A 1153433-nucleotide genomic window follows, 5' to 3' on the forward strand; every position below is an offset into this window, starting at 1 on the left:
GCGACCATCTTGGGCCCCGCTTTGCATGTCAGTGATACTTATCACTAATGACATGCAAAGTGGCGTGCCAAGATGTTAGCGACTGGAAACAGTCCCTAACATCGCTACCTTCTATTACCAACTTTTGGAGATATTCGCGCTAAGCGCGAATATCTCCAAAATCTAACACCTGCCCTGAGCAGTTCTTAGCCATGTTATCCAATGGGACGTGGATAACATGGCTAAGAGCATTAGATCGATAATACATGAATATAATTACCATGTAACACAATACCAAGCCCTGTCAGCTGAAACCCCCAAGGAATCGTGGGGCATATTATCAAGGGGGTTTATCTCCGCTTTTTTGGCTTTAAAAGCCATGAAAGCGGAGATAAAATTATTTCCCTATTACCAAGCTGTCGCTAACACCAGTTAGTGACAACTAAAAGGAGATAGCGACCATCTTGGGCCCCGCTTTGCATGTCAGTGATACTTATCACTAATGACATGCAAAGTGGCGTGCCAAGATGTTAGCGACTGGAAACAGTCCCTAACATCGCTACCTTCTATTACCAACTTTTGGAGATATTCGCGCTAAGCGCGAATATCTCCAAAATCTAACACCTGCCCTGAGCAGTTCTTAGCCATGTTATCCAATGGGAGGTGGATAACATGGCTAAGAGCATTAGATCGATAATACATGAATATCGCTGACTTTTCACCTGCCCTGAGCAGTTCTTAGCCATGTTATCCAATGGGAGGTGGATAACATGGCTAAGAGCATTAGATCGATAATACATGAATATCGCTGACTTTTCTGCGATAATAGCAAGGTTTATCTGCGATAAAAATCGCCGATGTGCGGCGATAATTTTTGTCTCTAAACAAGTTAGAGACAAAAATTATCGCTAGTTGTTCGTAATATGCCCCCGGGTTTTTGCTTGCAGAAATCGGGAGGCGGGAGACTAGCACTGAAATCAGTACTCACACGCCTGAATCAGGAGGATTGGCATGTCTGAATTCTCTACAGCTGGGGCCATAAACTACATCCGCAGGGTTAGGTGATAGCCTGGGACCAGCCTGGCATCTAAAATGGCTGCCGTGCACGACAAAATTGTGGCATTCGAAAAAAGGCAAGATGGCGCAGCCGCTGGAAGAGATGTATCAACATATATCAGCCTCCTCAGCCACCCTCAGGAAACATAGGGGATTAGGATACGTCTCCCGCACCCCCTTATACCTAGTACTTTAATTAACGAAGCACAAAATGGCGAATTCCCGTTTCGCTACCAGTTTGCGGCCCAGTTCGCGGCCCGTGAAGCGCTTCTACCGTGAAAAATCATTTTTTTTTTATTTTCCCCACGGGACCCTTTAATAACCCCAACAACATTCCTAGGGGGTCAAGAGGGGGATACCTTGCCCCCTTTCATTAAATTCCCCCTTAGTTTTTCACCTTTTCTTCTCTCTCGATCCTACCGAGAGACAAGATGGCGGCCGCTCTGGACTGTCACGCAGCAAAAAAAAAAAAAAGCTCACGCACAGCCGCTGGAAGAGATGTATCAACATATATCAGCCTCCTCAGCCACCCTCAGGAAACATAGGGGATTAGGATACGTCTCCCGCACCCACTTATAACTAGTAATTTAATTAACGAAGCACAAAATGGCGAATTCCCGTTTCGCTACCAGTTCGCGGCCGCGCTTCTACCGTGAAAAATCATTTTTTTTTTATTTTCCCCACGGGACCCTTTAATAACCCCAACAACATTCCTAGGGGGTCAAGAGGGGGATACCTTGCCCCCTTTCATTAAATTCCCCTTTCGTTTTCCACCTCTTCTTCTCTCTCGATCCTACCGAGAGACAAGATGGCGTCCGCTCCGGACTGTTTAGAATGTTGACAGACACCGGAGAGCCAATCAGCTTTCTGCGCGCAAAGTTCCGATAAGCGAAAAGTAAGCGGACCGGATCGCTGCCCAGAGCGCTGTTACAGATATATATCTTGGTTTGAACGTTAATTTCTCAAAAACTACTGGAGCACATATATTGAGACCTAGCAAAGGCACATCGGGCTAACAGTCCCTACAATTTTGCCAAGTTTCGTGCAAATCCATTCAGCCTTTCGAGCTAAAAGTGAGTCCAACCGCCCTATGGAAAAATGAATGGAAAAAACGTGTTTTGGGACCCCCCTTTTTTCTCAGCCCCCCCTTGACGAAACCCCCCTAAATTTTCAGGGGCTGCTCAGAATCAAAATGTGCCATTTTCCTGAAAATTTCAGCCGATTCCGTCCACAAACGCCAAAGTTATTAGACATAGAATTTTCAAAAGTCCCATAGAGAAAAAATCCTAACTATATATACCTACTGGCGATAGCCAGTAGGTAATATATATATATATATATATATATATATATATATATACATATATATATATATATGTATGTATGTATATATATATATATATATATATATATATATATATATATATATATATATATATATATATATATATATCCACACAGGTTTCCCACAAACAATGCAGCAGCCTCAATCCCACCGCAGCACCGCCAAGAAACAGGAGACCAAATTTTTCTGTGAGTGAAAATTTTATTCTGCAACGGACAGCATACATATATATATATATATATATATATATATATATATATATATATATATATATTACCTACTGGAGGTCGCCAGTAGGTATATATATAGTTAGGATTTTTTCTCTATGGGATTTTTGAAAATTCTATGTCTAATAACTTTAAGGTTTGTGGACGGAATTGGCTGAAATTTTCAGGAAAATGGCACATTTTGTTTCTGAACATCCCCTATAAATTTGGGGGGTGTTCGTCAAGGGGGGCCGAGAAAAGAGGGGGGTCCCAAAACGCGTTTTTCCCATGTTAATTTCCATAGGGCGGTTGGCCTCAATTTTAGCTCGAACGGCTGAATGGATTTGCATGAAACTTGGCAAAATTGTAGGGAATGCTAGCCCGATGTGCCTTTGCTAGGTCTCAATATATGTGCTCCAGTGGTTTTTGATAAATTAACGTTCAAAAAAATATATATATCTGTGACAGCGTCCCGGTTAGCGCTCCGGTTCGCTTACTTTTCGCGTAACGGAATTTTGCGAAGCGAAGCTGATTGGCTCTCCGGTGTCTGTCAACATTCTAAACAGTCCGGAGCGGCCGCCATCTTGTCTCTCGGTAGGATCGAGAGACAAGAGGAGGCCAAAACAAAGGGGGAAATGAACATAAGGGGGCATAGTAGATCCTCCCTGACCCCCTAGGTTTGATGTGGAGGCTTTAAAAGGGCAAAAAAAAAATATATTGTTTTTTTTTGCGTGGGGAGCGCCCGGTACGCTTTTGTGCAATGGGCGGTGGTAATCTAAATGATGAGGAGGGGGGGGACATCGTTCAAAGCACATCAGCGTGCATAAACACGAAAATGTTTTTATCTACCACGTATTTGACTTATCTCCCTGAGATGCATTCCCTTGTGTTTCGGCAATGGTAGTCTGTTCATTACATAGATCGCCCGAGGGCGGTAGTACAGACCGCGCGTAGGAAAGGGTCAAAAGCCAGGGGTATAGGAGTATGTAACAAGCGAGTCATTTAATTGAAAAAACTAAACGTGACAAACGGTTGCAGGATCAGTGAAGGTTGATTTTTTAATTGAAAGTATAACAGGATCAGTTACAATAATATCGTCCATACGCACACCATGGGCGAGTATCATGGGTAACATTACTTCAAAGCTTTATTAATACAATAATCAATAATGAAAAATCAACATCAATAGGGTTGTCCGTATTCCCAGTCAGTACCCTTCCCCGCCCGCCATGTGCACAAAGACTGCATACATCCCCCATAACGTCAAGGCTAAGTAACTAGAACGTCATAAGGAGTTGCAAGTCGCTCCCATACTGGCGCCATTTTGGTCAAGGCCAGGCAGGTTCAGAGTATAGTTCAATGTCTCCAATAAGTAGCGGCAGGATCAGAATCCCTTTCGGCAGTTCTGGCTTCGTCATTACGAGCACTAGAAAACAAGACATTCTGGGCAGTATCAACCTTGACGCAGCCCTTTATTGTACAAGATGGTGTCTTTCAAAAGCCAGGGGTATAGGAGTATGTAACAAGCGAGCCATTTAATTGAAAAAACTAAACATGACAAACGGTTGTAGGATCAGTGAAGGTTGATTTTTTGATTGAAAGTATAACAGGATCAGTTACAATAATATCGTCCATACGCACACCATGGGCGAGTATCATGGGTAACATTACTTCAAAGCTTTATTAATACAATAATCAATAATGAAAAATCAACATCAATAGGGTTGTCCGTATTCCCAGTCAGTACCCTTCCCCGCCCGCCATGTGCACAAAGACTGCATACATCCCCCATAACGTCAAGGCTAAGTAACTAGAACGTCATAAGGAGTTGCAAGTCGCTCCCATACTGGCGCCATTTTGGTCAAGGCCAGGCAGGTTCAGAGTATAGTTCAATGTCTCCAATAAGTAGCGGCAGGATCAGAATCCCTTTCGGCAGTTCTGGCTTCGTCATTACGAGCACTAGAAAACAAGACATTCTGGGCAGTATCACCCTTGACGCAGCCCTTTATTGTACAAGATGGTGTCTTTCAAAAGCCAGGGGTATAGGAGTATGTAACAAGCGAGCCATTTAATTGAAAAAACTAAACATGACAAACGGTTGTAGGATCAGTGAAGGTTGATTTTTTGATTGAAAGTATAACAGGATCAGTTACAATAATATCGTCCATACGCACACCATGGGCGAGTATCATGGGTAACATTACTTCAAAGCTTTATTAATACAATAATCAGTAATGAAAAATCAACATCAATAGGGTTGTCCGTATTCCCAGTCAGTACCCTTCCCCGCCCGCCATGTGCACAAAGACTGCATACATCCCCCATAACGTCAAGGCTAAGTAACTAGAACGTCATAAGGAGTTGCAAGTCGCTCCCATACTGGCGCCATTTTGGTCAAGGCCAGGCAGGTTCAGAGTATAGTTCAATGTCTCCAATAAGTAGCGGCAGGATCAGAATCCCTTTCGGCAGTTCTGGCTTCGTCATTACGAGCACTAGAAAACAAGACATTCTGGGCAGTATCACCCTTGACGCAGCCCTTTATTGTACAAGATGGTGTCTTTCAAAAGCCAGGGGTATAGGAGTATGTAACAAGCGAGCCATTTAATTGAAAAAACTAAACATGACAAACGGTTGTAGGATCAGTGAAGGTTGATTTTTTGATTGAAAGTATAACAGGATCAGTTACAATAATATCGTCCATACGCACACCATGGGCGAGTATCATGGGTAACATTACTTCGAAGCTTTATTAATACAATAATCAATAATGAAAAATCAACATCAATAGGGTTGTCCGTATTCCCAGTCAGTACCCTTCCCCGCCCGCCATGTGCACAAAGACCGCATACATCCCCCATAACGTCAAGGCTAAGTAACTAGTACGTCATAAGGAGTTGCAAGTCGCTCCCATACTGGCGCCACTTTGGTCGAGGCCAGGCAGGTTCAGAGTATAGTTCAATGTCTCCAATAAGTAGCGGCAGGACCAGAATCCCTTTCGGCAGTTCTGGCTTCGTCATTACGAGCACTAGAAAACAAGACATTCTGGGCAGTATCACCCTTGACGCAGCCCTTTATTGTACAAGATGGTGTCTTTCAAAAGCCAGGGGTATAGGAGTATGTAACAAGCGAGCCATTTAATTGAAAAAACTAAACGTGACAAACGGTTGTAGGATCAGTGAAGGTTGATTTTTTAATTGAAAGTATAACAGGATCAGTTACAATAATATCGTCCATACGCACACCATGGGCGAGTATCATAGGTAACATTACTTCGAAGCTTTATTAATACAATACTCAATAATGAAAAATCGACATCAATAGGGTTGTCCGTATTCCCAGTCAGTACCCTTCCCCGCCCGCCATGTGCACAAAGACCGCATACATCCCCCATAACGTCAAGGCTAAGTAACTAGAACGTCATAAGGAGTTGCAAGTCGCTCCCATACTGGCGCCATTTTGGTAAAGGCCAGGCAGGTTCAGAGTATAGTTCAATGTCTCCAGTAAGTAGTGGCAGGACCAGAATCCTTTTCGGCAGTTCTGGCTTCGTCATTACGAGCACTAGAAAACAAGACATTCTGGGCAATACCACCCTTGACGCAGCCCTTTATTCTACAAGATGGTGTCTTCCATTCAGAAAATATTGTTGGCAGCATTTTGAAAGGAAAGATAAACTGCCGTTCTCCTAGTGAGTCTCACATTGTTACATTTATGAAGAATGTTGAAGAGTAGTATGTTGAAAATCTGAAGCCATCATTCTACAAACTGTCAACCAGCCTTGGATGGAAAAATCCTGAAGAATGTACAAACTGAAAACCAGTTTTTGTTTGCATAGCATCAGCAGCAACACTTGAGTCAGCTTTGTGTGAAGCCGCCATCTTGATTCATTCAATACCGTCCCCTTGCACACATTCAGGGACCAGGCCACAGGACGTGTCTTCAGGTCAAACGGATTGTGGGACAAGGTCCAGAATGGAAGAGTCACCAAAAGGCAAAAAGTTCTGCCGGACCCCGGGAGCCGGCCGCCTATGTCGGGGGCGATCTCAGGCCACACCAGGGCAACAAGACTTGGGGAGGGGGCAGGAGTCAAGTGCCCCCTCCGAGTCCGCGCCACCACACCGCCCCTCGGGGGCCTTCGTCAAGCGGCTCAGGGAGGCACCGCAGGCAGCAGTTCTTCAGATCAGTGGCTGTCAGCAGCGATCGTTGGCGGTGTGGTTGTGGCCGGAGGCCCCGCCTAGTCAACGCCCCGGCCTCTCCATCTCGTAGGCCGCAGAGTAGTCGGGGAGAAATCCCGGGAACCGCCGCATGTATTTGGATCGATGTTGCAGCAGGCTGCCATGTAAATAGTTATTTAATAAAACGTTTTACCCTGTTACTTTGCTGGTGTGTTGTATATATTTATAATATTTGCATAGGGTTTGTCGTTGTTTTGGGCGGGGTGGGCGGCGTAGCCAAGGTGTCTTGCAGCCATCATGGCGTTGAGCTCAGTTCCTCTCACTAGTTTCATATTTCTCATGAGGGGTTGTTCCTAATGTTTCTATTTTAGCGAGGTCAAAAAGAGATCCCATTAGTGGCCTACTGATTTTGCTTGATTCCTTTTGTTGTTTCTAACGATTTTTCACTATCTGCAAAGACTAAACAGAGTATTGTGACTCTTTGCTTGTTTGTAAATAGAGAATGAACCAAAGAGAACCAATTCTAAAACAGTAAATGCTTGGATAACAATCAATCAAATGGAGAGGGAAGCAGGCACGACGAATTACAACGGGGGCAAAGGCCTGCGTTACCTACCCTTCACTATCTGCAAAGAGAGAATACTCCTAAAAGAAAAGAGGGGGGGGGGTGCCGCGTTCAAAGCACATCAGCGTGCATCGACACGAAAATGTTTTTACCTACCACGTACTTGACATTTTAAAGCTTTTGGTATTTGCTATTAAAAAACCATTGAAATTCACTGAAAAAACCATAGGTTATAGACCATATATAGTTAGGAATTAGCATTTACAAAACCTTGAAAATTCACTGAAAAAACCATAGGTTATAGACCATATATAGTTAGGGAATAGCATTTACAAAACAATATTTTACTCGCACAAAACCATTGAAATTCGCATATATAGTTAGTTCCTCTAACTATATATCGGGCACCCACAATCCACTGCTAATGATGTCACATATTACATCACTCATGACATGGTCAGTGACATCACTGATGACATCACTGATGACATCACGGATGACATCTCAAATGACATCACTGATGACATCTCATTTGACATTACTGATCATATTACTGATGATATCATTCATGTGTTAATACGTTGAACCTCTTCAGACTCTAATATAACCTTACATACACTCAGTGTAAACAGACACTCACAGACTGTCACTCATCTATGGAGTTACTCACACACCTAGTCAGTCATGCAAAGAATCAATCACACCTCCATTTCCTCAACTATACAGTTATACACACCTTACTTATTCAAACATATACTAACACATATTTACACTTTTATACAATCCTTGATTGAAGTTCACAATGATCCATACAGCCACTCACACATTCACTGGCTCTTATGCACAGTTATTTATATATGTCAACTCTCACATGTATTGTGTTTTACATATGTACTTACTTTGACATGTAACACTGAGATATCCATTCACTCACCAATACACTCATGCACACAGTCAACTGCCCATACAGCTGTTTCCACCTGCACTTTTGAACCCATACATCTAGTGAATCAACTGCTCACACATCTATGCACAGAGTCATACACCTCCCAGCCACCCACACACATACTCAGTCTCCCATACAAATACTTGGGCAACCAATCAATAACCGATATAGTTACTCATATAGCTACTGATCAACACATGCAGCAGCTTACACAACAACAGACATACTGATGCACAAATTAGGACAGTTTAGTCACTAACCCATGCACTCAGTGAGACACAGTTAATCACTCACTCATACAGTCAGTCATGCACCTACTAAATCCTTCATCCAGACACTTATACATCCATTCATTCTTCAATATGTAAGACATATTTTAACTTTACAGAAACATACAGTCAATGGATGTTGTCATCAGTGATGTCATCAGTGATGTCACTGACCATGTCATGAATGATGTAATATGTGACATCATTAGCAGTGGATTGCGGGTGCGCGATATATAGTTAGAGGAACTAACTATATATGCGAATTTCAATGGTTTTGTGCGAGTTAAATAAGGTTTTGTAAATGCTAATCCCTACCTATATATGGTCTATAACCTATGGTTTTTTCAGTGAATTTTCAAGGTTTTGTAAATGCTAATTCCTAACTATATATGGTCTATAACCTATGGTTTTTTCAATGATATATATATATATGTATATATAAAACAGCTCAAACTTCAAATTCAAGGAAAAGAAGATGTCGCACTCACAGGTGTTAGAATTCATCCATTTATTGAATAACAAAAGGCGGGACGCTATTCGGCTTACGCTTTCCTCGGCAACAAATTTTACAGAAAACAATGCGCCATCTACAAGCCGCACCCGTTCCTGAGTGCTGATTGCACATTTCGGAGTACTGTAGCCTGAATATATATATATATATATATATATATATATATATATATATATATATATATATATATATATATATATATATATATATATATATATATATATATATATATATATTCACTGAAAAAACCATAGGTTATAGACCATATATAATTAGGAATTAGCATTTACAAAACCTTAATTTACTCGCACAAAACCATTGAAATTTGCATATATAGTTATTTGCGCTAACTATATATCGCGCACCCGCAATCACGGATATCAACGCCAGGTGTCAGCGTGGGGTGCGCTGGGAGGGAGAGGCGGTGCGAACTAGCCTCTCCCACCCCCCCAGGTGGGGGCCCCACAGCTGCACTCACAACGCTCCACTCACCCAACAAAAAGGTCTCGTCCACTATTGCGAGGCAATGATGCTCCGCTCACCCAGCGGGGGTCTCGTCCACTGTTGCGGTGCAACGGCGCTTCTGAGTTCTGCTAGAAAATGAGTCCTGCATCCAGAAACGTTCTCCTCAACTTTGAAGATTCTATAAGAGCCACGGGGGCCCCCGACCCCCACAGACACCCCGATGGGGAATGACTGCCATGATCACCCACGGAACGACCACGACGTAGCCGCGGGACGTCGGCGCGCTCATGCCGGCGCCGGCCTCAGTCTTGAAATGACCAAAATCCTGCAAGACTACCAACTTGATCAGTTCCGGTAGGACACCAGTATGATCCGGTAGGAGAGATTGTTGCCTCCCACCCCACTTTGACTGATGGTTCATGTCGGCAGTCCCCTCTGCTACCCTTCAACCAAAACTTTTGGACTGCCGAAAGAGGTCCCGGTCCAACCACGAGTTGGTGGAGACATTTTGACTATACTTGGACCTTCCTGACCTCACCCAAAATGGCGCCGGTACAAATGAAACTCTCAACTCCTTGTTGTGCCCCGATTGCTTAGCCTTGATATCATGAGATATGTATGCAGTTTTTAGCACATGAATTGATATGGGATTAGACTGATTATATGTTCGGACAATGAATTGATCCAGGATGGGTATTGATTATACGTTCGAACAATGAATTGACATGGGACGGGTACTGATTACACGTTCGAACAATGAATTGATATTAAGTTCTAATGCATCATTGATTACTGTATTTATTATTGAAGGTTCGAATTGTCGGCACTTTTGGTACTTGCTCACAATGAATTATCGATATGATTTTGTTGCACTTGTCGCACTTTTTACTATGAAATCAACGACCACTGACTCTCTGTTATGTTTTCCACAAATAAATACCCCCCCCCCCCCCATTTACAGTTCCAGCCTGCTCCGTGGCCGGCCCACGGGGTTGTAGGCCTGTATTTGGGCACCAACATTTTTATTAAAGATTTTTGAAAAAGCAAACGTAGTTGTAACGCGTAGATTTATAAGTTTCGAATAAATGGCTACTGTTTCCGATTTTTTTTTTTTTTTTTTAAAAGCAGGTGAAATGAAGCAGCTCAATTAGTTAAGGGTTAAAAAGTATAGTACGCAGAAACATTGAAAATATGAATGGTCCAGGTTTGTTGTGTGTTTTTCATTTTTGTACAGCATAAAGCAATCGATAAAGATCCTGGTATTTAGCCTCTACTTTATATGCTACCTGTATCAGGGAAGTTTTTTTAAATGCCCCTAAGCCACCCCGAAGGAATGTCACCTGGCCCCCCTAGTACGAACGAAAACGACCCCGTACCACTGTAGGTTAGCTCTGTTCCTCAAAAATGACAAAAATTACTTTCTAGGACGTTTTGGACATTGATGATTTTCATATGATCTATTTATTAAAGTAATACTCATCTCTCCGCATGAAACTAATTTTCCACATGCTACACAAGTCAATCTCATCTGCCCAAAGTTCTTTTGCAGATTTGAGACCGTTTCCCTTGCCTCTGACTCACTTATTGCTAAGTCATTGGTGGATGTTTTTGCCGGTCGGGGGTTATCCACCAAATCTCGAAATTGTGCTTTAGAATAATTAAGAGGGTGCCACCTCTCCATGTGCCGATGCATGGTATGATTACCATAGCTATATTTTTTTTCGGTCCCTCTCGAGAGTTTTTTTTTGCAGATGAGGCAGGTAACGAACCTGGCATTAACTTTCTTTTCATGAGAAGGAAAAGAAAAAAAATTGCCAGATAAAATTCACTTTCACATGGGACGTTCTTGGCATTTCTTTCAGAAACTTTTACATCACTGTGTCATTTCTTTGTCTATCCTGGTTAAAGCAATGTCATGTAAATAGTTGTTTAAAACGTTTTTTTTTAACGTGTTTACTTTGTTGGAGCGTTTTATATATTTATAAGTTATTAAAGTGTTATAATCCTACTACTTTGTTGGAGTGCTATATATTTTTAATGTGACACATAATTGTGAAGACTTTGAAGTGCAAAAAGGCATCCCTGGAATCTTCCGCTTCAGGCTCGGTCCCACACACCCTTACAGTGAGAATCCCCTCCCCAATCACAATACAGGATCGTTATCAGATAGTAGGAACACGTGTGGTGTGACGGATCTCATGAGGTGGGGGCCTTGATCTACTGTAACTCCTTTGAACAGGGGTGATTCTTTACAGTTGGGGCCATAAACTACATCCGCACGGCTAGGTGATAGCCTGGGAACGGCCTGGACAATCAGACACAGAGGAAGAGGAGTGTCAGAGGGTGCGGTAGTGAATAGGGTGAAAGGGAGGTGTTGGGCGGGCACAGGGTGTGATACTCAGGGAAGAGCAGCGCAGATGGGGGGAGGTTTATGGCCCATGCATGAGAGAGAGAGCAGGGGTGACCAGTGCGTGGGGGAGATGCTTGCGAGGGTGGGGAGCCATGCTGAGGATCGGCGGCGTGCAGAGAGTGGGTCTGGTCAAGGCATCTAAAATGGCTGCCGTGCACGACAAAAGTGTGGCATTGGAAAAAAAGCAAGATGGCGCAGACAATGTTTATCAATACGGATTAATTTATAACAATTATTTTTAACAATATATTTACTCGCAGTGTCAAAATGGCGGTCAACACTTCCTGATTTCCTTCGAATCGAACGTTAACAGAAGTCAAGCGGCAAAAAAAAAAAAAAAATCGCTCACGGGCAACCGCTGGAAGACAAGTATCAACATATATGAGCCTCCTCAACCACCCTCAGAAAACATAGGGGGTCAGGATACGTCTCCCATACCCCCTTATACCCAATGCTCACATTGCTTTTCCTCCATCTAGTAATTTAATTAAATCGAAACAAAAAATGGCGAATTCACGTTTCGCTACCAGTTTGCGACCCGGTTCGCGAACCGAGAAGCTCTTCTACCGCGAAAAATCACATTTTTTTTATTTGCCCCACTGGACCCTTTAATAACCCCAACATCATTCCTAGGGGGTCAAGAGGAGTCTACCTTGCCCCCTTTCATTAAATTCCCCCTTCGTTTTTCTCCTCCTCTTGTCTCTCGAACCTACCGAGAGACAAGATGGCGGCCACACCGGACTGTTTAGAATGTTGACAGACACCGGAGAGCCAATCAGCTTCGCTTCGCAAAGCTCCGTTACGCGAAAAGTACGCGATCTGGAGCGCTATCCGTGATGCTGTCACAGATACATCTGTTTTTTTAAACATTAATTTCTCAAAATCCACTGGAGCACATATATTGAGACCCAGCAAAGGCACATCGGGCTAACAGTCCCTACAATTTTGCCAAGTTTCGTGTAAATCCATTCAGCCGTTCGAGCTAAAAGTGAGGCCAAACACCCTATGGAAAAATGAATGGGAAAAACGTGTTTTGGGACCCCCCTTTTTTGTCGGCCCCCCCTTGACGAAACCCCCCCAAATTTTCAGGGGCTGCTCAGAAACAAAATGTGCCATTTTCCTGAAAATTTCAGCCGATTCCGTCCACAAACGCCAAAGTTATTAGACATAGAATTTTCAAAAGTTCCATAGAGAAAAAATCCTAACTATATATACCTACTGGCGACCGCCAGTAGGTAATTCACTGAAAAAACCATAGGTTTGACACTCGTTATAGTTAAGTATTAGCATTTAAAAAACCTTTGAAATTCACTGAAAAAACCATAGGTTTCACACCAGTTATAGTTAGCTGATCATACAAAACAATTGAAATTTCCCCGTTATAGTTAGTTGGACTCACTATAACTCGCGCGCCCGCAATCCACTGCTGATGATGTCACATATTACATCATTCATGACATGGTAAGTGACATCACTGATGACATCACTGATGCCATCTCAAATGACATCACTGATGACATCACTGATGACATCATCCAGTGACTGTGTGTTTCTGAAAAGTTTAAATATGTTTTACATATTGAAGAATGAGTGGATGTATAAGTGTCTGGATGAAGGATTTAGTAGGTGCGTGACTGACTGTATGAGTGAGTGATTAAATGTTTCTTTGTGATTGCATGGGTTAGTGACTAAACTGTCTGAATGTGTGCATCAGTATGTTTGTTGATGTGTAAGCTGCTGCATGTGTTGATCAGTAGCTATATGAGTGGCTATATGGGTTATTGATTGTTTGCCCAAGTATTTGTATGTGAGGCTGAGTGTGTGTGTGGGTGGCTGGGAGGTGTGTGACTCTGTGCATAGATGTGTGAGCAGTTGATTCACTAGGTGTATGGGTTCAAGAGTGCATGTGGAAACAGCTGTATGGGCGGTTGACTGTGTGTATGGGTGTGTTGGTGAGTGAATGGATATCTCAGTGCTACATGTCCAAGTAAGTACATATGTAAAACACAGTGCATGTGAGAGTTGGTATATATAAATGACTATACATGAGAGCCAGTGATTGTGCAAGTGGCTGTATGGATCAATGTGTACTTGTATCAGTGATTGTATAAGAGAGTAGGTATGTGTTAGTATATGTTTGAATAAATAAGGTGTTGTGTGTATAACTGTATAGATGATGAAATGGGAGTGTAATTGATTCTTTGCATGACTGACTATGTGTGTGAGTAACTCCATAGATGAGTGGCAGTGTGTGAGTGTCTGTATAGGTGTATGAGTGCATATGATAGTGTTGTATTGATGAGTGACTGTATGTATGAGTGATTTTATGAGTGAATGAGTGGATGTGTGTGGAGACCTAGGAATCAGTGAGCGCGTATGTAGTAACTGGTATTGGTGTGTCAATGGTTTCAAGAATGGTAGTCTGTATTTAACACTGGGTGTATCAAAGGTTAGATTAGAGTGTGAGGAGGTGCATCGTATTATCACATGAATGATGTCATCAGTAGAGATAAAGCGCTGTAGAGGTGAAGTTGATACAGGTTTTTATCAGTGAAGTTATCTTTGGGCAGTGTATAGTAACAGGCAGGAACTGAACAAAAGAAGAACTGCATGTAATGAAGCCTAACTCAATCCATAACTATAACTGAGGGACAGTACTTAACTAACAGAAAACGATTTTTTAAAAATAACTTTAGCTGCACAACATATTTCCCCTTAGAAACTATCAACTTACCTGTGGCAAAGTGTTTCAGGTTTCCCTGCACATGGTTCTTAAATGTACCTCAGGGAGTACCAGTCAAAATGGCTGTCTTTCCCTATATATTCATGTAGCAAACCAATCAAATGTCAGCACATAAAAATACAACTTGATAGTAATGTTATCATTGGTTGAAAATGTCAACTCTTTCTAATGTGTTTTTGCCATGTAATTTACCTCAGGATATTTAGACAGGGCTACAACTTGAATGGCTCTATGGAATTCCATTATATTTGGGAACATGGTAGGGACTGGTATGTAGTAGGGACTATTCAAAATTTGGTGAAAGTGTCTCCAGTGCTTTTTTGGTACATTAACTTCCCAAATTTTTTTTTGCTGCGTGTGCCGTTGCGCGCCCCGGTTCGCGCACCGGGTAGCTTACCGGCAGCGTAATGGGAGTCCGCCATCTTGCGTTAAGGTCTAATTTGGACACAAGATGGAGGATAAACAATGCTGGGATTGTGTAAAAGGGGGCAAGGGAGACATATCCTGACTCCCTAGGTTTTGTGAGGGTGGATGAGGAGGCCCATATATGCCCCCAAAAAACCATTTTTTTCAAATTTTCGAGCGGTTAGCGCCCGGTGCGCGAACCGTGTAGCGCCCCAGAAAGCGTAAATCGTGAAAATTAGTGAAAAAAAGTTACATTGTAAATTTATTTAGAGTGATCATAGTTAGGGTAGCTCTGAAAAGAGCGTTTGGGTCTGTGGAAGATTTAGGTACTTATAAGTAGGTACCAATACACAGTCTTAAATTCTGGATGAAAACTCTGTTCCCCTCATCTGAGAAGTGCACACCATCTCCTCTGTAGATATCTTGCATGTAGTAACGCCAGTTATTGTTGTAGATGGAGCCCATTCCATGGTCTCTCATGTAAGCTGAAACAGACTTATTTACATGCTTCCTCGCTTTCTCAATTTGTGGACAAAATTGATTGGACCACCTCCATTTCTGTCTTTGGCATATATTTGAATATACTAATGCAGTTTGAGGAAAAAGTGCCATCAATTGCTCAAAGGTGTCCTTTAAAAGCATTTCCAGACCTATCCCAGTCAAAGTGCCCAAATCATTTCCTCCACAGTGCACTATTATGAGGTCAGGGTTTGGCAAATGCAAAAAGGTTTTCACCAATGGTATCAATTGGTGACATCTCAATCCTCTTTGGCCAATCCAGTTAATTTCCACATTTTGTAAATTGAGGTTGTGTACATTTCTGTTATCAGCATACCTGTGAGCCCAGTGGATGCAACTATGTCCAAGAATCCAGACAGAAAACATGGTGAGAGGAGGTTCTGCTGTAGTCAGATCAATGTGTGGGAATGAAATGGCAGTTGAAACAGTAGGAGTTTGTAATGAAAAAACTGTGGAGTTTCAGTGCTAATGATTCAGTAGCAGTGATTGGTGGATTTTGATTGCTGAAAACAGAAAGTTAGGGTGCATGGATGTGTTCTTTGAAAGATGTAATTCGAATGGTTAAGAAAAAATTATTTTAAGAAACATTGCACTGGATAAGCAGGTGTACTGAGAGTTCAGAGTTCAGTTGAAACATTGTTGTGTGAACTTGTAAACATGAGAGGTCTGTCAGGAGGTAGTTGCTATGGAAAAAAAGCAGAAAGGGCAGAGGGCGGAAGGGTGTTGATTTGAAAAAAGTGAGGGAAGAGTTTTGATTGGGTGACATGAGAGATATGTGTGATGAATTACAGCATTTCTGTGCCATTGTTGGTTGCAGCCTCTGGAGTGCATACCCTTTGCTCTGCTAAAGAAAAATTGGTGTGTGTCTGAGACTGTTTTGAAATTCAAAAAGCATTTGCTAAGGTGAGAAAAGATTCATTTAATTTAGATAGAGACTAGTATGCTTTAGGGAAAAAATTAGGAAGCAAGTTGTGTATTTAAAATGTTGCTATGTGCCAAGTGTTTTACAAAAAGATTTTGTTTCTTTGAGAAATTGTAATTAGAGATAATGTGAAGTATAAGTACTGACAGGGAGTGCTTGTACATAGGAGCTGTGCTGTGATTTCAAAGTATGACTTGAAAATCGTTTTTAAGGAAAAGGAATGCTTTTTAAATTTATGAGAAGGAAAAAATGGTGTCTGCTTCTTTAAACAAATATTTCACTTGCCCCATAAATCAGGGAGAATAATTTGCTTACTTGATGTGTTTAAAACGTTTCTTGAAGTCATTTAGGTTTCTTGATATGTACTGCTAGAGTTTCATAGCCAGCATGGGGCATATTTACAAGGCCTTTGAGCCACTTTCACTTTATTTTCCCCATGTTAAAAGTGACGCAAAAGTGGTGCAAGGGCCTTGTAAATACGCCCCCATGTGCGTTAGGGCATTTTAAGTCACTTCCCCATGAATCAGGGAGAATAATTTGCTTACTTGATGTGTTTAAAAACGTTTCTTGAAGTCATTTAGGTTTCTTGATATGTACTGCTAGAATTTTATAGCCAGCATGGGGCATATTTACAAGGCCTTTGAGCCACTTTCACGTTATTTTCCCCATGTTAAAAGTGACGCAAAAGTGGTGCAAGGGCCTTGTAAATACGCCCCCATGTGTGTTAGGGCATTTTAAGTCACTTACCCATGAATCTGGGAGAATAATATGCTTACTTGATGTGTTTAAAAACGTTTTTTGAAGTCATTTAGGTTTCTTGATTTGTACTGCTAGAGTTTCATAGCCGGCATGGGGCATATTTACAAGGACTTTGAGCCACTTTCACGTTATTTTCCCCATGTTAAAAGTGACGCAAAAGTGGTGCAAGGGCCTTGTAAATACGCCCCCATGTGTGTTAGGGCATTTTAAGTCACTTCCCCATGAATCTGGGAGAATAATTTGCTTACTTGATGTGTTTAAAAACGTTTCTTGAAGTCATTTAGGTTTGTTGATATGTACTGCTAGAGTTTCATACCCAGCATGGGGCATATTTACAAGGACTTTGAGCCACTTTCACGTTATTTTCCCCATGTTAAAAGTGACGCAAAAGTGGTGCAAGGGCCTTGTAAATACGCCGCCATGTGTGTTAGGGCATTTTAAGTCACTTCTCCATGAATCTGGGAGAATAATTTGCTTACTTGATGTGTTTAAAAAAAGTATCTTGAAGTCATTTAGGTTTGTTGATATGTACTGCTAGAGTTTCATAGCCAGCATGGGGCATATTTACAAGGACTTTGAGCCACTTTCACGTTATTTTCCCCATTTTAAAAGTGACGCAAAAGTGGTGCAAGGGCCTTGTAAATACGACCCCATGTGTGTTAGGGCATTTTAAGTCACTTCTCCATGAATCTGGGAGAATAATTTTCTTACTAGATGTGTTTAAAAAAAAGTTTCTTGAAGTCATTTAGGTTTGTTGATATGTACTGCTAGAGTTTCATAGCCAGCATGGGGCATATTTACAAGGACTTTGAGCCACTTTCACGTTATTTTCCCCATGTTAAAAGTGACGCAAAAGTGGTGCAAGGGCCTTGTAAATACGCCCCCATGTGTGTTAGGGCATTTTAAGTCACTTCTCCATAAATCTGGGAGAATAATTTGCTTACTTGATGTGTTTAAAAAACGTTTCTTGAAGTCATTTAGGTTTCTTGATATGTACTGCTAGAGTTTCATAGCCAGCATGGGGCATATTTAAAAGGCCTTTGAGCCACTTTCACATCATTTTCCCCATGTTAAAAGTGACGCAAAAATGGTGGAAGGGCCTTGTAAATTCGCCCCCATGTGTGCTAGGCCGTTTTAAGTCTCTTCCCCCATGAATCTGGGAGAATAATTTTCTTACTTGATGTGTTTTTAAAATGTATTTTTTGACTTAAAATGGCTCAAAGGCTTTGTAAATATGCCCCATGCTGGCTATGAAACTCTAGCAGTACATATTCTGAAACCTAAGTGACTTCAAGAAACAATTTTAAACACATCCAGTAAGCAAATTATTGTAGAAGCATTCCATTCCATTGCTACTATTTGTGGGTTTTAAATTTGTCTATGCTGCTAAATTACAGTAGGTAGAATTGACAACTAGTGTGTTAATTGTTTGCCTACTGGTATTGGTTTACTGTTTGGTAATAGTGGTTAATAACATTTCTTTAAAAATTCACCACAGATTCAACTCAAGATCTTTTGAAAAATTCAAAAATGCCCTCAAGGCAAAGAAAAAGAAAAGAAGCAAAGCGACTTACACCCCACCTTGGTAAACCTTTGCAGCAGTCCTCTACAATAAAAACTTGTCAAGTCACCAAAAGAATTCCGGGTAAGACAACAAAATCTTTTTAAGAAACATTTGCAGACGAAAAAGTATCACTACAGAACATGTTTTAGTCCAGAAGAAGAGAGCCAATTTGAACGGGAAGGAAAGGCCCCTCAAAAATGTTACTGCTAGAGCAGGAGATAACTCTGTGCATGGTAGTAGAAGGAAAAATCAGTTTAGGGACATTCGTAGACGAATGTTCCGCAACAGGATAATTGGCAATTTGTTAAAAAATATTAAGAAAGGTCAACAGAAAGTGGCTTTTTATAAGAGAAAGAAAAATGTAGAGAAAATTTTTGATCAGGCTTTCGAAATTAAGCGAAAGTTATTTATTTTGATAATCAATAGAATTAGGAAACTAAACAAGGCAATTTATGATTTCAAATCAAATAGTAGATGGAAGAGAACAGTTAATCGTACTAATTTTTGTGAAGTTTTTTCAGGAGAATGGATGCATAGTTCAAGTTGTGAGGCATTTTTTAATGAGGAGAGTTATTTCCAGGACAATGATTTGGTGCATGCAGTTGACACCAGTGGTCGAGCATATGAGGTGAAAGACGGTTGTCCAGTTGAAAAAGAAAAACTTGTGTCAACAGAGGCTGAAGAGGTGTTAGGTAATTAAGTTTTAGGGAGACGTCCTAAGGGACCAGTGTACACATGGAAGTGTAGTAGTATTTGCAGTGTGCGACAGGATTCCATCAATTTGCTTTGTGATTTTGTACGGACATTTAATAAGAAAAGTTTAAAACAGAAAATGAAGTTGTTGCAAGAATTAGATCCTTGCAGAGTGAGAGAAGTGACAGGTTTGCATGGTCATTCACTGGCTTGTCTTTCCAGGAGAGTATGCCAGAGTGTTTTTCATCATTTTAGGATGCTAGCAGTGCATCATAATAAAGTGAGGAAATTAGTTAGAATGTTGTATTATGCTAAGAGTCCAGCAATTATGCTTAAACAATTAAGCACTGCTCTTTTGCATGGTTCTGAAGTAGATGTGAAGAATATTTGTGAAGAAATTGAGTTTTGTTACTTTGCTAGTAAAGAGAACAATGTTGAAATTGACCCAGTAGAAGAAGGTAATGTGGAAGAGAGTGTACAGATTTCCAGTACAGATAAGTTTCACAAGGAAATTTCCACGTTTACGGTGAAATCAAGTGAGAGGCCTAATTTCACTTGTGTGTGTTGTCGACTGACTTATTATAAGAATCAGACTAAGTTAGTGGATTTATATGCAAAAAGTGAAATGGAAAACAATAGTGAATGGAAGGATTTTGCAACATACTTGATGGTAGAAAATTGTTTTGATTTGGGACCAGATCAACGTATGTGTACTTATTGTTTTAACAAATTAAATCAAAACCGGATGCCTGCTAGAGCGGTTCATAATAATCTGGAATTGGTTGACATTCCTTCTGAACTGAAGGATTTAAATACTTATGAATCTATTATGATTCAAAGTGTCCATCCTTTTCAGGCTATTGTTCGAATGGAGCCTAAGACAGGGAAATTGCCTCCTTCAGATTTACAGAGAGGATTAAAGGGAAGAGTTGTTTATTTGCCTCTGGATTTGAAGAAAAATATTGATACAATTGGTGTAGACAAAGTGGAAGAGGAACCTCTGGTTATCCTAGTTAATGGGGTTTCGACAAAGAGTAAGAAAATCTGGCAAGATTTAGTGAATGTTAGGAAAGTCAAAAAGGCAATGTTGTATTTGATGAAAAACAATGAGTACTACAAGAATGTATGTGTTGCAGAAGAGGAACTAAGTGAAGAAGAGGACAGCGATTTGTGTGCTGGACAAATAGAGAAAGTAGATGCCTCTAAAAATGAAGAAATATATGAACATTATAGTGTTCATCCTTTGCATTCTAAAGAAGCCATAGGGAATGCTATTGAGTTGTTTCAAATGAAACAAGCCAAAGGGAGTCCCATTAGTATTTGGGAGGAAAGTTTGGAAGCTCGGTGTTTCCCACAGTTATTTCCAACAGGTCGAGGAGGAAGATATGATGAGCGACCTGATCAAATTCCTGCTTCTGAATACCGGACTTTACGATTGTATGCAGAAGATCCTAGGTTTCGTCAATGCATTCCCTATTTGTTTCATCTACTGTATGAAAATGATCTGTCTGGACTGTCTTATGCAGTGAACCACATCCTGAAAAGTGGTGTACAGTTGCAAAATATCTCGGCAAGGGAGTTTATGGATAAAGTCAATGTGCAAGACAGTATTTTGGATTCTCACCTGATTAATCTCATGGCATGTCAGCGTGGTACTAATGAGTATTGGTACCGTCGTCATGGTGACTTAAAATGTATGCTGAGGAACTTAGGAACTCCCACATGGTTCCTCACTCTCAGCTGTGCCGAGTATGGCTGGGAAGACTTACTTGAATTTCTACGAGAGGCAAATGGAAACATTGAAAATATCGAATTCAAGACACCCGGAGAACTGTGCTCTTTAGATCCAGTCAATGTATGCAGGTACTTCAATCATAGATTTGAAGCTATGATGTCTTTCATTACAAACAAGAAAAATCCACCTCTTGGAGAGGTGTTGGATTTCTTCTGGAGAAAGGAGTATCAAGCAAGAGGTGCTCCTCATATACATATGCTGCTATGGATCAAAGATGCACCCAAATTTGGAACAGATCCGGATGACTTAGTAATGAGTTTCATAGAACAGTATTCTACATGTGCTGTTCCAAAGAGAAAGGAAGACAAAAGTTTAAGAGAGCAAGTTTTACGCTTTCAAAACCATCGTTGTGGAAAGTACTGTCGTCGTAAATTCAGAAACAAGAACAAGTTCTATACAAAATGTCGTTTTGGGTTTCCACGATCAGTGATATCTAAAGGAAGAGTGAACAATTTGATGTCTTCGCTGCGACATAATGTGATGAGGAAATTACCCCAAAATACGTACAATTTAAAAAGAAATGAAGAGACCAAGTACATCAACGACTACAACCCAGTGTTTTTTATTTTTTATTTTTTATTGTTTAGTTGGTTAAAACCATAACAATTTAAAACAAGTAGCAAAAGCGCAATTTTACGATAAGCAGTTAAAAGCAGGAATTTAAGTATAAAAACATTTTGTTTCTTTAAAAGTTCAATGCAGAAGGCTAGACCTCGTTTGCCCAGCTTCCGACCCATTTAACAAAGCTTTTTAAAGGCTTTAAGAAATTTGATCAGTCTGCCATGCAGTCGGGGGTCTGATGGGCTTAGGCAAGCCATTATTGCGGCTCTGCAGGATCTAATACCTCTTTCGTTGAAACTTGTCTTTAGAAAGATTACACGTTCGGCCCGCAGTTTTTTGCATGTGCAAATGATATGGATAAAGTATTCTTTGTGATGGTTGCACAGCCGGCATGATTTAGGGCCTGTGTGCAGCCAAGCTGGCTGCTCAGCCTGGGATGGTAGTGTTCCAAAGCGCAGTGCCATAAGTTGTTTTTTTACGTTAATTGAGTAGGTTTCGCATAAATAAGCTGCCGGTGCAAGGGACTTATAGTGATTTATCACCATCCAGGCATGCAACCTTGATCTTAGGATGTTTTTGTCCACTAGCAATGAATGGATTTTTGATGCTTTATTTACAACTTGTTTAATCGATTGGTACGATAAGTTTTTGTTCCATGTTTCTGTCGTGCATGTGGCCAAAAGGGAATTCCAAAGGGATTTATTGAAAGGAGAAGATTTGTCTTGATTTAGTTCAGACCAGATGGCCTCGTTGATTTTTGATGTAGCAGCGTTTAGCTTGAATCGATACCAGGTTTTCACCGTCGCGTACGTTTTGCCAACTTCTTCATTTGTAAGGCTGAATTCCAGACGAACCTGGGCTGGGGAAGCTGACCTTGGAATCTGGAATACTTTTTTGTAGATGGAGGCTATTAGTTGGTTTAGGTGCGCTCCATCCTCGCCATGGAAGGCCGCGCTGGCATATTTTAGAGTTGGCAGGATTTTTGCCTTCATTACGGCGAGCAAAGGTTTATAGGAAGGGCCCTTCAGCTTTTTAGCTAATAGGCTGAAAGCAAATGTTAGTGCGCTTGATCTCTGAGACATATATTTTTTATGCTCTGTAAGATTTCTTGAGTTGTCAATATAAAGGCCTAAATATTTGTATTTTTTTACCTCCTCGAGTTGGATTCCATTGAGCCAGATTGTCTGTTTTTTTAACTGTTTTTTTTCCAATCACCATAGTTTTTGTTTTGGATGTGTTTATTTCAAGTTTGTTTTCTGAAATGTAAACTGACATTTCATTCAGGCATCTTTGCAGGCCAATCTTTGTTTGGCTCATTAGTACCACGTCATCCGCGTATGAGAGATGGGAAAGTCTCAGTTCGCTAAGCTTTGGTGGATGGGAATTGGTACAGTCCAGCCTTTGAGAGAGGTCAGATAAAAACAAATTAAAAAGATGGGGGGCCAGAACACACCCTTGTTTCAAGCCTCTGGAGGTTGTCAGTTTCCTAGAGAGTCTGGACCCATCACCTATCTTAATCCTTAGCCAGGTGTTTGAATAGAATAACAGGATGCCTTTTAAAAGCTTTTCAGGGATACCCCAGGCTCGCAGCTTTTTCCACAAAAGATGGCGATCAACACTGTCGAAGGCTGCTTTTAGGTCTATAAAGAGGTAAAGTTGCAGTTTCCTCCGCTTACACTTGTTTGTAATTAGTGAAAGACCTAAAATATTTGTCGTCGTTCCAAGGCCTTGTCTAAAGCCTGTCTGGTTTTCCGGAATTAGGTAAAGGTCATCAGACCATGCCTTAAGTTCTTCTAGTACCAGGGAGGCATAATATTTGGCCTCTACGTCCAGCAGGGCTATCAATCTGTAGTGCGCTGGGTTTGTTCTGTCTCCTCCTTTAAATAAAGGTGTCAGAATCGAACCTTGCCAGTTTACTGGTATGATGTTTAATTTCTCTATTTCTTGATATAAGTTGGAAAGGTGTTTGCCCCAAAACGGAGTATCATATTTGAAGATTGCTGGGGGGATTCCGTTGGGGCCTGGTGCACCGTCGTTTCTGCCTTTCTTGATTATACGTCTAACATCTTCAATCGAGTAACTTATGGCCGGAATCTGGGAGACATTATCGTCCATTGGGTTTGTGACCACATTCGATTGCTCCTTCTGTTTAGAAATTGCGGCGTCTTCTGGGCTGGTACTTTCTAAGAACCCAGTGGGCTTTACATGAACTGCCCCTCGATCATAGGTGTTTCCCATGCTTGGTTCTAGCAAGGGAGCTTCCCAAAACCTCCTGGATAGAAATTCCACCCACTCATATTCTTGTATGTTAGAGGATAGTACTGTAACCAGTCGGTTCAGTTTGTTTATGATGATCCCAAACTGTTTTGAATTAGATTTCTTTGAGCTACAGAGGAGTTCGGCCCAGAATTTGTCATTGCTCTTTCTTTTTTCTTCCCAGAGGTCTTTTTTATAACATTTCCTGAGCTGTCTTACACTGTCCCATGCTGCTGTGTCTGGAGTTGTTCTTTTTAGCATCCTTATACATTTTTTGAGTTTACGTTTCAGGGTTCTCAGACCTAACGTTGTTGTTTTTTCCCGGGAGTTGGACCGCTTTTGTCCTGACGGCATTAATGTTGTTAGCGCAGCTGTAAAGCTTTCCCAAGCATGTATTTTGTCCTGGGCACCAATTTTGCTAGTAATAAACAAGTTTTTTATTTTTAGCTGCAATGCTTCAATTGTGTCGTTTGATCATTTTAGATGTTTTAGGTCCACTGTGTGTATGTTGCCATCAATAGTTGTATTTACCTGGTGTTTAGTAATGTTTGACTTAAAATGTATCAGCTGATATGAATGGTCACTCCTGGTTGTGAACTCTATCGAAAAGTGCAATAGGGATGGTATCAGCGATACTGAGATTGCTGTGTAGTCTAGTCTTGACCTTGTCTTCCCCCCATGGAAAGTAAACTTTGGCGGGAAATCGTCTGGAGTTCTACCGTTCAATACTCTTAGCCCAAGAAACTCTAAGGCATTAACCAACCCTTGTCCTACGCGGTCCACTTTTGGCCTCATTGGCTGGTATTGATGTGGGACGGACCAATATATGTTGTCTGCTGATATAGATTCGTCCTCGTCCGGAGTGTAAATTAGGTTTGAGTTAAAGTCCCCTGTTAGTATCAAGTCCCACAAGGGAAAGGAACTCCGGATGTTGGTGAGGATTCCGATTAGTTGTTTGTTATGGCCCGATGTTTTCCTCGCCGAAGGATGTGTGTATGTGTTCATCAAGAGGACGATTTTTGATCCATTAGCAGGCCCTAATGTTAATTTGATCAATTGAATATTTGGTCCTTCTGAATCCATTTGTTCACTTTCAATCTTTAACTCTGAAGAGATATAGACTGCCAAGCCCCCTTTTGGTCGACCGAAGGTTTTGGTTTTGGTTGCTGGAACTGTATAGTGGATGTAGTTTGCCAATGGGAGAGCTTCTAGGGCCCAGGTTTCCTGCAGAGCAATAATATCATAATTTTCCCATTTTTTGGGGAGTTCACTGTTCTCCAGCCATTTTTGTGCCCCCGCGATGTTCCACAAGAGCACCTGTATGTTGCTTGTGTCTTGTGTTGATAGATTATTTTCCGTTGGTCAAAGGTTTATTTTCGAAGTTAGTACTCCTGGCAACCATGCCCAGTTGTCCTTGGTCCTGTACATTCTGTTTACCCGGTCATTTTGTGGCCCGTCTTTCTGTGTGGTAGAAAGGTTGCCGCCAATTGCCCCTTTGAGTAATGTTTGAATGTTAGGTGTGTTATCGTTTCGCCTTTGAGCTTTTCCTTTACTACGGTTGAAAATGTTGTTTAGGGGACTAGGATAACGGGGGTCACTGGTTTTAGCATTTTAATTCCCCAATCTTCAAATTGCACCTTAGAATCCAGTATGTGCTGCACGTCTTCTTCAGTCAGCCAGGTGGTAAGTGTTTGCTCCTTACTCTTTTGGTGTTCCATTCCTATGAATTCTACTGCCAATAGATTCACTGATGTTAAGTATTTTAACGCCGGAATGTTAGATGTTAGCTGCAATATGTTCCCTCTATTCAATATATCATGGGGCCCTTTTGAATCGTATTCTGGGATTAGCAATAATTGCCGTTCTGTTGGTGCGTTGCAATGGCCTGCCTGGGGCATTGGGTGTTCTTCCTTATTTCCAAGTATAATTTGCTTTAAGTCACCTTTGATTTCGACTTTTATGTTGACCTGATGGGTCTTGAGATTTATTGCAGACTGATTGACTAGAAGGTCGTCCACCCGGAGTCCTGCGCTTGAGGTAGTTTCTGCTTTCAATGCCGTACACCTTAAGGTTGAGGTCTATTTTGGTTTTCCACCAAGCCATAGGTTCCCCCTAGACTAAGCATTTGGAACTTCGGGATGTCCATTGTCTGGGCAACTTTCGTACTGTCACCGTACTTTTGGTTCCCCATATTTGGTGCATCTTGATTGTCTGGGTGTTTCCGTGTTTCTCTTCGTCCATCTTCACAATCTTTATTGGTGTCATGGTCCGATTCTGACTTGTGTTGTCCTTGATTGTTTGCAGCTTTGTTTCCACAGCATTTTTCTTCAGGGCAATTTTGAGCTGTCAGGTTACTAGTCGTAGCTCGTTGTTCACAGTGATTTCTCGCGTCTTCAATGATGGTTTCAACGACTACAACCCAGTGATTTTGTCCATGTGGAATGCTAACATGGATATACAGTTTGTGGCTGACAACTGTATGGCTGTGGCTTGGTATGTGACGTCTTATATCACAAAAAAAGAAAAGACAGAACTGAAGGATATGTGGAATGACATTTCACATGAAAAGAGCCTCAGTAAGAAGTTGTACAGTTTCAGTCTAAAGATGTTGTCGCATCGAGAAATCGGAGCATACAAATGTCCTGTTCGGTTATCTTCAGCAAGTCTCTATGCCAAATCTAGGAGTATAATTTGTGTGTGTCTTGGTCTTGCTGCAACACGTAATCGAGTTCTGAAACCTGTACGGGAAATTGAGTATTTGGCGGAGAAGGAGCCAAACTGTACAGATATTTTGAAGACCAACATGTTGGATACATATTATCCAAATAGAAGCAGTCACCTCGAGAATGTTTGTCTGTATGAGGTTCTACAAAATTACATATTCAAGAGGAACATCAAAGAAGATATTGATAAAGGAGTGTATGCTGTAATTGGAAGTGAGGGATGTCTGGTCAAGCAAAGAAAATGCCAATTGGTAAATCATCGAAAATCGAGTTGCGAATCTCCTGAAAGAAAAGAGTTTTTCTATTTAGCTCTTTTGTAACTTTTCAAGCCTTGGCGTGCAGAAGAGGAACTGCTTGGAGATTTTCTCTGTTATGAAGATTCTTTCAATTCAGCCAAGGAGTCCATAGAATGTCCTGCTTTTCCAAAATATCTAGAAATGTTGAATGCAGAAATCGAGCAGGAAGCAACAATTGCAGCCGAGATTGCTAGAGACAGTTCTCAGGACAGTCAGAGTTCCACTTCATTGAGTCAGGATCCACTAGGAGGACCAGTTATTGAAAATGAGGGTGCCACTGCCATGATTGAAGTGGAAAGAGCCATGGCACATGCTCAGGAGGATGCGGTTAACTTAGAAGATTTGGAAAGACAACTCAGCGTTGAGCAGAGGAAAATATATGACGAAGTTACCAACCAAATTGATCATGGATTAAGTCATGAGAAGAAAGAGTGCTCATGTACGTTGTTGAAGCCTGTCCGACTGTACGTGAGTGGAGAAGCAGGAACTGGAAAAGGTTTCCTCATTAAAGCAATTTCATGTTATTTGCAGAAAAGGACTGAGTCTTCGCTGTCTTGTGTTGTCACCGCTCCTACTGGACTGGCAGCACATAACATTAAAGGTATTACTTTGCATCGTCTACTGATGCTGCCAGTGGAGCATGATAACAAATTACAATACCACAAGTTATCTGGAGATGCTTGTGGTGAAGTTTCAAGAGTCCTAAAGAAGATGAAACTTCTTATCATTGTATCCAGATAAAGATGTTCTGCCAGAGAATATTTTTCAGAAAATTACTGAGAAGAAATCTGGGATATGTTTGATGCCAACACTGCAAGAGTGTTCCATCTTCAACAACAAAATGTTGAATTTAGAAAATCAAGACATAGTGAAACTGGAAGCTATTGACAGAATTGAGCATATGGGAGCAACAATTATTTTGTCTGACAATTTGAAATCTAAATTGGATTCTTTAGAGAAGACTATATCTAAGACTGCTGGTTTTGAAAAGACTCTGAATGTCTACTTAAATTGCCGTATTATTTTGAGAAGGAATTTAAATGTTGAAAGAGGTCTGGTAAATGGATCAATGGGTAATGTTGTTGATTTTGAGAAATACAGAAATAGAGATGGAATTGAATTTATAAAAATTTAATTTGATGGCATTGAGGATGTACAGCAAATTGGTCGTTGCTCTGCTAGGTTTTTGCTTGTTAAAGACTTATATGTTCGCCGTAAGCAGTTTCCTGTTTGCTTGGCATATGCGGTGACAATCCATAAATCACAAGGTTTAAGTGTAGACAGTGCTTTGGTGAATATTGGCAGTTCTGTGTTCAAGGAGGGTATGGCTTATGTGGCATTATCACGAGTCAGAACTTTATCTGGATTGTACTTGATTGAGTGTGATGAGACAAACATTTGTGCAGATCTAGATTGTGTTAAGGAATACAATAGGTTAAGAAGAGAGTATGCGCCACATTTACCTCAATATCCTTTGTTTGAAAAACGTGTGGTAGGCCGGAAACGAAGAAATGTAACCAATAGTAGGGAGGTTGTAGCAAAAACACGAAAAGTCGATGAACCCGAAATTGTAAGCAGAAAGAAAATGGATGCTGTTCAAGATGTTGTTGGTTTTCAATTTGAAAATAGTTCTGGTGTCAACTGCTATGCTAATGTAGTGGTTAATGTTGTCTTTTCTCTAGAAACATTAAAAGAACAGATTGTGGTCAATTCGGATCAAAGATTTTGCTGTTTGTTAAATTCTGTGTTAGAGAAATGTAGCACTGATTGAGGAAAAATAAAAAGTGTGTCTGAAATTCGAAATCTCTTAGACAAATGTTCAGGTCAAACGCAATTATCTCAAAATATTCAGCAGGATTGTCAGGAGTTTTTAATGTATATGCTTGATGTATTGCAAGATGAAGGTGTAGATGTAGATTATCTGTTTGGCCTTTCTTATCAATGGCAGCATGACTGTGAGAACTGTAGGCTATCAAGTACTACTAGTGTAGACTCAGAAAGATTTATATATTTAACTTTGCCTGACAGTAAATCAGTATCCTTTAATAAGCTAGTAAAAACAGCCGATCAAAACATGGAGTGTAGCCAATGTAAGTCTGCAATGATGTCCACATTATTTACACGAAGTTATGGCCAGTATGTCATTTTAATGTTCCAACGATGTAGGTCTGATGGAACTAAATTGACAACTTTAATTAAAAATGTTGTGGCTTCGCAGTTGTCAATATCAGGAAGGACTTTTGTAACTGCAGCAATTATATATTATTATTATTATTATTATAAACCATTTTATAGCGCGCTCTGCTACTGGAGAGTATCCTGGCGCGGGAGAAAGAAGGAAGCAGACAACAGACCCTCAAAGAAAGAGAAGGACTCTTAGATAGCGCTGTTAAACAGATACGTCTTCGGATGTTTTTTGAATGCGGCTACAGTGGGTATGGAGCGCAGGTGAAAAGGAAGAGCATTCCAGGCGCGAGCTACGACCACCGCAATCGACTGACCACCAAGTCTGGCACGTTTAAAACGGGGGAGGGAAAGTTGAAACAAAGTGGAGGATCTCAGAGTACGTGTGGGGACGTAGCTAATGAATCTTTTTCTCAAGTACTGGGGGCCTTGGCCATGGATAGCACGAAACGCCAGAACCAATGACTTAAACCAGATGCGCTGTGCAACCGGGAGCCAGTGGAGTGTGCGCATCTCCGCGCGAACGCTCTTCCATCTAGGGATGTTGAATAAAAGACGGACTGTCGGTTCTGGATGATTTGCAAGCGTTTTACCAGGTAGGAGGGGATTCCACTGAACAATGCATTGGCATAGTCCAACCTGGACAGTATAAGCGCTCGCGCAACAGACTCCTTTGCCTCTCTAGGAAGTAGGGGAAAGAATTTGCGAAGCATTTTTAAGGTCGCAAAACAGGTGCCAGTAAGTTTTTTAATATGATGTTCGAATCTTAAATCTTCTCCGAACCAGATGCCCAGATTCTTGGCAGGTCTCCCCATCTCTTTCGGGCCTGGGATGTCAGAAGGCCATAAGGTGCTCATGAACGAGGGGGGAAAGGAGCCATAAAAAAGAACCTCGGATTTGTCCTCGTTGCACTTCAACTGGGCCTTCGTCAACCAGTGAAATACAGAGAACAAACATAGATGAACTATAGAGGAATCAAGGTTATCATCTGGCCAGGTGAACAGTAATTGGGTATCGTCTGCGTACCCTATAATTTTAGCCCCGAACTGTTCAGCTAGATAAACCAGAGGTGTAATGTAGGCATTGAACAGTAAGGGGCTGAGGGTGGAACCTTGCGGGACACCAGTATATCATGATGGTCCTTCAACAACTTCAGGACATTACACAGCTTATTTAAAATCTGGAAACGGCTGGTCATTCTGCAATGATTCTGTTTTAACTTTCAAAAAACGTTTACCTTTTGACTTAAAAAATTCTTACCTAGTGCTTTCTACAACCAAAATTTTAGGGAAGGAAAGTGGCCTACGAAGATTGGAGCAGTTGATAAATTTTAGTCTGCTGTTTTAAAATGCTTTGTGAGTTAGAGTGATCATAATAAATAAAAATGTATAGTAGTCATAGAGGTACATAACTGGCCTATAATGATTCAAAGAGTTGATATGATTTACTCTGTTGTTTTAAATTGCTTTGTTAGTAACTGAGATCAAGAGAATGAAAGTCATAGAGGTAGTGTAAGTGTGCCTCATAGTAAGTGGTATCAATGTTATAGGAAATGTGAAACATGAGTAAACTAGAAGGGGAGATATTATTAGTACAAGATTGTGCAAATGATTTTGGACGTTTTCTTTCTGAAAGTCGGGTAAAAAGAAAATGACGGGATTTGCTTTGAGGAATTCGAAGAGTTTAAAATGGCTCTTACACGATTTGGCCTTGAGGAGAAGTGTGGTAGAGAGCGAAAAGTCATTTATTGTTTCTAACATATTACTCAAAAAGAAAGAGCTTTTCTTTCAGAAAGTGGCGGGCACGGATTTTTTAGAGCACAACAGAGTATAAGCTGTTCATAGCATATCATTCGACGTCATGGAAAGTAAGTGTACTTTTGATGAGTTCTGATTTCTGATTTGTTATATTATATGGGTTTTTTAAACACAATCATTTTGATTGTGTTTTTTTTCCCCACTGTTATATGATGAATACCTTCAACTCACTGTTTTTAGTGAAATTTGATATATTCTGAGAACAGCAACGATAAACCATTTAACATGTATAATTAATTCTATATTTTGTATTGTGATTTTTAATTTGTACTCGTCTTGTCTCATGCTCACTTGTCTTTTACTACCTTATATCAATCTTCTTTACATACTCACATTGCCTTTTGTTTTATTCTCTTTCACCCTTGTTCTCTAACTCCACTTATCTTTCAACCTTTGTTTCCTTATTCCAACTCAGCTTTTTTATTTTCTCTCATACACCATTTTCTAGCTTTTAGACCCTCTGCTTCACTTCTCTTTTCCATCTTTTCTCCCTTTGTTTTCGAAATTAATTATTTTTGGGTTCTCCTTTTTTGTTGCAGTCAGTTAGTATAACTCACCTTCACTCATTTATCTTTCTTTGTTGCTTCACTCAGTCTGTATATGACACTCTTTCCTTCACTTTCTCTGTCCCCTCTCTCCCTCACTCTCTTTTCATTATTCACCCTTTCCTTATTTAGTTTACCTTACTCACATTCTTGTAGTATCTTACACATCTTCAGTTTATTTTCTCTTCTATCCTTCTTTTCTGTCACTGAATCTATCCTCCTTTTTATTCTCTTAGTAATTTACTCTATTTCTATTTCTTTTTGACTCTGTCTGTCTTTCACCGTTACTTTATTTTCCTTTTTGAATGTTTATCTCTAACTTTCTTTCTTTGTAACATTGTATGATTTTCAACCTTATGCCTTGTCTTTTCTATTTTTTAAATACATGTTTTAATATTTTTCAAATTTTTGTTCGTTCTTTCACAGAATGAAAGTAAACAAATTATAAGTGATGGAGTTAACAACAACTATAAAGTAAGTATTTAGTACTCTTTCCCTTACATCTCTCTCACATTCAACTTCTATTAGTTCCACTGCTTTATTTTCTTAACCCTCAGTTTCCTTCCTTTGCTTTTTCCCTCATTCCTTTTCAATTACTTAATTACTCCACTCCTTCCACTCCTTTTGTCAGTCCCTCTGTTTTCACAGTTCCTCACTCCTTTTCACTCAGTCCGTCTCTCTTACTCTCACTGTCTCTGTCTCTTCACTCTTTTACTAGTTGTTCATTATGCTTTCTCCCTGTAGTTCAAGCACACTATCTTATTTACATTTTTTTGCTGCTTCAATTATTCTTTTTCTGTCACTTCTTCTTTTCTTCTTTCTGTTTTTTCTCTCTGTCATTCCACATGTTTTAACCTTATTCACTATCATACACCTTGTTTTAATCCTATTTACTTTTACTCACTGTTTTTTTAACACCTTCCCTCAGGGTTGTTGTTTTAGTCCAGTTCTATCCCTACCTCTTAGTCCACATCCTTTACTCTTTTTCTTTTTAATTTGTAGATTCACTCACATTCTCCAAGTAACTCTTGTTTATTATTCTTCTACTCTCTTTTTTTCTTTCACTTCCTTTTCTATTTTCTTTTTCTCAATTTTACCCTCTTACATCTTTTCTTTGTATAATTATCTATTATACAGTATCTCTGTGTTACTCCCTCTAGCTGTCTTTCTTTTAACATTATTCTCTCTGTCTCCTTCCCTTATACTCACTCTTTATTTTTTTTAAAATTTTTTGGGTTTGCTTCCGGTTCGCGCACCGGCACGCGAACCAGGAAGCGAATCAAAAAAAAGAGATTGCCAGAGTGCTAAACATTTTAGCAATTTTTTATAAATGGGAGGGTGTTCTGAAAAGAACTTTTTTTATTGTTTTTGTTGTTTTATATTTTTTTTATTACTTTTCTGGACATTTTTTTTGTATTTTTTGAACAGAACAATTTAAAAAAAATTGTTTTTTTTTAGGGGGAACAACGAAAAACAGGCGTTAGAAAGGGCTCAACAGGAGCAAAAAAAAAAATACTTTTTGGGGCGTTTCGAGCACTGGTGGTTTTTAAATGCTCTATTCATTAAATTGACACTCCTCTCCCCATAACAAAGTAGTGCACCACAATAAATGCACACTAGCTTCATGTGCGCAAAATTGTTCTGAATACTTGGGACCGTCTCCCTCGCCTCTGGTCCCGATAGACTTTCCTGTGACGAGGTACTGGCCACAGGAGTTGGTGGGTTTTCTTGGAGGTGACGCACCTCAGCAACACTGTAATTAATTGGATGCCACCTCTGCATGTGGCGGTGCATAGTATAGTTTCCGAAACTATACTTTTTGTCTGTGCCTCGGGACAGAACTGATTTGCAAATGAGGCATGTCACTTGTCGGGCATTGACCTTTTTTTGGCCTTGAGGGAAAGAAAAAAATTGCCAAATAAAATTGTCTTTGTGGTGGGATTGCCGGGCTGTTCAGGCAAGAATTGTCTCTGCTGTACCTCCTCTTCCTCTTCTTCTTCCTCTTCCTCTGGGTTTGGAAGGAACTGTGTAGGTGGTCCTTCCTTCCTAGGTGGTTGTGGTGGTGGTGGGGGTCCACCAGCTGCAGCTACTACTGATGCCATCACTGAATAATGAGAAACAGGTCTTCCTCTCACAAACTTGAAAGTCAGAGTGAGGAAAAAAGGTGGGGGCTTTCATCATTTGGGAAAGAAAATGTGCTAAACCAATAAAAAGTGTTATTTTCAGGTCACATGACCTTTTACGCTTACGTTACGCATCCCGCTACGCACCCGAAGCGCTCCCGGGGTGCTGCGCTTTGCGCCTCGGTTCGCGCTCCGGAGCACTTCCGAGTGCGCTAACGCGGCGCGTCATAAGACGCATTACGCGGCAACGCGATACGTCGCGCTTACGCGACGCGTCACGATGTTGTTTTCGAACGCGGCAGTTGCGCTAATGGTACGTTTCCCGGTGCGCGGAGCGAGTAGCGGCACCAAATTGAGCTAACGGGAAGCTACCCGGTGCGCGGACGGGTAGCGAAACAAAAAAAAGAATAAAAAAAAAATTATATACATAAAAAAATTATATTAAAAACATATAAAATATGTTTTTCCTTTAAAAGAAGAATACATTTTACAGCTTTTGATATTTGCTATTAAAAAACCATTGAAATTCACTGAAAAAACCATAGGTTATACACCATATATAGTTAGGAATTAGCATTTACAAAACCTTGAAAATTCACTGAAAAAACCATAGGTTATAGACCATATATAGTTAGGAATTAGCATTTACAAAACCTTATTTTACTCACACAAAACCATTGAAATTCGCATATGTAGTTAGTTGCAATAACTATATAGCGCGCACCCGCAATCCACTGCTGATGATGTCACACATTACATCATTCATGACATGGTCAGTGACATCACTGATGACATCACTGATGACATCTCAAATGACATCACTGATGACAACATCCAGTGACTGTATGTTTCTGTAAAGTTAAAATATGTCTTTCATATTAAAAATGAGTGGATGTATAAGTGTCTGGATGAAGGATTTAGTAGGTGCATGACTGACTGTATGAGAGAGTGATTAAATGTGTTTCACTGAGTGCATGGGTTAGTGACTAAACTGTCTTAATTTGTGCATCATTATGTCTGTTATTCTGTAAACTGCTGCATGTGTTGATCAGTAGCTATATGAGTAACTATATGGGTTATTGATTGGTTGCCCAAGTATTTGTATGGGAGAGTGAGTGTGTGTGTGGGTGGCTGGGAGGTGTATGACTCTGTGCATAGATGTGTGAGCAGTTGATTCACTAGATGTATGGGTTCAAAAGTGCATGTGGAAACAGCTGTATGGGCGGTTGACTGTGTGCATGAGTGTATTGGTGAGTGAATGGATATCTCATTGCTACATGTCAAAGTAAGTACATATGTAAAAAACAGTACATGTGAGAGTTGACATATATAAATAACTGAGCATAAGAGCCAGTGAATGTGTGAGTCGCTGTATGGATCCTTGTAAACTTGTATCAGTGATTGTATAAGAGAGTAAATATGTGTTAAAATATGTTTGAATAAGTAAGGTGTGTATAACTGTATAGTTGAGGAAATGGAGGTGTGATTGATTCTTTGCATGACTGACTAGGTGTATGAGTAACTCCATGGATGAGTGACAGTCTGTGAGTGTCTGTTTACACTGAGTGTATCTAAGGTTATAATAGAGTCTGAAGAGGTTCATCGTATTATCACATGAATGATTTCATCAGTGATGTTATCAGTGATGTCATTAGAGATGTCATCAGTGATGTCATCATTGATGTCACTGACCATGTCATGAATGATGTAATATGTGACATCATCAGCAGTGGATTGCGGGTGCGCGATCTTTAGTTATTGCAACTAACTATATATGCGAATTTCAATGGTTTTTTGTGAGTAAAATAAGGTTTTGTAAATGCTAATTCCTAACTATATATGGTCTATAACCTATGTTTTTTTCAGTGAATATATATATATATATATATATATATATATATATATATATATATATATATATATATATATATATATATATATATATATATATCCACCAGCAGAGTTGCCTGTGAAGAAATGACCCACTTAGGTAAGTTTCTTTCTTGGTTCCCTTTATTGAGCGAAGGCAAGAACAGCCGCATGTTTACAGCGTGAAGTGGCTATTATAAAAAAACGGAAAACCTATGAATTCCAGCGTGACAGGCTGGACTACGAACATGGACAAATATTCACCTTCGCCAAAAAATACGATAAGATCAAAGTAACTAAAACGGTGAGTCCTGTGGTTAGCCAAAGTAATGCAGAAGAACCGGGACCGTCTTCGGATGTCAGTTCTAATGCTGGCAGTGAGTCCGACAATGAGCAAGTACGGTCAAATCGCTTGGGAAATTCACACTGGCCCAGGAGTTAGATGCAATTTGGCAGGACAGAAAGCTGAGCCTACGCTCAGGTGCCCGAAATGTCAGTACAAACAAAACAGTAACTGGAAGCACAGGGCAAGGCGCCGCTGCAACAAGCAACGAAAACAGCGGCAACAATCAAGTTCAGAAAAAGAAAAAACAATGGAAGTGCTGTTGGACCCTGGAGATCCTGATTCCAAAACAGTGATTAATTTGACTGAAACTCAACTAACCAAGAAAGAAATGGACATCCTGGCCCTAGGTCTTTCCTACAGTCCCCCAATAATTTTGATTATGCCACCACCAGAGTGGATTTCTTTAAATTCACTAGAAAACTCAAACTGCATAAATTTCATACCATCAATAAACCTGTTAAGAATGCTTTGCCTGCGGTCCAAGATCTGGCATTAGTATCCTCCTCAACACCACTAGTCAGCTCAGATCTCTCACAAAAAGTTGAACAAATTCAGGCAGAGTCAATAGTGCCTGCAGTGTGTACGGACACGGGGGCGTCAGTAACGGTTGCAACGCCATTTAAACCAAAACCCACCTTTTGCCCCCTTATGTTGAAGGATAACATTGATCTATTCCAAGACAAAATCACTTTGGAGTTGAAACAACTGTTTAAAAAACAGATGAAAGACAGTAACAAAAAGCACTATCGTGATACCGCATACCACCAACTGATCAAAAAATTACAGGGTGATACCAATATTATCATCAGATAAGGGAGGGAATGTGGTGCTAGGGCCCAGAAAATACTACATGGAAGAAGCTTGGGCCCAATTGCAGGACAGAGAGTGCTACAAGAGAGTCAACATGGGGGAAGTCAAATTGGCTTGGAACCTGATCTATGGCAAATTAATGGCATGGCGGAGTCTTGGCCTGTTGTCTATGGACGAGTACAAATTTCTGAGAACTGTGAATCCTGTTATGCCAGTGGCATATTTTACCCCAAAGGTACATAAGGACAGTAAGAAACCTCCAGGACGCCCCATAATATCGGCACGTAATGGTATCCTGGAGAACGTAACCAAATATGTTGACTATTTCCTCCAAGAATACATTAGGAAACTGCCATAATTTGTATTGGATACTGGAGACTTACTTTCCAAATTGAGGGATATACAGTGGCAACCAGGCTACACACTGATCACATTGGATGTTTCCTCCCTTTATACATCGATACATCATAGGAATGGACTCAGAGCAGTATTGCAGTAGATCCTCCTGTCTTAAAGAGCATACCACAATGGTGCTAGAAATGATCGAGCTTTGTTTGTATCACAACTATTTTTTGTTCTCCAACCAGGTCTTCCAAACAAACAAGGGGGGAGGCTATGGGGGCCTGCTTCTCTCCCAGTTATGCCTGTCTCCATATGGGCTACTGGGAGGAGCAGGTCCTGATGCCATCCTTTCCCCAAATTCTGGCCACCAAGGTCGTCAAGTGGCTGAGATACATTGATGATCTTATGATAATTTGAAATGGTAGTGAGGACGAGGCATCTGTATTTGTCAATGATTTGAACAATAACTCTCTCAACTTGGGCTTCACTAGTCAGATGAGTTGTTCCTCCATCTGCTGTTCAGATGTAGAAATCTACATACATAACTTGGAATTGCACACTAGGCGTTTCAGAAAGCCAACTGCTGGCAACGCTGTACTTCACGCTAGGCATGAGCGGGAAATCCGTTACGCCCGCGGGTTTTGCGGATTTTTGGGAAATCCGCGAATTTTGCGGATTTCCCGCAAAATCCGCAAAAAAAAATCCCCGGACGTAACAGGTTCAAAAGTTGAACCCCCACTCATGTAACTATTTTACTATGGCGCCAGCAAGCTGCCAGCGCTGTTGTAAAATAGTTACAAAGTTAGCTTGCACAGGAACCACTAGATAAAACGAAGCAGGTGCTGCTTTATTTTATCTAAGTGCTTCCTGTGCAAGCTAACTTTGTAACTATTTTACAACGGCGCTGGCAGCTTGCTGGCGCCATTGTAAAATAGTTACATGAGTAGGCTGGGCACATAGAAACAACAAGTTCGCAAAACTGGCGACCTGACAAGTAAGTTCGCAATTTGCGAAATTGTGCAAAACCCTCGCGAACTTGCAGAAACCCGTGCGAACACAAAAAAAAATCCGCAAAATCAGTGAGAATTCGCGGATTTTTGCAATCCGTAAAATTCGCAAATCCGCTAATTCGCGGATTGCGAATCCGCAAAATCCGCCCATGCCTACTTCACGCATCCAGTCACCATCCGGCTCCTCTCATACGCAGCATCCCATATGGTGAGATGCTGCGTATTAGAAGGATCTGCAGCTCGGACATGGAGTGTAGGATAGCTCAGAACGAATGTAAGGCTAGATTCCTCAGGAGGGGCTATTAGTCTGAGGTTGTAGACAACGCTATGCGTAGAGCCAACACTGTGGGAAGAATACAGTTAGTTGCACCGCTTGAACAGGAGTCCCCTACCATGCATGCTGAAACAAGATTGATCCTGACATATAGCAGACAACATCAGGATATCCGGAGGATTGTACGTAACAATTGGTCACTAATTGCTAGTGATCAAGTTCTAGGAGACCAACTGCGTACCCCCCAACATCACATTCAGGAAGGCCAAATCCATGCATGATAGCTTAGTGTCCAGCAGTCCGGAGATTAGATCTTCCGGATATTGGCTATTAGGGAGAAAGGGATTTCTCAAATGCTCTGTATGCAAAGCATGCAAGAATGGCATCAGTAAGAGCGAGTATTTGATCGCTTTTAGCAACCAACCGGTGCACATCCAAGCCAAGTTAACTTGCAAAACGGAGTACGCGGTGTATGTGCCAGAGTGTCCGTGCGTCCTACGTTATGTGGGCAGCATCAAGTTACCAGCACATAAAAGGATACTCCAGCACCTCAGAGCCATTACCAACGGCGACACCGCGTACCCGGTTGCAAGACATTTTGAGGAGGTTCACAACAAGAATCCTGAAGGGTTGAAATATTTTCTGATCAACACAGTTCCTCCTTTAAGGAGAGGGGGTGATCGTGAGGCCCTCCTGCGTAAGTTAGAAACTAGACACATAATACTGTTCGATTGTAAGATCCCCAACGGCATGAACTTTTGTGAAGACATGTATACCCACTTATGAATTCAACCTGCTGTCATCAATAATCTATGAAACTATGTACCACAGTTTGTATATTTGTATATATGCTGCTCTTCGTATCAATTGATTGAATCTTTTTTTAATATCTTTCATTATGTGTATTCAAATTTAAGTGTGACACTTTTGTCCAGTATTCTAACACTGGGTTTGATCTAGCGTGGAAAGGTTTTATGAATTGTGCAATTTTTGCCAGTTATCATATTTATTTTGCTATTTTGCACAAGTAACATGGCCTACTTGGGCTTTATTGCTCCCCAATTGTACAGATTGTTTTGTAAACACGAATAGGACAAGTTATCCTTAAGAGACAGTGATATAATGGTTTGATTTGATTACTTTTTTTTTTTTAAGTATTTTTATTGAAAGTTTTTTCCCTCATTTTTTCCCCCCTCCCCCCTTGATTACATGTACAGGGCACAATGAGATACATAAAAAAGATTTTTTTTCCCCAGAGAACACATATCACTAAACACAAATATTGGTTGAATAGAGAAATATTACAATATATACTTAATACATGCAAATTCAATCTGGGCAAGTACAAACATATTCATATATATCCATCTTCTATAGTATGTCTTCTACACATTACATTATTCAGTTCCAAATTTCCACTGAATCAAGGGTCCCCAGATTTGCATGCCCAGTTTTTTACCCTTTCTGCCCTTCCTAGCATAAATTGCTGTTTCCAATTTTTGTATTGATAATATTTTACCTAACCATTGATGATAAGTTGGAGGGTTTGGATCAAGCCAAGCTGAAGCCACTAGTAATCTAAAAATCGCCATTGCTACAAACAAGAAGTATTTACAGTTTATTTGCCCATTGGGATACACCCCCAGCAAGATGATTACCGGGGTTAGCTCTAATGTTGTTTGTAGAGCATTTCGGAAAAAATTCCCAATATCCTGTTTTAACTTATCTAGGTGCGGGCAAGTCGAGAAAATATGTATCAAATTAGCCTCCATACTGCCGCACCTAAAACAAGTAGTTCCGGATAAACCCCCCCACTGGGCAATTTTCCATGGTGTATAGTACAAGTGGTACAGAGTCTTATAATGCTGGGCCTGAAGGGATGATAAACACAATAACTTACTTCCCATCTCGAGTGCTTCAGTAAAAATATCCCTTTCTCTATCTATATCTAAGTCTGAGGACCATTTAACTATCCATTTCTCGAGGTCATCTTTCTTTAACTTTGTCATCTCTAAATAGAATCTCTTTATAGTACAGTCATGACCAATTTGTATAAGATCCATCATTATATTCCTCCCAAAACCTTATGGACCCCCTTTTTTATTTAGTATGCAACTTCTTATTTGAAGGTATTTAAAGAAATGATTTGTATTTAACATATACTTATTTTTTAAATCTGTAAACTGCAACATACCATTATCATCTAGCATATCTCCAATCTTACCTATCCCCCGTCTTTCCCATTCTTGATATACCATTCCTGAAAACACTGCATTGGGAAGTGAAGGGTTATTCTTAAATCTGGTGTATGCGTTATATTTCCCTATTCCAACCTTTTTAGAAAATCCTTTCCATATATTATAAGCGGCCGTGATTACCTTAAATCGTGTTCTTTTAAAGTAACTTTCTTCAGTAAATCTCAAAAATATATTTTCAACATTAGTGCCCAAAACTAAACCATAAATAGCAAGCGATCCTATCTTATCCCAGCCATCCTTCTCTGCTCCTCCAATTAGTCCCACCATTCCTTGCAATGCTGCAGCCCAATAATATAACTTTAGGTCCGGTAATGACCACCCCCCTCTCTCCCTTGGTAGTGACATATACCTCAGTGCCCTCCGAGTATTACCTCTTGCCCAGATAAACCGGTTAATCATGTGTTCACAGATTTTAAACCATTTATTATCTATTAAGAGTGGTATTGCCCTAAAAAGATATAAAAATGTAGGTAAAATCAACATTTTAATAATATTGACTCGACCTACTAGTGACAGATGTAAATTCTCATAACGATCCAAATCTTTCCTTGCTTTATCAATTACTGGGGCAATATTTTTTTCCACCAGATTATCTAGGTTTGACGTAATATTAATTCCCAAGTACTTCCCTGTTGATACCACTCGTCCATCATCACAGGGGGCCCACACATTTTTAATTATTTGGGTTTTGGATGCGTTCAATGAGTGCCCTGAGACTTGTCCGAATCTTAGGGCCTCCGCCTCTATCAATGTAGTTGCTTCCGTAGGGCAAGGTGTTATCACCGCAACATCGTCAGCATAGGCGAGTATCTTACATGGCCCAAGAGCTGTGCAGAGTGGGGTAATCTCTGGTGTTGATTCTATCTTGCGAATTAACGGATCCATATACATGGCGAATAACAGAGGGGAGCATGGGCAACCCTGCCGAGTTCCTCTCTTAATCTTAAATTGTCCTGTAGTGCCCCCGTTTATTCTTAATGCTGCGACCGGTTCCTTATACAAAGTCTGGAGTGCTTTCAAATAGCCTTCCTTAATCCCGGCTCTAACTAGGGTCTGCCACAAATAGTACCAAGAGACCCGATCAAATGCCTTTTCCGCATCCAGAAGCATTACTGCCATCGGATCTCCTGTTACCTCGGCAGCATCGAATAGGGTTATAACTTTCCTGGTGTGGTGAGTCGTCCCTCTTCCAGGAATGAAACCATGTTGGTTGTCACTAACCAAGCTACTTATTATTCTGGCGAATCTTACAGCCAATGCTTTTGAGTATATTTTAGTGTCATTATTCATCAAAGTTATTGGGCGATACGACCCTGGATCTGTCGGGGGCTTCTCTTTTTTTTAAATTAACACTATATCTGCGCCGCCCCAAGAATTGGGGATGGACTCACCGCTCTGCGCAGCTTGAATCGTTTGAGTTAAAACTTGTCCTAAACATCCCCAAAAAGTTTTATAAAACTCAATAGGTAACTGATCGGGGCCAGCAGCCTTTCCCGAGGGTAAAGCAGTCATAGCCTCTTTGATCTCAATACCATCCAACATAATCTCTAATTCATCTGCATCTACAGAGGAGATAGTTTTGACCTCAATATTCTGGAGATATTCATCTACTCTTTCGGCGCTGCTGGGGTTTTGGTCGTCATATAGTGACTGATAAAACATCCTAAATACTTCCCGAATTTCTTCTGGGTCTGAATGTAATAGTCCCTTTTCATCCTTGATCTCCTTAATCGTCCCTTCTGCCGCTATCTGCCTAGTGCGTATAGCGAGAACCCGACCTACTTTCTCACTGAACTCATAACATCTCTCCCTTCTAACTGTATATTGTTTTGCTGCTCTATTTGCAAGTTCCTCCTATGCTTCACTTTTCACTTTCATTAGATCTATTATAAATTGTTCAGTCGGTTCTCCCCTTATTACACATTTATTGAGCTGTTCTTCTGCTTCTAATACTTTTTTCTCTATCGCGCTATAACGCAATCGTTCTGTTTTCCTTTTATAGACACTATAACTACATGTTTCACCACGAGCTCCTGCCTTAAAGGCATCCCATATTACTCCGACCGCAGCACTCCCTCTATTATGATCAAAAAATTAATTAATCCATTTAGCCATGTGTTTTATATAATCATCATCTGAAAGAAGTCCCCTTTCGAATGTCCATTCCCTCCTTGTTTTTATTCCCCCTCCTTGCATTATCGTTAGAATTAAGGGATTGTGGTCACTCAGTATCCGGGGAAGTCTATCAATTTTTGCTATGCTAATTAAATCATTGGATATCAAAAAATAATCTAATCTAACACATATATGATGCGGTGCGAAATAATATGTGTAACCTGGTTGTGCTGACCTAGTTGTCTCCCAAACATCTTGGAGAGTATTGTTTTCCAAGAGGTCAATAAGGGCCTTGTGAACTTTTTTCTTCCTTCCGTTATACTTCCTTATTGTACCTAGTCCCAGACCTTCCGCCCCGTTAATATTTAAGTCTCCTCCTATGATAACCCGAGGGGCCCAGGCTACCAATTCAGAGTCCAGAAACTGTAAAATTTCTGGATCATCCTGAGTAGAGCCATACACCGCCACCAATGTTGTCCATACTCCTTCTAATAGAATCTCGACCATAGCCCACCTCCCCCATTGATCTTCTAATTTTCTCCTTATAACTACATTTTTACTCCTTGATAGGATAGCTACCCCTCTTTGTTTTGCCCCTTGTTTAGAACTAACTATTAAGTGAAACCCCAACTGATTAAGACAAAACTCCTGAGCACTCATTATATGTGTCTCTTGTAGAAATACAAAGTCTACATTCATTTGTCGCAACCGTATTCCTATCTTCTGTCTTTTTTGAGCATCATTTAGACATACATTCCATGTCACTAGTCTAACAGACATACTTTTTTTTCCAGGATACTATCGGCTAACTGCTTGCTTTTATTTATCAATCTAGAAAATTTATCAATTACTAATTCTAACGCACTAACTGAACAGAATTCCATGTTTATGTCCTTAATATCTTCCATACAGCCATCAAACTCATACATTTGATTCAAATTGTGTTCTTCAGATTCCAATAAACTTCTAGTTCCCTTGTGCCCTGTCCATGTTCCTGACCTCCCCCACCCCAGGCTGCCCACCCTCAGTTTCCCACCCCCCCTACAGGCAAATAGGTCCAGAGGACCTATGTCTGGCCGACTTTGCCTACAGGATGTCGCACCCGTCATCCCTCCTGACTTTCCATCCCGACCCAATGTGCCCAATATGTGCCCAACAAATTCCTCCCCCTTTTTTTTCCCCCTTTTTCCTCTCCTTCCCTTTCCCCCCTTCTTTTTTTGTACCCAACCTCTACCATGTTTCTTAAAAATACTAGTGTCAACCATTTTGTTAAACAAATTACACACCTTCAGAACTCAAAAGGAGAAAAAAAAGGTCATCTTTAACTCTTGCTATAAGTGACCACTTGTATCTTATTTTCCACCCCAAATGTAAATGTTATCAGATTCTCTCTTCCATTTTTATATTTTATCTTTTATCTTTGCTTCTTACGGGGGACATCCCTGATAGCAACTGTACGATCATCGTTTTCTGCAGTCTCCTTATGACGTGTGTTTTGTTGACCCCTAGTTTCTCGTAAATAATTGAGGTGTTCTTGTGCAAGGATTTCAGAATGAAAAATTTTAAAGTTCCCATTTAAGCCGATCTTCAAACGTGCTGGAAACATAAGATACGCCTCACAACCTATGTTCTGAAAAGGAGTGATAAGCTGTCTCATTCGCCACCTTCTTTCCACGGTGGTATGGCAAAAGTCAGGGCGAGCGAAAAATTCAACACCATTATAGCTGCATTTGGATTGGGGCTTTGCTTTACTAATTATCTCTTCCCGCAATATGAAGTTCCCGACATAGAATAAAATTGCACGAGGCTTACCCTGTGTGTTTTTCCGTGTCATAGGGAAACGATGTGCCCTTTGTATTTCATGGTCCAGATCCCAAGCAGACAACTCTGGAAGGGCACCCTTTAATAGTTCAACAACAAAGCCCCGAACATCATTCCCCTCTTTCCCTTCCTGAATTCCAATCAATCGAACATCATTACGCCTTTGCCTATTTTCGAAATCCTCCAGTTTCCATAACATATCGGCGGTTGTCTTATCCTGGTCTTTCCTAGCATCCTGTATTGTAACCATATCATATTCTAATTTTCCCGTTCTGATCTCCACTTCAGAAATTCTCCCGACCATCTCTTCATACAATTTGCCAATTTTGTGCAAAGAAGATTGCATTTTTTTACTCGCATGTTTAGCCCTCCTCTTTGCCTTTTGGCTCTCGATACGAGCCTCACCTTGTATTTGTTTTAAAGTTGAAAATAAAACTTCAAAATTAGAGGCACCTCCATCTATTTCGCGAGCTGTAGCATCCTGGGAGCCTGCTTCACCATATCCAAGCTCCCCCGTAGGTGGTGCAGAATTCTCCGTCGTATTATCCCATTCAAGTCTTTTTGCCACAGACTTCGTGTTACCTCTACGTGATCCCTTTGACAATTTCTTTTGTCTAGACTTACTATTCTGTTTCTTAGATTTGGTTTTATTCTTAAATTTAACGCTCTCCACAACTTTGATGCTACCTGTGGTGACTGCTTTAAGCCTTGTATGAGCATTCTTTTGAACTGTTTCCTTTACTGCCTCTATAGATTCTGTATCGCTATTAGTAGAGGCTGAGGTAGTTTCGGAGTCAGCCCCTGATTCAATCAGATTGTCTTCTATATCAGTACTCACTGTTGAATCCACTGGCGTTTCCGATTCTGTATCTGACACTGTTTCCAAGCTGCTGTTCTCATTTTCCTTGTCATCTGCCTCATTGTTGCCAGTAAAGAAGACATCATCACTTGGAGAGACCGGTTGAACATCAGGTTGATCGCCAGGTAAATTAATTGTGCTTACATTCACCTTACCAAGTAAATCTGTGTTCGTACATACTTTAGCCCTTATTTCCGTCTCAGTTAAATTTCCAGTTGAGTTAATCACTCCTTTAGGATTGATTTTTTCCGTTTCGAGTTCTAAGCCCATCAGCGGATTTTGACGTGTACTTGTGCTTGTTTCTTTATCACCAAGAGCCGCATCATTTATAGCCTTCTCCTTTAAGAAGTTAGGTCCGCCCTCTTCTACTGTTGCAGAAAAGCCTTCAGTTTCTCTGGGCTCTGTAACTCCAATCTGAAGCTGTGCCTCCAGCGCGCCGGTCGTATTCCCGTCAGCTCCCGTCTGCTCAAGCGGCTCCCCCTCAACTCCAAGCTGTTTCTTACTACACAAGTATGCCAGCGTGGGGATTTCTATTCTCCGTGAGACATCCTGCTGTGGAGTTGCCGATACAGACACGGGTGCCACAGATACCACTGCGGGTGAAAACGTCTCCACTATCGTCATTTGTCGAAGTGCTATCTCCTTCCCTGAAGCCTCGCCGGCGGTGAGTTTTAACTCCTCCTTTCTCCTTGCTGAGACTGACTCTAGGGCTATCGATTTCTTCTTCTTTACCCCCGCATCCTTTTCACGAATTTTCTTCAGTTTAGTCTCTTTTGCTGCCTCTCGTCTTTGTTGCGCTTTAGACCTGACTCTCCCCCTCAGGTTTGATGCAGGTGCACCAAAATTGTCCATATCATCTTCTTCTTCATCCACATTTCTCACACCATCTCGATCACGGGTTTTCTTAGGGGGGGAGCGTGCAAGTTTTGGAGCCATGATTTTCAAAGCGTTTTTCCGGTAGGTACTCCCAACTAGCAGGGGACGAATTACCAGAGATACGAAATAGTTATGTACAGCTCCTTCTTCTTCCCTGGAGAGGTCTCTTATCGGAAAAGACCAGGCAGTAAACTCTCTCAGCATCACCCTCTGTTCGGTGTCGAGAACTTCTGTTTGAGTTGTTAGCACCAACTCTCCTCCGATATTCCTCCAATATTGCAGCAGATCTTTAAGGTCTTGAGGCTTTAGACGAGATAGCTCTATCTCCTTAAGCACACGCCTCCACCTCCACTTTCAGTAACTTTCAAATATCATACGAGTCCTCCCGTAGCAAAAGAAAGTTAACACTGCAACTGCACAAGTGAGCACATTATTAAAAAAAGAATCATTCTGCCATCAGGAGGGAGTTAGGACACAACCTTCCTCTACGGCGTCACGGCGGCCATCTTGATTTGATTACTAAGACAAACTATGCTCTCTGACGTTAAGTGTCCGCATGTAGGTTAGCGCATTATGGATACGTCTTTGGTAAAAACAAACAGTGGGGCAGAACATGAGAACATGAGAATGTATAGATATGTAATGAACTGAATTTTAGTTATAACATGTTTTTACAGTGTTTACATGTTTTTATCCCATTTTTACAGGTTTAAACATTTTACCTTTTTACCTTCTTGTGCGTTTTTAACAACTGATATTTAATGTATTTAACAGTTAGTATGTGTTTGCATATCACAATGTAAATAATGGGAGTATTTGGTATTATGGAGGAATTGACATTAGTCTATCTTCTATGTCTACCTAAGTTTACAGGCACGGTAGCACTTTAAAAGGGTCACCTCACCTGTTCAGCGTTTGTCATGTGATCAAGGCCCTTCGTGGGCTGAAACGCGTTATGGTCGGTGTGTTGTTTGGGCTCCAATAAAGAATATTACACCATCCAAGTGTTCGCCTCGTCTTTGCTCGACTGCTGTTAAGACGTTGTATGCCTCATATATATATATATATTCACTGAAAAAACCATAGGTTATAGTCGATATATAGTTAGGAATTTGCATTTACAAAACCTTGAAAATTCAATGAAAAAACCATTGGTTTTAGGCCATATATAGTTAGGGATTTGCATTTACAAAACCTTATTTTACTCGCATAAAACCATTGAAATTCCATATATAGTTAGATGCGCTAACTATATATCGCGCACCCGCAATCCACTGCTGATGATGTCACATATTACATAATTCATGACATGGTCAGTGACATCACTGATGACATCACTGATCACAACATCCAGTGACTGTATGTTTCTGTAAAGTTAAAATATGTCTTACATATTGAAGAATGAGTGGATGTATAAATGTCTGGATGAAGGATTTAGTAGGTGCATGACTGATTGTTTGAGGGAGTGATTAAATGTGTCTCACTGAGTGCATGGGTTAGTGATTAAACTGTATTAATTTGTGCATCATTATATCTGTTGTTCTGTAAACTGCTGCATGTGTTGATCAGTAGCTATATGAGTAACTATATGGGTTATTGATTGGTTGCCCAAGTATTTGTATGGGAGACTGAGTATGTGTGTGAGTGGCTGGGAGGTGTATGACTCTGTGCATAGATGTGTGAGCAGTTGATTCACTAGATGTATGGGTTCAAAAGTGCATGTGGAAACAGCTGTATGGGCGGTTGACTGTGTGCATGAGTGTATTGGTGAGTGAATGGATATCTCAGTGCTACATGTCAAAGTAAGTACATATGTAAAACACAGTACATGTGAGAGTTAACATATATAAATAACTGTGCATTAGAGCCAGTGAATGTGTGAGTGGCTGTATGGATCATTGTGAACTTTTATTAGGGATTATATAAGAGAGTAAATATGTGTTAGAATATGTTTCAATAAGTAAGGTGTGTATAACTGTATAGTTGAGGAATTGGAGGTGTGTTTGATTCTTTGCATGACTGTCTAGGTGTATGAGTAACTCCATGGATGAGTGACAATCTGTGAGTGTCTGTTTTCACTGTGTGTATCTAAGGATATATCAGAGTCTGTAGAGGTTCATCGTATTAACACATGAATGATGTCATCTGTGATGTTGTCAGTGATGTCATTTGAGTTGTCATCAGTGATGTCATCAGTGATGTCATTTGAGATGTCATCAGTGATGTCATTTGAGTTGTCATCAGTGATGTCATCAGTGATGTCACTGACCACGTCATGAATGATGTAATATGTGACATCATCAGCAGTGGATTGCGGGTGCGCGATATATAGTTAGCGCATCTAACTATATATGGAATTTCAATGGTTTTATGCGAGTAAAATAAGGTTTTGTAAATGCAAATCCCTAACTATATATGGCCTAAAACCAATGGTTTTTTCATTGAATTTTCAAGGTTTTGTAAATGCAAATTCCTAACTATATATCGACTATAACCTATGGTTTTTTCAGTGAATTTCAATGGTTTTTTAATAGCAAATATGAAAAGCTTTAAAATGTCAAGTACGTGATAGATAAAAACTTTTTCGTATTTATGCACGCTGATGTGCTTTGAACGCTGCACCCCCCTTCCCCTCTCTTTTCTCTTAGGAGTACTCTCTCTTTGCAGATAGTGAAGGGTAGTTAACGCAGGCCTTTGCCCCGTTGTAATCCGTCGTGCCTGCTTCTCTCTCCATTTGATTGATTGTTATCCAAGCATTTACTGTTTTAGAATTGGTTCTCTTTGGTTCATTCTCTATTTACAAACAAGCACAGAGTCGCAATACTCTGTTTAGTCTTTGCAGATAGTGAAAAATCGTTTAAAAAAAAAATGGAATCGAGCAAAATCAGTAGGCCACTAATGGGATCTCTTTTTGACCTCGCTAAAATAGAAACATTAACCACAACCCCTCATGAGAAATACGAAACTAGTGAGATGAACTGAGCTCCACCCCATGAGGGCTGCAAGACAGCTCGGCTCCGTCACCCATCCCGCCCAAAATAACGACAAACCCTATGCAAATATTAAAAATATAGACAACACACCAGCAAAGAAACAGGGTAAAACATTTTATTAAATAACTATTTACATAACGTTGGTTTATAAAATGATGTCAGTAGTGGACCGATGTGTGAATAGGTCGGAAGCAGCACAAGGCGCCAAGATCCGGATGGCAAGTCCTGGATGTTGGGTGCCATAGTTCAGAGTTCTGAGTTTGAGCCTTTTTCAATGCCTGTGCTTTGTTGTTTCCCCTCCATCAAAAACAAAAAAAAAATATAAAACTGTGCAAAAATACAAAAAAATCAAAAAATGTTTACAAAAGCAGTGCTTGTAAGACTGTCTGAAGCTTATTTCCACCTACTGCAGCTTCACTATTCTCAAAGTAAGTGAGGGTCGTTTGTGGACCTGACTGCATTTGAAAACAATGTTATATGGTACCTCCCTAAACCGCTTGACGGAGGCCCCCGAGGGGCGGTGTGATGGCACGGACTCGGAGAAGACGCTTGGCTCCGACCCCCTCCCCAAGTCTTATAGCACTGGTGTAGCCTGAGATCGCCCCCGACATAGGCGGCCGGCTCCCGGGGTCCGGCGGAACTTTTTGCCTTTTGATGACTCTTCTATTCTGGACTTTGTCCCACAATCCGTTTGACCTGAAGACACGCTGTAGTGGGGCGCCCCTTTACCGTTTTAGTTGCCATTCCGCCCGCTTTTGCTACACTGTGCCTCTTCCGCCATTCAGCTGTTTACCGCCCGCTCTTGCGACTACAGCGTCTCGCTCACCATGTAGTTAAGTTGCTCCCGCTCTTGCGGTGCAGCGATAGGCGGCTGCCACAGGACTCTCAAAATGGCGGCCGGCTCTTCGGTTTTGGGCCTGGTCCACTAAAATGGCCCTGGGACACCTTGGAACTCGGACGCTTCCCTGATAGGGCTTGGGTCCCATTCTCGAAAGCGTCCCCTCAGCCGTGAAGATTCTACAAAAGTCTTGGGGGCCCCCGACTCCCGCAGGCTTCTGGTGGGGAGCGGCTGCCATGTCTGCTCGTGGAATGGCCACGACGGAGCTACGAGATGGTAGTGCTCTCATGCTGACGCCAGCTTTAGTCTGAAACATCCAGAAACACTGTAGACTAACAATTCGATCAGTTCCGGTAGCGCCCCAACATGACCCGGAAGAGAAGAACTTGCCCTCCCCTCTTTGACTGATGGTTCTTGTTGCCTGTCCCCTCTGTTGTCATTTAACAGAACTTTTTGGACTGCTGAAAGGGGTTGTGTTCCGAACGCTGGTTGGTGGAGACATTTTGACTATATTCTTGACCTACGTTGTCGCGTAATGCGTTATATGACACGCCGCGTTAGCGCACCCGGAAGTGATCCGGGGCGCGGCGCGCAGTGCGTAACGTAAGCATAACAGGTCATGTGACTTGTTAATAAAACTTTTCATTGGTTCATTTTACTTTTGTTATTTTAATGATGAAAAGCTTGGTCATATGACCTAAAAATTACGCTTTTTATTGTTTTCGAACATTATTTTTTTTTAAACATATATGTTATAATATTCCAGGCTAATGTACTTTCCCGGAAAATTTACAACTGTCCTGCAAGTAAAATATATTCCTTTTTCGAGAAAAAGGGCGTTTCTTCGTTCCATGACGGAGCCGTTGAGTAAAAGAGACTCGGCCTGCTGTCTTAGTCGCCGATACGCCTGATTATCAGATTCTTATCGATCACTTTATGTTGCAGGAGTGGAAAACACAACTGCCCTTGACCATTTATCTTTACTACGTTCCTACATATTATACCTTTTATCCGTCATGTAATTGGACTGCTTTATTTCACTTGCCTTTTACTGATTCGAAAACAGTGACTAAAAGTAAAAACTTTACCAATGTAAATACTACTACCGTGTTTTGTTTTAAAAACCTTTATTGTGAAAATGTCAGTATACAAATACGGGCCTATAACCACGTGGGCCGGCCACGGAGCAAACTGAAATCGTATATGATGAGGAGACATTTACACTGTAGAGGAACGTAACGAGCGGGCCATTAGGTTGCAAGAACTAAGGTGTCCAACAGTTGCGGAATCGGTGGACGTACATTTTGTAATTAAAATAAGACAGGGCCACTTACAATAAAATTTTCTAGATATACATTTGCGGGCAAGGAGTTACGAGTCCCATTTATACCGGCGCCATTTTGGGCGAGGCTGGGCAGGTCCAAGATATAGTCAAAATGTCTCCACCAACAATCGGCCAGACCAGAACCCCTTTCGGCCCTTTATGCTACAAGATGGTGTCTTCCATTCAGAAAATATTGTTGGCAGCATTTTGAAAGGAAAGATAAACAGCCGTTCTCCTAGTGAGTCTCACATTGTTACATTTAGGAAGAATGTTGAAGAGTAATATGTGGAAAATCTGAAGCCATTTTTCTACAAACTCTCAATCAGCCTTGGATGGAAAAAAAAATCCTGAAGAATGTACAAACTGAAAACCAATTTTTGTCTGTATAGCATCAACAGCAACGCTTGAGTCAGCTTTGTGTCAAGCCGCCATTTTCATTCAATCAATAGCGTCCCCCTGCACACATTCAGGAACCTGGTCGTGTCTTCAGGTGAAACGGATTGTGGGACAAGCAGAAAGGAAAAGGAAAAAAGTTCCGCCGGACCTCGGGAGACGGCCGCCTGTGTCATGGGCGATCTTTGGCCACACCAGGGCAATTGTGAAGCTGCAGCAGGTGCAAAAGAGCTTCAGACACTCTTACAAGCACTGCTTTTCTAAAAATTTTTTTGTATTTTTGCACAGTTTTATATATTTTTTTTGTTTTTGATGGAGGGGAAACAACAAAAAACAGGCATTGAAAAAAGCTCAACAGTGCAGGGCGCCTTGTGCTGGTTCCGACCTATTCACACATCGGTCCACTACTGACATCACCTCATAAGCCAACGGGGCACCCCACACTGACTTTCGGCGCAGCATTGTAGGATGGCCACACCAGTGCGGCAACTTGCTGGACACCACCTCGGTGCTATCCGGATCTCGGCGCGTTCGAGTCACTGTACCGCAAGAGTGACCGGAACTCAGCTGGTCACGCCGTCTTTCGGCGCAGCATTGTAGGATGGCCATACCAGTGCGGCAACTTGCTGGACACCACCTCGGTGCCATCCGGATCTCGGCGCGTTCGAGTCACTGTACCGCAAGAGTGACCGGAACTCAGCTGAACACGCCGTCTTTCGGCGCAGCATTGTAGGATGGCCACACCAGTGCAGCAATTTGCTGGACACCACCTTGGGCAATAGTGAAGCTGCAGCAGGTGCAAATAAGCTTCAGATAGTCTTACAAGCACTGCTCAGGACTCTCAACTATGGCACTCAACATCCAGGACTTGCCATTCGGATCTTGGCGCCTTGTGCTGGTTCCGACCTATTCACACATCGGTCCACTACTGACATCACCTCATAAGCCAACGGGGCACCCCACGCCGACTTTCGGCACAGCATTGTAGGATGGCCACACCAGTGCGGCAACTTGCTGGACACAACCTCGGTGCCATCCGGATCTCGGCGCGTTTGAGTCACTGTACCGCAAGAGTGACCGGAACTCAGCTGGACACGCCGTCTTTCGGCGCAGCATTGTAGGATGGCCACACCAGTGCGGCAATTTGCTGGACACCACCTCGGTGCCATCCGGATCTCGGCGCGTTGTGTTGCCTTTGGCCTATTCGCACATCGGTCCGCTACTGACGCCACCTCACGTGCCAACGGATTTTCTACGCTTTTTGTAGCCCTATGCCGCATAACAGGTCATGTGACTTGTTTATAAAACTTTTCATTGGTTCATTTTACTTTTGGTTTCCTAAAGATGGAAGGCTTGGTCATATGACCTAAAAATAACACTTTTCATTGGTTTAGAACATTTTTTTTTCCCAAACGATGAAAGCCCCACCTTGTTTCTGGATGATTCAGACTGAAGCTGGCGTCAGCATGAGAGCACCACCATCTCGTGGCTCCGTCGTGGTCATTCCGCGAGCAATCATGGCAGCCGCTCCCCACTGGAAGCCTGCAGGAGTCGAGGGCCCCCAAGACTTTTGTAGAATCTTCACGGCTGAGGGGACGCTTTTCGAGAATGGAGCCCAAGCCCTAGCAGGCAAGCGTCCGAGTTCCAAGGTGTCCCAGGGCCATTTTAGTGGACCAGGCCCAAAACCGAAGAGCCGTCCGCCATTTTAAGAGTCATGTGGCCGCCGCCTATCGCTGCACCGCAAGAGTGGGAGCAACTCAACAACATGGTGAGCGAGACGCTGTAGCCGCAAGAGCGGGCGCAACTCAGCTGGATGGCCGCCACCTGGGGAGGCCCGTTCACGCCGCCTCCCCCACGCCCCCCCCCCGGGCCGCCCCACGCCAATTTTCGGAGCAGCATTGTAGGATACCAAAACCAGTGCGGCAGTTTACTGGACATCACCTGGGTGCCATCAACATCTCAGCGCGTTCTGCTGCCTTGGGACTATTCGCACAACAGACCGCTACTGACGAGGCCTCCCTCCGCAACACCCTGGACTCCCAACGCTGTTTTTCTTTGCTGCATTGTAGGATCCCAAAAAGCAGTGCGGCACCCAGATGACATCACCTGGGTGCCGTCCAGAACTCAGCACGTTGTGCTGCCTTGGGACTATTCGCACAAAAGACAGCTTCTGACCATTGTTGCTTTTTTTTGTGAAAAATGTTTAAATGTTTTTACAGTTTTTGTTCCGTTCGTTATATTTAAAAGTTAATAAAGTTTTATAATCCCACTTTGTTGGAGTGCTATATATTTTTAAAAAATCGGGTGAATGGGGCCTTGAATCGAGTTATTGTCATGTGTGGGCTTTGCAAGTGTACTGCTACAGGATCGGACATTTCAAACTCAAATGCACGTTCTTTTTCTTACCTTTCCGAAGCATGGAGCGCAATAGCAGGCAGAGAAAGGGTGATGCAAGTGTTGAACACTGCCTGGCCTGGAAGTTGCTGGCAGTGCCCCCCCCCCGCCCGCTCCTGAAAGAGGACACACACACACCGCCGCCCCGAGTACTTCACAGATCTTTAAAAGACCATGCGCTTGTTCATGAGGCTTAAATGGTTTATCACCCCTTCTAGAACCCCTGCATCGACCCTCTGACGTTTCCTGGAAGAATTACCACGTAACACAATACCAAGCCTTGTCAACTGAAACCCCCGAGGAATCGTGGGGCATATTATCAAGGGGGTTTATCTCCGCTTTTTTGGCTTTAAAAGCCAAGAAAGCGGAGATAAAATTATCTCCCTATTACCAAGCTGTCGCTAACACCAGTTAGTGACAGCTAAAAGGAGATAGCGACCATCTTGGGCCCCGCTTTGCATGTCAGTGATATTTATCACTAATGACATGCAAAGTGGGCGTGCCAAGATGTTAGCGACTGGAAACAGTCCCTAACATCGCTATCTCCTATTACCAACTTTTGGAGATATTCGCGCTAAGCGCGAATATCTCCAAAAGCTAACACCTGACCTGAGCAGTTCTTAGCCATGTTATCCAATGGGAGGTGGATAACATGGCTAAGAGCATTTGCTCGATAATACATGAATATCGCTGACTTTTCTGCGATATTCATGCATTGCGGCCGTTTTTTATCGCATTTGCGATAATCCTTGCTAATAGCAAGGTTTATCTGCGATAAAAATCGCCGATGTGCGGCGATAATTTTTGTCTCTAAACAAGTTAGAGACAAAAATTATCGCTAGTTGTTGGTAATATGCCCCCGGGTTTTTGCTTGCAGAAATCGGGAGGCGGGAGACTAGCACTGAAATCAGTAGTCTCACGCCTGAATCGGGAGGGTTGGCATGTCTGGATTCTCTACAGCTGGGGCCATAAACTACATCCGCAGGGGTAGGTGATAGCCTGGGACCAGCCTGGCATCTAAAATGGCTGCCGTGCACGACAAAATTGTGGCATTGGAAAAAAGGCAAGATGGCGCAGACAATGTTTATCAATAAGGATTCATTTATAACAAAATATTTTATCGCAGTGACAAATTGGCGGTCAACACTTTCTGATTTCCATCGAATCGAACGTTAACAGACGTCACGCAGCAAAAAAAAAAAAAAGCTCACGCACAGCCGCTGGAAGAGATGTATCAACATATATGAGCCTCCTCAGCCACCCTCAGGAAACATAGGGGATTAGGATACGTCTCCCGCACCCCCTTATACCTAGTAATTTAATTAAAACGAAGCACAAAATGGCGAATTCCCGTTTCGCTACCAGTTTGCGGCCCAGTTCGCGGCCCGTGAAGCGCTTCTACCGTGAAAAATCATTTTTTTTTTATTTTCCCCACGGGACCCTTTAATAACCCCAACAACATTCCTAGGGGGTCAAGAGGGGTATACCTTGCCCCCTTTCATTAAATTCCCCCTTCGTTTTTCACCTCTTCTTCTCTCTCGATCCTACCGAGAGATAAGATGGCGGCCGCTCCGGACTGTTTAGAATGTTGACAGACACCGGAGAGCCAATCAGCTTTCTGCGCGCAAAGTTCCGTTTCGCGAAAAGTAAGCGAACCGGAGCGCAGCCCGGAGCGCTCTTACAGATATACATCTTGTTTTGAACGTTAATTTCTCAAAAACTACTGGAGCACATATATTGAGACCTAGCAAAGGCACATCGGGCTAACAGTCCCTACAATTTTGCCAAGTTTCCTGCAAATCCATTCAGCCGTTCGAGCTAAAAGTGAGTCCAACCGCCCTATGGAAATTAACATGGGAAAAACGCGTTTTGGGACCCCCCTTTTTTCTCGGCCCCCCCTCGACAAAACCCCCCCAAATTTTCAAGGGCTGCTCAGAAACAAAATGTGCCATTTTCCTGAAAATTTCAGCCGATTCCGTCCACAAACGCCAAAGTTATTAGACATAGAATTTTCAAAAATCCCATAGAGAAAAAATCCTAACTATATATACCTACTGGCGACCGCCAGTAGGTCATATCTATATACATATATATATATATATTATTTTTTTTGTGGACGCCATATGGATGCCGGCATTGAGAGTGGAATCAGGATATATATATATATATATATATATATATATATATATATATATATATATATATATATATATATATATATATATATATATATGCACAATCCTCCTTCCCGAAAAAAGGAGACAGATTCCCAGGAGAAACAGGTAGGAGACGCTTGTTCATTGGTTTACTTGCGAATGCATTTCAGCAGCTAAACTGCCTTCCTCAGCGCCCAAAGCGTCCCGTGAGTGAAATGACACGCTGCCTGTAGGTCCCTCATAGATACGCTTGTTGGTCGAGGAACAGCGTGAAAACCTTTAGGAAACTGTGATGTCAGTCCTGCTTTGGAGTTCCAACTGGCAAGTGCCTCCTCCGGTCCCCCATTACCATCACAACCACGTCGACCAGAGAGTCCGTGAAGCAGGGGATGAGCCACAGTGAGCCCTTCCCAGCATGGGATTAGTAATCCCAAAACTGTTAGCTTTCCTCCTTGGTTTCGATGGCGGGCTCCCAGCCTTTCCAACTAACACTGGCAACACACGAGAACTGCAAGAGTCCAAAATCCCAGTGAGGCTGGTTTTCCCAAAGCGCGATGGGGGTCTCTATGAAGCGTCCCTGGGTGGCGCTGAATTGATGCACAATCCTCCTTCCCGAAAAAAGGAGACAGATTCCCAGGAGAAACAGGTAGGAGACGCTTGTTTATTGGTTTACTTGCGAATGCATTTCGGCAGCTAAACTGCCTTCCTCAGCGCCCAAAGCGTCCCATGAGTGAAATGACACGCTGCCTGTAGGTCCCTCATAGATACGCTTGTTGGTCGAGGAACAGCGTGAAAACCTTTAGGAAACTGTGATGTCAGTCCTGCTTTGGAGTTCCAACTGGCAAGTGCCTCCTCCGGTCCCCCATTACCATCACAACCACGTCGACCAGAGAGTCCGTGAAGCAGGGGATGAGCCACAGTGAACCCTATCCAGCATGGGATTAGTAATCCCAAAACTGTTAGCTTTCCTCCTTGGTTTCGATGGCGGGCGCCCAGCCTTTCCAACTAACGCTGGCAACACACGAGAACTGCAAGAGTCCAAAATCCCAGTGAGGCTGGTTTTCCCAAAGCGCGATGGGGGTCTCTATGAAGCGTCCCTGGGTGGCGCTGAATTGATGCACAATCCTCCTTCCCGAAAAAAGGAGACAGATTCCCAGGAGAAACAGGTAGGAGACGCTTGTTTATTGGTTTACTTGCGAATGCATTTCGGCATCTAAACTGCCTTCCTCAGCGCCCAAAGCGTCCCGTGAGTGAAATGACACGCTGCCTGTAGGTCCCTCACAGATACGCTTGTTGGTGCAAGCCAGCTCCGCCCTTCTGATGAAGTCCTCGCAACTGTGAGCAGTCCCGAGTGTGGCGCAGGACTGCAGGTCCCAGAATGCAACTTAATAGATGTTTGGAACCACGGTGCAGGGGAATGACTGGATTGAAGCAATGTCACTGCGGGCTGGTCGAGGAACAGCATGAAAACCTTTAGGAAACTGTGATGTCAGTCCTGCTTTGGAGTTCCAACTGGCAAGTGCCTCCTCCGGTCCCCCATTACCATCACAACCACGTCGACCAGAGAGTCCGTGAAGCAGGGGATGAGCCACAGTGAGCCCTACCCAGCATGGGATTAGTATTCCCAAAACTGCTAGCTTTCCTCCTTGGTTTCGATGGCGGGCTCCCAGCCTTTCCAACTAACGCTGGCAACACACGAGAACTTCAAGAGTCCAAAATCCCAGTGAGGCTGGTTTTCCCAAAGCGCGATGGGGGTCTCTGTGAAGCGTCCCTGGGTGGCGCTGAATTGATGCACAATCCTCCTTTTCGAAAAAAGGAGACAGATTCCCAGGAGGAACAGGTAGGAGACGCTTGTTTATTGGTTTACTTGTGAATGCATTTCGGCAGCTAAACTGCCTTCCTCAGCGCCCAAAGCGTCCAGTGAGTGAAATGACACGCTGCCTGTAGGTCCCTCATAGATACGCTTGTTGGTGCAAGCCAGCTCCGCCCTTCTGATTAAGTCCTCGCAACTGTGAGCAGTCCCGAGTGTGGCGCAGGACTGCAGGTCCCAGAATGCAACTTAATAGATGTTTGGAACCACGGTGCAGGGGAATGACTGGATTGAAGAAATGTCATTGCGGGCTGGTCGAGGAACAGCGTGAAAACCTTTAGGAAACTGTGATGTCAGTCCTGCTTTGGAGTTCCAACTGGCAAGTGCCTCCTCCGGTCCCCCATTACCATCACAACCATGTGGACCAGAGAGTCCGTGAAGCAGGGGATGAGCCACAGTGAGCCCTACCCAGCATGGGATTAGTAATCCCAAAACTGCTAGCTTTCCTCCTTGGTTTCGATGGCGGGCTCCCAGCCTTTCCAACTAACGCTGGCAACACACGAGAACTGCAAGAGTCCAAAATCCCAGTGAGGCTGGTTTTCCCAAAGCACAATGGGGGTCTCTGTGAAGCGTCCCTGGGTGGCGCTGAATTGATGCACAATCCTCCTTCCCGAAAAAAGGAGACAGATTCCAAGGAGGAACAGGTAGGAGACGCTTGTTTATTGGTTTACTTGCAAATGCATTTCGGCAGCTAAACTGCCTTCCTCAGCGCCCAAAGCGTCCTGTGAGTGAAATGACACACTGCTTGTAGGTCCCTCATAGATAGGCTTGTTGGTGCAAGCCAGCTCCGCCCTTCTGATGAAGTCCTCGCAACTGTGAGCAGTCCAGAGTGTGGCGCAGGACTGCAGGTTCCAGAATTCAACTTAATAGATGTTTGGAACCACGGTGCAGGGGAATGACTGGATTGAAGCAATGTCATTGCGGGCTGGTCGAGGAACAGCCTGAAAACCTTTAGGAAACTGTGATGTCAGTCCTGCTTTGGAGTTCCAACTGGCAAGTGCCTCCTCCGGTCCCCCATTACCATCACAACCACGTCAACCAGAAAGTCCGTGAAGCAGGGGATGAGCCACAGTGATCCCTACCCAGCATGGGATTAGTAATCCCAAAACTGCTAGCTTTCCTCCTTGGTTTCGATGGCGGGCTCCCAGCCTTTCCAACTAATGCTGGCAACACACGAGAACTGCAAGAGTCCAAAATCCCAGTGAGGCTGGTTTTCCCAAAGCGCGATGGGGGTCTCTGTGAAGCGTCCCTGGGTGGCGCTGAATTGATGCACAATCCTCCTTTTCGAAAAAAGGAGACAGATTCCCAGGAGGAACAGGTAGGAGACGCTTGTTTATTGGTTTACTTGCGAATGCATTTCGGCAGCTAAACTGCCTTCCTCAGCGCCCAAAGCTGGTCGAGGAACAGCGTGAAAACCTTTAGGAAACTGTGATGTCAGTCCTGCTTTGGAGTTCAAACAGCAATTTTTCACCACAGAACCACCGGCAAGGCAGCAGCGAAGAAAAACCACGCGAGTCCCAATCTTCATTCGGCAAGATTTATTGAAAAGGCAAGTTCACCAAAATCTGACACGTTTCGGGCGTCCGCTCTTGGTCACAGATCGTCAGGCAAATAAAGGAACATCCCTTTTAAAGGGTACATTGCACAAATTCAATTAACGATTTTTTTCATTTGCAACACCATGTGATTGAAATATAAAAACTGAGAACACACTACATATAACTGACATCGCTAGTCTGTTGCCCAAACCACAATTTGATATATATACAAAATCGAGTAAAAGGAGGTATTGTTGCACTATTTACATTTTGTTGCCCAAGTTGACACGGACATTTCCATTTTTGGAAAGTTGTAATATTTTACGTTGTTTGGATTTAATATCAGACAACTATTATCAATGCCCATTTACAATGACACATAATACCTGCATGAATGCGCTTGTACAATGTATTGCTAAAAGAAAGCACAGTATAACTGATGGTCATATGTCAGTAGAAAGTGCAATGCGCGTAGAAAAAGTGCAAATGCAGTTGTGCAAATAACGCAACCTAGTCTGTGCAAACATAGCATATAAATAAATATAAATATTTATAAATAATTTCATATTTAAAATTATCTAGGCTTCTCAATTCATAAAACCTGATGCTGGACATATGATCACAAAAATATCATCCATGTTTTAGTCTTGTGCAATCGCTTGATTAGCTGCATAAATGCACTGGAAATGTGCCAACAATATGGATCATAATTGCTTGCAATATTTTTGTTTGTGTATATTTGGATAAAGCAACAAATTGCACCCACCCTTCATAAAATACTCTTCATACATGATTCAAAACAGAGGAAACAAACTAAAGCATTTGTCTTAATGTCTATGTTCCAAAACTGAAATAGGAAAAGTAATGTGAATCCATTAGCCAGTAAAGAATGAAAAATTAATTGTGCATGTGATAATAAAGAAAAGGGATAATCTACAATGTGTGTAATAAAATTCATAATGAAATTTGAAAGGTAAAGGCAGAAAAAGCAAATAATTGCCCATAAATGAAACACTCAACAAGGATTGGTTATAAAAAAACATGTAAATCTTCCGTTGTGTTCAATCCATTGGGAAATATGCTGTCTAACTCAATGATGAATTGTCACTCAAGTCTTCTGAGCATTTTTTCCCTATCGCCACCCTGTCTAGATTTGGGGACAGAGGCAATGACATAATACTCCAAGCATTGCAAGCCGTTATTGTGTATCGCTTTGAAATGTCTGGCAACGGGATATGTGCCATCGTTATTCACGATGGCACGTAAATGCTGGAGTATTCTGGCATGCACCTGTAGCTTTGTGCTGCCCACATATCTGAGGCCACAGGTACATGTCAGAATGTAGACAGCAAAATCTGTTTTACAATTGAAAATGCCCTTGATGTTTTTGGCAATAGGACTGAACGGTGTCAAGTATTGGGAAGTGTTTTTTCCAAATTTGCATGCTCTGGTGGTTGAGCAACGCTTGAATCCCGGCCGGGATTTCAACCATTCATCTTGTTTTGCTAACTCAGGGAATTTGTGAGTGATTTGGGTTTTAAAGAAGGGTCCCCTCCGATAAGTCACCACAGGGTTGTCTGGAAGCCTAGGGGCCAGAACTAAATCTGTTTTTAAAACAGGCCAGTGCTGTTTTATGATGGACTTAATTTGTCTGGCCTGTTTGCTATACCCGGTGATAAGTCTGGGAGTTTGTTCCTCCCTTGAATCAGTTGGTACAGTTGATTCATTGTTGGTGAACAAGGACTCACGGGATCTAGCATTGGTTTTCTGGATGGCAGTTTTTAAAACCGACTCTGTGTATCCCCTACACCTAAATCTATCTAAGGCTTCATTTGTACAGACATTTAGGTCAGAATCAGTGCTATACATTCGTTTTAACCTGAGCAACTCCCCAAATTGAATATTGTCAATAGTGTGTCGTGGATGTGAACTGCTGGCATGTAGGATGTTATTGCCAGCAGTTTTCTTTCTATGTACTTTGGTGACAAGACGGCCATCTTTAATGTATAGTTTCACGTCTAAGAATTCAGCTTCATTGGTACTCACATTTGTAGTGAATCTCAGGTTTTCTTGATTGTTGTTAATGCAAGCAAGGAAATGATTGACACTTTCCAACATGTACTCAACAGCAACCTCGTACACACAAGGATGACAACACCATGTGAAGAGCCAAAATTGCTTTATTCGTCGGCCACTATTGAACACGTTTCGCCTGCCCAGCAGGCTTGCTCACCAACGATTCAGTAAAGTTATTCAGTCTCTTTTAAACACATTTTCTGTTCTGTGTCACATGAAAACTAGAATACGATACAATAGAAGACAGACTCGCAGTTTGATCATTCATGATTCAGCTGAATATCAAAATTACATCTATTATTTCAGTAAATACATTTCAATGCATTGATTCAATTGCTTGCTTAAAACCATGTTTTTTTTATAAATAATTATAGATTGAAGGTTTAGTATACCTCTAAGCAGATCATAATTATTTAGGAATGCCAAAATCAGTGTTTTAGCGTTGTATAATGGCACGACCTAGTGTCAATTTATCCGGTTATCACGATACCGCTCGAGTGGGCTTATGCCATGAAATTTATGCCATTTATCAAAACCTCTAAACATTAATTTAGATGTAATTTTCCAATATCCTAAATAAAACCGATATCTTAAAAGGATTATATACTCAGGGTACTGACATACCCCAATGCGTATCTCATTTGGAGAAAGTAAAGATGGAGGACAGACTGTAGTTTGGTGGATGGAAACTGTAATTATATTTGAGAGGAGGAAGAGTTAAAGAGCAAGAGTTATATTGAGAAGAGCAGGCAGTCTGTCCATAGGACTTCCAGTCCCTTACCTGGGGGCCCGATCTGGATGCCCTAGGAGGAATGTTTAATTGGTGGTAGAGGGGCTAGAAACTCAGTCATGAGTCCCAACGAGCGAAAGGGTGCGAACTAGCGGTGAGCAAGGGGAAGGAAAAAAAAATAAAACAAACAAAAAAAGTAAGGAAATATATATAATGATAATTTAGAATCAATAGGGTTGAACCATGAGGATCTTTTTGGCACACTTTTTGGAAGTTGATGCCACAGTTGCTAAATACTTCACCTGTGGACTGATTTATGAAAATTGTACTATATGCAAATCAAAGTCCTCGAAATGCTTCAATTGGCATCTCTCTGAGAGGGGGTGGAGCAGTAAGACATCGATCATCTATAATGCCAAAGGACTCTAACAACGCATTAGTGAGGGGCAGCTCAAGACTAGTTGGAAGGGGTGGTTGGTGAAAAATCCCTATTCACATGAGTAAGTGGGCAAATTAATACCTAGAAGACCCTGAGATCAGGTTGCAGGGCAGGAGGGAGCAAGGGCAATAAAGAAGTCTGAAATAAGTGGGAACATGCAGAAATTAGGTAGAAGGATAAAACAACAAACTCGGAGGTGGATTTCTGGGATAAAACAAGTCCCAGCAGTTAATAAGTGCACAAGCGTTCAGTTCATGTTTCACAATTGCTAAATAATACATCTGCAACCTTGTTACGAATCTATTTACAGTGTGCACCTTAGCCTTCAACTCACGCTTAAAAGTCGTCAGGAATTAGTATTGGCCAAGACTATTTATCCTCAGTGATGCCATGGTTGTATGCAGATACCCTTGAAATTAGCAGGCAAACGTAAACTGAGCTTCTTTGACTCAGATTTGTGAATAGAAACTTATGTTGTCCTCACGTAGGAGGAAATGTGAAGAAGGTGTTGATTGCATGAAACACCATCATTGTTACTTAAAATGGTCTAACGTGTCACATACTATTTATTTATAAGATATTTTGGCCTGATACACAAAAAGTCATACATTTGCTCCAGTACACGTACTATTGCAAACAGGCTTAAATGTGCTACTTTTTCTGAATTCTCAAGCATCCCTAGTAGAATACCTCGGAAGCATCTTCTGCCACAGCTTTCCTAAACTACTTCAGGGAATGTAATGTAACATCTGCTGTTTTCCCAGCTTGGGGGTATATACAATGTCCAACTCTACACTGGGGAAAGGAAGCTCGCTATGGAAGGAAGTCCACATTGTTTTTCTTTTTTTTATTTCTAGGGGAAAAAACATTTTCTCTTTGGGTAAACATTTTCTCCTTTGCTCCCATGAGGATGGCGTGTATTCTGGCCACCTGGACAGGTTATTCCTGACCTGGAAGGAAGGGGATGGAAACTCGAGATGGTTTACTCTGTCACAACGGTAATGGATATCCCGTCCGCTGACCTAGAAATCCCATAGGATACAACAGGATTTATATTTCAGCTGATTGGATATCCGTCACCGTTTTGACGGAGTAATCTGTCCACCAAGATCTTAACCAGGCCCTAAATCCCCAACCACTTTTAGGGTTTTGAAGAGTCTGAGGGGAGCATTAGAATACAAACAAACGTACACGCTTGTGCCATTTACTAAACTTAATGCAAACTATGACTTGATCCTCACATCCTGTGTGTGGTTTTACCATGACATAATTGCATGCAGTTTTGGCATACACTTATGCCTGCTAAGTATCTTTTAATGAATTCCTTGAGGGCATAAATGCAGCCATTTTGTACCATTTAAACATTTTGTGAATTTTGTAAGTAAGCATTCTTCTGTTAAAATAAATTTAGGATCCCTTGTAACCTTTGAGAAAGGGTATGGGCCCAGGCGTTCTACAGAACGTATGCGTTCACAAATTGCACGATTCACAGAATCAGGTCATTTGCAACCGTAAAAATGCTTTTTTTTAAATGTACAAACACCTAATTGCGTTTCAGTAACATGTTAATGAATCACAATGTGTGTTTGCAACCCAAATCCAATTCAGTATTTGGAAGGGGAGTGTTTAGGACATCCCTTCCAAATACTGATTCAGTATAGTATGTACTAATGTTGTGTGATCGAATTAAGTTTGCAAAACATACATTTTTGACTGACGGCTTAAAGGTAGTAGTAATCAACGGCATATGAGAAGGGGTCCCCATGGGACCACTTGCCCTTTGATGATGTTTAAAAGCAGGCAGTGGTCACAGAAACCACTTACTATGCTTATAAAAATGATACTTGAAAGTTTTTTTTAAACAAGTTCCAATTTTCCTTCAAGGAAAATGGGCTGTATTTAAATAAAATGTTTTAACCCCTAGACGACATGGTATCTCACATTGAATAAGTCAGACAACAAAGGCTGCAACCATAGTCTTTACCCCTAAAAGGCGTGACACTACCAGCTGCAGTCGAATCCTTGAACATATGAGGATACGCTTGGGGGATTATCTTTTCTGATTCCCACTAAACCTGTGTTTTATTCATTTGGTGGTGACCTCATTCATCCGGGGGCAACCACAAAGCCGAAATGTTACATTTTTCAGTTCCAAATGCAGGCAAAACTGAGACGCCTGCAAGGCATTATGGGTCGCTTCTTGTGCTCTTCCATGAATTTTAGAGCAGCAGCTCTCCCACTGCACTTTCAATGCAGTGTCCTGCTTTTCCTTCATTTTCTTTTGTGTTTTTTCCTCCCGTAATAGCGGCCTGACATGGCAATTTGCTTTTTCGGGATGTCAAGGACCACCTAGGCCCCCGTGCACCATATAGTATTGGAGGACATCCCAGGGAGCCCATCCCCAGGCTGTTTCCACCAACTCCTCGCCTGAGAAGTATTCTCAATTGCTGCTCCAGGAGCCGTCAGTGGCAGGAATGGGGTCTTGGGCCCCATCTCACCCCAAATGGGGGAGTCTGACTGTACTCCCTCGCTATGAAGATCTTCTCAGGTCCAGGGATAGGGTCCTGGGCCCCCTTCATGGTATTGCAGGGCACAACAGCGCTAACCTGCTCTCCTCTTCCTCATGGGCCCAGGAATGGGGTCCTGGGCCCCTTCCTCAGATCACGGGGGAATGATGGAAATCCCCCACATTCCTCCTCCTCATGGGGGAAGCGTGACAGTGCTTCCCCGCATTTTTCCTGCTCTGGGGCAGCCTCTGGACTCTGGTCCATTCCAAAGGCGAGTTGAAAAATGTCATCAGATTCCCACGCTCTTTGTTGCCAGTGCAGGAAAAGGTCAAAGGTCACAATAACTTTGGGGGCACTAGGTGGCGCGTGAACAAGATAGCCGCACACCAGTATAGCTCTCGCCAGTAGGGCGATAAAACATACTTCAAACCCATCCTGAGTCACTAATTTGGCTTTTTGTCGAGACGTACTGCTGCCGGAATCCCTGGAGACCCACCAGCCTTAGCGTGAGCAGTGATGGAGCTGCGGGGGCTTGGATGTGAGGTTTGGCGGTTGGGTGCCGGAGCCCACGTTGACTGCCTGTGATGACGGATGAGCCTGCGCAGTGCGCGAGACAGTGGTGGGAGGTGGAAGTGAAAGCCGCACAACTCAGCACCACCGGTGGCGCCAAACTGAGGGGCAGATTTACAAGCCCCTTGCACCTCTTTTACGCCGCTGTTGCATCACTTTTGTGACGCAGCGGCGGCGCAAAAGATGCGCCATGGTGTGGGTTATTTAGAAACGTGACGCATCCGGGAGATGCGTTGCGTCGCGTTGTAAAGCCCTGCGCCATAAGGAGGCGTTCCAGCGCAGGGGGAGGGAGGCGTTCCTGCGCAGGAACGCCTCCTAAAAGTGGCTGAGTGAAATCTACAAGATTTCACTCAGTCACTTTTAGGCCAATGCTGCATCAAAACCCTGTGCCTGCTTGAAGCAGGCATAAGGCTTGATGCAGCATTGGACAGATAGGGCTCCGCAGAGCATTGCTGGAGCTGCGTCGCGCTTGCGACACAACTCCAGAAAAGCGCCGCCTTTACGGCACAGATGCGTCATGCATCTGTGCCGTTTTTGCACCATGGTGCGCCGCATTGTAAATGCGGTGCACCATGGGTGGCGGAGCTGTGGCGCTCAATAACTGGCGCATCCCTGGGGATGCATCAGTTTTTGTAAATCTGCCCCTGAATGCGGGGGCTGACCAGCTTGCGATCCACATAATCTAGGCGAGGAGTCGTGTGGAGGAGGTTGTCTCAGGAGCGGTGATGACGAGGATGGGCGCTGCAGCCCCCGCCTCCCGTGCAGTACCTGCTGAAGTGGTGGCGGCAGTTTCTTGAGGCTGTGGTACCGCCACCTGCCCTTTGTTGGAAGTGGGACCTCTAATAAATACTTTTGGGGGTCCGTGAGCTGTGGACAGAGCTGCAGATAAAGCGTATAGATACTGAGGCCCTCATCACGTGCGCTTTTAGATCTTCAAAAAGGCGGCATAAAGCTTGTCCCAGCCATTACAGACTGCGGGGATGTCAGCATGGTCACAAAACAGAGGGGCTTCCTCTGATAATTATCTTCCCCTTAGTTAGGGGATTGCATTGAAGGGATTTCATGCTGCCCATAGACAGGCATTGGAGCAACATATGAGGAAGAGAACCGGCTCCTCCATGTTTCACCCCCGCTTAGTCCGTATAGAACCACTGATTGCAAAACGTAAAGTCTAAAGTTATGGACTCCAAATACGTTTTGTGTGGGGGTGACACATTGGTGAATCACTCTCAGACTCTACTTGCAGTACCTGTGTCCCTGTATTTTCCAAGGGTCAGATGCCATTTTATACCCCTGTGAAGTGGGCACACCTTCTATACACAGAAAGCGATGGGCAGAACGGACACAAAGCAATTCAAAAATCCATCTAAACCAGGTGCCGCTGACCCTCCAGAATCAAAAGTGATGGAAGGCCAAGATGAGGATTGGAAGGCGCTACTTCTCAGAATGAAAAACAGCCTGATGTCCATAGACATGAAAATGGACACCATGAGGCTGGATTTGGTGGTACATAACCTGGACCAACACGACCTTAGGCTTAAAGAAATCAGGATATCAGACCTGGAGGATGGCAGCACGGAGAGCAGGGAGAGGGTCACACAAATAGACAAACCTCTTAAGATTATCGCGGAAAAGAATCGAGGCCCACTCACAGAAAAATAATGTCCGCATCCTAGGCCTTGTGAAGAAGACAGCTGCAGGCCGAATGGAGGATTTTATCAAACCCCTGCTAGTGGAGCTATTTGGGAGAGAATCCTTCTCTGCACACATGGTGATAGAAGGAGCGCATAGGTCCCTGACTGTACGCCCGCCTCCGGGAGAGCCTCCACGCCCAGTTATAGTCTGATTCCTAAACTACAGAGACTGGGACACGGTGCTGCGTTTAACCCGGGAAAATAAACAGGTCCCCCACGACAACACTAACTTTACTTTCTACCCCGACTTCATGCAACAGGTACAAGAGGCGAGGCGTAAATATGCTGCAGTCAAGAAGAAACTGCAATCTCAGGACATCCCGTATGTGATGCTTTATCCAGCAAGGCTTCATATTACCCACCATGGAAAACAACACATTTTTCAAAACCCAAACCAGGCTGGAGATTACTTAAGGAGGCACCGGCGACTATCCCCTACAGAGATGACCGCTCTATTACGTTCCAGGTCCCAATCTTCAATGTCGGCTCCGGAGTGACTGCTGTATTACCCATTTTTACGAACGGCTGCCTCTCTATACCAGGACCTTGAGCAGTTATTTACTCAGACTTAAATTAGTGACTTTTACATGCAAAGAGACTCTAAACGATACTATCGCCGAGGTACTCCCATTCCTCCCACAGATGCTACTGAGCTGATGACACCCTAGTGGGGAGTGGATGTGACAAAGGAGGTGGGTTGACATGTTGTGTGCCCCAGGAGACTGCCCCGTGAGGGTGATCCCCCCTAGTCAGTGATCTGTTGCTTTATAATTTAGTCTGTGGTTGTAGATGGAGGGAATATATGCCAGACAAGTTGGGGAAGTCTGTGTGGGAGGGGGGGAATGTTATGCACTGAAATGCCTGATGTTAGCCTGTTGCCTGGCCTACAACACAATTGTACAATACCTATTTGTTTAATGAGAGGAAATGACTGACACTACCTTAACAAACAACCAGATACACATACTCTCTTGGAATGTCAGAGGGCTAATTAACCCCTGGAAAAAGCGACAAGTCATAGGGTATCTAGAGAGACACCACATATTATCTCAAGGGGAATGGCATACTGGGTAGATGCGGTCACCCACCTAGCACACACTTAATCAGACCACTCACCAGTTTACTTGGCATTAAAGCCTCAGACGGATCAATCCCCTTATGCTGATGGCGCCTTAATCCCACGCATCTTCTGGATATGGTATTCAGGACTGAACTCGACCAAGAAATACACAATTTTTTCATGCGCAATACGGCATTAGTTCCTAGCTTCACCACGTTATGGGAGGCTTTTAAAGTCATGATAAGGTGTTATTGTATATCTAAGGGTGGGGGGATCCTTAAAGACAAAGAGAGTTAAGCCGGCTGTAAAAGGACATTAAAGTCCAGGAGTGGAGCCTTTCTTCTGCAGAGGAGGGAAGGCTCTGCCATATTACACGGCAGGTTGACAGAATATGCGGACGCGGAAGACAGAGAGTGCAAATTCAGGGGTAAATATCAAGTAGTGTGAATGTATGGGGAGGGAGATCATCCAGGGAAGTTTTTAGGTAATCTAAGTTTTCAAGTTATAATGCGATAATCCGGGACCTGAGACAGGGTAACTCACAGAAATCTTCCACACCAATTGTACACATTTGTACAGTTTTACAAGGCGTTATACACTTCTCAGCATGGACAAGCACTTGACCTCCCTCAAAACTATGAAGACACAGATTTAGCGTGGCTTGGTGAAACCCAGCGGGAGTTTTTAAGTGCCGAACTGGAACTAGACGTAATCACTACGGCCATAATGCAAATGCGTTCAGGGCATTCTCATGGATCTGACGGCCTCCCTATAGACTTTTATAAGACATACTTGAATAACTGGCCCCCATACCCAAAGAGGCCTTTTATGAAGCCAGGGAGGAGGGGTGTCTCCTGCAAACCATGGGGGAGGCCCAGATAGACTCACTACTCAAGCCATATAAATCCCTGAGACTTTGTGAATGCTATCATCCCCTTTCACTTTTAAACTGTGACACTAAAATACTGGCAAAGGTGCTTTCTAGCTGACTCCCTCTCCTGATATACCGACTGGTCCGGGGTTTATCCCTAATCGCGCTACATCTCACAACCTTCAAACGCTCCTGGCAGTGATACAGTATATAGATCCCAACAGCTCCGCCGTTGCGGTCTTTCTAGATTCCACTAAGGCATTTGATTCAGTGGAGTGGGACTATCTCCTCCGAACCCTATGATATATGGGTATGCCCCCTGCTTTTCTAGGATGGGTGGAACTGTTGTATTAAAAACCGATAGCTACTGTGCTTCTCAATGCTGCTTGATTGGCTTAATTCCCCATTTTGAGAGGCACACAACAGGGCTGTCCCCTCTCCCCCATCTTATTTGCCCTGGTAATTGAACCCCTAGCTGCGAAAACTTAGACAACACCACATGGAACGGGCACTGATATATCCCTCAAGACAGCTTCTAGTTTCGCTACACATGGATGATATCACTCTATATGTTAGGAACCCACAGGACAATCTTCATCCTATCCTGCGGGTAATCACAAAATTTAGGGTCACTTCGGGTAGAAACAATAATTGGGCCATGTCAGCAGTATTCCTCCTTACTGATGAGACTAAGCCACACCAACTAGACTACCCATTGGTCTGGAAGTGGGATAAAGTTAAGTATCTGGGTATCCGGGTCACTAGGGACAAAGAGGAGCTAATGCGCAATAACTACGGGGTCACAATGGAAAAAGCAACAGATACCATCACGCAATGGATATCTTTACCCCTCTCAGTGGCTGGGAGGATCTCAATAGTTAAAATGGATTGGTGTCACTACAACGCATGCTTTTACATCGCATGCCTTTACAACGCGGTTTTTACCACGCAGTCCATTACAACGCATAATGCTTTTAGGCGCTGGATAGTGAAATATTTAATTTACTATTCCAACTCCAGTCCCCGTGGATAGCAGGGAAGGTGTTGGATAGTAAATTAAATATATTCCCTATCCTAGAGCGCCCCCCAGCGCAATGCGTTGTAATGGTATGCGTTGTAATGGTTGTGATGTAATGGTAGTGCGTTGTAAAAAATGCGTTGTAAGTGATGTTCCCCGTTAAAATGACCCTTTTACCCAAATCTTTATATCTCTTTACTAATATTCCATATAATCCAGGGAGGTTCCTTTTTAAAACTCTGAAAACGCAAGTTACTCAGCTATTCTGGGGGGGAAGACCGGCAGGGCTGAGTTTAAGCACGTTGATGCTGCCATATGCACAAGGAGGTTTTGAAGTCTCCAATTTTGAATTCTACTACTACTGCGCTCAGGCGCACTTTGCAATGTACTGGTTTCATCCACCCCCATTCATGTCGCATTTGGCAGTGTAAGGTGGACATATGGCCCCCACTCCCCCATTGGGCTATCTTTTTATTCTAGGACGGGACCGAGAGCGGGCGCCGTCCATGGTTGATTGCACCAACATGGCTTGGAGGAAAATTGCGGCAAAGCTGAATGCCCCAATGCTATACTCACAGAGGATGCCCTTGATGTATCACCCGTCCTTGCAGGTTACTTACGAGGGGCAATTTCGCCAGATGCTAGAGACATTAAAGTACACTACATGGGGGGATCTTTACAAAGGAGTCAAATTCCGTACCAGAGACCAAATATTTGGCAGTCATGACCCCACTACAATGGACCTTTTCATGTACATTAGACTTCGGCAGAGCATCAGAGCCGCCGTATCAACATTTCCCACAGAGCCACCTAAACTGCCGCCGCTCCATGCACTCCTGAAAACGGAACCCCAGGGACATGTCATCTTGCTTTTACACAAACACATACAGAAGGCCCAGACATCCTTCACCCCTCTTGCTCGAGCGGAATGGGACACCGATTTAGACACGCAGTTAACTAATGAACAGTGGGAGTTTGGCTGTAAACAGAGAGAGGCCCGCAATTGCCACTTATTCATTATAATTTCTTACACAGGTAGCACTATACCCCAGCTAATCTTTATAAGTTCAGCCTATGTGAGGAGAATAAGTGTGTCCGATGTGTGGAGGGGGGTGAATTTTTATCATTTGGCATTGTTATTTCAGCAGATATATCACTACTGGCTACAGGTGTTCGAGGGCAGGTCCCGAATGTTGGATATACAGCTTCACCTAGATCCGGTGGTGGAGCTACTGGGTTACCCATAAGACATAGTCACTGTGCACAGATAGTTCCCTGCATTCGGATTCCTTATAGCCGAACACAGAATGGCGTGTAGGTGGGGGTGGGTAAGAGCCCCTAAATTCAAGAATGGATACAGGACCTGACTACCTGGCAGGAGCAGGCGTTATGTTATGCCGAGTCGCTCCCGGTTAAGTCACGTCCAAAAAACATCTGGAACCCACTAATCACATATCTCCTTTCTCGGGAGGAAACCATGGAGTTGACTCTGGGAATGAGTAGAGACTCAGGGAATGAGTAGAGGGGGCTCAAGTCTGGACGAGCGAGACACCCCCCCCTCTCCTCCCCTAGGGGGGTAAAAAGGAGACATGTAATCTGGAGGAGATGTCACAAAGAAGTGTCCAAATAATGTAATAGGGGGAGGTGTGTTTCCAGCATCTTACAAGTTGAATTAACTCATGACCTGTCCCTTGAAGGTTCAAGTATCCTATCTAATGTCGTTGTCATGTCTTGCTGGAAATTAGACTAGTAGTTGTTGGTCAGTATTTCAATAAACTGCTGTACTGGCTACAGAATACTGTATATAAATGCTAAAATGTATGGTGCATCTGCATTCTTCTTCTTGGAATGTCCGTCTTGGGTGCAGAGCTGAACCTGTCCAGTAAGATTCAAGGAGAAGGAAAGCTAGATGGTGGATGAGGATCAAGGGGGCAGCCTAAAGGCTGGTGCAGTCATGTGTGATTAACTCAGAAATTAGAACAATCTTTTACCACCAATCCCAGGCAAGTAGATGCATGTACCTGGCTGATCAATCACACAAATGACAATTGGGTGTATCAATCGTGTGACATGTGTCCTGTCACAGCCACCCCAGACCACCACACCAACTTATTAAGGGTTTAATTGACAATTGAGCCAGCACACTACTAAGCATTTTCCAAATCAATCCACCTCTCTCCAGTCCACTGCAGTAGGTATCTTTGTGTCATGTTGCTTGTCCGAGTCTCCTCCCCCCAGAATAAGATACACCTGCCAGTAGTTTGGATCAACAAGAAGAGCAAAATAACTTTAGAATTTTGTGTAGTTTTGTGAACCTGAAAAAAGAAGTACAAGAAAGGCCTGGACCACGTAAATAGGTATAGTAAAATGTGAAATGTAAAATGTGAAAGCGAGGCAATCATTCTGCGGAATCATCTAGTGGGCCTCAAACATTACAAATCAAGTATACAAATTAGTTACAACACCCTCCCATCCACTACATGAAACATCAGTCACTCAAATATATCACTCATTGGTGCACATTTGATGGCAGTCAGCCTATCTAGGCATTGAAAAAAGAAGGATATGGATGCATTGATGAACGTTTTTCGATGTCGCCCCTTTTTTCTTATTGCAAAGCAGTTCGAAGGTAATAGGAACTCTCTATTGTGGCCTTCTTTGACAGGGAAGTAGAGTTAATCCTCAAACTCAGGGCGAGTCTGACCAATCGCCCCCATCATCCTCCTCATGTGCTGTTTCAGGAACAGTATAATCTTGTGGTATGAAGTATTAGTTCATTTTTATCATGCTCAGTCTTTCCACATTTTAGGCAAGAGACTGGTTCTTCTAACTGTAACAACTGTGTCAACTGCACTGAACACACTCTTATAAGACACATTGGCTAGGGGACAAGCCAGATATGTTATTAACATGCCTGCTGAGCTCTGGCCATTGATCCATCTTTTCATATCAATAGACTTATAGGTTTGGATCCTGGTAGACCTCTTTTGAGTCCATCTATTGAATGTTCATTGTTGCTGGCACTTGCTCGAGCTCTGTAGCCTTCACCTGTGCACTTGACTTGAAGTCCTGCCACTTGAAATTAAGCCTTTGCAGAAGTTGGGTCAGATTCTTCTGATGCTTTTGTTGCTGATGATAATGGTTACGGCTGTGATAGAAAATCACTCCTCTCTCTGGAGATTCAATGGCTGCATGCCAGGCATCAAACTTTCAGATGTTCTTCTTCCAAGTTTCTTGTTTGGTCATCAATCTTGTATTGTGAAACATTACCTTATGAGAAAGGAATGACAGTAAGCATGATCTTTTCGTAATGTGGATCAAGTACTTTCGCACATATATAGTCTCTGGAGGACACTGTTCCCCTTTCAGCATTTTATTAACTGCCAAACAAAGGATTACACTCTGAACCAACTCCCATGCTTCTTCTTTCACACTGGTGAATGTTTGTAACACTTTTTTCAACTGGTCCTGTATCAGAACGAACAACTGAATGGCTTCGCCCTTCCTATTGTCCTCCTCAGAATGAAGTAGCATTTACAGCAGGCATTTGATTAGGACTCATGTGCCCATCTCCATAGCCATACTTTTCTGAGTTGCATTTCCTCTTCTTTGAAGAATATAGTCGGTGATCAGTCTGTACTTCTCAAATAGATTTTGCAACATGTAGGAGTTTGATTTCCAACGTGTTGATTCCTCTTTGATGAGGACTTTAACTGATACTCTATTAGCACACTAAATGATGCTCTACTGTTTCTGAGCTTTAAAAGAATGACTGAAATGAGTACAGTTTCTTCGGCAGCTGACCAATGTGTTGCTGACTTTGTCTTCTTTTTTGAGAAATCCCTGCACAATCAGGTTGATACACTGAGACAAATAGAGAAACCAGAAATATCCCCCATCTGCAATAGCCTTGACTATATTACTGCTATTGTCTGTGGCAATACATCCAATTCAGAGACCTCTGGATCAAAGCCATTCAAACCCCTCACTGTTTAACTCTTCCACGATGTGTGCAGCTGTATGGGATTTCTCCATGTCAAACATCACTAATGTTGCATGCCGCCAAACTCTCATAAAACTTTCTTCAGTGCCGAGATCTGCAGATAACATAACATGTGTATTTGTAAAGCACACGTTTACCATTATGGGTATCTTTGCGCTGAATAACAGATGATTGTTGTTACCCAACTCAATGGTACTCATTTTATCAACCTCAGGAGGATGAAAGGCTGAGTGGACCCGCCAGGATTTGAACCTGTGACCATGAAGTTGAACACAGGCCCCTGCAGTAGACGCATTAGTCCACTGAGCCACCAGACCCAGATAGCTGTCGAATATCCCCCACAAACAAGTGGTCTGCATGTCTGACGTCAGGTGGCTGGTGTGAGCAACACTCTGCTGCATAGCTTGGCCAAACAATTGCAGCACATCATGATGGAGAACTGAAATAGCACCTATGGCAGAAAAGTGCCATCTAGGAACCTTGAAGTTCAGGCAGATGGCCGCCACAAGTTCTAAAAATCGTATGCCTTCAACAAAGGAAAAGGAAAATGGTAAAATGCTAATATTTTAGCTAGTAACTTGTTCTACAAATGTGCCATTGGGTGGTTGCGTTCAGATGGCCCCTTCTGCCTAATCGTACCCATAATAGCAGTTTGGATCTTTTTTCTTTTGTTGTGCCACTGACATAGGCAACATCCTAAGAGAATCAAGAGGTGGTAGACTCAATGTTTGTCTTGGGAGAATCACTGTTTATAGTGAGGTGTCTGAATCTGAAGTCCGAGGGTCTAGGAACGCCACCTGCAACTATGGTAGCATGTGTGCCAACAGTGCACCAGAAACCTACCCTGCACAGGAAGTCCTAACTTAAAGGACGGAATCCCATCACTCACCAAAGTGACATGCTTCATCATTTGGGATCTCCTCCCAGCTGTAACTCCGAGTATAGCCGAGGGCTACAACCCCATTACTATGAGGGAGGAGCTCTGGGATGTTTTTTGATGCCATCCCTAGTTATGGGTTACTAAAAAACAAGATGAAGAGCTGTTAGTATTGTATGTAAGTGATGAGTGCAGTGCAAACTAATGTAGAAGGTGAAAAGTGAGCTAAAACTAACTATCAAGAGAAAAAAGAATTCTAATGGTTGTCTCTTGATGTTAGGATTAAAAATAGTGCAAAATGAGGTTTTAACATAATAACTGCAACTGTGTTTCAAAATATTGTGGCATGGAATTTCATTTAAGGTAAGTAATATCAAAATATTATTCATTATTATCGATTACAAAAATATAGTTGTTTATAATATTGTTTTTTAATTATTAGTCTGTGCTTTGGTATATAGTTTAAATGTATATGATATAATTTTTGGGTATAATCATTGTTTATGTTTTTTAATATATTTTGTAGTAGTTAATAAATTAAATTAAAGTCATTTTTCTTATTTTTAGTACCATAGAGAGTTGTGGGTGTTTAGGGAAACAGGGTGGTAAGTAATTTACTGATCATAAATTATTATTATTTTTTAATTAATATTATTACTTAATTAATATTTATTTGTATTAATAGCTTTTTTGCATTTTAACTTTTATGTGAGGACTGTGGTGTTTCTAGAGGTGCAGGTGGGAAATAATGTAATTTTAATTATTTAATAATTAATTGATAATTAATATTAATCATGTATTCGATAATTAACTATGGTAAGAGTGTTAAATATTTTTTAATATCATTGTATATGTGGGTAGTGGGGTTTTTAGGGGTACAGGATGGGAAGCAATTTCATTGTAATTAATTAATAATTAATTGTTGATTAATATTATTTTTTTATTAATAATGTTATTATTGTTAATTGTTTTTTTAAATAGAAATTGTATGTGCAGGTTGTGGGGCTTATAGGGGTACAGGGTGGGAAGTATTTTCATTTAATTTAATTTATAATGAATGGTTAGTTAATCTTAACTGTTAAATTGATCATTAATTATGTTAATTATGTAACAAATTATTGTAGGTGTGGGTCGTAGAGTTAATAGGGGTATATTTGGGAATATTAAATTTTGCCCCACCACAATCCAACACTTCCCCTACTGTTGCTCTGACTGGAGTTGGAATAATAAAATGTACTCATCGCAATCCAACACTGTCCCTATTTTTGCACTCATTTGAGTTAGATTAATAAAGGTTATCCCTCCACAATCCAATACTTTACCTACATTTGAACCTATTTGATAAGGAATAGTAAATTGTATCCCTCGGCAATTCAACCCTTTCCCTCCTGTCACACTCTGTGGAATGGGAATAGTTCATTCTAACCCTTAGCAATCTAACACTTTCGCAAATGTTGCATCTCTTGATGTGGTAATAGTAAAGTTTACCCCTCTGCAATTCAACTCTTTCCCTACTTTTGGACTGACTGGAATGGGAATATTAAATTGTACCCCTTCCCAATCCAACACTTTCCCTATGTATGCATGCATTGGAGTGGGAATAGTTTTTTTTTTATCCTCCGCAATCCAATACTTTCCCTACTGTTACACTCAGTGCAGTGGGAATAGTAAATGTTACCCCTCCTCAATCCACTACTTTCCCTACTGTTGCACTGACTGGACTTGGAATATTAAATTGTACCCCTCCGAATCTAACCCTTTCCCTTCTTTTACAATCATTGGTTTTGGATTATTAAATGATATCCCTCCTCAATTCAACACTTTTTCTACTGTTACACTCAGTGTAGTGGGAATAGTAAAGTCTGCCCCTTTGCAATCCATCACTTTCCCTACAGTTGCACCTATTTCAGTGGGAATTGTAAATTTTACCCATCTGCAGTTCAACACTTTCCCTACTGTTGCAATAATTGGAGTGAGAATGGTACATTTTATCTCTCTGTAATCTAAAACAGTTCCTAGTGTTGTAATAATTGTAGTGGGAATAGTAAATATCAGTATCTACACTGCAATATTGTATCTAATTTTGAATTTATTATAGTGAGAGTAGTAAATGTTACCTTTGTGCGATGTAACAATTTTACTACTGTTAGGATGTGTGAGGTGGGACTGGTAAATTTGATATTATATTAGTATTAGAATATTGTCTATTTTTGTATAAAATGTAGTGGGAATTATGTAGGTGTTATTTCTAATATTTAATAATGCATTTTGTATTGTGTTAATTTATATAATTATGTTGTTGTTTATTTAAGATAATAATATTCATAATGAATAATGTTTTATTTTTAAAATATTTGTATTAAATTGAAAAAAATGTATGTTGATTACTTTTACATTTTAATTAATGGTGTTTGCTTTTTAAATATGTGTTGTTATTGAGATATATATTTATATATATATATATATATATATTACCTACTGGCGGTCGCCAGTAGGTATATATAGTTAGGATTTTTTCTCTATGGGATTTTTGAAAATTCTATGTCTAATAACTTTGGCGTTTGTGGACGGAATTGGCTGAAATTTTCAGGAAAATGGAACATTTTGTTTCTGAGTAGCCCCTGACAATTTGGGGGGGTTTCATCAAGGGGGGGCCGAGAAAAAAGGGGGGTCCCAAAACACGTTTTTCCCATGTTAATTTCCATAGGGCGGTTGGCCTCACTTTTAGCTCGAACGGCTGAATGGATTTGCACGAAACTTGGCAAAATTGTAGGGACTGTTAGCCCGATGTGCCTTTGCTAGGTCTCAATATATGTGCTCCAGTGGATTTTGAGTAATTTAGGTTCAAAAAAAGATATATATCTGGGCGGAGCCTAACCACACATCTGATCTGATTGGCTGTCAGCACTTCATCCAAGAAGTGTTGGCAGCCATCTTGGGACCAATATACATGATAGCACCTCATTAAAAAGCATTGTAGTTAATAGAGGGTTTTAGGACTTTAGGTACATTATAAATCATTTGTTGATGGTACCATACTCGTTTTAGGAATTGTGGTGGGTTCTAAAGTGATTTTACCATGTGAAAAAACCTTCTGCTGTGATATCATGAATATTGTTTGAAAGAAAACTAATATCTCATGATTTTCCCACAGTGGTTTGGAAGGGGATCTATAAGCTAAACTGAAAGCATATTTTCTGTAAATTCACATTATCTTTCTCAGTCATGTGAAAATGAAGTCTGACATTCTCAGTAAAACATAAACATCCAACAAGGACAGAGACTGTCAGTTGATTCCTTTGTGTTCTACTGCAGCCTCCTAGAGTGTTCTAAAGAACAACTAGAGCGCTAACAGTCCTACTTATTACAAAGGTATGGCACACCTGAAGCCATCTTGATTGGAATAAAGTGGTAACTCTTAAAACATTTAATTTAAAAAGAAACAACATGAGGGGGTATATTTTGCCATAGAAAGTATGATTTGTGCTGCAGAATGAAAAATTAGGGCACATTTTGAGTGACTTCTCAAATCCTTTTCTATTTCATTAAAACATTCTGACATGCAGTCTCCCAAAATGGCCACCAGAGACAAAAGAGGCCAAATGTAGCCCAAATATCACCCAGATGTAGCCCAAGTATAGCCCAATGACAGAATGTCCCAGAGTGTTCTAAAGAACAACTAGAGCGCTAACAGTCCTACTTATTACAAAGGTATGGCACACCTCAAGCCATCTTGATTGGAATAAAGTGGTAACTCTTAAAACATTTAATTTAAAAAGAAACAACATGAGGGGGTATATTTTGCCATAGAAAGTATGATTAGTGCTGCAGAATGAAAAATTAGGGCACATTTTGAGTGACTTCTCAAATCCTTTTCTATTTCATTAAAACATTCTGACATGCAGTCTCCCAAAATGGCCACCAGAGACAAAAGAGCCCAAATGTAGCCCAAATATCACCCAGATGTAGCCCAAGTATAGCCCAATGACAGAATGTCCCAGAGTGTTCTAAAGAACAACTAGAGCGCTAACAGTCCTACTTATTACAAAGGTATGGCACACCTGAAGCCTTCTTGATTGGAATAAAGTGGTAACTCTTAAAACATTTAATTTAAAAAGAAACAACATGAGGGGGTATATTTTGCCATAGAAAGTATGATTAGTGCTGCAGAATGAAAAATTAGGGCACATTTTGAGTGACTTCTCAAATCCTTTTCTATTTCATTAAAACATTCTGACATGCAGTCTCCCAAAATGGCCACCAGAGACAAAAGAGCCCAAATGTAGCCCAAATATCACCCAGATGTAGCCCAAGTATAGCCCAATGACAGAATGTCCCAGAGTGTTCTAAAGAACAACTAGAGCGCTAACAGTCCTACTTATTACAAAGGTATAGCACACCTGGAGCCATCGTGATGGGAATAAAGTGGTAACTCTTAAAACATTTAATTTAAAAAGGAACAAAATGAGGGGGTATATTATGCAATAGAAGGTATTATTAGTGCTGCAGAAAGAAAAATTAGGGCACATTTTGAGTGACTTTTCAAATCCTCTTCTATTTCATTAAAAAATTCTGACATGCAGTCTCCCAAAATGGCCACCAGAGACAAAAGAGCCCAAATGTAGCCCAAATATCACCCAGATGTAGCCCAAGTATAGCCCAATGACAGAATGTCCCAGAGTGTTCTAAAGAACAACTAGAGCGCTAACAGTCCTACTTATTACAAAGGTATGGCACACCTGAAGCCATCTTGATTGGAATAAAGTGGTAACTCTTAAAACATTTAATTTAAAAAGGAACAAAATGAGGGGGTATATTTTGCCATATGAATTATGATTAGTGCTGCAGAAAGAAAAATTAGGGCACATTTTGAGTGACTTCTCAAACCCTCTTCAATTTCATTAAAAAATTCTGACATACAGTCTCCCAAGATGGCCACCAGAGACAAAAGAGCCTAAATGTAGCCCAAATATCACCCAGATGTACCCCAAGTATAGCCCAATGACAGAATGTCCCAGAGTGTTCTAAAGAACAACTAGAGCGCTAACAATCTTACTTATGACAAAAGTATGGCACACCAGAAGCCATCTTGATTGGAATGAAGTGGTAAGTCTGAAAACACTCAATTTAAAAAGGAACAACATGAGGGGGTTAAGTTTGCCATAGAAAGTATGATTAGTGCTTCAGAAAGAAAAATTAGGGATCATTTTGAGTGACTTCTCAAATCCTCTTCTATTTCATTAAAAAAATTCTGACATGCAGACTGAAACATGCACTTTGAATACCAGCAGCAGACGTCCCTGGTGAGCAGTAGCTTTACTACAGTGATCTAATGTGCAACTAGAGTGCTAACATTCAGAATTTATGGCAAATGTGTGACACATCTGAATGCCTTCTTGATGGAACCAAAGTAAACAAGCATTGAAAATGCAATAGATCTCGCCCTCGTTTAAGTTAAAGCCATTCTGTTTGTAATGAGGTGGCTTTTTAGCTTTGCTTTTATTAGTGTTTTTTCAACTTTCATGTAAATAACATGCATCTGTATGCATATAAGTATATGTATGCATGCATTTATGTTTGTATTTATATAGATATACAGATGATATATGTTTATATATGTATGTATATATATATATTCACTGAAAAAACCATAGGCTATAGACCATATATAGTTAGGAATTAGCATTTACAAAACCTTGAAAATTCACTGAAAAAACCATAGGTTATAGACCATATATAGTTAGGAATTAGCATTTACAAAACCTTGAAAATTCACTGAAAAAACCATAGGTTATAGACCATATATAGTTAGGAATTCGCATTTACAAAACCTTATTTTACTCACACAAAACCATTGAAATTCCATATATAGTTAGTTGCACTAACTATATATCGCGCACCCGCAATCCACTGCTGATGATGTCACATATTACATCATTCATGACATGGTCAGTGACATCACTGATGACATCACTGATGACATCTCAAATGACATCACTGATGACATCTCAAATGACATCACTGATGACATCTCATTTGACATTACTGATCACATCACTGATGATATCATTCATGTGATAATACGATGAACCTCTTCAGACTCTAATATAACCTTAGATACAATCAGTGTAAACAGACACTCACAGACTATCACTCATCCATGGAGTTACTCACACACCTAGTCAGTCATGCAAAGAATCAATCACACCTCCATTTCCTCAACTATACAGTTATACAAACTTTACTTATTCAAACATATACTAACACATATTTACTCTCTTATACAATCCCTGATACAAGTGCACAATGATCCATACAGCCACTCACACATTCACTGGCTCTTATGCACAGTTATTTATATATGTCAACTCTCACATGTACTGTGTTTTACATATGTACTTACTTTGACATGTAGCACTGAGATATCCATACACTCATGCACACAGTCAACCGCCCATACAGCTGTTTCCACATGCACTTTTGAAACCATACATCTAGTGAATCAACTGCTCACACATCTATGCACAGAGTCATACACCTCCCAGCCACCCACACACACACTCAGTCTCCCATACAAATACTTGGGCAACCAATCAATAACCCATATAGTTACTCATATAGCTACTTATCAACACATGCAACAGTTTACAGAACAACAGACATAATGATGCACAAATTAAGACAGTTTAGTCACTAACCCATGCACTCAGTGAGACACATTTAATCACTCACTCATACAGTCAGTCATGCACCTACTAAATCCTTCATCCAGACACTTATACATCCACTCATTCTTCAATATGTAAGACATATTTTAACTTTACAGAAACATACAGTCACTGGATGTTGTCATCAGTGATGTCATCAGTGATGTCATTTGAGATGTCATCAGTGATGTCATCAGTGATGTCACTGACCATGTCATGAATGATGTAATATGTGACATCATCAGCAGTGGATTGCGGGTGCGCGATATATAGTTAGTGCAACTAACTATATATGGAATTTCAATGGTTTTGTGTGAGTAAAATAAGGTTTTGTAAATGCGAATTCCTAACTATATATGGTCTATAACCTATGGTTTTTTCAGTGAATATATATATATATATATATATATATATATATATATATATATATATATATATATATATATATATATATATATATATATATATATATATTCACTGAAAAAACCATAGGTTTCAGGCCTTATATAGTTAGGAATTAGTATTTAAAAAACCTTTAAAATTCACTAAAAAAACAATAGGTTTTATGGGTGTTAGAGTTAGCTGGACATTTCACTCATACAAAACCATTGAAATTGCTCCTATATAGTTAGTTGTACTAACTATATTTCGTGCACCCGCAATCCACTGCTGATGATGTCATATATTACATCATTCATGACATGGTCAGTGACATCACTGATGACATCTCAAATGACATCACTGATGACTTCACTGATGACATCATCCAGTGAATGTGGTTTGCTTCATTATTAAAATATGCATTATATATATAGCAATTTGCATTGAAGAATGAGTGAATATATAAAAAGAAATATTTGGATGGAGGATTTAGTAACAGTGTAATTGACTGTTTACTTGACCAATTTATAGTGTCTCACTAAGTATAGTGGATAGTGACTAAACTGTTTGAATATCTGTATCACTTTGTCAGTTGTTGTGTAAACTGGTTCTCCAGTTAGTTACTAGCTATGTGAAAGTCTATATTAGTTATTGATTAGTTAACAGAGTATTTGTATGGGAGAGTGAATGTCTGTGTGGTTCGGGGGGGGGGGGGATGTGACTGCCCAAAGATGTGTGAATAGTTGATTCACTAGATATATGAAGTTTAGACTACATGTTCTAACAGTTGTTTGGGTGAGTGAATATCTTTATGGGTGTGGTGATGAGCAAATATATTTCTCAATGGTACATGTCCAACAAACTAGAAAAATAAAAGGCAGTGTATGTGTCAGTTGTTGTATATAAATAAGTATACATAAGACTCAATTATTGTGTGAGTGACTGTATGGATAACTATATACTTGTAATAATGATTGTATAATTCACTAAGTATGACTTACTATCTAAAGGAATAGATGAAGTGGTGTTTGTATAAGTGTGTAGTTAAGTAAGAATGTAAGTATGATCCATTGTTTGCCTAAGTGAGTAGGATAACTTCACATGTGAATAGGATGTGTGCTGTTGTTTAATGTCGATATAGGTGTATAAGTATTTTTGAAAGTGTTCAATTGTTCATTGACAGCATGTATAAGTGTATCTACAGGTAAGTGATTAGATGTGTGCATACATCTATGAATCACTGAGTGGGTTTTTAGATTCTTGTATTGCTGTGACAATGGATTCAAATATGATACTCTGTATTTTACATTGATTGATGAAAGATTTTATTAGTGTATGAAAAGGTGTATGTGATTGTCATGTGGATGATGTCCTCAGTGATGTCATCAGTGATGTCATTTGAGATGTCATCAGTGATGTCACTGACCATGTCATGAATGATCTAATATGTGACATCATCAGCAGTGCATTGCGGGTGCGCGAAATATAGTTAGTCCAACTAACTATATAGGAGCAATTTCAATGGTTTTGTATGAGTGAAATGTCCAGCAAACTATAACAACCTTAAAACTTTTTTTGAGTGAATTTCAAAGTTTTATTTATAGCTAATTCCTAACTATATAAGGCGTGAAACCTATGGTTTTTTCAGTGAATTTCAAAGTTTTTTAAATGCTAATTCCTAACTATATAAGGCCTGAAACCTATGTTTTTTTAAGTGAATTTGCAAGGTTTTTTAAAGGCTAATTCCTAACTATATAAGGCCTGAAACCCATGGTTGTTTAAGTGAATTTGCAAGGTTTTTTGAATGCTAATTCCTAACTATATAAGTCCTGAAACCTATGGTTTTTTCAGTGAATTTGCAAGGCTTTTTAAATGCTAATTCCTAACTATATCAGGAGTGAAACCTATATTTTTTTTCAATACATTTCAAAGGTTTTGTAAATGCTAATTCTATTAGCGGATAATGTTTATATATGTTATTATCCTTCTGGGACCACCTGAGCAGCCATCTTGTTTCTCAGGAGAAGTGAGGCACAAGAGAGCACAAAACAAGTTAACTATTGAGGCCGTTGGGGTGCTTGCTGTCGAGGCTTAAAATGTACTGCATTTTCAACAGTCTAAGGCTCCCCTCTCTGTCTCCACCTCTTTTCTTCTTGGGGACAGAGTCAATAAGAAAATATTTGAGGTCCTTAGTATTACCACCATGGTGCTCATGGAAATGCCTAGCCACAGGGTATGCTTGATCATGGTTCTTTATGGCTCTAATGTGTTGGAGTACCCTCTTGTGTCCCGGTAGGGTGGTACTACCTATATATCTTAGTGCACACGGGCACTCCAACACATAGACCACATGATCTGTTTTGCAGTTGAGTGATTTCATAATCTCCCTGTTGGGTCCTCCAAGTGGCGTTGAATATTCAGTAGTACTCGTGCCATGTTGACAGGCTTTGCACACCTTACATTTGAAAAAACCTTTTCTTTGCGCAAGCCAAGAGCCCTTGGCTTGCGGTCCACATGGATCATTTTGCACAAGGGCATCTCTCATGGATGCCCCTCTTCTATATGTTACCATGGGATTTTTAGGAATGGTCATGCCAATAATGGGATCTTTTTTGATGAGATGCCAGTTTTTTTAATTGATTTTTCTAACCGCCAGGTGTTCCTTATTGTAATTAAAAACGAATCTAAATATGTTTTCATTACTATTGCTTGGGATCTTATTGGCCCCGATAAGGTCCTCCCACTGACCAAATTGCATTTGGTGAGTGCTTTTTTGAGGCATTGTTTGCTATAGCCTCTTTCCATGAATCTCTGGATACATTCCCCTTGTGCAATTTGCAATGCTTCTTTGTTGCTACAAATTCTTTTTATGCACAAAAGTTCACCGTAGGGAATACTTTGCACAAGGTGGGCGGGGGGGGCACTACTGGCGTGCAATATAGCATTGCCTGCCGTTGGCTGGTGATGTAGTTTTGTCTAAGAAAGTAACCACAAACTTATGGTCGTAGTGAAATTAAGATTTAGGTCATTTTGATTTAACGATTCAATAAATCCTTTAGCATCACATTCACTGCCCTCCCAGACCAGAAAAAGGTCATCTATGTATCGCCACCAATTTTTCACATGCCTGTTCAATGCACCCTCGTGTGTCACCATGAGGACCTGCTCCTCCCACCAGCCCATGTGCAAGCACGCATAGCTGGGGGAGAAGCTCGCCCCCATGGCAACACCTCTCAGCTGTTGGTACATGGCATCTTGAAACATGAATATATTGTTTTTGAGACACAGCTCAACCATGTTAACAAGCATGTTATTGTGTTCCTCGTACTCTGGCCCCCTTCTTGCCAGGTAGTATTTTAAGGCCCGTAGTCCGTCACTATGTTTAATGGATGTATAAAGTGACTTTACATCCAATGCAATCAGAAGGTATTCTTTGTTCCATTGAAAACCATTCATTTTTGACAGAAAATCACCCGTATCTTTGACATAAGAGGGAAGGTTTACAACAAAGTCCTGTCCACATAAATGGATGTGTTCTCGAAGATGCTATCCTTGGCCGAGATGATAGACCTGCCCGGTGGGTTTACCTCATTCTTGTGGACTTTGGGTATAAAATACAGTATCGGGATGGTAGGATTTGGTTTCCACAGATACTTGAATTCATCATTTGTTAACAAACCCTTTTCTCTCCATGCCATCATCCTCATTCGGAATGCTGCATGTGTACTATTCCATAATGATTTGTTGCTTTTGCCATAGCATACTTCATCATTCAATTGATTCTTTCCTTCCTCTAAATAATCCTTCCTGTTCCAAGGACATCATTTCCGCCCTTATCGGCATTGCGTACTACAATTTCTGGGTTCTTTTTGATTTTCGTTAACAGTTGATGGTACTGTACTGCTATTTTGTTTTTGATATGTCTGGATTCCATGGTAGTCTTAATTGTTATTTTATTGGGATTTTTAAGGTCCGCAATATATATATATATATATATATATATATATATATATATATATATATATATATATATATATATATATATATATATATATATATATATATATATATATATATATATATATATATATATATATCTATATATATATATATATATGTATATATATATTTATTTATATATACACATAACCTTAATATAAATACTTGTTGTTTAGCACAATGGCGTTTATGTGAGCAAGGCGACTGGGATCGCTGAAAAGAGACTTACGAATTGCACTGATGATTGAATAAAGAACGTTATATTGCACCATCAATCAGCGTACAAAAGTGTCTGTTTCTGCTGACGTTGCTCGATACAGCATTTGGAGTCTTATCTGATGTTCTCTCAGAAAAAACAGCTTGTTTTTTCTTGAACGTACCCCTCCCTCCATAGAGGTTGATCATCTTTCCAGGGCGGTGCTGATTGGTAGCTCAGTTGAGGCTTCTTCGTGGTCAAGCCCCCTGCAAGTTTGTCATTTTGGTTGAACCTGCTTGCAGTTTTTTGTGTGACCTCGCTGGGTTGGACGACTCGGAAAGAAGCCAGTTACTCTTGCAGTAAGTCGGGGAACCTACTCGGAACATTTAAAGCAGGTGGGGAGGTGCTACAGGTTCCGTGGCGTGTGTTCGTGACAGTACGAATTGCTGTGGAACTAGTGACATTTAAATTCAAACAACATCAGTGCAATGTCAGATGAAACGCCAAGGGAGAGAGAGAAGGCAGCTGATGAGATATTTCTAAACTTGCCTGTGGTTTCAGACAGAAATAAACAGACACTCAGCCAAACAGAACCAAATACTGATGTCAGAAGCCAGCTCAAGTGCTAGAAAAATATAGTCGGAGCAAGCTCACCAAATGGTGGGAGGTGAAATCTCTAGAGGAATATCATGAGGTGGGCCGGGTGCTGAGAGGTCTCAGGATAATGCTCGCTCCGAGCTTTGAAAGCCCGAACCCCCTTCTTTTAAAGGAATGGGCAGAGATTAACCTTGAGGCATCAATGCGTCTTGTGTGTCTATTAATCAAATATCCCAGGATTGATAGAAAAACAAACATCAAGGAAATAACACGAATACAGGGCAAAATTGACTTGCTTATTACACCAAACACCAAAGAATATGTGGGAAAATATAAAAAAGATATGAAAGATAGACTTAAGAAGCAAGAGGACACAATTAAAGGTAGGAAGGTGTGGAACTTTGCCAGGGACATAAACGGTTACGAGCAGAGGCAGGTTTTCACTTTTGCTCGAAAATATGATATTGTCAAGAAACAGAGAGTGTTAACCAAACCCAATGCTCATCCAACTGGCATCAATAGTTGTGATCAAGCCTCTGATGTAAGCACGCTCCCCAATGATACAGAATCGGACCTCAGCAGTAATGTACATAGTACACATGGGGCCCCTATCATATGCCGAGGAAATGAATTTTATCCGCGAACAGAGGAGGCAATCATTACGCCACGGAATACACAGGGGCAGCAATCAAAGAAAGAAACTGTCTAAGGCAGGAGAGGTGCAAATGCGCCAAACGCAACAAAGAAAGGGCAACAGAAACAGAAGAAGTGGTCTGCCCAACTCTGACAGTGAACCACACCATAGTAAACCTAACAAACATCCATCTCAACGAAGCTAAGAAACAGCTTTTGGCGTTGGGGTTAAGTTACTGTCCTGAAGGCAATTTCAACTATGTACAGACCAGAGTCGATGTGTATAAGTTTATTCACAAACTAAACCTCAAAAAGTATTTCACAATCAAAAATCAGGGCATAATGAAATCTTCGCCGTTGACACAAACACCAAGCGAAGGTCTCACGGCAGGCAACATTCCTTTATTAAACACTTTACATGCTCTGAGAGGACATAATATTGATTCAAATCATGATGAGATGAACACACAGGAGGTCGCATTAGAAGAAAACATCAATATCTCGCCTCCAGGCTGAAGCCCGTTTAAAGCACCCTCTACATTTGTTCCCCTTATGCCACGAGATGCGTTGAACATATTCCAAACATGACTCCAAATGCACATGAATCCAATCGCAAACCCTGGCTGTAAATATCTTTATATTCACTGAAAAAACCATAGATTTCGAGGCGTTATAGTTAGTTGGACATTTCATTCTTACAAAACCAAAGAAATTTCCCTGTTATAGTTAGTTCAGCTAACTATAGCTCACACCCCCGCAATGCACTGCTGATGACATCACATATTGTATCACTCATGACATGATCAGTGACATCATTCATGACAGCAAAATTACATATCAGATGACATCACTGATGACTTCATCGAGTGACTTTGTGTTTCTGTAAAGTTGAAATATGTTTAATATATATAGGGAAAGACGTATTGCAGAATGAGTGGGTGTATAAATGTCTGAATGGATGATTTAGTAGGTGTGTGACGGACTGTAAGTGAGTGATAAAACGTATCTTGCTGAATGCATGGGTTAGTGACTAAACCGTGTGAGTTCCTGTACCAGTCTGTCTGTTGGTGTGTAAGCGGTTGTATGAGTTTGTGAATAGCTACATGAGTGTCTATGTGGGTTATTGATTGGTTGTTTGAGTATCTGTATGGGTGCCTGAGTGTTTTGTGTGTGTGGGTGTGTGTGGCTCTGTGCATAGAAATGTGAGGGGGTGATTCAGTGGGTGCATGGTTTCAAGAGTGCATCTGTGATGGACTGCATGAGTGGGTGAATGTGTGTATGGGTGTGTTAGTGATTGAATATATATCTCCATGGTACATGTTTAACTTTATATGTGAAAGGCAGTATATATGTGTGTTGGAGTATATAAATGACTATAAGTGAGAGTGGCTGTACGGATGAGTGGGTGCTTGTATAAGTGATTGTATAAGAGTGTAAGAATGTGCTACTATTTGTATGAGTAAGTGAGCTGGTGTGTATATAACTGTATAGGTGACTATATGGCAGTGTGATTAAATATTTGCATGACTGACTGTGTGTGTGAGTACCTCTATGGATGAGTGGTGGTGTGTGAATGTCTATATAGTTTACTGAGTGCATATGATAGTCCTGTACTGAGTGACCATATGTTTGAGTGACTGTACGGATAAGTGAGTGGATGTGTGTTTAAACCTAAGAATCAGTGAGTGGGTATGTAGTTATTGGTGTTGGAGTGTCTATAGTTTTGAGAATGGCAGTCTGTAATTTAGAGTGGGTGTATCAAAGGTTATATTAGGGTGTGAGAAGATGCATCAAATTATCACAGGGATGATGTCATCAGTGATGTAATTTGAGATGGCATCAGTGATGTCATCAGTGATGTCACAGACCATGTCATGAGTGATGAAATATGTGAAATCATCAGCAGTGCATTGCGGGGGCGCGAGTTATAGTTAGCTGGACTAACTATAACAGGGTAATGTCTCTGGTTGTGTACGAGTGAAATGTCCAACTAACTATAACGCCCCTGAGACCTATGTTTTATTCAGTGAATGTCTAAGTTTTTTAAATGATAATTTCTAACTATAATTATGCCTGAAAACTATGTTTTTTTCAGTGAATTTCAAAGGTTTTTTAAATGCTAATTTCTAAATATAACGTGCCTGAAACCTATGGTCTTTTAAGTGAATTTCAAACGCTTTTTAAATGCTAGTTTCTAACTATGCCTACAGCGGTAGGACATGTGAAGAAAGAAGAAAAAACGCACAGAAAGAAGCAAAAGAAATGCAGAAAGAAGCAACAGAAGTCTACAAATATGTAGAAAAGTGCAGGAAGAAGCAAGACATGTGAAGAAAGAACCAACAGAGGAGCAGAAAGAGGCCTTGTTGCGAAATCATCCTGTGTCCACAACATTTTGAGACGGTACTGGTGGTAACTGACTCTGACTAACCAGGCCTAGAGCCAGTGTTAAGCTAAAAACACTTAAAATACAGTGAAAACACCTACATACACTAGGGATCACTATGCATTGGGGTACCCCTGTGATTAGCATGACCTCCTCTGTAAGGCCATAGCACATAGTAGGGCAGGGGGATAAAACCTAACTCTAAGTCAGAGGTGCTGAAATTAACTACTCCACCACTCTGCAAACGCGCCCCCTGGCGCGTTGTAAGCTGGGGGATTAAGTCCCCTTGAATCCTGAGGCTCAGGTCCCTAGGGGTCCATCCAGCCCACCAAGTACCTCCAGTAAGGGCCACCGAGCTACATTGCAGGGAGGTGTAAAAAGGGGCATGGCATGGGCCACCTCTCTGCAACTCAGCACAGTGGCACTTACTGGAGGTTCCTGGTGGGCTAGTTGGCCCCCAGGGACCCTCAGGATTTAAGGAGAATGAATTCCCCAACCTAAAAAGCCCCACAGTGCGTGTTTGCATTCATGTCACCTAAGGCCATGCCCCCTCCCTTTACCACTGTTTAATCACGCCCTGTGGCATGTTTTAAGCTGGGTATAAAGTCCCCTTGAATCCTAAGGGTCCCTGGGATCCATCTAGCCCACCAGGTACCTCCAGTAAGTGCCACAGAGCAGCATTTCAGAGAGGTGTAAAAAGGGGCGTGGCCTTGGCCACCTCTCTGCTACTCAGCGCAGTGGCACTTACTGGAGGTACCTGGTTGGCTTGTTGCCCCCCAAGGATCCTCAGGATTCAAGGGGAATGAATTCCCCAACTTAAAAAGCACCACAGGGCATGTCTGCATACATGTCACCTCAGGCCATGCCCCCTCCCTTTTCCACTGTGCAAACGTGCCCTGTGGCATTTTTTAAGTAGGAGGATTAAGTCCCCTTGAATCCTGAGGGTCCCTGTGGTCCAACTAGCCCACTGGGTACCTCCAGTAAGCACCACAGAGCTGCATTTCAGAGCAGTGTAAAAAGGGGCATGGCCTCTGAACACCTCTCTGCAATGCAACTGCCTGCCGCATATTGGAGGTACCTGGTGGGCTAGTTGGCCCCCAGGGACATTCAGTATTCAAGGGGAATTCATTCCCCAACTTACAACGCACCAGGGGGTGCATTTGCTGAGCTCTGCAGGGAAATGAATGTTTTCATGAAGGGGGCTGTGTGGCCCCCATCCTTCTGGGCCTTGCCCCTTTTAAAGAAACAAATGTAAACTTAAAGGGGGACGTGTGGCCCCCTCCCAAAGCCAATTACTGCCCTGGTGACCCCATCCACCGGGGCATGGCCATAATTCTTTTTTTAATACTATTATTATTGAAATCTAGGAGGGGGTTGTGTGGCCCCCTCCTGAGGTCTCAAATATTAGCCCCTGGGGACCCTATCCCCCGGGGCTGTGCCTCTTATATATATATATTTTTTTCTGATGGGGAGGGGCCTCGTGGTCCCCCTCCTAGGCCACTTCAGGCCCGCAGACCCCATCCCCCGGTGCCTGACCTCTTCATTGGGGATCGTGGGGGAAGCCCCAAAGCCCCCATGGTCCCTGCCTTCTCCCCGTGTCCTGAGGGAGCCGGCATTGCTTTTCCACATGGGGAGCTGCTGACATGCAGCTACCCGTGTGAAAAAGTAATGTGGTTTGATTTTTTAAAGCGAGAGCCGGATTCCTGCTCTTGCTTTTAAAACCCAAACCACAGTTTGCTAGCCCTGCCATAGCAAACAGCAGTGTCCCAGGGGTGGGTACCCCAGGACACTGCAGGAGCTGGCCCGGTGGGGTGGTGGTCCCCAGGGCCAAAAAAGGGCTCAAGGAGGGGGGGCCTAGCGACCCCCCTCCCGTCACAAGCACAGCCCTGGAGAGGTGGTGTTCCCCAGGCTTTGGGGGTCCGTAACGGACCCCTGCATTTGAATATTAGTGTACCGGGGAGGTGGCAGTCCCCGGGGTGTGTGAGTGGTCTGAGCCCCCGCACACAGGTGTATTTTATTTCTGTAAAGCCCCGGGGTGTGGGGGGGGTCTTGGAGGTCACGCACCAATTAAAAAAGAAGCCCCAGGGGGTGGTAGTCCCCGGGGCTGCAAGAGGGCTTGGTGCCCTCCGCAACTGTTTAATCAAGCCCCAAGGATGTGGGTGTTCCAGGGGCAGTGTGGGGGATTGGGGCCTCCCACACATTCTTTTCAAGCCCCTGGGGACCTGGCCCATCCAGGGGCTTCAATACTATGAAGCGCAGGAGCCTGTGCTTTGTTTTTTTCATTTTCCCAGCCGGTTTCGCGCACCCAGCGTGAATTTGGCAGATTTATTGGGGGGGGCGCTGGGGGTCCTTGTGTGACCCCCTGAGCAGGCCTAGGGGGTCAGGGTGTTTCTACACTGCCCCCTTTTCTTTGTTTCCCTTTTTACTTTTGCCTCAGTTACTGAGGCACAAGATGGCTGCCAACACTTCCTGGTTTGGAGTGTTGAGCCAATTAGAATAAAGCCTGTGGTCTGTAGGGTGCAGGGATCCACCTCGCCTCCATATATCAAAATTTTATTTTTGATTTTCTCAGCAACTACTGAACTGATTTACAGTATTTAAATAAAAGAGTGCTTTCTGAAGCAAGCACTACCTTTTTGCCAAATTTGGTGTAATTCCGTTCTGCAATTCGGGCTGTAGCTGTGTCTGAAGTTTCCTATGGAAATTAAAATGGAAAAAACATGTTTTGGGACCCCCCTTTTTTCTCTGCCCCCGCTTGCTGAATCACCCCAAAACTTTCAGGATAGGAGCTGATTGGAGCATCCCACGAGTTTTGAACATTTTGCGAAGATTCGTCTTCCCGCGCCAAAGTTATGGAGAAAACAAAAATGCTTTTCCTATGGAAACTAGGTCCTAACTATAACTATCTGCTGACGACCGCCAGTATATAATATATATCTTTATTGATATATTACATATTTAAGTATACTTTATAAATACTTTTCATGAAGTGGTGATTAAACTCAAACACCAGGACTGGAGAAGTGTTCCATCAAACTATCATTTTTCTACCAATCAAAAAAAAATAATGAAGGCAATAGCAGATGGCACTGAAATTATTATCCGACTTGCTGACAAAGGAGGCAATATTGTGCTTATGAACAGAGAAATGTACATCAACGAAGCTCTGAGACAACTAAATGATTCTAGGTTTTACTTAAAGATCAATTTTGACACCTATAATCAAAGTATTTTTTAAACCTGGAACAAATTAATTGAGTAGGAACGTAATGGTATCTTTAACTGGGAAGTGTACTCTTTTATTAAACGTGATTACCCTAAATTACCCATCATGTACATTTTGCCTAAAATACACAAGTATCCACCAGTGCCATCTGGCAAACCTATTGTTTCTTCAATAGGCAGTGTATTAGAGAACGTATCTAAATTAAGCATGGGCAGATTTTGCGGATCCACGATCCGCGGATTTTGCGGATTTGCGGATAGTGGATTTGGGGTGGGGCTTCCATGCGAGTGCACATGCCTCTTGTGTGTTTAAAAGGTCTGAGAAAGATCCGTTCAGCAGATGAAGAGAAAGAAGCCCCTGGTCACAAGAACAGCACGGGTATTGTGCTCGTGAAAGTCAAGGATGCAAAGGCCTCTATCCAGCATCACAGCTGATGTTCCACGGTAGATTTGGGATGAAGGCACACCTGCCCAGCCTCGACGACGCTCACGATTGTTTTTGGGCTAATGAATGAGTCACTGAATTTGAGCTTCAACTAGTTCGAGCGACCATGTGTGTGTTACTATGCAATCGCCCCGAAGGGCGCAGGGGTCCCTGAGTGAGCTGTCCATCATAGTGGGTAAATGGCAGGAAGACGGTGCACACCGCGAGTATGTGAGTGGGACCAAACGTGCGGGGCTTCAATGCGAGTTCACATGCCTCTTGTGTTTATAAAAGGTCAGAGAAAGATCAGTTCAGCAGATGAAGAGAAAGAAGCCCCTGGTCACAAGAACAGCACAGGTATTTGCGCTAGTGAAAGTCAAGGATGCAAAGGCCTCTATCCAGCATCACAGCTGATGTTCCACATTAGATTTGGGAAAGGAAATTACACCAGCCTGGCCTGTTGTAACTATTTTACGATGGCGCCGGCAAGCTGCCAGCGCCACCCTAAAATAGTTACTAAATTAGCTTCAACAGGAAGCTCTAATAGATAAAATTGAGCACCTGCTTTATTTTATCTATTAGAGGTTCCTGTTGAAGCTAACTTAGTAACTATTTTAGGATGGCGCTGGCAGCTTGCCGGCGCCATCGTAAAATAGTTACAACAGGCCAGGCTTCAACTTTTGCCCCCGGTCCTGCCGCTCGCGGATTTGCGAATTCTCTGTAAATTTGCGGGAGTTCGCGGATCGCGAATTTACCGAAAATTCGCAAAATCCGCGAGCGGAACGGATTTTGAGCTCATACTTAATCTAAATATGTTAATCCCTTTCTTTGTGAGTATGTTACCTCTCTCCCCTCACATGTTAGAGATACGAAAGACATCAATTTGTTATACACTGCAATTGAAAGCTCACAAGGTATTGAAGCATGCTTTCACTACCTTAAAAACAAAACCATAGGGTATCTAGGACATACCAGGATGATACTAGACATAATATGTCAATGCCTCAAAAATAACATCTTTATGGTCAATGGTACCATCTAAAAACAGACACTCGGCACTGCTATGGGAACTTGCTTTGCCCCTAGCTTTGCCAATGTGTTCCTTGGCCTGTGGGAAGAAGAAATCTAGGGCGATAGTGTTTTGAGTTTAGACTTCACCAAAGTAAAACTCTGGCTTTGTTACATTGAAGATCTATTTATAATCTGGACTGGCACTGAAGAAGAAGCCACCGGATTTAAAAATAAGCTCAAAAAGAACAATCACAACATTAATTTATCTCTTAATATGAGAAGAAAACAGATTGAATTCCTTGATCTTATGGTCACAGCACATCAAGGCACCCTACAAACTAGTCTTTTCAGTAAAACTGCTGCAGGTAATACTCTCCTCTATGCTCTCAGCAGTCACCCTAATAACCTGACGTTGAGTATTCCCTAAGGTGAATTGCTGAGAGCAAGAAGGAATTGTAGCACAGAAAGTGCATTCATTGCTGAACACGTATCAGGATCAAAAGATTCTGAGTAGAGGATACCCTGTGTGGGTACTAGAATGAGCATTGAGTGAGCAAAGTCAACAAATTAATAACTTTGGTGACACCTGAGAATGCCACCAAAGATAGCTGTATCCCTGAACCAGAAGAGACTAGAGTCATTATGATATACAATGGGAACTCGAAACAAATACTGAAGATCTTAGTTGACAAATTGGACCATTTAATCAGTGCTCCCATCATTGGTCACATCCTTCAGACAAGACCCATCATCATGTACAGAAAAGGCTGTAGTCTTAGGGACATTCTGATCATCACCTTAAAGACTTCTTTCCTTCTGGTCATTGTAAAGCCTGCCATAACAGCCATATGATACAGGAGTTTGTGATACAAAATTAAATATATAAACCAGTATTTGACTACTTGCAGCATTCCCTCCACTATATATGTACTGGATGCCCAAGCAGGTTGAGATATGTGGGGAGCAAGACGTCATGGCTAAAAATAGGGTGCCGGAACACATACGTGCCATCAATAATAAAGATATCCACTACCCTTTGGAGGCATTTCCAGGAATTCCACCTTTCTAACAGCTTCTTCCTGAGTTACTTAATTGTGGAACAGGTACGTACTGTACCTACTTGCCGGGAATAGAGTTCTCAAACTTTGCAAACGTGAATCGAAATGGATATTGGAACTCGGGACTGAGTACCGGGGGGGGCATAACTTCAATGAGGAATTAGGCATACATTTACATGGAGACTGATAACTTTATGCATGTAATATTTCTAATTTGGATCATGATTCATCCATTGCTCTGTTTTCATTACTTTAACTTTCCTGAAACTATGGCTGTCTACTCGGAATAGTACTTCGGGTTAATTTTAACCTCACATTTATTTTCTTTCTCTTTCTTTATTCACAGGAGTAAAGGAAGGGACCCACCACCCCTGAATGGTAACACTCTGCACAGGTTCCTTACATTTTCTTCCCCATCTCCAGGCTCACATATCACAGAGATAAGATTTATTTCTGTCATCTAATTTATCAATTCTGTTCCTGCACCATGTTCTTCCGGAAGGATTCTTACCACCTGTAATGTTGGGACCAACTATGTGCAAGCCTGACTATTTTGGTTTTGTAAGTTGCTTTGTACTGTATGGTTTCTACTTTAATTATTTTCACTCTGCTTCACCTGTAGATTGTATATTATAGGTTGGCATTTACCACTCTGGTGTTTGAAACATTTGAATATTGTGTGAAGCGTATACGTCCCTTTGTAAAATTAACTGTATTGCTCTTGTACTACCACTATGGTGACTGAAAACATTAGTACCCTACAGTTACATGTAAACTAACTGTATTGCTCATGCACTACCAGTACGGTGAGTGTAATATTAGTACTCTACTGATACATATATATAGGGCAGTGCATCACCTTTTTGGTAATGACACTGTCATGTTTTTTCATGAGCCCGCCGATTTGATCAATATTGATCTAACAATGTGGATATATTTTCCTTTCCTTTTTTTTTAAATGCTTTATTAAAGTTTAAATATAAAAGCAACATGAGACTGTATCTTGCAGTATGGCAGTAACAATTTCCATAATAATCATATAACATTTTATACAGCATCACCAAAAGGTTTCCAGTATGACAGCATTCGTGATGTTTGGTAGCAAGAAAAACCCTTCCCCCACCCATCCAGCAAGACCCATACTTTGCTGCACTCTTTGAGGACAACATCCAGAATCTATTTAGTCATGAGTCCCCTCAAACAGTTGTATTACTCTCATGTGTTCCCTGACATTCAGCTTCCATAGTGGTGATTACTCTTCCTTTCGTATCTATATATGTCTTATACAAGTACCAAAAGTTCTTGGGACGACTACGTGGTGGCAGCAGATCAGTAAAATTTTCTGTTTGCATACTGCAGAACAACATGTCCCTCGACCTCTGTGAAATTGTAAGGGTCGGGCCCGGTAGTCAGCAGATTGCCAGTACTCTACGATTCGCCAACAAAAGCTCCATATCCACCAATCTATGGGCCCCTTTAATTAATAATGTTGAATTTCCCAATAATGCCAGTGCCGGGTCAGGTGTGAGAGGCAGCTCCACCATTCATCCTAATTCCATAAAAATTAAGTCCTAAAATTTGGCTATCACCCGACACAACCATGCCAGGTGTATAAAGTTGGCTCTTTGCTCATTACATTTGTTGCACTCAGCCCCATACCTCAAGCCGTATCTACAAAGTCTCTCCGGGGTGTAATATACCCTATGTAAGTATTTGAAGTGATTGAGTCTGTGCCTACCATTCAGTGATATGCGATTATTGTTAGTACATCAATAGGCCCACATTGCATCGTCTATCTCCCTGCTCAGTTTCCTCTGCCACGCTAGTCGGGCTTTAGTGTAGTGGTTTGCCCTGTCATCCATGGATAGCTTATAAATCTTGGAGACTATTTTCTTCTGCAACTCGGCCTTAATAATATATGATAAAAAGGGTAATTCTGGCAGTTCCGCCAAACCCCCACCCAGGATATGTACTAGTGCTTGCCGTGTTCTGTAGAACTGAAATTTAGTAAGATGAGTGACAACTATATCTCCCATCCCTTATTCCACCCAGCTCTTCGCTGTGCCCCCTACAAATGGATCCCCTACAGTCCAAACTCCTATGGAATTGAGCGCTCTCACCACTCCTTTCTCCTTGCAGAGGGGAAGCTAGTGGCTCCATTCTATCAATAAATGAGGAGAGTACAGTACAGCTCCCACTTGCAACTTCAGGAGGTGATGCCAAGCATGTGTTGTGGCGTTCACCAATTCTAGTTATCCAGTCTGCGATCTGGAGGTAAAAATAATACCACTGGTAGAGGCTGAGGGGAAGCTACGACTTTCTCAATTCACAAGTACAGGGGATCCAACTGGCCACGTATCCATTGGAAAGCATGCACACTTTGGGCTGACCAGTAGTACATATCCAGATCTGGAGCACCCAGTCCCCCATATGATATGGTAGCATGAGAACATCCCAGCGTTCCCATGCCTGATTACCCGCCCAAGCAAGCCTGATCAATAGAGTTGTGGGTTGGTGGAAGAAGGAGCCAGGGAGAACCAATGAAATATTTTGAAATATTAATGAAAATGGGGAAGGACTACCATTTTCATTTTAGAGACTCTGCCTAACAGGGACAGCGGCAGGTGGATCTAACTCTCGACACTGTCCTCTCATCTGTCTATAGCCACCCCATAGTTTCCCTGAATACTACCTCTGAATCCATGTGGATTTTGATGCCATGGTACTTCACAGCATTTGTAGTCCACTGTAGTGGATAGTCTGGCTTGAATGGGACTGCAGTAGGCGTAATGGGAAATATCATAGATTTTGGCCAATTAACCTTCAGTCCTGACAACACGCTGAATTGTACCACCTCACGCAGCCCAGAAGAAAGGTGCTGCTCAGGATCACGCACATTAAGTAACGTATCACCTACATAAGTGGAGACAATCAACTCATATTTCGGAAATCTGACTTCCTTAAATCTGTGGTATTCACGTACTACACATGTCGTAGCAGGCCTCAGTCAGACCCGCTAGTGCAAGGGGTTCGCCCTTCTCTGCACAAAGTCCTCAGACCAATAGGAAGAAGTTGGCACGGAAACTGGAATAGAAAAAGTAACATTTATTACACCTCATGAGGTGGTGCTACGATTCAAACAGTACCCTCCGGTATTGCAAGAAGTAGCACCACGAGCTAAGAAAGCATGGTTTATTTATACCCGCACAGGGGCTCAAACAGTAGAGCAAAACTTATGTACATATAAGGTAATATCGAGAGGCACAATCAATCAGTGGAAGGAGCTAACAGTTTTGGGGGTCGACAAACACATTCCTATCTGGAACTAATCACTAACAGATGTGCATCCTACTTGACATGCGCAAAAGTGAGGGATGCTAAATATAACTTGTTGGCGGACAGATTTCATGCGCCGTGGACAGGAAGATAGGACAAAGCACATGGTCGACACAAGGCAGCATGTAGCAGACAAGATAGCTGCCGTAAATACAAAATGGAGTCCGCTAAATGTCAAGATAATGGCTAGAACTAAGATGTCTTCTGCTAATGCTTAATCCAATTGCTGTCAAATTACAAAAGACAACCCTTTCATCATTAGCTGAAGACATTAGCTTTTCTGGGATAATCTAAATATTCATCATGTATATTTATTCACATCATGTCAGCTACTTCCTTATCTAACATGTGTTGTGCTTCCATTTTTACAACATCCTTCCTGGTTGGTATGCAAGCTGTAACGCACATAGAACATAGCATTGGGCCACAATGGATACACATACAACAGGTGAAAATCACTGCAATTACGATACATAGAATAGTCAGTAGTTTCCAACCCCAAGTAGAGACTAGAGCCAAAAACCATCCAGCAAAAGACCAGGTGCCATTCTTTGTGTGAATGTTTGTAGCTATCTTATGTAGTTTAGGAATTGCATCATACACTGAGAGTGAATTATCTGGGATGAAAACACAACAACTACTACCGATAATTTTACATGCACCTCCTCTATCGGCTAGCATTACATCCAGAACCATTCTATTCTGAAGCACTATAATTCTGGCAAATTGCACTTCTTCAGTAATGTTTCCTAGCTCTATATCACTCTGATTAGTAACAGTTTCTACAACTCTAGTTAACCTTCTCACTTTCCTACTATTCAATGCAGCGCCCACAAAAGACAACAGACCCAAATTAAAATCAACATATTGCTGTAGACTAGTATATATCTGGTCTACTTCATCAGTACTTATGTTTCGATTTAATGAAATATTCTTGAACAATTTAAAATCTCGATGATATGATGCAGGTGCCATAAAACGGGAGGTAACAAGAAATATACATAACATACACCTGACCACCCAACTGGTAGTCGATGGTATCCATTACTGCCACATACTAGATATGTGTTATGAGAAGCTAAGAAAGAACTAATATTTACTCCATCTATGTTCAACACAGTAATATATTCACTGACTCCAACTGGGATTCGTCCAATGCTTTGTACACATAAGTCTGCTTTAGCCTTTGTAACAGTAATCACGAATTGTTCACTTTTGGCAAAGTCTCTTTTGTGGGTAAAGACATATGGCGTAGAGAAATTGTCTGGTCGGTATTCCTCCCATTCCCATATAGTTCCGTTAGCTTGAGGATACCCATCTTTGTGCTGATAATACTCTTTATTCAAACGAAAAAGAAGTCCACCTACTTCAGGTTTTCTAGTTGCAAACAAGAGTGTATACGAGGCTCGACGAGAGCCATTGTGTGAGAAAGGAAGCAGAATAAAAGGCGTTCCTCCTTTCTTTTGATGCGCTGGAATCATTCCACATACCCAACAGTTAGTGGTGTTCTTAGCGTCATGGGTATGGTGAAGCATCTGAACAAATGTGTTATTGAGGTAAGACTGACGGTGTTTCTGCTCATGATATGGAAGAGTGAAATGCTGGTGCTCTTCTGGGACTGGAGTAGAAACAACAAAAAACTCACAAGCAGGAGTCATCATTTCAACAGACCAGGTGATCACTACTATAATTGTCAAAACAGCAAAAAACCCTAAAACACCTAATATTTTCCTTTGTTTGTTCATTTTAGCAACAGAATCAACTCTCAAAAAAATAAAACAAAAACAATAAATAATCGTGGGAGCTCTTCTCCAGTGGGTAGACGTTGGTTTCTTCACCGAAGATCAAGACGGGTGTCACTACACTATGCAGGGCTGATCCCCCCCCTGTCATATCGGCATTCCGTTTCCACTACCCAGGGAGGTTGCTCAACCTGTCTCTTTCAAAACTGCAGATTATTTTCTCGGCCTTAAGTCTTATTGCGATGCTCCAGGGATCGTCTGGTCTGGGAAGAACTCCGCAGATTTGTCAGGTGATACAGCGTGGCCTTTCTCCATAGTCAAGATCTCTCGATGATCGGTCAGCACATCAGGTTCCACCAAGGTCGACAATACCCTTCGACAATGGGTACTATGCACCCAATTTTTCTTGTTAGTGATCCGAACCGCTGTTCTCGTGGCAAGGAGTACCTGTTCTGGTACACGCCACCTTGGCTCCAAGCTGCTTGACCTCTCAAATACTTTCACCATCACATGGTCGCCAGGTCGGAGCTCATGGCCTTCACTTGTAGATCTGTTGGGAAGTGCTTCTCGAACCTGTTGATGTATAGAAACCAAACTGTCAGTAAACTGTGCCAAATAGTCATTCATTAGGACACAAGGTACATCATACACAGAACTCAGTTTCGGAACTCCCCAAATATTCATAGATCTCCCAAACACTACCTCGTCGGGAGTAAGGCCTGATCGAGAGTGCAGTATTGATCCAATAGACAACAATGCCAGAGGCAACGCATCTGGCCAAGTCAAAGATGTGGAATTTTCAACTTCAGAGTAGCATTATACCTTTCCGCCAATGCTGCTGATTGTGGATGGAACACTGCATGGAACTTCTGTTTAATTCCTAATCCCTTCAGGACATGTTTAATAACTTCCCCAACAAAATGAGGTCCGTTATCACTCTCCAAAGGAGTTTGCAAACCTCGGGAAGAATTCCTTCAACAACACCTTTGCAGGAGTAATAGCAGTATTGTCCTTCGTGGGGTACGCCTCGATCCATTTACTGAAGGCACAGACCACCGCTAAGACATACTTCAAGTTATTACAATGCTCAAGTTGGATATCGTTCATTTGCAAGACTTCGAAAGGTGCAGTTGGTGTAGCAAATGCTCCAGCTGGAGTTCGCGTCCCTTTTCCAGGATTATATTGTAAACAGATCAAACAGGACTGCACTACTCTCTTAGCTGTGCTAGCAAATTCTGGATGCTCCCAAACTTTTGTAAGCAATCTCCTTATTGCTGAAGCTTCAACATGTGCTAGCCCATGTGCCATCTGAACCATAGGTTGTACAAAGGCTATAGGCAGCTTCCATCTCTCCATCTGCTTATTCCGCCAACAACCCTCATCATCCAACTCTCCTTCTTCAGACCATTGTTCACGTTCCTTTATAGAAGCAGATTTCTGTATCTCTCGTACTTCCTGCCTATCATCATGCCAACGCTCAGCTTGTGACTTCACTACATACATAGAAGTAGTGCTTCTTTGCGTCGCAGTCTCACGTGCCACGTGATCTGCAAAGGCATTACCTTGTCCAATCTTATCTGTCATTTTCTTGTGCGCACTACACTTCACAATATCTATTTTCTTTGGGTATGTCAATGCAGTCAAAAGATTATGTACTAAGTCTCCGTGCATTATCTGCATTCCGTGAGATGTAAGAACGCCTCTTTCCTTCCAGAGTAGGCCAAAAACATGCGCCACTCCACAAGCATAGCGGCTATCTGTATAGATATTCACACATAGATCTGTACTAATCTCACATGCTCGTGTCAAGGACATCAACTCAGCTGCTTGAGTAGATTTCTGTGGTATGCGAGCTGTCTCCACTATTGTCTCAAGCTTGGTAATTGCATCCGCGGCTGAGGTCGTGCCAACCTGTAATTTCAAACAACACCCATCCACATCTGGAAGGGGCGTATCTTGCAAATCAATGCGACCCTTTGTCTGTTTCTCAGTCAGGAATATACAATCATGTGTTTCTTGTGACTGAGGCTGAGTCACCGGATATGGCAACAAAGTAGCTGGGTTTAAGGTTGCACATCTCTTCAATGTAATATGAGGAGCTAGCAACTTTAGTTCATATCCTGTCAGACGAGCGCTAGTTAAGTGCTGCATCATTGTCTGATTTAGAAGGGCATCAACCGCATGGGGTACCAACACTAACAGCTTATGTGACAAAACTATTCCTTCACTCTGTCGTATTGACACAGCTGTTGCCGCAACTGAGTGAAAACACCCAGGCAACGCTCGGGCACAAGCTCAAGGACTGCTGAAAAATAAGCACAGGGACGTTGCTTATCGCCATGTAACTGGACTAAAACTGACAATGCACATCCATTTTTCTGATGCACGTAAAGTGTAAAAGGCTTTGTATAGTCTGGTGTACCCAACACTGGTGCTGAGCAAAGGGCTTGTCGTAACTGTCGAAAAGCAGTTTCACATTCATCTGTCCATGGAAGGGGTATTGGAGTGTCTTTTGTCAACAGTGCAAGCAAAGGTTTAACAATGTACGAAAATCCACGCACCTCTTTCTGTGTTGAAGGTACTGGTGTGTCTAAAATTGCTTGTATGCGATCTGATGTTAATGCACGTCCCTCCGTAGACAAAAGGTGACCTACGTAGGTCACCTTTGGTCTACAATATTGCAATTTCTTTCGTGACACTTTATGATGATGTGAAGCAAGAAAGGAAAGCAAACACAGAGAGTGCAGGTTTCACATTGTTCAGGGGTATCGGCTGCCAACAAGATGTCATCGACATATTGTATTAGAGCCACACCTTCAGGCAAAACAAAAGAATCAAGTTGTCTTTTCAATGCTTGACTGTAAATACTCGGACTCTCGGTATAGCCTTGAGGAACTCTACAAAATTTGTACGATCGATTATTCAAAGTGAAACAAAATAAATATGGGCGATCAGGATGAATAGGGATCGAAAAGAAAGCATTCCTCAAGTCTATAACAGAGAACGTGGTTGCTGCTGGAGGAACCAAAGTAAGAAGTGCCGTAATATCAGAAACCACAGGGTATTGTGGTACTACGATCTTGTTCACCTCTCTAAGGTCTATAATAAACCTGTAAACTCTAGTGTTCAGTGTCTTTTTTCAAAATCGGAAGAATCGGGCTCTTGCAAACATTAAATGGAACTTCCTCAACAACCCCAACTTGAATAAGATCATGTACAATTCCTATGAGTGCTTCCTCACCCTTCTGTGAAATTCTGTATTGAGGCAAACTTGGTAACACAGCTCCCTCCTTGACGTTAATGTGTAACGGTGGGATAACCATTTGGCCCACATCAGTGTCTGAGGTATCCCACAAAGTTTCAGGGAGTGAAGCCAATGCAATATCCTCTTTAAGAAGACAGACTCTTTCAGTCACTGAGTGATTATCATTCAAAATGGCACGCACTCCTTCAGTAGAGCATCGTATTGTGGCTCTGAAATATTTGAGCATATCAAGACCCACAATATTGTCTGGTGTGTTTGGGGAAAGCAAAAACGGACGTGGAGCACTAAATTTATCGACATGAAAAGCAAGTGGTTGTGACAATGGGCTGAGGGAAGGTGTTCCATCGAAACCTTTTGAAGTAATAGTTAGACAAGACAGGGAAGCCCTTGGAACCAATTGTTTAGACAAAGCACTACGAGTAGCTCCTGTATCAACCAGAAATCGATCAGTAGAACCCAAAACATGTGCTATAACATAGGGACCCTTCTGATCTACTGGAACTTCAACTGATTCCTTAGCCCATCCTAGGCAATCCTGTGCATGAACAGAATCGTAAAGGTCAGGCTGCACATAATCGGACATTTGATACTGATTTCGTCTATCAAAGGCATTAAACCTATCCTGTGTTCGTACATTAGTGTCAAATCAAGCAGGATCATTCGCATTTCCTCTAGGCCCTGAATAGCCAGAACGATTTCTCATTTGTCCCCGACCTCGTGAATTCTGTTGGGCTCGCAACACTGGACAATCGGCCATCCAATGGCTAAATTGCTTACAATACGCACATTGATTAATAGACTGATTCGAACGAGTATAGGGGGGATTAAAAGATCCACGTCCGCCTCTATCATAGCCTCTAGAGGGCGGACCATAAACTTGAGCTAACATAACCTTTGTTTTCAAATCTTTAGATTTCTTGTCTTCATTGCCGTTCGCTTCTAATTCTTGACGCTCATAATATTGAGCCATCGTTAAAACAGATGCTAGAGAATATGTAGTCCAAGAACTTTCACTGGCTTTTAAACGGCTAGCTCTACCTGTTAACAGATTTGTGACATATTTATCGACAAAAAGATATCTGCCAGTATCATCTGTCAAAGACTGACCGCTAAAATTGTGAAAAGCTTCTCCAAAACGCGTAAAGAAATCAGAAACCGAGTCATCTACCTTTTGTTTGCACGATGCTAAAACAGTCTAATCTATCTTTTTAGGGGGGATAACTGTTTTAAGCTTAGTTAATATAGCTACAGGGAGATCTAATATTAACTTACGTGGCTTTTGAGCGGGTTCCCTCTCCACATCCAAGTGTTCCAGCTCTTTCCATTCTGCACCAAAAGAAGTACGATCATTAATTTTACGAACTGTCCTCCACATATCCGGTGGTAATATTAATCCTAAAAATAAATCAAAATATCACACAAAGTCATGGTGCAGGAATTTATAGCGCCTTCAACTTTCTCATAGAAAGTGGCTGGATTTTTACGTGGATCGGGTAATGCTGCTTTAAGCGCCATTAATTCTGTCCTATTCCAAGGAGTATACACCCAATTATAAATAAAATAACCCTTAGCATCAACAGAATTTTTATCGTCATTGTCACCCACTCCTTTAGGAGGAACATACAAGGGCGCGGCTTCCGCATAGGCTTCATATGGACTGCCATTATCTTATCTGTTCCGAAGATAGAAGACTGTGACCCTCGTGTCTGAGATTTCTGCACAGCTTCATCTGCAAGCTTTTTCTTCTCCTTCAAGTGAACCACATCAGTTCATAATATAACCAACCGCCTAATTGTGTCAGCCACCTGAGGGAAAACAAAAAGACCATCACCCATGTTCTTACAATCAGTCGCTACATCATCAGGTTCTAAATCTGGAGAGAATTTCTGAAATATTTCAACGACTTCTGAAGCAAACGCCTCAGTGAAATATATCTGCTCCCTTTCCGGCCACCCCTGTATACTAGCTAAGAGATCAGAAGCAGGATCAATGCTACATAATGCTTTGCGAGCAGCTTGTCTGATATCAGCTGCACGTTGTGCGGACAGCATACAACGAGTGTCCCGTGCCTTTCGTTGATCTGTATAGGAATCCTCAACACCTTTGGACGGAGCGGACGGAATGGCATACGTTGTTGGAGGTAGATCTAATAATAAAAAATCATCTTGTGGTTTATTAAGGACAGGATAGAGAGGTTGTCGGACAGGGTATTGGCCATATACCTGCAATCTGTGTTCTTTCTCCTCTCTCACTTTCAGCTCTTTCACTTCTTTCTTTCTCAACTCCAAAGCTTTCTCATACACATTCTTCTGCTGCTCTTTCTCAATCAATGCTTGTTCATGTTTCGCTCGTTCATGCACTTCTTTCTCTCACATACGCATACATTCAAACATATCAAGTCTAGACTTCCGCTCAAACATACATCGCTCCACATACTGAATCTTTTGTATATCAAATGACCCATGCATAGGCCAACGTAACTCAAGATCCTTACGAGTGTATTTATGCCATAACGTGCTGTACATTATGGAAGAAAGACCAAATTTTACATCCCTATTAGGCGCCCCCTCTGGGGGAGCCTGTTGCGATTCTTCGAGTCGAAGTCGGGTACCATTACAAAAGCAGCCCATCCTTTAAAGTGCGCTAAAAACAGGCATGCCAAAAATAATGCAAAATATGCAGTATTATACACCAAATGGCATTTAAGGTACTTGTAGTATGTTGCGCCGTTCAAATTTACTCATTGAAGAAAAATCTCCACATTGCCTGCCTATATGTGGTGCAACGCATATATTTATCAAACATACCAATACAAACACAAAGAAGACCTGTCTTTCCCAAATACAAATATGCCACAGTAAGTGTTCCTAAAACTACCTTACCATACAAGAGCATCCAAAACATGTAGTTTGTGCCGTAAAACGGCCCTTAACAATCATAGGGTCTCCAGGTTCCAACTGCCAAGTTCTAAATTCGACCAAACGGTCACTGCACAGCAAATCGACAGAAGAGATCTCAGTCGAAGACCGGCGCCACCTGGATGATCAGATCGGAAAGAAGGGAAAAACGCCTTGGATGCCAAGACTAAGGTCTCCTCTGGCAGTGATGATGTCCGCAGCGAGATCCCAATCCTTCGTCGCGACCACTCCTTCGGGCATCCGAGTCGCCATTGAGCCCCACGTGTCGGGCGCCAATTTGTCGTAGAAGGCCTCAGCCAGACCCGCTAGTGCAAGGGGTTCTGCCTTCTCTGCACATAGTCCTCAGACCAATAGGAAGAAGTTGGCAGGGAAACTGGAATAGAAAAAGTAACATTTATTACACCTCATGAGGTGGTGCTACGGTTCAAACAGTACCCTTCAGTATTGCAAGAAGTAGCACCACGAGCTAAGAAAGCATGGTTTGTTTATACCCGCACAGGGGCTCAAAAAGAAGGCAGTACAAACACAAAAGCACAACTCATGTACATATAAGGTAATATTGAGAGGCACAATCAATCAGTGGGAGGAGCTAACAGTTTTGGGGGTCGACAAACACATTCCTATCTGGAACTAATCACTAACAGATGTGCATCCTACTTGGCATGCGCTAAGTGAGGGATGCTAAATATGACTTGTTGGCCGGCAGATTTCCAGCGCTGTGGACAGGAAGATAGGACAAAGCACATGGTCGACACAAGGCAGCATGTACCAGATAAGTTGGCTGCCGTAAATACAAAATGGAGTCCAGCTAGAACTAAGATGTCTTCTGCTAATGCTTAATCCAATCACTGTCAAATTACAACACACAGTACAAGGGTTTAGCTACCAGCGCATAGAGAATAGGAGACAATGGGCAGCCCTGCCGTGTAACTCTAGTTATGCGTATCGGATCTGTCACGAGGCTACCAATTTTTATTCTAGTTGTAGGTGCACTGTATAATATCGCAATCAACTGCAAAAATACTACCCCAACCGACGGATCTCAATGATTATCAGAAGCAATGGGTGACGTTAGCGTGTATGGTGGCCAAGCAAAACATCGCAAAATTGTGGGGCGCCAGCCAGCCGCCTCAGATGCATAAATGAGAAAATTACAAAAAACAATTTGATGGACAGAATGTAGATCATTGTCTTACATTCACCCCAGTACAAGGATCTGGGCCTAAATCCATTGTTTTTTGCACTCCACACCACCCTGGGTCAGATATTGGCTTTATGCAAATCAGCCCTGACCCTGTGCCCCACGGGAACAGTCCAGTCCGAACTACAACAGCCATATCTTTCCCAGACCGGAATCAAGCATCCGAGGACCGGACCGGTTTCAAGGTAACACCTCTCATCAGCCCGGCTAGCTGGACTCCAGTGGTGTGGAGGCTCTGGGACCCACGTCTGAGCTACCCCAGTACACTCAGGGAGAAAATTACAAAAAACAATTTGATGGACAGAATGTAGATCAATGTCTTACATTCACCCCAGTACAAGGATCTGGGCCTAAATCCATCGTTTTTTGCACTCCACACCACCCTGGGTCAGATAATGGCTTTATGCAAATCAGCCCTGACCCTGTGCCCCATGGGAACAGTCCAGTCCGAACTACAACAGCCATATCTTTCCCAGACCGGAATCAAGCATCCGAGGACCGGACCGGTTTCGAGGTAACACCTCTCATCAGCCCGGTTAGCTTGACTCCAGTGGTGTGGAGGCTCTGGGACCCACGTCTGAGCTACCCCAGTACACTCAGGGAGAAAATTACAAAAAACAATTTGATGGACAGAATGTAGATCAATGTCTTACATTCACCCCAGTACAAGGATCTGGGCCTAAATCCATCGTTTTTTGCACTCCACACCACCCTGGGTCAGATAATTGCTTTATGCAAATCAGCCCTGACCCTGTGCCCCATGGGAACAGTCCAGTCCGAACTACAACAGCCATATCTTTCCCAGACCGGAATCAAGCATCCGAGGGCCAGACCGGTTTCGAGGTAACACCTCTCATCAGCCCGGGTAGCTTGACTCCAGTGGTGTGGAGGCTCTGGGACCCACGTCTGAGCTACCCCAGTATACTCAGGGAGAAAATTACAAAAAACAATTTGATGGACAGAATGTAGATCAATGTCTTACATTCACCCCAGTACAAGAATCTGGGCCTAAATCCATCGTTTTTTGCACTCCACACCACCCTGGGTCAGATAATGGCTTTATGCAAATCAGCCCTGACCCTGTGCCCCATGGGAACAGTCCAGTCCGAACTACAACAGCCATATCTTTCCCAGACCGGAATCAAGCATCCAAGGACCGGACCGGTTTCGAGGTAACACCTCTCATCAGCCCGGCTAGCTTGACTCCAGTGGTGTGGAGGCTCTGGGACCCACGTCTGAGCTACCCCAGTACACTCAGGGTGAAAATTACAAAAAACAATTTGATGGACAGAATGTAGATCAATGTCTTACATTCACCCCAGTACAAGGATCTGGGCCTAAATCCATCGTTTTTTGCACTCCACACCACCCTGGGTCAGATAATGGCTTTATGCAAATCAGCCCTGACCCTGTGCCCCATGGGAACAGTCCAGTCCGAACTACAACAGCCATATCTTTCCCAGACCGGAATCAAGCATCCGAGGACCGGACCGGTTTCGAGGTAACACCTCTCATCAGCCCGGCTAGCTTGACTCCAGTGGTGTGGAAGCTCTGGGACCCACGTCTGAGCTACCCCAGTACACTCAGGGAGAAAATTACAAAAAACAATTTGATGGACAGAATGTAGATCAATGTCTTACATTCACCCCAGTACAAGGATCTGGGCCTAAATCCATCGTTTTTTGCACTCCACACCACCCTTGGTCAGATAATGGCTTTATGCAAATCAGCCCTGACCCTGTGCCCCATGGGAACAGTCCAGTCCGAACTACAACAGCCATATCTTTCCCAGACCGGAATCAAGCATCCGAGGACCGGACCGGTTTCGAGGTAACACCTCTCATCAGCCCGGCTAGCTTGACTCCAGTGGTGTGGAGGCTCTGGGACCCACGTCTGAGCTACCCCAGTACACTCAGGGAGAAAATTACAAAAAACAATTTGATGGACAGAATATAGATCAATGTCTTACATTCACCCCAGTACAAGAATCTGGGCCTAAATCCATCGTTTTTTGCACTCCACACCACCCTGGGTCAGATAATGGCTTTATGCAAATCAGCCCTGACCCTGTGCCCCATGGGAACAGTCCAGTCCGAACTACAACAGCCATATCTTTCCCAGACCGGAATCAAGCATCCGAGGACCGGACCAGTTTCGAGGTAACACCTCTCATCAGCCCGGCTAGCTTGACTCCAGTGGTGTGGAGGCTCTGGGACCCACGTCTGAGCTACCCCAGTACACTCAGGGAGAAAATTACAAAAAAACAATTTGATGGACAGAATATAGATCAATGTCTTACATTCACCCCAGTACAAGGATCTGGGCCTAAATCCATCGTTTTTTGCACTCCACACCACCCTGGGTTAGATAATGGCTTTATGCAAATCAGCCCTGACCCTGTGCCCCATGGGAACAGTCCAGTCCGAACTACAACAGCCATATCTTTCCCAGACCGGAATCAAGCATCCGAGGACCGGACCGGTTTCGAGGTAACACCTCTCATCAGCCCGGCTAGCTTGACTCCAGTGGTGTGGAGGCTCTGGGACCCACGTCTGAGCTACCCCAGTACACTCAGGGAGAAAATTACAAAAAACAATTTGATGGACAGAATGTAGATCAATGTCTTACATTCACCCCAGTACAAGGATCTGGGCCTAAATCCATTGTTTTTTGCACTCCACACCACCCTGGGTCAGATAATGGCTTTATGCAAATCAGCCCTGACCCTGTGCCCCATGGGAACAGTCCAGTCCGAACTACAACAGCCATATCCTTCCCAGACCGGAATCAAGCATCCGAGGACCGGACCGGTTTCGAGGTAACACCTCTCATCAGCCCGGCTAGCTTGACTCCAGTGGTGTGGAGGCTTTGGGACCCACGTCTGAGCTACCCCAGTACACTCAGGGAGAAAATTACAAAAAACAACTTGATGGACAGAATGTAGATCTATGTCTTACATTCACCCCAGTACAAGGATCTGGGCCTAAATCCATCGTTTTTTGCACTCCACACCACCCTGGGTCAGATAATGGCTTTATGCAAATCAGCCCTGACCCTGTGCCCCATGGGAACAGTCCAGTCCGAACTACAACAGCCATATCTTTCCCAGACCGGAATCAAGCATCCGAGGACCGGACCGATTTCAAGGTAACACCTCTCATCAGCCCGGCTAGCTTGACTCCAGTGGTGTGGAGTGCCTGGGACCCACGTCATAAATGGGCAGAGGACCTCGACTGGTGTATGATGAGAGAACGGGCGGTCTATGTTGCCAGGGGCTGCCCTCGGAAGTGGGGGAAGGTACGGGGGGCTTGGAACCAGTATTGTGGAGACCTCTGTGAAGCCCCTAGGGAAGATCCTGATATTGCAGCGCAGGAATCCCCTTGATCCTAATGTTTTTCTATTTATTGATTGATCCTGCACAGTACCCCAATGAACCGAAGTGCTGTAATTGATTGCATTCACCTGAGATCTTAATATTTTCTTTTTGTATTGTTCTTATTCCATAATAAAAAGAGTTTAAATAAATAAATAAATAAATAAATAAATATTACCTAAACTAAGTAATGAATGACAAGGCGTGTGGTGATAGTCTGCTCTTTGCAGCTATGGAAGAGCAAAGTTTCTACCCATGGGTTTTCAAGGGCACATTTAACATTCAAATTTATGACAGTGATCATTGTGCTGTTTATCTGAAATGTATCTTGCTGCAAAAATATTTAATTTGAAATGACTCAAAAGGGATGACAATATTTGGATGCACAAGTATTTTGGCAGAATAGTTTTGAGAAACAAAGTTTTTTCCTGACGACAAATTCTAGCAGGGCTTGTGCCAATCTGTAGTTTTAAAAAAATGGGGGAAAGAAATAACTTGCTTCAAAAGGTGAGCGTTGTAGAACATGTTTATGCTAAATGTAATAGTTATTCCTTTGATTTTAGATATGTTCTTTTAGTTAAGCAAAAGAGTGTGGTCAAAGTTTAAATTAATGTTTTTTGTGCAATAGACTGTGGGCATGTATTGTACTTAAAGTGTCCCAGTGAAACACTGGGCCGATCACTTGTTCACTTGTAAACATCTATGGCCCCTCACCTCGGTTTCAGAAGTGTTCCGCCGAATGCCAGAGCGTGATATCTAGTTCAGCAGGCAGGGTTTGTGAAGAAAAAGATATATACATAGAAACATGGCTCAATGGACTGTTCCTCGTGAAAAATATGAGCGAGAATTCAAGCTAATATATATTTTTGATTGGCCATTTGTAATCCTCCGCTCCTGTAGCTCGAAGCACCAAGGGGACGAAAGGCAATTTCAGAGTATAATGGGCAGCTTTATATTTCACTTGATGGGGCGCCTCTAAATTATACATAACCCCCACCAAGTGTGCTAATTGGCATGTCAGGAGTTTAGCGCGCATTCCACTATTGCTACCGGCCAGCCTGGATCGACGTCCAATGTTGTTGCTACTGGAAGGTGAAATGCCTCGGAAAGCAGGTCTATTCTAATCTATTTTAGAACGAGCGCAAATATGCCTCCCCGCATCCCAGTGGCTCCTTCTAAGTCAAACACACTTTTCATTTCAGGAGTTTGATGTGTGCAGAATTAAATCAGCATTTATGATTTCGCAATGCATACCATTAAATATTACACTTTTCATATCACTGTCTGACTCAGAGGGTCAGGACAGACTGCCTCAAGTTGCAGAACAGTTTCATCCCTTGTACCATTGTAGAATATGAACAATCTTCATGCATTAGCTAGTACACCGTGGATTACCTTCGTTGTTTAGCCTGCAATCTGATGTTATCATACTTTGTATCCTTTCACCTGCCACCCTTCCTTGTACTGGGACTCGTTCTCCATCAACAAATCCGCGCGCTGGTCCACCCAGGGCCGGTCCGAGGATTTGTCGGGCCCCGGGCAGAATAGGAACATGCGAGGCCCCTATAATTTGCATAAGATTTAACCTGACAGGAAGTGACCTCATAGGGTCAGGAAATAGGCTCAGCACAAAAATAAAAGTGGCCCCCATTAGTGAATTAGTTAGCTAGAAAAGTGTCAAAATTAGGGCAGTTTTTAACTTGTAAAGACATGCTGTTTACGTTTTTTGTAAGGTATAAGAGATTGCATAATTTGATTTTGCTGCAGGCAATGTTTGTTTTAATATCATGAAAATCAACATTAAAAACATGTTCATCTGACCATAAAGCAGGCAAACAAACAGCCCAAAAAACAGGTCAAATAATAACCTGGCAGATTGGACCATTACACACTGCCTGATTGCCCTAATGTCCAACCCGGCCACTGTGTTATGGAATTATTGTGCTGATACAGGATCATTGTTTTTGTAGGTAAAGTAAAGGACATGAATATAGGGTCCGGTAGGGGCCTGTTTCAATGTCGATTTTAATTTACCACCAGGTAAAGACTCGAGGGACCTAGCACACTGAAAGCCCTAGTCCAGCCAATGTTACATTCTGATTGTGCTACTCTTCCTGCACCTCTTGTCTGGCTGCTATCACACCTATCTGCTCCCCCCGCCCCCTCTCACTTGATTCCGTATTTCGCACCCCTTTCATTTACTCTGTGCTCCCTTTCCCTAGTCCTGGATGAGCTGAGCTGTTTTCAGTGTGAGGCGCCGTCATTCTATCTTTCCTTTAGCGCCCTGCAGGTTATCCTGCTTCTTATTCAACCAGGGGCAGGGCGCACTTCACACGTAACGGCGCTTTAATTACCTGTCTAATCGCTGCTATCCTCATGCAGATGCAGCGATTAAGACAAGGCAGGCAGATATTGATTAAATCCCTTGGGCCTCCTGGGCCCCCTGGGCCTCCAAACTCTGAAGCATTTGAAAGCGCAATGCCCCCTGGCTGCGAGGCCCTGGGCCGCTGCCCACGCTGCCCATTCCTAGCGCCGGCCCTGGGTCCACCATCCGTCTGGAAAAACAGCTACCATGATATACCTGTTTTTGGGGCTCCCGTAAATTCCATATTTGTGGAAGTTCGTCACGGAACAAATCTGGATTGTATGACCAATTGCTTGATAATTCGAGACAGCCTCATGTCAAACTATACTAAATTATAAAGGTTCAGTTTCATTTATATGTTTTGCCCGCGATGCAAAACATCCTTACGATGACATTGGGTAGAGAGACGGAGTCAGAGATAGATATAGGCAGAGAGGGAGAGATATTTAGATGTAAAAATAGAATAGACAGATGCCTAATAGAGAGGAAATTGGAGGCCCTGGGCAATTGCCCAATTTTACCATGCTTTACTTAAAACGTCAATACGAACGACAATAGAAGGAATACTGCAGTAGCGGCCCGTGGAGGGAGTTCTGCGGGGCGGGGCGGGGTGGGGTGGGGGGTAGTAAACGCTGTCTCATGCCGACCGGAGTAATGTAAATTGATAAATAAATAAAATGAATTTCATTGCGTGCACAATGAAATTCGCTTTATTTCTTTACATTACTTCGATAGGTCGTGAGCCAGAGATTACAACCGCCCACGCTGACCCTCCCCCACCCCGCCTCACCACCCCAGAAACTCTCCAAGGGCCTCTCCTGACTGGAATAGTGCAGTCACTCTTGCACACCTGTCATCCATTCTTCCTCTACAGACCCTGATACATCTCATTAAAGAAGTCCTGTTCTCTGATACCTTTTCTTTTGGTGCAGTTGAGAAGTGCCTCGAGGCCAACGTGTTGGTACTGACACACCAGGACTAATTCACAAAATGTTTTCTATGAATGACCCTGTGTTACTTCTGGAAACTCTGCAGAAAATGCTTTGTGAATCGGCCCTGGCTATTTATTAACCTCTTCCGTGCGTCGGACGGCCTCTGCCGTCCAATTTGCGCACGCTTAGAATTCGCCCGTACAGTGGCTAAATGTGCACCGCATTGAACCGGTTAGGTGAAACTAGGGTGACCAACCGTCCGTAAATTTCACGGACCGTCCGTGAGGATCCCTTTTACGGACGCCTTTTGTCCGTAATTTTGGGCCTGGCAGGGCACAGCACTGTTCCCTGTGAGAGGCCTCAGATCACCAATAGGGCACTCATCAGTGAAGCACAAGAGCAGCCCCACCCGCCCATTGTCACTTTGTATGCTGCTGATTGCCACATACAGAATGACAATGGGCCAAGTTTGGGTGTCACAAGTGTCACAGTATGTGGTGGGCCGCCTCCTGCCCAGTAACATCCACCGGCAACATTAACAGCTGGTGAAGGGCACTCCCAAAAATCTCATCAGAAGTATGCTGCTGGCTACAGGTTCCGGAGTCCGTCTCTCTCACTTCTTTTGACACATATTGACAGCTAACACGAAGTGCCACATTTGAAATTGAACGGAGGGTGTAATGTGTTTCAAATATAAGTTCAATTATTTCAAGGCTGGTTTATTACACTGTATTGTCTAAAATAAAAAAGCCGAGCAGCGAAGGCTCCTGAAGGGCTGTTTATCGGTGAGTCGAGTTTCCAAAGAGGCACTCTAGTCCCTTCTCTCCAGCCTGCTCGCTCAAATCAGAGAGGCGAACACTCCGCATCTGTCTGTGCAAAAGAAGGCAAGAACCACCCTCTTCAGTCCCGGAAAGGTGAGGCAGCATGCCGCACTCCACTGTAACTTTCGGGATTCATAGCTCTTGCACAAGAACCCAAAGGGATGTGTTTCATTTGTGTCTGAATTTTATGCATGTTTGTGCACTTCGGTTTATTCAACATAACAGGATGCAATAGTTTTTCAGTGAATGCGTGTAAAAGTGTAAGGTACCCTAATCTCATGCTGCTGTATCAGCCTTCCATCTTCATTTGATCGATAAAATTATGATAATTAATTTGTGTAAGGAGTCTAACTATACATATCAGGTATACAGCGCCAACTAACCTTTCAGAATGAATGTGCGCTTTACAAGTGCACTTTATCGTTTATATTTTTTTTCAGTGAATGATGTACTGGGGTCTTCCAAGTTCACACACGAACCCCATTAAGCACATTTCACAGAGCTTGAACCTGACAAATGTAAATTTCTTATTGTCTTACAGGCTGGATGTGTGAAAGGGTAAATGGTTGGATGGATGAGTGAATGGTTGGATGGAAGAGTGGATGGATGGGTGGAAGAGTGGATGGATGAGTGAAAGGATGCTTGGGTGAAATGGTAAATGATTGGATGGGTGAGTGAATGGATGGATGAATTGATGGATGAGTGAAAGGATGGATGGAAGGATAGACGATGGATAGGTTTTCAAATGGTTGAAAAGGTTTGGAAATGGATGGGCACACAGAGGGAAGGAATTAATGAATGGTGAAAGACTGAATGAGAGATAAAAGAATTAATAGATGACAGAATGTAAATATGGAATCGTGGATATCAGGAGTTTGATGGAAGGATGAATGGCTAGATCATTGGATGAGGGAGCTCTTCTGGGGAGGGTTGTGATGACTTACTTTGCTTTCTTGGTGCCATAAGAGCTTTAGCTCAAAGTGGGAGGTGTTTACATTTTCTGGCAACTCCTTTGCCTATGTGTTAATATTCTGTATTTGCTGTGAGCTTATGTGTGGGATCTATACATCATGCATATGACATTTTGAGTGACACCCAACTGCTACTTGAATGGTTACACTAGTAATTGTAAAATTTTGCATGCTTTGTTTTAGGTGTGAGGTTTTAGGGAGAGCCTCATAGTGCCATGAGCTGTGCTTGACATGTATATAGTATTTGTAGCAATTGGCAAGGTGTCAAAAATAAACTATGCAATAGTGTATTGACAGTACATTCTTGAAGATAGCTGCAGGGAAAAGCACCTTTTTGACTTCCATCAGCTAGTGCAACTCTCTGCGAAGCCCCCATAAGCAAAGTCAGATTCCATATTTTAAGTTCCACTTGCTGAAACAGCCATAATGCGTTCCCTATGATTTTATCACAGCAATCCTCCCTTTAGTTCACCTATGTGTGCCACTTTACAAAAGCACTCAGATGTGAAATGCTAGTAACAAAAGTCTATCTGAGCAGATTTCCAGACCACTTCTCTCACCAAACATGCCTTTTCAGGACCATGTTTTGTAAACAAAATACCACACTGGACAACCCAGTGCAGTAACCATATAAATAGATTATTATCATATGAAATACCACAAAAAGCAACGCACAGTTGCCCAAAGCTGCACGTATACCGAAAAAACGATTGTCTCAACTTAATCTAAAACTTATTTTGACTTGTACTTAAGTGGTTGTCTATTTACATACTTTTATACTATTGCGCCACTTCCTCTGATATGTCTATAAAACGTACCTTTTGTCCCGAAGTTTTGTCCTGAATTTTGACCTTCTGTCCTGAATTTTTGTCCTGAATTTTGACCTTCAGTCCTGAATTTTTGTTCTGAATTTTGACCCGCTGTCCTGAATTTTTACACTCGCCGTCCTGAATTTTCACCCTTGCCAGTTAGTCACCCCAGGTGAAACAACTATCGAAGGGTGGAGTAAAGACTCAGCCTATAGAAAACATTTAGTACACCTAGCAACAACCTCATCGCTTCTGCAAAGGAGTGCCCCCATTGCTGGGACCAAGGTGTTTATATCAATATTTAGATGTCATGTTACCGAAAGTAAGGCTTTCAAGGCCCAAGCCACTACCCTCAATAAGAGAGTACACTTTAGTAAGATCAGCACAGTCTCTGCCAAAGGAAGAGTGTGTCAGAATGTAGACCAGCAATGGGATCTGTACATAAGATGTTCTAGCTGAGGCGCACTTTCACAATACTGTGACCTTCATGTGGGACTTTATTTTTCAGTTTTCTCTGCTCCATTCTCTGACCTGCGACAGTCTTTGCTTCATGCGTGGCCCTAGTTTCATGTTCTTGGTTCCCCCACAGCAATTACCCAAGGCAAGATGGCGTGCCCCCAGAGATGGAGGAAGCTGGGATTCCCAGATAGGAAGAGGGTTGAAGGAAGTGACCCTATTAGGGCCACCCGGGTCACTTGCGACCACCTCTCAGCCTTCCTCACAAATGAAGAGTCGTTAGACAGTAGAGAATACAAACCAAAAGTATTTAATGAGAGTACCCTCGAGTGGAGTCAAGCCTGACCAACCTCCTTAGATTGCTTCTGAGAAACTGACTTCTACCCACAGGGTAACACGTTATGTACATTTTCAGAAACACTGAAGCCATGCCCAGATTGGAAATTTCCAGTTGGTAGCTAGTGAACAATGGAGATACAGAAGGATGAGTTGCAATCCCAGGACCGGGTACATGTTACTCTGCCTGCACCCTGCAGCTCTAAGGGTGGTAGGAGGCCTATTTAGTGAGAAAGGTACACAATGACAAAAACAGTCATTAGCACAGCAAAGCTTAACCTTGGAGAAATACAGGGAGAAAAATAATACAGCAGCTGCTTTCACTGAGGCAGACATACAAGTGAGACAGAAATTAGTTTTGATCATGGCTCAAAATGGTGGCTCAACTTAAAATGGTGATTACTTTACATAGAGCAAATCAGTAGCAAAATGAATGCATACCTTTTAGATTTCAACAAGGAACCAACAAAACTTTTCTTCTGCTCATCTTCCACATCTGCGGCAGTCTCTTGCAGAACATATGGAGAGAATGTTTTAAGAGTCTCATGTTTGCAGCACAGTTTCAACGCAGTTGATTATGGTGAGGTGCGCAAAATGTAGGATGCCAGTCTAAAGGCCAGGAGCATTTCGAACTTGTTACCTAAAAACTCCTAGAGGGATTTGCGCCAGGGAAGAGTACAGTGCATATAAATGTGGATAATACTGAACAAAGTCTAAGGAACTGTCTAAGCACACCAACCAATGTATATGTGATTTTCCCTTCCATACTCCATCCAATGAATTCTATTACAGAGGACACGTTTTATGTAAAGCTTATGTAAAGCTTAGCATGTGACACTCTTTTCACCACCGCCATTTAGGCCTGTCTAGACTGCATTTTACATGCTGGGGACCGCATGCAGTGATTTGTGTTTCTAACGGTCATTCATTCAAGATATTTTATTCACAGTAATCCATAGGTTAATGATTGTTTGTGCAATTTATACACAGTTCTTCCATTTCTTCACACACAGTCCTGTGTTGGATGTCCATGCACATTTAAAACACAAATAATTCTCTGATATCTGAGTATTTAAATGTGTGTTCACTGTGAATCTGTGTTCCAGGTCCTCACATGCAAAGGCTGCAGTGCACCTTCAATAGCAGTTATTTTAATTGCGAAGGCATTTTCTTAAAATAATCATTGTATGAGCATTGTATAGCGAGAAGGTGATACATACAATGTGCTGCTATAGTCTCTCTAGAGTTCTCTGTTAGTAATTGTTGTGTAGAGAGTCTAATGCAACACAAGACACTCAGGGCTGGACTGGGAACAACAACCGGCCCTGGCAAAGTGCTCGTCCGGCCCCCCTTTCCCACTCGGGGAGGGTTGGAGGTGCCGCCGAGCTCTTTGCCTATGCTATGCTGCAAAAACGGCCCTGTAACAAAAACAGCCCCCAGGAGCCCAGAACCGGCCCCCACCCGTGCGGCGCACCGGGGGATTGCCTGGTGCCCGCTATGGCCAGTCCAGGCCTGAGTACACTACGACTGCAATGGAGGCCACAGGCAAGCCTTATATGTGACGCTTCCCCTAGATAAATGTGAGTGCACAGTGCTTGGATATTGTGTATGATTAAGTTTTAAATAATGAGACAGTATTCATTGACTATGGAGTCCAAACTCCCAGTTCAGTCGTGATCTGTCCAATTATGGTTGCATTTGTGATTATATACTGTGACAGGTAACACAGGTTTGATGTAGGTTTGTCACATGTGTTATTCATTTATAAAAGAGAGTCATGATAGTATGTGAGTACAATAACAGGCCTAATTGTAAATGGCATTTCATACATTATGTACATTTCTTCTTTCATCTTGTATGTGGTGCATGCTTGTGCACTCCTATGCCATGTGATTATCGCCTTCAGGTCTTGGTTTACTCTAACACTAAAAGCAGGATGTTATATGTCATCAAAGTTTCTATTGCCTCATGACCAAAGCTGATATGCATATGGTTACTAATGGAAAATGGCCCTCTCTTAAGGGTCACCCATATTTTATTGCCATCCTCCTCCTCTTTTTCTGAACTTTTTGTTGGCTCCAGGACTCTGAGCACGTTTTCACTGCTGACACATGCAGCACAGAGCTCTCTTGAATTGGGCTATTTTAAATCAGTTAAAATGAAGTTTCTAAAGTACAGGTTGGGCCTGTTACCCTGTATCTGGCATTTTCCACACTGGCTAAGGGATAAGTCGGGCTCCATTTGTCGATTATGTGGTACAGCGCCAGAGGATGTGCTGCATTTGTTATGCTCCTGTGACAAACTGTTGGAAGAACGAAAACATCTGCTAAAATGCCATTTTAATCAGCGTGGGATACACACACAAAGACAAGCAGTTCTTAGCTGCTTTGCACCCCTTGATCTACAGCTGAACTGTAGTTTTGTGAAGTTTATGAAGGTGGTGGAAAGGAAAATGCCAAGACTTGACTCCTAATTGCCGTTTAGATAGTAGTATAATACAAAACTGCACTTATTTCAACTTAAGGTCTCTAAAAAGTATACATTTTATGATTTTAAAAAGGACCTAAAAATTGTGATTTATGATATACTGGGTTTACTAAACTGTATCTATTTCCACTTAAGGTCACTAGAAAAGTATATATTTTTATGATTTAAAAAAAAAAGAAATGTAAAACCGCGATTATAATATACTGTTTTATCAATGCAGGCAGATTTATTTTTAAAAGATGATGTTTGTACTGCAATGGTTTTAATTAACTAGGCAAATAAAAAATAAAAAATAAAAAAAATGACTTATTTACCCCTGCTGACTAGGAATGTAGCACTTTACTATGCAATGCATTACATTGCGTGCTATTACAAAGCAGTCGTTACAACCACCGCTTTCTTACTATGCAATGCATTTACATCGCAAGTCTTTGCAACGACTTCCACCAGGGTGCACGCTGGACTTAGGAATAGTATTCTTTACTATTCCTACTCCAGTTTGCGCAAGAATACGAAAGGTGTTGGAATTCATTTCCAATACCTCAGCGCCCCCTAGTGGAATTCGTTGTAAAGACTTGTGATGTAAATGCATTGTGTACTAACAACGTAGTCGTTGTAACAACTGTGTTGTAAAGGTATTGCGGTGTAATGACTGCGTTGTAAAGGTTGTTTCACCTGACAAGTGCTAAAGTGCATGTGCTTCCCCCATGAACATGGTAATTTTGGTGTATACACAATTGGCATATTTAGTTTATGTGTTAGTCCCTTGTAAAGTGGCACACCTTATACCCAAGGCCTGTAAATTAAATGCTACTAGTGAGCCTGTTACACTGATTGTGCCACTCCAACCTGTCTCAGGCCTGCTATTGCAAGGCATGTGTGTGCAGTTTGTTGCCACTTCGACTTGGAAAGTAAAACTACTTGCTAAGCCATAACCTCCACTTTTATTACACATGTCACCTCTAAAGTAGACCCTCAGAAGCCTTAAGGGTAGGGTGCGGTGTAAAAAAAAGGTAAGACTTGTATTTTTAAGTTTTTTACATCCTGATAGTGACAACAGCTACATGATTAAGTAACAAAAAAGGGTACCCCTACATTAATTTCCTACATTAGGGAGTGTAATATTATGTGAATAAAGCATTTAGGAAATGGATAACTGAGTGGACATAAATATACATACAAAAAAGACCAAAAATGAAAAGAATATTAGTAGAAACATCTATATTTTTTTTATTATTTTATGTTATAAGTATTTCAATTATTCAAACCCTGGAGAGAAAAAAATATATATACAATTTGTAATTCATAATATTGGAGCATCTATTAGTTAATAGATTGCCTACACATCACAAAGCTAATGTTGATGAAAAGAATTTAGAAGGCTAGTCATGCACACAAGTTCATTTACACATGGCCAAGGTTTTTTTTGACACATCAAAACATGATATTGTTTAACATAGGATCCACATATGTGTGCCAACAGTAGATGACCTAAATCAACAAAATTAGACGTAAGATAATGAATGTAAAATAGACAACGTCATGGCTAACAATATTCATGTCTACGGGCGTTTCGGCCTGACGCCTTCATCAGGTAGCCATGATGATCGAAGAACAAAATCTGTAAGGAATATAAACAATGATGTTGATCTTTAAAGAAACATAGTCCTACTCAAAATTACATACAATATTTACCAACGACTAGTTTAAAATTCATGTGTCACCATGCAGGCTAAAATTCTCCATGAGATAGGAGAAGGGACTAGACCATAAGCCAGAAAAGTAGAAGGGGAAGAAGTATTAAGTGAATATAGAAGCCTGATTATGAGTGAGTAGTGTGAAATGAAGTGATAAAAAGCTTGATACACCTCTCCCAAAAATATATAGTGAATTCCTAGTAAATTGCTGTGCATAACATGAAGAGAGAGCCATAATAGCTCCAGAATATATTTTAATGTAGAACCATTGCAAAGGAGGCAAAGGATATCCTGGCTCAGTGTGGACTCAAAATAGGTACATTAGGGGCCATATGTATCAAGCTACCCTTTTGCAATTCTGAATTAGCTATTTTTCGCGAATCGCGAAACCAGAATCGCAAAATGGTATGTATGTAAGAAATTGCAATAAAATAGCAATTCACTAAAAAACGCTATTTTCATTGCGATGCCCCCAATAGCGATTCCTTAACGTAAAAAATCACAATTGTGCGATTTCTTAACGTAAAAAAAATCGCATTGTTGTGAATTTCGCAAAGCTGCTAATCGGAAACTCAGGTGCAGCTTGATGACATCACAACCAGGAAGTGTGGCTACCCATGCTGCACCTGAGTTGCTGAATCACAGTCAGAGAGAAGGAGTGGTGGAGAGGGAACTCTGCAGTGGTGAGCAGAATGGCATACACTGGAGACATGGCCAGCCAGGAAACACAGCAGCAGCAGCAGCGGGAAGGCCAGAGGAAGAGAAAGCAGAAATTTTCTGGGGCAGAGTTGGAGGTGCTAATCCAAGAAATGGTTGTCAGCCATGAGCAGCTGTTTGGAAAAAAATCACTCCGGTGCCTGAGACACGCAAGCGGCACATATGGGCAGAAATCCAGCAGAAAGTGAATGCTGTTGGGGTGACACACTGGAGTGTTGACGACTTAAGAAAGCGCTGGTATGATATGCGCCAGCGCTCTAAGGAAAATGTGGCTGCCAGGCTTGAGCAGTCCAGGAAGACCGGTGAAGGGACCTCCACAGCCACTGACTCCACACCTCTTGAGGAACTGGTGGAGGGGACCTTGCTACCTGAAGGTGTCATGGGCGTGGCTGACCTAGACAGCTCTGAGCACCCGGTACCAGGGCCAGGTAAGAAGCATGCCATCACACCCCTGACATCCCCCAAACCCCACCCCCCAGCAGCGACCCAGGAGCAGTACAAAATTAGTAGTCCATAGCAGGTACACAAGCACACACTGCAATGCATTATGGGAGATGTAGTCACATGCACATTACAGTGGTGCATTTACACCCAGCCAGTCCCCAATAGCATGTGCACTACAGGAGGGACAAATACAGGACACATGTAATCCCAAACAGTGATATTTAATAATTGTCAAGTACAAGTCAGAACAGTTAATAAATGTGTGCATTTATGAACACAGCACCATCTGGAACACAGCCTACAGGCAGTGGAAGACAGGGCGATTCCCCAAACATAGAAGCAGCAGGGGAAGAGGAGGACATGGAGGAGGTGGACAGCCCGTCAACCCTCCAAAGTGCTGCAGGAGAAATATAGTCCCACCACTACCCCCATTGGAGGATGAGGGCCAGGACAGCAATGGCACTGTGCACCTCGAGCCTCCACACAGCGACAACAACATGCATGTGCTGATCCAATCCCACCAGTCCCAACCAGGCATAGGTCTCGCACATCCTGCAGTGCTGCAGATCCAGTGTAGGGAACAGTCTTTGGCGACCTGAAGATGAACATGTTGCAGGTACAGGGCCTGCAAGCAAAAAACATCAAAGTGTTACAGAGGGAAGTGAGGGCAGGCTTCAGGGGCATGACAGGTGCCCTGGAGGCACTCTGTACAGAACTCAAGGCTGACGGTGCTGCTAGGTGCAGGGAGGTGCAGCGCCTGGACCTATACACATAGGCTGTGAACCGCCTGTCCTCTGCCACCAAGGTCCTATCAAGGCGCAGCATCTGCATGCAGCCCGAGGTGGCACACAACGGCCAGGACGTTGCAAGGCCACAGGTTCAAATTACATCAGCAGTTGACGAGCTGCGGGCAGTTCGCACTACTGGGCCTGGAGTCTTGACTCTCACACATGAGGATGCACAGTCAGGAAGGAGCAGCATCACCCCCGCCCACCATGGATAGTCGCTGTAGTGGCCGTACCAGTAGGACTAGTGGCCCAAGTGAGGAGGGCACTGTGCAACCCCAAACAGGGGTTTCCTCATGACAGCGCCGCATTTGAGGTGCAGCGAATGTGACCACTGGATGGGCGCAGCTACCCACTTTACTTGTACTCTTGCTCCTGTTTACAGACTTGCACTGTGACAACAACATGTGCTGGACATTGGGAGAGACATTGGGTGTCATTCTGGCTGTATGACATCATTTATCCTGCAGTTAAGGACTAAAACACAGTCTCACAAATGATATCTAGTATTGTGTAAAATTTTCTTACCTAGAAATATTTGCGTGTAATCTCATCTCGCCTCAGGCGCCCAGAAGCTGCACCTTCTACACCGCCTGGCATACGTCCTGGAGCAGGCCCCTCCAAATCTGATGAATCCGATTCACTGAGCTCCACCGGTGTGCCTTTCCTGGTGGTGATGTTATGCAGCATGGCACATGCTACCACTATCTTGCAACCTGTCTTGGGGCTGTATTGTAATGTCCCTCCGCTCTTGTGTAGGCATCTGAATCTGCTCTTGAGTATTCGAATGTACGCTCAATGGTGCCTCTGGTTGCTATGTGGGCGCTGTTGTATCGCCGCTCCCCAGCGTTGGCTGGATTCAGGTAGGGCATCAGTAAGAAGTCCCGGACCGCATACGCACTGTCACCTGTGGGGTGGGATCGATATGGTTAAACACTGTCCTGCACATGCTAGTCTTAACAAGCGTGGCCTCTGTTCAAATGCATTTACCTAGTAAATATAAATATCCCTCGCCAAACTCCCCACTTGTGAGTCTATGGTGTATCCCACCGTGACGGAAGATGAAAGCGTTGTGCGTGCTGCCTGGGTATTTAGCGACAATTTCTGTGATGATGTGTTTGGCATCGCACACCACCTGTATGTTCAGGGAATGGTAGCATTTGTGATTCCTGAACACATACTCATTCTGAGAGGGAGGGGATATTGCAACATGTGTCCCATCTATGCATCCAATGACGTGGGGAAATTGGGCTATTTGATGGAAGTCCTGCTTGGTCTGATCTAGTACCTATGGGGTGCTTGGGAAGTGAATGTGGTGATGCAGCCTCTGTACCATGGCATCAAGGAGCGCGTGGAAAAAGCAGGAAAGTGCACTTTGTGACAGCCCTCCCGCTGAGGCTATCACCCCCTAGAAACTACCTGATGCCAAGAGGTGCAGTGAGCACAGGACCTGGATGTGGGTGGGGATGGATTGTGTCCTGCATGTGGGGTGTTCAAGGAAGGGCGTTAAGTTCCTCAATTAAATCAAGGATGCTCTCTTCATCCAGTCTGTAGTGTATGTAGATGTCCTACTCAGTGCGATAGAACATGGTAATGCGCGTTCAGAATATCATCTCCTGGCGTCGCCTCCTCTGTGCAGCAGCTCCCAGTCGCAACCTCCTGGCTATAACGTACAGCCCAGCCATTGTGGAAAAAGTCTGTTGCATTCTGGGACTCCTTAAATAGTTTGCACCTGGTTACCACCTGCTCCTACTTGGTGGTAATTGCGATTCTCTAAATTGCGATTTTCGTGAATTCGCACATTGCTATTTTTTCATACATACCATAGCGATTTCTTAATTTGCGATTTCCCGTTTGTGAATTTCGCTAACTGTGAAATCGTAAAATAAGGAATCACTAGGAAATTCGCATAATTCTGGGTCTCGCAACGTAAGGAATCGCACTTTTTGAGATTTCTCATTTTGTGATGCGACTTTGCTTTATACTTTGGAAATAGCTAATTTTTATTCACAAACGCTGTTGTTTGCGATTCGCAGCATTTGCAAACAAAAATTACCTTGATACATATGGACCTTAATCTGTAAATATAGCAAATCCTTAGAAACTAGCGAATAGAGACTTTCTGGAATGGTCCAATATTCGATATCCTAAACATGTGAAGAAAAAGGGGGGAGAATAAATGATGAAAAAATGCAACAAGCAAATGTTGGCAACATAGATGTGAAAATGCTAGAAGAAGGTATATTCCACTTATATCGTTGATCCATCATACGCGGCAATCTATGATCTTTCATTTTTGGTCTTTTTTGTATGTATATTTATGTCCACTCAGTTATCCATTTCCTGAATGCTTTATTCACATAATCATAATGACAACAGCAACATTCATGCTTCACTACTGTGAGACCTACTCCTCTCATCGGCTAGCATTGGAGATTTAGGAATCAACTTTTAAGCTGTAGTTCCTGATCAGAAAGGAGTAGATGCATTCTTTTTTATATCTTTGAAACAGTAATGATAAATCCTCTTTCATGATAAATCTGGATTTAACATTACTATTTTCAAAAAGCCAGTTTTTGAAGGGAGGCTTCTATCTGCTCTTACTGCTAAGTTTGCCTTGCAACTTGTCTCCAATACACGTCTCGGGTGGGTGACAGCTACACTTCGTGCATTTCCCTCGAGACAGCCACAAACATTGGAAGGGTGGGTGCGACCGAGAACTCATCTGCATTCTGATAGCTCTTCCTGGGCAGGAAGAGGGGGTGACACTTACATATGAATAGGCAGTGTCCTGTTTCCCACACAAAGGGCTAATTGCAACCTACTACTGCTAGTCTGGAGCCAGGTCTGGGAAGAAAGGGCAACTGTGCACTTAGTGGGCCTACTTTGAGGTCACCCCACCTCAAAGAACTATTGGATATAAGTACTGGTCCTCTGACCCTACCAATACAGTGCACTACTGGACCTGTAAAGAAGTCTACCAGGAGTAACGACTGCTGTGCTACAAGGATTGACACAATGCTAGACTGCTGCTCTGGAAGAACTGCCTTTCTGCTTTGCCATGCTGCCCTGCTGCCTGCTCGTCTCTGCCCTGCTAAGGATAAGGACTGGACCCATCTCACTTGAACTCAGAGTGGCTCCAAGGGCTTGCTGGCATGCCCCCTTATCTGAAGTCTTAGGGCCATCAAAGACTTCCTTCAACCCTGGAACAGCACCTGCCATCCGTGAGTCCTGCCCTTCCAAATGGTGTCAATCCCGCCCTGAGCCATTGAAGGGTGACTTCTGCTGTACAGAACCATCAAAATTGACCCAGTGACAACTTTGAGCCGATTGGAACCTACATTTTGCCATTGGATGCCGACGCAGAAGCTGAATGATGCCAATGCTTTAAAGGACTGCGCGGCTTGACAGCGACGGACAACATGACTCGACAACAATGTAGTACCTGCATCATGAAGGGTTCATCCACTAAGCCTTCATCGCCAGCATGGATTGGAACTGACACATAGAGACTTCAATGCTGTCGCCTGCTCCATCCACGGACCTTTTTCATCAGGACCTGAGAGACTTCTGTAGCTGGCCTTCCCTCTATTTCTTTCAGTCTGAACTTGGATTTTCCCTTGTCCAGCATTTATTTATTTATTTTTATTTAGGGAGTTTTATATAGCGCTGGCAGGACCTGTGAGTATCAGTGCACAACATGTACACAGGCAAGAAGAAAAACAGAAAGACAAAACAAAATGGACAGCCGTTCAGAAGGCAGGCAATAGAGTTGAGAGTTACTTGATTGTAGCTATGCTATATTGTCCAGAAGGTTAAAGGTGCCGAGCGAGTAGGGGATCCTTTAGTTTTTTCTTGAAGCTCATGAAGGAGGGGTTGGTTCTGAGATCTGCTGGTAGAGAGTTCCAGATTTTGGGGGCATTGCCCGAGAAGGAGCAAGCCAGGGCTTTTTGCTTATGTCTCTTTTGGGGTATGAGAATTAGGTTGTTGGTGTCCTCTGGTTTCTTGTCTGGCCTGCCTTGGTGAGTTTGGCTGCCAGGTAGACTGGTTTACCAGTATGAAGGACTTTGTGGTGAGTCAGGCAGTGTTGAAGTGGCAACAAGCTTTAATTGGGAGCCACTTGAGATCTTTCAGGGAGGGGGAGATGTGATCATGCCTTTTGGCTCCGGTGACCATCCTTGCTGCTGTATTTAAAGGTGTTCTCACGGGGGCTTGGAGGGATTTTTCTGCGCCAGTGAGGGTAGCATTCCCTTAGTCTAGTATGGGTAGGATGAAGATGCATTGTGATTTTGAGATCATAGGAGGAAGGAAGGGATTGATTTTGTTAAGTAGTTTTAGTTTGTAGTTGGCACTCCTTGCGGTAGTCTTAATGTGTGAGCTTATATTCAGGTCAAGGTCCAGTATGATTCCCAGCAATTTGGCAGAGCCAAAGGTTCTCATAAGCTTTATCCATTCTTGGACCTCGTGGGTTTGTCCATTATTCGAGAGGGGAAGAATACCCATCTTATCTTGGCTGACTTTTAAGTGGTTGTGAGATAGCCAGCTTTGGATTTTTGTTAGAAAATCATTTAGACGGTGTATGTCTTCTGGGGAGGATACTTCGAGGTAGAGCTGGCTGTCGTCTGCATAGAGGTGAAAGGCGATGTTAGCTTGCTTGATTATGGTAGTGAGGGGCTCCATGTGGATATTCAAGAGAGTAGGTGAGATGACTGTGCCCTGGGGAAAACTTCTGGTTATAGTAGAGGTATCTGAAGTTGTTTTGTTTATTTAGATTTGTTGAGAGCAGTTGTGAAAAAAAGATGTGAACCATTTAAGCACCATGCAGTCCGATCAAATCCGTTGTTCGAAGGTTTTAAGTAGCCCAGGGCATAGTTTGCAAAGTAGTGCGTTGTTTGCGATGATTGCATAGTGCCGGATGCTTGTCTGCACTGTGCAATCATTGAAAATGGCATCTTGCACAGTGTGAGCTGTTGTTTTCTGCCGCTCGAGTAGATTTTTATTCGAGCGGCAGCTTTCTCAACACAGACTGGTAGTTTCTCATTGTGACCAGTTGCGAGCATACGTGACCGCTCGCAATGAGAAACCTGACATCCCCGTGTTGCGAATCTCGCCGGGAGGGTTATTTTCCACGCTTGCGATAAGCAACTTGATGTTGCTGTTAGCGAACGAGGAAAAAGTCTTGCCAGGATTTCATTGTGCTTGCTCTTGGTGGCCAACTTGACGTTGAGGACCGCGAGCAAGCAAAAAATGACCGCTACACTATGCTACACGTGTTTGCACTGTGCTACATGCAATCCGCGTAGAGCAATGTAGTGCAAACTTCTCAAACTACGCGAGTGTAGCGTAGTGCTGTGCCCAGGCTTAGTGTTAAGAAGAAGTTTATGGTCAACCACGTCGAATGCCGCAAATAGGTCTAGGAAGATGAGAAGGCAGCAACAGCCAGCATCCATATATTTATGGACGTCATCCGCTATATTTAGTAAAGATGTTTCTGTGCTATCGCCCTTTTTGAAGCCTGATTGGTGAGAATACAGGAGATTGTAAGTGCCAATGTGCTGGTTGAGTTGGAGTAGGTCAAATTTCACGAGGATTTTGGCCATGAAGGGCAGGTTTGAGATTGGCCTGAAGTTGTTGAAGTCCTCAGGGTCTGATCCTGTTTTTTTATTAGTAATGGAGTGACTTGGCCTAGTTTTAGGCAGTCTGGAATGAACCCGTGCTTAGAGAGCAGTCTAATATCATTGTCCGGAGGGGAGTAATGACGTGATTGATATTTATTGCCATGGAGGACAGAAGGGGGTCTGCAAAGTGGGAGGAGGGCTTTGAATTCACAAACATTTCTGTTAGTGGATTAAATACTTTCCAGCAATTGAGGGTAGCGGGGAATACCAGGATTTGGTTGCTCTCATTTGTCTCAGGATGGGGGAACCTTTCTTGAGAGTCAGAGAAGAGCAGGGTGGATTTCTTTTTCTTCAGTGCAATGGAGGGTGATTACAGTAGATACTTGTGTGAGGCATTCAAGAGAGGACTCAGTCATTGTGATCTTCTCATCAAAGAATTTAGCAAATTTATCACAGCGTTCTTTGGAGCACTGAAGGGCTTTAACGGGTGGTTTGGAAGTTTAGACTTTTATGATGTCAAAAAGGTATTTTGGGTGATTTATTGCATTGTCAAGGGTGCTGCGGAAAAAGGCTGCTTTTTCTTTGATGATGTGTTTTTTATATGTTCTGCATTCTGCTCCGAGTTGGTGAAGGTGAATTAAGGAAGGGTTTGCTCGCCAGGGTCTTTCTGCAGCTCAAAGTTGCCTTCTTTCTGTGTTGAGGTCTTTGTTAAACCAGGATCTGGAGGGATTATCTCTAATCCTTTTTAGTTTCAGAGGGGCTACTTGCTCTAGGACGACTGACATTGTAGAGTTAAAGTGGGTTGTGAGTTTATTCGTTGGAAGGTTATCTGTCTGTGGGGGAAGGCTAGAGGTCATGTTATCTTCCAGATCAGCAAGGGGCTTAAGTGGAACAGGTTGATTTGGTGGTCTGACCAGTCGACTGGGAGGATGTTATTGATGGTTATCACCTTCTTCTGGGTTGTAATGGCATCAAGGGTTGAGCCGATATTGAGGGTTTGAGGCAATTGTGACTGCATAAATGTCCCTTGTCTCTTTAGGGGATTGTGAAATGGTCCCTAGGACCCAGCTGCCTGATAACACTAAAAAAGACAGACATTGGGTGATCATCAATGGCCTTAGGGTGGATGCTCTGAGAGACACTGGGGCCAATGTGACAGCTCTCAGTAATCAGCTGGTGTCTGAGGAGCAGGTGATCCCCAGGCCTTCTTCCCTGGAGTTGCCGCAGACAACTCAGAGAGCCAGTGTGCGGTAGGCTCCGGTTCTCTTTGAGGGGGGGGTTCTCAGGTACTCTCCAAGTAGCTGTAAGGTCAATCATGCCTGTGGATTGTTTGTTGGGCAATGACTTAGAGAGCTCTCCTTGGGCTAAGGTGGAGAAGTAGTCTCATTTAGAGATGTTGGGTCTGCCTGAGTGGGTGTGTATGACCACTCTATGGCAGCCAGTAAGGGTGTTCAAGAGGTGCTGGAGCCTGAAAGAATGGCCCAGGTACCTGCCTTAAAGAGAAGATGTAGGGGACACGGGAAACCAGCCCCCATATTTCCTATGGTCCAGGAGTAGGCAGACCTTGAGGGGGATGCCCTGGTTTTGTAGATGATTCTAGGACTCTAGTAATATTCCCAATTTCATGCCCTTATGTGGTTATATAAAATCATACCCTTATACAGGCATAAGAATCATACCCATATTAAGACATAGCCAATGCAGTCCAAATACGGCAAGGCTACTCCCATAGACTCCTAAAAAGCACAACGTGTTCTTAAACAAACCAAGCCTCCAGCAGCCCAGGAATTCCCCCTGCTTCTGTATTGGTTTTTCCTAGAACTCCTGGAGTCCTGAAAGAACTGCGAGTTCTTAGTGACATCCTATGTCCAACCTTACGTCAAACTCGGCACCTTCCAGGTATAAATATACCAGCATCTGCCTTAAGCAACACACGGTGGTTTGGAGCAGATCGTCTATCTACTTGCACGACGCCCTGCTGATGCGAGTGCCGAAGGAAGCCGACCCTCTCTGCTGACGCACTGAAAGAGATGCTGTATTTTCTCCTGCCGAGAAATCCATCTCCAGTGTTTACAATTCACCCTTGCGGGTTGCTAGGAGATCGAGTCTTGAGAAAGAGATACGAGACCTTCTTCATTCTATAACCAAGGTATAGAGCTGATTAGACCCACAGAGATTTCTTGATTCAGATTCTTGGCAAAAAACGGTAACTCATCTACTCCTTCCCTGTACTAGGCTTAGGTTAGGTACACCGGGGTAGACGTATCTTAGAAACACCAGTTGAGTACGTTTAGTCATTAATTTATCGTTGTATGTATTTTATCCATTTTAAGTATCTTATGGCTTAGAAACCATATAAATGCTTTTACAGTATTATAGCCGTATAGCCCGCCGTAGCGGGCTATACCGGCTATTAAAGGCCCGCTGAATCATTAAAGGCCCGAGCCACTGGCGAGGGACTTTAATAAGACATCAGGACTTTAATAGCCGGTATAGCCCTGCTACGAAGGGCTATAAGGCTATTAGAACATTCTGCCACTAGAGGGCAGAATGTTCTAACAAATTAAATAAAGGGTTTTCGAAGCTCGAGGGGATATAAATCCCCTCGAGCTTCGAGAAGCCTTTGAAGAACATTAGAATGTTTCTCTACGGGACTTTACCGGCCCGTAGAAGCAGGGAGCACTCCCAACATTCCAATGTTCTAATATTTCATAATACTCATTTTACTGTACACACTTTACTTTATGACAAGTATTGCAATTGTGGAAATTCACTTCTCTTGCATGAGAAAGTAGACTGCTCAATAAATAACCACTTTTATTGAAAACACCCATCTCTCTATTTCTCTGCACTTCTGGTGAAACTAAGCATGCACAATTGACTGAGTGAAATAGCTATCTATTGTTTCCGCGACTCTGGAGATATACTCCTTATTCTGGGGCAGCAAAGTTGTCATGTTTATGCGGTTGTCAGAAACTAATCCCTTCTTGTCTATCCAGGAAAGTTAACACCTTCTTGTTTACTCGAGAAAGTTTCTAGTGACCTCTGAGCTAGCTGGCACACATAATTAAGTCTAACATATTTAATAGAGACCTAGTCGACCTCAGTCCCACGTCTACACTGTCTTTTATGTTATTCCAATGCGCAGAGCCTATTGGGAATATAGGAACTACACTACATGGCGCCCAACGTTTGGTAAGGCGATACATTTAACGCTAGATACTAGAGAAACTCTGTCGTGCTTTTCAAACAGACCACTTTTTTCCTGCAAAAACTCAGATAGACGTCTGGAGTGGGTAAAAGGTTAATATCCGCCCGAACTTAGTAGGAAGAAATTCCTATGTATTAGTTTTTGGTTTAATCAAAGTTGAAGGATACAGAGTTCCAAAATATTGTGCACCCAATCTTTGTCCTTGAAACTTGTTCTGCAAACCTTCATTAAACAATGTCAACTAACAGCGACAACCACGAAACCGGTGGAGCGGCAGTAGATGCAAATCAACTGGGTTTTGACGTTACAGGGTTTAATGAAAATGACCTGGATGCTAAAAACATACCGGTAAATGTAAGGAAGAGTGTAACTATAAAACTTATAGATAATGGTGTATCATCGAGAGGTGGTACAGTCATATTTGTGGTAGAGGCACATGAATGTTGGCAGACAGAGGTATTCTATTCTTGGATACATTTTCCAGCAGCAAATGCTGTAACACACTAGTTCCACTACTACAAAGCAGGGGAACCTGCAGCGGAATACGTTCCTTTTGAGGACGTTGAAAATCCACTAACTGACCAAGAGCATGAGCTCTGGTTTAATGGCGCCCTAAAACATCAAAAACACATTACCAGGCTTGGTCCACTAGGTAGACCAGAAGCCACATGGCCGGTTCTAGCCAGCTATACACCACATCCTGACATTGAAGAAATGTCAGACAGAGAACTTTTTGTTCAACTAAAACAATTAACAAAAGCATATAGGCAATTAGTTCAATTGATAATTGACGGTACAACCTGCCGCCAGAAATTAAAAGAAACAGATATAGCAGACCAACCTTTTGAACTTGCCAGAATAATTGAAAAATCCTATGAAGAATTAGGTAGAGATAGTTTGGGTGGTAAACCACTAAAACTACAACTAACAGAAAATCCAGAAAAGACTTTCATTAAAAAGAATTTAATAACTCCTAAAAAGAAGTGGGAGGGTAATAAGCAAACCACTTCCAGAGAAAAACAGTTTCAGACCAGAGGAAGGTCTCCCCAGCGGAGAAATAGATCTCCAGACCGGGGGGGGGGTAGGTCTCCACAACGGGAGCCCTCTGAGAAAAGATATAACCTTAGAAATAGGGAAAATTTGAGAATACCTGACAGATATCAAGATATTGATACACGTCCCTCTCGATCTTTTCAGACTTCCTCACAGAAATAGGAACGAAGAGGATGGTCAGAACATAAATAAGAGCGCGTCAAGTCCAAAGACAAAGAACCTGCTCATCAAAGTAAAAAATTACAATTTCCCAAAAAGAAGGTAGCCAGTATTAAAGTAAAACATGGCGAGGATTCTGAGGACACAACTCAAGAACGGAGAATGGGCCCAGACAACGCTAGACAGTGCAGCAGAAGTGACCATAGCTTGCAAGATCCTGATGAATCTTCTGGAGACAGTGGACACGAATAAATACATTCAAGTGGAAACTGCAGACACCTGAGTCAGTGTGCCTCATAAATTATATGAAATAACATTACGTATAGAGGCGGACAAAACTAGGAAAGTAAGAGGTCTCTTCTGGGAGAACCTATCTAAAGGTTATGATATCCTTCTAGCAGAAAAGGACTGGCCACCAGAGTTTGTCAAGGAATGGCCACAAGGTGAAGACATGATTATGCCTGCCTTCTCAAATCACTTTCCAATTCATAAAAAATACACATATGCTAGAAAATGGGCAGTAGCCCAAGCCCCTGCATTATATAAAAATCATGTAGGATAGGATGAGGATTCTTCTCACCATAAAATCCAGTTAAAAAATCAACCTAGCACAGTCATTAGACTATCTACATGCAGGCGTCCGACCGGAAAAATGCGATCCCATAAATATTAAGACGAGATTTATTTGGATGTGGCCCCAGCTCTCGGCTGACGCCAGAACTGGAATAAAAGATTTGCGAGTCTTTATCGGCACATACGCAATTGGCATGCTACATTCTGACCAGGCGTTACAAAAAGGGGGGGTTTAACCCATATAGTCGCGGGGACCTGGGCATAATATGGTACATATATAGGGGTGTCCCCGCAATGGAAGCGTATTGTAGAACTACATACACTGGAGAATTTCAGGATTTAAGAAAAAGTGACAAGGTTATTTGCGGTATTGTCATTTATTAATCAATACCTAAGCTAAAGCCAACAGCCACTGAAGAGAAACCACCTGTCCCAGCAAGACCTGTCTGGATTCCAAAGATTGGGGAACTGGTCTAAGAAAAGATCGTGGTAAAGAAGGTATTTGGGCCTTCCTACAGAAAAGCAGTACCTGTCTTAGCTATCAGCGGAACAAGATCAGTCGTACTAACGCCCCTTGCTGGTAAAAGGGAAAACAGAGTTGTATCAATCGACCTGGTAAAACCAAAACCATATGGCCAATGATAAGTAGTAGGCCCAGTGGATTCCCAAAAAGTAGCAGAAGACCAAACCTTGCTACAATCCAAGAGGTTCAAACTGAGAGACTAATCACATTTAATAAACCTGCAGTGAATAAAAAGGACTATGCAATAAAGCCATGGAACTTGTGCCTCTTGAAACCCAAATTGCAACAGTTTGTCAAGAAACACCTCTCTACAATGATGTAGCCTCGGACTATACCAATATGAAAAAGGAAGAAGCAACTACAAAGATTAATAACAATCCTGATGCCATCCAAACAATTGACAGAACTGCATCTGGCTACTTCATCAATTTCGATGACTTCTCTGATGATCCAAGTGAGCATGAAGACAAGCCAGCAAACAAAACTTTCAAAGAGAAAATTACATAACTCATTCATCAACTTGGAGAAACATATCTGATTTTACCCTGGATTGAACTGTGGATTGTGTTAGGTGTACTGTTCCTCCTGCTCTGGCTCATTTTGGTTCTAAGATTGGGAAGAATGATTGATGGAAAATATAGTACAATGGACAAAGCAAGTCAGAACATCAACTTGGTTCTAAAACCTCACAGATCATCTCACATTGAAAAAAGAGAACTATCATCAGTGAACATCACAGCCATTCCTATACCTGGTGGTGTACCGTGGGACACTACTGATTACGACATCTATGGCCCGGTTGAATTCTTGAAATATCCACATCAATTCAAGATTTCTTTAAGTGACTTCGTATCACCTAGTACTTTCTCTGATGATTGGGACTTTGAAAATATTAACAATATGATGTCAGATTTAGAAATGTCAGCTAAATATAAAGAATATGATTATTTACAAGGTCCATCAAATTATGAAGAAATGTATTGCTATAATCATTATGGGCATCACTATTTGCATAAATCAGCAAATCCTAGAAATGTTTTTATGTGTAATCAATGGGAACATTGTCCAACTCCGCCAAAAGGCAGCTCAAAAACATTTTATGAAAAAATGTCTACGTTTGGTTTTGAATTTTGGAAAAACAACATTGAGACAAAAACAGTTTGGGGTACAAATGAATAGCAGGTACAAGGTTTAGAATCATTGTTCAGAGCCTGCATGATCCCAGAAAAAATAATGTTCCTGAATGACACCATTCAACAAACGACCTGTCTTGGCCTAGCCAGGATAAAAGACTGAAACAAACCGTCTATACCAAAACCCATACCTGATAGTAATAGCACTACAGAAGTGGAGATAGACGTATCCCATATTTTAAAATAAAACAGAACACTTCCTAATTGGAACAAATGGTTGATCTGGCCCACAGACACTAATAACTGTCAAGATAGATTCCTGAACAAAGTACATGGGTTCAAACAGAACAGGCCACACCCAAGGTATTCCCAGAGACAACATCCAGGGATAATTACAACATATAGTGTAGGAAAACTATGCCTCGAATGGCTACAGAAATCCACACTACCTGAAATTAAGCAACACTTGACTTTATTTAAAGAAGGTGCTGACTTGCGAGATTTCATACTGGGACCTCGCAAACAGCATCAAAAACATTTTATATATGCCGGTATATACGCAGCTTACAATGAAGCTTGGAAAATAACACAAATTGGAACTGCAGAAAAAATACTAGAAATTGATCGTATTCATTTGGAAAAATCACTTTCTGTAGTGGACAATGGGTTAACGACTCTGTCCTCCAGAATTTATTTACTGGACAGCATTGTTTTATCTGCTATTCATATAATAGAACAGGATATGCTAATGTTACAACATGGCCAGTCCCAATTACGTTCTATTGTACAGTTAGGCTGGACGTTACAAAATCTGCATTCAGGCTACGTGCCATGGCGTCTGATAAACACAACTTCATGATTTTCTATCTATAATCTTACTGATAAACAAATCTCTTTGACACAAAGAGGGGCAGACTATACTGTGCTGAGCATTGAAAAACTAGAAAGATTACCATTGACAGTCTCCAAAAGACCTGTCATTGAATGGATAATACATGGCACCATTACAATTCCGATAACGACTTTTCAGTTTCAGTATTGCCGAAAGTATATACCAGCAGGCCTGTGGGAAAGGTTGGGTAAAGGGTAGATCAAGTCAACCTGGAATTTACCTTACACACATAGATGTTGGAGTGGGGGCAAGAAAGGGGTATTCCTTAGTGGTAACAACTGTAAAAATTCACTAAGCGGTACACTTCTGTGTCAAGGAATTATCTTACACGGAGCCTGCAAAGGTTCATCAAATAACCGTTCATGCCACCTGCACGGCACCCCTGCTACACAGTTAGATCCTTTTTTCAGACAGCTTTCCAACGGCAGCTACGTTCTAATAAGTGACCACAGCTGTTGTGGCATGGTGCCAGGAACGGCCTATCTCGTGAGCGTTACTTCCGGGGTCACTTGTTGTATTCAAGTATTGTATCCAAACAACAAGCTAGACATGGAGGCAGCAATATGGCCTTCTTTGAATATCTCTTCTATTCGAATTGATACTTTAAGCAGAATGAAGTCTATTCTTTTACAAACAACTGTGCCTTTAACCTCGTCTAGAGAAACATATGACCTGCAAGTTACAAGGACAGCAGCAGAGATACATGCATTATTATCAACAAACTGCCCAGTACATTATTATCAACAAATTGCCCGTACATTTCGTAGAAATGATAAGCCAAATCTTAAAATCTTAAACTTGTCTGATACCAGTGGCATTGCACATGTATTTAAGACAATTTTTTCGGGACTGTTAGCACCCTTTGAAGCAGTCCTGAGCATCTTCCCGAATTTCGCGCACTCTGTGTTTGGCGGCCTGCCTCTCATCTTGGGACTCATAGCAGGAATCTTATTTTTGTTCCTTCTGCTCCGATATGGTAAGTCAAGTCACAGACAAAACTCAGGCTACAATGGAAGACACGATCCTAGCAATACAATACCGAGACCGGATTATTAAAGTCCTCGGCTTGGCTCGGCTAAGAGATCTGAATACTACCTAGTTTCTTTCATTCAGACCAATCTGGCAAGATTGCATCTTACCTGTTCTACGATGCCTGCTATGCAGAGAAGAATGCATGTTAGACGCCTGACTCACACTTCCATCAGCAATACATATGGATGTCGATACTTTGCTTGGTCGGGTAACGGCTCATGCAACGTGTTGTACCCAGCGGCTACCCATTCTGACGACGGCATTCGTTGAGACCGTACCATTACGATTAGGTGGCGGTGAGATACGAGATAAAAGCGGCACACAGGCACAACCTTCTGTGAACATTGCTGATCCAGATAACGCTGACGGTAATGCATCTCCGCTTTTTCGGATTTGGTCCAACTTTTACCAGCCTATCTGAGTTAATGTTCTCTCCTAACAACGAGAATCACTTTTGAAAAAGCGAGCACACAGCTTTCCCTGAACTCTGAATTCGGCCTTCAGTTTTGATAAACAGACTGCTAAAAAACATTGGAACTATTTTTCTTCCCGAAAGCGAAATTATTTTTCTCGAGTTCCTAAAATATTTACCTTTTTGGCACATGATAATCTGCTTAAAGTAGAACTATTCTTAGAGAACAAGATTTCGATTTTAGAAACTCTAGAGACAAGATGTATACTTAGTCTCTAGCACATGTACAGTCTTGTATAACTATGTGATGAAATGGTCTTGACCTTCTCTTCTGTATTAAGAGCCATTTCATAATTGTAAAATTTCGTGATTCATTCAGTCAACATTCTAAATGTACAATATATGCATTATCTGAATGATACCACTGCATGAAAACGTACAGTATAATACTCATGTTTCGTGTATATACCATTTCAAATGCATTTTATGTATTTTGGGGTGGAATGGTAAACACATGCTTAGATATGCTTATACATTGCTTAGTATTTAGTAATGATGGACATTATACGTGGAGTGGGTGTTGTAGATAATTCTAGGACTCTAGTAATATTCCCGATTTCTTGCCCTTATGTGGTTATATCAAATCATACCCTTATACAGGCATAAGAATCATACCCATATTAAGACATAGCCAATGCAGTCCAAATATGCCAAGGCTACTCCCATAGACTCCTAGAAAGCACAACGTGTTCTTAAACAAACCAAACCTCCAACAGCCTGGGAATTCCCCCTGCTTCTGTATTGATTTGTACTAGAACTCCTGGAGTCCTGATAGAACTGCGAGTTCTTAGTGACGTCTTATGTCCAACCTTACGTCAAAGTCAGCACCTTCCAGGTATAAATATACCAGCATCTGCCTTTAGCAACACACAGTGGTTTGGAGCAGATCGGCTATCTACTTGCCCGACGCACTGCTGATGCGATTCACTTCTCTTGCATGAGAAAGTAGACTGCTCAATAAATAACCATTTTATTGAAAACACCCGTCTCTCTATTTCTCTACACTTCTGGAGAGACTAAGCATGCACGATTGACTGAGTGAAATAGCTATCTATTGTTTCCGCGACTCTGGAGATATACTCCTTATTCTGGAGGAGCAAAGTTGTCATGTTTATGCGGATGTCAGAAACTAATCCCTTCTTGTCTATCCAGGAAAGTTAACACCTTCTTGTTTACTCGAGAAAGTTTCTAGTGACCTCTGAGCTATCTGGCACACATAATTAAGTCTAACATATTCAATAGAGACCTAGTCGATCTCAGTCCTACGTCTACACTGTTGTTTATGTTATTCCAATGTGCAGAACCTATTGGGAATATAGGAACTACACTACACTAGAACCTACAGGGGAGCAAGTTGCTGAACTGGGGGACCTGCCTGAGTTGACTCATTGGAAGCAAGAAGGAGGACCCTCCAGGGAGGAATTTTGTGCAAAGCAGAAGAAGTGCCCTTCTCTTGTGGGTTTGCGCCAAAAGGCCACAAACTAGGCAGCAGGTGATCAGTCTGGATCACATTGAATCTACTGGGAGAATGATCTCCTGTATAGCGAGCCTAAGGCTGCTGAGCCTGGGTCAGCCAGTGTGCTGATGGTACCCCAGCGCTTTAGAGCCTTCCTACTGGGGTTGGCTCATGATTCACTTTAGCTGGACATTTGGGGCAGGACAAGACCTTTAAAAGGATGTCACCCACTTGTATTGGCACTGATTGCACAATATTTCAGATACTCATTGTAGGACTTGGCAAACTTAACAGGCAAGTGGGAAGAGTGGGAGGAAGCACAAGGCTCCTCACCAGCTCTTCCCTGAGGTCGCCACCCCCTTTGAAAGGGTGAGCATTGACATATTGGGGTCTCTGGACCCCAAGACAGCCATGGGCAACAGTTTATCCTGGTCTTGATGGACCATGCCACCCGGAACCCGGAAGCCATTCCTCTCAGGACAGTGATGGCTCGCTTGGTGGGATGTGCACTGATGGGGATTTTCCCCCTTATGGGGTTCCCCAGAGAGGTTATGTCAGACCGTGATACAAACTTCAATTCTAAGTATACGCAGGAGTATGGAGTAACTTATAAGTTCACCATTCCTTACCACCCCAAAGGTAATGGGCTGGTTGAGAGATTCAACGGACCCTCAAAGGCAAGATTATGGGTCTTAAGGAACTTATGAGGCGTGAGTGGACATCCACTTGCCATGCCTACTATTTCCTAACCATGAGGTGCCCCAGAAGTCCTTAGGGTTCAGACCCTTGGAAATGCTGTATGGACACCAGGTAAGAAGACCTCTGATTCTGGTTAAGGAAGGCTGGGAGAAAGCTCCAAGGAACCTCCCAAGGATGTACATATCTACATGCTGGCCTTCAGGAACCAGTCTAGGTGATTCAGACAACTCGATCAGGCAAAACTGCATGCCAGCCAGGAAGAGATGAAGAGGTTGTATGATCAGAATGCCCCTCTGATTGAGATTAGTTTAGGTCATGGCCCCAGTGGATCCCTGTGCGCTCCAGGATAAGTGGACCATAGCATTCGATGTGGTGGAGCGCAAAAGTGATGTCATCTACTTGGTGGGCTTGTAATCTCACAGGAACCCCTTGTGGGTCCCACACCGCCTGAAGCCCCACTTGGAAAGGTCTGAAGTGGACATGCTCCTAGCGACAGATGCTGGAATGGAATGGCATCGTTCTCCCTGCGAACCTTTGGTTTATCTTGCGTGACACATCCAAAGGTACTTTGTGAGAAACGTGTTGCTTTTACCATCTAAAGTGAACTGATTTTGCTCTACCATCTTAAAGTCATTTTCCTAATACTTTACTGTGGATTTTTGGGGTTTGAGTCTTGTGTTGAGTCTATATAAAGAATACTTATTTTTATAAAACCTTTGTTGTGTCCATCTGTAGTGTTTTCACAGTATTACTTTATGTGTTCTCAAATGCTTCACTCACTGCCTCTGAGATAAGCCTTACTGCTTGTGCCAAGCTACCACAGGGTGAGTAGGGGTTATTTGAGAGTGTGGCCCCCCTTACTCTGACTAGGAGCAAGGGTCCCTATTTGGATAAAGGTGCAAGCTATTGTCAGCTACAGCATCAGGACCGGTAGAAAATAGAAAACAGAAAGAGCAGTCATGGGCGGGGGCTTAATGAGTGCCGCTAGACTCAGACCATTAACAGGCACCGGACTTGGGAGGGAACTAAAGGAAACTAAGAGAACAGTCATGGACGGTGGCTCGGTGGGGTCCGCCAGCATGGAGCCTGCTGTGTCAAAGTCGCAAGCTTGTGGCAGTATCATTCCATTCTGCAACTGAGAGTGGACTTGGAGCAGAGCTGCCACAGCAACAATCAAAGCCCCCGCCCAGCCCAACCTGCAGCTGCCAGGACAGCAGAACCACCCATAACCCGGTAAAGTATATATATGTGGTATATTTAGAAGATATTTTGATTATTTACAAAATGTTAAACACTCAGGGAGAATGTGTTATCTCAATTCTAAATTGTCTATGACAGTGACACTCAAGTAATGGGCTGTGGGTCGCATGTGGCCCTCCTGAACTTTACATGCGGCCACCTGGGCAGCAGCAGCACTGGGTTGCTGTTTACTCGACTCAGCACTAAAATGAAAAAAATGTTTTAAATGTACAGCAATCACTCATTTAACGGTTAATTGCAGTTAGGGAAAGGCAGTAACTAGGACCTTAACTTAAGGAACAGTTTCATTTTTAAAGACAGCAAATGTGTACACATTCAATAGTTTCTTCAAAATTCAAAAGTCATTGACATGTAGAACTATTTCACCTTAGTAACTCAAGTGATGTTTTTCAAACATGAATTTAGAAATATTCAGGTTTAGCCTGTCACCCTGACAACAATGCTATTGCAATTGCCATTGCTTCCCCTTCTTAAAAAACCTTCCTTGGACTCGGCGGTCCCTGCCAACTACCGACCAATTTCGCAACTACCAGCCCTGGCCAAGGTCTGTGATGAAGTGGTTTTTCGGCAACTTGAGACTTTGGTGGAATCCTCAGGGACCTTGCACCCAGCTCAGTCGGGGTTTAGATCGGACTATAGTACGGAGACTGCCCTAGTGGAGATGTCGGAGGCGATCAGGGAGTGTCTTGACGGGGGCGGTAGGGCAGCCCTGATTTTACTCGACCTTTTTGCCGCCTTCGATACGGTGCCCCACCAGCGGCTTTTGGTTCCGCTCTCTGCCGTTGGTATTTCTGGCCTTGCCTGGGAGTGGGTCAAGTCCTTTTTGGACCACCGCATGCAGTAGGTCTGTATGGCCTCCTGTTATTCCTCGGTTAGGAACCTGGCTACGGGGGGTTCGCAGGGCTCCACTCTGAGCCCCCTTCTATTTAATATCTACATAACCCTTCTGGTCTATCTGGCGGAGAAGCTTGGTGCTAAAGTGATAGCATATGATGACGATACTCATCTGCTGTTCACTTGGAAGAGCTCGGATTTGGACACCACCATCGTCCAGTCGTGCCTAGCTTCTGTATTCTGCTGATTTGCCCCGGCCTATTTGAAGATTAATGAGGATAAGTTTGAAGTTTTTTTGTACAGCCAGTTTTCCCAGAATTTCAGATATTCTCTCTGGACATCTCAAATTCCTTGTCTGCGCTTTGATGACGGACCTGTCAAAAATTTGGGGGGGGGGGGGTGGTTCTGCAAGGACCTGCGGTTTATTGACCATGTTAAAAACTGACTATGGTCTGTTTTGAAACCCTCAAAATCCTTAGAAGGATCTTCCCCCTGCTCCCGAGAGTGGCTAAGCAGGCTGTTGCTCGTGCTCTTATCCTCTCGCGGCTCGATTATTCAAATGCTCTGTTCATAGGCTTACCTGGCTACTTGTTGCAAAAGCTTCACACGATACACAATGCCACAGCTAGACTCTTGCACAATGCCCCAAGTTGAACCAGTGCTGGCTGCCCCTGATGCAGCGTGTCCAGTTTAAGGCTATTACCCTAGCCCATCGGGCCTTATATGGACTCGGTCCTACCTATCTCAGGAAGCGCTCTGTCTTCTATGTACCTAACCGTCCCCTGCGATCTGCCTCCCTTCGGGGTGATTGTCCCACGCTTCCACAGAGTCTCTCTGGGAGGCCAGTCACTGTCTGTTAATGCCAGAACAGCCTGGAACTCACTCCCTACTGATCTTCAGTCAACTCAGGAGTTTCATCTCTTCAAAAAAACCCTTAAAACACATCTGTTTAGCCAGACCACCTAACTGACCTCCCTTCTGCTCTAGCTCACCCGCGCCAGGACACTCTTGAGTATTAGTGAGCGTTATAAAACTTTTATGTCATATCATATAATATTATTAGTGATTACATCCAAGCACAGGAGATGGTTTTGAACAGTAAGCATCCTCAAGTCATGTATTTCGAGTTCCTCTTATATGTGATAATGAAGATAAAGGAGGAAAATTGCAATAAAGCAATGGACCAGGGTCACACAATTTGGTCAAGTGAAGAAGCCAGGATTCATCCTAGGTGTTCTGGATTCACATTGTGCAATTGAGTTCAGCAAATAAATACACATGCTTTGCTTCCCCTACACCGACTTTACACCCCCTGATGGCATCAGTGCGGCCCTCGTCACACCAAAGAACAAACTTTGCGGCCCCTGGGAAAACGTTTGTGAGTACCCATGGTCTATGACAACACCAATTGCATTGGAAACCTGAAAAGTTTGAATTTCAATGGACTAACATTAAAAATGTGGGCAACAACTTATATGCTCAGAGTTTGGCCATACATCCCAATAAGGTCTCCGATGTTTTGGGTTGGCCATCTTAAATGTCCATCAAACAGATTCCATTTTTCGGGGATTCACAAACTATTACCACCAGATAACCCCCGTCTTTGCACTCTGAAAAAGGACATTCTATCTCATGGATTTTGTTGTTCACAAGAAGAAAATGAAGCCTTCAAGAACTGAAAAAAGGTTTTACGTAAGCCACAATTTTACAACAGCCATATTCTAACAGACAATGTATCATGAAGTCTGAGACTTAAGAGAAGGCTCTAGAGATGGTCCGAATACAAAGGTTTGGCCACTGAACATACATGCATGAATTGGAGCCATTTGTTGATGGGAGTTTTGAAGTAAGAACTGACCAAAAAAAATTGAAATTTCTCAAAACCATGCAATAATGAAACAGTCAACACAATTGTGGGGCCTGCTTCTTTCCTCATTATGTCTATTACATTACCAATATTGCCAGTTTACAAAACATTCCAGCCAACACAACACTTTCCAGAGGAGGAAATCAAAAGAGGTGCTCCTCTACGACCAAATAAATAGTTCTTAGTGTTCTGCTCTGTCCTCCAAAGAGTACTTGACACAAATAGAATCTTGAGTAAAAAAGAGCTGGAAAAGAAAAAATATTCTTTGACAGACACCTTTGGTCTATGACTTTCTATTTTCATCAACAAGCCTTGTTTATACTCACACAATTCTTTCAGAAAGACATTTTAAGAATGTGGTGGGATTTAGTCATTTCAGTGATTGGGCATTGAAGTTCAGTAAGATCATGCTTTTTTAACTTTATGCTGGCCTTTCGGAATCTTAAAATGTTGAAAATTATGTGTGTATTTGTCCAGTATTTGCTCAGGGGAAGACTATTTTTGGCAAGCCATTTAGCTATCTTCAAACCTATCCAGTTCTTCGACCACCATGGCATACCCATATATATATAAACTTTACAACTGATCTACCACCATCCAACAAATAGTGTGTATTACTGGATACCACCTATGCTTTTTTCAAGATGGCTAAATTCTAGACCTTGATTCAGAAAAGGTGGTGGTGATGAACAGAGTGTCTGAATTAAGCAGACCACTCTTACCCAGTCCAAAGATCAGGGCTTGATCCATCACCGTTTTTTAGCTCAGTGCACCATCCCAGCTCAGAACTTGGCTATATGCAAATTAGTCTGACACTGGCCCAGTGCATCATGGGTACAGGGCAGACCAAACTACCAAGCCAATTCTTATACTGGGAAGGAAACAAGCTTCCGGGGACCGGTTTCTGGCATTTCAGACATCTTCGGCCCGGCTTGCTGGAATCCTGATGGTGCAATGAGCAAGGGACTCACATCTGAGTATACCCTTCCACGCTTATGGTGGACAAAAATGATTCAGAAAAGGGGGTGGTGATGAACAGAGTGTCTGAATTAAGCAGACCACTCTTACCCAGTCCAAAGATCAGGGCTTGATCCATCACCGTTTTTAGCTCACTGCACCATCCCAGCTTAGAACTTGGCTATATGCAAATTAGTCTGACCCTGGCCCAGTGCATCATGGGAACACGGCACACCAAACTACCAAGCCAATTCTTATACTGGGAAGGAAACAAGCTTCCGGGGACCGGTTTCTGGCATTTCAGACGTCTTCGGCCCGGCTTGCTTGAATCCTGATGGTGCAATGAGCAAGGGACTCACATCTGAGTATACCCTTCCACGCTTATGGTGGACAAAATGATTCAGAAAAGGGGGTGGTGATGAACAGAGTGTCTGAATTAAGCAGACCACTCTTACCCAGTCCAAAGATCGGGGCTTGATCCATCACCGTTTTTAGCTCACTGCACCATCCCAGCTTAGAACTTGGCTATATGCAAATTAGTCTGACCCTGGCCCAGTGCATCATGGGAACAGGGCAGACCAAACTACCAAGCCAATTCTTATACTGGGAAGGAAACAAGCTTCCAGGGACCAGTTTCTGGCATTTCAGCCGTCTTCGGCCCGGCTTGCTTGAATCCTGATGGTGCAATGAGCAAGGGACTCGCATCTGAGTATACCCTTCCACGCTTATGGTGGACAAAAATGATTCAGAAAAGGGGGTGGTGATGAACAGAGTGTCTGAATTAAGCAGACCACTCTTACCCAGTCCAAAGATCAGGGCTTGATCCATCACCGTTTTTTAGCTCACTGCACCATCCCAGCTCAGAACTTGGCTATATGCAAATTAGTCTGACCCTGGCCCAGTGCATCATGGGAACAGGGCAGACCAAACTACCAAGCCAATTCTTATACTGTGAAGGAAACAAGCTTCCGGGGACCGGTTTCTGGCATTTCAGCCGTCTTCGGCCCGGCTTGCTTGAATCCTGATGGTGCAATGAGCAAGGGACTCACATCTGAGTATACCCTTCCACACTTATGGTGGACAAAAATGATTCAGAAAAGCGGGTGGTGATGAACAGAGTGTCTGAATTAAGCAGACCACTCTTACCCAGTCCAAAGATCAGGGCTTGATCCATCACCGTTTTTTAGCTCACTGCACCATCCCAGCTCAGAACTTGGCTATATGCAAATTAGTCTGACCCTGGCCCAGTGCATCATGGGAGCAGGGTAGACCAAACTACCAAGCCAATTCTTATACTGGGAAGGAAACAAGCTTCCGGGGACCGGTTTCTGGCATTTCAGCCGTCTTCGGCCCGGCTTGCTTGAATCCTGATGGTGCAATGAGCAAGGGACTCACATCTGAGTATACCCTTCCACGCTTATGGTGGACAAAAATGATTCAGAAAAGGGGGTGGTGATGAACAGAGTGTCTGAATTAAGCAGACCACTCTTACCCAGTCCAAAGATCAGGGCTTGATCCATCACCGTTTTTTAATTCACTGCACCATCCCAGCTCAGAACTTGGCTATATGCAAATTAGTCTGACCCTGGCCCAGTGCATCATGGGAACAGGGCAGACCAAACTACCAAGCCAATTCTTATACTGGGAAGGAAACAAGCTTCCGGGGACTGGTTTCTGGCATTTCAGACGTCTTCGGCCCGGCTGGCTTGAATCCTGATGGTGCAATGAGCAAGGGACTCACAACTGAGTATACCCTTCCACGCTTATGGTGGACAAAAATGATTCAGAAAAGGGGGTGGTGATGAACAGAGTGTCTGAATTAAGCAGACCACTCTTACCCAGTCCAAAGATCAGGGCTTGATCCATCACCGTTTTTTAGCTCACTGCACCATCCCAGCTCAGAACTTGGCTATATGCAAATTAGTCTGACCCTGGCCCAGTGCATCATGGGAACAGGGCAGACCAAACTACCAAGCCAATTCTTATACTGGGAAGGAAACAAGCTTCCAGGGACCAGTTTCTGGCATTTCAGCCGTCTTCGGCCCGGCTTGCTTGAATCCTGATGGTGCAATGAGCAAGGGACTCGCATCTGAGTATACCCTTCCACGCTTATGGTGGACAAAAATGATTCAGAAAAGGGGGTGGTGATGAACAGAGTGTCTGAATTAAGCAGACCACTCTTACCCAGTCCAAAGATCAGGGCTTGATCCATCACCGTTTTTTAGCTCACTGCACCATCCCAGCTCAGAACTTGGCTATATGCAAATTAGTCTGACCCTGGCCCAGTGCATCATGGGAACAGGGCAGACCAAACTACCAAGCCAATTCTTATACTGTGAAGGAAACAAGCTTCCGGGGACCGGTTTCTGGCATTTCAGCCGTCTTCGGCCCGGCTTGCTTGAATCCTGATGGTGCAATGAGCAAGGGACTCACATCTGAGTATACCCTTCCACACTTATGGTGGACAAAAATGATTCAGAAAAGCGGGTGGTGATGAACAGAGTGTCTGAATTAAGCAGACCACTCTTACCCAGTCCAAAGATCAGGGCTTGATCCATCACCGTTTTTTAGCTCACTGCACCATCCCAGCTCAGAACTTGGCTATATGCAAATTAGTCTGACCCTGGCCCAGTGCATCATGGGAGCAGGGTAGACCAAACTACCAAGCCAATTCTTATACTGGGAAGGAAACAAGCTTCCGGGGACCGGTTTCTGGCATTTCAGCCGTCTTCGGCCCGGCTTGCTTGAATCCTGATGGTGCAATGAGCAAGGGACTCACATCTGAGTATACCCTTCCACGCTTATGGTGGACAAAAATGATTCAGAAAAGGGGGTGGTGATGAACAGAGTGTCTGAATTAAGCAGACCACTCTTACCCAGTCCAAAGATCAGGGCTTGATCCATCACCGTTTTTTAATTCACTGCACCATCCCAGCTCAGAACTTGGCTATATGCAAATTAGTCTGACCCTGGCCCAGTGCATCATGGGAACAGGGCAGACCAAACTACCAAGCCAATTCTTATACTGGGAAGGAAACAAGCTTCCGGGGACTGGTTTCTGGCATTTCAGACGTCTTCGGCCCGGCTGGCTTGAATCCTGATGGTGCAATGAGCAAGGGACTCACAACTGAGTATACCCTTCCACGCTTATGGTGGACAAAAATGATTCAGAAAAGGGGGTGGTGATGAACAGAGTGTCTGAATTAAGCAGACCACTCTTACCCAGTCCAAAGATCAGGGCTTGATCCATCACCGTTTTTTAGCTCACTGCACCATCCCAGCTCAGAACTTGGCTATATGCAAATTAGTCTGACCCTGGCCCAGTGGATCTTGGGAACAGGGCAGACCAAACTAACAAGCCAATTCTTATACTGGGAAGGAAACAAGCTTCCGGGGACCGGTTTCTGGCATTTCAGCCGTCTTCGGCCCGGCTTGCTTGAATCCTGTAATGCCAGAAACCGGTCCCCGGAAGCTTGTTACCTTTCCAGTAAAAGAATTGGCTTGGTAGTTTGGTCTGCCCTGTTTCCATGATGCACTGGGCCAGGGATAGACTAATTTGCATGTAGCCAGGTTCTGAGCTGGGATGGTGTCGTGAGCTAAAAAACGGTGATGGATCAAGCCCTGATCTGTTGACTGGGTAGGAGTGTTCTGCTTAATTCGGATACTCTTGTCCATCACCACCCGCTTTTCTGAATTGTTTTGTCCACCATAAGCGTGGAAGGGTATGCTCAGACATGAGTCCCTTGCTCACTGCACCATCAGGATTCAAGCAAGCCGGGCCGAAGACAGCTGTAATGCCAGAAACCGGTCCCCGGAAGCTTGTTTCCTTTCCAGTAAAAGAATTAGCTTGGTAGTTTGGTCTGCCCTGTTCCCATGATGCACTGGGCCAGGGACAGACTAATTTGCATGTAGCCAGGTTCTGAGCTGGGATGGTGTAGTGAGCTAAAAAACGGTGATGGATCAAGCCCTGATCTGTTGACTGGGTAGGAGTGTTCTGCTAAATTCGGATACTCTTGTCCATCACCACCCCCTTTTCTGAATCGTTTTGTCCACCATAAGCGTGGAAGGGTATGCTCAGACATGAGTCCCTTGCTCACTGCACCATCAGGATTCAAGCAAGCCGGGCCGAAGACGGCTGTAATGCCAGAAACCGGTCCCCGGAAGCTTGTTTCCTTCCCAGTAAAAGAATTGGCTTGGTAGTTTGGTCTGCCCTGTTCCCATGATGCACTGGGCCAGGGACAGACTAATTTGCATGTAGCCAGGTTCTGAGCTGGGATGGTGTAGTGAGCTAAAAAACGGTGATGGATCAAGCCCTGATCTGTTGACTGGGTAGGAGTGTTCTGCTTAATTCGGATACTCTTGTCCATCACCACCGCATTTTCCAAATTCTAGACCTTGGCTTAAAACTCCACTCTACACCCAGAGTTTGTGGAATTCGACAACTCTGCATTCCGCTGAAAACAAGGAGTTACTGATAAACTCTGCACTCCGCAATGGAAGGGAGTTCTTTTCTCATCAGCATGCTCGAAATATCATTTCACACTTGCAGGAGTGACTTGCCGGGTGCTCACAAGCACCCACAGGACTAGCCATTCAGGAGTGCTACGACATTTACAAGCCACCCACAAGCTCCTGTGAGATTTTGTGATTGCTAACATGACTTTAGGCAATGCCAGGGACATCTGACGCTTCTTTTTCGACATACGACATTCTACATTCGACATACGCAATCACAACTGAGTATGATCAGCCCTGGATGCAGCCTGGGGAAGATTTTCTCCTCGGGAAGCAGCAAAATTTCCCTAAAAAGACAATTTGGAGTTAAAAACCTTCCCAAAATGACTGTTTGCATTGTTTTTTTGTGCAAGAACTTCCTGTTCCTGTCCAGGCTCCTCTCAGTGTTTTGTCCATCTCCTGGTAACTTTTTCATTTGGATTTGGAGGTCGAAGGACCACTTTCTGTGTCTAATGCATATCTACCATTGGATTTAAGAACTTTTGAATTTGAGATTTCACAAGTAACTAAAAAACTGTTATATAAGGATTTTGATTGTTTGAAAGAGGGCATGCGCTAGGATTTATTTTAATTTTTATTCTTACATAAAATGTAAATGTTCCACAGTTTAGTCCATTATATCCATGTTTTTAATAAATTTGACATATTCTTTTAATTTACTACGTGGCGAAGTCTGCCAATGGGACTTCCAGCCACTAGGCCCAGTACTAGTCATGGGTGCATGAAACAACTGTTCCTGTGTGTATGTTGTATTGAAACATCATTTAGGCCATTGATGACATTGGATGAAAATACAAGTTGTGTTTTATGTGGTATCTTAAGTTTTTTTCTGAAAACAGTTCATAGGTGGGGTAATGCCTTTAGAGGATTATGTTGTTGTAAAACATTTTTATCCCGTTTCATTTCAATTTTTGGTGTTACTTAATTAATGTTGTGTTCTCTGTATTACCATGCCTAATTTCTCTGGCCAGTGTGTGAGTGTGTTTGCCATAGGCCACCATTTGTCTTTGTTCCCCATCTCATGTGGCCTGGGGCCATTTTATATAGTCAGTTTCCATAGGTTTGTATGTGTTCTTTGCATTCCATATAGTATAAAGCAGGGGTCTCCAAACCGGTCCTGGAGGGCCGGATCCATGCCAGATTTTTAAAATTACTACATGTATCTCAATGGGGATATCCAAAAAATCTGGCATGGATCCGGCCCTCCAGGACTGGTTTGGAGACCCCTGGTATAAAGAAACAAGGGCCCCCTGCTATACAACCAAAAATAGACAATAATTAATAATAAATTGAAGGAACAAAGTATTAGAAAAATAAATTACAACATATGTTTTATTTTCTTCAAACAGTACTAAAAACATGAAATATGAATCAATCTACATGCTCACTCCAACCATATCTACATTTACTCACTCATTCTCATGGCTAAAAACATTAAAATAGACAATAACATGTGTAATTATTTCCATGATAGCTGATCAATCTACTACATCAAGATAAAAAGCTGGATTCAGCAGGATAACAATGGATAGAATACAGCTGAAGACTAGTTGGTATCTGGATCAAGGCAACAACAGTAGACAGGATTGTGGCTAGAAACCAGATGGTACCTATGCGTGTTTTGGCACATGAGGTGCCATCATCAGGAGAAGCCACAGATTTAATTATCTTTATACCTGTAAGTGAAAAAACACTAAATATATATATATAGTTCTTTCAAAAAAGGAAGATTAATCAAAAGATAGAATGAAGTAATAATTGCTTCGCATCTGTGAGCAGTAGTGTGTAAAGTCCCAAATACCAGAGATTCCATGCATACAAAAGAAATTATTCTCAAAGAAATGAATCTCTTAACACGGTGCTGCAGATCTATTTCAGTAGATACCCATGCCATGCCTTGAATGGAGTAGAAATAAGTGTGCCCAAAAGAGGAGGGGAACGTTGTTTCATGCCTGATAGAGTATCCCAAACACCAATTGTCGTTCCGGTGTAGTTAGGTCTCATGAAGTATAAGTTGTCAAAAAAATATATACCCTGAGTAATGTAGGAGTCTACGAGGCACTGTATAGAGTTTATAAGAGAAATCTTCTCTAACGTTGTCTGTGAACAAAAGTTATCTAAATATAGAAAGAAAGATTTTTATTGAAGAGTTGCACTGATTGTCATGAAGGATCATGACACCAAAAAGCCGCTATGGCAAAGCACATCTACCCATCTAATTGGTTAGCAAGGTATCCAATATTTAGTTCAAACAAGAAATGCCAACTTAAAAGGACCTGTCTGGTATCAGGACGTAGTAGATCCATCTTTAAGAACAGCCTATGAACTAAACGCAAAGGGCATACTTTAACCTTACTGCCAACACAAAATACTTCAAAAAAACGCTACTCAAAGATGCACACTTACACAATGTGTGGCGGGCAATGAGCCAGATGACAATCATTCTGCCCGCTACCACAGACATATGATATTGGATCTAAAAACAGTAATGAATGCACTGTAATTAGTACTGAATAATCTGCAAGAGCTGGCAGCTAATAAATACCTGAAAAAGTCATGCTATACCATTAAACAAGAAATGTTAACTCAAAAGGACCTGTCTGGGATCAGGATGCAATAGGTCCATCTTTAAGAACAGCCTATGAACTAAACGCAAAGGGCATACTTTAACCTTACCGCAACACAAAAGACTAAAAAAAACCTCTACTTGAAGACCACACTTACACGATGTGTGACTGGCAATAAGACTGATGAGAATCATTTAGCCCGCTGCCACAGATATATGATAATGGATCTAAAAGCAGTACTGAATGCACTGTAATTAGTACTGAATAATCTGCAAGAGATGGAGGCTGATAAACACCTAAAAAATTCATGCTATACCATTAAACTCTTACTTGGATGAACCGCTGGTAGCAAATCAGTAGCCAAATGCCATCTTGCTTTTCGGTGCACAAGAGACAACATCACCCACAATACTGCCAGACAGAAGGCTCGTGCATGATGGGACGCATAACCGCATAACACAGACTTCTCTTCAGCTTATGATGCTAAGTGCCACTGCCAACTGATGGCTTCAAGATGGCCCCAAAGAAAGGTGCTGCCAGGAAAGTGGCCAGTGGGGAGGAAAATATGCCAATTTCCACTAATGGAATGACGGCCAGGATATTTTTCAGTGAACCTGTGCCTGCTACACTGGCCTCCAAAAAGCAAGTTGGGAGCAGCACCCCTGCATCAGCAGACCCACCCCAACCTAGCCCCAAGCCCATGTCCAGCGAGAAAAAGAAGGGTTACTCCATCATCTTCTTCTCCAAACCCCCCTTCTGATGATCAAGACTCTACTTGGATCCTGCCTCCGTCTGTGATACGCCAGGAGAGGCTAAGGAAAAGAAAGGTTCCTGAAAGCCATAGAGTTACAGGTGAAGAAGAGGAGGATGACAATGAACCCCCAGTGGAGACCGATGATGGAGGAGGAGGATGACAACAAAGCCCCAGTGGAGACCGACGTTCCCCCATCTCAACCTGCTCTGAGGTTTGTGGCACAGATACCACCACCACCAGTTTCCATATTTGCAGGACCCGGCAGTGACCTACATCCACAACCACCTCAGCACAAGTAGGCACTGCAGCGAGGCATACCTCAAAAAGCCCACCTACCACAAGTTCATCCGACATTTGCAGTGGCACCAGCATCAGATGGTCGACCTTACAGTGGAAGTCAGCAAGGAGATTAGTAGCATAGACCAAGCTATCCTGATGTCGCATATGTTACACGAACAGCTAAAGGATGTGTTTGAACTGTATGCAGGTATGGAAAAAAACAACAGATGCACATGAGTTAGTGGAGAGCTTAATTCTTCACTTATCTGTTAAAACAAGGGTACAAAGAGACATTGTGTCATCTAAACATCTCACCTGTCTCACAATTCTTGATCCACAGTGCAAACAATTACTTGGAACTTTCATACCTTTTTGAGACGACTAAGGGAAAAGCGGTTGAGAAAGATTAAGCAGCAATGACTATTGAGAGGATGGTCCAGGTCTATCTGGATGACCCAACAGAGGTCTATCTTGATCAAAACCCATTGGTATATGTGTATGGGAAGAGGCGCCAATGTCCAGTGCTCAGCAGGCTGTCAATAAAGTATCTGGCTTGCTCTGTATCCAGTATGTCCGCTGAGGGTTTGCTCAGTGCAGCAGGTTCAGTTGTTGCAGTGAGAAGGACTAGAAACATGGACAAAATAACCATTATCAAAGTGAATCAGCACTTTATACCACTGAATTACACCATACCTGATATATGACAGGAGGAGGAGGAGGGTGATTGGTCAGACTCAAGCCATGGTGGCAGTGTGTAAACTGACCAATCTCCAGGCGAACCACCTGAGTTTGAGGACAAACTCTACTTCACTTACTACTAAGCCTGGGCCACCAACCTTAGAACTTTCTATTTCAATCAACAATATGCTTTGATGACAAAAAAAAGATATAATTAGGGGAACATTATATTATTGTGTTTGCTTATGTCTGACTGACTAATGCAGCCCCACCATTTTAAATACATTGTATTGCTGGATTGGAGGTAGACCAATGTGCAGTGAAAAAGCTTCCCCCCTCATTCCCCTTAGGGATAACCCTGGGTGGAGCAGGCATAGTGCCTCTACACAAAGTTAAAAAACAACTGAGTGGAACTTCGCTCCTCTCCGTTCCCTCCCAAAGTCATTATAAAGTAATAAAAAAGGCACTTACCTGGTGTGGCTGCCTCCTCCTCGCCATGGCTGCTCTCATTCCTCATCTTCATCATCCTTCTTCTTAGATAAGCCCTACCTTATACGTCTTTCGGGTGCACATGCGCACACGCAAGACGTACAACGTAGGGGTTATCAGTGTAAAAGGACAGCAAAAAGGAGAAAGGAAAGCGGCAAAAAGGAGGCAGCCAGGGCAGGTATGTGCCTTTTTAAACACTTTATAATTACTTTGGGAGGGTGGAGGGGCTGGCTAACTATGCTCCTCCACTGAGTCATAGTTTTGTCTAAACTCCGCCGCGTATTCAAAACGATGTAAGCTACGCTGGCGGAGTGCAGTTACCCGCCCGGGCTTACTCAAGGACACTAGAGAGACAAATGTGCACCTGACAGTCTATCCTTTCTTTATTCCCTTAGATGGACTGCCACACATTATTTGATTTACAAGACTGGCCAATGTGTGTTTTGTGAAACAAAGAGGATTGCAATGTACTACCATCACATCGCTTGAATGAGAATAGGTAAATGGCATGCACCCACCAAAGTTTCATATACATTATGAGTGATTGTTTTTGTAATTTTGTTGAGATGATTCTTGTGGTGGCAGGCACCTAGATTGGGTGTTTAACTATAACTATTAAGCTTGATTGTATTTGTGACAATTCACAATGTTGTTGGCCTAATGACAGGTGATCATTTTTTTCTGAAGTTGATTTTTTCCTTCCCCTTTGACACTTATCGAGATTTGTTTGCCTAGAAAACAAAGTTTTGTTTTCTGCTTCACACCCCTCAAAGACCTGACCAGTCCCTTTAGCTAACAAACATAAATCTAGTCTACACAAAAAATGACTCAATGTTTCTGTTGTTGTTCATCAACAGCATTGCACTACACATCGATGTATCTCATTTGAGTTGGGACTCAGTCAGAACAGAGTTGGACACGTTACTCGGTATCTGGAGAATGATGGAAGGACTCAGGGCATGACTACTACAACAACTACCAGAAGAAGAAAGTTATTAACTTCACAGAAACCACCATTTGATGATGGATCTAAGAGGCCTACCCAACTCTGTGGACTGGTGGTGGGAGAAGTGTTTGATTTTACTTGATTTTGGAAATGCTATCTTGCTGAGTGTGTTTGCTGGCTGGTTCAAATTTGAAACTATGTGGTGGATGAGTGGGGACATGTTGTTGTAGGTAACTGGAGACCTACATCTGGTGATCTTCAAGTTATGCCCATTCTAGACTACATATTATAATGATGATCATAATAGTTGCAAGTTTAATCAGCCTGACACATGCGGGCACTACTCTGTGATTGTTGGTTGCTGTAATTGCTGTCACCTAATTGATTGCACTCCAGTCATAAAATGAATGATTGCAAAAAGGAATATTCTTCTCTATTGTAATGCCTCTGATTCTTCTTAGCTCACTCCTTATATTGTTTACCTTCTGTCCTTCTCCTTGATTCTACAATATATTTTGTGTTTTACAATCTGCAGGCTTTCTCTGCTCCTGCACAAAAAGACAACAGCACCATAACACTCATGCTTTCCTTTCCAAACTGCATCAGCCAGGCACCCAAGAATGACAGCCGATCCAAGAAGAATGTATTTGTGCCTTCCAATTTGGCAATACATTATAATTTTTCTGTTAATAATCATTTTTTTAGAACTGTTTGTGGTGTTCGCTTCACTCCTACGTAATTTGTATTTACTATTTTTCAAACCTATGTGCCAGAACATTTATGCATACAATAATATACCATGAATCTCTCAAGGGCTGAAGGACTGTTTAGTTTATATTGCATTTAAGTCAACTGTGTCATAGTCATTCCTTTGTTTCATTTTTCACCCACCACTGAATGATGATGGTTGGCTGCTCATTACCCAGATGAATATTGTTTTTGTGTAGTGTTTGTCTTTGTCACACCTTTCCCCAAATTCCCTTTCCATCTATTCATCATGCACCCAACGCTTATAATTTACGGGTCACTGACAAAATATCGACTACCAAAATATCTACACACAAAAATATTGAGTCACAAATATCAATGTCATAAATATTGACTTCCTATACTTAAAATTAAAACTACAAACATTTCAAAAAATATAACTTTAACAAATATTACGTATAAAATATTGTTTTAAAAATATATATACATTTAAATAGTAAACAATAATTAAATTAAAGAGTAATAATAAAATAATAAAAACAAAAAGTACTTAATTTTTTAAAAAAAATATATGATTAATATCATTTTCAACAAGTAGAAAATATTTAATAAATATATTTTTATTTACAGATATCTAATTTAATAATAATAAATTACTTTTTTATGTATATTATAATTGAAAACTTTTTAAAATGTAATAATATAATAACTAAATATATAAACGTATATCCGCCAGCCTAGCATATTGTGGCCTCTGACTGCTACTCCAACTCCAGAAATGGGAGTTTGTGTAAATCCCTCCACCTTGTAGGAGGCATCTTTTGGTGCTTTCCAAGGGGTGGAGGAATTTACAGGGGGCCATTGTAGGTGCCCTCATGCCCACAGATGTAGGCCCCCAAAGTCGCTTTCCGACAGCCTTTCCATGCCAGAAAGGCTGGCATGGAAGTGCTGTCTGAATCCAACATCCTAATCCCAATGGCAAAAACGCTGTCCTTAAGGGATTACATTGCGCTTCTGACTATCCGATGAGCTGTTATACCCCATTGGAAGCCTGTCGGTCAGACCGGTCACTTTACACTCTGACTGCCTTCATTGTAGTAAGACAGATGAACTGTAAACCTTGGATGTCGGTCAGAAAGGGTCTGACCTGTGGTTGGAGGCTTTCTGGCCGACATCATAATAGGGTCCTTTGTGTGGAAAAATACAAACCAATTACCTCTCATTAATGAGAAAGCTATTATCGAGTACAAGTATTCTCTCTTTTGTTCTGCTAAATTAATGGATTCATGCTAGCTCAGATGGTGCCCTAGTTGTATCGTTACTAGTCATATTCTCTGTAGTCTGCAGCTGGTGCAGCTGTAATAGACAATTATCTTATTCCAATGACCCTGCTCTTCTCCAAAATGCCTTTTAATCTTTACCTAACTACAAGGCAGATGGAAATTGATGCACGTCATGTGTCAATCATGTCGACATCATATCTTCCGAAGGTAGACAGTGGGAAAATGATGCATTGCAGTGCATAGAAATGCTTAGGGAATGGGATATAGATAGTATTAGGCAAGTTCATCACAGACTATCCCATCAGCAAAAGTCAAGGCAGTTACTTAGTCCCACTTTACTCCCTGGCCTCACCCTCGACTACACTTTATAATTTATTTTTCCAACAAGTACATTTGCCTGACTGTCAGGAAAGGAAACTAAAATTACTCTACTGTAGGGTAGGGTAGAAGGATTAGGCTGGGTAAGTAGACATTTTAATGATCATCATCATGTGCCTAAGCTTTGGCTGCTGAGTCACTATGGTTGACAATGTTGGAAAGGAAGAATTTGAACATGTGTATATCCATTATGGAAGCCATGATGAACTACTCGGCTAGAAACATTTGGTGCACGCAAAGAATGGATTTTGTAAATCTTTGGGGAGGCTGGGGTGGACAGGAGTATGGAGAGAATAAAGGAGTCAAGTACTGGTAGGAAGTGACTGAGTGGGAACTGGGAGGGAAGGGAAATACACCTTCTTTTTGCATTGCCATGCAATGAAATGTTTGTAAATTCCACAATAACTCAAGCAGATGCATATTGCACAACCAACACTACAGTGTCAAATTGACCCATGCAGCGGTTAGGTCATCATGAGTGGCACTGATAATATGCCACGTGTAGGGAGGGAGATGATAATTTATGAACGGTGGGATACAAATATCTGCCTTTCTTTAAAAAAATACTGTGAGTTCATGGAGTAGATAGGAATATCACCCTAACCCTTTGAAAAAAAAAGGTTTGATAAAACCATTCCAAGCAAGTGAAGTAGGTGTGCAAACCCCTTTCCAGAAGAGTTCCCTTGTTTCTTCATCCAAGTTATTATCCATTAATCATTTAATTGCTCTAATATTCCTCACTTCTGGATTGGATTCACACTTTTTAGGCTTTATATACCTTCTCTCATTCAGTCTTTCACAACTGAAAAAATCCATCCACATATATCCATTCATCCAAATATTGTGCTCAAAGCACCTTTTACCAACATCCATTTGGCCACCCATACATCCTTTCACCCATTCACCCATCATACATTAAAGCACCTAAGCCTTCCTTTTTATCCACTCACGCAGGAATTCTTTTAACCATTACTCTTTCAACCACCCAGGCAGGCAGCCTTCCATGGCATACACCCTTTCCTCTATCCTTCACCCACCTATGCATCGTATCACCAACCTAAATGCATTCTTTCCCCCACATATTCAACCAAGTATCCTTTCACTCATATTACATTTAATCCATCCTTTCTCCTATCATCTTTTATCCATTTTCTATGAGCCCATTGTTGTTAAAAGTCAATATCCCTTTGTCTGCTGAGTTCCAGATAGAAGAGGCCATTAACTACTTAATGCCTGCTGTATCTGCTAAAGCGGTGTGTTTATGAGGTAACACCCTTGCAGTGCATATATATTACTAATTGTCAATCAGCAAGCAATGTGACTTACCACTGCCCGTCCCTGCTGCCGCTGGGACCCCCCTTCAACTGCCACTGCCACATCTGCTTCACTGGCGCCATCGCTGCCGGCTCTGGCAAAGGTGTTCTCTGGTTAGAAAAAAACATTACACATTTTAAATGCCAGAAACACCCCTATTATTTTTTTCTTTCAAGCAAAACACATCCATAATACATCACTACAGGTTGGGTGCAGTATCTTCTATCAAAATATCACATTGGGCATTTTGTTGGTTGGCAATGTTTGAAAAGCCAGGTAGTCAAGCCAAACAAAAACTTTTTATAATGGAGGGCAAAACTATGATGAATCTGAGTCAATGAAGCACAATGAAGGGGTGGTATGATTGATCAACGAAGGACATATGGTCTTAGTTGGCAAATGCAACTGGGCTGTCTACATATTTCCAGCCATGCTGCAACGTCATCAACTGCTGGTATACTATGATGACAATACATACACAGCATTGGGGGTTTCACTATGACAATGGTGACTCGCTTGTTTTACTGTTTGAGCATGAGCAAGAAAAAAAAAGCCTTCTTACTTGGGCATGCAATCTACACAGTAGTGTGCTTGCCCTAAAATGGGTTTCCGGAGTCTTGCAGAACCACCAGTCCACAACATATATAAGGAGAGAGGGAACGCTTACTGACAAAGCAGATGAAAGGAACCTACAGAACAGACAGATTTGTGAAACAGTTTGATGTCAAGTACAGTAACTTGAAACATAGAAAATAAGTAAATAGGATAATGAGAAGAATTTAGAAAACAAACAAATACAACAAAGAGGAGTTGGAAACAAAATTAGGAGACAAGTACAGTAAAAAGGAAAAATGATTCTAAATATGAAGATGTAAATGTTAGGAAAAATAACAACAGGAGGAATTACTGGGGCCAGCAGAGCCATCTGCCAAGCGACTTGTGGAGGAAGTGGCACCTCCAGCTCCCTTGCCCACCTCACTGGATCCCGGCCCATCCTTATTATTGGCCCAGGATGCTAATGTAAGAAATAAATAAAATAAAATAGAATTGGCGGTACAGTTAATAATCATCTCCACAAAATTATTTTGGCAGGGAATGGCAAACACAGTAACACTAAACTTTTTTTAATCAGATTTCCTATGGTACTAGTATTATCATGGACCTTTTCCTAATTTCCTAAACTTACCTTATTCCATATTCCCAAAACTACTTTTTGGAACTACTAATACATTGCAACAAATGATCTTTGGTTCTTATCTCATTCTCAGTCTCACAGTCTCAACCCCCTTTGATGGGTTAGCTCAGTCTGCATTTTTTTCAATGCATAAATGCATGCATACTACACATCACTTGGAAATTGTTTGGGGTTGGGAATGTACAAGCTACAAAAAATAAAGGTACAAAGAAGTGAGAGAATGTGCTAACTCACTAATACCAACAACTACAGCTATCTTATTGACAGGACAGAGGAGTCCCGGCATGACCTCTTAAAAAAGCAGCCTAAGTAAGCACCACCAAATAGGAGTAGGAAGCGCCGCCGAGCACCTGTCTGATCTCATACAGGCCACCCATACCCTGGTACTGTCAAGGCTGGACTACAGGGAACGCAGTCCTCTCAAGAATTGCAAAGTCACACCTAGCTCCCATCAAAACAACTCTGAATGCGGAAGCCAGAATGGTCACCGGAATCAAGAAATTTGACCACATCTCTCCGTCTCTCAGTGAAATTAAGTGGCTCCCAGTTGAAATGAGGATCAGCTTCAGAATAGCGTGCCTCACTCATAAAGCCCTACATATCGGCAAACCAGAATACCTGGTGGCCAAACTCAAAAAAGCCGTTCTGGCCAGGAACCTTAGAAGCTCCAACTCCCTCCTTCTCATCCCGCTAAAAACTTGAAAAACAAAAACTGCGACTCGTTCCTTCGCCGGAAGCGCGCATAAGATCTGGAACTCCATTCCCCCCACATCAGAACCATCCCCTCCTTTGTAAAATTCAAAAGCCAACTCAAAATCCCATTCCTCAACCGTGCCCCAGGGAACCGATAGGAGCTCTCAGAGTGAAGGCACAGACTTTTTTCTGCTCTTGCACCATCTCGGGGAGAATACGAAACAGATGTTCCCTCGAAATACGAAGCTGATACCTCAACATCGACATGCATTTTTGTCACTTTCTTGTATTTTCTTGTTATCTTCGCAATGTATCCTCTGTAAAGCGCTCCAATACCCTCGAGTCAGGCTAGCGCCATATAAAACTACTACTAAATAAATTTGTGACATAAATTTACTAACCTGAGTGTGAACAGCATGCTTGCTATTTGGAACAAAAATATTAGCATTTATAGAACATAACAAATAAATAATTATTACTCACCAAGTCCCACAACCTCCATACTCAGCACATCAAGTAGGTCCTAGTCCCTATCCAGGATGTCAGCCCACTGGTGCGTAAGCTGTTGTGGGGTGCACCAGACCCCAGAGCAGTGGCGTACAGCCAAGCATACCCTCTACCAATGCTGCTTATGCTCTCGGAGGCCGTACCCACTGTCAGGCCTGCCACCTGCTGCCAGGTGGAGGGGAGGTGGTGCTGCGCATAAAAAACAAGTGCACCCACCTCCATCTCTGAGAAAATGGCAGGGGGTGCACCCCTTCATTGAAGGGGTGATAGCAAGGTAGGTGGCTGCAGCTGGTTGTAATGGTTGTGGGGGGCCTGGCGCTGCCGCTCCACTGTTCTGCCATGGCTCTGGGTGGAAGGAAAAGAAGAAACAGGAAAGAAAAAGAAAGAAGGAAGGAAAAAACAACAAGAAAGTAAAGTAAAAAATTTTAAAAGTACACAAGTCACGCAAAAAAACAAGAAAATTAGAAAAAAACATAATATACACAAACACAAAAATGCAGGAGTAAGTTAATAGATAAAAATGAGGGACAGATAAGTTAGAGAGGGGTACGAATAAACAGATTAAATATGGACTCAAAAGTAGGTCCCAACACAATAAAAAAGCAGAAAACAAGATGGCAGCATCCATGCAAATCAACTGGTGCTGTTCAGGTGTGTGTTCCGGCATGAGAACGCACTTTGCATGAGGATGAGGTAAAATATCACATGAATAGACGTGGTGAGGTACTCCGACTGCTCGCAAAACACTGTGTAGTGCTGCAGAGGGTTTTTTTTACACTTCGTGGAGTACGCAAACTCTGCCCAGGCCTACTCAGTTCCTTCCAAGTATTATCATCTCATGTATAGGATCATAGTACATGTCACCTTTTTGGCGAAGTCTATGGTCAGCACTGAGAATTCAACAATAGTTATCGCTTTCATTTCAAATGTAGTCCAAAGAATAGATTGAATCGGAGGATGAACCTATGCCTTGAGCACTATCTTTAATGCTTCAATAATGTCACACAGATTCACTGTACTGGATTTCCACCTATACCCTAATTGGCTTATATTAGCACTACTCACTCACCTAGCAAATAATACGTTTTTTTGTTTGGAAGGTTTCCATATAAAGTAATTTCATTCTTCTCACAAATAATTGCCTTGATCCCAGCAGCCTTCAAATTTAAAAAAAAACAATCAAGAACAGAGAAATCTAATTACCAAAAACATAACACAAGCCAAACTAACAATGAAGAGTGAGGAAGATAGGCACTGAGTTCAAACCTGGTGATAAAGTTTGATTACGGCTTGCTTTTTACCTTCTTTCCATCTTTATGTCCATCTGTGACCTCTTTTCCTTTGGTCCCTTTTTATTCTTTTTAAAGAAACCTACATCCAGTAACTTAGGGCCTAATTATGAGTTTGGCGGTGTAGGAGCAGTATGGCCACGCCACTGTCCGCTCCCACACAGCTAAACCCGAGTGCGCACCGGCCACCAGATTATGATTTTAACAGTCACTGGTGGTTGGTTCTCTAGTGCTGCCAATGAAATAGGCACTGCAATGGGAACTTCAAAGGCAGTACCAGCATGGCATGGACTGGTGCAGTCCATGCCGTGAAGGTGCTGGGGTGTATGCACACTGCACACAGCCCATGACTCTGAGGCACAAGGGGGGCCTTTGGGCCCCCTTTGTTTACTCTCTGCTAGAGTTTTAATGAAGTAGGAACCCCCATGAAAACCGTGGCCAAGAGGAAACTTGTAATATGCTTGGCTTGACCGTGGCAGTCCTGCCAACCATATTGTGAGCTCAAGACTACTGCACAACAGTCAGGGCGCTCTGGCCGTTGCGGCGGTGCAATGGTGGTTCAATTCCTCTAGTTGTAAAAGGGTGGTCAGACCGCCAGTGCAATCGGTGGCAAGACTGCCACGCCCTCACAAATCTGGAGGTCCTTGGACTGCCGGCCTCATAATCAGGCTCTTACTTCTGCAATAACCATTTTCTCAAAAAGTCAATTCTACTTCCCATGATTCCCGAGTAGAACCTCACTCACCACCTCTGATTCTTGTTGATGATGATCTGGAATATGAAGTTGAAGAGAATTGTGACTCCAGAATATTTTGAGATCAACTCCAATTGTCTAGATCAAGGGAAAGGTTTTGCACACAATTAATTATCTTGGATTCCAGCTTCTTATGGTAATGCTCTAACATTAATTAATTTATTTTTTCATAAATTCCCCCTAAAATCCAGCGCTCTGACTTGGGGATACATTGTTGTGTTCCTCAAGTCGAACACTAATAGGCCAAACACTGTTAGTTAGACCATGAGGCTACAAAGCCTGTGAGCTTCTCACTCTACTCAGTAATGGGGGATATTCCTAGATACTGTTGTGCTGTTCCCTAGCCACTTCAGGCTCAGCCAAATTCTTGAGACTTGTTAAAAAGGCCAGAAGACTATATCTTAAAGAAATACATATATTTAAATAAACAAGGGGTTTTTAATGTATGCATGCCCAATTTTAAACACCTACTTCAAAGCTCCCATAGCTTCTTTAAACCTTTTTTCCAGAATGTTCCATAATCTTCTTTAACTTCTCAGAAAGTTTCAGAATGTTACTTTGGATTCCAGTCTATGACAGAAGAACTGTTTGTTGGCAACTTCCTGTTGTAGCTGTATATAAAAAGCTGCAAACATGTTTCTCCTTGTGTTGCAACTCATTTAAAGTCTTGTACTTGATAGAGTACTTGCCTCATTTTTGTATGCAGATGGGAATCACATTCTACAGTAATATGTTTTCTTCAGTTCACCCTGGAGTATCTTCATACCTACCTCCAGGAATGATTACTTTTCTGTCCTTCAATCTTAATGTGCTTAGTTTAGGGGATTTTTCCCTGTGTTTTTCCACTTGCTTTTTCTCACAGGCACTGCACTCCTTCACATTTCCTGTAAACCCTCAGTGGTAGTCCACTTAAAAAAACAGTCCTAAAGGCAGAATATTGAGGAAATCCTAAGGAATGGATCTAGTCACTGTTTTTCATATCTTTTTCTGTCATTCAAAGTTTGGAGTGGGATAGGTTAAATCAATTATGACATTTAAACTACCTGTCCAGTCAAGAGGTTATAGGTAGAAGAAGGTGACACCACAGATTGTTCTTCAGATGGGATCCAAAGTGTTTTGTATGATGTGGAATAGTTGTTTGATATGGTAGGTCATATCTGCTATTGGCTTAAGGTCAACAAATGAATTATTTATTTCCAACCTAGCTGTATTACCTGGGAGGTACAAGTCAACAAGATAGAAGGCTGATTGTAGACCTGTTGGAAGTCTTTGTAATAAGATTGGCTATTTTATGTTTACATGAATGGTTAGATTTGGGTTTGACTAACCAAGATTGACTATGATTGCTGTATAGTTTAGGGCATCAACTACCTGGGTGGTTTTCAGGGTTTCCATTTTTACAAGTACATTAGGATTACTTGATGTGATCCTGCATCTTCATCAGTTTCGTGAAGTACTGCTGAGTGATCACTGAGGAGCTTGATGTAATGTCTGTAAATTTAATTTGTAATTCAACTTGTGGTTATGACTCATAGTTTGTAGAGATTGTTGAATTGCGGTATTAGGGTGCCATTGTTTTGGGATTGTGCTGCGAACGTGTATGAGCTATCTTTGGCATGTGTCAGGGTGAAGTGTTAAGGATGCACATATTATGATGAAGAAAGGCGTGAGAGGTGCAGATGCTCAGTTCTTTATGACAGTCCTAGTAATTTACAAACTCAAACAGATGACACCCTTCCTACTACCCATCCATATTTTCAACTGCCCTTTGCTTTGAATGATCTGGTGGGATTGCTCAGGGTAGTTTGATGAAGAAAAAGAAAAGAAGGAGCCACATGGTCAGAACTCTAGAGCTGTCATGTGACTTGTGGCAGGGGGAAAATACTGCTTTTTTGCTAATGTAATTCCTATGTGGAACAATTGATGGAGGTTGGTGGTTGTGTTGGATGTGGCTGGTAGGTTCTTTCATTCGCCAGTTCCTGGAAAGAAGGTAGCAAAAGTTACAGGATGTGAATCAAGAGGGGATGGGCGTGGGGTATCTAAGCTGGTGTAGTGGATCATGTAATCTTAGGTCGGGACCAGATCAAGTGATTAGTGGAATGTGAAGGCACAGTTTTCCTGCTAATTTAGCTTTCAAGTGAACTATTTTTTTTGGCTGGTGGGCTTTACTGGGAAAATCGGTCAGGGTGTAAGTGGGATGGTAGGGAGCATGACACAGGCTTATTTAATCAGTCATGAGATCAGATTCGAAAAGGCTGCTTGCATAAATAGTGGCATAGGAGGAGGATGGTGAAAAAATGCCACTGTCTTTAATGAGGATGTTGGAAAAGGGGTTCTCCTTAATAAATTATAGTGTTGTTGTGTGAAGAATAAAGTGTACTTTTGTGTTGTTTTGCTTTGTATTTCGAAGCACTCTGGTTACACTTCCTTATGCAGAAATAGTTTCACCATAGAGTCCCCACAGATATGCAGGAACACACCTACAGCTCCTTCTGAATCCTCAAAAAGCCTGAATTTTACTCCATATCAAGATATAAGCCATGAGGAGATCAGCAATTATTTTTGTATCATTTTCTGTGGGTTTTGGTGAATTGGATAATTGTATACAAGTTGGACTAGTTTTATTGACATACTATTCTTATTTTCAATGACATTTTTTAAAAGGTTTTTTCCATAAGGTCCTGAAAGTTAACCTATTTTGACAAATGTTGTTCTTCAACTCAACAAATTGTCCTGGTCTGGAAAATGTGGTATGCTCTGCATGAACTGCTACCTAATTCAGATCTTCTGAAAACCTTTCTCCGTCCACGGAGAAAATTGCTTTAAAAAGATGTGAGAATTGCTGAAAAAAAAATAAAGATTTAAGTCCCAGATGTATAAATCTTCCGTTTGCTTTTCCTAAATAGAGACTCAATAGAAATCGCTATTTAAGAAATGCAAAAGTATATGTACTAAATTTGTGATTCCCAAATAGCGATTCCTACAGAGTAGGAATCACAAATAGGGAATCGGAAATAGGAAATGCCATTGCATTCCGGCCTATGAGCATGATAGGAAATGGTTTGCACTTCCCAAACTGTGATCTCCTAATATGAAATTATCGCAATTTAAGAAATGCAAAGCTAAGGGTGGGCTAAAAGCTCCCCTGGAGGCACCAACATTTCCTAGTAAACATGACCTAGGGGCATATGTGCGCTTCATGTCACATTAAAGAATGCATTTATTTTGCACACGGTTACCATTGAATTCAAGTCAATGGTAATAGCGTTGCCTAAAGGCTCGATTCTCATTCAGGAAATGCTACATACATGGGATTTAGGAATTACAAATATCTAAACCCTAATTGTGGTTACAATTTGCGATTTCTACCTGGTAGAAATCGCAAATAGCGACCGGTTTTGTCTTTTTTTACATCTGAGCAAGGTCATTTAGCACTTCTTGATGGGCCAAAATAGTGATTCGGCACATTAAGAAATGCTGAATGGCTTCATACATCTGGGCCTAAGAAACTTGAGCATCCTCAAAGTAGATAAAATATTCTCAGAAACAAATCATTTTTACAGTGGACAAGTTGAGACCATGAGGGCCTCATTAGGATCTTGAGTCAGAAAGCCTCCAACCACAAGTAGGAGGCTTTCCAACTGACATACTTGGTTTGATTTTCGACCTCCGTATTATGATTACGGCGGTCAGAAGTCAAATCGACTGGTCATTGAGGCTGGCTTCCGATGGTCGCAAGGAGCCCCTCGGATAGCCAGAAACCGCAACATAATCCCTTACGGATGGCGTTTCCACCATCGGGATTATAATGTTGGTTTCTGAGATGCTTTTCATGTCAGGCTTTCCGACATGAAACTGTAAATGAATAATAATAATGTAATAATAATAATAATCACCAATATTTTACTATAAAGTAGACCAGCTCTACTTTTTCTGCAGACATGATTATTTAACCTGTTTTGCTGCCGGTTCTCTTAATAAAACATAATTTGTTGTTGCAATAACATGCATTTGTTATGTTTTAATGTTGCATACTATTTTTATATTTTTACATTGATCATAGTTTTATGATTATGTTTCTTAATCAAATTACGTTTTTGATTGATTGATAAATATATGATGATTTCATTTGTAAGGCCTTTTGAACCAATGCCTCATTATTTAATTCGCATATTAGGCATAAATATTCCTTTGTTTATGTATTTGATCTATTAATCACATTGTCTTACACCCCGTCCCAGCATGCCCACCATTTCCGTAACCACACTCCTTAAGGCTAATGAAAAAAGTAAATACTGGAAAGATTATATAGCTCAAGAACGTTCTGAGTTTGTCCATTTTTAACATAAGATTTTACCATCAACGGCAGGACAATCCATTCAAGAGAACACATGCATCAAAAGGCTTTATTATGCTGTTATGTCATGTATACTTGTCTTATTACTTTCTAGTTTGGATTCTCATACACTGCCGATTAGCTTTCAAACCTTGCGATTGGTGTGCAAGTAATCTAGATAGACCGAAATGTGAAATACAAATTACTTCCACCACTTTGATGTCCTTGCGCTACTAATGCAATGTCTTTAGTTACTTTATCCAGAAATGACCTGTTGCCTATTCCCTGTGTGCACTCCCACCAGAATCCGCAGAGCAAGCTGGTACCCTCTGCACACCATGCCTATATACATGTGGTAGGAGCAGGGCATTCTTTTAGCCACGATTCCCTTTGCCCACTAAATATGGATATGTCATATACCGTGGTAAGTGAGGTTCAAAGGGCAAGTCGAAGAATGACTTATTTGTTTGAGCTGTTAATAGGTGTGACTTATGACAATGTATATTGCATGCACGGTGGATGGCCAAAGATCATGCCCTGAATGTCCCATGCAAATGACAGTGCTCAGGGCTATTTAATAAGTGTACCTATTATAGTTAGTTTTCAAGAACTAAATATGTTTCACTCTATTTGGTATGCACAGTGACCTCCAAGATACATTTAATAATTGATCCTAAGCACAAGGTTGATTAATGATCAACAGATAGACAAATAAATCTTCATTTGAAGACATGTTACTAAGTGTGTCCAATGATCGGTGTTCTGTAACCAATTAATCAACGGAACTGCTAGCATTTAGCTTGTTTTAACATACGAAAGATTAGGTACGTAATTGCACTTCAACAGCTATTTCTCCTACCGATCTTGGAACTGAAAGAGTAAACTACAAAGTGTGAAAAAGTAAAAATGTGTTTTTACTAAATAAAGAAATGAACATACACCTGGAAGAAAACACAAATATTATCACTGGCTTTACGTGCTAAAGAATCTACATCGATTTTCTAACAGAATAACAAGTAAATCTGCAAAACTGATAATGATTTTCATCAGGGGCTAATGAGTAGAGAAATCTTGGAAAGGGGCGACCAACTCGGTCCCCCCGAACTTATGGCAGAGTGCCTCGATCCCCCCGGGAAGCCATTTTTGGGCGGGGGGCGCGTCTCGGCTGGTATGCCCGAAGCGGCGTAGCTGGGGCGCGCCCGTTCCCGCCCTAGAGTGGGCTGGCCTAGACACTGATGCAGCCAGCCACGCCCTCGGGGCAGGCAGGGGCGGGTATACGCCCGGCCTGAAGACGGATAAAAAGGGACGCAAGACCAGAAGACATCCTCTTGTTCTTGTGCCCTGAAGCTGCACCTCCTCGCTGCACGTGAGCTCGGGACAGAACGAAGAGCCAATTTTGAGCGTTTTAATCTTTCTTTTTGTCTTCTAGATACTTCGTTTGAAAGATGCCCAAGAAAGGCGCGAAGAGAATGACGACTGACCAGATGGTTCGGGTCCTCATGAAGGAGATGTCCGAAATAAAGAAGCGGTTGGCGGAGCGAGACGGAGAGGAGGGATCGGGGCGTCCACCGGCTGGAGGGAAGCCAAAGAGGCCGAGAAGGGGGCCAGCCGGGGGAGACGTCCCGGTCCCCTGTTCCCCACTCGAGGCGCCAGCCCCGGTACCGGCCCCGGTACCGAAGGAAGGGAATCCGATTCCCGTCGTAGTCACCCCGACATCCACTGAGGATATGCCTCCTGAGTTGGCGGCACAGTTAGCAGCGTGGTTGGGGGACAGTAGCGAGGGCGCCACGGCTGCCGAAGCGCAAGCACTGATGAAACAGTTGCGCGAGAAACGTGATACAGCCAAGGTACCCGCGCCGGCTGCGGTGATAGACAAGCCACGAGTGGCGGAAGCAGCGTTCGGTGCAGGTAAGCGGCCATTGCCGATCGCGAGGGATGAGTCAGCACCCTCTCGTAGAGAAAAATTGGGGCAACATGTTCCTTTGGCAATAAAGGAGAAGATTTGGGCGGGGGAATATGTAAACATTTTCTCCTTGCTTGTTGATCATTATGAGGTTGAAACTGTTAAGAGTCAAAAGGATCTGATGCATCCAAGTGTTTGGCGCGCAAAAATGGCCGCCTTTAAAGTAAATGAGAATATTGGCAACTGGGGCAATGCATGGGGAATTTTTACGTCAATTCTGGGGGAACGTAGGCCTGAATTGCTCCCTGAGTTTCCAGTATATCAGTCACGAATTATGGGGTACTCGACATCGCACCAAGGTAACCAATGGTTCTGTTATGACAACCTTTTCAGGAAAGCGATGGAGCATAACAAAAGTTTAACCTGGGACTGTTATGATTCTTTGACATGGGATAAAATGAAAGAGTCAGGGATGTTGAAAATGCCGTTGGTGGGGAGTACTGTTGGTGAATCCTCCCGCCAATATGGGGGGACGCCCTTTCGGTCGGGTACGGGTACCGACGATTATCCGAGACCCGCCGGCAATGCAGGGAAGAAGGGTTTCTGTTTCAATTTCAACAAAGGTAAATGTACTAGGCCCCCGGGATCGTGTAAGTTCAAGCACGAATGTAGTGGTTGCGGGGCACCCCATCCTGAGTCCTCGTGCAGAGCCAAAACGGGTGAGAATGGGGGTAGAGGAGGCGCCAAACAGGTCTAATGTAGTCCGAGGGGCGCCTTTACCAACCCCGATTGATACCTTGGCGATGATTCCATGGCTCAGCGAATACCCAGATCGTACTTCTGCTGGGGTGCTGCGGAACGGTTTTTCATATGGTTTCTGCATCCCGGTGGGGGACTTTCAGGGTGTCGGGACGTGCAAAAATCAACTTTCCGTCTTGCAGCATACAACTGTAGTGCAGGATAAGATCCGGAAAGAGGTTATCCGAGGTCGGGTTGCCGGCCCGTTTAGTGTTCCCCCGGTACAGAATTTTGTCTGTTCTCCTTTAGGGGTGGTCCCCAAGAAGGACCCAGGTGAGTTTCGATTGATCCACAATTTATCAGCTCCTCATGGCCTTTCTGTGAACGATGCAATTGATCCAGAGGTATGTTCGGTGCGGTACGCATCATTAGATGAGGCCGTAGCCATTTTGAATCGCTTGGGGCCCGGGACGCTGATGGCGAAATCAGATATCGAGTCAGCGTTCCGTTTGCTCCCGGTACACCCGGACGACCAACGTCTTCTGGGATTCATGTTTCAAGGTTCGTATTACATGGATAGGTGTATGCCGATGGGGTGCTCTATATCTTGTGCATATTTCGAGAAATTCAGTAGTTTTCTACAATGGGTTTACACGAAGGAAACGGGTTTTCGAAATGTGATGCATTACCTTGATGACTTTCTGTTCCTTGGGGCCGCTGGGGATGACGAATGTGCCCGGGCCTTGACTGAATTTTGTGTATTAATGGATCGATTTGGCGTGCCATTGGCACCAGGTAAAACTGTGGGTCCCACGACTTGCCTCGAGTTTCTGGGGATCGAGTTGGACTCTAGTGAGGGTTGTTTTCGTTTACCAGCTGCCAAAGTGTCGAAATTCAGGGCAGCCCTGCAAATGTGTATAAATGCATCTAAAGTTACGCTGCATCAATTGCAGCAATTGGTGGGGAAGTTGAATTTTGCCCTGAGGGTGATCCCAATGGCCCGCCCCTTTTCCCGTTCAATTGCCCAGGCGATGGTCGGCCTAAACGAGGGTCATCATCGCACGAGACTATCGGCTGAGGTCCGCCAAGACATGCGTATTTGGTTAGCATTTTTGGCGGATTTCAATGGTCGAGTCGTCTGGGACAAACCAGCCTTGTCCTCTGAAGAGCTTGGTCTATGGACGGATTCAGCGGGAAGCATGGGCTTTGGCGCCATCTTCGGCACAAAATGGTCGGCACAAAGGTGGCCAACATGGTGGCATGAAGAGGGGCTGACGAGTAATATTGCTTTCCTTGAACTGTTTCCCATTTTGGTGGCCCTCAGAACCTGGCCCGATGGATTCAAAAATCACTCTGTCATATTTTGGTCTGACAATATGACCGTTGTAGAATGCATCAATAGTCAGGCAGCACGTTGTAAAATGATTTTAAGGCTGCTTAAAGAAATTGTCTTACTGTGTATGCAACTGAACGTGGTATTCAGAGCGAAGCATGTCCCAGGGGTGATGAATCAGGCAGCTGATGCACTGTCTCGTTTTCAAATGCAGGCTTTCTCGGGTTTCCTTCCCTCAGCGGACCCAGAGCCGGCACCCTTTCCCGAAGCTCTCTGGTCTCTCGGTGCCCCGAACTTCGTTACCTCGTGGGAGAGAGTCTAGCACCAAGGACGAGGAAGGCATACGAAGGGGCGTTTCGGGCCTATTTAGCCTTTTTGGGGACTGAGAGAGGGGGGTTTTGGGGGCATGAGGATTGGGTAATGCATTTTCTGATGTCCTTGCGTAGGGCTGGGAAGTCGGTGGCTACAGCCCAGAGGCATCGTGCTGCCATTTCCTTTGTTGCCAGGGCTCATAATATCCAGGACCCGACAGCGTCTTTTGTGGTACAGAAAGCGCTGCGTGGGTGGCAACGCCTTGAGGGTCGCAGAGTAGATGAGAGGCGCCCGATAGGTCTGGATAGGTTGTCCCAGTTGCTGGCCACACTCCCCGCCACATGCTCGTCTCAGTTCGAGGCCTGTTTGTTCCGAGCTGCTTTTACACTTGCATTTCACGGGGCGATGAGGATAAGTGAGCTGGTGGCAAGGAACAAACAGGATGCGGTGGGGGGTTTGTGCCGGGAACACGTTCAGATCTGGGGTGAGACGATGACTGTATCCTTTGTCAAGTCCAAAACCGATCAAGGTGGGGTAGGGGACTGCATAGTCATTCGCAGGATTCCAGGGTCCTCCATGTGTCCGGTAAAGTGTTTAGAAGACTACCTAGCACGAAGAGTGACATCATGGGGAGGGACATTGTTGAGACACGCGGACGCCACCCCACTGACGAAATTTCAGTTTCAGCGGGTGCTCGCGATGTCAATTACCGCAGCGGGCTTGGACCCGGGCGAGTTTGGATAGGGGCTGCCACTGAAGCTACAGCCAGGGGTCTCAATGTGGAACAAGTGAAACGTGTGGGGCGCTGGTCCTCCAATTGTTATAAGAGGTATGTGCGGTTGCACATGTTGTGAAGCCATGATAATGTACTCACGCTTCTTGTCTTTTGTTTGGTTTTCAGTTACGCAAGCCTTCGAGGCGGGGCGGACTATGCAGTCGGCCCAACACCAGGCCAGCGGTCAGACATCACCGGCTGTGAGGAAAGAGGTGTGGGTCGTGGGCCACTCATACGTGAGGCGTGCCGCTGACGTATTCAAAGCAGGTGACATGATTCACGTAGCTGGGGAATACGGGTACAGGGTGTCCTTCTACGGAAGGGGCGGTCTCTGTATTGACCAGTTTCAGGCATTCTTTGAGGGTTTGTTAGGGCGGACGAGGTCACCGCCGTCTATAGTCATAGTACATTTAGGGGGCAATGATTTGGTCACCACCGGTAGACGACTTCTCCTGGAGGCAATGCTTTCCACTGTAAGTTGGTTGGCGAGGAAAGTTCCGGGGTGCATAATTGCGTGGTCTCATATGATCCCACGAAAAGTGTGGCGGGGGGCTGTTTCGATTCCTGCTTTGAACCATTCTGTTAGAAAACTTAATAACAAAGTGAGTAGGTTGTTCCGTTCCAGGACATTGCATTCTATCTCGCATGGTTGTATTAATGATGACAGTATGTATCTAGGGGATGGGGTGCATTTGTCTCGGGTGGGAAATGAGTTACTCATAGGAGACTTCTTAGCATGGTTAAAAAACGTTGAAACATGACCTTTAGGTAGGAGTTTTGTGGGGGTCCGGATAGCCGGTCAACTATCCGGCCTGTGGCGGTAAGGTCATGATCGGTGAGCACTAATTGGTAGATCCCTATGAGTGGGCGTCACCCAACACGGATGGGAGCGCTCGGGAGAGGTGGCCATTGGGCCCTCAATGGGGAGGCGGTCCCTTCTAAGGATGGGTCGCCGGAAGTAAAGGAAAAGGCGGTCAAGGCCCCTTCCTTTGTAGGAGGGGTTACAGCCCCCTCCTGGGGAATTTCCCGGGGCCAGTGACATCTGCGACGGCAGATGCGGTAAGTTGTGTGGGGTTGGGATAAGGTCTACGATACCTTCTAGATACCTCACACGAGTATTCGAACGACCTTTAACTGGCGTCGAGTCTTTAGGTGCCCCCGTCAAGTCAAGGGAAATTGGTAGTAGTTGCACTTGAGGTACGCCTCCGTGCTGTCGCCCCTCCCAAGTGGGAGGGGTAAGTCGGGTTAGGGATCTTGACACCGGTTATGACCTTGCCGTTGGCCCTTAAACGTTAGGATGTACAATTTCAATATGTCAAGAAAATGTTTGTAGGATGCTAGTTCGGCTAGGAGAACCTCTGTATTAGAGAATCTGTTAAGGATAGCCAAACATCGTAATGTGGTAATGAAATTGTACATAACATGAAACGTTTAATGTTTTAATTTTGTTTTAATAAATACGGCCGGGATGGTCACTCCATCCCACTTCCAAAAACTTCAAGAACTGTTTCCGGTTTCCCTCCTTTTGGGGATTGTGTTGAGAGGGGGTGGCGGGTATCTCGGCCATATGGAAAGGGGCGACCAACTCGGTCCCCCCGAACTTATGGCAGAGTGCCTCGATCCCCCCGGGAAGCCATTTTTGGGCGGGGGGCGCGTCTCGGCTGGTATGCCCGAAGCGGCGTAGCTGGGGCGCGCCCGTTCCCGCCCTAGAGTGGGCTGGCCTAGACACTGACGCAGCCAGCCACGCCCTCGGGGCAGGCAGGGGCGGGTATACGCCCGGCCTGAAGACGGATAAAAAGGGACGCAAGACCAGAAGACATCCTCTTGTTCTTGTGCCCTGAAGCTGCACCTCCTCGCTGCACGTGAGCTCGGGACAGAACGAAGAGCCAATTTTGACCCACCCACCAGCCCCTGAAGACAGCCAGTTGTTTGTAATAAAGTTGATTAATTTTGCTTCCATTTCGTTTACAGGTTGTGGAGTCATGTTGATGTTGAGTATAATAAAGAATAGTCGGTTTGAGTACGTTTTGCCATTAAAGAGATTCAGATATAGTGTTGAATTTTAAGCATGCTCTTTCGGTCATAGTGGCCAATGTATTCTTAGGTTTTGTTAGCACTGTCTTTGTTAGCACTGTCGTATTTATTTTGGTAGGCGGTAAGGTCATGATCGGTGAGCACTAATTGGTAGATCCCTATGAGTGGGCGTCACCCAACACGGATGGGAGCGCTCGGGAGAGGTGGCCATTGGCCCCTCAATGGGGAGGCGGTCCCTTCTAAGGATGGGTCGCCGGAAGTAAAGGAAAAGGCGGTCAAGGCCCCTTCCTTTGTAGGAGGGGTTACAGCCCCCTCCTGGGGAATTTCCCGGGGCCAGTGACATCTGCGACGGCAGATGCGGTAAGTTGTGTGGGGTTGGGATAAGGTCTACGATACCTTCTAGATACCTCACACGAGTATTCGAACGACCTTTAACTGGCGTCGAGTCTTTAGGTGCCCCCGTCAAGTCAAGGGAAATTGGTAGTAGTTGCACTTGAGGTACGCCTCCGTGCTGTCGCCCCTCCCAAGTGGGAGGGGTAAGTCGGGTTAGGGATCTTGACACCGGTTATGACCTTGCCGTTGGCCCTTAAACGTTAGGATGTACAATTTCAATATGTCAAGAAAATGTTTGTAGGATGCTAGTTCGGCTAGGAGAACCTCTGTATTAGAGAATCTGTTAAGGATAGCCAAACATCGTAATGTGGTAATGAAATTGTACATAACATGAAACGTTTAATGTTTTAATTTTGTTTTAATAAATACGGCCGGGATGGTCACTCCATCCCACTTCCAAAAACTTCAAGAACTGTTTCCGGTTTCCCTCCTTTTGGGGATTGTGTTGAGAGGGGGTGGCGGGTATCTCGGCCATATGGAAAGGGGCGACCAACTCGGTCCCCCCGAACTTATGGCAGAGTGCCTCGATCCCCCCGGGAAGCCATTTTTGGGCGGGGGGCGCGTCTCGGCTGGTATGCCCGAAGCGGCGTAGCTGGGGCGCGCCCGTTCCCGCCCTAGAGTGGGCTGGCCTAGACACTGACGCAGCCAGCCACGCCCTCGGGGCAGGCAGGGGCGGGTATACGCCCGGCCTGAAGACGGATAAAAAGGGACGCAAGACCAGAAGACATCCTCTTGTTCTTGTGCCCTGAAGCTGCACCTCCTCGCTGCACGTGAGCTCGGGACAGAACGAAGAGCCAATTTTGACCCACCCACCAGCCCCTGAAGACAGCCAGTTGTTTGTAATAAAGTTGATTAATTTTGCTTCCATTTCGTTTACAGGTTGTGGAGTCATGTTGATGTTGAGTATAATAAAGAATAGTCGGTTTGAGTACGTTTTGCCATTAAAGAGATTCAGATATAGTGTTGAATTTTAAGCATGCTCTTTCGGTCATAGTGGCCAATGTATTCTTAGGTTTTGTTAGCACTGTCTTTGTTAGCACTGTCGTATTTATTTTGGTAGGCGGTAAGGTCATGATCGGTGAGCACTAATTGGTAGATCCCTATGAGTGGGCGTCACCCAACACGGATGGGAGCGCTCGGGAGAGGTGGCCATTGGCCCCTCAATGGGGAGGCGGTCCCTTCTAAGGATGGGTCGCCGGAAGTAAAGGAAAAGGCGGTCAAGGCCCCTTCCTTTGTAGGAGGGGTTACAGCCCCCTCCTGGGGAATTTCCCGGGGCCAGTGACATCTGCGACGGCAGATGCGGTAAGTTGTGTGGGGTTGGGATAAGGTCTACGATACCTTCTAGATACCTCACACGAGTATTCGAACGACCTTTAACTGGCGTCGAGTCTTTAGGTGCCCCCGTCAAGTCAAGGGAAATTGGTAGTAGTTGCACTTGAGGTACGCCTCCGTGCTGTCGCCCCTCCCAAGTGGGAGGGGTAAGTCGGGTTAGGGATCTTGACACCGGTTATGACCTTGCCGTTGGCCCTTAAACGTTAGGATGTACAATTTCAATATGTCAAGAAAATGTTTGTAGGATGCTAGTTCGGCTAGGAGAACCTCTGTATTAGAGAATCTGTTAAGGATAGCCAAACATCGTAATGTGGTAATGAAATTGTACATAACATGAAACGTTTAATGTTTTAATTTTGTTTTAATAAATACGGCCGGGATGGTCACTCCATCCCACTTCCAAAAACTTCAAGAACTGTTTCCGGTTTCCCTCCTTTTGGGGATTGTGTTGAGAGGGGGTGGCGGGTATCTCGGCCATATTAGTGGTGCTCCCAGTGTATGTGGACTGATGCAAGAGGCTGTCATAGAAAAACTGTTGAGTCATGACAGATGCTTAAGATCAGTTTGCTATTATCGACTTTTTGTCATTCCTAACACATCACTAAACAATTAGTATACCTTCACATAATCATCAGCATCCAGCAGATTGAGGTTTGAACAGGGGCGTAGGAGACACTAAGGGGCATACTTACAAGGCTCTATCGCCACAGGAATGTCACTTTAATCGATGTTCCTGTGGTGACAGGGGCTTCGCCTTATTCACTTAACACCACCTTGTGAATAAGGCACCATTTCATGCTATACTTAGCGTGAAAGGTGTGGGAAATGGGGGCTGTGGTGGGCTTTCCGGCGGGTCACAGTTTGATTTTGACGCTGCCCCATATTTACAAGAGTAGCATAAATATGGGGCAGCGCCAACATTAATACCAGGAAAAACCTGGTCTTAAACAGATGAAACAAGGAGAAGTGCTTTATTTCTCTTTGTTTTTGCTGTTTTTATGTGTGCTGCATTGTGCAGCAAACATGCAAGATCACCCTGCTGTTGCAGTGTTGTGTAGTTCCTACAAATCCATAGGATCTGCTCATTGTTTGGGCAACATAAACAAGGGGCTTGGTGTCAAGATGGATTCAGACACCCCCGCTGGATATGTTGTCCTATAGACCAACTAGCTCACAGTGCCACCGAAAGCCCCCCTAACCTACCAGGGAGCAAATGATTTTTGGCGACCACTAAAAATTACTTCTCTGATCCCTCAGCGATCGTGGGAACAGTATAGAACTTTTCGTTCAGTTACTCGTACTCACTTATTCTCAGAGAAATATACAGAGAATACACAGTGGGACGTTTTCAACATATTTATTGAATCAGCGTTATTCTTGTATAGAATACAGGTGCTGCAATGATTAATAGACAGAAGCAGATAAGTAGATAAAGTTCTACCATGGTGCTTAGACAATGTATACATGCTGGCTTATAAAACAAGACAGTAATCGAAAGCACTCCAACTATACGAGCCCTACTCTAAGAGTTCCTAGAGTGTGTGTGGGTGTAGAACCCTCCCCCCTCACGAGATTTCAGACCGCTGCGTGGTGAATTCTCAGCATGCATGACCTCTGGTAGCAGCTGGAGTGCTTCCTCTGCTAATTTATTGGGATGCTCATCTTTTATAATAGAAAGTAGCATTGCGATGAGCGTATAGATTAGGTATGTTATGTATATGTATATAGCCCTGTCACCCCTTGGGTGAAGATAGAGATGACATTTGTACCTAGTGCAAAAAAAGACCTTGTACATGATGTTCAGGGCATTGTGATAATGTTGTGGAAAGCTCAATGTGTTAATAAGTTTTGTTAGAGGGAAACTAATGCAACATTGTCGTACAGGCAAATATGTGCAAAATGTTAATGCTGAAAAATAGGATAATATAAGAAATAAGCTACTTCACTACATGAGCCTAACTTGGGTGTATAACAGGAGGCGCCTGATAATCTACAGCTTGTGACTCAGTCAAACTATGCCTGTTTGGCTCTCTCTGCTCTCACTGGTGACAGCTGGAGATGGAGCTGGTTGGGATTCGAGGTGAGAGACAGTGAGAAACAGGGGGACTCATTAGGAGAGGTGTGTGGAGAGGTGGCATGGTGGTGTTGAGGTCAGTGTGGCGTGGTGAGAGTGTGCTAGCTGCCTGAAGCCCTCTTTAGGGGGGAAGGAGGCTGCATTAGGTCAGTGCAACTTGTACCTAGGGTGAGCAGTAGTCCATCATTTCATTACCCCCTCTCCCCCTGTTATGATGAAACTGAAAAAATGCACTTCTGGTGCTTAATTCCATCTGCTTAACACCTTGGCTGCTAGCGATATTTTCCTTCTGCGCTGCATTCCCAGATTTACCATTGTTCATGACGAGCTCAGCTCGTCATCAGCACAGCTCAACTGTGCCTCATGATGAGCTCAGCTCGTCATAAGCATGGAAGGGGTTAAAATAAAAAAATAAAAGAAATCAACCAGCTGCAACAGATGCTCAGATCAGCAACTTTGCAAATCTCATTCTTCTATTTAACATTTTTCCGAAAAATGGAGAACTGTTTGCCCAACTGAGCCTTTAGCTCCTCCCTACCGGCGCTTTCTGCTTCAGCCGTGCCTTCTCCCAATTCATTTAAGAAAAATGGGAAACCAAAAGTACCCTTGGAGGTTTAGGCAATACACAGTTTAAAGTTAAAAGATGTCTACAAGGGATTTTGATTGTACTATATTTGTTCTTTTCTTTCGATTAGTCGTGAGTTATCATGTATCAGATCAGAGTCCAGAGTGTCCACAAAGACAACCACACTTATGGTCTGGCCCAAACTATTTACAGTTTAGGGAAACCAGCATCAAGTCTTGATATATTCTTCAAATATGCAAGTATTTCAAATTATTCTTGCAGCGTGATTCAGAGCGAAATTAAGTCTGGCGAGGAAAAATGTCCAGGCATAATATGCCATATTATGCCTGGCCGTTTTTCCCTATTCAAGCCTGGATGTCCGGAAGTTTAACTGCTTTCCATCCCCAAATAATATAAAGGAGATTCCTGAACATGTCAAAGCCGGGTCGGTGGGGGCCAGTGAGAACCTAGAGTCTTCCCTGGTGTTTGGAGTTTCTGGGGCTCAAGCTTGGATCTCAGGCCCTCTGAGTATTTATCGAAAGCTACTACAGTTCAGCCTCCCGGGAGGAGCGGGGGGGGGCTTTTTCCGAAAATGGCTCTGGAGACTGTCATATGCCATTGTATTTTTTTTTTCAGGATGGTGGCTCATGAGCAGAATGAGAAAGTACCCTGTGTCAAAGCAGATGTTGAGAAGGAGGAGGTGTTCTTTGTGGATGAATTTACGATGCCAGATATTGACCGTGGTTTATGAGATGGGGCAGGGCAATAGATTCCATCTGGCTGTGCATCTGTGAACTCTATGTAGGATGTGGGCAACTCTATTTTGAAATTATTCCCGCCCCTACATCCCTCTTTTCCTCTTTTATATTACAGTTCATCACCTCTTGAGGCATCCCTTTCCTGTTCTGAATCAGATCATGATCACTTTTTTCCTCCTAGCACATAGTTGAATAAAAGCAATGGGGATGGCAGAGATATGTGCCATCAGAATCTTTGTTTTGATTTGAAAAACTCTTATCTTCTATGTTGTCCCTATTAAAGACATCGGTGTCTAGCTCCAACAATGTATTAGACATGCTGTCAAGGAATTCTATTGGAAATTCAGAATTTAATTAAGCTAGGTTGTTTGAATGCAAATGATAGTAATGCCAATGATAGTGTAAAGTCTTTGATGCAGTCTGGAGAGATGAAGGATGCATCTGTCCATATGGCGAAAACTATGCAAAGTGCGGTGTCACCTAAAAATAGTTTTTTACATGGCAATGACCTTGGGTTAAACTGGCAGTTTGGGGACTATAGTCAGAATATCCCCTTTGTGGCTGATAAGACAGAGGTTTTCCTGATGTTCAAAAAAGAGTTAAAAATGGAGTTAACAAATCAAGGAAGGAGTTCAGATTAGTGCCTCAGGCAGGAGCAGGGAGTGGTTTTGGATTCAAGAGTGATTTTTCTCTTTTGGAATTGAAAAATAGTCGCTCAGAGTAGGAATCCAGTGCAGGAACCTCATTGCCAAGTCAGAAGATAGCTACAAAGAAATGTAAATATAAAAAAATTATAAGAATCACGAAATGGTGAACCTCAAATGTACTTTTTTCCATTTGTTCTGATGAGGGGTCCTGGTGAGGTGATACTAAAGTTGTTAAGAGGTAGTGTCCTGTCCCATTCCTCAATTAAGCACAATAGAGGGGTGGGGTAGTGTTATTTGATCCCCTTACTGCTGTTCTGGTTTAATTCAGCCACCAGGAAGTTCTGCATTTGGTCTCAAGTGCTTCTTTGGCTCCGTTGGCAGGGGGCTCAATAGTGTGGTTACTCAATTGCGAATTTCGTCTCCGATTCAGTGAACACAAGTCTGCAATCAGAACTAAAAAACTGATGGCACCCTTGGTTCAACACTGTCTGGATAAGAACCACAATGAGCAAGAAATTAAGTGGTCTATTCTGGAAAAGGTGCTACCGAGAACAGGCCAATCAAATGAAATTACCCGGAAGAAACGGAAAACCTTCTGGATTTACCATCTGGATTGTGTTAAACGTAGCCTGAATGAGGAGATATCTTGGTACGTTACAAAATAGAGATCAGCTTATTTCACATAGCCAGTATCTGTATCTCAAATCTATATGAGTCATTTTGCCTCTTCTAAGCTATCTTAATATGATTGACACCTTGATCTCCCCTCTACTCCTTTCTGTGCACCCTTTACAGTCAGAGTGGCTTATTTGACTTGCAGTTTTTCTGTATACCAATCATTATACGAATGCATTTAAAATGAACTCCGTTATTTGGGTTTGCATGAGATCTGTTAATAATGGTACTTTGAGAACTTTTCCTTCCTATCAATTCACGATCGCTGGGGTTTTTTATAAATGGTCCTTGGAACGCAGACTCACTCGAGCTCCCCAAACAGCAGATTCTAGCGCTGTCACAGGCTCCGTGAAAAGATTGCCGCCATTGCCGAGCATACCGGGACACGCCCACTACCGTGAGGCCACACCCCCCGCCAGCAGTTCTCTTCTACAAAGCATGTGCATTCCCAGGACGCGCAGCGTCCGCGCCAGAATGAGCCAGGAGCCAGGCACAGGGGCTGGAATGAGGATTTCGTACTCCAGGGATTGCTTATGCCACCTCAATCTGCCTGTTCTACTGCCATGTTCCCATTTATTGAGAGGAGATTCATGCTTCACCCATTGTCCCCATTGTTCTTTCAAACGCACTCCCTCTATAAACAAGGACAATCCTCAGACGATTATTAATATGGCCCTGATCAACTGCAGGTCTCTGCCCAAACATGCCCTTGAAATACACTTACTTATCGAGGAACACCATCTAGAGATCCTGTTTCTTACAGAAACATGGCTTGCGCCTGACTCAGACGCCGACATAGTACAAGCACTACCCCACAGATTCCTTATTCAACAGCTGAATCGTCCCAAGGGCAGGGGAGGAGGAATTGCTGTTATCTTTAAAGAATCTTTCCAGTGTAGATTCATTGACAGCCCCCTGTTGGACTATGAAAATACACATTTCACTATCCAAATGTCCCCTTGTATCTCCCTCTCAGGAGTCCTCATTTACCGTCCACCAGGAGCCATGGGGTAATTCCACAACTTACTTCTGGAATGCTCCTTGGCCATGGCCAGTACACGGCCCAATCTCCTTATTTTAGGGGACCTCAATGTCCACCTGGACAATAGTAAAGACAAATCAGCCACAGAACTGATTTTAGACCTGGCAGCCCATCAACTCCACCTACAGAACAACCTTCCCACACATAATCGTGGACACCTGCTTGATCCCATCTTTTGCAACTTTCCTGACCTTGTGGTGGGAACACCAATCCCTGTGCCATGGTCCGATCATCTGCTCATTCCTTTTAGTTGGCGAATTCAGTCCACTCCTCCTCCCACCCAAGCATTTAGCAGACCTTCCCGTCCTTGGGCGAAACTAGACTACGCCAAATGGAAACAAGCTTTAGAGGACGCCAGACCACATCCCATATCGAACCCTTATTTAGCAGACATGAAGTTCACATCCTGGATTACCAAATCCTTAGATACAGTCCTTCCCAAAAAACCTCATCGGAAACTTATGAAAAAAGCTACATCCCCATGGTTCACCCATGAGGTACGCCTCTTAAAGAAAATCTGTAAGAGAGCGGAAAGAGTATGGAGGAAAGATTTCGATCTCAATAGCAAAAATGACTACAAGTGGACTATCCTCAACTATAAAAAGGCTCTAAAAAACGCTCAAATATCCTTTTTCAATGAAAAAATTAGCGAGGCAGCTTGTTCGTCCAGAGAAACGTTCTTAATTGCAAAAAAACTTTTGAAGACACCAGTACCATCAGTCACGCACAATCTCTCGGACAATCATTGCAACGAGTTAGCCACATTCTTTGACCTGAAAATACAAAACATTCTTCAACACCTCCCCCCTCTTCGCCTTGTGGACCCCCCTCCTCCTCATTTGCTGCAGTGCCAGAACAGGGATACAGAACTAATCAGGTTTTCCTCTATCAGTGAGGCTACTTTAGGGCCCATTCTTCAATCCCTCAAAAGCGGGTCTCCGCATGACCCAGCACCAGTCAGACATCTCAAACAGGTCGCCCCTACTATCCTAGCACCAATGGTGAACCTAATAAACTCTTCTATAGAAAGTGGAACGGTTTCCGCAAGCTGGAAGAAGGCGGTGGTGAAAGCCCTAATCAAAAAACCCAACTTTGACCCTGGCAATCTGGCCAACTTCAGGCCGATTTCCCTTCTCCCTGGCATCAGCAAGATGGCTGAAAAATTCTTCAATTGTCAGCTATCAAACTATTTGGAATTCAATGCTTTGCTTAAAACATCACAGACTGGCTTCCGCCCGGGCCAGGGCACGGAAACAGCGATGGTGGCGGGAGGATCAGTGGCAGTGATCCTCCTGGATCTCAGCGCGGCATTCGACACCATCAACCACATCATCCTCCCGCAGAGGCTTGAAAACCTTGGTATTTCAGGGCCGGCCCTCTCTTGGCTCAAATCCTATCTCCACAATCGCTCTTTATTTATTTATTTTGGTTTCTTGTAGAGCGCTAACAATCACCCCAAAGGGATATCACGGCGCTGAGATTGCCAGGTGGCGGAAGGCGATTTTATCTCCTGAGAGACCCCTATACGTTGCGGAGTGCCTCAGAGCTCGTCACTGAGCCTGACGCTCTTCAACGTGTATATCTCGCCCCTGGAAAAAATTGTCGTCCCGTATGGTATTAAACTCCTGACCTACGCGGACGACACTCAGCTGGTTGTCTCCCTCAGTCGGCCAGATAATCTCACCATCGACCTGCACTCCTGCCTGGGGGACATAGTCAGCTGGATGAACGCCTCCCATTTAAAACTCAATGGGGATAAAACGGAGATAATGGTGATGGGCAATCAGTCCCACTTCCGACTGGAGTATCTATGGCCCCCGTGTATGGGTCCTCCCCCAACCCCCAAAACTGACATCAAAAGCTTGGGGATTTGGTTGGATCATAACCTGACCCTAAACACCCAGGCAAGAAAAACGGCTGGAATATGCTTCGGCTTACTACGTACCACCCGCAAGATCCTCCCCCTGCTTCCTTTCCAGTCAAAAAAAACTACTCCTACAGGGTCTTATCTTGTTCAGACTGGACTACAGAAATGCCCTATATATCGGTGCACCCAAAAAAGTCACAGCCAGGCTGCAGGTGGTGCAAAATGCGGCCGCTCGGATTCTCACGGGCACAAAAAAATGTTGCTCTGCCAAACCGGCGATCAGAGCACTCCACTGGCTGCCCGTGGAGCAAAGGGTGCAGTTCAAGGCCATGTGCTTAACCCATAAAATCCTCCATGGAAATGCCCTGCCTATCCTTAAAGACCTCGTGATCCCTCATATCACAACGAGAACCTTCCGATCCTCTAATGCCCACCTTACCCAAATACCCAGGATTAAGAAAGCACGCTCCGGAGGCCGGCGGTTTTCCTATCAGGCGTCCAAGATGTGAAATGCCCTCCCACTGGACCTCCGTGCCCAACCTAACCTTTTGTCCTTTCGTAAGTCCCTGAAGACATTGCTGTTCCCTTAACCACCTTCTCGCTTCCGCCTGACCTATCCAGATTTTCTGTCAGCGCTGGGATGCTTCTGGGCAGCCATGCGCTTTAAAAATCTCATTCCATTCCATTCAATTCCAGGTGTATTTGGATATTTATATTTTATCCTGCAATTTCATCAATGATAACCGATTTTGCCTTTACTGGATACATAATATATCATATCCGTTGATACTTTCGTGCCGACATAGAGATGAACTGTAGTCCCTTACCTATTTTTAGTTCTTACCCACGTTTGAGTGCACGTCAGGTGAATAGGTAGTGTATTATAGTCTCTCGTTTATTTTCAGTCCTCGTTCACGTTCAAAATCGCGCTGGGTGAATAGGTAGTATCGCGTTATTACGCGCTCTCGCCTAGGGCTCATAAGCCGGAAATTGAACCTAGAATGCTGTTTACAAAGAGAACTTCAGGCAGAGGAGAGTCATTTGCACGACGTATGACTTCCTGGTAGGTAGCATTCTTGCGCGATACAAGACTATGGATAGTTAGAACTCTATCCCTTTGCCGTGTATTTATATGATCAGTGTGACTCTGTTTTTGATCTCACGCTTTCTCGTTCCCCCTTGACACATACTCTATTTCTACGTTTTAGATTTTTGACGGGCAGAGGAAGCCATCTCTACTTTTATTAAACCAATTCTTTTTGGAATGTCATCTGGGAACTGATATATGCATGACATTTTGGTAAGAAACACGTTTGTGCGGTACAGTACCGGACATTTAGAAATACAATTCCCTAGATATGTCTTTACATGATTAGTGCAATCTTTGCTTCTGACTTCGCGTCTTATTTTTACGTTTTAGATCCTTTACAAGCAGAGCAAGTCACCTTTCCCCTTATCAACATAAAACGTCTCAGAACATTATCTCGAATCGGAAAAAAAGTGTGGAATTTACTGATTGACTAAGAGGTGTGTTTCTAATTATATGTCATTTGGCTATGTAGGATAGTATTGCGCTCTGTGATAGAGTTCTATGATTTATAATATCAGCATACTCTTGTTCTAGCTAGATTGCCTTATTGAAGACCAGACATTTGCTACCATAAAGAATTGATCTGACATAAAGACCTGGCACCATGCTGCCCTCAGAACTGGTAAGAGCAGGCTATAAAAAGTAAGGCTGGCTTCGGATGAATTCGAGTTATCTTGATTATTTAGAGTGGGGCATCTCTTTCTGTCCCTTTGGTATCTCGAATATACTGATTATCCAAGCTGGTTATCTCAGATGAGAATAAGATCCATGAAATAGGAACAATATATGTTTTTACCGTAAGTAGACTAATATTTCTTCATAACATGTAATGTCCAATGCCCTTTGTTGGAACTCCATAGAAATTTAAAAAAAGTTTATTTTTCCCCTTTCTTCGTTTACTCAAATAAAGCGATATATACTGCAGCAGTCTTTTTAGAAAGGTGGAACTATTATAAACATTGTCTCCCTGATCAGTGGATTACTAGGTGTCTTTACGATATGACATTATATTATGTGTGCTTGATAATCTTGTCTTATGCACTTTTCTTGCAACTTGTGATCATGTGAAGAGCTGCTGTGTTAATCTAAACAATGTTCTCTTATTGTGTTAATTGGTCTTTTTTCTCATTCTGATGAGAGATAGTATGGTGACAGCATATATTTTCTTCATACATATTTTTAGGTCCCCTGATATCCTGGATTACACTTTACGAAACAGGTCCTGAGGAAGGTGGCCTAGAGCCGCCGAAACGCGCGTTGACCTGGTGCAGGGGTCTCAGATTGGATTTCGAGACCCATAAATTGGCGTTAAGATCTTGCCAACTTAGACTCAGTTCTTCCTTTTTCCTGTGATGGTGTGGTTTGAATGAAGTATGGGTGTGAGTGTGGTAGTACTTTGAGTTTGTGTGTATGATATCAGGTGGTGTTTTCTTAAGTATTTTGTGTCATTTTTTTGTATATATTTATTATTTTGTGATATTCTTCTGTATTTGTTATGAACCATGTATTTTGAAATTTTTTTTATAAAAATTGTATTTGTGATGAAATGTTTTTTACAAATGTAATAATAAGGAACAATATAAAATGATGGATGAATTGAAAATAAAATAAGTTACAAAATAAAATATGCCTAGTATATATCTGTCGCCAAGTTTAGATTAATAGGATGCATACTAATATTTGAAGATTATGGCCAGTGTTCGGACAATCCTTTCACAGTGATGTTACTGAACTGTCACCCATAGTAAAAGGGGCGAAAAGCACCATGGCCCTTTTGAACCCTGCTGCCACCATAAAAGTGGTTAATACTTTTTCGGGAAAGGTTAACATAGTAATTTGAATATCAAAAATGTTGTTCCACATGTTGCTCCTGATATTAAATATTGCCCATTGCTCAATCATGGGGCTTTAGTTTTTGTTCCGAGGTCTATGGAGTTTGTAGGAGAGCAAATGCCTGGTTCTATTTCTGGGATGGGTTTAGAGCAGAACCATGTGTCAATTGCCCTGGATTTTAATATTTTATTTGACAATGAATCTCCCCTGGTGAACCGAAGCTCTGTTCTAAATAATTTTTTAGAGTGAAGCATTAAGGTTGGTGAAAAGCAGTGATATCAAAAAGGTGGCCACTTATTTAATTGTGTTTGCTCCTATTTCTAGGAATACTTTTGGCTATCTTGTTATCGCAAACCTGGTTCTGCAAAATTGAGATTACTTTTTGAAAAGAGGGATGATATTGTGCTTGTGGTGGAGCACTCTGAGACCATGACTCATCATTTGAATACCCAAAAAGTAATTACGTCAATGATGGTCACTGTAGTAGGGACTTTAATGGTCTTGACATCAGGTCAGTAGTCGGAAGTTGACGTGTTTTATGAGAGGCCTGCGGTCGTCATTGGCAATGATGCATTGGGTGGTTTCCTTGAAGATGATGGTGATGGTCATCTGTGTTTGTTTGTACTGTCTCAGTGTAGCATCTTGTAGCTGACAGGTGCTGCAGTGGCAATGTTATCTCTCTTGGGCAAACTGAATGAATGATTAAAATCTTGGAAGGTGGATGAATGGTTAAATCTTGGATGGTCCGGTGGCTAATCAACAAGCTATTGATTTCAAGGATAAACGCCGTAGTTTAGTTGGGTAGCAGGAGGGCTGAACAATGGCCATGCCACTCTAAAATAGGGTGAGCCTTTAAGGTAGTAAAAGTGGGATGCTTCTGTCTTGGAATTTAGCCAGACTAGAATATCATGCGGCAAAGTTTAATTCGCTAAAGTCTCTTAACCCACTAACCACATGTTTGCAAGAAACTTGGTGTTGTTCTGACTTACTTTCCATTTGCAGATTATTTTGTATTTCCATGCATAGCAAGGCATTCTGATAGGGGCCTTGCCAATGGGCCAATGGCAATCTTACTTCACAATACAGTGAGCTGGAACCAAATAGCTTTTGCTCATCCCTTAAATTTGTGCCTCTGTTTGAAGCTGACTTTTTGTGATGAAAGAGGTCGCGCATCCTTTTTTATATTAGCACATATGTATATCCCCCAATCATTTGACAACCTGGTGAACTCATTTTTTGCCTTTGTTCAAGATATTAGTACAGCTGAAGATTGTCCCCTGGTATTAATTGTGCGCGATTCAAATGCAAAGGTCTTTAAAGTGGCTTCCATGACCTTTGCTAATGCTGAGAAAGAGGAAGTGTGAGGAAATAGGCGCCAAGCCCCCTACTTATCTTGTGCTTGGCCCCAAGTCCATACTGCTGACACCAGAAACCACCAGAACACCTATAGAGGAAATGGAAAAAGGATTAGTACAGGCAGGAAACAAACAACACTAGCAAAGGACTACCATGTCATTGGGCAGAGAGAAAGGAGTTACCACTAGGCAGGATCAATCTTGAAGAGGAGAAGGAGTAAAGGATGACTCCACAGAAAGGACTGAGATCTAGAGGAGAACCGGAAGAGAAGACAAAGAAAACGAGCAGCATCAAAGAGAGGAGCCATCCAGTGCAGCCAACATGTTGGAAGACGCGGCAACATAAGACCTTAATTTTAGGTGAGGTTAAACCTGGTTTATAATATTACCTCTGATAGAAAGGGGAGTAGAGTCATGGCCTGCTTGAATAGGGCTAATGATAACCTTGTAGTCAAAAACCAATGAGGTGCACACTGTGTTCTTCCCCAGGCACAAATCGCTGCCAAACTAACCCCATTTCAACTGTAAAGGTTCAACTAATTGTGTGGTGACTAATAAGGAAATAAGTATTTCCTAACTTATATGTACTGCTGCTGACAAATCAATACAGAACAATTGCAACAATCTATTCTACTTTGCACCAAGTTATAATAAACAGCAAAATTAAGAAATAAATTAAGCCGTCACATTTATATATCCACCCAGCCATTCCACAGATGGTGTCTTAAGTGGGATCCAGAAAAATGGAGGCTGTGGTCAATAAAATGGCTCAGACGAAGAATAGCTAGAGGAGCTCATGAAAAATATGCCCAGCAATAGCGGCAAAAGACAGATAAAATATTCACACGGCCCTAACAGGCCAAATCCAGAAACAGGAGATGGCTATTTGAAAGCTCACACATGTGGTGCAACAACAAAGGGGCCATATGGTCTTACCCTTTGAGGTATTAAAGAAGTATGTTATTGGAGAGGATCCAGACTTCTTTTTCAATATATTTGAGCCACAGCCTGGCCTTCAGATGGATGGAGATAATACTTGGGACTTTTGTTATTTGGTGTCCTCCCGGCTGCCTACCCGGCTACCAACCTCCAGGGAACCACACCCAAGGCGACATTAAGAGAAGTATCCTTGATCGATTGGTTGTAGATGAGGAGACCTACAGGATCGAACTGTGACAAATTAAAGAAGGACCCCAAGAAACCCCACAAGCTCTCTACCACCACACAAAAGATTTGACAGTTCTGCCTGAAAGGAAGACATTCTTGAAAAAATATATTTTGAGAAATATCTCTCTTCCCTTCACCCTCTATACAGAAGTGGGTCTGTCAGCATGCACATCTAACCCTGGAGAAAGCAGTGGAAATAGAGAGCACCTTCAGTCAGGCTCATGAACTAAAGAGGGATAAGAGAATTCCAATTGGAGTCATCACAGAGAGGGCACAATGAGACCCAGGGGCCTCCTTTCCAAAAATTCCAGAGACAGTGATGATAATACTGGGGCTCATACCCAGACCTACCACTCCAGGTTCGCAATGCTTCCAGTGCGGTGGTTTTGGCCACATTGAACGGTTCTTTCCTCAAAAAGAAAAACCCACGGATATAGGAACGGTGAGATCTCTGTATTGTTCTCTATTGGAAGGCAGACCTCCATATCATTGTTTTTTATATGTGAATAGGGAACCTGTCACTGCCCTTGTGTATATATTATGTCTGCAGAGTGTAATGCATCCTCAAATCCTTACAAGAGGAATAACCCATGCCACTGAGTCAGCAAACATCTAATACGTCCATGGGGGCAAGAAGAGGTCTCCTATGACAGAGGTTCATATCCAACACCAAAAAGATCCCATAGTTCGCCTGAGGGTAAGACATACTTAAGCTGCCAGAACCATTGATTGTGGGAACAATTATCCTCAAATAGAAACTCTGGTTCAAAAAACCTGAAAGGAGGCAGATTCATGGTGGGAAACCACACCCTTTTCCCAGACTGAAGACCATCAGTGGCCTTCATCAAAACCCGAAAAAGCAGAAGACAAAGACAAGAAGAGAAGAAAGCCACCCGAATAGTGCTGCCAATCCATACTGATGATACTATCTGGGAGATTGATCAGAACATTTCAATGAGAAGACCCCACCTTTCGTGAGGCTTGGCAGTAGGTTCAAAGTTCTTCCTGAAGAAAGAGTTACTGTACTGGAAGGGAGGAATAATCTAACCACTTCAACTGTAAGTGTCCACTCCCTTTTGAGAAAAGTTCCTATTTTTGCACATAGTCATCTATTGGAAAGATCACGCCAGTAATGAGAAGGCTGAGAGAGCCATTCTAGATAAATTCTACTGGCCTAGGATTTACCAACAGGTAGGAAATTACTGTAGGGAGTTTCCCATATGCTAGATAGAAGCCAATTCCATCTCAGCAAAGTCCCCCTTATGCTTGTACCCATTATAGAAGAACCCTTCACAAAGGTTGGCATGGACAGATTAGGTCCTCTTGTGCCCTCCAGAAGTGGTTGCCATTATGTTTTGGTTCTTGTTGATTATGCCACCGGCTTTCCTGAGGCCATAGCATTAAGGCAATCTACCACCAATCAAATAGCCAAAGCTATGATCAACATCTTTTCAAGGGTGGGACTACCGAGGGAGATCCTAATGGACCAAGGAACACAATTAGTTTCTAATGTTGTGAGGCAGGTTTGCCTACAGTTGGGGATCAAACAAATCCATATGGCTGCTTATAATCCACAAATGGATGAGCTTGTTTAACGATATAATGCAACCCTGAAGAGTATTTTAGATATATATTTCCCTACATATCACAATTATTTATTTTTAAATCTTGCCATGTATACGCTACAGACAATGATAGAGATAAGAGGATGCTTCTTTATGTGGTTGCAATGAAATTAACATGGGACTGATTTTCACACACTATGTGGCTTTCTGACCACTCTACTGATATCTGTTCTTCGTTCACAATGACTGTATTTGAGAATGTCAGTATCTCTGGAAGTAACTTGTTTTTGGATGAATGAGTTAGTGGCTGTCGGGGGTTGAATGGAGTCAGCATGTGCAAGGGTTTTTGGGGACATTAGTGTGTTAGGATCACACTGGGAAACAACAATAGTTCAGGGTACCAAAAGAAAGTGCCCCTATTGGTGAACCAGATAGTTAAAAAACATTTTCAGATTTGCAAATCACATCAGTTTTGAACTTGTAGACATATTGTATGTGTATTTTGCAAGGTACGGGAGACTTATTTCATTTATATTTGCAGCACAAAATGCTTGTGGTAATATCAGGGATTTAACACTAAAAAGCAGCCCACCAGGCCATAAAGCAGGCCCAAAAAGGTGAAAAAAGGCACTCAAACTGACCTGAGAGAACTGCCTTTTTTCTCTAGAGGCTAGTCTGACCCTGGTGAGTTTAAGTATTGCTCTCTGAAGCGTGTTACAGTCTGAATTTGATTTATTTAATTAACTTATTCTTTTAAGACATATTGCAAGAATTTTTTTAACCTTGAATTTTGTTTTATCTTACTTCGTGTCTTTAAAAAAAAATGTTTATTGAGAGTTCATGCCAATTACAAAACTACAAATGGTCAAGTAAAGTGCACATTACCAAATAATCAGAATATTCTAAATGATTTTTCAGTATACAATGTACAGAGAAAAAATACAGCATTGCATATCAGAAATAAATACAGTATAAAGTGAAAAGTTCTACACATTTAGAAGTAAACATATCTCATACATCTTTCACATCGCCCTGTGTGCTGACCAGGTTTTTGGCTCTATTTCTGAGTGATGGTGACTTTAAGCTTGCTACCATCCTGGATCCCTATTCTCAGCTTGTTTTGGTCCTTTTAGGCCTCTTTTCAGACCTAGAAGCATAAACTAGAGGATATCCGCTTCATATGATGATAGATCCCTTATTCATGACTCTAATCCATCTATTGCCTATTGGCTTTGACATAATTATGTGTCCTTTCATCATTCTACCAATAGTAGAGGGTGGATCCTGTAGTTCTGACTTTATATTACATATTGGTATGGTGTGTGTATGTACTCTGATAGAGTTAAGTGTCTATTTCATCCTTTTCGGGCCTACAAGGACCAGAACCAGAGAGACTCCATTTTGCTTTCTGTCTCTGCAGACTGAGATGCATGTAGGTCAAGTGTGATGTTTTAGTTATGAGGTGTTGTTCGCTCTTTGCAAACTAGAGAGAACCGGCCGGAGCTGAATCTTATCAAGAAGTGTCCCTGGGCTCAAGTCTCTAGAGGAAACAAGCAGCTGATCACTGTGAGTGCGTCTGCAGCAAGGAGCCTGGTACATGGATTTGGTGGGAGGAGGCTACTGGCTGGAACTTTCCACTAGAGGAGAGCATTCCATATTAGCGAAGTGCAGAAGAGGCGGAGTGTTCAGTTGATTCTTGGAATGGTAGAGTTCAGATGGTTGCTGGAGCTGGAGAGAGCAGTCAGATGAATCTTGGAATGAAGTTGGAACTGTCAGCTGGAGCTGCCAGTTTTCAGAATGTAATAAAGCAGTTGCCAGTCAGATGGAAGAGTTGGAGCTGCCATCTGGAACAGTTGAGCCAGTGGAGTGAAGCCGTGGTGACGGAGGAAGAGAGAGAGCCCTGATTCCACCAGAGAGAGAGAGAAACATTCCTTTCTTATAGGGTGAGGTATTCTAAACTAGTTTGCTTTACACTTAAACATTAATCTTGTCTTTTATTTCCTATGCTAGATTCCCTACTGTATGGCTATACTGATTAATCCCTTTTCTTTCAGCGGTGTGCAGTCTGTTATAATCCATTTCCCTTTTTATGTGTTAGTAATAAAGCTTTCCATTATAATAAAGAGACCCCGCAGATCTGTGTATGTGTCTATTCCCCTTTACTTTTCAGGCTATGTCTAGATTGCTAGTTATTGTGATGTTATAATAATAAAGGAACCCCAGTTCTTAGTGAACAGTTGTGCAAGTATTATCATTCATAATAAAGTTAACCTTTCTTCTAGTCAGATGCTGTTATGTGAACGTATGCATCTCCCGTCCAGGTAAATGGTAACTGAGCAAGGGAGTAGAGGAGCACTTATATTTGATAATAACCTTTGCATATTGTAATTTGGCCATTCTTGTGTACCACATAAAATATAACAATTGTATATGAGACATCCCCAGTAGATATTAGATATATATAGAGAAACTTCCCAACAGAGAGAGAAAGAGCTGAAGGTATTCATAGGACAGTGATCGTCGTTGTGTAGCGGCGTTAATGAGAGCATTGATTGTGGTCAATGTGTATACCCACAGGCTTGTGGCTTGAATGAGCACTGAGTGTGATCAGTGTGTAATGAGATCGCTGCTAGGGAAAGTGGCATTAATGAGAGCATTGTCTGTGGTCAATGTGTATATCCACAGGATTGTGGATTGTGTATGTATAAAATAGAGCACTGGGGGATACAGTGCTTATACCCACATGATTGTGGCTTGAGTGAGCACTGAGTGTAATCAGTGTGTAATGGTAAGTTATCAGAACTGCCCCCTTCACTATGAGTAGGAGGGTAGCATAGTCTGGGTCTGAGTTGCCACGAGACTATAATGTATGAGTGTGGTGTAGAGCATGGAAGTCCTTAGTAATCAGTGAGTATTCCTAGTAATCCTATTGATTTAGTGGTGTTTTTGATGATATGAGCTTGTATATTGCTAATTCCCCATCCTCAGGTAGGTACCCAGGTGCCTGGATAAATGGGTCCTGAGGAGGGAGATGGTTACGTTTCGGCTGGAATGTGGTGTTTTGTGAGCTGATTCTATATGGTCCGAAAATCCGGTCGTTACACCCTGTTGCAGAAAATAAATACTGTATAAAGCACAGCGTGCTGAACATTTAAACATTTAGGCATAAACATCACCCAAATTCTCCCAGAGAAGAGACGGGGCAGTCATAAAAAACAATTACAGATCACAATTGGATAAAGTGCAGAGTCCAAAGTGCTAAATATTAGGAATGAACATAGCCAACCGTTCTTTCAATAACCCTATTGTAACCAAAAAAAAGAAGGGGTCAGGCATATAGTATAAGATGAAGTGCCTAACAACTTACAATATGGTAAGAGTAGGTTGAGGAGCTGACATTGCGGACTAGGGTTAGTTATTCGAATTGCCACTTTGCATTCTCCGTAATGATAATACACATTCAGAAAAAAGGCAGTTTTCCCTATCTCTGACCTATAACCCTAGTAAACTCCAGCGTATCTCATACTTTTTCATTGAGCCAGATCTTAGTGCATATTTTTTTCCAATTCTTTGATTTTGCTTAATTTCGCTTTCCATGCTTGAAAAGAAGGTACCCTATCAGATCGCCAGCATTGTAGAATTAGGGATCTTGCTACCAATTCTGCGATGTATAGGCATTCTTCTTGTATAGTAATATCGGGGAGCAACCCAGAACTGCAATAGATGCATCAATAGAAATGTAAGGGTCAAAGGTGGATCTAAGATAAATTTCAATTCCTAACCAAAAACTACTGATTTTTTGACATTCCCAAACAATATGTGGACAGGTGCCAAACCCTCTTTTGTGCAGCGGAAACACCTGTCCTCAATTTGTGGGTATATCTTGTAAAGAAAAGAAGGGGTTCTATAGATCAACCATTTTGAGTACAATTGGATAGTCTTGAAATGTACGCCCCTGAGTGTCAATGCATTAAATTTGTTAATTCTGCTCCAGGTGGATTTTTACCTGCATCCCTTCCCTTTTCCTATCACTGATTTTTTCATATAGCAAGAGAGGCTTGTTTTTCATCAAAGATTTTAACACAGGCACTGATCCTCCATTGCGCCGGAGAATCAAAGACTTCACTTATACTTGCTCTAGCGTATACATTTTTTATATTGAGTTTTTCCAACAAGGCTTTTATTCTAATAAATGACCATTTTAGGATTGTTTTAGAGTGTGGGAGCCCCATTTCGATCTATGGCCATGACTTCGAACAATTGCCTATAATAAAATCCCGAATCTGTACATAACCATTTTCTTCCCATTTTTTGAGAATACTAGTCTCTAATAACATCTTTTCCCCGTGTAAAAATGGGACAGCCTAGTTGAGCTATTAAATCTTTGAGTACTATAAAATGTTAAAAATTTTGATTTATGCTTAAGTACCCATAGGAGAGTCTCATAACGTACTTTCTTAGGGTACTTATTCTTGTGGGGTCAACAATATTATATTCCTTTAAGATCTTTTTCATAAAGAAGTTGTCTGCCTCCTGAGGGTCTAAAAAGAAAAATCTGAAGCTATAATGTGCAAAAGTTGCATGATAATAGTTCCTAAAATTTGGAAGGGACATCCCTCCTTCTACACCAGGGTAACTAAAAGTGCTAAGTGCCAGTCTCAGTATTTTATTCGACCATTCAAAAGAAGAAAACATGCTATATATCTCTTTAAAAAAAGTTGCTTATAGTGCACACAGAGCAGTGCTAAAAAGACAATTAAATAGTGGAAGGATAGACATAAAAATTAGTGCCACTCGACCTAATAATAATAGAGGGAGCTGGTTTCATCGTGCTAACAGGTGTTTCACTTTTTTCAGCAACAGGTTACAGTTTAGATGGAGTAGATCTTCTACTTTCTTCGTCACAAAGATCCATAAGTATCTCTTTCGGCGAGTGTTATATACAGGCCTGAATTATGACAATAGAAAATCAATAGAACAATTGCACAATTTGATCTCTGCTTTGGACTTGTTTATTTTATAGCCACCTTTTGCTAGGAAATCTAAAAAAATCCTCATGATTTCATCCTGGGTGTCTCTTTTTGAATTTAAAAAAAGGATAATGTCGTTGGCGTAGAGTTTTAAGTTTATCATCCCTTGAACAAGGATCATGTACGCTTTTTTCTGTCTTATTGCTATTGCTAGGGGCTCTATAAATAGTGCAAATAAAATCGGAGAGACAGAACACCCTTGTCTAGTGCCTCTGTTTATTTGACATGTGCCTATATTTACAGAATTGATTAGAATTTGTGCCTGTGAGTTCGTATAGAGCAGTCTTATTAGATGTATAAACTCCTCTGGGAAGCCAAATTTTCCCAAAATCAAGAACAGACAGTCCCATGAGACTAGGTCAAATGCTTTTTCGGTGTTTTATTGGTTTGGAGCTGTCTCCTAGCTACAAAGTCACACTGATACATCACAATAAGTGAACTTACCATTCTATTAGGCCTATTAGTGAGGAGTTTTGTAAAAAAAAATTAGTCAGCATTTAGAAGGCTTATGTTCCTATAGGAATTCACATTCTCACTATCTTTGTCTTTCTTTAAAATGCTGACCACTACTGGTGTGCGAAAAGATAAAGGAGGGTCACCCCCTTGTAGTAGATGGTTTGCAAGATTTAAGAATTCAATAGTAAGAGTTGAGGCGAATCTTTTAAAAAATTCTGCCGGACAGCTGTCTTCCCCAGTTGCTTTACAGTTAGGCAAAGAGCTTATGACTAAGTCAAGTTCTTCCTTTATGAAATCAGCTAGCAATTCCTCTCAAAAGTTCTTGTTTAAAATAGGAACTGGCAAATCATGCAGCAAACCACAAATGGATTCTGAGGGTGCATGGTAGTTTGATTGATAAATTCCCTTGTATTGCTTAAGGAAGACCTCACTTATGTCCAACGTTCTGGTTGAACGTGTTTTAGTTGATTTATTCCAGATACTCTTGATCATGTTACACACCTGTTTCTTTTTTGCCTGCCAGGCTAAAAGTTTCCCTGTGTATTCAATATCTTCATAGACTGTATGGAGGTAAATCCTGCTTGCCATATCACCAAACCCGCAGTAAAATTATCTCATTTCTGTTTTTGCTTTTACTAATTCTTGCATAGTGTTTGGAACCCTGTTCATGATGTATTTCTGATTCGCGTGAGCAAGTCTAGCTTCGATCTTCATTCTTTCCTCTTTTTAGCCCTTTGTTGCGGGATAACCTTTGAAGTAATTATGGCTCTTAGAGTAGCCTTAAATGCGTCCCAAATTACGTTGATTGGGGCGGAATCTTTATTTATATAAAAAATACACTAATCTTGTTATCTATTTCTGTGCACCATAGTTCATTTGCTAAATTAAGTTCATTTAAATGCCATCTTCTTGATGCACTTTTGTCCGTACTTCCTACAATAATTTTCGTTTTGATTAAGGCATGGTCCAAAATGGAATTTACAATATGTTCATATTTACTAGCTACAAGATAATGTGAGGTCAGAAAAAAATCGATTCTTGATGCTGAATCGTATTTTTCTAAATAGCAAGAGTACCCAAGTTTAACTGGATTATTACTGCGCCAATTGTCTACAATATCTAGATCAGATTTACAACTAGACAGGGTGATAAAGACCTGAGGTTTATTTTGTTTCCGTTCTGTCTTCGTTGAGTTAACATTTTGGTCATGTAAAAAAATTCAAATCACCTCCCCATATGATCTGTCCAGGAATACCAGATAAAGCTTGCTTTGCTGTAGAATAAAGTGATACCAAAGGGGTACTGCATAGGCATTGCTAGATATAAAACAAGCACGTGGAGAGGCAACAAACAAAATAATGACAGAAAATGTTGATGCAACAAAACACAACTGATGTCCTTCATAGATGTATAAAAAGTCTAGTTTTAACCCCTTCCAGGCTCATGACGAGCTGGGCTCGTCATGGTGTAGCCTCCTCGCACACTGATGACGAGCCCAGCTCGTCATGGAGCATGGGTTTTTAAAATCTCAGCATAGAAGGAGAATTCAACTAGCGCGGATGTGGTTAATAAAGCTTCTTGACACAATGAAACAAGTGAACAGCCAATATTCCCAAAATAGGATGACCAATGAAAACAGCCAAGAAACAGCCAACGCGTTTCGCTTGAAGCGGACTTCCTCAGGGCTGTAAATGTAACACATACAAATGATCAATGACACATATTATTCAGCTGTTATACATCATTTTTATTTACATTTGAATAGCACACTGCCTCCTATGGTGACTATTGGAAGGGATACCTCTACTGAGAGATATGTTCAGTTCAAAGGACATCATACATAATTTTTTAACAAAAAGGGGAGAAAAACAGGGGGTGTAGAATAGAAAAGAAATCCAACTCTTAATAACCACAATTCAAAGATCATGTAACCGAAAGAAACAAGGATACCAGTGTTTGAAAAGATCCAAAAGGAAATAAGTAAAAAAGGTGAAAGATTGGGAAACACATTCAGAAAAATATGAAGAAAAAGAAAAAAAGGTGATAACCCAGCTAGTGGAAAAGCAAAAAGAAAGAAGAAAGAAAGAAATACTTGGTCTATAGAGAGAAGAAGAGACACCGTAATTGACACTATGTACAGATCAAAACACTCAATCATAAATGTTAGCTGTTCTAGATGATAACATCTGAAAAAAAAAAACATAACGAGAATGATTAATGACAAAGATTCCTTACTATACATAATTCTCGAACTAAAAGATCTCACCAAAAATTTCTTGAATAAGTAACAGTCACAGTAGTTGGCACTCCAAAGGTAAAAATAAGTAGAAAAGTGAACTGTAATGAAGACAAGAGAAAGGACAAAGCAAAAGAACATCTGTAATGTTTTACCAACGCATGAATACGATTTCCTAATATAATGAACCAAAAAACAGAAGGCTACCTTATTTATATACGTGTCCTATATAAATAAAGCATCAAAAGAACACCAGACAATGAAGGAACCAGACGCAGATTCATACAAGAATTTCTTCAAGAAAAGTGCTGAAAAAATAATAAAAGAGAAAAGAAATGAATACTAAACAATAGATGTAGATACAAATAGTAGATCGAACTCATATCATCGATACATTTACCTGAGTTAGCTAAGTTTTCTGCCACACGTAGTTGTGATTGCATAATTGAGTCATACACCGTAATATGTAACGCGTCCAATAACTTAAATCAGACAAAAAGAAAAAAAGAAAAATGCTGTATGAGAATTAGGTCACAGATTACTATAAAAGAAGAAATCGAGATATAAATATACTATGTGGGCATGTATTCAAAAAACAACGACAAGATTAGCAGCGTCAATTAGACACATCATAGATAGAATTATGAGGCTGACAACGAAAGAACAGAAAAAGGATGTATCTCCTAGTGCAAGTTTCAACTACCTCATTAAAAGCACGCCCACGGGATGAAGGTGTAGGTCAACAGTAGTCCTCAATAACTAACTTACGGACATTAACGTGCCACCCATAATACATTGCAACACTTTTGAGATGAAATACCTCAAAGTATCAAAGATAATTTTAGCCATCAGCGGCACGCGATCATGTATCAAGTCCACATAAAACATTCAAGCAAGAAATGCCACCCAAATAGGGAATAAGATTAGAAAAACAAAGATGTGCATCTAGCCCATGGACTAGGTAGATCTCCAAAGGAAAGACGCCTGCCACCAACATCACTACTATACCAACGTTTAGAAAAACGAACATAAGGAGCCGAGGCACATGGAATGTCCATATTGAAGGAATTAGGGTCAAGGTAAGTAAAAAAAATATTATTGTCAAACCGCCGTAATTACAATACCCACAAACGGCTCACTCACTGAAGTCAGTATAACAAGCCAACCACATTTATAACCCCGATCGTATCAGGTTACTTACGTATTAGGTGTAAACCGTCCCCATCCCTTCCGTACGATGTTCACCCTCGCTTCCTGGCAACCGGGTTTCACGCCAAAAAAAAGACGCAGCTTTTATAGGTCACATATCACCTTAATTGATACGTAGACGACGCACAGATACTGTTTTTTATAAAGCAGACAAAACATTTTTTTAACTTTATTAATACAACTATAAAAACACACAAGCCCATGAAACAACCACAACAAAAAAAAGTTGAGAAGAGGTAATAGCAACGCTTGCTATTTGTGGATATTGTAATTACGGAGGCATAATAGTTCCTAAAATTTGGAAAGGACATCCCTCCTTCTACACCAGGGTAACTAAAAGTGCTAAGTGCCAGTCTCAGTATTTTATTCGACCATTCAAAAGAAGAAAACATGCTATATATCTCTTTAAAAAAAGTTGCTTATAGTGCACACAGAGCAGTGCTAAAAAGACAAATAAATAGTGGCAGGATAGACATATAAATTAGTGCCACTCGACCTAATAATAATAGAGGGAGCTGGTTTCATCGTGCTAACAGGTGTTTCACTTTTTTCAGCAACAGGTTACAGTTTAGATGGAGTAGATCTTCTACTTTCTTTGTCACAAAGATCCCTAAGTATCTCTTTCGGCGAGTGTTATATACAGGCCTGAATTATGACAATAGAAAATCAATAGAACAATTGCACAATTTGATCTCTGCTTTGGACTTGTTTATTTTATAGCCACCTTTTGCTAGGAAATCTAAAAAAATCCTCATGATTTCCTCCTGGGTGTCTCTTTTTGAATTTAAAAAAAGGATAATGTCGTTGGCGTAGAGTTTTAAGTTAGTCATCCCTTGAACAAGGATCATGTACGCTTTTTTCTGTCTTATTGCTATTGCTAGGGGCTCTATAAATAGTGCAAATAAAATCGGAGAGACAGGACACCCTTGTCTAGTGCCTCTGTTTATTTGACATGTGCCTATATTTACAGAATTGATTAGAATTTGTGCCTGTGAGTTCGAATAGAGCAGTCTTATTAGATGTATAAACTCCTCTGGGAAGCCAAATTTTCCCAAAATCAAGAACAGACAGTCCCATGAGACTAGGTCAAATGCTTTTTCGGTGTTTTATTGGTTTGGAGCTGTCTCCTAGCTACAAAGTCACACTGATCCATCACAATAAGTGAACTTACCATTCTATTAGGCCTATTAGTGAGGAGTTTTGTAAAAAAAAATTAGTCAGCATTTAGAAGGCTTATGTTCCTATAGGAATTCACGTTCTCACTATCTTTGTCTTTCTTTAAAATGCTGACCACTACTGGTGTGCGAAAAGATAAAGGAGGGTCACCCCCTTGTAGTAGATGGTTTGCAAGATTTAAGAATTCAATAGTAAGAGTTGAGGCGAATCTTTTAAAGAATTCTGCCGGAAAGCTGTCTTTCCCAGTTGCTTTACAGTTAGGCAAAGAGCTTATAACTAAGTCAAGTTCTTCCTTCATGAAATCAGCTAGCAATTCCTCTCAAAAGTTCTTGTTTAAAATAGGAACTGGCAAATCATGCAGCAAACCACAAATGGATTCTGAGGGTGCATGGTAGTTTGATTGATAAATTCCCTTGTATTGCTTAAGGAAGACCTCACTTATGTCCAACGTTCTGGTTGAACGTGTTTTAGTTGATTTATTCCAGATACTCTTCATCATGTTACACACCTGTTTCTTTTTTGCCTGCTAGGCTAAAAGTTTCCCTGTGTATTCGATATCTTCATAGACTGTCTGGAGGTAAATCCTGCTTGCCATATCACCAAACCTGCAGTAAAATTATCTCATTTGTGTTTTTGCTTTTACTAATTCTTGCTTAGTGTTTGGAACCCTGTTCATGATGTATTTCTGATTCGCGTGAGCAAGTCTAGCTTCGATCGTCATTCTTTCCTCTTTTTAGCCCTTTGTTGCGGGATAACCTTCGAAGTAATTATGGCTCTTAGAGTAGCCTTAAATGCATCCCAAATTACGTTGATTGGGGCGGAATCTTTATTTATATAAAAAATACACTAATCTTGTTATCTATTTCTGTGCACCATAGTTCATTTGCTAAATTAAGTTCATTTAAATGCCATCTTCTTGATGCACTTTTGTCCGTACTTCCTACAATAATTTTCGTTTTGATTAAGGCATGGTCCAAAAAGGAATTTACAATATGTTCATATTTACTAGCTACAAGATAATGTGAGGTCAGAAAAAAATCGATTCTTGATGCTGAATCGTATTTTTCTAAATAGCAAGAGTACCCAAGTTTAACTGGATTAATACTGCGCCAATTGTCTACAATATCTAGATCAGATTTACAACTAGACAGGGTGATAAAGACCTGAGGTTTATTTTGTTTTCGTTCTGTCTTCGTTGAGTTAACAAAAGGGTCATGTAAAAAAATTCAAATCACCTCCCCATATGATCTGTCCAGGAATACCCGATAAAGCTTGCTTTGCTGTAGAATAAAGTGATACCAAAGGGGTACTGCATAGGCATTGCTAGATATAAAACAAGCACGTGGAGAGGCAACAAACAAAATAATGACAGAAAATGTTGATGCAACAAAACACAACTGATGTCCTTCATAGATGTATAAAAAGTCTAGTTTTAACCCCTTCCAGGCTCATGACGAGCTGGGCTCGTCATGGTGTAGCCTCCTCGCACACTGATGACGAGCCCAGCTCGTCATGGAGCATGGGTTTTTAAAATCTCAGCATAGAAGGAGAATTCAACTAGCGCGGATGTGGTTAATAAAGCTTCTTGACACAATGAAACAAGTGAACAGCCAATATTCCCAAAATAGGATGACCAATGAAAACAGCCAAGAAACAGCCAACGCGTTTCGCTTGAAGCGGACTTCCTCAGGGCTGTAAATGTAACACATACAAATGATCAATGACACATATTATTCAGCTGTTATACATCATTTTTATTTACATTTGAATAGCACACTGCCTCCTTTGGTGACTATTGGAAGGGATACCTCTACTGAGAGATATGTTCAGTTCAAAGGACATCATACATAATTTTTTAACAAAAAGGGGAGAAAAACAGGGGGTGTAGAATAGAAAAGAAATCCAACTCTTAATAACCACAATTCAAAGATCATGTAACCGAAAGAAACAAGGATACCAGTGTTTGAAAAGATCCAAAAGGAAATAAGTAAAAAAGGTGAAAGATTGGGAAACACATTCAGAAAAATATGAAGAAAAAGAAAAAAAGGTGATAACCCAGCTAGTGGAAAAGCAAAAAGAAAGAAGAAAGAAAGAAATACTTGGTCTATAGAGAGAAGAAGAGACACCGTAATTGACACTATGTACAGATCAAAGCACTCAATCATAAATGTTAGCTGTTCTAGATGATAACATCTGAAAAAAAAAACATAACGAGAATGATTAATGACAAAGATTCCTTACTATACATAATTCTCGAACTAAAAGATCTCACCAAAAATTTCTTGAATAAGTAACAGTCAAAGTAGTTGGCACTCCAAAGGTAAAAATAAGTAGAAAAGTGAACTGTAATGAAGACAAGAGAAAGGACAAAGCAAAAGAACATCTGTAATGTTTTACCAACGCATGAATACGATTTCCTAATATAATGAACCAAAAAACAGAAGGCTACCTTATTTATATACGTGTCCTATATAAATAAAGCATCAAAAGAACACCAGACAATGAAGGAACCAGACGCAGATTCATACAAGAATTTCTTCAAGAAAAGTGCTGAAAAAATAATAAAAGAGAAAAGAAATGAATACTAAACAATAGATGTAGATACAAATAGTAGATCGAACTCATATCATCGATACATTTACCTGAGTTAGCTAAGTTTTCTGCCACACGTAGTTGTGATTGCATAATTGAGTCATACACCGTAATATGTAACGCGTCCAATAACTTAAATCAGACAAAAAGAAAAAAAGAAAAATGCTGTATGAGAATTAGGTCACAGATTACTATAAAAGAAGAAATCGAGATATAAATATACTATGTGGGCATGTATTCAAAAAACAACGACAAGATTAGCAGCGTCAATTAGACACATCGTAGATAGAATTATGAGGCTGACAACGAAAGAACAGAAAAACGATGTATCTCCTAGTGCAAGTTTCAACTACCTCATTAAAAGCACGCCCACGGGATGAAGGTGTAGGTCAACAGTAGTCCTCAATAACTAACTTACGGACATTAACGTGCCACCCATAAAACATTGCAACACTTTTGAGATGAAATACCTCAAAGTATCAAAGATAATTTTAGCCATCAGCGGCACGCGATCATGTATCAAGTCCACATAAAACATTCAAGCAAGAAATGCCACCCAAATAGGGAATAAGATTAGAAAAACAAAGATGTGCATCTAGCCCATGGACTAGGTAGATCTCCAAAGGAAAGACGCCTGCCACCAACATCACTACTATACCAACGTTTAGAAAAACGAACATAAGGAGCCGAGGCACATGGAATGTCCATATTGAAGGAATTAGGGTCAAGGTAAGTAAAAAAAATATTATTGTCAAACCGCCGTAATTACAATACCCACAAACGGCTCACTCACTGAAGTCAGTATAACAAGCCAACCACATTTATAACCCCGATCGTATCAGGTTACTTACGTATTAGGTGTAAACCGTCCCCATCCCTTCCGTACGATGTTCACCCTCGCTTCCTGGCAACCGGGTTTCACGCCAAAAAAAAGACGCAGCTTTTATAGGTCACATATCACCTTAATTGATACGTAGACGACGCACAGATACTGTTTTTTATAAAGCAGACAAAAAATGTTTTTACTTTATTAATACAACTATAAAAACACACAAGCCCATGAAACAACCACAATAAAAAAAAGTTGAGAAGAGGTAATAGCAACGCTTGCTATTTGTGGATATTGTAATTACGGAGGCATAATAGTTCCTAAAATTTGGAAAGGACATCCCTCCTTCTACACCAGGGTAACTAAAAGTGCTAAGTGCCAGTCTCAGTATTTTATTCGACCATTCAAAAGAAGAAAACATGCTATATATCTCTTTTAAAAAAGTTGCTTATAGTGCACACAGAGCAGTGCTAAAAAGACAAATAAATAGTGGCAGGATAGACATATAAATTAGTGCCACTAGACGTAATAATAATAGAGGGAGCTGGTTTCATCGTGCTAACAGGTGTTTCACTTTTTTCAGCAACAGGTTACAGTTTAGATGGAGTAGATCTTCTACTTTCTTTGTCACAAAGATCCCTAAGTTCTCTTTCGGCGAGTGTTATATACAGGCCTGAATTATGACAATAGAAAATCAATAGAACAATTGCACAATTTGATCTCTGCTTTGGACTTGTTTATTTTATAGCCACCTTTTGCTAGGAAATCTAAAAAAATCCTCATGATTTCCTCCTGGGTGTCTCTTTTTGAATTTAAAAAAAGGATAATGTCGTTGGCGTAGAGTTTTAAGTTAGTCATCCCTTGAACAAGGATCATGTACGCTTTTTTCTGTCTTATTGCTATTGCTAGGGGCTCTATAAATAGTGCAAATAAAATCAGAGAGACAGGACACCCTTGTCTAGTGCCTCTGTTTATTTGACATGTGCCTATATTTACAGAATTGATTAGAATTTGTGCCTGTGAGTTCGAATAGAGCAGTCTTATTAGATGTATAAACTCCTCTGGGAAGCCAAATTTTCCCAAAATCAAGAACAGACAGTCCCATGAGACTAGGTCAAATGCTTTTTCGGTGTTTTATTGGTTTGGAGCTGTCTCCTAGCTACAAAGTCACACTGATCCATCACAATAAGTGAACTTACCATTCTATTAGGCCTATTAGTGAGGAGTTTTGTAAAAAAAAATTAGTCAGCATTTAGAAGGCTTATGTTCCTATAGGAATTCACGTTCTCACTATCTTTGTCTTTCTTTAAAATGCTGACCACTACTGGTGTGCGAAAAGATAAAGGAGGGTCACCCCCTTGTAGTAGATGGTTTGCAAGATTTAAGAATTCAATAGTAAGAGTTGAGGCGAATCTTTTAAAGAATTCTGCCGGAAAGCTGTCTTTCCCAGTTGCTTTACAGTTAGGCAAAGAGCTTATACCTAAGTCAAGTTCTTCCTTCATGAAATCAGCTAGCAATTCCTCTCAAAAGTTCTTGTTTAAAATAGGAACTGGCAAATCATGCAGCAAACCACAAATGGATTCTGAGGGTGCATGGTAGTTTGATTGATAAATTCCCTTGTATTGCTTAAGGAAGACCTCACTTATGTCCAACGTTCTGGTTGAACGTGTTTTAGTTGATTTATTCCAGATACTCTTCATCATGTTACACACCTGTTTCTTTTTTGCCTGCTAGGCTAAAAGTTTCCCTGTGTATTCGATATCTTCATAGACTGTCTGGAGGTAAATCCTGCTTGCCATATCACCAAACCTGCAGTAAAATTATCTCATTTGTGTTTTTGCTTTTACTAATTCTTGCTTAGTGTTTGGAACCCTGTTCATGATGTATTTCTGATTCGCGTGAGCAAGTCTAGCTTCGATCGTCATTCTTTCCTCTTTTTAGCCCTTTGTTGCGGGATAACCTTCGAAGTAATTATGGCTCTTAGAGTAGCCTTAAATGCATCCCAAATTACGTTGATTGGGGCGGAATCTTTATTTATATAAAAAATACACTAATCTTGTTATCTATTTCTGTGCACCATAGTTCATTTGCTAAATTAAGTTCATTTAAATGCCATCTTCTTGATGCACTTTTGTCCGTACTTCCTACAATAATTTTCGTTTTGATTAAGGCATGGTCCAAAAAGGAATTTACAATATGTTCATATTTACTAGCTACAAGATAATGTGAGGTCAGAAAAAAATCGATTCTTGATGCTGAATCGTATTTTTCTAAATAGCAAGAGTACCCAAGTTTAACTGGATTAATACTGCGCCAATTGTCTACAATATCTAGATCAGATTTACAACTAGACAGGGTGATAAAGACCTGAGGTTTATTTTGTTTTCGTTCTGTCTTCGTTGAGTTAACAAAAGGGTCATGTAAAAAAATTCAAATCACCTCCCCATATGATCTGTCCAGGAATACCCGATAAAGCTTGCTTTGCTGTAGAATAAAGTGATACCAAAGGGGTACTGCATAGGCATTGCTAGATATAAAACAAGCACGTGGAGAGGCAACAAACAAAATAATGACAGAAAATGTTGATGCAACAAAACACAACTGATGTCCTTCATAGATGTATAAAAAGTCTAGTTTTAACCCCTTCCAGGCTCATGACGAGCTGGGCTCGTCATGGTGTAGCCTCCTCGCACACTGATGACGAGCCCAGCTCGTCATGGAGCATGGGTTTTTAAAATCTCAGCATAGAAGGAGAATTCAACTAGCGCGGATGTGGTTAATAAAGCTTCTTGACACAATGAAACAAGTGAACAGCCAATATTCCCAAAATAGGATGACCAATGAAAACAGCCAAGAAACAGCCAACGCGTTTCGCTTGAAGCGGACTTCCTCAGGGCTGTAAATGTAACACATACAAATGATCAATGACACATATTATTCAGCTGTTATACATCATTTTTATTTACATTTGAATAGCACACTGCCTCCTATGGTGACTATTGGAAGGGATACCTCTACTGAGAGATATGTTCAGTTCAAAGGACATCATACATAATTTTTTAACAAAAAGGGGAGAAAAACAGGGGGTGTAGAATAGAAAAGAAATCCAACTCTTAATAACCACAATTCAAAGATCATGTAACCGAAAGAAACAAGGATACCAGTGTTTGAAAAGATCCAAAAGGAAATAAGTAAAAAAGGTGAAAGATTGGGAAACACATTCAGAAAAATATGAAGAAAAAGAAAAAAAGGTGATAACCCAGCTAGTGGAAAAGCAAAAAGAAAGAAGAAAGAAAGAAATACTTGGTCTATAGAGAGAAGAAGAGACACCGTAATTGACACTATGTACAGATCAAAGCACTCAATCATAAATGTTAGCTGTTCTAGATGATAACATCTGAAAAAAAAAACATAACGAGAATGATTAATGACAAAGATTCCTTACTATACATAATTCTCGAACTAAAAGATCTCACCAAAAATTTCTTGAATAAGTAACAGTCACAGTAGTTGGCACTCCAAAGGTAAAAATAAGTAGAAAAGTGAACTGTAATGAAGACAAGAGAAAGGACAAAGCAAAAGAACATCTGTAATGTTTTACCAACGCATGAATAAGATTTCCTAATATAATGAACCAAAAAACAGAAGGCTACCTTATTTATATACGTGTCCTATATAAATAAAGCATCAAAAGAACACCAGACAATGAAGGAACCAGACGCAGATTCATACAAGAATTTCTTCAAGAAAAGTGCTGAAAAAAATAATAAAAGAGAAAAGAAATGAATACTAAACAATAGATGTAGATACAAATAGTAGATCGAACTCATATCTTGGATCCATACATTTACCTGAGTTAGCTAAGTTTTCTGCCACACGTAGTTGTGATTGCATAATTGAGTCATACACCGTAATATGTAACGCGTGCAATAACTTAAATCAGACAAAAAGAAAAAAAGAAAAATGCTGTATGAGAATTAGGCCACAGATTACTATAAAAGAAGAAATCGAGATATAAATATACTATGTGGGCATGTATTCAAAAAACAACGACAAGATTAGCAGCGTCAATTAGACACATCGTAGATAGAATTATGAGGCTGACAATGAAAGAACAGAAAAACGATGTATCTCCTAGTGCAAGTTTCAACTACCTCATTAAAAGCACGCCCACGGGATGAAGGTGTAGGTCAACAGTAGTCCTCAATAACTAACTTACGGACCTTAACGTGCCACCCATAATACATTGCAACACTTTTGAGATGAAATACCTCAAAGTATCAAAGATAATTTTAGCCATCAGCGGCACGCGATCATGTATCAAGTCCACATAAAACATTCAAGCAAGAAATGCCACCCAAATAGGGAATAAGATTAGAAAAACAAAGATGTGCATCTAGCCCATGGACTAGGTAGATCTCCAAAGGAAAGACGCCTGCCACCAACATCACTACTATACCAACGTTTAGAAAAACGAACATAAGGAGCCGAGGCACATGGAATGTCCATATTGAAGGAATTAGGGTCAAGGTAAGTAAAAAAATATTATTGTCAAACCGCCGTAATTACAATACCCACAAACGGCTCACTCACTGAAGTCAGTATCACAAGCCAACCACATTTATATCCCAGATCGTATCAGGTTACTTACGTATTAGGTGTAAACCGTCCCCATCCCTTCCGTACGACGTTCACCCTCGCTTCCTGGCAACCGGGTTTCACGCCAAAAAAAAGACGCAGCTTTTATAGGTCACATATCACCTTAATTGATACGTAGACGACGCACAGATACTGTTTTTTATAAAGCAGACAAAAAGATTTTTTTACTTTATTAATACAACTATAAAAACAGACAAGCCCATGAAACAACCACAATAAAAAAAAGTTGAGAAGAGGTAATAGCAACGTTTGCTATTTGTGGATATTGTAATTACCGAGGCATAATAGTTCCTAAAATTTGGAAAGGACATCCCTCCTTCTACACCAGGGTAACTAAAAGTGCTAAGTGCCAGTCTCAGTATTTTATTCGACCATTCAAAAGAAGAAAACATGCTATATATCTCTTTAAAAAAAGTTGCTTATAGTGCACACAGAGCAGTGCTAAAAAGACAAATAAATAGTGGCAGGATAGACATAAAAATTAGTGCCACTCGACCTAATAATAATAGAGGGAGCTGGTTTCATCGTGCTAACAGGTGTTTCACTTTTTTCAGCAACAGGTTACAGTTTAGATGGAGTAGATCTTCTACTTTCTTCGTCACAAAGATCCCTAAGTATCTCTTTCGGCGAGTGTTATATACAGGCCTGAATTATGACAATAGAAAATCAATAGAACAATTGCACAATTTGATCTCTGCTTTGGACTTGTTTATTTTATAGCCACCTTTTGCTAGGAAATCTAAAAAAATCCTCATGATTTCCTCCTGGGTGTCTCTTTTTGAATTTAAAAAAAGGATAATGTCGTTGGCGTAGAGTTTTAAGTTTGTCATCCCTTGAACAAGGATCATGTACGCTTTTTTCTGTCTTATTGCTATTGCTAGGGGCTCTATAAATAGTGCAAATAAAATCGGAGAGACAGGACACCCTTGTCTAGTGCCTCTGTTTATTTGACATGTGCCTATATTTACAGAATTGATTAGAATTTGTGCCTGTGAGTTCGTATAAAGCAGTCTTATTAGATGTATAAACTCCTCTGGGAAGCCAAATTTTCCCAAAATCAAGAACAGACAGTCCCATGAGACTAGGTCAAATGCTTTTTCGGTGTTTTATTGGTTTAGAGCTGTCTCCTAGCTACAAAGTCACACTGATCCATCACAATAAGTGAACTTACCATTCTATTAGGCCTATTAGTGAGGAGTTTTGTAAAAAAAAATTAGTCAGCATTTAGAAGGCTTATGTTCCTATAGGAATTCACGTTCTCACTATCTTTGTCTTTCTTTAAAATGCTGACCACTACTGGTGTGCGAAAAGATAAAGGAGGGTCACCCCCTTGTAGTAGATGGTTTGCAAGATTTAAGAATTCAATAGTAAGAGTTGAGGCGAATCTTTTAAAGAATTCTGCCGGAAAGCTGTCTTTCCCAGTTGCTTTACAGTTAGGCAAAGAGCTTATAACTAAGTCAAGTTCTTCCTTCATGAAATCAGCTAGCAATTCCTCTCAAAAGTTCTTGTTTAAAATAGGAACTGGCAAATCATGCAGCAAACCAGAAATGGATTCTGAGGGTGCATGGTAGTTTGATTGATAAATTCCCTTGTATTGCTTAAGGAAGACCTCACTTATGTCCAACGTTCTGGTTGAACGTGTTTTAGTTGATTTATTCCAGATACTCTTGATCATGTTACACACCTGTTTCTTTTTTGCCTGCCAGGCTAAAAGTTTCCCTGTGTATTCGATATCTTCATAGACTGTCTGGAGGTAAATCCTGCTTGCCATATCACCAAACCTGCAGTAAAATTATCTCATTTGTGTTTTTGCTTTTACTAATTCTTGCTTAGTGTTTGGAACCCTGTTCATGATGTATTTCTGATTCGCGTGAGCAAGTCTAGCTTCGATCTTCATTCTTTCCTCTTTTTAGCCCTTTGTTGCGGGATAACCTTCGAAGTAATTATGGCTCTTAGAGTAGCCTTAAATGCATCCCAAATTACGTTGATTGGGGCGGAATCTTTATTTATATTAAAAATACACTAATCTTGTTATCTATTTCTGTGCACCATAGTTCATTTGCTAAATTAAGTTCATTTAAAAGCCATCTTCTTGATGCACTTTCGTCCGTACTTGCTACAATAATTTTCATTTTGATTAAGGCATGGTTTAAAAAGGAATTTACAATATGTTCATATTTACTAGCTACAAGATAATGTGAGGTCAGAAAAAAATCGATTCTTGATGCTGAATCGTATTTTTCTAAATAGCAAGAGTACCCAAGTTTAACTGGATTAATACTGCGCCAATTGTCTACAATATCTAGATCAGATTTACAACTAGACAGGGTGATAAAGACCTGAGGTTCATTTTGTTTTCGTTCTGTCTTCGTTGAGTTAACAAAAGGGTCATGTAAAAAAATTCAAATCACCTCCCCATATGATCTGTCCAGGAATACCCGATAAAGCTTGCTTTGCTGTAGAATAAAGTGATACCAAAGGGGTACTGCATAGGCATTGCTAGATATAAAACAAGCACGTGAGAGGCAACAAACAAAATAATGACAGAAAATGTTGATGCAACAAAACACAGCTGATGTCCTTCATAGATGTATAAAAAGTCTAGTTTTAACCCCTTCCAGGCTCATGATGAGCTGGGCTCGTCATGGTGTAGCCTCCTCGCACACTGATGACGAGCCCAGCTCGTCATGGAGCATGGGTTTTTTAAAATCTCAGCATAGAAGGAGAATTCAACTAGCGCGGATGTGGTTAATAAAGCTTCTTGACACGATGAAACAAGTGAACAGCCAATATTCCCAAAATAGGATGACCAATGAAAACAGCCAAGAAACAGCCAACGCGTTTCGCTTGAAGCGGACTTCCTCAGGGCTGTAAAAGTAACACATACAAATGATCAATGACACATATTATTCAGCTGTTATACATCATTTTCATTTACATTTGAATAGCACACTGCCTCCTATGGTGACTATTGGAAGGGATACCTCTACTGAGAGATATGTTCCGTTCAAAGGATATCATACATAATTTTTTAACAAAAAGGGGAGAAAAACAGGGGGTGTAGAATAGAAAAGAAATCCAACTCTTAATAATCACAATTCAAAGATCATGTAACCGAAAGAAACAAGGATACCAGTGTTTGAAAAGATCCAAAAGGAAATGAGTAAAAAAGGTGAAAGATTGCGAAACACGCTCAGAAAAAGATGAAGAAAAAGAAAAAAAGGTGATAACCCGCTAGTGAAAAAGCAAAAAGAAAGAAGAAAGAAAGAAATATTTGGTCAATAGAGGGAAGAAAAGACATCGTAATTGACACTATGTACAGATCAAAGCACACAATCATAAATGTTAGCTGTTCTAGATGATAACGTCTGAAAAAACCCAAACATAACGAGAATGATTAATGACAAAGATTCCTTACTATACATAATTCTCGAATTAAAAGATCTCACCAAAAAATTCTTGAATAAGTAACAGTCACAGTAGTTGGCACTCCAAAGGTAAAAGTACGTAGAAAAGTGAACTGTAATGAAGACAAGAGAAAGGACAAAGCAAAAGAACATCTGTAATGTTTTACCAATGCATGAATAAATTTCCTAATATAATGAACCAAAAAACAGAAGGTTACCTTATTTATATACGTGTCCTATATAAATATAGCATCAAAAGAACAAAAGTAGAAATAGAGATATATATATACAATGTGGGTATGTATGCAAAAAAAAACAACAAGATTAGCAGCGTCAAATAGACACATCGTAGATGGAATTATGAGGCTGACAACGAAAGAACAGAAAAACGATGTATCGTGCAAGTTTGAACTACCTCATTAAAAGCACGCCCACGGGATGAAAGAGTAGGTCAACGGTAGTCCTCAATAACTTACTTACGGGCCATAAAGTGCTGCCTATAATACATTGCAACACTTTTGAGATGAAATAACTCAAAGTATCAAAGATAATTTTAGTCCTCCGCGGCACGCGATCATGTATCAAGTCCACATAAAACATTCAAGCAAGAAATGCCACCCAAATAGGGAATAAGATTAGAAAAACAAAGATGTGCATCTAGCCCATGGACTAGGTAGATCTCCAAAGGCAAGACGCCTGCCACCAACATCACTACTATACCAACACTTAGAAAAATGAACAAAAAGAGCCGAGGCGCATGGAATGTCCGTATTGAACGAATTAGGGTCAAGGTAAGTAAAAAATTATTATTGTCAAACCGCCATAATTACAATATCCACAAATAGCAAACGTTGCTATTACCTCTTCTCAACTTTTTTTTATTGTGGTTGTTTCATGGGCTTGTGTGTTTTTATAGTTGTATTAATAAAGTAAAAAAATCTTTTTGTCTGCTTTATAAAAAACAGTATCTGTGCGTCGTCTACGTATCAATTAAGGTGATATGTGACCTATAAAAGCTGCGTCTTTTTTTTGGCGTGAAACCCGGTTGCCAGGAAGCGAGGGTGAACGTCGTACGGAAGGGATGGGGACGGTTTACACCTAATACGTAAGTAACCTGATACGATCTGGGTTATAAATGTGGTTGGCTTGTGATACTGACTTCAGTGAGTGAGCCGTTTGTGGGTATTGTAATTACGGCGGTTTGACAATAATATTTTTTTACTTACCTTGACCCTAATTCCTTCAATATGGACATTCCATGTGCCTCGGCTCCTTATGTTCGTTTTTCTAAACGTTGGTATAGTAGTGATGTTGGTGGCAGGCGTCTTTCCTTTGGAGATCTACCTAGTCCATGGGCTAGATGCACATCTTTGTTTTTCTAATCTTATTCCCTATTTGGGTGGCATTTCTTGCTTGAATGTTTTATGTGGACTTGATACATGATCGCGTGCCGCTGATGGCTAAAATTATCTTTGATACTTTGAGGTATTTCATCTCAAAAGTGTTGCAATGTATTATGGGTGGCACGTTAAGTTCTATAAGTAATTTATTGAGGACGACCATTAAACTACAATTTCATCCTGTGGGCGTGCTTTTAATGAGGTAGTTGAATCTTGCACTAGAAGATACATTGTTTTTCTGTTCTTTCGTTGTCAGCCTCATAATTCTATCTACGATGTGTCTATTTGACGCTGCAAATCGTGTCGTTGTTTTTTGTATACATGCCCATGTTGTATATTTATATCTCTATTTCTTCTTTTATAGTAATCTGTGACCTAATTCTCATACAGCATTTTTCTTTTTCTTTTTTTTGTCTGATTTAAGTATTTTGGTCACATTACATATTGCAGTGTATAACTCAATTACGCAATCACAACTACGTGTGGCAGAAAACTTAGCTAACTCAGGTAAATGTATGAACCCAAGATATGAGTCCGATCTACAATTTGTGTCTACATCTAGTGTTTAGTATTCATTTCTTTGCTCTTTTATTTTTTTCAGCACTTTCCTTGAAGAAATTGTATGAATCTGTGTCTGGTTCCTTCATTTTCTGGTGTTCTTTTGATGCTTTATTTAGATAGGACACATATATAAATAAGGTAACCTTCTGTTTTTTGGTTCATTATATTAGGAAATCTTATTCATGCGTTGGTGAAACATTACAGATGTTCTTTTGCTTTGTCCTTTCTCTTGTCTTCATTACGTTCACTTTTCTATGTACTTTTACCTTTGGAGTGCCAACTACTGTGACTGTTACTTATTCGAGAAATTTTTGGTGAGATCTTTTAATTCGAGAATTATGTATAATAAGGAATATTTTTCATTATTCATTCTCATTATGTTTGGGTTTTTTCAGATGTTATCATCTCTAACAGCTAACATTTATGATTGTGTGTTTTGATCTGTACATAGTGTCAATTACGGTGGTGCTTTAAATATGTGAATGAATCACTATGAGGAAATCAGGTGGCTTGTGGATATCTGGGAAAGCTGTAAATATGTCTGGAGTTGTGAGAGCCTCTCTTGTCACTTTGAGGTTGCATGGGTGGATTGTGAGAGTTGTTGGCATTGGTAATGTGTTGTATTATGTTTTGGTGAGTGGGCATTTGTGAGCACAACATTTGTCTGGAGCATGGAGGGTATATAAGCACATCATAAAAAAGTATTGATGAACATTGAGAGGGTCTCTGAAGTGCTGAGTGGTGTGTTGGGACACTGTGAATATTTCTGAGTGAACTATGAGCATGTTTGTGGTTTGTTGCAGGTGTGCCTGGGGCATTGCTGGAAAACAAAAGCATATCTGGCAGCTACTGGGAAACAAGAAGTACAAGAATTAGAAACATGGCACACTTAATGTACCCATTAAATATTATTGAAAGAGAGACGATTCAAGCTGGGGGCAGGTTATATAAAATGGGGAATCTTGCTTGTAAATCAGGGTCAGTACAAGTACCTGAAAGCATTTTGTTGGAGTATGGGCACATTGCTATGTTGTACTGGGCAGTCATAATTGACTGGGGATTATACGAGCTTCTGTTAATGAATTTCAGGGCATCTGAGGGTCATCTCAATGTTGCATTTGCATTGTGAGGGTCACTAGGGGAACTGCAATGTTGTCTATGTAGAGCTCTGAGGGTGTATATTTTTTGTAGTTCACATTTACATTATGGGGTTCCATTTTTTACCATATTCAGATGCCATTTGTGTTACCAGTGTGTATGGCGGAAATGTGAGGGTGTCTTGGGTGGTGCAAGGGCATCCGGGGATGATGGTGCCTTATTGAGCATTCGAAGGTATGTGCTTGTAACAAAATGGTGCCTGGGTAGCACAGTGATAAAGGTGTGCCTGTGTGCAGTCCTCCTTAGTGTGTTGCCAGAAAGTAGTGACTCCTTTCTAACAACACACAAAGGAGGAGGTGCTCCTACTTTTTCTAGGCTTTCCGAGGCTCTGCATTCAGCTCCTAACTTCCTCCCACATACTTTTTTGCTTGTGTCTCGCTTACATTCCACAGGCTTACCAAGGCTTCTAAACAACCCTCATCATTCACCCATACCCCTTGTGTGTGGTTCACACTGGCATTTCAATGTGATGCAATACTTTGCACATTCTTACTGAGAATACTTACGATATTTTTCAACATTGAAAAAGTATCTGTGACAAAACAAGTGTCAGCTGCCTGTCTGTATTGGATATTATTTGACACAAGTAATGTGAATCACTGTGGAAAGATAAATCACACAAACACAACTTCAAGCCTGCTGAACTTCTTTATTGATTACATGTCATGATTTTGGACTTCTTTCTGTGCTTTGGAATCTCTTTTATCATTTCTTAGATGTTCCCCTGAAAAGATTTTTCTCACACAACGAGCACTTCACATGCTTAGCCACTGTTTTTTTCTCCCCAAAGGGAATAGTAAAGAATACTCTGCTGGGGATTCCTCATCAGACAAAATCTCCTCTTCAGGGTGTGGTGCTTGCTGATCACTTCCACCAGATGCCATTTTATTTGTTGAATAAAAAACCAAAAATAACCTCAGAATGAATGTCCAATATTGGAAAATACAACAGAGTTGCAAAGTGGAAGTGTGAAAAATGAAAAAAACTGATTGGGGACTTCCTTTGCAGATTAATGAATAGTCAATGAAATTCCTTTTGTTAAGTAGGCATGTGAAATTTACAAATTCCTGCATCGCAGCGAGTGTCCACATCATTGCAAATTCAGGCTTCGTGGCGAATACTTGTAATAGGATAAACAACTGATCAACAATAACATTTCTTACAAAAATGTTTCTTTATACATTATATTAGTAAACTACTGACCTCAAACTGTAATTACAATATGTGTATATATATGCATTCTACACTTTTCAAAAAATTCCTGTCTGCGACTAATGGCAATACCAAAATCTACATAACACAAACTTTCATGATTAATTCAGGAATAATAAAGCATTTAATTATAAAAAATAAAAAGCAAAACACTAAATAAACTCCTATGGTACACACTTGAAAGGTACCTAAAACCAGTAGCCCTAAGTAAGGATCACAGGGGTAATAGTGGTTGTAATCACTTACAATACAGGGAGCAATGTTGGTATATCACTTCATAAAATTTATTTATATCTTTAATATTTTTGAATATTTTATAACACCCTCTTTTATAATGTAACTAACATAAGTGTAAAATAATGAATTAGCTATTAGCACCACTTTCTGTCTCACAAAATATTATTAATAAACATACACAGGAAAGTATGTCAAAATATTACAAATGTTATTTAATACTATGGCTGTCTGATGACCGACAGAGACATCTGCAGTGCATTATCTAATAAACATTACAGTTAGAATACAGATTATAAAAAACTATACCATTTAGATTTCAATCTGATTTTGTTGGTGGCTCATCTGGTTATTTTTGTTATTGTTGCTGTTGCTCATGCACCCATTCACTCTCAGCCTACACCGGACACCTCGTCACCTTTGCACAGAAGACCACAAACAACCCATAATCACCCCAATGCATCCTACTAAACGTCTGTTACCACCGCAAATATGATACGGAAACCTGGGACACTATCACCTCCCTGTCCCCGATGTTGGCTAAATCACAAAGTAAAAAATCTTGGTTTCTTGCTAGATAACAAATTGAAACTTAAAGATCAGATTACCAAAATTACATCTGCCTCTCTTTCCTCTCTAAGCTGGTAAAAAATATTGACAAATTCCTACCCCCAGAACTATTAAAGCTGTTATCATCACTTTGATACTCTCAAGAATTGAATACTGTAATAGTCTCTACCTTAACCTTGAAGTAGGTACCCTGAAGAGTCTCCAGACTCTGCAAATTGCAGCAGCTCACTTCCTTTTCAAAATGTCACAATATGAATCCACTAGAGGAGCCATTAGGAAACTCCACTGGCTACCAGCTAGACAATGATGCAGGTTCAAAGCCTTATGCTTAGCCTATAAATCACTGCATGGCCAGGGACCACCACACTTCAAGGAGAAGCTTAGTTGGTATATCCCAGGAGGACTCTATGCTCCAGCTCTGCCATGAACCTGACTGTCCCCCATTCAAGAGGACCACTTGGGGTGGCAAAAGCTTTTTCAGGACCACTACAGTGCTCCGGAACAGCCTACCATTGACAATAAAAGCCGCTCCCTCCCTACTCGCCTTTAAGAAAGCTTAAAAGACCTGGCTTTTTTTTAACAAGTCTAGCAGACACCTAAGCTCAGCAAGAAGCCTCCCTTTCCAAATGATCTGCTTCAGACCATTCTGCACTTCTCTTGTCTCTTGCCGCAACTCTGTTGCTTCTTTCTGCACTTCTCTTGCTTCTTTCTGTACCTCTCTTGCTTCTTTCTGCACCCATCTTACCTCTTTCCTCTTGGCCATTTCTGCACCTCACTTGCTTCTTTCGGCACCTCTTTTGTGCCTTTGAATACCTCTCTTGTCTCGTTGTGCATAACATTTGTCTCTCCGTGCACCTCTCTTGACTCTTTCTGCATCTCTGTTGCCTCTTTCTGCACCTCTGTTGCTTCTATCTGCACTTCTTTTGCCTCTTTCTGCATTTCTGTTGCTTCTTTATGCACTTCTCTTGCCTATTTCTGTACCTCTCCTATCTCTTTCTGCACCTCTGTTGTTTCTTGCTACACTTCTCTTGCTTCTTTCAGCACCTCTTGCTTCTTTCTGTATCCATCTTGCATCTTTCTGCACCCCTCCTGTCTCTTTCTGCAGTTCTCTTGCCTGTTTCTGAATATCTCTAGCCTCTTTCTGCAGTTCTCTTGCCTCCTTTTGGACCTCTGGTGCTTCTTTCTACACTTCTCCTGCCTCTTTCTGCACCCCTGTTGTCTCTTCCTGCACCCCTGTTGCTTCTTTCTGCATTTCTCTTGCTTCTTTCTGTACCTCTCTTTCTCTCTTTTTACACACATCTTGCTTCTTTTTTCACCCCTCTTGACTGGTTCTGCACCTCACTTGCCTCTTTCAGCACCTCTACTGCCTCTTCCTGCTTCTCACTTGAGTCTTTTTGCCCTTCTCTTGCTTTTTTGTAGATGTCTCTGGTTCCTTCATTAACATACTTGTCTCTTTCATCACTTGTTGTGCTTCTTTCTGCACCGATGTTGCTTCTTTCATCACATCTCTTGCTTCTTTCTACACTTTTCTGACCTATTTCTACACCTCTGTTGCCTGTTTATGCACTTATTGTGCCTCTTTCTGCACCTATGTTGCTCCTTTCTACACTTCTCTTGCCTCTTTCTGCACTTTTATTGCCCTTTTATATACTTAGCTTGCCTCTTTTTGCACTTCTTTTGACTCATTCTGCACCTATGTTGCTTCTACCAGCACTTCTAGAGTCGTTTCTTGCCTTTTTATCTACCCCTGGTGCTTCTTTCTGCAATTCACTTGCTTGTTTCTGTACCTCTCTTGCTTCTTTCTGCATACATGTTATCTCTTTCTGCACCCCTCCTGACCATTTCTGCACATCGCTTGCTTATTTCTGCACCTCTCTTGTCTCTTTGAGCACTTTTCTTGGCTCTTTGTGCATATTGTGTGTCTCTCTGTGCACCTCTCTTAACTCTTTCTGCAGTTCTATTGCCTCTTTCTGCACCTCTGTTGCTTCTTTCTGCACTTCTCTTGTCTCTTTCCGCAACTCTGTTGCTTCTTTCTGTACTTCTCTTGCTTCTTTCTGTACCTCTCTTGCTTCTTTCTGCACACATCTTACCTCTTTCTGCACCCCTCCTGACCATTTCTGCACATCACTTGCCTATTTCTGCACCTCTCTTGTCTCTTTGAACACTTTTCTTGGCTCTTTGTGCATATTGTTTGTCTCTCTGTGCACCTCTCTCACCTCTTTCTGTAGTTCTATTGCCTCTTTCTGCCCCTCTGTTGCTTCTTTCTGCACTTCTCTTGTCTCTTTCTGCAACTCTGTTGCTTCTTTCTGTACTTCTCTTGCTTCTTTCTGTATCTCTCTTGCTACTTTCTGCTCACATCTTACCTCTTTCTGCTCCCCTCTTGACCATTTCTGTACCTCATTTGCCTCTTTTGGCACCTCTCTTGCCTCTTTCTGCACCTCACGTTATTCTTTCTGCCCTTCTCTTGCTTTTTTCTGCACCTCTGTATTTCTTTCGACAACTCTCTTGTCTCTTTCATCACTTCTCTTGCCTCTTTCTGCACCTTTGTTGCTTCTTTCAGCACTTCTGTTGCTTCTTTCTGCACTTTCCTTAGATCTTTCTATACCTCTCTTGCCTGTTTATGCACTTCTCTTGCATCTTTCTGCACCTCTGTTGCTTATTTCTACACTTCTCTTGTCTCTGTCTTCACTTTTCTTGCCTTTTTCTACCCCTCTCTTTTGCCTCTTTTTGCACTTCTATTGCCTCTTTATGCACCACCGTTGCTTCTTTCAGCACTTTGCATGCCTCTTTCTTCTCCCCTCTTGCTTCTTTCTATACCTATGTTGGTTCTTTCTGCAGCCATCAAGCCTCTTTCTTTACTCCTCTTGCCTCTTTCTGGACACCTCTTCCCTCTTTTTGCATATCTCTTCCCTCCTACTGCACCTCTTTTGCCTGTTTCTGCACACCTGTTCCCTCTTTCTACAGCTCTCTTTCTGTAACTGCCTTTCCTATTTGTGTAGTTCTCTTGCCTTCTTCAGCACCTCTATTTCTTCTTTCTGCTTTCTGTACTTTTCCTGCCTCTTTTTGCACTTCTCTTGCTTTTTTTGCACTTCTCTTGTGTCTTTCTGCATCCCTCTTTCCTCTTTCTGTATCCCTCTTGCTGTACCTCTATTGCATCTTTCTGCACCTCTCTTGCCTCTTTATGTACCTTTGTTGCTTCTTTCTGTACCCTCTTGCTTCTTTCTGTACTTAACTTACCTCTTTATGCACCTTTGTAGTTTTATTCTGCATTTCTGGTGCTTCTTTTCTGTACCTCTCTTGCCTCTTTCTGCACTTATCTAGCCTGTTTATGCACCTTTGTTGCTTCTTTCTGCATTGCTGATGCTTCTTTTCTGCACCTCTCTTTCCTCTTTCTGTACTTTTCATCCCTGTTTCTGAACCTTTGTTGATACTTTCTGCACTTCTGTTGCTTCTTTCTGCATTCCTCTTGCCTCTTTCTGCACCTCTATTGGTTCTCTCTGCACTTCTCTTGCTTCTTTCTGTACCTCTCTTGCTTCTATTTGCACCCCTCATGCCTCATTCTGCACCCCTCTTCCCTCTTTCTGTACCAGTTCTGCCTCTTTCTGTATCTCTCTTGCCTCTTTCTGCACCTCTCTTGTCTCTTTCTGTACCTCTCTTGCCTCTTTCTGCACCTCTGTTGCCTCCTTCTGCACATCTTTTGCTTCTTTCTGCACCCCTCTTGCTTATTTATGCCACCCTCTTCCCTCTTTCTGCTACTCTCTTGCCTATTTCTATACTTCTTTAACTTCTTTCTGAATATCTGTTCCTTCTTTCTGCACTTATCTTGCCTCTTTCCACATTTCTGTTGCCTCCTTCCGCACTTCTCTTGCCCCTTTCTGTACCCTTCTTGCCTTTATCTGCACCTCTTTTGCTTCTTTTTGCACTTCTCGTGCTGCTTTCTGTACCACTCTTGTTTCTTTCTGCACCCCTCTTCCCTTGTTCATCACTTCTCTTGCTTATTTCTGCACCTCTGTTGCTTCTTTCATCACTCTCTTGCTTCTTTCTGCACTTGTGTTGCCTCTTTTTGCATCTCTCTTGCCTGTTTATGTACTTTTATTGCCTCTTTATGCACCTCTATTGGTTCTCTAAACACTTCTCTTGCATTTCTCTGTACCTATGTTGGTGCTTTATGACTTTTCTTGCTTTTTTCTGCACCTCTCTTCCATTATCTGTACCTCTCTTGCCTGTTTCTGCACCCCTGTTCCCTCTTTCTGTACCTCCTTTGCTTCTTTCTGCACCCCTCTTGCATATTTCTGCACCTCTCTACCCTCTTTCTGCACATCTCTTCCCTCTTGTTGCACTTTTCTTGCCTGTTTCTGCACCCCTGTTGGATCTCTCTGTACTTCTCATGCCTCTGTCTGTACCTCTCTCGCTTCTACCTATACCCCTCTTGCCTGTTTCTACTCCCCTCTACCCTCTTTCTGTATCAGTTCCGCCTCTTTCTGCACCTCACTTGCCTCTTTATACATCTCTCTTGCCTCTTTCTGTACCTCACTTGCCTCTTTCTCCACCTATGTTGGTTCTTTCTACAAGTTTCTTGTCTCTTTCATCACTTCTCTTACTTCTTTCTACACCACTGTTGCTTCTTTAAGCACTTCTCTTGCCTCTTTCAGCAATTCTCTCACCTGTTTCTGTACCTCTCTTGACTCTTTCTGCACCTCTGTTGCTTCTTTCAGCAATTCTCTTGCCGCTTTCTGCATCCCTCTAGCATCGTTTGTGCCTACATTGGTTCTTTCTGACATCTCTTGCTTTTTCTGTACCTCCCTTCCCTCTTTCTGCACCCCTCTTCCGTCTTTCTGCACCTCATTTGCTTCTTTCTTTACCCCTGTTATATCTTTATGCACCCATCTTCTCTCTTGCCTTTTTCTGCACCCCTGTTATGCACCCCTGTTCCCTATTTCTGCACCTCTCTTGTCTGTTTCTGCTCCTCTCATGCCTCTTTCAGCTCCTCTGTTACTTCTTTCTGGACTTCTCTTGCCTGTTTCTGTATCCCTTTTTCCTCTCTTGCTCCTGTCTGTATCCTCCTTGCCTCGTTCTACATCCCTCTTCATTCTTTCTGCACTTCTCTTACCTCTTTCTGCACTTCTCGGGCCTCTTTCTGTAGTTCTCTTGCTTCTTTCTATACTTCTCTTGCCTCTTTCTGTACCTCTGTGTCTTCTTTCTCTACCTCTCTTGACACTTTCTGTGCCTCTCTTCCCTCTTTCTGTACCTCTCTCACCTCTGTCTATACCCCTGATCCCTCTTTCTGTACCTCTCTTGCCTGTGTTTGCAGCTCTCTTGCCTGTGTCTGCAGTTTACTTGACTCCTTTACCAATGTTGCTTCTTTCTGCATTTCTCTTGCCTTTTTCTGTACCCCTCTTTCTGTAACCCTTATGCTTATTCTGTACTTCTTCTGATTCTTTCTTCACGTTTTTGCCAATTTATGCAGCCGTTGTCTCTTTCTGCACTTGAATTCCCAATTTCTGCACCTCTCTTGTCGCTTTGTGGACTTTGCGTGCCTCTTTCTGATGCTCTGTTGCCTCTTTATGCACCTCTGCTGCTTTTTTTTGCATTTCTCTTCCCCTTTTCTGATTTTCTGTTGATTCTTTCTGCACTTCTCTTGCCTTTTTCTGCACCACTCTTGCCTCTTTATGCATTTATGTTACTTCCTTCTGTACTTCTCTTGCTTCTTGCTACTCCTCTCTCTTAGAACTGGGGATCTCTAGTTGGCAAAGGCTTACAACTTTGTCCAAATAGGGACCCTTTCTTCTACTCATAGTAAGGGGGCTACACTCCTAAAACAAACCCTGCTCAACCCTGTGGTAGCTTGCGTACAGCAATTGATTTAACCTATGTGTATAGACAGGTAGTGCAACAGTTAATCCCCTACTGCCTTCCCTTTGCTGTGTTGTTTGCATAGGCATTGCGCCTGTTGTTAAGAACATTAGCATTAAAAGACAAAATTGTTAGTTTATTTCTGTTCATCATTCAGCAGTGTCCGGGATGCTTAAAGGGACTTGTGCCGGCATGGAACAGTACCAAAGTTTTAACAGAGTATTAATGAATTGGCTACGTGAAATCACATGGAGATTGTCTATAAACTAAAAAATACATATCTCATTTTGACTTATTGAACATATCTCCCTGACCTTGACTCTGGCCCTGTTAGGGATTTAGCATTGAATACATAGAAATCTGAAGTTGATATCTTGATAAACAGGTTGTTTTCAGCTGGTTACAGCCTTCCACATTTTTGATCTCCTCATGCAGCACTTGCCTTCCTGTGTCTGGTATGTCCTTTGTGTGCGTGATTTAGGTGGTGCCGCAAATATGTGAGGTGGCTTGTGGATATCTGGGAAAGCTGTAAATATGTCTGGAGTTGTTAGAGCATCTCTTGTCACTTTGAGGTTGTAGGAGTGGATTGTGAGAGTTGTTGGAATTGGTAATGTGTTGTATTATGTTTTGTTGAGTGGGCATTTGTGAGCACAAACGTTGTCTGGAGCCTGGAGGGTATATAGGCACATCATGAAAAAGTATTGATGAACATTGAGAGGGTCTCTGAAGTGCTGAATGGTGTGTTGGGACACTGTGAATGTTTTTGAGTGAACTATGAGCATGCTTGTGGTTTGTTGCAGGTGTGCCTGGGCCTTTGCTGGCAAACAAAAGCATATTTGGCAGCTACTGGGAAACAAGAAGTACAAGAATTAGAAACATGGCACACTTAATGTCCCCATTAAATATATTGAAAGAGAAACGATTCAAGCTGGGGGAAGGTTATAGAAAATGGGGAATCTTGCTTGTAAATCAGTGTCAGTACAAGTACCTGAAAGCATTTTGTTGGAGTATGGGCACATTGCTATGTTGTACTGGGCAGTCGTATTTGACTGGGGATTATACGGGCTTCTGTTAATGAATTACAGGGCATCTGAGGGTCATCTCAATGTTGCATTTGCATTGTGAGGGTCACTAGGGGAACTGCAAGGTTGTCAAGGTTTTGTGAGACCATTGAGCCTATGCTTGATAACCTAGTAACATGTCTATGTAGAGCTCTGAGGGTTGAGGTTCCATGATTTCGGATTTCGTCCCGTATCTAGCCACCATTTTGTGGTTTGTCGCCATTTTGTGTTGCCCTCACTCAGGCAGCACGGCGAACGATGTGCTTTTGCTTTTCCAGCCGCTACGTGTCCTTTCAGTTAAAAAGTAATTCCACCGCCCTTGTCTACGAAACCCGATGTCAGGGTCTGGCTGAGTTGTTTAATCCATGTCTGGCTCAATTGATCTCTGTCTTGGCCGACTATTTGCCCTCTCCTATTCTTTCCTTATACTATCTTATCCGACTGGCCTTCGCTATTCTCTTCCCGTATGCTCCTATTACACAACCATCCTTAGAGACACACAATTGCGTCCTGCCACCTGCAAGAAGGGATTGTGGACGCCATCACTGATTAATTTGTTGGGAGGGGTAGCACATGGGGTCTGAGAGAGGGGCGTATTTGAGACACCTGATATCTTGTTTTCCAACTTTTCTCATTGGCCCGTTCTATATGCGAAAGGAGTAAATTATTGTAAACAGGCGCGCAACACCCATTGGGCTCATGGGGCTTCAGCCCCCCCGTCGTGTGTGTCAGCCCGGGCTGACACAGCTTCGCGGGCTGGGGCTGGCGAGCATCTAATTGCCGCCGCACCCGAGTAGTTAACAGGTCTTTAGAAGACCATTTACTTGTAAATTAGGCTTTTGAGAAGAAAAAAAACGACGCAGACCTGCTTACATATTGCAGCTCTCTTACAATTAGGAAATGACGTGGGTTAGAAAAGTGCACTTGTACATTTGGTGAGCTAAACGCACAGTGAAGATTTCCTCCTTAATTAAGCAGCACATCTTGGTAAACATTTGATGGCGCTTTGGTTTCACTATAGTAGAAGGGCTGGCATCGTTTCCTTCGGTAACTGTTTTGTCTTTGGGGCATTTTAATTGAAAGACGCGGGGGATAGGACCATAGATATAAGGTGTAAATAAATGACAGTGTAATCTGTGCTTTGCCTGCCAAAACATCACATGAGCGCAGGAATGTATAAGTTGATATCTTGGTGGCTGTACTGGATGAGGCAAAGCCTTTGCATTCATATTATATGTGAAGTGTTTGGAGTCTTAACCGTGACATAATATTGGGTGTAAGAATAGCTCTTGTTTGCAGTCAGGGTGCTTCCACGTGGGAATTATGGAATGCATTTTCTGTATTTATTTTTCAATTTACTGCAGCATGAACCAGGCCCTGTTAGGCATCAGAGCTCTACTACCATTTACACAAGATGACATCATTGTGCCTTGGGGCCCTGTTTCTTGCCGTTGTTGTGCCCAGGCAGTTAAGTGTTCCAAAATAAAACTGCAACATCAAGGCCACTATTAGGTGTCTGGATACAGAACGTCACAGGCAGGAGTGGGTGAATTACCACCAGCGTCACCAGAAGTGACACAGCATATCCGAGGAGTGTCTGTAGCAGTAAGACATTATTCACTGAGATGATAGGGGTCCATTTCCTGTACCTCAGTCGTGCACATCCAGTTCACGAGGAGTGGACACAGTAGCACTGGATAGTAACATTTCTGAGTCTTCCACGCAGTGCTCAAACATTTTGCGCTCTGACAACACGGATGGAATTCTCCTCTGTAGCACACACTGCATATAAGTCACATCTCGGCCATTCTTATTTGTATAATAAAAATACTTAAGAAAACATTGGCTGAGAGAAGCGACGTATTGATCTGTTAAAGGTTTTCTAGTGCGCCCTGATGAGTTCGGCCTGGCTCGCTGACTGGTCGCTGTGATGTATTCACAAGGCCCCGTGGCAGCAGAAGGAGCCTCGTATGCCACCTGAACATAATATAAGGACATTGGCATTGAAAGAGATCTCTCCCTGTAGGAGAAATTGACAAGTTAGCAGGGCTCATACTTTGCCCTGCTTCTTCTCCCTATTGCTACAACTATCTACAGCACTCCAATGCCTTACTAAATAAATGCACAAAACAGAAGAGCTTTAAAATGAACTAAACAAGGATTTCATGATATGATGTTCTCCTTTCTCATAAGGGGTCAGGTCAATCCATATTGTGATTGAATGTGGTATCTCTCGCTGCTTGAATCCTGCCTACCTTTCAGGCCACTTCTCACACATGCACTTCTACAAAGGGGACTCTTTGTGCGGGTCTTATGTGGGTCCGTAACACCAAAATATGTGTTTTTAGTGCCTTCTTAAAGCAAGTCAAGTTGGACGGATATCTCAGCAATTCTGGGAGAGAGTCCAGATCTTACTGACCAAGTTGATTGGCACTGTCACTCTCCTCAGAGCATCACAGCACTTCTTACTGAAGTAGCTGTGAGCGCTTTATATATGGTCTCAATCAATCAATCAGATAGATGGGCCTGGGGCAGAAAAAGCTCTGAAGCCTTGATTTTAAAGTTGACTTGTGGGACTTTCAAAAACAATTTATCTTGAGTTCTTAGGTTTTTTATGTTACAGTAGAGTGAGATTCTGCTGGATAGATAGAGGAGGACCAAGTACATATATTCATCCTACAGCAGTGTATACATGTATACATCCAGCAGTCAAGTTTGAATAGGATTCCATCTTATAACTGGTAACCAGTGAAGGGATTTAAAGCTGCTACTGTACCATGATCGCTTCTACCCAACACTGAGACAGGTGAGACATTCTGGGCCATCTGCAATCGATTGAGCCGTGAAGCTGGAGGGCCATTGTAGATGCAGTTATATTAATGCAGTCTCAAGTTAATAACAGCCCCACAACTTCAAGGCAGAAGAGAGTGAGTGCGTGACGTGTCTCACCTTTGCTTGTTGGTGGCAGCAACTCTTAATTACAAGCCCTTGCTTACCTAGAGGCATGATCTGCGTCACATTTTGGCCTTAGATACTGTCTCTGTCTTTTGCACTCTGACTGTTTGGAGAAGTTGCGAGGAGGGTGGCTCTCTCCTTGGTTCCAATTAGGATTATAAATGTCTGGAGATAGATGGAGTTCACAAAGAATTCACAGCTTTAATGTTCCTTAGTACTAATATACTACATATTTAGGTGATTTTATTACATGGAATGCAGTAGTATACGAACCCATATTTCACAGGGATTGCCATTGAATATATATGTCATCATCAAAATGATATCCCCCAAACGTCTGCGGAGCTTTACATTGTGAAGAATACTGAGAGTATGTGGCTTGGAGGACCACATTATGCAGCAAGGTAATCTAATTTGTGCCTAAAAAATTCCAATTTAGGTGGCACATTATATATATATTTTTTAATTTTTAGAGTTTTATATAGTACAAACTAGACCCGAGACATCGAGTCTCAGAGCGCTTTACATGAGCACCAGTTTTGTTACAGATGTACACATTCATTTTTGTTAGGCACTGGGAGATTAAGTGATTTGCCCGAATCACAGGATATTGAGCATCGTTGCTGAGACTTGAACCCGGTTCCCCAGGTCCAAGGTCCACTACTCTAGCCTTAAGGCTACATCAACATTAGCTAGAAGCAACATTCTTTGTTAATTCTAAAGAATAGGTAGTAAAATGATGACAACTGTGGTAAATATATAATTATGTGGTAAACCCTGCAGCCATTGTATCACATAAATCCGAAGTCCCTCACCATTGCCCACTGTTATATCAACAATTTATTCATTCAAGTATATAAAACCTAAACATTTTAAACAGGGTTTTCAAGCTAACTACCCAACACAAAGATGTAATATGAAACTACATAACACTAATGTGTAATATGTAGCCATCTCTGGGCTCTCTCCAGGCGTGCAACGCCCATTGGTCTCAAAGGACTTCAGCCCCTCCCCCCTGTCGTGTGTGTCAGCCCAGCCGAGACAGCGTCCCGGGCACAAACACAGCCACACCCGAGTACTTCACAGGTCTTTAAAAGACCATTTGCTTGTTAATGAGGCTTTGTTGTTTTTTCACCCCTTTTTAGAGAGCCCCTGCATCTCCACTCTGCATACGGCTGGAAGAATTAGACCCACCTGAAATTTTTTCTTAGCCCCCCCCGAAATTTGTCTCTAGTTGCGCCTCTGATTGTAAATATGTTTCCTATAAAAGACTGTACACCATGGATTGAAGTGGCAGTCTCCTTAGAATCCACCTTGAGTCTAAATTCTAGGACAACTGTGCTTAGCTGCAGCTAATAAACCTGGCTTCCACCCCCAACGGAGTGTCTTGTGTCTCTGTTTTGTACAAGGCCGGTGAACTCAGTTATTAAGGCATGCCCTGCACCGCCCGGCCCATAAGGCCCGGTTCTCCAAACTGGCACCCAACGTGGGGCGGATTCAGTGGTAGCGGTTCAGCCCGTGGGTCGTGAGAAGCCCCGCAAGAAAATTCCGGAGGATTCGCGAGCCACGTCTAGCGACCCCTGTATGTCGAAGTGGACCGAAGGTCTTTTGGAGCGTGGCTACTCCTTTCTGACAGCTGCTGATGGCTGCTGCCCTGACTACCGCCCTGCCTTGGACCCTCTGGTGATGATTGGTATCGCGAGACGTTAGACGGACCTCTGTTGGCGTGAGAAGACCATTTAGTTAAGTATTCGTGGGAAGCGCCCACTTCTTTGTTTTGTTTTTGATTTTTGTTATTCGTCTGTTGCAATAGTCGAAGCCGAGGGGTGAGTACCATTGTACTGTGTTCTTTGCTTTCACTCCTTGAAGTAAGTAAACAGATCAGTGTGCTTAAGATGCCTGGTGTGAGCGGATTTAGGGAATTTTGTTGCTTTTGCTGTACTAGGGACTCCCTGCTTGAGGATTCATGTCCGATTCCTCCGGTTGGAACTTCCACTTATGAGCTCTATTCTAAACATGGTGTTGGTCCAATTGCCTTTAATGAGGCATGGATCCGATACACGAAGAAAGATGGTGTTATGCGGTGGCCACAAAATGGTAGCTTTGAGCCTGACATATTAGATCATTTGGAAGCAATTCTGTTCAGAGGAAAAGCCCGGCCGGCAGTGTTTGACTCTTTCCGCCTTTGGCGTAAGGAGGCCAAACAGAGAGAAATTAAACAAGCAAAAAGAGATAGGAAAATGAAAGATATGACGGTTATACAGGCTGCCCAGCAATCTAAAGACGATGAGACTGATTGTGCGATTGAGGTCTCAGATAGACAGCATCGGATGGCAATTGATAGGTGCTATCCCGTGTTACCTCCACAGCGCAAAGATCTTGAAGAAGATTCTTTAATGTCCCATTTGTTGAAATTACCTCTGCCTTATGCGCCAGGTGCTAATGCACCTGTATTATTGCCACCTGTGCAGCAACCTGTTGTTCAGCCAGGAGCTCTGGCTCCCACGCAATTGCCTCTTCCTGTATTACCGCCTGCAACTCCTTTGCCACAAACTTCTGTACCTCAGTCTCCTTCGCCTTCTGTTTCTCTTGTAACGGCTAGCCCTGCTCTTCCTTTGCTTAATACTGCGTCTCCAGTTTTACTCCCTACTTCTTCTCCAATTCGCAATCTATTGGTTGATACTGTCTCTAGTCTTTTCTCCCCCCTCTTTGGACCATTTAATAGGACTCCTGCTTTTTCCCGAAGGCAATCCCGTAGTCAAATTCCAGATTCTGAGGAACGAGTTGTATTTGACTCTCTCGCTTATAAATTGATGATGAATGGTCCACTGTATAGTGTACCCAATATATTGAGTACCTTTCTTCAGTGGAATGCGCCAACGCAGAGATATGTTTTTAATGTCATGTGTGACATACTTGTTAGAGGATGGGAGGATATGGAGCTGGATCTAACTCCTCAGGGTCTATTGGATATACAGGACAGGTTTGATAAAGGACTTAATGTGGGTCCTGATGTTGATGGTGCTATAAAGACACTTGTTACTTTTAGGTCCTTATATTCTTCCCAGACTATTCCTGAACCTGATCCTGCAGTTAGACAGAGGACGAAGAATTATCCTATGTGGGAAGTACCTCCAGTATGGAGGGAAGCGGTTGCACAAGCGGGCGTTGTTCCAGGTGTCACTGCTCATTTCCAGCGTATATGGGTACATGTCCCTTGGAAACGAGCTGAAGTTTTAGCACTTAGCAGTCTTTGCCGGACCCTCGTAAAAATCCTGCTGGTTATTATAAAGAGCTGTCCCAGACTGTTGATGCATGTATTATGAATTTGGCTGATATTCATATGCTGATGGGGAATGTTGTTCCACAAGCATTGTGGGCTCAGATTCGTAGAGAGGATCATGACCAATCTTTAGATGGTAGTTGGGCTGATATCGTCGCCGCAGATGCAGCACAAGTGGGTGGTGCTAAGCCAGATGATTTGATTACACAGTTGCCTGGTAGGATCATTACTTTAATGAAGACGATGATGCCTGCCTTACGAGTTAACTGGGATAAGTTAGCTGCGTGTCAGCAGAAGAAAGATGAGAGTGTCTCTGATTTCTTTACTCGGTTTGAGGAGACATTTATTGATCATAGTGGTCAGGATTTGAGTACTGAAGGTGGACAGCGATTATTTGTGGATAAATTTGTATTTAATCTGCTTCCCGAATTGTCCCATAAGTTGAAAGATTCGGAAAGCTCTTGGGCTGTTTCTTCCTCTGCCCAAATATTAGCCACTGCTCAGTATTATGAGAATAGGGACAAAAAAAAAAAAGATAAGGCTGAGAAGAAGACTAAGGATTTAAAGACGAAGGTTCGTCTTCAGCAGGCTTATCCCCTCGTTCTGGTCAGCGTCAGTTTCAGCAACCTACTCAGCCTCAGAGGTTGCTGCAGAAACCTGAGCCTTTTATTCCGCGACCTTTGCTTGGACCTAATCAGTGTGCCTATTGTAAAGAAGAAGGCCATTTTAAGAATAGCTGTCCGGTTTTATTGCAGCTTAATGGTGGATTTCAAGGGCCGCGAGGCCGTGGTGGTTTTCAATTAGCACCTAGGGGTGGAGGGCGAGGTCCGTTGCCTCAAGGACAGCGTTCCTTTCCCCCTCAGAGCTCTTCAAATTTTTTTCGATCAGCAGAATATACAGTCTGCGCAATATTACAATGATGATTATTGTGTTGAAGGTGAGGTTCAGGATTTTCATTCTAGTTAGGACAGCCATGGACAAAGTAAGGGAGTCGTATCAGTTCCAGTGGATCAGAATGGGCCTTATGTTGAGGTAGTTGCTTTGGGTGTTGCAGAGCCATTTCTTTTGGATACTGGTGCAATGAGAACTTCTATGATTCATTCGAAACTCCCTGGGGCTCCTTTGTCTGGCTTAACGAACGTTAGTGTAGGATTTTCTGGTGCCCCAGTTGCTAACCCAGTTTCTTGTCCTTTGCCTCTTTCGATTGGTCCTTACGATTTAGAAGCTCCACTTATTTTAACAACTGGTTGCGGAGAGAATTTGTTGGGTTTCGATCTGTGGAAACGTCTTCACACAACGTTGTATTGTTCCCCCTCTGGTGTGCGTCTTACTTTGGGTGAGAAATTGGTTTCTCCTATATATCTATCGAAAGATAGCTTTGTGCCTGAGTTGCAATCTGTTCCTGCTACACTTTGGGCTACAGGTCCGAACGATGCTGGTTTGTTGCAGATTCCTCCTTATGTGCTTACTATTAAGCCTGATGTTAAGTTACCACGTATTTCACAGTACAAGATTTCTAATGATGGTGAACGAGCTTTGATGGCTATTATCTATGATCTGGTTCAAAAGGGTGCGGTTGAAGAAACAAGAGGTAATGTTTGTAACAGTCCTGTTCTCCCTATTCTTAAATCCAGCAATCCTTCTCAACCACCTGTGTATTGCTTTGTGATTGATCTTCGGCAGGTCAACAAGATTGTTGTCCCCCAGTTTCCTCTTGTCCCAGATATCACTGCTTTGCTTATTATGATACCAACCTCAGCGGCATGGTTTTCTGTTATCGATCTAAAGAATGCTTTCTTTAGTATTCCTATTGCTGAGGAAAGTAGAGATATTTTTTGCTTCTCTCTCGGAGGCCGAAGTTTTCGGTTCAAGCGTGCACTTCAAGGCTATTGTGAAAGTCCCTCCATTTACAGTCAGGCTTTGAAATGTCAGCTTGATGCTTTAATTTTGCCTCCAGGTGCTACTCTGATTCAATACGTTGACGATTTGCTGATTGCTGCTGATTCGGAGGATGTTTGTGAGGATGTGACGGTTTCTTTGTTGCGTCCTTTGTCTGACCTGCATCGTAAAGTGTCCCCTTCTAAGTTGCAATATTGCCGCCAAGAGGTTACCTACAAAGGTCATCTCTTGTCGAAGGAGAGAAGACGTTTGACCCCAGAACGAATTCAAGCGATTGTACAAATGTCCGAGCCAACCACACAGAGAGAGGAACGTGCCTTTCTGGGCATTAACTCATATTGTAGACAATGGATTCCGAATTTTTCTTTGTTAGTCAAACCTTTGCTGGCACTTACGTTGAAAGATACGCCACAACCTCTCCCTTGGACTGACGAATGCCAAAGGAGTTTTTCTGATTTACGTACTGCTTTGTGTTCTGCACATGTGTTAGGTACTCCAGATTACAGTAAGCCTTTCACACTCTATGTGCATGAAAGAGAAGGTTCTGCGTTGTCAGTTTTAACGCAACATTTTGGAGACAAACAATGGCCATGTGCCTATTTTTCGGCTACGTTGGTTCCAGTAGACAAGGCATTGTAGTGTAGTTCCTATTTTCCCAATAGGCCCAGCGCATTGGAATAACATAAACAGTAGTATCGACGTAGAAGTGCGGATCTTCCAGGCCTCCACTGACTATGCTAAACTTAATTGGGTTTGTTACCAACTAGCTCAGAGGTCACTGGAAACTTTCTTGACTGAATAGGAAGTGATCAGCTTCCCTGGTACAGACAAGAAGGGATTCAGTTTTTCAACAACCGTGCAACATGACAACTTTGCTCCTCAGATCAAGAGTCAATCTCTAGGGTCGTGTGAAACAATAGACAGTTATTTTACTCAGTCAGTGGTTGTGCAGTTTACTTTCACAATATGTAGAGAATAGAGAGACGGGCGTTGTCAATAAAGGGTAACATTTATTGAACAATCTTTCTTCTCGTACTAGAGAAATGAATTGCCACAATTGCAAGACTTGTTATTATAAAAAGTACGCACAGTAATATAAGTATTGCGAAATAATAATGTAAAAGAATTGATATGGTTTCTTAGCCATACAATGGTTTAAAATGAATGAAACATATATACATTCATTTATACATTAGGCTAAATACTCAACTGGTGCTTCTAACTACACCTACCCCAGTGTACCTGACCTAAGCCTAATACTTGGGAGGGGAATAAGTAAGTAGCTTTAAGTTAAGTTGGTTTTGCCAAGGTTTGCTTCAAGAATTCTCTCTAAGGGTTTAGTCAACACCATACCTCTGGAATAGAATGATGGAGATCTGGTATCTCCTTCAGGGGGTCGATATCCCAGTCACCCGCAAGGGTAGACTAGAAAAGCCGGAGCTGGATTTCTCTGCAGGAGAAAAGACAGCGTCTCTCTCAGCGCGTCGAGGAGGAGGAGGAGGGGCAGCGTCCATGGGCAGCTTGCATCTGCTGGGCTCTTGCAGGGGGATGGCTGTTCAGCTCCTAAGTTCACCACACCATTGTTCGCTAGTTAGCAGCGATAGCAGTAGCAATAGCAGCTATGGTATCATCAGCATAACAGCAGCTTCTTCAGCAGCGATGGCATTGAGGCAGCTAGCAGCGTTTGCTTAAGGCAACGTTGGTAATATTTATACCTGAAAGGTGCCTTGTTTGACGTAAGTTTTTGGACATAAGACGTCAATAAAGATGTCACTAGGAAGTGATCGTCTATCAGTGCTCATTAGAGTTCTATTACTAATCAAAACATAGCAAGCGGGGATTTCCAGGTTGCTGAGTTTTTATCTTGTTGAAGAACTCAGAGTGTTAATCTAGGAATCTTAGATAGTAACTTCTGCTATGTCATTGCACTAATTGGTTGCAAAGGAAGTGGCAGAGAAAGTGATTCTGAAATGTGGCTCTGTTCCTGTGAGGCCAGAGACGAGTTTCTGAATATTGCACTTGAACGGTTATGCCAATATAGGCAATAAATGGATTTATAGCCGTATAGGGGCATAAGGTCACAGTATCGATCAGGGTCCTAGATTAGAACGCTACACCCACTCCCCGAATTCATGTCCATCAAATTACGAAAACTAGAGCAATAAGATGCATGTGTAACATTGCCCACCCCAAAATACATATATGCATTTGAAATAGGCGTATTAGTAATACGTGAACATTTTAGGTACTGTACTTTTTGAAGCATAGAAATCATTCAAATTATAGCATATGTAATTAATGAATGATTATGCAAAAAGAATTACACATGAAATATCTCTAAATACAGAAGAAGGGCGAGATAATTTCATCACATATAAATGCATTGCAGTAAAATGTGCTAGAGGCTGGTGTAAAGTTATTATGTCTCTAGATGTATATAGAAATAGAAGTAGAAGCTTCTGTTCTCTATGAATAATTTTACTTTAAGCAAAGAATTTTTCGTGCCAGAAAAAGGTGAATATTAAAAAGTGTTCAATTCAAAAGAATTATTGCTTGAACGGGGAAAATAGAGTTACAACGCTTTTAGCAGTTTTTCTTGTTCAAAACTGAAGGCCGAATTCAGAGCTCATGGGAACGCTGTGTGTCGGAATGCTTCTCTAAAGCTATTGTTTCTGTTCGGGTGAGAACATCATATCAGACAGGCTCTCAAAGAATTGGTCTACAAAATCAGGTGACAGTTCGACCAAATTCGATAGTGCTGTAACTTAGCAGGTGTGAGAATGATTGCTGTCATCAAAGGCTGGATCAGCAATGCTCACAGAAGGTCGTACCTGGGTGATGTTGCTTTTGTCACTCGCTCCACTGTTACCACCTAGTCGTAGCACAGGAGTCTCAATGAATGCCGTCATCAGGATTGGTAGCCACTGGGGACAACACAATGCGTGAGCCGTTATCGGACTTAGCAAAGTATCGATATCCATTGGTACTGCTGATGGAAGTGCAAGACAGGTGTCCAATACGCACTCATCTCCGCATAGCATACATCGTAGTACAGGTAAGATGCAATTTTGCCATATCGGTCTGAATCAAAGGAACCAGGTCATGTTTAGATCTCTCAGCCTGGCCAATCCAAGGACTCTAGTTATTCTGTCCCGGTAGCGCACTGCTAGGATTGTTTCTTCCATTCCCATAGGAGTCATGTCTGAGCTGTGGCTTGCCATAACGAAGCAGGAGGGTCAAAAATACAATCCCTGCTACAAGTCCCAAAAATAGGGGTATGACGCCAAAAACAGAGTGGACAAAATTTGGAACGATTCCCAGAATTGCTTGAAATGGTGTCAGCAGTCCCGTAAAAATCGTCTTAAATATGCCTGGGATGCCTCTGGCACTAGACATGTTAGAGAATTGGCTCAACATTTCTACGAAATGCACGGGGCAATTTGTTGATAAAAGGTCATGAACCTCCGTAGCTGTCCTTGCAAGTAGGAGATCATACGATTCTTTTGATGACGTGATGGGCACTGTTGTCTGCAAAAGCACAGACTTCATTTTGCTTAAAGTATCAATTCGTATAGAAGAGAAATGCAGACAAGGCCAGATGGGAGTCTCTATGTCTCCAGGCCCGCTCGGGAACAATGCTTGCATACAGCATTTGACCATGGAAGTTACGCTTACGAGATAGGCTTTTCCTGGCACAAGGCCACAACATCTGTGATCTGTTCTAAGAATGTAACTCCCATTCGCGAGTTGCATAAAGAAGGGCTCTATCTGCATTGGGGGTGTGACAAGCTGGTGGCATGAAAGGTTGTTAGAATTACCTTCACAGGCTCCGTGTAAATTAATACCCTGGCACAAAAGTATACACCTTAGTGAACGTTTACAGTTTTCACCACTAAGAAATACATTTTTGTCGCAGTCACTATAGCATGAATGTGTGTATGGTAATTTCCATGCTGACTTAACATATTCTTTACCCAATCGTTCATACTGGCCAGTAGGTATGTATTCAAGGCACTTTTTAAATCGGAAAGTTGTTATCGGAATAGTGATAATTCCGTGTATTATCCATTCAATGATAGGACTTTCTGACATTGTCAATGGTAATCTCTCAAGTTTTTCAATGCTCAGGATTGTATAGTCTGCTCCTTTCTGTGCCAAGCTGATTTGTTTATCAGTAAGGTTAAAAATGGAAAACAATGACGTTGTGTTGATTAAACGCCAAGGCACATAGCCTGAACGAAGATTTTGCAGCGTCCATCCTAATTGTACAATAGAACGTAATTGTGACTGGCCATGCTGTAACATTAGCAAGTCTCTGTCTATTATATCAAAGGCAGAGGATACAATATTGTCCAACGAATACATTCAGGAGGACAGAGTCATTAACCCATTGTCCACTACAGAAAGTGATTTTTCCAAATTAATACGATCAATTTCTCGTATTTTTTCTGCTGTTTCAATTTGTGTGACTTTCCAAGCCTCGTTGTATGCAGCATAGATGCTGGCCACTATGAAAAGCTTTTGACGCTGTTTGCGTGGTCCCATAATAAAATCACGCAAATCAGCACCCTCTTTAAGTAAAGACAAGTGTTGCTTAATTTCAGCCAGTGTGGATAATCCTAGCCATTCGAGGCAGAGTTTCCCTACACTGTATGATGTTATTATCCCTGGATGTTGTCTCTGGGAGTATCTAGGGTCTTGTCTGGTCATTTTTAACCCCTATGTTTTATTCAGGAATCTATCTTGACAGTTGTTTGTGTCAGTAGGCCAGATTAATCACTTTTTCCAATCAGGATGAGTTCTGTTAAAATGTAAAAATTTTAGTTACGTCTATCTCAATATCTGTTGTTGCATTTTCAGGTATTGGTTTTGGAATAGACGGTTTGTTTAGGTCTTTGATCTTAGCTATGCCAAGACAGGATGTTTGGTGAATTGTGTCATTTAAAAACATAATTTGTTCTGGTATCATGCAGGTTCTGAATAATGCTTCTAGGCCTTGTACCCCAAATGGTTTTTGTTTCAATGTTATTTTTCCAATAATCAAAACCAAATGTCATCATTTTTTCATAAAATGCTTCTGAATATATTAATTTAGTGTTTGTCAGCATTGTTTTCATTCCTGTTTTATCTAACAGTTTGTAATAAAACGTTTCTGCATCACTGGTGTTAAACCCTGAGAAGTACTTGAATTTCTCAAAAAATGTTTTAGAACTGCTTTTAGGTGGTGTAGCACAATGTTCCCATTGATTATACTTAAAAACATTTCTAGGCTGTGCAGATTTATGCAAATAATGATCGCCATAATGTGTATAACAGAACAACTGTTCATAACTAGATGAACCTTGTAAATAATCATGTTCTGTGAATCTAGCTGACATTACTAAATCAGACATCATGGCATTAATACTGTTAAAGTCCCAATCATCAGAGAATGTACTAGGTTTTACAAAGTCACTTAAGGAAACCTTCAGTTGATGAGGATACTTCAGGATCTCGACCGGACCATAGATCTCATAGTCAGTTTTCTCCCATACTACCCCACCGGGTATTGGAATGGCTGTGACATTGACTGTTGACAGTTCTCTTTTCTTCACGTGGGATGATCTGTGTGGTTTGAGGACTAGGTTGATGTTCTGACTTGCTGTGTCCATTGTACTATATTTTCCCTCAATGAATTTTCCCAAACAAAGTACCATGATGAGCCAAAGCAGGAGGAAAAATACACCTAGACCGAACCAGAACGGAAATAAGGTAGTTTCCTTCAGTTGATGAAAGAGTTCCGTTGCTTTTTCTTTAAAAGTCTTTTTCGTTTCTGGCATCACTTCGGGGTTACTTTGATCCTCAGAAAAGTTGTTGAAGTCGATGAAATAACCAGAGGCAGTTCTGTCAATTGTTGGGATTGTTCTTTCAATCTGTCTTTCGTTAGCACTTTCTGATGTCACATTATTGTAGACTGGTGTTTCTTGACGAACTGTTTCAATTCTGTGTCTCAAGAGGCAAGAGTTCCATGGCATTATTGCATAGTCCTTCTCTGTGCACTGCAGGCTGATCGAATGTGATTAGTCTTTCAGTTTGAACCTCTTGGATTGTTGCAAGTTTGGGTATTCTGTTGTTTCTTGGGAGTCCACTGGGCCTACTATTGATTATAGGCCACATGCTTGTGGTTTTACCAGGTCGATAGATACAACTCTGTTCTCCTTTTTACCAGCAAGGGGCGGTAGTACTACTGATCTTGTTCCGGTGACTGCCAAGACAGGTACTGCTTTTTTGTAAGAAGGCCCAAATTCCTTCTTCACCGCTATTTTTTCTCTGACTAGATCCCCAATCTTTGGAATCCAGACAGGCCTTGCTGGGGCTGTTGCTTGTGGTGCCTCATCAGTGGTATCTGGCTGCTGCTTTAACTTTATGTTGCTTAAGGAGTTTCTTGTTTCGTTCAAGTCCTGTAAAACAGCCAAACGATCTTTGATGTCAAAGTCTGTTTTCTTATCTTGTACCACTGATACTTGACTATCTAAGTCCTGAACTCTCATTCTAGTTCCAAACAATAGTTTGTATGGGCTGAAACCTTTTAGAGAATTTCTTGGCAAATTATTAAGACTGATTTGGACACTTATTACATGTTTGACCCACCCAGCACCCAAACCTAATACCTTCGCTGTTAAAGATCGCTTTATGTCTCGTTTTTTTCTTTCTACCACACTATTCCCTTCGGTGTGTGGCGGACAAGAATACCGCAACCCAACTCCCATGCTGGCCATGGCCTCCTTATAAGCTCGAGAGCTAAAAGCAGGACCCTGGTCAGAATGGAACATGGCAATTACGTATGTGCCGATAAAGACTCGCAGATCTTTTATAACCGTTCTGGCATCAGCCGAGCGCTGGGGGCCACATTTTTTAAGTGTGTTTAGCCTTCATGATGTACAATGGGACGCGTTTCTCTTTTTTGATAGCGCGGATAGGTTGCCTGATGCTTTCTATTAGGGCTTCTGACACTACACTGGCCGGTTCTTCACTGCGATCTCTGTTGCAGTCTTCACAGTTTTTTGCAAACTCATGAATGCCTTCACTCATTTCCGGCCACCAGTACTCTGATTCTAATTCTCTCATCGAGTCCCTGATTGTTTGGTGTCTCAGACCCAACCCCATATGTGCTTCCGGTAATAGGAAGCCCCTCCGGTCCCTGTTTGGAATTACCCTATCCCCCACTCCAGGGATTCGAGCAAAAGGAACGGAGTTTGCATCGATTACGTATGCATAACTGAGTGGATAGTTCACGGGTAGTGCTGCACAGTCGCCTTTTACGGTCGTTTTTACTGCCAGCATGGTTTCCCCGTCTATGTATTTTTCTGCACGCTTTTTTGTGGCTACGGAAGCCGGTTTAGTTGCTTCCGCTGTGGCTGTATTAGCCAATGAATTCCCTGCAACGTGAACGCCATCACGTTGAAGACTCTGTGCGTGTATCACGTGAGTCTTTTGTAGTTCTTTCTATAAAAGAGCTACCTGTTTCCAGAGTAATTTATGCTTTATTGTGGCACCTGTGTCATCTTTGTAATCGTTTTCAACCCAGCTCTGCAGTTTATTATTGTAAGAGTTGACGCAAAAATGAGAATCGCACACGATTAGTGTCGGGAATTCATGTTCTGCATTTTCGAGCGCCATCTTTAAAGATCTGATTTCAGCTCTCTGAGCCGAACAGTTTCTTACTGACTCAGTTTTTGTTACTTTCGGTCTGAATTTACCGCTCAGCCAACTACCTTTAACAATCGCGCAGGCTGCATCGTAGGATTTGCTCTCTACGTTGAAATGCTGTACAAATCTATCTGTATAGATTATACAGGCGTACTGTGGGAGATGCAGCAGTTCGATTGGCAGAGGATATTCTTCTTCATATTCTAAATCATTCAGTTCTTCGAATTGCGGGGCGAAATAGTATTTCACATCTTCCGCTCCTAGAGAATTTATACACTGTATCCATTTCGGATCCAGTGCCACTGTAGGCAGGTTTACTGGGCTGAATAGCGCCTCGAAGGCGGATTCCGCTGTGAGGATATTAATCCTTTTACCATGTGCTAATTCTCGTTCATTTGCTAATGCAATTTGCACTGCTTTCACAGTTCTTTCTGTGTGACTGAATGTTTTTTCTACTTGTGTGTACAAGTGAGATTTAATTGAAATTGGTACCTTTTCTCCCTCATTAGAGGTCAGGTACGTGAATCCACACCCTCCTGGGATGACTCGGATTACAAGATCGCGTGTGTTGTCACGTGTATCTAATTTTGTTTTTGCTAACATGTCTGTTTGCAGTGATCTAAACATTTCTGTGTGTTTTTGAGTCCAATTGATTTGTTTAAAATTAGGGGCATATTATCAAGGGATTTATCTCCGCTTTTTTGGCTTTAAAAGCCAAGAAAGCGGAGATAAAATTATCTCCCTATCAGCAACAGGGTGCTAACACGCAAATTTGCATGTTAGCACCCTTTTTCTCTACGCTTCCCCTTGCATCTCTAATGAGATGCAAAGGGGGCGTTCCAGAGGAAAATAATAGGAGAAATGTTCTTAAGCGACATTTCTCCTATTATCAAGGATTTGGAAATATTCGCGCTAAGCGCGAATATCTCCAAAAGCTAACACCTGCCCTGAGCTGTTCTTAGCCATGTTATCCAATGGTAGGTGGATAACATGGCTAAGAGCATTAGCTCGGTAATGCATGAATATCGCTGATTTTTCAGCGATATTCATGCATTGTGGCCGATTTTTATCGCTTTTGCGATAAACCTTGATAATAGCAAGGTTTATCTGCGATAATTTCTGGCGATGCTTAGCGTTAAAAAATTCGTTGCTAAGCATCGTTAGCGACAAATATCGCTTAGCGTTGGTAATAAGCCCCCAGGTTTAACTAGTTCGTAGAGAGGTTTAACCATCTCTGCGTAATTTAGAATGTATGTTCTTCCGAAATTCAGAAAACCTAGTATGGATTGTAAATTCTTCAGCGTTTTTGGAGCTTGGAGTACAGCCTACTTCTCTAAGAAGTTGTCTGCTGGGCTTTTTCTTTCACTTGATAATTCGTATCCTAAAAATAATACTGTCAGATGGGCAATTCGAGACTTTTTAAAGTTGAATTTGTAACCCTCTGCTGCGAACCCAAGTATAATGGTGTTCACTCTTTTCAAGTGAGTATCCAAGTCGTCGTCTGTGAGATAGATATCATCTACGTAAGATAATGCCTCATCATCATATATTTGAAGTAACTCTGTTACTCTAGCTGAGAATAGTCCTGGGCTGTTCTTGAACCCCTGTGGGAGCCTACAGAAATTTTTCTGAGACCCCATTACGGAGAAAGCGGTCAAATACCTGCTTTCTGGTGCAATGTTTTGACAAAAGAAACCATTAGATATGTCTAATGTCGTTTTATATTTTTTCCTAACTATGTTGTTCATTAGTGCAGCACTATGCGAGTTTTGTACTGCAAAAGTTTTGCAACATGCATTAAGGTGTCTGTAGTTCAAAACTAGACGATATGAATTGTCTGGCTTGGAGACAGGAAACAAAGGATTGTTCATTTGAGAGGTGCATGTTTCAATCACCCCCTTGTATTCAAGTTGATCTAAGATCTCCCTGACTTGTTTTTTAGCTTCTTGCTTAATGGGATACTGCCGTTGGGCAGTTGGTTCATTTTTTAACTGGATTTTGTGAGGAGGTGAGTCCTCATCCCATCTTACATGATTTTTATATAATGCCGGTGCCTGGGCTACTGCCCATTTCCTTGCATAAGTATATTTTTTGTGAATCGGAATGTGATTCGAGAAGGCAGGCATAATAATTTCTTCGCCACGAGGGCACTCCCTGACAAACTCTGGGGGCCAATCTTTTTCAGCTAACAGAATATCATAGCCTTTTGAGAGTTTATCCCAAAATAGACCCTTTATTTTCCTAGTCTTATCACCCTCTATACGCAATGGTCTTTTGTATATCTTATGGGGCTCGCTAAGTCTGGTGTCGGCAGTTTCAACCTGAATGTATTCATTTGTGTCCACTGTCTCCAGATGACTCATCAAGATCTTGCGGGCTATACTGATTTCTGCTGCATTGTCTGTGCCCACTCCCCCTTTTTCAACTGTGTCCTCAGTATTCTCGGCATGGTTGATTACTCTAATACTGGCTACCTTCTTTTTCGGAAATTGAGATTTTTTACTCTGAGCAGGTTCCTTGTCTTTGGACTTGGTGTGCTCTACTGGGTCTGACCGTCCTCTTCTTTCCGATTTCTGCGAAAAAGATCGAGAGGGACGTGTATCAATACTTTGATATCTATCAGGTTTTTTCAAATTATCCCTATTTCTAAGGTTATATCTTTTCTCAGAGGGCTCCCTCTGGGGAGACTGGTGTTCTCGAGTAGGAGTTCTGTCCCTCCGTCGAAGAGACCTTTCTCTGGACTGGAAAACTTTTTCCTTGGGAGTGGATTGTTTATTTCCATCCCAGCTCTTTTTAGGAGTGTTTGAATTATTTTTAATAAATAATTTTTCCGGATTTTAGAGCAGTTGGGGCTTTACTGGTTTTCCACCCAAGCTATCTCTACCTAATTCTTCATAGCATTTTTCTATGATTCTGGCAAGCTCAATTGGCTGATCTGTTATATCTGTTTCCTTCAACTTCTGGCGGATCGCCACAGATGCTGCTTCTCCTTTTATGTTGGCTAATAATATAGCCGAGACCTGCTTGAAGTCTTTCAGTAATTTCATACACAGAGTTAAAGCAGGTTCTGGACCGTATTAATTTTTAATCTGTCTTAGTACATCTGGTATTACCGCCATAGACGGAACACCATGTGTTTTTGTGTGAATGGAAGCAAAGACTGTACCCCAAGTGTCTCAGTCCTCCACGTGTGGTGCGATTCCCATAGGATGGCAGATGGTCAAGATTCTGTGTTTCTCGATAGGGGTAGTATCCGGAAATACTGCCTCTATTTGAGTGATTTTTTGCGCTAACCAGAACGGAATTTGTTCCCGTTTTATGGGTGTTTTACCAAGACATGACTGTATGTTCTGTTGTGTGATTTTATTAGTGTTCCCCTGATTAGGGGTCAGCTGTGGTACATTAACAGCTGGTTGGACTGTTGCAGTCCGCATTACATATTGCACTAATTGCCTATGTATTTTTATAAGTGTTTTTAGCTGTACTAACAGCTCTTCTTTAGACATTTTTACAATGTCCGGATGTGGTGTGTCGCTAGCTAGAACCGGCCACGTTGCTCCTCGTCTACCTAGTGGACCGAGCCTGGTAATATGATCATTATGTTTTAGGGCGCCATTAAACCAGAGCAGGTGCTCTTGGAATTTTAGTGGGATTTCGGTCTCCTCAAAAGGAGCGTACTCATCTGGTGGTTTCTCTATTTTGTAATAGTGAAACTCTTTTGTTCTAGCGTTTGCCGCTGGAAAGTTTATCCATGAATAGAATACCTCTGTCTGCCGATATTCGTGTGCCTCTATCACGAAAATTACTGTACCACCTTGTGGTGTCAGTCCGTTTTCTATAAATTTTAAAGTTATAGATTTTCTTAGATGTGCCGGGATGATTATTGCACCCGGTTCAGTAGTCCCGTCGGGACCCTGCTGAGTCGCATCTGCTGCGGCATCAGCTCCGTTGTTTTCTACTGACATTTTTATAAATGTAGGCTTTGCAGAGTAGGTCTCCAAGGAGACAAAGATTAGGTGCACAATATTTTGGAACACTGTATCCTTCAACGTTGAATAAACCAGAGCTTTACATAGGAATCTCTTCCTACTGAGTTCGGGCAGATTTTAACCTTTCACCCACTCCAGGCGTCTATTTAGGTATTTACGGGAGAAAGGGGTCTGTGTGAAATATGCACGACTGAGTTACTCTAACGTCTTGCGTTAGTTTATCGCCTTACCAAACGTTGGGCGCCATGTAGTGTAGTTCCTATTTTCCCAATAGGCCCTGCGCATTGGAATAACATAAACAGTAGTATCGACGTAGAAGTGCGGATCTTCCAGGCCTCCACTGACTATGCTAAACTTAATTGGGTTTGTTACCAACTAGCTCAGAGGTCACTGGAAACTTTCTTGACTTAATAGGAAGTGATCAGCTTCCCTGGTACAGACAAGAAGGGATTCAGTTTTCCAACAACCGTGCAACATGACAACTTTGCTCCTCAGATCAAGAGTCAATCTCTAGGGTCGTGTGAAACAATAGAAAGTTATTTTACTCAGTCAGTGGTTGTGCAGTTTACGTTCACAATATGTAGAGAATAGAGAGACGGGCGTTGTCAATAAAGGGTAACATTTATTTAACAGTCTTTCTTCTCGTACAAGAGAAATGAATTGCCACAATTGCAAGACTTGTTATTATAAAAAGTACGTACAGTAAGATAAGTATTGCGAAATAATACTGTAAAAGCATTGATATGGTTTCTTAGACATACAATGGTTTAAAAGGAATGAAACATATATACATTCATATATACATTAGGGTAAAATACTCAACTGGTGCTTCTAACTACGCCTACCCCAGTGTACCTGACCTAAGCCTAATACTTGGGAGGGGAGTAAGTAAGTAGCTTTAAGTTAAGTTGGTTTTGCCTAGGTTTGCTTCAAGAATTCTCTCTAAGGGTTTCGTCAACACCATACCTCTGGAATAGAATGATTTAGGTCTGGTATCTCCTTATTGGGTCGATATCCCAGTCACCCGCAAGGGTAGACTAGAAACGCCGGAGCTGGATTTCTCTGCAGGAGAAAAGACAGCGTCTCTCTCAGCGCTTCGAGGAGGAGGAGGAGGGGCCGCGTCCGCGGGCAGCTTGCATCTGCTGGGCTCTTGCAGGGGGACGGCTGTTCAGCTCCTAAGTTCACCACACCATCGTTCGCTAGTTAGCAGCGATAGCAGTAGCGATAGCAGCTATGGTATCATCAGCATAACAGCAGCTTCTTCAGCAGCGATGGCATTGAGGCAGCTAGCAGTGTTTGCTTAAGGCAACGTTGGTAATATTTATACCTGAAAGGTGCCTTGTTTGACGTAAGTTTTTGGACATAAGACGTCAATAAAGATGTCACTAGGAAGTGATCGTCTATCAGTGCTCATTAGAGTTCTATTACTAATCAAAACATAGCAAGCGGGGATTTCCAGGTTGCTGAGTTTTTATCTTGTTGAAGAACTCGGAGTGTTAACCTAGGAATCTTAGATAGTGACTTCTGCTATGTCATTGCACTAATTGGTTGCAAAGGAAGTGGCAGAGAAAGCGATTCTGAAATGTGGCTCTGTTCGTGTGAGGCCAGAGACGAGTTTCTGAATATTGCACTTGAACGGCCAATATAGGGAATAAATGGATTTATAGCCGAATAGGGGCATAAGGTCACAGTATTGATCAGGGTCCTAGATTAGAACGCTACAGCATTGCCTAGTTGTCTCAGAGCTGCAGCAGTGGCAGCAATTTCTATTAATCAATCTGCTTGATTGGTATTGGACAACACTCTTGTCATGGTACCACATGCATTGGATACTCTTTTGAATAGGACTAAAACACAGCACCTCACGAGTGATTGTTTGTCGGGATATGAGCTGACGCTTTTGGCCAGCCATATACACATCAAGCGGTATAATACTTTGAACCCAGCAACATTGTTGCCCATTCCGTATGAGAAAGGCATTCAAGAACAGCATGATTGTTTTCTCCGAACAGAGGAGGAAACGAAAGGCAGAATAGATCTAAAAGACACACCACTTGTGGATCCGGATGGGATCCTATGGGTAGATGGATCTTGCTTCAAGCTTCCAAATGGTGAGACAACTGCAGCTTATGCTGTTACTACTTTGCATACGGTAGTAGAGACAGCGCGTATTGCACAAAATTCAGCCCAAGCAGCTGAATTAATTGCTTTGACGAGAGCATGTGTGTTGGCGAAAGGAAAGAGAGTGAACGTCTACACTGATAGCCAATATGCTTTTGGTGTGGCTCATAGTTTTGGTTGCTTGTGGAAGGAAAGAGGATTCTTTACTTCCCATGGGACTAAAATACAGCATGGTCAGTTGGTGACTGACCTTCTCGAATCACTTGCTTTGCCTACACAAATAGCAATAATCCAGTGTAGTGCTCATTAACAGATTACTAATGATGTGGGTCGTGGGAATGCTTTTGCGGACGAAGTAGCAAAGGAGACAGCGAAAGATGTTACAAGTCGTATGTATGTTGCGGGCCCTGCAAGATGGGTCAGAGAAGGAGGAATGTTTGAGGACACAATAGAAAGTGTGAGAATGATTAAAGAAGAGGCTACTGAGAAAGAACTGAGTAAGTGGAGAGAAAGTACGGGAATGTTGAACGCGACTGGGTGTTTGACGGAATTGTCAGAACATCAACGATGGCTGTTACCAGACGCCTATGTACTACCTGTAGTTACTATGGCGCATGGTCCAGCCCACATTAGTGCAAAAGGCATCTGTAAAATCTTGGCTCCAGTATGGCAGAATGAAGGAATTCCTAAATGTGCAGAAAACGTGGTGAAGCACTGCATTGTTTGTTTAATGCATAATCCAGGAAAGGGAACCACAACTCCAGCAGGTCATTTTGTTCCCCCTACGTATCCTTTAGAGGTATTACAAATCGATTATATTCATATGGATCGCTGTAATAACCTCAAGTATGTCCTGGTGGTGGTCTGTGCCTTTTCCAGATGGATAGAGGCCTACCCCCTAAAGGACAATACTGCTTTGTCTACTGCCAAAGTCCTTTTGAAGGAGTTTTTCCCGAAGTTTGGTTTGCCTCGCATTGTCTGGTCTGACAATGGGAGCGAATTTGTAGGCCAAATTATGCAGAAAGTGTGTACAGGTCTCGGTATTAAACAGAGATTCCATGCGTCAAACCACTCTCAGTCAGCAGGATTGGTAGAGTGTTATAATGGCACTCTTAAGCTCAAATTGGCAAAGATTCAGGCGAGCACAGGTCTCGCCTGGCCTGATGCCCTATCATTAGCACTTCTGTCTACGAGAACTACTGTGCATTCTCGTTTAGGTCTGAGTCCGTATGAAGTCGTTTTTGGGCGCCCAGTAAATGTTTGGGGAGTCCCTCGACCTAAAAAGTATTCTGATATTCCATACCCAATGCTGATTGACTATTTGCATGACCTCACCACTAAACTATGTGTTCTTCATCAACAGGTTCAAAACGCTTTGCCAGAGGCCTCCGCAGACCCAGGTCATTCCATCCAACCTGGTGACTGGGTCTGCGTGAAAAACTTTCAGCGGAAAAACAATTTGGAACCTCGTTGGGGCCCACCGCGACAAGTGTTGTTGACGACAAGGACGGCAGTGAAAGTCGTTGGAAAAAAGAACTGGATCCATGGCGTGCACTGTAAGAGGGTACCTTTGCCTTAACACTTTGACCAATGGGTTCGTGAGGGCATAGGTGATAACGAAAGTGAAAAAGTACCTAGATTTGTACCGTTTAGTAGAGCACGCCTGGAACATATGAACTCTGAGAAAGAAGACGACGACGTGTTACAGGAGGCTGTCCCAAAACATATGCGTTTGAACACGGTGAATCCAGAAGCCTTGTTTAAGGACCAGACGATTCCTAATAAGACTCAATATAATTTACGACTGAGAATAATCAAAGACAATTGAACTTTTTTTCCTTTTTCCTGATTTTTCTGATTATACTTTTTTGAAAGACATTAATGTGTTTTCTTCTACTATCCATCAAGTTGCAGGGTCACGGTAGGAGTCTTAAGCTGTGACCTGAGTAGTGACATAAGTCTGCAGGACTTGCAGTGTCATAGGATGGCTAACAACCACAGCTAAGTGATCTAGGAAGATTATCGTGAGCAACGCTTTAGAGTAATGGATATTAAAGTGGAAATTAATGATCAGAATGCAAACATGAAAAGTAGATTTAAGAAATTAGTGGTTAGTCCATGTGGAATAACCTTATGTATTCTGATATGTTTATGTATTTTATTAGCATGTGGAAGTTGGGTTGTTTACGTCACACAGCCATCACCTGTCCCTACCTCTGTCTCTTTATCTTTTTCTACTACTGCCTCCCCACATCGGTTTTATACACTTTCAGAACATGAACAGATTAGGAGAACCGAAAATTTCTTTTTTTTTTTTAAATATATTTATTGAACAGCATCACATATTCACAGTCAGAAATATTATAACATTATTATCCATATAAGCAGCTGAAATATATACAATATAGAAAATGAATATAAATTCCAGAGACGGGAAGATAAAGTACTAGAAGCTTAGAGGAATCAACAAAAGGCGTACAATACTACTTGAACATAATAGTTTTTACCTGCTTATTTTGCTAAGTTAAATATTTTTAGTATTAAACAATATAGCTACTAATTAAGCGGTTTGATCCTTAACCCCATGCATCCATCTCTCAACTGGTTCCCATATTTTCTGGCCCCGCATTCGAGATCGCATCCCTTTAGATGAATATATTGCAGTTTCATGATTATATGTGGCCAAAAACCTTGCCAGCCACATTTGGAATGTAGGAGAATCTGCATCCTTCCAGCTAGCCGCTAATAGAATCTTATAAACAGTTACCCCAATACATAAACATGACTCCTGGGATCTATTCAGTCCAAGTGAGTTATCATAGCCCAACATATAAAGCATAGCTGATACCGGGATCGGATGTCCAAATAATTCTTCCCAGAATTTATTCAAATCATTTTTAAGTGGGGTTAACACCCGACATCCATAGAACATGTGAATTAGATCCGCAGGACCCTGTGTGCATCTTGGACAAAGATCATCCGTTCTTTTACCCCATTTAAATAATTTTGCTGGGGTAAAATATAGATTAAAAATTGTTTTATATGACTGAGCTTTTAAATTTGAAGACATAATTATCTTGGATAATAATAACAAACTATAATCAATATCTACATTTGGATCGTTAAGCCTAGTAGCCCATGATGTTTCAGTATATTCTATATCATCATCTATTTTTTCTAGAAGTAACTCATATATTTTCCCTATTTTTATATTTTTAATTGTCAGAATATCTAGGATAGGAATTGATTCATATGTGATCTCAGGTATTTTAGCATTCATGATTGCTTTAATTTGATGAAATTTAAATTGGTGGCTGTTGGGAATATTATATCTCTTCTGTATATAAGAGAATTGAAGATCTACCATATTTTCGCCTAAATCCAAAACCGTTTTTATACCTGCTTTATTCCATTTTTTGGCCATATCATCATTTACTAAACGGGGAAGAAGAAAGGAATCCCAAAGTGGAATATATTTATTATGTTTCGGGATTGATAAAAATTTCGATATTTTAAGCCAAACTTTCCTAGAACTAACAATTATTTTAAATTTAATTTTTTTAAAATAGCTTGGTTCTATCTGCTTTAATAAGAGGCCTTGGTGCTTGTTCCCTAATAGCAATTCATATATAGAGGGTATGACTGGTGCTATTATATTAGACTCCGACGCTTTTGTATAGAGCATGGGAGCTATTTGTTGAAGAAAGACCGCCCAGTAGTATAGTAATATATTAGGAAGGGCTAAACCTCCTCTATGCTCGGGTAATGATAGATATTTGATAGACCTCCTAATTTTCCCGTATTGCCACATAAAAGATGAAATTAGTGAATCTATAGATTTGAGTGTGGTATCCTCTACTATTAAAGGTATTGCATGAAATAAATATAAAAGTTTAGGAAAAATATTCATTTTTACAAAATTACTCCTGCCGATAATTGATAAACGTAAACTATCAACTCTTTTAAGATCTTTTTCCAACGTTTTAATTAGCGGATCAAAGTTCAGATTAACAATCCTTTCAACTTTCGGTGTTAAACATATCCCTAGATATGTAGCACTATCTACTCTCCTACAGTCATTGTAGCTTGTATTTTCAGTACGGATAATGATTGTTTTGGCTTTATTAAGTGAATAGCCTGAGAATGAGCCAAATTGTTGGGTAGTTATTTCAATTTGTTGGATCGCCTCCGCGGGATCAGGTGTTACAACTGCCACATCATCGGCATAGGCTAAAACTTTTGTGTCAGAGTTACCTATAGAAATTGGTTTGATAATTGTATTATGAAGTAGTTTATTGATTAAAGGGTCAATGTATAGAGCGAAGAGAAGGGGTGAACATGGACATCCCTGTCTTGTTCCCCTAGAGACCTTTATTACCTTTGATTCCTTTCCCATAATCTGAAGCCTAGCTCTGGGTTCGTAATACATAGCTTGAATAGATCTAATAAAATTAGCTCCGAAATTCTTTAAGCGTAGAATAGTCCACAAAAACTCCCATGATACTCGGTCGAACGCCTTTTCGGCGTCGAGGAGGATCATTGACTTTTGGCCCCCCTCTGCAGACACGAAATCAAATAATGCAATGGCTCTACGGATATGATCAATTGTGCCCTTGCCAGGGATGAAGCCGTGTTGCCAGGGGGAGACCAGATGTTCAATCACCCCCCCGAGACGGTTAGCCAGAATTTTTGCATAGAGTTTAGAATCTGAATTGATCAGTGAAATAGGTCGGTACGAAGATGGATTCTCGACAGGTTTATTTTTTTTTGTGAAATATTATTATGTCTGTCTCTTTCCACGAGTCTGGAGTTGTACCCGTTATTTGTATGCCTGTAAAAAGATCTAATAAAAAAGGCAGTATAATTGGACCTAAGATCTTGTATAATTCCAAAGGAATTTTGTCCGGACCAGCTGCCTTTCCAGAAGCAAGACCTGCCAGTGCTAGTTGAAGCTCAGTGATAGTAATCTGATTCTCAAGGTTATGGTTAGATAAATTGTCAAGAATATTTATTGAATCTGTGTCTCCAATGAATTGATTTACTGCATTAATTATTTCGGGCCCATTTTGTGAGTTATCCTCGGAGTATAGGTTTTGATAATACTGCCGGAATCCTTCTATTATTTCATGAGGGTCAGTATATTGAGTATTATTTATATTTATACAGGGTATTGTGTTATAAGAGGCTTTCTGACGAGTACGTAGTGCCAACTGTTTCCCCACTCTTTCCCCGTTTTCATATAGATTGTTTCGATGTGCTTGAAATGTCTCGGCAGAGCGCTTAGTTAACCAGTTATTCATCTCAGTTTTGAGAATAATTATCCGATGTAGAATATGTTTCCCATCTATACCTTGGGATATCGTTAAGACATGTTCTTCTTCAGCTTGAAATAAATCACGGGTTAACTGTAAGTTTTTAGCTTCTCGCATTTTATTAACACGAGAAACGTAACTTATAGTTTCGCCTCTGAGTGGTGCCTTAAAACAATCCCATACCGCACATCTAGAAGCACTATACTGATTCATGTCAAAAAAATCTCCTACCCATTTTTTAATAAAACTTACATATTCTAAATTAACTAGGAGTTTCCTATCAAAAGTCCATTTAGTACTCGGTCTGACAAAGTTAGATATATCCAGTGTTAAAACGAGTGGGTTATGATCTGATAGGATCTTTGGGAGTTTTTTGATCTCAGCTTTGCTTGTCAGGTCTCGTGTTGCTAAAAAGTAGTCTAATCTCACATATTTATTATGTGGATATGAGAAGTAAGTGTAGCCAGGATCGTTATGTTTCTTTGCGTCCCATATATCTGTCAGATCATGACTGTGTATCAGCTGATTAATGGCTCTATATACCTTAGGTTTCCTACCAGCATAGTTATTTTGCCCAAGACTATGGCATCCTGGCCCTAAGGAAATATTAAGGTCACCACATACTATAAGTGTTTTAGGCCATGATGCAAGCTCTGTCTCTAATTTTTCGATAGTTGCTGGATCGTCATAATTCGAGGCATATATTGAACAAACGGTTAAACCTGAGGATAGTGTTGCTATAACCCACCTTCCTTGAGAATCTCCTAACTTTCGTGTAGGTTCGCCTAGATATGCTTTGGTAATAATCGCTACACCACGGGTATTAGATGTTTGAGATGTACAAACGCATAGATTATAACCAAACAGTTTTAAGAGGTCTCTTTTATCCCAAGGAAGATGGGTTTCTTGTAGACAGACTATATCAAAAGAGCCTTGTCTAATAATCTCATTTAAGCGAGCCCGTTTAGTTTTATTGTTTAGACCATCTATGTTCCATGTGCATATCGTTAGCTTCCCCATTGCAGTTTTAGAAGATATTCTATGTAATCCTCTAGCATTTCAAGTAGTTTTTTTACACTGATCTGTCTATAGTTTTCTGTTAAATTCCATAAGTTTTGAACTATCCTTACTGCTGACTTAAGACATATAACTGTGAATTTAGTAGTGATGCTGATATTTTTTTTTAGATTTCTCCCTCCACCCCCCTCCCTCAGAACCACCCCTCCATCCCTCCCCCCTTCTGCCCTTCCCACCCGGGTGAGACAACAGACTCTGTGAGAGTCCGTGGTGATGAGCATGCAGCATGCGACTCAGGCTCCTTTATCATGTCAAAATATTTCAGATAAATGCCGAGCTATATATCAAAAAAGAAAAAATAAATAAATAAATAAATCGCTAGCTAATCCAGTCTTCTATATTCCATTTAGAACTACAGTGTCCCATTTATAATCCACCACCCAATCAGTGTGCAATATTCTATATGCATCTACCATACCCCGACAATTTTTAAACAGTAAATCCGTCCGGTATTTTGCATATATTGCCTACAGCCTAGTCTAATAGCAATAGCTCAGTTAGATCCTGATAATTTTCTTTTGCTAACGCTTGGCTGAAATTTCATCTAGAAATTCTTTGGCTTTTATTTCTGACGTAAAATACTTGGATTGACCTTCCCAAATCACTTTTAACCGAGCAGGATTGTTGAGGTACGCTTGGGCCTTTATATCCTGAAATGGCTTGATAAGTTGACGGAGCCTCCAGCGTCTTTCCACTGTAGTGTGGCAGAAATCCGGGCGGACAAAATATGACACCTCATTCCTGATTCTTTTAGACTCGGGTCGGGCCTTCTCAAACACTAATTGGCGAAGCAAAAAGTTTCCGAAATAAACCAAAATGGCTCGAGGGTAGCCCCTGGGTTTCTGTGCATGTTTCAACGTGAGAGGTACTCGATGGGCTCTCTGGATCTCAGCTGCCCAGTTCCAACCAGTTAATTCAGGAAGAGTGTCCCGCAAAAGATCAATAACAAACACTCGGGCGTCCCCCCCTTCCTCTCCTTCCGGAACCCCTAAAACTCGTAGATTGTTCCTTCGCTGCCGATTCTCAAATTCTTCTAGCTTCCATTTAATATCCGTTAGTTGCTCTTCATGGGAATCTACGCGGCCCTGATGGGTAGCTAGTTCTGTTTCATTAGTCATAATTCGGGTCTCTACTTCTGTAAGCCTATCTCCAAAAGAGTTACAGGTTTTGGCCAGTTTGCGCACTACCCCCTGCATTTTACGCATGGCGGCTTGGTTTTTACGTGCATCCTGCCGTGTTTCTTCTCGGTGTGTCGCGATTGCCTGTAGAATAATACCTACTGCTGAGGTTGTTATCTGCGATTGATCATTCGAAAGAGTTTCAAGCGGAGTGTTGAGCGGGTTATTTGAGTGGTCCCATAATAAATCTTTCGAGCCCTGTCTTTTGGCTCTTTTTCTTAGAACAGTCTTAGCTTTGGAGTTTGGGGCATCTGACTGCTCGCTGGGGCTTTCATCAGTAGTAGTAGAGATATCATCTTCATCATCCGACCACTCCCCCCTTTCGGAAAATGAAAAAAAATCACTTGGATCTTTTTCTGCCTCAATATCCACTATGTTTGTCAAGCCTTCCTCTACCAAGAAACCTATAGTTTGAGGCTCCTTGCTTACTGCCCCCAGTTCTTGTACTAAGCCCCCAGAAAATCTCAAGCTCAGGTTCTCAGTAGGGCTGGCTGTGACTGTTATTATATTTTCAGCAGTTGGCATATCTACACTGGTATTGGTGTCTTGATTTTCTGCTGTCATGTTTGTTTTACCATTATTTTTAGGCGTTTCTGTAGTATTGTCAGTTTTCACCTCTGGGGCCATCTTTACATTGCCCTCAGCACCTAAATGTGCAGAAAACGTGGTGAAGCACTGCATTGTTTGTTTAATGCATAATCCAGGAAAGGGAACCACAACTCCAGCAGGTCATTTTGTTCCCCCTACGTATCCTTTAGAGGTATTACAAATTGATTATATTCATATGGATCGCTGTAATAACCTCAAGTATGTCCTGGTGGTGGTCTGTGCCTTTTCCAGATGGATAGAGGCCTACCCCCTAAAGGACAATACTGCTTTGTCTACTGCCAAAGTCCTTTTGAAGGAGTTTTTCCCGAAGTTTGGTTTGCCGCGCATTGTCTGGTCTGACAATGGGAGCGAATTTGTAGGCCAAATTATGCAGAAAGTGTGTACAGGTCTCGGTATTAAACAGAGATTCCATGCGTCAAACCACTCTCAGTCAGCAGGATTGGTAGAGTGTTATAATGGCACTCTTAAGCTCAAATTGGCAAAGATTCAGGCGAGCACAGGTCTCGCCTGGCCTGATGCCCTATCATTATCACTTCTGTCTACGAGAACTACTGTGCATTCTCGTTTAGGTCTGAGTCCGTATGAAGTCGTTTTTGGGCGCCCAGTAAATGTTTGGGGAGTCCCTCGACCTAAAAAGTATTCTGATATTCATACCCAATGCTGATTGACTATTTGCATGACCTCACCACTAAACTATGTGTTCTTCATCAACAGGTTCAAAACGCTTTGCCAGAGGCCTCTGCAAGACCCAGGTCATTCCATCCAACCTGGTGACTGGGTCTGCGTGAAAAACTTTCAGCGGAAAAACAATTTGGAACCTCGTTGGGGCCCACCGCGACAAGTGTTGTTGACGACAAGGACGGCAGTGAAAGTCGTTGGAAAAAAGAACTGGATCCATGGCGTGCACTGTAAGAGGGTACCTTTGCCTTTACACTTTGACCAATGGGTTCGTGAGGGCATAGGTGATAACGAAAGTGAAAAAGTACCTAGATTTGTACCGTTTAGTAGAGCACGCCTGGAACATATGAACTCTGAGAAAGAAGACGACGACGTGTTACAGGAGGCCGTCCCAACACATATGCGTTTGAACACGGTGAATCCAGAAGCCTTGTTTAAGGACCAGACGATTCCTAATAAGACTCAATATAATTTACGACTGAGAATAATCAAAGACAATTGAACTTTTTTTCCTTTTTCCTGATTTTTCTGATTATACTTTTTTGAAAGACATTAATGTGTTTTCTTCCACTATCCATCAAGTTGCAGGGTCACGGTAGGAGTCTTAAGCTGTGACCTGAGTAGTGACATAAGTCTGCAGGACTTGCAGTGTCATAGGACGGCTAACAACCACAGCTAAGTGATCTAGGAAGATTATCATGAGCAACGCTTTAGAGTAATGGATATTAAAGTGGAAATTAATGATCTTTTTCTACTACTGCCTCCCCACATCGGTTTTATACACTTTCAGAACATGAACAGATTAGGAGAACCGAAAATTTCAACAATTGTTTATTCAGTTATTGCATCAACATCGACTGGTGATGAATACCACTGATTGTTGGGTTTGTGGGCTCATGCCTCATAATACAGAGAGAGGTATGCCGTATTTAGTTTTCCCATTCTCCTATGAAGGTTCCGCCTGGGCTTATTTGGCTATGTTCTCTAACATTTATCAGAATCAGCTATGGTATCCTCCTAGTGGTCCATATGGTGGTGGAGCAGACTTCAGTCACAGTTCCTTGATTAAGGGAATAGTTACTATGGCTAAAATTGCTCAGATTAACAAGATTCCCATAGATGAGAAAAGAGCATATGATGGATGGAATATAACACAATATGTTACTAGCCTCACAGAGAAGGCTAAAAGAAGAAGCTCTCCGCCAATTTGGACTGTGCCTCATCGAGGTAAATTCTGTTTACAAATTAATGGCCAGAATGTCAAAAATCAACAGGAGAAAAGTGTCTGTTCTCATACTTATGTTTATATACCTCAGATTACCTCACCACTAGTGCCATCACAAGGCACATATTGTATCTCTGCCCTCCTTCCATTTTAAATCTCATCCCTGAAGCAATTTCACCTGCATTGTCTACCATCTGTAATGCCATGTTTTCTGCAGGCATATATCCCGCAGTCTGGAAAGAAGCTATAATTAAACCACTATTGAAAAAACCTACTCTGGACCCACTCCTCCCTGCAAGCTACAGACCCATCGCCTGCCTCCCATTCCCAGCAAAGATTTTCGAGAAGTCCATGAACATCCAACTCTCGAAATTCATCAATGACAACAACTTGCTTGACGACACCCAGTTTGGTTTTAGACAAGGACATGGGACGGAAACAGCACTCCTGAAAGCTGCAGACGAAATCCGAACAACCATGGACATGGGAGGGGCGGCTGTCCTGATACTCCTAGATCTCTCTGCCGCATTTGACACGGTCGATCACGTCACTCTGATCGACCGTGTCTCGGCCCTGGGAATAGGAGGCACAGCCAAAGACCTAATCGCCTCACTCCTTGCCAATCGTCCTCAGACGGTTAAGGTAGGCAGTTTCACTTCTCAGACTTTCTCTCTCCCTTGTGGTGTTCCTCAGGGCTCCTCGCTAAGTCCGACGCTTTTTAATATCTACGTATCGGACTTAGCGAGAGTAATAAAAACCTATGGTATAGCCCTCACCACGTACGCCGATGACACGCAACTAGTTTTATCGGTGCACAACAACGGAGTCAGCGTCACATCCAACTTTCAGGAGGGAATGAAGGCGATAAGCTCCTGGATGTCATCAAACTGCCTCAAACTTAACTCCGATAAAACGGAGGTGATGACATTCGGGAGCCTGCAGCCAGCATGGTCCCCGCAGTGGTGGCCACCTGAGTTGGGCTCCCCCCCCAGCCAGTGGTAAAAGTCCGCAACCTAGGAGTCCTCTTCGACAATAAACTGACTTTTCACCATCATGCTAATGCTGTCGTATCCTCCACCTTTTTCACCCTCAAAAAAATCAAAAAACTTCTGCCTTACCTACCTCAATCAGCCGGCAAAACTCTCATCAGCACTTTAGTCTTTTCAAGAACAGACTACTGCAACTCTCTCCTTCTGAATGCCCAGGAAGGGGTTCTTAACAAGCTGCAGACCGTGCAAAACGCGGCGGCTAGAACTTTACTCTCTATCCCTAAATTCACTTCCACTTCCCACCACATCAGAAAGCTCCACTGGCTTCCAATCAGGAGCAGAATCAAATTTAAGGCCCTATGTATAGCCTATAAGACCTTAAACACTACAGGACCACAGTTCCTAAAAGAAGCTCTTCGCCCAGTGGAGCAACGCAGGATATTACGTTCCTCTACAGCCCTTTTGCTGAACGTACCTCGTACAAGAAAGGCCACCTGGGGAGACAGATGCTTCACCACAGCCACAGCTAAACTGTGGAACACTCTCCCACTCCATATCAAATCTGCTCCCACGCTTCTTAAATTCTGAAAAAGTCTAAAAACCTGGCTCTTCTCTTCCTCCTAACCCCTGTCACCCAGTAGGGAGTTCTGAGTTCACCAGCGGCGAGACACCCGTATGGGCATTTGTTGCGCTTTAAAAATTGCAAAAATAAATAAATAAATAAATATCTGTCACGACAGAGCCTATACATGGCTTCCTACTTATTTCTCAGGAACCTATTATGTGGCTTTTCTTCTTCCCCCAACGTATACTCCTCCTTCAGGTCATTTCAGGAAAAGACATGGCAGGGGAGTTATTGATCAGAAAGATACAGCAGGACAGGAGGGAGGTGACTTTATTAAAGGGTTGCTTCCTTTCTGGGGTCTAATGGCCAATAGCAGAGACATCATACACTTAGCTCGTGCTGTTGAGGCTACCATAAATGAAAATTCTGGAGCCTTGAGTATTCTGAAAGCCGAACTTCAGGCGGATCGTCTTATGACGTTGCAAAATCGGATAGTTTTAGACATTATCCTTTCAGATCGTGGAAGAGTCTGTAAATTGATCGGGTCTAGTTGCTGTGTTTACATTCCTGATAATGCCCCCACAGTATACCAAGCTATCTCCAAATTACATATCATCTCCGAGTCTATACATCAGGACACGGGAGATTGGTCTGCAATGGGATGGTTTTAGGGACTACTGTCCACATGGGGATGGAAGATATTAACTTTTCTTGGAATGATCTTGGCTATCATTTTCTCTTGTTGTCTCTGTGTGCAGTTTGGTCCTGCAATATGTGTTCTTTGTGCCACTATGTGTGTCCCGAAGCCCGCGTCACAGAAAACAGAGAATATTAGAATGATGCTGCAGCAACAGCTCGATGACCTCATGGCCATTGACATCGACTCAGATTGACTTGAGTCCCTGGTGTTTTGCCTGAGTAATGGCAAAAGGAAAGTCTGAAGTTCTACGATTTCGGATTTCGTCCCGTATCTAGCCGCCATTTTGTGGTTCGTCGCCATTTTGTGTTGCCCTCACTCAGGCAGCACGGCGAACGATGTGCTATTGCTTTTCCAGCTGCTACGTGTCCTTTTAGTTAAAAAGTAACTCCACTGCCCTTGTCTACGAAACCCGATGTCAGGGTCTGCCTGAGTTCGTTAATCCATGTCTGGCTCAATTGATCCCTGTCTCGGCCGACTATTTGCCCTCTCCTATTCTTTCCTTATACTATCTTATCTGACTGACCTTCGCTATTCTCTCCCCGTATGCTCCTATTACACAACCATCCTTTGAGACACACAATTGCGTCCTGCCACCTGCAAGAAGGGATTGTGGACGCCATCACTGATTAATTTGTTGGGAGGGGTAGCACATGGGGTCTGAGAGAGGGGCGTATTTGAGACACCTGATAGCTTGTTTTCCAACTTTTCTCATTGGAGTAAATGATTGTAAATATGTTTCCTATAAAAGACTGTACGCCACTGTTTGAAGTGGCAGTCTCCTTAGAATCCACCTTGAGTGTAACTTCTAGGACAACTGTGCTTAGCTGCAGCTAATAAACCTGTCTTCCACGCTCAACGGAGTGTCTCGTGTCTCCGTTTTGTACAAGGCAGGTGAACTCTGGGATTAAAGCATGCCCTGCGCCGCCCGGCCCATAAGGCCCGGTTCTCCAGGGTGCATATTTTTTGTGGCTCACATTTACATTATGGGGTTCCATTTTTTACTTTATACAGATGCCATTTGTGTTACCAGTGTGTATGGTGGAATTGTGAGGGTGTCTTGGGTGGTGCAAGTGCATCTGGGGATGATGGGGCCTTATTGAGCTTTCAAAGTTGTGTGCTTGTAACAAAATGGTGCCTGGGTAGCAGAGTGATAGAGGTGTACCTGTGTGCAATCCTCCTTAGTGTGTTGCTAGAAAGGAGTGACTCCTTTCCAGCAAAAAACAAAGGGGGAGGCTCTCCTACTTTTTCTAGGCTTACCTATGCTCTGCATTCAGCTCCTAATTTCCTCCCACATACTTTTTTGCTTGTGTCACGCCTACATTCCACAGGCTTACCAAGGCTTCTAAACAACCCTCATCATTCACCCACACCCCTTGTGTGTGGTTCACACTGGCATTTCACAGTGATGCAATACTTTGCACATTCTTACTGAAAATACTTACCATATGTTTCAACCTTGAAAAAGTATCTGTGACAAAACAAGTGTCAGCTGCCTGTCTGTATTGGATATTATTTGACACAAGGAATGTGAATGACTGTGGAAAGATAAATCACACAAAACCCAACTTCAATCTTGCTAAACTTCTTTATTGATTACATTTTATGATTTTGGACTTCTTTCTGTGCTTTGGTATCTCTTTTATCATTTCTTAGATGTTCCCCTGAAAAGACTTCTCACACAACGAGCACTTCACATGCTTAGCCACTGTTTTTTTCTCCGCAAAGGGAATAGTAAAGAATACTTTGCTGGGGATTCCTCATCAGACAAATTCTTCTCTTCAGGGTGTGGTGATTGCTGATCACTTCCACCAGATGCCATTTTATTTGTTGAATAAAAAACAAAAAATAACCTCAAAATAAACGTCCAGTATTGGAAAATACAACAGAGTTCCAAAGTTGAAGTGTGATAAATGAAAAATAACTAATTGGGGACTTCCTTTGCAGATTAATGAATAGTCAAAGAAAGTCCTTTTGTTAGGTAGGCATGTGAAATTCACAAATTCCTGCGTCGCAGCGAGTGTCCACATCATTGCAAATTCAGACGTTGTGGCGAATACTTGAAATAGGATAAACAACTGATCAACAATAACATTTCTTACAAAACTACTGACCTCAAACTTTAATTACAATATGTGTATATATATATATGCATTCTACACTTTTCAAAAAATTCCTGTTGGATTTGTGACTAATGGCAATAACAAAATCTACATACCACAAACTTTCATGATGAATTCATGAATAATAAAACATTGAACTATAAAAAAGCAAAAGCAAAACACTAAATAAACTCCTCTGGTACACACTTGAAAGGTACCTAACACCAGTAGCCCTAAGTAAGGATAACAGGGGTAATAGTGATTGTAATCACTGACAATACAGGGAGCAATGTTGGTATATCACTTCATAGAATTCAGCATATAATCTTTAATATTTTTGAATATTTTATAACACCCTCTTTTATAATGTAACTAACATAAGTGTAAAATAATGAATTAGATATTAGCACCTCTTTCTGTCTCACAAAATATTAGTAATAAACATACACAGGAAAGTATGTCGAAATATTACAAATGTTATTTAATACTAAGGCTGTCTGATGACTGAAAGAGACATCTGCAGTGCATTATCTAATAAACATTACAGTTAGAATACAGATTATAAAAAACTATACCATTTAGATTTCAATCTGATTTTGTTGGTGGCTCATCTGGTTATTTTTGTTATTGTCACTGTTGCTCATGCACCCATTCACTTTCGTGTCACTCTTTTCCCACCTGCTGGTTCCCACTCCCAGACTCCCACCTCCCAGACAGCCTACCCTACCTCGCAGACTACTTATTCAGCCGCGTAGAGCGGTTGAAATGCTGGAGTGCCAAAGGTATGCCAAAGGCAGGCCTATCTGTGCCCGTCTGCACCCATCTGTGCCTGAATTACGCCCAATGCCAGAACCTCTGGCCCTCCTGCCATCTGTCACTACATCACCAGAGAGTTCCTTGACCTGGACCCCAGTCACCGGAACAACAACTGCCACATGTCCACCCCGGATCAACCAAAGGAGCCTTCACCTGACACCACTGCCACCTCTCCTGCAACACAGGACTGCCAGCCTACACTGGACACCTCGTTACCTTTGCACAGATGACCACAAACAACCCAGAATCACCCAAGGCATCCTACTAAACGTCCGTTACCACTTCAAACATGATACGGAAACCTGGGACACTATCACCTCCCTGTCCCCGATGTTGCCTAAATCACAAGGTAAAATTTTGTGTTTTCTTGTTAGATAACAAATTGAAACTTAAAGATTAGATTACCAAAATTACATCTGCCTCTCTTGGCTCTCTAAGCTGGTAAAAATATTGAAAAATTCCTACCCCCAGAACTATCAAAGTTGTTATCACCACTTTGATACTCTCAAGGAATAAATACAGTAATAGTCTCTACCTTAACCTTGAAGTAGGTCCCCTGAAGAGTCTCCATACTCTGCAAAATGCAGCTGCTCACTTCCTTTTCAAAATGTCACGATATGAATCCACTATGGCAGCCATTAGGAAACTGCACTGGCTACCAGTTAGACAATGCTTCAGGTTCAAAGCCTCATGCTTAGCCTATAAATCACTGCATGGCCAGGGACCACCACACTTCAAGGAGAAGCTTAGTTGGTATATCTCAGGGAGGACTCTCCGCTCCAGCTCTGCCATGAACCTGACTGTCCCCCATTCAAGAGGACCACTTGGGGTGGCAAAAGCTTTTTCAGGACCACTACAGTGCTCTTGAACAGCTTACCATTGACACTAAAAGCCCCTCCCTCCCTACTCGCCTTTAAGAAAGCTTTAAAGACCTGGCTTTTTATTTAACAAGTCTAGCAGGCACCTAAGCTCAGCAAGAAGACTCCCTTTCCAAATTATCTGCTTCAGACCATTCTGCACTTCTCTTGTCTCTTTCCGCAACTCTGTTGCTTCTTTCTGCACTTTTCTTGCTTCTTTCTGTACCTCTCTTGCTTCTTTCTGCACCCATCTTACCTTTTCCTCCTGGCTATTTCTGCACCTCACTTGCCTCTTTCGGCAGCTCTCTTGTGCCTGTGAACACCTCTCTTGTCTCGTTGTGTATAACATTTGTCTCTCCGTGCACCTCTATTGACTCTTTCTGCATCTCTGTTGCCTCTTTCTGCACCTCTGTTGCTTCTATCTGCACTTCTTTTGCCTATTTCTGCATATCGGTGGCTTCTTTCTGCACTTCTCTTGCCTCTTTCTGGACCTCTTCTATCTCTTTCTGCACCTCTGTTGCTTCTTTCTGCACTTCTCTTGCTTCTTTCTGTACCTCTCTTGCTTCTTTCTGCATCCATCTTGCATCTTTCTGCACCCCTCCTATCTCTTTCTGCAGTTCTCTTGCCTGTTTCTGCATCCCTCTAGCCTCTTTCTGCAGTTCTCTTGCCTCCTTTTGCACCTCTGTTGCTTCTTTCTACACTTCTCCTGCCTCTTTCTACACCCCTCTTGTCTTTTTCTGCACCCCCTTGCTTCTTTCTGTACCTCTCTTGCTTCTTTTTACACACATCTTACCTCTTTTTTCACCCCTCTTGACAGTTTCTACACCTCACTTGCCTCTTTTAGCACCTCTATTGCCTCTTCCTGCTCCTCAATTGAGTCTTTTTGCCCTTCTCTTGCTTTTTAATAGACGTGTCTGGTTCCTTCATTAACATACTTGTCTCTTTCATCACTTGTTGTGCTTCTTTCCGCACCTATGTTGCTTCTTTCACCACTTCTCTTGCTTCTTTCTGCACTTGTCTGACCTATTTTGACACCTCTGTTGCCTGTTTATGCACTTATTGTGCCTCTTTCTGCACCTATGTTGCTTCTTTCTACACTTCACTTGCCTCTTTCGGCACTTTTATTGCCCTTTTATATACTTAGCTTGCCTCTTTTTGCACTTCTTTTGACTCATTCTGCACCTATGTTGCTTCTAACAGCACTTCTCAAGTCTTTCTGCACTTTTCTTGCCTCTTTCTGTACCCCTGTTGCTTCTTTCTGCAATTCTCTTACTTGTTTCTGTACCTCTCTTGCTTCTTTCTGCACACATCTTGCCTCTTTCTGCACCCCTTCTGACTATTCTGCACATCACTTGCCTATTTCTGAACCTCTCTTGTCTCTTTGAGCACTTTTCTTGGCTCTTTGTGAATATTGTTTGTCTCTCTGTTGTAATTGGCCCGGCCGCATTAGCGATTAGCTGAACCTACACGTTGTCCTCCTTAACTTGGCTATATATGAAAACGCCATTTTGAATGTTGCAGCGGCCATCTTAGATCATGAGCGGCCTCGTGGCCGACGTGCCCTTTAGTCCGTTGTCCGGTCCGCTGACCACTCCTATCTGCCCAGCAACAGGCTATTTTTAGTACTGGTCAAGTCGCACATGCGCAGTTCCCACTGACTCATAAACCTTCTGGAATGTGCACCAAACTGACCAGCGGAGTTGTGCCCCCTCCAATGAGCTGGCAGTATTCCAAAACATGACCATATATGTCCTTAAATGTGTCTTAACTTGTGCCGCCTATCTTTTATTGCCCCAAACTGTATATAAACGGGGTCACACCGATGTTCGGGGTGATACCTCTTGCATTACCGAAGGGTGCTGTTTGAGTGTACCACCACCTCATGGGGTCTTAATAAACTTGTTCTTTGCCTTTTACAGTTTCCGTGCCAACAGTTCTTGAATGTAAGTGGGTTATCTCTGGAGTGTGTAGGCCTGGGGAACCCCGAATTACTTCAATTGGCGACCACGAAGGGACTCATCGGCGACTCGGATGCCCGAAGGAGAGGTCGTGACGAAGGCTTGGAAACCCGCCATGGGCGCGCGCTGCCACGAGTGACCCGAGTCTTGGCTGCCACGGTGTTTTTTCCTTTCCTTCCGATCTGACCTTCCAGGTGGCGCCGGTCTCCGACTGAGTTTCCGAAGTGTCTGCATCGCTGAGAAAGTGCCGTTTGGCTGATTTGGCTTACAAGACCTTGGCAGTTGGAATCTGGACATTTGGGAATTTGGTAAGCTTTGTGCTCGGTAAGGTAGTCTTCGGACGCTTACTGAAAATCTGTGCTTTGTGATCGGTAAGGTAGTCCTCGGACGCTTGCCGAAGTCCTATGTTCTTTGATTTGAGTTAGCTAACATTGTGAATTTGTGATCTTTGAACTTATATGTGTAGTGCACTTCACATAGGCAGGCATGTAGAGATGTTTCTCTAACTTTGTTTTTTTCCTTTGAGCGGCACAATTGTGTGAAGAACTGTAAGTGCCATTTTGTCCGGTGTCACGCTTTCGTGATACTTTTCGAACATGCCTGTTTTCAGCACACTCCGAGGAATGTGTTGTCTTGGAGAAGGTACCTCAATTAGGTTAGCGGAATCACAGCCGGCTCCCCCAGAGGGAACACCAAATAGGGACATGTACATAAAATTTGGCCTTCCTCCTATTATGTACAGTAAATTATGGCATAAATACACCAAGGCCAATCCTGAATTGCAATGGCCTCTACACGGGTCTTATGATTTGAGAAAAATACAATTTGTAGAGCAATGCATGTTTCAACGCAGGTCTAGACAAAATATGTTTGATTGTGTGCGAATGTGGGAGAAAGCGGCGCGTGAGCGAATGAAGCGTGAAGTTGCCTTGGCGGACAAAGAGCAGCGCAAGGCTGCTCGGGATAAGGCTTTACAGCTTGAGGAAAAGGAGGCTCAGGAGAAGAAAGAGAGGGAGGAACGGGAACGTAATTTGCAAACGACTGGTCAATTTCCTATTCGCCGACCGCTTTATCCTGTCCTTAATAATGAAATTGATGATTTTTCTTTGTTAGATCGGTCACCGCCTCCGTACGTTACGCCGACGGCTCCAGCTGTGGATTCTGATGATGACGGACAGGATAAGTCGGGCAAGAAGGGTATATCTGCTTCAGGTTTACTACGGAGAGGTCCGCTCATCTACGTAGTTGGGCTCGTAAAGTGAATAAACGTAGTGTTACACAGGAGCAATTGGTATCAGAAAAGAAAGGGTGGACAGACCTTGAATTGATGTATTTTTTGTCTACTTTGGCCGATGAGGTTATAGGCGCATATCGTGATCTTTCTGATACGTTAGAACCCAAAGCGTTGTCAGTGTACCGTGAAAATTTGACTAAAGGTGATTTTGATCTTTCAGATGTCGATGACCTGTTTGCGCAATTGATCAAGCTGCGGGATGAGACAACCCGATTGCGGGAGGAGCGGAAAAAGAGGCAAAAGGAGTCCGAATTGGAGAATAATGGGCAGGCCAAAGAGTGTTCTCTCCGTGGTTCAGATAAGAGTTCTGCGTTGCATGTTATGCCTATGCGTGAAGCCGCACCTTTGTATGTTCCGCCAAAAGGGAAAGGTACGGATGATGATAAATTGTCGAAGGATGCGAAAGGGTATTTTTTGTATAATTGGGTATATACGCCGTGGAATAGAGCGGATGTTATGGCATTGAAAAATTCTTTACCTGATCTTCGGAAGAATCCGGCGGCATTTTATGAGGGGGTGGAGGGGGCTATATCGTCTTGTGTGATGACTCTCGTAGACATAGATTTGTTTTTTGGGCTAATATTACCACCTGATATGTGGAGGCAGATTCGTAAAAATAATGACGAAACAATATTGGGGGGAACATGGAAGGAAATAAATGCTGCAGATTTAGACAGAGAACCAGCCTGTAAGCCTTGCCAGTTAATTCTAGATCTGCCGGCAGCTATCTTGAATAAATTAAAAACGCTTGTTCCCTCCAAAAAGATTGATTGGACTATGCTAACATCGTGCAAGCAGAAACCCGATGAAACGGTTTCAGATTTCTTTACACGTTTCGAGGAAGCTTTTCATGATTACAGTGGTCAATCTTTAACAGATGATACGGGTCGGCATTTGTTTGTAGATAAGTATGTAGCTAATCTCCTACCAGAGATTGCAAAGCGATTGAAGTCGAGTGAAAGTTCCTGGGCCACGGCGACCCCTGCGTCCTTGTTAACTATGGCTCAGTATTATGAGCGGCAGGAAGTGGAGGCTAAAGAAAGTGTAGAGAAAAAGACGAAGGAATTGAAAACGAAGGTGATGTTGGCGCAGGTTCGGGGAAAACAGGGCAGAGGGAATGATAGAGGTAGACGAGGTGGAGGAAACGCGTCGTATGGTCGTACGGACATTGCGGAGGATCAGTGTGCTTATTGTAAGGAGTTTGGGCATTGGGCCGAAGATTGTCCGGTACTTCGCGAACAGCGTAGTCAGCGTGGTCGAGGAAGTGGAAGGTCGAGAGGAGGTTATACGGGAGCGAGGTGTGGCGGAGGTGATCGTAGACAGGTTGAGGAGAGGGGCCGTGGCCAGGACGAATGAAATACGTTTGATAGACGGAATCAATATCAGATTTTGGAAGGAGAGAATGTGGAACACCAGGATTATGTGCATGCATAGGATTGCGTAGGATGGGGTAAGGAATCAGTTGAAGTGCCGGTAGATCAGCAAGGTCCATATGTAACAGCGGGTATTTTGGGTTCTACTGATCAATTTCTAGTCGACACAGGAGCTACTCGTAGCGCTCTGTCGAAAAACTTGGTTCCGAGGGCTCCCCTGTCTGGCGAAATGATTACGTGTGTAGGGTTTGATGGCACACCCTCCCCCAGCCCATTGTCCAAGCCCCTTGCACTATGCATTGACAAATATTTCAGTTTTGGCCAATTTTTGTTATCACCCCATACCCCAGACAATATCCTGGGCATTGATTTACTTAAATATTTTCGAGCGACAATACGTTGCGCTCCAGAGGGAGTGCGGGTTATTCTGAATGACAATTACCCTGACCCTGACAGATTTTATGCCATTTTAGACATTCCTGCTTTGGCCTCTCTGCCGCACACGTTGTGGGCGACCTCAGATACGGATGTGGGAGAGATGCGTATTCCACCGATACATATTACTGTTAAGGAGGGGGCCCCTCTACCACGAGTGCCACAGTATAAGATTTCGAAAGAAGGTGAAATTGCATTGACACATATTGTTCAGGATTTGATTTCTGCAGGGGTGGTGGAGGAGGTCCCTTATAATGTTTGTAACAGCCCTATTCTACCGATTCTTAAGAGAGACACTGATGGCAAGATCTATCGATTTATTATCGATTTGCGAGAGATTAACAAAATTGTCATTCCCCAATACCCGGTGGTGTCTGATATTACGACCTTGCTTACCTTGGTTCCACAGACAGCCACCACCTTTAGTGTTATTGACTTAAAGAATGCGTTCTTTTCCATCCCTGTTCATCCTGATAGCAGATATCTGTTTGGTTTTACGCTCAATAATAAATCGTATAGATTTTGTTGTGTTCCCCAAGGATATACTGAAAGCCCTAGCATCTACAGCCAGGCTTTGAAAAGACAACTAGATTCCTTTAAATTGCAGTCCGGCGTTGCGCTCATCCAGTACGTGGATGACCTTCTGCTTGCCGCTGACTCCTATGCACAATGTGAACAGAGTACACTTGCGTTGCTTTCCTTTTTGGCACAAAACAATCACAAGGTTTCGAAGAAGAAGCTCCAATACTGTAGACCCCAGGTGACGTACCTCGGTCATCTGTTGTCTAAGGAGGGGCGTGCATTAACATCTGATCGAATTCAAGCAATTTTAGACACACCAGTCCCCCGCACGCAGAGAGATGTACGTGCCTTTATAGGGTTGACGTCTTTTTGTAGGCAATGGATCATGGGTTTTTCGCATATCATAAAACCTTTGTTAGCGTTACTGTCCAAAGCTACACCAATGCCCCTTGAGTGGACAGATGTATGTCAGAAAGCTTTTGAGCAGTTGAGGCAGGCCCTTTGTTCCGCACCCGTGTTAGGTACACCAGACTACACGAAACTTTTCACATTGTACGTGCACGAGAATGATGGGTGCGCGTTGTCAGTGTTAGTGCAATTACACGGGGATAAGCAGAGACCATGTGCATACTTCTCTGCAATTTTGGATCCTGTAGCACGAGGGTTGCCTGGGTGTTTTCGAGCGGTAGCAGCAACAGCAGTAGCCATACGACAGAGTGAGGGAATAGTGTTATCACACAAATTGTTGGTGTTAGTTCCTCACGCAGTAGATGCCCTGTTAAACCAAACCAAGACCCAATACCTCACGAGTGCACAGCTAACAGGATACGAGCTGACACTCTTGGCGCCACATATTACATTGAAGCTACTTTGAACCCTGCTACTTTATTGCCCTATCCGGCCGAGGAGGGTCAGGAAGAAAAACATCACGACTGTGTTTTCCTGACCGAGGAACAGACAAAGGGTCATGTTGACTTACAGGATGTGCCACTTCCTGATGTGGATGGGGAACTGTGGGTTGATGGATCGTGCCTAAGGTTGCCAGATGGCACGACTTCCGCAGCATATGCGATCACGACACTTAAGACAGTGGTAGAAACAGCTAGGATACCACAAAAATCAGCTCAGGCAGCAGAGCTGATAGCTTTAACAAGAGCCTGCGAATTGAGTGCCGGATTATGTGTGAACATATACACGGACAGCCGGTATGCCTTTGGAGTGGCCCACGACTTCGGGCTTCTTTGGAGAGAACGCGGGTTTCTGACATCACACGGAGAGCACATTATGCACGGAGAGCTAGTGCGTGATCTCCTAAATGCGTTGCTTGGCCCTAAGAAAGTAGCGATAGTAAAGTGCAGTGCCCATAAAAAGATTACGGATAGAGTGGGTCAAGGAAATGCCTTTGCAGACAGTATAGCAAGGCAAACGGCTATGTCCCGAACTAGCTCCCCCATGTACGTGGTACAATCACAGGCTGAGCGATGGAGTGATGCTAGAGCAGAGATACGGGATATCCAAAAATCAGCCACAGAATCTGAACTTGCGGCTTGGGCAGCAAATGGGGTACTAGATGATGAGGGTTGTTGGAGAAGCAAAGACATGGAGAAGTGGAAATTGCCTGCGGCTTACTTGCAGGCGATGGTCCAGATGACACATGGACTGGCTCATGTCGGAGCTCTTGCAATAACTCGGCTTTTAACACGAGTTTGGGAACATCCCGAGATTGCTAATACTGCAACGAGAGTAGTGCAGACCTGCCTGGTGTGTTTGCAACACAATCCTGGAAAGGGGACCCATACTCCGAAAGGAGGTTTCGTTCCACCTTCGGCACCATTTGAAGTGCTTCAAATGGACTACATCCAACTCGAGCGCTGCAACAACCTGAAGTACGTCCTAGTGGTGGTGTGTGCTTTTAGCAAATGGGTTGAGGCCTACCCCACGAAAGACAATACGGCTTTGACAACAGCTAAGGTGTTGCTTAAGGAATTCTTTCCTCACTTTGGAGTTTGCAAATTTTTGTGGAGCGATAATGGGCCCCATTTTGTTGGAAAGATTGTGGAATATGTACTGAAGGGGTTAGGGATTCAGCAAAAGTTCCACGCTGTATTCCACCCTCAGTCAGCAGGTTTGGTCGAGCGGTACAATGCCACGTTGAAGCTTAAGCTGGCCAAAATTGTGGCGTCTACATCATTGAAGTGGCCAGATGCGTTGCCGCTAGCACTACTATCTCTTAGATCAGTACCCCACTCACGAACCGGCCTTACGCCCTATGAGGTGGTGTTTGGCCGCCCTATGAATATCTGGGGGGTGCCCAAGCCGCGATTAATACATGATGTGCCTTGTGTTATGATGAATGATTATTTGGCACGATTAACAAATGATTTGCTCTCTATTCATCAACAGGTTCGAGAAGCGCTCCCGGACAACTCTACTGGAGAGGGCCATGATCTTCGTCCTGGTGACCATGTAATGGTCCGTTCGTTTGAGAGAGCAAGCAGTCTGGAGCCTAGGTGGAAAGGCCCCGAGCAGGTCCTCCTGGCGACCCGCACCGCAGTACGAGTGACAAACAGGAAGCGGTGGGTGCATTCGACACATTGTCGCCGTGTCTCTCCGGATCTGGTGACTCCTGCTGTGTTGACTGATTATAAGGAGATTTTGGAGAAAGAAAAGAGCACAGCTGTGACGTCGGCCGAAGTGGAGGGAGCCTTCCCGGACCAATCTGCTATCGGAAGAGAGCGCTACAACCTACGTCCACGATAAGAAGATTTTTGTGTCCCTTTTTTTTAATGACTGGTTGGTTACCGCTCCAGGTTTGTGAAACGGAAACCGGGAATTCCAAGGGGGGGGATCAGTTCTGCCAGAGTAGCGACACCCGTCTTGGCCCGGAGAAGAAAACAACGGCTACCTCGGAGTTCAGCACCGCATTTTTCTTTTTTTTTAGGTATACACGTGCGTGTATCTGAGACAATTTGTGGACAATTTGTGAACAATTGGTGCTATTTGAGATTTTACACGAATATTCTTGAAATATGGCATCAACGGCATCTCGTGATAAGAAAATATTGGGTGCCTTTCTTTTTGTCTTGACTATCGTGGTGATAGCTGTTATAGCCTGGGTAGTCGAACTTGTGGTGCCTGTACGTGAACATTTGCTGCCGACTACCCCGGCACCGTCTGAACATTTTCATTTCACACTGCCCTTTCATGAAGAGCGCCATCGCCAAACGTATTTAAATAACAGCTTCATCCAGATTCTTCACCACACACATAACATGACCAATACCTCGAATTGTTGGGTGTGTGGAATGTTGCCTGGGCACCAGAAGAGAGGGGGCACCCCACTTATTCCACTCCCGTTTTCACACAATGGGTCATGCAACGCTTGGTACACCCTCCTTTTTACTTTAAGATGGCCAACCAAAGGGGGGGTGCTTTTCCGTTTGAATAAAGTATGTTTCCATGACAAGGATGGTTTTCCCCAGGCTGAGGGTACACGTTTCGAATGGGAAGAGTATAGGCCTGACAATATATCTGCCCCACGTGTATACAGCAATCAGCGGAATGTTAATGTATCTAGTGCTCATGTTATAAATGTCATTGCCACAAAAGCCGATTTATGTATCAGAAACAAGGGCACGATTGCAGTGGGGAAAAGCGAATGTAACATTTCTCTTACGTTTGATAGTCCGAATGGCATCTCATTTGTTGCATCACGAAATACATACTTTACAATTCTCTGTATATTTGTAGGAGCCATGTTTTTTATATGCCTATGTATTCATTGTGGCCCAGCTTTATGTTCAGTGTGTTTATCAGCTTGTATACCATCAAGACGAGCTCTTGCCCATGACAAAATGATGCTTCACAAGGAGGTAACACAAATAATGTTAATAGACATCGAGGACGAACATCCTGACTATGTTCACTATGAGGTAGATTCAGCTAACCGCTAAAAGGGTCGTCTGTTGTAATTGGCCCGGCCGCATTAGCGATTAGCTGAACCTACACGTTGTCCTCCTTAACTTGGCTATATATGAAAACGCCATTTTGAATGTTGCAGCGGCCATCTTAGATCATGAGCGGCCTCGTGGCCGACGTGCCCTTTAGTCCGTTGTCCGTTCCGCTGACCACTCCTATCTGCCCAGCAACAGGCTATTTTTAGTACTGGTCAAGTCGCACATGCGCAGTTCCCACTGACTCATAAACCTTCTGGAATGTGCACCAAACTGACCAGCGGAGTTGTGCCCCCTCCAATGAGCTGGCAGTATTCCAAAACATGACCATATATGTCCTTAAATGTGTCTTAACTTGTGCCGCCTATCTTTTATCGCCCCAAACTGTATATAAACGGGGTCACACCGATGTTCGGGGTGATACCTCTTGCATTACCGAAGGGTGCTGTTTGAGTGTACCACCACCCCATGGGGTCTTAATAAACTTGTTCTTTGCCTTTTACAGTTTCCGTGCCAACAGTTCTTGAATGTAAGTGGGTTATCTCTGGAGTGTGTAGGCCTGGGGAACCCCGAATTACTTCATCTCTGTGCACCTCTTACCTCTTTCTGCAGTTCTATTGCCTCTTTCTGCACCTCTGTTGCTTCTTTCTGCACTTCTCTTGTCTCTTTCTGCAACTCTGTTGCTTCTTTCTGTACTTCTCTTGCTTCTTTCTGTACCTCTCTTGCTTCTTTCTGCATACATCTTACCTCTTTCTGCACCCCTCTCGACCATTTCTGTTCCTCATTTGCCTCTTTTGGCACCTCTCTTGCCTCTTTCTGCACTTCACGTTATTCTTTCTGCCCTTCTCTTGCTTTTTTCTGCACCTCTGTATTTCTTTCGACAACTCTCTTGTCTCTTTCATCACTTCTCTTGCCTCTTTCTGCACTTTTGTTGCTTCTTTCAGCACTTCTCTTGATTCTTTCTGTACTTTCCTTAGAACTTTCTATTCCTGTACTTTCCTTAGAACTTTCTATACCTCTTTCTGCACCTCTGTTGCTTATTTCTACACTTCTCTCGTCTCTGTCTTCACTTTTCTTGCCTTTTTCTACCCCTCTCTTTTGCCTCTTTTCGCACTTCTATTGCCTCTTTCTGCACCCTGTTGCTTCTTTCAGCACTTTGCATGCCTCTTTCTTCACCCCTCTTGCTTCTTTCTATACCTATGTTGGTTCTTTCTGCAGCTATCAAGCCTCTTTCTGTACTCCTCTTGCCTCTTTCTGGACTCCTCTTCCCTCTTTTTGCATATCTCTTCCCTTTTACTGCACCTCTTTTACCTGTTTCTGCACACCTGTTCCCTCTTTCTACACCTCTCTTGCCTGTTTCTGTAACTGCCTTTCCAATTTGTGTAGTTCTCTTGCCTCCTTTAGCACCTCTGTTTCTTCTTTCTGCTTTCTGTACTTTTCCTGCCTCTTTCTGCATCTTTGTTGCTTCTTTCTGCATGTCTGTTCCTTCTTTCTGCACTTCTCTTGCTTCTTTCTGTACTTCTCTTGCGTCTTTCTGCATCCCTCTTGCCTCTTTCTGCATCCCTCTTGCTGTACCTCTATTGCATTTTTCTACACTTCTCTTGCCTCTTTATGTACCTTTGTTGCTTCTTTCTGTACCCCTCTTGCTTCTTTCTGCACTCAACGTACCTCTTTATGCACCTTTGTAGCTTTTTTCTGCATTTTTGGTGCTTCTTTTCTGCACCTCTCTTGCCTCTTTCTGTACTTCTCTAGCCTGTTTATGCACCTTTGTTGCATCTTTCTGCATTGCTGATGCTTCTTTTCTGCATCTCTCTTGCCTCTTTCTGCACTTCTCATCCCTGTTTCTGCACCTTTGTTGATACTTTCTGCACTTCTGTTGCTTCTTTCTGCATTCCTCTTGCCTCTTTCTGCACCTCTATTGGTTCTCGCTGCACTTCTCTTGCTTCTTTCTGTACCTCTCTTGATTCTATTTGCACCCCTCTTGCTTCATTCTGCACCCCTCTTCCCTCTTTCTGTACCAGTTCTGACTCTTTCTGCATCTCGCTTGCCTCTTTCTGCACCTCTCTTTTCTCTTTCTGTACCTCTCTTGCCTCTTTCTGCACCTCTGTTGCCTCCTTCTGCACATCTTTTGCTTCTTTCTGCACCACTCTTGCTTATTTCTGCCACCCTCTTTCTATACTTCTTTAACTTCTTTCTGAATATCTGTTCCTTCTTTCTGTGCTTATCTTGCCTCTTTCCACATTTCTGTTGCCTCTTACCACACTTCTCTTGCCCCTTTTTGTACCCTTCTTGCCTTTATCTGCACCACTCTTGCTACTTTCTGCACCCCTTTTCCCTTGTTCATCACTTCTCTTGCTTATTTCTGCACCTCTGTTGCTTCTTTCATCACTTTTCTTGCCTCTTTCCGCACCTCTATTGCTTCTCTAAACACTTCTCTTGCATTTCTCTGTACCTATGTTGGTTCTCTATGACCAGTTCTGACTCTTTCTGCATCTCGCCTGCCTCTTTCTGCACCTCTCTTCCCTTTTTCTGCACCTCTCTTGCCTGTTTCTGCACCCCTGTTCCCTCTTTCTGTACCTCTTTTGCTTCTCTCTATACTCCTCTTGCATATTTCTGAACCCCTCTTCCCTCTTTCTGCACATCTCTTCCCTCGTGTTGCACTTTTATTGTCTGTTTCTGCTCCCCTGTTGGATCTCTCTGTACTTCTCATCCTTCTGTCTGTACCTCTCTCGCTTCTACCTGTATCCCTCTTGCCTCTTTCTACTCCCCTCTACCCTCTTTCTGTATCAGTTCTGCCTCTTTCTGTACCTCATTCGCCTCGTTATACTTCTCTCTTGCCTCTTTCCACACCTCACTTGCCTCTTTCTCCACCTATGTTGGTTCTTTCTGCAAGTCTCTTGTCTCTTTCATCACTTCTCTTCTTTCAACACCTCTGTTGCTTCTTTAAGCACTTCTCTTGCCTCTTTCAGCAATTTTCTTACCTGTTTCTGTACCTCTCTTGACTCTTTCTGAATCTCTGTTGCTTCTTTCAGCACTTCTCTTGCCGCTTTCTGCATCCCTCTAGCATCTTTTGTGCCTACATTGGTTCTTTCTGACTTCTCTTGCTTTTTCTGTGCCTCACTTCCCTCTTTCTGCACCCCTCTTTCCTCTTTCTGCACCTCTTTTGCTTCTTTCTTCACCCCTGTAATATCTTTATACACCCCTCTTCCCTCTTTCTGCACCTCTCTTGCCTTTTTCTGCACCCCAGTTCCCTATTTCTGCACCTCTCTTGTCTGTTTCTGCTCCTCTCATGCCTCTTTCATCTCCTCTGTTGCTTCTTTTTGGACTTCTCTTACCTGTTTCTGTATCCCTTTTTCCTCTCTTGCTCCTGTCTGCATCCTTCTTGCCCCGTTCTACATCCTTCTTCAATCTTTCTGCACTTCTCTTACCTCTTTCTGCACTTCTCAGGCCTCTTTCTGTAGTTCTCTTGCTTCTTTCTATACTTCTCTTGCCTCTTTCTGTACCTCTGTTGGTTCTTTTTCCACTTCTCTTGCTTCATTCTGTATCTCTCTTGCTTCTTTCTCTACCTCTCTTGCCACTTTCTGTGCCTCTCTTCCCTCTTTCTGTACCTCTCTTGCCTGTGTTTGCAGCTCTCTTGCCTGTGTCTGCAGTTTGCTTGCCTCCTGTACCAATGTTGCTTCTTTCTGCATTTCTCTTGCCTTTTTCTGTACCCCTCTTGTTGTAACCCTTATGCTTATTCTGTACTTCTTCAGATTCTTTCTTCACGTTTTTTGCGAATTTATGCAGCTGTTGCCTCTTTCTGCACTTGAATTCCCACTTTCTGCACCTCTCTTGTCTCTTTGTTCACTTTGCGTGCCTCTGTCTGCTGCTCTGTTGCCTATTTCTGCACGTCTGCTGCTTTTTTCTGCACTTCTCTTTCCTTTTTCTGATTTTCTGTTGATTCTTTCTGCACTTCTCTTGCCTTTTTCTCAGGGCTGGACTGGCTAGCGGGCATTTTGGCATCCTGCAGAGCTGGCGGCTGATTTTGTTGATGAGGACCTGCGTGTGCAAAATGAAATTCGTTTTGCATTGTTGATTTTGAAGCACACCCAGGTCTCCATCTACCAAATTAGCCCCCACTGCAGTGACATCAGCCCCCAGCTCTGCAGAATGCCAAAATGCCCGGTAGCCAGTCTGGCCCTGCTTTTTCTGCACCAATATTGCCTCTTTATGCATCTATGTTGCTTCTTTCTGTATGTCTCTTGCTTCTTGCTACACGTCTCTCTTAGAACTGGGGGTCTCTAGTTGGCAAAGGCTTGCAACTTTGTCTAAATAGGGACCCTTGCTTCTACTCTTAGTAAGGGGGCTACACTCCTAAAACAACCCTGCTCAACCCTGTGGTAGCTTGGCACGAGCAGGAAGGCTTATCTCAGAGGCAGTGTGTAAAGCATTTGTGAACACATACAGTAATACAGTGAAAACACTATAGATGGACACAACACAGGTTTTATAAAAATAAGTATTCTTTATATAGACATAACAAAAGACCCAAATGACAAACATCCATAATACAGTATTAAGAAAATGACTTTAAGATGGTAGAAATAACTCACTTTAGATGGTAAATGCAACACGTTTCTCACAAAGTACCTTTGGATGCGTCACGCAAGATAAACAAAAGGTTCGCAGGGAGCACAATGCGTCGGTTCCTTGCTTCGGGGGATGCAATGCATCTGTTCCTCAGTGCTTGCGCAAAGTCGGCAATGTGCCTGTTCCTTACCGGAGAGGAGTTCATGCAACGATCTCGTGGTGCGGCCCAATTGCGATCCGACAAGATGGCGCCTTGATGTGATGCGACGATCCGGTGCGATGTGAGAAGATGGAACCATTGATGCGATGTGACGATGTGAAGACACTGCGTGCATGCCCGACGGCCGTGCGACGACTCTGTAACTTTGGATCAACGACAAGCCCTGTGACACGCTTCTCTGGTGATGTGATGACACACAGCTGCAATGGAGACACACTTCTCCGATGATGCAATGGCAACAGCTGCGGATGTGACAAGCTTCTTCTCATTGAGTCACGCGTCTAGATGCCAACAACATGCAGGCTTCTGCAGACAGAATTCCCTGCAAGGAAATTTAAGGGTAGCTGGCGGTGAAGTCTTGTATCCCTGAGACTTCAGCAAGAGGCAAGCACAGTTCAAGCCCTTGGAGATTCTTCTTCAAGATGATGAAAGTTGCAATTAAAAGTCTTTCACCTTTACTTGGCAATACAGAAACCACTGCAGGCTAACCTCAGAAAGCAACACACTGGCACAGGGGAAGTCAAAAACTCCTGCAGATTCTCTGGTTCTTCTCCTTGGCAAAAGGTTTGTCTTGATGCCCAGAAGTGATCTAAAGTACTGGGCTCTGGGTCCCCCCTTTTATATACACAAATCATTTGTCTCTGAAGGCAGAGAGTGTCTGTACCTAGTCTAAACCAGTTTTGGGTGCATTCTGACAGTGCACAAGTTATTCCTTTGTCGGTGTGGGCCAGGGTCATCAGATGCACCACAGGAGGTGGAGCCATCATTGTGGAAGGCAGGCACAGACCCATTCAGACCCAGGTGCTACTCCTCCCATCACTCCCAATGCAGATAGGTCTATTCAGCCTAGTGCGGACTCACCCTGCCTCCTGGAGCCCCCTTATCCCCTGAGACTCACAAACCAGACATGCAATACACAACCTAGCAGGGCAGGCTGGATGGTTTAGGCAAGAAAATACCTACTTTCTAAAAGTGGTATTTTCAAACACAGAATGTTAAAAACAAATTTACTAAAAGATGTATTTTATCATTCTGAGTTCAGGCATACTATATTCATTTTTCTACCATGTTCCGTGGATCAGTTAGGATTATAAGATGTTATAATGAAACTGCCCATTCTGCCCAATGGGGTCAGGTAGCCTTGCAATAGTGAAAAACGAAATTGGATGTAATTCACTATCAGGACATGCTACACACATCAGGGCATGTCCTACTTTTCACATACAAGGCACCTTGCCCTAGGGCCTACCTTAGTGGTGGCTAACATGTAGAAAAGGGAAAGTTCGGAGACTGGTAAGTGGGTGCACTTACCAAGTCGACATGGCAGTACTAGACAGCACACAGGCTCTGCAATGGCAGGCCTGGGACACACTTTACAAGCTGCTTCTGTGGGTGTCACAATCAGTGCTGCAAGCCCACTAGCAGCATTTGATCTACAGGCCCTGAGCACACATGGTGAACTGTACTAAGGTCTGACAAGTAAATCAAATAGGCCAATCATGGAGTCACTAATCCATTTCACTAGCACTTTGGCTCCGAATAGCAGTGGCACAGTGTGCCAAGCATCGAAGCAGCAAAAACATATCAAAAACAGAGGAGACAACAGCGAAAAATGGAAGAGAGACTCACGCTAATGGTACCAGGTCTAACACTCTCTTTCCTCTTTCTGCACCTCACTTGCCTCTTTCTGCACCTATGTTATTTCTTTTTGCAACTCTCTTTTGCTCTTTCTTCATTTCTCTTACTTCTTTCATCGCATCTGTTGCTTCTTTCAGCACTACTCTTGCCTCTTTCTGTACTACTCTTGCCTGCTTCTGCAACTCTCTTGCCTCTTTATGTACCTCTGCTGTCTCCTTCTGCACCTCTGTAGTGTAGTTCCTATATTCCCAATAGGCTCTGCGCATTGGAATAATATATCCTACATATTTGACGTAGGACTTATGTCTACAAGGTCTCTATCGAATATATTAGACTTAATTGTGAGTGCCAGCTAGCTCAGAGGTCACTAGAAACTTTCTCGAATTCACAAGAAGGGATTACTTTCTTACAACCACATAAACATGACAACTTTGTTTCCCCAAGAATAAACACATCTTCAGAGTTGTGGAAACAATAGATAGATATTTTACTCAGTCAATCGTGCATGCTTCATTTCATCAGAGTTGCAGAGAAATAGAGAGACGGGCGTTTTCAATAAAAGGGTTTATTGAACAGCCTTCTTTCTCATGCAAGTAAAGTGAACTGCTACAATCGTAAGAATAGAATTATAAAATAATACTGTAAAAGCATTGTATGGTTTCTAAACCATATATAAATACATACATAAATAATAAAGGCTAAAAGTACTCAACTGGTGCTTTTAAAATACACCTACCCCGATTTACCTAACCGAAGTCTAGTACGAGGGAAGAAGTAAGTGTGGAGTAGCATAGGTTTAGTTTTCTTTGGCAAGAATTTATCCAAGATTTCTCTTAGGGTAAATTAGCTCTGTACCTTGGTTTTATAATGAAGGATGCTTGGTATCTCTGTTTCGGGACTCGATATCCCAACACCCCGCAAGGGGAGCTTAGAAACACTGGTGCTGGATTCTCAGCGAAAGAAAGGGCAGCTTCTCGATCTGTGCGTCAGCTGGAGGGTCGGCTTTCTTCGGCACTTGCTGTAGCGAGCTGCGTCAGGCAAGTAGATAGTCGAACTGCTCAGAAGCACCGCATGTTTGCTAGGGCCAGTGTAGGCATATTTATACATTGAAGCTGCCTAGTTTGATGTAAAGTCGGGTATAATAACATCATCAAAGAACCGCAACGGAAGGGCAGTTCTTTGAAAACTCCATGAGTTCTTGGACAAATCAATATTCAAGCAAGGGGATGTTCCTGACTGCTTAAGCCGATTTTTCTAAGAAATCATTGTGGTTTTTTTGAACTGGTGGAATAGCCATGCCTGTATTTGGATTGCATGGGCTATGTCTAAATAAGGTTATGATTTCTATGCCTATATTAGGGCAGTGTGAATTGTACCTATATAAGGGTATGACTCAGGAAATTTTGCTCAGATTCTAAAACGCCATACAACACCTCATTTGCTTCTTTCTGAACCCCTCTTGCCTTTTTCCGCCACCCTCATCCTTCTTTCTGCAACTCTCTTGCCTATTTCTGCACTTCTCTTGCATCTTTCTGCACCTCCATTGCTTCTCTCTGCACTTCTCATGCCTCTTTCTGCATTTCTGTTAGTTCTTTCTACACTTCTCTAGTCTATTTCTGAATTCCGGTTCCTTTTTTCTGCACTTCTCCTGCCTTTTTCCATATTTCTGTTGCTTATTTCAGCTCTTCTTGTGCCTCTTTCTGTACCCCTCTCGCCTGTTTCTGCACCTCTGTTCCATCTTTCATCACTTTTCTCGCTTCTTTCTGTACCTCTTTAGCTTCTTCCACCACATCTCTTGCTTCTTTCTGCACTTGTTCTCCCTTTTGCTGCACCTCTGTTGCTTCTTTCTGCACTTCTCTTGCCTCAATTTTGCACCACTCTTGCCTCTTTCTGCACCTCCTTTGCTTCTTTCTGTACCTCTCTGGCTTCTTTCTACAACTCTAATGCCCCTTTCTACACTCATCCTCCCTTTATCTGCACCTCTCTTGTCTCTTTGAGCACCTCTCTTGTCTCTTTGCGTCTCTCTGTTGTCTCTTTGTGCACGTCTCTTGCCTCTTCCTACAGTTGTGTTGCCTCTTTCTGTACCTCTGTTGTGTCTTTCTGCATTTCTCTTGCTTCTTTCTGCAGCCCTTTTACCTCTTTCTGTACTTCTGTGGTTCATTCTGTACTTCTCTTGCTTCTTTCTGTACCTCTCTTGTTTCTTCCTGTACCCTCTTGTATCTTTCTGCACCCCTCTCCCCTCTTTCTGTACCTCTTGTCTTTTTCTGTACCTGTCTCCTCTTTCTAAAACTCTCCTGCCTCTTTCTGCAGTTCTCTTGCCTCCTTCTACACCTCTGTTGCTTCTTTCTGTACTTCTCTTGCCTCTTTCTGCATTTATATTCCCTCTTTCTGTACCTCTGTTGCTTCTTTCTGCACCCCTCATGCCTATTTTTGCACCCCTCCTCATTCTTTGTGCACATCTCTTGCCTTTTGTTTGCATCTCTGTTTCCTCTTTCTGTACCTCTCTTGTCTGTTTCTGCACCCCTCTTGCCTCTTTCTGCACTTCTTTTTCCTCTTTCTGTACCTTTCTTGCCTGTTTCTGCACCTTTATTGCCTCTCTCTGTACTTCTCTTGCGTCTTTCTGAACCTCATGTGCTTTTTCTGCTCTTCTATTGCTTGTGTCTGCAACTCTCTTTCCTGTTTCTGCAGTTCACTTTCCCACTTCTGCACCTCTGTTTCTTCTATCTGCACTTCTCTTGCCTCTTTCTATACCACTCTTGCCTCTTTCTGCACCAAGGTTGCTTCTTTCTGCATGTCTCCTGCCTCTTTCTGCTCCCCTGTTGCCTCTGTCTGCACTCATCTTCCCTCTCTCTGCACCTCTCTTGTCTCTTTGTGCACCTCTCTTGCCTCTTTCTGTACTTCTTCTCTTGCCTCTTTCTGCATTTCTGTTCCTTCTTTCTGTACTTTTCTTGCCTCTTGCTGCACCCTTCTTACCTCTTTCTGTACTTCTTGTCCTTCTTTCTATACTTCTCTTGCCTGTTTTTGCACCTCTATTGTCTTTTTCTGTACTTCTATTGCCTCTTTCTGTACCCCATTTGACTCTTTCTGCATTTCTATAGCCTCTTTGTTCACTTCTCTTGCTTCTTTCTGTATCTCTCTTTCCTCTTTATGTACCTTTCTTCCTCTTTGTGTAGTTTTCTTCCTTCTTTTTGCACCTCTCTTGCTTCTTTCTGCACCTCTCTTGCCTCTTCCAGTACCTCTCTTGCTTCTCTCTGCACCTTTCTTGCATCTTTCTACCCTTTTCTTGCCTCCTTCTGTACCTTTGTTGCTACTGTTGCCTTTTTTTCCTTCTCTTGCCTCTTTCTATACTCAAATGGGAAGTGCAAAATGTCACATTTAAAGGTCTACGTGCTATCATGACTGAGGTATATGTCTACTTTTACATGTATTCTCACATGGGTTATGCATCTGAAGATGGTAGCTTAAAAAGAGGATAGCTTCTCTTATGGGAGGTCAATTCTTCTCAGTTCTGCTCTGTCATTCGGTTGCACAGGCAGACATGTCTTATGTGTAAATGTGTTATAGAGCCCCTCAAATATACTATTGAATACCCATGTGCCCTGCCTAATGAGCAGAAAGAAATACATACACCTTCTTCTACACAAATGTACAGAGTATGCTGTTTAAAACACGGGTATTCAAGTATTTGCATGTTTATTTTTATGGAACATGTCACTAGGTAAAAGCATAGACACATTCATGCATACCTTCACAAATTTATTGAGACTTACCACAGTGATATGGCTAGGATTGCTGTTTTACATTTGGTAGGCCTAGCACTCTGAGCAGTCGATGAATAGTAAACCTTCTAGAGAAAACTGAGGTTTAAGACATCTCGGGAGAAGGATTAGTGATTAGGCTGCTTTTTATGAGTCTGTGGAAAGGTACAGTTGAATTAGGCATCTTTCTGTACCTTGCTTCTTTCTGCAGCTTTCTTCCTCTTTCTGGACTACTATTGTCTTTTTTTGAATTTCTCTTGCTTCTTTCAGCACCTTTCTTCCACGTTCTGTACCTCAGTTGCCTCTTTCTGCACTTCTCATGCTTCTTTCTGCACATTTCTTCCTCTTTCTACACATGTCCTACCTATGTAGGCATAGTTAGAAATTAGCATTTAAAAAACCTCAGAACTTTACTGTAAAAAACAGAGGTTTCAGGGATGTTGTAGTTAGCAAATAGCATTTAAAAAACCTTAGAAATTCACTGAAAAAAACACGTTTCAGGGACGTTATACCTAGGCTGACATTTCACTTGTACAAAACCAGAGAGATTCAGCTGTTATAGTTAGCTGAGCTACCTATAATGCTCGCTCCCCCAAAGCACCTCTGATGACGTCACATATTGCATCACTCATGACATGGTCAGTGACATCACTGATGACATCTCAAATGACATCACTGATGTGAAATCAGAGAGTGAAATTGCCACCAATGAGGCTAAAAGCAGGAAAGAGGAATTAAAAGAATTGATGAAGAAATGATTTTTGAGCTATGAACAGAAAATTAGGTTGAACATGATGCAAGGGACTATGAACAGGGGTTAGTATTTTCATTCTCAAATAAGCCTGATGTACCACGCAAACAATTAAATACTTATAGAAATTGCAGTGGGTCAGATACCAATCCTTTTTCATGAGGAATTTCATCTGATTCAGCAGACCTGGACCCAGGTAGGAAGAGGAAAACCACTGGAGTCACGAGGAAACAAGCAACGAGTAAGGGTGGTTGAAGGCAATGGAAACATTGCCTCACCACATGTTACCCACAGCAAATGGGGAAACAAACGCAGATGAAGGTAGATAATTTAACTTAAGAAACAGAGCTTAAACTAGGACTCACCTTCTGTCCCACAAACAAATTTGAATACACTCAAACGTGTATTGAACTTTTCATATTTTCTAGCAAAACGAAAATACACAAATATTTTAAGTGAAAAGGGTCGCTTTCAAAAAAGAAGGTTGTGGCAAATTGAACCAATAATGTGGGGGATATTTTAAACAGAAATGATTTGGAAACACTGGCTATTCTAGAAGATTATCAGGAACAAAGAATATTCCATATGGGAGAGATAAGGGATAGCTAGGACAGAGTGGAACACCTAGGGATAACACAGAAAGGACCATCAAGCTCATTTAACCCATTGACCGTGTCGGGAATTCCACAGCTGTGTGGGCAAAATAATGAGTGGGCGGATTTCGGACTGCCCCAGGCCATCCTCGGCACAAGCGTACTGTGATGTTGGACGACCGGGAGCCGTTCGATGCACGCAAGGGGTTAAACCTCCATCCACCTTTCTATTGCAAATTCCAATGGACATGATTGATGTATTTACAGAAACGATGACCAAAGATTTTGTGCAAACACGTGCTAAAAGGGCAAAGCAAGTGAGTGGAATAAACATCACCAGTGAACAAAGGAAAGCATTAAAGAATCTAGAAGATGATAAAACAATCGTCTGTAAACGATCAGACAAAGGGGGTAACATTGTGCTACAATTGAAAGACAACTACTGTAAAGAAGCACTGAGACAATTACAGGATACAACAGTTACATGGAAACATCTATGCAGGAATACAACAATAGCATCAAGGAGAATCACACTTTGATTCAGAAATGGAACAACAAATGGATACTTAAAATTGAGGAGTACCAGTTTCTTTGCTGTTCCCATCCATGGTTACCCACCTGTTACCATCTACCTATAGTCCAGCAAAATAGAACTAATCCCCTGGAGCATCCTTATTTTTCTTCCAGGGAAAGACTCACAGAGAACATGTCAATTTATGCTGATCACTTTTTGTTTGACCATGTAATCCATCTTACTTTGTATGTGAAGGATACTACAGATTTCCTGAGGTAGATTGAAAGAATCATATGGGAACCAAACTTCCTAATTATCGTGCTGGATATCTCTAGCCTGTATGCCAGTATTGAGCATAAGAATGGACTGACTGGATACAGTCAGATATTTTCTAAATGGATGCTCATTGAAGTACATGGACCATAATGCCATGTTGATTGAATACATACATTTCTGTTTACATAAAAGCATTGTAGTATTTCAGGACCAACTCTGGAAACAAAAACAGGGGATGGCCATGGGCACCTGCTTCGCTCCCAGCTATGGAAACTTTTTATAGGCTAGTGGGAGAAGTGGGAGGCTTGCTCAGCTAACCATGATGAATGGGTTAACCACATAGTGAGCTGGAACAAATATATTTATGATTTATTATATACAGAGGAGGCTGAAGCACAGTACAGACACTGCTGAGACAGGAGGAGGTGGAAGACCCAAGGAGAGAGCAGACAGACAGACGCTACTGAGGTGCTGCAATGGGAGACTGGTCAGACTCTAGTCAAGGAGAGACCTACGAATGGGAAGACTCAGACAGGGGTCAATAAGGAGAGACCTACGAATGGGAAGACTCAGACTGGGGTCAAGTAGAGACTCCTGATTGGTGATATTGTGGCGAGTGTGAATACATGGAAGCAGAGGATAAGAATATCTGCTGCTATCAACACAACTGCATGCTGAAGAACAAGAGTGACTACGATGTGAACTGCATTACTTCCCACCCAGCATTTCAGTCTGTGGTGTTAGATCCATTTGTCCTGGAGACGGCCTACTACTTCTACCGAATGACAAATTAAAGATGGGGCACGCTGTCCATCGGTGAACAGCACATGTTCAATTCATCTTACTGCAGAACTTACCCCAGTCTGTGGAGACCTAGTGATTTGGCTGATGCCTGGTGGAGCTACCATATAGCTAAAGAGGAGATGCTTTGTGGACTCCCCCTCCTTGCCGTCACCTACCCAGCAGGACCTTGGGTGAATTTTCCCCTCATCTCTACGTCCTATCTTCCTCCTATCCCTTTACCCTATCCCCTTACCCTTCCTTGCTCCATTCACCTTGTCCCCTATGTTCTTTAAATGCTTTTCTTGATACTTATGTAACTTTTAACTGATGTAAATTGCAACATTATTTTCCCTCATGTAAAGCGCTCTGATTCCATCTGGTCTATTCAGCGCTATATATTAACTCATTAATTAATTTTGTTCCCATTTAGTACTCTTTCTCTCTTTCTCTTCCTCCCTAGCTCCTAGCTCCTATCCACTCTCCCCTGAATCTCTTACCTTGCCTGCTAGTCTGCCTTGCCCCCTGTCCTTTGTGCCCTTTGACTAAGCATTCCTTCTCCCCTTGTTGGAGAAAGAATCAATATTTATACTCTGGGGTCTCAGCATACCCGCTGAGAGAGTCCAGTGCACCAAGGGAGCCACTCACAGCTGAGGTATGGTATGGCACCCCTGGGCGGGGGAAGTGCCATACCACTTCCCTTGGGATCACAGCTTACTGGACTTTGGATGTTGCTTTGACTCGTCTACCAGTTTGTGTCCCAGTCACCCTTCCCCTCCTCTTTCCTTGCGGTGTCCTTCACCCTCCCCTCCTCTTTCCCTCCTTCATTACCTGTTTACTTCCCCAGCTCCTTCCCCCTCCCCTAAATCTTTCCCCTTGCCTGCTTTTCACCTTCCATATTTGTGCTTATTGTTAATCCTGACCTTACAAGTAACTATGTTTCCATGCTCTAATAACTGTGTAACCTTTGTAACGATGTAACCTGTAACTATGATCTGATGCTCATGTAAAGCGCTCTGATACCTCCGGGTCTAGCCAGCGCTATATAAAACCTTAAAATAAAATTACAATCAGCAAATGAATAGCTGGCAGCACTTCATAGAAAGGAGGTCAGTCTAAGGTTCACAGGGGAGCTAAGTTCAACTTATTTTAATGTTTTAGACTTACAAGGTTTTTGTCTGTGATGAAAGGATATGCATAGCTCTATATAGAAAACATATGTTATGTTATGGTAAATAGAATTTATTGAGCGCACGTACGCCCGTAGGCTTCATGGCGCTATTGGAAGATTTGCAGAGACATAACACAACAACAAAAACATACAGTGGGGAATTCTACACTGCAGGCCACTATTAGTCATGTGACTGGTAAATATTTGATTTACCGTCTTAATTTCTATGCAGGTAAGTACTTAAACAAAAATAACTCAATCGGAAAGAAAGAGGCAGAGTCCGTGGTGTTAGAGTTCTTAGGGGTTTTATTCCTTAAAAAGGAATGGGTCAGGTACTGGATATCGGGTTCCTGCCACCACTGGGGTGCAGGAAGGGATAGAGCATAGTTTATTGACATTACATTACTTTTATACTTAATATACACAATAGAAGTCAATGCAGAATGCGTAACAGCTGAGAGAGACAAGATAAAGATGCACACGTGTTAGCAATACGTAATCAGAAGGCGTGAACTAAGGCGTGCACAGAGGTGTGTTCTAGAAACGTCACATGTAAGTGTCAGAAGTGGGTGGCTCTATGACAGAATAGTGCAGAGTCAGCAGGAATCGTTAGCTAGGATGCGCGCGCAGCTGCATGACGTGTGACTGACGTAAAGTTGGAGGGTGCAGGGGACTTGACATTTACACTAGAGGAAAGAGACAGAAGTCTGGCATGTCAGATCAACTCGTTCCTATATCATATCTGGTATCTGATGTTTGGGAACCATATTATCTAAAAGGAAAAGGTCTCTCGAACAGAGGCTATTCTATACTGACTGTGAGTGCGTGTATAAGCGTCTAGGTGTCTGCATGAGATGCGAGGGGGCATGGGCCTACCATGGTAACAGAGACTATGAATTACTTGGACGGAGACAGTGAGGCCGGGCCCTTTGCTCTGCAGCTGGAAGGATGTTTACTTAAACTAGTAGGCAGGAATGTATTTTCGAGGAGCGGAACAGATAATTCGAAGGTTGAATACAGTCTTGGCAGGCAACAGGCTGAGCTAAGCGCCGTGAGCCGCGCAGGAGTAAGGCAGAGGTCACGGGTACAGGGGCCGGCTCAGGCTGAGGCATTTCAGAGTCTGAAGGCAGGAAAAGGCTCGATGGCAGAATTCAGGGCCTACTTCGCCTGGGCTGGAAAACGTGTAAAGTACACCACAAAAAAGACGTTGGCAAGGCATACTTAGAAACGGACTATTCAACCCATTCAGGGTGGGTCTGAAAGAGGACATGTTAACGTTGGACGCAAATGTGTTTGCGTCTTCATAGCTGGCACAGGAGGGAAGTTACATGCACTTTAAGTTCGTACATGGAGACGATGGGGTACGTTAGGGAACATTTCTTGACCATAAAATTTATATTTCCTCATAAAAAATAGCATTCCATATGGTGAATTATTGCGTATAAAGAGAAATTGTAATAGAGATTGAGATTTCAAGACAGCAGCAACTGAAAGCATCCAAAGATTTGAGATCAAAACCTATCCAACTGAAATCTTAAATAGAGTGATGGCAAGGGTACAATACAAACTGAGAGTAGACCTTCACAAAGATAATTGCAGGAAGAGAGATACTCCAAAAGACTTTAGGAAGATCATCAATTTCTTAAGTGATGCAAATAGCATTAGAGGGGTATTACGCGTGACCACCCTCCCAGGACATTCTTGGCCCTAGGAATTGCCATATCCCTGGGGCAGGCCCCTATTCAAGGAAGGAGAGTTCACGAGGCCTCCCTCCTGGATTGGTACATGGCCCTGGGGACCATCACCCCCCCTCCCCAGGGCCGGCTACAGCAATGTCCGAGGATGACCACCTCTGGAAAATTGCAGTCTGCTATGGCATCTTAAAATAAAAAAATAAAAAAAATAAAAGTCTGTGCCCGGTGGGTGGGGTTTTAGGGGTCAACATCGTCTGAGGAGGGGAGGCATGCAGCCCCCTTCCATTAAAAAAAAATATATATTTCTGGTCTGCGGTTGCTTTATGGCGAGGCATCGACCTGGGCTGCACCTAACACACCCACTGGGGTATATTGTGACATTTGGAGGTACTGTGGTGCCCACTGTGGTTTTATTTAAATGGTTACTACCGAGACCAAGATTCATTGCGCATACGCCCACTGGGGTGGGTACATTTAATGCGCCTAGATCGCCAGAGCTACTGATTCCTTCCAGCCAGTGAACAAGTGCGGGATCACGCCCGAAACACGTTTGGCTTTTAATATGTGCGAAGAGCGCCAGGCTGTTTGTTTATGCTATCCCCAGATTAAAGGATTGAACCTGCCGTGTGTGGCCTTCTTACCTGGAGGGAACTCTGTTTTGTGATATGTATATATTGTCAGTGTTCCCGGTATAAAGATAGAATATCGACGGGAAAATATCTACTAGCATTAATATCGAGGTAAGAATATCGAATGGTAAAAATATCGTAGTAGTAAATATCGTTATAATAAATATTGTTTTGTGAGAATGACAAAAATATCGTCAAAAAAAATATCGATGAACAGAATATCGTTGATCAAAATATCGTTGTATATAATATCGACCCAAAAATATAAGGTGTTATTAAATTTATAAAAAAGTATGTATTATGTTTTTAAAAAACTTACAAAACTCCTACTAGTAATAATATGTGTTTAAAAATATTTTCTATAAAAGAATTGTTAAAATTCTAGTAGCGGGTTATTGGTATTATAGGGGATAAGGGTGGGTAGTAATTTAAAAATTTGGTTTAAAAAAATGTATAAAATATAAACAAATTACAAATTAATTAAGAAATCGAAATTTTAAATCAAAATTTCGAATTGTTCACGAAATTACATTTATAATTATATTTTAAAATTTCAAATGAAAATTTCAGGAGCGGGTTTTTGGTATTATAGGGGAATAGGGTGGGTAGTAATTTAAAAAAGTAGTGTAAAAAATTGTATAAAATATGAATACATTAGAAAATTATTATGAAATTCGAAAATTTAAATCGAAATTTCGAATTATTCACGAAATTAAATTTATAATTATATTTAAATATTTCACATTAAAATTTTAGGAGCGGGTTTTTGGTATTATAGGGGATTAGGGTGGGTAGTAATTTAAAAATGTAGTGTTAAAATTTTTTATAAAATATTAATAAATTAGAAAATTATTATGAAATCGAAATTTAACATCGAAATTTAAAATCTTACACGAAATTTAATTTGTAATAATAAAAATTATCAAAATAATATTTAAGAAGCGGGTTTTTAGTATTATAGGGGATTAGGGTGGGTAGTAATTTAAAAAAGTAGTGTTTAAAAATTGTATAGAATATTAACAAATTTTAACACTATTATGAAATCTAATTAGAAAATCGTAAATTTAATTTTTCACGAAATTAAATTATTAATTATAATAAAAAATCTCTAAATAATATTTTATGAGTGGGTTATTGGTATTATAGGGGATTAGGGTCTAAAAAATAAATTATATTGAAAAATGTATATGGTTTACTATCCTGCACTTTCCCTGACTTATGTTGGATTGGAGTTAGAATATTAATTTATTATGGTTTACTATCCAGCACGTTCCCTGAGTTATGTTATGTTTGGAGTTAGAATAGTAAGGTATTATGGTTTACTATCCAGCACTTTCCCTGAATTATGTTGGATTGGAGTTAGAATAGTAATTTATTATGGTTTACTATCCAGCACTTTCCCTGAGTTATGTTATGTTTGGAGTTAAAATAGTAATTTATTATGGTTTACTATCCAGCACTTTCCCTGACTTATGTTGGATTGGAGTTAGAATAGTAATTTATTATGGTTTACTATCCAGCACTTTCCCTGAGTTATGTTATGTTTGGAGTTAGAATAGTAATTTATTATGGTTTACTATCCAGCCTTTTCCCTGACTTATGTTGGATTGGAGTTAGAATAGTAATTTATTATGGTTTACTATCCAGCACTTTCCCTGAGTTATGTTATGTTTGGAGTTAGAATAGTAATTTATTATTGTTTACTATCCAGCACTTTCCCTGACTTATGTTATGTTTGGAGTTAGAATAGTAATTTATTATGGTTTACTATCCAGCACTTTCCCTGACTTATGTTGGATTGGAGTTAGAATAGTAATTTATTCTAGTTTACTATCCAGCACTTTCCCTGACTTATGTTATGTTTGGAGTTAGAATAGTAATGTATTATGGTTTACTATCCAGCACTTTCCCTGACTTATGTTGGATTGGAGTTAGAATAGTAATTTTTTATGGTTTATTATCCAGCACTTTCCCTGACTTATGTTGGATTGGAGTTAGAATAGTAATTTATTATGGTTTACTATCCAGCACTTTCCCTGACTTATGTTATGTTTGGAATTAGAATAGTAATTTATTATTGTTTACTATCCAGCACTTTCCTTGACTTATTTTGGATTGGAGTTAGAATACTAATTTATTATGGTTTACTATCCAGCACCTTTCCTGAGTTATGTTGGATTGGAGTTAGAATAGTAATTTATTATGGTTTACTATCCAGCATTTTCCCTGACTTATGTTGGATTGGAGTTAGAATAGTAATTTATTATGGTTTACTATCCAGCACTTTCCCTGACTTATGTTATGTTTGGAGTTAGAATAGTAATTTATTATGGTTTACTATCCAGCACCTTTCCTGAGTTATGTTGGATTGGAGTTAGAATAGTAATTTATTATGGTTTACTATCCAGCATTTTCCCTGACTTATGTTGGATTGGAGTTAGAATAGTAATTTATTATGGTTTACTATCCAGCACTTTCCCTGACTTATGTTATGTTTGGAGTTAGAATAGTAATGTATTATGGTTTACTATCCAGCACTTTCCTTGACTTATTTTGGATTGGAGTTAGAATAGTAATTTATTATGGTTTACTATCCAGCACCTTTCCTGAGTTATGTTGGATTGGAGTTAGAATAGTAATTTATTATGGTTTACTATTTAGCACTTTCCCTGACTTATGTTGGATTGGAGTTAGAATAGTAATTTATTATGGTTTACTATCCAGCACTTTCCCTGACTTATGTTATGTTTGGATATAGAATAGTAATTTATTATGGTTTACTATCCAGCACCTTTCCTGAGTTATGTTGGATTGGAGTTAGAATAGTAATTTATTATGGTTTACTATCCAGCACTTTCCCTGACTTATGTTGGATTGGAGTTAGAATAGTAATTTATAATGGTTTACTATCCAGCACTTTCCCTGACTTATGTTATGTTTGGAGTTAGAATAGTAATTTATTATGTTTTAATATCCAGCACTTTCCCTGACTTATGTTGGATTGGAGTTAGAATAGTTAAATATTATGGTTTATTATCCTGCATTATCTATTTACTATTTTTAATACGAATAATATATTTAATGTTGTAATATTAATTTCAACAATATAAATTAAAAACATTTTAAAAACATTTTTACATACATATGACAAGTTTGTAAATTAATAAACAAAATTAAAATTTTTTTTTTCTTTATTCATAGTTTAATTTGTTACTGCAAAGATTTTGAACATGTTATTACAAATTTAACATAATATTTGATACCAAATTATATTGCAGTTTTGTACATGTATACAGTTTCAATAAAGCATAAATTAGTATATTAAAATTTAATAATTGTTATTAAAATTTAATATATTACATATTTTTTATGTCATTGTTTTTATCAAGATATGTACATAACATAAATTTACATTTTTTAACATCTGAGAAAAATATTTAACAATCAAAAACATATTTTAATATACAATAAACAATTAATACATAATTCTATTGCACATATTAATGTATATTTTACAATATTCATGTTTTTACACAATAAAAAGTAAATTATTACTAAACATGGAAAATATAATGCTATTTAATACAATTTTATTTTGATCAAAAGGGTATTTAGTCCTATTTTAGTTTTTATTATGCAGCCATTTTGTTTTTGGAACTTCACTTTTTACTCTATCAACATCGTTGTATGGGTCGTTTTACAAAACGGAACCTCGCGGTTGGGAGCTGCTTCTTGTTGGTGAAGGTAAGTTTATTTTACTTTATTTTTAAAGATATTTAAAGTTATTTTAGTGATAGTTGTAGTGTGTATGTGTCAATATGTGTAGTACTTTACTCTTTATTTGAAAATTACGAGTTATTTAGCGTCGTTATGGAGAACGTACTTTCTGAGGTATTTCGAACACAAGTTACGTTTAGTGTTGTATTAATGGATGAATTTAGATGTTTTCATATGTTTTATATGCTATGTGTAGGCTATGTGTATTTCGTATGTTTTGAGGGTGCGTTTTGTTTCTATTACTTACAGGTGTTCGTTTTGAGGAGCAGATGGATTGTAATGCGTTTTTTTTAAAGCAGGTACATGCTTTTTTACTTTCCCTGCTTTTTCGGGTTTTCTACCTTTTTTCTCGTAATTATTTATCACCTTTTTAATGGTTCCATTCTCGAGAGGATTGCGACTTGGGACTATTATCAAACAGTTGTATTTTTAGCATTTTTTGGGGATTTTAAACACTATATGGATAGCGTTTGCTATTATTGCTGTGGAAAGTATCACCGTGGAACATATTCTACAGCAGCAGAACCGTAAGTAAAAGTGATATTTACTTTTGGGTTGCATTGTGTTATAGTGTACTATTTAGTTAAATGTAATGTTATTATGTCTTGTAATAATATATTACTTATATTTTTACTTGACATAATGTTACTACATTTAAGTAAATAGTATGTTTTGTTATGCTTTGCTTCGTTTTTAGGTATTTATATTTAAAGGATGGATTTAGCTATTAGGTCTAAGTATGCTAGACCTTCTATACTTGGGTACATTCTAGTTTTTTGCTGGAGATATTCGTACATATTTAATGTTTGTTTACTTAGTTTAGGGCCAATTTTAGAAAGGGATTGCTCTATTCTGAGTTCTTGGTAGCTTTGTTCTTTTTTAGTGCTTTGGATTAGTTTGTGAAGTGTTGGTTGACTTCTTCCTAAAGTGGCTTGGAAGGCATTATGCCATCCTTCAACTGCGTTGTTAGTTTTAGCTTTCTGTGCTATTGTACTATCCATGGAATTTGAAATTTAGGTTGTCTACGGTGGCCTGAACGATGTAATCTTCCAACCCAGGTATCTTCAAAATAGTTCAAGAAGGGAGTTAGTTTTTTCTCATTGGTGCGGTAGAAAGGGCTGTCAATTAATACATTGTAGTAGTTAGCTACTTCTGTTGTTGGTACATATGCCAATGCAATCAACTTTTTTATTTGATAAGCAAAGTGACTGTTTGTAGAATATTCAATGCTTAAAGTAGATTTTTGTAAGTGCCTCCATATACTTTGGTTGTAGTGATAATAACAACTTTGTATTGAGGTATGGGGATATATTTTAAGGATAGCTTGAATCATGGCCATTTCAAAGTCAATTATAATTCTTTGAGGATAGTAATTATCAGTTAATTCTTTGATAGTTGTTAAAAGTTCAACGTAGGTAGTATTTGTTTTGTTTGGCAGCAGAGTATAAATTAGAGGGATATTTGTATCTTGGTATTCACCATGGATGGTGTAAAGTTGATAAAAAGGTTTGGGACAAACTTTAAAAGTCCCGTCCATCATCCATGTTTCACATGATTTAAGTTTTTGCAAATTACTATTTGTAGCAAAAAGTAAAATTTGTTTGTCATGACTGTGGTTGTCATACATTAAGAATTTATCCTCATTATGTGTAATGGTATATTCAGGATATATTTTTATATCCTGAAAACTTTCTGGAGTTGGTGGAGTTGGATCTGAAGCATGTTTAGTTTTTGCAATTAATCTTTTTAAGTTGGGAATAGAAGTTAGCTGTCCTGTCACATGTTCTGGCACTTTGCTTAAAACATTTTTCAAAATACTAGTGCTTGTTTCTTGTGATCCTGTACTAGCATCTTTCAATGTTTCCAGTGCTTCTCTAACTTCCACTTCTGTTACATTTGGTGGGTGGTTATGCTCACGTACATTTACCACATTGTTATCAACAGTTGTTGCTCTACCATAGCATGCACTTGAGTAATATTTGCTACATTTCCAATGGGTCTTATTCGCTTTTATTCTTTCTTGGGTGTAGGTGTAACCCATGTAGCTCAGTATTAGTTTCCCTTTTTGAGAAGTAATGAAAGTAGCTCCAGTTGCCATGTCTAAGGTAGATCTGTGGAAACATATATATGTATTTTTAAGAACATTGAACACGATTTATAGAGGTGTGTATAAGAGCAGGAAAAAGCGTGAACATATACTTACTATGTGGCTTCACTGGTAATTCTTTTATTCTTATTTCTCTTTCTGAATTTTCTCCTTTTTAAGTTCTGTAGTAGTATTAAAGAATAATTGCAAGACATGATTTAGTGTAATAGGTGTTTGATTTTACTTTCAGAATTGTTATACATACAGTGACTATACTTACTTGATGTAGTAGAAGATGTTGGTAGTGTAGTTGTAGATAGGCAAAGAATTTTGTAGAGTCTGTGGAAAAAATATTCTTTGTGTTACTTATAGTATTTGGATGATAGTAGTTGATAACATATGAAGTAAATTGCACATTTACGTAGCAAGTTTAATTAATTTTTATCAGCTATCTAAGTAGACATGAATAAGGTAGTTTATAAATGTTTTTAATTCTAAGTTTCTGGTCGTTGTTGATAAGTTCAACATTTTTTGTTTTCACTCTAAAGGAGAACAGTTTTTAAATTAGGGAGTTTATCTACTTTTTGCTAGGTTCGAATGAAAAAAGCAATGGGATTTTACTTACTTGAAGTGTAGTATGACGTTTTGTATTTGTAGTCGTAGGTTTGTATTCTCTTCTCTCAGCAAGGTAACCGTTTTTCTCCAAGTTTGGGCCAAAAATGGTAAATTACGTTAAGTGTGTAATTGTTTTTATATTAGTGAGTTAATTAATGGTAGCTTTTGATTGGTTCAATTAGTGAAATTTCAAATTCATTGGTTGAGAACGTTATTTTGAATTAGAAAACTGTTATTTTCGTAAGAGTTTGTTGCATCACTATTTGTTTGTTAAATTACATAGTAAAAAGTGTTATATGTGCTTTTTTGTTTTATATGTAAATAGTTTACATGTAGAAAATAATGAAATGTGTTTCACATTTATGCAATCGGAGTGTATGATAGTATCAGTAAATGTAAATTTTCTTAACCTATATTATTTATTTTTATATAAATAAGTAATAGGAAAGTAAATAATTATATGCGTGAATAGTTTTGTAAAGTAAAATAGTAAAAAAAAGTGAATAAAATAAAAAAATAGTGCATATGGAGTCGGTAATAATAAGACAATATTTTTTGTATCTTTCTATAAGCAGAGAGGTCGTCGATGTTAGTGTAGTCGATATATATGTCTAAGGTAATGTTATTTAAAATAAAGTCGATAATGTAGTAGTCGATATTTATGTTGTCGATATTAGTGTGAACGATATTAGGGTAGTCGATAAAAAAAATCGATATTTGTGTGAATCCTTGTTTAAGTATAGGATGACGATATTAATGTAAGCAATATTTTAGTGACTTTTTTTTTTCTGACGATATTTATGTAAACGATATTCCATCATGGAACCAGTGTTCACAATATTTCTGCAGGAATGTCATGGACATGAAGCAAGATCCACAACTTCCCTAAGACACCTAATGCACCCGACAATGTCAAAATGGCAATGGTAACCCGGGGAAGAAGGGAAACAAAACAAGGGTAAGGGGAATAAATCCCACATCGCTATTCCAAGTGGCATGGGACCAGTCAGAAAAGGGCATGAGGCTTAAAATAATAAAGCCAAGCCTTGAAATATCTCGTCCTCCTTATTAGGCGTGTGTCTTATTCTCTAAGCAATGTATTGCTTGTGACATTTAATGCATTAAAGTGTTTGTTCTGAATCCAGCGTAAATAACAAAAAATGAACCTTACATTCAGGTATACTCTCTTTTTTTTATGTATATTGATTCACCAAAGAAAAAGGGGTGGATCCCCACAGTGCCAGGAGCAGGATCAAGTAAGTATTAGCAGAGTCAACATGTGAAAGAGCAGTGCAAAATTGCTGTTACAGTTAATTTTCTACTATGCAGAGTTGATATTTTAATCTTCTTCCTTTGCAGGTATGCGAAATACCACCAACAGATGTCGCCAAGAAGGGGCCAAAATAGAGATGCGGCCAGGGAGAGATGCTGCAGATGAAAACGCCACAGGAGGGATGCCACCGAGGAGAGATGCCACAGGAAGGAAGCTGCCGAGGAGAGACACCGCCGAGGGGAGGAAGGCTCGCAGGGAAAATGCCACTCTATTCGCTGAATCCTCCCAAGAAATGAAGCGTCCTGGGAGAACTTTAGGTACTTAGAAACCGGGATCGCTACAAGCGCAAATGAACGCGAAGTGTCACTGCCCAAGGGAGGCCGGGCTTTGTCTCTCCTGACCTCCCTCCACTTATGCGTGCATCGGCCATCTTAGTAGTCCGCCGGGATCAGAACCAGCAGTCCTGACATATAATACTATTGAAACACTCTCGGTTATGCCTTGTGACTGGTCAGACCACCACATTATCACCTTCCAAATTCCATCCGCTATCAAGAAAGTCTTACTGCAACAATGTAAGCAGAAACAGTGGATAAGAGACACAAAAAACATCGATTGGAAAAGCCTGACCTCTCAATGTGAGAAGGTTCTCACCCCCCCTAATAAAGGGTTAGACGTCAATGACCTCACAGCTCACTACAACTCTGTAATGACTAAAGTCTTCGAGCAAGCCGTTCCACCAAAACTCAAAAGAATTTGGGAAAAAGACAATTAATAATAATAATAATACAGCGTTTTGTAGAGCGCGAACAGCTACCTCACGTGGAGGTGTCCCGGCGCTATCAGAATACGGTTGACCTAAGAGAGAGGCGTGATAGGGTTAGCGGGGTAGAGTGAAGAGCCAGGTTTTTAGCAGCTTCCTAAAACAAGGTTTGGAGGGAGCTTGCTGGATTGCTGGTGGTAGGGTGTTCCAAAGTGTGGCAACATTTGCCGAAAAAGTTCGACCACCTAATCGAGCCCTTTTTACTCGTGGGACAGCCAGTTGAACACGGCAGTTGGATCGCAGCGTGCGAGCTTGGGAGTATCTTGGGAGCCGGGTTTTCAGGTATTCAGGGCAGGAACCAAACAGAGATCTAAAGGCTAGCGTGAGTGCCTTAAATTTGATTCTGCTGGCGACTGGAAGCCAGTGCAGTGATCTTAAATGCGGAGAGACTGAGTGCTTGAAAGGAATTCGCAACAACAGTCTCGCAGCCACATTTTGGACCCCTTGAAGTTTTTGAGTCATGTATTTTGGTTGGCCCAGATAGAGTCCGTTGGCGTAATCCAGCCTGGATGTAACAGTGGCATGGATAACCGTTATACGGCAGCTCTCCGGGAGGTCTCTTAGGATCTTGCGGAGATTCCTCAGCTTACTCAAGCAGCAGCCAGCTACTTGTTGAATATGCGCGGAGAAGGTTAGGCTGTCGTCCCACCTTACTCCGAGATTTTTGGCCGTGTGGCTGGGTAGGGGGGCTTGGCCCATCTCCGTATGCCACCATAGTTCTGAGGGGGCCCTTTTCCAAAGAAGATCACTTCGGTCTTGTTAGCATTTAGCTTAAGTTTATTAGTGTTCATCCAACAGGCTATATCCCGAAGACAGCCCCTAAAGTTCGAGAAGGATTCCTGCGACACCTCTGAGTACGGAAATACCAACTGGGTGTCATCGGCATAAGATATTGCCTTGACACCCCAGTTGGCAATCAATGTAAAGAGAGGGGCGAGGTAGATGTTGAATAAGAGGGGGCTGAGTGCCGACCCTTGCGGGACGCCACAACTGAGGGCTATGGGTGCTGAAGAGACCGTCCCTAGTGCCACCTTCTGTGTTCTCTGAGACAGATACGACCGTATCCACCCTAGTGCTTTGTCGCAGGTACCTGTCTCGGCCAATCGCATCAAGAGCCTGGCATGGTCAACCGTGTCGAAGGCGGCCGACAGATCCAGGAGTACCAGCATCGCTGATTCTCCTGCATCCATCGACAACCTTACTGACTCTGCTACCTCAATTAATGCTGTCTCCGTGCTAAAGCCGGGGCGAAAGCCTGACTGGGTCTCATGGAGTATTTTGTTAACTTCGATGAATGTACTCATCTGGCGTTGTATTACTTTTTCAAACATTTTTCCGGGGGCAGCTAGCAGCGAGATTGGGCGAAGGTTACTAAGGTCTTCTGGATCCCCATTAGGTTTTTTTTTCAGTGGGAGGAGAGTTGCATGTTTCCAGACATTACCCATGGTTCATCGAAGCTTTAAATGAAGAGAGACGCAAACTCAGATCAGTACAACAAATGGAAGTGATTTTGAGTCCCAGTCATGTCAAATTAAAAAGGTTTGTTATGTTAAATCTGGTTCAATTATAGTATTTATGAGTTGTTCATGTTAACTAAACTCACAATATGTGTTAATTCTAAATTCGCTTTGACAGGCTCGAATTGATGCAAAAGGATACTGGATCTTGAGGAGTGGATTGTTGAAGGATGTTCAGATGTGAGGAGGAAAGTGCATAGGTCCCTAGGGTTACAAAGCTGTTGTCCGCTATTGACTTGCGAAGGTTTTCCTCCATTTAGAGTATTACAAGGTACATTTATTAACTGTGCTAGAGGTCAAGTGTCTCAATGCCTGTATGAGGTTACTGCTTCCTGGAAACCCTCTGTCACCGGTTTATAACTTGTTGGGGCGGCCTTGATGACGCTGAGTCATGTTGAGAACGAGGCAAGGTTTTCCATAATCTAGTCCTCCTTACCTCCTTACCGGACTGGGGGCATTGATGAGCAGCCTCCGCTGCTGCCGTGAGGGGAACGGCTGGTTTCCTCTTCCCGTGGCCGTGAGGGGAACGGCCCGACAGAACTACAATTCCCTGAGGCACACGTACTCCAGCGAAACTGACATTGCGCCAGGGGGCGCGATAAAAGCACAGCGGCCCTCCCGAAGCACGCGATGCACGCGAGCATGCCCGGGCAAAGCCCGGGCCAAGGGAGGGCCCATTTGTGTGAATTCCTATGAGATGCAACCTGAACTCTTCTACGTCATGAAAAGGTACTGTGAAAACCATATTAAATTGTACTACCCCCATGGCTGGCAAAGGAGAGATCAAAATGAATAAACATAAGGGAGTGGCAGGAACACTGGACTCATTCTTAGTTAGAGCCGAATCGCTATTGTCTCATGAAATAGACTTAACTGAACGGCGTCTTTCTTTGGATCCAGCCACCTTATCTAAGCGTTTATCTGTGGGTAATCCCTCGACCAATTTGGGGGAAATTACACAATTATCCTTGCCTGTGGATTTCAACAGTGTGTTACCAACTCCTTTAGCCCCTTTTACATCTCCAATACCAGACTCAAACAGCCAAGTTCCTGTTTCAATAGAGGAGCCCAGTAGGTTCACTAGGGCACGAACCTCTAAGAACTTTGCTATTAACCCCTTCGATGCTGATGACAAGCTCAGCTCGTCATCAGCCACGGGGGGCGTGTGCGGATGACGAGCTCAGCTCGTCATCTAACGCCGCTTTTGAAAAAAAGCTGCACAGCGCAAAAATAACCGCCGCAGCGATGCGGTTAAGAAGCCGGTGGTAGAACTCGTGGTGAAACCAAAATGAGGGACACTGGAAAACATAAACAAGGTATAACGGGATTTCAGGTGATTAATTGCAGTGATATTGTAAAAAATGGGTAGAGTGATTTTTCGAGGTGCATTCTAGTAGGCACGCAAACTGATGCAGTATCACCGTTCCCTGCTCAAAGGGGCATGACCATCAGAGATAATATGACTGAGACCGACATATTTCATGTAACTCTCAACGTTTTGACATTAGGAGGGATGATAACTCGGGTCCATGACTTAGTTGAACAAAATCTTGCAAAGTTATGGGAAAAATGTTACCACGTGGATATTGCTATAAAAAACTTGGTTGTGTTAAGGGTGTTAAGGGGGGGGTGCAGTTGAATGGTGTTGATAAATTAGACACAACAGATTTGAGAACTGTGGCAGATAGTAACCCTCCTGTAATTGAAGATAAGGAAAGGCAGTGGTGAAAGCTCAATCGATAATACAGCCAATGCCAGGAAAGGAGTAACTCACAATGCATGCTACAGATCAAAGATAACAGCCACCCAATGTGCACAAAAATCATGTTTAGAATCAATCACTTTTATAGTGTGGTGGTAAAAGCACAATACACAGCTTAGTTCTCTACATTCAGGCGCTGGCAGAATGCAGACTAAAGAGCAATACACAGCGTATAAGGTCTACATCCCTGGGGACGACCTCGTGGTAATTCAAACCTTGTTGAAAACTTCAGGCACCGTAGCCAAGACACCAAAAAAATCATGTTTAGATGTAGAAACCATACTGAGTACCACACACAAGAATGTAAGAACTGATTTAAGCAATATTTGTCCAAAACCTAATGCGGACGTGCTGAACCTATCCCCAGCTTCTTGTCCTTATGTCTTAATTTTGGCTGGTATTCCTGCGCTTAGGGAAGAGCAAAGAGAGACATGGAGTGACTTACGTAATAAGACCGTTGACTGGCTGACAAAGCACATAGGGTTCCATCCCTCTTATGCAAAAGAGATTTTAATGGTTAGGAGAGTGGTGTGGTTAGGCCAATTTAGTGAGTCGATCAAGGGTGATTGTGTAGTTATTAATTTTCGCAGAACACAATTGGTCCATCATATATTGAATTATCATGAGCCGAACCTAATATTTAATATTAGCATCTGTGTACTTCCTTTGAGATACTTCTACAAGCCTCAGATTGATTCTTATATGAATAGATCTACCTCAATCTTAATGTCTAATAGGTTCCAGGTACTGTCAGGCCTGGACGAGCAGGACTGACATTTATCTGGGTTTATAAAAAGGTGACATTAATTGAGAAGATTTTGGTTTTGGAGTCCATGCCAATTGTTAAAAACCCATTATGGTAAATGAAGAAATAGAGATTAGTATTCGAAATGATGATAATGCTTTTGTTGTGGAAAAAGGTATAATGAATGTCACTATAAATGCATCAGTTACTCCTAGACTTGAGGGAAGTAGGGCAATGGTGGATGCTCCTCATTTCAGCAATGAAAATATTATTTGCAATAATTATACAAACATTAATGACGTAGTTGAATCCCAGCGAATACCAATCCCAAGAAAAGTTAAAGAAGGACAACTTGGTAAATTAAGTATAGAAAAATCCTAAACTGAGTTAAGGTTAATTTCATGGAATATTGCAGGGCTGAAAAGAAATCAGGGGACAAAATGTGGCAGGAGTATATTGGCCAAAATGAAATAATTCTTCTTCACCAAGCATGGATAATGGAAATACCCCATAGAGTAGGATACAAAACTTATAGTATGGCTGCTATCCTGTCGATCAGAGGGAGAACCTCAGGGGGCCTCATTATTTGGGTAAAAGTTACTCTAGGTATAGATATAAAACAATTGGCATACTCAAAAGTGCAGGTACAACCCATTGTTTTCATATGCTGCTTCCAGTGCCTGTTTCACGAGCGCCACACTCTGTCACTTTTCTTTCACACCCGGTGAGCGGGGTTCTTGTTTAAATTGCAATGTTGTTGAAAAGAAGAGGTAACTCTTGTTTTGCTGTTAGTTTTGAATTTTTTAATAGAATTCCATTCTCTAAATTTAAGGGGAAAAAAGTGGAAAGGGAAGTTAATGGGAAAAGAGTTAGGTATCTTTTTGCGAGTGACTTCCTAAGGGTAGCTGGCAGCAGAAGGGTCGCTCATTGCGTTTTTCCCTTTTGAATAACTTTTGGGGGAATTGTTTTGTTTTTCGAGAGCGAGCGCCTTTGGGGTCAGACAAGTGAAATGCCTATCTCTGGCTCGACCTCTGATTAAAAGGGAGCACACTCCCACCAGCTGCATTTCTTTGTCTAATGAATGTAATCATTTCACTTGTTCCGCTTTTCTCGTGAAGTCGAGACAAATTCAAAATAAAGTAAGATCTTGGAATTTCTGCATATGTGCTTTGCTTTCATTAGAGTTCTCATACCTGAGGGGTATTTGTTGGTTGTTGTTGCTCAATACCTCAGGATGGAGTACTATGACCACTGTCAGTATCTTGTAAAACTACAGTCAACAGCACTGCCCCAAATCACTGCTGTCCTACGTTCCAAAGCCACAGCCACTGGCGATCCTCACACAGTAGCACTCAAAACCACAGCTATTAGCACTGCCCAAAGCAACAGCAGGCTGTACTACTTAAACCGCACCAAGCAGTGCAACAAAAAAGTCTCACCAAACAGTATTACCCACACTCTTACCAAGTAGTACAACCTAACCTCAGCTAACAAAACTTCTCAAAACAAAAGCTGACAGTCCTAACCTAAATCTTGCCAGCACCACAAAACATTACTCGCACAGCAATGCTACCCCAAAAAACTCCCATAAGTACCTCCCAAAACCACAGTCTAAAGGAGTACACTAAACCTCATCAACCAATAGCACCCAGCCCCTAAGGAATCATTACTACTCAAAATTAGATCTGTTATTACCAGCCAAAACTACAGTCAGCTATACAACCCAAAGTTACAGCCATCCATACTACACCATCAATGTGAGCAGCAATACTCAAACCACAGCCACTAGCACTGCACCCTTAATGCAAATATTAACAGATAAATTACATGCGTAGCATACATTTCCGTTTGTTTTGATTGGAAGTGAAGCTTTGGTTAGCTTGCGTTTAAAAAATGTATCGTATTTTATTTTGATTTATTTCACAAACAAAAATGGTGCATTTTTAAAACGCAAGCTAACAAAAACGTCTCTTCCAATAAAATCAAATGAAAAAGTATGCTCAGCAGCATTCCTTCTATTTAAAATTAAACTAAGGGTGCAGTACCTTATGTGGTGAATAAAGGTCCCTTTACAACTCCAAAGGGACACTTAGTAACAGCCTCTGGTATTGCAGCCTTTCCTTCATTTGTGGAATTTTATTTACTATCACTTCTGCTACTACTGGGATATTTTTTAAACAAATACAAATGTGCATTTCCACCGCCAATAGCTCAAAATTTCACTAATGCGAGACCTATTGCATTGCAAATGCTTGTTTTAAAGGTTGGCTTTAGCCTTACATAGTCAGGGACATATCTATGTGGAAGGGTAGAGCTCACATCTCAGCGAGAGTAATTTTTGAAACCCAAAGGGCCCGATTCACAAAGTTAAACTGAGACGAAAGTCAAAATGTATGACTTTTGGTATTCACAAAGGACATTTACTGCTTGTAAATGCCCTTTGTGACTACCAAAACTCCTCAAGTCATTAAGTTAGACTTTTGTCTCATTTTGCCTTTGTGAATCGGGCCCAATAGGTCTTAATTAGAATTTGGCACAATGATACATCCTCCAAAAGTGGGTGTGCTATCCCCTGTATCAAGAGTACCATTGACATCAATGCACTCTTACCATGGTGAACAGGGCTCCCTCCACTTTTTGACACATGTTCTGCATCTTCCTAGCTCTTAATGAAGCCTTATTACTAGTTAGATGTCGCCAAGCGTTGGGACCTGACTATGGTCTCCTACGCTGACGACACGCAGCTGGCGGTCGCACTTAGTGGGGATTCAGACCCTGAGGCTACCAGATTTCGTGAGGGTCTCAGTGCAGTGGCTGGATGGATGACAGCCAATTGCTTACAGCTTAATGCTAAAAAGACCGAGGTCTTGATCGTGGGCAAGCAGAGCAATCTTTGGGGCGACAAATGGTGGCCGTTAGAACTGGGCCCCATCCCCACTCCGGCAACTGAGGTGAAAAATCTGGGGATGTGGCTAGACCCCTCGCTTAGCTTTTCCATACATTCAAAAAAAGTAGCAGCCACCTGCTTTGGGATCTTACGCGGCCTTATGCCGATTCTGAAATTTTTTGACGCCCCTACTCGACAGCTGATAATTCAGGCTGCCATACTATCTAGACTCGATTATGCGAGCTCACTTTTGCTCGGAGCTAACCTGGCGGAAATTACCAGGTTGCAGCGCGTTCAGAACGCGGCTGCCAGGGCTCTTGTAGGCCTTCGTAGATTTTGTTAGGCAAAAGAAATTATACGTAAGCTTCACTGGCTACCCCTGATTCAGAGGATTGAATTCAAGACTTTATGTCTATCTTTTAAAATTCTGAAACAATCTTCACCTCAGATACTGGACCATCTTATTACTCCTTATGCTCCTCCTCGGCAGCTGAGGTCATTTGGGCAAAATGTGGCCCTTGTTCCAGAAGCAGAGCAGGTGGTCGTTCTTTTAGAGTGTTCTTTTAGAGTGTTGGCATCCAAGCTGTGGAACTCTCTTCCTGCCCATATTCGCGCCCTGGATGAGTTACTGGTATTTAGGAGAGCTGTTAAGACCTTCATCTTTCCCATTGGCTCTTAGGGTTTATCCGCTTGGTTTCTTTTCTCGCCCTGACTGAGTTGTGTTTCTTTTCCAGACACAGCACCGGGACGCCCCTTTGCTGGGGCAGCTGTGTGCTTTAAAAATGGAAATAACATACCATAACATAACATTGGTACTATTGCAGCATCACAATTTTTCAATCCAGATTGTTTTTTCAGTGCAGTGACATCCATGTAGTGAAATTCTGTATTTAGAACAGGGGTGATGTTGGTCTTATTGACCGCCTTTGGGTCAAACATTCAATAGAAACATTAGCTCCAATTCACATGTGCTGTGTGAAGAAATAAAGGTGTCTACACTGAAGGATCCAACTCTGGCCTGGTCTAGAGGAAACAGCAGGAGAATCCCTAACTGGCCTTGCAACAAATCTGTCAAGGAATATCTTGTTTCAATTCCAGGCTTTGTTGGTGAAAGATTGTTCTGAGGTCTGTGTCAGTGCTATCGATTCTATTGAAATGATCCTAGGTTAAAGTTTCAGAATACATAGTAATTTGCAACAATGCAGAGGACTAGTAGGTTATAGACCACAAGAACATCGCACATCTATGCATGTGAGGACTCAATTGGGCCCTCAGCAGATAATAGTCCAGGTGTGTGGAAAAGGCAAAGCCTACAAGGTGCAGATTCTGAGAATTGAATAACTTTACTGTTATTGTTCTCGGGACCTTCTTTCGTCATTTACTCAGAAGCATGGAACTATTGCTGGCCTTAAAATAAATCTATCAATCGTGATTTAGACAAATTATACAACATAATCTAATCATTTCCATGACCTATATGAATGAATTTATTTAATAGACTTTAAAATATCCTGTGCACTAGAAGATGAACTCTGGTTTTAACAGAACGTCCACGCATACTGTGTATAATTATGAGACTCTGTAGTCCACACGCAGGCCAGTATAGCTAAATGAGTAGTTTTACTATTAATCTGCCAAAAAGCAGTAGAATGAATCAACGCTTGGAGAGAGAGGAGAGAATAAAATGGTCATAAGAGTCACCAACTGCTCTGCTTTATTACCCGTAGGTTTTACAGTGTGGTGTGAAGAAAAATAATATGTTTTTACCTCTCTAAAAGTTGCTAGTGTGTTATGCATCGTTTGTATGTATTAGACTCACTCAACCGGCCCTTGGGTACTCCCCTCACGTTCTACATGGAATACTAGTAATGCACACGTGAAATATTTTTATTTTTAGCCAAAAGGGCCCATTTAACCAAACTCCAGATCTCTGACCTACATAGAGCTACTGTAGCTGCCTTTGTATTAAGGACGGTAGAAACGCTCTGCAACAATTTTTTGAAAATCTTTTATGGCACAAATACCATGAGTCAAAGTTGAAGCACTTTTCTGAACCAACTTGATTTTTATAATTTAATGACAAGCCCGATAAACATAGGGCAAGACTTTCGCCAAGGATCCGCCATCAAGATTAATTAATTATAGAATATCTGCTGGAGAATTAATGCTGGTGGTGTGTCTACTTTCCAGGTAAATTTATGTATCAAAATCTATTTATTGGTTTTATAAAACAAGAAAGAAAAACTATACAAGACCTGCGGCCTATTAGCCATGTCAACATCCGATTTCTCCAAACTACCATAAACTCCCACATGCACCCGACTCCCTCCCATCCCTTGGGACCAGTGCTTAGCACCAGCACTTACTTATCAGGGCCGGGTATACATGCGTCTGATAAATTACCTCACTGGCTCTGCGTAAATTGTTGTTCTTGTCTCCTGAGTCCCGATGAGTGTTGCAGCTGTGAGACCCTGAGCCAAGATTTATTATTATGATATGATGACGGCCCTTAGTTCAGTGTTGCTGATGGGTAGGACACTGATTGGACTTGCTTTGGTTCTGCTGGAGTAGGGGCTGTACCGGAGGCAGTGTGCATAGATTCCGTTCAGATTGCCACACCCTGCACACCCGCTCACCAGGAGTCATCAGCCCGACGACGTTGTGGGCAGGCAGCTGGCAGCAGCACCAGACAGGTTTACATCGGTTAATAAAGGCAGCACCACGGCCACCTGGCCCACCACGAGTAATTTTAAGCACTTAGGCCTAGATGTATCAAGCATTTTGCGAATCGCAAAGGGTCTATTTGCATGTTTTGGCATGCATCAAAAATTGGCAAATTAAGGAATGGCAAAAATGTGCGATTCCTTATATTGCCATAGCATTTAAGGAATCGCAATTTTGCCATTCCTTAAATGCTATGTATGTAGCATTTTACAATTGCAAATTTTGGTTAAGAAATTGCAAATTACCACCAACTTGTAGTGGATGTTAATTTGCGAATTCTTTTAAAAATGCACAATTTGGCATTTTTGAAGGTGGCATGTGACGCACACACATGCCCATAGGACATGTATGTGCGCCATATGCACACACATGTAGATTTCAGGGGTGCAGCAGGGTGTCTTTGAGACACCCCTGCACCCTTGAAATTATTCTCAATTTGCAATTAGCAAATTGCAAATCGTAAATTGAGAATATTTTCACAATCATTCCTATGGGCCTCCTGGCCCATAGGAATGAATGGGAAATTATTCCTTAATTGTGAATTAAAAAAAATGCGAATTCGCAAATAAGGAAGACTAAGAAATTGCGAAAATATAGCGATTTTCTACATACATTCCATTTTGCAATTTCTAAATAGCGATTCCTTAAAAATCGCTATTTAGAAATCGCAAAATGGTTTCTTGATACATCTGCCCCTTAGTCGCCATGCTCATTGCAAAATCAATGCTGCTTTTTTTTTGCTTGGTTGAGTGTCTGGCACTGTGATAGCTTTGACTCCACAAGATTTGATGCATCCCTGTGTTTGGCCTAGTAGCGCCCGACGTACACATATTACAATAGGCTGATCAGTCTGGGTTAAGACAGAGCCTCCTTGAAGGACCAGCTTCCGGACCTGAGCCCTACCATTCACCACCATGTGTTCTGTAGCAAATTGATATTCAGAGTGTAGAGGAGGAAGTAAGGGCCGAGCTGGGTCTGGAGCCGAATGGAATCCGACAAGGAGGAAGGAAGAAGACTTCCAGAGCTGAAGGCCCAGCACTGCAGCAGTCCGGAAGAAGAAAGGTCACCTGGTAGGGACACTGCATCTTGGGAGAATAGGATAGGACGGCCTCAAACTCCTTATCCAGTTACTGTGTGATGGACCCGGGCCCTTATGGCTGGTTCACCCCTGAACGTTTTGCTTTCGATGGCGACCTGGTGTTCATGATTTCTGGCTTGGCGCACTTTTTCCCTGGGTCCCAGAGTGAAAGTGTGTGCGTGTAGTATGGCTGGCCTGCCCTCCCATAGGAATGCATGGGGAATGTGTGTGTCCCTGGTAGTTCCTGATGCGTGGGGAGTGCAGGCTCGAATTTAGTATGTATAAACTCGTGAGAGTGAATGCTGCAAGATGGTGTATGTGGCATGTACGTGTCTAGAAGGGAAGTGCTACTTCTGGACATTGAGATATGTGTGCAGTGAGGGTGCTGGAGCGAGATTGGCTGGAGCTGGCTGGCATGCCAGGCTCCAGGAAGTCTGGATGGGTCTGCCCGGTGGTGAGTGGGAGATTAGCATGAGTGATGTGTGGGAGGAGTGTACCTGTGTCATGAATGGGCTGGGTTTTCCCCACACAATGCTGGCTCCGCCCCCTGTGGTGTGTCTAACGACCCTAGCCTCCCCAGTGAATGAAATGGGTGGCTGGGCCATCAAGAGTGCTCCAGAACCAGTTGCGACTGGTTTCTCCCCCACCTTGCACCTACAGACAAAGGATTTCAGTGTATAAAAATGGGGCTGTGTCCCCACTGAAATGGTTCTCTTCTACGATCTGGAGGGGGCTGCTGCTGCTGCTGAGGCCAGGAGGAACCGCCACTTGGACTGCCTCCCTGCCTGGAGGGCCAGTGAGCTGGCCCCTGGCCCAGCCTTGCCCCCCCTGCCTACCTAAGGACTTTGCTGGATTTTGCCAAGCACCTGAAAGTGCTTACTTTCTACCCTAGCGCCTGGAAGCGCTTCGCTTGGCCTCTAGCGCTTAAGAGCGCTTTATTCTGTCCATCTGCGCTTAGGAGCGCTCTGGGTACTTTGGCCGGTGCCCACCCGGCTTTTGCGGGCCTTGCTGTGCTCGTGATTTATTTCCGAGTGCCCACCTCGATTCCTTGAGTAATTTAACCCAGCCGGTGCCGACCCGGCGTTGCCCCTCAGAAATCACCGCCGCAGCACCGGGGCTGGGGAGAAGCCGAGGAGAAGCTGAGGAGAAGCCGAGGGAACCTCCGCTGACGTCACCCGGGAGCCGCGCTGCCATTGGATCAGGCTGCGGGAGGCTCGCCGGGCGACCTGTGCGGTGATTGGTTGCTGGAGGGAAGAGAAACCAGGAAGCGGACGGGAGGCCACCCCGTGCTCCTGCCGGGAAGAAGAAGGAACCGTCCTCCGGCGAGGCTCACGCGAGGAGAGAGCCCTGCCACCGTCCCAGAAGAGCCCAGCGGAGAGGAGCCGCCGCCGCCTCAGACAACCGGTGAGTGCGGGCGGGCTCCGGGTCGCTCCTATGCGCAGAGGAGTGCCGTGGGCAGGTTGATGTTCACGAGCGGCCCCATCTGGTCAGCGGGCCGCTCCAAATATCACCCCAGTGGGGCAAAGGGCATGTTTATATTCTGAGCCGGTCGAGGCTCCAACGTGGGGGCATTTATTGTTTTGAGCCGCGAAGGCTCCCCGGGGGCACCGTAACCGCAAGTGTTGCTTTAGAGCCTAGAAGGCTCTTGTGGCCATTATCTTTCTGAGTCCCCCGAGGAGGGACTCCAACAACCCCGTATTTGTGCCTTGTGAGCCCAGAGAAGGCTCGAGGCGCCCCCTTTGGTTTTATGAGCCCAGAGAGGCTCAAGAAGGTACCATTTTGCGTTTAGAGCCCCGTGAGGTTCTTGAGGGCCCAGTCAGTTGTCCTGAGCCCACGAGGCTCCAACGTTGGCATCCTTGGTATTTACAACTGTCCAGCACTTAGTGGACAGTTGCTACGTTTAGGCTGGGTGTACTTTTGGCTTATTACAGCCTGCCCTGACTTTGGGACACAGGGACTGCCACAGGTTGTGGCTCATGTGAAGTTTTGCGCAATTGCTTGTGCTCGCACCTCTGAATGTGTCCCGAAGCATCATGTGTCTTTCCTTGCATACACCGCTGAATGTAGGTTCTGCATCATGTGTTTTCTTGTGCTCGCACCTCTGAATGTGTTTGGATACATCATTTGTTTTCCTTCCCTACACCGCTGAATGTTAATGCATCATGTGTAATGTTCCTATGCTTATACCCCTAGATGTTGGTGATTCCTAGGTGGTTGCTATTCTCCTAGTACAGGTGTTGCTAGTTGAGGTCTTTTGTTCCCTGCGCAATAGTTTCCTAAGGGGGTTAGGGTTGCGTTGGAGGTTCTTATGCTTTACCAGTAATTACTGGTTGTGTGCTAATTTGTGCTATATGTTCAATTTGGTTCTAAAAGTATTCTATGTGCTAAGTACTATTCCTAAAAAGTGATGATTCCTGACAGTGGTCCAGGTGGCCCTGTCTTGTAAATATCCCCCCTGTAAATTCTGCCCGTGCCGGTTGGCACAGTGTAACCAAATGTATGTTTTATCTAATGTGTTTTTGATATAATACAAAGGCTATTTTTATATAACCTTGTGTGGAGTTTCCTTAGTGGTGGGCCTTGGGTGTTGTTGCTGGGTGCGCGCGCAAACACTTAACCTACATAGCCTCCAAGTTTAGCCTTGCTGCTCGCGCCACGTTACCTAGAGGGCGAGTAGGGGTTATCTTGGTGTGTGACTCCCTTGCCCTGACTTTAGAAATGGTGATCCCTGACTGACCTCGACGCGAGTCTTGGCCGGCCAGGGTCCCGTTTCTAACATTGGTGGCAGGCGGTGAGGATCCGGATTTGTGTTTGCGTTGTACTGCAGTGGCAACAGGCCACACTACAAAGCTCTGCATTTTAGATAATTACATGTTGGGGATTATTGTGTTTTTGGTGAAGTTCCATTATTGCTTCTCTTGAAGAGTGTCATTTGATAATTGTGTTCAGTACATTTGTCCCCCGCCCTGCTTCCAGAGTTTGGTACCTGTGTCACATGTGGTCAGGTTGAGAAGTCAGGGGTGGTAGAAACTGCCTTACCGATCCGAGGGGAGGGTGTGTGTGGATGAATGGTGTGTTTCCCTGGACGCATGAGTGAGTTCTTTTTTAAGGAGAGTGGAAGTTTTGGAATTGTGTACTTTTACTTCAGATTGCTAGGTCCCTAATGTTGCACGTGTCTGTGAGCATCCTGTCAAGATGGAATCTCCTTTTAACCTTTGTGGCCTGTTTAAGTACAGTGTGCATGAGTTGGTACGGTTATGTAAGGAGAGAGACATCCCAGTGAGTGAGTCAGACACCCAGTCCAAGCTTAGGGATAAAATGATCCTGTGGCAGAAGAGTGACTGGGAGCGTGAGCACAGTGAGAGCGAGAGGGCCCGGACCGCACACCATGAGGGTGGTGGGTCTGAGGGGAGCCCTGAAGAGTCTGATGTGGAGAGTGAGTTTGACAGTGGATGGGCGCCAGCAGAGAGCGAGTACCCCCTAGATAGGGAGTCCCTTGCTGGGTCCAGTGTCAGATGTAGCACCCCATCCCTTTCCCTGTCCCCAGAGGAGTGGGTGGATAGGAGAGAAGAGAGGGAGCACCAGTTGGCCATGGAGAAGCTCAGGTTAGAGCATGCCAGAGAGATGGCGCAGCTGGGTGTGAATGAGCGGACTGCAGAGGCTGAGAGGGCCTTGGCCAGGGAGAAGATAGCCCTAGAGGGTAGGTTATCCCCTGACCGCAGTCATAGTTTTCTGGATTCCCCAGGGAGGGTTGGATCCAGTGGTGGCAGCAAGAGAGAGTTTGGTGCGGGAAGTGCCATGCCCCGTTTCCAAAGAGTGGTACCTTGTTCCCGAGAGGACACATACAGGTTGAAGTTCAGGAGCAGTAGGAGACTGCCTCACCAGGATTGGGCGGATTATGTGGATGATTGTCATGATGCCCTGCTTGATTGGTTAGAGGTTCATGGGGAACCTGATTTAAATGGACTACTCAACCTTGTTATCAGAGAGCAGTTGCTCAATTGTTTTGTGCCAGAGTTGCGCAAACACCTGTCAAGAGGTGACTACGTGTGTCCTTGGGACATTGCAAAAGAAGCAGACCGCTGGGAAGGTGCCAGTGGTTCTGACACGTCATGGGTGAGTGAACCCGAGAGTAGTGGGTTAGGTATCTTCCAGACCAGTGTGGTGGAAGAGGCTCAGAGTAGCCCAGCTAGGTCCCAGTGTAGCGAGAGGGGTGAAGGGGCTCACGTCTTGTCTCCGTGGAGTATGAGTGAGTGGGGGACTGAGTGTTCCCAGGTGCCCGAAACCCAGTCTCAGAACCTGGATGGTTTCTTGAGGGAGCACCAGGTTAGGGATCTAGGCTGTTAGACCCCTTGAGGGTGATCCCCTAGTGTCTAGAGAACCTGGAGTATCTCTAAATAGTGTTCCAGTGGTTCTAGTGTCCGGCAGTGCCACTCCAGTTGGGGGGGCACGGAAGTCCGAAGTGAGGAGTGATTGGGGGAGTTCCCCGGTGGGAGAACCAGTGGGTCAGAGACTACCCAGTTGGGCGAAGTTCCCGTTTAGTGACCATGGTGACACCACTTCTGTTCTGGGGGATCTGCCCGCACTGTCAGGTGGACAGGGGTCGGGAGATCTGCGCCAGACAGACAGCCACACAGCACATGAGTCATGTGTTAGCCTCAAGGGGATGGTGAGTGAGTCCCCAGAAGTCCTGGAGTGCCAGGCAATTATTCCACCAAAGGTTTTAGACCGGAGGTTGGGAGGCCAGGTTCAGGATCGGCCTGACCTGAAGGGTGGGACTTCTGTAACCAGAGTCCTAGCCAGTGCTTCTTCCAGGGGTACCTCTCCAGTTGGGAGGGTGCAGAACTCTGGAAGGGGGTGCAGAGGGTGGGAGAGCCCGCCTCTGACCCCGGCGCAACCTGAGGGGTTAAACCCTGGGTTGGAATGGCGTTCTAGGTGTACCCCTCGCAGGAGGTGGAGGAACCCTAGAAGAAGAGGTAGGGGGAGGAGAGCCTTCCCTGAGACTCCTGGTCCGCCTGAGGTTGTAGACCCTAGGCTGGAGAACCAGTGGCAGTCTGGCCCTGTCTTACAGACAGGAAGAGTGGAGAGTGGCTACTATGTGCCAGGGGTTACTACCCCCCACTTTGTGAGTAGGCAGGAACCAGTGACATCTGGGTGGCTTAGGGCCTGGTCCTGGCCGCGGACAGCTAGGGAGTACCAGTGGGGTAGCCCAGTTGTTCCAGATGGTGGTTTTAGAAGGAATCCCAGGGGTTCACAGTGGCGTGGAACAGGACGGTGTCCCGGCAGTGGCGGGCCCGTGTCCGTGTTCTTTCGCCCAAAGCAGGGAAGCCCATTACGGTGGTGATCGGTCTACCCTGCGTTTTGGCTGGAAGGGGGTTGTGTTGGACCCGGGCCCTTATGGCTGGTTCACCCCTGAACGTTTTGCTTTCGATGGCGACCTGGTGTTCATGATTTCTGGCTTGGCGCACTTTTTCCCTGGGTCCCAGAGTAAAAGTGTGTGCGTGTAGTATGGCTGGCCTGCCCTCCCATAGGAATGCATGGGGAATGTGTGTGTCCCTGGTAGTTCCTGATGCGTGGGGAGTGCAGGCTCGAATTTAGTATGTATAAACTCGTGAGAGTGAATGCTGCAAGATGGTGTATGCGGCATGTACGTGTCTAGAAGGGAAGTGCTACTTCTGGACATTGAGATATGTGTGCAGTGAGGGTGCTGGAGCGTGATTGGCTGGAGCTGGCTGGCATGCCAGGCTCCAGGAGGTCTGGATGGGTCTGCCCGGTGGTGAGTGGGAGATTAGCATGAGTGATGTGTGGGAGGAGTGTACCTGTGTCCTGGATGGGCTGGGTTTTCCCCACACAATGCTGGCTCCGCCCCCTGTGGTGTGTCTAACGACCCTAGCCTCCCCAGTGAATGAAATGGGTGGCTGGGCCATCAAGAGTGCTCCAGAACCAGTTGCGACTGGTTTCTCCCCCACCCTGCACCTACAGACAAAGGATTTCAGTGTATAAAAATGGGGCTTTGTCCCCACTGAATTGGTTCTCTTCTAGGATCTGGAGGGGGCTGCTGCTGCTGCTGGGGCCAGGAGGAACCGCCACTTGGACTGCCTCCCTGCCTGGAGGGCCAGTGAGCTGGCCCCTGGCCCAGCCTTGCCCCCCCTGCCTACCTAAGGACTTTGCTGGATTTTGCCAAGCACCTGAAAGTGCTTACTTTCTACCCTAGCGCCTGGAAGCGCTTCGCTTGGCCTCTAGCGCTTAAGAGCGCTTTATTCTGTCCATCTGCGCTTAGGAGCGCTCTGGGTACTTTGGCCGGTGCCCACCCGGCTTTTGCGGGCCTTGCTGTGCTCGTGATTTATTTCCGAGTGCCCACCTCGATTCCTTGAGTAATTTAACCCAGCCGGTGCCGACCCGGCGTTGCCCCTCAGAAATCACCGCCGCAGCACCGGGGCTGCGGAGAAGCCGAGGAGAAGCCGAGGGAACCTCCGCTGACGTCACCCGGGAGCCGCGCTGCCATTGGCTCAGGCTGCGGGAGGCTCGCCGGGCGACCTGTGCGGTGATTGGTTGCTGGAGGGAAGAGAAACCAGGAAGCGGACGGGAGGCCACCCCGTGCTCCTGCCGGGAAGAAGAAGGAACCGTCCTCCGGCGAGGCTCTCCCGAGGAGAGAGCCCTGCCACCGTCCCAGAAGAGCCCAGCGGAGAGGAGCCGCCGCCGCCTCAGACAACCGGTGAGTGCGGGCGGGCTCCGGGTCGCTCCTATGCGCAGAGGAGTGCCGTGGGCAGGTTGATGTTCACGAGCGGCCCCATCTGGTCAGCGGGCCACTCCAACTATCACCCCAGTGGGGCAAAGGGCATGTTTATATTCTGATCCGGTCGAGGCTCCAACGTGGGGGCATTTATTGTTTCGAGCCGCGAAGGCTCCCCGGGGGCACCGTAACCGCAAGTGTTGCTTTAGAGCCTAGAAGGCTCTTGTGGCCATTATCTTTCTGAGTCCCCCGAGGAGGGACTCCAACAACCCCGTATTTGTGCCTTGCGAGCCCAGAGAAGGCTCGAGGCGCCCCCTTTGGTTTTATGAGCCCAGAGAGGCTCAAGAAGGTACCATTTTGCGTTTAGAGCCCCGTGAGGTTCTTGAGGGCCCAGTCAGTTGTCCTGAGCCCACGAGGCTCCAACGTTGGCATCCTTGGTATTTACAACTGTCCAGCACTTAGTGGACAGTTGCTACGTTTAGGCTGGGTGTACTTTTAGCTTATTACAGCCTGCCCTGACTTTGGGACACAGGGACTGCCACAGGTTGTGGCTCATGTGAAGTTTTGCGCAATTGCTTGTGCTCGCACCTCTGAATGTGTTCTGAAGCATCATGTGTCTTTCCTTGCATACACCGCTGAATGTAGGTTCTGCATCATGTGTTTTCTTGTGCTCGCACCTCTGAATGTGTTTGGATACATCATGTGTTTTCCTTCCCTACACCGCTGAATGTTAATGCATCATGTGTAATGTTCCTATGCTTATACCCCTAGATGTTGGTGATTCCTAGGTGGTTGCTTTTCTCCTAGTACAGGTGTTGCTAGTTGAGGTCTTTTGTTCCCTGCGCAATAGTTTCCTAAGGTGGCTAGGGTTGCGTAGGAGGTTCTTATGTTTTACCAGTAATTACTGGTTGTGTGCTAATTTGTGCTATATGTTCAATTTGGTTCTAAAAGTATTCTATGTGCTAAGTACTATTCATAAAAAGTGATGATTCCTGACAGTGGTCCAGGTGGCCCTGTCTTGTAAATATCCCCCCTGTAAATTCTGCCCGTGCCGGTTGGCACAGTGTAACCAAATGTATGTTTTATCTAATGTGTTTTTGATATAATACAAAGGCTATTTTTATATAACCTTGTGTGGAGTTTCCTTTGTGGTGGGCCTTGGGTGTTGTTGCTGGGTGCGTGCGCAAACACTTAACCTACATAGCCTCCAAGTTTAGCCTTGCTGCTCGCGCCACGTTACCTAGAGGGCGAGTAGGGGTTATCTTGGTGTGTGACTCCCTTGCCCTGACTTTAGAAATGGTGATCCCTGACTGACCTCGACGCGAGTCTTGGCCGGCCAGGGTCCCGTTTCTAACACTGTGGTAATGATGATCAATGTGAAAAAGGTAGCAGATGGGGAATAAATAAGCATCTAACAACCCTTGGGGGAACAGAGCTCTTTACAAACCACAAACCCAACATACTGTATGTAGAGTGTAACATAATTGGACCCCCCCCCCTCAAGCAACCACAAAGTCGAGAATATACCCTGGCTTTTGCTCAATCTTGTGCCTTTAGTGTGAGGCATAATAACGACCTATACACTACCTTTGAGGAGGGAAAGAAAACTCCTAAGCACACTCAGCTCCATGTCTAAGGGTGTGTGCAAAGAAGGCCGTCATTCCTTGAAATAACATTGCCAGTCTAGTCCTGTTGTTATTCATTGTTAGGTCAACTTTCAATTAGTTCAATTTAAATTTTCAATACCTGTCTCCCAAGCCGTTCTAATAGCTTTGGTAGGCTGGAATATGATGAATCGTCACACTAGCAGGAGTATGAGCGTTATTAGCTGTGTTTGAGGCAATGTGTGGTGAAAGCTGCAGTGGCCGCCGGACGAGATCCCCGACACTTATTCTTTTACAAATCAAGCACTGCCCGGAACCCGTCAGCATTTGAAATAAAAAAAAGCGCAATCACAGAAGCAGTTGTGGAAGGTAATAGGAACCTTCTCAGGTAGAGCTGTGGAAGGTCTCAATTAATCGGAGAAGACGTAGATATGTGGGGCAGGTGGATTTCCAATGACAGTAATGTCAAAAAAGGGTGCCATAACTCTGGCACGGCGAGACTTGAGTTGGAAATTGAGTGTATTTGGAAGACCCAGGGTGATATATGCAGGGAATTGGGAAACTTGTGTGTTAAAGTGGGTATCAATGTCATTAGGGACTTGTGTCCAGTAGGATGTGAGTATGGGACATTCCCATTATAAATGTAATAATGTGCCTAGAGGGACAGAATTGTGCAAACAATCAGTTTTTCACAGTTCAATTTAAATGTAGGGTCTCATTTACAAGGTCATTGTACCAGCTGTGCATCCCTTTTTTTGAAGTACCAGTGGCATAGTGTGCCTGCCTATATTTACAAGGCCACGTAAAGACACCCTGCATGACTTTTCTTGTCCTTGTAAATATAGTACCCTTTCATGAATTAATCTGCATAAAAGGGGAGTCCCATGAGTGTTGCTGTGGGTGTTCCCACGCAACTTCCAACAATAATCGCAGCACGCCCCTTATCACAACAATAATAAAAAAAAATTTTTAAACATACGACAATCCATTGGGCTCTTGAAGATTTCTTCCTTCTTTTTAAATATTTTTTCAACTCCAATCCCTTATGTCATGCCAACGCGTTTCGCCATTGTTAAAGGTAACCAATCAGCTTCCTCAGGGCTGGAAATGGCACAAGAGGCGCTTTTACAATAACATTTTTTTCAAGCTCTACATGCATTGATACAGAGCCCCCACGTGGCAAACAACTCTGTGCATTTCAATGCTCTACCACTATGTGAAACATGCACAAGCTTTGTCTATTATTGCACCTTGTGATTCACTCATTTAGAAAAAACACTTCTACATTAAACACTTTTAAACTTAGATTACTCACGCATTTTTAAAATTAATGTCATTCAACAATGGGCTTTACCAAAGTTACATGATGTGTGAGTTACCAGAACAAAGTCCCATACCAGCTGAGACCGTTGTCTCATTTCCGATTATATTACCCATGTGCAAAAGCAAATAAACAAAAACTACATCCAAAATGTAGTTACCCCAACTTTATGTTATTTCTTTGTACCTGGCGCGAAAATGAGATCGATTTGAGAAACTATTACAATCCTGACAGACAAGGCGTTCCCACGCAACATCCATGAAACCTGACACAATCCCAGATTTAGAAATTGTGTAAAGCTGGGAATGCTTCAGAATCCTTCTTCTCCCAGGGGAGTTGTAGGAGTGGCACAACGAGGAGAAATCATTTTTATTTTTCGAGTTTTTTCCTCTTTCTACTCATGCCGTATTCTGCAGGACGCATAGAAAGATGAAAATGCCATAAATTATTTTTTTCTGCACAAAAACAATAATCCCCACAATGCAAAGGTCCCTGCGCTATCGCATGGCATCCAATTGTGTGCCAGCCATGTTACATTGCTGTTAATAAATGCTGCATCAATTTTTTTTGCCTATGAAACCCATAGTTTATTAAGACTTTGGACCTTATTCAGAGCTTGGCTGATGCAGGATATCTACAAACATAGTCAGATGTCCAGTACACTGTCTTTGGAGTGCAGTGGTATTAAAGGCACTTTAACTATGACAAACAGGACATCCACCACTTTATGACAGATGTCCCGCACTGACAGATTCAGATTTATGCCTAAAGTCGGCCCATTCAAACAGTGAAACAAAACATTTAGGGCCTGATTCACAAAGGTAAACTTAGACCTGAAGTCTAGGTTTAGACCAGAAGTCTAAGTGCCCGGTTCACAAAACGCAAACTGAGACCTGAAATCTCAGTTTTTACCTGAAGTCTAAGGGCCTGATTCACAAATGTAAACTTCGATCTGAAGTGTAAGTTTTGACCTGACGTCTAAGGGCCTGATTCACAAAGGTTAACTAGGCCTGAGGTCTATGGGCCCAATTCACAAAGGGTAAAGTCAGACATCAGGTCTAAGTTTACCTTTGTGAATTGTGCCCTAAGACTTCAGGTCTATGTTTACCTTTGTGAATTGGCCCCTGTATATACAGGATCAACAACAGAAATTGTATCATTTAAAGTACTTTCCAATAAATAAATAAATAATCTTGCTGCAAACTCCACGTTATTGTTTTGCATCAAAAATATACACTCTTAAGCTTTAGCAATTTTTTTTATAGAAACATATTTAAACAAAGGTTTAAATACCACGTCACTTCAATAACATCAGTAGGCCTAGTGATAAGAAATGTACACTGTCATTTGATCGCCTATTTACACACTTAAAAATTGTAATAAGTGTTTGCTTATTAACCTTTGCACAAAAAGAACATTCCTCAGTGAAAAGAGGTCATATGTCATTTGAGGACATATGAATATATTGTTAAAAAAAGTTTGAAAAACCTCCATCAGGTGTATATAAAACTTGATATTACGATAAACTTTAACTTCTTACATAATACATATGCTGTGAGTGAAGAAGATCATGCTAGCTGTTTGGGATCAAATAATTGTCGCCCATACCTACTAAACAATTTAAAAATGATAGCTCTGGGTATATATGCAAATGGCTTTTTACTTGCAGAAATTTCCCTCAAGCAGTCTAACTCTACAGTAGTTGTACCATGACGGTGCACATCATGCACTTGGTTGTTATCCTATTTATAAGACGTATAATGTGAACGAGGAACTCATCTTAGTGCAAAAACCAGCTGATATACCAGACAGCTGCCCAATTGAAAGGGTTTCTGGGGCAGGCCTAGAGACATCAACGCCTGCTTTAATAAAAGAAATAGCACCCAGTCCGGCGCTGGACTCGCAACCTATGAGCCACATCTATAGCACACCCATCAAGTCTCATCTAACGGATGAATGCACTCCACCATCTATAGACCAGGAAACCCTCGACTTGCCAAGAAGCGTCCTAGGTAGGGAGGCAGCAAGTCACCACGATTCTAGTAGCAGCAAAGCCGAAGCAAGGGCATTAATGTCCTACCTTAACACACAAGAATGGGAAGACATGTTAGCCACTTACACACCTGCTCAAAAAGAGACCCACGTCCCCGAATCACCTTCGGTAGCTAAAAACATAAACACGCCCGCCAACGACTCTAAAGAGAATGAGCGGAGAAAGGAACAAAACATCGGAACGTGGAATTCACTGCTAAACACAATCCAATTAGCAGTAGACACCCTGCAATACCAATCAGAGAAAATGGAGCTTCAACTTAATCTTCTAAATACATTGGCAGTCTTCACAGCTGGCATTGACGACAAGCTAGGCAACCTAAACAACTTGATACTGAGTGCACAATCAAAAACCTATCTGAGCTGCAACTGCAGCCAGGCTTTAGCCAAAGTAGCCACATTGCCTTAAATGCTAACAGAACTAATAGGAGAAATAAAGATTCAACACAAAGGATACGCAACTAAAGAAATGAGCTCTACCAACCCTGAAGAAGGAGACATCAGGAGCGAAGTATCCGGAATATAGCAGAGCCTACCGGCCATCTTGTATCCACAAATGAAGAGACAAGACACACAGGACAGAAGTATTCGCAAAAACTCAACGCCAAACAACGGCGTCAACAAAATAGAAAAGGGCGTAAGCAAAAATCTGCAACATCTACGTCTAAATACTTCCCCATCTTCTACGACATAAAGGAGAATTTCCTGGATGACACTAACAATGCTAATCCAACAGATAGTGATAACCACTCGCCCTTAGGATCAAACTTGCAGCAGCACAAAAGAAATAGCAGCCAGCACAACCAAGAAGGGCAAGGGCTCCAAGGATCCCCGGCAACAGACCGAACGGAACAAACAGACGGAGACAGAGAGGGGGCAGTAAAGCTCATACATCTTACACTGCCAAACTGTGCCAAGATCAAGACTGTAAGGGCCTCTGAGGATCAAGCGGGTGACTCAATGCTGCAAAACAAGGAGCCCCCTCTCCTAATGGAAAGGGTAATGTCAGAACCAACTACCAACCAAGATATATCATCAATAGATGCAAGCGACTATCCACTCAGGTCAAACTCTGAGGCAGGGAACAGGACTAGAAAACCCAGCTTAATACCAAGCCAAACTCATGAAGCCCATGCTTCTGACATATTGGACTTTACTATCCATCCTGTCTCTAGTCAATCTGAGCGTCCCCAAGCTAAACGGACATTAGAACCACAATCAACATCAAAGCAAACACCTTCTCTTACAGCATCATCACTCATCGCCAATAAGCCAGGTGAAGGCTCCATCCTGGCATCTCATAAAACCCTCACAGGTCATGGCTCATCAGCTCAAGTACATCACCTATCAAAAAAATTTAATGAGGCAGGAAGTACTAAACAATCAACAGAGACGCTGGTCTTTCCTCCGGAATACAAGTCACAAGGGCAGCACGACACGTTGAATCGTGGCAATATTCTCAGACTAATGGAACATATTACCAGCCTGGAGGGGATAAGTACTAAGGACCTAATCTCGGTTGAATTTTTGCCTGCCGCCAACTCAAACAGCCCGGAGGGGACCAAGACCACCAGGTCTTCTAATAATGTTGCAGATTCTATTGCAGCAGAAGCAGAGCAATTTATGATCTGGGGCATTAAGCTTGCCCCCATATCAAAACAAGCTTAGCCCTCTCCCCTTCAGAGGAGGACAATCTCAAAATCAGAGGCCAGACAGGCAAACACCTTTAGTGTTCTCAAAGGTGCCTTTGGAAGTTTGCCCAAAAAGAGAGAGAAAATACCCTGGCCACGTCCGGAGACTGGCTGAGGTGAGGAAGGCAGCTGGTTTCAAATCAGCGCCCATAATAAATGGGAGAAGCCCAGCGCCACAGGACCGTCAGACCCTCATGCTTACCACTAGCAAGTCCCTGAAAGGAAGTCCGCTAAATAAAAACACACGCAGTCCCCGGGGATGGTAGAAGCGAGCACAAGGGGGCCGCCACATCGAAATCGAGCATCAACAAGAGAAACTCTCTCTGGAACGATTTTCATACGCCCTGAAGAGGACTGATGCCATCAACAAATGAGAGACGATATAAAGGGTAGGGAGCCAACCATAGGCATTTGCTCTTGGAATATAAATGGCCTAACTTAAAAAATGGACGACCCAGACTTTCAGCAGTACATCTCTCAATTTGACATAGTAATGCTGCAGGAAACCTGGCTCACTTCCACACAACATATTACGGGTTTTACCTGTTTCTCAACAGCAGCAGTTAGAACCAACATATTTGGCTACCAGTCAGGAGACTTAGCTACATACATATCCAACACAACAATATCCTCGGCAGATCTCATGAACTCCTCCACATCCTCAACCTTAACAGTAAAAATAAAACTAAAACTCTGCAACAAAGAAGAAGAGATATGCCTTGTCAATGCATATGTCCATCTTAAACACAGAGGTAACAACTCCAAAATAATTACCAAACAACTTGAGGAGTATATGACTCATATGGAAAAGCCACTCTTCCTCCTGTCAGGGGATTTCAAGCAAAACACCTGCTTGGTTCATCAGCAGAAGAAGAGATCCTGGCTCTAAACATAATTTATACGATACCATTGCAAAGCTCCCCGCGACACAGGAGAAAGCATCCATATAATGCCCTACTTAATGACTTAGAACACCTAAATCTTCGTGCAATAAACGGAAGATTCACGACAGATGGACCTCCAGTAGAAACATTCTACTCACAAACAGTTAGCTCCATTTTGGACTATACATTTGTCAGTCTGGCACTTTTCCCCCACATCCTGGAATGTAGAATGGGGCATAAAGGCGAAAGCAACCACCGCACCAAGGAATGCTATCTGACAACAAAGTCGCCTATTGCAATCAGGCCAGACTAAACGTTAGGGGCGATCTATTCCATCAATCAAAAAAGGATCAAATGCACGCCAACTAACTTAACAAGTTTGGCTGACATTGCCCTCCAACGATATAACACACAAAAAACGAATGCAGCTGGGCATATCCCCCACTGGGAGCAATATACAGGATCTTTGCTAAAAGAACTGGCAACTAGGATCCCCCAAAAAGTTAACTTGCATAAAGAAATGAGTAAAACCAACTTAAAAAAAGGACCAAAAGCAGAATTAAGGCAGCACAAAAGATTCGTAAATTCGACGCTACGAAAGCTAACATCAGCCCCCGACAACGCACAGCTTCGGACAGTGCTGAAGAAACAAAGAACTGAGCTCAAATGCATAAAATGGAACATAAAAAAAGATGCTGAAAATGAGACATGGGCAAAATTATTACATGACATCAAAAGTAGTAACAGCTCACGCTTCTGGCAATCAGTAAATAGGATCCTACGACCACAGCATAAAGATCTAGGCTCGCATATTGTGGAAGAGTTATGGATTAATTACCTCTCTACCCACTTCAATGACATACCAGAATATGCAGGAGCGCAAAAAATGAACATCATAGAGCCCAACTCCATAATGCTTATGCTGAAGACCCTGACCAAGAGAGAGCAAGGCCTACCCAAAAACATACCGGATATAACAGCCGGCCCGCAAATAGCATTAATAAAAAAGCAGATTCGTAAGGGCAGGAAGGAAGGTGCTCCGGGACCAAATGGCATTCCGCCAGCCCTATTCAAGGAAAAGATCACAGAATGGGCTATCAACATGCAACCGCTATTCTCAGAAGTCAGACTCTTAAATAAAATCCCAGAATCCTGGAGAGGGTCAACGATTGTCCCTATATTTAAAAAAGGTGACAAAATGGACCCTAACAACTACCGACTAGTAGCCCTCCTCGACAATGATGCAAAATACTTTGCGAGAACCCTCTTAGAGGAGATCGTGCTTTGGGCGGATTCAAATCAGATCATACCATTGAACCAGACCGGTTTCCGGAAAAATACCGGAACAGCTACCATTATTCTGGCCATCTCTCTAATGATCGATGCAGCAAAAATAAAAAAACTGCCGCTGCACATGTGCAACATCGATTTTAGTGCAGCGTTTGACAACATTGAGAGAGGCAGACTTTGGGGGAAACTGGCTCAATGGGGATTACCGCAGCCAATTCTAAGCATGCTGAAGCTTCTACACTCTGATACATGGGTGCAGGTGAAGCTAGGAGGCGGCACACATCTGTCATCTAAATTTCGCACCACCAAGCAAGGGTGCGTGCTTGCCCCGATATTGTTTAATCTGTTTATGGCAGAGCTGTCAGGTTTACTCAACACATGCAACTCGCATTCCCCGAGGTTGGGAGGGAAAATCTTGAGTAACCTGTTGTATGCGGATGACGTCGTGTTACTCAGCCACACTTACATCGGCCTCCAGCTTCTTCTGACCCAAATGAACAGCTACGCTACGGAAAACAAACTTAAAATAAATCTGAGCAAGACACGCACCATGTTGATTATCATCAAGAAGAAGATTCAGAAATCATGGGTCCTAGGCGGCCAAAAAATAGAGTCTGCACTCGTCTACAAATACCTGGGAGTCCTCTTTGATAGAGATGGCACTTTTGCACAGCAAATGCAGAAAGCGAAAAGGAGAGGGGCGTGCATTGCCGTCACACTAAAAAACATAGCCAATCAATTGATGGGGCCAATTCTAACCCCCTATCTGAGAGCTATTCAGGCTAAGCTACTCCCTTCTATCTGCTACGGCAGCGAGGCGCTTCGTGGGAGAGACTCCAAGAACCTGGACATAATCCAGACAAAGCCAGACAAAGCCTAATGTTTTCGCTCCCGTCCTATACATCGCCTGCCCAACTCAGGCTGGAATTTGGTTTGCAAAAGCAAGTTGTTGCCAGACAGGGAGCATACATCATCTGCTGCCACAAACTTCGTTCGGCTACCACCAACACTCTAAACTCGCTGCTATGGCAAGATATTCAAAACAGGGACACATCTCAGGCAAGATCCTACCTGCAGGAAGCCCTGGGGGCAGCCAATCTAACTGCGATCTGGGACATGCAACTTGGGCATAACCAATTCAAAAAACTAGTCTGGAAAACTGTCAAAACTCTATCCATACTAGAGGATAAGGCCACATTCGCCAAAAGAAAACACGCTTGGATGACATTAAATTCGTATAAATCGTTGTCATCACAACCATACTTCAGTCAGGGTTATCCTAAGACCACAAAACTGAAGTTCTTGAAATACAGACTAGGGGTCTTGCCAAGCAGCGAGCATCTACCACCTTGGCTCTGGAGCAATGGCCACGAGTTCTGTCCGCTATGCAACATAGACAAGGGCGACATACTCCATCTGACCTGTCTTTGTGAAGAGCTACAGCCAGCACGCCAACAGCATTTAAAGGACCAGTTCAAGCAGCTAGGGATTTGCACGAGAAGGCAAGCAGTGCTCGCCTGCCTGAACCCTTTGAACACAAAACTGAATTGTAGATATGTTAAGATCCTTGCAATGATCGAGCAAAAACTGTCAAAAACAAAAACTTTTGATCATTGACATAGGCAACAAGTAGGCGGCCTACAGGATGTAAGGGAACACGCTGCCCCGCCATAAGATAAATATTTTGCTCAATCAGACTGGGTTCTTTAGTGCAAGCTCATTATTTAAGGGAACATGCTGCCCCGCCATAAGATAAATACTTTCGGTCATTCAGACTGGGTTTAGTGCAAGCCCATTATTGATGATTACAATCTACAAATTTTATGATATTTTAAAGTCTTTTTCTACTGTTTTGTATAATGTTTTTTGCTCTGGTTTTAATTAACTATGCATAACAATAATAAACTAAACTAAACTAAACTATTTATAAGACTCAGAAAAGCTTCTAAGCAGGTTATCAAATCCATGGTGGGGTTTTGGAGAATGGCGACAATGTCTGCTGAAATAAACTTTGTCAACTTTTCCCTATAACTGAGTTTACCAGACAGCCAAATGATGAGTAAAAACAGAATGGGTGATAATACATACTTGACAAATTCCCAGTGCCTAATTTGTAAAGGGATAAGGGCTGGGGTCCCCAGCTTTGCTCAGAAGCCTACGGCCAGCCCTAGCAAATGTCGCTGTGCCAAATATCGAGGCTGCATAACCCTGATACCTCCTCATGTCTATTTATTCCAACACAGACACTCCCTGCACCTTTATCTCACTATTGCAGACCATTATCCATCCCGGCGTTCTACCTTGTCACGTTTTCTCTGTTTTTCTCTTCCTCCCCATTTCCCTTAATGAATTTCTTTTCTCTTTCTTTAGGTCAATGTGTGATAAAAAATGAGTCCAGATCTCCAAAAAAGACTTCAGGTGGACCACACCTGCAATAAATATATATCAAAGTAAGTACTGTGAACGCCTTTCACCTCTGTGCAGTCATGAAATTCTTTCAGAGGGCCAACTGCAGGTAGTTCGACTCTTCTAGTTTATTCACAGCCTCTCTGAACTAGGTGAATCCTGAGCTTGTGTTATCTGTGTAAGTACAAGCAGTCCATGCATGTCAAATGAGATAATGGGCTACATCACTAAACATTTTCGGCCTGCACTATTTCACATACCTGCCGATAAGTGCAGGCAATGCTTGAAGTAAACACCTTGTGCCACTATACTATTAAAGCAGTATATTTTTTAGCATATTTGTGTGTGACATTTGTTGTAGTACTGGCATATTCTGTTGTTTTTTGTGCTGCTCTGTTTTGTGCACCAATTTTGCAAAGTGATACTGTTATTTCTATTGTGACTGCCGGTTCCATTCTATTCTGATAGCTTGGTTAAATTGAGCCCTGTTATGTTTTAATTGTGTTGATAAGTTCCCTTATGTTTTATATGTTGTTATTTACTTTAAATATATAATTAAATGCTGCTATATTTACTTCCAAAAGCAGCATACAGCTTTAACGTTACTGTGAAAAAGCTGTCGTGGGTGGCAACATGACACTGTCCCAACTCTTCAATTATTTCAGATGACATCCAGCCAATAACTATGGCATAGACTGTGAGGCAGGTTTACTTATTTTTCAGGCCACCAGCACATAACAACCAAAGTTTTAGTCTGTATTACATAAAAGGTAGAGAACAGGACAGCTCCCATACTACAAACATATGGTGCTGCTGCTCTCTTCCCAAGGGCTGGCACAAAATTAGGCTGCTTAACGACAAGCACACCATTTTGTAACAGAATACAAAGATGTGTGTCTGCATGTGTGATGTCTAACACAGGTTACACATGAAAGGTACCATTTGAGTACAAAATACTAAGCTTAAACTATCCTAAAAAATATTTTAACTTTTTATGTGTAGTTTACAATGCAGTACACTTGTAAAGTTAGAAATGTATGGAGACATAAATACATGCATTCCATCTGCCTTGATGAGGTGTTTGCTTTTGGTGGGAAGCCCTGTCTGCTATTCTTATTAGTTAGGTCTTTGCATTGAAAACCATGTGTGGTAGTGCCATGTAGCTGATATGGACATTGTCGACATCACTAAAATAGCATGAGCACAGCAGCCATGATGCATCTTTTGTGCATGTTACTACAACGCTTTATTTTCGCAAGACTCTGTTTATGCCTTTCACATGAGAACTGTTTGCTGTGTTGGTTCTCTGGCTGTTCCTGGAGCTTAGTCTGAGCATTGTGAGCAAGGTCGATAAACAATGACCCTTGTTATTCTGTTCTGTTCAGGCCCTAGCACCTAGACAAAAGACACTAAAGCAGATGCTACTGGAAGCTGGTACTTGGATATTACAGGGATACCTGTTAGGTAACACACACTTGGAGAGGGACCCTTCCAGGGAGAAGTACAACATGCACCTACAATGTAGAAATATAATCTATGGTCTAAGGAATGGGGTCTGCTGACAAACCGAGAGATCACCTTAGCTAACACAGTAAACACCCTGACATGGCAGTCCGATAAACTGGAATTGCAACTTGACTTAATCCAAACCCTGGCCATCTCAATCCTAAATATAGAGGAAAAAGTTAGCTCCTTGCGAAAGAGGCTAAAAAATGCTGGAGGCAAAGAAATTCCTTGTGCATCATGTTCCTGCCATCAGATTAGGGAGAAACTATGCACCTTGCCAGATGCCCTGAACCTAATGATAATGGACATTAAGTTGGCCTTACAACAACAAGTAAGTAGTACTGTCAGCAGGCCTGACCAAAACCTACAGACACAGAAGCTGGACGAAGCAAAGAAAGAGTGACCATCTCACTGAAGGCAGTCGATAAAGTAACCCCACAGTCGGGCATGACGTTACCAAAGAAAGTTCTGACAAAACTTTCACTGCATGCCCTAGTAGGAAATCACAACCAGGGAGTTGCTCCATCTTCTATAGTGAAAGAATCAGACCCAGAAGCGAAGGACACAAAAACGCTAGTAACCACAATGGCAAAATAATAACTTATCAAAAAGAGCAATCAAAAGATAAAGAAGGCCAGAAGCAAAGCAGAGAAAGAACGTTTTTCAAAATTAGTTAGCAACCACCAACCAGGAAATTGAGCCCAGAAATAGTGGAAATATGTAAAAAGAACATGAACCAGGACAATAGACTGCTCCTTCAGCTCAAGGCACTGTGACATTTGCTCTTTCTCCATTCAAGAAAAACCTACGTTTCACCACCGATTTACGACCCTAATCTCAACCTGTAGTGTCTACCACCCAAATGTAGAGGGCAGATCAACATCACGATGGGATGTGACATATTTCCCGCAGGAAGCCAACTCATCCGCAATAGAAAGCGCTGATCCACAGAGAATATTGCCTGGGCGTGGCCTGATCAGATCAAGCACTGATGATTTCCTTCCCCCTGTCCACACCCACAACAAAGATCAAACAAAATAGTGTTCAGGTGAGGATTGACTGACTAAGTTGGTCCTTTTCCCTCATTATCCTTCGGAAAGGAACCACGATGTACTGAACCGCTCTAATATATTAAGTATGCTCTAGGCCATTTCCATTCAGACTAAGTGGAATTCAAAACCACCCCAGAGTGCATTAAGGGGATGAAACCCCCACTCTTAACATTGAAAACAAATTCACTGGCAGAAGCTATATTAAACTGGACGATCATCCTTGAGGAATCAGGCATAGGAATTTCAAAAATGACAGCACCTAAATACCCAGCGCGACTAAAAAAAGCTACTTGACCTATCCAACCCAAACGGTCCCCCCTACAGCATACTAAGGGGGACCAGGCACTCGCTCCATCATCCACAGTTAGATAACACACACATAGCATGCACCTACTCATCAAGAAGGGGCCCCATTAGGAAAATTGCAGCAGGACAAATTGGGGGTGAACATCAACCTGACTGGAACTGGGTACCTCATATCTTGTCCGGTGAAGCCACAGCTTATTCCTAACAGTGAGAAGAACCACAACAACTTATAACTCTTCTATCATGGAATGTAGCTGAGCTTTCAAGACTTTAAAGCCTAAACACAGCAAAATCACTGTTCATGGCATCCAAAGTCCTCTGCCTACAAGAAACATGGTCACTGATTCAATTAACAATGTCTGGCTTTCAAGAGGTCCTGCAAGCAGCAAAGAAAAAAAACATCTTTAGAAGGCTCTCTGGAGGCTTGTCAATTTACCTTTAACTGAACATGAAAATAACAATAAATTCAATTCCAACTAAAGATGAGATGCCCCAAGCACTCATATTGGTGAGTCCCAAGACATCTGACCGCTGAATCAAGACCCTCTTGATTAACATCTACTTTAACAGCTTTAGCTCAGCACGAGCTACAAGACTGAATCAGCTGAGCAACAATCTGGTCAAATTCTTTGTGATTATGTCAACCATTAAATACTAATCTGTGGTGACTTTAATCTGAGACACCTAGGATCATCCAACACCATCTGCTCACCTGTAAATTCCTTAAGTACTGAACACTAAGCAAACATGGACTTACATCAGCACAGAGCAGAGCTAATAAACTTGAGCCATCAACACAGCTTTTGAAAACTTTTAGGGGAATAAGCACCATCGATTACGTTTTAGCCTCTGGAAAACTCAATAACCATCTTGTGAGTTTTAAAGTGCATCCCTCGAATGACAGTGATCACCTTCCTCTCTGTACAATGTTTTATTTTCACTTACCTAAACGTAAGGGTCATAAGGTTCTGACGAATCAGTGCATTTAACCCAGAAAATAAAATGGGGTCACGTTAATCCACAGAAACTAGTAACATAGAAAGTCATTATTGGAGTGTCTCTTCAGGCCTAAAGTGGTGAATATCTATTAACTCACTGGGCATCTATAACCAGGGGCATCCATGTATTACTGAATTCCCACCCAGGCTATGGGGAACTTCAGTCAAAATATTCTAACAAAAATCAACCAATACTGACTAGCTCATGGCTTATTCAAAAGTTGACGAAGGCTTGCAAGAAATTTCAGAATGAACAAGTAAATACCATGCTGCAATTGGAACTTCAAGGCGCAAAAAAGCAACATAAGCAATTGATATGGCAGGAAAAAAATCAGCAGAGGGAGAAAGATTGGCAATATGTTTACTCGATAATGAGTTGACATGACCAGGCCGACTTATGGAGGCACATCAAAAACAAAACATGTCAGGTAGTTATAAGGAGCAGGGCCATCAATGAAGCCATGTGGTCTGTGCACGTAAAAAAGATATATATAATCGATCAACCAAGAATTTTTCCACTTAAAACTTTAGACCACGTAGACGACTCAAAGGGCTGTATCCCTTTGTATACGATCAACAGCATTCAAAAACCACGATGTAAAAAACACAAGTCTCAGGTGCACCTGGCCCAAATGGCCTCCCTGCCCAACTGTTCAAAGAAGATTCAGTATTATGGTCCTGAATATATTCCCCATTATTTGCTATCTGCTTTAAGTTCCATCAAGTGCTTGTATCCAATTTTTAAGAAGGATGACAGACAGAACCCCATCAACTACCGCCAGATAGCCTGACTGGATATTGAGGCCAAGATTTATGCAGCTGCAATTCTAAATGATCTAGAAACCTGGGCAACAACAAATGCCATACTTCCTTTCTGTCAAACAGGCTTCAGACCCAACTCCTCCACACTGGATAACATAATTACTCTAACCTATCTTGTCCACCAGGCAAACAGCCAGAGATCCTTAGCTCTTTACGTATGTTTTGTGGACTATTCATCAGCATTTGACCTGGCAGACAGAGGTATTCTAGAGAGCAAACTCCAGGAGTTGGGTTTTCCTAGTGGCCTGCTCAACGCCATCATATCTCTATATTCATTAACATGGGTGAGGGTCAAGTTGTCAGATTATGCATTAACCAGAAAAATCAAAACCAACTAAGGGCTAAAGCAAGGGTGTGTTCTTGCTCCAATGTTGTTCAATCTACACACGGCGGATATGTCCCAGGCACTTAACAACGCCAATCTAATCTACTTTGATGACTCGATAACTCAAAAATAGGAAAACAGAGAGCATTAAACTCCCTTCGTACATACAATATAGAAAATAAGATGATAGTAAATGCCTCAAAAACAAAGGTGTTATCTTTCAGATGCCGTCAAAACAAACAACTTGCAAATTGTCTCTGGATTCCTTAAAAATATCAGGAGGAAAATTGTGTAACTATCTGGACACATGGTTTTCAGCAAATTGTGCACCTACAACACACATGCATCATTTAATGGATAAGACAGCATTAATTACCACTAGACTCTGCCAATTACACACAGCACTTGACAGCCCTACCGCAGCCCCATTCAGAAAAGTGCTCAGGGCCGTACCACCATCTGCAATTACTTATGGCAGCGAAGCCTTTCCAGCCAACTCACTAAAATCATTGAAAAACTAGATCTAAAAGTCTACAAAAGAGTGTTCAAGTTGCCCGACTACACCAGGGGACCACTGGTAAGACTCAAATTTGGCCTGGATTGCATTGAATGGTCCAATACGAGGTCCTTTCTAAAGTGTTTTCATAGATGCATCATGGCGATGCTAGGCACCCTGAAATTTATCCTACAAAATATATTCGAATATAAAAACAACCCTTGGTCCACTTATCTAACGGCGGCAGCAGCTACTCTTCAAATCGACTTGACTGTTCTAAACACCTTACCGCTCGCGCACATTGCACTAAAAAGTATATTGAAAAAACAGATAAAAATCCTCTTGAAGACCGCAGACATAGAAAATATCAAGTCCACACCACCGCTAAAGGAACGGCCCTGGCAGCATCACACAACAACAATAGCAATGATGGCCTTCAGGCACAATCTTATCTTAACTGTACAATCGGGAAAGCTTGCCTAACCCAAATTCTGGCAGTAAGGATGTTGGCATTACAAATCAAAGACTTCAACCCAAACTGGCCACTGCTCTCCAAGATTGTCAAGTGCAGACTATGCGGCTACAAATCTGAAACTTTTATACACTTACTTTGCTGCTGCCCAACGTTGCTCGACTCTCAGCGAATACTATTACAGCCACTTCTTTTACTTCATGGCATAAGAACAAGTAATAATGCAATGAACTTGATTTTTAGTACCTTGGCTCCCCTTGACCTGGCAAGTATCTGCAAGTAGTGCAGGACCTATTAAAAACACACAACAAACCACAGAGATGACCCGCAGACCAGCAACTCTTAGATCCTTCACAACGGCATTGTTAAGCCTGATCCCTCTGTAATTGAGTTTTAATAACTGCATTGTAACTAATCCAACCAGCAGCGGTTTTAAACCATTCCTATTTTAACCAAGGCAAACTGCACACCATGAGTTCTATCTTTTGGCACAATGTGACAGTCACACTAGAAGGTATTGCAATAACCTATTGATTCTTCTGTTGTTTGCATAACGTGTCTTTTAAACCTTTTATATTGTAATGGTTTTTAGTAACAACACAATGAATGTCGTATTCACTCAGACTCCTTACTGTGTTCGCCTAAACCAATGTGAAAGGGCAGGAATGCATCATATTTATGCAATACGGTGCAGCTCCTCCACCAAGGCAGAGGAGCGCCGCCCCACTGCTCTGCAGCAGGAAACATGAAATGATAAAAACTTGTGTTTATTTAAGTTTTCTTCTGCTGCGGCAGCTTTCTGGGTGGGCGGTGCAGCTCCGATGACAGAGGAGCAGGGGAGGAGTGATTTGCCCTCCTAAGTGCAAATGACTGATTAGTCATGTGTACTTCCCATATTCTCCATGCAGGCTACATTACAGCCTGCATGGAGGACATGTCCAGGGCCCCATTTCCTGGCTGAGCACCGATCCATGGCACTCAGACCAATCACAACGCTGCATTGGAGTATTGCGATTGGCTATTGGGTGCCTGGGAGCCGGGTGCTTTCTGCTGCTTCCTATATCCTGCTGCAGGACCAGAGCAGGAGGAAGAGGACAGAGGAGAGGCTGCAGCCGGTCGGTGGTCACAGGTAAGTGTTTTTTTCACCACCCCCTGCCCCCACCCCACCACCCGAGTCCTGTAGCAGGTTCTAATGCGGTCTATTTTCACTGTGCTGGCACCATTTCAGCAGCCAAGCATCAATATAAGAACCCTTGCACCATGGTGCAAGTGTGCCTCCATTACATGCAGAATTGATTATGTGCAGGAAAGGACACTGTCATGCACAAAAACAATACTTAGAGGTGTCTTCCTCTTTCTATGTGCACTGCAGAATACAGGACACATAGAAAGAGGAAACAACAAGGAGAAATAAACATATTTCTCCTCGTTACACGTCACCTCAGGAGGCGTAAGGTACTTCTCCAGATTTACATGATTTTGTAATCTGGTGCAGCGTTAAAATCCATGGGTGTTGCGTGGGACAATCTACCGCAATGTCAATGGAATGCTTAACGGGTGCAGAGTAAGGTGAAGCAGACATTTGCACTGCATTGACTTACTCAAGATTTTTTAGGCCACTCAAAGCAATGCAGGGTGGCTTTGCATCACTTCATAAATCAGCTGAGAGCCCAGTGTCATGCATGTACAACTTTACGTGGTGCAAAAATGACGCAGTGCTCTCATAATATTAGAGGGTTGCACCACATCACTTTTTTAGACACTTGTGCATCACAAACCTCTCAATCATATCTATGAGGCCAGGCAAAGCCCATCTGCTTGGCTTTTCATGGCCTCATTGATATGAAGTAAGACAAAGCAGCACAAGTTGCTATGTTGCCTTACTCTGCAACAAGAAGGTGTTCCATAGGCTTCGGTGGGGTTTCCCATGCAACACCCCTGGATGTTGACGCTGCCCCAGACTTACTTAATCAAGTATACCTGGGGATGGGTCAAAACCTTACACCTCCCTAGAGAAGGCGTAACAAGGAGAAATATTTGTATTTCTCCTTGTTTGTCTTTTCATGTGTGCTGCTTTCTGCAACAGACAGAGGAAAATGACTCTTGGAATAGTTTTTGTTCAGGAAGGTTCCCCTTTCTGTACAAAAACAATCCTGCATGCAAAGGAGGCACATTAGCACCATGGTAAAATGGCGCCTACGTTGGCGCTAGGCTGCAAATTATGCGCTGGTGCAGGGGAAATAACAGGAATGCACGGTATTTCAGAATGGCATAGTGCATCTCGGCCCCATGCCAATTCCCCATAAATGAAGACCTTGGTATATATAAGTGTTGCAGATGAAGTTAGATAGTTCTCTTAGCTGATCCCAACTAATCATTAATTTAGGGTGATGTTATAGAAGGAGTTTGCTTTTGTTGTTTAATGTACGACGAAGGATTGAAAAAGTTTTAGAATGACTACGGAATTAATGAAATAGTGACAAAATATCGTTGAAAATACGCAGTAAACTGCATCATTTTGTCAACTGTTTTTAAAGTATCTCGTGACACAGTCCCCTGCTCGGGCTTTCATACGTGTTTCCACATCACTGTTTCATTCGAATTTCCCACTCTACCGCCTTGATGTTTTGGCAACCTCTACCCTCTACACAAAGAAACTGTAAATACAATATTGTCAATATTATGCATATAGCTAATACAAAATTCGTGAGACACTAAACATATTAGTGCAAGAACGCAAATCTCTGTCTATTTTTATTAATGCCAAGAGAAACACACCTCACTTACGTTTTGAACTGCGAGACTAGCATGCTTTTTTCACTATATTGGACAATTCTGCTGAATTCAGGCAAATGGGGCTGTGGTTTGTTTCCTTTGTGAAAGAACAGGAGTGCCATCTGTTGGTGGACGGTAGCCTCTGACAGAGAATCTGTTGTTAGTGTCACTTTGGTTCATCATTTCTTTGTGTTTTTCTACGTAAATTTTTAGCGGGAAAGCGGGGGACAACGGAAATATTAAGGAGATGTACAGTGCGCGCTCGCCACAGAGCGCCTGACAAAGGGGGTTGATACCGTAAAAATGTTCTTCTCCGCGGGGAAGCGGAAGCCATCGGAGCTACAGCTACCCACGCATGGATTCTCCCGGGGGAATCGGGGCCATCGGCCAATCCGTCTGAGGGGGACAACGGAAACATTAAGGAGATGTACAGCGCGAGCTACAGCTACCCACGCATGGCTTCGCCCGGCGGAATCGGGGCCATCGGCCAATCCGTCTGAGGGGGACAAAGGAAACATTAAGGAGATGTACAGCGCGCGCTCGCCACAGAGCGCCTCACAAAGGGGGTTGATACTGTAAAAATGTTCTTCTCCGCGGGGAAGCAGAAGACATCGGAGCTACAGCTACCCACGCATGGATTCTCCCGGCGGAATCGGGACCTTCAGCCAATCCGTCTGAGATTAATAAACGGTGCACCATGGCCCGTGCGGCACTGCGAGCTGATCCCCCCATACCCGCGAATGTCCGCCCAGCTCGTGGCCCACCCCCACTAACCCCCCCCCCCCGTGGACGATACCACTGGGCCCCGTACAACCTGGTCATGCCCAGGGACGAGGCCGGGGGGAGGCCGGTTAGAAGCGCACATACCTCGCTTGATACCGACGATCCGACGACGCGAGTCAGCGCAGAGCCTAAAGGAATCCTGGCGGGAAAGAGAGGCCGAGCATAGTTGCTGCACCGCTTTATACCCTAGGGGACGCCCCCATCCCCTGGTGAGCCCTCCCTATTGGCTGCTTGCATAGGAGGTCGGCTCAGGGAGGGGTGCCGTGCTAAGGCCTCTGCTCGCCCGTCGTGTGGGACTAGGGCGCTGTCCCGCCCATGCTCCCCTGCGTGTCACGCGGTCAGCGGCATTTCTTTGTGTTTTTCTACATACTCGCGTACGGCAGAATTGAGACTAGCTCCTCTGTGTCGCTCGTTCCTTACTTCCTTAAGCCCCCCAGGCACTTGTGAGCCCAAAGAGCAGTTGAGCGCTCGCGAGTGAACATATCCTACATATACATTCACCAAGGAATAACATAAAAATTTGAGGTTCGGGTCCTAGCAACAACTTAAATTCAGCCTTTCATGAAAATTATTAATATGAGTGAACAAACATGTAAAGGTCCTCACCGGAGAGAAATTTAATGTCAATGACGTTCTTATATGAAGAGGTCCATCAGCGAAGAAACCGAGAAGCTAAAAAGGTAAAATCACTTAGGTGTACGTTTTGGGTGAAACAATTTCAAAGATGAGATATGTATGAAAAACAATGAGAGGCACTTTGGGCCCCATTCACAGAATGAACTTAAGACTCAATCCTAAACTTACTACTGTTTTGGTATTCACAGATTTCACTTACTACTTTTGGTATTCACAGAATGAACTTACTACTTTTGGCATTCACAGAATGCACTTACTACTTTTGGTATTCACAGAATGAATTTACTTATTTTGGTATTCACAGAAGTTAGGACTACTAACTTTAGGACTCCTAAATGCCTTCTGTGAATACCGAAAGTCTTAAAATTAGGATTTTTCTCAATTTAGTAGTAGTAAAGTTAGGACTCCTAACTTTAGGACTCCTAAATGCCTTCTGTGAATACCGAAAGTCCTAAAATTACGATTTTTCTCAATTTAGTAGTAGTAAAGTTAGGACTACTAACTTTAGGACTCCTAAATGCCTTCTGTGAATACAGAAAGTCTTAAAATTAGGATTTTTCTCAATTTAGTAGTAGTAAAGGTAGGACTCCTAACTTTAGGACTCCTAAATGCCTTCTGTGAATACCGAAAGTCCTAAAATTTCGATTTTTCTCAATTTAGTAGTAGTAAAGTTAGGACTACTAACTTTAGGACTCCTAAATGCCTTCTGTGAATACCGAAAGTCTTAAAATTAGGATTTTTCTCAATTTAGTAGTAGTAAAGTTAGGACTCCTAACTTTAGGACTCCTAAATGCCTTCTGTGAATACCGAAAGTCCTAAAATTACGATTTTTCTCAATTTAGTAGTAGTAAAGTTAGGACTACTAACTTTAGGACTCCTAAATGCCTTCTGTGAATACCGAAAGTCTTAAAATTAGGATTTTTCTCAATTTAGTAGTAGTAAAGGTAGGACTCCTAACTTTAGGACTTATGAATCGCTATTAAAGACTCGCAAAACGGGTCTTTGATGAATCTACCTGTTTGAGCCACATGTACGACCAAGAAAAGAGCGCATCGCAAATTGCGACTTTTTCTGCGAGTTGCAATTTGCGAGGCGCAATTTTCGATATGCAACAGTGTATTTCACACTGTTTGTGATTCCGAATGGGGTCACAAATTGCGAGACCATATCATATCATAAAGCGTTATTCGGTACATAACAAATGATGACCATAAAAGCACAAAAAGATAAAAACAATGTCAACATATGGCATAGTTACAGGGTGCAAAAGTACGTCTAGACATTATGAAAGATTAAAACATCACACTTTTCCTCACATGAATACATTTAAGAAGGTAGGTAGCAGTAAAAAAACAGACATCTGAATGGTACATGTTAAAAAGCAGTTTCATGGAATCGTGCACAGTACGTACACCATATTTTACAAAAATTGGTTTTAAAAAATAAGTACGTAAATGACGATACACTTTACATATCAAAAGAAAATGTAAAGTGCTTTGTGCTGAGGTACCATCACATGGGCAAGGACCAATTGGATGCACTTTAGGGGAGGGGAAAGCTACCAAATTAAGTACGATTCCCAGCCTCAGTCTAGTTAACACAAACCGGTGGGACACTCTGGTTACATTACTGAGATAAATTTGATAGCCAACCCTTCCCACATACCTGTTATAAAATGTGCTGGTAGATAATTGGCCAACACTGACCTTTCGCCTCACCACCCGGTATGTCATAAATATATTCTTCATCTCTTATTTTGACAGAACTGAAGCAGCATAACAATCGGCAATAATATCAATACCATAAATTTTCTGAAAACTGGAGATGATATATTTTAACCACGGAAATCTTGAGTCGATTATCAAGAGACAGACACTCATTAATAACTGCTCTATTTTAGGAGGTTTCTTCCTTCAGCCATATCGATCTCCACAACATTAGTGGCCTAAGGGAGATTAGATCAGACAGATAGTGGATCCCTAGCTCTCTGTGAATTAAATCATTTGGAGCTGATTTTGGCAAACACATGAGTCTTTTTAGAAAAAGGTTTTCCTCCACCTGCAGGGTACTTTTCGAGATATGTCCCCATACCCCCGCCCCATAAAGAGCGATGGACACCTACGTGCTTGATAAATTTGTAGCATGACCTTTATACGTCTATCCCCTAATTTGGCTGCAAATTTAAAAACCCTGTGGGCACTTCTTGCCATTCTAGTAGGCACATTGGTAATTTCATGGGACTAACTGCAGTCCTTAGCAAATGTTATTCCCAAATAGCAGAATTTATCTACTTGTTGGACCTTATGCCCATCTATAAAATAAGTTTGGGGTCTCCTTCGCCCTGCCCCACAGGTCATAATAAAAGTTTTGGTTTTATTGATGAGTAGTTTCCTATTCTTAATGAAGATAGAGAACCTATCCATCAAACGTTGGAGGCCTAGTGGGGTCCTTGCCAATAGCACAGCATCGTCCACATATAACAATACCGGTACATCAAGGTCATTGATCTTGGGGACATCAATGCTCACCCCTTTTAAAACTGCATCACCCTTATTAATAAAGAGCGTAAAATGGAGTGGGTCGAGGACACAACCTTGTCTAATCCCCCGGCGTACCCTAAATTTCATCATGCACTCTCCATTAGTACCATATCGCACACTGGTTCGGAGATTGGCATAAAGTCGGGCTAGAAAAAAGACGATCCCTTCTGGCGCGCCCATTTCTAACAACTTAGCCCAAAGGATCGAATGATCTACCATATCAAAAGCACTGCTTAGATCTGTAAAGCAGAGATAAACGGAACCCTTTTTGACCTGCATATACTTTCCTATTAGGAGTTTTAGATTTAGACACTGGTTCAAGGTTCCCCGCCCCTTCCTAAAACCATACTGGGTATTAGCCAGAATACCCCTATCTTCAGCCCATTCTTCCAACCTTACTAATAGAACCCTGCTCATAATTTTGACCGAGGAATCTGTTAGGGAGATAGAACAATAGTTCTTGACTTCCCCCTCTATCGCCCTTTTTATAAATAGGAATTATAATGGATTCCTCCCAGGTCAATGGTGCTCCAACGCATACTGCAGTGTTGAATACTTTAGCTAGCAGGGGTCCCCACATCTCAGGAACTGCTTTATAAGCATCAATAGGGACCCCATCAGGTCCCTGGGCCTTGCCTCCTTTACTAGCACTAATACTTGATGTTAACTCCGCAATAGTAACATCCAGCGGGAAGCAGGGCCACAAACCACTACTATCCCCTGGAGGTATATTGGTGTTAATAATAGTAGAGAAATGTGTAACCCATGCTGCCATACTAACATTAGAGGTACGTTCAGGGACCAAATAATCTTTAAGAAATGGGCAGTTAACTGTGGTCCAAAATAGAGCACAGTTAGATGTGTCAGCTGCCAATGTCAGCTTGTCCCAAGCCTCTTGCTGAAACTTCTTCTTCCGCCATTTTATCTCTGTCTTGTAATTCTTTCTAAGCTGGTTGACAGCATTCTTGTCTCTCGTCCGGACAGCGAGGCTCTGCTTTAGCTCTGTTCACTTCATAGTACAAATGTGGTGAAACCACCACTTACTGGGAGCTGATTTCCTCGATACATTTTTAATAAATTTGCTGTCGATGACATTGTTGATGGATATAAAATCCTTCACAATATCAACAGCTTCACGGTCATCCTCAAGGATGGCAAGAATTTCTTTTTCAGTGTCATTAATGAACTTTCCAGGCATGCACGTTTTAAACAAACTCTTCGGAACAGAACACGCATGCACACCCGTTTCCTACGGACGCGTATGTGCAGACAAGGCGGGAGCGATGACATGGGCAGCAATGACCGGGGAAACCAAATACGGACATATCCGGTAAACTTAATTGCCAATTATCCAATAAAGGGCAAGTCAATAGTGGTATAAAAGAGCTTCTGGCAGCACCTCGGCACAACCAACGGAGCCGGCGTAAGGGGCAGCCAAGAGGGATTCTCCTCAGAGACTCATGAGTATGACAACCGCAAACTGACCTACCACCTCTACGAACATGTGAGTACCAGGCAAAAGCAGTAAATCTCATCATTCCTCACAGGTAGCAAGGAAGCGCGAGGAACCCCTACGTTATCAAGGTCTCATGGGGCAACAGACTCCTGGATAAACAGTATGTTAAACTCTCACAGAGTTTTTCCGATATGCATATAGACTACCCCTGACAACCCAGATTTCGCCTAAAATCAGTGTGTGTGTTTTATGTTCTATGTGTGTATGTCCAATAAGTGTCTTTTCTTAAAATTTTCAGAACGGGCACGTTTTTGTGTAGAATGACACCACGTGTCTAGGAATCCGAGCTCCACTCTTTCTGACTGGATCCACGGGTCACGATACCTATGTTTTTAAGGAATGGACCACCTAAAAAAAAAAGTTGCCCCTTTCCTTTACAGGTCAGATAAATAGCGGTTATCCAGTAGGTACATTGTATTACCTGCACTTGTAAATTTCACTTTTTAGTAAATATATTCTGAAAAAGTAGAAAAAGGTGAGTAAGGTGGGGATTTGTGTACCCCAGTCCTGAAGAAGGTGTTTTCACACCGAAACATGTTGACACACACATTGGAGGTGACGCACATAGTTTGCGCAATTACCTCCATCTCACCATTTTAACAGTACCAGCCCGGGGGTCAAATAATGTTTTTTGTAAACACCCCACGAGCCAGGCACTTTTTAACATCACTCACTTAAGAACCCCACCACTGCACACACATAAGAATTCCCTCACCTACACCACACATAGTCATCATAAGTGCTCCCACGCAACCGTAGGTCGCAGCACGCCGCATCCCGTAGAGGGGTGCGAGGACCCCAATGATGAAGCATGACACCAAGGGGCCTGTTGGTGTGTGAGGGGTATCAATAACAACCAGGGTGTTCCCAAAGATCGTAGGGAAACTTTCCTTCCTCCTTTTATTTAATGGATTATTTTTGTTTATGAAAACTAGCCCAGGGAGAACGAATCCATTCTTAGATTATTCTCTCCCTCCCCCATTTTGTTAACAATAAGAATTTCTTCTTGGCAGCCGTTGAGTATGGAATTCATTACCCCTTCAGCTTTTTCACCCTTCCATCTAATTCTTACACCATTGGATCTTTGGGCTTCAATGTTCACCACAGAACCTTTAATGGGGAGGCGACTATCCTTCCACATGGTAACTACAGTAGTGATACAATTGTGGTCACTCACCATATAATCAATAATCTTGGGCGCCTTACACTGCGAAATAATGTTAGATGACACACAAATGTAGTCAATAACTGTGTTGGCATTCCTTCCCGTAAAAGTTGGGATTATGTTGCCCTGTCTATCCTTAGCATTTTCTAAATGTCAAAGGATGCCAATAATTTATTCAAGGAATCCCCGTACGGATTATGCGGGAAGTGCAAATCATCTTCCCCAAAGCAATTCTTTGCCCCACAGACCCCCATGGTAGAAAAAATACAAGTGGATACATTAAAATCCCCTACCCAGATAAAGTTAAAATAAATGTTGTCCCCTGAAATGAGGTCATCTAAGGCAATCCCCAATTCGTTCACAACTTGATGACTCGTATTATCGAAGACATTATTATAAACATGTATTAAAATAAAGTTATAACCCTCATTGTCAGATAACCAAAAAATCTGGGAATGAGCACCAACAGTCAAAAATCTTTTGGCTTCAATTGGGAGATTTACAGAAAGCAAGATCAGAAGCCCTCCCTTGGGTCTTCCCGATGACGAAGCCAGGGCTGGTAAATTAAACGAGACATGGCCCGGGTAACTAAGCCTTTCCTTGCACCAGGTTTCTTGAATACAAATAATATCATAAGAACTAATAAACTCAGTCCACCCCAAGGTATCTCCTCTAGCAGCTAAACCTGCAATGTTCCAGCTAGCAATAGAACAAGACGAATACTCATGACCTCTATTGGACAAAATATTCTTAGAAACCACCATTCTCCCCGGTTCCTCCCCCACTATACTAGTAGTACCCTCTGCCCCTTCTGCAGCTACCCTAATGGGGCCCCGCCCACTCCCTGGGTTACCCCCCAAGGTAGATGAATCTACTGTTGGCAATTCAAAGCATGAACACTGAGCAGCTGCTCTGGGACTAATACCACTCTTACTCTGGAGAAAAAAAGTGCCTAGGTGTTCTCCCCCATTAGACTGTAGTCAATCTATTGACTCCAGTCCACTAAACCTGTTTTGGGTGGGAATTTGACTCAAGACAGGTGGGAAAGCTTGCCAACTCTTTTTAGTTGTTTCCTTCCCGCGTCGCTGTACTAGTGTCCAATCATCTTCGAGGGGTGAGTAATGATCGGAAGGGTAAAAATCGGAAAGTGGAAGAGATTGAATAGATGCTCCTGGGCTAAATTAACTCCAGTTACAAATATAGTCCACAGTCCTAGGGTCCTTAAAATTCACAAGGACACAATCACCCCTTATAGCTTTAGTCCCACGTCCCACCCAAGACACCATCCGCACCATAAGTATTTTACTAGAAATATGCGGGGGTAAGGGCCTGAATTTACTTAACCAGTCAGCAACTTTGTTCTTTAAAGACATGAAAGATTCCTGTCCAGGTTTACTCAATTCAGGAACCCCTGTTAAAACAACCAGGAATGGGCTCACTTCGGGGGGCAAATCGATAATTATTTCTCCCTGGGGGGCATTGGTGATTACAGCCCCCTCGCCCTCTGTAGCCTAAACCGTGTTACGCTCCCCTGTCGTCTTAGTTGAAATTGCCACTAGGGCCGGAAGAACTAAGGTGGGGACCGTTGGGGGGGGGGTGGGTTCTCTGATAGCCTTCTCCCCTAACAGGGTATTCGATGAAGCAATATCCCTAGGCATCATTATCGTTTTTAGTGTATCTACAGTACCCAAAAATACAGACTCGATTTTGGTAAGCTGTTGCTCAATCCTCGTTAGTCTAACTTCTAAAGGGTGAAGAAGGAGACTAAGCAAATCACCCACTTTAACCAAAATGGGATCCTCCGTCATCACCCTGTCCCCCAGACATTTGCCCGCACCCTGAGTGACAGCTCCCATAGTTATTGTCGGTGCAACTGGAACGGCTGGAGTGTCCGGGAGTTTGGTAACACCCTGCCCCCTAGATTTAAAAGTAGCATTGGTGCTACCAGTTTTGTTAGTCAGTTTCTCTTTCTTGCCGCTGTTACCGTCACCATGCCCACATTTTGTCATCAAAATCTTTGGGATCGCTCCTTCTCGTCTCTCCCGGAGTTGTCTGGTATTAGATATCTCGGGGGGGCTAACCAAAATAGGTGGCAGGGGCGAAGAAGTCACTAATAAATCCGAAGCTGCGGACTGTTCCTCAGTAGTAATATTATGCGAGTCTAGAGCAACCAAAGGAATATGAGTAAGTTCGGAGGCACCATTAGCACTAGTTTTCCCATGGGACTCTGGTGTTCGTACATCAGCAAGATGACCCCTGGACGACCTTTTAGCGTTGGCTAAATCTAGTGAGACCCGCCGCTCCATTAACATGATCCCTTGATCAATAACAGAATTAGCTCTAATAATGAAGTTGTCCAAAGTCCCAGTTAAGTTGCCATTTGCCATTTTACTTCTACTCTCCCTCACTGCCATGATACAATAGAAACTCGGTTCTCATATAAGAGTACTTGCAGGTTAAGTCACAATGAGGTTGACAGGTCGAAATAAAACCAGATGACAGGAGGGGTGGCCCGGTCCGGTCACCTCCGGTCTCTAACGGGCTACAACGGGCCCGGGCTTAGACCGCGCGTGTCCCGCGACGCGGGAGAAGGAAGGAGCAATTAAGGGCTGTAGGCAGGAGGAGGAGACTGCGGGAAGAGGAACCAGCTGCGATATCCAAGAACGTGCTCGTCCTCGCAGTCCCGTGTTTAGTCAATGTCTCCGGCAATCAGGAATCCGCTTTCCGCTACAGCAGCAATAGGCAAGTATGCGAGACTCATTAATATTAATGAGCCTCTCGCACTTGGCAAGCCCTTTGGGAATGACAGCTCTCCCAGGGATGGTGCCCTGCTGGGCTCAGTAGACCACCATGTCTGGGACTGCTTTTTAATAAAGCAGCTTTTTTTTAATGCAGCCCTTTTTCCTTAAAGGAAAACGAGATGCATTTAAACATGAAAAATGAAACCTTTCACATTCATTTATTTAAAAGCAGGCTTGCTCTTAAAAAATATTTTCCAACATAGTCAATTGCATGTGGTTTACCACCTACTTGCTTGAAGTAGGTGGTAAACTGTGTGTGTTTTACAGCCGCAAATGAGGTTGAAAAACACTAGTACATAACATGTTGACTCGCCATTAGGAAGGGACTCCCCTTCCTAATAGAGAGAGTAGCAAATGCTATATTGCGAGTCAGGGACTCATAAAATAGCATTTGTACATGCTATTACCCTTTTTTTTGCAGACACAGATGATAGGTTCTCCCGTTACGACTGCAAAAAAAGGTTGTACATCTGGCCCTATGAAATTTGCTTACCACATAAACTTGTACTAGAAAGTTGCTGCAGTACTCACATAGAATTGCACTTAGCTTAAAAACAACAGGACTATTTTCCACTGAGAGTGCAGAATAAAGTTCTAGTGTCAGATACACATAAATAAAATTAGCTTGCCACCAGCCCCAGACGGTTCATTGCGGCTAAGGGGTCACACCCCCTCACCTTTTGCCCCTCAAGAACAGTGACTGTCAGGCTGAGCAAAGGTCAGCCTGACATACTCATTTTTGGGTCAGGCAGCCAGGAGTAAGACAAGCACTAAATGTGCATGCTCTTTAGCTGCCTGAGCTGAACTTTGGTGGGTGTAGGATGTCACAGCTCATGTGGACGTCACCACCTTAGCTCATCAGTGATGAGGGGTAGCCTCACACATTGCCTCGGACCTGGGCTCTTCAGTTTTAAGCCCTGAAATGCCCAGTTCGAATGTTAATCACTGACAATTCATCACAAAGTGGGGTGGGGTCAGAAGTCTCACTCACCTAATCCGACTGTCTGGTGAGGTTGGGACTGATACCTTCCCTCGTTGACTGACCTTATGTCAACGAACGCGGGAAGACAGCAGTCACAACCCTCCTGGGACCTCGAAGGCAGAGCTGCAAGTAAGTGTGATTTGAAAAAAAATGTTTGATGCGTGGGTTCTTGTATATTTTAACATTTGGTGATGAGTGTAATAAATGGAGATGTGTTTGCACACATGTTTGTGAATGCATTGGTGTGAGTGAGTGCAATTGTGTGCGTGTGTGTGTGTGTGTACATCTCATCTGCCATCTCCCTCCTAAATTCACAGGCTTCCACTGCTTGCCCCCTGCCAACCCTCCCATCTCCCTCTGAGTGACATACATAAAAAATGCAATGGAGTACTGATTAATACTGGAGTTTCTAGCACTATCCCAAATCTCCCTCAGATTCATGTCTTCCCCTTAAACAAAAAGAAAGTTAATTGACTTTTGCCAACCTCCTCCATCCACCTCAGGTACCCACAGCACTCCACCCACATCAAAAAAACATTACTGCTCTACCCCCCCCCCCATCTGCATGTCATACCTTGCCATTGCAAAGTACTGGGGCCCATATCTATCAAACAATCACACAACACAGCAAGCAACCATACTGAGGTGAGCTGCATGAAATAGAAAGGGTAGAAATGCACTGAATTAAAAATGATACATTGCATTCTTGTGTTTTCCTGGCACTGGTGCACTTTTGGCAGCCTTTGGCCAATGCAGCCATCATTGCACCGCAAGGTAAGGGTGCCTGTGTTGTAGGCAGGTGTTTGACTTGGCCCTTTTTGCAGGGTCATCCCTGAACCTTTTGCCTTCCTCCTGTATTTTGTCTGACCTGTTTTTGTTGTGTTTATCACTCTGGGCACTTTACTACTGCTGATCAGTGCTCAAGTGTATATGCTCTCCCCATTGTAAATTGTTGTATGAATTAGTGACTCCATGTTTGGCTTATTTGATTTACTGTCAGATCCTAGTACAGTGCTATGTGGGTGCCATGGGGTGGTAAATCAAATGCTGCTGGTGGTCTTGCAGCACAGGTCGCACCACCCACAGAAGCAGCCTGTAAAGTGTGTCTCAGGTCTGCCATTGCAGAGCCTGTGTGCAGTCTGATGCTGCCATGCTGACTGAGAAAGTGCCCCCCCCCCTGCCAGTCTCCAAACCATCTCTTTTCTACAAAGTAGTCACTCCTATGGTGGGCCCAAGGGCAGGATGCATTGTAGGTAAAATGTAGGACATGCCCTGGTGTGTGTGGCATGTCCTTATAGTGAATTACTGCCATTTTAGTTTTTTCACTATTGCAAGGCTACATGTTCCTCATAGGCCAGAATGGGCAGTTTGATTATAACATCTTATAATCCCAACTGACTCAGGGAACAAGGTATGAATTTGAGTTTAGTATGCCTGAACTCAGAATGATAAAATACATCTTTTAGTGAAGTTGCATTTAACATTATGTGTTTAAAAATACCACTTTCAGAAAGTAGGTATTTTCTTGCCTAACTATCCAAGCCTGCCTCTGCTAGGTTGTGTATTCCTTGTCTGGAGTCTGAGTGACAGGGGCTGGCCATTTTTGCAGGGTCATCCCTGAACATTTTGCCTTCCTCCTGTATTTTGTCTGACCTGTTTTAGTTGGTTTTTATGACTCCGGGGACTTTACCACTGCTCTATGAAAAGTATTAAGGTTTGCATAAGAGATACATTTTTAAAGTGAATGCTGAACTAAAAAAGGATTACTTATCTGATTGCAATCACCCCATTAATGGAAGAATCAGTAGGATGAAGTACAGAAGTACAGAAAGAAAAGATAACAATGAAAAAAATCACAGATTGAAATATTTCAAATAGTGAGTCATACACATAGGTGCAGGGGAGTCGAGACACCCAAAGGAAGACGTGCAGATCCCAGCTCTATACACACATTAAACAAAGATGACAAAATCGAAAACAGTAGGGGGAAAATTGTATTTTATTGTATTGTATTGTATTAGAGACTTATATAGCGCAAAACTGTCACCCTACGGGTATCCTGGCGCTTGAAAATGTGATTAAAACATAAAATATTGAGGATAAATCACACAAAAAAGGGATTAACTGCTGCATACCTACACAATAAACACATGTACTGGAAGGGTAAAACGTCGGCAAGACAATCACAGAAATTCCAAGATCAATCTGCAGGAGAAGAAATATGTGAAATTACTATAAACACTCAAAATAGGGATGCAAAGGAGACAAAAACCAATGTGTTTGAGTATTGAAGGAATAGCATAATGATACCTTTAGGTTTAGCTCTTGAAATGAATGTATGCTTTGGAGGCAGACCATGAGCTCTCTGAATACCTAAAGAGGTTTTGAATTTGCAATGAACAATCGTTGGTTGCATTGACTGCAGAAAAGCAATCATGTCTGTGCCCTCTGCTCCATCTGGAATTGCATGGAGTCTGAGATTGATTCTCCTGTTTCTATTATCCAAGTCTTTGGTGACTTTCTTAAGTAGATCTAAAATATTTGGTGATGTCTGAGAAATTGGACACTCAGGGGCCGATTACGATGTCAGATCTCTGACCGCGGTCAAAGACTTTCTGACTGACTCGGTCGGCTTGCACTCTGACTGACAGTAGGAATGTACACCTGCCCGTCAATCGAACTCCGTTTCAACCATCTTCCTGTCAGTCGGAACCACATAGTGATCCCCTATAGACTGCATTTCTGCCATCTGGATTATGATGTTGGTTTCCCACAGCCTCTCTGTGCCAGACTTGCTGATACGGGAAGGCATTCAGAAACTGACTTTTGGGGACCCAACCCCCTGTAAAACCCTGCACTTGTTGCAGGGTTTTACACACAGCCCCATTTCTCTATAAGAGCCTGTATTACAGCCGGTGTATGACTATGACACAACCTCCCTTAGAGAACAGTGGAAATACGACCTAAAAGCAATTGATTGCATCGTAATAACCCTAAGTCTTCCACATCACTGAGACATTGCTCCATAGTGGAGTTCCTTGTATTCAACATGGACCAACGTTCTTCAAGCCTTTGCAGAGTAGCCATAGTTTCAATAACAAATGTCTGCAAAGTTTTTAGCCTATCCATCAAGTCTCTTGTGTCAGAGCTGATGGGGATTTAGGAGGAGAGTCAACATCTTTTTTTATGTTTGTTACAGTGTCTAAAGTGTTAGTTTTTTTAACAATGGCCCCAAGGCCATGAGACTGAGTCACAATCTCCTGTCTATAGCAGCACATTCCTTGCTCTTCATCATGTCAGCTTTAGTCTTAATAAGAGTTTAAAAAAGAATAAGCTTGGATATGTATGACTCAGATCGACTGGCCGGTGCAATGCCAGAATGAAAAAAACATCAATATTAGACAAGGTTATCTATGAGATAATGTGCAGTAAATGTAAACTCTATTTATTCAGGAAAGCTCATTATTTGCAGGAAAAATATATTCTTATTCCATAAGGGATCAATATCACTGTGCGTTGAGGCAGGAAATTGGCAGCACACTACTCTCAAAGTCATTGAAAATGGCAGAGGGGGCATTTCTAACCAACAAACTGGTCATTTAACACCATCGATGCTCATGGTATTCTCCTCCTGTGCTGGAACTTGAGATTCCCCATTGTTCATGACGAGCTCAGCTCATCATGAGTGTTTGGAGGTGTACATCATGACGAGCTGAGCTCGTCATGAGCGTCCAAGGAGTTAATACACTGAAAGCTACTGAAATTTTCTCCATAACATACACTGAATGTGTATTATTTAAGATGCAAATTAAATCTAGGCACTCCGTTAACAATGAAGGAAAGAAGTAAAATAGGAACATCCGTTGTGTGGGAAACTAAATGGCAGGTGGAACGTTCAACTGATGTGAAAGTCCTAAGTTTAGCTCTATCCTCATACAAAAAGCATATTTAAGGATGGCAAAGCCAGTCGCTAGTGTGACTCCAAGAATAGTCCATTTTGAGAGTTTTTGTTGTGAATTTCTCCTGGCGAGCTTTCATCAGCATCCAAGCCATGCCCACTGTGTGTGCAGTTTCAAACTATATTCTTGAACCTGGCAAAATAAACCTTTCATAGTAACACAAAAGGATGACAGAGTGAATGCTGAACATTGTCAAACATTCAACCCCAATCAAAGATCTAGGTTAAATCCAAAATCTTTTTACTCACCATGCCACCCTAGTTAGGACCCATTCCTTTGAAAATCAGTCTTGACCCTGTGCCCCATACTAACAGTCATGCCCGAACTACCAGGCCAGGTTCTTCCTGGACCGGAAACAAGCTTCCTGGGTCTGATTTTGGGATACCACCCATCATTAGTCTGACTTATGTAAGGGCACCTAGGACTGTGCAGTGCAGTCCGGTGAAGTGTATACCCCTCTGTTCCCTTACATAACTATGCAAGGGCACAGAGGGGTATCCACTCCAGTGCATATCTCTTGGTGCCCTTACATAGTTATGTAAGGGCACAAGGGGTATGCACTGCACTCCAGTGAGGTACATACCCCTCAGTGCCCTTACAAATGAATATAAGAGCACTTAGGAGTATCTGCTCAAGTGTATATCTCTCCGTGCCCTTACATACGTATGTAAGGGCATTGAGGAGTATCCACTCAGAGCCCTTGCTTACTTATGTAAGGGCACCATAAGGGGTATGCACTGCACTGAAGTGTTACTTTACAGGCCTGGAGGAAAAAGCAGCCTTTCTATATGCAGATTAAAGTTTAAACGCTAGTGATTTTAAACTTAGAGAGACTGCTCCCCTTCCAGCACTGTTTAAAACCATGACAGTGCTGATTTAATTCTGTCAGTGGAACAAAGCAGAATTGCATGAGTGCATGAGTAACAAGCAATTACTGAATTACTCAAATTCTGCAATGGATTTGAAAATTGCACCCACCACTATTTAAAACCCTCTTTAATGCTAAATCAAATTTTGAGTCACAATTCTGAAAATGCCCCTTTTAGAAAGTTAACATAATGATATGATGAACCGAGCGCTGAAACTTTTCAGGCACTCACCCCCAGTCACAAATCTGGGTTGAGTTCAACATCAGTCTTTAGCTCACTTCGCCACCTCAGTTCAGATCAGGCTATATACAAATCAGTTTGACCCTGTGCCTCTTTGAAACAGTCCAGCCCGAACTGCCAAGCCAAGTCTTCCCTGAACCAGAAACAAGCATCCTGGAACCGGTTTCCGGGTAATACCCCTCATCAGCCAGGCTAGCTTGAATCCTGTGGCAAAGTGAGCAAGGGACCCAGGTCTGGGCATACCCTGCCAACTTAGGGTGAACAAAACAAACACAAAGAGATGATGGACGTAGCGCTGAAACTTTTCAGACACTTAACCCCTTTCACAGATCTGGGTTGAATCCATCATCGTTATTTAGCTCACTTCGCCACCTCAGTTCAGACGTGGCTATATGCAATTCACTCTTGACCCTGTGCCTCATAGGAACAGTCCAGCCCATTGTTCTGAATTCTGCCCATCAACTGTTCGTTTTACATTTGTCACCCCAAGTGCGATGGGTGTGCCAGGTGTGGGTCCTGTGCTCTACATGCCACTGGAGTCAAGCTATCCTGGCTGATATGGGGTGAGACCCCAAAAAATGTGTCCTGGGATGCTTGTTTCCAATTCATGGAGGACCTGGATTGGCAGTTCGGCATAGTCTGTTCCTATGAGGCACAGGGTCAAGAATGATTTGAATATGGCTGGGTTAAAACTGGAATTGCATGGTGAGCAAAAAAACAATGGATTTAGGCCCAGATTTCTCTGTAATGGGGTAAATGTATGACATTGTTCTGTATTCTGTCCAGCAACTGTTCTTTTTGCGTTTGTCATCCCGAGTGAGATGGGTAAGCCCAGACATGGGCCCTGTGCTCTCCATACCACTGGAGTCAAGCTATCCTGGCCTATGAGTTGTGATAACCCAAAACCGGCCCTAGGATGCTTGTTTCTAATCCAGGGAGGACCTGTCTTGGAAAGTCGGGCTGGACTGTTCCCATAAGGCACAGGGTCAAGACTGATTTGCATATGGCTGAGTCCCAACTAGAATGGCAAGGTGAGCAAAACAACAATGGATTTAGGTCTAGATCTCTGTACTGGGGTGTCTATATGACATTGTTCTGCATTCTGCCCATCAACTGTTCCTTTTGCATTTGCCACCCCGAGTGGGACGGGTATGCTCAGATGTGGGTCCTGTGCTCTCCATGCCACTGGAGTCAAGGTATCCTGGCTGATGAAGGGTGAAAACCGAAAACTGATCCTAGGATGCTTGTTTCCAGTCCAAGGAGGACCTGGCTTGCTCCCATGAGGCACCGGGTCGAAGCTCATTTGCATATGGCTGATTTCAAAATTGAATGGCATGGTGAGCAAAAAGACGATGGATTTAGGCCCAGATCTCTGTACAGGGGTGAATGTATGACATTGTTCTCCATTCTGTCCATCAACTGTTCTTGTTGTATTTGTCACCCCGAGTGGGACGGGTATGCCCAGACGTGGGTCCCATGCTCTCCATGCCACTGGAGTCAAGCTAACCTGGCTGTTGAGGGGTGAAACCCTGAAACAGGTCCAAGGATGCTTGTTTCCAGTCCAGGGAGGATCTGGCTTGGCAGTTTGGGCTGGACTGTTCCCATGAGGCACTGGGTCTAGACTGATTTGCATATGGCTTGGTTCAAACTGGAGTGGCATGGTGAGCAAAATAAGATGCATTTAGGCCCAGATCTCTGTACTGGGGTGAATGTATGACATTGTTCTGCATTCTGTCCATCAACTGTCCTTTTTGCATTTATCAACCCGAGTGGGACAGGTATGCCCTGACGTGGGTCTCATTCTCTCCATGCCACTAAAGTCAAGCTATCCTGGCTGATGAGGGGTGAAACCCCGAAACCAGTCCTAGGATGCTTGTTTCCAGTCCATGGAGAACCTGGCTTGGCAGTTGGGGCTGGACTGTTCCCATGAAGCATAGGGTCAAGACTGATTTGCATATGGCTGGGTTCAAACTGGAATCACACGGTGAGCAAAAAAATGATGGATTTAGGCCCAGATCTTCTTACTGGGGTGAATGTATGACATTTTTCTGCATTCTGTCAAGCAACTGTTTTTTGTACATTTGTCATCCGAGTCAGACGGAGATGCCCAGATGTGGGAACCGTTCTCTCCATACCACTGGAGTCAAGCTATCCTGGCTGTTGAGGGGTGAAACCCACAAAACCGGTCCTAGGATGCTTGTTTCCAGTGCCGGTAGGATCTGGCTTGGCAGTTCGGACTGGACTGTTCCCATAAAGGTCTAAACTAGAAATCCTATGAGTGATTTATTGCTGTTATCCTTATGCCTCCTCGAGTGCATAGGAGAAGAAAACAACATAAAATGGACTAACAGACCATATCACCAAGATGTGAAACGCCTGCGATTGTCAGTCAACCCAATTGAGGATTCCCATCAATGTCTTGTATGGATCAATATTCTCATCTGGTAATCCTCCGGGGTATTGTGTCTCTTGGTCATTGAGACACCCAGCATACCCTGATAGTCGGTTTGGGGTGACAACCCACAATCACTCGGTTATACCACATGGTGTTGATATGATGGGAAGGTGCAGTGCAAAAATAATATACGTGGTGATTAAAAAAGGATAGGGAACTCAACAGAAACCTATTTAATAAACGTAAGTCCCTTCCTGTTTAAAATGAAGAACAGTACAGCACAATAATCGCAGTACACATAAATAGCTGCGAGAGGACCAACATGTTTCAGCCTTAAAAGGGAAATGTCCAAGGCTTTCTTCAGGGTCTCTGCTCTGTATAAATGCTACTGCTTATAAGTGAATAACTGTGTGAAAAAATTATATGAAAAAACACACACAAGTGAACCCACAACAGTAAAGGATATAGTATTCCTTCAGCTGTCTAGAATCCTCTCTTCGGCACCTGGTGTTTTAGTAGTATCTGTTGAAGACAAACAGTCAGGTGAGCCACATTCAGCTACCCTGGTCTGTTAGATATATTCTTAGTTCGTAAATATGTACAAATTAATTACTCACCCAGTGTGTCCGGGGAGTGGACCTCACCTCTTCCCGGACCTGGCTCAGGATATGTGGGACCCCGCTCTGCAAGAACAAAAACCAACCCCGTGTCTATCATGGGCAGAGAGAGCAGTCTCTAATCTACTCTGTCCATTCACAATCAAAGGGGCCGCATAGTCTTCTGCACACAGAGTCAACCAGCATACAGCAACCAATTCCTAATAAAAACCTCACAACCACTCTAGCATCGACTATAGCTTTAACATGTAGCCAAGTTTTTAGAGTAAGTGGTATAGCATGATTAATCACGTCATCATTTCTAGTCTAGGAGTTAGACAAAGTAGGTGGAAAGAATGGAGAAAAATGGAAAAGACCTCTATCTAGACTCCATACAGACTACATATATCTATTAGTTAACCACGATGGTAAGGCAGACTCAAGGACTATAAGCCAGACCTCTAGAGCTGAGTTCCTACCTGTCCGTCGTTGTCTCGGGCAGTGACTGAGTCAAGGGGAGGCACTGGGCTCTCATTATCACTCACATTTCAGTTGTTTCCCTGGGGGATATCACTTAGGCAGGTCTTTAAACATCCCTCAAGCCCTATATCACCGTATAGTTTTTTGTCTGTTCCCATAAAGCACAGGGTCAAGACTGATTTGCATATGGCTCAGTTCAAACTGGAATCGCATGGTGAGAAAAAAACCGATGGATTTAGGCCCAGATCTTTGTACTGGGGTGAATGTATGAAATTGTTCTGCATTCTGTCCAGCAACTGTTTTTTTGCACTTGTCATCTGAGTGGGACAGAGATGCCCAGATGTGGGACACATGCTCTCCATGCCACTGGAGTCAAGCTATCCTGGCTGTTGAGTGGTGAAACCCCTGAAACCAGATCTAGGATGTTTGTTTCCGGTCCAGAGAGGATCTGGCTTGACAGTTTGGGCAGGGCTGTTCACATGAGGCACAGGGTCAAGACTGATTTGCATATGGATGAGTTCAAACTGAAATGGCATGGTGAGCAAAAAAACGATCGATTTTGGCCCAGATCTCTGTACTGGGTTGAATGTATAACATTGTTCTGCATTCTGTCCATCAACTGTTCTGTTTGCTTTTGTCACCCCAAGTGGGAAAGTTTGTCCAGACGGGGGTCCGTGCTCTCCATGTCACTGGAGTCAAGCTATCCTGGTTGATGAGGGGTGAAACCCCCAAACCGGTCCTAGGATGCTTGTTTGCAGTCCAGGGAAAACCTGGCTTGGCAGTTCGGGCTGGACTGTTCCCATGTGGCACACAGGGTTAATGTATGACATTGTGCTGCATTCTGTCCCTCAACTGTTCTTGTTGTATTTGTCACTCTGAGTTTAACGGATATGCCCAGACGTAGGTCCTGTGCTCTCCATGCCACTGGAGTCAAGCTATCCAGGGAATTGAGGGGCGAAACCCCGAAACCAGTCCTAGGATGTTTGTTTCCAGTCCAGGGAGGATCTGGCTTGGCAGTTGGTGCTGGACTGTTCACATGAGGCACAGGGTGAAGGTTGATTTGCATATGGCTCGGTTCATACTGTAATGGCATGGTGAGTAAAAACACAATGGATTTAGGCCCAGATCTCTGTACTGGGATGAATGTATGGCAGTGTTCTGCATTCTGTTCTTTTTCTTTTTAGAACGTTGGCATATTTTTGATCTAAACATTGGGGGCCTACAGATTGTATCCTAGGTCACATATACATATATATATTGTTAAATATTAAAAGAAACATTTATTTTAAACAGGTAGACATTTGAAATGTTTGTATATTAAAACAAATAAATTATTTAAATAATTGTGCAATTTTTATATTTGTTAATACAAAATAAAACAATATGAAATGTATACAAATGTTATTAAAAGTTTATAACTGCTCATTTCATGTTCTTTTAGTTTAGGGATATTGATCAATATTTTTCATATTTTTAAATATGTTTTTAGTAATCAAATAAGTGACTTTAAAAATTAAAATACAATTGTGAATATAAGGGTTTGCAATTAATTTAATGTGTTTTTACATAATATTTTACTAAATTTAATTCTACACAAAATAGTAGGGAATTTCTTTGTCATATTTCTATCTTGTAATATGTTGCGTAAAAAGTGTTATCTTCAAAGATTTTTATAATTTTAAACAATTTAGTGTACATCACCTTCTGCCAATATGGTTAGATTGCAGTAGGAATAGTAAATGATACCCCTTTCCTTTCCAACACCTTCCCCAATATTGTTTAGATTGGTATGGGAATAGGAAACGATCCCTATTTAATACCCAGCACCTTCCACAATATGGTTTAGGTTTGAATAGGAATAGTAAATGTCACCCCATTAGTGTCCAAAACCACCCGCAATATGGTTAGATTGGAGTGGGATTAGTAGATGTCACCCCTTTAGTGTCCAACACCTTCCGCAAATTCATTTAATTGGAGTGGAAATAGTAAATGTCACCACTTTAGTGCTTAAACCCTTCCTAGAATTGTTTTCGATGGTACTGCAAATAGTACATGTGACATCATTAGTATCAAACACTTTTCCCAAATTGGTTCAGATTGGAGTTGGAATAGTAAATATAAGACTTTTAGTGTCCATCACCTTCCCCAAATTGATTTTGATTGGAGTATGAACAGTAAATGTTAACCCATTATTGTCCAGCACCTTCCCCAATATGGTTAGATTGGAAATAGTAAAAGTTATTCCTTTAGTGTCCAACACCTTTCATATATTTTGTGTAATGAAAACATGTCACACATTTTTCAGTTTATATTTGCTTACACTTGTTTACTACTGTATCGTTTTACAACTTCTGTCAAACATACTCCATGTAAAAACAAACATTGAAAAGTATACATTTAAGTAAATTAAACGTTTTTACTGTTTTTTTATTATAAAAATATCAGGTAAAGCATATGTTTTTACATTTGTTTGCTATAAATTCTTAAATTATTTTTCATTGTTAATCATTTTTTAACATTTATTCACGTTTTTACAGATATATTTGTAACATTATTTTCTCATATGTTTTATCAGTATATATTTTTAGTAACTGTTTATATTGTATATTTATGTATGCTTTACAACTTTTTAATAATGTTTTATAACCTTTATTGATGTAATTTAATATGTTTAAAAATTGTTTACATTTTGCAACATCTATTAACATTTTTTATATATATATATTTTCAACTTTATTTTCGAGAGTCTGTAACTCTTCATGTTTTGCAACAGGATTACAGCTACAATACATTGATACATGACAAAACGAATCACTATTTGGAAGGTAACCCTGACACATCTCATAGAAATAGCAAACCCTACTTTGCAATTCGGTAACATGTTCCCAAATCACAGAATGAGTTTAGTAGATTTAAAAATCAGTGTTGCAGTCACAAACCCTGTGGCTGTGCGAATCTCACCCACTGTGACTGGAAATTGACTTTGTACATCAGGCCTATAGAGAGGGAACTGTGTGTGGCTTTGGAATTTTTAAGCCAGAACCTGACATGATTGCAGAGATGCCTAACACATCTATGTTTGATTGCGAAAATGTGCTCCTTGATCCGTAAATGGCACTTTCAAGGTTGTCGTCTGGAACACTAAATAGAGAATATTGGCATACCTTAAAATTGTAGCTAACATATTAAGGGCAAACGATATGCAAAAGAAGTGGATATACAGATGTCTAGATTTATTATTCTTAACTACACATCAATATACCTTGAAGATTTATATTTTGTAAAGGTACATATAATAGGAAATATGTATATAAATCTAAGAACACTTTCCTGAATATATTTTGGTCTTTGATTTTATGGTTATGTTATTAAGATATATCAAATTCCCCTCATAATATTCAGGACTCACACCGATCTTCAGAGTGTATGTCTGTAATGTGTTTATTTGTCCTTCTTGCAAATTCAGTGCATCTTACTCTGCACGTGAAAAGACATACATACTACTTGCGAATTCAGCCATGGCTCATCTGATTTGACTCAGACCAATTCTGTATTGGTTCCTATTCCGGTCAAGCCCTGAGTTGGATAACTACAAAGAGGGTTTTCAAGATGCTTTTGATAAGTCCCAGAGCAGGAGGAAGCTTCCCTGGCTGGCCTTTGTGAAACAGACCCGCTATTCACTAGACTTGCAAACGTACTAGTCAGATCCACATTCTATTTCCCCACTTGAAATAAAAAACCTGAATGCAATGTACTGGGATCAGGTAGGTTCCGAACTACTCCCCTGGCCTTGCTTGGGGGAAACTGAATGAATCCTTTCAAGAACTCAAGCTATTATCTTCCCTTAAGGACTATATGAATAAAATAGACTGATTATTTACAAAAGCATTGTATATCAGGGGTAGGTGGGACACCTTACTTTTTGCAACAATTTCCTGCAAATGGAAAGCCCCTCATGGGAGTACCAACTTCTGCCCTGCATGTGGAGAAGCCAAAGAAAGGAAAGAACACATATTATTCTTCTGTTCTAAATGCAATGAGCAAAGAAGGCGCTGGATAGTTCCTCTCTGCTGCTTCCTAGGTGTTTAATGCTACAGAGTAGCAGTAAGAATCTGAAAAGCTGACAAATCCCCAGTTATAGGGACAAATTGATGATTGGATAGTGCCTACCAGAACATCACTGTTAGTTACATTCTGGTAGCAATTTCCCCGTCTCCACAAAGTGGCATTAAGCCACTTAACGTGGCTTAGAGTCACCTTGTAAATGAGGCCCTGTTTCTCACTTCACTTAGTGTGAAAGGGGTGTGCAATGGGTTTTGTAGTGGGCATTCCGCCTCAACATCCAATGCTTTTTAAACACTGTCCCATATTTACAACAATGGGGCAGCACCAAAAACAAAGGCCAGGTAAAACCTGGTCTTAGGATGGTGACACGAGGAGCAATTATTAATTTCTCCTCATATTTTGCTCTATTTGTGCTGCATTCTGCAGCACACATGGAAACAGCAAATAGCCTTTAAAGATTGTTGATGTTCAGGAAGGTGTCCCTTCCTGTACCTAAACAATAGCCCCTACAAAGCAGGCACCCTTGCAACATTGTGCAAGGGTGCTTGTTCTGGGCAGCTTTTTTAGCGCCAGTGCTAGGGGAAGTGCACGGGTGCACTATATTTTTGTAAATACATCCGGAGAGTGGCGTTACCGATTTTGAAATAATATTGACCTCTGACATTTTATTTCTATATATCCCCCCCCCCCCCCCCAGTTGTTTCAACTTCAAAGTTTTTAGAGAGCATCTGGCCCATTCAGTTAATTTTTTTTACATCTCTTAACTTAAGGATGATGCAACTCAGACCATCGGTTGAGGATATTGAATTGTATTTCCAGAATTGTGCTGTGGAATTTTATAAATTTTGACTAGTGTTATCCTTGCTATGCTTGTTATTTTATTCTTTTAACAAATTGTTCTTAGACTTGAGTGGAAGTATTTTGCTTGTACTGAATTATGATTTATTGCTTGTATGGTCTATGACCGAAATAGGGTATACAAATGAGAATAAAATGGAATGCGGAATATCTTGCACCTGCTACTTTTGGAGAGACATGAGCTGCTGTGATGGACCTTGGACTAGGTAAGGCCATTTATTGGGCCTTAGACTTTGGGAACCATTGAAGTCTTAACTTTGCATTTGAAGTTGGACCACGAAGTAAGGGTATTCTTCTCTCTCTTCATCACTGACTGGAATCTGATTATTGTCTCTGAGATTATCTCCTTAGTTATTATTTATTCTACTGAGGTAGTGGTTAATGGTACCCACAGCCACCCCTGCGCCTGAGGCAGCTGGGCAGCTGTACAGTCTTTCTGGGCCTAGTATAGTTCCTGGAGGTACCAAAAGCGGTATTTTTGAGAAGGAGCTGTTTTGCTTCAATTTAACCTTATTGAGGACAGCCAACAACTATTGCATATCCTCCTCATGCTCCAAGCCTCCACACTCACATTGGTTACTCTCTGATAAGTCAGAAATTAGTTTTCTGAATCAGAGTAATGCTGTGGGAGACGTGTTAGCAAAGGAAGGGGCAGGGAAACTTGACATCCCTTTTCTCCATTGTTTTGTGTTATTAACAAGTGCTTGGTGAGTAATCTACATGGCAACGCCAGCAGCTCCACATGTCTCTCTTTAATGAGACAACTGGGCCTTCCTTAGGAGACACAAACTAAATTAAAACATTAAGGGGCCAATAACGATCTTGTCCGGAAAGCATTCCTACCAAATCGGTCCAGGAATGCTTTCCGTAAGACTCAAATTGGGGGAGTCCGACCGTGCGATTTGGATGCATCCGGATGCTTCAGGACATGAGTCGGTCAGAAACCCATTGACTTCAATGGGAGCATGTGTAACGATTGAATACACAGGCTACCATTGAAGAAAGGGATTGTTGGCGGAAATCATGCACCCTGTGGTGGGCACCCAACAGTACCTGCCACACTGAGCATGGTTGTAAACGGGGATCTCTTACCCACGGGACCGATTCAGAAGGCCCCGGGTGAAGGGGGCCTGCTACGGGCCTCCAAATACAGATTCCGGCAGCAGATTCAACTTGGGCAAACCGAATTGGAGCACCTGTCCAAATCGGTCATTGTAATCGCTCATTCGGAAACTGTATACATAGAGCTGTACAAATCGACTCTGAAAGATCAGGCTGTCCAGATGGCTTTCGGAACCAATTCAGTCTGCTAGAACGGTTTCCAGGCATTGTAATTAGTTGTTGGGAAAACAGTACAATTTGGTAAGAAACAAGGGTTCCAAATCAGATTTGACAATAGCAAATCTCATCCGGAGCCCTTCCTAACAACATCGTAACTGGCCCCTAAGTGACACAGTTATTTTTCTTTTTAATCTTTAAAATGCTGCTAACTCAATTTATATTCAAGCTTTGGCAAATCATTTATGGTTAGTCATGTCAAAAACGTTTGATTGTAATGTTTTTATTTTTGGCATGTTTGTAATATTCCACCCTTGCCGTACATGTGAGAACAATGTGCAGAGAGACTGCCTTGTGTACAGCAAATGATTATACACCAAAGCTTAAAAGTGTTTTTTAGATACTGTTTTAAAGCAATTTAAAGCATTGCTAATAAATGCCCATACTGACCCACTTCAAGCACAATAGCATTACAGAGATGTGCAACGAGTGGTCTATTAATTTTGTAGCAGATCCACTGTGAAGTGCTTGTTCTGTCCAGTTCAGACTATGGAAGTGCTTCTGGGAAGTGCCTTCAGCCTAAGCTTTCACATACAACAGCCTTCCTAAGTCTTGATGCTGTCTGATTTAAGGTACAACAACAATACCGAGTTAAACGCCATCAAGGATGCACTGCCTTTGGAAGCAGAGACCATTGGAAGACACATTTGATAGTATTAAAGTCAGTGCCCTGGGGCACAGCGGGTATGTGCATTCATTTTCTGTGCCCCAGCGGCGCTGTAGTATTACGTAGGACCTCAAATGCTTTTGCAACCCTTCGGTTATGCATACAGTGTGGTTGCTCGTAGAGTGATGGCGTTATCTCAAAGGTGTGTTACTTCATTTGAATTGATGCATGGCCCCATGCAATTGAAGGAAACACTTTTCCTCTATGCCAGAACCATGTAAAAGATTCAGGTGCAAAAGCAAAGAGGGCACAAGTAGTAGCACTGACTGTGCACCTCAAAGAGGTGGCAAAACGTTAGTGGGCCCTTTGAGGGGGCGAAGGAAGTCCTGGATATCCATCTGCTGATAAGTGCAGCCACTCAGTCCAGGGTGATCTCTCCCTCCCCTTTGAACTGCAGGTGAGTTGCGCCTGCATAGTAAAAGATTGAGGGCCTCATTTATGAGGTTTTGACTTTGAGCAGCGCTGCAGGAAAACTTGCTGTGCTGCCCTACATCAAAACAAAAGGGCAGGAATGCGCTGTATGTATGAGATATGGTCCAATCCTGTCCTTTTCCCCTATGCTGGCACACATGGGCTGCCATGCGCCAACTCAGGCAACCTTGCCCCATGCAGCAAGGGTCCCTGCCTTGCTGCGCTGATTGATTTTGTACACCTTCTTGGACAAAATCCCTCAATTCAGTTGTTTTCTTCTTTCTATGTATGCTGCAGAATGCAGTACACATTAAAAAAGGAAAAAACGAGTAGGAATGAAAAAAATTCTTTTCGTTGTGCCTCCCTAAAGCCATGGGCTGCTGTTAGATTCTGATTCATTCCCGGGTTTGCGTTTTCTCGTAAATCTGGGAATCTGTCAGATTCCATGGAACACCCCTTTCATACAATGATCTGCATGAAAGGAGTACATCTTAACAAGACCATTGAAAAGCCACATTAAATGGCTTTACGTTGCATTTTAACCGCATGCACGCTAGCGGGTTTTCCCGCTGTGCGGTGAAATTTGAAAATCGCGGCTTTCGTGACAAAGCCAGCTCATCATGCACGCAGCGCAGGTAACGCCCATGACGAGCTGGCTTTGTCATCCGCATCGAAGGGGTTAAATATCCTGGGACACATTGTGCCACCAGAACGTTCAAAGAGTGACATTCCGGTGGCGCAAACGTGCTTATAAATGAGGCCCGAGTGTTTTTTCCAAACAGCTGGTCTGTCTTTCACTAATGCATCTGTCCAGGGATCAGCACATTGCCTGTAATAGTGTGTACTGTCCCTGTTTCCCCCTTGTGCTCCTGTTTAAAAGTGTATTAAGATGACAAGAGAGACGGTGCACCCCAACCCCATACATAATACTGTCCAGAGCTACATTATAAGTTATTTCTATATCCTGTACCAATTATCTGAATTTCCAGCTCCCTTACAATTGCATAAAGAGCTATTTGAGAAAGACAAGAAAGGCAGCTTAGAAGTGATGGAATGGACGGTGGGAGGGGCTTGGGTTCATAGGTGGTGGCAATCATTAGTCAGGCAGGGGTGCTGTTCTATCAGACGCCAACCCTGACGTTCCAGCACCGTTTTCATTCACAATAGCCTCTTTATCCCTCAGCTCATACAAATACTTGCGGAGTAAAATAGAATGTTCTCTTACCACAATGTTCCTATCTGTTCAGTTCCTTCAAATTATTTGAAACTCATCGCCTTGACAACAGAGGCAGCGTGGCTGAGAGGCAGATTCAGCTTTAAAAAGGTTATATGAATCACGTCTCCGTCATGTCCTTAATTCCGCTTCTTGGAACATGTACCTTTTAGCTTGCGTACTTTATCATTTTAGGAATGCGATCTGCACAATGGAAAATCTGTTATGTTTGCAGCAATTAGTGATTTTGATTTGTGTATATTTACACCGCGTTTTTCATTATTTGTGCATTTTGTACATTTTGCCTGTGGTGTTAGTTTTCACATTTATACTCCGTGTACCAGATAATTTTACATAAACTTCAGTGTTTTGTGCTCATAACATCCATAGTCACACCTGGAAACGGGATGATAACATAACTGAAATGTCGGTTAGTCGTTATAATGCCCCAATTAGGTTCGTTATTGTACTCTATAGTTCACACAACTAGAGAATGTTGGAAATCGTTTCTTTTACGGTTTTTTAAAAATCGAATAAAGATTTGGAGAATGAAGAAACAAACGTATTGCCTAAGGCATGCCAGGTGCCAAACTCAAGATTAAGTCACAAGGAGACTTGCGTTGGAGACAATAGGGGAGAGGGGCCGTCATAAAGTTGGCTTTTTACTTTATCATTGTAGGAATGCGAACTGCACACTTGGAAATCTGTCATGTTTGCAGCAATGAATGATTTTGATTTGTGCATATTTAAAACACGTAAAAATCCTCGATTTTGAACTGTACCTCCTAAGCAGAAAGTAGGTGAACCACCTATCTCAAGACATCCTAGGGCAGTTTCTCTCCTTCACTCGTCCTTCCATCCACCCTTTTACCCTTTTACCTATACAGCCATCCTTTCATGTTTACATTAGTACATTCTTTCAACCTTCAATTCATCGATGCTGACCGGCTGAGAGAGGGCGCTACCATACCCCCTCACTTCCCCTTGACGTCAGACGCCAAAAAACAGCTGAGAGGAGCTGCGCGCGATGCTGCCGAAGCCGCCGACATTGTCAAATCATGTCAACAGAACCCCCCGCCCGCGACATAACCAAACATCCCGCAAATAACACACAAGACACAAGTGTTAGTTTGGGGAAAGTTGCTGCAGGTTTATTACATACAACGTTATGTAATCATGGTGGGTAATCTTACGGGCGATCCAAGGGCAGGCCTCATTCTCGCCACCTGCCCGCCTGTTGAGCCAAGCAGCACCGTGGCGAACCACCCATATGCTGCACCATTATGGTAATACATCTACTCACGCCCCTTGCGGGGCGTATCTAGGCAAACCCCCAATTGCACAGGCACACAACGACCCGCAGCACTACTGGGGCGCCAACACGGGTTCCCGGACCTCCCATGAGGTTCCAGGTATTATGCTCTGGCACCCCTATGTGCCCGCTAAAGTACAGTGCTGCACCTGTCTGCTTCCGGATCGCCCTGTAACTCCGCCTGCAATGAAAAAAGTACACATTAAAAATTCCAACAGGTGCCCCCCCCAACTGACACTCAGGGTCAGAGGTAGGGAGGGAAAAGAGTGTCCCTGAAGTACGACGCGCGACGTCCGGAGTGGCAAAGAGGCTACCAAGTAGGCAAGGGGAAGTTAAATACCCCTCGCCCTGCCTGCCGCCCCGGACGTGCGTCATTGGCCCGCCCCCCTCCCGCCGGGACTCCATCTGCCCTGGGAGGAGTGGATGACTGACGGTAAGGGGTGGGGGAGGCCCTCTGCGACTTCGGGCCCGCCATCCTGATGGCCACCGGGTGGCCTCCGGCAGCCGCATAATCACATCATGTCAACAGAACCCCCTGCCCTGCGACATAACCAAACATCCCACAAATAACACACAAGACACCAGTGTTAGTTTGGGGAAAGTTGCTGCATGTTTATTACATACAACGTTATGTAATCATGGTGGGTTATCTTACGGGCGATCCAAGGGCAGGCCGCATTCTCGCCACCTGCCCGCCTGATGAGCCAAGCAGCACCGTGGCGAACCACCCATATGCTGCACCATTATAGTAATACATCTACTCACGCCCCTTGCGGGGCGTATCTAGGCAAACCCCCGGTTGCACAGGCACACAACCCCCCGAAGGACTACTGGGGCGCCGACACGGGTTCCTGGACCTCCCAGGAGGTTCCAGGTTTTAGGTTCTGGCACCCCTATGTGCCCGTTTAAGTACAGTGCTGCATCTCTCTGCTTCCAGATCACCCTGTAACTCCGCCACAGCCCAGCCAGTGGCCACCGTCGCTGTCCGGGTCCCCCACCACTTCGCTACCTAGATTACCTGCAACCCTTGCTCTGCAAAGCTTCTCGTAAGTCGAAGAGGAACAAGTCCAGACCGACAGGTGATAAGTGGACCCCATCCACCTCAAAGTAACCCTTAATCCTGTCCTGAATCATCTCATGCCTGATGAAACCCATACCCCTCTGCTGGGTGAATCTTCTCATCTTGCTGTTGATTAGTCTCCTAGACCTGTCTACAGCTTCACAAGAATTAGCGCCCGCCACACCCTACGTGGCACAATTTCCGACAACCAGACTTCACACTCCCCCACTAATCTGCAGATCTCCCACAGATCCAATTTCATCTTCTGCAATAGTGTAGACCTTCCCAGGTTCGTGAGATCATTACCCCCAGGTGTATGACCAAGTGCTGAGGCGTGGCTCCTGCTGCTGCTAGCGCTTCCTTTACTCTATACACTAGACTGTTCCGGCACATGCCAGGGAAACCCATCCACACACAATCCGTGTTCGTGAAACCCTGCGTCCAGTTCCTGATCGCTGCCCACCGACCCAACCTGGAGACGGTTGAATGCCCCAAGACCCACACTCTTGACCCTGTCAAAAGAAAAGACACGATTCATTTTTTCATACTTTTATTAACAAATGTTTGCACAACACGATTCACTTTCTACCTTTATTGCCTTAAAGATTGCACAACACACCAAACACTGCACACTAAAATTCACAACTGAATTGACACAGCAAATTGTGACAACGCTAGGCGCTCATGGGCGGATGTACCGCTTGTAGCAAAGGGACTCCTAGCGTCCCACTTTATGAACACTTGCAGGTTGCATGCCCGCTTTGAAGGCCGCAGTAGCCGCCCCTATTCTGAAGGAGTGGCTAGAAAACTTCTTCTCCTGACCCAACAGTCCTGCTCTGGTGAGGCATGCCAACATGATTTTGTCCATTTGGTACTTAGTGAGTGGGATTAGGTCTGCATGTATCAGGAGGTAACCTTGCACTGCTGGACGCTGGGCAAGATAGGCCTGCAGGACTGACACTGGACAATATCTACGGTCCCCGAGAGCACAATAACTGCGCCTTTACCTTCTTGGTCTGTTTTGGACCTCCTGAGGGTGATGGTCAGGCTCGTGTCTATGCTAATGTCTGCCACCCCCAGGGCGTCCCCTGAGCTGTCGCTCCTGGAGCGCGCCACTATCTCGTTGCTCCAGAACGCTCCAAAGAAGGCTAGGCAAAAGGCCGCCGCAAACAGGGACGCCTCGCACTGCGAGTGTGCCACTGCTTGCAGGACGTCTAGCATGGATTGTAAAGTGGGGAAGTCAATAGGTGACCTTTTGTCGGGAACCCTCGGTTCGTCCCTAGCCCAGCCCTTCAAAGCCGCCCTGATGACAAAAGACTTAGCCGTGTCCCATGCCCCTCTCAATCTAGCATCATGACTGATAGCAGCCAGGTGTCCACAGGCCCAGGAGTGAGATTTACCCTGCTTCTTAGCTCAAACAACAAAGGCCTGCACTCTGTCCTCAATGCTGACAGGCCCATGTCCTCAACAGCTTTGTTGAAATTCGCCAGGTGACTCCTATAGCGTCTTTTCGTACCTGGGGCCAGAGATCTCTCCCCCAAAGCTCTTAACTCTTAACAGAGTGCCGGTGGGAAGGGGGTAATTTCTGCTCTCGCCCACGGGCAGGCCGCCCGGAAACGGTCCCACTGGAAACGAGAAAGAGCATCAGCTGCTACGTTTTTAACCCCGCCATGTTCCTAGCCCTGAATTCAATGTTGCAGCGCAGGCCCCTATTGGCTAGCTCCCTCAGCAGACAAAGGACCAGCGGGCATGCGGCTCTTTGCCCGTTGATAGCCTGGACGACCGCCATGTTGTCTAACCAGAAAAGGACCTTTCTATCGGACATGGGCCCAGGCCAGAGGTGTAAAGCAATAACAATGGAGAAAAGTTCAAGCACCATGATATTGGAGGTGATGCCGCACTTGCGCCAGACGTTGGGCCACGTCCAGAGCGGCAAAGAGGCTACTAAGATGGCGAGGGGAAGTTGAATACCCCTCGCCCTGCCTGCCGCCCCGGACGTGTGTTATTGGCCCGCCCCCCTACCGCCGGGACACCACCTGCCCGGGGAGAAGTGGATGACTGAAGGTGAAGGGCGGGGGAGGCCCTCTGCGACTACGGGCCCGCCCTCCTGATGGCCACTGGGTGGCCTCGGGCAGCCGCAATCCCAATGCTACGAAGCGGTGGAGTTACAGAAGCCCGTTTCGGTATATCATTGGGCAGCCTAAGGCCTGCTTTGAAATAACAGCGGGCAGCCTTGCTAGAACTGATGAGGAAAGGAGTTTGTATCCCTCCCCTTTCTGCTCTTTACAGCCCTGCCAGTTTCTCCTACCCCGAGGAGCTGGAATAGGAGCTGGGACTGCTTGTGACGACTCTGGAGCTCTGACAACTTGGTGCAGCAAGCCAAGCCATTTCAGGTGCCTTGGGGGGGTAAAACTCCAAACACCCTCTGTTATACTGGAGTTGGAGAGTTTGTATATAACGCAAGGATGAAGACTCTCTGCTGGGCTACAGTGCCAGGACACTCTCAGTCTCGGGCTGGCTCCACAGACGCTGGGACTCTGCGACCCTCGGACTTATGGTTTTGACCCATCTTTGGGACTCCATGTGCATCTCCAAGAAGGGGTAAGTTAAGGTTTTTCCCTTACTCACCCGTATATGGGGGCCCCTATACCACTTGGTTGAGGGTTTTTGGGAGGTCCCTGGAAGTAAATTTGGCAGCAATTTAGGCCAGTGAACTGCAGAGGGGCTTCGCGATTAATACACTATTCGAAAGCTTACTAAAGGTGCCAAAGGAATTGCCCAGTCACAGTCTCCAAATCTAGGCCAAAAGGTTAAAAAGCGAGCTGGCTAGGCGGCTGCTTGTTCTAATCATGCAGCCCTTTTCAGAAAAGACCTGCCCTTCCTTACTAAATTTGTTAAGATGGCAAGCACTGAGACCTCTAACCAAGACTATCAAGAAGGAGACTCATCAGATCTGGACTCGACCATTAGCCCTGGTGTGTTGGCTTCCTTAAGGGCTGAGACATCAATTTTTTCAGCTTCGACTAAGTTAAAAAATATTACATCTGATGGAGCAGAGGTGGAAACCAAAGATCTTAGAAAGTACCCTCTATTCTTTAAAGCCAAGCCCGGAAGGCTCTTGTGTGAAGTGGAGTGGGAGATTACAGGCAGTTGGCAATTCATTGGACTCATGTCCGGAGACTCTAAATCCCATGACTGAAAGTCATTCCTCCCTTCCATCTTCAGGTTTTTTAGGACCATCAGCTGGAGGGGGGCCAATGGATCAATCTATTCCAGTGGTCCCAGCGGTGTCTGTTTTGACTATACCAGTGGAGTCTGCGCTTTCTGATCCAGAGGTTTTACAGTCTGATTATAGGCCTAATTCACATCAGGTTAATCCTTCTCTAGATAGTAGCTTTTTTCCGTTCAATGGGATGCTAAGAATCTTCTTAATTTGATACTCGATGAAATGTGTGAACTGAAAGCTTTCCAATCTGCTGAGATTGCGGTGGTCCATGCTCGCTTGACTAAGATTGAGGAAAATATGGCTCAGATCCCGGTACTGATGTCAGAGGCCGAAACCAGGATTTCGCAATTGGAGGATCAAGTGTCAACTGTGAATCTCAAAGTCGCCACTTTCCAGTACCAGAGAACCATGCTGGAATATAAGTAGGAGGAATTAGAGAACCATTCCAGGTGCTCCAATCTCCGTATTCTCTGCATTCCAGAGGGCATTGAGGGCCAGCAGACTCTTCAATGGGTTGATTTATTCATGATGAAAAATATCCTCCCAGAATTCTTTGGTGATCTGACGATAATGAGATCCCATCGCGTTCCAGCACATCTCTCCTAATGCTAAATTTCCATGGACTATCTTGATTAACTTAGGGGACTTTAGGGTCAAGGAACAGATTCTCCTCAGCAGAAGTCCCATCATGTCGCATTTTTTTCGGGCATGTCAACTTCCGCACCAAAAAGGCAGAAAGAGTTTGTCAACATGCTACATTTGTTTAAGGAACAGGGGGCACAGGTAGTGATAGCCCAGCAGAGTGAGCTGAAGATGCTTGTCAATGGTAGATTCCGCTACTTCTGCAGTGTCCCAGATGCACAGGAATTATTGCAAAAGATTTCCATGGAAATATCCTAATGGCATTATGTTATTTCCTAATTATGTGTTTGGGGTTTTTTCTTTTCATTTCTTGGCAAGGCAAATAGCTACTCGTGCATGGAGGACTGTCATTGTTTTCTTTTTCTCCTTTTTTCTCTGTTGCTTTTTTTTGGTTTTGTTTAATATAGGCTTAATTGTTAAAGAAGAGGTGGGGAGAGGGGAATGGACTGTCCGGCAGCACTAGGCACCGAATCATTGTGCCAGTATAAGGGTGGGTGAGATAGGTTGTCAGGTTTTAACCGGGTGTGGCCATCTGATCAGGGTGACAATGGGTTGAGGGTGGGGTCACAGGGGTGGAGAGGGAGCATGGGGGAAAAAACAAAATCCATATTCTAAGTTCCTATACATCGGTCCATTGTTATATGAAAGGAAAGAAGGGGGAGAATTCTGCCTGCCTTTTGTTTGAAACCTTTCTTCAAAGTGGTAAACCTATATTTTGTATCAGATTATTGGGGTGTCTAGAAGCTTGCATCCTATTTTGTAAATGGGAAATAAGGAAATATTGAAGGTGGTTACTTTCAATGTAAATGGCCTCAATAATAAGAACAAAAATGCGGGCCATTGAGGCTTTGATTAAGATAGAGAATCTCTCTGCCAGAGACCCATATACCAGCGGGGAAATTAGTAGGGGTGGGTGGAATTTGGGGAAACTTAAGCGAAACGGCACATAATCTCTGCAAACATGCTGAATTTTGCATGCTCGCGGATATTTTGATGCGCCCGTTGTTGTAATCTATTCAGGCGAATCTACTGGCTGATCAGTGAGTGCTACCTTGTTGGGTGGATGTATAGTGCTTTTTCCATACACCATAGCTGCGTAAAGGGCCAGAAGAGTTGTCTCCAATGACCATGTATGCGAGTAAATTTGCCACCGCACCGAATGGCACCAAGGTCCCTAGAGTGAGCTGCCCATCACAGTGGGGAAATGGTGGGGAGACGGTGCATACCAAGTGTGCATGTGGGGTGTGGTCAAACAGGCGGGGCTTCAATGTGAGTTCACATGCCTCTTGTTTATAAAGGGTCAGAGGCCGATCAGAGCAGCAGATGAGGAGAAAGTAGCCTCCTGGTCACAAGAACTATACGGGGATGGCGCTCAAGAAACTCCTGGATACAAAGAGCTCCATGAAGGATCACAGCTAATTTTCAACAGTAGATATGTGGAGAAAGCACACCTGCCCAGCCTTGACCGAGCTCATGATTTATTTGGGCTTTTTAAGCGTTACTGAATTTGAGATTCAACTCGGGCACCTGCTTTATTTATATCTGTAAGTGAATCCTGTTGAGGTTTACTTTTTGTGACAGGAGCATCTTGCCAGAAGGAATCCTGCCCTGCATATTTATCAAAGAAGATGCCACTGTTTTGTGCAATAGCTCTACTCAACTGGATTTCTTTCTACTGGCTAATCAGTAAGTGATACCTCGTTGGGTAGATGTATAGTGCTTTAAACAAGTTATTCACCCCTTCGTCATGCTCTTCCTACTGCTGCCTGTGAATACACACGACAGCAGACAGTAGCTTTAATGATGCTCAGCAGGACCCTGCTGTGGACAGGATCCAAGACGAGAAGTTATGTCTGTATCCAGCTGAGTGGGGCTCAAAAAGAAACATGGTACCTTTTTGCTTTACCCTTTAGGCCCTGGATTTCCAAAAGGCGCTGCAATGTCTTAACTCTACTAATGAGAAAGAACAACAGGGTAGTGTTTTTATTTCAAATATTGAGTGCTATTATTAAAGGTTTGTAACTCTGTACAATCCGAAATCCCAAATGCCAAAATTCCCATGGTTCCCCGAGTGGAACGGAATTTGCCGTCCACACCTAGAAAATTGCAGATTTTTCAATGTTTAAATCCTGGGCAGCGTATAGGGGTTTCTCTTCATCTTCTTTAACCCACAGTGGGACAGCGATTTTTCATAGTTAAAAATTTCAGGCTGAGGTAGGTAATTCGGTGAGTGATCAAAGTGGAAGATGGTGTTGAATCACCTGCAATCTAGGACACAGACCTTTGACGCTTGCTAGTACATATGCCCCAGTAGAGGACAATCCCACCCAACATGAGACATTTTTCCAATCATTAATCAAAGTATCAGGTGATTTAATTGTGGGAGGGAAATTTCAATTTGGTAAATGAACCTAAAAATTAATTCCTCATCTAATTAAAAAAAACTGTTAAAATGAAAAACGTTCAAAATTGTACAAAGCTATAAATCGACGCTAGATATAGCCAACCCTTGGCGGAAAGCATTTGCCAGTGAAATTGCTTACACCTGCTTCTCAGGAAGATTCAATACTTTCTCGCGCATTGATTTATTTCTTATCTCCAGGCGACTGGTTATCAGTTTGCAGAACATTCTTCAGAATGGGTTCTCGGACCATGCATTGATCATTTTTGAGTTAGAACTGGGTGACTGTAGTACAACCTCCAAAAGATGGCCTTTAAATCATCAATATTTATTAGGGGAGAATTGGGTGCTTTCTATTAAAACAGAAATAAGAGAGTTCTTTGAGCAAAATCATAGCTCAGCTCCACTGCATGTGGTCTGTGATTCGTTCTCGTTTGGAGGTCTTGGGAGCGATAGGAGACATAATGGTACAACATTATAGGAATATATATGGCCAACAACAATCTATTGATATGACATCTTTGAGAGATTTTCTTCAGGAATGAATTGCCTGTCTTATCAGATTCTGAAAAAAGGAACATGGCAAATCCATTTGCAAAAGAAGAGGTAGGGGAGGTTATCAAAAATATTCCCAATGGTAAAGCCTGTGGGACAGACGGCCTCCCTGCTGAGTTTTTTCAAACATTTGCAAGTGTAATTTTGGATTATATCCTTTTAATTGTAAATTCAGTTCTTGAAGGTGGGTTTATACCTCTGTCTTTCAGAAAAAGGAATTTAGTCAGTTTTTTTAAAAAAAGGCAAAAATAGTGAAGACCCCAATTCATATAATCCTATAACGCTTTTAAATTCTGACTACAAAATAATGACCAAACTTTTAGCTAATCGATTCAACAGGATAGCCTCACACTTAATCCATTCTGAACAAAATGGTTTTTAGCAGGGAGGCAGCTCATCACCAATACACATTTTTTAGTGGAGGCACTAGACTATTTTGAGACCTGGAAGGTACCAGCATTAGCACTTTATTTTGTATTTTTGCAAAATTTGGCATACCCTCCAAAATCACGGGGTTGAGTGAGAAATTATATTTGAATGCAGAGGCCAATATCATTATTAATGCCACTGAGGTTGGTCAAGTAGAAGTTAAAAGTGGAAACAGACAAGGATGTTCGTTATCCCTGGTGTTTTTTGCTTTTTTTTATTGAGCCCCTGGCGATAGTCATCAGAAATAATGTAAATAAATAAATTGTGTGTCTTGTAAAGCGCACTGCTACCCGCACCGCAGGCCTCGTAGCGCTATAGACGGCTGGGGAACCCGTCCTGGCTTTCCCTGTGAGATAGTCCCTCCTGGGAGTCTCCAAGGTGAAACCAGGCATCCCCGGCGTTTGTGAGGGGCCGTTGTGGAGATAAGGCAAGCTAATGCCCAGAGTTGACAAGTGTGATCTCTGGTTGGAGTAGGCACCAATGCGAGAATTATCGAGTCCGCTGATCCTGGTCCAAGACCCTGCCGCGTCGGGAATCGAACCCTGGTCCCGGGCCGTTCTCTGCTCTCGGGTCTGCCGCCTCTAACCAGTGAGCCACACCACTCCACAATGGGGATATCTGCCCTCTGTTTCCAACTATGGGTAAAGGTAAATTTTAAGCAGACAACATTATGCTTATTATAAAGCCAGCTATGGAAGTGCAGGCAAATGCCTTCCAGATTTTTGACCTTTATGAGTCTTTTGTCAGATACAAAATTAATAAAAGAAAAACAGAAATATTCTTGTGTGGTTGTGTATCAAGGAATTTACACGCCGATATCCTTCCATGCTTAAATATCCATCCCAACAGATACCTAGGTGTTTATTTTTCCCATTTATTTCAGAATTATATGATTTAAATTTTGTTCAATTGTTACGAAAGTTTCAGGACTTATTCTCTCGATGGAATTCTCTCCCCATTAACCGTTCTCGGCAGGGTTGCCTTGATCAAAATGTTGGTGCTTCCACTGTTTAATTTCTTTTTTTCAGCAATTCCCTGTGTTTTAGTGAACTCCTTTTTTACAAAATTAGAGTCAATGTTTACATACTTTCTGTGGGGCAAAAAGGTTCCTCCAATTGCACTTAGCACCTTATATGAGGAACGGGAAGATGGGGGCCAATTTGAGGGAATACTATTTTGCATATTTTGCACAATATAAGTCTAGATTTAAGCAGGAACCACATCTGGGTCTTTTTATTAACTTTTTCATGAATTTAATATGTAAAGAAAATCAGATTGTCTGCCCACTATCAATTTTTAGATCTCCTAAAATTAGTAAGATATAAGTGTATACACTGTTTTTTTTAATAAACGTCAGCCCTTTCTCAGAAGGCACTCCATCCCAGTAATTAATTTTGCAACACTGATAGCTGGTCTTATTGTGTCAGCAGGAATTAGAGAGTTGTTTTTAATGATAGATGGTTTAATATAAGTGAAATGTCTCAATTAATCCCCAGCGATTTCCTCCTCCTTGGGTAATATAATTTTCTCAGTAAGCAAACTTGATCTGCTTCTGATCATCGGTCAGAAACATTTAGTTCATGACTTACTGGCAGATACGGCAACGACAAATCCTGGGGAATTGAAAAAATGTCTAGCCTCAAGTAAGAGGATCAATCTTGAGGCCAAGGCCATACCAACATGGGGTAAATATGAGGAGCTGGATGTTACAGCAAAAATGTGGTCTACAGTTAATAACTTAAATTTTTGTTCCGTTAGACGGGCTAATTGGCAAAGGATGTTATTTTTCAGCAAGTGGTTACTTTATAGAACCCCTTGCTTTGTGGCCAAGGTTTAGCCCAATCAATCGGGGAAGTGTTTCTGGGGCCACATTCACCCTTCATCCAATTGGACTCATATAATATTACAATGCCCCTTGATCCAGAAACTTTGGAATTATATATTTGATTATTTAGTAACAGAGTATTTAATAACGATTGGGTTTAATACTCGGCCGAAAGTGTTAGGCTGTGACCCAGACCTTTGGTTACCCGAGAAGTTGATTAAATTATTATATATTGGAACGGCTGTCGCCAGATCACTTCTACTTCAAAGATGGTGAACTGATCTAATTCCATCTAAAAATGAATGGGTCCGGAAAATGTCACAGGTTAAAAGAAGCTAACAAGCCTATGCATTACGACTTGGTGGACTCAAGAAGTTTGGGAAGATCTGGGCACTGTACTTTGACTGTGATTTCTGAAATTCAGTATTTATCTTGGCGTATTTCTCTAATCTGTCTTTACTTTTTGAATCTCAGAGTTTGGCACTTTAACACGTACAGAATAGTTTATGTCATTTTACCATTCTTATAGGACAATGTTTTTTTAAATGCTGTGATCTGCCACACTTGCAGAGGCTCATTGAGGACATCCTGGGGATGGAGGGGTAAAGGATGGCACCCACCAGTGAATATGAAATATAGCTGGGAACTACCATGCCCTTCAGATCCTCATCATGGCATTGCTGCCGCAAAGCATGGCGCAGATGCATTATTTTGCCCCACGCACACTTCGCATCTCTGCCACCTGGTGTGTTAGCACCCCACAGTGTGGCAGGCATATGCACTGCGCCCCAAGAAGTGTCAATGGCACACAATGCGGAAAGAAAGTCCATCACCGTCCACTGATGTGTCAGTGGCACACAGTGTGGAAAACAATCCACCTTTGTCTACTCATGTCTCAGTGGCACACAGTCCCGCAGCTGGTACAGAAAAACCCACAGTTGGGGCTGTGCACATATACAAGGACGAGGATGGATTTGAGATCACAAGGAGGCACTACCATTCATTTCCACAATCTGGCCTGTTTATCCTTGGTGCTACAATGGCCCCACGACCTACCATTGTCCTACGTTACACTCCGATGCAGTCACCTTGGTCTGCAACTTGGCCTGCCATATGTTCTTCAATGACCAATTACATGGCGACCTCACTGGGGACTGTACCCTTCCAGTTCAACGGATGGACTCTGGTTTGCCCTCCACCAGCCCATATTGTGAAGTGTGCTTGTCCTGTCCCTCTACCACTCCAGCTACTAAACTTCACTGGTTTTGCAATAAACATCCAGTGAACCACTGCTGTGCTATGTTTTACCTAATTTATGTATGAATATGTGGAATAATGTAGAGACAGTAATTCACCTTACGTCAATGTTGTTCATCTAATGGGATGCCAGTCACAGTATGCTACATAGCCTATTGTGTTTCTGGTGACGTAAACACTACAATGGGGACACATGCATTAGTCACTTCCATGTCCGGACATGTACTGAACCACACCCAGATCCTCAGAGTCATTGTGGCTATCCCTGCTCTGTTCTGTCATACGCCACGGCATTCCACTCGGATTACATGCCGACGTTGGTCCCACATAGCTACCTGTCGCAGGCGTACTCGCTGTTGGTATGCAGGTCAGTGGTCTAGCTGTCAACATGTCACAGCCACTCCCTGAGGGCAGGTTTGCACACACACCACACCCATCCTGCACATACATCACAGGAAATGTGACCACACAAATATAATGGATTGACAACGTCACATCCTTTATTGCCGGTGGTGTAAAGATGCAGTAATTGTAGTATATTATCAATGAGACACGCAGAGAAGTAAGTGGAATCCAAACATAGATTTATTTTCCGTTTCAGCATTACACGGGAGTACTGCTGTTCTCTTCAAAGAACAACTGTTGAATGTTGATTCAACAGTTGTTATCTCTGTTAGAGAACTGTACCATCAAACCTTCAAACATGCACCTTCAAACATAAACATGTTTGGAGGTGCGAACGCCAGTAGTATTACACGGAACATGGAATTTGTGTGAAGCAATAAACATAGAGAAAATACTTTAAAAGAACTCATAACATGTTTTAATACAAATACAGAACAAAAGCCCTTTACAGGTGGTGACTGGATGGCGGATGCTTCAAGGGTCTGAATCATAAACAGCCCATGAAAAGTTGAGCAGAGGGTTAGTCGCACCTTGAGCTGTATGGCTGTCATGGGCCTACCACCACATGCTGTGGACTTAAGTTGCACAGGGTTAGTGCCACCCAAGGATGATGTGGCCATCAGTGGCCTACTACCACGTGATCGGACTTGAGTTGCACAGGGTAAGTGCCACCCGAAGCTGACATGGCCATCAGGGGCCGACCACCACGTGACGCGGACTTGAGTTGCACTTGGTTAGTCGCATCCTAAGTTGTATGGCCGTCAGCGGCCTACCACCACGTGGAGCTGACTTGCGTTACACAGGGTCACTGGCACCAGAAGACGATGTGGTCTTCGCAATCGATCTGCAGGGCCGTGGAGCAGGTACACATATTGTGCACCAAGCCATGGCAGCAGGACCAGGTAGGAGTAGGTAATTATTTAGTCATGGATGCACAGGGGCGGCGGTCTCTCTCTCTCTCTTTCTCTCACTTCCCTCTCTTTACTCTCTTTCTCACTCTCTTCCTTCCTTTCCTTCTATCTCTCTCACTCTCTCTCCCTTTCTCACTCTCTTCCTTCCCTCTCTTTTGCTCTTTGTTTTTTTTTTCCTTCTCTATTTTTCTGTGTTTCACTCTTTTGATATGCACATTACACACGTCCTTATTTTGTGCTTATATTCCAGGCTGTGCCGTCAACATAGATGGACCCGACAGGAGTCTTCCAATTTGTTGTTTTGTGTTGATTTTGTTAAATTTCAATAAAGTTCTTGGTTATTACTTAAGTGCTGTGTGACTCTTTCTCGTTTATATTACTGTTATTTGGTGGTGTCCACCACAGTGTGAAATTTTGGGGCACTTATGGTGGGAATACTTGTGATGTCTGCAGTTTGCACCAGCTTCAGAATAGTGTGTTAGATTTATCTCAACTTTAGTTGCATTAAAGTGCTAATAATAACTGTAGTAGTGGGTGCATTTACAGTGTACACCCAAAATAAATGAAGAAATCTCATTGTATTTATTATGGTTGGAAATAGTGGGTCAGGTGCTGGATCCTGACGGGATACACTGGCAAGTTTGTTTATTTTTCTGTACACAAAAAAACCACATCACAACTTTCACAACCAAAGGCAAAAACTGCGATGCGAAACAAAATTCTGGTGATAAGCCGCGTTAGCACCAGGGATTTTACACCCCCTTTCTGCTGGTGTTAAGAAGGATGACTACATGTAACAAGAAAGGGAACATAGCCAAGAGCCACACCAGAACACCCACAGGTACCATATTCAATGAGCATGATACACGGATAGCCATGAGAGCCACAACAACCCCAGGACCGCCAGCGCCCCCCAACCCGCATTTGAGCAAATGTTCCAGTGTGGGCATTGTGTTAGCATGATGGGCACGGGCCCTACAACATCACAGTGTGCTGTCTTTAGCGGACGATACCATGTCACCTCAACGTTAGAAGTGAGCCTGGACATGTAACTATGCACGCATCCTCTTGCATGTACAAGTGACATGTGCTGGTCCGGCGTACACAGGTCAGCGCAGAGGTGTGCCTATCCGACAAGGGGAACGGGGTGTCTCGGACATGTCCATGGGCAGGAAGTACGGTAAGTGTGTCTCTGTGTTCTGGTGTGGCTGCGACAAGTGCCACAGCAGTCGATGTTGTGAAGTGGCATGCACCAGCTCCAAAGGGTAGTGTCACGGTGTGGTTGGAATGCCGCAGGACATGCGCGAATAGGCATTACAATGGTGTGTTGTCGGAGTGCATGGGGTACAACTGCGTTGCACACAAATGTGTGGGGGCTCGTGGGAGGGAGGAGCAGCTGTTTGGCAACATAACACACAGTGAACTCACCCATTTGCCACGTGCTGGGTATTTCATCCATGATGACCAGGGTCACACACATCCCACAACACCCACGACCAGCCTCTGTACATATCCTGTATGAATGCAGCTGGAGAAGTTACTGTAGGGATGAAGTTGTTTGGCTGAGCTATCTTGCGCAAGCACATTTGGTGCTCTGAGAAGGAACTTGCAAGTGACCAGCCCCCCTGACAGATACGATAATATTTGCATCCTTCTCCCACACTATGCACTACCTGATTCGAGGACGACGAGTACACATCCCACACTCAAAAGCCCTTCATCATAGCTAGCATGCATGAAATGGCCTTTACACATACTCCCACCACACCCCTGCCCTGCACCCATTGCACACAGACCCGGCATATTGCACAAAGAAAGCTGTGCCATTTCATTCACAAGACTGGCACACAGCAAGCCTGTGCAGCTACAACTAGAGCCACTGACGCAATGGCAGAGCATCCTGATACATGGTCAACTCCATTCACGTCCACCTGTACCTTGCTCTTCTGCTGCATGTCCTGGGTGCACTGCCTTTGGCAGTGCTGTGGATCACTTACCGGTTGAGCTTCTGCATTGCGGACATCACCTGCATTCAACCTGTGTTGCAATGTCGCACATGCCTATTCGAGTGGTGCATGGACGTGTGCCTCTCCAACGTGTGGGTAGCTGACATGGATTACGATGGGTGTTTGCGCCCCTGTTGGCCCCCAAGCAGGAGTGTCATGGTGATGCCCGTTTGTTGCATGCATGGATGTTTGGCATGTATGTTGGGAACTGGGCCTGGGAGATTGCACGTGTCGTAGTATGCAGTGAGCAAATTGGCCCACTCACCGATTCTGCTTAGGTGCACATTGGGTACAGTGGTTGGAGTCAGCACACTGTCCCGGTCTGCTGATGCATTACGTCGAAGACATGTCAAATATTGTGGCCAACCATTACTCATTAGAGATAGTGGCTTACGCAGCTGCACTCGTGTTCACGAACGAGTGACAAGGTACCTACAACCATGGGTCACTGCTCTTGCCTTTCTCCCTCCATAACGAGGTCAACGCTATTATGCCTGCATCTTGGCTTGCTTGGAGACACTCTGTGGTATATTAACTGATGATAACTCTTCTATGGGGACGCCTCCCCTCCTATTTATTAACTATAGGTAGTATATGACCATTCCCTCAGTAGATACTCATACAATACGTAAACAATGCTAGATGAAGTAGACGTGATATGATAAGGACCGTCAGAAAAAAGGTTATCGATGTTAGGGATTGACGCCCATTCATGTGGACATGGTCTATCTGTTCGTTTTTACCTCTTATTAAGTTACTTCATGACCACTTTTCCTTAATATATTGCTCTTGATGGTGAACGACGTCCTGGAAGATATCACACGCCCTACTGAATACGATTGGAGGGGCCTTTCCCACTCTATTTCTATGCTCTGAAGAAGTCCTGTATATGGACGGAGCACGTCGGCTGTCCGTTGCATTGTTTGCACTGTTTTCTCTGGAATAATAACCAAGAGAGAAAAAAAGAAATAAAAGAATCATCAAAGAACGGTTGAATATGGACATTTGATTTATCTTTGCTGGTAGAACTCCTTGGTGGTGCACCTTTGCTTTGTTTTGAAAATACCTACAACCATGACTCGATGTACCATATTGCACGTGTCCCACTGCATCATTGCACGTTGTGCATCTGGTCACATGTCCCAAGACGACAGTGGACATGGCTGTATTGGCTTTGACTCATGTCCGAGTTGCGAACAACCAATGCTGCTTGAAACTGACGTGTGTTAGTGATGGACTACCCGAGGTGAATGTGGACGTTTTCCTATGTTCCTTATTCAAGCTGCATTTGTTTCCACATTTTCCTTTCTCTTCAAATGTGTTGTGTCTTCATTTGTATGCCAATGTGTGTGTCACATTCTCTCTGGCGAGCTGCCATATGTGAATTGCTAACCCATCCAGACTGTGGGCCTGTACTTATGCGTTCTCATGTGCCTTTTTTGTACTGACGCTTTTGGATGTTTATCGGCCACAGGATATTGGTGTGTTCTGCTTCCTATGTGTGTGTGCTGCATTGTGTGTGAGATGTCCCTTCGTGTGAGGTTTTGTTCACCCTTCTCTCTTTAAGGCAGTGTGGTTTTCACTTCTGTGCTTGTTCAGTAGTGAGATGTGGTCGGGTTGTGTGTCTTGTACTCCTTGTTGGTTTGTTTCATTTTGGCCATGGTTTGTCTGTAGTTGTGTTATACTTAATTGTGCATGTAAGCCATTGTGCCCATCTCCCCCGTACCCCCACTCCCTGCTTGTTCCTCTTCCTAGTGCTGTTGTGTCTATAATTTTGTTTCTCCACACATAAATGCATTTAAAGAACAAATTAAAATAGTTCCTTGATTCTTTTAGATTGCAAAACTTCTCTCTATTGGTTATAAGACACATAGAATTAAGAATGTGCAGCATATTCTATTGACACACTTTCTAGAAGATTCTACAAAATGTGCAGGTTAAAAGTTCATAATTTTTTTTAAACCTAACGATATTTGTTGCAACATTTTCTCGAACATTTAACGGCATGTGCAGGTTAAAAGTTCACAATTGTTTTAAGTTCGAACAGTGCTTTCCAAATGCAAGTAGCAGGTGTGGTTGAGTTGAGCAAATTTTATCCTATGATATGTACTCCAAGTTTAAACTTATTTTTCTTAACAAATGACAAAGATGCTTTACCACAAAATGAATGTGCACCCTAATTTAAAAAAAGACAATGCTTTTCATCTCCCAATCAGGTATCATTTTCTATGGGAAAAAAAGTAGTTCTCCATTTTTAAACATATCTTTTATTCCATGAACCGACTGCATGAGCTAGACATGTATCCATACCTTCCAGCCATACCTTCAAAATGAGAGTGTGGATTGTAGGACATAGCTATGTTTTCTGGTGCAAGAATAATGCAGAACAGAGACGTATTGACTTGAGCCTAGGTTTACAAAATGTGGACATTAAAATGCTTTGGACAGAGAGTATTGAAGTGGCACCAATTCTTGCCTTTGGTTAAAACCCGTTTGCATCTCCAATACCCTGACCTCATGATTGTACACTGTGGTGGAAACGACCTAGACACATTGACTGGCGTAGGTTTGGAAATGCTTATGAAGGACACCTTTTGACAACTGATGTTGCTTTTCCTTTCAAACTCTCAGAAGTGGAAATGGTCAAACTAATTCTGTCCTCGGATTGAAAAAACTAGGAAGAATGTTAACAAAGCTGTGTCTGCATACTTCAGAGACCATAGAAAATGGTTGATACAATAACAAAATACGTTTTGATATGGCTCATATCTACAGAAGTGATGGCGTACACTTCACAGATCAGGGAAATTGAGTTTTTCTGAATATTCTGAAGCTGTCTATCCACACTTATAAGTAGCTCTAACTAATCAACACAAGTTTTCTTTTTAGAGCGGCCTTATTATCCTAATATCGGTTTGCAGACTGATAGCTGCGATCCGGCTACAACAGGGATACCTGCAGGCTGTCGAGCAGGCTCGCAGAGGGAAAGCTGTTGCCCGTGGTCACGCCTCACACAAGGTGAGGTACAAGCCGTCCGCTCGCAAACCCACAGCAGCGTGATGGCTCACAGAGGGAGTGCTCTGGTCTAGCTCACAAAGGGACAGCAAGGGGCCAACAGCCCTGCTAGCAGAGACACACCTATGACCTAACGGACTGGCTTGCACATGTGCACCTAGGGACACGACATCTAGCAGATGCACAGCTGCGAGTCAACGGACTGGCACTGTTTTATGGTTTAGGGTAGTACAGTGGTGTTTGTGTACTGTAGTGGATTATGCCGTGGGTAGTGCTTTAGGATTTAGAGTAGTGCAGTGTGTTTGTATAGTGTTTGAAGGTTCATGCTGAAAATAGTGTTTTAGGATTTAGGGTAGTGCAGTGGTGTTTCGGTAGTGTAGCAGATCATGCCGACAGACTGACTCACAGAGCTCTAAGCCGAAGCACTGGCTTGTAAAGGCATAGCGGCAACCTGCTGATGTTGGGAGAGGCAGGGTGAAAAGGGTATCTCAGACAGTCACAGATACCAGTGTTGCCTCGCAAAGGTAAAACTACGCACCCGAGGTGATGGACTGAATCACAAAATGGCTGCCAACACTTCCTAGTTTCAACAGTTCACAGCCAATCAGCCGCAAGCTTGTCAGCCAATTAGATGTCAGAATTCTCAAATGTTAATATCTGTAGAATTTAATATTTCCTAAAAACGACTGAACGGATTTACACCATTTAAACAAAAACGTGTAATCTGAACTATCACCTTTCTCCCTGCTAAATTTGGCGTAATTCGGTTCAGCTGTATCACCTGTAGTCTTCTCTAAAGTGTTGTATGGAAATTCCATTGAGAAAACACGTTTTGCAAGACCTTTTTTCTCAACCGCCCTAGATCAATAACCCCCAAACTTACAAAATAGGGGCTGATCAAAAAAGAGAAACTTTTTGGATAATTTCGTAAACCTTCGTCAAACGACGTCAAAGTTATAAGCACATGCAGGACTCCTAACATGGCTGAAGTCCCGGAGCTGTGGGGACCACAGCGGGCCCCCACAGCCCTAGCAAGCCCCGCTATTATTTATTAGCAAATGCCCCCGGGACCTACCCACACGGGGAGCTCATTAAAAGAAAACGCAGGAACCCGCGACCCCAGTGCCAACTGTGCCAAATAGTTTTTTTTATTACAAATCCTTTTGGAACCCCTTCAGCATACTTAGGGAGTCAGCATGTTTCTACATTGCCCCCATCTCTTGTTTTATATCTTTGTTTCTCTGTCTTCCGGAGACTCACTTCTGCAGAGTCACAAGAGGGCTGCCAACACTTCCTGGTCTGGAGTGTTTGGCAGCCAATCACAGAATAGCTTGTGCACGCTACTTAGGCTCCGCCTAGATATCGAAACATTTATTTTTCTAATCTCTCAGCAACTACTGAACAGATTTACCCCATTTAGAAAAAGGTCGCTTTCCGACCCACGCACTACCTTCATGCCAAATTTGGGGTAGTTCCATAGAGTAGTTTCGGCTGTAGCCTTGCACAAATTTTACTATGGGATAATGATTGTTTGACTTTTATTTTTTGAATTTTTCAAAAATTACTGAACGGATTTACGCCATTTGAAAATAAGGTTGCTTTCTGAACCAAACTCTACCTTTCTGCCAAATTTGGGGTAATTTTGTTTAGCAGTTCGGGCTGAAGCTCGTTGCAAAATATCCTATGAAGATTAACATGGGAAAAAAACACGTTTTGAGGCTCCCCTTTTTTCTCAACCCCCAAATAACGAATCACTCCCAAACTTTCAGGATAGGAGCTGACCTGGATAGACTTTTCTTTTGATGAACTTCAGAAAGATTTGTCAAACGACACCAAAGTTATTAGCAAATCAAGAAATGCTTTTCCTCTGGAAACTAGGTTCTAACTATAACTGCCAGTGTGATATATATATATATATATATATATATATATACATATATATATATATATATATATATATATATATATATATATATATATATATATATATATATATATATATATATATATATATATATATATATATATATATATATATATATATATATATATATATATATATATATATCCAACACAAATGATTCCCATTTTGGAGAACCCACGCAGATAGCATATTTCATTTTTATTCAGGAAGCTTCAGCACACTGGCTGGAAGTCTATTCCAAAACATTACACAGCCTGACGCGTTTCATGCTTCACACAGCATTTCTTCAGAGGCATAAGTCCTTTGCACGTGAAGCATGTAGGCATTACTGATATAGTCTCACCAGCTGCCCCAGTGGGCGTTGGCTCCTGCGAAGCCTGCTGATTATTGTAGTGCAGTGAAAATAAACCTACAGTGAGTTGCTTGCACGTTTAAAATTTCGGACAATAAAAACCCCAGTGGGTCTGGAAAAGAGTCCCGCTCTCACCATGTTGCATTGTAAAACTTCCAAAAACGGCCTCTCTGCCCTTTGTGCTGCCTCTCAGTTTCCTGCAGCACAGGTCCATTCTTTCAAGGCAGGGCTTCCCCCACGACCGGGACCAGCCGTGAATACATCCAACACAAAAGATTCCCATTTTGGAGAGCCCACGCAGATAGCAAATTTCGTTTTTATTCAGGAAGCTGGAGCACACTGGAGGGAAGTCTATTCCAAAACATTACACAGCCTGACGCGTTTCATGCTTCACACAGCATTTCTTCAGAGGCATAAGTCATTTGCAGGTGAAGCATGTCGGTATTACTGATATAGTCTCACCAGCTGCCCCAGTGGGCGTTGGCTCCTGCTAAGCCTGCTGGTTATTGTAGTGCCGTGAAAATAAACCTACAGTGAGTTGCTTGCACATTGCTTGCAAGTTTAAAATTTCAGACAAATTTTGGATAAATCTCAGAAACCGACAAAAAATAACTTGACTCCGAATCAATGGAAGACATTGAAAGAACTCCAAAGTAACAGGTAGGTGGTGATTAAAATGTCTGACAAGGGAGGAAATGTTGTTGTTTGGCTGGTAGATATGTACATTAGTGTAGGCAAGAGACAATTGAACGTTAAAGAAAGCTATGAAGTCAGGAACAGGAATTGTTATGAAAAAAGCAATAATGTTTATCATTTGCAATTGTTGGTTTTGAAACAGGATGGTTTACTTTCAGATGAGGAACGTACATTTCTGAAATGTGAACACCCTAAACTTGCAGCACTTTACCTGTTACCCAAGCTTCACAAGAATAAGGAGACCCCTCCTGGGAGACCTATTGTGTCTTCCTATGGCAGAACCTATGAAAACACTTCTAAATACATTGACCATTTCTTGCGCCCCTATGTCCAGAAATTACCCTCGTATTTTCAAGATACTCTGGATTTTCTTTGTCATTCAGACCGTTAAATGGGAAGATGACATGTGGTTAATGACATTAGATGTTAACAGCCTATGTACGTCCATACCACACCATTTTGGAGTTAAGGCCAACTGACATTTTTTAAAGGAGCGGGATGTGAAATATCTCTTTCACACAGAAATGATTTTGACTATGATGAAAACTTACCTTTCAAACAATTCTTTTGTATTTGATCACGTTGTCTATTGTCAGGCCCGGGGGACCCCGATGGGAAACTCCTTCGCCCCCAGTTACGCGGGATTGTTCCTGGGATGTTGGGAGGAGCAGGTGGCCAGTAACATTTTGGCATTCACCCAGAATGTGGTCCTCTGGGCCAGATATATAGATGACGTCTTTTGTATTTGGAAGGGTGGTCAAGAGGAAACTATGCAATTTGTTGAAAAGTAGAATACAAATGACTGTAATTTGAGTTTTACGAGTACCATGGATAAAAAAAAACATAGAATTTTTAGATGTGGTAGTCCATGTAGAACAAAACAAACTTGTATTTAGGTTGTTCTGTAAACCAACTGCCGGGAACAGCCTACTGCATGCGGCTAGCTGTCACCCTAAAAATCTGATCTGTAGAATCCTGTACGGGGAGCTATTGCGGGCAAAAGAAATTGTGGCTCAGATTCAGAATTGAAAAAGAAATGATCAATATGAGTGAAAGGTTTCGTGAGAGGGGGTATTCGAACAAAGTTATTCACAAAGCTTGTGTTAAAGTTAAATCTGTTTGTAGAGATGATCTCCTTAATCCGAAGCCTCCTATTGGAAAGGATGATGAAAGTATCAGGTTCATCACAGCCTACTCAGATCAATCATGGAAGGTCAGAAAGAGTTTGAAAAAATACTGGCATGTTCTTGGACTTGATCCAATTAACAAAAAAAGCAGTGGGAAATCAACCAAATATTACCTTCAGGAAATGTCCTACATTAAAATATATTTTATGCAGTAGTACTGTAAAAGAAGGAGACAATACTAAAGGAATCAAAGGGTTTTCACGTGTAAATCATGCAAGACATGTAAAAACATTGTAAATAGAAAGGAACTTTCCTTGTCTACAAGTCAAAAACCATTTGTAATCCAAAAGCATTTAACTTGCAAATCTGATTTTTGTGTTTACGCTTTACGTTGTCCCTGCTCTCTTGTTTATATTGTTAGTACCATTCATCTCATCAAGTCAAATTAAAAAAAAAAGAGTTCTAGAGCATACCAGAGCAATCGTCAATGAGGATAACCAATATCCCATTGTGAGACATTTCAAAGAATCCCATCAGAAAAATGTCAATTTATTGCAATTTTGTGCATTTGACAGGATCCCAAAATCGGAGAGGGGTGGTGATCGTGCAAAAGAGTTGTGTCAACTGGAATGAAGAATGATTATTAAGTATGATACAGTTCAACCGCTAGGATTGAATAAAAATGAGGAGATGTCAGTCCATTTAGGCTGAATATAGAAGAAATCAAGGATATAAGTGCTGTAGATTGTTTGTCTGGATGTGTATACATTTGTAATGTGTCATTACTGATGCTTTTAAATTTGTTTTTAAAAATTGCACTTTTCACGGTGGTTACACATGTTTTAAATATTTTTTGTAGGAGGCGTACTGTCAGCTAGACAAGATTAAGAAAATACATCAGAAAAGCCCAATGGAAAAGAAAAATAGACTGTATGAATTATTGTCAAAAAAGTGGAATATGGAATGTACTTAATTATTTGGTGTAAACAATATAAGGTTTCTTTTAGTTTGGGTTTACTTTAAGCCCACTAGGGCTGAATTGTAAATAGTGAATAAGGATTAAAATAATTAGCCCACTGGGTCAATATCTACTAATAAGTTTGAATTGTAATACTTATAATGTTAAATTCATTAATGAACTGTTAAGAAACCCTGCTTTTGACTTTAAGAAGTACGAATACCAGAACACCATTTGTTCCAATGAACTGAGTGACAGTGAAAGATGGCTGCTATGTATAAACGAAATACTTGATTTTGGGACAGGTAGTCCTACCTTTATGGTTATGTTCCCTTTAAAGTTTGATTTTGCACGAACAAAAAATACCCATGACTAAGGTGCGATAGCACTGAAACGCGTCGGGTGTACGTTTGCCTTTGTGTTAAAATAAACAACACGCTTACGAATTTGGGCTCGAGTTGGCTTTCTTATGAAGGAAAAATGGCTAGTGAGTGAAATATATATATATATATATATATATATATATATATATATATATATATATATATATATATATATATATATATATATATATATATATATATATATGACGTTCACTCTGCTGCTTGAACGGCCCTCGACCAGCCAACGTTGATGCCGTCGGTAGTAGCAGCCGCTACCCCAATGTTTTACAGGTACTGGATCCCACCATGTAGAAGGACACAGGGACGGCACACCAAGAAATCTTTCACAAGCCCTTTAATGTGCACTCTTCAACCAAGGACGACGCGTTTCGGCGTAAGCCTTGATAAAGGCTTACGCCGAAACGTGTCATCCTTGGTTGAAGAGTGCACAATAAAGGGTTTGTGCAAGATTTCTTGGTGTGCCGTCTCTGTGTCCTTCTACATGGTGGGATCCAGTACCTGTAAAATATATATATATATATATATATATATATATATATATATATATATATATATATATATATATATATATATATATATATATATATATATATATATATATATATATATATATATATATATATATATATATATATATATATATATATATATATATATATATATTTATATAATGCTGTACCGCCTACTACAAAATGTAGGAGAACCAGGGCTTATCCATTGAGAGGTAATGCATAGTCGCATTGCAATAAACAAAACTTTATCACAGCTCTTGGCTTCCCATTTCCCTCAATGCCTAAAATTATCAAATCCAACATAATTGTTAACAGGATGCCTAACACCATAATCAAAAAAGATTCAAAATCCTGCAGAAATTTCACTAGGCTAGAGCATGAATAAAACATATGAATGGTATCAGCTGCCTGCAACCCACATCTAATGCATTTACCACCCCCGCATTCCTCCCCACTTGGCTATCTTTGCAGGAGAATAGTAGAGATCGAAAATGGGCATAAAATGTTAACTCCCGAATCTGGTTGGCTAAATCAAGTGAATCCTCAATATTTATGCCCTCCTTCCCAAACGTTCTTTCCCATTTGGCGTTCTGAATAGATGTATCATCAGGGAGAGCTTCCTAAAGATTTTGATAGATTTTCCCTATACGAGATTTAATTTGTATAAATTCCGCCAGTCATATCTTTCCTAGATTTTAGTCTGGCCCTTTCATGTTCCTCCCCCAAAAACTCTGAATCTGCAAGTACTTGAAAAAATCTCATTTGCACAGACCAAACACAAATGAAGCAATTTGACCTTCATAGCACAAATCACCCAAAATGTTGATTCCAATGCTTTCCCATCTGAAGGTGGTTTGGTCTTTGAAAATTCATGGCAAAATCACACAGGCTGATAATGGTGTATACCCATTGATATTTAAGATCTTCAATCTACGCTGTATCTGTCTTCAAATCGAATAAGCCGCCTTGAGTATTTTCAATCTAGTCTTTTTGTAGTAACTGGGTTCTAGTATCTTAACCAGGCATTGCTTTGCTTCATACCCTAGCCCTATATCATATATGGTTGGTCTAACTGCCTCTGGGCTTTCAGCTTTATCCCGCACTAAGAGTTGGGGATAGCCCCCCCTCGGAAACTTGGTAGAGTCAACTACTTAGCCGTCCTATGATATCCCCAAATAAATCTAGAGCACATCCTATCTTTAGGAAGCTAATTGCAGGAAATTCCAGGGGAATAGTCCAAAGTGGGTACAGAAATTTAGGAAAGACAAACATTTTGATAACATTGCTTTGTCCATACATGGATAGGTATAGATGGTCTAACCTTGCCAGTGATCAACCACTACTGTAATCTTAATCCCCAAGTATGTTGCTTCGGAAACGATTGGTAAATCTACAGGGGACACAATGCCAGAATAAAGAACATGAGTCTTATCAATATTTAATTTGTACCCTGAGGAACCCCCAAATCGTTCGACCAGATTCTTCACTGCTGGGAAATACAAACTGATATCACTAGTAAGTATTGCAATATCATCTGCATACGCCAATGTCTTCAACTCGGTATCATTGACGGTCACTGCTTTGATGTTCATACTTTTTCTAATGTATTGGGAAATGGTTCAATGTATGGCGCAAACAGGAGGGGAGAACATGGGCACCCCTGCCTAATACCTCTACTTATACTGAATGATTTGGATTCCTTTCCTGATATGCGGATCCACGCCTTTGGCAATTGATACTGTGCCTATATGGCTTGGATACATTTAGTACCCATCCCCTTCCATCGCAGGACAGACCTCGGAAACCACCAGGAGACCCTATCGAAAACTTTCTCAGCATCCAACAGGATTAACCCCAGCAGTGATTCCGTGGCCTGAGCCCAATCAAGAAGGGCTATTACGCATCTAATGTGGTCAGACGATAAACCCGTGCTGCTGAATAGAAACCAGAGGGTTGATTATCTTTTCTAAGCTAGGCGCTATTATTTTGGAATAAATCTTACAATCGGAATTGATAAGTGAGATAGGCCTATATGAAGATGGGTTAAGTTCAGGTTTGTCTTTCTTTTTAAATACTACTATGGTAGTCTTACGCCAGGAATCACGGATAAAGCTCCTTTGAGCTAGCTGAGCTAAAGATGTGATAGCTGTCCGTAGTTGGCCATATGTTTACAATATGACTGGTCAAGACAGTAATTAACAGCTGGGGAGTGCTGATCTGGCTTTCTTGACAGGCAGGAAACCAGCAGTCTGGTGAATCTTTAGGCAAAGCAAGCTTTTGTTTGCCTTAGGTGTGATTTAAATAGACAAGGTGCTGCCATGCCCAAGGCTTCAGCAGGAGGTCTTCTGTGTGCACTTGGCAGTAGGATTGAGTGATTAATCATGGGCTCATAGAAGGAAAGTTCTAAGTGCTTTGCTTGAGTGATGACTCATGAGGCTCTCAGCTGGAGAGTTCCAAGGGCTTTTCGCAAGAGGCTCTCACTGCCATCTAAGTCAGCACGATTCTGAGTCACAGTGCTCAGTACTTGAAACATGGGCACCTTTGGCAAAAAGAAACAGTAAAGCATATAAACATAACAAAGAAGTGTAGGCATTTGTAGATGGTACATAGGTACAGAAACACTGGGCGAGTAATGATTGCATGTGTTTTCTATAGGAACCAAATGCTGTGAACTTGGGACTCTTGGCCTGTGGATCTAGCTCAGTGTAAGGCGGTTGGGCTGAAAGAGAAAGTTCTGTGACATCAGGCATTTGGGACAAAATTTCCATCATCAAAGCTAGCATTCCCACCCCCGTCAGTACAGAACACTTGGCCAATATGCCAACTAAGTCAGCCATCATGGCTCATTTTCCAGTCATATGTCCTCAGATTTTATCAGACTTAATGACCTGTGAAAAATCTGGGTCCCCTAATGATTACTGTCCACCTCACGTCCTGAGGGACGTTTTCTCTGCCCTACCTCACAACGTGCTTCCCTTTCTTAATGAGTCTCTCATACAGTACAAGGTCCACAGAACCTTTAAGAATTCAAATGTGGTCCCTGTATTAAAAAAACCAGGGGCTGACCCCCTGAATCCTTCTAATTATCGTCCCATATCTCTCCTTCCCTTCTTGGCCAAGATCCTAGAGGCCCATGTGGCCAGATGCCTGTCCAATTTTTTGAACAGTCAGAACACCTAGAGCCAAATCAAGCTGGCTTTCGACCCGCTCACTCAACTGAATCAGTAATCCATGCAGTACTGGACACCCTGAGAGCTAATATGGACAAGGGCATCCCCCAGCTGATCCTGCACTTGTCGGCCGCGTTTGACACGGTCGATCATAAAATCTTCATGAACAGTGTCGAATAGGCCACCATACAGTACCCCTCATAACACTGGATTAAGTCCTTCCTTGAAGGCAGAACACAAGCGGTGCTACTTGGCCCTTTTATTGCCTCCAGCCTTGCTACCATATACGGGGTGTCACAGGGCTCGTCCCTATCCCCACATTTATTTAATCTCTATCTTATGCCCCTGATCCACAGATTAAAAAATATAAAGATAACTACCTTTAATTATGCTGACTATCTCCAGCTTGTCTTTACCTTGGATTCTCCTGACTCTGTCTTTCAATTTCAAGCTACCATGCTTCACATTCAGCGTTGGAAGGACTTCAACCATCCTAAACTGAACCCGGTCATGACGGAATTAGTGTTGCCTGGGAAGAGTGAGATCTCCTGGGGCCCACACTATTGGCCTACAGAATTAGTATCCCCCCATTCCCTCTCCCTCAATGAAAAGCTTGGGGGTCACTATAAATGCAGATCTCTCGCTCAGAGGACAAGTGGGGGCAGAGGTCTCCACCTGTTTTCTCCAATTGTGTAAAATCAGGAAGATCGTCCATTTGCTGACCCACTCAGCCCTCATACAGGTTGTGATAGCACTGGTTCTCTCGCGTCTCGACTTTTCAAACTCTATTTATCTTGGCCTGCCTCTGTTCCTACTCTACAATTAGTACAGAACCAATCTGCAAGATTAATTTACAAACAACCCTGGACCCTGGCTATCCAAACTTTACTGGCTACCTATTGCCCAACGTGCAATTTAGATTACTGTAATGGCCTTTTGGCAGGAGTAAAGAAGTCCACTCTCAAGAAACTGCAAAGCGTTCAACACGCGGCGGCCAGGCTCGTTCTCAAACTCCCAAGAAGGTCCTCGGCCTCAGCAGCCCTTAACACCCTTCACTGGCTGCCTCTCCACAAAAGAATCCTCTTTAAACTCCTCGTCACGGTTTTCAAAGCCACCAGGAATACAGGCCCATTCTACCTCTCTAAGCGCTTTTTGCACTACACCCCATCGCATTACTTGAGGTCATCAGGAGCCAACCTGGTCACTGTTCCTAGAATCAAGTTAAAAACGAAAGGAGGAAAGACTTTTTCATTCCTAGCGGCTAAGGCATGGAACAGCCTCCCCTTCAACCTCAGGCACGCCCCTACAGAAAGCCTTTTTAGGAAACTCCTGAAGACCTGGATATTCCCACAGCCCGACTCATTAGTTCTCGCAGCCATCTGATCCATGCCTCACCGAGCTGGTTCTTCTGCATGCTCAGCGCCAAGTTGCTCCTTCCGGAGCGATAGTTGCGCTATACAAACCCCAAAAATATCAAATATCAAGACAGGGTGCTTAATCTTTAAGGCATTGCACTGCAGGAGCCACAAATTCATCAGCTGTATGATTGTAAAGCACGCCCCACTTTGCAACCTATAGTCTGCTCATCTTCAATTACTGACTACACCTGCCATAGGTATAGACTTTCAACCTCATTGTGGCTACTCATCTTTAGACTACACAATATAAGCAAGTTGGTACATACTGTATTTATTTAAAAGAAAAGAAAAATCATACTTTTATAGCCACCATATTTGAAGTAGTATACTCTTGTGAGCCATATCTGTGCATATGGAGATAAGTGACAGCAGAGATATTAGCCACCCACCACATACTACTGACATGTCATCCAATATTTAAGAGTATGAGTTGTTTATAAAGTAATTATTAAGCCTACTTACCAGGGTCTACCACCCGCCCAGTGTGTTGTGCCTGATCATATGTCACATCAGTATGTTGAGCTAAGATGGCAGTATTATGTGTTTTTCTGGACAACATCACATGGCCTAAAATGATATGAGTGTATTTAGTTTGCATTTTAGTTGACACATGTAATGAAAAACATAGCCTAGTTCACTTCAAATCATTGTTCTATTAATGGATTGTCTGTAAAATATCTATGGATTGTCTGATCATAATGTAGAAATGGGACCCTCTTCTCGCCATATTTACACGCCAGTTTGTGTTGGTGGTATGGGTTGATGTGCTTCATGACTTGACTCCCCATAAGTCTAGGAACCTCTTCTCTAGTGAGTAACTCTATTCAGGCTGTATGTGGCAATAAAAAGAAGTCAAAAGACAATACCAACAAATTGTGAATATGTACAGCTTTTCACATATTTACTCACTTCCATTTACAAGACAACTGTGATGGTTACTAAATTAGGCAAATTTTCCAGCCCCCATACCTCTTGACTGCTAAGTACCAACGCAGGCACCCTTGCACCATGGTGCAAGGGGGCCTGCATTGTAATGAGGACTGTTTTTTGCAGAAAGGGGCACTTTCCTGCACAAAAACAATCCCTGGAGGCATTTTCCTCTTGCTTTGTGAGCTGCAGAATACAGCACACAGAGAAAGAGGAAGTAACGAGGAGAAATAAGGATAGTTTTCCTTGTTACGCCTTACTTGAGAAAGCATGGCATTTTGCCACATTCCCAGGTCTACCACTTTTGGTAAATCTGTGAATGCATCAAAATCCATTGCTGTTGTGTGGGAACATCCATACAGCACCCCTAGGAACATCATTCTGGAACAGAGTAGCACAGCGATTTGAGCTGTGTTATGTTACTCTGGATTTATCAAGCCACTCAGGACAATTCAAGGTGGCCTTGTATGGCTTATTAGATCCCTTGGGCCTCATTTATGAGAAATGAGGCATCACTGCGTGAAAGCAGCGATGCGTCATTTCTCAGTGCGCACTCCTTGCGACATTCCTGATGCGTCATATTTAATGTATGACGCATCATGTCGGAAGGAGTTACAGATACGTCAGTATTTCTGACGTATCTGTAAGCGCAAAAGTGATGCATTGCTGGTGTGTGTCACAAAAGTGACGCAACCCCAGCAATGCGACCTTTCACATGGGGCAAGCCCCATGTGAAAAGGCCTGCATCAGTCTTATGCCTGCTGTGAGGCAGGCGCAAGATTTTGACGCAACGGCGTCCTAAAAGTGACGCAGTGAAATCTCACAGATTTCACTGCGTCACTTCTACGACCCTTCCTTGCGTCAATACGCCCCCCTTGCATACATTATACCTGGCGCAGGTATAATGTGGCGCAGGGGTTTACAAAGTGACGCATCTACCTAGATGCGTCACTTTGTAAATATGGCGCAACAAGGCACTTTTTTTACGCCACTGGTGCACCGGGGGCATAAAAGTGACGCACAGCCTCATAAATGAGGCCCCATGTTTGGCTTGCGTTGCACATGTATCATGTTGCTTGGTGCAAGAGGGACACAAACCCAGTCATAAATATGCCCCATAGGGCTTATTTCAGTACTAAACTCCGGCAAGCACAGTGAAAAATTGTTTTACACCTTATGTGTAACTGTGCAAATGTTAGTAAACCTACACCATAATGCACATTTTCTTTATTCTGTAAGGAGCAGAATATGAAACATGGCATGGAGTATGTTTCTCTACCCTCATTATGTACTACAGGTTTTAAATGGTTCTGGTTGTTGGTACACAAAATGTGCTGCATTCCCCTTGTTCGTAACCCATACGCTTACAACACAATCTATGCTCCTGAATGTAGCGAAACATGCTTTGACGGTGTTTATTTGAGCTACATTTTGACAGTATTGTCTTCACACTAATAGCTGCGAATGACAAATCAAGGGTATTTTTGTGTGTAGTCATGCAAGGAATTACATTAAATTGGTTACCATGTTAAATAGGTCATATTACTGCTAACAGTCTTGGGAAACGCACAACAATATTAGCTTGTATAACAAGTCCATGCAGGCATGAAATGGATGTTTAACTCTGCAGTCAAACCGAATTTCCAAAACGAAACATTAATTTGATGAATGCACTCCAAATTCACAATTTATTTTTCATTTCGTTTTCGGTCTTTAGATGAAAGTATAATATGAGATTTTTGTTACAGCCATAGATAAAGAATCTTCTATAAGCCTGCAAAAAGATAAGCTCTGTAAAAATGGCATTTCTCTTCAGAATAAGTTCTTGAATATTGTTGTGAACAAATATGTTTAAACCACTAAAGGGAATTCATATTCCTTTGTCACGCTGAATGTTTACAATCAAGGCTCCTTGAACACCATTTTGTTGGTCTGTAATCGGACATTCAACTTGTGGTAATACAGCACTTTTTAATCAGGGAGCTTTTTGCAAGTAAAAACATGGAGAAATGTATACCTGTGAGGAAAACATTGAGGATTCTGCAATTCAGGACATTACTAGGTGTGGAACTTATGAAGCTGACATAATGTTGCCACACCGGTTAACGATTGCACACAGCAGTATCTGTATTCACAGTGTGTTTTATTAGCTCCCAAAATAAAGACTATTGAGTGATTCTTTTAGAGTTTTTTCAGATTGTCTTTATTGGGACACAATTCATAGGCCCCGCCACTTTATTAAATTAACAGCTCATTGTACGAGGTCAGAACTTTAGGATTTCTGATGCATAAAATCAAAGAGAGCCCTTAGGAGCATTCCCTCCATCTCTTTTGTGTCCATATCCTCAATCCACGGAAAAGGTGCATCTATGGATGGTGATTCTAGTGACTTACGGAATATACTCATCGCTAGATACTTACTGAGTACTATGAAGAGATAATGAGGATACCAATGTCCCCACAGGGATGACAAATCTTGCATAATGAAGATACGTTATTTAGAAGTCCACACAAGTATTTAGGGTACATTTCTAGTACTTCTGTGGATCTAATGAAGAGCTTGTCCAGACCCACATATCTAAGTCCCTCCCACAGGTTTAAATCATTCAATCAATCAACCAATTATCTGTATAGTGCTGCTTATCACTCACCAGTGAGGGTATCTAGGCATGGAGGGCAAGGGGAGCTGCTGCTGAGAGTTGTCAATCGAACCTCCGGGTTTTTATGTCATCTCTAAACTTCTGTAGGGTGGGTGCACTCCGAAGGTTGAGTGAGAGGCCATTGCAGGTCTTGGCGGGCAGGTAGGAGAATGCGGCCACCGCTTCTGCTCTTGTGGAAGCAGGACATAAGGGAGAGGCGGGGGAACTAAGTTGTCTGCCATGTTGGTGGAAGGTCAGTCTGTGGTTGAGGTAGGCTGGTCCGTTGTTGTGCAGGGCGTTGCTTTTGTGGGTCAGCAATTTGAATGGCACCTTCTCTGGACGGGGAGCAAGTGGAGTGCTCTGAGATGGGGTTATGTGGGATCTTCTCAGGGGGTTGAAGATGAGCCTAGATGTAGAGTTTTGGATGGTTTGCAGTCAGCTTAGTAGTTGTGAGGTGATGTCCACTCAGGGAGTGTCTATAGTTCAGGTGGCTAGTGATGCTAGGCTTGGGTGATGTGCTTGCAGACAGCAGGGTATGGTTCTGGTGGTCTGTATTCCAGTGTGCCCCTGATGGAGGACTTGCTGTCTATGTTGAGTTAGAAATTGAGGTGTTCCATAATGGGGGTGGGTCATCGATGGCTGCTGTGCAGTGGTAGGATTATGGCTATTTCACCTCAGTGTTTTTTGACTCAGTTTTGTGTATGATCTTGTAGCCACTGGGAGTGGCGGATGGGATGTTCCATGCAGAAGCGAGGTTGTGGCTTGTTTGTGGAGTGATCAGGTGTTGTTCAGAAGGGATTTCTCTTTTGTTATGGTGGATGAGATAAAAGTGCGCAGGTCCAGTCTTCCTTCAAAGATAGCAGGGAAGTCCTCTCGTAACAGCAGAGCAGTTCCCTGGTGGCAGAGTGGTTCTCCTTCTGTAATATCTGCTGGTTATGGAATTTACTGATGAGTGGCTCAGGAGCTCCAGCATTGACACCTTTTGTCCAGGGCCGGACTGGGACCCAAAATTGGCCCTGGCAAAGTGCTTGGCAAGCACCCCAGGGGTTTCGGTCTGCGGCCACGCTGTTTACCAGGGCTGGTTTCTGCCAATTTCGTTACAGCGGCCGATATTGCAGCTATGCTGCAAAAACGGCCCTGTAAAAAAATATGCTCCCAGGGGCCCAAAACCAGCCCCCATCCCAGGTGGCCCACTAGGGAAATGCACGGTCCCCACTATGGTCAGCCCGACCCAGCATTTGTCAGCCTTTGTGTGTGGAGGAATACCCAATACTTCCCCCCTTCATTTAGTTCTTCCCTTTTCTTTCAAGGCTCCAGGCAGTCTGAGTTGACAATAGACTGGACTCAGGGTCCTTCGTGTGTGCTGGATTTAAAATGGCATGTTTTAACTGACAATTTCTCCTAACTCTAAGGTTTGTTTTTTTCATTGACTTTAATGTTGTTTTTTAATGTATAGTAGATGTTGATCGCCATGTGGCTTGTGGTGTTGGGTGTGAACAGGCCATGTGCCCAATCCCCTGTGAGTGCCCTATCCCCTTTAGTGCACATCCTTCAGCCATGTACATGACACAGTTGGGGGCACCCAACCACTCTCTGGCAACCAAACCACCACTGCACAAGGCCTTTGGTATGCATGGTGTGGGGATGGGCACAGGACCTGGCCGCAGACAAGTTATTGCGCCCTACCCCCTGCTGTTGCCCTACCTCCTGTAGCACAAGGCCTTCAGCCATGAGTGGTGTGTGGTTAAGCGCAGAGCCTTATCTGCAGCCAATCCCTGCATTCAATACCCCACAGACTGACTATGTGGTTTTACCATATATAGCTGTTATTTTAATTAACAGGCTTCAGGATTTTGTTAAAGACTCAAAACACCAAATTATAAAAAGTGGGCTATTGGCTTTATCAAGGGTTGGGAATATCAAAATATATGTGAAGCAGACCTATCATCTTTGTCAAATAACTTTAATCAAATAAATATTGTACATATGATGTTTAAAGAAAGTTATTTTTTTTATAAATAAGACTATATTAGAATAAAAACATCATGAGACTTTGAGTATTTCTTATAACATGTTTCTGCCCACAAATTTCATCCATAGAATACAAGAGGGCTCTGTACTCCAGCTGAAAAGCATGGAGCTCCAGCCAGGACTGCTTAGGAAAAATATTTAAGCTCCTCTGGAGTCATGGACTTTCTATTTATAAAGGCTGCTGCACTCCCTATAGCTCTCCCCCTCAACATTACCAACATGTTTGATGGTGCCTCTCCCTCTTCTGAGTGCACCACCTGCAAGTAAATTGCTACTACAAAAAATTCCTAGGGCATTAAGAGGCGCTCCTTGCAATGCAGTTAATAAAAAATGTGTTTCTCCTTATTATTCACTTTTTAAATGTTTTATTTGTTGAGTGCCCCGGTACCCACCTGGGACAACTATATTTATTATTTTAGTTGGGGGCCCCTGGAGGAAGGGGGGAGCCCTAGGAAATCCAGTGACTCCAGCTGATTCTCTAGCTGGCACACTTGGAGGATGCTAGCTAGGAACCCACAGCGCCATTTGTTAAGAGCTGTGAGTGGACCCGCAGGACCCCTGTGGCCCCAGTCAGTTCCCCTAGCAGGAGCCAGCCACTTCCAATAGATGGTAGATGTCAAAGTACCCACCGGGGGTTCCTACATCACCCCATTGTTGGGGTTTGCAGAGGTAGCCCAAGGTCCATGCTGCCTCAGCCGGATTCTCTGCCAGCACACTACTGGCGGAACCAATACAATATCTTTGCTCCCATCCTGTTGGGAGCAGAATTTTTATCTGCTCTCACCCAGGTGGGAACAAAGTTCTGCTCCCGGCATCGGAGAATATGGGCAGGGTATGCCAACAAGTTCCCAGGCAGGGAACCGCAGTGTTCCGGAATGGGGTCCTTGGGACCTGGTGATTGCACTCCAGGCAATGGGAACACCGAAACTGAGCATCAGGGAGAAGGAGCCCCATGCATGCCCCCTCCTCAAAAATAATGCACTGGGGGATGGGGTCGCCAGGGCCCCCATAAGGCATGGCGGAAGGAGGAGGGTGCAAGCCTCCCTCTCCCTAATAAATAATTGGCCCAATGCATTGCTCCTCTGACACTCCTCTAGGACTGGGAAGGGGGGGCCTCTTGCACCCTCCCTCTATTAAAAAATTGTCCCAAGGGATCTTACTTTCTTCCTATTTGGTCTTAATTTTATTCAGCCCTTTTGGCTGTAGGAGTGTCTAATTATTCTTATGGAAAAATGAATGGGGGAAAATCATTTTGGAACCCCCTTTTTTTTAGCCCCCACTTGGCGGATCACACTGAAAATTTCAAGGAAGGATCTGAGGTGCATGAGATTTTATTTTTGAAGTTTTGTGAAGATTTGTCGAACAGTGCAAAAGTTATAAGCAAACTAAAAAATGTTTTTCCAATTGAGATGTAGCCCTAACTACAATTACAGAGTTGAAATATATATATATCACTTTTACCAGTGTTTTGGGCATCATAAAACAATGTATGACACTCCACCTCTGCTTTCCACTTTTCAATACTACTTGACATTATGTTGCACTCCTTGTGTTGCAGAAGGTGAATGGACCAGTGACTGTGAACCTCATCTTTCTACTGGTAAAATGCAATTCTGTCTGATGCAGTCATTGCTTAGTAATTGTATTTTAATTACAGCATACATTTAATATATTTATACATTAAGTATCTCTTGTATTATTTACTCTGTAAAATATTTAACATGTGCAGTGAATAGCGCTTATTAAATGTTCTGCAACTGATGTTTAACACATGCAGTTTTCTACTCGTAATAGAGAGAGGCGTGTTAACCGTTTTATATGTAATTCCTCACTATTTGTAATGAAGGCCTAACGGCCACATGCATCAAAGTAAGCATTTGCGATTTCTTAATTGCGAAAATTAAGGAATCGCAAATAAGAGATCGCAAATTGCTATGCATCAAAAAATCGCATTTTTATTTGCGATTTCTAAAAATTCCTTAATTGCGATTCACAATTTGCTAATCGCAATTAAGGAATCCCTTCCCATTGATTCCTACGGGCTAAGAGTCCCATAGGAATGAATGGGAAGGCATTCACAAATTGCGATTAGCATTTTGCGAATCGCAATTTGTGAATGCATTTTCAAGGGTGCAGAGGGGGGGTCCAAAGGACCCCCCCTGCACCCCTGAAATGTAACTTTAAGAGCAAGTTTCACACACACATGTCCCAAGGACATGTGTGTGTGTAACATGAAACTCTCAAAAATGCATTTTTGTGCATTTTTTAAAGTTTTCGCAAATTAGCATGAAGGTCAACTTCATGCTAATTTACCCCTTCCTAATTGCGAATTCGCAAATTAAAAATGTTCATGCATTGCATTTAAGAAATCTCAAATTGCGATTTCTTGAATGCAATCGCAATTTTAGAAATCGCAACATGGTTGCGATTCCTAAATTGCGAAAAGCATGATGCCTCCCAAATTTGAGAATTGCATTCGCAAACGGCGGAAAATTGCGATTCGCACCGTTTGCGAATGCAATTCTCAATGATTCATGTGGGCCTAAGTCTCTAGCCCATCCTTCCTATATTAGTCTTCAGACCATTCAATTGCACCCACCATTTTAACCTGGTGTAGCTAGCTAATATTCTAATTTGGTTGCGGCCCTATAGAAATTATTTCAGTAAATAATATGTCTGCATTTACGATCACAGCTTTGAAATCAGTGAAAACTCAAGCCTTCCACTCATCCATTTTCCCATCCTAATTTCTTCGTGCGACACCAATTTACAAAACTCTTACTGGGTAAATGATATCATAAAAAAAGCAGATCGACAGCACGACTGATCTGTATTGTTTACATTGATTGCTTTTTAAATTCACCAAGCATCAGTCATGGACTGCCATAACACCTGTTGCCATTTTGTAAAATCAAGTTCAAATGTTGACTGCAAAAATATAGCAACAAAACTGTTAACCAGCAAAGGCTGAAGTGCTGGTGCCTATAAGAGCACAATGCAGAACTGTAAATTGTTAAACTGGAAATGTCCACTGAGATGTGAAGGATATAATCCCTCCCTAGAGTTTAGCTCTCAGGGACACAGAAAACTGTACACAGTGAAACGTAAGCTTTGAAGAACTTTGAGGAAAGATGAAAGTGTCTGAGCTGCACTTTGAGAATACCCAGGGCCCACTGCTTGTGTCCGAGTCTTTTATTTTCCGCTAGACATATCTAAACATTTTTTATAAATTACCATAAAATAAACACACCATTCTACTCCTTTTCAGTGCTGACTTTCAAAAGCATAGTGAAAATGTAGTTTATATGCTCTATATTCTTTTTATGCCTAGTGATAATTAATTTTGAATAAATTGAATATATATACACACACACAATAAAATTAATGCAACGATGGACTGAGATGTTAGAAGCTACTCAATAACAATGTGGAAAGCGCAAATTAAAAATAACTATTATTGATCCTTTTGTTAACATAGCAGAGGCTGTCCTAAAAATACTTCTATTGTACCTCCTTTTGGCTTCTCAAATGTGAGCTGATAAAAGTTCTTCTGGGACAAAATCGTCCTATAGACACCCACCTGCCGCTCGACTGTCTTTTATTAGTCCTGCTTAGCCTCTCGCCTCCAAAAGCTTGATAAGAAAATAATTAGAACTGTTTGGATAATAAGTAAAAAGTGAGTTACAAAAGTCTAAGAAATGAATGTGCATTGGTAGTTATCTAAAAAAGTAGAGGTCCCTTCCTTATGCAGCTTCATGCTTCTCCACACCACTGCCCTTTCGTTTTTGAGCTGAGGCTAAAGTGGACAGTCGGTCCCTTATGGGAAACTGATTGACGTGATACAATGTCCAACACCCTCTTCATGTCGATAGGAAACGCCAATATTAGCTACGGTTGAACACTCCAATGGGGCTTTGACCTTATGTATCCCAGAAGATGAAATAATTAAAAAAGAGTCCGGAGTGTTCTACCTTTTATAAAAATCAAAATTACATATTTTCAGTGTTCTTCATTTGTTATTTTATTGTTGGACAAATGGTTGTGTTTCTGATATAGACAAAGGGGCAGATTTATGAGGCCTTTGCGCCACGTTTACGCCGCTTTTGCATCACGCAAGGCGGCGTAAACGTGGCGCATCCCTACGAACGATTTACAACGTGACGCATCTAGGCAGATGCGTCACGTTGTAAAGCCCTGCGCCGCTTGTGGGCGTTCCGGCGCAGGGTGGGCGTTCCGGGGCAGGTGCGCCTCGCAAAAGTGGCTGAGTGAAATCTATGAGATTTCACTCAGTCACTTTTAAGCCAATGCTGCGTCAAAAGCCTGCGCCTGCTTGAAGCAGGCGTAGGTCTTGACGCAGCATTGTTAAAATGGGGCACCCCCGAGCCTTGCTAGAGCTGCGTCGCGCTTGCGACGCAACTCCAGCAATGCACCACATTTCCGGCACAGATGCGTCACGCATCTGTGCCGTTTTTGCACCATGGTGCGCCGCATTATAAATGCGGCGCACCATGGCTGGTGGAGCTGTGGCGCACTGTGGCGCATGTTAACTGGCGCATCCCTGGGGATGCGCCAGTTAACATAAATCTGCCCCAAAATATTTTGCTTGATGTGTTAATAAATAATTGCAAGGCTTACAAACATGTGTTTCGCCCCTATGGCTAATGAGCCTCGGGTTTTCTAAAGGCTCAACAGATAACTATTCCAGTTACATCTTCTTTAGTATATGAGATTAGTAATATCTGGTCTTAGGTCAAATCCCTTCCCTTGTTGCGGTTCATACACATGTAGTGGTGCTAGCATGCTGCGAGGGTGCCAATAGCAATATTACATCTATGTCAGAAACTGAACCATTTGTCAAAAAATAAAAGACAGACCCCACTGCCGCCCTGCCAGGCCACATAATACTTGATTGGTAAATACAACTGCTCAATCCTTACATGGCAGTGGTATGGAAAGGGAGCGATGGGGATGCTGTGTCCACTCCTGCTTTCTCTAAATCATTCTGACGATGAGTTCTTCTGCTGCAGGAAAACTGGCCTATAATGGGATTGTGGACTTGCATTAAAAATGGTATGTTATGCTAACTGAGGTGTGTACATCGTTGCATTGCCACTAGCATTCAACTGCAGCCCGGTCACATTTGAATACTTCACTTCCCTCAAGACATTTTTCAAAGACCAAAGCCTGCCTTCTGTTGCATTTGGATCACCTGTTTTGTGGGTGAGGTTGCTACTAGATTGTGCATGTATTTTTAAGAGTATTGTATGATTTTTTTTTGGTGTGCGTAGCTGGTGATATTTACCTGTTTGAGTATGTGCATCCTGATAATTAGCTTGCGCAATTACTATCTTGAGTTATGTTTGTGAGATAATTGAGCCGATGGCATCTTGTTAGGCCCTATAGCATAGGTATACATAAAACGAGCTGTGGAGTTTTGGGTAGGTGGTTCTTTAATGTGTTAAGTGTAATCATGGAGAAGTAAATTGCTTTATGTAAGTTAGTGAGTGATGTAGTGACCTCGGTGAGGTTTACCTATAAGATGCGTCTGAGTTGTGTGGATGTGTACGCGTTGTTCTGTTGAAAGTTGTGATTCTTTATTATTATGGCTAGTGCTGTTGTGAGCACATTAATTTCAAGCATTATGGTACTTGCTGTATTGCATGTTTGTACAGTGATGTGTACATTGTGCTACAGAGGCACTAGCAGCATCAACAGCCCCGGCTGAAGTCAAGCATGTAGAACAATTAAAGAATGTTTTGAAGAAGATAGTAGTTAACACCTTGTGGGCTTCGCTTCTGTCAGCCAACGGCCATAGTAAACACAACCTTCGTAGTGCTGCGCATGTCTGTTGGCCCATGCAGCCCCGCCCACCCCCCTAAAACCGCCTCATCGCGGTTTAATTACCTCCACGGTTAAGCGGTTAAGGAAGCTGATGGGCAGTTGGCGCTATCTGATGCAAAACTGGGAGATGTCTTCAAAGTGGTGCAGAGAGTGACAGAATATCGAGTCAGAAATATCGAGTTGCAGAAATATTGAGGCAGAAATATCTTGGGGCAGAAATATTAACAGCAAGAATGTCAAGGTCAAGAATATCAATTTAAGGTAAGTAATGTTGATTTAAAAAATATCAAATTGTTTAATATCGTTTGCAAAAATATAGCTGTTGAAAATATCGTTTTGATTATTGTTATGTATTTTAGTATATATTTTATATGTATGTGATGAGTCTTTTGTGTATAAGAATTGTTTCTATTTTTAAAATATGTTTTACATGTGTAGTAGTTATTTTTATTTGAATTTTGCACTTTTAGTTCCGTAGCGGGTTGTGGGCTGATAGGGAAATAGGGTGGGAAGTAATTTAATTATATTAAATGTATTGAATAATTTGTATTTAATCATATTTATTAATTTAATGTATTATTATTTGTTTAATTGAGATGTTACAATGTTAAATGTATAAAGTAAATTATTAATAATTAACAATTGGTTGTTAATTCATTTTAATTAATTAATTTGTTATTATTTTTGGGAATTGTGTAATTCATTTTAGGTGTGTGTTGTGGTTTTTATATGTGTCAAGGGTGGGAAGTAATTTATTTGTAATTGATGAATTATTAATCGGTTGTTAATAAATATAAATTAAATGATTGGTAATTATTTATGGTAATTGTGTAATTAATTTTAGTTGTGTTTTGTGGTGTTATAGGAGTAAAGTGTGGGAAGTCATTTGTCTTTAAATAATTAATATATAGTTGTCAATTAATGTTAATTTTTTGATATTTATTTTGGATAAATATTTTTTTTTGTGTGTGTTTTTACTTTTAAAGGAGTAAGGGTTTGGTATTAAATACATTTTAATTATGTAATTATTAGTTTTTAATGAGTATTAGTTTTAAAGAAGTTTTAATTGTATTTTATTATTTTATAGTTTAATTTAGGTGTGTGCTTTGGATATTATGGTGTTAAGGTTTGTGGAGTCCATTTTTTTATTACTGATATGTGTTAATTGATTATTAATTATGTTAATTATGGAAATACATACAATACGGTTTTTTGAAGTGTTTCAATATTGGGGTGGGGTTATAGGGTAGGAAAAAATATATAAACGTATGTTTTAATAAATGTTTTGGTTTGTGCATATTTTCTAGTGTAAAATAATAGTTTTTTTGAAAATGTATTTATTATTTAATGTTATATAATATGTGTAGGTTTTTGTTACATGTAATTATATATAATTATGTTTATGTAATTATATTATATGTAATTATATTATGGAATAGTATTTTTCACCTCTCCGCTATCCAACACTTTCCATATTGTTGCACTCGCTAGAGTTGGAATAGTAACTTTTACCCCTCCGCTATCCAGCACTTTCCCTAATCGTTGCACTCTCTGGAGTGGGAATACATTTGTTTACCCCTCTGCTATTCAACACTTATTCTACTGTTGCATTCAGTGGAGTTGGAATACTAATGTTGACCCCTGCGCTAGACAGCACTTTCCCTACTGTTGCACTCTTTGGAGTGTGAATAGTAATTTTTGCCCCTCCGCTATCCAACACTTTCCCTACTGTTGCTATAATTGGAGTTGGAATAGTAAATGTTACCCCTCCGCTATCCAACACTTTCCCTACTGTTCCACTCACTGGAGTTTGAATAGTAATTTTTAACTTCTCTACTGTTGCTCTTACTAGATTGGTAATAGTAATGTGTACCTCTCCGCTATCCAACTCTTAACCTACTGTTGCAATCACTGGAATGGGAAAAGCATTTGTTCCCCTCTGCTATCCAACACTTTCCCTACTGTTGCTCTCACTGGAGTGGGAATAGTATTTTTTCCTCTCCACTATACAGAACTTTCCTTCCATACTGTGGCTCTCACTGAAGCGGGTACAGTAATTTTTACCTCTCCGCTAGCCAACACTTTCCTTACTGTTGCATCCTATGGAGTGGGAATAGTTGCACTCACTTGAGTTGGAATACTAAATTGAGTTATTTTGCTATCCAACACTTTCCCTACTGTTGCACTGATTGTATTGGGTATTTGAAGTTTAATAATTTTTTCATTTTTTAATGTTTTAATTTATTTTATAATTTATTTTTAATATTTTCAATTATGTATAGATATATATTTTTCATATAATGTTAAAGTTTTAAAACGAATAAAGGATAATAGTTTATTAATTATTTCAAATTACATATATATATATATATATATGTATACATTATTATGTTTATGTGTTTATTTTTTATAATTATGTTTATTTGTTATATTTTGTAGAAACGTAAATTAAACATAATTTATTGTGTGAAAAATAATATTAATATTTAATATATTTAACATATATTATTTTATTTTATATATATATATATATTTAAATTGTTTGTTTTTACTTCTTACCGGTTTACGTATGGGAGTCAATATTTTTGTAGACTATATATTTTTCCAATATTGTTGACATTGATATTTTTTGCATCAACATTCTATCATTGAACCCTTCAAAGTAAATATTTGTTATGCCGAAAGATGGGAATCCGACTGGCTCTGATTTCATTAGTGAAGTTGGATTTCGTATCGACTATACCTTCTAAGACCCTCCCATTGACATAAGAATGATGAATTATTGATATAGCTAGCAGCTATAACATTTATTTTCTGGAAATGGCATTTACAATGTGGGCTTAACCACTGTTTCAATGCAAGCATAACAACACTTGCCTTTACCCTGCATATGCCTTAACCAGGCATGTGCATGGTTAAGGCAGTCAGCGCTCTAGATGCAGAGTGGATGGGTGGGGGAGCAACAGGAAGGATCATGACAGAAAGGACCGGAACGCATCTTGGTAAGTACGGCTGGGGTAGGGGAATTCTTTAGGGTAGGGAGCCGGTTTTAGGGTTCAGGGTAGGAGAAGGGGCAGTTTTCAGGGCTGGAGGCCAGTTTTGAGGCTCAGGGCTGGGGGATGGGGTTGAGTTAGTTTCTTGGGCTGAAGGCCTGGTTCTATGGCTCAGGTTGGTGGGGTCAAAGTAGATTGCAGGGGTAGGGGGGGCAGATTGCAGGGATGGGGGCTGGGTTTAAGGACTCAGGGTAGGGGAACGGGGGTGTGAGGTTTACAACACATATACCTTTACCAATGATTCCCTTACTAAAATCATTTGTTGTAAAGGCATGTGTGGTAAAGACACAGTTGTTGTTAAGACCACTTTCTTAAGGCATGCATGGTCTAGGGAGTCGCTGTGTATATCATACAACCTGGGTTTCCAGCAATTTCTGTAATTTGCTCAGTTAAGTGCTTTTTCGCAGTTTGAATCCCTGAGTATGAGCGTATCACAGTAACATTTAGTACATTTTTTTTACAAAATAGCTCGTAATGTATTATTTCACAAACAATTATTGAGATTGTGTGAATGAATTAAGAATAACTCTTAGTCTGTTCTTATGTCAGAGGGGCACGCAGGTGCATCGAGTCCACCCACTATTTTCACAGGGTGGACACCATCCATCTTGCCAAGAAGTTGGGCACCACTGTGAATGTTGCTGAACTTGTGAGATGCATGCACTGTAATGTTTGTCAGATGTATTGGTATTTACACAAAATAAATTGCATTTATACAGCACTTACTACCCGTGACGAGGCGTTGAAATAATTTAAATTCCACTACTTTTTATTTTGCATGGCTTCTTATTCTAATGCAGGGTGTCAGAGTGCTTTACATTACACATAAACTAAGAGTCTTTGGGGTCATGTTTCCTTCAGCTACCCATTCATACATGTTGTCAAGTGAGGAGAGTGTTCATGTAAGTTTTAGCACCTAAGTAGTTAGCAAGTAAAAAAGAGACACCTACCTGCATGTATATTGAATGTTGCATTTCACATAGAACATAAAGCTTTAATATTTATTTTGCTGACAATGCTGCAAATCGAACGTATAGTGTGGCACTGAGTTGCAAAATAGAGCCCAAAATTATTGCTATGGAGAAATCTAAGAAGCATAAATATTGAGGCATTAAAAATGGGGGGGTGTTGGACAGGCTGTTGACACCACAAGTACAGCTGTGCGAGGCCCCAATAGTGATCTCAACAATATGTAATGGAAGTAGTTATTTACTTACATATCTTGTGGATATTATGGCTGCATTATACGTACTATATGAACATCCATAGCTCTGACCTATCCTAATTAAAGGGCAGTGAGGATGTGTTGCAAAGTCATCCTGTACCCTCAGCACTCCCCAACCTTGTTTGCTGACTGGTACTGGTGGTAACTGATTCTGACTGATCCTGGGCTATGCTTAACCAGGCCCATGACCAGTACCATGCTGAAAGAGACACCTAGAATACAATGAAAACACCTACATTCACCAATCTCCACTATGAGTTAGGTTTCCCTATGATGGGCATGTTCGGACCTATAAGGCACTAGTACCTGATAGGGCAGGGAGATTACAACTTCCTTTAAGTTCCTAGTATATAATTGGGCATGGCAGTTTAGAGCCATTTCTGCACTTGTCTCTGTGCACTGCTGAAGCCTGAGGTCAGTTTAAAAGCTGACCAGAGTTGCAGGACAGCTTTTAAAATGCAAATTGTGCCCACACTCGACTTGGTGTTTGGGGACATAAACATTGATAAACTACACTGTTGTGCATATTAGGTACACCCAGGGTCTCCTCCAGGGTCTCCCCTAGGTGTCACAAGGATGGTGGGTCAGGTATTCATAAGGATGGCACTTATAAAATGGGTTTTAGATGCCCTGGGTAAAATGAGAGTCCACATTTCACGCCAAACCTTGTGGTAAAGTGCTTCCCAAAATCGAGTTTTGTGCTAGGAGCACTATGGAGTGGAATATGCAACATGTATTCATATTTAGAACCCCAATAGTCTCTCCTAGGTGTTTGAGGGGATGGGGCATCCTGTAGATATAGGCTGTGTCCTTATCAAAGATGTTTTATAAGCCCTGGTGCTGGAGAAATTGCCCAGTTCTTTTACCCCATTGCAAACCGCCAGCCACATCGGTAAACATGGCAAGAAGTTATTAACTAATAATTCCTGCCAGGAGAATCATAAAATACCATTCAAGGACTTTCTAGAATGGTACTGATAAATCCAATAATATTGTATTGTTAAATTGCTCCTAAAGTGTACCGACATGAAGTTATGAGACTTTCCTGTCTGTCTGCCTAAATTCAGCCTTTCGGTGGTCTGTCTTGATTGTTCAGAGTTAAGCGGCTTAGCCAAGCTCCTTTGATGAGGTGATAAATAGCCCCTGGGGTTAGAAAGCTCTTCTGGTCTTGTGTAGTTCCTAAAAATACATGGGATATGCACTTTTGTGGGTGAAATAAATGAAGGGATTGGTGGTTAGACTGATTCCAGACATCCCCAAAGGGTATGTCAGCCTACAGACCAGCTAGCTCACATTGCCACCATAAGCCCCCAAACCTTACCAAGGAGCGAACAGTTTCTAGCAACCATCGAACATGACAACCCTTAAACCTCCAGGGATTGTGGAAACAGTACAGTATTTTTTGCTCAGTCAATCGTAATCAGTCTCAGGGAGATACACAGAATACACATTGGGGATGTTTTCAATAAGCATTTATTGAACCAGTGTCATTCTAGTATAAAACATATTTGCTGTCATAATTATTAGACAGAAGCAAATGTCAAAGATTATAAGCACCAACAGAGTAAATAAAATAACTGAATTCTACCATTGTGCTAAAACAGTGAATATATGCAGGCAAACAACCGTAATCCTACAATGAATCCCTTTCTAAGTATACCTAGCATGTATGTAGATATAAAGTCAAGAATCCCCTAGGAAAGAGCCGACCCCATTACATGATGGGAGAGAATGAAGGACCCCCGTCTGGGAAACAACCATCACAATGCAACGTTTACAATGCACTACCATCACAACGCAACTTTTACAACGCAAGATCCATTACAATGCATGCCATTACAACGCATGCCATTACAACGCAGATGATATTACAACGCATGCCATTACAACGTAAGTATGGGTGAGTATTTAATTAAAATAATATTTATTTATTTTTAAATTAATTTTCCTAAAATCATTATAATTTAATTTATTATAACACATTTGAATATTTTAATTTAATTCTATTTAAATTAAAGAATTAAAATTAAATTTATTTTAATTAAACCCCCTGGAGTTAGAATAGTAATTTACCCCTACACTATCCAACACTTACCCTACTATTACACCCCCATGGAGTTAGAATAGTGTTTTTTACCCCTACATTATCCAGCACTTACCCTACTATTACACCCCCCTGGAGTTAGAATAGTAATTTTTACCCCTACACTATCCAGCACTTACCTTACTATTACACCCCCCTGGAGTTACAATAGTATTTTTTACTCCTACACGATCCAGCACTTACCCTACTATTACCACCCCCCTGGAGTTAGAATAGTAATTTTCACCCCTACACTATCCAGCACTTACCCTACTATTACATCCCCCTGGAGTTAGAATAGTAATTTTAACCCCTACACTATTCAACACTTACCCTACTATTACACCCCCCTGGAGTTAGAATACTACATTTTTACCCCTACACTATCCAACACTTACCCCACTATTACACCCCCCTGGAGTTAGAATAGTAAATTAAAATGTTATTAAATAAAAATACAAATTAATGTAACTACATTATTTTAAAAAATTGTAATTAAATTAAAATTAAATTAATGTTAATAAAATGATATACTTTCCTATACTTACGTTGTAATAGCATGCGTTGTAATAGCATCTGTGTTGTAATGGCATGCGTTGTAATGGATCCTGCGTTGTAAAAGTTGCGTTATGATGGTATGCGTTGTCAATGTATGTGTTGTAACGTCATACATTCCCCCCGTCTTGGCCTCGAGTTGGACACCCTGCAAGGAATGTGAGACCTCTGCGTGCTGAAGCTTCTATGTGCAGGGACCTCAGTATCAGCGTTGAAGCATCTCCTCTTGTTAAAGTTTGCAGGAATTCCTATTAGCATGAGCTAAAAGCCATTTTGTACTTGGCAGCCATTTTAGTTAGCAATGTGCTCGCCATGTGCATTGTCCCTCTTCCAGAGCCATGCACAAGCTCAGAAAGACCTGTAGCTGCCAGAATGCACCTGCTCCTAGTGTAGAACTGTCAGGCTATTCTTACTGATGTAAGCATTTTAGTCTCTCCTACCACTCTGTTGACTAAGCAATTCTTATGCAACCCTATATGTATTTGTGTGTACACTTGTACTGCCTCTTTTTGAGTCTTCATGCTAACTCAGGAATAAACTGGCCATAAAAAGGCCCCTGTTCTCTGAGGGTCCTGTATGACGCAGTCTCCCTCATGTGAGGTTAATAAATGCATTCTTTTGATATTGCAGCTACCGTGCCAATCTCTTCTTTGTTGGTGTAAGGACCAGCTGTATCAGTGAACCCCTAAAAAGCTTTTTATTTCTACACTCTGTTTATCTAGTGAAGGTACGGTTCTTTTATACCATAAAGATTAGGGGTGGGCAGAATTTGCGTAATCGCATTACGCAAATCTCCGCGAAACAGTAAAAAATCTCTGCGAATATGCAGAAATTCTGCAAACACGCGGAATTGCTTGTTCGCAATGCTTTTTTACTGTTTGCAATCGCTGTTTGCGTGCTCGGGGGAAAATATCTTGTGAACATGCATTTGAGAATGCGAACAAGCAAAACATTTCGCGAAGTCGCAGAATGCACAAATTTGGGCAATTTCACATTCTCCGCGGAACGCGAAATTACCCAAATTCTGCAAATTCCGCGAGCAGAATGGAATTTACCGCCCAGGCCTAATAAAGATAGCCTCTGTATGTTGTGAATATGATTATGTAAATGAGCCTTATCAATACCTGTAATTATGTAAATTAGTTCTATTGCCCTAGGATGAAGATGACCATGATTGTTATACAGAGTATGTTAATCCTGTGATGTACGTCATGTGCAGGGGACTTTTCTAGGAGTCCTCATGCATAAGTAATGAGGCTAGATTCAAGGAAACATTCAGACATAACTAGGTGAAAGGTCAGTGCTAGAAAGGATATGCAGAGCAAGGTAGGACAAATGTAGGTGAAAGGTCATTTGATACTTAGGCCTAGGTTGGGGCACATAACACTGGAAGGGTACGGTTCTTCTTCTTATTATTAACACTTTTAAGTGCATAGCTACCGTGAGGCATCCCTGCACTAGCGGCAAATACATACGAAGGAAGCTGGCTCACCAGTTAGTGTCCTGAAACTGCCAGGTTTTAAAGACGCTTCCACAAGGTGAGGTGGTGGGTCTCTGAGCACAGATGCAGGGGAAGGGTGTGCTATAGCTTAGTTGTATTGTAAGTGAAGGAACGACCCCCCACTTTGCGTCCTTTGCAATTTAGGGATGAAGGCTATACTTAGGCTTGCAGAGCGCAGGAGTTTCCGGGGGCAGTAGAATGTGATAAGGGACTTGTTAATAAAGGGGCCTTTTCCCATAAGGGTCTTGTGAGCTTTGCAGAGCGATTTAAATGTAATCCTCTCCTTGATGGGCAACTAGTGCAAGGTCTTCAAACATTGCTTGGCTGGCTGCATCCTAGGTATGCACAGCAGCAGTCTAGCGGCACAGTTCTGGGCCACTTGAAAATTCCTTATGGTGGATTTAGGTGCTCCCAGGTACAGGGAATTACCATAGTCTAGGCGCAAAAAAACCAAGGCCAGGACCATAGTTCTCCTAGCCCCCACAGGGAGTAGGGGAAGAACATTCTGAAGCCATCTAAGGGTACCACAATAGGCACCTGTCACTGCTTGTTGGTCGAATTTACGTGACTTATCAAGCCAAATGCTGAAGCTTTTAATCTTGGACTTTGGGGTCAGGGAGGTCCCAGACAGGTTGGCATGGCAGTTTGACACCCACATTGCCATCTTCTCCAGGCAGGATTCCACGTCAGATGGAGCATTGGGCAGGTGATTTAGAGATACTACCAGCTGAGTATCATCTGCATATGTGACAAATTTGATCCCATATGGCAGGATGATATCAGCCAACAGCCTCATGTACATATTGAACAGTATAGGACTCAGAGAAGGTCCCTGAGGTACTTCATAACTGAGAGGTAGAGACCTAGAGGTAGATTTCCCTGCACAGACCTCAAATGTTCGGCCATTGAGAAAGGATTGGATCCAGGAAATACATAACCCTGACACCCCCGCCCTCCTATGCCTGTTAAGGAGAATGTCAAAATTAAACGAGTCAAAAGCGGCGCTCAGGTCAAGGAGAATAATAGCTACTGCTCCTCCCTGATCGATTAACTTTTTTGATTCTTTGACTTCGGCAATAAGTGCGGTTTCAGTTCCATGAAGGGGACGAAAGCCAGTCTGGGAATTGTGTAAAAGCTCATGAGTTTATAAGAAATGGGAAAAGTTGAATTAATATGCTTTTCCAGGACCTTACAGATCATGGGCAGCAGGGATATGAGATGATAGTTACTCAAAACATCAGAGTTTAAGGTTGGCATTTTCAATAAATCTTTCAGCATGGCAGGTTTCCAGGACAGTGGTACATGGCCGTTGGTGATAGAAAGATTTATTACTTCCAGTATGACCAGTAGCATGACCTCTTTAACCTTACACAGAAGGTGAGGGGGGAGGGTCAAAAGATGAACCCAACTTTATTTGCACAAAAATGTCTGATAGTGTATCCAGGTCGAGTAGTGGAAATTCCTCCAGAGTGTGCTCAATGTGATCCGGAGGCCTGTTTATAATAAGGAGGTCACTGGTCACCGGGACATGGAGGTCACTGGGACAATAGGAATATAGGAAGTTGTTATATATATTCTGAATTTTCCCCTGAAAGTATTCTACAAGTTCATTGCAGCGATCAGAGGATGTTACAGTGAAAGTATCAGGGAAGGGAGCTCTAAGACGGTCTTTGCAATACGGAAGATTTCTCTGGGAGCATTAGCTGCTGAATTAATTTTTGTTCCAAAATAAAGTGCCTGAGCTTTTTTAATTTCAGCTTGGTAGATTTTGATGGACTCTTTATATTTCATTGTACTGGTCTCACTATAGTCCTTCGTCCATTTCCTCTCCACAGGCCTGTTTAAGCAGCCTAAGCTTGGGCGAGTACTAAAGAGAGATTTTCTCTCTCATATTACGGTGGGTCGCTTTAATAGGAATAACTGTTTCCAGTGAGAAATCTATCCAGTGTGTACATTTCTCGGACGATAGGATAGGACTTTCCTAGTGCTAGGTTCCGTAGGATCACGTTGTGTAGGAGGTTTTAAGGAAATAGGAATCAGAGAGTGATCCAACCAAGGCAGGGGAATGAGTGCCTCCATCCCCAGCTCCATGTTACTAGTAAACACTGGATCTGGAGTATGGCCTCTAATGTGTGTGGGTCCTATGACTTTTTGTATTAATTGAATTGCTGATAGGTCTGCTACATAGGAATGCCAGAGCAGGGGGAGGGGTCGTAAACATTATTCTTCTACGGAAGTAGGAGAGAGGTAGGAGAGGCCAGTTTAATTTACACCTATACTCTTTGAACCCTGCAGATGGTGGCATTAAAGAAGGGATGAACAGATGCAAGGGGGAGACTCTTTGGAGATTAACCATCCTGGAGGTGTGTTTATCCAGCTCTTCTCTCTCTCTGCTGAAAAATCAGCCATGATGAATTTTTGAGAACATTTTCTCTTTGGCTGAAAATATTGCCGCACTTTGGAGGATGTGGTTATACCCTGAAGTGTTGCTCTGCACCTCATTGGATAGGAGAGCACTCCTGCTTGACCCAGAAAACTTTGAATAATTATCTAAGAGGGCCAGAGCCTGTCATATCTGCTGCTTGAAACTAAAATAAAAGCATAGAAACAATGGCCCAACCCGAAATTGATTGTTGGCTGAATGAATCAGTACTCACAGTTAGTCATTTTTATAGGTGTGTACAGTTAATCACCTCTTGTAGATTTTATCAGAACACTTCAAAATGCAACCACCTTAGAAAAGTTAATTTATTCAAACAAGGAGTTTTAATGAATTGCTCCAACACAGCGGGGAAATTTCAAATATACATTAATAAAATTTTTAAACAACGAACGGTAACAAAGAGAGCAGCGTGCTTCTATAAAGGTGCCGGAAAAACAGAAGGAAAAAAGTGATTTTGATAGAAAGGGTGTAAGCCTCAACAGAATAGTGACATAGGGTAATTTATAAAATTGAAAAAAACACAATGCTGTACAAAAAACAGCAAAATTATGTAGTAAGGCCACTGATTGCTTATTAATCTTTTAGCATTTATACATTCTTTTACTGGCATGTATAATGTTTGGGAAGAGGTAGTGGTCCTATTTTGTGGAGTATAGCGTCGACGTTTCGACCCGTCTGGTGGTACTAGGGTAGCTGGGGACCTCGACCTGCGGGTCTTCCTCAGGACGTGTGTGGCACAAAAGAACTCCGTACCGAAGTTGGTAAAGCTGTGGGCCTACAATGAATTACAAAAGGCAATATTCAGGTGGGTGCATAAAGTTAGGTACTGAAGTGGAGGTACCTGGACTTCGGTTATTTTCTTACCCAGAATTTCTTTTAGTGGGAAGATCAAGAGCCTCCTACATCTGGATGGTCTTAGACAACTGATTGGTCACAGTCCCACTCCTTCAATGCCTGGGGAGGAGTATCATGTATCAATACCTCATACAATTAGGTATCCATCAAATTGATGGCTCAAGTGTCATTTATAAAGGCTTACCGAATTGGTAGTTGTAGCCCTTCCACCAAGGAAATTCAATTGGTGATATCAAAGATGACAAATGGGATTTAATCCGTTACTGTGAGGAAACATATAATGCATGTATTTAATTGGATGTCAATCAGTGTATTCGGTTCATTTTTATGAAAAACAATTTAGTGTTTCGTACCTTTTTGTGTACATGTACAGGCATCATGATGAATGTGGATGAAGGCTCATTAAATGCGCCAGAAACTCCTGCAAGAACATGCAGAAATCGAATGTAACCTTTGTTATATCATATAAAGAAAAAGTACATCGTGTTTGTAAGTCACCGAAGGTTTGCGGTCAGTTGTTTACCTTTTGGCGTGGCGGTTCTTACTTAGGGTTGTTCGTGATGGTCGAGAAAATCTCTTCCGGCAGTTAAGGACGCTGCATGAGAGCACAAATGAAATCACGTCAGGGACAGATTGTGATTGTCTCGCAGCTTAGCCGGCATTAGTATGGTTTTAGGAAATTATATGCGGAGGATTGTAAGTCTTACCGGGAGTGCGAATTCCCTGGCGGCGACTGGTCAAGTCCGGGAGCCTCGTAACGCGGTGACGTCATACGGACGTTTTGAGCGTTCGAAGAAAGGTCGAAATAGAGGGCGGACTCTATGAAGCTCTCGGCTAGTTCTTGGGGAAAAGATGGATCGGACCTTAGTGTAGGTAGCCACAAACAAGGGACTCAGAGTAGTTCTTAATGCGCCCATTGTCATGGCAATGATAATAACAAAGATTGGCCTGACGTGAGCAAGAGTAAAGACAAAGGGACGCTTATTAGACGAATCAATTTTTAGTTTGGATATTGCTGTTGATTACTTTGTTTTAAAGATGGGCCTATATTGAGGGCTCTGAGTTAACTGTTATGTACCCAAAGCATCAGGATTATGGTCGACACAGAAGAGGGACTGAGTGTAGTTCTCAGTGCTTGGGTAATACAGTATATCAGTGATGGGTCAGATGTGTACAAGAATTGAATACTGTTAAGGCGCATCATCTGTTGTTTAGCACTGCTACTTGTTTGCTGATTTCTTCATATTCGTTCAACCCTCGCTTTATAGTGTCGAATAGATGTATAAAACGGCACTCTCGGAGGCTCAATACATGACTGAAGTCTCCTCCTCTGGGGTTAGGTGTTACCTTTTCCAGGACACACCATTTGAAGCTATCAGGTGAATGTTCAAATTTTGTGAAATGCTCCACAAGTGGTGCCCCCTGGGTCTTACATTTGATACGACTTACATGTTGCAGTATGCGACACTTTACTTTTTGTATGGCTTGACCGATATATACAAATCCGCATGGGCATGTTATCGCATAAATGACCCCACTTGAATTACAGTTACTGTGTTCTTTTAGCATGTGTGTGTAGTTGTTATGTTTGAAACTTTTAATTTCTTGAGATAATGGGCATGCTTTACACTTTCCACATTTCGCGTGGCCCTTTACTGGTGGGATCCCCCATAGGACAGTTTGACTTGGTAGATTTTTGCTGGGCAGTAGAGCTTTCACTACATAATCTCTTATATTTTTCGCCTTCTTAAAAGCATGTAGTGGCAATGGAGCATTACCAATTTCGTCAGCAATCATATGCCAGTGTTGGTTGATTATTTTTTTGATCCTGTTGCTCTTCGTTGAGTATGTAGTAACACACACTATTCGGTCTTCATTCTGTTTCTTATTATCTCTCACTTCTAGAAGGTGTTCTCTGTGATTATACCAGGCACGTTTGCGTGCCTGTTTTAAAAGCCTAATCGGGTAGCCTCGGTCTATCAACCGAGATAGGAGGCCCGCTGATTCATTAAAGAAATCTCCTTCCTGGTGCAGTTCCTCCGCAGCCTCAGGAATTGTCCAAAGGGGAGGTTGTCCCTGAGGTTGCGGGGATGGTGGCTACTGTACCGGAGTAAGGTGTTCCGTTCACTACTCTTACGGTATAGGCCGGTGTATAGCACACCTTCATCAGCATTAATTGTGATGTCCAAAAAATTAATTTTGGACTTATCAAATTCTACGGTAAACTGGATGTCTGTGGACCGTGTGTTAAGCCATTCATGAAAGTAAATTAGTTCCTCTGTGTTACCATTCCATACGATTAAAACGTCATCTATGTAACGACGCCATAACCCTATGTGGTTTAAGTAAGGGTTGGCATCATTGAGGACATTGGCTTGTTCGAAGGCATCCATAAAGATTATGGCCAGATTGGGGGCAAAGCTTGCCCCCATTGCCACTCCTTTGGTCTGAACGTAGTACTTATCCAAAAAGATGAAGAAATTTTTAGTCATTGCCAAGGTTAAAAGTTCAATGATAAATTCTGTCGGTACCCGGTGGGGTGCCGGACGTGAGTTCAGCACATGCTCAATGACTATCAGAGCTTGCTTTTGCGGGATATTCGTGTATAAGGATTGGATATCCATTGTGGCAAGTAGGCTGGTTCCCGGGTCATATGGACGTCCGTCTAGGAGTAGGATGGTTTGCATCGTATCTTTAAGATACGTGGTTGTCTCCTCTGCTAGAGGTTTCAGGAATGTATCGATGTACCTACACAGTGGCTCCAAAAGGGAGCCACAGCCTGAAATGATCAGTCTGCCTGGTGGATTCTGCATTCTTTTATGGATTTTTGGCAGAGTATAAATAGTTGGTGTTCTGGGATGTTTATTATTGAGATATTCATACTCGTATTTATTAATGAAGCCCAAGTCTAATCCTTGTGTAGTGATGGAATTGATTTTTTTAGTGATTTCTTTTGTCGGGTCCCCTTTTAATTTCTCATAGTTGCCTTCAACTCCTAACTGGGCAAGAATTTCATTAGTGTATTGGTCATAATTTTGTACGACAATGGCTCCGCCCTTGTCGGCTGGTTTAATTACTATATTGGCATTTTCTTTTAGCGTGGTGAGTGCTGTTCGTTCTGCCTTGGTAATGTTATATTTAACATATTGTCTCTCTGATACGGTATTCTCTACATCCCTCAACACCAGTTGTTCAAAAGCCAAGATTTTTGATGACATTAGGTGAGCAGGAGGGTTGAATTTGGATGGTGGTCTTAGACCACTTCCAGAGAAAACAGGATTGTGTGGGACTTTTTGAAAAAAATGTTTCAGTCTTATTTTTCTAAAGAAATGGTGTAATTCCATTTTGAGATTGAAAGAATTGGGCATTGAGGTCGGTACAAAAGACAGGCCTTTTTCTAGTACACTCTGCTCGTCTTGGTGTAACTCATAATTTGAGAGATTGATTATTGGATTCTCAGGTTTATAAACTACCATCTGTAGTGTTGTCTCCTGGTTTGTATCTCTCCGTGTGATGTCTGTTGGAACTGTGTCTGACCCCTGCCTCTGGTCTTGCCCCTGCCTCTGTTCCAGTTCTGTGATCTCGGGCCCCTGGGCCTCCCCCAGGGACGTCCTCGTCCTCGTGGTTCCCACCATTGGTCCTGCTCTAAAAAATTGGTTTGGTCTGGGTATTGATTACCTGAATTTGTTGTCTCAGTGCTGGTGCCTGCTTGTTCGGAATCACTGTCTGTGTTACTCCCAAAGGAGGATCCAGAGAAAGTAGTGAATTGTCTATATCCTCGTCTACCTCTACTCGAGTAGGTCCCTGGTTGTTCTCTTGTGTAATACCCTTCCTGTAGGTATGGGTATACCACCTTTTTGTCAAAAAATTTGATGTCTTTGGCTACCTTGTCTAGTTTTGTGGCTTGTGCATATAAGTCAAACTCCCGTATTGTTTTTTCCACACGTTCTAAGGCCTCTTTGGCATTGGTTAGGGCTTTGTCTTCGATGATCTCTTTTTTGAGGTCAGCTATTTCTTTTATTAACCTCTCAGCTTCTATCACAGCTGTCTCAATCCCCAACACCATCCAGTGGCGTGAGCATGTATTGGAGACAAAGCTGAAATGTTCCTTAAATACGAGTATGAATATCTCAATAATAAACATCCCAGAACACCAACTATTTATACTCTGCCAAAAATCCATAAAAGAATGCAGAATCCACCAGGCAGACCGATCATTTCAGGCTGTGGCTCCCTTTTGGAGCCACTGTGTAAGTACATCGATACATTCCTGAAACCTCTAGCAGAGGAGACAACCACGTATCTTAAAGATACGATGCAAACCATCCTACTCCTAGACGGACGTCCATATGACCCGGGAACCAGCCTACTTGCCACAATGGATATCCAATCCTTATACACGAATATCCCGCAAAAGCAAGCTCTGATAGTCATTGAGCATGTGCTGAACTCACGTCCGGCACCCCACCGGGTACCGACAGAATTTATCATTGAACTTTTAACCTTGGCAATGACTAAAAATTTCTTCATCTTTTTGGATAAGTACTACGTTCAGACCAAAGGAGTGGCAATGGGGGCAAGCTTTGCCCCCAATCTGGCCATAATCTTTATGGATGCCTTCGAACAAGCCAATGTCCTCAATGATGCCAACCCTTACTTAAACCATGGCGTCGTTACATAGATGACGTTTTAATCGTATGGAATGGTAACACAGAGGAACTAATTTCCTTTCATGAATGGCTTAACACACGGTCCACAGACATCCAGTTTACCGTAGAATTTGATAAGTCCAAAATTAATTTTTTGGACATCACAATTAATGCTGATGAAGGTGTGCTATACACCGGCCTATACCGTAAGAGTAGTGAACGGAACACCTTACTCCGGTACAGTAGCCATCATCCCCGCAACCTCAGGGACAACCTCCCCTTTGGACAATTCCTGAGGCTGCGGAGGAACTGCACCAGGAAGGAGGATTTCTTTAATGAATCAGCGGGCCTCCTATCTCGGTTGATAGACCGAGGCTACCCGATTAGGCTTTTAAAACAGGCACGCAAACGTGCCTGGTATAATCACAGAGAACACCTTCTAGAAGTGAGAGATAATAAGAAACAGAATGAAGACCGAATAGTGTGTGTTACTACATACTCAACGAAGAGCAACAGGATCAAAAAAATAATCAACCAACACTGGCATATGATTGCTGACGAAATTGGTAATGCTCCATTGCCACTACATGCTTTTAAGAAGGCGAAAAATATAAGAGATTATGTAGTGAAAGCTCTACTGCCCAGCAAAAATCTACCAAGTCAAACTGTCCTATGGGGGATCCCACCAGTAAAGGGCCACGCGAAATGTGGAAAGTGTAAAGCATGCCCATTATCTCAAGAAATTAAAAGTTTCAAACATAACAACTACACACACATGCTAAAAGAACACAGTAACTGTAATTCAAGTGGGGTCATTTATGCGATAACATGCCCATGCGGATTTGTATATATCGGTCAAACCATACAAAAAGTAAAGTGTCGCATACTGCAACATGTAAGTCGTATCAAATGTAAGACCCAGGGGGCACCACTTGTGGAGCATTTCACAAAATTTGAACATTCACCTGATAGCCTCAAATGGTGTGTCCTGGAAAAGGTAACACCTAACCCCAGAGGAGGAGACTTCAGTCATGTATTGAGCCTCCGAGAGTGCCGTTTTATACATCTATTCGACACTATAAAGCGAGGGTTGAACGAATATGAAGAAATCAGCAAACAAGTAGCAGTGCTAAACAACAGATGATGCGCCTTAACAGTATTCAATTCTTGTACACATCTGACCCATCACTGATATACTGTATTACCCAAGCACTGAGAACTACACTCAGTCCCTCTTCTGTGTCGACCATAATCCTGATGCTTTGGGTACATAACAGTTAACTCAGAGCCCTCAATATAGGCCCATCTTTAAAACAAAGTAATCAACAGCAATATCCAAACTAAAAATTGATTCGTCTAATAAGCGTCCCTTTGTCTTTACTCTTGCTCACGTCAGGCCAATCTTTGTTATTATCATTGCCATGACAATGGGCGCATTAAGAACTACTCTGAGTCCCTTGTTTGTGGCTACCTACACTAAGGTCCGATCCATCTTTTCCCCAAGAACTAGCCGAGAGCTTCATAGAGTCCGCCCTCTATTTCGACCTTTCTTCGAACGCTCAAAACGTCCGTATGACGTCACCGCATTACGAGGCTCCCGGACTTGACCAGTCGCCGCCAGGGAATTCGCACTCCCGGTAAGACTTACAATCCTCCGCATATAATTTCCTAAAACCATACTAATGCCGGCTAAGCTGCGAGACAATCACAATCCGTCCCTGACGTGATTTCATTTGTGCTCTCATGCAGCGTCCTTAACTGCCGGAAGAGATTTTCTCGACCATCACGAACAACCCTAAGTAAGAACCGCCACGCCAAAAGGTAAACAACTGACCGCAAACCTTCGGTGACTTACAAACACGATGTACTTTTTCTTTATATGATATAACAAAGGTTACATTCGATTTCTGCATGTTCTTGCAGGAGTTTCTGGCGCATTTAATGAGCCTTCATCCACATTCATCATGATGCCTGTACATGTACACAAAAAGGTACGAAACACTAAATTGTTTTTCATAAAAATGAACCGAATACACTGATTGACATCCAATTAAATACATGCATTATATGTTTCCTCACAGTAACGGATTAAATCCCATTTGTCATCTTTGATATCACCAATTGAATTTCCTTGGTGGAAGGGCTACAACTACCAATTCGGTAAGCCTTTATAAATGACACTTGAGCCATCAATTTAATGGATACCTAATTGTATGAGGTATTGATACATGATACTCCTCCCCAGGCATTGAAGGAGTGGGACTGTGACCAATCAGTTGTCTAAGACCATCCAGATGTAGGAGGCTCTTGATCTTCCAACTAAAAGAAATTCTGGGTAAGAAAATAACCGAAGTCCAGGTACCTCCACTTCAGTACCTAACTTTATGCACCCACCTGAATATTGCCTTTTGTAATTCATTGTAGGCCCACAGCTTTACCAACTTCGGTACGGAGTTCTTTTGTGCCACACACGTCCTGAGGAAGACCCGCAGGTCGAGGTCCCCAGCTACCCTAGTACCACCAGACGGGTCGAAACGTCGACGCTATACTCCACAAAATAGGACCACTACCTCTTCCCAAACATTATACATGCCAGTAAAAGAATGTATAAATGCTAAAAGATTAATAAGCAATCAGTGGCCTTACTACATAATTTTGCTGTTTTTTGTACAGCATTGTGTTTTTTTCAATTTTATAAATTACCCTATGTCACTATTCTGTTGAGGCTTACACCCTTTCTATCAAAATCACTTTTTTCCTTCTGTTTTTCCGGCACCTTTATAGAAGCACGCTGCTCTCTTTGTTACCGTTCGTTGTTTAAAAATTTTATTAATGTATATTTGAAATTTCCCCGCTGTGTTGGAGCAATTCATTAAAACTCCTTGTTTGAATAAATTAACTTTTCTAAGGTGGTTGCATTTTGAAGTGTTCTGATAAAATCTACAAGAGGTGATTAACTGTACACACCTATAAAAATGACTAACTGTGAGTACTGATTCATTCAGCCAACAATCAATTTCGGGTTGGGCCATTGTTTCTATGCTTATATTGACTACCCAGGTCCAAAAAACCGTTTTGGGTTACCCCATTTTTTATAATGGTTAGCTTGAAACTAAAGGCAGAAGGCTGGTCCATGCTGAGTAGTTTGATTTGCACCAACCAGGCTCTGCACTCTCAAGACTGTGCCTGCTGCACAATCTGGAACTACAGTCATGTAGACTACCTTAATTCAAAAGGACTAAAGAGTGTACTCCCAGCAAGTGCAAGCTACAGGTTAACGGAGCTTACTTGGAACATCACCACCGAGAATTCTCAGCCTGAAATTCCACTGGTGGATTTGTAAGGATTTTCTCCAAGGGGATAGTGGGAACTGAAGACCCAGATTTTCAAGGACCATCTTGGAGCTTCCAGACCCCCCATTTTGAACCCTTTGGGAAATTCCAGGATGAAGTTTGGAGAATTTTGCAGCAACTTTGGAAAAAGCTTCATAACTGGACTGACTCGACCTGGCCAGCAAAAGCCGGCGACGCTCAACCGCGAGCCAGCCTGCCATCCAGGTTCTTCCCTCTGAGAAGATGTGGAGGCTCGACATCCAGAGTTTGACCAGAAGTAAGCTGAAACCCAAGCTGTTGAACTTTTACTGAAGCCAGCCGTTGAAGAATATCGAGGGACCTCTGAAGAAAAAGCTCCATAAAAGTCTGAACTTAAGAGTGGTGACCGGGACCAACCACTAGAGTCAAGCTGCCTACCTTCTACCTCGCGCCGCACTGGATCTCTGGTTCATCCCACTGGAAGGCACCGGCGGTCTTACTTTTACAAGTTTGACCGACAGCTCCTTGCAAGTCAAGCCAGCAAACCCTCACTCAATCCGGACTGGGTGAGAGCATCGAAGAACCCTGGGAAGGGAAGCTCCAGAACAGTTTCTAAGTCCGAAGGTCAAAACTTTGACTGAAACCTACCGCAAGGGTTAGCCGCTCAGAGCTCCACACATCCGGCCTGAAATGTTGACTTTGTCCCATTCTACCGTGACCAGATGTCCCAATAGGCACTATAGGATATAAATATGCTATATAGTGCTAAATCTATAAAAATTTATTTCTCCGGTTCCCTACATTGGATTTTGTTTTGTTTGGTGTCATTTCAAAGATACAAATATTTCCTATTTTTATAAATTAGTGTTGGATTTTTGTTATGTAATTGTTCTCAAATATTTACTGAATTGGTGTTTTTAAATGCTTCTCATACCTGTCTTTGAAATTAAGCCTGCCTGCTCGCAGCCAAGCTACTAAGGGTTGAGGATAGGAATACTTTTCTAATACCTGTAATGAGCCTTATATTGTGTTAGTGATCTTATTTTCAGTGGTAAATGCATATATACCCCTACTAATAATCCACTTTCCAACAGGATGGCTTTTTACAAAAACTACAGCTTTCTAAATTTTCCCCTGAGCATAGGTTCCTGCTGTAGATTCCTGCCAGAGGGTGAAATCATCATTGATGAGATGTGTTCGCCATTGGGGGAGTTCCAACTTGAAAATCAATGAGAGAGGACAGTTCTCCTGAATAATTTGACAAAATAAAGCCCAACACTTTTGCCAATGTTATACGTGGCCTTTAAGGAGGCAGCATCATCTTGATCCTTGCACCACAGTTTACATGTACAATTTTTTCGCAGGGAATTACATATATAATTTTACATATCTTGCCTTGCCATCAAGGCTCCTGAGCACCCCACAAGTGTGTGGCAAGCACTATGCAAATGATACAGTACAATGTGCTATTTTATTTGCAATAATGTTTCTTTCTGTAATTTTAGGTCCTCAGATGTAATGCTATCTCATAGAGACTCACAATTTTTATTTTCCTAAAACCCTCCATGTAAAATTGACCTTGTATTAAAGCTTCTGGTTGTTTCCCATTCTTTTCTTTCTATTTAATGAACCTCTCCCTACACCCAATTCTTTGCAAACCTTATTTTATTGTATTTCTACCATTGCTTAGACCTCACCTCGCATCATTCATCACAATCTTTTTTGAAACCACATGCCTGCAACCTAACAAAACTAATCTCTTTTAGCCACTCCATACATTCACCAATGAATTGCAGTAACTGATTATACCTAAATCGTATTACACTACAATACAATTAATCTCAGAAGTACACACCATTGTCTGCTGACCTCTTTCTGGCCTCATGCCAGTAACAGGCAGTGAAGCCAGAGGCTGGTCCAGCCACGGTTTGTATTTGGGCTTGAGGATGCATTGCACCAGAAAGGAAAAGGCAGATAGTTTGTTTCCTGGAATGATTTAAATCACTCACCCATCACTCAAAGGTAGTATTTTCAATGGCATCCCACCTGTGCGTGCCTCATGTCAGGTTTGACAGAGGAATGGGAGATGGCATTATCGGCAATTCTTCTAAGACCTTTGAAATTCTGTGATTACCTTAAATAAATAGTGGAGGAGCATGTTGTGCAACATGCAACAGTCTACACATATACAATTGAAGAGGCTGTTGGCTGGCATGCTTAAACACACAGCCTCCTTCTGGCTTTCTCTGCCCATTGCACATGCGCACTTTCTCTACTAACATGTTTACTTTGAGAAATGTGCACTTGAATCGGAACATATCTCATCAGGATTAATAGTGGAGCACTATGAATGTTTATGTTTATGTTTATGTTTAGGGGTTTCATATAGCTCACAGCTGCCCAGGGGCTTCCCAGCACTGAGGAGCAAGTGATAGCAGGTGGAGCATTGAGTTATCCAGGGAAGATCCATGTCTTCAGTTTTTTACTGAAGCTTATCTTGTCCGTGATTATTCTTAGTTCTTTGGGCATGGAGTTCCAGAGCTTTGGCACTAGGTGCGAGAATGATATTCTTCCCCATCTAGATCGCTTTATCCTTGTGGTCTTGGTGAGACGATGTGAGGAGGTGTATGGGGTGATGAGTGCTCGGAGAGGGGCCAGCCCTATGCTGTTCATAGCTTTGTGTTATACATAATGCTTTAAATTTGACTCTGGCCTGAATCGGTAGCCAGTGAAGTAGTCGCAGTGCACCTTTCGCTTATTCATGCCTGGTTATGCTTCTAAGTAGCCTGGCTGCTGCGCTCTGTACAACCTGCATTCTGCTCACTACGTATTTGGGTGATCCCAGGAACAGAGAGTTCCCGTAGTCCAGATGTGAGACCACTAGGGATGGTAGAACTTTTCTCCGGGTCTCCTCGGGTATGAAGCCTAGAATCTTACGAAGCGTATGCAGTATTCCAAAACAAGTGGCAGCTAGTTTCTTGGCTTGTGTTTCCATGGTATGATTATGATCTATCCACATTCCTAGATTCTTTATGGAGTTTTTGTGGATGGGAGGGCATCCCAGTCCTTTTCGCCAGTCAACAGTTACTTGTGGTGAGAGATTATGTCATAGGAACATAAGTTCCGTTTTGTTACCATTCAGTTTTAGTCTACAGCTCATCATCCATCTGCAGCTTTTTCCATACAGGGAGCCACTTGGTTGTGATTACATTTGGGGCCATCTGCCACTGAGACTACTAGTTGGGTGTCATCAACATATTGACATGATTGACAAACCAAATTCCTGAGCAATCTCTGCAAGAGGTTGCATGTAGAGATTAAATAGAGTAGGACTGAGGGCAGAACCCTATGGCACTCCTCTTGCGAACTCTAGAGTATCCGACTAGTGTCTGCATTCCATAGTCTGAAAGGATCCGTCATTTAGAAATTATTCTATCCATCCTAAAGCGCAGTCCTGTATCCCTGCTTTCTCCAGACTGTCAATCAGTGTTTTGTGATCCACCGTATCAAATGGTGCACTAAGGTCGAGCAGCAGGATGAAAGCGGACCTCCCTGATCGAGGATTTCCTTGAGTTCCTCTGTGACCAACAGCAGGGCAGACTTGGTGCTGTGTAATGGGCTGAAACCCATTTGGGTCTGATGCAGCACCTCGTTTTCCTCTAGGAATTGGGACAGCATCTGGTTGACATGTTTTTCTGCAAGTTTTCCTAGCATGGGAAGGAGTGAGATGGGACAGTAGTTCTCAAGGTCTGTTGGGTCCAGCTGTGTATTTTTTTTAATAGTGGTCGGACTACAGCATGTTTCCAAGCTTTTGGAGCGCTCCCTTGTGTGAGAGATAGTGTTAACAGCTATGTGGCAGTAGTCAGAGTGAGACCTCCACCCTGTAGCAAGATATGTGGGGGTACAGGATGTTGAGGGGAGCCTGATTTCATGTTTTGTAAAATCTTTGGTTTCTTTGCATAACGCTGGAAAGTGCGCTAGTGTGAGTCCTACGTCGTGCCCCGCGGGGTCCTTAGATTGGGTCTGGGTGATCTCTGTTTCCTTGCAAGGAGTTGTAGATTTTTTCTACTTTATTTTTAAATTAGACTGATAGTTCATTACATCTCTCCTTTGATGAGGATTGCGGAGAGACAGTAGTTCTATGGATAAAAGGGATTTAACCATCTGGAAGAGTTCTCTGGAAGAGCGGGTGACCAGGTTTATTTTTTTCTGGAATTATCTGGCTTGGGCTAATTTAATTTCATTGTGGTAGTGTCTGATCGCTTTCCTATATTGTTCCTTGATGGTTGTGTCAAATGATTTTCGCCATTTCCTTTCAATTTTTATGCATGCTTTTTTCAGAGAAGCGAGATGGCTGTTAAACCATGCAGTTTCTCTCTGTGTGCGGTTGGTCACTATCCTTTCTTTCTTGCTCGATTGTTCTTCTACGTCTTTGAGCAATTTGGCCCGGAGCATATCTGCGTCGTCTACATCCCCTAACAAAATCGGGATTTGCCCTTCAGGGACTTGATCATGTTATCTGGTATAGTTCTTGGTCACTTTCTGCCTAGTTTTGGTACATTGCCCCCTATATTTTAGATTTGCGTTTTGGCTAGCGAAAAAAGGGACGATGAAATGGTCTGACCAGGGAACTGGTATGGGAGTGGCTATCTTTAGCTTGGAGTCGTTAGTAAAGATTGCCACTATTGTGTGTCCTTTTTCATGTGTTGCCGATTGAACCAGCTCTCTAAGTTGCATGGCTTCCATACCTTGGGTTAATCTGTTTGTGGCGGACTTGTTGTGTTTATCTAGGTGACTATTGACATCGCCTACTATGGTCACAGCACCTTTGCTCGTGAATCTCTCAGCTATAAGATCAGGAAGTGCTCCAGAAAAGTATTACAGAGTCCTGGTGGCTGATAGATGAGCATTCCTGAGAAGGTTTGAGTGGGGGATAGCCTGATGCTAAATAGTATTGTATCGCAGTTGAGTAAGGGTTTATGGAAAACGCTGCACCTATATGTGTCTTTATACATAATGGCCACTCCCCCCAGACTTTTCTCCCACCCTATCCTGTCTTATGGCGTTAAATCCTGGAGGGAACGCCATGTCTAGGTCCGGTGTGGAGCAATCTTTGAGCCAGGTATCGGTCACAAATAAAACGTCTAGTTGTTCTTCCTCAATTAATAGCCTGATCTCTGTTTTATGACCTGGAATAGATCTGCTGTTTATTAGCCCCATTTTCCACCTTACTTTCCCTTCTGCTTCTATTGGGAACCGGTTTATGTGAGAGGTCACTTCACTCACCGTGAGTTTACAGTGGGTGCAAATGGTCTTTCTTCCTTCCATTTTTTCGGTGTGAATATGTGTGCACACTGTGGTGTACTAACTGGCCTCAGTTGAGTGAGTTTTGTACTGTATCCTAGGCCTTCTTGGGTTTTAGGGTCATGACAGGCAAAGTTCTTAGTGGGCGTAGACGGGCTTGCCTTTGACGTTCCTTTGGTGCTCCAGCATTACCTCTGCGCTTCAGCCACCATAAGTAGACGTTTCCCCTGAGCAACTGGAACGCCAACTTCGCTCGCTCTATGGTACGCTTGGGTGGATGATCCTGTCAATGGTCTTCATCTGCCCTGCCCCAGGCAGCCGTACAATCAGTCTTGACATGAGCAGTATGCCCCCGCAAAGAGATATGTGAGTACCACCAATTATGTTAGTTAATTCGGTTCAAATTCAAATTCAATTCTAAACATTGGTCATTAAATACAGTATAACAGTATGCAGTGGAATCTACATTTGTAGCGCTTTAAATATAACCAAGCAATTTTATAGTTCATGGATGAGTGGACTCACCCCATCTTTAAATGGATCATTGACTCTGGAAATCAGGTCTATAAGCAGGTCAAATTATTTGGAAGCCCCAGTAGTTTTGAGCATTTACACAGCACAGTGAATGAGCTGGATCATGTTACAAAGTTACTTTTATCAAAAATTATTAGGTAACTGTCAATGGATGCTGATCTACCATTCTGTGTACTAGGTGGATGGTCATGAAAAGAGTAACTGGAAGAGAGTGAGGAAATGTTGTTGATGGAGCAGATTTCATCTGCAGTCTGGCATTGTTTTATTTTTTGTGCTTCAGACAAACTGCATTTAAATTGCCACGCACCTTTTGGTGCAAGTTAAAACCATGGCACATGAAAAATATGAATGTGAGGCCAATTCAGTCTGACATGCTTTTTCTGAATTAACATGTGTTTTTGCAATGTAGAGAAAAGTGGCCTTTTTAGCTTTGAAGATTAATAGAATATGTTTCTCTCTTCCCAGCTCATCCCATGCAATCTACATTCACTATTTCTGTCTTAAGAGACTTTGACTTGTTGCATATTTTGATAAACATTTTCAGTTAATAACACCTCTTTTTATAATGTGTGTGTATTAGTATGAAATTGGGAAACATAATGGGCTGATTCACATGACATTAATATTATCTTTTTGTTTGTTTTATTTTCGGGCCTACCATTAAATGGCTGCCTGTGAAACCAGCACTATGGCTTGCTTTGAAAGAGAAGAGAGCATGCGCAGACTGTGGCAGCTTGACTCAAACTGCGGAAGGGGTCAAGGACAGCTTGAACTATACATCCTTGTGATTCTGCCAAATGTACCAGTGTTAGTTAAAAGTGTCCATCTGACTGCGCTTTGGCAGGAAGGGAGGAAGACTATTGAAACATTTTCCCTAGCAATTGTTGCAAACTTATAAAATGTATTTATTATGTATGCTTCTTTTGTTAAAAACTGGCATGGTCAGGTTTTTAGAATGAGTCAGGAAAGAGACGTCATGCCATCATGACTGACCAATCAGTACAAGTTTTCCTGAAAGTTGAAACATTTTGTGTAGTCTGCCAAAATTTTGTGTATAAAACTGACCTCTCCGGAGGAGGGGGTGGCTTTTTCAGCTCAGCTGGCTTCTAGGCTCATTAGGGTGTGTGTGAGCTCTTGAAGAGAAGGAACAGATTAGGCCAGACAGCCTATGGGTTAGGTACGAGAACGTCCCGGGAGATTGCTGAAGGGAGGAGTGGCGTCCGAGGAGATTCAGGGGGAGGTTTCTTGCTTCCACGTCATATCTTGGCACTTGAGGCCGCATTCCTTTGAGGTCTGGTGAAGGAGGGGCTATCTCACTCCCTGCTTGCTCTTTAGACACAGACAGACAGAGAGTGCAGCTGATTAAAATAGAATTAGATGCTAAACTTTAAGTTATGCTTTGACTAATTAATTAGGTCTGAAAAGATTAATTTGTCTTATTAAAGGAATTTCTCTTTATGGGAGATTTTTGCCAACTATTTAATTATTGATTAGCCTTGCAAGACTATTTTTCTTAGAAACTCTTTAAGAATTTTGAATGCCATTTTGCGCCACATTCCTATATGTAATGCTTATATGCAGACTGTAAAATGTTCTATATTAATGCTATTTTTCCTGTTTTCAAAATTCTGTAACCTGATTGATATTTTACTAATGAATAAAGGGTCAGAGAAAAATTAACTTTTGACTAGAAAATAAAACCCTTTAAATACTCAACAACTCTCTTTATTGGCTTAAAAGAATAATTGCATTTTTGACTGTTCATCTTTATTTAAAGTCTCCTGAAGGTAATACATGGTGTGAAGGGCCCAACACCTTTTGAGCGGTAAATTAGAGGTAGCATGAGGGTTTTGCATTGAGAAATTACCAGAAGAAATTACCGCTCCATCAGTTTTTGGTAATCAGAGGATGGTCATTATTGATTAGTTTGGTGATTAATGATTATTGATTTCACCATCAACTACTCAACTAATGGATCATTGACCTTAAGTAGGGAAATAAATAATTGCCCAAGTTAGATAAATGTCCAAGTCCTGATTCCTGACTCCAATGCTCAAAACCTGAAGACTGGCAAAGCAGTACTGGAAGGTGATGCATGAAGTGGTGTGAGTATGAATAGGGTTGTGAAATGTTGTTAATGTGCTAGCATGTATTTTTGAAGTGTTGAAAATAGTAAGGATTTTTACTGTTGGTAACATGTTGCTCATTTTGAATTGATGGTGTTATTGATTATATCGGTAATTTCATAGGACATAATTTTTGGTTATTGATTACATGTTTTAACTTTTCATGTTAAGTTAGTGTCTTGTTCTATGTTGTTTGGAACACGCAGGTATGCACACCTGTGAATCCCGGGAAGGAAAAGCGGGTGGTAAATGGAAGCCACACTGCACTGAGGTTACTCGTCTGTTGGAATAACACTGAGAAGCTAGGTAGTGTTGGCAGTGTTAAATTAAGGACTATTTTCTGTGTGAGTGATTGTAGCAAAGAGTTCGCTGGTGAAACTTTAGTCTGATATCACCTAGAAAGGGTCACACTAAAGGAGTAGCAGGTTCTTCTGAGCTTGATTGACAGCACAAGGGTTCGCTGGTGAAACTTTGGGCTAAGATATATCCTGAAGGATAAGGCCAAAGGAGTAGCAGGTTCTTCTGAGCTTGAGTGAAAGGTAAGTGGAAGGGATTTACCTGTAGTGTTTGAAGAGTAAACGGAAGGTCTTACTTTGTGAAGGGTAAGCGGAATGTGTTACTCGCAGTTAATATAAATCTATCCTTTATTTAGCACAACAGACAGTGTAGCGAATGTACTTATGTTGTTACTAATAGAGTTATTGATTAAGAAAATATTGCAGTAAGGTTTTGTGGAGGGTCAGTAGTAGGAGTAAAACTGACTAAAATTGAGACTGACAGCTTTGGAAAAAAGAAATTGCATTGAACTATTGCAAAAATGAAAATGTTTGAAGGTTTAAAGAAGCTGTTAGGAGGTAAAGTGAAAATTTTGTTTTTTATTTGTGATGCTCCTGAAGGAACACCTCTGCATTTTATGTCTACCAATTTGGGACAAAATACATGTATGTGGGTTCACCAATGGTGCAAGATTACTGAAAAAGAGGGTGTTTTGAGGTTTCCAAAAGATGGTACTTTTGAATTGCAAATTATTGACAAATTAAGGGAAGTCTTATGTGAAATAAAGACACCATCTAAAGCTGCACAATTTGAGGCCTTAAGCATATGGGAAAAGGTAGCAAGAGAGAAAGCAAGTGAGGATAAAAAGGTAAAGCACCAAATACAGGAGAAGAGAATTAATGATGATAAAGAGCTTCAAATATATAATGATTCAGGGGATAAAATAAGGGATGCATTGTTAACTGAGTGTCCACCACTTTATGTGGTTCCCATTGAAAATACTGAAAATAGTGTACTAGTAAGCACTACAGTGGCTACTGCTTCTGTTGAACAGAGAAACACACAGATTGAGAAAACTGTGCAAACATTTCAGATTGACCCATTACCTGTTGATTCAGCACTAACAGTGATACCTCCAGGTGTTACTGCTTCAAATGTGCCTGATTCAGTCCAAGAATTGCTAACTGCAGATGTACAGATAATGAATAGAAAAATGATGACTGTCCCAATTAATATGGTCCCTACTGAAAAGGTTCAAAGAGCTGCAGAAGGAGTGATTATGGCAGAGTTTATTTCAGAAACTCAGAATACACAGATTATTGAACAGAAATTACCCCAAGCACTAAAAGATGAGGGAAAAATGGTATTTACAACATCTGCAGCTCAGGATAAAATAAATACATTTGAAAATGGGATTTCTCAAACCTGCTTTGAGGAAGCAGCAGTGATTAAAAAGATGGAAAACATGGGAGAACATATTAACACAGGCCCTGAAAAAGAGAGACAGCTTAGTGTTTTAAATACAGCACTTGAACATGGGGAAAATACCAGTCCATGCTGTTTAAATATTGAAAATGTGAACCAGTTTCAGGAAAGAGAATTAATTTCCCTGAGTAAGGAAACAGTTGTATGTGCATTAACTACACATAATGGCCTGACAGATTTGGCTCAAAAATATGAAATTGATGTTTCAGGAAGTTTTCCATCTCAGAAAAGTGTCAGGGTACATATGGAAGAAGAAGCAAATGAGAAAATGTGTTCTTCAGGAATGCAATTGCACATTGCAGAAATAAAGTATATTTTTAAATGCAGTGGGTTTGAGAAATTAGGAGACAAATGGGCAAGAAAACATGAGAAGAAAAAGAAACCACCAGACCTAGCAAGGAAAATGGATAAGGAAAAGAAGCCACCAGATTTAGTTGAGAAAAATAATAAGCAGAATGAGGGAGAAGCTTTTGCTTACTCATTGAGAGAAATGGTGGGAGAAGTGCATGTTCCTATGCCACAGAATAAAAGTGAACTTGCAGCATTTCTGAACACAATCCCACAATTGAGAGACAGAATTATGCGGTGGTACCCACAAGTTGATGGATTTGTTGAGATTTTAAAAGAGTTGTGCATTAATTTGGAAATGTTCTTTTACATTGCCATGCAGAATAAAATGTGGTTTGAATCTAAAGTTTTGCAAAGGCCAGGTGAGGAGACAATGAAATGGGTTTGCATGAATGCACCATCATTTTCTGTTGTTATGGAGGAAAACATAGCAGTGATTATTTTCCTGAAGGGCAGAGTGCCAGCAAATGATGTTGATTGGGTACAGATTAAAATAACACAGGATGGAAGTAAAGGTGTTTTGGTTTGTGAAAATTCAGGTATGGATGTTGTACTGCTGGAAAATGTGTCCTTTTGCCATCTTTATAGCAGATTTGAGCATTGGAAGAAGAAATATACATTTAAACATGATGCACCAAAACATGGAGAAATGCAGATGCAAAATATGCCAGCTAAGCAAATGCAAATGTCAGTTCAGAAACAGGTACCTATAACAGGATTTTTCCAAGCAAAGATGGTCCCACAAAATGTGGAAAAGGCTAACATTAATTTAAATAAATTGTCCAGAGCAAATGTGAATTATTTCCAGAGGCAAAATCAGAACCCAGTCCAACAGGTTGCTGTGTTTGAAAATGAGAGTTTTAACACTCACAATTCTGAATTTACCAAGTGCATTGTGGAGGCAGTGGAAAGTCCAGACTTAATTTCAAGAGTTTTAAACAAAGAAATTACAAACCCAGTTTTAGAAGAATTTGAACCAAAATTAGGCCCATTTGAGGACAATTACAAAACTGTTGTCTGTGACTCAGGCCTAGCAGGAAAACAATTGTTTTGCAAATTAAGCAGCACAGATTACTGTACACCAGATAATGTTATTTTTCAGATTCCTGATGAGGATGTACATTTTAAAATGGCCCAACAAGAAAGAGCTGTAGCATTATTTTCAGAAAAGACAGTTGAAAAATTACCTTTTAATTTTGAAAAAATAATAAACCCAGAAATAGGAGATTTCACAGAGAAGGATGCCAGATTAATAAAATGTGCAGAACATGTCTTATTAAAACTAGAACCAAATGACATGTATTCAGGAACACCATCGGTTGCAGAAATTTTACCAATAAAAGGATTTTTGATGGAATTGATTGGGAGTTTGTGTAACTTTCTGATCACAGGCTCACAGAAAATAAATGAAAAGAACAGAATAGTGCAGGAGATTAAAAGCATATTTTTTTCATGTTGTCCTGTGGTACCGAATCCAGCCAATATATTTTTTCACATTCCATGTGCTGAAGAATGGCTTACTTTTATAGATTTTCAAAGTCCATGTAACAGTGCCATTGCATGAGAATAGTCAGGAGTACTGTCAAAAAGAAGATGAATATCTGGGACACAAAATTGGAAAGGGAGGTAGAAAGGTGTCAGCAGAAAGGGTGGAAATAATTTCCAAGATAAATCCACCTCAAATAAAGAAAGAAGTCAGGACATTTTTGGGAATGGTTAGCTGCTGTAGAGAGTGGTTACTAAACCTTTCCCTAGTGGCTAAGCCTTTACTGAGGCTGACACACAAAGGTGTGTCTGATCCGCTTCCATTGGACAACAATTGCACAAAAGCATTCCTAGAGTTGAAAGAGAAAGAATGTCGCGCCCCAGCACTAGGAATGAAAGTTTATTTAAAAGAAAATACACCAATTTGCAGTGAGAGGGAGGGCTGCGCTCTCTCATTGCCTATTGAAAAAGATGGTAATGGTAATGGTAAAAATACTTATAAAGCGCTGACATTCATCCCGAAAGGATATCATGGCGCTAAAATTAACAGTGTACATGTGACTGGTGGTTGTTGTCGGTGATATGGTGGTTTATTGGGTCTTAGGGAACAGTGTTGTTTTGAGTTTTTTCCTAAAGGCAAGATGGTCATCTGTGAGTCTCAAATCTGTCGGTAGGTTATTCCATAGATTAGCTGCCAAGTATGAAAAGGTGCGGCCTCCCATCCTAGCCTTCCTTATTCTAGTGGTTGTTGCTCTTGCTGTGTATTGGGAGCGAAGATTTCTAAGTGGAACATAGAAGTTGATTCTGTTTTTTAGGATGGTTGGACCTGTATTGTACAATGCTTTGTGGGTGAGGCATAGTATTTTAAATGTGGCTCTTTCTCTCATTGGCAGCCAGTGTAATGCTCTCAGACAGCTTGTAGCAGAGTCGTATTTTCTTTTATTACAGACGGCTTTTGCTGCCGCATTCTGAACAAGCTGTAATTTAGAGAATAAGTAATCTGCCATGCCAACGAAAAGGGAATTCCCATAGTCAAGTCTACTAATTAGTAGTGACTGTACTAGGATCTTTCTACATTCCAAAGGAATCCATGGGAACACTCTTCGTAACATTTTCAGTAATGCAAAGCTTTTACCACAGATGGTTATCACGTGGTTATTCATTGACAATTTATTGTCGATGTAGATTCCCAAGTTCCTTGCTGTCTGGGTAGGTTTGGGGGGGGCACCAAGAATGTTAGGCCACCATGTGTCGTCCCAAAGTTGCTGGGATCCACCAAACAGTAAAATCTCCGATTTATCGGCGTTCAATTTCAGGCAGTGATTATGCATCCATCTGGATAGTTCAGAAAGACAGTTTAGCAGTCTGTTTTTGGGATCTTCTTCCCCATCTAAGGCAATCATTAGTTGTGTATCATCGGCGTAAGAGCAGATGTTAACGCCCCACTTTTTGCCGATCTTGGCCAATGATGATACATAGACATTAAATAATGTTGGACTTAATGATGCCCCCTGTGGTACACCATACTTGATCTTACTGGGTGTGGAGTTGTAGCTGCCTAATCGGACAGATTGTGATCTGTCTGTTAAGAAAGACTCCAACCAGGTCAGTGCCTTTCCTTGTAATCCTTTTGCGGCTAACATTTGCATCAGGAGGTTGTGAGATACGGTGTCAAAAGCCGCTGATAAGTCTAACAATATCAGGGCCACCGTTTTACCTTCATCAACCTGACTTCTGATGTCATCCAGTACTGCCAATAGGGTTGTTTCTGTACTGTTGTTTGACCTGAAGCCTGTCTGCGAGGCGTCGAGCAGGTCATTGCTTTCCAGGTAGTTTGATAACTGTTTGTTCACTAATTTTTCCAATACCTTTGAAAGGTATGGCAACTGCGAGATGGGCCGATAGTTGGCGGGGTTGTTTATGTCTGAACCAGCTTTTTTGAGTAGGGGAGTCACTACTGCTGTCTTCCAGATAGCTGGAAATTCTGCTAGGTCTAATGACTGATTTAATGCTTGCGTCACTGTTGGACCAATTGAGGGGATTAGTTGTTGAAAGATGTAATGTGGGCATGGGTCCAATGGTGAGCCCGATTTAATTTCTGACATGGTTTTAATTACTTCTTCCTCTGTAAAAGGGCCAAAGACAGAGCAGGTGGCCGTCTGGGGAGGCTCTGCGTTGACATGGTGTTCAATCAGTTCTTGATCATTGCTGGTGAAGGATGAATAGATCGTGTCTATTTTGTCAAAGAAATAATTGCTAATTTTGTCACATCCTTCCTGTGAGGGTGGTAGATGTGTTGTAAGACTAGGGGGATTGCACAGTTCTTTAACTATTTTGAAAAGTTCTTTGGAGGAGTGTTTGTGCTCTGATATTTGTCGGGAAAAGTAATCTTTTTTTGCTTTCCGAATAGCTACGTTGTAAGATTTTAATTCTTTTTTGTAAATAGATCTGTCAAGCATGGTTTTACTCAGTCTCCATTTGTGTTCCAGCGTGGTGCATTTTCTTTTATGTACCTTGAGCTCTGGGCCATACCATTTTTCCGACATTGTTCGCCTAGTTGTACTTTTAATGGAGATGAATGTGTTCAAAGCTCTGTGATGTATTGCCCAATGACATTCGACCCTAACTTCACAAAAATGTCAGCAAATGAATTGAATTGTGATGAAACTGAATATGAGTGTCTAAATATCATAAAAATATGCATAAAGCCAAAATCAGACTTTAATGATGAATGTCTGAGTCAGCCCAACAATGTCCATTTTGTAGATGGCCCATGTTTGAAATGTGACACATTAAAAGCAGCACATGCTGTGCTCCTTATACATTATGTTGTCAAAGCTTCATGGCTTTTAGTAATTACCCCAGCCCAAAATTCGAAATTGATTGCCCTTACCATAACATGCAGTATATCTGCTCAAATGAGAGTCACTGTTGTCATGGGAGAGAGAAATGTTAATTCAGTTGCACACATTTGTGTTCTGTTAGCATGCACATTCTATGGAATCTTCACAGGTGAATTAAAAGAGGCTCAAGAAAATGTTTTTGAAGCAGCACAACAGGGTTGTATCAGAACTATTTTTGGGAAAAGTGACAAATGCAAAGTGGCAAAAGTGTTATTGCAAAGACTGATGCCCAGGTATAGATTGCCAGTTTCTCTGAAATCAGATCATAAGGTGGTCACAAAGATAATGAGTGCAGAACAACAGATTGGACAAGGAATGGATTGCAGCTATCTGCCTGAAGTGTCAAGCATAATAAAGCAACACAATGGCAGCACTGAGTTACCTTTTGCAAAAGACGGTGTCTCACCAACACCAAAGTGGCTTGAAAATGCATATGCAAATGCACTTGTGGAAAACACTGAGGAGAACACTAGCCATTGCTGTGTAGGTCAGGTTGATGTACAGTGTGCAGTTTCTCACCAGATTGCAGCTGCTACACAAGATCTGCATAATGGATGGTGCAACGGCTTTGATTTGAGAGATGCTGTGGTGAAACATCTGAATCTGATCAAAGTGAAGATAAGAGTGAAAGGCATTGGTTGAAAAAGTGCAAGAGATTGATGGTGCTCTGTCCGAGTTTCTCAGCACCTAAGTAGTCTAATTTGCATTGAAAAAGGTAAAGAATGCCAATGAGCCATTCTGATGGCAAGCTGATGACAAAGAGAAAAGAAATGCTGAAACTGTCCTGTTGAATTCCTTTTTTATTATTTTAGTTACTTATTTTAAAGAAGACTAACTGTTCCAAGAAGCTACTTACAGAACTCTGCACTAAAACATTTGGGCGTGGCTATATATGATCTGATTACAGATAGACTTGTGTTTGCCTTAGAAACAGAAGTAAAGTTGTTATATGCTCAGCTTTCGCAATTAAAAAAAAGAAAAAAAATCACTTCTGAAAATGAAATATGGAAATATGTGTGATGAATTAAAAATCATTTTATTATGTTTTGAATTATCAGAAGGGTGGATTGATGGAGCAGATTTCATCTGCAGTCAGGCATTGTTTTATTTTTTGTGCTTCAGACAAACTGCATTTAAATTGCCACGCACCTTTTGGTGCAAGTTAAAACCATGGCACATGAAAAATATGAAAGTGAGGCCAATTCAGTCTGACATGCTTTTTCTGAATTAACATGTGTTTTTGCAATGTAGAGAAAAGTGGCCTTTTTAGCTTTGAAGATTAATAGAATATGTTTCTCTCTTCCCAGCTCATCCCATGCAATCTACATTCACTATTTCTGTCTTAAGAGACTTTGACTTGTTGCATATTTTGATAAACATTTTCAGTTAATAACACCTCTTTTTATAATGTGTGTGTATTAGTATGAAATTGGGAAACATAATGGGCTGATTCACATGACATTAATATTATCTTTTTGTTTGTTTTATTTTCGGGCCTACCATTAAATGGCTGCCTGTGAAACCAGCACTATGGCTTGCTTTGAAAGAGAAGAGAGCATGCGCAGACTGTGGCAGCTTGACTCAAACTGCGGAAGGGGTCAAGGACAACTTGAACTATACATCCTTGTGATTCTGCCAAATGTACCAGTGTTAGTTAAAAGTGTCCATCTGACTGCGCTTTGGCAGGAAGGGAGGAAGACTATTGAAACATTTTCCCTAGCAATTGTTGCAAACTTATAAAATGTATTTATTATGTATGCTTCTTTTGTTAAAAACTGGCATGGTCAGGTTTTTAGAATGAGTCAGGAAAGAGACGTCATGCCATCATGACTGACCAATCAGGACAGGTTTTCCTGAAAGTTGAAACATTTTGTGTAGTCTGCCAAAATTTTGTGTATAAAACTGACCTCTCCGGAGGAGGGGTGGCTTTTTCAGCTCAGCTGGCTTCTAGGCTCATTAGGGGGTGTGTGAGCTCTTGAAGAGAAGGAACAGATTAGGCCAGACAGCCTATTGGTTAGGTACGAGAACGTCCCGGGAGATTGCTGAAGGGAGGAGTGGCGTCCGAGGAGATTCAGGGGGAGGTTTCTTGCTTCCACGTCATATCTTGGCACTTGAGGCCGCATTCCTTTGAGGTCTGGTGAAGGAGGGGCTATCTCACTCCCTGCTTACTCTTTAGACACAGACAGACAGAGAGTGCAGCTGATTAAAATAGAATTAGATGCTAAACTTTAAGTTATGCTTTGACTAGTTAATTAGGTCTGAAAAGGATAATTTGTCTTATTAAAGGAATTTCTCTTTATGGGAGATTTTTGCCAACTATTTAATTATTGATTAGCCTTGCAAGACTATTTTTCTTAGAAACTCTTTAAGAATTTTAAATGCCGTTTGCGCCACATTCCTATATGTAATGCTTATATGCAGACTGTAAAATGTTCTATATTAATGCTATTTTTCCTATTTTCCAAATTCTGTAACCTGATTGATATTTTACTAATGAATAAAGGGTCAGAGAAAAATTAACTTTTGACTAGAAAATAAAACCCTTTAAATACTCAACAACTCACTTTATTGGCTTAAAAGAATAATTGCATTTTTGACTGTTCATCTTTATTTAAAGTCTCCTGAAGGTAATACATGGTGTGAAGGGCCCAACACCTTTTGAGCGGTAAATTAGAGGTAGCATGAGGGTTTTGCATAGAGAAATTACCAGAAGAAATTACCGCTCCATCATTGTCATCTTCAAGTGTAAACAACAAAAACAATTGCCAGTACTGCTCAGCTTGTTAAGACCTGTATCAAAATGAGCAACTAATCTCTCATTTCTATCGACCACTCTTTCAGTCCAGAAATAAATCTCAAAAAACTTGTTATTTTGTTTTTACCATTGGTTAGAATTCCTTTGCATATTGCAAAAAGACTTTCAATATTTGACTTTATCACTCCGTCCAAATATCCTTCATTAATACATAGGAGGGGGAGGAGGACTCCTAATACTAAAACCTGTGTGTGAGTATTTACAAGAAAGTGATACAAAAGTGAAGTTAGGTATAGAAACTGACAAACATGCTATCCTACTCAGAGTCCTATAGCAACTTCATACAACATCTCATTCACAACATGCATACATGAGTAAAAAAGGACTCAGGAAGGAAGGAAAAATGTGGAAAGTGTGTGTGAGAATAATGTCCCTGCACTTATTCTTTTTACATCGGGCAGGTGACAAAAAACCACAAAGGCGAAATTCAAAATGTTTCTTTTTTAGACACAATCTACTATTAAGCAATCATACAATTTAAACATTAACAGTGTTCAAATGATTCGCCTAAATAAAGAAAAAAGGTCGACGAGTTTCGAATCCCCTAGGTTGGTGGAATTCTCCTCAGGACCGAATGTGAAATCAATCTGAAAAACATAAATCCAAAGACCCATTCTATCAGTCATATTCTCAAGCAAAACTCAACTTTGCATTCAGTCCAAATTACACTCAAGTGTTACCTGATAGGCTTCTGATGTCTTGTTTAAGGGTGAAACTGTGGGGGAAAAAATGAGCTGTCACCCTCTTGCAATGTTGGATAATGGCTTATTATAGTGAAAGGAGCTGATACTCACTAAATCGGAAAGGATCACTTCTTATGTGGCCTCCAAGTGCTGTGGCACTCTGATTTTTTCTTTGTGCAACAGAATGAAGGTTCAGTTTGATCTTTATTGTCGTATCTAAGGATGTAAAAATGAAAACGATATTTTAACTTAGGAAGCTGGGACAATATGATCAAATTCGTAGTAAGAAGCTGGAGAAAAACAGGGGTGGGTGGTGCTTCTCCGCCACCATCACGTTCATCGCATACAAGGGGCTGTCTCTAACAGAGACATGGAGGCATTGTCTCTCTGAAGCGGAATGTGAAAAAAATATGATTTTGGGCATCTCAAATCGATGAATATCACGCTCATCGTTGGAATCATAGTACATTGTGTGTGTGCGTTCTCTCTAAGGATTGGATGTGACGCGCGTGGCGTGTCCAAACTCTAATAGCGGTTCGTTGGAAAAGGGGTATAGAACTGGCATACACTAAATCTCTGGCATACCTTTAGTTCAAAGCGTGGAGTCTCCTTGTGGCATTGATTGAATCCAAAAACGCCGTTCTGGCTCTTCCGGGTCGGCGTATTTAAATGGGGAACTGTATCCCGTTGTGAAGGTTTGCTGGGAGTTATAGTTTTTGAACATTGCGTGTCAGTGCGAGCGCAAAACAGATAGTGAATCATGCTGTCTATGGCTATTATTGATTAAAATTTTAAAGTTATTTTGAAAATAACTTCCTAATGTCCTGATTAACCTTTAAAAGAGGTATGCTCCTGGGAATTATAGTTTTTTGAAAGCACATGTCCAAATCAGCGCTCTTTGCTCACTTGCTATATGGCTATATCTTGGATGTACGTGAACTGTGTGGTGTGGTTTCAGTGTTCTTAATGCAAAAGCTGGACCGCAGTATGAAAGATCATATTGTCCTTTTCAAGTATGTTAACATGTCCAGTTAAGATATCAAAGTTCAATATGTTCATTTGCGCTGGTGTTCTGAGATCAGGCTCAAATCTAATTGAACTAAGGTGAGTTACACATGTCATTCCCACAAGTCTACAAATTATATAGTTCCGACATCTCATTTAAGCCACTTGTTGCAGTATTGAATTTTAAAATAAGCAATGTTTCTCTCTGTCGTAACTTGGCCTCTAGGTCACCACCTCTCTGGTCAGGTTCAACCTTGGAAATCACTGTCCATCTTAAGTCGCTTTCTACATGGGCTTCCTCAAACCAGTGTTGGACTAGGGGGGCGGTGAGAACTTTTCTCTTGATCCTGGACTTATGCTGAGAAATTAGTTGGCAGACTTCTTGATTGGTCTTCCCAATATAAAGTTTGTTACACGGGCATAAAATGCCGTAAATCAAGTTCCGCGTTTTACAGTTCGTGAAATGGTCGTGTTTCCACGATATTCCTTCATGCTGGAATAATATTCCTTCAATTGTGGATTTGCAGCATAGACACGTGCCACATTTGTGGTGGCCTGTGATTGGAGGTAGATTGACATAATCTCGCAGTGTAGGGATCCTTGTTTTTGGTACTGCTGCACGCACTATCTGATTGGCAATGCTTTTATTTTTTCTAAAAGCGAAAAGTGGCATTTCAGTAAACTGAGCATTTAGTTCTTTTAATAAGTGCCAGTTATGGTAGATGACTTTTTTCAACCAATTTAACGAGGGGCAATATGTAGATACACACACAATGCAAGTTTGATTTTTCTTTTCTTTCTTTTTTAACAGGTCTTCCCACTGTGTCCACCACACTCTTTTTATGGCCTGTTTAAAGAGTTTTGAGAGATATCTCTTTGGGTCTCTCTTTGAGGGCATTCGCATGGTCCATATATTCATCTTTGAACAAGCAATTCCTTTGAATGCGAAGGAATTGTCCCATGGGGAAGTTTTGTTTCAAACTCCTGGGGTGGTTGCTTGAATAGTGTAGAGCTTTGTTCCTATCTGATTTTTTTCTATACAGAGTTGTAACCAATTCTCCATTGGAGCAGTATACCTCAACATCTAGAAAGGCCAGTCTGGTGTTTGAAGACTGGACACTGAACTTGATGTCTTTTGTCCGGTTGTTTAACCATCCATGGAAAGCTGTTAGTTGCTCGTCAGTGCCTGTCCAGGTGAAAAACACATAGTCTATAAAGCGGATCCATCCGCCGATCCATTGTTTGAATGGGTTGTTTTTATACATAAATGTCTCTTCGTATTGGCTCATAAATAATACCGCTAGCTCTGGGGCAAAAGGGCAGCCCATAGCGACTTAAAATAGTTCTTTTTTAGAGCCATTTTTGCTAGCTCTAAGATGAATTCCGTTGGTATTTTCATTGGTCGTTCTCTCATATTCAGGAAGATTTCTAAGACCTCTAAAGCCTGATCTTGTTGGATTTGTGTATATAATGAGTCACTATCCATACTAACAAGAAGATCTTGGTTTTCAGTGAATGGCAACGTTTGAAGCTTATTTAAAAAATCTGTAGTATCCTGAAGGAAAGATTTTACTTTCATCATGAAAGGTTTGAGGAAGAAGTCTATGAGTTTTGAAATCATCTTTAAGTGTGCCATCCGCTTTTTCATTGTGTCACCCCAGCCATTCCCTGGCTTAATGTGTTGTAACTTGCCTTTAATGGTGACAAACATGAAAGAATATTAGGTGCATCACCAGAACTTTGGGTGGTGGCTGGAGAATGAACAGTGTGAGGACAACAGTGTTGGCTGTTGATGGTGTCCTCTGGTGGGTGTCAATAAACACTTAAAGGAAGAAGAAACACAGTGTCTACTTTGTTTTATTACTAGTGACGAGGATGGGCTGGCATAAGGGGCAGACTTTGTGTGGTCTGAAGATTGTACTAATGCTTTCAAGAACGGTAAAAGTGGAATTGCATGTATGCCAATGTTGGGGCCCTTCGATGAGACAAAAAAACTATCTTAACCAGGGACATAAGTGTGCGAGTTCTGGGTGCCATACTTTCACAAATGGTTGATGGGAAAGAGAGAGTAATTGGTTTTGCGGCACGCTCACTCAGAGGGGCTGAAGAACAATTCTACGTAAACAAGTGTGAGGCGTTAGAATGCATGTTGTGCATACATCCTTTTAGACTTTATCTATGGAGTTTACCTTTCCTAGTGAGACCGATCAAAAACCTTTTGTCCACATGTCTGCATGCAGAAATGTTGAGAATACCACACCCCAGATAAAGAGATGGATTGCGGGACTTTAGGAGTACAATTTATACTTACCTGGCGTGAGAAATGTTCCTGCAGACTACTTATCCAGGATGCCTTTGGACAGGTCGGATCCTGAAGGTGGTTAACTTAGCACATGAAGGCTATCTTGGACGTAGTCTGACTAAATCCAGGGTCAGGGAATCCTATTGGTGGCCTGAGGTGGTTGGACAGCTAGAAGAAGTTAAGGACTGCTTTCTTTGTGCAAATAATAATAAATCCAGGAAATTTAGGGCGACACCACAGTCTCCTGTTGAGTTAGCTGTGCAACAGTGGACCAAGTTAGCTATAGATAATATAGGGCGTTTTTATGTATTAGTACCCAATGAGAGATTTGTTGTAGTTCTAGTTGATTATCCAAAATGAAAGAGAGGGGTCCAAAACAAACCAAAGGGCAAGGGCACCAAGTTCAAAGACTTCAAACAAGGAAACCCTTTGTGTTTTATATATAGTTGGCATACCACATCAATCAACTTGCAATCATCAACCACACGTACCGCAATCAATTAGCATGTGATTATTACACATGGTTTTAAATCTTGCAAATTAATTCATGTGGCTAAGAGGATCTTTTTAATAAATGCATTTGTAACTGAATTTGAGGTTGTATTCTTCAGCTCCTAGGGTGCTATTTGATTGCGGTACGTGTGGTTGATGATTGCAAGTTGATTGATGTGGTATGCCAACTATATTTAAAACACAAAGGGTTTCCTTGTTTTAGTTCTAGTTGATTACACATCAACATTGGTTTCAGCAAGTTGTATGATTTCTGTGGTCACTAAGAATATCATTGATTTTCTCAGGGACATGTTCGCTTCTGAAGGTATACTCGATATCATGATTACTGTTAATGGTGTACAGTTTACTTCGAAGAAGATGGTTGAGTTCTTAAAGAATCTTTCTATCACTCACCATCGCACAGCTCTCTATGCACCATAAGCCAATGGATTATTCAAAAGCATTAATAATCTTTAGAGAACATGTGCTCATACAGCTGTTGAGATGGGCAGGTCTTTGAAAAGCATTCTGCATGAAAAGCTGTGGGCGCACAGGAATACCCCCAAGAGTGTCACTGGTGTGACACCATTTAAAAATCTCAAAGATAGAGTAGCTGGACCTAAACTCACCCCATTGTGGTTTAGTGGGAAAAATAAGAATGGTGGTGGGAACGATTGGAAACTGATGAGATATCAGGAGAAGTACAAACAAAGGTATGATGAGAAAAAAATCTGTAAAGATGTGACTGTAAGGTCGGGTACATGGTATACATCAAAAAAAGCTGTGTGGTCTCCAAAAAGAGACACTAAATTCCTAGCTCCCAGACAGATTGTCAAAGTTATGAGAAATGTTGTGATGTTAAGTGGTGGAGAAGTTTGGAGTATGTCTCGCCTTTCCAAATGTGGTGAGGGTGAGGGTCCTAGCAGTGGGGAGCTAGTATATGATGGTGTTCAAATGGAATTATTGTTTTGAGACAAAAGAATGAGGAGACCACCCTCATATCTTCATGATTATATTTTAGAGTGATGGCTTAATTCTTTTTCCCATTACTTTTCATTCTTTTTGGCAGCATTTTTTTATTGTTATGTTTTCTCTTTTCTTTCCCTTATACTCTTTCTCAAACATCTTTCTTCTTTGTCATATGTGAAGGGGAAGATGTGTTATAACTTTCCTTTAACAGTGACATACCTGAAAGACTGTTAAGTGCATCACAGGAACCTTGGGTGATGGCTGGAGAACGAACGGTGTGAGGACAGTGTTGTTGGCGGTGTCCTCTAGTAGGTTCAATAAACACTTAAAGGAAAAAGAAACACTGAAACAACTATTGTTGGACATACTGTAGGACTAAAAAAAGCTCTCTAGCTCTAGAAGCACAAAATGATAGTTTTCAAAACAGTTTAGCTCAGGAGATAATATATTACCTTAACCAATGTTACAATAAGAGTAAAAATATATTTCAGATATAAGACATCAATTACTTATTGCACTTTGAGGGGCTCATACCTGCTCTTGTTTGCTGAGGTGGCATTGCTTGGCAGCTAGGGTCCTGGTGATGCTTGGGTTGATACCCTCATGCATAATTTCTGCACACGTGACTAAGATGGTCTTATGTACACACAAAATGGTCCCCCTCCAATCTTCACTTTAGGAAGTCTCTTGGCTAAGTGTTGTTCATCTGTACTAATCGCAAAGTGAGTAAATGACAGTGTTGTACTGGAAGCAATCTCCTGAACACTCAATTAGTCGATGTGGGGTGGTGGAGCTCTGTGCCACCCATGCTCCTGAGGGCATCAATGAGTACGTTATTTCCATGTTTACTGCTGTGTGAGAGAAATAGAAATCTCATGTTGCTTAAGCAGAAGGAGGCTTCTCCATGTTCTTGGCTTGGTTGAGACTACTAGATAGTGATGGTTGAACAGCAAATCTGGCTCTCATCACATGAGGTGCTGCTTCTCTCACCCTCCCTGTTCCTCGCCTATGGCATGTTTTTGGAATGAAGATGGACTACTTTTCTGAGGTTGGAGAAAGTTGGTGTATCCCTAATGGGCCTTTATCACATACAGCAGCCCCCTGTAGGACCCTTGTTTGGTGTCTGTGCATTGACTCCTTTGTACCCCACATTAAGATGTAACCATAATCTAGTTAATGCTGTCACTAGTGTAGCACGATACTCAAAATACAGAACGTCTGTGTGTGTGTGTGCTGATTCAAATTCTGAATGACACAGGCAACAAAACCAATGCTGAATTAGGATAACCCATTTTATGTATGCTAATTGTCGACTGATCCAGAATGTGAATGATGCCTCAATAAAGCAATGACTAGCAATCAATTGCTCAAACATCTTGAAAGCCTGGAAACACAACTTATCTGTACACCTAAACTAAAATGAATCACCTCTTTTAAAAATGCATGAAAAAAAGTGAACATTACACCCAAATCATCCTCCATTTAGATTGCAGAATAAAGTTGGAAATTATTTTTCAAGAACATTTGCAGACCAAGGGGCAGATGTATGACCCTTCTGTTTTGCAGAGTAGCAAATTGCGTCATTTTAATACTTGCAAAATGGAATGTACAACAGTGTCTCAGACACTGTTTACGGTTCCTAATGGGGTCGTAAATGACCTGCCTCATCAATATTCATGAGGCAGGTTGCAATTTGCGACCCATTGGGAATGATCATCGCAGGGATGGTGGCTTGCTGTGGTTAGCAGACCACTATGTCTGTGACTGCTTTTTAAATAAAGCAGTTTTCTTAATGCATCCAGTTTTTCTTGAAGGAAAACAGGATGCATTTAGAAAAGAAAAATTAAACATTTGTGTTTCATTTTATAAGAGTGGGCAGTGGTCTGTGGGACCACTGCCTGCTCTTAAAAATATTTTGTCATACATTCACAAAGGGGAAGGGTCCCATAGGGGGCCCTTCCAGTTTGCGAGTGGCTCACCACCTATTTGTCAGTCAGTCAGTCAAATTATCTTTATTCGACTTCATTAAAAGTCATACAAAGAGATTAAAAAACATTTCATGCAGGGAGTTAGGAACATTTCATACAAATTAAGATATTGCAATAAAATCAATTACATTAAAACAGATCTAGGCATACAAAAATTAAAAAGGAATAACAATGAATCTAATGGGTATATTTTTTCATCCTAGCTGCAGCTACCAAGAAGTTAGCTATACAAAAGGTAGTACGTGGGTTAGTCAATGATTGTAAAAAGAACAAGGCTGGTCTCACTTGTGTGAAGCCCGCCTCCTTCAGGACTGGTACCAGATATTTTTTCCTTGGCTCTAAATAAAACCCACAAAACATAACAAAATGCATAGTATCTTGGGATGAGAAATGTTCACAGCTGCAGGGTGGAGCTAGTTCCAGTTTTTTCCACGTTTTAAAAGTGCCTAAATAAAAATGTAACAAATTAAACCTAAACTTAGTTAAAAGAAACCTATGGAATGGGATTGTAACAAAACCAAGATAAGGTGCTAAAGAAAATGAATTGACAAGTAGATAATGACCCCTTACTGATGGTTTCACTAGCTCCCTTTCCTCACGGGATGCTCGTGCCCTCACCATAAAGTGCTTTTTAACAAGATCGATATCTTGGGCCTGGATGTCTTGGAGGGAGGAAAAAAGCTCCGGTCGCCCCAAATCTGAGAATACCTTCAACAGATAGGCCAGCCAAAGGATCTTTTTAAAATGGTCTAGGGACGAGACATCGGACATGATCTTATGGTTCAGTGGGAGGTCTTCGTTAAGCCACGTCTTTAACCAAAAGATCAGGAGAGCCATGTTCAACCCATCGGTTAGAAAATCTAAGCCCACCTCCATGTGTATAGAGTAGGTTGGTGTTGACTGTGGCACAGAGAGGAGTGTCTGTATAAATCTGTTCTCCGCTCTCTGGATTGGTTCCACATTTACATAGCCCCAGAGTGGTGAACCATATGAAGCAAGGGCGACCGGTTTGCTCTTGTAGATTTTTAACAACGCTTCCATTGGCCTAGCCCTCAACCTGCCCGCAAAGCCCATGAGGGCAGACGAAGATCTGATAACCGCCAACCTCTTCGCCCTCACTTGGGGACCCCAAGTTCCTCTCTGGTCAAAAAGGACCCCCAGGTAGGGGAATGTGGAGACTCTAGAAACCATGTCCCCTCTACACGTGAAGGTTTTTGATCTCCTCTTACTACTTTCTCTTCCCACCACCATGGTATGCGACTTGCTAGCGTTTATTTTTAAATCAAGCTGTTCCATAAATGGGCCGAAAGCATTTAAGAGGCTTTGAAGGCCGACACCCGTGCGCACGATTAGCACTGCATCGTCCGCGTACTGGAGCGCTGGAATCTTAACTGCTCCTGCACGCGGAACGTATACTTCCTTCTCCTCCAGATGTGCACCCAAACCGTTAATGTAAATGGTAAAGAGCAAGGGGGCCAATATACAGCCCTGCCTTACCCCCTTCAGGGATTTGAAAAGGGCCGTGCACCTACCCTCATTTGTGACCCGTATGGCCGCAAAAAGCTCCTGATGTAGGGAAGCCATGAATCTTACCAATGCCTCGTCGATCCCCATCCTCAGCAAGGTCGTCCATAACTTGGCCCTGTTCACCAAATCGAAGGCCGAGGAGAGGTCCATAAATGCTAGGAATAAGGACCCCTCCTTGGCCACCGTATACTTTGATATGAGCAAGTGCAAGTTAGAGCATTGTTCGATTGTGCCTTTCCTTTCTCTAAACCCATACTGGATCTCTGACAACCCTCCACAGCTCTCCACATTATCACTCAACCTCGACAGAAGGACTCTACCTAAGATCTTCACTGACGAGTCCAAGAGGGATATGGGCCTATAACACCCGGGATCGTCCCGCTGGCCCTTTTTAAAAATGGGGACGATGGTTGAAATGTTCCAGGAGGATGGTGTAGGGTTGCTATCAACGGCAGTAAAAACATTAACCCATACCTCTGCCCACAGCTATGGGGAATGTAAGAAAAAGTCGGCTGGCACCCCGTCGGGGCCCGGGGCCTTATGCTTAGTTGTGGCCAAAATAGCTTTCTCCACTTCTGTGCTATAAAAATGTATTGGAGTGGCGTCTAAGGTGGCCAGCGAGACATCTTGGGTTGCCTGATCATTATCCTCATACACATTTTTAAAATGAGACAACCACTTGTCGTCTGGGATGACACAATCCATGGCCTCATTACTTTGGTTGGAAAAAAATGGTTGTTTAATTATTTGCCAAAATTTCCGACTGTCCTTCAGGACAGCCATAGATAGGAGATTTTCCCAGGCTTCCCGTTTGATACTGTCTTTTCTGGTTTTAATAGCTGATTTGTAGATTTTCCTCAGTCTAACAATCTCGCCCTTTACCCTTGGTACTTTTTTCAAGGCTACCATCAGAGACCTGTGTGCATTGGAACATGCGGTGTCAAACCAGCGCTTCTTATTCGGTACTCCTTTCATTGGCTTAGCCAGGAGATCCAGCGCCACCTGACCACAGATCGACTCAAATGCCCCTATAATTTCACAGCCCGGGGCACGAGGGTTCTGGCACACCTCAACCTGTTCCTTAATTTTCGGAAAAACCTCCGCATAGAAATTTTCTGGGACCACCTTAGCCCACTTAACTCTCCTACCCTGATCAGAGGGACGCAAGGTGTGATCCAATCTCACTTTCCCCGGATTTGGCCCCATATAATCTCCCCAAGCCACTTCAAGTAAAACAGGGTTGTGGTCGCAGTGGTGAGATGGCACGGTGCAATAAGAAATCACCTGATTTAGGATACCTTGCATGGTGAAGATATAATCAATTATGGTCCCTGGATAGGTGCCAGTAAATGTAGCTATTCCTAATCCACCCTCTGGTTCATACAAATTAAAATTTGCCAGAAGATCTTCTAGCTCCTCTCCTTCTATGGTATGTTCAAAGTGAGGTCCCTCGAGGCCTTCACCCCATTCCTTATTACTTAAACTGCATGCTAACATGCAGGGATGGATGTTAAAATTGCCTAATAAAATATACTCTGTATCAAGCTGTGTGTTCTGACTGCCTGACCTTAGTATAGTGTCTAAGGTGGCAATATTGCTACCAATATTGCCCTTATTCCCTGAATTATAAAAATGAATGTATAAAGACCTCCTGGTGGGGTTGATCTCTCTCTCTACTATGCGGATATTGTGCAAGTCTGTGCTAATCTGTTTTAGGGAGCACTTCAGTTCTAAAGAAAATAACATTAACAGACCTCCCTTAGCTCTGCCAATGCGGCTAGGAATAGCTGCCTTGACGAAGCTGATGAACCCATCCCACCTAAAATTAGTGGTTGTGTCCCAGGTTTCCTGGAAGGCGATAATATTGTGTCTTACAACAAAACTTGACCACTCCTTATCATTACGTTTGGAATTGAGACCCGCTACATTCCAACTTAATATCTTGCAAGTTTCTACAATACTCTTCGCCACAGAATCGGTCAAGGGTACCCCCTCTACTGCTCGTAGATGGGGGCTTCGATTAGCCGATAAGTTACCCACTATTTCTACAGCATTTAACTGATCATGAGGGATATCATTCTCATTGTCACTAGCATTCTTATTAGAGGAGCCGCCAACAGTATCTGCCAGAGTTTGGTCAGGAGCAATTTCCCTTTCTTGGGCGACTTGCGCTTTACGGCCTTCCAAACTTGTATCCTCATTCATTTTTATACCATTTCTACATCCTCTGCCCCTATCGTTGGGGTTACTTATTATACATGGGACCCTTGTACCTTTTCTTGTCGCATTTGGACCCCCCAAACGTCAATCGCAATCGTTTAAGTTTGCCAAGACCCCAAACCTATTTGCTGTGCCAAACCCCCAATCATGGGTTGGGGACCCCAATCCCCATCCATTTGTTATTTATTTTATTTAGTGTATCTTATATAGCGCACAGCTACCCCAACGGGGTGTCCCGGCGCTTGCATTGGGAACCCGTCCTGGCTTTTCCCTGTGAGATAACCCGTACTGGGCATCCCCAAGGTGAAAGCCAGGCATCCCGCCGTGGGGGGCCATAGTGGAGATTAAGCAAGCTATTGCCCAGAGTTGCAGAGTGTGAACCCGTGATTCGAGTAGGCACCGAAGTGAAAATTATCGAGTCCGTGGACACTTGGGCTCAGACCCTGCTGCGTTGGGAATTGAACCCTGGTCCCAGGTCTGACCTCACTTCCGGGTATGCCTCCTCTAACCATTGAGCCACACTTCTCCAACTGCATTCCACCCGGGTAGTGGTGTATTGGGACGCATTGGGAACTGCTCATCGACTAACCAGGCTCCAGGCCCATTTCCACAGCTCCCACGGTCATTTACCGGGACACCCAACCCCCACCTATTTATTGTGTTCCAGTGTGATCTGGGGGTCCTGGCAAATAACATATTCTGATGGTCACCTGGTCCTGTACCAAATCTATTTACTGGGCCAATACTAAAATCATTATGTATAGGTCTAAGGCCCCCACCCTATCTGTTACCTCTTGTGGACCACCCTGATCTTGGGATATTTGGCTGGGTCGTATTTTGCTGTTCACTATAAAAGAATTTTAGGGTAAGAGGGATTATGGAACCACTTCTTCGTTGGGGGGGAAATATGTTTGACAGGACGTTTGGGAGCACGGCTGCGCTTGAAAAATTTAACACTACGCAGTCCCCCTTGAACTTTTTTTGCCTGTTCCCTATCCATGTCATCCTCCTCGCCATTACAATTTCCCCTGCCAACTGTTCTTTCCCATAATGTGTCATCTTCATGTTGCTTGTCAACCAGTGTAACGCCTTACTTGTCAGGGATGAACTAGATTCTGTCTGGCCAGGGGGTAAAATGGGTACATTAGCTAGTACCAATACCAGTGGTGAGGCTTCCACTATAAATTGTGAAGGGTCGTCCCCTAGGGATGGCGGTGTTGGTACAGTAGATGGGAGTATGAGGGCCTCACTTGCTACTTCCTGGCTAAGTACAACTAATGGTACCTGACCAGGCAGGATGGTCTCTGACAATCCTTCCTCTGCTACTATATTGCCCCCATTGTTTCCCTTCATAGTGTCTACTGGTTTAGAGTCAATAGTTACTAAATTTTCTAATTCTTCTGCTACCTTGCATTGCAGCCCTCCCATCCTTTTCACTTCTGCAGTAAGCTTATCAATTTTCCCAATCAGTGGCTTAATGATGGTCTTTATCTTTTGATCTATCATGTCCGCAATCCTGTTGAATAGGTCATCGTCTATAATTTGTCTAAGGTTATCTTCCTCGTGCTCCGGTTTGTTTTTTTCCTTAGACTTTGGTGGGGAAGCAGTCCTTTTCCTCCCTGTCCGTGGCCCCCCCCGTTTAGGCTGAATTTTTCTGCAGTTTCTCATCGCCCTGGTTACAGGCGCTGAAAGTGGGGATTCCTCTGCTATAAATTTCACCTGAGGCTCGGGGTCAGACTCTGCATTTGTCTCCACGTCAACCAACAGATCTACACTTTGATCATGATTTCCAATGTCAAGGAGGTTGGTATCTGGTATGTTCGTGCTGAGATCTTGCAATGGTGTATCCGACATTTGCGCACTAGTGGGGGGGCTCGCTAAATGAAGGACAGGGGATTGACTTAAGCCTAGCGATTGCCTTCTTTCGCTGTTTATTTTATTTACCACCTGAACCATATAGTTATCCATTGTATTAAGCGTCTCTGCAGCTCCATGGACATTTTTCGTTGGCATGTTCTCAAATGAAATTAAACGCTGCAATACGACACAAACTAGTAACAACCAGATACGTGTACGCTAAATGCGATCTCAGGGTAACTATTTTTATATGATAGATGGTATAGTCTTACTTCGGGCAGCTTGCTTAGATGGTAGCACAGACAGAGTGGCCGACCCAGTCCAGTCCCGGCCAGTCTAGGACTGTCCCGCCCTTGTCCCGGGCTTCTCCCAGCGCCGACCGCGCGTACCGCAATGCGCGGTGCAGGTCTCGCCTTTATCCCACCTGTGGGGGGCGTGGCGGGGAGGCGGCTTCAGGGCCAGGTGTATTGTGGGCTTTGAAGTTCTATGCCCCCACTCGATCCACGTCCCACCAGCTGCGAGCGTTTCCCGCAAAGCGGGAAACGCGAGAGGTGACAGTGCAGGCAGGCGCTCACAACAGGCAGCAAAGGTCAGTACAGCCCCGTGGTTCTCCTTTAATCGAGATGCCCAGAGATCCGGTATCCAACACCACCTATTTGAAGTAGGTGGTAAACTGCGAGCGCTTTTTGGCCATAAATGTTGTCACAAAACAATGGTACATACCCTTTGGACTCACTATTAGGAAGAGATGCCCTTGGCAGGACCGTTCCTAATGGAGACTCGTAAAAACACTTTTTTGTCCCCGACTCGCAAAATAGCATTTATACATGCCACCACCGTTTTTTTTGCAGTTGCAAAACGGCCAATTTCTCTTTTGTGACTGCAAATAACGGCCGTACATCTGGCCCTAAATGTGTGTGGATAAATGGTAATATGTTTGCCAGACATTTTTCCTTCTCTGCAGAATTACTTCAGCATTTCTTAAGGGGCCAAACAGTGTCCTGATCTAGAGCTGTGGTAAATGAAAGTGTTTTAATTTTTGGAAGAAGTTCAAAGGATAATCCACCTGTAGAATTTGTGTGGATATAGTTTTAGAATAGTATAGTTAATCCAAGCAGTTAATTCTCCTCAATATTTAAAACCTCCTGTGAAAAAGAAAGGTTTCAAGTGATCAAATCTACTTCAGACCATGAGTACATTCGCAAATGGTCTAGCAGGTAAGTCCTTCCACCCAACAATGTCTAATAATCAGCCTTTTGATAGTTTTTCAAACTATTTTCTTTTTCAACTGTGTTGCAAGTTAAAGGCATGAACAACTGTTGGATAGTAGTGGAAAATGCTGTTATTCATAAAGAAATGAGAAATCTGGAGGATCTTTTTTTCCACCACACTGTATCATTGCCCTAGTGAAAATTCCATAGTAGGATTCTCTCCAGGTTTAAAATTTTATCTCAAAACATTCCTGCAGGGGAGAGGGTGAGAACAACAATACAGCATGTTTAACCACTGTTCTCAATGGAGATCCCTTTCCGAAGCAAAAATACATGCACACTCAACGTTCATAAGAAACGTGGCAGATTGAAAGGTCTCAGATCTAAAATATAGTGGATTGTCACAGTGAGGGACAGCAGCCATCACCCGCATCAAAAGGTTAAGGGAATAAAACTATACCTCTGAACTACAATCAGCTGCCTCAAAGCCTTAGGTCCTTATTTAGAAGTCGGCAGACGGGTTACTCTGTCACAACAGTGATGGATATATTCCGTTCGCCATAATATAAATTCCATTATAGCCTATAGGAAATATATTTTGGCTGACTCAATACGTTCGTCATCATTATGACAGAGTAACCAGTCCGCTGAGATCTAACTCAGGCCCGTAGACTCTTCCTTGCCTGTTTGAGGATGGGGATGGTGTGGATGGGGATAAAACTTATAAGACTTATAAGTAACATTTATCCAGCAAATGGACTCTACCGGGAAAAAGCTATATCAAAAAAGTAACATACATTTCAGGGGTCTCGTAATATAGATACAGTTCTTTCTCCTCATTACGCATCCCCTGGGAAGGCGTAATTCCATCACAGTTGTGTGAGAACACCAACTAAAAGCCCATAGAACTTCTAACCAGGGCAGGGTAACGCAACACAGCAATTTGCATTGCATTGAGCTACTCCAGATTTAGAAAGCCTCTCAGAGCCATGCAAAGTGGTTTTGCATGGATTAAAAAATCGGTCATAGAGGTTTGCGTCGTGAATGTGCCCCGTTGCGTGGTGCAAGCGCAATGCAAGCCTCTTGGAAATATGCCCCAGAGTAGTTTATGAATGTCGAAAATCACAGACAGTTAGTCGAGATTTATATACTGAAAAGGAAGACATTTCATCTGGAAATGGCTTGATAAGTTCCAACATAATTTCGATTCCATGTCTCCGAGACAAAAACCTCCACAAAATGTTGTCTCTCATCGTATTTTTTTATTTTATTGATTTTAATCAGCAGTACAGTTCAGTACATATGTGCAAATACAAATATTTATGTCTTTACTGAGAGGAAGAAGAATATATGACACATTGTCAAACAAATATAGAATTATTAACCATTAGGCAACAAGAAATGAATGAGCATTTTTTGCAAAATAATCTTAGCAGTTATCGTTGTTAAACAGACAAACCTTATCACTTTAGGCATACAGAAAAAATGTAAAAGGAATAACTTATTGTAACGGTCTCGGCCCGCCTTCAGGATCAAACAATAAAAATGAAATAATACAATATTGGTTAATCTCTCTCTAACTAAAAGCAAACCCGCAGCTGTGGGTTTTCGCATGTAACAAACCTTGCAGTAGATATTGTGGTAACTTGAAAGTGCATATATAATATGAATAAGAAAGAAAGGAATATCTGAGCTTCGAAGCAAGAAAACAATATTAGATGATGTTATAAACATTTTGACGGGGAAAAGTTAGTTGCTTAGGAATCTATACTCCTGATGAGGAGCCACGCTTGCAACCAAGATGGCCACTTAGGCTCCCGGCTCAGCCGACCTCCGTCCCCTGCTGGATGATCCTGCTACATATCCTGAAATTCCGCCCTGCCTCCGGGTGTGTGAACCGTTATGCTGTACTTTGGTGCGATCCCGGTATTTTTCTCAGCTTTGTGGACAAAGTTACGTCGAGTTTTAGTTTGGGGCATACACCAGCTTTTGAGTCAGGGACTCGAGTACTGGCCCAGCCGGGTTCCAGTTGAATAACATCGGCTGTGGGTGAACATCAGGGTCCGGTCCCTGGACGTGGAAAAAATGTTAAGCCCGATTTTGACGGCGGTTGCTGCTCTAGCTTACCATCGATGGAGGGTTGACGAGGCACGACAGTGCGCTGTGAGTGTGGGACCCCGGCCCGGAGACCCGGTCTGCCTCCGCCGGTGTTTGCCGGGTTGGGATCTACGCTTGTGGCACCGGAGCCTGGATCGGGACCTTGGTAAGTCCTCGGTCTCCCTCTGCGACAGTCCATCCCAAAATTTGTCGATTCCCCCGGGGTAGACCGGGCCTCGAGGGGACGCGAACATGGGTGTCTTGGAACAAGATTCGGCGGGATGGACTGAGTATGAACTGTCGATACGATCTGTATTGGCAGCCATCGGGGCACTACACTCCCATGTGGGGTCCATTGTCGGGAAAACGACTGCGGCAGTACACGGACTCGGACAAGTGGGACCGAACCCAGCGCCATCTCAATATCCTGATCAGCTTATACCACCCACCCACGGCGGTCCCTGTAACGGCAGCAGGCCCTGTGCCCTGTGCCCTGTGCCACGAGAGGTGTCGTAGCTTCATGGCAATGTGATGGCTGACAATCGTGTACTCGACGTGCTCGACGGACTGCCAAACCCACCAATATCGTCTACTAAGTATGGTTTAATTGTCGATCCCCTTCCGGACACTCTTGATGGGAACTATCTATGGATTGATTCAATGTGTATTCCCTATTCAACGCTTTCATTATCCTCACAGAGAAAACGATGTCGGGAGCTTCTGTTGGTGAGGGTCATTGTTGATGCCGACTGGGTTCCCAGAGTCTTTGCAACTTTGCCTCACCTCATACGGAACTTTACTGAACTGTTTCCACATTTCGAATATCCTGCGATGGCGAAAACCTTCCTGGAGGGGGCTCGTATGCCTGATCGGAAGGGTCAACGCTGAGACTAATTGTTGGGGTTTGACACCATGAGTTTTCTGAGGTGGGATTCGTTACCATTGTGTTTGCGGGAGGTAGGGTGGTAGCTGCTGTTTCCCCTGTTTAGTTTGAACTTTGCCTCTTAATGGTGTCGTGTGTTTCTTATGGGGATTCTTGATTCTGGTGGGGAGGAGGGGGGACCGGGGGCCCGTATTGAGATGTCCTCCTCCAAGTTTTACTACATTTAGTACCTAGTTAGATGGGGCGACAGGCACACAGCTATTTGGGGATACGGCGCAAGCCATATGCTGGGGTGCAGGGTGGGGGAGGGGTGTTTGTTTAGTCCGTATTTGTAGTTTTTACGTTTGAAATCCTTCAAAATCCTGATATAGGTGGTCTCATTGAGTAGCGGAATTGTGTTAAGGGGTTGACGGGTTCTGGTGGGGATATCATTTGCGTGAGTCAGTCAATTGCTACGTAATTTATTATTGTGTTTGGTATGTGGATGTAACGCGTAACCTTATTGTTGCTGCACCCTTCCGCCTCCCCCCTACTCTGGGTTGTTATTCAATGTTTATCCTGCTTTCCTGGGGAGGTGGGTTAGCGGTAGGCGGCTGCTTGACTATCCCGATTGTAGCAGGGCCACATGCCAGATGTACATTATTGATGATTTTCCGTCTATATCCCCTGAATGTATATTATTGCTCCTTCATTCTGTGATGTAAACCACCTTTTATTGTTTTTTTCACTGTCTTTATCTCTTCAATAAAAAGATTTATAAAAAAAAAAAAAGAAATCTATACTCCTGATATTGTGGTGTGGACTAGGAGTCTGTGTAGCCATCCAAGTAATGTTTACCACTATGAGTACAATCACCTTGGAGGAAGAGGGGGATAGTGTGGATAGGATCAGTCCATACTGTCACAATGGGAAGGAGATAAGTGAGTAAAGCCTTGTAAGTATTCCAGTATCAAGAATATTGAGCAACTCTCACATCCTTAGTGAGAAGGGTGAGATATTGAGACCCTCGGTGAGAAAACTGTCATGTATATACCGTGAGCATGTGGAGAATGATTGTAGGTGGGGAAGGCAAGGCTCATAGAGGATCATGGATTCTGTATGTAGCAGGTGTCCGTTTCCTACCTGTGGATAAGAGTAACATCTCTATATAGTTGGTGTCTGCTCAGCTTCAACTTAAATTGCCCTGTAAAACTTCTTCTAACCAATAATTTTATTTGGTTTGGACATTTTGGCTATTTTTCTTCAGCCGTTTGACTTACCTGTCTATGGGTGCAAGGCTTATAAAAACAGCAGTGTTTATGCAGAGGTACATTGCAATAATCTCAGGAGCAATCAACACTTCTTAGACATGTAGGGCCTGATTATGAGTTTGACGGTCTGTGGAGCGTCAAACTCTGCGGCGTGGCAGTGGTGATCTGACCACCGTAGTACAACTTTGGATGTTGTACTGCCATTGGACCACAGCAACTGCCAGGGAACTGCGTTCCTGGTGGTGGCACAGCGTTCAGGTGCTCACAATATGCTGGTGGTGCTGCTCCGGCACTGCCATGCTTATTATGAGTTTCCTGACTGCCAGCTGTCTCATGAAGGTTCGTACTCCATGAAACTGCTGGCGGTCAGTAAAAAAAGGGTACCTATGGGTTGCCCTTGCCCCATGTATTTTGGTGCATGCAGGAGGGAACATGTTGTGCCCCCCTGTGTGCATGCACCCCCAGTTCCAGCAAGGCATGGATTTCACAGTCCATGCTGTGCTGGAACGCGCTGTGGCAGTCCCGCAGCTAAGCCGCATTAAACTCAATTTTTAGTATAATTACTGCCAGTACCGGTCGGTGGTGGGAGTATCTGGCGGGCGGTCTTGTGGGGATGGGCAGGGCGGGGGGTAGTAATCTATGGTAAGTAAACATATAAATAAATAAAAACACATTTTGTTGTGCGCACTGCATCCCCAAATACGATGCAGTGCACGCAACACAATTTGTTGCTTTGTGCAATGTAGAGAACAAAAAAACTATTGCACATTAAAGGAATTGCAAAATTTGAGACCATCCATTTTGCGTACCCTTACTTTGAGAATATGAACTTACTGAGTCCCAAATTGCAACTCTGTATTAGCAATTTCGCAATGAAGGATTCACGAACAAATGTTTGAAAACTCGCAAATAGTGATTTCACAGAAAATCGCTATTCTTGACTCGCAAATTACCACCAACTCAAAGCAGTGGTAACCAGGGGCACAGAATATAAACAGGCCCAGAATGCATCACTATTTTTTACTATGGCAGCCCTGTATGTCATAGCAAGGAGGATGTGGATACAAGCAGTAGCACAGAGAATTAGGAGGCGACAGGAACGCATATTCCAAGTGCGCATTACCCTGTTCCAACTGACAGAAGAAGAAATACATGATAGGTACAGGCTTGACTCTGCTACTATCCTAGACCTGATTCGTGACCTGAATCCAATCCTGGAAAATCATACATGCAGGACCCACGCAATTCCAACCCATGTGCAGGTCCTGTGTTCACTGTCCCTACTTGCATCAGGCAGTTACCCGGGAGTGATAGCTGTAGCCGGAGGGGTCTCCCAAAGTTGCCTGTCACGCTTCCTCAACACCTTCCTGGATGCCATGCATCAAAGAAAGCACCATTACATCTGCTTTCCCTCCATGCAATAGGAACTGCAGAAGACTAAAATGGATTTCTACCAGATGGCTCAATTCCCACATGTCATTGGGTGCATTGACGCGACACATGTCACAATCCGTCCCCCCTCAGCTACTGAGTATGTGTATAGAAACAGAAAATCCTATCATTCCATCAACATCCAGGTCATTTGTAATGCCTCAAACATCATCACTGATATCAATGCCAAATTTCCAGGAAGTACACATGACTCTTACATCTTCAGGCATAGGTGAATCTATACACGTCCTTCAATGCATTGGAAGTGGCTTGTGATTGATGTATTTTCCTTTCTCATTTAGGTGACAGCGCATAGCAGTGCGTTCATTCATACTCACCCTGTTTCTCAACCCAACTGCCCCAAATGAGAGGAGATACATTGCTACCCGTGAGTTGATGCGGAATGTGGTGGAGCGGACATTTGGACTGCTGAAGAGCAGGTTCTGTGGCTCCCACAAATGTGGAGGTGCACGGCAGTACCACCCCGAGATATGCTGCAAACTCATTGCAACCTGTGCCATACTGCACTACCTGGCCACAAAGAAGGGAACCTCAGGGGACATCACTGATTCAGACTCAGAGGATGAGGAAGGCCCACGGCCACATTGAAGAGCAGCAGGTGGTGCCGCAGATGGGAGACACAGACGTGATGAGATCACACACAACTCTTTCAAAGTGAGTAATGAGACAAACCAAATAATTACTTTTGAATAACTGTGTTTATTTGTCCTTGACATCAGGCAATATGTCTGCACACAGCCTCACAACCCTGCCCTCTGTGTGCCTTGAGTTGCAAATCCTGGCATATTCAAACCCCATGAACATATACAAACTGGTAACTGTTCTCTCATGGGTTACTTCACTGATTAGGAAATGTCTGCCACAGCATGATCTTTTTTTTTGTGGTCACGCACAGCACTGCTACGGTCAGTGTTCATACTGCCCTCCATTGACGAGGGTTCTGCTGCTGTCCCTTGCCTTGCACTCTGCCGTCTGGGCTCAGTGACAGGTGGAGTGATGCTGCTGCGGCTTGTGACCTCCTCACTGTCCCAAGCAGCTCCAGCCCCTGTGGCAGGTATTTTGGCTGTCTGTAGCAGTTTGACAGCACCGGGGACCTCCACCAACCCCCTCGCAACATCCTGGCTGCAGTGGGACATAGTACACCTGCATGGCATTTGTGCGTCTGCTCAGGACAGCTGTAGCGTTGCAGAGGCGATTGACCACCTTTGTGTACGCATCCATGCCGCTGAGTCTGCGTTGCTTCTCAAGGCGCCTTGAGCCATGTTCCCTCTGCATGATGGTGCATCACTGTTATATAGCCACAGTCATGTCCTTCATGGTCTCTGTATTGGCACTCTAACCCTCTGCAACTGTGGAGTTTAGATCAGACATGCCCTCCTTGATATCCCTCATGTTCTTATTCAAGGACGCCACATGCCATTGCATTAATTTCATGCTTTTCATTTAAAGCTGCTGCACCTTGACCATAGTGCCCTCAAGACCCAAAAAGACAGTTGATTCCTCCCCCTGCTCATCAACACGTTGTGGTCTTGGTCTGTTTCTGAGACCACTGGTGTGACTATGCTGCACAGGAAACTGTTGAATTGGAGGCTGTGCTATCTCTTGGGCCATGGACTGTGGATGTTTCTGTGTCTCTTGACCATGGATCCCTCAAGACCCAAAAAGACAGTTGATATCTCCCCTTGCTCATCAAGACGTTGTGGCCTTGTTCTGTGTCTGAGACCACTGGTGTGACTATGCTGCACAGGAGACTGTTGAATTGGAGGCTGTGCTATCTCTTCGAGCATGGCCCGGGGATGTTCCTGTGTCTCTTCCAATCCTTCCTCCATCTCCTGCAGTGTTTTCATGGTGTACCTGCTACAACTTGGTGCAGGTGTATCTGTGCTTGTGTGCAACTTTTCCTCTTCTGCATGTTGTTGCCCAGGTGCCTTATCTGTTTGGCTGTCTTCTGCCTATTTCACAGGTTGGCCTGTGGATACAAGAGGACTATTTACTGTGTGTCCTTATTTCAATTTATTTTCATTAAATGTACATGACTTGGTATTCACACTAAAGGTGCTTAGCTTGTTTATTGACTGGTGTGGGCCCCCTATGGATGTGTTAACCTGTGTCACTACTTTGCTATTTGATGTTTGGGACTGCCTCTCCAATGATGCATTGCTGGTTGTTAATAAAATGTGGACTGGAGTTGCAATCCAAATTGCTCATGTGTTATTGGGGATTGAGGATTGGGGATTTGGAAGGGTGAGGGTTCAGAACAAAATGTGCATGCATCTTACCTTGTCTGTTGTTGTCGGTGGCTGAGCTGTCCACTTCTTCTATGCCAATTATGCTCTCAGGCAGGAGGGTGAACTACACCATGTCCTCCAGGGGTGTTGTTGCTGGCTCTGTGGATGGTCCTTCACCTGTTTTTTTTGGCTTCCTTTAGCCTTTTTGCAACTTTGTCTTTCGACCTGGAGCGCAAGCCATACCAGCGCCTCTTTAGGTTGTCGATGGAGTGCTGTGTGACCCCAATAGCGTTAACTTTGGCTTGAATTTCCAGCCAGATCTTTCTTCTCTGCGATTCTGGGACATGCAGAGACTTTTCCCAAAGAGTTGGTCATGAGTCTTCACTAATTCCTCTATAGATACCTCCATCTCCTTTTCGCTGAATGTGTGCTTTCTCTTTGTTGCTGCAGGCTCCTTTCCCTTCTCCTGTGTCTCCATTCTGTCTGTTTGTCCCTGTCTGAGCCCTCCTGTTCAGCTCCTGGAGCTTTCCTCCTGCTTGCTTCCTCTTCTACAGCCTCAGGCACTCTTAAACAGCAGGGGTAGGGTCACTTACTGCTTGTGATGTCAACGGACAGCACCTGGATAGCAGCTTTGCAAATTTGTGATTTCTTAAAATTGCAATTCCGCATATACCAAATCAGTATTTGCCATTTGGTATTTGGGAAAGCGACTTTTAAGGAATCGTTTAATTATTAGTGATTTGTTTCCTACATTGTGGTTTGCGATTCCGAAATAGCAATTCGGTAAAAATCACTTTTTTGGAATTGCAAATTTGGATTTTCATACATCTGGCCCATAGTCCCTATACTAAACTAGAAAAGCCCTATGTCTCTCAGAACCCAAAAACAGAGTGCATTGAACAAGACTCAGAGTTTTGGAACTTGCAATTAGTAGCCTTAAAAACTTGAACTCGCCATAAAGAGCAGTTTTAGAAATTCAGTCTCTCAAACAGTGGCAGTAACAACTGTATAAATCAAGAGAAAAAAAACAGTCATAGCAATAGCTCATGACCATCAGCATAGATAAGTCAATTATTCACCTTACAACGTGACAGGGAGCAGCGAATCGCCATCAGCAGAGCAGTAGCTTACAGCAATCAGTCGAAGGCAAGAATAGCACAGAGAAGTGCAAGGGCTTGAAGCTTAGCATCATCTGTCTAGCCTAATTTCTGGCTATGAACACATATATAAAACATAAAACCATATGTAGCCATGCCCCGGTGTACACAGTCATATGTGGCCAATAGGGAAGAATCTTCAAATGGTCTGCAGTTTCTTCTTTAGATTCAAAAGATTAATGCACAAGACAACATGGTGTTAACTAAATGTCAATATGCATTCATACAATCGTTGCATCTCAGTGAGGTTCTCATGAGAACCTCTGCAAACCTACCATATTAGCTGTTAAGTGTTCTATTAAATAACGATGGACTGTTCTATAAAACAAAACATATTTTTTACTACATGTTCCGGTTAGATCATGAGAATCATACTTTAAACAAACATTATTTATTCTAATGTAATGTATTTCTATTCTAACTTTCTAAGCATAGCATGGAAAAGTGTTCTAAATTGAAAGGAAAGGAATACATTTTAAACTGTACATGTCCTAGGGAAGATGAGTTTTAACAATTAAAGCAGCATGGTTCACTGTTTTCTAAATAATTGGGCAAAGCAGTGAAAATACTGTAGGTATGAGAGCTTTCTGCAAAAATTAAAGTGCCATGTTTACACTTTGCACATTAACCCCTTGCGTGCTTCTGTAGGCAAGTGGCCGTCGCGCACACTACCTTAGCAGTGCTGCGCACGTCCGTTGGTCGACGCGGACCGTTCCACTCCGCTGCGAAGTTGCTGCCGCAGTTAAGCGGTTAAAGAAAGGTACATTTTTTCCACCTTACTCAACTTACATTTTCCACGTTAATGTGTAGGAATCTGTCCGCTTAAAAGCGAGGGGGCATATTATCAAGGGGATTTATCTCCGCTATTTTGGCTTTAAAAGCCAAGAAAGTGGAGATAAAATTATCTCCCTATTACCTAGCTGTCGCTAACACCAGTTAGCGACAGCTAGTAGGAGAGAGCGACCATCTTGGGCCCCGCTTTGCATGTCAGTGATATTTATCACTAATGACATGCAAAGTGGGCGTGCCAAGATGTTAGTGACTGGAAACAGTCGCTAATGTCGCTATCTCCTATTACCAACTTTTGGAGATATTCCCACTAAGCGCGAATATCTCCCAAAGCTAACGCCTGCCCTGAGCAGTTCTTAGCCATGTTATCCAATGGGAGGTGGATAACATGGCTAAGAGCATTAGCTCGGTAATGCATGAATATCGCTGCCTTTTCAGCGATATTCATGCATTGCGGCCGATTTTTACCTCATTTGCGATAAACCTTGGTAATACCAAGGTTTATCTGCGATAAAAATCGCCGCAACTCAGCGGTAATTTTTTGTCTCTAACCAAGAAATAGCGATAATTATAGCTATTGCTTGGTTATATGCCCCGTGGTTATTTGGATCTATATTTTTCCACTCTAACAGTATTTATGCAGTACTCAATACATTCAAAACACAACACAAGTATAATCCAAACCAATTTTTAAAATATAGTATAACTAATGAAATGACACCAATATGCTAAAAATCCATCCAGTAAAACCCGAGTTATGGATTTGTTAGAATCAAAATCATTAACTGCTAATCACAGTCATCTGGTTGCACTTGACCTGTAAAATGGGAAGGTTTATATGTTTATGGCTCTCTATGATGGAGCGTAGGTCTGCTGCATGGACAATGTTTGTTCCAGTGAAAACGTTTGTCTTCAGACATATTCTCTGGAATATAAGTCGATAAACCCTGGTGAGCCAATGCAGCAGACTGTAGCCAAAGACAGCTCCAAATCATTGTATAGCTGCTGGATGAGGTTTTGGTGAAGAAGTTGACTTTTGTCAGGAAAGCTTTGAGGAGATGCAGTTTGACTTTAGTGCCCAGAAAAGATCCTTTGCCAGCCGGATACCTTTTGCGCCTGCACCCTGAGAATAGTTCTACCTTTGGAATTAGTCACTTTTTTGGAGCTTAGATCCATTCAGTGGGGCAGGCTAAAGACTGTATCTGTAGAAGGCTTCGTGAGGCTGGAAAACCTCAAACCAAGATACTGTGGAATCAGATTTGCTGCTGTAGAGAATAATGTACTGGGGGCAATTTCAATCTTTGACTCAGCGGCAATGCACCTTCATCTGATCAGATTGGCAGGTTATTCCCTGTGCCCCACTGGTTCTCAGAGTAAAAAACTGGCAAAGAGTTTCAAGTCTAGGTTTCAGGAAACCTTAGGATGGGGTTCAAGATTCATTCAGCAGTGGCCAGAAGAGTCGAGGGCAGGTCTAGTTGGAATTTCTTAGCTGAAAGTACAGGAAAGGCCTCTTTAATCTAGTTGTTTCCCTGCTGCACAAACAGGAGGTCGGCCTTATGACCATTGGAGTCCACTTCTTTCTCCTGGGTACAGAAGGGAGAGAAACTCCAGTTTTCAGGGTTCTTCTCAGGTCACAGATGGCAGGCCCAGTCCTATTTCGTTCTTCCACAGGTCGAAATGTGATCTGACAAGGGTACGGTGGGTGGGGAAGCTCTTGGATATTCCCTAACTAATGGGGTATAAGTTCCCAGGTGTATCCCTACAGCCATATGCAGCACTTCCTGTGTGTTTCTATTGCCATCAATGTCAGAACGCCCCCCTTGCCCAAAACAAACTTGGCAGAACCTTTCTTCTCGAGGTGTGGCCAGGAAAAGGAGCAAATTCTTCTCTGTGGCCTTTCAAAAGCAGTTATGGTGTCAGCTCCTCTTCCACTGGGCCTGGTGCCTGACTGGCTAGGGGACAAAGGAAGGAGGCAGGTCTGAGTGTTTAGCGATGTCTGCCTGTGACAGTCTAGGCCATTTTAAAATAAATTAAGTTCCTGGATACAATCCATATGGTCAGCCTGAAAGAGTAACAGAGCACCTCCCCATACTCAATGACTTTATATTAGCTATGGGCGCAAGTTCACACTTTATTAAGGAAGCTATTTATCTCTGCTGGGTGACAATTGAAAGCTTATGCAAATGGGCCTCTAGTGCAATTTTCTAAAAGTACCTGTTCTAAAATATGTATTACAAATAAACTTTACTAATGAACTGGGTGTGTAATAAATACTTGTAAAAGTCCAAGAATGAACTCTGTAACAGTTTCCTAAACAAAGTTGCAATATTATATATAATATTGTATCCCAATGATTTCCTATTGAACATCTAACCCTGTTACAGTGAAAATAACCTTTTGAGCATGTTCACTGTAAGGACATATTTAGCATTAAACGTTTACACAACCTGTTCTTAAATACCCTTCGTCTTAGTCACAATGAGCAGCAAAGCCTACTCAGGGATAACTTAATAATATAAAAGAATGGTTTAGCTCTGTCATAAGGGGAATATTTTGGCATGTTGAATTTGCAGTTAAAACCTGCACCACTGTGCTACACTGTGACACATTGCAAGCATGCAGTCATGTGTGCCCTATTACTGCATTGGGTGACACAATGGTTGCTGCAGTCCTCTGGTGACATTTAACTATCAGGCCATGGGTACACTTGCACTGCACTGGAAACTTATAGGGACATTGCAGATGCAAATTAGGGGTATGCAAATCTGATCATGTTGGGATCACAGGCACTTTGATGATGTGTGATACCCAAGGTTTGTCAAGGTTTTGTGTGCTCAGTAGGGTGTGTACTCTGTCGTACACGTGGTACAAATAATTATAAGCGTGCCCCTAATTGGGTAACGTCCCCTAGGCACAACGGTGACCCCAGCCGGGGTTTATCTTGTTCAATTGTAGTTTAGACTCCAATGTTCGAATGGAAGTTCACAACTTCATTAAAGTGGTTCATGAGATATTTATTATCAGTTCAATCAGAGTTATTCTTCACTCCAAAGACATGTTAGATAACTGTCCAATGCATTTCGGGTAGTTATACCCTTCGTCAGGGAACATGCATCTAGAAACAAATTAGGAAGTTTTAATACACGAGGGAACTAAATGGATTTGTTGTAAACAATGACCATTACGATGTGCTAACGTGAAGGGTGAATTGAGGTATCTAATCTGTGTGTGGAGCTGTGATCTAATGATTACTGCTTCGGCGTGCTTAGTGCTCAGTGAGTTTGTGAAAAAGCCCGAAGGTTAACAAAGTACGTCGTGAGGTTATGCGATCTGTGAATTTAGTCCAGCATGCATGGTGTTACCAGGCTGGTTTTGAATATGTACCAGGGATTGTAAGGTGGTAAAAAGTATCGGAGAAAGTGTTCAAAAATAAAATAAAATAATTACTGGCTAAGACATAACGAACGCCTACCAGACGTTTTGCGATTACCTCAAGTTTAAATGTGCTGACGTCGGAGCTACGTGTGTATCATGCATTCTTTGGTTAGCATGAAGTTGGTGAAAAACGCTGCCGAACGTAGTCACTAAGTGGCAGAAACCGTATTTCTTCAATGGTAAAAATAATGCTAGAGATTACTTACTGGAGTTTACTCTGTGGTGCATTCACGATCCCCTTGGTTAGAGGCTAGTGTGTAAGTGAGGCTTGTGATTACGGAAGTAAATAAAGGCTTGATTGACATAACAAACATAGTAGAAGGACTGCAAGGAGAAGGTCGCGAGTGCCTTGTTGGAATGTGCAAACTAGCTTATTGTGTATACACAAATGGGCTCAGTGTGCCAACTAGACATGGTCATGATCCCATGATATAAAGGAAATGAGGGTAATAAACAATGTAAGCCCAAAGGGAAAGAAACTGATACCTCGTAAAAAACAGTGTCATAAATGCCTATTTATATTTAAGAGATAAATCAGAGTTCAAATGAACTAGATTACAAGTAACAGCTGTACTCCACTCTATCATTCATGCCAAACGGTTTTGAAGTTGCAAGTCTATGGATCCAATAATTCTCTCTTTGCAAAAGTTGCTTATTATTGTCTTTTCCTTCAGTTTTAGGGACTATTTCCAATATGGTAAATTTGAGTTGACTGATGTTATGTTTTTTCTCCATAAAGTGACTCACTACTGTGGATTAAAGTAGTTTATTGCCTATGTTAAATTTGTGCTTGTTAAGTCTGGTTTTTATCTTACGTTATGTTTTCCCAACATGACCTTGGCCACAGGGGCATTTCAGTAAGTAGACTACATTCATGGTATCACATGTGGCAGTCACTCTGAGTTTTATGGTGTGCCCTTACCGTGGATGTGTACTCAGAGGTCCCTTCATGACGTTGTTGCAATTACTCCAATTATGGCATGGTACAGTTCCTTTGTGTGTTATTTCCGTTTGATGTTTCAAAATGTTCCCCAAGTCGATACCTCTCTGATATGCAAGGATAGGTTCATCTTTGAAGATGTTGTTAAAATCATTTTCCTGTGATAGTATGGACCAATGTCGTTTTATGATGTTCTGATACGCTTCGCTTTTTGTGGAATACTTTGAAACTACCACCATTCCTGTGTTTTCTTTGCTGGGGGGTTTTTGCAATATTTCCAGTCTGGTTTTTTTGTGCACATTGTAGCTTGATCAAGCACGTGCTTGGGGTATCCTCTTTGAGTAAATCTATGTTCCATTTCATTGATTCTGTTGATGGCTGTTTGTGATTGCGATACTATTCTTTTTACCTTGAGCATTTGTGAGTATGAAAGATGTTGTTTCAAGCTATCCTGATGGAAGCTTTGGTAATGCAGAAGGTTATTGCATTCAGTAGATTTCCGGTAGATGTCAGTGGTGAATCCCGTAGTGGTTCTTGTGTAAATGTAAATGTAAATGTATTGGCATTTATATAGCGCACTACTTACCCGTAGGGTCCCAAGGCGCTTCGACCGCTGTGAAACCCTTCCTGGCTTCCCTGAGAGATGGTCCCTTAATGGGTATCTCCAGGGTGAGACCAGGCATCCCCAGCGGTCTGGTGGGGCCGTTAGTGAAGATGAGGCAAGCTAATGCCCAGAGTTGCCGAGTGTGATCGCTGATCAGAGTGGGCACCGAGGCGAGAGAATTATCGAGTCCGCTGACCCTGGTCCAGAAACCTGCCGCGCCGGGAATCGAACCCTGGTCCCGGGCCGTCCTCTGCTCTCGGGTCTGCCGCCTCTAACCAGTGAGCCACACTACTTCACATGTAAAAAGGTGATTTTTTTATCTTGAATTTCTGATGAATATTGTATTCTATCGTCTGCTTTGGTAAGGTTCATGATTGCCTCTGCCAGTGTGGTTTTCGGTCCACTCCATAGTATGAATATGTCATCTATGTATCTTAGAATGAGCTTAATGTAAGTAATACATGGCTGTTTGGTAAGAATGTCCACTTTTTCATATCTTTCCATAAACAGGTTGGCATACGCTGGGGTGTCTGAACTGCCCATGGAAGTACCTGACTGCTGTAAAAAAATTAATCCTTCCACTTGAAATAGCTTTGGAAGAGAGTGAAGTACAGTAGTCCCATCAAAAATATTTTCATGTCCATTTTCAAATCGGTTTGCGATAAGGCATGCTCAACTGATTTGATGAAATGTTTGTGGGGTATTGAGGTGTACAGGGCTTTAGCGTCCATGGTACAAAGTAGGATGGGTTCATCTGGTGTAAGTTCGACAGCCTGCAGTTTATTTAGAAAATTCATTGTGTCTTTCACATATGTTATCATTTTGGTGACACATGGTTGCAAGTATTTATCTAGTAGTTGTCCAATTTGTTGATGTATGCCGACTTTCGTAGACACGATTGGACGGAAGGGTGGGTTTTGTAAGTTTTTGTGAATTTTAGGGACCATATAAATGGATGGACTTCTTGGGTGTGTAGATGTCAAAGAAGGTTTGTCCTTTCATTAATGGTACTGTCGCAGGGATCCTGCTCTCACACAGAACTGTGCATAGAGACTTAGATCCTCAGTGAATTAGAGTGTGCCAAAACTCATCTTAGTATCCAAAATCCCCTACCAGACTAGCAATCAGTGTCTCATTGGTTCTTACCAACTCCCAATGATTTATACAACCCAGAAGATGGACTTAGAACACCTCAGGTAACGTGGAACACATGAACACTCTTTCGTTATTCTAACATATCAATCCAGAACGAGGAGACATTAAGGACACATGCAAGTTTGAAAGGTTTATTTCTAATGCAGTGTTCTCAAGCGCAGTATCTTAGCTAATACTAGCAAACATATTATAGGCAACAAGGGTACCAGCATGGTTAGTTTCCATAAAATACAAAGGGAGAAAGCATGTTAAAAAACTAAAGGGAAAAGGTCTAAATAGGATCTCGGTTTACCCTCCCTAGCTAGTAAATTATATTATATCTACAGAAGGTCTCTTTGGGTTTAGAAGGACGGGCCCATACCTTTGAGTTCAGATAAAATGAATCACATCATCTCCTGCACCAACTCTCTGCTGCAAGTGCTGTGTTGAAATAACCTTGAACGCCTCGGCACTCACTGTACAGACATAGCTTACCAAGCAAGGCTGATATTATAAGCAAACATGTTATTCTCGTGTGAAGCAAAATATCCAACTAGGCAAAAAGATTTAATAACAAAATGTGTTGTGTGCAGAGGCTGCAGAAAAGGAAAATGGCGTTTAAACTTCTAACACGCTCATGCTGACATACCACAGTGCAAAGGTGAAACCAAACCACAAGACAGTACCTTTGTCATATGCACGATTGATGATGGATTGCAGTAAGTTGGAAAAAGGTTCCGTGGGATTAGATTCTAATTTCATGTACAGAGTTGAGTCCGATACATGATTTTCCACCTCCTGTTCATAACGTGTTGTATTTCAGATCACCATGGCCCGCCTTTATCTGCCTTTTGGCATATGATCCTGGGATTGTTGGCTATATTTATTAAGTATCCCAATTTCCTTCTGTGTGAGATTGTTTTTCATGGTGTTTTTTGAAAAATTCAATTTATATAAATCCTCCTGACAAGGGTCTCAATATGTCTAAGGACTTGTGGCTGATAGGTGCCATGTATGTACTTCGGGGTGTGAGCCCACACAGTTGGTCTTTGTTGGGTGGTCTTTGATCAGGTAGCACGTTATCAAAGAAATGTCTAAGTCGTAATTTCCTCATGAGCGTAAACAAACTTACTTCGAGTTCCAATTTGGTTGTCAATGTGGTTGGTACGAAAGACATGCCTTTCTGTAGCATGTTTATTTCCATTTGCTGTAAGGGTTTGTCCAAGATGTTAATCACCAAGTTGTTCGGGTTTAGTTCTTCTTGCTCTTGTTTTCTTCCCTCCTGCTGTAGTGCTCCTGGTATTCTTGGTCTTTTTCTTTTGCCCCTTCGGGGTCTTCTTTTTCTGGTGAACCCACCTCTTAAAAAGGCGCGGCTGGATTTTGTAGTTGGCCAATGCTTTGTAATTGTCCTGAAGTTTGAGGCTGTTCAATGGCAATGACAGGTTGTTTTTGGGTTCTAGACTTGTTATACCCTTCTCCTGGGCTTTTTGATGTGTCACTATCAGAGGCTGATGTGTCTGTCGGTTGTGATTCTGGTCTGTTTTGTTGTCGGGGTGCATATACCTCAGCCCAGGTATATACCTCCCCCAGTTTGTAGTCCACCGTGTCTCGGCGGGATTTTCTAATTTTTCTTTCATTTACTTCCTGTGAATATTTGGTAAGCTGTAAGTTAATATCTTCTGGTACTTTTGACCAGTCTTCTGTAGACATTGAATCAGTAAGATCTGTTGTAACGGTGACAATCTCTTTAGATATATCCTCCTGAATGTTAGAAAGTTCTTCTATTATTAAGAGAATTAAATGAAGCAAACATTTGTTGAGGATTGAGTACCATCTTTCTTTAAATGTTTTAGCATTTTTACATTATGAAGGTTTAAATGCGATTCTCAATCCCCTTGGTATGTGTTGCGCACAATTGTATTTAATTAAAGTACTTGCATGTAGTCTCTGGTTTGTCTCTTGTTTGGATAGGTACAATAGTTGTCTGATGTTTTGTTCTTTGTTACAGTGAGATGTGGATTCAGCAGTGTCCTCGTGTATCAGGGCGTATATTCGAGGGATAAACCAGAGACTACACGCAAGCACTTTAATTAAATACCATTGTGCACAACGTCATTCATCATGTACAGGAACCTGTGTGCTGTGCTTCTTTGGTATCTCCTCTGTGTACTGCAGGATATAGGTCAGAGTGACACAATGCCCTGACCCAAAGATGGTCATCCCTATGGAGCAGAGGAATACATACATATCGTAGAACAGTGGTTTCATGTCTCTCATTCATGCAAATGATGTAATACATAGTGAAGTCACTATGTATATTAAATGCTTAGCCCTACCTTATGCCCAACCCACTTATGATTTCAATAGAAACAATTTAATATTAATTCCACAGAAAATATAATAATGTAAACAATACTTTAACAACCATAATAGAAACCTCAGCAAATGTGTGCAATGTGCCCCAAGTGAAAAAAGAAAAAGCAAAAGAAAAAAGCAGCTGAAGAGATTATCAAGATGGAAATTGTGTGTCTACAAACAAATAAAAAACACTTTATCAAAAGATGTCAGCAACATATGCATGCACCCGAACTTAATTCAGGTTGGTATTCAGTTGGATTGTTCTATTCGCCGTCAACAACATTTCGACCCTTTTTGTGATACTAAGATCCCATCCTAAATATTCAAAAAAAGGAAAATGCTATTGAAGACTAGTATGTTTTTTAAATTACTGTTTAAAAATCAATAAGTATCAATTAAATTGATATATTTCAATTATTTTGCTATTTTTAACACATTTGATTTGAGAAGTTAATGTGTTGTAAATTATACATTAATATATATATATGTGTGTGTGTGTGTGTGTGTATATATATATATATGTTTTTTTCTTTTTCTTTTTTATTAAAACAATAAACTTTTTCAAAGTTCCCTCTACCTTCCAAGTGGGAGATCTTCATCTATGTGATGGAGACTTTAGCGCCGTTGGTAGACATGTCCACCAACTAGACAAAAAGGCAAATATAATTGCAAAATGAGTTGTAGTAACTTTCCATTTGCTAATCGAATCATTGAAGGCTCTACACCCTATTGGCGTGGGGGAGGGGCAGGTAAGTGCAAATCTCCACTCAGAAATGGTGACCAAAAAACTAACGGGAGCTTTCCACCAGTAACAGTAAATATTCACTTGACTAAATATAGAGGTGTATAGGTGTCTTTGTAAATTGGGTGGTATAGGAGGGTATACATATATGAAGATCTTTCCCCTGTGCTGGTCATTTCTGTGTTGGGGAATGCATTTGTATGTCTTTGGTGTCAATGCAACTCCTGATGAGAATTGAGTTCTTTTTTTTTTAAAAAGGTCTATATTATCTGTTTAGTACAGCTCTGCAAAATCATGTTGCTTTTTAATTCATTAGTATAATCTGTTTTTATGACTTATGTAAACAAGCACTGGCGTCAAACTCTTGCCAAGACAACGGGTGTGTCCCAGAACCGAAATTACAGAAGAAAAGAAGCAAAAGAAACCCCAAAGAAGCCCCACCACTTTTGACTACATCTAGGGGTGTGAGTAAAAAGTTAAAAACCAGACTGAAGCGTTCCCCCAGTCATCTATCTTCTGGGACCCCCCTAGCCACATTGTAACCGGTGTGAAGAAATAAGAGAGACAGCAGCTCCCTTTAGAGGCTGCACAAGACTATTCTGTCCACCAGAGAGCGCCAGAGAGCAACGAGAGGCAAACGCCAGGCACTAAACAGGACTCATCGGTTACCCCACACTACTAGCTATTATTAGCCATTAATAGCCATTATTAGCCACATTACTACACTCCCACACTGCTACACTGCTACAAGTGCTCATCTCTTCCTACCTGCCCTTACCCCCGCTCAACCCCGCTCTTTCACTGACGGCAGCTGTTAATCACCTATAAGACAGACAGGTTTGGGAAGCTTGGGAAGGTGAGCGCAACGGGAGCAGAGACGTGTAGCAAAGTTGACCAGTGGGAGGTCACATTTCCCCCACGAAAACCATCCACAATGGAGAGGTCAGCCAGCCCAGGACCGCTATATACTGGTGGAACGCAGGTAATATGCAGGCGTGAGCGCTGAGTTACGTGCTGAGAAAACAACCATACTACAAATCAAACTAAAGGCTCCAGGCACATCGCATCAGATGGGAGGTGGCAGATCGTAAGTGGGTAGAATGCTGGCGTGAGCGCGGAGATCCGCTCTGTGATAACAACGCCGCTCAATTCACTGGCCAGCTGCAATCCCTGAAAGTGAATTTAATCCCGGTACAACCCTGGCGCGACAGGATATCATAGCGCTTTCTAAAAAACTATCAATGTGCTATCAAAGTATTTAATCAGGCACTATGTATCTTCTGCTAACCTGCCAGCACTATTTAAGCATCAGCTCTAATCCTAATAGAGTTGGATTATCAACCCAAGGCAGCTAACCAGACTGCCAGCCAGCCAGCCAGCCAGCCAGCCGGATAGCCAGCCAGCCTGCCGGCCAGCCACCAGTCAGCAGCTAGCCAGTAACTATCCACCCACTAACCAACTCTTGTTTCCCTATCCTTTTCTCAAAGACAGGACATTTCAAACTACATCCTCCCTGGCAGTGCGCCATACTGGGAATTGTGAAGTACTAGCCTCATCTCCTGCAGCTGGAACTATGAGATCAGGGAAAGTAAGGAAGTACGCAGAGGCTCCCAAGTGGAGGAGACCCAAGCAACTCGTCATGGAAGAGGAGTCCAATCCGGGCAGTCAAAAACTGCCTAGAACATCTCAGGCGGAGAGAGAAACAGTAGAAGTGGCAAAACCATTACTGACCCACGGCAGCGATACACATAAAGATAGACATGCGGACAGGTCACAAGCCATAAATTCTTCGAGTTTGCTGAACTATTTTAAAAAAGTCCATCATCGAACATCTCGTCATTCCAGCGACAGCCCCAGTCCCTGGAGTCAATGAGGCTCGGAGCTTCGGCTGAACCAGGGGATCTAAGAGCTTCCTCTCGGCAACAGCACCCGTTACCCTCCCATCCATGGTCATCTGAAACTAAAAACTCGGCCGTACCCTCAGGAATTTTGATCTTTGGAGCCCCACCCAGCTACCAGCCCACGGATTTCCTGGGGGATGCAATTTTTAATCAATATCCTGATGTTAACCGGCAAGTACAGTCGCCATTGTGCCAGTTGCCCTCTTTTTCTTCATTGGTTACAGAGGGATCAGGCCAAGTACAGACCCAGTTGGTGAGCCCACAGCCCGAACCAAGCCTCCCTCTTGATTTAACACAGCCGCCAGAAACCGACTTAACACTCAGCAAACAAAATTTGGCGGCGCCAATGGACCCTGTAAAAGTTTTCTCCGGGCAACTAACTTACCCACAAATCCATGGGCAAAACACCAATATATGTACCAACTGTAGTGATTTGCCTGACTCACCTCAAAATACATCTACATCAAAGGAGCAGTTAGTTGCGCAAAGCCCCGAGTATACTCCACCCCCTTCACAAGGAGCAATCATGGTATCACCCCAAAAACACCTAAGATCTCCCGACCCTAGCAAGCAGCTCCCAGCGGATTTATCACTCTTTTTTAAAGACACCCAAAATTCTCCCAACCCAACACCCACTAAAAAACAGCACAAAGTGGAGCACACAGCGAATAGTGTCTGGCCACAACTCCTTCAGACAGTGGATCAAATAGTCAACACTCTAAACTACCATTCTGAAAAGCTGGAGGTCCAGGTTGACCTTTTAAACTCCCTAGCGCTATTTACGTCAGGTATTGACAGCAAACTCGACAAATTGAATAACCTAATTGTAGAGGCGCAAGCGTCCACAAAGCTTGTGCAATCGGTTTGTTGTTGCTCACCAATTATCAACTCTCTCTCTTCACTCCCTGAACTGCTATCTAGTATTATAAAGGAAGTTAAGTGTGTGAAGGGAGGTAATCCATCCACAAAACCCGGATTGCAACATCAAAACCAGTCAGCCCTGTCTCATCACCCCGCCAATCCCTGGTCCACCACAAATGAAGAAACAGAGTTATCCGACGGAACAGCTCCCCGCTCAATCCAATACAATGGGCAGGTGAACAGCGGGCAAACACAAACCTTGTCGACAAGTGCAGCTCAAATCAAACCAACGACTGAAAATGGAGGGCCTCCAAGTGAGCGCGCGGTTAACGCTGATTTTCCAGTTATAGGGCTAAAGGCTAGTTTAGTGCCTTCTAATGGGCCCATTCTGGAAGAACCCCCAGCCCTCCCTCCACCGTGCAGTAAGAGAGAACGTAAACAACAGCGCAAGAACAGAAACAAATTTAGGGCAAGCGTCAATACGGCTCATCGGAAGTTCTTTCCCCTTTTTAAGACACCAGTAAACAACAAGCCTCTAAGTGAGACGAGCGCGCCACCACCCTCGGCGAATTCTCAGGAAGAAACACCAGGATCTGACAACCAACAGGGCATGATGAGCACCCCTGATTCCAGTGAACCAATCACGGAAAAAGTCACAGACGAGCCCAGCATAGCAATAGAAATACAAGGGACGAAAACCACTGAAATCAACGAGGCAAATCCAATGAGGCACATGACAAAACAAGGAAAAACTAAGCCAGCGTTAGGTTTAACCCCATATGGAGTGGTCAACGACACATTTAGAATGACTCTTAAAAAAACAATTTACAACATATATGTAAATTCAGCTAGTCTCATACAACACCCACCTAAGGCCACCCAACGGCAAACGCAACAGAAGCATGAATCGGATGTAGGCCAGTTCTCCAATGAAATTATCAAGTCTGAGCATGCGAATGAACACGACCCTCCACATCATCAGCTCCTATTGGTCCCAGAATATAAATCCAAGGGCCGCCAAGGCATCCTTAATAGATCGAACATACTAAAACTGGCGGTGGGTATTCCGGGGCTTGAAGGATTGGCCTCGGAGCACATTGAATCTGTAGAGTTCCTTCCCCCTAGAGGCAGCCAACCATCTGAGGCAACCTTGGTGTCCTTTAAGCTGGCCACCCGGGTGGGATCCTTCTTGGACCACAAGAACACCCTGCGAAACTGGGGCATCAGAGCTTATCCATGCACTACTCCCAGCTACCTTACCACCCTGCTCACTCAATCACCATCACTCCAGCATGTTGTGAGCACCAGACTGGTTGTTAACGCCAGACCATATTCGATCCTAAAAAATGCCTCAGGTCCACAAGATCAGGGTAAAATTTCACAAACAGAGGTTCCTGCTGTCGATTTCAGTCAAGGTTGGGAGTGGTTGCCCGCGATCTTGTCAAACAAAGGTATAGAATGAATCCCAGTGGCAGGGTGCGCGGTTAAGTTAAATAAACCCTTGGATGGACCAACGAGGACAGTAGCCTTAACAACTATAGGCGAACACCAAGGTCACGCGAATTTTGTAACATGCTCTTGGAACATCAGTGGTCTTCACCACAAAATTGAGAATCAAGTAACCCTCTCCTTCCTATGTGAGCACACAGTAATAGCCCTGCAGGAAACCTGGGCAGACAATGGCCACCCTATCATTGGGTTTATTGAACTCTGGAATTCAGCCCTAAGGGATAGCCCCCATGGCCATGCTAAAGGCGGCTTGTCAACTTATATATCAACCAACTTAAAAGGCACAATTAAACAACTTTCCTTCAAAGAAGACTGGATTCTAGGGGTTAAAAGCAATCAATTGCGAAACGAGCGCTCATTGTTCCTCTTAAATGTATATATCAATCCAAGCTCTCGCACCAAAATAGTCCATCTGGCTCGCCTTACAGAAATTATGAGCAACATAGCCGCTGAGCACCCAAATGCAGATTGCATAGCCACGGGGGACTTTAACACTAACCTCTTTCAGGGAATTACTGCGGACACTGATGAGCCCTCTTTGTTCAACATCATTGAGGCCATAACTCAAACAAGGCCGCTGAATCAAGCCCATAGCGAATTGGGACAGCTCTGCGTGTCGAGGTTGTATAGTGCGGGCTATCTGGTAATGAACGGGAGGTCAGCTGGGGACACACCACCAACTTGGTCCTGGGCAAATGGCAGTAAATACTCCCACTTGGACTACACCATCTGCAATGCTGACCTTCTACACTCCCTTGATACCTTTAGTATTCTCCCACACACTGAAAGCGATCACAGGCCCCAGGTTTTTTCCCTCAACATAAGACCAGGGACTCATAAACTAGCACCCCCAACCTGTCAGGGAATATACTCTGAAAATCTAAAGCGTTTGAAGTGGAGCGACGACACTGGCCCAAACATTTTACAAGTGTGTAAGGACTTTACAAACGCTAATAGCAATCCAGACGCCGCACCAACCGCTATATGGACGTCGCTTTGCTCTCACCTGACCGGATGCTTTCCAGTTAGAACACAGGGTCACAGTCGAACTCAGACCTGCAAGTTTGTACCATCTCTAAATACAAAATCACTTAAAAAGACAAGGAACAACGCGCTACGGCAACTAGTCAAATTCCCTGGAAACATCGAAATTTCAAATAGATATCACAGAACTCAAAAGGCCTTCAGGTAGGCGATCACCAAGGACAAGCTCACATATGAAATTCAGTTCTGGTGCAAACTGGTGTGGGAGAGAAAGAGGAAAAACGCTAGGAAAATTTGGGCCCTAATCAATCAATCAACCTCGAGTTCCTCAAGTTTTGGAACGGCAAATATTCAAGAAGCAGAATGGGCAATCTATCTAACAGATCATTTCAAGTCAGAAGCCCACCAAGATCCAGCAGGACAGGGATTGCCTCTAGAAACGTGTCCCGGTCTTAGAATTACAGGGCGCACTCCCATCGACCCATCACCACTCTTTGATGAGGTTCATCAGGTAACCGAAGACAGGGTTATCACAGCCGCGACAAACGCCAGACAAGAAGGAGCACCAGGTCCTAACAGCTTCCCACAAAACTTGTTTAAATCAGACATAACTTTTTGGTCTGGATTGTTAACTAATCTTTTTAATTATGCACTGAGAACAGCAACAATCCCAGTCTCGTGGCGGGGTGCAATTATTCATCCGATTTACAAGTCAGGCTCGCGAGCTGTCCCTAACAACTAAGCCCTGTTGGACATTGAGGCGAAACATTACGCAGGGCTCCTCCTGGAGGACCTGAGGCAATGGGTAAACAACCACAATAGGGTGCCAATGAACCAAACCGAGTTCACTGCCAAGTCGGGGACCATGACCAACTTATTAGTGGTGTCATCCATTGTCGACAAAGCCCTTTTAACATCTAGGTTTGTGTTTTGCTGCTTTGTCGACTTTAAAGCCGCTTTTGACAGGGTCCCCAGGGAGGCCCTATGGGAAAAGCTGAGGAAGTGGGGGATCCCTGACAAATTACTGAATGCAATTATCCAACTGCACTCACGCACTTGGGTTCGAGTGAAGCTGGGGTCTGGCATGCACCTCTCGCGAAAAATCTTCACAACAAGAGGGGTCAAGCAGGGATGCGTGCTGGCCCCCCTTCTATTCAACCTGTTCATTGCTGATTTGTCTAGTACCCTGGACGGCATAAACATCCACCCACCAAAAGTAGGAGGTACGGCCTTTAGCAATCTTTTATATGCCGATGATCTGGCCTTGTTTAGCCTCACCAGGGTGGGGTTGCAAAGACTGCTTGACACACTGCTGCAATATACGATCAAGAACCAATTAGAAGTCAATCTGAAGAAGACTCAGTTTGTCCCATTCGGGAAGAAGCGATACACCGGTGGCGGATGGTCCTTTAATCACAACAGCCTCGCCATTGGCCAGTCATACAAATACCTGGGGGTCCATCTGGACTCCAGGGGCAACCTTATAAAGCAGGGTAAAGAGATTGCGGTTAAAGCAGCGAGGCTTGCGGTGTCATTGACTAAGCTTTCAAGAAACCTTTCAGGTCCTACGCTGTCTCCTCTCTTGGAAGTCTTGAAAGCGAAAATTGGCCCCGCCCTGTCGTATGGCATAGGGATCTTTAAGGGAAAACTGAACAGTGCTCTAAATCAGCACACTATTAACATTTATAAAAAAGGTTCTCCACCTGCCATACTCCGCATTCCCTTCACAGATCAGATTAGAGATGAGGTTATTGAATTATGACTTCTCCTGTATTGGGGTATTTCTTAACCTCTGCCACAAAATACGACAATCCAACCCAGGCACACTAGAGTCCCTAGTCTGGCAAGAAATAACTGAGAAAAACCCAGGAGGATCATTTGGTTGACTTTTTAAGGACTATATCCAACAAACTTCAGCAGACTGCCTCTAGGCCCTCAATCCTAGTCAGTCCGCATTTAAGCTTGCTATCAAAAAATGTGTAAGATGGCTATCACTCATCACCGACAAAGCACTGTTTTCAAAATGAAGCCATGCGTGGGCAGTCATTAATTCCTACAATCGGCTAACCCCTGCCACTTACTTTTCCAGTCCTTACTCGCTGTACCTAAAACGCAGTTTCATCACTATTTAAATGGGTGACTGGCGATTCTTGCAAAATGTACCCCCCTGGCGTCGCGTGGAGGAGGACACAACTTGTAGAGGGTGTGGCGAAGCAGCAGAAACGCTACTGCATGTGGTCTGCATCTGTCCCGCCTTCGACCTCCAACACAGGGTTAAGCTGAGGGGGGCATGGAATCGGCTGGGTGTCCGGACCTGTAGGCAATCCATTATTGCAGCACTGAGTCCAGATAATACAGACTTAAACATAAGATTAACAAATCTGATCCAGCATGCTTATCGTAATTTTAAACAAAAACAGCTTGTCACTGCTTTACCCCTACCTGTTTTAAATTAATCAATGTATTTTAAAGAACCCCAAAGTACTGGGCAAACAATGCTAACAATGGTTTAAATAGCAGTTCACGTGCATGGGGTTGATTTATGTATGGACTCGCAGTTCAGGGGAGCAGTTTTAACAATTGATTGCTTGTACCGTTTTACAGTTATGAATAATGTGAACCTGAAATTCTCTTTTAAAGATATTTGTTTTATATCTAAATAAAGATATTTTTGACTTGACTGACTTATGTATAAAGCAGGCATGGCCATGTAAAGGTGTGGCATGACCAAGCCTTTAAATGTAGATTGGCACTTCCACCCCACACTGTGAAATTTAAATGCCCAGGATAGGTAATTTGAAAGTTTTCACTTAGCCCTGCATTTTGGCATGTCTTTCCCATAGCCATTCTCACTATAAAAAGAAACCTATGGGATGATTAATCAGGGTTTTGTTTTCAAGCCTAAGACTTTTCAAAATACTTATGCTATTCCTGCCACTCTTACATAGTCTTAGAATATTTTGAGGTGTTTGGCTAATCTTATCCAGCAATAGGAATGTAATCCCACTCCTTCTTCCAAAAATTCTAAACTCACTTCTTCTAATTTGTATTTTTCATTACATGTGTATAGAAGCAACAGGATCTTGATAACATGGTAACACATGTATTCTTCCTCTGCCTATTTTGAAGGTCACTGAATCAGTGCAATTTGTTCAAATTAATTCAAATGCCACGGTTGCAAATTTGTTAAAGCTAGTTGTTCTTTTTTTTCGTTTGAAGAGCTTCATTCTCATGTAGAGTATGCTTAAAAAAATCTCTCCAGGAAAGAAGATCTTAGGTATTTCCTCCTACCATGGCCAATGTTGAAACCAATCATTTCATCTCATTGGCCATTTTATTGCATAGAGGTTGTCAGTCTATTTATTTCTCCATAGCCTACCCTTAACATCTATTTGTGATTTTCAGCACTTTTGTTCTTCAAATACCGGCTTCATTTTCATTCGATTTTTAGTGAATATCTAAAATGTCACTTAACGTGCTATTTCCTGAAAAACTGCTATCTCCAAATATAAACTTGGATTTTCCAGTAAATTAGCTAATTGCGTTCCCAAATATCATCTGAACATGTTCAATGTATACTCCGATTTGATTACCAAAAACCTGACAGTAAAAGTGTTAAAGAATCTTTTAGCCAAATCAGACCATTTTCAGAAAGCCCTCCTCTACATCACCGCTTTATTGTTCACTCGTAAATATGTTGAATTTACTAATTTGTTCTTCGATGCCTGTCATGTCTCCTAGGATTTCACATGTTCGATTGACACTACGTCTTAGGGCTTCATTATGATGTAGGTCGGAGTTTCCTCCTCGGTACACTGAATTGGAATCGGGACTGACCGACTCATGTTCAGCGGTTAATCCCAAGCAATTACAATGCGACCGAACACTGTTCAGTCGGAATCCCATTAACTCCTATGGGAGTCTGTGTTCCGCCCGACAACACAGACTCCTATGGGGAAATGGGGAGTGCAGAAAACTCTGCAATCTGTTGCAGACACCCCATGGTGCCACCACACAGTGCAGAATTTTACAGGGGGTCCCTCTGGACCCTCCCGGCCCCCAACTGAAGGCCGCAGGATGCAGGGGGCCCTGCTAGGGACCCAAAAAGTCACTTCTGACAGCCTTTACATGTCTGACAGGCCGACTTGGAAAGGATGTTGGAAACCAACATCTTAATCACTCGGTCGAAAACGCAGTCTGTAGAGCTGTAACATGGAAGTCCGACCGATATGACTTCTCCGAGAGCCGTTCGGAACAGATTCAAAAAGACAATGCGGTTGTTTAAATCGACCGTGAATATCATAATTGGTCAGTCGTATTATAAACCGACCCAGTCGGTCGGAAGCGTTCCAACATGGGCTAGGAGATTCCGACAGTCAAGGGGAAGGCTCCACCCGACATCGTATTCAGCCACTAAATGTTATAGGCCTGTACGTAAGTAAAGTGTTGAATTAAGTTAGCCTAACTGTTGATGGAAAATTTATGCATTATCACAGAAAGTCCTGTTTTCTATATTGAACAAACATCCGTGCAAAATGTTTTTCTTCTCTTTAATGAAGATGTTATAACTACTGGTAATTAATGAATAAAAACTTTTTTTGTATTAGACAACTGATAGTAATATACTCTCCAGGAAGTTACCCAACAACTGGAAGAATGATGCATGGGAATACGTTTTTGGATCAAAAGAAAAGAATGTTGTAACTTTTCAAGGGAAAATGTCTGTTAGTTTGTTATGTTCTGGTGAGAGGAGACAAATTGTTCCCAGGAGTCTGCTGATATTCTACTGGTGGATGAAGAAGAAAGAAAATGATGTTACAACATAGACCTTTCCTGTTTGTATTAGTACGTATTCCAAGAGCAGGGCAGATTGCTTTCCCCAACATTCTGACTCGTCCTCTCTGATATTCTTGACTTCTCTACATGAGAGGGTATTTAGCCTAATTCTAGATGTTTGCTGAGTTATGATCTTGGATCATTTTCAGTCTGATTTGCAAAGATTTTATGCTTACGCATTGATCTCTCACATCAGAAGCCTTCATTGAGTTTCTGAACTGACACTTTTTCTCTCATTATACTAATTTATTTATTGTAGGGAGTTGCCTTTAGAGAACATGCTTGTTGTATGATTACTATACAGACTGAGATGTTAACAAATATTTAATGCTGAAATCTAGATATATATGCTGAATGAATAATTAGATGAACAACTAAAAGATCTGAAAATAAAACCCTTTGACTCACACTAACTTTCTTTATGGACAACATTCTAAAGTCTTTGAAGATATATATTGACTATGTAGATGATTGCTCCTCAATTCTTTTCATCAACCAACAAAGGTCCATACAACTAGTGGCAAGGGTTATTTAATGACTACACTGAAAGACTGAGATATAGAAAACCATGCTGAATCAACCCCTAGGGTCTTGCATAGAAGCTTAGGTACTAGAGTTCATCAAGAGTTTTTGTCATTTTATTATGATGTGTCTGGTCCCTCAGATCCACCAGTCATTAAACCCTCATTATTTTATCCTCTATTTTATGCTTTCTGTACTTTTCCTGTATTCTCTCTTCTGTGTAATACACCTTATCCTACCTTTGATTCTCCCTGGCCTAGCTGTAGTCCTGTAGTTTGTGGAGCACTTTATATTACCTGAAAACAAACTAAAAGCATCATATCAATCAGGATGTTTATCCTCTGTTGCTCCATCTGAAAGGACTTCTCTCTTAACTCTTAATCTTGTATCTTCATGATATTTCCTTGTTACATCTCTATAGAATTGTGTTTTGGGATTGCTTCTGAATTTGTGCTTTGCTAGTCACAGAATGTCTATTTTTGATGTGTGTGTGCATTGCTGTACTGGAAAATACCGTGACTCGTGAATGATATGTTTTGTTCTACTCTGTAAATGCTATGTTTTGTGGGGAATAACCTTCAACTAATTGCTTAACCAACCTGTTGTATTTTGATTGTGTGTTTTGCACTGCACATCACTGCTTTGGAAAAAGATCTCCAATAAGTGAGTTCCCTTGAGGGTGCCCGTCAGGCATTGCAGCGCCGGCCCAGCAAGGAGCAAGCCCGAAGATGAAGCATGACACCCACAAGGGTGTGTGAGGGTCCCATTACCAAAAAGGAACTACTCATCTTTTAGTGGCTCCTTTTCTCTGACCTACTTGCCTTTTAGTTGTCAGACAAAGGGCTTATTCCTGTATTCCTATATGAAGCTTTAATGAGAGAGGGGAGTCATGACATAGTAGTGAGATACCAAATACAGCATATGCGTCTTAAATTGGACAAATGTATGCGAGTCCTCTGCATTACAGGTCATTTGTTGTAGGGTGGCCTATGCCTCATCATCTGTCCAATTATTGACAACCCATGCCTCCTCTTAGGTCTGTGCTCCTTCCTAGACCTGCCTCACTCATTGGTATGCTTCCTGTGACCTCTGCCCTCTCTCTCCCCTCTAAACCTCTTCAGCTCAACTTCCCACTGCTCTTATTCTAAATCTGTTTTCCTTTTCTCTGTTCCTGGATTCTTGGGTCTCAGTCTCTGCACCATTGCTGGGGTCTGAGTTAACCTCAGTTTGAGTCTATGGGTGTTTGAGCCTGTAGTTAACATGCATTCATGCATGGAGAAATCTAGTCTGAACTTGAGTGGTTGAAAAATATATAGCAGTATGCCACCCTGGTCAGACTGTGGGAGGTGCACATTTACTTGACTCAGAACTGGCAGTTAGCTCTCCAGACACAAACTTGGGTTTCAGAGGCTGAACTTCAGCCCAGGGAGAGCAACAAAGAACAGATTTTGAGGAGCCAATTTATGAAATTGAAGAAACACCTGGTAGAGGAGTGTAAGTGAGACGGCTGAGAAAAGATTGAACACATTTAAGAAATATTGGAATAGGAGTGGTTGCAAGAGGTAAAGGGAGGATTATGGGAATGTCAGTGTGAGTGAGAATGGGTGAGGGTGAAGGAATGTGTATGAGAGGTGTTTGTGAAAAGGGTATTAGCACAAATGGGATTTCTGGTTAGCTATGGTATGCACCTCAGCCCGATATAAGCCCCACTCTACTCAGGGCAAGTCAGTTACACACCAAAGATAACCTGTGCTCACCCTCTGGTAGCTTGGGACAGAGCAGTCAGGCTTACCATCAGAGGCAATATGTCAAGCGTTTGCACAACACAATCACTCAGAAACACAATAAATACACCACAAAAGAGACTCCACAGAGGATTATATAAAATACATGTATTATGTTGTACATAAAACAAGACCGAAATGACATGATTCATAAATACTATGCACATTATGCACTCGTCAACTATCACAATGAAGGCATTTTTTTAAATATAGCACTCATTTTCCAGTAGCAAAACAAAGTCAGAACAATGGTAATAAAGGCACACATGCATCATTGTAGGCAATTGTTATTCAATATTTGCGATTATTAAGGAATCACAGTTATGGGATCACAATTGCCTATGCATGTACGTTTTGCTAACATATTAGGGATTCCTACATATTCCTTAATTGTGAATTGCAAATTATGATCCAAAATTAATGAATATCTTCCAATTAATTCCTATGGGCCTAAAGGCCCATAGGAATGAATGGGAATTGCATGCGCAATTAGCGAGTACCAAACAGGTACTCACAAATTGCGCATGCAATTTCAAGTGTACAAGGGGGCCAAATGGCCACACTGATGCATCCCTGAAATGTGCATTCCATCACATGTTGCGCACACACATGCCCCAAGGGCATATGTGTGTGCAACATGGCTCTTTGAAAAATGCCCTTTTGTGCATTTTTCAAAGTTTTCGCAAATTACCATCAACTTTAAATTGATGGTAATTTGTGACCTCAAATTGCGAAATCACAATTTTAAAGTGTATTTGCATTGCATTTAACTGCGATTCCCTAAATGCATTCCCAATATAGGTAATCACAAAATTTGCGATTACCTAAATTGCGAGATTGCATTTGGGTTGATGCATCCCAAGTGCAAACACACAGGTCACGAAGGGGTAGATTCTGCGAATCTGCCCCTTTGAGACTGGTATTTACAATTATGCATGTGCCTCATAGTCTCTACTTTTCAGAATATATGCAGGCTTCAAAAAAATGTTCATATCCATTTTCCCGTACATTTAGCTCACAGAAGCTCCTGTGCTTATAATCCATTCTTTAAAGTAAGTTTCTTATAAGGATGAGCTCTTAAAGTGAAGTCCAGGCCAAAATATATTCACAATTAATAAGGGCTACACAGGTGTGTGGGAAACGCACTTTCTACTCTGGCTAGGAGTAGTCTTCTGACCAAGGTGATTTACTCTGGAGCCCGGCAGCTACTACCCTTTTTCCATGAAGGCACTGGCTCCCCTAAACTTGGTGACGTCTTCGCCCTTCGGTATTGAGATGCCACTGAGCCCTAATGCAGTGCACATCTATCAGTGGTGACCGGAGCAAGGCGATCATAGCGAATTCATCAGGCCTGTTTAAGAAGCACAATACCTTCTCCTTGGCAAGGTGAGGTCATAGTCAAGCTGCCGCTGGGGAGAGACCTGCCAATACTAACTCTAAGAGAGGAATCCATTCCTCTGTGCTGCAGCTTCCAAGTAGGGGGGGCCTCACAGGGAGGTACCCTCAGAGTGACAGCAATGACACTTGTGGAGAGCAGGTGCATTTGTATTGGTACTCTACTCAAAGAGGTCGCACGTTACGGTTTCCATGGTTGGGGAGCCATGTTAAATTAAAACACACACCACCCTCTTAAGAAGTAGGAAATGATAAGCACGCAACCACAGGGCCTCCCTCGGTGCTTCACCTAGCATGGGATACAGAAACCCTGTCACTCTCTGCAACTTAAGAAGGGCGCAACATGCTCTGCCCATAGGAACTTGTGATGGCAGGACTCAGAGTCCCATGGCCAGGAAATTATGAGGCAGAGTCTTTCCAGGTCCTGAGCCTTTGATCAACCAGGGGGAAAGCCCTTGGAGAACACTGGGAAACAAAGAGTGTAGCAGGCAGGCAGACTAGCACAAGAGTCCAATTGCAGGGTGGCAGTTTCTCCAACAGCCTAACATGCAGCAGGCCTGCACAACAAAGCAAGTATTCCAAATGGCAGTTCCTCCTGGCAGCACAGCAGTTCTCTGGCAATGTTCAGTTTTTAGAGCCACCAGCATCTGATTACCAGTCCCATGCAGTGTCTGAAAACATGGGGTCAAAGCCCCTATACTTACTCTCAAAAATGTCTTTGATGAAGGGGTAACTTTAAAGGAACCCTTAGAAGTGGGCAACAATGCCTTTCAACCCAGCCTTGTCTCCAGTCAATCAAAAGGAAGTAAATCAGCCCATTGTGTGACAGCAGGGCGCAACCTATACAAATGTTACGTGTGACCCAACTCTCCCTCTTCCAACCCAGGAAGACTATCAGTATGTAAATGAATGCAGATATATACGCCAGCGCTTCCTGTGTTGTGGCTGTCTGGAGAGTATGCACCAAGCTTAGCTGTCGTCCAACTTAGATGTGTATTGGAGGTAGGCTGCAAAGTCCAAAGAGTCATGTGCATAGAGAAATGCCCTCTTACTAAAAGTAAACACAAGGAGATGATGGACAAAGCACTGAAACTTTTCAGACACTCACCCCCTGTCACAGATCTGGGATGAATCCATCATCTTTAGCTCACTTTGTCACCCCAGTTCAGGCCCAGCCTTGTGCAAATCGTTCTTGAGCCTATTGCTCATGGGAACAGTCCAGCCAGAAATGTCAAATAAGGTCTTCCCTGGACCGAAAAAAAGCATCCAGGGTCCGGTTTCAGGGTAATGTAGTTTTCTGTCTGCTTAAGACACACGAATATTGGATGGAATTCAGAAACAATTCAAAACATTCACCCCCAGTCAAGAGATCTGGGTTAAATCCATCATTCTTTTGCTCACCATGCCACCCCAGTTTAGATCTGGCTATATGCAAATTAGTCTTGACCCTGTACCTCATGGGAACAGACCAGCTCGAACTGTCAAACCAGGTCCTCCCTGGTCAGTAAACAAGCATGCTTGGACCGGTTTCGGGGTTTCACCCCTCATCAGCCAGGTTAGGTTGAATCCATTGGCACAGTGAGCCCGGGACTCACGTCTGGTCCTACCCAGCGCACTTAGGTTGTGGAAGCAAAAGTCACACAATTGATGGACGGAATGCAGAACAGATAAAAAAATTCACACCCAGTCAAGAGATCTGGGTAAAATCCATGCTTGCCTTTCTTCTCTACTGGAGGACTGACCCCTCACCCTTCACCAAACTAAAGTTGTCCATTCAGCATCCTAATTCTCACCATTTCAGGACATTGAGGTTCAAGACGTGCACTGAATCATCTTTCATTACGCCTGTGCTATGCTTGGAATCTGTGTGAAGATGTGTTCATGTATTCGCTTACCAAAATCCCTTTTCTAACCTGGGAGATTGTTGGAATGGCAAGGTAGATTGATTTATCCACAATTTAATGATGTAGTAGTAGACCATGGACCATCAATGGGCGGTCTAATGTTCTAAGCACCACATCTCTTATCCTCAGTGGCATCAACTGGATGCACATTGTATCAATGGCTCTAATGGTCTGGAACTGACTTTGAAGTAGGGGCTCTCGGATGGAATGTACTGCCGGGACCTTTCTTCTGGATGTTGTTGATGTTTCTGCCATGCATCGGTTTTTGCACAAACTTAAAAATGCTGAAAATGACAGCTCGGACCAGTTCTGGTTAAAATTAGTTCATGCCAGTAAAAACCCTAACCTAAAGCTATTTTAGTCACTTGTGAACAGGAGGACACAAAGCCCTAGAGGGCAAAGCAGCTGTAATATAGGTGAAGTTGAATGAGTGTCATTTTTAACAGATCACTTCAAAATGTACAAAAATGAAGAGGGACTATTCACCAAACCAACATCACTCACATCCTCGCAGCTTTACTTTGGTGCTATATGCACTGGAAGGCATGTGCAGCCAATAGAAATGGCCACCCAGACGCAAGTCACAAACACCGTCAATACTTCGAATCAGCAAGAGGAGCCTCTGTTTCAGGCACCAAAGGTACCTGAAGTATTGAGATCCAAAATAGCATGGACTATAAGCAACGCCTGGTCAGATGGGGCTCCTGGGCCAAAGGGTTTCCCTCAAGCCTTGTACAAAGCAGACATCTAGCTGGGGTCTGAATGTTTGGCAGCCTTATTTTCTTACTGCTGGTTTAGTCAGGACATACCAGAGTCCTGGAAGAGAGTGATCATCCATCCAATTTTTTAAGGGGGTAGACGAGCTGACCCTAAAAATTACAGGATGATAGTCCACTTGGACGTCGAATCCACATACTATGCCAGCCTGTTGCTTGACGAGCTATCATCCTGGGCATGCAATAACTAACCCTGGGCGAAGAACTACGCTCCGTTAGCGGAGTTTGCGGAGTTTCGGCAACTCCGCGCTCCGCGGAGAACGCAAAGTTGTCGAATACTCCGCAAACTGCTGCGTAGCGTAGTTCTCGCGCGCTCAATAGCATTTTCGCGTGCGCGAGGATGCTTGTCGGTAAGATCGAGTTGCCGAACACGCAGAAACTGCAATCTGGCACAGAATAACTCGCGAACACGTTAGTAGTGACCGGAAATAAGGGGACGCAAGCGGGTGGGACAAACCTCATGGGTAACTTCGCGCGCTACACATCCCGAGCATGCAGGCAATCAATCAATCAATCAATCAGGATATTTGTATAGCGCGCTACTCACCCAGAGGGTCTCAAGGCGCTTGGGGAGGGGGGTCCGCTACTGCTCGAACAGCCATGTCTTGAGTTGCTTACTGAAGCAGAGGTGGTCTTGGGTCAGGCGGAGGTGGATGGGGAGGGAGTTCCAAGTCTTGGCTGCCAGGTAGGATGCGTGGCACGGCAGCGAGGGCGTGGCTGGTCGATCGTAGCTGGCGGGTGGGAGTGTAGAAGGTCAGGCGGTTGTTGAGGTACCTGGGGCCCAGGTCGTTGAGGGCCTTGTGTGCGTGGTTGAGGAGTTGGAACGTGATTCTCTTGCTGACGGGGAACCACTGAAGGTCTCTCAGGTGTCCGGATATGTGGCTGTGTCAGGGGATGTCCGAGATGAGTCGTGCGGAGGCGTTCTGGATGCGTTGGAGTCTTTTCTGGAGTTTGGCTGTGGTTCCGGTATAGAGGGTGTTCCAAAGTCCAGTAGGCTGGTAACGAGTGCCTGTGTGACCATCTTCCTTGGTTTTGGTGGGGAGCCATCGGAAGATCTTTCGGAGCATGCGTAGGATGTTGAAGCATGATGATGAGACGGCGTTGACTTGTCTGGTCATCAAGAGGGAGGAGACCAGGATGAAGCCCAGGTTGCGTGCGTGGTCAGTTGGTTTCGGTGCGCTGCCTAGGGCAGGGGGCCACCAGGAGTCGTCCCAGGCGGAGGGTGATGATCCAAGGATGAGGACTTCCGTTCCATCTTGTCTGAGTTCAGTTTCAGGCGGCTGTTCCTCATCCACTCGGCTACGTCTTTCATCCCTTCGTGTAGGTTGGTTCTGGCGGTGGCTGGGTCATTGGTGAGGGAGAGGATCAGCTGGGTGTCGTCGGCGTAGGAGATGATGTTGAGGTTGTGTTGGCGTACGATGGCTGCGAGGGGGCTCATGTAGACGCTGGAGAAGGTGGGGCTGAGTGATGATCCTTGTGGTATGCCGCAGATGACTTCGGTGGCCTTGGATCTGTACGGGGGAGACGGACTCTCTGGGTTCTTCCGGTGAGGAACGAGATGATCCACTCCAGTGCCTTCTCTTGGATTCCGATGTTGCTGAGGCGCTGCACTAGGGTGCGGTGGCAGACAGTATCGAATGCTGCGGAGAGGTCCAGGAGGATGAGGGCCGCTGTTTCCCCGTTGCCGAGCAGGGCTCGGATGTCGTCAGTGGCTGCTATGAGGGCAGTCTCGGTGCTGTGGTGGACTGCGAGTGGTCGAGGGATCCGTTCGTCTCGAGGAAGGCAGCAAGCTGTCTGTTGACGGTCTTCTCGATGGCTTTGGCAGGAAAGGGGAGGAGCGAGATGGGGCAGTAGTTCTTGAGGTCGGCGGGGTCCGCTGATGGTTTCTTCAGGAGGGCGCTGAGTTCGGCATGCTTCCAGCTCTCCGGGAAGGTGGCGGTGCTGAAGGAGCAGTTGATGATGTCCCGGAGTTGGGGTGCGATGACGGAGTCGGCCTTGTTGAAGACGTGGTGGGGGCATGGGTCGGTTGGTGATCTGGAGTGGATGGTGTTCATCGTGTGGATGGTGTCTTCGGTGCTGACCGGGGTCCAGTCGCGCGCGGTCATGTTGTCTGTAGTTAGGTTTTTTCGCCAGGCTTTCTCGAGGGTATGGCAGTTCTTGGAGTTCTTGAGGTCGTCGTTGAACCAGGAGGCTTTCTTGCTGCCGGGCCTGCTGGGATGGTTTTTCAGAAGTGCAAGGTCGTCAGCGCAGTTGGTGATCCACTATGTGAGGTTGTTGGCTGTTTGGTTGGGGTCCGTTGAGCTGGCGGGAGGGTTCTGGCTCAGTGAAGTGGTGAGCTGGTCGGTGGTGATCTTGTTCCAGCTCCTGCTGGGAACCTGTTGCGGGTGGTGGTGAGTCGTGGTCTTTCTGAAGCTGAAGTGGACGCAGCTGTGGTCTGTCCAGTGGAGTCCGGTGGAGTGGCTGAAGGAGATGTACTTGCTGGAGGAGAAGACTAGGTCAAGCGTGTGTCCGACGTAGTGGGTGGGGGTGTTCCCCAGTTGCTCGAGTCCGTGGTTGGCGAGGTTGTCCAGCAGGGTGGTGCTGTTGTTGTCGTTGTTGTTCTCCAGGTGGAAGTTGAGGTCCCCTAGGAGGATGTAGTCAGCGGAGGCGAGGGCGAGCGGGCTGATGAAGTCTGCGATGTCTTCGCTGAATTGTGTGCGAGGTCCTGGGGGTCTGTAGATGAGGGTGCCTCTGAGTGTGGTCTTGGGGTCAGTGTGTATCTGGAAGTGAAGATGTTCGGCGGCTGTGAGGGTGTCGTCTGAGTTGGTCGTGATGCGGATGGTGTTCTTGTGGACGATGGCGATGCCTCCTCCTGTCTGGTTGACGCGGTCTCTCTGGGTGATCTTGTATCCGTCCGGGATGGCGACGGCGATGTCGGGCGCTGAGGAGGCATTCATCCATGTTTCCGTGAGGATGGCGACGTCTGGAGATGTGTGTCGAGCAGGTTCCAGAGTTCCACGGTGCTCCCGAAGACGAAAAACGGCTCGCGAACGGGTCAAGCAAGCTACTACACATGTTCGCGGAGTTATGCGTAGTTCACGGAGTGCAAGTGCATCTTCGCGTAGCTCCGCGGAGTGCGGCTACGCGAACTACGCCCAGGCTTAGCAATAACCATCGTCTACCCTTCAATCAGATTGGTTTTGTGGCAAAATCAGGAACCACAACAAATTTGCTAGCACTATCTGTATTGAAGGAGAAAGCATCAGCCTTGAGAACACCACTTCACTGTTGCTTTGTTGACTTCAAAGTGGCCTTGGACTGTGTGCCCAGAGGTCTCTTATGGCTTAAACTGCAAAAATGGGGGAAAGCTCTCGCTCTCTTAAAGGCCATAATCCAGCTCCACTCCAACACCTGGATTCGCATAAAGTTGTGGGATGGATTTCAAGTTTCAAGGAAGATTCAAACATACTGTGGTGTAAAACAAGGATGCGTGCTAGCTCCCCTTCTTTTGAATCTTTTTATCTCAGCTACTGGATGACGTCAACTCCCGAACTCCAAAACTTGGTTGTATTCGCATAAGCAATTTACTATACGCTGATGATCTTGTTTTACTTAGCTACACCTGGGTGGCTAAGCTGCTCCCTTACACAATCAGTAATAAACTGGAACTAAACCTTATCTAAGACAAAGACAATTACCTTTGGAAAAAGGAAGATGCCAAGTGGCGAGTTGCAATTTAACTGCAAAAGCACCGAAAGCACAGTCTTCTAAAAATACTTGGCGGTTTACATGAACACTAGGGGTACTTTCTCCAAACAGAAGGAACTGGTCAGGCCAAGGCTCTATAAATTGAGGCAGCATTAACTAAGCTTGCAAGGCAGCTATCTGGCCCAAGTGTGACCCCCTCTTAACAGTCATGAAAGCCACAACTTCCAATTACTCATCATATGGGCAGGAGATTATGCTGGGGAAATACTCCTGTATGATAACCAAAATAACAACAAGAATCTTCAAGTGTCTATGGCATCTACCGAAATCTTCATCTCCAGCTCAGTTAAGACTTGAGTTTGGTCTTTTAGATCATTGAGGGGTAGGGGCCGGCACCTTTATCAAGCTGTGTAATAAACAACGCACCTCAAGGGAAGGAAGCTTGGAAGCTATGCTGTGGCAAGTAATACCACTCAGCCAAGTGGGAAAAAAACATCACTGCTATATAGAACACTCAGTGGAAATTCTCAACGCAACAGAATACTGGGGAACTAACCTGCCTCATCGGGCCCTAAAAACATACATAAAAAAACTCTGGTTCTGGTCTTTTCACTCTGACAGGGCACAACTGGCAAAATGGTAACATGCCTGTACGCTTCTTTCGGGGTTTAGGCCTAGTGTACCGGTGCCATATCTATCATGCACCTATGCAGCAGTATGGAAAAAAAGATTCATGGCCCTAAGGATGGGTGAATGGCCCTTCTTGTACAATCCACCCGATTGACACCGTTCAAACAACATCACTGTGTGCAGGGGGTGAGTGTGCATCACAGAGTCGATCAAGCATGTGGCATGTGTCTGTCCCATTTAACTTAAAAATCAAAGGATGATTGTTACATCCTGTATTGTATTCCTTCCCCTTTAATGGCATGAGACATGTGTCCTCTATGTTCTAGTTCTGTGTTCTTCACAGAACTTTCCTGATGATGCATTCTGCATCTTTGAGTCAGTTGCATCTGGACTCTGAAGCTCTATGTTATGATGCTGTGCTGCTGAATAAAGCTTCTTAATTTTTAATCTGTTTCCTGCATTCTTGCAAATTTTGGCAACGAGGACTCCAGCCATCTACAGCACAGGAGCTAAGTGAACCCAATTTTATTTCATCTGGGACCTTTTTGGACTTTTATGGAAGATGTTGACTTTATTTTTCTGGAGAAAATACTTATATTCGTTCTGTGGCTTCCTGGATTTGTTCCCCTGTTTCTCTCACTGCTTGAGAGAATTTGCAGCTTATTTTCATTTTATTTACGTTGAATTTGAACCTGTGCATCTTTTAAGTTTCTTGTACCTGTTGTCAACGCTCGTGTTGCCTTCTACCGAGGATTCCTATCTGCTGCCTGGTTACCAAGATACTTTCTGAAGCGTAACAGTGCATCGGCGTGACAAGCGAACAGTGCATTGAGACGTCAAGGCTTCCTGTCCACGTCTTCGCTCTATCACATAGCAACCGACGTGTGAAGCGTCTCAACGCGTCCTCTCCTTATTGCGTTACTGCCAAGGTAACACGCAGCATTTTCTTCTACACGCTACATCCACGTGACGTCATACGTACTGACGCTGCGTGCAACGGGCCGCCATTTTGCCTCCTAGAGCATTCTGTTGCCTAGCAACGACCTCTACGACCACGGAGATACCGCTTCATTTATTTTGTTGAACAACGCTTTGTTTATCTTCGACCACGGAGATGCCGCTTCATTTATTTTATTGAACAATGCTTTGTTCATTTTACATTACCAGCGCTGTCATTTTCTTTTCCGTTTTGTGACATTTGAACTTACTTAAATCTACGAAGGTACTTTCTTCTTCTGCAGTCACATGAGTAACTTCTTATCTCACTTTTATTAACACAGTGACCTTTTCAATGTTTTACCACAATATTCTACATTTAAGTACATCTATTTTCCCAATGTTTTCATACATCATTTCTGCTTATAGCTGGTTTATATTTTACAGTGCATTTTGGGAAATTTTATTCACATTATTTGCATATTGTTACTGTTTGCTACTTGTATTATTTACTTGTGTTATTTAAAATGCAATTTGACCCTCCTGCAACATTTTTACAAATCAAGGGTGATCCTCCTTTGCCTTGGGCAAGTTGGAAAGAGGAATTCTTTAATTATATGAGGGCCATTGATGGAGAACGTATGGGTGCGGAGAGGAAAAAGAGTATATTGTTGCATTGCTTAGGATCAGAGGGGCAAGAAATTTTTAAAACTTTGCCTCAGGTTTCTGCTCCTTCTGGAAGTGGTGATAACCTTAATGTCTATTCTGAAGCTCTTGCTAGATTGGAGAAAAGGTTTAAACCTACTGCCAATATTGCCCTTAATCGTTTTAAATTTTACACCAGAGCGCAGAAACAGGATGAATCATTCGATGATTTCCTCACTTCTTTAAGAGCGTTAACTTTACGTTGTAACTTCGGTACCATGGCTGATGAAATGATACGTGACCAAATCATTGTTCACGTTAAGAATAAGAAGGTCCAAGATAAGTTGTCGTGCTTAGGTGATCCCAGTTTGGAGGAAAGCATTGCTATTGATAAATCCACAGATCCACAGAAATGTCTGAAAAGTGGATGAATATTGTAGAGAAACAGAGTACCAATAGCAATAAAACTAATGTTTAGGAAGAAGTATGCTTAGTTAAGCCCACAAATGAAGGGAAAAATTTCACTACTACACATTTGGGTACTAAGAATGTTTCAAGTGGTAATTACAGGAAACCTGACTTTAACAGTGATTCTGTGTCTTGTTTTATGTGTGGTAACAAGTCGCACATTGCCTCTTTCCAAGGTTGTCCTGCCCTGAATAGAACTTGTAATGTATGTGGTAGAATGGGACACTTTGGCAATGTCTGCAGAGAAAAACGTTTTAATACACAAGGGCGAGCGGGACAATCATGTTCTATTTCTAATTATCGTACTCCTGCTAAAGTTTCTTCTGTTAATGATTCTGAAACCACACCACAAGAAGTTACTAGAGGCTATGTTGTTTCCATCATTCAAAGTGGTACTGTTGTTTTGACTAGTAAGAAATCACCTAAGTGCACATTTCACATTTTTGGGATTGATGTTGAATTGATGGTAGATTCTGGGTCCCCATGGACCATTATTACAAAACAATACTTCGATGAGAAGTTACAGGGTGTGTGTGATCTTTCTAAGTTAAGCCATCTGACATTTTTGCTGAGAGTTTTAATGGAAGCAATATTTCTATTGAAGGATTTTTGAATGTTCCTTTAACTTTTAGAGGTAGGCTGGCTCACATCAAGTTATGTATTGCTATCAAGGGTGTTAATGTTCTGGGATGGCATGATCAATGGGAACTTGGTATCAAATTGAATCCACGTGCTAAGGATCCCATTGAACTGTGTAGTGACCAGGAGATGATTAATACCATTAGTGATGGGGATGAGAATGTTACCTCATTGTGGAGTAAAACCTTTTTGACAAAGTCTTTTGTGATCAACTAGGAAAGTTGAAAGGCTTTGCACACAAAATAGTGTTAAAAGATGGGGCTATTCCTGTTAAGCAAAAATTAAGAGGCGTACCTCTGAATGTTAGGTCTGAATTAAAAGAAATGCTGGATGACCTTTTGAAGGATGATATTATCGAACCCATAGAGTCATCTGAATGGGTTTCACCCATAGTTCTCTTACGAAAACCTGATCAAAAGTTGAGAGTTTGCATTGATTTGAGAGCTCTTAATGCAAATATTGTTATAGATTGTCATCTGCTCCCCAATATTAGTGAGCTGGTTTCCATATTTGATGGTGCGCAGATCTTCTCTACCTTGGATCTTAGGTCAGCTTACCATCAAATTGAGCTAACGGAAGAATCTAAAAAATTCACAGCCTTTATTACACCAATGGGTCTCTTCCAGTACAGAAGAATGCTGTTTGGGTTAGCTTCTGCTGCTTCTGTTTTTCAGCGTGTAATGTTTCAGATTTTTAGAGATCTTGATTCTTTTGTTAAGTGTTTTCAGGATGACATTCTGATTTTTTCTAAAAATGATGTTGAGCATTCTGCCCACCTTGATGAAGTATGTTCTAGACTGCAAAACTATGGTCTTACTCTTAAAGCACATAAATGCAATTTGTTTAGGAAATCAGTGGAGTGCTTGGGATATACTCTTTCGGGGGAAGGTTTGGTTCCAAAGAAATCTAATGTTGAAGCCATTCTTAATGGCCCAGCTCCTAGTACTAAGGAACAGCTTCTGTCCTTCTCCGGCATGTGCCAGTATTACAGCAAATTTGTGGCTAATTTTGCTACCAAAATGGAGCCCTTGAGGAAACTTTTGAGGCAAAAGAATGAATTTGTTTGGGACACAGAGCAAGAAAAGGCTTTCACTGAGATTAAAAAGGACATTGTCAATTCACCAACTTTAAGACCCTTTAGGATGGGCAAGAAGTGTATCATTACTACGGATGCAAGTTTATATGGATTGGGGTGTGTGCTGTCTCAAACAGATGGTGTGTCAGAGTGGAATGTTGCTTTTTCCTCCAGGACGCTGAGCAAGACAGAGCGCAGGTATACAGTCATTGAGCGAGAGCTACTGTCATGTGTATGGGCCATTGAACATTATAGGATCTACATTTGGGGAAGTAAGTTCATTTTAAGAACTGATCACAAGCCTCTTGTCCATATTCTATCTGTGGGAGGAGGTTGGAATTCTACAGCGAGGATTGCACGTTTGACGTCAAAACTGCAAGAATATAACTTTACGGTAGAATACATACCGGGTAAGAAAAATGTTACTGCTGATTGTCTATCGCGTCTTCCTTGTGTTGGTTTGGTTGACAGTGTTCGTGGGCCTAAAGATGTTGATTTTGTTTCTAGTTTGCAGGATTTTGTTGCTACTCAGTATCAGGATATCACCGAACAATTTTGGATCAAGTGTCAGGATGAGAATGACAAGTTAGCTATGCTAAGGAAATACCTTTTAGAAGGCTGGCCCAGCAAAGCCAATATCAGAGAGGATATGGTGCCGTTTTTTAATGTTGCTGACGAATTGTTCTGTGAAGGGAACTTAATCTTTAAAGGTGATAAGTGTGTTCCACCGGTTGGAGTTCAGGATTTGATACTCAAGTTGGCGCATAAAACCCATCCCGGTATTTCTGCCATGAAGCGTCTTATTAGGTTGAACTTTTGGTGGCCAGGATTGGACAGGTTTGTAGATCGTGTGGTTAGAGAGTGTGGTGAGTGCTGTGATAAGGATAAGATGTTAAAGGTTTTTGTCCCACCTCTTAAATCGGTAGTGTGGCCTGAATTGCCGTGGAATAAAATTGCCTTTGATATTTCTGGTCCGTTTCATATTTTGCCTGAGTCTTCTCGTTTTGCTCTTGTAATTATTGATTATCATTCAAAATGGCCAGAAGTAAAAATTGTGTCCAAAGTCACTTCTGAGGTGATTATTTTGTTTTTTAAGGAAGTATTCTCTAGAGAAGGTTGTCCTTCTGTGTTGGTGTCAGACAACGGAGTGCAATTGGTCTCATCGGAAATGCAGTCATTTTTACAATCTTGCAATATCAAACATGTTAGAACTTCTCTCTATGAACCGCATGAGAACGGTCAGGTTGAGCGTTTCAACCGAGTGTTAAAGAACTTTGTTGTTGATGCCATTAAGGAAAAGGGTAATTGCTTGAATGCGCTCAGAGAGAAACTTTGGAATTACCGCATAACTCCTCACACTACTACAGAGGTTAGTCCATTCAAACTACTTAAGGGGAGAGATCCAGCTTCTGTTATTTGTCCTTGGTGGTTCAAGGAGAAGTGTAAGGGTTTTTGTGAGGATGTTGTGGATGTTAAGGTTATTGCGGACAGGGTTTCTTGTAAACAGAATAAGTCTGCTGTGTGGTATAACAAGAGGTGGAAGGCAAGAGAGCATGGTTTGGCTGTTGGAGATTGGGTTAAGATTCTGAAACCTGCTTTTGTTAGCAGGGGCATGGGCAAGTATGGTAGACCCATTCAGGTTAAGAATGTTTTTAATAACTCTGTTATCACGCAAGATGGAAAGGTCTGGAATGTAAGCAAGGTTGCGAAGTGTCCTATCCAGCATGGTGCTAATGCTTATTCTCATTCTCAGAGTTGTTCTAATTCTGTACCAGATCAGTTTCCCGGGTCTTCTCCTGATACAATTGCTTCTAGGATCAAGGAGGATTTCCGGATTCGGAGGAGACCCATGTCTTTACGGGACTACGTATAAAATGTTGCCTTTTTGTTTTTTTTTTATTTTGTGGGGGAGATGTGTTACATCCTGTATTGTATTCCTTCCCCTTTAATGGCATGAGACCTGTGTCCTCTATGTTCTAGTTCTGTGTTCTTCACTTTCTGGACTCTGAAGCTCTATGTTATGATGCTGTGCTGTTGAATAAAGCTTCTTAATTTTTAATCTGTTTCCTGCATTCTTACAATGATGCTACATGGCAGAGGGATTAAACTTCGTGTTTACTCCTGTCACCAAGCCATCATAGCAGCCATGAACCTTGAGAAGCCGATGCTTAATGTCCGGTTCGTCAAGTTTGTCACAAGAGCGGTAAAAAATGTCAACATAGCGGGAGTGCTAGAAACTCTATTCCCGTCTTTTTCCTTTGTTGGCTGCCAACCTCATTGCTCTGCCCTGAGCCTCCTTGAGACACCGGAGACCACACTGGACAGCTGGGCTTCCAAAAACTAGAGCTATGATTGTCCTTACTACTGTGGTCAGTTGGAACTACACATTGATTTGTGTTAAAAAAATGATGTTTTTGCATTCCACTGCATATACTTTTTGGGAGACAATGTATGCCCTAGGAAAACAAAGTAACCTTATATCAGGGACTCTCTGGTCCTATGCAAAATCTTAACATCAATGTTTTTTTAACTTTTGCAGTTCTTTTTTAAATCTTTTCCCTTTACTCTTCGTGAAGTGATTTCTTATTGTAAAGATTTTAATTAATCAAACAATAAAGTTTTATATAGGTGGCTGCCTGAGAAACATCATTAGCAAGGGACGTAAAATGAATAGGTGGCATCGAATACCAGGTTAGGTATTAGTTTGATCTGAGTTGTGATACTTACTGATACTCTGAATTGTAAACTGAAATGCTTCCTCATCCCATCACAAGTATAGCTGTGTCTAGTCTGAATCCCTACCAGTTCCGAACCCCCACCATCCTCAACTGTGTTCTAAAAATGACTCTTCGTCTCTCCTAGGGTTTTTCACTTCCTGCGCGCCCTTATGGCCTGCAATCTGTGCATGCACGTGTACGTGCTCTGGTCAATCTTTGCATTCGCTGTGCATGTTTTTGATTTCCGGTGTTATGCACTAACTAATAATATGCTGGCTTTTATATTATACTCTCTTCACAGTCCCCTGTAATTGCGTCGGATTTAGAGGCAGTTTCATCAACGTCACTACCAATAGTACGATTGAGGTTATTCACAACCATCGTGATATGTCATGAGCATTGAAGAAATGCTTTGCCTGCGATTAAGATAATGGGACACATTTATTTTTTATTTTTATTTTTTGGGGCGGATTTATTTAGCGCAAATTCGACCCAAAGGTACTGGAGGATTTACATGAGCACCAGTTACGTTACACAAGGACACATTCATAATATTTTTATTAATTTTGGTAGGCAGAGGGAAATTAAGTGATTTTCCCAGAATCACAGGATGTGGAGTCAACATTGAGGCTCGAAACTTGGTTTCCAAGCTCCAAAGCTGGCAGCTCTAGCCATAAGACCACATCCTCACCCCATTTAGCCATGAACCAAGCTTTATTTTCCCCATCCCAGAATGTGAAAATGCTCTGTGTAGTGTTTTAGTCCAGCAAGCTAGTATCCCTTTATCCTTCGATACTTCTGAGATAACATACATACATCCGACTCACTACTGTGGCCATGCCAGCTGTCTTTACTAGTCGTTTACCCCCTTTATTTTTCTCTGCTCCCAACTGATGCGTAAAGTGCTACAGTAAGTCAAACGCCCATGAAGAGTCACAGATCAGTTGATTTGCTGTAATGAGACTCCCCAGGCAAAGTTTGTTGTAACAGGAGAACTACATGCCGGGTCCAACCATGTTGGATCCTGTGGATGATTTGAGACGATCTGCCTTCACACGGCCACTGCTGGTACCAATGCAGTGGCAAGAATTGAGAGGACCTGGTCAAGCATTTCAGTATGAACTGTTATGATTGGAGCATTGTTAGAAATGGGATTTCTGGTTGGCTAGGACTTGTGCCTACGCCAGGCAGAAACCACCACTCAACTTAGGGCAAGGGAGTTACATGCTGAAGATAACCCCTCCTCACACCTTGGTAGCTTGCCACGAGCAGTCAGGCTTATCCCAGAGGCAATGTGTATAGCGTTTGCGCAACACACAAACACAGCAGCAACCCACTAGGCACACTACAAAAGGAACTCCACAGAAGGGTATATATGAAAATAGACTTTATATTATCCAAAACACATTAGAATAGTAATCACACAATATACACTGTGCCAACTGGCACTAGGCAATATTTACAGGGAAATATATACACATGACAGGGCCAATTGGGCCACTGTCATAACCATCACAAAGTAAGATTTGTAAAAGTAGAACTTATAATAAAAGTTGAACACAACCAGTAATTACTAGCAAAATACAGTACTCAGCATCATATCAGGCGCAAAATACATTATGCGCCAACCTCATAAGCATAAACCTATTAAGTAATAACCTCCTTATCATAAATCACGCTAGGGGCATAAATCCCATGGACCAGAGTAGAGGTATAAATCAGGGTGCATAAATCACAGTACCTGTGCACCACATAAATCCCATTTAGAGCCTGGCGACCTAACAACCTAACGCAGTCCCCCTGGCCAACTGGTCTTCTTAGAGGGCTCAAATGCCCTATGTCCAAATAGTCAAGGCGTAGCTGCCAATGCAGCAGAATCCCAAAAGTGCGCAATTGTGCAGGCCTAAACATAGCAGATGCCGCTAATTGCAGTGCAGCTGTGCAGATACAAAATGTGGGAACGGACACTCACGGTACCGTCTGGACACCTCCGTGTTCCCTCTGGGATTCTCTAAGTAATTATGTGCAGCGTTGCAGCTGTCCACTGTCAGTTGGGGCAGTTGGGGAAAATGCCTTGGCACTTTTGCGCACTGGGAACCCTCAATCGAGTCCTACAATTGCGCCCAAACGTTGCAGCTGCCTACTGTCATGCTGGGCAACTGTGGCAGCAAGAGACACCAACAATGTCCCCAAACTGCACCCCAATGTGGCCAAGGAAAGTAGCACTAGCACCAACTGTGCTCGAGGAGAACCAACAATGCACCAAACAACTTCAGCTCCCCATAGGTGCCCATAGGGCCCAACACCAACAATCCCACGGAAGCTCCCCTTCCCCGAGGATCATTTGGTGCCACTACCCGGCACAGCAGGCAAAGGCTGATATTCATCCGCCACTCACCGGGGCTGTGATTTCGCTGAAAGGGAGAGTGCCGCCGATACACGCTGGGAGCCGGGAGGCTCCAGGTGGGCCTCTCCTCTTGACTCTACTCTTCTCGGTGGGAAACTAGGCTCTGTCTCTCTTTAGTTGGCTGGTGGGTCTCTCACAGCTCACGAGAGCCCCGTGCAGACTTGCCAGCTTCTTCCTATGGCCGAGGACGCCCTGTGAGGTGGGGTAGGCTCCTGTCCTCCTTCCTGCTTGTGTCACGTGGCCCCACCCACCATTGGCAGTTTAGCCTGGACTGTTCCAATGAGGAACAGGGTCAGGCTGATTTGCATATGGCCATGTCTGAACTGGGGTGGTGGAGTGAGCTAAAGAATGATGATGGATTCAACCCAGATCACTTGACTGGGAGTGAGTATTTGATTTGCTCAAGCGCTCCGTTCATCATCCCCTTTGGTATCACTTTGTTCGCCCCAAGTTGGCAGGCTATACCCCAACGTGGGTCCCTTGCTCACTTTGCCACTGGATTCAAGCTAGCCTGGCTGATGATGGCTGATTAGCCAGAAACCGGTCCCAGAATGCTTGTTTCTGGTTCAGGGAAGACATGGATTGGCAGTTCGGGCTGGACTGTTCCCATGAGGCACAGGGTCAGACTGATTTGCATATGGCCATGTCTGAACTGGGGTGGTGGAGTGAGCTAAAGAATGATGATGGATTAAACCCAGATCAGTTGACGGGGGTGAGTGTTTGATTTGCTCAAGGGCTGCGTCCATCATCACCTTTGGTATCGCCCGCCCAGCATCAGGCGAAAGTGCGTGTCCTCCTGGTCGCGCCGGGCCACGGCAGTTATTCCAGTGATTCCTTTGTGCGGGAAAATACGGGGTAGATTCCTGTTTTGAATAAATACCAAAGTGGGGGGGAACCTGCTCAGATTACGGCAATTGTGGGGTGGGCACCTGCTAGGAGTATAAAAAGGCACAGATGCGGGGTGGGCACCCGCTCGGTACACACAAATACGGGGTAGGCACCCCCTCCATTGGGAAGTGATGAGGGGGAATACCCATGTTGGGATTTCCCCTGAATGAGAGGAAGCTCCGCACTGCAAAGCCCTCTCCTCTTGGGCAAATTAAAATAAAAGCGCTCACGAGGCCACAGGTCAAGCCAGTAGAGTGTCTTTGGGGCTGGGGGGACCACAGCACAGTACAGCCATCCAGGCCAGTATGCAGGGACCCCCAGGAGAGAGCAGCTGGGTGCCACAGCGGTTTCTACTGGCAGAGTGTCCCCTCCAAGCAAGCACTGAACAGAAAATCTTCATGGGGTTACAGCCCCTTCATTTATAGGGAATTGTCGTTTGTCTGCAGTACAGGGCTTTAGGGGAACCAGACAAAACTGGTTCAGGGGGGAATAGGAGCACTTTGTTTTCCAAGCTCATCCTTCCCTATGTTAGGTGGGGGCTCGTCATCAGACACACCACAGGGGGGAAGAGCCAGAATTCACTAGGCAGGCACAATCCTATTCATGGACCAGGGACTTCTCCTCCCAACTACTCCAATTGCAGTTGCCCTATTCATCCTAGTGCTGACTCCCCCTGCCCCTCCTGGAGCCACACACACCTCACTAGCCCCTGTCACTCCAAAGCCAGACATGCAATCCACACCAGGCAGGCAGGCAGGCACAGAGCACACAGAAGTGCCAACTTTTAAAAGTGGCATTTCAAAAATAGTTATAATAAATGTGCGCACACCATTGCGTAGCATTTCTTATTACTATTACAACCATACTAAACTTGACCACGCTGCATCTCTCATATCAGGACTTACCACTGACACACTTATCAGGGAACCCCAATGCATCCCTAATGGAGGGCAGACCAATCTCACCAAATGTAACACAGAGCATGCACACATTTTGCACTGGCCAGCAGCGGTAAAGTGGCCGAGTCCCAGTGGTGTCACTAGGGGGGTGCGGGGGTGCGGACCGCCCCGGGTGACACCATTCACATGGGGTGACACCGTCAGTCCCCGCCTACACTTTCGAAGCTCCTTACCTGTTTCCTATAAGCCTCCCCTCTTGGCGGTTTAAGATCGCTATCACTCATCACCGACAAAGCACTGTTTTCAAAATGAAGCCATGCGTGGGCAGTCATTAATTCCTACAATCGGCTAACCCCTGCCACTTACTTTTCCAGTCCTTACTCGCTGTACCTAAAACGCAGTTTCATCACTATTTAAATGGGTGACTGGCGATTCTTGCAAAATGTACCCCCCTGGCGTCGCGTGGAGGAGGACACAACTTGTAGAGGGTGTGGCGAAGCAGCAGAAACGCTACTGCATGTGGTCTGCATCTGTCCCGCCTTCGACCTCCAACACAGGGTTAAGCTGAGGGGGGCATGGAATCGGCTGGGTGTCCGGACCTGTAGGCAATCCATTATTGCAGCACTGAGTCCAGATAATACAGACTTAAACATAAGATTAACAAATCTGATCCAGCATGCTTATCGTAATTTTAAACAAAAACAGCTTGTCACTGCTTTACCCCTACCTGTTTTAAATTAATCAATGTATTTTAAAGAACCCCAAAGTACTGGGCAAACAATGCTAACAATGGTTTAAATAGCAGTTCACGTGCATGGGGTTGATTTATGTATGGACTCGCAGTTCAGGGGAGCAGTTTTAACAATTGATTGCTTGTACCGTTTTACAGTTATGAATAATGTGAACCTGAAATTCTCTTTTAAAGATATTTGTTTTATATCTAAATAAAGATATTTTTGACTTGACTGACTTATGTATAAAGCAGGCATGGCCATGTAAAGGTGTGGCATGACCAAGCCTTTAAATGTAGATTGGCACTTCCACCCCACACTGTGAAATTTAAATGCCCAGGATAGGTAATTTGAAAGTTTTCACTTAGCCCTGCATTTTGGCATGTCTTTCCCATAGCCATTCTCACTATAAAAAGAAACCTATGGGATGATTAATCAGGGTTTTGTTTTCAAGCCTAAGACTTTTCAAAATACTTATGCTATTCCTGCCACTCTTACATAGTCTTAGAATATTTTGAGGTGTTTGGCTAATCTTATCCAGCAATAGGAATGTAATCCCACTCCTTCTTCCAAAAATTCTAAACTCACTTCTTCTAATTTGTATTTTTCATTACATGTGTATAGAAGCAACAGGATCTTGATAACATGGTAACACATGTATTCTTCCTCTGCCTATTTTGAAGGTCACTGAATCAGTGCAATTTGTTCAAATTAATTCAATGGCACGGTTGCAAATTTGTTAAAGCTAGTTGTTATTTTTTTTCGTTTGAAGAGCTTCATTCTCATGTAGAGTATGCTTAAAAAAATCTCTCCAGGAAAGAAGATCTTAGGTATTTCCTCCTACCATGGCCAATGTTGAAACCAATCATTTCATCTCATTGGCCATTTTATTGCATAGAGGTTGTCAGTCTATTTATTTCTCCATAGCCTACCCTTAACATCTATTTGTGATTTTCAGCACTTTTGTTCTTCAAATACCGGCTTCATTTTCATTCGATTTTTAGTGAATATCTAAAATGTCACTTAACGTGCTATTTCCTGAAAAACTGCTGTCTCCAAATATAAACTTGGATTTTCCAGTAAATTAGCTAATTGCGTTCCCAAATATCATCTGAACATGTTCAATGTATACTCCGATTTGATTACCAAAAACCTGACAGTAAAAGTGTTAAAGAATCTTTTAGCCAAATCAGACCATTTTCAGAAAGCCCTCCTCTACATCGCCGCTTTATTGTTCACTCGTAAATATGTTGAATTTACTAATTTGTTCTTCGATGCCTGTCATGTCTCCTAGGATTTCACATGTTCGATTGACACTACGTCTTAGGGCTTCATTATGATGTCGGTCGGAGTTTCCTCCTCGGTACACTGAATTGGAATCGGGACTGATCGACTCATGTTCGGCGGTTAATCCCAAGCAATTACAATGCGACCGAACACTGTTCAGTCGGAATCCCATTAACTCCTATGGGAGTCTGTGTTCCGCCCGACAACACAGACTCCTATGGGGAAATGGGGAGTGCAGAAAACTCTGCAATCTGTTGCAGACACCCCATGGTGCCACCACACAGTGCAGAATTTTACAGGGGGTCCCTCTGGACCCTCCCGGCCCCCAACTGAAGGCCGCAGGATGCAGGGGGCCCTGCTAGGGACCCAAAAAGTCACTTCTGACAGCCTTTACATGTCTGACAGGCCGACTTGGAAAGGATGTTGGAAACCAACATCTTAATCACTCGGTCGAAAACGCAGTCTGTAGAGCTGTACCATGGAAGTCCGACCGATATGACTTCTCCGAGAGCCGTTCGGAACCGATTCAAAAAGACAATGGGGTTGTTTAAATCGACCGTGAATATCATAATTGGTCAGTCGTATTATAAACCGACCGAGTCGGTCGAAAGCGTTCCAACATGGGCTAGGAGATTTCGACAGTCAAGGGGAAGGCTCCACCCGACATCGTATTCAGCCACTAAATGTTATAGGCCTGTACGTAAGTAAAGTGTTGAATTAAGTTAGCCTAACTGTTGATGGAAAATGTATGCATTATCACAGAAAGTCCTGTTTTCTATATTGAACAAACATCTGTGCAAAATGTTTTTCTTCTCTTTAATGAAGATGTTATAACTACTGGTAATTAATGAATAAAAACTTGTTTTGTATTAGACAACTGATAGTAATATACTCTCCAGGAAGTTACCCAACAACTGGAAGAATGATTCATGGGAATACGTTTTTGGATCAAAAGAAAAGAATGTTGTAACTTTTCAAGGGAAAATGTCTGTTAGTTTGTTATGTTCTGGTGAGAGGAGACAAATTGTTCCCAGGAGTCTGCTGATATTCTACTGGTGGATGAAGAAGAAAGAAAATGATGTTACAACATAGACCTTTCCTGTTTGTATTAGTACGTATTCCAAGAGCAGGGCAGATTGCTTTCCCCAACATTCTGACTCGTCCTCTCTGATATTCTTGACTTCTCTACATGAGAGGGTATTTAGCCTAATTCTAGATGTTTGCTGAGTTATGATCTCGGATTATTTTCAGTCTGATTTGCAAAGATTTTATGCTTACGCATTGATCTCTCACATCAGAAGCCTTCATTGAGTTTCTGAACTGACACTTTTTCTCTCATTATACTAATTTATTTATTGTAGGGAGTTGCCTTTAGAGAACATGCTTGTTGTATGATTACTATACAGACTGAGATGTTAACAAATATTTAATGCTGAAATCTAGATATATATGCTGAATGAATAATTAGATGAACAACTAAAAGATCTGAAAATAAAACCCTTTGACTCACACTAACTTTCTTTATGGACAACATTCTAAAGTCTTTGAAGATATATATTGACTATGTAGATGATTGCTCCTCAATTCTTTTCATCAACCAACAAAGGTCCATACAACTAGTGGCAAGGGTTATTTAATGACTACACTGAAAGACTGAGATATAGAAAACCATGCTGAATCAACCCCTAGGGTCTTGCATAGAAGCTTAGGTACTAGAGTTCATCAAGAGTTTTTGTCATTTTATTATGATGTGTCTGGTCCCTCAGATCCACCAGTCATTAAACCCTCATTATTTTATCCTCTATTTTATGCTTTCTGTACTTTTCCTGTATTCTCTCTTCTGTGTAATACACCTTATCCTACCTTTGATTCTCCCTGGCCTAGCTGTAGTCCTGTAGTTTGTGGAGCACTTTATATTACCTGAAAACAAACTAAAAGCATCATATCAATCAGGATGTTTATCCTCTGTTGCTCCATCTGAAAGGACTTCTCTCTTAACTCTTAATCTTGTATCTTCATGATATTTCCTTGTTACATCTCTATAGAATTGTGTTTTGGGATTGCTTCTGAATTTGTGCTTTGCTAGTCACAGAATGTCTATTTTTGATGTGTGTGTGCATTGCTGTACTGGAAAATACCGTGACTCGTGAATGATATGTTTTGTTCTACTCTGTAAATGCTATGTTTTGTGGGGAATAACCTTCAACTAATTGCTTAACCAACCTGTTGTATTTTGATTGTGTGTTTTGCACTGCACATCACTGCTTTGGAAAAAGATCTCCAATAAGTGAGTTCCCTTGAGGGTGCCCGTCAGGCATTGCAGCGCCGGCCCAGCAAGGAGCAAGCCCGAAGATGAAGCATGACACCCACAAGGGTGTGTGAGGGTCCCATTACCAAAAAGGAACTACTCATCTTTTAGTGGCTCCTTTTCTCTGACCTACTTGCCTTTTAGTTGTCAGACAAAGGGCTTATTCCTGTATTCCTATATGAAGCTTTAATGAGAGAGGGGAGTCATGACATAGTAGTGAGAAACCAAATACAGCATATGCGTCTTAAATTGGACAAATGTATGCGAGTCCTCTGCATTACAGGTCATTTGTTGTAGGGTGGCCTATGCCTCATCATCTGTCCAATTATTGACAACCCATGCCTCCTCTTAGGTCTGTGCTCCTTCCTAGACCTGCCTCACTCATTGGTATGCTTCCTGTGACCTCTGCCCTCTCTCTCCCCTCTAAACCTCTTCAGCTCAACTTCCCACTGCTCTTATTCTAAATCTGTTTTCCTTTTCTCTGTTCCTGGATTCTTGGGTCTCAGTCTCTGCACCATTGCTGGGGTCTGAGTTAACCTCAGTTTGAGTCTATGGGTGTTTGAGCCTGTAGTTAACATGCATTCATGCATGGAGAAATCTAGTCTGAACTTGAGTGGTTGAAAAATATATAGCAGTATGCCACCCTGGTCAGACTGTGGGAGGTGCACATTTACTTGACTCAGAACTGGCAGTTAGCTCTCCAGACACAAACTTGGGTTTCAGAGGCTGAACTTCAGCCCAGGGAGAGCAACAAAGAACAGATTTTGAGGAGCCAATTTATGAAATTGAAGAAACACCTGGTAGAGGAGTGTAAGTGAGACGGCTGAGAAAAGATTGAACACATTTAAGAAATATTGGAATAGGAGTGGTTGCAAGAGGTAAAGGGAGGATTATGGGAATGTCAGTGTGAGTGAGAATGGGTGAGGGTGAAGGAATGTGTATGAGAGGTGTTTGTGAAAAGGGTATTAGCACAAATGGGATTTCTGGTTAGCTATGGTATGCACCTCAGCCCGATATAAGCCCCACTCTACTCAGGGCAAGTCAGTTACACACCAAAGATAACCTGTGCTCACCCTCTGGTAGCTTGGGACAGAGCAGTCAGGCTTACCATCAGAGGCAATATGTCAAGCGTTTGCACAACACAATCACTCAGAAACACAATAAATACACCACAAAAGAGACTCCACAGAGGATTATATAAAATACATGTATTATGTTGTACATAAAACAAGACCGAAATGACATGATTCATAAATACTATGCACATTATGCACTCGTCAACTATCACAATGAAGGCATTTTTTTAAATATAGCACTCATTTTCCAGTAGCAAAACAAAGTCAGAACAATGGTAATAAAGGCACACATGCATCATTGTAGGCAATTGTTATTCATTATTTGCGATTATTAAGGAATCACAGTTATGGGATCACAATTGCCTATGCATGTACGTTTTGCTAACATATTAGGGATTCCTACATATTCCTTAATTGTGAATTGCAAATTATGATCCAAAATTAATGAATAGCTTCCAATTAATTCCTATGGGCCTAAAGGCCCATAGGAATGAATGGGAATTGCATGCGCAATTAGCGAGTACCAAACAGGTACTCACAAATTGCGCATGCAATTTCAAGTGTACAAGGGGGCCAAAAGGCCACACTGATGCATCCCTGAAATGTGCATTCCATCACATGTTGCGCACACACATGCCCCAAGGGCATATGTGTGTGCAACATGGCACTTTGAAAAATGCCCTTTTGTGCATTTTTCAAAGTTTTCGCAAATTACCATCAACTTTAAATTGATGGTAATTTGTGACCTCAAATTGCGAAATCACAATTTTAAAGTGTATTTGCATTGCATTTAACTGCGATTCCCTAAATGCATTCCCAATATAGGTAATCACAAAATTTGCGATTACCTAAATTGCGAGATTGCATTTGGGTTGATGCATCCCAAATGCAAACACACAGGTCACGAAGGGGTAGATTCTGCGAATCTGCCCCTTTGAGACTGGTATTTACAATTATGCATGTGCCTCATAGTCTCTACTTTTCAGAATATATGCAGGCTTCAAAAAAATGTTTATATCCATTTTCCCGTACATTTAGCTCACAGAAGCTCCTGTGCTTATAATCCATTCTTTAAAGTAAGTTTCTTATAAGGATGAGCTCTTAAAGTGAAGTCCAGGCCAAAATATATTCACAATTAATAAGGGCTACACAGGTGTGTGGGAAACGCACTTTCTACTCTGGCTAGTAGTAGTCTTCTGACCAAGGTGATTTACTCTGGAGCCAGGCAGCTACTACCCTCTTTCCATGAAGGCACTGGCTCCCCTAAACTTGGTGACGTCTTCGCCCTTCGGTATTGAGATGCCACTGAGCCCTAATGCAATGCACATCTATCAGTGGTGACCGGAGCAAGGCGATCATAGCGAATCCAACCGGCCTGTTTAAGAAGCACAATACCTTCTCCTTGGCAAGGTGAGGTCATAGTCAAGCTGCCGCTGGGGAGAGACCTGCCAATACTAACTCTAAGAGAGGAATCCATTCCTCTGTGCTGCAGCTTCCAAGTAGGAGGGGCCTCACAGGGAGGTACCCGCAGAGTGACAGCAATGACACTTGTGGAGAGCAGGTGCATTTGTATTGGTACTCTACTCAAAGAGGTCGCACGTTACGGTTTCCATGGTTGAGGAGCCATGTTGGATTAAAACACACACCACCCTCTTAAGAAGTAGGAAATGATAAGCACGCAACCACAGGGCCTCCCTCGGTGCTTCACCTAGCATGGGATACAGAAACCCTGTCACTCTCTGCAACTTAAGAAGGGCGCAACATGCTCTGCCCATAGGAACTTGTGATGGCAGGACTCAGAGTCCCATGGCCAGGAAATTATGAGGCAGAGTCTTTCCAGGTCCTGAGCCTTTGATCAACCAGGGGGAAAGCCCTTGGAGAACACTGGGAAACAAAGAGTGTAGCAGGCAGGCAGACTAGCACAAGAGTCCAATTGCAGGGTGGCAGTTTCTCCAACAGCCTAACATGCAGCAGGCCTGCACAACAAAGCAAGTATTCCAAATGGCAGTTCCTCCTGGCAGCACAGCAGTTCTCGGGCAATGTTCAGTTTTTAGAGCCACCAGCATCTGATTACCAGTCCCATGCAGTGTCTGAAAACATGGGGTCAAAGCCCCTATACTTACTCTCAAAAATGTCTTTGATGAAGGGGTAACTTTAAAGGAACCCTTAGAAGTGGGCAACAATCCCTTTCAACCCAGCCTTGTCTCCAGTCAATCAAAAGGGAGTAAATCAGCCCATTGTGTGACAGCAGGGCGCAACCTATACAAATGTTATGTGTGACCCAACTCTCCCTCTTCCAACCCAGGAAGACTATCAGTATGTAAATGAATGCAGATATATACGCCAGCGCTTCCTGTGTTGTGGCTGTCTGGAGAGTATGCACCAAGCTTAGCTGTCGTCCAACTTAGATGTGTATTGGAGGTAGGCTGCAAAGTCCAAAGAGTCATGTGCATAGAGAAATGCCCTCTTACTAAAAGTAAACACAAGGAGGTGATGGACAAAGCACTGAAACTTTTCAGACACTCACCCCCTGTCACAGATCTGGGATGAATCCATCATCTTTAGCTCACTTTGTCACCCCAGTTCAGGCCCAGCCTTGTGCAAATCGTTCTTGAGCCTATTGCTCATGGGAACAGTCCAGCCAGAAATGTCAAATAAGGTCTTCCCTGGACCGAAAAAAAGCATCCAGGGTCCGGTTTCAGGGTAATGTAGTTTTCTGTCTGCTTAAGACACACGAATATTGGATGGAATTCAGAAACAATTCAAAACATTCACCCCCAGTCAAGAGATCTGGGTTAAATCCATCATTCTTTTGCTCACCATGCCACCCCAGTTTAGATCTGGCTATATGCAAATTAGTCTTGACCCTGTACCTCATGGGAACAGACCAGCTCGAACTGTCAAACCAGGTCCTCCCTGGTCAGTAAACAAGCATGCTTGGACCGGTTTCGGGGTTTCACCCCTCATCAGCCAGGATAGGTTGAATCGATTGGCACAGTGAGCCCGGGACTCACGTCTGGTCCTACCCAGCGCACTTAGGTTGTGGAAGCAAAAGTCACACAATTGATGGACGGAATGCAGAACAGATAAAAAAATTCACACCCAGTCAAGAGATCTGGGTAAAATCCATGCTTGCCTTTCTTCTCTACTGGAGGACTGACCCCTCACCCTTCACCAAACTAAAGTTGTCCATTCAGCATCCTAATTCTCACCATTTCAGGACATTGAGGTTCAAGACGTGCACTGAATCATCTTTCATTACGCCTGTGCTATGCTTGGAATCTGTGTGAAGATGTGTTCATGTATTCGCTTACCAAAATCCCTTTTCTAACCTGGGAGATTGTTGGAATGGCAAGGTAGATTGATTTATCCACAATTTAATGATGTAGTAGTAGACCATGGACCATCAATTGGCGGTCTAATGTTCTAAGCACCACATCTCATATCCTCAGTGGCATCAACTGGATGCACATTGTATCAATGGCTCTAATGGTCTGGAACTGACTTTGAAGTAGGGGCTCTCGGATGGAATGTACTGCCGGGAGCTTTCTTCTGGATGTTGTTGATGTTTCTTCCATGCATCGGTTTTTGCACAAACTGAAAAATGCTGAAAATGACAGCTCGGACCAGTTCTGGTTAAAATTAGTTCATGCCAGTAAAAACCCTAACCTAAAGCTATTTTAGTCACTTGTGAACAGGAGGACACAAAGCCCTAGAGGGCAAAGCAGCTGTAATATAGGTGAAGTTGAATGAGTGTCATTTTTAACAGATCACTTCAAAATGTACAAAAATGAAGAGGGACTATTCACCAAACCAACATCACTCACATCCTCGCAGCTTTACTTTGGTGCTATATGCACTGGAAGGCATGTGCAGCCAATAGAAATGGCCACCCAGACGCAAGTCACAAACACCGTCAATACTTCGAATCAGCAAGAGGAGCCTCTGTTTCAGGCACCAAAGGTACCTGAAGTATTGAGATCCAAAATAGCATGAACTATAAGCAACGTCTGGTCAGATGGGGCTCCTGGGCCAAAGGGTTTCCCTCAAGCCTTGTACAAAGCAGACATCTAGCTGGGGTCTGAATGTTTGGCAGCCTTATTTTCTTACTGCTGGTTTAGTCAGGACATACCAGAGTCCTGGAAGAGAGTGATCATCCATCCAATTTTTTAAGGGGGTAGACGAGCTGACCCTAAGAATTACAGGATGATAGTCCACTTGGACGTCGAATCCACATACTATGCCAGCCTGTTGCTTGACGAGCTATCATCCTGGGCATGCAATAACCATCGTCTACCCTTCAATCAGATTGGTTTTGTGGCAAAATCAGGAACCACAACAAATTTGCTAGCACTATCTGTATTGAAGGAGAAAGCATCAGCCTTGAGAACACCACTTCACTGTTGCTTTGTTGACTTCAAAGTGGCCTTGGACTGTGTGCCCAGAGGTCTCTTATGGCTTAAACTGCAAAAATGGGGGAAAGCTCTTGCTCTCTTAAAGGCCATAATCCAGCTCCACTCCAACACCTGGATTCGCATAAAGTTGTGGGATGGATTTCAAGTTTCAAGGAAGATTCAAACATACTGTGGTGTAAAACAAGGATGCGTGCTAGCTCCCCTTCTTATGAATCTTTTTATCTCAGCTACTGGATGACGTCAAATCCCGCCCTCCAAAACTTGGTTGTATTCGCATAAGCAATTTACTATACGCTGATGATCTTGTTTTACTTAGCTACACCTGGGTGGCTAAGCTGCTCCCTTACACAATCAGCAATGAACTGGAACTAAACCTTATCTAAGACAAAGACAATTACCTTTGGAAAAAGGAAGATGCCAAGTGGCGAGTTGCAATTTAACTGCAAAAGCACCGAAAGCACAGTCTTCTAAAAATACTTGGCGGTTTACATGAACACTAGGGGTACTTTCTCCAAACAGAAGGAACTGGTCAGGCCAAGGCTCTATAAATTGAGGCAGCATTAACTAAGCTTGCAAGGCAGCTATCTGGCCCAAGTGTGACCCCCTCTTAACAGTCATGAAAGCCACAACTTCCAATTACTCATCATATGGGCAGGAGATTATGCTGGGGAAATACTCCTGTATGATAACCAAAATAACAACAAGAATCTTCAAGTGTCTATGGCATCTACCGAAATCTTCATCTCCAGCTCAGTTAAGACTTGAGTTTGGTCTTTTAGATCATTGAGGGGTAGGGGCCGGCACCTTTATCAAGCTGTGTAATAAACAACGCACCTCAAGGGAAGGAAGCTTGGAAGCTATGCTGTGGCAAGTAATACCACTCAGCCAAGTGGGAAAAAAACATCACTGCTATATAGAACACTCAGTGGAAATTCTCAACGCAACAGAATACTGGGGAGCTAACCTGCCTCATCGGGCCCTAAAAACATACATAAAAAAACTCTGGTTCTGGTCTTTTCACTCTGACAGGGCACAACTGGCAAAACGGTAACATGCCTGTACGCTTCTTTCGGGGTTTGGGCCTAGTGTACCGGTGCCATATCTATCATGCACCTATGCAGCAGTATGGAAAAAAAGATTCATGGCCCTAAGGATGGGTGAATGGCCCTTCTTGTACAATCCACCCGATTGACACCGTTCAAACAACATCACTGTGTGCAGGGGGTGAGTGTGCATCACAGAGTCGATCAAGCATGTGGCATGTGTCTGTCCCATTTAACTTAAAAATCAAAGGATGATTGCTACATCCTGTATTGTATTCCTTCCCCTTTAATGGCATGAGACATGTGTCCACTATGTTATAGTTTTGTGTTCTTCACAGAACTTTCCTGATGATGCATTCTGCATCTTTGAGTCAGTTGCATCTGGACTCTGAAGCTCTATGTTATGATGCTGTGCTGCTGAATAAAGCTTCTTAATTTTTAATCTGTTTCCTGCATTCTTGCAAATTTTGGCGACGAGGACTCCAGCCATCTACAGCACAGGAGCTAAGTGAACCCAATTTTATTTCGTCTGGGACCTTTTTGGACTTTTATGGAAGATGTTGACTTTATTTTTCTGGAGAAAATACTTATATTCGTTCTGTGGCTTCCTGGATTTGTTCCCCTGTTTCTCTCACTGCTTGAGAGAATTTGCAGCTTATTTTCATTTTATTTACGTTGAATTTGAACCTGTGCATCTTTTAAGTTTCTTGTACCTGTTGTCAACGCTCGTGTTGCCTTCTACCGAGGATTCCTATCTGCTGCCTGGTTACCAAGATACTTTCTGAAGCGTAACAGTGCATCGGCGTGACAAGCGAACAGTGCATTGAGACGTCAAGGCTTCCTGTCCACGTCATCGCTCTATCACATAGCAACCGACGTGTGAAGCGTCTCAACGCGTCCTCTCCTTATTGCGTTACTGCCAAGGTAACACGCAGCATTTTCTTCTACACGCTACATCCATGTGACATCATACGTACTGACGCTGCGTGCAACGGGCCACCATTTTGCCTCCTAGAGCATTCTGTTGCCTAGCAACGACCTCTACGACCACGGAGATACCGCTTCATTTATTTTGTTGAACAACGCTTTGTTTATCTTCGACCATGGAGATGCCGCTTCATTTATTTTATTGAACAATGCTTTGTTCATTTTACATTACCAGCGCTGTCATTTTCTTTTCCGTTTTGTGACATTTGAACTTACTTAAATCTACGAAGGTACTTTCTTCTTCTGCAGTCACATGAGTAACTTCTTATCTCACTTTTATTAACACAGTGACCTTTTCAATGTTTTTACCACAATATTCTACATTTAAGTACATCTATTTTCCCAGTGTTTTCATACATCATTTCTGCTTATAGCTGGTTTATATTTTACAGTGCATTTTGGGAAATTTTATTCACATTATTTGCATATTGTTACTGTTTGCTACTTGTATTATTTACATGTGTTATTTAAAATGCAATTTGACCCTCCTGCAACATTTTTACAAATCAAGGGTGATCCTCCTTTGCCTTGGGCAAGTTGGAAAGAGGAATTCTTTAATTATATGAGGGCCATTGATGGAGAACGTATGGGTGCGGAGAGGAAAAAGAGTATATTGTTGCATTGCTTAGGATCAGAGGGGCAAGAAATTTTTAGAACTTTGCCTCAGGTTTCTGCTCCTTCTGGAAGTGGTGATAACCTTAATGTCTATTCTGAAGCTCTTGCTAGATTGGAGAAAAGGTTTAAACCTACTGCCAATATTGCCCTTAATCGTTTTAAATTTTACACCAGAGCGCAGAAACAGGATGAATCATTCGATGATTTCCTCACTTCTTTAAGAGCGTTAACTTTACGTTGTAACTTCAGTACCATGGCTGATGAAATGATACGTGACCAAATCATTGTTCACGTTAAGAATAAGAAGGTCCAAGATAAGTTGTGGTGCTTAGGTGATCCCAGTTTGGAGGAAAGCATTGCTATTGATAAATCCACAGATCCACAGAAATGTCTGAAAAGTGGATGAATATTGTAGAGAAACAGAGTACCAATAGCAATAAAACTAATGTTTAGGAAGAAGTATGCTTAGTTAAGCCCAAAAATGAAGGGAAAAATTTCACTACTACACATTTGGGTACTAAGAATGTTTCAAGTGGTAATTACAGGAAACCTGACTTTAACAGTGATTCTGTGTCTTGTTTTATGTGTGGTAAAAAGTCGCACATTGCCTCTTTCCAAGGTTGTCCTGCCCTGAATAGAACTTGTAATGTATGTGGTAGAATGGGACACTTTGGCAATGTCTGTAGAGAAAAACGTTTTAATACACAAGGGCGAGCGGGACAATCACGTTCTATTTCTAATTATCGTACTACACCACAAGAAGTTACTAGAGGCTATGTTGTTTCCATCATTCAAAGCGGTACTGTTGTTTTGACTAGTAAGAAATCACCTAAGTGCACATTTCACATTTTTGGGATTGATGTTGAATTGATGGTAGATTCTGGGTCCCCATGGACCATTATTACAAAACAATACTTCGATGAGAAGTTACAGGGTGTGTGTGATCTTTCTAAGTTAAGCCATCTGACATTTTTGCTGAGAGTTTTAATGGAAGCAATATTTCTATTGAAGGATTTTTGAATGTTCCTTTAACTTTTAGAGGTAGGCTGGCTCACATCAAGTTATGTATTGCTATCAAGGGTGTTAATGTTCTGGGATGGCATGATCAATGGGAACTTGGTATCAAATTGAATCCACGTGCTAAGGATCCCATTGAACTGTGTAGTGACCAGGAGATGATTAATACCATTAGTGATGGGGATGAGAATGTTACCTCATTGTGGAGTAAAACCTTTTTGACAAAGTCTTTTGTGATCAACTAGGAAAGTTGAAAGGCTTTGCACACAAAATAGTGTTAAAAGATGGGGCTATTCCTGTTAAGCAAAAATTAAGAGGCGTACCTCTGAATGTTAGGTCTGAATTAAAAGAAATGCTGGATGACCTTTTGAAGGATGATATTATCGAACCCATAGAGTCATCTGAATGGGTTTCACCCATAGTTCTCGTACGAAAACCTGATCAAAAGTTGAGAGTCTGCATTGATTTGAGAGCTCTTAATGCAAATATTGTTATAGATTGTCATCTGCTCCCCAATATTAGTGATCTGGTTTCCATATTTGATGGTGCGCAGATCTTCTCTACCTTGGATCTTAGGTCAGCGTACCATCAAATTGAGCTAACGGAAGAATCTAAAAAATTCACAGCCTTTATTACACCAATGGGTCTCTTCCAGTACAGAAGAATGCTGTTTGGGTTAGCTTCTGCTGCTTCTGTTTTTCAGCGTGTAATGTTTCAGATTTTTAGAGATCTTGATTCTTTTGTTAAGTGTTTTCAGGATGACATTCTGATTTTTTCTAAAAATGATGTTGAGCATTCTGCCCACCTTGATGAAGTATGTTCTAGACTGCAAAACTATGGTCTTACTCTTAAAGCACATAAATGCAATTTGTTTAGGAAATCAGTGGAGTGCTTGGGACATACTCTTTCGGGGGAAGGTTTGGTTCCAAAGAAATCTAATGTTGAAGCCATTCTTAATGCCCCAGCTCCTAGTACTAAGGAACAGCTTCTGTCCTTCTCGGGCATGTGCCAGTATTACAGCAAATTTGTGGCTAATTTTGCTACCAAAATGGAGCCCTTGAGGAAACTTTTGAGGCAAAAGAATGAATTTGTTTGGGACACAGAGCAAGAAAAGGCTTTCACTGAGATTAAAAAGGACATTGTCAATTCACCAACTTTAAGACCCTTTAGGATGGGCAAGAAGTGTATCATTACTACGGATGCAAGTTTATATGGATTGGGGTGTGTGCTGTCTCAAACAGATGGTGTGTCAGAGTGGAATGTTGCTTTTTCCTCCAGGACGCTGAGCAAGACAGAGCGCAGGTATACAGTCATTGAGCGAGAGCTACTGTCATGTGTATGGGCCATTGAACATTATAGGATCTACATTTGGGGAAGTAAGTTCATTTTAAGAACTGATCACAAGCCTCTTGTCCATATTCTATCTGTGGGAGGAGGTTGGAATTCTACAGCGAGGATTGCACGTTTGACGTCAAAACTGCAAGAATATAACTTTACGGTAGAATACATACCGGGTAAGAAAAATGTTACTGCTGATTGTCTATCGCGTCTTCCTTGTGTTGGTTTGGTTGACAGTGTTCGTGGGGCTAAAGATGTTGATTTTGTTTCTAGTTTGCAGGATTTTGTTGCTACTCAGTATCAGGATATCACCGAACAATTTTGGATCAAGTGTCAGGATGAGAATGACAAGTTAGCTATGCTAAGGAAATACCTTTTAGAAGGCTGGCCCAGCAAAGCCAATATCAGAGAGGATATGGTGCCGTTTTTTAATGTTGCTGACGAATTGTTCTGTGAAGGGAACTTAATCTTTAAAGGTGATAAGTGTGTTCCACCGGTTGGAGTTAAGGATTTGATACTCAAGTTGGCGCATAAAACCCATCCCGGTATTTCTGCCATGAAGCGTCTTATTAGGTTGAACTTTTGGTGGCCAGGATTGGACAGGTTTGTAGATCGTGTGGTTAGAGAGTGTGGTGACTGCTGTGATACGGATAAGATGTTAAAGGTTTTTGTCCCACCTCTTAAATCGGTAGTGTGGCCTGAATTGCCGTGGAATAAAATTGTCTTTGATATTTCTGGTCCGTTTCATATTTTGCCTGAGTCTTCTCGTTTTGCTCTTGTAATTATTGATTATCATTCAAAATGGCCAGAAGTAAAATTTGTGTCCAAAGTCACTTCTGAGGTGATTATTTTGTTTTTTAAGGAAGTATTCTCTAGAGAAGGTTGTCCTTCTGTGTTGGTGTCAGACAACGGAGTGCAATTGGTCTCATCGGAAATGCAGTCATTTTTACAATCTTGCAATATCAAACATGTTAGAACTTCTCTCTATGAACCGCATGAGAACGGTCAGGTTGAGCGTTTCAACCGAGTGTTAAAGAACTTTGTTGTTGATGCCATTAAGGAAAAGGGTAATTGCTTGAATGCGCTCAGAGAGAAACTTTGGAATTACCGCATAACTCCTCACACTACTACAGAGGTTAGTCCATTCAAACTACTTAAGGGGAGAGATCCAGCTTCTGTTATTTGTCCTTGGTGGTTCAAGGAGAAGTGTAAGGGTTTTTGTGAGGATGTTGTGGATGTTAAGGTTATTGCGGACAGGGTTTCTTGTAAACAGAATAAGTCTGCTGTGTGGTATAACAAGAGGTGGAAGGCAAGAGAGCATGGTTTGGCTGTTGGAGATTGGGTTAAGATTCTGAAACCTGCTTTTGTTAGCAGGGGCATGGGCAAGTATGGTAGACCCATTCAGGTTAAGAATGTTTTTAATAACTCTGTTATCACACAAGATGGAAAGGTCTGGAATGTAAGCAAGGTTGCGAAGTGTCCTATCCAGCATGGTGCTAATGCTTATTCTCATTCTCAGAGTTGTTCTAATTCTGTACCAGATCAGTTTCCCGGGTCTTCTCCTGATACAATTGCTTCTAGGATCAAGGAGGATTTCCGGATTCGGAGGAGACCCATGTCTTTACGGGACTACGTATAATATGTTGCCTTTTTGTTTTTTTTTATTTTGTGGGGGAGATGTGTTACATCCTGTATTGTATTCCTTCCCCTTTAATGGCATGAGACCTGTGTCCTCTATGTTCTAGTTCTGTGTTCTTCACAGAACTTTCCTGATGATGCATTCTGCATCTTTGAGCCAGTTGCATCTGGACTCTGAAGCTCTATGTTATGATGCTGTGCTGTTGAATAAAGCTTCTTAATTTTTAATCTGTTTCCTGCATTCTTACAATGATGCTACATGGCAGAGGGATTAAACTTCGTGTTTACTCCTGTCACCAAGCCATCATAGCAGCCATGAACCTTGAGAAGCCGATGCTTAATGTCCGGTTCGTCAAGTTTGTCACAAGAGCGGTAAAAAATGTCAACATAGCGGGAGTGCTAGAAACTCTATTCCCGTCTTTTTCCTTTGTTGGCTGCCAACCTCATTGCTCTGCCCTGAGCCTCCTTGAGACACCGGAGACCACACTGGACAGCTGGGCTTCCAAAAACTAGAGCTATGATTGTCCCTACTACTGTGGTCAGTTGGAACTACACATTGATTTGTGTTAAAAAAATGATGTTTTTGCATTCCACTGCATATACTTTTTGGGAGACAATGTATGCCCTAGGAAAACAAAGTAACCTTATATCAGGGACTCTCTGGTCCTCTGCAAAATCTTAACATCAATGTTTTTTTAACTTTTGCAGTTCTTTTTTAAATCTTTTCCCTTTACTCTTCGTGAAGTGATTTCTTATTGTAAAGATTTTAATTAATCAAACAATAAAGTTTTATATAGGTGGCTGCCTGAGAAACATCATTAGCAAGGGACGTAAAATGAATAGGTGGCATCCAATACCAGGTTAGGTATTAGTTTGATCTGAGTTGTGATACTTACTGATACTCTGAATTGTAAACTGAAATGCTTCCTCATCCCATCACAAGTATAGCTGTGTCTAGTCTGAATCCCTACCAGTTCCGAACCCCCACCATCCTCAACTGTGTTCTAAAAATGACTCTTTGTCTCTCCTAGGGTTTTTCACTTCCTGCGCGCCCTTATGGCCTGCAATCTGTGCATGCACGTGTACGTGCTCTGGTCAATCTTTGCATTCGCTGTGCATGTTTTTGATTTCCGGTGTTATGCACTAACTAATAATATGCTGGCTTTTATATTATACTCTCTTCACAGTCCCCTGTAATTGCGTCGGATTTAGAGGCAGTTTCATCAACGTCACTACCAATAGTACGATTGAGGTTATTCACAACCATCGTGATATGTCATGAGCATTGAAGAAATGCTTTGCCTGCGATTAAGATAATGGGACACATTTATTTTTTTTTTTTATTTTTTGGGGCGGATTTATGTAGCGCAAATTCGACCCAAAGGTACTGGAGGATTTACATGAGCACCAGTTACGTTACACAAGGACACATTCATAATATTTTTATTAATTTTGGTAGGCAGAGGGAAATTAAGTGATTTTCCCAGAATCACAGGATGTGGAGTCAACATTGAGGCTCGAAACTTGGTTTCCAAGCTCCAAAGCTGGCAGCTCTAGCCATAAGACCACATCCTCACCCCATTTAGCCATGAACCAAGCTTTATTTTCCCCATCCCAGAATGTGAAAATGCTCTGTGTAGTGTTTTAGTCCAGCAAGCTAGTATCCCTTTATCCTTCGATACTTCTGAGATAACATACATACATCCGACTCACTACTGTGGCCATGCCAGCTGTCTTTACTAGTCGTTTACCCCCTTTATTTTTCTCTGCTCCCAACTGATGCGTAAAGTGCTACAGTAAGTCAAACGCCCATGAAGAGTCACAGATCAGTTGATTTGCTGTAATGAGACTCCCCAGGCAAAGTTTGTTGTAACAGGAGAACTACATGCCGGGTCCAACCATGTTGGATCCTGTGGATGATTTGAGACGATCTGCCTTCACACGGCCACTGCTGGTACCAATGCAGTGGCAAGAATTGAGAGGACCTGGTCAAGCATTTCAGTATGAACTGTTCTGATTGGAGCATTGTTAGAAAAGGGATTTCTGGTTGGCTAGGACTTGTGCCTAAGCCAGGCAGAAACCACCACTCAACTTAGGGCAAGGGAGTTACATGCTGAAGATAACCCCTCCTCACACCTTGGTAGCTTGCCACGAGCAGTCAGGCTTATCCCAGAGGCAATGTGTATAGCGTTTGCGCAACACACAAACACAGCAGCAACCCACTAGGCACACTACAAAAGGAACTCCACAGAAGGGTATATATGAAAATAGACTTTATATTATCCAAAACACATTAGAATAGTAATCACACAATATACACTGTGCCAACTGGCACTAGGCAATATTTACAGGGAAATATATACACATGACAGGGCCAATTGGGCCACTGTCATAACCATCACAAAGTAAGATTTGTAAAAGTAGAACTTATAATAAAAGTTGAACACAACCAGTAATTACTGGCAAAATACAGTACTCAGCATCATATCAGGCGCAAAATACATTATGCGCCAACCTCATAAGCATAAACCTATTAGCCCCTTAAGTGCTGCTGACGGCCAATGGTCGTCAGCAGCGCTACCTCCCCAGTGCTGCGCACGACCATTGAACGTCCATTCAGCACTAGTTCTAATGGACAGCGCAGCACTGGGAAGAAATGTTTACACGCAGCTAAGGTGTTAAGTAATAACCTCCTTATCATAAATCACGCTAGGGGCATAAATCCCATGGACCAGAGTAGAGGTATAAATCAGGGTGCATAAATCACAGTACCTGTGCACCACATAAATCCCATTTAGAGCCTGGCGCCCTAACAACCTAACGCAGTCCCCCTGGCCAACTGGTCTTCTTAGAGGGCTCAAATGCCCTATGTCCAAATAGTCAAGGCGTAGCTGCCAATGCAGCAGAATCCCAAAAGTGCGCAATTGTGCAGGCCTAAACATAGCAGATGCCGCTAATTGCAGTGCAGCTGTGCAGATACAAAATGTGGGAACGGACACTCACGGTACCGTCTGGGCGCCTCCGTGTTCCCTCTGGGATTCTCTAAGTAATTATGTGCAGCGTTGCAGCTGTCCACTGTCAGTTGGGGCAGTTGGGGAAAATGCCTTGGCACTTTGGCGCACTGGGAACCCTCAATCGAGTCCTACAATTGCGCCCAAACGTTGCAGCTGCCTACTGTCATGCTGGGCAACTGTGGCAGCAAGAGACACCAACAATGTCCCCAAACTGCACCCCAATGTGGCCAAGGAAAGTAGCACTAGCACCAACTGTGCTCGAAGAGAACCAACAATGCACCAAACAACTTCAGCTCCCCATAGGTGCCCATAGGGCCCAACACCAACAATCCCACGGAAGCTCCCCTTCCCCGAGGATCATTTGGTGCCACTACCCGGCACAGCAGGCAAAGGCTGATATTCATCCGCCACTCACCGGGGCTGTGATTTCGCTGAAAGGGAGAGTGCCGCCGATACACGCTGGGAGCCGGGAGGCTCCAGGTGGGCCTCTCCTCTTGACTCTACTCTTCTCGGTGGGAAACTAGGCTCTGTCTCTCCTTAGTTGGCTGGTGGGTCTCTCACAGCTCACGAGAGCCCCGTGCAGACTTGCCAGCTTCTTCCTATGGCCGAGGACGCCCTGGGAGGTGGGGTAGGCTCCTGTCCTCCTTCCTGCTTGTGTCACGTGGCCCCACCCACCATTGGCAGTTTAGCCTGGACTGTTCCAATGAGGAACAGGGTCAGGCTGATTTGCATATGGCCATGTCTGAACTGGGGTGGTGGAGTGAGCTAAAGAATGATGATGGATTCAACCCAGATCACTTGACTGGGAGTGAGTATTTGATTTGCTCAAGCGCTCCGTTCATCATCCCCTTTGGTATCACTTTGTTCGCCCCAAGTTGGCAGGCTATACCCCAACGTGGGTCCCTTGCTCACTTTGCCACTGGATTCAAGCTAGCCTGGCTGATGATGGCTGATTAGCCAGAAACCGGTCCCAGAATGCTTGTTTCTGGTTCAGGGAAGACATGGATTGGCAGTTCGGGCTGGACTGTTCCCATGAGGCACAGGGTCAGACTGATTTGCATATGGCCATGTCTGAACTGGGGTGGTGGAGTGAGCTAAAGAATGATGATGGATTAAACCCAGATCAGTTGACGGGGGTGAGTGTTTGATTTGCTCAAGGGCTGCGTCCATCATCCCCTTTGGTATCGCCCGCCCAGCATCAGGCGAAAGTGCGTGTCCTCCTGGTCGCGCCGGGCCACGGCAGTTATTCCAGTGATTCCTTTGTGCTGGACAATACGGGGTAGATTCCTGTTTTGAATAAATACCAAAGTGGGGGGGAACCTGCTCAGATTACGGCAATTGTGGGGTGGGCACCTGCTAGGAGTATAAAAAGGCACAGATGCAGGGTGGGCACCCGCTCGGTACACACAAATACGGGGTAGGCACCCCCTCCATTGGGAAGTGATGAGGGGGAATACCCACGTTGGGATTTCCCCTGAATGAGAGGAAGCTCCGCACTGCAAAGCCCTCTCCTCTTGGGCAAATTAAAATAAAAGCGCTCACGAGGCCACAGGTCAAGCCAGGAGAGTGTCTTTGGGGCTGGGGGGACCACAGCACAGTACAGCCATCCAGGCCAGTATGCAGGGACCCCCAGGAGAGAGCAGCTGGGTGCCACAGTGGTTTCTCCTGGCAGAGTGTCCCCTTCACGCAAGCACTGAACAGAAAATCTTCATGGGGTCACAGCCCCTTCATTTATAGGAAATTGTCCTTTGTCTGCAGTACAGGGCTTTAGGGGAACCAGACAAAACTGGTTCAGGGGGGAATAGGAGCACTTTGTTTTCCAAGCTCATCCTTCCCTTTGTTAGGTGGGGGCTCGTCATCAGACACACCACAGGGGGGAAGAGCCAGAATTCACTAGGCAGGCACAATCCTATTCATGGACCAGGGACTTCTCCTCCCAACTACTCCAATTGCAGTTGCCCTATTCATCCTAGTGCTGACTCCCCCTGCCCCTCCTGGAGCCACACACACCTCACTAGCCCCTGTCACTCCAAAGCCAGACATGCAATCCACACCAGGCAGGCAGGCACAGAGCACACAGAAGTGCCAACTTTTAAAAGTGGCATTTCAAAAATAGTTATAATAAATGTGCGCACACCATTACGTAGCATTTCTTATTACTATTACAACCATACTAAACTTGACCACACTGCATCTCTCATATCAGGACTTACCACTGACACACTTATCAGGGAACCCCAATGCATCCCTAATGGAGGGCAGACCAATCTCACCAAATGTAACACAGAGCATGCACACATTTTGCACTGGCCAGCAGCGGTAAAGTGGCCAGAGTCCCAGTGGTGTCACTAGGGGGGTGCGGGGGTGCGGACCGCCCTGGGTGACACCATTCACATGGGGTGACACCGTCAGTCCCCGCCTACACTTTCGAAGCTCCTTACCAGTTTCCTATAAGCCTCCCCTCTTGGCGGTTTTACCTGGCATGTGCCTTCCCTCTTCTCCTCACTGTTTTGCGCTATGTGACATCTTGACTCTTCCTCTGCTCAAGCCCCTGGGTACTTATATTACAGTCTGGCACTAACCCCCTCCATCAGGATTCAGAGCGCCATGTCTAACTGTAGCACCGCCCATCTTTACAGGTTCAATATCCAACATCGTTATCTTCCCGTCTTCTAGGAGCTATGCCACTGCCTCTTTGTGATCTCTTCCAAACCTCCAGTTGCGGATAGTCTTTGTCAGGGTGACCCCCCCACCCCCACTCCCATCCCCCTGTCAGCTGTCAGTGGATAACATGGGTGCCCACATTGAGGCCTTGCAGGATATGCGAATCTTCCCAGATGGCGCAAGTTAGAGATATAGAACTTATTAAGTGCCACCGAACAGACAAATAAAGTGTGCATTAAAACTGAAAGGCGTGAGCTGACAGGAGAAGTGTGGCGTTTCTTATTGCAAATGTCCACTTTTTAGAGTGCCTGCGCCTTCCTTTGTTTGTGATGTATGCATTTTTTTGTTTAGCTAAAACACATACATTTCAAGATATTTCTGTGAAATGGTGTCTGGTCTGAGACTGCATGCATGCAGAAATGCAAACTGGAGCGTGTTCAGTGCTCACGCACAAACCAATGTTTAAGCACCTGTCTGATCAACGTACTGTGTGCACCAAGAACCAAGCAGGAATTAAATATTATACCATGTTTTCGGTGGCTCTGCGTGAGAAGGAACTTGAGACTAGTTTGTCTCCTCTTATAGGAGCTATGACAGCCTCGTTTTCAACTCATGCTCTAGACGTCTGTTTGTACAGATACATGCATTCTTTCAAGTGCAGCCAGAGCTGTAAAAACAAGCACAGCCCTCGCCAAGCTGGCAGGCGGTCCCAGGCTACGGGCAGAGCCGGGCGAGGGCCAGCCAGCCAGGTGCGAAGATGGAGCCTAACAGCCCAAAACGAAAGCTGAATTTGGGCCCCTGTGGTGATCGTGTCAGCCTCTATGCCAGCAGCGCTCTCGCGACATCCCCTGGAACGGTACCTCAGGCAGCCCTGCCCGTCGGTGACTGCATGAAGTAACACATCTGAAGGGAAGGCTTTGCTGACTACTAACCGTCGTTTATGCACTCAGGTGTATGAAACGTATGAAGGAAACGGCATCCCACGGCGCAGTGGAAGGAAGATGGTGTGGTGCCGCGGCTAGGGCCACTGACTCCGGAATCTGTGGATCCCGGTTTGATCCCCGGCACCGGCAGCAGATTAGCCCAGCACCATGTGACTCTGGGCAATAGCTTGCTTAATCTTACTGACGGCCCCCAGTGCCTAGAGACCCTTACGGGTGATTGTGCGCCTCACAAATGTGGATTATTATTATCTGGAGAGTTTCTTAAAGTGCCATCCAACTCTGGTACATAAAAACACTCATGATCTGCTTTGAGAACGCAACAAATGATAAATCATAGTACAGAATTAGGGCAGAGGGATGTTCCTCCTCGATCGCCTTGTCACAGCCAGGAAATATTCCCTCCTTCTTTAAAGATACTTTAATGTGTATACCCGTATTGCCAGAAAAGGATCTTAAACAATTAGGTGCCTTCCTGGGGGTGTCACGCAGTTGGAGTGACTCCACACAGCATGATCCTTTGAGGCCTGCGTGTGGAATTTTAGTTTGCGAAATGAACATCATCTGCGCCATCTTGTCGTCCATGTACAATATGCACGGCAACTATTTTAGGTACCATGGTCTTCCTGTTCACGATCGATTACCAGCGCGCTCCCCTGACCCTGCAAGCATCCCCTGCACACCCTGGCTGCCCCCGCTCTCACATGCACAAGTCATAAACCCTCTCCTTCCGCATGACTCTGTCCTTGGGAGTTGCACCCGCGCCTGACCAACACCTCCTTTCCTTTCATGAATACCTCTCCTTTGATGACCCCTTCCTCTGAGTCCGATTGTCCGCGCGGGTCCCAGGCCTTCACCTAGCCGGGAGATACGGTTTATTGCCCCCTATTGTATGGAGTCGCTCCTCTACAAAGGAACTACTATTGATCATGGCCTCCCCACCCCCTGGGATACGATCAGGCGCACACATCCTAAGAATCGGCAGAACACTCAGCTGCGTGATAGCCCCCTCCTATTGTATGAGGGGTGAGGACCCCTATTGTGGATACATGAGGGGGTGGGTCTGAAACAAGGATTACGGGGATGTTTTCTCATACTTCAAAGAATATTTTCTGCAATAAAGAATGCTCACATGTCATAAACCAGGGTATAAAAGGCCAGGCCTCCGAGAGGCTGTTAGAGCACCTCGAAACGATACCTTGTTGTCTGATCTGATGTGTTCTGCTCCGTCGGAATAAAAACTTCAGTTTCCTGCCTTCAAGTCTCCAGCGCCTGCCTCTTTGTTTGGTAACCAGAATGGTATAGAGGCGGTTAGCGCCGGGCAACTTTGAAAAAGGCCATCAGCCCTACCTTTTTCCACAATTGGCGCCCAACGTGGGGCCCATCAGTGACTCGTGGATCCAGTGGGAGAGGTCCTGAAGATAGAGTGAACGACTGCAACGATCGGGAGAGCTCCTGTCCGATAGACCCTCGTCTGACAGCCGATCATCCGAACTTCACTGATTCCGAACAGACCTCTCTCGAGTGATCTACGGTCCTGACTGGGAACCATCAGGAGTGCCGCGAAGATCACGAAGAATAGAGGACGATCGGGCGCTGGATTCGGAAGACAGGAAACTGTCCATGCGGTCCGGGTAAGGTCGTGTAAATGCGAAAAATTGTGAAATGATTGTTTGATTTGGATAATACTAGTATTACTCTTTTGTTGATTTGTTTGGAGATTCGCTGTCTGCAAACAGAGAAATAACAGGCTCTCTCTTTGCAGGTAGCGAAGGATAGGTAACGCAGACTTTTGTCCCCGTTGTAATCCGTCGTGCCTATCTTCCTCCCCCACTGATTGATTGTTTGGCCCGAACTGTTGTTCGCGGATTGTTTTCTGGAGATTCTCTGTCTGTAAACAGGGAAGAAAAAGGTCTCTCTTTGCAGGTAGTGAAAGGGTAGGTAACGCAGACTTTTGTCCCCGTTGTAACCCGTCGTGCCTACTTATTCTCCCCATTGATTGTTTGATTGACCGAACATTGATTGTTCGATATTGGTTCTTTTGAGGTATTCACCGCCTGCAAACAACGAAGAATAGAAATATTCTGTCTAGTCTTTGCACGCAGTGATAAGATAGGTAGTGCAGACTTTTGTCCCCGTTGTAATCCGTCATGCCTATCTTCTCCCCACTGATTGGTAGCCTGTTTAGCCCGGACCGCTTATTAGAGATGAACCATCCAGCTCCACTGGAGGGCACCCCTAATAAGGAGATGTTCATTAAGCATGGACTAGTCGCTATAGCTTATAACAAGTTATGGCATAAATATACAAAGAAAGACCCCGAGAGTCAGTGGCCACTGATAGGTTCCTTTGATAATCATAAAATAGAAACATTAGAAACAGCGCTCCAGAAAAATAAGACTACGCCCACCATGCTCGATAGTATCGGCATGTGGCGCAAAGAAACGGAACAATGAAAGAAAAGAGAAGAAGCAAAAATAGGGAAAGAATTACGGAAGGCAGCCCACCTAGCCGCTAAGCAACTAGAAGAAGAAATAAAAGAAAGAAAGGAAGCTACACAAAAGCAAGAATCAGGGTTGACAGGCCAATGCCCTGTTAGGACCCCCTCTACGCTCTACCCTGAGCTGCCCTCCAAACAACGGGCGGACGATGAGTTACTGCTAGGTCCTCCAATCATCTACATGCCCCCTCCATATGCCCCCTGCCAACCTCTGATACAGCACCTACCAGCTCCAAATACAAGCAAGAGTGACCTTAGTGCTAGTGCCCCGGCCCTTGGGGCCTCTGCACCAGCTGCATTAGTAACAACACCAGATGACCCCGAGGCTAGCAAGCAACCACCAACCAGACCAAATAGATTGAGCAAAGATGAGCGGGATGGGATTGACAAGATAGTGAAGACACTAGTAGAACGGAAGGAGAGCAAAGAATACACAATGGATATGCACAATTCACATGCCGGTAGCCACAGACGGCATTTCATTTTACGATTCAGCTACCACACCCTGAACGCGTATGAGGATAGGTATCAGAATAAGGGCCCCGCTAAATTGACAACTTTATATAGAAAGGTCGATGTTGGAGATGGGACTGAACACGATGTGATGGACCTCTTCGTGCAAACGCTTGAAGTCTTCCGCCACCTCACTGAACAGAAACCAGAAGTCAAGATTACGGTCCCTGAAACGACCGGGTCCTCATTAGAAGTAGCCAACACAATGATGCCTATCAGAGAGGCGGCCCCTTACTGGGTTCCACCACGAGGTCAGGGAACAAACGACGATATCAACCACACAGATGCAAAGGGGAGGGTTGTGTACAATTGGGTTTATCAACCCTGGGATCGACAAGATATCTTAACTTTTAGGCAAACCCTGCCCGATTTAAGAAAGAACCCGACAGCATTTTATACCGAATTAGGCACAGCCTTGGGTTCGACGATAATGACTTTAGCGGACATTGACTTGTTTTTCGGGTTATGTTTGCCGGCTGACGTGTGGAAGCAAATCCGGAAGGCTGACCACACAGATCTGTTCGGACATACCTGGAAGCAACTCGGTGAACTAGATAGACAGCGAGAGCCCGGAAGGAAACCTGTAAAAGACGTACTGGAACTCCCAGACAAAATAGTTCAGAAGCTAAAAACATTAATCCCAGAGAAAAAGGTAGATTGGTCGATAGTCACGGCTTGCTGTCAGAAACCCCAGGAAGACGTATCGGAATACTTCTCCCGATTTGAGACGTGTTCTCCGACTACAGTGGTCAAGACATGACCACCGGCACCGGACAACACCTGTTTGTACAAAATTATGTAAAGGGTCTATCACAAGAGGTCTCCCAAAAGTTACAGACGAGCGAGAGTAGTTGGGGGGCCTCCAAACCTGCAGCTATCCTTCAGATGGCTCAGTATTACGAACATCAAAAGAATGAGAGTGATAGGGCATCCGAGAGAAAGAAGAAAGATTTGAAAGAAAGGGTGATGATAGCCCAGATACAAGGGGTAGAGGTCGGAAGAGAACCCCACAGGGGGAACTACCAATCAACCACCCCTAGAAATCCACCTCCTAAAGATTGCACCCAAACACCCCACATCGGACGTAGAGACATTAGCGAGGACCAGTGTGCCTTCTGCAAAGGATTCGGCCACTGGAAATCCCAGCGTCCGGTTCTGTCAGAAATGAACAGAAATAGGGACCCCAAGGATGTAGCGGGTGGACCGAGAAATAGGGGACAGGGACGAGGGTACGCAAATGACACCAACGACAACAGACCAGGGAGGTCGAACACGTTTGACCGTCCCCGACAGAACCAGTATCAACTATCCGACAGCGAGAATGCCCCCGACTTTGCATAGGACTGCCAGGGGCAAGGGAGGGATCCAGTCGAGCTCTGTGTTGACCAGCAAGGTCCTTACGTCACCGCTAAGGTCCTGGGTACAAAGTCTCCATTTTTGGTAGACACTGGGGCGACACGTAGTGTGTTATCAAAACGACTGATTCCAAGGGCACCCTTGTCTGGCTCACACATTACATCGATAGGTTTTGATGGGACGCCCTCCACTAACCCCCTGTCCGTACCTATCTCCTTTGACCTAGAAAACAACCTCACTGACACAACATTTTTTCTCTCCTCCAACTCCCCTGACGCCATTATGGGCATTGATCTACTAAAGCATTTTCGAGCTACCATTAGGTGTTCCCCAGATGGAGTCCGAGTCATCCTGTACGACAACCCGAGCATGTTCAAATTCTGCCCAGCACGACACATGTACTCCATAACTGACGCTGACCTGTCCTTGCTCGACACCCTGACCCCGTACCTATGGGCCAAAAATGACTCTGATGTGGGGCGAATGATGATTGACCCTATACACATAACGGTAAGACAAGACGCAATACTACCGAAACTCCCACTGTATCGGATATCGCCCAAGGGCGAGAAGGCACTGGTAGCGATCATTCAGTCCCTGGTAGATGCAGGAGTGGTCGAGGAAGTGGTTAGCAATGTCTGCAACAGCCCTATCCTACCCATTGTTAAGAAGCAAGGCGAAGGAGATGAGAAAGCGTACCGCTTCATCATCGACCTGCGGGAGGTTAACAAGGTGGTCGTACCCCAGTATCCTGTAGTCTCAGACATCGCCACCATTCTGACCCTCATCCCGCCCACTGCCACCACCTTCACTGTCATTGACCTCAAAAATGCATTTTTCTCTATCCCCATCCACCCAGACAGCCGTTATCTCTTCGGCTTCACCCTAAAATCCCGTTCATACCGATTTTGTAGAGCTCCCCAGGGCTACACTGAAAGTCCCAGCATTTACAGCCAGGCCCTCAAAAGACAGCTGGACGCCATCCAGCTACCAGATGGAGTGGTGTTGATCCAATATGTCGACGATATCCTTTTGGCGGCCGACACCACCCCACTTGCAATCACAGCCACTGTCCAACTCTTGCACTTCCTTGCAGAAAATGGTCACAAATTCTCTAAAAAGAAATTGCAGTTCTGCCAGCCTCAAGTGACATACCTGGGCCATCTCCTGTCCGAAGAAGGGAGGAAGCTTACGTCTGATCGAATCCAAACTATCCTAGACACCCCCATCCCGAATACCCAAAAGCAAGTCCGTTCTTTGGTGGGTCTAACCTCTTTTTGTAGACAGTGGTTACCAAATTTCAGCCTCATAATAAAACCCCTACTTTCCTTGTTGACCAAAGACGTCCCCTTCCCGCTCCCTTGGACCCCCGAATGCCAAACGTCCTTTGAAGAGTTGCGGAATGCCCTTTGTTCAGCACCTGTCCTGGGAACCCCAGATTACTCAAAGCCCTTCTCCCTCTACACTCACGAAAGGGAGGGGTGCGCTTTATCTGTCCTGACCCAGTCCATTGGCCCAAAGCAAAGACTGTGCGCTTACTACTCTGCCACTCTTGACCCCGTAGCCAGAGCCTTGCCTGCCTGCCTTCGAGCTGTAGCTGCCGCTGCTATCTCTATCCGACAGAGTGAGGGGATCGTACTCTCGAATTCCCTCACGGTACTAGTACCCCCTGCAGTAGACACCCTCCTGAACCAAACCAAGACGCAACACCTGACGAGTGCCCGACTGACTGGATATGAACTGACTCTGCTCGCACCCCACATCACTCTGAAAAGATGCACCACACTGAACCCGGCAACTTTGTTACCCCTACCAGAGAACGGTCCCAATGTGCCCCCTGTACACGACTGTGTGACCCTCACGGACGAACAGACTAGAAGTAGGGTTGACCTCAGAGACACAGCTTTTCCTGACCCTGACAGAGAGCTGTGGGTGGACGGCTCTTGCATCAAACTCCCCGATGGCACCACTTCAGCTGCCTATGCAGTCACCACAGCCCGAACTGTAGTAGAGACAGCCCGCATTACGCAACGATTTGCACAGGCAGCGGAACTGATTGCCCTGACACGAGCATGCATTCTAGCAGCAGGAACCACAGCGAACATATACACCGATAGCCAGTATGCCTTCGGGGTGGTTCACCATTTTGAGCTCTTATGGAGGGAAAGGGGATTCCTGACGTCCCACGGCACACCCATCCTCCACGGGGATCTAGTCTCTGCCCTGATCGAAGCAGTACTACTCCCCAAACAATTAGCAGTGATCAAGTGTCAGGCACACAAGAAAGTGACGGACTTAGTCGCACAAGGAAACGCACTGGCCGATATCACTGCACGAACCACAGCTGAAAATAGGACAACGACACGCATGTATGTGACCCGGTCACAAGCAGAGAAATGGACTGACGCTAGGGTGACGATTAGAGATATCCAGTCGGCCAGCACACCTCACAAACTGACTGAGTGGGCACGGGTGGGTCTGAAGGACGATGAAGGCTGCTGGCAGACAAAGGATGCGAACAAATGGTTGCTGCCCGACTCATACCTGATCCCCATACTGACTATGGCACACTCCCCTGCACATATAGGATCTGCCCCCATGGTCGAGCTCATTTCCAAAGTCTGGCACAACGACAAAATCCCTGACGCAGCCAAACGTCTGGTCCAGCAGTGCCTTATCTGCTTGCAACACAACCCCGGGAAAGGAACTGTAGTGCCCCGGGGAGGGTTTGGGATCCCCGACCACCCCTTCGAGGTCCTCCAGATGGACTACATTCAGCTAGAGAGATGCCAAAGCTTGAAGTATGTACTGGTCATTGTATGTGCCTTCAGCAAATGGGTGGAAGCCTATCCAACCCGCGATAATACTGCCATGACTACTGCCAAAGTACTACTGAAAGAGTTTTTTCCTCGCTACGGCCTCTGTCGAATTTTATAGAGCGACAACGGCCCCCACTTCATAGCAGAAGTTATCCAGCTAATTTTGAAGGGGTTGGGGGTGAAGCAGAGGTTCCACGCGGTCTTCCACCCCCAATCTGCTGGTTTGGTGGAGCGACACAACGCTACATTGAAGCTGAAATTGTCAAAAATAGTGGCCACCACAGGTCTTAAATGGCCAGATGCCCTCCCACTGGCATTGCTATCAATGCGCTCCACTCCCACTAAGCACCATTTGACCCCCTATGAGGTTGTATTCGGGCGACCAATGAACCTTTGGACTGCCCCCAAACCGACCTCCATTTGTGACGTCCCGGACGTCTTGCTGTCTGATTACTTGTGCAAATTAACAAAAACATTGTCTGTCATTCATCAGCAGGTGCAGCAGGCCATCCCCGATGCTTCCAGGGGTCCGGGCCACAACATCCAACCACGGGACTATGTATTAGTCCGAAATTTTCAACGAGCGAAGAGTCTGGAACCCCGGTGGACGGGCCCCTGGCAAGTACTAATCACCACCCGGATGGCTCTTCGAGTGGAGGGGAAACGGCATTGGGTGCACGCACACCACTGCAAGAGGGTCTCCTCGACCCTGGCCACCACTGAAGACATCGACAACCAAGAAGAGCTCCTGAACAAGGATCGACCATCACTGAACTGCTATTCCGACACCGAGACACTTGAACTTGCAAAATTCCATGATCCCACTGTGCCAACCAGGGAGGGGTATTTCCTGCGTCGAAAGGAGGGAGCTTCGGCTAAGTAGACCACGGACTAAGTTAAATATCAGAACGGCGACCCAAACACCACCTAGGGTTACCCGGAGAGAAGCTAAACAAAGTCTGTGGTTCTGCCCGCTACCGAGCACCTTGATGATTATGGAAGCGCCAGATAAGAAGATGATGGAAGCGCCAGATAAGAAGATGATGGAAGCAGCCGGAAATACCCACTACAGGAACCCAAAAACTGACAATATGCACAAATCAAAGACAATTGCCTTCTTCATTGCTTTCCTCTTTTGCCTCCTCCTCATGACTTCCTTCTGGATCTTGGAGGAAAGCACTCCTGCTCATCAGATATTGCTAACCACTGCACAGCCAACCACTATGCAAGAGCACCACCTGATCTCCCTCTCACCTCAGCTCCGAGAGAGGCGTAAGGAGTTCTGGAACAATTCCTTTGTACAACTGTTGCACCAGCACAACCTTGCTGCAAATGCCACCAACTGCTGGATCTGCGGACTGCTCCTGCATGCCACCGGTCACTCCATCCCCTTCATCCCTTCTCCCTTCTCAGTTCATGGCTCCTGCCTTGCCTGGTTGATCCTCGTGCAAGAAAGCCACAAGGACAACACCATTTCTGGTCAAACAGTGTCACACTTCTACCATGGGTTCTGGCTGAACACAACCGGAAGGACATCTGCTCCCTTGTGTCCTGTTCCCTATGGTTCCACCTTCCTTATGGACATCCCTGCAAAGGAGCGAGTAGAAATGCAGGTGCTCCATAATCCAGCTAGAACCACCTTCTCCCACCTACGGATGCGAACCGCCGCTACTCTGACTGTGGCCCTGTCTGTCATCAACGTCACTGGCCAGGTGTGCATCGAAGGCCTGGGAAGACAGCTGGTAGGTCACAGTGCCTGCCACATCACAAGGACACTGGACTCAATTGACCCCCCCTCTTTTGTTGCTTCTCCGAATATGTACTTTGTTTGTGGCACCAAAGCTTACACCTGGCTCCCGAAAGGCTGGAGAGGCACTTGCTACATCGCTTTCGTCCTTCCCCCCATGTATGTAACCCCTGCTGACCATCACCGGCAGAAGCGCGCAAGTGACATTGGACAAACCGACTCCACTGGAGCACAGTTCCTGGATGCAGCAAAGGGACTTGTTCCTCTGTGGGGTCCGATGGCGAACAGCCGCTCCATCCGACATCTGACCCAGGCAATAGAAACAACCATCAACATCACAGCTGGCGCCCTCGCCAACAACACGGCTGAGCTTCAGGCGGTCCGCCTTGTGACCCTTCAAAATCGCCTGGTTCTAGACGTTGTTCTAGCCGATCGTGGAGGAGCATGCCGCATTATCGGATCTAGCTGTTGCACCTACATGCCAGATAACTCACCCTCAGTCTACAAGGCAATTGAGCACCTCCATTGACTTTCCACAGAAGTTCATCAAGAGCAAGAAGGATGGTCGCTTGGGAACTGGTTTTGGGACACTCTGAAGGGCTGGGGATGGAGGTTGTTTTCATTCATATTGATACCGATTGTGATACTATGTGGGTGTTGCCTAGGTATTCAATGCTTGCCATCTTTGTGTGCACTCATTTCAAACTGCATGTGCCCTAAGACTCTGGACTTCCGAACTGAGCACATGAGTTCCCTCTACGAGGTAGAAGTACGTGGCCTTATGGGGATAGACCCGAATTGACAAGTTGGCGAGACATGTTAAAAGGGAGGACTGTGGAATTTTAGTTTGCGAAATGAACATCATCTGCGCCATCTTGTCGTCCATGTACAATATGCACAGCAACTATTTTAGGTACCATGGTCTTCCTGTTCACGATCGATCGCCAGCGCGCTCCCCTGACCTTGCAAGCATCCCCTGCACACCCTGGCTGCCCCCGCTCTCACATGCACAAGTCATAAACCCTCTCCTTCCGCATGACTCTGTCCTTGGGAGTTGCACCCGCGCCTGACCAACACCTCCTTTCCTTTCATGAATACCTCTCCTTTGATGACCCCTTCCTTTGAGTCCGATTGTCCGCGCGGGTCCCAGGCCTTCACCTAGCCGGGAGATACGGTTTATTGCCCCCTATTGTATGGAGTCGCTCCTCTACAAAGGAACTACTATTGATCATGGCCTCCCCACCCCCTGGGATACCATCAGGCGCACACATCCTAAGAATCGGCGGAACACTCAGCTGCGTGATAGCCCCCTCCTATTGTATGAGGGGGTGAGGACCCCTATTGTGGATACATGAGGGGGTGGGTCTGAAACAAGGATTACGGGGATGTCTTCTCATACTTCAAAGAATCTTTTCTGCAATGAAGAATGCTCACATTTCATAAACCAGGGTATAAAAGGCCAGGCCTCCGAGAGGCTGTTAGAGGCTGTTAGAGCACCTCGAAACGATACCTTGTTGTCTGATCTGATGTGTTCTGCTCCGTCGGAATAAAAACTTCTGTTTCCTGCCTTCCAGTCTCCAGCGCCTGCCTCTTTGTTTGGTAACCAGAATGGTATAGACTTTGAAAAAGGCCATCAGCCCTACCTTTTTCCACATGTGTGACAGTGGTGCCGGTTAAGTAGGCTCTGCGGAGAGCACAAGTCCAGAGTCACGGGCTGTGCCAGGGCACAGCAGCGGTGGCGGCCTCACTCTGGTCCTTCCACTGGGCACCAGGAAAGGATGAGACTGTGGCCTCCCACTGGCCTCCAGGACCTCTCTCCCACGAGAGGCCCTGCAGCACACACTCCTTCCTACCTCTTATGTCTCCAGGAACACAAGTAGCGCCCTCGAGCAGCCGGATCCACCTGCTCTTTAATTTGCAGGGGGGCAGGTCTGCCAGATACTGCTCCCTGCAGTTTCTTTCTGGGTTCTCGTGGGCACCGGATGCCCAAGTCGTGAGGGGGTGACACCATGAGTTACCCGCACTGGGTGACACCAACCCTAGTGACACCACTGCAGAGTCCCAAAACCACTATCACCATGTTAGAAAAAAGGCTGGGAGAAAGGCAAAAAGTTTAGGGATGAACCTGCGGACAGAGCCAAGTCCAGCAAGCATGACCAAGGCTGATCTGTCTGAAGTGGCATGGTGGGCAAAAACACAATGAAGTGTGCACAGAGTAATTACCAGCGGCTGAATTCAAGCTTTTAACCAATTGCCTTTTTGTTTTGCTAAGCATAATAATGATGGCAGTAGCAGCGACATGCGGGTGGCATCCCAAAATGTGAAAGTGGGAACAGAATATCAAAGGTAAGCAGATTGATAGGAAGGTTTTTCTTCAGTATAAAGGCTTGCACTGTTAAAAAAAAAAGATGCATACCTGAATAAATCCAAGCATGTGAGGAATAATATCCACCACGCTCATTCCCTTTCTCACTCTGGGTCTCTAGGGAAGAAAAGTGAGCAGATAAATCAAACATTATATACATGCAAAATGTTGAATTGAAACACATGATGTCAGCAAACGTGTGGAAGGCCTTAGCTGAAAAATGAACATTTTAAAAGGCACAGGTGCCTCATCAGTCTCTCTGCAGCAATCTTCTTATGAGGGTGCAAAGGGTAGTGAGAGAAGCATTGATAATGCCAATAGGTCTGGCTTTTACGGAATGTTGTATGGTAATGTGAAGCACTACAAGTAAATAGAAATAGTATGGATTGGTATCTGTGCAGAAGCAAAGAAATATTGAAACAGAATTATATTAGTGTAGGTTAAAAAGTCAAGTGATAGTTGCACTGTCAAGCCAAATCTAAAACCTAAAAATCTATGTAGGCTAGTGGCTACCCACCTCCCATCAGCGCTGCTGCCAGAGAAAAACAACACCAATTATGTAGTTTTCTAAGACACTTTAATAGCATTACAATGCCATGTGTCTGCCCCTGAAAGTTAAAGCTGAGGCATCTGGATAAATAAACAAAATGATCACAACTGTGTGAAAGGCAAGCCCTTTTTGTGAAAGCACACAACTTTTGCCCAATCGAAACATGTACTAATGGCTCCCAACTTTTGGGTGGAGACAAAACCCCTCTCCTGGTGGTTCTCTCATAATTGTCTGGTGACAGCTACCTGTCTGTCAGGGCAGACCCTAAAATTGGTATATCACTCTATACATATGATATAGAGGATTCTGCTACATGTCAGATATAAATTCAGGCTCACGTAACTAGTGCGAGAAATATTAGGGAGTGACATATTTTGTACAGATGACCACCATCCTCTGATATCAGGCTGGTGCATTGCCAGTTTTGGGCAGGCAGTACTTGCACATCAGCCACTAATAGCATGCCAGTGGTTTTCTATTTTGGGCTGTGATGATGTGCATCATCCACTGATAGCATGCCTGTACTAGTTACATGAGCACCATCCACGGATAGCATATCTGTACTTGTTACATGAGCACCATCCACGGATAGCATGCCTGTACTTGTTACATGAGCACCATCCACTGATAGCATGCCTGTACTAGTTACATGAGCACCATCCACGGATAGCATGCCTGTACTTGTTACATGAGCACCATCCACTGATAGCATGCCTGTACTTGTTACATGATTCAGAAAAGGGGGTGGTGATGAACAGAGTGCCTGAATTAAGCAGACCACTCTTACCCAGTCCAAAGATCAGGGCTTGATCCATCACCGTTTTTTAGCTCACTGCACCATCCCAGCTCAGAACTTGGCTATATGCAAATTAGTCTGACCCTGGCCCAGTGCATCATGGGAACAGGGCAGACCAAACTACCAAGCCAATTCTTATACTGGGAAGGAAACAAGCTACCGGGGACCGGTTTCTGGCATTTCAGCCGTCTTCGGCCCAGCTTGCTTGAATCCTGATGGTGCAATGAGCTAGGGACTCACATCTGAGTATACCCTTCCACGCCTATGGTGGACAAAAATGATTCAGAAAAGGGGGTGGTGATGAACAGAGTGTCTGAATTAAGCAGACCACTCTTACCCAGTCCAAAGATCATGGCTTGATCCATCACCGTTTTTTAGCTCACTGCACAATCCCAGCTCAGAACTTGGCTTTATGCAAATTAGTTTGACCCTGGCCCAGTGCATCATGGGAACAGGGCAGACCAAATTACCAAGCCAATTCTTATACTGGGAAGGAAACAAGCTACCGGAGACCGGTTTCTGGCATTTCAGCCGTCTTTGGCCCGGCTTGCTTGAATCCTGATGGTGCAATGAGCTAGGGACTCACATCTGAGTATACCCTTCCACGCTTATGGTGGACAAAAATGATTCAGGGATGGTGCAGTGAGATAAATAACGGTGAGGGATCAAGCCCTGATCTTTGGACTGGGTAAGAGTGGTCTGCTTAATTCAGACACTCTGTTCATCACCACCCCCTTTTCTGAATCGTTTTTGGCCACTATAGGTGTGGCAGGGAATACTCAGACATGAGTCCCTTTCTCACTGCACCATCAGGATTCAAGCAAGCCGGGCCAAAGACGGCTGAAATGCCAGAAACCGGTCCCCGGTAGCTTGTCTCCTTTCTGGTGAAGAATTGGCTTGGCAGTTTAGTCTGCCCTGTTCCCATGATGCACTGGGCCAGGGACAGACTGATTTGCATATAGCCAGGTTCTGAGCTGGGATGGTGCAGTGAGATAAATAACGGTGATGGATCAAGCCCTGATATTTGGACTGGGTAAGAGTGGTCTGCTTAATTCAGACACTCTGTTCATCACCACCCCCTTTTCTGAATCGTTTTTGGCCACTATAGGTGTGGCAGGGTATACTCAGACATGAGTCCCTTCCTCACTGCACCATCAGGATTCAAGCAAGCCGGGCCGAAGACGGCTGAAATGCCAGATACCGGTCCCCGGTAGCTTGTCTCCTTTCTGGTGAAGAATTGGCTTGGTAGTTTAGTCTGCCCTGTTCCCATGATGCACTGGGCCAGGGACAGACTGATTTGCATATAGCCAGGTTCTGAGCTGGGATGGTGCAGTGAGATAAATAACGGTGATGGATCAAGCCCTGATCTTTGGACTGGGTAAGAGTGGTCTGCTTAATTCAGACACTCTGTTCATCACCACCCCCTTTTCTGAATCGTTTTTTGGCCACTATAGGTGTAGCAGGGTATACTCAGACATGAGTCCCTTTCTCACTGCACCATCAGGATTCAAGCAAGCCAGGCCGAAGATGGCTGAAATGCCAGAAACCGGTCCCCGGTAGCTTGTCTACTTTCTGGTGAAGAATTGAATTGGTTGTTTAGTCTGCCCTGTTCCCATGATGCACTGGGCCATGGACAGACTGATTTGCATATAGCCAGTTTCTGAGCTGGGATGGTGCAGTGAGATAAATAACGGTGATGGATCAAGCCCTGATCTTTGGACTGGGTAAGAGTGGTCTGCTTAATTCAGACACTCTGTTCATCACCACCCCCTTTTCTGAATTATACTTGTTACATGAGCACCATCCACTGATAGCATGCCTGAACTAGTTACATGAGCACCATCCACGGATAGCATGACTGTACTTGGTACATGAGTACCATCCAAGGATAGCATGCCTGTACTGGTTACATGAGCACCATCCACTGATAGCATGCCTGTACTTTTCTATTTTTGGGCAGTGATTATATGTTCACCATCGACTGATATCAGGCCTGCGCATTGCTAGTTTTGGAAAGTGAGTACATGTGCACCATCCACTGATAGCATGCCTGTATTGGTTACACATGCAGCATCCACTGATAGCATGCCTGTACTGGTTACACATGCAGCATCCACTGATAGCATGCCTGTACTTTTCTATTTTTGGGCAGTGATTACAGGTGCACAGAAGGATCTTGAAAAGCTGAACCCAGCCTTCATTAATTGAAGTGGTACAATTGATGGAGAACACAGATACAGGCCTACAGGATGTGTCCCAGCCTTGCTGTGGAATTTTAGAATCAGTCTCACAGCAGCCAGGGCTGCTACGTTATAGTTTGCAAATGTGCAACACTTTTTCAAGACAAGTAAAGCATGAATGAGGGAACTTTTTTATCCAGATCCCGCTATCCACATTTATGGCGCTACTCGGGCATACACTTTGCAGTTTTATCAGGTATTTTCACAATCCAAGGCAGTAAATTCCAGGTCCCGTTGTTTCTCAGGCAGGACTTCACAACTCATGACTATTCCGGTCCAAGTGGATCGAGCTTAGGTGCCAGGATATTCGCTTTCCAGTCAGCACTGGAACCTCAAATACAATTTGCTCAGACAGCATCAACGGAGAGGATGAGGACGTAACCTAGTGCAAAGTGAGTGTAATCTCATAGGTAAGGGTGCAAGGCAGGGATGACAGAATAATGAGCATGGTGGTATATAAGGAAAGCATTATTTGCCATTTTCTCGCTTTCTTGAATGCTGTGTTGCTCTCTTCTTCTTCCACCAATTAGCACACACGAATAACTATTAGCTCAGACCTATACCTGTTTGCAATTTTTCTTATTTTTACAGTTTTATATAGCGCAAACTCAACCCGAGGTTTGCAACGCTGTACATGCCCACCATATTCGTTACACAAGGACATATTGGGGCCTATTTACTAGAAACTGACAGAGCCAATTTTGGTAACGCCATGCTCCGTCAGTTTAAAAAACACAAGAATGTGCCATATTTACAAGAATGCAACGCACCCCCGCATTTCCCCTAGCGCTGGCGCTAAAGAAGCTGCCTAGCGTAGGCTCAGGCACCCTTGCGCCATGTTGCAAAGGTTTCTGTGCTGCAAAGGTGACTTTTTAAGTGCAGGAAGGGACACCTTCCTGCACATAAACAATCGTTGTTGTTTCAGCTGTTTCAGTGTGCAGCACACATGGAAAGAGCAAAATACGAGGAGAAATGAAACACTTCACCTCGTATTGCCAGCTTAAGATCAGGTATTCTCTGGCAATATTTTTGGTGCTAACCCATACCGAGTGAATAATTTGTGAAAAAACAAGTGCCGGGGCTCTCTTCTGGAGGCAGCTTCTACCAGCCCATTTCTCCTGTTAGCGCTGCCTATGAGGGAACCAACTGCTCTCCAGATGGTGCAAGGATGTCCCATAACGCCCAGAGCCACTGAAGTTTTCGTAGTCACATTTATGGATTGATGGGCCAGATCTGCATGGTATTGGAAAGATTGGAACAGTATGGATTTTTCACATGTTTCTTCTTGTCATTGCTCTCATGTTTAAGCTTCGGCATTTTCACTGAAGAGCGGGAGTTCCCAGGGGCACAAGGGAGATTTTTTTTTTTTTAATAGGTGAATAGTTAGAAGGAAAACATCAAAACATCCTGGATTTTTTAAAGACCACAGAATTAAATGTCCGCAATCCCCTCTGACTCTCGTAGTCTCAGCCACACACTCTTAAATAGGTGTACTGATTTTTAAATATTTGTCCATTAAAACGTTTCCGCTTCCTTTTGATGGAGAAATGTCTAATGTCACCCAAACCCAAGTCCTGCGCACTGTGGTGAAATTCACCAACAGCGCCACCAACCAAAGCGGCTCCGTTTAGTATGCGTTTACGAGCCTACTATGGTGAATGATAAAAATAAACATGCCCTGTTCCTAAGGCACACTTAGTGTACTTGCATCCCATATCACACAATGTATTTTGAGTATAACTACTATGACATTCAAACGCAGATTCTGTCAACCATCGTCCGGATTTTACAAAGCACTGAATCTGAAGGACAGGCCCTCAGCATTGGGGACAGGAGATTAAACAAACGTGCCTTAATGCCAGATAGCATAGTTATTTATTTTGTGTGCGTGCGGGTCTTGCTTGCATGCAGCAAGTAAGTAAATACTAAGGGGCAGATTTATAAGCCCCTCGCGCCTCTTTTGCGCCGCCGTTGCATCACTTTTGTGATGCAGCGCCAGTGCAAAAGATGCGCCATGGTGCGGGCTATTTACAACGTGACACATCTGGGGGATGCGTCACGTTGTAAAGCCCTGCGCCTTAAAGAGGCGTTCTGGTGCAAGGGGGGGGGGGGCGTTCTGGCGCAGGAACGCCTCCTAAAAGTGGCTGAGTGAAATCTACAAGATTTCACTCCAGTCACTTTTAGGCCAATGCTGCGTCAAAACCTTGCGCCTGCTTGAAGCAGTCGTAAGGCTTGACGCAGCATTAGTAGAATGGGCCCCCCAGAGCATTGCTGGAGCTGCGTCGCGCATGCGACGCAACTCCAGCAATGCGATACCTTTACTGCACAGATGCGTGACGCATCTGTGCCGTTTTTGCCCCATGGTGCGCCTCATTGTAAATGCGGCGCATCATGGGTGGCGGAGGCATGGCAAACAATTACTGGCACATCCCTGCTAATTTGCAGGGATACGCCAGAAATTGTAAATATGCCCCAATGTATAAAATTATACCTGTATTAATTTCGGGCACCAATGCTCTTATATGTCACTTCTGCTGGACGTTGTATGATTTTCTAAAACGTTTATTGGAAGTCGTGCACACTTCCAGCCTGCCGTTCCCCAGGTCAGCTAGAAGCCCGCCAGATGCCTTCCTTCAAAGGAAATTCACCAATGTTCCGTGGAAGGCAGACACGAACTGCTGATGTAACATCACTAATGTGATGACGACGCTCATTCAGTATGCCCGGACCGGGGTGGGACATAGAAGGAGAGAAGGAAATTATTTTATAAATTACGGGGCCATCAAGCTGCCAGCGGAGAAAAATCGTATAGACCCGACCCGGTAAAATAAGTGCCGGTGCTGAGCATCGGAAAGCACTGGCACAAATTTACCTTGTAAATATGTGCCAGCGTCAAAAAGCAATGGCTGTTGCAGCGGAATACTCACAATAACACCCGTTGCACTCCCCTTTCACGCTAAAGGGTGCGTGAATAGGAGCATTGTTCACAAGTGTGGCATTAATCCAGGTTAAGTGACTTAACACCACCGTGTAAATTAGGCAAAGGACTTAACGCCACCAGAACGTTGGAAAAAGTGATGTTAAATCCTTGTAGATGTGCCCCATTGTTATTTTTTGTTAGGCACATAGCGATTAAGTGATTTGCTCAGAAACACAGGGTGTTGAGGGGACGCCGAGTCTCAAACCTGGTCTATCTATTCCAAAGTCACCTAGTAGGTTAATCTTAAATCGCTATAACTGCATTTTTTCATATAGCGCTACATACTTTTTTATTAATTGTGACCAGACGTCCTATAAATTTGAGTCAGCAACGTGCACTTTGAGCCATTGTAATGAAACACGTGGCTGATTTAGACAGTCTATTCCAAGTAAAATAACAGAGTGAAACAAAACTCAACATAAAACTCGATGCTATATTTTCAGTGCGTGCCATTTTGATATATATGACATCTAAAATCACAATGCTTAAAAAACCCAATTTAAAATCAAGTCTAGCCCTTTTGCCCTTGTCTTCGGCCTATCAAAACAGATTGTGTCTTCTAGGCTTTGAAATTGATTTATGCTTGCACAAAGATGCGCCTGAAATGTTGATGCTTGTCATCCCGTGCACATTTCTTGCTTCATTTAAAAATAAAAATAAAAAAATCGAATTACTATTTTCTTAGGAATCATAGAGCAGCTGTGTCATTTACTCTGAATTGTCAGTGACACTGTTTATTGCTTTGAAGGGCTATGATGAATATCATATATATTTTGACGCAGTCAATTTAAATGCATTTGCAAGACAGGCTAGTCAAGTAGCTTGTTTTTGAATGTTTTATCAAAGTTATCCCTAAAAAAGAAATATGACTTATCCACCTCTGATTTAGGAGGTCAAAGAAATAGATTAGGATACCCATTTTACTTCTTCTGCCCTATTCCATAAAGGCTTCTATCTGGAAAATAATTATTCTTCTGTGTTTTTTTAGATTGCGTCCGCTTGGCAACACCTACTATTTACAATTACCTTCCCATTTCACAACCTTTGGCTTTGATGTTTGACAGGAACAGCAATTAGATATATCAATGCACTTTCTAGAGAACCGAAATTGAAAGTATGTCAACTATTGAGCAGATAGGTAAAAACAGTCGTCCATTCGGAAAGATCAGCAGGAAGGACAAAGCTAAATGAATTAACTTATCCTACTTTATTTCATCCAAAACATCCTCATCTTACTTTGAGGAAGGGGGTGAAACATTATTTCTTTAAATCGGGAAAAGTGTATATACCAATATCAACACTATTTATATGAAAACTGACAGCTTAAATGCATTATTTTCACATAGTTGCTCCAAAAAAAACAATGAGCAAAAAAGTGCTCATAAAGAGTGCCCGTATTTGGAATTTCAACAGAGAAAGGAAGGAGGAAATTGATTTTTTTACATACATCATCATTTTTACAGAGAAGCCTGTCCGTTAAATTCCATATACAACATAAATGCGATGTGATTAATACAGGGTAATTGTTTCAGTCAAAATTGCTCCCTAATGGACCAAATATCCAATCCAAGTTTCATAAGGTGTTGACCTTTTGGCCTGGTGAAAACAAGAAGGGTCAATCTAAGCCTTACGGTCGAATCTTCATCAGGACTGAGTGACTGATGGAAGGGGAGCAACCAACTGGAAAAAGGATAATTTCCCCTACTATATTAAAACCAATTAAAAATTGTGTGTGATTGTATCATCTCTTCCCTAAGGTAAGTACAATCTAACTTGGCGATATCAGAGCAAAGTCATAACCCAAATGATAGGAGCCCTTTCAAAATGTGAAGAGGGTCCCTTAGTTTCCCATATCTTACAGATAAGTATTAGCCTTGGCCTGAATTGGAGTCCCTTAAGGGTTGGGGGCCCTCCTGCACCATAGTGGCTGTGGGGGCCTGCATTACGCCCCTGCTATTGAGCCGACAACTCTCATTGTAGGAGTATAGTTAGTGCATATATAGTCCTAAGGATATGCTTTAAGGATCAATTAAGACTAATAGGCAGGCTACTGTCAAGGCTCCATCTCTGGGAAATTTTGACTCCACAATTTGGAATACTGATGCTAGTAGTAAAGGGTTAGGCACATCTCTAGTACAAGTCATGGATGACAGTGAAAGAGCAATAGCATTTGCTTCAAGAGTGCAGAAGGATGCTGAGATTAATTACTCATATATTGAAAGGGAAGCTCTTGGGTGCTTTTGGGCTATTACACATTTCAAGTTTTTCCTATGGGGCTTGACATTCACCATTAAAACAGACCATAAACCTTTAACGGATAAGGGAACATTCCACTACCCATATAGCCAAGAGGATAGTAGATTTAGAAGGTTATGTTTATAAAATTGATTTTATCGAAGGAAAGAAGAACTGGATATCGGATTGCCTTGGGGCAGGTGGAGAACAATGATATGTGTGATGAGGAACCTGTGTAACTTGTGACTCAGTTAGGAATTTCGAAGAAAGAATGGGTTGAGTGTTCTAGTAGTGATCCTGTGTCATTGATTTAAAAGAGAAAACTGTTCATGGTTGGCCTCGTAAATCCAATGATCCCCTTGAGAAACTACAAGGATACTGGAAAGTAAGATATGAGTTGCATTTGCAAAATGACATAGTTATTGGGCCTGGGAGGTGAACTGCACTCCGTTCATGGGGTTTGTGGAGTTTTCTGCACTCCGCGCTCTGTAGGGCTACTGTAATGCAGAAATCTGTGCTCTGCTTTGTGCAGCTGAGTTTTTTCCCCACTCGCACAAGCTGCCGTGTTGGGTAGAATTTCTATCCGAGCGGCAGGAAGACCAGAGTGAATGGCAGTTCGTTTTTTGGTCACTTCACGGACCTCCGCTTAGTAAAATTCTGCGAACTAAGCCCAGGCCTGATAGTTATGAGAGGGGAAAACATTGTTCCCCTCTATAAAACTGTGGGAAAGAAGTATTGATTTAGCACAAGCAGGCAACGTGGGGCGCAGCAATACTAAATCAAAATTGCGTGCAATGTATTGGTTTCCTGGAATGCATTGTCAGGCCAAAATAAATTAAGAGAATGTGTCACATGTTCCCTGAGCGACAAAAAACAAGCGTGTAAGGAAAGCTCCTCTGTCTTCAGTAAGTGTGCCAGCAAAACCACGGGATAAACGTGTTCTTATCATGTTCCTTCATGAGATGGTAGAAGGCAGACCTTGTATCAACGTAACTTTTTTTCAAAGCTCAGAGGCTAGTAAATGTTAAGCGTGCGACTCTGAAGGGCGCACCGTCTATATGCACTATAAATATAATCAAAATCAGAGGCTCGTCAGATTCCATATCAGGGTGCACAGCTGTCAAAAAATGATGCATTTGCAAGAATGTTATCCATAACTCGTCTGTTTATTGGAAGATTTTGTTTTCAATTTGTGTATTCTTTCTTTTTTTCAACAAATCCAGTATTCATAACATTTTGACAATAATTTCAACAAGCACTGAGTATCAGATTTTTATCAATTATTTAGCATTACGGTTTAGTTAGGGTATTTCCTTTGGATGGAGAGGCGGCGTATGGCACATGTTATGTGTATTATGCACGGTTAGGAGTTTGCATGTTTCATCACTAAAAAATATGCGGTTAGCACGGTATTTCAAGTTTGTATTTTTTGTAATGCACATGGTAGATTTGAGTCGGACAGCTTGGAAAAGTAGCTTGGTTATACAGGATGCATGAGGATATGGTGAAGATCAGAATTAGGTCGAAACGCAAGCAATAATAACGCAAACAACAGTAATGTCAATATTAATGTGGGTATGGAAAGAGGAAAATTACGTTTGGTGTTTTGATTATTACAGGCTCACCCCTGAGGAAGGGCGATTATACACCCGAAATGCATTGGGTTTTTCTTATATAAGCAACGTCATGCGATGAGGAAATAGGGAACCCCCTCATGTTGCGCTGAAAAGCCTGGATAGACGCTTGTTGAAATTATGGTCAAAATGTTTTGAACACTGGATTTGTAGGAACAAGAAAGAATACACACATTGAAAACAGAATCTACCAATAAACGATGAAATATGGATGAAATTGTTCCAAATGCATCATTTTTTGACAGCTATGTACCCTGATATGGAACCTGACGAGGCTCCGATTTTGATTATAAACTTGTTCTTGACATAATAGGTCCCCTCAAATGTCCTTTATGGTCTGGACATTTTATGATTGTATTGGTGGATTACTGTTCACGTTGGATAGCGGCTAACGTGGTCATCCGTATCACTACTCAAGACCTTTCCTTTCAGGCACACTGTTTTTGGAGGGAATACCTAACACCATAAGTATATATAATGTTGGTCAGTTTGCTTCTAACAACATGAAGGCGTTTTTGAAATGTTTATCAATTGTTCATTCGAAGACAGCCTTATATTTCCCTAAGGCCAACAGCCTAGTAGAGAGGGTAAATCAGGTGTTGAAAGAATGTATTCAAGCTGCACAAATATCTGGAGTGCCGGTTGACATTGCTGTTAAAAATTACTTTGGTCTTATCACACAGCTCCAAACTCAGTCACAGAAATTGCGCCTTTTACCATGCTCAAAAGTTGAATTCCTGGTACGAAATTGCTCCCCGATTGGATGGGCGGTAGGAAAACAAGGTGGGTTTAGCATGATGAAGTAAGTAACTGTATCAAAAACCATCAAATGGAGTACAAAGAAAGATACAATATGAAGCATGGCATGGATGTTGTAAGATGGGAGGTGGGGGACTGGGTTATAGGCAAGTCACCTGTTGTTTTAGCTAACAGAAACAGTGTTTTTTCTAAAGTGATCAAAATAGGTAAAGTCAGTACCAATTAGGGGAGGGCGGAATTTGCGAAATTCCCTTTCGCGAACTATCGGGAAAATGTTAAAAATCTTTGCGATCACCCGAAAATATCACGAAGACGTGGACGTTTTTTTCCTGCCCGTTCGCAGTATTTTCTGCGTGATCGTGTTGAAACTGTCTCGCTAGCTTACCCATGCGGTCGCTCATGGGCATGGCCATTTAGTTTTCACTTGTTCCGCCCGCTCGCGCTGCTTACTTCCTTTTCCGGGTCACACAATGCATGCTCGCGCCCGTTCGCGTTACGTATTTCCTGTTTGGAAAGCTTTTACATGTTTGCGCTGCTTTTTGCGTGCTAGGGAAGAAAATATTGCGTGAACTTGTGCATGTGTTCGCAATGGGAACGGACATCTTGTTTTTCACTCATCGATATGGTTTTGGGGCCTGCTTTTGAATCCTCTCTTTATCTTTTCAATCCTTACTTTCTAGAAACTTTTTTTATCTTATTTACTTATTAATATTCAGACTATTTTCTTGCTTCTATATTTTTGTTTTTTGTCTACTTTTTTGTGTTTTTTAGCTACGTTTTCACTCTTTTCTATTGCCTGCTTTTTTCGTTTATTTTACTTATGTTTTAAATTTTATTAGCTTCTTTCCCGCCCTGTCTCACTCACCCAGAACCATGTAGAAGGGCAGGGCTCTCCGCAGCCAGAGCCACGACTGCCTTCCCTGTGGAAGGCGGCACCCAAAAGGGGGGTTCAGGCACAGGCCTTATTTCGGGAGGTGGAGTTGGCTGCACTCATTTTCTTTGTGCAGCACCACCTACCCTCAACCCTGGCAACAGGTGGCAAGCCTGGGTCCGGGTACGGTCTCCGGAAGCGTCAGCAGCGGTGGGGGAAGGTGTGCCAGGCAGTGTTCCGCTGCTCTGGGGTTCGGCGCACCAAGGCCCAGCTGACACACCGGTGGTGCTACATAATGGAATGGGAGCAGGACCTGCTGGACCTGCTAGGAGTGGAGGTCCTGGGTCTTGGTGAGTAAATATTTAATTATTACTACTTTGTGTCTGTTCTTCTGCTCTGTGTTATATATTGCGAATATCTTTTTTTTTCCAACCAGCTAGAATGCTGCTGCTTACATTACAGATAAAATACGTTTAAATGTCTTCTGTGATTGTTACGACACAGGTGCTCTTCTACGCTACTAATATTACTTGTTTGCAACTTTGCGTTTGTGCTTGCTTAGCGTGATTAAGTAAGAGTTTATTTTAGAGAAATTAAGTAACGTAATGCTATAGTGACTCTAGTCTTTACTTTGTCCTGTCACTAAGAGATAGGGGTGGATTGCTACTTAGGTTTAGTCACTTTTTATGAGTTTGTAATTTTTTAGTGGTATGGGTGATGCCTCCTCTGTTACGTCACGTGCTGCTAGTACCCCAGTCTTTCTTAGTACCTTTTCTAGTTTGTTCAAAGAGTGGTAATAGGATTAGCAGCACTAGCAGAACATCAGCATCAATCAATCTACCAAAAATTTGGTGTATAAAAAAATGTAGTCATGTGTCCTCCATTTGACAATATGCATTGTTGAGGACTAAAAGAAGTGGAAATGCATACTTTAATGTACAATTGGCATGCCTGGAATAGGTGGGCTAGTTCAGGTGGTACGTCTTACTTAGGATTAGTTAGTATTCTGGAATCAGAATGGAAGAGTGGATTAGTGTTGATAAATAGTAAGTAGTTGATCCGCGAATCCCCCTATGCTACTTGTTGACCAGAAGAGATCGGTCAATTTAGTTATTGCAATTGTTGTTTACATAAGTTTTGACCGTTCTTTAAAAATATTTTATTTGTTTGACACTATTCATCAATGTTTGTCTCTTTCTTATATCTTTCCTGTTCAGCACCCTGGGGCAGGCAGACAGGGGCGCAGTTGGCGGGAGAACACCATCAACAGGAGAAGGACACCAACGCGGGCTCTTCTGCTGGGCCTAGTAAGTCTTTTAGTTTTTAATAATAATTCTTATTTCATAACATTTACTGCACCATATTTTTCCCGAACTGTTGTTTCCATTTCCTAATGCTATTTTTTACCAATAATTATTCTTCGATCTGTACTGTTTTGAAAATCTTGTTATCCCTGCCTCTGCTATAATGACTCTCTGTACTACTACTACTATTAGTCTGTCTGTACTGTAGTAGCTAATCTTTCCCAGTTGGCCACTCTTTATTTAAAAGGTTTTAAATAAATCTCAGATTCACCAGTAGCTCTATCCATTGAGTCCAGTCCTTTGGGTCGTCCTCTTGTACTACTTCTAGTCTTATTGATCTTGAGTCTTTGTTAATCTTGAGGCATTCAACCACCACCTCTAGCGTCCAGCTGCAGCCTTTTCACCTGATGCAAAAAAAAACAAATACAAAGAAAACCCTATCCCCTGATGTAAAATTGAAAAAGACAATTACAAAATCAACCATATCTCTGTCATACCGTAGAATCTCTGAAGAAAAAAATCCACTCTTGCCTCCCATCCCTCCCCCAAACCCTGCATAAGGCAAGCTCCCTTCCCCAAGTCGCAGTGTGCCTGTCGCCCAATACCCAACTTACTAAGCTAACTAAAAGTAGTAACGAGGGAGAGTCCGAGCCCGGCCTCCCTCCCCACAACCCCAGGATAATAACCTGTGACCCAGGCCCCTTCTCAACAGTCCTGCTGCAGTACAGGCCTAGTCAATAGTGAGTTGCGGTGCCGCCTAATTGCCCGACTCCCTTCATCTATGCAAGAGTTCTCACCGCCCCATCATTCTTGTTCCAGCCGTTCTACTGCTCCGCCGCGATCGCAATCCTCCGGTCTTGTTGAGGTCTTACTGTCCACCCAGTCCGATGGTTGCTCTATATCTAATACCTTAGCTTCCATACTAATCCATCTGTCCTCTATTTGTTGAAGTTTCTCATTAGTCGTAGTCATAAAAGACTTAAGATCTCTCACTTCATCCAAAATAATATCAAGAATAGGATTTTGAGAGGATAAAATGGGTGAAGGAGGGTCATTTTGGCTCACTTGGGTTTCGTACCTGAAGAGGAAGCTCTAACCGACATTGGAGCTTCATTGGCCATTTTGAAATGATGAGGTGGGCGAGAAGTGATTTGTAATAGCAATTTCAATCTGCCCATAAGCTTAGTAAAGTCACATCAGTAATGAATAAAACTCCAAAAAAATAATAATACATCAAAAGAATTACGTCACACTCCGTCAGCACTCTGGTAATTGCTATTAAGTAATGAGGCAAAAGTGATGAGGCCAATATTAAAACAAATGTCTAGAATTCATGAGGCTAGGAGGTGAAAACTGGCCCAAGCAAGACAAAAACGACATAAGCTCTGGAAATGCAGCAGTTCCTAAAGTAATATCCATACTTTAAGCTGGACAATGAGGCAAGCAGAAAAAAAAACTTGAGATGAAGAGCATTAACAGCTTCAGGTCTTGACCAAAAAAACGTTGATATGATATTACTGCATTATATGGCCAGTAGCGATAGCGCTTGCGATGCTAAGGCAAATTATCTGCAGAGAAAACGGAAAAAAGCACACGCTGCCGCACGTTATGAGATAACATGCTGGTAACCTTGGAAATACATGAGACGGGTGGCCAAGATAAAATGGCGGCCGCCGCTCACATTGTGCTGAAGGAGAGACTCCGCCGCTGCTGCTGGGTCACTGGATGAAGTAATAGAAGTCGGAACGGTTCAAATCACTGCTCTGACCATTTACACACGGGAATCCGTCCTATGTTTCTCTTTGGTCTCTAAATGCGGGTTGAAATCCTGAAAGCAGCTCAGCGGTCGACGAGGCTCACAAGGAAGCCGCCATCCTCCTGCGGTACAAGACCACACCCCATCACATATGGTCATTTATATTTGAATTATAATATTCCTATAGGACCTTTTGCCATGGCTTTTGAAACAACCTCCCTTATATATGGTGTCAGTACATATAGTATTCATGCCTCTAAACATTGGGTGTATTCTACTACACAATGTTATATAGTAACATCGCATCGATATTACAATATGTCCATATGATTTCTTAGTTAGACTTTTTCAAATAACCTTGCACTGAATATTACTTCATTTGGCAAGAGCTGTCATGTCTCCAAATATGGTGTATGTTGCACCGAACTACAAACATGCAGGTATCTCGTTAAGATTTCGGATGTCCTTTATGCACGCTGTGACTTACGTCTTTAATTAGACAAGCACAGATTTTCGGGAAAAGTTATCCGAACAAGGATGCAGATTATGGAGGTCTGAAATCAGATGCGGCGCGGTGAGTAGTAACTCTGGAGCTTTTTTGTCATTTAAACAGAAAGGGGGGGCCCGTGTTGCTCTTCCTCCGGGCCCGAGTATTGTGGCTTTATTAACAACTGTAAATGCGTGGCTCGGGTGACTGCATTCAGAGACTTGTATTTGAAGACAAGCGTAACATATTATAACCATAGCTGCCAAGGTTACAGATTGCTATGTGTGACATTTTTATAATTTCAGCGTAATTATGAGTGACATTTCAACAACGATGAGTGACACTTTATACTTATCAAAAACCACACCCGTATGAGTATCGAGAAACTCTCCAAAAATGGAAGCGTACACACATAGCCCAGGGTCACAACCCGGTCGCAGACTGTAATTTATTTTAAAAAAACAGCAGTTTATTAAAAAATCAATTAGCTGATGTCAGAAGGGCGCGCAGCTCCGCCCATAATTTATCTACATCAGTGCTGACCATGGTCTCAGACACTATCATTCCCACCCTTACCCTAGTCTGTAATACCATCTTGTGCTCTGGATCCTACCCGGATTCCTTGAAAAACACTCTGATCAAGCCCTTATTAAAAAAAGCCAGTCTCGACAGACAAGAGCTGAAAAACTATCGACCTATAGCAAGTCTCCCATTTTTAGCGAAAATCACGGAGAAAGCTATGAACCAACAGCTGTCAGATTATATAGAGAGATATAATCTGCTCGATGATACCCAGTTTGGGTTCCGTAAATACCACGGGACGGAAACGGCTCTTATTAAAGCAGCGGATGATATAAGAGCCATCCGAGACCAAGGAGGGACAGCCCTGCTGGTACTCTTAGATCTTTCCGCAGCATTCGACACGGTTGACCATAAGACCTTAGTCAACCGTGTCGAAAAAATGGGTATCCAGTCCACTGCGAGAAACTTGCTGGCCTCCTTTCTGGCTAACAGAACCCAGGCTATCGCACTGGGCCCTTTTCAATCTGCCAGTCGGTCGTTACCTTGTGGGGTTCCTCAAGGCTCATCCCTGAGTCCGACACTTTTTAACATTTATGTGTCGGACCTTGCTAGTGTCATCAAAGCCCACGGGATGAGCCTAACCTCTTACGCTGACGACACGCAGCTGGTGCTGGCCATTAAGGGCGACGGTCAGGAGGTAGCCGGACGGTTCCAATCCGGCATGTCTGCCATAGGTGAGTGGATGGCAGGTAACTGCTTGAAGCTAAACTCCGAAAAAACGGAGGTAGTCATCTTCGGTAACCTTTCACCATCTTGGCCGACAACTTGGTGGCCATCAACTTTTGGCACTCCACCTTGTCCCACCTCTAAGGTCAGAAATTTGGGAGTTATATTTGATGACCAGCTCAACTTTATGGCCCATGCCAATAAGGTAGCTTCTACGGCCCATTTTAAACTCAGGATGATCAGGAAAATCCTGCCTTTTCTACCTGACACGGCCGCTAAGACTCTGGTCACATCACTGGTCCTTACTACTCTGGACTATTGCAACGGCCTCTTTCTGAACGCTCAAAAAAGAGTCACAAAAAAGCTTCAGACGGTACAAAATGCGGCCGCACGTCTGCTATCCAAAACGCCCAAATTTGCTCCCATCTCGGACACTCTGAGATCCTATCACTGGCTACCGATCCAAAATAGGATAAAGTTTAAAGCCATGTGTATAGTCTACAAGGTAATGCAGGATCAGGGACCTCGTTTCCTGAAAGAGCAATTAAAACCTTACAAACCAGTCAGAGCACTCCGCTCCCTAGGACTGAAGCAACTAATCACCTCACGTAGTAAGACAGTCACTTGGGGCGACCGTCGCTTCCATGTTGCAGCTTCCAAGATCTGGAATACCTTACCCTACTACGTTAAATCCAGCGCTTCACTCCTACAGTTCAGGAAAAAATTGAAAACGTGGTTATTTGACCAGTAACACATTCACATAGCCTTCTGTTCCTACTTCTAAGGAGAGACATTACTGCAGTCTAGCGCCGAGACACCCAAGGGTATTTGGTTGCGCTCTATAAATGCCAGTAATAAATAAATAAAATAAATTATTAACCTGAGTCTGAGAATAATACGACACAATGAGGCATCGGGAGGACAGGGGGTCAGGGCAAGCCTCAGGAGGAGGGAGAGGCTAACTAACTGTGGTAATAAATCTCTACCAATTAGTAAGTTCCAACGTTAGGTTTATTGTCGTAAATACAACAGGTGCTTCCAGCTTGGCGGCAGCAGCTAATCCCAACATTCTAACCCACACTCCAGGATGTAGAGTGGTTCATACCAAGAGGTCAGGGAGAAGAGGGGTGGGCGGGGAGAGAGAGAAGGAGAGAAAGATTACAACACACCTCCCTCCCTTAGAAAAGATGGAGAGAGAATGTGCAGGAAGAAGATGCGCAGGGTAGGCTGGGATGGGGGGAAAATGCGTATATAGTCCCAAAGCAAGTTCTGTATCAATAGGGTGAGTGTCCCTGTTCTCATATACATTTGCAGAGATATGGTAAGACTCTTTAAAACATTAATATAGAAATAGGAAGCGTTAACAGGTTGCATTTCCTATGTTAATCAACTGTAACTGTCACGTGAATTTGAAATAGTTACGAGGTTGCATTTCCAGCGTTAAACAACTGTAAAAGTCTGGTGCCTTTAAAAAACTCAGAACAGGAGTAAGAAGGCTATGCGGTTACTTTGTCAAACGTTAGGCAACTGGAACAGTCTGGAACCAACAGGGAGTGCCACTCATGACGATAGATGAAGCTAATCAATGTATGCATTATGTAACACTACGGGCATCCCCATGTTGGTGAAATCAAGGCATCACAACCTTTTCCCATTTAGCTCTCCCATGTCCAAGCTTACTACTCCGTCTATTTCTCCCTGGGATTCCGAACTCCTACTGCTGGAATTACCATCCCTTACCAGAAGATTTAGCATGGCTGTACAATCCTTTTCTCTGGGCAGTAGCTTGTGCCAGGACGCACCCCTAAGGCTACCACTGATGAAACCAACTTCCGTTTCCATGTACTTATCAATACCGGGACTGGGCCTCCTTCTGCTCCCACTTCCTTGGTCATGACTATGATTGCCATCTTTGTCGCATTTAGTTTTAGACGGCCCCCGATCATTTGCATGAGTCTCCTCAGGCTTGAGTGTGTCCTGCTGTTCCCTCTTGGGTTTGCCATACACGAAATCGTACGTGTCTTCTGAGCCCTTGCACTTCGGCTTCTTCCACATACCATATACTGGACCCCTCTTCCCTTCCTTAACTTTTAGTGGGGATCCTTCTAGGTCTCTCGGCTTTATGTTGCACTTCCTTTCCGTCATTCCATTCTCGATCCCTTGTAAGTATTCATTTTTTATTTCTCCTTTAGGCTCGATGTATCTTGCATCTCTCACTCTTTCTAGATCACAATTGTCCATATGCTCCTCTGACCACTTGGGTTGGAACCCATCCGGCTTCATTCTGTGCTGCATCACTTTGCAAACGGACTGGTCAGTTTTATTCATCTGCCATCCTCGTTCTTTGGTTGTGGTATCTACACTCACCACCAGTCTTCCCAAATTTCCACCCGTCTTCACTTTTTGTTTACTACTGTCCATTCTGTCTGGTTTCTTACGTATTTCTCTTTCCTCCACCTGGCTTTGATATGTGTTTTTTTTCTTGTTGTGTTCATCCCTAATAGCTTCACTCTCCCACTTCTTTTCCTTTGCAGTATTTTCAAATGCTGCCGTAATCTTAGGTGGTCGCATGCGAACGTCAACAGTTTCTCCTCTGGTATTTTGTTTGCTTTGATACTCTGCCAGCTCATTTATGTGTCCTTTTATTCTTTTTTCCCATGAAATCCTCAACTTCTGTTGAGCTCTCCACCCTAGTGTGTTGATACTACCTCTCGTTATGTATATAGTACTCCTCGTTTTGTTTTCTTTATAAACTACATCCATGACTTTGTAACCAATAATCTGTATATCCTCCCCTGCATATGTTTTCAGGACTGTGTTGGCCTCTTTTATTTCACTGCCATATTTTTTTGCAAATTTTCTGTCCCAATCTTTTTTGCTTACCATGCTATATCTCGAACCAGTGTCAGTAATCATTTCCGTCTCAACTTCTTCTATTAAAACAGTGCATCTCAGAGCTACCTTGCTGGCTCTGATATCCTCTTTGCCCTCCATTCTTTCCTTGAAACTTTCATCCATATGTGCCATTCCACTAGTGGCTAGTATATAATATTCGTCCCACACGTTCAGAATATTTTCATACATGTTTCTATCAGTACCTGACATGAAAACTTTCTCCATGTTGTGATACATTTTCCTTCCACCCTTACCTAAGCTGTGGAGTAGAATTTCCGCTTTAGCTTCCGGTGACAAGGATGCTACTTCTTCTTCCAAAACGGACAAATAGTTTTCAAAATACACTTTCCACTCCCTCCACTCTGCAATGTTTTTATTAACCTCCTCCATGAACGGCTCAGGTGGAGGGAGATTGTACTTTCGGCCCCACTCCATGTTGGGTGTGCTGCAATACCTCTTCTCTTCCACGGAATGTGCCACCAATCCACAAATGCAGCACTACAGTACCCACACTGATCACTACTGAGCACTGTTATCTTTTGGCCACGTTGCCCCAGGGGCCCTTAACGATATCATGCACTTGCATTAGCTCACTATGAATATTACAGAAGAGCTTCCAGGAGGACTACTCAGGTGACCCTTCCGCAAAATGGCAAGGAACAAATAAACTCTGACTGGATACCGAAATGGGACGGTCAGGTTATGTGCAACTACACACCGAAGGGTGAATCTTGATGGCAAATACAGGACTGTTATGACTGTGTGCGTATTGAACAGAGGGCTAGAGGAATGAAAAGGGACGTGACTGTAATTCACACTGCCTCGCTATGAGATACTCGCAGGGTGCTGGGTACTTCTCACACTACCCCCTGCATACCCCACGTTCCTCAGAGGATTTTCTTAAATTATCGTTGCACAACCTGAGTCCTGGTGCTTTAATAAATCAACCGCCTGTCCTTAAGGCGATCGCCTCCAAACGTCGTCGTCGCCTTAACGCTCTCCCCCTTCGCACCAAACTGCCCCGTCAGGCATTCGACTTTGAATGACACACACACCTCCTTAGGATGGAACCAATACACCTTTAACAACTGAGGACTGGTCGGAAGCTAGGTGCCCGGCACGACACCCGAAATTCAATTCCTACTCCTTGACAGATTTTCCCTGTTGCATATGCACTAGGATATAGAGACAGGGATCCTGCGTCTGAACTCTAATGAGGTGCTACCACTGATAAGTGGTCACTTATTATATCACCTCACCTCCTTTGCTCCCATAATATTAATTTCCTATTATTTGTTTGACTTCAATGAATTCACCTCGGGGAGACGACCCCCTCTGTCCCTTGTACAGTTTTCCTTTTCTCTCCTCCTCAATAATCACTGACGGTTACTTCACTCAAGGTATTGCCCAAGTTAATTTTCGATCACTGGAACCCAAGCTCGCTAAACTTTATGTTCCTGAAATTCTTTCTCAATGCAGCTACCATACACTGCCACTGTGCAACTTCATACGTTTTCCACACCGTACCTTCCGTTGAACGCTCCTCCTAGCGTTTCGGTGGCTCTCTGCAATTAGGTAGTACGGCTGAGGTTACTCCTCTTCACCACTCAATGAAATATCTTCTTTATGCAGCTACCATTCACTGCCCCAGCACAGCTTCATTCGTTTTCCACACCGTACATTTCTTCGAACGCTCCTCCTAGCGTTTCAATTACTCCATGCAATTATGCAGTACAGCTGAGGTTAATCTTCCTCCCCTTAATATAAAATTATTTCACATTCACTGAGGCCGATAATTGCTCGCCTCTATGCTTCCGAGATTATGGGTTAACAACTCCCAAATGCTGTCCTTCACTCACGACTCGCAGTCTTGGCGCTCACCTCACGGCCGTTTCTTTCAGGTGGACTGCGTTCCTTTCTCCACTCCTTTATCCTCGCGCAGCTTCCATGGCTCCCCTCACAGACCTGTGCGACTCGCTCGGGAACCACATGGAGTGCCTTCCGTTCCAAACGCCCTCTCCACACCACAGCGGAAGAGCGCAAATTACGAGATCCTCCTTCCAAAACGCGTCCCCTGAAACGGAGCTTCCCGTCGACTGCTCTGCGCTAGGTCTGGGCCAGACCTGCTCCGTCTTCTCACCCAAAGACTTTTCGCTTTTAACCACAGGCTGGATGTCCTAACTAACCACGGAGGGGACTCAGCATGGTGTCAAGTAACATCTCCTCACCCGGAACGGAAAACCACCGCCAGGAGTCCTCCGCTTTCCTTTTCCTTTATTCCCTCCTACCTTCACACATGAAGGGTTAGGCAAACGAAGTCCTCCTTCTACTGCCCCTTTTCAGGGCCGGAACTTCCCGTCGACGACTCTGCGCAAGATCGGAACAAGACCTGCTCCGTCTTCTCCTCACGAGAGTTCCCTGCTTCTCGCCCACAGCATAACAGTCCTCACAAACCACGGAGGGGACCGAGCCTGGTGCCGATGAACGTCTCTTCACCGCCTGGATCAGAGCACCGTTGCCTTGAGTCATACACTTCACCTCAACATCGACGGTTTAACTCCTTGTCTCCGCTCTCAACCGGCCTTGAGGTAGACCGAATATTCTTCTTCATGAACTGGGTGAGACTTCCTTGTTGCTTTGCTCCGCTCAAGCGTCAAATATATCCAGGGGAAAACACCACACTGACCCTGGCTCAGTATCCCGTCCTCGTCGCCATAAATGTGGTAATAAATCTCTACCAATTAGTAAGTTCCAACGTTAGGTTTATTGTCGTAAATACAACAGGTGCTTCCAGCTTGGCGGCAGCAGCTAATCCCAACATTCTAACCCACACTCCAGGATGTAGAGTGGTTCATACCAAGAGGTCAGGGAGAAGAGGGGTGGGCGGGGAGAGAGAGAAGGAGAGAAAGATTACAACACTAACCTAGTTCACAGTCTGGCATTATTATCTCAAAAAGATACAGTAGCAGTAATAATTCATAAATAGCTGAGCGGCCTGGTCTCCCTGTCCGGGGTCCGTGCTACCTAAGAGTACTTGCACCAAGAGTAGTCTAAAATCACATATGGCACAGAAGTGTTTACTAATACTTTCAAACAAACCGTCACTCTTTAAGGTGTTTAGTTAATCCTGATGACGTATTACTTCTTGTGGCAGCTCAGCTGAGCCTGGTGCAGTGAAGTCGGATGCCAGCAGCTCTGCTCCTATAGTGCTGCACAGGTTCGCCGGTGAATCGGGAAGCCTGAGGTCATGGTCCGAGTGCCGTCCCGCTGGCGCCAGTCCAAGACCAACGCCGGTAATATATATTGATAAGCTCTGAGGTGCTGTAATGCATGCAGCCATTTCTAGAAGGGGGGGCAAGAAAAGGCACCTACTGTCAAACAGCACGTCAGCCATCGACGTTTGACAAAAACACACGGATTCCGCTCACCCATTAACGTGTCACACTGCCTGCAGCGTCTCTTCTAGCTCCACCGAACAGGCTGTGGTAACGCGCTCGGCAGCGGCCTTGAAAAGCTTCCCAGCGCCGGTGGGTGCGGCAGGTGTGGGAGATGTAGCCGTGTGGGGGCTGCTGAGTCCCTGACGTCCAGAGACATAAACCCACATGATAATATAGTTGAAACATTTATAGAAACATTTCAGAAGAATGAGGATATCTCACTCTACTTACTTTGAGAGGTGAGCTTCACTGGCTGCAAACCGGTACGGGCCCGGCCTCCTCGTGACCGCACAACCACTCCACAAACTGCATGAAAATTCAGCAGGCGAGTGTATTCTGGGATCTAGAAGTCACCGGGCCACTGTTCCTGTGCTTGGGGTTAGGTCGGGTTCGATGCCGATCCTGTGGATGTCGTCGATCACATTAAAAAAAAATATGATTACTGCGGGATCTTGGTATTAATTTGGGCTGCAGAGAGAGTGGCTCAATGTGACTCAAACTAGCCGCGCAGCCGGCGCAGCGGGCGGGAATTTCGCAGGAAGCAGGGCAGAAATTGTAACAATGTAGCACTAGACTAGAGTCTGAGTGTAGATCTTTAACTGCTTAGCTGCTGCTCCTAGCAAGTGAAGTCTGCTGCGGCCCGGGGCGCACACAGATGGGGCAGGAGCGCACTAGCACCTGGCGTAGTGTACAGCCAGTTTCAGCGCTGTCAGTAGAGTGCAGGTCATTGTCAAAAATGCGTGACAATGCATTTCAGTGCGGTGTTGCGGGAACACCACACTGACATGCGTTAGCGTCACGCCTATTGCGTGATACTTGACAGGTCTGTATAACAAATATTTGCCCCACCTGTTTCCAACATTGTGCCGTTTACAAACACGTATTGCGTAATTTGGTACGAACCTTCATTGTTTAATATATTTGGTGATAGGCGCACTGCATAATGACAAACATTTGTTTTACATAGCTGCCAAGGTTTCAGACTGTTTATGTGTGAGATTTTCAAAATTTCTGTGTAATTATGAGTGACATTCAACAACTATGAGTGACATTTTATCGCAAGCAAATGTAGCAATGAAGATGAGGGAAATTTATAATATATGACCAATTATTATTATTATTATTATTATTTAGCAGCGTGAAACTCTGATAAGAGCTTAAAACTGTTGTAAAGCAACAGAAATGGAAGGGCTCTAACCTGGTAAAAAGTAGTAACTCACAGCTAATCCTTATCAAATACAGTTTGGCGAATAAGTGGTTCATGTTCTTTCTCTCCTTCTTCCCTTTTGTCCTCTTTCTTTCTTTTTTCCTTCTTCCCACTGTCTCGTTGCCCATTTCCCTCCCTTGTACTGTTTTTTTCTTCCTCCTTCCTCACCCCCTCACACCTACTCCCTCTCTGCAATCTGGACCTAAAACTGCCATGAAGCATTCAGCACAGTCCGCTTTCTAGTTCTTTTTTCAAATCAGTCAGTAATCCAACACTCCTCCCCAGTTAGCCATCCCCCACTTGGTTGCTAATTTTAAAAGCTGTCCAGAAGGGCGAGCTTTTGGCTTTACGAATAGTATTTATATCTACTCTTCTTCAGCATACTCTGAGCTACACACCCCTGCCCAATAATTGCTCAGACAGTGCAGTGTGAAGCTGTGGCCGCATAAACTCAATTTTTATTGGACAAAATTATATTATGTGCGACCTCACTGCGCCTATTCTCTCTGGGTGAAACACATGAAGGCCAGCTACATTAATGGACAAAAAAGATGAAACCATTTAGGCATTCAAATAAAAGCGGCGTTCTAATCATATTTGGCATAGAATGTTGTGGAATATAAAAGACTATTTTATGAAATAGGAAATTATCCTGACGTACTTCCTTCCTAATGACCAAGTGTTGGCTCCACATATGCACAGCTGTACTGTCAAGTGCTATATGCGCTGACTTGACCCTGGGTCCGGCGTGCTCTCATGAAAGTAAGAGACTTGCAGGGTGTTTAAAAAAGCGCAGGCTGGGGTGAACTTTCCTGTGTGCTGCAAGCTCCTCTTGCTGGACAATCAGTGATAACACTTCTCCCCTGCATCTCCCTGCTCCTCTCTTGACAGTGTGTGCGAGCGGGAGAGAAAGGTCTGTGTGAACAGCTAGGGGGTAAGAATACACTCTCCACAACGTGTCTGACTCTCCCACCCCCACTGAAATGTAGAAAAAAACAGCCTTTCAAAAAGGCATAGAATCTCCACATGCCGTCTTATTACATCGTGAAAATGAAACTATAAGTGACTCTAAGAAAAACAACATGCAAATATCGATTCCCTGACGAAGGTCACAGTGGACAAACTCAGATCCCCGGTGATGGAGCAGCTTCTGTGTACTTCACCCAACCCTAATGCGCCAAATTACCTGTGGTGGTGACTGAATCCATGTGAGTTAGTCCACACAATCCCGGGCAGGTCGGCCGGCGAGAGCAGCTCTGTACACGGCAGACAGGCTGTCTGGGTCTCCTCTGTGCCTGAGGCTCGCTCAGCTGTTAGTTGCAGCCCTCTCTGGTCACTGCAGTTGAACTCCATAAACCACCACTTTGCCGGCCTCTGCAGTTATCCTATGTTTTTGCAGAGGCCGCCGCACCCGCCCGAAGGGTGGGGGAGGCTCGAAGGCCGGCGCCATAACCCTCGTGGTGCCACCAGCGGGGGTAAACTGGTTCTGGGCGCTTCGATGCGCACAGGAACCAGCGGAAGCGGGGTGCGCACCAGCCACCCGACCGGAAGTGACCTGTTGACCTGAGCGCCCCCAAAGGGCGCCCAATGGTCAACCTGGCTTTGTTTGAACCCCCCAATCAGGGGGACTCACCTGAGACCTGCATGGAGGGCTCAGGAGGATTTAAGCGACGCCGCCCTCCCAGCAGAAGCACATCGCATTCGAGGAGCTGGGAGAACGGCGCGAAAGCAACAACGACTGAAGAGGAGGAGAGGCGACGCGGCGAAGGACGAAGAGGAAGACGGCAAGGCTCCAGTTGAAGATCAAGGTCGTCATCACCGAGGACGCCTTACGGAGCGCGGCGCGCCGTGCCAGCTCCCCCGAAGCATCAGCAGGTAAAAGCCGCAGCAAGCTCAGAGCCCGGGATAAGCACACGCAGCTAGCTGTGCCCCCAGCTGACGGCCTGACGCAGACGCGGGAAACCAAGAAGCCACACACAAGTGCGCAGGGACTCACGACATGTCGGAAGGCCAGCCGGACGAGATGGCAGAGGTGCTGTTGAAGATCCGAGAGTTATCGGCCATCCACGGCGACGACTGGCTTCACCCCCACCTGGGCAAAGGGAAAGAGAACAGACCGGTAGAACAGGCGGACGAAGAGCCGGGGCCTTCCGCACCCAAGAAGTTGAAAAACGCGCCGATGAAGAGAACATCGAAGAGGAACCCTCCGAGGAAAGTGCGGCAGAAACCCCTTCCGCCGAGACCAGAGGGCGGCGACCAGAGCGAGACCACCGACCAAAAGAAAAAGGGTGAGCATATTAGCAACATCGTAAGGGAATGTTTAAAATCGCTGGCGCCGGGGCTACTTACTGGCACAGGGCAGGGGGTACCAGGGCCTAGGGAGCAGCGCGCGGAGGAAGCGGCAGGTCTCACGTGGCATATGGTCGACCCGGGGTGGGCCCGTCAGACAAGAGTGCAAGAACAGGTAAGCTTGTCCACCCAGGGGGAACAAATCTCCCCACTACCTGGTTGGGTTTACGGCCCCGTTTCGGGAAGCCCGCCGCCGAGCGGGGTAGTCAACGATCATTACATCAGGCCATCCCCCGGTCCGGCGTCCCTGACTACGAAAGCCACCGGCTTGGCATGTCTCATCCCCCTAGCGGTGAAAGAGAGGATATGGCGCAAAGAATTCATTGACATATTTTCGCTGCTCGAAATACAGCTAGAGGGGCTTGATCTAACCACGTGCGACAGGAAGGAAGAGGACAGGAGAGAAAGGCGTGGGGCCAGAAAGGAGCGCAGTTTTGACAATTGGTTAGATGCCTTTAGAATCATGGCGTGCATTATAGTGGAAAGGTTCCCCCATTGCGCGGCTGACTTGTGGCTTTACAAGGCCAATATCCACCTAGCACAGAGGCAGTTCCCGGGGGATGCCTGGTTAGAGTACGATAAAGGGTTTAGATTAAAAATGCAGAGGCACCCCGAGATGGAGTGGAACGAGGAGGATGTCTCTGGTTTCATCCACAAGATGCTCGCAGCCAAAGATGTTAGGGCCTGGGCTGGAAAAGGCGACCAGCCCTTTCGGAGCTCCTACCAAAAGGGGAAGAGCGGTTCTTATCAAAGGCGGTCGAACGGGAGATCGTACTCCCCAACCGCAACCAAGGCGATCTGTTGGAGATACGAAGCAGGGGACTGCTCATGGGGCTCGTCTTGTAAGTTTCAACACGCATGCGCGAGCTGCGGGGGCAAGCACGCCACCGCTGCGTGCAAAGGTTCCAAGCACGAAGCCAAAAGAGAGAAGAGAGAAAAGAGTAAGAAGCGTTAGCCCCAACGCAGGGGAAAAGAGGGGACTGGTGGACATTTGTAGGCGCCAGCTGGCCAGATCCCCCATTGTTACGCAACAGCTGCGCAGATTAACAAACAAATACCCGAACAAAGCAGAGGCCAGATCACTGGTAGAGGGCTTCGAGCAGGGCTTTGTTATTCCTTTCCAGGGCCCGCTCCCCGCGGCGGGAGCGAGTAACCTGAAGTCGGCAAGCCAACACCCCGAAGTGGTTAGCGCCAAGATAGAGAAAGAATTAAAACTGGGTAGAGTTGAGGGCCCCCTCCCAAAGGAATTGCATGAAGGCATAGTCATCTCCCCGCTAGGCGTGGTCCCCAAGAAGGAACAAGGTCAATTCAGGCTGATACACCACCTATCGTTTCCGGAAGGTTCCTCCGTGAACGACGGTATCGACCCCGAAGCTTGCTCAGTGAGCTATGCGTCAGTCGACGACGCTATCGAGCTGGTTAAGGCGACAGGCAGAGGAGCCCTTATGGCGAAGGCCGATATTGAATCTGCGTTCCGACTATTGCCGGTCCACCCCTCCAGCTTCCATTTATTGGGTTTCCAATGGGGCGAGGACGTGTTTATTGACAAAGCCATGCCCATGGGATGCGCAATTTCATGTGCATACTTTGAGCAGTTCGCCACTTTCTTAGAATGGGCGCTGCATGACCGGCACCAGGAAGGTGGAAAGCTGCACTACCTAGACGACTTCCTTTTCACAGGCCTGGCAGGGTCCTCAGTGTGCGCAAGCTCATTGGCAGCCTTCGAGGAGCTATCTAGGTCCCTAGGGGTCCCCCTCGCAAAAGAGAAAACTACAGGCCCGACCACAAGTCTCACGTTCCTGGGCATAGAATTGGACTCTATAGCGGGAACGGCCAGGCTGCCTCCCGACAAGGTGAAAGAATTTCGCGAGGAAGTATCGAAGCTACGGGGTCGGAGCAAGGCCACCCTGAGGGAAATCCAGCGAGTGATAGGGAGACTTAACTTCGCGGCTCGGGTAATCCCTCCCGCCAGGGTATTCTCAAGACGCCTAACAGGGCTAACGGCCGGCGTCACCCACAAGCACCACCACATCAGGCTGAGCGCAGGCGTGAAACAGGACCTGCAGGTGTGGGACGAGTTCCTACAAGATTTCAACGGGGTGCTGATTTGGAGGGCAGGTTGGGTAACAGCCGAACAGATAGCACTTTACACAGACGCGGCCGGAAGCCGCGGCTTCGGCGCGGTCCTTGGAAACAGTTGGTGCGCCAGCCAGTGGCCAGATGAATGGCATGCGCAGGGGCTCACCAGGAACATCACATTTCTCGAGCTGTTCCCGATCATTGTGGCTCTGACCATTTGGAGCGGGAAAATAAAAAACCTGAAACTCACACTTTGGTCAGATAACATGGGAGTAGTACAGGCCATTAACAGAGGCGCAGCGAGATGCCCGGACATGCTGAGGCTAATGCGACGGTTAATTAAATTGCAGCTGGAAGGGAACCTGGAGCTGAAAGCACGCCATGTGCCAGGAGCAGAGAACTCAGCAGCAGACGCGATCTCACGGGCCCAAATGAAACGTTTCAGAGAACTGGTGCCCGGGGCGGACAAGGAGATGACCCCCTTTCCATCATCCCTTTGGGACCTGGGGGAGTAGACTTATCATGGCTAATAGGGCAGTCACTTACCGCAGAGGCTAACAGAAGGTACAAGACATACGTGGGCACGGTAATGAGAGAGGGGGGCCTAAGATTGCTGGAAGACAGGGCAAAAACTCGCACAGCAGTCGAGAAAATCGTGCAGTGGGCATTCGAGTCGGGAAAAACGAGATCGTGGGCCCAGGCGCATTTGTCCGCCATCGCCCATTTTGCCAGGCTCTACACAGGCGAGGACCCCACTACCTCGGCCTATCTGAAGACGGCCTTAAAAGGCTGGAGGAGGGTTGAAGGTAGAAAGAAGGACGACAGGCGTCCCATCGATTTTGCCAAACTGGGCCAGCTCCTTGGAGCCCTCTCGGGCTTAATATCGGATAAATATGAGCTGCTGCTGTTTAGGGCGGCTTTCACGACGGCCTTCTTCGGAGCATTCCGTATCAGCGAACTGGTAGCCCCCAGCAAATTGGGCCCAGCGCAGCAATGCCTGCAGGCAAGAGACATTAAACCAATGGAGAGGGCAGTCGAATTAACGCTGAGACAGTCCAAAACGGACAGGGCAAGGAGGGGGACGACGATACGTCTCCATTGCATCCCAGAGGCGGGGCTCTGCGCGGTATGCTGGTTATTTAAGTACATGGGGGCTCGACCAGCTGGTGAGGGCCCTCTCTTCATACAGAAGGACGGGAGGAACCTGAGTAAGTTCCAGTTTACAGCCATAATGCGCCAAGGCTTGGGTAAAGCCGGGTATTGTGCGGCATCGTTTGCCTCCCACTCCTTCAGGATCGGCGCAGCGACCTCGGCAGCGCAGCATGGCATGCCAGAGGACAGGATTCAGGCAGTGGGTAGATGGCGCTCCAGGGCGTACAAGTCGTACATACGCCCTCACCTCATATAAAAAAAAAAAATAAAAAAAAAAGAGAAAAGAGCGAGAAAGCCACGGGGGGGGAGGGAACGAGAGGGATTGGCCTTGGGATGCCAGACGGCAGGGTGACAGCACCCCTCCTCCCTCGCCTAAAAATGCACACGGTGCGCAGATAAGCCACCTAACAGAATGCTTTCTCTCGACAGGGGGACGCCCGCAGCTGGTCTGGGTGGTGGGGCACTCATTCGTGTCCCGAATGGAGTCTTGGTGGCGGCAGGGGGGCCGCACCATTAACAGGCCCAAAGCGACGTACATCCGGTGGATAGGGCAGGCAGCCAGGTATGAGATGGGAGCAGCTACTGCCGACGCTGGACGGCCTCATGGCAGATTCGGCCTGGTTGCCCGACGTCCTGATCATCCACCTTGGGGGCAATGACCTGACCCGGCTAGGGCGAAAAGCGGTCGGGCAAGCAATCCAAAGGGATCTCACCAAGACAGCAGCGTGGCTGGGGCCCACGACGGTAGTCTGGTCCGAAATGATCAGCAGGAAGCATTGGAGAGGGACCGATTCCAACAAGGCCGTCGACAACGCAAGAAGGAAACTAAACGTGGCAATGCACAAGTTTTGCCTCGCCAATGGCCTGGAATCAATTCGGCACGGCCTCATCCACCCGGGCCGCCCGGAGCTCTATGGGCAAGACGGGGTACACCTATCCGAGAAGGGGATGAAGATGTTTTGGGATAACTTGTGGGGTGCAATGTCACTCGCAGGTTGCATATAAAAAAAAAAAAAAAAAAAAAGAGGAAAAGATATGGGAAAGGTGGGAGCCACGAACCAAGTGCAGGGGGGGGAGCCACAGTGAGACGTGGGCCTCCCTGCGGCGTGGCGGAAATCCTACACTGGTTGGCTAAGAAAACACACCGGCGGGCGGTGTGTAAGAGGATGGCCACTCACTTTTGAATGACACACGGCAGGGTGACGTGGCGGCATAAAGGAGGGGAGTAACAGGAGGAGACGGCACTCGCGGCCCAGACCCGGCCGGACGGCAGGGCGCAATTTGGTAGCGAGCTGGGGACCTAACTCCCGACTGGAAAGCTCCCCTCCGCAACACGCAAAGGGCGTGGTCAACCAACCACTGGAGCACCAATAGACTGGCAACAAACTGGTTTGGGTACAAGCCCCATTTTCGAACTAAGGAGGGCACAAAGAGACTGACACCCGCTATCACAAGAGGGTGTCATAAAGTGTAATATGCCAATTATGATTGATAAGTATGATTGATGAGTAATGTTCGCAAAATGGAAGATTGCTTGAAACCAGTTTGTGTTATTAATATGTCTTTGGTTATTAATAAACTGCGGCCAACAACGACCACTAATGATACCAGGTTTTGTTGGCTGACATTATTTCCCACCTTTGGCAACAGCAGAATGCGGGGGCTGGTAAGTATGGAGACTGGGGGTCTCCGCTGAATAGGCACATGCGAGGGTTATTGCAGAGGCCGCCGCACCCGCCCGAAGGGTGGGGGAGGCTCGAAGGCCGGCGCCATAACCCTCGTGGTGCCACCAGCGGGGGTAAACTGGTTCTGGGCGCTTCGATGCGCACAGGAACCAGCGGAAGCGGGGTGCGCACCAGCCACCCGACCGGAAGTGACCTGTTGACCTGAGCGCCCCCAAAGGGCGCCCAATGGTCAACCTGGCTTTGTTTGAACCCCCCAATCAGGGGGACTCACCTGAGACCTGCATGGAGGGCTCAGGAGGATTTAAGCGACGCCGCCCTCCCAGCAGAAGCACATCGCATTCGAGGAGCTGGGAGAACGGCGCGACAGCAACAACGACTGAAGCCCACCCACCCACACCTAAGGAACAGCAAAAGTCGCAGTGCTGGATAAGGGAAAGGGTGTTAGCGGAAATACTACACTGGTTGGCTAAGAAAACACACCGGCGGGCGGTGTGTAAGAGGATGGCCACTCACTTTTGAATGCCGCACGGCAGGGTGACGTGGCGGCATAAAGGAGGGGAGTAACAAGAGGAGACGGCACTCGCGGCCCAGACCCGGCCGGACGGCAGGGTGCAATTTGGTAGCGAGCTGGGGACCTAACTCCCGACTGGAAAGCTCCCCTCCGCAACACGCAAAGGGCGTGGTCAACCAACCACTGGAGCACCAATAGACTGGCAACAAACTGGTTTGGGTACAAGCCCCATTTTCGAACTAAGGAGGGCACAAAGAGACTGACACCGGCTATCACAAGAGGGTGTCATAAAGTGTAATATGCCAATTATGATTGATAATTATGATTGATGAGTAATGTTCGCAAAATGGAAGATTGCTTGAAACCAGTTTGTGTTATTAATATGTCTTTGGTTATTAATAAACTGCGGCCAACAACGACCACTAATGATACCAGGTTTTGTTGGCTGACATTATTTCCCACCTTTGGCAACAGCAGAATGCGGGGGCCGGTAAGTATGGAGACTGGGGTCTCCGCTGAATAGGCACATGCGAGGGTTATAGCCACCACCCGCGATGGCCCGCCACCCTGCTTGGGCCCAGAGCTGTGTGTCGGCGTTGCAGAGGCTGAGATCTTGATTGCAGGAAGCACTGCAACATTTAGCAAAACAAAACTTATTTTAAATACCGCGCCACCCCCCTAAAACTGAGTTTTAGACACACCCCTGATCAGTGACCTGTGCCGTGCGGGACGAATTCAAGTGTGATATTGTTGCACTTAAGATCAGCCAGCCCTCCCTCCCCCTCAAGCTTTCCGAGCAGCGCGCAGCACGCCCTTCCTGCCTCTGTCTGCTTTCACCAAATTGTTTTTTAACACTAATCAGCCATAGCTTTCGGGTCACTTGACAGCCGAGATCAGACACTAAATGCTGACAATGCATTTCAGTGCAGTGATGCGGACCACCACACGGAAATGCGTTAGTCTAGCGCCCGCTGCGTGATACTTAGCAGGGCGGGTTTTACGGGCGCCGCAAATCTGTATATCCCAAGTTGTGACTACGTTGTTAAACTTAAGCCATTGTGGACCACGCATCCCCCTTTCTTGGAATGGGCGGAGGTCATTGAATCCTTCAGAATAGTACAGGCATAAATATATGAAACCCGCAGCACTTTTTACAGAGTGTCATAAAAGGATGTCTCGACACCACCAGGTACAGCAATGGACACAATGTTATTTTACAACGTAGCCACATACACAGCTTTTCCTTTGAGCTACCGTTCTTATTAAAGTAACATTAATGGTGTCTTTATGATTCTAAGAGGGCTAGATACTCTGCTGTTGCAGATATCTATATTTACCATCGGGGGACAATATTCCATTGGGGCAATCACCCATTGATATGGCTATCGATCAACATTAAAGACCTCATTGTGAGCAGTATGTGGCTATGTTACATGGAAGTGGGGGTGTCTTAGAGGCAACTTGTGTTTTTAGGGGGCATTGATTCAAGAGCATGTCTTAAACAAACATTTAAAAGTCACTTTCATTTATTTGAGGATCCTATGGTCTGGACTAGGGGCCTTTTAACCTCTAATATACTGTTATTCTACATTTTTATACACTTACAAGTATTTGTCTGTACCTTCGGGTCCTCTCTGACCTATCCTTTGTGCTTTGTGACCATGTTACTTAGTTGGGCAACAATATTCTGCATTGATTGTTTGAGTGCCTAGACTGTCCTTGTCTTTTATATGTGAATCTTTCATTTGTAAAATAATTTTCTATATGTAAATTTACATATGTGAATGTTTATGTATAGACTTTGTATATGTGAATATTTATATGTGCCTTTTATAGTAACCTTTTAAATGTGGCAATTTTGGTAGACAATCATTGTGGCAGGTTTATGTGTCACCATTAATCTTTTATCTGTTATATTATACACTATATGTTTTGTATGTTCTACAGCCCTGAGAAAGTCCACAGGAGTTGGACTAAATGCGTTGGCTGTTTGGTTGTTTTAACTAAAACAATGAAATAAAGAATAAAGATATTTTATAATACAAGAACCTAATGGATTTAATTACTTTGGACTTTGGAATTGGTGGTGCAATCCACATTTGTGATTAATTTGACATTTGTTTTGGGGACTGCTCTCTGGAGACAGCAGGAGTGTTGGAGGTGCACACCGCAGGAGTATAATAATCAATCCATTAGACTCTTAATGGGGGATTCTTGCTTTGGGGGAAGTGTGTCACATGTACATTGATTTGAAGCTGTTTTGGCTTGCTGTTTCCTCCTTTTTGTACTGAAATATACCAATAATTGTTTTATTCAGATACACTCAGAGTGGAGCCCCGTCTGCACTGTCTCGAAGAGTGGTACAGATGGAACTGAAATCAACAAGCATAGAGATACAATCAAAACATCTTTATTTGATTCACAGAATGATCAAAGCATTATTAAAATACCATAAAACATTTCTTAAAAACACATACAATACATTGATCCTCTTATTATTTACAGTTAGCAACATCATAATATTCTGGAGGTACACTACAGTTACATAATTGTGAATCTTCAATTCATCTTATTGCTTCAATTTAGTTCCCTGTTTACAGTTTTTTGTAAAAAATTTCCTAAAGGTGCAAAGTGCAAATTTACAGAGACTTCTTTGAAAAATACACAAACAATAAAATGCTAATAACATGCTTCAATGATATTGATAAATACATTCTAGTTAAAACTGCAATAAATTCTACTAAAGGGTTCACATTTTATATTACACATCCTTGTACCCGAATACAAATTACACTAATGCAGAAATCAGCCCCTATGTTAAAATATATATTTTTGTATTTTTTAGACTTTTAGCCCTTTCTTCTTCCTTGTGGCCAGTTACAATCTAGTTATGTGGAATACAATGAGTTAAGAGCTATCAGTTTTTAATATTCGCAACATATTGTTGTATTTTCTGACATTCAAACTTCTGCCCAATGGTTTTACCCATTTTCTTCTAGCATTTACGTTTGCAGGGCAGAAGAATAAGCCATGTGCAATGTCCTCCTTGACTCCTAAATGGCATAACGTACACTTACAATCTTTATCCCCATCTTGTAGTTTTCTCCATCTTGATGTGAAAGGCTCTATTTGGAGCGTACCATATCTGAACTTCAGATATGTCTTTGCCAGTAAGGGTTCATTTTCATCTAAAAACTGCTCAAACTGGGATTAATTTCAAACATTAGGAATTGCGTTGTAAGAGTCCCTGATGTGCTGTTTAAAGTCAGTTTATGTCAAAATAAAATTCCAGTAAATGGTCTTAATATCACACTTTGAATCAGGCAACTGCAGACTCTGATTTACCCAGAATCTGTTTAGACCAAAGTTAAAAAGCCACTTGCAGATATGAGCCAACCAGGGAAAAGTGTGTCAAGTGCCAGCAGCTCACTGAGCTCACTCAATGTTTGTCTGTATGTTCCTAGCTCCACAGTGTTACAAATTCTAACCCAGTATGACAGGGTCATCCAGATCGCCTTGTGTTCTAGTCGTTTTATACCCAGGTCATACATAAAAGGGATTATAGGGGTATTTTGGGGAAGGGCCATGAACCTTCTTAAAACCTTATTTTCCCCCAACAATTAAATAAAGAGGTTTTTCCGGCCCCACAACTCTGAGCCATACAGAGCAGATGTTTGGGCTCTGGACTTGAAACTTCCAGAGGCAGAGTAACAGCATTTGTCATAGTCGCATATTTTTTCTTTACAATTAGTGCGGAATTTTACAATAACATTGATATTGATTTCTTTATCTGTGGGTTCTAAGAACGTTTTGAATCAATGGTTACCCCCAGGTATACAAAGTTGGAGATATACTCTAGAGTGACTCCATTCAGTGCTATTTTGTTTTTTAAACATTTATGGGGTCTCATGAACATGTATTTTCTTTTAACAGGATTTATTTCTAAACATTTTGGCTTGCAGTACTCATTAAGTGTATTTAAAAGATTGTGTAAGCCCTTTGGTGTTTGAGATAACACAATTGTATCGTCTGCGAATGTTAACGCACAAATATGAGTCCCTCCAAGTTTTGGGGAATCATGTTAGTTTTTTTGGAGGGACTGAATCATGTCGTTAACATATAAAAGGAACAGGGTAGGCGCCAGGACACAGCCCTGGCACACTCCTCTCCTGACCGGTATCTCTTCCGTGAGTTCCCCCCCTTTGCCGAACGGACATTTGCAAAATTGCACTCATGAAGCCTAATAAGTTGGGCTACAATCTCCTTCGGTACCGCCTAATGCAGCAAGCTTATACATAATAGATGGCTAGGTAATGATTCAAATGCTGCCTTTAAATCAATAAAGGCAACATATAAGTGGGCGGTTCTCAACTTTGTGTATTTCCAGGTTATAGTTACAGGTCTAAAACCTTAATCTTTCATGTTGATTTTCCCTCTGAAGCCCACCTGGCATGGTGAAAGTACATCCTTTTCATTCATCCAATCATTTAACTTATCCAATATTTGCTTGGCATAAACCTTTTACATTATATCTATCAGACTTATTGGCCTGTAATTAGCAGGATCATCCCTACTACCCTTTTTGTTAATCTGGACAATCCCTTCCAGGATTTTGGAATGGGCGGTCCATTGTGAATTGCATTTGCATGAAAGATTTATGTATGGCGCCCACATCTATGGAGGATATTTAAAAAGGTCCCCTGGTATCTTATCAGGTCCTGGTGCTTCAGATGCCCTAATGGCAGCTATAGCAAGTGTGGTATCTTTCATGCTGAAGTGTAAAGGTGCGATCTCAGTTAAGGACAAGAGCCCCTCGATACTACTTAAGGGATCTCTATCAAACAAATTTGGGGGGGGCTAATAGATTAGCCAAATGTCTATGCCATGTGCAAGGGTCTAGATTATAGTTTTGGACCCGGTTAGTTACTTTGCTAACGCTATAATCCGCCAAAACAAAGACTGGTCACCGGTCTTTGAAGCCGTCACCAAATCCTCCCAGCTAGCATCTTACCAATGACTAGGGGCTCCTTTAAGAATTTTATTGTATAAGTTTCTTTCATGTTTGATCATACTTATCTCTTTGGTTGTTATGGCCTTAATAAGACGTTCTTTAGCCACAGCACATTCTTTATTAAACCATGAATTGGACAGCCATATTTTATCCCTACTATTAGCTCTTCCTGTCTGGGATTAAGTTAGGTAGGGTTTCACTCCCTCTCGGATGTTGGTGTAGAGGTACCGATGGACAGAGCGGGGCCTCCTTCTCCCCGAGTGGGTGCCAAAATGCTGGGAGAGATCGCATAATTGGATTACCACCAGAGAAGTCTCTATTTTCACCCGGTCCTGAAGAAAGCTTGGACCCATTGTCCATCTAGCTGAAACATGTCGACCTTGATATACTATGCCACTATATAGTTATTATTTAAAACTATTTGGTGTTGTTTTTAAGCTTGACCCTAGGACCATATCTATTAAACTCATTTTTGGTCCTATGAGTTAATTTTATCTTCACTTTTCTTTCACACATCTTTTCACCAGCACTGCACTCCATTAGCACTACCTGTGAAGCACTGTGGTCTAAGAAAATATCTCCAAAATCCATCTCCGCATCATTACTAGGTGCACTGGTTGAGATCTGGATTCATGATATATCTCCCACGTGACGATACTCCACCAGATGGGTGGGCTGATGAGAATGTTTTCCAGCCCAGTGCTATCACATCTGTGTTATTGATGGACTCATGGTTCCGGATCCGACACGGCACACAAACAGTCTTGTGGACCAGGCTACTCCTTTCTGTTTCGCTAGTTTAAATAAGGGCTTGAGTTGCCCTGGTCGTTAAATATGCCCTTCTGACCCTCCTCACATTGTTTTTTTAGTTTTCATATTGTGTACCAACCTCTGGTGAGTCTGTGTTATAGGTATTGTTGGAAAGTGGGTTACTGGAAGGGGCCAATGTAGGTCTGCCACTGGCAATATGGCTACTAACACATGATAGGACTCAGCATAGGTCTTAGAAAATTATTCCTATGCTCAACCCTTGGTAAAGTAGCTGCGAGCAGACAGGCTTAACTTCAAAGACAGGTATGTAAAGCATTTAAAAACACCATTTCAGTAAATCTTTAAGACACAACACAAAATAAAAATCAACACCAATTTATAAAAATAGGTAACATTTGTATCTTTTAAATGACCCCAAAGCAAAAAAAATCCACTGTAGTGAACCAGAGAGATGAATTTTTAAAGATTAGTCACTTCCTTATGCTAAGAAACCAACAGTGCCCCATTTTAGTCATTTCGTTTCTCTGTCAGGGACACACCTTAATAAATGGTTCTGAAGAATTTTCTCACCACTGTGGTGGGCCACCTTCATCAGCAAGCGGGGTCCAGTTAGAATACCTTCCTGAAGTTCTGCTTCCGGGTCCCAAAGTTTTAAACACACAATCCAAGGTTCTAGAATCTCCAAGAGGGTCCTCGAAAGTGTGATACTTCAATTCCACAATCCACTTGAACAAAACCCTTACAAATCCACTGGTATTCTAGGCTTTGAATTCTGTGTGGGGCTTTCCAGGTGAGCTCTGTTAACCTGTAGCTTGCAGGGAGTTCCATTCTTGACCGTTGGCAGCAAGGTAATCCACAGGGCTGCAGTTTCACTTGGTGCAGTCTTCAGAGGTCAGGCCTTAGAGTTCCTTGCACAGCAAAATCTTTTCAGCAGGGCACTTCTTGCTTCAGTAAGTTTCAAGAGCAGATCTGGAGGGCTCTGCTCCTCTCAGATACTTATTCAAAATTCTCTGGGTCAAGCACCAGGTCACTTCTGACCAATGAGAGCAGGGCAACTCCTCATAGTTATGACCACATCCTGTAGAGTGTGGCATCAGTTCGTCCCAGAGTGCATCATTCTTCCAAATACATAATGGCTGATTTTCCAGCAAGGAGGTAAGAGCTGGCTAAACACACTCACTGGGATGGCTTTTTTTCCATGAACTCTCCCCCTGCCATCTGCACATACCTTCCTTAAGCCTAGCCCTGACTCTGGGTCAAGAGTGTCAGAGTGAAACTGAAACCCAGGCCTCTCCTCTGCCTTTGAAGAGGATGGTTTACGACCCCACCCCCTGGCCTGGCATTCCTATAGACCAACACACTGCCATCCCAGCAGAGTGATCAACCCTAGGGGTTCTCCATCACCTCTTCAAAGCAGCCTGGTTAATCCACTTAACTGTGACCAATCAGGGCAGACCACTGGAAGGCTGAATTTGGACTTACAAACAGGAACGTCTTATAACTTCTTGTATGTACTCTTTAGGATAAATTCAACAATATCATATTGTTGGATTTACTACTACCATTCGGGAAGTCTTTGAATGGTCTGGCTAGTTGTCTCCTATCAATATTTATTAATCAATAACTTCCTACCATGATAACCTATGGACCATGGAGTTTGCATGGGGAAAATGACTTGGGCCACTTTTCTAGCACCAGGGCTTATAAAAACATATTTTATAAGTATTTCCCTAATTTCTACAGGACCCCCACCCCCTGTGCAACTACGGGAGACGTCAGGGGTTCTGAATCTGCAGAAATATTGCAGATCCTCCATACCCACTTTTTCTAGCATCAAAGTCGAATTTGAGCAGCTCTTTAATACAATGTGGGGAGGGAAATGTAAAATTTCACTGTACGCAGGCATATAAAAACTAATTTTATAAGGGCGTACTTTATAGATAACCGACCCCCCACTCCTAGGTGTCCCAAGGGTGACCATGGTGGTCCCTAAAATGCAAAAACATGGTAGGTTTTTCACTTATAAGGGCCCCTACCCCCAAAGTTGCGTTTGGGCACAAATTAGGGTTTAAAAGCTGTCCTGTCAACCAGTGCTGCATTTAAACTGACCTCAGGCTTCAGCACTGCACACATGCTGGCGCAGAGGATCTGCTGGCCTCTAAACTGCCAAGCCCCAAGATACTGGAGACTTCTAGGTAGTTTCAATCCCCTGCCCTATTACATACTAGTGGTTTATGGGGTAGGTCATTTCAATTACAGGGGTACCCCACCATACCATAGTGTACCCTAGTGTATGTTGGGTGTCTTAACTGTATTCTAATATGTTCCTTTTAGCTTGGCAGTGGCCCTGGGCCTGGCTAAACAGAGCCCAGGGTCAGTCAGAGTCAGTTACCACCAGTTCCAGTCAGCAAAAAGTTGTGGGGTGCCCAGGGCACAGGATGACTTTGCAACAGGTGTAATTTCAGGGCCTGACTCTAAAAAGGAGGTTAAGAGTTCATTCAAAATGTTATATATATTAATGAAGGGTTTAACGTGGTCCAATATAGATGGCCACTTTACTGCCCTCCGGTTGTTACTCACTAACGGCAGTATAATCTCTATACTCTTATCAGATTGTATAGTTCAATGGGTCAGAAGCATTTCCCTGTTAGATCTAAACACAGTGGGAAATGGTCTCTTTCCCTTCTATTGTCAACCTTAAAGTCCTGTACATAGGGCCAGGGGCTGCACTTATCATAAAATCTATTTGGGATGCAGAATTACCTCTCGAAAAAGTATTTGAGCATTCAAGATCTGAGAGGAACCTGCCATTACATACCCTCAGGCCTTTCTCTAGCAAGCAAGCAAGCTCATATGGTTGATCTGTTATATCTGTTTCTTTTAACTTTTGGTGGATTGCCACGGATGCTGCTTCACCTTTAATGTTAGCTAATAATATAGCTAACATTAAAGGTGTTGAAATATGTGTTAATATGTTTGAAATCATTCAGTAATTTCATACCTAGATGTAAGGCTGGTTCTGGACCATATTCATATTGAATCTGTCTCAGAACGTCTGGTATTACCGCCATGGACGGTACACCATGTGTTTTTGGGTAGATTGAAGCAAAGACTGTAACCCAAGTGTCACAGTCCTCCACGTATGGTGCTTTCCCCATTAGTAAACAGATTGTCAAAATTCTGTGTTTCTCATGAGGTGTACTATCGGGAAATACTGCCTCTATCTGAGTTATTTTTTGAGCTAACCAGAACGGAATGTGTTCCCTCTTTGCGGGTAATTTACCAATGACTGACTGTATAGTCTGTAGTGTAATTTTGTTTGTGTTTCCCATGGTGAGGGGTGTGCTGTGGTATCCTTATAGTAGGTTGGACTGTTAAAGTCCGCATGACATATGTGAACCAATTGTCTGTGTATTTTAATTAACTGTTTCAGCTGTGCTAACAGTTCTGGACCTGTCATTCTGTTAATGTCAGGATGTGGTGTATAGCTGGCTAGTACCGGCCATGTAGCCCCTGGTCTACCAAGTGGACCGAGCCTGGTAATGTGATTTTGATGTTGTATGGCTCCTTTAAAGCAGAGCTGATGCTCTTGGCAAGTTAGTGGAATCTCAACGTCCTCGAAAGGAACATATTCCGCTGGAGGTTCCTCTACTTTGTAGTAGTGGAATGCCTGTGTTACTGGATTTGCTTGTGGAAAAGTAATCCATGAATAGAATACCTCTGTCTGCCGATATTCATTTGCCTCTATAACAAATACAACTTTAACACCTCTTGATGATACCGCATTTGCTATAAGTTTTATAGTTATGGTTTTTCTTACATTTGCCGGGATGATTACAGAATCATCGTCTTCTTCATTAAACACTAACATCTAAACCCGGTTGATTCGCATCTACTACAGCTCCACTGGTTGCGTTGTTGTCGCCGTTATTCAACATTGTTTAATGAAAGTTTGCAGAACAAGTTTCAAGGAAACAAAGATTAGGTGCACAATATTTTGGAACACTGTATCCTTCAACGTTGAACAAAATAAAAACTAATACATAGGATTTTCGTCCTACTCAGTTATGGTGGATATTATCCTTTTACCCACTCCAGACGTCTATTGGAGTATTTTTCGGGGAAAAGGGGTCGGTGTGAAAAGCAAGACTGAGTTACTCTACTATCTAGCATTAAATTATCGCCTTACCAAACGTTGGGCGCCAAGTAGTGTAGTTCCTATATTCCCAATAGGCTCTGCGCATTGGAATAATATATACTGTAGTTTAGACGTAGGACTAAAGTCGACTTGGTCTCTACCGAATATACTAAACTTAACAGTGAGTGCCAGCTAGCTCAGAGGTCACTAGAAATGTTCTCGAACTCACCAAAAGGGATTAGTTTCCGACAACCGCATAAACATGACAACTTTGTTTCCCAAGAATAAGAAATCAAATCTCAAGAGTCGCGGAAACAATAGATAGCTATTTTACTCAGTCAATCGTGCATGCTTCGTTTCACCAAAGACGCAGAGAAATAGAGAGACTGGCATTTTCAATAAAAGTATTTATTGAACAGTCTTCTTTCTCAAGCATTGGAAATGAACTGCTACAATCATAATACTGGTTATAAAGTACACTGCATATAATACGAACAGTATTATAAAGTGGTACTGTAAAAGCATGATATGGTTTCTAAGCCATAAAGTGCATAAAATGTATAAAATACATACAGTAATAAATAATAACTAAAAGTACTTAACTGGTGCTTCTAAAATACCCCTACCCCGGTGTACCTAATCTAAGTCTAGTACTAGGGAAGGAGTAAGTGAGGAGTAGCCTAAGTTTAGTAGTTCTCTGCCAGGAATCTATTCTAAGAATTCACTAAGAGGTGTAATCACCTCCGTACCTTTGGTTTTAGAATGAAGGAGGTCATGTATCTCTCTCTCAGGGCTCGATTTCCCAGATACCCGCACGGTTAAGCCGGAAACACTGGAGCTGGATTTCTCGGCAAGAGAAAAGACAGCGTCTCTCTCAGTGCGTCAGTTGGAGGGTCAACTTCATTCGGCACTTGCTGCTGCAGGGCGTCGGGCAAGTAGATAGTTGATCTGCTCCAAACCACCATGTGTTTGTCTGGGCAAATGTAGGCATATTTATACCTTGAAGGTGCCGAGTTTCACGCATGTTTGGACTTAATAACGTCACTCAAAGGCTAAATTCTTGGAAAATGCCAGGAGTTCTTGGAGAACTTAATATTCAAGCAGGGGGAAGTCCCTAGCTGCTGAAGGCAGGTTTTTCCAAGAAATTGTTGTTTATTCTCGGAACTTAGTGGAAGTAGCCATGCCGTATTTGGGCTGCAAGGCTTAGGCCAAATATGGTAGTGATTTCTATGCCTATATAAGGATATGATAAAGAATACCTATATAAGGGCATGAATCTGGAAAATTACACTAGGGTCCTAGATTCATTTACAACAGCCCCAGATGACGAAGCAACGGTCAAGTGTCTCCCGCAGCCTGGTCAGCAACTCTTCCTGAGGCAGAGGTTTTCTTACCGATCGAGGACAGGTCAAGTCGCCAGCCCAGTCCACTGCATCTTCAAAGTGCTCCCAGCACTTCTCTGAATGATACCGAGACCGTTCTTAACAACATCATCAACAAAACCAAAGTCTTGGGGTTACAGTTCTTCCAGGTATACCCCTCATTTTCTTCGAAGTTTCCCCGAGCTCAGTCTTGCGTATCTCCCCCCCCCCAATGTCATTGCCCTCTCTTTGATACTGGGGGTCTGGATCTTTAATCACTCAAAAGGAGATGGGGCACGACCTTCCTCACATCTCCCAGATCCGGGCAGGCAAGTCACATTCTGCTGAGACACACAAAAAAGCTCAAACAGCGGTTTCTGGATACACAGCAACAAAACCATCTACCCAAAAAGAAACGTTATGACGCTGTGAGTTCAGACATACCAAACTTCACTGTTCCATTTCCAATTCTTGGGAAGAATGTATGACGTTACAACGCATACATTTACAACGCATGCACTTACAACGCAGTTTTTACATCGTTAAATCCACTACAATGCATTCCATTACATCGCATGACACTACATCGCATTTTGAAAAACTACCTTTACAACGCATCCCATTACATCGCATACTAACTTTACAACGCATACCATTACAATGCATACCATTACATTGATTTTAAGGTAAGTATTGGATAGTATAGGGGTAAAAATTACTATTCTAACTCCAGGGGGTGCAACACCAGGATAAGTGTTGGATAGTGTAGGGGTAAAAATTACTATTCTAACTCCAATGGTATGCATTATAATGGTATGCGTTGTAATACCTGAGTTGTAGTGGCATGCGATGTAGTGTCATGCGTTGTAATGTTATGCGTTGTAATGCCTGCGTTGTATTGTCATGCGTTGTAAAGGATGTTGCGATGTAATGCCTGCGTTGTGAGTGTAGTGTGATATAATGGTTGCATTGTAAAGGTTGTTTCCCTTTAGGAAACTAGGCTAACAATGCTACACCCAGCCTCCCCCATTCTGTCCTATGGGAAGGATGGCCTTTCACCAGGGAAAACGAAATGGAGTATTTTTCACTGTCCGGGCCTAGCACCCACACTGGCACTGGTCCTGCCTTTTACCTACACTGCACCCTGCCTATGGGTTACCCAGGACGTCCTACAGGGGTGCCCCATGTGCATGCAAAAGGGAAAGTAAGGCCTGACAAGTGGTAGCACGTGTCAGGACAACATACTAATTTAGGCACTACACTGCAGACCTGTGTTCCCTCTCTGTGCATTTCTTTAGTTCTAGCTCTGGCACACACTGTGCACATCACTTAGGGATCTTGCTAGTAAAGCAAACATACCAATTTAAGACAACCAAACACCACTACAATTTATACAGGGAACATCTGTACTTGCACACTGATTAGCAGTGGCAAGTACCTTCAGCATGGGTACTCACAAACTTTCTCTCGGGGGCCAAATTTACATTGTGGTTTGGGTCCGAGGGCCGCACCGGTGGGGGCGGGGTCAGTGGGGGAGGGGGCTGGGCTAGAGCAACAACAAAAAAACTGTGACCATGAGGTTGAACACAGGTCCCTGCAGCGGACGCCTTCGTCCACTGGGCCACCAGACCTGGCATACACACATCTCTCTTTTGCTCTCTCTCTCTGTCTTCCTCCCTCCATCCCTCTCTCTATTTCTGTCACACTCCCTCTATATCTCTCTCTCTCTGTCTCCCTCCCTCCATCCCTCTCTCTTCCTGTCTCACTGTCTCCCTCTGTCTCACCCACTCTGACTCTCTCTCCCTCACTCTGACTGTCTCACTCCCTCTCTCTCTGTCTCCCTCTCTCTCCTTCCCTCTCTCCTCCCCTCTCCCCAACTACCCTTCCTCCTCTCCCTCCCTCCCTCACTCCCCTTCCTACTCTCCCTCTCTCCCCTTCCCTCTCTCCATCCCTCACTCCCCTTCCCTCACTCCCTCCGATACTCCTCTTCCCACTCTCCCTCTCTCTCCTTCCCTCCCTCCCTCACTCCCCTTCCCTCTCTCCGTCCCTCACTCCCCTTCCCTCACTTCTGCCTCCCTCCCTCTGCCCCCCTCACTCCCTCCCTCACTCCACTTTCCTTACTCCCTCACTCACTCCCCTTCCCTCACTCCCCTTCCCCCACTCCCTCACTCCCCTTCCCCCACTCCCTTACTCCCTCACTTCTGCTTCCCTCCCCCGCCTCCCTCACTTCTGCTTCCCTCCCCTGCCTCCCTCCCTCTGTCGACCTCCGCCCTCTGTCTTTCTCCCTTTCTCTGTCTACATTTCTCTGTCTCCCTCCCTCTCCCTCTCCCTCTGTCTCTGTCTCCCTCACTCCCACTACCTCCCTTGACGTAAAGAGTTTCACTAACTTCAGAATGCTCTTGCCCCATGAACTCCTATTCAATAGGACTAATTCTCAGCAGTGGCTAATCTTGATTCATTTCACTTTCTGTAAGTAGCATCTCTTACGTGCCCTCACTCCAGACAGAGTGCCACCAACCTTGTGAACCCTGAGGTGTTCCGAGACCCTTGCCACACTATGATGCATTGTATTCTAATGCTAAAATCATTGCATGTCTCTCCAAAAGCAGCATAGACACATGCTCTTCTTGGGCAATCCCAAGCAGGGTGAAGAAGCGCATGACCCCCACAACCATATCGGAAACTGCGCTTGACTCGATACTGAAAGAATTAGCTGCATTACATTTAGAGCAGTGCAACTCTGTGGTAAAATGTCCTCTTTTGTACACTGCTAACATGACTGTGTCTGCCAGGGCTTAGACAGCTTCCCGCTTCCAGGCGCACCCAAGCACTTCACACGTCTTTAGAAAGACCATTTGCATGTTAGTGGAGCTTTGTTGATTTCATCTCTTCTTAGGCCCCTGCAGCTCCACTCTGTGGGAACGGGTGATTAATTCCAGTGATAGGTAGAGCGGAGCTGCAGGGGCCTAAGAAGAGGTGAAATTCACAAAGCTCCACTAACATGCAAATGGCCTTTCTAAAGACGTGTGAAGTGCTCAGTGCGGCTGTGTGTGTGTGTGAGAGACTCTGCTGCTCTGCCTATCACTGGATTGAATCACCCGGCACCCACAGAGCAGCAGAGTCTCTCGGAGTGTCGTTGCTGCACCCGGCAGTGTTTGCAGATATTCTTTAAAAAAATGTGTTCTTAAAACACGGGTACGATGTCTGCGCGGGCCGCCAGGGCAGGCTTGCCGGGCCGCCACCGGTCCGCGGGCCGTACTATGAGTATCCCTGACCTACAGCATCTAACTTCACAGCTCTCTGTCAGGAAAACGGTCTAGGGGGAAAACAAACAGTTTAAGTGAACTTTAGCCAACAAGGCCAAGTCGAACAGCCTCACTTAATGGTGGAGCTGCGAGAGAGAGAGAACAATTTCACTGACAATGAGTCAGTGGTCTTGCTCGCCTGTTCCCGCAGGGGCCGCCATTAAGTAGGGGTCGGTGAGGGCTGAACAGCTGGGAGGCAGGAGTGGGGAGGGGAGATGAATTGGGCCAGTAGCATTGGTCGTGCTGGTGGGGTAGGGGCCTCGGGGACAGCAGCAGTGGGGAATAACGGGCTGAAAAATGAAAAAGGTAAAAAGAGAGAGAAAGTTGCAATTAAGGCAGCTCTGTACAAGAAAGAGTGGAGGAAACACACAGAGGACACTGAAGGAGAGTGAAAGGGGGATATTGAGATGAGGGTAAAAAAAGAGTGAAAAATGGAGGAAAGACACAGAGGGAGATTGAAGGGGGGATCTTGAAATGAGGGAAAAATGTCAGTAAATGGAGGAAAGACCTAGAAGGAGAGTAAGGAGGGAGATAGAAGTGAGGGGGAAAATGAGTGGGGGTCTGGATCTTTAATCACTCATAGGGAGATGGGGCACGACCTTCCTCACATCTCCCAGATCCGGGCAGGCAAGTCACATTCTGCTGAGACACACAAAAAAGCTCAAACAGCGGTTTCTGGATACACAGCAACAAAACCATCTACCCAAAAAGAAACGTTATGACGCTGTGAGTTCAGACATACCAAACTTCACTGTTCCATTTCCAATTCTTGGGAAGAATGTATGACGTTACAACGCATACATTTACAACGCATGCACTTACAACGCAGTTTTTACATCGTTAAATCCACTACAATGCATTCCATTACATCGCATGACACTACATCGCATTTTGAAAAACTACCTTTACAACGCATTCCATTACATCGCATACTAACTTTACAACGCATACCATTACAATGCATACCATTACATTGATTTTAAGGTAAGTATTGGATAGTATAGGGGTAAAAATTACTATTCTAACTCCAGTCGGTGCAAGACCAGGGTAAGTGTTGGATAGTGTAGGGGTAAAAATTACTATTCTAACTCCAATGGTATGCATTATAATGGTATGCGTTGTAATACCTGAGTTGTAGTGACATGCGATGTAGTGTCATGCGTTGTAATGGTATGCTTTGTAATGCCTGTGTTGTATTGTCATGCGTTGTAAAGGATGTTGCGATGTAATGCCTGCGTTGTGAGTGTAGTGTGATGTAATGGTTGCATTGTAAAGGTTGTTTCCCCTTAGGAAACTAGGCTAACAATGCTACACCCAGCCTCCCCCATTCTGTCCTATGGGAAGGATGGCCTTTCACCAGGGAAAACGAAATGGAGTATTTTTCACTGTCCGGGCCTAGCACCCACACTGGCACCGGTCCTGCCTTTTACCTACACTGCACCCTGCCTATGGGTTACCCAAGACGTCCTAAAGGGGTGCCCCATGTGCATGCAAAAGGGAAAGTAAGGCCTGGCAAGTGGTAGCACGTGTCAGGACAACATGCTAATTTAGGCACTACACTGCAGACCTGTGTTCCCTCTCTGTGCATTTCTTTAGTTCTAGCTCTGGCACACACTGTGCACATCACTTAGGGATCTTGCTAGTAAAGCAAACATACCAATTTAAGACAACCAAACACCACTACAATTTATAGAGGGAACATCTGTACTTGCACACTGATTAGCAGTGGCAAGTACCTTCAGCATGGGTACTCACAAACTTTCTCTCGGGGGCCAAATTTACATTGTGGTTTGGGTCCGAGGGCCGCACCGGTGGGGGCGGGGTCAGTGGGGGAGGGGGCTGGGCTAGAGCAACAACAAAAAAACTGTGACCATGAGGTTGAACACAGGTCCCTGCAGCGGACGCCTACGTCCACTGGGCCACCAGACCTGGCATACACACATCTCTCTTTCGCTCTCTCTCTCTCTCTCTGTGTTCCTCCCTCCATCCCTCCCTCTATTTCTGTCACACTCCCGCTATATCTCTCTCTCTCTTTCTCCCTCCCTCCATCCCTCTCTCTCCCTGTCTTCCTGTCTCCCTCTGTCTCACCCACTCTGACTCTCTCTCCCTCACTCTGACTGTCTCACTCCCTCTCTCTCTGTCTCCCTCTCTCTCCTTCCCTCTCTCCTCCCCTCTCCCCAACTACCCTTCCTCCTCTCCCTCCCTCACTCCCCTTCCTACTCTCCCTCTCTCCCCTTCCCTCTCTCCCTCCCTCACTCCCCTTCCCTCACTCCCTCCGATACTCCCCTTCCCACTCTCCCTCTCTCCCCTTCCCTCCCTCCCTCACTCCCCTTCCCTCTCTCCCTCCCTCACTCCCCTTCCGTCACTTCCGCCTCCCTCCCTTTGCCTCCCTCACTCCCTCCCTCACTCCCCTTTCCTTACTCCCTCACTCACTCCCCTTCCCTCACTCCCCTTCCCCCACTCCCTCACTCCCCTTCCCCCACTCCCTTACTCCCTCACTTCTGCTTCCCTTCCCCGCCTCCCTCACTCCCTCACTTCTGCTTCCCTCCCCTGCCTCCCTCCCTCTGTCGACCTCCGCCCTCTGTCTTTCTCCCTTTCTCTGTCTCCATTTCTCCGTCTCCCTCCCTCTCCCTCTCCCTCTGTCTCTGTCTCCCTCACTCCCACTACCTCCCTCACTAACTTCAGAATGCTCTTGCCCCATGAACTCCTTCTCAATAGGACTAATTCTCAGCAGTGGCTAATCTTGATTCATTTCACTTTCTGTAAGTAGCATCTCTTACGTGCCCTCACTCCAGACAGAGTGCCACCAACCTTGTGAACCCTGAGGTGTTCCAAGACCCTTGCCACTCTATTATGCATTATATTCTAATGCTAAAATCATTGCATGTCTCTCCAAAAGCAGCATAGACAAATGCTCTTCTTGGGTACTCCCAAGCAGGATGAAGAAGCGCATGACCCCCACCACCATATCGGAAACTGTGCTTGACTCGATACTGAAGGAATTAGCTGCATTACATTTAGAGCAGTGCAACTCTGTGGTAAAATGTCACCTTTTGTTGACTGCTAACATGACTGTGTCTGCCAGGGCTGAGACAGCTTCCCGCTTCCAGGCGCACCCGAGCACTTCACACATCTTTAGAAAGACCATTTGCATGTTAGTGGAGCTTTGTTGATTTCACCTCTTCTTAGGCCCCTGCAGCTCCACTCTGTGGGAACGGTTGATTAATTCCAGTGATAGGCAGAGCGGAGCTGCAGGGGCCTAAGAAGAGGTAAAATTCACAAAGCTCCACTAACATGCAAATGGTCTTTCTAAAGACGTGTGAAGTGCTCAGTGCGGCTGTGTGTGTGTGTGAGAGACTCTGCTGCTCTGCCTATCACTGGATTGAATCACCCGGCCCCCACAGAGCAGCAGAGTCTCTCTGAGTGTCGCTGCTGCACCCGGCAGTGTTTGCAGATATTCTTTGAAAAAATGTGTTCTTAAAACACGGGTACGATGTCTGCACGGGCCGCCAGGGCAGGCTTGCCGGGCCGCCACCGGTCCGCGGGCCGTGCTATGAGTACCCCTGACCTACAGCATCTAACTTCACAGCTCTCTGTCAGGAAAACGGTCTAGGGGAAAAACAAACAGTTTAAGTGAACTTTAGCCAACAAGGCCAAGTCGAACAGCCTCACTTAATGGTGGAGCTGCGTGAGAGGGAGAACAATTTCACTGACAATGAGTCAGTGGTCTTGCTGGCCTGTCCCCGCAGCGGCCGCCATTAAGTAGCGGTCGGTGAGGGCTGGACAGCTGGGAGGCAGGAGCGGGGAGGGGAGATGAATTGGGCCAGTCGCATTGGTCGTGCTGGTGGGGTAGGGGCCTCGGGGACAGCAGCGGTGAGGAATAACGGGCTGAAAAAGGAAAAAGGTAAAAAGAGAGAGAAAGTTGCAAATAAGGCAGCAAATGTGCAAGAAAGAGTGGAGGAAACACACAGAGGACACTGAAGGAGAGTGAAAGGGGGCGATTGAGATGAGGGTAAAAAAAGAGTGAAAAATGGAGGAAAGACACAGAAGGAGATTGAAGGGGGGAGCTTGAAATGAGGGGAAAATGTCAGTAAATGGAGGAAAGACCTAGAAGGAGAGTGAAAAGGGAGATAGAAGTGAGGGGGAAAATGAGTGAAAATGGAGCGAAAAAACAGAGCGAAAGAATGGAGACAGAGGTCCACTGGACAACCAGGGATGAGGCACAAGTGAAACCTGCGGGTGGAGGAGGGCGTCGAACACCAACACTCGAGAGTTAAGGGGCTATGGGGAAGGCTTCACTTAATGGTGGAGCTGCGAGGGAGGGAGAGCAATTTCACTGACAATGAGTCAGTGGTCTGGCTTTTTTAACCGTAAGTTGGCAGGGTATTCCCAGATGTGGGTCCCTTGCTCACTTTGCCACAGGATTCAAGCTAGCCTGGCTGATGAGGGCTGTTAGCCCCAAACCTGTCCCAGAATGCTCATTTCTGGTCCAGGGAAGACATGGCTTGGCAGTCCGGGCTGGACTGTTCCAATGAGGCAAAGGGTCAAGACTGATTTGGATAAAGCTGTGTCTAAACTGGGGTGGCTAAATGAGCTAAAGAATGATGATGGATTTAACCCAGATCTTTGACTGGGGGTGAGTGTTTGAAATTTTTTTGCACTCCGTCCATCATCTCTTTGTGTTTTGCTTATCTCACATAACCTAACACAGCCGAAGTTCGTTTCACCCTGTGCCCACCACCAGACAAGTGGGAGAGGGCCTCTATGTTGAGAAAGGTATGCGCTAATATGAACAGTCTATTCATTACTAAGGCAAAACTTCAACATTTCAGAAATGAAACCTAACAGAGGCTTTTTCATGGAAACGGTAAGGGATTTGTTTCAATCATCCTTCAAAATGGCGTCTAAGCAGAAATGGTGCTGCAAATGCTAACTTATATAGGGCACGTCTTCAGCAATCTTCGGTCTATTCTAACATCTGCCAGCAGAGAATAATGGATTTTGCTGTATAAGTATTGGGGCCCAGACCCCAGAACTTTAGATCATCCCTGGAATCTAAGAGAACCCTTTGCCAAGTAGAGGAGCTGGAGAGACTGAGGAGAAGTACTGCCCCTTTGCAGTATGCTGTGTGGGGTTGGCCTGCAGTTGCTGTTTCTTCCAAAGAAAGGAGAAGGACTTTGCTGTGTGTTGTATCCCCTGCTTGAAGGAGATCTCCAAGGGCTTGTGTGTGCTGGCCTCCTGTTCTGAAGTCTAAGGGACACAAAGACTTCACCCCCAGCTCCTCTGAACTCTGCTGCTGTGAGTTCTTTCATGCCAAGAGGTGCCTGTGCCAGTTTTGGGCCTCTGGAGGTTATTGCTGCTGTTTGAGAGCTGGAAGAAAGAAGAAACTTGAAGAACGGCATCGTTTTTCTTGCAGCTGTTTTTCTGACGCATCTCCACAGTGCGAGAAGAATTTCCACACATGGGTGTACTGCTGCAATAACCAGCGCAGCGCCTGTCGCCGGTGCAAGAGTCAAACTATCGAGGGCACCGCAGCTGAAGAAGACCGATGCAGCACCGCTCAATGCCACTGCATCGATCAACGATGCATCCTGGATTTCCACTCATGAACCTGTGCTGCAAGTTTTCTAGACGCATCCCCTGCGCACCGGAACCACCACAAAAAATCGACCGGTCACTCCTCATGCAGATCAGATTCGATGCAACCCTTCCTCTGTGTGCAGCCGGACGTTCGCATCACCTCCCCAATGTCTCAGGAGTTGATGCATCTCTTTGTTTCCAACTCTGCTGCTGTTTGGCCTTGAGAATCTTTACGCAACTATAGGTACTTTGTATAGAAGTCACAGATCCATAGTTTTCTACAGTACAAGTTCTTGAAAACTCAGCTTTTAAACTGTGTATCTTGAATTTTGTCATTTTGGTCTTGTTTAGATGAAGGTATTTTATTTTTCTAAACTGCTGTGGTGCCCTTTTGTGGTGTTTTCACTGTGTTACTGTGTGTGTTGGTACAAATACTATACACATTGCCTTTGGGATAAGTCTGTCTGCTCATGCCAAGTTACCAAGGGGAAGAGAAGGGGTTATCAAAGTGTGTATTCCCATTACTCTGACTAGAAGCAAGAGTCCCTAATTGGACAAAGGTACCTACTTCTGCCACCTAGAGACCCCCATTTCTAACACCTACCTTGTGCTTTGGTATCCAATCAGCACCAGCACACTCCTTCAGGGATAATAAATGCACTTTACAAACACCTTAATAAAGTTTACGAATTCATAAATATTTATATGAGGCAGGACAATGAACATTTTCTTCTCTTTTTTCTGATCCTACATGAGGGATCCTGCGCTTTGAAATATGTATTTTATAATGAAGGTGCACTTGTTATACTGCAAGTAGATGCTTACATTTTGGCGACATCCCTGTAACATTTCTGGACCTGTTCTTCCAGCAAAGACCAGATCCTGGTTGTTCTATGTAAACACAGAACGAATTTGATCAGAATGAGGAAGTTGATTTAAAAACGATGTGCCTGTGCATGAAGAATGCGGCAATTTGCACACCAATATTTGCTGAATATGTTATTTTGTGAACCGACCAATATATCAATAGGTTGGTTCACAACATAAAGAATTGCAATGAATCTCAACTCGACTTACCTCATAACTATAAATGAGCTAGGTCACAAATTGCTACCCACTGACATTGGCTCCAATCACAGGCAAGGTGGTCAGCTGGGAACAGCAGACCGCCAAGTCTGTGATCACTTTTAAGTAATACCATATTTTTCTTATAAATGCAGCTAATTTTTCTAAAAAGAAAACAGGATGCATTTTAAAAAACCATAATGTCTACTATTTGTTTTTTAACATTAGTCAGTGGTTCGTGGGACCTCTGCCTGATTCTAAAAAGGTTTCTCAACCAAGGGGGCACGGTTGTTGGAGACCCCTCCCCATTTGTGAATGGGATTCCATCTCTTTTGAATTAGTGTTAAAATATAATTTTTTTTAACCGGATTTTGGGTGCAGAAAAATGATACATACCTCAAGGAATCAGTATTTGGATGGAATGCCCCTAAAAGGCCCCTTTATGAATAGCGTTTCCGTAACATTTCTTAAACCCATTTAACACCTGAGAACTCTTTCCTAAATTCTAATTTCTTAAATTGGTTTAGTGCATTCCAAAAAGGATTTTAACGTTTGCCAACTCTCTGACTTACTAAATCTGGGGTTCAGCAACATTTAAAGCACTTTGTGCATTAGGACCTTCATTTTTAATGGACTAAAGTGCACTCTGCTTTTCAATCTATGAATCTAGCTAGTGTGGTACACAAAGATTTTCTAAATATTTCCTATTTTTTTATTCATGTTCTTCACTGTAATACATTTGAACATGCCTACACCACAAACGTCATACAACCAACTCAATTATTTAGAATTTTGTGAATTAGCAGAAACATGTATGCATGCAGAATGTACAAAATGTGATGGGAAATGTTCTTTCCAAAGCTAAAAACAATTGAGTAGCTGCTAGATGGATCAAACCTTTCCTATATAGAGATAAACAGAGTGTATTCAGTGATTAGATTAAAAGTGCTCTAATATTAGGTCTCCTTTGAAAGCGTAGAGTTATCAAGAATTGTTCCTAAAGGACCGATGTTCAGTACAAGGGAATATATCTTAAAGGACAACAAACAGTGCTATTGTCACTTCATTGCCCACTTTACGAAATTCGCCATACCAATCCCACTAGATTCTCATATGATACCGCAACTCTCCTCGCCCTCAACCCCGGACGCACACCACAATGCTGCGAAGCCACCCCAGGACGGACCCACGGCCCATTCGCCTGCCTCTCCTGCAAGTTCAACTGCATCAGGACCCTCACCAAATCCACTTCCTCCAAACAAAGCTCCGACTCCAACCACCTGAAGTGCATCCTACTCAACACCCGCTCGGTCCACAGACACGCTACTGAGCTCTGGGACCTACTCGGCACTGCATTACCGGACATCGCCTTCCTTACAGAAACATGGATGAACACATCATCAGCACCCGACATTGCCATAGCCATCCCGGACAATTACAAGATCATCCGGAAAGACCGCACCAATCATACAGGAGGAGGCATCGCCATCATCCATAGGAACACCATCAGAATCTCGACCAGCTCCGACGATAACCTTACAACCGCCGAACACCTCCACTTTCAGATCCACATTGACCCTAGAACCACACTTAGAGGCACCCTCATCTACAGGCCTCCAGGTACCCCCAGTCAATTCAGCGATGACATCAAGGACTTCGTTAGCCCACATGCCCTCGCCTCCGAGAACTACATTCTTCTAGGAGACCTCAACTACCACCTTGAAAACAAACACGACAGCAACACCTCCACCCTTCTGGACAACCTGGCCAATCTCGGACTCAAACAACTTGTTGACACCCCCACCCATGTCGCCGGTCACACGCTCGACCCTATCTTCACCTCCAGCAAACACATCTCCTTCGATCACACCACAGCTCTCCACTGGACGGACCACAGCTGTGTTCACTTCAGTTACAAAACTACCATGACCCACAACCGCCCACAACCTATCCCGCGAAGAAACTGGAACAAAATCACCACCGAGCAACTCCTCACATCACTCAACCAAAACCCTCCCACCCTCTCATCGGACCCAAGTCAAGCGGCCACCAATCTCAAGCAATGGATCACCCACAGTGCTGACGAATTAGCACCCCTGAAAAAGCACCAGATCAAATCAGCCAGCAAAAAGGCTCCCTGGTTCAATGATGACCTTAAAAAATCCAAGAAGCTATGCCGCACCCTGGAGAAATCATGGAGAAAAAACCCAACCACTGACAACATGGCCACCCTCAAAGCAGCCACCCGCAAACACCACCAACTGATTCGCTCCGCCAAGAAATCAGCTTTCAAGGATCGTCTCGACAACAACACTCACAACAGCAAGGAACTCTTCAACATCGTCAAAGAATTCACCAACCCCATCGCAGCATCTAACGACATCACCCCCTCCCAAGACCTCTGCGATGCGCTATCCTCCTTCTACTACAACAAAATTGCCGACATCCACAACAGCTTCGAGAATTCTCCCAGTGATCAACCCTCCCCATCACTCTCAGATCCTACTCCGCCAACTAACAACCTTAACGCCTGGAGCCCAATCACCACCGAAGACATCATCCGCCTAATGAACTCAATCCACTCTGGCTCGCCTACCGACCCCTGCCCCCACCACATCTTCAACAAAGCGGAATCCATCATCGCACCCCATCTCCGCGACGTCATCAACTGCTCCTTCAACTCTGCCACCTTCCCAGAAAGCTGGAAACACGCCAAACTCAGCGCCCTTTTGAAGAAACCCACAACAGACCCCACTGAACTTAAAAACTACCGACCCATATCCCTCCTCCCATTCCCGGCCAAAGTCATTGATAAAGCCGTCAACAGTCAGCTCGCCGCCTTCCTTGAATCCAACAACTCCCTCGATCCCTCACAGTCCGGATTTCGAGCCAAACACAGCACCGAAACCGCCCTCATTGCAGCAACTGACGACATCAGAACACTACTGGATAACGGAGAAACAGCGGCCCTCATTTTACTCAACCTATCCGCCGCTTTCAACACAGTCTGCCACAGCACCCTCATACAATGCCTCAGCAACATCGGCATAAAAGGAAAAGCCTTGGACTGGATCAGCTCGTTCCTAGCTGGGAGAACTCAGAGAGTCCGACTTCCCCCATTCAACTCAGAGGCCACTGAAGTCATCTGTGGAGTACCACAAGGATCATCACTCAGTCCCACCCTCTTCAACGTTTACATGAGCCCACTCGCATCCATCGCGCGCCAACACAACCTCAACATCATCTCTTACGCCGACGACACCCAATTAATCCTTTCCCTCACCAAAGACCCTAACACCGCCAAAAACAATCTTCACGAAGGCATGAAAGAAGTAGCCGAATGGATGAAACATATCCGCCTTAAACTCAACTCAGACAAAACAGAGGTACTCATCCTAGGAACTTCCCCCTCTGCCTGGGATGACTCCTGGTGGCCATCCGCCCTGGGCACAGCACCCACACCTACAGACCATGCACGTAACCTTGGCTTCATTCTAGACTTCTCTCTCTCGATGTCCACACAAGTCAATGCAGTCTCATCCTCCTGCTTCAACGTACTTCGCATTCTCAAAAAGATCTTCCGCTGGATCCCCCTTGAGACAAGAAAGACTGTCACCCATGCACTGGTTACGAGTCGACTGGACTATGGTAGCACACTTTACGCCGGAATCACAGCAAAATTACAGAAAAAACTCCAACGCATCCAAAACGCATCAGCGAGACTCATATTGGACATCCCTCGCCAGGATCACATCACCGAACACCTAAAAGACCTCCACTGGCTTCCCGTCAACAAAATAATTACATTCCGTCTTCTCACCCACGCACACAAGGCCCTCTACAATCTAGGACCCGAATGCCTCAACACTCGACTGTCCTTCCACAAACCCACTCGCCAACTAAGATCGTCCAATCAAGCCCTCGCTGCAGTCCCACGCATCCGAAAATCCACCATGGGGGGGCAGATCCTTCTCCTTCCTGGCTGCCAAGACCTGGAACTCACTCCCCACCCACCTCCGCCTTACTCAAAACCACATCGCCTTCAGAAAAGAACTTAAAACCTGGCTTTTTGACAAATAATGAACCCCTTCCCCAAGCGCCTTGAGACCCTCTGGGTGAGTAGTGCGCTATATAAATGCCCAAACTTGAACTTGAACTAGGTTTTCAGTCCATTCAGGGACCCTGGGCCCTAACTGCAACAATTGGAAACTTTCATTCCTAGTGGACTGGGACACCTTTTATGAGGCCCACCAAGGGTCTATAGTTGGAAATCCATTTGTTGGATTTTAATGCCCTCACACACCCTTTCAGGTGTCATGCTTCATCATATGGGTTGCTCCTCGTTGGGTCGGCGGTGCAATACCCAATGGGCTCACCTTAAAAAGGGGCACTTTATCTGAGATCTTTTATCCAACAGTCGTATGGTGAAGTGTGGGTATGGGGCCAGAAGCGTGTAGATGTGCAGACGTGATTTTGAAAGGTAGGACTAGGGGTACCTGGTATTGAACAATTCCATTCTGGTGGTCTCCTGTCCTAATTAAAAACAGTGAACACAGCACTCGTCTGAGAGCAATGTCTCGAGGTGGAGTGTCCGTGTTTATTCATCAGGGGTCCAACATGTTTCTTGAGTAGTTACTTGCGATTCTTCAGGAACAAAACAAATGACATTTTTTTATCTGGTGATCCCCTCTATAAGGACTCAGAATATATGGGTTGTACATACTTTCATTCTGGTCAAACAGCTCAAGTAACCCCCTGAGTGTGTCCTGTACCCCTTGTGCTGGAGACACCTTTTATGGACTGTACTGCGGAGGTGGAGGGTAGCTGAGGCCAGAGAGTTTTACATTTGATATTATGAGAGATGGGGGTCCCAGTTTGTCAATTCCGTATACTGCATAAGCAAAGTATCCCAGGCTGCAGCTGTTGATCACCAGCTTATATGTCGGGCTTCCTTAAAATGTAAGGCAGAGCTTTCTGCCTCTCACCATCTGAGTAGTGACTTGCGCCATTAGGAGAGAGCCAAGGGGGTTCGGGCCCTCCAGTGCATGGTTAGTGGATGAATCACCTACAAATTATCGATTTCACAAAAATCGACCTACACAAATATCGTGTCTCAAATATCGAGTATATCGAGTACAAATAAATCGACACCCTATATTTATTTATAAAACTACAAAAACATTGATCAAACAATATCGTAATACAAAAACATCGACCCCACAAAAATATATACAGTTATAATTAAATATAGTACATTACAAAAATATCGAAAACAAAAATATAGACATCAATATTATCGACAATACCTAAATATCGACATCTCTAAACTAATCAAAAAATATTAATAAAACACACTACACCTTTAAACTATTAAAAACACACTCATATAACTATGTATATACATACCAAACTCAATAAAAAATATATCTCCCTAAAATATGTATAAAAAAAACTACATATAAATGAAAACCATTTAAACAAACACATTTAAAATATACACATTTTTAAATCAATATAATACATCTTTAAAATCAATACAAAATCTATAAACTATTCATAAAATACATAAAAAGACACAACATCTCTAAATAACCATTTCACATACAACTAACATAATTAATTTACTTAAAAAATTCAAACTAACCAATATAAACACATATTTAGGTATTCCACCAATGACATCAAACACTAATTAAAGACACACTATATAAAGAAGTAAATTCAATACTCTAAAACCAGCAGAAAATATTCAGCTTGAAGAAAGACTCAAAATTCTCGACAACCTTAAAGAATCATCTGATAACCAACAAACTACAGACAACAAAAAATAAGTAATCATATGTTTCTGAATAAAATGTTAAATTAAATGTAACCTACTATTCATAGTCAGAACCTAAAAACTTAATTATCTTTCTATCTCAACATATTTTCACAACAGATTCAACTTTAAGAAAAATAAGAACGTTTTGAACAAACTAAAACAACCAACTGAAAATGTAAGTCTACTAAATTTATTTTTTAATACTAGGGAAAAGCTAATAAAATGCTCAAATGTTATAAGCATCTAAGAAACTCCTACTTTACTTTCTAAAATATTTAAAATTGTAAACACATGTTTAAAAGAAAGTAAAAGTAAAAAGCTTGTTTAAAAAAAACAACTTCACATATAAATACAAAACAAAATATTAAACATACATTTATTTCTTTCAACAGACAACTTAAAAAGAAAAAGCAGCAATATATCAAGAAAAGATCCACATAAAACAAAGAAAGAACACTTGGGGCTCGAATCCGATCCGGTAAAAAAATCCACCTTACGATTCGTATTCGTAGCCCTTTCCGTACGAATCGTACCCGTCCGTCCGAGTCGCGTAGTACGATCCGCATTCCGTGAATCCGTCCGAATCGTCGCGATCCGTACGTATTGCAAGGCTGAGACTGTGAACCGTACGACTCGTACACACGCCGTACGACCCGACGAGTACGATCCGGACCGGGGAATCAGGACAAGATTCGTACGGTCCACGTCAGGTAAGGGCGATTCATACGGAAAAGTGCACGATTACATACACCCCGTACAGCGCGTACCCCCCATGATTGCAGGGGTACGACACATACCCCTGCGATCATGGGGTGTACGAGCCGTACCCCCATTGTACGATCGGTGTACGATCGGTGTACGAGCCGTACCCCCATTGTACGATCGGTGTACGATAGGTGTACGAGCCGTACCCCCATTGTACTATTGGTGTACGATCGGTGTACGAGCCGTACCCCCATTGTATGATCGGTGTACGAGCCGTACCCCATGTACGATCGGTGCACGAGCCGTACCTCCATCGTACATGGGGTACGGCTCGTACACCGATCGTACAATGGGGGTACGGCTCGTACACCGATCGTACATGGGGTACGGCTCGTACACCGATCATACAATGGGGGTACGGCTCGTACACCGATCGTACAATGGGGGTACGGCTCGTACACTGATCGTAGAATGGGGGTACGGCTCGTACACCGATCGTACAATGGGGGTACGGCTCGTACACCGATCGTACAATGGGGGTACGGCTCGTACACCCCATGATCGCAGGGGTACGGTGCGTACCCCTGCGATCATGGGGGTTACGCACCGTACCCGGGGGGCCGTTCCGTACCTGTTTCGGCACGAACTCTGCTTTTACGGCTGTTTTCAGCTCCCGTAGAAAAAGGGTCGTACGGTGCGTACCCGACACGTATCGTACTTGCTGGGTTGTAAAAACCAGCCGAGAACCGTACAGATGTCGCGTACAGCAGTTTCCGAGGGAGAATCGTATGGAGATTAGAGTCGTACGGTGTCTTGTACGACTCGTACGGAGTACGGCTCCTGGTACGAATCGTACTTCGTCGTACGTACGGGGAACGTTACAGGGTATGATTCGTACGGGAAAAACGCTCCGAACGGCTGTTCGGAGCGGTTTTTCCTGAATCGGAATCGACCCCTTGGTAAGTATAGAAGACAGGCTCATGTACTATTATTTCACTTAAAAAAAACACAATGTTAATACTTGACTTAACTAAAAATATATATATTTTTTTAACAGGTATTTACTTTATATAAAATCAACAGAACTTTGTATTAATAAAATATAGTACCATACAAAATGTTTAACCAAAATACACATGTAAACATTCACTAAAATATACTTAATTTTCTTTCCACAGACCACTAAAATCCAGAAAAGCATCAAGCAAAAAAGACAACATCTATATTGAAAGTCAACAACATTAAAATTGGTAAGTACCTAACAATAGTACATATATAATTAAATATTCTTAAATTAAAAATACATTTTTTAATAATATTTAATGCATCCTTTCTAGATTTAAGAAACCAACAATGACTGAAGAAGCAAAATTTGTTACATCTCAGAAAGGAACATTTTTGTTATGCTATATGGGGTATACTTATACTCAGGAAAAACAAAAAGACCTTAAAGTAAACTGGAAATGTACCAAGTATTACTGAAACAAATGCTATGGGCATGCAACAACCAGAGAAACAAGTGTAATTAATGCAACTGAACACAACCATCCACCTAATATCTCAGAAATAGGTTAGATCAACTCTAGAAAATATGAAGGAATTAGGCAGCACCTCAGACCTACCAACAAGTATAATACTTAACGAATTACTACCTAGAGTACCTAGAGAAGCAAGAGGTCAATTGCCAACAATAGCTGCTATAAAAAGAACCATAGCTAGGACAAAAAAATCCACAAGACCAATAATACCAACACCTAAAACTTTTGAAGAGGTCATAATTCCACCTGACCTTACCATAACTCATAATGATGAACCTTTTATCTTCTGCTTCTTCTAAAGATAAAAGGATAATAATGTTTGCTACAAACAACAACATAAACAAAATAAAAGAAAGCCAAACATGGATGATGGATGGCACATTTACCATTTGCCCTAAACCATTCTATCAATGATATATCATACATGGGCAATACCATAATACTTGCATACCATTTATCTATTGTTTGTTACCAAACAAACAAACTTCAACATGCACAGAAATATTAAACAAAATAAATGAAGAAACAACAGACTTCTTTCCCCTAAAAATTATAATAGACTTTGAACAAGCCATGATAAATTCCATCCTTAAAATATATCCTCACACATCCATACAAGGATGTTACTTCCACTTTAACCAATGTCTAAGGAGACATTTGCAAAAATCAACACTTAGAGGGTCATTAGGATGACGAGCGTACTTTGTCCGCCTGCCATCTTGTCGGTATGCAGGACCGCCAGTGATAAGGGTGGGGGTCCCGGGTGTGGTATTAGGATGTGCCCGCCAGAGTGGCGGGCACATCCTGCATGTGAAGCATTGTGGCGGGCGATGCTCTCAGCACCTCCCGCCACAATGCTTAAAATACACGCTTACATTTGCATAATCAAAGCGGCAGGCACTGCGCGGGGCCTGCCGCTTTGATTATGCAAATGCAGGGGGGTACCAAAGGTACCCCCCCGTTTGCACTCCCCTACTCTCTTTCATTATGGGGGCCCGCACCGGGCCCCCAGAGTGAAGTCCGCCTGCCTTTCCGTGGCGGCATTGCTGCCACGGAAAGGCATTGCCTAAAGCACATCATAATATGGCTGGCGGTGTCTGATAGACACCGCCACCATATTATTCCTTTTCTGCCCCGGCCGCAAGGCGATCGGGGCAGAAAAGTGACGGCGGTGATTTACTCCGCTGCGGTCCCCCCCACCATTGTAATATGGCGGGGGAAATTCAGAGATGGATGTCAGGCGGATTACCCCCGCCAGGCTGACGGTGGTTACCGCCAGCCTGGCGGGGACAATCTGCCCTTCATCCTAATGGGCCCCTTAGTGTTGAATATGCAACCAATATCACATTTGCATACCAAATAAAACACCTGATAGCCCTAGCATACATGCCAATCACTGATGTGGCTGAGCACTATAACCTTTTAATAGAATGTCCTTTCTAACCAAAAAATGAACGAAAACTAGGTCCACTTTTCGATTATTTCGAGGACACCTGGGTGGGGAGACTACACAGGTCAGGCCACAGACGCCAACCAAAATTCCTAATACCTTGGTGGAATGTATATTTACCAACCCTAAACCAAGAAGCCAAAACAAACAACGCAGTGGAGGGGAAGTATGGGTGAAATTTGCAAATTTGCCGTTTGCGTATTCGTGCGAAAGCGAACTCGCAAATCACAAAATCCGCAAATTTGTGCGAATTGGCGAATTTGGTTTTTTTGCACGTTCGCAAGGGTTTTTGCCAGTTTGCGAGGGGTTTTTAACAAATTTGGGAACGCAAACTTACTTGTGTGGTTGCAACGGTCACAACCATGTTTCTACGTGTCCAGACTGTTTGGAACCCTGTGGTTCATCGCGGCAATGCTCCGGTTCATCACTGCCACCCTCTGGTTCACCAATGACACCCTCTGGTTCATCACTATCACCCTCTGGTTCACCACTGCCACCCTCTGGTTCATCACAGCACCCTCTGTTTCACCACTGCCACTCTCTGTTTCACCACTGTCATTCTCTGGATCACCACTGTCACCCTCTGTTTCACCACTACCACCCTCTGGTTCACCACTGCCACCCTCTGGTTCATCACAGCACCCTCTGGTTCATCACAGCACCCTCTGGTTCACGACTGCCACCCTCTGGTTCAAGACTGCCACCCTCTGGTTGATCACTGCCATCCTCTGGTTCATCACAGCACCCTCTGGTTCGCCTCTGCACCCTCTGGATCATCACTGCCACCCTCTGGTTTGCCACTGCCACCCTCTGGTCCGCCACTGCCACCCTCAGGCTCACCACTGCCACCCTCTGGTTCACCACTGTCACCCTCTGGTTTATCACTGCTATCCTCTGGTTCCTCACCTTGTGGTTCACCACTGCCACCCTCTGGTTCATCACTGCCACCCTCTGGTTCTTTACTGCCACCCTCTGGTTCGCCACTGCCACCCTCTGGATCATCACTGCCACCCTCAGGTTCATCACTGCCACCCTCTGGTTTGTCACTGGAACCCTCTATTTGATCACTGCCACCATCTGGTTCTAGGCTGTCACCCTCTGGTTGATCACTGCCATCCTCTGGTTCATCCCTGCCACCCTCTGGTTCATCACTGTCACCCTCTGGTTCATCACTGTCACCCTCTGGTTCATTACTGTCACCCTCTGGTTTGCCACTGCCACCCTCTGGATCATCACTGCCACCCTCTGGTTCATTACTGCCACCCTCTGGTTCACCACTGCCACCCACTGGTTCATCACAGCTATCCTCTGGTTTATCACCTTGTGGTTCACCACTGCCACCATCTGGTTCATCACTGCCAACCTCTGGTTCATCACAGCACCCTCTGGTTCGCCACTGCCACCCTCTGGATCATCACTGCCACCCTCTGGATCATCGCTGCCACCCTCTGGTTTATCCCTGCCACCCTCCAGTTCATCCCTGCCACCCTCTGATTCATCCCTGCCACCCTCTGGTTCATCACCGCCACCCTCTGGTTCATCACGGCCACCCTCTGGTTCATCACAGCAGCCCTGGTTCACCACTGTAGACTATGGGGGAAAGCACACCTGCCCAGCCTCAACTGAGATGAACTAATTTGGGGCAGGTTAATGTGTCACTGAATTTGAGCTTCAAGTCTGGCACCTGCTTACTTAGCTGTAAGTGCTTCCTGTTGCAGTTTAATTTTTTTTATTCGAGCATTGTGCCATATTTGTAACTATTTTCTGACCCTGCTTTGAGGGTCAGAGCAGGGTCAGAGAATAGTTGCAAGCAGGCACCTGAACTTTGGAGGGCCCCCTCAGGAAGCACTACAGGGAATGGTTACAAATTAGTTTGAACTTTTGCACCTGCTAAGTGCTTTCAGTTTTGCAAGATTCGTTTTTGTGCAATTTTGCGAGATTCGCGGGGCGCGAATTCGTGCTAAATCGAACTTGCAATCCGTGAATTCGTGGAAATTAGCGTGTAGGTTTTTTTTGCGTGTTCGTGGTTTTTTTTTGCGTCTTCGCAAGCCGCTTGCAGCGCACCGAGCCCGAAGTTACCCATGGAGTCGTACATGGGCGCGGCCATCTTGTGCGCGTTGCGTATTTCCGGTTCCGGGCGCTATTGGCAATCTCGCGTTGTGTGCGGCGCGCTTTTACGGGTTCGCATGTGTTTTTGCGTGCTCGCGGGGAAAATATCACGCAAACTTACCCATGCGGTCCTCTATGGGTGCGGTCATCTTGTTTTTCATTCATTGCTATGGTTTTTGGGCATGCTACCTTTCTATCCATCTTACATCTTTGTAATCCTATGTTTTTCTAAACTTTTTCTTAGCTTTTTTTTGCTTATTATCTATCTCTAAAATTTCCTACATCTATATTTTGTGTTTTTTAAACTTTTTGTTACTTTATTACCTACTTTATTTCTTTTGCTCTCTCTCTTATTTTTTTCACACCTATTCTTTCCTTTTTCTTGTGCCCAGGACCATGGCAAAGGGAGCCCTCAAGGGCAAGAGGAAGGGCCCCGTACCCGGCTCCCTTGCGGGAATTTGAGGGGGAAGCTAGTCCAGGCCAGGGGGATCTTCTCTGCGGTAGAGGTGGCAGCCTTGATGGTTTTTGTCCAAGTCCACCTCCCTAAGACTGTGGCAGCAGGTGGGCGGATTGCTACCGGTTACGGCCTCCAGGAGCATCGCCAGCTGTGGGAGAAGGAGTACCGGCGCATGTGGAAGGAGTCTGGGGTCCGGCGCACCTACCAGCAAGCGACGCACCGGTGGACTGACATCCTGGACAGGAAGAATGACATGCTCGAACTGCTAGGATTGGAGATCCCTGGCCTTGCTAACTAACTATTTAATAACTACTTTTTTTTCTTTTGCTCTGTTATATTGCTAGTCTATTTCCTTCCTGAAGAGTACGAATGCTGATGATTCGATTACATTGCAGGTAAATTAATCTTTAAATAGCTTCTGTCATTGCAGATGGCCTGGTTATAGGCGTCGCTACTATGCTCACTTGTTTGCTACTTTTTACTCATTTGAGAGCATTACTGTGTAATGGTAGAGACAGTAGACTCAAGTCTAGTCCTTCTTTGTACTCCTGCTGCTGCCACTTTGAAGAGATAGTGGTGGATTGATGCGTTGAGTATATTATTTATTACTTGTTATAGGACATTTGTTAGTGGTCTGCAATCATGATGATGGACTGTGTCTGTCACGCGACGTCTCGTGCTGCTGAGTGATGGCAGTCGTACTAGAACCTTTTTGTTGTTGGTGTAATTAGTGAATTACATAACTTTCCTATTAGACGGTCTGCAAATCCTGCAATACTGTACTACTATCCTCCTAGTTGACCAGATCAGATGCAATTGTTGTTAATTTGTTTCCCCGACATAATTTTAGATTGTGTTCAAAGAAATCAAATATTTCCCTAAAAACAATCCTCCATGTTGGGTTTCTTTATTTCATGTTCACCAGAAGCTCCCAGGGTCAAGGCGGCGACGGCAACTGAGACTCCGGTGGAAGAAGGTGGACAGGATCACTCCCTTGCAGGCTCTTTTGTTGGCCCCAGTAAGTTGTTCTATTGTTATATTAATACTTATACTTCCCTAATTTTTACAGCTCCTATTAATTACAAACTGTTTCCTAATAATTCTATGTTTTACAAAATAGTCTTTGATCTTCTTCTAATGTAGACTACTTTCTAGATTCTTATCCTGCCTCTACCATCACTCTCTGTTCTACTACTATTTACGATTCTGAGTCGGTTCGTGTAGGTAGCTAAGCTTGCCCAGTCGGCAAACGGTGTGAAACAAAGCTCTGTTCCAGCAATAGCACTAGGCACTGAGTGCAGTCCTCTGGGTTGCCCTTGCTGTCTATTCCAGTCTTCTTATTGTAAGTGCTTTGACAATTTCCAACAACAATATGTCATTGTTTACACCAAGTAAAAGGTAGCAGTTGCCTTTTTGATTTGGGAGGAGCACATCCCATACCGCTAGTGTTTCAGCGACTATTCTGCACACAAAGAAGTATGGACAAGAGAAATAGGACATTGTTGATGATAGGTGCAGTTCGACTTTCGACATAGCTCAGTCCGAAAAGAAGTTGAACCCCCAATCCCCTGACCGACTATTTAGTGTGTCTGACCAATGATTTTACGACCAAGAAGAACAGAAGAAGACTACCGACGAGTCCCGGCCTATCTGAGTCACTGAAACATGACTGCCAAGTGCAGTAGTTCAAACACTTCCGCTCACTCACTCGTGAACAAAAACCACACAGTGTTTGTTAGTTTTAAAGTTTTATTTTCAATTAAGAAATGAAAACATTATTTCTTTATTTTTAATAGCGTAGTATTCGGAGCAGCGATGGTGATGGATGAAGACGACGTTAAAGTTTAAACAACATTCCCATGAATTAAATTACTATGTCTCAAACTTAATAATAGTTAACAGACACGTGAAATTATTTGAATAACTGTGCGGGAGCCCCCACCTTCTTTAAAGTACTTTAAGTACTGCTGGTGATGACTTACTAGTAGTTGCTGAATCGTCTGGCAGAAGGCAAATGGAATCTTCTTTCTGTAATTAGAAAAATGGTGCACGTTAAGCAAGCATTCATCAGTTGTCATAAGAAGAAGTGTAGCATTTAATGGAATAAGCATATAAAAGGTTAACACTTCCTCTCCAAAACTGTTACTTATTTTCAATCTCAGTAATAAAAAATGTGTTATGTAACATTTTCTTCCATTACGAGATAAAATAGGGGGTTGTGTATGGCATCTAAAAATATGACATATTTTTCCTAGACGTCACAACATCTGATGCGGCACAGATGACCACCAGTGCCGGGGCCACCAGTGCGGAGGGGTCCACTCTGGATGCAGCGGCGCCAATAGGAGGAGCTGGGGGGGAAGACTCAGCGGCGGCAGACGGTGGTAAGTTATTATACTCCTTACTCATTGAAATGTTTTTGAGTAGGCTCGCAAAGGAGTGTATGATGTACTGTACAGTAGTACACAGTACACTAGTATAAGTAGACTGTACTGTTAAGAACAGTTAGTAACTTAGACCTACTTTTTGGGCTACTATCACGGAGAAGACAGTCAACCTTGACTTGTAATAGCATTAGCTGCGGTACTTCTCGGGTAACCAATGGCCCCCTCTATTTCACATCATCTCAGCTGGGAAATTTTTATTGTGAAGCCAAGTCATATCAGATGTAGTTTAGGGATGTGAAGAATGAAAAGTTAAAGAAGGGTGAAACGAAGGACGAGCGAGTCTTAATATATATGACTGTAAAGAATGGTTTTGTTGAATGCAATTCAAGATGAGAAGACAGCGGTTTCCAAAATATAATGAAACGGGTGTTAGTTGGTTGTTGACAAAAAGACATTTTAGTACATTTGAGACATCAAGAAGAATCATAGACGTACTTTGGAAGCCTGGGTGTTATCTTCATTATCCTCATTGATAGCAGAGGTGTATGATGTAGTAGAGCAGACGCTGAGTGGATGAAGTATTGCCAGTGGCAGTGCCACCCCTATCGAAAATTAAGACATTCCTATCCCCACCTGCATGTACTGCTTAAAGTACTGCGAGCCTGCATCATCATGGCCTGTGTCTGTATTTCTTGGGTGAAAGCTGAGTGAGCTGCCATTATGGCGGCTACCACAAGTTCACATACCAGTAATTTCATTTGCAACACAAGAGAAAAAAAGTAAAAAAGGCCTTTTTTTAGTACTCTCTGACTATGTATGTAGTAGTGAGTCCACCCATAGTGCTGCTAGTGGAATTCCTGAAACTCCCAGTAATGTCACAGGCTTACAAAGACGGTGGAAATATACATGCCAAAATGTTATACTGTTACAACAGGTATCTGTGCACACGTCGCCTTTTACAGAGTAAATGCTGTAGGTAATCAAACAACACAAGCAATAGACAAACAATGTGGAAGTAGTCTTGATGGAAGTTTTTCTTCAATTCAGATTTAATTCACCACGCCCAGCAGACACGTGATTTTTCAGGGCTAGTAGCCCAGGACTTCATCAGGGCTCCCAAGGGCAGCGGTTCCAAAGCTATTGCCTTAATGGCTATGTGCTCTCAGCCGGTTCTAATTCCGACCCGGCTACCGGGTACTGTGAAGGTTCTGGCTGATTCATCTCAGCCGTCTCAGCTTTCCAGCGTCTCTGCGTGTAAATGACTTCCGCATTTACACATGGAGACGCTGGAAAGCAGTACGGCTTAACCTGCCGCGCACACAGTTTCTCCCATGGTGTCTCGCATCTTTGGTATTAACCATCACACAGACGGCTGAGACGAATCAGCGAGAACCTCCACAGTACCCGGTAGCCGGGTCGGAATTAGAACCGGCTGAGAGCACATAGCCATTGTGGCAATAGCTTTGGAACCACTGCCCGCGGGAGCCCTGATGAAGTCGTGGGCTACTAGCCCTGATGAAACACGTGTTGGCTGGGCGTGGTGAATAAAATCTGAATTGGAAAAAAACTTCCATCAAGACTACATCCACATTGTTTGTCTATTGCTTATGCTTTTGGATTACCTACAGCATTTACTCTGAAAAAGGCGACGTGTGCACAGATACCTGTTGTATCAATTATGTTTGGATGTTGGTCCTAATTGGAGGTTTAGGTTCTTCCTCCTATCTGGGACACCGTCTAAATAGTGGTTAGAAATTATAAATAACGTCACACACAGGAGGCGTCAGTTGTGGATCGACAATCAAAAAACCTGGTCCGTTATCTTTAAAATGTTATACTGTGTTTGCTACTTGCAGGTGTTACTGATGCTGGTGTTACTGAGTGTCAACTTTCCATTGAATTATTTTGACTTTATGTTAAAGACTATTGGCTACAGTATTTTTCTTTCTTTCTTCATTGATGCTACTCCCAAAAAGCTCACCCACAAGGAGATGGGTGTCCAGGCCAGGGCGCGTAAGCTGGAGGCTATTGTGGGCTCGGGAGCATGAGGACACATTAACATCAACCAGTACAACCTCCTCCACTGCCTCCGGGTCCACCAGCCACAAACCTCCAGCCAAAAGGAGCCATGGCCCGACAGCCTCCCGCCGCTGCCGCACAGCAGCACAAACAACAGCTGCCCCCCCCCCAGAGCCTGGATGTCACATGTGCGCAGCCTCTGTAAGTGAATGGACTACCTGGAGCGGTTGGGCGAAAAACATCAGTGCCCACCCTGGGATCTCCACAAAGAGCTGCGGGACGTGCAGCACCAGCTGTCCACACTACGCCACCGAAAGGAAATGACTGTCCCTTGCTCCTTTTTTAAAGAATGTTGGGGGTGGGAATTGGGTTTTTGGGAAAGGGGACTTTTTGATTTTTGGACATTAGCTTGGTTGGTGAGGGGGTGAGTTGGGGTAATTTATTTTATTTTTGTGACAACATCTATAATTTATATTTCTTAATATTTATATTTTTCATACCAAAACACAGTATACACGCTCATATTATTTTGTGTGGGGGTTGGCGGTGGTTACTGGACGTTTGGTTTTTCAAACTTACCAGCATGAATGAAACATCTTGTCCTGAAATGTACCAAAATGCAAGTAATCGAGTTAGTCAATTCAGTAGCCCTACTACTGAACTTTACTAGTAGTACTGTCAGTCTCTGCTCTCCTCCCAACTTAGTCCTAGCCCATTATTCTACTACCTCTCCAATATGCTTATCTTACCTGTGATTTGTGAATCACGGTTGGTGAATAAGGTTGGTTGTTGACTTGAATCCTCGACGGATGCAATATCATTGTTTTGCTGGTAGCAGTAGTGGTACACACTGGCAGTATCACCATATGGAAAAAAAGGAAATGAAACACTGAGTGGGCTGAGCGTAGCATTTGAAACAGTACATTAGTACGGTAGAGAACAGTGCCCTAAATTGTAGCCTAAGCAGCGTTAAATTAATGTAAATATAAGTAGTAGTTGCGTGGAGTTGGACTGCTATAAGAAATTAAGGCAAAGGACACGTCATCAACGTAACATAAGCATTCAGCATTTGATTGTTCACGTTGTGTAGGAGGAGGATGTTCTTATCAATCCACGATGGCGCACATGAACTTCTGATTGTAATGATTTTGGCTGCTTTGACCTTATCCTCCCCAGCAAGTGTGTGGAATTTATTGTTGTTGTCAGTCACACCACAATAAAAATTCCACACAGCCCGGGGGGAGAGGGTTAGGGTTTGAAAATTAGATTGGAATGGGCGTTTTTGGGAACGTTTGGTAGAGAGGAAAAAAACACAGCATGGACTCTCAAAAAACAAATGAAGAAAAACAAACTTTTAGATTTAAAGATATTGATAAATCTTTAATGGGACATAAAGGAAGTGCACTACTGCATGCCAGAAGTTGTTTACTAAATGGATGGTTAGGTTACTGCAAAGTAGCACTACTACTTACTGCAACTTACTAGTAACTACGAAGAAACAAGTTGAGAGTACAGGTCTGCAGTCATTTCGCAATTTCACTTGCCTCTCTGCCCTCAGAGAGAATAAACACTTAGAACATTAAATTACTGGTAAACATAGCAAAAACATAACAAATTTAGAATCAGAGAGCAAAGAAATGCAGAGTCACACTCATAGAAGTTCACAGCAATAACATTACTTAAAAGATAAGTAGAAATTAATGGATACTGTTACTGTATGTTGTTGTACTTGTCCTGTTGAATTTGGGAAGTTGCATGCATCAAGCCATTCCTCTTATTTGCGGTACTCCTCCGTTTCATCTGACGCTCCGTCGATCAATGTTGGTGACCAGAAGACACCCTGTCCACTGCCTGCCTGGCGGATGCTGAATTTCAGGTCGCTAATGTGAAGCCTGACTTCATCCTTTTTTCCATTGCACAGGGTGAAATCCGCCCTGTGAATGTTGATGTAAAAACAGGAAGTGATATTAAAACACCACTGAGAAAAAAATATAAGGTACGTACGCTGTGTAGGGCAAAAAGTCACACTTTCAGTTTCAGAATCGACAGTACAATAGTTTCGAAAGGGGGTACTCAGAGTCTCCTTTTGAAGGATAAATAAGTATGGGCGAATTTTGCGGATCTTTCCCCTCAAGCTAGGTGTAGTTTAAACTACGATTTTAGAACAAAATTAGACCTTCCCAGCAGTGCTCCCAGACGCTTAAACACGGACGCTAAAATGTAGAATACCCCCAATCAGACCACAAAAAACGTACGATACTGCTACCTGTCTGAGGCCTAGTGGAAAATGGTGACAAAACGTACTTTGAAAGTAAAGTAGAGCCAAATCCCCCCTTTCTCACCATGGATTTTCTTCAAACCACTTGCAACCAAAATTAGACATTTTGCGACAAGTGCTCCAAGAGTAGACCCCAGAACCCAGTTGCCAAATCTCGAACACCCCCAAACACATGCAATACTGCTAACCCTAACGAGCCCCAAGTTAAAAATAGTGTCAAACGCTTTCTTCAACTAGGCCCTAACTCCACTTTGCCACCATGGATTTTCTTCAAACCTCTTGCAATCAAAGGTATCCATACCCAGCGTTGCTCCAAGACCCCAAAACCCACCCACAAACACCAGGAACCCCCCCAAACAGCCCCCCGAAAATGCTAAAGTGAGCGAAATGCCTGAAAATGGAAAAACCTTTTCACCTCCGATTTTCTCCAATCCACTTTTATCCGGTATTAGACCTTCACAGCAATGCCCCCAGACCCGTCAACCCAGGTGGAAACAAGTTTAACCCCCCCCAAACAGCCTAAAAGCAAAAATGGAAAAATGGGCATTTTGACAAATTTCTGCATATTTCCCAGATCACTCCGTGCGTGCTCTGCAGCAAGGCCCTAACTCTCCTTTGCCTCCATGGATTTTCTTCAAACCTCTTGCAATTAAAAGTATCCATACCCAGCGTTGCTCCAAGACCCCAAAACGCACCCACAAACCCCAGGAACCCACAAACAGTCTCCCGAAAACGCTAACGTGAGCGAAATGCCTTAAAATGGAAAAACTTTTTCACCTCCGATTTTCTCCAAACCACTTTTATCTGGTATTAGACCTTCACAGCAATGCCTCCAGACCCATCAACCCAGGCGGAAACAAATGTAACACCCCCAAACAGGCTAAAAGCAAAACCGCAAAAAGTGAGACAAATTTCGGGCCTACCTGGAATTCAGTCCAAATGCGCTGTGCAGCTAGGACCTAACTCCCCTTTTCCACCATGGATTTCCTGAAAAACAAAACAAGTGCAATCAACATTAGGCTGTGCCAGCAGTGCTCCCAGACCCCAAAACCCACCCACAAAAACCTAGAAGCCCCCCAAACAGCACCCCAAAGACCGGCAAGTGAGCAAAAACGCAAAAACTTTTTTGCCATGGATTTGGTCCAAAACACATGATTCCAATATTAAACCTTCCGAGCTATGCCCCCAGACCCCTGCAGCCACCTGCCAAAAAGCAGAACACCCCCAAACAGGCAAAAAGCAAAAATGGGCCTACCTTCAATTCAGTCCAAATATGCTCTGCAGCTAGGCCATAACTCCCCTTTTCCACCATGGATGTCCCGAAAAACAAATGCAATCAACATTAGACTGTGCCAGCAGTGCTCCCAGACTCAAAATCCAACCCAAAAAAACATTGAAGCCCCCCAAACAGCACCCCAAAGACAGGCAAGTGAGCAAAAACGCAAACACTTTTTCACCATGGATTTGGTCCAAAACACTTGATTCCGATATTAGACCTTCCGAGCTATGCCCCCAGACCCCGGCAGCCACCCGCAAAAAAGCAGAACACCCCTAAACAGGCAAAAAGCAAAAATGCAAAAACTCATGCATCGAACATTTTCAGCCAACCAGTCAACATCGGTCCAAATGCGCTCTGCAGCTAGGCCCTAACTTGTCTTTCCCACCATGGATAATTTTCAAATCACTTCCAATAAAAATTATGCTATCCCAGCAGTGCTCCCAGACCCCCACACCCTTCCCTACAAATCTAGAACACCCCCAAACAGCCCCCCAAAAACATGCAATACTGGTATATTCAAAACATGGCAAATTGCACTGTTCACAAAACATCGCTGTTTTCAGCACTTCAACTACTTTGATCCTCTTGAAACTCACCTGGACAGTCACTTGTTCCAGCGATTCACAAGAATCTCAGCAAGGCAGAACAAAATCAAACCACTGCACTCTTAGAAGAAGAAGAAGAAGAAGAAGAAGGTCTACGACTAGTTTCACTTCGTTTTCACCCAAACACACGTGCCCGCAAAACACCCAAAAAGGCCAAAATTCTGCCAATTCTGGATCAAAGAACACCAAACCCCCCTAAAACATTGCCAACGTCATTATGAACGAGCATGCATCGGGCCCGAGCCCTAGAATCAGCATGAACCATACCAACTTAAAACCAAAAACCCTAGTAAATCGCAGTGAAACCCTAAACCGTGGATATGCTTTGTCTGTCTGTGTCAAAGAGCCTAGGTATGCTACATCATGAGGATGCTTCACTCAGTGGTTACTGCCTTGACCGTCTGCATGGCCCTGCCTCAAGCATGTACCAAAAATCCGTTCCACTCAAGAATTTGCGATTTTTCTGTACTTTCACGAGATTTGCGAAATACCGAAAAACAGCAAATTTTGCAAACATAACGGATGTTTGGCCCAAGCTTGAGGCAGTGCCATGCAGAGGGTCAATACGTGCCTGAATTTTTACTTGATTGTTTTGATAAATGTACCTTTGAAGACATACTGATAAGTTAATGAAATTTGAATAAATTAAAATAAAAATCTTTTCTAAACAAATCTGTGGAGCACTCAGTACAGACAGGCTGGGTGCCTCCTAAATCATTACAAAGCAAAACTGACTGGCTAGTTTGTTCTGTTTCGTAAGATAGTTGAGGTCCAAGCCGGTCAGAGACAGGACCCAAACCTTTTTTGTTGCCCTTCATGCAGAGGGTCTAGGCAGGCACCACTGAGTGAAGCAACCTAATGTAGCATACCTAGGCTCTTTGTCAGACAGACAAAGCATACCTAATTGTATGCAGCAAGACACATAGCCCCAATTTTACTTGAACTGCTGTCTGGAGTGGACTCTGCCTGGCATAACAACAACAGTACACTGCCTCGCCCTCGACCAATACATACCACGAATAGACAGACATGTAGTCCTGCTGTAGTAGTTGTTGTAAACTGGTTTACCTGTTTGCCACTCACAAATTGGCCATAGTTCTTCCGTAAATCGACGCTGATGATCCATCCATCCCAGTAAGTGACTGTAAAGAAAAAATATATAATATTTAATCAATCATCATGGTATATTGGCAAGTGAGTCCGCTCCAAGGACATTTTGCATATTTTGTGAAATGCAATATAGTAGCCCCTGAATTTGAAGTACAATTTTAATTAAACAAGGTAAAAAAAATGAGTTGTTGACATGAGTTACAATTACTGTGTGAAAGTTTAAATAATAACTAAGACAAGACATATAAATAATCATTTCATGCACAAAAAACAAACAGCAATTGGTTTCATCAGAGCCAGACAGCCATTGCTTTCCAGTGCATGCCATGTTCTCAATTATTCATTACCTGTTCTACTTTTTGTCCGCATCTTCTTCGGAAAGTGAGTGCCCACAGGGCAGCCTCTCCTGTCAATATCAGAAGTAACTCTGTCAGCAATCAGCAAGCATGTAGTCAGTCAATACTTTCAGTCCCACTTGAGGGGACTCATCGTAATCCATCCATCTGCCTTGAGGGAAATGGATAGGGGGAGTCTGGAGGAGGAATATAAAAGAGCATGATTGAGTTGTGAACTTGTGAACCTCAGGAATGCAGACTGCAGCACCTTCAAATCAATATGGAATATAAGATGAAGACTGCCGCTGAGGGACTTGTTGTGATTAGGTGATTAGTGGTAAAAGTTGAAAAACAAAGAAAGACACACAGGAATAAAAGTGAATAAGGACGAAAAAAAGGAAGTAATTTTCAGGGCTCGGTGTCAGGGAAGTAGAGCTCGTCCTCCAACTCCATGATTTGAGACGGGAGTAGGTCAGGTAACAGAGAAGAATGTCCGTCACCTAAGTCGGTGTCCTCTTCTTCCTGCGTGCATTCCCGTACTTTGTAATCTGGTTGTAACAAGTGCTGATTCATCTTGATCAGTGTTAACTTCTCCACATTTTTGGCCGAGAGGCGGGTCCTTTTTGAAGTTACAATGGCACCAACAGCACTGAAAACATGTTCAGAAGACACCCTTGCGAGTGGACAAGACAAATAATTTATGGCCAGGTTGGTGATCAGTGGCCATAGAGCCATTTTCCTGTACCACTACAGCAATGGGTTCGTATTAACAAAGACCTGTGTTGGGTCGTCCGGATAGGCCTGCACCATCAACTCAAGGTTCTCCATGGTTGCTCCACTTTGCGTACCATCTGTGGCCTTCTCAGCACTGGAACGAGCAAACCTTGATGAGTTAGCCAATCCGCTTCCGACAATATTATGGGTGGGCCTTGTGCAGCTGAGGATGATGATATGGTTGCTGCTGGTGCTGTTAACGGCTATGAGGTAAAGTTACTCCCTTCGCCCATAGATTCAGAAGTGGAACTTGATGCTGGATCGCCTGCTGATTCAGTTGTACTTCTGATGGCTCCCTTAATTTTCTGCCGATCTTTTTCGAACCGACTGGCTAGCCAATGTTTGTACTTTGAAACATCTGCTTCATCAAAAGGAATGAATGCTTAGCTGGCCACTGCCTTTTTGTACTGTGGATCCAGAATAGTGGCACAAATGTAATGTTGTTCTGTATGTATGTTTTGAAGCCTTTCATTGGCAACTAGGCGGCTTAATAAGTTCTCCGCCAACAGATATGCAGCTTGCTTTCCAACATCATCTCTGAACATTGAAGACACCGCCTTCAGTTGGTGCTCTAGCATGACCAACAATGGGATAGCTTTGCTCAAAGAACAGTCCTCCCTGCTGACTTCACGCATGAAGACCTCAAAAGGATGAAGCATGTCTGTCAGGCTTTTAACTAGCTGCTATTCCTCCAACTCTAGCCTCATGTCTTTCATAGCTGAACCTAGTGTAAAGATATATTGATTGATTACCATACACTGCTCAAACAGATGCTCAATCATGTAAAAGGTTGAGTTCCAACGTGTTGCCACCTCCTGGATGAGTGCTTTGACTGGCACTTTACGTACATGTTGAATGCTCCTCAGCTTCTTCCGGGCCTTAAAGGAATGGCTGAAATGTGTTCAGATTTTCCGGCAGGCGGTCAGTAACTTCTTGACTTGGTTTTCAGTTTTCAAGAAATCTTGACCAACCAGGTTTATACAGTGCGTCAAACACGGCACTCTGAAATATTCACCGTCCTGCATGGCCTTAACTATATTACTGCATTTATCCATGGAAAGATAACCAACTATGCGATTTCTTGGTTGCAGCCATTCAGAGACCTTACTGTCGACTCCTTCAAAATGTTTTTTGCAGTATGAGTTTTCTCCATGGCAAACATGGCTAATGTTACATGTTTCCGAGTAGCTTGAAAAACTGTATCCAGGTCAACAAATGCACTTGACTTGTCTCTAACCCCTGCAAAAGACCCTGCAAAAGAGACCCAGTGTGCAGTGATGCACATGTAATCAAGGGCTTGGCACCTGGTCCACATATCTGTTGTCAAGTGGATAGTGTGAACAGCACTCTTCTGCAAAGCAATCATCTTCAGCACATCTTGATGTAGTGCTGGAACCGCAACTCTGGCAAAATAGGACCGTTTAGGAACCTTCCATTTAGGGCAGACTGTTGCCACTAATTCTCAAAACCCCACCCCTTCCACGAAAGAAAAAGGGAGAAGGTCTAGCGCTAGCATTTTAGCTAGCTTTGCGTTATACAGACGTACCGTTGGGCGGTTGCGTTCAAATGGCGCCTCCGACCACAACATTCCGCGAATGGTCGGCTGGATCATTTTACATGATGATGATGATGTCTTCAAACCATTTAGGCCCAGTGATTTAGTTTTTCGTATTGGTGTCTCGCCAACACTCTTAGTGTGCCTCATAGATGTTGCAGGGGTAGAGGGTGTGGGCGATACCACTGCAGTGCTGCTGCCAGCAGAACAGGGTGTACCAGAAAAAATGTCTGTTGCTTCTTCACTTCCCCCCTGCATGATCAGCCTCTCATCATCATCAGATGCAATATCAAGGGATACATTTGGATTTGTTTGTCTTTTGCCTTCCTCGATCTTCCTCATGTGTGTTTCCCACTCGATAGTGTGGTGTTTTTTGAGATGACCTCTCTGGCCTCCGGTACCATAGTTGGAACCAAGCTTACCCCGATGAACGCATGCTTTATAAATCTAACAAACGACCATGTTTTCCGCCTTTGCGCTAACAGTAAAGAAGTCCCAAACTGGGGACTGGTGATGTCTCCTGAAGGTGGAGGTGCTACTTTGACTTTCAATGCCAGATGAAGTGGAGGATGGGCGTGGGTGAATTTGTTTTTGTTGTTCACTTACAGCGCCACTACTTGAGGTTGAGCTGGATGGAGGTCCATGCCGGCCCTTCTGACTAAAAAAGATGGAATCTGTAGGTCGTGTTGGTGTTGTAGTTAACGGTGGTGGTACCAGTGCCACGCCGCCCATATCCCGCTCAGCAGCCATTCTGGATAGGGTGAAAATGTCTGTCTGCTGCATGCCTGCTAGGGCTGGAGTGACAACTGTGATGACTGGGTCATCGTCACACTGTTTATCAGCAGCAGAAGACACCAGTTCTTGTTCGTCGTCATCACCCAAAAGTGGAAACTTTGCGGGAGCCTTCCCTTTAGGCTTAGGTACCTTTGTCGGCTCATGGCGTGACTCACTCTCGGACTGCATGGCTGCGTTCCAATCATGATCAAGGTCATCAGGAGGAAGGGGGCTTGAAGAAGAACTTGTAGTAGTAGTAGCCCTCCTTGACCTTTTTCTTGCTTGGGATCTGGAAGACAATGGATAATAATCATCAGGAGGAGTGGCTTCCTCGGATGATACTCCTCTTGAATAGCAATTTCCTGATGTGCCCCTAATTCTGGAGGAACAAGCGTTGTAGGCAGTTGTGCCGCTCCATGAACCTCTAGTCGCACCTCTCCATGCGCCTCTCCTTGCGGCTCTACTTGTGCCTTTCCTTGCGGCTCTACTTGCGCCTCTCCTTGCGGCTCTACTTGCACCTCTCCTTGCGGCTCTAGTTGCGCCTCACCTTGGGGCTGTACTTGCGCCTTTCCTTGCTGCTGTGCTTGCGCCTCTCCTTGCGGCTCTACTTGCGCCTCTCCTTGCCCATGTACTTGAGCTTGTACTAGTTGCACCTGTGTTTGTGGCTCTGGTTGTTGAATACTCGTCAGCTGAGTTACACCTGGCGTTGATTGGATGGTACTTTCTTGTGATGAGCCAAGATCACTGGCCGATGGTGATTGAACAACCAAAGTGGCTGCCGCAGCAGCACTCATGGTCTTGGACCTAACTTGGCGTGGTGGCACTGAGCCCAATGAAGCGGAGGTGCTGCTTCCAGCTTGGTCCCTGGCGGACACCGCTGCTGCTGCAGGCATAGTTTTTTTGTCCCAAAAAAGGTGTCGGTGGGCACACCAGTCTCCTTGGTAGGTGGTGCCTCTTGCTTGTTCTTCTCCTTCTTACTCGCAGTGGCACTGACAACTTTTTTGTGCTGAGGAGCTACGGCCAACTATCTTTGGGGCCATCTTCTTGAGAAGTCAGAAAAGGAAGCTGCAGTTGCACGAGTTGCAGAGTTGTCTTGTCTGTGGCCACACGTGACGTCACTTGACGTTGTGCTGCACACCCGCTGTAGGACTTCTTCCTGGCACTGGTGGTTCTCTTGTGCACCTAAAAGCAATGGAAGTCAGAGGAACATCAGTTATACACCCCAAAAAGTAAAAAAAACACTCAAAAATCACCTCATTTCCATACTGTCCATGCCCTGAATGATGATTAAATTCAAGGCATCCCACAGAAAGACTAGGCACATGCACCACTGAGTACCCCTGGGCATAATGGTTGAAAGCAAGGCAAACTGGGTGCAGGCCTGAGCACACTGCCTGGCTTTAAAAGGGCCCCTTGACCCCCACCAGATGGCCAGGCCCTGCCTGTACCAGGCCTCAAAATGGCCCCCACCCACATGGCCAGCCCCCAACAACACCCCAAAAAGTCGAAAAACCCTCAAAAATCACGACAATCCCATGCCATCCATGCCCTCAATGATGTTTAAATTCAAGACACCCCACAGAAAGACTAGGTCCATGTACCACTGAGTATCCCTGGGCATAATGGTTGAAAGCAAGGCAAACTGGGTGCAGGCCTGAACACACTGCCTGGCTTCAAAATGGCCCCTTGACACCCACCACATGGCCAGGCCCTGCCTGTACCAGGCCTCAAAATGGCCCCCACCCACATGGCCAGGCCCCAACAACACCCCAAAAAGTCGAAAAACACTCAATAATCACCACAATCCCATGCCATCCATGCCTTCAATGATTTTTAAATTCAAGACACCCCACAGAAAGACTAGGTCCATGCACCACTGAGTACCCCTGGGCATAATTGTTTAAAGCAAGGAAACCTGGGTGTAGGCCTGAGCACACTGACTGGCTTCAAAATGCCCCCTTGACTCCTACCACAAGGCCAGGCCCTGCCTGTACCAGGCCTCAAAATGCCCCCCCACCCACATGGCCAGGCCCCAACAACACCCCAATAATTTCGAAAAACACTCAAAAATCACCACAGTCCCATGCCATCCATGCCCTCAATGATGTTTAAATTCGAGACACCCCACCGAAAGACTAGGCCCATGCACCACTCACTACGCCTGGGCCTACTGGCTAGTGAGGCTTTACAGGAACCCCAAAATAAAAAAAAAAATCAGCATATAACAGTGAGCTAAAATTCCATAACATAAATACGAATTAAGTAAAAAAAAATCACAGAAACAGTTGTATCATGCACCCATGACTAACCCTGGGCCTACTGGATACTGTGGCTACCCACCACAATATATATTTGTTAAAGTTGTAAAAAAAGTTTTAGAACTGTAGTTGCCTCAACTGCAATGCCCCAAACAATCAACACCAACTTACTTGTAAAATCTCAAGTCCAAAAGTGATCCAAACTCCAAAGTCCAAAAAGCCCTCAAATACAAATATCCAGCAGCAGTCACAGAAAGTAATACTTCCAGCTCCACAGCCAAATGAAAAGTGACTAGTACATGGACAAAGCACTGGGAGGAGCCTGCTGGACAGGAACAGGAAGTTGGAGACTCTGAGGCACTTCCTTCCTCCCACCCCACCCCAAAAAATAGACTCCTGCACTAAAAAGTGCAGCCAAATGTCAATCTGAGGAGTTATTCTGATCAAAATCATCATTTTCACAAGGTTTATGCTTCCTGCGGTGGAATTCTTGTGCAGAATTGCAATTTTTGCAATTTCGGGAACGCAAGCCGTTCAAATCTCCCGCCGGACGTCAGCTGCGCGCCTCATCTACGTGTTCGGCATTGTTTACACCAGCAATGCGTGATCGCAGGCCTTTATGACGTACTTGCGTTGTCAAACTCTCGCCGTGCAAGATGGCAAGCCGCGATAACATAATTGCATTCGAAAAACTCTCGCGCGATCACGCAGCAGGATCGAAAATGCACACACAAAACCGGGAGAAAAACAACTCGGCGGACTCAGAATCACGGTAGTCAACGCCGCACGCGCGATATTGTATTTTTCAGGCGCGACCAAGCAAAATAATTAGTAGCTTGCGGATTTTTTGGTAAATTCGCACGATTCGCAAAATCGTCAAAAATCTGCAAATTCACCTGCGAAACGGATTTTATGCCCACGCTTAGTGGAGGGTTGGCATAATGCCTTCCTATCTTCAACTGGCCGAACAACTCCTACACTACACAAACTCCTAATAGCAATACAAAAAGAACAAAGTTCTCAAGAATTAAGAATGGAGCAATGTGTCTTACAATTAAAACCTAAACTAACAAGACAAACTGCCCAAATGTACCAATGTTTACAACAACAAGTACAACTTTATCCTACAACAAGAGGACTACCACATTTAAAAATGATTGCCAAAACAATAAACTAAAAACACTAACCATATAAAATAAAAAGAATCCTAAAAATGCCTGAAATATAAACAAACACATTTCCTTAACCAATTATTACATATTTACTTTGTCTAATACATTTAAATATTTAAAAATATATAGACAAAATAAATATCTAACTAAACTAAAACTGTATAAAAATTGAACATTTCCCAACCCACAAAAATATTAATATAAAATCACTTACCTTTCACAGCAATGTAAATAGCAAATCCAAATGTCCATAATAACCAGGTAGTAATAAATCCACAGAATAAAAAAAAAATACCCCAATAAAATTAAAAAATACAATTGTGCAAAATCCATCAAACATCCAAATAAATCGATAATCCAGAATCCATCAAAAACCCGAAAAAGTTTAAAAATAATAAGAAACGCTCCAGGAAACCAGAAAAATTAAGGAAGTGTAAAATACATATTACTTGAAACAACTGAAACACACTTCCTTTGAAAAAAAAAACTGAAAAGTTCTGAAAACGAAAAGGCTGTATCCAAAAACCTAGAATAGAAACATAAACATTCCCACCCACAAAAAACTTAAAACCATACATTAATATTTAGCATTACATACATATTTGAAATCAAAAGTAAATAAATACCCACAAACACAATAACTCCAACAAGGCCATAAATCGAGAAAATGCAGAGAAAACATAAAAACGTAAATAACCAACTACATACAATCTAAATCTTAATACAGAAGTCCACGAACCCTAAATAACAAACTACTACCTTCCGAACTTACTTAAAATAGTTAAAATATAAAGAATAGAACTCTTACCTTCTCAGACAGGAAGTAGCTTCCAACTGCGAGCTTTAATCTTCCCAAATGACACAAAAAGACTAAGGGGGACAATAGGATGTTGGGCGGATTGCCTCCGCCAGGCTGGCAGTAGCCACCGCCGGCCTGGTGGAGGCAATCCGCCCGACATCTATTGCCCAATACCCCCTGCCATATTAATATGGCGGGGAGGATCGTGGCGGTGAAAAACGCCGGCTGCCTGTTTTCCGCCCGGGTCGCCTTGCGGCCGGGGCGGAAAATGTTTAACATGGTGGCGGTGTCTGTTAGACACCGCAAGCCATATTACAATGGACAATTTTCAATGCCTTTCCCTGTGGGCCCCCAGCGTGAAGCACAGTAGGGGGATGCACACGGGGGGGTACCTATGGTACCCCCCTGCATTTGCATAATGAAAGCGGCAGGTACCGCGCGGTGCCTACCGCTTTCTTTATGCAAATGCTGCTATGCATTTTCTGCATTGTGGCGTGCGGTGCAGAGAGCACCGCTCCCCACAATGCTGAATATACAGGATGTGCCCGCCACTGTGGCGGGCACTTCCTAATACCACCCCCGGGACCCCCGCCTTTAAGGCGGGCGGTCCCGTTTTCCGATAGGGTGCCCGCCCGCCATCCTAATGAGGCCTTAAGAGCGGTTACAAAATAAAATACCCAAATAATAATATTACCGAAGAAATAATTAAATAAATGACAAAAAAATGTATTTAATATTTAAAAATTTTGTAAAACTTTATTAAATTATTTTTCCAAATGTATGCAATTTATGTATGTTTTTAAAAAAAGATATATTATTATATTCATATATTTAAAAATATAACTTTAAATAATACAGTTTAATATTTAATTTTATATTTATGAAAACATTTTCTGTTAAATATTCCTAAACAGAATGTATAATTTGTATGCATTTAGTTAAACAACTATTACAAACATTTTAAATGTATTATTATTAATAATACAAAATTATTAATAATAACATAAAAACATCTAACAGATATTATAATTCAAAAATGTTATTAAAAAATATATTGTATAATATAAACAATATATATTATCAATGTTGTTTTTGAAAAATATATCAACATGTATAACATAATTTCAACACATAGGGCTCCATTAGGATGGTGGGCGGATTGCCCCCGCCAGCCTGGCAGGGGAAATCCGCCCGCCATCCTTCTCTGTATTCCCCCCGCCATATTAGAATGGCGGGGGGGACCACGGCGGAGCAAAACACCGCCCGCCACTTTTCCGCCCCGGTTGCCTTGCGGCCGGGGCAGAAAACGAGTAACATGCAGGCGGTGTCTGCCAGACACCGCCCGCAATATTACAATGGGCATTTTTCAATGCCTTTCCGTGGCGGCAATGCCGCCACGGAAAGGCATGCGGTGTTTACTCTGGGGGCCCTCTGTGGGACCCCAGAGTGAAGGCCAAAGGGGGGTGGCACACGGGGGGTACCTGTGGTACCCTCCTGCATTTACATAATCAAAGCGGTAGGTACCGCGCGGTACCTGCCGCTTTGATTATGTAAATGCTGCAAAGCATTTTTTATATTGTGGCGGGCGGAGCACAGAGCTCCACCTGCCACAATACTAAAAATACAGGATGTGCCCGCCACAGTGGCGGGCACATCCTAATGGTGCGTGCGGGACCCCCGCCCTTAGGGCGGGCGGTCCCGATTTCCGATAGGATGGCGGGCGGGCTTTGGCCCTAAATGTATGTTAAAAATGTTATAAAATGTACACTAATGAAAAATTTAAAATGTAAAAAGTTTTTTTCCAACTGTATGTACTATGTATATTCTAATATTATATATATTTTCATTTACTATATTGTTTATATATACCTAAAATGTACTTTACTCAACAACTATACAAAAATGAAATACTTTATTTAAAATGTACTTATATTTATTTGTTAAAATTGTATACATTCATTTATAAAAAAAAAGTGTTATTTGATTTATGTACTATATGAACAAAAAAGAATATTTTTTTTAAAAACTGTGTAATTTTTGTCTACTACCTATTATAAAATATTACTACCAATATATAAAAAAATGTTTATTAAAAACTTTATAGATATAGTTCTTAAAAAATGTAAATAACTGGACAAAATATTTTTTAAATGTACTATTCACACTTGAATCTACATTTAATTGAGGTAGGTGTTGGACACTAAACCTATTTAATTTACCATTCCAACTCCAATCTACATTTAATTGGGGTAGGTGCTGGACACTAAACCTATTTAATTTACCATTCCAACTCCAATCTACATTTACTTGGGGTAGGTGCTGGACACTAAACCTATTTAATTTACTATTCCTAATAAATTCTACATTTTATTAGGGTAGGTGCTGGACACTGAACCTATTTAATTTACTATTCCAACTCCAATCTACCTTTAATTAAAGTAGGTGCTGGAAACTAAACATAAATATTTTACTATTGCAACTCCAATCTACATTTAATTGTGGTAGGTGCTGGACACTAAACCTATTTAATTTACAAATCCAACTCCAATCTATATTTAATTGGGGTAGGTTCTGGACACTAAACCTATTTAATTTACTATTCCAACTCCAATCTACATTTAATTGAGGTAGGTGCTGGACACTAAACCTTTTTAAATTACTATTCCAACTAAAACCTACATTTTATTGGGGTAGGTGCTGGACACTAAACCTATTTATTTACTATTCCAACTCCAATCTACATTTAATTGAGGTAGGTGCTGGACACTAAACCTATTTAATTTACTATTCCAACTAAAACCTACATTTAATTGGGGTAGGTGCTGGAAAGTAAACCTATTTAATTTACTATTCCATCTAAAACCAACATTTTATTGGGGTAGGTGCTGGACACTGAACCCATTTAATTTACTATTCCAAATCCAATCTACATTTAATTAGGGTAGGTGCTGGACACTGAACCCATTTAATTTAGTATTCCAACTCCAATCTATATTTAACTGGGGTAGGCGCTAGACACTAAACCTATTTAATTTACTATTCCAACTCCAATCTACATTTAATTGAGGTAGATGCTGGACACTAAACCTATTTAATTTACTATTCCAACTAAAACCTACATTTTATTGGGGTATGTGCTGGACACTAAACCTATTTAATTTAATATTCCAACTCCAATCTACATTTAATTGAGGTAGGTGCTGGACACTAAACCTATTTAATTTACTATTCCAACTAAAACCTACATTTTATTGGGGTAGGTGCTGGACATTAAACCTATTTAATTTACTATTCTAACTCCAATCTACATTTAATTGAGGTAGGTGCTGGACACTAAACCTATTTAATTTACTATTCCAACTAAAACCTACATTTAATTGGGGTAGGCGCTGGAAAGTAAACCTATTTAATTTACTATTCCATCTAAAACCTACATTTTATTGGGGTTGGTGTTGGACACTGAACCCATTTAATTTACTATTCCAACTCCAATCTACATTTAATTAGGGTAGGTTCTGGACACTGAACCCATTTAATTTACTATTCCAACCCCAATCTACATTTAATTAGGGTAGGTGCTGGACACTGAAGCCATTTAATTTAGTATTCCAACTCCGATCTATATTTAATTGGGGTAGTTGCTGGACACTAAACCTATTTAATTTACTATTCCAACTTCAATCTACATTTAATTGAGGTAGGTGCCGGACACTAAACCTATTTAATTTACTATTCCAACTAAAACCTACATTGTATTGGGGTAGGTGCTGGACACTTTACCTATTTAATTTACTATTCCAACTCCAATCTACATTTAATTAGGGTAGGTGCTGGACACTGAACCTATTTATTTTACTATTCCAACTCCAATCTACATTTAATTAGGTTAGGTGCTGGACACTAAACCGATTTAATTTACTATTCCAACTCCAATCTACATTTAATTAGGGTAGATACTAGACACTAAGCCTATTTAATTCACTATTCCTACTCAAATCTACATTTCATTAGGGTAGGTGCTGGACACTGAACCTATTTAATTTACTATTAAACTCTAATCTACATTTAATTGGGGTAGGTGTTGGACACTAAACCTATTTAATTTACTAATCAAACTCCAATATCCATTTAATTAGGGTAGATGCTGGACACTGACCCTATTTAATTTTTAAATACAAATTAAAATTCTATAGAATAATTATTTTTAAATATATGAATGTATTTTATAAATAAATATTAATAATGTAAATATTTGTTTATGAAATTTGTAATATTGTAAAACAAATCACACATAATCATAACATCAAAATCTTTAAAATCTAGTAAAAATTAGAAATTATAATTATAAATTAATAATTAAAATATTTCTCAAAATTAAAACATTTAATATTTATCTAAACACTCACCACCCGTATCCCCTATAAAACCAACATCCCGCTCATAAAATGTTTAAACAAATGTAACATATTAAAATGAAACATATTTTTTTCTAATTTAAAAAAAAAATATTTCAAATTTAAATTTTTTTAAAGTTTGCCCCCCTTATTCCCTATAAACCCATCATCCCGCTCCTAAAATTTGAAATTAAATTTTTAGTTTGAAATTTCTAATTCCTATTTTGATGTAATATTAATTTAAAAATGTTCAATTTAAGTTAAATATTTTTAAAACACTCCCCACCCATAGCCCCTATAAACCCAACATCCCGCTCCTAAAATTTTAAATTAAAATAACATTTTCAAATTTAAAATAAATATTTTTCAATTTTCTAAATTTTATAAACATTTTCCATAATTTAAATATTTTTATAACACTCCCCACCCTTATCCCCTATAAACCCAAAATCCCGCTCCAAAAAATGTAAAATAATTTAAAATTTAAAATTTCAGATTCCTATTACAATTTAATTACTTTTTAAAACAATGAAATTCAAAATATATATTTTTAAAACCCTTCCCACCCTTATCCCCTATAAACCCAACATCCCGCTCCTAAAAATTTAAATTAAATTAAAATGTCAAATTTCAAATTCCTATTTCAAGTTAATTACCTTTTTAAAACAATGAAATTCAAAATGTATATTTTTAAAACACTCCCCACCCTTATCCCCTATAAACCCAACATCCCGCTCCTAAAAATGTATAATACATTACAAAACTTTTTTAAATTACTATAAACATTTATTTCTAAACAATTAAACATTACTAATTTATAAAACATAAAACAACGATATTTTGACATTTCGATATTTTTTATATCGATATTTCTCATCTCGACATTACTTGACTCGATATAAAAAAATAGATCAGAACGATATTTTTTACTACAATATTTGCAACACCGACATTTCTTACCTTCGATATTTGGAACTCGATATCACTGCAAGTCGACATCAGGGACTCGATATTTTGACTGTGTACCTTAGTGGATACTTTGACTAGAGGAGGGCAAGTTGGGGAAGCGCTCTCGTACCCTGTGATTTTTTTGTCTTTTGAAAAAACCTAAGGCAGTGGCTTCCCATGAATTTAATGTGGTGAGTTCTGTGGCTAATGTAGCATGTACTGTGTTCCAACAGCTTGCTATACTAGGACAGGAGCAGAGCATATGCTGGAGATCGGCAGCCGGGGTGAGACATGGCTGTGGGCACACATGATTGAGTAAGATCAGCCCTATGAATAAAGAAACATGTCTCTGGTGCACCAAAAAAGGGACATCACAGATAAAAGCCCAATCGCTTACCTTTGCCTACAAACAGCTGCAAAAGAAATTACACTGCCCCTCATATGGACATCTCTTAAAAGTAATGGCAGCTCAACTGCTCCCAACCCTGTCATACGGGTTGGAAATCTGGCACGGGAAAGAAACTGATATTTTAATCAAACTACAGATAAAAGTTTACAAATCAGTTTTTAATCTTTTTAAAGGATCATCCCCAGCACAAATACGTTTAGAATTCGGTCTACAAAACCAAGAATACCAAAGGAAAGCAACTTTTACTAAATGGTGCTGGAAACTCAGAGCATCAGAAAAAGGAACATTAAATAACTTATGTTGGTTAGAAATCAAGACACAATATGAGCAAAAAGAACCAAACACTTGGGGCGATTACCTGCGACTTGCACTGGAAACACTAAACATCGAGGAAGTTTGGAATAGCCAATTGGAACGAACATCATTTAATAAAATTTGTAATTTAAACGCAAAATTGCTATCCCTGGCAGAGGAAAAAAGGAGATTAGCCAAACGCCGACATGTATGGATTGTAATTAATTCGTATAAAAGACTAAATCCCCAATTTTATTTAGAAGCTCACTTTTGGTAATCGTTAAAAGCGAAATTCATGGCATACAGATTGGGCGACCACTGCTCCAAAGACCTGATTCCTTCCTGGAAAATCAAACAGCAAGCAAGACATGCTGCCTATGCGGGTACCACACTTAAAGCTTGCTCCATCTAATGTGCACGTGTGAGGCAGTAAAAGATGAAAGAAGAAAAGTGCTGAAACAAGTTCTAAATAACCTAAAAATTCGCACCTGCAGACAGGCGGTAACAACTTGGATGGGTGCCACTTCGAACATTCTAATATGCCGTGGTGTAATATTCATGACATTAGTAGAGACTTTACTCTTAAAAAATGAATAGTCAAAGCTGGGACTGGAAAGAGGATTTTTTTTTTTATTGCAAAATTTTAAGAAAATGCATTTTTAATTTTTTAATCTAGATTGCCATTCTCTTTCTTATTGTGTACACTTTAGGGTTGTGATAAACCAAATAAAGTTAATATTTGATGAATAATTATATATTTGATGTTTTTAAAGTGCGCTTTCCTTGAAACAGTCTTAAGGGACTCCTGATCGCTATAACATTTGGTGTTGTGAAGAAGGCATGTTGGGCCCTCCTCCAAAGGCATTAAAGGCGAACCAGAGAGATGTCTGCATGTTCCCTAATGGCTTAGTATAGCCATAGATGAGGTGTTGACCTCCCCCCATGATGTATAGAGTATGTAACACCGCAGGGTTGGCGGTTCTTCGTCCTCCACTCCCCATAATGATCGGAGTGCCACCAGCAAATTCTTGTATGTTGGTAACTGCTCCGGTGGGAAATGACAGTCCTGATGAATTTGTTCAAATGTAAGGATCTGGGTATCTTGGAATAGATCTCCCACCGTTTCTATGGAGTGTGCGTGACATGTTAACAACTGCTCAGCCATAAGCTGACCTAAGGGTCCCAGTAGGCCCTAGAGGGGAATTATGGGGGACTATGGGGTGTTTTTGCTTATGAGATGGAAAAACCTATTTAGAAATTGTTGAGCGATCCACCCATGTAGGGACCAACTAGGATGTATCCTGATAGTCACTTGTAAGAGCTGGCATATTACATAGGAGGGGAGAGCACCGTCTCCTGTGCTTGTGTCATAGAGGTGTTTTCCTGCCAGCCAGCAGGAAACCCATTTGAGAAGTGCCCCCAGATAGTACGTTTCAACGGATGGTGCCCCAAGCCGCCCTGCTTGACCCATCAGCAGTTGAAGTTTTTGAAGAACCACATGTCACCTCACAGGTGCCACAATTGATCCAATCCCAAAAAAAGATGTTGGAGGAACACCAGAACATTTGCAAATTAATGTAAGAGGTGAGGAGGATGATCATTTCAGAAAGTGATATCCTGCCTGAGTACAAAGGCGAGCCGTTGCGCGAAGCGGAATTGGGATCAGCGGGCTATGTAGGCAGGTATCAGGTTACGTTAAAAAAGGTCCTTTTGGGAGTGATATAGATGAAGCCCTAGATAAAGGATCTCAGTAGTCCTCCAGGCTAATAGAGTGTGACACATTTGGATTGCATGTGGCTGGGCAACACTACAAAACAGAAAATAACATGATTTTCCCAATTTACTAGGAGGCCAACTGCTTCCTCAAAGTCCATGAAAGCAGTTGATATTAAAGACACGTCTTCCGAAGAGTCTCAATATATAATAACAAGTCATCCACATAGAGCAACACAGCATGTGTGGTTCAGTTTAGGTGGGCCCCCCACTGCTGGCCCTCCAAGTAAAGGCAATGAGCCAGTGACTCCATGGCAAATGTGAAAAGAATGGAGGAGAGGGGTCAACCTTCATGTGTGCCATTGCCTATTGAAAAGGGAGGTGAAATCAAGCAATCAATGTAAGCTCTAACTGACAGGTTTTTGGACAACAGCTTCATATAGGTCAGTAGGTGTTGGCCAAGGCCTGCTCTCTGTAGAACCATCAAGTGGTACTCCCATAATAAAAAATCAAAGGCTTTCTCAAGGTCCAGTATGAGGCAAGCTGCCTGCAGTTATTGTAGCGAGGACCGATCTATCGCCTGTAAGAGTCTACCATTATTAGACGTGTTGTGTTCTGGTACAAATCCATTTTGATCGGGATGGAGCAGGACAGGCAGTACTCCCCAGTACTGATGTATTAGGACTTTAGAAAATATTTTATATTAAGTGCCCTATATGGCTACTGGATAATAGAAGAGGCAAGTGGACTCTCTATCAGACTTCAGCAGGGATACTAGAAAAGGCTCCAGGATGGAAGCTCAGAATACACCAGTGGTAAGGGCTTAATTGTACACCTCCACTAAACGTGGGGCCAGGCTGGCCGAGAACTATTCATAATATTCTGTTGGAAACCGATCTGATCCTGGGGTCCTATTTGGAGCTAGGTCATGTATTTCTTTCTTTACCTCAGCCACAGTAACAAGTTTATCTAATTGCTCTTATAGAAAAGCGTTGATGGTCTGCAGGGGAAGGGGTGCTAGGAAACATCTGATTGTGTCAGGGGTGAGGTGGGAGGCACCCTGTATAGCTCAGCATAGTATGAGCTAATTGCTTGTAGTATAGCTGATTGGGATCTCAAAATTGGGTCAGTGGCAGGGGCAATTTCTGTGACTGAGGAAGTATGGGTTTTCTGTTGAGCAAACCATGGCAGTAGACATCCAGTTTTGTCTCCTCAACATGTATACAATGTGTATTCTATGAAATGATAGCAGCGGAGGTGTTCGACTAACCGGCTTGTTATTTCTTGGTGTTTATCAGGGAGTGGCGTGCCATGTCTTCAAGAAGGGGGCAGGTATCCAATTCAGTCACAGCCAATTCAGTCACTGCCTCCTCGGAATCTCGAATTTTCTCTAACCCCCAGCTGTTTTGATTGCAGTAGTCCCTAGAGACCACCTTAAAGAAATCCTATGCAACAGCACAGCTGACAGTTGTGCCATGCTTTTCGTCAAAGTACTGGGCTATGTGGGTTAAACGGGTATCACAAAATGACGGGTCATCTATTGTATCTTTGGATATCCTCCAGGTTTGAACCAGTTATGAGGAGCACCGGACTCAAAATCTACTTTATGTGAGGCATGGTCTGACATCACATGCCCAGGTTGTTTGAATGGAGATGACGTGGTAATATGTCCTGAGAGCACACAAACTAGTCTAAGTGGACGTGAAGATTGTGTGGGGTCAAGTAATGATAGTGTAGGAAAGTGCCCCTTTTTGCATGGTTACTCCCACTTTCTACCTGATACATTATGCACTTTGACTTGGTGTGGTCTGGGTCCCTGCCAATCAGGTTCCCAGGGCCTGTGTTCTTTTCCAAAGCTGTACCGTTATACCCCCAATTGGCACCTCTCTGTCCACAGGTAGGCCCCTTGTAAAAGATACCATGGGTACCAAGGGCACTGTGACCAGGGAAGGCCTCTAAGGACTACAGCACCTATTATGCCCCCCTTAGGGGCCCTGCACCCTAAAACCCTCACACTGCCATTGTTGGCTGCATGTTTTGGTGCAGAGAAAGTGAAGAGTTGACATTGCACACAAAGCGAAAGTAAGTGGCCTAGGAAGATAAAATGATTTGCCCAGGATCACAAAATATAATTTGATGGTTGGGGGTTAAAGCCCAAATCACCAAGTGCCACAGCTAACAATGTACTCACTAGAGGTCGGCAAAGATTCACAGGCATGTAAGAAGGAAGCAGGCAGGCGAAGCATTAGCGGGCAGGCTGGGGAGTGCACTGTTTGCAGGATCCTTAACTTGCTTGTTTTTTCTTTGGGAGGAGGGTGTTGGAGGAAGCATCAGTACCTCGTAGGTACTTCTCGGCACCAGGCCCTGCCCCTCCACACACTATGAGATATTTTAAGTTGGCAGCTATAAAGGCCTACATTTTCAAATGACACAATTTGTTATAATGTTCACATATAGTTCAGACTGCAGTGTTCTATTCAAAGTTACATTCTGTGGAGGCAGGGCCAGACAGCATCAAGTGCATATGTTTTGACTCGAGCTTCGGAAACTCTTCTCATGCTCCATTCACTGGCGGCAGCTGCCCAACAGGCAGAAAATTACTAGCCCGGATGTAGGAGACTTTGATGTACCTATGGTTTCTGTCAGTTGTCTCTATTTGTATTCTCCACCTGCAGAACAGCGGTTGGCAGGGCCAAAAACTCACCGCAATGAGAGCTATTTGCTTTGGCAATGTTTTGCAGCCATACTGTGTAACTGCACTCATACTCTGCAATGTGGCTAAAACTAATCTTAAAAAGTGCTATGACACAGCTAGGTATAATGCACTCTTTGTTGAAAGTGGATTAGAGCTGGATGCATCATAGTCCTTTTTCACTATTTTTAGCCATGCTGCAAAGCATTCACACTGCTATACAGCATAGCTAAAGATAATTTTTCAAGTCAGCAATACCATGCTCTACAGCATGAGCAGAAGGAAATCACAGAGCCAGTAGTCTCAAAGGCGAGACTTATTGGCTTTGTCAATGCTTATTTATTTTGGGCTCTTTGTTTAGGGTGCTTTGGTATACTGTTCAACAATTAATTTGGCACCAGGCTTCCGTCTGTTCCCAGAGCTGTGTAACCCAGATGTTCTCAAGGTAATCTAAGAGTGTTTTTATTTCATCTTCTTTTTATTTGTAAAACATAGACTCTAGTAAGTTGTAGTATCTTATTATTTATTTAGGAAGCACAAATGGTAGTGCAAATAGTTTTTTTCCGGAATTGGAATATGCTATTTGTGGAGCACTCAATACATAGGGTGGATTTTTAGGTGGTGCCACCTAGTTCAGTTTTATTAGAAATTACACCCCTCTATTTGTGTGTTTGGATACCGGTTGTATAATGCATGTATCATAACAGATATGCCAACTCACATGGTGGCACCATGTGTCACACAAAATCGGTTCCACTCACACATTCACCTGGTGAGGAGCTTATAGAACACAGTGGGGGAAAACAGCTTGAAACCACTGCACAATAGCTGTTTTTTGCCGTTTCTGTAGACTCTGAGTAGTTTATGTCAATTAAAGAGTATGGAAACAGCCGATGACATCGGCGGCAGCAGCCTCTACAAGCCTTTTTTCTTTTATTAGGTTTCACCTGCATAGCGGCGAAATCTCTTGGATTAAAAAGTAAATGGATAAAAGGGGCTTAGGGCATGCCCTTGCTTAACTTTACACACCATTTGCTGGCTTCCATATGACTCCTGCGTCACTTAACTTACCATTGGCTGGCTCCCATGTCACTCTCGTTTCCTCCTCACCTCCGTCTTTCTCCTCAGCTTTGTCATGGAGCATGGACCAAGTGCTGCTTCCAGTGGCCAGTGTCCTACTTTTACAGGCTTCTTCACTGCAGGAATTCTTTTTTATTCACTATTTCCGACATGCATTTTGAGTGCATGTTTTTGCCGTCTCTCTCCTTCATCCCTACTTCGATATTGGAGAGTTTGCAGTCACACAAATATTCTCGCCCTGGTGCTTATCAGGGGGCAATTACAGCACCATCTGGACAGGTTCAAAGGAGGTCACATTCTAAATAAAACTGTACATTTCTCATGACTGAGGTCATGGGGAGCACTATTGTGAAAATTAGATAGGGTGTACATACTAAATTGGGTTTTGATCAACACTGTGCCCTTATGTTGTTTGTGTAGCCTATTCATTTTTAGACACAAGTCTCGCTGTACTTTTTAGGCATGTTATTTACACCCAATGAAACTAAGAACCTTTGAAGTTGTGTGTTGGACTGAGCCCTATTTCCAGTGTTATCCCCAAACCTTTAGGATACTTCATACTATTTTTCTGACCTTCTTTGTGTTGGCTTTGGGACTCAGGGCACTTTACCAATGCTAACCAGTGCTAAAGTGCATATGCTCTCACCCTAAAATGTAAAGGCAATTCGCCTATTTGATTTACTAGTATGACCCTAGTACAGTGCACTGCTTGTGCCCAGGGCCTGCCATTCAAATGCTACTAGTGGGTCTGCAGCCCTGATTGTGCCATCCACCTGAGTAGCCCTGCAAACATGAATCAGATCTGTCACAGCAGTGTCTGTGTGTGCAGTTTTAAGCTACCATTTCGACCTGGCAAGTGCACCCACTTGCCAAGCTGACACCTTACTTTTAATTTTTGTAAGGCCCCCTAAGGTAGGATCTAGGTAGCTCCATGGGCAGGGTGCAGTGTTAGTAAAAGGTAGGACATGTACTGTTTTGTTTTACATGTCGTGATTTTTCACGACAGCAAGGCTGTGGTACTGCAGATTTTGTACCCGTGTTATAAACATCGTCGTATTATGACAATTTTGGTATTGGCAGACTGGTAATTCTTGGGATACTATGTACGAGCATTTCCGTCACATTCGAGTGACGAAGTCACCCTGAAATCAGAGTTTCCGTCCTGAACCCTCGGGTTCCATTTTGTGAACGGCAGCCATTTTGTGATTGCCCTCACCTAGGCTCAATGATTAAAGCGAAATCGAGTAAGAAGGACACGTATACCTTCGTTGACTCCTCTGTGACCTGGGCGAAGCTGAGTCCATTGCCGGAAGCCAAACCTGTTCGGCCAGTTCCTTTCCCAGTGGCCGAATGAGATTAGCATCGAAGCACATCATGTCATAAACCTTTCATCGCACATGAACCTTGCCTAATCTCACACACACCTGTCCCTGTTTCTTTCTTTATGCCTTGCTTTACAATGAGGAGGCTCCCGTTTTTATTGAGGGTCCGTCGATATCTGATGGAAATACTGGGCCTTGCCGGATAATTGATTATGGGTTGAACAAACTGAAATATGGGCTTGTCATCATGACTCTGCTTTTTCTTTGTAGTGAAAATATGTGAATGGTCAACTGTAAAATAAGGAATGTTTGCCTAAAGCATAATATTTTGTATAAAAAGAGAAGGCTGGCTTTGTAAGATTGAGCAGTCTCCTGAGAACATACACTGTGTTGTACTTCTAGGATACCTGTTACTGGCTGCAGCCAATAAATACGATCTTTGACTTCACCAAGAAGACTCTGTGTTTCTGTAGTCTGAAACAGGGGAACTCGAAGTCTTTGGGTGTGTTCCCTGGCACCGCTGGGTCCCGAAAAACCCAGTACTTCAAGGCCTATCCCTCCCATAGGTTAGTGCAGGCGCTGTCAGTGAGCAGATAGAACATTGTTTGGTATCTCTGGACTCACAAATTTAAAAACATCTTTAATTGATGTTAGATTTTAAATTTCTGGTGTGAAAATGCCAGTCTTAGAAAGTTGCAAACACAACAAGTGATGGACAGAATGTGGATCAATGTCACACACTCACCCCAGTCCAAGGATCTGGGCCTAAATCCATCGTTATTTTGCACTCCACACCACCCTGGGTTAGACAATGGCGATATGCAAATCAGCTCTGACCCTGAGCCTCATGGGAAAAGTCCAGTCCGAACTACAAAAGCCATGTCCTTCCCAGAACGGAATCAAGCATCCGAGGACCGGACCGGTTTCGAGGTAACACCTCTCATCAGCCCGGCTAGCTTGACTCCAGTGGTGTGGAGTGCCTGGGACCCACGTCTGGGCATCCCCAGCGCACTTAGGGCGGAAATTGCAAACACAACAAGTGATGGACAGAATGTGGATCAATGTCACACACTCACCCCAGTCCAAGGATCTGGGCCTAAATCCATCGTTATTTTGCACTCCACACCACCCTGGGTTAGACAATGGCGATATGCAAATCAGCTCTGACCCTGAGCCTCATGGGAACAGTCCAGTCCGAACTACAAAAGCCATGTCCTTCCCAGAACGGAATCAAGCATCCGAGGACCGGACCGGTTTCGAGGTAACACCTCTCATCAGCCCGGCTAGCTTGACTCCAGTGGTGTGGAGTGCCTGGGACCCACGTCTGGGCATCCCCAGCGCACTTAGGGCGGAAATTGCAAACACAACAAGTGATGGACAGAATGTGGATCAATGTCACACACTCACCCCAGTCCAAGGATCTGGGCCTAAATCCATCGTTATTTTGCACTCCACACCACCCTGGGTTAGACAATGGCGATATGCAAATCAGCTCTGACCCTGAGCCTCATGGGAACAGTCCAGTCCGAACTACAAAAGCCATGTCCTTCCCAGAACGGAATCAAGCATCCGAGGACCGGACCGGTTTCGAGGTAACACCTCTCATCAGCCCGGCTAGCTTGACTCCAGTGGTGTGGAGTGCCTGGGACCCACGTCTGGGCATCCCCAGCGCACTTAGGGCGGAAATTGCAAACACAACAAGTGATGGACAGAATGTGGATCAATGTCACACACTCACCCCAGTCCAAGGATCTGCGCCTAAATCCATCGTTATTTTGCACTCCACACCACCCTGGGTTAGACAATGGCGATATGCAAATCAGCTCTGACCCTGAGCCTCATGGGAACAGTCCAGTCCGAACTACAAAAGCCATGTCCTTCCCAGAACGGAATCAAGCATCCGAGGACCGGACCGGTTTCGAGGTAACACCTCTCATCAGCCCGGCTAGCTTGACTCCAGTGGTGTGGAGTGCCTGGGACCCACGTCTGGGCATCCCCAGCGCACTTAGGGCGGAAATTGCAAACACAACAAGTGATGGACAGAATGTGGATCAATGTCACACACTCACCCCAGTCCAAGGATCTGGGCCTAAATCCATCGTTATTTTGCACTCCGCACCACCCTGGGTTAGACAATGGCGATATGCAAATCAGCTCTGACCCTGAGCCTCATGGGAACAGTCCAGTCCGAACTACAAAAGCCATGTCCTTCCCAGAACGGAATCAAGCATCCGAGGACCGGACCGGTTTCGAGGTAACACCTCTCATCAGCCCGGCTAGCTTGACTCCAGTGGTGTGGAGTGCCTGGGACCCACGTCTGGGCATCCCCAGCGCACTTAGGGCGGAAATTGCTAACACAACAAGTGATGGACAGAATGTGGATCAATGTCACACACTCACCCCAGTCCAAGGATCTGGGCCTAAATCCATTGTTATTTTGCACTCCACACCACCCTGGGTTAGACAATGGCGATATGCAAATCAGCTCTGACCCTGAGCCTCATGGGAACAGTCCAGTCCGAACTACAAAAGCCATGTCCTTCCCAGAACGGAATCAAGCATCCGAGGACCGGACCGGTTTCGAGGTAACACCTCTCATCAGCCTGGCTAGCTTGACTCCAGTGGTGTGGAGTGCCTGGGACCCACGTCTGGGCATCCCCAGCGCACTTAGGGCGGAAATTGCAAACACAACAAGTGATGGACAGAATGTGGATCAATGTCACACACTCACCCCAGTCCAAGGATCTGGGCCTAAATCCATCGTTATTTTGCACTCCACACCACCCTGGGTTAGACAATGGCGATATGCAAATCAGCTCTGACCCTGAGCCTCATGGGAACAGTCCAGTTCGAACTACAAAAGCCATGTCCTTCCCAGAACGGAATCAAGCATCCGAGGACCGGACCGGTTTCGAGGTAACACCTCTCATCAGCCCGGCTAGCTTGACTCCAGTGGTGTGGAGTGCCTGGGACCCACGTCTGGGCATCCCCAGCGCACTTAGGGCGGAAATTGCAAACACAACAAGTGATGGACAGAATGTGGATCAATGTCACACACTCACCCCAGTCCAAGGATCTGGGCCTAAATCCATCGTTATTTTGCACTCCACACCACCCTGGGTTAGACAATGGCGATATGCAAATCAGCTCTGACCCTGAGCCTCATGGGAACAGTCCAGTCCGAACTACAAAAGCCATGTCCTTCCCAGAACGGAATCAAGCATCCGAGGACCGGACCGGTTTCGAGGTAACACCTCTCATCAGCCCGGCTAGCTTGACTCCAGTGGTGTGGAGTGCCTGGGACCCACTTCTGGGCATCCCCAGCGCACTTAGGGCGGAAATTGCAAACACAACAAGTGATGGACAGAATGTGGATCAATGTCACACACTCACCCCAGTCCAAGGATCTGGGCCTAAATCCATCGTTATTTTGCACTCCACACCACCCTGGGTTAGACAATGGCGATATGCAAATCAGCTCTGACCCTGAGCCTCATGGGAACAGTCCAGTCCGAACTACAAAAGCCATGTCCTTCCCAGAACGGAATCAAGCATCCGAGGACCGGACCGGTTTCGAGGTAACACCTCTCATCAGCCCGGCTAGCTTGACTCCAGTGGTGTGGAGTGCCTGGGACCCACGTCTGGGCATCCCCAGCGCACTTAGGGCGGAAATTGCAAACACAACAAGTGATGGACAGAATGTGGATCAATGTCACACACTCACCCCAGTCCAAGGATCTGGGCCTAAATCCATCAATATTTTGCACTCCACACCACCCTGGGTTAGACAATGGCGATATGCAAATCAGCTCTGACCCTGAGCCTCATGGGAACAGTCCAGTCCGAACTACAAAAGCCATGTCCTTCCCAGAACGGAATCAAGCATCCGAGGACCGGACCGGTTTCGAGGTAACACCTCTCATCAGCCCGGCTAGCTTGACTCCAGTGGTGTGGAGTGCCTGGGACCCACGTCTGGGCATCCCCAGCGCACTTAGGGCGGAAATTGCAAACACAACAAGTGATGGACAGAATGTGGATCAATGTCACACACTCACCCCAGTCCAAGGATCTGGGCCTAAATCCATTGTTATTTTGCACTCCACACCACCCTGGGTTAGACAATGGCGATATGCAAATCAGCTCTGACCCTGAGCCTCATGGGAACAGTCCAGTCCAAACTACAAAAGCCATGTCCTTCCCAGAACGGAATCAAGCATCCGAGGACCGGACCGGTTTCGAGGTAACACCTCTCATCAGCCCGGCTAGCTTGACTCCAGTGGTGTGGAGTGCCTGGGACCCACGTCTGGGCATCCCCAGCGCACTTAGGGCGGAAATTGCAAACACAACAAGTGATGGACAGAATGTGGATCAATGTCACACACTCACCCCAGTCCAAGGATCTGGGCCTAAATCCATCGTTATTTTGCACTCCACACCACCCTGGGTTAGACAATGGCGATATGCAAATCAGCTCTGACCCTGAGCCTCATGGGAACAGTCCAGTCCGAACTACAAAAGCCATGTCCTTCCCAGAACGGAATCAAGCATCCGAGGACCGGACCGGTTTCGAGGTAACACCTCTCATCAGCCCGGCTAGCTTGACTCCAGTGGTGTGGAGTGCCTGGGACCCACGTCTGGGCATCTCCAGCGCACTTAGGGTGGAAATTGCAAACACAACAAGTGATGGACAGAATGTGGATCAATGTCACACACTCACCCCAGTCCAAGGATCTGGGCCTAAATCCATCGTTATTTTGCACTCCACACCACCCTGGGTTAGACAATGGCGATATGCAAATCAGCTCTGACCCTGAGCCTCATGGGAACAGTCCAGTCCGAACTACAAAAGCCATGTCCTTCCCAGAACGGAATCAAGCATCCGAGGACCGGACCGGTTTCGAGGTAACACCTCTCATCAGCCCGGCTAGCTTGACTCCAGTGGTGTGGAGTGCCTGGGACCCACGTCTGGGCATCCCCAGCGCACTTAGGGCGGAAATTGCAAACACAACAAGTGATGGACAGAATGTGGATCAATGTCACACACTCACCCCAGTCCAAGGATCTGGGCCTAAATCCATCGTTATTTTGCACTCCACACCACCCTGGGTTAGACAATGGCGATATGCAAATCAGCTCTGACCCTGAGCCTCATGGGAACAGTCCAGTCCGAACTACAAAAGCCATGTCCTTCCCAGAACGGAATCAAGCATCCGAGGACCGGACCGGTTTCGAGGTAACACCTCTCATCAGCCCGGCTAGCTTGACTCTAGTGGTGTGGAGTGCCTGGGACCCACGTCTGGGCATCCCCAGCGCACTTAGGGCGGAAATTGCAAACACAACAAGTGATGGACAGAATGTGGATCAATGTCACACACTCACCCCAGTCCAAGGATCTGGGCCTAAATCCATCAATATTTTGCACTCCACACCACCCTGGGTTAGACAATGGCGATATGCAAATCAGCTCTGACCCTGAGCCTCATGGGAACAGTCCAGTCCGAACTACAAAAGCCATGTCCTTCCCAGAACGGAATCAAGCATCCGAGGACCGGACCGGTTTCGAGGTAACAGCTCTCATCAGCCCGGCTAGCTTGACTCCAGTGGTGTCGAGTGCCTGGGACCCACGTCTGGGCATCCCCAGCGCACTTAGGGCGGAAATTGCAAACACAAGTGATGGACAGAATGTGGATCAATGTCACACACTCACCCCAGTCCAAGGATCTGGGCCTAAACCCATCGTTATTTTGCACTCCACACCACCCTGGGTTAGACAATGGCGATATGCAAATCAGCTCTGACCCTGAGCCTCATGGGAACAGTCCAGTCCGAACTACAAAAGCCATGTCCTTCCCAGAACGGAATCAAGCATCCGAGGACCGGACCGGTTTCGAGGTAACACCTCTCATCAGCCCGGCTAGCTTGACTCCAGTGGTGTGGAGTGCCTGGGACCCACGTCTGGCATCCCCAGCGCACTTAGGGCGGAAATTGCAAACACAACAAGTGATGGACAGAATGTGGATCAATGTCACACACTCACCCCAGTCCAAGGATCTGGGCCTAAATCCATCGTTATTTTGCACTCCACACCACCCTGGGTTAGACAATGGCGATATTCAAATCAGCTCTGACCCTGAGCCTCATGGGAACAGTCCAGTCCGAACTACAAAAGCCATGTCCTTCCCAGAACAGAATCAAGCATCCGAGGACCGGACCGGTTTCGAGGTAACACCTCTCATCAGCCCGGCTAGCTTGACTCCAGTGGTGTGGAGTGCCTGGGACCCACGTCTGGGCATCCCCAGCGCACTTAGGGCGGAAATTGCAAACACAACAAGTGATGGACAGAATGTGGATCAATGTCACACACTCACCCCAGTCCAAGGATCTGGGCCTAAATCCATCGTTATTTTGCACTCCACACCACCCTGGGTTAGACAATGGCGATATGCAAATCAGCTCTGACCCTGAGCCTCATGGGAACAGTCCAGTCCGAACTACAAAAGCCATGTCCTTCCCAGAACGGAATCAAGCATCCGAGGACCGGACCTGTTTCGAGGTAACACCTCTCATCAGCCCGGCTAGCTTGACTCCAGTGGTGTGGAGTGCCTGGGACCCACGTCTGGGCATCCCCAACGCACTTAGGGCGGAAATTGCAAACACAACAAGTGATGGACAGAATGTGGATCAATGTCACACACTCACCCCAGTCCAAGGATCTGGGCCTAAATCCATCGTTATTTTGCACTCCACACCACCCTGGGTTAGACAATGGCGATATGCAAATCAGCTCTGACACTGAGCCTCATGGGAACAGTCCAGTCCGAACTACAAAAGCCATGTCCTTCCCAGAACGGAATCAAGCATCCGAGGACCGGACCGGTTTCGAGGTAACACCTCTCATCAGCCCGGCTAGCTTGACTCCAGTGGTGTGGAGTGCCTGGGACCCACGTCTGGGCATCCCCAGCGCACTTAGGGCGGAAATTGCAAACACAACAAGTGATGGACAGAATGTGGATCAATGTCACACACTCACCCCAGTCCAAGGATCTGGGCCTAAATCCATCAATATTTTGCACTCCACACCACCCTGGGTTAGACAATGGCGATATGCAAATCAGCTCTGACCCTGAGCCTCATGGGAACAGTCCAGTCCGAACTACAAAAGCCATGTCCTTCCCAGAACGGAATCAAGCATCCGAGGACCGGACCGGTTTCGAGGTAACAGCTCTCATCAGCCCGGCTAGCTTGACTCCAGTGGTGTGGAGTGCCTGGGACCCACGTCTGGGCATCCCCAGAGCACTTAGGGCGGAAATTGCAAACACAACGAGTGATGGACAGAATGTGGATCAATGTCACACACTCACCCCAGTCCAAGGATCTGGGCCTAAACCCATCGTTATTTTACACTCCACACCACCCTGGGTTAGACAATGGCGATATGCAAATCAGCTCTGACCCTGAGCCTCATGGGAACAGTCCAGTCCGAACTACAAAAGCCATGTCCTTCCCAGAACGGAATCAAGCATCCGAGGACCGGACCGGTTTCGAGGTAACACCTCTCATCAGCCCGGCTAGCTTGACTCCAGTGGTGTGGAGTGCCTGGGACCCACGTCTGGGCATCCCCAGCGCACTTAGGGCGGAAATTGCAAACACAACAAGTGATGGACAGAATGTGGATCAATGTCACACACTCACCCCAGTCCAAGGATCTGGGCCTAAACCCATCGTTATTTTGCACTCCACACCACCCTGGGTTAGACAATGGCGATATGCAAATCAGCTCTGACCCTGAGCCTCATGGGAACAGTCCAGTCCGAACTACAAAAGCCATGTCCTTCCCAGAACGGAATCAAGCATCCGAGGACCGGACCGGTTTCGAGGTAACACCTCTCATCAGCCCGGCTAGCTTGACTCCAGTGGTGTGGAGTGCCTGGGACCCACGTCTGGGCATCCCCAGCGCACTTGGGGCGGAAATTGCAAACACAACAAGTGATGGACAGAATGTGGATCAATGTCACACACTCACCCCAGTCCAAGGATCTGGGCCTAAACCCATCGTTATTTTGCACTCCACACCACCCTGGGTTAGACAATGGCGATATGCAAATCAGCTCTGACCCTGAGCCTCATGGGAACAGTCCAGTCCGAACTACAAAAGCCATGTCCTTCCCAGAACGGAATCAAGCATCCGAGGACCGGACCGGTTTTGAGGTAACACCTCTCATCAGCCCGGCTAGCTTGACTCCAGTGGTGTGGAGTGCCTGGGACCCACGTCTGGGCATCCCCAGCGCACTTAGGGCGGAAATTGCAAACACAACAAGTGATGGACAGAATGTGGATCAATGTCACACACTCACCCCAGTCCAAGGATCTGGGCCTAAATCCATCGTTATTTTGCACTCCACACCACCCTGGGTTAGACAATGGCGATATGCAAATCAGCTCTGACCCTGAGCCTCATGGGAACAGTCCAGTCCGAACTACAAAAGCCATGTCCTTCCCAGAACGGAATCAAGCATCCGAGGACCGGACCGGTTTCGAGGTAACACCTCTCATCAGCCCGGCTAGCTTGAGTCCAGTGGTGTGGAGTGCCTGGGACCCACGTCTGGGCATCCCCAGCGCACTTAGGGCGGAAATTGCAAACACAACAAGTGATGGACAGAATGTGGATCAATGTCACACACTCACCCCAGTCCAAGGATCTGGGCCTAAATCCATCGTTATTTTGCACTCCACACCACCCTGGGTTAGACAATGGCGATATGCAAATCAGCTCTGACCCTGAGCCTCATGGGAACAGTCCAGTCCGAACTACAAAAGCCATGTCCTTCCCAGAACGGAATCAAGCATCCGAGGACCGGACCGGTTTCGAGGTAACACCTCTCATCAGCCCGGCTAGCTTGACTCCAGTGGTGTGGAGTGCCTGGGACCCACGTCTGGGCATCCCCAGCGCACTTAGGGCGGAAATTGCAAACACAACAAGTGATGGACAGAATGTGGATCAATGTCACACACTCACCCCAGTCCAAGGATCTGGGCCTAAATCCATCGTTATTTTGCACTCCACACCACCCTGGGTTAGACAATGGCGATATGCAAATCAGCTCTGACCCTGAGCCTCATGGGAACAGTCCAGTCCGAACTACAAAAGCCATGTCCTTCCCAGAACGGAATCAAGCATCCGAGGACCGGACCGGTTTCGAGGTAACACCTCTCATCAGCCCGGCTAGCTTGACTCCAGTGGTGTGGAGTGCCTGGGACCCACGTCTGGGCATCCCCAGCGCACTTAGGGCGGAAATTGCAAACACAACAAGTGATGGACAGAATGTGGATCAATGTCACACACTCACCCCAGTCCAAGGGTCTGGGCCTAAATCCATCGTTATTTTGCACTCCACACCACCCTGGGTTAGACAATGGCGATATGCAAATCAGCTCTGACCCTGAGCCTCATGGGAACAGTCCAGTCCGAACTACAAAAGCCATGTCCTTCCCAGAACGGAATCAAGCATCCGAGGACCGGACCGGTTTCGAGGTAACACCTCTCATCAGCCCGGCTAGCTTGACTCCAGTGGTGTGGAGTGCCTGGGACCCACGTCTGGGCATCCCCAGCGCACTTAGGGTGGAAATTGCAAACACAACAAGTGATGGACAGAATGTGGATCAATGTCACACACTCACCCCAGTCCAAGGATCTGGGCCTAAATCCATCGTTATTTTGCACTCCACACCACCCTGGGTTAGACAATGGCGATATGCAAATCAGCTCTGACCCTGAGCCTCATGGGAACAGTCCAGTCCGAACTACAAAAGCCATGTCCTTCCCAGAACGGAATCAAGCATCCGAGGACCGGACCGGTTTCGAGGTAACACCTCTCATCAGCCCGGCTAGCTTGACTCCAGTGGTGTGGAGTGCCTGGGACCCACGTCTGGGCATCCCCAGCGCACTTAGGGCGGAAATTGCAAACACAACAAGTGATGGACAGAATGTGGATCAATGTCACACACTCACCCCAGTCCAAGGATCTGGGCCTAAATCCATCGTTATTTTGCACTCCACACCACCCTGGGTTAGACAATGGCGATATGCAAATCAGCTCTGACCCTGAGCCTCATGGGAACAGTCCAGTCCGAACTACAAAAGCCATGTCCTTCCCAGAACGGAATCAAGCATCCGAGGACCGGACCGGTTTCGAGGTAACACCTCTCAGAAAGTTGTCATTATCCTACTAGTCTGTGCCTCTGAACACATGTCTGGGGCAGGATGACAGCAGGGCTGTTTGTTCATTCACTTAAGACAGTCACACAAAGTGAGCTGAGGTGTGCTCTTCTTATCCGTGTGCACCATACATCACCAGGTTTATAGGTCTTCCTGTGAAAGAGTGGTGGGAGGAGTTGACACAGACACCTCTAGAGGGCTGTGTCTGTCTGACACAAACAAGTCTCTACCCCCTGTAGTGTGTCTGGAGCCAGGACAGGGAAAGGCAGGGTTTTCTGCACAACAAAGACTGTTCTTTGAAGTTTGCCTACTTCAAACACTAAAATGGGTATAAGTAATGGACCTGTGACCCCATATCTTCAGAACACTTCTGGGTTGAGGACATTCTGTCAGGAAGAAGACCTGGATTGCTGTCAGGAGAGACTGTATCTTTGCTGTTTGCTTTCCTGTGCTGGACTGCTGCTGCTGATTCTGTCCTGGGATTAAAAGGACTGTTTTTTGCTTTCTATAACCTGCTTCCAAGGTCTTCAAAGGGGATGAGTTGGGCTTGCATCCTGTTAAGAAGTCTCAGGGCCATCCAGGACCTCACCTACCAGTACCTGGGCTGTCTTGCTGAGAGTCCTATCTTGACAAGTGATGCAAAATCCAATTCCGGTGCCCTTAGAAGTGAATTCTGGTGATTTCAAGGAGAAAATCCACACATTCTGAACCAACACATCGCTGCAAAACTTACTGCATCGTCGCTGCCAGCACTGGAGCATCTTCCCTGCTTGACACTACAACTGTGGCTTACAATGCATGCCCCAGCTTTCCATCATGTGAAGTCAGAATAGATGCTGCTGTGTGTCTTTTGAGCACCACATCAACTAAGTCTGTGACAAACTGCTCTAACTCCAACGCAGCGCCTGATTCATCGCTTTGGAACTGACACCGTATGGGTAGCTATTAGAAGCATTGTCCCTGGGTGCCGATTTCTTCAACGATACAAGGCAGCAGTTAGGAACTGATGCATCTTGTCTGGAAATAACACATCACCTCCTTTGCTGGAGTAAAGAACCGACAAATCACCTCCCCTGCCCAGCATTATGGAACCAACGCCGCACCTCACTTGTAGCTGTAGGGAACTGGCGCATCACCAGCTTTTTGAAATGCTTCACCTCCCCTGTGCCTCACATCACCTTTGATTTTTAACGCATCTAAGGTACTTGTTCCTAAATAAGTGCATCCATTGATTTCTATCGAATAAACTTGCTTAACATTTTAAAAGTGATATTTTGACTTGTTTAAGTTGCATTTTTGTCGTTTTGTTCTTGTTTGATTCAAATAAATGTTGGCAATTTTCCTGAACTGTTGTGGACTCCTTTTGTGGTGTTTTCACTGTGTTATTGTGTGTATGTGTATGACTAATTTACACATTGCCTCTGGGATAAGCCTGACTGCTCTGTGAAAAGTTACTAAGGGGGTGAGCAGGGATTAACTTTGCTGTTTGACTCCCTTACCCTGACTACAGGGAGGGTCACTACTTGGACAGGGTGCAAACCACTGTAATCTAGAGAACCCATTTCTAACACTGATTTTCTTCTTTTTATTTTCTCCTGGCAGACAGATCTATGCCTACCAAGATTAAAGGGGCTGTGGGATGCAGACATTCCTCAACACTCAACTCCACAGGAGAATCTGTGGGTCTCTTCTTGGTCAATTACAACCTACAGGAGAGACACAGGGTTGTCATGTGCAATGTTTCTCCTTAATTAATAACTGTACCCGGTTAGTCTCTTATTTTATTAAAGCAAATGAAAAATAAACATCCAATTTATTTATTTTAAACTTTTTGCTATAGCATTGTAAACCTTAAACAAATTATAGGACACCCTGTTACACAGCAGCAAAACTGTTGTGCGATATGTAAAACAGCACGGAAAAAGCCAGTAGATTTTGCAAAGGCGAATACTCTTAGCTTTCCCAAAGCTTACTTTTTGTTTGTTTATTGGAGTAGGGGCAAACAAGGATGTAGGGGCAAAAGTGCTTCACAGAAAAGCAGCTCTAGGCACAAAAGCCCGCACCTTTCATGGCCATGACCCTTCCTCAACTGTATAACATTTTTTAAGTTGGCAGATCTGTTAGAGCACACTCAAAATTATGATTATTTTAGCTAGTGCATTTTTTTTTATTACATTAAACATTTCTTAATAATCAGTTGAGTGTTTCCTGGGTAGTAATGCGAATAATGATGGTATTCTAGTGTTCATAGATTGTACACAATTGATAGAAAGGTGGGGAACATGTTTTAGGCGTGCCATTCATTAGCCATATGGGGCATTGATTTAATGTTTGCATGTTTTGATCTGTAGCACACTTATGTGTGGTTAACTAGTAGGTTTTCTGGGATGTCTATTTTCGGGGTGTTGAACTATATTTCTTAATTCTATTCCTGCCTTATTTGGTATATGGCTGTGTTCAGATGTGTTTTATACCTCGTCATTTCCAGTATTTTCCCTCCCATAGAACTATTCGAGTAGCCTTTGGTGCATTTAATTGTAATATGTTCTTTGGGGCTATGTTCTTGCCTATAGGTGTTACCCATACATGTTCGAAGGGAATTTCCATTCTCGGAAACAGTGTATCTTGCTTCTTTGGACATGTAGCTTGTGTGAGATAGAAAAATATACCAACAATAATATTTATCACGTTTTCTGTATATACTAATTGCGTAAGTAGTGTAGTTTAGTTTAGTTTAAGTGATTTCTTAATATTTGTGGGAAAAGTATTTCTTTTAAGTCTGTTTGCTTTGTTCTTTAGCTCCGTTTTTGTTTGGCAATCCTTGTGCTTTGATCTGGCCTTCTTCACAGGTCTGTGGTGTTAATAAAAGAATAATAGAAAATCGAGAATGTATTATTTTATTTTTTGTGGATTAGTACTTGAAGGGATCTAGGAGTAAGGTTATTAGGGTAATTAATAGTTCAATCAATCAATCAAACCTTTTGTTTCGGGTCACAGAATCATAAAGTGCTTTAAAAAATGCATAACTACATTGAACAACATACAGCTCATAAAATGCAAAATGTAATGCAAAAAATACGAAAACAATGGGGTATACATCTTGCAAATCTAGTAAAAAATATTTTAAGATACAGTATTGAACAACAGTGCTAAACAGATTACCATATCAACAAAAACCTTAAAAGGATACCTAAAAAAGGACCTCGAAAAAGGGTCTGCTATGCTATCTGGAAAATGCTACAGAGGCTTGGAGGAGTTAACCAGCATCTACGACACTGTTCTGGTCCCATAATAACTAAAGTGCACAGTGCATTAAAAAACATCCCTATGGCTTTTATCTAGCAACATTCCTGGATCTCATTTACCAAATTGCCTGCAGATCATTAGAAACTGAAAAGATACAGCTGATATTTTCTTTCTTACATATTCTTAAAGCATTACGCTGGATTTTATCCCAAAAAGGTGGCAGACGGGTACCATCTACTGGATACACTGCTTCTACTAAGCGCGGCAGAAAAATAAAATAGTAAGTGCTCTTCATTCTCTACAGCATTAGTAAAATATTCGCTTTTGCTTCATGAGCAGATAATAGATGCTAGGGGCAAAATTCCTAGCCTAAATTAAATAAACAGGGTTCTTGTGTGCGGGGGATTAACAAAATCCCAAAAATCTTCAAAGTGTTGAACATGCTTGAATGACAATTAGCAATTAGAAAGGATACCTGAAGGAACTGCAGCTAATATTGCATTTAATATAGTATTTATTTACTTACTTTGTTTTGCAGTTGTGTAGAAATATTTTTGCAGCTGGCTTCTATCTTCTCATTCAGGAGAGAGAAAATGTTTACTTCTTTTATTGTAGTTTGTTAATTGTGTGATTTTGTTGGTTGGTTGTGTTTTCTAGTGGTGTATTGAAATGTTTTATGTATTGTAGGAGTTGGTAACTAGTTCACATGTATTTAATGTTGGATTAAAACAGTTTTTGTAATGTGTCAAAAGTGTATTTATAGTCTATTTTTGGTGGATAATGTTAATAAAGTATTGTCGATATTATAGGTTTCAAAATGTTTATCCTGGATATTGCTTGTTTTCCATATTTTTATTAACAATATGTTTGGCTTTGATATTTCGGCATTTTACATAGGCTCAATGCATTTTCGAGATGTTGTCCTACTATATTGTTCTGGTGATGCTCGCATGTGCTGACGTTTGTGTTGGTGATATTCTGTAGTACAATTGTGGGGATTGGTTTGGGTGTCTAGGTACCTGTTTTAAAAACGTGAGCACCAACACTCCCATCCCAATAAACCTGGGTCCTTACCGGATATCCAATTTGTTGCTCATCTAAGTGTTGGTCTAAAATGTTACAAGTGAAGTTAGCACTTGAACCACATAGGCCCGACTTCATTCCAAATGCAAACATCCCAGAACTTGTGCTCAATATGATACCTTTCGGGGAAATTCTGAAGACCATGTAAATAGTACTTACACAAACAGTTTTTAGCCACTTCTTTAATATTTATACGGGCATTCATAGACACATCTGGGTAAAATTGCCATCAGTGACTTTTGAATTACATAATCCTAAAGCTTGATTAACATCACAAGTACGTGTTTTTTAAAAATGTCAATCAATCAATCAATCAAAGCATTTATATAGCGCACTACTCACCCGGAAGGTCTCTAGGCGCTAGGGGAGGGGGGGTCCGCTACTGCTCGACTGCTGTGCAAGCAATTCAGATGTATTGAAAGTCTGGACGGATGAACTTTGGTGATCATTTTTTGAATAAGTGTTTAATTGATTAAACGTTCTTTTGAGCCTCACATCATTGTTTAGTAACCGCCTTAGATGGTTTAAAGCCACAGTGGACTAATCTGCTGATGAGTGACTAGCAGGGCTAACTAGCATGGCCAACTTAATTTTCATACTTGCAAGGTTGATAGGATGAGTAGAATTGATTGAGGCGATAGATATACATAATTTTGTATTTGAGTATGTGCTATATAAATAATCAATAATTAGTGATATGAATGTGCTTTTGTTCATCATCACAACATTCTTGTAATCTTCCTTATTAAGTTCTCAACCGTCATTGTTCAATGGGAAAGTGAAGAAGGATGGAAAGCATCTTCAACTCCATCACAGACTTGCTTCTGCCATCTTAGTATATGCATAGCAACCACATTAAATACTCTCAAATTCAAAATGTACATGAACTGCTAGATTGCTAATGGCCAATCTCAACTCTTGACATGATATTTGACTTTTTTAAATCTGAAGACAATTAGAAAAGATTAAAAAATATTTTACCTCTGAAATAATATAGAACAAATTGGGGAGCAGTTTCACCTGATTTTCTGAACAAACCATTGAATTTATAAAAGGGATGTATTGGTCTGTGCAAAGGGCAGACTGGTGATGCTAACTAATTGACACAACCTTTACTATGGTTTTCAGGTAATTTACTTGATTTAACTGTATGCCTTCCTCACAAGTTCAATTAAACAACAGGGGGTGGTGATGGACAGAGTTTCTGAATTAAGCAGAATCCTCTCACCCAGTCAAGAGATCAGGGATTAATCCAACACCGTTTTTTAGCTCACTGCACCATCCCAGCTCAGAACCTGGCTATATGCAAATTAGTCTGTCCCTGGCCCAGTGCATCATGGGAACAGGGCAAACCAAACTACCAAGCCAATTCTTTCACTGGGAAGGAAACAAGCTTCCGGGCACCGGTTTCTGGCATTTCAGCCGTCTTCGGCCCGGCTTGCTTGAATCCTGATGGTGCAATGAGCAAGGGACTCACGTCTGAGTATACCCTTCCACGCTTATGGTGGACAAAATAATTAAACAACAGGGGGTGGTGATGGACAGAGTTTCTGAATTAAGCAGAATCCTCTCACCCAGTCAAGAGATCAGGGATTAATCCAACACCGTTTTTTAGCTCACTGCACCATCCCAGCTCAGAACCTGGCTATATGCAAATTAGTCTGTCCCTGGCCCAGTGCATCATGGGAACAGGGCAAACCAAACTACCAAGCCAATTCTTTCACTGGGAAGGAAACAAGCTTCCGGGGACCGGTTTCGGGCATTTCAGCCGTCTTCGGCCCGGCTTGCTTGAATCCTGATGGTGCAATGAGCAAGGGACTCACGTCTGAGTATACCCTTCCACGCTTATGGTGGACAAAATAATTAAACAACAGGGGGTGGTGATGGACAGAGTTTCTGAATTAAGCAGAATCCTCTCACCCAGTCAAGAGATCAGGGATTAATCCAACACCGTTTTTTAGCTCACTGCACCATCCCAGCTCAGAACCTGGCTATATGCAAATTAGTCTGTCCCTGGCCCAGTGCATCATGGGAACAGGGCAAACCAAACTACCAAGCCAATTCTTTCACTGGGAAGGAAACAAGCTTCCGGGGACCAGTTTCTGGCATTTCAGCCGTCTTCGGCCCGGCTTGCTTGAATCCGGATGGTGCAATGAGCAAGGGACTCACGTCTGAGTATACCCTTCCACGCTTATGGTGGACAAAATAATTAAACAACAGGGGGTGGTGATGGACAGAGTTTCTGAATTAAGCAGAATCCTCTCACCCAGTCAAGAGATCAGGGATTAATCCAACACCGTTTTTTAGCTCACTGCACCATCCCAGCTCAGAACCTGGCTATATGCAAATTAGTCTGTCCCTGGCCCAGTGCATCATGGGAACAGGGCAAACCAAACTACCAAGCCAATTCTTTCACTGGGAAGGAAACAAGCTTCCGGGGACCGTTTCTGGCATTTCAGCCGTCTTCGGCCCGGCTTGCTTGAATCCTGATGGTGCAATGAGCAAGGGACTCACGTCTGAGTATACCCTTCCACGCTTATGGTGGACAAAATAATTAAACAACAGGGGGTGGTGATGGACAGAGTTTCTGAATTAAGCAGAATCCTCTCACCCAGTCAAGAGATCAGGGATTAATCCAACACCGTTTTTTAGGTCACTGCACCATCCCAGCTCAGAACCTGGCTATATGCAAATTAGTCTGTCCCTGGCCCAGTGCATCATGGGAACAGGGCAAACCAAACTACCAAGCCAATTCTTTCACTGGGAAGGAAACAAGCTTCCGGGGACCAGTTTCTGGCATTTCAGCCGTCTTCGGCCCGGCTTGCTTGAATCCGGATGGTGCAATGAGCAAGGGACTCACGTCTGAGTATACCCTTCCACGCTTATGGTGGACAAAATAATTAAACAACAGGGGGTGGTGATGGACAGAGTTTCTGAATTAGGCAGAATCCTCTCACCCAGTCAAGAGATCAGGGATTAATCCAACACCGTTTTTTAGCTCACTGCACCATCCCAGCTCAGAACCTGGCTATATGCAAATTAGTCTGTCCCTGGCCCAGTGCATCATGGGAACAGGGCACAGGGTCAGACTGATTTGCATATAGCCATGTCTGAACTGGGGTGGCAGAGTGGGCTAAAGAACGGTGATGGATTAAACCCAGATCTTTTGACTGGGTGTGAGTGTTTGATTGGTTCAGATGCTCCGTCCATTACCACCCCCTTTTGTACCGCTTTTGGCCGCCATAAGTGTGGCAGGGTATGCTCAGACGTGAGTCCCTTGCTCACTTTGCCACTGGATTCAAGCAAGCCGGGCTGAAGACGGCTGGAATGCCAGAAACCGGTCCTCGGAAGCTTGTTTCCGGTCCAGGGAAGGCATGGCTTGGCAGTTCGGGCTGGACTGTTCCCATGAGGCACAGGGTCAGACTGATTTGCATATAGCCATGTCTGAACTGGGGTGGCAGAGTGGGCTAAAGAACGGTGATGGATTAAACCCAGATCTTTTGACTGGGTGTGAGTGTTTGATTGGTTCAGATGCTCCGTCCATTACCACCCCCTTTTGTACCGCTTTTGGCCGCCATAAGTGTGGCAGGGTATGCTCAGACGTGAGTCCCTTGCTCACTTTGCCACTGGATTCAAGCAAGCCGGGCTGAAGACGGCTGGAATGCCAGAAACCGGTCCTCGGTAGCTTGTTTCCGGTCCAGGGAAGGCATGGCTTGGCAGTTCGGGCTGGACTGTTCCCATGAGGCACAGGGTCAGACTGATTTGCATATAGCCATGTCTGAACTGGGGTGGCAGAGTGGGCTAAAGAACGGTGATGGATTAAACCCAGATCTTTTGACTGGGTGTGAGTGTTTGATTGGTTCAGATGCTCCGTCCATTACCACCCCCTTTTGTACCGCTTTTGGCCGCCATAAGTGTGGCAGGGTATGCTCAGACGTGAGTCCCTTGCTCACTTTGCCACTGGATTCAAGCAAGCCGGGCTGAAGACGGCTGGAATGCCAGAAACCGGTCCTCGGAATTGTGTTTCCGGTCCAGGGAAGGCATGGCTTGGCAGTTCGGGCTGGACTGTTCCCATGAGGCACAGGGTCAGACTGATTTGCATATAGCCATGTCTGAACTGGGGTGGCAGAGTGGGCTAAAGAACGGTGATGGATTAAACCCAGATCTTTTGACTGGGTGTGAGTGTTTGATTGGTTCAGATGCTCCGTCCATTACCACCCCCTTTTGTTCCTCACAAGTTCATCTGGAAACATTTGAAAGCAGTACATACTCTCCAGTAGGTGGGAAATGTAATTTTACAGAGTCTCTTGTTGGATTTCAGGCACCAAATATGTGCACGGAGAAAGCGTCCACTGAATAAGGTGCAAACTTGTTCATGCAAACATGCTACATTAAGGTTGGGGTTCTCAGAATTTTTGGGGCATCATACGTATATTTTTATTAAATTTAGCCAGATTTTCCATGGAGCTTGAGACATATTTATCAAAGTTTTGTGTCACCTGTGTGCCAGCAAGTTAACACAAGGGCACCACAATACCTAGATGAGATTTACCAATCCACGCACGGCTAACTTGCACAGCCCTGCAGTCCTTGGTTCATATGGAGAAATAGGTTTCAGCACAAGTCCCTGCCTTGCATTATACTGCCCAGGGAGGTATTCCACAGTTGGGCGTGGGTGTTCCTATGCATCCACCCATGGATTTTGGCACATTCCCTGATTTTCCCTGAGTGGTAGACCTGGGAATGCATCCAAATGCTGCAATTTCCCAGGAGAGGCAGAACAATGAAGTATATTAATTTCCCCTCGTTATTTCCTCATGTAGAAAGAGGATAATGGCTCAAAGGATTCTTTTGCTGTATAAAGATGTCCCTTCCTGCACCAGGGTGCAATGGTGCCTTTAATGGCACTAGACACTCAAAAGTGCTTGGTAGATATTGCACATTCTGCTGCATTGCATTGTGTGAATGAATTATCAATACAGCACTAGATGTTTTAATTGAGATTTTATTCTCCACCACACTTTCTGGCTCAGTTACCAACCGTACTTAGTGGAGGCAAAGGAGTAATTTGTGTAAATTGTGCTTTTTTTCACTCTCTTCCAAGTCAGTCTGCTTAACTAATCAATTTGAGAAAATGAAGGATTCTGACTTAGGATTGGAGAAGTAGAGCATGATGGCTTATTATTCCGATGTTGTTGAGGTCAGAGAGTGAGAGAGAAACATATTAGCACTAGAAGAGAAGCAGAGGCAGAGGTAGCAATACAATACGTTAGCTGTATTGTTATGAGTTTAACATGAAGAATCATAAAGTCATTCAGTGGTGAATTAATCAATCACTCAGGGAATTTTAAAGCGCACTACTTACCCATGAAGATATACTGTTGAACCTGGTCCTTTTGTAGGGTCATCCCTAGACATTTTGCCTTCCTCCTCCTATTTTTTGCTGAACTCATTTTTGCTGGCTTTAGGACTCTGTGACCTTTACCCTTGCTAACCAGTGCAAAAGTGCTTGTGGTCTCTCCGTAAAACATGGTAGGATTTGCTTATTTCCAATTGCCGTATTTAATTTACTGTAGGTCCCTAATAGATTGGCACTACATGTGCACAGGGTCTGTAAATTAAATGTTGCTAGAGAGCCTGCATCACTAAGTGTCCTTCCCAATTAAGTACCTCATTAACCATGTCTCAGACCTGCCATTCCAGAGCCTTTGTGTGCAGTTTTAAACTGCCATTTCGCCCTGGCAAAATAAACCTACTTCCAGACTCAAACTTGCCTTTTTAATACAGATAAGCCACACTAGGATATGCTCTGGACACCCCAGAAGGCAAGGTGTAATAAATACATTTAAAATGTTGGACATTTACTTTTCAAATGTACATGTTGTGGTATTGAACAGCTCTTAAATTTGTGTTTCACTACTTCTAGGCCAATCCCTCCCATAGGATAACATTGAAGTTGCCTTATTACATTTTGTAAGTGTAATATTCAAATAGAAAGAGATAGCCAGTTCATGTAAGGTGTTTCAAGAATCCTAATTTAAAATACTTACTTATGGTGCAGCCAGGTTATTCTTAAAATTGAACTTTTAGAAATAAGAAGAGCAAAAACTAGGACTGACGGTCTTAGACAGAACGCGCACAACCTAAATGCACTCAACTGTGTGTTGAACAAATGCAAAACAAAAATTCATTGATTCATAATTCATATTGCAAAAAAAATTCATGTAAAAGAACTTGATCTTCTCAAATTTTCTAAGAAGATTACAGGATGTCAATCAATTGTACACTTCATGCTTCTCGTTTATTCAATCATAGTTTTGAAATAGTTCATGAAAATTCATAATTTAAGTGGACAAATCAGGCATGGAGTATATCACTCCCAATCCATTTTGGGTGTAAACCTTGACCCTTCGTCAGGGGATATCTTCAAGTAAATCATATTAATGATCAGTGGTTTATACAAAAAACTCTATTTACATGTACACATCAGTGAGGTCTGAGTGACCAATGACTATTCAATGAGATGATTAGCTCCCATACTCTTAAATAGACACCTCCAGTGTAATCCTAAAGAGAAAAGGGCATAAGAAATAGTAGAATGGGATTTGTTGGACAGTGAATGCAGAAACCTCTGTAACAAAACTATGTCCCGTCTGAAAACGGTGTCATCTTAAAGCCATGTGCGAATTCCAACTAGAGTCCGTGAAGTGCTTTTAGAAACACCCATGAGTAAGTATGAATGTGCAGAGAGAGGCAACATGCCAACAATGCCCAGCTAGACTATGAACATACCTGCACACAACTGAACAGTAAAATCTTAGTTCTCAGCACGGCCATGATGCTTCGCGCCTCCTTCCAACGACCTCTATTCCCCAAGATAGAGGGAATCTGTTCTTCTTAATACCTCTAGAAGCTAAACTGAGGGCGTGACCTGGAACCAGCAACGTGAACTGTACTCTATAAAAGTGATTACCTGAAACAATGACTGTGTCGATTTCTTAAGGGAAATCGATAATGTAAGTGCCTTGCTTCACCTGTATCGACTGAAATTGCAGAGTCTAACTAAATGTTACCTTAACTTCATGCACAAAATATTGGCGGCTTCAATAACAGAAGTCCTCTGCTGTTCAGTCACCTCAAACTATCTGTGGGAATGTAACAAACCATATAAACACAAACTGCCAAGTCTAAATTAGCTCCACCATTCCCCGTGGACTATTACTCACTAAAAGCTGCGCCCAGTAAGTCCTGTAGTCTTTATCACGCTCTATCTACTCCGTACTGAGACCAAAAACCAGCGTTACCTCCCACAGGATATTTAGTCCAGCTCGTTGCGCTTGTGAACTATGTCACTGTCCCAAAGAATACAGAAGTGGATGTAGGACTAAAGAAACACCAATCCTGCGTGTATACTGCGGGGGCCATCTTAGATCGTGCCGGAATATGTTGTGCCTAAACGTGATAAACCATACAGTGCATCATGAAACCCATTAACAACCAAGCAAATTGTATAAAACTGAACAAATTGTGATCTGACTCCACTTTAACAAATATGAACATGTGGGTGTATTGAATTATGACGAAGAAACCTTTAGACTTGCCAATCGCATGAGAGTGTGTGGCATTGCGTCTTCTGTGTCTTTCACACATAGGGTACAATTGCTTGACTTTTTTGTACCTCAAATACAGTACATATCTTACATAATTTTGTTTCTTTCTGGTTCAAACCGTACAGCACATGCAATTTTCACCCCGAGTGTGCTGGGTATACTCAGACGTGAGTCCCAGGCTCTACACACCACTGGAGTCAAGCTATCCAGGCTGATGAAGGCTGATAGCCAGAAACCGGTCCTTGGATGCTTGATTCCTGTCTGGGAAAGACATGGCTTGGTAGTTCGGACTGGACTGTTCCCATGAGGCACAGGGTCAGAGCTGATTTGCATATATCCAGTGTCTAACCCAGGGTGGTGTGGAGTGCAAAAAAACGATGGATTTAGGCCCAGATCCTTGTACTGGGGTGAATGTATGACATTGTTCTACATTCTGTCAATCACCTGTGTTTTTTGCAATTTTCACCCCGAGTGTGCTGGGTATACTCAGACGTGAGTCCCAGGCTCTCCACACCACTGGAGTCAAGCTATCCAGGCTGATAGCCAGAAACCGGTCCTTGGATGCTTGATTCCGGTCTGGGAAAGATATGGCTTGGTAGTTCGGACTGGACTGTTCCCATGAGGCACAGGGTCAGAGCTGATTTGCATATAGCCAGTGTCTAACCCAGGGTGGTGTGGAGTGCTAAAAACGATGGATTTAGGCCCAGATCCTTGTACTGGGGTGAATTTATGACATTGTTCTACATTCTGTCCATTACCTGTGTTTTTTGCAATTTTCACCCCGAGTGTGCTGGGTATACTCAGACGTGAGTCCCAGGCTCTCCACACCACTGGAGTCAAGCTATCCAGGCTGATGAAGGCTGATAGCCAGAAACCCGTCCTTGGATGCTTGATTCCGGTCTGGGAAAGACATGGCTTGGTAGTTGAGACTGGACTGTTCCCATGAGGCACAGGGTCAGAGCTGATTTGCATATAGCCAGTGTCTAACCCAGAGTGGTGTGGAGTGCAAAAAAACGATGGATTTAGGCCCAGATCCTTGTACTGGGGTGAATGTATGACATTGTTCTACATTCTGTCCATCACCTGTGTTTTTTGCAATTTTCAAACCGTACAGCAATCATTTTTATCTGCAGTAATACTTCTGATATATCCACAATCTCTGAAATTCACATTTAGTAATTTCTACATATAGGACCCGATTCACAGAATGAATTTAAGACTAAATCCTAAACTTACTACTATTTGGTATTCACAGAATGCATTTACTACTTTTGGCATTCACAGAATGAACCTACTACTTTCGGTATTCACAGAATGAACTTACTACTTTCGGTATTCACAGAATAGACTTACGACTGCTATCTTTACGTCCGCTTCCGGGCCATAATTTCCGCCTCCGTGCCGGAATTTACGGCGTTGCGGCAGAATTTATGATTCTGGGCCGGAAATTACTGCTCTGCGTCAGAATTTCCGAATTAAAGCCGGAATTTATGATTCCGGGCCGGAAGATATACATTTTGGCAGTTGGTCATGTTAGCCCAGGGTAAACACCTGTCCAAGTGCCTACTATCCCCCACCATGGATCAGCTGACACACTGCAGCCAATCCTAGCCCTGCAGCACGTATAAATGCAGAGTAGACACAAACAAACCCTTTCAAGATGTCACTGAATGTGTTTGTAGGACTGCCCCTTGCCATGCGGCAAAAGTACTTGAGGAGGAGGAGGAGAGCGGAGAAGCTCTTCATACAGAGGATCAACCTATTTGGAATGTCCAGCCAAGATGTAAGGGCCAGGTACCGTTTCCCTCCAGGAGTCATCTTCGATATTGATATGCGAGTGGGAGCAGGAACATGACTCTGTGGCCTGCTGCTCACATGCAATACCAGCATATCTCAAGATCCTTTCTGCTCTCCATTTCTTTGCCACTGGGTCTTTCCAAGGGGTCTCCAGTGACCATGTGGGCATTTCCCAGGCGAGCCAGTCACGGTGTCTGCATCAGGTACTGAGATGCATCACTGCTAGAGCCCCCAAGCACATACAAATGCCACATACACTGGCCATGAGACAAAGGGCAGCAAGATATTTCTATCTCCTTGCACAATTCCCACGTGTGCTGGGTGCAATTGATTGCACCCATGTAGCCCTTCAGCCACCCTGCCACATTGCACACATCTTCTGCAACAGACAAAGATGGTATTCCATCAATGTGCAAGCTGTCTGAGATGCCAGTGGGAGGTTTATCAATGTGCATGCAGTGTTCCCAGGCAGTACCCATGACAGCTTCATATTCTGCATGTCACCTCTTGCCCGGCGGATGGCTGCTGGAGAATTTGGCAACATGTGGCTACTGGTTAAGTAACAAGCACAAAAATGAGTGATATGTGTCATTTAAATGTATGAATGCCCCCCAATATTAACCATAGGAATCATAACCCAACATACACTGCATGTACTAACGTATAGATCATGTTCTGTGCAAGTCAAAGAGGGAAATGTAAAGAACTGCCCTTTCTGCCCTCCTCAGGCGACGCTGGGTATGCACTCTCCCCACATTTCCTCACCCCATACAGGCGTGCAAATACTGTACCTCAGCATAGGTACAATAGGGCACACATACAGACTAGAGCCATCATAGAGCGCACTTTTGGTCTGTTGAAGTCGCGATTCAGATGTCTCGACCTACAGGGGGTGTGCTGCTGTACTCCCCAGAAGTCGTCTGCAAGATCATATTAGCCTGTTGTGTTTTGCACAACATTGCTTTAACGCATGGCTTACACATACCTCTGGAACCTCGGTTAGCTCTGAATCTGGGAAACCGGGCCATTGCACATAACCAACGTCAGGGCATGCAAGTCCGTGGCCAGCTCGTTGCCACATTTTTCACATGAGCAACCTGTAGTGTTATGGACAATATGTGGTTTGCTGTCTGTTATCAATGATGAAACTTGGATAGACACGACTGTGTCAAAAAATCCTACCCTGCGACGACTTTGCAAGCCACACTAACTGCATGTAAATCACAGCTGCTGACAGTAATCAAAAGGCGGAGCGTGCCTTATGTCATATTCTCATGTCTGCGATCAGTGTAGTGGACGTCCCTACAAACAACTATTCAAGCTGATGACAAACAATACATGTCCTGAGAGACATACCTGGACCTCATGAGGATGGGCCACTTAACCCCTTCGATGCTATTGACGGAACGGTTCCGTCATGAGCGTCGGTTGGCCTGTGCTCATGACGGAACCGTTCCGTCATGAGCCCGTTGGCTCATTAGAACGTTCAGCACAGCGCAGGAATCTGCGCCGCGCTGAAGGTGTTAATCACAAAAGGCCATAACCCTTGCATACACAGGCCTGTGACCTCAACAGATTTGACTCCCCCACAAATGATGGGCCCAGAATGTGAGTGATGATGTCATGGGTGAATCAGGCACCATGGGGCAGATTTACAATAACTGGTGCATCCCTGCTTATCAGCAGGGATGCGCCAGTTATTGTGCGTCACAGCAGACTTCCCTTGCACCATCATGGATGTGCTGCATTTACAATGCGGCGCACCATGGTGCAAGAATAGACAGATGTGTGAGGCATATGCTGCTATAAAGGTGACACACTGCTGGAGTCGTCTCGCAAGTGCAACACAGCTCCAGCAAGGCTCGCGGTGACCCTGTGCCTAACATGCTGCGTCAATCCTTACACCTGCTTCAACCAGGCACAGGGTTTTGATGCAGCATGGCCATAAAAGTGACTGAGTGAAATCTTGTAGATTTCACTCAGCCACTTTTTGTCGGCGTTCCTGTGCCGAAACCCCGCCCCTGCAGCGGAACACCCAACTATGGTGCAGGGCTTTACAATGTGACACATCTCCCAGATGCGTCACATAGTAAATACCCCGCAGTATGGCTCTGGCTTTGCGCTGCCACTGCGTCACAAAAGTGACACAACTGTGGTGCAAATATGGCATACGGGGCTTGTGTCTGTGATATATCCACACTGCTCCACACCAATGTTACGTAACATATCAGACAACTCTGATAATGAGCACTCAATATGTACAATAATGCAAAGTAGGAGAAAATGAAACTGGGATTTGATGTTGTATCAGCACATCCCCGTCTGTGCAGAAATGTCATTAAATGGTCTGTTCCCCCTTTCGTTACATATCCATGATTCTCACCTGCGCTGTTATTTCAGTTTTTCTACAACAGAACAGCAGGATGGCAGTGGATTTGATTACTGATTGTGAATGGATCACGATGAATACAAAATGGCTGCGAACTACTTCCTATGATTTATTTCCTGTCTACCACTTCCTGAATAACATTTCCTTTATGATATAATGTGTTCTGGGTAATTTTTTCGGAGGTTACGGCCCAAAAACGTATCTGGAAACTACGCTTTTGGGCCGCAATATCCGAAAATAAACTGGAACACATCATTTCATACAGGCAAAAGGCTGGAAGTGGGAGACAGGAAATACATCACAGGAAGTAGTTGGCAGCCATTTTGTGTTCATTCTGAGTCATCCTCTATCACTGATCAGATCCTCAGACATCCTGCTGCTCTCATCACACTTACTTCCCCCAAAATAAGCTGAGGAGTATGAAGAGAGAGCACCCCCTTTCTCAGAAAGGGAATTGGACATCTTGGTAGAGGGGGTGCTTGACAAATTTCCTCAGCTATATGGGGACCCTGAGAACCAGCTGAGCATTGCAGCCGGGGCCAGGCTATGGGCCAACATCGGCGAGCGCTGCAGTACAGTGGGAGTGTACACCAGGAGTGCTAGGGCATGCCACAAGCGCTGGGAGGACCTAAAGCGCTGGTCCCGCCACAAGGCTACAGAGCTGGTGGGCCAGTCTTCCCAGCACCATGTGCATCATCTTCGCCTCTCCCCACTGTACAGGAGGGTCCTGCGAGCAGCTTGGCCGACCTTCCATGCTCAGCTGGAGGAGCATGAGCAGCAGGGACCTAGTAAGTGCATCATATGCAATATGTAGCATGATGTGAGTGAAACAGTGTTGTTCTATTGTGTGTCCCATGCCTCCATTCACTAATTCTGTGTCCATGCAGCAGTCACAAAGATTAAAAAGGCACACTTTGGCATTTGGACTGTACAGGGTAGAGTGCATTTTGGAAGTTGTAGTTTCTTCATGACAACGGGATAAATGAGCCACACTTGTGCATTCATATTGAATTCTGCTCTGCCAGCACCACTACCATTGAATCAAGGAAATCATAACTGATGTGTGAATTGTGCATTGGATGAGCAATGGTATAGACACTGTCCAGGCATGGCAGGCCAAAGGGTATTGGATGCTGTGACTTACATTGCATTTGTAGAGTTTGGGTTCCAATTGAGACAGGTCATCATGTGCCATGGATTCAAGACAGACTTTGAGATCCATGTATCACTCTTAAGTTTTCCTAAATTTGCAAGGTGTGTCCACTGACAGACGTCTCACCCTCAGTGGCCTGTATGACATTTTACATGTATAGGTAGCTGTCTCAACCACCCACCACTGCTCACTGATGTACTGCACTACCTTTTAAGTCAAAACAGCCAATATGTGGCACTGGATTGTCCGATGATGTGTGGGGATGGCAAAAGGCTAGACTCACAATGTAGCTAGAGAAGTAGCCCAGACCCTATGTGGATGTGTGACCCACATTCGGCATTCCGTTTGTCCCATACAATGCAACAAAGCAGATTACTCTTGTCCAGACGTTAAATAGCTGATACTCCTTATCAATGCCCAAATTCAATTAAATCTGGACTCTTCATGTTCTCCTTTGGTGGACAGTTTTGGAACTGGCACATGTAGCAGTGACAGGACACACAGATCACAAGAACGCTAAGTTTGAGGTTTTGCCAATACAGTTGTGTAAGCCACAATAATACATATGAGATGTCCTTGTCAAACTCGATTCAGTAAATGACAGTGAACATACATGTAATGTAAGTTCATTAACACTGAGGGGCAGATTTACAAGGCCCTTGTGCCTCTTTTACACCGCCATTGGGTCACTTTTGTGTCGAAGTGGCCGCACAAACCAAGCGCCATGCTGCTGGGTAATTACAACGTGATCCATCAGGAAGATGCGTCACGTTGTACAGCCCTGAACCACATGTAGGCGTTCTGGCACTGGGCTGGGCGTTCTGATGCAGGAAAGCCTCCTAATAGTGGCTGAGTGAAATCTACAAGATTTCAATCAGTCACTTTTAGGGCCATGCTGCATCAAAACCCTGCGCCTGTTTGAAGCGGGCGTAAGGATTGTTGCAGCATGTTAGAGATAGGGCACCCCAAAGCCTTGCTGGAGAGGCATCTCGCTTGTGATGCCACTCCAGCTAAGCACCGCTTTTCCGCCAGGGATGCGTCACGCATCTGCCCACCCAAGTGCCACAGTGTGCCGCATTGTAAATGCAGCGCATCAGGGGTGGCGCACGGGTGGGCAGATGTGTCGCAACTCTTTTGGCACATCTCTGCTGATCAGAGATGCGCCAGAAGTAGTAAATCGGCCCCTGACAACTGTAGATTGTGATCAGAGGAGAACAAATTCCGACCCCGGATCATCTATGTATGTGTCTCGTCCTGCATGAAACAACCACCACATCAGGAATTTGCTTACATTTCAGCAGGCACGGCTGGTGAGACAGAAGACCTGCAGGAACAGTTCCGGAGCAGGAGGACTTCAGTTCGCCGGCCACTACACCCTCTTTCCATCAGCGAGGAAGAAGAGGAGGAGGAGGGGACCTCAACATCAGGAGGCATGGGGATTGCACCCACCCGGGATGAGGAAGAACATGACTCTGGTGCTACGTTCCGGGTGGAGGCTGTGGACATTGAAGGTTGGGGGAAGGACCGGACACCTCTGACCATGATGTGGTTGGAGAGACACTCTCCCACAGACTCTTCACCAGTGGCTATTAAAGAGGTGTCCCTGGGGAAGGCCAACATTCAATCTGGGCCTGTCATCCGCCCCTCCCTACCTCTAGAGTCCCCAATGCCACCGGGGGCTCCAGCTCCATCCCCTGCAACCTGTCCTCCTCCTCGTAGCCGCCAAGCCGAACACATCTTTTCCAGAACTGAGGCACCACATACCTCCTGTTCCCCCCTAGGCCCATCCCGATGTTGTTCCTCCTGTGGCTGTGCCAGGGGACTTGAGCTGGATGGTTGAGGGTCAGACAGACATGTCCGCTCGCATCATGCTACAAGTGTGTCTAGAGATACGCACAATGCGAGCGGACCTTGTACAATCTCTGGACAACCTCGCCACCAACGTCCATTCCCTGACCACAGCCATGTTGTCTGTTGTCTCGCAAATCCCTTCCCATACCACCTTCAATGTTTCCCCCTGTCTGTTGCCCCACACTGTTTCTCCCCGTATTTCTTGTGTGTCACGATCCCATGTGGTACCTGTTTCTGCACCAGCCAGTCGTGTGCTTGCATCGGACAGTGAGGATCTGGACATTGTGGTCCTGGAGGATGACCAGAAGGACATTTATCTAGCAACATTCCTCGATCTCATTTACCAAATTGCCTGCAGATCATTAGAAACTGAAAAGATAAAGCTGATATTTTCTTTCTTACATATTCTTAAAACATTACGCTGGATTTTATCCCAAAAATGTGGCAGACGGGTATTATCTACTGGACACACTGCTTCTCCTAAGCGCGGCAGAAAAATAAAATAGTAAGTGCTCTTCATTCTCTACAGCATTAATAAAATATTTGCTTTTGCTTCATGAGCAGATAATAGATGCTAGGGGCAGAATCCCTAGCTTAAATTAAAAAAACAGGGTTCTTGTGTGCGGGGGATTAACAAAATCCCAAAAATATTCAAAGTGTTGAACATGCTTGAATGACAATTAGCAATTAGAAATAATACCTCAAGGAACTGCAGCTAATATTGCACTTATTATAGTACTTATTTGCATACTTTGTTTTGCAGTTGTGTGTAAATATTTTTGCAGCTGGCTTCCTTCTCATTCAGGAGAAGGAAAATGTTTACTTATTTTATTGTAGTTTGTTAATTGTGTGATTTTGTTGGTTGGTTGTGTTTTCTAGTGGTGCATTGAAATGTTTTGTCTATTGTAGGAGTTGGTAACTAGTTCACATGTATTTAATGTTGGATTAAAACAGTTTTTTTAATGTGTCAAAAGTGTATTTATAGTCTAGTTTTGGTGGATAATGTTAATAAAGGATTGTCGATATTATAGGTTGCAAAATGTTTATCCTCGATATTGCTTGTTTTCCATATTTTTATTAACAATATTTTTGGCTTTCATATTTTGGCATTTTACATAGGCTCAATGCATTTTCGAGATTTTGTCCTACTATATTGTTCTGTTGATGCTCGCATGTGCTGACGTTTGTGTTGGTGATATTCTTAGTACAATTGTGGGGATTGGTTTGGGTGTCTAGGTACCTGTTTTCAAAACGTGAGCACCAACACTCCCATCCCAATAAACCTGGGTCCTTACCAGATATCCCATTTGTTGCTCATCTAAGTGTTGGTCTAAAATGTTGCAAGTTAAGTTAGCACTTGAACCACATAGGCCCAACTTCATTCCAAATGCAAACATCCCAGAACTTGTGCTCAATATAATACATTTCGGGGAAATTCTGAAGACCATGTAAATAGTACTTACATAAACAGTTTTTAGCCACTTCTTTAATATTTATACGGGCATTAATAGACACATCTGGGTAGAATTGGCATCAGTGACTTTTGAATGACATAATCCTAAAGCTTGATTAACATCACAATGACGTGTTTTTTAAAAATGTGCAAGTAATTCAGATATATTGAAAGTCTGGAAGGTTGAACTTTAGTGATCATTTTTTGAATAAGTGTTTAATTGATTAAACGTTCTGTTGAGCCTCACATCATTGTTTATTAACTGCCTTAAATGGTTTAAAGCCACAGTGGACTAATCTGCTGATGAGTGACCAGCAGGGCTAACTAGCATGGCCAACTTAATTTTCATACTTGCAAGGTTGATAGGTTGAGTAGCATTGAGTGAGGCGATATATACACTTAATTTTGTATTTGAGTATGTGCTATATAAATAATCAATAATTAGTGATATGAATGTGCTTTTTTCATCATCACTACATTCTTGTAATCTTCCTTATTAAGTTCTCAACCGTCATTGTTCAATGGGAAAGTGAAGAAGGATGGAAAGCATCTTCAACTCCAGACTTACTTCTGCCATCATAGTATATGCATAGCAACCACATTAAATATTCTCAAATTCAAAATGTACATGAACTTCTGAATTGCTAATGGCCAATCTCAACTCTTGACATGATATTTGACTTTTTTAAATCTGAAGACAATTAGAAAAGATGAAAAAATATTTTACCTCTGAAATAATATAGAACAAATTGGGGAGCAGTTTCACCTGATTTCTGAGCAAACCATTGAATTTATAAAAGGGATGTATTGGTCTGTTATTAATTAACAACAAGAGAGGGAGGATTTGTAAGAGGAACACTCCTATCTCCCCGATCATAAATACAAAAAACAACTAAGGAGTGACTTATTGGTGCCTTGGACATATAAATGGAGTCAGACAACCCTGAGGACAAGACATTCTTCCACCTCCTAGTGATAAACCAATATTGGAACCAGACAAAATGAAAAAATGTGAAAACACATAGACCAGAAACAAACAAATTGAATTGTTTAAGAAGAACCCTCACTCACCCTAGTGGTGACATGCTTCATCACGGGGTTCCCACTGGAGGAACCGAATGTCCCTCCAGTGTGCTTCGACGCCTGATTTGCAGCGGAGCGGGTTGTTGTGAATTGGACTTGGTGTATGTGAATAAGTGCAAGTGAAGGTGAATTAAAAAATATTAGTTGTACCCAAAATCTATTTTATTCAGCGGTCAACCAATATTGTTAAGAACACTGTGTGGGATATTAACGGTGGTAATATTATTGACCACTTTTATCCCTTCAATAGTAGGTCGACATGTTTCAGCTGTCTCTTTATATTCTTGCAGCTTTCTTCAGGACCAGTGACGTAAAAAATCCCTGGTGGTCCTTGCTCGCTAAGGCACGTCCAACCAGTGGATATATGTGAAAAATAGGCAGAAAAAAGAGAATTACCGTAAAGTACGGTTGCTGCAACCTAGTATTTCCAGGTGCGCAAAAAACTGTAATATAAAGCACAACATTAATGCATATTTTTTAAAAACATTTGTATATTAGGCATATATTTTTCATTTGCAGTCCTTATAGTTCCAGCACAATAAGTCACTATTTAGTGAGCTACCCTTTAATTACCCAAATACATTTCAAATAATGAAAATAGGAATCTGTAAGGGTGACTACTCCATATTTATAAGTAGTGCACGGAAGCTTGTTTAAAAGAATAAGCCTTCCAGGTGAGTAAGTTATCTCATCAATCTTGTTTAGTCAGTTTTAAAACTTAATTCACTTTAAACTGACTGTATTGCATATTTCAAAGTCTCTTATCATAAAGGAAAAGGTGCATTTTTAGACAGACCCGATTTAAATAAGTTTGGAAGCGAGTATAAACGCTCCAGGCCATGAAAACACGGACCTGGGGGTCAGTGACCCACAAACGCAAACACATGGAGAAAAAACGGTTCGTCATACTTACAGCACAGATCTATAGTGCTGTCATCTATGGGCTTAGACGGGGGAGGCTATCTTCACGCTACTGCAACTGCGTGAAAGAAGTAGAGGTTGAAAGTTTTGTTAAATATCTCGGCATTGGATTGGCGTCCCTGCCGATAACACGCAAGCTAGCACACTCGCCCTCACTTACTTCGCACGTTGCGGCTCGCCTCCATACACCTATCGGGTCCACTGCCGCCGCCCGGAAAATGAAGCTACACTACCTTGGCTTCCGTATTAAGAGCGAGGTCAGGGGTTGGTCACGTGGTAGGCGTGCGCTACGTCTTAAAGAGATACACTCTGTAGCTGCTCTGTGTGTTTAGATAACGTAATGTTATTATAGTAACATGCGAAGGAATTTTGAAATGAAACACAAAAAAGTCATTTACTCTCGCAAACAGTGCATGGCTTGGACGGCACATCCCTTAGTCAAAACATTGCCACATAACCTATCCAACCAAGCAATGTCTTGTTCTTCTCGTTTTATATTTTCTTTTATGAGCTCAAATTTTGTAGATCATGATTAAGTGCCGACATAGCATGCCAGGAATAAAACTCAGAGGGGTGAAAAAATAGCGCGAGTTTTAGGCACATGACAACCAAATAGCTTTGGAAAAGGAAGCAAGTTGGCAAATGACAACCACTTAGGTTAGGAAAAGAAAAAGAAAGGGAAAATGCTGCAATTACAAGTGTATATGGAAGTAATCCTAATCTGGGGTCAGGTCACAAGTAACGCATTTTGCTTTGTCCTTTCTAGTATGGAATCACATATTACAGCAAATCAGTTAAGTGCAATCTATAGAGAGAGATTATCTACTCATCACTGTTCCCCAAGGAATATCATCATTAAGACCAGATATGTGGCTGGACAGACGATATATCCATCTTTGTTCTTTTTCAAACAAACTTGCCTCAGAGCCCTGGGCCAGTTGTTCAATCACTGTCCAATTCAACTCATCTGGCGTGTGTTTCAGCTGGAAAAAGTGAGATGTTAACTTGGTGTTGGTCTTGTGGCATCGGATATTGCTCCAGTGTTCACCAATTCTCAGTTTCACTCTCCTCGTCGTCATACCGATGTATTTTAGCCCTCAAGGGCAGATGATTAGGTAGATGACGTAGCATGAGTTACAATTTGTGTGGTTTCTTTGTTGCCACACCTTTCCTTCTTCCAAATTCAGAAATTTCGAGGCACTAGTCAGGGGGCACACAGCGCAACCTCCACATGGGTAGTGACCGGTTACCGGAGGTAAACCCTAAGCACTCAAAACGCCTTCAGCGTTGGTCTGTTTATGTTGTCTGGGGCGTGTATGCACTAAGGCATCTTTGAGACTCCTGGCACGTTTGAATGACATGAGGGGCTTCTCCCACTTATGATTCGTACTCGTGAGTACTCGCCAATGTTTGTTTATACTGCGAGTGACTGCGTTCGATAACGGGTTAAATGTTGTCACACATGTGAGAGGGACTTCAGAAGATAATACCCTGGGTTGGTCCTCCAGGAGGGCATCTCTATGTTGATTGCGTGCCCGTTTACAACTCTTGTTCAGTAGATGTTTTGGATATCCCCGGCGTTGTAATTTGCCTGTCAGATCTTGAGCTTGTTGCTTGAAATCACTCAACTCACTGCAATTGCGTCGTATACGCAGATATTGTCCAAAAGGGAGATTCTCCCTAAGTGGTTGAGGATGGAAACTAGAGTAGTGTAGTAAAATATTTCTTGACATGGGTTTGTAGTAAGTCTTGGTACGTAACTCATTACCAATGCGTGAAATTGTCACGTCTAGGAACACAATCTTGTCCTCAGCGTATTCATGTGTGAACTTGAGATGACGATTTAGGCCGTTGAGCCAGTTGAAAAAAGTAGTTAAGGACGCACTATCCCCTTTCCAGATCATTAAAACGTCATCTATGTACCTTTGCCATAGTAACATATTTGACGAAAAAGGGTTTGACTCATTCAATATGTGCTCACACTCAAAATGGTATACATACAGCCCTGCCACGCTTGGCGCGAACGTGCTTCCCATTGAAGTCCCCGTTGCTTGTAAATACAGTCTGCCATTGTACTCAAAAAAGTTACGTTTAAGGGCTAAAGAGGCCATCTCCATGACAAATGCTCTGGTGGTGTTATATTCCCATGTAGTCTGTTGTAGCATTTCTGCCAGCACATCGATAGTCGAATCCTGTGGTATACAGGTATAAAGACTTTCGATGTCTAGTGTGACTAGTAGGCACGGATCGTCTGGTAAAGTTATAGTTTGCAACATAGCTAGCAGGCTTTTCGTGTCCTTGATGTAGGTACTTGTGGCTTCTATAATTGGTCTTAAAAAGAAATCACAGTATTTTGAAAGGGGTTCAAGAATAGAGCCAATACCCGACACAATGGGTCGGCCTGGTGGTGGTAAGACCCCCTTGTGTGTTTTCGGAAGAGTATAGAAAAAAGGAATCTTTCCTTCTGTGGTGGTTAGAAAGTCTGCCTCATGTTCGCTGATAATACCATCATGTTCAGCAGCTGCCACTGTCTCCAGAATTTAAATTTTTAGACTTTCTGAAGGATCTTCACGTAGGGGAACGGAATTCGTCTGATTGTTCAGAAGGCGACAACACTCGGCGTCATAATCTGCTCGGTCCTGAATCACAATTCCTCCCCCCTTGTCTGCACTCTTAATCACTATGGTGTTATTGTTCTATAGGGATTGGATTGCTTGAAATTCTGCTCCCGTCATATTTTTGAAGGGGATCGGTTCATCCAGTTGTTCTACTTCGGTGATCACCGCTTTTTTGAATGCTAGTATTTCTGGAGGTATCATATGTGGAGGGGGTGTGAAATTCGATTTCAATCGAAATGTAGTATCACTCTGTGTGTCTAGAGATAGATCTTCTGACTGTTTTTGCTCAAAAAAGCTTTTTAACCTGATCTTCCTAAAAAAATCAGTGAGCTCACAGCGTAATCTGAACCGATCTAGTGTAGGGGTCGGAACAAATCCAAGTCCCTTCTCAAATGTGTTCATTTCTGTAGGAGTTAGAGTTAGAGAAGATAGATTTGTCACTAGAGTCTCTGATTGCTTGTCCCCGCTCTCTGTTCTTGAGTTTTGCTGCGGGTATTGTCTCCCACAGTTTCTGTTTGGTCCCAATGTACCTGATTGTTGCCTTTTCGTTTGCCCCCTCTGCCCCGGCCCCTCCCTAAAAAACGTTGCTGGGGAAAGGGGTTGGCATAATATTGTTGGTGGGGCGGTGGTGGGGGGCCAAACGGCATATTCCAACCGGTTGTATGACGACCCATCGCAAGCACTCGCATCGCATGCCTTTACATCGCAACTAATACACCGCATGTGCCCTTACATCGTGAGTAATCACAGCGCATACCATTACGTTGCATTGGTATAGGCATGCATGCGAAAGACCGTAACATCGCATACAGACACACCGCATGGCATTAAATAGCAATTTGTTGCGCATTTCCCTTCACCTTTTCCCTTCGTGAATTGCGACGCTAATTACGGAGCGCAGCACCTTCTGCGTTATTACTGGTAATCACTAACGGGGTCAACATCGGAATGTGAACAAATAACTGAGGCATAAAAACGTCTGAAAAAATCGGTGTTTACAAGTTATGGGCCAATTGATTGGTGCTCGTGGCTTTCATTTCCACTTCCCATGGGGGCAGTCAGGGGCCAGGGGTCAACCCATGGATGCTGCTGTGTTTCCATGGCAACCCACGACTTTAAAGCCCTCCTTTACATTCACTTCTGTTTCATTATTTTTAGGTGTACGAACAACAAAAACCTGTCGCTAGCCCCACGGACGGGAGTTTACATGAACAGCATCAGACGGACCGGACAGTCGTGTGTTATTTTTAAAGAAATAGACTTTCGATTGTGTACCTAAACAACAATGAAATGACACCTTCGAATGAGTGACGTGTGGCGGCTGTCTCATGTGAAGGCAGCAAGAAAGACGAGTCAAACACTTGTGCCTCAGATTCGGCCAGCCTGGCACTTTTTGTCTTAGTAAAAGTTAATAATTTTCTTTCAAAGAAACAGTATGGAATAGTACTGTTCGAAACCTAAGTATATTCAATGCTACGTAAGGTTCCAAGGTTCCGGGAAGTGCATTAAATTGAAATGCAGAGTGTAGGTACTCGCTATTTAGAGTACCTGTTGCTCTTAAGAAGTATTGGTACTCTCCTGTTAAATCTATTGCAACAGGGATGCTAAGTGCCGGTGCTCTCCTTTTCAAATGAACGAAGTGCAGGTACTCTGGGCCATATTATCAAGGCCCCGGTGTTGCCCCTAGGTTCTGGACAGCACCTGCTCATTTAAAGCACTGGCTCTGGAAGGATGAATGGCACATTAGTCTGCTTCACTGGCTCGAGGGCGGCAGTGAAAGTGACTAGCAGGCAGTGACGGTACACCGACAAGTCTTCAACATGTATCCTGATTGGATGTCACCATTTGATACTTTGACGTACCTCATTCAGAAGTATTGATCATTTTTTATCAGATTGTACTCGTTTAGATTACGCGTGGCTGGTGCCATAGTAAAATGCATACGTTTACCAAAAAGCTTGTAAATTATCACGTCTTATGTGGAAGTAGAATGCTCTGAACCCTCCATGATCGATTGGGTCACCCCTGCACAGCAAGAGAGGTACTTGCCAGCATCACCTGACGTGTGCATGTTTAAGCTGCAGCTGTCTTTATTTATTCATTCCATGTGAATTGTGGAGTGTGGTGCAGCCATTTCAAGCGTCGGAGCGCGGCTCCATTCGAGACAGCTGGTAGGTAAACTAGATGGTAACATGTGGGCGAAAGCATTCAGCAGAGCGCGATGTTTGAGCACACACGTTAAAAATCTTGTCAGCCAATGGGTTGGGGTGGGGTGGGAGGTATATATATTATAAGGCAAAACCCCTGCTCATTTAAAGCACTGGCTCTGGAAGGATGAATGGCACATTAGGCTGCTTCACTGGCTCGAGGGGGGCAGTGAAATTGACTAGCAGGCAGTGATGGTACACCGACAAGCCTTCAACATGTATTGGATGTCACCATTTGATACTTTGACGTACCTCATTCAGAAGTATTGATCATTTTTTATCAGATTGTACTCGTTTAGATTACGCGTGGCTGGTGCCATAGTAAAATGCATACGTTTACCGAAAAGCTTGTAAATTATCACGTCTTATGTCTTAAATAAACAAATATGCCCGTTAAAGAAATGGCCCAATCAACAAGCCGATGTAATTGGAAAAATGTCATATCTGTTAAAAAGTCTCTTAAATAAACAAATATGCCCGTTAAAGACCGGATGCCAATGTAATTGGAAAAATGTCATATCTGTTAATGTTTCAATGTAATGGAGTGTCTGCGCTCCATTTCCGATGTAATGGTTAACGTTGTACAAGGAAATGCGATGCACTTGCATGCGTCCTGATGACATGCAATGTAATGTCGTGCACGATGTAACAGCAGCGATGCACTGTCAGCGCGATGCGATATATCCGCTGTAAGCGGTGCTTCCCATTCCAACCCATCATAGGTGGAAACTGTTGTGGTTGTTGGAACATGTTAGGATGAAAATTATGTCCTTGTGGGTAGGGCTGCCATATAGGGGGTTGGAAACCTCAACCTCTGCCCCTACCTCGTCCACCTCTTCTTGACCCCGTGCTCCCTGTGGAGGACCCACTCGTGTTGGAATCATCTGATGTCTCGAAGTTATCATCATTTGCATTTTGGGGTGTATAGTCAGGACTGGAATAGGGGTAAGTTTTCACATAGGACCATCTCTTCAGATCTTTTTTAAATTTTGGGGCTTTTGATTGGGACAAGTTTTCTTTGTACTCATTAACTTCTTTATTTAGATCATCTAGACGTTTCTTAAAGCCAGTTAAAGTGGCTTTAAAATGACTCTCTGTCAGCTGTATCTCAACCATCAAGGCCTCAGACAGGCGTAGGGCCGTCTTAATGATTAAAATTGCCCAGTCCTGTGTGCAGTGCCAGGCAATTTGGGCCCATTCCTTCCTGAACACTGCATCATCCAGAAAGATTCTAGGGGCATTAGTGACTAGGAGACCTTTCGGGGCCAGATTATTATTCAGGTATTCCTTTAGCATGGTCCCATGCAGGATAGCTCTTATGCGGCTACGCTTCTGTTCCCCAAGTTTTTCCCATTCATTGGTTTGAGCAATAGTTTGGGATATCAAGGGATCTGAAAACAAAGAATCGTCATTCATGATAGCCTCGAACTCCTCCCTCGTGTATGACAAGCCTAAGTTCTCCATGTTAAGAAAAGGGTCTGCACCAAAGAGACAAATAAGTAGTAAGACAACTCTCGCAGCTGTACGCTGCAAAATATTAATTAACAACAAGAGAGGGAGGATTTGTAAGAGAAACACTCCTATATCCCCGATCATAAATACAAAAAACAACTAAGGAGTGACTTATTGGTGCCTTGGACATATAAATAGAGTCAGACAACCCTGAGGACAAGACATTCTTCCACCTCCTAGTGATAAACCAATATTGGAACCAGACAAAAAGAAAAAATTTGAAAACACATACACCAGAAACAAACAAATTGAATTGTTTAAGAAGAACCCTCACTCACCCTAGTGGTGACATGCTTCATCACGGGGTTCCCACTGGAGGAACCGAATGTCCCTCCAGTGTGCTTCGACACCTGATTTGCAGCGGAGCGGGTTGTTGTGATTTGGACTTGGTGTATGTGAATAAGTGCAAGTGAAGGTGAATTAAAAAATATTAGTTGTACCCAAAATCTATTTTATTCAGCGGTCAACCAATATTGTTAAAAACACTGTGTGGGATATTAAGGGTGGTAATATTATTGACCACTTTTATCCATTCAATAGTAGGTCGACATGTTTCAGCTGTCTCTTTATATTCTTGCAGCTTTCTTCAGGACCAGTGATGTAAAAAATCCCTGGTGGTCAGTGCTCACTAAGGCACGTCCAACCAGTGGATATATGTGAAAAATAGGCATAAAAAAGAGAATTACCGTAAAGTACGGTTGCTGCAACCTAGTATTTCCAGGTGCGCAAAAAACTGTAATATAAAGCACAACATTAATGCATATTTTATAAAAACATTTGTATATTAGGCATACATTTTTCATTTCCAGTCCTTCTAGTTCCAGCACAATAAGTCACTATTTAGTGACCTACCCTTTAATTACCCAAATATATTTCAAATAATGAAAATAGGAATCTGTAAGGGTGACTACTCGATATTTATAAGTAGTGCACGGAAGCTTGTTTAAAAGAATAAGCCTTCCAGGTGAGTAAGTTATCTCATCAATCTTGTTTAGTCAGTTTTAAAACTTAATTCAATTTAAACTGACTGTATTGCATATTTCAAAGTCTCTTATCATAAAGGAAAAGGTGCATTTTTAGAAAGACCCGATTTAAATAAGTTTGGAAGCGAGTATAAACCCTCCAGGCCATGAAAACACGGACCTGGGGGTCAGTGTCCCACAAACGCAAACACATGGAGATCAAGCCCTGATCTTTGGACTGGGTAAGAGTGGTCTGCTTAAATCAGACACTCTGTTCATCACCACCCCCTTTTCTGAATCGTTTTTGGCCACTATAGGTGTGGCAGGGTATACTCAGACATGAGTCCCTTTCTCACTGCTCCATCAGGATTCAAGCAAGCCGGGCCGAAGACGGCTGAAATGGCAGAAACCGGTCCCCGGTAGCTTGTCTCCTTTCTGGTGAAGAATTGGCTTGGTAGTTTAGTCTGCCCTGTTCCCATGATGCACTGGGCCAGGGACAGACTGATTTGCATATAGCCAGGTTCTGAGCTGGGATGGGGCAGTGAGATAAATAACGGTGATGGATCAAGCCCTGATCTTTGGACTGGGTAAGAGTGGTCTGCTTAATTCAGACACTCTGTTCATCACCACCCCCTTTTCTGAATCGTTTTTGGCCACTATAGGTGTGGCAGGGTATACTCAGACATGAGTCCCTTTCTCACTGCTCCATCAGGATTCAAGCAAGCCGGAGCCGAAGAAGGCTGAAATGCCAGAAACCGGTCCCCGGTAGCTTGTCTCCTTTCTGGTGAAGAATTGGCTTGGTAGTTTAGTCTGCCCTGTTCCCATGATGCACTGGGCCAGGGACAGACTGATTTGCATATAGCCAGGTTCTGAGCTGGGATGGGGCAGTGAGATAAATAACGGTGATGGATCAAGCCCTGATCTTTGGACTGGGTAAGAGTGGTCTGCTTAATTCAGACACTCTGTTCATCACCACCCCCTTTTCTGAATCGTTTTTGGCCACTATAGGTGTGGCAGGGTATACTCAGACATGAGTCCCTTTCTCACTGCTCCATCAGGATTCAAGCAAGCCGGGCCGAAGACGGCTGAAATGCCAGAAACCGGTCCCCGGTAGCTTGTCTCCTTTCTGGTGAAGAATTGGCTTGGTAGTTTAGTCTGCCCTGTTCCCATGATGCACTGGGCCAGGGACAGACTGATTTGCATATAGCCAGTTTCTGAGCTGGGATGGGGCAGTGAGATAAATAATGGTGATGGATCAAGCCCTGATCTTTGGACTGGGTAAGAGTGGTCTGCTTAATTCAGACACTCTGTTCATCACCACCCCCTTTTCTGAATCGTTTTTGGCCACTATAGGTGTGGCAGGGTATACTCAGACATGAGTCCCTTTCTCACTGCTCCATCAGGATTCAAGCAAGCCGGGCCGAAGACGGCTGAAATGCCAGAAACCGGTCCCCGGTAGCTTGTCTCCTTTCTGGTGAAGAATTGGCTTGGTAGTTTAGTCTGCCCTGTTCCCATGATGCACTGGGCCAGGGACAGACTGATTTGCATATAGCCAGTTTCTGAGCTGGGATGGGGCAGTGAGATAAATAACGGTGATGGATCAAGCCCTGATCTTTGGACTGGGTAAGAGTGGTCTGCTTAATTCAGACACTCTGTTCATCACCACCCCCTTTTCTGAATCATTTTTGGCCACTATAGGTGTGGCAGGGTATACTCAGACATGAGTCCCTTTCTCACTGCTCCATCAGGATTCAAGCAAGCCGGGCCGAAGACGGCTGAAATGCCAGAAACCGGTCCCCGGTAGCTTGTCTCCTTTCTGGTGAAGAATTGGCTTGGTAGTTTAGTCTGCCCTGTTCCCATGATGCACTGGGCCAGGGACAGACTGATTTGCATATAGCCAGGTTCTGAGCTGGGATGGGGCAGTGAGATAAATAACGGTGATGGATCAAGCCCTGATCTTTGGACTGGGTAAGAGTGGTCTGCTTAATTCAGACACTCTGTTCATCACCACCCCCCCTTCCTCACAAGTTCATCTGGAAACATTTGAAAGCAGTACATACTCTCCAGTAGGTTAGAAATTTCATTTTACAGAGTCTCTTGGATTTCAGGCACCAAATATGTGTATGGAGAAAGAGTCCACTGAATAAGGTGCAAACTTGTTCATGCAAACATGCTACATCAAGGTTGGGGTTCTCAGCATTTTTGGGGCATCATACGTATCTTTTTATTAAATTTACCCAGATTTTCCATGGAGCTTGAGACATATTTATCAAAGTTTTGTGTCACCCGTGTGCCAGCAAGTTAACACAAGGGCACCACAATACCTAGATGAGATTTACCAATCCACGCACGGCTACCTTGCACAGCCCTGCAGTCCTTGGTTCATATGGAGAAATAGGTTTCAGCACAAGTACCTGCCTTGCATTATACTGCCCAGGGAGGTATTCCACAGTTGAGCGTGGGTGTTCCTATGCATCCACCCATGGATTTTGGCACATTCCCTGATTTTCCCTGAGTGGTAGACCTGGGAATGCATTCAAATGCTGCAATTTCCCAGGAGAGGCAGAACAATGAAGTATATTAATTTCCCCTCGTTATTTCCTCATGTAGAAAGAGGATAATGGCTCAAAGTATTGTTTTGCTGTGTAAAGATGTCCCTTCCTGCACCAGGGTGCAAGGGTGCCATTAATGGCACTAGTCACTCAAAAGTGCTTGGTAGATATTGAACATTCTGCTGCATTGCATTGTGTGAATGAATGATTAATACAGCACTAGATGTTTTAATTGAGATTTTATTCTACACCACACTTTCTGGTTCAGTTACCAACCGTACTTAGTGGAGGCAAAGGAGTAAGTTGTGTAAATTGTGCTTTTTTTCACTCTCTTCCAAGTCAGTCTGCTTAACTAATCAATTTGAGAAAATGAAGGATTCTGGTTTAGGATTGGAGAAGTAGAGCATAATGGCTTATTGTTCCGATATTGTTGAGGCCAGAGAGTGAGAGAGAAACATATTAGCACTAGAAGAGAAGCAGAGGCAGAGGTAGCAATACAATACGTTAGCTGTTTTTTTATGAGTTTAACATGAAGAATCATAAAGTCATTCAGTGGTGAACTAATCAATCACTCAGGGAATTTTAAAGCGCACTACTTACCCTTGAAGAGATACTGTTGAACTTGGTCCTTTTGTAGGGTCATCCCTAGACATTTTGCCTTCCTCCTCCTATTTTTTGCTGAACTCATTTTTGCTGGCTTTAGGACTCTGTGACCTTTACCCTTGCTAACCAGTGAAAAAGTGCTTGTGGTCTCTCCGTAAAACATGGTAGGATTTGCTTATTTCCAATTGCCGTATTTAATTTACTGTAGGTCTCTAATAGATTGGCACTACATCTGCACAGGGACTGTAAATTAAATGTTGCTAGTGAGCCTGCATCACTAATTGTCCTTCCCAATTAAGTACCTCATTAACCATGTCCCAGACCTGCCATTCCAGAGCCTTTGTGTGCAGTTTTAAACTGCCATTTCGCCCTGGCAAAATAAACCTACTTCCAGACTCAAACTTGTTTTTTTAAAACATATAAGCCACACTAGGATATGCTCTGGACACCCCAGAAGGCAAGGTGTAATACATTTAAAATGTTGGACATTTACTTTTCAAATGTACATGTTGTGGTATTGAACAGCTCTTAAATTTGTGTTTCACTACTTCTAGGCCAATCCCTCCCTTAGGATAACATTGAAGTTGCCTTATTACATTTTGTAAGTGTAATATTCAAATGGAAAGAGGTAGCCAGTTCATGTATGGTGTTTCAAGAATCCTAATTTAAAATACTTACTTATGGTGCAGCCAGGTTATTCTGAAAATTGAACTTTTAGAAAAAAGAAGAGCAAAAACTAGGACTGACAGTCTTAGACAGAACGCGCACAACCTAAATGCACGCAACTGTGTGTTGAACAAATGCAAAACAAAAATTAATTAATTCGTAATTCATATTGCATAAAAAAATTCATGTAAAAGAACTTGATCTTCTCAAATTTTCTAAGAAGATTACAGGATGTCAATCAATTGCAAACTTCATGCTTCTCGTTTATTCAATCATTGTTTTGAAATAGTTCATGAAAATTCATAATTTAAGTGGGCAAATCAGGTGTGGAGTATATCACTCCCAATGCATTTTTGGTGTAAACCTTCACCCTTCGTCAGGGGTAATGTACAAGTAAATCATATTAATGATCAGTGGTTTATACAAAAAACTCTATTTACATGTACACATCAGTGAGGTCTGAGTGACCAATGACTATTCAATGAGATGATTAGCTCCCATACTCTTAAATAGACACCTCCAGTGTAATCCTAAAGAGAAAAGGGCGTAAGAAATAGTAGAATGGGATTTGTTGGACAGTGAATGCAGAAACCTCTGTAACAAAACTATGTCCCATCTGAAAACGGTGTCATCTTAAAGCCATGTACGTATTCCAACTAGAGTCCGTGAAGTGCTTTTAGAAACACCCATGAGTAAGTATGATTGTGCAGAGAGAGGCAACATGCCGACAATACCCAGCTAGATCATGAACATACCTCCACACAACTGAACAGAAAAATCTTAGTTCTCAGCACGGCCATGATGCTTCGCGCCTCCTTCCAATGACCTCTGTTCCCCAAGATAGAAGGAATCTGTTCTTCTTAATACCTCTAGAAGCTAAACTGAGGGCATGACCTGGAACCAGGAACGTGAACTGTAAGCTATAAAAGTTATTAACTGAAACAATGACTGTGTCGATTTCTTAAGGGAAATCGATAATGTAAGTGCCTTGCATCACCTGTATCAACTGAAATTGCAGAGTCTAACTAAATGTTACCTTAACTTCATGCACAAAATATTGGTGGCTTCAATAACAGAAGTCCTCTGCTGTTCAGTCACCTCAAACTATCTGTGTGAATGGAACAAACCATATAAACACAAACTGCCAAGTCTAAATTAGCTCCACCATTCCCCGTGGACTATTACTCACTAAAAGCTGCGCCCAGTAAGTCCTGTAGTCTTTATCACGCTCTATCTACTCTGTATTGAGACCAAAAACCAGCGTTACCTCCCACAGGATATTTAGTCCAGCTCGTTGCGCTTGTGAACTATGTCACTGTCCCAAGGAATACAGAAGTGGATGTAGGACTAAAGAAACGAAACAACAAAGAAGTGCCAGAGGGTCTAACAAAGAGGTAAGGAATTACAATGTATAAAGTGCAGACAAGCAGTGCAGTCATGGAGTACCTCAGGGCTCCTCGATCAGTCTTATTCTTTTTAATGTCTATTTGCAGCCTTTGATCCCTATGATCAAATCTTATGGAATAGATTTGATAAATTACGCTGACGACACCCAACTGGTGTTCTCCTTAGAAGGACGACAGGCGGTGACAATGGAGACCTTTCAGAAATGCATGAGCAGGGTCTCCAGATGGCTGAAACTAAACTCCCTCCAATTTAACGAGAGTAAGACAGAGGTAGTCTATTGCTCGTCAGCCAAACTGAGTCAGCAACCTTCCTACGAGATCAGGCTTGCGCCGGGAGCTGATCCTTGCATCCCAGTCAAGACCGTGCGTAATTTAGGGGTAATGTTTGATGCGGATCTCCAAATGACCTCTCAGACCAATAAAACCATCAGTGTCTGCTTTGGATTGCTCAAAGCGCTCAGACAGATTTTGCCCCTTCTGCCTGATGAGTCTAGACCGCTAGTGGTTAGGAGTGTGATCCTGGCCAGACTGGACTACTGTAACTCCCTATATCTAGGGGCCCCCTTATACATCTTACAGGGGCTCCAGAGAGTCCAGTCCATAGCGGCCAAGCTGGTACTTAAAAGACCTCGCAGCTCCTCCACTACGCTGGCGCTCAGAGATCTGCACTGGCTGCCAATCAGGAGTAGAGTCGCTTTTAAGTCCCTATGTATTGTGTATAGAGCCCTGCACAACACGGGACCTATTCCTTTACAGGAAAGGCTCAATTGGTATAAGCCTACCAGGTCCCTGCGTTCCTCTAGCCGGGGTTTGGCAGCAACCACCAGGATCAGGAGATCGAGGATGGGAGGCAGAGCCTTCTGCACCTCCGCATCTAGGATGTGGAACAAGCTTCCCCAGAACATCAGGCAAATTGACACCCTGCTTGGATTTAGAAAGAGTCTGAAAACATGGCTGTTTGCCAAACTTTAATCCCCTTAACTCCATTTAATGGAACTGGCGGCTGTTTTACATGTCATGACAGCCAGTGTATTTTTGTTCCATCTGACTACTTCCTGTTTGGGCGCCAGGATACCCGTAGGGTGACAGTTGCGCGATACAAATACAAATACAATACAATACAATACAATACAAGGGACAAGGGACCCCTACAGCTGACCTGTAAATTGTGGTGTACAATGACAACCTGAATAGATGGTCAGAGTCACCAATCAGCCACCACTCGGAACCGCCCTTCATCATTTGGGATTTTTTCAGAACCATACATGCAGGTATGTATTACCCAGTATGAAAGAGACCTGGATGTGAAGAGGTCCCCTTCACTGAGCAAACAATGGTATGGTGGGCCACTCCTCCGGGCTAGTGAATGGTCAAAATGTGATGTGACTGGGGAAGTGCAGTGCTAAAAATGTGAAAAATAATAATAATGTGTGTAACTAAAATTGGATGAGGGAGCACAGAACAAACTTTATTTGGATAGTGCTCACTCCGCCAATGTTAAAAAATTGTTAAAGACAGGTAGAGAAATATACTGTCTAGAGGTGGAACTGGGTCGTCATGTTTCAGCAACCAAGGGACACAATTGTCCTTGCTTTCATCAGGACCTTAACAACAATTACATGCTACTGCATACATAAAAATAAATGATAAGTGACAACTAAAAAATTTGTGTAACAGACAAGTACAGAGATCACCTGCGATATCCAAGTGAAACGTCTTGTCTTTGGCTCACAGCTTATGTCGTTCACTAAAAGGTCAGAACACAAGAGGGTTACATGTCACATGCATCATGAAACCCAGTGACAACCATGCAAATTGTATAAAACTGACCAAATTGTGATCTGACTCCACTTTAACAAATATAAACATGTGGGTGTATTGAATTATGACAAAGAAACCTTTAGACTTGCCAATCGCATGAGAGTGTGTGGCATTGCGTCTTCTGTGTCTTTCACATATAGGGTACAATTGCTTGACTTTTTTAGCTCAAATACAGTACATATCTTACATAATTTTGTTTCTTTCTGGTTCAAACCGTACAGCAATCATTTTTATCTGCAGTAATACTTCGGATATATCCACAATGTCTGAAATTCACATTTAGTCATTTCTACATATAGGACCCGATTCACAGAATGAACTTGAGACTAAATCCTAAACTTACTATTATTTGGTATTCACAGAATGCACTTACTACTTTTGGCATTCACAGAATGAACTTACTACTTTCGGTATTCACAGAATGAACTTACTACTTTCGGTATTCACAGAATAGACTTACGACTGCTATCTTTACGTCCAATTCCGGGCCATAATTTCCTCCTCCTGATTCTGGGCCGGAAATTACTGCTCTGTGTCGGAATTTCCGAATTAAAGCCAGAATTTACGATTCCGGGCCGGAAGATATGAATTTTGGCAGTTGGTCATGTTAGCCAAGGGTAAACACCTGTCCAAGTGCCTACTATCCCCCACCATGGATCAGCTGACACACTGCAGCCAATCCTAGCCCTGCAGCATGTATAAATGCAGAGCAGACACAAACAAACCCTTTCAAGATGTCACTGAATGTGTTTGTAGCACTGCCCCTTGCCATGAGGCAAAACTACTTGAGGAGGAGGAGGAGAGCAGAGAAGCTCTTCATACAGAGGATCAACCTATTTGGAAGGTCCAGCCAAGATGTAAGGGCCAGGTACCGTTTCCCTCCAGAAGTCATCTTGGATATGTTATGTGAGTGGGAGCAGGAACTTGACTCTGTGACCTGCTGCTCACATGCAATACCAGCATATCTCAAGATCCTTTCTGCTCTCCATTTCTTTGCCACTGGGTCTTTCCAAGGGGTCTCCAGTGACCATGTGGGCATTTCCCAGGCAAGCCAGTCACGGTGTCTGCATCAGGTACTGAGATGCATCACTGCTAGAGCCCCCAAGCACATCCAAATTCCACATACACTGGCCATGAGACAAAGGGCAGCAAGACATTTCTATCTCCTTGCACAATTCCCACGTGTGCTGGGTGCAATTGATTGCACCCATGTAGCCCTTCAGCCACCCTGCCACATTGCACATATCTTCTGCAACAGACAAAGATGGTATTCCATCAATGTGCAAGCTGTCTGAGATACCAGTGGGAGGTTTATCAATGTGCATGCAGTGTTCCCAGGCAGTACAGATGACAGCTTCATATTCTGCATGTCACCTCTTGCCCAGCGGATGGCTGCTGGAGAATTTGGCAACAAGTGGCTACTGGGTAAGTAACAAGCACAAAAATGAGTGATATGTGTCATTTAAATGTCTGAATACCCCCCAATATTAACCATAGGAATCATATCCCAACAGACACTGCATGTACTAACGTATTGATCATGTTCTGTGCAAGTCAAAGAGGGAAATGTAAAGAACTGCCCTTTCTGCCCTCCACAGGCGACGCTGGGTATGCACTCTCCCCACATCTTCTCACCCCTTACAGGCGTGCAAATACTGTACCTCAGCATAGGTACAATAGGGCACACATACAGACTAGAGCCATCATAGAGCGCACTTTTGGTCTGTTGAAGTCGCGATTCAGGTGTCTCGACCAATAGGGGTGTGCTGCTTTACTCCCCAGAAGTCGTCTGCAAGATCATATTAGCCTGTTGTGTTTTGCACAACATTGCTTTGACGAATGGCTCACCCATTCCTCTGGAACATCGGTTAGCTCTGAATCTGGGAAACCGGGCCATTGCACATAACCAACGCCAGGGCATGCAAGTCCGCGACCAGCTCGTTGCCACATTTTTCACATGAGCAACCTGTAGTGTCATGGACAATATGTGGTTTGCTGTCTGTTATCAATGATGAAACTTGAATAGACACGACTGTGTCAAAAAATCCTACCCTGAGATGACTTTGCAAGCCACACTAACTGCATGTAAATCACAGCTGCTGACAGTAGTCGAAAGGTGGAGCGTGCCTCAGGTCATGTGCTCATGTCTGCGATCAGTGTAGTGGAGGTCCCTACAAACAACTATTCAAGCTGTTGACAAACAATACATGTCCTGAGAGACATACCTGGACCTCATGAGGATGGGCCACTTAACCCCTTCGATGCTATTGACGGAACAGTTCCGTCATGAGCGTCGGTTGGCCTGGGCTCATGACGGAACCGTTCCGTCACGAGCCCGTTGGCTCATTAGAACGTTCAGCACAGCGCAGGAATCTGCGCTGCGCTGAAGGTGTTAATCACAAAAGGCCATAACCCTTGCATACACAGGCCTGTGACCTCAACAGATTTGACTCCCCCACAAATGATGGGCCCAGAATGTGAGTGATGATGTCATGGGTGAATCAGGCACCATGGGGCAGATTTACAATAACTGGTGCATCCCTGCTTATCAGCAGGGATGCGCCAGTTATTGTGCATCAAAGGAGACTTCCCTTGCACCATCATGGATGTGCTGCATTTACAATGCGGCGCACCATGGTGCAAGAATAGACAGATGCGTGAGGCATATGCTGCCATAAAGGTGATGCACTGCTGGAGTCGTGTCGCAAGTGCAATGCTGCGTCAATTCTTACGCCTGCTTCAAGCAGGCACAGGATTTTGACGCAGCATGGCCATAAAAGTGACTGAGTGAAATCTTGTAGATTTCACTCAGCCACTTTCTGTCGACGTTCCTGTGCTGGAACGCCCCCCCTGCGGCGGAACGCCCAACTATGGTGCAGGGCTTTACAACGTGACACATCTCCCAGATGCGTCACATAGTAAATACACAGCAGTATGGCTCTGCTTTGCACTGCCACTGCGTCAAAAAAGTGACACAACTGTGGTGCAAATGTGGCATACGGGGCCTGTGTCTGTGATATATCCACACTGGTCCACACCAATGTTACGTAACACATCACACAACTCTGATAATGAGCACTCAATATGGACTACATGTAACATAATGCAAAGTAGGAGAAAATGAAACTGGGGTTTGATGTTGTATCAGCACCCCCCGTCTGTGCAGAAATGTCATTAAATGGTCTTTTCCCCCGTTCGTTACATATCCATGATTCTCACCTGCGCTGTTATTTCAGTTTTTCTACAACAGAACAGCAGGATGGTAGTGGATTTGATTACTGATTGTGAATGGATCACAATGAATACAAAATGGCTGCCTACTACTTCCTATGATTTATTTCCTGTCTACCACTTCCTGTATAACATTTCCTTTATGATATAATGTGTTCTGGGTAATTTTTTCGGAGGTTACGGCCCAAAAACGTATCCGGAAACTACGCTTTTGGGCCGCAATATCCGAAAATAAACTGGAACACATCATTTCATACAGGCAATGTTGTACAGGAAGTGGGAGACAGGAAATACATCACAGGAAATAGTTGGCAGCCATTTTGTGTTCATTCTGAGTCATCCTCTATCACTGATCAGATCCTCAGACATCCTGCTGCTCTCATCACACTTGCTTCCCCCAAAATGGCTGAGGAGTATGAAGAGAGAACACCCCCTTTCTCAGAATGGGAATTGGACATCTTGGTAGAAGGGCTGCTTGACAAATTTCCTCAGCTATATGGGGACCCTGAGAACCAGCTGAGCATTGCAGCCGGAGCCAGGCTATGGGCCAACATCAGCGAGCACTGCAGTACAGTGGGAGTGTACACCAGGAGTGCTAGGGCATGCCACAAGCGCTGGGTGGACCTAAAGCGCTGGTCCCGCCACAAGGCTACAGAGCTGGTGGGCCAGTTTTCCCAGCACCATGTGCATCATCTTCGCCTCTCCCCACTGTACAGGAGGTTCCTGCGAGCAGCTTGGCCGACCTTCCATGCTCACCTGGAGGAGCATGAGCGCAGGGACCTAGTAAGTGCATCATATGCAATATGTAGTATGATGTGAGTAAAACAGTGTTGTTGTATTGTGTGTCCCATGCCTCCTTTCACCAATTCTGTGTCCATGTAGCAGTCACCAAGATTAAAAAGGCACACTTTGGCATATGGACTGTACAGGGCAGAGTGCATTTTGGGAGTTGTAGTTTCTTCCTGACAACTGGATAAATGAGCCACACTTGTGCATTCACATTGAATTCTGCTATGCCAGCACCAATACCATTGAATCAAGGAAATCATAACTGATGTGTGCATTGTGCATTGGATGAGCAATGGTATAGACACTGTCCAGGCATGGCAGGCCAAAGGGTATTGGATGCTGTGACTTACATTGCATTTGTAGAGTTTGGGTTCCAATTGAGACAGATCATCATGTGCCATGGAGTCAAGACAGACTTTGAGATCCATGTATCACTCTTAAGTTTTCCTAAATTTGCAAGGTGTGTCCACTGACAGACGTCTCACCCTCAGTGGCCTGTATGACATTTTACATGTATAGGTAGCTGTCACAACCACCCACCAGTGTTCACCGATGGACTGCACTACCTTTTAAGTCAAAACAGCCAATATGTGGCACTGGATTGTCCGATGATGTGTGGGTTTGGCAAAAGGCTAGACTCACAATGTAGCTAGAGAAGTAGCCCAGACCCTATGTGGATGTGTGACCCACATTCGGCATTCCGTTTGTCCCATACAATGCTACAAAGCAGATTACTCTTGTCCAGACGTTAAATAGCTGATACTCCTTATCAATGGCCAAATTCAATTAAATCTGGACTCTTCATGTTCTCCTTTGGTGGACAGTTTTGGAACTGGCACATGTAGCAGTGACAGGACACACAGATCACAAGGACGCTAAGTTTGAGGTTTTGCCAATACAGTTGCGTAAGCCACAATAATACATATGAGATGTCCATGTCAAACTCAATTCAGTAAATGACAGTAAACATACATGTAATGTAAGTTCATAAACACTGAGGGGCAGATTTACAAGGCCCTTGTTCCTCTTTTACACCACCCTTGGGTCAGTTTTGTGTCGAAGTGGCGGCAGAAACCAAGCGCCATGCTGCTGGGTAAATACAACTTGACCCATCTGGAAGATGCGTCACGCTGTACAGCCCTGAACCACATGTAGGCGTTCTGGCACTGGGCTGGGCGTTCTGATGCAGGAATGCCTCCTAAAAGTGGCTGAGTGAAATCTACAAGATATCAATCAGTCACTTTTAGGGCCATGCTGCATCAAAACCCTGCGCCTGTTTGAAGCAGGCGTAAGGATTGTTGCAGCATGTTAGAGATAGGGCACCCCAAAGCCTTGCTGGAGCAGCGTCTCGCTTGTGACGCCACTCCAGCAAAGCACCGCTTTTCCGCCAGGGATGCGTCACGCATCTGCCCACCCAAGTGCCACGGTATGCCGCATTGTAAATGCAGCGCATCAGGGGTGGCGCACGGGTGGGCAGATGCGTCGCAACTCTTTTGGCACATCTCTGCTGATCAGAGATGCACCAGAAGTAGTAAATCGGCCCCTGACAACTGTAGGTTGTGATCAGAGGAGAACAAATTCTGACCTTGGACCATCTATGTATGTGTCTCGTCCTGCATGAAAGAACCACCACATCAGGAGTTTGCTTACATTTCAGCAGGCACGGCTGGTGAGACAGAAGACCTGCAGGAACAGTTCTGGAGCAAGAGGACTTCAGTTCGCTGGCCACTACACCCTCTTTCCACCAGCGAGAAAGAAGGGGAGGAGGGGACCTCAACATCAGGAGGCATGGGGATTACACCCACCCGGGATGAGGAAGAACACAAATCTGGTGCTACGTTCCGGGTGGAGGCTGTGGACATTGAAGGTGGGGGGAAGGACCGGACACCTCTGACCATGATGTGGTGGAGAGCCACTCTCCCACACACTCTTCACCAGTGGCTATTAAAGAGGTGTCCCTAATGCAGGCCAACATTCAATCTGGGCCTGTCATCCACCCCTTCCTACCTCTAGAGTTCCCCATGCCACCGGGGGCTCCAGCTCCATCCCCTGCAACCTGTCCTCCTCCTCGTAGGCGCTAAGCAGAACACATCTTCTCCGGAACTGAGGCACCACATACCTCCTGTTCCCCCAGGCCCGTCCCGATGTTCTTCCTCCTGTGGCTGTGCCAGGGGACTTGAGTTGGATGGTTGAGGGTCAGACAGACATGTCCGCTCGCATCATGCTACAAGTGTGTCTAGAAATACGCACGATGCGAGCGGACCTTGTACAATCTCTGGACAACCTCGCGACCAACGTCCATTCCCTGACCACAGCCATGTTGTCTGTTGTCTCACAAATCCCTTCCCATACCACCGTCAATGTTTCCCCCTGTCTGTTGCCCCACACTCTTTCCCCCCGTACTTCTCGTGTGTCACGATCCCATGTGGTGCCTGTTTCTGCACCAGCCAGTCGTGTGCCTGCATCAGACAGTGAGGATCTGGACATTGTGTTCCTGGAGGATGACCAGAAGGACACTTGACTTTTTGGCTGAGACGTTGTTGTGGACAAAGATTTCAGATTGTGTACAGTGCACAGTGCATTAAAAAACATCCCTATGGCTTTTATCTAGCAGCATTCCTCGATCTCATTTACCAAATTGCCTGCAGATCATTAGAAACTGAAAAGATACAGCTGATATTTTCTTTCTTACATATTCTTAAAGCATTACGCTGGATTTTATCCCAAAAAGGTGGCAGACGGGTACCATCTACTGGACACACTGCTTCTCCTAAGCGCGGCAGAAAAATAAAATTGTAAGTGCTCTTCATTCTCTACAGCATTAGTAAAATATTCGCTTTTGCTTCATGATCAGATAATAGATGCTAGGGGCAGAATCCCTAGCCTAAATTAAATAAACAGGGTTCTTGTGTGCACTGGATAACAAAATCCCCAAAATCTTCAAAGTGTTGAACATGCTTGAACGACAATTAGCAATTAGAAAGAATACCTGAAGTAACTGCAGCTAATATTGCACTTATTATAGTACTTATTTGCGTACTTTGTTTTGCAGTTGTGTGGAAATATGTTTGCAGCTGGCTTCTTTCTTCTCAATCAGGAGAGGGAAAATGTTTACTTCTTTTATTATAGTTTGTTAATTGTGTGATTTTGTTGGTTGGTTGTGTTTTCTAGTGGTGTATTGAAATGTTTTGTCTATTTTAGGAGTTGGTAACTGGTTCACATGTATTTAATGTTGGATTAAAACAGTTTTTTTAATGTGTCAAAAGTGTGTTTATAGTCTATTTTTGGTGGATAATGTTAATAAAGTATTGTCGATATTATAGGTTGCAAAATGTTTATCCTGGATATTGCTTGTTTTCCATATTTTTATTAACAATTTTTTTGGCTTTCATATTTCGGCATTTTACATAGGCTCAATGCATTTTCGAGATTTTGTCCAACTATATTGTTCTGTTGATGCTCGAATGTGCTGACGTTTGTTTTGGTGATATTCTGTAGTACAATTGTGGGGATTGGTTTGGGTGTCTAGGTACCTGTTTTCAAAACGTGAGCACCAACACTCCCATCCCAATAAACCTGGGTCCTTACCAGATATCTAATTTGTTGCTCATCTAAGTGTTAGTCTAAAATGTTGCAAGTGAAGTTAGCACTTGAACCACATAGGCCCGACTTCATTCCAAATGCAAACATCCCAGAACTTGTGCTCAATATAATACCTTTCGGGGAAATTCTGAAGACCATGTAAATAGTGCTTACATAAACAGTTTATAGCCGCTTCTTTAATATTTATACGGGCATTCATAGACACATCTGGGTAGAATTGGCATCAGTGACTTTTGAATTACATAATCCTAAAGCTTGATTAACATCACAAGTACGTGTTTTTTAAAAATGTGCAAGCAATTCAGATATATTGAAAGTCGGTAAGGATGAACTTTAGTGATCATTTTTTGAATACGTGTTTAATTGATTAAACGTTCTGTTGAGCCTCACATCATTGTTTAGTAACTGCCTTAGATGGTTTAAAGGCACAGTGGACTAATCCGCTGATGAGTGACCAGCAGGGCTAACTAGCATGGCCAACCTAATTTTCATACTTGCAAGGTTGATAGGATGAGTAGCATTGAGTGAGGCAATATATACACTTAATTTTGCATTTGAGTATGTGCTATATAAATAATCAATAATTAGTGATATGAATGTGCTTTTTTTCATCATCACAAGATTCTTGTAATCTTCCTTATTAAGTTCTCAACCGTCATTGTTCAATGGGAAAGTGAAGAAGGATGGAAAGCATCTTCAACTCCATCACAGACTTACTTCTGCCATCTTAGTATATGCATAGCAACCACATTAAATACTCTCAAATTCAAAATGTACATGAACTGCTAGATTGCTAATGGCCAATCTCAACTCTTGAAATGATATTTGACTTTTTTAAATCTGAAGACAATTAGAAAAGATGAAAAAATATTTTACCTCTGAAATAATATAGAACAAATTGGGGAGCAGTTTCACCTGATTTCTGAACAAACCATTGCATTTATAAAAGGGATGTATTGGTCTGTTATTAATTAACAACAAGAGAGGGAGGATTTGTAAGAGGAACACTCCTATATCCCCGATCATAAATACAAAAAACAACTAAGGAGTGACTTATTGGTGCCTTGGACATATAAATAGAGTCAGACAACCCTGAGGACAAGACATTCTTCCACCTCCTAGTGATAAACCAATATTGGAACCAGACAAAAAGAAAAAATGTGAAAACACATACACCAGAAACAAACAAATTGAATTGTTTAAGAAGACCCCTCACTCACCCTTGTGGTGACATGCTTCATCACGGGGTTCCCACTGGAGGAACCGAATGTCCCTCCAGTGTGCTTCGACGCCTGATTTGCAGCGGAGCGGGTTGTTGTGAATTGGACTTGGTGTATGTGAATAAGTGCAAGTGAAGGTGAATTAAAAAATATTAGTTGTACCCAAAATCTATTTTATTCAGCGGTCAACCAATATTGTGAAAAACACTGTGTGGGATATTAAGGGTGGTAATATTATTGACCACTTTTATCCCTTCAATAGTAGGTCGACATGTTTCAGCTGTCTCTTTATATTCTTGCAGCTTTCTTCAGGACCAGTGACGTAAAAAATCCCTGGTGGTTCGTGCTCGCTAAGGCACGTCTAACCAGTGGATATATGTGAAAAATAGGCAGAAAAAAGAGAATTACCGTAAAGTACGGTTGCTGCAACCTAGTATTTCCAGGTGCGCAAAAAACTGTAATATAAAGCACAACATTAATGCATATTTTATAAAAACATTTGTATATTAGGCATATATTTTTCATTTGCAGTCCTTATAGTTCCAGCACAATAAGTCACTATTTAGTGAGCTACCCTTTAATTACCCAAATACATTTCAAATAATGAAAATAGGAATCTGTAAGGGTGACTACTCCATATTTATAAGTAGTGCACGGAAGCTTGTTTAAAAGAATAAGCCTTCCAGGTGAGTAAGTCATCTCATCAATCTTGTTTAGTCAGTTTTAAAACTTAATTCACTTTAAACTGACTGTATTGCATATTTCAAAGTCTCTTATCATAAAGGAAAATGTGCATTTTTAGACAGACCCGATTTAAATAAGTTTGGAAGCGAGTATAAACCCTCCAGGCCATGAAAACACGGACCTGGGGGTCAGTGACCCACAAACGCAAACACATGGAGAAAAAACGGTTCGTCATACTTACAGCACAGATCTATAGTGCTGTCATCTATGGGCTTAGACGGGGGAGGCTATCTTCACGCTACTGCAACTGCGTGAAAGAAGTAGAGGTTGAAAGTTTTGTTAAATATCTCGGCATTGGATTGGCGTCCCTGCCGATAACACGCAAGCTAGCACACTCGCCCTCACTTACTTCGCTCGTTGCGGCTCACCTCCATACACCTATCGGGTCCACTGCCGCCGCCCGGAAAATGAAGCTACACTACCTTGGCTTCCGTATTAAGAGCGAGGTCAGGGGTTGGTCACGTGGTAGGCGTGCGCTACGTCTTAAAGAGATACACTCTGTAGCTGCTCTGTGTGTTTAGATAACGTAATGTTATTATACTAACATGCGAAGGAATTTTGAAATGAAACACAAAAAAGTCATTTACTCTCGCAAACAGTGCAAGGCTCGGACGGCACATCCCTTAGTCAAAACATTGCCACATAACCTATCCAACCAAGCAATGTCTTGTTCTTCTCGTTTTATATTTTCTTTTATGAGCTCAAATTTTGTAGATCATGATTAAGTGCCGACATAGCATGCCAGGAATAAAACTCAGAGGGGTGAAAAAATAGCGCGAGTTTTAGGCACATGACAACCAAATAGCTTTGGAAAAGGAAGCAAGTTGGTAAATGACAACCACTTAGGTTAGGAAAAGAAAAAGAAAGGGAAAATGCTGCAATTACAAGTGTATATGGAAGTAATCCTAATCTGGGGTCAGGTCACAAGTAACGTATTTTGCTTTGTCCTTTCTAGTATGGAATCACATATTACAGCAAATCAGTTAAGTGCAATCTATAGAGAGAGATTATCTACTCATCACTGTTCCCCAAGGAATATCATCATTAAGACCAGATATGTGGCTGGACAGACGATATATCCATCTTTGTTCTTTTTCGAACAAACTGGCCTCAGAGCCCTGGGCCAGTTGTTCAATCACTGTCCAATTCAACTCATCTGGCGTGTGTTTCAGCTGGAAAAAGTGAGATGTTAACTTGGTGTTGGTCTTGTGGCATCGGATATTGCTGCAGTGTTCACCAATTCTCAGTTTCACTCTCCTCGTCGTCATACCGATGTATTTTAGCCCTCAAGTGCAGATGATTAGGTAGATGACGTAGCATGAGTTACAATTTGTGTGGTTTCTTTGTTGCCACACCTTTCCTTCTTCCAAATTCAGAAATTTCGAGGCACTAGTCAGGGGGCACACAGCGCAACCTCCACATGGGTAGTGACCGGTTACCGGAGGTAAACCCCAAGCACTCAAAATGCCTTCAGCGTTGGTCTGTTTATGTTGTCTGGGGCGTGTATGCACCAAGGCATCTTTGAGACTCCTGGCACGTTTGAATGACATGAGGGGCTTCTCCCACTTATGATTCGTACTCGTGAGTACTCGCCAATGTTTGTTTATACTGCGAGTGACTGCGTTCGATAACGGGTTAAATGTTGTCACACATGTGAGAGGGACTTCAGAAGATAATACCCTGGGTTGGTCCTCCAGGAGGGCATCTCTATGTTGATTGCGTGCCCGTTTACAACTCTTGTTCAGTAGATGTTTTGAATATCCCCGGCGTTGTAATTTGCCTGTCAGATCTTGAGCTTGTTGCTTGAAATCACTCAACTCACTGCAATTGCGTCGTATACGCAGATATTGTCCAAAAGGGAGATTCTCCCTAAGTGGTTGAGGATGGAAACTAGAGTAGTGTAGTAAATTATTTCTTGACATGGGTTTGTAGTAAGTCTTGGTACGTAACTCATTACCAATGCGTGAAATTGTCACGTCTAGGAACACAATCTTGTCCTCAGCGTATTCATGTGTGAACTTGAGATGACGATTTAGGCCGTTGAGCCAGTTGAACAAAGTAGTTAAGGACGCACTATCCCCTTTCCAGATCATTAAAACGTCATCTATGTACCTTTGCCATAGTAACATATTTGACGAAAAAGGGTTTGACTCATTCAATATGTGCTCACACTCAAAATGGTATACATACAGCCCTGCCACGCTTGGCGCGAACGTGCTTCCCATTGAAGTCCCCGTTGCTTGTAAATACAGTCTGCCATTGTACTCAAAAAAGTTACGTTTAAGGGCTAAAGAGGCCATCTCCATGACAAATGCTCTGGTGGTGTTATATTCCCATGTAGTCTGTTGTAGCATTTCTGCCAGCACATCGATAGTCGAATCCTGTGGTATACAGGTATAAAGACTTTCGATGTCTAGTGTGACTAGTAGGCACGGATCGTCTGGTAAAGTTATAGTTTGCAACATAGCTAGCAGGCTTTTCGTGGCCTTGATGTAGGTACTTGTGGCTTCTATAATTGGTCTTAAAAAGAAATCACAGTATTTTGAAAGGGGTTCAAGAATAGAGCCAATACCCGACACAATGGGTCAGCCTGGTGGTGGTAAGACCCCCTTGTGTGTTTTCGGAAGAGTATAGAAAAAAGGAATCTTTCCTTCTGTGGTGGTTAGAAAGTCTGCCTCATGTTCGCTGATAATACCATCATGTTCAGCAGCTGCCACTGTCTCCAGAATTTAAATTTTTAGACTTTCTGAAGGATCTTCACGTAGGGGAACGTAATTCGTCTGATTGTTCAGAAGGCGAGAACACTCGGCGTCATAATCTGCTCGGTCCTGAATCACAATTCCTCCCCCCTTGTCTGCACTCTTAATCACTATGGTGTTATTGTTCTGTAGGGATTGGATTGCTTGAAATTCTGCTCCCGTCATATTTTTGAAGGGGATCGGTTCATCCAGTTGTTCTACTTCGGTGATCACCGCTTTTTCGAATGCTAGTATTTCTGGAGGTATCATATGTGGAGGGGGTGTGAAATTCGATTTCAATCGAAATGTAGTATCACTCTTTGTGTCTAGAGATAGATCTTCTGACTGTTTTTGCTCAAAAAAGCTTTTTAACCTGATCTTCCTAAAAAAATCAGTGAGCTCACAGCGTAATCTGAACCGATCTAGTCTAGGGGTCGGTACAAATCCAAGTCCCTTCTCCAATGTGTTCATTTCTGTAGGAGTTAGAGTTAGAGAAGATAGATTTGTCACTAGAGTCTCTGATTGGTCCCCGCTCTCTGTTCTTGAGTTTTGCTGCGGGTATTGTCTCCCACAGTTTCTGTTTGGTCCCAATGTACCTGATTGTTGCCTTTTCGTTTGCCCCCTCTGCCCCGGCCCCTCCCTAAAAAACGTTGCTGGGGAAAGGGGTTGGCATAATATTTTTGGTGGGGCGGTGGTGGGGGGCCAAACGGCATATTCCAACCGGTTGTATGACGACCCATCGCAAACACTCGCATCACATGCCTTTACATAGCAACTAATACACCGCATGTGCCCTTACATCGTGAGTAATCACAGCGCATACCATTACGTTGCATTGGTATAGGCATGCATGCGAAAGACCGTAACATCGCATACAGACACACCGCATGGCATTAAATAGCAATTTGTTGCGCATTTCCCTTCACCTTTTCCCTTCGTGAATTGCGACGCTAATTACGGAGCGCAGCACCTTCTGCGTTATTACTGGTAATCACTAACGGGGTCAACATCGGAATGTGAACAAATAACTGAGGCATAAAAACGTCTGAAAAAATCGGTGTTTACAAGTTATGGGCCAATTGATTGGTGCTCGTGGCTTTCATTTCCACTTCCCATGGGGGCAGTCAGGGGCCAGGGGTCAACCCATGGATGCTGCTGTGTTTCCATGGCAAGCCACGACTTTAAAGCCCTCCTTTACATTCACTTCTGTTTCATTATTTTTAGGTGTACGCACAACAAAAATTGTCGCTAGCCCCACGGACGGGAGTTTACATGAACAGCATCAGACGGACCGGACAGTCGTGTGTTATTTTTAAAGAGATAGACTTTCGATTGTGTACCTAAACAACAATGAAATGACACCTTTGAATGAGTGACGTGTGGCGGCTGTCTAATGTGAAGGCAGCAAGAAAGACGAGTCAAACACTTGTGCCTCAGATTCGGCCAGCCTGGCGCTTTTTGTCTTAGTAAAAGTTAATAATTTTCTTTCAAAGAAACAGTATGGAATAGTACTGTTCGAAACCTAAGTATATTCAATGCTACGTAAGGTTCCAAGGTTCCGGGAAGTGCTTTAAATTGAAATGCAGAGTGTAGGTACTCGCTATTTAGAGTACCTGTTGCTCTTATGAAGTATTGGTACTCTCCTGTTAAATCTATTGCAACAGGGCTGCTAAGTGCCGGTGCTCTCCTTTTCAAATGAACGAAGTGCAGGTACTCTGGGCCATATTATCAAGGCCCCGGTGTTGCCCCTAGGTTCTGGACAGCACCTGCTCATTTAAAGCACTGACTCTGGAAGGATGAATGGCACATTAGGCTGCTTCACTGGCTCGAGGGCGGCAGTGAAAGTGACTAGCAGGCAGTGACGGTACACTGACAAGCCTTCAACATGTATCCTGATTGGATGTCACCATTTGATACTTTGACGTACCTCATTCAGAAGTATTGATCATTTTTTATCAGATTGTACTCGTTTAGATTACGCGTGGCTGGTGCCATAGTAAAATGTGCCATAGTAAAATGCATACGTTTACCAAAAAGCTTGTAAATTATCAAGTCTTATGTGGAAGTAGAATGCTCTGAACCCTCCATGATCGATTGGGTCACCCCTGCACAGCAAGAGAGGTACTTGCCAGCCTCGCCTGACGTGTGCATGTTTAAGCTGCAGCTGTCTTTATTTATTCATTCCATGTGAATTGTGGAGTGTTGTGGGGGTCAAACTCCATGTGTTTGCGTTTGTGGGTCACTGACCCCCAGGTCCGTGTTTTCATGGCCTGGAGGGTTTATACTCGCTTCCAAACTTACTTAAATCGGGTCTTTCTAAAAATGCACCTTTTCCTTTATGATAAGAGACTTTGAAATATGCAATACAGTCAGTTTAAAGTGAATTAAGTTTTAAAACTGACTAAACAAGATTGATGAGATAACTTACTCACCTGGAAGGCTTATTCTTTTAAACAAGCTTCAGTGCACTACTTATAAATATGGAGTAGTCACCCTTACAGATTCCTATTTTCATTATTTTAAATATATTTGGGTAATTGAAGGGTAGGTCACTAAATAGTGACTTATTGTGCTGGAACTATAAGGACTGCAAATGAAAAATGTATCCCTAATATACAAATGTTTTTATAAAATATGCATTAATGTTGTGCTTTATATTACAGTTTTTTGCGCACCTGGAAATACTAGGTTGCAGCAACCGTACTTTACGGTAATTCTCTTTTTTATGCCTATTTTTCACATATATCCACTGGTTGGACGTGCCTTAGCGAGCACGGACCACCAGGGATTTTTTACGTCACCGGTCCTGAAGAAAGCTGCAAGAATATAAAGAGACAGCTGAAACATGTCGACCTACTATTGAAGGGATAAAAGTGGTCAATAATATCACCACCCTTAATATCCCACACAGTGTTTTTAACAATATTGGTTGACCGCTGAATAAAATAGATTTTGGGTACAACTAATATTTTTTAATTCACCTTCACTTGCACTTATTCACATACACCAAGTCCAATTCACAACAACCCGCTCCCCTGCAAATCAGGCGTCGAAGCACACTGGAGGGACATTCGGTTCCTCCAGTGGGAACCCCGTGATGAAGCATGTCACCACTAGGGTGAGTGAGGGTTCTTCTTAAACAATTCAATTTGTTTGTTTCTGGTGTATGTGTTTTCACATTTTTTCTTTTTGTCTGGTTCCAATATTGGTTTATCACTAGGAGGTGGAAGAATGTCTTGTCCTCAGGGTTGTCTGACTCTATTTATATGTCCAAGGCACCAATAAGTCACTCCTTAGATGTTTTTTGTATTTATGATCGGGGATATAGGAGTGTTTCTCTTACAAATCCTCCCTCTCTTGTTGTTAATTAATATTTTGCAGCGTACAGCTGCGAGAGTTGTCTTACTACTTATTTGTCTCTTTGGTGCAGACCCTTTTCTTAACATGGAGAACTTAGGCTTGTCATACACGAGGGAGGAGTTCGAGGCTATCATGAATGACGATTCTTTGTTTTCAGATCCCTTGATATCCCAAACTATTGCTCAAACCACTGAATGGGAAAAACTTGGGGAACAGAAGCGTAGCCGCATAAGAGCTATCCTGCATGGGACCATGCTAAAGGAATACCTGAATAATAATCTGGCCCGAAAGGTCTCCTAGTCACTAATGCCCATAGAATCTTTCTGGATGATGCAGTGTTCAGGAAGGAATGGGCCCAAATTGCCTGGCACTGCACACGGGACTGGGCAATTTTAATCATTAAGACAGCCCTACGCCTGTCTGAGGCCTTGATGGTTGAGATACAGCAGAGAGAGAGTCATTTTAAAGCCACTTTAACTGGCTTTAAGAAACGTCTAGATGATCTAAATAAAGAAGTTAATGAGTACAAAGAAAACTTTTCCCAATCAAAGCCCAAAAATTTAAAAAAGATCTGAAGAGATGGTCCTATGTGAAAACTTACCCCTATTCCAGTCCTGACTATACACCCCAAAATGCAAATGATGATAACTTCGAGACATCAGATGATTCCCACATGAGTGGGTCCTCCACAGGGAGCACGGGGTCAAGAAGAGGTGGACGAGGTAGGGGCAGAGGTCGAGGTTTCCAACCCCCTATATGGCAGCCCTACCCACAAGGACATAATTTTCATCCTAACATGTTCCAACAACCACAACAGTTTCCACCTATGATGGGTTGGAATGGGAAGCACCGCTTACAGCGGATATATCGCATCGCGCTGACAGTGCATCGCTGCTGTTACATCGTGCACGACATTACATCGCATGTCATCAGGACACATGCAAGTGCATCGCATTTCCTTGTACAACGTTAACCATTACATCGGAAATGGAGCGCAGGCACTCCATTACATTGAAACATTAACAGATATGACATTTTTCTAATTACATTGGCATCCGGTCTTTAACGGGCATATTTATTTATTTATTTAAGAGACTTTTTAACAGATATGACATTTTTCCAATTACATCGGCTTGTTGATTGGGCCATTTCTTTAACGGGCATATTTGTTTATTTAAGACATAAGACGTGATAATTTACAAGCTTTTCGGTAAACGTATGCATTTTACTATGGCACCAGCCACGCGTAATCTAAACGAGTACAATCTGATAAAAAATGATCAATACTTCTGAATGAGGTACGTCAAAGTATCAAATGGTGACATCCAATACATGTTGAAGGCTTGTCGGTGTACCGTCACTGCCTGCTAGTCAATTTCACTGCCCCCCTCGAGCCAGTGAAGCAGCCTAATGTGCCATTCATCCTTCCAGAGCCAGTGCTTTAAATGAGCAGGGGTTTTGCCTTATAATATATATACCTCCCACCCCCCCCAACCCATTGGCTGACAAGATTTTTAACGTGTGTGCTCAAACATCGCGCTCTGCTGAATGCTTTCGCCCACATGTTACCATCTAGTTTACCTACCAGCTGTCTCGATATGTCCAAGGCACCAATAAGTCACTCCTTAGTTGTTTTTTGTATGTATTGGTCTGTGCAAAGGGCAGACTGGTGATGCTAACTAATCAACACAACCTTTACTATGGTTTTCGGGTAATTTTCTTGGTTTAACTGTATGCCTTCCTCACAAGTTCATCTGGAAACATTTGAAAGCAGTACATACTCTCCAGTAGGTTAGAAATTTAATTTTACAGAATCTCTTGGATTTCTGGCACCAAATATGTGTATGGAGAAAGCGTCCACTGAATAAGGTGCAAACTTGTTCATGCAAACATGCTACATCAAGGTTGGGGTTCTCAGCATTTTTGGGGCATCATACGTATCTTTTTATTAAATTTACCCAGATTTTCCATGGAGCTTGAGACATATTTATCCAAGTTTTGTGGCACCTGTGTGCCAGCAAGTTAACACAAGGGCACCACAATACCTAGATGAGATTTACCAATCCACGCACGGCTACCTTGCATAGCCCTGCAGTCCTTGGTTCATATGGAGAAATAGGTTTCAGCACAAGTACCTGCCTTGCATTATACTGCCCAGGGAGGTATTCCACAGTTGAGCGTGGGTGTTCCTATGCATCCACCCATGGATTTTGGCACATTCCCTGATTTTTCCTGAGTGGTAGACCTGGGAATTCATTCAAATGCTGCAATTTCCCAGGAGAGGTAGAACAATGAAGTATATTAATTTCCCCTCGTTATTTCCTCATGTAGAAAGAGGATAATGGCTCAAAGTATTGTTTTGCTGTGTAAAGATGTCCCTTCCTGCACCAGGGTGCAAGGGTGCCATTAATGGCACTAGTCACTCAAAAGTGCTTGGTAGATATTGAACATTCTGCTGCATTGCATTGTGTGAATGAATGATTAATACAGCACTAGATGTTTTAATTGAGATTTTATTCTACACCACACTTTCTGGTTCAGTTACCAACCGTACTTAGTGGAGGCAAAGGAGTAAGTTGTGTAAATTGTGCTTTTTTTCACTCTCTTCCAAGTCAGTCTGCTTAACTAATCAATTTGAGAAAATGAAGGATTCTGGTTTAGGATTGGAGAAGTAGAGCATAATGGCTTATTGTTCCGATATTGTTGAGGTCAGAGAGTGAGAGAGAAACATATTAGCACTAGAAGCGAAGCAGAGGCAGAGGTAGCAATACAATACGTTAGCTGTTTTTTTATGAGTTTAACATGAAGAATCATAAAGTCATTCAGTGGTGAATTAATCAATCACTCAGGGAATTTTAAAGCGCACTACTTACCCTTGAAGAGATACTGTTGAACTTGGTCCTTTTGTAGGGCCATCCCTATACATTTTGCCTTCCTCCTCATATTTTTTGCTGAACTCATTTTTGCTGGCTTTAGGACTCTGTGACCTTTACCCTTGCTAACCAGTGAAAAAGTGCTTGTGGTCTCTCCGTAAAACATGGTAGGATTTGCTTATTTCCAATTGCCGTATTTAATTTACTGTAGGTCCCTAATAGATTGGCACTACATGTGCACAGGGTCTGTAAATTAAATGTTGCTAGTGAGCCTGCATCACTAATTGTCCTTTCCACTTAAGTACCTCATTATCCATGTCTCAGACCTGCCATTCCAGAGCCTTCGTGTGCAGTTTTAAACTGCCATTTCGCCCTGGCTAAATAAACCTACTTCCAGACTCAAACGTGCCTTTTTAATACATATAAGCCACACTAGGATAGGCTCTGAACACCCCAGAAGGCAAGGTGTAATACATTTAAAATGTTGGACATTTACTTTTCAAATGTACATGTTGTGGTATTGAACAGCTCTTACATTTGTTTTTCACTGCTTCTAGACCAATCCCTCCCATAGGATAACATTGAAGTTGCCTTATTACATTTTGTAAGTGTAATATTCAAATGGAAAGGGATAACCAGTTCATGTATGGTATCTCAAGAATCCTAATTTTAAATACTTACTTATGGTGCAGCCAGTTTATTCTGAAAATTGAACTTTTAGAAAATTGAAGAGCAAAAACTAGGACTGACAGTCTTAGACAGAATGCGCACAACCTAAATGCACTCAACTGTGTGTTGAACAAATGCATAAAAAAATTAATTAATTCGTAATTCATATTGCATAAAGAAATTCATGTAAAAGAACTTGATCTTCTCAAATTTTCTAAGAAGATTACAGGATGTCAATCAATTGCACACTTCATGCTTTTTGTTTATTCAATCATAGTTTTGAAATAGTTCAGGAAAATTCATAACTTAAGTGGACAAATCAGGCTTGGAGTATATCAATCCCAATGCATTTCGGGTGTACACCTTCACCCTTCGTCAGGGGAAATCTACAAGTAAATCATATTAATGATCAGTGGTTTATACAAAAAACTCTGTTTACATGTACACATCAGAGAGGTCTGAATGACCAATGACTATTCAATGAGATGATTAGCTCCCATACTCTTAAATAGACACCTCTAGTGTAATCCTAAAGAGAAAAGGGCATAAAAAATTAGTAGAATGGTATTTGTTGAACAGTGAATGCAGAAACCTCTATAACAAAACTGTGTCCCGACTGAAAACGGTGTCATCTTAAAGCCATGTACGCATTCCAACTAGAGACTGTGAAGTGCTTTTAGAAACCCCTATGAGTAAGTATGAATATGCAGAGAGAGGCAACATGCCTACAATACCCAGCTAGACCATGAACATACCTCCACACAACTGAACCTAAAAAAATCTTAGTTCTCAGCAGGGCCATGATGCTTCGCGCCTGCTTCCAATGACCTCTGTCCCCCAAGATAGAGGGAATCTGTGCTTCTTAATACCTCTAGAAGCTAAACTGAGGGCGCGACCTGGAAACAGCAACGTGAACTGTAAGCTATAAAAGTTAATAACTGAAACAATGACTGTATCGATTTCTTAAAGGAAATCGATAATGTCAGTGCCTTGCCTCACCTGTATCGACTGAAATTGCAGAATCTAAATGTTACCTTAACTTCATGCACAAAATATTGGCGGCTTCAATAACAGAAGTACTCTGCTGTTCAGTCACCTCAAACTATCTGTGTGAATCTAACAAACTAAATAAACACAAACTGCCAAGTCTAAATTAGCTCCACCTTTCCCCGAGGACTATTACTCACTAAAAGCTGCGTCCAGTAAGTCCTGTAGTCTTTATCACGCTCTATCTGCTTCGTACTGAGACCGAATATCAGCGTTACCTCCCACGGGATAATTAGTCCAGCTCGTTGCGCTTGTGAACTACGTCACCGTCCCAAGGAATACAGAAGTGGATGTAGGACTAAAGGAACACCAATCCTGCGTGTATACTGCGGGGGCCATCTTAGATAGTGCCGGAATATGTTGTGCCTAAACGCGTTAAACCATACTGTGCTTCATGAAACCCAGTAACAACCATGCAAATTGTATAAAACTGAACACATTGTGATCTGACTCCACTTTAACAAATATGAACATGTGGGTGTGTTGAATTATGACAAAGAAACCTTTAGACTTGCCAATCACATGAGAGTGTGTGGCATTGCGTCTTCTGTGTCTTTCACATATAGGGTACGATTGCTTGACTTTTTTAGCTCAAATACAGCACATATCTTACATAATTTTGTTTCTTTCTGGTTCAAACCGCATAGAAATCATTCTTATCTGCAGTAATACTTCTGATATATCCACAATCTCTGAAATTCAAATTTAGTCATTTCTACATATAGGACCCGATTTACAAAATGAACTTAAGACTAAATCCTAAACTTAGTACTATTTGATATTCACAGAATGCACTTACTACTTTTGGTATTCACAGAATGAACTTACTACTTTCGGTATTCACAGAATAAATTTACTACTTTCGGTATTCACAGAATAGACTTACGACTGCTATCTTTACGTCCGCTTCCGGGCCATAATTTCCACCTCCGTGCCAGAATTTACGGGGCTGCGGCAGAATTTATGATTCTGGGCCGGAATTTACTGCTCTGCATCGGAATTTCCAAATTAAAGCCGGAATTTATGATTCCGGGCCGGAAGATGTATATTTAGGCAGTTGGTCATGTTAGCCAAGGGTAAACACCTGTCCAAGTGCCTACTATCCCCCACCATGGATCAGCTGACACACTGCAGCCAATCCTAGCCCTGCAGCATGTATAAATGCAGAGTAGACACAAACAAACCCTTTCAAGATGTCACTGAATGTGTTTGTAGCACTGCCCCTTGCCATGCAGCAAAAGTACTTGAGGAGGAGGAGGAGAGCGGAGAAGCTCTTCATACAGAGGATCAACCTATTTGGAATGTCCAGCCAAGATGTAAGGGCCAGGTACCGTTTCCCTCCAGGAGTCATCTTCGATATGGTAAGTGAGTGGGAGCAGGAACTTGATTCTGTGACCTGCTGCTCACATGCAATACCAGCATATCTCAAGATCCTTTCTGCTCTCCATTTCTTTGCCACTGGGTCTTTCCAAATGGTCTCCAGTGACCATGTGGGCATTTCCCAGGCGAGCCAATCGCGGTGACTGCGTCAGGTACTGAGATGCATCACTGCTAGAGCCCCCAAGCACATACAAATGCCACATACACTGGCCATGAGACAAAGGGCAGCAAGATATTTCTATCTCCTTGCACAATTCCCACGTGTGCTGGGTGCAATTGATTGCCCCCATGTAGCCCTTCAGCCACCCTGCCACATTGCACACATCTTCTGCAACAGACAAAGATGGTATTCCATCAATGTGCAAGCTGTCTGAGATGCCAGTGGGAGGTTTATCAATGTGCAGTACCCATGACAGCTTCATATTCTGCATGTCACCTCTTGCCCAGCGGATGGCTGCTGGAGAATTTGGCAACATGTGGCTACTGGGTAAGTACCAAGCACAAAAATGAGTGATATGTGCCATTGAAATGTCTGAATGCCCCCCAATATTAATCATAAGAATCATAACCCGACAGACACTGCATGTACTAACGTGTAGATCATGTTCTGTGCAAGTCAAAGAAGGAAATGTAAAGAACTGCCCTTTCTGCCTTCCTCAGGCGACACTGGGTATGCATTCTCCCCACATCTCCTTACCCCTTACAGGCGTGCAAACACTGTACCTCAGCATAGGTACAATAGGGCACACATACAGACTCAAGCCATCATAGAGCACACTTTTGATCTGTTGAAGTCGCAATTCAGATGTCTCAACCTACAGGGGGTGTGCTGCTGTACTCCCCAGAGGTCGTCTGCAAGATCATATTAGCCTGTTGTGTTTTGCACAACATTGCTTTAACGCATGGCTTACACATACCTCTGGAACCTCGGTTAGCTCTGAATCTGGGAAACCGGGCATTGCACATAACCAACGTCAGGGCATGCAAGTCCGTGACCAGCTTGTTGCCACATTTTTCACATGAGCAACCTGTAGTGTCATGGACAATATGTGGTTTGCTGTCTATTATCAATGATGAAACTTGGATAGACACGACTGTGTCAAAAAATCCTACCCTGAGACGACTTTGCAAGCCACACTAACTCACTAAACTAAATCACAGCTGCTGACAGTAGTTAAAAGGTGGAGCGTGCCCCAGAGCTGGACCTCATGAGGATGGGCCAAATAATCACAAAAGGCCATAAACCTTGCATAATCATGGGCCCAGAATGTGAGTGATGATGTCATGGGTGAATCAGGCACCATGGGGCAGATTAACAATAACTGGTGCATCCCTGCATATCAGCAAGGATGCGCCAGTTATTTTGCGTCACAGCAGACAACCCTTGCACCATCATGGATGCGCTGCTTTTACAATGTGGCGCACCATGGCGCAAGAATAGACAGATGTGTGACGCATCTGCTGCCATAAAGGTGACGCACTGCTGGAGTCGTGTCGCATGTGCAACGACGCTCCAGCAAGGTTTGCGGTGACCCTGGTGCCTAACATGATGCGTCAATCCTTACGCCTGCTTCAAGCAGGCACAGGGTTTTGACGCAGCATGGCCATAAAAGTGACTGAATGAAATTTTGTAGATTTCCCTCAGCCACTTTTAGTCGGCGTTCCTGTGCCGGAACGCTCCCCTGCGGCAGAACGCCCAACTATGGTGCAGGGCTTTACAACGTGACACATCTCCCAGATGCGTCACATAGTAAATACCCCGCAGCATGGCTCTGGCTTTGCGCTGCCACTGCGTCACAAAAGTGACACAACTGTGGTGCAAATGTGGCATAATGGGTATGTGTCTGTGATATATCCACACTGCTCCACACCAATGTTACGTAACATATCACACAACTCTGATAATGAGCACTCAATATGGACTACATGTAACATAATGCAAAGTAGGAGAAAATGAAACTGGGGTTTGATGTTGTATCAGCCCCCACTTGTCTGTGCAGAAATGTCATTAAATGGTCTTTTCCCCCTTTTGTTACATATCCATGATTCTCACCTGCGCTGTTATTTCAGTTTTTTCTACAACAGAACAGCAGGATGACAGTGGATTTGATTGCTGATTGTGGATGGATCACAATGAATACAAAATGGCTGCAATTTACTTCCTATGATGTATTTCCTGTCTACCACTTCCTGTATAACATTTCCTTTATGATATAATGTGTTCTGGATCATTTTTTTGGAGGTTACGGCCCAAAAATGTATCCGGAAACTACGCTTTTGGGCTGCAATATCCGAAAATAAACTGGAACACATCATTTCATACAGGCAATGTTGTACAGGAAGTGGGAGACAGGAAATACATCACAGGAAGTAGTTGGCAGCCATTTTGGGTTCATTCTGAGTCATCCTCTATCACTGATCAGATCCTCAAACATCCTGCTGCTCTCATCACACTTTCTTTCCCCTAAAATGGCTGAGGAGTATGAAGAAAGAGCACCCCCTTTCTCAGAAAGGGAATTGGACATCTTGGTAGAGGGGGTGCTTGACAAATTTCCTCAGCTATATGGGGACCCTGAGTACCAGCTGAGCACAAAAGATAACAATGGGGGGAGGTAGAGTATAGAGATAGGATTCTCACTCCACGGGCACTGGTAATTAAACAAGAAGAATCCTACTCAGAGTGCACACCTCAGGGATGGGGGACACTCAGTGTTGTGTAAAATACCCCTCACACACCAACAGGCCCCTTGGTGTCATGCTTCATCATTGGGGTCTTTGCATCCCGCTAAGGGGATGCGGCGTGCTACGACCAGCGTTTACGCGGGAGCACTGTAGAGGTTGACTATGTGTGGTGTGTGTTAGGTGCAAGTGATGGGGTATTAGAAAATGTGAGTGAAGGGTGTGGTGAGGATTAAAAAGTACCTGGCTAGTGGGTTCTGTGAAAAAACTTTATTCGAGACCCCTAGCTGGTGCTATTAAAAAGAAGTGCAAAGTGAGGTCAGTTGCTCTAGGGTGGTAGAAGGAGGCCGACTCAGGCGGATTTTATTAAGGATCCACCTACCTACCCTGTCGTTCTGGAGATGCTCATGAGGCAGGACACAACAGTCACTATGAGACATGCAACTGCATGATCCCAAAGAAACCGCTGTAGGCACATAGTAGCCTTTTTTTTCACTGTAAATAAATTCACTTTTTTCTAATTTAAGAGAAATACATTTTTTCTTAAAAACACGTGAGTAGGGTTGGGAAGTTGTGCCCCCGTCCTGAAGAAGGAACACTGAGTTCCGAAACATGTCGACGCACACCAGAGGTAGTGTCCATAATAAGACAACTGACCTCACTTTGCACTTCTTTTTAATAGCACCAGCTAGGGGTCTCGAATAAAGTTTTTTCACAGAATCCACTAGCGAGGTACTTTTTAATCCTCACCACACCCTTCACTCACATTTTCTAATACCCCATCACTTGCACCTAACACACACCACACATAGTCAACCTCTACAGTGCTCCCGCGTAGTCGCTGGTCGTAGCACGCCGCATCCCCTTAGCGGGATGCGAAGACCCCAATGATGAAGCATGACACCAAGGGGCCTGTTGGTGTGTGAGGGGTATTTTACACAACACTGAGTGTCCCCCATCCCTGAGGTGTGCACTCTGAGTAGGATTCTTCTTGTTTAATTACCAGCTGAGCACTGCAGCTGGGGCCAGGCTATGGGCCAACATCGGCCATCGCTGCAGTACAGCAGGAGTGTACACCAGGAGTGCTAGGGCATGCCACAAGCGCTGGGAGGACCTAAAGAGCTGGTCCCGCCAAAAGGCTACAGAGCTGGTGGGCTAGTCTTCCCAGCACTGTATGCATAATCTTCACCTCTCCCCACTGTACTGGAGGATCCTGCGAGCAGCTTGGCTGACCTTCCATGCTCAGCTGGAGGAGCATGAGCAGCAGGTACCTAGTAAGTGCATCATATGCAATATGTAGTATAATGTGAATGAAACAGTGTTGTTCTATTGTGTGTTCCATGCCTCCATTCACCAATGCTGTGTCCTTGCAGCAGTCACCAAGATTAAAAAGGCACACTTTGGCATATGGACTGTGCAGGGCAGAGTGCATTTTGGGAGTTGTAGTTTCTTCATGACAACTGGATAAATGAGCCAAACTTGTGCATTCATATTGAATGCTGCTCTGCCAGCACCACTACCATTGAATCAAGGAAATCATAACTGATGTGTGCATTGTGCATTGGATGAGCAATGGTAAAGACAGTGTCCAGTCAAGGCAGGCCAAAGGGTATTGGATGCTGTGACTTGCATTGCATTTGTAGAGTTTGGGTTCCAATTGAGACAGATCATCATGTGCCATGGAGCCAAGACAGACTTTGAGATCCTTGTATCACTCTTAAGTTTTCCTAAATTTTCATGGTGTGTCCACTGACGGACGTCTCACCCTCAGTGGCATGTGTGACATTTTACATGTATAGGTAGCTGTCACAACCACCCACCACTGTTCACCGGTGTACTGCACTACCTTTTAAGTCAAAAAAGCCAATATGTGGCACTGGATTGTCCAATGTGCGGATGGCAAAATGCTAGACTCACAATGTAGCTAGAGAAGTAGCCCAGACCCTATGTGGATGTGTGACCCACATTCGGCATTCCGTTTGTCCCATACAATCCTTCAAAGCAGATTACTCTTGTCCAGACATTAAATAGCTGATACTCTATATCAATGGCCAAATTCAATTAAATCTGGACTCTTCATGTTCTCCTTTGGTGGACAGTTTTGGAACTGGCACATGTAGCATTGACAGGACACACAGATCAAAAGAATGCTAAGGTTGAGGTTTGGCCAATACAGTTGCGTTAGCCACAATAATACATATGAGATGTCCATGTCAAACTCAATTCAGTAAATGACAGTGAACATACATGTAATGTAAGTTCATAAACACAGAGGGGCAGATTTACAAGGCCCTTGTGCCTCTTTTACACCACCATTGGGTCACTTTTGTGTCGCAGTGGCGGCACAAACCAAGCGCCATGCTGCTGGGTAATTACAACGTGACCCATCTGGGAGATGTGTCACGTTATACAGCCCTGCGCCACATGTAGGCGTTCTGGCACTGGGCTGGGCGTTCTGATGCAGGAACGCCTCCTAAAAGTGGCTGAATGAAATCTACAAGATTTCAATCAGTCACTTTAGGGCCATGCTGCATCAAAACCCTGCGCCTGCTTGAAGCAGGCGTAAGGATTGTTGCAGCATGTTAGAGATAGGGCACCCCAAAGCCTTACTGGAGCGGCGTCGCGCTTGCGACGCCACTCCAGCAAAGCACCGCTTTTCTGCCAGGGATGCGTCACGCATCTGCCCACCCAAGTGCCACAGTGTGCCGCATTGTAAATGCAGCGCATCAGGGGTGGTGCACGGGTGGGCAGATGCATCACAACTCTTTTGGCACATCTCTGCTTATGCGCCAGAAGTAGTAAATCGGCCCCTGACAACTGTAGATTGTGATCAGAGGAGAACAAATTCTTACCTTGGATAATCTATGTATATGCCTCGTCCTGCATGAAACAACCACCACATCAGGATTTTGCTTACATTTCAGGAGGCACAGCTGGTGAGACGGAAGACCTGCAGGAACAGTTCCGGAGCAGGAGGACTTCAGTTCGCTGGCTGCTACACCCTCTTTCCACCAGCGAGAAAGAAGAGGAGGAGGAGGGGACCTCAACATCAGGAGGCAAGGGGATTGCACCCGTCCGGGATGAGGAAGAACACGACTCTGGTGCTACGTTCTGGGTGGAGGCTGTGGACATTGAAGGTGGGGGGAAGGACCGGACACCTCTGACCATGATGTGGTGGAGAGCCACTCTCCCACACACTCTTCACCAGTGGCTATTAAAGTGGTGTCCCTGGGGCAGGCCAACATTCAATCTGGGCCTGTCATCCACCCCTCCCTACCTCTAGAGTCCCCCATGCCACCGGGGGCTCCAGCTCCATCCCCTGCAACCTGTCCTCCTCGTAATCGCCAAGCCGAACACATCTTCTCCGGAACTGAGGCACCACATCCCTCCTGTCCCCCCAGGCCCCTCCCGATGTTGTTCCTCCTGTGGCTGTGCCAGGGGACTTGAGTTGGATGGTTGAGGGTCAGACAGACATGTCCGCTCGCATCATGCTACAAGTGTGTCTAGAGATACGCACAATACGAGCGGACCTTGTACAATATCTGGACAACCTCGTCTCTAACATCCATTCCCTGACCACAGCCATGTTGTCTGTTGTCTCACAAATCCCTTCCCATACCACCGTCAATGTTTCCCTATGTCTGTTGTCCCACACTGTTTCCCCCGTACTTCTTGTGTGTCACGATCCCATGTGGTGCCTGTTTATGCACCAACGAGTCGTGTGCCTGCATCGGACAGTGAGGATCGGGACATTGTGGTCCTGGAGGATGACCAGAAGGACACTTGACTTTTTGGCTGAGACGTTGTTGTGGACAAAGATTTCATTTTCCCCTTGTAAATAGACTGGTTTCCCTGACGCTCCCTGGCGTATTATATTTTTTTGCCCCACCCCAATCCAAGTTCCCTTCTCCTTCTGCATTAGGATCATCGTGTGTTTTCCTTTCTCCCTTCCAAACGGACGTTTATTTTCTGTTCCTACATAAATATCTTTGAGGATTTCTACTTAGTTTAACTTGTTTGACTTCATTTTGAAAGTCTGCTTCCAAATATGGACACCTATTTTGTGAATCATATGCTATGCACATAATAGCGTGTTGCAATGATGGGTTATACTTGTAACTGTGTCTCACACACACACACACACACACACACACACACATGCCTACATAGTTAGACAGGACATGATACACACCACAATATTACTTTTGTAGTTCTTTATTTTCACTATACACCTAAGGACCCCAAGACAAATTGACCACTTGAATGTCACTGGCGATGTTTGCGACTCCGCAATTTTGGGGGTGATGATGGCTGTGAGGGGGCAGGTTGTGAGCTTGTCGCCTACGTGTATGTGGGTGTTGTACAGGGTGATCTACAAGTGCAGGTGCAGATGGCGTCTGCACATTTGGTGTCTGTGCCTGGACAAGGACTGGTTGTGCAGGTGGTGGGAGTGACTGTACAGGGCTTAGTGGTGGTTTTGCAGGTGGTGGGAGTGACTGTACAGGGGTTGGTGGTGGTTGTGCATGTGGTGGGGTGGTGGGATTGACAGTACAGGGGTTGGTGGTAGTTGTGCAGGTGCCAGTGGTGGGGTTGGTGGGAGTGACTGTACAGGGGTTGGTGGTGGTTGTGCATGTGGTCAGGTGATGGGAGCGACTGTACAGGGGTTGGTGGTGGTTGTGCAGGAGGTGCAGGTAGTGGGGTGCCTGTTCAGGGTGCCGGTATGTTTGTGTACCTTTGCTGTGGTGCTGTGCACTTGGTGGTACAGGTGTGTAGATGTGCTGTCCAGCAGGCAGATATGATTGTTCTCCTCCCTGCGTTGGCCGTGAAGAGAGACTTTGGATCACTCTCACCATGCCCTCCATTATCTTCATGGCCAAGGCATGGTGTCTTCCACTCTCTTCCCTTTGGATGGATATCAGGTCTGTCATATTCCAGGACATGTCCTGCAAAGTTCTATCCATCCTATCCAAAGCTTGGCTCACCCTGTCCACCACCTGAGGGAATTGGACCATGTCCTGCAGGGAGACATGTCTGACAGGGTAGCCCCTATGGCAAAAATGTCCTGCCTCACATCTGCCTGCTGATGGAAGAACTCCTGCTCCCACTGGCCACCATAGCCAGATGCAGGCCCCCTCTGCAGGTGTCTTCCAGGGATGAGATGAGCATGTCCAACAACAGCAGGTGGAAGACTGTGGGCAGGAGAATGGTGCCCAGGGGATACATGTACCACAACAGGGCTGGAACTTCCCGCAGATGGTGTAGCGAATGGCAGTGTAGTAATCAGGGTTCTCAAGGCCTACATGCTCCAAAGATAACCCACTTACATTCAAGAACTGTTGGCACGGAAGCTGTAAAAGGCAAAGAACAAGTTTATTAAGACCCCATGGGGTGGTGGTACACTCCAACAGCACCCTTCGGTAATGCAAGAGGTATCACACCGAACACCGGTGTGACCCCGATTTATATACAATTTTGGGGCAATAAAAGATAGGCGGCACAAGTTGGAACATATTTAGGTACATAAATGGTCATGTTTTGGAATACTGCCAGCTCATTGGAGGGGGCACAACTCCGCTGGTCAGTTTGGCGCACATTCCTGAGGGCTTACTGGTCAGTGGAAACTGCGCATGTGCGGCTTGACCAGTACTAAAAATAGCCTGTTGCTGGGCAAACTGAAGTGGTCAGTGGAACGAACAACGGACTAAAGGGCATGCCGGCCACGAGGCCGCTTATGGTCTAAGATGGCCGCCACAACATTCAAAATGGCGTTTTCATATATAGCCAAGTTAAAGGAGGACAACGTGTAGTTTCAGCCAATCGCTAACGGGGAAATGCCAATTACAACAGACGACCCTTTTAGCGTTTGGCTGAATCTACCTCATAATGAACATAATCAGGATGCTCGTCCTCGATATCTATTAACATAATTTGTGTTACTTCTTTATGAAGCATCATTTTGTCATGAGCAAGAGCTCGTCTTGATGGTATGCAAGCTGATAGGCACATAGAACATAAGGCTGGACCACATTGAATACATAGGCATATAAGAAACATTGCTCCCACAATGATACATAGAATCGTCAACAGTTTCCAGCCCCAGGTAGAAAGCATAGACCAGAACCATCCCGAAAGTGTCCAAGTTCCATTGTCCGGGTGTATCTCAGCTGCAATTTTGTGAAGCTTGGATATGGCATCATAAACAGATGGAGAATTGTCCGGAATGTATACACAGCAGCTGCTCCCGATAATTCTACATGCCCCCCCACGATCAGCCAAAACTACGTCCAACACCATCCTGTTTTGGAGCGTGACAATTCTAGAAATCTGTAGTTCCTCAGTGATGTTTCCCAAGGCAATGGCAGTGTCATTTGCTACAGCCTCGACAACACGTGTTAGTCGTCTTATTTTCCGGCTGTTCAGTGCAGCCCCCACGAAAGAGAATAATCCCAAATTGAAGTCCACATACTGTTGCAGAGCAGTATCGGTTTGGTCGATGTCATCCAGAACAACAGTTCGCTTAACCCTATTCAAGACGTTATCATGGTATAACATATAATCATTGTGATACATTGGTGGGGCAATGAATACAGGGGGTAGCACAAACGATACGTAGCACGTGCCCAACCATCCCAATGGAAGCTGATGGTAACCCTTTGTTCCACAAATGAAATACGTATTTCGTGATGCAACAAATGAGATGCCATTCGGGCTATCAAAAGTGAGAGTAATATTACATTCGCTTTTCCCCACCGCAATCGAACCCTTATTTCTGATACATAAATCGGCTTTGGTAGCAATGACATTAATAACATGTGCGCTAGATACATTAATATTCCTCTGGTTGCTATACACACGTGGGGCAGACACATTATCGGGCCTGTACTCCTCCCATTCAAATCGAGTACCCTCAGCCCGTGGAAACCCATCCTTGTCATGGGAGCACACTTTATTCAAACGGAAAAGCACCCCCCCTTTGGTTGGCCATCTCAAAGTAAAGAGGAGGGTGTACCAGGCGTTGCATGACCCATTATGTGAAAACGGGAGTGGAATAAGTGGGGTGCCCCCTCTCTTTTGGTGCCCTGGCAGCATCCCACACACCCAGCAATTTGAAGTATTGGTCATGTTATGTGTGTGGTGAAGAATCTGAATAAAACTGTTATTTAGATACGTTTGCCGATGTCGTTCTTCATGAAAAGGTAATGTAAAGTGAAAATGTTCAGACGGGGCCGGGGTAGTCGGCAGCAAATGTTCACGTACAGGCACCACAAGTTCAACTACCCAGGCTATAACAGCTATCACCACAATAGTCAGAACAAAAAGGAAGGCACCCAATACTTTCTTATCACGTGATGCCGTTGATGCCATAGTTCAGAAATGTTCGTGCAAAGTCTCAAATAGCACAAATTGTTCACAAAGTCTCAGATACACGTGCGTGTATACCTAAAAAAGAAAAATGCGGTGCTGAACTCCGAGGTAGCCGTTGTTTTCTTTACCGGGCCAAGACGGGTGTCGCTACACTGGCAGAACTGATCCCCCCCCCCTTGGAATTCCCGGTTTCCGTTTCACAAACCTGGAGCGGTAACCAACCAGTCATAAAAATGCAAAAAAAACCAATCTTCTTATCGAGGACGCAAGTTGTAGCGCTCTCGTCCGGCAACAGCGTGGTCCGGGCAGGCTCCCTCAACTTCGGCCGACGTCACAGCTGGGCTCTTTTCTTTCTCCAAGATCTCTTTATAGTCGGTCAGCACAGCAGGAGTCACCAGATCCGGAGAGACACGGCGGCAGTGTGTCGAATGCACCCACCGCTTCCTGTTGGTCACTCGTACAGCGGTTCGGGTGGCAAGGAGGACCTGTTCAGGACCCTTCCACCTGGGCTCCAAACTGCTTGCTCTCTCAAACGAGCGAATCATGACATGGTCACCAGGGCGAAGATCATGGCCCTCTCCAGTAAAGTTGTCGGGGAGCGCTTCTCGAACCTGTTGGTGAATGGAGAGTAAATCATTTGTTAATCGTGCCAAATAGTCATTCATCATAATACAAGGCACATCATGTATTAGTCGCGGCTTAGGCACCCCCCAGATATTCATGGGGCGCCCAAACACCACCTCATAGGGCATAAGGCCAGTTCGTGAATGGGGTACTGATCTAAGAGAGAGTAGCGCTAGCGGCAACGCATCTGGCCACTTCAACGATGTAGACGCCACAATTTTGGCCAGTTTAAGTTTCAACGTAGCATTATACCGCTCGACCAAGCCTGCTGACTGAGGGTGGAATACAGCGTGGAACTTCTGCTGAATCCCTAACCCCTTCAGTACATATTCCACAATCTTTCCAACAAAATGAGGCCCATTATCGCTCCACAGAAACTTACAAACTCCGAAGCGAGGAAAGAATTCCCTAAGCAACACCTTAGCTGTTGTCAAAGCCGTATTATCTTTCGTGGGGAAGGCCTCAACCCATTTGCTAAAGGCACATACCACCACTAAGATGTACTTCAGGTTGTTGCAGCGTTCGAGTTGGATGTAATCCATTTGGAGTACCTCAAATGGCGCAGAAGGTGGAACGAACCATCCTTTCGGAGTATGGGTCCCCTTTCCAGGATTGTGTTGTAAACAAACCAGGCAGGTCTGCACTACTCTCTTCGCAGTATTAGTAATCTCGGGATGTTCACAAACTCGTGTTAAGAGCCGAGTGATTGCAAGAGCTCCGACATGCGCCAGTCCATGTGTCATCTGGACCATCGCCTGCAAATAAGCCGCAGGCAATTTCCACTTCTCCATGTCTTTGCTTCTCCAACAACCCTCGTCATCGAGTACCCCATCTGCTGCCCATGCCGCAAGTTCAGATTCAGTAGCTGACTTTTGAATATCCAGTATTTCTGCTCTAGCATCACTCCATCGCTCAGCCTGCGATTGTACCACGTACATGGGGGAGCTGGTTCGGGACATAGCCGTTTGTCTTGCTATGCTGTCTGCAAAGGCATTTCCTGGGCCCACTTTATCCGTGATCTTTTTATGGGCGCTGCACTTCACTATCGCTACTTTCTTTGGGCCTAGCAGCGCATTTAAGAGATCACACACTAGCTCTCCGTGCATAATGTGCTCTCCATGAGATGTCAAAAACCCACGTTCTCTCCAGAGTAGCCCGAAGTCATGTGCCACTCCAAAGGCGTACCGGCTGTCCGTGTATATGTTCACACTTAGACCAGTACTTAATTCGCAGGCTCTTGTTAAGGCTATCAGCTCTGCTGCCTGAGCCGACTTTTGTGGTATCCTAGCTGTTTCTACCACTGTCTTAAGCGTCGTAATCGCATAGGCTACGGAAGTAGTACCATCTGGTAGCCTTAAACACGATCCATCGACCCACAGTTCCCCATCCACATCTGGAAGTGGGACATCCTGTAAGTCGACACGACCCTTTGTCTGTTCCTCGGTCAGGAAAACACAATCGTGATGTTTTTCTTCCTGACCCTCCTCGGGCGGATAGGGCAATAAAGTGGCAGGGTTCAAAGTAGCGCATCTTTTTAGCGCCAAGAGTGTCAGCTCATATCCTGTTAGCCGTGCACTCGTAAGGTATTGGGTCTTTGTTTGGTTTAGCAGGGCATCTACTGCGTGAGGAACTAACACCAACAATTTGTGCGATAACACTATTCCCTCACTCTGTCGTATGGCCACTGCTGTCGCTGCCACCGCTCGAAAACACCTAGGCAACCCTCGCGCTACAGGATCCAGAATAGCAGAGAAGTATGCACATGGTCTATGCTTATCCCCGTGTAATTGCACTAACACTGACAACGCGCACCCATCATTCTCGTGCACGTACAATGTGAAAAGTTTTGTGTAGTCTGGTGTGCCTAACACGGGTGCGGAACAAAGGGCCTGTCTCAACTGCTCAAAAGCCTTCTGACATTCATCTGTCCACTCAAGGGGCATTGTTGTAGTTTTGGACAGTAACGCTAGCAAAGGTTTTATAATATGTGAAAACCCCATGATCCATTGTCTACAGAAGGACGTTAACCCTATGAAGGCACGTACATCTCTCTGTGTGCGGGGAACTGGTGTGTCTAAAATTGCTTGAATTCGATCAGATGTTAATGCACGCCCCTCCTTAGACAACAGATGACCGAGGTAGGTCACCTGGGGTCTACAGTATTGGAGCTTTTTCTTGGAAACCTTATGATTGTTCTGTGCCAAAAAGGAAAGCAACGCAAGTGTACTCTGTTCACATTGTGCATAAGAGTCAGCGGCAAGCAGAAGGTCATCCACATACTGGATGAGAGCAACGCCAGCCTGTAATTCAAAGGAATCCAGCTGCCTTTTCAAAGCCTGGCTGTAGATGCTAGGACTTTCAGTATATCCTTGGGGAACACGACAAAATCTATACGATTTATTATTTAGCGTAAAGCCAAACAGGTATCTGCTATCAGGATGAACGGGGATGGAAAAGAACGCATTCTTTAAATCAATTACGCTAAACGTGGTGGCCGTTGGTGGAACCAAGGTAAGCAAGGTCGTAATATCGGACACCACCGGGTATTGGGGAATGACAATTTTGTTGATCTCTCGCAAATCAATAATAAAGCGATAGACTTTGCCATCCGTATCTCTCTTGAGGATCGGGAGAATAGGACTGTTGCAAACATTATAAGGGACCTCCTCCACAACCCCTGCAGAAATCAAATCCTGAACAATGTGTGTCAATGCAATTGCACCTTCTCTCGAAATCTTATATTGTGGCACTCGTGGTAGAGGGGCCCCCTCCTTAACAGTAATATGTATCGGTGGAATACGCATCTCTCCCACATCCGTATCTGAAGTCGCCCATAACGTGTGCGGGAGAGAGGCCAAAGCTGAAATATCTGAGATGGCGTAAAACCTGTCGGGGTCAGGATAATTGTCATTCAGGATAACCCGCACTCCCTCCGGGGCGCAACGTATTGTCGCTCGAAAATATTTAAGCAAGTCAATACCCAGGATATTGTCTGGGGTATGGGGTGATAACAAAAATTGACCAAAACTAAAGTATTTGTCAAGACATAGTGCAAGGGGCTTGGACAATGGGCTGGGGGAGGGTGTGCCATCAAACCCTACACATGTAATCATTTTGCCAGACAGGGGAGCCCTCGGAACCAAGTTTTTCGACAAAGCGCTACGTGTAGCTCCTGTGTCGACTAGAAATTGATCAGTAGAACCCAGATTACCCGCTGTTACATATGGACCCTGCTGATCTACCGGCACTTCAACTGATTCCTTACCCCATCCTACGCAGTCCTATGCATGCACATAATCCTGGTGTTCCACATTCTCTCCCTCCGAAATCTGATATTGATTCCGCCTATCAAACGTATTTCGTTCATCCTGGCCACGGCCCCTCTTCTCAACCTTTCCACGATCACTTCCACCACCTCTCGCTCCCGTATAACCTCCTCTCGACCTTCCACCTCCTCGACCATGCTGACTACGCTGCTCACGAAGTACCGGACAATCTTCGGCCCAATGCCCAAATTCCTTACAATAAGCACACTAATCCTCCGCTATGTCCGTACGACCATACGACGTATTTCCACCACCCCATCTACCTCTATCATTCCCTCTACCCTGTGTTCCCCGAACCTGCGCCAACATCACCTTCGTTTTCAATTCCTTCGCCTTTTTCTCTACACTTTCTTTAGCCTCCAATTCCTGCCGCTCATAATACTGAGCCATAGTTAGCAAGGACGCAGGGGTCGCCGTGGCCCAGGAACTCTCACTCGACTTCAATCGTTTCGCAATCTCCGGTAGGAGATTAGCCACATACTTATCTACAAACAAATGCCGACCCGTATCGTCTGTTAAAGATTGACCACTGTAATCATGGAATGCCTCCTCGAAGCGTGTAAAGAAATCTGAAACCGTTTCATCGGGTTTCTGTTTGCACGACGTTAACATGGTCCAATCAATCTTTTTAGATGGAACAAGCGTCTTTAATTTAATCAAGATAGCTGCCGGAAGATCTAGAATTAACTGACAAGGCTTACATGCTGGTTCCCTATCTAAATCAGCAGCATTTATTTCCTTCCATGTTCCCCCCAATATTGTTTCATCATTATTTTTACGAATTTGCCTCCACATATCAGGTGGTAAAATTAGCCCGAAGAACAAATCTATATCCACAAGAGTCATCACACAAGACGAAATAGCCCCTTCCACCCCTTCATAAAATGCCGCCGGGTTTTTCCGAAGATCAGGTAAAGAATTTTTCAATGCCATAACATCTGCTCTATTCCAAGGCGTATATACCCAGTTATACACAAAGTACCCTTTCGCATCCTTTGACGATTTATCATCATCCGTACCTTCCCCTTTTGGTGGAACATACAAAGGCGCTGCTTCACGCATAGGCATAACATGCAATGCAGAATTCTTATCTGAACCACGGAGAGAACACTCCTTAATCTGCCCATTATTTCCCGAGTCGGACTCCTTTTGCCTCCTTTTCCGCTCCTCCCGCAATCCGGCTGTCTCATCCCGCAGCTTGATCAGTTGCTTGAATAGGTCGTCAACATCTGAAAGATCAAAATCACCTTTAGCCAAATTTTCACGATACACTGACAACGATTTAGGCTCTAACGTGTCTGAAAGTTCACGATACGCGCCTACAACTTCATCCGCCAAACTAGACAGAAAATACATTAATTCAAGATCCGACCACGCTTTCTTTTCTGTTAGCAACTGCTCCTGAGAAACACAATTCTTATTCACTTTACGAGCCCAACTACGTAATTGAGCGGACTTCGCCGTAGTAAACCTGAGAGCGGATATACCCTTCTGGTTCAACTTATCCTGTCCATCGTCCTCTGAATCCGCAGCTGGGGCCGTCGGCGAAACGTACGGAGGCGGTGACCGATCTAACAAAGAAAAATCATCAATTTCATTATTAAGGACAGGATAAAGCGGTCGGCGGATAGGAAATTGACCAGTCGTCTGCAATTTACGTTCCCGTTCCTCCCTTTCTTTCTTCTCCTGAGCCTCCTTTTCCTCAAGCTGTAAAGCCTTATCCCGAACAGCCTTACGCTGCTCTTTGTCCGCCAAGGCAACCTCACGCTTCATTCGCTCGCGCACTGCTTTCTCCCACATTCGCACACAATCAAACATGTTTTGTCTAGACCTGCGTTGAAACAAACATTGCTCTACAAACTGCACTTTACGTAAATCGAACGACCCATGTAGAGGCCATTGCAATTCAGGATCGGCCTTTGTATACTTATACCATAATTTGCTGTACATAATAGGGGGAAGGCCATGTTTTATGTACATCTCGCGATTTGGTGTTCCCTCTGGGGGAGCCGGCTGTGCTTCCGCTAACCTAATTGTGGTACCCTCTCCAAAACAGCACATCCCACGGAGTGTGCTGAAAACAGGCATGTTCAAAAGGTATCACGAAAACATGACACCATACAAAATGGCACTTACAGTACTTCACACAACTGTGCCGCTCAGAAGAAAAAAAACAAAGTTAGAGAAACATCTCTACATGCCTGCCTATGTGAAGTGCACTACACATATAAGTTCAAAGATCACAAAATCACAATGTTAGCTAACTCAAATCAAAACGTAAATCGTAGGACTTCGGCAAGCGTCCGAGGACTACCTTACCGATCACAAATCAAAGAACTTCAGTAAGCGTCCGAAGACTACCTTACCGAACACAAATCATAGACCTTCAGTAAGCGTCCGAAGACTACCTTACCGAACACAAAGCTTACCCAAATCCTCAAAGGTCCAGATTCCAACTGCCAAGGTCTTGTAAGCCAAATCAGCCAAACGGCACTTTCTCAGTAACGCAAACACTCGGAAACTCAGTCGGAGACCGGCGCCACCTGGAAGGTCAGATCGGAAGGAAAGGAAAAAACACCGTGGCAGCCAAGACTCGGGTCACTCGTGGCAGCGCGCGTCCATGGCGAGTTTCCAAGCCTTCGTCACGACCTCTCCTTCGGGCATCCGAGTCGCCGATGAGTCCCTTCGTGGTCGCCAATTTGTAGTAATCAGGGTTCTCAAGGCCTACATGCTCCAAAGATAACCCACTTACATTCAAGAACTGTTGGCACGGAAGCTGTAAAAGGCAAAGAACAAGTTTATTAAGACCCCATGGGGTGGTGGTACACTCCAACAGCACCCTTCGGTAATGCAAGAGGTATCACACCGAACACCGGTGTGACCCCGATTTATATACAATTTTGGGGCAATAAAAGATAGGCGGCACAAGTTGGAACATATTTAGGTACATATATGGTCATGTTTTGGAATACTGCCAGCTCATTGGAGGGGGCACAACTCCGCTGGTCAGTTTGGCGCACATTCCTGAGGGCTTACTGGTCAGTGGAAACTGCGCATGTGCGGCTTGACCAGTACTAAAAATAGCCTGTTGCTGGGCAAACTGAAGTGGTCAGTGGAACGAACAACGGACTAAAGGGCATGCCGGCCACGAGGCCGCTTATGGTCTAAGATGGCCGCCACAACATTCAAAATGGCATTTTAATATATAGCCAAGTTAAAGGAGGACAACGTGTAGTTTCAGCCAATCGCTAACGGGGAAATGCCAATTACAACAGCAGGGATACACTGCGTATGGAAGAGTGGGTAGGGGAACCACCATGTCAGTCCAGGACGTGAGGGCTGTGAGGGAATGATGTCTGTGATGGAATGTGTGGGAGCTGTGGCTGGTTTGATCTATGTTGAGGACATTGTATTGTTTGTTTGGGAGGAGGCTGACAAACGTTGCTTGGTGGAGGATGTGATGCTGTGACATCAGAATCGACATCCACGGAGTGGATGGAAATGTGGTCATCATCATTCTCAAAGTCAACGTCCTTGTGATCTTCTTCCTCCTCTTGATCATGACTTGCTGTCAACATTACTGCCTGGCGGATCAGGGGATTCTCCCCTCTGATTCCCCGTTGGCCAGCACTGGTCGTCGGTCTGTCATCCTCTCCCTCAGCATCATCTGAAACACAGAGGTTGCAACAGTATTAGAGATTGACCTGGTATTACATGTGGTGCAACACCAGGGTTGTATTAACTGTACTTTCCATCAGCAGATGAGGATCATGTGACCTGGTTAGGGTACCACCACAAATGACCGCTCACACCATTGCACTGAGGTGTTACATGGAGATGTACACAATACTAGCAAACTCCCCAGCTCCAGCCATAACTTTCTCTCCCCTCGCGTTCCCCCTGGTATATCCTGCTGAACCTGTCTCCTTATAGATGTTGAAGACATAGCTGTAGAGGATAGAGACAACATTCTCAATGAGATGCATCACCAATTGACAGACAGGCACATGTGACACTCCTGATTTGTATTTTACTTTTGTGAACAACAACTGTTGATTCGATGCAGAAGGGGATCTTGATCTCTGTCATGGCCTAGTAATCTAAGCTAGTGACACACCTCATGCCAGATTTACCTAAAGGACAGTCGCACAAGGGTTTCACTGCTGCAGCCAGTATGTCATGCATCCCCCGGGATGTTGTCCGCTGCAGGGGTATCATCCTGTCAGCACCTGTGATGAGACATACATGTCCATATTTTAGTACAACAGATTGTAGCTATGAGCCAACAAGTCATTCTCAATAACCATTTGTGGATAATCCAGGACAATGTGCATCTTGTTTACCTTATGGACTTTACATGTGGGCACCTGCTCACTTGCAGCATTTGCCAGCTGTTACATCCATGCAGCACTGACATCAATAAGATGACACATCAACTGACAGACTTGTATGAGAAGGTCACTGATATTTCAAGGAAGGGGATAAACGGCCCAGATTCGTCCGAATCATACTGATTTCACCTTTACCATTGAGACTAACATTTTTCATGAGTGTAATGTTGCTCATTTGTGCTTCCCTATCCATGAGGTCACACCGCTCGTTTTTGAATGAGAGAACACAGATTTCTAATGTCCATCTTTTGAGTGTCCACTGTTCCCATACTCTTATTTCCAACATCATGGTACTACTTAGTTGAAGTAGCACCCACGGAATACTCGTTTTATAAAACAAAAATGGATAGTTACATGAAAACCTCGTTCCCCTCAACCTGGGGGAGCATGTTTCAAATGCTCCTTCTGCAACAAAACGGACTTTGTTTCGATTTTCATGAGCATTCTGCGAACAGACTTTTGACTTGGAGTAGTTCATTTAATGGGCTTTAATTTTGAATTCTGTGTAACAATTGAAATACAATGGAACGTTTGCATTTCTATTGCTGTTTATGTTTAATGCTTCATATATACATCTGATATCTGGCAAAACGTGAAACCTCATAAGGGTGGGCGGGGTGAATAGATGCGGGGGTTATCATTGTTAGATCATTCACAGCCGTAATGGATTGCTGTTTTTGATAGAATTGAATGAAGGATCATGGGTTTTGTAGTGTAGGATCATTGAGATGAGAAAGGGAGGTGTCACATGGGCTGTTAAAAGGGAAGCAGGTGTGAGAGAGCAGTTTAGTTGGTTTTTTGAAATAGGTGGGACGAGATCAGGACATGTACTGCAGGTATGGGAGGATCTCTCAGACGGTTGGTTTAACGCGTATGGGGCAATTTGGGAAGTTAGGCTGTGGGATGACATTTCTGCATAAGTTTAATAAGGTTTACAATTTTAGACTGAGAGGGAGAAATATGGGGTCATATTACATCTAGGTCCTGAGTTGTGCACTTTTAGAGGGAATATGCCGATAGAAGCGTTTAAATAATAGATAATGAACATGTCACAAGTTTAGGATGTAAAATGTTTTATAGATTTAAACATGAAGTCTAAAGTAAATGCTTATATTTGTAGTGATCTCCTGACGAAGGGCTAGGAAGATGCCCGAAATGCATTGGGAATGACATACTACTGAGGATAAAATATGTATAAGCCCTGCTTTATGGAAAAGGCCTGGATAGGCATACCTTCAGCATCAGATGTTTAGGCATAATATGGATTTCATGTGATAGAACGAATTGGAAAACTGAAAGATTTAAAAGATTGGAACAATAAGAATAAAACGTTTGAAAGGAAATTAATTGTGGCATATATTTCTTGCAACACAACAGTGCTCACGGAATGTGAGCGACTTCGTTCCCGACTAATTGCCTTGATCTTTCACGTGGCTGTAGGGCTGACCGCGTATCCGTGATGCACGCAACTCAAAATGATTTAATTGATAAACAGCATGGAACAGGTGTGCACTTCAATCTGATATTTTGCTTTTGGGTCAGCCTCTCATTTGCCACCAGAGTCTGATCTGCCATGTGTTCAAATGCCATATGTGAGCATACTGTGATGCAGGACAACACTTTTGTACAACACATACAACATACGGTGGAGGCGAAATGTCCAATTAGTGAGCATTCAGCCAGATTGACTTACCTAGCCAAGCAGCGGAGCATTGTGTGGTCCCTGAACAGATGTCACGTCCAACCTTGTACCAGAAGTCGGTGGATGTCTTTGATTCTGGGAGGACCGCATGGTACCTATGATGATAAGTGTGTTTTGCAACTTTAGATTTCTGCTGCCACATGTGATGCACTCAATTTCTGGCCCAAAGGACGAGTACATGCAGTTGTGGGCACCACCGTAGCAGAAGTGTGTCATACATATTGTCATGATTGATCCCACATATAAATTAGAATGGGCCCACTACCTTGATGCTGCCTATAACACAATTACATGCCTACGAATCCAGAGGTAAGGTCCACTATTATGTTTTGTTGATGCCCAACAAATAATCCATCCAATGTAAGTAGTACATGGCCAGCTGTGTGGAATGTGCAATTTAATGTATATTGGAAAGTTTTTAAGTTGGACAGTGGATGCATTGTCAATACTACTGAGACTGGTATCTCACTGCTTGTTCATCACTGTATCTGTGCAAATAGGATTTCCTGATTAGGTCTACTGACACTATTACAAATATAGTGAGCACACATTTTTGACAAATTGTAACACTCGATTACAGGATTGGATTCCCCAAGTCTGGGACTGTTGGTAAAATACATGTTGTGTACCACAATTACAAAGGTGTAATCCCTGTCAGACCTCAGGATCGGATGACGGTCAAGGAAAGACAACAGTTCATAGAAACATCAGTAAGTTCACTGGACCACAGGTGAATGCTAGCAAGGATTTATTGATATCACAAAAAAGAATGAGTATATGGTCCCGAGTAAGGTAGTTCAACTTAAAGGTATGTTACCGGGTTAACACCACCCTATGTAACAAAAGAATGTAAAAGCAAGTAAAGATTCCAATCCCCAGACCGATTAATGACGGAACCTCTTACAGCCAACAATGCTGAACAGTGTTCCTAGTCTCACCGTCCTCCGCATGAGTGCCGGTCCCGGCTACTTCCCAACGGAGGGTACTTTGCTAAGAAGTGGCTGACAATGCCATTTGAGTTCTGCCTTTAGATATTGGTAAGTTTGCGCCTGAGGATAGAATCAAGGACTCACCATCCTCAGCATGAGCGCCGGTCCCGGCAACTCTCCAACGGAGTGCACAGTGCTAGAAATGGCCAAAAATACCACTCGAGTTTAGCCCACAACAGTAGACTAATAGAACAACAATACTTGCAAGCATCCCAATCTATGGGATAGTGGGTGTCTGCCGAACAAAGTTATCCCTGGCTCACAGACCCGTGAACTCACCGGACAATTCCCCTTGGAGCAGACACTCAATCAGGCAACCAGCGATGCACAGAGACACTCTTGTCTCACCTTAATCCGCACGCAGCCACGAGCGTCTCTTAATATCCGACGCCGCTTGTTTGCGGAAGTCCTCCTTAATGCGTACGGCGGTCTGCGCATGCTCCGTGCTAGGTACTCTGGGAAATGTAGTTTTGCGGGTGGTCGGCTTGGGAAATGTAGTTCCGCGGGCGATCAGTTCTCGCCCCTCGTGAACCTGACAGTACATCCCACCCCTCTCAGGGGACCACAGTGGGAGCCGCCTTGGCGGGATACTTTCTATGGAATGAAGACACCAAACAGGCCGCGTGGACCCCGGCAGTGGGTTCCCACGACTGCTCCTCAGTGCCGTACCCCTTCCATGCTACAAGGTACCACAGCAGGCCCCTCCTCCGCTTCGAGTCGCGTATGCCCTCAATCTCGTATTTATGTTCTGCATTTACCAGAACCGGCAAGGGGTACGGATGTCGCCGAGAGGCAGAAGGCTTCAACAGTGAGATGTGAAAAACAGGATGAACACGCATATTCATTGGCAGGGCCAGTTTCATGCTCCCAGGACTGATACACTTGACTATGCGATAAGGTCCTATATATCTCGGATGGAACACGCTGTGTTTACGAAAGTGTAGATTTCTGGATGACACCCACACGTAGTCCCCTTCCTTGTACAAAGGACCTGGCCTCCAGCGCTTATCAGCATTGGCCTTGTATGTGGCCTTGGCAGCCGCCAAACAACGTTGCATGAGAAACACTGTTTCCTTAATGTGAGCCACACTCCTGGTAGTGTCTGGCAGACCCGTGTTCCCGGCTGGGGGCACAAACGGGAGAAATCTTGGGTGGTGACCGTAGTTACAATAGAACGGGACACTTTGGTGGAACTATGCATGGCGTTATTGTAAGCGATCTCCGCTAGCCACAACTGATCGACCCACTCATCTTTGCCCTGCTCGATGAAACAACGCATATACTGCTTTAGGGTCTGGTTGAGGCGTTCCGACTGGCCGTCCGTTTGAGGGTGTAGCTGGTGGACAACGCTTAGGTGACATGTAGTGAAGAGCACCAGGTTTTCCATAACCGAGCCGTGAACTGCGAATCCCTATCGGACACAATCACGCTGGGCAGGCCGTGTATCCGTACTACCTCTTTCAACAACAGACTGGCAAGTTGTCCCGCCGACGGCACCCTCTTGCAGGCTTTAAAATTCCCCATCTTGGTAAGGTAGTCGACCACTACCAGGATAGTGGTGCACCCTTGATCCACAGGCAACCCCACTATAAAGTCCAATGAGATGTTTTCCCAGGGTCTTGAGGAAGTCGGAAGGGGTTGCAACAGTTCCTGCGGACGGCGATGGTCCGATTCCATTGCGGAGCAGATGCTGCATGCCGCGACACATTCCTTCACGTCTGTTCGCATAGATGGCCACTAGAATTGCCTCGATATGTGATCTGCCGTTTTCTCCGTTGCCAATGGCCTGCACTGGGTGATTCATGACACCAACGAAACGCTTGTTTCCAAAGCCTTAGTGTGGGCAGAAAGATGCAACAGCCCTTCATTGGAATTCCTTCCCTTATCAACCACTCCTTGTGGCATTGAAGCCAGGATTTCCATGCAAAGGAAAGGACACCATTTTGCACCCCTCTGAGAAATTCCACTGGTTGTATCACCCCCGCTTCAGCGCTTGGTGGGATGATGGGTCTAACAGGTGCAGGGAGAAGCATCGTGACCGTTGACTGGCGAGAAAGAGCATCCGCCTTCCTGCTTTCCATTCCAGCCTGGACGTGATGATAAAGTGAAAGCCAGAGAAGAAAAGCATCCATCTAAGCTGACGGGGAGAGAGCTGTCATGAACTGGAGGTTCCTGTGGTCAGTGTACACCGAGACCACATGTTTTGCACCCATCAGGAGGTGTCTCCACTCAGAGAATGCGTCTTTAATGGCTAACAGCTCCTTTTCAGCGATGTGTTAATTCCTCTGCCTCATTCAGCTTTCGTGACATGAAGGCCAATGGATGGAGTAGCCCGAAACTGGATGCCTCTGTGATAGTATGGCCCCGAAGGCCACTTCCCATGCGTCCGCCTCAACGATGTATGGCAGATCAGGATCCGGGTGAGCCAGAAAAGGAGCCGTTACAAATGCACGTTTCAGGGCGATGAATGCATCCTGCGCCTCAGTGGTCCATATAAAAGACTGCGACTTCCTCAGCAGCTGGGTAACTGGAGCCACCAACCCCAAGAACCCATCAATGAACCACCTATAAAAGTTGGAGAAGCCTATGAAGCTTTGCACATCCTTAACATTCCGAGGGGGTGGCCACTCCATTACAGCCTTGACCTTACGTTCCGCCATCTCCTGTCCTTCCGGACTCAACATGACTCCCAAGAATTCCGCTGATGTTACATGGAAATCGCACTTGCCGAGCTTGCAGAACAACCGGTTCTCTCGTAGGATATGCAAGACAGATGCGACGTGCTGGATGTGTTCTGCCGTGTTGCTAGAGTACACCAGAATATCGTCGATGTAAACTACGACGTACATATCCAAACTTTCTTGCAGCACGTCGTTCAGGAAGTATTGGAATGCAGCAGGGGCGTTAAAGAGCCCAAAAGGCATTACCAGGTACTCGAACAACCTGTACCTGGTCTTGAATGCCGTCTTCCAATCGTCCCCGCTCCGCATTCTAACAAGGTGGTATGCCCCTTTGAGGTCGAGCTTGGTGTAGACTTTAGCCGACTTAACTTGTTCCAAGAGTACGTTAATGAGTGGCACAGGGTACCAGTTCTTCACCATGATAGCATTAAGTGCCCTACAGTCCACACAGGCACGCAGTTTCCCATTGGCTTTAGGAATAAAAAAAAGAAGCAATGACACCGGAGATTTTGAAGGTCTGATAAAACCGAGACCAAGCATTTTGTCCAAGTAAGATTGCAAATGGAGGTTTTCAAGTTCTATTAGCACGTACAGCCGTATGGTAGGTACACTGGCCCCAGGGACCAGGTCTATCTGGCAGCCATAGACCCTGTGCGGAGGGAGCACCTCAGCTTGCATGTCATCAAACACATCATTGTAGTCTTGATACTCTGTAGGGAGATTAACAGCTTTCTCAGCCGCCGTGGCCACCATATGTCCCGTATCCTGTACCCATAGGGGCTGATCCGTTTGCACACCGCAATGTTGTAGGCAATACGGAGAGGTCATGCGTATCTCCTGTGATACCCAATCTATGGAGGAGTTGTGTTTCTGAAGCCAGGGCAACCCTAGGATGACTCTGTACTGGGGAGCTCGGATAATGCTGAAATCGATAACTTCCTTATGCTGTTCTCCATATTCTACTGGCACTTCTCCCGTGTGGTGACCTATGGGCCCTGTGACCAGCCTCTGCCCATCACTGCATATATGTCCTTAGCAAGAAGATCGATGCCTATGCGACATGCCTCCTCTGCATCCATAAACAGACCTGTTGCCCCTGAGTCAATCATGGCAACCACCGACACCCATACTGCTTGAACCAGAAGCTGGATAGTGATGAACAGGTGCCTACAACGCATCGGTGTTATGCTTAGCAAGGAAGGGATATAACTGCGACTCCGGGAATCCCCTTCAACGGTCCGGTAGTCCTTCAGTTTTCCGCCCAGCTTTCCACTGCCGCTGTAGCCAACCTATTGGTACGGAAATGACCCGTCTTTGGTTTAGATGGACACTCCCTTACACAATGGCCCTTCTTGCCGCAGTACAAACATAGTCCCTGTTTGCGGCATGACTCTTTCTCTGTGGATGTAAGGCTAGCTCTAATGGCCCCTATGTCCATCGGTTCCGGCCGAGAGGCAGGGAGCGGTTCAGGGGACCCTTGTTGACCGTAGGAAGGCACGTTTTTCGCTTTTTTTCGTGTAATCTCCTCTGCGTTCACTCAACCTATGGACGTGGGTTGGGGGTCTATCTGGGCTATTACGTCTTTCATATCTTCGCTCAACCCTTGATGGAAAAGCGTGGCTTGTTTTGACGTAGGCCACTTGGTTTCGGCTACCAAGCGCCTAAAGGAGTTTAAGTAATGCACAAGACCGTTACTGCCCTGACGTAGTTCCAACAGTTCTCTGTCTGCTGTGTACAAGTCCGCCCTACGGTCAAACACTTTCACGAGTTCCTCCTGAAAGGCTTCTCAGTCATGGAGTAGAGGGTCATCACGACTTACTAAAGGCACTGCCCATTGTGCGGCGTTTCCTGCCAGATAAGAGATTAGAAATTATACTCACGCCTGTTTGGTGGGAAAGGACTTTGCTTGCACGTGAAATGTAGGGCCACCTGTGTCAAAAACACCTGGACGGTGCTGGAATCTCCGCTATACCTTTCGGGCGAGGCCAGCGGTATGGATACGAGCATCTCCACCACAACTGCAGCCAGCTGAACGGCAGTAGCAGCCCCAGCGGTAAAAGGGTTCCACTGCACCGTGTCCATCCTTGCCCTTAAATCTGCAGTCTCCTGCCTAGATGCAGCTAGTTCATTCTGCATAGCAACCAATGCTGCGAAGACATCTTCCAACGTGGCCATGAAACTGACCACCCGATCAGGAGGAGGATTATGTTGATAAGGTCGGATATTATGTAATCCCTGTCAGACCCAAGGATCTGATGGGCCCTGTGACCAGCCTCTGCCCATCACTGCATATATGTCCTTAGCAAGAAGATCGATGCCTATGCGACATGCCTCCTCTGCATCCATAAACAGACCTGTTGCCCCTGAGTCAATCATGGCAACCACCGACACCCATACTGCTTGAACCAGAAGCTGGATAGTGATGAACAGGTGCCTACAACGCATCGGTGTTATGCTTAGCAAGGAAGGGATATAACTGCGACTCCGGGAATCCCCTTCAACGGTCCGGTAGTCCTTCAGTTTTCCGCCCAGCTTTCCACTGCCGCTGTAGCCAACCTATTGGTACGGAAATGACCCGTCTTTGGTTTAGATGGACACTCCCTTACACAATGGCCCTTCTTGCCGCAGTACAAACATAGTCCCTGTTTGCGGCATGACTCTTTCTCTGTGGATGTAAGGCTAGCTCTAATGGCCCCTATGTCCATCGGTTCCGGCCGAGAGGCAGGGAGCGGTTCAGGGGACCCTTGTTGACCGTAGGAAGGCACGTTTTTCGCTTTTTTTCGTGTAATCTCCTCTGCGTTCACTCAACCTATGGACGTGGGTTGGGGGTCTATCTGGGCTATTACGTCTTTCATATCTTCGCTCAACCCTTGATGGAAAAGCGTGGCTTGTTTTGACGTAGGCCACTTGGTTTCGGCTACCAAGCGCCTAAAGGAGTTTAAGTAATGCACAAGACCGTTACTGCCCTGACGTAGTTCCAACAGTTCTCTGTCTGCTGTGTACAAGTCCGCCCTACGGTCAAACACTTTCACGAGTTCCTCCTGAAAGGCTTCTCAGTCATGGAGTAGAGGGTCATCACGACTTACTAAAGGCACTGCCCATTGTGCGGCGTTTCCTGCCAGATAAGAGATTAGAAATTATACTCACGCCTGTTTGGTGGGAAAGGACTTTGCTTGCACGTGAAATGTAGGGCCACCTGTGTCAAAAACACCTGGACGGTGCTGGAATCTCCGCTATACCTTTCGGGCGAGGCCAGCGGTATGGATACGAGCATCTCCACCACAACTGCAGCCAGCTGAACGGCAGTAGCAGCCCCAGCGTTAAAAGGGTTCCACTGCACCGTGTCCATCCTTGCCCTTAAATCTGCAGTCTCCTGCCTAGATGCAGCTAGTTCATTCTGCATAGCAACCAATGCTGCGAAGACATCTTCCAACGTGGCCATGAAACTGACCACCCGATCAGGAGGAGGATTATGTTGATAAGGTCGGATATTATGTAATCCCTGTCAGACCCAAGGATCTGATGACGGTCAAGGAAAGACCACAGTTCATAGAAACATTAGTAAGTTCACTGGACCACAGGTGAATGCTATCAAGAATGTATTGATGGCACAAAAAAGAATGAGTATATGGTCCAGAGTAAGGTAGTTCAACTTAAAGGTATGTTACCGGGATAACAATACCCTACGTAACAAAAGAAAGTAAAAGCAAGTAACAATTCCAATCCCCAGACCGATTAATGATGGAACCTCTTTCAGCCGACAATGCTGAACGGTGTTCCTAGTTTTACCGTCCTCCGCATGACTGGCGGTTCCGGCTATACCCAACGGAGGGCACTGTGCTAAGAAGTGGCCGACAATGCCACTCGAGTTCTGCCTTCAGATATTAGTGATTTTGCGCCTGAGGATAGAATCAAGGACTCACCGTCCTCCGCATGAGCGCCGGTCCCAGCAACTCTCCAATGGAGGGCACAGTGCTAGAAATGGCCAAAAATACCACTCAAGTTTAGTCCACATCAGTAGACTATTAGAACAACGATACCTGCAAGAATCCCAATCTATGGAACAGGGTGCATCTGCCGAACAAAGTTATCCCTGGCTCACAGACCAGTGAACTCACCGGACAATTCCCCTTGGAACAGACACTCAATCAGGCAACCAGCGATGCACAGAGACACTCGCGTCTCACCTTAATCCAAACGCAGCCACAAGCGTCTCTTAATATCCGACGCCGGTTGTTTGTGGAAGTCCTTTTTTATGCGTACGGCGGTCCGTGCATGCTCCGTGCTAAGTACTCTGGGAAATGTAGATTTGCGGGCGGTCGGCTCAGGAAATGTAGTTTTGTGGGTGATCGGTTCTCGCCCCTCGTGAACCTGACAAAAGGTATGATGAGCCAAGACATTTTATATTTTGTCTTTTCGCTGTTCACAAATGTCATATGCTAAAGGTGAATGTCCATTGACAACTCCAATTGTAATGAAGCAACTTTTGCATCTCTGGTTGACTTTCATAGGTGGGCACTATTTGTCCCTCTGTCATCTCCTGACAATATATGCATTTTGACCATCTCCTAGCCAGTTTGACTTACCGGTTAGTGAGGTTGTCATGCCTTCCTCTGTACGTTGTCGATTCCTCCCAGTAGATGCGGTGACCTCTGTTACTGCAGTTGTCTGTGCTCTGGCTGGATGTGTCAATGGGTGAGAAGAGAGAAAAGTAACCAAATGGGAAATGTGCTGGTGGAACTTTCCAGGGATTTCCCCTTATCTTCTGTGTGCTAACAGTGTCGAACATATATACATACTTTATCTTTTTTTAACTGTAAAATGGTGTTTCCAATAGGAACATATTTTTTCAAGGCTTTTGTAAAGTTTTACATTTTTTGGTTGTTTTTTTATAATAACATAAATGGCTACTGGGACAGCAGGAATTGAAAACATGTGCCCTGGAAATGGGCAAAACATATACAAGAGGAACAAAATGTGCATGTATGGTGTTTTGCAGCATTGTGAATAGCTGTAAGAGGCTGCTCACCAGCACTTATGACAACACTACAGTCCATGCAGCACGTGGGCATTTTTGACATCTCTGGAGCCATATATGTTGCAGCACTCTTCACCTTGGAATGGAGTTTTTGACCAGGAACTGTTGCTGCAGCCATTGAAGTAGATGATCCTCCAGCTTCCTTCTGCTTGATCGTCAGTTGGAGAGGTTTTTTTATTATCGTTTTTTAGATGGTATAACATGGATGTTGTCCCACATGAAAATTTCTTCTTCCTCCCTCTAGAGAAGGTCTTCTTTCAGATTGTGCATTGCACAAGTTTGACAGCTATTTTTGATTCACCTGATGGCATTGTAAACTAATAGCATGCCACACTAGCTCTATTTTGAAGTGGTTCTTCTTCTTCAACATCTTCAGTCGCCACCTCTTCCACATCCTAGTCCAGCTGTTGTTCCTGCTGACCCCATCTCCTTCCTATGCTGCCATTTTTGATGACCAAAATGTTTGCACATCAAAATGAATCTACCTGCTCAGAATTAAGTTCTATGAAAGAAGATTCAAGAACGAGGTGTGGGTGTGTACTTCCTATTGATTTTGCTGAAAAGTATGTTATCCATTAAGATTCCTTGCTTTCTCAGTCATGTGATATTCGCTGTAATGGAAATAGATGCGGTTACCATGGTGAAATGGAAATGCAAAATATAAGTTAAAAATTGTTTTGTTTAGCCCCCAGGCGGCTTTGCAAGTCAGTGGCTGTGTCAGAATGCTTACATGGAACATGAACGGCCTGGGCAACAAAATAAAGAGGGGACTGGTCCTATCCTATCTGAATAGGGTAGGCCCAGATATTGCCTTGTTACAGGAGACCCACCTTCAGAGTACGCAGTGCGGGTTCCTGATGAGAGGACCGTATAAAGTTTTGGCCCACGCTGGATACACGACATGCTCCAGAGGGGTTGCAATCTTGATTAAGAAATCCCCTCCCTTTGTAGCTACTCAGACATGAACAGACACACAGTGGACGTATGTGAGGATAACGGGAACCTGGGGGGGCCAGAAGATCACGATAATCTCAATATATGCATCACCGAATCTTCAGGCTAGAACACTATCTGGTCTAGCTGATATCCTCCTGAACACACCAGATACATTACACGTGGTGGGCGGGGATTTTAATGATGTTATGTCCTCCCTGCTAGATAGTTCAAGGGATCGGCCTGAGGACTCAACAATGACCCCCTTAGCTAGTACCATCACCACACTCGGACTAACAGATGCCTGGCGGTGGTTACATCCGGACGCCAAAACTTACTCATATTTCTCAGGGGCCCACAAGGTGTATTCCACGTTACACTATGTCTTTCATGCCCTTAGCATTGAGGCTGTGGCAGAGTATCAAGCACAAGGCATTTCGGATCACTCACCCCTTCTGGTGACACTAGGGGGGAGAAACAGGGCAGGGGGCAGGGGTTGGCGTCTGTCGGCATTGGACCTGCAGAACAAGGACTTGCTGCGAAGTCTCAGAGCAGATACAAAGGTATACTTCACAGAAAATATAGGATCAGTCCACTCAGATGTAGTTCTCTGAGAAGCTTTTAAAACCGTTCTGCGGGATAGGGCCTAAAATAGGATAGCATGGGAAAAAAGTGCAAGACGAGCTGCATGATCTGGAAACGCAAATCCTGGAACTAGAACGTAGGCATGTGGTAAACCGAGACCCACAGACACATAGACTTCTAGTGGACAAACAGCAGCAGTACAAGGCCCTAGTGTCAGATGGAGCCAAAACGCAGGCACGGGCGACCCTGGATAGACTATATGATGTGGGGGATAAGTCTTGAAAGCGCCTGGCGTGGTTGAGCCCTAGAGAGCAGGATGCCCGCTGGGTGAAACAGGTGATTAACAAGCAGAGGCAAATTAGGCGGAACAATGCCCAAATAGTTCAGGCATTTGCCGCCTACTGCGAGGATTTTTACAAGGCTAGAGACCTGGGAGCACTAGCAGATGTATTGCCGTACATGGACTGCATTGAGACACCCATTTTAACTGAAGAGGCTCAGTTGAGCCTTGAAGAGGAGATAACGATCACTGAGATCAAAGAGGCCCTCCGTCTGGGAAAATCCCCTGGTCCGAACAGGTTTCCCGCTGAATTTAAAAAAAAACGCAGATCTACTCAGTGGCCTCCTGTTGGCCCTGTTCTTAGAAGCAGTTCAGGAAGGCATACAGCCACCAGACCTTTGTATGGCCACAATTATTCCTATTTATAAAAAGGGTAAACCCCCCGAGGAATGTGCGTCATATCGCCCCATTTCTCTCCTGAACATGGAGGTCAAACTCCTGGCGACAATTCTGGCTCTTCGACTGAGACAAGTAATTTCTGGCCTGGTCCATTTGGATCAGATGGGCTTTCTGCCGGGCAGGGCGACTAGGTTAAATCTTAGGAGAACCCATAACTGGCTGATAGAGGTGAGAGACCGGCAGGATCCACACATGTTTCTGTCCTTGGATGCTGAAAAAGCGTTAGATGCAGTACATTGGCCCTTCCTTGAGGGAGTGTTACTCAAGTTAAGTTTTGTTCCCAAGTTTAAGAATTGGGTGAGACTCCTCTATACAGACCCTCGAGCTAGTGTAAAAGTCAATGGGGTGTTATCAGAGGACTTCCCCATATGGAGAGGGACCCGGCAGGGTTGTCCCCTATCCCTGTTACTATTCGCCCTTACTATAGAGATAGTGGCATGTGAAATTCGTCAGTAGAAAGATATAAGAGGGTTTAAAATTGAGCAGACGGATACGTTTGAGTAGAAAATATCGCTCTATGCTGATGACGTCCTCTTGTATGTCACCCTCCCAGTTACTACGATTCCAGTTTTGTTTACCCTGCTGGGCTGCTATGGCTCCTACTCAGGATACATGATGAATTGGTACAAGTTGATCTTATATAGCCCCAGACAGGGAGAGGTCTGGAATCTCCTACCCGGTGCTCTTCGGGTCACGGAAGAAGGGTTTACATATCTAGGGATATATGTAATCATGGATAGAAAACTCTCATACCAGAGAAACATTCAACGAGTGCTCACAAACTTTATTAATGATGCTACTAGATAGAAGACACTCCCCCTCACGATTTTAGGCCGTGCCGCAATGTTCAAAATGATAACGTTGCCGCGATTTCTTTATGCCCTACATAATGAATATTTCCCCCTCTCCCGACAGGTTTTTAAAGATATAAATGCCGAGCTCCGGTTACTAATCTGATTGGGGAGACAACCTCTTGATGCATCCCAGGGAAGTCGCAATCAAGTCCCATCTCCGGCTCATACAATATAAAATTCTGCATAGGTTATACTACGATAGACTACGGCTGCATTTATGGGATGAGCTAGTGACACTAACTGTCTGAGATGTGGTCATGCGAATGGGGTTTTTTACCATACTATCTGGGAGTGTCATATAATTCAGGAATACCGAGCTAAGATACTGAGGGAATTGAGTGAGATACTGGAGACGGATCTCCCGGTGAAACCCAAACAGGTGATGTTGGGAATAACAAACGATGTCAATCTGACTCTCCCACTCTTGATTTTTGTAGCACTGGCTTTAGTGGTGGCTAAGAGGGATGTAGCCCGGGCATGGGGCGCTCCCTTACCTCCTCGGATAGAAGAATGGAGAAGGGGCATGGGTATGTACATGGCAGAGGAGACGGTCACATATCAGGCTAGGGGATGCCCCAAGAAGTTCACTAGAGTATGGGGGAAGTGGAGGCATTTTCATGGTTTAGACGTGGGACTGTGAAAAGAGTAGGAAAGGATACTATGTTATCCATGTTGCATATGGGGAGCACTCTGATTGATTTTTGTACTACAGAGATGGGTGGAGCAACATTTAATAGATCTGCCATGTTACTAGTGGGATTGTGAGTATGGCGGGACGAGGTGGAAAGGTGACTGGGTACGGGAGATGATTACATGTGACATGCCTGTTATGTTTATGCACTTTGAAATATATCTTTTTTTCCAAATAGATTTTTAAAGATGGAAAGAAAAGCCGAACGTTTAACATTATAATAGTGAACAGCTATACTAAAGTTCACCATACCTCTGCATATCCGTTTCTGAGTTGTTGAAAAACGTGCTATATCCGCGATGACTAATGTCATCACGACTTCCGCTGTCTTCGCAGAAACTGGAAAGTGTTTGGAGGTGATTATTCTGGAAACTGATGAGAAAAATATGAGTTTTAAAAATAGACTAATAAAGCTCTACCATTAAATATGATGCTGAATATATCTATATATATGTTTTATACAGTGTATAAACCACGTGCTCTTCGTGATTACCAAAGTCATTGCAATGACTTCGGTAGTTGGGAATAAATATATTTTTTGTGGGGGAAGGTGGGTTTCTTCTAAATTGATTGAAAAGTTAAAGGAATATTCTACAAAATATTTGAAGTTAAACTTTATTTAAATATTTCTGTAAGTGTATTTTTTCAGTTTGTGAAACACAATTACTTATGACAGACTCTCCGATGCAAATACAACAATTTTGTGCTGACTTACAAGATTTTTGTAAAAAATAATACCAGTTATTAATGTATTTTATGACAGACACATACATTCGAAAAATGAGTGGTGTATTACATAAATATAATATAATATATCCAATTATAGAAAGAAATTATGAATATCTTACAGATTCACTTACAAAAAATGTGGACAGTACAATTGAGAAAAATAATTTTTAAAAAATTTAGAAAGTTACTGAAAGAACAAAAGGTAACAGGAACGTAATATATTACATTATCCATGACATGGTCAGTGCCATAACTGATGACATCACTGATGACATCTCAAACTACATCACTGAAGCAGTTCAGGCTGTAGATGTGTCAACAGTTTCCTGTGGAAATTAAATGGAGAAAACGTTTTTTGGGACCCCCATTTTTCTAGTACCTCGCTTGACGAATCATTGCAAATCTTTTAACACAGCAGCTGATCTGTAAATTACAATTCTACGATATCTTCATCGTAGAATTGTGCATGTGTTTAATTTACAGATAACTAATAAATTGTACTGTTGTCTGAAAAGGCTAATTTCTTGTAAATATTCCATTTACAAATGGCGCTCACTACTATGTGTTATGCGCAGGTATCCCTTGTTTGTGTTTTCCACCTATGTTTGGCTGTTTATAGGAGGGACTTAGCGACCCGGCTGGGTTGCAATAGCCGATCCACAGCAAGATAGTGAACAATGATGTTATCGTAGCATTTGTTTAACTGACAGATAACTAATGAACTGTACTGTTGTCTGAAAATGCTGATTTCTTTGTAAATATTCCATTACTACTAAGTGGTATGCGCAGGTGTCCCTCGTTTGTGTTTATCACCTATGTTCAGTTGTTTGGTTAAAAATGGCGCCGCGCAGAGCGTAATGTTTGACACCGAGGAAGGGAGCTTTCCCGAAACGCGTCTGTCTTGAGAATACAACTCGCTTTCGCTGATATCCCGGGAGTGCTGCTTATTCTTTTCGTGGAATAGAAAAGATTGTGGAGCTTTCATAAATATCGCGGTACACCACCGCGCTGCAGCACCCGCCTTAAAGAGTGACTCGCTTTTGGTGTTTTTTGGAGCAGGAATAAGTTAATGTGAGTGCACCGCCGCAATCGAGTCTTTGAAGAGGAGAGTGGCAATTCCGATTCAAGAAAATGAGCATACCAATGAAGAGTGTCGGACTGAACCACGACGAAATGCGGTAAGCCTTGAATCTTCTACCACACTCATATAACTTTCGGTTGCGGCTAGGTGAGGGATTAACAAGCAAGTCCGCGAATTAGTGGGGGAGTGGCGATCCGGGACCGGAGCACCACAGTATCAACCACCACTCAAAGATGTTTAATGTCACGGAACGCAGAGAAGCGGCAGCGGGGATGTTTAAAAACAGAAACCCAGATATCACGGTGCCTTCGCAGAAACCGGTGGCGGAGGTCGGAGGCACGCTGGCCACTCAATACATGAAACTTGAAAAGCTCTACAAAAGGGAAATACGCAAATGGTGGGAGGGCACCTCCCTCCAAAGCTATATAGAGGTGCAACGAGTCCCAAGAGGTTTGCGTATTTTTACTGTCCCAGCTTATGGAAATCCGGATCCCATGCTATTGGAGGTTTGGGCAGCACACATATCCCTATCATGTAAAGGGATGCTAGAGATTCTGATACAATTTGCTTGGAGCGACCGGGACAAAGCCTTGAAAGAGATCAAGGCTTTTGACGAAGAATTATTGAAGAATCCTGATGAGGACCAACAAGAGCAACTTAGAGCATTAATGAAGAAACGGTTGGAGGAATATGAAATGAAAATTAAAATCCCAAAACAAGAACAATTTGATCGGGATGAACGGGATTATGCCATGGGCAGGATTCTGACTTTCGCAAAGAGATATGATCAGACCCGTAAGGAGTTGGCCAATAAAAAGAAGACCCAAAAAACACCGGTACAAACTACTGTGGAAACTTCAGAATCAGAAGTAACAGAAGAAAAACAGTCAGGTGATGAACTAGCAGGCTCCTCAGGAACATCAATAAAAACCCCTTTTCAGCAGGAATTCAAAATCATCAGACAAAACTGGCTGAGGGGCGGAAAGAACAAACCCCCAGTAGAGGCAGGCAAACCAGAAGGGGTGGCTGGAAGGGGAAGGGGAAGAGCCAAACCCACAACAACAAGAGTAACAAGGAGCAAAAGAGGAGCCATATGGTAGAGAAACAAGACCTCCTGACTATAGTAAATCTCTCGAAAAATGTTTTAACATCTTGCGAAGAGTCTGTACTAAAGGTAGAACTCACCTTCTGCCCAAATGATCACATGGAATACACCCAAACGAGAATAGACTTATTTAAATTTGTACGCAAAATGAAATTGTATAAATATCACAAGATCAAACCGACTCCAAAAGAGATTAAGATCCTTAAAATCAGTCACAGAGAAACGGATCTTCTTAATGTGAATGACTTAACAGCATTGGAACTATTGGAAAATCTACGACAAGAAAATATCGTGGATTACACCACAACCCCCACATCATTGACTCAGAGACTGTCCAGAGTTGATATCGAGCAACAGGCACCGAGTAGTGGGTTGAAACCAACCTCTAAATTTTTACCACAGATGCCTCCAGATGCCATAGATACTTTTTCGGATTTAATTATGGCTCTCAGAGTTGAGAAGCTACCAAAGAACAGGAAAGACAATCTGTCCAAAGCACAACGCATGGCGTTGAAAAATCTAGCAGAAGATAGCAGCATCATCTGCAAACCTTCGGATAAGGGAGGTAATGTGTTTTTTTTATCACATGAGCAATTTGTGGAGGAGGCAATGCAGCAACTTGGAGATAAGACATGTTATGAATCTTCTTCAAAGACTGCGTATCTTGAGAGCATAGAGAAATCATGTAACCTGTTGAAGAAATAGCATGATAAACATATGCTCGATTTGGATGAGTATCTATTCTTAAAGACGACAAACCTGATTCTCCCAACCTTTTACTATCTTCCCAAGATACAAAAAGAACATCGATAAACTGCCAGGACGACCCATCATTTCTTCGATGGGCGGATTAACGGAGAACCTCTCGAGATTCTTAGACTATTTTCTGTTTGAAATAGTCCTCTCTTTGAAATCCTATATAAGAGACACTACAGACTTTATCGAGCAGATTGAGAAACTGGACTGGCAACCCTCATACTGTCTAATAACACTTGACATAACCAGTCTCTATACGTGCATTGATCATATCCAGGGTCTACATGCGATCAATTACTTCTTGCAGAAACAACCATTAAAGCTGGCAATGCACAATGAAATGCTATTGCAACTAATTGAATTCTGTCTTAGGAATAACATCTTTCTTTTCCAGGACAACATTTTCAGACAAGTCTCCGGTACGGCGATGGGTTCCTGCTTCGCCCCCAGCAACGTGAATTTATTCGTAGGCTGGTGGGAGGAGCAGGTAGCCTGGGCCCTGGAGAATGAGGAATGGTCGAACAAAATTGTATCTTTGCACAGATACATAGATGATCAGTTCCTAGTCTGGAATGGTTCGATAGAGGAGGCTGAAAGTTATGTGAGATTACTAAATAATAACAGCTGTAATCTAAGGTTCACTGGCCAGGCAAGTCCGGTAACAGCTAACTACCTGAATCTTAAGGTGGAGATATGCAATGGGAAAATCAAGACAGCACTCTATAGAAAACCCACTGCGGGAAACAGCACGCTGCATGCATCTAGCAGTCATCCTCACAGTCTAGTGAAAAGTATCCCCTATGGGGAATTTCTTAGACTCAGACGCAATTGCTGGATTGAGTCTGATTTCAATGAGGCAGCCATAGAAAGTACTAACAGATTTCTGGCAAGAGGTTATAAGATCAATCTCCTCGACAATGCACTCGGTCGTCTTAAACAACTACCCAGGGAGTCATTGTTTAAAAAGAAAAAAGAAAAAACTAATCTGGAAGATCGGAGGTTTAGATTAACAACCACATATTCCTGTGATTCCAATAGACTCAGATCTTTGATGAAGAAACATTGGCATGTCATGAAGACAGACAACATAATTGGCACGGACATTCCCCCAGCCCCTTTGATCACCTTTATGAAGGCTAGGTCGCTTCGCGATCAACTTGTACACAGCCATCTAGATCCAGTAGTAAAGAAAACGGGATCAATAAAAGAGGCAAAGGGATTCTTTCCTTGTGGAAGGTGCAACGCCTGCGCCTTCAGCAAACGTGTACTGTCCTATGAAGTCAAGGGTTGCAAGGGAGGTAGAAGAATCAATAAATTCATGTCCTGCCATCCTAGCCATGCTGTATACTGCTTGCGTTGCCCCTGCAATCTCACCTATATAGTGAGCACTATTAATCCGGTGAAACTTAGAATCCTGGAGCATATGTGAGCAATTGCAAACAAAGACTTTTCCTACCCAGTCGCTCGACACTTTGCGATCAAGCATAAAAGCGACAGAAACCTCCTACAATATTTTTGTCTGGATTATGTTCCAGAGAATGTAAGGGGAGAGGATAGGTTACAAAAGCTCAGGAGACTAGAATCACGATATATAGTGGATTTACAATCGAAGGTTCCTGGGGGCCTTAACAGCGGGGAGGAGATGGCTGTACATCTGGGCTAAAGGAAATCACAGTTGGAAGAAAGTAAGATGTATACCATGCAATCTGGTTCCACATATAATCATTTATGGATTTATCATGTATTTCATATATTTTTTCATAGACTTCATGTTTTTACATGCATTTTATAACATGTGTTTCTGTATAGATGCATACATCAAAACAGGGGATATGAAATATTCAACTTTTGTTGTTGGATGAGCTTAGTGTGGTTCTGTATCTCTGCCTTCGGGAAGTGGTAGACTATGTGATAGACAACTGTCCTGTATTTAGACCGACACTGAATCAGTTTCTTGAAATTGTCATACTTTGGTGGAAAGTTTCGAATGAATTGATGCATCTATTTGATGTGTTATAAGAGGGATGTAGCAACCCGGTTGGGTTGCAATAGCCGATCCACGGCCAGATATTGAACGATGAAGATATCGTAGAATTGTGCATGTGTTTAATTGACAGATAACTAATGAATTGTACTGTTGTCTGAAAATGCTAATTTCTTGTAAATATTCCATTTACGAATGGCGCTCACTATTGTGTGTTATGCGCAGGTATCCCTCGTTTGTGTTTTCCACCTATGTTTGGCTGTTTATAGGAGGGACTTAGCGACCCGGCTGGGTTGCAATAGCCGATCCACATCAAGATAGTGAACGATGATGTTATCGTAGCATTTGTTTAACTGACAGATAACTAATGAACTGTACTGTTGTCTGAAAATGCTGATTTCTTTGTAAATATTCCATTTACAAATGGCGCTCACTACTAAGTGGTATGCGCAGGTGCCCCTCGTTTGTGTTTATCACCTATGTTCAGTTGTTTGGTTAAAACTGGCACCGCGCAGAGCGTAATGTTTGACACCGAGGGAGGGAGCTTTCCTGAAACACGTCTGTCTTGAGAATAAAACTCGCTTTTGCTGATATCCCGGGAGTGCTGATTATTCTTTTCATGGAATAGAAAAGACAACCGCGCTGCAGCACCCGCCTTAAAGAGTGACTCGCTTTTGGTGTTTTTTGGAGGAGGAATATATATAGATGTCATGAGTGATGTCACTGACCATGTCATGAGTGATGTAATATGTGACGTCATCAGCAGTGCATTGCAGGCGCGCAAGTTATAGTGAGTCCAACTAACTATAACGTGGGAATTTCAATGGTTTTATGTCAGTAAAATTTCCAGCTAACTATAACTGGTGTAAACCTATGGTTTTTTCAGTTAATTTAATAGGTTTTTTAAATGCTAATTCCTAAATATAACTGGTTTGAAACCTATGGTTTTTTCAGTGAATATTACCTACTGACGGTCGCCAGTAGGTATATATAGTTAGGATTTTTTCTCTATGGGATTTTTGAAAATTCTATGTCTAATAACTTTGGCGTTTGTGGACGGAATTGGCTGAAATTTTCAGGAAAATGGAACATTTTGTTTCTGAGCAGCCCCTGACAATTTGGGGGAGTTTCATCAAGGGGGTGACGAGAAAAAAGGGGGGTCCCAAAACGCGTTTTTCCCATGGTAATTTCCCTAGGGCGGTTGGCCTCACTTTTAGCTCGAACGGCTGAATGGATTTGCACGAAACTTGGCAAAATTGTAGGGACTGTTAGCCCGATGTGCCTTTGCTAGGTCTCAATATATGTGCTCCAGTGGATTTTGAGTAATTTAGGTTCAAAAAAAGATATATATCTGGGCGGAGCCTAACCACACATCTGATCTGATTGGCTGTCAGCACTTCATCCAAGAAGTGTTGGCAGCCATCTTGGGACCAATATACATGATAGCACCTCATTAAAAAGCATTGTAGTTAATGGAGGGTTTTAGGACTTTAGTTACATTATAAATCATTTGTTGATGGTACCATACTCGTTTTAGGAATTGTGGTGGGTTCTAAGGTGATTTTACCATGTGAAAAAACCTTCTGCTGTGATATCATGAATATTGTTTGAAAGAAAACTAATATCTCATGATTTTCCCACAGTGGTTTGGAAGGGGATCTATAAGCTAAACTGAAAGCATATTTTCTGTAAATTCACATTATCTTTCTCAGTCATGTGAAAATGAAGTCTGACATTCTCAGTAAAACATGTACATCCAACAAGGACAGAGACTGTCAGTTGATTCCTTTGTGTTCTACTGCAGCCTCCTAGAGTGTTCTAAAGAACAACTAGAGCGCTAACAGTCCTACTTATTACAAAGGTATGGCACACCTGAAGCCATCTTGATTGGAATAAAGTGGTAACTCTTAAAACATTTAATTTAAAAAGAAACAACATGAGGGGGTATATTTTGCCATAGAAAGTATGATTAGTGCTGCAGAATGAAAAATTAGGGCACATTTTGAGTGACTTCTCAAATCCTTTTTCTATTTCATTAAAACATTCTGACATGCAGTCTCCCAAAATGGCCACCAGAGACAAAAGAGCCCAAATGTAGCCCAAATATCACCCAGATGTAGCCCAAGTATAGCCCAATGCCAGAATGTCCCAGAGTGTTCTAAAGAACAACTAGAGCGCTAACAGTCCTACTTATTACAAAGGTATGGCACACCTGAAGCCATCTTGATTGGAATAAAGTGGTAACTCTTAAAACATTTAATTTAAAAAGAAACAACATGAGGGGGTATATTTTGCCATAGAAAGTATGATTAGTGCTGCAGAATGAAAAATTAGGGCACATTTTGAGTGCCTTCTCAAATCCTTTTCTATTTCATTAAAACATTCTGACATGCAGTCTCCCAAAATGGCCACCAGAGACAAAAGAGCCCAAATGTAGCCCAAATATCACCCAGATGTAGCCCAAGTATAGCCCAATGACAGAATGTCCCAGAGTGTTCTAAAGAACAACTAGAGCGCTAACAGTCCTACTTATTACAAAGGTATAGCACACCTGGAGCCATCGCGATGGGAATAAAGTGGTAACTCTTAAAACATTTAATTTAAAAAGGAACAAAATGAGGGGGTATATTATGCAATAGAAGGTATTATTAGTGCTGCAGAAAGAAAAATTAGGGCACATTTTGAATGACTTTTCAAATCCTCTTCTATTTCATTAAAAAATTCTGACATGCAGTCTCCCAAAATGGCCACCAGAGACAAAAGAGCCCAAATGTAGCCCAAATATCACCCAGATGTAGCCCAAGTATAGCCCAATGACAGAATGTCCCAGAGTGTTCTAAAGAACAACTAGAGCGCTAACAGTCCTACTTATTACAAAGGTATGGCACACCTGAAGCCATCTTGATTGGAATAAAGTGGTAACTCTTAAAACATTTAATTTAAAAAGGAACAAAATGAGGGGGTATATTTTGCCATATGAATTATGATTAGTGCTGCAGAAAGAAAAATTAGGGCACATTTTGAGTGACTTCTCAAACCCTCTTCAATTTCATTAAAAAATTCTGACATACAGTCTCCCAAGATGGCCACCAGAGACAAAAGAGCCTAAATGTAGCCCAAATATCACCCAGATGTACCCCAAGTATAGCCCAATGACAGAATGTCCCAGAGTGTTCTAAAGAACAACTAGAGCGCTAACAGTCTTACTTATGACAAAAGTATGGCACACCAGAAGCCATCTTGATTGGAATGAAGTGGTAAGTCTGAAAACACTCAATTTAAAAAGGAACACCATGAGGGGGTTAATTTTGCCATAGAAAGTATGATTAGTGCTTCAGAAAGAAAAATTAGGGATCATTTTGAGTGACTTCTCAAATCCTCTTCTATTTCATTAAAAAAATTCTGACATGCAGACTGAAACATGCACTTTGAATACCAGCAGCAGACGTCCCTGGTGAGCAGTAGCTTTACTACAGTGATCTAATGTGCAACTAGAGTGCTAACATTCAGAATGTATGGCAAATGTGTGACACATCTGAATGCCTTCTTGATGGAACCAAAGTAAACAAGCATTGAAAATGCAATAGATCTCGCCCTCGTTTAAGTTAAAGCCATTCTGTTTGTAATGAGGTGGCTTTTTAGCTTTGCTTTTATTAGTGTTTTTTCAACTTTCATGTAAATAACATGCATCTGTATGCATATAAGTATATGTATGCATGCATTTATGTTTGTATTTATATAGATATACAGATGATATATGTTTATATATGTATGTATATATATATATTCACTGAAAAAACCATAGGCTATAGACCATATATAGTTAGGAATTAGCATTTACAAAACCTTGAAAATTCACTGAAAAAACCATAGGTTATAGACCATATATAGTTAGGAATTAGCATTTACAAAACCTTGAAAATTCACTGAAAAAACCATAGGTTATAGACCATATATAGTTAGGAATTCGCATTTACAAAACCTTATTTTACTCACACAAAACCATTGAAATTCCATATATAGTTAGTTGCACTAACTATATATCGCGCACCCGCAATCCACTGCTGATGATGTCACATATTACATCATTCATGACATGGTCAGTGACATCACTGATGACATCACTGATGACATCTCAAATGACATCACTGATGACATCACTGATGACAACATCCAGTGACTGTATGTTTCTGTAAAGTTAAAATATGTCTTACATATTGAAGAATGAGTGGATGTATAAGTGTCTGGATGAAGGATTTAGTAGGTGCATGACTGACTGTATGAGTGAGTGATTAAATGTGTCTCACTGAGTGCATGGGTTAGTGACTAAACTGTCTTAATTTGTGCATCATTATGTCTGTTGTTCTGTAAACTGTTGCATGTGTTGATAAGTAGCTATATGAGTAACTATATGGGTTATTGATTGGTTGCCCAAGTATTTGTATGGGAGACTGAGTGTGTGTGTGGGTGGCTGGGAGGTGTATGACTCTGTGCATAGATGTGTGAGCAGTTGATTCACTAGATGTATGGTTTCAAAAGTGCATGTGGAAACAGCTGTATGGGCGGTTGACTGTGTGCATGAGTGTATTGGTGAGTGAATGGATATCTCAGTGCTACATGTCAAAGTAAGTACATATGTAAAACACAGTACATGTGAGAGTTGACATATATAAATAACTGTGCATAAGAGCCAGTGAATGTGTGAGTGGCTGTATGGATCATTGTGAACTTGCATCAGGGATTGTATAAGAGAGTAAATATGTGTTAGTATATGTTTGAATAAGTAAAGTTTGTATAACTGTATAGTTGAGGAAATGGAGGTGTGATTGATTCTTTGCATGACTGACTAGGTGTGTGAGTAACTCCATGGATGAGTGACAGTCTTTGAGTGTTTGTTTACACTGATTGTATCTAAGGTTATATTAGAGTCTGAAGAGGTTCATTGTATTATCACATTAATGATATCATCAGTGATGTGATCAGTAATGTCAAATGAGATGTCATCAGTGATGTCATCAGTGATGTCATTTGAGATGTCATCAGTGATGTCATTTGAGATGTCATCAGTGATGTCACTGACCATGTCATGAATGATGTAATATGTGACATCATCAGCAGTGGATTGCGGGTGCGCGATATATAGTTAGTGCAACTAACTATATATGGAATTTCAATGGTTTTGTGTGAGTAAAATAAGGTTTTGTAAATGCGAATTCCTAACTATATATGGTCTATAACCTATGGTTTTTTCAGTGAATTATATATATATACATATATATATATATATATAATATTCTCTAAACTTTTGGCCAGCTCAGATCCACACCTTCCCTGAGAATTTGGCGGTGATTGGTCAAGCGGGGGCCGAGAAAAGAGTGGGGTCCCAAAACTTGTTTTCCCCATGCAATTTCCCTTAGGATCTTTAGCCATGGCTGCAGCCCGAATGGCTGATCGGAATTACACCAAATTTGGCAGAGAGGTAGTTCTCAGTTCCGACTTGTGCCTTTCGCTTATCTGGTGCAAATCTGTTCAGTAGTATTTGAGAAAATTACGGTTAAAGTCATTTATATATCTATGGTCGCAGAGGATCCGGAGTAGTATCCACGAACCCTACGCGCAGCCTACAAGAACCCTGCCGTGCACAAGCTGAATGCTCATTGGCAACTTTCAAAATCTGGAAGTGATGGCAGCCATCTTGTGCCTCGGTAGAACCGAGGCACAAGAATACAAAAACAAATACAGCAAAATGCTTAATGGTGGCAGGGTAGACACACCCTGACCCCCTAGGCCAGCTCAGGGTCTTTTTTATAAAAAAAATCGTGGGATTCGCGTAGGATCTGCGAATCCTAGCGATATTAAAAAAAAGAAACGCGGTCTCCCGTGAAAAATATGTAAATGTGCCCCCAGGGGGCCAAATCCTGGGGGCATGATGGAAAAAAAAGTGTGGGGAGTCCCAATCCTCCCCACACTGCCCTGGGGACCGCCACCCCCCGGGGATCTAAATTAATATATGCGGGGGCTCAAGGGCCCCCCAGCCCCAGGGACCGCCACCCCCGGTGCTCAATTTTAATGTATGCAGGGGTGCTCACCGGGGTTATTTTCAAATGGGAGGTGGGTCTCTCAGGCCCCCCTATGAGAGCCCCCCCAGCCCGGGGACCGCCACCCCCGGGGCAAGAATTAAATGTATACGGGGGTCTCATGGGGCCCCCCCTGCAGCCCCAGGGACAGCCACCCCGGGGCTTTAAACAAATGGGTGGGGGGCTCTCAGGCCCCCCCAGCCCTGGGGGTGGTGGTACCTGGTGCTGGGGGGCCCCGTAAAGCCCCCCAATGCCTAATTTCAATTAGCCCCATTGGGTGGTGGTCCCCGGGGCTAGGGAGGGGGTCTGAGAGCCCCCCACCCATTTTTAATAAGCCCCGGGGTGGCGGTCCCCGGGGCTGGGGGGGCCCGTGAGCCCCCCGGGTATATTAAATTAGAGCCCCGGGAGGTGGTGGTCCCTGGGGCTTGGGGGCCTCAGAGCACACCAGTTAATGTTTTAAAGCCCCGGGGGTGGCGGTCCCCGGGGATGGGGGTGCCTGAGAGCCCCCCACCCATTTGAAACAAGTCCATGGGGTGGCAGCCCCCAGGGCTGTGGGGGGGGCATGAGCCCCCTCATATATTAAGTAAGAGCCCCGGGGAGGTGGTCCCTGGGGCAGTGTGGGGGGATTGGGACCCCCCACACTATTTCTTTTCATAATGCCCCCGGGATTTGGCCCCCCGGTGACAAATTACCATATTTTGTGTGGAAGCCTTCGTTTCTTACTTTTTTATATCAGTAGGATACGCAAATCCTACGCGCATCCCTCGATTTAGATATAAAAAATTCATATATATTGGGCCCTGGGGGTCCTTGTGGGACCCCCTGAGCAGGCCTAGGGGGTCAGGGTGTGTCTACCCTGCCCTCTTTTCGCATTTTGTGGCATTTGTTTTGGGTTTCTTGTGCCTCGGCTCTACCGAGGCACAAGATGGCTGCCAATGCTTCCTGATTTTGACTGTTGACAGCTAATTAAAATATAGCTCGTGCACAGCAGGGTGCTCGTAGGCTGTGCTTAGGGTACGTGGATAGGTTTGCGGATCAATCGCGCCCACAGATATACAAATGACTTTAACTGTCATTTTCTCAGGAACTACTGTATGGATTTACACCAAAAGGCATGAGTGTGAACCAAGAACTACCTTTGTGCCAAATTTGGTGTAATTCCGTTCAGCAGTTCCAGCTGTAGGTGCGGCTAAAGGTCCTTTAGGAAATTGCATGGGGAAAATGCGTTTTGGGACACCCCATTTTTTCTCAGCCCTCGCTTCATGAATCATCCTAAAACTTTTAGGATAGGAGCGGACCAGAACTGGCCAAACGTTTGATAAATTGTGTGCAGATTCGTCAACCGGCGCCAAAGTTATTCCAAATAGAATGTTGCGGATTTCCTATGGATAAAAGGTCCTAACTATATCTGCCTACCGGCGACCGCCAGTAGGTAATATATATATATATCTCTATCTATCTATCTCTCTCTCGCTCCCCAAATCTATCTCTTTCTCTCTCTCTCTCTCTCTCTATATATATATATATATATATATATATATATATATATATATATATATATATATATATATATATATAAGTCTGGTATCAAAATCACATTTTTAATTTTACAGATGGGGAGACGTAGGGCCAGATGTAGGTAATTTGATTTTTCCGATTCTTAAATACAGACTCTAACCGAATCAGGTTTTCAGAATCGGAAATTGTTATGTAGGTAAAAAATCGGTAAAATGTACCGATTCGGAATCACTCGTACTCTGAAATCGGTATTTACCGAATTGGTAATTTCCCGAATCGGAAATTACCGAATCGGTAAATACCGATTCGGAAATTTGAAACTGACAAACATGTGAGCCTGTGAACCGATCAGAAACACCAACCACACCCAAAAACAAAGCTACAGTGGAATCAACCAATCAAAATCAAGCACCCCTCCAGAGTACCTGGGAGTGGCCACACCCATGCAGGTGCAGAAACTCAACTGTCAGGAGAGCAGGAGGACAGACAGAGGAGCAGGCTTCCCTGAGCTTACCTGAACAGCACAATGGAGACCTAGGATGGACAGAGGGATGCAGCAGAGCGCAGGAGGAAAGTGAAATTCAGCCCTGAAGAACTGTAGGTACTGGTAGAAGAGGTGGTGAAAGACTACTGCAAAATCTTTGGCAAACAGTCTCTGCATGTTGCAGAGTCTGTCAAGCGCACTAACTGGATTGATATCCAAGGAAAGGTAAATGCCATCGGGGTCACCCACCGGGAAATTGATGATTTAAAAAAAAAGGTGGTATGACCTTCGTATTATCACCAAAAAGAAACTAGCTTCCCACAGAAAAGAAGCTGCAGCAACAGGGGGAGACAGAAACAAAGCACCACGACTCACTGACATTGAGGAGCTTGTGGAATCCACCCTATAGCCTGAAAGCATCCATGGCATTGGGGACGCTGACAGCTCCGCCAGAGCTGCAAAGACACAAGGTAAGATGCATGGACATTATCATTAACCCATTTCCCTGTTCCCCTTCCCCACTCTGTGTGCCTACATCACACTCCATTATAGGTTTTACTAATGCCCAGCAATGCACCATGGGAGACGTAGTCATAGGTAGATAAAGCTATGCAATCAGCATACCATACAGCAAGGGATGCAACACACTACTAGCAGATGCAAATGAGGAGCAGTCAAATGTCTGATAGTAGTGTGAATTAATCAAGACACACAGGTGAACTACTCCACTGACACAATGTCCATGTCTGTCCATAGGAGAGTCATCGCGCAGCACAGCAATGGATAGGGAGAAGAGGATAGAAGAAGCTGGTCCCAGCACAGTTCAACGAGGGAAGAACACAGAGCAGGCAGCCAAGACACCTGAGCAAACAACCACACCACAGCCTCAGTCTCCTCTTTTGTTTGGGACTCAGGAGTCAGTAGCAGCAGCACAGTCCCCCACACCAACAACACCGTCATCTGTGCAGGAAAGGGCAAGGCAGCTTGATGTGCCCCCTCCCCGCATTCTAGAAACATCTGAGGAGGAAGAGGAGGAGTGTGACATGGCAAGCCATCCACCAGAGTCAGCCAACGCTGAGCAGCAACCCACTCCAAGAGCTGTGTGGGCCAGTGTCCGAGGCCGAAGGGCACGGGAGAGAGCTGAAGGGCAGAACATTCAGGGGGTCTTCTGCAGTCTGGAGGCCACCATGGTCAAGGTCCAGCGCCTGCAGGCAAAGGCAATGATGGGTGTTCAGAGGCAGGTGCGCACCATTAACAACAAGCTGGATAACATTGACAAGGGCATAGGGAACATTTCGGACAGCATGCAGTCGCTGGCAAATGGCATGACAGACATGACCCAGTGCATGACTGTCCTGTGCAACAAATTGGACAGGGACCAATTGGAGAGGCGCAAGGCTCGTGTGGATGTGCGCCAGCAGATCAAAGCATTAAACCGGTTTGCAACTGCAACCTCCCTGATGTGCAGACAGTCAGTAGCGTTGCAGGATGCTATTGTGCAGTGCTGCACCAATTTATCTATGGGGATGGGCAGAGTGACCTCTTCCGTGGAGCTGATGCTTACACAACAGACAGCCACTAGAGGCAACACATGTGTGGTTGAAAGTGAAGAATCCACCAGCAGGAGAGGCGCAAGCACTCCTGTTCCGGAAATATGCAGTAGCGGGAGGCATCAATCCACAGAGCCAGGCAACACCGAAAGCCGTGAAACACAGCAACATCAGTCCCACCCTTTAATCCGTGGACGGAAACATTAACTATGCCCTCCACCCAAAGGACAGGTCACGGTGGGGTTAACTGTGACCACCCAGCCATGGACATTGATATTTTGTGTTACCATTGTGTGGTATTATTGCAATGATGTAGTGAAAATTAAACTACGTACATCATAATCTTAGCCCGTCTGTGTCTCATTACTCACTCAGAAATATTGCTGTGTGATCTCTGCCTGTCTTAGTCTACCATCTGTAGCTGGTGCTGCTACTGTAGCATAGGGCTCTGCCTGTTCTGTGTCATCATCAATGTCCTCATGATGTGTGATCTCCGCCTCTTTCCCTTCCTTGGTTGCGAGATTGTGTAACATGGCACAGGTCGCAATGATTTTGCAGCACAGGATTGGAGTGTACTGGTGTGCCCGTCCACTCTTGTGGAGGCAGCGAAACCTGCTCTTGAGGAGTCCAAATGTGCACTCCACATTGTTGTTTGTAGATCTGTGAGCCACATTTTAACGCCTTTCACTCCTGGTGGATGGGTTGAGGTAGGGGGTGAGCACAAAGGACCGCAGGGCATACGCACTATCGCCTAGGGGGGAGAAAGATTGCCTTTAGTTGCATTATCATGATACATTAATCTACTGTGACTGTCAGGGTGTGTCAATGTCATTTACCTAGCAGGTATCCGTTCCCAAAATCTCCGGCAGCTACGCATGTGTATATCCCACTATTCTGGAATATGTACGAATCATGGGTACTCCCAGGGAATTTCGCCACGATGTCTGTGATGATGTTGCCAGCGTTGCATATGACCTGCACATTGATGGAGTGCGTTGACTTCCGGTTCCTGTATATGTGTTCTGTGGCTGCAGGTGGGCAGAGTGGTATGTGGGTGCCATCTATGCAGCCTATCACGTGGGGGAACTGTGCCAGTTGATAGAAATCAGTCTTGGTCTTTGCAAGTTCCGCAGGTGTGTCAGGGAATGAAATATAATGCTCCATCCTCTGCATCATTTATTTATTTGAATTTATAATGCGCGACAGCTACCCGCAGTGGGTTTCCCGGCGCAAAGGGATAGACTGAAGAAGAAAAAACTGACACAACAACAGTACCAAAAATCAATCAAAGCGGCATATAGATCTATTGAAAGAGTATAGTTTTCATTTTTTTCCGGAAACAGAATAGGTTGGTCTCTGATTTCAAAGCGATGGGTAGCGCATTCTAGTATTTGGGGCCTAGATGGAAGAAGGCCCGACCCCCAGCCCTTACAAGTTTAAATCTTGGAACAACGAAGTCGCAGTTGGCAGAAGATCTTAGTGTGCAACTAGGCTTGAAAGGTTGGACAAGACTCTGCAAGTATTTTAGGGCCGAACCCTGCTTGATTTTAAAAAGATAACACAGGGCTTTGAATTTGATACGGCTAGAGACCCTAAGCCAGTGTAGATCGCAAAGAGCCTGTAAGGCCGATGATCTCCTCGGGATATTACAAAGAAGTCGGGCCGACGAATTTTGTACAACCTGGAGTTTGTTAATGGTCGCAGCGTCGGCACCGAGGTAGAGGACATTTCCATAGTCAAGGCGAGAAGTTACTAACGCCTGGACAACGGTTCTCCTGGTGGCATGGGGCAGCATCCATAGAATTTTCTGGAGCCATCGCAAGGTGGCAAAACAGATGGCGGCCACCTTAGTGGCCTGCTGCCTCATAGAGAGTTTGTCGTCTATGAGAAATCCGAGGTTGCGAACCACAGAGGTTGGCTGGGGGAGGGGTCTCAAGTCACTGGGCCAGTGTTGCGGGCCCCAAAGATCTTTATGCTTCCCCAAAATGACGATCTCGGTTTTGTCACCGTTTAACTTGAGGAGATGCCTCTGCATCCACTCAGCTATACGTGACAATCCGGTCTTCAGGATCGATACGCTGTTACACTCACTGCTGGAAAGGGAGAAAACAATTTGGGTATCATCGGCGTATGAAAAAATAGTCAGCCCAGCGTCCTCCGCGATGGTGGCCAGGGGTCTGACGTAGATGTTGAACAATAAGGGGCTAAGTATGGACCCCTGCGGAACGCCGTACGCCGATGGACATGTGGCAGATGTGGCTTTTGTGGAGAAGACCTGGAAAGTGCGCTCGCTTAAAAAGGAGGCAATCCAGGCTAGTGCAGGACCATCTACTCCCGGGGACCAGAGAGAGTTCAAAAGAATGGAATGGGACACGGTATCGAACGCCGCGCTCAAATCCAAAAGGATGAGTGCAGATGTTTCCCCGCGGTCGATACCGTGCCGCAAACTCTCCGTCACCCCGAGTAGAGCGGTCTCGGTGGAATGATGCGCATGGAAACCGGACTGGGAAGAGTGTAAAAATCCCGAGCTTTCCACAAGATGGTTTAACTGAGTGTTAACATGCCTTTCCAATACTTTTGAGAGAACAGGCAGCAAGGATATGGGTCTAAAGTTGGCGAGGTTAGACACATTGGCTCCTGCCTTTTTTAGGAGAGGAACAACCATTGCATGCTTCCAATCCTGTAACACATGAGACTCTGTTAGAGATGCATTTAAGAGTCTCATGAGAACCCGCCGGGGTTCGAGATCCAGTAACTTTAGGATTTCTGCAGGTACAGGGTCACGAGGTGAGCCAGATCTTACACTGCTCAGGCAGGAGAAGAACGAAGTATCATCAAACAGTTGCCAGTTTGTGACCTTCTCCGTTGGGAGTGGTTGTTCGATCCCAGCAGCCTGTCCCGATTGATGTTCATTTACTGTCAAGGGAGTGCTCATAGAATCGTATATGCGCTCAACCTTGGCAATGAAAAATTCTGCAATGGAGTTACAATGGACTTCCTCCAAAGCTGGGGGTATTGGAATAGTGTCCGCTCCTGTCAATTTTTTTACAACGGAAAAAAGAGTGCGTGGGCAATTCTGTGCTGCACTCAGTGTAAGCAGCTCTCGCAGTTTTACATTGTGAGTGGTATCCCTTTAGAGCCTCTTTGTAAGCAGTCTTCCGTGAGACCGAATAAGAGTGCCTCCATTTCCTTTCTAGAGCCTTGCATTTGGTTCGTAAGACCTTCAGATCAGCAGAGAACCAAGGTGCCGGGGAACAATGTGACCTAAAATGTTTCAGGGTTAAAGGAAGGAGGGTGGTTACAGCATTGGTAAGCCAATGTGATACAACGGTATTCAATTCCATAACTGGAGCATCACTGTCCTCAGTGCGGGTGTTCAAAAGGTGCTGGTTCAACTTTGTGGTATCAAGTTTACCCCACCGGTGGATGAATTCACCCTTACCGCAGCCACTCTGTACCAAGTTCTTAGTATAAAGTAAAGAGAAGTGGACTGCGAAATGGTCGGACCACTCCAGCGGACGGGCACTCTGTGAACAATCAAAGGGAGATTGGAAAGAATGGGATCCAGTTGATGTCCAGCAGAGTGAGTGGATCCAGAATTACGCAACAAAAGGTTGAGAGCCTCCACATCAGATAGAAAGCACTTGCTGGTGGTACATAAAGGATCTTCTAAATGCAGATTGAGATCACCAAGAATGGTGAAATTTGCTGCCCTAAGAAGTAGGGGAGCTATGATCTCAGCAAATGAAGATATCCAAGTGAGAGCATAGCCAGGGGGGCGATAGACCAAGAGGCCCGATAAGGTAAGTTGGGGATTAATTGCTAGTTTGAATAGAGCAGTTTCACTTCCGGACAGGGGAAAGGCTTCAAGCTTACAAGTATAAGTAGACTTGAAAATTATGGCAATGCCTCCCCCTTTTCTGGAGTCTCTGTCCAATCTCACGATAACATAATTGTTAGGGACTGCGGTGGCAATATCAGGACCAGAACTTTCCTGAAGCCAAGTTTCAGTGAGAAACAAAGCGTCGGGCTGCTCATCAACAAGGAAGTCATAGATATTTTGTTTGTGTTTCGGGAGGGACCTGCAATTGATAATCCAAACTGGAGTATAGGGCAGTTAGGAGGTTTTTTAGTTCTCCTCTGTCTACCTCGTGTACGAACCTGATGCATTGCCTTACAATTGGACATTTTACCAGTATGGAAGTTACAGCCGGCGCATTTCAAATTATGAATCGGTAGAGAGCAGGAGGTACAGTGAGAGTGTATAGTAGGGCGTAAGGATTCTAAAACCTCACCAGTATATGAATGAGCTTCAGATGGTACGAGGCTAATGCTGGAACTAGATGTAAGAGTCATGGCCCCTGGGCCCGTTCTGTCGCGGACGGGCGCAGACGGGCTGAACTCTGGCATAACTCCGGCGGAAAAACAGCGATCCCGCTGCGCGTATCTGCTGCGCGTCTGCGTGACCTCCTTATGTAGAGGTCTAGCATCCTTATGACGTCTAGACCGTTAAACTAAGTGGCGCTGTCAGGCGTCCTACTCACCCAAGATGGCCGCCAAATATGAACAACCAGGACAAGGGCCCGCAAAACGCGGTGCTTTACGATTATTGTGCAGGCAAGTGGGCATCAATTGTAAAAGCAGGGGATAAACAACACAAGTTGAATAAAATAGAAAACTGGATGTTTAAAATACGCGAAAGCGCGTGAAAAGGCGTCAAGACAACAATTATAAGTGCAGCACGCTCTGAGCGATCTTCAGTAGTGTTGGTCAATTAAGTGGCCGAGCCCCTAGTTTACCCTCCTTATGTAGAGGTCTAGCGACCTTATGACTCATGGCGTCAAGGAACCTCCGGAAAAAAATGGACAGGCAGCTCTGGGACACACCACCTACTGCACCTATCACACTTTGGTAACTCCCAGAGGGAAGCAGGTGTAGGCTGCACAGCACCTGCACATGGGGTGGGATACCGTGCGCCCTTGGTGTTGGGTGCTCCAGGAGTGGGTAAAGGTCCCTGATCAGGTTCAGGATGGTTTGGGGATGTAGCCTGTACCTTTGGAGTATTTCTGGCTCTGTCAGTTGGAAAAGTGTTATCCTCTGCCTGTACACTTGTTCCTCCCTTAGCCATTCCCTCTCTCCTGCTGCCTGTAGTCTTTGCCGCTTGCAATGACGTAGAAAGCCGCCATTCTGCTTACACTGTTGCATTTTGGGCCTCATTTTATAGCCTGCACCTGGTTACCACCTACATTCAATCCATGGTAAATACCGACTCCTAAATACCGAATTTCCTTAAATTCTGTATTTTTCGGGTTTCCTTCATCTCCATGCCCATTATTTACCATTTCTTATTTACCGATTCGGTAATTAAGAATTCGGTAAATGTGACTTCGGAATATTCCGCATCGTTAAAATACTGACTCATATTTTCGGATTCGGAATAATACGACTCATATTTTCCGAATCGCAATAATACCGACTCATATTTTCCGATACGGAAAAAATTACACTCCTACATCTCATTTCCTGGATACCGGTCGGTAACGGCCGAAATTACTGGATTTCGGCCGTTACCGACCGGTATTTGCCGACCTACATCTGGCCAGTAGTGTCTTGCGAGTTAACAATGACAGAACCCTTTTGGCACCTGATGGATTCTGTAGAGCTGTGACGTGATTTAGAATGTTGAGTTTGCAGTTATATGTAGACGAATAAAGACATGTAATACTAAGCTCTGTGTGTGGCATAGTCATTGACGGGTACCCAGGCTAGGGTAGATGGTACACAGATTATTAGGGAATTATAAGTAGGGTGATGTTTTAGAGATAACCACTCTAATGCAGGAAGGTTTTAGTGTGGTACTATAATATAGCTGTGGAATATCAAGAATGTTTGTTTCCGTTTTTTTTTCAGTCGAGGGTTCACTGTGGTATTTTAAGAGCTTAGCGGGGGTTGTACTTGGTACAAAAGCACTATATGTGATGTGGTGTGTTCCCTTTTTGTTCTTATGTGTGCTTTCTGTATGCTGTCGAATGTTTTTTTCCGGGATGGCCTGTTCTGTATTTCAATATAGCCGAGATACCCGCCACCCCCTCTCAACACAATCCCCAAAGGAGTGAAACCGGAAACAGTTCTTGAAGTTTTTGGAAGTGGGATGGAGTGACCATCCCGGCCGTATTTATTAAAACAAAATTAAAACATTAAACGTTTCATGTTATGTACAATTTCATTACCATATTGCGATGTTTGGCTAACCTTAACAGATTCTCTAATACAGAGGTTCTCCTAGCCGAACTAGCAACCTACAAAACATTTCTTGACATATTGAAATTGTACAACCTAACGTTTAAGGGCCAACAGCAAGGTCATAACCGGTGTCAAGATCCCTAACCGGACTTACCCCTCCCACTTGGGATGGGCGACAGCACGGAGGCGTACCTCAAGTGCAACTACTACCAATTTCCCTTGACTTGACGGGGGCACCTAAAACTCGACGCCAGTTAAAGGTCGTTCGAATACTCGTGTGAGGTATCTAGAAGGTATCGTGGCCCTTATCCCAACCCCACACAACTTACCGCATCTGCCGTCGCAGATGTCACTGGCCCCGGGAAATTCCCCAGGAGGGGGCTGTAACCCCTCCTACAAAGGAAGGGGCCTTGACCGCCTTTCCTTTACTTCCGGCGACCCATCCTTAGAAGGGACCGCCTCCCCATTGAGGGGCCAATGGCCACCTCTCCCGAGCGCTCCCATCCGTGTTGGGTGACGCCCACTCATAGGGATCTACTAATTAGTGCTCACCGATCATGACCTTACCGCCTACCAAAATAAATACGACAGTGCAAATTAACCTAAGAATACCTTGGCCACTATGACCGAAAAGAGCATACATCAAAATTCGACACTAACTGAATATCTTTAATGGCAAACATACTCAAAACGAACATTCTTTATTAACTCAAAATCAACATGGCAATACAACCTGGAAACGAAAACAAAAACAAAATTAATCAACTTTATTATACACAACTGGCTGTCTTCAGGGGCTGGTGGGTGGGTCAAAATTGGCTCTTCGTTCTGTCCCGAGCTCACGTGCAGCGAGGAGGTGCAGCTTCAGAGCACAAGAACAAGAGGATGTCTTCTGGTCTTGCGTCCCTTTTTATCCGTCTTCAGGGCGGGCGTACACCCGCCCCTGCCTGCCCCTGAGGGCGTGGCTGGCTGCGTCGGTGTCTAGGCCAGCCCACTCTAGGGCGGGAACGGGCGCGCCCCAGCTACGCCGCTTCGGGCATACCAGCTGAGACGCGCCTCCCGCCCAAAATGGCTTCCCGGGGGGATCGAGGTACTCGGCCATAAGTTCGGGGGGACCGATTCGGTCGCCCCTTTCCATATAGCCGAGATACCCGCCACCCCCTCTCAACACAATCCCCAAAGGAGTGAAACCGGAAACAGTTCTTGAAGTTTTTGGAAGTGGGATGGAGTGACCATCCCGGCCGTATTTATTAAAACAAAATTAAAACATTAAACGTTTCATGTTATGTACAATTTCATTACCATATTGCGATGTTTGGCTAACCTTAACAGATTCTCTAATACAGAGGTTCTCCTAGCCGAACTAGCAACCTACAAAACATTTCTTGACATATTGAAATTGTACAACCTAACGTTTAAGGGCCAACAGCAAGGTCATAACCGGTGTCAAGATCCCTAACCGGACTTACCCCTCCCACTTGGGATGGGCGACAGCACGGAGGCGTACCTCAAGTGCAACTACTACCAATTTCCCTTGACTTGACGGGGGCACCTAAAACTCGACGCCAGTTAAAGGTCGTTCGAATACTCGTGTGAGGTATCTAGAAGGTATCGTGGCCCTTATCCCAACCCCACACAACTTACCGCATCTGCCGTCGCAGATGTCACTGGCCCCGGGAAATTCCCCAGGAGGGGGCTGTAACCCCTCCTACAAAGGAAGGGGCCTTGACCGCCTTTCCTTTACTTCCGGCGACCCATCCTTAGAAGGGACCGCCTCCCCATTGAGGGGCCAATGGCCACCTCTCCCGAGCGCTCCCATCCGTGTTGGGTGACGCCCACTCATAGGGATCTACTAATTAGTGCTCACCGATCATGACCTTACCGCCACAGGCCCGGATAGTTGACCGGCTATCCGGGCCCCCCACCAAAACTCCTAGCTAAAGGTCATGTTCCAACGTTTTTAACCATGCTAAGAAGTCTCCTATGAGTAACTCATTTCCCACCCGAGACAAATGCACACCATCCCCCATATACATACTGTCATCATTAATACAACCGTGCGAGATAGAATGCAATGTCCTGGAACGGAACAACCTACTCATTTTGTTATTAAGTTTCCTAACAGAATGGTTCAAAGCAGGGATCGAAATAGCCCCCCGCCACACTTTTCGTGGGATCATATGAGACCACGCAATTATGCACCCCGGAACTCTCCTCGCCAACCAACTTACGGTGGAAAGCATTACCTCCAGGAGAAGTCGTCTACCGGTGGTGACCAAATCATTGCCCCCTAAATGTACTATGACTATTGACGGCGGTGACCTCGTCCGCCCTAACAAACCCTCAAAGTAAGCTTGAAACTGGTCAATACAGAGACCGCCCCTTCCGTAGAAGGACATCCTGTACCCGTATTCCCCAGCTACGTGAATCATGTCACCTGCTTTGAATACGTCTGCGGCACGCCTCACGTATGAGTGGCCCACGACCCACACCTCCTTTCTCACAGCCGGTGATGTCTGACCGCTGGCCCGGTGTTGGGTCGACTGCATAGTCCGCCCCGCCTCGAAGGCTTGCGTAACTGAAAACCAAACAAAAGACAAGAAGCGTGAGTACATTATTACAGCTTCACAACATGTGCAACCGCACATACCTCTTATAACAATTGGAGGACCAACGCCCCACTCGTTTTACTTGTTCCACATTAAGACCCCTGGCTGCAGCTTCGGTGGCAGCCCCTATCCGAAAGGAGTGGGTCCCAAACTCACCCGGGTCCAAGCCTGCTGCGGCAATTGACATCGCGAGCACCCGCTGAAACTGAAACTTTGTCAGTGGGGTGGCGTCCGCGTGTCTCAACATTGTCCCCCCCCATGATGCCACCCTTTGTGCTAGGTAATCCTCTAAACACCTGACCGGACACATGGAGGATCCTGGAATCCTGCGAATGACTATGCAGTCTCCCACCCCATGTTGATCGGTTTTCGACTTGACAAAGGATACCGTCATAGTCTCACCCCTGATCTGAACGTGTTCCCGGCACAAACCCCCCGCCACATCCCGCTTGCTCCTTGCCACCAGCTCACTTATCCTCATAGCCCCGTGAAATGCAAGCGTAAAAGCGGCTCGGAACAAACAGGCTTCGAACTGAGACGAGCATATGTCGGGGAGTGTGGCCAGCAACTGGGACAACCTATCCAGACCTATCGGGCGCCTCTCATCTACTCTGCGACCCTCAAGGCGTTGCCACCCACGCAGCGCTTTCTGTACAGCAAAAGACGCTGTCGGGTCCTGGATATTATGAGCCCTGGCAACAAAGGAGATGGCAGCACGATGCCTCTGGGCTGTAGCCACCGACTTCCCAGCCTTACGCAAGGACATCAGAAAATGTACTACCCAATCCTCATGCCCCCAAAGTCCCCCTCTCTCAGTCCCCAAAAAGGCCAAATAAGCCCGAAACGCCCCTTCGTATGCCTTCCTCGTCCTTGGTGCTAGACTCTCTCCCACGAGGTAACGAAGTTCGGGGCACCGAGAGACCAGAGAGCTTCGGGAAAGGGTGCTGGCTCGGGGTCCGCTGAGGGAAGGAAACCCGAGAAAGCCTGCATTTGAAAACGAGACAGTGCATCAGCAGCCTGATTCATCACCCCCGGGACATGTTTTGCTCTGAATACCACGTTCAGTTGCATACACAGTAAGACAATCTCTTTAAGCAGCCTCAAAATCATTTTACAACGTGCTGCCTGACTATTAATGCATTCTACAACGGTCATATTGTCAGACCAAAATATGACAGAATGATTTTTGAAACCATCGGGCCAGGATCTGAGGGCCACCAAAATGGGAAACAGCTCAAGGAAAGCAATATTACTCGTCAGCCCCTCATCGTGCCACCATGTTGGCCACTTTTGTGCCGACCATTTTGTGCCGAAGATGGCGCCGAAACCCATGCTTCCCGCTGAATCCGTCCATAGACCCAGCTCTTCAGAGGACAAGGCCGGTTTGTTCCAGACGACTCGACCATTGAAATCCGCCAAGAATGCTAACCAAATACGCATGTCTTGGCGGACCTCGGCCGATAACCTCGTGCGATGGTGGCCCTCTTTTAGGCCGACCATCGCCTGTGCAATCGAACGGGAGAAGGGGCGGGCCATCGGGATCACCCTTAAGGCAAAATTCAACTTCCCCACCAATTGCTGCAATTGATGCAGCGTAACTTTAGATGCAGTGATACACATTTGCAGGGCTGTCTTGAATTTCGATACTTTGGAAGCTGGCAAACGAAAACAACCCTCACTAGAGTCCAACTCGATCCCGAGGAACTCGAGGCAAGTCGTGGGACCCACAGTTTTACCTGGTGCCAACGGCACGCCAAATTGATTCATTAAAATACAAAATTCAGTCAGGGCCCGGGCACATTCATCATCCCCAGCGGCCCCAAGGAACAGAAAATCATCGAGGTAATGCATCACATTCCGAAAACCTGTTTTCTTTGTGTAAACCCATTGCAGAAAACTACTGAATTTCTCGAAATAAGCACAAGATATCGAGCACCCCATTGGCATACACCTGTCCATGTAATACCAACCTTGAAACATGAATCCCAACAAACGTTGATCATCCGGGTATACCGGGAGCAAACGGAACGCTGACTCGATATCTGATTTCGCCATCAGCGTCCCGGGCCCCAGGCGATTCAAAATGGCTACGGCCTCATCGAATGATGCGTACCGCACCGAACACATTTCTGGATTAATTGCATCGTTTACAGAAAGGCCATGAGGGGCTGATAAATTGTGAATCAATCGAAACTCACCCGGGTCCTTCTTGGGGACCACCCCTAAAGGAGAACAAACAAAGTTCGGTACCGGGGGGACAGGAAACGGGCCGGCAACCCGACCTCGGGTAACCTCTTTCCGGATCTTATCCTGTACTACAGTAGTATGCTGCAAGACGGAAAGTTGATTTTTGCACGACCCGACACCCTGAAAGCTACCCACCGGGATGCGGAAACCATATGAAAAACCGTTTCGTAGCACCCCAGCAGAAGTACGATCTGGGTATTCGCTGAGCCAGGGAATCATCGCCAGGGTATCAATCGGGGTTGGTAAAGGCGCCCCTCGGACTATATTAGACCTGTTTAGCGCCTCCTCTACCCCCATTTTCACCCGATTTGGCTCTGCACGAGGACTCAGGATGGGGTGCCCCACAACCACTACATTCGTGTTTGAACTTACAAGACCCCGGGGGCCTAGTACATTTGCTTCTGTTGAAATTGAAACAGAACCCCCTCTTCCCTGTATTGCCGGCGGGTCTCGGGTAATCGTCTGTACCCGTACCCGACCGAAAGGGCGTCCCCCCATTTTGGCGGGAGGACTCACTAACAGCACTCCCCACCAATGGCACTTTCAACATTCCGGACTCTTTCATCTTATTCCACGTTAAAGAATCGTAACAGTCCCAGGTTAAACTTTTGTTATGCTCCATCGCTTTCCTGAAAAGGTTGTCATAACAGAACCATTGATTACCTTGATGTGATGTCGAGTACCCCATAATTCGTGACTGATATACTGGAAATTCAGGGAGCAAATCAGGCCTACGTTCCCCCAAAATTGCCGTGAAAATTCCCCAAGCATTACCCCAGTTACCAATATTTTCATTCACTTTAAAGGCGGCCATTTTTGCGCGCCAAACACTCGGATGCATCAGATCCTTTTGACCCTTAACAGTTTCGACCTCATAGTGATCAACGAACAGGGAGAAAATGTTAACGTATTCCCCCGCCCAAATCTTTTCCTTTATTGGCAAAGGAACATGTTGCCCCAATCTTTCTCTACGAGAGGGTGTTGACTCATCCCTTGCAATCGGCAATGGCCGCTTACCTGCACCGGACGCTGCTTCCGTCCCTCGTGGCTTGTCTATCGCCGCATCCGGCGCGGGCACCTTGGCTGTATCACGTTTCTCGCGCAACTGCTTTATGAGAGCTTGCGCTTCGGTAGCCATGGCGCCCCCATTACTGTCCCCCAACCATGCTGCTAACTGTGCCGCCAACTCGGGAGGCATATCTCCGGCAGACGTCGGGGTAACTATCACGGGAATCGGATTCCCCTCATCCGGTACCGGGGCCGGTACCGGGGCTGGCGCCTCGAGCGGAGAACAGGGAACCGGGACGTCTCCCCCGACCGGCCCCCTTCTCGGCCTCTTTGGCTTCCCACCGGCCGGTGGACGCCCCGATCCCTCCTCGCCGTCTCGCTCCGCCAACCGCTTCTTAATTTCGGACATATCCTTCATGAGTGCCCGAACCAACTGGTCAGTCGACATTCTCTTTGTTCCTTTCTTGGGCATCCTTTCGACGAAGTATCTAAAAGACAAAGAGAGAGATTAAAACGCTCAAAATTGGCTCTTCGTTCTGTCCCGAGCTCACGTGCAGCGAGGAGGTGCAGCTTCAGAGCACAAGAACAAGAGGATGTCTTCTGGTCTTGCGTCCCTTTTTATCCGTCTTCAGGGCGGGCGTACACCCGCCCCTGCCTGCCCCTGAGGGCGTGGCTGGCTGCGTCGGTGTCTAGGCCAGCCCACTCTAGGGCGGGAACGGGCGCGCCCCAGCTACGCCGCTTCGGGCATACCAGCTGAGACGCGCCTCCCGCCCAAAATGGCTTCCCGGGGGGATCGAGGTACTCGGCCATAAGTTCGGGGGGACCGATTCGGTCGCCCCTTTCCATTAGTGAAGCATTCAAAACAAAGTGGAAATTGGTAACCTAGCTTCATACGTCATTGGTGATGTACAGCGTCAATTAAATCCAATTAGCACATGAAAAATAAAATAAATAATAATAAAATATATACAATAATGTACTGAAAACATTTCTGTTAGGAAAAATTAACTTGCGTGGCTTAATTTCCTCTTAACCAGTCGTTTTCGGTTTCGTTTAGTTTCCTTCACATGATTTGGACATTGCTTCCCAGCCCAGGTGCGTGAAGTGGCTCATTAAACTCCTGCGGTTTGGTGTAACTCCAGTGCAGGTTTTAAAATGTGCATGTGATCACTGAGGCACTTTAGGTCTTAATGACGGCAATCTGCACGGCCGTGTTAACTACTCTGCGGAGCCCCAAAACACTTCCTAAGCACACCCAGGTTCCTCTTAAGGATGTCTGGGGTCTTCTTATGTGCAACACTCTATGTCTCATTTGCAGGTGTTTTAGTGATGCGCAAAACGTGTAGAATTGTACAGTAAGAAAAGACCGAACATGTGTTGTAGATAACCTTTCTTTAGCCACTTTTAAAACTTCAGCCTCACAATAGTTAAGGTACGCTTTCTGTTTACCCAATGGTTCTATTTTTCTCAGCATCAGAGACATGATTTACGGGTGACCAAAGATAGCAACCTTGGTGCTTGCAAACCCCTAGCGTCTACTTTGCTTATCCTGCAATTTACCCAAACCAGCAGATATTTAAAAAATGATGATGCCTTTGAGTTTAAATCGTTTCATATTGGTTCATAGGAGCCTTTAGTAATGTGCTGCAGCTATGTGAGAAGGAAAAACTAAAAGCTCATATGCTGCTTTCTTTCTTGCCTTCCTTGTAAATAGCAATCATGTTCAAAAAACAAAACTACATTTTCCAAAGATCCCAATGCACAGAAAGAACGCACGAATATTCACTCTAAAGCCAAGATGGAAGTCACTACGTAATAACACATGGGCATATTATCAAGGACAGGCGATACATTATCGCCGCTTTCATCGGCAGGAATCTGCAGATAAAGCGGCGATAATGGCCTTGATAATATGCTCTATGAATTCCAAACGAAGCCCATGTAAGATGTGTTCAATCGAACATGGGCTTCGATTGGAATTCATAGAGCATATTATCAAGGTCCTTATCGCCGCTTTATCGGCAGTTTCCTGCCGATAAAAGCGGCGATAATGTATTGCCTGTCCTTGCAATATGCCCCACAGTCCTTGATGATTCCACTCCAGTTGAGTATTCCGACCTTCCATCTGATAGTACTTCGTTTTCAATGTTTATATTTATCTACACAATTATTTAAGAGTTATTCATTGTTAATTGACTATCTGGAGTAAAGTGTTGATTATATGGCCAAATCTATTTAAATATCCGTTCTTGTTTATTTACCTTTCTTTTCCAAACAAACAAATTAGAGAGGTATGTCGAGGGTAACTGACGACTGGTATGTTACCTTTCTCGGTTTATTATTATAATGGTTTACTTTGGTACTGTCAGCTCTGTAGTTGATCTAATGATGCTACCTGACTTACCGAAAGGTTCAGATCATGATGCCAATTCTATGACGAGCTCTTGGGCCTCATTGGCAAAATGACTAAGAACCTAAACGTGGCCGAAAATGCTAAGCAGGGTGACATCATAAATAAGGACACTCGGGCATTGCAGTGACACTAGAAATATGCAAATATCCTTTACTGCAAATAAACCGCAAAAATGATGATTTGGCAGCTATAGAAGCAGGTCTTTCTTCCAAAGATGTGATGGAGCAAGGATTTGCATGTAACGCGACTTGCTTGTAATCAGTCCTCTCGACATAACCTTAATATAGTAATCAACATGTTTGTTCTATTAATATCGCATTTCACATAAACATTGGGTATCTAGATTAAGCTTGCATATGTGTTACTACTAACGATAATCTGCTTGCACTAAAATGGCTTCTGCTATGCGGGATTTCTTACTGCGCATGCGTCTGTCATACTCTGTGGTGCGGAAATGGGTGACTTGATGCCGTCCTGTGCACAAGAGGGTTCTGGCACTAACTCATCAATTAATAGTGTGAGGGGATCCTGTTTATGAAGAAACCATAATAAAGGCTCTCAAATATCCTTGGGTCAAGAATACATGGGCATCAATTCCCAGTAAAAAGTTAGCTGCTGCTGACGATCAATTACATCTTTTAGCCAGGAAGGGGTGGGAGCACACTGCTGACCTCCCAGCACAGTTTGCCCGCTAACATTCTGGTATATGCAGTTTGCAGTGCACGCTTACTTGGTATTTTTCTGGACTTTTCCACCAAAGTTGGTGCAGATTAGTGCTGTCATCTCTAGACACATGTGTTTCTGGATTATATCCGTCAACAGTAGGGATCAAAAAACGATTTTCGTCTAGAGTTGCTGAGCAGGCTGCCAACATTCTTACAGGTCTCAGAACCTCTCACATGATCACAGGTGCATCTCCACTAGCTCATCAGCTCAGTGGCTCAAGGGAGACTTTTTAAACAGGAAGGGGTGGGAGCACACTGCTGACCTCCCAGCATAGTACGCACCTTAGCATTCTGGTAAATGCAGTTTGCAGTGCACGCTTACTTGGTATTTTGCTGGAGTGTACCACCAACGTTGGTGCAGATTAGTGCTGTCATCTCTAGACGCATGTGTTTCTAGATTTTATCCGTCATCAGTAGAGATCAAAAACGATTTTCTTCTGGGGTTGCTGAGCAGGCTGCCAAAATGTTTAAAATTCACAGTACCTCTCACAGGTGCAGAGGTGCATCTCAACTAGCTCGTCAGCTCAGTGGCTGAAGGCAGCCTTTTTAAAGAGGAAGGGGTGGGAGCAGACTGCTGACCTTCCAGCACAGTTCGCCCCTTAGCATTCGTGTAAATGCAGTTTGCAGTGCACGCTTTCTTGGTATTTTGCTGGAGTGTTGCACCAAAGTTGGTGCAGATTAGTGTTGTCATCTCCAGAAACATGTGTTTCTGGTTTTTATCCGTCATCAGTAGAGATCAAAAAATGATTTCCTTCTGGGGCTGCTTAGCAGGCTGCCAAAATTCTTACAGTTCTCATTACCTCTTACAGGTGCACAGGTGCATCTCCACTAACTCGTCAGCTCAGTGGCTCAAGGGAGACTTTTTAAACAGTAAGGGGTGGGAGCACATTGCTGACCTCCCAACACAGTTTACCCTTTAGCATTCTGGTAAATGCAGTTTACAGTGCACGCTTACTTGATATTTTTCTGGAGTGTTCCATGAAGTTGGTGCAGACTAGTGCTGTCATCTCTAGACAGATGTGTTTCTGGATTTTATCTGTCATCAGCAGAGATCAAAAATGGTTTTCTTCTGGGGTTGCTTGCGGAGATGCACCTGGCTGCCTGTGAGAGGTACTGAGACCTGTAAGGATTGTGACAGCCTGCTCAGCATTCCCATATAACATGTGTTGTTATCTCTACTGACGACGGATGAAATCCAGAAACACATGTCTAAAGATGTACAGCACTAACCTGCACCAACTTTGGTGGACACTCCAGTAAAATCTCAATTAAGCATGTACTAAGAACTGCATTTACCAATATTTGGGCCGTTTATGGTGGGTAGAACCACAGGGTGCTTGAATAGTAGTCCAGTTAATAAAATAAACCTCCCCTCACCATCAATGGAAGAATGGGATGTATGATGGTACAACGCGTACCGTCACAACGCATCCCTTTAGCACGCATCCCTTACAACGCAAGTCGTTACCAAGACTTGCGTTGGGGGTGCGGATTTCGAATAGTATAATTTACTATTCTAACACCAGTCCCCGTGGACCCTAGGGAAGGTGTTGGGATAGTAAATTAACTATTTTTAAACCTTTAGCGCCCTCCAGCGCAAGTCGTGGTAACGACTTGCGTTGTAAGGGATGCGTGCTAAAGGTACTGCGTTGTGAAAACTTCGTGGTAAACGATGTTTACTGGAAAAATGAGACAGTTGCTAGCGAAGTCCTTCGTGAAATGAAAATGTGACGCCCCTAGCTTAATTGGAATATGTGGAAGTGTATTTGTCCCCTCACCATCAGTAGCCTAGCCCCAGTGGCGATGAGCTTGACAGGTGTGTCTTTTGTAAGAAGCAAATGTCTACTTTGTGCCTGATGAGAAGTGTGGACTAGGCATGCTTTTCTTCAATCATTGAGGCCACATATGTTCCATTAGATGCAGATAGAACCGGTTGTTCTAGCATCAGATAGTGAGTGAGGGCATGATGTTGTCACATCAGCATAACAGTGTTAATGTGCATAAGTTTAGCCAGATGTGTATGCAATCTCAGGGTTTCAGAAACACAACATTGAACATATAAAGCGAAAAGACCCATTTCACTTGCTAACCACACCAACCCGTAACCCGGGATGAGAAATCCCATCCCATTTCCCTCCCACCAAACTGTCCTACATCTTAGAGATTTGAATAGGAACCATCCATGAGGGCAGAGAATTGCCTGACAAAGAAACCCTGTCCTATGCGGCAGGTCTGCCGAGCTGGGTACAATAAAGGGCATCTTGTCAAAGATAAACATGTTAGGGATCTCCCTGAAGTACATTGTGAATGGTATATGTGTGTGAATTCCCGGCCACCTGTAATTATGAGATTATTGTGCTCGGTGGGCCCCTCAAGATCGTTTGCCTCTATAATTTCAAGTACTCTATCCGTCTTTACTAGTTTCTCTCTAGATTCTACTTTGCATCACCTGCTTCCAACACAAGTTATCACTCCTATCTTCATACTTGTCAACTCGTTGTTTAACTGTATTTAGGTGACCAGGGAGGATGTCGAGTTTAGTGTCTATTGTCTTGAGGCTAGATCTTACTTCTGTTAGGAGTTTCTTTGTATCAATATCCTGTTGCAGATCCACCTCAGAGCGTTCTGGAGAGTCCTCCAAGTTTTATCCTTCATCTCGTTGCCTAGTAAAGCACCTACTCTCAAATGGAAGCTTTGATCGCTTAGCGTCTTGCTTCCCCATGATTTGGATTAGTGGTATTACCTTTCAGGGGTGTAGTTCGGAGAGTAAGTGTGCAAAAACTTGCAACCCTGGTTTCCAGCAGAAACGTGTATAGCAGGTTGTGTAAGCTGGTGGACAGTACCTTGTAATTGCCTAGCCACACCCTGAGTCCTGACCATAGCCTGCAACACCTGAGATCCCATGTCCGTCAGTGGGAAGCAAAGACAATGTGAGACATGACACATAGAGAAAAGAAATCCACAGCCTTGTTGCATCCCAGTCTAAAATGTCTCCATGGGCATCATAGCACTTTTTCCTGAATAAATATGAACACAAATATATTATATGCCATCCTGGCACCAGGCTCCCCCCACGAACAGGGCAAATCAGCCACCGCTTAGATAAAGACCAAGCAAGCATACAGAATGTAGCTGAGGGAGGGGGTCAGCAATCAGCAATATCTTCTGCGGAGCAGTGTTGTACGTGTTCGTAGCACCACCTTCCAGATTATAAATAATCAGCTTCTGCCTGATGTGCTCCTAGAAAAGTCTATTGGGGTTTATCTATCTCAATGTCCCTCCGGGACTACAGTTGTGGCTCTCCGAGTCACCACCCCCAAGTCCCCTCTCACCTCAGGGTATCAGATGGGAGGGCCCGGTTGCTTGCTCTCCTTCGCGGCCTGAAGAATTTTAAACTGATCCTCTGGGGGATCCATCACTTAGGCCCCCTCATCCACCTCATGGCTCAGCAGGCAAAGCAGGGGACAAGCTGTGGCACCCAACGTAGTGGTGCACAGTGAGGACACCCAGCTCACATCACAGGGCCGACACTGCAACATGGTCTGGACCAGCAGTCTAATCTCAGCCCCGCCACCAGCAGGCTTCTCACACCTCAGCATATTCAGGTCTGCAGAAGGCACGGATGGCAGCCAGAATTACTCGTGCAGCAGCCGTATTGTTCGGGAATCCACAACGATGCCAGCAGACGGATATGCAGCCCATGTGATGCAGGGTGATGCCTGGCTTATTGGCTCCACTGGCTGAGCCCCTCTAAAGAGCAGCCATTTCACTGATAACCAAGCTCAGCCCCCTATTCGACATATTGGGTACCTCCAGTGTCTTCCATAGCCCTGGGGATAGATACATTGCACATTTCACTTCCCCCAATGTAATAAATTGCTTCCCCAAATTTACTTTTGTGCTAGGAGCATTGTGGAGTGAGGATCTACACTGTTTGCATATTTAGGTCCCCTAAAGATTCCCCTAGGTGTCTCAGGAGGAGCGAGGGGGTCATGTAGCTATAAGTAGGGTCCTTATTCAAGATTTTTTATGGGCCCTGGCTTTGGAGAAATTGCACATTTCATTTTCCCAATAGTGGATCCCCAGCCACATAGTTAAATATTGCAATAGTTTATTAATGCATAACTACTGGTAGGAATCAAAGAAATATGTTAATCAAGAACCTAGAAGAATGGTATTGATAAGTCCAACAATATGCTACTGTTGAATCTATCCTAAAGTATACAAAAAAGAAGTTCTAAGACTGTAAGCCAAAATTCAGCCTTGCTGTGGTCTCCCATGATTGGTCAGCGTTAATAGGATTAGCCAGACTGCTTTGATGATAAGTGGCTCACCCAGTGAGAGTCTATCTCTTAGAGAGAACTCTGCTAACAGGAATGCCAGAGCAGGGGGTAGGGTTCATGGACCATGGAGATTCAAAGGGGGATAACAGGCCGAGAATGCCAGGTCCATCTACCCCTAGCCCTCTGACCCAGCCAGACGGAAGGCTTAAGGTAGGAATTGTATGCGAGCTATGGAAATGAGCCGTACTGGAGGTTGATCTAACTAGTTCTTGCTCCTCTGCTGCAAATACAGCCATATTGAATAATAGGGGGAAAAGTGCTCTCTGTGAAAAGATTATGCCACACTTTGGAGGAAGTGGTCATGCGCTGGGATGTTGCCCTATACCTCATTGGACAGGAGTGCTCTCCTGCTTGACCTCATAGATCACTGAATAAATATGTGAGAGGTGCAGAGCATCCAGATCTGCTGCCTGAAACTAAATAAGAAGAGAGCTTGCCAAGCTGGAAACTTGTTTTGCACCGTCAGGTCCTGCATTCTTACTGACTGCACCTTCAGTATTATCTGAGACTACAGCCTTTTGGATGTACCTTGCTTCAAGTGGAATACATAGTGGACTCCCTGCAACCTACAGATCTCCATAATCCCTAAATCTCCATTTCTATTACACTCTAATCTTCAATCCCACATAGGACTCTCCTGGCCTGCATCCCTACTCCAATATTCAAGCCATCTATTCCCAAACAAAAAGAAAAAAAATCCAAAAAAGATAAGAACATTTGCGGTAAGTGCATGCCAACAAACATAAAACATTTTGTAGATTAGGGGATTGAATTTACTTGATTTTACTAAAAAATGCAAAAATTCAATTCTGGATTATGTAGAACAAAGAACAAGGGAGGACTCTTCAGTACGGTAAGATGTTGATACAGTATGCACAATACCCTCACTATCAATGGCACTTCTCCCGCTAAACAAAATAGGTACCTGACTGGCGACCCTTGAACTTTCCTGGTTGGTCGCTCCCCCTTCGCACAGCACCGCCTGTGCCCGTTCTCTCCCTCGCTGCCCCTGTGTTTCTCTGCCCGGTTTCCCTTCTGCTCCCCTCGCTGCCCCTGTGTCTCTGCCCAGTTTTTCCTTCTGCTCCCCTCGCGACCCCCTTGTCTCTCTGCCCGTTATTGCCTTCTGTTGCTTAGCTACCCCTGCATTTCTGTGACCTTTCTGCCTTCTGTGCCACTGTTTTACCCCCATTTTTGTGACATTTCTGTCCTTTCTTGTGACCTTTTGCCCTCTGTGCCACTCGTTTCCCCCTGTTTTCTGTGACCTGTTTGCCCTTCCTGTGACCTTTCTGCCTTCTGTGCCACTCTTTTCCCCCTGTATTCTTGTGACCTTTTTGCCCATTTTGTGACCTTCCTGCCACCTGTGCCACTCGTTTCCCCGTCAATTGTTGTGCCCTTTTGTCTTCTGTTTCCTTCGTAGCCCCTCACCGCCCCCGCAACTGCATCCCCTGCGGCTCCTTCCCCCTGACTGCTCATTCACTGCCCCACCTCCCGCCTCTCAGCTGCTCCTCACTCCCACCTCCCCACACATGCCGGCCGCTAAGTGGTTGTGCCGTTAAGTGGTCGCGCCGCTGGCGCGCGGCAAGCCTGTCTGCGCCCCTGTGCCTGGACCACGCCCAGCGCCAGAACCCCTGGCCCCACTCCCGCCACCACTACAGCACCAGCACTCTGCACGCTCTCAACCCCGGACAGAGCCGGCAAACCACCCGCCAAGAAAGACCTCAACCACCTCCGATTCATACTACTGAACACCCACTCCGCACGCAAACACTCGTTTCCCCCTGTTTTCTGTGACCTGTTTGCCCTTCCTGTGACCTTTCTGCCTTCTGTGCCACTCTTTTCCCCCTGTATTCTTGTGACCTTTTTGCCCATTTTGTGACCTTCCTGCCACCTGTGCCACTCGTTTCCCCGTCAATTGTTGTGCCCTTTTGTCTTCTGTTTCCTTCGTAGCCCCTCACCGCCCCCGCAACTGCATCCCCTGCGGCTCCTTCCCCCTGACTGCTCATTCACTGCCCCACCTCCCGCCTCTCAGCTGCTCCTCACTCCCACCTCCCCACACATGCCGGCCGCTAAGTGGTCGCGCCGCTGGCGCGCGGCAAGCCTGTCTGCGCCCCTGTGCCTGGACCACGCCCAGCGCCAGAACCCCTGGCCCCACTCCCGCCACCACTACAGCACCAGCACTCTGCACGCTCTCAACCCCGGACAGAGCCGGCAAACCACCCGCCAAGAAAGACCTCAACCACCTCCGATTCATACTACTGAACACCCACTCCGCACGCAAACACGCCGTCAATCAATCAATCAATCAATCACTGCATTTATAAAGCGCGCTACATACCCGTGAGGGTCTCAAGGCGCTGGGGGGCAGCTACTGATCGAAGAGCCAGGTCTTGAGGAGTTTTCTGAAGGCCAATGGGTCCTGAGACTGTCGTAGGCTGGTGGGGAGAGCGTTCCAGGTCTTGGCAGCGACGTAGGAAAAGGATCTGCTGCCGGCAGTGGTTTTCCAGATACGAGGAACAGTGAGAAGAGGGCAAGGTTGGCTGAGCGCATGCTTCGGGGATGGGGTGCAGCAGTTGAGTCGGTTTTCGAGGTATGTAGGTCCGGTGTTGTGTAGGGCTTTGTGTGCATGGATGAGGAGTTTGAAGGTGATCCTCTTGTTGACGGGGAGCCTGTGCAGGCCTCTCAGGTGGGGTGTGATTTGGCTGCGTTGGGGAGCGTTGAGGATCAGTCGTGCCGAGGTGTTCTGGATTTGTTGTACTTGTTTCAGGAGCTTGGTTGTTGTTCCTGAATAGAGGGCGTTCCAGTAGTCAAGTCTGCTGGTGACGAGGGCCTGGGTGACGGTTTTTCTCGTGTCACGGGGGATCAGTTTGAAGATCCTGCGGAGCATGCAGAGGGTGTTGAAGCAGGACGCGGAGACAGCATTGACTTGTCTGGTCATGGAGAGGGTGGAGTCGAGGATGACCCCCAGGTTGCGTTCGGGTCTGTGCGTGTGCCTAGTGATGTGGGCCACAAAGAGTCGTCCCAGGCTGATGGGGTGGGTCTGAGAATGAGGACCTCCATCTTGTCTGAGTTCAGCTTCAGTCTGCTGTCCTTCATCCAGTCGGCTACAGCCTTCATTCCTCTGTGGAGGTTGGCTTTGGCGGTGTGAGGGTCTTCTGTGAGGGATATGATCAGCTGGGTGTCGTCGGCGTAGGAGATGATGTTGCGGTTGTGTTGTCGTGCGACGTGGGCGAGCAGTGCCATTTAGATATTGAACAGTGTTGGGCTGAGGGAGAATCCCTGTGGGACGCCACAGATTATCTCGGTGGGTTTCGAGCTGAAGGGTGGGAGGCGGACGCTTTGAGTTCTGCTGGAGAGGAAGGTTGTGGTCCAGGCCAGGGCCTTCTCTTGAATCCCGACGTCATGGAGGCATACTGATAGGGTGCGGTGGCAGATTGTGTCGAAGGCTGCTGATAGGTCCAGGAGGATGAGGGCGGCCGTCTCTCCTTTGTCCATCAGGATCCTGATGTCGTCAGTGGTGGCAATGAGGGCGGTCTCGGTGCTGTGGTTTCTGCGAAAACCGATTGGGAAGGGTCCAGGATGTTGTCTTCGGGGTAGCGGGTTAGCTGTTTGTTGACAATCTTCTCTGTTACTTTTGCCGGGAACGGGAGCAGGGAGATGGGCCGGAGATTTTTGACGTCATTGGGGTCCGCCTTGGGCTTCTTCAGAAGGGCGTTGATCTCGCGTGCTTCCAGCTTTCCGGGAAGGTTGCTGTCTCAAAGGAACTGTTGATTGTTTTTCGGAGGTGGGGCGCGATGTTTGTGCTGGCTTTGTTGAAGACGTGGTGAGGACAGGGGTCATATGGGGATCCGGAGTGGATGGAGTTCATGGTTTTGATGGTGTCTTCATCACTGACGTTGGACAAGGCCGTCAGGTGGATGGTACGGGTGGTGGTCGCAGGGGTGGTTTACTCGGTGGTGGGTGCGGGGGTGTCGGAGTTAAGCTGTCGTGGATGTCGGTGATCTTGGGGTAGAAGAAGGTGGCCAGGGAGTTGCACAACTCTTGTGATGGTGGGATGTTGTTGGTGTTGGAGCTGGGGTTGGAGAGTTCTTTCACGATGTTGAAGAGCACTTTGGTATTGTGTGCGTTGTTGTCTAGGCGGTCTTTGAAGTCGTTCCTCTTGGCGGCCCTGATGAGTTGGTGGTGTCTGCGGGTGGCTCTTTTGTGGGCTGTGCGGCTGTCTGGTGTTTGGTCGTGGAGTCATTTCTTCTCCAGCTTCCGACAGGTGTGCTTGGAGAGCCGTCGAGCTCTGGGACATGCACAACACAACCTCCCCAGACGTCGTCTTCCTGACAGAGACCTGTTGAACAACTCCTCCACACCCGACATCGCCATAGCCATCCCAGACGGCTACAAGATCACGCGCAGAGACCACACCAACGGAGTCGGAGGAGGAATTGCCATTGTCCACAAGAACAGCATCAGGGTCTTGACTAGCACAGACGACGCGCTCATCACTGCCGAACACATGCATTTCCAGATCCACACAGACCCCAACTCCACCCTTAGAGGCACCCTTGTCTACTGATCCCCCCGGACCCTGCCCCGAGTTCAGCGACTCCATTGCCGACTTCATCAGCACGCACGCCCTGACCTCCACTGACTACATCCTCCTCGGAGACCTGAACTTTCACCTTGAGAACAACAACGACAACAACTCCACAACCCTGATCAATAACCTTGCCAACCTCGGACTGAGATAACTCGTCACAACGCCCACCGACTCCGCCGGCCACACGCTCAACTCCGTCTTCTCCTCAAGCCTGGTGGCTCCGCCAGCCACACCACTGAACACCTCTGGACCGACCACCGCTACATCCACTTCTCCTTTCAGAAATCCACCATACACCACCACACCTAACAGATCCCTCTCTGCAGCTGGAGCAAAGTCACCAAAGACAAACTACAGGCAAACCTTGCTCTCAGCCCACCCACCGAACCCTCCAACACCGAAGTCGTTGACCACAAACTTAGACGCTGGATCGAGGACTGCGCCAACAGCCTCTCCCTGCTGAAGAAACCCCCCCACAGAGACACCAGCAAGAGGGCCAGCTGGTTCACCCCAGAACTCCTAGATTCTAAGCAAGCCTGCCGGAAACTAGAGAAGAAATGGCACAGTGAACAAACTCCGCACAGCTACGCATCACACAAGGATGCCGTCCGCAACCACCAACACCTCATCAGGCTCATCAGGGCTGCCAAGAAGACCTCCTTCAAAGTCTGCCTCGACAACAATGCACACGACAGCAAGGAGCTCTTCAACATCGTGAAGGAACTCTCCAACCCCAGCTCCAACACCAACTACATCCTGCCGTCGCAAGCCCTGTGCGACTCCCTGGCCACCTTCTTCTACCGCAAGATGGCAGACATCCACAACCGCTTCAACTCCCAAACAGCCCCAACACACAGCCAGTCAACAGACCCTCCGCACACCATCGACCACATCCCCTTGCTATCCTGTACCAGCGTGAGCGTCGATGACACCATCAAGACCATGAGCACAATCCACTCTGACTCACCGTCAGACCCATTCCCACACCACGTCTTCAACAAAGCAAGCAGTTCCATCGCACCCCACCTACGCAGCGTCATCAATCTCTCCCTTGAGACTGCGACCTTCTCAGAAAGCTGGAAACACGCTGAGATCAACGCCCTACTCAAAAAAACCTAAGTCAGACCCAAGAGACCTCAAGAACTTCCAACCCATCTCTCTGCTCCCCTTCACGGCCAAGGTCATCAAGAAAATCGTTAACTGACAGTTAACCCGATACCTTGAAGAGAACAGAATCCTGGAACCTCCCATTCAGGGTTCTGCAGCAACCACAGCGCTGAGACTGTCCTCATCGTCGCCACCGACGACATCAGGACCCTGCTAGACAACGGGGAGACTGCAGCACTCATCCTCATAGACCTCTCCACCGCCTTCGACACCGTCTGCCACTGCACACTATGCACACGCCTCTAAACCTCAGGGATCCGAGACAAGGCCCTGGAATAGACCTTCTCCTTCCTCTCCGGCAGAACCCAGAGCGCCCGCCTCCACCAGTTCCGTTCCAAAGCCTCCGAGATCATCTGCAGCGTACCTCAAGGATCCTCCTTCAGCCCGACACTGTTAAACATTTACATGGCCCCCGATCGCACACGTCGCCCGACAGCACGACCTCAACATAATCTCCTATATTGACGACACTCAACTGATCCTCTCCCTCACCAAGAACCCCATCACTGCCAAAGCCAACCTCCATGAAGGAATGAAGGCCGTCGCCGACTGGATGAAGATCAGCTGTCTAAAGCTGAACTCGGACAAGACGGAGGTCCTCATCCTCAGCTCCAACCCGTCAGCCTGGGACGACTCCTGGTGGCAAACGGTGCTGGGGGCAGCCCCGACCCCCACCGATCATGCACGCAACCTGGGAATCATCCTCGACTCAATGCTCTCAATGACCAAGCAAGTCAACGCCGTCTCCTCCTCCTGCTTCAACACCCTCTGCATTCTCCGCAAGATCTACAGATGGATCCAGACAGATACAAGAAAGACAGTCACCCAGGCCCTCGTCAGCAGCAGACTCGACTACGGAAACGCCCTCTAAGCTGGAGCCCCGACCAAGCTCAACAATCGACTGCAATGCATCCAAAACACCTCGGCACAACTGATCCTCGATGTACCACGTCACGGCCAAATCACCCCCCACCTGAGAAACCTACACTGGCTCCCCATCAACAAGAGGATATCCTTCAAGCTCCTCATCCACTCAAACAAGGCACTCCACAAGACTGGCCCAGCCTACCTCAACAGACGGCTCTCCTTCTACACCCCCAAGTGCCAGCTAGGCTCCGCCGACCCCTCACTCGCCGACGTCCCGTGCATCCGAAGAACAACCAGAGATCCTTCTCCCAACTCGCCGCCAAGACATGGAACCCCCTCCCTCTGAGCCTACGACAGACCCAAGACCTGCTGACCTTCAGGAGGATACTGAAGACCTGGCTGTTCGATCACTAGTGGCCCCCACCTCCCCCCCAACGCCTTGAAACCCTCGCGGGTATGTAGTGCGCTTAAAGAATGACTGATTGACGGATTGATTGATTGATTGATTGGTGCGCTTGTGTACAAATTACACTCAATATAAATTTTCAAGTTGATTATCGGCACCTGGCATTTAAACAAGAGCTGTTCATGATCCGTTTATTCATGTTGGTCCTGTCTTTCAGCAATAGGATTTTAATCTGTACAATATCTTATTTGCGTAGTGTGGCATAACAGCATTATCTTTGGATATTAATCATCACATCGTTTATTGCTTAATTTGAGCAGGTGGTTCCTTGCTCAGCACTGTATTTATGTATGTATGTAAGTATAAATTGTTTTGTAACGCGCACTGTTACTTGGAAGTATTCTGGCGCGGTGGGAAGGAGCAAGGAGAACATACAAGGATCAGCTTATGTCACACTTCTAAACAGATGGGTTTTTAAATTTTTCTTGAACTGGGCTACACATTGACTGGAACGCAGATGAAAGGGAAGGGCGTTCCAGGCTCGAGCCGCTACTGCTGCAATGGACTGGCCACCTAGCCTGGTTCGCTTGAACCGGGGAAGGGTCATTTTAAACAGTGAAGATGTCCTAAATACTCTTGTGGGGGCATAGAGAGTAAATCTCTTCTTCAAATAGGCCGGACCTTGGTCATGAGTGGCTCTGAATGAGAGCACTAAAGCTTTGAAAAGAATGCGTTGTGGTACTGGGAGCCAGTGGAGGCTAGCCATATGAGACCGAACGCTCTTCCATCTCGGAACATTAAAAAGGAGACGGTCAGCGGCATTCTGAATGACCAGCAGACGCTAAACCAAGTAAGCAGGAATGCCGCTGAACAGGGCGTTCGCATAGTCCAGCCTTGCTAAAATGAGTGCTCGAGCAACAGTCTTCCTAGCCTCTCTAGGAAGCAGTGGAAAAAATGTTCTGAGCATTCTTAAAGTAGCAAAGCATGTCCCGGTTAGTTTCTTTATATGGACGCATTCTCCGCCTGCAGCACCATCCCATTAAAATCATCAACCGCCTTGTCCATATCAGGGGTAAGCATCGGGTACGTTTTTAATAGCTCCTGGCTGAACACAGCCAGGTTGATTTTCTGGGAGTGGCTAACGGGCCATGTCAGGGCTGATCTGCCTACGTTTTCCACCTCCCATGAGAATCTGACGAGATCATGATCCGACCAAGTGACCTTTTCTACGCCTAGCACCTTGATGGGAAAATTGGAGCACACTAAGTCTAAGAGATGACCTCTGACATGAGTCGGAGACATCACCCATTGTTTGAGCTGTGACAAATCCAAAACTTCCCCCAGTCTGCGCGTTTCCAAAGAATCAGTGTTATCTACGTGAATGTTGAAATCACCGACCAGAAGGAATTTGGGATAACTCAGGGCCCGTGGCACTATACATTCCTCCAAGGTCTCAATAAAGTGGCTGGCATGACCTGGGGGACTATAGATCAAAGACCCCCGCAGAGTGAAGTTGGGTCTAATAATGAGGGAAAAATGAAGAACTTCGCCCTCCACCCCTGCCGCTAATTGCTCAGAAGTAAAGTGCCACTTTTCCTTAAAAATCACTGCTAGCCCCCCCCCCTCTACCTAGAGGTCTATCCGCTCTAACAATCTTAAAGCCTCTAGGGACAGCAAGTTCAATGGTTGGAGAACACGAATCAGTGAGCCACGTCTCTATAATAAAAAGGAGCTCAAGCTGGCCATCCGCCAGTACATCAAAGATGTCAGCTGCGTGTTTCACCACAGACCTGGCATTGATTAGGCCGGCCCTAATTGTTGTGTAGCCTGTACCCGCGACTAAACGCGAGGGTAAGGAAGGCTGGGGGAGAAAGCCGCAACTTGGGCACATCGCCATGACACACTCTGGTCCCACCCGCAAACAACAGCTTTTTACAGCGGGGGGAGACAGCTTCAGAAGATCGCCACGAGAGTAAGTAATCCTGTGGGGCCCGGATCGACCATGAGAAAGAAGGGCAGAATAGCTGGCCCTGGGCCCGTCCGTGGCACGGACGGGCACAGACGGGCCCTCCTTCGGCGCAACGACGGCGCACCCGCTGCATGAGACCGCTGCACGTTCTAGGAGGCATCGCTATTTGAGGCCCAAGCCCCTCCCCGAGCTGGACCGCAAACTCCAGTCCAGTAGGGGTCCGGGACTCCAAAGATGGCGCCCGGCCTGTCCCTCCACACAATCGGCACAAGCAAGCCGCGGTGGACCAGGGCACAGGGGGACCGAGAAGCAGCACACAAGTAATTTTAAAAGCCTTGCCATTAATAAACAGCACAACACAATTATTAAATCAATTGGGTGATAAAAACGTATTCGTTTTTAAAAAGATTAAAAAGGCTAATGAGACTATACTGCGCAGAGTGGGAGAGCAGAAGAGAATCACTCGCAGTCTGCTCGCCTTACCCAAGCGATATCGCAAGGCCCTGCCACCACCTTGTTCAAACACGCTGGGCTGCAGAATCCGATCCTATTTGAGGCCCAAGCCCCTCCCCGAGCTGGACCGCTAACTCCAGTCGAGTAGGGGTCCGGGACTCCAAAGATAGCGCCTGACCTGTCCCTTCACACAATCGGCACAGGCAAGCCGCGGTGGACCAGGGCACAGGGGGACCGAGAAGCAGCACACAAGTAATTTTAAAAGCCTTGCCATTAATAAACAGCACAACACAATTATTAAATCAATTGGGTGATAAAAACGTATTCGTTTTTAATAAGATTAAAAAGGCTAATGAGACTATACTGCGCAGAGTGGGAGAGCAGAAGAGAATCACTCGCAGTCTGCTCGCCTTTCCCAAGCGATATCGCAAGGCGCTGCCACCACCTTGTTCAAACGCACTAGCGTTTAATAGTAAGCACCTGCACTTATGACAATCTGTCACATGCTGACACTGTCGGACTAATTTAGAGATGGGCTCAACCACCATTATTTATTATTTCAAGATACATTAAACAAGACTAATACCTGCAACTCAAGCCATGTTTATAGCTTTGGGGTCTGGAATAGTCTGAATTGTCACTCTTTCTTTTTTTTCTTTGGGGCAGCTTAATATAGCGCGAGCTCGACCTGAAGTTATCAGAGCTCTTTTCATGAGCACCAGTTGAATTACAGACCGACACATTTATTATTTTTTTAGGCAGAATGAGATTAAGTGATATGAACAGAATGACAGGATGTTTGAGCCTCCTGCCAGTCTCTAACCAAATTCCTCTCCTTCAAAGTCTTCCGCTCTAGCCGTTAAGCCTCACTTGTAAAAGTATGATGGTTATCATCAGTTGTGCGGCTACTGTCATTATAATCCATGACAGGGGCAATGGGCTGTGTAAACTGCAGATGATTCCTGATGAGGGCCTTGGCACTTATGTGTTTACAATTTAATCCAAACCCATGAGGCTTTAACAGCAAGTAGCAAGTGTGAGGAATTATGTACCATACTTACCTGTACCTCACGCTATGCTTGTTTCGCTGTGTAGCCCACCACCGCCACTGCGTTTAAAACGTTACCGCCATATTTCACCTCAGCCATAGCTAACACTCATGGCCACGTTATCTGCCGCTCTAGGTCGCTCACGCACACTAGAAGTCGGCCATATGTTGTGTTTTGGTAAATACCGTTCTCACTGATTCTCCCTTGTATGTCTGTATTGTCTCTGTGTTCCATGTACAGTAAAGTAGAGGGAATCCCCCTCTTACACGTACAGCACCTTAGCGAGTGCGACACTTTTTACCACACATTGTCACTTAATATAGTTTATTATCACTCACACATACTCATTGGTCCTGAGGAAAGCCAGTTTTAATCAAAAGGCCTGGCTGAAACATGTAGACCACAAGGACGTAGGAGCTCTTAATACACTCCACATCGTCCACAGCCTTTTTATCTTGCTAACAGGGGCCCAGGTATTAAACTTACCTTTCACCCTCGGGAACTGGGACCACCTGTATAGCTTTTAACTTTTCACTTTCATTCTCACCATCACTGCAAACTCAGCAAGCATACCTGCTCCTCAGTAATCTGGAGTCGCAGCACACCCGGGACACATTCGGTGTCACTGTGGTGGGCCCGATGATGAAGCATGACACCAACTAGGTTGGTGTGTGAGGGCTTCGTGATCAAACCTAAGGGTTTGCCAGCAGATATACCCCCTGAGTCTCACTAACACAACCTAGCTAGTCCTATATTGATATTTCTACATATAAACTGGGGACCCGGACTGGCTTACCTAGTCCTCTCTCTCCCTTTTGATTTGCTTACAATTTAATCACCATCACATCGGTAATGCAAAATGCCATAAATAAAATGCAAATATGTCGGCTTAAAGTAATCTTCACATACACTTTCTATAGCAGTCCGTGAAGATAGCTTGTCTGTGGTGAATAAAGGGCGAGCACAAACCATTGTTATTTCGAATGACTTTGCTGTCTAACGTGGATTGAGGGCAGGACCCCTACTCTCAGATATAGCCAACATTGTAATGTAATGTAATGTATGTGTCTTGTAAAGCACACTGCTGCCCTGAGGCGTCGTGGGTCTGTAGACTGCTGGGGAGCCCGTCCTGGCTATCCCTGTGAGATGCTCCCTACTGGGTATCTCCAAGGTGAAACCAGGCATCCCCGGCGAATGTGGGGGGCCATTGTAGAAAAGAGGCAAGCTAATGCCCAGAGTTGCCGAGTGTGATCCCTGGTTAGAGTAGGCACCGAGGCGAGAATTATTGAGTCCGCTGACCCTGGTCCACGACGCTGCCGTGTTGGGAATTGAACCCTGGTCCCGGGCCGTTCTCTGCTTCCGGGTCTGCCGCCTCTAACCAGTGAGCCACACCACTCCACTACATTGATAACTCCAACTCCTCTGCACATTCAGTCATTGCTTACAAGGATTAACAAATTGGCCCTAAAGATTTCCCTTTTAACTGTTAAGCGCCTATCAATCCTTAGTTTGTCATTGTAACATCTTTCCTAAGTCAGAGGAGGCTCGAAAAATTCCTTCAGGCATCTATTAGATTTGTGTGCAGAAAAAGACGTCACATATCAAAATGGTAATGCTGAACTCCAGTATACTGGTTTACAGTGTATGAACTAGAGTCCGAGGGCAAGACTTGTACAATCAAGCACATACTTATTAAAATGTATTTTTATTTTGTACACAGTTAAAAATACGGACAATTCAACAGCTGCCTCTGTGATTGCAAATAACTTCACTAAGAATGTGGCCATCCAACAGAAACCATTATTTGGTGTTAAGATAAATGAACGCGTTTTATACTCGTAGAAACAAAGTTCCTGATTTTTATCACATGTAGACCAAACCACTTTATATATCAAACACATAATTTCTTTTAGTCAGCAGACTGTTTACCAGGTCACAGTTTGACAGTTTTTAAGGGCGGATAATGAAGTTGTATTCATGTAATGTGTTCTGCTAACAAATGTAACCGGCTCCATTTCTTATCGTGTCGCATAATTCCATGAAACACAATTACTTTACCGTGAATCTTGCCGGTAAGTAGACATAAAACTGCACGCCTTGGGCTGCTTTTCCCTGTGCCGGGCTGTTTTATGATCAGCTGCACTGTAACTCTGTGTGTGATACATTGGCCAATAATGCCCTCCTGTCCCATCTCTTTAAATGTCAGTATTTCTATTCAGCATGGTTTCCTCTGTATGATGGCTGCAGTCAATTATAATGACAGATAGCATCCTCCCGGCTGATCTGATTACCTCTGACCTTTTAACAGCTGCAGAGAGCCCAAGCAGCCCGAAAGAAGAACTCATGCATATATGACACAAAGCTGGGATTTTATATCTAAGTCACAGTCAAAAACACATTGAATGTCAGCAGAATTCTGACAAAGCCAATACCAAATAATTTCTTGGATGATTTGGCACCACAGCAGGCTGTCATTTATTACAGCCGAGAAGTGACAGCAGACATACACTTGATTAATTTTATATCAATACAGCAAGTAAGGGCGATTACAACACATCGTTTATTTAAACATTGTGGGAACTGTCCTCCAAAGTTATTAAGTTATAATGTTGTCTTCCTGAAACTTTTGCCAACAGAATTAAAACAACAATGACCTCGAAAATATCCTTAATATTTGCCTGGAGTAAAGATAATGCAGTTCCCTCCTTATTGAAATCAAACACCATTAATCTTTGATTTTTCTGTCATTCTGATTAAATGGCTCACAATAAAGAAAACAATAAGCACACACTAAGCAAACCACTAACCGTAAGCGAAACACGACTGAAGTAATGGCTACCAGATACTCTGTTTCCTTGTAATCATGTTTTTTATTTGAAACAAAAGCATTCTCTTCATACTAGAATAAATGCTACTATGGTTTGAAATGGATAATTACTTAGGGCCTTATTCACAAATATATACTGACGCTTACACTTGCGGTGTAAGTTTACAATCTTTTTGCTATTCACAAACTGCGAGTCTAGTTTTAGTGTCTGCATTCATAAAAAAAAAACAATACACTCGTAGTTTGTGAATAGCAAACATGCAGTAAATTTGCCTTTGTGAATAAGGCCCAAAATGTGCCCATATGACAGAGAGAAAAACACACACTAACACAGATAGAAGACCGTTGCCGATTATGTTTGGGTTTGATTGCAGTACGTCTTCATAACGCGTCATCCATTAACATTAGTTGCTATGTATTTGTAGTTCTATAGTGCATGCATTTCTAAGTCGACCGTTCAAGGCCTCGTGTATATAATTTAGTATATACTTCTATGTGTCTGTACTTAGTGGGGTCTGGAGATCAGCTCTAGGACTTGTCAGCTTCCCCTTAGGGACTTTTTGTCTGTTCAACTGCCTCTATTTAACAGTCTTCATAGAAAAGGACCAGTAGAGGTCAGTAAAATACCAGAATTAATAATAATAATAATAAAGCATTTATTGAGCGCCTGGCTACACAAAACTGTGTGTCCCCGCGCTAACTGAAAATGCAAACTCGTCCAAGGAATTAGGTCCGAGAGATGACATATATTAGTGTTTAGGGAAAAGGTGGGTTTTCAGTTTTGCTCTGAATCTAGTTTCGGAGGGCTCCATCCGCAAGTGGATTGGCAGAGCATTCCTTGACTTAGTGGCCAGGTAACGGAAGGATTTCCCTCCCATTTTAGCTTTTGTGATGCGAGGGATTTTGAATAGCATCATGCCCGACGATCTCAGATCCTTGATCGGGCGGTGAATGGTGATGAGGTTTTTCAGATAGCTGGGGCCTTTATTATGGGCAATGCGATGAGCATAGCAGAGAGTCTTAAATATAATTCTCTCTCTAATCGGGAGCCAGTGAAGTTTGGCAAGTGCATTTTTAGTAGATGTTTTCCGAGGGAGACCGAGCACCAGTCGAGCTGCTGAATTCTGTATACATTGTAGTTGGTGCAGTCCCTTCTGATTGACCTAACAGGAGAACATTTCCATAGTCCAAGTGAGGGGATATTAAAGCGTGAACTATGGTTTTTCTCGCTTCGGTCGGCAAGAGGTCTAGTACTTTGCGAAGAATTTTTAGAGTGCTAAAGCATTTGCTTGTCACTTTATTCACATGGGCTTTGCCTGAGAGGTCGGCGTCCAGCATGACGCCTAGATTTTTCACTTTCTCCACTGGCATAGGTAATTCTCCTAGTTCGCTAGGCCACCAAGCCTGGGACCAAGCAGATACAGCTTTACCTACTATCAGTACCTCTGTTTTGTCTCCGTTTAGGCGGAGGCAGTTATTGTTCATCCAAGTCGCTATCGCTGACATACAGTTGGAGAAGTTGTTAGCTAAGTCTCTGCTGTCTGGAGTTAGTTTGAATATCAGCTGAGTGTCGTCAGCGTAGCTGACAATGCCCACTCCAAAATCCTCCGCGATGCGTGCCAGGGGTTCCATGTAGATGTTAAATAAGGTAGGGCTCAAACTAGAGCCCTGTGGAACCCCATGGCAGACACCGCGAGGAGAGGACTTAAAGGGTGGAACGTTCTGTCAGTGAGGTAGGACTGGAACCAGGTGAGGGCTAGCTCTTTTACTCCCATGTCTGAGAGTCGAGACAGCAGCGTTGAGTGCAGCACGGTATCAAACGCTGCACTTAGGTCCAGTAGGATCAACGCTGCTGTCTCTCCCTCATCCACCAACTTCCGGATCTGTTCGGTTGAATACAGAACTGCTGATTCGGTTGAGTGGCCTGATCTAAACCCTGATTGAGAGGGGTGGAGGAGAGATTCTTTCTCCAGAAACTCCATGAGTTGTAAGTTGGCCACCTTTTCTATGATTTTGGCACAGAAAGGAAGAAGTGAGATCGGCCTGAGATTTTGGAGCTGAGAGATTGGGATATTTGGCTTCTTTTTTAAGGGTATTACTTGGGCAGATTTCCAGTTTTTCAGGACGTGGCCTTCTTGGAATGATAAGGTGATCATGTTACTAATTTGATCTAGGAATATGTTTTCCATGACCGCTTTACATTGTTCCTGGGGGCAGGCATCCATAGGGGAGCCTGAGCCAATTCCATTAATAATGTTCATTAAATCCTGTTTGTTAGGGGTCCTGAAATTGGTGAGGAGAGATTTAGAAGAGAGGGAGCCTGGATTGTCTACATTGTTTTTTGCTGTATTAGTGCTACTTGAGAAGGTAGCATGGATTTTTTCTACCTTTTCCACGAAAAAATCCGCTATCTGGTCGCATATCTCCGTGGAGTAGGTATCTTTGGTATCTAGGCGTGATGGGTTGGTAATTTCTCTGTAGATACAAAATAGGTCCTTCGTAGGGTTCTTGGATTCCACAATTCTGCTTTTGTAATAAAAGCTTTTTTCTAATCTTACCAATTTCTGATATTTTTTCAGTTCGCTTCTATAGTTTACTTTGAGTTCCGGAGTGTAGTTTTTCCTCCATTTCCGTTCTATGAATTTACAAAGGGCCTTAGCATTTTTGAGTTTTTCTGTGAACCATGGGGCACTTTTGGATTGTCTGGCTGGTGGTTTATTAGTCCATGGAGCAATTTTGTCCAAGGCTTTAGTTAACCAGGATTCAAAATTATCCCAAACTTCCTGTAGGGAGCTTCCTGTTAGAGGAGGATGTTCAGTTAGTTCATGTTAGAAAAGTTCAGGAGTACATTTTTTAAAATTACGGCGCCTGTAAGGTGGCAGTTTGGCATGGGTGTTATTGATGTGTTTTCTAGCTATCTTAAACGGCACCATACTGTGGTCCGACCATATTAGTGGGATGGGCGGCAAGATGCTAATGCCTTCCCAGTTAGCAAAAATGGGATCTAATAAATGTCCTTGTTGATGGGTGGGTAGAGTGGAGAGGAGTTTAAGATCGACCGAGTTAAAAGCATTCAATAGGAGCTGAGCTTCTTTGGAGTGGCTATCCTCTAGATGTATATTGAGGTCGCCAAGGATGATGACATTTTGGTGTCTAATGGCGAGCTGGGTTGCCAGTTCAATGAGTTGGCTACAGAAGGGCACCGCTGCACCAGGGGCTCTATATATAAGTAAGCCAGTGATTGTGGTGGTAGCGTCTAGTTTAATGGTGAATCTACCACATTCACTGTTAGTGATCTTTAATTCAGTTAAGGTACATTCTAATTTTTCTTTGCAAATCATTGCCAGTCCCCCCCCCCCCGTTGTCTTTGACGATCGATTCTTAGAAGGCTATAGTTGTTAGGGATAGCCTCTAAGATATCCGGGGAGGAAGCTTCGTCTAGCCATGTTTCTGTAATAAACATGGCGTCAAGATCTTCATTAATCAGAATATCATAGATTTCTGTTTTATGTTTAGGCATGGACCTGCAATTGAGTAATAGCAAATTGAGGTTCATTGTTGTATTAGAAGTCAGGGTTAACTTGGGGAGAGGTTGATGGCATAGATTGCACTGCGCGGGTAGAGACTCTGGGTCAATTGAGTGCATACAGTTACGAGATGTTGACTTACCCAGTTTTAAGAGGTCAGATTTGGAGTAGTGGTGACGATGTCTCTTATTGTTGAATGTCTCTGTAGGTGCAGAGGAGCATGGACTATAGAGTCTCGCCCCGCGCCCCGTTCGTTCGCGGATGGGCGCAGACGGGCTGGACTCTGGCTTGACTCCGGCGCGCGATCGGCGCGCCCGCAATGCGCGTCCGCTGCGCGGAGCCATATACGTATGTTTTTATACCGTCGTCCGAGCGACGTTCCCAGCGAGCCCTTACTAAGATGGCCGCTGTCCTAAAAGCACCCAGTCCCCGCAGATGATGGCCCTTAGATCGGCCACACCCACAGAGAAGGTCCGAGCAAGTAGGCTGCTCGTTGACTGGGGAAAATGGAATGGGTCGCTAAGGTACACACACCTTTTTAACTTTGGGCAAAGTTCAATGGCAACGTTAAGATGTTGAATGCCAAAATAACGCAAACGCGTTTTGCAGCTTCAGCGCGAGGGAGGGGGAAGGACACACAGGGAAATTCAATAGTTTTTAAAATCAGCAACGATTAAAAAAGCAAACCTCCCGGCTCAAGCCTCAGGAGAGAAAGCAAGCAGTCTGCAATAATGTGTCTTGGCCTGTTTTTATACCGTCGTCCGAGCGACGTTCCCAGCGAGCCCTCACTAAGATGGCCGCTGTCCTGAAGCACCCAGTCCCCGCAGATGACGGCCCTTAGATCGGCCACACCCACAGAGAAGGTCCGAGCAAGTAGGCTGCTCGTTGACTGGGGAAAACAGAATGGGTCGCTAAGGTACACACACCTTTTTAACTTTGAGCAAAGTTCAATGGCAACGTTTAAGATGTTGAATGCCAAAATAACGCAAACGCGTTTTGCAGCTTCAGCGCGAGGGAGGGGGAAGGACACACAGGGAAATTCAATAGTTTTTAAAATCAGCAACGATTAAAAAAGCAAACCTCCCGGCTCAAGCCTCAGGAGAGAAAGCAAGCAGTCTGCAATAATGTGTCTTGGCCTGTTTTTATACCGTCGTCCGAGCGACGTTCCCAGCGAGCCCTCACTAAGATGGCCGCTGTCTTGAAGCACCCAGTCCCCGCAGATGACGGCCCTGAGATCGGCCACACCCACAGAGAAGGTCCGAGCAAGTAGGCTGCTCGTTGACTGGGGAAAACGGAATGGGTCGCTAAGGTACACACACCTTTTTAACTTTGGGCAAAGTTCAATGGCAACGTTAAGATGTTGAATGCCAAAATAACGCAAAAGCGTTTTGCAGCTTCAGCGCGAGGGAGGGGGAAGGACACACAGGGAAATTCAATAGTTTTTAAAATCAGCAATGATTAAAAAAGCAAACCTCCCGGCTCAAGCCTCAGGAGAGAAAGCAAGCAGTCTGCAATAATCTGTCTTGGCCTGTTTTTATACCGTCGTCCGAGCGACGTTCCCAGCGAGCCCTCACTAAGATGTCCGCTGTCCTGAAGCACCCAGTCCCCGCAGATGACGGCCCTTAGATCGGCCACACCCACAGAGAAGGTCCGAGCAAGTAGGCTGCTCGTTGACTGGGGAAAACAGAATGGGTCACTAAGGTACACACACCTTTTTAACTTTGGGCAAAGTTCAATGGCAACGTTAAGATGTTGAATGCCAAAATAACGCAAACGCGTTTTGCAGCTTCAGCGCGAGGGAGGGGGAAGGACACACAGGGAAATTCAATAGTTTTTAAAATCAGCAACGATAAAAAAAGCAAACCTCCCGGCTCAAGCCTCAGGAGAGAAAGCAAGCAGTCTCCTTGCTTTCTCCAGAGGGACTTGCTTTAAAAGAAAAATCTGGCAACTTCCTCTATTAACTTTCTTGATAGAAAACGACCAGCAGAGGTCAGTTTAATACCAGAATCACTTCAGCTTTCTTTAGATTCCAGTCCATTGAAATTTTCTTTCACGAGCACCCGTAGAAAATAATTTTTAAAATCTTGTATTTTCAGTGACATGACCACCGAAGGCCCTGATTGTATATTAAAAACAGAGCTTTGGACTATAGCATTTCCCACTGAAAGGCAATATTTCTCTTCATGTGTTCCCCTACCTGGTGTGTCATGCTGTTTGGTGCTTACTTTCCCTCTATGTTAAAGAGCAGTAGATGTTTCAGCACTCAGGCTAATGTGCTGCATAGTTAAATACATATAAGGTCCCAAAGGCAAGACCAATTGCATTGCAAATGCTTGTTTTTGTTAGAAATGTGCTTTAAAGCGTCCACACAAGAAGGCATGAACGAGACAGTCAAGCCACATATGTGAACAACACATGCCTTCATATTAGCACCTGATCCTTATGGGCTCATTATAATGCCAAATTAGGATGGTGGTGGGAATCACATAAGTTCCGCGGTGGATGGAAGGTCCGTCCACCATGGTCCCGCAAAGGCGGTCCTTTTCCGCCAGCCCTGCGGAACCTGGAACAATGGCATAATTGCGGCGGTGCCGGTCAGGCACCGCCGTAGTGATTAGCATGAGTCCTTCCACCTGTCTTTTTGTGGCAGGAATCCGGTCACTAAAAGACAGCAGGAGACTGGCTTTGGGGGCTCCCTGCGGACCCCCTCTGGGGGGTTGGTGGGTAGGTGTGGTGCCTGCCACGTTTTGCATGGAAAAGAACATTGTGGCATTTTTACATTGCGGACGGTGTGGTGGGTGCATCCTAATTGGGGTGGTAGGACTGCTGCACGTCTGGCAGGCGGTCCCATCACTGTTATTGTGGCGGGCGGACAACATAATGAGCCCGAGTGTTTACACCAACTGTGAGAAGTTGGTCTGGCATATACTGTCCACTATTCTAGTGGGCATCTTGCACCAGTCCAAACGACCCCTATTGATGGTAGGTTTAAAGACAACCTATATAGAAAGCTATCCTAGTGGTAGCTGTGAAGAGCAGCCTTCAGGCTAATTCTTGAAGGAATGTAAAGCAGCTTGTTTTACCAGTCTATAAGCTCATGAATGACCAAATAAAAGGTGAACCAGACCAGGTATATATATATATATATATATATATATATATTCACTGAAAAAACCATAGGTTATAGACCATATATAGTTAGGAATTCGCAATTACAAAAACCTTATTTTACTCACACAAAACCATTGAAATTCCATATATAGTTAGTTGCACTAACTATATATCGCGCACCCGCAATCCACTGCTGATGATGTCACATATTACATCATTCATGACATGGTCAGTGACATCACTGATGACATCACTGATGACATCTCAAATGACATCACTGATGACAACATCCAGTGACTGTATGTTTCTGTAAAGTTAAAATATGTCTTACATATTGAAGAATGAGTGGATGTATAAGTGTCTGGATGAAGGATTTAGTAGGTGCATGACTGACTGTATGAGTGAGTGATTAAATGTGTCTCACTGAGTGCATGGGTTAGTGACTAAACTGTCTTAATTTGTGCATCATTATGTCTGTTGTTCTGTAAACTGTTGCATGTGTTGATAAGTAGCTATATGAGTAACTATATGGGTTATTGATTGGTTGCCCAAGTATTTGTATGGGAGACTGAGTGTGTGTGTGGGTGGCTGGGAGGTGTATGACTCTGTGCATAGATGTGTGAGCAGTTGATTCACTAGATGTATGGTTTCAAAAGTGCATGTGGAAACAGCTGTATGGGCGGTTGACTGTGTGCATGAGTGTATTGGTGAGTGAATGGATATCTCAGTGCTACATGTCAAAGTAAGTACATATGTAAAACACAGTACATGTGAGAGTTGACATATATAAATAACTGTGCATAAGAGCCAGTGAATGTGTGAGTGGCTGTATGGATCATTGTGAACTTGTATCAGGGATTGTATAAGAGAGTAAATATGTGTTAGTATATGTTTGAATAAGTAAAGTTTGTATAACGGTATAGTTGAGGAAATGGAGGTGTGATTGATTCTTTGCATGACTGACTAGGTGTGTGAGTAACTCCATGGATGAGTGACAGTCTGTGAGTGTCTGTTTACACTGATTGTATCTAAGGTTATATTAGAGTCTGAAGAGGTTCATCGTATTATCACATGAATGATATCATCAGTGATGTGATCAGTAATGTCAAATGAGATGTCATCAGTGATGTCATCAGTGATGTCATTTGAGATGTCATCAGTGATGTCATCAGTGATGTCATTAGTGATGTCATCAGTGATGTCACTGACCATGTCATGAATGATGTAATATGTGACATCATCAGCAGTGGATTGCGGGTGCGCGATATATAGTTAGTGCAACTAACTATATATGGAATTTCAATGGTTTTGTGTGAGTAAAATAAGGTTTTGTAAATGCGAATTCCTAACTATATATGGTCTATAACCTATGGTTTTTTCAGTGAATTTTCAAGGTTTTGTAAATGCTAATTCCTAACTATATATGGTCTATAACCTATGGTTTTTTCAGTGAATTTTCAAGGGTTTGTAAATGCTAATTCCTAACTACATATGGTCTATAGCCTATGGTTTTTTCAGTGAATATATATTTATACATACATATATAAACATATATCATCTGTATATCTATATAAATACAAACATAAATGCATGCATACATATACTTATATGCATACAGATGCATGTTATTTACATGAAAGTTGAAAAAACACTAATAAAAGCAAAGCTAAAAAGCCACCTCATTACAAACAGAATGGCTTTAACTTAAACGAGGGCGAGATCTATTGCATTTTCAATGCTTGTTTACTTTGGTTCCATCAAGAAGGCATTCAGATGTGTCACACATTTGCCATAAATTCTGAATGTTAGCACTCTAGTTGCACATTAGATCACTGTAGTAAAGCTACTGCTCACCAGGGACGTCTGCTGCTGGTATTCAAAGTGCATGTTTCAGTCTGCATGTCAGAATTTTTTTAATGAAATAGAAGAGGATTTGAGAAGTCATTCAAAATGATCCCTAATTTTTCTTTCTGAAGCACTAATCATACTTTCTATGGCAAAATTAACCCCCTCATGTTGTTCCTTTTTAAATTGAGTGTTTTCAGACTTACCACTTCATTCCAATCAAGATGGCTTCAGGCGTGCCATACCTTTGTAATAAGTAGGACTGTTAGCACTCTAGTTGTTCTTTAGAACAATCTGGGACATTCTATCATTGGGCTATACTTGGGCTACATCTGGGTGATATTTGGGCTACATTTGGGCTCTTTTGTCTCTGGTGGACATTTTGGGAGACTGCATGTCAGAATGTTTTAATGAAATAGAAAAGGATTTGAGAAGTCACTCAAAATGTGCCCTAATTTTTCATTCTGCAGCACTAATCATACTTTCTATGGCAAAATATACCCCCTCATGTTGTTTCTTTTTAAATTAAATGTTTTAAGAGTTACCACTTTATTCCAATCAAGATGGCTTCAGGTGTGCCATACCTTTGTAATAAGTAGGACTGTTAGCGCTCTAGTTGTTCTTTAGAACACTCTAGGAGGCTGCAGTAGAACACAAAGGAATCAACTGACAGTCTCTGTCCTTGTTGGATGTACATGTTTTACTGAGAATGTCAGACTTCATTTTCACATGACTGAGAAAGATAATGTGAATTTACAGAAAATATGCTTTCAGGTTAGCTTATAGATCCCCTTCCAAACCACTGTGGGAAAATCATGAGATAAAAGTTTTCTTTCAAACAATATTCATGATATCACAGCAGAAGGTTTTTTCACATGGTAAAATCACCTTAGAACCCACCACAATTCCTAAAACGAGTATGGTACCATCAACAAATGATTTATAATGTAACTAAAGTCCTAAAACCCTCTATTAACTACAATGCTTTTTAATGAGGTGCTATCATGTATATTGGTCCCAAGATGGCTGCCAACACTTCTTGGATGAAGTGCTGACAGCCAATCAGATCAGATGTGTGGTTAGGCTCCGCCCAGATATATATCTTTTTTTGAACCTAAATTACTCAAAATCCACTGGAGCACATATATTGAGACCTAGCAAAGGCACATCGGGCTAACAGTCCCTACAATTTTGCCAAGTTTCGTGCAAATCCATTCAGCCGTTCCAGCTAAAAGTGAGGCCAACCGCCCTATGGAAATTAACATGGGAAAAACGCGTTTTGGGACCCCCCTTTTTTCTCAGCCCCCCCTTGATGAAACCCCCCCCAAATTGTCAGGGGCTGCTCAGAAACAAAATGTTCCATTTTCCTGAAAATTTCAGCCAATTCCGTCCACAAACGCCAAAGTTATTAGACATAGAATTTTCAAAAATCCCATAGAGAAAAAATCCTAACTATATATACCTACTGGCGACCGCCAGTAGGTAATATATATATATATATATATATATATATATATATATATATATATATATATATATATATATATATATATATATATATATATGTATTTATTCGAAACACATCCCTCTAGTCTCTTTATGAGGCTATACAGTACAGTACAGTAAACTTATTTAGCACACAGTAAATTAGCACAATATATGGTTAGCCCTAGGGGTGTGCCAAACCATATACTAAGAAAGTGGTATGAGAACCACAATAGACATAGAGACCAGGCCCAGAGCCTGTAGAACCACTGGGGCAACCAGGAACCACCCAAGGCAGTGACACAGGGGACCCATGGGGGACGCATGCAGTGTCTAAACACAGCTGCGAATCACCATTGACTTCTATAGAGAGATTAGAATTGTTAAGATTAGGGACACTTAGAAGTGGACTTGGAGCAAACACGTTTAGAACTAGTCAGTTTTAGAGACAATACCCACGGGAGCACCGGAGTACTCGAGTTACCTCACCCTGGGACGCCGGGTGCATAGGTGTCTTTTTGTGTCGGGTTTCGTTGTCGTTTTCTATGGCGAGCTGCGGAAAAGTGCTGCAGGCGACCAAGTGAAAAGTGTCCGGATAGATCCAAGGGTGGATCAGAGATCTGAAGAATCTGAAAGCAGAGGGGACAGAGTCTGGGACACTAGCCAGTGACCAGGAAGGCGATGAGCAGATGCCCACCGGTGTCGGGTGATTTCAGGTTCAGAAGGTGAAGCTTGACTCTTCAGCTACGAGGACCAGGAGGCGCTGTTGACAACCAGGAGCTGGATTCGAGCTGTCCCACAACGGATGACGAGTATGTGCTGTCTGTATCCGGATTGTACCAAACAAGCCTTGGCAACAGCAACCCAACCAGAAAGCAAGTATTAGCTTTGGTGCAGACCAGCAAGGTCTGAGGGACTCACCCTTTGGAGGGTAGTCAGAGCACATCTGGAGCAATCAAGAAAGCCCAAGAAGCAGAAGAGTTACCTTTGTGGGGACCCACCAGTCGAAGGATCAGGGATCACGAAGGAGCCTCAAGCAGAAATGCTAGAAGCGGACCCACAGAACACTTGTGTAGTGTAGGCCCACAATCTTTGGTGCCAATGGTGCTCGGGCTTGGACTACAAGTAGCTCAATGCACACCTTCAGGAAAGCTTGGGAAGTTGATGCTCTAACAAATGTGCACAGTGTCCAGGAGTTCCGGTTCCACGTCACTTGTGAGGGTTGCGGGTCTCAGCTTTTCTGGAATCTCGTGTTGGCCTCTGAGAAGCCTGGAAGTCAATGTCCCGAGTCACAAATCTGTTGGGATCAGGTGGGAGCCTTGGAAATGCAGACCAGCAAGATGCTTCTTTGGTGACTGTTTAAACAGGGGAGTCACTCCAAGGGAGATTCTTCCATCTTCTAGTCGAAATAGAATGTCAAACTTCCAGGATATATGTTGCAGAGGTTCGTCCAGGTATAATCTAAAGTCCTAAAAACTGAGTTCCTATACTTATACTAAGTTTAGGGGTTGGATTTACTCTAGGGTCCCACTTATGGGAGGACCCAGGGAGGGGGTGGTTACACCCCCTTCCCTTTGTCCAGTTTCGCGCCAGAGCAGGGGCTGAGTACCCCTGCAGCTAGTTTGAACTGGGGTATGCACAGGGACACCAAGTGTGACCCAACACTATCTGAAAAGCATCCTATGAATGCACCCACAGAGCCCAATACCCTTAAGCTTATCTGGGAGGTGGTTACACCTCCCTGTGACAGGAAACCTGTTGTCCAGGCCTCCCCTGCTGGAGTTACGTCCAGCAGCAGGAGTTCAGATTCGTGTCTGTGGCTGCAGCATCCATTTTGTGATGCTGGGGCTCTTTTAAACTATTACCGGTCAGGTAAGTGTGTACATGTCTTTTCCCTGTAGAAGGGTGGAATTCTACCCCTGCTGCCAGTACTGGCGGGGGTAGGATTCCAAAGTCTTTGACACCTAACACGACATGTTTCCATGCAGCCTTTCCAAAGTTAGTATTTACTGCGAGGTTATAATGCACTCAAGAGCATATGGTCTGGCTGCATCACAGAACAGCATCAGAGAATAGATTCTGAAAGCTGCAGAGGAGTCCTGCTCATGCATGGGCACCCTCTCACAAAAAACCAAGCAGTCTGCCTTTCAGGATTGCTAAGGCCTGCCATAGCAGTGGCTTATAGGTTTATATGTGTCAGTGATCAAAGGTAGATATAGGTAACCTATATCTTAGTAAGGGGGGCATGCACCACCTTACCCAGGCTGCAGTAGCAGACCTGTGGTGCCATTTTGGAAGGCTTCCCAGGGGTGGCATAATACATGCTTCCGACACTGGTAGGCCTCTGGGGTACCTATTCCCTTAGTACCTAAGGTACCATATACTAGGGACTCACAAGGGTAACCCAGTTATCAATCTGGAGTGTACCTAAAGAACATGCAATCAATTTAGAGAGGAAGCAGCTACGCTGGGGTCCCGGATATCAGGGCCCTAGCCAGACTAAAGTCGAAAGAACGTGAAACACCTGAAAAAAGTGAGGGTAACCATAGTAAGCAGATCCTATTGTTCTACACAACCCCTCCCCCGCAACGCAGGGACATTAAACTAACCTTGACTAGTTGAGTCTTCATGTTCTAAGTGGAAATATCTGGAGAGTCCATCTGCATTGGCATTGTTACTCCCAGGTCTATGTTCCCCTGTATAGTCCATCCTCTGTAGGGAAATGGACCACCTCAAAAATTTGGGGTTTTCACCCTTCATCTGTTTTAGCCATAAGAGGCGCTTATGGTCAGTCTGAACAGTGAAGTGAGTGCCAAACAAGTACGGCCTCAGCTTCTTCAGAGCTCAAACCACAGCAAAGGCCACCCTCTCAATAGCTGACCAATGTTTCTCTCTAGGGGTCAGCCTTCTGCTAATAAAATCTACTGGTTGGTCCTGACCTTCATCATTCAATTGTGAAAGCACAGTCCCTACCTCCAACTCAGATGCATCTGTTTGGACAATTAATTATTTGGAGTAGTTAGAACTTTGCAGAATTTTTGCAATGCACATGGCCTGCTTCAGGTCATCAAATGCCTTTTGACAGCTGACTGTCCACTGAACTTTCTTTAGCATTCTTTTAGAAGTGAAGTCATTCAGGGGTGACACTATGGAACCATATTCCTTGACAAATCTCCTGTAGTACCCAGTAAGGCCCAAGAAAGCTCTGACCTGAGTCTGGGAAGTTGGAGCAACCCATTCCATTATTGTCTGGATTTTTTTCTGTAGCGGTTGAACCTGGCCTCCACCTACAAGGTGGCCCAAGTACAGAACCTGACTCAGCCCTATCTGTCACTTAGTAGCCTTGATAGTTAGGCCTGCCTTTTCCAGGGCCTCCAAAACATTTCTCACATGAACCAGGTGATCCTCCCAGGTGGAGCTAAAGACAGCAATATCATCTAGATATGCAGCACTATAGTCTTCCAGGCATGTTAGGACTTTATTCACCAACCTTTGAAAAGCGGCAGGTGCATTCGTCAGACCAAAGGGCATTACCACAAATTGATAGTGCTCACTAGGGGTTGAAAATGCTGTCTTTGGCTTTGCATCATCAGCTAATCTGATCTGCCAGTGGCAAGCTGTAAGATCAAATGTGCTCAGAAATTTGGCTGAGGCCAACATATCTATAATCTCATCTGCTCTTCAGATTCGATGGACATCAGTCCCAGCGACTGCATTGAGACCCCTGTAGTCAACACAACACCTCATCTCTCTCTTACCACCCTGGGTGTGAGGTTTGGGTACCAAGACTGCTGGACTAGCAAAAGGGCTCTCTGAGGGTTCAATAAATCCTAAATCCAACATTTTCTGGACTTCAGTCCTGATACAGTCCCTGACATGATACGGTTGCCTGTAAATCTTATTTTTAACAGGCAGTCTGTCCCCAGTGACCACTTCATGAGTGCACCAGGTGGTCTGACTTGGAGTCAGAGAAAACATATGTCTGAACTGATTGAGAACTTGTCTGCCTGCCAAGGCTACACCATCTACTGACCCTTCATCAGGGTTCTGGGACAGTGGGTCTGGCAGAGGGTCACTCTCTTCCTCCTGTTCCTCATCAGTAGCCATGAGCAAGCTCATGTCTGCCCTGTCAACATATGGTTTCAGTCTGTTGACAAGAAGCACCCTATGGGGGCTCCTGGGAGTTCCAAGATCTACCAAATAGGTAACCTCTCCCTTCTGTTCAACAATAGTGGAGGTCCACTCCACTTGTCTTGGAGAGCTGCTGGGGCCACAGGCCCTAACATCCACACTTTCTGTCCTGGCTGGTAAACAGTCAGTACAGCCTTTTGGTCACGCCAGGCTTTCTGTAATTCCTGGCTAGCCTCAAGGTTTTTGGTTGCCTTTTTCATATACTTAGCCATACTGGAGCAGAGACCAAGTACATAGTCCACTATGTCCTGTTTAGGGGGTTTGAGAGTTAACCCCCATCCCTCCTTCACCAGACACAAGGGGCCTCTTACAGGATGCCCAAACAGAAGTTCAAAAGGCCTGTAGCCAACCCCCTTCTGAGGAACCTCCCTGTATGCAAATAAAAGGAAGGTAGGATGTCCCATCTCCGCCTAAGCTTTTCTGGGAGACCCTTGATCATACCCTTTAAGGTTTTGTTGAATCTTTCAACTAAACTATTGCATTGTGGGTGATAGGGTGTGGTGAATTTGTAATTCACTCCACACTCCTTCAACATTGCAGTCAAGTAACTAGACATAAAGTTTGTACCTCTGTATGAAACTACCTCCTTATTATTATTATTATTATTATTATTTATTTTTGTAAAGCGCGATAGTCACCCGGAGGTATCCCAGCGCTGAAGAACCCTGAATTCACCAGGTCAAACGGAGCCAGAGACTAAGAAGGGCAAGGAACGAAGGGGGAAACTGAAGCAACAAGAGGGGAGGGGGGGTACAGGATTAGGGAAAAAGATGAGTTTTTAACAGTTTCCTGAAGCGCAGGTATTGGGGTTCAAGACGTAGATTACGGGGGAGTGAGTTCCAAAGGCGGGAGGCTTGAACCGAGAAACGTCTTCCTCCTGCTCGGGTTTTTCTGAATCTAGGGATGTTCGTAAAGTTTTCTGCATTGGAGCGGAGGGGCCTAGAGTTCCTATAGGGAGTGACCATTTTCCTGAGAACAGGAGGGCCTTGGTTCTGCAGTGTTTTGTGAACGAGACATAAGGCTTTAAATTTGACTCTCTCCCTTATGGGGAGCCAATGGAGGAGTTTAAGGGCGGGCTTGGCAGATGATCTAGCCGGGGTGTTGGTGATGATCCGGGCGGCCGCATTCTGAATAATCTGTAGTTTAGTAAGGGTAGCTTCGGGAGCACCCAGATAAATCACATTGCTATAGTCCAGTCTCGATATTATGAGACCTTGGACTAAAAGTTTTTGGGATTTAGGGGGGAGAAGGGGCAGGACTTTCCTCAGAGATTTTAAGAGGCCGAAGCAGGTCCCTGCCACCTTCTTGGCTTGTGAGGTGAAGGAGAGATCGGAATCGATCCACACCCCCAGGCTTTTCACCTCTTTCTTAGGGTCAGGGGGCGGGCCCAGACAGGCTGGCCAGCAGTCCAGAGGAAGTGAGGCTCCTTTCGGGCCCAGTATAAGGACCTCGGTTTTTGTCCCGTTGAGTTTTAGGGCTACCTACTTTTGAGAACACTCCCAAGAGGGCTCTTGCCACCACAGGTGCTGTTGTGTCCTTAAGGGGAATTGCCTCTTGGTACCTAGTGGCATGGTCCACCACCACTAGGATAAACCTGCGCCCAGATGCTGTCTGAGGATCCATGGGACCAACAATGGAATTCCCACTCTCCCATAGGGAACCCCCACCACAGGTAGTGGTATCAGGGGGGCCTTTATGGTGCCACTTGCTTGACAGGTGACACAGGAGCGACAAAACTCCTTTATGTCTTCAGACATGTGCGTCCGGTGAAAGTGAGGGATAATTCTGTCCCAAGTGTTGTTCTGAACCAGGTGTCCCGCTAAAGGAATATGATGGGATAGTGTCAATAGGAATCCCCTGAACTTCAAAGGTATAACCAACCTCTTGGCTGCACCAGGCTTGGGGTCTCTACACTCTGAATACCGGAGTCCATCATTCCAATAAATCTTATGGGTGCCACTAGCATTCCCAGCAGCCTCAGCAGCAGCTTGTTGTCTGAGGGGTTCAAGGGAAGGGCAGCTCAGCTGCTCCTGACTCAGATCTGCCCGGGAAGGGCCCCCTGTCCCCAATAACTCAACCTAATCAGGCTCAAGCTCCTCTGGGACAGATCCTTCTTCAGGAGCACAATCATCTCCCTCAAGAGACTGATCATCACTCTGAGTCGTGGGGAGGGCACTGCCTTAACCCTACTGCTCCTTTTCTTGGAAGGCACCTGGTCCATTATTCCAGAATCCTGGGCGTGTTCAGTGTTAGACTTTTTGACCTGTGGCCTAGTGACAGCAAACACATGTACTGAGATCCCTAACATTTCTGCATGGGTCCTAAACTCCACTTTAGACCAGGCTGAAGTCTCTAAATCATTTCCAAGCAAGCATTCAACAGGGAGGTCTGCAATTACCACACCTTTCTTGAGGCCAGTTACCCCTCCCCAGGAGAAATTAACAACTGCCAGGGCATGGTTGGTCCTGACATTGCTAGCATTGGTCACTTGGTAAAGTTCACCAAGTATGATCTGTCCAGGGTCCGCAGGGCCTTGTGTCATCATTGTGACACTTGCTCCTGTGTCCCTGTAGGCCAAAGCCTCTTTTCCATTTATTAAAGGCTGTTGTCTGTACTTGCCCAGGTTACTGGGACCCACAGAGGAGGACCTATCCATACCTCCAGCACAGACTAGCACAGCCTAAGTTGGAATTCTGACTAGGCCAGAGCCCATCTCAGTACCCAGGGTTAACTCTACTGCACCCTTCTGTTGAGTACCACCACCTGGAGCTGAACTAGGGGGAACAGTTGCCTTAGGGGCAATGGTGGTTGGAGTTGCATCCTTCTTGGCGCAATCACTAGTCCAATGTCTATTATGTTTACAGACTTTACACATAGTTTCTTTTGGCCTTTTCTTTTCTTAGAAGATTGGGAATCCCCACCAGTAGAAGATTTTTGGGGGCCTTATGAAGAATTCTGGTATTTACCCTTCTCCCCACCCTTATTAGGATCTTGCTTCTTCTGGTCACCACCTTGGTTTTGTACCTTCTTCTTCACCTTGTTTCTGACCCATTTGTCTGCCTACTTTCCCAATTCTTGGGGAGAGGTCAGATCAGAGTCTACCAGGTGCTGATGCAACAGCTGATTCTGACAGTTATTAAGGATCTGCTCCCTCATAATCAAGTTATACAATCCTGTATAATCACAGACTCTACTGCCCAGTAACCAGCCCTACAGAGCCTTAGTAGCAGAATCAACAAAGTCAACATAGTCCTGTGTCTGTGCCTTTTGAGTATCTCTGAACGGTATCCTATACTGCTCAGTGGTTAGGCCAAACCCATCTATCAATGCACTCTTCAAGACTTTGTAAGTATCAGCATCCTCTTCTCTGACAGCGAGGAGCTTGTCTCTACCTTTGTCGGAAAAGGAGAGTCACAGGAGTGCTGCCCACTGCTCCTGGGGTACCTTCTGTACTTTGCAGGTCCTCTCCAGTGCAGTTATCCATTTGTGGATGTCATCCCCACTCTTGCAAGGAGGGACAATCTTGCTTAAGTTTGTATGGTCATAAGACCTACCCCAACCTCTTGGGACATTGCTGCCACCATGGGACTCTAGTCCCATCTTTTTTCTTGCTCTTTCAAGCTCTGGAACTCCATTTAAGAGGCTACTCTTTGTCTCCTTATCTCCAGCTGAGCTTCTTCAAACTTCAATGGTTCTCTCTCCTCTCCTGGGAGGTGTCCCTCCTATGATAAGAGACAGTGGTTCTTACCGATGTGTCAGAAGGGTTTGATTCCGATGAAGGCAATCTTGGCCTTCTAGGCACACCCCCAACTCTTCCTGGAGGGACAAAGACGGGGCCAATTTGGCCTTCTTCATCTCCATTTGGAGCTGGATTGTCCGGGTCTAGGTCTTTATCAACTCCCTGGTCAACGTCCGAGTCTGAGTCCTGTGGATTGGTACCACTGGCTTCTTCCCCTTCTGTTGCATCCACCCCACCGGCTACCCTCTCAGGCTCTGAAGCCTTCCTAAGGTCATCCTGAACTAACACCACTCTGAGACGTTGGGTGGTTGCATTCTTTGGTGTCTTTAGTTCCCTTATAGTACACAGAGCCCTTCACTCTGGAAAAGGGAATGTCATACTTGGATGTCTGTAACATACTGACATCAGGCAGGGACATACTGGTTCCTGCCCTTAAAGACATAACTAGTGAGGTGTGGTGAATGCTCTACCTACTCTAGTTGTTTACCTACTAAACCTCTCTTGAGTTGTAGAAAAAGTGTGCTTAAGCCCTTGACACACAACTCTAAGTTCAGTAGAACTTACTGAGGCTTATTTACAAGCCTCTTGCGCCACTTTTGTGTCACTTTTCCTATGTTAAAAGTGTTGCAAAAGTTGGGCCAGAGGCTTGTAAATAAGCCCCACTGTATTCAAGCTACTATTATATGTACCTTTGGTACCTTTAGTGGTTTTCAAATGATCACACACTTGAGATTATCTAGTAAAACAGTGGCAAGCTGGAATCCCACAAGCTGCACACCAACGTGAGAATTTGGACTGGCATACTCCTATGAGGAGAGACAGTGGTTCTTACCGATGTGTCAGAAGGGTTTGATTCCGATGAAGGCAATCTTGGCCTTCTAGGCACACCCCCAACTCTTCCTGGAGGGACAAAGACGGGGCCAATTTGGCCTTCTTCATCTCCATTTGGAGCTGGATTGTCCGGGTCTAGGTCTTTATCACCTCACTGGTCAACGTCCGAGTCTGAGTCCTGTGGATTGGTACCACTGGCTTCTTCCCCTTCTGTTGCATCCACCCCACCGGCTACCCTCTCAGGCTCTGAAGCCTTCCTAAGGTCATCCTGAACTAACACCACTCTGAGACGTTGGGTGGTTGCATTCTTTGGTGTCTTTAGTTCCCTCATAGTACACAGAGCCCTTCACTCTGGAAAAGGGAATGTCATACTTGGATGTCTGTAACATACTGACATCAGGCAGGGACACACTGGTTCCTGCCCTTAAAGACATAACTAGTGAGGTGTCGTGAATGCTCTACCTACTCTAGTTGTTTACCTACTAAACCTCTCTTGACTTGTAGAAAAAGTGTGCTTAAGCCCTTGACACACAACTCTAAGTTCAGTAGAACTTACTGAGGCTTATTTACAAGCCTCTTGCGCCACTTTTGTGTCACTTTCCTATGTTAACCTCATAGATGCTAGTAAACATCCCTCCCCAGTGCTGCGCTGTCCATTGGAACTAGTGCTGAATGGACGTCCAATGGTCGTGCGCAGCACTGGGGAGGTAGTGCTGCCGTCGGCCAACGCACTGACGCAGCACTTAAGGGGTTAAAAGTGTTGCAAAAGTTGGGCAAGAGGCTTGTAAATAAGCCCCACTGTATTCAAGCTACTATTATATGTACCTTTGGAACCTTTAGTGGTTTTCAAATGATCACACACTTGAGATTATCTAGTAAAACAGTGGCAAGCTGGAATCCCACAAGCTGCACACCAACGTGAGAATTTGGACTGGCATATGCTGTCCACTATTCTAGTGGGCACCTTGCACCAGCCAAAACGAACCTTATTGGTGATAGGTTTAAAGACAACCTATATAGAAAGCTATCCTAGTGGTAGCTGTGGACAGCAGCCTTCAGGCTACGTCTTGAACGAATGTAAATCAGCTTGTTTTACCAGTCTATAATCTCATGAATGACCAAATGAAAGGAGAACCACACCAGGTATATATTTATTTATAAAATATACGTATTTATTCTAAACACATCCCTCTAGTCTCTTTATGAGGCTAGAAGCAAAAGTACATACAGTAAACATATTTAGCTCACAGTAAATTAGCACAATATATGGGTAGCCCTAGGGGCGTACCAAACCATATGCTAAGGAAGTAGTATGAGAACCGCAATAGACATAGAGATCAGGCCTGGAGCCTGTAGAACCGCTGGGGCAACAAGGAACCACCCAAGGTAGTGACACAGAGGACCCACGGGGGACGCGTGCAGTGTCTAAACTCAGCTGCAAACTACCATTGACTTCCATAGAGAAAGTTGCGATTAGAATTTTAAAGATGAGGGACACTTAGAACTGGACTTAGAGCAAACCCCTTTAGAATTAGGCAATTCTAGAGTTAATACCCACGGGAGCACTGGAGTACTCGAGTTACCTCACCCAGGGAAGCTGGGAGCATAGGTGTCTTTTCTTGTCGGGTTTTGTTGTCGTTTTCTTTGGCGAGCTGCAGAAAATTGATGCAGGCGACCAATTGGAAAGTGTCCAGATGAATCCAAGGGTGGATCAGAGTTCTGAAAAACCTAAAAGCAGAGGGGACAGAGTCTGGGTCACTAGCCAGTGACCAGGAAGGCGTTGAGCAGATGCCCATCTGTGTCTGGTGATTTCAGGTGCAGAAGGTGAAGCTTGACTCTTCAGCCAAGAGGACAAGGAGGTGTCGATGACAACTAGGAGCTGGATTTGAGCTGTCCTGCAAAGGGTGTTGAGTGCTGCAGTGTCGGTATCCGGATTGGACCCAACAAGCCTTGGCAACAGCAACCCACACAAAAAAAAAGATTGGCTTCAATGAAGACCAGCAAGGTCTGAGGGACTCACCCTTTGGAGGGGAGTCAGAGCACGTCTGGAGCAACCAGAAAAACTCAAGAAACAGAAGATATACCTTTGTGTGGACCCACCAGTTGACAGACCAGTGATCGCAAAGGAGCCTCAAGCGGAAATGCTAGAAGCAGTTCCACGGACACTCGTGGCGTGTAGGCCCACAATCTTCACTGCAAATGGTGCTCAGGGCTTAGACTACAAGTAGCCCAATGCACAACTTCTGGAAAGCTTGGGAAGTTGATGCATTAGCAAATGTGCATGGTGTCCAGGAGTTCCAATTCCACGTCACTCATGAGGGCTGCGGGTTTCAGCTTTGCTATGATCTTGTGTCGGCCTCTGAAAAGTCTGGAAGTCTATGTCTTGAGTCACTAATCCATCAGGATCCTGCAGGAGCCTTGGAAATGCAGACCAGCAAGATGCTTCTTTGGTGCCTGTTTGAACAAGGGAGTAACTCCTTGAACCCAAGGGAGATTCTTGCATCTTCTAGTCGAAATAGAATATAGAAGTTCCAAGATATATGTTGCAGAGTTTTGTCCAGGTATAATCTAAAGTCCTAAGGACTGGGTTCCTATACTTGTACTAAGTTTAGGGGTTGTATTTACTCTAGGGTCCCACCTATGGGAGGACCCAGGGAGGGGGTGGTTACCCCTTTCCCTTTGTCCAGTTTTGCACCAGAGCAGGGGCTGAGTGCCCCTGCAACTAGTTTGAACTGGGGTACGCACAGGGACACCAAGTGTGCCCCCAGCACTGTCTGAAAAGCATTCTATGAATGCATCCACCCAGCCCCAATACACTAAAGCCTGTGACAGGAAACCTATTGGCCAAGCCTCCGCTGCCAGAGTTTTGTCCAGCAGCAGGAGGTCAGACTCATGTCTGTGGCTGCAGCATCCATTTTGTGATGCTGGGGGTCTTTTAAACCATTACCGGTCAGGTGAGTGTGAACATGTCTTCTCCCTCTAGAAGGTGGAATTCTACCACTGCCGTTAGGACTGGTGGGGGGGGGGGGGCTAGGATTCCACACTACATGGTTCCATGCAACCATTCCAAAGTTAGAATTTACCACGAGATTATAATGCACTTAAGAGTATATGGTCTGGCTGCATCACAGAACAGCATCAGAGAATAGATTCCGAAAGGTGCAGAGGGATCCTGCTTATGCATGAGCACCCTCTTACACAACACCAAGCACTCTGTCTTCAGGATTGATAAGGCCTGCCATAGGAGTGACTTATAGGTTTATATGTGTCAGTGATTAAAGGTAGATATAGGTAATCTATATGCATGCACCACCTTACCCAGGCTGCAGTGGTAGACCTGTGGTGCCATTTTATAAGGCTTCCCAGGGGTGGCATACTACATGCTTCAGCCCCTGGTAGGCCTCTGGGGTACCTATGCCCTTAGTACCTAAGGTACCATATACTAGGGACTCACAAGGGCAACCCAGTAACCAATCTGGAGTGTAGCTAAAGTACATGCAATCCATTTAGAGATGAAGCAGCTAGGCTGGGGTCCTGAATAGCAGGGCCCCAGCCAGACTAAAGTAAAAAAACAGTAAAACACCAGCAAAAAGTGGGGGTACCCATAGTAAGCAGATCCTACTCTCCTACACCAACTACAAGTCATAACCCAATAGACTTGTAAATCTCTTATATCTTAAAGAGCAACTTCCCCCTGTCGCCTCTCATTTACCTGTATAAATTTCATGACTCTGCAATGAGATTATTAGGTTTGTTTTCATTTGGAGGCTGGACTCTACTAAGCCCTGTTACACCATCAGAGAGATTTAAATGAGATGAAAAAACTGCAATGGTGGAGGGCTGTTCTTTGAAAGGGAGTAACCAATGTAATATAGGGCATGGTTTAAAAACACTTAAGCAAAAAAACAGTGCTTAGCCTAGGGGGCTGCCCGACTGGTGTTTGCCTTTGCATTATTGCATCCAGATATATAATACAGCAAGTAACATTTTACCTACAAGAAGAAAGACTATTGGCTTTGTCAATGATAGTTAGCTGCATAAGATAAATAAGCAACTATAGTGGCCTTGTTGTATCTAATATTGAAACTGATTCAGTTCTGAAATGGTGACTGTGAAAGACCTACAGCGAGTCTCTTTGTATAGTACAGCAGTGAAGAGTTGTACTGCTGCAGAGTTAAGAATAGTTTTTTCACCCTGAGGGTGAGGGCAAAAATGAAGAGCCAGATAGGGACCTCTCTTAGCGCCTGAATTTTGGAACTCAACCCAATTAAAGCCCTGCACCATCTGTGACAGGGTGTGCTTTTCTTTAAAATTATTTTCTGGTTCTAAAGTTAATGCCAATTTCTCTGAAATAAGAAATCTGCCTCTCTCCACAAGACCTTAAACCATGGCAAATTGATGCATTTCACGTATCCACCTTATGATTCATCTTATGTCGGGCACACGTGAAAATCAATAAAAAAGACGTTCCTATGGGATGACCATGCTAGACAAGCATCCACAGGGAATTCAATGACTCCAATCAAGAGAAAGCTGTTTTTCAGTTTACAGTCAAGTTGAATATCGACTATTTCATGGTTATAACATGTATAATATTGGTAGCTCCGGGTAGCTCCAGGGTCTTTACAAAATTTTGGTTCTGGTTTCCCACAAGCAGGCTCACCCTTGCCTCCTCAGGGAATAGCTAATGGGTCCTTAATTTCTTTAATGTAAGTTAAATTTTGCGATGTGTTAATCAGTACCATAACAAATACAATATCCCAAAACAACAAAAGTACCACAACCACAGACAAAAATACAACTTCAATCCACTAAAAGGAACTAGACATATGACATTTTAAAGTTACAAAGCAAAAAGTGACAAGAATAAGTAGAGTAGCAATAAGAAGTCACTATTCACGGATGACAGGGACCTATGTATGAATTTCGGCTGACTGTGAAAGAAGTTGCATACTCCAAGCCTGGTCAGGATATCTACCTTTGAACTTTTCTGGAGCTCAAAATTGTGTTGCAAACCTGAAAGCTATGTATGACGAATGTTCGGAAACCTTTGCTCTGAGGTCCCCCTGAGACTCCAGAGCTCTTGGATGTGGAAAATATTATAAGTTCCAACTTTTCAAACTTTTTGGAGCAGGTCAAAGGATCTCTGGAACAGAGCTTCGGGTCAGGACTCCCTCCACCAGAGGTCACCAGCGCGTTTTACTAATCAATTGGTTATTTTAGAGCAAAGGCCTCTTGAAGCATGGTGTGTTCTCTACACTCACATAGGAAAACAGCCAACTGACCATTGCAGTCAACTTCTGAGTCTGGGCTACTAGTGGGAGACAGTTCAGCCTATCCGGAATCCACACAGGTCTTAGACTGTACATCTAGTCCTGTTTGCTCTTCCACAGGTCCAGGTATGTTCTTATGGGTAGTGGGTGAGGTTCCACTTTTGTAACAATCACTAGCCAGTGCTTTGCAGCGAGTCCTGGATGCTCACTAACCACTGAGAAAAAGTTTCTGGAGGCAACCCTCCCCACCTTTGCAGCACATTCATTATTAAAACCGATCATTGATACAACATCGACTCCTATAACATCAAACTACAGGAATATTGAGTCAACAATATTGTATACAAAAATATCAACACCCAATATACAATACAAAAACAACATAAACGTTGTTTAAAAAATATCGCGAACAAATTTCGATAGCAAAAATAATGACAACAAAAATAAAGAACACAAAAATATTGATAACATTAAAATAAAATATAACACAACAAAAACATTGATATAAATATTATCGACAACACAAAAATCGATAAAATACATATAAACTATACTGTAAAATACCATTTAAATACAAAAAACTATTTTCAATAATAAAATGATATAACATATTCCAAACATTATAAACAAACGCTTTTAAAAATTACAAAATTAATAAAATAAAATAAAAACAAGAACAAATATATAAACAATACAACATAAAAAATATAACAACTATCAAAAATAAACAAACATCAATATATATCATAAATAAAAAAAATGTTTATTTACACATACATTTTAATAACAATAAACATATTTAATAATAAAACAATTAAATGGTAACTGCCAAAAAATTCATAAAACTATCTCGACCAATATATTTAAACTACACCAACACAAAAAAATAGAAAAATCTAATTAACACCTTAGCAGCTATGGAACGTCCAGCTCCAGTGCTGAACGTTCCATTGCGCAGGTGAGGTTCGAACGTCCAACGGCCGACGGCAGCACTCCTGAGGTAGTGGTGCCGTCGGCCGTTGGACTAGGCGCAGCACTTATGAGGTTAATAAACACTATAAAAGCAATCAATTAATTAACACAGAATTTACTGTGAAACATACGGACACAAAACTTTGTGATATAGAAAACAAAACGGAAAAAAACGACACAATCAAATATTGCAGAAACTCTCATTAAAGGTAAAAACAAAACTTTGTGGCCCATCAGGATGGTGGGAGGATTGCCTCTGCCAGGCCGGCAGTAGCCACCGCTGGCCTGGTGGGGGCAATATGCCCGCTTTCCATGCCTGATTGACACCCCGCCATATTAGTCTGGCTTGGGGTCTGTAGTGGACGGAAAGACAGTCCACTGCTTTTCCGCCAATCGACACGCCTATCGGGCGGAAAAGTTAGATAATATGGTGGCAGTGCCTGCAAGACATCGCAATCCATATTATGATGCAGGCGGAGATCAGCCTTTCAATGGTGGCATTGCCACCATTGAAAGGCAAGCGGTTCTTGTTTTTTGGGGCCCATTGCAGGCCCCCAGGGTGTTGGGGGGGGGGGGAGGTACACATGGGGGGGTACCTATGGTACCCCCCTACATTTGCATGCACAAGGTGCACGTTGTGCATAGAAATGCACAACATGCTTTTTTTATATTGCGGCGGGTGCTGCTTACAGCACCACCCGCCGCAATACAGAAAATGCAGGATGCGACCGCCAGTGTGGGGGGCACATTCCTATTTGAATTGCGGGACCACTGCAAGATCGGAGGTCAGTCCCATGCTCTGGCCCCCTTGTAACTAAATAAAGAAAATTAGCTTAAAAACCCACATTAACTTACACTATAACATATTTTCCTTTATATGTCACAGAATAAACTTCACTAAAACACAAGGTAGAAAGTTCAAAACAAAGATTTACTTCCAAAACAACAAGAAAAACAACATTAAAAAATATACAGCAAAGTGAGTATTTCACTTAATCAACAAATAGAGTAAATAATAAAACACCAATTAATTTAATTAAAAAACAAAATATAACTAACAATGTTTTTTCTCTTAACAGCTTCTACAGACTTCAACAAAACAACATCACCAAAATAAACTTCATCAGCTAACAATAGTAAGTATTTTGTTTACAAATAAATGTGTAGGGGACACCATAGGTGTCCCTCCCACGGGGGGACACCTATGGTGCCCCCTACATATGCCTGCACCATGTGCCTGCTCCATAGTGCAGGGATGTGTCGGCACCCTATCTTTTGTTGTTGTAGCGGGCTGCTGACGGCATCCCTACCACAATGCAAAATATAGGTGATGCGTCCGCCGTAGTGGTGGTCATATCATAATTTGGATTGTGGTGTGGCCGCCTTATAGGTGGCCGATCCCAAATCTGAAACAATTGCAGATGGACTGAAGTCAGTCCGCCACCGTAATGAGGCCCTAACACCCTTCCTAGACTACTTTGAAGACAACTGGGTGGGAAGGCTATATATGTCAGGGCACCGAAGGAAACCAAAGTTCAAAATCCCCTGGTTGAACATCTATAATAATAAAAAAAATAAAAAAATTACGTATAAATTTCAATACTTTTTTTATTAAAATGTATTTTAAACCAAGATTACTAAATTACTCAGCACTCTTATCCCCTATGACCCAAGTTCCCTCTCCTAAAGTTTTACATAAATGTTAAAAAAATTTAAACCTTTAAACATATATTTTTAAATTACTTCCCACCCTCATCCCCTATAAACCCAACATCCCGCTCCTAAAAATACATGAGAATACAATAAAAAACATTTCAACATTGAAAAATAAATTTAAAAATATAAAATACCTACTACTAAATTAATGAAAAAACCTACATTAAACAAAAACAAAAAAAATACAAACAGTCAATATTATTTACAACAATTTTTTGCCCATTGATATTTTCAAATTCAATGCATCTGCATTACATAAAAATTGATATTTTTAACTACAAAAGAACTTACCTCAATATTTTCCACCATCAATATTCTTGACTCGATATTCATGCAACTTGATTTTTATATGTCGATTGCAAACTATGCATCAGTATAAGTAAAATCCAACATATAAGCACTCGGTGTGTGTGAAATGTCTAATTAAAGTTAAATGTAATTTTATAAAATTTCAAAAAAATATACTAAATTATGTTTATTTCCGTGTTATAAGCCTCCCAGCATCTAAAAAAAAAGATGACTAGGAAATACATTGTTGTTAAAAAAAAGAACACGAAAAGGCTTTACGACTGACACATGTGCAGCTATTTTCAATAGGAACTAGAACTCTCTCTAGCCTGCTCCTCATTTTTTATCTAGCTGTGTTCCGTATCCAAAACCTCTGATTACAATTTTCCCATTTGTCCTTTTTTCCAATTTCTAGTCCCTCCTTTTTTCTCCTTCCAGGTCCTTAGTTTTTATTTTGGATTTTTCCCCGTCTGTCTGGTATTCTTTTTGCTCTCTGCCCTCAAAATTATTGAGTCTGAGAGTATACCAGTAGAACTCCCTTGATAGGCTAAGTGTGAGAAGTTTACCCCACTAAATATATCTTGAAAGTAGAAAGTGGCATAAATATATTTTTATTTCACCACTTGTTTGACACATAGTGATTAGACACGACACTCAGATGAAGGGAATGTTTTAATTTTGTGAATCGCACCAATGCATTACGGCTTTGAAGTCAAGCCATATTTGGTATTGATATTGCAGTTTAATATTCATCTCACTGCTGACAATTGAATGATGTGATAAAATGCCTCTTGTTGCATGATCATCCCATTTTGCTCGGACTGATGCTACTGGTTTTATGACTGTGTGCTCTGGGACTCTGCTAATCAGGACCAAGTGCAGTACTGAGGCATGTATAGATGTTGACGTTTGCTGTAATCCTAATAGGCACATTTAAACTTATCAAGAAGTCTTAGTATATGGTACAAAATGTACAGAGGACCTGTAGGTTTTATTTCACTAATGGACTGCAGCACATAGCGTGCCATCCCTAAAGTGATAGTACAAATCATGATTGCAGACCCACCTCGAGTAACCTGGCTGTGCAGGTTTAAACTGCAAATTGGACCTGCAAAATAATTCCTTTTGACAGTCCTAAACACCTCCTTTCAAATATTAATAGGACAGCCCTTAGGATGCTTTAAATTCCCATAAGTCAGGGTGCAAGATATTTAAAAGTACAACAATTAGAAGTCTAATGTTAAGCATGTCCTTACAGTGGCAATGCTATAACAGCTATTTTCACTGTAGTAGTTTCATTTTTTTTTAATGATTTTATCATTTAGCTGACACTTGTTGCATCAACTCTTCAATCATATTGTATTGTGCCTCTTGCATTTTTGTAAAACTATATATACATTTCTAATTCCACTCTAGAACTCACTTATTGAGACTGTCCATTCTTTACTGACTGTATTGGCCTATATGCTGATTTACACTTTATCTTGGGGCATATTACCTCTTGGGACACATTACCTCATGAGAGTGATGTTAAAATCATCCTGATTCACACACCCATGGGTGTGCTATTGAGGTAACATTTAAGGTGTAAGATTTAGGGGTAGTGAATGCCCACACAAGTATTGGGGTGACTGCAGTCTGAGGTGTATTGTCCAATTAAAATGTTGTCCAGTGTGCTAAAGAATTAATATATTTCTATAATGTGTAGAACCTCTGAAATCCTTCTAAGGGAGCTCTTCTTCAGTGTGCCCAAAAATTTGCCCCTGAGGCATCAGTTATCTCCTGCTGGAGGCGGAATTCATAGGGGCCTATTGTGATGGCGGGCGGACTTTGTCGCACACCTAAACAAAAAAGGGCCGCAGGGAAGGTGATGCGTCAGTTCCTTGCTCCAGGGGAGGTGATGCGTCAGTTTGTTACTGCTGCGCAGGGGAGGTGATGTGTTGGTTCCTTACCAGAGGGGAGGTGTTGCGTCAGTTTCTTACTGTGTGGGAGGTGATGTGTCGGTTTCTTACTGCATCTCCAACAATGCTACTGACCTGGCTCCTGGATGCGATGATCTAGGAAGATACGCTGGTTCTTGCAGCCGCACCACATGGCTTGCTACAGAATTGGTGCTGTGATCTCGAATTTCGGAGATCGGTCCACTCAATGCGGCATGGGGTGATTTCATGAGCGGCGGGCAGGCGCTGTGAAGGTTTGTTTGGTGATGGGTTGAAAAATGTGCGAATGCGTCACGCTTATTGAAGTTCTGTTACTTTTCCAGCTCTGAGCGGAAAACAGCCTCTAAAGGTCCGAAAAAACAGCAGGCACCATTTAGCAGGCCAGAACTCCCATCAAGGAAGCTCGGGGGAGCAGGTGGTGAACTTGTTGTGTACCTGAGACTTCAGAATAGGAGATAAGTTCAGTTTCAAGCCCTTGGCGATCTTTCTCAAGCAGGAGCACAGCAAGCAACAAAGTCCTATCCCCGTTCCTTGGCAGAAAGTAGTCACTGCAGGCCGATCGCAGACAGCAAACAGCACAGGGGCAGTACTCCGCATCAGTTTATCCAGCTCTTCTCTTTGGCAAAGGTTCCTCTTGATTCCCAGAAGTGATCTAAAAGTCTGAGGTCTGTGCCCCTCTTGTCATACAATAAATCTCATTGTTCTCTGAGGCAGAGAAGCAATTTGCCCAGCCAAAGCCAGTTCTGTCCTCTCTGATGTTGCTTCCTTGCAGGAGGTTGATACAGCATTGTCCTTAGCAGACCAGGCCCATTCAGATGTGAAAGGATTCTCCTTCCCCTACTCTGAATGCAGCTCAGGTTTTTTCAGCCCAGTTCTGACTCACCTTGGAAAGGCAGGACACACCTCAATCCCCCCCCCAAGTGGCTTTATGAACAGAATACACGTCCCCAGACCCTGTCACTCCAAAGCCAGACAGTCAGTACACAACCTAGCAGAGGCACACTGAATGGTTAGGCAAGAAAACACCTACTTTCTAAAAGTGGTATTTTCAAACCCAGAATGTAAAAATCACTCTCACTAAAAGATGCATCTTAACATTCTGAGTTCAGGCACAGCAAACTTTATTTTTCATCTTATTCCCATGGGCAATAATGCTCTTAAGATGTTATGAGCAAACTTCCTATTCTATCCTATGGGGACAGATAGTCTTACAATAGTGAAAAAGTAAATTGGCAGTATTTCACTATCAGGGCATGCCACACAGATCAGGGCATGTCCTACCTTTCACATACACTGCACCCTATCCACAGGGATAACTTGGGCCTGCCTTAGGGGTCACTAACATGTAAGAAAAGGGGAAGTTGGGGCCTGGCAACTGGGTGCACTTGTCAAGTCAACATGGCAGTACTAGACAGCACACAGGCTCTGCAATGGCAGGCATTAGTTAGATTTACAGGCTGCTTATGTGGGTGGCACAATCAGTGCTGCAGGCCCACTAGCAGCATTTGATTTACAGGCCCTGGGCACACACAGTTCACTGTACAGGGGATTAACCAGTAAATCAAATAAGCCAGTCATGGAATCACCAATCCATAAACACAATTTTACATAATAGGGGGCACGTGCTCTTTGACACTGAACTGCAGTGGCCAAGTTTCCAAAACACCTTTACCAGCAAAAACGAATTCCAAATCACACACTAAAAACACAGGAGGCACTTTGTGGTAAACAGAATAGCCTTGAATGCTGGGTGGTGCGATTATGTTGAATTTGTTCTGGAATCGGAAGTTGCTGTCACTCCCAATTTTGCTTTCCAAGCTGGCGATGTTCCAGGAGCATAGTTTAAGACTAGTATAATGTGTTCCTTTCCCTGGGTTTCAGCGTTAGTGTCTACTCCTTGTTCGCCCTAAGTTGGCAAGGTATGCCCAGACATGGATCCCTTACTCACTTTGCCACTTGATTCAAGCAAGCCAGGCTGATTAGGGGTGTTACCACAAAACCTGTCTCAGGATACTTATTTCCGGTCTAGAGAAGACCAGGCTTGGCAATTCGGGCTGGACTGTTCCCCTGAGTAATAGGGTCAAGACTGATTTGCAAATGGCTGGTTTTGAACCGGGATTTCTAAGTGAAATAAAGAAGGATGATGGATTGACTGGGTGTGAGTGTCTGAAACATTTCAGCACTCCGTCCATCATTTCCTTATGTTTGTTCTAAACAATAAATCCTCGAGTATAGTATTCCCAGCATGAGACAAGCTCTGGGATTGGTTTGAGTGGGCTGTTTTGACACCCAGACAGTGCCTTGGAGCCCGTGGCTTTTCTCCAAATGGCTTTACCCCATAGACAGGACGAAAAATGCAAATTGCTCCTGACGATATGGCCAGCTTAAAATGGCCTGTCAAACCATCATGCACATTTAGTAGTGCCCACAACTCCTCTTCAAGCTCTGAAGGATGGCCCGCCCAGTCCCGCGACTCGACTACCCAGCAGAGGCAACGATGAAAAAGAAAATGATAATAAATTGTATTAACATTTTATTTTTCACTGCTACCTCCGCTGGGTAGCAGCATTGGAACAACACTTCTCTGCCAGAGAGAAACTGCCCCTGTCTGCATAGCACTGTAGTGAAGCTGAAATGGTGAATGGGAATGGCTTGCCACATATTTTACATTTAACTCCAACACCTATTGAATTTCGGATGGGACTTACATGTGGATTTTTCTCCATATTTGCTATGATTAAGTTATGGGCTTAATTGTGCCTTTTTAATTATTAGAATACTTCTGTTTGGGGTTACTGGATGGCAATGATGTTTTTCTTGTTTACATGAATATTATTTTGCCATTTTATTCGTGCATGGCACCTTTTGCACTTTATCATAAAAGTATAAAAGGAAAAGATTAAAACATTTATATAGAACATCAAGAGGAAATATGTGATCTGTGAATATCTAAGCAAATTAAAAAGAGCTACTGATTAAAACAGATTCCAACTGAATAAACTGTATGTTTCTACTATGTTACAACTAGGGTGTTACCGAGTGTCCATAAATTTCCCAGTCTGTGACTGATTTGGGACTCTTTTCTGTTGTCCGAGAATAATTCTTTCACGGACTCCTTTTGTTGGCAAGCAAGCCTAGAGGTCTGTAACTCTCACTGCAGGGGCCAGCTCTTGCTCCTTCTTTGATCAGTGGCCTGTAGCATCCCCTCCTCAACCTGGCACAGACTGCTATTGGCCCATTATCATTCTGTATGTTGGACTAATTATTACATACAGAATGATAATGGGCCTCTCTGTGCAGGGACAACATTAGCTGGGCCTCCTCCGGCCAGAGCCCAGGACATGGGAAACTGCTCTTCTTTCCTGGACCTACCTGCAGTTTTGGACAAGGGGCAAACTTCCTGGCAGCACACGCTCCGTGAGGGAAATGGCATCTGGCTCTTCTCAAGCACCGTGATGGGAACGGCCATCGGAGCTCCCATTGCGGGACCGGACCACACCTCCCAGAAGCCCCAGCCCAGGCGCCTGCCAACAGCGTCGTCAGGCGGCACCAGGGCTCTATTAAAGACCAGCCGGTGCCCCGCAGTGCGGGACGGGCGCGGGCGGACGCCGGGCTAAGCCCGGGCAAAGGGAGGGCCGTCTGTGGCCGTCAGGGGGTGAAGGAGGCTGGGCTGGGCCACTCCACTAAGCCCCCATGGAACTGACTGCTTGGGGCTGTGAACTTTAGTTCTGTAGCGGTAATCATTATAATGTTTCATTTTTTCTTTTTTCTTTTTTCTTTTTTAAACAATCAGTCAAAGCTGACCTGATAACGTTTTGTCTTCAATAGACGGTTCTTATTGTTGGGCCTTTGTTCCATTATCTTTTACTGTTGTCCTTATAAGTGCCAAATTTAATACATTTTAAAACTGTAAATTGTGGGATTTATAATCTCTTTTTATTAACTACCCAGGTTGAGCAGTATGGGTAAACCTAATCCTACAACTTCTCGCCCCATGACTAGGCAAACAGCGGCAGCGACCCAAGCATTGCCGACCTTAATAGCTATCGATAAAATGCTCCAAAAAACTATAGGGGTGGTGGCAACGGCAATTGAGAATACCGAAAGCCGACTTTCTCTAACCCCTGCTATGCCCCCCCCATGTCTTTCGGCGATATCTCTGCAGTCACAGTTAACCCTCCTGAATCCACGTCATTTGGTATGCCCTCTTTTTTTGAGCTTCCATGTGCTCAGATCGTGCCTGACGTGAACGTTTCTATAGAGGTTGTACCGCCCCCTCCCCTCCCTCTCTCCTGTAGGCTTAAAGGATAATAAATCTCGTGGTAGAAGCAAGAGGTCAAAACCTGCTAAAAAATCAGTTAAGAGAATAGTATCTTCAGATGAACCTCTGCAGTGTGACCCTGGCCCCCCTTTTCCCAGTTTAGGTCCTCCCGTATGGGCTACTCACTTATTGACCGATCTTCAAGCCTACATGGAACAGATTATCAACTCTTACTTTAAATCCTTGTCTAGTAGGATTGATAAACTAGTTTCACTGATAAATAACAAAGGCCTAGGTGGAGCCCAGTCAGCCACTACAAAGGGCAATGCTCCCATTAATAAGGCTTCATTTGTAACTAAGTCAGCCACTAAAGGGTTAAACACAGCCGATATCATTTGCCTTGAAAACCCTATATATGAAATGGCTCCTTTAAACACGCAGAAATCCATTGTGGCTCCGACTGGTTCTGATTTAGTTAATTGTCCCAATGCGCATCCTGCTGCATCTGGTTTGATATCTACCGCTTCACTCCACACCCCATTAACCCATGATAAACAGTGCCCAGATCCCGGGAGGTTCCAAAATAACCCCTCCTGGAAATCCCAAGATAAAGGACTTTATAAATCCCCTCCTTGCCCCCAGCTACCTCCTGAAGTATCCTCGTATGTGGTGGTGCTTACAGGAGTACCCTCACTGGCCAACGATCGAGGTGAAACATATCCCAAGCTAAAGAATAAAGTCATTTTCTGGCTAAATAGATACAGACTCCTAATGGGCCCTGGTCAGGGAGAGATCCTATATGCTCGACGAGTTAGCTGGTTAGGGACTAGATCCAAAGACAACTGTGGTGACTGTATAATTGTCAACTTTACGAATCCAAGTGTGGTTAAACACATACTGGGTATTGGAGGGTCCCCATACATGGGTTCAATTAACACTTGCCACCTGGGGTACTTTTATCCACATTTATTATCACCAGGCAGGCCTGCTCCTCCCTTTTTCTATTAGGGTGGTTAAGATACAGCCTACAATATACCTGTGGCTAATAAATATAGTGTGTTAAGTAATGTGGATTGACTACTGTTGCCCCAGGGCCTAGCCAGTTTGGCTCCGAATTCTTCAAGGAGTCATGCTGTGGAGGGCTTGACTGTTGAGGCGGGACCTCCCGAGTTGGTCTCTAGGAATAGGGTGGTTAGTCTAATAACATCTTCATCACCCCAAAACATCAGCCTCATACTAAGCAAAAGGGAGTTGGACACATACTCACCCCTAACCTGTGACATCACTGAAGGTGAAAGGGAGCTGGATTCAGATACACACATAGTATTTTCCACCCTTAAACACGTCCCACTCCTCTGCAGTTTCTCCAGCCAGAGTGGTGACTCGTAGACCATTAATCGGGTCTTGGAATGTAGCTGGGTCAGGGTCTAAGCTGCACAATCTGGATTCATGGACAGTTATGATCTGTGTCTGATCCAAGAGACTTGGCTTCTGTCTGCCCCTGCTAGGGTGAGCTTTGCGACTTTCTATTCGCCAGCTGTCCAGGGACCCAGGGGAAGACCATCAGGTGGGTTGTGTATCTGAGTGGCTGTGCACTTGGGGTGCTCAATTAAGGTAAAAAGACACACATTGCCCAGACATCCTTTGCATTTTACTTAATTTTTTGGATGGTTTAAGGCTGGTAGTGTTTAACATATATTTACGCCCCTCACCACTTCAGCTGGGCACGTCTACTTTAGAGGCCCTAGAGGTCCTCCTTTCTTCTTTTCCCTCGTCTTACCATAAAATTATCGGCGCAGATTTTAATTGTCATTTTGAACCGCTTGTTGGGATCCCCTGTGTCACTTCGGATGAGGATGACATTTGGCTTATTCTGGAATATATTATGTACCCGGAAAAGCGCCTATCGCCTTTGGCTCCTATGATAAACAAGCTGGTTGTAACATACTCGCTTAGGGCCTGTAATGGCAGACTCATTCCAGATGTCCCGGGAATAAGTACCTTTAATTGACCAGGGAAAAGCAGGACTATCGACTACAATCTGGTTAATGTAGAATTCTGGGCTCGTCTGAGAGCTTTTTCTGTCATCCCGAAGGTTGATAGCGAACACAACCTTTTGTCATTAGAATTAATTAATTCATTGGGTCATCGCAATGAACTAGGAGCTGCGGAGACCCTTACCAATCCAAACCTTGTTACAGCGGCGGGTGGCAGACGCATTAGGTGGGTGAAGGTCGCACTAGCTTCTGATAAGTTAGGTGAGATATGCAATCATGTCGCAAACTCCCTAACAGAGGTTTGCGACCTCTTGAGTCCCAATTGCGATCAGCCTCATCTCCAGGACCTACAGTGTATTCATAATAAGCTTCTTCTTACTTTGGCCGATTACTTTTATATTACTGATACTAAAAGGCCAAGGGCAAAAAGGCATGACAAAAGTGGTAGAATGGCTAAAAATAACCTCATAAATGAGGTTACATCAGGGTCCCAGTCTAGCATTAGAAACGCTAGGCAAATTTATTAAAAAATTACTATGGAGGCCAGGATGGAGTGGGAGGCAGCTAGGTGGGAAAGCATCAAAATTGCCCTGGACGATCGAGATTATAGGTCTTTTGGAATATGGTCCGAGGAGGGGCGGCAGAGGGGTCGTCTGCTATTATTCCAAATCTTAGTGAGGAGGTTTGGCTAGCTCACTTTAAGCCCCTCTACGCACTCACTGACCCCGTAGTTCTGTTTGATCTAGCTGCATGAAAGAGCAACCTGTGTTGACTCTCTCTGAGGGCCAGGGTCATGACTTTCCCCCTTGCACCCTGTTGGAAATCCAGGTGGCACTTCGAAGTCTGACTGCGGGGAAAGCACTGGGCCTAGATAGGATTCCTGGTGGCCTCTATATGAATGAACCAAAGGTGTGGGCCCCTTATATTCGGGTATACTTTAATGCCATCCTCCAGGGTATGGAGATCCCCCCAACCTGGCTGGGTGCAGAAGTTATATCCATCCATTAAAGGGCCTCCCCTCTTGACCCGACTAACTACCACCCCATCAGTTTGATAGACGTCCTCCAGAAAATATTTGCCCGCTTTTTACTAACAAGGTTGTAGAGTTGGATGGACGATCATCACATCCTATCCTACCCTCAAGCGGGCTTTCGTGCAAAGGTCTCCACTATTGACCAACTGTTTAGATTACAGTTGGTCTACTGGAAGACAGTTTCTCTGGGGGCGGCGAGTTTATACTTGATATTTGTGGACCTACGATCTGCATTTGATCTGGTCCAGAGGGCTAAGCTCTGGGCCGTACTACTAGAGATGGGTGCCTCGGCCTATCTGTGCCATCTATTTAAACAAATGCATCAAGGTACATACGCAAGGGTGAGGTATGGAAGGAACGGGGAGTTGTTGGCTCCGTTCCCGGTGGAAAAGGGACTGAGGCATGGGTGCGTCCTGGCCCCCACACTCTTCTTGCTTTTCCTTAACGGGCTGATAGAACATTTACTGAGAGCAAGAGACCTAGGCTCTCCAAGTTTAGCTGGTCGCAAGATACCTGCCCTAATGTTCGCTGATGAGCCGCTTTTATTATCTAAATCATCTATGGGCATTCAGCGTACATTAGAGGCATTTCGTTCTTTTTGTAGACCGAGGAACTTGGAGATTAATTCGTCCAAAACCAAGTTCATGGCCTACAATACCAAACTTTCAAACTGCCCTCACCCCCATCTGGATTGTACAGTGCTGGACCGAGTGTCTACCTTCGATTATTTGGGGGTCACACTCAACGACAGAATGGAGTGGGAGTCTCACATGGTTAAGGCTAACCTGAACTTGGCCCAATAATCTGGCGGTATCCTAAAGGTCTTTAATGAATCACCACTAAAACTGTTGGGTCCGCCCACGGAAATCTATAAAGCTCAGGCGAGAGGGGGTGCGCTTTACGGCGCTGACCTTTGGGGTCACGTTGGCGTTGCCCCGCTTTCTCTTACGCAGAATAGTTTCATCAGGCGCCTCTTCAGACTTCCTTCGAGTACTCAATTGACCCCTTTACGGCTAGATCTTGGTGTGGTACCTATACAGGAGATTGTGTTAAATCGTCCCCTTCTGTATTGGAGACGACTGTGGTTCACCCCGGATCTTATAAGCTATAGGAAGGACTTGGGGATCTCTTGTCCAGAAGGGGCATGGGGAAAATCCCCTGGTTAAACTACATTAAGCACCTTTGTCAGGCGCTTGGATTAGGGGACATGTGGCCGTCCCCTGAGGAGACATGCGTCGCGATATCCAAGAAATCGCTGAGTTTGGCACTCAAGCGTTACCGAACTGATCTTACATTATCAAACTCCTCTTTGGGTAGGCTGCCCAACACCTTTTTGGACATAAAGGTCCATCCTTACTTCGAGAAATTTTTGGATGACATTCAGCCCCCTCTGGCTAAAAAACTATACATCCAGTTTAGACATGGTTCATCGCCATTCAGGGCTGTAACTTATAAGTGGTCTAAAACCCCAATAGTAGGGAGTTCTTGCCCAGGGTGTGAGGCCATTAGTGAAACAGATCTGCACGTTCTGCTCTTCTGCCCTTCTTACTCTAAAGCAAGAGCCAAATGATCATCCAATTTTGTAAATCTAGGGGTTTCAGGGACTACAGGGAGGTATTCAGAATCCTTAAATACGACACCTCCCCTCTGTCAGTATTTGCTACCTCTAGATTTCTTCTGTCAATGTGGTATTTACGGTGCGCAAAAATAAAAATAGGATGCCCACAAACTACTGATACCCTAGTAAATTAAATATTGTATTATGAGGCTCCTTACCAATAAAATGCTTAGGGATTGTTCAAACGCGACTCTCATTTTAAATTATCTAGTCCTTTTTTATGTCTGTACTCTCTCAACCTTTTTAACTATTTCATGTATATATTATGCTTCAGGACTCCTATGTATCATTGTCTTAAATTAGCCATTTTAACAGTAAATGTGTACATATGTCTTTTTATGGTTCTTAACCGATAATAAAAGCTTTTTGACTGACTGACTGGCTTTTGTTTATGGGCTCCTGTCACCTCACCGGGAGCCAAGCTCTGAGGAGATAGAGGGTTCATTTTGGCACATGTGACCCAGGTGCATCCACTGTTAGCCTCTTAAACTGTCACACAAGCAGTGATAATGGTTCAAATACAAAAATACAATTGTCCGTTATTGTTTATTTCTTTTGCTCCAATAGTGCAATTTCTGCATTTGTGCTGTGGATCTGGTGTGAAGGAGAGCGGGCATGCAAGATGTGAGAAGCCTTCAGCTTTGATTTTTTTCTTTTTTTTAATATGCAAACACAGGTGTTTAAGTTTCACTTGCGCGCACAACAGATGCAGTGCAAGGTCGCCTCAACCTAATATAAATTTAGGGGTCTTTAGGATGGTGGTCGGAAAACCATTCCGACCGCCGTAATAGCAGAAATTAACCGTCCGCGTGTACAGCAGGAAAACCGACGGTCCGATTAGGAGTAACCGCCAGAAAAAAATGACTACAGCGGAACAATGCTGCAAATGACCACCGATAGCAGACGGAGCACCTGAAAATCCATCATTGGTAGTCGGATTCGCTGCAGAAATATCCAAAACCGCCGCTAGGCCAGCGGATTGATCGCATGTACAATTAGGATACCATTGAGGTGACAGAGGATCGATCCCCTGTTTCCGACTGCCGCGATCGCAAACAGTGATGAATGGGGGAGCCAGCGGAAGGGCGGTTGCATACCCACCGCCGAGGATGCTCTGGAACAATTATGGGGGTCGACAAACAAACGCACAACAAGGCTACCAAGTGTACAGATCAAACTTGCTCAGCCCCCAAAAACACCTAACCTTCCCCAATTACACATCCCCATGGCAACTAAAAAAATACAAATCCCAGGACAACCCAGACAACACACGTGACAGCAATACTCCATTTTGACACACCCACACAGCTGAGTATAAAATCAGCCCCTTCCCTGACAAGAATCCTCTGCAATACTCCACCCTTGAAGGAACTAACCCTACAGCACAAAGGAGAGGCAAAGTAACTCACATCTAACCTGCACAACAACACACACACGCACACCACTGACATCACCACCACTCTCACACCTGCACCTTAAACACATTTGCACATTACACACCATGGCAAAGAAAAAAATGCCCAAACTCACTGACAATGAGTTGTCATTCATTGTATATGAGGTAATCAGAGTAGAAACATGGTCCTGCAGACACCATTAGCCACCTGAACACAAATATGGGAAAGGATAGTCAACAAAGTAATTTCAATACAGACCACCCCACGCTCCAAGAAGGAGATCATGAAGTGGTGGCATGACCTCAAGAGACAGGTGAAAGAGAGGAACAACAAGACCCGTCAGCTGGCTCAGATGACAGGCGGTGGCCCTCTCATTCCACCAAGAACATTCACTACATGGGAGGAGATGGTGCTTGCCATTTTGCATCCAGAGAGTCTCACAGGAATAGCCGGGGAGTGGAGGCTGGTAAGTACAACCAAATGTCTACCATCACACTGCTATGTACTGTCTTGCACAATTACAAAGTTGCACCTTCTAGGCCCAAATGTATTCATGTGCACTGCACACTCCCCAACACATGCCTCACAGATCCAATATTCACTCACTCTGATTCACCCCAAAGGTATCTAGCAGCATTCCATGGGTTGCATGTGTACAGGCAGCAAGCACTACAACTCGCACCAGGCCCCCTGTCCCACAGCTCAGCTGGATGGAACACTCCCCCCCACCCAAGAGCCATGTGCAACTATTCCATTTCTCTGCTCCACAGGGAGCCAGCCATCTTAACAGGGAGGAGTGTCTGTGGATAGGCAGCCAGCACTACAAATCTCACCAGGTACCCTTGTCCCACAGATGAGCAGGATGGAGCAAACCCACCACCCAAAACCATGTGGACACCATTCTATTAATCATTTAAACATTTAGGTAGCCATCTTAATAGGGAGGGGTGTTTGCTTACATCAAACTTAGAGGTAGGTAGCCATTTTAACAGGGATGGGGTTTGTGGTGAGGAATTCAGCACTACAACCCCCCACCAGGCCCCCTTGTCTCACAGCTGAGCAAGATGGAGCACTCCCCACTCACCCCTCCCAGAAGCTTGTGGCAGCCATTGTATCTCACCAGCCAAACTTACAGGTAGGTAACCATCTTAACAGGGAGGAGGGATGAGGGTGGGAGGCTAGCACTCCAACTCCCACCAGGCACCCTTGTCCCAGAGTTGAACAAGATGGAGCACTCCACCACACACCCAGAAAGGTATGTCAGAAATTTCCCACAAATGGGCCACAGAACAGGTAAGTAGCCAGGTCAAACACCCCGCCATTTCACTCATAGAGCAGTGAGCCATATGACCACACCAGATCTCACATAACACCAAACTTGGCATAGATCCAATAGCCACTTCCAGTGTGCAGACAGCTAAGCATATGTAACTGTCACAGAAACCAAAGTGTGACTCATCAAAGCACATGTTTAAGAAATTCAGGGCACAATCATGCACAGCACAGAATGCTATCTGTAAGTGCCATGGGGGCAGAACGTCAAGGCACATATGAAAACAAAACAAGCATGGTCAGTAGTAAAAAGAAAGCAAAGCACATGATATGACATAGGTATGCCTGAGATTCGACTAGCTAGTTCATGTTCAGATGTAATGTCTTAAATGCAGAGTTAACAACAAAGATGCATCACATAAAGTTGTTGTGCTGCTACTCGTTAGATGACAAAATTTCCTTGCAATCACACAATCTTTATGTGGAACACGTTCTCCATTGACATGCTACACCATGGACAAGTAATGTATGTACCTCCTCCACATCATGTCATGATGCTCAGTGCCGTGCAGCCATACAAAGTGATCTCAATGTAAACTGTGTGGTGTATAACATGTAACATCCAAACATCTAACACCAAGCTTTTTGGGGTACACTTCAATGACCATTTCCCATCTGTTCCACAGGTGACCAAGAACTGACAGCTGAAGATGAGAACACCAACCTGCAGAGCCAGTCTCCCCCCTCTTCCCCCGGAACATGGACTCTCTGATGCATACTCCCTAGATTTATTGGATGCAGACCGAGAACCTGGTCAATCAGGCCTGCCAGGGCGCAACAGGTCCCAGGCCCCCACAGTCCCCACCACCACTACCTCAGCAAAAACAACTGCCTTGACCCCTGCGTTAACGACCTGTGCAAATCCACCACCAGCGCTGCCTGCAACACTGTCCCTGCCTCAGCGGATGCCCACAACACCCCACAATCTGAGGAGGACAGGGAGAGTACACAGGTTCATGACTGGTGAAACTACAGGTCCAGGACAGCAGGGCAGGTGGGTGGGCAACTGGGTGCCAAAATCAACCGGAAACTGGGACGGAAGCCCTGACCAATATCTCCAGAGTCCTTGGGGCATATGAACAAGCCCAGGGACACAAGGGCCAGGCTCTTGAAGAATCACGTGAGCTCCCCCTGCTGCTGAGGTTCATAGACACACCTATGGGCCAAATCGTGGACCTCTTTGTCCAGCTTGTGGGTGTCCTGAGAGACAGGGCTGCCGCCCCAACAGCAGCTCAACCTACCTCCAGTGGCCCGCAGGATGGCAGTCCTTCCATCTACCCTGTGGCCACAGAGAGGGGTGAGTCCTCAGACACAGCTGAGCCCACAGCAGAAGCCCCCCTGCCAAATGCTCAAGGGGCCGTCCAAGGAAAGCCAAGGAAGGAACATGTGGCAAAGCACCAGCCAAATGCCAATGAAGGAGCCAGCCATGATGGCACCCCTCTTCACCTTGCCAGTGACTTTGTTGACTGTCCTTATACACACTGCTGCATTGTTGGCCGGCGTCTGTTGGACTGTGTCACCACATCAATGTGGTGACTACTCTATTGCCTTATCTACCATCACTGACAACTCATTGATTCCCTTTTCACCGCTTTATAAATAATCACTTCCCTGTCACATATACCCATTGTAAATAAACACTCCGTATACAACTATGTGTTCGTGTCGGCTCCATGTTTATCACAGGATGTACAATGTTGACTCTGATTACAAGGTACTAGGAGCGCCGATTGTTTGGAGGCATTGAAAGGTTAAAGGGCCCTTGGAATACACAAGATAACAATATTCACCTGTCAGGTGATGGCATCACAGCCATTACAGAACACTTGTCATCAAGGTACTCAATTCTGCACACATTACAATGAGCAACAGTACCAACAAAGACATCCTGTAGCTGTGCATAAATACCTTGTCCCAGAAACAGCAGTCAGCATGAGGCAACAACAGGCAGCAGTCACAAAGCTCCCCTAGGCCTTTTCACATACAACAAAATCAGCAGACAATGGCACCATTGTACGTTTTCACTCACCTTCAAAGGAAGTAGATCCTGGAAATTTGGCACAGACATGTGAGATTATCATATCCGCCTGGCATACCACTTGCATATTGATGGAATGGAAATGCTTCCTATTCCTATAGATGTGCTCACGTGCCTCTGGTGGAAGCAGGCCATCATGTGTGCAGTCAATGGCACAAACAACATTAGGGATGTGGGCAAGGTCATAAAAATCACCCTTCACAGCCGCCAATTCATGCCTCCTGGGGAAATGGATGTATCTGTCCCTGTAGGTCATCATAGCGGACAGGACATCATGTAGCACCATGCTGGACATTGGTTGCAACAACCCACCTGCGCTGGACACTGTGTACTGGAATGAACCAGTCGCAAAAAAAAGCAGGGCCCCCATCACCTTACACGTTGGTGTCAAAGCAGTCGGATAGGTTCTGCGAGGCCTCAGATGGGGCTCCAACAGAGCACATAGGTCTTGAAGGGTAGGTCGATCCAGATGAAATTTATATATGATTCCCTCATCCTCAATGTCTGCCAGTGCTGTGAATGGACAATGCACATTTGGTTGCCTCCAAGGTGAGATGAAAGGGGACACATGGCAATTCAATCACCCTATGAGATGTGTCCAACATCTTACGTTTTGACTGACACAGCGCCAACATTGAATTGCATCAAACTTTAGCTTACAGCACAACTTACATGTAGGGACATCTTGGTCTAAACTAGTCGTACACTTGAGACTATGTGAATGCCAAAAAGTACATTTCAACATCTTGTGTCACCAGCCCAGAGAGTAATTAACACCACACATGTGTGAGACAGCCTCACTGCTAGCTTCTACGTAGCTGCTGTACCTGCCACATCTTCTGGCGTAATTTGGACAGGCCACACAATAACAACACAATAAGCACAGTGTGTGCATAGCGATCTAGTATGTACAGTAGCTCAGCAATATACACAGTGAAATTGGCATATCATGTAGTTAGACCTTTATTTGTGTGTGTGGCTTAGCAATCTGACACATTGAAATGTGTACATATTTGAGAGTACATCACACCACAGATCTGTGTACATGCACAACAATATCATAAGTGATATGTGAGGGGGTACATGCCAATGCATGTAATCCTGTGCACTGACATGGCATGTGTAGTCATCAGTGGGTTAAATGTTACACTGTGATTAAACAAAGAGGACTAGCTTAAGTTGACCAAAGTGTTACAGTACTCAAATTAGTTCTGTCACGGGCACCTTGTTGGTGTATTCATGAAGCCCTCACCCACCAAGCTAGTTGGTGGCATGCTTCATCATCGGGCCCACCCAGTGACACCTAGTATGTCCCGGGTGTGCTACGACGCCTGATTACAGCGGAGCCGGAATATTGCTGAGAGTGCAGTGAGGTTGGGTGAGTTGTGATTTAAAACGGCTTGGTGGTGGTCCCAGTACCCGAGGGTAAATTAAATTTTAATAACTGGGCCGTCACCAGCGGTTAAAAGTAAGGCTACAGAACGCGTGAGGGTGGTGAGTTACTGCCCCCTGCGTCCTTCAGATGGTCGACATGTTTCAGCCAGTGCCTTAGAGTATTCTGGCTTTCCTCAGGACCGTTTTTCTTGTACCTGTTGTTTCGCCCTCGTCCTACCGGAGGACGACGGCGGAACAACAGGTACAAGGCAGGCACTGACCAGAAAGACTGGTCATCCCCTTACCGCTTCCCTCCAGAAAGCCTTGGCTAGTAACCCAAAGCGTATGCATGAGAAGGGAATCCCCCTCTCACATATAGAAAAACGCCTTAGTGAGTGTATCACATAGTCTGTACCACAACACTAAGTCTGTTTTATCACACCACACCTTTTTAAAAAACGGTCCTGAGGAAAGCCAGAATACTCTAAGGCACTGGCTGAAACATGTCGACCATCTGAAGGACGCAGGGGGCAGTAACTCGCCACCCTCACGCGTCCTGTAGCCTTACTTTTAACCGCTGGTGACGGCCCAGTTATTAAAATAAAATTTACCCTCGGGTACTGGGACCACCACCAAGCCGTTTTAAATCACAACTCACCTAACCTCACTGCACTCTCAGCAATATACCAGCTCCGCTGTAATCAGGCGTCGTAGCATACCCGGGACATACTAGGTGTCACTGGGTGGGCCCGATGATGAAGCATGCCACCAACTAGGTTGGTGGGTGAGGGCTTCATGAATACACCAACAAGGTGCCCGTGACAGAACTAATTTGAGTACTGTAACACTTTGGTCAACTTAAGCTAGTCCTCTTTGTTTAATCACATATAAACCCTCAGGGACTCGGACTAGCTAACTAGTCCTCTCTCTCCCTCTTGTTACACGCACGCTTTAATGTTACACTAGCATTGGTTTGCACTATCTGATGGCATGATTCATGTGTCTACTGTACAATGTTGAAAACTTGCCATTGCCACAGCATGATGTGTCCATAGGTGCCATAAGCGTCCACAGCCGCAACAATTATGGCCATAGGCACAAATGTCAAGTGGCCAAATCGTGGTGGCGACCGCCTGGCCCCTGCGATGTGTCACCGCCAAGGGCCAATGCCCCTGCCCTTGCAGCTAATGAATACCGCAATTGTGGTAGTTATATATACATTGTAAAATGGTGGTCGGTGTGCTCTGCCACCACAATCACGGCCATAGGCATGAATGTCAATTAGCCAAATTGCGGTAGCAAACGCCGGGCCCCTGTGGTTTGTCACCGCCAATGCCCATGCTGCGCGGTGGTGATATACACATTGTAAATGGCGGTTGGCATTCTCCGCCACCACAATCACAGTCATAGGCACCAATGTCAAGCAGCCAAATCGCGGTAGCGACGGTCTGGTCCCCGCGGTGTGTCACTGCCAATGCCCATGCCCTTACAGCCAATGGGAACCGCAATCACGGTACACAAATGCAATTTTGAAAATCGCGGTAGGCATGCTCTCCTACCTTGGGATGGTCATTGGTCAAATTTGAAAATTGCTGACCTGGAACGCCAATTGCAGAAGTTTAGTACCACTGAAACTACCACAGGGGGCTGTGTATGTGTGGGAGGAGCCACACATTTCCACTTCTTCCAGACACTGCTGACTGATACTCTTCAACACCAACAGCTGCTGTTCCTGGCTCATGGACCCAAGGATGGCGAGGACTGAGAACATCAGGGTCCGTCCCTTCACCACAGAGGAGCTGAAGGTCCTTGTGGACGAGGTGCTCACAGAGTATGGGAGGCTATATGGTGCTCCTGATGTCATGGTAAGTGTTTCAGAGTGAAAGTAGGGGTGTGCAGGGAGTGCACACATGAAGTTGATCTGCTCCAGTATGTGCCTGAGAGTTTGAGTTTGTGTGATACACTGCCTAGCTTGCTGACTTCAGTTAAATGTGTGTAGTAGCTTTTTTTACACATTTCCCAGGCTGCATATCAGGATGGGAGGGACATGCAGTGTTTTTGCAGCCATACAGTGACATTGCAAGTTTGGAAAGTGAGAGTCAGGACAGAAATTGCCTGTGCTAATGGACGTTTGAGTCCATGATCTTTCCACAGGCTAATTTTTGACATTACAAAGACTTTTCATTCAGAGGCTACTGGTGGAAGGGGGTTTGACTTTATATTTCCACCATGGATATGTAAGCATTATGCACAAGACTGAAATGCCTGAAGGTGACTCTCTTAGTAGAAAATCACCTAGGACACAGCAGATTGTTGTATTTCTAAAACATGCCCCTTCCTTTCACTTCATTATGTGTACTGACTTACATGTGTAGGCACTGTTTGCCCTCTCAAATTGTGCATGCATGTGATAGTTCTGATAGCCCACGTTAGACTGCAGTGTGAGCCCCCTTGGCCTGCACAGTTACAGCTCAATTTGACAGGGACCCATCACTGAATTGTGTGAGACATATGTGTTGTCCGCTACCTTATTCATCAATGAGTTATCTTGGGCTTGTGTATTGCTCAAGACAGACCTTGTGAGAAGGGTGTGAGATTGTAAGATCATGTCCCTAAATGTGACCCCCATGACACAGTGAGCCATTCACAGGGCAATGACATTGAGGGCTGTGCAGTGTTGGACACAGTGAGTCTGCCCCGACACATCATTTACAATGTAATGTATGTCTTGCTCCCTCACAAGCTGCATCGCAGATGTGGGCCTTCTTCACATTGCTTTCTGTGCTGGGATTCTGCATGGGTATGAGATGGCCAGGTACTGTGTCTATCGTCATACCTGCATGCATTTAGGTATTATTATCTCATGCTAAGGTACTATGTGTCATGCTGTATTGTCTGCTAAACATATCTGAATAGCTGTGCTGAGTGTGTGCATGCTTCTGTACTGAGACACAGTGGTACAAAACCCAGTCTCACTGAAATTTCCTCTTATTGTCTTCCATGACTGCAGCTCAAAGTCCACCAGCATAAGGCAGTATGGAGGGCCATTACACACAAGGTGCGGGCTCTTGGCGTCTCCAACTGATGGCACACACACTGTCACAAGAGGTGGGATGACATCTGCCGGCTGATCAAAAACGTTGCAGAGATGACACTGGGGCTGCTCCCTTTGAATGGCAGGTTGGTGCGCAGGAGCATGACACCACTAATTGCCCGTATCTTGGCAGTGACACAGCCAGAGCTGGATGGACGTCCCCTGGCAGTGAACGGCAGTGTGCCTCATCTTAGTTTGCTTTTGCCGATGTGTGCGTGCCTGACCTTGAAATTGTGAGAGCTACAGATCTGACACCAATGTGCAACTGTAGTTGTGCTTCACAGCACAACATGGTGGATAGCAGGAGCTTATGGCCATTGCAAAAGGACATTTGGAAGTATGTATCTGTGTTGTCCCCTTAAAGTTACTCCATATGTGATTGTGACAACATCTTGAGATGTGTATCTTTTTTACCTACAGGCATGTAGTTATGCTTACAGGAATCTGTATGTCGGTTACATGGAGTTACATGGAGACAAGGGCAAGCTATTTGGCTGTGTGAACTTCACATGGGTCATTAATGCCAAGTGTGGATGTTCCATCCGTTTTTTGAGTTTTGAATTAAGGTTACACATGCAGACTTAAACAGGTGGTGTGCAACATGGGGGTATCAACATCTTGTTTTGTGCTTTGCTTGGATATGATGTTTGTGTGTATGGCACTAAACTGAACCTATGTCTCTGTCTCTTGCAGCTTCTACCGAGGGCACATGAGGCCAGGGGATGGACACCAGTGGTGAGGCATCTTGCATAACTGCTACAGATGAGCTCACTGACACTGATGTGACGAGCGCCTCGGAGGGGGACAAGAATGCCTTTAAGAATTCACGCCCAGAAACACCAACCTCAACGTCATCTGACACCAGCGGTGCCTCCTCAATGTCGGCGGGCACAGGGAGTGGGAACTCTGCCTTCTCTTCTACCACACATCATCCAGTGCTCACCCTCCCAGCTACTTTCAGCTACTGCTGCATGTGCTCACAACAGCAAAAAGGGAATAGTGTCCTTCCCCCTAGGCATCGCTACCCCTGCCCCTGTCTGCCCTGCTGCCCACTCTCCTGAATGCTTTCCAAGATAATGACAAGATGATGGCAGAGGTAGTTGCCGTCATGGAGGGCATTCATTCTGACATGGGTTGACTACACAGGACTGTCCTGTCTTTGTCCTCCACAGTGACGGCAGCCATTCAGCTCCAGTCCCTTTGGCAACACTCCAGCCAGTGGCTACATCTGACGAGAGCGACCACGCACAACAGCCCACAGGCTCCAGGTACACCACACATAGTACACAACAGCAGCACCCCAAGCTGGCCAGAGTGCAGACACCATCCCCCAAACAAAAGTCACACAGGAGCACAAAGGCAAAAGCCCTTCAGGTGATACTCAGGTGCATCAAGAAAAGAAGCAGGCCTCAGGCTCACATGCTTCAAAATCAGCCCTATCCAAGGACACTCCCTTCCCAAAAGCGGCTCCCAAAGAGAGACAATCAGTTGTTGTGCCTGCTTTGAGGCTGGTACCTGCTAAGAGTCTGCAGAAAAAGTCCTCTGAGGCATATTCACCCACATCCTCAACTCTCACCCACGCCCCAGTGAAGCTAAGACAGGAGAGCACTGTGGGGGGTTCATCTGGTCCACAGGGGATAGAGGGGAAAAGGCAAGGCCAGGCCAAGTGTACCACCAGAACCAGCAGATCCCTAGAGGGAGGGCTACCACCTGCACCTGATGCACCTTTGGTGGAAAGTGTGCCTGTTGTGCCTTCCCTGTTCCCACTCAGCCCAAGACAATTATTCCCTATTGAATCCCCAAGAAGTGGAAAGGCAGCCCTCCACATTTTCCCTCACACACTGTGTCTCTCAGCAGCATGTCTCTGTCTCCATGTGCCACCACACCACCCGGTCCAAGCAGCCCTTGATGCCTCTCCCTCAGCTGGTCCTCTCTATCTCTCCCAGGTCCAGTCCTCCAACTGGCCTGACAATGATCCAGCCCCCAGTTTGACTGACAGCCAAGTCCCCCTCCCACACCTATCTCTCCCACAGCGGTGCCTGGACTCTCCATTGTTATCCCCCTAGCTGCGTTGCTGACCTTGGCAGTGTACAGTGTCACCCATTCCCTATGCTGGTTCTAATGCATACATGTACCTCCTTTGAACTATGGACTGGCCACTGGCCTTGCTGTTCATAATTTGGATGCCCATTACCTATGCAGGTTCTCATGCACACATGTCCCTCCTTTGCATTATGGACTGGCCACCGGTCTTGCTGTTTGTAATTCGGATGCCCATTCTCTGTGCAGGTTCTAATGCACAAATGTACCTCCATTGAAATATGGACTGCCCACTGGCCTTGCTCTTGTATACTTTGGATGCCTATCTGGGTAATATGTAATAAATAAAGTTACTCCTGTTGTCTGCTTTGTCAGTGTCCTTGCTAAATAAAAAGTTTTATGTATGGGTATGTTTTCATGTGACACATGCCCGGTATGCCACTTTAACATTGCCAATTGCTTCTTTAACTTTTTCAGGGTTTCCCAGTGGTAAGAGGCACTTTAGTTCTTCTTCATTCCGCGGCTTGAGGGTTCAATGATGGATGTTTGTGATGATCTACTATTATCATACTTATTATATGGTCATGTTTGCTAAATTGTACACATGTCATGTGATGATGCTTTACCAGAACAGACGTGAATTCTATCCACAGGATTACTGGTAGGGTGGCCAGGGCCCATCATATCTGTGTGATCTTTCTTGATCTATGAACAGCAGTGTTGATGTATGGTCATCTTGTTATGGCCTGTCTTCCTAGTCACATGGGTACATTTGGATGTGTGCACTTGTGTGGTCATGAAGTGTGAAGGGGTGACTTTGCCAATAGTGTTGATGTGTGTGTGGGCCCCTGCAATGCCAACTGCACACATGTATGACCCAGAAGCTGAGTGCCTGTTTATTCGAATTAAAAAATAACAATGCAGGTGACTTCATGGGGCCAACGACTCCTGCACCGACTTCCTGAACAGACACTTGCCGTCGCCACTCCTCCAGAGCTCACCGCAAGGACAGACTCCAAAGGTACGGTTTAACAGGTCTCCCTGACACCATAGCTGGTCAGCGATATCGTGACTGGCCGGAACTGTTGCATTTGCTTGTTCACAATTCTGTGATACCCCCGGATAGAGCTATTGATTTCAAGGAACAGTATATACAGTCTATTTTTGCTTTATTCATATTTTGATCACTGCATGTTTGGTTTTTATTATTTTCATCTTTTTTACACAGATAAATATTGAATATTTTTCTAAAACTGGTGTGGTGTCATTTTGTGTTTTTTTCACTGCGTTACTGCTGGTTATGTGCAAATGCTTTACACACTGCCTCTGGGATAAGTCTGACTGCTCATGCCAAGCTACAAAGGGGATGAGCAGGGATTATCCTAACTAGAGTGGTGGATTCTGCCTGGCTTAGGTACATACCCTAAACAATCAGAAAATAAATTTCTAACAAATACTATTTTAGGGCAATAGCAAACATACTGTGGCACTAAATAACAGTATTACAGGGTACAGAGTCTGAATTCCAGGAAAAATAGGGCTGAGAAAAAGCTGAAAATGGTGGTTTTGCAGTGCAGAAAATATGCATTTTCTTCACAGACATTCTGAAGTAAAAGGTTTTCTTCTGACAGGCTTCCTCGGACAGGTGAAAGAAGAAAATAACTCACAATCCCTGCAATAGCACTTGTCTGTTTTATGTCCTTTTGAAACTACTAGTATCCCTCTGTCAAGAGCTGTCTTAACCACTAGCCCTGTCCATGGAAGAATCCGACTCCTCATCTACAGATCCCACTTGTAAGATAATTAAGCCTACCCTACTCATGACTCAGGCATTCCAATATGTGTACACTACCACTATAGATAATCAGGTTATGTGACCATTTCTTTCTTCAATGTCAGACATCTGTTCCTAACCTAGGTGGTTCAGTTCTGTCCACAAGGCACACAGCAAGCAGAGACAAATGGAGTATGTCAGTGCCATCCACTTACAGGCAAATGATCAATTCCAATGTGATTGTTGGGTTTCACTGCAAGACTTTGGGCAGATGCGGAGTCATCTTGGTGTTCCTGGGCCCTAGCTGGACGTAGACCAAGTCCTTTCAATGCACTAATCCCTGGGTAACCACGTGTTCCAGTGCCAAGCCTTAAAGGTAAGAGTGAGGCACAAGGATACCCCAATCTTGCCTGTCACCACCTGATCCACACAAGGGTCCCTAAAATTGTCTTGCATGGGAAATGCAGGTAACTCCTGATACTCATGCCCCATAGGTTATGGACCTCACTGAGGCTTATCAGACCTAGTGTTTTCAGGAGTTGGGGCTGCAGCCTCAAATTGCAGACGCTTCGTTATCCTTGCACTCCTGGCATATCTGGGCCACCACACTGGGACAGGAATGTCAACCCAGGGACCACAGTACACATATCTGGCAATTCTAAACTTCTGTTTAAGACACAATTGAGGACATGGAGCAGGCATTAAGGGTAGCACACTTTTTCAGTGCCATGCAGGGGTCTGTTTGCTTCTCTGACAGTGCAGACAGCAACTCCAGGAGAAACATTTCCTCTCCACTGCCAGAATTTGGGTAGAGGGTCCTTTCCAGTCAGTGCAGGTATCTGGCCATCTGGTCCCTGCGCTGTAAGCTGAACCCATCCTACTACTTATTTTCTTCTTAGGTCTTATAACCGTAAGACCAGTGCATGAAGAGGCCTGCAGTGGGGCAACCCAGATTCTTGCACTCACTGGATGCATTCCCACTTCTGGTAGCTCACTAATAAGAGGGACCTAGGGCTAGATGTAGGTAAATTACATTTAACGATTCATAAATACCGAATTTTACCGATTCGGTATTCATGAATCTGTAAAACTAATGTAGGTAATCATTCAGTATCAAATACCGAATCAGTAGGTATCGGTATTTACCGATTCGGTAATTACCGAATCGGTATTTGCCATTAATTCCTATGGGCCTTGAAGCCCATAGGAATCAATGGCAAATACCGATTCAGTAATTACCGAATTGGCAAACATGCCGAATTGCCAAGGGGGACAGGGTGTCACTTTGACACCCTGAAGCACCCCTGTTTCTGGCTTGTGTGCCATGTGACACACACACATGCCCTTAGGGCATGTATGTGTGCCTCATGGCACAGGTGTACATGCACAGATGTGCATGTTCACAGGAATTCGTTATTTACCACCCAATAGTATTGGGTGGTAAAAAAAAAATTCGTAAGGGCCTGTGGCACTGTTTATTGTGCCACCTAAATCTGGATTTACAGAATCGGTAAATTTACCGATTAAGTAAGTTCACCGAATTGGTAAATATACCGAATCGGTAACTTTACCGAATCGGTAAATTTACTGATTCTGTAAATCTCAAGCCCCCTACATGTCAAACACCAAATACCGGTCGGAAACGGCCGAAATCGGCCGTTACCGACCAGTATTTGGTCTCCTACATCTGGCCTTATATACCCTTTAGAGGGCAGAGTTTGGATCAACGCCCATGGTGTGCCATGTATTCAAAAGAATATCTGCTTAGGACTATCCCATCAGCCTCCATTGCTTTGACCAATTCCTCATTTCCCTCAGCGAACCTCACATGCCAGTCTCTCGTCCAACTCTGCCCCACTGAGTGCAATCAGCCATGACGCCTGAAGCTATTGATGTTTCTTCTTTTGGAGCTCAGTCTTCTCAGGGCACTACAGCATTCACAGTCTTTTGTTCTGACTTAAAGGTTGGGGTTAATCTCAGTAGAGCATGAATTTGGTCCCACACAGCTAGAACATTCTATCATAAACCAGTCCATCAAATGGCTGATTCGGCCTTGCAAGGGCTTTGAACTTCTATAATATACAGTTATACTGTCTCATTAGCTCGCCCAAAAATGGGGGTTTTCGCTGATTTATTGCAGAGAAAACCTAACATTTTATAAAAGACAACGAAGTGAGTACAGTATTCCTTCCAACCTTCCTTAATATGTTTTCTTTTTCTACCACAATATCCTTGTCATAAGTCGGGTACTAGTGTACCATTGTTTCTGCTTCTTTTGCTCCAGTGTTTTTTTGGACGTTTATAGTGGTATTGAGGGCCTCCCTACCTGACGCGCAGTTTCCTTTCCTTTCCTTGTACATTATTCCTAACTCCTCTCTGGATCCCTTGTAGAAACTGGTATTGTGCTTTTTTTCCTTCTTCTGATTCTGGAGTTGCTGTTGGAATTCTTTTGATTCTGCATTGAGAAACCTCGCTCTGGCTTGCCACTGGCTCTTACATGTACTTCAGATAATGTCACCAAACATTTCGGCTATTTAACCATATTGCTGTAGGAAGTGGTCATACATGTGTATTCCATTACAAAGACGTTTAAATGTCCTAATTTAAAGAGAGCTGAGAAAATCCCCATTAATAAGCCGCAATGTAAACATTTCGATCAAATCATGTGTTTTTCTGTAAAATATTTGTAAGTCAAGATTTGAATGAAGAAAAAACCAACACAAATGCCAACTTACCCTGCAAGGCTGTGAAATAATTGGTCAAATGTAAGAAATAGCGTAGCATAAATATAGAGAAGGGTGTTTCCTCATGAATAACATATTTTTAACCACTATGCCCATTATACACCTGCCTATCTGACTTTCAAAAATAAATTGTACCGCCAATAACTTTCAGTTGGCTAATCAGATAAAAATCCAATTATTGAACAAGTCCACGTGCAAGCTCTTATTGTACCACATACTTGCTCAGTGAATTTGCAACACTACTGAGGAGTACAGGTGTCAAGAACTCTGAATGGTCCAAAAACTGAGAAAGTTGTAGTATAAAAATTCCTCTTTGTTAGATAAAATAGCGCATGTGTTTTAGGAGTTAGGCTTAGGGAGGAGAGGATGCATTTGAACAAGTGGTTCTAATAATATAGGATGGAGTTCTTTCTCACTGGAGAAGGCCTGGCAATCAAGGTCATCAAGCCAGTGCTGAGAGCATTGCAACCATGTGGAAAGTTACCTATGAGGAGGTGTCCAGCTGGATGGGACGATTACCTGATGTGATTATGGGTGTGTCCTATGATTTCAGTGTTGGGTTTAGAGTCAGAGTCAGAAGGAATATTGACTAGAACTGTAGAGGCGAAGGAGTATCTTGGAAACAGTCTCTGTAGCTTTAAGCTACTTGACCCATTCAACTTGAGTGCACTTCTTCGGAAGTCTTCCCGCGCTGACACCGTTTTCCTGAACTTGCGTGGGAAAATGCTAAGTAGGGATGTCACAGTAGCAGCAGTGTAGGGACAGATTAATGCTTTTTACTTACGAACCTCCAATGAAGAAGACTCTTAATGTTGGTGCAGTTATATTCTGCGTCCTGATTCTAGAACTGGTTGTTCTTTGTTTGTTGCTAAGACTCAACTTTACCCATAGATTTGGCATTGTATTAGTTCCAAAGTATTTCTACACCCTCATTTTGAGATGTTTATATGTCCATCTGTTCTTGGCTTTGTACTAAACTAACTAAACTTAGAACTGGGAGTTGGTGATTCTTCGGAGTCATGGTTTATTGGGATTGTGATATATGATTGGCAAATTATATTCCTCCCCCCTACATTTTTAAGCAGGAACCAACGAGCCATCGACCAGGGGTTCCAGAGTAAATCTAGGACGTAGAAATCAACCCCATCAGCTCCATCTGCTAAGTTGTAACTCAACACATATTTTGGCGTAGTGTGTGTCTTTCGGGAAACATCACTTACAACGCTATTTACAACGCAGTGCCTTTACGACACAACTTTTACAATGCAAACCATTACAACGCATTGCGCTGGGGGGCGCTCTAGGATAGGGAATAGGTTTAATTTACTGTCCAACACCTTCCCTACTATCTACGGGACTGGAGTTGGAAAAGTAAATTAAACTATTCACTATCCAGTGCCCCAAAGCACTATGCATTGTAATGGTAGTCGTTGTAAAACCCGCGTTGTAAAACCATGCGATGTAAAAGCATGCGTTGTAATGTCGTACATCCGTGTCTTTCAATCTACAATGGCATAATTGTACCGTAAATCATGAAATTCCCTTGCACAGCACCTTGAGATTGTCCATCTGGCCTAGCACTTGGCTTGGGAACTGTTGACTTGTTATTGCAAAATTAATGCAAGCACAGTGACAACAACACCTGTATAACCTGTACATGAGTTGACAGGGCCAGACAGTGGATGCTTCTGTTGAGCAATGGAAAGTATGACATCAAAAGTGATCTCTCTGGTGAGTTGATATCTCCAACATATGTCTTTCTTGTAATGCAATACCATGCTGCTTTATTCTTTAAGTTTTCTTCTTCCTACTCCTCATCTATTCTGCTTTTAACATTCTTTTGATTGTCCCCCACTTTAAAATCAAAGCTGTATCTAATTGCATCTTTTTATGATTTGATTGCTTTTTTACATCTTTGTTATCTTTTGCAATCACTGTTTGTTTTTTTTGTGAATTGCAAATGCTTTCTGAAATATGCTTCATATCCCCACAAATTATATGCTTGTTTCCTCACTTCTCCAGTTTGAGCTGAAAGTACATCTCTTTAAAGAACATGTTGCCTCTATCCGTAAGAAATTTCCTTAAGGCACACTTCAACTTCATCTGTGAGAAACACCATAGGACATATTTATGACCTGGTTTGAATCGCTCTTGCACCACATAACGTGGTGCAAGAGCTATGCAAACCTCAAGTCATATTTTTTAAGCCATGCAAAGCTACTTTTCGTGGCTTTCAGTGTCTCCAAATCTCTGGAGTAAAGCAGTGCAGCACAAACCACTATGTTTTGTTACTATGTCCTGGGTAGACAGTCCATGGGCATTGAGTGGGTATTCCCACACAACTCCCACAATTGTTGATGCATTACCAGATTTACCACACCTTTTAAACTTACTAATGCCCCAAAAAGATATGACTCCCCAGGTGAGGCATAACAGGGAGAAATATCTTTATTTCTCCTTTTTGCCGTCTCTTTCTCTCTGTTCTGCATTGTGCAGCACAGATATAAGGAGAAAAATGTTTTTCAGGATTGTTTTGTGCAGGAAGATGTTCCAACACAGGTATCCTTGCACCATGGTGCAAGGGTGCCTGCGTTGGCGCAAAGCTGCCAAAAGGATGCCAGCACAGGGGGAAAAGTCAGGAATGCGCTGCACTTCTTAAATATGGTGCATGTTTGTCCTTTCCCAGTGCTACAGCTCAACCAGGTGACTTGCTGCGCTACACCGCAATACTGTTCCATAAATATGCCCCTTTGACTTGCACTAAGGGTGGTCAGGTATGGGATTCAATAATTATCTCATCAGATGGAATCCAATACCAATGTGTGATGATTAATAACTATTACAAGCTTCTCACATGAAATAGAGCATAACTGGTGGATTTTGATGCTTGCTGCAACAAATTTTGCATGCCCTGGCATTTATATGGAATTTTTGGCCTGCTGAAATTCAACCAGGGATTATCGCCATCAGTATTTCCCAGTCACTATTTTGATCACAGCACAAACATCACATTTAACCCCTTCGCTGCGGCGGGAATTCCGCCGCAGCGCTAAGGGGGCGGGGGGTCGAGCAGCGCTCGCATGCTCGTGACGGAGCCGCTCCGTCACGAGCCGCGGTTGAGCTGTGCTCGTGACGGAGCGTTCCGTCACGAACGCGCCCGCTCAATAGAACGCCCGCGCAGGCGCGAAATTCACGCCGCGCTGGCGCGCCGAGCGGGCCATGACGGAACCGCTCCGTCATGAGCACAGCTCAACCGAGGCTCATGACGGAGCGGCTCCGTCATGAGCCCACAAGGGGTTAACTGGGCTACTGGTAATAAGTTCCTAAGCTTCCCGTTACCCTACACTGTACTCCCACCCCATTGTGGAAAATCTTTAAATGTTTCCTCTGTATACACAGAGCTCTGTGACTTTCATGTGGATTTTGCCTAAGCAAGACCAGTGCATACGTACCTTTGACATTGAAGCAACAACATGTTCAAATTTGACTTATTTTCGTTACGCTTGTCCCTGCGCTTTCGTGAACTTTAGTAAGTTATCTTTGTCCGTAAATGACTCCCTCCGTAGGGAGTCAGGGGTAATATTCATGTGTGCAGACCATGTTAGCTCTCTGTCTTTGCTGCTTTCTGATTTCTGATACTGGAGCTGTCCCCAGATACAATTACAGTCATTAGGACTTGTGATATGTCTGAAAGGAATCCTATCACACTTTGTCATTCTTCCTGAGATATTCATTTGTCTTAAAGCAATTAAAGCCTAATTGCTGCAATACCTGAATAATTTAAAAATGCAAATTAGCTTCAGGAGGGAAACAAGTATGTGTTCATTAATTTATTTGTTATCACCATCTGTTTAATTTAAAAAGGCGTTTTCTGAATGACAACCTGCGAACAATATTCATGTTTTTCTTAATTGAAAATGTTCAGTGCAAGTTAGGTCAGCCTCTGATAAAATTTGTTTGAGCTTCTAAGTAAACATTTTTCTAAACAAATGGAAGGTCTTTCAAAGTTTCTGTCAACAACTAAACAAATGACTCATTTCTTCATGAAAAAAGATAAAATACTGTTTCCCAAAAATGAACACGCAATTTTTTAATGTTTAAGCTTTAGCTATGTGGGTGAATCCTGGGCCACAATACCTTGATTTCCAAAAAGGCTTAAGAAGCATTTTTCCCGATACTATCAAGGCCTGTAGTTCAACCAGTAACCAATGATTTGCGGTAAAGATAGTTTAAGAATTATTAGAGCATTGGAATGTTGGGAGCTCCATTGAAGACAATGCAGCTCCAGAGATCTGTATTCACTGGTAAAGGCCCTCTTAACTGAGTGTTCTATTCTCCACAAGCTGCCAAGAGCATTCCATTCTTGTGTTTAAAATCACAGTTAGCTCAACAGTCAAGCAAAGGTGAAGAGCTGAGCAGTAGCAATGGCAAATCCTCAAAGCTATTTCCAGTTTTTTGAAAGGCCTCAACAAATATCTTTCAATTTATTTGGAAACCTTTCCATTGGTGAATGGGTAAATAAATCCACTGGAGTTCAAATGGAGAAGCCTGGAAAACGTCACCATAACTTTGCTGCACATGAACTGGATATCCTTGAAGAGCAGAGGGCTGAATCCAGCACTAGATCAGCAACAAAATGGGCGACTCAAATATTCAGAGACTGGTTGGAAGAAAATGGGCATGTGCCAGATTTTGAGATGAAACCACTGCCTGAACTCTGTAATCATCTAAGACATTTTTATGCAGAGGTAAGAAATGCTAAGGGGGAATGTTACAGTAATCAAAGCCTTATATCAGCAAGGGCTGGACTAAATAGACAAATTAATAATCCTCCTTTTAGCAGAGCTGTTAATATCATGCATGATGCTGTATTTGCACCCGCTAACAATGTGTTATTAGCAATTTTAAAAAAACAACGTAGAGAAGGCAAAGATATCAGTATAAGAAAAGAATTTATCTCAGCACAGGACTTGTCATTGATAAAACACTGTGGTATCTTGAAATGCGATGAACCTATTTCACTGCAGTACAAAGTTTTTTTTGATACCCAACTACACCTTGCAAGACGTGGCAGGGAAGGATTACGGGAGTTGCCTAAAAATGCTTTCACCTTCCAAATAGATGAAAACAACCAAGAGTATGCAACCTTAACTTTTAACGAACAAACAAAAAACCACAAAGAAATAGATGAGAAATTAAGATACCAAAACAGAGGTCGCATCTATGCCCAGCCAGACAATGATATGTGTCCTGTGAAATCGTTGAAATTTTATATTTCAAAATTGCCCAGAGATTGCACATACTTCTATGTTCAACCAATGAAACTTACTGTGGAGGATGCTGCATGTGCCACTGTATGGTATTTCAAAAGGCCACTAGGAAAAAACACAATTGGAGGACTAATGAAAGAAATCAGCAGAAAAGCAAGTTTAAGTCGCATTTACACAAACCATTGTCTGCGCGCTACAGCTGTGCAATTGCTTGCAGATAATGGTCTAGAAGCGCGACAGATTATGGCAGTCACTGGCCACAAAAGCGAATCCAGTGTACAGAGTTACTGGAAAGCTTCATCTGAAGATCGAAATACATGGTCCACTGTACTAGCAAATGCAGGTGACAATACCAAGAAAAAAATCTCTGACAAAAACATAAATGGGCCTGAAACTTGTGCAGAAATAGAAGGCAATCCTTCTTTGAAGATGCCAGGGAGCAGAGCAGATCACAATAAGGAAAAAATTATTAAAGATGTTTTTTCTCACTGTAACATCACATTTAATGGCAATGTACAATTTGTAATGAAATGAAACCTTATAATTGAAAACTTACTTTAACAAATTATTTCTAATGGTTGTCATGCTTTGCAAAGTTCCTTCTTTTCCCAAAGTATTAGTGTGCATGTATAACTCCTAAATTTGAAACTTGTCATTCCATGATTTACCTCTGAAATTGTAGTACAAGGTGATGTTAATGGTGTAATAAATAATATTTTTGCACAAACTTAACGGTCTGTTGTTTTTTATTCTCCTTATTTGAATACAGTTTTATATAGCGCAAACTAGACCCGAAAATATCAGGTTTCAGAGTGCTTTACGTGTGCACCAGTTTCTTTTACAGATGGACACATTCATTGTTGTAAGACACAGGAAGTTTAAGTGATTTGCCCAGGATCACAGGATGCTGAGCATCGTTGCAGAGATTTGAACCCCTTAAAATTCAAAATATAAATACATTGAAATAAACAGTTTGTAAGAGACTGCCAACACATGTATTGTTTTTCATCTAAATCTAAAAAACTGGGTTTAAACAAATAAAAAACAAATATCCAGCCTGGGAAGGTCTGTGACACATTTCAAACCGTCTTTTTTGGTGGTGGCATTTATCTTTTCACTGACGAAAACACAAGATATAAAATAAACATTTATTTTGTAATTACCTTCCATGTGCCATGTATCTTCTGCAGCTCATGATTATACTGCACTTAAAGATCGGCACGATCACACGAGTTAGGTGGGAAAGCTGCAAATTATCCAGGTATACCAGTTTCACCTCGTACTAAGCAGCCACATAGTAGGCGTTTTTATGTCTTTCCCATTTCCCTCAAATAAAGCTTTGTTTTCACCTCTTAGTGTATGGGCTAGAGTGAGGGTGGCAGGATGATTGTATTTCAAATCGGCAAAACCCCTGTCTGACAAAAAACGAAAGTAAAAAGGACGCTCTTTCTAGCTTCCGGAATAAGGGGTGGGCTCTTCCTTTTTTTTCTTGGTTGCAGGCGCATGCGCAAAATATTCAACAAATCCCGTAATTTAAAAGGTTGAAAATCCGTTTCATATGCCTGGCATTTTTCACGTCGATGTAATGAATGCCCCGTCATTGCCGTTTCTGCTCCACAACATGGCGTCAGTTGAAAGGTAGGTTTGAGATGAGTCTTTATCCTGCACGCGCGCACGATGTGCAGACCTAGCTGTTGCCGTTTCAAAATTACGTGTCAGGTAATTGCTGCCACCTGTCAATGCTCAAATAGCCTTAGTACAAGGGAAATACATTGAGATAAGTGAGCCGGCCTAAAACGAAGTTCGAAATTTATTAATGTCATTTGGCAACTGCGGTTCGAATTTGGTATTTTAAAACCCAAACAAGTCGGTGCTCGCAGGCAGTTTTATCTACATTTCGTTAGGTCACCGGAGCGGGTCAGTTTGATATCACTACTTTATAAATGGGAGTCCTTTGCTAGCTTGGCACAATATTTGCGTTGGCACTGCTCTTGTTCCTAATATATAGTACGAGGGAAAAACATTGAGATATGTGAGCCGGCCTAAAACAGTAAGTGATTTTCTGCATTATGGAAACGAGAGACGAGTCTTTATCCTGCACGCGCGCACGATGTGCAGACCTAGCTGTTGCCGTTTCAAAATTACGTGTCTGGTAATTGCTGCCACCGGCCAATGCTCTAATAGCCTTATAGCCCGCCGTAGCGGGCTATACCGGCTGTTAAAGGCCCGCTGGCTAGTTAAAGTCCCTCGCCTTCGGCTCGGGCCTTTAACGATCCAGCGGGCCTTTAACAGCCGGTATAGCCCGCTACGGCGGGCTATAAGGCTATATTAGAACATTGGAATGTTGGGAGCTCATTGAAAACAATGGAGTGCTCCGTGCTTATAATGGCTGGTATAACCCCAGAGCTCCAACATTCCAATGTTTCTTTGTTCACAGCTCTGGCTGTGAACAAAGGCTTCAGGGAACCTGAGGGGATTCCAATCCCCTCATGCTCCCAAAAGGCTTTGTTTTTTTTGTTAGAACATTCTGTCCTCTAGTGACAGAATGTTCTAATAGCCTTATAGCCCTTCATAGATGGGATATACCGCTATTAAAATCCCTCTCGCCTTCGGCTCGGGGCCTTTAAAGCTGGAGAGGGCCTTTAATAGCTGGTATAGCCCTCTACGGCGGGCTATAAGGCTATAATAGATCTACTGTGTGAAAAACAGGATAAGCATGTGTTAGAAATAGTTTTTGTTTAGTTTAGTTTATTTAGACAATTGCATTGTTTCTTAAAACCCTTGCAATAAATGTACAAGATACATATTTACATGGTGAGTTAAAATTCATTGATAAAATCTTTCACATCAATTTATCAAACATGACAGATAAAAGGAAATCAGATAGTTGCTACTTCAAAATTAAAGATGCTATTGCACAAGAACATTTTGTAGTGGTCTCGCCCATCGCGTGCCTCGCGCGCGAACCCTGAATAGCGCTGGCCTTGCGCCGCCTGCGTGCGTGCGTTAGGCTTTCTAATATAGGACAGTTGTTAAGTCCCCTGCTGGAGCGGTGCAGCCGTACTTTCCGTTGCTCCTGTGGGAACTCAATAAAGTATTGTCTTTATACTCAACTATTGCCCTCGAGTTATTACACTTGATTATGGCGACATAGGTAATGTGTTCCCACGACAAACCCACAAAGAAAGAATAAAGAAGATTAGTGAAGAAACTAGCCCTGAACTTACCAGAGGCAGTACAGAACCGATTGGAGCCTGAGAAGTTACGCATGAGTGCTATCACATTGTGTTTCGGGGCGTTATGTGAAAGGGAGGCGCGGTGCTGTGGTGACGCTCGACAACGTTGTGAGGCGATCCTGACGCCCGATGTTCACGGAAGCTGTGTGGGCTGCATCACATGCTGGTAGGCACCGCCCCACTCACTCCTACTGTCCCTTTCCGTGGTGAAGGAGCACGGACTAAGCAATCGAGGTATTTTCTTTCATTAAAAAAAAACAGTACCGGTGTAGTGCACTGGAGTAACAGGTACAGAGACGGTTATTAAGCTATATGTACGGCGTTCAAGGGAAAACACGGTGACACGAACACCTTAAAAATATATATATTATAAACGATAATAGCTTGATTTAAACAGGGGATAATATCAGTATATACTTCAGCACCCCAGTGTCTTAATTTGAAGGGGGCGTTTTTCTAAAGAAAAAAAAATAAAGAAAAGAAGATACACGTATAACTCCTCAGTTTCAACAAGAGACACAGCTTTATCGTCTATCGCCCACTATTGCTTTTCATCACAACATGCAGTCTGTCCTCCCTCCACCCCCGTTTCTTGATGCACCTGGAGAACTGCCCATTGTGTGGAGAAAATGGTTTGACGCTTTTGAGAACTACTTAGGGGCAATTGGTGCACATAGATTCATACCAGAATGGAAAATGTTTCTGTTGTTACACTCCTTAGGGTTTGAAGGAAGGGACACCCTCAAACATTTACCTGTACCTGAAAATAAAGGGGAGGAGGAAATTTACGAATACAAAAGGACAGTGAAAAATTAGAGAAAAGATATGACAAACAACCCAGTATAGTGGTGCTGAGACACAAATTCTTTAAAAGGGCTCATACGATGGAGGAGGATGTTGATACTTACATAACTGCACTTAGGAAAATGTAGCAGAATGCGATTTTGAGAACTTCAGTGAACAACTGGTTTGTGATCAGTTTATTAGCAAATGTAGTGACAAGACCATTAGACAAAAACTACTATCTCTTGAAAACCCTTCTCTGGATGAATCCATTTGCATTGCGAAGAGCATAGACACATCACAGACATCCATCAAAGAACTGGAAAACAAAAATACAGAAATGGTCACTCCTGTGGGCCTATCAAATTTCAAGAAGAAAGAATTCCAACAAAATAATTTTTTCAAAAGAACCGATATTTGCTTCAGGTGCGGATACCTGTATCATGCAAAAAGTGGTAGATCTTGCCCTGCAAAAAATGCTACATGCCGCTTTTGTGGCAAGGTGGGGCATTTTGTCAAAGTATGTCAGACTCAGAAAAAAGGAAATGTTCGGGTAGGATGTGTTAAAGACTCAAGTGACAGCGACAATGATGACACCCTTAGTGAATTGAAGGACATGGTGCCGGTGGAAATTGACGGTGGAGTCAAAAGAGGGGATCAAAATGACTGTGTTGATCCTTATGTAGTGATTGAGGTTGGTGACGAGAGTCTAATACTCCTAGTGGACTCTGGTGCGCGTATCACCATGATAACAGAATATCTCTTTAGAGAGAAGTGGGAAGAAAGACCTCTTCAACCACCGGATCGAGAACCAATATCATATGAAGGGCGCAAAATCGACCTCCTTGGGTACTTTGAGGACGTCATGGTATTTAAAATAGGCACATTCATGGGAAGATATATGTGGCTATACAAGGTCTGAACATATTAGGTTGGTTCCTTCAAGTCCTGTTTAGTATGATGTTATGTCCTGGGGGAAGAGAGCAGGTTTTAGCCGTACGTGATCACGACCATGAGAAGACTTACTAAACAAATACACCAAAGTATTCTCTGGCAAACTGGGAAAAATCAAAGGGTTCAGACATAAAATAAAAATAGGAGATGATGCTGTACCTGTCAAACATAAAATCAGAAGTGTTCCCTTCAGTATTAGGGATGACTTGGAAAAAGAGCTCAGGTCTATGCACAGAAGGGGTGTGACTGAACCCATTGAATCCTCTGATTGGGCTTCGTCCCTAGTGATAGCAAGACAAAAAAATAACGAACTGATCTGTATTGACTTACGCAGTCTCAATAAGGTGATTTGGGCAGACTCACATCCCTTACCCAACATTACTGAAATGCTTGGAGTAGCAGCAGGGGCAAAAGTGTTCACAAAGTTAGACTTAGCCTCTGCCTACCACCAAATAGAGTTGGATAAGGATTCACGGTATTTCACAGCCTTCAACTCCCTGTCAGGCATGTTCCAATTCTGTTGCATGCCATTTGGCCTGGCATCGGCCGCCTCAGTTTTCCAAAGAGTCATGGTCAATTTACTCAAAGACATAAAAAATGTAGCGATCTTTCAGGATGATGTCCTTATATTTGCCAAAGATCAAGCTGAAAATGATGTGACTTTGAGCAAAATTCTCTCCATCTTCCATGAGCACGGAGTGGTTCTCAAACGTGAGAAATGTGTGTTCTCTAGAGACAAAGTGGAGTATTTAGGTCACACCATTTCCAGTGCTGGTGTAACACCTAAGCCCAGCTTGGTACAAGCCATTCTTGATGCCTTACCTCCCAAAGATGAAAGCAGGCCTCAAATCCTTGCTTGGTTTGACCGAACTTTACGCCCCGTTCATTCAAGATTATGCCACTAAAGTACATCCCATCTCGACGTTACTGAAAGAGAAAAATGAATTTGTGTGGGACACTGAGTGTGAACAAGCATTTATATGGCTCAAGGAACAACTGAGCACGGTCAGAGCACTGAAACCATTTGAACCCTCTCTTCCATGTACACTGACTGTGGATGCTAGCAGCTATGGGCTGGCTGCAATCTTGACACAGGAAGTTGGTAATCAGTAACACACCAATGGTTATGCATCTAGGGTTTTGAGGGATGCAGAAACACATTACTCAGTTATAGAAAAAGAACTCTTGGCATGTTGGTGGGGCATTGAAAAGTTGAGGGACTATCTGTGGGGCAAGAAATTCACTTTGCAAACTGACCATAAACCATTAGTTACCATCTTGGGAAATGTCAACAATAGCAATGCTACGCCACGTATAGCTCGCCTGGCATCTAAACTTCTGCAATTCAATTTTGAAATCATACATATTGCAGGAGGAAAAAATGTTAGGGCTGATGCTCTGTCTCGCTTACCTCCTACTCCAAGTAAATCTGTACATTGTGATGATGATGTTGAGTATGATGACAAAGAAGACTGTATAATAGCTAGTGTAGAGTTGAAAAATGTGTGTTCGGTGATGGATTGCTATTGGTATGCAGCCATGGACAGTGATGGAATTTTAAATGATGTAAAGAAATACATAATACAGGGCTGGCCAAAATAAAGGAATGTGGACGTTGATTTACAACCTTTTGTTAAGATCAGTGATGAACTGTCATTAGAGGATGGACTAGTGTTCAGATCTGACAAGTTAATACCTCCAGTTAGCATCAGAGTCACCATTCTTAATAAAGCACATGAGGGACACTTGGGATCCACTCTCACCAAACGGAGAGTGCGAGAATACTTTTGGTGGCCACAAATGGATAGGGACATTGATGCCCTTGTGTTGGAGTGCCCTATTTGTGCCAATAGTGACAAGTGTCTCCTCACATCCGTTCCCTCTCTCACCACCATACCTCTTCCTGAGGCCCCTTGGTAGAAACTGGGCATTGATGTACTAGGACCCTTTCACACTTTGCCGCATCAGTGCAAATTTGCCATTGTAAAGATGGACTACTACACGAAATGGCCGGAAGTAAGGTTCGGACCCAGAGCTGACTCCCAAGAGATTCTAGACTTTTTGAACAAAATTTTCATGAGAGAGGGCTTCCCCAAATCAATTGTTTCCGATAATGGGGTTCAACTTGTTTCTGCCGAAGTGGAAGAATTCCTTAGAGAATCTTCTGGCACCCACCTCAGAAGCTCCCTGTACCATCCCCAAACTAATGGGTTAGTCGAAAGGCTTAATAGGGTTGTGGGAGATTGTGTCAAATGGGCCATTCAACACAACAGAATGATACCCCCACAGTAAGGACCATGTTATGGTTCTACAGGACAACCCCCCACTCATCCACAGGCATTTCTCCTTTTGAACTTCAGAGAGGCAGAAAACCTTGCACAGAATTTTGACCTGCTTGGATGTCAAAATGGTTCAGATCCAACAGTACCCCCCAAGATTTGGATGAAAGAGTCAGACACAAGGTTGGTGAAAGTCAATCCAAGCAAAAAGAATACTTTGATGAAAGGAAGAGGGTTGTCAGCAGAGACTTTGCAGTAGGAGACCTTGTTAAAATAAAGAAACAGGGCTTTGTAAAAAAAGGGGAGTCCAAGTTCAGCAAACCTGTTATTGTAGACAAGGTGTGTGTTAGTGCTGTTCGTGTCAATGGACGCAATTGGTGGAACATGAATAAGATTGTAAAAGCCAAAGATATGAACAGTGATCTATGTAACGTAAATGGTGATTTAGGTGGTTCATTCAATGTTGTACCAGGTAACAGTATGGTTCCTTATTCATGCAATCCTCCTGCTGTTCCAAGGAAGAGCTGTAGAGTGGTATGCATGCCGGCCAGATACAGGCGTTAGCGCTTTCCCTTTTCCTCTTCCTACCTACCCCTTCTCCTGTCTGTTTTCTGTCCATCCCTTCGCTTCTTCTCTTTTCCTTTCTACTCTGTCTCTTTTCTCCTCTTTATTCCCTTTCCTTCTTCTTTCTCCCTCCCCCCTCTCCTTTGCTCTCTTTATGTAGTGGTCTCGCCCATCGCGTGCCTCGCGCGCGACCACTGAATAGCGCTGGCCTCGCGCACGCCTGCGTGCGTGCGTTAGGCATTCTGTGACAGTTGATATATGACAGTTGTTAAATCCCCTGCTGGAGCGGTGCAGCCGTACTTTCCGTTGCTCCTGTGGGAACTCAATAAAGTATTATCTTTATACTCAACTATTGCCCTTGAGTTATTACACATTTCAATTAATTTATCTGCCAATGAATGACCAATCCGCCCCTGACGGCCTAAAAGTAAATATAACCATGTGATAATTACTTATACATATACATGATAAAACCTAAAATTCAGGGCGAGACACAGTTACATTCAAATGGTAAAATCTTAAGTGTCAATATAAAATATTTCTCATGGAAGGAGGCAAGCGGAGGTCACAGTTTTGAGGCTAAAAGAACACTCAAGGGAAAAATTCCGGTTCATTAATCGTCCTTAGGAGGGGTTCGATAAAAGTCAGTGGTACCAGCCCTAATAGTATTATGGGGAACTCTATATTATTCCTAAAGGATGATATGACCATTGAATTGCTTTTTATATCAAATGTACTGGACGATTTTCTTGTTCTTTAGTCTTTGCTTCACTTTTAGCAGACATTTGACAAAACAGCAATTTAACTGTGTTTCACCTGGGCAAAAGCTAAGATAGCCTGTCTTCTAGTTCGTAGTCCTCTTTAGTTAAAAGTCTTTGTTAACAGTTGTTTCCTTTCTGCCATTACAGAAGCAGAACAAATACAACATGTCCACCTTGCAACTCCCACAGAGGCGACAAGTGACAGGTAGATTACTGCGTTGCCAAGGTGCTATGTGTTCTTTGGTTGGTAGTAGCCCCAGCTGGTATCTTAAAAACTGATGCTTAATAAAAACTGGGTAATCGGTGGCAAAGTAATCTTGTGGTGAGATAGACTTGTATTTGTTTAATGTCATCCACCCATGTGCCATTTGTGCTAGTGTAGAATTGTCTTCTGTAGCTGATTGCATTTTAGGAGACTTTTTTATCAAACACTTAAAGGTGTGTAGGTCAATTGACAATTCCCAAAGCTGGACAAGACCTGTAAGTGCTCGGGACTCTTCAGATACTCTCTGCCCGGTGATGTATGACGATGCTGTAGTTCGTCCCACAACATGTGATTCACTGTATTCAAGTCTGTTTTCCTGGTTTTATTCCAGCATATTATGAATGAGCAGCGCCTGGCTAGTGATTGCTTGACCAATCCAAATTCTAGCCTTATCGGAGCCGGGGAGGTGTAACTTGGCAAGGAGAATATAATTCTATAAGCTTCGGAGGCTGTATTATCCAGCATGAATGCATCCTGCCTCCTCAAAGCCTCACTTCCATATGAGATTGTTGGAAGGAGTTTTGCTCTTACAACTTCCAGTAGTGGAGTGATAACAGGTTCAGCTACCTTTTTCTTCAAGTTTTTAAAAGCTGCAGGTAAAACCTAGCCTTTCTTTTTGATTGCCTCCTTCTGCGCAAGATTGTTCCCTTTATTATCGATAATAACTCTGAGGTATTTTTATTCAACTGCATTTTTCAACTGCTCTTTACCCATGAACCAAGCCTGCATTTGTGTTTTCTTGACGTTTTAACACAATGTTTTTGTTTTGCCGTAATTGATCTGCAGGCCTTTGGTTTGCAAATAGGTCATCATTGTATCGAGGAGTCGTTGGAGCCCCACCCAAGTGCAGCTCACCAGTACTCCGTTTTAGATGTTGGGTTTCTGCTTGGCAACCGTGTGCACCCAGCCGAAGCAGGAACCACAATCCTATTCAGGATAAGTCACAAATACACCATAAATTAACCAATGCTCATCCCCTGGTAGAGTGGCATGGAGCAAATGTATTTGTGCAAGCCTTCACACAGAAAAAAGTGAAAACAAAACACAAAAAGATACCACACCTGATTACAAATATAGAGCTTATTTTAATGAACAAAGCAAGACTGAAAGGACAAAACTCCAATAAGTAGAAACAGAGTAATAGATTTTGAAAAGCTAAATTGAAATATAGTGCTTGAAACCATAAATTTCCAACACAGTCTATCTAGTCATGCTATACCAGGTCAAACCCAAAACCTCGATGGAGTGCTGGTCAGACACAGGAACCAGCCCTGGCCCAATGCAAACTACCTGAGTTACGTCATTGATGTAGCTGAGATGCGAAAAGCAAAGAGGAGATGTGTCATTGTAATTGCCGGCATACGAGTCATTGAACTGCAGGATTAAAGTGATGCTTCGGCTCCGATCAGCGCAACGTCAAAAATGATTTGGGAATTGTGGCAATGCGCAGCGCTGTCGGTGATGCGATGTACTCGAATCTCGTGGTGATGCGTCTGCATCCATTGAAAAGGGGCTTTTTCCGTGTTTCATTGATTTCTGCTGGAGCAGTACTTTATACCCACTTCCAAAATCACAGTACTGGATTGGCACTATTTGGCAGGGCAAGATTTGGTTTTCTCCCTTTGCTTCATCTCTCCAGCAGAGGGTCTCTCTGGCTTAGCCACTTGTTGGCCCTTGCCACCCTCTGCCAAGTAGTTTGCTTGTCTGCACTGATGTTTGCCTGCTTGAATCGTCTTTTGCCAGCTCTGCATTTTGTGTGCTCTGTTGTTTTATTGTTGTCACATTACTGTTTTAAGTCCATTCTCTTTAGTTTAAAATCAGTTGTTTAATCTTGTCAAGTTCTTTGCCTATAAATCTTTTATAGTGTACTCACCTTTTGTTTATTCCCTCTTTGATCTACTGTGACATTTTTTGCTTTAGGAGCCGACCCGCCTTGCTCCTTTTCCCTCCTGTTCACCATTTCTCACCACCCAGCGCTCCTCCCCTTCTGAGGACCTACTTATGGATGCCGTAACATGACCCTATTAAGAAGATCCCTGATCCCTTCCCCTTGCTCCCTCTCTAGCTCAACAGGTTTCCCTGACTCTGCCTTCCCCGTCTGGCTTTTTTGCCTGTCTGCACCTCTGGTTGCCTGCTTGAATTGCCGTTCACCCGCTCGGAATGTTTTCAGCTCTGTTGTTTTATTTTTGTAACATTATTGTTTTACTTCTATTCTGTTTAGTTTCATTGCATTTTGTAGAAGTTTTAAAGATCTGTGCATGTAAATTTGCAACATTTCCCTCCCTGTTGGCTTACTCCCCCATTGTTGTACTGTGCCATTTTTTTACTTTAGAAGCCAGCCGCCGTGCTCCTTTGTCACCCATTTACTGTTTCTCTGAACCAGCGCTCCTCTCCACTCCCAAGGCTTCCTTAATGGAGGCCACAGCATGGCCACACAGCAGGTGCACCACTGCCACACCAAAGGCAAGCCTTCTGCACTTGGACCGCACCCGGCAGCAGGAACACCGACCCTCCCGCCACACACTGATACACCACCACTGAGCTCCAAGCAATGGACTCCAGATGCCAAAACAACAACTGATGCCTTGCCTCTCCTCAGTCAATGGTAGGTCCTTTTGCATGTCGGACTGTCTCTTCTCCTGGAACTCAGGACCTATCGCCTACATGGAAACCTCCTCCACGCCCACATCTTTGACCATTTCCACCCCGGTAACTCATTACTGCCTTATGCTCAAAGCACAATCTATCTGCAAGCATGCCACAGAAATCAGGAACACCATCACCTCACTCACCACCAATTTCATCTACATCGCAAAGACATGGTACAACCCCATCTCCACTCCTGACATCGCCACCATGACACCCAACGGGTACAAGATGATACACTGGGACTGCCTCAACAAACACGGTGAAGGACTTTCTATCATCCACAAATAAACCATCCACTTCACCTCCACAGAGGACAACAGAAAACCTATCAAGAAACACTTCAACTTTCAAATACAGACCAACGGCACAACCACCATCAGAGGCAACCTCACCTATAGACCCCAAGACCTCACCCCTATACGTTGCAGAGTGCCTCAGGGCTCGTCATTGAGCCCGACGCTCTTCAACGTGTATATGTCGCCCCTTGAAAAAATTGTCATCCCATACGGAATCAAACTCCTGACCTATGCGGATGACACCCAGCTGGTTGTCTCCCTCAGCCGGCAAGAAAATCTCTCTGTCGATCTGCACTCCTGCCTGGGGGACATAGTCAGCTGGATGAACTCATCCCACTTAAAACTCGACGGCGACAAAACGGAGATAATGGTGATGGGCAACCAGTCCCACTTTTGACCGGAGTCTTTGTGGCCCCCGTGCATGGGTCCTCCCCCAACCCTCAAAGCTGACATCAAAAGCTTGGGGATTTGGCTCGACCATAACCTCACCCTAAACACCTAGGCAAGGAAAACGGCAGGAACTTGCTTTGGTCTACTACGCACTGCCCGCAAGATCCTCCCCCTACTCCCTTTCCAGTCAAGAAAGCTTCTCTTACAGGGCCTTATCCTGTCCAGACTGGACTACGGAAATGCCCTGTATCTCGGCGCACCGAAGAAAGTTACAGCCAGGCTACAGGTTGTACAAAACGCTGCTGCCCGGATTCTTACTGACACCAAGAACCGCTGTACGGCTAAACCAGCGACAGAGCATTACACTGGCTGCCCGTGATGCAAAGGGTGCAGTTCAAGGCCCTGTGCCTAACCCACAAAATCCTTCATGGAAAAGCCCCGCCGATCCTCAAGGACCTTGTTGTCCCGCATACCACGTCTAGAACCCTCCGATCCTCTAATGCCCATCCAACCCACATACCCAGGATCAAGAAAGCACGCTCCGGAGGCTGACTTTTTCCTATCAAGTGTCCAAGTTGTGGAACGCCCCCCGCTTGACCTCCGTGCCCAACACAACCTTCTGCCCTTCCGAAAGCTTCTATAGACTTGGCTGTTCCCGTAACCATCTTTTCCCGCACTCGCCTGATCCATCCGGATCATCTGTTAGCGCTGGGACGCTCACGGGCAGCCATGCGCTTTAGAAATCCCTTCACAATTACAATTACAAATACAATCCCGTATTTCATAGTTCCCCTCACCATTCACTCCAACAACTACATCCTCCTTGGTCTCCTCAACTTTCACCTCAATGTCCCCAACAACACGTACACCACCTGCCTCCTTGAAAGCATGAGCAACTTTGGCCTCACCCAACTGATCACCAATCGCACTCACAATGCAGGAAACACAATTGACCCCATCTTTTTTGCTGGCAACACATTGTCTGGGTGGTTTTCTTTTTCAGTTTCCGAGGAAAGAGAAGAAGTGAGTTGGAGCTTCCCAGAGTTCTGGATCTGCCTGTGTTCATAAGTTTGCTGTTTAGGTAGTTGGGGAAACCTGTATGAATGGCTTTGTGTGTGATGCAGGCAGACTTGTAAATACATCGTCTTTCAATGGGAAGTCAGTTTAGGGACTTGAGGGCTGGTATGATATGTTCAAACTGTTTAACACTTGTTATGAGCCGGGCTGGCATATGTAGTACTGACCTAAGGGGGCTCAGTGAGTTTTAGCATCCCTGCGAAGATGGCATTCCCGTAGTCCAGTTTAGAGAGGACTAGGGATTGTACTATTGTTTTGAAATCATCAGGGGGAATGAAAGGTTTCATTTTCTTGAGGTGTTTTAGTGAGTGAAGCGCTCTTTTGGCAGAGTTTTTGACGTGATCCTTTATTGACAAATTCTTGTCCAGTGTGATGCATAAGGACTTTACTGAGTGGAACAGGATAAGGGAGCAATTTTGGGCATCCAGGTTCTTGAGCCAGTCTTAGATTGGCAGGTGTTTACTTTTAGGGGAGAAACAATATTAATTTGATTTTGTTTGGGTTCAACTTTAACTGATTCGAATTAAACCAAGTTTGTATCTTGGTAGTGAGGCGTTGAGGTGTAGGATGTCACTGGGTGATTTGATTTTGTAGTAGAGTTGTGTGTCATATGCAAATAGCTTATATTTGACTCCTGCTTGTTTGAGAATAATTGTAAGGGGTTCCATGAAGTGATTGAAGAGGGAAGGGGAGAGAAGGGAGCCTTGGGGTACACCAAGAGTGATTTGTGTAGGTTTGGACAGAAAAGAGTTAATTTCAATTTGTTGCGCTCTGTGTTGAAGGTAAGATGCGAACCATTTTAGTACTATGTCATTAATATCAGAGTGCATCTTAAGTGTCTCAAGTAAAGCTGAGTGATTTACAGTGTCGAAAGCCACTATTAGGTCAAGAAGGATGATAAGACATGCTTCACCTTCGTCTAAGTCTCTGTGAATATCATCTGAAATATTAAGCATGGCAATTTCAGTGCTACAGCCTTTCCTGAATCCTGATTGGAAGGTATCAAGAAGACTACAATCCCCTTAATGTTTGTTTAGTTGTTAGAGAACGCAGTTCTCTATAGTTTTGGCTGAGAACAGGAGACTGGAAATAAATCTGAGCTTGTTGAGATCGTTAGGGTCTGCCCCTGGTTTTTTGAGTAAGGGTGTTATTTGTCCCAGTTGGGTGAAGTCATGGTTATCCATAGTAAAATGTATTTCCATTTGATCATAAGTGATCATAGAGGGGCAGGTTAGGAGGGGAGGTGGATTTGAGACTTAGATGAGATATTGATACATCTTTTTGGCATTATCTGTGAAGGAGCTGGCAATTTCCTCACAGTGTTCATTGGTGGCTATTATTTTGTGTAGGGATGCAAAGGTGGTTTGTCTTTAACAATGTTAAAGAACTCCCTTGGTCTATTGTTAGCATTGTCTAGTTGGCTGTGAAAAAAGAGGCTTTTTCTCACAATGTATCTCTCATCGAACCCCAGGAACGGCGTAATGAAATTCTCACCTGGATCACCACCTGTACAGACAGAGTTGCTCCATCAAGTCTGCCAAACCCAGAAGACCCACCAAACAAGCAAGCTGGTATACCTCCAAACTCAAGGACATGAAACAAAAATGCAAACACCTAGAAAGGAGATGGTACACCAGCATGGTATAAAACAGATGCACTCAAGAGCAATGTATGCCCAGAGTTGGACCCATCACATTTCGGTTTCAGAGACAACCATAGAACATAGACAGCCCTGATCTCAGGAACCGATGATATCCAAGCACTACTGATCAAGGAGAATCAACCGCCCTCATCCTCCTTGACCTTCTTGCAGCCCTAAAAAACCATATTCCACCACACACTCATCGATCAACTAAGTCAGATAAAATCACAGATGATGCACTCTGATGGATAGCATCCTTCCTCATGGGACGCACCCAGAGAGTCTGCATCCTACCTTCTCCTCACAACCAAAGCACACCAGCTTCAGAGCACCCCAAGGCTCAGCCGTACCCTCTTAAACATCTACATAACACCACTTGCAGTCATCATCTCATAGGCCATGACTCCCTGCTTGTCCTCTGCTTTTAGCGAACCCCACAAAGACCAACTTCCACTACTGAATGAAGACTGCTGCCATGTGGATGAAAGAGGACGGCCTCAAACTCAACATGGACAAAATGGAAGTTCTGCTCTTCAGCAGACACACTGCCCTTTTGAATGACTGATGATGGCCAGAGGAGCTTGTACCTAGCCCCATGGCAAAAGTCCACATCTGCAACCTTGGCATCATACTGGGAAGCTAACTCTCCATAAAACATCAGGTCAATGCTCTGGTCTCAGTCTGCTTCCACATGATCCACGTCCTCCACAAAATTTTCAGATGGCGGCTCCCTATCAGCACTAGGAAAACTGCGGTGCCGGTCCTCATCAGCAGCTAACTTGACTATGGCAATGCACGGTATGCTATCACCAACACTGAATTCATGCAAAGTCTCAAGGCAATTCATAATGCAGCAGCCAGACTGATTCTCATCCCGCCCAAGGTGACACACATCACCCTGCACCTAAAAAAAAGACCTCCATTGGCTCCCCATTCAGAAGAGATGCCAGTTCAAGCTCCTGACCCACACATCCAAAGCCCTCCACAACCAAGAACCCCGGCTGATCATAAACCTCTGCTTAGAACACCTAACCCTCACTCAGACACCATATATGCACTGCGAATATAGCATATTACAAAGCATGATAAAACATTGTGTACTGTTACAATGCGGTTGTTACAACAACTGCGTTTGTAGGATGCAATACTTTTACATCGCAAGTCTGCTGTAAGGGAACGCTGGACTTAGGAATAGTATTATTTACTATTCCTACTCCAGTTTGTGCAACAGAAGGGAAGGTGTTGAATTTTATATCCAATACCTTTGCAGCCCCTACAGCAAGTCATTGTAATGACTTGCAATGTAAAGGCATTGCGTACTAACAATGCAGTTGTTGTCACAACTGCATTGTAATAGCATTACATTGTTTTAACAGCGTTGTAAATGCTGTTTCCAATCCAACGCAGGAGTGCCGAAGATTGCTCCTTCTCCGACCTTGCCACCAAAGCCTGGAACACCCTCCACCTCCGCACTTTACCCTCACTGAACCACTGAGGATGTGGCTCAAGACCTGGCTCTTCAACTGATACCTACAGCACAGTGCCTGGATACCCCCAGTGGTGATTAGCCATGCTATACAAATGCTACTTGATTGATTGACTGATTGATTGAATGAATGCATTATTTATTTATTGATTGATTAACTGAGAAAACCCCACCGAAAGGGAAACAGCCCTCATCAGTCGAAAGATAAAAACACTGATAAATACCTGCTCAACCAAAAACGAAAATGCCTTTTCCAAAAAGAATATGGAAAGGGAATGAGTAATTCTTTATTCTTTCTGAAGGGGACAATACAATATAACTTTGTTATACACAAGAGCAGCAATGAAGATTAACTAAGATTATTTTACTTGAGCCGTGTTGTTTAGGGAGGTCCATAAAATGTTTTTTCTTCTTTTTTTGTTTCTTCCATTTTTGTGTGTTTGATTAAAGGTGGAGTGTTTAGAATCATGTGATTAGTCTGATTTAATTAGTTTATACTCAGTAGAGAATTTGTAAATATTAAAATCATATTTGATGTTTTGGCAGTGTTCAATTATTTCACTGACTGGTGAAATGAATGAGGGCCAGATGTACGACCCTAAATTGCATGTGCAAACGAGTTAGCGACCCTTTTGCACATGCAAAAACAAACAGGGCCATGTACAATCCCTATTTAGTGAGTCACAATTACTTTGTGACTCGCTAAATAGGATTTGCGACTCGCTATTAGGAAGAGGCGTTTCAAGGGCATCCCTTCCTAATAGTAACTCTCTACCGCAAGTATGAATATTTTGCAACCGTAATTGCGGTTGCAAAACACTCGCAATTTTCTGCGCTCATCAGACGGTGGTAATGCACTTGCAAATGGGAAGGGGTTCGAGGGGACACCTTCCCCTTTGCAAATGCAGGGGAAAATATTTTTCCCAGGGACCACTACCTGCCCTTAAAAAATTAAACAAAAACGTTTCTTTTTTTAAATGCATCCCTGGGAGTGCCAGCCATCCCAATCAGGGCAAAAATTGTGAGAGCCTCATGAATATTGATGAGGCATGCAATTTGCGACCCCATTGGGAGTCGCAAACAGTTTCTCAGAAACTGTTGTACATGGCATTTTGCGACTCACAAATTGCGACTCACAATCAAGCGCAATTTGCGAATCGCAAATTGCCATGAACATACATCTGGCCCACAGTCAATAAAATCATGGCCAACATATACTATCACATTCACCCACAGACACAGAATGGGTAAAACCATTTAATACATCACACCCCTTTTTAACAAGTCATTATTGATGGCAGGTCACCTGTCAAACACGCTTTAAACATTCACTGCAAGCTGTAGTGACAGGTACCCATGATAATGGAAAAAACATGACACAAGGAATCATTGTTTTCTGTGATACTGCCAGCTAATGCTAGCGTTTTACCCAACTATACTTTACAGCTGTGGTTTTTGAGCCCCTAGTAACAATGCTAACAGCACAGTTTCAAGCTCAAAATACAATGTAATGTCTGTTAAAAGATCCAGACTGATTTAAAGTGAGGCATGCACTATGGGGACACATAGCAGCTATGAATGTCTACCCAACCTGACACCTTAATACAGTCAGGCAAAGAATGCAGAAAAGCAGTGGTGAACATGCTTAAAGTCTTAGATGGGTTAGAATTCAGGGATACACCATAATCAGATGTATGTCAAAATGATAAAGGTTTTATTAGGCACTATGCTGTTGGGAGGGCTGATACTCCCTATGATATCATATTATTCAGTAGGGAGTAGATGAATAATCCATAATGCAATAATACAACACCAATTATCTTCTAAGATACCAAGTGTAGGAATCTGCCATTGATCCCACCAATTTTCTTTAAGGGTCCTGTATCTCGGATGTAGGCAATGTCAAAAGTAACTGATATCAGAGTGCAGGGGTGGCACCTATGTAGGCCCTCTAAATCCTTCCCAGAGTTAAATATCATCAGTGTGAGACTAAATGCTGCCACCTATTGGCATGCAGAGGTACTGTTGGAAAGTTTCTGGATCCAGCCTGATGCTTGGAGAATATTCAAAAGCTGAGGAAGCTGTGGCTAGAAGAGACTATCAGACAAGTGTCTGTTTAGCCTGGCATCTTTTGGCATGTTTCCCCAGTCTTTTTGCTTTCTGACCTCCCGGATTTTGATGTTTCTTATGTCTATACGCACTTTCTCACTGCTGTTCAGTGTTAAAGTGCAAGTGCTCCTGTAGTAAATTGTGTTATGGATCGGCTTTTCCATAATTTACATATTTGATTTAATAGTAAGCCCCTAGTAAAGTGCACTGATGGTACCAGGGCTTGTAAATCAAGTGCTGCTAGTGGGCTTGCAGCACTGGCCTGTGCCACTCACACATGCAGCTCTGAAAGGGTTCTCAAACCTGCCACTTCAGTGTCTGCTTGCAGTTTGTAACTGCAATGTCGACCTGGCAAGTGCACCCACTTGCCAGGCCCAAATCTTCCCTTTTCTTACATGTAAGTCACCCCTCTGGTAGGCTCAAGGTACTCCTGTGGTCAGATTGCTGTGTATGTTAAAGGTACAACATGTACATATGTGTGTGAAATGTGCTGGTAGGGAATTACATTACATTTTGTGTTTCACTATGGAAATGCTACCTCTCCCATAGGATAGAATGGAGGTTAACTAATATCCTCTTATAGGCATAACTTCCCATTGGGACAAGATGAATAAATGGAGTTCAGTATGCCTGGACTCAGAATGTAAACATGCAACTTTTAGTAAAGATAATTTTTATGTTCTGTGTTTGAAAATACCACTCTTAGAAAGTAGGTATTCACTTGCTTAGCCATCCTGTGTGCCTCTCCTTGTTGGTGGATTGACTGTCTGGCTTTGGAGTGACAGGGGCTGGGGATGTGCATTCTCTTCATACAGCCACTGGGGGGTCAAGGTGTGACCTGCTGTTGTAGTTTGTCAGTGATTAGATTAAGCATTAGCAGAAGACATCTCATATTTAGCTACTATCGTGACATTTAGCGGAATCCATTTTGTATTCATGGCAGCCATTTTGTTTGCTCCATGCTGCCATGTGCCGACCATGTGCTTTGTCCTATCTTCCTGTTAACTGCGCTTGAAATCTGCCCGGCAACGAGTTATATTTAGCATCCCCAACTTTCGCGGATGCCCAGTAGGGTCTGCAGCTGTTAGTAATTAGTAACAGTCAGGAATGTGTTTACTAGTTCCCAAAACCGTTAGCTCCTCTCACTTATCATTTGTGCCTTTCTATATGAACTTATATGTACATAAAACTTGCTTCTGTGTATGTACCGCCTTCTTTTGAGCCCCTGTGTGGGTATAAAAGGACCATGCTCTTTCAGTTTGTGGTGCTACTTCGTGCAATACCGAAGGGTACAGTTTGAACCGTAGCACCACCTTATGAGGTGTAATAAACGTTATCTTTTCTATTCCAGTTTCTGTGCCAACTTCTTCCTATATGGTCTGAGGACTTTGTGCAGAGAAGGGCGAACCCCTTGCACTGGTAGGCCTTGCTGAGGCTTGCTACGACAAATTGGGGCCCAACACGTGGGGCTCATTGACGACTCGGATGCCCGAAGGAGTGGTCGCGACAAAGGATTGGGATCTCGCCGCAGACTATCATTACCCGAGGAGACCCGAGTCTTGGCACACCAAGGTGTTTTTCCCTTCTTTCTGATCTGACCATCCAGGTGGCGCCGGTCCTCGACTGAGATCTCTTCTGTTGATTCGCCGTGCAGTGACTGTTTGGTCGATTTTAGAACTTGGCAGTTTGAATCTGGACGCCCTGTGATTGGTAAGAGCCGTTTTTGGCACTTGCTATGGGTTTTGATGGCCTTGTTTGGTAAGGTAATTCTAGGAACACTTACTGTGGCAATTTGTTTGGGAAGACTAGTCAGATTTGTATCCTTTGTATTTGATATATTAGTTGCAATTCATAAAGGCAGGTAATGTGGAGACTTTTCTCCAATTTGATTTTAATTTGAACGGCACATCGTACTAGAAGTACCTTAAGTGCTACTTTGATTATAATACTGCATATTCTGCACTATTTTTGGCATACCTGTTATTAGCGCACTTCGTAGGATGTGTTGCTTTTGTAGTGGTACCAATTTGGGACTTGAAGAATCGCAACCGGCTCCCCAGAGGGGACGCCTAATAGAGATATGTATGTTAAGTATGGTCTTTCTTCTATAATGTACTGCACATTATAGAATAAATACACTTGTAAGGATCCTGAGTTACGTTGGCCTATGCATGGGTCATTTGATTTGCGAAAGATTGAGTATGTGGAATAATGTATGTTTAAGCGGAAGTCTAGGCAAGAAATGTTTGACTGTGGACGTATGTGGGAGAAAGAAGTGCGTGAACGAGCAAAGCGTGAGCAAGCCTTGATTGAGAAAGAGCAGCGGAAGAATGTGTATGAGAAAGCATTGGAGTTGAGAAAGAAAGAAGTGAAAGAATTGAAAGAGAGAGAAGAGAAAGAACACAGATTACAGGTATATGGCCAATACGCTGTTCGACAACCTCTCTATCCTGTCCTTAATAAACCGCAAGATGAATTTTTGTTACTAGATCGCTCCGTCACCAGCATGCGGCCGCCGCGCGGCCGACCCGCCCCTTTAGCGCTGCGGCGGAATAGCCGCCGCAGCGAAGGTGTTAACACTTTTGATAGACGAAATCAATACCAAATGTCTGATTATGTGCAGCCTGGCCCGTGGTGAAGAAATCAGCGGCTGCCCAGGGGTAAGAGCTCCAACAATTGTTTTCTTTAGTTTCTGGAAAGAATTGATTATCACTGTTGCTAAAATGAATAAGAAAATGATCATCTGTGCTATAGTGTTTGTTGCTGTTTTGGTGATTATGACAACAATCACCTGGTCTGTTGAGAAGATGGCACCTGCTCGTGAGCTTTTTGTTGCTACTACTCCAGTCCCAGAAGACCAATATTATTTTATCCTTCCCTATCATGGGCAGAAGCATCGTCAATCTTATCTCAATAACACTTTTATTCAGATGTTGCATCATACTCATAATGCCACAGATACTACCAACTGTTGGATATGTGGAATGGTACCTGTGCATTAAAAGAAAGGAGGAACACCTTTTATTCCTCTTCCTTTCTCACACAATGGTTCTTTTCAAGCCTGGTATACGCTTTTGTTTGCATCCAGAAAGCGTACAGTAGGCGGACTTTAATAAAGTGTGTTACCAAGACAAAGATGAGTATCCCCAAGCTAATGGGAATGGGAGGAATACTGACCAGACAATATTTCCACACCATATGTCTTCACCAGCACAAGAGACTCTGCTGAAAATGAACAATTTGTGATTTCTGTTACAAAGACTAAAGCGGACTGATGTGTACAAAGTATTGGACGAATTCCAGTGGGGATAAGCGATTGAATCGTGACTCTAGATATTGAGGGTGTGAATAATAGTACTTTTGTAGCTTCACACAGTACCTACTTTGTATGTGGCAATTATGGATATTATTGACTACCAGTTGGTTGGTCGGTATATGTTATGTATCTTTTCTATTACATCCTGTGTTCTTGGCACCTGCATCATATCATCGAGATTTTAAACTGTTTAATGACATTACTAAAAATAGATACAAGAGGACAATAAGCACTGATGAAGTAGACCAAACAGACACTAGTTTACACCAATATGTCGATTTTAATTTAGGTTTGTTCTTTTTTGTGGGTGCTACATTAAATAGTAGGAAAGTGAGACGATTGACTAGGGTTGTAGAAGCTGATTTTAGCGGTCAGTCAATGACAGATGATTTAAGCCGACATCTGTTTGTTGATAAATATGTTACGAATCTGTTACCAGGGATAGCTAGTCATTTAAAATACAGTGAAAGCTCTTGGACTACCTCTTCTCCGGTATCTGTTTTGACTATGGCTGAATATTATGAACGTCAAGAATTAGAAGCGAAAGGTAGTGAGGACAAGAAGTCTAAGGAATTAAAAACGAAGTTTATGCTGGCTCAAGCTTATGGTCTGTCTTCTAGATGTAATGAAAAGAGGCAGACGTGGATCTTATGGCTCTTCTAACACTCGTTTGAATTTGTCTCTTAATCAATGTGCGTATTGTAAGAAATTTGGGCACTGGGCGGCCGATTGTCCAGCATTGCGTTCTCAGCAGTATTCACGTGGTCGGGGACAAATGAGAAATCGCTCAGGATATTCAGGGCCTAGGGGAAATACGAACGATCGCGCTAGGTTTGATACTAATGTACGAGTGCAGTATGTGTTTAACACTTTTGATAGACGAAATCAATACCAGATGTCTGATTATGTGCAGCCTGATTTTCATGATTCTGCTTATGCATAGGATTGCCTAGGATGGGGTAAGGAATCAGTTGAAGTTCCAGTCCATCAGACGGGTTCCTATGTTACAGCACATGTTTTGAGTTCTACTGATCAGTTTCTGGTTGATACAGGAGCTACTCGTAGCGCCTTGTCTAAACAATTGGTTCCAAGGGCTCCCCTGTCTGGCTTAACCATTACATTGATAAGTTTCGATGGAACACCTTCCCTTAGCCCATTGTCACAACCACTTGCATTCCATGTTGATAAATTCACTGTTCCATGTCCGTTTCTGCTTTCTCCAAATACACCTGAAAATATTGTGGGTCTTGATATGCCTAAGCATTTCAGGGCTACAATACGATGTTCTCCTGAAGGATTGCGTGTTATTTTGAATGATAACCATCCTGTGATTGAAAGAGCTTGTCTTGTTAAAGAGTATATTGCATTGGCTTCACTCCCTAAAACTTTGTGGGCTACCTCAGATACTGATATGGGTCAAATGGTTATCCCACTGGTACATATTAGTGTCAAGAAGGGGCTGTGTTGCCACGTTTGCCTCAATATAGAATTTCACAGGAGGGTAAAGAAGCACTCATACGAATTGTATGTGATCTTATTCAAGTTGGAGTTGTTGAGGAAGTTCCATTTAATGTTTGTAACAGCCCGATTCTTCCTGTTCTGAAAAAAGATACTGACACTAGGATCTATAGATTTATCATTGATCTGAGAGTGGTAAACAAGATTGTAGTACCCCAGTACCCTGTGGTTTCTGACATTACGACACTTCTTTCTTTGGTTCCTCCGACTGCAACCATGTTTTCAGTGATAGACTTGAAGAACGCTTTCTTTTCGATCCCTATTCATCCTGATAGCCAATATTTGTTTGGTTTCACTTTGAATAATCAATCGTATAGATTTTACAATTCCTCAAGGCTATACTGAGAGTCCCAGTATTTACAGTCAATCATTAAAAAGACAACTTGATTCTTTTGTTTTGCCTGAAGGTGTGGCTCTCATACAATATGTTGATGATATTTTGTTGGCAGCTGATACCACTGGACAATGTGATTAATGCACTTTGTCCTTGCTTTCTTTTCTTGCTTCACATCATCATAAAGTATCACGAAAGAAACTGCAATATTGTTGACCAAAGGTAACCTATTTAGGTCAGCTTTTGTATAAGGAGGGCCGTGCACTTACATCAGACCGTATTCAGGCAATTTTAGACACACCAGTACCCTCTACACAGAAAGAAGTTCATGCATTTCTTGATATTACTTCCTTTTGTAGGCAATGGATATTAGGGTTTTCATACATTGTTAAACCTTTGCTAGCACTTTTGACAAAAGACACTCCAATACCCCTTCTGTGGACAGATGAATGTGAGACTGCTTTTCAGCAGTTACAACAAGCCCTTTGTTCAGCACCAGTGTTAGGTACTCCAGATTATACATAGCCTTTTACACTCTACGTACATGAAAATGATGGATGTGCATTACCAGTTCTAGTTCAGACACATGGCTATAAGCAACGTCCCTGTGCATATTTTTCAGCAGTACTTGATCCTGTTGCTTGACCGTTGCCTGGGTGTTTTCGTTCAGTTGCGGCAACAGTTGTGTCAATACGTCAGAGTAAAGGATAGTTTAGTCACATAAGCTGTCGGTGCTGGTACCCCATGCGGTTGCTGCCCACTTAAATCAAACAAAGACGCAGCACTTAACTAGCGCTCGTCTGACAGGATATGAATTGACATTGCTAGCTCCTCACCCTACATTGAAGAGATGTGCAACCCTAAACCCAGCTACTTTATTGCCGTATCCGGTGACTCAGCCTCAGTCGCAGGAAATAGATGATTGTATATTCCTTACTGAAGAACAGACAAAGGGTCGCATGATTTGCAGGATACGCCCCTTCCAGATGTAGTTGGAGAATTGTGGGTTGATGGGTCTTGTTTGAAATTGCCAGATGGTACGCCTTCGGCTGCATATGCAATCACTACAATTCATACGGTAGTGGAGACAGCTCCATACCTCTGAAATCGGCTCAAGCAGCTGAATTGATAGCTTTGACACGAGCATGTGAGCTTACACTGATTTATGTGTGAATATTTATACAGATAGCCGCTATGCTTTTGGAGTGGCGCATGATTTTGGCCTGCTCTGGAAGGAAATAGGCTTTCTTACATCCCACGGGATGCAAATAATGCATGGAGAACTAATACATAACCTTTTGACTGCACTGACATACGCAAAGAAAATAGCCATTGTGAAGTGTAGTGCACACAAGAAAGTGACTGATGAGGTAGGACAAGGTAATGCCTTTGCAGACCACGTAGCACGTGAGACTGCGATGCAGCGAAGCACTACTCCCATGTATGTAGTGAAGTCACAAGCTGAAAATTGGCATGATGCTAGACAAGAAGTATTAGAGATACAGAAATCTGCTTCTGTGAAAGAAGGTGAACAGTGTTCTGAATAAGGAGAGTTGGATGAGGAGGGTTGTTGGCGGAATAAGCAGATGGATAGGTGGAAACTGCCTACAGCCTTTGTACAACCTATGGTTCAGATGGCACATGGGCTAGCACATGTTGGAGCTTCAGCAATAACGAAATTGCTTACGCAAGTTTGGCAGCATTCAGAAATTGATAGCACAGCTAAGAGAGTAGTACAGTCTTGTTTGATCTGTTTACAATACAATCCTGGAAAAGGGACACAAACTCCTGCAGGAGGGTTTGCTACACCAACCGCACCTTTTGAAGTTTTGCAAATGGATTACATTCAGTTTGAGCATTTCAACAACCTAAAGTATGTCTTGGTGGTGGTTTGTGCCTTTAGTAAATGGATAGAGGCGTACCCCACAAAGGACAATACTGCCATTACTACAGTGAAGGTGTTGTTGAAGGAATTTTTCCCCAGATTTGGTGTTTGGAAACTCTTATGGAATGATAATGGACCCCATTTTGTTGGGGAAGTTATTAAGTATGTCCTGAAAGGATTAGGGATCAAACAGAAGTTCCATGGGGTGTTCCACACACAATCAGCAGGATTGGTGGAAAGGTATATTGCTACTCTGAAGCTGAAAATAGCAAAAATACAGACTTCCACATCTTTGACTTGGCCAGATGCGCTGCCATTGGCATTATTGTCCATTAGATCCGTGCCACATTCTCGAACAGGCCTTACTCCCTATGAGATTGTGTTTGGAAGGCCAATAAATATTTGGGGAGTTCCAAAGCCGAGCTCTGTATATGATGTACCTTGTGTCTTGATGAATGACTATTTGGCAGAGTTAACTGATAGCTTGGTTTCTATTCATCAACAGGTTTGAGAAGCACTTCCTGACAGATCTACAGGTAAAGGCCATGAACTCCGACCTGGTGATCAGGTGATGATAAAGTCCTTTGAAAGATCGAGCAGCTTGGAACCGAGGTGGCCAGTGCCAGAGCAGGTGCTCTTGGCCACGAGGACAGCAGTTCGAGTAACAAACCGGAACAATTGTGTGCATAGTACTCACTGCAAGAAAGTACTACCTACCTTGGTGGAACCTGCTGGGCTGACCGATCATCGAGAGATCCTGACTACGGAGAAAGGCCAAGTTGTATCACCTGAGGAATCTGCGGAGTTCTTCCCGGAACCCACGATTTCTGGAGCATCGCGATACCATTTGAGACCAAGGAAAGAGTCTGCAGTGCCTGAGAAATTTGGTTGAAGCTGCCCTGGGTTAGTGAAACGGAGAGCCAATGTGGCAAGAGGGGGGGATCAGCCATGCATTAGTGTAGTGACACCCGTCTTGGCCCGTGGTGCAGAAATCAGCGGCTGCCCAGGGGTAAGAGCTTCAACGGTTGTTTTTTTTTTCGTTTCTGGAAAGAATTGATTATCACTGTTGCTAAAAAGAATAAGAAAATGATCATCGGTGATATAGGGTTTGTTGCTGTTTTGGTGATTATGGCAACAATCACCTGGTCTGTTGAGAAGATGTCCCCTGCTCGTGAGCTTTTTGTTGTTACTACTCCAGTCCCAGAAGACCATTATTATTTTACCCTTCCCTATCATGACCAGAAGCATCATCAATCATATCTCAATTACACTTTTATTCAGATGTTGCATCATACTCATAATGCCAGAGATACTACTAACTGTTGGGTATAAAAGAAAGGAGTAACACCTTTTATTCCTCTTCCTTTCTCACACAATGGTTCTTTTCAAGCCTGGTATACGCTTTTGTTTGCATTTAGAAAGCGTACAGTGGGCGTACTTTAATAAAGTGTGTTACCAAGACAAAGATGGGTATCCCCAAGCTAATGGAACTAAATGGGAATAGGAGGAATACTGACCGGACAATATTTCCACGCCATATGTCTTCACCAACACAAGAGACTCTGCTGAAAATGAACAATTTGTGATTTCTGTTACAAAGACTAAAGCGGACTTATGTGTACAAAGTATTGGACGTATTCCAGTGGGAATAAGCGATCGAATTGTGACTCTAAATATTGAGGTTGTGAATAATAGTACTTTTGTAGCTTCACACAGTACCTACTTTGTATGTGGCAATTATGGATATTATTGACTACCAGTTGGGTGGTCGGGTATATGTTATGTATCTTTTCTATTACCTCCTGTGTTCTTGGCACCTGCATCATATCATAGAGATTTTAAACTGTTTAATGACATTACTAAAAATAGATACAAGAGGACAATAAGCACTGATGAAGTAGACCAAACAGACACTAGTCTACAACAATATGTCGATTTTTATTTATGTTTTTTTTTGTGGGTGCTGCATTAAATAGTAGGAAAGTGAGACGATTGACTAGGGTTGTAGAAGCTGTTACCAATCAGACAGCTATGACACTTGGAAATATTACTGATGAACTACAAATTGCAAGGATTGCAGCACTTCAAAATCATATGGTGCTAGATGTGATGTTAGCTGATCGAGGTGGTGCATGTCGCATTATCGGTAGTAGTTGCTGCATTTTCATACCAGACAATTCACCTTCAGTATATGGTGCAATGTTTAAACTGCATAACATTTCTGCAGAAATTTATACAGAAACTGGTACCTGGACTTTTGCTGGATGGGTTTGGGCTCTGGTCTCTGCTTGGGGTTGGAAACTACTGACTATTCTCTGTATAATAATTGCGATATTTATCACATGCTGTATGTGTATCCATTGTGGGCCAATGTTTTGCTCAATTTGTATTACTGCCTGTATACCAGCCAAGAAAGATATTACAGAAATGAAAGCACACCACACGTTAGATAAGGAAATAGCTGAAATGAGGAGTATAAATATACAGGACGAATATTTGGACTATCCTAGGAAAGCGAATGTCTTCAGCTAATGCTAGAAGGGTCGTCTGTTGCAGTTTGGCAGCGATTAGATTAAGCATTAGCAGAAGACATCTTATATTTAGCCATTTTGTATTCATGGCAGCCATTTTGTTTGCTACATGCTGCCATGTGCTGACCATGTTCTTTGTCCTATCTTCCTGTTAAATGCGCTTGAAATCTGCCTGGCAACGAGTTATATTTAGTATCCCCCACTTTCACGCATGCCCAGTAGGGTTTGCAGCTGATAGTATTTTGTAACAGTCAGGAATGTGTTTACTAGTTCCCAAAACCGTTAGCTCCTCTCACTTATCGATTGTGCCTTTCTATATGAACTTATATGTACATAAAACTTGCTTCTGTGTATGTACCGCCTTCTTTTGAGCCGCTGTGTGGGTATAAAAGGACCATGAGGGTATCCAGCTGAAATTCTAGATCAATGCATTGACAGACTAACTATCATTGATCGTCAATCATTGTTAACCCCTGTCACCAAAGTTCCCAAAAGTGAGTTTACATTTGTGTCAAAATTTTCCACTTCAGCTAACCAAATCAAACAAATTGTACTCAAAAGATGGGAACTACTACAAAATGAAAGTGAATTCAATGGAATTTTTCTGGAAAAACCCATATTTGCCTACACCAGAGGTCGCAATTTGATGGATATACTGAGGTCACCCAGGAATTCACAAACACAATCAGAGTACAAAGGCACTATGAAATGTCACAATTGCATACACTGCAATAATATCATTACAGGCAACACTTTAACTCATCCAATGACAGGCAAGAAAATTCAACTCAAGCACACATCAGACTGTAATACAATCAACATAGTCTACTGTCTAAAATGCCTGTGCGGTAAATTATATGTGGGGAAAACAGAACGGAAATTCAAAATAAGGCTCACCAAGCATAAAAGCAATATTCGGGCTACCAATAAAAGTACCCCCATAGCCATGCATTGGAATGAAAGTCACCACAATATAGCACAACTACGTACACAGATAATTGAGGTGGTTCAGAAAAAGGATGGTCAAGACAATTCTGCCAGATTATTACAGCGGGAAATTTATTGGATAGACCTCTTATGTACAGGTATTCCAAATGGTCTTAATGATCGCGTTGATTTAGGATGTTTCCTATGAGCCATGGAATATTCTTCCCGTATTATGGTCCCTCAGCTTCCTCTATATACTGTATATACCATTATGAACCCCACATCACTTTAACGCCTTCAGTCAATTAGCGAGTATGCAGTTTTTCACATGACTTAAGGGCAGGCCCAGTCCACTGAAGTTTCACATAACATACCAGTCCTTTTGTTTTGTTTAGGATGTTTGCACACATTTAGCTGCCATCATAATCTATATGATTACTCCATGTAAAACAACATAGTGTAATCATGTTTATAATTATGTACATTATCTCGTGGATATCCAGCCATATATAATGATAACATGTTAGAAAGTTTTGAAACTTTTCAAGATGCAGATGCTCATCAGCTGGATGAGCCAATACAGTATGTTCTATTATAGGTAGCATCCAAACTACCCATTTATTAGTTCACAACTAGATGAGGTATCATTACATTTACATGAGCGGTGTTCATCATATTGTTTAATACCGTACTGCAATTTTGTTTAGTGATGTCTTATATTGAATTCCATAACACTAGTTTTGTATGCTTTTCATTTTATACATCATTACTGTTCATGCAGTATACCACATGACATGCTCTACCCAACTCACTGTAATACATACACTCTCAGATTTTTTCCCTACACTTGAACTATCCATAGATAATATATGGCACTTGTGTTGCTATTATTCACTAGACTACAGCGAAATTTCTTTTATTAAATCGGATGATTTTCCGACATCAGGTGTTGCATCCATACACCTTCACGATAGCCTCATCACAGCTTCGTGATGCATTTCTGAGATTTAGTGCTGTCAGTATTCCACACAACTCCTGTCCCACCTTAGAGCTTGATGTGAGGGAACTACATATCCCACAATCAATAGTAGAGATCTGAAGCCTCGGAACTCTTTATATATCCGTATGGTAACCTTCCGCGGTTACGCGATAGTCCCAGTCGGAGTCCGTGAGAGTGAAGAAGAGCCCAGATTAGAAGCAAAGGTAAATGTGCTTGTTGCACTCTTCCCAGCCTCTGCATCGTTTCATTCCGTTACTAGAAACCCCATTACAACACTTGTTCCTTTATTTTATCTTTGTTTAGCGGTTCCCGTTTCCTGCATTTCCCATTCATCTTAAGAGCATACGTTTACGGTGTGCCCTGACATTCGCAATCTACTTTCCAAGGTAACTTACATAGCTACCATAGATTGCATAACATTTCTCAATTTGACCAGTGAGTGTTACTTAACAGGGACATCCTCCCGTTATTTTTTTTCAGTAACCGTCGCCGGAAAGCTTCTATGAAATTACTTGTCCCAGCACCCGTAGTCATCATTCTTGTCATTCTCGGGATATCATCCCAGCAGTAGGTATGCGTTTCACTCCTTCTCTACGGAACCATGAGAAAGCTGTAGCTTTAGAATATATTCCATTTTTTAATCTAGCATTTCGTTTTTGTATACACAGCTGTGCAGTGCATATTCTATTGGGTTTTGAGACCATCGGCACTAAGCATTGTTGTATGCCACAGGTACATATTTATCTCCCTTCATGCTTTTGGTAGTCAAACATATAGCACAATGTTTACATGGAATGTTTCGTTTTTAATCTCCCACAGGTTTTGTTTTCGGCAGTTTATACTAACCCATTAGTAGCACACCATTTTCTACATTTATTCAGTCAAAAGATGCATATATGAAATCGTGATCACACACAGCACTATATGAATTAGTACATATTGATGTTTTCTGTGCATTTTTATGATGAAATCCTTGAGGCTGAACATCTTATTTTTTTAGGGTTCATATTAATATTTTCAAACACATGAATGTGTATAAATATGGTTTCTTCATGACAACTTTGTGTTTCTTCACAGTTTAAACGATGTTAATTTTAAATGTACTCTTTGCATTTAGATTGGGTCTGATAACATGCACATGATATACAAGGTTTATATCTGTTTACTTGCACGGTTTATCTGTAACACGTGTGCAATACCCTCTAGAAGGTCTGATGTGATCATTATATGACGTGATGTGTTTCATAGTATATACCGCATTATGCAGGTCAAGCCTGCTAGAACACAAATTCAGGTTTCAACTCTCTTTCTAATGTACAATGTTTTATACCACCATATTTCATTGTTCCCCTCTAGTGTCCTTCATTTCTCAATGTCGCATATAAAGCTGTAAATATTTCTCAATTTTTTACTGATAAGTTCTTCTGTATGTTTTAGGATTTCGCCCCTGAGGAAGGGTACCTCCGGGTCCCGAAATGCATTGGGCTTCGATTTTCAAGATTAACAACTTACATCATTCAGTGTATTATTCATGATCAATGCATTTGAAATGCCCAGAGATATGTAAAGAGAATATATGTTGCATAAAAAGTCTTATTTATATGTAAATATAGATCCCTTGTTCTTCAGAACGTATAGACAAACATTAATATACATGAGTATAATGTATTAATGTATACATGTTGCATAAAAGTTCTATGAATTAAATAATAGAACGAGAAACTATACATTATTGATTGAATTTTGATTAATCTGAACAGTAGTTTTTCTTAAATTGTTGGAAAAGGAGTTTTCCAGTAGGAACAGTGCGCACTACAAGTAGGTTTTCTCCTACTTAACCGTTCAGTAATTAGTAACAGACAGGAATGTGTTTACTAGTTCCCAAAACAGCTAGCTCCTCCCACTTATCGATTGTGCCTTTCTATATGACCTTATATGTACATAAAACTCGCTTCTGTGTTTGTACCGCCTTCTTTTGAGCCCCTGTGTGGGCATAAAAGGACCATGCTCTTTCAGTTCGTGGTGCTACTTCTTGCAATACCGAAGGGTACTGTTTGAACTGTAGCACCACCTCATGAGGTGTAATAAACGTTATATTTTCTATTACAGTGTCTGTGTCAACTTCTTCCTATATGGTCTGAGGACTTTGTGCAGAGAAGGGCGAACCCCTTGCCCTATTAGGCCTTGCTGAGGCTTGCTACGACACTGCATTTCCTGGATGAGTCAGGGATGGGCTGAATAGACCTGGGCTGTATTTAGAGCAGTGGGAGGAGATTACCTGGCACCTGAATGGGCCTGGTCTGCCTCACACAATGCTGACACCACCTCCTGAGATTTAGAGTAGTGGGAGGAGATTACCTTGCACCTGAATGGGCCTGGTCTGCCTCACACAATGCTGACACCATCTCCTGATGAAAAGCTGGGCCAGAGAGGACAGAACTGGTTTGGACTAAGCACTGGGCATCTCTGCCAGAGAGAAAAAAGAGAAACCGAGTATAAATATTGGGGCCCAAACTCCAGAACTTTAGAACTCGCTGGAATCAAGGAACCTGCCAAGAAGAAGATCTGGAAGAACTGATAGGAGAAGAACTGGCCCTTTCCTCTATTTTTGCTTTGCTGGGTTGGCCTGTAGTTACTACTTCTGCCTTGGGCAGTGAAAGAACTGGACTGAATTTTCTTTACTTGTGCTGAGTATCTCCAAGTGCTTGAAACTGAGCTTGCCTCCTGTTCTGAAGTCTCAGGGACTGCAAAGACTTCACCAACCTCCGGGTACCGCTTCTGCAACCGGGGTTTCATTTGCCACAGAGAGGGCTAAGCAGCAAACACCGTCACCGAGTCCGCCGCCGGCTCTGTGTCCTGGAGGCACCAAAGCCAGCACCAAACGCATCTCGTACCACAATCCTGGTCTCACTGACGGCGACAACTGATGCTGTTGGCACCGAGCCACTGCTTGCACCATGACCTGCGAGCACTGCATGCGCACCACGTCTCTTCGCCGCCCTGGTCTCTCAAATGCCATTTCTGCATGCGGACCGCGACTTGCGTGTCTGCATCGTGGCCTGGGGGCACCGCTTGTAAGTCTCATGATGCACCGTTTTCGCCTGCACCGCAGTCCGCGCCGTCTGACGCCAACTCCCCACAATCGGGCTGTCACCTGCACCGAGATCTGTCAGCATCGCAACTAGCACAGCCTTCATTCCCAATGCTGCGCTGGTCGCACTGATGTTGGTGGATGACTGTCACTGAGCCGCTGCCTGCCCATGACTTGAGGGCACCTTGTGCCACGCCACAACGCTTTGCACTGCAACAGTTGCCATCGCCGGCCCTCTCTAATGTGATTGGCCGCAACACAAAAGGTACTTTTTATGAGTCTGCCGACAATGCTGACCGACACAGTCAGACAGAACTGTTAGATTTAGTTGCTTTCAGTGCTGTGGTAGCACCGGATGGAGCTACTGACTTCAAGGATCTGTATTTTTAAAGTATGCTTGCAAATAATTAATGCTCCTTTACCTAACTGTAAGGAACTGTTGGTTGCATTTCTAGGGTTACCTGAATTCTATGCAAAATTAATTTCTAACTGTGCTTCAAAGATTAATTCCTTCAGACCATTACTGAAAAAAAAGTGAAATTTCTTGTATTGGTAGCATGACTACCACCCTTATGTTTTTTAAATGGAGAAGTGTGGCTCACTGGTTAGAGGAGGCAGACCTGGAAGCAGAGGTCAGCCCGGGACCAGGGTTCAATTCCCAGCTTGGCGGGGTCTTGAGTCCTAAAATGTCCATGGACTCGACAATTCTCGCCCCAGTGCCTGCTCGATTCACGGGTTCACACTCTGCGACTCTGGGCAATAGCTTGCTAAATCTCCACAACGGCCCCTTGCGGCGGGATGCCTGGCTTTCACCTTGTGGATACCCTGCCGGGGTTATCTCACAGGGGAATATCAGGACGGGTTACCTAAGCAAGCGCTTAGAAACCGCTTGGTGATTTGCGCTATATAAATTCCTGTACATTTACATTTACATAAATCAATCAGCAGTGAGGCACCTTGCCCTAAGCCATTTGTTATATGCAGGGAATGTGTAGTCATGGTTAATGCCAGCAATTGTGGTATGTGGGTGTTTTAATGCAGAAAGACAATGGATTGGAATCGGTTGCAACACATGCTTCAAGGGTCTTACATGATGCTGAGAAACATTATTCAGTGATTGAAAGGGAGCTACTAGCTTGTGTATGGAGGCAGAGAACTTTAGAACCTTTTAGTGAGGATCTAAATTTACCATAAAAACTAACCAGAATCCTTTAGTTCATATGATGGCACATGGAGGTGACTGGGCCATAATGGCAAGACTAGCTAGACTAGCTTCTAGTTTGCAGATTTTTCAATACTGCTTGAAGTAAGTGCCGGGGAAAATAAATATACATGCGGAGTGCATGTCCAGACTACCATTGTCAGATGAGACTTCTATAAATGATGAGAGTGAGGATTGTGAAGTAGCTTTCACATTACAGGTTATTAATATTCTGGATTTAAAACATCCAACAATACCAGAAATCAGTTGGAAGATGGAGATAGAGAAAGAGCTGGAATTGTGTCAAGTGATAATATTCATTAAGATTAAATATCCAGATGAAATTAAAATCCCTGGGGAGTTGATGGGTTTCTTTAAGGTGCAAGAAGAATTAGCTATGGAGAATGACATATTGGTTAATGTGTCAAATGTATACCACCTTTCAGCTTTAGATAGATAGATAGACAGACAAACAGATAGATGGATAGATAGATAGATAGATAGATAGATAGATAGATAGATAGATAGATAGATAGACAGATAGACAGAGAGGCAGATAGATAGATAGATTGGGCTTATGAAGGACACATGAGCATCTCCAGTACTAGAAGATGGGTCAGAGAAAATATCTGGTGGGCAAGTATTGAACATCATGTACGATTTTGTAGTAAATGTGCATCAAATAACAAATCTGGAAGCATATTAGTTCCTATCCGATGAAGTTTCTGGTAGCACCTATGCGGAAGCTTGAATTGGATATTATCAGGGCCATTCAACATCCTTCCTAGGCAAAAAGCTTTTAGAATATTCATGATGGATTATGTTGCCAAATATCGGGAGATAAAATAGGTGAAGCAGGTTACGTCCGAATGTGTTGTGGAATTTCTAGATGAGGTACTTTGTAAAGAAGGCATTTCTCAGGAGCTGGTGATGGATAATGGACACAGTAGGTAAGGAAGTGTATGGAAGATTATTTAATGAGATGTGGTATTGTAAATAATTGTATTGCTGTGTTCCCTCCTAAAGGAAATGTTCCAGTTGAAAGGTTCAACAGAGTAGTGTAGAAAGCTATTCAGCTATCTGTTAAGAGTGGGCTAGATTGGAGGAAAGCATTGCAATCTATGCTGTTGGCATACCACACATCACCCAATTCAGTAACTGAAGTGAGTTCTCTTCAACTATTAGGGTGACTCAAACCTAGCACAAGGTTGGTTCCTTGGTGGTTGAGAAGCAAAAGGAGGAATCATTGTGAGCAGGCTGATGCAGGTTTCAAGGACATACAACGTAAAGTAGAGGAGTATAAGCTAAAAATGAAGGACATGTTACACAAGAGAAAGGGCCTATCAGCAAGCAGTGTGGGGTTGTTGGAGATAGAGTTAGACTTAAGACAGGTTAAATGGAGAGTAAAGGAGCAGCATGTTAGTCTGATCCTATTCATGTGTTTCAAGTTTTCAAAAATGCTGTGCGAGTGGATAGTGGAAATGTTTGAAACTTGGGCTGTGTGTCACTGTTCCATGGGAAGTATTCTCTACCCTCAACAAACAATGTTTTTTTAGATGTTGGCGAGCAGAATCTTGTTAAAGTTGCTAATGAAAAGAATAGCACTCTTCCTAATTGTTAGACCTGGCATATCTTGGCGTGATTTTCCCAGACTTTTTGCCTCTTTCACCTTTGCTTTTAGATGCTTTGGGTACTTTGCAAATGCTGATCAGTTTCAAAGTGCAGGAGTTCCCTATGTAAAATGTAATGGAGATTGGTTGACCATGATTGCTATGTTTGCCTTACTAGTAAAATTCCCTAGTGATGTGCACAGTGTGTGCAAGGGCTAGTAATGCAAGGGCACGCAGAGAAGGGAACTCATGCCTTTAGTGTAGGGCCTGCATGCAGAATGCAAAGTTAGCATGTAGTCCTGGCAAATGTAACCACTTGTCAGGCCTGACTTTCCCTTTTACATACACACGGGGCACCCCGGTGTTAGGTACCAGGTAACCCCTGGGCAGGGTGCAGTGTAGGTAAACGGCAGAACATAAACCGAGGCGTGTGTTATGTTCTGACAGTGAAAAACTCTCCATTTAGTTTTTTTCATCCTGAAAGGCAATTCTGCCCATAGGACAGAATGGGGGAGGCTGGGTGTTATGTTTGTTAGCCTAGCTTCCTGTCAGTTTATAATGGACAGATGAAGTTTGGTATGTAAAGACTTACAGTATCATAATGCATTTTTCTGTGAGAGTGGTTTTGTCACTGTCTGCTCATAAACCACTCTTCTAGAAAGTGGCTGAGTTCTGTGCTCTGAGCATTTCTGTGTGTCTCTGAAATGTGGATTGTCTGTCTGGAACTGGGAGAGATCTTGACCCAGAGAGGGGTTGAGATGGCACCAGGTTGCCATGCATCTGGAGTGTAGAGGAGAGGAGAAAATGCGTGGGTTGGTGCTAAAAACCAACTGACCCATCTCCTGCTGAATGATTAAGGATCCAGACCCCCAGTATCAAAGGGAGAGAGGTGACACTGGGAGGCTACATCAAGAACTGATTTAGAGAGTGGTCAGGGACCCCTGAGCACATACAAACTTCAAAGACATTAAGGGGTATAACTATGAGAGCTGAAGCCCCTAAACGTTGGAATGAAACAGAAATGGATTGAGACTGAAAAGGCTTGGACCCATTCTGTGGTCAAGAGAACCCTCTGCTAAAGAAGGAGCAACTGAAGAGACTGATGTGGAAATACCAATCTTTGCATCGTGATCTGGGGCTGGTCTGCAGTTTGCTGTTCTAACCAAGGGAGAGGCTGTTGGGACTGGGCTTGGAGGCGCTGGGTCACCCTGCTTGAAGAGGACTATACTTTGTGCTATGTCTTGTTACCCCAAGGGCCTGAGCTGAGCTGGCTCCATGTTTGGAAATACAGGATCATAACAGTTTCTGGAGAAGTCCCAAGCAACACGGTGTGCATGTGCTTTTGCAGTTTGAGAACATCAGAAGTTGTGTCTTGTGATCGTGGGCAGGCAGAAGTAAGCTGAGCCTCAGATTCACTGGGTGCGTGTCATGGTGCAGGCCAAGGCATTGGTGTAGAGTGCCTGGTCGTTGTGTCCACCAGGGGAAGAAGTGAGACTCAGACGTGCAGATTGCATGTCCTGGTGTAGCCAGGGCATTGGCGAAAAGGGCCTGGACATTGTGTGCACGAAAAGAAGAAGTGAGTCTCGGATGTGCAGAGTGCGTGTCGTGGGGCAGCCAGGGCTTTGGCGAAGAGTGCCTGGACATTGTGTGCACCGGGAGGAGAGGAGAGACTCGGTTGAGCAGTGTGCCTGTTGAGTTACAAGCAGGGCATTGGTGAAGAGCGCTGGGTCATCGTGAGCACCAGGGAAGAGGCGAGTCTTGGATGCACAGTGTGCATGTCGAGATGCAACCTGAGGTGCTGGTGAGGAGTGCCTGGGTAGGTGGGCACCAAATCTGCAAGTCTCCACAGTGCTGAGGGTGGGTCTCGGTGTTCACTGAGACCGCCGGAAGGAGAGCCAAGTCATTGGGCCCTCGGAGTAGAACAGCAGTGGCCTGGAGCGGCAGCCCCAGAGGAGCTGAGCTGCCAGCCCGAGCTCACCACACCCCGTGACAGAGTTCTGGATCAAAGGCTAAGTTGCTGAAGTTAAAGAGGAGAGTGGGATCGCGCCCCCCAGGTAACATGGATTACCACCTGGGGTAGGGTGCGGGCCCGGAGGGACACTCTCTTGGCCTCTCGCTTCTGTCAGCTGCATCAGCCTGTTGCTTCTGCTCGGATCTCGGCCTGTGCTGACCCAAGGACAGGCAGTACTGGGGCCGGAGTGGGAAGCAGTACTTTTGTGTCATCATTGATCCATATTGGGGGCACTGTAAACAGCACCTAAACTGTTGTGTTACACTTTGCATTATTGCTGCTAAGGAACTATCGAACTGTATGTATGACGCATGACCTCATTTCTGCCTGAAGAACTACATGCTTGGTGCGCTACGCACTGCATTATTTTTCCCTTGCAGATTACCTGTTTGTAACGTGGTGCATTGCATTATTTCTTCATTGCAGAGTATCCGATTATAACATGGCGTTTTGCATTATTTCTTCATTGTACAGTACAGGATAGTGGCGTGACCCATTGCTTTGGTTCTTCCTAGTTCTGGGCAGTAATGTAAAATGCACAGGTGCACTCAAATAAAGCCATCTTTGAACCTCGGGAGCCTGTCAGTGAACAAGGGTTAAACAATTACCAGAAACGTGTATGGCAGGAAGGGCTAAGGTGACATATTGCTGGTGAAAGGATGCAGTAATACTTCACAGTCCGCTGAATAAATGGACAAACGTAAACACTCTGTGTGGGCGCCTCACTTGCTGGAGCAACTTTCTTTTGGATGTTTAGCGGTCGGATAAAAAGCACGCTTTTGTTTATTTGGTGTAAATCCGTTCAGTAGTTTTTGAGAAATATCAAAATATACAGATATCAATATTTGGGAATTCTGCCATCTGATTGGCTGAGGCGTTGAGAGCACGAGCTTGCTGCTGATTGACTGAGAGCGGTTGTAACAAGGAAGTGTTCGCCGCCATTTTGTGACACCGTTGAAGCGAGTAAGGGGAAAACAGGGCGAAAAAAGTTGGAAAGGAGGGTAGGAGCACTGTAGCCTCTGAGGGGGAGTATAAAGTGAAGTAGTCACTCTAACCGGACTGAAAGTGCGGTGTTGCCCAGAGTGACATGGTGCTGATATGATATGGTGCTACACTCGGGTATGAAACTGAGATCCTAAACCATGAGGTCATTGCTGTAAAGTGATGTGGTCTGGTCTAGAATACGGGTGCAAGTAGTCTTAGTAGGCATTTATACAATACCGGGAGTGGGAAGCCAACTACTGACCGCTACTGTGTGTTTATAGTATACCGGAAGCGGGAAGTGAAGCACTCACGCCTACCAGTGTGAAGACTTGTGTATGAAACCGAGGTAACTGCTGTAAAGGGATAGGCTCTGGGCGCTGTAATATACATGTGGAAGTAGCGTTAGTAGGCGTTTATACCATTCAGGGAGTGGGAAGCAAACTACTGACTGCTACTGTGTTTTTATAGTATACCGGAAGCGGGAAGTGAAGTACTCACACCTACCGGTGTGAAGACTTGGGGATGAAACCGAGGTAATTGTTGTAAAGGGATGGTCTCTGGGCGATGTAGTATAAGTGTGCAAGTAGTGTTAGTAGGCGTTTATACCATACAGGGAGTAGGAAGCGAACCACTGACCGCTACCGTTCGTTTATTCTATACCAGAAATGGAAAGCAAAGAACTCACTCCTAAAAGTGTGAAGAGTCAGGGATCAAACCAAGCTGATTGGTGTAAATTAATGGGTTCTGGGCAAAGTAGGATACTAGCAGCTGTAGTATAAGTGTGTAAGTAGTGTTAGTATGCGTTTATAGTAAATAGGGAGTGGGAAGCGAACTACTCACTCCTACTGGTCTGAAGACTCAGGGATTAAACCATGAGCCTAAATTGTGAGCTCATTGCTTTAAAGTAATGTGCTCTGAGCTATAGCACACCTGGGAAAGTAGTGTTAGTTTGCGTTTATACAATACAGGGAGAGGAAGCGACCTACTCACCCCTACCGGTCTCAAGACTAGTGGATGAAACCATGAGCTCATTGCTATAAAGTCATGTGATCTGTGTAGTATTCCAATGTAAGTCATAGTAGAATGTTAGTATGCAATTCCACTAGAATGTAAGTATGAAAGGTTTGCCCTCATAATCTCCTATAAACAGATGATTTTCACAATAAACTACAGACAAGTGTTGTCAGAAAAAGAAGACCTATACACTCAGGAATGTATTTGAAAAAAGAAGTAACCTTTATTAAAACACAAATGAGTAGAAACGTAAGTTTAATAGAAAAAACAGTATAATATAAAAAACGTGGGTTGAACTCCAGTGGAAGTAGCGTAGAAAACCTGCAAGACAAAAATGAAACATAAGTATGTGTGCTATGTGGAAGAGTTCAAGATAGGTAGTCCGAATGAAAGGACGATAGTGAGAATGGGAGGGAGAGGGAGTGGGTTGAAGGGAGACTGGGAGGGAGACTTAAAAGAAGAGAGGGAGGAGGAGACAGAGCGTCAGCCTACTGCACCCAGCCCTCAGCGTTTACCCTCCCCTCACCCGTTTGTCTAGGATGCTGGGGTCCGCAAGAAAGAGTGTGGTCCAGCAAGTCCTAAAAATGAAATGTATGAGGCCAGAGACTAGGGGCCATATTATCAAGGAACGGCACTAACATTATTGCTGCTTTCGCTGCAGGAAACTGCAGCTAAAGCGACTTGATAATATGCCCTTGTGAATTCCCATAGAAGCCCAGATTCTGGTGTGAACCTGGGCTTCTATGGGAATTCACAAGGGCATATTATCAAGCCCATTATCGCCGCTTTAGCAGCTGCTCCTGCCACTAAAGCAGCGATAATGTTATCACCGTTGTTTGATCATATGGTCCTAATTATTAGCTATGGGAAAATCGCTTGCCTACATTTATGCACCCAGGGTGCTGCACCCCAGCCCCTTACCCTGCACTGTGCTCAATTGTAGATCCTGCACACCGGGGCTTCACTGCTCACCTGCCACCACCGGGGTGTCCCACGATGTGTTAGTGAAAGCTGTGAGTTTGGGGTACGTTTGTACGGTAGGAGAGCAGGTCTCCAGTCGGGGACGGTGTCTTTATACCACGATGGAAGGTGATGTAATATGTGACATCATCAGCAGTGCATTGCGCGAGTTATAGTTAGCTCAACTAACTATAACAGGTGAATTTCTCTGGTTTTATATTAGTCAAATGTTCAACTAACTATAACGTCCCTGAAACCTATGTTTTTTGAGTGAATTTCTAAGGTTTTTTAAATGCTAATTCCTAACTATAACGTGCCTGAAACCTATATTTTTTACAGTGAATATATATATATATATATATATATATATTACCTAGTGGTGGTCGCCAGTAGGTAGTTATAGTTAGGATCTATTTTCCATAGGAAATCCACAACATTCTATTCGAAATACTTTGGCACTAATTGATGAATCAACGCAGGATTTTCAAAACATATGGCCAGCTTCGGTCTGCTCCTACCCTAAAAGTTTCACAGTGATTTGTCAAGCAGGGGCGGAGAAAAAAGGGGGGTCCCAAAACGTGTTTTCCCCTTACAATTTCCCATAGGAACCTTTATTCGCAGATACATCCCAAACTGCTGAACAGAATTACACCAAATTTGGTAAAAAGGTAGCCCTTGGTTCAGAGTCATGCCTTTTTGTTAAATGGTGTAAATCCGCTCAGTAGTTGCTGAGTTAATCAAAAGGTAAATCATATCCAGGGCTGCGGATCCTCCCCAGCACAAGCTTTGTGCTAATTGGCAGTTAACACTTCAAATCAGGAAGTGTTGGTAGCCATCTTGTGCCTCGGAAAGCAGTGAAAGAAACCACACACCCTGACCCCTAGGCCTGCTTAGGGGGTCCCACAACGACCCCCATGGCCCCCTAAACATTTTTTTTTTAAATCACAAGATGCGTGTAGGATCCGCTCATCCTGGCTCGGAAAAAAGAAAACGAAGCGCAGGCTCCCGTGCTTCATTTCTAATTAGCCCCCGGGGTCCAAGTACTGGGGCCCAACTAGCCCACCAGGTACCTCCTGTATGCGCCACGAAGCTGCACTGCAGACAGGTGTTCAGATACCACACCCCTTTTTACACCTCTCTGCAGCGCAGTTCTCTGGTGCTTACTGCAACCAACTCTATGCTTCCGAATCCAATGGAACGTGGCTGTGAGGCGTTAATGACTACTGCCACTGGCCTACTCTGCGGTCAGCAGGGCTCACAATTCAGATTGAGTGGTGATTGTTTAATTACAGAATCCAGTAGGCAACGAACTACAACGTCTACTGAAATATACAAAATATCCTTTTAGTATACTTGCTTGAAGAACTTTTTTTAGATTAGCTATAGGTTTACAACAATGATGAAACTCATCTTTCAAGTTCAAAGGAACACTGAAAAGTCTATACTGTGGACAGCAGAAATCGCAATTTGAATTGTTTTTATTTATTTATTGCAGAGTTTTCTGTAATTTATGTTGTTGTATTTTGTGAAGTGGAAGTGAGAAAAAGTATTCATGGATATCTGTATGACCACTGCCTTCAATTTGCACTTCAGATAGCAGTGTTCACAATTCAGATTGAGTCGCTTTTGTAGATGACGCAGTCCTGTAGACAAAGACATTGCTCCAGTGCACTCTGTCTGCACCCTGCATACGCATCATTGCCGGCTCCACACACACTTTTTGTTGGTTCGTGTATAACAAATTGGGCAGCTCAAGTCCATGTTATGTAGCTGTGGGCCCTAGTTGGCATTCATTACTATGTAAGAATGTCCAACTGCACTACGTTCTAAGCTTACATCCCCCAATTTTGCTTGCTTAAAAGCACACCAACTCCCACAATCAGACCAACATTCACACAGCTTTCTAACGGCAGTTATCTGCTTCTCAATAACATGCACTCCTATGGAATTTGAGCTGGGATACCGTATGTCCTTACTCTTACAAACTTCCTGTGGCAATGTCTATTCGCACCCTCACAAAGTGACTCCCAAACTTCAACGTGGCCTTCAATCCCTGCTTTAAAAACAGATTTCATTAAACTAACCAAACTAAAGCTCTTTGTTCAGAACAGAAGTGCCCCTCACTTCTGCAAATGAAATTTATCGACTGCAGATAGCAAGAACTTCAAGTAAAATACAGTCCCTTTTAAATACGAACCTCCCTTTGCACTTTGTGAATTGTTACACAATTTTCAAAACACCTCACACTCAACGTCTGGCACACTTTTTTAACACAGTCTCTTCCGGCCTTCTCACAGGCTTTCAAACAGTTTTTGATATTGTTTGACCTGACATCATTGGCGTGAGTCTCCCTTCCATTTTTGAAGGATTGCCTCCTCTGTTTTTGATATGTTTTTGCTGGATGTATGCTTTGGGCACTCTGCCATTGCTAATCAGGGCCACAGTGCAAGTGCTCCCTATGTTAAATTGAGATACTGATTGGATTCCATGATTGGGTTATTTGATTTATCTGTCAGCTCCTAGTACAGTGCACCATGTGTGCCCAGCGATAGTAAATCAAATGCTGGTGAGCTTGCAGCACTGGTTGTGCCAACCACAGAAGCAGCTTGTAAAGTGAGTCTCAAGCCTGCCACTGCAAGGCCTGTGTGCAGTCTAGCACTGCCATGTCGACTTAGCCAAGTGCACCCACTTGCCAGTCCCTAAACCTTTCCCTTTGCTTCATATTAGACACCCCTATGATAAGCATGTCCGACAGAATACGCCTCTACGCGAAGCTACATCAATACTGTGAAAAAATGTAACTACTTTTTGGCTGCCTGCCTCTATCTATTAGATAGAGGCAGGCAGCTACAACATGACATTTAATTACACATATACAATCTGTATGCAAGAATCTTTTTATTGCAAAACCTGCCCATTCAACTGGCGAATGGATGTATGCCCTGCCAACATCCCAATGATCCCTCCCAATATCCTGCAGGTAAAGCAATATCTTGAAAACCATGAACTTGATTGTTCAGGCAGTGGAGCAATGGGGGATGGGGGATGCAACGCAAAAAGGTATCGTGGCGGAATGGGATTTCTGCGCAGCTGCGAAAGATCTCCTGCAACATGCGACCTTTCACAACATCGCAGATTGCCTGCCAATTCAAATTACCGCTCCAACATTTGAGGAACATTACTGTCCCTGCGAGGATATGAATTGGATCACTTCGCTTTTCTCACACGATGGCAACAATGACTTCTTGGAAAATTACGCATCTCAAGCGGCTGAAGAACTTCCGCCATGCAATCTCCAAGACTTGTAAGAAACTCAAGTTATTCTTGGATTGCTTTTTTCCATATGTTTTTACTATTTCCTTTTAAAAAGAATAATTCACTTCAATTGTACTACTTTCATATAATAACTTTCCAAGTATGCTCAGGCATTTGAATTCTGCTTTCATTATTGCCCCTTACATCTTCACTCTAACCAGAGATCGGTGATGTATGGCCTATGCAAATACGCTATTTACTAGATAAATTAGCCTAAACCTTACATCCATGTTGAGACCATGTCTAATCACATATCTCTGCCTGCCTGTTATCCACAAAGCCCTTTCACATAAATTTACTCATCCTCAGCCTCTGCTCACAACCTGGCGATCAAGAAAAAAAAATACAACATTATTTAGGAACTGGTTGGCACAGTGTGGTAATAGTATCCTACCTTTATTTACATTATAGAATTTAGTCATTCATATCTAATAGCTATTGCTCATGTCACATGAAACTGTAAAATGTAATATGGAGTTCACTGATGCAGGAGCTTTGGTTTGAATAAAGCAGAAGCGTTTGGAGGTTGCCTCAGCTCGATGCCTTAGCTCTCTGCATAAGAATTGTTTTTGAAACTGCTAAAGACAATAATCTATGGTTTGACCACAAGGGTACGAATGTGCTTCTCAGAAGCGCAATGTTTGTGTTCCTCCACAAAATCCCTGATGTGGGTAGAACTATTACCAATTCTGACACACACCAGATTGAATCTACTGTACAAGAGATTGCTGACTGTTCTACTGTTGTGTTACAAAAAAAAAAGTATCAGGAAGGATGTATGACATAATATCGAAAGACAAAATATAGACATACAAAAATATCGAAGCAAATATATCGACATCAAAAATATCGAAGTTGTATCTACATAAAGGTAAGTACAAAAATAGCGAAAAAAAATATTGTAGTACAAAAATATCAAAATAAAAAATATTGTTTTAATCGTATTAATAATAATGTAAAAATAATAAAAAAATACATATAATTTAAAAGAATATAGATATAAACTTTAAAACATATTTAAAAATTAATAACTAATACATATACATTTAAAATAAATTAAAAACTCTACATATAAATTAATATATATATAAACTTACTCCACATATTGCATCAGTAGGGAAAGCGTTGGATAGCGTAGGGGTAAAAATTACTATTCCCACTCCAGTGAGTGCAACAGTAGGGAAAGCATTGGATAGCGTAGGCGTAAAAATTACTATTCCAACTCCAAAGGGTGCAACAGTAGGGAAAGCCTTGGATAGCATAGGGGTAAAAATTACTATTCCCACTTCAGAGTGTGCAACAGTAGGGAAAGCATTGGATAGCGTGGGGGTAAAAATTACTATTCCACTCCAAAGGGTGCCACAGTAGGGAAAGCGTTGGATAGCGTAGGGGTAAAAATTACTATTCCCACTCCAAAGGGTGCCACAGTAGGGAAAGCGTTGGGTAGCGTAGGGGTAAAAATTACTATACCCACTCCGGAGGGTGCAACAGTAGGGAAAGCGTTGGATAGCATAGGGGTAAAAATGACTATTCCCACTCCAGAGGGTGCAACAGTAGGGAAAACGCTGGATAGCGTAGGGGTAAAAATTACTATTCCAACTCCAAAGGGTGCAACAGTAGGGAAAGCGTTGGATAGCGTGGGGGTAAAAATTACTATTCCCACTCCAGAGGGTGCAACAGTAGGGAAAACATTAAATAGTGTAGGGGTAAAAATTACTATTCCCACTACAGAGGGTGCAACAGTAGGGAAAGCACTGGATAGCGTAGGGTTAGAAATTACTATTCCCACTCCAGAGGTTGCAACAGTAGGAAAAGGGTTGGACAGCGTGGGGGTAAAAATTACTATTCCCCCTCCAGAGGTTGCAATAGTAGGGAAAGCGCAGGATAGCATAGGGGTTATATTAACATACTTTTCAATTACATATTTTTTTATACCAAAAAAATGCACTGTGCGGAGTGTGCGTAGTGCCGCCTACTCCGCATTTTGCGGAGCTGGCGGAGCCAGGCGGCACTACGCACGCTCCGCAGACGGAGCGTAGCTGGCCGCCACCCGCCTCCCTCCCGCCCTCCCTAAATACTTTGAAATAAAGGAATGCAATAATTTAAAAAGCACTTACCTTGCCGCCGCTGCCCGCCGCGTCCCCGGGGCTCGTTATCTTCCGTCTTCCGTCTTCAGTAATGCGCATGCGCGGGCGCCCGCGCATGCGCATTTTCACGAGAAAATGCGCATGCGCGGCCGCCTGCGCATGCGCATTACTGAAGAAGACGGAAGATAGCGAGCCCCGGGGACGCGGCGGGCAGCGGCGGCAAGGTAAGTGCTTTTTAAATTATTTCATTCCTTTATTTCAAAGTATTTAGGGAGGGCGGGAGGGAGGCGGGTGGCGGGGCTGGCGGCCAGTGGTTTTGCGGAGTGGGGCTACGCGGAGTGCGGAGGTGGGCGTAGTTTCTCGCCCACTTCGCGTAGCTCCGCGAAGCCCCACTCCGCCAACTCCGCCCAGGGCATGGGCCTCATTTATGAAAAGTGACGCATCGCTGCGTGAAAACAGCGATGCGTCACTTTTCACTGCGCACTCCTTGCGACACCAATGATGCGTCATATTTAATGTATGACGCATCATGTCACAAGGAGTTACAGATACGTCAGTATTTTTGACGCATCTGTAAGCGCAAAAGTGACGCATTGCTGGAGTATGTCACAAAAGTGACGCAACTCCAGCAATGCGTCCTTTCCCAAGGGGAAAGCCCCATGTGAAAGGGCTTGCGTCAGTCTTACGCCTGCTGTGAGGCAGGCGCAAGATTTTGACGCAACCGCATCCTAAAAGTGACGCAGTGAAATCTCATAGATTTCACTGCGTCACTATTACGAGGCTTTTTGCGGGGGAACGCCCCCTCTGCATACATTATACCTGACGCAGGTATAATGTGGCGCAGGGGTTTAAAAAGTGACGCATCTACCTAGATGCGTCACTTTTTAAATATGGTGCAACAAGGTGCATGTTTTACGCTGCCGATGCGTCACAAAAAGTGACGCATCCGCAGTGCAAAACTGACGCAAGGCCTCATAAATGAGGCCCCAAATATTTATAATTAATATTTACTTAAATAACAAACAATTCTTTACCACACTACTCCCCCTTCAACACACAGCACACTACACATACAAAAAAACACAATTAATCTAAATATCAATTAATTAATTAATAACAATTAATATTAATAAGTTAATGTAACTATAAATTAACTAATTGACTAATATCAATTACCAATTAATAATTATTGACCAATTAATATTTTATTACCAAGAATTTAATTTACAATAAGAATAAACAATATTTATTAATAATGTATTTATAATTAATATTATAAAATAATTTAAAAACTAATTACCACGTCTCTCTGCCTGCCTGTTATCCACAAAGCCCTTTCACATAAATGTACTCATCCTCAGCCTCTGCTCACAAGTGGCGATCAAGATAAAAAAACACAACATTGCTTAGGAACTGGTGGACACAGTGTGGTAATCATATCCTACCTTTATTTACATTCTAGAATTTAGTCATTCATATCTAATAGCTATTGCTCATGTCACATGGAACTGTAACATGTAATATGGAATTCACTGATGCAGGTGCTTTGGTTTGAATACAGCAGAAGCGGTTGGAGGTTGCCTCAGTTCGATGCCTTAGCTCTCTGCACAAGAATGTTTTTTGAAACGGCTAAATGCAATGATCTACAAGGGTACCGAATGTGCTTCTCAGAAGCTCAATGTTTGTGTTCCTCCTCAAAATTCCTGATGTGGGTTGAACTATTACCAATTCTGACACACACCAGATTGAATCTACTGTACAAGAGATTTCTGACTGTGTTACTGTTGATAATTTTGTGTTACAAAAAAACAGTATCAGGATGGATATATGACATGATATCGAAAGACAAAATATAGACATGCAAAAATATCGAAGCAAATATATTGACATCAAAAATATCGAAGTTGTATCTACATAAAGGTAAGTACAAAATATCGAAAAAAATATTGTAGTACAAAAATATCAAAATAAAAAATATCGTTTTTTTAAATGTATTAATAATTTAAAAATCCATATAATTAATAAAATTATAGATATAAACATACTTACTCCACTATTTGCATCAGCAGGGAAAGCGTTTGATAGCGTAGGAGTAAAAATTACTATTCCCATTCCAGTGAGTGCAACAGTGGAGAAAGCGTTGGATAGCCTAGGGGTAAAAATTACTATTCCCACTCCTGTGATTGCAACAGTAGGGAAAGCATTAGATAGCATAGGGGTAAACATTACTATTCCCACTCCAGAGGGTGCAACAGTAGGGAAAGCGTTGGATAGCGTGGGGGTAAAAATTACTGTTGCCACTCCAAAGTGTGCCACGGTAGGGAAAGCGTTGGATAGCGTGGGGATAAAAATTACTGCCGCATTAGGGAAAGCGTTGGATAGCGTAGGGGTAAAAATGACTATTCCCACTCCAAAGGGTGCCACAGTAGGGAAAGCGTTGGATAGCGTAGAGGTAAAAATTACTATTCCCACTCCAGAGGGTGCACCAGTAGGGAAAGCGTTGGATAGCGTAGGGGTAAAAATCACTATTCCCACTCCAGAGGGTGCAACAGTAGGGAAAGCGCTGGATAGCGAATGGGTAAAAATGACTATTCTAACTCCAAAAGATGCAACAGTAGGGAAAGCATTGGATAGCGTGGGGGTAAAAATTACTATTCCCACTCCAGAGGGTGCAACAGTAGGGAAAACGTTAGATAGCGTAGGGGTAAAATTACTATTCCCACTACAGAGGGTGCAACAGTAGGGAAAGCGCTGGATAGCGTAGGGGTAGAAATTACTATTCCCACTCCAGAGGGTGCAACAGTAGGGAATGGGTTGGATAGCGTGGGGGTAACAATTACTATTCCTACTCCAGAGGGTGCAACAGTAGGGAAATCTTTGGATAGCATAGGGGTAAAAATTACTATTCCCACTCCAGAGGGTGCAAAAGTAGGGAAAGCGCAGGATAGCATAAGGGTTATATTAACATACCTATCAATTACATATTTTTTATACAAAAAAAGATGTAATATTTTATTTACAAAAATATATTACTAAATACCAAATATTTATGATTAATATTTACTTAAATAACAAAAAAATCCTTACCACACTACTCCCCCTTCAACACACAACACACTACACTTACAAAAAAACACAATTAATCTAAATATCAATTAATCAATTAATAACAATTAATATTAATAAATTAATGTAATTATGAATTAACTAATTGATAAATATCAATTACCAATTATTAATTATTGACCAATTAATAATTAACAAGATATTAATTTACAAAAATAATAAACAATATGTATTAATACATTATTTAAAATTAATACTATCAAATATTTTAAAAAACTAATTACCAATTAATTAATTAATAATTAATGGTTTATAAATACCAATAAATAAATACAATCTCTTTAATTTAATCATTTCACACCCTATTCCCCTATAAACACACAATCCACTACACATAAATAAATCACATAAAAATGTAATTATCATTTAATCAATTAATTACCAATTATTTATTAATTAACAATAACAAAACATTAAAAACATTATTACATTACCTCTAATTATTTTAATTAACTAATTAATGATAATTAATTACCAATTAATTATTAAATAATAATAACAAAAAATAAAAAATATTAATACATTAACTCTAATTAATTTAATTAACTAATTAATATTAATTGATTACCACTTAATTATTAATTATCAATTAATAATTAATCAATAATAATAAAAAACATAATCATTAATTAATTATAATTAAATTACTTCCCACCCTATTCCCCTATAAACCACGCAAAATGTAAACAAAATTACTAATTTCTGAACACACATTAAAAAACATGTTTAACAAACATATAAAGTACATAATAAAATACATAACACTAAACAAAATTTCGATATTAGTAACATCGATATATTGATATCGATATTACTAACTTCGATATTGAAACCATCGATATTACTTACATTCAAGTCGATATTCTGTCCATTGATATTATTGCACATCGATATTCTGTACCATCGAAATTAAAACATCGATATTACAGTATATCGATATTTAAATTTCGATATTTTGGCTACTCACCTATCAGGATACCTAAGAAGTTTGATGATTACATTTTGAAAACATTTTTTGTGTATGTTTTCTTAAAGGATACATGTGGTAATGGTATCCTACCTTTATTTTCATTATAGAATTTAGAGTCATTCAAGTCTAATAGGTATTGTTTATGTCACATGGAACTGTAACATGTAATGTGAATTCACTGATGCAGGAGCTTACGTTTGAATACAGCAAAAGTGGTTGGAGTTCACTTCAGCTGCATGCCTTAGCTCATGCACCAGTGGGTTCATTTATGGCACTTAAATAAAGGCACTTTATATATAACTTTCAAACTCCATCCCTCTGTTGCACACAGCCACTTTCTTGAACACACCTGATTTCACCATTTGTCTTCTGTTGCATTGCAACATTCTGCATTATATTCTTCACAATTTTTTCCTTATTCCTGCTTGCTAAAACACTGCATTCGAGTCTTCAGACCGTTATGGGTGAGTAGTTTTGCTTCCCACTCCCTGTATAGTTTAAACGCATACGAACACATCTTACACAGGTATGCTACAGCGGCCAGTATTCTACAGCACCCACAGCAGATCACTTTACAGCAATCAGCTCACTGCTTAGGCTCACGGTTTCATCCCAGAGTGTAACAGCACCTCACCTCAGCACCATCTCACTCTGGGCAAAACCGCACTTTCACACCGGTGAGTAGTTTGCTTCCCACTCCCGCTATACTCTAAACACATACTAACACCAACTGCACAGCTATGCTACTGTGGCCAGCATGCTAAAGCGCCCAGAGCACATCAGTTTACATCACTCAGCTCACGCTTTAGGTGCACGCTTTCATCCCAGAGTGTAACGGCACCTCACCTCAGCACCATCTCACTCTGGGCAGAACCACACTTTCACACCAGTAGAGGTAAATACTTCACTTCACACTCCCTCTATAGCACACCCTAACCACCCCACAGAGCTCATAGCCCTACTACCCCTCCTCTTTCCTACTTTTTTCACCCTTTTTTCCCCTTACTCACTTAAACGTTAACACAAAATGGCTGCCAACACTTCCTTGTTGCAACCGTTTGCAGACAATAAGCAGCAAGCTCATGCTCATAACGTCTCAGCCAATCAAATGACAGAATTCCCAAATATCAATATTTGTAAATTTTGATATTTCTCAAAAACTACTAAACAGATTCACACCAATTAAACAAAAGTGTACTTTCTGGACCAAGACCCTTTTCGCTGCCAAATTTGGGTAATTCTGTTCACCTGTTCGACCTTTAGCCTTGTCTTAAGTTTCCTATGGAAATTAACATGGAGAAAACACTTTTGTCTAAGCCCCCCCTTGATGAATCACCCCCAAATTTTCAACATAGGAGCTATTGTGAACAGTGAATTAGTTTGGAAAATTTCATGATGATTCATCAAACGACACCAAAGGTTTTTTTTTTTTTTTTACTCAAAGTATTATTTAATCTTTTTGTTTAACTCTTTTTATCAGGGTTTTACATTTCAGGTTCCCATTTGGCACAGCAGATTGATCACAGGTCAGTAATTACAAGTATGTTTGTTTCACATTGTCTATAAACATAATATGTCTTCATCATTTGGGTACCGTTCCAGCAAATGGGATTACACATCATCGCTCATGGACTTGCTGGTAGGTCAGCTCGTTACCTGACGTTGTGTCTCGTTGGGGCTGGTCCCCAGGGCTATACGATGGCAAAGACTGGTGTGGGTGTCTCCCCCCTGGTTGTATATGTGACTACTTGCTGTTTAGTCAATCATTAATATTCTGTAGGTAAGTCGGTGTTCAAACCACTGACTGGAACTTAACTAGAAACTGTGGGGAAAGACTTCTTCCAAAAGAGATAGGAAGGGGGAGTGCGAAGGGCGGGCGAGGGTCAGTGGCCATGGCGGGCAGAGTATCAGCTGGCCAATGGTCCGAGGGGTAGGGAGCAAGGGGTCTGGGGGAAAAAGGAAGCAATCTGTCGCGGGGCAGGTGATATTCCCAGTGGAGTTGGCCACCCGTCCCATGTTATCCGCCTACAGGGCTTTTCACTCTCCCAATATCCGGTCCTGCGGGCCGGGGTGTTAGGAGGGGGTGCGGGGTTGGGGCAGGGACAGCACCGGTGTGTCTCCTCTGCTGTTGTCTCTTGCTTAAATTGCATTAACAGTTGTGCCCATTCAAGGGAGATTGAGTGCTTGGGTGTACCCTTCACCTCTTCCTCTCTCAGGGTCTCTTCTTCCGCTGCCCCCCACTTGTTTACCCATCCTAGCCCGGCTGCTTTTGGGGGGTCCGAGGGTGCTCTCCAGTGCATAGCTATAGCTCTCTTTGCCAGGAGGAGAGCGAGGGATGCGAACCGCCACTGCAGTTTTTCAGATTTTTCCTTTCTGTAGGTACCCAAGGCACAAGCCTCCCATATGTCAATGTGTAACAGGTTAACAATTGTGAGAAGTGTTTGGTGTATTTTGGTGCAGTATTTCTGCATGGATGGGCAATCCCAGAATATATGTCGAAGGTTCGCCTCCACTGCCTGACACCGGGGGCATTTGAATTGTGTGTCTGGATGGTACTGGTATAATTTATCTGGTGTGAGATATGCGTGGTGTAGTATGTTAAACTATATGTTTTTGAACTGTGCATTTCTGGACACCTTTTTAGGGTATTGCGGAGCGTGTGCCCATTCCTTGTCGTGGAATACCCTGCCCACATCGTCTTCCCATGATTGCCTCAAGCTGTCTAGGGAAACGTTAGCCAGTTCTCTGATTGCCTTGTAGTGCCATGTTACTAGGTGTCTGCCTGGAGTATCGTGTGAAGCACCGGATGTGTTGGGGGTTCTCCGTCCCGTAGGTCCCAGTATTGGCGAGCGCTATCTAGGAGTTGCCCATGCGTTAAAAATTGCCCTTGTGGGAGGTCATACCAGTCGACGAGTTGTTGGTAAGTTTTCAGTTGACCCTCGTGGAATAATGCTTCTACCTCTGTCACGTTGTGATCGGTCCATACCTGTAGGGTTTCTGCAGTATAATATTTTTCCTTCCAAGGGAGACCCACTAGGGGAAGCAGTGGGGAGTATAGGGGGTCGCTCTTTTGACATTCTGTGGACTCGCATCATGCATTTGCGAGCTATGGAGACCTGTATCGGGTGTGTGCGGGTCAGCTTGGTGCCTGGCAGGAGCATTCTCCAAATGGCAGGAAGAGGTAGTCTGCCGGTCTCAGTGATCGTTTCTCCTATATATTTCTCCGCTGTCCAGTGAGATAGCCACGGAAGTAGCGCAGCGAGGAAATATGATTCGAAGGACGGGGCTCCTAGACCTCCGCCGGTGGTGGGCAAATATAATGTGCGCTATGCTACTCTGCGGCGGCCATTCCCCCATATCAGCGTTGTGAGCAGGGTATCCAGTTCACAGAAGAAAGACAATGGCGGGATCATAGGGAGTTTTGCAAAGTGATTCCGCAGTCTGGGCACCATTATCATTTTGGCTATGGCCACCCGACCGATTGGTGCCAGGGGTAGTGTCTTCCAGAAACTCACCGCTGATCGTAGGCCTGCCAGCACTTTATGGTGGTTACCTTCGTAGAGGTCTGCCGGGGAATGGTAGAGCCGTACTCCCACATTTCTGGGGGCCGCTTCGCTCCATTTTAAGGTCTGGGCACCCATCCCTAGGACTTGTGGTGCCAGGTGAGGACTGAGTGGGTAGACCATCGACTTTTCCCAGTTGACTTTGAGACCCAAGGTGGCTCCGGATTCCTGCAGGGCTGCCAATATCAAGGTGAGATCTCCCCTGCTACGTCTCGGATATAAATCACCAGATCATCCGCGTATTATGATAAGCAGTGCATCATGCATCCCCCTCTCGCCGCAGCCTTAGGGCCAGGGGCTCCACCGTCAGCACGAAAAGGAGGGGGGAAAGGGGACACCCTTACCTAGTCCCCCTCTCTATCGGGAATGGGGCCGAGATGAGTTTGCCGACTCGCACCCGGGAGGTGAGACCCCCGTATAGAACTTAGTATACGCTATCAATATGGGGCCAATATTCAGCTTCCGGAGGACTGCAAACAAATGGGGCCATATCAGAGTATCAAACGCCTTATCGAGATCGAAAATCAGGCATGCCGAGCAAGGGAATCTGTTCTGTACCCTGTCTTGGATATGAAACAGCCTTCGCAAATTATGCGAGGTGTTACATCTGGGCACGAAGACACATTGGTCTGGGTGTACCAGGGTGGGGAGAATTTGACTGTAGCGGTCGGCCAATATCTATCCCAGAATTTTACAATCTGCGTTCAGGAGTGTGATTGGCCTATACGAAGACGGGAGTGTGGGGTCCCTGTGGGGTTTTGGAAACGTCACCACCAACGATTCGCGGATTGACTTGGGCAGTATACCCCTGTTCAAGGCTTACTCATATGAAGACGCTAGGTGGGGCACTATCTGGGCCGCGAATGTGCTATAGTATTCTAATGGGCACCCGTCCATCCCCGGCGCCTTCTTTCTCGCTAGTGACTTGATGGTGTGCTTTATATCTGAGGGTGTGATCTTGCTGTCTAGGTCTTTCCTATCTGCAGGGGAGATTGTGGGCAGTGTCGACGTGCCCATAAATTGTGTCAGCTCGCATGGTGTCCCCAGTGCTGGGTTGCGGTATACGCCTGCGCAGTAGTTACGGAATATGCACAGGATGTCAAGTTGGGAATATTGGAGACGCCCTGTCTCGTCTTCCAGCTCTGTGATGGGATGCGATGCCGTGTCCTGTTTGACCACCCATGCCAATAATGCTCCTGTTCTATTGCCCTCCCTGTGTGTTCGTGTTGCATACGCGCGAAAGTTGTATTTGTGTAAGTCTCACATTGCTTCCGAGTGCAAGAGTTTCGCCGCCGAGAGTTGTTCGACTGTGGCCCTCCCCTGGTCCATACCCCGGGACAAATCCGCTAATGCGGTCTCTGCTCTGGTTAGTGCCTGTTCCAGTGTTCTCCGTACCCCCACCACCTGTTGGATACAGTGTCCCCGGGCGCTAACCTTATATGCGTCCCATTCTACTTCTCTAGAGGAGGTTGTGCCAGCGTTGTGTCTGAAGTGCTCCTCGTATATATTCCCAGTGTGTTCAGCTAAAGGCCTGATCGGTGAGGCACTCCTGGGGAAGTTTCCATGTTGGGACCGTGGGGGTGGGGTAGTCTCCATCTAAGGGTCACTGTGTGTGTGTCGTGATCCGATACTATCCGCCCCAAATAGTCATTGTGTTGTACTTTGGGTAGGAGATCTGTGGAACATAGGAATCTGTCAAGTCTCACTCATAGGTTATGCGGGACGGAGTGAAAGGAGTATAATCTGGCGTCTGGGTTCTGTGTCCTCAGGCGTCTGCCAATGCCCAATGATCCACCCATCTACTGAAGCGTTCCGTTTGTTTGTGCACTGGGGAATGTGTTGGAGGAGGATTTGACCTATCTAGGTGTAAATCTAGTACACAATTGTAGTCTCCACCCAGGAGCCAAGGTATCGCTGTGTGGTGGGCTAGCACTGTGGTCAGCTTGTCTGGCAGGAATGGTGACCTGTCAACATGTTTCCTCCAGCGCACTCTTCCCAGCTAGCTAAGAATCTGGGGATCAATATGGATAATGGCCTGGCGTTAAGATCTCAGATCCTTGGTCTCACGGGGATATGTTTTGGCCTCCTGAGGATGCTCCGTAAGTTTCTTCCTCTGCTCTCAGAAGATCATAGGAAGACGACGGTGCAGGCCTTAATCGGCTCAAGATTGGACTATTCCAATGTCTTGTATCTTGGCCTGCCGGAATATCTTTTGCAACGTCTGCAGGTCCTCCAGAACTCGGCAGCGCGGGCCATTTTTGGCCTTTATAGACGTTCCAGAGTTTCAGGCCTCTTGCAGTCGCTCCATTGGCTGCCTATCCGGAAGCGGATAGTTTTTAAGGCCTTGACCCTGGCCCATAAGGCTCTCCATGCCTCTGGAGCTAAATATCTCCAAAGGAGGATTTCCTTCTACCAGCCAACCCGATCTTTGAGATCTGGATCACTGTTCCTTGCGGTGGTACCCCGAGTAATGAGGGCCCGCATTGGGGGTCGCTCCTTCAGGCTGCTGGCACCACAGATTTGGAATACGTTGCCTTTGGCACTACGCAGTACCTCTAATCTGCTGACTTTTAGGAAGGGCCTCAAAACTTGGCTTTTCTCCCAGTAATTCTTTTCTCTCTGATTTTTGCTGTTCCATTTTTGCTTGTTCTGTGTTGTGTTACTCTACGACTGGTTTTCAATAAAAGCGCCGGGACACTCTCTGGAGTAACCGTGCGCTATAAAAGACAAAACTAACATAACATAACATTGTCCCAGTATTGGTCTTGTTCTGTATTGGGGGCGTACACACAACCCAGTGGTATCGGTTGGCCCTCGAGCAGGAACGGTTATGATTGCATACCGTTCTTCTTTGTCTACTAAGCGAGTTTGCTCCTTAAAGGGCACCCCCTGGTCTGATCCATATAAGTGTACCTCTGGCGAAAGCGGAGTACGCCGTGGCACAAACTATGCCCCGCCATTTTTTGTGTAGGCGGCCTACCTCCTGTTCTGTCAGGTGTGTCTCCTATAGGAGGGCCACCTATGCCTGTTACCGCTTAATGTAGGCATAGACAGAATACCTCTTAGTGGCCGTGTGCATACCTTTGACATTCAATGTCTCGAATTTCAGGTCTGTGTTCGGCATTTTATATGCCATGTGTCACCTTGTCAGTCCGTGGTCCTCTCTGGGTGTCCATTCCCTCACATCCGGCCCACCCCGCCGGTCCCTCCCCCCCACCTCCCCGGGGATGTCTGCTGCGACCATTCTTTTCTCCACTTGCCCGCCCCAGGATATCGAAGATACTAAGGATATAAAGCGGGACAAACTGTAATTCAGGGGAACCTTCCTAATTAGGGGGACCTATTGCTCAGGGCAATACGTCCAAACTGGTTAGCATTTGTAGTCTTTAGTTCGTTGGTGCAGGGTGGTGGTTGGTCATCCCCCCGGCTACTGCCGGTGCCGCCACAGATTCAGACGAACTTCAGAAATGTACCCCTGTGCATCGCATTCATTCTTGGGGTTTTGCATTGATTTGGAGCGGCGCTGTGCAGCGCGGCCACTGTAGTGAATTCTAACAGGTGTCGTTCTGCATCCGGACGTTTGGGCGGTATTGCATTTGCATATTAGTCCGTCCTGGGTTGAGCCATTCTTGATGTGCATCCTGGGCCTTTATGCAGCTGTCATCCGCTGTTTGGGGCGTCACTATTGGCGGCGACTTTGAGCCTTCTCGAGAAGCAGGTGCGTCACTGCCCTCGTCTTCAGAACTGAATAGGTGGGGGCCTCCTTCTACATCCGAGCCCTCCCCGCGTGGTCAAGGGCGGCCACCGCCTGTATCGCCTTCCTGCGCTCGGCGATGATCTGCGTGAGGTCCGGGGAACCCGTTCCAGTCTGGCTAGAGCTGACACTGAGCTGTGTGAGAGTGACTCTAAGACCCTGTCGCCTCGGCTGTCTTGCTGGTTGTCCGGTTTGTGTATCCGCTGTGTTCGGGTGGTGCAATGTATGCTGTTCCACCAGGGGTCCCCATCTTTTGGGTCCATGAAGAAGTACGTGGTGCCTTCGTGGATGACCTTGAGCTTAGCTGGGAACAGGAGGGTGTATTGTATGTACTTTTGGCGAAGTGTGGGCTTTACCGCCTGGAAGGTGGCCCTCTGTTGTTGCACGGCTCGGGTACATTCGGGGAACAGCCCGTGTGCTCTGGCCGCACGGAAAATAGTGTCTCTGTCCTGATAGTGCAGGAGTTTCATCAGGAATGGTCGAGGGGGCAGGCCGGGCTTGGGTCTACCCGCTGGGACTTGTGCGCTCGTTCAATGGAGAAGTAGGGAGTCAAATCCCTGGTGGGTGTGAAGGTTGCGATCCAGGCCGTGATGTATTAGATGGGGTCGGCCCCTTCCACCCCCTCCGGTAGGTTCATGACTCTGATGTTGCTCCTCCGGGAGCGTCCTTCCAAATCGTCTATTTTATATTCCAGAGTCTTGATCCGGGATTGCAATTCTTTGATAGCGTGCTGGTGTTGTTGCACTTACAATTCCATTGCTTGCATAGTCTTCTCACCCTGAGTGACCTTGTCCGTTAGCTTCCCATGGTCATACCGGAGAATGTTGAGGTCAGTGGCTAGAGTGTCAAACTCTGAAGTGCTCAATGGCAGCGAGGACTTGGTCCAGTTTTTTGGACGTGGAGTCTTCTCTGGTGGGTTCCTCTCACGATCCAGTCGGCACTGGTGTCAGAGGCGTCATCTTCTGTTGTTCTGTGGTGCGGCTTGTCCCCACCGCCTGTTGACCACCCATGATGGATGGCTGTGGGTCCTCCCCACAGGTTCTCGTGACTGGTGACAGTCAGGTGGGGTCTGGCGTCCTCGACTGTCCACTGAGTCTTCGTGCCCATCACTTGTGCCTGGTGCAGGACTGGCTAGTAGTGGTGAACTAAGGTGCCGTCCTCCTGCGAGTTGGTATCTCCTGTTCTTAGGAGGGGGTTCAGAGGTGCGATGGAATGATGAGGACACGGCTGTGGCCCTGTGTCATGAGGATGACTAGCGCTGGTGGGATTTTCACCGTGCCGCGTTGATGCCAGCGGCAAAACTGCATCTGACAATAATGGCAGGGGCCTGTCCAGTTCAGGTTCTGTTGTCGCTCCCCACAGGGGAGGCCCCTGCACTGTCTCCTCGATCCTCTGTATGGGGGCCACAAGGCTGCCACAGTCTCTGTGCTATCACCCCCAGTCGCAGCACCTTCCTCCACCCACTCCTGCTCTTCGGGTTGCCGGCGGATAGAAATGGGGTGCCACGAATTAGGGCCTGTGTGCTGCAACTGTAACGGGGTGCTGACTTGTGTGTTCACCGTCCACTGGTGAGGAATAGGGGTACGACGTCATCAGGCCTTGCAGCTCGTCAATATAGCGGCGTTCGTCGGTCCCTGCCGCCTCCCCCAATCTAGCTGGGCCTGCTCTGTCAATGCGGCCTCAGGAGTGGTCTTTACTACTGCTGGAAACCTCAGGGATCATTTGGTGAGATCTCTCCCCTACTCAGAGCTTGTAGGGCTGCTGGCGTGCCCTCTTCCCGCTCCTCAGGGGGTGTTGTGCCGCCGCTGGGTCAGGTTCCGGGTGGTATAGGCGTCAGCCGGGGACGTGTAGCAACAGTCCGGGCCGCCCCCGCTCTTCATGCACTGCGGGTGCCCCCTCTGTGGCCCAGTCCATGGCACACCTTTTCAGTGCCTCCCACCGTATTCAAGGCCGTACCAACAGAGATGGGACCCGGAGGGAGTGGGCTTCCCGCTGCAGTCGCGGCACGTCGCAACGCAGCGGAGCCCTCACCCCTTTAATCACCGGGTGTCGGTTGTCTGCTGGCTGCCGGACCGGGGTCGCCTCCGCCTCACCTGGGGTCCGCTGGCTCACCGCACTCATTAGCGATCTCTGTCCCCTGGGACCGATCCGCCCGTCCCGGCTCGATGCCGCCATCTTAGGGAACCCGACTCGGGCATCACATGCGGCGTGCTCCGGGCGCGCTGCAGTTCTCGTGCCGGGGTCTCAGGCATGCCTGGACAATCCTGAGATCTCCCGGCCTTAGATATTGATCATGCTGTGGATTTGGGATGCAAGGGGACTACATGGGTGGCAGATTGTGCGGGCCGGCAGCCGGAGCCTTAGGGAGAGTGATCCACCCTCTTGGCTGGCTCGGCCACGCCCCCAATCAAAAAATGTTCTTCCTATCGAAACTTGGTCCTAACTATAACTACCTACTGGCAACGGCCAGTAGGTAATATATGTAATATATGTATATATGTATGTATATATATATATATATATTCACTGAAAAAACCATAGGTTTCACACCAGTTATAGTTAGCTGGAAATTTTACTGATATAAAACCATTGAAATTCCCACGTTATAGTTAGTCGGACTCACTATAACTTGCGCGTGCAATGCACTGCTGATGACATCACATATTACATCACTCTTGACATGGTCAGTGACATCACTCATGACATCACTGATGACACCATCCAGTGAATATGTGTCTTTCTGAAAAATAAATATTAGTGAGTTATGTTTAAATATTTAAATACATATATTAGTGTTTCACTTTGTGTATAAGTGGCTACATGTGTTGATAAGTAGCTACATGCGTATGTATATGGGTTATTTGATATTTTTATTAGTATCAGTATGAGTGTCTATATGGTTTGGTGGAGGTATTACTTAGCACATAGATGCATGAGTGACTGACTCTTTGTTTGTATGTGTTTTGAAGACAGCATATGTACAGGACTGTATGGGTGGATGAGTGTCTATATGTGTTTGTTAGTGAGTGAATGACTGTCTCACTAGTGTCTTTATCAGTAACTACATATGTTTTAATCTAGTATATATGAATATTGATGTATATAAGTGAGTATATGTGAGAGTAAGAGATTGTAAGATTTCCTGTTTAAATAAGTATGTGTTTCTATAAGTGATTGTTTAACAGAATAAATATGTGTAATTTTCAATAGAAGTAAGGTGGAAGTGTGTGTATAACTCTATATTCAAATAAATGGTTGTTCAATAGTTTATTTGCACGTGTGATTATGTGTGTGAGTAACTTTTGGATGAATGTCGGTGTGTAACAGGATGTATAGGTGTATCTCTTCATATGATGAGTGAGTATATGTATGAGTGACTATATAGAACTGTTGGTGAATGAGTGGATGTGTATATAGATAGTGGAAGTGCTTGTTGTGACTGGTATAGGTATGTCCATTTTTTAAAAATTTCAGTTTCTATTTTTGAATATGTGTCTCAAGGGTTACTTTACACTGAGAGGAGGTCTGTCACTGTGTCACAAGGATGGTGTCATCAGTGATGTCATGAGTGATGTCACTGACCATGTCATGAGTGATGTAATATGTGATGTCATCAGCAGTGCATTGCACGCGCAAGTTATAGTGAGTCCGACTAACTATAACGTGGGAATTTCAATGGTTTTATATCAGTAAAATTTCCAGCTAACTATAACTGGTGTGAAACCTATGGTTTTTTCAGTGAATTTAATAGGTTTTTTAAATGCTAATTCCTAACTATAACTGGTGTGAAACCTATGGTTTTTTTCAGTGAATTTCAAAGGTTTTTTTAATGCTAATTCCTAACTATAAGTTTCACTTTATAAATAAGACTGTTAGCACTCTAGTTGTTCTTTTTAACACTCTGGTACATTCTGTCATTGGGCTACAGTTGGGCTACATCTAGTTGAAATTTGGGCTACATTTACAATTTTTGATCTCTGGTGGCCATCTTTGGGCTACATTGGGCTACTTTGGGCTACATTTGGGCTACATTTTGGCTCTAACATATATTAAGCCCAATGTAGCACAATACATATTTTTATAAAGTTAATTTTTTTACAAACCACTTCAGAATAGGGCTATCTGTCTCTACAATTATCCCATTTTTTTAAAAAAAGATTTTGGGGGGAGCGCTCCCGGAGCGCGCCCCGGAGTGCGCCCCGAAAAGCGTATTTCTGAAAAGCGCCCCCGGGCGCGCTCCGGGGAGCGTCTCGTAAGCGTCAATATCGCAAACGAAAACATGATCGTGACGTATCGCGTAGCCGCGACCGCGTGATACGCACGGCGTAAGCGCACCCGGAAGTACTCGAGCGAATACGATCGCACAACGTAAACTTCCGGCGCGCTTACGCTGCACGACCCGGGCCGCGCCCCCGGGCGCGTAGCGTAAGCGCGTCGGGTCATGTGAGCAGAAAATAACACTTTTCATTGGTTCATAACAGTTTTAGTTTCATAATGATGAAGCCCCTGGTCTTGTGACCTGAAAATAACACTTCTCATTGGTTCAGGACAGTTTTTTTTCTAAATGATGAAAGACCCCACCTTTTTTCCTTATTCTGACTTTGTCCTTTGACTGAGGAAGACCTGTTTGTTGCTCTCTCTACTTTTTTGCTCTAAATAATGGCTTCATTAGTAGCATCAGCTGGTGCATCTGCCCCACCACCACCACCACCACCACCAAGAGGACCAGCTCCAAATTATATTGGTGGTCAAGAACAGGAGGAGGAGGAAGAGGAAGAGGAGGAGGGGAGAAGAAGATGGCTGCCAGAAGAAAATACACCTTATAAACCCAAACCACACATTATTTGGCAGTTTTTTTCAATTCCAGAGGGGAAAAAAAAGGTGAATGCTCCCAAGGTGACTTGCCTCATCTGCAATGATGAACTTTCACGGGGCAACCCAAACAAGAAATATTCTTTTGGTAACTATACCATGATTCGGCACATGACAAGAAAGCATCCAAACAACTACTCTCGAGCAGAGTTCCGGGAACTGGCCAGTAACCTCCCCCAGTCATCAAGGACCCCCTCCCAAAGAAACCAACCCACTTCCTCGCAACCAGAAACATCTGAGGTGATGCCTTGCATTCAGCCGAGATTTGCTGATTTTAAAATTACTTGTACTGCTTGTGGCAAGCTTATCTCCTATGGGGAACAAAGTATTAAGCTCATCGTCCTTGCAGGTGATAATCACAAGTGCCCCAAAAAGAAATAATTTTTTGGGTTTTTTGTTTTTTTGCTCCAGTTGAGCCAGTTTCATTTCCCTTTTTTGTTTCTCCCCCTAAAAAATACAAAAAAAAATATAAAACTGTTTTGAAAAGCCAAAAAAAGTTCAAAAAGTTCAAAAAACACAAAAAAAATATAAAACAACAAAAAGAAGAAAAAAAAAAGTTCTTTTTAGAACTACCTCCAATTTCTAAATAAAAACTTCATTTTTTTGAAAACTCTGTCATCTTTTTCCCTCATTTTACGCTCCCCGGTGCGCTACCTGGTGCGCGCACCGTGCGCTTCCCCCGCGCAAAACGAAAAAAAAAAATATATTTTAAATGCCCCGCGGGGCCCTTTTATAGCCCCCCCATCAAACCTAGGGGGTCAAAGGGGTCTATCCCTGACGCCTTATGGTCAGTTCCCACTTTGTTTTAGCCGCCTCTTATGTCTCGATTTTACCGAGACACAAGATGGCGACCGCTCTGGACTGTTTGGAATGTTTACAGACACCCGAGAGCCAATCAGCTTTTCATGCGCACCTCCCGTGTCGCGCCTGGAGCGCTCTCCGGTGCGCTGCTATAGATATATATATTTTTTTGAACCTAAATTACTCAAAATCCACTGGAGCACATATCTTGAGACATAGCAAAGGCACATCGGGCTACCAGTCCCTACAATTTTGCCAAGTTTGGTGTAAATCCATTCAGCCGTTCGGGCTAAAAGTGAAATCGACCGCCCTATGGAAATTAACATGGGTAAAACGCGTTTTGGGACCCCCCTTTTATCTCGGCCCCCGCTTGACGAATCCCCCCCAAACTTTCAAGGAAGGACCGGAGCTCGACGAGGCCATTTTCAGGAAATTTTCAGGCAGATTCGTCAACCGGTGCCAAAGTTATTCCAAATAGAATTTTGAGATTTAACATTGAAAAAAATCCTAACTATAACTACCTACTGGCGACCGCCAGTAGGTAATATATATATATATATATATATATTACCTACTGGCGGTCGCCAGTAGGTATATATAGTTAGGATTTTTTCCCTATGGGATTTCTGAAAATTCTATGTCTAATAACTTTGGCGTTTGTGGACGGAATCGGCTGAAATTTTCAGGAAAATGGCACATTTTGTTTCTGAGCAGCTCCTGGAAATTTGGAGGGGTTTCGTCAAGGGGGGGCTGAGAAAAAAGGGGGGTCCCAAAACACGTTTTTAACATTGAGTTTTCCATAGGGCGGTTGGACTCACTTTTAGCTCGAACGGCTGAATGGATTTGCACGAAACTTGGCAAAATTGTAGGGACTGTTAGCCCGATGTGCCTTTGCTAGGTCTCAATATATGTGCTTCAGTGGATTTTGAGAAATTAACGTTTAAATCAAGATATATATCTGTAACAGCGCTCCGGGCAGCGATCCGGTTCGCGTACTTTTCGCTTATCGGAACTTTGCGAAGCGAAGCTGATTGGCTCTCCGGTGTCTGTCAACATTCTAAACAGTCCGGTGCGGCCGCCATCTTGTCTCTCGGTAGGATCGAGAGACAAGAGGTGGCCAAAACAAAGGAGGAAATGAAGGAAAGGGGGCAAGGCAGACCCCTTCTGACCCCCTAGGATTGATGAGGGGATATTATAGAGCCACGCTGGGCCCAAAAAAAAAATTCCGATTTTTTCGCCGTAGAGACGCGTCTTGGTACGCGAACCGGGCAGCTAACCGGTAAGCTAACCGGCAGTGTAACGGGAGTCTGACGAGTAGCTGATTGGCTGTCAACATTGTAAACAGTTCGGAGCGGCCGCCATCTTGTCTCTCGGTAGGATCGAGAGACAAGAGGAGGCCAAAACAAAGGGGGAAAGGAAGGAAAGGGGCAAGGTAGACCCCTTCTGACCCCCTAGGATTGATGAGGGGATATTATAGAGCCACGCTGGGCCCAAAAAAAAAAAAAAACAATTTTTTCGCCGTAGAGACGCGTCTTGGTACGCGAACCGGGCAGCTTACCGGCAGTGTAACGGGAGTCTGAGGAGAAGCTGATTGGCTGTTATCTTTGTAAACAGTCTGGAGCGGCCGCCATCTTGTCTCTCTGTGGGATCGAGAGACAAGAGGTGTAAATGAATGAAAGGGGTAAGGCAGACCCCTCCTGAATCCCTAGGATTGATGAGGGGGCTATTAAAGTTCCCTGGGGGGTGAAAAAAAAAATGCGATTTTTCGCGGTAAAGGTGCTTCCTGGTACGTTAACCGGGCAGCTAACCGGCAGCGTAATGGGAGTCCGACATATTGTGTTTTTTGAACGTTTGTGATATGTGCACGTGTGGATTTTGTCTAATTAAGGTTAAAAAAATATATATATATCTTTAAGCGTGTTTTGGCGCGCTTACGTCTTGGGTTTGGTTTGCGCTGCAGAGACGATACGTCACGGTTATGCGATGCATCATGAGGCGTCTCACGGGCTACGTGATACGTCACTTAATAAAGAATATATTTTACAGCTATAGATATTAGCTTTTAAAAAACCAATGAAATTCACAGAAAAAACCATAGGTTATAGACCATATATAGTTAGGAATTTGCATTTACAAAACCTTGAAAATTCACTGAAAAAACCATAGGTTATAGACCATATATAGTTAGGGATTAGCATTTAAAAAACCTTATTTTATTTGCACAAAACCATTGAAATTCCATATATAGTTAATTGCACTAACTATATATCGCGGACCCGCAATCCACTGCTAATGATGTCACATATTACATCATTCATGACATGGTCAGTGACATCACTGATGACATCACTGATGACATCTCAAATGACATCACTGATGACATCACTGATGAGATCTCAAATGACATCACTGATGACATCACTGACATCTCATTTGACATTACTGATTACATCACTGATGATATCATTTATGTGATAATACATCTTCAGACTCTAATATAACCTTAGATACACTCAGTGTAAACAGGCACTCACAGACTTAAACACATCCATGGAGTTACTCACACACCTAGTCAGTCATGCAAAGAATCAATCACACCTCCATTTCCTCAACTATACAGTTATACACACCTTACTTATTCAAACATATACTAACACATATTTACTCTCTTATACAATCACTGATACAAGTTCACAATGATTCATACAGCCACTCTCACATTCACTGGCTCTTATGTTCAGTTATTTATATATGTCAACTCTCACATGGAGTGTGTTTTACATATGTACTTACTTTGACATGTAGAACTGAGATATCCATTCACTCACCAATATACTCATGCACACAGTCAACTGTCCATACAGCTGTTTCTACATGCACTTTTGAAGCCATACACCTAGGGAATCAACTGCTCACACATCTATGCACAGAGTTATACACCTCCCAGCCACCCACACACATACTCAGTCTCCCATACAAATACTTGGGCAACCATTCAATAACCCATATAGTTACTGATATAGCTACTGATTTAAACATGCAGCAGTTTACAGAAGAACATAAATAATGATTGCCAAATTAAGACACTTAAATCACTAACCCATGCACTCAGTGAGACACATTTAATCATTCTCTCATACAGTCAGTCATGCACCTACTAAATCCTTCATCCAGACACTTATACATCCACTCATTCTTCAATATGTAAGACATATTTTAACTTTACAGAAACATACAGTTACTGGGTGTTGTCATCAGTGATGTCATCAGTGATGTCATTTGAGATGTCATCAGTGATGTCATCAGTGATGTCACTGACCATGTCATGAATGATGTAATATGTGACATCATTAGCAGTGGATTGCGGGTCCGCGATATATAGTTAGTGCAACTAACTATATATGGAATTTCAATGGTTTTGTGCAAATAAAATAAGGTTTTTTAAATGCTAATCCCTAACTATATATGGTCTATAACCTATGGTTTTTTCAGTGAATATATATATATATATATATATATATATATATATATATATATATATATATATATATATATATATCTCAATAAACACAGTCCATATCCCACGCTCTCAGGAAACAACTCGGAGACACCAAATTGAAGCCAGTGCTGTTTTAATTCACAACGCGTTTCGCCGACAAACGGCTTGATCACGTGAATTAGCGTTAACAAATCACTGCCATATATCACAAACCAGTGGGAATAGAGAGAGGACTCTCCTGACACTTCATGGTAAGAGAAAATATGTAAAGTGGTACGTTTACAAACTCAAACATTAATAAAGTAAATTGGCGACATGTTGTGAGAACAATGTTGAATTCACATGTAAATCACAAGAATGACAAATTCGTAAATGAAAGCAGCCTACGCACGGCATAAACGTAGCGGAAAGAGGGGGCAAATACCACCAAAGGATCCGCACCGTAACATTATGCCTACACCCACAGATCGCAATGCGTGTAAGTCTCGGGGCTCGCTCAGAGGCGCATGTAGCTACTAGCGCGCATGCGCACAAAAAAATGTAAATGCATATGGATAGTGAAGGGAATCCCATATCTGTGGAGCAAAGGGAGAGAAATTAATGGCAAGTGCCCATAAACAAACTCTCCTGACTAAAGTAAAGGCCTGATGAACGTAATCTTAGTGGCAAGTGCCTAAAAATACTCTCACATAGGAAGTTGGTCCACTTAAGTCTCAGTGATGGCAGATCCTTAACGCAAGGGTGCTCATGTGACAAGAACCGGATAAGGGGAGGGGTCCCGTGAGGTGAAGTGCCAAGGTGAATTGGGCCCCAAATCTCGGTCCTAGAACAAAACAAATAACAAAGACAGTTAAAAACAGTTTCATCAAATTGAAAGGTTACATGCAGCTAAAATATAAATTATCAGACAGTCAAACACATGGTTAAAGGAGAAGAACATTGTAGTCTGAACAAATTACTCTTTGAGGTGTACGGCTAACTCCTCATCCTGATTAAGGCCTCCCGGTGTCTTGGTTTGGAAGTCTATGATAAGCTTGGACTCCCTTTGACGTAACTTCAGTACCCTATTACCCCCTCTGGGATTTTTTCTAATCTGTTCCAAGATGAAATAACTCAGATCCTTGACATTAGAGAAGTGTTTATCTCTAAAATGTCGTGCCACCGGGTATTTGGGGTCAAAGTTACTGATGGCTCTGGTGTGCTCCAGTATTCTCTTTTTGGCCATACAGGTCGTGCTTCCTATATACCATTTATTGCAGGTGCATGTAATGGCATATATGACAAACGTGGAGCTGCATGTTAGGAAAGGTACAATCTTTTTCTGGACACCGTTATACATCACTTCTTTCACAGATTTGCTGTTGGCACAGGCTTTACAGTGTCCACACGGGAAGAAACCAGCTAGTCCCTGTATGTTGCTGGGTGGGTACACAGTGATGTCACTGTGCACTAGCATGTCCCGGATACTCCTTCCCCTTCTGTACGTTATACTGGGTCTAGGAGGTAGTTCCTTACCTATAACACTGTCTGCTTTGAGATACTGTCTGGAGAACAATATCTTCCTCTTTAATGGCGAACTATTTAGACAGGTCAGTGGTTCAGCCATGGGCTCGTGTTTTTCACCCAGTTTTGCCAACTTGTTTATGGGTAAATGGGAGAGTGATATTCGATCTGATCCCATTTTACAACAGGATTTTAAAAAGGTATCGATGTGGCTGAGGTACATCGATGACCTTTTTATTATATGGAAAGGCACCATTGAGGAGGCAGATAATTTCATCATGAAATTGAACTGCAATTCCCGGAACATTGTTCTCAGTGGCTGTAAAAGTTATACAGACATTGAATATCTTGATATCAAAATCAGGATTGTGAACAATGAAATCCACACATCACTCTTTCGCAAGGCGACTGCAGGCAATAGTGTGCTGCATGCCCTCAGCAGTCATCCAGACAAGCTGAAATGGAGTATTCCGTTTGGAGAACTGCTGAGGGCCAAACGCAACTGCAACACTGCGACAGCATACTTGGAAGAGAGTGGTATCATTCTTGACAGATTCAAGGAGAGAGGTTATCCCAATTGGGTTCTGAAAAAAGCCAAGGATAGAGCCAGCAGTATCCAAAGACCCGATACCCTCCTAGACAATAGTGATGAGAGAGAGGAAGGAGGTGACACCACCAGACTCATCCTCACCTACAGCAATGACTCCCAAGACATCAGGAGAATTGTAGCCAAAAATTGGGACATTCTCAAAGCAGACAGTGTTATAGGTAAGGAACTACCTCCTAGACCCAGTATAACGTACAGAAGGGGAAGGAGTATCCGGGACATGCTAGTGCACAGTGACATCACTGTGTACCCACCCAGCAACATACAGGGACTAGCTGGTTTCTTCCCGTGTGGACACTGTAAAGCCTGTGCCAACAGCAAATCTGTGAAAGAAGTGATGTATAACGGTGTCCAGAAAAAGATTGTACCTTTCCTAACATGCAGCTCCACGTTTGTCATATATGCCATTACATGCACCTGCAATAAATGGTATATAGGAAGCACGACCTGTATGGCCAAAAAGAGAATACTGGAGCACACCAGAGCCATCAGTAACTTTGACCCCAAATACCCGGTGGCACGACATTTTAGAGATAAACACTTCTCTAATGTCAAGGATCTGAGTTATTTCATCTTGGAACAGATTAGAAAAAATCCCAGAGGGGGTAATAGGGTACTGAAGTTACGTCAAAGGGAGTCCAAGCTTATCATAGACTTCCAAACCAAGACACCGGGAGGCCTTAATCAGGATGAGGAGTTAGCCGTACACCTCAAAGAGTAATTTGTTCAGACTACAATGTTCTTCTCCTTTAACCATGTGTTTGACTGTCTGATAATTTATATTTTAGCTGCATGTAACCTTTCAATTTGATGAAACTGTTTTTAACTGTCTTTGTTATTTGTTTTGTTCTAGGACCGAGATTTGGGGCCCAATTCACCTTGGCACTTCACCTCACGGGACCCCTCCCCTTATCCGGTTCTTGTCACATGAGCACCCTTGCGTTAAGGATCTGCCATCACTGAGACTTAAGTGGACCAACTTCCTATGTGAGAGTATTTTTAGGCACTTGCCACTAAGATTACGTTCATCAGGACTTTACTTTAGTCAGGAGAGTTTGTTTATGGGCACTTGCCATTAATTTCTCTCCCTTTGCTCCACAGATATGGGATTCCCTTCACTATCCATATGCATTTACATTTTTTTGTGCGCATGCGCGCTAGTAGCTACATGCGCCTCTGAGCGAGCCCCGAGACTTACACGCATTGCGATCTGTGGGTGTAGGCATAATGTTACGGTGCGGATCCTTTGGTGGTATTTGCCCCCTCTTTCCGCTACGTTTATGCCGTGCGTAGGCTGCTTTCATTTACGAATTTGTCATTCTTGTGATTTACATGTGAATTCAACATTGTTCTCACAACATGTCGCCAATTTACTTTATTAATGTTTGAGTTTGTAAACGTACCACTTTACATATTTTCTCTTACCATGAAGTGTCAGGAGAGTCCTCTCTCTATTCCCACTGGTTTGTGATATATGGCAGTGATTTGTTAACGCTAATTCACGTGATCAAGCCGTTTGTCGGCGAAACGCGTTGTGAATTAAAACAGCACTGGCTTCAATTTGGTGTCTCCGAGTTGTTTCCTGAGAGCGTGGGATATGGACTGTGTTTATTGAGAACTTTTCTGTCGGTTTCACTCCGCCGGCGTCCACGCCACCTTTCACGGGTCGAGGGATCCGGAAGGAGTTTTGTTGGGAAACTAATATATATATATATATATATATATTCCCTGAAAAAAACATAGGTTTCAAACATGTCATAGTTAGCTGGACATTTCACTCATACAAAACCTTTGAAATTCCCCCGTTATAGTTAGTTCAGCTAACTATAACTCGCGCGCCCGCAATGCACTTCTGATGATGTCAAATATTACATCACTCATGACATGTTCAGTAACATCACTCATGACATCACTGATGACATCTCAAATGACATCACTGATGACATCACTGATAATATCATCCAGTGAATGTGTGTTTTTCCGAAAATTAAATATATTTTATATATGTACACCTCAAGGTCGATGGAAGAATAAATGGGTATATAAGTGTCTAAATAGATGATTTTTTTTGTAAAATTGATTGTATAACGGACTGATTAAGTGTATCTTAGTGAATACATGGGTTAGTGAGTAATGTTTAAATATGTAAATATCTGTATAAGTCTCTCACTTTGTGTATACGTGACTGCATGGGTTAGTGAGTGAGACATGACTGTCTATATGGGTTATTACTTGCTTTCGAGTATCAGTCTGACTGTCTGAATGTCTGTATGGTTCGGTGGGGGATATTACTTAGCGCATAGATTCATGAATGAGTGACCCACTGTATGTGTTTTGAAGACAGCATGTGTGCAAGTCTGTATGGGTGGATGAGTTTGTGTATGGGTGTGTTAGTTAGTGAATGACTGTCTCAAAAGTGTCTTTATGAGTAAGTACATATGCTTTAAACTAGTATATGTGAGTATTGATGTATATAAGTGAGTATATATGAGAGTGAGAGATTGGAAGAGTTCCTGTATAGATAAGAATTTGTTTCTATAAGTGACTGTTTAAGAGAGTAAGTATGTGTACCTTTCTGTAGAAGTAAGTGTAGTGTTGTGTGTATAGCTGTATATGCAAGTAAATGGATGTTTGATAGTTCATTTGCATGTGTGAGTATGTGTGTGAGTAACTCTATCTATGAGTGTCGGTGTGTAACAGAATGTATAGGTGTATGAGTACATATGATGAGTGAGAACATGTATGAGTGACTGTATAGAACTGTTGGTGAATGAGTGGATGTGTATGTAGATGTTGGAATTACTGATTAGGTTGTTGTAACTGGTATTGGTATCTCTATTTATTTGAAAACTGTATCTTCTATTTTTTAATGTGTGTATCAAAGATTATATTAGGGTGAGAGGAGGTCTGCCACTCTTTCTCAAGGATGACGTTATCAGTGATGTCATCAGTGATGTCATTTGAGATGTCATCAGTGATATCATGAGTGATGTCACTGACCATGTCATGAGTAATGTAATATGTGACGTCATCAGCAGTGCATTGCGGGCGCTCGAGTTATAGTTAGCTAAACTAACTATAACAGGGGAATTTCAAAGGTTTTGTATGAGTGAAATGTCCAGCTAACTATAACATCTGTGAAACTTATGGTTTTTTCAGTGAATTTCATAGGTTTTGTAAATGATAATTTTTAAATGTATTAATTATTATATTTCTTTCTTTTTATAGTAATTTCCTACATATTATTATAAATATTTTTTTATATTTCATACTCTTATTGTAAAATATTAACAAAACAAAATAATGTTTTTTTTTATATATCATAATTAAGTTCTATATAATTCCTTTTTCATTGTCTTTTGGTAATCGTACCGTACGCGTACGGTGATGGCACCATACTTTGTACTGCTAATCGTACTCAGTGGCGGGACGTCATACGTAGTCGCATCGTAAGAGAACCGTATGTACACCCTAAGCATACGCAAAGCCATGTAACTTTCAAAGAACAGATGTAATTGTTTCATAATACTTCCTATTTTAATTGTTGAAAGAACCCACCCATTTTAATCATTCTTCTTTGACTTTCATTGAAGGAAGACCTTTTTCTGAAGGAGCTGTGTTTTCATCGTTTTATCATGGCTGCCCAGCAAGAAGACACTTCACAACATTCTTCCGAGGAAGACTTTGTGGCAGAAGATCCATCCACAAAAAGAAAAGAGGCAGTGATATGGAATTTGTTTTCATTTCCAGCAGGTGAAAAAATGGTAAATGCTGCAAAAGTAATCTGCAAAATCTGCTCTGTTGTACTATCTAGAGGGAATCCGAACAAACATTATTCCTTCGGGACTGCAAGCATGGTGAGGGATGTCAAGAAACAGCACCCTGTAAATTAGGCCCGTGCTGCAGGCACCAGAGTTAGGGAGGACATTGCACCAGCAGAACCAAGTACTTCAACAGGATCTACAAGTCCACATCCAGACATCCGTCCGGATTTCGCCGATTTAATAATTCAATGTAAATTTTGTAAACAGCTAATATGCTAAGGCGAACAGTCAATTGATTTAATTTGCAGGAGGAAACAGCAGCACCAGTGCTGTCTGCGTTAATTTTTATTTTTTTATTTTCTTCTTTTTTTATTTGTTCCTGTTAAAAGCTTTTTTGTTTGCAGTTCCCTTTTTTCCTAACAAAAAAAACTGTAAAAAAAACACAAAAAAACAACAAAACAAAATAAAAATGTATTTTCAGAACTACCTACTCTGGTTAAAAAAAGAACTAAATTTGTATGCTAGTGTGTGAAAGTATAGATGTATGTATGTGTAGTGCATAATTGGCTGAAAGAATACATTACTAGTGTATGGTGAATGTGAAAGTGCAGAACTATAAGGAAGTGCTACAGCTTAAATCTATACAGTGTTTACTTATAGTATACTGTAGTACATCTGAAGCACTTGAATGTAACATATGTCCATAAATATGTTACAAGTTAAGGTAAAAAATCTGGGTGTCCTGATGGACGACTATCTGTCTTTCAGGCCACAAATCAATGTACTGTCCTCGGTCACCCATTATGTGCTTAAAACTATCCGGAAAGTCCTGCCATTTCTTCCGGTGGAACACAAGAAGACAGTAGTGACCAGACTGGTGATGTCCCGGTTAGATTACTGCAACGGTCTGCTACTGAATGCCCAGCAGGGACTTTTAAATAAACTTCAAATCCTGCAGAATGCAGCAGCACGTCTCATCACTGGCACCCCCAAGTTCGCCTCAGTAGCTCAGGACCTTGTAAAGCTACACTGGCTGCCTGTTCGTAAAAGAACTGCTTTTAAGTCACTCTGCGTGATTTTTAAGGAGCTGCATGGCCTGGGCCCCCAATGCATGACACCTCTTTTCCAGTGGTACAAGCCAGTGCGAGCTCTAAGATCAGCTGAGCAGGGGCTGGCAGTAGTTCCTAGAGTAAGGAAAGTCCGCTGGGGAGGCAGAAGTCTATCCCTGGGAGCCGCCAAGGCATGGAATGCGTTGCCTTCGGGCCTCAGACATATCCCTGATTTGCTCACATTCAGGACGACCCTTAAGACCTGGCTCTTTACATGGTAACTCCCTTGCCCACGCCCACTAGCGATAAGTCAGCGCCAGGACACCTTCGGGTAACAGTGTGCTTTAAAAATGTCAAAAATAAATAACAAAATAAATAAACAAGTCTATGCTTCCCTTTGCACTGCTAGTGAAACTGCCTGGGGGAGTTTGTAAGTGTTTGTTAGGGGCAGATTTACAACCCCCTTGTGCCTATTTTACACCGCTGTTGCATCACTTTTCTCATGCAGCAGTGGTGCAAAAGATGCGCCATGGTGTGTGGTATTTAGAATGTGACGTATCTGGGAGGTGCATCACATTGTAAATCCCTGTACCAGAAGGAGACATAGCTACATGGGGAGGGGAGCGTTCCGGCACAGGAGCACCTCCTAAAAGTGGTTGAGTGAAATCCACAAGATTTCAATTTGTCACTTTCGGCCTCATGCTGTGTCAAAACCCTGCACTAGCTTGAAGCAGATGTAAGGATTGACACAGCATTCTCAGCATAGGGCCCCCAGAGCATTGCTGGAGATGCGTTGCACTTGCAACTTAACTCAAACAATGCGCCGCCTTCACAGCACAGATACATCACATGTTTGTACCATTTTTGTCCCATAGTGCACCACATTCTAAATACGGTACATCCATAGTGATGATGTCACAGTGAACAATAACTGGCATATCCCTGGGGATATGGCAGTTATTGTACATCTACCCATTAGTGTTTTAATATAGTGAATGGATTACTACACACTAATCAATGAGTCACTACAAAACTATAACAGGAGTGACAGAGTGTTTGCTGGAAGTGTAAGGATAGAGACTGGGGAATTGAACATATAAAAGGCAAGTTTGCAGGTGCATAGAAGTCTGCAAGCATAGTCTATAGGAGTTTAAAACAGTCCATGGCCTAAGGCCTACTTTGCTCCATGACTACTTAGATACTGACTGGATGATTACAGTTGTCCAAGGAGAGTGTCGAGCTGAATGTCTAACTGATTCACTTTTAAAACAGTGTAACGATAAACAGATACTGCTGTATGGCTCACTACAATAATGAAATAGCAGTAGGAGAATGTTTGGAGGAAGTGTAAAGATACAGACTGGGCAATTTAAACTTTATAAGCCAAGTTTGCAGGTGCATACAAAAAGGGCATTTATTATTTATTAATCTTCCCAATGCCCAAAGCAACAGCACACCTTCCCAAGGGTAGGTTTACGATTTACAAATGCTAGCATTTTTTAAATTAATAAGCATAATAATAACAAATATGAATCCTTTTTTTTTCATTCTAATGAGAACAATATATTTTTTTATGTCTTCCATTTAGATGTTTTTAATTATGAAAATGCAAAGAACAAATTTTAGCGGGTAACTCTTTTTAAACTCTCCAACGTATGTAGATAATAATACCTTATACTTGTTACGATCGAAATTGAAACCTTTAAAGCTTCACAGTTTGTAACTTTTCTGAACACGTGCAGAAGAAAAACTGTTAAAACGTGAGCATGTGTAAACTGCAAAACGTGTGATCTAAATAGGTAGACTACTAAACAACCAAAAACGATATAAACCACACATAATGTGCATTAATTTTGTTTTCGCGAGTTATTTCTGAGTCGCCAATCTATTTTGCAGGTTCCGTTTTCTAGCATTGGATTCTATTTTTGTGTCAACAAACATATTCCAGAGTTGTAAGTTGTTTCAAAATGACATAGGCATAGTACTTAGTTATAATTTGTGGCTATTTATCAATATTTAAACATTTATATGTAGAAAAAAATGTTTTTGCTTGTTTTTCGCTTTTTCTCTGTAATGTCAGCAGCTTGTTTTTAGAAACAGATAAAATATAACAAACATTGCTCCTTTTTCTCTCTCCTTTCACCTTATATACAGTGACTTTTTATATTATAATATTGGTACTACTTCACTTGAGAGGTGTTGGTGACCCGTCGATGCAAATACTAAACATTTACAATCAACGTCACCATCTTTCCCTTGCTATTGTGTTTTCCCCATAGAGTTCACATACTGTTAATTTGTAAATTATAACATTAACAGTTATGCTGATCTCAGTGGAGTTCATGATCCATCGTCACAAAGAGTAACGATAAGTAAGCAACAATACCAGCTTGCGGTTTTCAGTCTATTTTCCCCTTATGATCATATGCTGTGAGTATATATTCATATTATTGTACTCACTGTCATGATCTAAGAGGAATTTATGACCCATCACCACAAAGATCAAACTTTTTCACCTCCCGGAGAAAAGATGTTCAGTAAATAATTACCGCTTGAAAGTATTTCATTATGGATTTTCTGTTAAATACATAACTTTATTTTCCTTTTCTTATTACTATAACAATGGTAACAATCGTTATATTATAATAGATTGTCCAATTGCTACAGAAGAGGAATGGGAGATTTTTCAGCGCCATCTATAATATAACTTTCAAAAAACAAAAAGTACTTGATCAAGTATTTTTTTCAAGAAACATATTTTACGAAACAGCAGAACAACAAAATATAGCTATCATGCACACTTTGTTACTTTAAATATTTAATAAACCCTACCTTTCTGAATGGTATTTTCTAATTTCTATTCTTATTTGTAGTTCTTATTCACCTTCTCCCTAAAGAATAAATAGGACCTGTACTTTATATTATAGGAGTACCATCCTATATATTCTTTAGTGAGTAGGTGATTTATTAGCGGAACAGTCTGCAACCTCTAAGTACTACGACAGCACGTTCCTGAATTGTACAGAATACAAATCTGAAAAATAATAATGCATGCATTTCTATGTAATATGAAAACATTTGTATTTAACTGTTTTTTACTTGTTCTCTTGATCTGGGATAATGTAGTGCCGGAGTGTTTGTTGTAGCACTTCTATTCTACTTCATCTAAAAGTAACTGATGCCCTCTATAATGACAAGTAACAACCCCAGGCAAACAAAAATTCCAAAGTGCAATGAAAACCAGCAAATTAGTTGAGGCAAGATGGCGGCCGTGGAGTCGGCTGTGTGAGCAGCTCTGTCCTCTCTCCTAGTCTCTTTGACCAAGTGGTGCTACTGGAGCGGAGCGGAGTGTAACCTCTTATTGCTTCAAATGGACACGGAAATGGAAACGCTCTGTCTTGGTAGGGCTGTGGAAATCCTGCTATGCGTTTTTGCTGATCTGGAAGAAAAAGAAAGTTAGAAGGACATACCACTGTGTCGCCAGGCTGTTTACGTGGAGCCACGAAGGTTCGTTTTGGACTTGGCTGCACCTGAACGGAAGGCGTGACCCGACTCCGGAGCGAAGAGTGTGAGAGCGGCATTCAGCTGCTTTTCAGCTGACCCAATTTGTTGCGAGTGGGCGCTAATGTTTGGACCGCTGTTTCTAGCGCATAACAAAGCCACTTTTCGGTGGCTTCCCATATTTTTGTTTTGCCACCGATTTGGGGCAATCCGCGGTCAAGGGGGAACAGCAAAGAGGGAACAAATGCCTCCGAAGGGTCCTGTCGAGCCGAGCGAGACGCCGAAGGTTACTACCCGCAGCGGGAAGAGCAAAGAACAACCGGTTACTGAAGGCTCTGAGAACCTGGCTGGTACCACACCCTTGGACTCTACTTTGGCTGGTGAGAATGTTTTTGAAAATACCGAACTTAATGGTTTCACAACAACAAATTCTGAAAAGGGTGGGGAGTCGACAGCCGAGGGAAAGCGGGACCGGCAACGCGTGCAGCCAGGCAAGGAGCTCAGACTCTCCCTGCTATGTTTGAGCAGCAGAATGCCCGCAACATTGTATCTTCGATGGGATTGCCTGAGGGAGATAATGAAAGCACTGTAACTGTAACAGAGGTGCCTTCTAGAGCTCAGCTGTCAACAAAGGTGCCCATAGAGGAAACATTAAAAGAGGTAGCACAAATTGCAGATTTAAATATAAATTTGGAGCAATGCTGCCCTAACTGGAGCGAGTGTGAGCCTGAGAGGTGTATTATGGAAGATGGAGCTCAGCCGTGCACAGACAAAACTACAAGGGGTGACCAGGATAACTTAGATGATAAAATGGACTCACTAGCTATATGCAACTAAACACAGGGAGGTGCAGTGGTATTTGAAACTGGCAAGCATTTTTATTCGCTCTCTGAGGCATCTCAGGAAGAGGGGTCGTACGTTAGCCAAAATTGGGATGACTACAGTGAAGTGAGTAGTTCTGAAGGTGACTCAAGACATAGCATGAATTCTTCAAATCTAACTGTCACTACCATTAAGCGGCGGAAGAAAAAAAGGTCTCGGCAAGGAAATGCTACTTCCCCCGTGGAGAATGAGAAGGGAGCAGAATCTCCAGTTACAACTGGGGGTGAAAAAGAGGCTTATGGTATTCACACACAAGCAACAATGCCTCTGCCTGTATCTAGACCCCTACAGGAGATCACCTAGGCCACAATATATGAGACTATGATGGGCCATAGAAGTGAGAGTAAAGCGGAGAATGCTCGAATGCAGGCCACATGAAGCAAGGTAAAAAATGGCATGAGACGAGCAATTAAAATCGGGGATGAAACAGCTAATAGAGCTACGGAAGCAGAGGCTCAAATATCAGCCCTCGAAGAGCAAGCTGCCGTACAAAAAAGCAAGTTGGAGTCCATTAAGGCTCATCGGGATGATCTGAGCCACAAGCTGTCAGAGATGGAAAACCAGGCCAGCAGGAACAATTTACGATTTTTGGGGCCCCGGAAAAAAAGGAAGGGCCCGACGTGCGCAAGTTCATTGCGGAACTGTTGGAAGAAGCATTCCCTGAACTGTCTGTTTGGGACTGGTCTAAATAGATCCAAAGGACCCATCGGTTCCCATTTATTGCTAAAAAAAAACCCCGTCAAGGAGAACAGATTCTCCCCAGGGCTATATTAGTCTGCTTCAATAACTTTCGTGCACATGAGGATATCAGACAAGAAAGCACTAGCCAAGGACTGCAGTTTTTTTGTTAGACCTGATTTTTGTCAGGCCACTGTCTCAAACCGATGGCATCTTCGTCAATTGATCCCAGATTTTCAGAAAAAGGGGGCAGAGGTGTATTTACAGAACCTGGAAAAACTGAAGGTTATGTTTAAGGGTCAGTCAAAATTCCTTTGGTCTGAAATACAGGCCAAAGAGCTCTTGGATACATTGGAGTGATATAGGGCTGAGATGTAGTCACTTCAATTTGAGATAAATCCCTTGGCTTGATTTTTTTGTTTTTCTTTTGCTCTTCTATGGGATGGGCCCCGTGTTTAATACTCTATTGTGAAAATGTACTGAGATTTTTTTCCGGGGTACTAGCGTTCTCTCTTATTTTCTGTCTCACCAGTGGCTGTGTAATAAGTATGTTTGTATGGTCTTGATCTTTGGGGCTAGGGGGGAGGAGTACGGCAATCCATACAAAGCAGGGGCTTATGGTCCCTGGGCCTCATAGGAAGGGTTGGTGGGGGGGGAGAGGGTGGGAAGGGGGTTGTAGCTAGGGGGTGTAGAGGGGGTCACGGGGTTTTGGTGGTGGGGGGGTAGAAAAACATCAGCAGACCGGAGGGAGTTGACGCAGAAAGATACTACGCAGCAGGAAATATTATTAGACATACTCGCAAAAGAAGTACAAATAACTAGTAGTTTCTTTTATGTTTTGTTCATTATTATAAGTGGAGGCAGCTCATAGTTGAAATAGCCATAAGGTAGAAAAATGGCATCACCTAGGAAAATTAAGATCTGCTCTCTAAATGATCCTAAGAAGCGACAGGTCCTGGGAAAACTAGTGCAGATACTTCAGATAGACATACTGTGTTTGCAAGAAACACGTGTGCCATGGCATAACAGAGGGTATTTAAAAACAATGGGCATGGAACTGGTAGTTTGCTCCAAATAAACGGGTATGAAAAGAGGAGTTGCATTCTGAAAAGAAGAGGGGTTGGAACCAGTCTTAAATGGGGTCGTTGGGCCATCTCAGTGATCAAACTGGGACAAATGAGGTTTACATTGTGTAATGTTTAAGGACCAAATTTAGATGATGCCGAGCTATTTAACCTTTTAAATCTAGAATTAGCTCAATGGACCTTGCCTATGGTACTGTGTGGCGATATGAATATAAATCTGGAGCAACTGTGGATGTTAGATCTAATTATGCTTATAATGGAAGAAAGCGGTTGGTCTTTAAGGCACTTCAGGCTTTGATTTTTGGATCATGGTTTATATGATGTCTGGAATTTAAAGCATTCAGAAGATGATGGATTTACATTTTATTCTGCTCCTCATGCTAAATTTGTGCGTTTAGGTTGCTTCTTTATTACAGCCTCACTTATGGCAGGTGGTAAAATTGAGACTCATCCTAAGTTGGTCTCTGATCATAATCCGGTGATACTGGAGCTTGATGTTGATCAGGAAGAGATGGTAGAGCCTCAACAGTGGTCGTTTAATAGAAAATTGCTGGTGGATGGAGAATATCGTCAGTTTATGGATAAAAAGATACAGGAATATTTCGAGTTCAATAAAGGTACTGCCCCTATAGCGACAGTTTGGGACGCATTTAAATCAGTGGTCCGGGGCGAAACCCTAAGCTTCTCTAAATTCAAGCGCAAAAGGAGCCTGCTTAAGCACTGGCAGGATTTTGATCAGACGCTATTGGCCGAGAAGAAGCTGGCAGAGGCGTTAAGGGTTGGCGTGGAAGCAGATGTACTTAACCTAATTCAGAAGGAACTCACCATCTTAAGGTCTAGGGCTTATGTGAATATAGCTGACAATATGTTCAATACAAAGAAGAAGTGTATGAATTCGGTGAGAAAACGGGCAGAGTATTGGCCAAAAGGGTTAGGGAAAAAGCTGCCTTTAATGACATTCCTAAAGTTAGAGATCTGCAGGGGGTGCTACAAGAGACTAAGGAAGGCGTTCTGACCGCCTTTCAAGGATTTTACCAGGATTTATATACTGATGATATTGGGGAGGATTCTTCCGATGAGTATTTAAATGAAGTAATCTCAACAACACTGTCCGAAATGCAAAAAACTATTCTACAAGAGCCACCAGAATGGGGGGAAATAGAGACAGCAATACTAGGACTTGCCCAGGGGAAAGCAATGGGCCCAGATAATATCCCCTTGGAATTTTATCGGCTTTTTAGGGATAGCTTGAGAGCGGAATTGGTTGAAGTTTGCCAAGAAGCCTTTCTGGGGAATGCCCCCCAGTCCTGGGCTAATGCCACGATAGTGGTGTTTAAAAAGAAGGGTAAAAAAAAAACTGAAATGGGGTCTTACAGACCAATATCCTTACTAAACTCGGATAGTAAAATTTATTCGAAGTTGATAGCCAATAGGTTGAATGATATGATGCCGGGCCTGGTTTCGTTAAGGCAACATGGCTTTATACAACATAGGGAACCACTGATCATATAAGGCAGATTATTTCAATGCTGGACTGGGCACAGGGGAAGAATTCTCTGGTAGGCGTGGCTCTGTTGGATGCTGAAAAAGCGTTCAATAGGGTTTCGTGGAGCATTTTGTGGCTAGTCTTCGTGAGGAAGGGGATTCCTTAGGCCTTAATTAGAGCAATTAAAGTGTTATATAAAGAACCAGCTGCATTCATTCGTATCGCAGGGAAATTATCAGGGAAGGTGTTGATAGAAAGAGGGACAAGGCAGGGTTGTCCCTGCTCCCCCCTTCTTTTTGCTTTATATATTGATCCTTTTATTTTGACATTAGAGAAAAATCGAGCTATTAAACCTGTTCAGATCCAAAATAGTGAGTTCAAAGTCTGTGCATATGCAGATGATATCATAGTGGTATCATCTGACATTGCCAGCGCATTACCTAATGTTATTGAGGCTGCAGAGGCATTCGGCCCACTCTCCGGCTATAAACTAAACGTAGCAAAGACTCAATTTATACATTCGGAAGCCTGCCGACCAGGAAATATTAAACTCGAACATGAGGCCACATACCTGGGTATTAAACTTATGGCTAATGTCGAAAATATTATCCCCGCCAATCTGGATCCAATAATAGCTGGCTCCAATAAAACATTAGAGAGATTAGATAATCTAAAACTCTCACTTGCTGGGCGTAGTAACGCATTGAAAATGCTTATTTTCCCCAAATGTTTGTATATATTTCGGGCTATTCCTTTTTTAATATCTTCCCATTATTTCGCCGGAATAGGTAGAATGTGTTCTAGATTCTTATGGGGGTATCATCAGGCTCGGAGATCTCTTAAAAAATTTACTTTACCAAGAGATAGAGCAGGCTGGGGCATTCCCAATTTTCAGTTTTATCACTGGATAGCGATACTACAGCATATGGGGGTGCTGGTCTTATCAGATGATCCTACTGAAGACTTTTCCCCCCCCATCTATCTATGAGATGCTTCTGGGCGAAGAGGCTAAACAATGTTTAAATAGAATTGTGGAACCAAGTTACTATAAGAAGACTAAATTTAAAATAATCCATACAGCCTATCTGGTATGGAGTGTAATTAAGAATAAACTTGGAATTACCCGCAATTTAACATTATATACACCTCTTCAGAAGTGCTCTCTCCTTCCTGAAATTTTCAATGATCAGGTGATGTTAAGATGGAAAGATCGGGGAGTAAGTGATCTGGGAGATCTGTTTCAAGGGAATAGTTTTGCTTCCTTTGACTACCTTATGAGGAAGTATAAGCTGCAACATGTTGATTTATTTAAATATCTTCAGCTTCGGAGTTTTTGTGAGCAGAAGTTGTCAGGAAATATAGTTTTATCAGGAAAGATAGAGATTATCGAAGCAATTAAGGGTAGGTATAAAATGGGCCCTCTGTATCAATTGCTTCTTGCAACGGTAGAAGATGATCTCTGGGCAAATGAAGAGTAATGGCAAGACAAGTTGGGTGTAGAACGAGTCAATTTGGAAAGAAGCTTGGAGATAGCTACTACTGTATTATTAAATGGGTCTCTCCAAAGTCAACATTATATGTCGGTGTTTGATTTATATTATACACCAGGTAAATTAGCAAAATGGAAGTCGGGACGGGGGAATCATTGCAGTCGATGTAATTTATATGCCGCTGATGCTGCTCATGTATTTTTTTTATGCCCAAAGCTCTCTCAGTTCATTGTGGATGTTGAGCTTTATATCACGCAAAGTTGGGGCATCTGTGTTAGACTAACCACACAACTGGTTATATTTGGTGTGGAAGAAAATATGTTGAATAAATGGTCACCTGCAGAGGAAGCCTTCATCTTCATATGTATGTCTGTATATAGATTTTGCATTACATCGCAGTGGATTGACTCGGAACCACCAAACTTTATAAAATGGCAAGCAAAATTACTGTCAATATATCACCTTGAATCCTCATTGTACAAACTTTAGGCCATAAGGCGGAAAATGTTTGGGTATAAATTATGGCTACCATTTGCCAATTGGATGGGTATTTAAGGTTTATAGAGGTATGCTTCTCTGGGTATGTATCTGTCTTTGCTTTTGTCCCTGTTAGTTTCTCTTTTTTTTAGTATTGTTATGAAGTACTTGATCCAGCTGCTCAGTGTCATTCAAGTTTCTGTTAGGGTCTATGTAAATATAATGTACTTATTTGCGTATCTCTCTCCTGTCTGTCTGCTATTAAAAAAAAGTCATAAAAAATATTACAAAAAAAACCCGAAAACCAGCAAATTAAAAATTACACTTTACTAAAAAACGATTTTTATAAATAATCATCAGAGTATTTAATAATTTTCTTAATACGAATTACACAAAAAATGCGTATATTTTCTAAAAAACCATATACATAATAATTAAAACAGTCATGAACATAAAAATGATGGTAAGAGTGAAGTAGTGACAGTTTCTTCAACGCGTTTCGTCAGGAAAGTACCATCATATAATTAATCTAAAATTAAAATTAGAATAGACAGTCTTTAATACAGATTTTTACCTACTTTTCTACCTAAGTACATTATTAATTGCCGGTACATACATAGGCATCATTCTAATTTTTTTATGAACATAACAGTTTTTGAATTTACATTAGGGAGTACCCTGGAGTGGGCTTGGAGGAAACAGAATTCAAGATAGAGCGTGTAAGTAAAGAGATAGCACATATAGGCCAAGATCTAGATACCCAGATGAAGGTGACTAAGACTGAATCTTGCCAATTATTAGATGATAAAATTTTGTATGATCTAACAGTAAAAATAACCGCTTGTCTATAGGGCGGTACTGTAATGTTGTTATAGCAGCAAAACACAGGATGGGAGCTGCCCCCATTTCGATATCCATTTTGTTCAAGGCAAAAAAGCTTAGAAATAGTAATTTTAACCCCTACGCTATCCAACACTTTCCCTACTGTTGCACCCACTGGAGTGGGAATAGTAATTTTAACCCCTACGCTATCCAACGCTTTCCCTACTGTTGCACCCACTGGAGTTGGAATAGTAATTTTTACGAACATAACAGTTTTTGAATTTACATTAGGGAGTACCCTGGAGTGGGCTTCGAGGAAACAGAATTCAAGATAGAGCGTGTAAGTAAAGAGATAGCACATATAGGCCAAGATCTAGATACCCAGATGAAGGTGACTAAGACTGAATCTTGCCAATTATTAGATGATAAAATTTTGTATGATCTAACAGTAAAAATAACCGCTTGTCTATAGGGCGGTACTGTAATGTTGTTATAGCAGCAAAACACAGGATGGGAGCTGCCCCCATTTCGATATCCATTTTGCTCAAGGCAAAAATGTCTTCTGATATAAGAGAACTAAACATTAAGGTGCACATGTGCCAGTGTTAAAAAAACCTTCACACAAATTATATTTATAACCCCGCTTCAATAATGTCTGCCAATTGACTAGAGGTAGAGAGAACAAGGATGCGATTCTATAAGTTTATAAGTGATCTCACCTGAAAAATTGAGCTTACGGCACTGCACCGTCAGGTTCTGATTTGTCTTAGTGATATTTGTGCTAATAGGGCCAGCGTGTCAATCACTATGAAAATGCTAAGATCAAAAAGACATGAATGAATGAAGTTTATATAAAAGGCAAGAGGGGGGAAAAAACATTTGTATTGTTCTCACTACAGGAACAATGTGGTTAATGAAATTCAAGCATTATCCTAGCGGAGAGAAAATAATAAAATAGAGTTTGCCTAAGGAGTCCCCTATTATGTTTAGACATATATCTTGCGCACTGGCAGGTCACTTCATGTTGAGCAGAGACGTTACAGATTAACAGATGCACTATAGCACCATGAACACTATCTGTTAAGGTTACACAACAGTGTGTATACAAGATGGAGAAATTAACCCAACCAACTGTGTTAAGGTTGCATGAATTAAGTTAGTACATACCTAAAAATATTGGTACAGAGATTCTGCTTTTAACGGGGATGGTCAGACATTCAATTGTGCAGCACTCTGGCTGTCGTTTTAAAAGAAGGGCACAAATCTGGTAAGGAAAACAGTGCGCCAGTAAGTAACTAGAGTAATGGTTAAAGGTGCGTTAGCTATAAACGGTGCACAGACAAAATATCGACTCCAAAATATCGACTGGACATAATATCGACTTTTAAATATAGACTGGACAAAATATCGACTGGACAGAATATCGACTACAAAAATATTGTTTTTAAGGTAAGTGAAGTAATATCGACTGTATAAAATATAGATAGAAAAAATATCGAATTTTTAATAATATATAATATTTTATAGTGTATTTTTTTGTAATAATATGTGTGAAAAGTGTGTATTAATGTTATAAATAATTTTATTAAATGAATTTTGTTTTTATAATAATTGCGTAATGTAATTCTGTAGCGGGTTGTGGGTTTATAGGGGAATAGGGTGGGAAGTAATTTAATTATAATTAATTAAATATGTAAATTAATTAATTGATATTAATTTAAAATTAATTGTAAATTAATTTATATGTGTTCATTAATTTAATAGTAATTGCAAATTAATTAATATTAATTGATTAATTGGTAAATATGTAAAGTTTACTAATTTAATGCAGTAGCGGGTTGTGGGATTATAGGGGAATAGGGTGGGAAGTAATTTAATTAATAATAATTAAATATGTTAATATATTTATTGATAGTAATTAGTAAATAATTGATAATTAATTTATATGTGTTAATTAATTAAATAGTAATTGTTAATAATTTTATAATAATTGATTAATTTGTTAATATGTTATTTTTACAAATTTAATTATTACAACTACGCTTTCCAACGCTTTCCCTACTGTTGCACCCACTGGAGTGGAAATAGTAATTTTAACCCCTACGCTATCCAACACTTTCCCTACCGTTGCACCCACTGGAGAGGGAATAGTAATTATAACCCATACGCTATCCAACGCTTTCCCTACTGTTGCACCCACTGGAGTTGGAGTAGTAATTTAACCCCTACGCTATCCAACGCTTTCCCTACTGTTGCACCCACTGGAGTGGGAATAGTAATTTAAACCCCTACGCTAACCAACGCTTTCCCTACTGTTGCACCCACTGGAGTTGGAATAGTAATTTTAACCCCTACGCTATCCAACGCTTTCCCTACTGTTGCACCCACTGGAGTTGGAATAGTAATTTTAACCCCTACGCTATCCAACGCTTTCCCTACTGTTGCACCCACTGGAGTTGGAATAGTAATTTTAACCCCTACGCTATCCAACGCTTTCCCTACTGTTGCATCCACTGGAGTTGGAATAGTAATTTTAACCCCTACGCAATCCAACCATTTCCCTACTGTTGCACCCACTGGAGTTGGAATAGTAATTTTAACCCCTACGCTATCCAATGCTTTCCCTACGCTTGCACTCTTTGGACTGGGAATAGTATTTTTTACACTTCTGGTATCATACGGTAATATAATAGTATCTTATTTAATTATAGTATGTTACTATATATATATGTTTTAACAAATATGATTGTAAAAAATTATTTTTATTAATTTCATTTATTATTTAATTATTATAAGTTAATTTAAGTATTTTTAAGTATATTTCAGTAATTCAAATTTAATATTAATTTAATTTAACACTGTTTTTAATAAAGTCGATATTTTTTACAACTATATTATTGTAAACGATATTTTGTACTCGATATTTTTGTACATACCTGTTTGTAGATACAAACTCGATATTTTGACTGTCGATATTTTGTCCACGATATTTTTGCAAGTCGATATTTTTTCCCTCGATATTATTTCAGTGATCCGCTATAAACATCAAGGGACCTACAGTTTATATTATAACCTACCTTTAATAGGCCAAATAGACCTTTGGAGCTTTTCTATATTGCCGAAATAACAAGGAACTGCGTGGTGATGAATCACGGTCATCCTCAATGTTGGCAATTTCAAAGCGTATCTGTTTGAAATGGAGCGCAGAATATATTAACAATGAGGTCTTACTAATGAACAGGGTTACTATTAGCTAAATTTGTTTAAAAACAGGTGCAATTTCAATGGTTATCTGTTTGAAATGGAGCGCAGAATATATTAACAATGAGGTCTTACTAATGAACAGGGTTACTGTTAGCTAAATGTGTTTAAAAGCAGGGGCATACAGCTAGCATACCTTCAAGGGGCAATGATGTACTCCTGGTGATTCCTCTTCTCTGGTCAGTGCTGGTTCGAAACAGTTTGTTACTCTGTTACCTATGCCCTCTTACATCATCAAGAATGTGGGGCAACACTTTTACAAACTGTAGCACAAAAAAGAAGTATATAGCCACGCTTAACTGATATTTTATGAAATTCCATTTTTAATTGTCACCCCTTTCATATATACAGCGTTTCTGAACAAAGTTTATGTGTATTTGCTTAATAAACACTGGGCCCGATTCACAGAAATAACTTAAGACAAAATCCTAAACTTACTACTTTTGGTATTCACAGAAGTTAGGATTCTGTCTTAAGTTTGTCTTAAGACAGACTTAAGACAGACTTAAGTTAGGATTTTGTCTTAAGTCTGTCTTAAGTTCTGTGAATCGGGCCCTAAGTTTCAAACCTAGACTGATTTTTTTGCAGCGCAAGCACACCTCCCCATCAAGAAGTAAACACCACATTATAAGTAAATAGTACTCCTAAGAAATATGTCCCCTACAAACTTGATAAAAAAAACAGCGCAAGACACTGTCATTTTTCCGCCATGATTTACACACCACACAGCAATTATATAAATGGCCCTTGAAACATATAAAAAAATAGTTTCCCTCATAATCCCTCTCCACCACCTTATGGGCACTGTACAGAGTTAATAGTGTTCCTAACCTGCCCTCTACTACTTTCTTTCCCTATACTCCTTTGAAAAATGCATCACAATATCACTGACAACAATGAACCGTTCCCACAAAATAAGGAGCAAATTTGTGCTCGGAACACTTTAGCCAATAAAATGTCCATGTTGTTCCACAGACGAGCAAGGAATGACTGCAAAATCTTCTACCTTTAATACTTCACAGCCAATGAACATTAAGCTTCGTAAAGTCCCGTTTGGAGTATGTTTCACTAATACTCCCCAAACGGGAAGGATTTCCTAACAAAACTTTTCCACTGACTTCTTGTACGACTAACAGTTTCTATGAAAATAAACAGAAATCTTCAGCACTGTAACTATTTCAATTAGCAACATATTGTGGTGAACTTCTAACCTCTGTACTCACGCAAGTGATCCATGAACTGTTACTATGGTAACAGGCAGAAAGGTACTGGCTGTACAAAAAAACTTTATATTTACCCTGAATCCTCTACAAGACAGAAAGGAAAGCAAAAAAACACATTTACAACCCCCTTGCACAGTTTTTTTTTTATAAAAGGAGGCCCGGGGGGGTGGAGGCAGTCCCCAGAACTCTGGGGGGGCCATGAGCCCCCCGCATACATGTAGTTAAAGCCCCGGGGGGTAGCGATCACTGCGCAGGGGGGACCCTCGGGGCCCCCTATTATGAGAAAAAAATTGCCCCCGGGATTTGCCCCCCCCCGGAGGCTAATTAACAATAAAGCGGGCTATGCATTTTTTTTTCTCCCAAAATGCATACTCTGCGTTTAAAAAAAATAAAATACATCTCTACGTGACGTCCTGTATGGCGCTCCAAACGTGTACGGCGCGAACGTTTCTAATTGTTCAAAAACATATATTTATGTATTTAATGTACATACTAAGGGAAGACATTATCTGGGATAATTACGGAAATCGCGGCCGTAGGTCATAAGAGCAAAAATGGTTTGAAGAGTTATACATTTTATAAAACAATATAGTACTGCACACTAAAGGAGAAAAGTCAGCACAATGATTGACCCCTCTTCCAACCTTTAAAATCCCCTGGGGGAGGTGGTAAATTAATTGAGATTGAATACATTAGTACAGCCTACTGTGCTTACGCTACCAGGAAAGCACAACAACAGTACAAGGACCAGAAATCCATTGTAGTGATTTCTTAGTTCCAGGTCTAGTTGTCAGATTGGCTCACACCCTCCCTCATGGCTCGTAAACAACCACACCGCACCCATCCAGCGCATCCGTTACTACACACGTGACCCTATGTATAAACAAGACAAAAAGCACGTGTTGTACGCCATTTTAGAGTTGTTCCCAAAGTACCGAACAAGGGGGCCCACTACTACATGCGTGGCCTCTTTGGTCACTGAGTTAGTGGTGCCCGAAGCACTGAGCGGGTGAAGAATCTGCGATGATGATGATGATGGGAGCAGGAGTATGTTGTTAGCCATAGAGATATCTAGACTCAGCACTGTATATGAGACTTCTTTGTTGGAGATCAGGACTACATCATTGTAAGGGTTGCTGTTGCTGGGGTAGCGAGCAAAGAGGCAAAGTCACAAAGTAAGGTATAGTGGTACTGGGGGTTTATTAAAGTAACAACGGTAGAAAAGGACTGTAGGCCGACGTATAGGTCTTTCTTCTGTTCCACCAGGACTCCCGAGTTGGACATCAGTCGAAAGGTCTTCTCACTCACAAGGGGCGTTGTGTGGAAATGGAAAAAAAGAAAGAATACGCCACATTACTGGACTGCGCTATTTATCTGACACAAGTGAGGGGCGGGGAAAGGACGTGAGGGGGATCACCAGGGACCATCACCGGTTGTTGTGTTTCCTTAATGGGGGCGGCACTCTAAGCACTCCCGTCCCTTATCCACCCAGCCGCCCTCTACCCGTTCCCTCCCTCTGACTGAAAGAGCCCCCGTATACGAGCCTGTACCTTGCGGTGCCACACTTCTCCAGGTGAAGTGTGGCTGGGCGGTGCGTGGTTCCGTTGGCCTCCTGGCTGTACTGCTGGTGGTTTCTCCTCGTCTCCTGCTTTGGTCTCCCTCAGCAATCCGGTTCCGGGCTCCTTCCGTCCAGCGGCGAAGACCTCTGATGCTTCCTGTGCTGCTCCGGCGTTCGCGCCCTTCTGTTCGAAATCTCGCGTTATCAGCGCCGCCGTAGGTGATGATTGGACCTCAGGGGATGACGTCACTGATGAAGGCCCCGCCTCCGGGTAAGCCCAGGCGGCCGTGGAAGGTGTACGAACATCCTGTGTGTGCCGAGGCGGAAATGAAGAGGGACAAACATCAGTAGCAGAGTCGTGGCAGGTAGGAACCCCCTGACACATCCCCCCCCCAGGATTTCCACGATTGGGGGAAAGAGGAAACCGGGACAGGAAGTCAGCATTGCCCTGGTCAAGACCCTTGCGATGTCGAACTTCAATCTGGAAGGGCTGTAGAGCAAGAAACCAGCGAAGGATGCGGTCATTGTGGCCACGGTTGCGCTGCAGCCATGTCAAAGGGGCATGGTCCGTATACAGGACAAAAGGACGACCCTCCAGATAGTACCGGAGTTTGTCCACACTCCAGTGGACAGCCAAACATTCTTTCTCAATGGTGGAGTAAGCCTGTTCTCTGGGGAAGAGTTTACGACTGATGAAAAGAACCGGCCTTTCCATTCCATCAGAGTCTTCCTGGGAAAGGACCGCCCCAATACCCACCCCAGAGGCATCAGTCTGAAGAATGAAATGTTTCCTATAGTTCGGTGAAACCAGAACAGGCGAAGTGGTAAGGATAGTCTGCAACGCCTGGAAAGCTTTGGTTTTCTTTAGGACCAGGGGCTGGCAATCTTGGGGACGACTGTGATTTCTTCAACAAGTCCGTGAGAGGACTGGCTATTTCTGAAAACTGTGGAATGAACCGTCTGTAGTACCCCACTAATCCTAAGAAAGCCCTCAACTCCCTTTTGGTTTTGGGATAGGGAAGTTCTAGGATAGCCTTCACTTTCTCTGTCTGGGGTTCGATCAGTCCATTTCCCAAAACGTACCCCAGGTACTTAACCTTTTTGAAGGCCACTCTGGTTTTCTTGGCATTAATGTGGAACCCTGTGGTGCGTAGACTACAGAGGATGTTCTCGAGATGCACTTTGTGATCTTCCCACATTTTACTAAAGACGACAATGTCGTCCAAGTAAGCGGAAGAATACTGCTGGTGGGAGGACAGGACTGTATCCATTGCTCGCTGGAATGTGGCCGGAGCTCCATGTAGACCAAAAGGAAGAACAGTAAATTGAAAATGGCCTGAGGGGGTGGAGAAAGCTGTCTTCTCTTGGTCTGCTGGGTGTAGGGGAATCTGCCAATACCCCTTGGTGAGATCAATAGTCGTAATATATTGTGCCTCACCAAGACGCTCGAGTAGTTCATCTACGCGAGGCAGCAGATAAGCATCCTGTTTTGAGACCCTATTGACAGCTCTAAAGTCAATGCAAAAACGGATACTGCCATCCGGTTTGGGAACAAGTACAACCGGAGAACACCAGTTGCTTTTAAAGGGCACAATCACTCCAGAACGTAACATCTGGTTGATTTCGTCCTGAAAGGCTTGTCTTCTGGCCTCAGGGATTCTATACGGTTTTTGTTTTACTCCAGCACCGTGTGGAGTGGGAATGGTGTGAACCGCTATGTTGGTTTTCCCGGGCTGGTCAGAAAAAACATCCTTATAACGGAGAAGTAGGGTCAGAATCTCTTCTCTTTGAGCCTCCGTTATTTCTGGGTTGATAGGAGTGTTGTGCACCGTATGAGGTACGGTCTCGACTGTTTGTACCGATTGGGGAGGTTTTCCCAACCATTTTTTTAGCAGGTTAATGTGATACATTTGAGTCTTATTCCCTTTTACACGTAATACATAGGTGGTCTTTCCTATTTTTCGGAGAACCTCAAAAGGTCCTTGCCATTCTTTCCTGAGCTTGTGTGTAGAGGATGGCAATAACACTAAAGCCCAGTCGCCCACATCCAATTCCCTCCATTTTTTCCCTTTGTCGTAAAATGTCTTTTGTTTCTTCTGGGCTACAGCGAGATGCTCATGGGACAGCGTCCTTAGTTTATGGAGCCTAGTCTGAAGTTGTCGTGTATAGTCCAAGAGGGCCTCTGCCTCTTGGGCTCCCTCCTTTTCCAAACTGTCCTTCGTAATCTCTAGTAATGTCCTGGGAGCACGACCAAAGAGCAATTCGAAAGGAGATGTACCCAGACTAGCTTGTTTTCGACTCCGGAGAACAAAGAGGGCCAAAGGCAACAACTGGTCCCACTTCTTACCATCCCCGGACAAAAGCTTCTTCAGTGTGAGTTTTAGGCTACCATTATACCTCTCAACTAGGCCATCCGTCTGGGGATAGTATACAGAGGTTTTAATGTGCTTGACTCCTAGTTGTTTACAGACTTGGGCCATTAAACGTGATACGAATGGGGTTCCTTGATCTGTAATAATTTCGCGAGGAAAGCCCATTCGGGAAAAGACTTCCACCAACTTCTGAGCAATGGCTGTAGAAGTGGCTGCTCTGAGAGGGAATGCTTCGGGGTACCGAGTGGCAGAGTCCACTAAGACCAGGGCATACAAATGTCCTCTTGTTGATTTTGGCAATGGACCAATAAGGTCCATTCCTACCCTGTCAAACGGCTTCCCGATGATGGGTAGGGGGTTCAGAGGAACCGGTGGGGGAACATAAGGATTTCTACGCTGGCAAATCTGACACTCCTGAGAATAACGCTGTATCTGTGCGTACACTCCAGGCCAAAAGAAATGTTTTAGGATGGCCTGTCCTGTCTTTTCTGCCCCTGAATGACCTGCCAGTAAATGGGCATGTGCAAAAAAAAGTATCTGGTCTCTAAAGTCGACAGGAACTAAGAGTTGTGGGGTGTCATCGGGCTTGGCTAACCCGTACAATAACCCGTTTTTCTCAATAAAGGTGGGGAATGTCCTCAGCGAAGGATCCTGACCGGAGCGGGCAATTTGCCAAGCGTTGGCAAGTGTAGCGCCATTCAACTGTGCTGTTCTAAAGTGTGTATCTCTAGCCCAGGGCTCAGGAACAAGCATTGCATTACGTGGATCAGTTTGTAAGGCATCCTTTAAGAGAGCAGAAAACCCCGGGTTATCGGTGCCTATGATCACGGGCTCCGGTAGAGTAGGCATAACCCCCACCACTACTTCCGTTACAGTTCCTGCAGCGGTACACAGACTAACGGTGGTCAGGGGATATTCCCTAACGTCCCCATGAACACAGCGTATATGCACAGTTTTTCCACCCATTAAACATGAGGGAGGTACCAGTTCTTGTCGTACGACGAGTGTCTGCACCCGGAATCTAGTAATGCCCTTACTACTTTCCCGTGTATGGTTACACTCACGTAATACACCGGTCCAGTTTCTTCTGCAAACAAAAGGGAATATGGAGCGTAACTGACGTCCATGGGTTCTTCATCCCTCTCTTTCGGTTTTTTTCTGAAAAACCTCGCTATATGTCCCCACTCTCCACAATCATAACATTGAGGACCAGGATTAGGTTGTACCTCCGGTTTGGGAAAACGTGGGCGCGGAGGTTCAAACAGAGGCTTTGCATACTTTTTCTCGTCCCTCCCTGGTAAGGGTTTCAGAGGCTTGTCTGGTTCTTTCACAGGGGGACGTCCCTGGGCACGGGCATAAGAAGTGGCCATTTCAATGGCATGTTCTAGAGTTAGTCCTGCGTGTTGTTTCAACCACCGTTGCGTACCATAGGGGAGGGCCTCTAGAAACTGTTCAAGGTATATTTTATTCATCACATCGTCTATGTTCCCTTCCTGTGGTTTCAACCAAAGGTCTGCGGCTGCTTTTAGTTTGTAAAACAGAGTCTTAGGAAGATCCCCAGGGGTTCCGCGCTCCTGTCGGAATTTAAGTCTGCGAGTTTCTTCGTCTACACCCAACCGGTCCAAGATATATTTCTTTACAACGGCATACACTGCGGTGCCATCTCTATTGATCATCTGGTAAGCGGATTTGGGCTTCACCTGTTAGCAGGGGTGCAAGATAGAATGGCCACCTATCCCCCGGCCAAGCACTGGCCCGGGCAGCCCTTTCAAAATTAAGGAAGAAAGCCAAAGGGTCATCACCCGGGGTGAACTTTTGTAGAGGGACAACGGTACCGGGGGCATTCGTTCTACCTTGACCCAACACAGTCATGAGTTGGTTCTGTCCCTCAGCCAATTTCACAAGGTTATCGACTTGAGCCTGTATGGCGTTGGAAAATGTCGTACGGTCAGTGTCAGCCTGAGTAGCGGTTTGGCCTACTGCCCACTCGAGTTTGTCCTGGGCCTCTTTCATTTGCTGTATTAGGGCTTCCATCTTGTATCAGAGGACGGTTCAGAGGGGGATCCGAGTCACGACACCACTTGTAAGGGTTGCTGTTGCTGGGGTAGCGAGCAAAGAGGCAAAGTCACAAAGTAAGGTATAGTGGTACTGGGGGTTTATTAAAGTAACAACGGTAGAAAAGGACTGTAGGCCGACGTATAGGTCTTTCTTCTGTTCCACCAGGACTCCCGAGTTGGACATCAGTCGATAGGTCTTCTCACTCGCAAGGGGCGTTGTGTGGAAATGGAAAGAAAGAAAGAATACGCCACATTACTGGACTGCGCTATTTTTCTGACACAAGTGAGGGGCGGGGAAAGGACGTGAGGGGGATCACCAGGGACCATCACCAGTTGTTGTGTTTCCTTAATGGGGGCGGCACTCTAAGCGCTCCCGTCCCTTATCCACCCAGCCGCCCTCTACCCCTTCCCTCCCTCTGACTGAAAGAGCCCCCGTATACGAGCCCGTACCTTGCGGTGCCACACTTCTCCAGGTGAAGTGTGGCTGGGCGGTGCGTGGTTCCGTTGGCCTCCTGGCTGTACTGCTGGCGGTTTCTCCTCGTCTCCTGCTTCGTTCTCCCTCAGCAATCCGGTTCCGGGTTCCTTACGTCCAGCGGCGAAGACGTCCGATGCTTCCTGTGCTGCTCCGGCGTTTGCGCCCTTCTGTTCGAAATCTCGCGTTATCAGCGCCGCCGTAGGTGATGATTGGACCTCAGGGGATGACGTCACTGATGAAGGCCCCGCCTCCAGGTAAGCCCAGGCGGCCGTGGAAGGTGTACGAACATCCTGTGTGCACCGAGGCGGAAACGAAGAGGGACAAACATCAGTAGCAGAGTCGTGGCAGGTAGGAACCCCCTGACAATCATGCAGAAGGTGTCTTTTCCACGAAAAGGTGAGCAGTGAGGCTTGAGTACGCATTAGAAAGAGTCAGGGTTGTATCAGACTAGATACAAAAATGTGACTTAGTATTTTAGACGAACGCACTCCTATATAGTGTTTTAATTTACATGTATACATTTTTTTCCCAATAGCAGGAACGTTTTTATATTCGCTGAAATGTCCGGAATATTACCAATAAAAACAGTTCGTAGAAATGTGAGAAGGAACGTGTATAAAAGCGCAATGTTATCTAACTCCAAATTAATATAGTAAGAATTACCAATCATAACATCTTTCTTTTATTATCTTTTAGATGTAGAACTTCAGGACGGATTATGTCAGGCACGTGGTGAACTCCGAGTATTGTTTACAATCACTCTCTTATTTCCTCTCTCGTTTTATGAAAAAATTACACACAATGTTACCTTCCTTTTTATCTTACAGGTTGTGTTTTACAAATTGATGACAGCCCCACAAAAGGAACTTACAAAGCTCTACACTCGTTTATTTTGCGATGATGCATGGCCATTGTAACAAGGACTGAGAAGCCTGCTTCAACAAGTAGTGCTCCCTGTTTGAATGACGGCAATGGCACAAGGTGAGCAAAGAAGCTTGTTTCAGAAAGAACGACAAGTTATTTCTGAAAGGAGAGAATGTGTAGTATGCAGCAGGCACGCAAAACACACATTGGGCTATCGAGGCTTCAGCTAGGATGAGATACCTTCCTGGGCCCACACACAGTCGCGCCCGAGTACTTCACAGGTCTTTTAAAGACATTTTGCTTGTTAATGAGGCTTTGGCCCCCCCGCTTACAGCCCCTGCAGCTCCACTCTTCTTTTTGCTTGGAATTAAGCCCCCCAAATTCTTTTCTAGCCCCACCCCCGATTTCGTGTTGCAGCAAGACCTATTCTAACCCAAATGATTCTTCTAGATTTGGAGTATAGACTTGCAGATGATAAGTGATCCAAACATTCATAAGCTCCAATTTCTCGATGAGATAACATCTTCAAACTGTAACTATATCATTTCTTACTTAGACTCTTCTTGTGGGAAATCTCTTCCCACATTTCTTTCGATTTCGTCTTTTCTGGTTTTGTTATGTTACATATCGAGCAAGTTGAGGGTGCACTCTGAAGCAGCACATCCGTGGACACACAACGGAGGCAAAAGGTGAGCTATGAGTATTTTCTCCTGTATTAACTGCTCCATCTATACCTTTCTCTCGCAGTTTTAATGTTGTTTTCTCTCTCTTTCTCTCTCTCACTCTCTGTGACATCATTTCTCTTTATCTTTTAAAGTTATAGACACTGCTGTCTACTTTGATGTGTAGAACCAGAGTTAAATTGGAGCCTCCATTGCAATGCATTAGAAATAAATTGGCATATTTACAATCCCGCTGTGCCACTTTTGTGTCAGTAACACAGTAGGCACTTCCATATATAGACACCACTTGAAAGTGGGACTATAAAAGAAGTGAAATGTACTAGGCACACTACACACGTAAAATCAGAGTGTTACCTTCACTTGTAATGCTTCACCTTATTTAGTCACATCTACATAATTTTAAACTCTAATTTTCTTTTTTGTTTTACAGATTACCTATCCTACCTCTTTTGGAGTCCACATCAAAAGTTGTTTATAATACTGTTTTATTAAAGTTATTTTTCTAGTTGTTTATTATATAATCTTAAAGTTACGTTTACAATTATTGTTGTTTTATTAAAAATTAATTAAAAAAACTATATACTTGTTTTTTTTGGGGGGGCTGACGGTCCACAACAAAAATAATATTTATAATTGAAGTACTATAGTAAGATGTTTGACAGTAGGGTTGAAAAGTACTGGCTAAACAGTAAGTTATATTTTCTCTGGATGGACTACAACATAGAAAGGAAATCAAAGTAAAACAAAACAATGTGTGCCACATTTACAAACCTCTTGCAACATTTTCGCGTGCAAACCTACCCACCTACAAAATCAACTTTGTGGGCCTCAATGACGCCCCTCAAACCAGGAAAATGACCACCCCCCTAAGATTTCTATATTGTGTGAGGGAGGCTGCGTGGCCCACCGCCTGATGCCCTGAAGTCCGCCACGCCCAGACCCGGTTCCTGCAGTGTCCTGGGGGAAACAGCCATTACAACGCGGTCATAACCATGCGTGACCGTCACCACAAATTCATTAGCACGCATATGGCTTTACCAGGCATGCCTTTACCACGCATGCTTTTACAACTACTATACATTTACCACGCATGATAAAGTCATAAGCACGGTAATGGCTTTGTGGTGATGGTCACGCGTTGTAATGGCTGTGCCTTACGTGCTTCATATTAGTTTTTAGGTATGTGTGTGACCAAGTCTGATAAGATCAGAGGCCAAGGAAAAACACTGTGATGTCTGTGGCAGGAAATCTCATGGATCACAAAGAAGATAGGCGGGGGTAAATTGAAAGTAGCAGGTATAATAAAAATAACAGAGGAAAACTACTAAAATGGCGGAGGACGGAGTATGTAATTAAAGTTTGGCGCCTCTGCAATATGTTTCAAATAAATATAGATAGAATATGTTTATTAATGTATTACAAAAGTATAGCAGCGGATGAGGCACATGACCCAGCAGAAGAAAGCTGCAAATGTAAAACCTGAAATGAGGAGACGTTTCCTTGACGAACTTGAAGAAAAACAAAAAAGCGTTGGCTTGGAAATGAGGCTGCGCATGCGTAGAGAGTACAACTGGTGCAGAAAAAAAACTGATAGTTTTACATACTATCATAGAAATATAGCTCTTTTTTTGACTGGTAAAGTTAGTTCTGAAAAGAACTGTTTTTCATGAGCCCCAAATCCCCGACGCTCCCTGCGTCCTTCCGGTGCCGACATTGCTTTTCGTCACCCCGGGCACTGCAGAAGGCGGCACTGTAGGCACTCCGGGACACTGCAGAAGCCATCCCTGAAAGATGGTGGTCCCCAGGGCCATCAAAGGCTCCAGGAAGGGGGCCGTGCGGCCCCACTCCCAACATTCAAAATCCCAGAGAGGAGGTAGTCCCCAGGGCTGGGTGGTCAGTCCCCCCTTTTTTCTATATTAGAGCCCCGGGGAGGTGGCGGTCCCCAGGGCCTGTGTGGGGGTCTTGAAACCCCCCACACAGTTTTTTTAAATAAAAAGAGGCCTCAGGGAGTGGCGAATTCCCGGGGTTCTTGGGGGCCATGAGCCCCCGCATACATATAGTTAAAGCCCCGGGGGATGGCGATCCCCATGGCAGAGGGACCCCTCTGGGCCCCCCATTATGGAAAAAAAATTGCCCCCGATATTTGACCCCCCGGGGGCTAATTAACAATAAAGCGTTTTTTTTTCCCCCAAAATGCGTACCACACGATTTAAATAAAATATATTTTTGGGGCCTAACAATCCATTTGAGACCCCCTAAGCATGCCTAGACGGTCAGGATGTTTCTACCCTGCCCCCTTTCCTTATTTTTCAACTTTGTTTTACTGTTTTGATGTGACTCGGTTCTACCGAGGCACAAGATGGCTGCCAACACTTCCTGGTGTCTAGTCTCTAGATATCACTATGATTTTACTTTTGTTTTTCTCAGGAACTACTGAACGGATTTACACCATTTAACGAAAAGCACAATCTGCGAACCGAACTCTACCTTTCTGCCAAATTTGGTGTGATTCCGTTTAGCCGTTCAGGATGTAGCCCTGGCTAAAGGTCCATATGGAAAATTGCATGGGGAAAACAGGTTTTGGGATACCCCTTTTTTCTCGGCCCCCACTTGACAAATCACCTCCAAACTTTCAGGGAAGGAGCGGAGCAATTCATGAACATTCTTCCACCGGCGCCAAAGTTATTCCAAATAGAATGTTGTGGATTTCCTATGGAAACTAGGTCCTAAATATAACTACCTACTGGCGACCACCAGTAGGTAATACGTAGGTAGTTATAGTTAGGACCTAGTTTCCATGGGAAATCTGCAACATTCTATTTGGAATAACTTTGGCTCCGGTTGAGGAATCTTAGCAAAATTCTCCAAGAAGATGTAGCTGTCCGCTCCGCTTGGGGTGATTGGTGATGCGGGGATGAGTAAAAAGGGGTTCCCAAAATGTGTTTTTTTTCATGCAATTTTCCGTAGGGACCTTTAAGTGAGGCTACAGCCCGAACTGCTGAATGGAATTACACCAAATTTGGCAAAAATGTAGAGTTTGGTTAGCAGGTTACGCTTCTCATTAAATGGTGTAAATTCATTCAGTAGTTTCTGAAAAAATCAAAAGTAAAATCATAGATATATCTATAGACGAAGTACCGTACCCGTACTGAACGAGGATAGTATGCGTACCATTAGGAGCACAAGCTGCATGCTAATTGGCTCTCGACTTTCTGTCAATACTCCAAACCAGGAAGTGTTTGCAGCATCTTGAAAACAGACAAAGAAACAGAAAAACTGCGAAAAGGGGGCAGGGTAGAAACACCCTGACCCCCTGGGCCTGCTTAGGAGGTCCCATAAGGACCCCCAAGGCCCCCGAAAAAAAATATCTTTTTTTAGCCTCCGGGGGTGGGGGCCAAATCCATGGGGCAATTGATGGTTTCTAAAGACCCGGGGACGGCCACCCCCCCCTTCTTTAAAACAAAAAAAAATCATGTGAGGGGGGCATCCCCCACCACATGCCCCGGGGATCGCCATCTCCCCGGGGCTCTAATATTTAAATTGGGGCATCCGTGATGGATCCCCCATCCCCGGGGACCACCACCCTCTGGGGCTTTTCAAATGATCGGAGAAGGGTCACACGGCCCCCCTCCTGGAGCCTGTGATGGCCCTGGGGGCCGCTACCCGCCCAGGGCCGGCTCCTGCAGTGTCCCAGGGTGCCTACCCCCGGGACACTGCTGTTTGCTATAGTAGGGCGGGAGTTTCACGGTTTCTGCCCTACCATAGCAAACTGCTTTCCTATTTGGAAGAGAGAGCAGGTTAACCTGCTCTCTTTCAAGTAGGAAAGTAGATTGGTTTTCGTTAGGGAGAGCAGCATGTAAGCTGCTCTGTCTGACAAAAAGCAATGCCGGCTCTGGAAGGACGTGGGAAGCCAGCTGGGACCGTGGGGGTGTTGGGGCGCCCCCCACGGTCCCAAACGTTTTATTTGAGCCCAGGGGGATGGGATCCCCGGGGATAATAAAAATTTGTGATGGGGGCTATTTTACAGTAAAATGTTAATACTAGTACCAAGCGCGGCAGAACGACGTTTGGTGCGAGGTTCCTAAGTCATCCCGCATGCGTACCTAAGCAACTAAAAGAAAAATATTTTTTAGATATTCATCAAGTTTATATGTTTACATGTTGGGTGGCTCTAAAAAGAGCCCTTGTGTTTATTGGGAGATGTTAGTACCTACACAAGTAAGTACCGATGCAGAGTCTAAAGTTCAAGAGGAAGACTCTGTTTCACTCATCTGTAACATGTACACCATCTATCCTATAGATACCATAAATTTGTTCACCTGTTTCCTAGCTTTCTTAATCTGTGGACAACATTGATTGGACCAGTTCCATTTCTGCCTTTGGCTTATATTAGAATAGACAAGTGACATCAGTTCTGTAAAGGTGTCCTTCATAAACATTTCCAGACCTACCTCAGTCAAAGTGCCTAGGTCATTGCCACCACAGTGCACAATTATGAGGTCAGGGTGTTGGAAATGCAAAAAGGATTTCATCAATGGCATCAATTGGTGCCACTTTAACCCTCTCTATCCAATCCATTTAATGTCTGCGTTTGGTAAACCTAGGTCTTTGTGATTTCCTTTCAAGGCAGTTTGAAAAATAAGATTTTTCAAAAATGGTGAATAAGATGCAGTTTTGAAAAAAGCAAAGAATTGATTGGTTGTTTTAAAATATTTTACACAGAAAACTAGGGTGCAATTATTTGTTTTTTAAAAGCCTGAAATGTATTGGTTAAGAAAAAGTGATAGAAAAGAATGTTACTTAAGATAAGCTGGTATATTTACAAGTCAAGCACACTTGCTGTCTTGATTTGCAACATTGTTTGATGAACTTTTCACCTTTGTGCTTAATTAACTGTTCCCTGAAGTGTTTCTGTGGTAACAGGCAGAACGCAGAATGGGGGTAGGGTTTAAGGTTTTGTCAGTTGGAAAGGGTTCAAAAGTTAAAGGAATAGAAAAGTGTGTTTCGTTTTGATTTAATGTGGAATAAATGTGATTTATTATTTATTTGTATATATATGTAGATTGAGTGTGTAGATTGACATGAAAAGTTTTCTATTTTCTATAGGTCTTCCTGACCCTCTAGGGCTACTCATGGGGTTTTACAGTGATCCCAAGGTCAAAATATATATATTTTTTTAAATCACAGTATACTTGTATGTTATGCGTACACCGTGAAAAAGAAAAACAAAACTGAAATCCGCTTTATTGTAAATTAGCCCCCGGGAGGGCCAAATCCCAGGGGCGTTGTTTTTAATTATAATGGAGAGCCCCCCAGCCCCGGGGACCACCACCCTCTGGGGCTTTAACAATATGTATGTGGGGGTGCTCATTGCTCATCCGCAGCCCCGGGGACCGCCAAAACTCCGGGGCTCTAATCTTTAAATTAGGGGGTCCGTGATGGAACCCCCCCAGCCCCGGGGGCCACCACCCTACGGGGCATTACAAATGAATGGAGGGGGGCCGCGCAGCTCCCCTCCTGGAGCCTTTGATGGCCCTGGGGGCCGCCACCCTCCAGGGCCAGCTCCTGCAGTGTCCTGGGGTGCCAACCTCTGGGAGACTGCTGTTTGCTATGGTAGGCCGGGAGCCTCATGGTTCCCGCCCTACCATAGCAAACTGCTTTCCTATTTGGAAGAGAGAACAGGAAACCTGCTCTCTCTTTCAAATAGGAAAGCATATTAGTTTTCATCAGGGGAGCTGCTCTCTCTGACGAAAATCAATGCCGGCTGCCGAAGGACGTGGGGAGATGGCTGTGACCGTGGGAGCTTTGGAGTCCCCCCACGGTCCCCAATGTTTTTATTAGCCCTGGGGGATGGGATCCCCGAAGATAGTAAAAATTAGTGATAGGGTTTTTTTACAGTAAATATACAGTACGAAGTACCGTGCAAGGTTCATAAATCGTCTCGTACGTGTACCGAAGAAAGAAAAAAAGAGTGAAAAAAATATGTTTTACAGATATCTATTAAGTTTATGTGTTTAGATGTATTTTGCTTTTTAGAGTAGCTTTTTTCTTTATTGGTACATTTTGCTGAGTCTAAACTTGTTGAAGAAGAGTGTTTTACAGTGTGCAGAACTTTTGACCTCTGTGGACAGTTGACTTTTGCATGATGTGTTGGGGGTAGGCTTCAAAGTTATGTGAGTTGGAAAGGGTTCAACTGTTGAACCAATAGAAATGTGTGTTTGGTTTTGAATTAATGTGTGAAGCAATTTGATTTGTTATTAATATGTAATTATGTGTAAATTGAGAGGGAAAATTTGAAATTTCTTGGTTTTGCTGCGAACACTGAAGTAGAGAGATTCTGTATAAGAATATCTGCTGTGTGACTGGCATTCTTCTTAATCTACAAATCAATTTTGAAGGTGAGTTTATAACTTGTAAGGGAATGTATGTGGTGCTTTTTTAATAAGAATAATGTGATTCCTTCTAAAGTGTGTAGAATCACATTCTGAGTTTGTCTGCAGTATTGTGAGAAAAGTTAATGTGTTTAGTGAGTAAGCTTTGTCCAATAAAGTGCAGTACTAAAAAATGTAGAATGTGTGTGGTCATCTTTTCAGTTGTAGAGTAGTTAATGGTATTGGTTGTTTAGAATTAGGCTTGTGTTTTAAGTCTACAATTTTCCAGTCAGTATACATACACTACTGTAAATTCTCTGGGATATATTTACAAGCCTCTTCTGTGTTTTTGGGCTGATATTGCATTACTTTTTTGATGAAATGTTCGCACAACGAATGCAGCAAATTGTTTATGTATTTGCAAAATGACTCATGGTTGTACACTAAAATGCAGAAGTTATATTTCTGTAATGTGTGCACTTGTATTAGCCCTTTAAGAGTAATTAATTGTGTTTTTTCTGTAGAATCTGTTTTAAATCTACAATTTTTTGGTCAGTATACATACACTGCTGCATACCCTCTGGGGTAGATTTACAAGCAACTTGTGCCCTGTTTGTTGTTGTATTGTGTCAGTTTTTTGATGTAATGTTGGTACAAATAATACATCAATTTGCTTATGTATTTGCAAAATGAGTCAGGGTTGATCACTGAAATGTAGTAGTTATATACATGGGATGTGTGCAGTCATTTAGTTTATAGACTAGTAAATGTGTTTTGACAAAATGCAAGGTGTTATATTTTTTGTCTAGAATCACACTGAGCGTCTGTGTGGATTTAGGAATTGTTCTAAGAGAAGCATTTTTTTATGTTTTGTGTTTATAGATATATATGTGGTTATAAAACTATCCTTTTTTCTAGTTTTTATAGAATGAACAACCGGTTATTGGTTTTGTATTTCTAAAATGACTAATGGTTGTACAGTAAAATGCAATAAATATATTTTTGTAATGTGTGCAGTGATATTAGCCCATTCAAGAGTAATTAATAGTGTTGTTTGTCTAGAATTAGACTCCTGTTCTAAATGTAACATTTCCCAGTATGTATACACACACTGCTGCATACACTGTGGGGCACATTTACAAGCCCCTTGTGCCTTTTGTTGTTCTATTGTGTCACTTTTTGGATGTAATGTTGGCTAAAAAAATGCAGCACATTGCTTAAGTGTTTGTAAAATGAATCCTGGTTGTACATTGAAATGTAGTACTTTAAGACATGGAATGTGTGCAGTCAGTTAACCATTTCTAGAGTAGTTAATGTGTTTTGGTAAAATGGAAGGTCTCATATTATTTGTCTAGAATCACAATGTGCGTCTGTCTGCATTTAGCAATTATATTTGCCCTTCTTGCCACATTCTTCCCTCTTTCTCCTATACTCTCTCCTCTTTCCTCACACACCTCTCTCTCCTTATACTCCAGCCTTTCTCCTCATACCTCCCTCACTGTTTATACTTCCCCATCCCTTTATACTCCTCCCTCTCTTCATAGTGTCTCTTTTCCACATACTTCTACATTTACTTCTCTCCTGATACTCCTCTCTGTCTCCTCATACTCCCCCCTCTCCTTTCACACTCTCCGTCTCTCTCCTTATAGTCTCCCCTCTCTTCTGATATTTCCCCTCTTTCCTTATTGTCATACTTCCCCCTGTCCTCATATTCCTCCTTTAAAAATTCCTCAGTTACTATATATAGACTGCTGCATACACTCTGGGGCAGATTTACAGGCCCCTTGCGCCTCTTTGTTGTTGTATTGTGTCATTTTTTTGATGTAATTTTGGCAAAAGTAATAGAGAAAATTGCATATGTATTTGCAAAATGAGTCAGGGTTGTCGACTGAAATGTAGTAGTTATATACATGGAATATGTGCAATCACTTAATAGTTTTAGATATATAAATATGTTTGGTAAAATGTAAGGTCTTATTTTTTTTGTCTAGAATCAGATTGTGTGTGTGTGTGTACATTTAGAATTGCTGTATGGGTGGGGGCTGGTTTTGGGCCCCTGGGGGCATTTTTGTTACAGGGTTGTTTTTCCAGCATTGCTGCAACATTGACCCTGTACCAAAATCGGCCGAAAACCGGCCCTGACAAAGAGCTCGGCGGCACCTCCAAAACCCCCGAGTGGGGAGAGGGCGGGGGAGCACTTTGCCAGGGCCGGTTGCGGTTCCCAGCCCGACCCTGTATGCTCCCCCTCTTTTCATATTTCCCCCTCTCTCCTCTTATTGTTTTTTCTCTCCTTATACTCCCTTCCTCTTCATATTCTCTTCTCTCCTCATATACCCCTTCTCTTCTTATATTTCTCTTTTCTCCACATTCTTCACCCTTTCTCCTCTTACTCTTTATTCTCTCCTCATAGCTCCCTCACTCCTCATACTTCCCCCATCCTTTCATACTCCTCCTTCTCTTCATATTTCCTGTTTTGCACATACTCCCCCTCTCACCTCATACTCTTCTCTCTCTCTCCTCATACTCCTCCTTCTCTCCTCATACTCTCCCTCTTTCTCCTTATACTCCCCCTCTCTCCTGAAATTCCCCCTCTTTTTCTCATTCTCTCCTCATATTCCTTCCTTCCTCATACTCCTTCCTGTCATCATACTCCTCTTTCTCTCCACTTACTCCTCACTCTCTCCAAATACTCCCCCTTCCCTCCTCATACTCTTCTTTGTCTCCTCATACCCCCTCTTTCTTTATACTCTCTCTCTCTCTTCTTATACTTCCTCCTCTCTCCCGATAGTTCCCCTCTTTCCTCATTCTCACCTCTCTCGCCTCATACTCCTGCTGTCCTCATACTCCCCCTGTCCTCATACTCCACCCTCTCTCTTCTTACTCCTCTCTCTCTCCTCATCCCTCCCCTTAACAATTCCCAGTTATTATACATGCACTGCTGCATACACTCTGGGGCAGATTTATAAGCCCCGTGTGCCTCTTTGTTGTTATATTGTGCCACTTTTGTTGTGTAATGTTGGCAAAAATAATGTATCAAATTGCATATGTAGTTGCAAAATGAGTCAGGGTTGTCCACTGAAATTTAGTAGTTATATACATGGAATGTTTGCAGTCACTTAACCATTTTAAACTTGTAAATGTATTTTGGAAAAATGCAAGGGGTTATATTTTTTGTCTATTATTAGACTGTGTGTCTGTGTAGATTTAGAAGCTATTTTGGCCCTTTTTTCACATTCTTCCCCCTCTCTCCTCATACTCTACCCTCTCTCCTCATACACACCCCTCTCTCTTTATACTCCCCCTTTCTTCTCACATTCCTCCTCTGTCTCTTCATATTCCCTCCTTTCGACATACTACCCCCTCTCTCCTCATACTTCTCTTTTTTCCTCATATTCCCCCTCTCTCCTCAGACTCTCCCTCTCTGTCCTTATACTCCTCTCTCTATTGTGATATTCCTCCTCTTTCCTCATTCTCGTCTCTTTCTGCTCATACTTCTCCCTGTCCTCATACTCCGCCCTCTCTCCTCTTACTCTTCTCTCTCTCTCCTCATACCTCCCCCTTAACAATTCCCCAGTTATTATACATGCACTACTGCAGACACTCTGGGGCAGATTTACAAGCCCCTTGTCCCTCTTTGTTGTTCTATTGTGTCACATTTTTGATGTAATGTTGGCAAAAATAATGCAGTAAATTGTATATGTATTTGCAAAATGAGTCAGGGTTGTCCCTGAAATGTAGTAGTTATATACATGGAATGTGTGCAGTCACTTAACTGTTTTAGTCTAGTAAATGTGTTTTGATAAAATGCATGGTCTTATATTTTTGGTCTAGAATCAGACTGTGTATCTGTGTACATTTAGGAATTATAGTCGCCCCTTTTTACATATTCTCCTTTCTCTCTCCTTGTATTCTCTCATCTCTCCTCAGACACACCCCTCTCCTTATACTCCCCGTCTTTCCTCACACTCCCTGTCTCTCTCCTCATACTATCCCTTCTCTCCTTATACTCTCACCTCTCTCCTGATGCTTTTCCCTCTTTCCTCATACTCTCCCCTCTCCTCATATTCATCTTCTCCCTCATACTCCCCATCTCTTCATACTCCCCCCTCTCCTTATCTTTCCTCCTCTTATCATACTCTCCCCTGTCTCCTCATACCCCCTTCACTCCTGATACTCCCCCATCTGCTGATACTCTTCCCTCTCTCCTCATACACTGCCTTTCTCATTAGATTCCCTGTTTCTCCACATTCTCCCCTCTCTTTTGTCATACTGTCCCTTTTGTTTTTATACACACCTGTCTTTCTTTAAACTACTCTTTTCTCCTCATACTCGCTCCTCCTTCCTTATACTTACCCCTCTTTCTTTATAGTCCTCCTCTTTCTCCTCTTACTCATCCTCTCTCGCCTCACACTCCCTTTCTCTCTTCTTTATACTCCATCTGCTCTCCTTATACTTCCTTTCTCCTCACAATTCCCCTCTCTCTGCATATACTCTCCCTTCTCTCCTCATACTTCTACTCCTCTCATCATACTCCTCTTTGTATTTTCATAATCTTTACTCTCCTCATACTCTCCCTCTCCCCTTATACCTTCCTGTCTCCTCATACTCCACCCTCTCCTCATATTTCTCATTTTCGTCATACTCCCCCCTCTCTCCTCATACTCACCCCTCTCCTCATTCTCCCTCCTCTCTTTACTTATTCCTCCCTCTCTCCTCATACCTCCCCCTCTCCTCATACTCCCTCCTCTCCTCATACTCCCCCTCTCCCCTCAACCACCATCTCTCCTCATGCTTTCCCCTCTCTACTTATTTTCCCCCTCTCTCCTCATACTTTCCCTTCTCTTCATAATCCCTTCTCCCTCCTCTTACTCCCCCCTCTCTCCTCATACATGCCCTTTAACAATTTCCCAGTCAGTATATATACAAACACTGCTGTATACACTCTGGGGCAGATTTACAAGTCTCTTGCACCTCTTTGTTCTTCTATTGTGTCACATTTGTGATGTAATGTTGGAGGAAATAATGCATTGCATTGCATATGTATTTGCAAAATTAGTCAGGGTTTTCCACTGAAATTTAGTATTTATATACATGGAATGTGTGCAGTCACTTAACTGTTTTAGTCTAGTAAATGTCTTTTGGTAAAATGCATGGTCTTCTATTTTTAGTCTAGAATCAAATTGTGCATCTGTGTACATTTAGGAATTATAGTTGCCCCTTTTTGCATATTCTCCCCCTTTCTCTTTATACTCTCTCCTCTCTCCTTATATACACCCCTTTCTCCTTATATTCCCCCTCTCTCCTCACCCTCCCTGTCTTTCTCCTCATACTCTCTCTTGTCTCCTTGAACTCCCACTTCTCTCCTCATACTTTTCCCTCTCTCCTTATAGTCTCTCCTCTCCTCATACTCATCTTCTCCCCTCATACTGTGCATCTCTTCATACTCACCCTTCTCCTAATCTTTCCTCCTCTCATCATATTCTCCCCTGTCTTCTCATACCCCCTTCACTCCTCATACTCTCCCATCTGCTGAAACTCTTCCCTCTCTTCTCATACACCCCTTCTCTCCTTATACTCTCCCTCTCTCCACATTCTCCTTCCTCTCTCCTCGTACTTCCCCGTCTCTTTTTATACTCCTCCTCTCTTCTCATGCTTGCCCCTCTCTCCAACTTATACCCTGTTATCTCCTCATTACTGCTAGCTCTCTTTTATACTCCTTCCTCTCTTGCCCCTTGTACTGTTGTAGTAATGCATTTAAGTAGTATGTACTAATCCATTCACTGCTTAAAAGTTCAACTACTGATAAATTGATTAAAGTACTCTTTTTCAAATGTACTTCTTGAAAGTTTTATGCAGTATGTATGCACTTCTGTTATCAGTTAAACAGTTGTTTTTATACTTAGTTATTTTACATTGTATTTATTTAGTAATTGAATAGTATATTTCATATATTTGTTTTTATAATGTCATATGTATTTTTTTTATAACAGATTCTATTTGTCAGCACTAAAAGAAATCCACCATGCCTTCAAAAAGTGAAAAGAGGAAACAACATAATAAAGCTTATTATTTAAAGTGTAGTCATCCACAAAATGTACCTGAACAAGAATGTGTGAACAAAAAGAAAAAACCTCTGGTTAAGACAAGGAAGATTTTTTTGAAGAACTTATCAAACAGTAGGAGTAGTGTGGACAATGTCAAAAATACAAACAGTGTATCTGCAACTATTAAAAAGAAAAACAAGAGAAAAGAGAAAAACGATGGAAAATCATCTTTTAAAGAAACGCTGTATAGCAAAAGGAGGAAGAATCAATTTCAGGAAATTAGAAAAAGAATGTTTTATAATAGAGTTGTGTCGAATTTGATGAAAGAAATGAAGAAATGTAAAAGAAAAACAGCATTTTATAAGAAGAAGAAAAGTATAGAAAATCTAGTTGAGAAGGCTTTCAATTGAAAAACAAATTGTTTGTTTTAGTAATCAGTAGAATTCGATCACTAGATAAGCCAATCCATTTAATGAAGGCCAAAAGTAAGTGGAGAAGAGTAATTAACAGAAGTAATTTTTTTGATTTTTTTGGGGTGAATGGAAACATAGTTCAAGTTCTGAGCCATTTTTTAATGAAGAGAGTTATTTTCAGAGTAATGATTTGTTGCATGCAGTTGACACTAGTGGTGGTGCTTATGAGGTTAGAAATGGTTGTCCTATTGAGAAAGAAAAAATTGTTCCTAGAAATGCAGAAGAGGTGTTAACTGGTGAAGTTTTAGGGAGAGTCCCTAAAGCTCCAGTGTACACTTGGAATTGCAGTAGTATTTGAAGCGTACGGCAGGAATCCATTGATTTTTTACGCAATTTCTTATGTGAGTATACTAAGAAAAGTGTTAAACAAAAGATTAAGATGTTGCAAGGACTATACCCTTGCAGAGTGAGAGAAAATACTGGTTTGCAAGGACATTCTCTTGCTTGTCTTTCTAAAAAAGTATGTTGAAGTGTTTTTCACCATTTCAGGATGTTAGCAGTACATCATACTCAAATGAGGAAATTAGTCAGAACATTGTATTATGCAAAAAGTCCAGCGCTAATGTTAAAAAAGTTGAACAGTGCTCTTTTGCGTGGATCTGTAACAGATGTAATGAATGTTTGTGATGAAATTCAGGTTAGTTACTTTGGTCCTGAGGAAGACAGTGCAGAAACGGATACATTAATAGAAGGAAATGTGGAAGAGAATGTACAACATTGTAGTACAGAAAATTTTGAGCAAGAAATTATGAACTTTAAGTTGATTTCAGGTGAAAGGCCAAATTATTCTTGTATTTGTTGTCAATGAACTCATTATAAAAATCAGACCAGGACTGTTGATTTGCATTTAAAAAGTGAAAAGGAAAATAATAATGAGTGGAAGGATTTTGCAACTTATTTGTTGGTAGAGTATTGTTGCGATTCGGGTTCTGATCAGCGTATTTGTAAATATTGTTATAACAAATTAGACGAGAATAAAATGCCTGCTAGAGCTGTGCATAATATTCTTGAGTTGGTAAATATTCCTTCTGAATTGATGGATTTAAATACTTATGAGTCTATTCTTATTCAATGTGTGCATCCATTTCAGGCTATTGTTCGTATGGAGACTAAGACAAGGAAATTGCCTCCTTCAGATTTACGAAGAGGATTAAAGGGAAGAGTTGTATATTTGCCTCTAGATTTAAGGAATAATATTGAAACAATTGGTGTAGAAAATGTAGAAGATGAACCTTTTGTTATTCTTGTTAATGGTGTCCCTACTAAGAGTAAGAAAATATGGCAAGAATTAGTGGATGTTAGTAAAGTGAAAAAACAATCAATATTATAAAAATGTGTATGTGAAAGAAAAAGAAATAACTGTAAAAGAAGATAGTGACTCGTCATGTGGACAAATTGAAAAAGTGGATGTGTCCAGAACTGAAGAAATCTACGTACATTACAGTGTTCATCCACTTGATTCCAAAGAAGTTATGGGGAATACTATAGAGTTAATTCGAATGAAAGAAGCAAAGGGAAGTCCCATTAGTGTATGGGAAGAAAGCTTGGAAGCTCGTTGTTTCCCTCAATTGTTTTCAACAGGAAAAGGCGTACGATATGATGACCGACCTGTGCAGTTTCCTGCATCTGAATACCAGACATCAAGATTATAAGCAGAAGATCCATGATTTCGACAATGTATTCCGTATTTGTTTTATCTTTTGTGTGGGAGTGACTTGTCTGGACTTTCTTATGCAGTCAATCATATATTTAAAACAGGTGTACATCTGCAAAATGTTTCGGCAAAGGAATTTATGGATAAAGTATACAGCAGAAAGATAATGTTTTGGAATCTCAGCTGATTAATCTGATGGCATGCCAGCGTGGTACTAATGAGAACTGGTACCGTAGTCATTGAGAACTTAAATGTATGCTAAGGGACTTATAAACTCCTACATGGTTCCTTACTCTAAGTTGTGCTGAATGTGCTTGGGATGATTTACTTCAATTTCTTCGAGAGGCAAATCCAAATATAGTAAATATTGAATACAAGACACCTGGAGAATTGTGCTCTTTGGATCCAGTTAATGTATGCAGGTATTTCAATCATAGATTTGAAGCTATGATGTCTTTTATCACCAATAAAAAAATCCTCCTCTTGGAGAGGTTCTGGATTTCTTTTGGAGAAAGGAGTATCAAGCAAAAGGTGCTCCTCACATACATATGCTAATATGGATCGAAGATGCTCCCAAATTTGGAACAGATTCGAATGATACTGTGTTGTCTTTTATTGAAGAATATGCTACATGTGTTATACATAAAAGCACAGAAGAAAAGGATTTAAGACAAGTCTCACAATTACAAAGCCATCGTTGTGGGAAATACTGTTGTCGAAAGTACATATCTAAGGACAAAATTATACACCAAATGTCGTTTTGGATTTCCACGTCCTGTAATATGAAAAGGAAGAGTGAACAGTTTTATGTCATATTTGCGACATACTATCACAAGAAAGTCTCCAAAACATACCTACAACTTAAGAAGAAATGAAGAGTGAAAATACATAAATGACTACGACCCAGTCATTTTGTCCATGTGGAATGCTAACATGGATATTCAATACATTGCGGACAATGCCATTACTGTTGCTCAATATGTAACATCCTACATAACAAAATCAGAAAAGTTGGATTTGAAGGAAATGTGGGAAGAGATTTCCCACGAGAAGAGTCTAAGTAAGAAATTTTACAGTTACAGTTTGAAGATGTTATCTTATCGAGAAATTGGAGCGTATAAATGCTCGGATCGCTTATCATCTGCAAGTCTATACTCGAAATCAAGAGGAATCATTTGGGTGAGTCTAGGTCTTTCTTCAACATGAAATCGAGTACTTAAATCTGTACAAGAAATTGAATATTTAGCTGAAAAAGAACCACAAAGTACAGATATTGTGAAGACAAATATGTTGGATACATATTATCCAAATAGAAGTCATCATCTTGAGAACATTTGTCTCTATGAACTGCTGCAAAACTATACCTTTAAACGGAATATTACAGAAAGCATCAATAATGGTATATATGCCGTGATTAGTTCTGAAGGATGTTTGGTGAAACAAAGAAAAGGACATTTGATTAATCACTGTAAACTGAGTTGCGAAACTCCTGACAAAAGGGAACCTTACTATCTAACTCTTTTGCAACTCTTCAAGCCGTGGCGTTCAGAATTGGATTTTCTTGGAGATTTTGAGAGCTATGAAGATTCGTTCAATGCAAGTAAAAATACTATACAATGTCCTCTTTTTGCTATTTATGTGAAAATGTTGAACAATGAAATTGAGCAAGAAGCTACAATTGCAGGTGAGATTGATAGAAACAGTTCTCAAGATAGTCAAACTTCTGCTCCGTTGAGTCAGGATCCACTAGGAGAGCCAATTGTTCAAGATGAATCAGCATCAGCTATGGAAGAGGTGGAAACAGCAATGTATCAAGCTCAAGAAGTTGTAACCAACTTAGGAAACTTGGAAGAACAACTAAATGTTGAGCAGAAACAAATATATAACCAAGTTAAAGAACAGATTGACCATGGATTACTTCATGAAAAGAAAGTGTGCTGTTGCTCATGATTTCAACCTATCCGAATGTACCTGAGTGAACAAGCTGGAACAGGAAAGAGTTTTTTGATTAAAGTAATTACAACTCATCTATAGAAAACTACTGAGTCGCGTTTGTCTTGTGTTGTCACTGCTCCAACTGGGTTGGCAGCAAACAATATTAAAGGAATTACTTTACATTGTTTATTAATTTTACCAGTAGATCATGAAAACAAATTGGAACACCACAAGCTATCTTGAGAAGCTTGTTGTGAAGTTTCAAGAGTCTTGAAGAAAATGAAACTTCTCATTATTGATGAGGTAAGCATGGTGTCAAACCTGATGCTTGCCTTTGTGCATTTAAGAAAGCAGCAAATTCTTAAAACAGAGTATGACTTAATATTATGAGGAAAACACATCATCGGTTTTGGAGATATAATACAACTTACTCCTGTTAAAGGACAACCAGTGTTTAAAACACTGACGCATGGAGATACCAGAAAGTCTTTGGGGAGCATTGGAAATGTTAAGAATTGGTCATATTTTTAGTATAAGGAACTTATTACAAATATGCGACAGGCAAATAATGCTGATTATGGAACTATTCTTCAAGATATAAGAATTGGAAAAGTGACTGAACATGGCAAATAAGAGTTACAGAGAAGATTACTTTCCAATTTGTTTCCAAATGAAAATATTGGTCCTGAGAAAATATATATGAGAATAGCAGAAAACAAATCTGTAATCTGATTAATGTTAACGCTGAGTGAATGTTTTATTTTCAATGAAGACATTTTAAAGTTGGAAAATGAAGAAACTATAAAATTGGAAGCTATTGATAAAATAGAGCATGAAGGAATTACTATTATTTTGACAGAAAAGTTGAAGAGGAAATTGAATTCTTTAGAGAATTCGATAAGTAAAAAAGCTGGTTTAGAAGAGAATTTATATGCATGTGTAACCTGTAATTTTACGCCGTAATTTGAATGTGGAAAAAGGTTTAGTAAATGCAGCAATGGGTAAAGTTGTTGATTTCGTTAATTACGTAAATAGAGATGGTATTGAATTTTTGAAAATCTAATTTGACCAAATTGAAGAAGTACAGCAATTTAGTCATTCGTTGTTCAGTTTATTTTTTGCTTGTAAAAGATGTGTATGTTCGCAAAAAACAGTTTCTTGTTTCTTTGGTGTATGCCGTGCCTATTCATAAATCTCAAGGTTTAAGTGTAGATAGTGCTTTAGTGAATATTGGAAGTACTGTGTTTAAAGAGGGTATGGCATATGTTGTTTTGTCTCGAGTGATAACTTTATCTGGATTGTACTTGATTGATTTTGATGAGAAAAAGATTACTGCAGATGCAAATTGTGTGAAAGAGTATAATAGGTTAAGAAGAGAATATGCACCCAATATAGGTCAATATCCAGTATTTGAAAAGCGTGTGTAGGTAGAAAAAAAAGATATGAGAACATCTGTAGTGAAGCTGAGAAGAATATAAACAAGATGAAAATGTGATTGCAAGCAAAAAGAAAAAGGACACTGATGAAGCGATTGTTGGTTATCAGTTTGAAAATAGTTCTGGTGTCAACTCTATGCTAATGCAGTTGTTAATGTTGTTGTTTTTCTTGACATATGTTCTGATTCTACTCAATTTACAGAGATTATTCAGCAAGATTGTCAGGAATTTCTAATGTATATGCTTGTTGTATTGGCAGATGAAGGTATAGATATTGAAAACCTTTTTGCCCTTTCTTATAAATGGCTAAATGACTGTGATAATTGTTTGTTTACATGTAGCACCAACATAGACACCGAAAGATTTATATATTTGACTTTACCAGACTGTGAATCAGTGTCTTTTAACAATCTAGTTAGAGGAGCAAGTCAAAATATGGAGTGTACCAATGTAAATCACAAATGTCATCAACATTATTTATACAAAGATATGGACAGTATGTAATTTTAATGCTGCAACGTTGTAGAGCTGACGGAAGAAAATTGGAAACTTTAAATAAAAACTTTGCAGCTACTCGACTATTAATATCAGGAAGAACTTTTGTAGCTGTAGGAAATATTTTTCATGATGGTCCTTCTACAACATCTGGACATTACACTGTTTATTTAAAATGTCTGAAAGGTTGGATACATTATAATGATAGTCAATTGGTTTTTAAACAATGTTTGCCTAAAGAGTTACCAAATTATTACCTAATATTTTTAAAGCCAAAAGTTTAGGAACAAAATTTGGCCTTTCAGGATTACTGCAGTTAAGGTAGGTAGGTCTGCTGTTGTAGAGTACTTTGTAAGTGAGGGTGAGGAGCTTAAAGATGATCCTCTTGTTGACGTTGAGACATTGTAGGTGTATCAGGTGGTGGGTGATGTGGCTGCAGCAGGCGACATTGAAGATCAGTCTAGCGAAGGTCTTTTAGATTTGTTGTATTTGTTGTAGCTGATTTGGCTGGAATTTCTGTGTAGAATGTATTACCATAGTCTAGTCTGCTGCTGATGAGGGCCTGTGTCAGTGTTCTTCTTCTTTCGGTTAGGATCCACTTGTAAATGTTGCGGAGCATGTGTAGGGTGTTGTAGCAGTATGAGGAGACAGTGTAGACTTAGTTAGACATGGAGAGGGAGGAGTTGAAGATGAATCCTAGGTTGTATATATGGTCAGTAGGTGCTGGTACTGTTCACAGTGTAGTCGGCCACCAGGAGTCATCTCAGGCTGAGGGGGTGGGTCCGAGAATGAGTATTTCTGTCTTGTCCGACTTGAGATTTAGAGATCTGATCCTTATGCAGTTGGCGACGGTTTTCGGTGGTATGTGTCTCCTTGGTGAGGGAGAAGATGAGTTGGGTGTTGTCGGCTTCGGAGATAATGTGTGAGGGTGGCCATGTAGATGATGAATAGCGTTGGGTTGAGGGATGAGGCCTGGGGAACGCCGCAAATGATGTCGGTGGTTTTCCAAACTAATTTGACATATACTATTTGGCCATGAGGCAAAGTAAGTAAAACCATTAAGGACTATTTGTTGTATATTTTGTCAGTATAAATTTGTAAGTAACTTTATTTGCAGTGTATGAAAATTAATGAAAGTGTTTTGTTATTTTAAGATTGTTTGAGATGTCTCATACTTACGTAAGAAATTGCTCTTAGAAAAAAACATTTAGCATATGTTTTATTTCTATTTTTTAGAATGTTATGGAGAATGTTGAATGTTTTTTTAAGATAATCTTAATGATTGTCTTTTTTTGCTCGCTGTTATGTGATGAGTACTATTGAACTCACTATTTCTAGTGAAATTCAATATATTCTGAGAACAGCAAAAAAGGCAAATGAAATGCTTTAAAAATTATTTTGTGTTGTAAAATATATATTGCAACTGTATTTTTTTGTCTTCCACAGATGCTAATTTTATAATATATATATATTTTTTTTATTTATTATGTTTAAGGTAAGTATAAGTAACTATTAAAAATGGTCGATGGGATGTGCTTCTACAGAAGTGAAGTAACAAGAGATGGATGGAGTACATATCTGTGCAAAGATTTTTTGTATCTTTTAAAGACATTTGAAAAAGTTAACATATACACTGAGTGTACCTGAGGACCTACTATCAGTGACCATTTATTTAAAAATTGCCGGAGACTTTTATTATAGAGATTTTTAAAATGAAGCATGGCTTTAGAACAGCTTTCTGCAACGTACCACTATGGTATTTGTGAGAAGTTGGCCTGGTATATAATGCTCACTAGTTCTAGTGATCACTTTGTACCATGCCAAGCAACCCTTATGATGATGGTTGTAATTCAACCTTGTAGACCAGTTATCCTAGTGGTAACGTGGACAAAGCAGTCTTAGGCTAAACTCTGAAAGGCATGTGAAGCCAGCTGTTATACCATACACAACCCCCTTGAATACCAAATGAAAGGGACACCACACAGATATATATTGAAAATATATATATTGATTTATTAACTATTAAAATCCCCTGGGCTCTTTATGAGCACAGAAGCACAAGCGTTAAATCACAAGACAGTTTAAAATACACAAAAGTTGCACAATATGGATGAGCCCTAGGGGCCACCTAAACCATATACTAAGAAAGTGGTATAAGAGATACCAATAGGAAAGTGAAGAGGCCTAGGGCCTTGGGAATCACTGGAGCTATTCGAGACTGGAAATAACTAAGTCGGGAAAGGCCCACGGGACTCGGGTGCAGTGTTCAAAGTGCACGCACTTTTCAATACAAAGTCTATGGTGCGTAAAAAGTACACAAAGTTAGTTTAAGGGCACTTCCGCTGAACCTAGAGGAACAAAACTTAAGACACAGACCCTAGAGGTGTGTACCAGTGTAGGGACACCGGCTTTGCAATGTTACCTCACCCACAGGAAGTGGGTGCACAGGGTCGAAGTGGCGTCGGGTTCTGACACGCAGGTTCTTGGCGCTTGAAGCTGAAGATGCTGCAGGCGATGTGAAGGAGAAGTGTCCGGTGGATCCAAGGGTGGATCTGAAGTGGTGAATACCTGAAAGCAGAGGGGACAATGTTCAAAGTCACTGACCAGTGACCACCGTGGAACCAGATTGGAACCAGGCAAAGTCGGGTGCAAACAGGTGATCAGGGGTTGCTTCTCTCTGCAGCCACGTGGACACGAAGAGGTCAAGGACGTCCAGGAGTCGATCACGAGCTGTCCCTTAAAGGCTCTAGCTGATGGCAGTGTCGGCAACTCGATTGAAGCAAACAAGCCTTGGCTAATGCAAGCCAGGGGAAAGTAAAAAAAGGCTTATTACTCGGACCAGCAAGGTCAGAGCGGGTACTCCTTTCTACAGGAGCGAGGGCAGGTCCAGAGCAACCAGACCCACAGTGTAAATTGTAGGTTTCGTCGCCAAGATGGCCGCTGACCACGTGACAAGCGGCCGGGATGGCGAGTCGAGTGGCAAAAAGCAAAAGGGCCCCACGCGGATCGTGGAGATGCTGGAGGGCTGATATTTGGTGAAAATGCTGCTCGGTGGTGGGGCTTCTCAAACCCCAAAGCACAGAGTCGAGGGTGCCTCGGGTGCTGCGCAGTCAGCGTCTCGGGGGTCTTTCAAGATGGCCACTCCCACGTCTCTCGGTGCCTCCACGGGTCCCTTCTTTGCAGGGACTGTGGATCGGGCTGGGAGAAGTCTGGGAAGCTGTGTCTTGTCAGGCTTTGCACTCGGGCTCCGGCGGGAGGCGGCGGCAAAGCAGACGTCGAGGTGCTGGGTGATGCCTGTGTTCACAGGGTGGCCCCTCCTAGGCCACAAGGGAGATTCTCTTCAGTCTTCTGTGCAGCAGAATGTCGAAGTCCAGTCTTCTTCTTGTTTAAAGTTGATTTCAGGATGATCTGCTGTGCAATGGCACTGCTCCCCCTCTTATTCCCAATCTAGGGGGGTGGATCACCTACTAGGTCCCTCCTCTGGGAGGAACCAGGAAGGGGGGCGGTTACACCCCCTTTCCTTTGTCCAGCTCCGCGCCAGGACTGGGGCTGGAAGGCCCCAGAACCGGTTTGGACTGGCCTATGCACGGGGACACCTTGTGTGCCCCGGGCATGTCTGATTCCATTCAGCCCTGTCCTACCCAATACACAAAATCCTGTCTGGGGTGGTGCTCGCACCTCCCAAGGCAGGAAACCCTTTGTCCAGGCCACCATCTGCCGAGTTTCGGTCAGCAGCAGGAGGCCAGACTTGTGTCTGTGGTGGCAGCGTCCATTTTGTGAAGCTGAGGCTCTGTTTAACTTTAACCGGGGTTAAGGCTACACACATGTCGTGTCCCTCTAGAAGGGTGGAATGCTATCCCCGTCGCCAGAACTGGCGAGGGGATAGTATTCCAATTCGTATGACACCTTACTCGACATGTTTTGATAAAGCCAAACCAAAGATAGCATTTAACCGCGAGGATTATAATGCACTTAAGAGTATATGGTATGGCAATATCCCGGAACAGCTTAGGGAGTGGTTCCCGACAGCTGCAGACAGGCTCAGCTCATGCTAGAGCACCATCTCACATATTTCCAAGCACTCTGCCTCCAGGATTGATGAGGCCTTCCATAGGAGTGGCTGATAGGAACATATGTGTCCAGTTTAGGGTTAGGCACAGGCATACTGTACCTAAGTAAGAGGTGATTACACCAACTTACCCCAGCTGAGTGATCAGCCAGTTGTGTCAAATATGGAGGCCAGGCCAGGGGTGGCACAATACATGCTGCAGCCCCTGGTAGGCCTTGGCTACACCTATGCCCTGGGTACCTATGCTACACTGTTACAGGGGCCTATAAGGTGAACCAATTCCAATTGTGTTATGCACCTAAGGTACATGGAGTCCATTTTAAGGAGAGAACAATCAGCCTGGGGCCCTGAATAGCAGGATCCCAGGCCAACTAAGTCAAAAACCAGCTAAACACCAGGCAAAAAGTTTGGGGGTAACCATAGTCAGATATCCACCTTCCTAAATAACCCCCCCCCAAACGAAAGGAGATAAGGCTATCCTTGACCGGGTAAGCCTATATTGCCTAAGTGGCCATATAAGGAAGTACCAGCTCTGGCTTGGTAACCCCCTGTCTCATGGTCCACTAAGCAATCCCTCACCCTAAGGGTGTCTGAGGGTCTCCACCATAGGGAATCTCTACCTGTGGTGTGTCTTTGCAAAGTCAAAGGCTGGTGTTGAGATGGAGTACTGAAGTGAGTTTCCTCTGTAGGGCTCAGCTTCCTCCAATCACTCTCCACCATGTGTGCCTTTCTTTCTCTGACTGAGTTGCACTTTGCTCTCAGGGTCAACCTCTGGCTACCTAAAGCTGGAGGCTGGGTCCCTCTGTTTGGCTTACTGGAGGGACAGGTCAGGTTTGGGCCCTTAGGGTCCCAGGTTTGGCTGTGCCCAACAATATCCATCTGGGGGAGGTCCCTAACTACTTTTAAGGGGGATCCCTCAGGAGTTTTTAAAGCTTGCACCTCACTAGGGCTACTAGTTTCGGTGCCCCTAATCTGCTGATGGGGGTGCTTTATTTGACAGGGGGCCCTTTGGGTCTCACTGTCCTTCTTGTCCTCTGCAGCCCTGGGCTGAGTAAGGCAAGGTAGAGAGGGGCAGGTTACCTGCTCCAGACTGGGTCCCTCCTGAGAAGGGTCCACTGCCATCAGAGGCTCTGTCAGGCCAGGCCTAACAACCTCTGGGACAGTTCCTTCATCAGGGTTAAGATCAGTTCCCTGAGGAGGCTGATCCTTTCCTAAAGTCTGGTGGGAGGGAGATTTCTCTTCCTCCTCAATGCTCTCTGTTTGGGTGGAGTGATCCATCATTTCAGGCTTCACTACCCAGGTATCAGTTTGAGTTTGGGCTGTGGCCATCACAGCCCCACCAACCTTTTCAGGAGGAGACTCAGTTTGGGTATGGGCTGTTACTAGTACAGCCCTGCTACTCTTTTCAGGAGGGAAGTTATCTAAAGATGGGGCTGAGGTTTGCTCAGCCCTCCCAACCTTTTCAGGAAGGACATCTTGAATTGGGGCTGTAGCCATTACAGCCCCACTAACCTTTCCATGGAGATTTACCATTCTAGAATGGGTTTGCTGTTCAACCTCAGCCCAGGCTAAGATTTCCAAATCATTACCCAGTAGGCAATCTACAGGCAAGTTTGCTGACACTGCCACTCTCTTTGGGCCAGTGACACCTCCCCAGCTAAGATTGACTACTGCCATGGGATGATTGGATTCTATGCCATCAATGTTTGTCACCTGATATTTGGCATCAGGTAAAAGTTGCCTTGAGGGGACTAGACATTCAGCCACCATGGTGATGCTAGCCCCTGTGTCTCTGAAGGCCTCAACTTTCAAACCATTGATGAGGGGCTCCTGTCTATACTTGCTCAAAGTGTTTGGGCAAGCAGTGAAATTGGCAAACCCCATGCCAGTCTCATAGACAAGAGTATCTGTGTTAGGGGACCTGGGCAGGCCAGAGTCCACCTGTCCTCCAAAAGTAAACCCACCCAAATTCTTGGGGGTGTTCCCACCACCTGGGGGACCACTGCTAACAGTGACAGGAGGTGTTGGAGCCTTACCTGGAGGTATATTCTCCGTATTGCCATTCTTGGGACAACAGCTATCTGTTTTGTAATGCCCCACCTGTTTACAGGTATGACAATAAGGCTTTTTCTGGGATGTAGAAGTGTCTTGGGACCCACCCCCATTCTTGGAGTTTTGGGGCCCTGGGGAAGTCTTTTCCTTACTTTTATCCCCACCCTTCCCTTGAGGCTTGGTAGTCTCTTTCTTTTGGTCACCACCCTGGTTCTTAGGCCTGATCCTGGTTCTGACCCATTTGTCTGCCCTCCTACCCAATTCTTGTGGGGAGGTCAGATCAGAGTCAACCAAGTGCTGATGTAGAAGCTGATTTTGACAATTACTTAAGATTTGCTCTCTCATAATTAAATTATACAATCCTGTATAGTCAGTAACCTTACTTCCCAGCAACCAGCCCTCCAGAGCCTTAGTGGCACATTCAACAAATTCAGACCAGTCCTGAGTCTGTGTCTTCTGGGTATCTCTGAACATTAACCTGTACTGTTCAGTGGTTAAGCCCAACCCATCAATCAGAGCACTCTTCAGGACCAGGTAGTTTCTAGAATCCTCATCACTAACTGTGAGGAGTCTGTCTCTGCCTCTACCTTCAAAGGAGAGCCACAAGATTGCTGCCCACTGCTCCTGAGGGATCTGCTGTACCATGCAGGCTCTCTCAAGTGCAGTCATCCATTTGTGGATATCATCCCCAGCTTTGTAGGGGGGCACAATCTTACTCAGGTTTCTTGTATCAAAGGACCTGTCTTTATCCTTGTGGATATTGCTGCCACCAGTGGGTTCTATTACCCCACTCTCTCTAGGCTGTCTTGCTCTAGCAAGTTTCTCCTTAGCCAGGGCAACCTCTAACTCTTGCCTCTGGATCCTAAGCTCAGCCTCTCTCATCTTGGCCTCATGTTCCCTTCTCTGAGGGCTAGTCATCTCCTTTCTGGAGTGACCATGAGAGCCTCTAGAGACATGGGAGGTATTGGATTCACCTGAGTGATGCCTCCTCATCCTATGGCCCTGGTTAAGTCCACCTGGGGGTCTGAATGGGTTGTTACCTGATTCATTCCCAAGCTGACTTAAGTTAGCCTGGTTCAGTCTACTGACCAGCACCTGACTATCTCTGTCATCATCTGACTCACTGCTTTCCACCTCCTCCTCCTCTTCTTCTTCCTCTTCCTCTACATCTACTTGAGGAGCTCCAGTGGTGGAGGCTTCCTCATCTACTAGGATGATAGGGGCAGGGGTGTCTACAGTGTCATCCTCTGAAGGATGGCCTCCTTCAGCATTCCCTGTGGGGTTTGCTTTAGAGGTCTTTAGAGCCTCAGACTGATCCAAGAGCTCTCTTAGGTGGTCTGTAGTAGGGGAAGGCCCTGTCTTCAGACCCCTTAAGACACAAAGCTGTCTTAATTCCTTAAAAGGAAAAATAGCAAACTGGGATGGTGCCCTTGGAGGGTCACTCTCAACAGGAGTAAGTCCACTGGACCCCTCTGTTCCAGACATTGCTCTAGTGTGGGTGGATGTGTTGCAATCTACCTACACTGGTGTTTACCTACTAAACCTATCTAGTAGTTGTAGCTAGGGTGTGCTACTCCCTTTGCTCTACAACAACTAAGTTCAGTAGAACTTAAGTATACTAGTCTTGTTTTATATGTACCTAGCAGGTACCTGTGTGATCTTTCAGATGATAATCTCAAAGATTGTAATGGTAAAACAACAGCAAGCTCAGATCCCAATCCGCTGCTCACCAATGTGAGAAGTTGGCCTGGTATATAATGCTCACTAGTTCTAGTGATCACTTTGTACCATGCCAAGCAACCCTTATGATGATGGTTGTAATTCAACCTTGTAGACCAGTTATCCTAGTGGTAACGTGGACAAAGCAGTCTTAGGCTAAACTCTGAAAGGCATGTGAAGCCAGCTGTTATACCATACACAACCCCCTTGAATACCAAATGAAAGGGACACCACACAGATATATATTGAAAATATATATATTGATTTATTAACTATTAAAATCCCCTGGACTCTTTATGAGCACAGAAGCACAAGCGTTAAATCACAAGACAGTTTAAAATACACAAAAGTTGCACAATATGGATGAGCCCTAGGGGCCACCTAAACCATATACTAAGAAAGTGGTATAAGAGATACCAATAGGAAAGTGAAGAGGCCTAGGGCCTTGGGAATCGCTGGAGCTATTCGAGACTGGAAATAACTAAGTCGGGAAAGGCCCACGGGACTCGGGTGCAGTGTTCAAAGTGCACGCACTTTTCAATACAAAGTCTATGGTGCGTAAAAAGTACACAAAGTTAGTTTAAGGGCACTTCCGCTGAACCTAGAGGAACAAAACTTAAGACACAGACCCTAGAGGTGTGTACCAGTGTAGGGACACCGGCTTTGCAATGTTACCTCACCCACAGGAAGTGGGTGCACAGGGTCGAAGTGGCGTCGGGTTCTGACACGCAGGTTCTTGGCGCTTGAAGCTGAAGATGCTGCAGGCGATGTGAAGGAGAAGTGTCCGGTGGATCCAAGGGTGGATCTGAAGTGGTGAAGACCTGAAAGCAGAGGTGACAATGTTCAAAGTCACTGACCAGTGACCACCGTGGAACCAGATTGGAACCAGGCAAAGTCGGGTGCAAACAGGTGATCAGGGGTTGCTTCTCTCTGCAGCCACGTGGACACGAAGAGGTCAAGGACGTCCAGGAGTCGATCACAAGCTGTCCCTTGAAGGCTCTAGCTGATGGCGGTGTCGGCAACTCGATTGAAGCAAACAAGCCTTGGCTAATGCAAGCCACGGGGAAAGTAAAAAAAGGCTTATTACTCGGACCAGCAAGGTCAGAGCGGGTACTCCTTTCTACAGGAGCGAGGGCAGGTCTGTAGCAACCAGACCCACAGTGTAAATTGTAGGTTTCGTCGCCAAGATGGCCGCTGACCACGTGACAAGCGGCCAGGATGGCGAGTCGAGTGGCAAAAAGCAAAAGGGCCCCACGCAGATCGTGGAGATGCTGGAGGGCTGATATTTGGTGCAAATGCTGCTCCGTTGTGGGGCTTCTCAAACCCCAAAGCACAGAGTCGAGGGTGCCTCGGGTGCTGCGCAGTCAGCGTCTCGGGGGTCTTTCAAGATGGCCACTCCCACGTCTCTCGGTGCCTCCACGGGTCCCTTCTTTGCAGGGACTGTGGATCAGGCTGGGAGAAGTCTGGGAAGCTGTGTCTTGTCAGGCTTTGCACTCGGGCTCCGGCGGGAGGCGGCGGCAAAGCAGATGTCGAGGTGCTGGGTGATGCCTGTGTTCACAGGGTCGCCCCTCCTAGGCCACAAGGGAGATTCTCTTCAGTCTTCTGTGCAGCAGAATGTCGAAGTCCAGTCTTCTTCTTGTTTAAAGTTGATTTCAGGATGATCTGCTGTGCAATGGCACTGCTCCCCCTCTTATTCCCAATCTAGGGGGGTGGATCACCTACTAGGTCCCTCCTCTGGGAGGAACCAGGAAGGGGGGCGGTTACACCCCCTTTCCTTTGTCCAGCTCCGCGCCAGGACTGGGGCTGGAAGGCCCCAGAACCGGTTTGGACTGGCCTATGCACGGGGACACCTTGTGTGCCCCGGGCATGTCTGATTCCATTCAGCCCTGTCCTACCCAATACACAAAATCCTGTCTGGGGTGGTGCTCGCACCTCCCAAGGCAGGAAACCCTTTGTCCAGGCCACCATCTGCCGAGTTTCGGTCAGCAGCAGGAGGCCAGACTTGTGTCTGTGGTGGCAGCGTCCATTTTGTGAAGCTGAGGCTCTGTTTAACTTTAACCGGGGTTAAGGCTACACACATGTCGTGTCCCTCTAGAAGGGTGGAATGCTATCCCCGTCGCCAGAACTGGCGAGGGGATAGTATTCCAATTCGTATGACACCTTACTCGACATGTTTTGATAAAGCCAAACCAAAGATAGCATTTAACCGCGAGGATTATAATGCACTTAAGAGTATATGGTATGGCAATATCCCGGAACAGCTTAGGGAGTGGTTCCCGACAGCTGCAGACAGGCTCAGCTCATTCTAGAGCACCATCTCACATATTTCCAAGCACTCTGCCTCCAGGATTGATGAGGCCTTCCATAGGAGTGGCTGATAGGAACATATGTGTCCAGTTTAGGGTTAGGCACAGGCATACTGTACCTAAGTAAGAGGTGATTACACCAACTTACCCCAGCTGAGTGATCAGCCAGTTGTGTCAAATATGGAGGCCAGGCCAGGGGTGGCACAATACATGCTGCAGCCCCTGGTAGGCCTTGGCTACACCTATGCCCTGGGTACCTATGGTACACTGTTACAGGGGCCTATAAGGTGAACCAATTCCAATTGTGTTATGCACCTAAGGTACATGGAGTCCATTTTAAGGAGAGAACAATCAGCCTGGGGCCCTGAATAGCAGGATCCCAGGCCAACTAAGTCAAAAACCAGCTAAACACCAGGCAAAAAGTTTGGGGGTAACCATAGTCAGATATCCACCTTCCTACAGTATTGAATAGAAAGACATGCTTGACTAGTAGAGACCAGACAGTTTTAGGATTAAAAGAGATCAAATTATTCTCATAAATATGTAACAATGAGTGTTTTCAAATACTCTATTTATGTTTAGAAGGACAGGATAAGTTACTGTGTGTAGTTTTTCTTCTCTATGTAAATATGTCCTCATTATATACAATACTTTGTGTTGAAGTGTTGTTCTATACCTATTGCTGTGAGTATTTACAACTTATATAAGGAATCACTACTTTCTTTTTATGTTAAAAGGTAACTACTGGATAGGTCTTTAAAAAGTAATGTTTGTGGAAACACATGAAGTATTCGAAAACTAGTGTGTTAATTGTACATAAATTTACACAGATACACAGTGTTATTCTGGACAACCAACAGTATCCCTTGCATTTTACTAAAACATATTTACTAGTTTGGAACAGGTAAGGTCAATAGACATATTGTACATTTTTTAGTACTGCATTTTACTATGCCAGCCTGAGTCTTTTCCTATAGTCATAAGGAGTGACTGGTTTGAAAATGTGAGAACATTTAAAACAGGACAGTCATATAAATACTTTTATTTATATAACCTTATAAAGTAGTAGAGAATGGTATTTGTATATATTTTTTTAATGGCAAAATAGTTGATAAACCTAGTTTTATGGTATGTATTAGGAAAACTGATAAAATAAAGTTGTTATGTTTTTGTACAAGGACCTATAATATAAGAAATTGATTATGGAAAAACAACAGAAGAATATAGAAGACAGTTTTGAAAATAGCAACAGTCTCATAGAAGAGCTAAACATACCTCTCACATGCAGCGAGACTGAAGATCAAGAAATAAGTGCTGCAGATATCAGCTGTGAATTCGAAGACGAAAGCTTTGATGCTGATTTTGTGGAAGAATTAGATGAAATAGAGTTTTTTGATCACATACATTTCGAAATTAATAACTAGGAAATTGATGTCAATGAAATACCTGATGAAATTCTTTTAGAAGCTCTGTTAAATTATGAGATGTTAGAAGAATACATTTATTGTTATACAATAATAATGGTTTGAGTACTATGTACTAAAATATTCACTGTACTAAAAGTGTAGCACGTATAGATTCACTTATACATTCTTTACATTCTGTGCCCAGTCTGTATCCTTCCACTTCCTTCAAACACTCTGCCACTGCTGTTTTAGTATTGTAGTGAGCCACATAGCAGTATGTGCTTACCTATACACTATGCTAAAAGAAAAGCAGTTATACATTCAGCTCGACACTGTCCTTGCTGAACTGTAATCATTCAGTCAGTACCCAAGTAGTCGTGCATCGAAGTTGGCCTTAGGGTATAGACTGCGTCAAATCCTTATGGACTACACATGCACTCTTCTATGGACCTACAAACTTGTCTTTTTAACATTCAATTGCCCATTCTGTATCCTTACACTTCCTCCAAACACTCTGCCACTGCGGTTTCAGTATTGTAGTGAGCCATACAGCAGTATGTGCGCATCTATACACTGTGCTAAAAGTGAATGAGTTATACATTCAGCTCAACACTATCCTTACAGAACTGTAATCATTCAGCCAGTACTCAAGTAGTCATGCAGTAAAGTAAGTCTTAGGGCATGTACTGTTTCAAACCCCTATAGACTATGTATGTACGCTTCTATGCACCTGAAAACCTGTATTTTAAACCTTTAATTACCCAGTCTGGATCCTTAAACTGCCAGCAAACACTCTGTCATTGCTGATTCAGTATTGTACTGAGCCATTCAGAAGAATGTCCTTATTTATGCACTATGCTAAAACTGAAGCTGTTATAAATTCAGTCAGGCACTTTCGTTGCAGAACTGTAATCATCCATTCAGTAAAAGAGTACTCATGCATTAAAATAGGCTTTAGGTCATAGACTGCTTCAAATCCCAATAGACTATGCATGCAGTCGTCCATGCACCTGCAGACTTGTCTTTTATACCTTCAATTCTCCAGTCTGTATCCTTACACTTACAGCAAACACTCTGTCATTGCGGATTCAGTATTGTACCGAGCTATTCAGCAGAATGTCCTTATCTATGCACTGTGCTAAAAATAAAGCTCTTATAAATTCAGTCATGCACTCTCCTTGCAGAACTGTAATCATCCAGTCAGTATCAAAGTAATTATGGAGCAAAGTAGGCCTTAGGCCATGGACTGCTTTAAACCCCTATAGACTATGCTTGAGTCTTCTATACACCTGCAAACTTGCCTTTTATACCTTCAATTCCCCAGTTTGTATCATTACACTTTCACCAAACATCCTCACACTACTGTTTCAGTATTGTAGTGAGCCATTCAGCAGAATGTCCTTATCTACGCACTGTGCTAAAACTGAAGCTCTTATAAATTTAGTCAGGCACTCTCCTTGCAGAACTGTTATCATCCAGTCAGTACCCAAGTACTGAGGAAGCAAAGTAGGCCTTAGGCCATGAACTGCTTCAAACCCCTATAGATAATAAATGCACTCTTATATGCACCTGCAAACATGTGTTTTATACATTCAATTCCCCAGTCGGTATCTTTACACGTCCTCCAAACACTCTGCCGCTGCTGTTTCAGTATTGTAGTGAGCCATACAGCAGTATATGCTTATCTATACACTGTGCTAAAAGTGAAGCAGGTATACATTCAGCTCAACACTCTCCTTGCAGAACTGTAATCATTTAGTCAGTACCAAAGTACTCATGTAGCAAAGTAAGCCCTAGGGCATGGACTGCTTCAAACCCGTATAGAGTATGCGTGCAGTTTTCTATGCACCGGGAAACCTGTCTTTTACATTTTCAATTGCACAGTCTGCATCCTACACTTCCTCCAATCACTCTGCCACTGCTGTTTCAGTATTGTAGTGAGCCATACAGCAGTATGTGCTTATCTATACACTGTGCTAAAAGTGAAGCAGTTATTCCTTCAGCTCAACACTCTCCTTGCAGAACTGTAATCATTCAGTCAGTACCTAAGTACTCATGCAGCAAACTAAGCCTTAGGGCGTGAACTGCTTCAAACATCTATAGACTATGCATGTACTCTACTATGCACCTGAAAACTTGTCTTTTACACCTTTAACTACCCAGTCTCTATCCTTACACTCCCTCCAAACACTCTGCCACTGCTGTTTCAATATGGTAGTGAGCCATACAGCAGTATGTGCTTATCTATACACTGTGCAACAAGTGAAGCAGTTCTACATTCACAGCAACACTCTCCTTGCAGAACTGTAATCATTCAGTCAGTACCTAAGTACTTATGCAGCAAAGTAGGCCTTAGGGCATGAACTGCTTCAAACCCCCATAGAGTATGCATGTACTCTTCTATGCACCTGAAAACTTGTCTTTCTGGATGTATGACGTTACAACGCATACTTTTACTCCGCATACCATTACAACGCGGTATTTACAACGCATACCGTTACAACGCATAGCGCTTTGAGGTGCTGGATAGTGGTAAGTATAATTTACTATTCTAACTCCAGTCCCCGTGGACCCTAGGGAAGGTGTTGGATAGTAAATTATACTTATTCCCTATCCTAGAGCGCCCCCCAGCGCAATGCGTTGTAATGGTATGCGTTGTAGTGGTAGTGCGTTGTAAAAAATGCGTTGTAACAGGTGTATACCCTTTCAAACCTTTAATTACCCAGTCTGTATCCTTACACTTTCTCCAAACACTCTGCCACTACTGTTTCAGTATTGTAGTGAGCCATACAGCAGTATGTGCGTATATATACACTGTGCTAAAAGGGAACGAGTTATACATTCAGCTCGACACTATCCTTACAGAACTGTAATCATTTAGCCAGTACCCAAGTAGCCATTCAGTAAAGTAAATCTTAGGGCATGTACTGTTTCAAACCCCTATAGACTATGTATGTACTCTTCTATGCACCTGAAAACCTGTATTTTAAACCCTTAATTACCCAGTCTGGATCCTTAAACTTCCAGGAAACACTCTGTCATTGCTGATTGAGTATTTAACTGAGCCATTCAGCAGAATGTTCCTATTTATGCACTATGCTAAAACTGAAGCTGTTATAAATTCAATCAGGCACTTTCGTTGCCGAACTGTAATCATCCATTCAGTAAAAGAGTACTCATGCATTAAAATAGGCTTTAGGTCATGGACTGCTTCAAGTCCCAATACACTATGAATGCAGTCGTCCATGCACCTGCAGACTTGTCTTTTATACCTTCAATTCTCCAGTCTGTATCCTTACACTTCCAGGAAACACTCTGTCATTGCTGATTCAGTATTGTACTGAGCTATTCAGCAGAATGTCCTTATTGATGCACTGTGCTAAAAATAAAGCTCTTATAAATTCAGTCATGCACTCTCCTTGCAGAACTGTAATCATCCAGTCAGTACCCAAGTAATTATGGAGCAAAGTAGGCCTTAGGCCATGGATTGCTTTAAACCCCTATAGACTATGCTTGAGTCTTCTATACAACTGCAAACTTGCCTTTTATACCTTCAATTCCCCAGTCTGTATCGTTACACTTTCACCAAACACTCTCACACTACTGTTTCAGTATTGTAGTGAGCCATTCAGCAGAATGTCCTTATCTATGCACTGTGCTAAAACTGAAACTCTTATAAATTTAGTCAGGCACTCTCCTTGCAGAACTGTTATCATCCAGTCAGTACCCAAGTACTTATGGAGCAAAGTAGGCCTTAGGCCATGAACTGCTTCAAACCCCTATAGATAATAAATGCACTCTTCTATGCACCTGCAAACATGTGTTTTATACCTTCAATTCCCCAGTCTGTATCTTTACACTTCCTCCAAACACTCTGCCACTGCTGTTTCAGTATTGTAGTGAGCCAAACAGCAGTATATGCTTATCTATACACAGTGCTGAAAGTGAAGCAGTTATACATTCAGCTCGACACTCTCCTTGCAGAACTGTAATCATTCAGTCAGTACCTAAGTACTCATGTAGCAAAGTAAGCCTTAGGGCATGGACTGCTTCAAACCCTATCGAGTATGCATGCAGTTTTCTATGCACCTGGAAACTTGTCTTTTACATTTTCAATTGCCCAGTCTGTATCCTACATTCCTCCAATCACTCTGCCACTGCTGTTTCAGTATTGTAGTGAGCCATACAGCAGTATGTGCTTATCTATACACTGTGCTAAAAGTGAAGCAGTTATTCATTCAGCTCAACACTCTCCTTGCAGAACTGTAATCATTCAGTTAGTACCTAAGTACTCATGCAGCAATGTAGGCCTTAGGGCATGGACTGCTTCGAACCCCTATAGTCTATGCATGTACTCGTCTATGCACCTGAAAACTTGTATTTTAAACCTTTAATTACCCAGTCTCTATTCTTACACTCATCCAAACACTCTGCCACTACTGTTTCAATATTGTAGTGATCCATACTGCAGTATGTGCTTATCTATGCACTGTGCTGAAAGTGAAGCAGTTATATATTCAGCTCGAGATTCTCCTTGCAGAACTGTAATCATTCAGTCAGTACCTAAGTACTCATGCAGTAAAGTAGGTCTTAGGACATGGACTGCTTCAAATCCCTATTTACTGTGGATGTACTCGTCTATGCACCTGTAAACTTGTCTTTTAAACCTTCAATTGCCCAGTCTGTATCCTTACACTTCCTCCAAACACTCTGCCACTGCAGTTTCAATTTTGTAGTGAGCCATGCAGCAGTATGTGCTTGTCTATACACTGTGCAAAAAGTGAAGCAGTCATACATTCAGCACAACACTCTCCTTGCAGAACTGTAATCATTCAGTCAGTACCTAAGTACTTATGTAGCAAAGTAGGCCTTAGTGCATGTTCTGCATCAAACCCCTATAGAGTATGCATGTACTCTTCTATGCCCCTGAAAACTTGTCGTTTAACCCTTTAATTACCCAGTCTGTATCCTTACACTTCCACCAAACACTTTGCCACTGCTCTTTCAGTATTGTAGTGAGCCATACAGCAGTATGTGCTTATCCATACACTGTGCTAAAATTGAAGCAGTTATACATTCACCTCAACACTCTCCTTGCAGAACTGTAATTATTCAGTCAGTACCTAAGTACTTATGCAGCAAAGTAGGCCTTAGGGCATGGACTGCTTCAAACCCCTATAGACTATGCATGTACTCTTCTATGCACCTCTAAACTTGTCTTTTAAATCTTTATTTACCCAGTCCTTATCCTTACACTCCCTCATAACACTCTGCCATTGCTGTTTCAATATTGTAGTGAGCCATACAGCAGTATGTGCTTATCTTTACACTGTGCTAAAAGTGAAGCTGTTATACATTCAGCTCGACACTCTCCTTGCAGAACTGTAATCATTCAGTCAGTAACTAAGTACTTATGCAGCAAAGAAGGCCTTAGGGCATGAACTGCTACAAACCCCTTTAGACTATGCATGTACTCTACTATGCACCTGAAAACCTGTCTTTTAAACCTCTAATTAACCAGTCTCTATCCTTACACTCACTCCAAACACTCTGCCACTGCTGTTTCAATATTGTAGTGAGCCATACTGCAGTATGTGCTTATCTGTACACTGTGCTAAAAGTGAAGCAGTTATACATTCAGCTCGACATTCTCCTTGCAGAACTTTAATCATTCACTCAGTACCTAAGTACTCATGCAGGAAAGTAGGTCTTAGGACATGTACTGATTCAAATCTCTATTTGCTATGGATGCACTCTTCTATGCACCTGAAAACTTGTCTTTTAAACCTTCAATTGCCCAGTTTGTATCCTTACACTTCCTCCAAACACTCTGCCACTGCTGTTTCACTATTGTAGTGAGCCATACAGCAGTATGTGCTTATCTATACAATGTGCTAAAAGTGAAGCAGTTATACATTCAGCTCGACACTCTCCTTGCAGAACTGTAATCATTCAGTCAGTACCTAAGTACTTATGCAGCAAAGTAGGCCTTAGGGCATGAACTGTTTCAAACCCCTATAGAGTATGCATGCTTCTATGCACCTTAAAACCTGTCTTTTATACCTTTAATTACTCAGTCTCTCCCTACACTTCCTCCAAACACTCTGCAACTGCTGTTTCAGTATCGTAGTGAGCCATACAGCAGTATGTGCTTATCTATACACTGTGCTAAAAATGGAGCAGTTATAACCTAAGCCAGGCACCCTTCTTGCAGAAATGTAACCATTCAGTCAGTTCCCAAGTAGTCATGCACCAAAGTAGGATTTAGGGCATGGACTGCTTGAAATCCCTATAGAGTATGCATGCATTCTTCTATGCACCTGTAAACTTGCCTTTTAAACGTTCAATTTCCCAATCTGTATCCTTACAGTTCCACTAAACACTTTCACACTTCTGTTTCAGTATTGTAGGGAGCCATACAGCAGTATGTGATTATCTATACACTGTTCTAAAAGTGAAGCAGTTATACATTCAGCCAGACACTCTCCTTGCAGAACTGTAATAATTCAGTCAGTACCTAAGTAGTCATGCAGCAAAGTAGGCCTACGGCATGGACTGCTTCAAACACCTAGAGATAATAAATGCACTCTTCTATGAACCTGCAAACTTGTCTTTTAAACCTTCAATTGCTCAGTTTGTATCCTTACACTTCCTCCAAACACTCTGTCACTGCTGTTTCACTATTGTAGTGAGCCATACAGCAGTATGTGCTTATCTATACAATGTGCTAAAAGTGAAGCAGTTATACATTCAGCTCAACACTCTCCGTGCAGAACTGTAATCATTCAGTCAGTACTAAGTACTTATGCTGCAAAGTAAGCCTTAGGGCACAGACTGCTTCAAACCCCTATAGAGTATGCATGCAGTTTTCTATGCACTTGGAAACTTGTCTTTTAAACTTTCAATTGCCCAGTCTGAGTCCTTACACTTCCTCCAAACACTCTGCCACTGCTGTTTCAGTATTGTAGTGACCAATACAGCAGTATGTGCTTATCTATAAACTCTGCTAAAATTGACGCAGTTATACATTCATCTCAACACTCTCCTTGCAGCACTGTAATCATTCAGTCAGTACCTAAGAACTTATGCAGCAAAGTAGGCCTTAGGGCCTGGACTGCTTCAAACCCCTATAGACTTTGCATGTACTCTTCTATGCACCTCCAAACTTGTCTTTTAAATCTTTATTTACCCAGTCCCTATCCTTACACTCCCTCAAAACACTCTGCCATTGCTGTTTCAATATTGTAGTGAGCCATACAGCAGTATGTGCTTATCTGTACACTGTGCTAAAAGTGAAGCTGTTATACATTCAGCTCGACACTCTCCTTGCAGAAATGTAATCATTCAGTCAGTACCTAAGAACTCATGCAGCAAAGTAGGCCTTAGGGCATGTACTGCTACAAACCCCTTTAGGCTATGCCTGTACTCTACTATGCACCTGAAAACTTGTCTTTTAAACCTTTAATTAACCAATCTCTATCCTTACACTCCCTCCAACACTCTGCCACTGCTGTTTCAATATTGTAGTGAGCCATACTGCAGTATGTGCTTATCTGTACAGTGTGCTAAAAGTGAAGCAGTTATACATTCAGGCAGAGACTCTCCTTGCAGAACTGTAATAATGCAGTCAGTTCCTAAGTACTCATGCAGCAAAGTAGGCCTTAGGGCATGGACTGTTTCAAACCCCTATAGTCTATGCATGTACTTTTCTATGCACCTGAAAACTTGTCTTTTAAACCTTTAATTACCCAGTCTCTGTCCTTACACTCCCTCCAAACACTCTGCCACTACTATTTCAATATTGTAGTGAGCCATACTGCAGTATGTGCTTATCTATGCACTGTGCTGAAAGTTAAGCAGTTATATATTCAGCTCGACATTCTCCTTGCAGAACAGTAATCATTCAGTCATTACCTAAATACTCATGCAGTAAAGTAGGTCTTAGGACATGGACTGCTTCAAATCCCTATTTACTATGGATGTACTCGTCTATGCACCTGAATACTTGTCTTTTAAACCTTCAATTGCACAGTCGGTATCCTTACACTTCCTCCAAACACTCTGCCACTGCAGTTTCAATATTGTAGAGAGCCATAAAGCAGTATGTGCTTATCTGTACACTGTGCTAAAAATGAAGCAGTAATACATTCAGCTCAACACTCTCCTTGCAGAACTGTAATCATTCAGTCAGTACCTAAGTACTTATGCAGCAAAGTAGGCCTTAGGGCATGGACTGCTTCAAACCCCTATAGACTATTCATGTACCTTTCCATGCACCTAAAAACTTCTCTTTTAAATCTTTCTTTACCCAGTCTCTATCCTAACACTCCCTCAAAACACTCTGCCACTGCTGTTTCAATATTGTAGTGAGCCATACAGCAGTATGTGCTTATCTATACAATGCACTAAAAGTGAAGCAGTTATACATTCAGCTCGACACTCTCCTTGCAGAACTGTAATCATTCAGTCAGTACCTAAGTACTTATACAGCAAAGTAGGCCTTAGGGCATGAACTGCTTCAAACCCCCATAGAGTATGCATTTACTCTTCTATGCACCTGACAACTTGTCTTTTAAACGTTTAATTACTCAGTCTCTAGCCCTACACTCCCTCCAAACACTCTGCCACTGCTGTTTCGGTATCGTAGTGAGCTATACAGCAGTATGTGCTTATTTATACACTGTGCTAAAATTGGAGCAGTTATAAAGTCAGCCAGGCACTCTTCTTGAGGAAATGTAACCATTCAGTCAGTTCCCAAGTAGTCATGCACCAAAGTGGGACTTAGGGCATGGACTGCTTCAAATCCCTATAGAGTATGCATGCATTCTTCTATGGACCTGTAAACTTGCCTTTTAAATGTTCAATTGCCCAATCTGCATCCTTGCAGTTCAACTAAACACTTTCACACTTCTGTTTCAGTATTATAGGGAGCAATACATCAGTGTGTGGTTATCTATACACGGTTCTGAAAGTGAAGCAGTTATACATTCAGCCAGACACTCTCCTTGCAGAACTGTAATAATTCAGTCAATACCTAAGTAGTCATGCAGCAAAGTAGGCCTACGACATGGACTGCTTCAAACACCTATAGATAATAAATGCACTCTTCTATGAACCAGCAAACTTGTCTTTTAAACCTTCAATTGCTCAGTCTGTATCCTTACACTTCCTCCAAAAACTCTATCACTGCTGTTTCAGTATTGTAGTGAGCCATACAGCAGTATGTGCTTACCTATACACTATGCTAAAATTGAAGCAGTTATATAATCATTCAGTCAGTACCTAAGTACTTATGCAGCAAAGTAAGCCTCAGGGCACGGACTGCTGCACACCCCTATAGAGTATGCATTCAGTTTTCTATGCACTTGGAAACTTGTCTTTTAAATCTTTATTTACCCAGTCTCTATCCTTACACTCCCTCAAAACACTCTGCCATTGCTGTTTCAATATTGTAGTGAGCCATACAGTAGTATGTGCTTATCTATACACTGTGCTAAAAGTGAAGCAGTTATACATTCAGCTCGACACTCTCCTTGCAGAACTGTAATCATTCAGTCAGTACCTAAGTACTCATGAAGCAAAGTACGCCTTGGACTGCTTCCAACCCCTGTGGACTATGCGTGCAGTCTTCTATGCACCTACAAACTTGCCTTTTATACCTACAATTCCCCAGTCTGTAGCCTTATACTTCCACCAAACAGTCTGTCACGCCTGTTATAGTTTTGTAGTGACTCAATAATCAGTGTGTAATAATCCATTCACTACATCAAAACACTAATGCGCAGATGTACAATAACTGGCACATCCCCAAGGATATGCCAGTTATTGTGCACTGTGACTTCACCACCATGGATGCGCCGTATTTACAATGTGGTGCACCATGGTGCAAAAACAGCACAGATGTGTGATGTATCTATGCTTTGGAGACGGCGCATTGCTTGATTTGTGTTGCAAGTGCAACGCATCTCCACAAATTCTCCGGGGGGGCCTATGCTCAGAATACTGTGCCAATCCTTATACTTGCTTCAAGCAATTGCAGGGTTTTGACGCAGCATGAGCTCAAAAGTGACAAAGTGAAATCTTGTAGATTTCACTCAGCCACTTTTAGGAGGTGTTTCTGTGCCGGAACGCCCCTCCCCTCTCTGCCGGAACGCCCCCCCCCCCTCCCCCGTGTAGGAATGTCTCCTTCTGGTACAGAAATTTACAATGTGACGCACTTCCCAGATGCATCACATTGTAAATACAACACACCGTGACGCATCTTTTACACCACCGCTGCGTCAGAAAAGTGATGCAATGGCGGTGTAACAGAGGCAGAAGGAGGTTGTAAATCTGCTCCTAACACTTACAAATTCACTCAGTCAGTTTCACCAGTAGTGCAAAGGGAAGCATAGACTTGTAGAAGGTCTCTGGGTGGGTGGACCCCATACAAAATGCTCTTTGGCATCAAAATGTTTTCCCGGACCTTGATGGTCTAGACATGGAGGCAGCAGCTGCATCCTTTGACGTAGATGAACATTCTAATGTTTTGCAGAACCTACAAAAGACCAGAGACAGTCTTGCAAAGAACACTTGCCCTCCAAATCTGATTCTGCGTTGCAGATTCCGGAAGTCGGCTGGCTTTCCCATGTTGAAGAACTGTTCTGAGAGAAGATCGACAACAAGAAAGAATTTGGTCCTTTCTATCGAGCTCCAGTGGCCGTGCTTGGAATGCAGGGCACAGGAACTGTCATTTTACCTCCTCTTCCTGGGCGAAAGGGTAACAGATACATCTCCATTGACAATGTCATACTACACAGGGTGGCCGATTCTTCATAGTATGACTCCTGCCGTTTCGTGTCCAGCAATGATGCGACACTCTGTTTTTTTTCCGGATCCTGTCATCAGCCCAGATGTTGTCATTGAAATGAATTCAGTTACGAATCCTTTATTGAATTCAACTGCTGGTGATGTTCCTAATGATACTGAATATACTTACCACACTGACTTGTCTATGCCTGATTTGGAGACCTGTGTGGCTACCCAATCCTTTTTTCATTTGACACTGGCTCTACAACATCTAAGGCCACTTCAAAAGTTCAGATTTCTGCTACCTGGTTTAAAAAACATTTTTTGATACCCCCTTGGACTTACATTTGGCTGGTACTTTTTGCAATTTTTTAATTCATGTACATCGGATTTGTGGTGTATTTTTTATTTTTATTAATGGACACAACATTCAAGAAAGAACTTCAATTAGACTGATTGAAGGAATTTTGTCCCCCACTCATCTTCGCACAAAATGAAGAACGGCAAGCCATTTGTGAATATAACTGCTTGTCCTGTTTTAAATGGGATTTTATGGAATGCTGTAAAGTTCCAGATACATGGTGCCACAGAGGTTATTAATGTTCCTAATGTGCTCTGTGTTTCTATGGGGGATGTGGTTAAACAAAATATTCAGATGACATTCTGATGATTGGGACGTGCAGGCCGTAGAGGCTTTGTTTTCTGATTTGAAATATTATGCTGCCTTTGATGCTGAAGATTTATATTTAGATTCTGCAAACTATGGTGATTTGTACTATTACCAGCATTTTGGCAATCACTTTCTGCATAAAACAAATTCATTTAGGAATGTGGTTAACTACTCACAGTGGGAACATTGTCCCGCACTAGTGGAAGGCAGCTCAAAAATGCCTATGATAAAGTTTTTTTTATTTTACAGATTTTAATCACTAAAACCCTAATGCATTTTATTTTAAGTTGAGTGCGAAGTCCTCTTCCAAGGTTAGACTTACCCACCCACACTAAATTACTGTATTCAAAGTCCTTTATTGACCAGTTGGCTGTTGGGGGCTATGATCTTAAATCTGTTTGGGGTTCTAAAAGTTGGCAAGTGCAAGACACTGAGGCTTTGCATCGTGCATGTCTCATACCAAACCATATGTTGTTTCTGAATGCTACGATTTCACAAACCACCTGCTTTGGATTGGCAACTTCTAAAAAATTAAATGCTCCTTCAATCAATCAATCAAAGCATTTATATAGCACACTACTCACCCAGAGGGTCTCAAGGCGCTAGGGGAGGGGGTCCGCTACTTCTCGAACGGCCAGTTCTTGAGTTGCTTCCTGAAGGCGAGGTGGTCCTGGGTCAGGCGGAGGTGGGTCGGGAGGGAGTTCCAAGTCTTAGCGGCGAGGTAGGAGAAGGACCGTCCCCCTGTGGTGGCTCTTTGGATGCGGGAGACGGCAGCGAGGGCGTGGCCGGTCGATCGAAGCTGGCGTTTGGGAGCGTAGAAGTTGAGGCAGCTGTTGAGGTATCCTGGGCCTTGGTTGTGTAGGGCTTTGTGTGCATGGGTGAGGAGACGGAAGGTGATTCTCTTGTTGACTGGGAGCCAGTGCAGGTCTCTCAGGTGTCCGGAGATGTGGCTGCGACGGGGGATGTCCAGGATGAGTCGTGCTGAGGCGTTCTGGATCTGCTGGAGTCTCTTCTGGAGTTTGGCGGTGGTTCCGGCATAGAGGGAGTTGCCGTAGTCCAGACGGCTGGTGACGAGGGCCTGGGTGACCGTCTTCCTGGTCTCGGTGGGGATCCATCGCAAGATCTTACGTAGCATACGCAGGATGTTGAAGCACGACGAGGAGACGGCGTTGACTTGTCTGGTCATGGAGAGGGAGGAGTCCAGGATGAAGCCCAGGTTGCGTGCGTGGTCTGTTGGTTTGGGTACGCTGCCTAGGGCGGGGGGCCACCAGGAGTCGTCCCAAGCGGAGGGTGAAGATCCCTGGATGAGGACTTCCGTCTTGTCCGAGTTCAGTTTCAGGCGGCTGTTCTTCATCCATTCGGCTACCTCTCTCATCCCTTCGTGAAGGTTGGCTCTGGCGGTGGCGGGGTCGTTGGTGAGGGAGAGGATCAGCTGGGTGTCGTCGGCGTAGGAGATGATGTTGAGGTTGTGCTGGCGTGCGATGTCTGCGAGGGGGCTCATGTAGACGTTGAAGAGGGTTGGACTGAGCGAGGAGCCTTGAGGAACGCCGCAGATGACTTCGGTGGCTATTGATCTGAACGGGGGGAGGCGGACTCTCTGTGTCCTTCCGGCGAGGAAGGAGATGATCCACTCCAGTGACTTCTCCTGGATTCTGACGTTGCTGAGGCGCTGCACTAGGGTGCGGTGACAGACAGTGTCGAAGGCCGCGGAGAGGTCTAGGAGGATGAGGGCTGCTGTTTCTCCGTTGTCAAGCAGGGCTCGGATGTCATCGGTGGTCTCGGTGCTGTGGTTGGCCCGGAAGCCAGACTGCGAGAGGTCGAGGGATCCGTTCGTCTCGAGGAAGGCGGCCAGCTACTTGTTGACGGTCTTCTCGATGACTTTTGCAGGGAACAGGAGCATTCCTGATTTGGGTGAATGTCTCCATTGGAATAATTACACCAGAACTTCTCTAAGTGATTTATAAGCCCTGTTGAAAAATTCCTCTTTCAATGTCTCCAGCATTAATCCCAAAGGCTAAATCTACGTTTTGTCCATTGATGTTAAAGGACAATATTGATATGTTCCATTAAAAGGTTTCACAGAACCTTAGGCTATTATATCTCAAAGAGGTAAACGTAAATAAGAGACACTATTATGGTGATTTTGCATATCATCAGCTGGTTGAAAAATTTAAATACAATGTGAATGTGGTCATCCAATTGTCTGACAAAGGCGGGAATGTGGTGCTATTGCCGAGGTAAATGTATATGGAAGAGGCCCTCGGCCAAATTAATGACAGGAACTGCTATAACAGATCTACAATGGCAGATGTTAAACTGGCCTGGAATTTGTTTTATACCAACCTGATGGCTTGGAGAAGTACGGGCCTTATTACTATGGATGAGTATACATTTTTAAAAAACGATCACCCTGTTATGCCCATAGGTAATTTCATACCTAAAATTCACAAAGACAGCGCTAAGCCACCTGGGCATCCCATTATTTCTGCTTGCAACAGTATCCTGGAGAACCCCCGCAAGTATGTTGACTTTTATATCCAGGACCATGTCAAAAACCTCCCTTCATTTATTTTGAATACAGGTGATTTGTTACAGAAGCTGTATGGAGTACATTGGCAAACTGGGTATCTACTAATTTCTCTGGATGTATCCTCCTTGTACACCAGTATTCATTACAGGGATGGCCTTTAAAAATACAATCCGCCCGCTCAACTGTGTCATGTGAGCAGGCCCCATGCGGGCTGAAATGCGTTATGGCGATTGTGGTATCGGGCATGAAATAAATCCATTCGGTTTGCTTCGTCTGTTACTCTATGGACTAATTATATATATATATATATATATATATATATATATATATATATATATATATATATATATATATATATATATATATATATATATATATATATCTAGAACAAAAGCCCTTCAGCTTTGAGAAAAGCACACGACTTGTCTCTGCGCCCTCCGGCATAAATGGTGACACATCTGATGGTTTCCTTTCTTTTATTTCATTAGCCTACGCGTTTCAGGGCAGTCACGCCCCTTCTTCCTGGGCAGCTTGGAACGTCACTGGTATTTATAACAGGTTTTTGCCGGTTTCAAACACCCACATGTCTCTGCTCCACCTCCTCCCATCACGTGTGGCAGCAGTGTATTTTGGGACATGTGGTTCCGATATTATAGATTCCTGGCATGATAGCTTTAAATCAGTTCAGATAAAGTTCCATTCGTTTCCAGCATTTAAAATCCTGAGTGGATATGGAATTTTCAGACGTGCCATTTTCATAAACTGCAGAGCAAAGTGCCGATTTAGTGAAGATCAGTTCTCCCCCCGGCCTCTCTTTGGTTTGCGAGATGGTGCCTCTTCTCCACGGCAAGGACCAGCCGTGTCAGTCTATCTGGAACAAAAGCCCTTCAGCTTTGAGAAAAGCACACGACTTGTCTCTGCGCCCTCCGGCATAAATGATGACACATCTGATGGTTTCCTTTCTTTTATTTCATTAGCCTATGCGTTTCAGGGTGCTTTTCTCAAAGCTGAAGGGCTTTTGTTCTAGATAGACTGACACGGCTGGAACTTAGATGCCGGTTTGAAGTTTGTACTTGCTCTGATCTGAGATACTCCAAATTGTTCAGCTATATCAGCTAACTCACCAATTGTTTGGTCTTGATCACTTCTTTGGCTTGCAATAGCTTGCATTAGGTCTAAGTCAATTAATTCCAAGTCAGTGGATTGGTGAGCATGCCCCATTTGCGGATCACCGCTCAGAGCATTCTTGAGCTTATGAAATTTTTGAAGTTTTAGTTTCCGAGTAAAGAGGAACAAATCTATCCTGGTTTGGGTAAATTCAAAACCACTGGTAGGGAAGAAGGTCAGTCCTTTCTTTAAAACTTGCTCTTCTATTTTTGAAAGTTTGTATGGGGTTACATTTATAATAGTCAGGTCTTCTTGGGCACTTATCTCCTGGTGCCTCTCTTGCTCCTGGTTTGGGTAGCCATGCCTTGATTGCCTGAGGGGGAAGCCCCCGCGTCGTATCTGCCTTGTCTTTGTTGCATTTCTGGTGATTTGCCTTTTGCGCCCCTTTGTTGCGTTTGGCGCATTAGCTGAAACTCCTCGCGAAAATGGCTGTGTGAGGTGAATAAAATCGCTGTGCTTGGTGTTGTGCTTGGTGTTGCGGATCTTTCATCCCCTGACTGTTCTGCATCGGTGACATCTGATTCTGATGTAACTGGTTCTGGGGTGGCTGTATTGATTGCCTTGCTTCTTAGGGCTTTTCTCGGGGTGTCAAATTTGCGTGTGAATGTCAGGATGCGCCCTTGTGCATAATCCTTGGCATCTCTTTGAAATTTAGACTGCTTGCGTTGTCTAATTTTATCTTCATATGCCAGTAATCGCGTCTTCATTTCTTCCCGCAGGCTATCTATAGTGGTCACATCTGAATCCTGCGAGATAAGGGCTTCCAAATTGTCAATTTCCTTTTGGCATTTCGCTCTATCGCTCCAAGCAAATATGATGAGTATTCTCAGCATCCCACCAGACATTTCTGCAGTGTAAGTGGACCACTCGTCTAATAACTGCGGGTCCGGATTTTCGTATGCGGGCACCGTGTAGACGCGGAGTCCGCGTGGGATACGTTTTACTGCCAGATACTTTTCAAGGGAGGTAACCTCCCACCATTTGCGAATTTTGCGTTCATACAGCTTTTCTAACTGTGTGAATGAGGTCTTGAGAGGACTCTTGGTGCTGCCATTAGATTTGCTGGCTGCGGCTCCTTGTGCTGCATCGATGTCAAACAGTTTGTCTGCTGTATTACGGCGTTGATCCGAATACATTGTAATGATACACAATGTTCGGTTTAATGTACAGTTTTGCAATATTTGCCTGACTGGCGCGAGTCTTGGTGATCTGTGTGTTAGAGTTGAACGCCTCATCTGGGTACTTGCCGCTATCAATAAAACAAGAAAAATTGTTTGTCGCTGCGTTGTGTTATGCGAGGGAAATTAGAAATGGGACGGGTACGCCAGCAGACTTACCCGTCCGCGTTGTCTCTCCTCGTTATGCCTACGTCTTGCGGCGCTGCTTTCTTCTTCGGTGTAGCCTCAGTGGTGCACGGTGATGTCAGTTAAGCTCCAATTCCATCGTGAAATGCCATACTGCACTCCGGGGCGGGTGCACATCCGTAACGCGGTGATGGAAACCGCGGTTATTATTCACGCTCCAAGTTTCTTTTACTCTGGCAAAAGAATGGACGGCACTCCACAACTCTCTTTCAAGACACTTTAGAGTTTATTCAAAAATCAAAACAGGACGCAATTGGCAATTTAAATGAAGTTGTGAATTGACGTCAATCTCATGTTAAATAGACACAAAAGAAAGACTAAACAATAAGTATACATGGTGGCCATCTTGTAGTGGATAACTTAATACATGAATTGTATGGCCGTGTTTAACAAACAGACGTTATATATATATATATATATATTCACTGAAAAAACCATAGGTTTCACACCAGTTATAGTTAGGTGGAAATTTTACTCACATAAAACCATTGAAATTCCCACGTTATAGTTAGTAGGACTCACTATAACTTGCGCGTGCAATGCACTGCTGATGAAGTCACATATTACATCACTCAAGACATGGTCAGTGACATCACTCATGACATCACTGATGACATCTCAAATGACATCACTGATGACAACATCCTTGTGACAAAGTGGCAGACCTCCTATCAGCATAAAATAACCTTTGACACACACATTCAAAAATAGAAACTAAAATTTTCTTAAAAAAGGAGAAACCAACACCAATTACAACAACTTATTAGGTAATTCCAACATCTACATACACATCCAATAATTCACCAACAGTTCTATATAGTCACTCATGCATGTACTTACTCATCATATGTACTCATAAACCTATACATCCTGTTACACACTAATACTCATCCATATAGTTACTCACAAACAAATTCACACATGCAAATAAACTATCAAAAAAACATTTACTTGATTATACTGCTATATACACACCACTACACATACTTCTACAGAAACGGAAACATATTTACTCTCTTAAACAATCAATTATAAAAACACATACTCACTAACCCACCCATACACACAATCATCCACCCATACAGTCTTGCACACATGCTGTCTTCAAAATACATACAAATAGTGAGTCACTCATTCATGCATCTGTGCTCTAAGTAATATCCCCCACCGAACCGTACAGACACTGATACTGATACTCAAAAAAACAACTAATAACCCATATACACACTCATGTAGCTACTCACCAACCCATGCAGCCACTTATACACAAAGTGAGACACAGATACAGATATTTAAATATTTAAACATTACTCGCTAATATATGTATTCACTAAGATACATTTAATAAGTCAGTTAACCAATCAATTTTACACAAAAAAACATCCATTTAGACATTTATTTACCCATTTATTCTTCCATCAACCTTTAGATATACATATATAAAAAATATTTATTTTTAAGAAAGATACACATTCACTCGATGATGTCATCAGTGATGTCTTTGATATGTCATCAGTGATGTCACTGACCATGTCATAAGTGACGTAATATGTGACGTCATCAGCAGTGCATTGCACGCGCAAGTTATGGTGAGTCCAACTAACTATAACGTGGGAATTTCAATGGTAACTATAACTGGTGTGAAACCTATGGTTTTTTCAGTGAATTTAATAGGTTTTTTAAATGCTAATTCCTAACTATAACTGGTGTGAAACCTATGTTTTTTTCAGTGAATATATATATATATATATATATATATATATATATATATATATATATATATATATATATATATATATATATATATATATATATATATATATATATATATTACCTACTGGCGGTCGCCAGTAGGTAGTTATAGTTAGGATTTTTTTCAATGTTAAATCTGAAAATTCTATTTGGAATAACTTTGGCGCCGGTTGACGAATCTGCCTGAAAATTTCCTCAAAATGGCCTCGCGGCGTTCCGGTCCTTCCCTGAAAGTTTGGGGGGGATTCGTCAAGCGGGGGCCGAGATAAAAGGGGGGTCCCAAAACGCGTTTTCCCCATGTTAATTTCCATAGGGCGGTCGATTTCACTTTTAGCCCGAACGGCTGAATGGATTTCCACCAAACTTGGCAAAATTGTAGGGACTGGTAGCCCGATGTGCCTTTGCTATGTCTCAAGATATGTGCTCCAGTGGATTTTGAGTAATTAAGGTTCAAAAAAATATATATATCTATAGCCGCGCTCCGGTACGCGCACCGGTACGCGCACCGGGCGCTTACCGCGACTTGCGCGCTGAAAGCTGATTGGCTCTGGGATGTCTGTAAACATTCTAAACAGTCCGGAGCGGCCGCCATCTTGTGTCTCGGTAGGATCGAGACACGAGAGGTGGCCAAAACAAAGAGGGAAATGACCATAAGGGGGCAGAGTAGACCCCCCTTGACCCCCTAGGTTTGATGTGGGGGCCATAAAAGGGCCCCGCGGAGCAAAAAAAAAATAAAAAAAAATTTTGATTTACGCGGGATGAGCGCCCGGTACGCGCACCGGTACGCGCACCGGTAAGCGTACCGGGGAGTGTACCATGGGGAAAAAGAATGACAGTTTTAAAAGTAGCTGTTTAAAAAAAAATGTTTTGTTGTTTTTTTTTATACATACACATACATATATATATAAATGCATATGCATATATATATATGCATATATGTGTATATGTGTGCGTGTAGAGAGAGGTAGAGAGGTAGAGGTGTAGAGGTAGAGAGGTAGAGAGGTAGCGGTAGAGAGGTAGAGATTAGTAGAGAGAGAAGAAGAGAGAGGTAGAGAGGTAGAGAGTAGAGAGTGAGTAATAGAGAGTAGAGAGTGAGTAGTAGAGAGTAGTAGAGAGCAGTAGAGAGAGTAGCAGAGAGTGAGTAGTAGAGAGTAGTAGAGTGAATAGTAGAGTGAGTAGTAGAGAGTAGTAGAGAGTGAGTAGTAGAGAGTGAGTAGTAGACAGTAGTAGAGAGTAAGTAGTAGAGTGAGTAGTAGAGAGCAGTAGAAAGTGAGTAGTAGAGAGTAGTAAAGAGTGAGTAGTAGAGAGTGAGTAGTAGAGAGTGAGTAGTAGAGAGTAGTAGAGAATGAGTAGCAGAGAGAATAGTAGTGAGTAGTAGAGAGTGAGTAGTAGAGTGAGTAGTAGAGACTAGTAGAGAGAGAGTAGTAGAGAGTGAGTAGTAGACAGTAGTAGAGAGTGAGAAGTAGAGAGTGAGTAGTAGAGAGTAGTAGTGAGTAGTAAAGAGTGAGTAGTAGAGAGAGTAGTAGAGAGTGAGTAGTAGAGAGTAGTAGATAGTGAGTAGTAGGGAGTAGTGAGTAGCGAGTAGTAGGGAGTGAGTAGTAGAGAGAGAGTAGTAGAGTAGTAGAGAATGAGTAGTAGACAGTGAGTATTTGAGAGTAGTGGAGTAGGAGAGAGTAAGTAGTAGAGAGTAGTGGAGAATATTCCAAAGTTTGGCACAGCACCACTTTCACAATGAGTCCAATCAAATCATATCACTTAGAGTCCTTATTGAAGCGCTGAATCTTGGTGTATATTCAAATGCTTTTATTTTCCTTAAGTTTATGTACCACAGCCAGCCGAAAGGTTTCGTTCTGTACAACAGAACTTCTTCAGGGCGTTCTTATTTCCTTCAAGTTATGTCGGTATCCAGTTGTCATATAACTAGATATTTCTTCCAAATGTTAGACGAGACATAAGTATATTCTTATTCAAAGTGACTAGGTATCAATTTTACCCACACAATTCGGGCAGACTTGAGTAATTTATAGCATCCTCAAAGTCAGTCTTTCAAAAATTCCAAAGTATAGGACATGATAATCCAAATCCAAATGTTTCTCAAGAAAAGTAATTTACAATCGTTCGGAATATCGGTGTTTGGGCAGATATGATCCAGGGACCCCCAGTATGCAAGGGGAATTAGTCCCCCCTCTACAAACGCGCCAGTGGCCTGCATTGCAGAGAGGTGTAACAAGGGTGTGGCCTCATTACACTTCTCTGCAATGCAGCTCCCTCGCGCATACTGGAGGCTCCTGGTGGACCAGTTGACCCCAGGGACCCCCAGTATGCAAGGGGAATTAGTTCCCCCTCTGCAAACGCGGCAGTGAGCTGCGTTGCGGAGAGGTGTAACAAGGGGCATAGTCTCATTACACCTCTGCAATGCAGCCCCTGTCGCATACTGGAGGTTCCAGGTGGGCTAATTGGCCCCCAGGGGCCCCCAGTATGCAAGGGGAATTAGTTCCCCCTCTTCAAACATGCACGGGGGCTGCGTTGCAGAGAGGTGTAAAAAGGGTTGTGGCTTCATTACACCTCTCTGCAATGCAGTCCCCTGGCGCATACTGGAGATTCCTGGTGGGCTTTCAGGTCTTATATAGTTAGGAATTAGCATTAAAAAAACCTATGAAATTCACTGAAAAAACCATAGGTTTCACACCAGTTATAGTTAGGAATTAGCATTTAAAAAACCTTTGAAATTCACTGAAAAAACCATAGGTTTCACACCAGTTATAGTTAGGAATTAGCATTTAAAAAACCTATTAAATTCACTGACAAAACCATAGATTTCACACCATTTATAGTTAGCTGGAAATTTTACTGACATAAAACCATTGAAATTCCCACGTTATAGTTAGTTGGACTCACTATAACTTGCGCGCCTGTAATGCACTGCTGATGACGTCACATATTACATCACTCATGACATGGTCAGTGACATCACTCATGACATCACTGATGACACCATCCTTGTGACAGAGTGACAGACCTAATTTCAGTGTAATGTAACGCTTGAAACACATATTCAAAAATAGAAACAAACATTTTCAAAAAAATTGAGATACCCAAACCAGTAACAACAACCAATTCAGTAATTCCACCATCTATATACACATCCACTCATTCACCAACAGTTCTATATAGTCACTCATATATATACTCACTCATCATATGTAGTGATACACCTATACATCCTGTTACACATCAGCAGTCATCCAAAAGTTACTCACACACATACTCACACATGCAAATAAACTATTGAACATCCATTTATTTGCATATACATTTATACACACACTACCACCTTACTTCTAAGGAAACTTACCCATACTTACTCTCTTAAACAATCACTTATAGAAACACATACTTATTTAAACAGGAACTCCTACAATCTCTCACTATATATACTATACTCACTTATATACATCAATACTCACATATACTAGATTAAAACATATGTCGTTACTAATGAAGACACTAGTGAGACAGTCATTCACTCACTAACACACACATATACACACTCATCCACCCATACAGTCCTGCACATATGCTGTCTTCAAAACACATACAAACAGTGAGTCAGTCACCAACCCCTGCAGCCACTTATACACAAAGAGAAACACTGATACAAACATTTAAATATTTAAACAATACTCGCTAATATATGTATTCACTAAGATACACGTAATAAGCCAGTTACCCAACCAATTTTTTTTTAAAAAAACATCCATTTACACACTTATTTAAACATTTATTCTTCCATCGACCTTTACAAATACATATATAAAACAAATTTATTTTTCAGAAAGACACACATTCACTGGATGGTGTCATCAGTGATGTCATGAGTGATGTCACTGACCATGTCATGAGTGATGTAATATGTGACGTCATCAGCAGTGCATTACAGGCGCGCAAGTTATAGTGAGTCCAACGAACTATAACGTAGGAATTTCAATGGTTTTATGTCAGTAAAATTTCCAGCTAACTATAAATGGTGTGAAATCTATGGTTTTGTCAGTGAATTTAATAGGTTTTTGAAATGCTAATTCCTAACTATAACTGGTGTGAAACCTATGGTTTTTTCAGTGAATATATATATATATATATATATATATATATATTTATATATATATATATATATATATATATATATATTACCTACTGGCGTTCGCCAGTAGGTATATATAGTTAGGATTTTTTCCCTATGGGATTTTTGAAAATTCTATGTCTAATAACTTTGGCGTTTGTGGACGGAATCGGCTGAAATTTTCAGGAAAATGGCACATTTTGTTTCTGAGCAGCCCCTGAAAATTTGGTGGGGTTTTGTCAAGGGGGGGCCGAGAAAAAAGGGGGGTCCCAAAACGCGTTTTTCCCATTCATTTTTCCATAGGGCGGTTGGACTCACTTTTAGCTCGAACGGCTGAATGGATTTGCACGAAACTTGGCAAAATTGTAGGGACTGTTAGCCCGATGTGCCTTTGCTAGGTCTCAATATATGTGCTCCAGTAGTTTTTGAGAAATTAACGTTCAAAACAAGATATATATCTGTAACAGCGCTCCGGGCAGCGATCCGGTCCGCTTACTTTTCGCGAAACGGAACTTTGCGCGCAGAAAGCTGATTGGCTCTCCGGTGTCTGTCAACATTCTAAACAGTCCGGAGCGGCCGCCATCTTATCTCTCAGTAGGATCGAGAGAGAAGAAGAGGTGAAAAACGAAGGGGGAATTTATTGAAAGGGGGCAAGGTATACCCCTCTTGACCCCCTAGGAATGTTGTTGGGGTTATTAAAGGGTCCCTTGGGGAAAATAAAAAAAAAATGATTTTTCACAGTAGAAGCGCTTCACGGGCCGCGAACTGGGTCGCAAACTGGTAGCGAAACGAGAATTCGCCATTTTGTGCTTCGTTTTAATTGTTTAGAGACAAAAATTATCGCCGCACATCGGCCACAATGCATGAATATCGCTGAAAAGTCAGCGATATTCATGCATTATCCAGCAAATGCTCTTAGCCATGTTATCCACCTTCCATTGGATAACATGGCTAAAAACTGCTCTGTGCGTGAGCTTTTTTTTTTTTTTTTTTGCTGCGTGACGTGTGTTAACGTTCGATTCGATGGAAATCAGGAAGTGTTGACCACCATTTTGTCACTGCGAGTAAATATTTTGTTATAAATGAATCCTTATTGATAAACATTGTCTGCGCCATCTTGCGTTTTTGTCCAATGCCACAATTTTGTCGTGCACGGCAGCCATTTTAGATGCCTTGACCAGGGCCACTCTCTGCACGCCGCCGATCCTCAGCATGGCTCCCCACCCTCGCAAGCATCTCCCCCACGCACTGGTCACCCCCGCTCTTTCTCTCATGCATGGGCCATATACTTCCCCCCATCTGCGCTGCTCTTCTCTGAGAATCACACCCTGTGCCCGCCCGACACCTCCCTTTCACCCTATTCACTACCGCACCCTCCGACACTCCTCTTCCTCTGTGTCCGATTGTCCAGGCCGGACCTAGGCTATCACCTAGCCCTGCGGATGTAGTTTATGGCCCCAGCTGTAGAGTATCCAGACATGACAACCCTCCCGATTCAGGCGTGAGACTACTGATTTCAGTGCTAGTCTCCCGCCTCCCGATTCCTGCAAGCAAAAACCCGGGGGCATATTACCAACAACTAGCGATAATTTTTGTCTCTAACTTGTTTAGAGACAAAAATTATCGCCGCACATCGGCGAATTTTATCGCACATAAACCTTGCTATTAGCAAGGTTTATCGCAAATGCGATAAAAAACGGCCGCAATGCATGAATATCGTTGAAAAGTCAGCGATATTCATGCATTATCCAGCAAATGCTCTTAGCCATGTTATCCACTTCCCATTGGATAACATGGCTAAAACTGCTTAGGGCAGGTGTTAGGTTTTGGAGATATTCGCGCTTAGCGCGAATATCTCCAAAAGTTGGTAATAGGGGATAGCGATGGTTAGGGACTGTTTCCAGTCGCTAACATCTTGGCACGCCCACTTTGCATGTCATTAGTGATAAATATCACTGATATGCAAAGCGGGGCCCAAGATGGTCGCTATCTCCTTTTAGCTGTCACTAACTGGTGTTAGCGACAGCTTGGTAATAGGGAGATCATTTTATCTCTTTTTTTTGGCTTTTAAAGCCCAAAAAGAGGAAATAAACCCCCTTGATAATATGCCCCATGATTTCTCGGGGGTTTCAGCTGACAGGGCTTGGTATTGTGTTACGTGCTAATTTTTCCAGGAAACGTCAGAGGGTCGATGCAGGGGTTCTAGAAGGGGTGATAAACCATTTAAGCCTCATGAACAAGCGCATGGTCTTTTAAAGATTTGTGAAGTACTCGGGGCGGCGGTGTGTGTGTGCCCTCTTTCAGGAGCGGGCGGGGGGGCACTGCCAGCAACTTGCCAGGCCAGGCAGTGTTCAACACGTGCATCACCCTTTCTCTGCCTGCTATTGCGCTCCATGCTTCGGAAAGGTAAGAAAAAGAACGTGCATTTGAGTTTGAAATGTCCGATCTTGTAGCAGTACACTTGCAAAGCCCACACATGACAATAACCCGATTCAAGGCCCCATTCACCCGATTTTTTAAACATATATAGCACTCCAACAAAGTTAGATTTTAAAACTTTATTAACATTTAACTATAATGAACGGAACAAAAACTGTAAAAACATTTAAACATTTTTCACCCAAAAAAGCAACAATGGTCAGAAGCTGTCTTTTGTGCGAATAGTCCCAAGGCAGCACAACGTGCAGAGTTCTGGACGGCACCCAGGTGATGTCGCCTGGGTGCCGCACTGGTTTTGGGATCCTACAATGCTGCTCCGAAAATTGGCGTGGGGCGTCCCGGGTGGTGCGGGGGGAGGCCTCGTCAGTAGCGGTCTGTTGTGCGAATAGTCCCAAGGCAGCAGAACGCGCTGAGATGTTGATGGCACCCAGGTGATGTCCAGTAAACTGCCGCACTGGTTTTGGTATCCTACAATGCTGCTCCGAAAATTGGCGTGCGGCGGCCCGGGGGGGGGGGCGTGGGGGAGGCGGCGTGAACGGGCCGCCCCAGGTGGCGGCCATCCAGCTGAGTTGCGCCCGCTCTTGCGGCTACAGGGTCTCGCTCACCATGTTGTTGAGTTGCTCCCACTCTTGCAGTGCAGCGATAGGCGGCTGCCACATGACTCTTAAAATGGCGGATGGCTCTTCGGTTTTGGGCCTGGTCCACTGAAATGGCCCTGGGACACCTTGGAACTCGGACGCTTGCCTGCTAGGGCTTGGGCTCCATTCTCGAAAAGCGTCCCCTCAGCCGTGAAGATTCTACAAAAGTCTTGGGGGCCCCCGACTCCCGCAGGCTTCCGGTGGGGAGCGGCTGCCATGATTGCTCGTGGAATGACCACGACGGAGCCACGAGATGGTGGTGCTCTCATGCTGACGCCAGCTTCAGTCTGAATGATCCAGAAACAAGGTGGGGCTTTCATCGTTTGGGAAAAAAAAATGTTCTAAACCAATGAAAAGTGTTATTTTTAGGTCATATGACCAAGCCTTCCATCTTTAGGAAACCAAAAGTAAAATGAACCAATGAAAAGTTTTATAAACAAGTCACATGACCTGTTCTGCGGCATAGGGCTACAAAAAGCGTAGAAAATCCGTTGGCACGTGAGGCGGCGTCAGTAGCGGACCGATGTGCGAATAGGCCGAAGGCAGCACAACGCGTCGAGATCCGGATGGCACCGAGGTGGTGTCCAGCAAATTGCCGCACTGGTGTGGCCATCCTACAATGCTGCGCCGAAAGACGGCGTGTCCAGCTGAGTTGCGGTCACTCTTGCGGTACAGTGACTCGAACGCGCCGAGATCCGGATGGCACCGAGGTGGTGTCCAGCAAATTGCCGCACTGGTGTGGCCATCCTACAATGCTGCGCCGAAAGACGGCGTGTCCAGCTGAGTTGCGGTCACTCTTGCGGTACAGTGACTCGAACGCGCCGAGATCCGGATGGCACCGAGGTGGTGTCCAGCAAGTTGCCGCACTGGTGTGGCCATCCTACAATGCTGCGCCGAAAGTCGGCGTGGGGTGCCCCGTTGGCTTATGAGGTGATGTCAGTAGTGGACCGATGTGTGAATAGGTCGGAACCAGCACAAGGCGCCAAGATCCGAATGGCAAGTCCTGGATGTTGAGTGCCATAGTTGAGAGTTCTGAGCAGTGCTTGTAAGACTGTCTGAAGCTTATTTGCACCTGCTGCAGCTTCACTATTGCCCTGGTGTGGCCAAAGGTCGCACATGACATAGGCGGCCGGCTCCCGAGGTCCGGCGGAACTTTTTGCCTTTTCCTTTCTGCTTCTTTTCCTACAATCCGTTTCATCTGAAGACACGACCAGGTCCCTGAATGTGTGCAGGGGGACGCTATTGATTGAATGAAAATGGCGGCTTGACACAAAGCTGACTCAAGCGTTGCTGTTGATGCTATACAGACAAAAATTGGTTTTCAGTTTGTACATTCTTCAGGATTTTTTTTCCATCCAAGTCTGATTGAGAGTTTGTAGAAAAATGGCTTCAGATTTTCCACATACTACTCTTCAACATTCTTCCTAAATGTAACAATGTGAAACTCACTAGGAGAACGGTTGTTTCTGTTTCCTTTCAAAATGCTGCCAACAATATTTTCTGAATGGAAGACACCATCTTGTAGCATAAAGGGCCGAAAGGGGTTCTGGTCTGGCCGATGGTTGGTGGAGACATTTTGACTATATCTTGGACCTGCCCGGACTCGCCCAAAATGGCGCCGGTATAAATGGGACTCGTAACTCCTTGCCCGCAAATGTATATCTAGAAAATGTTATTGTAAGTGGCCCTGTCTTATTTTAATTACAAAATGTACGTCCACCGATTCCGCAACTGTTAGACACCTTAGTTATTGCAACCTAATGGCCCGCTCGTTACGTTCCTCTACAGTGTAAATGTCTCCTCATCATATACGATTTCAGTTTGCTCCGTGGCCGGCCCACGTGGTTATAGGCCCGTATTTGTATACTGACATTTTCACAATAAAGGTTTTTAAAACAAAACACGGTAGTAGTATTTACATTGGTAAAGTTTTTACTTTTAGTCACTGTTTTCGAATCAGTAAAAGGCAAGTGAAATAAAGCAGTCCAACTACATGATGGATAAAAGGTATAATATGTAGGAACGCAGTAAAGATAAATGGTCAAGGGCAGTTGTGTTTTCCACTCCTGCAACATAAAGTGATCGATAAGAATCTGATAATCAGGCGTATCGCCGACTAAGACAGCAGGCCGAGTATCTTTTACTCAACGGCTCCGTCATGGAACGAAGAAACGCCCTTTTTCTCGAAAAAGGAATATATTTTACTTGCAGGACAGTTGTACATTTTCCGGGAAAGTACATTAGCCTGGAATATTATAACATATGTTTTAAAAAAAATAATGTTCGAAAACAATAAAAAGCGTAATTTTTAGATCATATGACCAAGCTTTTCATCATTAAAATAACAAAAGTAAAATGAACCAATGAAAAGTTTTATTAACAAGTCACATGACCTGTTATGCTTACGTTACGCGCTGCGCGCCGCGCCTCGGATCACTTCCGGGTGCGCTAACGCGGCGTGTCATATAACGCATTACGCGACAACGTAGGTCAAGAATATAGTCAAAATGTCTCCACCAACCAGCGTTCGGAACACAACCCCTTTCAGTAGTCCAAAAAGTTCTGTTAAATGACAACAGAGGGGACAGGCAACAAGAACCATCAGTCAAAGAGGGGAGGGCAAGTTCTTCTCTTCCGGGTCATGTTGGGGCGCTACCGGAACTGATCGAATTGGTAGTCTACAGTGTTTTTGGATGTTTCAGACTAAAGCTGGCGTCAGCATGAGAGCACTTCCATCTCGTAGCTCCGTCGTGGCCATTCCACGAGCAGACATGGCAGCCGCTCCCCACCAGAAGCCTGCGGGAGTCGGAGGCCCCCAAGACTTTTGTAGAATCTTCACGGCTGAGGGGACGCTTTCGAGAATGGGACCCAAGCCCTAGCAGACAAGCGTCCGAGTTCAAAGGTGTCCCAGGGCCATTTCAGTGGACCAGGCCCAAAACCGAAGAGCCGGCCGCCATTTTGAGAGTCCTGTGGCAGCCGCCTATCGCTGCACCGCAAGAGTGGGAGCAACTCAACTACATGATGAGCGAGACGCTGTAGTCGCAAGAGCGGGCGGTAAACAGCTGAATGGCGGAAGAGGGACAGTGTAGCAAAAGCGGGTGGAATGGCAACTGAAACGGTAAAGGGGCGCCCCACTACAGCTTGTCTTCAGGTCAAACGGATTGTGGGACAAGGTCCAGAATTGAAGAGTCATCAAAAGGCAAAAAGTTCCGCCGGACCCCGGGAGCCGGCCGCCTATGTCGGGGGCGATCTCAGGCTATACCAGTGCTATAAGACTTGGGGAGGGTGTCGGAGCCAAGCGTCTTCTCCGAGTCCGTGCCATCACACCGTCCCTCGGGGGCCTCCGTCAAGCGGTTTAGGGAGGTACCATATAACATTGTTTTCAAATGCAGTCAGGTCCACAAACGACCCTCACTTACTTTGAGAATAGTGAAGCTGCAGTAGGTGGAAATAAGCTTCAGACAGTCTTACAAGCACTGCTTTTGTAAACATTTTTTGTTTTTTTTGTATTTTTGCACAGTTTTATATATTTTTTTTGTTTTTGATGGAGGGGAAACAACAAAGCACAGGCATTGAAAAAGGCTCAAACTCAGAACTCTGAACTATGGCACCCAACATCCAGGAGCTTGCCATCCGGATCTTGGAGCCTTGTGCTGCTTTCGACCTATTCACACATCGGTCCACTACTGACATCATCTTATAAACCAACGTTATGTAAATAGTTTTTTAATAAAATGTTTTACCCTGTTTCTTTGCTGGTGTGTTGTCTATATTTTTAATATTTGCATAGGGTTTGTCGTTATTTTGTGCGGGATGGGTGATGGAGCCGAGCTGTCTTGCAGCCCTCATGGTGTGGAGCTCAGTTCATCTCACTATTTTCGTATTTCTCATGAAGGGTTGTTTATAATATTTCTATTTTAGCGAGGTCAAAAAAAGATCCAATTAGTGGCGTACTGATTTTGCTCGATTACTTTTATTTTTTTACACGATTTTTCCCGATCTGCAAAGACTAAACAGAGTATTGCGACTTTGTGCTTGTTTGTAAATAGAGAATGAACCAAAGAGAATCAATTGTAAAACAGTAAATGCTTGGATAATAATCAATAAAATGGAGAGACAAGCAGGCACGACGGATTACAACGGGGGCAAAGGCCTGCGTTAACTACCGTTCACTATCTGCAAAGAGAGAGTACTACTAAGAGAAAAGAGGGGAGGGGGGGGGCAGCGTTCAAAGCACATCAGCGTGCATAAATACGAAAATGTTTTTATCTATCACGTACTTGACATTTTAAAGCTTTTCATATTTGCTATTAAAAAACCAATGAAATTCACAGAAAAAACCATAGGTTATAGTGGATATATAGTTAGGAATTTGCATTTACAAAACCTTGAAAATTCAATGAAAAAACCATTGGTTTTAGGCCATATATAGTTAGGGATTTGCATTTACAAAACCTTATTTTACTCGCATAAAACCATTGAAATTCCATATATAGTTATAAGCGCTAACTATATATCGCGCACCCGCAATCCACTGCTGATGATGTCACATATTACATCATTCATGACATGGTTAGTGACATCACTGATGACATCACTGATGACATCTCAAATGACATCACTGATGACATCACTGAAAACATCTCATTTGACATGACTGATAACATCACTGATGATATCATTCATGTGATAATACCATGAACCTCTTCAGACTCTAATATAACCTTAGATACAATCAGTGTAAACAGACAGTCACAGACTGTCACTCATCCATGGAGTTACTCACACACCTAGTCAGTTATGCCAAAAATCAATCACACCTCCATTTTCTCAACTATACAGTTATACACACCTTACTTATTCAAACATATACTAACACATATTTACTTTATTCTCTTATACAATCTCTGATACATGTTCACAATGATCCATACAGCCACTCACACATTTACTGGCTCTTATGCACAGTTATTTATAGATGTCAACTCTCACATGTACTGTGTTTTACATATGTACTTAATTTGACATGTAGCACTGAGATATCCATTCACTCACTAATACACTCATGCACAGTCAACCGCCCATACAGCTGTTTGCACATGCACTTTTGAATCTATACATATAGTGAATCAACTACTCACACATCTATGTACAGAGTCACACACCTCCCAGCCACCCATACACACACACTCAGTTTCCCATACAAATACTTGGACAACCAATCAATAACCCATACAGTTACTCATATAGCTACTGATCAACATATGCAGCAGTTTGTAGAACAACAGATATAATGATGCACAAATTAAAACAGTTTAGTCACTAACCCATGCACTCAGTGAGACACATTTAATCACTCACTCAATCAGTCAGTCATGCACCTAGTAAATCCTTCATCCAGACACTTATATATCCACTCATTCTTCAATATGTAAAACATATTTTAACTTTACAGAAACATACAGTCACTGGATGTTGTCATCAGTGATGTCATCAGTGATGTCATTTGAGATGTTATCAGTGATGTCATCAGTGATGTCACTAACCATGTCATGAATGATGTAATATGTGACATCATCAGCAGTGGATTGCGGGTGCGCGATATATAGTTAGCGCTTATAACTATATATGGAATTTCAATGGTTTTATGCGAGTAAAATAAGGTTTTGTAAATGCAAATCCCTAACTATATATGGCCTAAAACCAATGGTTTTTTCATTGAATTTTCAAGGTTTTGTAAATGCAAATTCCTAACTATATATCCACTATAACCTATGGTTTTTTCTGTGAATATATATATATATATATATATATATATATCCCGCTCGTTTGTCGCCGTCTGGAAACAAAAAGGCACTCGCAGGGCTTACTGCAAAATGGGTTTTATAATTCAAAGTTCATGGACGCGAAACAAGAAAGACGCGTTTCACCTATGGCTTAGTCTAATTTCATGAAAACCGCCATTACAACTTACACATTTAAACCATTGGTGCTTGCAATGTCACATGATGCGAGTATGTTAACACAATAAAGGAGGGACTATGGCGTGTATTATTAGCGGCCATCTTTACACTGTAAAAACCTCATGAACAACTTATAGTTCAACAGGAAAACATTAATCAGTGCAACTCTGACAATTACTAGATAACCTCGCTCTGGGCAGCGTGTGATTTCACTGCAGTCCCTGCCGCATGTATCCCTGGACTTCGTGGCTGAAGCGGTACAGGGGAGCTGAGGAGGCGTTGTTCTGTGGACTGCAAAGCTGCTTTTTAGAAAATCATCACATTTTGTTTTTTTATTTTGGGGTCACACTTTGCTTCCCGCACGTATGCACAAGGAGTACAATTTTACTTCATCCCCCCAGCAATGCCTCCAGGAACCTACCAACGGGGATTCTGGGACGTGTAGTTTCCCTTCACCAACCGGGTACTACACAGGTGAGCTGCATCAAGAACTTAGGGGCGGTGCTGACTTGCTACAACAGGTCCATAAGACAGGGGCGGGACCCACCAGCAAAGTTCTGCATCTCTCGAGGAGGCTTTGGGCGCTGACGAAGGATATCACCGGCCAGAAATGCATCCGCCACTCACCACAAAATAAATGCCTCCAACTGTTTCCCCTTGGGTCTCTGCTCTTTTCTTTGGGAAGGAGAATCGTGGCACAAATCAATACGTCAGCCAGAGACGCATTACAGAAACCCCCGCTTCGCTCTGGGCTTGGACTTCACTGGCTTTGAACTGTTCCAGTTCGTTGTGCTGCCAAAGGTGTTTGGATGGTCCTATGTCCGCCAAGAATCCGGGAAGAAGTTTGGTAGTTGCGAGGTTAATTTAACCTCACTCTGGGCAGTGTGTGATTTCACTGCAGTCCCTGCCGCATGTATCCCTGGACTTCGTGGCTGAAGCGGTACAGGGGAGCTGAGGAGGCGTTGTTCTGTGGACTGCAAAGCTGCTTTTTAGAAAATCATCACATTTTGGTTTTTTATTTTGGGGTCACACTTTGCTTCCCGCACGTATGCACAAGGAGTACAATTTTACTTCATCCCCCCAGCAATGCCTCCAGGAACCTACCAACGGGGATTCTGGGACGTGTAGTTTCCCTTCACCAACCGGGTACTACACAGGTGAGCTGCATCAAGAACTTAGGGGCGGTGCTGACTTGCTACAACAGGTCCATAAGACAGGGGCGGGACCCACCAGCAAAGTGCTACATCTCTCGAGGAGGCTTTGGGCGCTGACGAAGGCTATCACCGGCCAGAAATGCATCCGCCACTCACCACAAAATAAATGCCTCCAACTGTTTCCCCTTGGGTCTCTGCTCTTTTCTTTGGGAAGGAGAATCGTGGCACAAATCAATGCGTCAGCCAGAGACACATTACAGAAACCCCCGCTTCGCTCTGGGCTTGGACTTCACTGGCTTTGAACTGTTCCAGTTCGTTGTGCTGCCAAAGGTGTTTGGATGGTCCTATGTCCGCCAGGAATCCGGGAAGAAGTTTGGTAGTTGCGAGGTTAATTTAACCTCGCTCTGGGCAGCGTGTGATTGCACTGCAGTCCCTGCCGCATGTATCCCTGGACTTCGTGGCTGAAGCGGTACAGGGGAGCTGAGGAGGCGTTGTTCTGTGGACTGCAAAGCTGCTTTTTAGAAAATCATCACATTTTGTTTTTTTATTTTGGGGTCACACTTTGCTTCCCGCACGTATGCACAAGGAGTACAATTTTACTTCATCCCCCCAGCAATGCCTCCAGGAACCTACCAACAGGGATTCTGGGAAGTGTAGTTTCCCTTCACCAACCGGGTACTACACAGGTGAGCTGCATCAAGAACTTAGGGGCGGTGCTGACTTGCTACAACAGGTCCATAAGACAGGGGCGGGACCCACCAGCAAAGTGCTGCATCTCTCGAGGAGGCTTTGGGCGCTGACGAAGGCTATCACCGGCCAGAAATGCATCCGCCACTCACCACAAAATAAATGCCTCCAACTGTTTCCCCTTGGGTCTCTGCTCTTTTCTTTGGGAAGGAGAATCGTGGCACAAATCAATGCGTCAGCCAGAGACGCATTACAGAAACCCCCGCTTCGCTCTGGGCTTGGACTTCACTGGCTTTGAACTGTTCCAGTTCGTTGTGCTGCCAAAGGTGTTTGGATGGTCCTATGTCCGCCAGGAATCCGGGAAGAAGTTTGGTAGTTGCGAGGTTAATTTAACCTCGCTCTGGGCAGCGTGTGATTTCACTGCAGTCCCTGCCGCATGTATCCCTGGACTTCGTGGCTGAAGCGGTACAGGGGAGCTGAGGAGGCGTTGCTCTGTGGACTGCAAAGCTGCTTTTTAGAAAATCATCACATTTTGGTTTTTTATTTTGGGGTCACACTTTGCTTCCCGCACGTATGCACAAGGAGTACAATTTTACTTCATCCCCCCAGCAATGCCTCCAGGAACCTACCAACGGGGATTCTGGGACGTGTAGTTTCCCTTCACCAACCGGGTACTACACAGGTGAGCTGCATCAAGAACTTAGGGGCGGTGCTGACTTGCTACAACAGGTCCATAAGACAGGGGCGGGACCCACCAGCAAAGTGCTGCATCTCTCGAGGAGGCTTTGGGCGCTGACGAAGGCTATCACCGGCCAGAAATGCATCCGCCACTCACCACAAAATAAATGCCTCCAACTGTTTCCCCTTGGGTCTCTGCTCTTTTCTTTGGGAAGGAGAATCGTGGCACAAATCAATGCGTCAGCCAGAGACGCATTACAGAAACCCCCGCTTCGCTCTGGGCTTGGACTTCACTGGCTTTGAACTGTTCCAGTTCGTTGTGCTGCCAAAGGTGTTTGGATGGTCCTATGTCCGCCAGGAATCCGGGAAGAAGTTTGGTAGTTGCGAGGTTAATTTAACCTCGCTCTGGGCAGCGTGTGATTTCACTGCAGTCCCTGCCGCATGTATCCCTGGACTTCGTGGCTGAAGCGGTACAGGGGAGCTGAGGAGGCGTTGTTCTGTGGACTGCAAAGCTGCTTTTTAGAAAATCATCACATTTTGTTTTTTTATTTTGGGGTCACACTTTGCTTCCCGCACGTATGCACAAGGAGTACAATTTTACTTCATCCCCCCAGCAATGCCTCCAGGAACCTACCAACGGGGATTCTGGGACGTGTAGTTTCCCTTCACCAACCGGGTACTACACAGGTGAGCTGCATCAAGAACTTAGGGGCGGTGCTGACTTGCTACAACAGGTCCATAAGACAGGGGCGGGACCCACCAGCAAAGTGCTGCATCTCTCGAGGAGGCTTTGGGCGCTGACGAAGGCTATCACCGGCCAGAAATGCATCCGCCACTCACCACAAAATAAATGCCTCCAACTGTTTCCCCTTGGGTCTCTGCTCTTTTCTTTGGGAAGGAGAATCGTGGCACAAATCAATGCGTCAGCCAGAGACGCATTACAGAAACCCCCGCTTCGCTCTGGGCTTGGACTTCACTGGCTTTGAACTGTTCCAGTTCGTTGTGCTGCCAAAGGTGTTTGGATGGTCCTATGTCCGCCAGGAATCCGGGAAGAAGTTTGGTAGTTGCGAGGTTAATTTAACCTCGCTCTGGGCAGCGTGTGATTTCACTGCAGTCCCTGCCGCATGTATCCCTGGACTTCGTGGCTGAAGCGGTACAGGGGAGCTGAGGAGGCTTTGTTCTGTGGACTGCAAAGCTGCTTTTTAGAAAATCATCACATTTTGTTTTTTTATTTTGGGGTCACACTTTGCTTCCCGCACGTATGCACAAGGAGTACAATTTTACTTCATCCCCCCAGCAATGCCTCCAGGAACCTACCAACGGGGATTCTGGGACGTGTAGTTTCCCTTCACCAACCGGGTACTACACAGGTGAGCTGCATCAAGAACTTAGGGGCGGTGCTGACTTGCTACAACAGGTCCATAAGACAGGGGCGGGACCCACCAGCAAAGTGCTGCATCTCTCGAGGAGGCTTTGGGCGCTGACGAAGGCTATCACCGGCCAGAAATGCATCCGCCACTCACCACAAAATAAATGCCTCCAACTGTTTCCCCTTGGGTCTCTGCTCTTTTCTTTGGGAAGGAGAATCGTGGCACAAATCAATGCGTCAGCCAGAGACGCATTACAGAAACCCCCGCTTCGCTCTGGGCTTGGACTTCACTGGCTTTGAACTGTTCCAGTTCGTTGTGCTGCCAAAGGTGTTTGGATGGTCCTATGTCCGCCAGGAATCCGGGAAGAAGTTTGGTAGTTGCGAGGTTAATTTAACCTCGCTCTGGGCAGCGTGTGATTTCACTGCAGTCCCTGCCGCATGTATCCCTGGACTTCGTGGCTGAAGCGGTACAGGGGAGCTGAGGAGGCGTTGTTCTGTGGACTGCAAAGCTGCTTTTTAGAAAATCATCACATTTTGTTTTTTTATTTTGGGGTCACACTTTGCTTCCCGCACGTATGCACAAGGAGTACAATTTTACTTCATCCCCCCAGCAATGCCTCCAGGAACCTACCAACGGGGATTCTGGGACGTGTAGTTTCCCTTCACCAACCGGGTACTACACAGGTGAGCTGCATCAAGAACTTAGGGGCGGTGCTGACTTGCTACAACAGGTCCATAAGACAGGGGCGGGACCCACCAGCAAAGTGCTGCATCTCTCGAGGAGGCTTTGGGCGCTGACAAAGGCTATCACCGGCCAGAAATACATCCGCCACTCACCACAAAATAAATGCCTCCAACTGTTTCCCCTTGGGTCTCTGCTCTTTTCTTTGGGAAGGAGAATCGTGGCACAAATCAATGCGTCAGCCAGAGACGCATTACAGAAACCCCCGCTTCGCTCTGGGCTTGGACTTCACTGGCTTTGAACTGTTCCAGTTCGTTGTGCTGCCAAAGGTGTTTGGATGGTCCTATGTCCGCCAGGAATCCGGGAAGAAGTTTGGTAGTTGCGAGGTTAATTTAACCTCGCTCTGGGCAGCGTGTGATTTCACTGCAGTCCCTGCCGCATGTATCCCTGGACTTCGTGGCTGAAGCGGTACAGGGGAGCTGAGGAGGCGTTGTTCTGTGGACTGCAAAGCTGCTTTTTAGAAAATCATCACATTTTGGTTTTTTATTTTGGGGTCACACTTTGCTTCCCGCACGTATGCACAAGGAGTACAATTTTACTTCATCCCCCCAGCAATGCCTCCAGGAACCTACCAACGGGGATTCTGGGACGTGTAGTTTCCCTTCACCAACCGGGTACTACACAGGTGAGCTGCATCAAGAACTTAGGGGCGGTGCTGACTTGCTACAACAGGTCCATAAGACAGGGGCGGGACCCACCAGCAAAGAGCTGCTTCTCTCGAGGAGGCTTTGGGCGCTGACGAAGGCTATCACCGGCCAGAAATGCATCCGCCACTCACCACAAAATAAATGCCTCCAACTGTTTCCCCTTGGGTCTCTGCTCTTTTCTTTGGGAAGGAGAATCGTGGCACAAATCAATGCGTCAGCCAGAGACGCATTACAGAAACCCCCGCTTCGCTCTGGGCTTGGACTTCACTGGCTTTGAACTGTTCCAGTTCGTTGTGCTGCCAAAGGTGTTTGGATGGTCCTATGTCCGCCAGGAATCCGGGAAGAAGTTTGGTAGTTGCGAGGTTAATTTAACCTCGCTCTGGGCAGCGTGTGATTTTTCTGCAGTCCCTGCCGCATGTATCCCTGGACTTCGTGGCTGAAGCGGTACAGGAGAGCTGAGGAGGCGTTGTTCTGTGGACTGCAAAGCTGCTTTTTAGAAAATCATCACATTTTGGTTTTTTATTTTGGGGTCACACTTTGCTTCCCGCACGTATGCACAAGGAGTACAATTTTACTTCATCCCCCCAGCAATGCCTCCAGGAACCTACCAACGGGGATTCTGGGACGTGTAGTTTCCCTTCACCAACCGGGTACTACACAGGTGAGCTGCATCAAGAACTTAGGGGCGGTGCTGACTTGCTACAACAGGTCCATAAGACAGGGGCGGGACCCACCAGCAAAGTGCTGCATCTCTCGAGGAGGCTTTGGGCGCTGACGAAGGCTATCACCGGCCAGAAATGCACCCGCCACTCACCACAAAATAAATACATCCAAATGTTTCCACTTGGGTCTCTGCTCTTTTCTTTGGGAAGGAGAATCGTGGCACAAATCAATGCGTCAGCCAGAGATGCATTACAGAAACCCCCGCTTCGCTCTGGGCTTGGACTTCACTGGCTTTGAACTGTTCCAGTTCGTTGTGCTGCCAAAGGTGTTTGGATGGTCCTATGTCCGCCAGGAATCCGGGAAGAAGTTTGGTAGTTGCGAGGTTAATTTAACCTCGCTCTGGGCAGCGTGTGATTTCACTACAGTCCCTGCCGCATGTATCCCTGGACTTCGTGGCTGAAGCGGTACAGGGGAGCTGAGGAGGCGTTGTTCTGTGGACTGCAAAGCTGCTTTTTAGAAAATCATCACATTTTGGTTTTTTATTTTGGGGTCACACTTTGCTTCCCGCACGTATGCACAATGAGTACAATTTTACTTCATCCCGCCAGCAATGCCTCCAGGAACCTACCAACGGGGATTCTGGGACGTGTAGTTTCCCTTCACCAACCGGGTACTACACAGGTGAGCTGCATCAAGAACTTAGGGGCGGTGCTGACTTGCTACAACAGGTCCATAAGACAGGGGCGGGACCCACCAGCAAAGTTCTGCATCTCTCGAGGAGGCTTTGGGCGCTGACGAAGGCTATCACCGGCCAGAAATGCATCCGCCACTCACCACAAAATAAATGCCTCCAACTGTTTCCCCTTGGGTCTCTGCTCTTTTCTTTGGGAAGGAGAATCGTGGCACAAATCAATGGGTCAGCCAGAGACGCATTACAGAAACCCCCGCTTCGCTCTGGGCTTGGACTTCACTGGCTTTGAACTGTTCCAGTTCGTTGTGCTGCCAAAGGTGTTTGGATGGTCCTATGTCCGCCAGGAATCCGGGAAGAAGTTTGGTAGTTGCGAGGTTAATTTAACCTCGCTCTGGGCAGCGTGTGATTTCACTGCAGTCCCTGCCGCATGTATCCCTGGACTTCGTGGCTGAAGCGGTACAGGGGAGCTGAGGAGGCGTTGTTCTGTGGACTGCAAAGCTGCTTTTTAGAAAATCATCCCATTTTGTTTTTTTATTTTGGGGTCACACTTTGCTTCCCGCACGTATGCACAAGGAGTACAATTTTACTTCATCCCCCCAGCAATGCCTCCAGGAACCTACCAACGGGGATTCTGGGCCGTGTAGTTTCCCTTCACCAACCGGGTACTACACAGGTGAGCTGCATCAAGAACTTAGGGGCGGTGCTGACTTGCTACAACAGGTCCATAAGACAGGGGCGGGACCCACCAGCAAAGTGCTGCATCTCTCGAGGAGGCTTTGGGCGCTGACGAAGGCTATCACCGGCCAGAAATGCATCCGCCACTCACCACAAAATAAATGCCTCCAACTGTTTCCCCTTGGGTCTCTGCTCTTTTCTTTGGGAAGGAGAATCGTGGCACAAATCAATGCGTCAGCCAGAGACGCATTACAGAAACCCCCGCTTCGCTCTGGGCTTGGACTTCACTGGCTGTGAACTGTTCCAGTTCGTTGTGCTGCCAAAGGTGTTTGGATGGTCCTATGTCCGCCAGGAATCCGGGAAGAAGTTTGGTAGTTGCGAGGTTAATTTAACCTCGCTCTGGGCAGCGTGTGATTTCACTGCAGTCCCTGCCGCATGTATCCCTGGACTTCGTGGCTGAAGCGGTACAGGGGAGCTGAGGAGGCGTTGTTCTGTGGACTGCAAAGCTGCTTTTTAGAAAATCATCACATTTTGGTTTTTTATTTTGGGGTCACACTTTGCTTCCCGCACGTATGCACCAGGCACTCAACAGAATCGGTCGTAGTCGCCGTCCTAGACAACCTCAGAAAGGGCATGGATGACAACAACCACCAGGCACTGGTCCTCCTCGATCTTTCCGCCGCCTTTGACACGGTGGACCATACCATCCTACTCACCCGTGTCAAGGCGGCTGGCATCGGGGGATCAGCCCTTGTCTGGCTCTCCTCCTTTCTGAGGGACCGCACCCAGGCGGTCCGTCTAGGCGACTTCACCTCCACTCCCCTCCCTGTCACTTGTGGTGTTCCCCAGGGTTCCTCTCTCTCCCCTCTTCTCTTCAACCTTTATATCTTTCCTCTCATCTTTGCTCTCCAGCAGTTGGAGGTCACCGTCTTTAACTACGCGGATGACCTCCAGCTCATCTTTGATCTGTCCCCCTCTTCTCTCTCGGTCTCCAATTTCCAGTCTACTATGACATTCATCAGGGACTGGATGAATCACAACCACCTTAAACTGAACCCTGATAAAACTGAGCTGGTTCTCACTGGTGGTTCGTCCAGTCCCTGGAACTCTCTTTTCTGGCCCCCCTCTCTTGGCCCTGCACCCTCCCCCTCCACCACTGTCAAAACACTGGGTGTAAAAATGAACAATCAGCTCACTCTTCACTCTCACATCAGCTCCGTGGTCTCCTCCTGTTTCCTCACTCTTCGAACTATCCGCTCTGTCTCCCGTTTCTTCACCCCTCAGGCCCTCAAGACCATCATGGCCGCCCTGGTAATCTCGCGTTTGGACTACGCCAACGCTCTTTTCCATGGCATCCCTGCCTATAGTTTGCGTAGACTCCAAGCCATCCAGAACCAGGCGGCCAGACTGATATTTGGCCTCCCACGTTATCACCACTCCACCCCCCTCCTAAAGAAACTCCACTGGCTCCCCGTGAAACAACGTTCCCTCTTCAAAATCGGGTGCATGGTTTTCCAGGCCCGTCAGGGCACTGCCCCTGCTTTCATCACTTCACTTATCAAACCCTACGTCCCCGCAAGAAATCTCCGGTCCTCCTCCAAGTCCCTTCTCCTGATCCCCCGTTTCTCGCGCAAAAAATGGGGTGGATCCAATTTCTCTACTCTGGCCCCTTCCTTTTGGAACTCTCTCCCTGATAACCTCCGCTCCGCAACTCAGTACCTTTCTTTCCGTGGAGACTTGAAAACTTTCCTATTTAGCCAGGCTTTCCCCGCCTAAATTTTCTCCCCGGTCTTCCTTCCCCTCAGCCACTGAACCTTCAGCGCCAAGAAACCGCAAGGTGTATGCTGCGCTTTACAAGCATTTTAAATTAGAAATTAGAAATTAGTACAATTTTACTTCATCCCCCCAGCAATGCCTCCAGGAACCTACCAACGGGGATTCTGGGACGTGTAGTTTCCCTTCACCAACCGGGTACTACACAGGTGAGCTGCATCAAGAACTTAGGGGCGGTGCTGACTTGCTACAACAGGTCCATAAGACAGGGGCGGGACCCACCAGCAAAGTGCTGCATCTCTCGAGGAGGCTTTGGGCGCTGACGAAGGCTATCACCGGCCAGAAATGCATCCGCCACTCACCACAAAATAAATGCCTCCAACTGTTTCCCCTTGGGTCTCTGCTCTTTTCTTTGGGAAGGAGAATCGTGGCACAAATCAATGCGTCAGCCAGAGACGCATTACAGAAACCCCCGCTTTGCTCTGGGCTTGGACTTCACTGGCTTTGAACTGTTCCAGTTCGTTGTGCTGCCAAAGGTGTTTGGATGGTCCTATGTCTGCCAGGAATCCGGGAAGAAGTTTGGTAGTTGCGAGGTTAATTTAACCTCGCTCTGGGCAGCGTGTGATTTCACTGCAGTCCCTGCCGCATGTATCCCTGGACTTCGTGGCTGAAGCGGTACAGGGGAGCTGAGGAGGCGTTGTTCTGTGGACTGCAAAGCTGCTTTTTAGAAAATCATCACATTTTGTTTTTTTATTTTGGGGTCACACTTTGCTTCCCGCACGTATGCACAAGGAGTACAATTTTACTTCATCCCCCCAGCAATGCCTCCAGGAACCTATCAACGGGGATTCTGGGACGTGTAGTTTCCCTTCACCAACCGGGTACTACACAGGTGAGCTGCATCAAGAACTTAGGGGCGGTGCTGACTTGCTACAACAGGTCCATAAGACAGGGGCGGGACCCACCAGCAAAGTGCTGCATCTCTCGAGGAGGCTTTGGGCGCTGACGAAGGCTATCACCGGCCAGAAATGCATCCGCCACTCACCACAAAATAAATGCCTCCAACTGTTTCCCCTTGGGTCTCTGCTCTTTTCTTTGGGAAGGAGAATCGTGGCACAAATCAATGCGTCAGCCAGAGACGCATTACAGAAACCCCCGCTTCGCTCTGGGCTTGGACTTCACTGGCTTTGAACTGTTCCAGTTCGTTGTGCTGCCAAAGGTGTTTGGATGGTCCTATGTCCGCCAGGAATCCGGGAAGAAGTTTGGTAGTTGCGAGGTTAATTTGACCTCGCTCTGGGCAGCGTGTGATTTCACTGCAGTCCCTGCCGCATGTATCCCTGGACTTCGTGGCTGAAGCGGTACAGGGGAGCTGAGGAGGCGTTGTTCTGTGGACTGCAAAGCTGCTTTTTAGAAAATCATCACATTTTGGTTTTTTATTTTGGGGTCACACTTTGCTTCCCGCACGTATGCACAAGGAGTACAATTTTACTTCATCCCCCCAGCAATGCCTCCAGGAACCTACCAACGGGGATTCTGGGACGTGTAGTTTCCCTTCACCAACCGGGTACTACACAGGTGAGCTGCATCAAGAACTTAGGGGCGGTGCTGACTTGCTACAACAGGTCCATAAGACAGGGGCGGGACCCACCAGCAAAGTGCTGCATCTCTCGAGGAGGCTTTGGGCACTGACGAAGGCTATCACCGGCCAGAAATGCATCCGCCACTCACCACAAAATAAATGCCTCCAACTGTTTCCCCTTGGGTCTCTGCTCTTTTCTTTGGGAAGGAGAATCGTGGCACAAATCAATGGGTCAGCCAGAGACGCATTACAGAAACCCCCGCTTCGCTCTGGGCTTGGACTTCACTGGCTTTGAACTGTTCCAGTTCGTTGTGCTGCCAAAGGTGTTTGGATGGTCCTATGTCCGCCAGGAATCCGGGAAGAAGTTTGGTAGTTGCGAGGTTAATTTAACCTCGCTCTGGGCAGCGTGTGATTTCACTGCAGTCCCTGCCGCATGTATCCCTGGACTTCGTGGCTGAAGCGGTACAGGGGAGCTGAGGAGGCGTTGTTCTGTGGACTGCAAAGCTGCTTTTTAGAAAATCATCACATTTTGTTTTTTTATTTTGGGGTCACACTTTGCTTCCCGAACGTATGCACAAGGAGTACAATTTTACTTCATCCCCCCCAGCAATGCCTCCAGGAACCTACCAACGGGGATTCTGGGACGTGTAGTTTCCCTTCACCAACCGGGTACTACACAGGTGAGCTGCATCAAGAACTTAGGGGCGGTGCTGACTTGCTACAACAGGTCCATAAGACAGGGGCGGGACCCACCAGCAAAGTGCTGCATCTCTCGAGGAGGCTTTGGGCGCTGACGAAGGCTATCACCTGCCAGAAATGCATCCGCCACTCACCACAAAATAAATGCCTTCAACTGTTTCCCCTTGGGTCTCTGCTCTTTTCTTTGGGAAGGAGAATCGTGGCACAAATCAATGCGTCAGCCAGAGACGCATTACAGAAACCCCCGCTTCGCTCTGGGCTTGGACTTCACTGGCTTTGAACTGTTCCAGTTCGTTGTGCTGCCAAAGGTGTTTGGATGGTCCTATGTCCGCCAGGAATCCGGGAAGAAGTTTGGTAGTTGCGAGGTTAATTTAACCTCGCTCTGGGCAGCGTGTGATTTCACTGCAGTCCCTGCCGCATGTATCCCTGGACTTCGTGGCTGAAGCGGTACAGGGGAGCTGAGGAGGCGTTGTTCTGTGGACTGCAAAGCTGCTTTTTAGAAAATCATCACATTTTGTTTTTTTATTTTGGGGCCACACTTTGCTTCCCGCACGTATGCACAAGGAGTACAATTTTACTTCATCCCCCCAGCAATGCCTCCAGGAACCTACCAACGGGGATTCTGGGACGTGTAGTTTCCCTTCACCAACCGGGTACTACACAGGTGAGCTGCATCAAGAACTTAGGGGCGGTGCTGACTTGCTACAACAGGTCCATAAGACAGGGGCGGGACCCACCAGCAAAGTGCTGCATCTCTCGAGGAGGCTTTGGGCGCTGACGAAGGCTATCACCGGCCAGAAATGCATCCGCCACTCACCACAAAATAAATGCCTCCAACTGTTTCCCCTTGGGTCTCTGCTCTTTTCTTTGGGAAGGAGAATCGTGGCACAAATCAATGCGTCAGCCAGAGACGCATTACAGAAACCCCCGCTTCGCTCTGGGCTTGGACTTCACTGGCTTTGAACTGTTCCAGTTCGTTGTGCTGCCAAAGGTGTTTGGATGGTCCTATGTCCGCCAGGAATCCGGGAAGAAGTTTGGTAGTTGCGAGGTTAATTTAACCTCGCTCTGGGCAGCGTGTGATTTCACTGCAGTCCCTGCCGCATGTATCCCTGGACTTCGTGGCTGAAGCGGTACAGGGGAGCTGAGGAGGCGTTGTTCTGTGGACTGCAAAGCTGCTTTTTAGAAAATCATCACATTTTGTTTTTTTATTTTGGGGTCACACTTTGCTTCCCCCACGTATGCACAAGGAGTACAATTTTACTTCATCCCCCCAGCAATGCCTCCAGGAACCTACCAACGGGGATTCTGGGACGTGTAGTTTCCCTTCACCAACCGGGTACTACACAGGTGAGCTGCATCAAGAACTTAGGGGCGGTGCTGACTTGCTACAACAGGTCCATAAGACAGGGGCGGGACCCACCAGCAAAGTGTTGCATCTCTCGAGGAGGCTTTGGGCGCTGACGAAGGCTATCACCGGCCAGAAATGCATCCGCCACTCACCACAAAATAAATGCCTCCAACTGTTTCCCCTTGGGTCTCTGCTCTTTTCTTTGGGAAGGAGAATCGTGGCACAAATCAATGCGTCAGCCAGAGACGCATTACAGAAACCCCCGCTTCGCTCTGGGCTTGGACTTCACTGGCTTTGAACTGTTCCAGTTCGTTGTGCTGCCAAAGGTGTTTGGATGGTCCTATGTCCGCCAGGAATCCGGGAAGAAGTTTGGTAGTTGCGAGGTTAATTTAACCTCGCTCTGGGCAGCGTGTGATTTCACTGCAGTCCCTGCCGCATGTATCCCTGGACTTCGTGGCTGAAGCGGTACAGGGGAGCTGAGGAGGCGTTGTTCTGTGGACTGCAAAGCTGCTTTTTAGAAAATCATCACATTTTGGTTTTTTATTTTGGGGTCACACTTTGCTTCCCGCACGTATGCACAAGGAGTACAATTTTACTTCATCCCCCCAGCAATGCCTCCAGGAACCTACCAACGGGATTCTGGGACGTGTAGTTTCCCTTCACCAACCGGGTACTACACAGGTGAGCTGCATCAAGAACTTAGGGGCGGTGCTGACTTGCTACAACAGGTCCATAAGACAGGGGCGGGACCCACCAGCAAAGTGCTGCATCTCTCGAGGAGGCTTTGGGCGCTGACGAAGGCTATCACCGGCCAGAAATGCATCCGCCACTCACCACAAAATAAATGCCTCCAACTGTTTCCCCTTGGGTCTCTGCTCTTTTCTTTGGGAAGGAGAATCGTGGCACAAATCAATGCGTCAGCCAGAGACGCATTACAGAAACCCCCGCTTCGCTCTGGGCTTGGACTTCACTGGCTTTGAACTGTTCCAGTTCGTTGTGCTGCCAAAGGTGTTTGGATGGTCCTATGTCCGCCAGGAATCCGGGAAGAAGTTTGGTAGTTGCGAGGTTAATTTAACCTCGCTCTGGGCAGCGTGTGATTTCACTGCAGTCCCTGCCGCATGTATCCCTGGACTTCGTGGCTGAAGCGGTACAGGAGAGCTGAGGAGGCGTTGTTCTGTGGACTGCAAAGCTGCTTTTTAGAAAATCATCACATTTTGTTTTTTATTTTGGGGTCACACTTTGCTTCCCGCACGTATGCACAAGGAGTACAATTTTACTTCATCCCCCCAGCAATGCCTCCAGGAACCTACCAACGGGGATTCTGGGACGTGTAGTTTCCCTTCACCAACCGGGTACTACACAGGTGAGCTGCATCAAGAACTTAGGGGCGGTGCTGACTTGCTACAACAGGTCCATAAGACAGGGGCGGGACCCACCAGCAAAGTGCTGCATCTCTCGAGGAGGCTTTGGGCGCTGACGAAGGCTATCACCGGCCAGAAATGCATCCGCCACTCACCACAAAATAAATGCCTCCAACTGTTTCCCCTTGGGTCTCTGCTCTTTTCTTTGGGAAGGAGAATCGTGGCACCAATCAATGCGTCAGCCAGAGACGCATTACAGAAACCCCCGCTTCGCTCTGGGCTTGGACTTCACTGGCTTTGAACTGTTCCAGTTCGTTGTGCTGCCAAACGTGTTTGGATGGTCCTATGTCCGCCAGGAATCCGGGAAGAAGTTTGGTAGTTGCGAGGTTAATTTAACCTCGCTCTGGGCAGCGTGTGATTTCACTGCAGTCCCTGCCGCATGTATCCCTGGACTTCGTGGCTGAAGCGGTACAGGGGAGCTGAGGAGGCGTTGTTCTGTGGACTGCAAAGCTGCTTTTTAGAAAATCATCACATTTTGGTTTTTTATTTTGGGGTCACACTTTGCTTCCCGCACATATGCACAAGGAGTACAATTTTACTTCATCCCCCCAGCAATGCCTCCAGGAACCTACCAACGGGGATTCTGGGACGTGTAGTTTCCCTTCACCAACCGGGTACTACACAGGTGAGCTGCATCAAGAACTTAGGGGCGGTGCTGACTTGCTACAACAGGTCCATAAGACAGGGGCGGGACCCACCAGCAAAGTGCTGCATCTCTCGAGGAGGCTTTGGGCGCTGACGAAGGCTATCACCGGCCAGAAAGGCACCCGCCACTCACCACAAAATAAATACATCCAAATGTTTCCACTTGGGTCTCTGCTCTTTTCTTTGGGAAGGAGAATCGTGGCACAAATCAATGCGTCAGCCAGAGACGCATTACAGAAACCCCCGCTTCGCTCTGGGCTTGGACTTCACTGGCTTTGAACTGTTCCAGTTCGTTGTGCTGCCAAAGGTGTTTGGATGGTCCTATGTCCGCCAGGAATCCGGGAAGAAGTTTGGTAGTTGCGAGGTTAATTTAACCTCGCTCTGGGCAGCGTGTGATTTCACTACAGTCCCTGCCGCATGTATCCCTGGACTTCGTGGCTGAAGCGGTACAGGGGAGCTGAGGAGGCGTTGTTCTGTGGACTGCAAAGCTGCTTTTTAGAAAATCATCACATTTTGGTTTTTTATTTTGGGGTCACACTTTGCTTCCCGCACGTATGCACAATGAGTACAATTTTACTTCATCCCCCCAGCAATGCCTCCAGGAACCTACCAACGGGGATTCTGGGACGTGTAGTTTCCCTTCACCAACCGGGTACTACACAGGTGAGCTGCATCAAGAACTTAGGGGCGGTGCTGACTTGCTACAACAGGTCCATAAGACAGGGGCGGGACCCACCAGCAAAGTGCTGCATCTCTCGAGGAGGCTTTGGGCGCTGACGAAGGCTATCACCGGCCAGAAATGCATCCGCCACTCACCACAAAATAAATGCCTCCAACTGTTTCCCCTTGGGTCTCTGCTCTTTTCTTTGGGAAGGAGAATCGTGGCACAAATCAATGCGTCAGCCAGAGACGCATTACAGAAACCCCCGCTTCGCTCTGGGCTTGGACTTCACTGGCTTTGAACTGTTCCAGTTCGTTGTGCTGCCAAAGGTGTTTGGATGGTCCTATGTCCGCCAGGAATCCGGGAAGAAGTTTGGTAGTTGCGAGGTTAATTTAACCTCGCTCTGGGCAGCGTGTGATTTCACTGCAGTCCCTGCCGCATGTATCCCTGGACTTCGTGGCTGAAGCGGTACAGGGGAGCTGAGGAGGCGTTGTTCTGTGGACTGCAAAGCTGCTTTTTAGAAAATCATCCCATTTTGGTTTTTTATTTTGGGGTCACACTTTGCTTCCCGCACGTATGCACAAGGAGTACAATTTTACTTCATCCCCCCAGCAATGCCTCCAGGAACCTACCAACGGGGATTCTGGGACGTGTAGTTTCCCTTCACCAACCGGGTACTACACAGGTGAGCTGCATCAAGAACTTAGGGGCGGTGCTGACTTGCTACAACAGGTCCATAAGACAGGGGCGGGACCCACCAGCAAAGTGCTGCATCTCTCGAGGAGGCTTTGGGCGCTGACGAAGGCTATCACCGGCCAGAAATGCATCCGCCACTCACCACAAAATAAATGCCTCCAACTGTTTCCCCTTGGGTCTCTGCTCTTTTCTTTGGGAAGGAGATTCGTGGCACAAATCAATGCGTCAGCCAGAGACGCATTACAGAAACCCCCGCTTCGCTCTGGGCTTGGACTTCACTGGCTTTGAACTGTTCCAGTTGGTTGTGCTGCCAAAGGTATTTGGATGGTCCTATGTCCGCCAGGAATCCGGGAAGAAGTTTGGTAGTTGCGAGGTTAATTTAACCTCGCTCTGGGCAGCGTGTGATTTCACTGCAGTCCCTGCCGCATGTATCCCTGGACTTCGTGGCTGAAGCGGTACAGGGGAGCTGAGGAGGCGTTGTTCTGTGGACTGCAAAGCTGCTTTTTAGAAAATCATCACATTTTGGTTTTTTATTTTGGGGTCACACTTTGCTTCCCGCACGTATGCACAAGGAGTACAATTTTACTTCATCCCCCCAGCAATGCCTCCAGGAACCTACCAACGGGGATTCTGGGACGTGTAGTTTCCCTTCACCAACCGGGTACTACACAGGTGAGCTGCATCAAGAACTTAGGGGCGGTGCTGACTTGCTACAACAGGTTCATAAGACAGGGGCGGGACCCACCAGCAAAGTGCTGCATCTCTCGAGGAGGCTTTGGGCGCTGACGAAGGCTATCACCGGCCAGAAATGCATCCGCCACTCACCACAAAATAAATGCCTCCAACTGTTTCCCCTTGGGTCTCTGCTCTTTTCTTTGGGAAGGAGAATCGTGGCACAAATCAATGCATCAGCCAGAGACGCATTACAGAAACCCCCGCTTCGCTCTGGGCTTGGACTTCACTGGCTGTGAACTGTTCCAGTTCGTTGTGCTGCCAAAGGTGTTTGGATGGTCCTATGTCCGCCAGGAATCCGGGAAGAAGTTTGGTAGTTGCGAGGTTAATTTAACCTCGCTCTGGGCAGCGTGTGATTTCACTGCAGTCCCTGCCGCATGTATCCCTGGACTTCGTGGCTGAAGCGGTACAGGGGAGCTGAGGAGGCGTTGTTCTGTGGACTGCAAAGCTGCTTTTTAGAAAATCATCACATTTTGGTTTTTTATTTTGGGGTCACACTTTGCTTCCCGCACGTATGCACAAGGAGTACAATTTTACTTCATCCCCCCAGCAATGCCTCCAGGAACCTACCAACGGGGATTCTGGGACGTGTAGTTTCCCTTCACCAACCGGGTACTACACAGGTGAGCTGCATCAAGAACTTAGGGGCGGTGCTGACTTGCTACAACAGGTCCATAAGACAGGGGCGGGACCCACCAGCAAAGTGCTGCATCTCTCGAGGAGGCTTTGGGCGCTGACGAAGGCTATCACCGGCCAGAAATACATCCGCCACTCACCACAAAATAAATGCCTCCAACTGTTTCCCCTTGGGTCTCTGCTCTTTTCTTTTGGAAGGAGAATCGTGGCACAAATCAATGCGTCAGCCAGAGACGCATTACAGAAACCCCCGCTTCGCTCTGGGCTTGGACTTCACTGGCTTTGAACTGTTCCAGTTCGTTGTGCTGCCAAAGGTGTTTGGATTGTCCTATGTCCGCCAGGAATCCGGGAAGAAGTTTGGTAGTTGCGAGGTTAATTTAACCTCGCTCTGGGCAGCGTGTGATTTCACTGCAGTCCCTGCCGCATGTATCCCTAGACTTTGTGGCTGAAGCGGTACAGGGGAGCTGAGGAGGCGTTGTTCTGTGGACTGCAAAGCTGCTTTTTAGAAAATCATCACATTTTGTTTTTTTATTTTGGGGTCACACTTTGCTTCCCGCACGTATGCACAAGGAGTACAATTTTACTTCATCCCCCCAGCAATGCCTCCAGGAACCTACCAACGGGGATTCTGGGACGTGTAGTTTCCCTTCACCAACCGGGTACTACACAGGTGAGCTGCATCAAGAACTTAGGGGCGGTGCTGACTTGCTACAACAGGTCCATAAGACAGGGGCGGGACCCACCAGCAAAGTGCTGCATCTCTCGAGGAGGCTTTGGGCGCTGATGAAGGCTATCACCGGCCAGAAATGCATCCGCCACTCACCACAAAATAAATGCCTCCAACTGTTTCCCCTTGGGTCTCTGCTCTTTTCTTTGGGAAGGAGAATCGTGGCACAAATCAATGCATCAGCCAGAGACGCATTACAGAAACCCCCGCTTCGCTCTGGGCTTGGACTTCACTGGCTTTGAACTGTTCCAGTTCGTTGTGCTGCCAAAGGTGTTTGGATGGTCCTATGTCCGCCAGGAATTCGGGAAGAAGTTTGGTAGTTGCGAGGTTAATTTAACCTCGCTCTGTGCAGCGTGTGATTTCACTGCAGTCCCTGCCGCATGTATCCCTGGACTTCGTGGCTGAAGCGGTACAGGGGAGCTGAGGAGGCGTTGTTCTGTGGACTGCAAAGCTGCTTTTTAGAAAATCATCACATTTTGGTTTTTTATTTTGGGGTCACACTTTGCTTCCCGCACGTATGCACAAGGAGTACAATTTTACTTCATCCCCCCAGCAATGCCTCCAGGAACCTACCAACGGGGATTCTGGGACGTGTAGTTTCCCTTCACCAACCGGGTACTACACAGGTGAGCTGCATCAAGAACTTAGGGGCGGTGCTGACTTGCTACAACAGGTCCATAAGACAGGGGCGGGACCCACCAGCAAAGTGCTGCATCTCTCGAGGAGGCTTTGGGCGCTGACGAAGGCTATCACCGGCCAGAAATGCATCCGCCACTCACCACAAAATAAATGCCTCTAACTGTTTCCCCTTGGGTCTCTGCTCTTTTCTTTGGGAAGGAGAATCGTGGCACCAATCAATGCGTCAGCCAGAGACGCATTACAGAAACCCCCGCTTCGCTCTGGGCTTGGACTTCACTGGCTTTGAACTGTTCCAGTTCGTTGTGCTGCCAAAGGTGTTTGGATGGTCCTATGTCCGCCAGGAATCCGGGAAGAAGTTTGGTAGTTGCGAGGTTAATTTAACCTCGCTCTGGGCAGCGTGTGATTTCACTGCAGTCCCTGCCGCATGTATCCCTGGACTTTGTGGCTGAAGCGGTACAGGGGAGCTGAGGAGGCGTTGTTCTGTGGACTGCAAAGCTGCTTTTTAGAAAATCATCACATTTTGGTTTTTTATTTTGGGGTCACACTTTGCTTCCCGCACGTATGCACAAGGAGTACAATTTTACTTCATCCCCCCAACAATGCCTCCAGGAACCTACCAACGGGGATTCTGGGACGTGTAGTTTCCCTTCACCAACCGGGTACTACACAGGTGAGCTGCATCAAGAACTTAGGGGCGGTGCTGACTTGCTACAACAGGTCCATAAGACAGGGGCGGGACCCACCAGCAAAGTGCTGCATCTCTCGAGGAGGCTTTGGGCGCTGACGAAGGCTATCACCGGCCAGAAATGCACCCGCCACTCACCACAAAATAAATACATCCAAATGTTTCCACTTGGGTCTCTGCTCTTTTCTTTGGGAAGGAGAATCGTGGCACAAATCAATGCGTCAGCCAGAGACGCATTACAGAAACCCCCGCTTCGCTCTGGGCTTGGACTTCACTGGCTTTGAACTGTTCCAGTTCGTTGTGCTGCCAAAGGTGTTTGGATGGTCCTATGTCCGCCAGGAATCCGGGAAGAAGTTTGGTAGTTGCGAGGTTAATTTAACCTCGCTCTGGGCAGCGTGTGATTTCACTGCAGTCCCTGCCGCATGTATCCCTGGACTTCGTGGCTGAAGTGGTACAGGGGAGCTGAGGTGGCGTTGTTCTGTGGACTGCAAAGCTGCTTTTTAGAAAATCATCCCATTTTGGTTTTTTATTTTGGGGTCACACTTTGCTTCCCGCACGTATGCACAAGGAGTACAATTTTACTTCATCCCCCCAGCAATGCCTCCAGGAACCTACCAACGGGGATTCTGGGACGTGTAGTTTCCCTTCACCAACCGGGTACTACACAGGTGAGCTGCATCAAGAACTTAGGGGCGGTGCTGACTTGCTACAACAGGTCCATAAGACAGGGGCGGGACCCACCAGCAAAGTGCTGCATCTCTCGAGGAGGCTTTGGGCGCTGACGAAGGCTATCACCGGCCAGAAATGCATCCGCCACTCACCACAAAATAAATGCCTCCAACTATTTCCCCTTGGGTCTCTGCTCTTTTCTTTGGGAAGGAGAATCGTGGCACAAATCAATGCGTCAGCCAGAGACGCATTACAGAAACCCCTGCTTCGCTCTGGGCTTGGACTTCACTGGCTTTGAACTGTTCCAGTTCGTTGTGCTGCCAAAGGTATTTGGATGGTCCTATGTCCGCCAGGAATCCGGGAAGAAGTTTGGTAGTTGCGAGGTTAATTTAACCTCGCTCTGGGCAGCGTGTGATTTCACTGCAGTCCCTGCCGCATGTATCCCTGGACTTCGTGGCTGAAGCGGTACAGGGGAGCTGAGGAGGCGTTGTTCTGTGGACTGCAAAGCTGCTTTTTAGAAAATCATCACATTTTGGTTTTTTATTTTGGGGTCACACTTTGCTTCCCGCACGTATGCACAAGGAGTACAATTTTACTTCATCCCCCCAGCAATGCCTCCAGGAACCTACCAACGGGGATTCTGGGACGTGTAGTTTCCCTTCACCAACCGGGTACTACACAGGTGAGCTGCATCAAGAACTTAGGGGCGGTGCTGACTTGCTACAACAGGTCCATAAGACAGGGGCGGGACCCACCAGCAAAGTGCTGCATCTCTCGAGGAGGCTTTGGGCGCTGACGAAGGCTATCACCGGCCAGAAATGCATCCGCCACTCACCACAAAATAAATGCCTCCAACTGTTTCCCCTTGGGTCTCTGCTCTTTTCTTTGGGAAGGAGAATCGTGGCACAAATCAATGCGTCAGCCAGAGACGCATTACAGAAACCCCCGCTTCGCTCTGGGCTTGGACTTCACTGGCTTTGAACTGTTCCAGTTCGTTGTGCTGCCAAAGGTGTTTGGATGGTCCTATGTCCGCCAGGAATCCGGGAAGAAGTTTGGTAGTTGCGAGGTTAATTTAACCTCGCTCTGGGCAGCGTGTGATTTCACTGCAGTCCCTGCCGCATGTATCCCTGGACTTCGTGGCTGAAGCGGTACAGGGGAGCTGAGGAGGCGTTGTTCTGTGGACTGCAAAGCTGCTTTTTAGAAAATCATCACATTTTGGTTTTTTATTTTGGGGTCACACTTTGCTTCCCGCACGTATGCACAAGGAGTACAATTTTACTTCATCCCCCCAGCAATGCCTCCAGGAACCTACCAACGGGGATTCTGGGACGTGTAGTGTCCCTTCACCAACCGGGTACTACACAGGTGAGCTGCATCAAGAACTTAGGGGCGGTGCTGACTTGCTACAACAGGTCCATAAGACAGGGGCGGGACCCACCAGCAAAGTGCTGCATCTCTCGAGGAGGCTTTGGGCGCTGACGAAGGCTATCACCGGCCAGAAATGCATCCGCCACTCACCACAAAATAAATGCCTCCAACTGTTTCCCCTTGGGTCTCTGCTCTTTTCTTTGGGAAGGAGAATCGTGGCACAAATCAATGCGTCAGCCAGAGACGCACTACAGAAACCCCCGCTTCGCTCTGGGCTTGGACTTCACTGGCTTTGAACTGTTCCAGTTCGTTGTGCTGTCAAAGGTGTTTGGATGGTCCTATGTCCGCCAGGAATCCGGGAAGAAGTTTGGTAGTTGCGAGGTTAATTTAACCTCGCTCTGGGCAGCGTGTGATTTCACTGCAGTCCCTGCCGCATGTATCCCTGGACTTCGTGGCTGAAGCGGTACAGGGGAGCTGAGGAGGCGTTGTTCTGTGGACTGCAAAGCTGCTTTTTAGAAAATCATCACATTTTGTTTTTTTATTTTGGGGTCACACTTTGCTTCCCGCACGTATGCACAAGGAGTACAATTTTACTTCATCCCCCCAGCAATGCCTCCAGGAACCTACCAACGGGGATTCTGGGACGTGTAGTTTCCCTTCACCAACCGGGTACTACACAGGTGAGCTGCATCAAGAACTTAGGGGCGGTGCTGACTTGCTACAACAGGTCCATAAGACAGGGGCGGGACCCACCAGCAAAGTGCTGCATCTCTCGAGGAGGCTTTGGGCACTGACGAAGGCTATCACCGGCCAGAAATGCATCCGCCACTCACCACAAAATAAATGCCTCCAACTGTTTCCCCTTGGGTCTCTGCTCTTTTCTTTGGGAAGGAGAATCGTGGCACAAATCAATGCGTCAGCCAGAGACGCATTACAGAAACCCCCGCTTCGCTCTGGGCTTGGACTTCACTGGCTTTGAACTGTTCCAGTTCATTGTGCTGCCAAAGGTGTTTGGATGGTCCTATGTCGCCCAGGAATCCGGGAAGAAGTTTGGTAGTTGCGAGGTTAATTTAACCTCGCTCTGGGCAGCGTGTGATTTCACTGCAGTCCCTGCCGCATGTATCCCTGGACTTCGTGGCTGAAGCGGTACAGGGGAGCTGAGGAGGCGTTGTTCTGTGGACTGCAAAGCTGCTTTTTAGAAAATCATCACATTTTGGTTTTTTATTTTGGGGTCACACTTTGCTTCCCGCACGTTTGCACAAGGAGTACAATTTTACTTCATCCCCCCAGCAATGCCTCCAGGAACCTACCAACGGGGATTCTGGGACGTGTAGTTTCCCTTCACCAACCGGGTACTACACAGGTGAGCTGCATCAAGAACTTAGGGGCGGTGCTGACTTGCTACAACAGGTCCATAAGACAGGGGCGGGACCCACCAGCAAAGTGCTGCATCTCTCGAGGAGGCTTTGGGCGCTGACGAAGGCTATCACCGGCCAGAAATGCATCCGCCACTCACCACAAAATAAATGCCTCCAACTGTTTCCCCTTGGGTCTCTGCTCTTTTCTTTGGGAAGGAGAATCGTGGCACAAATCAATGCGTCAGCCAGAGACGCATTACAGAAACCCCCGCTTCGCTCTGGGCTTGGACTTCACTGGCTTTGAACTGTTCCAGTTCGTTGTGCTGCCAAAGGTGTTTGGATGGTCCTATGTCCGCCAGGAATCCGGGAAGAAGTTTGGTAGTTGCGAGGTTAATTTAACCTCGCTCTGGGCAGCGTGTGATTTCACTGCAGTCCCTGCCGCATGTATCCCTGGACTTCGTGGCTGAAGCGTTACAGGGGAGCTGAGGAGGCGTTGTTCTGTGGACTGCAAAGCTGCTTTTTAGAAAATCATCACATTTTGGTTTTTTATTTTGGGGTCACACTTTGCTTCCCGCACGTATGCACAAGGAGTACAATTTTACTTCATCCCCCCAGCAATGCCTCCAGGAACCTACCAACGGGGATTCTGGGACGTGTAGTTTCCCTTCACCAACCGGGTACTACACAGGTGAGCTGCATCAAGAACTTAGGGGCGGTGCTGACTTGCTACAACAGGTCCATAAGACAGGGGCGGGACCCACCAGCAAAGTGCTGCATCTCTCGAGGAGGCTTTGGGCACTGACGAAGGCTATCACCGGCCAGAAATGCATCCGCCACTCACCACAAAATAAATGCCTCCAACTGTTTCCCCTTGGGTCTCTGCTCTTTTCTTTGGGAAGGAGAATCGTGGCACAAATCAATGCGTCAGCCAGAGACGCATTACAGAAACCCCCGCTTCGCTCTGGGCTTGGACTTCACTAGCTTTGAACTGTTCCAGTTCGTTGTGCTGCCAAAGGTATTTGGATGGTCCTATGTCCGCCAGGAATCTGTGAAGAAGTTTGGTAGTTGCGAGGTTAATTTAACCTCGCTCTGGGCAGCGTGTGATTTCACTGCAGTCCCTGCCGCATGTATCCCTGGACTTCGTGGCTGAAGCGGTACAGGGGAGCTGAGGAGGCGTTGTTCTGTGGACTGCAAAGCTGCTTTTTAGAAAATCATTACATTTTGGTTTTTTATTTTGGGGTCACACTTTGCTTCCCGCACGTATGCACAAGGAGTACAATTTTACTTCATCCTCCCAGCAATGCCTCCAGGAACCTACCAACGGGGATTCTGGGACGTGTAGTTTCCCTTCACCAACCGGGTACTACACAGGTGAGCTGCATCAAGAACTTAGGGGCGGTGCTGACTTGCTACAACAGGTCCATAAGACAGGGGCGGGACCCACCAGCAAAGTGCTGCATCTCTCGAGGAGGCTTTGGGCGCTGACGAAGGCTATCACTGGCCAGAAATGCATCCGCCACTCACCACAAAATAAATGCCTCCAACTGTTTCCCCTTGGGTCTCTGCTCTTTTCTTTGGGAAGGAGAATCGTGGCACAAATCAATGCGTCAGCCAGAGACGCATTACAGAAACCCCCGCTTCGCTCTGGGCTTGGACTTCACTGGCTTTGAACTGTTCCAGTTCGTTGTGCTGCCAAAGGTGTTTGGATGGTCCTATGTCCGCCAGGAATCCGGGAAGAAGTTTGGTAGTTGCGAGGTTAATTTAACCTCGCTCTGGGCAGCGTGTGATTTCACTGCAGTCCCTGCCGCATGTATCCCTGGACTTCGTGGCTGAAGCGGTACAGGGGAGCTGAGGAGGCGTTGTTCTGTGGACTGCAAAGCTGCTTTTTAGAAAATCATCACATTTTGGTTTTTTATTTTGGGGTCACACTTTGCTTCCCGCACGTATGCACAAGGAGTACAATTTTACTTCATCCCCCCAGCAATGCCTCCAGGAACCTACCAACGGGGATTCTGGGACGTGTAGTTTCCCTTCACCAACCGGGTACTACACAGGTGAGCTGCATCAAGAACTTAGGGGCGGTGCTGACTTGCTACAACAGGTCCATAAGACAGGGGCGGGACCCACCAGCAAAGTGCTGCATCTCTCGAGGAGGCTTTGGGCGCTGACGAAGGCTATCACCGGCCAGAAATGCATCCGCCACTCACCACAAAATAAATGCCTCCAACTGTTTCCCCTTGGGTCTCTGCTCTTTTCTTTGGGAAGGAGAATCGTGGCATATACATATATATATATATATATATATATATATATATATATATATATATATATATATATATATATATATATATATATATATATATATCCCGCTCGTTTGTCGCCGTCTGGAAACAAAAAGGCACTCGCAGGGCTTACTGCAAAATGGGTTTTATTATTCAAAGTTCATGGACGCGAAACAAGAAAGACGCGTTTCACCTATGGCTTAGTCTAATTTCATGAAAACCGCCATTACAACTTACACATTTAAACCATTGGTGCTTGCAATGTCACATGATGCGAGTATGTTAACACAATAAAGGAGGGACTATGGCGTGTATTATTAGCGGCCATCTTTACACTGTAAAAACCTCATGAACAACTTATAGTTCATCAGGAAAACATTAATCAGTGCAACTCTGACAATTACTAGATTTCATAGTCAATATGAAATCTAGTAATTGTCAGAGTTGCACTGATTAATGTTTTTGCAGTAAGCCCTGCGAGTGCATTTTTGTTTCCAGACGGCGACAAACGAGCGGTATATGTTCGCGGCTGCACCACCGCAATTGAGGCACCCGTTCTTGAAGTGCGCTGTGAGGAGGTGCAAATGGAGCGTCAAATATATATATATATATATATATATATATATATATATATATATATATATATCACATTTCTATGGCAAAATGAATGGATGATATCTGGGCTACATTTGGGCTCTTTTGTCTCTGGTGGCCATCTTGGGAGACTGCATATCAGAATTTTTTTAATTAAATATAAGAGGATTAGAGAAGTCACTCAAAATGTGCCATACTTTTTCTTTCTTCAGCACTAATCATAATTTCTATGGCAAAATGAACACCCTCATTTTGTTCCTTTGCAAATTAAATGTTTTAAGTGTTAACACTTTATTCCAATCAAGATGACTTCAGGCGTGCCATACTTTTGTCATAAGTAAGACTGTTAGCGCTCTAGTTGTTCTTTAGAACACTCTGGGACATTCTGTCATTGGGCTATAGTTGGGCTACATCTGGCTGATATTTGGGCTACATTTGTTTTTTTTTGTCTTTGGTGGCCATCTTTGGGCTACATTGGGCTACATTGGGATACATTTGGGCTCTAACATATATATAGCCCAATGTAGCCCAATATATATTTTTTCAAAGTTAATTTTCATAGAAACCACTGGAGCACATATCTTGAGACATAACAAAGGCACATCGGGCTACCAGTCCCTACAATTTTGCCAAGTTTGGTGCAAATCCATTCAGCCGTTCGGGCTAAAAGTGAGTTTGACCGCCCTATGGAAATTAACATGAGGAAAACACGTTTTAGGACCCCCCTTTTATCTCGGCCCCCGCTGGACGAATCCCCCCCAACTTTCAGGGAAGGACCGGAGCTCCGCAAGGGAAATTTGAGGACATTTTCAGGCAGATTCATCAACAGACGCCAAAGTTATTCACAATAGAATTTTGAGATTTTGCATTGAAAAAAATCCTAACTATAACTACCTACTGCTGGCGACCGCCAGTAGGTAATATATATATATACACCAAAATCCTTCAGTGAAAAACTGCCTCCTCCAGAATGGAAGCAGCTTCGCAACAGGGGACACCAAGGGAGAGTATCCTCCAAATATGTACATAACTTCTCCCTAAAATCGTGGAAGAAGTACGAAGCCTTGTGTGGTTTCCTTATTCCTTTATTCAGCCACCATCAAACACGTTTCGAGTGCCACGTACTCTTGTTCACTGATAATTTAAATGAGGCGGGTGGCCATTTTTTAACTCTTTCAACACATGGTATGCAGTAAAACTACAAGCATAGTGCATGTAAGGAAAGACTTGTAGTTCTTTGTAAAATGTTACATTCAAGTTTAAGTTCAAGGACATTGTAACTGTTTATGCATGATCAAATCCGAAGCTGTTATGCTGCATAAAACTGTTTACACAGCGAATAAATATCCTCGCAATGCATTTCAAACAATATGCTACGATAGGCAATTTTGTCTTTTTAAACTATTAATCCAAAATTACATTTAAGTTGGCTTGTTGTTTTTTCGTTCAAAGCCTATAAAACTTTAACAATACAGCCCTAGTGGGCAAACATTTCATTACGCGCTCAAGTTTATAAAATTCTGCCCAATTGGGCATAGTTACTGTAAGAACAGTCAACTCATTTCCCAAGTCTAACACCATTTGCTTTCACTCTAAAATCTTTTAACTGCACTAAGTCAACCCAGATGAGTCCTCTTACATATTTAAACCTTGAGGCTGTTTTGTGTTAAGTTCCACTATATAACATGATTCCAATTTTCTGAGTTTCTATTCACGATTGCCACCTCTGACATTCTACTCTATGGCATCAATTACATAGTATGTCAAACTTATCAAATTTTTCTCATGAAAACTCTGGAAATGTCTGGCCACTAGGTAGGTATGATCTCCATTCTTAAAATCCCTGCAAAGTTACCTAGAAGTGCAGCGGGTACCTAGGGGTCTGCGAATAATGGTTACACCCACCTATGAGGAGCCCAATCCCGAGATGCTAAGCAAGTGTGCTTCTAATAATAATGATGCCTTGTGTAGGATGTTGGCTACATTAATCAAGTATGGGGATATTGATCCCAAAAAAATCATGTCTGAAGTGGATAAGGAAGACAATTAGGAGCTTATAAAAGAAAGCAAGATTGCAATGAAGGAGAGGTTATAAAAATTGGAAACCTCGATAAAAAAGAGAAAAGCTCAAAAATGTATCAGGGATAAACAGGATTATGACAAAGGACAGATCTATACCTTTGCAAACAAAATCAACAATATCAGGTGCAACAAGATTAAAAAAGCTACAAAGCCAACAACAGAGGTACGGGCTGAGCAGAGTTCTATCCAAAGCTCAGAAGTTGATACGGATCTTGAGGAAGACCAGTAAGTAAATGGCCAAGTACCAACTGTAATCGATGAATTAGATTTTTTACGGGAAGAACGCAGATTTAATCTGCGATCAAGGCCACCAATACAGATCCAAAAACCAATAAGAGGAACAGGCGGAGGGCAAAGAGGAGGAAGGGGGGAACCTGGAGAAGGAGGGCAACAAGAGCCACTGAAGAAGAAGAAGAACAATTAGCATCCTCACTGAATAAAGCAACAATAATCAGTTTAACTACGGTAAGACTAACGAATCAAGAAGAAAATATATTGATGTTGGGACTAACTTTATGCCCGCCAGCCAATTTAGATAATGTTCAAACGAGAATCAAACTGTTTAAATTGATCATGGTTTTGAAGTGGAACATTTTTTTTTTGTCCAATCCTGTACAAGAATCCAGTGTTGTTATGACTACACGGTCTACAGAGGAAGAGAGAATGCAAGTGAGTGATTTTGATGTACTTTTGGAACTGAGAGATATGGACATGGATACAACAGTAGGACCCAGCCTAGCAAGTGCGGAACAAATTGTGCAAGAAGAGAACTTAACAATTTCTCTGGAGGCTGCAACCAGTTTCAGACCAGTCTCAAGATTCATTCCATTAATGGCTAGAGATGGGATAGATGTATTTTGTGACATTGTGACAAATGAATTGAAGAAAATGAGTATGCAACTTAGTGAAATTACATCTAATGATAGCAACCATACAGAATATCAGGCTTTTATTAGAAAAATGTCAAAAAATGAGAATTGTATTGTTCGCAGCGTGGAGAAGGGAGGAAATATAGTACTCTGGGGAAAAAATAAATATCTGGCGGAAGACTATAAGCAATTGAACAACAAGAATTGTTAAGTAGGATTTGCAGACAAAGCTATGGTGCAGAGTAATGATAGTTACAATGTCCAGCTGAAGGTTTGGTTTGATAAAGGTCTGCTTAAACATGACGAATACAAGTATCTTTTAGTGGATCACCCAGTTACACCGGTGTTCTACTTAACTTCAAAATTACATAAGAGATTGGTAGATGGCCCAGGGCGTCCGTTTATATCTGCAATTGGAAGTGCCCTGGAGAATACATCAAAAATAGGTTGATGCATTTTTAAATCCATTGGCTCTGTCTCTGACATCCTGTCAAGATGCCAAGTTCTTTGCAGGAGCAGAAAGGACGCTGTTCCCAATGCCCGCCCGCCGGTGCCGCAGCTCTGAAGGCTACGTAACCAGTAGGGGGAAAGGGGAATTGGAAAGAGAGAGAAGAGACACTCCATCACAGCCATATCTGGCAGAAATGAAGTTTCTTCTGTGTTTGAACTTCTGCTGCCTGAATGCTTAATGCACAGAGAAGAAGGGATATAAGCAAACAACCCACAACATACTATAGCTCAATGCACTTTATCAGCAATTATCCTACCAGCTGTGTTCGAAGCATTGCCTCTCTTCTATGTATATCTGTGTAGTTGTTTCTTGAAGAGAACTCAGGTTTCAATAACAAGAGAAATGTAATTAACCAAGGGGTTCGTATAAGTCTTACTACTCTAGACCTATTCTCTCAGAATAAATACATTGACTTCTCTTCTACTCAGCCTTGATAAGTTTGTAATTCTCAGGTAATGTTCAAGTAGATACCATTGCGTAGTCTTTACCAGTGCCTGAAGAGGACGCGCAAAAAGGAACCAGGGAGGGAAGACTGGGAAGGGAAGAAACAGGTAAAGCGCAGCAAAGGTAAGGGTGCGACTGGGTAGAAACGAGTCAAAGCTTTGCAGTACCAGTTCAATCTCCAAGGCTTGCGGCTGCGTGAGGTTCCCACAGTATCTGCCACTTTAAACCTTTCGCTCAATACAAGTTCTCAAAAAGACTGTCGCCGAATTCTCAGCTACTCAGCTTCGTAGTCAGACTCCGCTCAATAGTTTTTCTACTTGACTTCAAAACTGCAATACTACTGCTCATGAAGTCGGAATTTCAAATAGCGCTTGAATCCGAAATAGCTATGAATAAATGTCTTTAGAAGCGCTGCACTATTTATGACTGAAATGCTACAATTCTATAGACTATACAACTCCCGTTCTGAATACTAAACGCAGAGCTCCTATCGAACCATGTTTCCTCAGCTGAACTTCAGTTGAAGTGCGCAGATAGATTTTTGCGCACTTCAGAAACCCACTTGACTGTGTAATACGCTCATCTACCACCGTGGCCGCTGCAGCAGCCATCTTAGTTGTGTGTGTAAGTGATCTGTCTTACGTTATACCAAAGGTTGACCAACTGAGGCTTAACTGTCACTCGAGTCCTTAATGATTTGTGTAAGTCAGTGTGCAGGACTGATGCAATGGTGTGGTTCCTGACACATCCTATATTAAGGATACCGGAGATTTTTTAAACAGCATCTATGACATGCCATGGGGAGGATGATTACTTACTAATAACAATCGATGTATCAACATTCTATATACAAGCATTCGCCATAAAGATGGTTTGCATGGGGTTAGACACTTTTTTGGGACAAGACCGATTAATTTGTGGTCCCTTATGCAAATGATTTTAAGTATGGTAGAAAAGTGTCTGTCAAGCAGTTATTTTTTGGTTCAATGGTGAATTATTTCATCACGTGTGTGGTGCAGCAATGGGTACCTGCTTCGCCCTCAGCTATGCTAATTTGCATATGGGCTGGTGAAAGGAGCATATGGTCCAATCGCAACATCAAGAAGAATGGGACAATCATGTAGTCCATTGGAGTAGGTATATATATGACCTATTTTTAGTGTGAAAGGGCACCGAGCATGAAGCTAAATCCTTTATTGATATGTTACAAGACAACCAGCTGAATCTCAGTCAGTCTAAACACTTTTATTTGATAACTTAAAATCATAAAAAGACACAGGTACAATCCATTCATGTATAATAAACAACAACCATTTTACATAAAAAAGATTTAAAAATACATAAGGGTACAGCTAAAACAAGGTGGGAATTTAGCAATTAGTTTATGTAATAGGTCTTAAAATAACCCTCTAGTACAGTCAAAAACAAACTGGGATGTTCGGGGCACATATACTCTTCTTATTAATCCACACTCCAGCTACTAAAAAACTAGTTACATGAAATGTAACACAGGGATTACTTAACAGTTGCAAATAGCGAAGGGCAGACCTGACTTGTATAAACTCTGCCTCCCTCAAAATAGGCAACAAATACTTTTTCCTAATATCTGAATAGTACTTGCAAAACATGGTAAAATGTAAAGTGTTTTGTGTGGAAAAATCGTCACACTTGCAGGGGTTTGAGTTATCAGGAGTACCCCATGTTGGAAAAAAGCCCAATGCAAGATGAAATAAATTGAAATGAAATTTAGTTAGCAGGTACCGATGGAAGGGTCGCGTTACTAAGTTCAAGTAGGGCTCAAGTCCAGGGGAGCTTACTAATACGTAATTCGCTCTTTCAGTGGGTTTTCTCATTTCCAGCTCCTCCCTCTCTGATGTAAACAGGTTTATCATAGCGGTTTTTATCTGGTTTACATCTTCTCTCTTTATACACTCAAGGGAAGAATAGAGCTCGGGTCGCCCTAATTTTGAAAATGTTAATTTAATATAAGCCAACCATGGGATCCTACTGGCTCTATCCAGGGTGAGGCAATCTTTTAGGATTAAGTGGTTCAGTGAAATTTCCTGGTTGAGCCAGGACTTAAGCCATCAGATCAAGGGGCGATTTTCAGTGAATCCGTAACATACCCCAATCCTAACTAATGTAGCAAGTGCTAAACATTTAGATTTATACACCTTTAAAATTGCCTCTATTGGTCTGGCTCCCAGCCATTTTGTGAATCCCATAAGGGCTGAGGTGGATCTAGCAAGTGCGTTACTTTTATGTTTCTGTTGGGGACCGAAGGTCCCTCTTTCATCAAAGAGGAGCCCTAAGTATGTAAAAATGGGCACCCTTTTCACCTCTTCACCACAACAGAAGAAAGTTTTCAGTTTTTTCTTTCTACTATATTCCCCTACAATCATAACCTGTGATTTTTTTGTGTTTATTTTCAGGTCCAAGGACTCCATAAAGTTGCCGAATATATACAGCAATTTTTTCAATCCCACCAGAGAGCGAGCTAAAAGAACGCATCGTCAGCGTAAAGGAGAACCGGGATGGCAGTTTCTCCCATACGCGGCACATCCAAAAGAAGCTTCCCTTAAGACAGGCTCTAATGCGTTGAAATATAATGTAAAGAGAAAAGGGGCCAATATACACCCCTGCCTGACCCCCTTCTCTGACCTAAAGTGACTAGTGCATCTCCCCACCTGGGTAACCCTAACTGATGCTAAAAGACCGCAATGAAAGTCAGCAAAATCTTTTACTAGGGTAGGATCAATGCCCAAATCCAATAAAATTTGCCATAGCTGTGACATGTTCACCAGGTCAAAGGCTGTAGAAAGGCCCATAAACCCCATATAAAGAGACCCCTCTTTGGCTTTAGTATATTTGCTTATTAAAAGCTGTAGATTGAGGCACTGATCGAGGGTACTTCTCTTTGATCTAAAACCATATTGGGCATTTGACAGGACCCCTCTGCCCTACAACCAATCCGTCAATTTGAACAGGATGACTCTTCCCAAAATTTTAACTGCAGAGTCTATCAAGGAGATAGGCCTGTAATAGGAGGGATCTCCCCTTTGCCCCTTTTTAAAAACCGGGATAATGATAGATTTGGCCCAGGAAGCAGGAAAGCAATTTGATCCTAATGCTTTAAAAAAGTTTGTCAGAATCTTAGCCCAGAATTTGAGGGCACACTTATACAGGTCAACAGGAACACCGTCTGCACCCGGCGCCTTATTCTTCAGCTTCTTTTCAATAGCTCTTTCCACATCTATTGCGTCGAAAACTACGGGGGCAACTGGGTGTGGGAGAAAAATAGCCATTGAGAAGGTCTCACCCCTCTGGAGCCCGTAGATATTCCCAAAATGAGCTAACCACCGGTCATCCGGTATATTACAGTCCAGAGGTGAGTTCTCCATACCAGAAAAAAAGGCTGGTTAATGGTCGACCAAAATTTCCCACTATCCCGCAGGACCTCAACTGATAGAAGTTTACTCCAAGCATCCTCTTTAATCTGCTGTTTCCGAGCTTGGATAGCCTGTATGTTTTCCTTAAACTTGCTATCTGTTCCCTATTTCTAGGACTTACTTTCAAAACTTTGAGCAGGGCAGAGTGTGCCTTGGAGCAGCTACTGTCGAACCATCTTTTATCTTTATGCCTGCCATGTCTATTTTTGGCCATCAGGTTGGTATTTATTTGTTTGCAGATAGCGTCAAAAGCACCAACCGTCTTTATACTCGGTGCCGAATTATCCAAACAAGTAGCTACCTAAGTTTCGACCTTGGTCAAGACTTCCAACAGGAAGGTTTCCGGTACCACCTTAGACCATTTAAGTCTTCTGCCCTGGTCTTTTGGTATCAAGTCACTAGCTCCTGTAGCCTGTATTTCTTTAAATCCCAAAAGGTCCCCTGGGATGACCTCTAAAATCACGGGATTATGATCACTAAAAACAGAGGCCCCAACCTTGTATAATAAAACCTTAGATAAAAAAAAGGATGACAGAAAAATATAATCTATGACTGTACCCGAGTCTTTTCCTTTAAACGTGGGTGCCCTTTGTCCACCTTTGTCACACCCTGATTCATATAGATTCATGGTGGCCAGAAGATTCTTGAGGGCCTCCCCTTGCTTTGTGTGTTCAAAATGTGTAAGCACCGAATATGGGGGTCCTTCATATTCATCTATATCACACTGTAGGCCGCACGGGTGAATGTTAAAATCACCCATAAGGATGAACTAAAAAAAATCACTCTAACATGAATTATAAAAATTGATAAATAGCAATTTAGATGTTTGCAGCACTGACAGCTCTACTATCAAACAGTTATGGCAACCTGACTCAAGGTATTTTAGTGTACCATTTCGTTTAAGAGTAAACCTTAGCTCTACCCGCCAGGCCTGGTTTTGCAGGAATGCAAAAATGCCTATATCCATCTAAAAAGAAACTATTTGATTTGTCCCACGTTTCTTGGAGTGCTATTATATCATACGACTTTAAGTATCCCAACCAGTTGTCATCCCTGCTTTTTTACATTATTCCAGCAGTATTCCATCTCAGGATTCTGCAGGGGGGGCACTTGGGTCTGGGCAGTTACATCCGCTCCTAATGTAATACCTAGTCAGTCGTTCTCCTCCAATTGGGACAGAGGAGAAAAATGATTAGTCAGGATTAAACCCACACCCTGGACACTTTCACGCCCCGTGTGGATATTCGGAGTTACTTGAGGAGTCTGTCATGGGTGAGTGTTAATTTGAGAAGAAGCGGGAGTTTCGCCAAACCGTGGGGCAGGGTACCTTATCTGTGATGGGGTAGTGAGGAGATGGATCTGACATTTCTCTGAGTAGTAGGTGGTGGATAAAAATAACCTAATGGCAAAGGCCTAATGCCGGTAGTTGACAGATCGGATCCATCCCAAAATAAGCTATCAACTACATCGAATGTATTAAAGTTTACAACAATGCGGTCTCCTACCAGGCTCTTAGGGCGATGACCAACCCATCCTACCCTTCTGACCATGCTAAATCATGAAGAGATATCTATCACCCCACTAGAATACTGCCTACACTAGTTCCTAGATTTTCTTAGGAGCTCCTGGGTGGTCTCTCTACAATTTGTTTCTAGCGGGGGTACTCCTGTTAATACAGCCACCAAGGGGACTGCTTCTGGAGGAAGGTGCAGCTTGGTCTCACAGGGTATTAAAGATTTCTTATTTGAATTGTGATGGCTTTCTAGAGGCTTTTTCCTTATGCCATTGTCAGCTGCATGTTCCGTTAGCAGCGGAGGGTTCCTCAATGGCGTAGTAGGTATACTCGGTTCTTTATTATCTGTGAGGTCGAAGTGACTTTAGTCTGGGAAGTACATGGCCTAGCATTAATGGGATAGCCTTCCTTCCACCCTGTGCCAGAAGTGTGTGCTTTCTGGGCATGCATAGCTAAACCATGCTGCCCTCAATATTCTTTAACAAAAGAGTCAATTACATCTCTTCAGAAGTCCTGAGATGCAAGTGTTAAGTGTGTCCACAACGTCTTTTGCAATACCCACTAAAACAGGCTCTAAACAGGTATTAAATATTTCCTCTATAATGCTGCTCAGTTTGTCTAAGATGGCTTGTTCATTGATGCTGTGTGGATCAGTAACATGTTTTGTCTTTCTAGCACATTTCTTTGTGCTTCGTTTACACTTGATCTGTTGAGCACTTTTACCGGGTAACTCTTCTGGGTGAGACTGAGAGGCCGAAATGACCTCACTTGTTTCTTCCACTATAATATCTTCTGCCTCGCTCACTGATATAGGGTCTTTTTATACTGGCAGAATCTCTGAGTTTGCCCTATGCGAGATCGTTTTGTTTAGATTTGGCCCATCTACAGGGATTACCAAAGGACTCAGTCCCAGTTCCTTCTCTGCGTTTGCAATTTCTTTGCTAATAACGCTCACAGCTGAGGTTAAATATGAAATAATTGAGTCCGATTTCTGCTGAACTTTAGCTTTTTGGCCTCCTTGACCCTCATTACATAGTTGTTTTCGCTTACCCATTTGTGGGACTTAGTGGGATGGCCCGTCCCGGCCTCTTCTGGCCCCTGATGGCCACAGACGGCCTGCCCTTTGCCTGGGCTTAGCCCAGCACCCACCTGCGCGCGTCCCACGGGGCAGGAGGAGGTGCTCAAGGAAATACTCCCACTTGAAGGTGGGAGGGGTGAGTGATGCATGACTGTCCCCGTGGCCTCCTGGGTCTCGTGGTACGACCCTTGTGCCCTCAGCAGTCTCTCCTCGGTTCCCGGTGCACAGAGCGCAGTGGGAGACGCAAGAGGTATTTAAACTCCCCGCTTGCAGGTGGGAGGGGCGGGTGATGCGTGACTGGCCCCCGTGGCCTCCTGGGTCTCGTGGTTTGACCCTTGTGCCCTCAGCAGTCTCTCCTCAGTTCCCGGTGCACAGAGCGCAGGTAAGACTAGTGTGAACTTCCTTGATCTAACTGTTTACATAGAAAATGGGAAGGTCGAGACCAAATTATATAGGAAACCTACTTCCAGTAATACTCTCCTACATGCTAGAAGCTTTCACCCGGTGAATTTAAGCGTAGCATCCCATATGGGGAGTGCATTCGCACTAAGCGTAAATGTAGCAATGGAAATGAGACCCGAACGGAAATCAATATCTTGAAACAAAGATTTAAAGACAGAGGCTACCCCCAGGATTGCGTGGATAGGGCAGTGTACAGAGCAAATGAAAAAAAAGAGAAGATATTCTGTTTTAAAGGACAGAAGCAGCAAAGGGTAAGAAAAATTTAGAAAATCAAATCGATTGTAGATTTGTGACGAGATATAAAATACAACATGACAAATTGCGTAACATCTGCAATAAACATTGGCACTTAGAAAGGAACGATCCAATTTTAGGGACATTAGTGTCACGGCGTCCAGAGATCACATTTTGGAAACCAACATTTTGTAAGCTAATGTTGGTCAGTAATGTTCTGAAAAAACCCCGGTTAAAAACTACTTGGTTAAGGGGGGGACGTGGTCTCGCTTTGCAGGAAGATGGCGCCTTTCCCGTGAGCTCTGTGTGATCTACAGCCTACAGTTCAACCGCAACGGGTCTGAAATGTTGGGTGCATTTGTGTGAAGGTGCGGAGAGTCGTTTCAGCCCCGTTATCTCCTCTAACAGCTGCCGGAGAACAAGCTCCAACATCGGAGACTCTTCTTCATAATATGTGAGCAGCCCCTGCCATTTTACATCGGCCGCTCTGCTTGCTCAGTCCTAAGGTAACCAGCGTTTTCACTTTTAACGCGCGGCAACGTGTAGTCTTGCTTCTCCCTCAAAATAACTGCCTCACTCTGTAATTTACTGACTAGATTGGCCCAACAATGCCTCAGTCAGCACCTGCAGTTAAAAATTATATTTCTCTCCTATGTCATCATTACTTTTTGCATCAAATCTTCCTTCACGCTTAATTTTTTCTACAGCCTATGAATGAATGGAGTTTTCCTCAATTTTTACCACTTTTATGCAGCTTATGGCACTTTTGTTGAATTTTTTTTTTGTTTACATTAGGTCACACCCCTTAGCCTTGTGTACTAGTGGCTTGTGATTTAATACTTGCCTTATCGCTTTTGGTATATTCCTCACATAGCGATTCTCTGAGTGCTGAAAGCTGGGTGAAGTTATCCTCTTGAACTATTTTTTACAGGAGCCCTACTCATTTCTGAAGTGTTTTTACTGGGCTAAATGGGCGAACTGAAGGTCACACCCCTTACCCTCATGTATTAGTGGCTTGTGATAGTAACGTTTGTTTCTTTGTAGCATTTTTCATATATACATCCCTTTGCGGTGTGCTTTTGTTTTTAGCTATATCCCAGACGTGTATCACCTCTGTACATGTATCATCCCTGTGTTCCTCCATCATGTGTAAGGTTGTCACGTGGAATGTTCGTGGTCTTGGCAATCCCGTCAAAAGACAAAAGGTATTATCTCATTTATTCAAACTAAATTCTCTAGTTTCTTTTCTTCAGGAAACACATTGCAATGAAGCAGAATCACTCAAATTGAAAAGACAATTGGTGGGTCAAGTTGTTTATTCTCCTGCTTCTTGTAGGTATATTGTTTTATGAGTTATTATCTGTACAAATTATGTCTACACAACGTTGGACGTTGGCTAATGGCGAAGGCTGTTATACAAAACCAAACTCTGGTCCTACTAAATATTTATGGCCCTGTTAAGCCGGATACTAAGTTTTGGTATTACATAAAGATTTTACTCTCTTCCATTGATTGCCCTAACATTATTATAGCTGGTGACTTTAATCAATGGATTGACCCATTTTATGATTATCTAAATGTAAATTTAACCATGATAAATCCCACAAAGCGTTTCAATGTGCCATTGCCTCTCGTTCATTATGTGATGTGTGGAAGACTTGTAACCCCAACTCACTTGAATATACTTTTTTTTCCAATGTTCATCAAACTCGTTCTAGGATTTATTATATATTGATTGGTAAATTCTTCCTTCCTTCCATTCAATCACCGGAAGTTGGATCCATTTTTATCTCTGACCATGCACCAGTACTTGCTATATCTGACCTTTCACTTACCTCCCAACAATTTAGTCGCTGAAAACTCAATAATCTGATACGGTTTACATCAAAAAGGCCACTACTTTTATTTCTGAATTTTTCAACTTCAATAATCTGCTGGATACCTCCGTTGCCAATAATTGAGATGCCTTTAAGGCCTTGTTTTGTACCTTTACTATTTCATATGTCCCAAGGAAAAATAAAGCCACACGGAAAAAATATACCGCTCAATTGCAACAACATAAATTATTGAAACATACTTATTTTACTTCTAAATCATCCTCAACTCTTCATGCATTGATCAAGGCCAAAACTGAACTTAACAAACTTGCGACAATTGAAGCCAGTAATATTCTCCTTAAAATCAAACCTAAGTATCATGGTGGTCAAAATAAAGCGGTTAAGATATTAGCCAATTATTTAAAAATTAAATCTAGGCATAAAAATATAGGGCCCATTTTAAATGAATCCACTAAAACTCTGGTGTCGTCGGGTCAAGATGTTGCTGACGTTTTTCATGATTATTATCGCTCTCTTTATTCTGATGACACACATCCCTCTAATCTAAACCTAGATACTTTTTTTTCAGGCCTTCCATTTCCCTCTTCTTTTTTCCATGAATTTAGTGCGTTAGAGAAAGAGATCACAGCTCAAGAAATATCTAATGCTATTAAATCCTTAAAAAAATCTAAAGCACCAGGGCCTGATGGTCTATCTGTTGAATTTGATGCCACCTTTACCTCCATTTTTGTACCCAAACTTCTAACACTTTTTATCTCCTTTATAGACAGTGCTAAGGCATCTGGTTCTTTTGCGGACGCCTTAATTATTCTTATTCCTAAACCTGACAAAGATCACTCTCTTTGCAAAAATGTCCGCCCTATTTCTTTAATAAATTATGATTGTAAAACATTTGCCAAGATTCTTGCATCACGTGTTGAGAATATCCCTTTATTGGTTAAAACTGACCAAGTTGGGTTCATGAAGGGCAGGTTAGCATCGTATAATGCTCGAATATTTTTGTAAATAATCATTTTTCAAGATTCTTTTCCTTATCTGAAGGTACACGCCAAGGATGTCCCCTTTCTCCTTTATTATTTGGCTTATGCCTTAAACCATTCCTTGAGCGCATCTGTGTTAATTCACATATTTCTGGTTTCACTTATAATTCCATAGAAACCAAAATATCAGCTTATGCAGATGATATATTAATTTACATGTCAAATGCCCTTACATCCTTTTCCACCCTTTTTGGATGAGGTTCGGTTGTACTCGAGTATTTCTGGTTATAAGTTAAACCTTTCTAAGACAGAATTTTTACCTCTAAACTCCTTATGTTACCAATTTATGTTTACTGATACTAACTTTGCTTGGTGTCCAACAAAAATTTAATACCTTTGTATTTAGTTTTCTTTTTCTATGTCTATCATATTTCAATATATGTTTGCTGCATTAATTACTAAAATCTAATCACTCCTTCTTACTTGGACTCCTCTTTTTCTCTCCTGGTGGGGTAGGTTAGATACCATCAGAATTATGATTGAACCGCATGTCCTTTATACAATCTCTATGTTACCTATTCAGACCCCATCTCATTTTTCTCAAATTAACTCCATATGTATAACATTTTTATGGAACAAGAAACATCCACGAATTGCTCTTGCAAAACGTATCCGTCCTAAAACTGAAGGTGGAGTACGTTTTCCAAATTTTAAAGCTTATCATATGGCCTTTTTGATTAAGCAATCCTTTGCTTTATCTTATGATTTTGTTGATATTCCTATTCCCAGATGGATAGTTGTTGAGCATTCATTACTAAAAGACTTTTCCTTTCAGAATGTAATATATATGTCAAATAGTACTTTTATATCCTCTAACCCTTTTTAAAGTATTCACAGAATGTTTTGTACAATACATTTTCCACTGATCTAACTCCATTTGAATGTCTTTTATCCTCTACAGTTTGGTATAACAAATTTCCTAAATATAGAGGTAAATCATTTTACTACAAATACTGGAAGGAGAAGGGAATTATTTTTGTACACCAATTAATTCACCATAATTCGGTTATTTCTTTTTTTAACATACAAGCACAATTTCAGCTTCCAGATTCATGTATCAATGAATATATATTGTACTTTCAAATGCCTTACAAAGCAATTAGCTTCTTTTGATCTTCCAGTTGATATACCTTCTCTTACTCCACCTGCTCCATATAGTTTATTTCCGACACACAGACCTTGAGCCGCTCTTTTATATAAGTTATTGTTATTAAATGTTACTGAGAGACCCAAATCTTCTATTGAAACTGCGTGGGAAACTGAATTGGTCGTTTCTCTTTCTATTATGATCTGGGATACATCGTGGTCTAAGTTATTTAAAGTTTCTGGGGATGCACGCATAACAAAATCCCTGTACTTTATTTACAACAGGGTTGTTATCACTCCTGTTTATATTTCCAAGTTTTCCCCAACCTCTTCCCCATTATGTTGGTCTTGCTCCAATGATATTGGTACTTTGAGACACCAGCTTTATGTTTGTTCAAATGTATTAGAATTTTGGAAATCTGTTTGGAATATTTGTATGAACATTTTTAATTGCGATCTAATATTATCAATATAAAACGTTTTTCTGGGTTCCTCTTCACCTGATGTTGATGACTCCTCCTCTCTCTCCATGTTATTTGACCTTTTTATTGCAGTAGCCTTTAAAGTTATTTTATCATCCTGGAAAGATAATTCAAAACTATCTTCACTATTTTGGTAGAATTTCATTTGTAATGAACTTAGAATTGCTAGTGTCTCTTCTATCTCTCTTTCTCAAAAAATTAAACCTGATCTTCTTTGGCTACCCTTCAAAGCATATCTCTCTTCACATGTTCCCTTACACTAGTTCTTTTTCCGTCACTTTTCTTATATATATTTTCCTTTTTCTTCTATCTTTCGTTTCTTTCTCTCCCTCCCTTTTCTTTCCTTTGCTCTCTGCTGGTATGCTTATATTATATTTGTATATTATTTGTTCACTTACAAGTTGTAATATGTTTAACATATTTATGAATGCTTTTCCTTTTTGTTATTGTTTCTCTTCTTTGTCTTTTTGTTCTTGAAAACTCATTAAAAATTCTTTTAAAAAAACAAACTACTTGGTTAAATAAACAAAAGGGGTTTATTAAGTGCACTAAGTGCAAAGCATGCCAGCATGGAATTAATACAGAGCAATACAAACCTGGTTTAAATAATGGCATGAGAACAAAACGAGGAAAATATTCGAGTACATCCGATTTTGCTTTCTACGTCCTCCAGTGCCCAAGTGGCCTAAGGTACGTAGGCAGCACAATCTTAGAAGTACACAAACGTATCCTCCAGCATTTGAGGGCCATTAGGAATGGAGATCATACCTACCCAGTGGCCAGACATTTCGAGAGGTTTCATGAGAAAAATGTGAGAAGTTTGACATACTATATAATTGATGCCATAGAGAAGAATGTCAGAGGTGGCAATCGCGAACAGAAACACAGAAAATTAGAATCATGTTATATAGTGGAACTTAACTCAAAACAGCCTGAAGATTTGAATATGGAAGAGGACTTATATACTCATCTGGGTTGATTTATGGCAGTTAAAATATTTAGAGTGAAAGCATTTGGTGTTAGACTGAGAAATGAATTGACTGTTCTTACAGTGACAGAAAAAGGTCTTAAGTCAAGAAGCTTTGGTCACAGATGGCAGTAAAGCTGCAACCAGTACAAAATCCGCAAAGAAAGGCGGCAAGGTTCAGAAAATAACTAAGCGCAAGTATGCTAGGGGCCAAGGGTCAGGAAAGCCAGACTCTGATCCCCATGATCTAAAAAATATCAGAGAGGTTAAGCTCAAGACCATCTTGGAACAAATGTGTACCATGCATAACACAGTCATGGAGACCTTGACGGCTCTATCTGAGAGAGTGTGGGGGCTTGAAGAAAACACTAAGGGGCTGATAACGATGGAGGATTTTCCGCATCCTCCGGGCCGGCGGAAGCTACCGCCGGCCCGGAGGATGCGGAAACTCCTCTGCGGATCCACCAAAGACCCACCGCCACATTAGGATAGCTGGTGGGTCCTGGTTTCAGTCTGCCGCTTTTCAGCCGCGGTTGGCTTACAACCGCGGCGGAAAACGCCTAATATGGTGGGGGCATGTCTCAGGCACCGCCAGACATATTAGGATGGCTGAGAAAACATGCTTTTCCGTGGCGGCTTCTCCGCCGAGGAAAAGCATGTGGATCTTCACCTCGGGGGACCGTAGCGGGCCCCCTGGGTGAAGGGGGAGTGGGGGGTGCACATGGGGGGTACCTATGGTACCCCCTGCATTTGCGTGCACAAAGCAGCAGGCACCGCGCGGTGCCTGCCGCTTTGTGCATGCAAATGAAATGCATGCATTTTCAACCTTAACCTACAAGCTGCATGCGCCGCAATGTTAAAGATAGAGGATGTGACCGCCAGGGTGGCGGTCACATCCTAATTGCACAGGAGGGAACTCTGCAGCCCATGCGGACGTTACCTCCTCCTCAGGGGTCGCGGAAGGACGCATCTCCGTCCTCGATCCTAATGGGCCCTTAAGTACTTTGGGTGGGTCCCTGACCTATGTAGAGGCAAATATTGGTAGCCTAACCACAGCTACAAGTAAGGACTGTGTGGCACCAACTCAGCCGCCTGTACATAGTGTTGGGAGATCTATAGATAAAAAGAACATGACAGCGGGGCAATTGACCCAGCCCATGAGGGGTAGTACACTGGCCCCCATTCCCCGTTTGGCTGAGAAAGATGAACTAGCAAAATACAAGTGATGCCAATGGTATCAATTTAGACATACTTATTTATGGAGAAAGATACCATCAATTATCTATCTCCACCATACACATTTGTAAATGACTAAATCAACTGTTCTATTTTTATGTTCATCTTATGGCTAATTATCTGAAAGAAACACAAAACACATCAGTGATATCTAGTACTCTTTTAGTAGTCTTTTCAAAAGTTTTTTTGTAGTATTATAATCATACACATCAATAAATCACATGATGTCTATTCTCTTGAATCGAGCAATTTTTAACAAGACATACAGGTAGAAAAAATGAATAACAAATAAAGTTATACAAACGTTGACCCTAAATCCATGGGTTATGTCTGAAGCCCAATAGTTTGCAAATAAGGAAAAAACGGTAATGTCTCTTATAACCTTAATTCCTTCTTCGAACACCACAATTGTATCTGGGAGTAGTGAAGCACAACTCAATGTTTTTATGGCTTCTCAAGTCAGTCCAACTCCTAGGGAATATATCCCGTATTGTTTCCAAATCAAACAAAGTGTGTCGAAATCAATAATAAACTGTCGACGCGTTTCGGCCTGTCAGGCAGTTTCAGGCCTCATCAGGACAATGGGCAAACAAAACAAGCAGTACTTTACCTAAGACAAAAGTCAAAACATACAATAAATATTCATCTAAAATATTCACATTATCATGACATTAACATTCACGGACACAGGTACCCTAGGGTGCCACTACCATTCTAGAGGGGAAAGTTCTTCTCTGAGGTTGGGGTCTCTTATTCAGTATCACACCGAAAAGAAATGTGATTGTAGTCAAAAAACCACCACCAAGTAAGTACATTCGTGAGTAAAAAAGACAAATTCTCTAATCTCACTTTCCTTATCACCTAAAGACACCATATTGCCATGCATTAAACCACTATTCTAAAAATCTAACCAATACACCCTACGTGAAACTAAATATGTTACCTACCGCATTCAAACCCGGTATACAATCCCTGCCTATTTTCCAAATTAGTCTTCGCTATCGTGTATCACACCAAGCATATCATTTGGCAATTCTCCATATCTGCGAAAAACCTGCAATGTCAATATACACAAAATGAAACTACATCTAACTAGATCATAGTCACCATCGCAGGAAGAAATCAATCCCCCTATCCTAGTTCCCCTGGGGCCTTTTAGTATAGTCTCGTGTCAAATCGTGTTCAAATTATAGTCCCCTTTACCGAAGCTCTGACACGTCCAAACTGGCAAGGTCATTCATTTAAATCAGGCTGTGACCTAATACATGGCTCGTATTAATAAATAACTCTCCCTTAATCTACAGGAGAAAAGTATGTACACCAATCCCTGGTGAATAAACGTGTCTAAAACACATGAGTCTCAAACACCTAGCCCTCGCCACAATTACTGGCGTAGTAAGGTAGCATAATATCAACTCGGGTGGAAGCTATTAAAACTGTAAACTCGGCGGTCTTCGTCATGCTAAACTTTAGTTGTCAGCTGTACCTGGTGTCCACGTTACGTGGCTTAATCGCGTTTTCTGATCCGGACGATGATATTAATCCAAAACACGTCCAAAGACCATAAGCGTCTCCAAATCACGCCAGATATTCTCTATACCTTGGATCGTCTCCCAAGGAAAGACGTACAGCTAGGGCCGCCTAACGTGTAAACCGCGCAAATATCAAAGGGACGAAGGCGAAGAGGGACTAACAGGCTAACCCCCAAGCCCAAACTAAGATGGCCGCCATACAAAACGAGACTCTCGTCATCCCCACAGTAAGCATCAGGCGAACGGATCCTACCCTATAAACAATCCCTGACGATCTATTTGACAACCAGCAGGGCTTCATTAATGCATAAAACGAAATAAAATAAAAAATGATAAACCAATTATTATAACCGTGAAATAGACCATATATACAAGTTGTGCCACACAGAATTAATTCTATGCATAATCACCCGTGTGAGACCGTGCCCCTTCTTACAATCTGTAGCCTCAATAGTGGGAACAATGCACATTTACTGTAACCTCTCATTACACATACATATAACATACTATATGTACATTCAATTGGCGTGATAGTTATCCAATCCATTGTCTCATTCAGATAGTACACAATAACACCTCACGGTACTTATCCACCTACATAGCTGCACTTCAACGAAAATTCCCTTTGGAGACTATCAACTTATTAGGGACCACATTTCGTCTCTATCGTTCAATCCAGTTTTGGAAGTTTGATACTTCTCAATGAGTCTTGAGGGGAGAATACTAGAAGCGTGACAACACGTATGAACGGTAATGGTGGTTATAGTCTTGCGAACTCTACATGTAAATGTATGGACTCACGTTTAGATCTGCCACTGGCGGTAACCCCCATATGTAGTTATTCTGGCCAATGTACCTATCCTGCTGGACCCAGCCCATGAAGACTGTGTCGCCTTACTTAATAAAACCTTAGGATGGCTGGGGGAAAAAACATGTCTAACACAAGCATTATTTACCAACTTCAAAATGGTCAGACGGGTAAAATAAGTAGGCAATGGGCCAAAGTTTTTTGAGGGGGTTTGTGTGGTGCTGACCCTTGGTAACCCTGGTTTGGTTAAAGCTGTGCTAGCCAAAACACAAATTCTGCTGGAATGTTCAACTGACATTAAAGCGGTACCTCTGACCTATTTCTATCAACCAAGTGTATATGCAGACAGTAGAGTTGTGCCTCGGGCTTCAATTAGTCCCCCAACAGATCTCTTTAATATTGCTGTGACAAATCGCTTTGGGATCTTGTCCTCTTTGGAGGGAGTGGAGGGTAGCGGGGACGAGATGATGTGCAGAGTGGGTTCTGTCTGTTCTGACTCACATGTGGCTGGGGCCCCAGGGAAGAAACTGGGTAATGTTGGCCCCCCGATAAAGGAAGGTAGAATTATAGCTCCCCTTAGCACAGATATTTACCCCACAAGTGAAACAGGAGGAGTGCAGTGTACTGGGGGTTATCCTAGTCCAGAAAGCGAGGTCAGGAGTGATGATAGCTCGCTCTGTAAAATGCTTTTTTGGAACATTGTAGGATTGTCCACAAAGGTGTCAGATCCTGATTGGTTGCGTTTTGTGTCAGAGTTTGAAATAATATGTCTACAAGAAACATAACACAATAGATGCATTGCATATACAAGGGTATTGCACTGTTTGCACCCCAACAAAGGCTAGCACCTGGGGAAGAAACCAGGGTGGCTTATGTATGTATATATCGAACAGTCAGGTCTGAAAATGATTAAACTTGTAGCAGAAACGTTGTTCTACACACTTATTATGCTGGAGGAGGCAAAAGGTCATCGGGTGGTTTTTATACATTTTTATAATAACTGCCCTATGCTCCAAATTAACTCTTTGCTACGAAATCTGAGCAAAAGAGATTGAATTGTTAGAAAAGTCTAGCTCTGATGACACCTGTGTAATATGGAGCGATTATTTTAATTGCCACCTGTGTAAGCATAGTAAGAAAGGGATTTGAGGCTTAGGACAAAGAAAGTTCGAGGAAGTTACTCATTTTGCCCATACCCGGGAGGGCGAATATTTAAACTCACTGGCCTCCCAGCTTATTAAGCCTATGCAAATGAGATTTGTAATCAATCTGTCCCTTTTTACCCAACATATATTGGGAGAGGCTGTAATACTACTATAGACTTTATTTTGCTCTCAGATAGGCATGCTAGACTGATTAAACAGGTGATGACCCATCAGGTGGTCATGAGTGACCATTATCCTATTGGTCTTACTCTTATATTGGACCATCAAAAGTTTGGAAAAGATACATGTAAGACAAGGAAACATGACTCTTCTATTCAGCTGATCAACCATTGTAAAGATGAATTTGAATGCTGATAAGGGTAAAAGGGTGGAGGTTCTTGCTGCATTTGGAGTAATTACAAAAAATATTGCAGAAATGTTAAAGGTCACCAAAAAAGGTGTAAAAAAGCCTGAAGTCTGGTTTGACAAGGCATGTCGTGTAGCACAGAAAGAACTTAAAAAATCCCTTAACAAATCCGTGAGGAATAGGGAAGAGGTAGCCGATGCCAGACATGCTTACAGACAAGCCCTAAAGGAAAGAAAGAACCATCTGAGAGCCTCAGCTTGGCAGACCCTGCATGAGGCAAGTATCAGCAGGAATAATGGAGCTTTTTGGAAAGCAGTGAATGCCCCTTTTCTTGTGCCTAGACTAACTGACACAATAGAGATAGTAATAGAGGAGGATAGATGGCTTGACCATTACAAGGCACTCTATAGTGTGAACATCCCTATATCAGAGAATAGTGACAAAGAGATGATAAGTGTTTCAAATACAGATCCTGGTATAGAATTCCCCTTAATGATTAGCTTTACTTTGGACGAAGTCAATAAAGCACTAGGTGAGAGCGCATCAGGGAAAGCCCCTGGGCTGGATGGGGTCTGGGTTGATGTATATAAAGCAAATACACAGCTGTGGGCACCCATTATTACAAATTTACTGGCCAGTTTTGCAAAAGTGGGCCTCATAAAGTCATGGTCAGATGCAATAGTGGCCCCCATTTTTAAAAAAGGGGACAGTAGCGACCCACAATGCTACCGACCCATCTCATTGCTTGACTCGTTACTAAAAGTGGCCGGTCGAGTAATCCTGAGCAAATTACAAGCATAGGCTAGTGAGGGGCAGGTTCTGTCCAAATTCCAATATGGGTTCCGGCAAGGTCTTGGAACTGTGGAACAGAGCCTGAATCTGAAACTCTTAATAAGTAAATATACGGATGCAAAAAAGGGCAGTATTTTTCTGACATTTGTAGACTTGAGCAGTGCCTTTTATTGTGTCATACATAAACAGCTGTGGGATACGCTTGGTGCTATCGGAGTTGTCCCTTCACTAGTTCTCTTTATGAGAGAATTGTACAGTGAAGCAGGGGCCAAGGTAAGATATGGGCAAGATGGTGAAATCTCTCAAAAGTTTTTAATTCAAAAAGGTGTGAGGCAAGGGTGCGTGCTCGCCCCTTTCCTCTTCACGCTGTATATAAATGGTTTAGGATAATTTTTAATTAATTCTTGTAAAGATTATCCTTTTAATAATGGATCCCCGGTCCCTATTTTACTTTACGCAGACGATGCTGTACTAATGAGTAGAACCCGGGTTGGACTACAAATGATGGTGACACATTTTGTGGAGTATATGGAAACAAGGGGCCTGAAGGTTAATAGCAGCAAAACTTATTCTATGAAATGTAGAACCAACCAAGGAAAAAGTTGTGGCATTTATATAGAAAATAGTAAGATTGAGTGCACTGATAAATTTTCTTATCTGGGAATCGATTTTTGAGCATTCTGGTTCTTGGTCTGCTGCTATACATGCAAGGAAACAAATGTTTCTGAGAGCGAAGAGACTTGGGCGCAGACCAGGTCCTGAACTAATAGATATTTATAAAGCACACATAGTTTCTACTGCTGTTTATGGCTCAGGCATTTGGGGTGTCTCAAATGTCACGGCGCTGCAGTTAGGTGAAAATGCTTTTTTACGTTATCTTTTAGCATTCCCTAATTCCACTTCTACTTATATCTGTCCCATGGAACTTGGTCTACCATACATCTCGGACATAATTATCACTAATGTAATTTTATTATAGTATAGGATATGGACAGTGGAAGAGATTAGTTTAAACAGGCAGATTATCATGGACTGCCTAAAACTGGATAGGGTTTGCAACATTGGTTGGTTATGTTTTAATAAAACCCTATCAATTAAGATCGGCAGACCAGAATTTTATGACTGTCCTCTAAGTCTGAGAAGTGTGTCCAGGAAAATGTTAAAAGATCTTTGCATGAATTTTTTGAATAACAAGAGATGGCTGGAGGAATGTAGCAAAGTGAGCATGATACACAACAACTTGCTCTTAACAAATTGGGGCTTGCAACTATATCTTACCTATGTACAGGGTAGCTATGAAAGGATGCTTCTTACCAGTTTTAGGCTGGGTAATTTTCATAAACTTGTTGGTTTTCCTAAAAACATGGACACAATTATCTGTCCATGTGATGACATGTCTAGACAAACTACCCTACATACCCTGTGATTTTGCAGATTTTATGTATTTCCAAGAAAAAGGTTCTTAAAACCAATTCTGTTACTATTAGGTCTAAGACATTGTCGTATTGCTTTCCTTAAACTACAAATGTTGGAATGTGAAAAGTGTATTGATCATGTGGTTCCTTTTTTAAAAGCAGTGATTAAATATAGAAACTCTATGGATTAGGACAGATTAATCAATCTATATAAGTAAAATATAAAGCATTGTTCTTATTCTGTATTTTATCTTGAATTTTTACTGCGATTATTTTGCTTTTATGATCTTTTTGTAAAAATTGAATAAAGCATCTTTCTGATGATGATTACAGTGACTATGCCCACTTGGGCAAAATTTTATAAACGTGAGCGCTTAATGAAATGTTGGCCCACTGGGGCTGTATTGTGAAAGTGTCTCACGAAATCTGTGGGATAGTGATTAAACTGTATGTATACCTGTATCATTCTATCTCTTGTTGTGTAAACTACTACATACGTTGGTTACTAGCTATGTGAAAGTCGACATTAGTCATTAATTAGTTAAGTGAGTATTTGTATGGGAAAGTGAATGAATGTTTGTGTGGTTGGGTGGGACTTGTGTGACTGTTGAAAGATGTGTAAATAGTTGATTAGTAGGTATATGTGGTTAAGACTGTAAGTGGAAACAGTTGTTTGGGTGAGTGAATCGCTTTATAGGTGTGGTGATGAGTAAATATATTTCTCAATGATATATGTCCAACAAACTAAAAATATAAAAGGCAGTGTATGTGACAATTGTTGTATATAAATAAGTATACATAAGACTCAGTGATTGTATGAGTGACGTATGGATAACTGTATACTTGTAATATTGATTTTATAACACACTACGTATGAGTTACTATCTATATGAATAAATAAAGTGGTGTTTGTGTTTAGGGTGTAGCTTAGTAAATATAAGTATGATCAATTGTTTGCATAAGTGAGTAGGATGTCTGCATAAGTGAATAGGATATGTGCTGGTGTGTAATGATGATGTAGGTGTATAAGTATATTTAATAGTGTTCTATTGATCTTTGTTAGCATGTATGAGTGAATCTATAGGTAAGTGTTTAGATGTGTGTGTAGATGTAGGAATCACTGAGTGGGTTTTTAGAAACTTGTTCTGGTGTGTCAATGGTTTCAAATATGGTACTTCATATTTTATAATGAGTGTTGAAAGGTTATGCTACTGTATGATGACGTGTATCAGTTTGTCACATGGATGATGTCATGTGATGTCATTTGAGATGTCATCAGTGATCACTGATCATGTCATAAATGATGAAATATGTGACATCATCAGCAGTGGATTGCGGGCGCGCGAGTTATAGTTAGTATGACTAAATATAACTGGGGAAGTTCAATGGTTTTATGCGAGTGAAATGTCTAGCTAAGTATAACACCCCTAAAACCTATGGTTTTTTCAGTAAATTTCTAACTTTTTTTAAATGCTAATTCCTAACTATAACTTGTCTGAAACCTATGTTTTTTCAGTGAATTTCAAAGGTTTTTTAAATGCTAATTCTTAACTATAACATGTTTGAAACCTATGGTTTTTTCAGTACATTTCAAAGGTTTTGTAAATGACAATTTTTAAATGTATTACTTGTTATTTTTATTTTTATAATAGTTTTCTACATTTTTCATACAATTAATTTTAAGATATTTTTTATTACATTATAATTACATTATACATTACATTACAAAATATACTTTCTCAGAATTAATTACTTTAGTTTAAAAATTTTGCAAATAGGCAATAGTCTTCTAAGTACAGTAGTTACAGTTGTAATGCGCAACACAATTTCAGACACAATGCAACATTGAGGTCAATGTGAATTTCTGGTTAAATGCAATTAGTTACTTTTTGGATTACTTTTCTAACCACAGGACTGGATCCTAGATTCAGTCTTGGGACATTTTCTATTAACAGTTGAGTAAAAGTGTTTTGGTTACAGTAGTGATTTTTAAGGAATATTATTGTATTTTAAAAGTTGACACTTTCACATAGAATCACCAATGTTATCCTATGGGAGGAAATTCACTTAGCAGGTAAGTAGTGTTAACGTTACTTTGTCTTACTCAGTGGTGGCTCCTAGATCCAACACGGGGGCATCTCCTGTAAACAGTTGCAAGAATGGGTTTAAGTCAAACAGGCGATTTTTAAAGAATATTTTTAGTTTGTGAAAATAGACCCAGGTGAAAACCAGACAATAGATTCCTATGGAAGGAAAAACAAGTTACTTGTAAGTATGGTTAGAATTACTTTTCAGGATCAGTACTGGTTTCAAAGATGCAGCACTGAGGTGTCCTGATAACAGGTGAGTAAATCGGAATTTGTTGTTCGGCTGATTTTCGATGAATATTTTAAAGTTCCAAAACTCCACAATTCGAAGAATTTCCAAGTGAATCCACTCAATGTTACCCTAAGGAAGGAAATTCACTTAGCAGGTAAATAGGGGGTCATCGATACTTTTTCTTACTCAGTGGTGGATCCTGGCACTTGTAAATGCATTCGATCTTTAATACACCTTGGTATGTATATATATATATATATATATATATATATATATATATATATATATATATATATATATATATATATATATATATATATATATATATATATATATATATATATATATATATATATATATATACTTTATATGGTCTATAACCAATGGTTTTTTCAGTGAATATATATATATATTATAGACCATATAAAGTTAGGGATTAGCATTTACAAAACCTTAATTTACTCGCACAAAACCATTGAAATTCGCATATATAGTTAGTTGCACTAACTATATATCGCGCACCCGCAATCCACTGCTGATGATGTCACACATTACATCATTTATGACATGGTCAGTGACATCACTGATGACATCACTGATGACATCTCAAATGACATCACTGATGACATCACTGATGACACCTCAAATGACATCACTGATGACATCACTGATGACATCTCAAATGACATCACTGATGACATCACTGATAACATCTCATTTGACATTACTGATCACATCACTGATGATATCATTCATGTGATAATACGATGAACCTCTTCAGACTCTAATATAACCTTAGATACAATCAGTGTAAACAGACACTCACAGACTGTCACTCATCCATGGAGTTACTCACACACCTAGTCAGTCATGCAAAGAATCAATCACACCTCCATTTCCTCAACTATACAGTTATACACACCTTACTTATTCAAACATATACTAACACATATTTACTCTCTTATACAATCCCTGATACAAGTTCACAATGATCCATACAGCCACTCACACATTCACTGGCTCTTATGCACAGTTATTTATATATGTCAACTCTCACATGTACTGTGTTTTACATATGTACTTACTTTGACATGTAGCACTGAGATATCCATTCACTCACCAATACACTCATGCACACAGTCAACCGTCCATACAGCTGTTTCCACATGCACTTTTGAACCCATACATCTAGTGAATCGACGGCCCACACCTCTATGCACAGAGTCATACACCTCCCAGCCACCCACACACACACTCAGTCTCCCATACAAATACTTGGGCAACCAATCAAAAACCCATATAGTTACTCATATAGCTACTGATCAACACATGCAGCAGTTTACAGAACAACAGACATAATGATGCACAAATTAAGACAGTTTAGTCACTAACCCATGCACTCAGTGAGACACATTTAATCACTCACTCATACAGTCAGTCATGCACCTACTAAATCCTTCATACAGACACTTATACATCCACTCAGTTAATTTTAGTCAAGTCAAGTCATAAAATTTGTATAGCGCACTACATACCCAGAGGGTTTCAAGGCGCTTAGGAAGGGGGAGGAGGATTACTTGTCAAATATCCACGTTTTAAGTTGTTTTCTGAACGCTAAGTGGTTCTGGGTGAGGCGAAGGTAAGCGGGGAGTGAGTTCCATGTTTTAGCAGCCAGGTATGAAAAGGATCTGCCTCCCATGGTGGTCTTGTTGATGCGGGGTACAGTGGCGAGGGCTTGGCTGGAAGAACGTAGTTGGCGGGGGGGGGGGTGTAGAAGGACAGTCGTGAGTTGAGGCAATCTGGTCCGATGTCGTAGAGTGATTTGTGTGCGTGGGTAAGCAGTCGGAAAGTGATCCTCTTATTTACGGGTAGCCAGTGGAGGTCTTTAAGGTGACCAGAGATGTGTTCGTTGCGTGGGATGTCTAATATGAGCCTGGCTGAGGCGTTTTGGATTCGTTGGAGTTTCTTCTGGAGTTTTGCGGTAGTCCCCGCGTAGAGGGTGTTTCCGTAGTCCAGTCGGCTCGTGACCAGAGCGTGGGTGACTGTTTTCCTTGTTTCGGAGGGGATCCAGCGAAATGTTTTTCTGAGCATGCGAAGAATGTTGAAGCAGGATGAAGAAACGGCGTTGACTTGTCTGTTCATTGAGAGTGAAGAATCCAGGATGACGCCAAGGTTCCATGCGTGGTCAGTCAGGATGGGTGCTTTTCTGAGGGCTTCCGGCCACCAGGAGTCGTCCCATGCAGAGGGGGATGTACCCAAGATGAGGACTTCTGTTTTGTCTGAGTTCAGTTTCAGACGGCTTTGTTTCATCCATTCGGCAACTTCTTTCATTCCTTCGTGTAGGTTAGTTTTGGCGGTGCTGGGGTCATTGGTGAGAGAAAGGATCAGTTGTGTGTCGTCCGCGTAAGAGATGATGTTGAGGTTGTGTTGGCGTGCGATGGCCGCGAGGGGGCTCATGTATATGTTGAAGAGAGTGGGACTGAGTGAGGATCCTTGTGGTACGCCGCAGATGACTTCAGAGGCCTCGGACTTGAATGGAGGAAGGCGGACTCTCTGGGTTCTTCCGGTGAGGAACGAGGTGATCCATTCAAGTGCTTTTCCTTGGATTCCGATGTTATTGAGGCGTTGTAGAAGGGTGCTGTGGCAGACTGTATCGAATGCTGCAGAGAGGTCGAGGAGGATGAGGGCGACTGTGTCTCCCTTGTCCAGTAGAGTTTGAATATCGTCTGTTGCTGCGATGAGGGCGGTCTCAGTGCTGTGTTTTGCTCGGAAGCCAGATTGTGAGGGGTCGAGGGATTTGTTGGCTTCGAGGAAGGCGGCGAGCTGGTTGTTGACGGCTTTCTCGATGACTTTGGCCGGGAATGGAAGAAGCGAGATGGGGCGGTAATTTTTGAGTTCGGTGGGGTCAGCGGTGGGTTTCTTCAGAAGGGCGGTGAGTTCAGCGTGTTTCCAGTTTTCCGGGAAGGTGGCGGAGTTGAAGGAGCAGTTGATGACGTCTCGGAGGTGCGGTGCTATGACGGAGTCTGCTTTGTTGAAGATGTGGTGAGGGCATGGGTCTGTGGGGGATCCTGAGTGGATTGAATTCATCAGGCGGATGGTGTCCTCAGTGGAGATTGGGTTCCAGGCGTTAAGGGTGTTCACGGGGGGAAGATGGTCAGCAGATGGTAGGGTGGGTTGGTTTCCGGGTTGGTTGTCAAAGCTGTTGTGGATGTCTGCAATCTTGTTGTGGAAAAAAGAGGCTAGGGAGTCGCAGAGGGTTTGAGAGGGGGTGATGTCGTTGGAGTTGGCTGAGGGATTGGAAAATTCCTTGACGATGTTGAAAAGTTCCTTGCTGTTGTGGGCGTTGTTGTCAAGTCGATCCTTGAATGCTGTTTTCTTGGCTTTTCGGATCAGTTGGTGGTGAGTGCGGGTGGCGCTTTTGAAGGCTTCCTTGGTGCTGGTGGTTGGGTCTTTTTTCCAGGCCTTTTCAAGGGAGCGGCAGAGTTTCTTGGACTTCTTGGACTTCACTGGATGTTGTCATCAGTGATGTCATCAGTGATGTCATTTGAGATGTCATCAGTGATGTCACTGACCATGTCATGAATGATGTAATATGTGACATCATCAGCAGTGGATTGCGGGTGCGCGATATATAGTTAGTGCAAATAACTATATATGCGAATTTCAATGGTTTTGTGCGAGTAAATTAAGGTTTTGTAAATGCTAATCCCTAACTATATATGGTCTATAACCAATGGTTTTTTCAGTGAATTTTCAAGGTTTTGTAAATGCTAATTCCTAACTATATATGGTCTATAACCTATGGTTTTTCAGTGAATTTCAATGGTTTTTTAATAGCAAATATTAAAAGCTTTAAAATGTCAAGTACGTGATAGATAAAAACATTTTTGTGTTTATGCACGCTGATGTGCTTTGAACGCTGCCCCCCCCTCCTCTTTTCTTTTAGGAGTATTATCTCTTTGCAGATAGTGAAGGGTAGGTAACGCAGGCCTTTGCCCCCGTTGTAATCCGTCGTGCCTGCTTCTCTCTCCATTTCATTGATTATTATCCAAGCATTTACTGTTTTAGAATTGGTTCTCTTTGGTTCATTCTCTATTTACAAACAAGCACAGAGTCGCAATACTCTGTTTAGTCTTTGCAGATAGTGAAAAACCGTTTAAAAAAACAAAAGGAATCAAGCAAAATCAGTAGGCCACTAATGGGATCTCTTCTTGACCTCGCTAAAATAGAAACATTAGGAACAAACCCTCATGAGAAATACGAAACTAGTGACATGAACTGAGCTCGACACCATGATGGCTGCAAGACAGCTCGGCTCCGCCACCCACCCCGCCCAAAATAACGACAACCCCTATGCAAAAATTATAAATATATACAACACACCAGCAAAGTAACAGGGTAAAACGTTTTATTAAATAACTATTTACATGGCAGCCTGCTGCAACATCCATCACTATTCCTGTCGAGGTAGCATAGCTGGCGGCCTAGGGGTGGAGAACCGTTGTGCAAATTGCCCAGGGACGACACCATGTGCCAAGACTCGTCCCCAGTACATCCAGAGCTGATGTCCGACAAGTTGTGTGTGAGGATGCCTTGCTGATGCCGCCACCCCTACCGCCACCTTTTTGTTGCCTGATCCGGCTAGCTCAATCGATCGAGCATGAGACTCATGCACTCTGATCTCCTTGGCCTCAGTCAAGCATCAATAGTAACATTTTCATACGTGAGTGTAGGTTCATTGTTTTCCATCCACAGACTAAAAGCCTGGAGTGGGAGTGAAAGAACCATAACTAGGTAACAAGGAAGGCAGACGCTGTGGGAAGGACTCTGGATATGGTATGTTCCTTGGTCCCTGAGTTACTTCGATGTCACTGCCTTGCACAAATGGCATAAGTCCTGGATGTTGGGTGCCATAGTTGAGGGTTCCGAGCAGCGCTTGTAACACTGTCTGAAGTTTATTTGCACCTGCTGCAGCTTCACTATTCTCAAAGTAAGTGGGGGCTGTTTGTGGACCTGACTGCATTGAGGCCCCTGAGGGGCGGTGTGATGGCGCCAACCCCCTCCCCAAGTCTTGTTGCCCTGGTGTGGCCTGAGATCGCCCCCGACATAGGCGGGCGGCTCCCGGGGTCAAGCGGAACTTTTTGCCTTTGGGTGACTCTTCCATTCTGAACATTGCCCCACAATCCGTTTGACCTGAAGACACGTCCTGCGGTGCCCTAGTCCGACCATCACATATTCCTGCGCCAGGAGACGGCGTGGGATGCACTAGAAGGGAGAGGTGGCGCGAACGAGCCTCCCCCACCTCCCCAGGTGGAGGTTTCTCAGGTACACCCCAGCGCTTCACGCAACCAGCTGAGTTGCGCCCGCTCTTGCGGCTACAGCGTCTCGCTCACCATCTAGTTGAGTTGCGCCCACTCTTGCGGTGCAGCGATAGGCGGCTGCCACAGGACTCTCAAAATGGCGACCGGCTCTTCGGATTTGGGCCTGGTCCACTAAAATGGCCCTGGGACACCTTGGAACTCGGACGCTTGTCTGCTAGGGCTTGGGCTCCATTCTCGAAAGCGTCCCCTCAGCCTTGAAGATTTTACAAAAGTCACCGGGGCCCCCGACTCCCGCAGACTTCCGGTGGCGAGCGACTGCCATGATTGCTCGCGGAATGGCCACGACGTAGCCACGGGGTGCTCTCATGCTGACGCCAGCTTCAATCTGAAACATCCAGAAACACTGTAGACTACCAATTCGATCAGTTCCGGTGGAGCCTCAACGTGACCCGGTAGAGAAGAACTTGCCCTCCCCTCTTTGATTGATAGTTCTTGTTGCCTGTCCCTTCTCTTGTCATTTAACAGAACTTTTTGGTCTGCTGAAAGGGGTTGTGTTCCGACTGCTGGTTGGTGGAGACATTTTGACTATATTCTGGACCTGCGTTGTCGCGTAATGCGTCATATGACGCGCCGCGTTAGCGCACCCGGAAGTGCTCCGGTGCGCGAGGCACAGCTTCCCGGAAACGATCCAGAGCGCGGCGCGCAGCGCGTAACGTACGCATAACAGGTCATGTGACTTGTTAATAAAACTTTTCATTGGTTCATTTTACTTTTCTTATTCTAATGATGAAAGGCTTGGTCATATGACCTAAAAATAACACTTTTCATTGCTTTCGAACATTTTTTTTTCCCAAATGATGAAAGCCCCACCTTTTTTTTTCTCACTCTGACTTGTAAAGCAAAGGACCCAGATGCATTTACAGTTTATCACTAACAATGTTCCAGGCTAATGTATTTTCCCGGGAAATTTACAACTGTCCCGCAAGTAAAATATTCCCTTTTCGAGAAAAAGTGCGTTTCTTCGTCCCATGAGGGAGCCGTTGACCAAAAGAGGCTCGGCCTGCTGTCTTAGTCGCTGATAGGCATGAATATCGGATTCTTATCGATCAATTTATGTTGCAGGAGTGGAAAACACAACAGCCCTTGACCATTTATCTTTACTGCTTTCCTGCGTATTATACCTTTTAACCGTCATGTAATCAGGCTGCTTTATTTCACTTGCCTTTTACTCATTCGAAAACAGTGGCTATTATTCAAAACTTTACCAAAAAAGGTACTACTACCATGTTTTGTTTGAAAAACCTTTATTGTGAAAATGTCAGTATACAAATACGGGCCTATAACCACGTGGGCCGGCCACGGAGCAAACCGGAATCGTATATGATGAGGGGACATTTACACTGTAGAAGAACGAAACGAGCGGGCCATTAGGTTGCAAGAACTAAGGTGTCTAACAGTTGCGGAATCGGTGGACGTACATTTTATAATTAAAATACGACAGGGTCAGTTACAATAAAATTATCTAGATATACATTTGCGGGCAAGTATCATAGGTGACGTTAATTAGAACTTTCAATAGTACAGTAATCAATGATACATCAGAACTTAATATCAATAGGGATGTCCAAATGTTCAATCAATTCTCATACCCGCCCGCCATGTGCTTCAAAACTGCATACGTATCTCGTGATATCAAGGTTGGACAACCAGTACACAACAAGGAGTTACGAGTCCCATTTATACCGGCGCCATTTTGTGCGAGGCCGGGCAGGTCCAGGATATAGTCAAAATGTCTCCACCAAAAGCGGTCGGACCAGAACGCCTTTCGGCAGTCCAAAAAGGTTCCGTTAAATGACAACAGAAGACATAGGCAACAAGAACCATCAGTCAAAAGAGGGGACGCTTTCGTGAATGGAGCCCATGCCCTAGCAGGCAAGCGTCCGAGTTCCAAGGTGTCCTAGGGCCATTTTAGTGGACCAGGCCCAAATCCAAAGAGCCGGCCGCCATTTTGAAAGTCTTGTTGCAGCCGGCTATCGCTGCACCGCAAGAGTAAGCGCAATTCAGCTGGATGGTGGGTGAGACGCTGTAGCCGCAAGAGCGGGCGCAACTCAGCTGGATGGGGGGATGAGGCACTGTGCAGCAAGAGCGGGCGCAATGCAGCAGGAAGGCGAGTGAAACGCTAAGGGGTGCCCCACTGCAGATGAGGTGCCTCCACCTGGGCAGGCGAGAGAGGCCCGTTTGCGCCGCCTCCCCCCCCCCCCGGGCACCCCACGCAGTCTTTCGACGCAGCATTGTAGGATGGCCACACCAGTGAAACTTGCTGGACACCACCTTGGTGCCATCCGGATCTCGGCGCGTTCGAGTCACTGTACCGCAAGAGTTACCGAAACTCAGCTGGATGGCGGGTGAGTCACTTTACCGCAAGAGCGGGCGGAACTCAGCTGGATGGCGGGTGAGTCGCTGTACCGCAAGAGCGGGAGGAACTCTGCTGAACGGCGAGTGAAACGGCAAAGGGCGCCGCACTGCACATGAGGTGCCTCCACCTAGGGAGGGGGGAGAGGCCCATTTGCGCCGCCTCCCCCCCCCCGGGCACCCCACGCCGTCTTTCAGCGCAGCATTGTAGGATAGCCACACCAGTGCGGCAACTTGCTGGACACCACCTCGGTGCCATCCGGATCTCGACGCGTTGTGCTGCCTTCGGCCTATTCGCACATCGGTCCGCTACTGACGCCGCCTCACAGGCCAACGGATTTTGTAGGCTTTTTATAGCCCAAAGCCGCATAACAGGTCATGTGACTTGTTTATAAAACTTTTCATTGGTTCATTTTACTTTGGTTTCCTAATGATGAAATGCTTGATCATATGACCTAAAAATAACACTTTTCATTGGATTCAAATTTTTTTTTTTCCCAAACGATGAAAGCCCCACCTTTTTTTTTCTCACTCGGCAATCCAAAAAGGTTCCGTTAGATGACAACAGAGGGGACAGGCAACAAGAACCATCAGTCAAAAGAGGGGAGGGCAAGTTCTTCCCTACCGGGTCACGTTGGGGCTCCACCGGAACTCATCGAATTGATAGACTACAGTGTTTCTGGATGTTTCAGACTGAAGCTGGCGTCAGCATGAGAGCACCACCATCTCGTAGCTCGGTCGTGGCCATTCCGCAAGCAATCATGGCAGCCGCTCCCCACCGGAAGCCTGCGGGAGTCGGGGGCCCCAATGACTTTTGTAGAATCTGCAAGGCTAAGGGGACGCTTTCGAGAATGGGGCCCAAGCCCTAGCAGACAAGCGTCCGAGTTCCAAGGTGTCCCAGGGCCATTTTAGTGGACCAGGCCCAAATCCGAAGAGCCGGCCGCCATTTTGAGAGTCCTGTGGCAGCTGCCTATCGCTGCACCGCAAGAGTGGGCGCAACTCAACTAGATGGTGAGCGAGACACTGTAGCCGCAAGAGCGGGCGGTAAACAGCTGAATGGCGGATGAGGCACAGTGCAGCAAAAGCGGGCAGAAAACTGCTGATTGGTGACTGAAACGGTAAAAGGGCGCCCAACTACAGCAGACGAGCCTCCACCTGGGGGAGGCCCGTTCACGCCGCCTTCCCGCTCCCTCCCCCCCCCCCCCGGGGCGCCCCACGCCGTTTTTCGGTGCAGCATTGTAGGATGCCAAGACTAGTGTGGCAAGTAAAGGACATCACCTGGGTGCCGTCCAGATCTCGGCGCGTTGTGCTGCCTTCGGACTATTCACACAACAGACCGCTACTGACCATTGTTGCTTTTGTTAAATTTTTTTTTTTAACGTGTTTACTGTTTTTGGTGCTTTGTATATATTTATAAGTTATTAAAGTGTTATAATCCTACTACTTTGTTGGAGTGCTATATATTTTTAATGTGACACATAATTGTGAAGACTTTGATGTACAAAAAGGCATCCCTGGAATCTTCCGCTTCAGGCTCGGTCCCACACACCCTCACAGTGAGAATCCCCTCCCCAATCACAATACAGGATTGTTATCAGATAGTAGGAACAAGTGTGGTGTGACGGATCTCATGAGGTGGGGGCCTTGATCTACTGTAACTCCTTTGAAGAGGGGTGATTCTTTACAGTTGAGGCCATAAACTACATCCGCAGGGCTAGGTGATAGCCTGGGACCGGCCTGGACAATCAGACACAGAGGAAGAGGAGTGTCAGAGGGTGCGGTAGTGAATAGGGTGAAAGGAAGGTGTTGGGCGGGCACAGGGTGTGATTCTCAGGGAAGAGCAGCGCAGATGGGGGGAGGTTTATGGCCCATGCATGAGAGAGAGAGCGGGAGTGACCAGTGCGTGGGGGAGATGCTTGCGAGGGTGGGGAGCCATGCTGAGGATCGGCGGCGTGCAGAGAGTGGGTCTGGTCAAGGTATCTAAAATGGCTGCCGTGCACGGCAAAAGTGTGGCATTGGAAAAAAAGCAAGATGGCGCAGACAATGTTTATCAATACAGATTAATTTATAACAATTATTTTTAACAACATATTTACTCGCAGTGTCAAAATGGCGGTCAACACTTCCTGATTTCCTTCGAATCGAATGTTAACAGACGTCACGCAGCCAAAAAAAAAAAAAAAACGCTCACGCGCAGCCGCTGGAAGACAAGTATCAACATATATGAGCATCCTCAGCCACCCTCAGAAAACATAGGGGGTCAGGATACGTCTCCCGTAACCCCTTATACCCATTTCTCACATTGTTTTTCCTCCATCTTGTAATTTAATTAAAACGAAACACAAAATGGCGAATTCCCGTTTCGCGTCCCGATTCTCTACCCGGTTCGCGAACCGGAAAGCGCTTCTACCGCTAAAAATCATTTTTTTTTATTTGCCCTTTAATAACCCCAACATCGTTCCTAGGGGGTCAAGAAGGGTCTACCTTGCCCCCTTTCATTAAATTCCCCCTTCGTTTTTCTCCTCTTCTTGTCTCTCGATCCTACCGAGAGACAAGATGGCGGCCGCTCCGGACTGTTTAGAATGTTGACAGACACCGGAGAGCCAATCAGCTTCGCTTTGCAAAGCTCCGTTACGCGAAAAGTTCGCGAACCGGAGCACTACCCGGGACGCTGCCACAGATATATCTGTTTTTTAAAACGTTAATTTCTCAAAATCCACTGGAGCACATATATTGAGACCCAGCAAAGGCACATCGAGCTAACAGTCCCTACAATTTTGCCTAGTTTCGTGCAAATCCATTCAGCCGTTCGAGCTAAAAGTGAGGCCAAACGCTCTATGGAAAACTCAATGTTAAAAACGCGTTTTGGGACCCCCCTTTTTTCTCGGCCCCCCCTTGACGAAACCCCCCCAAATTTTCAGGGGCTGCTCAAAAACAAACTGTGCCATTTTCCTGTAAATTTCAGCCGATTCCGTCCACAAACGCCAAAGTTATTAGACATAGAATTTTCAAAAGTCCCATAGAGAAAAAATCCTAACTATATATACCTACTGGCGACCGCCAGTAGGTAATATATATATATATATATATATATATATATATATATATATATATATATATATATATATATATATATATATATATATATATATATATATATATATATATATATATTCGAGGTATGTCCAGTTCCTAGAGCATGTAGCACAGCGCATTCAGCCACACCAACAAACAGGAACTGGCGAGACCCAGGAAGGTGCAAATTTTTCTTTTTATTTAGATGTTAGCCCAGCACCAGTCCGCCATGACGCGTTTCGGCTAGAGATAGCCTTGATCACATGACAACGTCACGAGGGATGACCACCCTTTTAATATATATATATTCGCGCTCAAACCCTGCAGGTTCCGGGAGCACTCCCAGACGGGTGCGTGATGCGGTTACAGGCCCAACTAGCCATCTAGAATATACGCAAACGCGTATAGACCTGTTTAATTTTGTCCGGAAATTAAAACTGCACAAATACTTTAAAACAAGACCAAATTTGAAAAGCCCTATCGGGACACACACGAGGGCTATTGCCACTGATGCACTAAGAGGATATTATTTACCAGCCGTTGAGAATTTACAAGGTCTAGCTCTCGAGGAACACATGAGCCAGCTCCCTTTATCCACAGAAGAGGCAGCAATGAGAGATGCAACTCTAGGAATTGAACAACAAAGAGAGGAGAGCGGTTATAAACTTAGATCTCATTTCAACCCACAACTAACATTGGATGCGATTGATGTGTTCTCGGAAGCAATGACAAATGACTTGTTGAAATACAGAGCTTAGAACTGGAAAAATGGAAGGAAGAGTGAGAACAATATCAATCCAGATGAGAATAAAGCGATTCTCGATCTAATGCAAGATGGTGGTGTGATAATTAAGCCTTCTGATAAAGGCGGGAATGTCGTCTTACAAACCAGGGACAACTACTGTAAGGAAGCTATGAAACAACTATCCAATACAGAGAATTACGAACCGTCAACGAAGGAGAAATATGTTGCCAGCATACAAAAATATGACAAACTGGTCTACAGCTGGTATCGTAAAGATATGCTGGGCAAAGAGGAATATTTATTCCTGAGAAGTAACAATCTGGTAACACCAACATTTTATCACATTCCAAAAGTACATAAGAACAGCATTGATCCCCCGGGCAGACCAATAATCTCATCACGAAACAGCCTAACCGAACATCTTTCCACTTTATTGATCACTTTCTCAGCCCGTTGGTACAAGAATTGGACTCATATATAAAAGACAAGAAGGATTTCTTGTCCAAAATTGAAAAAATCAAATGGGATCCAAGTTACAGATTATTGGTATTAGACATAACTAGTCTATATACATGCATCAGTCATGATAAGGGCATTGAAGCAGTGGAACATTATCTCAAGAAGAGACAACTGAGGTTTTTGGAACATAATCAGATGCTGGCAACTTTTGTGGAATTTTGTTTGAAAAACAATATTTTTTTATTTGAGGACGTCTATTATAGACAAATGTCTGGAACAGCGATGGGCACCTGCTTTGCCCCCAGTTACGCAAATGTATTTGTGGGCTGGTGGGAGGAGCAGGTGCCCAGGTCGCTGGAAGTGGATGGTGAGAGTGGTGTCGTTATATAGACGACTTGTTCATAATCTGGCAAGGATCGGAACATACTGCCAAAGCCTACATTGACGTCCTCAATAGTAATGATAGAAATCTGAAGTTCAGCGGATCGATAAGCAATACTTTTGTGGAATATCTTGATTTAAAGGTGTTCACAGTTGACAACAAGATAGAGACATCGCTTTTCCGCAAAAGTACAACGAGAAACTCTGTATTGTATGCAACTAGCAATCATCCAACTGCATTAATACAGAGCATCCCTTATGGAGAGCTACTCAGGCTCAAACGAAACAGCACCAGAGACTCAGATTTCAAAATTGCAGCATCACAATGTATCAGTAGATTCAAGAAGAGAGGTTATGCTGCAGCCACCTTGCAAAGTGCATTACATAAAGTTAATGCATTACAAAGACAAAGTCTACTAATAGATAAGAAGCAAACCTCTCCTGATGATAGCACCGAAATGGGTAAATTCCGGCTGGTAACCCCATATTCGGCTGAATCAAATTTTTTTAAACATATGCTTAGGAAAAATTGGCATATATTAAAGACCGACAGTTGCATCAAATATGATTTTCCTGCTTTTCCTTTGGTAACCTTTAAGAAATCAAGATCTTTGAAAGATATGTTGGTGAAAAGCCATCTGAAGAAAATAGAAAGGAAGCCCAATACGCTTGCTGACTTGAAGGGTTTTCATCCATGTCATCACTGCAAAGCCTGTGCACACAGTAAAAGAGTAAAGAATAATGAGATACAAAAAACCAGGATAATAAAAACAATTAACAAATACCTTACCTGCAATACCCCGTATGCAGTATATTGTCTCAAGTGCCCGTGTGGATTGTTGTACATCGGGAGTACGATCAAGCCTTTAAAACTTAGGATCTTGGAACATTTAAGGGCAATTGACAAAAACGATCAATCATATCCTGTTGCCCGACATTTCCAAGAGAAACACTCCAGTAACAGACATCAACTACAATATTTTGGTCTGGACCATATACCCGAGAACCCCAGAGGGGGAGACAGACTGCACCGGCTAAGAAGACTTGAGTCTCGATATATTATAGATCTTATGACTAAATATCCCAATGGATTGAATGCGGGAGAAGAATTGGCATCTCATATTGGATTCTGAATGATAACCATCTAAACCCAGAGAATTGGGTATAAACTATGAGACAAACTATAAACAGGAGTTAACATTACTGTGTGACACCAACAGGGAAGCAATGAAACTAACTAAGATATGAATTTTGGATCATATATTCAATTAATTGTCTGCAAAGCCACATACGAAGATTCTGGAACAGATTCATTACCTTTGGAATTGTGCAGTTTCATAGAATCCTCAATACTTTGATATTTATGATAAATAGTAGTAGGATGTATGAGTGACCTTTCAACGTTGAAATTTTTGAACTAATGAAATATGAAACAGGAAAAAGAGTAATTGTAAATGAGATTTTGGGAAAACAATTATATCTCAAGGGAGGCTTGCCGATCCACGTCCTTATAATCGATAACGTCACATATCATGTTTAGGTACAGTGATCATGCTGTTACATGGCAAAACGGTATATTGTAATCTGGGTACGAAATTCCAAGATGGCTCAGTCTGTAACGGACACTGCCGCTAGATAATATGGGAGCAGTCCGGACTGGTGTTATGAACATTATATGCCGAAATAGCGAACTGTAACATGATTGCATGGGAAAATAGGTAACCCAGGTATTGCTGAGTAATTTAGCCAATATACGGCGTGATAGCATGACCGCAGAAATGTGCGTATAATTTAAATTTACATTGTGCGTGTAAAAAGTTTTGACTTTGCTTATGATATAATTTAAGCATTCTTGTAGCGTAATTGAATAGATGAGCTACTTTTGAAATCATTTGTGCAATTGAACAGAATGTGACGTACAATGTTAACAACATCCAATATTGCGCATGATCGTAGTCCCTTGTTTGTTTTTACCACTAATGCACACAGAGATTGTCGTTAAAACATGGCGTCGACCATCAATGGTTGTAACATTGAGGAAGGCGGAGCGCCGAAACGCGTCTGTTGCAAATCTTGAATTAAACACCTAAGAACTACCCCCGGAGTGCGTGGTTTCTTTAGTAAACCTGGTGGAAACCTTGAGCAGAAAATATATATATATATATATATATATATATATTAATACCACACCAAACTTCACCATCCAAGAAGGCGCTGACTCCGTGTATCTTAGTTCAAGGGTTTTATTTCATATCAACTTCTGCTCAGACGCGTTTCGGCGGCAACCTCCGCCTTGCTCACTAACATCTGACTAAACAAAATGACGCTTTTATACATGTTTAAACTCTCACATGTGTCATAATGGTCATTCTTAATTGGCATTCATTAGTTACCATAGTAATCATCTGTTACACCCCATCAATTGTTCATGTTCACTCGTTTTTATGGCATTTTAAGTTACATTTCTTTGTTCCTTATTTTGTTTGCAATAGGCACACATTAAATATATAATCATATTCCTGAATGATACATTTTCAACATTCTGTCTTTTATATATCACATTGATTGGTATTTAATAGTACTGGCGGGAGAAAGCCTCCGTTTTACGTGCTTTCTTGTGTGTTAGCGGTGTCATGGTAATACTGGCCTATCATTGAGGAGGTGTGTTCCCCTGAGGCCCCTGATTGGTTTCCCGGAACATGTCTTGTCTCAAATGGGCTCTGCCGTTTCAGACATCGGTTTGTTTGTCTGGTTGGCAGGGGCAGAACAAGTTCGCAAGTGACAGAAGGCGCTCGTGTGCTGAGTGAGTAATGCCCTGTTTGTTGCGTGTAAGTCTGCCTGGGGTTTTTTACCGCTACGGTGAAAACCTGTATTCGCGCTAGTGAGCCTTAAATCTACGTGTGTGTGACAGCCGTTTTGCGCTAGTGCGCGTTTTATCCTCCCACTTAATGGTAATTCCTCTTAGGAATGTGAGTTGCCTGCGTGCCATATGTGCCATTCGGGAGTGTTTTAGTGAGCCTTAAATCTACGTGTGTGTGACAGCGGTTTCTCTCGTGTAGAGATCACAGCATCCTGGGTACCTTGTAAGACAGTATTACAGTTTTCCCGCTTTTAGAAAATTTGCCGTTTTGCGCTAGTGCGCGTTTTATCCTCCCACTTAATGGTAATTCCTCTTAGGAATGGAGTTGCCTGCGTGCCATATGTGCCATATATATATATATATTCTCCACAGCTCCCTCACAGGAAACAAATGGGTCGCACTCCACGGGTTATCTTTTGCAGTTTTTTATTTTTCCATTACATTCCACAGGCAGATGTTCCGATCTACGCGTTTCGGTATTACAAATACCTTGGTTCAGCTGCAGGGCGCCGCACCCGTATCGAGCGCTGTCTGAGTGGCAAAAGGAACCGGCTATGGAGAATATATATATATATATATATATATATATATATATATATATATATATATATATATATATATATATATATATATATATATATATATATATATATATATATATATATATATATATATATATATATATATATGTGTGTGTGTATATATATATATATATAAAACATATTTAAACTTTACAGAAACACACATTCACTGATGTCATCAGTGATGTCATCATTAATGTTACTGACCATGTCATGAGTGATGTAATATGTGACATCATCAGCAGTGTATTGCGGGCGCGCCAGTTATAGTTAGCTCAACTAACTATAACAGGCGAATGTCTCTGGTTTTATGAGTCAAATGTTCAACTAACTATAATGTCCCTGAAACCTATGTTTTTTTGTGAATTTTTAAGGTTTTTTAAATGCTAATTCCTAACTATAACATCTGAAAAACCTATGGTTTTTTCAGTGAATTTCAAAGGTTTTTTCAATGGTAATTTCATATTTTACAGTTTTTAAAACCTATATATTTCTAATATTTTTTTTAAATATTTTGGAACTCTATTATACTTGATTTTTTTTACTTTAAAAAATATGTAAAGTTTTATATCTTCCCCCAAAAATATGTATATATATTTTTTTTTAGAAAACTGCATTCCCATACTGGTACTATACCAGGCTTCATCACCATGTGAATCCTATCCACCATATTGCTAAACTCGTAAATGATGCGCATTTTGTATCCGACGTGTTTGTGGCACTGCGTCCCACGTAACATCATATACGCATGAAGTCACCCCAGCTGCTATTTTGGTACCTGACGGGAACGCAGTACCAGGCCAAGCATTACGTCATGTACGTATTGGGTCATGCCCGCTATGCGTTGCGTATGCAATGAGTACACGCTGCCAGGCCCTGTGTTACGTCACAGACATGTAGTGTCGCGCCGAGTACGCCATTCCCTCGTTTTTTGTTTTTTGTCTCAAAAGTATATCTAAATACCTTTAAAAGTATATGACAGCATTGATAAACAAACGTATAATGTGATAAATATATTTTGTCAAAATCGTGTCGAGTGCAGCCTCCTTGCGTGCTCGGTGCGTGATTGCCATGTGGCCTTAAAAAAAAGCATTTGAGTGTTTCAGAACATTTGCCATTGTAACAGTTGCACGACCCCACCCATTTTAGTCATTCTCTCTACAGCGTTTGCTGAGAGACACCTCTTCTGCTTTGAAAGCTTTTCTGAAAAGTGTTTTCCTGTATGCACATATCATATACTACACACAACATGCAATGATCATCTTGATCAATATTCATGGTCTGTACATTAGCCTTCCATGTGTAATTGCCAAGCATCTCAAACGTTCCATCAAAAAACAAATGTGTGTTACAAAATGCCCCTGGTGTGTGTGTGTGCACATTATTGTGCTCCCTTTCGGCCTGAGTATTGTTGGCTCTAAGAAGTATCAGGAGCCACGGGCAGAGTGCACATCCTAGATCACATGTGACCAACAGTAAACAGCAATGTGTAGATTTATCTTGCTGTACGCTCTGTTGTCAGGCTTTACCAAAATAATAGTGTGTTATAAGTAAGACTATCAGATTCACAATTGACATGCATTGCTTGACTGTAATGACCGTTATCACTGTGTATGACGTAGCCTCACTGCTGATCCTCATCCATCCTAGCACATTCACATGTGTACACTTCGCGATAGCAATACCTTCAAAAATACCGCATACCATTGACGTGCATGTCTGCGCATATCCACAACCCTGACAGCAACATGTGATGTTGCCCATTCAATCTTTTCAAACACCATCTCTTTAGCGATAGTTTCCGCCCTCCCGACACATGCAACACTAATTTAAATTGCACACTCTGCGCGGTCAAAATTACAAAAGAAACACACAAAAGTACACTTCCTGGCCAACGCCCAGGTCCCTGGAATAATTATTCACACCCCTATGCTGGCCTGGCGTATGCAAGCCCAGCCCACTTTGCGTACGTATAAATAGGATAACCACAACGCCACATGTCCCTCTTCCACACTGCCTCAGGTGATATGGCCGCATCCACCTCGCATATCACAATGCGCCAAAAAAAAGGGATCCATGAGGTGTACACCATCCTGGCAATCAACACTGGCTCTAAATTGTGATCCCTACTGCCCGTCGTCTTCCAAAGGGATCCATGAGGTGTACACCATCCTGAAATCATCACTCCAACTGAATTGTGAGCACTGATGCCCATACTGTTTGCTCACACTACAATGACACTGCGCAGGTGCAGACAAGCGATGTTGCTGTGGGTCATCATGTGATCTCTGACCTGATTCAATCGCATCTCAGTCTCATTTTAAACACCTGCTGGACCGTACTGTAGGCCTGAGCCAGCGGGCAGCGCTGCCCTGCAAACACATGGCTTTTAGGGCACTGTAGTCAGCTCGTTAATAAGTGTACATGCACACAGCCTTCTGCCACTGCATTACACTCGCACATTATGCTTCTACCATGCGCTCTGTTCCTTTCTATGTGAACCTTCATATAACGTATTAATATTTAACCTTGTTTATTCTCGTGCACTCCAACTCCTTTTTGAACCATGATTTCCACTGACAGTTGGTAGATCGTACTTCAAAAACAAAGGATTAATTCAACTCTTGTTTTCTATTAAGCTTGAAATAAACCTTCATTTACTACCAGAAGTTTCCACCAGTAAATTATTACTCCCTTTTCAGGCACTGAATTGATTGTCTCAAGATGGGCGGAGCAGGAGCTCACCCCGCGATGATGCCCTGGGCATTCTGACACCTTCCATCGCGGTATCAAGACACTGTCCCCTACCGGAGACCTGTTCTCCTACCATAAAAATGTACCCCAGACTCAGAGCTTGCACCAACACGTCGTGGGACACACTGGTGGTGGCAGGTGAGCAGTGAAGCCTCAGTGTGCAGGACCTACAAATGAGCACAGTGCTGGGGAAGGTCAGGGGTGCAGCACCCTGGGTGCACAGGTGTAGGCAAGCAATTTAACCGTAGCTAATAATGTAGTACCATATTATCAAAAACCAGCAACAACATTATTGCTGCTTTAGTGGAAGGAAACTGCCACTAAAGCTGCTATAATAGGCTTGATAATATTCCCTTGTGAATTCCCATAAAAGCCCAAGTTCACACAAGAACCTGGGCTTCTATGGGAATTCATAAGGGCATATTATCAAGCCCCTTATTGCCGCTTTAGCAGCAGTTTCCTTCTGCTAAAGCAACTATAATGTTATCGCCGTTCCTTGATAATATTGCCCCTAATCTCTGGCCTCATGTGTTTCATTTTAAGGACTTGCTGGACCACACTCATTCTCTCGGACCCCAGCGTCCTAGACAAACGGGTGACAGGAGGGTAAACACTGAGGGCTGGTTGCAGTAGGCCGATGCTCTGTCTTCTCCTCCCTCTCTTCTTTTGACTCTCCCTGCCCTTCTCCCTTCTACCCACTCCCTCTCCCTCCCATTCTCACTATCGCCCTTTCAGTTAGACTACCTTTCTTTACCTCCTCCACATAGCACACATACTTATGTTTAATTTTTGTCTTGCAGGTTTTCTACTCTGCTTCTACTGGAGTCCACCCACGTTTTTTATATTATATTGTTTGCTCCATTAAACGTACGTTTTAATTTATTTGTGTTTTAATAAAGGTAACTTTTTTTTCAAATAAATAACTGAGTGTATATGTCTTCTTTTTCTGACAACACGTGTCTATAGTTTATTGTGAAAATTGTCTGTTTATAGGAGATTATGAGGGTAACCTGTGTAATATTGAAGTGCACTTACCAAACATAATCCAACTGACTATTACACAAATGAAGCCTGGGTAATTCTACAACTGCTAAAGTTCTATGAGTGTATCACTTTATAACACCATGAGTACTGCCCGTGTGATTACAGAACCAATAGGGCGCTGTCTAGGACCACCGAGGCTTCAGGGACTGCAGAGGCCCACCCTGCATATTTAAGTAAAGCCCCGGAGTGTGGCGATCCCTGGACTTCAGTTGCTCTTGAACCCACCAAACAATTAGCAAACAATACCCGGGAAGGTGGGGGTCCCCTAGGCTGCGAAATTTCTCTGTGCCCTTCCGCGCCTAATTTACATGTGACATTAAGATCACCAGTCCTACAGAGACCCCGCAATATAATAATTGGATTGGCCACTTAACATTACCCACCAGGAGCCTCATTTAAATGACCGGGTGAGACCCTGCATTTTGTTTATCTCTCCATTTTTACCTTCCGCATCCCCTCTATTAAAGCGATACAAAGTTTTCCTCCTCTCGCTTCAAGTAGTCAAACAAGGATTGGCTTTAGCAGGGTGGAAGCCATGCACCCGCCCTTTAATAGCAAACACAAATGACTGCGAATGCACACCCCGGGACATTCAATGAGCTGCGCCTGAGAGGCCGCCTTCCCTAGGACCATGATGCATTTGTTAGTATAAACGCATACTAACACTACTTACACATGTGTAGTACAGCAACCAGAATGTGGTGAAGAAGCAAAGGAAGCACAAAATCTAAAAATATAAATCCTACCAGAAGTCGGATGACAGTTCAATGAGCCAACGACCCTGGCATGAGTAGAAACAGCTACACGAAGAAAATGGGTATTCAGCACAACGCAAGCAATTTTGAAATATTGGTGAGTTCTGCCTTCTTTTTACCTTCTCCCGCTCGTCACCAAATTTATGTAGTGAAGAGGCAGACAGCAGTGGATTCGATAAGTAGATTTATTACAGGAAAACAAGACACCTGACACAGCCACCAACAGGAACAGACAGCAAGGCAACCATCTTCTCCAGCTCTGTGTACACACTCTGCGAAGTTCCCCTCATGACAGCCCTACATTCTAACTATACATAATTACATTCTAGTAGAATTACATACTACTATGGCTGACATTGGAATACTACACAGAGCACATGACTTTACAGCAATGAGCTCATGGTTTCATCCACAAGTCTTTTGCCCTTTCTTCCACTTACTCGCTTCAATGAAATCACAAAATGGCTGCCAACACTTCCTAGTTGCAACCGCTTGCAGCCAATAAGCAGCAAGCTTGTTCTCGTAACGCCTCAGCCAATCAGAGCCAGAATTCCCAAATATCGATGTCTGTAAATGTTGATATTTCTCAAAAACTATTGAACGGATTTACACCAAATTAACAAAAGCGTGCTTTCTAGACCAACACCCTTCTCCCTGCCAAATTTGGGGTAATTCCGTTCACCTGTTTGACCTGTAGCCTTGTCTAAACTTTCCTATGGACCTTAACATGGAGAAAACACGTTTTGGGACCCCCCTTTTATCTCGGCCCCCCTTGACGAATCACCCTCTACCAAAGAATTATTTTAGAGAATTTAATGAAGATTCATCAAACAACGCCAAAGTTATAAGCAAAAGAAAAAATGCTCCCCCTATGAAAACTCAGTTCTAACTATAACGACCTACTGGCGACTGCCAGTAGGTAATATATATATATTTTCATGCGTTCCCGCAAAGAGGGAATGTTTTTAGAACAAATCATTGAATATTTTGCAAACCTAATAGAGATTTGAAGCATAGCATGTTTATGGTTTCGATTGGAAAAGCTTAAATTAAACAATTTTTTTCACTCACAATGACTTGGTTGACGTGTCAATTTATACAAACAGTGTGAAGTAATTTTCATTTTTCATTTTCATCTTCCCTCACTAATTACACTTACACGCTGTGAATCAATAACAACACCTACTCTCAGAACTGTTCGAATTCTAACATCTCCCATGAAGAGCCTACGCAGTCGAGCCTCCTGTCTCCTTTGGAAAAGTTGTGTTCCATTAATCTAATCTTTCTTTACAATAGATGAGTATTAATTGCTGGTCTGCTCACTGGATATTTATGGATTCATTGTTATATGAAATGCTGTTTGTGTGCAGAGCTCCCTCGTCCTTTAAAGAATGCTCCAATAAAATAACACAATTTATTGAAAGCATTTCATTACAGAAGAAGAAAGCGAAAGAAAGGTTACAAATCAAATTACACTAAGACCCACCAATACTAATGTTTTTTCTGTGATTAATCATTGATCAAGACGCTGCATTTTTTAAAATTACAAAATGAGTTTGTGATATATCATTGTAGCATTTGATTAGATACAAAACTTATCTTCCTAGTATTCCTCATAGAAATATGTTGAGTTGAATCAGAAGAGTAAATGCGTATTTTATAGTAGTACTGCTTGGAAACGCTAAATAACACATGAAAAATAGTTCATAAAGCACACGTTGTAAATGGTAAACTAAAACAGACATCAAAACACATAGTTGTTGAATGAAGGATGCCACAGGGCATGGAGAGGAGGGGCGTCACGCTTAACAACTTAGGGGCATAATTACAAGGGAAGTGGCGGAGGAAGGCATTATCCTTCCTGGATTAAAGCCTCACTCTGTCACTTCAGAAACGCAGGGCTGCACCATATTTACAACAATATGGTGCAGGCCTGTGTTTCTCCCTTCGCTGGCACTACACTTAGCAGCCTAGTGCCAACGCAGGCACCCTTGCAAAATAGTTCAAGGGTGTCTGCGTGCAGGAAGGTCCCCCTTCCTGCACATAAACAATATGTAAATGCTGTTTTGCAACTTCAATGTGTGCTGCTTAATGGAAAACACATAGAAGTTGCAAAACAGCATTTTAAATAAATGATTGTGTATGTGCAGGAAGGGGGACCTTCCTGTATAGAAACAATCATTGGCATTTTTCTGTTTTCATATGTGCTGCACAATGCAGCAAATATAAAAACAGCAAAAACCGAGACAGTTTTCCTCCTTGCGCCAGGATAAGACCAGGTTTTCCCTGGTCCGAATTCTGGCGCTGCCTACTATTTATGCCTCCCTTGTAAATAGGGGGCAGCTTCAGAGTTAATGAGTGTTGCGGTGGAACACCGACAGCAACACCCATTGCCCTCTACTTTCAGACTAAGCATAGCGAGAAAGGAGGCCTTATTAACAAGGCAGCGTTAATCCACTCTAAGTGGCTTAACGCTGCCTTGTAAATAAGACAAAGCCCTTATCGCCACATGAACGCCGTAAAAAAGTGATGTTCCCATTGTGATAGGGGCTTATAAATATGCCCCTACATTCTCACCCCTGAGGGTCTTTTTGTGGATACTGGAGGATAAATATGAAAATTCAGACATGTGAGCATTGCAGATTTTTTTCCCTTCATTGTTTTTGCTAAGTTTTTTTTTCCTATTACCAAATATGATAATGCCCTTCCTCCCTAATAAAGACTAATAATTATTTATTCATCTATTACAGATTTTCCATAGAAATCATTATTACATGTTTTTTACTCTTGTCCTCTGCTTTCTTTTCCTTCATTTTATTTCCTTACATAGTCTCTCATATGCTTGCCTCTGCGATACCCACCTCCACAAATGTTTTCATGCTCCTGAAGTATCTATTCTTAGAACACCAAAGACTGCATTTAATATTACAACCATTCATTGTGTTAAGAATGCTGAACTGCATCGATGACACTTCCTCTCTTTCTTACCTTATATTTCGTTGCTGCCATACCCAATCAATGAATCCTGTTACACTGGTTTGTCAGGTGCTTTCATTAGTCACATTCATTTGCTTGATACTCACTCTGACCCCTGATCTTTCTCTATATATATCTATAGGCCTATGGGACACTTATAGCCTTGACTCTGATCTCTTCCACTTAGTTGTTGGCTTTCTACATATGTTTTTCTTTGACTGTTTTCTTTATTTGTGTTCTATGCCTGTACATATTCATGTTGAACTCGTTATCCTAAAGTTCATCTCTTAACAGCACAATGCGCAAGTTTGTACTTCAGACTCGCATCGTACTGGAATTATATTGAGGAGTGGCAAATATGGGGTTAGAGGGTTCATAGACGGAAGGCTAGTTAAATACTTGAGTGCATTGATGGATGGTTAAATGCACTAGTAGGTGCACAAATTGAAAAATATGTGAGTGCATTTGTGGATGCAGGCTGGTTAGATAAAGCACACATGCAGGAGTCATGGATAGCAGAAATATTATATTTGATAAATTACCCACTGCTGTACGATATAAAGATATTGCAAGTCACAGATGAGTTCAATAAACATACAGCACAGTGGTCTTCAAACGTGTTGTAGCGTTGCCCTCCCCAGCGGGGAAAGAAATCATTGGGCCCACCTCTGAATGTTGTACAATTATTCTTTTAAACTGGCAAGACTTATTTAAACCTTGCAGTTAAGTTCTGTTACCATTTTAAAAATGAAATTAAATACATGATGGCCAAACATACATTACTGGTCAGGCAGGGCATACAAACAAATTATCCACAGTATCTATATTAGAAATAGGGGTGGGGATTTTGATGAACATTTGGAGTCCCTTCCTTTTTGGCACGGACTCCCAGCTAAACAATAAGTTACAAAAGACATTAGTGATGGGCCATTAAAGAGCAGCTTTCTGACGCTCATTTTTTCCACTTCAATCAAAGCACTGTTATCAGTATATTGCTTCTCATGGCCAGAGCCTGGTGCTCCTTCAGTGGATCACTTGAGGCCCTCTAGAGTGGCCCGCCCTACTGTTTGAAGATTTGTGATACAGAGGAATGAGGCCAAAGGACAAGCTTCTTTATACACTAATGAATCTCAGATGTGAGTTGCATTATGCTTTGCATGTGCAGCATGATGACTTTTATCCCATATAAAACATGGTCAAACCATCACCTTTCCCACAAACCAATTAAATGCGTTGTGCATAGCGCTTTCATATAAAAGAGATAGCATGTTTGCAAACATGGAGAATGAAAATAGAACCTCTAGTGGAAAATTAAACAAATCAAAAACCTATTAGATACTTGTTGTAAATATCAAAAACAGTTCAATAAGGGGGGGGTGGCTTGGTGTGCAGCGAAGATGGCTGCTAATCCCTGAGCTCTGCAGCACCTCTGGTGCGTACACCCTGTCCGGGATCTCTGATATGTAACACAAGATCACACACATGCAGAGGAACACTGCAGGATCACCGAGAAGTCCCTAATGAGCCCTGATCTTTTCCAGAAGTATCCCAACGATGAGCGGCTCTCTCCTCATCGGCAGCGTTAACATGGTTGCACTGGTCCGTAGCTTTGACTCAGTGCGGGACATTCATGGTCACTACTAGATGCTGCGATGGCCTCCTACACAGTTGCAGCACTCAACAAATATCAGTAAGACGGTTCCTACTTAGTGCTGTGGCTACCTACCCTTTTCCCTAAATTTACTGCTTTGGTGTGTGGCTCTGAAATTCGTTAAAATGGTGGCTCCAATGAACTCCCCTCATTTGATCCCACTCCGGCAGTCCCTACTGCCATGCTGCTGCGTCCTATGCTAGTGGATGCAGCCCTTAGATTGGTGCATTGGAGTGCTGGAGGCGTAGTGTAGCTCAGCTCATAAGGCACCTGCTTTGACTTTACTTTATCCGTAGGGTGTGATGCACAACTCGCTGCCGTCTTGTGTGCAATGCCTCCCCTTCAGATCCTGTTTCGTCAAACCATCTCAAGTTGACTCAGTGCGTACTCCCATATATTGGTGGCATATTAGTGGCACTATATACTATAAGTATTGGTACCACTATATACTGTGCATATATTGTGTGCATATAGTGTCTGAAGATATATTAAGTATATATTGGTTCATACAGGATGTACTGTGCGCCTCAGTAAATTAACATTGGTCAAGTTGTCTTTAGTTCTGGAAGTATGTTATGCTGACGGTGATGACGGATGTTGTTTTTTGTGTGCCTAGGTTACTGCACAGGCCGTGCTACTGATAGGGTGCCAGTGTTGATAAAATTATTCATTAAAGCCCTTTTAAGATCATAGGTTTTGGTAGCAAAAGTCACTATACTCCTACTCCTTGGATCCAGAGTATGCAAATTAATACAGTGTACAACCCTAGCTTGATTTTTTATATCTTGGTTCCTTGGCTCCCTTCTGTCTGGGGTTTCTCCCCAAGAAGCTACTGTACCTCATCATTATCTAGAGACCAAGCAAAGTACTCAGTACCTGTCTATCACTAATCTGTAAGCCCCCCTTCTGGACTTTATACTGTCTTGAATCATGTCACCTACTATGAAATAGGTCTCCTAGGGCTCAAGTGGCAATATGAATGATAGAGACACCAAAGCAAACCTGAAACATTTGACAACATTCTCCGCCCATTCCAGAATCACCGGTCAAAGGTAGCCCAAACTCCACCTCTACCTTGGAGGTCATTCTGCTGAAGCTAAACACTATACATGATATAGCTCAAAGCAAAAAAAACAATGCTGATCTACTTCAAGTTGAAGGGGCGGGGATTCACATAGACTTCAAAGAAATGTCATTATGTATGTCTAAGGCCAAGACAAGAATAAGCATAATGGTTGATTACATTAATAATCAAGCTAAAACAATTCAGAGCCCAGAACGCTTCATCTCGTCCCTTAGGAGAGACTTTACAGAACAAGAAAATTGCAACCGGAGAAGTAACCTCCACATGGAATGGACTGAAAACTCTACCTTATTGGATCCCAGAAGTACTCCAATTATATGTTAACAAAGATTTTGAGATTGAACAGGCTCATAGGGTTCCAACCTTTAAACCCCAAAATCTTGGTGTTTCCGCGTCCCTTACTCGTCAAACCTCTGCATTACCAACACATGGATCAAATATTGGCTCATATGAGGAAGATTAGGTTGATTCAGTGGGAAGGTCACAACATCTCTATCTCTCAGGCCACGCCAGAGATACATACCGTAATTCGCAAAAAGGGGTTCCTAAACCTACAAAAGAGAATAATTGATATGGGGATCCTGTATTCCTTTTTGTAAGAACCTTTCGTCTCTCAGCCTTCTCTTCCATCTTTTTCTCGTATCTTTCCTCTCCCTTTCTTTTCTAACGCCATACATATTTTGATTTATATCATAATATTGCTCCGTATGGTTGCCTTCAGGCTGCAATATTCACAATATGTTTTGTTTAGTCATCTGAATGTTCTAGAGGAAAGTTGGACTTTGCAGCAATCTACCATGTAGCAAGTATATGATAGTCTTGATCCACATATTCTTCATTATTACACCTGATTGTCTTTTCTTCTTAATTTATTACTATTATTTTATGATATTCACTCTGTTGTCATGTGCCTTTATACCATTTCATGCATATTGTGTCTCAGTAATCTCCAATTGTATACCCTTTGTGTCCCCAAATACAATAGAATATTTAAATACAAAAAAAAACAATTAAAAAAAGTCAATTAAAAAAAATCGGCAGTAGCTTGAAATGTGGAGAAACATGCAGAAAGATTCTAACTTTTCTATAATTGTTAGAAATAGGGTCTCTAGTTCGCAGTGGCTTATACCCTATCCAAGTAGGGACCCTCTTTATATATAAAATACAAGAACAAAACAAAAAAAATCCAACATACAGAACTTAACATATCACTTTTTAAATTCTGTCCAGTGGACTCTATGGATGCTGTGTCTTTTTCACTGACTACCTTAGATGCCTCAAAATCCACAAGGAAAAACAGCCACAGAGGACAGAAGTTTTGGAAAACACAGTAATGTTCCGGAGTCCCTGGGGAAGGGATGAGTCAGTTCTCCAGCATGCAGGAGAAATATTGCGTCAGTTCCGAACTGTAAGGGGAAGTGAGGTGTCAAAATCCAAGACGGTTTTGGTCTGCGGGTGATGCAGTGGAAAACTTGGTGCACAGGTGCAATATGTGGAAATCCGGATGCGCTGGAGGTAGATGCAGTAGTGGCAAACAGGTGCTGCATTGATTCTTTTAGTAGTGGTTCAACGATGGGTCGATTATATCAGCCACACAGCAGGGCCTGCGTCGAAGTCAATGCAGTGGTCTCAGACTCCGGAGACACAGTGTGCTGAACTCGGGCTACAGCAGTTTCTTTGGCCATGGGCAGGCGCTGCATTGATTTCTTTGACCGCACATCAGCGGTGCGTAAAGACTTCTCCCTCAAGGCAGTGCTGCATCAGACGTTAGAAGGGTGATGCATCACTTTTGAAGCCTTTTAGCAAAGGTAACAACTTCCAAGGGCCCAGAATTGGAATTGGCACATCTTGCAGGTTAGAGGTCCCAGCAGTGGAGTTCAGGGATACTGCAGGTGAGGTTTTTGATAGCCCTGAGACTTTCAACAGGAGGCAAGACCATACATGCCCGTGGAGAATCTTGGAAAACCAGGATTCAAAAGCAAAATCCAGCTCTCTCACTGCCCACAGAAAGAAGCAGCAACTACAGGCCAACCCAGCAAAGCAACGCACACGAAAAAGGGAAGTACTTCTCCTGACAGTTCTTCAGCTCTTCCTCTTGGCAGAATCCTCAATACAGAAGCGTTCTAAAAGTCTTGGTTTAGGTCCAATACTTATACCCTTTTTGGCCTTTGAAGTGTGCAAACTTCAAAGGAGAGTCTTTGTAGTTCGGAGATCCTCCCTTGCTCTATCTTTGCTCCAAACATGCTCCATGGGGCTGGACACAGCATTAGGAGAGGCCAAGTATAACCCTATTCTGGTGCATGTGAGAACTGTTTCCACCATCCTAGCTCAAGAAGGCCCATCAACCTGGTGATGGGCCATCAGGATAAGCAGGGCACACCTCAGCTCTCTTTGTGTGACTGTCTAGAGTGAAAACACAAACAGGTCCCTGTCATTCTAAACCAGATGTTGATTCCAGAGGCAAGCAGAGGCACAGTATGGTAAAAAAGAAAAATGTCCACAAAAGTGCCATTTTTAATCGCACAATTAAAAAACCACCTTGACTGAAAGATGTGTTTTTAAATTCTGATCTCAGGGAGCCCAAACTTCAAATCTCTAGCATTTACCAATTGAAAGTTACACTTGACTAGGCTACAAAGTAGTTCCAATGATAGCTTGTCGGAGAGCTTGTCCTTGAAATAGTGAAAAACAAAATTGGCAGCATTTCACTATCAGGACATGTAAAACACAGTGGTATATATCCTACCTTTCACATACACCGCACCATGCACATTGGGGTACTTTGTGCCTACCCTAGGGATGCCTTACATGTAGTAAAAAGGAAGGTTCGAGTCTGGTAAGTGGGTGCACTTACCAGGTCGACATGGCAGTTTAAAACTGCTCACAGAGACACTGCAGTGGCAGGCCTGAGAAATGTTTACAGTGCTACTCTGTGGGCGGTAAAATCAGTGCTGCACACCCACTAGTAGTAAATAGTGTACTTTACTAGGGACTTATTAGTAAATCAAATGTGCCAATCATGGATAGTTAATCGGAATCACAATTTACACAGGGAGCATTTGCACTTTAGGACTGATCAGCAATGGTAAAGTGCACAGAATACATAAACTAGCAACATCAAAGTCCAGCACACAGTCAAAAATAAAGGAGGTAGAGCCAAAAACACTGGGGAAACCACTCCAAGAATGCCAGGTCTAACAATAATTATCTAAGAAGTGTGAAAACTAAACATGTTATTGCTGCTTCTCACTGTAAGCTAGAAAAAAGGGCTAAATAACGTTTTAATTTTGTTGTTTTAAACAGTTGTTCATGACATGATCTGCTTTTCATTTCAGCTTCAGCTTCTGGCTCTAGGAGTAGGCATTGTGACATCAGAACTCGGCTCCAATAACTTATTACAGTTGAGTCATTTCTTTATAGTCAGCGACTGGGTGCATAACCAGTTGCCGATTATAATGAAATTAGAGACAGGCAGAATGCAGGCTCCTATATATTATAAAGTTATTAAAATGTCTAAGGTTGTCAATGGTATAAAAATGCTGTCACTCCACAAACTTTGAGCACCTGAGCACTTTTGTTCCAAAAATGCATAGAATCTGTATAAAGTATTACAAAAAAGCATTCCAATGGAAACATTACACATGAGGGGGAACCATGGTGCCAAAAATACATCATGTCAAGAATCATCACTGATTTAGTGCCCCATTACCCCATTATTCTGTACTCTTCTTGCATGGTTCAGATATGAATTATCATTCATTTATTCTATCTGCATGTTTAGATTTACCCAATTGCTTAGCAATCATCATCTTACTTAGTGCTTGTTCTGTTGTGTGCCCTCACACATTTTTCATCAATGATTGTTAGATTTGCACTCAGAAAACATTATTGTGAGGCCAGATTTAGATCATCACTTAGAAGACTTCACTGCATGGACACTTTGGCACTATTGCTCATAAGTCCCAGCACATGCTCAGATATACGCTATCATTCAGTAATCATTAGTGCATGTTGACTAGGCCTGAGCCGAGTTCGTGTAGTTCCCCTGGAAGTGGCCAACAAATTCTAGGGCACAAGAGGAGGAGGAGTTCAATCGTGCAATTTGAACTGATTTACTGCACCAGGTGTTTGTCCTGCACTGGAAAATTAGCGCAATTAGCACCATGCACAGTGCAGGAAGACGCTGCTTCATTCTGCCGTTAGATTAGATTTTCTACTTGACCAGTAGCTTCCTCAAAGCGAACGGATGGTTTCTCAATGCAAGCACTCACAACTATCCGCCACCCCGCATATAGAAATCTCTCTGAGAGGTGGTATAGCGTTGGATTTTCCTTGTTGGCGAGAGCGAGGCAAGGAAAAAACTCTGGAGTTTTTCAGATTTCCACATGCTCCGCACAGAACGGGGTGCGGAAAACTCTGCGAACGGAGCAAAGTTCACCGCCCAGGCCTAATGTTGACATTTTTACCACCATTTGCTACTCCACCGTACCTCCTCCCATTTGCTCTATTGCCCAGTAATACAGCTACATTCTATTTTCAAACACACTAACATAACACCACATTTGCTCATTTTAAATTGTCATATTAATTTGTAAATGAATCCTCCTCATTCTTCCCATTTATCTACTTCTTTCCTCTTATGTTGTAAGCTACACAAGGGTGCAGTAACATAGGTCATTGCGAATGGTTCTCTGAAGAGAATGAAAAGGCTTCAGTGTCCCAGGTCCTTTCTAGACCTTCCTCTAAGACTGTGAAAAGAGAACAAATCATCTGTTTTTACAATAGGTTTTTCTGATGTCATCAAAATGGGTGCACGATCTGAGGACATGACTAAATAGACCTCTGAAGTCAGCAGAGAGACTTCAGTATATCAGTTCATGATTTTACTTTCACTACAAAGTCAACCGAATGGTGTAGTACCATATTTGATCAACATATGTAATGTGCTGTCAGAAGCCTTTCCCTACACTGCAATAGGAAACGTAATTCAATTTATTTATGTTTCTCATATTCTGCATTTTAAAAGAAGTCCTGCTACAGGAAAGAAATCTTGCAAAGAAAATTACTTGTGTATTCTATGCCCAATGCATTCATAAAACAGTTAATAAAAGATACAGCAATGTTTATAAGGGAATATATGGGCTATGGCATTAGCACAGCCAAGACTGATAAATGAAAGGAACATCAATTAGTTCCTGGAACAAGTTTACTGACGGTGCTGGCCCCAGTTGACTTATAAAAACTGTGTGCAGGACCTGTATTGGGATTCATGTCTTTTGTATAAATATGTATTCTTGCTTCGTTTACAGCATACACATGAAAACAATAATGCATGAGTACAGATGCATTACAAGAACTCATGTCTGCAACAATACTAGGCCTACATATACCTACAAAAGAATATAATGAAAAATAAGTTGAAGAACTCTAATCACAAATGGAGAAAGAGATGCAGACATATATAGTCCCACAATCCCGGCAGACAGTCATGAATCCTTCAGTTGATTCTTATTAGAATACTTAACTACAGGCAATATTTTTTGTGCTAGAAGGTATTGCGGCACAAACCACACTAGCAATATTTCTAATATTAGGGTAAAGGTGTAGGAGTCATCATCAGGAAGAGGACATTATATAATGTATTCCCTGAATTTGCAGGCATGTTGTGGAGCAGTGATGCAGGGGTTAGGAATTGTTGAAGGGCTTAAGATAAGTTGTGTAATACCCATTTGGGGGGTCGCACAATGTAAATGACCCATGAAATTAGCAATGGCTGAAGAATTCTGGCATGGACGAGACAAAAGTTGAACACAATCGTGATGGAACAATTTTCAGAGTGAGTGCTGTCATGAATGTTACATCACGAAGTCATAGTGATTGTGAAAATCAAGTGTCACACAAAGAATAAGTGCAGGAATTAAGACCCCATTCAGCAGGAGAGTGGTTCGGTGCTGCACTCTGGAGCATACTTCATCAGAAAATCAAGGGCCTCTACTACAACTTCAATGACTAGACACCTGACTCCGAAACCACTCCCACCTCCACTAACTTCAGCCAGCCTACCATCTCCTCCTGTACCCCAGTCACCATCAAAGACACTGTGCTGGACTTGTAAAGTGTGTAAATGTAAATGTGCTGGACTTGTAAAGCGCACAGCTGCCCGTAAGCGTCCCGGCGCTTGCTTAGGGAACCCGTCCTGGTATTCCCCTGTGAGAAACCACAGCAGGGTGTCCACAAGGTGAAAGCCAGGCATCCCGCCGCGAGGGGCCGTAGTGGAGATTAAGCAAGCTATTGCCCAGAGTCGCAGAGTGTGACCCCGTGAGTTGAGTAGGCACCAGAGCGAGAATTGTCGAGTCCGTGGAATTTTAAGCCCGAGACCCGCCGAGGCGGGGAATCGAACCCTGGTCCACGGTCGATCTCAGCTTCCGGGTCTGCCGCCTCTAACCACTGAGCCACGCTTCTCCACACTGCATCGACCATGAAAGGCACCCACTCAGGAGCCACCATGAACCCCTGTCCCGCACATTTTCCACAGAGCTGCTGCAATCGCTCTGGACCTACGATGCACAATCAATGCCACATTCAAAACCAGCATATTTCCAGATGACTGGAAACAGGCAGAAGTTAGAACCTCTGCTCAAGAAGCCCTCAGCAGATCCCACTGACCTAAAAAAATACCGACCCATCTCCCTCCTCCCCTTCACGGCAAAAGTCACAGAGAATACTGTCAACATCCAACTAACTTAATTCATTCTTTCTTCATCCCCCTGCTGAGACCTTCTAGTCCCGCCCAACTATCATATCGTAAGCCTGGACAGGCAATCAGAAAAAAAGGTGGTGGCATTGCCTGCATCTACCGCTCCAACCTCCTTATCACTGAACTCCTGGCCGAACCCACAGACTCTTGCGAATATCTTGCTCTCTCCGTCTGCAGCAACACCACCATTGAAATGGTCACTAATTTTGTATAGACATACAGTTTTACTTGATAAAACTATAGAGTGCACAAACGATAATGTGTGAGAAAAGGTTTTCTGCAAACATTTATCATTTTCATATCACCAACTATAGCGGCTTGATTTGTTTGATCCTATTAAAATATTCAATAACACTTCAGAATTAAAAATGTGACTTATTACCTTCCTGTTGATATATTTTGAAATATTTACACAGCTCTTTTAGAAGCATTTCACATTTTTTGAGTGTTTCAAAAAGAGCCATCCTGCCGCCTTTCATTTTACATTCCCATTACCCCAGTAAATTGTCACATAGTTCACTTTATAAGACTATTTTACTTTGCAGTAGGCCAAAAAATAGTAAACATGGTATACCTTTTTACAAGAATAAGCAGCAATTTCTTTGATGAAATGTAGCGTTGTCTATGAACGTATTGAGAATGCAACAGGATATAAATGAACTTTAAAGTCATTTAAAAGCTCATTCACCCTCTGAACTAAAGCATGGGGGCGCTGCACCAAACCCCTGCACTCCTACTTCCAGCGACTATGGCTGAATGTGTCAGTCCACTCTCTATGTATTTGCATGTTTTGATGTAGAGCTCTGGCTGACTGTGTGCATCCCTAGGAAGGAACATGGACGACTGAAATTAAAAGCGTAATTTTTTAAGGTTGGCCAAGCAAGAAAAAAGCATGCATTTATTAGCGACATAAAAAGTGCCCCATGTTTTTACATTTTACAAAGGATGAAAATTCTTGGCTCAGGCCAGTAATGTGACATACACAGTTTATTTGTGGCATTCACTTTCTAAACAGACATGTATGCAGGATATGAGAGTATGGGCACCTGCCATTTTAGTTATAATGCTATATTTCATTAAATGAGCACTATCTGAATGTAATATGCACATCTGTGCTATTCATAAAATAGAACACGTGAGCAAAACTATGACTAGGCATATCACTGACATAGTCTCCACTAGCCTTGTGCAATTCGCAGCGAAGAACATGCACATTTTTGCAGAAGCACTCGTGTTCCTGATGCAGCTCCTGGCTGACAATTGTTCCTTCTTCTATAAACCCGATACCTTCATCTATTGCTTATTTTTTCATAGCTTGATGTTGGCACAACGTCACTTCACACTAATGCTTTGTAAGTTTCACATAGTTGAGTATGTTGAGAAATTTGAAAAAGTTTGTGTAGATAATATGGAATGTTAAGATAAATATACAAATTAGAAAATATTAGAAAGATTGCGAAAGATGAAAAAATGGACATCGTCTATAGAGTTCACGCCGCTTTCATCAGACACTTAATTGTTTTTAGGAAATAAAAAAACATTCTAGAAGAGGGAGAGATCTCTTACAAGACTCACATGCATCAAAAATGAGAGCTTCGAAACTCTTCCATATGTGCAAATAGGTGTGTATCACCTTTAGCCAATTATTTTCAAATTATTTAAATCTATGTAAGGGAACATGCAAGTAGAAAAAGGAAGTGCGGGGCAAGATGGCGGCTGTGTGAACTGAGCGGGTGTCATTCCCCAACCGCTGCTCCGTGTTAGGTGTTTTGAAGAAAAAAGCTCTGCCGAATACCCAATGAGGAACGATTGAGAAAGGAGGGGGAAAAGGAAAACAGAACCGGATATTTTTTCTTGAATATCACAAGCTGTGGCAGCGAGTAGCGAAGCTAGGTTTATCCGCTCTAAGAAGCCGGGCTTACCTGTTGACTTGGCGGGCGTGGTCTGCGGGGAGAACGTGGCTGGGAGAGAACAAGAGTGGAATGCGTCCCCCGGGGGAAAGCAGGTCGGCAGACCAGTCTTTTCCCCGGGGAGTTCGCACGAGGCTAGGGACAGGCAGGAAGTAGTTAGGGTTAGGTCAGGGGTGGTAGGGGTTAGTTAGGAGGCTATTTAGGGGGACAGGAGGGGAACGACTTTCTTTTCCTGTCCCCGGTGCCTCAGGGAGAAGTCCGTTTTGAGCGTAGGCGGAGTGTGATTTAGGTAGGCGGAGTGCTAATTAGCGTGTTTGGGTGTCGTGACTGGTGCCCCAGTGCGACGATTAGGCCAGTTTCCTACGTCCACAGTTAGGCGGGGTGCTATTTAGCTGTAATTTTGAATTATCGATGAAGGTGCCCCAGTACGGTGCGCGTAGGTGCCAAACTACACGCATCTCGCTGACGGACCGAGCGCGGGTGCCAAACCTCACGCATCTTGCGGAGGGTACGAGTGCTCGATTTCTAGGATGGCTACGCCTGATGCAGAGGCGGTGCGGGCTGCCCTTATAGTGTTTGGCTGGGCTGGGAGGGCGGATCTCCTCCAGCCCGGTGTCCTGGTCCAGGCATGGGTCGGTATGACCCGCCCGACCAGGTCAGCGTCTGCAGGGGTGGCTGCAGTTGTCGCAGCTTGTATGGATGAGACCTCTGGTTCTCGTGAGGGGGGCCAAGAAAGGGAAGGGGAAGAAGCAGCAGGAGGCACCAAAGAAAGGGGGGAGTTGGCTGAGCCTTCCTGCCAGGGTGGGGGCAGGGGATGTGGTCCAGGAAGAGGAGGGGGGGCCGGAGGGGAAGGGTCCATGGGCCCCAAGCTTGCGGTTGGGGAGCCCGGGCAGGGTCAGGCTTCGCTGGCGTCACAGGCGAGGGTGTCTCGGAGCTTGGGTCAGTTGGTAGGGTATGACGAGAGCAGTGAAGGCAGTGGGGGGAGGACCTGGATGATTGGGAGGTGGCGGCTGGAGAGGAGTTTGCCCTCATGCTGTCCGGGGAGGAGTCCGGGGAAGAGAAGGGGTTCGCCATCCTTGAGCAGCCGGTCGACCTTTCGGGGGGCCGGAAAGGGGTTGTGAGGCCCCAGGGTTACAAGCGCAAGGGCCCTCTGAAGGCGCAGCAGCAGGTGGAAGTAGGGCAGGCAGCGGGGAGTGCTGCGGCACCTGTGCCCGGGAAGGGAGGCCTGGGGGAGCCAGGGCAGTCTTCCATGTTCGACAGGTGGGTGCACATGACCGAGGAGGAGAGGGCCCGCGACCAGCATCACGTCATTGCGGAATACGAGAAGGAGTGGCAGCGCTTATGTGACGCCAGAGAGGCGATGGCAGGTGGGGTGCACAAGGGCGAGGGGGCCCAGGCACCTGCGCGTGGTCGGGGGCCTGCTGGGGGTCGAGGAAAGGGGGTCCCAGGGGCTCAAGGGCAGTGGGTCTGGGTGGAAGGTTCAGGGACTGCCTTGAAGGATCAGAGACCTGGTGGAACCGGGGCCTCCTCGAGTGCATACGGCTCGGGGGGGCAAGCCAGCAGGGTCAGCTGGTAGAGGCCGGGGTGGGCCGGCGGGGCGCAAAACGGCCTCCAAACGCCGGGACGAAGAAGCAGGGGGGTCCGCAGTGGCCTGCCCTCCAATGAGGGAGCGGTCACCGGCGATATTGGAGTGTGATTTACGCCTGAAGTGAAAGGGAAAGGTGCTATAAGAGTCGTGACTGAAGTGGTGCCGCTGGATGTGCAGGATGAGTGGTTGAACTATGAGGATGAAGAGGATGATTTGGAAGAGGGTGAGTTGCGTGAACCTGAAAGTGTGTGCAAGGCTAGGGTGGCAGCGGCCAGGGTTGGTGCTTTCCAGGAGGCACGGGACGGCGCCAGTCGGGCCAGCAGAGGGATGTCGACAGGAGAGGTACGCTTCTGCAACTTTGTCAGGTGAGGGCGCTTGGTGGGACGCCTGGATGGAAGGGGGGAAAGGGGGAAGGAAAAAGCCCTGCCGGTCGGTGGGGGTGGGGGATGGGTCTGTGCGGTCTGGGACCCCTGGTGGGGTGGTGCCTGTGAAAGCTGATGAGGGTAAGCAGGTCGCGACGGCCAGAGCACAGACTGACAAAGGCGGAGGAATTGGAGGTGAAGGATGAAGGGGTTGAGAAGCTTCGGAAGAAGTTGCCGTACATGGGGCTGGCGATGCCTCTGGGGTCACATTTGTCGGACAAAACGAGGGCGAGGATCTGGAGGATCTGGAGACAGGAATATGTTGATGTGTTTAAGCTCTTGCATAGGGAGATTCAGGCGAAGGAGGAGTCTAAAGAGGAGGAGTGGGAGTTGACCAGGCGGCCGAGGGTGCCGGTCACCATGGAGAATTGGATGTCGGCCTTCTTGATTTATGCGAGTATTTATTGTGAGAAGTATGGGGATCGGACTATTGCGTTGTTTAAGTATATGGATGTTACCAGGAAGGCGCAGCTTCATTTCGGGGGCTTTGCATGGTTGAGCTACGACGAGGAGTTCAGGGCCAGGGTCAGTGTTAATCCTGACAAACCGTGGGGGGACGTAGACCAGGAACTCTGGATTCAGTGGATGTCTTTGACGCAGGTGGCGGCGTCTACGCATATGGCCAGCGGTCTTCCAGTCACTTATCGGTCTTTTCAGGCGCGCCCCGCCCAGTCTGAGGCGGGTAGTCAGGGAGATGCAGGTGGACAAGGGAACCAGGCTGTGTGGTCTGGATCTGCAGGGCAACAGTACAAGCCAGTCGCTTCTGGGGCCTGCTGGGGGTTCAATAAAGGCTTCTGCAACCGCCCCTCCTGTAAATTTAAACATGAGTGTTCGAAGTGCGGGGGGCTTCACCCAGTCACACAGTGCCTCACCTTGGCTACGCCATCAGAGCAGTGGAAATTTGCCAAGGGTAGGGGGCAGCCTGGCCGAAGGGCCCATACTCCGGTTAAGGTGGAGGCCATGGGTCAATGGCTATCCCGGTACCCTGATAAGGAGGCGGCGTTGCGTTTGTATTGGGGTTTTGTTGAAGGTTTTCGGATTGGATATCAGGGGCCTAGGGAGAGGCGTTGGGCTGAGAATTTGCGGTCTGTCAAGGAATTGCCGGAGGTTGTGGCGCGTAAACTGTAGAAGGAGGTTTCGGAGGGCAGGATTGCGGGCCCTTTTTCTGATTGGCCAATGTCGGATCTCATTGTCTCGCCTTTGGGGGTGGTGCCCAAGAAAGAGCAGGGGGAATTCAGATTGATTCATCACTTGTCTTGGCCGGAAAGTGGATCTGTGAATGATTTCATCGAAGAGGAGGACTCCAGAGTGTTGTATGCGTCAGTGGATAATGCCATTGGTCTGGTGAGGTCCTACGGGAGGGGGGCAGAGTTGGCCAAGTGTGACATCAAGTCGGCCTTTCGCCTTCTCCCCATTTATTCGGCAGAGTTTCCCTTGTTGGGCATGCAGTTTGACGGGGCCATCTTTGTGGACATGGTGTTGCCGATGGGTTGTGCGATTTCCTGTGCGCTCTTCGAGACTTTCAGCTCCTTTTTGCAGTGGGCCTTCCTGGACCACAGTGGGCACCGGCTGGTGTCCCACTATTTGAATGACTTTCTGTTTGTGGGAACGGGGCGCTCTGGCGAATGTGGAACGGCTCTGCAGCAGTTTCAGTTGTTGGCACAGGATTTTGGGGTTTAATGAAGTAACAAGTGGTCCTTAGCATACAAGAATAGGAGAGAACAAGGATATCATATAGACCACAATGGGCTGCTATATAGTTCACAATCCCTTGCCCAGCCGGGCAGGGAATTTTTATTGATTTAATAAGTTGTTTGATCTAAAAATGCAACATATAACCCAAAACAATATTGTGTTAGAGTAGGGCACAGTCCTGTGCCGTACGTAGGGAGGAAATAAAAGGAGCAGAGAGGGAAAGAAATATCAGGCAAACAGGGTGAGCTTGCAGGTCACTGGTATGGATTTACATTAGCAGTGTATCCTGGAGTTACTCATACAAACAATAATACAGCATGGTCACATGTATGAATTACTCAACAAGGAGTCGACCTTTCGATCCCAAGCTCAGTTATAAAGGGATCATCTTCAGGACTTGAAATTAATTTTGCCTGAATTAAGCTTTTTATACGCCTGTTTAGAAAAAAGCAAAAGAGAAAACAAAAACATACAAATAGTCAATTTAGATGTAAGGCAAGTAATGGTCAGCAGTCTCTTTACAATTACAGTATTCGGAATCGCAGTGGGAGGTGTAGCCATGAGGCGTGGTCATTCTGTGCACTCCCTTAGAGAGTCATGCTGCTGTGAAGATAAACATTATGTGAACAAACAATGTTTAAACACCTTTTTTGGTGGAAGCATTCTTTAGGATAAGGCTAGCACAAGTGAGTGATCCAAGTTCTAATATTCTACTCAGAGGTAGTGAGGCGTGATGCCGTGGTCAGGATATGCTACAGAGTGCATGTGAAGGTTTGGTGAGGGGGCATGGTGTGGTCGTTGCTGTACTATTATATAAGTGCACCAATCCTGGTAATAGATTTGTGAGCAGTGGCTGTGAGAGCATACCAAATTTTTCATCCGTAATAGAGAACTCTTCAAATGGGGTGGCCTCAATGTTGGAACTGCCAAGCAGTGCTCTGTTGGGAATAATGGATTATTTTAGTACAACATTGGGATTAGAGACGGGACCGGTAGAGGTATATCATTTTACCGTCTCTGTGGAATCCTTCCAATGTGGGGCAATATTTAGGACGATATTTGCGAACTCTGTGCAGGTGCCAGGGTTTGGTAATCGGTCATGGCGTCACTGTCAATACAGAAATGACTGAGTGACTCATAAGGAAAGGGAGATTTGTGATATAATGCGTCAAGTAAGAGTTCCGCGTTACCCTTTGATTTGCTTTGCAACTAGTACATGGTGCACCGGGGTCAATGTTTGGACTGTACCGATGCCGCGATTTGCGTCACACGTTGGTCGCGTCTCTGTTAATAAAAATTATACTTTATCCGTCATGGATAACCGGGGAGGAATTTTAAGTATGTGAGGTCACAATTTGGCATTACCGTTTGGTTAAAAAATAGTGACTTGGTAAGTATGCGTGCTCGGTAGAAGCACTGATTACAGGGGAAGACTGGTATCTTATAGTTGTGGATTCTTGGTTTTCAAGAGGCCAGGGGGATCGCTATGGGGGAAAAAATAAAGACCAGGATTAAATTCGGATTAAACTTGGTGTTGGATAGTCATGAATGGGGGTACATCAGGGCAGAAGCTGTTTTACCGTGAGAATTTGGATTCGGATAGCAGCTGTGATTAAGGCGCCGTCTAGGTTGCGGTCTGGGAGGAAAATAGCCTCTGTGGGAATAAGGGGCTGAAATTAGTCACCGATTGAGAGATAGAGAGCAAGCTGGCGGTGAGCGTTACTTTACCATATATATTTCTTCATTCGGGGAAATCCAGTGGTCCCGCGGAATTAGTGGCGCCGTGAGTGCTAAACGGTCAGAAAATTGACTGGTTCGCTGCGGGGTAAAATCAGGAAAAAAGGGGGGGTTAGTGAGCAAGTTGGGATTGTTCTGGTTCGGGGGGCAGCGGTGAGGCGAGCTTACCCTGGAGTTTGAGGATACTGTGGATACGCCGGGCAACCGCTGTCTCTGGCAGAATTGCTTCCGTGTTGTAGAGCAAGAAGCTAGTTATTGGTTATACGGAAGTCACATGACACGGGACAGGAGCGGTCCTGGCTGACTTCACTCTTATTGTGGCGGCCATTTTAGGATGGTCAGAATTAGCGTTCTGGTTATGGGGATAATATTACTAAACTGGGTTATGGCAGTGGACCTTATAAGTCCACCAGGTGGGGGATGCTGCTGCATATGTTTAGAGCTGGGGTGTAATTATAATGCTCAGAATTAAAAATGCAATTACGGTGCTCGAATTATGATCGAATTGTGATCATGTGCAGAGAGAACAAGGTGACAATGACTCATATGTTTAAAGCTTGGGTATAACTATAATACGCAAAAATGAAAAGTGCACTTGGGGGTGCTCGAATCGTGGTCGAATTGTGATCATGTGCAGAGAACAAGGTGACAGTGACTCACAATTGCATGTAAAATACGTAACCTTTCATTACAAAATTACAACAAAATTGCAACGGTAGGAAAACCTTTGAAATGATGCAAGTTGTTTGCAGCTAAGTTTGTGATTTTTCAAACCATTTGACAACCTGCCGTAGGGAAGTAACGCCAATGTTTTCGTTCAGTACAGGCGCTTACAACAGGGTTGTCCTATCCTCACTTCTGTTCACTCCCGTATGAATAGTGTTGAATTGAATAATTGTCTTTAGTTCCTCTCGGTTGAGTAGTTGGGCCAAGTTGCCCCCTCTTTGTGGGAGTTTCACAGTCTTTAGGATGGTCCATTTAATGTCGTCAGCAGTGTGTTTCATTTCTGCAAAATGTTCGACGAGGGGTGCGTTAGGAGTCTCACATCTGATGCGACTTTGGTGCTGGCATATGCGGGTCTTGGCTTTTTGAGTAGTCTGGCCAACCTACATTTTTGAGCAAGGACATAGGATAGCGTAGATGACATTATGGCTTTTACAGTTAGTGAAACTTTTCATTGTCACTGTCACACCATTATGGCTGAAGTTCCGTGCCTCGATCGTGAGCTCACACACAGTGCAACATCCACACTTAACGTGCCCCAAGATAGGTGGAAGGCCCCAATTAGATTTAATTGTTGTCAAGGAAGCAGGGGCAGGTAATGCAGCTCTAACTAGATGGTCCCTTAAGTTCTTGCTTTTCTTAAAAGCAAATAAAGGCCTTTCTAGATGTATGGGGCCTGCATTTAGTGTGGGCCAATGTTTGAGAATGGATTTCCTGATTTTGTTGGATATGGGGGAAAAGGTGGTTACGCACGCTATTCTCTCAGTTCTATCCCTTGACTTAGGTGTCAGCAGGGCTTCACGAGGGCAATACCAGGCTCTTTTAGAGGCCGTTTTGATTAGTCTTCTAGGTTAGCCCCGTGCTTTTAATTTATTTGCAAGAATGTCAGCTTCCCTGAAGTAGTCTGCTTTGACTGAGCAGTTCCTCCTGATTCTCAGGAACTGAGAGTATGGTAAAGAGTCTTTTAAAGCCCTAGGATGATTGCTATTGTAGCTCAAGAGAGTATTGCATTCCGTGGGCTTCCTATAAAGACGTGTTAGTAGTTCATTGTCTTGATGGAAAATTGTTAGGTCTAGGAAAGCTATTTGGTTTTTATCATAGACAAGAGTGAAGATCAGGTCAGCGCAATTGTTGTTTAGCCATTGGTTAAAGGAATGCAATGTGGGAATATCAAGATTCCAAATGAGGAAAGTATTGTCTATGTAGCAACGCCATAGAGAAATCCCTGCATAGAAAGGATTACTTTCTGTTAAGATGTTGCCAGTTTCAAGGGCGTCCATGAATAGAATTGCCAGGTTGGGGCAAAAATAGCCCCCATGGATGTACCCTTTATTTGTTGATAATAGGTATTATCAAACACAAAGTAGTTCCTGGTGAGACACAGTTCAAGGAGCTTTAGGATGAAAATGGTAGGGACCCTATGAGGACGTGGTCGTGAGTCTAGGGTTCTCTGGATGACCAAAAGAGCCGCTGTTTGTGGGATATTCGTATAGAGCGACTCAACGTCCATAGTGCATAGGGTGTGAGTTGTTGGGTCAAAAGGGTAATGTTCTACTAGATTGATCATCTCCATACTATCCCTAACGTAGCAGGTTGTGGATGGTACAAAATCCTTGATGAAAAAATCTACAAAGGCTCCCAAAGGCTCAAGGATGGAGCCAAAAGCAGAAACTATCGGTTTGCCTGGGGGAGTGTTGATGTTCTTATGAACCTTTGGGAGGGTGTAAATAACTGGCTGGCGTGGGCTTTTCACATTAAGGAATAGGTGTTCCTTTTTGCTCAGAAAACCTTCAGAGATGGCATCTGTTGAGAGTTTTAATATAGTCTCTTGTATATTTTTGGTTGGATTCCCTGGTAATCTTTGGTAGTGATTTGTGTTGCCTAGCTGGCGTTGAATCTCTTGTTTATATGAGTCGATATCCTGGAGGACAATTCCTCCGCCCTTGTCGTCACTTTTTATAACAAGCAGGGGATTGTTTTTGAGCGAGGTAATGGCGTCTTTTTCAACTCGTGGAATATTATAAGGAACATAACGTTTCTTCTTTTCAAGAACACATAGGTCTTTATGTACCAGTTTTTCAAAGGTTCTTACCTCCAAAGGGATCATACTGGCAGATGGAAGGAATGTGGAGGGGGGTCGAAATGGGGTGTTGACATAAGTTATGGTGGGAGGGTGAAGTTGAAAAAATACTTTCAGGCGAAATAATCTGAAGAATCTGAGTAGTTCAGTTTGTAACTCCATAAAGTTTGGGCGAATGGTGGGTACAAAAGAAAGGCCTTTCTTTAACAAAGTGTTCCAGACACTGGCTGGTACTCGGTATCGATATAGCCAGCGAAACCCTTAAATCACTAGAAATAGAAATTAGTGACCTACTAAAGCAAATAAACGATTCTGACCCTACCGCAGAGTGCAAAAAGCTACTTGATCAGGTAGAAAAGACAGTAGCAGAATTTCATCGCATTGAACAGAACAAGAAATCCAACAAAATTAAAAAAGATATCAAAAACTATAACGTTGAGAACACTTACCCTTACCTTCACAAAGATTTTTATACCAACAGGCCCCAATTTAACCCCAACAGTAGACCTTGGGGCAGATACAATAGACGTCAGAACATAGTTGGTTTCTCTGATACCTCAGAGGAATCTTCTGACAGCTCTGACCCTGGCGAAGGAGCCAGCAACCAAAGACGAGGAGGAGGGGCCCAGCCCAATTTTTTATCCAGGGGCCAACCAGGCACTCCTCAAAGGGGACGGGTAAAGAAACTACAAAGATGGTTCAATGCCCCGGGTGAGCGCAAGACCAGGAACAACTTTTATTAGTGGTAAGCTACACTGATGTGATTGACTCCTTACTCCCCTCGTCCACAACAAACATGCAGCCTGAACTAATACCGATTTTCAATTTATCCCAACATTCACTACAGGACCCTGAAATAGCTTTGTTAAAGAAAGGCCTTTCTTTTGTACCCACCATTTGCCCTAACTTTATGGAGTTACAAACTGAACTACTCAGATTCTTCAGATTAATTTGCCTGAAAGCTTTTTTTCAACTTCACCCTCCCACCATAACTAATGTCAACACCCCATTTCGACCCCCCTCCACATTCCTTCCATCTGCCAGTATGATCCCTTCGGAGGTAAGAACCTTTGAAAAACTGGTTCATAAAGACCTATGTGTTCTTGAAAAGAAGAAACTTTATGTTCCTTATAATATTCCACGAGTTGAAAAAGACGCCATTACCTCTCTCAAAAACAATCCCCTGCTTGTTATAAAAAGTGACTACAAGGGCGGAGGAATTGTCCTCCAGGATATCGACTCATATAAACAAGAGATTCAACGCCAGCTAGGGAACACAAATCACTACCAAAGATTACCAGGGAATCCAACCAAAAATATACAAGAGACTATATTAAAACTCACAACAGATGCCGTCTCTGAAGGTTTTCTGAGCAAAAAGGAACACCTATTCCTTAATGTGAAAAGCCCATGCCAGCCAGTTATTTACACCCTCCCAAAGGTTCATAAGAACATCAACACTCCCCCAGGCAGACCGATAGTTTCTGCTTGTGGCTCCATCCTTGAGCCTTTGGGAGCCTTCGTAGATTTTTTCATCAAGGATTTTGTACCATCCACAACCTGCTACGTTAGGGATAGTATGGAGATGATCAATCTAGTAGAACATAACCCTTTTGACCCAACAACTCACACCCTATGCACTATGGACGTTGAGTCGCTCAATACGAATATCCCACAAACAGCGGCTCTTTTGGTCATCCAGAGAACCCTAGACTCACAACCACGTCCTCATAGGGTCCCTATCATTTTCATCCTACAGCTCCTTGAACTGTGTCTCACCAAGAACTACTTTGTGTTTGATAATACCTATTTTCAACAAACAAAGCGTACATCCATGGGGGCTATTTTTGCCCCCAACCTGGCAATTCTATTCATGGACGCCCTTGAAACTGGCAACATCTTAACAGAAAGTAATCCTCTCTATGCAGGGATTTCTTTATGGTGTCGCTACATAGACGATATTTTCCGCATTTGGAATCTTGATATTCCCACATTGCATTCCTTTAACCATTGGCTAAACAACAATTGCGCTGACCTGATCTTCACTCTTGTCTATGATAAAAACCAAATAGCTTTCCTAGACCTAACAATTTTCCATCAAGACAATGAACTACCAACACGTCTTAATAGGAAGCCCACGGAATGCAATACTCTCTTGAGCTACGATAGAAATCATCCTAGGGCTTTAAAAGACTCTTTACCATACTCTCAGTTCCTGAGAATCAGGAGGAACTGCTCAGTCAAAGCAGACTACTTCAGGGAAGCTGACATTCTTGCAAATAAATTAAAAGCACGGGGCTATCCTAGAAGACTAATCAAAACGGCCTCTAAAGAGCCTGGTATTGCCCTCGTGAAGCCCTGCTGACACCTAAGACAAGGGATAGAACTGAGAGAATAGCGTGCGTAACCACCTTTTCACCCATATCCAACAAAATCAGGAAATCCATTCTCAAACATTGGCCCACACTAAATGCAGGCCCCATACATATAGAAAGGCCTTTATTTGCTTTTAAGAAAAGCAAGAACTTAAGGGACCATCTAGTTAGAGCTGCATTACCTGCCCCTGCTTCCTTGACAACAATTGAATCTAATTGGGGCCTTCCACCTATCTTGGGGCACGTTAAGTGTGGATGTTGCACTGTGTGGGAGCTCACGATCGAGGCACGGAACTTCAGCCATAATGGTGTGACAGTGACAATGAAAAGTTTCACTAACTGTAATAGCCATAATGTCATCTACGCTATCCTATGTCCTTGCCCAAAAATGTACGTTGGCCAGACTACTCAAAAAGCCAAGACCCGCATATGCCAGCACCGAAGTCGCATCAGATGTGGGACTCCTAACGCACCCCTTGTCGAACATTTTGCAGAACTGAAACACACTGCTGACGACATTAAATGGACCATCCTAAAGACTGTGAAACTCCCACAAAGAGGGGGCCACTTGGCCCAACTACTCAACCGAGAGGAACTAAAGACAATTATCCAATTCAACACTATTCATACGGGACTGAACAGAAGTGAGGATTGGACAACCCTGTTGTAAGCGCCTGTACTGAACCAAAACATTGGCGTTACTTCCCTACGGCAGGTTGTCAAATGGTTTGAAAAATCACAAACTTAGCTGCAAACAACTTGCATCATTTCAAAGGTTTTCCTACCTTTGCAATTTTGTTGTAATTCTGTAATGAAAGGTTACATATTTTACATGCAATTGTGAGTCACTGTCACCTTGTTCTCTGCACATGATCACAATTCGACCACGATTCGAGCCCCCCCAAGTGCACTTTTCATTTTTGCGTATTATAGTTATACCCCAGCTTTAAACATATGAGTCATTGTCACCTTGTTCTCTCTGCACATGATCACAATTCGATCATAATTCGAGCACCTTAATTGCATTTTTTATTCTGAGCATTATAATTACACCCCAGCTCTAAACATATGCAGCAGCATCCCCCACCTGGGGGACTTATGAGGTCCACTGCCATAACCCAGTTTAGTAATATTATCCCCATAACCAGAACGCTAATTCTGACCATCCTAAAATGGCCGCCACAATAAGAGTGAAGTGAGCCAGGACCGCTCCTGTCCCGTGTCATGTGACTTCCGTATAACCAATAACTAGCTTCTTGCTCTACAACACGGAAGCGATTCTGCCAGAGACAGCGGTTGCCCGGCGTATCCACAGTATCCTCAAACTCCAGGGTAAGCTCGCCTCACCGCTGCCCCCCGAACCAGAACAATCCCAACTTTCTCACTAACCCCCCTTTTTTCCTGATTTGTACCCCGCAGCGGACCAGTCAATTTTCTGGCCGTTTAGCACTCACGGCGCCACTAATTACGCGGGACCACTGGATTTCCCCGAATGAAGAAATATATCCGGTAAAGTAACGCTCACCGCCAGCTTGCTCACTATCTCTCAATCAGTGACTAATTTCAGCCCCTTATTCCCACAGAGGCTATTTTCCTCGCAGACGGCAACCTAGACGGCGCCTTAATCACAGCTGCTAACTGAATCCAAATTCTCACGGTAAAACAGCTTCTGCCCTAATGTACCCCCATTCATGACTATCCAACACCAAGTTTAATCCAAATTTAATCCTGGTCTTTATTTTTTCCCCATAGCGATCCCCCTGGCATCTTGAAAACCAAGAATCCACAACTATAAGATACCAGTCTTCCCCTGTAATCAGTGCTTCTACCGAGCACGCATACTTACCAAGTCACTATTTTTTAACCAAATGGTAATGCCAAATTGTGACCTCACATACTTAAAATTCCTCCCCGGTTATCCATGACTGATAAAGCATAATTTTTATTAACAGAGACGCGACCAACGTGTGAAGCAAATCGCGGCATCGGTACAGTCCGAACATTGACCACGGTGCACCATGTACTAGTTGCAAAGCAAATCAAAGGGTAATGCGGAACTCTTACTTGACGCATTATATCAAAAATCTCCCTTTCCTTATGAGTGACTCAGTCATTTCTGTATTGACAGTGACGCCATGACCGATTACCAAACCCTGGCACCTGCACAGAGTTCGCAAATACCGTCCTAAATATTGCCCCACATTGGAAGGATTCCACAGAGACGGTAAAATGATATACCTCTACTGGTCCCCTCTCTAATCCCAATTTTGTCCAAAAATTAATACTAAAATAATCCATTATTACCAACAGAGCACTGCTTGGCAGTTCCAACATTGAGGCCACCCCATTTGAAGAGTTCTCTATTACGGATGAAAAATTTGGTATGCTCTCACAGCCACTGCTCACAAATCTATTACCAGGATTGGTGCACTTATATTATAGTACGGCAACGACCACACCATGCCCCCTCACCAAACCTTCACATGCACTCTGTAGCATATCCTGACCATGGCATCACGCCTCACTACCTCTGAGTAGAATATTAGAACTTGGATCACTCACTTGTGCTAGCCTTATCCTAAAGAATGCTTCCACCAAAAAAGCTGTTTAAACATTGTTTGTTCACATAATGTTTATCTTCACAGCAGCATGACTCTCTAAGGGAGTGCACAGAATGACCACGCCTCATGGCTACACCTCCCACTGCGATTCCGAATACTGTAATTGTAAAGAGACTGCTGACCATTACTTGCCTTACATCTAAATTGACTATTTGTATGTTTTTGTTTTCTCTTTTGCTTTTTTCTAAACAGGCGTATAAAAAGCTTAATTCAGGCAAAATTAATTTCAAGTCCTGAAGATGATCCCTTTATAACTGAGCTTGGGATCAAAACGTCGACTCCTTGTTGAGTAATTCATACATATGACCATGCTGTATTATTGTTTGTATGAGTAACTCCAGGATACACTGCTAATGTAAATCCATACCAGTGACCTGCAAGCTCACCCTGTTTGCCTGATATTTCTTTCACCCTCTCCTACTTATATTTCCTCCCTACGTACGGCACAGGACTGTGCCCCACTGTAACCCCATATTGTTTTGGGTTATATGTTGCATTTTTAGATCAAACAACTTATTAAATGGGATTGTGAACTATATAGCAGCCCATTGTGGTCTATATGATATCCTTGTTCTCTCCTATTCTTATATGCTAAGGACCACTTGTTACTTCATTAAATACTTGATACCCATGGTCCCAAGCCATTCACTGGGTTCCCCTTGTCCTTTATCAATTAACATGATTTTGGGATGCCATTGGCACCGGAGAAGGCGGAAGGGCCCAGTTGTTGCTTGACATTCCTTGGTATTGAGTTGGATTCGGTAACTTGGCAGGCGCGCTTACCAGTGACGAAGGTGGCTGAGGTGCGGGATGCCTTGAAGGGTGCACTGGAGGTCCGGAAGCTGGATTTGAGGTCTGTGCAGCGTTTGTTGGGATTGTTGAACTTTGCCTGCAGAGTGGTGAGGGCTGGGGGGACGTTTTGTAGGCGGCTCGGCATGGCCATGTCGGGCGTGGCCCTCCCACATCACATGGTCAGGATCACGCTGGGAGTCCGGTCGGACTTGCGAGTGTGGCTGGTGTTCCTGGAGGACTTCAATGGTGTGTCTTTGGATTTTGCGCAGGACAGGATGGTGTGGCAGGTTCAACTCTACTCGGATGCGGCGGGAGTGGCAGGTTTCAGGATCTTCTGGGACGGTCGCTGGTGTGCGGAGCAGTGGCCGGCTCACTGGCTGCGCCAGGGCAGGAGCATTGCGTTTTTGGAGTTTTTTCCCTTGTTGGTTGCACTACTGGTGTGGGGCCCAGATTTCAAGAACAGGTCGGTGTTGTTTCATGTGGACAACATGACGGTGGTGGACTTGGTGAACAACCAAAAAGCGAGGGACCTGCGAGTGCTGCGCTTGCTGCGAAGTTTCATGCTGCTGTGTCTGCGTTTCAATGTGCTGTTTCGCGCGCAACATGTGCCTGGTGCAAGTAACGAAATTGCGGATGCGTTATCTCGTTCGCAGTGACAGCGCTTCAGGGAGCTGGCGCCGGGAGCAGACGCTTGCAAGACCAAGGTGCCGGAGGGTATCTGGGCATGGGGGGAGTGAGAGTAGTTGGTTTGGTTGAGAAGTCCTTGGCAGAATCCACTAGGCGGGCATACAGATTGGCTTGGACGGAGTTTTGGGACTTTGTGGGTTGGGGGGAAGGATGTGGGGACGTTGCCCAGAGAGGTGTGTGAACAAAGGGTGGTGCGCTTTGTGTTGGACTGCATGGATAGGGGATTGTCGCAGACGACGATCGCTGGCAAGTTGGCGGTAGTTTCTTTCTACAGCATGGTGTATTTTGGTTTTGATCCGGCTAGATCGGATCTGCTGAGTCGAATGTTGAAGGGTTGGGGGCGGGTGCGGGCGGAGTTGGGTGGGGGGGAGTTGCCACGTGAGGCAGTCATGTTTGACTTGTTGGAGAAGGTTCTGAAGGAATTGCATTTCTGTTGTTATGACAGGGAGGAGGTGGCGTTGTTTCGCCTGTGCATGATATGGATGTTTTTCAGAGCATTTCGGGTGTCAGAGTTGCTAGGGACCCGTGGGGCGCCGGGTCAGATGTTTGCTGATGTGCATGTGGATGGGGTGTGATTGGGCATCTGGTTGGGGTGTTCCAAGATGGAACAGCTGGGGCGGGGTAAGTGCGTATGTTTGTCGGAGAGTGGGTGTGCAAGCATGTGCCCGGTGCAAGAGTGGCTGGGATTTGGTGGTCAAGTGCGGAGGTCAGACGGGGAGATGTTTGTGCACGCGTCGCGGAAGCGTTTGACGTCATTCCAGTTGCTATCAGTTCCGCGGATGGCTTTGAGGAGACTGGGCAGGGATCCGGCTCACTTTGGCACGCATTTGTTTCGGATTGGGGCAGCCACTGTGGCGGCAGGCTTGGATTGGTCGTGGGAGGAGATCCGGAGGATTGGTCGCTGGCGGTCGTGGTGCTGTGAGTGCTATGTGCGCAAGTGAGGGCGCAGGGCGCACTGCTTGGACGGCTGTGCTGCTTGGCGCTTTTCTTGTTATGTTTTGGTACTAATCTCTTTCTCTTCGTAGGTTGTGTTCGTGGACCAGGGGCCAAGACGGTCACTTGGGTCGTTGGACATTCTTTTGTGCACTGGGCTTCGAAATACGCTGACAGGCAGGTGTACGGCCGTAGCCTGGGCCTGAGGAGCAGCCATCACAAAGTACAATGGTGGGGTAAGAGTGGAATGCGATGGGGTGAACTGTTGCCGTGGCTAACAAGGAAAGTGTCGCAGCTGGGCTGCCCGGACATGCTTATCATCCACCTGGGGAAAATGACTTGGTGAAGCAATTGGGGGTGTCACTGTTACATTTGATGCAGAGGGACTTGGAGGCGATGAAATGCAATCTGGCTGGCGCCTGTATTGTGTGGACTGAATTTGTTCCTCGGAGGATTTGGAGGGGTGCACTCAAGCCTGCGGCCGATGAAAGGGCCCGCAGGAAATTGAACAGGGCAATGAGACTCTATTGTGTGGATCAGGGTATCAAAGTGCTGGCTCATGTCGGGCTCCAGCTGGAACAGCCACTTCTTTTCAGGGACGACGGCGTGCACCTTTCTCACATGGTAAATGCATTTTACGTGATGGAGCTGCGGGATCTGATTAGCTTTTTGTGGAATGAATCGATCTGGTGTAAGAGGGACTGAGTTTGAAATGTGCATGCTTGGTGTGGCAGGTAACTGCCCTCCGGGGGTTCCCTGGGTGGCAGGAACTGGGAGGGGTGGGGAGTCCATGACAGGCAGAATCACCCTTCCAGGGAGGGGGTTACAGGTGCAGGATGGGAAAGAGTGGTAGAAGGGAGTGCGATGGATGGAAATGACGGAGGAGTTGGAAAGTGAAAAAGTGAATGAGATGCAAAGAGGTTGTGGTGTGATTTGGGAGTGGCTGGTGGAGCACTTGAGTGGATGATGGTTGAAAGGCAGGATGTTGGGGGGATTGTTTAAGTTAATGATGTTATGTTTATTGTGAATGTCATGCCTGTCCTAATAAATGGCCTTTTACACAAACTGATGCGTGGGGTGGTTATTGCGCGATGCGGCCCGAGGGGGAAAGCAGGTCGGCAGACCAGTCTTTTCCCCGGGGAGTTCGCGCGAGGCTACGGACTGGCAGGAAGTAGTTAGGGTTAGGTCAGGGGTGGGAGGGGTTAGTTAGGAGGCTATTTAGGGGGACAGGAGGGGAACGACTTCCTTTTCTTGTCCCCGGTGCCTCAGGGAGAAGTCAGTTTTGCCACCCACCCACCCTACATAGCTGGAAGGGGAAGCTGGGTGTTGTTGACGTTGCCAAGATGGGCAACATGCCAGTTTAGGACAGGATGGCACAATAAGGGGTGTTTCCGGGAACTGGGAGGGGTGGGGAGTCCATGACAGGCAGAATCACCCTTCCAGGGAGGGGGTTACAGGTGCAGGATGGGAGAGAGTGGCAGACGGGAGTGTGATGGATGGAAATGACGGAGGAGTTGGAAAGAGAAAAGTGGAAGTGAATGAGATGCAAAGAGGTCGTGGTGTGATTTGGGAGTGGCTGGTGGAGCACGTGAGTGGATGACGGTTGAAAGGCAGGATGTTGGGGGGATTGTTTAAGTTAATGATGTTATGTTTATTGTGAATGTCATGCCTGTCCTAATAAATGGCCTTTTACGCAAACTGATGCGTGTAGTGGTTATTGCGCGAAGAGCAGTATGCCGCTGTGGAGAAATCCAACTTCAAAGGAGTCTGGGCTCGGCTCTAAGGCGGCGGCGGCGGCTGCAGTTTCAAAGAAAATGCCCACGACCAAATACTTCGAGGCAACACGCACACTCCCCCAAAAGAGCAGCGAGAAGGCAGGAAGCAAGAACTGTTTACCGGGGGTTGTGCAGCACCACCGTGACTGTGCTGGGAGAGGGAGAGGGAGGACGCCAACGGTCCCTGGAATGTTTTCTGGTAAGCCGACAAGTGGCAAACAGTGAAAGCCACTGTTGGAGAAACTTTCTGCTACTGTTAACAATGCCCTCTAAGCCCCGATGAATAAAACCAGCAACAATGCTGGTAACAATGTAGCGGCTATAAGCGAGACTGTGTCTAAGGAGTCCTCTAGTATGGCAGAGACTTTGGAGATTTGTGTGTTAGTCAATCCTCATATGGCCCTTAGTGCTGCCGTAATGGGGACTGAGGGATTCACTAATACTGGAGTACAAGAAGTGGAGACAGATATTGCTGTCACTTTTCCTCTTGAAGACCTAACTACTGGAGATTTGCAGAAACTTGGGGGCGCAGCGCCAGGCACCCCAGAAGGGGAGAACTTTTTTTTGCTAGCCGAGGAATCAGATTTCAACATCACCAGTGATCCTGATAATCCCGATGATGTGACCGGAGATAATAGTGATAGCCCCCGACAACTGGGGACACTTTAAGAAGGGCTACCCATCAATCTAATTGATCTAGGAAGAAATGTTTTGATGGTTCATGGCGAGAAAATTTGCATTCAGAGGTCAGTGATCACCTTCAATGGGATTATGCTTCTACAAACTTGCAGCGGTGGGTGGGCCAGGTCCTGGTTTTCAAGAAGACAATCAAAGGGCTTCCGGCAGTAAGTCTGAACCAGTCCCCTCAATCAGCCTGATTTGTGCTACACTCAAAGCCACGCAAGTAGAGGCTCGTCAGGAGCACAAGGGGTTGCAACTAGCAACTAAGAAAAAAAAGCTTGCTCAGAAGTAGTAGCCAGGACCACTGCTCTTGAGGAATGGGTAGTAGGTTTGGAGGCTGGTCTATCAAAAACAGAGTCAAAGACAACAGCAAATGATGCTAGACTTGTGGATATTATGTGGAAGCTAGAAGATTCCAAAAATAGATAGAAAAGGAATAATCTACGTTTACTTGGCATTGAAGAAAAAGCTGAAGGGGATGATGTACGGGGATTCGTGTTGAAACTAGTTAAACAGCTTTTCCTGAACTATCGCACTGGAATTGGGAAACTGAGATCCAGTGGGTACACAGATTCCCCCTAATGGCAATAAACCATCCTAGCCCTGATTCTAAGCCTTGTGCAATTCAAATTTTTTTGGGGAACTTTTTGTTACAGCAGGCGGTATTTGAAAAGGCAAGGCCAGATGCAAAGAAATTAGCTGAGGGGCAAACTTTTTTTGTATGGCCAGATGTCTGCCATACAACAGTTGAGAGAAGAGGGCGGCTATGGCAGCTCATTGCTCTCTTCCAGAAAAGCGGATGTGAAGTATACTTGATGAACCCTGCACGGCTGAAAGTCATATATCAAGGGAGGGTCCGTGTATTTACTTCGGAAATCCAGGCTGAAAGCTACCTAAAGGAACTGATTGCTGGCTGAGAGACTTTAGCTGCCTATAGCCAAGGGTTTTTTATTTTGTGGTTTGCATTTTTGTCTGTTTTCTTCATCGGGCTTTCTGGAAGAGAGGGATATTGTATTGATATAACGATGTTCAGGATTTGAAAAAATTTAGATTTTTCCTCTTTGGAGCAGTTTGTTAATTTTAATGGGGCTGGTCTTTTTTCTCCTAGGTTTCTTTTCGAGGTTGGGGAGTGAAAGGGGGTCCACTCAGGAACGCGGGAGGCATTGCAAGGGTCTGAGGACCTTTTTTGCCCTAGTGAAGTGTGTGGGTGGATTGGGGTAAGAGGGTGGTCCATCCGTTCCAGGAAAAGGGTGTTTATGCTATAATGGTTGTACAATTTTCTGTATTAATATTTGTGGGCTGAATGACCCAGTTAAAAGGCGCAGGGTCAGAGAAGACGTTAGAATCTTGAAGGCAGACATTATGTGCCTGCAAGAAACACATATTGAAGCTAGTCATAAAAAATGTTGGGAATTTGGTGGGTTTCAATTAATTCCTTGGATCAAGCAGGAAGTCAAGACAAAAGATGTTGCTATATTTGTACATCGGGGTTGGCTAATATAGTTTGTTCTTCGGCCGATAAATACGGCAGGTGGGCTTTCATACAATGCTCTATTGATAATAATATGTTTATGCTTTCTTCCATCTATGGGCCAGTTTTGGTTGATCCCAAACTTTATAATTGGTTAGGTTTAGAATTGGTGGGTTGGCCATCTTGGATTATATTATGTGGCGATTTTAATATTAACCAGGACTGTGCGGTTGCTAATCATCCTGAACTAGGGTATCAATAGTGGAAACCAATAGTCTTTAAGTCGCTTGTCCAATTGAAGGAGCTGCATGGTCTGGTTGATATGTGGGCACAAGCTATGAGCAATAACCCTGCGTTTACATATTTTTCTGCACCACATAGAATCCACTCTAGATTAGATCATTTTTTTATTTCTCAATGTTTGATACAGGGTGCTAAAATAACTAAATTCCCTAGAGTAATGTCTGACCACAATCGGTTTGTATTAGAAGTCAATATCAAATTCAAGAAGCAACAGACTAGCTGGACTTTCAACAGGGGTTTACTAAGGGATCATTTATATATAGAGCATATGGCGATGTGGATAACTTGATTTTTAAAGGAGAATATGGGTTGCACAGGCATACAACACGTTTGGGATACCCTCAACGCAGGGGTCTGGGGGGAGACCACGCAGTATGGGTGGAAAACTCAGAACTCAGTATAAAGTGTTGGGGGATGCTGAAACCAACCTGGTCAAGGTATTAGCAGTAGGGGGTGAGGCCAAAATGCCACAAACTAGGATCTCAATAGCGAAATCAGCCATAACGGATATTTCTCCTGCGAAATCCGTGGGCATATACCAAGCTTGGTGATCTAAAGAATACGAGAGCAACGAAAGGGTGGGTCATATGTTGGCGGTACAGACCAGGGAAAAAGTTGCATCTTCGCGGATCGCTAGTTTTGTAGATCAGGATGTTGGTATGGTCCCTGACGAAGGGGGTGTTCTTGTGGCCTTTCAGAAAATCTATCAAAAACTTTATTCTGAGGATATAAGGGATAATGGTGAGATTCAGGCTGAAATTCAAAAGTGTCTCAACAGACTTGAATTAGATTTATTGTCCTTTGAGGACCAAGATATGTTAGATGCTCCGATTAATCTGGGGGAACTATCCAATGCCATTTATTCTCTTCCATCAGGGAAAGCAGTAGGTCCAGATTTTCTGCCAGGGGAATTTTATAAGAATTTTCAAGCCCAGCTTGTGCCGATAATGTTTGAGATGTTTAAGCGGTGATACACCTCCAGATTCATGGTCGATGGCAAAGATAGTTACTTGTATAAAAAAAGGGAAGGTAGTGACAGATCCAGGCTCATATCGGCCTATTACCTTGATTAATAGCGATATGAAATTTGACTCCAAGATCTTTGCTAATAGATTGCGGTTAGTTATTTAAAAAATTGTATCTCCCCCCAACAACATGGCTTAGTGCGCGGGTGGGAAACCATTGATCATGTACGTCGGACAATTAACCTGTTTGATTACACCAAGGTTACAGGAGACCCTATGGCCCTAATTCTGCTGGATGCGGAAAAAGCATTCGATAGGGTCTCCTGGCCTTTTTTATGGGCTGCTCTAAAGTTTTATGGTATAGGGGAAAGATTTATTGGAGCCACTCAGAGCATGTACAAAGATCCAATCGACAAGGTATCTGTGATGGGGGCACAGTCTGGTGTCATTAATATATTGCAAGGAACAAGGCAAGGTTGTCCATGCTCCCCCTTGTTATTTGCCATCTACATTGATCCCCTAATTAGGAAGATCCGGGATGACCAAGTAATTCAACCTGTGCAAGCTATGGGAGGAGATGTCAAACGTTTGGGTTATGCCGATGATTTAGACATTTTGACATGTTCTCCACAGTTGGCTTTTGATGAAACTTATATTTTAACCTCACAGTACGGCAAGATTTCTGGGTATCATCTAAATGAGAGCAAAACTCAAATAATTTGTAACGATAATGTCAGGTTAGTAGATCAGCGGACAGTACCCTGTGCTAGATATCTAGGCATGGAAATTAGCTCTAAATCCAAAGAATCCGAGATTTATCTTAAACCACTTATGCTAAAAATTGTTTTGGATGCCCGTAGAATGAATAATTTATACCTGACATTGATCGGCAGGAGCAATGTCGTCAAAATGATATTTCTCCTCAAAATGTTATATTACTTTAGAGCAATTTCCCTGATGATAAATAAATCATGGTTTCAAAAGTTAGATCAGCTTGTCTCATGGTTTTTATGCCACATAACCAAGTGAGAGAATGTACACTTGTAACTACGTAACCATAGGTTGGATTGAATCACCCTCATAAACGCTATGTTAATTATGCAGTGTATATAATTTTTCCGCCCCACATATGAGTTATGGCATTATCATTGGGTGTCCAAATTTGTGCTGTATGCCACTCTCAAGCCTGAGGCAACCTCTGGTATGAGTAGTAGTGTCCAGAGATGTGAGGGCACCCCCAAAAAAAAGTAGGAGGAAGAAAAATGTATCTAAAAAGCAAGACTTCACCACAAGAGACTTTTAATTAACATATGGTGAGGTTTTGTTATTAAAAGTAAGTGAGTATAAATGCAGATCGTGTTACTGGATCTCTTTATATCACTTTTTGACAGTCAACATGTTTCAGCTCCATTTCTCCCAGCCGGGTCTACGGAGCATTCGTCAGGACAGACAATATAAAAACAAATCAGTTACTTACACAACTTGTGAAGTACTCAGTGGTGTTATTATTAAACACTCTGTTTCTAGATAGGTCAAGTTACCTGAAATAGAAGAAACAAACATACAGATATGGGGGTACAGGTTCAGCACTCTGTATAAATCTCCGTTTGAGATATATCTCAAAATAATTGTGCCAATATAGTGCACTCAATTCATCAGAGCAGTCCCATTAAAGACTACCGTGTTTATTACTACACTTTGAGGCGATAAAAATATTGCAATCTAAAGATGGTGCATTTCGGTAGATAGGTTCTTATTATCTAGCAAAGTTCTCTTTGTGTGTCCCTATAGGGTATGCATATACTATGCCATAGGGGCATGGTGTCATTAGTAAAACTGTTGTGTTCGAAAGGTATTTTGGCAGCGTAGTGTTCGCAAATTTTGTTACTGGTCTAAGCGATTGTAATTCTAATTGTGTTCCTCTATGCACATCTTGTGTTTAAATATCAATCGCTGTGTTGACAATGCAGTAATCATTCCGCGCAGGTAATGGCGGCTCAAGGTGATTAGTATTATCGCCCTCTTTGCGCTCTTGGTTATTAATGTCCAAAGATCGTGAGCTTTACAGGTTTGTTCTAAGTAAAGCCCTAGTCGGTTTCTCACTTAAGTCGTTTTGCGTGGTTGTAACTATCTGCACTCTAAGGCATGTGTGGCGCTATTAAAAAGAGCGAGTAATTTACCTTTTGTTAGAAATCTACGAGCTTCAGCAGGGAACGTTAGGACAATCTGGTCCTTAGCTAGAAAAGGAGAGAAAAAGTCGGCATTAATCGTACCGCTCGATAACAGAGCTGTGAGTGCTTTTTGATGCCGCCGTTCTCACCCGCATTCAGGAAAGTTTCCGCGTCTTGTGCTGGCTCTGCCCCTGGACGTCGGAGACTCGTTTCCTGTTCCTTATCTATTGATGACAATAGAAAGGGGACTACGGGTGTTTGTTTTATTTTCAAAGCAAAGGAAAACTTTATTTCATGCTGTATTAAGAAATGTCCTGTCTTTCAGCGCTGTTAATATTTATTAAACCATACACTTTGTATTAATGTCAAACATTTTAATGTGTTTTGACTTTGGAATTGTGCACATGGTAAAATGTGGTGGTCAAGTAGAGGGGAAATTTGTTCATCATCTCAGGTGATTCAATGCATATTATACTGAGAGATGTCCTATACTTCTCAGAGGGAGGCCATATGTCTGTAATCAGAATGAGGGGGTTTTCTAAAGACTGGTGGGTTATTCCCAAAACCGGTTCACTCATAGTTTTCAGATTTAGAGTTACCTGCCAAGCTCCCAATTCATATAGTCATGTGAGAACACTCACAATAAGTAGGATTCCTTTTATATGTTTTTGGAGCACTATGTAACCTATGCAGACTGATGCCATGGTATATTATCATTCACTCCTGTAAGGTGTGTTTGTAGCCGATTCACCCATCTCTGCTCCTTTTCGAACAGTACTTTTTCAACATTGGTGGTTTTGTCATTGAGCATTTCTAATATTGTCCATCTTAGATCTTCAACTTTGTGACCAAACTCAACGAAATGGGAACATCATTTCGTGGTGTTTTTCTTTAATTTAATGTGGCTTTTGTGTTCTCCAATTCTTGTTTTTATTTTTCTGCAAGTCATCCCAATATACTTTTTTTTCACAGGGGCACCATATCATGTAAACTACATGATTAGAATTACAATTAGTGTGTTTTCATTGTGTCCAGTTTAGGGAATCTGTAATTTGAAGAGAATTTGTCGTTGTGGTTAGTTTGCATACTATGCAGGTACCTCACGGATAATGGCCAATGACAGGGGTCATTTCTATATTTCTCGTTTGTGTAGGTTTCTTATGTCTCGCTGGTCGTGTGTGCACAAGTAGATCCTTTAGATTATGTGTCCGCTTATTTGCAAATCTAGGTTTTGGCCAGTTGAATTTCCCTGTTGTGAGAACTCACCAGTTTTTGTTAACTATTTTCTGTACCTCATATGTCACTGGACAATATGTAGTGACACACGTCATTAGATCTGGGATTGGGTCTTTTGCATTTGTTTGGAGGAGACACTCTCTCGGCTGATATTTTGCTCTTTTCCGACACTTAGCTATCGTTGTTGGTGTGTAGTCCCTGTCCATTAGTTTTTTACTAAGTGCCTGAGCTTGTAGTCTGTAATCACTTTCTTTGCTGCAATTTCTTTTCAGGCTCAGAAACTGACTGTATGGTAAATTGTCCGGCAATGGTTTCAGGTGAAAGCTTTTATATGACAGGAGGCTATTCTTCGCTGTTGGTTTGGTATATGTTTTCGTTTCTATCCTTCCTCCTTCAATGAAGATTGTTAAATCAAGGAAATCCAGGTTGATATTGTCTGATGTGAATGTGAATTTCAACCATTCGTCTCTTTCATTCAGCCAGTCAATAAATAAGTTAAGATCCTTGTCAATTTTCCAGATCATTAGGATGCCATCTATATATCGTTTCCAATATAATATACTGGAAACGAAAGGATTGGTGTCATTCAGTACAAAACAACTTTCCAATTCGCTCACATGGAGACCCGCTACTGATTGAGCAAATGCACCACCCATGGAAATTCCATGGCTTTGCAAAGAAAAGGTCCCGTCATATTCAAAAAAGTTTTCCGTCGGGGCTAGTCGGCAGCATTCAAGCACAAAATGTCTAGGGGTTCGGTGAGTCTAATCCGCCATGAATAATACATTTTCCAGCATTTGTAAGGTTTCCTTTTGTGGGAGACTGGTATAGAGTGACTCCACATCTAGACCTACGAGTAGCATGGTATCTGAGTCGAAGCTCATTCCGGACACTTGGGTCAGGAGATCACGGGTGTCTTTTAAATAAGTAGGAGTTTTCTGTACCAATGGTTTGAGAAATTGGTCAGCAAATTTGGACAAAGGCTCTAATACTGAGCCGATTCCCGAGACTATCGGGCGTCCCGGAGGTGGGGACCTGTTCTTATGAGTTTTGGGAAGCGAATAGAAGAAAGGTATTTCGGGTTCTATTGTTATTGAATATTCCGCTTCTTTTTTGGAAATCCATGCGTTTGTTTCTGCTTCATATATCATCATTGCAATGGTGTTTTGCAGTCTTGCCTTCGGGTCAATTGCAATCTTTTTGTAAAATTTTGTATCAGACAAGAGGGCAAGGCACTGTTGGTCGTATCCCTCCTTCTTCAGGATCACTATGCCCCCCCTTATCTGCAGGTTTTATAATTATCTCGTCATTCTGTTGTAACTCCTCCATTGCTAGATGTTCCTTCTTACTCAGATTCTGAAATGGTCGTTTACTCGTGCTGCTCAATGTGTCTACTCCTTTTAGGAGTGCTTGCTCAAACGTTTGAATTTCAATTGGGATCAGGCTATTTGGGGGATTGAAAGTGGACTTTCTTCTTAAAGTTGTGTCACCTTCATTTTGTAATGGTGCTGCACCTGCAAAATATGCCTTCAGTTTCAAAGTTCTGTAAAATTCTGGCAGCTCACACTTCAATTTGAAGGTGTCTACGGTGGGGGTCGGAACGAATCCTAGACCTTTGTTTAGTACTCTAGTTTGATCTTCAGACAGGGTCATGTCTGTTAAGTTCACAATTAGTGACTGTTCTTGCTCGTGCTGGGTTTGTCTGAGGACATGCTCCGTGTCATCATATTCCGTTGCTGGTCTTGCCATGTCAGATTTTTTAGAAGTCCCCTTGGTTGATTTTGGCCTCTTGCTAAAAAAGGCGGCTGTTGTTGCATGTTCTCTGTACCCGGCATATGTTGGTTCATCATCTGGGGCAGCGGGTGCATTCCCTGGATGTAAGGGTTCATCCATCCAGCATACTGTGGTAGATATGGTTGGAAAAATGGCATTTGATTGCCCGGTAGATATGGTCTTTGCCATCTATTACCTCTCCGGGGGCGTTGATAGCGATAGTTATTCCGTCCTCTCTTAGGGGTCAGGTCTTCTGAACTCCCTTCTGAAGTATCTGAAGAGTTCCACCCTGCAGATTCATTGTCTGAGCCTGGGTTTGGTGCAGTATAATCTTCTTTAGAATAAGGGTGCATTTTTTCTTGGCTGAATCTTTTTAGATCTTTCCCCAATTTCTGTAATTTATTTTGCATAATATATTCCTGGGTTTCATTCATCTCTTTATTGATTTCCTCTAGATTTTTCTTATATACTGAGGGATTTGGTATATTGAATTGGGTAACTGAATGGACTAGAATTCCTCCTTCCTACCTGTTTATTATAAAGTCATGGTTTTTATGGGCTGGTAAAAGACCAAGAAGGGTTCTCAGACTAATGTCTCTGCCTAGAGGTAGGGGAGGGTGGTCTGAGCCCAATTTTTTAATTTATTATTGGTCGATCACTTTGAAATAGATAGGGGAATTATCGGATGGGGGATTTCGGGTAGCTCGGATATATTGATTTATCATTTAATTTATGGGGTAGAGGCTAGGGGTCTTCTTTTGCACCACATAGATTTTGCTTATTTTAAAAGGGTCAAATTCAAGGTTTTGTTAAGTGCCTTCAGGATTTGGACTGCCACTCAAAAAACGTTTGGAATCGGGAGGGTACATTTATATTCCCCCTTTGCAAGGAACACCCTACTTCCAGAAATATTTCGGGATGCAGTTTTTGAAGATTGGTTGGACAAAGGGGTTCAGTTTATAGGGGATCTTATATCTGATACTAAAATAAAGTCCTTTGAAGCTATTAAAGAAACTTTTGGGATCGAGAATAAACATTTTGTTAAATATTTGGAGATCAGGGATTTTCTTTGTAAACGATCCGTTTTGTGGGTGCGTATCCCGTTATTTGATTTGATTAATGGGGTTCAATTGACTATATCCGTTTTATACAAATTGGAAAATGAAAAGAAGGGTGATGATTTAGCTCAGCATTTTGACAGGTGGCAAACGATTTTGCAAGCCGGTCAGTGAGATTGTGAAGATTATCTTCAGTATAGTCAAAAGATGTGTATCTCAGCAAATCTGCAGGTATGATGTTTCAAGACCTGCTGTAATCTATACATAAACCCTGCTCATATCTATAGATGGGGGGGGGGAACTCTGGGATAAATTGCCCACGTTGTGGTTTGCTTGCTGCGGACAGTAATGATATGTTTGCCACCTGTTCTAGTTTGTTGCAACTGATTGAAAATTGATCAGCGTTGAGAACATACATTGGGACATTTCGTTTTATAGACCCCTCAGGTTATCATGTTAGGGATCTCCAACCAAAATATGTAGGAAGCGGTCCGTAAAATGGTTTTTGTAGCTATGGCCGTATTGCGGCTTTGTTTAGCTATGGTCTGGCTCGACCCGATTCCACCATCGATACACGTCTGGTTTAGCAAATTATTATTTGTGTACCCTTGGGAGATTTCTGTGTTTAGTAGAAGAGGAAATTGCACTAGGAGGGAAGGAGAAAAGATCTGGGGATCTTTAACTAAATGGCTAAACCAGGACAAAATGCCAATTTCAGTCTGATTGGAAGTATGTACGTTTTTTGTTTCCAATTTTTCCTCTTTTCCCCGAGGGCATCCAACAGGGTGGGGGGTGGACGGGGCAAATAACATTAAAAAGGGGTTTCGGATATAGTTGTATATTTCTTTTTTCCATTTATACTATGGTATATTGTATATCTATGTCTGATGCCCTGATAAAGATGTATATAAAAAAAGGAAAATGACACACCAAAGGTGTCAAAGTACAGGCTTTTTAACCAATACTCATGTTTGAGTCATTATAGAGATGATACAAAAAAATCCAAAAAGAAAATGGAAGTGCACTTTTGCATTAACATATTGGACAGCTGTAAAACTTAATGATATAATTCACTTGCTAATTTGTATGAATTACATATTTTCCAAGGTTAGAAAGTGCCTACGAATGTAATATCTTCTAACAGAGTTTAGCACAAAATCCAAGTTTGAGAATATAACTGTACTTGTGTCCTCATCTCCAGAACCAGCTGACAATGTAGAACAGATTGTAGGGATGTTACTCAGTGGCACCTTAGACACTAAGGCCCCTTTTAAACAAAAGCCCATAATTAAAAAGACATCACAACCATGGTACAGTGATACTATTAAGACCTCTAGACAAGACTGGCATAGGCTACAAAGAAAGTGTCAAAAAACTATGAGCTTGAAGAGAAGGCTAGTTAAAGATCTAGCTAAACATAATACGCTTGCTGAAACAGCAAGATCTGCTCACTATAGAGCAAAATATATCAGTATGAGATGCTAACAAAACTCTTTCAAGTCATAAAAATTGGCAGTTCCCGCAACAAATAATGCTACAACCAATAGTCAAGAATTTTGTGAATCAACAGCATGCTTCTTTCAAGAGAAGGTTACAAATATTCTTAAACAGTTTACCATTAGCAACTAGATTACTCAATCCTTAACACAGCATTTAAATTTAGATTTAGAGAGCATCTGACTGAATAACTTTGAGGCTCCGCCAGCAAAGGAACTTAGTAACATAAATCCAACTATCAAACCTGGCTCCTGTCAAGATCCATGCCCACCAAAGGTAGTGCATTTGGCAATGGAGCCATTAGCACTTCATCTAGCGGATATCTTTGCAGTAAGGTTCAAAGAGGGAGTCTTCCCATGTAACTGGAAATCAGCCTCAGTCCTTCCACTCTTAAAAAGGCTAATCTTAACACCACAGATCTGAATAACTATCAAATCCTTACTAGGCTCCTATATCCATAGAAGCTGGTGGAGAAAGTGTTGAACAAGCAGCTAGTGGCATTTATCAATAATAACCATCTTCTTGATGACACCTAGTTCGGTTTTTAGATATTATCACAATACCTAATCTGCACTGGTGGTGGTAACGGTGTAAATCAGATCAACCCTGGAGAGAGGAGGGAATGCTGCTCTGGTCTTTTTGGACCTCTCCGCAACCTGTGACATGGTCAACCATGCTGTACTGGTTGGCCGTATTCTGAGCCTGGGGATTGGCGGCCCCACACTTAGTCTCCTAAAATCTTTCCTGGCCAATAGGCTGCAAGTGGTGCCAGTGTGAGAGCTTTTCTCTAAGCCTTATACCTTGCCATCGAAGTCCCTCAGGGATCGTCTTTGAGTCGTACTATGTTTAACTTGTACATCATGCCACTGACCAAGCTCATAAAATTGTTCTCCCTTACACTGGTATCCTACGCAGATGTCACGCAAATTGTCGTGTCACTTGCTAAAGATGCAATCAGATCCAGTGATACCTCTAGAGAATGTATGAGGAAAGTAACCAAATGGATGTATAACAAATTTTCAAAGTTGAATTAATCAAAAACGGAGGCTATCCTATTGAGACACCAGCCTGGTGGCTACCTTAACTAGGGTTACTCTCCACTCCAGTGCCGAAAGGTAAAAATCTGGGAATAATGCTTGACAATGAGCTGAAGCTGAGGGAACAAGTTAAGAACCGTACCTCTGTCTCTTTCTATTCCTTGAGACTGGTAAAAAAAAAATCGAAAAATATTTACCATTTAAAATCTTAAAAACAGTGGTCATTTCTCTTGTATACTTGTAGACTTGACTACTGTAACAGTCTCTGTCTCAACCTTACGATTGGTCCTTTAAAGACCTGCTTCTTTTTACTGAATTAGGTATCCATAACTGTTCTTTCTTGTCCCATCGTTCAGTGCCAAGACACTTTCAGGCTTAATAAATTGTTAAAATGTACTTTAATTTCATTTTTCATGAATTCATTCTTTTTAGTGATTAGTTTCATCAAGACTTCCTATATTTTTAATTGCTAACTAAATTGAACAATATGCTCTTGAAAACACATTAAAATTGCTAAAATGGTAATCACCTGCCGTAATTCATTAAGTTCATTATGTTTGTGTCTTATAATGCAAAGTTTTTTTCATACATACGAGCAAGTGCTTGTGATTATTTTAATCAAAATTCGACACCTTATTTAGCACCTGTGGAGAATCAGGGGTACCTACCTCATCAGAAGGGCGGAATCGACAGGGGTCTCCCACCCCCACGCCGGCACAAACAGCATCCCTGGGTCATTGGACTTCCTCTCTTCGCCCACAGGATCCGCAAACCATTGTCGACCCGGAACCCGGCAAACCGGAAACCGGAAGTGAAGTCCCGACCGGTGACCCGGAACCCGAACCATCCGGAAGCGGAAGTGCCGCAACTACGCTCCACCAGGAACATAGAAAAGACGGGAAAGCAGTCAAGACCTGGTTCAGCCCAGCGGACTCGTGGCAGGAGAAAGCGAACGGCGCGGAACCCCCGACGGAGAGAGGACGAGGAGAGGAGATCGTAGAGACGGCGGAAAGCGGAGAGCAGGAGGACGAAGAAGACCTGTGGTCGGAGGACTGGTGGCGACCTCCGGAGGTGGCTGGAGAGCGGCCGCAACTCGGATGAGAGTTGCGGCGGGGCACGTGAGTACTCTCTATCCTTCCTCCGTGTCCCTGTGTAAATATAGTGTAAATACCTGTAGAGCCTGTACATAGAGTATCACGAGCACCCTGCACTGTCCGTATAGATAAACGAAATATCACGAGCACCTTGTGTATATATATCACTCTCCTTGCACTGACCCGGACACCCCAACCACCATACCCCTCCCGCTTGCATTTGACCATATCCCTCTACCCTTCCCACCTCCCCTCCCACACGTCTCCTTCCTGGCCAACGCACTCCCGGTGAAGGTGACAGTACTCGAAAGTCCTCATCGGACCGGACTAACCCCAAACTGTTCTCTCTCTTACATATCTCCGAGGAGACCCATCACCCGACCGTCATCTGATGACCACAACCTACAGAGTACCCAGGACAAAGACATCAACCCTACAACAGAACCCCTCCGTCACGACGTTCTCACCGGACTTCCTCTCTTATACATCTGTGGAAAACTACTGTGTGACTCACCTCTGAATAAAAAACCGTAACCATAGCTCATTATATCCGGCCTCCCAGCCTGTTATTCCGGTCCGCCCAACCCGCAACTCCACAGCACCTCATCAATGTTTAGTTGTAGACAGATGGATAGAAATCCTGCAGTGTGTTTTTATATAAAGAAATAGTGTGAATGCTCAAGGCCATAGTCATATTGTTTATCCATGTAATGTTTACTGAATAGTAAACTTAAACTCAGCCACTTGTGCCTTAGCTGCCACAAAGTCCTCTGAGTGGGAGTAAAGATAGGTGTCCATGGGGAAAGAATAATGATGCTCCAAGAAGGATCCGTAATTAGAAGCAGATATCCCTTTGTGTATAGTGATTAACCTTCTACAGGACATCCCTAAGAGCAGAAAATGATAAAATAATGTGGGTTGACAAACAAAAAAGATTTCAAATAGGGTGCCTGTCTGACATTCATTTATGACAAAAGTGCTCATGTCAAGTTGGCTGAAGCACTTATGTCAGAAATGATCAACCAGTGATCCAGAAAACCTTAGATGAATGAGTGGGCAGAGTGTGCTGTGGTGTCAGAAGAGGCAAGATCTCAGCCCCCTAGCTGCTGAGGTTACTATCCTCTCTCACTTAAGAAAGTATCCACAGCAACTCAGCAAACTTAAACTAATTGTTTTCATACCCTTCCTCACAGACATACCCATAGTCAAGACCAAATCCTATACAACTACCAATGCAGCCAACTATCTCTGAGCAGAATCAAAGCGTCCTAAGCGAAACAGTGCTCATTGAAACTATGTGAGAAAACTCAAATCTTGTGTTGACATGTTCTCTAGATTGAATATTTAATAACTAGGTAGCAGTTTGAAGGCAGAGCACAACAGTGTGCACCGACGTCTTGGCACAACCAACTGTCATACTACACCTGAAAGTTTCCCTATGAAGGTGAATGACAATATGAGTTAAGAGTGTAAATGTGCCAATTTCTATTACAGTACATACAAGATACATGAAGAGACACAGACGGCCAGGAACATGGTAGTCTCAACAGTAACACTTAAGACAGACTTAAGACAGACTTAAGACAGACTTAAGACAGAATCCTAACTTAAGTCTGTTTTAAGTCTGTCTTAAGTCTCTCTTAAGACAAAATCCTAACTTCTGTGAATATCAAAAGTAGTAAGTTTAGGATTTTGTCTTAAGTTAGTTCTGTGAATCGGGCCCTAAATAACTAAATATAGTGCTCAAAAGATTATAAAAGGTTGTGCAGGATAGGTGCAAAGTCAAGAGTTGTTTACACTTCCTTCCAGAAGTCTTTCTTGATGCATAAAAGAGGTTGAGAGCACCAGCAAAGGGTTCAGATGCTCTGGTTTGCCGCTTGTGGTCTAAGACAACAACTCCCTCAATGCACCTGGAAAACCTTTTGAGCTTTTTACTAAAGGTGCTCTGAACTTCTCAAAACTTCTAGATCTTCTTCCAGAAGGTTTTCTTAAGGGTTCAAAGTGTCCACAACACCAATCCAGGGGCATAGAATCTCTGAGATGGTCCTTGAGATTTTGGGACTACAATTTCCACAATGCATTTGGCCAATTCCTTAAAAGTCCACTTGACGCACTACAGGATGGGGATTGGTGGAGATGATGCAGGTGGGCTCTTTTAACCTGTAGCTTACAGGAAGTGCACTCCTTCATCCTTGTTGAAGCAAGGGGCACAGTCCCCAGGGCTGTAGTACCAGATTGTGTAACCGGTGCAATCAGTCAGAGTGCAGGCCTTTGGGTGTAAATCCAAATCCCGTTAGAGCAGTCCTTCTTCTCCTTGTAGTTTCAGGCAGGAGACATGAGCTGCCTGGCAACCTTTCAGTATTTGTGCATTGATCCTGGCCATCAAGCAAGGGGGAACCACTGACCAATGGGATGCAGAGTGCCACTCAGATATGGTGGATTATCTCTTCCTCTAAAATGTGGCATATTCGTGCCCCAGAAAGGACTATTCTTACAAAATCCAAGATGAAAAACATGTCTCCCAAAGAGTTAGATCAAGCTATGCCATCCCACTGAGTAGCTAAGTTCCATAACACTCCCCTTCCAGTCCTTTCCCTGACCTACTTATGAGGGCTCCTGTGTTGCTGGGGGTGTAGGATGTGGGAGTGAACCTTTGCAGTCCCAAAGTGTTATTCTCCATTTGAAAACCAGTTTGGCCACCCCACCCTTATCCTTCCATCTACTTCTACAGTGTTGGTTCTCCTCCCACCGGAAATCCTTTGTTTCTCTAGCAGGCCACTACACCTCACTAGGACAGCTTGACTCAGCCTGGCAGAGACCAGCCAATCAGGTGAGAGCAGCTGGAAGGCTGGATTTTGGCTTACAGAAAGGAAAGTTCAATAACTCCTTTCCTGTAATAGGTATTATACATCTAACAGTGACAAGTAGTTGGATTTATCATAATTATCATGTTGAATCTTTGAATTTTATTTGTAGCTTCTTTCTATCAATAGTTATACTTTATTTAAAGTATTCCTATGTTTGCCTATGGAGACAATTTAGAACAATGGGGAAAGACAAAATGGGCAATTCATCCCTCACAAGGGCCTATAAAGCATCTTTTATATGTCCCTGCTCATAGTTAAAAGGCACCCTAAGTCTGTGGCACCTAGGGGAAACACTGGTTACTCATATGTAGGAATAAGGCAAATCAATACTTTGGAAGTAACTGTAATTCCAAATTCGGATTTGCATAATATTCTACTTTAAAAGCAGCATGCAAAGCAAGGCTGTCTTTTAAAATGACAGCAGGCACCACAGCAGTGCACACATAAGTACAGTAAGCTTTCTGGGCCTTTAAGCCTACATGCCCTACCATACATTAGGGACTTACAGGTCGGATGTCGGCTGTCAGTACCAATAGTAATTATACCTAATTATCATGTACTATTAATCAGAGCAGAGGCCCTGGGTCGGGTTAGCAGAGCCCAGGCCACAGTCAGAGTCAGAAAACCAGATCTAGTAGTCAAAATGGGGGCAAAAAAGTAGGGGGACACTGCAAACAGGTCCTGATTTCTCACAGTGCTTGTTTAGTTAATGGTACAGTTACCTCAAAACCCGGCAATCTAAGACCACATTTCAAAGATAATAATTACACGGCAGTTTGGTCCTTATGTTCTATGTTTAAGAAATTTTATGAGAAACTAGTAGGCAATACATTTTGCCATGATTGGTAAATAGCTTTAAGCTTGAATTATCTGGTCTTGTGTAGAAGCAAAAAGCTCATAGTAAATGAAAAGAAGAATTACTAACACAGAGGTGAGGAATATCCTACCTGGTTATTCTGGTTATTGATAATGTAAAGCACAGAGTAAAATATGTACACATTTGTGTATTATTATTATTATTTTGATGTTCCTCCCACCCAATATTTGATGAGTATTCAGTATTGTATTCGGCCCAGGCCAGATCAAGAAGAATGATCTTTGACATTACTGGTCTACATAGCATTGGTTTTTCACAACAAGAAGGAGCAATTCGTTTGATTTCAGGGCTATTTTTATCTGTCTCTAGGATGCGATTGGTTGGAGGTATGGGGCTTGTAGTTTTTCAAATAGGTATTAGACATATTGTAGTCTGTTAACATCGTCAATGTGTTAATGTTATTATGTTTATTATACCTGTAGCTGTAATAAAAAAAAGGAAGGGAATGAACAATATTTGCTTACAGAATTTGCTTTAACATTGTTGATTACATATAGTTCTCAGAGGCATGCATGTCAGCCACTGAAACTATTGTACCATTATCAGGAAGCTGACACCTTTCAAATACACACAGAACATTGCAGAGCGATCTTTAACCAAAAGAGGCAGCATATCAGAGATACACTTGCCCAGTAGACATACCGTTTAAATAGATAGTGGGTTTATGATCCCCCTGTGAAAATTTGTAGTTAAATATAAGGCTACATGTTCAAATTTGCTTGTGTACAACTAAGCTTTTTATTCTACTAATGTTAAATGAACTTGTAACGCGCACGGCTGCCCCAGCCAAGGGGCGTCCCGGCGCTTGCCGTAAGAAGTGTGTCAGAGATGAATGTTAGTTCTGTCACAGTGAGGCAGTTATACATTAACAGAAGAGGAGGGTTTTTATCGCTTTCCTGAAAGGTAGAAGCTTTTCGATTTTTCGAATATGGATAGGGAGTCGATTCCAGAGTCTTGCGGCAAGGTGTCTAAATGACCGACCGCCCATTCTTGCTAGTTTGAAGCGGGGGACTATTGCCCGGTTCTGTCCATCTGAGCGCAGCGCACGTCGGGGGACATACGGTGTGAGAGGGGAACATAGCATGGGGGGAGGAAGTTTTAAGGATTTTAAATGCAAGACAAAGGGTGTTGAAATGGATCCTTTTTTCTACGGGAAGCCAATGGAGTTTCATAAGGACATTAGACACTGACTTATAGCGTGGGAGACCGGTTAACGCTCTTGCTACAGCGTCCTGGACTCGCAGGAGCCTAGCTTTCTCTGCTACATTTGCCCCTAACAAGAGAGAGCTGTCGTAGTCCAGTCTTGACAAGATTGCTGACTGCACCACGATTTGACGGGTTTGGTGGTCAAAGAATTTTAGGATGGGTCTAAGATTGCGTAGGATACCGAAACAGGTAGCTGCTACCTTTTTGGTATGAAAAGTAAAAGATAGATCGGTATCCATCCAGACTCCCAAGTTTCTTACATGGCCTTTACATTCCGGAGGTTGGCCAAGTGTCTCTGGCCAACCTCCCGAATGTCATAAAGCCAGACAAAATGAGCACCACAGATATACTTAACAATATCTCACAAATTACATGGAATAATATAGTAGGAAATTCCATTAAAAACAGTACAAATCTATGTTTTTGCACCTACATACATATGCATTGTGGGACTGATTTACAAAGGTAACCTTGCACATCAGCGTAAATTTACAATATTTTGCAATTCTCAAAGGAATTTTACGAGCAGTATATTGACAAGTGCGGAGTCTCTGCACTTGTGATGGAGTCTCCACACATAAAAAGATAGGCAGTCATGAAGATAACACTAATAACATTCCTTTGTAAATAGAAAAAAATCATAAACTTACCCTAATCGGTAAGTTTTCCTTTGTGAATCAGACCCTCCTGGGGCAATTGGGTGATGAAGATGATTCACTTTTTCACATGAGTGGTTCTTAAATTGCAGAATTTCTATTCAAGGCTCACATCGTAGTCCAAGCGAGCAGTAGGTGGTGCTGTTGAGACGCAGTCGAGACGACTCAGACTCAGATTCGAAGCGAGGAGTGTGCTGAGAGGAGCGGAGAGAGCAGCGTACACCGCCACCGACACCAAAGTGCAGCACAGCGCGGGGGTCCCAGCGGACACAGCTGGCAATTATTCCCCCCCATCTCCCTCCATCGTGAGACACAGCCTTACAACGGCAAGCGGCGGTGGCAGCAGCGGCAGCGGAACGAGCCGCGACCAGTGTGGAGTCAGAGGCGTGAGCAAGCTGCTACCTGTGGGGAGCCGCGAGGAGCCGTGAGGAGGGAGCAGCTGTGCCGTGAGAGTGGAGAGAGGTGAGGCGGGGTCGCGAGGGGGTAGTTTGAGCCGCAAGCAGTATCAACAGCACCAGCGTTCTGAACACTCATTTCCACCCCAACTGAATCCACCTCTACCGGCCCCTCCGACTTCCCAGAACGCTAGAAGTTAGTGCCGCCGCAGCCTGGCGGTGGAGTGCTCCACTGTGAGCTCCGCCGTGTCCCGGCCTCACAATACCCCCATAGGAGCTGCAAAACTTCCTTCAACGCGGCAAAACCCCCGAGCACGTCTGAGTGCAGCAGAGAGCCGCAGAGAGCTACGAGTCACCCTACGTGGTGGAGAACTGCAACTTGCCCCACAGAGCAGCGAAGACCAGCCCCACAGTACATCTGACACGCCTGAGCATGGCGGAGCACGGCAGAGAGCCGCGAGTTGACCCACAGCACGGCGGAGAGCCGTGAGCCGACCCACAGCGCATCGGGAGCTACAAACTGTCTTCCAGTGCATTCCGGAGCGGCAGGAGCCGTGAGTTCGCCTCCAGCGCCGTGGGAGGAGTGAGCCGAGGAGCAACAGGAGCGCGAGAGCAAGCAGCAGCAGGAGCGCACTGGGGCACAACAAGCGAACCCAAACTGGACCCCTACTCCTTGTGAGCCCACGACACAAGGCCTCCTAAAGCCTCCCTCACCATCGTAGGCTCAACCAGCCACCAAACAAGCTGCATCTGCAACAAGATGTCAACACGGATCCCAGTACCAAGATCAAAATCAGCCGCAGATGCCCACAGCGGCGAAGCCTCAGCAGGACTTACAATGAACAGCCCAAGTACACATTGTACAAATGCCCCGAAACCAGGCAAACTCCCTGGGGCCTCTAAGGCACAGAATAATCAAAAATCCAACAACACAGGCCTCATAACCAACTACCTACTTCCGAGGTCCCTAAACAACCTATCAGTCAACGACAAGACAGACCACTTAGGAAACAGCCCAAGCGTCTGGGACGATTCTTCTCCTTCTCCACCAATTACTCAGGCCCCTTGCCAAACGGAGACTAATAGCCAATCGCTCTCTGACCATAACATGGCTATTTCCAACAGTCCCACCACACCGTGGTCGGGCCCCGACTTGGCTTTTCACACCACCACAGGATCTGACCCAGGAGTCCCACATCAACTACTAGACACTGACAACTCCAAACCAGCTACAAGCGGGGACACCAGAACTACAACAACTGAGGCATTAATACATAAACCCCATTCACCTATTAGGCAAGCCTCTTCACCGAATGTAGTTACATGTTCTCCCGCTGCTTCCAAAAAACAAGACCCAGGAGAACTTTCAGCATCCTTTTTACAGCAACTTGAAATCAAAATCGAGCAAACCTTGGAGTCCACCCCACAGCTGTACAGACTACCTAGGGGGACAAATTATCAACACCACACCCCTGAAAATACAGAGAACTCCAGCTTCATGGGCGCCCCAGAATCACCAAAAATTACCAACCCACAATATCTGATGGCTAAAGCCTCACTCTGGCAATCCTCCAAGATGGAGCTACAATTGGACCTGCTACAGACAGTAGCAACACGCCTATCTGAGCTGAAAGGAAAAATGGACTATATCCCAAACCAGATTTCCAGCTCTCAAACTACCTGTTCATGCTCGTGCATGGCTATTGTGGACCGATGGGCAAACCTACCTGCCGTTCTGACCACCTTAGCTGACTCAGTTCGCTCTTCAAGAATCCCTACTGGACCTTCTTCGTTATCGGCTTCAACCAACTCACTCAAGAAATTAACTAACAACTCAGTTAACCGACCCGCAGACCTCACCGTCAGTCCAACAAAAAATCTGCAGCTGATCCTACTTGCTGCTTCTAGCCCAACACTCTCAAAGCAGACTACACCTACTGCATCACATCCTTCAACTAGCTGTCAAACAATAGAAGAACTTGAAGCAGCCTTAGTGCTCAACCAAAAGGCATTCCCATTTTCTAGGAAAGCAAAGAAAAAGCTAAAGAAAGCCCAAAAGAGGGAAAAATAAAAAAACCGAGTAGCATCTTTTACCACCCGTACACACACAACCAACCTAGCCACCAGCTCAGCTAAACTGTACCCAATCTTCGCGAAAAAATACATTAAGTAAGAAAGACAAAGAAGTGACACCAATTAACTTACAACCAAAATCAATAAAGATCAAGAGCCCTACTTAAGACCCAACCAGAGTGGCGCCTCCCCTTACCGCCTCCCTGATTCGCTCCCACAACAATCAAAAGGCGAGGTCTGCTCTACGCCTACTGGCCTTGAACCTTTAGTAGTCTTAGGTGCAGGGAAAAGCCCTGCTCCCGGACCACCAACATCAACTACCCTTCTAAGGTCTCTTCCGGAGGTCACTGAGCAACCACCCTCCACTATTACATATAACACAAATATGGAGAACCAACAGACGGCAACATCCCCTCGGCTATCAGTACCCTCTCAATACACAGGCCAACACCTCTCCCTGACAGCCAAGCTACATCGGGTAACCCAAGGATCAGCAGATGCCTAAAACCAGAAGAGGTGCCTGCCGTACTCACTCCAAGATACCACGCTAAAGGCAACTACGACATCTTGAACAGAGGTAATATTTTGCGACTGTTTAACCACATCCCATCCCTGAACCACATACTATCGGCAGACATCGCCTGGGTGAAATTTTTAAGTCTGCCAGGCGATTCCCACGACGAGTCAACAGTGGTGGGGCTAAATCAACAGATACACCTGACAGCAATGCTACGTGAAGCAAATCAACTTGTAGATTGGGGCATAGAGATCAGGCCCCAACCTCAAGATAGATACCCTCATGTCCTAGCTGAAAATTCCGATAACACTTATTCCATCCTAAAGTGTGGAGAAGACCCGGGCCCCGGACACTATCGGGCCAATATTCCCAATCAGCAAGATCATCTGAGGATCACTTGCTCCGGTAACCAGAGAAGGGTCCTTTCCAGCTCTCAGGTCATCAACTACCAGTTAGGACACCAGGTCAAAAACGGTCAACAGTCAGCTCGACGGCATCATTGACTGCTTCAAAGACAAAACAGATTACAATTGGAATAATCAAACTAACGGCCTTACAATCATATCCTGGAACGTGGCCGGGCTCCAGAAAATCTTTAAGAACACCCTGGCTGTAGAGTGTAAAGTGGCGACCTAATCTGCCTTCAGAAAAATTGGGCAACCAGCGCTACCGCCTTTCCCGGATACTACGAATTCCATGTCCCAGCTACGAGACAGAACATTTTTGGGCGGCCTCTCGGTTTACATAAAGCACTCTTGCAGACTGGAAGCAACTATGATAGGATCTGATTCATCTGGAACACAAGTATTACGCATTAAGGGACTAAAAAACTACAACAACCCGCTCCGTTTGCTTCTCTTCAACTGCTATGTCAATCCTGCCCTGCACCTGAGAAACCAAGCTCTGGACGCCCAGCTGCCACAATCGGAGATTTTCTTATTAAATACCCACACCACAACCCTCTTATAGCTGAGGACTTCAACAACAGATTGCTTGATAAATTAGCAAATGAAAACAATCCCGCCAAAGAGGTTGCGCTCCTACAAGCTCTATTTAAAGCCAGCTCTATATCATCTGCTTTCAACTTAAGAAAAACAAATGACTATACATGGGCACCCCCTCGAACTTATATTAACATCTCCACTATTGACTATCTGTTCATCGGAAACACGCTTGCCCACTACCTAACTGATTTTAACATCGATCATCGAACCGAGAGCAACCATAGGCCTTTAAGAGCTTCCTCTAGTCTCTCCCTCACTGCATCCTGTAGATTCACACCAATTGGTGAACCCACAGGCGAGGAAAATGAGCAATTTTCATGCAGGATTAAATGGTCCATCAACTTAGACTCAAAACTGGCCGATTGGGTAACGAAAAATGCTCAACTAAAAAGTGTTATTGGCCCAGAAGCCATTTTAAATTACTGGCCCACTCTCCTGAGTGACTTGCATCATGCTCTGGGGGCTCATCCGCCGATCAAAAAAAACGGACGACAAAGGCTCTCAACCAACCCTCTAATGAGGAAACATTTGAAAACAAACGAAAGAGGCAAAAGGGCCTAAATGTTAGGAAAAAAGCAGAAAGAGCTGCCCAGCAAACCACAAAAGGGCTATATAGAGCAGCTCGCAAGAAACGCGCATGGGCCCAACAGAACAAACGTATAGAGGAAGCCTGGCAAAAATGTTTCTTCCTCTTAAAGTGAGGAAATAGAGATTTTTAGGTAGTCAGTGTGACACCCACTCGCACCCTACCCATGCACCCATGTTCCATGTATGTTATGTAATTCCTTTTCCGTGCCTGCCATGCAGACGCATTTGCATTTCCGTCTAACGTTAACATGTCAGTTATTCAGTCCTCCATGATAGCAACGTTAATTTGACTTTTAGGCCTACGTTTCCAATGCATTTACATGGTGCATATTAAATATCGCAAAGCACACGTTTTACACGTTTTCCTGGCTCAGCCGAGCCAGGCCCTTAATTGAGGCTCTGAGTCTCTTCTGTCTCTGAAAGCTGCAGTTTAGGTATGCATCCCTGACCTCTGCCTTACTTCCTGCCCAGCGTAGCGGTGCCCGGCTCGGCCTGGCCTGCCTGCCAAGACAGTATTTTGCCTACAGTTATCTGCTCAGCCTACGCAGAAACACATTCCAGTCTAGTGAAATAGGTAAACATATTCCCGGCTGCGGAGCAAAGGGCCCTGTTATTCTGTCTCCTTGCAAGTGAATTACTGCACCCGTTACCATGGTAAACCCATGGGTCCCGTACATGCATGAAGAACCATATGCACGCACTAGCATTCAGTATTGAACGGCCTCTGCCCGAGAGACCTTTTACTTCAGACAACACGTCCTCCAAACATAAGATACCAGATATGCTATAGGTACAGGTTGTTCTGACACCCCAGACACCAGACTCCTTTACTAGTGCTAAAGTCAAGCCCCCAGTTCTACCCAGTTACACGTCATGCTCAGTTGCCCACGCATCCAGGGTAAAGGTTTCTGCTGAACCTGCTGAATTTCTCTATGCATCCACCCACCTATGACACCTCTGTGACGTTTCCAGCACACACCTCCGTGTACACCCTTGTACACGCCTTCTTTTACGCCCATGTGTTCTTATCTCTTCCTTCTCACTTGTTACGCCTACTGTATTCATTTCAATTGTACAGTTTTACTATATATAATGTGTGATGTTAATAAAATGTTGAATATCCCTTCCTGAACCTTCGTGGTGATGGAACCCGATGTCCAGTATCTCGAGATACTTAATTAAAGCCCGTATGACTCAGATACCACGGACTCTGCCTCTCATTTTTTGAGCTATCCTTATTGTCATTTAATGTATAGAAAAATAGTCCGGTAAATTTATTTACCACATAATCTGGCGCCCGAACAGGGACTCCTCCCCTTCCCCACGTGCCGGCGATGTAACGCAGGCCCCTGACCCCTTCTACAGCCGTGACGGACTTCTGTGCGCACCTGCGGGTTTTCCTGCTATCTCCCTCAGGCCCACGGAGGAGACGGAGACTGCGGTCCGGCATCCAGACGAGGCGGTGAGGAATGCGGAGAGTCCCGACCAGAGCCCAAGCCGAGAGAGCAAGGTCCGAGGTATCCGGAGGCCTACCTGTTCCGAAGCACGTGCGTAGTAGTATGCGTAGTAGCAGCCAGATGCCGTAGCAGTCCAGTCCAGTCCAGTATCGAGTTTCCGTGGCCTTCAGTTTTGCTTCCCGGTGAGTACCGTTGTTGGGAACGCATCTAGACGGGTTCATTAATTTGTGCCCGGTCAAGACGGGTCTGGGTACACAGACCCGGTCCAGACGTGTTCACTTAGGTGAATACGGTATGACGTGTCTCTTTATGGGACCGGTATGACTGTACTGTTTTAGCAGTGCATCCAGTAATCCAGTATTCTAGTATTGTTTCTCGAGATTTTCAGAATCGTGTTTTTCTATGTACTAGATAGTACCAGTCTGAAATGTTTTGATGTGTTTAATGTCGTGGTATGAATGATTGTTTGCTATCCATTACTGTGTTCATTGTGTTCGCGGTCTAGTAAATTCGAATATGCCGCTGTTTCCGAAATTACGTCAGTTAAGAACTAGGAAAGGGATACTCGAAGAAGCAGTTCCCGTCCCGCCTAGGGACACTCCCGGACATTTTATGTACCACAAGCATGGCTTAGATGCCATACTGTTCTTAGACTTATGGGTTGACTACACCAAAGATCTGGAAGAGAAATATAGATGGCCTGTTTCAGGGACATGGGATGCTGATTGCATCATGAGAGTAGAAGAAGCACTTTGGAAAAAGAAAGCCAGACAATCCCAGAAAGATGCCATAGAATTGTGGCGTAAAGAAGCGTATAGAAGAACAGAGAAAGAACTTAGAAAAGCAGAGAAAAATAGAGAGGATTCAGGAAAAGCCCAAGGAAAAGAATTACTGGAAGAAGGTGAACGAGTTAAAGCAGAACAAGTAGACCGACAAAGAAATGCCCTTATAAAAGGCATGTACCCCCTTCTCGCCGAGGGCCTACCTAAGGCCACCCCGGAAGCACCCAGTAATTTACCGCCACCACTGGTTCCAACTAAACTCCGTCATAAACAGACCGCAGCGGAAATTTTCCTTTCTTCCTACTTAGATGACACTGTCCCAGAATATGCAAATACAAATCCTCCTCAAATTATTAATCCTCCCAACCCTGTTCATGACACGATTCCCCCCACTGCCTCTCCTGCCACTGGTCCTGGCAATCCTTTTATTCCGCCAACAACCCAGGGCCAACCTGTTTTGCCTACACTTACTCCTACTACACCTACTTTACCAGTTACACTACCACCAGCGACAGCACAATCAGTAATATTAGACGATCACACTTTAGGAGGAGCAGTAGGAGGTACCCCTATCACCCCGCCTCAAATAAAACGAACTACACTAAGAGAAGCAGCATTACAACGCACGCCAAAAGTAACTACATACGCAGCCCTTAAACAGTACCTCACTGACTGCAGATATGATCTAGTACCAGGCGAATACCATATGATTCTATATTCAATACGTCTACGACGTGTTACAAACTATTTGGCTATTTTACCAGATATGAGGGAACATTTAGACAACATATATCACTTTATTAGAACGGGGGAGAGACCAGAAAGTATTCACGAGGCCATGGCACACAGGAAGGTGGAGACTCAAAATATGATCTTACAGTTTTTGATAAATTGTTTGATAAGGGAACGAGACCAGCCCGGTTACAATAATGAAGAGATGAAGGTTCTGACAAAATGGAGTGACAACATAGCCGATGGCAAACATAGTAAACAACCTTGTGTAGAAGCCATGTACAGAAAGATTCGTAAGGTAATTGTAGACATACACGAAAGGGAAAGAGCAGAGAGAGAAGCCGATAAAGAGGATGATGAAGTTTCAGAAGACGATGATGCAGCAATTGAGAATCCGGATAGAATAGCGTACGTAGGTAGGGCGAGACCTTTTGACAAACCCATACGCCTAGAATGCAAGAAACGTTTTCTTTCTCCCATACCAGAACAATGTTCTCTTGAGCATTTATTCCAAGCCACTGATAAAGTACGAATAGGTTACCGTGAACTTAGTTCCATGCATTAACAAGAACTAGCCCGGTCAGCAGTACAATGGGCTGGCAATACTAGCGTATATAAAGATGACACGGTAGCGCAAACATTTTTGAATCTTTCCCCAGACGAACAGCGATTAGCTGGTATGTACATGATTCAACATCTCATTACATTGCATGAAAGTCAGCATTCTGATCCAGGTCCCCTATATAATATATTGGAAGAGTTACTCCTAGGTAGATGGAGAGGCCTAGGTACCGATTTAATTAATGTCATTCTAGAACAACGACGCAAGTATAGAACTTTCCTGACTCCACATTTTGTTCCTGTTCCACCCCCAGTAAGGAAAACATTTTACATAGACAGACAGAACCCCTTACGAGAGGTTCATCCAGTCCGGAAGACTGATGGCGAGCTTGAACGAGTATTCGTATACACACCCTTAACGAAAATGGAATTATTGGAAATGAAAAAATTAGTACCCTGTCACGATAAAGACCCAGCAGGGTTTCACCGTGAATTAAAAGACATGCTCCGCATGGGAGAGTATACGTATCCAGATATCATTAAAATGTTGAAAGTTCTGTTGCCTGCCGGCATTTACGAAAAACTTAAAGAAAAAGAATGGGAGGTGGGAGAGAAAAAGATTGATTGGGCTGAATTAGAAGACGAAGAAAATACGCGAGTCCCTGGTACTGGTCTTGGGGAAAAAGCTAAAGTATTACCAGGATTATTAGTACAGGTCTTGCCGAGGTTATTGGCAACTAAAAAGGAAGACTGGGATGCAATCTCAGCCTGCAAACAGAAACAAGATGAAGACACTAGTGATTTTTATTCCAGATTCGAGAAATGTTTCATCATTAATAGCGGCCTGAAGACAAGTAGTGAATCATATCCACATCTTTTTGTGACCAAATTAGTAGAGAATTCCTTACCACAAGTAAAAAATAGAGTACTAAAGGTAGAGAGTACCTGGCAAGCTAATACCCCTTCCCAAATGTTGCAAATGTTACAGTACCATCAAAATCGAATTAGGGAAGAACACGAACATGAACAGAGACGTATAAAAGACACGAAAATGAAAGTACTAGTTGCTCAGTCTGTCCCGCCAGATAGTCATAAGAGGGGTATGGCACCGTCCAGTCATTCTGCAGCTCCTGTTAAAGGGAACTGCAACTACTGTAAACAGCCAGGTCACTATATAAACGAATGTACTGTTCTGAAACACAATATAGCTACCAGCAAAACGAAAGAAAGACCGCGTCCACCTAGACAAGAACATGCTCCACAAAATATTCCACAGAACACGCAACCTCCACCGAATACACAACAGACAGTAGCAGTACCCCAACCCCAACCCATTGCTGCCACACAACATGTCACGCAACAAATGTACCAGTATGCTCAGTCAGACTACCCGGATTACCAGCAGTACTCATGAAACAGCCTAGAGAGGGAGGTTGGCTTGCCCCTTATCGAGGTTCCTGTAGATCAAGAGGGTCCCTATGTACATAGTCAGGTATTAGGGAAAGACAGAAAATGTTTGATTGACACAGGGGCGAGCAGAACTACCATCAGTCATGACGAGGTTCCAGGGGAACCCCTCTCAGGCTCACAGAATGTTTCCCTGGGATTTTCAGGAAAGCCTATTGTTAATGAAGTGTCAAAACCAGTTCCCCTAGAAGTTGGTCCATTATCTCGGACTACAGACTTGTTGCTTACGAAATCATGTCCTGAAAACTTGCTTGGTATTAAAACATTGAAAGCGATAGGAGCAGTAATTTGTTGTTCTCCGGAAGAAGTGAGATTGTTTTTACGTGATTTTAAAGGACATTATGTGTTGAGAGATTTTGATCCAAGATTACAGAATGTACCACAGCATTTATGGGCGCAAGGCCCGACTGATGTAGGTTGTATGCACATTACACCATACCGTGTTACTCTTAAACAAGGAGTTGTACTGCCCCGAATCCGACAATACAAGTTACCACCTGAGGCTGTAGCAGCCTTACTAAAAATTGTGGACGAGCTCATTGCACAAGGAGTGGTTGTAGAAACTGACTCCAATGTGTGTAATTCCCCTATCATTCCGATTCTCAAACGAACTGATCCGAATGCACCTCCGGTCTACAGACTGGTGATTGACCTTCGAGAATTAAATAAGTGTATAATACCCCAGTACCCAGTGGTCCCAGACATTTCTTCACTGTTGACTGTAATTGATTCTGAAGCGGCGTTCTTTACTGTAATTGATCTCAAGAATGCCTTCTTTAGTGTTCCGATCCATCCAGAAAGCCAATACCTTTTTGGATTCTGTTTAAATGGCCGAAGCTTCAAATTTGCACGTGCTCCTCAAGGATTCACAGAAAGTCCTAGTATTTACAGCCAAGCACTGAAACGACAACTTGACAGTATTCACATGCCTATTGACACTGCCCTACTCCAGTATGTTGATGATCTGTTAATCACAGCCCGGACAGAACGAGACTGTGAACGTGCATCACTGACAGTCCTATGTTTCCTGGCAGAAAAGGGGCATAAAGTGTCCCCTTCCAAGCTACAATTCTGTGCCCAGCAAGTGGTTTACCTTGGGCACTTGCTGTACAAGAGGGGTAGACAGCTGACACCTGACCGTATCCAGTTAATTGCACATCTTCCACAGCCCAAGACACAAAAGGAAGTACGGGCCTTCATTGGCCTCACTTCTTACTGCAGACAATGGATTCCTCAGTATGCATATCTAGCGAAGCCACTCATACAGTTGACAACACAGGAGGCAGCAACTTCGACTGTCCTCCCTTGGACTCAGGAACATACACAAGCTTTTGATGAACTGAAGAAAGCTTTATGTCAAGCACCTGTTTTAGCAACACCATGTTACAGCAAACCTTTTACACTTTTTGTCACGGAACGCGATGGCACAGCATTATCAGTTCTCACTCAAGATCAGGCAGACAAACACAAGCCTTGTGCTTATTTTTCTAGTACATTGGATCCAGTAGCCCAGGCACTGCCTGCGTGTCTGAAATCAGTTGCAGCAACAGCTCTAGCAATCAGACAAAGTGACTCCATAGTATTAGGACATCCTCTGACAGTACAGGTTCCACACTCTGTGGAAGTTCTCCTAAACAGGACACAGACTCAGCACTTGACCATAGCACGATTGACAGGATATGAATTGACACTGTTTCAGCCACACATTGAGATCAGACGCTGCAACACATTAAACCCTGCTACACTTTTACCGTCGAGCACAACAGACCCTACACCACATGACTGTGTGGAAGTCATCAACACAATCACGAAACCAAGACAAGACTTAACAGACATTGCCTTACCCGATCCAGACCTGACGCTTTATGTAGATGGTTCATGTATGAGAACAAGCACAGGAGAGTTAGTAGCCGCATATGCAGTGACTACTGAAACCGAAGTCATAGAAACATATCGCATTGACACCTTGTCTGCCCAAGCAGCAGAGCTCACTGCTCTGACTCAAGCCTGTATACGAGCCAAGAAATTGAAAGTAAACATATACACAGATTCACAGTACGCATTCGGAGTCGTTCACGACTTCGGAGTTCTCTGGCAAGAGAGAGGTTTTCTGACCTCCCATGGAGCCAAGATCCAACATGGTCCCCTCATACAAGCTCTGTTAGAAGCAATACACTTGCCTACAGCCATAGCCATCATGAAGTGCAAAGCACATACTAAAGTCACAGACACTATTTCCCAGGGTAACGACCTGGCAGATCGAACAGCCAAGTTTACAGCTCAGACTCAAACAGACATATCGACTGACATGACAAAGACTGACGTAACTCCACTGACGCATTGCCTGACAGTCAGGAATCCCACACAAGACGTACTCGACATACAGACACATGCCACTTCGGACGAAATCAAGAAATGGACTGAACAAGGAGGGGTCCAGACAGATCAGGGATGGATGACGAAGGGAAAAGCCACATGGTTTCTCCCCGACTCTATGGTTCAAGTTATAATTAATACAGCACATAGTCCGGCACACTTAGGAGAGAAAGCCATGCTAGATAGCATCCAGAATATTTGGTTCAACAAGCATTTACGTGCAGCAGCAAAACAGAAAGTACGTACCTGCATGATCTGTTGCCAGTTCAATCCAGGCAAAGGTATTCCCGTGGAACAAGGTGGATTTCATCCTCCTGACCACCCTTTTGAAGTCCTCCAGATGGATTATATTCAGATGGACAGATGCCGAGGATTCAAGTATGTCCTCGTAGTTGTATGTGCCCTTTCCAGATGGACAGAAGCTTACCCAGTCCCAGATTACACTGCTGTAACCACTGCCAAGCAGCTGGTTCGTGAATTTTTCCCGCGATACGGCTTGCCCCGTGTCGTGTACTCAGATAATGGTCAGCCATTCTCGTCCGAACTTATGAAACAGGTATCACTCCTGTTAGGTTACCAGTGGAAATTCCATTGTGTACGACATCCAGAAGCAGCTGGTCTCATCGAGAGACATAATCAGACTCTGAAAACACGGTTAGCGAAGGTCTGTGCAGAAAAAGGTGTAGATTGGATGGTAGCCTTGCCGGTTGCCCTCTTTTATATGCGTATGGTAGCTCATTCCAGAACAGGGCTATCCCCGTATGAAGTGGTCTTTGGCAGACCACCGAATATGTGGGGGACGCCTATGCCGCGTAAATTAACAGATGTTAACAGTAATATGCTGACAGATTACCTGGCCTCCTTGATGTCTGCACTACTCTCTTGTCGTTCACAGGTCGCGGCTGCCTTCCCGGACAACACCCAAGTGAAACCGCATGAAATCGTTCCTGGAGAATTCGTACATATAAGAAACTTCGACCGGACAAGCCCTCTGGAGCCCAGGTGGAAGGAACCGAAGCTGGTGTTGATGACGACGAGGACCGCAGTTAAAATCGAGGGAAGAAAAGGCTGGATACATTCCAGCCACATCAAGCGTTTTCATGGACTGTGTCCAGAGACTTTTCCCAAGGACTGCCCCGTTTCCGATACAGACTCTAAACTCCCTCTGTCAGAGAAAACTCCACAACAGGAGTATAAAACAAAGTTGAGGTCTAGTAAGTCAGACAGCGATTAATTGTTTGAGTCCCCCTCGGGTGAAGCGGTTAGACAGGTTCCTGACATGTATAAGATAGACCCGAATAGTGGGAGAGATAGAGAGAAAGTCAAGAAAATGAAGTACTGTAAAAACCTATGTAGTAGGTGCATCATAACATTACTTTTTATGTTTTTTCTGAGTATAATGGTCATATGTATAAGCTGGACGTTATATGTTTTCTTTCCTCCTTTTGGTTCGCATGTACATTCTCCTTCCAATGACACTATAGAGCACACTTTCAGTGACCTGCCACCACACGAGTTGTCCTATCGTCTAGCACTGCGCAACAACACTTTTATCCGTATGTTACACCATTCTCATCAGACCAGCAATGCCACGAATTGCTGGGTATGTGGCCGACTCCCTCCCTATCAGAAATACAAGGGAGTTCTGCCCCTTTTTCCCTATCCGTTTACACATAATGGTACGTGCGGGGCATGGTTTACTTTAATGTCTTCCTTAGACAGTGAGTCTAAAGTTTCCCAAGGCAATTGGATATGGGGGAACCTGAATACAGTTATGAATCAAGCATGTTTTCCAGACAAGGATGGTTTTCCCCAAAGGACAGGAACCGATCTAGAAAATGAAGTGTATGGATTAGGAAATTTTACCCTTAATCTCATGATTCTGAACGTCCAGTCCGAGACTAATTCGGACTTACCGTTTATAACAGTTTTACCAGTGAAAGGCGAATTATGCGTCAGAAAGAATGGTTCAGTACATCTAGGACACAGTGATTGTAATACTGTAGTCGAATTCAGTGATGAAGGAAAGTCTACTTTCAAAGCTTCCCGCCATTCTTATTTTATTTGTGGTCAGACAGCTTATGCACATCTGCCCTTGGATTGGGATGGAACATGTTATATTGCATTCCTGTTACCACCTGTATTTCTAGCCCCATCCGATTATCATCGGAATTCCCAACTCACTCATGTAAGATACAAGAGAGATCTTCCTCCGGTTATCGATTACTCCGAGTCAGCATGGGATCAGTATAAAGATTACATTAAGGGATATTTCTGGTTCATAGGTCCAGTCCAGAACAGTAAAATAATACGTAGGCTAACAAGAACTCTTGAAGCAGTAGTGAACGAAACTACTTTTGCTCTAGGTAACTTAACGGAAGAACAGTCTGCTATGAGACTTGTTGATCTTCAAAACCACCTTGTCCTTGACGTCATCCTGGCCGATAGGGGCGGAGCTTGTAGAGTGATCGGATCCAGTTGTTGTGTGTTTATTCCTAATAACGCACCGTCAGTGTACAAAGCAATAACAAGACTCCATAACATAGCTCACCAGATGCACCAGAATCCAGGCTCCTGGACATGGTCCGGTTGGCTCTGGAGTGTGATAACCGCCTGGGGATGGAAAGTACTGTCATTCCTAGGAATAATACTGCTCATAGTATTCAGTTGTTGTCTCTGTCTGCAATGTGGGCCAGCGATTTGCGGCTTGTGCGCCACGTCTTGTATTCCCCGTCCAAGTTTATGTTCCCGTTCCCGAATGAGAAAAGACGAGCAAATGATGTTATATGAACAGATAGATGGTCTCATGAAAATAGACATATCCTGAAGGGCGCAGTAGGGGCCAAGGAGGGAATGAGGAAATAGAGATTTTTAGGTAGTCAGTGTGACCCCCACTTGCACCCTACCCATGCACCCATGTTCCATGTATGTTATGTAATTCCTTTTCCGTGCCTGCCATGCAGACGCATTTGCATTTCCGTCTAACGTTAACATGTCAGTTATTCAGTCCTCCATGATAGCAACGCTAATTTGGCTTTTAGGCCTACGTTTCCAATGCATTTACATGGTGCATATTAAATATCGCAAAGCACACGTTTTACACGTTTTCCTGGCTCAGCCGAGCCTAGGCCCTTAATTGAGGCTCCGAGTCTCTTCTGTCTCTGAAAGCTGCAGTTTAGGTATGCATCCCTGACCTCTGCCTTACTTCCTGCCCAGCGTAGCGGTGCCCGGCTCGGCCTGGCCTGCCTGCCAAGACAGTATTTTGCCTACAGTTATCTGCTCAGCCTACGCAGAAACACATTCCAGTCTAGTGAAATAGGTAAACATATTCCCGGCTGCGGAGCAAAGGGCCCTGTTATTCTGTCTCCTTGCAAGTGAATTACTGCACCCGTTACCATGGTAAACCCATGGCTCCCGTACATGCATGAAGAACCATATGCACGCACTAGCATTCAGTACTGAACGGCCTCTGCCCGAGAGACCTTTTACTTCAGACAACACGTCCTCCAAACATAAGATACCAGATATGCTATAGGTACAGGTTGTTCTGACACCCCAGACACCAGACTCCTTTACTAGTGCTAAAGTCAAGCCCCCAGTTCTACCCAGTTACACGTCATGCTCAGTTGCGCACGCATCCAGGGTAAAGGTTTCTGCTGAACCTGCAGAATTTCTCTATGCATCCACCCACCTATGACACCTCTGTGACGTTTCCAGCACACACCTCCGTGTACACCCTTGTACACGCCTTCTTTTACGCCCATGTGTTCTTATCTCTTCCTTCTCACTTGTTACGCCTACTGTATTCATTTCAATTGTACAGTTTTACTATATATAATGTGTGATGTTAATAAAATGTTGAATATCCCTTCCTGAACCTTCGTGGTGATGGAACCCGATGTCCAGTATCTCGAGATACTTAATTAAAGCCCGTATGACTCAGATACCACGGACTCTGCCTCTCATTTTTTGAGCTATCCTTATTGTCATTTAATGTATAGAAAAATAGTCCGGTAAATTTATTTTAAAGAAAAGAAAAGAAATCCGGCCCTATTCTGGAGGTATATCAACCAGCTTAGTAACAACGGCCACACTGGAGAAAATGGAGTTCCTGAAAACGTATGAGTGGAGCACATTAATCAACTTTATAATGGCGGGGTAAGGGAGCGTTCATCCATCCCTACGCCTCTAGCCCCACTCAACGGAAATACCCCGGGTCTGGCCTTACCTGAAAATGCAGTAGGTAAGATCATTAGCTGCATGAAGAATGATGGAGCACCAGGGCCAAATGGAATACCTGGAGCAGTTTTCAAAAAATTTCGGCAGTTTTGGGTAGAACTCCTTGTAGTTCCGTAGTTTGAGGGTCTGAGGTTCGGTGGTTCCGAACCCGTTTAATAAAGGTCATCGATTTTGGTGTCAGGGGACCGCAAATCACGATTGCGGTGTGTACGAGTGTTTTCGCGTTAATCGATCAAAGAGAACACTACGTGTTCAGGGATTTCGTTTGAACCCTCGGGTTCGATTTTGTGATCGGCAGCCATTTTGTGTGGTTGCCCTCACATAGGCCGATGACTGCGGCCGAGCGAGTCCTTGGGACACATACACCTTAGCTGACTCCTGAATGACCTGGCCGAACTGATTCCCTTGCCCGAGGCTGACCTCGCTGAGCCAGTTCCTTGTTATGCAGCTGTTATAAAGATCAAAGAGCAGGACATTGCCGAATTTACAGTACACTGCACCCACCCTTCTATCTTGCTTCCAATCTGTTTCTGCTCCTTCCTTTACAACATAATCACTGATTTGGGTTAAGGTTTTATGATGGGTTTCTACGGCCTGATCGAACAGGAAAGTTGGAATTTGCTTGGTCATTTCTGGTGGGCTGGACAACGGAAAATGGGATTGTCATCATGCGCTACTTTTGAAATGTCAAATTGTCATTGGTCAGTTTGTGTGTAACCGATGCTACTTTGGAATGTGATTTTTGGCATAAAAGACCATGCTCCGCTCATTGAAATTGTGCAGTCTCTAGCAAACCACCCGTGTTGTGCTTCATAGATCTCTTTTCCTGGTTGCAGCCAATAAACTTTGGTCTTTGACGTCATCGAGAAGTGTCCCGTGTCTCTGTTTGCCGAGGCAGGGGAATCCAAAGACTTCGAGCATTTTCCCTGGCACTGCTGGGTTCTGAAACCCGGTTCTCCAGTTGGCGCACAACGTGGGGCGACTTCAGCGGTACCGGTCCAAGGTCGAAGATCGTGGAGAGCTTCATGTGGAAATTCAGGAGGAAGGCCTGCCACTTCATCGAGCCCTGTATGTCGTTGTGGTCCGAAAGTCTTTGCTGCAAGGTTCATCGCCTTCCGACGGCTACGAAGGACTGCTGCCCTGAATGTCGCCCTGTCTTGGAGCCATAGACGATTTGTAGAGCGAGACGATAGACGGGTCTTCTGGTGACGCCATCGACATTTCAGTTAAGTATGAGTGGAGCGTCTCCCAGTCCTTAGTTTGTTTAGGTATCCCTTCGTGGATCGCTTTGATTTGGTGCCTGCAGGCCCCAAAGCCAAGGGACTTGTGTATTCACGAGACTATCGTTTTTTGAGATTGCCCTTGAAGTTTGAAGCTAGGCTAGTGAGCGAAGATGCCTGGTCTTAGCAGAATTGGAAAAATATTTGGTTGTGGTTGTTATAAGGATTCCTGGTTGGAGGATCCGTGTCTGGTTTCTCCGATTGGAACTCCGACCTATGAACTATACGTAAAACAAGGTGTGGGCCCCATTGGTTATAATGACATTTGGGTGAAATATACGAAGAAAGTTGGTGTCCTACAGTGGCCCCATTACGGTAGCTTTGAAACAGAGATTTTAGATAATCTCGAAGTTAAACTGTTCAAGAAGAAAGCCCGGCCAGCAATGTTTGACTCTTTCCGCATCTGGCGCAAAGAAGCCAAACAGAAAGAAATTAAATTAGCAAAGAAGAACGAGGTTTGTCAATGGTGGAAGCTGCTATAGCGTTTAGGGATAATGAGGAAGAGCAAGAGAGCGAACAGATGCTTCGGGTTAGGAAGTTAGCGGTAGATAAGTGCTACCCAGCTTTGCCACCTAAAGAGCAAGAAGAGAAGAAAGATCTTGCGGAAGATCCTTTAATGTCGCATCAATTGAGTTCGCCACCCCCTTATGCACAGAATGCTATGGCACTACCGCCACCAGTTGTAGTTGCGCAACCTCCGGTTGCTTTGCCACCTGCGATTCCTCTACAGCCAGCTCCTCTTCCGTTGGCTACTATTCCTTTGGCGCAGCCTCCTCAGGGGCCGCCAACTTTGCCTCCCCCTTTGTCTGCTATTCCTACGCCTATCTAAAATACTCCTTCTGTTCCGACTTTGGATTCTTCTACTATTGTTCCGTCTTCTCTTATTCTTTCACCTTCTCCTTCTGCTAGACAGAGAATGACTGCTGCAGATTCTAGTTTCTTTTCTCCTTTGTTGGGACCATTGGGTATGTCTCCTGTTGTCGAGCGTAGACAATCACGTAGTCAGTTGCCTGATGCTAATGAACGTACGGTTTTGGATCACATGGCACGTAAATGGGTTACGTGCACCTCACAGTATGATATTGAGGGTATTATGGATGTTTTCCTTCAATGGGAAGAACCAAGGCAACGGTATATCTTTGAGATGATGTGTATATTCCTCCATGAACAGTGGATTGAAGAAGTAGGTCAAGCTCCTTCTGAGTTGTACCGAATACGTACCGAATTGGCGAAAGGGACATTGTGGGTCCTTCTGATGTTGGGAAAGCAGTTGCGACCTTTGAGCCTGATTCGTCAGTTAGGAGAGCAGCGCGTCAATATCCAATGCATGAGGTTCCTCCAGTCTGGAGACCTGGCGATGCAGCTGCTAATCCAGCCATTCCGCCACACTTTCAGCGTGTTTGGGTACATGTTCCTTGGAAGCGTGCTGAAGTTTTAGCGCTTAAGCAGACTTTGCCTGATCCGCGGAACAATCCAACGGGATATTCTAAAGAGCTGACTCAGACTGTGGGTTCATGTATCATGAATCTGGCAGATATAGACATGTTGTTTGGGAATGTTGTTCCACAGCCTATTTGGGGTAAGATTTGTCACACAGATCATGCACATGAATTGGATGACACATGGCCACATCTTAGAGATGCCGATAATAGACAAGTAGGTGGCGCTAAGCCTGAGGATTTGATTACTGAACTTCCTGGTAGGATTATTGATTATATGAAGACTTTGATGCCTGAAGTGCGTGTAAATTGGGACAAGTTGTCTGCGTGCAAGCAGAAGAAAGATGAGACGGTGTCTGACTTTTTCACACGGTTCGAAGAAGCCTTTGTAGATCATAGTGGTCAGGACATGGCTACTGAGGGTGGCCAGAGATTGCTCGTCGATAAATTAGTACATAATTTGCTTCCCGAGTTGTGCAATAAGTTGAAAGATTCCGAGAGTGCTTGGGCTGTTTCCACGTCAGCGCAGATTTTAGCTACGGCTCAGTACTATGAAAATAGGCACAAAGATGATGTAGAGAAAGCGGATAAGAAGACTAAGGAATTGAAGACTAAAGTTCTTCTACAACAAGCTTATCCACCCCGTACTAATAATCAACGCGATTATCAGCAGAATCAGCAATATTCGAGAAACTCGCAATGGCACGAGTCTTCTCAACAACGTTTTCCATATGGGCCAACTCAGTGTGCGTATTGCAAAGAAGAGGGCCATTTTAAGAACAGTTGTCCGGTTCTGTTACAGCGCACGAATGGTGCTTCTGGTGTGAGAGGTCGAGGTGCTCAACAAGTGCCTAGAGGTAGAGGTCGTGGACAGAAGGTGCGTTCTTTGCCTCCACAGAACTCAATGAATAGTTTTGATCAGCAGAATGGTTTGTCTGGTAGGACCGCTCAGTACTATACGGATGATTACTACGTCGAAGGTGAGGAAGTGGATGGTAATGATTACTAGGACAGCCATAGACAAAGAGAGGGAGTTGTTTCAGTTCCAGTAGATCAGAGTGGACCCTATGTTGAAGTGATTACATCAGGTGTTTCAGAGCCTTTTCTGTTGGATACTGGTGCTGCGAAGAGTTCCATCATGCACTCTAAACTCCCTGGCGCACCTTTGTCCGGCTTTGAGAATGTTTCCGTAAGTTTTTCTGGCGCCCCGGTTACGAATCCGATTTCTACTCCGTTGCCTCTTTCTGTTGGACCGCGTAGATTTGAAGCACCCCTCATTTTTACTACAGGTTGTGGTGAGAACTTGTTGGGATTGGATTTGTTAAAGAGATTGTATGCGACGCTGTATTGTTCTCCGTCAGGAGTACATCTTACGTTGGGTGAGAGAGTGATCTCTCCGATGTATATATCTAAAGCTGGACTTCCACCGGAATTGTCTTCTTTACCCGATTCATTGTGGGCTACTGGTCCGAATGATGTAGGCCTCTTGGAGATTCCGCCCTATGTTGTGACACTGGAAGCGAATGCTAAGTTACCGCGTATTCCACAGTACCGTATTTCGAGTGATGGTGAGCGAGCACTTTTGGCGATCATTTATGATCTGATCGAAAAGGGTGTGATTGAGGAAACGAGAGGTAATGTGTGCAATAGTCCGGTTTTGCCTGTTCTGAAGAGAACTGATTCTTCACAGCCTCCTGTATATAGGTTTGTGATCGATCTTCGCGAGGTGAACAAGATCGTTGTTCCGCAATTTCCTGTTGTACCTGATATCACCAGGAAGTCAAACATTGCCGACTGATCCGGCTCCCCCCCTGGTTCCAGGACCCCAGCGCGATACGGCGCTCCCGGCATTATCCGGCCTTCAAGGTACAAGTGGAACGATCCTCCTCCACCCCTGGACCCTTGATACTTTAAATTTATACTATGAAAAATTCTACTCCCTGGATAATAGTACCCACTATAACCAACCGCCAGCGCGCTCTTATATGAGCCTGCCCAGTATTATCCTGGCTAAAGAGGCTAATAACCAAAAAGGCAACCATTGCTTTGTCCTGATGATGGACCCCATTATTTAGCAAGGGGGTCCGAAACGTCGTCGACCTACTGTGTACCATATACGTGTGGAACTCTCAATGTAAAACTATGTAATGGTACCCACAAGTAATTCTCTGTCTAAAATTGGAACTTCACAGAGACTGTTGATTTTGCCTTACAAGCCCTTTTTGTATGTTTTTGTCTATGTATGTTCGTGGCTGGGTACAGGCTTGTGCCCCACGCACGTGATTTGTTGAAGGTGTTATTTTGTTTTGCATTTTGTGACTGAAATATAAACCTTGAAGACCTCTGCCCGGCTGGGTATGTCTTCACCAATATAGTACTGATTGAGTCTATATTTATTTTCACTTATTCATCTCCCTGCCAGGGACCAATGTTGTGTTTATATGACTAAGCTCCCCGAGGTCCCTCGCTGATACCAATTGGGGTCCCCTTGTTGTTTAAAATAGGTACCTGATATCACAGCTTTGTTGACTTTGATCCCGGTAATAGCCACATGGTTTTCGGTGATTGACTTGAAGAATGCCTTCTTCAGCATCCCGATTGCCATGGAGAGTAGAGATATCTTTGGATTCTCTTTAGGAGGACGAAGTTTCCGCTTTAAGCGCGCTCCTCAAGGCTACTGCGAGAGTCCATCGATCTATAGCCAAGCCTTGAAAACGCAACTTGATCTGTTGGTTTTACCAGATGGTGCTGCCCTTATTCAATATGTTGACGACTTACTAGTTGCTGCTGACAATGAAGTGCTTTGTAGGGAAGCTACCTTGTCGATATTATGCCACTTATCTGATTTTCATCACAAAGTTTCTCTCTCCAAATTGCAATATTGTCGACAAGAAGTAACCTACCTAGGTCACCTCTTATTGAAGGAGGGAAGGAAACTGACCCCAGAGAGAATTCAAGCTATTGCGAAAATGAGTGTGCCTACGACACAGAGAGAAGTATGTGCGTTCTTGGGTATTACGTCGTACTGTAGACAGTGGATCCCTAATTTTTCCTTGTTAGCGAAGCCTTTGATAGCTCTACTGTTAAGGATACTCCAAATCCTATTCCTTGGACTGACGAATGTCAAAAGAGCTTTTCCGAATTACGCAACACGTTGTGTTCAGCTCCTGTGTTGGTACCCCCGACTACAGTAAGCCTTTCACATTGTATGTTCACGAGAGAGGGATGTGCATTATCAGTGTTGACTCAACAGTTCGGCGATAAGCAACGTCCATGTGCTTATTTTTCGTCGACTTTAGAACCGGTAGCTAGAGCGTTGCCGAGTTGTCTAAGAGCAACAGCAGCAGCGTCTGTTTCGATTCGACAGTCTGCTGGTTTGGTTATGGACAATACATTGATTGTGATGGTTCCACATGCAGTGGATACCTTGTTGAATTGTACCAAGACACAGCATTTAATTAGTGCTCGGTTGTCAGGTTATGAATTGACCTTGTTAGCGAGTCACGTGCATATAAAGAAATGCAACACGTTGAATCCAGCCACGTTGTTACCGATTTCAGCTGAGACAGATAATGTTGAAGAACAGCATGATTGTTTCCTTAGAACTGAGGAAGAAATGAAAGGGAGGATAGACCTTAGGGATACTCCTCTTCCAGAGTGTGATGGTACTTTGTGGGTTGATGGTTCGTGCTTTAAGCTGCCGAATGGTGATACGACTGCGGCATATGCTGTTACGACTTTGCATACGATTGTTGAAGCTGCACGTATCCCTTACAATTCAGCGCAAGCAGCAGAATTGATTGCATTAACGAGAGCATGTGTGTTGGCAAAAGGAAAGCGAGTGAATGTGTACACTGACTGCCAGTATGCGTTTGGTGTGGCTCATAGCTTTAGACGTTTGTGGCGTGAACGTGGGTTCTTGACTTCACATGGGACGAAAATCCAACATGGTCAGTTGGTGAATGAACTTCTTGAATCACTTACTTTGCCATTGCAAGTAGCGATTGTGAAATGCAGTGCCCATAAGAAAGTTACGAATGATGTTGGCCGCGGAAATGCGTTTGCGGACGAAGTTGCGAAAGAAACTGCGAGAAATATGATGAGCCGAATGTATGTTGCAGGTCCGGCGAGATGGGTTCCAGAGAAAAGTATGTGTGAAGATACGATTGAGAGTGTGAAATCCATCCAAGCTGAAGCTACAGAGAAAGAGTTGAATGAATGGAGAGAAAGTAAGGGTAGATAGGATTCGAATGGTTGTTGGACTGATTTGTCTGAGCATCAAAGATGGTTGTTGCCCGACGCGTATGTGCTTCCAGTTGTTACGATGGCTCATGGGATGGCACATATTAGCGTGAAAGGGATTTGCAAGTTGTTGGCTCCGGTTTGGCAGAATGTGGGAATCCCCAAATGTGCAGATAATTTGGTTGAGAATTTGGTTAAGAACTGTATGGTGTGTTTGATGTACAATCCTGGTAAGGGAACTCCCGCTGGTCATTTTGCTCCGCCTATGTATCCGTTCGAGGCTTTGCAGCTAGATTTAATCCACATGGAGAGGTGCAACAACCTGAAATATGTTTTGGTAGTTGTTTGCTCCTTTTCTAGATGGGTGGAAGCTTACCATTTGAAGGACAATACTGCCTTGTCCACAGCAAAAGCCCTTATCAAAGAGTTTTTCCCGAGGTTTAGTTTGCCGAGAATTATCTGGAGTGACAATGGAAGTGAATTTGTGGGTCAAGTGATGAAGAGAGTATGTGAGGGATTAGGTATCTGGCAGAAATTCCATGCTGCAAATCACCCCCAATCAGCTGGTTTAGTCGAATGCTATAATGGCACTTTGAAATTAAAGTTGGCCACAATTCAAGCGAGCTCTGGTTTACAATGGCCAGATGCTTTGCCTTTAGCACTTTTGTCCACAAGAATGACTGTGCATTCGAGAATGGGTTTGAGTCCGTATGAGGTTGTGTTTGGTCGCCCGGTGAATATTTGGGGCGTGCCAAGACCAACAAAGTTCAGTGAGCTTGAATACCCTGTGTTACTTGATTACTTGCACGAACTGACGGCTAAACTGCGTGTCTTACACCAACAGGTTTACGAGAGCCGACCACAGGCCACTGAAGATCCAGGCCACGCCATTGAACCCGGCTCGTGGGTCTTCATCAAGGACTTTCAGCGGAGCAATAACGAGCAGCCCCGCTGAACAGGACCGTACCTGGTCCTCCTGTCTACACGTTCTGCAGTTCGAGTGCAAGGCAAGAAACACTGGATCCACGGCGTGCACTGCAAACGGGCTCCGCTTCCCTTACCGTACGACCGTTGGGTCCAGAAAGGACTTCCAGATGCTGAAACTGAAACTGTGCCACGTTTTTTGCCATTCAGCGATGCCCGTTTGATTGGAACGAACACTGAGGAAGAAAGTGACGATCTTTTGCAGGAAGCTGTGCCTCCTTTGAATCGTTTGAACACTACCGAGCCTGAACTCCTGTTCAAGGAACAGACATTGCCTGGCAGAGATCGTTATGATTTACAACCGAGAGTCATGGACAAATCAAGAAATAAATGAAGTTTTTATGATTTTTCTGTTTACAGGTTAACTCTCCTCCGAGAAACTACTTATTTTTGTTTTTCGAACCGCCATCCGGGTTCAGCTGTAGGGTCGCGGTAGACAAGTCTTTGGAGTGCAAGCCCGAGACAATAGGTCGACGGTTCTGGTTGGCCTAAGGGAGTTGCCCTGGGTTGACAGAGGCATTCCTTAGCATAGAACACCCTACCACCGCGAGCAGCATATTTAGTGAGGATGGATTTCTTCGAGTTGGAGAGACCTGTAGAGACAATGAGTTTTAAAAGTAAGATACACAAACTGATAACACGGAAAAGATTTTTAATATTGTGCGTATTTATGCTATTGAGTTTAATGATATTTTTAATCGGTTATGTGACATTCTCTTTTAAAGTGACGTTTATTCCCACTGTACAACCTACACCTCCACCTACTATGTGTTCTCATTCTTTTCACCCTTTGCCTGAACATGAAGTAGTTAGAAGACTGGAATTTGCCAATAATTCCTTTATCCAACTTTTGCACAAACACCAGTTAGTTATGAACACAACAAATTGTTGGATTTGTGGCCTAATGCCCCATACGACCAATAAAGGTATTCCTTACTTGGTTTTGCCTTTTAGCCTTAATGGTTCTATTTGGGCTTACAGAACGGTGTTCATCTATGCTCATAGTGTCCATCCCCTACGTTCACCGAAAGACAATCCAAAGAATAGTGCTTTAGCTAGAGGCATAGTCGACATGGTTAAAGGGACTAATGGAGTTGAGACTATTCCGAAAGATGAGAAACAACCATATAGTGGTTGGGACGTTACTGGATACGGAGTGTTAACCAGCGAGCGAAAAGTTCTCCACCGATTTGGATAGTGCCCCATCAGTGTCGCTATTGTCTGCAGGGTAATGGCAAGAATCCGAAAGCTCAGCTAGGGAAGAGTATCTGCACTGACACCTATGTATTTACGTCTCAGACTTCCCCAGCATTCCTAGCCGCTAAGGGTACTTATTTTTTTTGTTATGACAAAGCCTATACATGGTTGCCCCCTGATTTTTCGGGCGCATGTTTTGTTTCGTTCCTGTTGCCCCCCACTTTTACAGCTGCGGCAGATTACCATAAGACGAGAGTTGCTGGAGGTGTCTTCAGTCAGGAAGATACCGCAGGGCAAGAGTTGGGAGATTTCTTTAAGGGTTTTCTACCGTTCTGTGGACTGATGGCTAACAGTTGGAACATTCGCCAGTTGACGAGAGTGGTTGAGTCCACCATAGTCGAAACTGCCGGTGCCCTTAGTAACTTGACTGCTGAGCTCCAGTCGGATAGACTTATGACACTTCAGAATAGAGTTGCTCTAGACGTCATACTTGCAGACTGAGGTGGAGTATGTAAATTGATTCAATCGAGCTGCTGCGTTTTCATTCCAGACAACGCTCCGTCAGTCTTCCAGGCCATTTCCAAGCTACATAAGATCTCCAATTCTGTCCATATAGACAAAGGAGATTGGTCGTTGATGGGATGGCTTAGGGGATTGATATCCACTTGGGGATGGAAAATTCTGATGGTCATTGGGATGGTCTTAGCTATCCTTTTCCTGTTCTGTCTCTGTGTACAGTGTGCTCCTGCTATTTGTGGCCTTTGTGCTACTTCGTGTGGAAGGAGACCTGTCCAGAGAGAGGTACTAAGTACTAGGATGATGCTACAGCAACATATCGATGATCTGATGAATATAGATCCAGATTCAGATTGACATGGGTTTGGGTTTATTGCCTATGTAGGGGCAAAAGGAGGGGCTGTAGTTCCGTAGTTTGAGGGTCTGAGGTTCGGTGGTTCCAAACCCGTTCAATAAAGGTCGTCGGAAATAGACGATTTTGGTGTCAGTGGACCGCAAATCACGAGTGCGGTGTGTACGAGTGTTTTCGCGTTAATCGATCAAAGAGAACACTACGTGTTCAGGGATTTCGTCTGAATCCTCAGGTTCCATTTTGTGATCGGCAGCCATTTTGTGTGGTTGCCCTCACATAGGCCGATGACTGCGGCCGAGCGAGTCCTTGGGACACGTACACCTTAGCTGACTCCTGAATGACCTGGCCGAACTGACTCCCTTGCCCGAGGCTGACCTCGCTGAGCCAGTTCCTTGTTAGGCAGCTAGTCAGATAAAGATCAAAGAGAAGGACATTGCACCCACCCTTCTATCTTGCTTCCAATCTGTTTCTGCTCCTTCCTTTACGATATAATCACTGATTTGGGTTAAGGTTTTATGATGGGTTTGTCCGGCCTGATCGAACAGGAAAGTTGGAATTTGCTTGGTCATTTCTGGTGGGCTGGACAACGGAAAATGGGATTGTCATTATGCGCTACTTTTGAAATGTCACATTGTCATTGGTCAGTTTGTGTGTAACCGATGCTACTTTGGAATGTGATTTTTGGCATAAAAGAGCATGCTCCGCTCATTGAAAATGTGCAGTCTCTAGTGAACCACCCGTGTTGTGCTTCGTAGATCTCTGTTCCTGGTTGCAGCAAATAAACTTTGGTCTTTGACGTCATCGAGGAGTGTCCCGTATCTCTGTTTGCCGAGGCAGGGGAATCCGAAGACTTCGAGCATTTTCCCTGGCGCTGCTGGGTTCTAAAACCCGGTTCTTCATCCTTTCAACCCTTTTTGCACATGCTTTTCTCACAGCCAAAATTCCACCTTCCTGGCAGGGCTCAATTCTACACCCAATCCACAAAAAGGG

This window comes from Lissotriton vulgaris, chromosome 4_1 (assembly GCF_964263255.1).
Source record: "Lissotriton vulgaris chromosome 4_1, aLisVul1.2, whole genome shotgun sequence".
NCBI lineage: Eukaryota > Metazoa > Chordata > Amphibia > Caudata > Salamandridae > Lissotriton > Lissotriton vulgaris.